This window comes from Chiloscyllium punctatum, chromosome 6 (genome assembly GCF_047496795.1).
Source record: "Chiloscyllium punctatum isolate Juve2018m chromosome 6, sChiPun1.3, whole genome shotgun sequence".
NCBI lineage: Eukaryota > Metazoa > Chordata > Chondrichthyes > Orectolobiformes > Hemiscylliidae > Chiloscyllium > Chiloscyllium punctatum.
The window spans coordinates 65056487-66209919 of NC_092744.1; the positions used below are offsets into that span (position 1 = coordinate 65056487).

Here is a 1153433-nt window from a genome sequence, read left to right on the forward strand (position 1 = left end):
GCCTTGCATAAATACAAAAGTGAGATTAGATCTTGCTTTGTTAAACATGTTACAGTGGCATTTTTACGACTTATAAAGTCCTATTGATTACAAAAAAAATCTTCAATTAATTAGTTTTACCATTCTTTCTTGTTGGGCCACAGGGCATGTTTCCAAACTGTAAGTAATCTAATCTAATTTAATCTACTTCAATTTCCCATAATGCCACACTTCAGCACCTGATATTAGGTGTTTAATAAGCATAAATCAAAAACAGAATTAATAAAGTAGAAATCCAAAATAAATTGGTTTTGCTTTCCTCAACTTGGGAACTGTTTCATCCCTCTAGCCTTGAACAACCAGCTGGTAAAACAGGACTTTTTAAGAGCACAGATGGAGTTTTTCTCTGAGGATAGGTCAACAGGAGATGTGCTTGCCTCAGGCACCTAAAGGTAAATCTAAGTCCTACTGATGTAGGGCAGCACAGTGGCTCAGTGGTTAGCACTGATGCCCTCAAAGCACCAGAGACCTGGGTTCAATTTCAGCTTCTGGTGACTGCTGTGTAGAGGTTACATATTCTTCCTGGGTGCTCTGGTTTCTTCCCATAGTCTAAAGATATGTAGTTTAGGTGGATTGGCCATGATATTTGACCACAATGTGCACGTTAAGTAGATTAACCATGGGGGATCTGGGTGGGGACGCTGTTCAGAGGGTCAGTGTGAACTCGATCAGCTGAATAGTTTGCCTCCACACTGCAGGGATTCTATGACACTGATGTGTTACTGGCAAGGAATTTTAAACAGCAAGTGCTGTCACTTTGGAAGCAATAAAACTTAGCCTTTGAAGGTTTTGAACATAATGTTTTTATTCCACATGGCATAGAGTACAAATAAACTCCTTGTGATTTAAATCACTGTATATACAGTACATAGCATAAACATATTCACAATGACATTGGGCAGGATCTGCTGCATGTAAGAAATATTTCCAGATCTTTGCTGATTAACAAATATGTGCATCGATCATTTTAATTCTTTTTCTGGAAAATCTGATGGCACACTTGATCGCAACACGTTAATTCCTGGAAGGTGAGAAAAATGATAAATAAGAATACATTACTTAGCATGTCACCAATGAAAAAAAACATTCACAAGGCCAGACTTGACTGGGATGTTCCCCCAGTTGAACAGCCCTCAAAAATCATTTGACACAATCTAATCTATAAGCAGGGGACTGGTAATGGTAGAAATGATAACAAATAAAAACTAGCAAACGAGAATTCTATTTTATTAACACACATTGAAGGTGCAATTTTAATTCACAGGCGGGAAGCTGGCTGGGTGAGCCCCCTAGATCAGCAGCAAGGTGTTTGGTCAGTTATGAACGCTCAGCATTGTGTCCACATGTTCAATTTACTACCCACATGAAGGGAGTAGAAAAGGGAAGCAGAACAGCTTCTGGCTGCACTAAATTACATCGCAATAGAGGTCTGGGAGTCAGTGGAGAATGTCAGAAGAACCTTGCATGCAAGATGCAAAAGACAAAGGCTCAGAGTATCTTGTGAGCGGAGAGAAGCACTGCCGTTCCTCCTGAACCCATAAATCTAAGTTTCCCACTGACCTGGCTGTGATTCGTCTTCCTGCAGTCTAGCCTTTCCTGAGGGTCTAGCACAGTGACCTTCCCTCTCAGTTCAAATGTTAGACACAAAAACCTGCAGATGCTGGAATCAAAGGTAGACAAGCAGGAGGCTGAATGTTATCATGGCCCAGTCTAAGACCCAAATTTGCATAAATGAGTCCTTTTAATTCTAATAACACCTTGGTCACCGGAAAATATATCAGCATTGAAATTATAGTGTACTGAAGAGTAACCTATTCCATTTTAACTCCTACTCTTCCTGGTTTACATTGGACACAGAAATTCATAGTTTCCCTATTTTACAATAAGCACTGTACCATTATTATCTCCTTTACTTCCAGGGTATGCTATTACTGGTAAACCCATAATGAGGATGTTAAAATGGGATTGAAAACTTTACGCTTAATTAGCAGTGACCCTCTCAGCCACTGTCATTTTCAAAACTCATCCAGTACGAACATCTGACTGAACTGTGTTCCACTGACCACTTCATAATTAAAATCTACCTGATAATGTCAACAGCACCTGCTGATACATTGTAGTCTCCTGTCAGCTGTACACCATTAATGTGCTTTTACACCAACATTGTTACTGCATTCTGCACTCCTGTGTGACATTTTTCCATTTCCCTTGCTACCTATCCTGTGGTCCTTCTGAATGATGCGCCAAACTAATGTCAAATAATGAGCAATTTTGTACAATCTGTGCTAATTGGGAATTAGATTCAAACTAATCATTTCAAGAGGAAGCTTCTGCCCTAATAACTTTCAGCTGGATTGAAAGGACAATATCAACTTATTTCAAAGTTTGTGAGAAGATGTGTAGCTCGGGTGCTCGTTGTTGTGGTTCTGTTCGCCGAGTTGGGAATTTGTGGTGTAGACGTTTTGTCCCCTGTCTAGGTGACATCCTCAGTGTTTGGGAGCCTCCTGTGAAGCGCTTCTGTGATCTTTTCTCCGGTATTTGTATCAAATGCCAGAGGAAAGATCACAGAAGCGCTTCACAGGAGGCTCCCAAGCACTGAGGATGTCACCTAGACAGGGGACAAAACGTCTGCAACACAAATTCCCAGCTCGGCGAACAGAACCACAACATCAACTTATTTTATTATTCAGCTCTAATTCACTTTCCTTCTAAAGTCACTTTTCACTTGATGTAATTCTGTACTGCTTCAATGTTTTGCAGAGGATGAGACTGAGGCATGTACCAATCAACCCCACCGCCCCGTGGCCAAACATTTCATGCAGGTCCTGGACCTCCTCCATCCCCACTCCCTTACCACCCGACGCCTGGAGGAAGAATGCCTCATCTTTTGCCTCAGAACCCTTCAACCCCATAGCATCAATGTGGACTTCACCAGTTTTCTCATTTCCCCTCCCCCTACCTTACCCCAGTTCTAACCTTTCAGGTGAGCACCATCCTGATGACCTGTCCCACCTGTCAATCTTCCTTCCCACCTATCCGCTCCTCCCTCCTCTCCGAACTATCACCATTACCCCGCCTTCATCCACCTATTGCACTCTCAGCTACCTTCTCCCCAGCCCCACCCCCTCTCCCATTTATCTCTCCATACCTGAGGCTCCCAGCCTCATTCCTGATGGAGGACTTTTGCCTGAAACATCAATTTTCCTGCTCCTTGGATGCTGCCTGACCTGCTGTGCTTTTCCAGTACCACTCTAATCTTGACTCCTGTTCCTATAGTTGCATTGAGAATGTGCTTGTGATCCTTCCTTTTGAATATTTGATCCACACATCAGTAACTTACAGTGAACATTAAAGGTGTTGTTCATAGGCAGACAACTGGTGAGCCAGCAGTGTCTTGAAGGAGATTTAGGAAGGAGAGACAATGGTAATTCTATCCTTTTAGTCTCCAAAAGTAGCATTATTCTCCTATTGTGAGGTCCAAATGTATTTCTTATTTGAACTTAAACTACTGGAACATCAACTTCAAACCACTTGTTCTGTAAGTGAAGTGACCAACTTAATGAAAAAAAGGTGTTAATTAAGTTGGTAGGATTTAATGAAAATAAATGGCTCTCTAAGCAGCATTTGAATACATGCCAAGAAGCTAAAAATACACACCGTATAGAAATGCTAAGAACCTTTTAAGTTGTGTGACTGGAGGATAGCCAAACAGTTGTGATAGAAGACAGAGGGTAATACCAGTTATATCTTAAATATTCATAAAGAGCCAGCATACGAAAGGTGTTAAGATTTATTTTTGTGGACACACAATGAAAGCCTATTCAAACTGCACAGAGACATACTATAAATCTTAGCAACACACAGGTACACATGAACAGGGTGATGGATCAGACATCTTATAGTGGAGTTTACCATGAACTCCCTCCCTTAGGTTGGAGTAAAGACACTGTAGAGAAATCATACTGGATTATAAAATTAGTTATCTTTAAATCTTATTTGATTGAATACCTATTTGTGTTTAAGATGGATTTAAACATTGTTGACAAACTTAAAGTAGAATAGTCATGTTGCAAAGAGATACCACTCACCTTAAGGGAATACAACATTGAATAATAACTTTTCTTAGAGCAGTGATTAGCTGTATAAATGAAGTGCTTTTCTTTAAGTATATACTCTGTGATACAGTATTCATTCCTATAATGTTATATAGAATTGATTGATAGGATAAAGACTCATATGTAATTATAAAAGATGTTGTAATCTGATATTTAAATCCCTCACAAGCAATTAAGAATATCATAGGTTAGGATTCTCAGTGCTGATAGCAGTAAATTTAAAGATAAGTTGTTTCTAATTTAATATGACTATAGATATAATAAACTCTAAGGTAATGTTTCTGGTTTGAAAATGCCTGAGTGGAGTAGTGGGGAAGGACATTTCATATCTGGACCAGTCCCTAGCTGGTAAAGCTAAGCTCCTTTACTCATCTGAAATTCCTTTTAATGGAGGACTTAAGTTGACAATAATCTTGACAGCATAGGGTGACTTGCTCCTTTCTCTCTGTGGAGGGAAGTGATGGAGTAGTAACAGAAAATGAGACCATTAACAGTTTGCCTTATTTTACGAGAATAACCTGTTTTCTTTAGCAAAGTAGTTAATGCCATAGTTCAGTTAATAATATCTTAACACGTTTCTTGAGGAATACTAATAAGATTACTGCATAGCAACACCTACCAAGTGCAGTTTGTCCCCCTCAATCCAGTGTTTCCAGCCTCTGTTAGCCTTCTCACCTGTTTGGACACAGACCAGTTTGTCCCCATCCCACTGCACCAGCGTCTGCAAAGAAACAGATGCATTTACAATAAAGCTTTGAGACTAATGAGTACATTTACTTTGAGTAACACTGATCAGGAAGCCTTTGGTTCAATCTTGTTTGTTGATGTGAGCTGCATTGCTACAATTGAGTTCTTTATCCTAAGGCCAAAAGTGGAAGATCACTTCAAATTCTTGCTCCTCTTTGATATCCAGTAATCATCCATAAGAATATAGGTGAACCTGACTGAGATGGTATCAAGAGGTGGAAGGAAGAGAGGAATGTTTTGAAATTAAGATCACCATAGGAAGTGATACTGAGGAAACTGATGGACTTCACAGATTCTTGATGGACTTTATCCTAGGGTCTTAAGAGTCATGGCTAACAAAATAGTTGATGAGTTGGTACTGATTTTCCAAAATTCGCTGGAAGTTTACATAAAACTAGAAAGTAGCAAATATAAGCCCTCTAGTCAAGACAGAAGGGAACCAGAAAACAGGAAACTATAGCTTGATGAAGTTGGTATTGTTATGGAGCTAGTAGCTGATAATTAGAAAAATTAAAGATAATCAGGAATAATAGCATGGTGCTGTAAAAGAGAAATCACATTTTTCCAATTTATTGGAATTCTTTGAAGAGTAACATGCACTCTGGACAAGGAGGAGCCTGTAACATATTGTACTTGGATTTTCTGAATCATTTGACAAGGTGTCACATGAAGGCTATTGTGGAAAACAAAGTTTCAAGGAAAGAAAATGCAAAAATGGCTATGTCTGATTGGCAAGATATGACGAGTTGGATCCCACATAGGTCTGTGCAGTGACCTCAGTTTGGTGCAATTTCTATCTGTTATTTTAAATAAGGTGAGCAAATCTCTGACAACTAAGATTGCAGATGACTCAGAGATGGATAAGAAAATATTATATGAAGAAGACATAAGGAAGTTGCAGACAGGTAATAGAAGAGTTGAATGAGTGGGCAAGAAACTGGCAGATGGAATATAATGGAGGAACATGTGAAATTGTTCACTTTGGCAGAAAGAATGAAAAAGCAGTTTATTACTTAAATGGTGAAGGACTGCAAAATTCCAAGATGCAGAGAGATCTAAGTGTTCTCCTGGTTAAGGCACAACAAATTAATAGGTAGGTATGGTATATAATCAGGAAAACTAAGAGATGCTATTCTTTATTATGACAGCAATTGAACATAAAAGTAAGGGTGTTAACTTAGCTATACAAGACACAGTGAAGCCACAAATTAATTACTGTACACAGTTTTGGTTTCCTTATTTGAGGAAGGATGCAAATGCATTAGAGGCAATTCAGAGAAATGATAACCAGAATGAATAGTTGTTTAATGAGGAAATGTTGAACAGACGGGGCTTGTTTTCAAAAGAACTTAGAAGAGTGAGGAGTGACTCAATTGATGTGTAGAAGAATTGTCATCACGTGGTGGATGTGGAAAAGATCTTGTTGATATGTCCTGAACTCGGGAGATCTTACAAATTAAAGGGTTGACCTCTTTGGACAGAGTTGAGGAGAGAGTTGTTTGACTTTAAAACTGTCTGCCTCAGAGGATAGTGGAGGCACTGTTACTGAACATTTTTGAGGAGGTAGATAAATTTTTGTTTGGCCGGAGTATCAAAGGTTATTGGGAATAGTTGGGAATGCAGAATTCAAAACACCAGCAGATCTCCATGATCTTAATGAATGGTGGAGTAAACACAAGGGGCTGAATGGCCATCTCCTGCACATAAGTCAGATGTTCATATGTAGTTTTTGCCCCAATACCCGTGCAATTAAAACCTTTTCCTACTCTCACAATTAAGGTTCAGTCCTAAATGGTGGTCACTTGGGTGAGGTATTTATAAAATGATATAGAGTCATAGAATCATAGAAATAGACCTTTTGGTCCAAGTCATCCAGGCCAACTAGATGTCCTAAATAAATCTTTGTCCTATTTTCCAGCACTTGGCCCATATCTCTCTGAATCCTTCTTATTCATATATACATCGAGATGTCTTTTAAATATTATAATTATACCAGCCTCCACCACTTCCTCTGACAGCTCATTCCATATACGCACCATCCTCTGTGAGACAGGGTCATAGAGTCATAGAGATGTACAGCACAGAAGTAGACCCTTCTGTCCAACTTGTCCATGCCGACCAGATATCTTAACCAAATCTAGCCCCATTTGCCAGCACTTGCTCTATATCCCTCTAAACCCTTCCTATTCATTCACCCATCCAGATGCCTTTTAAATGCTGTAATTGTACCAGCCTCCACCACTTTCTCTGACAGCTCATTCCATATATGAAGCATCTTCTGCATGAAAAAGTTGCCCCTTAGGTCTCTTTTATATTTTTCCCCTCTCACCCTAAACTGATCTCAATATATTTTAGAGATAAGCACAAGAACTTAATATTAAGAAAACCTAATTTCAAATTGATGTAAAATTAATCTTATTTAATTACAACAAATACCAGCTGAACTCCAGAACACTAGTTTACTGGGAAGGAGTGATAAAATTGCATTGATTTTCCCTCACCAATAAAATCCATAGGTGTTTTCCTCACTAGTATCTTAAACATCAATAATAATGAGTCAACAAAATATTGAATATGTTCAGAATTTGTCTTTTTCCAATAAAAATAATGCTCTGTTTGTGACTAAAATGCTTATTCCCTTGGACAAGAACTTGCAATTGTTCCTATATGTATTGTTTTGTATATGTGAAACTGTCTATACTGGAAATGATTTTCTATGCTTAGGCATACATAATCAACAAGTTAACCTGATGTGGTTCTTAGTTATGATCCATAACTTAAAAGAAATGATCAGAGAAGATACCCAAAGGAGGGGTTATCAACTCAACTGAGAAATAATTGCAGTAATTATTGTCATTAATATACGAAGAAAAGTAATATAAGATGTAAAACATCTTCCCATTTAAGGGTGAGATGGAAGAAGGTGAAAATCAACTTGGAGTGGTACCCTGTGCCAAACAGACAAGAAAACCATGGGAACAGTTTTTATTCATTCCTGGGGTATGGGCTTCACTTCCATTTATCGTACATCCATAGTTGAGTTTGAGAAAGGGGTGCTGAGCTGCCTTCTTGAACCGGTACTGTCACATGCTGTTGTCATCTAAAATACTATTAGGGAAGGAGTTCCAGGATTTTGACTCAGCAGCACTGAAGAACAGTATATATTTCCAAATCAAGATTGTGAGCACCTTGGAAGGAATTTGCATGTAGTGGTGTTTCCACATATCAGCTGTTCTTGTCTTTCTAGATGGTAGTATTTCATGGGTTTGGAAAGTGCTGTCTAAGAAACCTTAGTGATTTCCACAGTGCATTTTGCAGATAGTACATACTGCTGCTACTGAGCATTGGTGGTGGAGTGATTGAATGTTTGTGGATGTGGTGCCAATCAAATGGGTGGTGTCCTGGATGGTATCAAACTTCTTCAGTGTTTTTGGAACTGCATTTTTCCAGGCAAGTGGGGAGCATTCCATCACACTCCTGACTGTGTAGACGGTGGATTGGCTTAGGAAGTCAGGAGGTGAGTTAATTGCTACAAGATTCCTAGCCTTTGACCTGTTTTTGTAGCCACAGTACTTATATAGAGTCATAGAGATGTGTAGCATAGAAATAGAACCTTTGGTCCAACTTGTCCATTTTGACCAGATATCCCAAAGTAAAGTAGACCCATTTGCCAGCATTTGGCCATTATTCTTCTAAACCCTTCCTACTTATACACCCACCCAGATGCCTCTTAAATGTTGTAATTATACCAGTCTCCATCATATCCTCTGGCAACTCATTCCATATATGCACCACCCTCTGTATGAAAAAGTTGCCTCTGAGGACCCTTTTAAATTTTTCCTCTCACCTTAAATCTATGACTGAATTTTGGACTCCCCTACCCTCTTGGCTATTCACTTTATCTATGTCTGTCATGATTTTATAAACCTCTATACAATCACCCCTCAGTCTCCGACATTGCAGGGAAAATTGCCCCAGCCTTTTCAGCCTCACCCTTTAGCTCAAACCCTCCAATCTGGGCAACATGCTTGTAAATCTGATTTGCACCCTTTTAAGTTTCACAACATCCTTCCTACAACAGGGAGATCAGAATTGAATGCAGTATTCCAAAAGTGGCCTAACCAATGTCCTGTACAGCTGCAACAGCTCCTGTACTCAATAGTCAAATTCAGTTTCTGGTCAATGGTAACCCCCCAGAATGTTGATAGTAGAGGATTCCATTAGATGTCAAGGGACCATGGTTAGAATTTCTCTTGTTGGAGATGATCATTGGCTGGCACTTGTGTGGCATGAATGTTATTGTCATTTGTCAGCCCAAGCCTGGATATTGTCTAAGTCTTGCTGCATTTGGGCACGGACTATTTCAGTATATGAGGAGTCATGTATTGTGCTAAACATTGTGAAGTCATTTGCAAACATCTCCACTTCTACCTTTATGATGGAAGCTCATTGATGAAGCAGCTGAGGATGGTTGGGCCAAGGACATAGAAACTAAGAAGTTAAGTTAAAGAGTCATCGAGTCATAAAATGATTACATCACAGAAGGAGGCCACTCAGTCCAGCACGTCAATGTCTGTCTTTGATAGAGTTCATTCTCCTCTCTTTTTATTCCTAGCAGTTGTGGAGAATTCCTGGAATAGACAAAGATAATCCACAAAAAAAAAGATCGAGCTGCAGTTGGGAGGGAGGAGGGAAGGACAGGCAGAGACAATTGACTCTCTTCTCCGTTTGGAATTTTCACCTTAAATAAAGAGAAAGGATGAAAAATTGAGGCACATTACAACTCCCCCAATACAACTGTAATGATGATGCGTATCTACGTTAGGGACAGTATCATATTAAACTTATCTCGTTTGAGTAACTAAAACAGAGAAATCATTGTAAAATGTAATCATCTAAAGTTCTTGGTTGGCATTTCTTTGTTTTTTAAAACAATCTGTTTGGCAGTATTCTGATGGGACTGAATATTAGCATGGCTTTGGTTTGCAGTACTGTCTACTCAATATCCTCTCATAAGCCAACCTTCTCAATTCCGGAATCAACCCAGTGAACATCCTCTGCACTCCCTCCAGTGCTAGTATATTCTTTCTCAAGTAATGAGACCAAAACTGTACACGGTATTCCAGGTGTGGCCTCACCAACATCCTGTACAATTGCAGCTTAATCTCCATATTTTAAACTTCATCCTCCAGCAATGAAGGACAAAATTCTGTTTACCTTCCAAATTACTTACTGTACTTGCAAGTCAATGTTTTGTGATTCATGCACAAGGTCGCCCAACTGCCTCTGCACAGCAACATGCTGCAATTTTTCACCATTTAGATAATACTCCAGTTTGCTGTTACTCCTACCGAAATGGATGACCAATGTTGTAGTCCATCTGCCAGATCCTTGCCCACTTACTTAACCATTTGTTCTTTGTGACAGAAGAGACTTACTCGGATATTCAATCTACTAGCACACCAGTAAATCCACACCAACAAGAGGCCACCCACCTGCCCAAACCGGAAAGGGCCACAAAAGCTCCAGGAGACTGATGTCCCATCAACACACCCACACCAAGGAAAGACAGCCCAGGCGCCGCCACTGCAGCACCACATCCATGTGACCAGCCCATCCCACCGAGCGTCAGAGAGCCCAAACCAGGGACAGACCACTCACCTGCTCAGCGTGTGGGAAGGGATCCACCCAGAGATTCCACCTGTTGATACACCAGCGAGTCCACACTGACAAGAGACCCCCCCCCACCCCACCACCTCCCCCACCTTCTTTGATGGGAGAAATGCATCCCCAAGAACCACCAAAAGCATATTTTACAAATGGCAGAAATAATACCTCAAAAAAAAATCCTCATGGAGAAATAATCTTTGCTGTATACCTTGACTGTTCTGTTATCTAAGCCTTTTGTGCATTCCTCGAATTCCTCTCCAACTGTGAAATCCAGGTTGTAGTTTCTGAAGGTACTTAGGGTTTTAGTGATAAACTTGTCCCCTTCCTGTTTGAATTCTTTTGTTTGTTTGAGGTGAAGAGCAATCTTCCTGGTGGCAAAGTCGATATCTGCAATGAAGAGAAGAAAGTCAGTTCAGTGTAAAAAATCTAAAGCCTTTATTACAGATGAATTTAAGCTTGCTGTCTGCTTGAAAGGCTATGTCTTGTAATCAAGTTGAGAAATTTAAATCAGAGTTTTATACACTGTGACATGACATGACATACAAATAGAAATAGCACTTTAAGGCTAGGGAGGTAAGCTTAAGGGAAATGATCAAGACTGTATTTGGTGAGGAGATTATTGCACAGCTCAGGTCTCTTTTGTATTATACAGGCAGTGATCTTACAGTTATGGCTGGAAAACCGCAGTTAGAATTTGTTTCATTTCATCTGCGGGCAAGTTTTTTCTAAGAAGAGGAATATTGCCAAGCCTGATCCTGTGACTTAGAATTTGCCTCCCACTGCACAGTGACACATGTTGGAACACCAGTGATCCTTCAGCAACTGAGGGAGTACTCAGTATCGTGTGGCCAGAGATGAATTTATTGATGGAAATGGTGATAAATGGAAGATGCTGTTGTAAACTAAAAATAGAGTAAGTATATCACAGCTGTGAATTATCACTGGAGGTCATTGTGGCATATCTGTTTGAAAAGTAATGAGTCATGATTAATTTAAACCTCTGAACTAAACAGGCACAAATATTTACAGTACAGGACACTAATTCTCACTGTAGGCAGCTTTTTTAAAAGGTGGGAAATTGTGGAGTGACTTTTCAATCGATGAGAAAAGTTAGTTTAAAGTTTATTTAAAGCATACTAAACAACAAACAACAAAAAATCTATTTGAAGAATGCAAAGCTGTCTTGAAGATCTATTCTCAATGGTTAAGCCATGGATGTCTGAAACCTTTATTTCCCTAAGAACAGAACTAAAAGTATTCATGGCTTGTTCAGTAATGCTATAACGTTTTCTAATAAGAAATGACAGCTTAGCCTAAGATTTTAGGCTCCTACCTTATTTTTGATTCCTGGCCGCATACCAGATGCATGAAGTCTAGTCAAGTATGCAAAAAATCAATTAAAACTTTAATAAGACTTCAACATGAATTTAAATTGTAGATTTTAAAAGATATATGGACAAGAATGACTCAAGATTATCTAAACCTGAGGTTCAGATAGCAGCTATTGATGTAATTCTCAATCTTGAAATTGACAATTTTTTTTTAGTTATTCACAAGATTTGGATGCACTTATTTATTGCTTATCCCTAATTGCCCAGAAGGACATAAGATTCAACCACACTGTTGTGGGTCAGGAGCCACATGTAGGGTCTGACTGGATAAGGATGGCAGAGTTCCCTGAAGGGCATTTTGGAAACAGATGGATTTTTGTGATAATCAGTTGTAGTTACATGGATGTCATGGGTCTAACTTGGTTATTAAGTTCCAGATTTTTTTTTACTGACTTCAAATGTCACCTTATGCACTGGTGGGATTCAAGCCAATGTTCCCAGAATGTTAGGGTTTGGGATTTTCCAGCAACATTACCACTTTACCATTACCTCCCCTCTCCCCCCTACCCAATGTTTCATGGGTTCTTTCTTCGTGGTTATCTCTGGCTGTTCTTTTATACATTCTTATAATTAAAACACTTTTAATGTATCAATTAATTTGAAAGTAAATTATTGGAATCGCAGAATATTCAGGATTCTGTCACGATATCATGGCCATGCACTGTTTCAGGAGATCAGCAATTCTTATTTCATCATATTTACTAGTTATCAAAATTAAAGGCTACCCTTAGCTGAGGAGAAAGTCTCAGTTATTGCCCAGGAGCACAATATTCAAAATCATTGTATTTTTCAACCAGATCTTCAACCAGGATTCAAATTCAGGAGTAAAAATATCTTGCTGAAACTGTAAAGGACATTGGTGAGACCACACATAGAGTATTGTGTGCAGTTTTTTTCTCCTTATCTGAGGAAGGATATTCTGACTGTAGAGGGAGGGAAATCAAGGTTTACCAGCCTGATTCCTGAAATGGCAGGACTGACCTAAGAAGAAAGAGTGGGTTGATTAGAACTATATTCGCTGGAGATTAGAAGAATGAAAGAGGATCTCTTAGAAATCTATAAAGTTCTGACAGGACTGTACAAGGTAAGTACAGGAAGGATGTTCCCAATGACCAGGGAGTTCAGAACCAGATGTCACAATCTCAGCTTAAAGGGTAAACTGTTGAGGTCTACGATGAGGAGAACTTTTTTCACCTAGAGAGTAGTCAACGGATTGAATCTTCTGCCACAAAGTGTTTGAATGTTTGCAAAAAGAAGTTGGATATAGTTAGAGTCAGAGAGTCATAGAGATGTACAGAACAGAAACAGACCCAACTTATCAATGCTGAGCCAGATATCCTAACCTAATCTACTCCTATTTGCCAACACTTTCCCATATCCCTCTAAACCCTTCCTATTCATGTACCCATCCAGATGACTTTTAAATGCAGTAATTGTGCCAGCTTCCACCACTTCCTCTGGCAGCTCATTCCATACACGTACCACCTTCTATGTGAAAAAATTGCCCCTTAGGTCTCTTTTTTCACTTTTCCCTCTCACCCTAAACCTATGCCCTCTAGTTCTGGACTGCCCCACCCCAGGGAAAATACTTTGTCTATTTACCCTATCCATGCCCCTAATGATTTTATAAACCTCTATAATGTCACCCCTCAGCCTCTGATACTACAGGGAAAATAGTCCTAGCCTATCTGCCTCTGTGGGTGGGACGGTGGCACAGTGGTTAGCACTGTCGCCTCACAGCGCCAGAGAGTTGGGTTCAATTCCCACCTTGAGCAACTGTCTGTGTGGAGTTCATACATTCTCCTCGTGTCTGCCTGGGTTTCCTCCCGGTGCACTGATTTCCTCCCACAGTCCAAACATGTGTAGGTTAGGTGAATTGGCCATGCTAAATTGTTAGGTGAGGGGTAAATGTAGGGGAACGTGTCTGGGTTGGCTGCTCTTCGGAGGGTCGGTGTGGACTTGTTGGGCCGAAGGGCCTGTTTCCACACTGTAAGTAATCTAATCTATCCAACGTCTCCCTACAGCTCAAATCCTCCAACCTTGGAAATGTTTTCTGAACCCTTTCAAGTTTCACAACACCCATCCAATAGAAGGAGACCAGAACTGCATGTAATATTTCAAAAGTGGCCAAACCAATGTCCTGTACAGCAGCAACATGACCTCCCAACTCCTAAATACAATGCCCTGACCAATAAAGGAAAACATATCAAATGGCTTCTTCATTATCCTCTCCACAGGCGACTCTACTTTCAAGGTTAAAAATCACACAACACCAGGTTATAGTCCAACCACCTGATGAAGGAGCAGCACTCTGAAAGCTAGAGATTCCAATTAAACCTGTTGGATTATAACCTGGTGTTGTGTGATTTTTAACTTCGTACACCCCAGTCCAACACCAGCATCTCTAAATCATGACTACTTTCAAGGAGCTATGAACCTGCACTCCAAAGTCTCTTTGTTCAGCAACACTATGTAATTGTGCAAGTAATTGTGTAAGTCCTGCTCTGATTTGCCTTTCCAAAATGCAGCACATGATATTTATCTAAATTAAACTCCATCTGCCATTCCTCAGCTTATTGGTCAATCTGATCGAGATCCCATTGGATTTTGAGGAAAACTTCTACGCTGTCCACTACACCGCCAATTTTGGTGTCACCTGCAAGCTTACTAATTATACCTCCTATGTTCACATCCAAATCATTTATATAAATGACCAAAAGCAGAGTACCCAGCACCGATCCTTGTGGCACACCACTGGTCACAGGCCTCCATTCTGAAAAGCAACCCTCTACCACCACCCTCTGTCTTCTACCTTTGAGTTTTTTTCTGTATCCAAATGGTTAGTTCTCCCTGTATTCCATGAGATCTAACCTTGCTAACCAGTCTCCCATGAGGAACCTTGCCGAATGCCATACTTAAGTCCAAATAGATCTCATAAACTGTTCCACCCTCATCAATTCTTCTTCAAAATCTCAATCAAGTTTGTGAGACATGATTTCCCACTCACAAAGACATGCTGACTATCCCTCATCAGTTCTTTCCAAATGCATGTAAATCCTTTTCCTCAGGATTCCCTCCAACAACTTGCCCACCATTGATGTCAGGCTCACCGGTCTATAGTTCCCTGTCTTTTCCTTACCACCTTTCTTAAGTAGTGGCACCACGTTTGCCAACCTTCAGTCTTCCAGCTTCTCACCTGTGACTATTGATGATACAAGTATCTCAGCAAGGGGCCCAACAATCATTTGGAGAGCTTCCCACAGAGTTCTAGGATACACTTGATTTATCCACTTCTGTGCATTTCAAGACATCAAGCACCTCCTCCTCTATAAAATGGACATTTTTCAAGATGTCACCATCTATTTCCCCACATTCTACATCTTTCATGTCCTTCTCCACAGTAAACACTGATGCAAAATACCCGTTTAGTATCTCCCCCATTTTCTGCGGCTCCAAATATAGGCTGCCTTGCTGATCTTTGAGGGGTCCTATTCTCTCCTTAGTTACCTTTTTGTCCTTAATGTATTTATAAAATCCTTTTGGATTCTCCTTAACCCTATTTGGCAAAGCTATCACATGTCCCCTTTTTGCCCTCCTGATTTCCCTCTTAAGTATACTCCTACTGCCTTTACACTCTTCTAAGGATTCATTCAATCTATCCTGTCAATACCTGACATATGGTTCCTTTTTTTTGCCTAACCAAACCCTCAATTTCTCTAGTCATCCAGCTTTCCCTAAGCCTACTAGTCTTTCCTTCCACCCTAACAGGAATATACTGTCTCTGGACTCTTGTTTTCTCGTTTTTGAAGGCTTCTCATTTTCCATGTTCCTGTGAACATCTGCAGCCAATCAGCTTTTGAAAGCTTTCGCCTAATACTGTCAAAATTGGCCTTTCTCCAATTTAGAACTTCAACTTTTAGATCTGGTCTATCATTTTCCATCACTATTTTAAAATTAATATAATTGGGATCGCTGGCCCCAAAGTGCTCCCCCATTGACATCTCAGTCACCTGCCCTGCCTTATTTCCCAAGAGTAGGTCAGGTTTTGCACTTTCTCTGGTAGGTACATCCACATACAGACTCAGAAAATTTTCATGTATACACTTAACAAATTCCTCTCCATCTAAACCCTTAATACTATGACAGTCCCAGTCTATGTTTGGAAAGTTAAAATTCCCTAACATAACCACTCTATTAATCTTACAAATAGCTGAGATCTCCTTACAAGTTTGTTTCTCAATTTCCCTCTGACTATTAGGGGGTCTATAATACAATCCCAATAAGGTGATCATCCCTTTCTTTTTCTCCGTTCCACACAAATAACTTCCCTGGATGTATCCCCAGGAATATCCTCCCTAAGTACAGCAAAAATGCCACTTCCCCTCCTCTCTTGTCCCCTTTCTATCCTTTCTATTGCATTTATATCCTGGAGCATTAAACTGCCAGTCCTGTTCATCCTTGAGCCACATCTCTGTAATTGCTGTGATATTCCAGTCCCATGTTCCGAACCATGTCCTGAGTTCATCTGCCTTCCCTGTTTTGCCTCTTGCATTGAAATAAATACAGTTTAATTTATCAGTCCTATCTCATTCTCTGCTTTGTCCTTGCCTGCCCTGACTGTTTGACTCACTCCTTTTCCGAGCTGAACCAGTCTCAGATTGTTCTCTTTCCTCACTATTTCTCTGGGTCCCATCTCCCCACCGTAGTAGTTTAAATGCTCCTGAGCAGCTCTCGTAAATCTCCCTGCTAGTATATTAGTTCCCTTCCAATTCAGGTGCAATACGTCCTTCTTGTACAGGTCACTTCTACCCCAGAAGAGATTCCAATGATCCAAAAATGTGAACCCTTCTCCCCTGCAGCAGCTTCTCAGCCACGTGTTCATCTGCTTTATCCTCCTATTCCTACCCTCACAAGCTTGTAGCACCAGGAGTAATATAGATATTACTACTCTCGAGGACCTCCTTTTAAAATTCCTGCCAAACTTTCTGTATTCTCCCTTCCTATGTCATTTGTTCCAAAGTGTAGAATGACTTCCAGCTGGTCCCACTCCCTTTTCAGAATATTCTGTGCCCACTCTGAGATATCCTTGTTTCCGGCACCAGAGAGGCAACACACCATTTTGTTTTTCGCTGCTGGCCACAGAAACGTCTCTCTCTGTGCCTCTGACAAGAGAGTCCCCTGTCACAATTGATTGCTTGGAACCCAACATATTCCTCATTACATTAGAGCCTGGCGTGATACCAGAAACTTGGCTGTCCGTGCTACATTCCCCTGAGAGTCCATCATTGCCTACATTTTCCAAAAACAGCATACTTGTTTGAAATGGGGTTAGCCACAGGAGACTCCTGCACAACCTGCCTATCCCTCCTACCTTTCCTGGATTTAACCCTTCTACCTGACTGTATCTGTGGAATTTCTCCCTTCCCATAACAGCCACCCATCACACCCTCAGCTCTTGTAAATTGCTTATTGCCTATAACTGCTGCTCCAACCGATCCATGTGATCTAATATGATTCACAACCAAAGACACTTGATGCAGACATAATCATCAGTAACATGGAAACACTCCCTAAACTCTCACGCCCCAAAGGAAGAGCATGCCACTCTACCAAACATCATCTTTGCTCCTTACAATCTACAGACCCAGAAAACAGCACCATCTTTTTGCTTGAAGTAATGTTTCTCCAGGCTAATTTAGTAGTTATGGTTCACATTTTTCTGATTTAATCAAGAGACCGTTCTCAATAAAACATCTCATCAAGAAAGAACCCACTCTACTCACTACTGTAGACTTACAGCAAGGTCACGTGTTATAAAACTATGCACTTATCTGTTCGTGTGCTGTCAGCTCTCCCACACAGGTTCCTCCAAGGTCAGCTGTGAATTTCGCTGTTTGTTAGTTTTTCCTGGACACATTCCAATGTCCAGAGATATGTGAACACAAACAGCAAAGGCAGTAACTGTACAGATTCACTGCTGTATCAGTTAACAGTGTAGGTTTCTTTCTCTCTCTCCCTCATTTGACCATGTGGTCGCTACCTTTTGTTTATCTTCCTCCTTTTTAAAGTGCCGTTGTTTTGATCTTTTTTTCTCCCAAAGTTCCAAAACAATGCAACAGCATATAAAACATTAATTGCTGCTTCTGGAATTCGAGGAAATCATCTCCAGCACCTAAACTACCTCAAAAAAGGAGTAGCTCTTATAGTCCCAATTTTTTCCCATCCTCCGTTCTCAGAGTTAAAGTGATTGAAGAGTATGGAGAGAAAACAGGAACAGGGTACTGAGTTGCATGATCAGCCATGATCATATTGAATGGCAGAGCAGCCTTTAAGGCCCAAATGGTTTATTTCTGCTCCCATTTTCTATGTTGTTAAGAATGATTGGACAACGGGCATTCGAAATTTAAATAAATAGGTTTTTATTAACACCAACTAGCAGTTATCTGCAGATGATGATATGGTAAGGGAAGGCCTTGGAAAGAATCCTAAATATCTCTCTGGCACCATGGTATGGGAACAGTGATGGGAATCTCAATGATGTGAGTGCCCACCAACTGACCAGTGGAACGACAAGGGCATAATGAAGGTTCACCTCCCCCTGCTTGCCAGCATTTTGCTCACCTTGCCACTGGATGGGGAGAACAATGCATAAAAGTGGATAAATTCTCAGGACCTGATCAGGTGTACCCTAGGACTCTGTGGGAAGTGGGGCAGTGATTGGTGGGCCTCTTGCTGAGAGATTTGCAGCATCAATAGTCATGAGTGAAATGCCAGAAGACTGCAGGTTGGCTAACGTGGGACAAGCCAGGGAACTATAGACCAGTGAGTCTGACGTCGGTGGTGGGCAAGTTGTTGAGGGAATCCTGAGGGACAGGATGTACATGCATTTGGAAAGGCAAGGACTGATTAGGGATAGTCAACATGGTTTTGTGAATGGAAATCATGTCTCACAAACTTGATTGAGTTTTTTGAAGAAATAACAAATAGGATTGATGAAGAAAGAGCGGTGGACGTGATCTATATGGACTTCTGTGAGGCTTTTGACAAAGTTCCCCTTGGGAGACTGGTTAGCAAAGTTAGATCTCATGGAATACCAGGAGAACTAGCCATTTAGATATAGAACTGGCTCAAAGGTAGAAGACAGAGGGTGGTGGTGGAAGGTAATTTTCAGACTGGAGGCCTGTGACCAGTGGAGCGCCACAAGGATCACTGCTGGGTCCTCTTCTTTCCATCATTTATATAAATGATTTGGATATGAGCATAAGAGGGATAGTTAGTAAGTTTGTTAATGACACCAAAATTGGAGTTATAGTGGGCAGTGAAGAAGGTTACTGGTTTACAACAGGATCTTGATTAGATGGGTTAATGGGCTGAGGAGTGACAGATGGAGTTTAATTTAGATAAATGTGAGGTGCTGCATTTTGGGAAAGCAAATTTTAGCAGGACTTATACACTTGATGGTAAGGTCCTCGGGAATGTTGCTGAACAAAGAGACCTTGAAGTGCAGGTTCATAGTTCCTTGAAAGTAGAGTCACAGGCAGATAGTATAGTGAAGGCAGCATTTAGTATGTTTGCCTTTATTGGTCAGAGTATTGAGCATAGCAGTTGGGAGGTCACATTGCTGTACAGGAGTTTCATTAGGCTACTTTTGGAATATTGCGTGCAATCTGGTCTCCTTCCTATCAAAAGGATTGTGAAACTAGAAAGGGTTCAGAAAAGATTTACAAGAATGTTCCCAGAGTTGGAGGATTTGAGCTATAGGGAAACTTAGAATAGGCTGGGACTGTTTTCCCTGGAGTGTTGGAGGCTGAGGGGTGACCTGATTGAGGTTTATAAAATCATGAGGGGCATGGATAGAATAAATAGACAAAGTATTTTCCCTGGGACGGGTGAGTCCAGAACTAGAGGGTATAGGTTTAGGATGAGAGGGGAAAGATTTTACAGAGACCAAAAGGGCAATTTTTTCACATAGAGTGTGGAGCACGTATGGAATGGGCTGGCAGAGGAAGTGGTGGAGGCTGGTGCAATTGCAGCATTTAAAAGGCATCTGGATGGGTATATGAATAGTCAGAGTTTAGAGGGATATGGGCCGGTTGCTGGCAGGTGGGACTATGTTGGGTTGGGATATCTGGTTGGCATGGACGGGTTGGACTGAAGGGTCTGTTTCCGCGCTGTACATCTCTATGATTCTATGATTCTATCACAGTGGGTAGACCCTGGTTACCTCAGAGTTTGTCCGAGGGGGTGAAGCCCCCTGATGGCAATAGCTGCCCCCATGGCTGTGTCACATGGCTGTGGCCACGGCTTGCCTGGATGAAAGCAATTTACCTGTCTTTAAGAGTGCCTCAGCAGTCACCATGACGTGTAGTTGTATAGAGTTCTGGCATTGGCCTGTTAATTGGCTGCCACCATTGAAATTCCATCCAGATTTCTGCCACCCATTGGTGAAAGGTTAGCTCCTGCTTTCAGCCCTGGCTGGTCTGACTGGAATCAACTGAGCAAAATATAGAAACAAATCCAGAGACCTTCCTGCTGTGTATCACACTCTGCTTGGCATTTAAACACGAGATTCACAGATGCCAGCAGTAATAAAAATAGCACGTATTACTTTTTTTATTTCAAACTCTCCCTGGTGTTGCACTTTTAAATAAGATTTGCAACAACTAATGACAGAATCAATCTGATAGTCAAGCAAATAATGTTTTGCGTAAATTCCCTTTGCTCAAGCCTCTCTGCTCACAGAGGGTTCTCTATGCTCAGTCAACAGATGATAAAAATTGATTAGGGTGCAGCCATGGGGAAATAGATGTAGTGGTAATATCATTGGATTATTCATCCCAAGGCCCAGGCTAATGCTCTGGGCACTTGGGTTCAAATCCACCAAGTCTGCTGGTGGAATTTAAATTCAACTTATAAAAACTGGACTTAGATTCAGAAACCATGATCATCGATCATTATAAAAATATCTGATTCACTCATGTCCTTTACGGAAGTGAATCTGTAATCATTACCCAACCTGGTGGAGTTAAGAAACCACATCTGCAGTAATGTGGCCGACTTCTGAAATAGCTCACAATTTTGTTAGTTCAAGGGAAATTGAGAATGGGCAACATACACTGGATTTTTAGTGGCGTACATATTCCATGAGAGAACAAATTTAGAAAACACCACTGCTGTAAAGTCTTTTTTTTCTGGCCCGCTAATAAATATGAAGCTGTTATTAGAAAAGCAAAGGATATAAAACAGAGCAAAGAGGGAATTCCCTCCCTACCAGCATTGTGGGTCAATTCACAGCAAGTGGTCTGCAGCAATTCAAGAACATAGCCCACCACCACCTTCTCAAGGGCCAATAAGGATGGGTTATCAATGCTGGCCCAGCCAGCGATGCCCAAGTCCCATGAATGAATTTTAAAAATTACTATTTGGGTGTAGCTCCTATTGTAGGAACCATCTCTGTAGCCTTTGCACTCTTCAAAAGTATCTTAACTTTAAGTTAAAGACCAAAGGCTTCAATTATCTGTCTGACTTGCCTGAATAGATAACAAAGAGGAAATAAAACTGCTTCAGCTCCTAACTAACTCTGAAACCAAACACCCCAAGCCTTCACACAGACAACTGCCATGAATTCATGAACAGCCCATTCCTCACTCCATACCAATTCTGACCCAGCTTCCCAACCCAACCCCCTTCAGACTTGACCTGAATCCACTGCTTCTTCAGTTTGTTTAATAGCCCTGCCTAGCTACTTCTTAGATCCGGACCCACGTATCCCACTCCTGAGCTGACCCAAACACTCTTCATCCCTATGGAGCCAGCCCTCAACATGCATCCTTTCAACATATTTCCCCCCCGCGCCCCCAAGACTGTACTGACCAGGATTTGGACTACTTTCTGAGTCCTAACTACATAGAACCAATGATTTTATGGTGCTTTCCCACAGAGTCATTGAGTCATAGAGATCACCAACAAAGCTTTACAGTTCTTATCTGCATAGAGTCTGCTTCTGGTTTTCTCTCACACACTGTCACCACCTAATTGCTCAGTCATTCTTGAACTTCCTCAGAGTGGTGAAAACTTTGCACCATTTATTACTCAGCAAAACCTGATTGTGTTGATCAGCAGTAGAACATTTTCCTGTTCCCTGAATCATAGAATTGCTACAATGTGAAAACAGGCCATTCGATTCCACATCAACCCTCCAAAGAAGATCTCACCAGGACCCACACCATCCCTGCACACCTGCATTTCCCATGGCTAATCTGCCAGGCCTGCATATCTTGAGACACAGTGAGCAACTTAGCATGGCCAATCTACCTAACCTGCACATCGTTGGACTGTGGGAGAAAACCAGTTTACACAGAGGAAAGTCACACAGACATGGGGAGAATGTGCAAAGTCCACACTGACAGTTGCCTGCAGGTGGAATGGAACCCAGGTCCCTGGTACTGTGAGGCAGCAGTGCTAACCACTCAGTGACTGTTCCACCCCACTTTATTGAATATTACAATATTCACAGATTGCTCTCTTACACAATACAATTGGCTATACTAGACTGAAAAATGAACGTGATGATGGAAAACTCCTACAAGAATTGTCTGTTATAAATGAATCATTATAAAATGCATTGGCGGGGGGGGGGGGATTTCAAATTTTAAAAGAATAGAAATGAGTTGCCAAAAGAACAGAGTTGGTTATTTGGCCAAAGTATACAACAGATGGACAATGAGCTATCAGGTGTGAGTTGGCACTCCCACTAAGACTACATTTCACTGTCAAGTGCTCTGTTTTCTTCCAAGATCATCAAACCTCTCACATTTCCAATGGCATTTAAAACATTACTATTTTCTTAAGATACAAAAGCATATAGCTGAATAGAGTGCAACTGATTGTCCTTATGGAAGATGATAAACCTGTAGAATGAATGGTTGTCATTTCTTTTATATTTTGGAGTGTCATTCAATTACAACAAGGGTCTGAATGAAATGATGCAAACACTTGCATTTTAGCTGTAGTTGTGTATTGTCAGCCCAAGCCTGGATATTGTCCAGATCTTGTCGCCTTTGAGCATTGACTGCTTCAGTATCTGAGGAGTCGCGAATGGTGCTGAACACTGCAATCATCAGTGAACATCCCCACTTTTGACCTTATGACAGAAGAAAGGTCATTGATGTATCTCTTTTCAAAGATGTGGAAAAAGAAGTGACAAAATTAGCAACAAGCTAAGTCCTATGTTTCTTGAACAATAGCAATAACAGTCACTGTCTGAAAATGAAAGACATATTTTTTTGTTAAAAATGAAGTTAAATCAGCAAGTTTTCCTATCTTTGTGCACAAAATTGTAATGTCATAGGTAAGATACTGGAAGACTCATTGACTATAATAATTCTGTTGCTCTGATTCTACTGAAACAGCAACATTAGGCTTGAACCTCAACATGTGTGTTCAAGCCACAGTTGTGAAATTAAAGTCAATTTAAATCTTATATGCCTTCTGAGCTGGGTTTGTACAAGTACTAAGTCGGATGCATTTTGGTCCATTTGGAAGTGGACCAGTTGCCAAAACCATTTTCAATGTCATGCAACATGTTTGTTTTGATGAATTCTATTGCTTTAAGTAAAAGGCAATGAAAAATATTTCTCATGCAAATGGATATAGGCTTGGCTTGACTGCTGCTAAAATCTTAATCCTTATTTATTTAACATGAGCCTTGAATTCCATCATTCTTTCTACTATTATTCAGCTAGCATAAATTGAAACTGGTCCAAACTTTATCATCTATTTCCTAAATGCATCAAGTCCATTCACCCACTACTATTACACTCACTGACCTGCAAGGCTTGCAATTTTATTTCTAAAATCCTCATCTTTGAATTGTAATCCTTCAATGCCTTGCATCTCCACATTGCTATAACCTTCTCCAGCCTCCACAACTTTGCAAAGTAACTGTGTTCCTCCAATTCTGATCTCTTGCACATCTCTGATTTTTCTTGTTATACTAGTCTTTAACTTTTCCTGCAGCTTATTAATATAAGCTGTTGTTGTCATTACCTAACCATGAAACTTTTCAGTTCCCTCAATAAGCTTCGCTAACTTTTTCTTCCTTTAGGGTTAACCGTTCAACCAAATTGTTCGCCACTTGTTTTAATACCTCCTTATGTGGCTTGATGTCAAATGCTGTTCAGTGAAATGCTTTGAAATATTGCACTATTTTAGAAGTGCAATATAAATGCAAATTATTTTGTGGCATTGTAAATATATAAATTGTACTTGTCACAGTCTTAAGTAGAATACTTTAATTCTAGATCAACAATGACTCCAGGATCTAAATTATTAATAGCTACACCGATGTAAATAGCATAATTTCTTGAAGGTTGAACAAGCCAAACGTTAATCACTTTTGAAGGAAGTTTGCATACCAAGTGAATCCCACCAGAAACAAATTTATTTTGATGCTACCTGGATTTTAAGAATTGGTCAGGCTTTGTTATACACATGCAAACAAACAAGGAGCAGGAATAGGCCAAACTGCCCTTTGATTCTGTTCAATTATTCAGTAAAATGATAACTGATCTGACCATAACATCAAATACATCTTCCTGTCTACCCCTGATAATTTTTCACCCTTTTACTTACCAATAATATATCCACCCCAGCCTTAAAAGTATTCAAAGACTTTGTTTCCACCATGTGTTTAGGAAGTAATTTCAAAAGATTACTTTTGAATCTTTTCACAATATTTTTCACCTCATGTATTTTAGCTGGTGACCCCAATTTTTAAACACTGACCCCCAATTTCGAGATTATGCCATCCAAGAAAACATTTTCCCCCACCTCTACTCCATCAAGCCCACTCAATATCTTGTATGTTTCAGTTAAGTTGCCTATTGCTCTTCAGAAGTCAAATGATAAAGCCTAATGTGTCCAACCTTACTGCATAAGACATTTGAGGCATATGAGGCCTATTTATGATATTAGTCTGGTAACCCTTCTCTGAACTGCTTCTGATGCATTTACATCATACATTAAATAAAGGTTACCAAATTCCGCACACAATACTTCAGATGTAGTTTCATCTGCCCTGCACGGTTGAAACATAACTTGCCCATTTTGGAGTTCATGATGTTGAGGTGCCAGTGTTGGACTGGGGTGGACAAAATCACAAATCACACAACACCACGTTATAGTCCAAAACTATAATTTGGTGTCACGTGACTTCTGATTTTTGAATTCAGTTCCCTTTTTCAAAAATAATAACATTATATTAACTTTCCTAATTACCTTGCGTCCTAACCTCTTGTAATTCATTCACAAGGACACTCAGATCCCGACTGTATCTCAGAGCTCTGTAATGCCTCGCCAGTTGGATCATAAGCTTCTCTTTATTCTTTTTACCAAAATGGACATTTCCACAATTTCCTACATCATAACTGTCATATCTTTGATCACTCATTAATCTATTTATATCCATTTGTCACCTTCATATGTGATCTTCACATCTTACCTTTGTTAATTATCTTTATAATATTGATAAATTTGGCAAACATTTCTTCTGTCCCTTCATCCAACTCATTTATACAAATTGTAAACAGTTGAGAATCTAGCACTGATCCCTATGCCAAGCAACTTGTTATGTCTTGCCAGCCAGAATATTAGTCATTTATGCTTCTTGTCTACTTCCTCTTAGATAGCCAATCTTTTGTCCATGCCAATATGATACACCTACACCATGAGCTTTTATTTTCTACAGTAATCTTTTTACTTGGCACTGAATGTCTACTGGAAAGTACAATTTATCCTCTGGTTTCCCTTTATCAATCGCACATAGCACTCAAATACCTTCAATAATTGTCAAATAGGATTTCCCTTTCGTAAAACCACGCTAATTGTGGCTGGTAATATTTAACTTATATAAGTGCCCTGCTAAAACATCTTTAGATATGGCTTCCTTTTTTTCCTTATGGAATTGCTAGCTGGTCTATTGTTTTCTGCTTTCTGACTCCCTCTCTTTTTAAATAAAGGAGTTATTTCTAATCTAATGTAACCATTTGTGAATCCAGAGAGTTTTAATGCCCTGGAGATGCAGCTGGATGGTTGGAAATGATGTGGGAGTTTGGCTTCCTCCAGGAATGGACATCAGACACCCTTTCATTACCAGAGACCTCCTCTGAAGTTGCTGTCAGCATTAAAACCATGTGAGATGTTTACAGGAATGTCCAGAAGGAATGAGGTCAATTATCTTCTCTGCCCTGCTTGTGCATGTGCTGCCATTTTCTCTCCAATACCTCAGACTCTCTCTGCCTCTGCTATTCTACCCACCTCACATGAATAGTCACACTCTACTGCTCTTACAATTGCATGTGACATCTCCACCTCTCATTCTCACACACCCTAATCCCAACACTATTAATATTACATGCACTCTGCGCGACCTTCATACTCTCACAAGATATCTCCCCATCATCGTCAATAACAATCACTGAGCCACCCATTTTTATCTCCCATAATACCTGCCTGTCTCATTCCAAGTATGGAAGAAAGAAGCATGACAGGTGATGTGTTACTCATCATTTAATTCCTCGCTGCTTATGAGTAGAGGATCCTGACTCTATCTCGAACAGGCCCTGCACTGGCATCAAATTCTGCCCTTGACCAACTGTGTCAGGTAGCCCCGAGTGAAGGCTATTCCACTTGAATTATCTGTGGTCTGCTGACAACCATGGTAATATTCCTGGATTTGAGTCTACACTAAACAGCAAGGCAACACAGAAGTTAATATGAGACCGGTATCTTTGGCGGACGGACCGTGCAGAATGCCAGGGCAAGGCAATAAAACACAGCTGCTGTAAACACCTCCATAAGACCATAAGAAATAGGACTGGAAGTAAGGCCATTTGGCCCATCAATTCCACTCTGCCATTCAATCATGGCTGATGGGCATTTCAACACCACTTACACACACTCTCCCTGTATCCCTTAATTCCTTGTGAGATTGAGAATTTATCTATATCTGCCATGAAGACATTTAACGTCCCGGCCCCACTGCGCTCCATGGCAGTGAATTCCACAGGCCCACCATTCTCTGGCTGAAGAAATATCTCCTCATATCTGTTTTAAATTGACCCCCCTCTAATTCTAAGACTGTGCCCATGAGTCCCAATATCCCTGCCTGATGGAAACAATTTTCCAGCATCCACCCTTTCTAAGCCATGCATTATCTTGTAAGTTTCTATTAGATCTCCCCTCAAACTTCTAAACTCTAACAAATACAATCCCAGGATCCTCAGCTGTTCATTGTATGTTAGGCCTACCATTCCAGGGATCATCCGTGTGAATCTTTGCTGGACACACTCCAATGCCAATATGTCCTTCCTGAAGTGTGGCGCCCAAAACTGGACACAGTATTCTAAATGGGACCTAACCAGAGCTTTATAAAGTCTCAGTTGCACATCACTGCTTTCACATTCCAACCCTCTCGATATGTTGAGTGAGTGCGTGAGCAGGAAGTGCACAAGCAAAGAGCTACAGAAATAGCCTGGATCAATCAACGAGCTAAATATGTGTCACGGAACGCAAAGTGTTTTTACTGCAACATTTCAATGATAGGTGAAGGTAAAGATGTACACGAGCATTCTCAGAAGCTGACAGAATGAACGCCAATGACCTGAGGTATTGGTGCAAGTATCCATCGTGGAGGTCACTGCAAGCAAATGGCTAACTGAATCTGCCAGACATCTCCTTTCGTTGCCTTGCCAAGTTTACCCAAAATATAACTTGTTTAGAGAGCTATGTTGGCAGTCTGAAAAATAATAAGGTGACTTGTGGTGTTAGTAAGGCATTTCACTATCAGTAATGATTATCAATTCATATCCCACCACTGCCCAGAGACAATCTTGCCATGCAACTTGTGGACAGCATATAAGATGGAGCGAAATGAATCAATGTCAAGATAGACCTTGATCCACTTGTTCCTGATTTTGCCACAAAACTTGCCATAACCCATATTGCTCAGAATCTTTTCAGATTCCTCACAGACTCTTTAAACAGGGCTACTAAGACCAGGATTGGACCATTCAACCCTTCAAGTCTACTCTGCTATTCAACATGACCATAACTGATTCTTTATCTCAATGCCATATTGCTATAACCTTGGGTCCATTTTGATTTTTTTTAATCCATCAAGTATTTTATGTGATTTAAAGATGTCACTTTTTGCCATTTAGCAAAGCTGTCAGTTTCCACCATCCACACCAAACTCCCCCTCCCCTCTGCATTCCACCCTTCCCTGTTTCTTTTGAGTTCCCACAACATAGTAAGGATTTGCCTTTGGCTTTGCTCTTTCAAGGTACAGAAATTAATTAAAAGATGCTAAGCTACTCAGGGTTAGGGACTGCTTTAGAAATAATGGCCTGATATTTGGTGGTGCTGTTATTCCATATTTCTGTGACCCAACCTTCCCCCTTACCTGTGTGATTAAAATTCATGCACATAGGTAAGAATTTCCAACCTCACTATCAAATGGATAGTGACTGCATTAAATTATTTTATGCAAGTTATTGTTTAAATCTGGCATTTGATAAATGATTTGGGCATAGTTTACCTCAGACCATAACTCTCCTCATAGAAGCTTTCTTTGCAAAGGAAGCAAAATTCCCACTTTTAATTTTAATCAAATTCCCTTGACGCTCAGTTCAGTTCATATTTCTGAATTCAGCTTATATAGTTTAGAAAATTTACATGTTAATAAGGAAGCAGAATAATTATTCAGAGGGATGAAAAGAAATGACAATAGGAGAAAATTTTAGGAAAGGCATTCTTAACAGTTGCTCAAAGAGAAAATAATATGAGAATGATTTATCATGCCTTTAGTTATTTGACAATGTTGGATTCAGGTGGAAACTGGTTTGTATACATTTACATGATGGCTTGAGTAATGGGAGGTGGATCCATACATTTTGTTCACATCTTGATATATTCAGTATGGAATATTAAGTACCTTACCAACTGTCAAGGATAAAACTGGCCCACAGCAACTCTAATCTGCTCATTTTCAGCATAATCTGAATGCTGGCACAAAGAAGATTTTCTGATCTCCCAATGGTGAGGTATGTTGGATGTCATGAAAGTGAATTAGAAAGTAGCAAACAGAGGAGTTGTTGTTGTCTAATGCTTATTTTCAGGATATGAAGCATTTCAATACAAGAGGTTTAGAAAATCTACCCTTACAAATATGATTATACGAACTTGGAGCTCAACATTCTGGCGTTTTGTAATCATTTTCAGAATGCAGGCAATAATTGCCCATTTCCAGTTGCCTAACATGATATATTTCTGATCATGGAGGACTAGAATTGAGTGCATGACCCATTCTAAAATATGTACAGTATTATACGATGATAGAATTGACTGATGGCAGCACTTGAGTCTACACCAAAAATGGTGCCTGGATACAGGATAGTGAAGGAGAAAGTGAGGACTGCAGATGCTGGAGATCAGAGCAGAAAACATGTTGCTGGAAAAGCGCAGCAGGTCAGGCAGCATCCAAGGAGCAGGAGAATTGACGTTTCGGGCATGAGCCCTTCTTCAGGAATGAGGAAAGTGTGCCAAGCAGGCTAAGATAAAAGGTAGGGAGAAGGGACTTGGGGGAGGGGCATTGGAAATGCGATCGGTGGAAGGAGGTTAAGGTGAGGGTGATAGGCCGGAGTAGGGGTGGGGGCGGAGACGTCAGGAAGAAGATTGCAGGTGGTGCTGAGTTCGATGGTTGGGACTGAGACAGGGTGGGGGGAGGGGAAATGAAACTGGAGAAATCTGAATTCATCCCTTGTGGTTGGAGGGTTCCTAGGTGGAAGATGAGGTACTCTTCCTCCAGCCATCGTGTTGCTATGATCTGGCGATGGAGGAGTCCAAGGACCTGTATGTCGTTGGTGGAGTGGGAGGGGGAGTTGAAGTGTTGAGCCACGGGGTGGTTGGGTTGGTTGGTGCGGGTGTCCCAGAGGTGTTCTCTAAAACATTCCACAAGTAGGCGGCCTGTCTCCCCAATATAGAGGAGGCCACATCGGGTGGAGCGGATGCAGTAAATGATGTGTGTGGAGGTGCAGGTGAACTTGTGGTGGATATGGAATGATCCCTTGGGGCCTTGGAGGGAAGTAAGGGGGGAGGTGTGGGCGCAAGTTTTGCATTTCTTGTGGTTGCAGGGGAAGGTGCCAGGAGTGGAGGTTGGGTTGGAGGGGGGTGTGGATCTGACGAGGGAGTCACGGAGGGAGTGGTCTTTTCGGAACACTGATAGGGGAGGGGAGGGAAATATATCCCTGGTGGTCGAGTCCGTTTGGAGGTGGCGGAAATGACGACAGATGATACGATGTATATGGAGGTTGGTGGGGTGGTAGGTGAGGACCAGTGGGGTTCTGTCCTGGGGTGGCGATTGGAGAGGCGGGGGTCAAGGGCGGAGGAGCGGGAAGTGGAGGAGATGCGGTGGAGAGCATCGTCAATCACGTCTGGGGGGAAATTGCGGTCTTTGAAGAAGGAGGCCATCTGGTTTGTTCGGTATTGGAACTGGTCCTCCTGGGAGCAGATATGGCGGAGACGGAGGAATTGGGAATATGGGATGGCGTTTTTACAGGGGGCAGGGTGGGAGGAGGTGTAGTCTAGGTAGCTGTGGGAGTCGGTCGGTTTATAGTAAATGTCCGTGTTGATTCGGTCGCCCGAGATAGAAATGGAGAGGTCTAGGAAGGGGAGGGAGGAGTCTGAGACGGTTCAGGTAAATTTGAGGTCGGGGTGGAAGGTATTGGTAAAGTGGATGAACTGTTCAACCTCCTCGTGGGAGCATGAGGCAGCGCCAATACAGTCATCGATGTAGCAGAGGAAAAGGTGGGGGGTGGTGCCAATGTAGCTGCAGAAGATGGACTGTTCCACATATCCTACGAAGAGGCAGGCATAGCTGGGGCCCATGCGGCTACTCCTTTGGATTGGAGGAAGTGGGAGGATTGGAAAGAGAAGTTGTTCAGAGTGAGGACCAGTTCAGTCAGTCGAAGGAGGATGTCAGTGGAAGGGTACTGGTTGGTACGGTGGGAAAGGAAGAAGCAGAGGGCTCTGAGTCCTTCGTGACGGGGGATGGAGGTGTACAGGGACTGGATGTCCATGGTGAAGATAAGGCGTTGGGGACCAGGGAAGCGAAAATCATGAAGGAGGTGGAGGGCGTGGGTGGTGTCCCAAACGTAGGTGGGGAGTTCTTGGACTAACGGGCACAGGACCGTGTCAAGGTATGCAGAGATGAGTTCAGTAGGGCAGGAGCAGGCTGAGACAATGGGTCGGCCGAGGTAGTCAGGTTTGTGAATTTTGGGCAGGAGGTAGAAACGGGTGGTGAGGGGTTGTTGGACTATGAGGTTGGAGGCGGTGGATGGGAGATCCCCTGAGGTGATGAGGTTATGGATGGTCTGGGAGATGACAGTTTGGTGGTGGGAGGTGGGGCCATGGTCAAGGGGGCAGTAGAAGGAGGTGTCCGCGAGCTGGCGTTTAGCCTCAGCGGTGTAAAGGTCGGTGCGCCAAACTATTACCGCGTCTCCCTTGTCTGCCGGTTGTCTACAGGATAGTGAAGGCCATTAGTTACATTCCAAAGATTCTGTCATTTGCCTCAGACTTGGATTAAACTTGAAGAAAGACAAGTTTATTGCTAAACCAGAAAGTTGTTAAGTTCAGATTCTGTTGAAAGCGCATACGCTTTGTTTGAATGATCAGCATTACTTAAAGTGAGTAATCTATTCTTAGATTTGCAAATAAGAAAGGATTCTGGAAGCCTGTGATGAAAAATGAAATGGGAGCAGAGGAATGCCTCGCCCTACCTCACTTGGACTTGCTTTGTGCCTGGGCTAACAGCTGACCCAGGAACCCCGAACTCATCCTGAAGATAACTTTGGAAACCATAGGGCAACCTCATGCTTGGCATTTCTAAAGGCAAAGCTTAGAATTATAGGTCCGTAGCTGTCATGTGTGATGCAAAATAAAATTGACATGCACTAGATGGTCCTAAATATTTTTGCAAGCTTTTCAGTTGATTCTAATACTTGTTAAAAATGTAACTAGTCTTTAAATTGTGACAATGAACATTACATATCAAACGGCAACATTGATCACATGACTCAAATCCATTGATTGTCCATATTATACTTTGACATGGGTCCATGAATAATCACATGATAAAGGGTATATACTTTCTTGATTAGATCAAAAATAGGATTGTTGTCCTATGTTGTGTGAAGGTTCTCAGAAGAAACAGTTTAAAGTTAGATGGCCGGAGCATTTAGAAAATTTTTTATTCATGTTTTTAATCCAAAGAAGTTAATTTCAAATTCAGACTCATTCTTTCAAAGTGACTGCCTGTCACAGATTATTACAAATCCAACTCGACAATCCTCCTCTCTCTGTGAAAATGGCCTTTTAAAGAAAGCATCCCACAAAAACCTTTAAGGTGTTTAGCTTGTGCCTCAGTACCATATGTATATGAAGGTACAAAATAATAAGAGTTGAGGAAAGGTAATCTTCACAAGCTCACATCAGTGGCAGATACATTTGCTGAGTTTTTCCAACATTTTCTGTTTTTATTTCAAACTTCCAGCATTTGAATTACTTTGCTCTTGTCCTTTCTAACAAACATGTTGCTTTATTTTCCACTGATATTCACAGTAGATATAAAGTGAAATACAATATCATTGATCTTTTTATAAATACACATTTATTTAAGCAATTTATTATGATCAGAGAATATTTAACAGATAATGCAATGTTTGGTTAATACCTTTAGCATTATAAAAACATCCCCAATAACTCAATATAGAAATTCATCTCTCTATTGGCAATAGCAGATATGATAATTGAAAAGTGGGATAGTTTAGATCAGTGTTTCCTGAGCATTTTCCCACTGTGACACCAGTTTGAGGCTTAGAAATTGTTACAACTCTTCAGTGAGAAATATGGGAGTGGTCAAGAGGAGGGCTGTGAGCGTAAGAGTAGGGAAGAGCTCTGAGTGTGGAGAGGGGTCTGTAAGAGAAGGGGCCTTTTTGAAAGGGAGCACAGTTACTACAACTCTGTCAGATCTGCATTTGTGAGCTTTTGGTGCTTCATGACCGACAGTCCCAATTCAGCTCATAACTCAACCTAAGAAACAGATCCCCACTTGAAGCTACCCTACATCAGACAACAGAAGCATTTCTTATGAATTTTAGTCAGATTTTCTTTGCAAATATGATTTATTGTAAAATACACCCTCCTGCACTTAGAAAATGTATGGCATGACCTAACCTTAGTTTTATGAAATTTTCAATGGTGCACATTGAAAGACAATATAAAATGGAGAGGTAATGGCCTAGAGGAATTATTGCTGGATTCTTAATCCAGAAACCTAGAGAATCATTGGATAGTCACAAGGACGAAAGTGGAATTGCGTACGTTAGATGGGCTTCAGATTGGTTTCACAGGCCCGTACAATATCGAGGGCCGAAGGGCCTGTACTGTGCTGTAATGTTCTATGTTCTAACATTCAGGGGATCTGGTTCAAATCCTGCCATGGCAGATGGTGGAATTTGAATTCAAGAGAGAAACAAGTTCTGAAATTAAGAGTCTAATAATGACCATGAATCCATCGTTGATTGTTAGGGGAGAACTCATCTGGTTCAGTCAGGAAGGAAACAGCCATCCTTACCCACATGTGACTCCAGACCCTCAGCAACATGGTTGACTCTTAACTGGCATCTGAGTAATTAGGAATGAGAATAAATGTTGGCCTAGCCAGTGACTCCCACATCCCATCTATAAATAAGGACTACAAATTTAAATGAGGCGCAGAAGCGAAGATGTAACTGTGCACAGATAGTTGAAGGTGGCAGGACAGTTGGAGAGAGCATTAAATATAGTTTACGGTATCTTTGACTTTAGTATTAGGGGCAGAGAATACAAGAGCAAGGTGGTGATGTTGAATTTACAAAAACCACTTGTTAAACCTCAGTTGAAATGTTGGGTACATTTCTGGGAGCCACATTATTAGAAAGAAGTGAACACATTGGAGAAAGTGTTACAAGTGCAATGTACAAGATTGCTTCCAGGAATGAGGAACAAGAGCTATGTAGATAGATTGAGAATTTGGGACTGTTCTCCTTGAAGAGAAGAAAGCTAAGAGGAGATCTGATAGAGGTTATCAGAATCATAAGCAGGTCAGATATAGATATGGATAAACTGTTCCCACTTATAAAAGGAACCAGAATGTGAGGGCATGAATTGATTTGCAAAGAAATAAAGGTAATATAAGAGAAAGCCTTTGCACTCTGTGAGTAATCAGTGCATTTGATACACTATCTGGAAGTGTAGTGGAGACTGGTTCAAATGAAGCTTTCAAGAGGGCATTAGACAATTATCTGGATAAAGTAATATGCCAAAATATGATAAAGGTATAGTAGTAGGGGAAGATAGCAGATGGTTGGCACTTGGTAATGGTGCCCACTTGAAGTGCTATGCAGGTTAAATGGCATAAGACATCTGTGTTTCCACTCTTTGCCTAGCAAATCTCATATGCTAGAAAAGTATTTTCCTAAAACTGTACTACGTTTGTAAGTGATTGGCAGTGCCAACTGATATTGCTCTTTACAGTTTGGGGGTGCTGGTGTTTGATTGGGCTGGACAAAGTTAAAAATCACACAACACCAGGTTATAGTCCAACAGATTTATTTGGAGGCACTAGCTTTCAAAGCGCTGCATCTTCATCAGATTGTTGTGGAGCAGAATCATACGACACAGAATTTATAGCAACAGGATTGCAGTGTCATGGAATGTAATATTAAACAATTTTAGTTTGAGTCTTTCCTCTTTCAGAGTGATCATGTTAGCTTCGTTTGCCCTTCATTTCACATAACATACCGATCACAAGAGGACGCATTTTTCAGGAAGGGAAGCAAGAATTAAAATAATAAGTATTATAAACCATATTGGCCTGGATTTTAAATGGAAATGATGGTTAAATTATCAGGAGTGGCATTATTTTTCTACCTTTCAAAAAATGAAATTTTGAACAGAATGTGAAGACTGTAAAGTGATTGCCTGGCCCTACTTGCAAGCATTACTACTGCTGCATGTCTGGAGATCCTCTTAACTTGTTTCTAGAGTTAAACTGACATAAAAGAAAGAGGAAGTTCATTCCACAGAGATCAGAGTGGACAGCTTTCTCCAAAGCCAGTGGCCATTTGCTAAGTATAAAACCAACAAAACAAAATTAGTTATTTTTAGAAACATGCAAATCTTGAATTCTGCTCGACCACACTTTAATGGATTCAAGGTTAAAGCCTGGAGCCCCATCTATGTATAGATCTCACACCAAAATTTAAAAGAAACTTTATGATTGCCAAGCTTTCAATTTATTCCATAGATAAGTCTAAACTTACCCAAAGCTTTCATGTAGCCATCAAAATTGTTATTTTCAATCATCTCCCATGTACCATTGTAATCTGCTGGCATCTTGTCAGTTTTTGAAGCAAAGAATCAAGAAAAAGCAAATCTTTGTTGTTTGAAGATCAACCAGAACAAAGTGCTGAGTGCACATGCTTTTATACTGCTCCGAGTTATCTCATGAATGACCATAGTTCAACATATGAGAGAATACGATCAGATTAGGGAATTGCAAAACATTTATCTATCGCACAAGCTCTTTTCATCTTTGCTTAGTTGGCAAATTGAAAAATCAACTTAAATTCCAAGGACGGGGTGATTCAATAATTTTATGCACAACTTCAGAACCTATGTGAGAAATAAGACTACAGTATGGGAAACTCTTCCTAAAATAAAGCAATTGAATTATCAAAGGGTAACCAAGCTATTATTTCTATTAGTATCTCTGACAGAGGTTGAAATTATTTGATTGAATTATTCAAATTGTGTCTGTAGTAATTGGCCTAATTAGTTTAAATAGACCATGCTACTTGTGACATACAAGACTCAATTTTGATCAGAAGCAGGAATTGGATGAAGGAACAATACCTTATTTTTCATCTTGGCATTTGTAACCTTCAAGACAAATCACAGAGTTCAACAACTTCAGAGCATGAATGTTGTCCTCCATTTTGCTTACCCCTCCAGTGTCTTGTGTACTTGGGTTTCCTCTGAGCAAAGCCAATCTGTTTTCAAATATCCACAGCTGTCATGAATATCTATTTTGAGTTGGGATCGCTCTTCATTACCACTGCTCTTCGTCTGCTGCTCCAGGCACCTTCACCATCTCTTCCACTCCCTCCTTCTTCCCATTTTCCAGCCCCCTTCAGTTCCAAAGAGTCGTTGGATGCAATATTAACTCTGTTTGTCTCTGCATATAAGCACTTGCTTATTTTGAAGAGCAATACACTTTTCAAGTGAGGTTGCACTGACTGTTGTCATACTTTTGGACAGATTCTTGTGTTGTCAGGCAGTTCCCAAAGGTTTTCTGATTATCTCCATAGAGGTGGTGGTAAAGGAGGTCACAACAAGGAGGAAAACATGGTGTCCCAACAGTCACAGGAAGATCTCCAGGTATAATATCCAGAAGGGATAGACAGTAAAATCAATGCCAATGAACCAAGGACTGGGGTTCACCTTGTCGGTGGTCCCGTTGTGTGTGCTTCCTGCGCAGAGGAGTCGGGTTGTTACAATCCATATGTACAACCACCATGTCCCAGCAGCGGATGTCCTGACCTTCCTGAGAAGATACGTCCAAGTCGAGGGAGAAAGTAGCGATGTGGTCGATCCTTTTGGGATCTGGACCAGCAAACGACAGGTCAGGGTAACCTTGAGGGTTGATGCCAGTGGGAACATCCTCCACCCACCCTCCAGCTTTGCCATTGGAGGAAGCAGAGGTTACCTGACATACGCAGGGCAGCCGAAAGTGTGCCGAACCTGCGGGAGGTCAGACAACATGGTTGCGGATTGTAAAGTGACTGGCTGTCTGTCGAAACTGCAAGCAGGAAGGCCACCCGACCAAGGAATGTAAAGAGGCCAAGAACTGTAATCTATGCGGAGAGGTGGGCCACATGTACAAGGCCTGCCCAAATCGAGGGGCCGGCACCTATGCACAGAGGGCCGGACGTGGCAACATGAGCCGTGGACCGCATAAGACCAGCAAGGTACCACAAACCAGCATGGGAAAAGTGTCTGGGGGCACCCAGAAGGAAGGGCAGGCTGACAGCAGACAGCGGGGAGGTACAGCAGCCGATCCAAGCTCCTTCAAGACAGACGGAGGAAAGGGAAGAGGAGGGAACAAGGAAGGCAGAGGATTGGATTACTGTCAGAAGCAGAAAGAGGAAACCTCACCAGGCTCCCAAAGCCACCCAGCGAAGGGGGAAGCGACACCTACACGACGAGGATACAGGCAGCTCTTCCGACGGTGAGGACGGGCGCAAGGAAGGTCGTCACCAGAGGAAGAGACAGAGCGCCACGAGGAAAAAGGAGGGCAGCACCGCCCAAACAGGAAAAGGTGATCCTTCTGAGGGGATGGGTAAAGACCTCCCCCCACCCGGTGAGAGCCAAGAGGTACCCACCGACCCACAGCTCCAGGTAACTGGGAGCAGCGGTCCATTGACAGCCCCGCTGTCGGACCGAGAACTGGACTGTGTGGACCCTGGGCCCGACCCGAAGACACCAGAGTAGGGAAATGGCCCCAGCGTGGAGCCGGACAGCTACCTCAGCCCTGGAAGGGTCCAGCAGTTTGCCGTCACCACGGGGATGCACACAGCTACCCCAGAGAGGCAAGACCAGCAGCAAATGGACACTGGTAACCTCGTAAACTGTTAAAATGGGGATAAGAGTTGCCAGCATTAGTGTGCATAGCATCAAATCGGCTACGCGATGTGTTTCTACGATGGTCTTCCTGGCCAATGTTAAAGTCGACATACTGTTTCTGCAGGAGTGTGGGATACCACACCTCAGCAGCTACAGGAGATGGTCGAGCTTGTGGGCCCATGGGCCGTCAGTTTGGTCGGGGGGCAATGATAGCTGCACCTCTGACCTGGGTATCCTGTTGCGAGGATACAACTTCACCATCTCCGAGGTTAAGGAGGTGGTATGGGGGGTGCCTCCTTGTCACCGACGTCATGTACAGGAATGCTCCCCTGAGACTGATTAATGTGTACGCCCCAGTGGGTAAGAGTGAACGGTTGGCCGTCCTGCAGCAGCTTCCACTGTTGTTGGCCACGTCCAGGCCGGTCATTCTGGCTGGAGATTTCAACTGTATCATTGATGCAGATGGACGATCCGGCAGGGGGGACAGTAAACTGGACGCCACGTCCACAGCCCTGATGGACACGGTAAAAGATGCCAAGCTGGACGACGTCTTCAGCACCTCCGCAGACGGAGTGCAACGTAGATACACCTGGTCACAGGCAGACGGGGTAAAAACAATGACTGCAGATGCTGGAAGCTTTTGCCCGAAACGTCAATTTCAAAGCTACTTGGATGCTGCCTGAACTGCTGTGCTCTTCCAGCACCACTAATGCACAGGCAGACGGGTCTATCCGCTCAAGAATAGATTACTTGTTTGTGTCCTGAGCGCTTTCGGTTAGATCCACCGACGTCAAGCCGGTGTTCTTCTCTGACCACTGCCTCCTGCTGGCTGACTGTCACCTACAGGATGAGCAGTGGGCTGGTAAGGGAACATGGAAGCTGAACACAAAGCTGTTGACCCCAGGAAGCATTGAGGAGCTCAAGAGGAACTACACAGGTTGGAGAACCATAAAGCCCTTCTTTGAGTCCCCAGCGGACTGGTGGGAAACAGTAAAAGGGAACATCAAGAGATTCTTCATCTACAAAGGTGTTCAGGAGGCAAGAGAGAGGCGGGGAAAACTGTCCCAGCTCCAGGAAAGTATGCAGAACCTGCTCCTGCTGCAGACGATGGGGGTCAATGTCACGGAGAACCTCAAGGAGGTGAAGGGCCAACAAGCCTCGCTCTTTGCCTCGGAGGCCTCCAAAGTAATCTTCTGGTCCAGGGTCCGCTCGATGGAGCAGGACGAAACGTGCTCACGTTTCTTCTTCCAGAAGGTGCACAAAGAGACCTCCGTGCTCAGCAGCCTGAAGGAAGAAGATGGCTGACATCATGAGGATCAGCAAATCCTTCTATGCCAGTCTGTATGATGCGAAGCCAACTGACAGTGCGGCCTCCCAGTTGTTCCTGTTCTCTATCATGGAGGTCCTAGATGACAGAACACGGGAGAGGCTGAACCAACTGCTATCTCTGGACAAGCTGACCAAGGCCCTCGAGTCCTTTGAAAAGAATAAAACTCCCAGAAGCAACGGCTTACCAGTCGAGCTCAATTCTGCTCTGTGGGACATGATTGGCCAGGACCTGCTGGAGGTGTATGTCAGTATGCTTCTGGCAGGTATCATGAGTGAATCCATGAGGAAAGGCATCATCACCCGCATCTACAAGCGGAAGGGGGAGATGGAAGAACTAAAAAAATTGGAGACCAATCTCACTGTTGAATGCAGATTACAAAATTCTGTCAAAGGTAATCGCCAACCGGGTCAGGTTTGTTCTGGGGTCGGTTATTCACCCGGACCAAACCTGTGCTGTACCGGGCAGGAAGATCACTGAGAGTCTCACACTCCTCAGGGATACGATCACCTATGTGCAGGACAGGGGGCTGGACAACTGCCTGATCAGCCTGGACTAGGAGAAAGCCTTTGACAGGATTTCACATACGTATATGAGAGACATTCTCTCCAAAATGGGCTTTGGGGAGGGAATCTGTAATTGGTTCAGACTGCTCTACAATCCAACATTGTCAGTGCAGTCTCAATCAATGGGTGGGAATCAGATAGCTTCCCAGTCAGATCTGGAGTCAGGCAGGGCTGCCCCCTCTATCCTACCTTGTTTGTGTGCTGCATAGAGCCATTTGCCGAGTCCATCAGGAAGGATGTGAGCCGGACAGGGGTGACTATTCCTGGCAGCGGGGGCCTGCAGGTCAAGGCCTCCCTGTACATGGCTGACGTTGCTGTTTTCTGCTCGGATCAGCTGTCCGTGCACAGACTCATGTGCATATGTGACCAGTTTGAACGGGCCTCGGGGGCCAAGGTAAACCCAGGCAAGAGTGAGGCCATGCTCTTCAGGAACTGGGCTGACCAATCCTCAATCCTCTTCACCTGATGGTGCTGGGTATTTGGTTCAGGGGGGCTGGGGTGTGCGCCAAGTCTTGGGAGGAGCGTATCAGCAAAGTGAGGCAGAAACTGGGCAGATGGAAGTTACGGTCGCTCTCCATCGCAGGAAAAAACCTGGTCATCAGGTGTGAGGCACTGTCATTGCTGTTATACATGGCACAGGTCTGGCCTATTCCCAGAACCTGTGCTGCTGCAGTCACCCGGGCCATCTTCCAGTTTATATGGAGATCAAAGATAGACCGGGTGCGAAGGGACTCGCTGTATAAAGATCTGGGCAACGGGGGAAAAAATACACCCAATGCCACCCTCACCCTGATGGCCAGCTTTCTGTGTGGCTGCATCAAGCTGTGCCTGGATCCCTGGTATGCAAACACCAGGTGTCACTATGTACTGAGGCTGTCCCCAATGTTGCGAAGGATGGGCCTGGCCCCGCCTCCGCGGAACGCTCCGAGTAGTTGGACCGTTCCGTATCACCTGTCCTTCGTGGAGAAGTTTATGAAGAAAAACACCTTTGACCACAAGTCCATTAGGAAGTGGTCAGCACGTAGTGTCCCTGAGACCCTTCAAGAAAAGGAGAGAGCGGATCCTATCGAGCGGTTCCCTGAGCAGACTGTCAAAGCCATTTGGCAGAATGCCTCATCGCCAGAACTTTCCAACAAGCACCAAGACATGGCTTGGCTGGTGGTGAGATCCTTTATGCACGCCCGGACTCTCAGCTGCACCGCACGCTGCCCTCGAAGCGGCTGCAGGGGACGAGACTGTCACATACCTCCTTCTGGAATGTGCCTATGCAGAAGAAGTCTGGAGAGGAATGCAGTGGTGTTTGTCGAGGTTCGTCCCGAGCAGCGCCGTGACGCGGGACTCCGTGCTCTACGGCCTGTTCCCCGGGACGCACACTGAGACGAACACCAACTGTGCCTAGAGGATCATCAACTGGGTGAAGGACGATCTCTGGGCGGTCCGAAACCTGTTGATCTTCCAGCTGAAGGAGTTGACCCCGACTGAGTGTTGCAGACCGGCACATTCTAAGGTCCAGGACCACATGTTGAGGGACGCGCTGAAGCTTGGGGCAGCTGCCGCCAAGGCGCGGTGGGAAAAGACCACCTAAGCACAGGGGGCTGATGCAGTAAGGGGGCTCCACTGACCCCCCTGCTAAATATGTGGATAGTAATCATACAGACCTGTATATATGAATGATTACTCTGTCTCTGTATACCAAGAAATGAAATGTTTACGGATGTATGGCATGACCAATTGTACAGATCATCAAAATATTTTATGAATAAAGTATATTTTAGAAATAAAAAAAAAGACTGGGGTTCATAACAAACATTGGCTAAAACTTCTTCCACCTCTCCACTCACCATTCTACTCCCTTTGTTCCTCTAACTCAGCACAGAATCACCGTATGAGCAATAGGATATTTTAATCAGTTTTGCTGAGGCCATGACAGAAGTGTTTTGCAGAATAAGAACTCTCAGTCTCCTTGTGTAAAATAAACCATGTTGACACTTATCGAGAAATTATTTCAAGGCAGTTTTGCGTTTAGCTTAAACTTAATCACTTTGATCATGTGTGCACTTTAGTCGATTGAAGTTTTATAACAGCTTCTGATTCTGTATTGTTAACCTCTCATTAACATAGAAGGCATCTGAATAGTTTCAATATTATTCAATACAGTTAAAGGAATGGCAAATGTAACCCTTCAATCTTCAGCCTCATTCTTAACTTCATGCTGGTTTTCATCATCCAATGAAGACTACTGTTCCTGAATCAAATGCATTTCTAGTGCTTATTGTCACGAACCCATGGACATATCAAGTGGCCCTCGTGAAACCCAAACTGACCATCAATGTACAAGTTATTGGTGAGGTGCTTGACTGCAGCCAGTATGTTTTAACAGACCATAAGTTTGCTGAATCCAATATATTCATCTGCTTTTTAATATAATTTGGAATAAGTATGACTATGTGACAACTGTAATGTTTGAGTAATCAGACTTGGATCAATTATCAACTTGTGCATTTCTGGAAGTGCCAGCTTTGCTTTTTTGGCAAACATGCATTAGAATCTGCCTGAGGATTTAAAACTTCATGGCACCTTTCCTCCCTCTTAGGTGTCTAACTGTCATGTTTGAATGCAGTAGGACCGTAAAGTTTTGATCTCATCCTTTGGTTCTGTGATCATGAAACTCAGTCTTTTGCAGTTCTAAATGAATGACTCTCTAACCTGAAACTATGGGCAGAATGTCTTTTGCCTGGTGTGGCATGGGCAATGGCAAAAGATTGGGAAGCCACTGACAGCATGAAAATAACAGAATCTCCCATTGAGAAAAGGGTTTGCAACCTTCCCCTTAAGGTTTAATAGCGTCTTCAGAACCACGCTGTTTAGTGGTGACTACCTTATTTACATGCATTTGGAACTTATTAATACCCCAACTTGCTTTTTTTTAAAAAAATGCCAATTCCAAATCTCTCCTACCCCCAGAAATCTAGTTGGTGCCAATTCCCAACAAGTAAATTGAAGCATACAACAGTTCTTCAGAGCAACATTGCTGCATTCTCCAGAGCCACCATCCTCCCAGGAAACTATACAGCTGGCTGGTCTAGTGTGGTAGAGAAAAACCACTTCAAGATATAAGATGGTAGGTTACAGAGACTTTGAGGAAGATCTCATATTAACTTGCACTCCTTAAGATTCTAAGTAGATAAGATTACCGACAGTTTGGAAACACGCCCTTCGGCCCAACAAGTCCACACAGACCCTCCGAAGAACAACCCACCCAGTCCCTTCCCCTACCTAATGCACCCAATATTATGGGCAATTTCGCATGGCCAATTCACCTAACCTGCACATCTTTGGTCTGTGGGAGGAAACCGGAGCACCCAGAGGAAACCCACGCAGACATGGGGAGAATGTGCAAACTCCACATAGACAGTTGCCCGAAGTGGGAATTGAACCCGGGTCCCTGGTGCTGTGAGGCAGCAGTGCTAACCACTGAGCCACCATGCCACCCAAGTAGATCTGCCCCTAGCCAGTATAATATCAACACAGTTGGTAGTGCTTATGACATTTGTCAGTATTAACTCTTTCAGACTCATATACAACACAGGGCAGTGTGCAGGAGAAGACAAGAATTTCACTGAAGCTTTTGGAGACAAGTTATTTGGCAGAGTCCTATAGGGTCTTAGTGCCGTCTGCTATGGCGAAATATGTGGCAGAATCAGATGAGCAATCCAGCAAGGTCTATCTCAATGGTGAAAGCATCTTGCTCCATCTATGATGCTTTTCACAAGCAGCGAGGTGAGTTTCTCACTCGGCACCAGCGAGCTACCAATTAGGGCAACAATGCTTGTTAAATGCCTCATTGATAGCCAAACTCAGCATGTTAATATTCACCTTTCTACTTCAACAAACCTGCCAAACAAGCTAGATGCCAAGAAAACTCAATATGCAAACTAAAGTGAGTAGATGGTGGATTCAACAGACTGCTTACACTGAATGACCTCCATGTTGTGTATGGCCAAACTGCAGATCAGGACAAGATCCACATGTACCAGCTGCGGGCACCCCTTGTCCACAGACATTGAATCTGGCATTCTCGAACCCACAACCATCATGGCACCTCTCCCACACACTGGAAGGATGGTCTGCAAGCGCAGACATGCAATTGGGTGGCACAGTGGCTCAGTGGTTAGCACTGCAGCCTCACAGCACCAGGGTCCCAGGTTCAATTCCAGCCTTGGTTGACTATCTGTGTGAAGTTTGCACATTCTTCCCATGTCTGCATGGGTTTCCTCTGGGTGCTCTGGTTTCCTCCCACAGTCCAAAGATGTGCAGGTCAGGTGAATTGGCCAAGCTAAATTGCCCGTAAGGAATGGGACTGGGTGGGTTACTCTTTGGAGGGTCGGTGTGGACTGGTTGGGCCGAAGGGCCTGTTTCCACACTGTAGGGAATCTAATCTAATCATTGCAGGCTGTGTTGTATTGAAATGCTGTAGCAGGGATTAGTTTGTGTGCAGAGGCAATGGGTAGGCTCATGGATGGACAAGGCTGCACCTCGGGCTTCTGGCTTGCTTTCTTAGTATGTATTCATGAGTGCCTACCTGCATGTTAACCATATCTTTACCTTGCCTGGCCTGCAAACTAGCGTAATGACACTACCAGACGGCGTGCCCTTCTGGTCAGCAATCCTCAGTCAAGGAGGCAGACATCTTGCCAGATGCCACCTTGCTGTGTCAGTCTCACACCTGTACCATGTATCAGCAGCTGTCATGACAAGCCACCCTGTGTGGGTCTAGGTTCTTGAGCAACAAAACAGTTCCTCAAGCTCTGTAACTTCAAAACTTGAGAGAGTTGGAGCCCATTCCAGTCAATCTATCCTCAAAGGACAGCACCGTCATTCTAGGGATCAATTCAATACATTGATCAATTGAACACTGGTAAGATTGGCAGATTTTCTTACTTAAAGGAGGCTACGGGACCAAAAGAATGTCTACAACAATCTAAATTTTAATTCGAGAAAAAAAATACTTCCAGATGTTTTTAAAACACTCAATTCAAGTTTTCAAATATGACGTCACGTTCTCTGGAGCATTTATTCAGTCCTCTGGATGACTAGACCAGTAACATAACTGCAACACAATCAAATCCCTGGCTATTTATTTGCAAATTAAAATCATTAATTACTTATTCTGAACATCTGGTTTAAACAGCAATAACTAACTTGCCAAAACAAGGTTGATAGTTCACGAGAAACCAAAATAAAATCTCGCACACATATTTCCACAAGTGGGATATTTGGTAGAGATCAGCCTGCAGGAAATGGATAAAAAAGCTACTGGAAAACAGAAGATAACCACCTGCTCATGGGAAATAGATTTAGACATTTTGGACAAAAATATAGTCAAAATCATGGCACATTCTTCAAATTAAATTAAGTTGATGTGTTCTTAAATACTCAGTGCCTCAGTATTAATAAGAATGAGGAGAGTGCAAGAGAGTGTGTTTTGATGGAGAAAAATCCCACGAGGATTCACTGCCAATTTTAACAAACCTGGATAATTACATTGAAAGCTGACTAGAAACTTGCAGACTTGCTGTTGTAATTAGTAACCAACACAGGGTGTGCTTAGGATATTTTGTCAAGTTGTATTTCATGTAAAAAAAAATGTTTCAATTTCATTCTGTGACGCCTTTCTCTATAATTGCTTGGCCAATGAATGGTAAAAGATATTGTTCAGTTCTGCAAACATCATTACCATTTACAATTCAAATGATAATTATTACTTTCTGTGGAGCTTAACCACAAGGAATTATTCAACTCTGCCCTTAATCTATTTGTAATGAGGTAGAGGTTATGTGCCATGACCTTCAGACTGGATACCGAGGTCACTGGCCTCAATAATTTTCTTTTAAAAGCAGTAAGACAAATACTTATCACATTGAGACTCTGTGGACCTGTCAGATTTGATAAAATCTGTCAAAACATTTAATCAAGTTATTTAATATGGGTTATTGCTTTTCAAAAGCTATTGTCATTTGGGATATAATTGACTGCAGATAAACATACATTTTTGGTTTAAGCGTGGAATATCAATGAGTCGAACCAGTTACTGTCATTATACACAATTCCCAGCTGAGACCAAACCCTTCAATACATAATTTCAATCAAGGAATAAAGTGTCCCCCAGTTATTCACATTTTTAGTCTCTAATTGCTTAGCACCAGGGCCATCATTCCTGCATGTCAGTCATCTGCAACACAAAGTCAGGATTTGATTTTTACCACTTGCATCGACAGTTGTATCCTTCAGTATGAGATATGTATTCTATTCAAAAGGTACAAGGAAGGTTCTAGTGCTACTGGATGACAAGTTTCAGTCCACTTCAATGTTCTCTGAGCACACTTGAAATTGTCACAGCATTACTCCACATTGCACAGAACTTTGGCAAGTGGCCAGACTTCAAGCAGCTCTTTACACATCGGTTCAGCTGACAGCAATTTTCCCACCCTGGATCTATTTTTTCCCATGTATCACTTCCAAGTTAATCCTCATCAGCAGAACTGGATAAGGCACGTGCAATGTTGAAAGTTTGCGATACAGCACTAATAGTATTTTCTGCGCCCCAGTCCCCTTCACAGTGTTGCAAGGGCACGTCAGCTCACAACAATGTATGAGCTGATTCTTATGGTGGAGCTTTTTACATCTATGAGATGACAGGGCTTACTTGGTCTAGTAGCACAGAAGAAAACCACTTCAAGTTCTCATTTATTGCATGTCAGCAACCAGTTGCAAATTACATTGACATGGTGGACTTATTACAGTGACATTAAGGATGATCAGAGTTGGGTGTCATTGTTTCAATAGCCTACAATGTTTGCCCAAAAGTCCAAATAACATCATCATTGTAAATGGTGTTTATGGCATTCCTCAATGTTAACCCATTTAGATTCATATATTACACACGTAAGTATGTGGTATAATAGAAGAAGGTAAAGCAAGGACTGCAGATGCTGAAAACCAGAGTCTAGATTAGAGTGGTGCTGGAAAAGCACAGCAGTTCAGGCAGCATCCGAGGAGCAGGAAAATCGACGTTTCGGGCAAAGGCCCTTCATCAGGAATAGAGGCAGAGTGCCTGCAGGGTGGAGAGCTTTTCTGGCTCCTCAGATGCTGCCTGAACTGCTGTGCTTTTCTAGCACCACTCTAACCTAGAGTATAATAGAAGAACCTGACTTTATCTTTTGCTCTCAAGTTAAGACACAAGGCTTTTATTTTGAATTAGGAGTATTGGTGGCATTAAGTATCTTTATCCAGAATTGCTGAACAGATGATCCATCTCAGCCTCCTCCTGAGGTCCCAAGCTTCACTCTCTGTCATATCAAGGAAATAGCTGAAATAAACTGGACTCTTTATAAATTGCTGCATTATTCTTAAGTTGTTTTTTTCTTGTATTTCAATCCAAGTGAATGCAAGATGAAACGCTTTTGCCTTCTGCCTATCTTTAACAACGTCTAAGCCCTGTGCTACTGAATATTTAAGTTTAAACTCTGTGCTAATGAATATTTATTTGCACTGGATAGATTATGTAAAGGCGATGGGGCCTGGCAATCGTGCTGAAGACTTAAACTCCAACATTCAAGAAGATTGACATCAGTCTTCAGGACACAACAGCCTACTTGATAGGCACACTACCACCTTAACTGTTCACTTTCTACATGACTGATACATAGTAACAGAGCTGTATATCATGCACAATTTGCACTACAGTAATTCATGAAAGCTTCCTCATCTGTACTTTCCAAACCCTGACTTCAAACAGCAACGGCATCAGACACATGGGAACACCACCAATTGCAAGGTCCTCTTGAACACAGTGGCCTGACTTGCAATTACATCATTGTTACTTCATTGCCTCTGGCTCAAAGCCCTGGAACTACCTTGCTAACAGCTCTGTCAGTGTACCTGCCCAACTTGGATCGCAACTTTCCCGCTTCTCAGGGGCCATTCGGATGGACAATAGCAGCTGGTCTAGCCAATGGCAGCCATATTCCCATGAATGAATAAAAATGTCTACTAACATATTCAATAAAGTTCACAAAATACATTATGCCATGGAACACTTGGAGGAGGAGTTATTTGTACAATGAAGAAATTTTCCAATTTACTTTAACTCAAATGGCCCAATATTCTTTATGAAGAGCCTACAGAAATGCTGATCAAAGCTTACCTTGCTTCAGAAAACTGTTTTGTTTGAATAGAAGCAACAGCAATAAAGATCAAACCAATATTCAAGTGCTAACTAACTCAAGTCAGATATGGTGACTGATACAATGCATTTCATTAAAATTCATTTAGGCTGCAAAGTTCAAGTCATAAAAGTAGGCAGAAAGTGCAGGTCTAAGGATAAAGTGCAGCACACTGTGCAAAGGGAGTGAAAACCATGTTTCTGAAGGTCAGAAGCAAAAACAATTCCCAGTTTACATTGACTAATGACAGTGATGCGAGATGAGAGAAAAAAGAATGGTTTCTTTTATCTTCACAAAACTGAATGGCTGAATAAGAAAGCAATTTGAAAATGAGAGTGTGAGGGAAAAACAGATAGGTAAGACAAGACATAGAAAGCATGATTGGAAAGCAGGAAGATAGACTGATCTCCATACAGATAAGATAAAAGGAGATATTACAAACTGCAAATTCAAACACAATATTAAACTAAATGCAATTTAGTAAACTATTATTTTTGGAAAAAATAAGGTACCTAAGAGATCAAATTAGTTTAAATTTTCATCCAAATAATATTCAAATTATTTTCATAGAATGTGTTATTTCTGGTATCTTTTGATAAGGTGAACATTTAACTGTGTTGAACAGCTTTACATTAGAGGCTGCCGAGATTCTCTGTCTTTAACTGGCACATCTCCTTTATGTTTAGTTTGCCATTGTGTGCTGAGGTTCTTCATTGGACTTTTTTAAAGACCTGTTTGCTTTTTACTTCACCAACCCGCAGTTCCTGGAAGTGGGTGAGGATGAGGGCAAGAGAGGAAATTAAAACAGATAAAATTAATCAATCTCTTTAAACATCTGTAAACTGTATTTGAAAGGGAGGAAACAATTTATTCTGCATTGTAAAGGGTGCTGAATGATTAGCAAGTAGACTCTAATCAAGGCCATGGAGGACTCACCAATGGACAGTTACTCTTCAAGCAAGACCAATTGACTCTGAATGGTTAAGTTGCTCTCGTGCACCAGAGAACAATGTACCCTCATGTTTTTTGCTTATTCAACAAAAGTATAATACTACACATTTTCTACTTGCAGAAGTCAGGGCCCTGTGAATAAACGTAAATAACTTCAAGTAAACCGAAGTGAGCCACAGTGGAAGTTCCTGATACCTTGGCACTCTTTTCTCATGCAGTAAAAATACTTTTCCTTTTGAAATTTGATATTTTTGCAACTGACCCATGAGTGCAAAGAGTAGTTTCAACAGCAGGTCTATTTTTAAAAGAAATACTCAAGTGCTGACTTACCAAATAATATTTCAGGTCACTCTTTAAATGGCCAGGATTTGTCCTGATCCTAAACCCTATTGTAATTAACACAGCTTCAGAAAGGGCATTGGAGTCCTGACATTGCAGACTGTAAAAGTTGTCGTTTGTGTGGAAGACACCATATTTTCCCAAATCAAACCTAAGTCATGAACTGTAAGAATTTGTAATTGAATCATTTGGTTCTCAGGTCTTCTTCCTGCTCTGTGCTGAGTTAACTTGTTTTCAATAAACTTTAGTTTCCTTAGATAGGGTAGAGAAGGGACTGAAAAACTGAAACAGTGACCTCGGACCTGGATGCTTCATGAACAAAGGCTTAATCTCTGCTGACAGGCCAAACTGACACCAAAGAAAATTGCCCTCGTTTTATACATAATGAGTACAGAATCCAAGATTAATTACCAGCCTCGGGAGGAGGAGAGGAAAACCTATTTTAACACGTCAAATTAAAAACAATGTTGCAGCATTATGATGGTTGCCACATGGCGGCAAGGTGGCTCAGTGGTTAGCAATACAGCGTCAGGGACCCAGGTTCGATTCCAGCCTCGAGCAACTGTCTGTGTGGAGTTTGCATGTTCTCCCCATATCTACATTGGTTTCCACCTTGAGCTCCAGTTTCCTCCCACAGTCCAAAGATGTGCAGCTTAGGTGGATTGGCCATGCAAACTTACCCATAGTGTCCAGGGAAATGCAGGGTAATGGGGATAGGGTCTGGATGGGATGTTTTTCGGGCAGTCAGTGCAGACTTGATAGGCCAAATGGCTTTTCCCTATATTATCGGGATTCTATGATTCTGTGGCATGGTATAGGTGCAAACTACCATGTTAACTACCACTGATCCCAGTTAAACTCCAGACATGAACCAGATGGTTAGCAATGAAGTGAACTGGAGACTCATCCACTGTTCCAGAAACAAAGCAGGGCTATTTTAATATACACCATATCAACTAAATCCTATTGACTAACTTCACACCTGGAACAGACAGGGAAAAAAAAATACACAGCCCTAAGAGTATCCACTGACACTAGGGCGATACAGTTAGATTTTTGGTTGTCTTGTGTATAAGGGGCCAGCTCTGTTCCCCCTATCTTGATATGTAAAATACAAAAGCATATTAATTGGTGCTCCTAATGGCCCTGGGTCTTTTACCCAATGGGAATGCTGCAGTAGTTTTCCTACTTAGGCCATCAGTTAAAATTACAGTCAGGTCTCAACAGCATCATCAGGACCCAACACACTTGGGTAACAGATGAATCTGGCACATTTGGTGGGGTGGAATTCTTGTTGCCTACTCAGTAGGGCACAGGAGTGACTTCAGGCTGATTTTGGCTAGTAAATAATGTGGGTGATTTTAATTGCTCATCCATACAGAATATGTTTGGCTGGTGGGGTTAAAACTGCTGGAATTCGTTAAATACAAAATTGAAAAATACTTGCTTGCGAGCAAGTAAATAATTTACCAAATATAAGTTGCCAAATTTAAGCTTTACTAATTGTATCAGACACATCACAGAAATTAGAATGCTGGATTTATTTACTAATTCAGGCTCTTGCCCACGTTTGACCAAACTTTTAAGTTAAAAAAAAGCAATGGTTTTACACATAAAACTTAGCTTGGCAAGCAAAATCCCTCTTGTCCTTTACTCATGCCACTCAAATCAGTATCTGGGAATTATAGATCGCAATGCAGATTAATTTGTAATTTATTTTAATCTATCTCAACATAGAAGTGAATGGACCATCTGAGAGCTCTACCATACCATAAATCCTGATTGTAAGAGCAGGTTAGACTTTAACCAAGTACAGATTATATTTGTTTTAACGTTTTAGAGACCTAATTAATTTTGTTGGAAGCAAAGTCTTCTACAACATCTTTTGTCTATTCTGAAAGAGCTGAAACCAAGTGACTGGCTGGAGAGACAGCAGTGCCAAGAGGTTTGACTCCCATCATGAAACCTTAATGGATTATTAATCACCAGTCCTGGCAAATGGGACACAATACTGATTTATTGATAAGCGATACATTCAGTTCAAATTGAGGATAACTTAAATCCTGATGCTAATCACATGGAACTCCATTTCGTTGAGGATATCAGATGTGTCTGCTGGAAGTATGTGACACAGGTCAACATGCAACATGTGACTTAAGGTCAGTATTGCCATTTTGGGGATCAATGATCTGTCTAAAGTCTACTCAAACCCACAACTGAACATATTTTCAACAGCAGAAAGAAACCCCATTCAACCATGCTAACAAGATTATCGCTACTTCCAGGTAAGTTGCTAATTGTTTTCTACTACTTTTTCTTGTGACTGTGGCTTCCAGGATTGTGTAAAGTTGGTAACCTAAACAAAAGGTCCTCTTGGAGTTTGTCCTTACTTCACTGATTCTGTGCAAACACTCCCTTCAACAAATCCCCTGGCCTGTAGCTGAACTGGAAGAATGAGAAGAGGCACCACAAGCTGCTGTATAGAGAGAAGAACACAATGGTGGTAAAGTGGGGTTCTCAATTGGAAACTATACCACCAAGGGTGTTCAAGAAATCATTCTCCTACCTCAAACTCGGCAAGCAGCAGCATGTCAGCTATCCCTGCATCATGAAGAATGTCCTCTCTGAAAATGTAAAATGCTGAGAAACCCAGCAGGTTTGGCAGCATCCACAGAACAAGAGACAAAGTTAATATTTTGAGTCCAGTACAATTCTTCTTCAGAACTGAATGGGATGAGGAAATAAAATGGGACCAGAGGAAGAGGATTGGGAATAAGTTTCCATCATCTTAAATGGTTATTGAAGTCCTGCTGTTGGCTTTAGCTTAAGTCATGGCTGCTCCAATAATTGTGAGCACTGTCTCCTCCTCTGAGATGAAAACATGCAGTTGTGCCCATCCTTATTGGCTGGGCACTGTCACCCCCTACCACCATATGCCACCTTGCTCAGATACAACAGGAAGCGTGAGTATGGTGCAATGTGTTTCAATGATGCTGATGTCAGGATTGAGAAGGTGACAGTATTTACAAACTGCGATGTGGATAAGAGACTTACATCATTGCTGAGTGTGAGAGCTGAATGAAGAATATGAAATGTCCAAATTAGTCATGGTCAGTAGATATTGTTGGTAAATGAGTGATGGGGCTCTGCTGTATTGAGGAGTAAGTGAGGATAGGGGTATGGTTATATGGGATATGGGCACTTGAAGATGCTTTCACTGACCACTAGCTTAAGAGATCATATACAGCATAGCAGTCAAGTTGTTGGGGCCGTTACGGGGTCCTTCATCCTGTTTCCTGGCTCTCAGTAGATGGGCAACATTTCTTCCTCCCCACCTTGTGCTCACAGAATTCCTACATCGTGGAAGCAGGCCATTCGGCTTATCAAGTCCATTCTGATCTGCTGAAGACGATTCCACCCACCTATCCTAACCCTGTAACTCTGCATTTCCCTTGGCTAACCCACCTAGTCTCCACATCCCTGGACACAGTGGACAATTTAGCATGGCCAATCCACCTAACCTGCACATCATTGAACTATGGGAGGAAACCAGTGCACCTGGAAGAAACCCACGCAGATACGGGGAGAACGTGTAAACTCCATACAGTCGCCTGAGGATGGAATCAAACCCGGGTTCTTGGTGCTGTAAGGCAGCAGTGCTAACCACCGAGCCACCATGCCACCCTGTAGTTTAAATTCACTGTGGTCTAAATTGGAAACAAAATACAATTAAAACAATGTCAAATGTACATAACAGAAACTCTTCTAAATTAATTTCAGCTTTCTACTTGTTTACTATTGGCCATAATAATTAATCTCATATGGTTTTGCGGGCCCTGGTGAAGGTTCCAGCCACTTGACAGTACACTCAGTGCCTGCTGGACACTGCAATCATTTCATTGAGGAAGGTAGCATGAAGTTTGTATACTGACTGCATCAGGAGATATGGAATTTCTCGGCTGACATTCTGTAAGTTTCAAACAGCAAAAGCCAATTGTACTTACTTGCAAAATACAAGTCCTCTGAACAGACAAAAACATTGTATTATTCAGCAACAAATGACATACCAGATGCAGTTCATCACCTTCCACCCACTGTGTCCATCCTCGACCCTGTTTCTCTCCTATTTGTACACACACAAGTTTATCTCCATCCCAATTCACTGTGGTCTAAAATGGAAACATAAAACAATTCAAATAACGTAAAATGTCCATAACAGAAACTAGTAGAGCCATAAAAATGTACAACGTAGAAACAGAAACTTCTGTCCAACGCATCTATGACCAGATATCCTAAATTAATCCCATCCCGTTGCTAAATCAATTTCAGATTCGTACTTCTCTACTAATTGGCAATAATAATTCATGTTCCCTATTAATCTAAAAACTTTTATCAGGAGCATTTCTCATTGGCTCCACAGTTCTGCTTGAACAGTCATAGCCTCAATTGTATACTTGTGAAAAGTCACTGTCTCTAATCAGCTGATGTCTTCTTTGTTGGATGTACTTTAATTCAGATAATAAATCAGCCAACATTTCCTTTACATTTTAAGTTCACTATAGTTCAACTCAATTAAATGACTGAAGCATGACTGCCAATTCTATGGACACTCTACATAATGCAAAATTAACTTGGAACCTTAGGTATTCTATAAAGTCCGAAGGCCTATATTTCAATTTTGTACAAGAATTATCAGAAACCACTGCACAAGAAATGTTCAGTAGTTTCTTAATTTTTCCTGAAATTTCCACATAGTAATTCCAATTGGTCATTACAGCTAAGATGTCACAAATGGCATGTAACTTGTGAAGTCTTAAGAATTTGAATTGATACTAAATTGGTTAAAATGAACTAACATTTCAAAACATACATTAAATGTGTGCAATAGATGAGACCTCCTGAACTGTGACTGACTAGATGACATTAGTCTTCAGGTTTCTAACTTTCACAAAGTATATCCTCTGTGCACTACGCACAAAGTAATAAATCCAATTGAATATAAGCTACATTTTGCCTCTAATTCAGATAATCAGATGTTTGATTTAACAAATTGACTGCAGAGAGACAGCTTATTTCATCCTCCAACATGCTTTGACTTATTGGAGCGTATTATATATTCAAAGTTTTAAAACAAAAACTATATTCAGGTACATAGCATTTTCATCATTAACAACATCAAAATGTATATCTCCAATTATAGCTAATAAGTTATAGAGCTGGTAAATTGGTAACTGAGGGATAAATATTGACCAGATCACTGGAAGCACCTTGCAGCTCTTTGAAAATACCAAAGAATCGTTGTGTCAAAAAGTGTGGTGCTGGAATAAAACAGTCAAGCAGCATCCGAGGAGCAAAACAGTCAATGTTTTGAGCATAAGCTCTTCATCAGGAATGTGAGGGAGGCCCAAGGGGGGCTGAGAGATAAATAGGAGGGGGTGGGGTTGGGGGGAAGGTAGCTGGGAATGTGATACGTAGATGAAGGTGGGGGTGTGGTGATAGGACAGAGTGGAGGGTGGCGTGGATAGGTGGGAAGGCAGAGTGGAGGGTGGCGTGGATAGGTGGGAAGGCAGAGTGGAGGGTGGCGTGGATAGGTGGGAAGGCAGAGTGGAGGGTGGTGTGGATAGGTGGGAAGGCAGAGTGGAGGGTGGTGTGGATAGGTGGGAAGGCAGAGTGGAGGGTGGCGTGGATAGGTGGGAAGGCAGAGTGGAGGGTGGCGTGGATAGGTGGGAAGGCAGAGTGGAGGTGGTGCGGATAGGTGGGAAGGCAGAGTGGAGGGTGGCGCGGATAGGTGGGAAGGCAGAGTGGAGGGTGGCGTGGATAGGTGGGAAGGCAGAGTGGAGGTGATGCGGATAGGTGGAAAGGAAGATGGACAGTTAAGACAGTTCAAGAGGGTGGTGCTGAGTTGAAAGGTTAGATCTGGGATAAGGTGGGGGGAGGGGAGATGAGAAAACTGGTGAAATTGAGATTGATCCCATGTGGTTGGAGGGTCCCAAGGCAGAAGATGAAGCATTCTTCCTCCAGACATCAGGTGGCTAAAATTTGGAATCTTTAACCACACAGGATCAACATCAATTTCACCAGTCTCCTCATCTCCCCTCCCCCCACCTCATTCCAGATCCAACCCTCAAACTCAGCACCGCCCTCTTGAACTGTCTTACCTGTCCAACTTCCTTCTCATTTATCTGTTCCACCCTCCACTCCGATCTATCACCATGACCCCTCACCTGCACCCACCTATCGCATTCCTAGCTCCCTTTCCCCCCAGCCCCACCCCTTCCCATTTATCTCTCAGCTGCTGTTGGGCCCCACCTCCCCTCCATGTTCCTGATGAAGGGCTTATGCCCAAAACCTCAGGTGCTGCCTGACCAGCTGTGCTTTTCCAGTGCCACACTTTTTGACTTTGCAATCCTCACTTTCTCCGAGGATCGTTGGTGTCTACCTCAGACAGCAGGACAAACCCCGATGTACTGTCTCAAACAGAAACTATCAACATTTCCTCAGTAATGCACTGGAATGGCAGACAATGTAATGTGCTCATGTCCTGGTGCAGGAGTTGCTGCAACCTTCAGCTCACACACATTTTTCCATCCATGTTCCTGAAAGTGGGGGGGGGGGGGGAGGGCAGCAGAGTATCCAGGATCTGAATGAACAGGGTACCTGTCTCACAATGTATCTCTTGAACCGATGAGACTTAATAATTGAAAAACAACTAGAAGAAATGAGGATAATGAATTAAAGGAATGAATTTCATGACAAATTAGATGCAAAAAGCGAATTAAAAAGAGAAGGAACAAAAGGTTGGGCTAAGTGAGAAAAAAACACAAAGGAAAATAAGAAATATTTCTTAAAATGTTGTTTCATCAAAATCTCTGAAAACAATTCACAACCTGAAGAAACGGGACTCTGCATTTCTTGTTGTTGATTTTCAGAACCTAAAACTAACACTTAGGACATTGTTAATTGGTTATACAGGTTTGCACATCACCTATTTGTCCTAATGATCTCTGGCAATATCAATTCAAAAAATACAGCAATAACATGCCATTTAATAAAAGTCATTATTGAGGTAGACAATGAAATCATTCTTGTAAAGTTACTGATGGAGCAGTATAACTGGAACAGCAACTTTGGCTACTGGCATTTAACCATGTATATATAGTAACTATACCCTGGAAGCTACTGAACTACGTACACAAAAAATATACCAGTACCATTTGGCGCATCATTGTTTTAACAGTACAAAATGGCACAAATCTGTCTGAAATACATACAGAATGTTTGTATCCATTGCAAATTTGACTCAATATATAGGAGCATTAAAACGCTGGTTACAATCCTGGCCTCACAGTGATTGGTGTATGCTTAGTTTTGGCAGTATTTCCAAAATTTGGACTAACAGCAAAAGCCATCCTAATCAGAGGTTTAACAGGATCCTTCAGTCACACAATGCTTACCGTACATTGGCGGTCATCTATCCCAGTTAAATCCTCAGGAAACTCCTTGCCAATATCAAATTCCATGAGATAATTCCGGAAGCTGCTGATGGTTTTAATGATCATGTGATCTCCTGTCTGAGCAATATCTTTGTCTGGTTTCAGCAAAACTGCAATTTTCCGCAAAGCAATGTTTACATCTATGCAAAAATGGAAGGTAATAATATGTTGAACTGAAACAAAATCCAACATTGAACTTTATATTGTGACATTAGTCATGGTATTAAGTGAAAATTGTATACTACAGAAAAATAAAATAAAGTTTCATTATTATCTTGTATATATCCACTCTAGGAGAAAGTGAAGACTGCAGATGTTGGAGATCAGAGTCAAAACGTGTGGTGCTGGAAAAGCAGAGCAGGTCAGGCAGCACCTGAGGAGAGCCAATGTTTCGGGCATATGATGAAGGGCTTATGCCCGAAACATCGATTCCCTTGCTTCTTGGATGCTGCCTGACCTGCTGTGCTTTTACAGTGCCACACTTTTTGACATATATACAGTCTAGTCTACATACTGTTAATGTGGTATTATGAGTTGAATCCATTAATGTGACTACATCGGAATACAGGACTTAGGGACAGCTGTATGCTCTTGCCCTTCAAACCTGTTTCACCATTTAACAAGTGACAGTCCTTGACATCAAGGAGCCCTGGCAAAAACTTGAATCAATGGGAATCGGGGGAAGACTTTCTGTGGGTTAGAGTCATACCTGGCACATCGGAAGATGGTTGTGGTTGTTGGAAGTCAGTCATTGCAGCTCCAGGAGCTCCTCAAGGTATGTCCTCGGCCAAACCATCTTTAGCTGCTTCATCAATGACCTTCCCTCCATCATAAGGTCAGAAATGGGGATGGTCACCAGTTATTAGACAACATTCAGCACCATTCGTGACTCCTCAGACACTGAAGCAGTTCATGCCCAAATGCAACAAGATTGGGACAATATCCAGGCTTGGGCTAACAAGTGGCAAGTAACATTCACACCTCACAAATGCCAGGCAATGACTATCTCCAATAACAGACAATCTAATCACCATGTCTTGATGGTCAATGGCATTATCATCACTGAATCCCTCACTATCAACATGCTGGGTGTTAGCACTGACCAGAAATTGAACTGGACTTGCTATATAAACACAGTGGCTAGAAGATTAGGTCAGAAGCTATGAATATTGAAGCAATTAACTCACCTGCTGACTCCCCAGTACTTATAAACCATCTAACAGGGGCAAATCCCTACTTGCCTGGATAGATGTAGCTGCAGTAACAGTCAAGAAGCTTGACACCATATAGGTCAAAGCAGCCGCTTGACTGGCACTACATCCACAAGCATCCTCTCTCAACAGCACTGACACTCAGTAGCAGTGGTGTGTACTAACTATAAGATACACTGCAGAAATTCAGCAGCACCTTCCAAACCCACAATCACTTCCATCCAGAAGGACAAGGGTAGCAGATATATGGGAAAACCACCTCCTGCAATATCTCCTCCAAGACACTCACCATCCTAACTTGGAAATATATCGCCGATCCTTCACTGTCGCTGGGTCAAAATCCTGGAATTCCCTCCTTAAGAGTGTTGTGGGTCGACAGTCAGCACCTGGACTGTATTGGTTCAAGGCAGCAACTCACTATTACCTTCTCAAGGGCAACTAGGGACTGGCAATAAATTTTGACCAGCTAGCGACATCCCCATCACATTTGTGAATAATAATAATAGACCATGACTACTCTGGCTGTGGTCTTAACTCCATTTTCTTGTCTGTCCTCCCAGAGTCACTTGGCTTCACTGATTATCAAAAATCTATTTTATTCACTCTGGAAAAAATTCACTAATTCAGTCTCCATTGCTTTAAGTGCAGAGGATTCCACGTAGTCGTGACCCTCTGAGAGAAAAGAAATTCATCTCGTCTCCATTTCAAAAGGGGAGACCTCATATTCTTAAACAGTGTCCCTCTGTTCTTGTCTCCCACACAAAGGGAGCATTTACTTGGTAGCCAACCTCAGCAGGTAAATCTTATTATCTTTCTATCAAGTTATCTCTCATTCTTCTAAGCTCCGAAGGATATAGGGCTCACCTGTTCCACCTTTCCTCTTAAGTCTGTACTAGGAATGAGTGGGGTCAACGTAATCTGAACAGCCTCTAACTTTACACATTATCTGATATGTGATATGACACTGACATTAATCAAAATGAAGGCTCTGATGTTTGATGTAGGAGGAGATTCCTAAAGTAAGCTATAAATTAAGTCACCTGTAATTCAGTCATGCTACATATTGTTGAATTGGTATTAATGAAAGACTTGCATTTTTCTTATATCTTTCAGCATCCAAAGCACTCCATCACCAATGAAAAACTTCTGATATTTTATAATTAGGTTTTAATAATGTATCTGTACTTGCAGCAACAATTTCCTTTTAAAAACGGAGCCCTAGTTAAACTGATTCCATAACAAAACACAGAAACACTTCAACAGACAATATTACTCTCATTGAAAAGTTGCGGTGATATCAAATTCGTCACCTTACTGCCAATTCTCAAAGCATTAGTTTAAATATCGTGCCAAATACTGAGTGCAATTTCAGCTTACATCAACACCAATGGCCAGATTTTTACCTAGTGCTTTTAGATACTCTTCAAAGTTCTCGTTGGATATCATTTTCCAGTATCCACTGAAATCAGTTGACATTTCTAAATCTTCAGAAACAGAAGAGCTGAAGTGTTTGCCACGGTTTGCAGGCTTGTCCTCACTGAGTTCACAAACATGTAGAGACTATAGTCCAACACACTTTATTAGCCCGACTCTCACAATGCAAGTCTTTTGATCCGATTAATTGGAGAATGCTGCAATGCATTTTCTGGTCAGACTCAGAAATCCCGTTTGCTGAAATCAATGATGATTATTAAGTAACCCTTTATTACAGCCTTCTGTGTCTCACAAAAGATGGATTCTATGCTTTAATTTCTTTTCTTGAAAGTAGAATACTCCTGATTACAGTGACATCATAATAAGATGAGAGCCAAACCCAAATGGTTTCTTCCCATTGTGCACATTATCTAACTGTTCATTAAGCATAGTCACAAAAATATATATTTTCTTTATTTGCGTGTATAAAATCAATTAATATTCTGGGCAATGTTCACAGGGAACAATGGGGGTTTGGAGCTCTTTGTCCGAACATTTCCTCTGTTCTAATTACTAACCATAACAAATGCTGCAATTATGCCCAGATGATAAATTGGAAAATGACCAGGGTTGCCTAATTTGCAAACAATTTGTTTAAAATATTCAGCTGTTATGCCAATAATCTGTAAACATTTTTCCTCATTTAACTGATCCAAACTCTTCCTAATTTTGAAATGCTTTCTTTTTAACACTTGCTATCTGCAAACATTCTGCTTCTCTGATAACATAAGACTCAATCTTGATAATATATACTGAATTACCAGAGTGGTATTTCTGCAGGATTTCTAAATTGGAGCCCAGCCATGAACACAGAAACAGAAGGAGGTCATTTACAACATCCAAAAACCTGCTGCAACTTTCAATTAGATCATTCTTAAAAATTTGTTCATGGGATGTGAGCATTGTTGGCTAATTGCCCTGGAGAATGCACTGGCCATCTGCTTCCTTGAACCACTGTATTCCTTAGGGTATGGGGACACCCACAGTGCAAGGAAGTTCCAGAATTTTAAGCCAGCAACACTGAAGGAATGCTACTATACTTCCAAGTCCAGATGCTTTGTGGCGTGAATTGGAACATGCAGGTGCTTCTTGTTCTTCTACATGGTGGAACACATGGGTTTGTAAGGTGTTACAGGAGCCTTGGTGAATTGCTGTGTACCATCTTGGTACACACTGAAACTGGTATGTATCATTGATAGAAGAACACCTTCTGCAGAATCGATGTATCACAGCATGATAATGGCGTATCATCAGTATATCAAGGCATATCACATCTTAGTAGCACCTCACACAATATTGGCAATGCAGTAAAAAACAAATTGCTTATAAAAGAATCTCCACTGAAGGTTAAACAGCTCTGGACTTCAAAGTGTTTGGACAACCAAGCACACGAAATTCTTTAAGTGAGTACACATCTCCAACTTAAATAACCAGGAAGCAAATGCACCTTCTCTCTTGTTACAGTTCAAGAACTATTAAGCTAGCCGCTCTCTAACTCTTTTACAAAACTAAAGCATAATGTTTCAATTTCCTTCCCAATATAAAAATTAAGACACAGCAGTAAAAAGCTTCTTACAGGTTTAAAAGTAAAATCTGCTGCTAAAAAAACTTCTAACATGTTTAAAGCTAACGTTGACAATCAAAGGACACTATCAGCATAACTAAAATCAAAACAAAATGCTGGAGAAACTTAGCAGGTCTAGAAGCAAACCTGTGAAGAGAGACCAAGTAAAGCTCCAGTCTAATAGAACTCTTCTTCATCCTTGTTCGATCAGACTCAAAATGTTGCAAAAGGAAATGGAAGGCAAACAATTTGTCTGCAAATTGGGCAGCAAGTGACATCTTCATTGAACCATAGCTCCACAAGCTTTGCAAAGCAGATTGTGCCAAATGATCCCAATGGATCTCTTAAAATAGTACTCCCTTTCAGAAAGGAGGGGCTTCACCAAATAAGCACATCGATTTTTTCCTTGGACAATAAAAGAAAATCAGGTGATGACCTGAAGAGTACTTGAAGACCAGCTCAAACTACAATTCAACTTCCAGATTAACAAACTCCGACTCATGGTGTATATAGACAGAAAGCCCAAAGATTTATTGATGACTTTGATACCAAATGCCACTGCAAAGGGCATGGGTATGATTTCTGTATGCAAGAATTCACATGGCAGCTAAACGAGTTTGTAATCACTTCTATTCTGATCAAAGCTTTCTAGAAAGAGTTTCTGGGTAAATAATAGGGCCATACCATCAATACATTGCTGGAAGATGGCTACCAGCATGAAGCCACAGAGGCAGGCCAACTACCATTCCATACTTTGGATGCTGATAACACTATTTCTATAGTCAGCATAGAGCTCCAAAGTAGAAAGGTTTATCATAGATGCAGTTTGTCACACCCAGAGGTTATCTGGCATTTCCTCCAATCTGAAAAGCGATTGGCATCAAGGACATTGGACACTAAGGCAGAAAATCTGGTCTCAAAAGCTGAACCAGAGCCAGAACAAGAACCAGGCAACCAACACAGTGGTACAACACTACCACTTAGGCAGCATTGAGACTCTTCCAAACAAGTACAAACATATCGACAAAGTGAACAGCCAACAAACTGAAAAGCAACCTTTGGTAGATGACCAAGCCTTCCATATCGTAAACTTCATGTGCTACATCGATGGTATAAAACAAGGAGGCGATTTTATGATCATTAGCTTTGTATGTCCCCAAAAGGCAGGTTCACACACCCTGAAAGCCAAAATTGAGACAGGAGATAGTGCCAACTCCATTATACCACTTTGCATTTTAAAAGACAGATACCCCAACAAGGAGAAAGTGAGGACTGCAGATGCTGGAGATCAGAGCTGAAAATGTGTTGCTGGAAAAGTGCAGCAGGTCAGGCAGCAGCCAAGGAGCAGAAGAATCGACATTTCGGGCATGAGCCCTTCTTCAGGAATGAGGAGAGTGTGCCAAGCAGGCTAAGATAAAAGGTAGGGAGGAGGGACTTGGGGGAGGGACGTGGGTTGCCAAGCTGGGTAAGATAAAAGGTAGGGAGGAGGGACTTGGGGGAGGGGTGTTCCACCTATCCTCCTTCCACCTATCGCATTTCCAATGCCCCTCCCCCAAGTCCCTCCTCCCTACCTTTTATCTTAGCCTGTTTGGCACACTCTCCTCATTCCTGAAGTAGGGCTCATGCCCGAAACATCGATTCTCCTGCTCCTTGGATGCTGCCTGACCTGCTGAGCTTTTCCAGCAACACATTTTCAGCTCAGATACCCCAACAAGTACACTTAAAGTCACAAAGCTGTATAGCATGGAAACAGACCCTTCGGTCCAATTTGTTCAAGCCAAACAAGTACTGAAATACCATTTACTAGCATTTGACCCATATCCCTCCAAACCCTTCCAATCATGTCCCCATCCAGATGCCTTTTAATACTGTAATTGTACCAGCCTCCACCACTTCCTCTGGCAGCTCATTCCATTCCTGCACTACCCTCTACATAAAAAGTTGCACCATTGGTCCCTTTTAAATATTTCCCTTCTCATGTTAAACCCATGACCTCTGGGTTTGGACTCCCCTCGGCTGGAGAAAAGGCCTTGGCTATTCTTCTTAGTACAACTTACAAAAACCCATCTTACATCATATAACAGTTCACAGAAACATAGAAAATAGGGCAGGAATAGCCCATTCAGCATTCTGGGTTTGCTCCATTATTCAATATGATGATGGCTGATCATTCAGCTGAGTACCCTTTTTCACTTTCTCGTCATAACCTTTAATCTCTTTAGCCTCAAGAAATATTTTTAACTGTCTTGAGAACATTCAATGTTTTGGCCTCAACCAATTTCTGTGGCAGACAATTTCAGAGGCCCACCTACCAATCTCTGGGTGAGCAAGTTTCTCTTCACCTCACTCCACAAAGGCCTACTTTGGGCTGTGAACCCCTGGTTCTGGACTCCCTGGTCATCGGGAACATCCTTCCTGCACTAATTTTATCTAGTCCTGTTAGAATTCTATAGACTTCTGTGAGATTCTCCTCTGTGCTCCACTCCCCCCACCCCCCCAACATTCTTCAAAACATCAGCAAACACAGTCCGAACCAATCCAGTTTCTTTCCTGCCATCCCAGGAATTACAATGCTAAAACTTTGTTGCACTCCCTTCATAGCCAGAACATCCTTCTCAGATGTGCCAAAACTACACACAACATTCAAGTATGCTCTCACCAAGGCCCTGTAAAATTGCAGTCGAGAGTGTGGTGCTGGAAAAGCACAGCAGGTCAGGCAGCATCCGAGGAGCAGGAGAATCAACGTTTCGGGCATAAGCCCTTCATCACACTCTGGACTCTGATCTCCATCATCTGCAGCCCCCACTTTCTCCTGTAAGATTGCAGCAAGATATCTCTCCTACTGTACTCAAATTCTCTCACAATGAACAGCAACACACCATTTGCCTTCTTCACTGCCTGCTGCACCTGCGTACTTACTTGCAGCACCGGTAGTACAAAGACAGGAAGAAAGTGAGGATTGCAGATGCTGGATATCAGAGTCAAGAATGTGGTGCTGGAAAAGCATAGCAGGTCAGACAGCATCCAGGAGCAGAAATGCTGATGAAGGGCTTACGGTGATTGTCCTGCTCTTTGGACGCTGCCTGACCTGTTGCACAAAGATAAACAGGTCTCACTGCACCTCCCCCTTTCCCAATCTATCATCATTCAGTTGCTAATCAGCCTCCCTGCTTTTGTTCCTATTGTGGATAACCTTATATTTATCTACACTATACTTCATCTACCGAATCACACTGAAACATCTCTGCAACTTGCCCACAGTTCACCCAGCTTTGTTTCATCTGTGAACTCGGAGAGTCCATGCAGTAGTAAATTCACACTGTAGTGCCAAAATGCAAGTTGTACTTTAATTCCTGAAATCCTTTACCTGGTAGAGATATCCTTGATTCATCAGTGGCAGGGTTACCAGAACACATGAAACTCAATAGCATAACTGTGCATCAGCTTCAAACAACAGTCACAGCCACAGAGAATGAAGGAACTATAGGTCTTCTGTCTTCAAACACAGGGAGAATGAAACAGACACAAATTCAGTGAGGGGGTACAGAACTACCAGAAACATGCACCAGAGATTGCAAGTTAGAAATCCAGACATCCAGACCCAAATGGCCTCCTTCTTCAAAGACCGCAATTTCCCCTCTGACGTGGTCGACGATGCTCTCCACCGCATCTCCTCCACTTCCTGCACCTGCGCCTTTGAGCCCTGCCCCTCCAATCACCACCAGGACAGAACCCCACTGGTCTTCACTTTCCACCCCACCAACCTTCGGATACATCGTATCATCCTCCGTCACTTCCGCCACCTCTAAACGGACCCCACCACCAGGGATATATTTCCCTCCCCACCCCTATCAGCATTCCAGAGAAACCACTCCCTCCACGACTCCCTCGTCAGGTCCACATCCCTCACCAACCCAACCTCCACTCCCGGTACCTTCCCCTGCAACCGCAAGAAGTGCAAAACTTGCGCCCACACCTCCCCCCTCACCTCCCTCCAAGGCCCCAATGGCTCCTTCCATATCCATCACAAATTCACCTGCACCTCCACACACATCATTTACTGTATCCGTTGCACCCGATGTGGTCTCCTGTACATTGGGGAGACAGGCCGCCTACTTGCAGAACATTTCACGGAACATCTCTGGGACAACCGCAACAACCAACCCAACCGCCCCGTGGCTGAACATTTTAACTCCCTCTCCCACTCCGCCAAGGACATGCAGGTCCTCGGCCTCCTCCACTGCCAGACCCTGGCCACACAACGCCTGGAGGAAGAGCACCTCATCTTCCACCTAGGAACCCTCCAACCACACAGGATGAATGTAGATTTCTCCAGCTTCCTAATTTCCCCTCCCCCTACCTTATCTCAGTCCCACCCCCGGCTTCAGCACTGCCCTCTTGACCTGCAATCTTCTTCCCGACCTCTCCGTCCCCACACCCACTCCGGCCTATCACCCTCACCCTCACCTCCTTCCACCTATTGTATTTCCAGCGCTCCTCCCCCAAATTCCCTCCCCCCAACGTTTTATCTCAGCCTGCTTGGCACACCAACCTCATTCCTGAAGAAGGGTTTATGCCCGAAACGTCGATTCTCCTGCACCTCGGACGCTGCCTGGTCTGCTATTTTTTTCCAGCATTCACTTTTCAACTCTGGTCTCCAGCATCTGCAGTCCTCACTTTCTCCTAGAAATCCAGACACACCAACCATGCGCATAGTGAGCAAGAGAAAAGCTCCAATAGTGATGGCTGTGCGATGATCCTGAGCAACAGCAGCTAGCAGCAAGACAAGCAGACTGCCAGCCAAGGGCATCCACCAATAACATACCTTTCCTGGTGAGTATATGATCACCAGATCAGAACAATTAAATCAATTCTTCAAAATGTAATATTGAACTTTGAATTATTAATCTTGTTAACTTGGTTTTATATGTCTCTGTAATTATTGCATTGACAACACTTGCCTATGTACAATGATGTATATTTGTTTGGGATTTCTTTTTAAAAGAAGTGATGTTGTGTCATGCCTCAAAGCAAGATATACAATATACCTTTAGGGTGACTGCTTATGATGACATCACCATACCATGGTATGTGACCTGTAAAATATAAAGTTTGCAGTCCCCATCTTACTGAGTTGTATCCTTTTGCAACATGACTCACTAAGTGAAGCATGCTGCAGTATCTCCAAATTGCTTCACTTAAGCACAGATACACAAGTGCCTGTGATTGTAATGTACATATTCAGATGCCAGGTGCTACAACAAAAGTTCATTGAATACTTCAGTACAATGTAATCCACATCTTGTCCTTATGTTACTGAAGCTAAGGTAAACACCATTGTGTTAGTGGCAAATCATCAGTATATCACACTAAAACAGGCCTTGATGACATGTCAATCACCTGATTCATTATATAAAAATGCATTCAGGTGTTCATATCCTGCTTCAATTATGCAATCTGTGACTAATTTATATTCAATCCAAGAACTTCAATTATTTTAGCAAAGTAAAAATTAAGTTATTTGATGTCCTGATCTATTGCAGGTTTTCCAAGTGTAAAATATTTGTTTTACTTACATGTATATTTTACAAAACTACTACTGACATATTTTCACTGCCTTGTGCAAGCAACATATCTGAAGCTCCTCGGTATGACTGTGTAGGTACAGTGAGCAATACTAGTTAGAGTGTTGAACTAACCTGCTTGTTCTTGGCATTTCCTAATCAGTTTGGACTGGAGATGGGAGTCCGTGTGGTGAAGGGGTGGTGGAGAGACAGGTCATTGAATCAGACAACATGGAAACAGACCCTTCAGTCCAACTAGTCCATGCCGAACATAATCCCAAACCAAACTAGTCACACCTGACTGCACTTGGCCCGTATCCCTTCAAACCTTTCTTATTCATGTACTTATCCAAATGTCTCTTAACTTTGCAATGGTAGCCTCACCCACCACTTCCTCTGGAAGCTCATTCCACACATGAACCACTCCCTGTTAAAAAATTGCCCCTCATGTCCTTTTTAAATCTTTCTCCTTGCCTGATAGTGGTCAAATCCATTAATACTGGTATGGGCTTTTTGTGCTGCATGGTGGTGGGTGGGAGAGGGAAAGATATATATGTGGATGTGCATAAAATGCTTTCTCTTCAGTATTCTTGTCCCATATTTCCCAGCAGGTAAGTGATGTTGACAGTTTGTCTCTATACTTCTCAGCACCTCCCTTCTATTAACAAATTGTCTATATTGGTTATCAGAGCTTCTCAAAATTTAATAACGTTTGGGAGGCAAGTGCAGTCAGATGGCATTATTCTGAACCACACATTAGCCACCAGTGTGTTGTTTATTTCTCTGTTTTAGCTTAGGTAGCCTAGGGTCTGCATCCTTGGCTGGCCCCAACCCTTGGAAAATCACAGCATAAGACACGGTTTGGCAACCCTTGAATAATTAAGCCTGCTACCTGGAGATGAAAAATAATAGTTGCACAAACTAACATACGCTGATTGAAACGTTTATTGAAATTGTAGGGCAGCTTCATTCAATATCTGAGATCAGTGTGTCCAAGCTAAACAGCAGGACAGTTTTAAATTGTTCTTTTTTATTGGTAATTTAGTTGCCTTAATAATTATAATTTACTTACCTAAGCTTGGATCTCAAATAAAAAATACATTTTTACATTCTTACCTGATGACTAAGCAGCTAGTGGTCAGAATTTCTGATGGACTCTGGTTGAATGCATATCAGTTGTTTTTAATATAAAGGCCCTTGTAACTGCACTATGTCTTTAATCTCTTTGGGTGGGTAGAAAGCTACAGTCACTCATCACTAGTATTGTAATTAGGTTACTTCACAGTTACATTATGTGCAATGAAACCAAGGGGGTGAACACCATGCTGCACTGTAATTTGATCATTAGTGCAACCTGCTTTTGAAATCTGAATTGTATTCAGATTATTTTCTCTAATATTGCAAGTGTGGTATGGTCCTTTTGCAGTAGGGGGACAACATTTTATCCTGATCAATATTTGCATTAAAATAGGCTCATATGAATGAAATTGAACAATATTTGTGAACAATGACCATCACATTATTTTCACTTGCAATACAAAATACTTAAGGTACTTAAAAACTGTATATAGAAGCTACATCCAGGGTTCACAGTTGACAATTCACCATTCCTCTTACAATCTTTAAAAAACTGTAATCAGAAAGTCCCTATCTTGAAAATACATATGCGCTGCTTGAATAACATTAGTATTGATGCAAGACAAACAATAAATTCTATCAGTATTTATTATAAAACCATGTAGACAGGCTCCAATGTATTGGAGACATTACAATCAAAACATGATTATTCACATGTACTGTTTATGTTAACTTTAATAAATGGAAAGGAAAAACCTTTTGAGAGATTCATATGACGCGGTAGATTTGTTTGTTGCTATTATTTATTTCTGACATAGCTCAACACTGGTTCTGTGAACCGCTAACATTGCTTTCAGTACAACAAAATATCCGAATGGAACATAAACTAAAGATGCTATAGTTTCTTGATGCTCACAAATCATTTGTAAACGTGCATTCAAAACCAGAACTATTACTTTCATGCTAATACTGCAATCCTGGAAGAATTTAGCGCAAGGTCAAAGATGGCTGTTGGAGTGTTGCAGGTCATATTTTATTAAACCTGAATAGCATGTGAATAATCATTATGCGATTCAGCAAGTAATTCCATGCGTGTTCACCAATGTCTACTATTTAAAGACATATTGATGCATTCTGACTGTGGTGGAATGTTTAAAGTAAAAATCATTATTTTGGTGGCTTGGTTACTCAGTGGTTAGCACTACTACCTCACAGCACCAGGGACTCTAGTTCAATGCCAGCCTCAGGTGACTGTGTGGCATTTGCACATGATCCCCCTGTCTACGTGGGTTTCCTCCAGATGTGCAGGTTAGGTGGATTGGCCATGCTAAATTGCTCATAGTGTTCAGGTATGTGTAAATTAGGTGGGTAAACCATGGGAAATACAGCATCACAGGGGTAGGGTAGCGGGATGGCTTTGGGTAGGATGCTGCTCGGTGACTCAGAGTGGATGTGTTGGGCTGAATGGCCTGTTTCCACACTGTGGGGATTCTATGTTGACAGCTGGCTTGGTTTTTAGTATATGCAAAAACTGAAGCCTAAAGAGCTAGGAGGTGTTCTACCACACCTCAGATTCTTCAAACACATCACAGAAATATTGCAGAAAAGTTGAAGAGATTCAAATGAGCAGTGGTGCTGCTCTCTGGTGATAGAGCTGGCTGAGAAGATGGAATACAATCTGGTAGAACCATTGCCTACAGTGACTGGGAACAAAGCACACAAAGTCTCCTCCTCATGGGCTGGACTGTGTTTGAAGACAGGAATAAAGCTAGCACTGGGATAGCCCTTTTAGCCCGAGCAACTGAAAAATGTATCTCAGTGCAGTCAACACTCAAAGATGTATTTTTTGAGAGGTTCATATTCAACAGTACAAAAGGTTGAATTATGCTGAGGACACCACCATTATAGGTCAGATCTCAAACAACAACAAGAGTGCAGGAAGGTGAAATAGCACTTAATGGCACAGTGTAAAGGGAATAATCTCTCCATCAATGTGAGCAAAACAAAAGAGTTGGTCATTGACTTCAGGAAGTAGAGTGGAGGGCACGACCCTGACTTTATCAATGGTGCTGGGGTGGAGATGCTAGAGAGTGTCAAGTTCCTGGGAGTGATGATCAGAAACGATCTGCCCTGGTCTACCCAATGGACACTATGGTCAAGAAAGCACAGCAATCTCTATGGCTCTTCAGGAGGCTGAAGAAATTCAGCACATCCATAAAGACACTTACAAAGTTTTGTAGATGGGCGGCATGGTAGCTCAGTGGTTAGCACTGCTGCCTCACAGCATCAGGAATTCAGGTTTGATTCCAGCCTCGGGCGACTGCCTGTGCAGAGTTTGCACATTCTCCCCATGTCTGCGTGGGTTTCCTCTGGGTGGTCTGGTTTCCTCTCACAGTCGAAAGATGGGCAAGTTAGGTTAATTGGCCAATCTAAATTGCCCATGGTGCTAGGTGCGTTAGTCAGAGGGAAATAGGTCTGGGCGGGTTCTCTTAGGAGGGTCGATGTGGACTAATTGGGCTGAAGGGCCTGTTTCCAAACTGTAGGGAGTCTAATCATGTACCCACAGAAAGCATCCAATCTGGATGGAACACGGCGTAGCATGACAATTGCTCTTCCAGAAAGAAACTACCGGGATGGTGAACACAGCCCAGTCCATCCCTTGACTTCATTTATATTTCTGGCCGCATTAGGAAAAGAATCAACATAATCAATGATCCCTTCCATGCCGGTTATACTTTCCTCCGTTGGGCAGAAGACATAAAAGTTTGAATACACGTACGAACAGATTCAAGAACAGTTTCTTCCCTGCTGTTATCAGACTTCTGAATGCACCTCATTAATGTTAATGTCGATCTCTCTCTGCACCTTCTCAGCAGCTGTATTACTGTATCATACACTCTGTTCTGTTACCCTGAACATAGTACAATCTGCCAGTAAACACATAGGGGACAATAATAAATCAAAATCAAATCAGTATTGTACAACAGTGAAGATCCACCAAAGAGCGAGTTCAAGACCCAAAAACTATAGTTCCCCAGTGCAGACACCAACTTGTTCTAGAAGTAAACATTTGAGGTTATGAGAGAGATTCCTTTGAGAGGTTGATCTAACTTGTTGAAAATAAGTAAGATTTGGTACCCAGGTCAGCACATGATGGTGCAACTCAGTGTTGAGAGGTCAGTTTGTTAATAGACAATCATAAAATCTCTGCTGGAAAGCAAAAGGCTCGTACAGTCCAAAGATGTGCAGGTTAGGTGGACTGGCCATGCTAAATTGCCCATGGTGTCCAGGGATGTGCAAGCTAGATCAATTAGCCATGGGAAATGCAGGGTCACAGGGATAGAGGAGGAGATGTGGGCCTGAGTGGGATGCTCTTTGGACAATTGGTGTGGACTCGATGGGCCAAATGGCCTGCTTCCACACTGGAGGGATTCTATGATTCCATAACTGCCATGCCATGAAATGATGCACCCAGGAAATTAAGGAATGCTTCAAACATTTTATCTGAAGCTATCTTACAAAGGGGAAAAAGATGGAACTATCAAGTATATATACAAAGTGGAGCATACCTACTACAAGTTAACACTGTGACTGTACACATGAGTTGAAAGAAATTAATCATTGTGAAAAACACCAGGTTGAAGACTCAAGCTGGTAATAGGTTAACTGTGCTGGGACAGATGATTTGGTGCAGAACAGTTGTGTGTTACTGATCCAGTTCTTCTAGTCAGGATCAGAAACCTCCTCTTCTTGACCCCAGATCAAACAAAATCCTATCCACTTACCTCCCTCTATACTTTTTTGAGTGATCTGCCTATGGAGGATTCATCACATCCAAATCAGGAATTAGAGTTCCCACATGGGAGCAACACAAAGAATCTGGATGGAAGACACACTTCCTTTTTTAGCACCAGGAGCAATATTCAGGGATGTAAAGCTTACCAGGAATTGTGCCAGGAATTCTCTTGTGTTATTGTATGAAGAAATTGGGTGACTCTGTAGCTTTGCAAGTGTGGGTGGACATGGATTGGGAGGGGTGCTGGCTTGGTAAGATGGCAGGGTAGGGAGACAGATAGCTAATGTGCTGGCTAGCAGCTGTGTGGGGTGAAGGTGGTAGGTGACAGGATGGCATATGGTAGATCAGGAGCTAGGTAGGATGGCTGGGCCAGTAGGTTAGTGAAGTCAAGTCTGAGGGTGGGGCTCAGCTGTATTTTTAATCAACCTATTTTTACATCTTATCATACACTTCTGGAGGACTTCAGCTCAAGCCTCCTGGATCAGAGGCAGGGACACTACCAGAACATCACAAGCATCCTTGTGGGTCAGTTGTTTAGTTCCACAAGTGGTAGAATCTGTTTTAATCAGTTTAACTTTTCCTGGGTAAATATCCAGCAAAGTTAAATGCAATACTCAGTAGCAACACGGTGTTTAAGACTTTTTCTGGAATGTTCTGGAAACAGGGCAATTCTCCATGGGACATTTAAACTTCCAAGGCAGTTCCGGGAGAGTCAATTCTGAGGGGTCCTGGACTGTATTTGAGAGAGGACTTTCTGGTGACCAGAAGATCTGAAACATTATGTGACAAGGCAGTACGTAAAGATGCCCACTTCTACTTTGACTGTGAAAGTGAACTAACTGTCCAGGGATCAGTAACTCATGGCTGCCAGCTATATTGTCAGGAATTAATGCCAGCAGCACATTCAACATGCATCAGCTAAGAGGGCTGTATCCATAGAATCCACGAGAGCCTCTTTTGGACAATAACTGTGACAAAAATAGGACTCGGAAATCTGCCTTCTTTACAGAGGGAAGTGACATTTCCCACCATAGTGGGATCTGTTCTATAAGGTTTTAGGACTTTTTGTTTTCTTCATATAGACATACGGCACCTGTACATTGCTATACAATGTCACCTTGCCATCGATCTGGGTTCTTTTCATGAGCTCATCCAGACAATAAATAGAAACATGAAGCACGCTAACACTGTTATTCTGAGGAAATCCTGGGCATCAAACCAAAGGCAGCTGAAGTTACAGATCACCCATCCTCTGATCCAGTTACACCCTTAATTCATTCCTGATCCTCAAAGAAATTTGAGGCCATAAACATAAGGGAAATAGTTTGAATTGCACGATCAACAGCCCAGCATGTGTTTTTCATGATTGTGAAATTAAGGCTGCTGAAAGATTGGCCCGTATTCAATTATATTGAAAGCTTTGGAGACCAAAACAATGAATAAAAAATGCAGGGAATCTAAATTTGGACTGACCTGCACCAATTATGCATCTCTTCGCTCGATATGAAGTGAGACTCATATTAAAGGTGTCACCAAGCAACTCGACTTTCGGAATTAGGCCACCTTTTAAAGGCCTCATTCTGCCTCTCAACATTTTTATTACTTGTACTATTTATTAGTCCAGTGGATCTCATCTGAGTCTGTATCCGATCGCAAAAAACATCAAGGCCTTTTCTGAAATTACACATCGATCTTCTATAAGACCATATTATGTACAACAAATCTTTCAGGAATGTAGCTCAGAGTAAAACTGCAATGCAGATTGCTCTGAAGTAAAAAGAAATGTTTGTTACAAGTTAGCAACAGTATTTTGCCATTACACATCATGTTTAACAGGGTGATCGCATTTGCTTTGTTAACTTTGTAAATCAATACAAGTCAGGTGAGGGGATTTCAAAGGAAGTTCAAATTGTGGCTGACATTACCAATATGAAATAGTACCATTGGATTTGGATTTAAATTAACTACAAACCCTTTTTGTTTATATTAAAAAATACTAAAAATATTTGGATAAATATTTGGAGTCACAGGTAGATATGATAGTGAAGATGGCGCTTAATATGCTTTCCTTTATTGGTCAGAGTTTCGAGTATAGGAATTGGGAGGTCATGATGTGGCTATACAGGAACTTGGCTACCCTTGGGGATGGCCTCAACCGGGATCCTGGGTTCATGTCACACTACAGGTGACCCCATTGCACTATACACATACACACACACACAGACAGACACAGACACACAGACTCTCCTACATACCCAGACACTCACGCAGTCCCTCTCTCATACGCTCACACATACACTTTGACGCACACACACACACACATATACCCTCTCACAGACTTATACCCTTTTACATTCACACACATACACACACTCACAGATACTCATAACCCACGCGCCCCACATGCACACATACACATAAAGGGTTTGTGGTGTGGATTTGTATTTGCCGAATTAGATTTTATTTTGCTCAAAAACTGCATGAATCCATGTAAGATTCTGTAAATCCATTTTTTAGATTAGAAATATTGTGACCATTGTGGCACAGACAAGCTCACCCCTTCAATGCATTATCTGGGCCGACATGACACCGGTTGTTAAAGTTCACTTGAGAATGTAACTTTTAAAAAGGTTTTGCGATTTACATATGAAAGAACTGAAACCAATATGGTTATTCTAAAAGATGAGAGGCTTAACAAACAATCCAGGTCTTTTTCAATATATAATTTCAAATGTAAACTTTTGCTATAAATTTTGTGTCTTACGATCTTATACTCCACAACCACCTGATGGAGCAGTGCTCCGAAAGTTAGCACTTCCAAATGCTACCTTAGCCTTTTTCTTCCTCCCTCCCTATCCTGCTTGAAAATCTTTGAGTCACTTGTTTTCTATCTCCCATTCCTTGCTCTGAATTTCCCCAGAAGTTCCTATTCCCATGCCACTCGAGTTTAAACCCTCCCCATCAGCAAATTTCCCTGTCAAGTACCTTCCATTGCCTCGCAGCAGCTTCAGTGCTGCAAACAAAATCTAAAGCCTATCAGATTTCTAGCCATATGCTCAATTCCCCTGTTCTTATTCTCACATGGGACTGGTAGTAATGCTGAGATTACTGTGCTAAGAGGTGCTGTTTAGCATCTCCTTCATGGGTTCCTGAAATCTGCTTTCAGTACCTCAACCCCTTCCGACATAAGTCAATGGACCTAAATGGACCACCACCTCTAACTGTTCACCCTCCTCCAGAAGAAAGCTCTGCAGCTGTGAGATCTCTCACCCCGGCACCAGGAATGCATCACATCGTCCTGAACTCACATCTATGGCCATTGAGACATCTGTTGTTCTCCTAACTAGCAAGTCTCCTATCACTACTGCTCTTTTCTTCTTCTCTCTCCTCATCCGTACAGCACAGACCCCTTTATTGCATAAATTGGCACAGAGAGTGAACTCCTGAGGAACTAATACCCCAAACAGAAACCAATGTGCAAGTGAGAACCCTGACTAATTCTCTTGGACTCCCTGTGGTCACTCATTCCTTTTCTGACTTCAAACTCCTAATCTGCCATGACCACCTCTGAATTGGTTACCCACATATCCCTCAATCTGACAAATGTTGACTGCAGTCAATGCTCAAGTTTCAAAATCCTAAGTTCAACGTTCTGCAGCTAGTGACACTTGCTGCATGTATTTGTCTCGGTGATTAGTAGCATTCATGATTTCTAAACTATTCCAGGATACCAAGTGACTCCTCATTCCCAGTGGCAGCCATATATCTGTCCACAGATAGACTGTGGAGAAGTTACCAAGTTTGACAGCAACTTCCAAACCCATGGCCACAATCCCCCAGCTGGACAAGGGGAGTGGATGTATGGTAACACAACCACCTGAAATTCTCCTCCAAGCCACACTCTATCCTTACTCAAAAAAAATCACTATTTCTTCACTGTCACTAGATCATAACCTTGAAATACCCTTCATAACAGCACTGTAGATGCATTTACAACAGAGGGACTGCAGTCAATTAAACAAGCAGCTCCTCACCAACTTTTCAAGGTCAGTTGGGAATGGGCAACAAATGTTGGCCTTGTCAGTGATAAATGTGGTGCTGGAAAAACATAGCAGGCCAGGCAGCATCCGAGGAGCAGGAGAATCGACGTTTTGGGCATATGCTGGCTTTTTCCAGCACCACATTTTTCAACATTTGCAGTCCTCACTTTCTCCTTGTCAGTGATACCCATGACCCATGGAAGTAAGTAAAGAGTGAGTTTAGTGTAAATTTTGGGATAACTGGAAGCAAAGTTTTGTATCTAATCATCTTAAAACCTTGACAGCAAGTTAGTTTTTCGTTTTCTCCCTTTCTTTTTCTCACAACATCGCTGTGACTCTAAAAGCTATAATGGCTTACTATTTTGACATGTATCCTCAGTCAAACCAGCATTCTCTCTTAATTTCCATTGACTTGAATTCAATATTGAAAAATGCCTAATTAATTAAACCCAATAAACTTTAATCATTTTTTTCAGGTGGTAAGAGAAAAATACAGTTAAAATGTGAACTCATTTCTTCCACACCATCATGACATTTTCAAACAGCATTTTTCGTTGCAAGTTACAAAACATTTGTTGACTCCGACAAACTAAATTATCAATTATACTTTAATCATTTAGCACATTTATCATACTGTGCTGAGCTTTTAATGGCTGCAGCATCTCATTAACATTCTGCAGTTCACTTTCTGCAGTATATATATTGTGTTGTTGGATGTAGTCAATGACACTTTCTGGGAGTAGATATTTCACACTTTGTCCTCTACGTAATGCACGTCGAATGTGAGTAGCACTTAAATCATTCAGTATCCATTCCGTCACCACGTGGATATTGTGCCTATGTTTAAAGAGAATATCTGATTCATAAATAAACCTCTGTGGATGCACATCCCCACGGCTAATACAAACCAGACCAAATTTCTGAACTATTTCCTCAATGTGTTCATCCTTCCACAGATTGGGATTGTTAAAGGTTTTCAAAACATCCGCTCCACAAAGTAATTTTAGCCTTGGTGCAACTGCAGAGAGATAAACACAGAATTCACACCATTAGAGAAAGCCAAATATCTGTGATAAAAATACGTTTACCTGGAAGGCAAACTGTTTCAGGCTGATAAGTAGAAAGTGCTTCATCAGATTCTATTATAACATGACATGCAACAGTGTACTGTAAAACAAATTGAAACAGTACCTAACACAAGGGTTTATTATAGTCACTAAGCTGCGAACCTAGTTAATGCGCTGCTCTCTACATGAAAGATGTGATTCTGCTCCCTAATAGTTCAGCCATTGGAGAACCAGGCTGAAATTTTTGCACGGGTTACTGGTTAAACACAAATGCATGGGAGCGGCTCGACAGCTGGTTTGCTCTCCCCTGCTAGTTCTAGGATTGCCTATCGATTGTGATGAGAGAACAAACAATCTGTCCTTGAGTGGAAAGGCATTTTGCAAATAGGTCAGTTGATAAATTTTTAATCATTTTGGCCATAATAATGGGTGCAAGTGATGCTTGATCATCTGCAACACCATTCATTGCTATAACCAACAAGAGGGGGAGCCTTAATTTTTAAATGGCTAAGAAACCTTTGGAGGACTATTGATTGCATTTGTGGAGATGATTTTTATTAATTTGTTTTTAAAAAAATAGCCAAGCAGCACAAAGGTGATTTGCCACACTGAACTGCAGTGAGTTCTTCCGTCTATTCCAGCTGATTCGACCCTCTCCTCCCTCAGTTCACTACCAAAGACTTTATCTAACTTCACAAACATAGTCAGGGTTTAGACATCCATTTGTGTGGGAATTGATAATCCCATCTCACAACAACAGAAAATGAAAACAAGCCAGTGTATAATTGAGCTATGCAGATCATTAGGTCCCAGGACTGATTTGCATTTAGTGTTGAGTTCTCTGATCAGGATGCAGTAAGAACAACACAATTGTCAGTGACCCTAAGCAAAAGAAGGGGAAAACAGGTTGGAGCTCCTGCTTCTGATAGTGATCTATTTGCTGTTATTAGGGAGAGTATACACGGTGTTCATAGGAGATCAGAATCAGCAAAATAATGGGCTGATTCTCTTTTGAAACAAAGAATCGCTGGTGATGGCAATTCAAAACAAAGACAGAAATTGCTAAAGAAACTCAGTAAGTCTGGCAAGATCTGTAGAGAGAAAGCAGAATTCTGAAGGAGGGCACTGGACCCGAAACATTAACTCTGCTTTCTCTCCACAGATGCTGCCAGACCTGCTGAGTTTCTCCAGTAATTTCTATTCTCCTTGCTCATTCGCATGATTTAGGCTGCCACATTATGCCTAATCGGGTGATGTATTTTAGGGCACAGAAACTGACCTTTACGTTTGAGGGAAGGGGAATAAAAAGGTAAAGCACAGCATTATGGACAATGTTGCCTCACTATTCATAGTCAATAATTGGAATGAGGTTATTGTTTGAATGAGGTTCATCAGCTGTCACTCTATGATATCAGAAAATATATGGAAGTTTTGAACAGGAATAGACCACACCACTTCTCAAGCCGATGCTACTGTTCAATAATTTTATTACTGATCTGTGATGAAGTTCCATATATTCGGCCTTGCCCATGTCCCTCAATACATTTGGTTTACAGAAATCTATTAATCAATCCCAGACTGTATTGTGTTAATTCAACACTGATTCAACAAAATGTATTGATTCAACATTAATTGCAACCTGGCACCAAGACAGTTAATAATCTCTGCACAACAAGTGTCCTTGGTTCATTCTTCAATTAAAACCGGGTGATGACAGTAATATTTGGGACAGGTACTCCAGGTCATAGAGTCATAGAGATGTACAGCACAGAAACAGACTCTTTGGTCCAACTCATCTACGTCGACCAGATATCCAAACTTAATCTAGTCCCATTTACCAGTACTTGGCCCATATCCCTCTAAACTCTTGCTATTTATATACCCATCCTGATCCCTTTTAAATGTTGTTATTGTACTCACCTACACCACTTCCTCTGGCAGCTCACTCCATACATGCCACACCGTTTGCATAAAAAAAGTTGCCTCTTAGGTCCCTTCTGAATCTTTCCCCTCTCACCCTAAATTTATGCCCTCTCGTTCTGGACTCCCCACCTCAGGTAAAAGACCTTTTCTATTTACCCTATCCATGCCCCTCATGATTTTATAAACCTCCATGTGATCACCCCTCAGCCTCTGATGTCCCAGGGAAAACAGCCCCAGCCTATTCAGCCTCTCCCTCTAGCTCAAATCCTCTGGCAACATCCTTGTAAATCTTTTCTGAACCCTTTCAAGTTTCACAACATCCTTCCGATAGGAAGGAGACCAGAACTGCACGCAATATTCCAAAAGTGGCCTAACCAATGTCCTGTACAGCCATAACATGACCTCCCAACTCCCATACTCAATAGTCTGACCAAGAAAGGAAAGCATACCATACGCTTTTGTCATTATCCTACCTACCTGCAACTCCACTTTCAAGAAGCTATAAACCTGCACTCCAAGGTTTCTTTGTTCAGCAAGTGTATAAGTCCTGCCTTAATTTGGCTTTCCAAAATGCAGCACTTCACATTTATCCTAATTAAACTCCATCTGCCACTCCTTGGCCCATTGGCCCATCTGCTCAAGAGGTAATCTCCTTTGCTGTCCACTACACCTCAATTTTGGTGTCATCTGCAAACTTACTAACTATACCTCTTGTGTTCGCATCCAAATCATTTATATAAATGATGAAAAGCAGTGGTCCCAGCACTAATCCTTGTAGCACCTCATTAGTCACAGGCCTCTAGTCTGAAAAGCAACCCTCTATCACCACCTTCTGTCTTCTACCCTTGAGAACAAGGGTAGGTCCAATCAAGGACAGTAGTGGGAGACTGTGTATTGAGTCGGAAGAGATAGGAGAGGTCTTGAATGAGTACTTTTCTTCAGTATTTACAAATGAGAGGGACTGTATTGTTGAAGAGGACAGTGTGAAACGGACTGGTAAGCTAGAAGAGATACTTTTAAGAAGGAAGATGCATTGGGCATTTTGAAAAACTTGAGGATAGACAAGTCCCCCGCGCCTGACGGGATATATCCTAGGAATTCTTGGGAAGCAAGAGAGGAAATTGCAGAGCCGTTGGCAATGATCTTTTCGTCTTCACTGTCAACGGGGGTGGTACCAGGGGACCGGAGAGTGACGAATGTTGTGCCCCTGTTCAAAAAAAGGAACAGGGATAACCCTGGGAATTACAGGCCAATTAGTCTTACTTCGGTGGTAGGCAAAGTGATGGAAAGGGTACTGAGGGATAGGATTTCCGAGTATCTGGAAAGACACTGCTTGATTAGGGACAGCCAGCACGGATTTGTGAGGGGTAGGTCTTGCCTTACAAGTCTTATTGAATTCTTTGAGGAGGTGACCAAGCATGTGGATGAGGATAGAGCAGTGGATGTAGTGTACGTGGATTTTAGTAAGGCATTTGATAAGGTTCCCCATGGTCAGGAAAGTCAGGAGGCATGGGATAGAGGGAAATTTGGCCAGTTGGACATCCTTCCGATAGGAAGGAGACCAGAACTGCACGCAATATTCCAAAAGTGGCCTAACCAATGTCCTGTACAGCCATAACATGACCTCCCAACTCCCATACTCAATAGTCTGACCAAGAAAGGAAAGCATACCATATGCTTTTGTCACTATCCTACCTACCTGCAAACTGGCTAACTGGTCGAAGTCAGAGAGGGGTAGTAGATGGTAAATATTCAGCCTGGAGCCCAGTTACAAGTGGAGTTCTGCAGGGATCAGTTCTGGGTCCTTTGCTGTTTGTAATTTTTATTAATGACTTGGAAGAGGGAGTCGAAGGGTGGGTCAGTAAATTTGCAGATGATATGAAGATTGGTGGAGTTGTGGATAGTGAGGAGGGCTGTTGTCGGCTGCAAAGGGACTTAGATATGATGCAGAGCTGGGCTGAGGAGTGGCAGATGAAGTTCAACCCTGTCAAGTGAGAGGTTGTCCATTTTGGAAGGACAAATACAGGGTTAACGGTAGGGTTCTTAGTAAGGTGGAGGAGCAGAGGGATCTTCAGGTCTATGTTCATTGATCTTTGAAAGTTGCCACTCAGGTGGATAGAGCTTGTAAGAAGGCCTATTAGCAGAGGGATTGAATTCAAGAGTCGTGAAGTGATGTTGCAGCTGTACAGGACCTTGGTTAGGCCACATTTGGAGTACTGTGTGCAGTTCTGGTCGCCTCACTTTAGGAAAAATGTGGAAGCTTTGGAGAGGGTGCAGAGGAGATTTACCAGGATGTTGCCTGGAATGGAAAATAGGTTGTACGAGGATAGGTTGAGTGCGCTAGGCCTTTTCTCATTGGAACGATGAAGGATGAGAGGTGACTTGATAGAGGTTTATAAGATGATCAGAGGAATAGATAGAGTAGACAGTCAGAAACTTTTTCCCCGGGTACAACAGAGTGTTACAAGGGGACATAAATTTAAGGTGAAGGGTGGAAGGTATAGGGGGGGATGTCAGGGGTAGGTTCTTTACCCAGAGAGTGGTGGGGGAATGGAATGCACTGCCTGTGGGAGTGGCAGAGTCAGAATCATTGGTGACCTTTAAACGGTAATTGGATAGGTACATGGATGGGTGCTTAAGCTCAGACAAATGTTTGGCACAATATCGTGAGCCGAAGTGCCTGTTATATGCTGTATTGTTCTAAGTTCTAAGTGTACCTTTGAGCCAGTTCTATATCTAAATAGCTAGTTCTCCCTGTATTCCATGTGATCTAATCTTGCTAACCAGTCTACCAAGAAAAACCTTGTTGAATGCCTTACTGAATCAGGATCGTTATTTTCTCTGAATTCACCTTTCTGGTCTGGTTCATTCAATCATCAATTTGCATATAATTTTGTTTTCACTTGCTTACTTCATTTGTTTTATTGTCCATTTATCTAAACCTCCTTTTCTTGCTACTTTTATTAGCATTCTTTAGGGGCTTTTTTTAAACTTCCACCTTTGCTTTTTTGTTCTTTCTTCAGGTTTTACTTCACATTCCTTTCATTTTACAGCTGGATTTGTGGTGCAGTAGCACCCCCTATCTCTGGACCAGAGTTTCCAGGTTCAAGTCTCACCTTGGCTTTTGATAGCTCTGGAAGGCAAGGGGAGGCAATGGGAACTTACTGACTTGGATGATAAGCCACGGCTCAGGGTGGCACGGTGGCCTCAGCAGTCAGCACTGTTGCCCCACTGTGCTGAGGACCTGAGTTTGATTCCAACTTTGGGTGACTGTCTCTGTGGAGTTTGCACATTCTCAGTGTCTTCGTGGGTTTCCACCAGGTGCTCCAGTTTCCTCCTGCAGTCCAAAGACGTGCAGATTACATCGATTACATGGAGGCTCGGTAGATTAGCCACAGTAAATGAAGAATCACAGGGATAGGGAAGGAGGTGGGTCTCAGTGGGAGGGTCAGAGCAGACTCAGTGGGCCAAATGAGGTCTGTATCTGCACTGTAGAGATTCTATGATTTGTTTTTTTTATTAATTTATTTGCTTTGCATATTCCACTAATGTAGTTGTTTTTGTAATTTCCCTTATCAATAATGTTTTTTGATCATATAATTGGGCTGTTTTCTCTTGAACAAATTACCAGTCAAATCTCAAAATATCCTTAGCAAATATTGCCATGATCAAAACCAATCAACAGTTAACAAATACAGTCAATTTTAAGCTATTTATCGTTTTTATGAATGCATGGGAGCATACTGGTTAGAGAGCGTGGTACTGGAAAGGCACTGTGGGTCAGGCAGCATCCAAAGAGCAGGAGAATCAACGTTTTGGGCAGAAGCCCTACATCAGGATGGATTCTCCTGCTGCCTGACCTGCTGTGCTTTTCCAGCACCACACTCTCGACTCGGTCTCCAGCATCTGCAGTCTTCACTTTCTCCTTGTTGAGCTGGTCAGCTCAGTTGGATAGTGGTTAATGTGTTTCAAAATAACACCAACAGCACTGGGCCAAATCCACGTTTTGATTAGATTCAAGGCCAGTCTGCTGTCAGACCCTGACAAACCTGTCCTCACCATAGGCACCAGGAGCATCATAATTAAACACTTCCTTATCATTTAACTTGAAAAATTGAGAGTTTATAAAAATCTTACTGACTATTCTGCATTCCATATCATAGATCAGAACAATACTTCATCAGTAAGAAATCCCTAAAATTTCTTTCTTTTCAAAACATAATTACTTAAAGAAATTACGCAGTTGACCAAAGTATTTTCTAAAAACAGTTTCCATATTTTTTCCTCTCCCTCAAAAAAGCACAGTCAATCCTCTTAACTCATTAAAGCAAGTATTTATAAAAGAAAATTAATAATATTCTCCATGCCTCCAAAGTGCCCATTATAGAACAAACCTATTCTGAAAAAGGATCGACATAATAATTTTAATGTACACCCTTTAGGTTTACTGCTCAAATAAAATGCAGAAGGCTGAACAAAAGACATTTTATTCTGCCTTAGCCAAAAGTAGATTGAAAAGACTGTATTGTATTGTTGAAGAGATTTTACTTAGCAATGATTTGCATGGAAAAAATCTCTGAAAGAGTCTCCATATTGATTCCAAACAGAAATTGACACTGCATGCTCTCTTACAGAATGGACACTTTAAAAAAAAACATTGTCCCTTTCCTTTAGGTTGCAATCAACTTTGATAAATTATGCAGGTGAAAGAAAATTGAGCTATTCCTTCATGCACTACCATGCAATCTCCTGAGAATGAATTCCAAAATGAAACCTGTGACAATTATTGTGGTCACATAGTATCTTACTGTAACAACTTGTCTCAGAGTACTTCACAAATTAGTTTTCAAGTGCTATTTCCATCATGGAGCAAGCAAAAGGCATTCTGCATAAACAAAAAATCTGACATTCTATACAAATAATACTCCTGATAACAAATGCTCTATTGTAAAGAGTGTCTTTTTATTTTTGCACTTCTTTTTAAAATTGATGGATGGAAATGAGAAAGAACTGTTTTAGAACCAGTTTTTAAAGGATTGACAGCTTTTAAAGAATTGATGTTCTGAAAAGCTGGTAACCTGACACTTAGAGGAAGCATTGCATGAACAGCTGTTTGATCATTCAGTATTTGCAGTTTGGGTTGTAGATGAACTGGAGCCAATGGTCCTGGTGTACAGCTACCCACTGAGTGGCAACAAGAAGTTGATCGATGGAATAGTGACTAGTTACCGATGACAACGGCCTTTTATCTGCCAACAACAGCGAGAGTAATTCTCAGGTAACCCAACAGCTTGGAGCGAGGAGCAACAGAGAGAGGGAGGTGATTTGATCTCCACCAGCTCAGGAGCTGCCTCTCTGTGCACAATGCAGTCAAAACCCACTTAATTCTGAAGAACACCAGTTTATCTTCCCTTCAGCAGTTATTGTGAGTTGTGACGTTTGATTGGCTCAGTTGGCTGGACAGCTGATTTACAAAGCAAAGTGATGGCAACAGCATGGGTTCAATCCCTGCAGTGGCTGAAGATACCATGAAGGACTCTCCTTCTCAACCTCTCCCTTCCCCTGAGGTGTGGTGACCTCACAGTAAATCATCACCAGTCGTCTCTCTCAAATGACAGCGCAGTCCTATGGTGTGGTAGAATGATGGTGACTTTATGGGTGGCTCAGTGGTTAGCACTCCTGCCTCACAGCACCAGAGTCCCAGGTTCGATTCCAGCCTCGGGTGACTGTCTGTGTGGAGTTTGCATATTCTCCGGGTGCTCCGGTTTCCTCCTATGGTCCAAAGATGTACAGGTCAGGTGAATTGGCCATGCTAAATTGCCCATAGTGTTAGATGCATTCGTCAGAGGAAATGTGTCACTCAACAGCATTACCAACATTGAACATCCAACTATCAACATCCTGGCAATTACCATTGACCAGATGCTCAACTGCAAGAGTAGATCAGAGTTTGGGAGTTTGGTGCTGAACAATTCACCTTTGAATACTCCATCAATCTACAAAAAGTAAAGTCAGGAGCGTGATGGAATACTCTCAGTTTGTCTGAACGATGGTGCAGCTCCAACATCACTCAAGAGGCCTGACACAATCCAGGGTAAATTGCCAACTTGATTGGCACTCTATCCACATGGTGGTGGTGTGTACCATTTACAAGACGCACGGCAGCAACAAACAAAAGTTCCTCCATCAACACATTTCAAACTTGGAACATTGCCACCTAAAAAGACAAGGGTAGCATGCTGTGGACCATGACCACCTGCAATTCTCCTCCATAGCGCGCACCATCCTGACTTCAGACTAAATGACCATCCCTTCTGGAACAATCTTTCTAACAGTACTGTAGATGGATCCATCATATATGGAGTTCAAGGTGGCTGCTCACCAACATTTCTCAAAGGCAATTAGGTATGGGCAATAAACGCTGGCCTAGTTAGCAACACCCCTAACCCTGTGAAAGAATGTTATGAAACACTGCTTTCCTCCAGCAAAGCAAGAGTAAAGCATGCAAATGAAAAATAGCCATGCCATGACACCAGGGTCCAAATTCGTAAAATTCTTCCCTTTGAGTAATTAAAAGTCCAGTTGAATTTTAAAGAAAGAAGCACTTGAAAGTCATGCATTTATATAGCACCTTGTACAGCCTCCAGTTGTTCCAAAGCACTTTTGCGGCCAATAAACTGCTTCTGAAGTATGGTCATTCTTAGACTATTGATAATATAATAAACAACTTATGCACATTAAGTTCCCAAAAAACAGCAAGTGCTAATGCCCAGGTAATGTGTATTAGATGATGTTAGCTCAAGGATGAATGTTTGCCAGAACTCTCCTATTCTTCCTCAGAAAGTGCACTGGGATTTTTTACACAAGTGGTCAGATTGGGCCTTGGTTTCCCATCTCAAAATTGCAGCACACTTGCGATACTGCAAGGTCAACCTAGATTTTCTGCTTAAGTTTCTGGAGACTTCAACTCACAAGCTTCTGTTTCAGAGGCAAGAGCATAACAACTGATACTGTGAATACAGAATATAGAATAATTTGCAGTTTGAAAAAAATCTCAAGAAGCTCCACCGCACCCATGTTAGAGCAGCCTATTTTATTGGCACTCAACCACTATCATACAATTCACTTCCTCCCTCTTCAATATACCTCAGCTAGTCTCTAAAATCTACCTAATGCAGTGCAACAACTTGTCAACTTTTTCTATAGTGCTTATATCTACAAAGGCTAACACCTAGAAGGTCCAAGGAAGCAGGCCTTAGAAGGTCCAAATCACATCCCATCCTTACTTGAAACCATTCTGCCTTTCCTTCATTGTCACTGAGCCAAATTTTGAATTCCTTACTTCACAGCAGCAGTCACAGGACACCTTCATAATGTGAACTGCAGCAGTACAAAGAGCCAATTCAGCACTGTTATGATGTCAGCTAATGGTACTCCTGCACAAATCAGATCCCAGAACAAAAACTGGCCAGGTAGATTTATTTTCTGATATTTTGGTTAACATAGCAGTCATTCCCGAAAAGTAACTACTCAAGGCTGATGGGATTCTTTAGCAACAGAACAGAAATTTATTACAAAAGAAAAGACCACAATTGAAAAGCAAACTCTCATCCCATTTTGCAGCACTGTGTCTTACAGACTCAAATCTGAAGAAATTACCCCTTTATGTCAAATCATCAAATTTCTCTAAAACTGATTTTTAACAGTATTTTTCCCCCTCTGAACAATGAAGTCTTCTTACAGGCATACACAATGAACAAAGTTCAGACTTCCTCAGTTTTTAATAACCTGCAGATTTCTAACCACATATTCCTTGCTTGCAAGTTACAAAAATTTAACTTTTACAGGGAGGTAACTGTGCTTTTCCTGAATTGTCCTAAACTCCTTTCTGGGAGAGAAATTATATTTGTTCCTGACTCCAGTTTGAAACTTCTCTCAAAGTTTCCAGACTCTGGATTTTCTAAGTTAAACTTTTTGATTATTCTGAAACAAAAACAAGATAATGGTCTTCAATGTTTACACTCTCAGTTACAAATCACCAAAGAAAAAACATTTGTTTTATCATTACTCCAGGCCTTGTTCCCCAATACATTCTAGATGTTCCAAAAGAATTATCGAAGCTAGTAATTTTTAAGAATAAACCTTTCCCAAAAGTGACACATTAATGACACTATTTTAAAATCCAAAAACTAAAACAGATAAATCACATCCCTCATTGCACTATCACCTTCTCGAGGGCAATTATGGTTGGACAAATTCTAATGTTGCTGGAAGTGCCTACATCCCAGGAATAAATTAAAAATAGAAATTCTAACTTCTCTCCTCATCCGAGATCCAGCTCATTAGAAAAATGCAATTCATGTGACTGTTCTCCTTGAAAGTCTTGAGAATGTGAAGGTCAGCCTGTTATTGAGGAAATCCATGCATATCTGCTCCAGTGGTTCCTAATGCTCCCAACTCAGTGAAAGTGTTTTCTTATAACCATTTTAAAGAAGGATAATCACAAGCTCAACAGTGAATTCATTAAAGAACATAGATATATTTAGTATCCTATCAGTGTTCATAGAAAATATATAAAAGTAATATATTGTGTGGATTGTGAATAGATTGTGTGGTTATTGCCACTTATGCTTCATTAAGCACTTTAACCTGCACATAGCAAATAAACAGCTACTGTTCAAAAAAGTCATCTTCTCCAGATTAAATTTCCATGATTTAGATTGTGAGCTTACCCTGTGTAACACATCATTCTAATTTCTCAAAGTACACTTGATTTATTGCTATACAAGATGTTTTGGAAACTTGATGGAGAAATTGATTTACTCGTTCACACACTGTAGTAAATCTTATTACTTTGAAACGTTATTAACACAGTGAAATTCTATTCTTACAACTTTTTCTGATATACTTTGCATTATAATAAATGGTTTTCCTCGTCTGATTTAAAAAGATTGCACATCATCACCAAACCTCTTACAAAAGAAAATCTCATGGCCGTGACATTTAAACAGTTAATAGGAAGGAAATATTCCTTACTAAGTCCTGCTAAAGAACTTGGAAGTCTGCATTCTAAAAAAAATTCTTAAGTCCCTTTTAATCCAGTCGGACAGAATTTCAATAACTGAGTGTTTTCAGTGACATTCGCAATAACATACCATGAGCAGCAGTTTATGTTTCTGTAAGTCTGAGAAAGCCCGACTCCAAAATGTCACACCTAGCAAAATAATAAGAATCATGTCCATGTCAGTTTATGCTTTAGCCAAGGTCAGAAGAAGTGGGCAGTACTGTCCGATGAGAAAGAAAAGCCTTTTTGCAAAGTAATGCACCCAGAATTGCCACTAACCAGGTGATCGAGGCCATTAATTGATTTGTTCTAAATTAGTTTTAAATTCTCTGCATTATGGTCTTAAGCAATAGATGAAAAATTATGGTGGTGTCATTGCTTGTACAATAGTCAATAACGACGATTGCAGAAATGCAAAATGTGACCTAAGTCCTGTAAAAAGCTAAAGATATTGGGGAACCAGAAAAGTAATGCAAGCAACAAAGGGGCCAAAAGACACACAGAACAGAAAGTGTCAGTAAAGAAATGGCCTTCCCATGATGCCAGTGTAAAATGGCTGAGGCCTCATTACAGATGTGATAGAAAGCAAAGCGAAAAATATTTTACAGCACCAGAGGCCAAGGTAATCAAATTCTAAAATGAGGCAACCAGTAGGATTTCTGGATAATATTACGATACAAGGGCCTTGATGTATATTTTATGACCCCAATGCAGCCTGTAACCACAACAGAAATTGCTAGAGAAACTCAGGAGGTCTGGCAGCAAATGTGGGAAGAAGTCATATTCAAGCTCTCAAGTTTGGTGACTCCTCATCTGACCTGCTGAGTTTTTCCAGCAACTTACACTTCAGATTTCCAGCATACGCAAATCTTGGTTTTATTCCAATGTGGCCTGTGACCAGACAGTGGAGGAGAAAGAAAGTGAGTGGGTAAGACATAGCTAAAATCAAGCCTTACGCTGTGGAAACAACAACTAGAATTTATAAAATCTATAAAAGGTCATAAAACATTTCAGTTCATGCGGACATGATCAATCAAAATTCGAATCTCAGTCACAAAAGATGGTAAAGGCAACTTAGTTAAATAGGTAGATTTAAAGGAACATTTTTCAGAAGAAAAGAAGGGTAGCAATGATTAGGGAATGAATTCTAGTGATCAGGGTGACAATTAGTAGTGTTGCTACCAATGCTAGAACAATTAAAACTGGCAATGCTCAAGACACCAGTCTTGGAACTCAGATATCATTCAGAGTTAGAGGGTCAGAGATAAGGGCAAGAGAAAGCAAGAAAGGACTTGAAAAGAAGGTGGAGAACGTTCATATTAAAAGGCTGCTTTCAAACCAAGGGTGAACCGTGAATGTGAATTTGTGAAAGTTAGGGCAGACCAGTTTTTTGAATGCCTTCTGTTGGTTGGTGATGGAATGCCACTCATTTGGAGGACAGATTGCCTTAAATCCTGATTGCAATGGTTGCATTCTTTGCAAGAAAAGTGGAACAAAAATGGGAGAAAATTGTAGCAGTCATGAATGAAATCCAAACTAAACTAACTTTGAGAGATAGAAAAATCAAAATATGTGAATTATCTCAATAAACAAGATCCGATCAAAGCACCAAGTGCCAATCAAACACATTTTATCTCATTTCCTCCAAGCACTCTTGATCTAAATGGACATCGCTAATGGATGAAATCATGATCCAAGCATGAAATGATTCAATTTTCTGGTTTCTCATACTCAGTATACTACATAGAACCAAATTACGCAAAAGCCAGCCCAACAATAGCAGCACTTGCATCAAATTTTCTTTATGCATTGCATTCCAGAATTTGCGGCAGGTTAACAGCATTTAGTATTCACCGATTCTAAGCTGTAAATCAAAGAACAACCTCTAATAACTGCACAATTAAATGCAGGACTTAGGAAGTTCCTCCACTACTTCCATTATATTCGTACCTCACCAGGTGATTTCAGATCTCGTCCAAACAAACAAAAGTCAATTTTAAATGACAGTATGGTGTTTTTACTAGCAACCTTTCTTGCACTGCTAATTATATTTTTAAAATGCAATGTCTTAGACCTTCAGATTTTAATTACTATTGGAGATTTAAATTTTTTTTGTTCCTCTCCCTCTTGACCCAATCTTGCTTTCCTTCTTTACAATTTTATTGACTGCAAATGATTTTGCATTGAATAAATTATTCTAATCTGCACTTTTTTTGCTTATACAATGCATGTCTCAGAAAGGATTATTTAACGACTGTCTGGAAAGCTGTAACATTGTTCGCCCTGTTGATATCTCTTAAAGGAGGGAGGTACGCAGTTTGCAACAGCTGGAAGTCATGGAGTCAGAGATGTACAGCATGGAAAACAGACCCCTCGGTCCAACCTGTCCATGCCAACCAGATATCCCAACCCAATCTAGTCCCACCTGCAAGCACCCGGCCCATATCCCTCCAAACCTTTCCTATTCATATACCCATCCAAATGCCTTTTAAATGTTGCAATTGTACAAGCCTCCACCACTTCCTCTGGCAGCTCATTCCATACACGTACCACGATCTGTGTGAAAATGTTGCCCCTTAGATCTCATTTATATTTTTCCCATCTCACCCTAAACCTATGCCCTCTAGTTCCGGACTCCCCGACCCCAGGGAAAAGACTTTGTCTATTTATTCTATCCATGCCCCTCATAATTTTGTAAACCTCTATAAGGTCACCCCTCAGCCTCCGACACTCCAGGGAAAACAGCCCCAGCCTGTTCAGCCTCTCCCTATAGCTCAAATACTTTAATCCTGGCAATATCCTTGTAAATCTTTTCTGAACCCTTTCAAGTTTCACAACATCTTTCCGATAGGAAGGAGACCAGAACTGCACGCAATATTCCAACAGTGGCCTAACCAATGTCCTGTACAGCTGCAGCATGACCTCCCAACTCCTGTACTCAATACTCTGACCAATAAAGGAAAGCATACCAAATGCCTTCTTCACTATCCTATCTACCTGCAACTCTACTTTCAAGGAGCTATGAACCTGCACTCCAAGGTCTCTTTGTTCAGCAACAGTCCCTAGGACCTTGCCATTAAATGTGTAAGTCCTGCTAAGGTTTGCTTTCCCAAAATGCAGCACCTCGCATTTATCTGAAATAAACTCCATCTGCCACTTCTCAGCCCATTGGTCCATCTGATCAAGATCCTGTTGTAATCTGAGGTAACCCTCTTAACTGTCCACTACACCTCCAATTTCGTTGTCATCTGCAAACTTACTAACTGTACCTCTTATGCTCACATCCAAATCATTTATGTAAATGACAAAAAGTAGAGGAACCAGCACTGATCCTTGTGGTACTCCACTGGTCACAGGCCTCCAGTCTGAAAAACAACCCTCTGCCACCACCCTCTGTCTTCTACCTTTGAGCCAGTTCTGTATCCAAATGGCTAGTTCTCCCTGTATTCCATGAGATCTAATTTTGCTAATCAATCTCCCATAAGGTACCTTGTCGAACGCCTTACCGAAGTCCATATAGATCAAATCTACTGCTCGGCCCTCATCAATCTTCTTTGTTAATTCTTCAAAAAACTGAATCAAGTTTGTGAGACATGATTTCCCACGCAAAAAGCCATGTTGACTATCCTGAATCAGTCCTTGCCTTTCCAAATATATGTGCATTCTGTCCCTCAGGATACCCTCCAACAACTTGCCTACCACTGAGGTTAGGCTCACCGGTCTATAGTTCCCTGGCTTGTCCTTACCACCCTTCTTAAACAGTGGCACCACGTTAGCCAACCTCCAATCTTCTGGCACCTCACCTGTGACTATCGATGATACAAATGTCTCAGCAAGAGGCCCAGCAATCACTTCTCTAGCTTCCCACAGAGTTCGCGGGTACACCTGATCAGGTCCTGGGGATTTATCCACCTTTAACTGTTTCAAGACATCCAACACTTCCTCCTCTGTAATCTGGACATTTTGCAAGATGTCACCATTTATTTCCCAGCAGTCTATATCTTCCATATCCTTTTCCACAGTAAATACTGATGCAAAATATTCATTTAGTATCTCCCCCATTTTCTGTGGCTCCACACAAAGGCCGCATTGTTGATCTTTGAGGGGCCCTATTCTCTCCCTAGTTACCTTTTTGTCCTTAATATATTTGTAAAAGCCCTTTGGATTCTCCTTAATTCTATTTACCAAAGCTATCTCATGTCCCCTTTTTGCTCTCCTGACTTCTCTCTTAAGTATACTCCTACTTCCTTTATACTCTTCCAAGGATTCACTCGATCTATCCTGTCTATAACTGACATATGCTTCCTTCTTTTTCTTAACCAAGCCCTCAATTTCTTTAGTCATCCAGCATTCCCTATACCTACCAACCTTCCCTTTCACCCTGACAGGAATATACTTTCTTTGGATTCTTGTTATCTCATTTCTGAAGGCTTCCCATTTTCCAGCCGTCCCTTTACATGCAAACATCTGCCTCCAATCAGCTTTCGAAAGTTCTTGCCTAATACTGTCAAAATTGGCCTTTCTCCAATTTAGAACTTCAACTTTTAGATCTGGTCTATCCTTTTCCATCACTATTTTAAAATGAATAGAATTATGGTCGCTGGCCCCAAAGTGCTCCCCCACAGACACCTCAGTCACCTGCCCTGCCTTATTTCCCAAGAGTAGGTCAAGTTTTGAACCTTCTCAAGTAGGTACATCCACATACTGAATAAGTGTCCAGGACAATTTGGTTGCTTGCAATGAGAGTCAAATGCCATTATTTCCCACAGCTATGGGAACAAATAATTTCTATTGGAATTAAAACTGCGAATAAAGATTCTTTAATACTGTCAATTGCCTAGATTTATCTCTATTTAATAGATACACCCCCATCCAAGTGCACTTTTCATCAGAGTACTCATCTGCTTATTAGCATGTAATAGGAGGGAAGGATAGCATCGCTGGATAATTGTCAAATCAACTATATTTTTTCTCTCCTTTATTATTCCAGATGTCTATCTTGGACACAAACAAATTACCATAACAAATGCAATGGTTTCCCAGCAATCAGTACTATAGGGCTCTTACCCTCACTATGGTAACATAGCTATGGTAACACGAGGAACATATAGTTTCCAGAACATACTTCCCTCACTCCAATCAGAAACAGAAATGATGGTAAAGGAAATAGGGTGAAATAGAGTTAGATACTATCCAAAAACAGAGAAATAAAGGGAAGGGAAGAAAGTCTGGTTTAAAAGTAGTTACAGCAGCACAATGGTTATGTCCCTGGAACTTTTGGTCTGAAGATATGGGTTCCAACGTGCTTGCATCTTCACTGCTATGGCTGCCATTTTGCATCCAAAATTGTGTTCAGGCTATGTTCACACACTTCAATCTTGATTTCTGCCAGGTCCAGCAGCATTGACAATAGGACTGTGTGTTAATTATGCGGTGTAAACACGTGGCAATATCAACAGATAACACAAACTTGATCCAGCGGTATCAATGTCAACATCAATGCTCCGGTCTCCACCCTCTCTTTACCTTGCACAGCCGAAGTAGACAATAGCACAAAAGCTATTTAGAGGCTATTATATGTAAAAGAATGAGCATGTTCATTGCTCATGAACTTCCTCTGCCTGCTAGAGAATTATAAGGACATTTGTACTGCGATTTAAAACTAAATTCTGCAGTGGGGGGTCTTCCATGTGGTGGTCTTGGTTCTCATTATGAAGGATTTCGCTCATACCCTTGCAGCTAGTCATGGGTGCCTTAATCCCCATTGTGGTTGTTCTGCAGCATGACCAGTAGCTTTAGCAGAGGAGTCTGAGTTCTGTGAAGAAGATAGGAGTTTGGGCAACAGCAGGAAGCTATGAAAACTTCTCTACGCCCCAATAAATGGTCTCCAGGGACCATTCTTCCCACCTCATCCTCAACAATGAATAGGCCATCTTGCCAATCATATAATGCCTGGTCTAAAAGAGATCATATTGATTGCCTCTTTCTCCTCCTTCAGCTGCCCTCTACAGCCCCGGTGACAAGGGTAGTGCTCTCATAATGTCAATGCGGACTTCAATGAGCACCTCATAAAGGGTGAGAGATGTGAATGTAAAAAAAAGGAAAATACAGTGCTCTTGAACCAAGACACGTGCAACCCAACCAATATTGTTTTCAAATATTGTATGATCTGCATTCAAATTCTTCAAAGATCTCATTCACCTATATCTTTGCAACTTCCTCCAGCCTATTGTTTCGAGAGATGAGGCAGTTCAAAGTTAAAAATCACACAACACCAGGTTGTAGTCCAAAAGGTTTATTTGGAAGCACTAGCTTTTGGAGCACTGCTCCTTCATCAGGTGGTTGTGGAGCAGTGTGCCAAATGTTGTGTGATTTGGTGTTGTGTGATTTTTTTAAAACTTTGTACCCCCCCCACCCCAAGTCCAATATCAGCATCTCCAAATCAGGAGATGAGGGAATTACCCTCTGAGGAGAGGTTGAGCTGCCTGGGACTGTGCTCGCTAGAATTTAGAAGAATGAGAGGGGATCTTATAGAAACATATAAAATTATAACAGGGATAGATAAGATAGAGGCGGCAAATTGTTTCTGCTGGTAGGCGAGACTAGGATTAGGGAGCATGGCCTCAAGAATAGGGGGAGTAGATTTAGGAAAATGATGAGGAGGAACTGCTTTTTCCAGAGAGTAGGGAATCTATGGACTTCTTTGCCCAAGGAAGCAGTAGAGGCAGCTTTATTAAATACATTCAAGACACAGTTGAATAGGTTTTTGCATGGTAGGGGATTTAAGGATTGTGGAGATAATAGAGGTAGGAGAAGCTGAGATGATGGATCGACGGGCAAAATGGCCTACCCCTGTTTCTAATACTGTGAAAATCCCACTATGGTGCCTTCCATGGCACGACTGCAAAGAAGAGCAGCAGCGTTAGTTCCAATGTCTCACCAACATTAATCCCTCAGGCAACATCACAAGAACAGATTATCTGGCCATCATCATTTTGCTGTTTGCTGTGTAAAAAACAAAACTGTCTGCTGTGTTTCCTTGACTACAATTCAAAAATACCTCATCAGCTGAAAGGTGCCTTGAGATGTCTTGCAGTAGTGGCCTCTACAGCATTCATACTTCCTTCAACAAAGTCTTTTTCTCCAGGGTAGGGGAATCCAAAACCAGAGGGCATAGGTTTAAGGTGAGAGGGGAAAGTTTTAAAAGGGACCCAAGGGGCAACTTTTTCTATGCAGAGTGATGCATGTATAGAACAAGCTGCCAGTAGAAGAGGTAGAGGCGAGTGCAATTACAACACTTGAAAGACATTTGGACAGGTACATGGACAGGAAGGGTTTAGAGGGATATGGGCCAAATGCAGGCAAATGGGACTAGTTCGGTTTAGGATGACTGGCATGGATGAGTTGGGCCAAAGGGCCTGTTTCTGTACTGCATAACTCTATAACTCACTGGTGGTAACCATGCTTTCAGCTGCCCAGGCTGAATTTCCATATACTGCTCGCTGCTTATCTTCCCTTTTAAGACAATCCTTAAAATGTAACTCTTTGACCTTTCCTCATTTCTCCAGCTTTAGTTTCATATCAAATCTAATCGTGCTGTAAAGCACCTTGGGAATGTTACTAGCTTAAAAAGATGCTATATAAGTGCAAGATGTTGTCGATCATCTTCAAGAATTCTGGCCTGCACTTTGCTCCGTCCTCAAGCCCTGTAACACGGCAGCTCTGTTTCTGAACAACTCTTCACTTCCTCCTTGTGATTCATTAGCCTGCTTTGGTTATAACAACTTAGCTGTTGCCTTTATTATGGTCAATGACTTTTAAGAACTGTTATATACACCATTCACAACTGCAAAATCAAATTCTACGTCCAACTATAGCTTCATTATAAAGTATTAATCTTGCCCCATAATCATAATGTGATAACCTCCTGAAAGGCATTGATTACCTTTGCAGGGAAGAGTAAAGCCTTTGTCTGAGTGAGTGTGTGTGTCGGTCAATGACTAAAACAATGAGCTCCTTTAGAATTGTCAGGAAGATCAGCTGAAACCCAAGTGACACACGGGTGACTAATTGGTGTGTGTGCACCATGCGTGAAGATCCAAGCATGATATATTTAGACTTTAAGGACACCAGAACAGGAGAGAGATTAGTTGGTCCTGAATTATTTATTATCCATCATGATTTATTGAAAACTTTTTTATTTCGCAGTCAATAGCTACTCTGTAAATAGGTTACATATGTCTCTAGGCTTGGTTTTGAAGACAAGATTAGAGCTGCTAGTTATTTAAGTAGACAAAATAATCCAAGTCACTTGGGAAATAGGCAATAATTTTAGCTTCTGGGCTGACCACATGAAAAAGGAGGAAAAGGAAATAGAATTACTTACTGATTAGGAACTTTCTTATTGTAACTGATAATAGGACCACAATAATAGATGTAACTTTACTAAGTAGGCTGCACATGTACAGAAAGATCCCAGAGTACAGTGAGGAATTTTAAAAGTGGGCTGGTAAATTGAACAGGCAGTAAAACCACACCACAGTTTAAATAATTAAACAAGAGTTATTAGAGCAGGGTATAACTGTTTGTTGAAGGTTGCCATTATTATCAGTGCTGCAAAAAAGTAGGACTGCTGCAGGAACTTTTGGTACATATGAAAGCTGAGGGAAATGCAAATTCTGGCACTTCTGAACATTAATGAACAATGTCACTCAGAGATCAAAGGAATGCATGTTGTAGAAAATAGAATTCTCAGTAGTACAGTAACATTTACTCTTCGGAGACTAGTTAAGGTAATACAGTACTTGGTTGGTAGCCTGCTTCCATCCTACTTTACATCTGGCTTGTGAACACTTGATAAGGCTGGAGGTTAACCATAGGAAAAGGCTTCAGCTGACTTTCTTCTCCTTGATGACACTAAGGTTTCATCTCCCAAAGAAGACTAAAACCTGCCAATGTTTTCTTTCTCAGAGATCCTGCCAGTATTCTAATAATATTTACGCTGACATACTTGGGGTAAGTACAGAAATGAGCATTCTCTCCCAGAGAGAACAAAAACTGAAAATCTCCAAAATTCATTTTTCACTTGGAAATTTACTAAATAGGTAAAAATAATATGTGCATTTTTCAGGAGGCCACTCATACTAATAAAGAATAAAACTAACATATGTGCATTTATACACATCATGACCCCTGGATGTCCACAGTGCTTTATGGCCAATGGAATACTTTTGAAGATCTACCGCTGTTGTAACATAGGGAATCACATCTCTTGCATTGCAAAGTTTCACAAACAGCAATAAGATAACTGGCTAGGTCATCTTTTGAGATGACGCTGTTTGAACATTTGTCTGTGACTCAGGCAATACTCCATTCTGCTCTGAATAATGACACATGCCTGGTTATGTCCATCTGACAGGACAGACTTAATTGAGTGGTCCAGATTTTGCTGCCAACGCAATGAGGTTAATGATGATGTGGAGGTGCTGGTGTTGGACTGGGGTGTACAAAGTTAAAAATCACAAAATACCTGGTTATAGTCCAACAGGTTTGTTTGGAAGCACTAGCTTTTAAACCGCTGCTCCTTCACCAGGTGGTTGTGGATTATAAAATCGTAAGACACAGAATTTATAGCAAAAATTTACAATATGATGCAACTGAAATTATATATTGAAAAAGACCTGGAATTTTTGTTACATCTCTCATCTTTTAGATTGACCATGTTGGTTTCAGTTCTTTCATATGTAAATTCCAGAACCTTTTTTTAAAGTTACATTCTCAAGTGAACTTTAACAAAAAGGTACCATGTCGTCTCAGATAATGCATTGAAGGTGTGAGATGCCCTGTGTGAAACAGTCAGTGCCCCAATGTTCAGACGGATTCTATTTCTTAAAAAAAACGATGTTAATGATGCTTGCCCTTAATGTGGAAACAGTCCAGCAACTTGTAATAGAGAACAGATATTCAGGAATTATAAATTCCTGTCACAAGTTGCTGGATGACCTACACTGCTCCACCATAATCTGTGTCATAATGGCCGCTCAGCCTCAACCATTCCATAAACTTTGTGGAATTCTTGCACTTCTGCATTAATTAGCAGTGAGGGCTGCTACTCAAAATTACGTCTGTAGATGTTCAATGAGAGGATTTACACTTCTGCAACACCAAATCAACATCTCCAATCTAAAATCTACAACTTTATTCCACAGTTTAGCCGTTTCTGCACACCACTTATAAAACATTGATACTTATCCTGCTTGCCTTTCTTCCTCTCAAGCTAATCCTTTCCCTTTTTATTTCAATTTGCACACCCAATTGAACTCCCATTCACATAACTCCTTTCTCCACTCAATTCTTAAAACTTCAGGGGAAGGAGATAGACTATTAATCTGATCATTCACAAAGGTCCCAGACGCTTTGCTGCCATTATCAGGATGGACTTTCAACAACTTGTGCAACAAAACATTGTCAGATGAAGGGCAAGAGAAAAATTCTAACTGACAAGGCACACTAGCAAAATCTGGGCCAATTTACTCCAAAATCGGAACACTGACGTCCAATTTGAAAAGGTTACAGCAGAGGAGTAGAGTGCTGAGAATTTGTTAACACTATTACCTAACAGTTTCTTCAGAAGTGTTGTCATACTCGCTGCCACTCAAAATGGATTAGTATTTCTATCTAGCCTTGAAAATGTTTTCCATTGCTTAAATTAGCAAGTTCACAGCTAAATAGGAAGAGAGAAAGGCAGAGCTTTTTATGCTTTGGATATCCTAGGTTTTGAAAAAATAATCATACCAGTTGGGAGGACACCCACAAATTAGTCAGGTAGGAAAAGGCTCTTTCGATCAAAAGAAAAAAGGTAAATGCTTCCCGAATGTCTTGAGTGTTTAGCTAGTCGGTATGGCGCATTCAGACCAAATAGGTCCCCCAGATTTGATCCCTGTTCTGTCCTCAGTCAGAGATTGTACTTTGCGAGCAATATATGGCACTTTTGTTTGGTTCATTCATGAGAAATCGGGCATCACTAGCTAGGCCAATGCTTATTGCCAATGCTTAGTCGCCCTGGAGAAGGTGGTGGTAAGTTGCCTTCTTGAACCACTGCACTCACTGTGGGATCTATCATTAGATGATGAGAGAGTAGGGAGTAAAGCTGACTACAGGAGTTTCATCTTTATCTCTGTAGAATGAGACCATGCTGGACATGCCCACAAATACAATTAGTGAGGGATGTCAGTTTTGGCTCTGATGCCCCCACAGTGGAACAGCCCAGTGGCAGTCAATGTCAACATGCACATGTAAATCTAGCCTCTCAGGTGAAGTATGTATGGGGCAGATCCAAAGTACATAGAAGGATGAGTATTTTTATGTAGGGAACTTTTGGTGCTGGGAGAAGGTCTAGAAAGAAAGAGAGAAACGAGCTTGTGAAATCCCAAAAATCTGGAAAAATATAAACTCTTGGGGGAAAAAAAAGTACTGACCTGACTGAGCATTGGACAAATCCGCCTGTTTTAGAGCTTTTGAGCTTTCTGGAGACGTTCCATTCTTAGTGTGATGTTGATGAAACAACACATTGTAATGGTGCCTGTATAAACAGAAAGGAATATAACAAGACCAGTGTTTTTGATAATCCAATGAAAGACGTGCAAGGAGATTATTACAATTCATAGCAAACTCTGAACAAAGAGTACAAGGCATCACCTCAGGTTTTAATTAGTTATTGGCCAACTTCAGCACATAGTTGTTGGTTAAATGAGAGATTTTACAAAAGCTGTAACAAATCTTCTCTTGTATTGCTCAATGGCAAACTGTTTCCTTGGTCTCCTTCACCACAGTAAGCTCTGCAGATCAAGCAGGCACGCTTGTGAGAAATACTTATTTCAGATGTATCATAATGGAATAATAACCACAAATTTTAGTCTCATTTACTGTACATGAATTATATGTAGTTTAAATTGCAATTGAAACCAAGGCATATGCACAAATGACTTTACAGGAGAACAGTAACCCTAACAATATTGTAAGCTGTTTGGACTAGCTATTAGTCCAATCGTTTGTGCAAATCTGGTCTGAAAAGTCAAGTGTGACGAGCACTTAGTCCTTCAGGGGAAAACCATCTGGCATAACTATGAACAATGCCAAGTCCGGACTGAGATAAGTATAATCGAGGGCATTCTAGGTTGAGACAAGGATATTCATTGGCATTTCCATTTAAAGAAGTTGAGATAATTTAAAAGGAAGTGGTAGAAATGGGGAGGGGGAGAAAACTCTGGAAGCCTTTAGAAAGCCTTAATCCAATGTGGGCAAGCAAAGATTTCACCACCCTAAATAGGTCATCTTGCTTTATTTCTCACACCACAATTGCATAACACCCTCTAGTGGCAATCAGATTTAAAAATCACTGCAGTAATCAATTACTGCACTAATCAATTACTGCATTAAAACTTCAGCCAGTTGCATTACAATTTCAACACTGCCTCAATACTTAAGCAGATTTCAAGTCTATACTGTTATGAAATCAAAACAATCCCTGATCACATTCCATAAACAATAAGAAAATGTCCAAATAGAACTTTCAAACTCTCCTCCCTGGCATCCAAGAGTCAAGTTTTATTTCTTTCAGTAGTCCGTGTAAACATTCTGTATTATTCTAGTTCCTGCATGGCTAGTTTAAAAAGAGAACTAAATACTTAATCAGTTCACATGTATAAAAATAGGGCAAGTCTTTTCAGAACCTGCAATATTTAACATTATAATCTGAACGAAACTGTTTATAAGCAAGGGAATTGCATCTACGGATCAGATGTACGAACAGCAGCATCTAATTTATCATGCTACACTTACTTGTACTTATACACAGTGCTTTTAACAGAAAAATCCCAAAACACTTGAAGAGTGTAAGCAAACATCAGTTGATGCCGTGCCACATAAGGAAAGATTAAGAAGGAACAAAGAATAGCTTTGTCAAAGAGGCACACAGAGGCTGAAGCAGATCATTAGACACTTCAAGATGCTCCACCAATCCATAAAATCATAGCTGATCCAGTTGTGGCCTGATCTACACTTTCCTGTCTGCACCCAAGAACTCATCACTCCCTTGCCTATCATTTGTTAATCTAACTCAGACTTGAATAAACTAAAATTCTGGAGAAAAGAATTCCACGTTCTAATTATCTTCAGAGAAAAGAAATCTCCTGCCATGCCTTACAACCTCTCAAGTACGAGTTTCTCCACAAGGGGGAACATTCCCCCATGTTTCCTGATGAAGGGTTTTTGCCTGAAACGTCAATTTTCCGGCTCCTTGGATGCTGCCTGACTTGCTGTGCTTTTCTAGCACCACTCTAATCTAAACTCTGATTTCCAGCATCTGCAGTTCTCACGTTTGCCTAACATTCTCCCAGGTATCCATCCTTCACAGTCCCTTCGAGATTTTGTTGGTTTCAATAAGATCAACTCTCATTCTTCTAAACATCAATGGATATAGGCCTAACCTCTTCAACTTTTCTTCATTAAGCCTTTCATCTCAGCAATAAGTTGAGTGAACTTACTCTAAACTGTCTACAGCTCAGTATTGCTTTGATAAAGCTTCCCTTCCTTTATATTCTCATTCTCCTTGTAATAAATAATAACATTCCATTTGCCTTCCTAATCACTTGCTATAGCTGCATAGTAACCTTCCGGTGATATACGTACCAAGTCATCCACATCCCTTTGTCACTGAGTCCTGCAATGTCTCTTAATTTATACATATGGTGTTTTTTTCATATTGCCGACTAATAACCTGTCTAAGTTTCTTTGCGTACTCTCTACTTCCTCTTGACAATTTATTCTCCTATCTATCTTGGTGTTGTTGGCAATAAGAAAATGTCCAAATGTATTACCTTCTAATACATTTGGTCCAGTCACCTAAAACATTGAGATAGATTGTAAAGAGTGGAGGACACAGCACTGATGTCTGTGGGACTCCATTACTAACAGCCTGCCACTCTGAAAATTATCCATTTATCCCTACTTTCTTCTTTGAGATCTGACCAATCCTTTATTCATGATAATGTACTACCCCTTAAACCACATGCTCTTACCCTGTGCAGCAAACTTTGAAGTGGCATTTCATCATATGCTTTTTGGAAATCCAAATGCACCACATCTATGGGTTCCCCACTATCCACCATGATGTTACTTTGTCTGACACTACTTATTGCCTGATCACATGGTGGTTTTCCACGTACCATACTATAAATTTCTAATAATGGATTTTCCTCAATGACAAATATTTGGGGCGTGGAGTGCACTGCCTGCAACAGTAGTAGACTCGCCAACTTTACGGACATTTAAATGGTCATTGGATAAGCATATGGATGAGAATGGTAAAAACAATGACTGCAGATGCTGAAAACCAAATACTGGATTAGTGGTGCTGGAAGAGCACAGCAGTTCAGGCAGCATCCAACGAGCTGCAAAATCGACGTTTCGGGCAAAAGCTTTTGCCCGAAACGTCAATTTCGCTGCTCGTTGGATGCTGCCTGAACTGCTGTGCTCTCCAGCATCACTAATCCAGTATATGGATGAGAATGGAATAGTGTAGGTTAGATCGGCTTCAGATTGATTTCACAGGGCCGTGGAACATTGAGGGCCGAAGGGCCTGTATTGCACTGTAATGTTCTATGTTCTATTTGATTAACTGACCTTTAGTTTCCCGCTTTCTGCCTTCCTCCTCTCCTTGAATAAAAAGGTGCTACATTTCCTATTAACCACACTCACTGGGATCCTTCCAGAAACTCAAGAAGTTTGGAAGATTATAATCAACATATTTACTTTCTATCCCACCACTTCCTCAAAGACCCCAGGAGCTAGGCCATCCAGTTCTGGAGACTTGTCATCCTTCTGTTCCAATAATTTACCAAGCACAGTTTCTATGGTGTTGGTGATCATTTTAAGTTCATCCCACCCCTCCACCCTACCTTCTCTTGATTTTTTAAAAAACGAGTTTAAGGAGAATCTTAAATGCAGAACGAAAAGGTTAAAAAGAGCAGGGTGGAGAGGTTTAGGGAGGGGGTTCCATTCACTCATCGTCAACACAGCTAAAAATGGTACAGCTACCAATGGTGGAGATGGTGGAGTGATTGAAATCTGGCAGGTGAACTACCAAATAAAACTGAACAATATTCAGCACAACCAGGTTTCTGATAATATAACCATTAGAAAATTCCTATTTTAACCAAGTCACAGTTTCAATAAATTTATTAATGTCATTTCCTCAAAGTGCCTTGAATCATTCTCTCATGAAAACATTCTGGTTTGCAAAAAGTGCTACCAGTGGAAAAAAGCCACTTTTAGATTCTGAGCTTCAGTCAACCATGAAGCCAACTGTAGTTCCCTCTGGCTCAAATAGATTTCCTTGAGAGAAGCTAGTCTCCTCACTGCAGTGCTGAAGCAGAGCATCCAATGGATATCTCAATGCTGCACCAGATTGATTATTCACACCCTCAGTCACAATGCTCCTGTCACTACTCGTTTGAATTACTGTGTGTGTCAGAGAGACTGCAATAAGCCTGCCCAGAAGCTTTCCAGCTCAGCACTAATTCAGCAATGCTTTGAACCCCATGAACCAAATAAAAAATTTAATTTGGATTTGGATCAGAAATTGGTTCTGCAGGTCCAGCGTACCCATTCAAATGACAAAAGCAGCTTCTAAAATATAATCGCTGGACACGTGAATTGCATTTATCAGCTTGCTCAAAGGGCAGGATTCCAATCTAATGGCTGAACTGGTATCAGCATTTGGAAAAATGAGTTTACTAAGCTTATCAGTACGTTACCTAATAGCCAGAAAGTCGACAAGCAAAGCATCAAACACTTTGATAATACGGGAACTGCAGTGTTGAATTTTAGCTCCAAATTGTACACTGTCCTTATCCTGCATTCAGTTGTGATTCATGGTATCTGCAATTGTATCACAACAGTCAACACACATACGATAGCAACAGCCAATGCTGGAAATGGTCATTTACTGTGGAGAAAATGCTCTGTACTGATAATAGTCAAGCCTTTTTTTTAAAAGCATCGCTGCAATGACCAGAGCTCTGTTCTATATTGGCATATACATTTTCCATTACAGAGCTCTGAGAATTTATTATGACAATCATGCTCACTACTGTTCATCCTGAAAATTCTTAAAGGTAATTATTTCCCCCTTTTCAAAAAAAAATTCAAGAACCAGTCAGAGCTTAAAGTGCCCTTGAAGAATGGTGTCATTGCAATGAATCATAGACTGCAGAAGTCTTTTTGTCACTGTAATTTTTCCTCCAGTTTAGGCGATGAGTTACTTATGACATCTTCTGTGTTGAGAGAAAGGAAAAAAATTGCATTTGTGTAACACCTTTGACAAGCTCTGGTCATTCCTAATTGACAATCAGTGGCTAATTCCTCAGAGTTAAAAATCACACAACCCCAGTCCAACACTGGCATCTCCAAATCATAATTCCTCAGAAACAGTCATCTGAAGTTTTGTTTTCCCTCACAGGAAAGAACACAAAATGCGAAGACAAATAGAGCAATGATTTTTTTTTGTGCATCTTCTGACAGGTGGTTGCAGTGCGAGATCCTGTGGTTACAGACTATAATACAAGACACCTAGTGTTGCAATGGGGAACAAGGTTAGGATTGCAAATAAAATTCAGAATATTTTCCATTTCCAACACCCTTATAGAAATAGATGGTGCTCATTACATCCCCAAGGGCAGCAGTGACTCAAATATCTTACCCAAGTGGTCGTCTTCATGACGCTCAGTCTAAACTATGAAAATGTCTGCAGGCTTGTTCAATCATGCAGAACATTCTTGGCAAGCATGGTAATGTTCTCTCCTCATTCTCATGTATACACTTATTTTTATTTATTTGTGAGATGTGAGCATCTCTGACTGGCCAGCATTTATTTCCCATCCCTAGTAGTCCAAGAGTGTTGGTGAGCTGCCTTCTTGAATTGCTGCAGTCCACGTGCTGTGGGTTGACTCACAATGCCTTTTCTTTTGGGGGCGGTGGGGTGGGGTGGGGGGGGGGGGGGGTGGCGCGCGGGGGAGGGCTCGGATTCCAGTGGCTGTGAAGGAATGGCATTTTATTTCCAAGTCAGGATGGTGAGTAGCTTGGAGAAGGTGGTGGTGTTCCATGCACTCGCTGCCCTTGTCCTTCTAGTTGGATGTGATTGTGGGTTTAAGAAGGTGCTGACTGAGGATCTTTGGTCCGTATTGCATCTTGTAGATGGTACACATTGCTGCTATTGAGAGTTGGTGGTAGAGGATGTGGGTGCTATGTAGATGTAATGCCAATCAAGTGGGCTGCTTTGTCTCAGATGCTGCCTAACTTCTTGAGTGTTGTTGGAGTTGCTCCTATCTAGGCAAGTGGGGAGTATTCCATCACACTCCTGGCTTCTGCCTTGTAGGCGGATAGGCTTTGTGGAATCATAAAGCGAGTTACTCACTGAAATATTCCAAACCTCTGGACTGCTCTTGTAGCCACTGTGTTTATATGGTGAGTCCAGGTGAGAATCTGGTCAATGGTAACCCCCAGGATTTTGGTGGTGAGGGATTCAATGGTGGTAACATCATTGAATGTCAAGGGATGATGGTTAGATTGTCTCTTAGGTGTGATGGACATAGTCTGGTATTTGTATGGCATGAATGTTACTTGCCACTTATCAGCCCAAGGCTGGATATTGTCCACATGTTGTTGCATTTGAACATGGACTACTCCCCACTTCTGATCTTATGATGGAGGGTAGGTCATTGATTAGGCAGCTAAAGATGGTTGGGCCTAGGACATCACTCTGAGGAACTCCTGCAGAGATGTCCTGGAGCTGAGATGACTGACCTCCAACAACCAAAACCATCTTCCTATATGTCAGGTATGACTCCAACCAGCAGAGAGTTTGCCCCCGATTCCCATTGATTCCAGTTTTGTGAGGGCTCCTTTATGCCACACCCAGTTGAACATAGCTGTCAGACCTTATGTTTCAGTAGTGAAAAGGTGCCCTGCCAACAATTATGCAAGACAGTAGCCGAGTGGTTAACTCAGAACCCAGGCCAATATTCTGGGGACAGGTATTTAGACCACCTGGCAGAAGGTGAAATCTGAATTTAATTTAAAGAGTCTGGAATATGCTGTTGACTTAATAGCAATCACGTGTCTCCTGTCGATTGTCCTAAAAGCTCATCTGGTTCACTAATGTCCTTTAGGAAATCTGCCTGGTCTGGCCTAAATGTGAGTGGATCCACAGCAATGTGGCTGACTCTTAACTGCCCTCTTGGCATTTAGGGATGGGCAATAAATACTGCCAAGCAGGTACGCCCACATCCTGTGAATGAACAAACAAAAAAAGATAGAAAAGCTCAAACTGGATATCCTGACGTTTATACTTCTTAGTAATCAATGCTATTGTCTTCCTGGCAGCTGACTGAGTGAACCAAGGTTGGTAACTTCTATACCATTGTCTGGATCTTCATTCCCACAACTACATGTGCTCATTTGCTACAGAAACCCTTACCTGAGACTATTAACTGGACATTTGACCACTCCTTGCTCCCTGGGTGGTCTCTCATCCTTCATAAACCTGCACTCATTCAAAACCCACCTGGAAGTGAAGAAGTGCATCTCACTTGCAACACCAACTTTACTTCTCTCGACAGCTGCGAGATTTTCCAGCAGTTGTTAGATCAAGAGCAATGTATGTAAAAAAGTAAGCAAGGTTGAATTTGTGTCAGATATTTAGATTAGATTCCCTACAGTGTGAAAACAGGCCCGACCAGTCCACATCAACTCTCCAGAGTAACTCAACCAGACCAATTTCCATCCGACTAATGCACCTAGCGGTATGGGCAATTTAGCATGGTCAATTCACCTAACCGGCACATCTTTGGACTGTAGGAGGAAACCGGAGCACCCAGACACGGGGAGAATGTGCAAACTCCCCACAGACAGTCTCCCGAGGCTGGAATTGAACCTGGGACCCTTATGCGGTGATGCAGTGCTAACCACTGAGCCACCATGCCATAAGTGGGAGCACAGTCTACAGTTCTGGTACTCTATTACAGGAAAGACGTCGGAGCCACGAAAAGATTTGTCAAGTTGATACAAGGACAAAAGATGATGCAGGAAGCCTCAAAAATTGCAGCTTTTTCAGTCGGACATGGGAGGTAGAAGAAGGAATCTAATATACATTCTCAACAGAGAAAAACTTCAGAGAGGATAAATAGTAAATCAATTGCTTTCACTACCTTGGCAATGAAGGGAACAAACTGAAGACACTTACAAGAACAAAAGGGCTAGTTAGAACATTGTTTTGACAGAAAGGGTTATTAGAATATGGAGGCTGGAACTAGATATGTTTTACACAGCCTCCACAAACATGATGAGCTGAATACCCTTCTCCTCCACTGTACATCATTTCATGTCTCAATGCAAACCTTCACATAAGAAAATACTTGGACAATATGTAATGGAGGCAGATGAGTGATTGAAAATAAATTTTAAAAACCTACAGAAAAATTAGATTACCGTAGATAATTTGATACAATTAAGAGTGATTAGGAACAAAGTTATTGGAACATTCCAGATTATGGAACATATTAGTCTATGGTCATTAGACGTTAATATTTTTTACGGTGGCTGTTACATGATTTCAGACTTTTACTGAGTTTAGATTACAGGATGTTGAAGAAACTAAAAGGTGTTCAGGGAGATACAAAGTTGGAAATTGCTGGAAAAGATTAGCAGATCCAGCAACATTTGTGGAGAGAACGCAGATTTAATGTCCAGTGACCCTCTTTCAGAATGCAATAGAAGGAAGACGTGGAAAATTTAAAATTATAGATGTTCAAGAAGATTGAAATACCCATGCAGAACTAACTCAAAGTGTTGTTAGTCTGGTGGAAATTACAGAGGTTTAAAAGTACAGCGAGAGACAGAAATGTTTGGATACAGCAAACATGGCAAAAACATGGCCAATGACTTCTGCTCCTTCTCATATCTTCAGAATTCAAAATCAATATCATCTTCATATCTCCAAAATAAATTTTGATCTGTTTCATGTGTTCTTTTTGTTCCTCATCACTATTCAAATGTGTCCCAATTTAAACTATACAAAGTCATCTTGGACAGTGAAACATAGACAGGAAAGAGAAATTACTAATGATTGCGCAGTTATTAACAAATTCAATTAAAGTGTTTGCATTTGGGAGGCACAGTTGCCACCTCAGAGATCTTTGTGATCCATCATTTTGCTAATCCATTTTGCTGTAGATTAATGAGTAACCCAACTTCTAAAATGAAAGCACACCACAGATCCAAAACTGGTTTTAAGACAGAAAAAGCTATTTGCTTGTGTCAAAAGAAGCAAAAAGAGTTTTACCTCAGCACCATTACAGTCTCCACCCATTGTTCCTGCTGACTCTCCCATGGGTCCTGGGTAATCCAGTCTGAGGTCTCCAGAGCACGTTGAACCATTGCAACACGATGCTTTGCTGTTACTAGTCCTTTTTTCCCATATCTGTCATTAACAGGGGAAATGATACCCTTGATAACTTCATACAGTCCTGCAAATAAAACGGAAGAACTTCAGCCCCAGTTTGAATGCACTCACAAAATTTTGCGCCTGTTGACGTTCAGTTAACTTATTGTGTGAATATACTTTATGATAAGATATGTTTTCAGATTTATTATCTCTTTCCATCCATCTCTGTCACAGTGAGAATGAGAAAACATGTTCACTTTTTAAAAACGAAACATGTTTGAAGAACCAATGTTCTCTTTAAAAGTGAATGAATCTGTGTGGCTTCTTCTTTACCATTCATGGCCATTATTCTTTCTGCATGGCAACATAAGTACAGTATTTATCATAGGACCAGAACTGCATGGTGCCTTTTAGGCTACTGTACAGCCGCACACACCGCACAGCTTAGCAAGGACATTACACTTGAGCGAAGTTGGAGAACATGTTGTGGCTTCCTGAGGGATCAACGATGAAATTAGGAAAATTAGATATTGCCAGAGAGGTTTCGGTCGTGATAGCTTAGTTGGTTCTGGACAGATTTCAGCAGACTGAAACTCATGTCAAAGCCGGGGAAAATCCACAATACAAAGCCAATTAAATCTGCGGGTAAGTCAAGGTGGGTGTCATCCCTTCACCACTGACTACAAGCTTTGCTTCAATATGTAATTTACAATCTCACCCACCTGGCTTGGGTGTCACTATATAAAATACCTTCGATGAGCAGAGCAACTGAATGACTAGGCAAATGTTGCTCTATTTCCAGTTCCACATGTGTACCTCTGTTTGTTCACTTCCCTCGCCTTATCCACTCTGCATTCCCACCAATAATGTGGATGAGCTTAAACACATGCGCTCCAGAGAACACCGCCATAATCACAACTTCACAGGTTCATGTAGCAAGTCTCTGACAGCACCACGAAGACAAACAGGTAGCTTTAAAAAAAAACCTGCCTTGAAAATTACTCTTTATTTTCTTTCAATGAGCAGTATAACCTCATAAGAGCATGCACCCAAACGATCAAAAGATCCAAACGTGTTCAAACCTATCTATTTCAAACACATTGAACCCTTTCAATTCAAAGTCCAAATAAGAAAGCTCAACAGTAATAGCGATAAAGTGTTCATCTCACCATCACGCAAACATCAGCTAGGAAAATGGTTTACTTGTTAGTAGCAAATAGGGCATACCCTCAGAATATTCTGCATGATGCATTTCAGGGCTTCCCAAATGGTGGGTCTGGAAGAGGTTTTGGGGTCACCAGCCCCAGCATGATTTCTGACAGCCACAGGAGCCCTTTAAGTGCTTGTTTATTTCTTATTGGTGGGCATTGCCTAATTGACTAACTCAAGGAATGCCGATTGGCACCACCTTAAGCCTGAAAGGACAGGTGTCTGCTTTGTTTTTGGAGAAACTGAATTTTGATGAGGGGGATCAAACAGGAGGGAAGATGAGGAGGTGAGAGAGGGAAGATGGGGCCTTTCTCATCTGTTGATACAATGGACGTCTTTCTTCCTCTCCCTCATGGCTCAACTAAAGGATCTCTCCCTGTCCCCAACAACTCACCGCCCTCAATAACTCAAATTTCCACCCGGAGTCACACGAAGTCGAAGGCATTAAAATGGTTTCATACCAGTAAAGAATTTGGGAAAGACTGACATATTAATTCCGTATAGTTCAGATTATTTGGACAACAGGTTGCCATTTAAATTTCACAAAATGGCTCCTTTCCTGTTAGAGGGGCACAGTGGTGGACAATATTTCACTCAATGAGAATGGAAAACAGAGCACGATCAAGCACACTTTTGTCACTGGAAATAACCAATCATCAACTACAGTTTAATACCAACAAATCAAAAAGTACACAATTAACTGACTACATAAAAGAAGATGTTCAGTAGCTTGGTAAAGTTCACTTTCTAAGGATTCATTGATAGACATGAGCCTACAGGTTTGTAAGAATAATCTGCTGCACATGATACATCTTCAGGGCTGCACTGCAGAAATAAAAAAAAGGTCCAGGATGTCTGTGATTGGTACAAACAAAAAGAGAAAACTATCCTCACGCTAAAAGTGTGAGATAAAATTCAAAAGTAAAATGCTAGAAATACGCAATAGCTGCTCAAGAAATAAAAAGATTTAATATTATAATTTCATGCAGTTTCTCTTTTTTTAAAAAATCCAAAGCTAGTGGAAAAAATGATCATCTGGTAGTTCCAGTTCTGTCTGCCTCTCATTGTCATAGTTCTTCACCTGTCTGCTCAGCATTTTGTTTTTTGGTGAAATATGAAGGGCCAAGTCAACAAGGAACCATCTTCATCCATCACTGCATTAATTTATACTGCAGTGTAGGGTCAGGAGCTTCTGCCAGGTTGCACTGGAGTTTCTGGAACAATTTGACTGAAGTTAAGATAACCAGCAAGAGGTTGGAAGGAGGTTACTGGGATCCAGGAAAGGGGTAGGCGTCTGGGGAATGTTTTGATTTCAGTCGAGCTGGAAGATGGGGCGTTTGGCAGGGACACAGGGAAAATCAGGTAAGGGACACCAAGGGATGGATGGATGGAGTAAGGGTGGTAGAATTGTTGGAATCTTGTTTGGGCAGTGCATGCTCTGGTGATCAGGAGTATTTACATTATTAGATTAGATTACTTACAGTGTGGAAACAGGCCCTTCGGCCCAACAATTCCACACCGACCCTCCGAAGAACAACTCACCCAGACCCATTTCCCTACATTTACCCCTTCACCTAACACTACGGGCAATTTAGCATGATCAATTCACCTAACCTGCACATTTTTTGGACTGTGGGAGGAATCCAGAGCACCCAGAGGAAACCCACGCAGACACGGGAGAATGTGCAAACTCCACACAGACAGTTGCCTGAGGCGGGAATTGAACCTGGGTCTCTGGCGCTGTGAGGCAGCAGTGCTAACCACTGTGCCACCGTGCCACCCATTGGTATCACCTGAGGAACTTAGTGTTCCGTCTGTTCAGCCTAACTACAGACCTTGTGGCTTCGTTTGCTGAGGTGGCACCGCATAAAATTTACATTTGCTGTGAAAGTTTTATTTTAGTTTGTCACACTCCAGAAAACCCCCATCCCAATTGCTTTCCTTATTCACACAATCAATTCTCACTCAACTAATCCTTAATTAGTGCTTATACTGTGGAATGAGCCATTTTCAGCTAGTTACCATCCTGAATCATATAAATGAATATTTGTAAGGTAATTTGAAAAAGATTACATTTGAAACCACTGTCAGAATGCATTCATTTGTGGCAGATTGTGTGTGTTCAGTGATATGTAAATCTGTTCAAAAGGAAACTCAAGAGAAAAGGCAAATTTAAAGTAGTACAATTTGCATCTGGATTGCTGAGTGTGCCAGAGGTCGAACCAATAGCCGAGGAGCTAGATACCTTCTCTTATTTGGTCAGTACCTGGACTGCTCAAGGTAATCCATTAAAACAGCCTGGGAAAGGCTTCAGGCTGGAAAACATCACTGGAGAAATGGGGCAGGGATCCAGAATCAGATTCCAACAGTCTCAGTTATCTGTAGGAATAATAGGGTGGTCATGGTAGGGGATTTTAACTTCCAAACATAGACTGGGACTGCCATAGTGTTCAGGTTTTAGATGCAGAGGACTTTGTTAAGTGCCTACAAGAAACTTTTCTGATTCAGTATGTGGATGTACCTACAAGAGAAGGTAAAAAAAAACTTGACCTACTCTTGGGAAATAAGGCAGGACAAATGACTGAGGTGTCAGTTGGGGAGCACTTTGGGGCCAGCAACCATAATTTTGTTTGTTTTAAAATAGTGATGGAAAAGGACAGACCGGATCTAAAAGTTGGAGTTCTAAATTGGAGGAAGGCCAATTTTGATGGTATTAGGCAAGAACTTTCGAAAGCTGATAGGGGGCAGATGTTCGCAGGTAGAGGGAAGACTGGAAAATGGGAAGACTTCAGAAATGAGATAATGAGAGTCCAGAGACAGTAATGGAAAGGCTAGTAGCAATAGGGAATGCTGGAAGGCTAAAGAAATTGAGGGTTTGGTTAAGAAAAAGAAGGAAGCATATGTCAGGTATAGACAGGATAGATCGAGTGAATCCTTAGAAGAGTATAAAGGCAGTAGGTGTCTACTTAAGAGAGAAATCAGGATGGCAAATAGGGGACATGAGATAGTTTTGGCAAATAGGGTTAAGGAGAATCCAAAGGGTTTTTACAAATACATTAAGGACAAAAGGGTAACTAGGGAGAGAATAGGGCCCCTCAAAGACCAGCAAGGCGGCCTTTATGTGGAGCCGCAGGAGGTGGGCAGATACTAAATGAATATTTTGCATCAGTATTTACTGTGGAAAAGTACATGAAAGATCTCAAATGTAGTGAAATAGATGGTGGCATCTTGAAAAATGTCCAGATTACAGAGGAGGAAGTGCTGGATGTCTTGAAACGCATAAACGTGGATAAATCCCCAGGACCTGATCAGCTGTACCCTAGAACTCTGTGGGAAGCTAGAGAAGTGATTGCTGTGCCCTTTGCTGAGATATTTGTATCATCGATAGTCACAGGTGAGGTGCCGGAAGATTGGAGGTTGGCTAACGTGGTGCCACTGTTTAAGAAGGGTGGTAAGGACAAGCCAGGGAACTATAGACCAGTGAGCCTGACCTCAGTGGTGGGCAAGTTGTTGGAAGGAATCCTGAGGGACAGGATGTACATGTATTCAGAAAGGCAAGGACTGATTAGAGATAGTCAATATGGCTTTGTGCATGGGAAATCATGTCTCACAAACTTGATTGAGTTTTTTGAAGAAGTAACAAAGAGGATTGATGGGGGCAGAGCGGTAGATATGATCTATGTGGACTTCAGTAAGGCGTTCAACAAGATTCCCCATGGGAGACTGGTGAGCAAGGTTAGATCTCATGGAATACAGGGAGACCTAGCCATTTGGATACAGAACTGGCTCAAAGGTAGAAGACAGAGGGTGCTGGTGGAGGGTTGTTTTTCAGACTAGAGGCTTGTGACCAGTGGAGTGCCACAAGGATCGGTGCTGGGTCCACTACTTTTCATTGTTTTTATAAATGATTTGGACGTAAGCTTAAGAAGTATAGTTCGTAAGTTTGCAGATGACACCAAAATCGGAGGTGTAGTGGACAGCGAAGAAGTTTACCTCAGATTACAATGGGATCTTGATCAGATGGGCCAATGGACTGAGAAGTGGCAGATGGAGTTTATTTCAGATAAATGTGAGGTGCTGCATTTTGGGAAAGCAAATCTTTGCAGGACTTAATGGTAAGGTCCTAGGGAGTGTTGCTGAACAAAGAGATCTTGGAGTGCAGGTTCATAGCTCCTTGAAAGTGGAGTCTCAGGTAGTTAGGATAGTGAAGAAGACGTTTGGTATGCTTTCCTTTATTGGTCAGAGTACTGAGTATAGGAGTTGGGAGGTCATGTTGCAGCTGTACAGGACATTGGTTAGGCCACTGTTGGAATATTGTGTGCAATTCTGGTCTCCTTCCTATCAGAAATATGTTGTGAAACTTGAAAGGGTTCAGAAAAGATTTACAAGGATGTTGCCAGGGTTGGAGGATCTGAGCTATAGGGAGAGGCTGAACAGGCTGGGGCTGTTTTCCCTGGAGCATCGGAGGCTGAGGGTTGACCTTATCGATGTTTATAAAATCATGAGAGGCAGGGATAGGATAAATAAACAAAGTCTCTTCCCCGGAGTGGGGGAATCCAGAACTAGAGGGCATAGGTTTAAGGTGAGAGGGGAAAGATATAAAAGGGACCTTAAGAGGCAACTTTTTCACTCAGAGGGTGGTACATTAATGGAATGAGCTGCCAGAGGAAGCGGTGGAGGCTGGTACAATTGCAACATTTAAAAGGCATCTGGATGGGTATATGAATCGGAAGGGTTTGGAGGGATATGTGCCGGATGCTGGCAGGTGGGTTGGGATATCTGGTCGGCATGGACGAGTTGAACCGAAGGGTGTGTTTCTGTGCTGTACATCTCTATGACTCTACGAGTCTTCTTTAAAAGGACTGTAGAGTCTCCTTGGCTGAAAATCCAGGCCTGAAAATTTCTATTTACTCAGCTTAAGGTACCACTTGCATTTTTAACCACTTTTTCGATCTGCCCTACCAACATGACTGATTTAAGCACATACACCGTCGGTGTAGGTTAGTACTGCTCCTGTTAGAACTACACACATTATTTGTGTTACCTCTCCTTGCTCTTCTTTCCAAAATGTATTGTTTCACATTTTGTCGCATTAAATATATGCATCATTCTACCAACCCATCTACTCCGTCTTGAAGTTTATTGTGGTAAAATCCATTTTCTATATAATGGTTTGCTGGAAAATTTAGCAGCTGTGAAGATGGTAACATTAGGAGCATAGGATATCACATTGCTGGCTCCATTTAATTCTGCTTAATAAGAAAGACAAGATGCTCCTGAAGTGTCTGAAACAATTGAAGAGTCACTGAACAGCAGTCCAAGAGTGAGTAGTCAGAAAGATGGCTGCAAGAAGCTAATTTGGAGTCATGCTTTCAGACAGAAGCCTAGCTTTGTGTGAATTCAGGGGAACCCAGTCTCAGGAGGAGAGACAGACCCACTGGGAGATGAGTTGTTCAATGTGATTTAGAGCAGAGAGAGTTTCAAGGCCCCATCTCAAAACTAAAAAGTTTAAATTATTTGGTAAGAAGACAAAGTTTTAATGGAATTTGGTGACCTATTTGGCTGGGATGGTAGCAGAAATTTGCCTGTCTAGCCTGGGATTGTGATACTATCCCTAACCTCCTCACAGTTCACAATCATGTGTCACTGTCAAGTTCAGAAATTGCTCTGTAGTTCTGTATTAATATCTAAACTTAAGCTGGGACTCTAACACAACACAGGGAAACCATACTACGTACTTGGTAGGAAAAACAATTGTCTCTCACCACATTCTATTTGCCATTACTCAAGTGTAGCATCCACACTGCTACTACATATAATCTTTGACTTTGCTAACAAGCTTGTTATATGACACTTTTGCAGGCACCTTTTGGAATTCCATTCACACAACACAATATCAAACATTATCCTCAACTGCATCTGTTCTCTCAACAAAAGTCTATTGCAACTATTCCTCCCCAGAATGCACAGATAAATCAAGCCCCAACTCGACCAATTGCACCATTTGTGTAAATGTGTTGATTTAATTACCAAAATGTCCAATCCAACTCTTTTGTACTCCTGTCCAGAACATAGCAAACACCCACCAGGCTTCTTTGAATGATCTTAATCCACTTAGTATAAACAAAACTTATTCTTAAAACAAATGACAGCAACAAATTAACATTGCAGCTGTGTTTTAGGATTAAACTATATCACAGACACACTCTCACAACACAAAGAGAAAACTCTCTGCAGAGATGGTGTTTTCTTATAAAAACAAAGTCAAATGATCCAGAATGGCCAAAGATCCAGAAACTAAAGATGGAATATGGCAACTTCTCACGTCCACTTTTTCTTGTCCACGAAGCCGAACCTACCACAAAATCATAGATTGATAATATGTGTCCAGTGCTAATTCAAACCAACTTGGATTTGTGTCTCTATGAATTGGTCACAGTGCACTACTGGTTTTACCAAGTAATTTCAGTACTTGGAAACTCTCATCTTCCCATCTTCACTGAGAATAGGATTTCAGGAAAGAGACTCAACAGCTCAAGGGTGTCTCCTTTACTCAGATTTCTGGGTCTGTAAAAACAGAAAGGGTTGCCAGGTAACTGTTAGCAGAGAAGCCCCCAATCCTCTCAAAGCCAGGTTTTTCCAGTAGTTAGGGCAATAAACTGCATCTCTTAACTCCTTGAAAGTTTTGCTTAGCTGTTTCATCAAAGTCAGTGTTACAGTAAAAGAAAACAGGTAAACTACAGCACATAAAATGATTTGCTTCATTTTCAAAAAAATCACATATTAAAATCTTAATGCAGAAGACATTCAAATACTTCAAACTTTTCCTGTCCCTCCCAGATAGTCCTCCAATGTAATTAAATACTTCTAACAAATTCAGTCAACTAGACTTATCTTTAGCAATCAGCAGCAAGGTGGCTCAGTTGTTAGCACTGCTGCCTCCCAGTGCCAGGGACCTGGGTTCGATTCCAACCTCGACCAACTGTCAGTGTGGAATTTGCACATTCTTCCAGTGTCTGCGTGGGTTTTCTTGTATCTTCCACAGTCCAAAGATGTGCAGGTTATATGAATTGGCATGCTAAATTACCCATAGGGGACTGGGTCTGGGTGGGTTACATGTCGGTGTGGACATGTTGAGCCAAATGGTTTGTTTCTACACTGTAGGGATTCTAATTCCAATTCGATCTGTGCTGGTTTTCCATATAATTAATCTACAGTTGTCAGCATCCTTCCATCTATGTAAGACTACAGACATGCTAGAAATCAGTTTTACTGGAGTTGTGTGGGGTTGGGGTGTGGGTAGAATACAGTTGGGGGGAAAGATGCCTTTTTGCCAAGGGCTGAAGAGACCAGCCCATGAGGGTCAGGTTTGATCATGTTTATAGAATAAATAGTGGTCACTAGGTGCCATTGTATGTTGGTGTTTCTGGTACTGATGTCTATTCATGGCCTCAATATGCTCCCACTGCTAACTGGTGTCTCTTCAGGGCCTCATTGTGCTCTCACTGCTAATTCAGGAGGAGGCCTACATCACATTTAGAGAGGAGATTAGATTAGAATCCATACAGTATGGAAACATCCCTTTGGCCCAACAAGTCCACACCAACCCTCCGAAGAGTAAAACATCCAGACCTATTTCCCTATCCTATATTTACCCCTGACTAATGCGCCTAACACTATGGACAATTTAGTATGGCCAATTCACCTGACCTGCACATCTTTGGATTGTGGAAGGAAACCAGAGGAAACCCACACAGACATGGGGAGAATATGCAAACTCCACACAGACAGTTGCCAGAGGTGGGAACTGAACCCATGTTCCTTGTGCTGTGAGGTAACAGTGCTAACCACTGAGTCACTGTGCAGTCCCATTGGCAGATGGACATTAAACGCTGGCCTAGCCAGCCACAGTCATTCTGTATGTTATTTTTTTTAAAAAGTGGGGAAACTTGGTAGCTTTAGCCAGGGTCCCCTGATACCCAGAGGCACCCTCCCCTCCGGTCAACTTTTAGACTCATCACCTTGCCTTTCATACCCTGTACCCTCTGTCCCCATCTCACAGGGGCCTGCCCAACATAGCCCCGATAACAACCTGGGGTTACCATTACAATAGGCTACTCCTCATTGGAACTACCTGTAATCACAGCAGTGACCACCGTTCCCACCTTACACTGCCATGGTGACAGAGCTGTCAGCTGATTAGTCCCACCTATCTAAAGTGGAACTTCCTCTCAAGAGGGAGGGGAAAGTCTCATCTTAAAGTGCCTTAAATTAACACCACTCACAGGGGTAAACTGCTGTTAAGTCACTATGGTGGGTTGGGGGTTTCACCACCAATGTCTTAGCTGGGCTGTAACAGACCAGGCTGCACCAGAAATCCAGAGAACCCGAGCACATGCTGCTGCGCAGAAATCATTTAAAATGAAGAACCTCAATTTAAGGCTCCCATGAAATCAAATACCTCTTGAAGTACTGGTACGAATTAAGTAGCAACTGCTCTTTATCCACTGATTCATTTTGCTTTGTAGATTTTTTATGAATCACAATAACTATGCTTTATAGCTTATCTTTAATATGCGCTGTCAGCACATTGGTGAATGCAGTATTGAGAAAAGTCAGTTGAGTATATTAAATGCTGAAGCAGTTTGCGACAAGGGTTAATCCTATATCATATCTGCTTAACCCATGAGATACATCATTGTCAATTACTAGGAAGCTCAGACTTGCCTGTTGAAATGATCATTGCTGCAAAGAAGAAGTCTGATGATTACTAAATAGTTGTGGCATTTCTTCCAGCTCTCCATTCACTTATTACCTGCCTCAAAATCTTTCGTATTAAGTTATTCAATCTTCTTTCTCAGCTAGGAAGAGGATGCAGGGATCCCCGATGAAGGGCTTTTGCCCGAAACATCGACCCTCCTGTTCTTTGGATGCTGCCTGACCTGCTGTGCTTTTCCAGCAACATACTCATGACTGTAGAAAGAGGATGCACGCTGGCGATTTTACAAAGCATAACTTTTTTTAGATTAGATATATTAGACTAGATTACCTACAGTGTGGAAACAGGCCATACAGCCCAACAGGTCCACACCAACCCTCCGAACAGCAAATCACCCAGACCCAATTCCCTACCCTATATTTACCCCTGACCACTGCATCTAACCTATGGGCAATTTAGCACGGCCAATTCACCTGACCTGCCTATCGTTGGATTGTGGGAGGAAACTGGAGTACCTGGAGGAAGCCCACGCAGACACGGGGAGAATGTGCAAACTCCACACAGTCGCCAGAGGTGTGAATCAAACCCGGGTCCCTGTGCTGTAAGGCAACAGTGCTAACCACTGAGCCACCATACAGTGCAGCAACAACTTGCCCCAGGTCATGAAGTCAGCAATAGTGCAACCGATATATAGGCTATGCATGGCTAGCTCCTTGGTTTAAATTACATTTTTTATATGCTTACAATCTTGAAATAAATTATTGATGCCAAGTTATCTGGAACCAATGCTTTTGTCTTCCTTCCTTCTGCCCATCTGCCACTTTCCGCAGTCTGGATTTTCTTGGTAATGCTCTACATACCAGCTTGGCCTTTAACGTTGTCTCTGATCAAGGTCACGGATCATATGCCTATGCAGCAGATGGCACTTCGCCTCAAATTAAAATTTTGTCTCAGTAAAATGTTTGCAAAGCACAACCAAAGAATGTGTTGTCTCCTCTGCAGGAATAACAAAGTCTGCTTCAAGTCCCCTTCCAACTCATTTGCACTAGCCTGGAAAAGATAAGCTGCAATGCTTGGTAGCTTCAGTCTGCTGCCTGTATGCTTATGGGGTGACTTTAAAATAGACTGGACCTTCCAGTGGCACCAGTAAGTTGATTGGTTGGCACCCTGCACTAGTTAGGGACAAAGAATTTTTAATATCTACTCCATGGTGTGCAACTGGCTTAGCTGACCACAGATCTGGCTCAACAACGTCAAGTAATAATTCCTCTCCTTCTATGAGCACCTATGGGACTTCTGCAGTACAACAAAATATTCACAAGTCCAGTATTTCTTTCCAATATACCAACTAAAGCAAAACTGGGAGGTACCTGAATTAAAGTGGTAAATTCTGAGGGTACTTTGGACCTGCAGGAGAGATAAACAAGCTTTGGAAAAGAGTTCCTTTCAAGTATGCACCTATATGCTGCCTCTTCGGACATTGTCCGTAAGTAATCATAATCTCTACATGGCAATTAAACTCATCACCATACAAGCCATTGCTATTATGCGGTGTGATTGTTTAATAAACTACAACCTTCTCTAGAGGAATAAAGATAAGATCAAAACTGTTGACAAATTCGGATCTGAAACTGAGCTACCACTTCCATCCACTTCAATTGTTCATTCAGGCTTGTCGTGGCAATTCACAAACTCAGCAAACTGTTTCAATCTGAACTGAACTTCACATCTTACCATAACTAAAACTGTCAATTTTCAATTTTAATCAATGGCCCAAAGTTGATATCTTCTCTCCTCAATCACTGGCCTGACTCACTGTGCATTTCCAGCGTCCCTGTCATTTTTGATTTCCAGCAAGATTTTGATTTTTGTCTTTTTCCCACATTCACGACAATGTCTCCATCAATCCCTCATCTTTTCCATCAGCCTTAAATCATGCCTTCATCTTTTGGAAGTTTGAATTCCCTCACTGACCTCCCGAGAGAAATCCCCAAAACCTTTTATCTGCACATCATTGAACACTAAGTCTTGAGCACCAATCTTCACACAGTCTTTAATAATGTGAGATAAAGGTTTTTTTGGTGGAGGCTCAACAGTTGGTGTTGACACCTTTGGCAATGGAAACTACAGAGAACCCGAGCAGTTCCCAGTGTTAGCTATAGTATCATAGGCGCGTGATTTTTGTTTTATTATTCATTCGTGGGATGTGGGTATTGCTGGGCTAGCATTTATTAGCCATTGCTAGTTGCCCTTGAGAAGGATGATAGGGTACTGCCTGAAATCCATCTATTTCTCTTAGAAAAAGTGGTGCCATTTTTAACTCCAATTTATGATGAGAATTTTGGCATGAATGTGAAGAAGGGTTAGCTGGGGAGAAGCAAACTGGCAGAATGATTCATCTTATACACAGTATTAGACACAACACCACCTTTCGTCAGTATCATGATACCATTCACTTGTAAGCTCAGCACATCACTTCCTTAAAACCTATCGAGCCGGGCTGAACTCCTAGTGTGCAGTGATTGCAGAAAGAAGAAAAATCAAAGTTTCTAGACTTTACAATGAATGGCAACCATGGGACTCAGAGATTTATGTTTATGCTAGTTGTGTGAATTAGAGATGCTGCATTAAAAATGTGGGAGTGCCCCAAGGGCAATCTTTATTTCAGAAGAAAAATAATTTATCATAGATTGTTGCAATTCCAGTTCCCAGGGACCCCAAGGGTGTAATACGAAGAGACATCCCCATTCTTAATTTGACTCATGAAAGAAAGATAAACTTAAGAATGCCAATAACCAAAAGAATAATATCATATGCACAGAAAGGAGTTAACAACTATAGTCCTGGAGATGTTGATTAGATATAGCGACATCCACATTAAATATTATCTTACTACCGAGTCAACAAGTCAGAATACTTATGCATTGTAACCATTATGACTTCCAACAACGCAGTCTCAACATTAAATTTAGAGATTGCATTGATAGATCTAATATTCAAGCTGTAATTAATATTAAATTGAAGCCTTATGTTTTATTTATAGCTGTAATTTCAACCAAAATCTGATTGGGCTTTATGATGTATACAGCTGAAGTTTTGATTTTTCTGCATTGGGTGGAATTAGCTTTCTCTCAGCATCAATAATAACTTGTATTTTATATAGCACTTTCAAGGTAATAAAGCATCACAATACTAAGGGGGATCATTATCAGCCATAATTTATATCAATCCATAAAAGGAATTATTAGGATACATGGTCAAAAGGGGGTGCAGGGGAGTAGAAAGATATGTTGCCATGTGGCTAAGGTCCAATCAAGTAAGATGGGTGCAGTTTTTAAAATTTTGGTAATGGGTTGGAGGCATCACTGGTTGGACAGCATTTATTGCCCAACATCTGTCGTCTGTAAGTGGTGGTGAGCTGCTTTTGTAAAATGCTGCAGTCCATGTGGTGGACACCACAGTGTTGCTAAGATGGGAGCTCCAGGACTTTGACCCAGTGACTGTCAATAATTAGTGATATAACTCCCAAGACAGTTGTAGCTAGAAGCAGTTCATGTGTAATACAAGCACTAGCAAGGAAAGACTGGGTAGTTTTCTTTTTCCCCCATTTGTTCATAGGATAAAGTTGTCATTGACCGGACCAGCATTTATTGCCAGCAGTTAGGGGTCAACCATATTTCTGTAGATCTGGAGTCAAATGTCAGCCATACCAGGAAAGAACAGCAGATTCATTTCCTAAATAATATTTATGAACCAGATTACCTTTTACATCAATCGACAAAGGTTACATAGTTGCCATTATCGTAGCATTTTTCTCCCCCCCCCACCCCCACCTCAGGTTTTTATTGAATTCAAATTTCACTAGTTGCCACAATGCAATTGAACTTATTTCGCCAGGACACTGGCCTGGGGCTCTAGATTATTAATCCAGTGACATTACTACAAGTTCAGCACCTCCTCAAAGTTAGGCTGCTTCTGAGCTGTAAACACTTGGTAGCTGGCCTTCTTTTATTGAGTTTAACCCTTATATTAGGATTGATCTTTCAAGGGATTAATTAATAGTTGAATACACGATTGCCAACAGCTACATCGTACTGGCATTTCAAATTGTGGCTTGCCAACACATGAATGATAATTTACTTAGCATGTTGAATTTGAGAAATACCAATAAACAGGTTTAGAATTGACTAGACAGGATCATCTTCAGAAACAGTGGGGATGTTACAAACCAATTTAGCAGAAAAATAAAAGAGGACAAATGTACAGTATATCTATACATTGTAACAGAAATGCTAGTTCTGTTTTCATACTAATTCAGACTGTTGCCTGCATGTAAAATTTCAAAAATGCATACTGTATCTTTAAATTAACAACACTTTTATAGATTTCACCTCTACTGGAATCTGAGTTTATAGAAAGCAAGCAAAAACAGTGGAAGAGTCAATTTCATTCCCAGCTTTATTTTTATTAAAACAATTTGTGATTAGGAACCCTGGGGATAAAATTCAAATTCACAGAGGGCACAAAACAGGAGCAGTACATCTGCTGCCGTCTGTACTCTCTGCTCCAGTTCCTTTTCCAATCACTTCACTGATTTGTATCGTTACTAATGTTGAGTTCTAGCCCCTCTGATTCAGAAAGCATGACTTTTCATTTCATTTTCACTATGTGCATTTTTAAAGATCTCACAGACGTTCATGATAATTAACCCACAAATATGGCATACTTGTACCCTGTACATAATTATAGCTCACTGTTAAGGATACAGGTTTAACTGTGACAACCAAGTGGTGCAAATGTGCCACCTGTCAGCACTTCTGTGGCACATGGCCAACAGCATGGATTTAATACAATGGTAGTGACAATTTGCAATTCATAAAAGGAGGCATGATCACTCTACCATCTGAGCTGCATTGGTTTTATTAATATTTTACATATTTCTGGGACAAGCCTATTACAAATTTTCTATTCTGTCCAAAAGAATCTGATCATTTAAACTTCTTTACATGGTCAGTAAAAAAATATGTATAATATTCATTCTCATGACAGCTAATGGTATCTTTGTGTGAAAACTACTCTTGAAAGGCACCACAAGCTCAGTTACATACCTAGGACAGGGACTGATGAGATAAAATCAATTATTGATACTAATACTCAGTAATGGTGAGATCATGACTATCTCTACTGAGTAGCTTGGTCAATACTTCTGAGGCTATTACAAATTAGCTATATAGTGAGACTAGAGTCACAGACAGATATGGCAAGCTACATTCTCTAAAAGATATGAGGGAATAATGGGTAATTATATAAATCTGGCAACATTCCTGGTTTTATTTTACATGATGCTAACCTATAAAAACAGATTTGTCTAAGTCACAAATGAATAATCACTAGTTACTAATAACCACTCATTACCATCTTCTATATAAGTATAGGACACTGTCAAGTGGCACGACTAGAGAAGACCTATCTTGGGATGTCAGCAACACTGGCAAAACTCAGCATTTCGTGCCCAATCCCAGGAGTCCCAAAGAAGTTATTGGTGAGTTACTTTGTTGAACAGCAATAGTGCACATGGTGCAGATGCATCCTCAGTACTGTCAAGGAGTGGTTTCCAGGTTTGATCCACTGACAGCGAAGGATATAGTTCCATCTCAAGTTGGTGTATAGCTGGAAGAGGAATTTGTAGGTGATGGCGTTCCCTGCAAGATTCTGGAACTGGTTCAAGACCAAATTGATGGCCTGAACGTGAACCTCATGTAAAAATCCCAACTTCAGTGAGTTTAGTCAGGCTCAAATAAACCACTGTCTGCAGATTCACAGAATTTCCCCTAATTCTGAACTAGTTAACAACTTCCCTCAGAAGAAACACTGGAACAGGCATGCTGATTCAAGATAGAAACAGTGATACATTTAAACAGGATTGTGAAGAGACCTTCAATCTACATCCAAAATGTGCTAACCCTGAATTGAGAAAGACTAATACCTAATGCGCAGGAAAACAGCAGAATAATGGTAAGCTCATCAGTGCTGATACCCATCATTCTGACAAAGACATAGCAGGAATCAGAAGGAATGTAACTGGTCACCTTTCGTCTACTCAACAGCTGTCCAAGTAAATTTGCTTTTCATTCTGTTTTCACGCACTCATATTCATTACAAAATAGGTCATTATTGTCAACTGAATCTCCTTTGAATGAAAAAAGGTAATTTCAATACTTCATTTTATCTTATGGTCATTTTAAGTTGAAATGTAACACAGCCCCACTTAAAGTTGCAAGAAAACTGACCTGTTTGATGAAGATGATCTCTAGCAAGTTCAAACATTCGCATGTGCATATTTGTGATAGGGTTGAAGGAGCCGCAGGCAATCAATGCAACTGGAATACGGTTAATCATTTTAGCACAGTGTTGGTGTCTGACGCCAAAATTAAAGCTTAAAGGAAGGAAGAAATATAATTGAGCTGGTCAGAACCATGGACAAATATTTCTGAGATACATATAGAATCGTACTTGGACATGGAATGATATACAAAAGAAGAAGTGGGAATTTAATAGACTCGGGCCAAGGAAGTAAACACCATATCTAGTGAGAAAACGTAACAAAGAAAATTGTATTAGTACACAGTATGACCCAAACAGTGGAGATAGTTGTTATGGCTGTGAGGGTAATGAGTGTTTTTGAATTCTAAAGGAATCAAAGCCTGTATTTACAACTCCAGAGCTCAAGCAGTTCACTGGCTAACGCATTAGTGTAAATTTTGTGACTTATTTCAACCCAGTAATCCAATAGTTTGTCATGCATGTGTGACAGTGCTGCTTTCTACTTCACTTTGCACAGTGTGTCATGCATCTGAATTCTCTCTGAACATCAAAGCACTTCCTCCCACCCTCATCTGAGAACATGACACTCAACAGCTTCATTTTGAGATGCATGTAAGTGAACCATGCTCAAAATCAAACTTAAAATCTCTGCCTCTCATTGCTCAAACAACAGAATTAACAGCACTCCCCATGAATAAAGGAAAAACGAATCCAAAACTCTCAAGAAGAGTAGCATTTTCTCAAGTTTCAATAAATGTAGACCTTGAAATTATGCTGTTGAAAAGCATTCAAAACATTTAATGGTTTCATCAAAAAGCTCCCTCTGTTATCTGAACAAATGTCAAATCAGTTTAAAATAAATGGGCTTGTTAAAATAGTGCAACAATGAATTTCAAACCAGTATGTGTTATCATCCTACAGGATTCTGTGAAAGCCCTATTTTTCTTCTAACCATTATTTATGTCTGATACTATAATAATACCAGATTGAAGCCAGAAATTACTGAACTAGACAGCTCATTTGCTGCAGTGTAGAACTGCATTCTAAGTGAAGGAGTCAAGACAACATCCCAGCTAAAATGCTGAAAATCTGCGCTCCAGAATTAGCTGTGACCTACTGAGCTGTGCTCGTAAAGCTACACAAAGCATCTACCCAATAATGGGGAAAATTACTTAGATTTGGCTGTCCACAAGGCTGTTACTACTCCAGCAGTCTATTCTCAAAGATCAGCAGAGTGAAGGAAGGTATCATTGACAATACCATCAAACAGTAATTGCTCATCGATAATGGACTCATTGATGCTCAGTTCAGGTTCTAACATGATTACAGCTTCCATGCAAACATGGAAAAAAATGTAGCCATACTCCATAAGTGCGGTAGGAGTGACTGCGTTGACATGAAGGGAGCATTAGATTAGGTGTGACAAAGATGTGTTAACAAGACAGAAGTCAATGGGAATCGGGGGAAACTCTCCAATGACTGGAATCATAGCTAGCACATTGGAAGATATGTGGGTGTCAGAGGTCAATCATATCAGTCCCAGGTCCTCACTTCATGAATCTGTCAGGCCCAACCTCTCGGTTGCTTCATCAATTATCTTCTCTCGACTAGCGCATGAGGAAGGCTTATGCTGGTCAGTCTAGAACAAGAAAAATGGGAGGCTTGAATGGAGCTGAGACATTGGAACATTTCTGTACCATACATTGGAGGCCAGTTAGCACAGTTGGTGGGTTCATTTCCCACACCAGTTGAGGTTAGCATGAAGGTCATGCTTTCTCCACCCCACTGGGGGCATGATGACCCTCAAATTAAACCACCACCAGTGGTTTGCAAAACCACCAGGGGCTCTCTTTAACAAGAGAGCAACCCTGTTACTATAGTGACTTTATTCTGTTTAATGCTATCCAATGAAATGTAATCCTTTTTCAAAAGGTTAAAAGTGTGAATTCCTGCAGGTAATTGTACAGCGCTCAGTAACATTTGCAACTCCTCACCTACTGTAGCAGTTCATGCCTACATGCAGCAAGAGTTGTGCAAAATTCAGCCTTGAGCTGGCAAGTTCAAGCACTAACGTAAAATATTGCGTATACCGGAAATCTGAAATACAAATGTTATGCAAACATGATTCAACACCACGCAATGAGCACCTCCAACAAAAAAAATTAAATCATCTCCCAATAATATGCCATCAAAACCTCCACTATAAAACATGCTGAGGGTTACTGCTGATCAGAAACTGATCTGGACCAGCACCTCTTGGGAAGCAGTGGTAATTAGATTAGATTATCTACAGTGTAGAAACAGGCCCTTCAGCCCAACTAGTCCACAATGACCCTCCGAAGAGTAACCCACCCGGACTCATTTCCCTCTGACTAATGCACCTAACACTATGGGCAATTTAGCATAACCAACACACCTAACCTGCACATCTTTGGACTGTGGGAGGAAACCAAAGTACCCAGAGGAAACACACGCAGACACAGGGAGAATTTGCAAACTCCACACAGACAGTCACCCGAGGCAGGATTCGAACCCAGGTTCCTGGTGCTGTGAGGCAGCAGTGCTAACCACTGAGCCATCGTACTGCCCTAATGTCCCTATCTCTGAGCCAGGAAGCCCAGGTTCAAGTCCAATCTGCTCCAGAGGTGGGTCATAATATTCCTGAACAGGTTCATTCGGAAATAAAATCTATAAATACTTTTGTTACAACAGCAAGTGAGGCATGTGGAATTCTGTGGGGGGAACCAACTCATATCCAAACTCCCCAAAACCTGTGCAGCATCTAGAAAGCACAAGTCTAAACTGTGATGAAATACTCACCACTTTCCTGAATGAGTGCAGCAACGTCAACACTCAAAACTCAATGTCTTCTCAAACAAAGCAGCTTGTTCAGCACACCATTCATCATTCACTCTTTCCACCGCCAACATAGAGTGGCAGTAGCCTGTACCATCCACAGCTCACCACAACTTCTCTGACTGCCCCTTTCAAACCCACAATCACTGCCACATTAAGGCAACAGATACATGGAAACACCGCCACCTGCAGGCCCTATGCTCCAAGACACATATCACTGTCTCTTCATTCTTGTTGAATCAAAATTTTGGAAATCCTTTTCTAACATCATCATAGGGGTGCCTCAACATGGTCATCTGTGGTCTCTCGAACGAAGGTGACTCTTTTCTACTCTCAGGGTGAGTCTGTAGGTGGCCGTACAGACCGATGAAGCTTCCGCTGGCACCATTACACATGGGGCAGAAAGTGGCCATGGGAAAGGGAGGGTGGGATGTTGGTGTGGCAGTGTGCTCTTTATGCTGTTTTTTGCTTGGCTTCTGCTTTTTATACCAATCCCAAGCTGCTTGGCACATTCCCAGATGCTTCTCCTTCATTTTGGGCGGTCTTGGGCCAGCGATCCCCAGGTGTCTGTGAGAATGCTGCACTTTGCCATTGAGGCCTTGAAGGTATCCCTGAAGCACATCCTCGGTCCACCTGGGTCTTACCTGCCATTTCAAAGCTGGGAGTAGAGCACCAGCTTGGGGAGTCTTATGGTCAGTGCTATGATGCTGGCGATGTTGGCCTGGTTGAGGGCGCTGATGTCGGTGATTTGTTTTCCCCAGAAGATTCACAGGATTGTGCGCAGACAGTTTTGGTGGTACTGCTCCAGCACCTTGAGGTGACTGCTGTAGACAGTCCATGTCTCAGAGCCATACAGGAGGGCGAGAACCACCACAGCTCTGTAAACCATGATCCTGGTGTCAGATCTGATGATGTTGGCCTTGAATATCTTTTTCCTCAGGCTATTCATCAATAGCTGTTGACAGGACACTTCCAAGATATTGGAAGTAGTCAACGTTCTCTAAGGCCTCCCTGTGGACTTTGATCATCTGGGGTTCGCTCCACAATGCTGGGCGAGGTTGATTGAGGATTTTCATCTTGTGGATGTTCAGGGCAAGACTCACGCTTTCATATGCCTCTGTAAAGGTGCTGATGATGGTCTGAAATTCATCTTCTGAGTTTGCAAGCATCATCGGAGTACTGAAGCTTGATGACACTGGTTGGGGTGACTCTGTTTTGGCTTGAAAGCAGCAGAGGTTGAATAATTTCCCTCAGGTTTTGTAAATTAGGTCCACTCCAGCAGGGAGCTCGTCAGCAATGAGGTGAAGCATTGCAGCCAGGTATATCGAGAGCAAGGCTTGGGCAATGACACTGCCCTGCTTGACACCAGTCCGAATGGGGTATGGGTCAGTGGTGTCACGATCATCTGTCATTACCACAACTTCCAAGTCATTGTGGACCAGGTGAATGACGGTGACATAACTTCATGGTGCAACCAAAGCAGTAAAGGACGCTCTATAACGCTTCCCGATTGATGGCGTCAAAGGCCTTTGTAAGGTCGAAGGTAGCCACGTACCGGGAAAGGTTCTTTTCTCTGCATTTCTCATGCAGTGGTCACGCAGTGAAAATCACGTCTGTTATGCCCCTCTGCGATTCCAGGAGGAGTTCCTCAGCCGCAGAGAGGAGATGGTTGAGGAGGACCTGGGTGATGAGTTTTCCCAACTGTTGACAGCAGGGAGACTCCCCTGTAGTTACCACAGTCGGACTTGTTCCCTTTTTTGAAACTGCTCACACTGACATCTCAAAGCTCTCCTGGGTAGCTCCCTTTCTTCCAGATAAGGCAGGTAAAGGCGTGTAGCTGCACTGGGAGCTCTGTGCCTCCGCACTTCAATGTCTCAGCGGGGTTACCATCTGCTCCAGTAGCCTTGTTGTTCTTGAGCTGGCAGATGGTCATCTCTCCTTTGTGTGGGGCTGGGCATTGCTGAGCCTGTGCCACACAGCATGCTGTGGGATTCAGTCAAGAATCCTCAGATTGATGACAGAACCCAGGTTGAGGAAGTCTCAGAAGGGCTCCCCCCAGGGTTGTTTGTTGGCTTCTTTGTCTTTGACAAGAGTCGCTCTGTCCTTGACCAGCAGGGAGACGGGGCTTTGCGTCTTGGGTGTGTAAATGGACTTGACAGCACGGAAGAAACTCTGCACATCATGGCTGTCAGCCATTCTTTGGGCCTCCAGTACTTTCTCCACCCACCATGTCACAGGTTCATTGTTTGACTTCAGCCTTCAGTCGCCTGGAGGCCTGTCTTTTCTCTTCCGAGTGCGGCTTCTGTTTGACACTCAATAATGCCATACGCTTCCGGTTTAACAGCTCTTGGACCTCCTGACCATTCTTGTCAAACCAGTTTTGGTGCTTCCTGGTTAAGTGACCAGCCAGGTTTTTATAGGCATTGATGATGGTGGTGGCCTTGACTACAGAGCAGAGGCTGTTGGAATCCTGTGACTCAGGAGTTTGTAGAGAGAAGTTGGTTGTATGGGGCTCTCTTTTCTGAGTCTTTAAGTGCCTCAATGTTGAGCTTTTGACAGCACTGCTTCTATTGTCTCCACTGCGACAGAGTTAAATATTTATGTTGATCCTGGCTCAGATCAGAAAATGTTCCGTCTAGCAGTTGTCAGCTCCTATCACAGCATGGGTGATTTTAATGTCTTTCTGATCTCTCGCTCTGACAATTGACATGGTCTCTCTTGGCGGAGCAGGTAACGGCTGTCTGCTGGTGTTTTTTTTAAGTCGCGGTATAGTCCAGTTATTGTTTTTTTAACGGCTAAAATTTCAAGTTTTTTTTAAGTGCCTAGCGGACCCGAAGCTGGTGTCACGTTAGCTTACCTGGGAAGGTTTTTCTCTTATAAAAGCGCGCAGGCAAGGAACCCGAGGCACTATAGGGGTAGAGCCTCCCACCCACCCTCCTCCTCTAACCTAATAATAAGACCCATTGTGACAAGCAGGTAAGTGTTGCATTTTGCTTGTTTGTTTCTTTAGATCTAGTTTTTATAGTTTCTCTTTTAGAGGGATGGCAGCGAAGGCAGTGCAATGTTCCTCTTGCAACATGTATGAGGTGAGGGAAGCCATTAGCGTCCCTCCTGATTACACTTGCAAGAAGTGCACCCATCTCCAGCTCCTCCAAGACCGTGTTAGGGAACTGGAGCTGGAGTTGGATGAACTGCGGATCATTCGGGAGGCAGAGGTGGTCATAGATCAGAGCTTTAGGGAAGTAGTTACTCCGAAAGTTATAGAGAGATGGGTGACAGTGAGGGGGAGTGGGAGGAAGCAGCCAGTGCAGGGACCCCCTGCGGTCATTCCCCTCAAGAACAAGTATACCGTTTTGGATACTTGTGGGGGGATGACTTACCAGGGGTAAGCAACGAGGCATCTGGCACAGAGCCTGTCCCCGTTGCTCAGAAGGGAAGGGTGGAGAAAGGTAGAGCGATAGTTATTGGGGACTCAATAGTGAGGGGCACAGATAGGCAGTTTTGCGGGGACGACAGAGACTCACGTTTGGTATGTTGCCTCCCAGGTGCAAGGGTACGTGATGTCTCTGATCGTGTTTTCCGGGTCCTCAAGGGGGAGGGGGAGCAGCCCCAGATCGTGGTCCACGTTGGCACCAACGACATAGGTAGGAAGAGGGGTGAGGATGTTAGACAGGCTTTCAGGGAGCTAGGTTGGAAGCTCAGAGCTAGAACGAACAGAGTCGTTGTCTCTGGTTTGTTACCCGTGCCACGTGATAGAGAGTCGAGGAATAGGGAGAGAGAAGAGTTAAATGCGTGGCTACAGGGATGGTGCAGGAGGGAGGGATTCCGGTTTCTGGACAACTGGGGTTCTTTCTGGGGAAGGTGGGATCTCTATAAACAGGATGGTCTACACCTGAACCTGAGGGGCACCAGTATCCTTGGGGGGAGGTTTTCTAGTGCTCTTTGGGAGGGTTTAAACTAACTCTGCAGGGGCATGGGAACCTGGAGTATAGCTTTAGGGTACAGGACCTTGAGTGTAGGGAGGTTAGGAACATAGCATCGATCTCGAAGGAGGGTGCCTGTAAACAGGAAGGTGGCTTGAAGTGTGTATACTTCAATGCCAGAAGTATAAGAAATAAGGTAGGTGAGCTTGCAGCGTGGGGACTTCGATGTCGTGGCCATTACAGAGACGTGGGTAGAACAGGGACAGGAATGGCTGTTGCAGGTTCCAGGGTTTAAATGTTTTAGTAGGGTCAGAGATGGGGGTAAAGAGGGGGAGGTGTGGCATTGCTTGTCAAGGATAGTATTACAGCAGTAGAAAGGGTGATGGAGGAAGACGTGCCATCTGAGGTAGTGTGGGCGGAGGTTAGAAATAGGAAAGGCGAGGTCACCCTGTTAGGAGTTTTCTACAGGCCTCCTATGGGGGACTTTAACTTCCCAGATATTGACTGGGAAAGCTATAGCTCGAGTTCGTTAGATGGGTCGGTGTTTGTCCAATGTGTGCAGGAGGGTTTCCTGACACAATATGTAGACAGGCCAACAAGAGGTGAGGCTATACTGGATTTGGTTCTAGGTAATGAACCAGGCCAGGTGTTAGACTTGGAGGTAGGTGAGCACTTCGGGGGCAGTGACCACAGCTCGGTGACTTTTACTCTAGTGATGGAGAGGGATAAGTGTGCACTGCAGGGCAACAGTTATAGCTGGGGGGAGGGAAATTATGATGCGGTGAGGCATGACTTAGGATGCGTGGATTGGAAAAATAGGCTTCAAGGGAAGAACACAAATGATATGTGGAGATTGTTCAAGGAACAGCTAATGGGTATCCTTGATAAGTATGTACCAGTCAGGCAGGGAGTAAAGGGGCTTGTGAGGGAGCCGTGGTTTAATAAGGAATTGGAATCCCTTGTGAAAGAGAAGAGGGCGGCCTATGTTAAGATGAGGCGTGAAGGTTCAGTTGGGGCGATTGAGAGTTATAAGGTAGCCAGGAAGGATCTAAAGAGAGAGCTAAGAGCAGCGAGAAGGGGACATGAAAAGTCCTTAGTTGGTAGGATTAGGGAAGACCCAAAGGCTTTCTATAGGTATGTCAGGAATAAAAGGATGACTAGGGTAGGTATCGGTCCAGTCAAGGATAGTAGTGGGAAGTTGTGTGTGGAGGCAGAGGAGATTGGTGAGACACTAAATCAATACTTTTCGTCAGTATTTCACTCAGGAACAGGACACTGTTGCTGATGTGAATATTGAGTCACAAGGGATTAGAATGGATGGCGTTGAGTTACGAAGGGAAGAGGTCTGGGGAGTACTGGAAAGGATGAAAATAGATAAGTCCCCTGGGCCTGATGGCATTTATCCTAGGATCCTCTGGGAAGCTAGGGAGGAGATAGCGGAGCCATTGGCCTTGATTTTTATGTCGTCGTTGTCTACAGGAATAGTGCCAGAAGACTGGAGGATAGCGAATGTGGTCCCCTTGTTCAAGAAGGGGAGCAGGGATAGCCCGAGTAACTATAGGCCAGTGAGTCTCACTTCTGTTGTGGGCAAAGTCTTAGAGAGAATTGTGAGGGATAGGATTTATGAACATCTGGATAAGAATAATGTGATCAAGGATAGTCATCATGGTTTTGTGAAGGGCAGGTCGTGCCTCACAAACCTTATTGAATTCTTTGAGAAGGTGACCAAGGACGTGGACGAGGGTAAAGCAGTAGATGTGGTGTATATGGATTTTAGCAAGGCGTTCGATAAGGTATCCCATTGCAGGCTAATGCAAAAACTACAGAGGTATGGCATTGAGGGTGCATTAGAAGTTTGGATTAGGAATTGGCTGGTTGGAAGGAGACAGAGGGTAGTAGTTGACGGTATAGGTTCATCTTGGAGCGCAGTTACTAGCGGTGTTCCACAAGGATCTGTTTTGAGACCATTGCTGTTTGTCATTTTTATAAATGACCTGGAGGAGGGGCTTGAAGGCTGGGTGAGCAAGTTTGCGGATGACACGAAAGTCGGTGGAGTTGTGGACAGCGAAGAAGGATGTGGCAGGTTAAAGCGCGATATAGATAAGTTGCAGAGCTGGGCAGTAAGGTGGCAAATGGAATTCAATGTAGCTCAGTGTGAAGTCATTCACTTTGGTAGGAGTAACAAGAAGATGGATTACTGGGCTAATGGTAGACTACTTGGTAGTGTGGATGAGCAGAGGGATCTTGGTGTCCATGTACACAGATCTTTGAAAGTTGCCACCCAGGTAAATAGTGCTGTGAAGAAGGCATATGGTGTACTGGGCTTTATTGGTAGAGGAATTGAGTTCCGGAGTCCTGAGGTCATGTTGCAGTTGTAAAAGACTCTGGTGCGGCCTCATCTGGAGTATTGTGTACAGTTCTGGTCGCCATACTATAGGAAGGATGTGGAGGCACTGGAACAGGTGCAGAGGAGGTTTACCAGGATGTTGCCTGGTATGGGAGGAAGACCGTATGAGGAAAGGCTGAGGCACTTGGGGCTTTTCTCATTGGAGAAAAGAAGGTTTAGGGGAGATTTGATAGAGGTGTACAAGATGATTAGGGGTTTAGATAGGGTTGACAGTGAGAACCTTTTTCCGCGTATGGAGTCAGCTATTACTAGGGGACACAGCTTTAAATTAAGGGGCGGTAGGTATAGGACAGATGTTAGGGGTAGATTTTTTACTCAGCGGGTTGTGAGTTCATGGAATGCCCTGCCAGTAGCAGTGGTGGACTCTCCCTCTTTATGGTCATTTAAGCGGGCATTGGACAAGCATATGGAGGTTATTGGGCTAGTGTAGGTTAGATAAGCTTTGGTCGGCGCAACATCGAGGGCCGAAGGGCCTGTACTGCACTGTATTTTTCTATGTTCTATTTTTCTATGTTCTATGGTCAAAGAGGTGCTTGTGTTTGGAGCGTTGCTGCTGCCATTTTCTGTTCTATTTGTCCCTTTGGCGGAACAGTGTGTTGATGATGAGGAGGCTGTTTGCTGTATGTTTGCTGCATTTGGCCAGGAGTAGAATGCCGTTGGGAGTTTTGTTTCCCTACTCCCTCTTTCCTGATTAGATCATCCCAAAGGTCTGCACTTTTGCCAACTCTAGCATTGAGGTCACTGAGGACGATTAGTTTGTCCGCTGAAGGGGCCCAAGAGAGGGAGATTGGTCAAGGCTGCAGTTGTGTACCTACTGTGCAATGGACTGCAGGGGTTCAAGAGGAGACTTGCCATCATCTTCTAAAGGGCAATTTGGGATGGGCAATAAATGCCTTTGCCAGCAATGTGCACATGCCATGAACAAAGAAGAAAAGTTGCAAGTCTATTCCTAGGAAAAGGAATACACTTCATGGGTGGCACAGTGGTTAGCACCAGAGACCCAGGTTCAATTTCCGCCTCAGGCAATTGTCTGTGTGGAGTTTGCAAATTCTCCCCGTGCCTGCATGGGTTTCCTCTGGGTGCTCTGGTTTCCTCCCACAGTCCAAAAATGTGCAGGTTAGGTGAATTGGCCATGCTAAATTGCCTGTAGTGTTAGGTGAAGGAGTAAATGTAGGGGAATGGGCCTGGGTGGGTTGCTGTTCAGAGGGTTGGCGTGAACTTGTTGGGCCGAAGGGCCTGTTTCCACACTATAAGTAATCTAAATCTATAGTAATCTAAAAAAAGTACATACAAATCTCTCCTAACTGGGTGCCTTCAGTAACAAAGAGAGTGATTATGGAACCAACCAGGTTATTCTTCAGCTAGATTCTTGTTGGCAGCACTCATTAATGAAAGGAAAAAATTGAGGGTTTCTGTCTTATTCCAAAGATTGGTTGCATAACCTGCAGTGGGGTTTAATGAATGCAATATTGCACCAAAGTTCTACTGGCATCATTTAGGGTGGACATTAAAAATCCCAGCAGACTATTTGTACAAGAGCGTGTGTCTCCGTCGACATCATTCCTTCTGTCAAATATAGATGAAATAGTCAATTTAATTTCTGCAAAGCTGGCTGCTTGTGTTTATGCTTAACAGGTACTGCAAATATATTTAGTTGAAAGTAAAAAGCTACCAGATAAGCATGTATATTTGTCTTTTTGCTTTTTAAATCTAATTTCTAGTAATTTATGTAGTTTGTGCATGCAATCCGTCTCCCACTAAAGTACATGATATGGGTTTTCTTTAAAAAATATATTTTTACCTCTTTCCAATTTTGTTTCTCTCCTATTTTGGAGGGATAATAAGTAAACTAAAAGCAATTTAAAAGGTTAATGAACATTAATCATGGTCTCAAGGAGGCTGTTATAAAATCAGGAAGGAAGGCATGTTTGCCTTTTTGTAAGTGTCCCTCACCAGCACTGCTGTTTGCCTCCTTAATCCTGAGGCTTTCCCTCTCTTACTGTGAACTGCTTTAGCTGAAAGGTAGCTCGTTCTTCCGGGCCTAAACTGCTCCAATTTCGACAATAGGACTTTTTGCACCAACTTAAGTACAACTTTTACATTTCGGCAACACCGTCTCAACCTGGCTTCCGGCTGATTCCCACCCAAAACAAATGCAGCAACACGTCTAGATTTGCTTCCTTTTTCACGCTGTGGTATTCGGTCTGCAGAGGGTGCCTCCAGTTGTACACAGTGAAGGTTCCCGTCTTTACACAGCTCCCTTACCCATCAGAGGGGAAGCTCCCGTGCATGGGACACTGAGAGACCATTCTGTTGTGAGACATTAAGGGGCAGCTAGAGAGAGAGGGGGTGGGGGAACAAACAGGAATCAGATACACTCACCTTAGTCTCAAGTCTATTCCTTTCCCTCGCCCTCTGCTGGCTGATTCTCCAGGGTTGCTCAGAACGGAATAAGAGGAGGGACTAAACAGTCAAAAAGTCACAACGACAGCTACCTGCACAACAAGACCAACTCACAGCCTATTCTCACACCAGCCCAGCTACTTGTTCAGTTACAGAACCGCGGATGCTGGAAATCGGGAACACACACACACAGCGGGGAAGAACCTCGGCAAGTCTAGCAGTATTTATAAAGACAGAGAGAGAGGGAAAGAAATGTTAATTCACTTTCTCTCTCCGCAAAGGTTAAATTACACGGGGTTGGTGGGTGGGGGGGTCTTCAATCGAACAAATGAGTTATTACTGGTGAGTGGGAAGAAATGGGAAAAGTTAATTAATGCAGGGTTGTGGTATGTGAGTGAGGAGTTGGTGGGTGAAGGGGTGTGTGAGTGAGGAGTGGGTGGGTGAGGGGGTGTGTGTGAACGAGGAGTGGGTGGGTTGTGAGTGACGGGTTGGTGGGTGAAGGGGTGTGTGAGTGAGTGAGGAGTGGGTGGGTGAGAGGGTGTGTGATTGAGGAGTGGGTGGGTTGTGAGTGAGGGGTTGGTAGGTGAAGGGGTGTTTGAGTGAGTGAGGAGTCGGTGGGTGGGTGAGGGTGTGTGTGTGTGTGATTTAGGAGTGGGTGGGTTGTGAGTGAGGGGTTGGTAGGTGAAGGGGTGTTTGAGTGAGTGAGGAGTCGGTGGGTGGGTGGGTGAGGGTGTGTGTGTGTGAATGAGGAGTGGATGGGTTGTGAGTGAGGGGTTGAAGTGAAGGGGTGTGTGAGTAAGTGAGGAGTAGATGGGTGAGGGGGGTTTGTGATTGAGGAGTGGGTGGGTGTGTGAGAGGAGTGGTTGGGGTTTTGAGTGAGTGTGGGGGGATGTGAGTGAGGGGTGGGGTGGGGTGGGGAGGAGAGGGAATGTGAACAAAGTTGGGGTGTTTAATGAAGTGTTGAGGATGGGCTGGACAGCGGAGTGAATGGGATTGAGGGGCTGAGTGACAGGTGAGGGGATGAGGCTGAGTAAGTGGGAGGGGATGGGGTTAGTGAGGGGAAGGGGACAAGGGAGGGGACTAGGGCTGAGTAAAGGGGTAGGGGACGGGAGTGAGGTGGAGGGGGTGCATCTCTCCTTACTTGTTCTGTTAGCAATCCCTCAATTTGTATTACTTTGATGACTGAGCTACATCACACCTCCCCACACAGCAAGCATAGTGTATGGGCATCAACTGAACAGCCAAGTCTCAAAATCTAAGGGGACCCAACACAGTTAGTCAACCCTGCAGCAACATTTATTATAATAGCTGCCAGTGTACTCCAAAATGCAGCATTGAAGTGCAGAGCTGTATTGTAAGTGATGTGCCACGTCAGTGTGGTGAGGCTGGTATGTGGCCAATGCCACCACCTGGGGTGAGTGTGGAGTGGTGCACAGGGTCAGTGCCCATGGAGCAAGCCTAAGCTGTATACATGCAAGTAGTTGCAAATTGACCATTCTCTGCTCACGAGCAAAAATCTCATTTCCTCATTCAAAATCTGGTTGGATATCAGACCTTTTTTATTTCTCAATGTCAAGTATCTAATTTCTGCCAATCTCTCCCTACTTTTCCAACTGGCTTACTAATGTCCATGACAGAGCCTGGGAAAAATTTGCACCTTGTGACCAACTATTTATGAGCACCCTTAATGTCATGATTGAACACCGGTCATTTCCAAAGCACAGAAACAATTCCCTGCCACATCTACATTTCCAGTTTTTAATGTTTAACTGTTGTGGATTTGCTTTTTATGCTTATTCTTGTCTTTCTACCTAGGGCGTTGACTTGATCAATAAACAACAAAAACTTGGCTGCGCCTAACCCTTTCGGTGACCCCTTCCTACCTTTCTGTAATATATATTGCTTTAGCTCGAAATGGGCAGTTCAACATCCCATGGCCCTGTATGACTTTATATTATCCAGGCCGAGAATCCTGTATAAGCCCAGTCTCTCTGTGACCTATCAACAATGTTCAAGTTGTTTCCTCTGGTATTCCAGCTGTCTTTTCTTTCACGATCATAATGTCTTCTGTGGTTTTGAACAGAAACTGAAGTTGATTCATTCATTGGATCTCATGAATATATTTTCAAAATTTCTTCTGAATCTTGATTTTTTTTTAAATTCCAAAAAATAATCTATCCAATAGCCCCAGTATCCTGTTGCTCCTCAACAAACAGAATGATCTGTCCCTGTATATTTTTAAAATCTAGAATCCCTACAGTGGGGAAACAGACCCTTTGACCCAACAAGTCCACACCAACCCTCTGAAGAGTAATCCATCCCCCTACTACTCTGTATTTACCCCTGACTAATGCAACCAACCTACACATCCTGAACCATGGGCAATTTAGCATGGCCAATTCACCTGACCTGCACATCTTTGGATTGTGGGAGGAAACCCACACAGACACAGGAAGAATGTGCAAACTCCACACAGACAGTTGCCTGAGGCTTGAATTGAACCTGGGTCCTTGGCACTGTGAGATAGCACTAACCACTGAGCCACAGTGCTGCTCCATATATGTTATCCTCCAGCCACGCTTGACATTCATTCTCAAGGTTTAATGTTTGTTTGCCATTTTACGGGCCCACAATTGATCATTGCTAAGTTTAAACTGTCCAATTACATTTAAAAATTAAAGTCTTCTTAGCCTTTATAAGACCTTGTATGGGCTCTCTAAACCAATAACTCTGTTTTACGAACCTACCGCAACAACAAATTCTGTTTACGTTCTGGCAAAACCTTCCTAAGAATTGAAAATACAGTGGAGAAGGAGGGTATTAATTGGGACCAAGACCTCAGACACTTTTTTACCTGTGAGTTGGTGAAGCAGCAGAACGGGAAAATATAAATCAAGGTTAGGCTCAAGACTTTCACTTATCTGCAAAGTATCTCTCTCTCTTTCTGTCTCCCCTTCTCTTGTACATGCAGGCAGGAGGTGAGAATCAGTGTGCATCTAGATTTGAGAGACTCAGTCATGCCACAGCAAAGTCATAAGCCAGTATTTGTTTGTAATTCAGCTGGAATCGTTGAAGTTAATGAACAATTTTACTTTCTACTCTCCAGTTTAAAATAGGTTGTCTGAAAGTAAGCTGAAGAAATGGCAGGACTGCTGAGCTGTGCAGAATGCCTATCCTCTGCCATATTAGGAGCTATGGACACTTCACATGCCGAGACAATTGTGTGGGAAATTTTTCCAGCTTCAAAAGCTTGTGCTCTGGGAGCGAAGTTCCCTCTAGACTGCTTGGCTATGTGCACATGCAGCTGCCCCGACGTTTGGCGCATAGCGATCGGTGACAATACACTGATCGTGGCATTGACTTCCATATCCAGAACACAGGACTCAGAGGACCGGCAATAAAATTAGAGTGAATCTGTCCTGGAGGTAAGAGTCATTGTGGTTAATCCATGAGGCTGAAATCTACATGAATAGCATGTTTGACAAGTTGCTATAACTGTAGATTAAGAGCAGATAGGCCATCAAGGAAGACAAAGCAGGATTTGTAAGAATCCCTTGAGTCTATCTCACTCACAAATCTATTTTGAATTTTGAATACTGATGAAAGTAATGGTTCATCAGAGGGGAATGTAGAGGAAGCCAAACTTGTGGCACCACTAGTTGCTCAGCTGTACTGGACATGAAAGAGCAATTCTGATAATGATTTCATTAGCAAGGGAAACAGAGGTGCATTTCTACAACTGCAGATGTGACTTCAGGATCGTATACCCCCTCCCTCCCTGGTGCCAAGGTTAAGGATATTGTAGAGTGATTACAGGATGTTCTTTTAGGGAGAGAGGGAAGATTCAGAGGTGATAGTCAACATTGGTAGCAATGATATAGGTAGAAAGAGAGACTTGGTCCCAAAGGTAGAATTTAAGGAGCTAGGCATGAGACTGAAAAGCAGAACCTTAAAGTCAGTAGCCTTAGGATTGTTTCCTGTACTGAAATAGGAAATTAAATGTGCAAACATGTGGCTGGAAAAATGCTATCGGAGGGAATGCTTGAGATTTCTTGGACATTGGGAGCAATTCTGGAGCAGGCAAAACACTTTAACAGGATCAGAGCTAATATCCTCACAGGAAGATTTGCCAGTGCTGTTGCGGAATGCTTTAAAAAACTTATCAGAAGAATGGGAATATGAGAGAGAAATCAGGTAGAATTAAAATTGAGTTGGTTATGGGATATGGAATAGCTGTAATAAACCTGAAATGCAGCAGAAACAAATCTCAGAATCAAACAGGGTCAAATTACAAATTAGTGTTAAAAAGACAGAGATAATTGCTCTCTGTCTGAATGCATGCAGTTTTGTAACATGATAAGTGAACTAATGGTGTAAGTAGAAGTAAAAGGGTATGATAAAAGGTCATATCGATTGACATCACTCATATATGCACTGCAGGAATTTGTGCATATCTATTTATAGGAATTGGTACCTGTGCATTTAAGCAGGCTCACCTTTAAACCTGGAACCTGGTGTGGCTGCAAAGAGAGGAAAGGGGACTGTTAAGGAAGGGGTGGAGGGAGCTGGGGTGGAGGGAGTCGTGACAGGTAGAAGGGCGCTGTGAAAGTGGGGAGGGGGATGGTAGCCCCATTTCCTCTTAGCACACCCCACTGACCTTCCTCCCCTCCTGGGCGGCCTCCTCCCACTGCTGAGCCCCTCCAAGTCCTCTTTCTGTCTCCCTCCTCCCCTCTGTCCTTCTTCCATCATTGCTACCGAATACATACTCGCACCCCCCCGCCCCCCCCCCCCCCCCCCCACCACCGCTTTCACTGCCCTGTGCTGAACTCTGTTTCAATAGTTCATTTCTTTTCCGAGCATGTGCAGTTCCTTTGTGTATTGGGCCATTGGATTTCTGTGTGACGATGTAGCACTTTTAAAATTGTACACATGCCTGTTTCCAATGGGGATGTGTATGCATGGCTACAACCAACATTGGGTGTCAACAGACAATGACATGATTTAAGCGCCATGGGTGCAGGAACACAAAGACTGGAACTGAAAAATAAAGGCACAGTGAGGAGGGAAAAAGGAAAAAGACAAAAAGGAAAAGTAAGTTGAACAGTGTTGGTAATAATGGACAGGATCAGCTTATTTTTGAGAGGGATCTTTAATCAGACGAGCATGGTGTATGGGTGGAGCAAAGAAACAGCAAGTGGCAACAGAGGGATAAGAGGTTTATAACTCTATAAACAGAAATTGTAATGTAGGGTGTGGTATAAATCAAGAAATTAGAGGTGCACGTAGCATGGGTGACTTGAATCTACGTACAGACTGAATAAATCTAATGCTGTGGAATAAGAATTCCTAGAATGTGTTAGAGATAGTTTGCTGGTGCAATTCATTGAGGTAAAAACCAGAACTATTTGGCTCTAGTATTACCCAACAAGAACAGCCTAGCTAATAATCTCTGTGTAAAATAATCTTTCAGGAATGGTAACCATAGTATGATAAAACTTCCCATTAAGCTTGAAAAATATCTAGTTCAATCTGAAACTAAAGTCCTAAATCTAAACAGTTTGAAGGTATAAGGAGAGAGTTGGATTGACAAAATACATTGAAAGGTTTGACAATAGGTCGGCAATACAGCATCCGAGGACCAGGGGAATCAACATTTTGGGCATAAGCCTTTCATCAGGAATGTCGGATGAAGGGCTTCATTCCTGATGAAGGGCTTACACCTGAAACATCGATTCTCTGCTCTCGGATGCTGCCTGACTGCTGTGTTTTTCCAGCACCACACTCTCGACTCTGATCTCCAGGTCTGCAGTTCTCACTTTCTCCTAATAGATAGGCTATGCTAGTATTTAAATAATTAATGACCAGTTTTCAAAAGCAAAACATTCCTTTCAGGCAAAAAAAATCCAGAAGGAAAAACAAGGAAGCCATGGCTAATTAGGAAAGTTAAACGTTGTATTAGATCAAAGGTGGATGCTCATAAAGTTACCAAATATGAGTTGTAAACCTGAGGATTGGGAAAAATGTAGAATTCAGTAAAGGAGGATCAAGAAATTGAAAAAGAAATAGAGAATGAAATATGAATGTAAATAAAAAGAAACATAAAAATGGAATGTGAAAGTTTCTATAGGTATGTTAAAAAAGAAAAAAAAAGCTAAATGTCAATTACAAGCAAAAACAAAACAATTTATAATGAAGAATTATTGTTATATGGGAATGAAGCCAAACACATGTATGAGGGGCATTAGAACATAGAACATAGAACATTACAGCTCAATACTTGCCCTTCGGCCCTCAGTGTTGTGCCGACTAGTGAAACCAATCTGAAGCTCATCTAACCTACACTATTCCATTATCATCCAAATGCTTATCCAATGACCATTTTAAATGCCCTTAAAATTGACAAATTCACTACTGTTACAGGCAGGGCATTCCACATCCTTACTACTATCTGAATAAAGAACCTACCTCTGACATCTGTCCTGCATCAATCACCCCTCAATTTAAAGTTATGTCCCCTCATGCTATCCATCCCCATCTGAGGAAAAGGCTGTCACTGTCCACCCTATCTAATCCTCTGATCATCTTGAATGTCTGTATTAAGTCACCTCTCAACCTTCTTCTTTCTAATGAAAATAACCTCAATCCCTCAGCCTTTCCTCATAAGACCTTCTCTCCATACCATGCAACATCTTGGTAGATCTCCTTTGCACCCTTTCAATGTTTCCACATCCTTCCTATAATGCGGTGACCAGAACTGTACACGATACTTCAAGTGCAGCTGTGCTAGTTTTGTACATCTGCAACATGACCTCGTGGCTCTGAAACTCAATCTCTCTACTAATAACACCTAACAGACCATCCGTCTTCTTAACATCCCTGTCAACCTGGGTGGCAACTTTCAGGAATCTACGCACATGGCAGAACATTTAAGTTATAGTGACCACAACACCATACATTTAATGTTTGTTTTGGAAAAGGAAGAAGATGGCCTGCAAAAAAAAGTTTTGTATTGTGCGAAAGGCAAATTTTATTAAAAGAAGGCAGCATCTGGCCAATGTAGACTGGGAACAGCCGTTTGTGGAAAAATCTACAGCAGAACAGTGAGGGGTATTGAAAAAGGAAATTGGGAGAGTACAAGTCCAACATGTTCTCTTTAGGGTGAAATATAGGAGCAATAAGCCCAGAGAACCCTGGATGTCTAGGAATATTCAGGACTGGAGAAGAAGGAAAAGGTGGCACTTAGCAAGTACAAAGGAAATAAATTGGAATTAGTCCAGATAGGTCAATGCAGACACAATGGGCCAAAAGGCCTCTTCTACTCTTTGACTGTCTGGAATACAGAAATAGCAGAGAAACTAAATTTTGTCAGCCTTCATAGAGGAAGATACGAGAAGTCTCCCTGAAATAATTAAGACCCAAGGGTCTCTTCAGAAGAGTGGAACTAATTTCAGTAAAATGGTAGTATTGGAGAAATTAATAGGACCTGAAGTTGACAAATCCCGAGGACCTAGTGACCTTTCCCTAACAAGTTGAAAGAGATGGCTGCAGAGATAGTTTTGTCAGTGACCAATTAGGTGATTAGTGACATATTTTAAAATTCTATTAATTATGCAAGGGGAACTGCAGTTTGGAAGGTTGCAAATGCAACCCCACTATTTAAAATAGGAGAGAGAGAGAAAACATGGAATTATAAACCTATTTGTCTTTCGCCAGCAGTGGCAAAAATACTAGAATCTGTTATAGAGGATTTGACTACTGGACATTGAGAAAATATGTGTCTGATTGAACAAAATCAAGATGGATTTATGAAGGTGCAATCATGTTTGACAAACTGGAAGAGTATTTTTGAGGATGTTATTTGTAGCTTTGTTAAAGAGGAACCAGCGGATTTGTGAAATTTAGATTTTCAGAAAGGTTTTGATAAAGAGGTGAGTAAAGAGAAATGAAGTGCATATAATTGAGTTAACATACTTGCATGGATTGAGAATTGGTTCATTGACAGAAAACAAAGATTGGAATAAATGGTTCATCCTCAGCCTTATAGTCTGTGACCTGTGGAATTCCTCAAGGGTCCAATTGGTATATAGGCCTCAGCTGTTCATAAACTTTATCAATGATTTGGATATGGGACCAGTTGCAACATTTCCAATTTTGCAGATGATAAAAAACTCAGTGGCAAACACTTTGGTACAACATGCGAAATTAGATGGGCAGCCATGAATATATAGAATGATGCAACAGGCTCATAGGGTATAATGCCCTACCCATGCACTTATTTTCTTGTTTCTCTGTCATACATTAAACAAACTTTCTGCAGACTGTGCAAAAAAATGATCAGCTTGCAAAATGTTAGTACCAGTCTGTTTGTTTAAAAATCTCCCTGAGGGGAGCTGTTCATTTTGATTGACTACTCTTGTCTAACACTTCACAAGTTACAGCTTCCGACCTGCAACCAAAGAATGTTGACTTCAGAAGTGATTGGATCAACTAGCTGTTTGAATCATTTCTCTTTTCAGGCAAATGATCAAATTCTCACTGGAGAAATGAGTTATTTGAACAAAAGTAAGACGCTGTGGATGCTGACGATCTGAAGAAAAAAGAGAATTGCTGGAAATGTTCAGCAGAATCGACAGCATCTCTGGAGAGAGAAACAAAGAGAATGTTTCAGGTTGATCGCCTTTGGTTAGAATTGAAAAAGTTTATTTCGGCTTTAAACAAGTATATAAATACAAAAATAGAGAGAGGGAGGAAGGAAAAGGAAAATACTAAATGGGAGCTCTCTGATCGAATGGAAGGCAGGTGATATCAAATTACAAAAAGTATGATGGTGCAAAGCAAATGGAAATGATAATGGTTCAAGTGAAAAACAGAGGAAGGGTCTATAGGATGTGGAACTGCTGCTGTTAGAAACAAAATGGAGTAGTGGTTAGGATCTGACATTATTAAATTCAGGGTGGAGTCCAAAAGGCTGTTAAAGTGCCTAATTAAAAGTTGAGGTGCATTTCCTGAACTTAAAATGAGAGTCATTGAAATGGTATCGGAGACTGACAACAGAGAACTTTTTCCCATTCATTCACAGGTTGTGGGTGTCACTGGCTAGGCCAGTATTTGTTGCCCATCCCTAATTGCCCTTAAGAGGATGATCAGATTGGGAGTGGGGTGTAGAGAATTAAACTGACCAGTGATCACAAGCTCAGGGTCATGCTTCTGGACTAGTTAGAAATGTTCCTCAAAGTGATCACTTGATCTGCGTTTGACCACCTCAGTGTAGAGGAGACCACATTATCATAAACTTAAAAATGTAAACAAGTATACAAGTAAGTGAAGTACTGTTTCCCTTCAAAGGACTGAATGGGGACCTGAATGGTGGAAAAGGTTGAGGTAATAGGCCACGTGCTGCATCTCTTGAGCCTGATTGCAAAGGTGCCCTGGAAGAGAAGTGGAGATTGTGGAGGTGGAAAAAAATACATTTTGTTGTGGCATTGCCCTGAAGGTGGTGGAAGGTGAAGACAAAGGGGAGCACATCTTGGTTTTGGGAGGATGGGAAATGGTGAGCAGAAGTATGTGAAATGAAACCAGCTTGGTCAAGAACCCTATCTGCATGGTGGGGCTAGAGGTGAGGAAGGGTGCTTCAATTGAGAGAAAAAATACAACATATATCAGAAGCTCTCGTATGGAAAGTGGCAACTGACAAACAGTGCAATGGCAATGGAGTTGGGAGAATGGAATAGACGTATTTCAGGAAGTGGAGTGTGAGAAAGTGTAATTGAGATAAGCTGGAAGAGTCAGTGCTGATAGTAAACCATGGCCAAGGTCAGTAATGGAGATAAAGGGGTCACAGAAGAGAAAATAAGAGCCAGAAGTGAATCATGTAAATGTGAGGAAAAGATAGAAATTGAAAGCAAATTTGATTATTTTTTCCAATACATTCACAGTCGGTCATGACATCGATATAGTGTGGTGAGAAAGAGGCGACAAAGACTACATGATTTAGAATTGAAGCAGAATGTTCCACAGATCCCATGTAGGCAGGCACTAGAGACTCAGTGAAATGAATGGTCTCCTTCTGTGCCATAATAATGACTACAAATCCTCACCATAAAAGTTACCATAGTACTTTTGTTTAATTGCAGGAAATTAGAGGAGAAATAGCAAGGTGGAAGAATGTGATGTGGATGGGAACTGGGTTGGTGTATTGTGTAAAGAAGATGCAAAACATCTTCAGATGGAGTGAGGAGGTGCAGAGGGATTGGTGCTCCTTATAAAAAGGAGACAGGCAGGGTCAGAAAACTGAAGTCTTAAAATAGTGTAGGGTGTTGGAAAAATTGCGAATTGTAACAAGAAATTATACAAGGAAAGAAAAAAGTGGAATTGAGGTAGGAAGAAATCAGTGCAACAGGTCATGGATTAGTCGATATGTATTAGAAATGACAGGGCAGGTGTTGTACTGCGATTGCAAAATTAAGAAGCTTCTCAATGCCAGTCTGATCCAGGGTGCAAACACCTCCATTAAGTGCTCACAGGAATTTCAGCACAGGCTGAGTTAGAGTCACTATGACATTTCAGAGAGAGGGAAAGCTACTTGGTTCCAGAAGTCAGACATACTCCTTTGGATAGAATCTTCTGATTTAGTCAGTGGTCAGGGCCAGAAGGGTATGACTATGAATGAGGCAGGTAAGGAGACCAAGGAGGCAAGAGCAGAGGGCCTTTAGCCTTTTGAATTGTCCATTAGGTTTAATGTTTTTTCAACTTGTTTAGTTGAGAGTAAGGGCTGCACGTTGGATGAACTAACTGCCCATGGCACTGTCATATAAGAAGTCAACCAAGAGGGATGAATAAAAAGGAATGTACTGTTAGTAGGGGACAGTATAATGAGGAGGATTGACACTGTTCCCTGTGCCAAACAACATAACTCCAGATGGCTGTGATTCTTGGCAAGTATCTGTTTTGTGTGGAAAAGAATTTACAGTGGGAGGGAGGGGATCTAATAGTCATGGTTAATAATAATGACATGGATAGAACTAGAATAGAGGTCCTGCCAAGAGAATAAAATAATTAGTACCAAATTAAAAGGCAGAACATTGAACGGTTATTACCTAAGCCATGTCCAATTTAGAATAGAAGGAATAAATAGAGAAGTGAAAGATAAAGATGTGGAAACAATGAGTTTCTATTCAGGCATTTGCATCCATACGAGGGAAAGTGACATTTGTACAATTGGGATGGCTTGTATCCGAATCGTACTGGGACTAGTGTTCTCGTGAGCTACATAACTCGGGCTTTAAGCAAAATGTGGGGCAGGTGGGCAGAAGTGAGGTAAGGTTCATGTTAGCAAAAGTGTAACAAATCAAGGGATAAGGTTCTGAACAGGAGATAAAAATACTAACATGGAAAATAAAGGTTCAAAGGTGGCAGGAAGAAAAAGGGGAAAAACATTTAAGAATATTCCAGTAATTAAGATTAGGTGTCACAAAGATTACATCAAAGCAAAGCTAAAGGCTCTGTACCTGATTGCATGCAGCATTCAAAACAAAGTAAATAGATTGACAGTGTACATTTGAGGTGAATAACTATGATCTGATAGCCATTAGAGGGTTTGGGTTAAAAATGTTAAAGGCGTATGACATTCAAGAAGAATAGAGAGCTCAGTAAAATTGGAGAGGTAGCACTGTTAATCAAAATTGGCATTTGTACAATAGTTAGAGATGTGTATGGTTTAGAAGGATGAAGAATTGGTTTGGGTGAAGAACGAGGAATAATAAGGGAAAGACGTCACGAGTGGGAGTGATCTACAGGCCTTCGATTAGTAACCAACATATAGTATACAAGAAGACATATTAGTTCTTGTGCTAAAGAACAGCAATAATCTTCCTGCCACCTTTGAACCTTTATTTTCCATGTTAGTATTTTTATCTCCTGTTCAGAACCTTATCCCTTGATTTGTTATACTTTTGCTAACATAAACCTTACCTCACTTCTGCCCATCTGCCCCACATTTTGTTTAAAGCCCGAGTTATGTAGCTCACGAGAACACTAGTCCCAGTACGATTCGGATACAAACCATCCCAATTGTATCAATGTCACTTTCCCTCGTGTGGATGCAAATGCCTGAATAGAAACTCATTGCTTCCACATCTTTATCTTTCACTTCTCTATTTATTCCTTCTATTCTAAATTGGACATGGGGTGACTTTAATCTATAAATAAGGTGGAAAATTCAGCTTTGATTTGGAGTCCATACATTACTTTCTAAGAACAGCACATTCTGGAACCAGACAGATAGCAGGCTATCCAGTTGACAGCGTTCCTGATGAAGGGCTTATGCCTGAAACATCAATTCTCCTGCTCCTCGGATGCTGCCTGACCTGCTGTGCTTTTCCAGCACCACACTCGATTCTGATCTCCAGCATCTGCAGTCGTCACTTTCTCTAGATAGCAGGCTATGCTAGGCTAAATATTATGTAAAGTGACAGGATTAATTCAGGACATCAGAGTAAAGCTATCTCTTGGTGGCAGCAAGTCATAATACAGCTGATCTTTATATCCAGTTTGAAAGAGAGAAGAACGAGTCTAAGATTAGTATTTTTGAAACTTTACATAAAAGTACTACAAGGTGTGCATGAAATTGGGGTATTAGGCTGGGAAATCGACTAAGAGAGAAACAGTGGCTCACATTTAAAGGGATACTTCAGAGTACTCAGAATAAGTACACTCATACTACAAAGAAAAATTACAAGGGGAGGACCCACCATTGGTGGCTGACTAAAAACATTAAGGAAAGTACCAAATATAAGAGAAAAAGCACATAATTCCACAAAGAGTTTTCGCAGGTCAGATGTGTCATCAGAATATCAAAAATGGCAGAGAATGACTGAAAATGTAATCAAGACAAATAAATTAGAGCATGAAAGAAAGCTAGAAATGTGAAAACAGATAGCAAAAGTTTTTGTAGGTATCTAACTTGGAAAAGAGTAAGCAAATTGAGTGCTGATCCTGTAGAGGGTAAGACTGGGATGTTAATATTAGTTGATAAAGAAATGGCATGTGTAATGAATATATATTTTACTTCAGTTTTTTCTATAGAAAATGCAAAAAAAGTTCCAGCATTAGTTGTAAATCAGGAAATTGAGGAAAGAAAGGAACTTGGCAAAATTATAATCAGTCGAGAATTGAGCAAACTGATGAAGCTGCGAGTTGATAAGTCTCAGAGTCCTGATGAACTTCATCTGAGGCTCTTGAAAGAGGTGGCTAATGAAGTTGTAGATGTATCAGTGGTAACTTTTCAAACTTTTTTAGATTTCAGGACTGTTCCATCAGACTATAAACTAGCAACGATTCAAGAAATGAGGGAGGCAGAAAAAGGAAGCTATACTTTGATGTCAGTCATGGGAAGGTGTTTGAGTTAATTGTTAAGGACTAGGCACTAGAAAAACTCAAGGTAATCAGGAATGGACAGCACAGTTTTGTGATTATGTCATATCCCGTTCAATGTTTAGAATTTGTTGAAGGAGTAACGTACTGTGGATAACACCCCTTTAGTTTGCTTTTAAATGTCTGCACTATAAAAAAGATCTGTCTTTGCTATTTCACTCTGTTGGGTTACTCTGAAGGATTATCATTATAGGATTTGTGCTGTATGACTGATTTTACAACCACCTTTATCACCCTGTTATTTCACAGTTTGATTGAAGCAGAACTATGAAGACAAGTATTTGTTTTTATAAAGGATTAAGTAATAGAAGCAAATTAATTATAATGAATGGACTTTTATTAGAGTGATTTTTTTTGAACATTGAATGTCAATACATGTTTAAGAAGTTAATTTTATTTCACCATAGCATGAGTCCTGAGATCCACTTCTGGTAGATACTAGATTAATTGGCATGGAAGTTGTAAAGGCAAAAGATTCTGGGTAGGGGGCATGGGTTGGTATAAATCAAATTAGATTATAATAAGTGCTGTTGAGGACCATTAGATGAGTAAACAGGCATAGGTTTGCATTGGAGAGTATGGGGAGCCATCAGAATACATAGAGGGCATAAATCAAAGGATATGATGGGCCGTGGCAGAGTTGGTGTAACACATTAGGTGGCAGGGGTTGACATGAGTAGAGCATGGGAGATGTATACAGAATGTGGAAGGATATGTATGGTGAGGATTAGTGGGCTTTGTTTTGTTTTATTTTGATCTATTAATAGCTTTGACAAAGTCCTTATCACCAAGGCTGACCTTCCCCACAATCCCCCTTCACTGCCACACACTTTAACACACATTACAGGAGTAGTGTTCCTAACTCCATTTCTCACTTGCACCACCACACTTGGAATGAAAATCAATTTTCTCCTGAATTAGGCCTGTGGAATCTGGAAAGTTCCCCATTCTGAGCTCAACAAAATTCAAAACAGTCCCTTTTGTTTTTTAATTTCTCCCCAAGTTCCCTGCCTCTGAACTTGTTTAAAATCTTGGACATCTGTAAAGTTTTGTGCTTCTGATGAAAGATTGTTGACCGGAAATATTACATTTACGTCTCCCTGCACAAATACTGCCTGACATGCTAAATTTTCCAGCAGTTTCTGTTTTGCCTTGAACAAGATAGCAACCAAGATATTCTTTCCGGGTATTGTTATTGAACAGAATAACTTTGAATATGAAATATGTGCCAATGTCACTGGGGATGAAATTTTCTGCTAAGCAGATTGTAGATCAGTGTCTGTGAACCTGTACTTTTAGCACCTTAATGTGTACACTGAAGCCTACATTTTCACAGCTCTCTGGATATATTCCAGTTCAACTCCCAGCTCAATCAGGCTGTGCAAATCCCTACTGTATCTCAGCTTTCCTCAGGCAAGTTCTTTGATGCTTTTCAGCTTTTAATAGTTGGCTGCATATACCCTGACTTTTCCAACCATGCTCATGGAATAAGGGATAAAAAGGGAAGAGGGAAATGACATAGAAAAGTGGGAAGCAAGGTACAGAATGTGGTAAAATAAACCACATTCACTGCACATAAGGATCATACTCATGAGACAATGGACTTAATTTGACAATATATCATCCTGCACTTGTATTTTCACCAAGGCAAAGACATAATTTTATGCAATTTAATGAGAAGAACTAGAAGACACAAAGTTTATGCAAATTTTATTGTAAAGTAAAGCAAGTTGGCTCCACCCAAGGGACAGGACTAACAAAGTAGGAAGTCTGACAAAAATTAAGCAGAAGTGTTACAAGAATAAAAGGATGAATCAGATGAATCTTTCCATTCAATAACTCTTGAAAAGAGGAAAAGAGTTATGAAGTACAATAGTTAATAATTCTCATCATTCAAGGAGAAAGAATGTTGGCGAAGGAAAGCAAGGAGAACAACGAGCACAGTTGATTTTTGAGGAAATTTGTTAAACAGGGTGACAATGTGGATGTGTGAATAAGGAGCAAGAATAGGCCATTTAGCCAATTAAGCCTGCTTGGTAATTTACTAAAATCATACTAAACCTCAAATTCACTTTGCTGCCACTCCAAAACTTTTCACTCTCTTGCTGGCCAAGAATCTATCCATCTCCAGCTTTAACATATTGAGAAACAAACAAAATAAGAGCAGGAGTCGAACATTAAAGCCCGCTCCCTCATTTATTACAATTATGGCTGATCATCCAACTCAATAGCATGTTTACACTTTTCCCCATCAACATTCTGCTCAAAAACTCTGCTTTCACTCTCTTTATAAGAAGTGAGTTCCAAAAGCACAAGTCCTTCTGAGAAAAAAAAATTACCTCATCTGTTTTAGATGACAATCCAGGATTTTTTAACAGTGACCCATTGTTCTAGGTTCCCTCACAAGAAGAAGTATTGTTTCCACATCTACAAGACAAAATGACTCAGGATCATTAAAATTTCCAATCAAACCACCTCTTATTCTTCTAAACTCCAGGGGATAAAAGTCTAACCTGTCAAACTTTTTCTCATAGGAATCCTGCCTATGCAAGGTATTAGTCTGATAAACTTTATCTGTATTGCTTCCAGTGTATTTATACTTGCCTGAAATAAGGTGACCAAAGCTCTACACAGTACACCAGATGTGTTTTCACCACTGTCCATATAAGTAGATTATAATCTCCCTACTTTTGTACTCAATTTCCTTGCAATAAATTTCAATGCAAGAGGCCTAACAGGGAAGGCAGAGGAATTCAGGGCATGGTTAAGAACATAGGACTGGGATATCATAGCAATTACAGAAACATGGCTCAGGGATGGACAGGACTGGCAGCTTAGTGTTCCAGGATACAAATGCTATGGGAAAGATAGAAAGGGAGGCAAGAGAGGAGGGGGAAGGGGAGTGGTGTTTTTGATAAGGGATAGAATTGCAGCTGTGCTGAGGTAGGATATTCCCGGAAAGTTATTTGGGTGGAACTGAGAAATAAGAAAGGGATGATCACCTTATTGGGATTGTATTATAGACTCCCCAATAGTCAGCAGGAAATTGAGAAACAAATTTGTAAGGAGCTCTCTCGTTATCTGTAAGAATAATAGGGTGGTTATGGTAGGGGGTTTTAACTTTCCAAACATAGACTGGGACTGTCATGGTGTTAAGGGTTTAAATGGAGAAGAATTTGTTAAGCATGTACAAGAAAATTTTCTGATTCAGTATGTGGATGTACCAATGAGAGAAGGTGCAAAACTACTTTTGCGAGATAAGACAGAGCGGCTGACTGAGGTGTCAGTGGGGGAGCACTTTGGGGCCAGCGACCATAATTCTATTAGTTTCAAAGTAGTGATGGAAAAGGATAGACCAGATCTAAAAGTTGAAGTTCTAAATTAAAGGAAGGCTAATTTTGATAGTATTAGGCAAGGAATTTCAAACGCTGATTGGAGGCAGATGTTTGCAGGTGAAGGGCCAACTGGAAAATGGGAAGCCTTCAGAAATTAGATAATGAGAATCCAGAATCAGTATATTCCTGTCAGGGTGAAAGGGAAGGCTGGTACGTATAGGAAATGCTGGATGACTAAAGAAATTGAGGGCTTGGTTAAGAAAAGGAAGGAAGCATATGTAAGGTATAGACATGATAGATCGAGTGAATCCTTAGACGAGTATAAAGGCAAGAGAAGTATACATAAGAGGGAAATCAGGAGGGCAAAAAGGGAACATGAGATAGCTTTGGCAAGTAGATTTAGGGAGAATCCAAAGGGTTTTTACAAATACATTAGGGTCACAAGTGTAACTAGGGAGAGAATAGGGCACCTCAAAGATCAGCAAGGCGGCCTTTATGTGGAGAGATGGGAGAGATACTAAACGAATATTTTGCATCGGTGTTTACTGTGGAAAAGGACATGGGAGATATAGAATATAGGGAAATGGATAGTGACATCTTGAAAAGTGTCTATATTACAGAGGAGGAAGTGCTGGATGTCTTCAAACACAAAAAAGTGGTTAAATCCCCAGGACCTGATCAGGTGTACCCTTGAATTTTGTGGGAAGCTAGGGAAATGATTTCTGGGCCTCTTGCCAAGATATTTGTATCATCGATAGTCACAGGCGAGGTGCCAAAAGACTGGAGGTTGGCTAACGTGGTGCCACTGTTTAAGAAGGGTGGTAAGGACAAACCAGGGATCTATACACCAGTGAGCCTGACATCTGTGGTGAGCAAGTTATTGGAGGGAATCCTGAAGGGAGGATGTACATGTATTTGGAAAGGCATGAACTGATTAGGGATAGTCACCATGGCTTTGTGTGTGGGAAATCATGTCTCACAAACTTGATTGAGTTTTTTGAAGAAGTAACGAAAAGGATTGATGAGGGCTGAGCGGTAGACATGATCAATATGGACTTCAGTAAGGCATTCAATAAGGTTCCCCATGGGAGACTGATTAGCAAGGTTAGATCCCATGGAATACAGGGAGAACTAGCCATTTAGATACAGAACTGGCTCAGAGATAGAAGACAGAGAGTGGTGGTGAAGGGTTGTTTTTCAGACTGGAGGCCTGTGACCAATGGAGTGCCACAAGGATCGGTGCTGGGTCCACTACTTTTCATCATTTATATAAATGATTTGGATGTGAGCACAAGAGGTATATTCAGTACATTTGCAGATGACACTAAAGTTGGAGGTTAGTGGACAGTGATGAAGGTTACCTCAGAATACAATGAGATCACGATCAGATGGGCCAATGGGCTGAGGAGTGGCAGGTGGAGTTTAATTCAGATAAATGCAAGGTGCTGCATTTTGGGAAAGCAAATCTTATCAGGACTTATACACTTAATAGTAAGATCCTAAGGAATGTTGCTGAACAAAGAGACCTTGGAGTGCAGGTTCATAACTCTTTGAAAGCAGAGTCGCAGGTAGGTAGGATAGTGAAGAAGGCATTTAGTATGCTTTCCTTTATTGATCAGAGTATTGAGTACAGGAGTTGGGAGGTCATGTTGTGGCTGCACAGGTAATTGGCTAGGCCACTGTTGGAATATTGCGTGCAATTCTGGTAAGGATGTAGCGAAACCTGAAAGGGTTCAGAAAAGATTTACAAGGATGTTGTCAGGGCTGGAGGTTTTGAGCTCTCGCGAGAAGTTGAATAGGCTGGGGCTGTTTTCCCTGGAGCGTCAGAGGCTGAGGAGTGACCTTATAGAGGTTTATACAATCATGAGGGCATGGATAGGGCAAAGAAACAAGATCTTTTCCTTGGGGTGGGGGAGTCCAGAACTAGAGGCCATAAGTTTAGGGTGAGAGGGGAAAGATCTAAAAGAGACCTAAGGGGCAACCTTTTCAAGCAGAGGGTAGTGCGCGTATGGAATGAGCTGCCAGAGGAAGTGTGGAGGTTCATACAACTGCAACATTTAAAAGACATCTGGATGGGTATGTGAATAGGAAGGGTTTGGAGGGATATGGGCCAGGTGCTGACAGGTGGGACTAGATTGGCGTGGGATATCTGGTCGGCATGGACAAATTGGACTGTATGGTCTGTTTCCATACTGTACTTCTCTATGACTCTATGAATAAATGAAAACATTCTAATATTTCTGACTTCCTTGCTGTACCTGCAATTGATGCACTCGGACACTCATATCCTTCTGTATCTCAGACCTCGGCAATTTCTCATCTTTTCGATAACATGCTTTTTTTTAATCTTCCGGCCAGTAATTTACCATTTTCCCACATTTCGAGTACTTGCCAGATCTTTGTCCACTTACTTATTTTATCTTTGACTTGTAACTTACTTACACCCTCTTCACAACATATTTGTACCTATCTTTGTGCTATCAGCATATTTGGCAGCCATCCCTTCAACTTGTCTGTTATATAAATTTTACTCAGTTGAATTCCAGCATCAATCCCTGAGGCAGAATATTCACCATATCTTGAAAAAGACTCCAAAAGATCCACTTTTGTCTATTTCCTGTTAGCCATTCAATCTTCCATCTACTAGGAGAAAGTGAGGACTGCAGATGTTGGAGATCAGAGCTGAAAAATGTGTTGCTGGAAAAGCGCAGCAGGTCAGGCAGCATCCAAGGAGCAGGAGAATCGACATTTTGGGCGTAAGCCCTTCAGGAATGAGGAAGGTGTGCCAAGCAGGCTAAGATAAAGGGTAGAGAGGAGAGACTTGGGGGAGGGGCGTTGGGAATGCGATAGTTGGAAGGAGGTTAAGGGGAGGGTGATAGGCCAGAGAGGGGGTGGGGGCTGAGAGGTCGGGAAGAAGATTGAGGTCAAGAAGGCGGTGCTGAGTCCGAGGGTTGGGACTGAGACAAAGTGGTGGGAGGGGAAATGAGGAAGCTGGAGAAATCTGCATTCATCCCTTGTGCTTGGAGGGTTTCTAGGCGGAAGATGAGGCGCTCTTCCTCCAGGTGTCGTGTTGCCATGGTCTGGCGATGAAGGACCTGCATGTCCTTGGCGGAGTGGGAGGGGGAGTTAAAGTGTTCAGTCATGGGGTGGTTGGGTTAGTTGGTGCGGGTGTCCCAGAGGTGTTCTCTGAAACGTTCCGCAAGTAGGCGGCCTGTCTCCCCAATGTAGAGGAGGCCACATCGGGTGCAGCGGATGCAGTAAATGATGTGTGTGGAGGTGCAGGTGAATTTGTGACGGATATGGAATGATCCCTTGGGGCCTTGGAGGGAAGTGAGGGGGGAGGTGTAGGCGCAAGTTTTGCATTTCTTGCGGTTGCAGTGGAAGGTGCCGGGAGTGGAGGTTGGGTTGGTGGGGGGTGTGAACCTGACGAGGGAGTCGCGGAGGGAGTGGTCTTTCTGGAACAGGTCCTTGGCCTCCTCCATCGCCAAACCATGGCAACACGACGCCTGGAGGAAGATCGCCTCATCTTCCACCTAGGAGCCCCCCCCAACACAAGGGATGAATGCAAATTTCTCCAGCTTCCTCATTTCCCCTCCCCCCACCTTATTTCAGTCCCAGCTCTTGGACTCACCACCGCCTTCTTGACGTGCAATCTTCTTCCCAACCTCTCTGCCCCCACCCTCTCTCCGGCCTATCACCCTCACCTTAACCTCCTTCCACCTATCGCATTCCCAACGCCCCTCCCCCAAGTCCCTCCTCCCTACCTTTTATCTTAGCCTGCTTGGCACACCTTCCTCATTCCTGAAGAAGGGCTTATGCCCGAAACGTCGATTCTCCTGCTCCTTGGATGCTGCCTGACCTGCTGCGCTTTTCCAGCAACATATTTTTCAGCTCCAATCTTCCATCTACATCAGTATGATATCCCTTAGCTTTTATTACTTCCAATAACATCTCTGTTCCAAATGCTTTCTGGAAATCTAAGCCCAATACATCCATCAATTCCCTGTAATCCACAGCACGTTACTTCCTTAAAAAATGCTCCAATGGATCAGTTAAATGTGATTTTTCCCTTCACTAAACCATGTTAACTCTGCCTGATTACCTTTAATTTATTTAAGTGCTCTGCTATATCTTGTTTAGTAATAAAAGTTTCCCTATGCATATGTTAAGCTAACTGGCCGATAAGTTTCTGTTTTCTACATTGAGTGATAACATTAATTAGGGTGCTCAGTAGAGCAAGAGGCAATGGAAAATAAGTAAATATATAAATAGCCAGACTCATTAGTTAGATGTAAGGGGATAATATTAAAATTAATTGAATAGTATGTCAACATTAAAGAGATCAGAATTATATGAAGTAAAAATCTTGTATACATAAGTAATTAAATAATAAATGGAAAAACTAAAATGATGCATTAAATATGAGTAAAGGGGATTTTAAGCAAAATAACAGGACAGCTCCATGCTTTGCCAAAATTTTCTGTGCCATATGGGGACCCCAAGAATGTATTAATGTTTCCTGGATAACTATGTATTTAGGAAGTGCTCAAGTTGTTCGAACTTATTCTGAGGATCTTGGAACTTAACACCCACCTGGAGTCACTGCACACCATGCAGGAGGCTGGGATTTACCAATATTGTATGTTCTGGGAGATGGCCATGGTGGAATTTACAAGGATTTGGGGGACCACATTGAAATTGACAGAATACTGAGAGAATAAAAAAGAACTGCAAGTGCTGGAATTCTGTAACAAAATAGAAATGATGAAACATTAACTCTTCTTTCTCTCCATATCTGCTGACAGACCTGCTGAGTTTCTCCAGCAATTTCTGTTTTTGTTTCAAAATACTGAGAGGCCTGGATAGAGTGAATGTGGAGAAGATATTTCCACGAGCTGGTGAGACAAAGATTCGAGGGCATAGCCTCACAGCGATGGTGGCAACCCTTTAGAGCAGAGGTGAAGAAGAATTTCTGTAGCTAGATGGTGGTGAGTCTGTGGAACTCATTGCTGCCTAAGGCTGTAGAGGCCAAGTCTTGAAGTGAATTTAAGCCAGAGATAGATCGGTTCTTCTTGATTGGTAAGTATTATGGGTACAAAGTAGGAGAATGGGGTTGAGAAACAAATCAGCCGTGATCAAATGGTGGACCAGACTCAGTGGGTTGAATGGACTAATTCTGCCCCTGTATCTTATCTTATTGGCCACAAGGGGTTTGGAAGTAAAATGGCTACCCATAAAGATAGGAAAAGACTGGTACTGACGGAATCCATTGGGTAAGTGCCATTCTCAGACTAGTTTTCAGTGCTGGTGAAAGTGACAATGCCTCAAATATGTACAGAACATACCCACAGCACTGTGGGGTAAATGACTACAGGGATGCAGCAAAGTATGTGAATGCAATGGTTGCAGTGGATTCAGTAATTAGGAGGAGATTTCTGTAACCATCAATTTGAGTTTCCCTGGAGCATCAGAGGCTGAAGGGTGACTTTGTAGAGGTTTATGAAATCATGAAGGGCATGGATAGGAAAAATATACAAGGTCCTTTCCCTGGGGTGGGGGAGTCCAGACGTAGAGGGCATAGGTTTAGGGTGAGAGGGGAAAAATTTAAAAGGGATCAAAGGGACAACTTTTTCACACAGAAGGTGGTGCATGTATGGAATGAGGAAGTGGTGGAGGCTGGTACAATTCCAACATTTTAAAAGGCATCTGGATGGGTATATGAACAGACAGGGTTTAGAGGGATATGGGCCAAGTGCTGGCAAATGGGAGTAGATTAGTTTAGGATATCTGGTCAGCATTGACCCAAGGGTCTGTTTTGGTGCTGTATACCTCTATGACTCAATTGTCACCTCACTGGAAGCAGCTTAAGCACTAGGTAGGTTGCTTATCTTAATTCCAGGGCAAAGGTTATCACTGAATGGGTACTGAATATTATGCTGCAGGGAAACAGAATGACCAGACATCAGGGTCCATGTTGAAACCAAGAACATCGGTGAAAGAAGGGTTGAGTCTGACAGACAAACAGGTAAAGTTTCAAGAACTCATGTGGAGATATTTAAAAACTTACAGGACCTCAAATGTGGTGGTCTCTGGATTACTGTCACTGCCTCATGCTAGAGAGAATAGGATCAAATGAGACAAATTAATATGTTTCTGGAGAAATGGTGCAGAGGCAGGAATTCATAATTCTGGGCAGGGCAATCATTTCTGGGATAGGTTCTTGACTGCACCTGAATGAGACAAGGGCAATATCTTTGCAAAGAGTGCCATAAGGAAATAAGGAAGGTTTAGTGGAATTTGGCAGCTGGAGCGACATCAGAATGACCACTAGGGAAGAAACGTAAACTATACACAAGATTGGGAGAGACAAATAGCATTAGAACAAAGGGTGGATCGGGAATAGAATGTATCAGATAATTGTGGGCAAAAATGGGAAAATGTAAATGAGTCTAAAGATTGAAAGTATATGTGTATAAAGTACATTGTGATAAATAAGCCAATTGATTGCAAACTCAGTAGCCTTGGAATTGTGATACAGTGACAATAATGGAGAGTTGGCTCAAATGTAGAAAGAAATGTCACGTAATATTCCTTGCTACAATGTGTTTAGGAAAGGAAGAAAAGGGATTGGGGTTATGGGGTGTCAGTACTCATCAGACGTACAATTACAATGTGAGAAAGCATTTAAGAATTCAAAGAGATCATGTCGTGCCACTTAGGCAGATTATATAGATTCAATTGGACACGGACTACATCCTGGGTCACTGCTTGTGAGGATTTCCTTAATGATGTCGATGGCCATCATGGCAGAGACTATGTAAATAATGGTTCACAGTGCCATCTGGGAGTTAATGTAGTCTGGTAAGTACTGCTTTAATGTGAGGGTATGCCCTTTCCCTTTGATAATCTATTTAGTTAGAAATAAGAAACAATAGAAGAGATAATACTTTTCTGTGATATACTGGAGGCCACCAAGAAGTGAGGACATGAACACCAAATGAAATTGCCAGCACATTGCTTGAATGCAAGACTTTAGAGTAGAAATATCAGCAGTCTTTCTTTAACTTAGACTGGGAAAGTAAGAACCACTTCTTAAAATATGTACAAGAGAACTTTGTTGCCCAGTATATCTCAAACCCAAAGGAGGATTGAATCAAAGGTGGATGTAGCTCTGAAGAATGAAATGGAAAAAGTAGAAACATATCAGTAGGAGAGCATTTGGGAAGTAGCGATTGCAGTATAACTTGACTTACAATAGCTGAGTAACATAGCATGGAAAGAGCTACTTTCACTGAGTTGCAAATATATAGGAATCAGGTGGATTGAAAGTTTGGTTGTTAAGACAGTGAAAGAGCACTGGGAAATCTTTAAGCAAATAGTTATGGGACAGACTGCGACGCATTTCATGAGGAGGGAAGGAAGAATATCAAAATCTAAAACTATCTGGATGATTTCAAGAGATTAAAAAGGAGGCCTTTTTGTTGAGCTTATAATTAAGTATGGAATCAAGCTACATTCAAAAAGTACAAGGGAAAACTTAAATAGTAAAAAAGAGAATCAAAGAAACCCTAAGGACTTTTAGTTTAACAAAATGAAAACTTCGTCGAAGAAAGGTGGACAAGTTAAGGAGCAAATATATTCTTGTGGAAGCAACGAACATGTTGGAGGTAATAAATGGGTACTTTCATCTGTTATTATTAAAGATGATGCTGTTATTGTAGTGGTAGAGAGTGTAGTAGTCAAACTAGTTACGTTAGAAATAGATGAAGAGGAGGTACTTCAAACATTGTCAAGGATCAAAATAGAAGGTCACCCGGTCTAGATGGATGCTTCCGAGGACCCTGAGAAAAGTAAGGGTAGAAATTGTAGAAGTTTTGTCCACAATCTTCCACTCCTTCACAAATGTGGAAATTTGCCAAAGGACTGGAGGATTACAAATGTTGCACAAAAAAGGAGGCTGAATAAACCTAACAATTACAGGATAATCAGCTGAACTTCAGTGGAGCGCAAACATTTAAAGGTGTTACTTCAGGATAAAAGTAATTGGTGCTTTTTAAAATTAAGAATTAATAAATGAAAATCAGCATGGAACTGTTGGATGCAAAACATTTCTGAACAACTTAATTTAGAACTTCAATGAAATAAAGAGGAGGATAATATAGTTAATCTGTATCGATGGACTTTCAAAAGGTGTTTAATAAAGTGCAATAACAGGTTCGCAGAATTGAAGCTTGGAGTGATTAAAAGACCTCTAGCTACACGGAAACAAAATTGGTGAAGGGACAAAGCAAAGCAATTGTGAATGGTTGTTTTTCAGTGTTGTCAATGCAATTACCTGCAGAGTAAAGAACCACTTGTCTCTTTAATATAATATAAATCATTTCTATTTTGGATATACAGGAAACAACTTCAAAGTTATCACATGATACGAAGCTCAGAAATATTGTGAAGAGTGAGGATAATAGTAACCTCACCATGAGGATGTCTACTGTGAGGTGGAATGCTCAAATAGGAAACTCTTGTTGGACTGAAGGGTCTGTTTCCATGCTGTACATAGCTATAAGTCTTGTAACCTGGCGAGCCAAGTCACTATGTATTAAACCCCTCCCATACAATTTTAAATCCAGTGGATGGAGGCATTATCTATTTGGGCCTTCTGTCTTTAGGGGCAGTTTGGAGATGGTTACAGATGTGGGTGAGTGCCAAGGTTAGAACCACGGCTGGTTCAAAGGTCCACCTTGGTCCTCTAAGACTTTGGTCCAATTTGATAAAAGACTTAGGCCCTCTAGCATACATTTTCGCACCCGTCCCCATTCCTCCTCATCTCCTATGTTACCTCCATGCCCTTAATACTCCATTGATCCACACGTTAATGCCAACATCTTGGCCACTCATAGTACAGGCCACCAATTCACCTATATCTACTCCACAGCCAATCAACTTAAAACAACTTCAATGTCCCATGCCACCTCCATCCATCACTATATCTCCATCCCAGTCTACAGTCACTCCCCTGTGTCTGCCATTATCAAGACTTCAGAAATTATGCAGACATAAAAGAAAATTAAGCTTCTAACAATTGTTATAATTCCAGCTGATGTTATTATTGGATAAGTTAGATCCCTGACTGAATTCTGGCTTGTAAGCTATTGCAGTCCCAGCACTGATCCCCAAGGCACACCACTTGCCAGTTATCTCCAAACAGAAAAATGCCCATTTATCACCTCTCTTTGCTTTTTGCTAGTTAACCAATCCTCTATCCATGCTAATACATCACCTGTAACACTGTACACCTTTAGTTTATGCAGCAGTCTTTTTTGCGGCACTTTGTCAAATGCCATCTGGAAATCCATATACACCACATCCACCAGTTCCAGGTTGTCCACCACGCTTGTAGTGTCCTCAAAGAATTCCAGTAAATTAGTTTAACATGACCTGCATTTCATGAACCAATACTGTGTCTGCCCAATGGGACAATTTCTATACCGATGTCTATCTATTTCACTGTTCATGATAGACTCAAGCATTTTCCCCACTACAGAAGTAAAGTGTTTGCTGTTTTCCAATCTGCTAGAACTGCCCCAGAGTCCAGCAAATTTTGATATATTACCATGAGCGCATTTGTTATTTCCCTCATCGTCTCTTTTTATACCTTAAATGGCCTGCTCCTGCTTCTATTTTCTGTGTTTCTATGAATTAAACTTTCCTAATGGGAGTTTATATGAGTTCCCTGCTTAAGCTGAAAATAAAATCACGGTAATAATCCAATGACTAAATTAGATTTTACCAAGCACGTGTGGCCTTACCATCTGTCAGTTGGAAATGTGGGATCCAGTCCTTTACTATGAGTTAAGTGACTAATGCGTTTTATTTGCCCAAGACTCTGGTTTCCATTGATGGACGGGAGTAAAATTCACCGTTCCTCATCCTCCCTATACTGTCCATCCGAAGGAGCTTGCCAAAGATGCTTTTCAATATGATCAAACTCTATGGTTTAAAAACAATACAGTCCGCAGATTCCTCAAGAACAAACCACGACAAGCAGACCAAACACAGCCAGAAACCCTAACCACCTGACCATACATCAAAGAAGTTTCAGAAATGACAGCCAGACTACTAAGAACCCTCGGAATCCTAGTAGCACACAAACCCACCAACACTCTCAAACAAAAACTAACAAACTTAAAAGACTCAGTACAACCCATGGACAAAACCAACGTCGTCTATAAAATTCCATGCAAGGACTGCCATAATCACTACGTAGGACAAACAGGAAGTAAGTTAGCCACCAGGCTATACAAACACCAGCTAGCCACAAAAAAGACACGACCCTCTCACCCTCATAGCTCTGCACACGGAGGAAAAAAACCGCCAATTCCACTGGGACAACACATCTATCCTGGGACAGGCTAAGCAAAGACATGCCAGAGAATTCCTAGAGGCCTGGCACTCCAACCACAACACCATAAACAAACACATAGATCTAGATACCATCTATCAACCACTCAGAAAACGAACAGAAAATGACATCACCACCAACCCCAGGAACCCCATCCAGGAGAAAGATATAAATAGAAAGCAGGAGACAACAGCTTCGCTTCACTTGGAGGTCACCACTGATGATGTTACCTAGCCAGGTAATGAAATGTCTGGATATCAAACCTACAGCTCAGCGAGCAAACCTACACCCTAAATGGTGTTCTCAGTTCTGATCTGCGTATAACCCCGGACCCAATGCAGAGCACAACCCACGCTTATTTTGTTTGAAAGCAAACTGAGGCTGAAAACTTTCTTTACTTGACATAAGCAAAAAAATCTTTGTGTGCTGCAGGCTTTTTGGAAAACGTCCAGGCATTATGGTTTATTGGCTGAGAGCCATGCTATCATTTCAACCAGTTTCATGGATGCTGCTTAAAGTCTCACATGTACTTGACACCCGAGGCTACCCTAGAAAGAGTATGTTAGCATTCCCTCAGGTAACATAAACTTACCAGTTGTACAAATATGAGAAGAAATATGAGAAGAATATCTGATAGACCATTATCGCTCAAAAGCAATAAAAATTCTGCTCGTTCAAGATCATTAACGGGCAGTCTAGGGCACCAGGAAAGAATGGTTTGAAAGTAACTCAGATGAGCACTTAATTAAAATTAATGTGCCTCGTACATACTTTTGTCTAGTCACCACATTACTACAGTAAGATGCATTTATTTTCCTGAGTCAGGGTCCCTCTCAAAAGTACGGTTTTCAGATTTAGCAAAAGCAGGCTCAAGCTGATTCTTGAAGTGGGCCAACTTTGGTTCTGAAACATAATAAATGACAGGAAAGATTCTAAAATTTCATTAGTAGAACACAGAATCTAGTAGTTTCCTTTTTAATAGAGGACATTCTGTATAATACTGCTAGGCCAGCTCATAATTCCTGCACTTCATTTGGAGCATCTGCAACCACAGCATGAATATATGGTTTAGCGGCTAATTGCCCAAGAAGATTATTTATCCTTGGAACTGAACCATTACCCTGTGATGACTAGAAATCTGGTCAAGGACACTTAGGTCACCAATAATATAGAATATTTCCTGAGAAGCAGATTATAACACTTTCTCAGCTGAATTGTGACAAATAAAGTCACATTTTAAAAAGCACTTTGCAAACTCTGAAGAAATTTTATGATTTCACAATTGGGAAAAGTACATCCAGGCATAAGAAAATAGCAGCACATTTCTACCAGTCATTTGAAAGGCCAACTTTGCTTTCCGCTTGGGTACTGAAATATTAATTTGACAGTGATGAAGCAGTTCACTCATCAGGAATAGCTTTATTTCTGCAATAATACTCAACCTATCAATGTGAAAAGAGAACACAGTCTTTCGCACAATGCAATATGCTTTCTATCTATGTAACACAATTTATGCTGTAATATAAGTGAAACCAGGCCCAGGTTTATGTCACCCTGTCTGAGAAACATTGATTTAACCGACTCATCTGGAATATCTTAAACTAATTATCTGATACATCCTGAGAAAATCTTCCATCCTATTATTGACACAATGCATGTCTCATTTTCCCTCACAATGAATATTGTGCCTTTTTTTAGTCCCTAATACTCTTCAATTTGCTTTTGTTTTCACAGTCGTTCTCTATCTCCATATATTTCTTACAATCTTAAGAATGTAAGCTGTTAGTTTTTGTTTCATCAAATCAATACATTCTTGAATAATAGACTAAACTATATCCCCTACCTGGTCTCAAAATCAATGCTTTCTTGCTTAATTAACTACATTCATTAGTAATTCAGCTTCTCTAACATGTTTTCAGAAATGCTGTAACATTCAGAAAAATTCATTGCTTTGCCAATTCAATAACTATAGAATAATTTACAGCATAATGCTAAGTGTTCAGCTATTACTTGTCTGTATAAGCTTCAATACAATTCTTAATGACTTGAAGGAAACTACTTCATACACAAAATTATTTATCCAAATAATTGTAATTGGGTAATGACTTCTGGACTGCATAAATTCTTGTTGAAGCTTTGAATTACTTAATGATGATGAACACTGTCTTTCCACAAAATGGTTAGAAAAAAAAAGTAAATAGGTTATTGTAACTGGCAGCGATTGCACATTCAGTAGAGAAAGAAACAACATATGTCTTTCTTCATGTTCATGTGACATTTCTTAATGCCAAAATATTTTGAAAAGAAATTATGACATTTAAAATGATGTTTAGTGTGATCTATTATTTTCAATTATTTTAAAGAATCATGTTTTTTTAAGCCTTGAAATTTTAATGCAAGACTTCACAGGGTAGTATCCAAGGCCCAAACGTGTTCGGCTGCTTGATCATTAAAGGGCCTTCCTTCAGCATAAGGTCAGGAGTAGGATATTCACTGATGATTGCATAATTTTCAATAGCATTCTCAGCTCCATGTGCAACAAGGCTTGTTATGTAGGCTTGGATTAATAAGTGGTGAGTAACATTCACACCATATAAATGCGAGGCAACGATCATTTCCAAGAAGAGAGAATTGAACCATCTGATGTTGGCATTCAATAGAATTACTATGTCTGAATTTGCAAACATCAACATAATGGGAACATCAACATCATTGACCAGTAACTTAAATGGATTAAAAAATGTAAATACATTAACTACAAGAAGAGGTGAGAGACTGAGAATCATGCATCATGCATCTCAGCAGACTCCTAAACCCTATGTACCATCTTCAGTCAGAATATGAATAAATACTCCCTCCTTGCTGGTATGAGTACAGCTCCATCAAATCAAGAGGCTGACTCCATTTGGTACCAAACAATCCGCTTGACTGGCACCCCTTTCACCACCTTCAGCATTCACTATCTCCCACCAACAGCTTACATTCATAGGAAAATACATTGTCACAACACAGGGATAGCAGGCCAAACCAAATCAACCTATCAGAGGATTTGCAACACAGTGAAATTAAAACATTCAATGATGCTCAAAATTGCCCAATTGTTCCTCATCAGACTTTACAAATGGCGGAGTTCAAAACTTTAACAAAAATTAGCAATTTATTACTGAGTCTAACTTTTGCAGGAAAAGAGCTAAACAAGGTAATCTAATTAATATTCATCATTTAAACCCAATCTTCTTGATAACCCACACACCGACAGATCAACAGACAGTTAAGGGATAAAGTAAAACAAAATTGTCATTTGCCAGTTAAATTAAAGCATTTCAGATGATGGATGCCAAGCCTTAGTGCAATCCTTAGATAATGAGTTGTTCCCAGGCATGCAACTGTATCAATAATTTCAAAGTCACCAGTCAACATGAACAATTTGAGTAGACTTCCAGAATTGTTTACTTATTTCTTACAGACTGGAATTCTATTCTCAAAACATCCATGAATTCTTTAGCTGGATCAAAAACTGTGAAGCTTCCAATCTTACTCTGCACCTGCTAAAACCAATCAAATTGGCTGGCCCTCCCTTGATTGACCAACTCAACATCCAACATACTGCCAACCTAGAACATAACAACATTAATGCCAGATAATCCTTCATCTTCCTGAGATTGATAATTAAATTGCATGATCTCCAAGCCAGTCACCAACAGAAAATATCTGCGCTTACAGTCATAGAGATGTGCAGCATGCAAACAGACCTGTTGGTCCAACTCATCCATGCTGACCAGGTATGCTAACCTAATCTAGTCCCATTTGCCAGCACTTGGCCCATATCCCTTTAAACCCTTCCTATTTATTCACCCATCCAGATGCCTTTTAAATGTTGTAATTGTACCAGCCACAACCACTTCCTCTGGCAACTCATTACATACACGCACCACCCTCTGCATGAAAAGGTTACCCCTTAGGTCCCTTTTTAAGTTTTTTCCCCTCACCCTAAACCTATGCCTTCTAGTTTTGGACTCCCCCACTCCAGGGAAAAGACCTTGTGTATATACCCTATCCATACCCCTCATGATTTTATCAACCTCTACAAGGTCATCCCTCAGCCTCCAAACACTTTAGGGAAAACAGCCCCAGCTAATTCAGCCTCTCCATATAGCTCAAACCGTCTAATCCTGACAACATCCTTGTAAATCTTTTTTAAACTGTTTCAAGTTTCACAACATCCTTCCGATAGAAGGGAATACAAAATTACACACAATATTCCAAAAGTGGCCTAACCAATGCCCTGTACAGCTGCAGCATAACCTCCCATGTACTCAATGCTCTGACCAATAAAGGAAGTCATACCAAACACTTTCCTGACTGTCTTAACTACCTGTGATTCTACTTTCAAGGAACTATAAACCTGCACTCCAAGGTATTTTTGTTCAGCAACACCCCTGGACCTTACCATTAAGTGTATAGGTCCTGCTAAGATTTGCTTTCCCAAAATGCAGCACCTCACAGTTATCTAAATAAAACTCAGTTTGCCACTCCTCAGCCCATTGGCACAGCTGATCAAGATCCTGTTATACTCTGGGTAACCTTCTTCACTGTCCACTACACCTCCCATTTTGGTGTCATCTGTAAACTTACAAACTATATCTCCAAAGTTCAAATCCAAGTCATTGTTTTATTTTCTTTAAAAACATGCAGACGTTCAAAGTTCAATCTTAGTTTCACCCTCCAAAAATTGAGAAAAATGAAAGAAAAATAGTGAGGGTCTCTATACAACATGTGATTTGGAGGTGCTGGTGTTGAATTGGGATATACAAAGTTAAAAATCACACAACACCAGGTTGTAGTCCAACAAGTTTATTTGGAAGCACTAGCTTTCAGAGTCCTGTTCCTTCATCAGGTGGTTGTGGAATATAAGATCATAAGACACAGAATTTATAGCAAAAGATTATGGTGTCGTACAGTGATATATTGAACAAACCCGGATGCAAAACCTGCATTCTAAAAGATGAAAGACTTAACAACCCAGGTTTGTTCAATATATCACTTTGTTACACAGTAATCTTCTGCTATAAATTCTGTATCTTATGATCTTATACTCCACAACCACCAGATGAAGAAACAGCACTCCAAAAGCTAGTACCATCCAAATAAACCTGTTGGACTATAACCTGATGTTGTGTGATGTACAATGTACACTGCCATAACTCAACAGGGCTCCTTCGGCAGCACCTTTTCGCTTTTTCTTTCATAGGATAGAGTTTGATGAATATTGTCACCTCCCTTACCCAAATAGAATGACAAATAATTCAATCAGAGGCTTTTGTGGCACGAGTGGTAACATCCCTACCTCTGAGCCAGAGGGTCTGGGTTCAAGTGCCACCTGCTCCAAAGGTGTGTGATAACAAATCTAGACTTTTCTTTTACAAAAAGCCTTGCCTAAGCCTGGGCTCACTTAGTGACAGCTAGCCTACATATTCTATCAAGGATGACGTGATGGAAACCAGAATTGTAATGAATTTTCTAGGAACACTGGACCTAATTTTAGCAGCCAAATGCTGACATGGCTGAGACAAGCTAATTGAAAAATTGAATGTAGGACCCAGGATCTAACAGGCCTATATGTCTCAATACAATGCCAAGTGATGCATTTATCTATTGAGCTATTTTCTGTGTTTTGTACAAAGCTGTTTTCTGTATTTCATTTGGAAAATACTGCAAAATAAATATATTTCCCACTTATCCTATTTGTTTTAAGGCAACACTGAAACAGAAAGCACACTGATGCAGCTCAGAAAATATCGTATGTGATCCAAGGATGTACCACCAAATGTCACTGAGCTGATTCTGCAACTTGAATCCAGAATAAAGTATTTAGTACTGATGAGGATCAGAGCACAGTGAGAGTGTATCAGTACTAAACAAGGGACTGAATGTTTCTATTTACAGTTAAAATGTGGAGGCGAGTGTGTTTCATGGTATCCAGGCCCACAGTGTATTTTCTCACCTAATCTTCCACTTTCCACCTCATGAAATATTCAACTGAGTTGTAGGGCATGCTTCCCGGGGAATCAAGTGGCAGGCAAAGAGAAAGTGCTCCCCTCTGGTCAGATGTTCCAGCTTCCAAACTGCTAGCACAATATTCAAAGTCCAGCTGCTCACTACCTTGAACACTGTAAAGCAGGAGCTGTTATGTAAATGCTTCAGGACCCTATCACACAGCTACCCCTTATATGCCACAATGTGTGGACTCGGTTGGAATAGTTAGAAGGAACTTACTCAGAGACACATTACAGTGTAACGCACTGGAACACACAAGTACACTAGTTAGTCCTTACTTGATGTAACTATAAATCAGTGTGGAGGATTATCAGTAATTACTAGATATAACAATATTTAATACAAAAGTACAATAAATCATGTTACTTTGAAGTCTAAGCCCGAAGACCTGCTTTGCCTTCTTGTCAGCCAGTCTGTATCAAACCTAAATGTATCATGTGGCATTAGAATGACAATAATGGAATTCACTGCCTAAAAAATCCTGGCAGCAGTAAAAATCAAGGAATATACCTGAGATCAGGTTGCCTGAAGAAGGAAAGAATTAGAAAAAATAATTTTTCAAAAAAGTTGTCAGTATAGTTTTAAGACCAGAAAAGACACCAGAAAAACTGAATACCTGTTATAAAAGGTATTTCTCTAAAGACAAATCTCCTGGAGAGAACACACCAGAACACTGTAAATCTTAACATGCCTTTTATAGCCATTAATAGGGGAAATAAGCTCCAAAAATGAGCAGACCACCAGCAGCTAAGGCAATAAATCTGAATTGAGTCCCTGTGAAAATAAAGCTGATTACTAAGTTGAGGATTCCTGAAGAAGGGCTGATGCCCGAAACGCCGATTCTCCTGTTCCTTGGATGCTGCCTGACCTGCTGCGCCTTTCCAGCAACACATTTTCAGCTACTAAGTTGAGGAGCAAAGCAAAGACCTCTCCAGCAGTGAATTAACAAATTTCTGAACTATTTACTCAATGTAAAGAGCAGCAAGATAAGATCAGTTGTTAGTTACTGACTTTAAAAAAATCAATTATAAAATGGAAAAGAAATCAAGGGAAAAAATCATTATTGCAATTTAAAGTATCAGAGCCCTAAAAGTGATGTTAGTGAAATCTTTATTAATTTGAATGTTTCGGTGAGAAATTGACGTTTTAATGAGTAACTAAGATGCTTTATTAATTTTAATGGAATTGGCATTGAAAACGGAGAGAAAAGTGTAAATTCAGCCACATATTGTTGATTGCAGCACAAAAGATGCCTCAGAAGCAGAAATAAATGGACATTAATGAGTCGTGACAACTCTCTTTACAGTGAAAACAAAACTGAATGGCAGCCATCTTCAATACAGAATTTTATTGAGTAAATTTTCCCCACAAATCATTGGAAATTCTTCAGCCATCTTGGGCCAAGAAATAGCTTCATTTGTGTCAATGAAGATGCCATACAGAATTTAAAACATCACAAATGTCAACAGCTTTTTGTTTTACTCCTACAAAAAACCTACAAGAACGAAGGTTCAACACCAACTATACTCAACTGAGAATACAAGGCTACAAAATTAGTGCAGGAGAAGGAGATTTAAAAATACTCAAAATATTCTTCCAAATCAAGAAAATATTCAACGACTTCAAGTCCAATCAACAATCAGACATTGCATCAACATTTTCTGGCATCAGTTTTTCCACCAGAAAAATAATAATTGTCAGATCTATTTGATATATTAATGAATTGGCACATATGGGAAGCATAATTCCTAAGTTCACCAACAGCTTCATGACTGGACACCACATCAAATAGTGAACAGAATAAATAGGATACTGGTGAGATTAAGCTTCATGAGCAGATATCAACTCCCAGGTGTGTTTGTAGAATGAATTAACAATTATTGATGATTGTTAATTCACTGAATTAACACTGTTACCTGATCTAGATGCGAATGACTGAGAAGAACCAATTCAATCTCTCATACATTCCAGCATGTATGACACACAATCTCTTCAGTCAAATTGATTGAATCCCTGATCTAAAGTAAGCCAGCAGAAAGAAAAACTCAAGTTGCCAACTTTACCTGAAGTGTTTCTTTACTTTGTCAAAGACCTTTCTGATCTACCTATCAAAATAGTTGAAACAAGTGTTGGGGTTGAATGGGAGATTACCTATATGTGCAAGAAAAATAAGTAATTTAGATAGCTCATTTAGGAACGTCTATAAATGTTAATCAGTGTCTTTGATGGACTTCACAGCTTTGGAGTAAATGAAATGATTTCCATGACAATGCTCTTCTCTCAGCAGATGTGACTCATTGTGGACAGAGTTAAGAAAATTTTAGAATAATCACTCAGAAACACTTTAGACTGTAACTCCCTGAAAGAAATTTAGAGACCATATGGACATTAATAAAGAAGGTAGTTTAGTCTTTGCCTTAAGTAATTATAAATCAGAGCCACATATGTCAATGATTACTACATGTAACAATATTTAATATGAAAGTGTAATTAGTCATGAAATTTTGAACCCAAATTCACAGTATGGCATCAAGATAAAAGAGGAACTAGCTTTCACATTGAGGTGTATGTCATCAGAAGTGTCCAAGAGGAAAGGCAAGCTAGCTGCCCACATTGAGGACATGGATCTGGAGGTGCCGGTGGATGGGCTGGTGGAGAAGGGGAATGGCCATTTCCCTGTTGACTGCCAGAAAAAAGACATACCAACAGACCTGGCCAGCCAGGACAAAAATTGCAGTTCTCTGTCTCCATTAAAAAGGAACACTCAGTAGTGTTGCAAGGAGGTCAGTGATCTCCTGTGCTCTGCAAAGGTAATTGTCATCATCCACACACACTGAAAGGCCAGAACTCAGTCTAACTCTGCCACTCCACACATATCTCACCAAGGCTGAATGACTACAATCCTCAGTATCATTTACCTGTCAGGAATTTGCATTACCTAGTTTCTCAATGGAAGAGAACAGAATTGGATGAGGAATGTAAAGAGTTGGGATTTTAATGTGATGCAAATGCATGGAAATAAGATAGTCATTGCTCAAAGTTGAGACTCTGAAGTCTCCATTTAAGGCTTGTTAGAAAATCTTGGAACATTTTTCTCAACATCAAGAATTTGATTATTTCATTCTCGACATGTTTTGTCACCATACTTGCCATTATTCTTACCACACAAGGAAGAGAAAAATCCTGTCATTCTGAAACATTTCTCAAAGAGTAATTGTGTGTGTGTGTGTGGTGATGGTGGGGGAGGGCAGGGAATATGCCTGTTGGAATCAAAATGCTAATTCTCCTGATGTTACAGAATTTAGGTATTCCAAATGAATAACAATGCTTTTGCTAAGGATGCATCTATTCAACATAAATCCATTTTGGAAAATAGTCTGGTGAATGAAAAAGCAACTGAACTAATGTTCCCTTCACATTTCTCCAGGAGGTAAAGCTCTAGTGAACTCTTGAAATGGTTTATATTTGATACATCCATCTGTATAATGTACAAAAACTTTTAGTAGTGGCATAGGTTTGGATGAGCTAATTTTTATAAAATAGAAAATTGAAGTTTTGATTTAATGCTTTTGCAAAATCTTGTGGGGGACCACCAGTCTACAAACCTGTGCAATTTGCCTTGGACAGGATTATTGAAACAACGTGCAAAAGTGAGTTAAATATCTTATAATTCTGTTCAATTGTATAATTTGAACTGTGCCCCAACAGCATGGCATTTAGATTATTCTTACATTGAGTTGTTGGCTTAAATATTGCATTTTCACCATTAAATTTGCAATTGGTGAACTTGAACATCTCTGCAGACAACTACAATGAGTGGTCTCTGAATATTAAATTGAGATTCACCATATTTGGGCATGGTGGTCAGAGACCTTTGCTTCAGGGGGAGCAGCAACTGACATGGCCTAATAATGAGGACAAGTTGCATTATGTTGGCTTGTGCAGCAATTGACAGACTGAGCTAACCAATTCCAGAACCAACAGATCAGATCTAAGCTCTGCAAACCAATATCCAGTTGTGAATACTGTTGGACAATTAAACAACACATTTGAGAAGAAAAGTCCACAAATATCCCCTTCTGCAATGATAAGAAAGCCCAGCACATCAGTACAAAAGATAAGTCTGAAGCATTCACAGCAATCTTCAGCCAGAAGTGCCAAGTAGATGATCCACCTCAGCATCCTTCAGTGGCCCCCAACATTACAGATCTTGGGCCAACATGATTCACTTCATGTAATATCAAAAAACAGCTGGAGGCACTGAATGCTGCAAAGCTTAAGGGTCCTGATAGTATTTCAGTAATAATACTGAAGGATTTGTGCTCCAGAACTTGCCGGTCCACTAGCCAAGCTGTTCCAGTACAATTACAAGGAGAAAGTGAGGACTGCAGATGCTGGAGATCAGAGCTGAAAAATGTGTTGCTGGAAAAGCGCAGCAGGTCAGGCAGCATCCAAGGAGCAGGAGATTCGATGTTTCGGGCATGATTCCTGAAGAAGGGCTTATGCCCGAAACGTCAATTCTCCTGCTCCTTGGATGCTGCCTGACCTGCTGCGCTTTTCCAGCAACACATTTTTCAGCAGTACAATTACAACACTGGTGACAATGTGGAAAATTGCTCAGATATGTTCGGGACTCAAAAACAGGACAAATCCAACCTGACCAATTACTGTCCTATCAGTCTACTATCGATCATCTTCAATTGATCATTAAGGTTTCTGAGACAGCACCTTCCTAAACCACAACAACTTTCATCTAAACAAGGCCAACAGATACATGGCAACAGCATCAACTATAAGTTCTCCAACAAGCCACTCACCATCCTGACTTGGAAATATATCACTGTTCCTTCCTAATTGTTGCTGGGTTAAAATGCTGGAATTCCATCCTCATTGGCATTGCAGGCCTACCTGCAGCACATGGACTGCAGCAGTTCAAGAAGGCAGCTCCCCACCATCTTCTTAAGGGATGAGCAATAAATGCTGGGACTTCGAGACATTTTTCATTTATAGAACATAGAACATAGAACAGTACAGCACGGGATAGGCCCTTCAGCCCACGATGTTGTGCTGACCATTGATCCTCATGTAAGGTAGACCTAATGTACGAACCCTCAAATTTCTGTGACCATATGCATATCCAGCAGTCTCTTAAATATCCCCAATGACCTCGCTTCCACAACTGCTGCTGGCAACACATTCCATGCTCCCACAACTCTCTGCATAAAGAACCCGCCTCTGACATCCCCTCTATATCTTCCCCAATGACCTCGCTTCCACAACTGCTGCTGGCAACATATTCCATGCTCCCACAACTCTCTGCATAAAGAACCAGCCTCTGACATCCCCTCTATACCTTCCGCCAAACAGCTTAAAACTATGACCCCTCGTGTTAACAATTTCTGCCCTGGGAAAAAGTCTCTGGATATCAACTCTACCTATGCCTCTCATTATCTTGTACACCTCAGTTAGGTCCCCTCTCTTCCTTCTTTTTACCAATGAAAAAAGTCCGAGCTCAGTCAACCTCTCTTTATAAGATAAGCCCTCCATTCCAGGCAGCATCCTGGTAAACCTCCTCTGAACCCTCTCCAAAGCATCCACATCTTTCCTATAATAGGGCGACCAGAACTGGACACATTATTCCAGATGTGGTCTAACCAAAGTTTTATAGAGCTGCAACACGATCTCACGGCTCTTAAACTCAATCCCCCTGTTAATGAAAACCAAAACACCTTATGCTTTCTTAACAACCCTGTCCACTTGGGTGGCAATTTTAAGGGATCTATGTACCTGCACACCAAGATCCCGCTGTTCCTCCACACTGCCAAGAATCCTGTCTTTAATCCTGTATTCAACTTTTACGTTCGACCTTCCAAAGTGCATCACTTCGCATTTATCCAGGTTGAACTCCATCTGCCACCTCTCAGCCCATCTGTGCATCCTGTCAATGTCACACTGCAGCCTACAACAGTCCTCTATACTGTCAACAACACCTCCAACCTTTGTGTCATCTGCAAACTTGCTAACCTATCCTTCAATCTCCTCATCTAAGTCATTAGTAAAAATTACAAAGAGTAGAGGCCCAAGAACAGAGCCCTATGGAACACCACTCACCACTGACTTCCATGCAGAATACTTTCCTTCCACTAGCACCCGCTGTCTTCTGTCGACCAGCCACTTCTGTATCCAGACAGCTAAATTTCCCTGTATCCCATTCCTCCTGACCTTCTGAATGAGCCTACCATGGGGAACCTTATCAAATGCCTTGCTTAAGTCCATATATACCAAATCCACCACTCGACCCTCATCAACTTGTCTAGTAACATCCTCAAAGAACGCAATTAGAGTTGTGAGGCATGATCTGTCCCTCACAAAGCCATGCTGACTGCGTTTAATCAAGCCATGCACTTCCAGATGGTCATAAATCCTATCCCACAGAATCCTTTCTAACACCTTGCAGACAACAGACGTGAGACTGACTGGTCTGTAATTGCCAGGGATTTCCCTATTTTCTTTCTTGAAGAGAGAAAGTACATTTGCCTCCCTCCAGTCCTCAGGTGCGACTCCGGTGGAGAGCGAGGATGCAAAGATCTTTGCAAGCGGCGAAGCAATCACATTTCTCGCTTCCCAAAGCAGCTGAGGACAAATCTGGTCTGGCCCTGGCGACTTGTCAACCTTAATGTTTGTCAAAATTTTCAGCACATCAGCTTCCTCAATCTCTATCCGTTCCAGCATGCTTACCTGCTCCTCAATGGTTTCGTTCACTACAAGGTCCTTTTTCTTTGGTAAAGACAGAAGCAAAAAACTCATTTAGGGCTTCCCCTACCTCCTCAGACTACGTACACAAGTTCCCTACGCTATCCCTGATCAGCCCTACTCTTTCTTTGATCATTCTCTTATTCCTCACATACGTGTAAAATGCCTTTGGATTCTCCCTAATCCTTCCTGCCAAGCCTTTTTCGTGCCCCCTCCTGGCTCTCCTCAAACCAATTTTGAGCTCCTTCCTCACCTGCCTGTAATCCTCTAGAGCTGTGCAAGACCCTTGCTTCCTCCACCTTACGTAAGCTGCCTTCTTTCTTTTGACGAGAAGCTCTTCTGCTCTCGTCATTCAAGGTTCCTTTATCTTACCCCTTCTTGCCTGTCTCAGAAGAACACATTTATGCATCACTTGCAACAACTGTTCCTTAAACAGTCTCCACATGTCTATAGTGCCCTTTCCATGGAGCAATTGCTCCCAGTCCATGCTTCCCAACTCACGTCTGGTAGCATCATATTTTTCTTTTCCCAAATTAAATATCCTCCCATTGTGCCTGCTTCTCTCCTTCTCCATAGCTATGTAGAATGTGAGGCAGTTGTGGTCACTATCACCAAATTGCTCTCCCACCACAAGATCTGACACCTGCCCCGGCTCATTGCCGAGCACCAAATCCAAAATGGCCTCTCCTCTCGTCGGCCTGTCAACATACTGAGTTTGGAAACCCTCCTGAACACACCTTACAAAAACAGCTCCTTCCAAACCATCTGCTCGAAGGAGGTTCCAATCAATATTGGGAAAGTTAAAGTCACCCATTACAACAACCCTACTACATTCACACGTTTCCAAAATCTGCCGACCTAAGCTTTCTTCAATCTCCCTGCTGCTATTGGGGGGCCTGTAGTAAACCCCTAATGAGGTGACTGCTCCCTTACTGTTCCTAATTTCCACCCATACTGACTCAGTAGCCAGACCCTCCTCGACAATGGTAACTTCTGTAGCTGTGATACCCTCTCTGATTAGCAGTGCTACACCCCCTCCTCTTTTTCCCCCCTCCCTATTATTTTTAAATGTTCTAAACCCTGGAACATCCAGCAACCATTCCTGCCCCTGAAAAGCCCATGTCTCTGTTATGGCCACAACACCATAGCACCAGGTACTGATCCATGCTCTAAGCTCATCACTTTTATTCCTGATACTCCTTGCATTAAAGCAAACACACTTTAACCGATCCCTTGGTTCTTTCCCAGGAAATTCCTTCCCACTGGCTACACTACCTCTTGCTATTGCCTCATCTCCATCAACTCTCACCACTAGTATATAGCTCAGGTTCCCACCCCCCTGCTATATTAGCTTCTTCTGAAAAGTCAGCTAAGTAAATGAAAACAGCCAGAAGAAAACTAGATATTCCTCAGACAAAGCAATTTGATGGGAAGAGTCTATGAAGTTTGCACCTTGCTTTCTGAAGAGGCTTCTATAGATTGAGGGAGCAAAAAAGCTTTTCTAAGATATGAGCTGGTTCCCCAAAGCTTACAGTAAAATATTTTGGAACATTGGAAGCAGTCTTGGCAAATATATCCAGAAGTTGAGAGATTAAAGTAAAATTGTATTAAAGATAGAGACTGTAAGAAACCCTCAGAATTCTCTTGGAAGAATTTAAAATGCCACTCCCTACGTCAGTAAGAACTCAGATACAAAAATCAGAATGCTGCAATGCAAGACTATAAATTCCCCAGCATGTCCTCTTTATGCTACAATGGAAGGGGCTGACAGTGGAAGTGATTTCAGTAGGCCCAAGTATTTTCCATTGTCACACCTTCATGCAGATTGATGAAATTTATGATGTAAATCCATGGGAATTATCCAAGTAGACAGGGTCAATGCAGGGAAAGAAACCCAGACTGAGAGTATAACACAACAGGATGTAGCTCTGAGCTGCAGCTGAGAGAATTATATACAGTGCTGTGAGTGCAGGGGAAGCAAACAAGGTACCTGAGATTTACAAGGCATTCTTTTCCAGGGGAAAAGTAACAATTTATTCCTGAAACAATCTTACATGGATTCATGGATATGGTTGCTCAGTTCCAAGAAGATGTTCTCTTGAGAACAATTACTGCTATGGTAGTAGCAGAGAAGGTAAAAACAAGGACTGCAGATGCTGAAAACCAGAGTCTAGATTAGAGTGGTGCTGGAAAAGCACAGCAGGTCAGGCAGCATCCGAGGAGCAAGAAAATCGACGTTTCAGGCAAAAGCCCTTCATCAGGAATAGAGCTCTATTCCTGATGAAGGGCTTGTGCCTGAAATGTCGATTTTCCTGCTCCTTGGATGCTGCCTGACCTGCTGTGCTTTTCCAGCACCACTCTAATCTAGTAGCCGAGAAGTTAACCCAGTTCTTATTTCAATGTGGATTGCTGATGGAGATCCGTCGAGATCAAGGTTGCAAATTCCAGTCAAATGTTTTTATGAGAAATTCTGGGTAGTTTGATTCTAATACTCTTAACACACTGGGGTGGCATGGTGGTTCAGTGGTTAGCACTGCTGCCTCACAGTGCCAGGGCCCCAGGTTCAATTCCAGCCTTGGACAACTATTTGTGTGGAGTTTGCACATTCTCCCCCTGTCTGTGTGAGTTTCCTCCCATGGTTCAAAGATGAGCAGGTCAGATGAATTGTCCATTCTAAATTACCCATAGTGTTAGGTACATTAGTCAGAGGGGAAATGGGTCTGGGTGGGTAACTCTTCAGAGGGTTGGTGTGGATTTGTTGGGCCGAAGGGCCTGTTTCCATACTGTAGGGGATCTAATCAAAAACCTTTAACTACCACCAATAGACCAGAGGAGCTTTAAAAAGATATCACAAAACTGGAAAACAGTGATCACAGCATAGTGTCAGGAATATCCTCATAACTGGGACAAAGGATTTATGTTTCTATAATTGCCACATGGGATTCAGCTAATGAATCTACTAGTCTAAGTCCTTCTGAATTAGTTTATGCTCATGAGATAAGAGGATCTCTGAAGCAAATTAAAGGCATATTTTTCAGGATTGAAGGATGTGTCTTTCATGTTAGACTATGTAGCTGTGTTCTAACAGAAGCTTATAACAACCTGCAAAGTTGGACAAGAACAACTTAAAGTAACATAGAACAAAACAATGGGCTGACAAGCATTCAAACTCCTGACTATTTCGATCAGGGAATGAGGAGTTAGTGTAAGGTGAAACAGTGCAAGTACAGTTCAGTGGCATTTAAAAGATTTGGTAAAGTCAGTTATCTGATTGCTGAAAAATAGAATTAACTATGTCACAGCAACATGTGGAATCAATATCAACTTCAAGAGGAAGAGGATAAGCAAGTATAGGTGTGCCAGAAGAGCAGAAGAGGGTTAAAAGGATAGTGAGATTGAGTGCAAAGGGAAATATAAACAACTCCCAAATTGAACCATTGACTATACAGCTGGGTGACATTGAAATGTTGACATTGAAATATCACACTTTCATATTTAGAAGCAAAAGAAAGTAAAAACCTAATAAGGCATTTATTTTAAAAAACTGTTTGATTGGTCATTTATTTGAAACATGATTTGGATAAAATGTTTAATTGGGCAGCTTGGTCACCGAAACACAAACAAGTATATATTTTGTGTTGTGAACAGTGGAATAATGGGCCTAGAGCAAGAGTACACAGTTGTAACCTGAGTCATAACAAGATAACTTTCTTCCTAAAAGTTGCACAATAATGAGTCAACAACATCAACTTGAAGAAGCAAATCCAAATCCAGCTTCTCCTTTAGTTGAAGTTTTGCTGCATAATGTTGTATTTGCACCACAGGATACTTTGGCTTTGAATTAGGTACAATACCAAAATGATACTGGGACTTAGCGGGTTGGACTGTGAGGACAGGTTGCCTGTACTCCTTTGAATGTTGACGATGGTGGGGCAATATTATTGAGGTGTTTAAAATGTTAGAATTGATCAATACGTTAGATAGAGAAAAGCTATTTTTTCTGGTGGAGCAAATCATGAAGATTGGGACTACAAGCTAGACAGTTCAGAAAGGGAATCAGAAAGCATTTGTTCATACAAAAGTTAGTATAAATGCCGAATTCTCTTTCCTCAAAAAAGACTTTGGATGTTGGGCCAATTGGACAAGCAAAGTTCAAATTAACATATTTTGTCAGTTAAGGGGATCAGAAAATATGGAGTAAATGCAGTTTGTTACATAGACAATTCATCACTGAAAGTCTTAACTGATACCATACAATAAGCTCCATAAGGACATAAAGGAATGTTCCTGGGAGGAGTGAATTAGTTACCAGTTCAGTTGTACTCCAGTGCTATGTTCCACGTAACTAAATTGCAATGCGTACTTCGTTGTGCATTTAACCTGAGATCTCACAAGGGACAGTCCTATAATTCAGATATAATATGGCTAACTATTAAGTACAATGTCATAAACTAATTCTGTTCAACAAGACCAAGCCATTCTTTTGCAGAAGACTCTGTGTGGGCATCCTTCCCTACTCGGTATCAGTGACTTAAGCTAATATTAATGTGAAGGATTAGTAGTAGTGAACCTTGACAGGGCGTCTCAGATGGTTCTGGTGGACATAACCACAACACATATAACAGCTGAGGTGTAATCTTCCATGATATAATTAAATCACAGAGCAAGTTCAAGGGACTGAATGGGCCATTCCTAATCTTTTTAAAATGTCCTGATACTTGTGCACCATGGAGATAATCTGAAAACCTTGGAATGGAAAATTACAGAGTACTGGCCAGCTACAATCAGTTTTTCACTCTTGCTGAAATATTATTCTGTGAACATAGATAAAATTTTGTTTAGAGCACTCTCATGGTCCAGATCACAAGCTGAATATTATAAAACAACTGAAGATTGATTTATACCCATAAGGCATTCCAGGTATTAAGCTCCCTGGCTCATGAACCATCGAAAGAAGATTTGCCCTATTTGCTCAAACAAAATATTTCTTAATTTTAAAAAACTTCCACTGATCACCATTTAGCTTTCTTTGCTAAAATAGCCTGAGTATCACAAATCTCTCAACATAATTATTGTGTCTTATTCTGGCATTCATCTGTTAAAACAATGATGTATCCCTTCTATTAATATTCTTTGACAATCGTAACTCGAGGTCTTTCTGTCCACTCTCATCATCTTAATTCTTATTTAGTGTTCCGAGATATATTACCTCATAACTATTTCACCTTAGACAAATGCTAATTTTAAGGAAAAAAATTCTTCCCGTGGAACATCAGGGCTGAACTCCCACTGACCTCTCATATTCAATTAGCAAACAGCAGCCTTTTACATTTGTTCTGATTTTTGAACTTGGGACATTTGGCTTATGAAATGATTCAGTCTGCATATACGTGACATTTTAGATCCCAGGTAAGACAGGTTTTTTTTTCTCTGAAATGGTATTTTCCACTGCACATCTTTGGGACATTTATTTTTATGGGTTTCATTTTTATTTTGGCGATAAAACTGTTCCACCTAGTTAAGGTCAATCTATATCTCAGTGGAATCTTCATCAATCACAATTGAAAACCACTAAATATATCTCAGTACTTAAATATTAATACCGAATTATCTCATTGGTTGCAGATTACATACCTAAGTACATACTACAAAAACAAGAAAGCTTTCTGATGATTTTAAAGACTATGGTCTCTGTGACAAACTACGTTGCTTTGTCTTCAGCTCTCCCTTTTTCTTGATTATTATCTAAAGATGAACCAGATCTTTTTTAACCCTGACCGAGGGGGATGGAGACTGCTGATGCTGTCTTCAAACCCCAACCCCACAGCCAACATTCTGAGATTGGTTATCCTGCTAATAGTTTGAACCTAAATAAAGGATCAATGGGTGATGAAAACTAAGCAAGCCGAAGTGAACTGCATACTTGGCTAGGTGATGGATCAATGGAGACACAGTGCCAAACATTTAAGGGGGTATTTCCAAATAATCACAATGAGTATATTTCACTACAAAGAAAATTTACAAAGGAATGACCCAACTTTGTTGTTTATCAAGGGAAAACATCAAACAGAAGAAAACAGTATTGAATTGTGCAAAGCTGTGTGGCAGGTCAGATGATTATTTAGAATATAAAGAACAATTGAGAATAACTAAAAGGTTGATCAACAGGAAGCAATTAGAGTGTAGAGAAAGCTAATTAGGTGTGTTAAAATGCATATCAAGAGTTTCTGCAGGCACTTAAAAATGAAAGAGTAAGTGAAGTGAGTGTTGGTCCTTAAAAGGGTGAGAATGATGCATTAATAGTCGATACCAAGGAACTGGCACATGAAGTAAACAAATATTTTGCTTCCACCTCCCTTCTCGGGATACAAAAAAATTTCAATATTAGTTGTAAATAAAGAGGTGAAAGCAAGAGACAAACTTACAATCATGAGGGAAGTGGTACTAAGCAAACTGATGCAGCTGCAAGCTGACAAGTCTCTAGGTCCAGATGGACTTCCACCTACGGTTTTAAAAGAAGTCAAAAAAGGTTATGGATGCATTGGTGTTAATTTTTCAAAATCCACTCAAAGCTTTAATCAGAGGGAAAGTAGCATATATAAGCCTTCTCTTCAAGATAGGAGGAAGGCAGGAAATAAGAAACTATTAGCCAGTTAGCTTGATACCTGTCATGGAGATGGCGTTAGAATCTATCATTGTTAGAATTAATTGCATTAGATCAGAATACTTCTTTTTCCCAATAGTCAAGTTCTGCACTACCAAATGATTAAAAGAGATTATAGCTGCACACTTAGAAAAGCTTACAGTAATCAGGAAGTGTCAGCAACATTTTGTTAAAGTGAAGTAGAGTTTAACCAGTTTATTGGAGAACTTTGAAAGAGTAACATGTCCTGTGGATAAAGACGAGTCAGTCGACAGATTATACTTGGATTTCCAGGAGGCATTTGGTAAAGTGCCACACCATAGTTTATTCGTGAAAATAAAAGCTTGAGGATTATACATTAGTATTGACAGAAAATTGGTTGGCAGGCAGAAACCTGAGTGAATGCATAAATGAGTCATTGTTTGATTGTCAGGATGTGACAATGGAGTCCTGCAGGAGCCTGTGCTGATGCTTCAACGTTTATAACTTATATCAGTGATTTAGAATGAAGTGCAGTCATGTTCAATTGAAGCATTCAAGAAAGCATCAGATGATTACTCAAATAGAAAAAAATGTTATGCAGTTATTAGGAAAAGGCAGAAGATTGGCATCAAGTTACAATGCTCAGTGAGCCAGTACAGTCATGATGGACCAATTAGACTCCTTCTGCAACATAACATTCTGTGATCCTCTCTGCATGGTAGCTAAATGCACAGATGGCACCAAACAGGTAGGGAAGTATATTGTGAAGAAGATGCAATCAATTTGCATATGGCTATAGGGAGGCTGAGTGAGTGAGCAAAGACCTGGCAGGTGGAATATATTATGGGAAATCTTCACTTTGGCAAGAAGAATGAAAAAATAGAGTATTACTTAAACACAGAAAAACTGCAGTCTTTGAAGGATTCGAGTGTTTTGGTGTATGAGTTACATATTGTTAGTATGCAGTTACAGCACATGATCAAGAAGGCTAATGGAATGCTGTCCTTTTTTACAAGAGGAATTGATGTAAAATTAATGGTGTTAAGCTTCATTTAGGATTAGCAAGACCATATCCAATATACCGTGTATAGTTGTAGTTTCCTTATTTAATGAATGTAAATGCATTGGAGGCAGATCACAAAAGGTTTATGAGATTGACACCTGCAATGAGTGGGGCGTATTTTAGGTTGGAGAAACTGGGCTTATTTCCACTGGAGTTTAGAAGGTTGAGGGGAAGTGACTTGATTGTATACAATCCCGAATAGTCTTGCCATGGTGGACATGGAAACGATGTTTCCTCTTGTGTGTCAGTCCAGAACAAAGGAGCACTGATTTAAAATTAGGGATCACCCTTTCAGGACAAAGAGCTGAGGAAAACTATTTTCTCTCCGACAATTGTGTGAATTTGGAACTCTCTGCCTCAGCTGTCTGTGGAGTTGGGGTTATTGAATATTTTAAAGCCAGAATTGGATATATTCTTGTTAGCCAGAGAAATCAAAAGTTATCAGAGGGAAAGTGAATTGTGGAATTCGAGATGCAACCAATCAGCCCTGATCTTTTTCGATAGTAGAAAAGGTTTGAGTGTTGAATTGTCTAGTGTTGCTCCTATTTCATATGATTGTATGTTGCAGATGTGATCATTGAACACACTGTCAAAAGGTTCTGTCACTGCCCTTAATTTGGATGGTGTCTCTGCCATCTCCATAATAGTCATTGAGTCATACAGCATGGAAAAAGACCCTGGGGTCCAACCAGTCCATGCTGAGCATAATCCCCAAACTAAACTAGTCCTACCGATGTGCTCCTATCCCATATCCCTCCAACCCTTTCCTATTCGTGTACTTCTCCAAACATCTTTTAAACATTGTAACTGTACCCGCATTCCATCACTTCCTCTTTGCTTCCTGACCTGATGGTGGTATCAGCATCAATAAATGAAATTGCAGCCTGTCATCTTTGTTTTCAAATTCCTCCACTATCTCTCTCCACTCCCCCACCCTCACTGCGCTCCCGCACCCGCCTCATGCAAATTAAGTTGAGGCCAGCAAAGGCAAAGCAATAAAAATTATGAATGTTCAAATGGTCAGAATTGGACGTGTACCTAGCCCTGTACACGCTTGCTGCCACAGAATACTTAAAATTTCTGCACTCCTCCAATTCCAGCCTTTTGAACATTCCTAAATTTTGTTGCTGTGCCTTTGGTGGCCATGCCTTCAGCTGCATGGGTATAAGCCCTGACAGTCCATCTCAACATTTCTCTCCCATCTTTTAAGATGCTTCTTAAAGCCTATTTGACCAAGATATTGTCCATTTCTTGTAGTATTTCTTTATGTGGCTCAATATAATATTTTATGAGATAGTGTTCTGAAGAAAATTCTTGGGGTATTTTGTCACATTTAAGGTGCTATATAAATACAAGCTGTTGGTATTTTATTTCTGTTACAAAAATAAAGTGCTTTTGGTACAATTTGTGTGATCAATTGTCAAAGACTGATTTTAGACAAGAATGTCTGTTCTGCATTGATAACTGTACAGTTATTGAATATTTCCTTTGCTGTCTTGAACAATGGCTAAAGAAGATCAATGTCATACTATGCTTGGGGCAATCCAATCTTTATTTTGGGAGCAGAGATTTGTCCTTCTGCTCCCAAGATTACATCACTGAAGTGGAAAAAAACAGTCTTGGCTGTTTCACAGACAACCATTTGGTTTCAACATGTAACAGAAGAGTTACATTCACAGAATGATTGGTCAGTTATGGAGATGTTTTCCATTATGTCATGTGCGAAGCTCAAGGGCAGACAAGTGGCAACACAGTCAGCAGCATTTTCAACCAACACAGGTAGCTGTCGTAGGCACATTAGAAAGGAATGTCACTACATTGCCCCTGCAGAGAACCAGAATTGATTTGATGGGCTAAATGGCCTTCTTCTGTTTTACAACCAGTCTGTGATTCTATGTTTACTTGCAACTTCAACAGTAGACTCACACAGGCATTTTGGTGCACATCATAGCCATTCATTAACACTTACAATTGGAGAGATCCAAGATGGCAGCGACTCAACAAGTCTGAGTCTATAGTGCTCCTCCCAAGACCTAGGCAAAGTGGGCCACCCTCCCCCACCACACTCACCAAATCAACTAAAAATAGTTTTTATTTAATGTAATTAGTGGTTTAGTACTAATTTATACAGTTCAGTCTCCTGTAAAAATGACTAGGGGGAAAGGAGCCTGCAGCTCTCAGCAGGCAGGAGCCCCTTCCCCACCCTCCCCAGCTGCAGAGAGGCGTCCGCACCCGCCCCGGGGGACTTACCTATGGCGCCGAGCCTCGCAGAAATAATCTCCAAACTCGACGCGAAGATCGATGCTTTCATAGAAGAGTCCCAAAGTCGGTGGAATTCACTTTTGGCCGCGCTACAAAAGCACGGCCGAGACATCGAAGAAATTGAATGCCGAGTCGGAGGGGCAGAGCTAAAGGCCGCGACCTCCGAGGCTATTGCAGAATCAGCCGTGGATTGGATCCGGACTCTCGAGCAGCACACTGACGACCTCGAGAAAAAATATTCGTTTGCTGGGCCTTCCCGAACGGGAAGAAGAAGGCCAGCTTACAAGGTTCCTTGAACAGAGGCTTCCACAGTTATTGAATCTGGAGGCTGGATGGGTGGAATGGGCCTACCGGGTCACAATACGCGGGCCCGGCTTGAACCAGCGCCCCCGCCCGGTCCTGTTCCGGCTGCAGAGCTATAAGGTGAGGCAGATGCTTTTGGAAGCCTCCAGAAATCTTGGGAAAGATCCACAAGCCATGACTCATAAAGGATCCAGATTATGTTATTTCAGGACTTTTCCCCAGCTTTGGTTCGAAAGAGGAAGGCGTTTGATGAAGCAAAGAAGTGTTTAAGGGATTTAAACATTCAATATTCCTTGCGCTACCCAGCTATACTACGCTTTAGCCATGAATGGTCCGTGTTTAACTTCGGATCACCGGAGAAGGCCAAGGAACTTTGGACTCTCTTAGACAAATTATAAGAGTTAATTGATGATGTTTTGCCCTACCCCCACTCCAGTTTACCCCCCCTTTTTTTTCCTTTCATTATCTCACTGTTTAATATTATCTCCGGGGGGTGGAAAGAAGGGCTTATTTATTCATCCTTTACTTAGCGATTTCCTTTGCCCCCTTTTTTATATATATATTTAGGCCAGGGGGTCTAGTTAATGTAGATGGGGGGAACGTGGCTACCTTATCTTATTTTATCTTTGTCCTTGGGAGCGGGGTTGGTTTCCCCTGTTATTTTGTATTAATATATTTAATTATTATTTGCTGAGACTGTAATTTTATAGTCATATATGTTCATATATGGTATTAACATTACCAAATATATCTAGGTGTTGGTGTGTGTGAAGGGGGAGGGGGGGTGGTGGTGGATAGGGTACTCAATGTTAGTTCTAGTTCAGTAGTATACTTGAATTTTCTTTCGTGGGGTGCCTGGGTCAAGGGTAGAGCACTGGTTGGGTCAGGTTATGATGGGTTTTTTGGAAAGGAAGTGATGCCCCCTTGGAATAAGGGGGAAGATCTCCATTTAAATACGTTTTATACTTTTGTTTTACTATTTAGAAATAGTTTTTTTTATGATATTGATCTGAATGTACGAAAGAGCTTTTATTTTTGTGAATTTTATATGCTCTATGCTCGGGATGTTTTGGATAAATACGGGTTTTGTTGTGATCTGATGTTAACACATTCCGAGCATGTATATCACTGCTCAATTTATGTGTTATCCGTTGGATTTTTTTTTCTTGAATAACGTAAGAATTTTAATGATACACTCTGGTTAGTTGTAAGTTAGACGAGTAGTTAGTTGAGTTTTGTCTTTTTTTTTCTCTTGGTATTTCTGTTTTCTTGTTTGATAGATTTTGGTGATCATTTATTTAAGATTTAACTGTATATCAATGTTTGTACTTGGGTCTTTTTTATTTTTCTTTTGTAAACTTGTGGGAAAAAAAACACTTACAATTGTGTGAATTTACAAACCATGCACATATTACAATTCATACACTTAAGAAGCATCACTTTAAAACTAACACCAAACATCACTTAGTTAACACAAACACTCATGACCAAACTAAAATTGTATCCACTTTTAATATATTTGAAGTATTATTGCTTTCCAGAAAAGGACAATAATTCATTTCCCAAGGAAAGCCAGTTAAAGATATTTAATTAAAACTAGACATGTAACACAGCAAGATGTTCCCATGTACATGTTCAAAAGAAAGATATGTTGCATAACTGCAGACATCACCAGGAATGTAAGAAATGATAAGAAGCCATGTCTTTCAAACTGGCTGCAATGTTGTGTGTGCTGTGTTGAATCTTGTGCTTTCAGTAGTTGACCTTTAAGATTTTGCTGCTGTTCCTCAATCTGACTGGGGGCAGATGTTCACAGGTAAAGGGATGGCTGGAAAATGGGAAGCCTTCAGAAATGAGATAATGAGAATTCAGAGCAAGTATATTCCTGTCAGGGTGAAAGGAAAGGCTGGTAGGTATAGGGAATGCTGGATGACTAAAGAAATTGAGGGCTTGGTTAAGAAAAAGAAGGAAGCATATGTCAGGTATAGACAGGATAGATCGAGTGAATCCTTAGAAGAATATAAAAGTAGTAGGAGTATACTTAAGAGGGAAATCAGGAGCGCATAAAGGGGAAATGAGATAGCTTTGGCAAAGAGGGTTAAGGAGAATCCAAAGGGTTTTTACACATATATTAAGGACAAAAGGGTAACTAAGGAGAGATAGGGCCCCTCAAAGATCAGCAAGGTGGCCTTTGTGTGGAGCCACAGAAAATGGGGGAGATACTAAATGAGTATTTTGCATCAGTATTTACTGTGGAAATGGATATGGAAGATATAGACTGTAGTGAAATAGATGATGACACCTTGCAAAATGTCCATATTACAGAGGAGGAAGTGCTAGATGTCTTGAAACGCATAAAAATGGATAAATCCCCAGGACCTGATCAGCTGTACCCTAGAACTCTGTGGGAAGCTAGAGAAGTGATTGCTGGGCCTCTTGCTGAGATATTTGTATCATCAATAGTCACAGGTGAGGTGCCGGAAGATTGGAGGTTGGTAAACGTGGTGCTACTGTTTAAGAAGGGTGGTGAGGACAAGCCAGGGAACTATAGACCGGTGAGCCTGACCTCAGTGGAGGGCAAGTTGTTGGAAGGTATCCTGAGGGACAGGATGTACATGTATTTGGAAAAGCAAGGACTGATTAGTCAACATGGCTTTGTGCGTGGGCAATCATGTCTCACAAACTTGATTGAGTTTTTTGAAGAAGTAACAAAGAAGATTGATGAGGACAGAACAGTAAATGTGATCTATATGGACTTCAGTAAGGTGTTTGACAAGTTTCACCGTGGGAAACTGGTTCGCAAGGTTAGATCTCATGGAATACAGGGAGAACTAACCATTTGGATACAGAACTGGCTCAAAGGTAGAAGACAGAGGGTGGTGGTGGAGAATTGTTTTTCAGACTGGAGGCCTGTGACCAGTGGAATGCCACAAGGATCGGTGCTGGGTCTTCTACTTTTTGTCAGTTACATAAATGATTTGGATGCGAGCATAAGAGGTACAGTTTGTAAGTTTGCAGATGACACCAAAATTGGAAGTGTAGTGGACAGCAAAGGAGGGTTACCTCAGATTACAACAGGATCTTGACCCGATGGGCCAATGGGCTGATAAGTGACAGATGGAGTTTAATTCAGATAAATACAAGGTGCTGCATTTTGGGAAAGCAAATCTTAGCAGGACTTATACACTTTATGGTAAAGTCCTAGGGAGTGTTGCTGAACAAAGAGACCTTGGAGTGCAGGTTCATAGCTCCTTGAAAGTGGAGTCGCAGGTTGATAGGATAGTGAAGAAAGCTTTTGGTATGCTTTCTTTTATTGGTCATAGTATTGAGTACAGGCGTTGAGAGGCCATGTTGTGGCTGTACAGGACATTGGTTAGGCCACTGTTGGAATATTGTGTGCAATTCTGGTCTCCTTCCTATCGGAAAGATGTTGTGAAACTTGAAAGGGTTCAGAAAAGATTTACAAGGATGTTGCCAGGGTTGGAGGATCTGAGCTACAGAGAGAGGCTGAACAGGCTGGCGCTGTTTTTCCTAGAGTGTTGGTGGCTGAGGGGTGACCTTATAGAGGTTTACAAAATTATGCGGGGCATGGATAGGATAAATAGACAAAGTCTTTACCCTGGGGTTGGGAAGTCCAGAACTAGAGGGCATAGGTTTAGGGGAGAGGGGAAAGATATAAAAGAGACCTCAGGGGCAACATTTTCACACAGAGGGTGGTACGTGAATGGAATGAGCTGCCAGAGGAAGTGGTGGAGGCTGGTACAATTGCAACATTTAAGAGGCATTTGGATGGGTATATGAATAGGAAGGGTTTGGAGGGATATGGGCTGGATGCTGGCAGGTGGAACTAGATTGGGTTGGGAAACCTGGTCGGCATGGACGAGTTGGACCGAAGGGTCTGTTTCCATGCTATACATCTCTATGACTCTATGTCTCCATGTGATGGCAATAATATTACAATTTGACCCTTTCCATCAGGGAACATTGCCAATCCCTCTCCATTTGTTGTAATGCTTATGCACTCAGTTGCTTACTTAGTCAGGATCCCAGTTTGGGATGTAACTCAGCTTGCTGGGATGTTCCATAAAGCAGCAATTGCAATCCATAAGATAAGTTTCAATGACTAACATGAATGCGAGTGACTGGGTAAGTGAAAGAATGAGTCAAAGGCAGAGTAAGACAATGAGATTACAGGTGAGCAGGTAGGGGTCAGGTGGTAGTTTTAGGGTTACTGTGGTACTGTAAGAGATGGGTGGCAAATGGGTCTGGGTTCAGGAGGTGTAAACAGACCATAGGGAAGATGGGTTGGGTTGAGAGGAGTAGTTAAGTCAGGGGGTAGTCTGGAAGTGGGGACGAGTCAGGCCAAGTCTGTGAGGTAGTGGGTCACTTCAGGAAGGGTACTGGGGAGGCATTTAATGTGAGGAATTGTTGGGTCATCAGTGTGAATGATTTGGTGGTGAGTTGTATAAGTATGCCGGAGATAGACAATTTCTTTGTTTAATAGTTCCTGGGCAATTATCCAGGTAAGTAAATTGGAATAGTCCCAAATGTCCAAATCTAACCTCGAGTCTGAAACTTTAACTGAGGATCCCAGAAAGGCAGGGAATTGCTCACCAGATGTTCAAAATTCCTGGATAATTCCCAAAGAGGACAGCATGTTAGGACTTCTGTGGGGTCCCAATGCAGATGTTGGATTGTACTGCCAGTGTCTGATTATCTAGAGACTGAAAGATCTGCGGCAATGTATCTTATCACAGCTAGAATATGGAGTTGCGCAAAGATAGCTACACTCCACATCACACAGGAACCAGCCCTCCAGCTTTACTTTACCATGAAAGGTCTCTGACATGTTTGATTGTCTTAAAATCGAGGAATCGTGTCTATTCCTTGAGAAATGTACACTGATATGTGTCATTTTCCAGCAGTCGTAACATAGCATTTGCATATTAATGGACAGGATTGTTGACAGTTGCACAAATGGTTCTATGTGTTTAATCAATGATGCCTCAGGACAGCAAGCAACATAGTGAATACTCTGTTGTCCTTGCTGCTGCTGCTGGTTCCTGTTGAAATGTTTGTATTAGAAAGAAATATCAGCTTCCGTCTGTGTGCTGTAAAAGGCCCGAGATATAGTTTCTGTGAGGTCCCTTGTGATCAGTGACCAACCATAACTTTTACTAGATTGCAGAGTATACAATTAACTGGCTGCATCAGGCAGTTGTGATGCACACCAAATCATAGTTTCTCTGTCAAACCTGAGCTTCATCATGAATTATTTCCATGTGAGGACTAGATTTGAATCAGTGGATATTGGACCTGCTGTTCTGTCTAGCGGGTTCTTTACAAAGTCCGCTTCTTCCATTGTTTTTGCCACCCACAACTCCCCACTTAAATAACCAGGAATAGCTGCTGTAACTATGCGATGGGTAAAAATACTTCTGTCAATGCTGTTCTGATGTTTTTTTTACTTTTACCATTTGCTTGTTCAACTAACTTAGATGTCTTTTGTCCTTATTGGCCAATGGAAATAACAGAAGGGAGTAACACAAACCCAACTGCAGATTTGCTATCACCTATTGCAGAAAATCAAAATTAAAATTTACTCCATTATCTAAATTGAGAAACTTCCTTCGTATGTTCAATGGAATTCTTGACACTTTGACCAATTTAGTAGTCCCACTGGGTGAACACAATATATCACCAGCAAAAAAATCTATCTTGTAACATTTTGTATCACATCACTAGTCACAATATTAGAAAATCTTTGTGCTGTTTAAAATGACACAATTGCCAATAGCAGAAAGATTTGCAACAACATTTTTTACTTATATGTGTTTTCTCTGATCATCATTTGAGCACATAAATTAAGACAATCAGCTCCTGAGGTCGAAAGATGATATAGGAAGAAGGGTGCTTCTGTTGCTCGTTTATATTTCTTCTTCAGTTCCATGCACAAAGGCAGATTTGACCCATACCACCATAACCTCTCCCATGAGTATGGCAAGAAACACGTCCTGAATCCATCCAGGTGGAATAAGAAATGAACACCATGTTGGTACCAGTTTGATCCATATCAGCCATCCAGCCAACTGAACCAACTGTCACTTGTGGAAACATACACTTTTACATGCATGTTGTAACTTGGAGTTCTGAATCGTGATTGTAGAGGCTCCATCACATGGCTGACCAGGAATCTCTTCTATTCTTACTGCCTTGTTTACAATGACGTTACACATAATAATCAAAGGACCTGCTGTTTTGGTTCGCTTTAAGGACACAATTGACAAAACTGTTCGGAGAATATTTAAATGCAATAGCTACCCTTCCTGCTCCCACATTATCACCTTTTGGTATCTTACACAGGTCTATTGTTGTTTCCTATCTACATGCATTCCTCTGAAATCATAGTGTCAATGTGCTTTCAGTACCTTTTATACAAAAAAAAATATTCAAATACATGTATAAAACAATACAGATGTTATTGAATTAAGGTGCAATGATCCCAGCTGATGGTAGTACTAGACAAGTCAGACACCAGAATGAAATCTGCTTCATGGATCCATTTGTTTATTTTAGTTAATGTTGTCGTCAATCACTGAAACATTCTTTAACAACAGAGTATCTATTGCACAAGGATTTTTTAAAATCAAGCTACATAAATATAAAGCACAGTTTAGAAAAGACTTAATTCACACAACAAATCAAAGTTCGCTACCTGTTTCCCAACACCGTCAATTACAGAAATTCAAGTGCAGAGAAATCACTCCTCGATATCAAATCTTTCACTTAATCGATCCTCCCCAATTTATCTCCTGTGAATTGCAAAGTCTTCTTTCATTAATAGTCATAAGAAATGATAATTTAAACTTTCTTCACTTCTAACAAACTACAGGTTTCCAACCAAGCTTTTCTGATGTGGAAGTTTCATGAAATAGACATTTCTACCAAGTTAAATATGCTTTCCTTGAACTGTCCAATATTCATATAAGGAGAGAAAACTAAACTTGCTTCTGACTCCAGACAGATCTCCTCCAAAATACTCTAAAATTTTCAACCTCTGGATTTTCTAAACTAAATTCAATTCTTGTTTATTCTGAATTGAAAACAAGCTAATAGACTTTCAATGTTTATTCTGCAACCTTCTATTCTCCCATCAATTTAGGTACCAGTGTCTTTAAGGTGAACCAAACCAATATGTGGCTGATATTTCCTTTAAGCATTACATGTAACATTACTGTAAACCAGGTAGTAAGAGTGGGAGGAATTCCTTATCAGTCACAAAATGGAAAGAAAATGAGACCCTCTGCAACCACAATTCATAACTCCATGTTAAACAACTGAGATATAGGCTATTAGACCAGAGGGGATCGAAGTTCATAAGGAGGAGGTGCTAGCAATTCTGGAAAGTGTGAAAATAGTTAAGGTCCCCTGGGCTGGATGAGATTTATCCTAGGATTATCTGGGAAGCAAGGGAGAGATTGCAGAGCCTTTGGCTTTGATCCTTATGTTGTCATTGTCTACAGGAATAGTACCAGAAAACTGGAAGATAGCAAATGTCTGCTTGTTCAAGAAGGGGAATAGAGACAACCCTGGTAATTATAGACCAGTGAGCCTTACTTCTGTTGTGGGCAAAGTGTTGGAAAGGATTATAAGAGATAGGATTTATAATCATCTAGAAAGGAATAATTTGATTAGGGATAGTCAACATTGTTTTGTGAAGGATAGGTCATGCCTCACAAACCTTAGTGAGTTCTTTGGGAAGGTAACCAAACAGGTGGATGAGGGTAAAGCAGTTGATGTGCTGTATATGGATTTCTGTAAAGCATTTGATAAGGTTCCCCATGGTAGGCTATTGCAGAAAATAGCTGGAAAAGCGCAGCAGGTCAGGCAGCATCCAAGGAGCAGGAGAATCAACATTTCGGGCATGAGCCCTTCTTCAGTCCTCACTTTCTCCTATTGCAGAAAATAGGCGAGTTGTAAGAAGGTGGTGGTTGATGGGAAATGTTCATCCTGGAGTTCAGTTACTAGTGGTGTAGTGCAAGGATCTGTTTGAGGCCACTGCTGTTTGTCATTTTTTTAAATGACTTGGATGAGGGTGTAGAAGGATGGGTTAGATTAGATTCCCTACAGTATGGAACAGGCTCTTCAGCCCAACAAGTCCACATCAACCCTCCGAAGAATAACCCACCCGGACCCATTCCCCTAACCTACCCTATATTTACCCCTGACTAATTCACTCACACCTCACCTCACCTGGCCTGTACATCTTTGGATTGTGGGAGGAAACTGGAACATCCAGAGGAAACCAATGCAGACATGGGGAGAATGAGCACACTACACAGACAGTTACCTGATGCAGGAATTGAACCTGGGTCCCTGGTGCTAAGCCACTGAGCCATTGTGCCACCCCTAGTAAATTTGCAGATGACACTAAGGTGGGTAGAGTTATGAGCAGTCCAGAAGGATGTTGCAGGTTACAGAGGGATACAGATAAACTGCGGAGGTGGGCTGATAGGTGACAAATGGAGCTTATTGGGGAAAAGTGGGAGGTGATTCATTGTGGAAGGAGTAACAAGAATAGAGTACTGGGTTAATGGTAAGATTCTTGGTAGTGTGGATGAACAGAGAGATCTCGGTGTCCATGTGAATAGATCCCTGAAAGTTGCCACCCAGGTTGAAAGGGTTGTTAAGAAGAAGTACAGTTTGAAGGAGGGATTGAGTTTTGGAGGTATAAGGTTATGTTGCAGCTGTACAAAACTCTGGTGCAGCACACTTGGAGTATTGTGTACTGTTCTGGTTGCCGAATTATAGGAAGGATGTGGAAGCGTTAGAAAGGGTGCAGAGGAGGTTTACCAGGATGTTGCCTGGTATGGAGGGAAGGTCTTATGAGGAAAGGCTGAGAGACTTGAGGCTTTCTTGTTAGAGAGAAGGTTGAGAGGTGACTTAAAGACATACAAGATGATCAGAGGATCAGATAGGATGGACAGTAAGAGCCTTTTTTCTCACATGGTGATGGCTACCGTGTGGAGACATAGCTTTAAATTGAGGGGTGATAGATGTAGGACAGATGTCAAAGGTAGGTTCTTTACTCAGAAAGTAATAAGAGTGTGGAATACCCTGCTGCAATAGGAGTAGACTCACTAACCTTAAGGGAAATTAAATGGTCATTGGATGAAAATGGAATAGTGTAGGTAAGATGGGCTTTAAATTGGTTTAACACATTGGCGCAACATTGAGGGCCGAAGGGCCTGTATTGCGCTATAGTGTTCTATGTACTAAACATACACCTATCCCATAAGCTTCATTGTATAAACATCTTATTCTGGGTGATCACAGTCTCTTGCTCTCTGCATGTATTGGATTAGGTCACTGTCTTGGAAGGGCTTTCTGACCTTTTTTCCTTTCAAAAAAAAATTCTCAAAAGTACTCAACATCTTGATTCCATTACAGTCAGTTCCATTATAATGCATGTTTCTTCAATGCAAATTGGTTTTAACATGATTGAAGAATTTAGACTTTTATTTGTAGAACGTGAACTTTCCTTACATGTATTGGCTATAACACCATTGCGGCCCCATCAGTTTAAATGGTGTGGCTATTATGTGATTTTCTTCTAATACAAGATTGCACGAGAATGGAACTATGGCATTATATCAGAACTGACTGTATTTTGAAATCCAAACTCTGAAAATGATATGATGTATAGATTATATATCATATCATGGATGCAGGCGAGAGGACCTGGAAAATATCTTCAGTGGGAAAATAATAGATTACCCCAAATATGTACAAACTATCATTCTGATAGAAATTCTACAAGAAAAGAGGACACAAAAGAACTAAGAAGTCAATGTGTTGTGCACTTTCTTGAAGTTGTCTATCTTGTTGAGGTGTGGGACTGAATTTTTTGGAGGACCATGAAGTCCCACCATAGGTTCCAAAATTTGGAGGTAACCTACAACAGCAAGATACAATCTGGGAGTATTCTCCATGTGGCTGTTGGATGGCCTGGTTCAAAGAGATGATGGTCCTGTCAGAGGTCTGCTATTTTAGCAGCCCCACTGTTGAGGCTGCACCATTGATGGCATGATGTTCACTGGTGTGGACACGGTCTACTCTCACCCTTTCCCCTTCCTCCCAGAACCAAATTAGTGTTCCTCTTTGACTTCACCTGCTCTCCAGCCACATCCATATTCAATGGATCACCTTCTACTATTTCATTGTGATTCCACAATCAAATACATCTTTACTCCTCCTCCCATTTTATCATTCCAGAGGGTTGTTTCTCCATGATAACCAGGTTCCCTTCCTCATACAGACACAATACCCTATCCTATTCCCCATTGCACCTTACCATGCAAGAGATGCAACATCTGATTTTTAACTCCTCCTTCCTTAGCATCCAATGCCCAAGCATTCCCTCCAGGTGATGTCACAATTTACGTGTATTTGTTCATGTAGTGTACTCTGTTCACAGCTCACCATGCAATTGCCAATACACAGGGAGATCAAACACACATCGGGTGAACACTTTGTTGAACACGTCCAATCTGTCTGCAAGAACATGACCCTGAGCTTCCAGTGACCTGTCATTTAATTCTCCAACTTGCTTTTATTTAGGTCTTCAAACATACTGCTCCACTGAGGATCAGTGTTAGCTTCAGGGACAGTATCTCATCTTTCAAATTGATGCTTTACAGTGTTCTGGACTCAACATTAAGTTCAACAATTTCAGACCAGGAGAAAAACCTGTCCCCATTTTGTTTCTTTTTCTTTGCTCAATCTATTTTATTTTATTTCCATCAGCAGCACATCTGCTCAAGGCACACCTTTTTTTATATTGTTTCTTTTCTTGCCCATCCCAATGGCCTCTGGTCCTGGAAAATGAACTGTTCTGTTATTTAGAGTCTTCTGTCTTCCACTCTATTAAAGAGCTTCCTTCGGATTCTTTCCTACCAACACCAATCCCATTCCGTATTTCACTTTTCCCAGTTCTGATTGAATTTACAGATCAAAATTTTAGGGGATTAGAATAATTTGGGCTATAGGGAGATTTGAGACATAAATAGACAGGAAATCTGGCCAGTCGTGATGTTAGGAGCATTGGACGCCATCTTTCATACTTTTGCAGAGTGCCGTGTGAGTTTCTCACTGGGCAGCAGTGAGGAGGCAATCTGAGGGAATTGAAGCTTGTTAAATGCCTTATTAAGGCTGCAATTATCTCATTAATATTGAGCTTCTTGTCTTACCAAACACGCCAAATAAACCAGATGTCGAGAAGTCTAAGCAGGTGCCTGGCTACTTAAGCTCATTGCTGGCTGTAACCAGTCTTTAAGTTGGACATTGAACATATACACCTCAGGGCATGCCCCACGGGCACTAAAACCACACATATCTCATGTCCATGGACATTAACATCTGACACGTGGCAGGATCTAATAACTCTCAAGATGCATCTCTAACTCACTTGTAGGATGATGTTGAATTTCAATGCTGCACCTCATAACCCAACAGCAACTATCATTGTCATGCTGCAGCAAGGACACTGTACCCTCAGGACTGGACAAGGTTACACCTCTAGCCTCACCACTCACAGCCATAGTGTTCATTCACTGTGGGACTAACTGAATGCTTGCAGCATCCCTGCCTTGCATTGCCTTGTTGAAACGTTTTGCACAATGCCCCCTCAGCCAGACTTACCATGCTCACATTATTGCTGTGTTGCCCTGCTGTTTAGTGCAGACACACACCCAGGAAACTTGTTATGGTTGTCAGCAGGCCTCAGTCAAGTTAAGAAAGATAGCCTTTACTCAAGTATGGTCCCAGCACAGTAAATCAAGGGCAGCCTCCAGTGTAAGTCCTGCACCCTGGAAACAGTCAGCTCAGGTCTGTCAATGTTAGAATATATTTTTCATAAATGATGAGGAGCCAAATGTCAGGCAGCCCACCTCCTGTCTTGACTCTTCCTACCTTATTGTGGGCTGTTTTCCTCCTGGAATGAAAAGGAGGTGTTTCAGAGGTGAAAGTGGTGATACAGCTGTTACTTTGTTGCAGGTTAGGAGGTGTTCCAGGTAAGTGAGTAGGCAATGCAGAGGGCATGCTGTGTTAGTGCTGTCAGGAGCTGCAGTGGGTAAGAGCGAGTGATGGAAGATGTTGAGAGTGATAGGGCATGATCCTTGCTGTGAAGACGCACAGTAGCAAAGAAATTCTGAGTGTGAGGTATCAGAGAGTAGATGCTAGCACTTATCCTGGTGGAGTGAAAAGGACATTAACCCTCTTGCTATGGAACTGTGCATTCCATAGATGGTGGAGACTGTTTTACCTCAGGTGGCAACGTTGGACCAGGCTGGCATGATCTGGTTTTGTAGTCTTGGCTGCTGGCTCTGGCGTCTTCATCACCCCTTTCCAGCAGGATGTCCAGGTCCCTTCCTACAAAGCAATCACAGATTTCCCTGTCTGCCATATCTGTGGTAAATGTCAGAAATCCTGCAGGACAGTTCCGGAAGCATACTGCTTGTTTAGGTGCACAATGGGCTTTTTAAGGTGGCAAAGGAGCAGGGGATGCAGGTCTTTTGGAGAATCTCCACTAAGTGGCAAGTTCTTCTGGGAAAGCACATGGTAATTTGGAAATAGAATCAGACATAAGGGACACATGGAGGTGGTAGTGTGGGGGGTTGTTGGTTGATAGGTAGTTCATAATGTGTGTTTGATAAAATATAGCAGGATATCTGACTGGGCTTTGAAGCGAGGAACACTTGCAAAACATTTGATGCAAATTGCACTTTACCAAAGAAAGTTTATGATTAAGCTTATTAATTCTCTCTCTCTCTCTCTCTCCACAGATCCTGCTTAACCTGTTGAGTATTTCTTTCTCCCAGCATTTTCTATTTGTATTTCACGTTCCAGCATCTGCTATATACTTGCTTTCAATGTCCTGACACCTGTTTTGTTTTTAAAGTTATGCTTGATTTTTCGAAAAGTAGATGAGGCATAAATCCTATTTTAGGAAGCTTGCTTGGCTGTGTTACTTTACAAACTCATATTTCTGTGAGAGAAAGCAACAAAATGTTCTTCACAGTGAAATGAAAGTGAATAAGCAGCAACAACCAGTTACATTACATCCAATTCTAAATTTATAAGATAATAAAACAAAAAGGCAACCGCTGACTAACTAAGCAGAGAAAAGGCTTACTTCCTAAAGAATTATCTGCATAAAAATATGTAGCCTGAAAGTGCAAGGCAACTATTGGAAAACAAATTGAGTGAAAATAATGTGTCATCAATCAAATAACAATATTTTCATTGGGAATAGGGATAAGAAGCCAAGGAAAACAAGGAACTGGAAACAATCAATATGTATTCTATTCAGAATTAGTATACAAACTGAGTATTATACCGTCTGTGTGTGGTTGGAATAATAAAACCTACATTTGCATATGTGCCTGAGATGAAAAAAGAATTACTCAACAATTGAACATGATAGTGTCCCGTTACTATCCAATAGACAGATTAATTGCCATTTGAAAGTTGCGTAGGTATAGTTACAAAAAAGACTGGCCAAATAAATCAAACAGAAACCAAGGTATTAGTCCTGGTATTGTATGAACGTCAGTGAATGTGAAGGTCATTCCTCTGCTTTAACACAAGTGTTTAACCATTTCAAAAATGTTTTCAGACGATTTGATTGAGGAATAGAAAAACTGTGGTAAAATTTGGTGTTTTATCATTTAATGGAATCTACAATAGCCAACAAAAACAGGAAGTGATTGAGAAACTGAGTTAACATTTCAAGTCTAGTGATCCTGAAAGGTACTGGTGAAGGGTCACTGCACACAAAAACATTAACTCAGTTTCTTTCTCCATACATGCTGCCATACGTGCTGAGTTTCTGTAGCACTTTATGTTTTTTGTTTCAGATTCCCAGCACCCACAGCTCTTTGCTTTACTCTACAAAAACTAAGTCTTGAAGATACACTGATTTACTGAAAGAGTCTTGCAAATTCATGACAATCTTTAATAGACTTCTATTATACCAAGGATAGCAAAGACACAATGTTTGCACTATAAGTCTTCGTTTAGATATTTATATAGAATTGTTATGTATACAAAAAGTATATCTTGCCGATCTTGAAGTAAATTGGATTCTCTATCATTGCTCCCCTCCTACCCCCTGATGAGCACCATCTGTAAATGTAGTTCAGCAATTCATCATGGCTTTGTTTTAAGGAGCATTATGAAGGAAGTGAGCAAGATAGAAAGGTTTTGAAGGAAAATTCCAGAGTTCAGGACCCAGCCACCTGAAGAAATGGCTACCAATAGTGCAGTGATTAAAATATGGGAGCACAAGGAGTCCGAATTTGCAGAGTGTGGAGATCTCAGAGGGTTGGAGGGCTTAAAGGAGATTATGGGGGTAGATAGATGAACAAACTGGATGCTGCACAGTGAAATTTATCTTGTGCAGTGGCACAAAATAGCACTTCAGCCTTTATTTTACATTGAAACTTGATATTCTTACCACACTGAGTAAAAATACAAAACAAGCCATAAATTTCCTATCAACCATTTTAAAGTTTTACCCTCATGTCTATAAGAAGCATTCCAAGTTCAATTGGAGGAGTGACATATCTCTGTAAGTAGGTAATTGTAGACAAGTAACTGTAGACAGGAAATCCTGAACTGCTCCTTTCCAGTAAGAAAATCTTGTCTATGTATTAATACTCATATTGTTTTGCAGCTGAAACCTACTGTTATACCTTAAAGTATGATTTTATAATTGTGATAGAGATTCATAAAATGCAAGATAAATGATATTATGAAGTTTTCTACAACTTTACAAATGTTCATGTCATCCAAATATGACATGAACACCACACATGTGCAACAAACTTGCAATATACTTAACTCTCTGTTGTTCTCTCTATTACAATCATGTGAAAGCTATAACCTTCATTTGTTTTGACTGTTGAGAGGAAAATGTTCAGTGCTGGAAATTTTAATCTTTAGTAACTGTGTGAAGGTTGTTGTGTTCGATATTGAACTATATTAAGCCACTCTAAGTAACAACAGTTTTTTTTCTATGTGCATCACATATCAGTTTATTTTCTATGCAGTTTTGGAGGCCATCTCTTCCCATTTCTACAATAAACTGTTGACATAAAAATATTTATTGTATTCTTTGCTATTTTATTGTACACCAAACCAAGCTTTGGAATTAATTTTGGAGAATCGACTAGCAATTTATTTCAAATTTATTCATCTCCATAATGGTTATTGACAGTGCAGAAAAACAATCTGAATATAAAACAGAATAGAAGATAAAGATTAACATAGTAGAACTGAATTGATTAATTACGGAAAATAATATTAAAATTACAGCAAAATAGACAAAGATATGAGAAGATAAAGGAAGCATAAATACAATTTTAAAATATAATTTATATAAAATTGGGTTGCTCTATTTATTTTGGTAATTTCAGACACAGTGTAGGAGTAAAATACTTGAGTAGTGTTATTAAGTTGATTTTAGCGTTAAATTTAACATCACAGATCATGAGTTGACATTTTTTTCAAAATCTTTTGCCCTGGAAAAGTAGGATTTTTATAGGGTTGCAAGAAGTCTTAGAACTAAAACAGTATTAGTATATTTTTCTCTCTAATTTGAGATTTGCATGACAACTTGTCATTCTGTAACAAAGTCCACAACTAGATCTACTCTTATTCCTCAGCAAAGTGATGGAGGGGTCATCTACAGTGCTATCAAATGGCACTTGCTTAACAATAATCTGTTCACTAATGCTTAGTTTGGCTTGCACCAGACCCATCTGGTTCTTAACCTATTTACAGACATGGTCCAAACATGGACAAAAGAGCTGGTGCCAGAATTGAAGTTAGAGTGACTGCCCTTGAAATCAAGGCAGGACATGAACAAGTGAGGCTTCAAGGAACCACAGAATCAATGGGAAAACTCTCTGTTGTCTGGAATCATACCTGACAAAAGTGTAGATAGTTATGGTTGTTGGTGGTCAATCATCCTAGCACTAGGATCTCACTGTATGAGTTTCTCAGGATCGTATCTTCACTAAACCATCTTCAACCCTCCATCATAAAGTCAGAAGTGGGGGACATCTGCCAATGGTTACACAATGTTCAGCAACATTCAGGACTTCTCAGAAACTGAAATGGCCTGTGTCCATGTGCAGCCAGACAGGGTTGGCATGACATATGACAAGTAACATTTCTGCTGCACAATAACCAGGCAATAATAATTGGCAACAAGAGAGGATCTAACCATTGCCCCTTGATGTGCAATGTCATTACCTTTGATGACTTCTACAGTATCAGTTCTAGGGGTTTAACCATTGACCAGGCCATTTAAGTACTATGGCTACTGAGAAGATGAAAGGCCAGGAATGTTGTGGTGAGTAACTCACCTCCTGCTTCTCCAATGACTTTCCACCATCTATGGTGCACAGGTCAGTGGTGGAATGAAATGCTCTTTATTTTTTTGGGTGGGTGACACTCTAACAATTTTTAGAAAGCTTGACATTACCCTGGACAAAGCAGCCACTTGACTGGCATCTAAACCAGCACCTTCAATATTCACACCTTTCGCCACTGCTGCAAATGGCAGCAGTGTGCATTGTCTACAATTGTATTGCAGTAACTCAGCAAGACACATCCGTTAGCACCTTCCAAATCAACAGCTTCCACCACCACGAAGAACAAGATCAGGAGATGCATGAGATCACCATCATCAGCAAATTCACCTCTAAGCCACACAAGCCATCCTGACTTGGAAATTTATTGCCGTTCCTTCATTGTCATTTGGGTCAAAATCCCTTCCTAATAGCACTATACTCCAAGAACTCAAGAAAGTAGCTCACCGTCACCTTCTGGAAGGCAGTAAGGGATAATAAATGTGGACTGAGGCATTGATGTGGGTCCGGAGCCCTGGTGGCTAGACACAAGTCCTGTCATATCATGTCATGTTGCATTTTACATTGTGAACTGAAGACACACTCCTTAAGGTGAGTTTGATGCATTTAATGGTTGCTAACTGAACATTTTTACTGTTTTGAATTCTCTGTGGGCTTGGCAAGCCAGTATTTTGCATTTCTCGCCATGGGTTTTGAAATTTGCCCTCAGGTGTAATGCTGCTTTACACCAGACCAATTGTCTTTACAAAATGTCAACATTTGGCTTTATTCCAGTTGCAAAAAGCAGGGCTACTTTTAATTCTACTCTGACATTCCGAGGTTTATGGCTGACAGTAATTCATAGATTATTAACCAGAATTTCATGGTTCTGTTACTATGCTGACAGGAGAAGGGAGCCAGATTGAGTCATGCAAATTCTCAAGGCTGGCTCATGGATGCTAATCTCTTGGAATTTGTAATGAAACCAGTGCCAGTGTAAAACTTATTGTTTTCAGGCTGAACGACAGGGAAATCTGCAGATGTAATTTTCTGACCTGATAAGAATGAATGCTATCTCCCCACATGCTAGCAATCATTTTACATAAGGGTAGATAACAGTTGCTGCAGTTTGGGTGTTCCACAGAGAATTACCCTGCTTATACTAGCAAGCAGTAACTTCAGCTGTCTGCCTCAGCAGACAGCACTGTGTACTGTAGATATTTTCTCATCAACTTGTTCAGAGATTTCTGACACACCTCCAGAGCAGGTGAGGCTTGAACCCAGGTCTCCTGGCCCAGAGGTACAGGGATTACTGCTGCGATACAAGAGTCTTACATATATGGACATGCAGGGCTCTTTTCCCAGCAATTGCATTTGAATATGAAAGCTATGTATTTTCTGGATATCTGCTTTATAACTTTTAAATGAATTATAGCTTGTGTTAAAAAGCATAAAGGACTTCCAACAGACCTCATGAGCACTTTTTGCACTCGATCAGATGATGCATTCTGTGAGGCGTAACACCAAAATAGCCCGAGATTACTCCATTCCAATGGGTCCTACCTCAGGATTTACATCTGCTCTGCACTGTCGAAGTCTAAATGTACCCTTTAAATGCAGGTTGGCAAATTACGTTGTATGTAATCGTGCCGTTGATGTCTGTACCAGTGGGCTCAGAGGTAGTGATAAATCCGGCATGAGAAGGATGCAAAAGCTGAGACAGTTAACATTGCAGCAAGCTCAAGAATCTGGGTGAGGTGGGATTGGCACAGATATCAGGAAGCTGCATCACCCAATTCTCATACAGGAGGTGGCTCCATATTTAAAGGGCAAATAGCCCTGTATTATAGCTGCATCTCACAGCATGATGCTCCTCTCAACGCTGATCCTCTCCAGTGCTTGGGCATAAAGAAGTACAGAGTAAATAATCCCCATTTTCCACAATCTCTCTTTTCTTTTAAAGTTACCTTCTGAATTGTCCTCTCATTTTATACTCAAATACTAATACTGCATTAATGGGTGGTAACACCATTCCTTAACTATGTGCTGCCCCTTTAATTCTTGCATGGAATATTCTTGGTTTATGAACTTGCTGCCTCAGTCTCAATCCCTTAGAATATAAGATTATCCTGTTTCAACACAGAAAACAAACCTCCAAAAATAATCCACTGCTCTGTGACTCACTTTCCTGCAAATCGAAAAGACTCTCACACAATGAGTCAGGTAAGGCACTTCTAAGTCACCAGCATTCAATGGGTAGACTATTAAAGGCACAGGAGACTTGAATAAGTTTCATCTAACTTGGGATGTTGTGCTGAATCACAAGGAATAGGAATTAACTGAAACATAAGTGGTTAATTATGCATAAAGATGAGATTCCCAATGCCAACAGACAGGATTCCCACTGCCAACAAAATGAAGAACCCTTTTCCCAGCATTGGGTTCTAGTGCACAATTGTCTAAATCCATCCACCATCTTGCTTGTTCTGATGGACTCCACAAATCCAGTTCAATGTTCAAATTTGAATGTTAGAATGGACTACCGTTCCTATTAATCTGGCTCAAACTATTGAATTTGCTGCCACACAGAGCACTAATTTGTTCACCAGTATCTACCAGTACGAACCATCCAACGTTAAGATATTTGAAATCAGCCTATTCAGACATGTTATGACACACTTCTGGAGAGGTGGGACTTGAATCCAGATTTTCTAGCTCAGAGATAGGGACACTACCATAGTACCATAGGAGTCCACGATCTAACTTTTATGCATGACAATGTAAAGAGAAAGCACTGGAAGCACTCAGCGAGTCAAACAGCACCTGTGGGGAGAGAAATAGACTCAATAGGCTAAATAATTCATGTCCCCATTGACTGTATTTTTGCTGGGGGGGGGGGAAACGTGGAGGGTGGGAACGTGGAGGGTGGGAATGCAGACATAGGTTAAATGGCTAACCCATCATCTTCTCACTCACTCCCCTACTCCCCCCATAATGGAGGGTGGTTTGGCACCAAAATCGGTACCCTTCCTGCCGCATATAATTCAATAACTTAGTGTGAATTGAGATTGTCAAAAGCTCATTTGACTCCAGTACCACATTGCCCAATGGTAATACATGGATGTGGCAGTTCAATGAGTGTGGGCATGCTACTTTTTAAAAAAAAATTTATAAACTGGCTGGAAGGAGATGGGTATACTATCATTAAAGGGTGCCCCTTACCATCAGGGACAATCCCCTCCCCTAGAAGATAAAAACTATTCATAAAAATCTAAATCTTCTTCCTAGGGGTCGAGAACTCCTGCTACACCAAGACTGTGGACATACCCCACTCCAGTGTTCATTGGGCCTCCTACAGTCACAGCAGCATATATTATGGAGCTCTGGTGCTGTCAGCACAGTTAGAACTGCTGACCATTCGCTGTGAGATCATTTAGTCACTTGTAGTGCATTACATCTGTGGGGTGGCCTTGTTCAGGACTTGTTCCAGGCCACCGACATTTGTTCTTTTGATATGGATGGGTCTGAGCTCGCCACAGAACCGTAATGTTCTGACCAACATTCCAGGCCTGTGATTTTTTTTTGTCAAGTCCTTTGCTAGGACCTAATATATTATGTCTATTTCTCTCTCCATGCTTGCTGTCGGACCCACTGAGTATTTCCAGCACATTTACAGATGGCATTTTGGATATTCAGCATTCACGACATGTCTCCTTTTGTAAAGGATATTGCATTGTGAGATGATCCAGTACTGGGTGGGAAGAATCCCAAACTTAAATAAAGTTTTGGCTCTCCCAACACATCAGCTAACATTAAAATGGGAGTGCACGGGATAAATGTGAAGCAATCCTTTTTTATCCATTCACTCATGGGCTGTTGGCATTGCTGGTTGGCCAGCATTCATTACCCATTCCTGTTGCTCTTGGGAAGATGGTGGTGAGCTGCCTCCTTGAATTGCTGTAGTCCGTTTGGTGCAAATACACAACAATGCCATGAGAGAGGGAGTTCAAGTAGGGAGAGATTATATGAACAGATTAAATCGTCATAATGTTACAAAACATTTGTCACAAATTACGTCTTCCGCAACATCTCTCACTTGAAATATTTGATTAAGTTCATTTGCTGAATTAAGCAGTCAATTTTATTATTGAGCATGGCAAATTTGTCTCCTTGTTTCTCTTCAATTCACATGCTGCCAATGGCAACATCATTTAAAGACACAGGGCTGACCTTTCCTGGCTTGGAGGTGGAGGTGGAGGCGCAGGCTGGGATAATCATCAGGAACAGTGATGGGGCAGCGCCCTGAAGCATTTGCACAGTCAGGCAACTTTCTGAGGCACAGCCTGCGAATCTGAAATGGCAGCCAATTAGTATAATTAAAGACCTGTTGTGGGCAAATTTGTGGCCTCGCCAGTGTTTTGTCAGTGTCGACATGGCCCTCTGCCACATGTGAAGGCCTTCCTGTCACAGCTTAGTGAAGCCCATCAGAGCCCGAGGCTCCATGCTGAGGGGCCTGGTGACCAATACCAAGCCAGCAGAGGAGATTCCCCATCTATCCTGCTTGCTTAACCACTCTTGGTTCTGTGTTGTAACTGAACACAGTGACAGCACCTCAGCAGTGCCCAACTCCACCCTAGTTGGGTGTGCAGCATCAGAGGCATGCCCACCATCCTTAGTAGGAGAGCAAAACTAGTGGTGACCAATTTGTTCTGGAAACTCAGTCCCAGCACATGACCCTTATCTGACTCTGAAACCTGTGATAAAATCTAGCTTATGAGATCAGGCTTCATGTGTGCTGGTGACACCTAGAGCTGCCTCTCAATGTCTCTCTCAATCCTTTCAAGCACATGTATTTAGTCAAACTGCTTGCCTACTACTCAATCTTCAATGCACCACACCTTCTTCCACTGAAATATTGGGAAGCCTCACATCAGTATCATGGGCTCCAGTCACAGTCTCTATTTCCCAGCTACTGAGCCTCAACATCACCTCCACTCTCCACCACTCCACCCCCACTGGCCAATATCTCTGGCTTTTAGGTTTACCACCTCGGTGTCCTATTTGCTCCTAAGTTGAGCTCCCACCTCAATATCTCAACTAGACAACTTATTTTCACCTTCATACCACAACTCAACACCAGCCTTGCTGCTGGAACCTTGGGTTTTTAACCTCCAGATTCATCTTCCCATTGACTTCCTGGACACCTCCCACCCTCGGTAACATTGGACTCATTCAGTACCCAGCCATCCACAATTCACACCAGGCACTCCAGTGTTCATGTATCCAAGAAACTTCTCACCCTTCCATAATCTCAAGCCTTACTGTCATAGTGACCTCCTCCAGCCCTACAATCCTCCCAAAATTCTCCATTCCTCCAATTCTGGCCTATTTGCACATTTCCTATTTTCTTTCTCTAATCATAGGGAACACTGCCTTCAGCAATCAAAGCTCTAAATGCTGGAACTCCATTTATAAACCTTCCTACCTCTCTTTCCTCCATTAAATATTTAGTTATTGACCTGATAAGCTGGAGTACTGTAGACAGTATTGGTCTTGTTAGCCAAGGAAGGATGGGAATGCATTGGAAACAGCCCGGATTTCCGAGACTAGTACCTGGAATGGGTGGGTTGTCTTATGAAGAAAGGCTGGACAGGGTGGGATTGTATCCACTGGAGTAAGGGGTGACTGGATTGAAGCATAAAGGATCTGGAGAGATCCTAACAGGGTTGATGTGGGGAGAATATTCCCTTTATAGGAAAATCGCTTTAAAAAATAAGAGGTCGGCCTTTTAAAACAGAGATGAGTTATTATTTCTCACAAGAGAGTTGTGGGGGTCTTTGGTACGATCTTTCCAAACGGACAGAAGCAGAATTCTTGAATCTTTTAAAGGAAGAAATAGAATCTTGATCAGCAAGTGGGGTTTGGATGTGGGATAGTGGAGTGTAGGTGGGTCTGATGACCAATCAGATCAGCCGTGATCCAATTGTATGGTACAGGAGGGTCAAGGGTCTAAATCCTGCAGCCGCCAAATTATTGTGTCGGTCATATCCCCTTTTGGCTGGGTGTCATTTGTCTGATTACATTGCTTTGAAGGCACTGTGATATTCACTCCGTTATAATGGCGCTGTGGTAAATTCACTACTTCAGTCCTATCTTTAAAACGCATCAACTTTTCCGCTTTGTACTTCCATTTTACAAAGATTGGACTGTTCCTGAGAGCACCTTGTTGATTGCAAAAGCTCATTCAGAACCAAAAGCCCCAGATACTGTCGGCGGAAGGTCTTAACCAGGTTCAACGTTCTGAAACTTCAAAGTTGCACATCTGCGGAGGGCAGCCGACAGTGCAAATGGACTCAAGCAATTAATGTGCTGCCCAGATTGGACTCGATGTTAACGGCAGAGTGCAAGGTGAGGGAGATCAATGAGGAGGGAACACAGCGAAAAGAGATCGGGATGACGGTACATAAGGATGCACCAAGTGCCCTCTCACTGGGGAGTTGGGAACTTGATGTTGGCCATGAATATGTATGAGTCTCCAGCTCTCCTCTCCTCTCCGTGACGTCGCCGTGGTCCCGGGCTGCGCTAATCTGTTGTTTCTCTCTCTCTCCCTTTAATGCGGCGAGTAGTGGCCGCTTTTCAGCGTCGGCCGGCGCGGAGAGTTGCTGGCTTTATCGCCCGTTTTCCCGCACTCGACACCGCCTCGGAGGGAGGATCTCGGAGGGAGAAGAGAGGGAAGGGCGACAAGGAAAACACAACCCGGTGGCCGTCATGCAGCTGAGAACAGCGTGCGCCCAGGAGAGCGCTTTGCTCCTGCTCCTCGGCTGGCTTTGCGGCGTCCTTGCACACAGAGGTGGGTTTACGGAGAACTCTCCCGGGTCGGCAGCGACTGTGTGTGATAGGCGGCTGACCCTCACTCGCAGCCTCCCTAACCAAAGAGAATATACACCCTCAATCTTGCAGACGTTAAGTTGCAGATGTTTGGGTTGGTTTATGTTAAGTACTGTGTGCAGACATAATTTAGATTCAGGTTCACTGTAAATCCCAATAGTGAAAACTTCTACATATTTACTAGTCTTTTTTTTCTTAAACTAAAGGGTACTGACCCAGGGACTGATAAACATTCGAACTCACGATAGGTGTTCTCGCATTCAGTATACACTCGGAGAGAGTCCCAATTTTGGGTGAACTCTTGTACAGAAGGGATTATGATTATTAAGCGCATTTGGTTCACCATCAGGTGGTGACTTCCGGGGACGAGACGATCTCCAGCTCAGCGACCTGAGTAATTTTCCTTCAAATAACCACCTCCGGTATAAGACCTGTCCCCTTTGGAATTCAGCAAAGGGAAGTAGGCAGCGTTTTGGGGGTTCGCCACCGAGTGAATGTTCAGGGCGCGAGGAAGGATTCAAATGTTTTACATTTTTTTAAAAGAAAAATCCGCGGCACAAACTATTTGGATTTTCGCTCACTTGTGAATTGGAGCAGTTAGCATTTGGAGAAAATAACTCAGCGGCTGCCAGGATATTAGAACCTCCTCCGGGGAACTCCGTTCCTTCTCCCAGTGGAGAGTGAGACTGAAAGCTCTTACTACATGTGATAGAATCACGCTGTCCCTCGCGGCGACACCTCCCCACTCCCCCCAAAAAAGTGAATTGCACTTCAATTGAGTGAGTTTAGTATTTGATATCTGGGTACGTTCCGATGTCTGAAGGCAAGGTCCACTAAAACCGATATGCCGAGCATCACATTAGAGTGAACATGGGAAGGTAACTTGATTTAAACGCCTTTCCCGCCCAGTTTACCGAGTCAGTATTTGTCCCCGGGCGGTATCTGCTATGCCCATCCCTCACTATGCTAAAGGTTGAAGCGAGTGCCTGTCATCATCTTGCATCCTTTAGTCGGGAGCACACTATGCTCACAGCGGATGGGTGGCTCTTGTGTGTAAACAAACGCAGGGAGGAATTTCGGAACATCGAGGCGGCAGATCCGCAACCGCCTGTTTTGGGCCACCATCATCTGCAATTCAGATTTTCCTTCCACTGTGTATTTAGCAGGAGTTGAGAGTTGGAGCCGACCACAGCCATGACTAACTAACCTTCTATCATGCCTTGCCTGTTTTGATCATTATTTTTATTTAAAAAAAAGCCCCGGAGTACAAGTTAGTTTTCTGCTCTATTAGTTCCAATCACATCCCAAAAAGAAAGGGATGTCAGTGACAAAATTGCTGAGTTAATCAGGCGATATGGTAATGAGCGCGTGTAAAACTGAAATGTACGATAAACGACCTGGTATCCCACAGCCATAAATATGTCCCCTGAATAAATGGCTCCCAGCTTTTGGGGGAGGTGGGTGGGGTGGGGAAGAACCCTTGATGTCACCCATTCTAAGTTTCAACAACAATGTCGATGCCAGAGATCCGCAATAAAAAACAAAATGCCTGAAGTTCACCTTTCAGGTCATCGGAACCTGAGAAATAACGCACAGGTCTGGAGGCGTAACTGGATCAATACCGCTGAGTACACGCTCGGTTCCTTCTGCCTGTTGAGGAACAAGCTTTGTCTCTATCACCAGTTGGGCTCAATGTTACAGAATCGACCTTTAACGATTCCAAACACTAAGTTGTGAAGGGGTGTTGCTAAATCAAAACGAACCTTTTTGATTGTGCCCAGTGCTAACGAAAGGGTTAATGTGGTTTCCAGAGAATATTCCCAGATCAGTTCAGTGCCCTGAGCGTGACCTGTCCATTTGCCGTCACGGTCCTTGGGATGATTTACATTCAGCTCGGTCATCTTAACCACATGATTGCATTTGACACTGAAAGTAAATGTAAGGTATTTCTGCTTAAGAACAATAATTTGGTCGCATTTACATTTGCATACACATCGGGTGCAGTGGTGCAGCGGAGTGGCAGATGTGAAGTTTAACAGATGAACAACTGCGAAAAGATAAGTTGAACTTGCAAAGCATCGGGTTTACAATGGACACTTAGAATGACTAGGGAACTAAGTCTCTCACGGTTGGAATAGCAACAGAAATGTGCCATGCTGCTTCAACCAGTTTAATGGTGCATGATTTATGTGGAGCCTTTGAAAACTGCTGCATTATCGAAAAAGATACATAAATCCTACCTAAGAGAGTACAGTCACACAATACAGGCTTAATGGTACAAATACGATGGGTCATTCGGTTTCATGTTTCAAAGTTTTAATTCAGCTTCGCGATAAGATGCACCAGATTGGGAGGCGTGTTTTTTTTTCCCAACCTGCCGATCGGGTGAATCTCTCTTTTAACTTCGGGTTTCTTCCAGCGAAGAAATGCAGTCGTAAATTAGACAGGGTGTCAAGTTCACCGTCTGGACGAAAACTCGCCTGGTGGGAAATTGAGAATGATTCTGTAAGAATTTTGGCTTTGAGGTTTCCCACAGAGATGTGAAGATGACTGTGTCCTGGCTGATTAGATTTGAGGAATTATTCTTCTAGAATTAAGAATGGCAAAACCCCCTCACTCACAATGTTCACAAAAGTTTAAACATTGTGCAGTTGCGTTGAGGTAACTGGGATATAATATTAGTGACTGGGATTATTTCAACATGGGTTGCAAATTCAGGTCATCATATCAGCAGTTTCTGTTGTGGGGTAGGCGGGTAGCTTGCATGGATTCTTGAAGGCCGATTACTTGCCAAAAAGAGGGCTACTCACTGTCAAAAAAAAGCCTCCAGCAATCAGTCTGAGCCACCTTGACATTCCCACAGCAGTCTGATATACCATACGCCGAGTCAAAGTGCATGACCCTCGGGGTCGCAGCTTGCCATTGTGTTTGTATTTAATGATTTCACAGACACCCGATATAAAAACTGAATGATCTGCCCCCAGTCTGACCCCACTGATTTATTGCTTCAAGCTGATTTATAAGCAACATTCTTGGGCCTGCTCTACAATATATCAAACTGTGCTTGCTTTCTGTACAGTTTAGCTTTCACAGAAACAAAGGTCTTGATTTTGTGGGCAAGTGGAATTAAAACTACAGCCTCCTGTAGAATTGTCCTAAAACTTCTCAAAATGACAGTGACTCGCATTTACTGACTTGTAATACTTCAAATCATTGAGAATACTTCTCAAAGTATGACAAAAGCCATCTGATCAATATTTTAATCAGGCTTTCATCCACACATTTACTTAACTGACTCTGGCTTTTAGCAGTTCTAATTAAGGAATGTTTCACTTTTTTTGTCATTCCCCATCAGGTTATGAACGTTTTCTGTATCCCAATTAAGCTGAATTTGGATATCTCTATTGCACCATCAATAGCTCTAAGTTGAATGGAGTCAGCGCTAAAGAACCTAGCATAGCCAAGAAGGCTATCCATTCAACCACAGCTGACTTAGATCTGGGGACAAACCAGAAAATCGAAGATGTAGGATAGCCTGGTAATTTAAGAACAATTTAAGTTAGTAAAGGTGGTTGGTCATTTTAGGTATTCCAGTATCCCTGGTTGTAAATTATTTTACCCAGTCTAGGTTGGAGGACTTCTTCCATTTCTCTCTGCCACCTTATCTGATTTAACAACAATTCACCAGAATCCCTTAGGACTACAGAAATTAACTGTTAGGGTAGTCAAATCTATGAAGATGTGAACACTTGAGAAAAAGTGTCCAGCAAACTCTTGTTGGAATTTGTGAGAAATAAGCAAATTGTGTAGTATAACCCATTCAGATTTGGGTTTGTTGCTTGTATGATAAATCCAGTCACTCGTCAGCTCGTGCTTCTTGATTTTCGTTGTTTTTTCAGGCTGACAACATTTCAAGTTTGAAATGCTCATTCTTGTTTTCACATTCTCCATGGCCTCACTTCTCCCTATCTATCCCTTTGACATTTCTGTACTCCTTCAACCATGACCTTTTGAACATCTCTCTTTTAATCATTCCAGTACTACTGGCTATGCTGTCAGATTGTTAGGCCCTTAACTCAGGAATTGATACACCAAATCCCCTCTTCTCCTTTAAGATATTCTGCAAACCTACATCCTTTGACCAATTTTTGTTCAGCTTGCCTCATTCTCATTATGAGACTGGATGTCTTTTTGTTGATACAACTATATTGTGTATTGGATATTGTACTGTAGTAAAGGTGCTAACTGCAAGTCATTACTTCTCACATTGAGTGCTCTGTTTCAGTCCATTTTCTAAAAATGTTTACTTAATACATATACCTTAATAACGGACATACATCACATGGTACATATGTTTTATATCAGATATTCTTACCTGAACCTGAAATTAATGCAAGTAGATTCAACTGTCATATAAGTCACAGTTAAAATTTAAAGTTGCTATAAATAGCGAATGTATGTGCATTTAAATCATGCAAAAGAATAAAGGACCTAGTAAATAATTAGTGGGAAACCACATTTTTACACATTTTAGATATTTATAGAATGTTATAAATCATTTGCACTTCATGTGCTATATCGCTGCTTACAATAGAAGCTCAGAGTGTACATTTTTGAGATCACCCAGTTGAATCGGTCACTTCTTTTACACTTTCATCCAGAGTCAAAATAATGCCCCATCGAATTTTTAACTCCAGTTTCCATTCTTGTGTTTCAAGTTGCTGATACTAACAGAATGTGAATAAATGCCAATATCACTGAATCACAATTCTCTCAATGAGGAAAAGCCAAAGAACAGTCCTTGCCAAACTTCTAAGACTCAACAAAGTAAATCAGAGATAGCCATGCAAATGAGCTGAATTACTTTAAGGATCTGATTATCACAGCTCAGGTTGTACACAGGATGTAAAATCCTTCTATAAACCATTCACATTGGTCACGCCGTAACAACTATACATCTTGCATTATTTTATTATTGCAGTACATTGTATCCACTTAATAATCTTTTAGGTGTTAATTATTTAATTTGCTCTTGTTTTAATGAGTGAGCTTTTGTTACTCAACAGACTTTGTTCTTACTTTCATGGGTGACCTTTTGTTACTCAACAGACCTGGGTATTACGCGCTATCATGAGTTATAACCTTGAGTAAATTGTAAATGTTGGTCTTTTCATGTGGAATTGGTTTTACTATATAGCAAAAATTATGCTTTTGACAAATTTAACATAATTTTACATTAACATTTCCATTATCTATACCTTGCTTGTATTTGTTTGCATTGAACAGCGAACCGCCAAAGATATATGTAAAAATCAAAACTAAAGTAATACTTAGCCGAACACAAACAATATCACAGTTTAAATAAATCTTTAAATTATAAATTTTAATGAAATAATACAGTAAATTTAACATGGTGTCATGGGTGGCTCAGTGGTTAGCACTGCTGCTACCTGGGTTCTATTCCAGCCTTGGACGACTATCTGTGTGGAGTTTGCACATTTCTCCCATGTCTGCTTGGGTTTCGTCCAGGTGCTCCAGTTTCCTCCCACAGTCCAGAGATGTGCAGGTTAGGCAAATTGACCATGCTAAACTATCCATAGTGTTCAGGGATGTGTAGGTTAGGTGAATTAGTTAGGAGAATTGCAGTGTAATCGGGTTAGGGGAATGGGTCTGAGTGGGTTACTCTTCCGAGGGTCTGTGTGGATTGGTTGAGCCAACTTGCCTGTTTCAACACTGTAGGGTTTCTATGATTTCTATGATGACTTTAACACTAAAATCATTGACTACAAGACTGTATCTTTCACAAAGCTCTTCATCAGAAAGTGCGTGAGCTGACTGACTACATAATGCTGACGCGGAAGTCCAGCCCTCCTGAAGATTCTCCCCAGGTTTGAAATAAAGTTCCTTCTAAATGTAGACTACAATTCCCAGTTTCAAGCTAAGTTTCAAGGCTTGCAGAACCGATTGCTTTGCTGTTGTAGCTGAAAATGCTGAATTTGCATTTTGCAGGCAGAGGATCCTGAGGCTGGATTTTGCCATTCAGCTAGTGCCAGGGATGGAATTGTGTATCAATGAATGGGAGCACGCTTTATAAAAGAAAGGTCCGCAATTCACTAATTGCGTTACAGCCAAATCACGTTTAATAAACACGTGTTATAGGAGAATCACTTGTATCCTGTGTCATTCCTATCTCCTCAGATACCAAAGCAATATTTGTCCTTGAACAGCAAGTTGAGGACTTCATTTAGGCTTGAGCTGATGTGTGGCAAGTAACATTTGCACACGCAGAGGGTGGTGTGTGTATGGAATGAGCTGCCAGAGGAAGTGGTGGAGTCTAGTACAATTGCAACATTTAAAAGGCATTTGGATGGGTATATGAATACCAAGGGAGGGATATAGACCGTGTGGTGGCAGGTGGGACTAAATTGAGTTGGGATATTTGATTGGCATGGACGGGTTGGACCGAAGGGTCTGTGCTGTAAATCTGCATGACTATGACTCTATAACACAAGTGCCAAGCACTGACTATCTCCAACCAAGAGAGAATCTAGCTATCTCCTCTTGATGTTCAATGGCATTGCTATGACCTGACTTCTCACTATCAATGTTCTGGGGTGGTTACCATTGACCAGCAACTGAAATGGACCAGCAAAATAAATATTGTGAATACAATAGCCATTCTGTGATGAGTAAATCCACATTTGCCACCCCAAAATGTGTCTTCTTTGTGCAGTGCATGAGTCACAAGTGTGATAGAAGTACTCTTTTTTTTCTTGGCTTGATAAGTGCACCTTAATGTCATTCTAGAAGCTCAATACCATCCAGGTCAAAAAAGGTCTACTGATTGTCGACTCTATCCAACACAGATACACTGTGCTGTGTACTATAAAATGCACTGCAGCAACTCACCACGGTCCTTCACCATCATGTTCCAAATTCATGACCTCAACCACCTAGAAGAACAGGGGGACACCATCTTTCCCATGTTTCCTCTAAGTCACACATCATGCTGACTCAAATCAATACCATTGTTCTGTCGCTCCTGCTGGGTCAGAATTCTGGAACTCACTAATGTGTACCTACATCATATAGACAGCCACAGTTCAAGCAGGCGCCATCGCCTCGAGCAATTCATAATGGGAAATAAATGCTGATTCAGCCGTTGATGGCCACATTCAATGAAAAAAAAAGTTATAGTTTGTTCTAATTTAAGAATTTTAGATTTCATTCAGTTTATTAGGACAGAAGTCTGGACTGATGTAAATAGAGAGAAACAGTTTTTCCTCCATCACAATATAATTATGATAATTTCTGCTGCTTGATTATTCAGCATTGTCACATATTATTCCAATCAGTATCTGGTTATAAGTTTGTTACAATTTCAAGATTATGTACAGTTAAAGCTAATTTATGGTCAAATGAATTTTAACATTCATTGTTAAGGCATTTTTAATTTTAAAAATTAATGAATTTCTTTCCTCCATGTTTTATGGTTTGTTTGGAATTCATTGTGCACTTACACAAGTATTTACTATCTTCATTCATGATTTATTAATGCACAGCTTCAAAAATAGCAGTAGAGTACTCGAATTTGGGGAGTCTCTCTAATGGTTATTTACAACAAAGTTCAGTGTTTTAGATTGCCTTGAGAAATAAGTCCAAAAAATTGGATTTAAGGAAGGTTTCTTTGAAGGGGAGAAGCTGATTCACCATTTACCTCTGTGAGGTGAATGATCATTATCATAAAAGTAACATTTTTAAATGTGTAAGATTTTTGGAGCCTCTACGTTGTCATATGTTCACTTGAAACATTTAGAATTATAAGTGTTTCTCAACATCCTTGTCCTTGTGCTCTAAAATTGCTGATTGGAGGCAGCTGGGGAGTAGACATTTTGTGAACAAACTTGTGCTCCAATGACATTGTAAATTGTGAAGGGAAGGTGCATTCCCAGTTCACCAGATCAGTGAAGTGGAATTTGCTGTCACTGACGAGTGAGTCATCAACGAAATATGTGCTTGGTTGGCTAACTCTAGTCAGTAGCTTTTAAATTTAAAGCATTGGAATAGCAAATAACCTGGGCACCAAGCGTGCGTATTTCCCTTTCAATTATGGAACAGTTCAGCTGAATAAACTTTCTCACTCCACCCTCTTTGCAATGTAATTTTATATTAAATATTTACTACTCAATTACAATTATCACATCTTAAAATGGTTTTAACTGTGCGAATAAAATATGGAATCTATTAACTAGCGTGAAGACCATCTGTTCAGTAAATACTGATCTCCTATACCTGAAAGCTTGCAAATGAAAAGGATTAGCCAAATAATTATGCATAAAATAATCTTAACATGTTTCAATGAATGAACAGCTATATCTTTTTGCTTTTTTATTTACTTATACGTTAAGCTTTCTTGTCATGTAGAGTCAAGTACAGGAGTACAATGAAAAGCATACAATGTTGCCCCACACATGCCATCTTAGTTCTGAAGATACCTAGGTACAAATATTAATCTAGACAAATGAAGTTGCAGTAAAGGTTTACTGTTATTCTTAATATAAGTAGAAATTAAAGAAACAAAGTTAAAAGTTAACATTAGAGTCTTTCCTACTATTAAGTGGGGGGAATGAAGGTAGAAGTTCAACAGTGCAAGGGCTTAGTCTCCTTCGCTTTGGCTCAGTCTCTGGGAAACCTCTGGCTTCCTGCTCTTGATGCTGCACATGCCAGGGGACGTGCCTCATCAACATGTCGGGCTCGCTCTGACCACATTGGACTCAGGCCCACAACCACTCCACACACCAGACCTCCAGCCTACATCGCTGGGGACCCATGGCCCCTGCCTTGCGCCCAATGATGCCATCACCATTATTGCCTCTCTCTCCAGAACTCTAAAGGTAAGTTTTAAAAGAAACGAGAAGGAGAGAGGAGGGGAGAAAAGAATACGGATGGGCCCACCATCTGGTGCTGCCATCTTGAGTGCCTGACTAATGAAGAGGAGACAGTGAGAAGACGATGATAACAAGGAGTTGGAGGGAGACTGTAGTCAGGAGGCAAAGACGATGAAAAGTTCAGAATGACTGAAGCGGGGATGGGTGAAATTGCTATTTACATGTGATGTGTATAGATAATGCAATAGTGCAACAATGTCATAATTTGCAGTTATGTTTGCATTTCTCAATAGTTGGGGTGAATTTCACAATAAAACAACTAAGATCTTTACCATGCCAAATTATTTATAAAGGTAAATGCATTTTTACATCTAGAAGGAAGAGATTTAGGCCTTTACTGTATAAAGAACAAAGAACAAAACAGCACAGGAACAGGCCCTCCGGCCCTCCAAGTTTCTGCTGCCACATTATGCCCTTCCATACTAAAACTGTCTTCATTTACAGGATCCTTATCCCTCTATTCCTTTCCTATTCATATATTCATCCAGGTGCTGCTATTGTGGCTGCTTCCACCACCTCCTCTGGCAATGCATTCTAAGCACTCACCACCCTTTGTGTGAAAAACTTGCCTTGCATATCTCTTTTAAACTCAAGCCCCTCTTGCAAACTTTGACTCTGTCTCCCCTGGAAATTGACCCTTTTTCCCTGGGGGAAAATTTTCATACTTTACACTCTATCCATGCCATTCACAATCTTATAAACCTGTATTAGGTTGACCCTCAATCTCCTGCATTCCAGTGAAAACAAACCCGTCTCGCCAACCTTCATTGCTAAAATCCCCCATACCAGGCAACATCCTGGTAAACCTTTTCTGTACCCACTCCAAAGCATCTACATCCTTCTGGTAGTGTGGTGACCAGAACTGTATACAATATTCCAAGTGTGGCCTAATGAAGTTCTATAAAGCTGCAGCATAACTTGTCTATCCTCACATTCAATGTTTATTCCAATGAAGGCAAGCATACCATAGACCTTTTTTTATTACCTCATCTACCTGCACTGCCACCTTCAGTGATCTGTGGATCTGCACACCCAGATCCCTCTGCAAATCAATACTGACAAGGATTCTGCCATTCACTGTAAAATTTCCACCTGTACTTGACCTTCCAAAATGCATCACCTCACATTTATCCGGATTGAACTCCATTTGCCATTTTACTGCCCATGCCTGCAACCAATCTATATCCTGCTGTATCCTTTAACAATCCTCTTCACAATCCGCAAATTCCCTGCCTTTGTAACTAGACCAGTTACATTTTCCTTCAAATCATTTATGTAGATCATGAACAGCAGAGGTTCCAACACTGTTCCCTGTGGAACACCACTAGTCACAACCCTCCATTCCAAAAAGCACCTTTCCAGTGCTACCCTCTATCTCCTATGATTAAGATGTGGAGGTGCCAATGTTGGGCTGGGGTGGACAAAGTTAAAAATCACACAACACCAGGTTATAGTCCAACAGGTTTATTTGGAAGTACAAGCGGTCGGAGTGCTGCTCCTTTGTCAGGTATCTAACGAAGGAGCAGCACTCCGAAAGCTTGTACTTCCAAATAATCCTGTTGAACTATGACCTGGTATTAGCCTATGGCTAAGGCAGTTTTGTATCTATCTTGCCAGCTCACCCCGATACCACATGACTTCACCTTTTGTACCAGTCTGCCATGAGAGACCTTGTCAAAGGCTTTATTCAAGTCCATTCAGACAACATCAACTGCTTTTCCTTCAACAATCATCTTAATCACCTTCTCAAAAAACCCAATCAAGTTAGTGAGATACGATCTCCTCCTCACAAAACCATGGTTAATAAGTCCATTTGCTTCTAAATGATATAGATCTTATCCCTGAGAATCTTTTCCAATAGTTTTCCTAACACCGACGAGAGACTCACAGGCCTGTAATTTCCAGGATTATCCCTGTTAACCTTCTTAAACAATGGGACAACACTGGCTGTTCTCCAACCCTCTGGGTCCTCACCTGTGGCTAAAGATGTCTGTCAATGCTCCAGGAATTTGTTCTCTTGCCTCCCTCAATATTCTGAGATAAATTCCATCAGGACACAGGAATTTATGGCTAAGTAGTTTACTTGTGAGTATTTGAGGAATCACAAAGTTGCCTCCTGAAAATTAGAAGTTTTATGACTATTGGTGTTTAATGACCTGTTTCTATAGTGACATTGATTCACTAAAACTACTCAATAACAGAATACCACCAAGTGATTCTGTGAACTTGACTGACCATAAAACAGCTGCGAGACTGAAATGAATTTGAGCAGAATTTAGATGCCAGTGCAGTTTTGCTGATTTTTATTTAAGTAGATGAGTCCATAATTTATTTCATTTTGATGGATAGTGCAGCAATACTTTTCAGGGAATAAATCTACATTTATATCAGCATCCTATGTTATTCTCAGATCATCCTGAAATCCCTCACCATCATTCAAATGCTACTGTGAAGTATAGTCATTGTTCTAATCTTGGGAATCATAGCAGTGGGTTTACACACAGCATGGTCGCATTCAAAGCAATGATATTAACAGCCAGATAATATGTTCTTCTAGTTTTGGGATAAATGCTGACATTAAATATTGGAAGAACTCCATTTGTTATCCTTTTTAAAAATGTCATTCAATTTATAGTACTTGAACATCTCAGTTTATCATCCTATCCAAAGGAATGTACTTAAGACAATGTAGTGCACCATCACTATAGTATTCAAGTGACAGTTAATATAGATATTTTCTAATCAACCTGTTCAGAGATGTTATGACACACCTCTGGAGCAAATGGGACTTGAACCCAGGCCTCCTGGCTCAGGAGCAGGGACACTGCCACTGTGCCATGAAAGCCCTTCCAGCTGTGATTACATGCTGATGTTTTGCAGAGGCTCTTGAAATTAGCACATTATATACAATCATCATTCACTCACCAAACCATGTGAGAAGTTTTCTTATATTGTCTACCTTCTACTGCATGTTTACTCAAGCTCTAAAACGTTGTGTACTTCGGATTTGATGACTTTTGATTTATGTTGAAGTAACATTCCATTTCCCCTTATGATTTTTCTTCCCCTGAAAATAACGATGAGCCTTCGTTCATAAATTGCCTTTTGCCAAGATCTACTTTTAGTTACTTTTTTCTGAACCCTTATTGCCTATATATACTTTGTGTTTAAAGTTATTTAGATGCCACAGTACACCATGCAAAAATGGAAACAGAAAATGCTGTAGGTGTTCAGCTAGTCACGCAGCCCTGGAAAGAGGGAACAAAATGATTAGCCTGATTGTAACACTATAACTAAGTGGGCAAGACTTTACCTGCCTTAATGTTTCAGGCTAGTGCCCTTTCACTATTTCCCACTGTGCAGATGCTGGCTGATCCCTTGATATTCATATTATTAGTTCAGATTCCCAACATACCATTTTTTTGACTATATTCCCTAATTTTCATTAACCACGACCTGTAACAGCCTTAAACTATCTGTGATTAGAAGCAGTGATGTTTGCGACATAGCAGTATTCAAACTATAAATGTAATTAATCTTTTTCACACTATCTGAAACATCTGTGATATTTCGTTAAAAGTTCTGCCACTAAGAATGGCTGTAAATTAGATTGCGTGAGGGACACACCCACTGAGCAGGTGAACTATTCAGTGAGATTCAGCAGCTATGTTTGTGTGTTGAAATATTTTGATTAATGATGTCCTATCAACACTGCACACTCTTAGATTGTAAAATATTAATTAACTATCAAAGCTGTCAATCTTCTTTATATCGGATGGTGATGTTGAAAATCTGAGCTCTGGTCTATAATATTTTAATGAAAATTTGCTGAGAGAATTACTTGTGTAGAAAGATTAATGTTATTAACTACAATGAAAAGCTCATTTGAAAATGCATTTCTTGTTGCCTGTAACAAGTAGAAAATGAATAAAAGATTGAAATATTTCCATTTGAAAATTAGAAATCTAATACTGCAGAAAGCTTTTCTCGAAATTTAAATTGCTTTTGGAAACCTAGATCCAACCTCTTTTCATTCCTTTCCTGTTTTCTACATTGCTTTACTGTGACAATGCCAAATGTCTGATACTTCACTCAATGTCAGACTAACTTATTCCATCTCACTAGGTCTGTCCAACACATCAGTGGCATCTTTGCTGAAAGCCAATGATGGCATCTTATGAGACTGCACTCAGTAACATTTCCATTTTTATGTACGGTATCGACTTTTAATGCACTTATTTTACATTCTAGTGAATTCTCACTTGCCATTCACTCATCTCCCCTGTGCTTATCAACCTTTGCTCCTGCTCAAACAATGCCTCCATTTTAAAGTTCATAGCTGTGTGTTGACATCTTCCCAAGATCAGAAGAGTGGAGATTCACTGATTTTATAATGTGAGCACCATTTGTGGCACTTAACACTATAGCAGTTCATGGTCATATGCGTGAACACCTTGTCAATATCCAGATAAACGGGAAGTAACATTGGCGACAGACAAGTGCCAGAAAGTGACTTTCTCCAACAAGAGAGATTTGAACCATCACCTGATAACATTCAACACCATCACAGAATTCCCCAATATTCATATCCAAGGGTTACCATTGACTGGAAACTGATCAGTATCCCCCATTTAAGTGCTGTAGTTAAATGAGCAGGCCAGAGGCTTTTTGTTCTCTGGTGAATAATTCCCCAGTGACTATCTACCAACTAGAAGGCATGATGCAGGAGTCTGATGGAATTCTCTGCAGCAACACTCAAGTTCAATAGCATCCAGGTCAAACCATCCCATTTGATTGGTACCTCATCCACCCCACCTTCGGAATGCACTCTTTCAATCACCAATTTACTGTTATAGCAGTGTGCAGCATCCATAAGATGGACTGCAACAACTCACCAAGCCTCTTCTGTCTTGACGCTCCAAAACCTGCAATTTATGCCATGTGAGAGAGCAAAGGCAGCAGATGCATGACAACACCACCATCTACAAGTACTTCTCCCAAGACATCCACAATCCTGATTGGAAATATATCACCAGTTATTTTCTGTTGCTGGGTAAAAGGCCTGAAACTTCTCACCTGTCAGCATTGTGTGTGTGTCCCCACACCTCAACGACTGCAGCAGTTGAAGAAGGCAGCTCACCACCATAGATCAGGCAAAGTAGACCTTAAGCGCTGTCCTAGCCAATGCCACCAATCACCCATGAATATTTGAAGATTATTCCAAGGCTTCGTGTCTCCCAATCTCTGAAACATCCTCTAGTCGTACAACTGTCTAAAATTACTTGTCATTTTTCTAATTCTGGCTCGTTGAAAATCCATAATTTTCGTTGTTTAATTATTGGCCATCATGCCTTTATCTGTTTGGGTCCTAGCCTTTGGAATTGTCTTCCTAACACATGGGTCCCTGATATTCAAACATCTGATTTATGAAAACGATCCCATCTGAGTTTAATTTTAAAGACAACAACATTTCAGCATTTCCTGTATTTGCAAACAGCTGCTTTATATTGTCTTGCATTGTGTTTTGACTTGTGTACTAATCAACTTGTGAACAGGTCCTGGGTACAGTCTGTACTTTCACCCTCCCCAACCCTCTTCCCTTAAGACATTGCCTAAAACCTGTACCAACAACCTGTCCTAACATCTGTTTTAAGTGACTGTGTGTAATTTATTTGATAAAGCTCCCTAGAAATGGCTTGGGATGGTTTTAGTTATTCTCAACTTTCTTATTAGCCACAATGTATTACCTATTCCTAGTTGTTTTCAAGAAAAGTGATGAGCCACTACCGTGTTCCCACTGATGTGATATATCTGTGATCCCTTATTGCTGTAGGAGGGAGGTGCAAGATTTTGGTCCCTTTCCAGAAAACCAATGGTGGAAAATTTCCAAATCAGGAAATGTTACTTGGAGGGGGAACTTGCAGATAGTGATGGATCTATGTGTCTGATGCTTTAGTTCCTTTCAGGTGCTGAAAGTTACCATTTGTTATTGAAAGGAATTTTACAAGTAATGTCTGCTGGAACCCTAAATATAGGCAAGCAACCAGAAATGAACCTGCAATGTATTAGGAATAATAAGGAAGCAAACATGGTTTTTTAGCTGCTTTTTCTCAGCCAGTGAATAAAGAGTTAACAGTTATTCCCTTTGAAGTGGTGTTGTGTATCTCAATTCACAAAGCCAGGTTAGCTAGACACAGCAGTATCCAGTAAGAATAGAATTGTAGCTTTCAGTTCAACGGAAGATAATGTACACAGAGCTTTGTGAACACTGTAAAATAAAATGTACTCATGCAGAGTGGAAGAGCTTCTGTTATGATTACTTTATAATGGTGACACTCTCTTGCTTTTGCCAATGTGTAATATTGCATACCCACCTGATGGCAAATTCAGTGTTCTATTCTCTTTTGTTCAGTGTTTCACTTAAAACTGATTCAACTAATTGAACACTCTGTATAATTAATTCACTGTGCTTCTGTAGAGAGAGATAATTAGTCAACTGGAATCCACATCTCTTAATTTTAAACAGATGTCAAATGTGACCCCCTGATGTTTGCTCTCGACAATTGATGTGACTAGTCTACGTTATCACTAAATTACAGCTGATGTAAGTGAGTTTTACATGTTACAAATCTCATTCAATCATTACATTTTGTTCTTTCAAACCATCTGGATAGCAGGTAATGAAACCAGGACACATGTAACACGTCAATCTCTTGAGTTTGTGGTTTGGCAGAACATTAGTACTTTTTTAAAAATGTTGTTTTATTGGCACAAACGATTAATGACCTGGACTCAGGTACACAGATCATTTCAGAGTTTGTAGATGATGGAAAAGTTGAACATGTAAGCAATAAGGATGACACTTAAAACCACTTAAGGGGAACAGAAACTAGTACTTTTTAATTCATTCATGGGATGAGGATGTCACTGTCTAGGCAGCATTTATTACCCATCCCTAATTGCCCAGAGGGCAGTTAAGAGTCAACCACATTGCTGTGGGTCTGGAGTCACATGGATGCCAGACCAGGTAAGGATGGCAGTTCCTTTCCCTAAAGGACATTAGTGAACCAGATGTTTTTTCTGACAATCAACAATGGATTTGTAGTCGTCATTAGACTCTTAATTCCAGATATTTCTTTTTTCTCTATTTTCCTCAAATTCCGCCATCTGCTGTTGTGGGTCCACACAACATTATCTGAATCTCTAGATTAACAGTCCCCTAGGCCATCCCCTCCCTAAGTAGAAGCTACAACTAGATTTAATGCTGTGAAGGGATGCATTTTAGTAGGAAGAATGAGGAAATGGAAAATGAAGTAAATTATACAATTATTAAAGTGTTGCAGGAGCAAAGAGATTGAAGGTGTAAGTGATCAAACTCTTGAGAATGGACAGGTTGAGAGACTTGTGAAATAAGACACAGGATCTGTTTTTCAAATATACACCTAAAATACAAAGCAAGGAAGAAAAATATGTTTTGTCAGCTGGAGTATTACATTCAGGTCTGGACATAACACAAAAAAAATTGGATATTATGCAGAAGAAAATTTACTCCAGGATGAGCAGACTGGAGAAGTTGGAGCTGTTCGGCTTTACCGAGGAAGTGAACAGATTTAATAGAGTTATTTAAAAGACACCAACGGCAGAAGGGTCATTGGCAAAACAACCAGGGTCAGGTACGGAACTATTTTTGTGCATAGTCATCTAGAACACACAATCTCTGAAGGGAAGTGGAAATAGATTTGATGGTGACATTCAAAAAGGAATCTAAATCTTCTCTCCTTGAGGACTTATCAAGAGCAGTGAGAAAAGTGAGGTGAAAAGTTCTACCAAAGGGATGGTGCAAGCACAGTGGATGGACTCAAGTCCTGTACCTCCTCATTCCAAGATGGTGACAGGCTTCAGAACATTTTTTTTGAGTATTTGCAAATTGGACTGGTGCAGTTAAAACACCTAAAACTATTTTGTAAGAGAAAAAAATGATCTTTTGTGATTAAAAATATCTTACATATCATGTGGAATTGAAAAATGATTATTGGGTGCATTGCAATTAAAAGGCCATTTGACTTTGCAAAGCTGAAGCTGCTTGAAACTATTATTGAACCTCATTAATGGATTACTGCCTTGCAGTCACTCAGCTACAGATATGATTGTAAGTAAGTATGTATTTTAATTTCACTAGTAATTCTGTTCAGTTTTTGAAACTTTTAGTTCAGGACCATCCATCATTCTAATGAGTAATTACCAGGGTCTCGCGTACTTACTGGTTGATGTTCATACAGAAATCATTGTGAAAGTTTATCAAAAACAATATGTTGCTGATTACAGGAATATTCTATGCCAATACACAATATATTATTTTACATCATTAAAATAATTGCCGTTTTCAATGGATTAAATTAGGATAATGATGGTGTTTTTAAAAAATTATTGAAGATGAATTTAAACGTTTTGGAGATCACTGAATAATATATACATGATTAGGATGCCCCTGAACTGCAAAACATATTGAAGCATATTTTAAACAAATAATTGGATTTGTTTCTTCTGATTCAGGTGGTAAAGTTTGTTAAGAAAAATCAGGAGACACAATATCATAGGCTGCATTTTACAAAGATTGGCTTGTCAATTTTGGGAAGTTTCAAGAAAGGCTTCTTTCCATGAGTCCGAGTGAGCTGCCTCTTGCAATTCTTTGCTGCTCCCCTCATTCTGTATACAGCACATCTCTGTTCTGCTTATGCTATCCTGCACTTACCAGAAGTAGAAGTACTGCCAAGACCTTCCAAGAACTTTAACACTGGTGACAGATTTAAACCCCAGCTGTGCACCAGGTCAATGGCTGTCAGCCCTTCATAGTACACACAGGGAAAGGGGGAGGAAACCAAAAAAAAAATGCTTTGAGGGCACATGAGCGTTATGGGAGACACTTGCTTGCAAATACACACACATTTGTAAAAGTGTTCCTTTTTACAATCTGTCTGATCGATTGTCATTCCATCTGCAGCAACAAGAATCAGTCAACATGGCCTTAGCACCATACCATGTCAGAACTATACCTAAGGAGTGCTGCTCTTCTTTCCTAATGTCTATCATAGCATATGTTTGTGGTTCAGTGTTGGAGCATCACATACTGGAAGGTTGTTATATGGTTGAATATTTTAATTTTTATTGCACAAGAGCAAAAGAAAAGGAAAATCTGCATTTGCCTCTGGGAACAGACAGGGACTGCTCATCACTTTGAGGAACAATGAATTTCCGGTCAATGAATGCTCACTGCATTCAGTTCACATCTTTTGGAACAATGCATCAGTTAAGTTCTGTCTGGCTTGATGCACTCAATGTTGCACCGTTTTATAATGTTAGAGATTATATTTCTCCTGCTCAGTATCCTCATCGACTTCCTTGGAAGACTGCTACTTCAGCCCAAGAGCTTCAGCATCTGTCACATCCCATCTTTGCCTGGAATGTATTAAAAACATCTCCCCACACCCCCTCGCTCCACCCAAGACTGATTCAGGCATCGCATCCCCATCAAGAGGAGGCAAGTCGGCTGCTCGATGATAGCCCCAACTGAAGAATAAACTGTGTGGTATCTATCTTCAACATCAGTCAGGGGTTCACAGAATAGAGTCATTACCCATGGTTGCAGACAGTTGGCCTTGTCTGCCAGTAGCCATCGTTGTAAGATATCCAGCCTTTGAAATGAATTAGGCACATGGTGCAAGCTTCAAAAATGTGCAACTGATGATCACAGATAACTTGTATGTTGATGGAATCGAACTCTTTTCTGTTAACGCTTTCTGCTGCATTATGATGTGATGCTCTCTGTTGTGTTCAGCACCTGAGGGAAGCAAACCATATTACAAAACCTGCTGCTTGGCTGCAGCACTGACCTTCTCATGGGGAGATGAGGTAGAGCAATTTGGTTTGTCACCAATTGTACTGGTCACAGTCTTGATATATATGTGGGTTGAGGTTAGACAGATCCCCCACAGACTTTCACTTGGAATCAAGCTGTTGCAGAAAAATTTAGTGCAGCTGTCACTTTAGCCACTGGGATTTGATGGTCTTGAATCCGCTTCAGGTCACAGGCCCAGCAGTTGGAGTTCCCAGAACATTCTCAGTCTCCAGTGGCAGTACACCTTGCTCAATTTCCTCACCTTGGAGGAAATGGTATCAGGAGCAATAGATGCTGGGTCTTCTGGAACTCCTGCACATCTTGAAGGTATTTTCAGCTTTAACTTTGCCATGACAGGACTATTCAGCAGTCTCTGGAAGTTGCTGCTTGTGCTTGGTTTGTTACTGCATCTGCTGCTCCTCTTCAACTTTTCTGTGCCTTTTATAGCACTATGGCCAGAGCATGATGACCTCTGCTGTGACTATTTCCATTGGCCAAGGTGCCAGTGGCCTGTGAGAGGAATAGAAATCAAACAGGTTCTTAGTAATTTGAGCAAACTGTATTTGCATCACACACAAATGGTACGCATGCAACTTCTGAAGAAAGGTCACTGGACCAGCAATGTTAACTCTGCTGTCTCTCCATAGGTGCTACCAGACCTGCTAAGTCTCTTCAGCAATTTCTATTTATGTTTAAGAAGGGCCATGGAATGCCTTTACATTGATCTTTGACATAATGGACCACACTGAATTACTGAAAACTTGACCCCAACTCCCTCCTCCATGCAAGAAAGGCAGCATTGCATTTAAGAATATGTTGGCGAATACTTGCTATTGAACTTGAGAGGAAATCAGCTCCATGTCCTTGTGCCACCTACATGTTTTTGGATTTTTTCATTTCGTCTGAAGGCCACAATACTCAAAGAATGAGTGTGGTTGCGTCTGTTCCACAGAGATGTCTACAATCAATCTGTACTGACCATGACACAATCAAGATTGTGACCTGAAATCATCTTAGAGCCATGTTACATTGTTGTGCACTGCATGGGTTTCACAGGTAGGGGATTATAATTGTAGATATCATTGACTGGTGTTACGTAATTGCCTGCTTAATACAATTGCCCCCTTTTAAGGTCCTCACATAGCTCACAAGTAGAGACCATGTACTCAGATAGGGAAAAAGACACTTAGTCCACTTCATTGATGGATCGTTGCTTACAGACGTTCTGAGCTGCCTGGATTTCTGTCTGTGTAAAGCGCCAAAACAAGGGTGAACTTCTGTGAGCCTGCACCACAAGATGGTAGGATATATGAACTGAAGGAGATTATTCAGCCCATTGAGTCTGCTCTGGCATTCAATGAGATCATGGCTAAGCTGAAAATCCTTAACTTCACCGTCCTGTCTTAAAAATTTATGCCAAGCCATGCCATTAGCTGCAGTCATTTGATGCAGGCATCCAAGCTCTTTTTTCTCTCTTTGGATTGAATCTATTTGTGATAGAAACATTTTCCAATATATATCGGGTTGACCTCCATGTAACCAAAGATGAGAGGATGTTTGCCCTCAATTTACCTGTGAAATGGTTAAATGGTTCTTAGCTAAACATTTGCCCCTTCTTCTTGTCTTCTAGATAAATATTCCCAGTTAAATAAGCCGAGTTCTTTCATAGAAATAATTGGTTGGAAAGCTGATGGTGCAAAGGATGTGACCAATGGAGTGCCACAAGAATTGGTGCTCAGTCCACTCCTTTTTGTCATTTTTATAAGTGATTAGGTTGGGAACACAGGAGGTATATTTAGTAAGTTTGCAGATGATACCAAAGGTTAGTGGACAGTCAAGAAGTTTACCTCAGAGTACAATGGGATCTTGATCAGATGGGCCAATGGGTCAAGGAGTGGCAGATGGAATTTCATTTAGATAAATGCGAGGTGCTGCATTTTGGAAAGGCAAATCGGTGCCGGACAAACCAGTGTTGGAGTTATACACTTGATGGTAAGGTCTTGGGGAGTTTTGCTGAACAAAATGACGGTGGACTGTAGTCTCATTGTTCCTTGAAAGTGGAGTCACAGGTAGATAGGATAGTGAAGAAGGCGTTTAGTATGCTTTCCTTTATTGAACAGAACACTGAGTATAGGAATTGGGAGGTCATGTTGCAGCTGTACAGGACATTGGTTAGGCCACTTTTGGAATATTGTGTGTAATTCTGGTCTCCCTCCTATAGGAGACATGATATGAAACCTGAAAGGATTCAGAAAAGATTTACAAAGATGTTGCCAGGGTTGGAGAATTTGAGCTATAGGGATAGGCTGAATAGGCTGGGGCTGTTTTCCCTGGAGTGTTGGAGGCTGAGGGGTGACCTAATAGAGGCTTATAAGATCACGAGGAGCACGGATAGGGTAAATAGACAAGGTCTTTTTCCTGGGGTGAGGGAGGCCAGAACTAGTGGACATAGGTTTAGGGTGAGAGAGGTAAGATATAAAAGAGACCTACAGGCCAACCTCTCCACGCAAAGGTGGGGTTCATGTATGGAATGAGCTGCCAGAGGAAGTGGTTGAGGCTGGTACAATTGCAACATTTAAAAGGCATCTGGATGGGCGTATGAATAGAAAGGGTTTGGAGGGATATGGACCAAGTGCTGGCAAATGGGACTAGATTATTTTAGGATATCTGGTCTGCATGGATGAGTTGGACTGATGGGTCTGTTTCCATGTTGTACATCTCTATGACTCAATGACTCGATAAATTATCATTTATATTAAATAGAAGAATCATCCTGAAATTGAAATCTTTGACACATTACATGTGTAAGTTGTCCAACTTTATATATTTTTAAATATATTTAACCCTGCCAAGTGAGTAACCACCTATTAATAGCAGTAGAGTATGTAAACAACATTACCAACAACTCTTTTTGAACTTAACAGCTGTTAATGAGAGTCCCATGAGATAAACATGTTACAAAGCTGGCCTGTTGTGTTGAGGCAGAAGAATGCTGTACTTTCTCTGTTGAGAGGAAATTGTTGGAAAAGTAGGTGAACTGTCGTAAGAACAGTCATCCATTCCAAATTTCACGTTCTCATTATACCCCTTTGCATATTTTCTGATTTCATTTCGATGTCTAGCCCTGTGGTATTCTGTCTGGTATATCTCTGGCATATTGATTTAATACATTCTTTATCCTTGTGTTTAAGCAAGGGAGGGGTCTTTGAATATATTCTGAGGGGATCGGAATGTATCTTTGCTACATAGTTATGGGACTTTTCAAGGCAAAACCAGTGACATGTTATATACATCTATTGTCATTTGGAATTTCTAGTTTACCAATAACATGTAACTTCAGACTTTCACATTTTGTACGCTTTTGGTCATTTTAATAATTTAATTTTTTAAAAGATCAATTGACTTTGAAATACTACTGTATTTAACACCACTTACTGTCAAAACATCTTGGTATCATAATTAGATGTTCTTCGGCTTAAATCAGTTTTAAAAATCATGAGCGATGGGTTCAAGATTTCTGTGTGTAACTCTGCATAGATCGCTTAAGTATTTCTGTCAGATGGACTGGCATTAGTTTTTCAGTTATACAATCCTGGGAATTCTTTTAAAAGGTGGATGGACAATTCTGCATTGAATATTAATGTGAGCACCCACAAAATATTGTTTGCTAATTTATTCAAAATACCAGTAGCAGTTTAGATCCCTTTTATGCTGCCTTATGATTTTTGCTTTAACACTGTTGTGATTGCTTAATTTATACTTGCTTGATAAGTTAGATGACCCCAGATAAAAACATCTATTGGTATGGTGCTGTAGGTAGAGGGAAAACCATGTCTTTTTACAATTTTATACTTTCTGATGTTGCTACACCTTTGTTTCATGGTAGTCAATAGATACCAAATTTCTGATGCTGTAATGCTCTACATCTTTCTTGACTGTTTTTTGATGTAACATGTATTATCCTAGATAGTTATTTAGGGGCGGCTCATTGGGTCATGTTTTTCTTTGGTTTAAAAGCAAAAATGACGTGATCATGATTGACTCAATGAAAATCAATGGCCGCCACCACCAACCCCACCCCCAACTACCACCATCACCTAAACAACTCCCCCCCCACCCCCCCAACAACCTCAAGTCTCACATGACAAAAGGTCATCAGGCTTATTGGATACTGGCACAAAAAGGTTATATCACTAAAGTTAAAGAACGAAACCAGGCAAAAATAATACCAATCTTCCCAATGGAATGATTTATTGTAATGGGTATCTTTTTGCTATTGAATCATTACTTTCTCCCATGCGACTCATTACAATACTTGGAAGATTGCCAATGGACGAGGGACTTGAAGTTTAAAGTTCTTTCTGCTGTGAAGTGGGAGAACTCCAGTCTTTCTCCAGCAACTCAGTAGCAGAATTGTGAGAAGACAGCTTTAAAGCATATTTTCTCTAAAATGAATGTTGTTAATAGGTGATGAATTTTGGATAAAAATAGACTCAGGCCTGTTTTGCTTCTTGAGAATCTTGACTTTCTTTTATCCATCCCACTTAGCTCATCTCTATAATGCAACTTGAAATGCATAAAATACAGCTTTAATATTTGAAGAGCTTCACTCAATGTACACTGATAACATTCAGTACAGGGGACGCTGTCAGATTCATTTATTTTTAAAATATCTTAGTTGTGAACTGAGAATAGTAAATATTTTAAATACCCAGCAAACTCCTGGTGTACCTGTGCAAAGGGTCAAACTACTTGGGTGCATCACCTGGAGATTTCTAAAAGATACGACCATGTCAACAGGTTTGAATGAAGGGTATAAGATGTGCTTTGGGGGAAACTCTTTGTGAAAATGCAGTTGAATTTTTAGATGGGGAATAGAGATTTGCTTCTGATGGGGATAAGAACAAACAAAGACATGAGAAAGTGCAAAGAAAAATCACTCTTTCAGGGATGACAGTCTCTCCAAATTCTTGTAGAGTGGAGGAGACAAGGTGTCATGGAGGCTGGATGGAGAAAACCAACAAGACGGAAAGCTGTTGACCTCATTTTTTTTTAGATTAGATTAGATTAGATTAGATTACTTACAGTGTGGAAACAGGCCCTTCGGCCCAACAAGTCCACACCGCCCCGCCGAAGCGTAACCCACCCATACCCCTACATCTACATCTACCCCTTACCTAACACTACGGGCAATTTAGCATGGCCAATTCACCTGACCTGCACATCTTTGGAGTGTGGGAGGAAACCGGAGCACCCGGAGGAAACCCACGCAGACACTGGGAGAACGTGCAAACTCCACACAGTCAGTCGCCTGAGGCGGGAATTGAACCCGGGTCTCTGGCGCTGTGAGGCAGCAGTGCTAACCACTGTGCCACCGTGCCGCCCACACGGCATTTTATGAGGAGTGTTGTAAAGAGAGAGATCCTTTTTGAATTATTAGGTGGGGAGAAAAGTCACCATCATCTTACCAGTCAGTAGAGCTGCTCATTCATTAGATACAACTGACAGAAAGAGAGATTCTTTTGATGAGATGTATCCTTCTCTTCAGGAAATCAATTAGTTGTTGCTGGGGTGGACTAATCTCACTTTATGAAACAATGCAATGCCTTTGCATGTGTAAATCCACAAGATGGCTGTTATTTTATGAATCTGGAAAGAGTGTATGTGCAAGGGCTTTTTTAAAAAAGTTCCCTTTTGTCATACTCCATTGGGAAATAAAGTTTCTGACAAGATTCACAGTGCAACACGTTGGCTCAAACTATGTTAAACTATGTTGATGGTTACTCTGTCACATAGCTTTGTTGATTATCTCACTTGGAATGAAAACTGAAACTTTTGGGCATCATCAGCTCAGACTACAGAAGTGTTGTTTCATGTAATTACCCTTATCAAAACTAGAAGGTAGGATACAAGAGAAACACAAAACACTGGCAAAGCAAAGCAGAGGATAGGAAACATTGAGTAGAGAGGTTTTGATGGCAAAACCATAATTTTAAACTCAGCCATTTAAGAGAAAAGTATGAATTTTGATTACTTGCTATGTCATAGCTCACTCAATTTTTTAGGCTGTATTGGTGTTAATGGTGTTGGAGGGGAATGAAAAAGGGATATAAACAGAACTGAACTTTCATCACCCCCAACCATTTAAAATCATGTTTTCAAATCTGCAAGTGACCCATTTTCCTCTATCTACCTATCTTATTGCCCGTTATTCACATTTTGTTTCTTATTTTCTATCTCTAGATTTCTTTTCTATCTCATATTGTCACTCTACCAGTAAACCATTGTATGTTGTCATTTAAGAACATTGGAAGCTTTCTGTTTCTTTCCTCCATTCCTTTCCCTTTTTTCCTGTTTTCTTTTCAAATACTGTTCCCTTCCAAGTTTGACCGAAGGGATTGCTCTTAATACATTAATTGCTGCATTCTCTCCAATGATGTTGTCTGACTTGCTGAAGTTTATCACCATTCCTTCTGGTTTTTGGTTTCTTCGTTTTTTCAATTTTTTTATACGGGCTATTGGATAGGCTGGGTTTGTTTACTTTCGATCAGAGGAGTCTAAGCAGGGATCTGATTGAGCTATATAAAATTATGGGAAGCAGAGACAGATCAGATCATGAGAATCTTATCTCCAAGGCAGATGTGTCTAAGACCAGAAGCATAAGTTTCAGGTGAGAAGTTAGCAGTTCATAAAAAATTTGAGAAAAACATTTTCAACCAGACGGTGGTTGAAATATGGAACATGCTGCCTTAGAGGATGATGAAGGCAATATTAGTAGGCTGTGGACCAAGCGCAGGTAAATGGGATTAATGTAGTTTGGTGTTTGTTGGTCAGCACAGACCTTGCTGGCCAAATGGCCAGTTTCTATGCTGTATGACTCTATGACCAAATCTTTTAAGTAGCTTTCCAGGAGGTGTTTGTTGTTAGGGGTCTGTCTTTGCAAGTGATTTAAATCTTTGTTTCTCTCGTTTGAGCCGCTGTTGTGCCTATCGTTCAGAGTCATAGAGATGTACAACACGAAACAGACCCTTTGGTCCAACTCGTCCATGTCAACCAGATATCCTGACCTAATGTAGTCCCATTTGCCAGCACTTGGCCCATATCTTCCTAAACCCTTCCTATTCATATACGTATCCAGGTGCCTTTTAAATGTTGTGATTGTACCAGCCTCCACCACTTCCTTTGGCAGCTCATTCCATACACGCACCACCCTTTGTGTGAAAACATTGCCCCTTAGGCCCCTTTTAAATTTTTCACCTCTCACACTAAACCTATGCCATCCAGTTCAGAACTAGCCCCACCCCAGGAAAAAGACCTTGTCTATTTATCCTATCCATGCCTCTCATGATTTTATAAACCTCTATAAGGTCACCCCTCAGCCTCCAATGCTCCAGGGAAAACAGTCCCAGCCTATTCAGCCTGTCCCTATATCTCAAATCCTCCAACCCTGGCCACATCCTTGTAAATCTACTCTGAACCCTTTCAAATTTCACAGCATCCTTCCGATAGGAGGGAGTGCTTAATAAACACTTTGGTGAATTAGACTCTTTGTGGATACATAATGGAAAAATTGCCTTCTAACTTTCTCTGTATGATGCTCACTCAGCACTGGATCAGCAAATACAAATCAAGATTGTAGTTCACTGTGATTTTTTTCTGATGGAAACATTAAGAAATTTAAAGAGTTATTGTGTGCACTAATCAATAATCAATATGTTTGGAATGACTTACTAAAGTCTTGGCCCTTTCAGAACTCCATCCTCTGTTGAATGCACTGTTAACAGTTGGCAAATATATATTTGTTACAGCAGTTCTACTTAACACATTACTTATGTCAGAAAAAGAGGAGACTGACATTGCAGAAAATGTGCTACAACTTTCCCTTATAGTTAAATGGCTATACTCTCAGCTGTTGTTTTCTGATGTGTCACATTTTTCACTACCTGCTATACGAGACGTTGAAGTGTGTCCCTTCAGCTGTACTAATATTTATACATGATTCTGAGATGAAGCACAAATTCGGCAGCTGCTAGACTCCCTAGTGGTGAACGTTACACAATTCGTTTGAGTAAATGGTGCACTTTGTACAGCCTCCATTGTATTAACAACTACAGGAAAGTCTTAAATGTAGTCAACATTAAGAAACTAAATTAAGGTTGTTCAGAAAAACATTGCGTAATAATCTTAAGTTTTCTCCTTTTTTATGATCAGAACTTCAGAGGGTTAAATCTTGAAGACTCTGGTTATGCAAATACTTTGTTCTAGGATTAAAGGGGAAGTCTTTCTTTTGGTTCTAAGGTGCTAGTATTGATAATTAATGGTCTCCATACAGTTCCTACAGAATTAACCTTTACCTAAGTAACAAGCTCACAATTCAGAATTCTTGCAGTATAGGAGGGAACCATCTGATCCATCATGTCTGCACTAGTTGTCTGAGCATTTTAACTATCTGTCAATGTCCTCCTGCCCCTTCTGTGTAACCTTGCACCTTGTTTCTATTGAAGTAAACAATCCAGTGTAACTGTGGCTCAGTTAAACACCTCCACCACATTTCCAGGGCTGAGCATTTATACCCTTACTACTGACTTTTTGAGGAAGTTTTTCCTGCCTTGCACTAGCTTTTTCTCCAAAATACTTCTTAATTATGCTTTTTTACTTCTTCATCTATTGACAAGTAGGAACAGATTGTATCTATCTACACGGTAAAGACCTCTCAAGGTTTTGAAAACTTTTATCAAATCACCTCTGAGCCTTATCCTCCACAAGGAAAAGAGAATTAATTTCTCCAAGCTGTCCTCATAATGAAGGCTCATGCCTGGAACATTTCTCATAACCCTTGTCTGTACTCTTTCCAATGCACTTCTATCCTTCCTATTTGGTGGCCACAACTGTGTACACACTGCTCCAGGTGAGATCTGAGCAGTGTCTTAAATTTAAGTTACTCACAAGCTCCCTGCTCTTATGTTCTATGGCCCTATTAAATGAAGCCTAAAATGCCATATGCTTTATTAACCAATCTCTCTCTCCATCTAACTGCCAACTTTACTGACTTGTATTCACTTCTTTTGCTCCTGCACACCCGATATAGTGTTAGCCTTTTTTATACAGCCTCTTGTTGTTTGGACCAAAATTCATTATCTGATGCTTCTCTGCATTGAGCATTATCTGCTACCTACTTGTCCATGCCGTCAATGCGTCCATGTATTTTCAAAGTTCAAAGCTAAAAATCACACAACACCAGGTTATAGTCCAACAGGTTTATTTGCAAGCACTAGCTTTCAGAGCACTGCTCTTTCATCAGGTGAATGTCATCTGATGAAGGAGCGTCGCTCCGAAAGCTAGTGCTTCCAAATAAACCTGTTGGATGATAACCTGGTGTTGTGTGATTTTTAACTTTGTACACCCCAGTCCAACGCCGGCATCTCCAAATCATGATTTTCAAAGTTCCACACTGTTCTCCTGATTTACAATTTGGCCACATTTTGTGCCATCTGCAAACTTGGAAGTTGCTTCCTGCACACCAAGATCAAGATCATATATGAATGTCAGGAAAAGCAGGGGTCCCAAATTCCTGGGATACTCTGCTAAATATTGACAAGATTGTCAAATTGTTTTTACTTGTATCGTTATCTTAGCCAAAAGAGGTAGAATCTTACCAGGTTTGATCACTAAATGCAAAAAACATTTATTATGGGTAAATTTAGTCATTAACAAATGGCAAAACAGGTTATTTACTACCTCAATGTAACCTTAACCTGTATTTCCTTTAAATCCAAACATTCACAGATTGATACACAGACTGATTGAGACGTGGATGTACAGCTCTGCAAAGTTATTATGGGTGGAAAATAAATAATAGAAAAACAAAACCTTGTATCAAGTCCAAACTAAGGTGGAATAAGGTGACTTTCTCACAGTTCTTTCAATTTCTGTTGACAAGTCTATAACACTGTCAGCTTCAGTGAAGTCGACGATCCCTAGTTAATGCAGTTGGTCAGTTAGACCCAGGTCTTTTATTGAGTTTGTTCAGTTTTTAGAATCTTGAAATGTTGCCTTTTTCTCACAGAGAGAGTATAAGAGTGGGAGCAAAGGAGATCACTGATTCCTTGTAAACCTCTTCAGAACAAAAAGGGCTTTCTCTCTCCAGAGAAAGAGACATGTGCCTCTGTTGCAGGTTTTTCAGAAGTTTCTTTTCAACTGCTACACTCTGCAATCTTTGACAAAACAGAAAATAATAGTTGTTGGAAGTCAATCTGTAGCTCAATGCACCTTCTACTGGTTTAAGTTAAAAATCACACAACACCAGGATGTAGTCCAACAGGTTTATTTGGAAGCACTAGCTTTCAGAGTGCTGCCCCTCCATTAGGTATCTGTGGAGCAGTATCATAAGACACAGAATTCATAGCAAAAGGATACAGTGTCATGCAACTGAAATGATATATTGAACAAACCTAGATTGCTGTTGTCTGCTATTCCAAAACCTTACATTTTATAAACAATAATTGAACCTTAAAACAGTTCCACCTTTGACCTCAAAGTTCCAAAAGGTCACATGGTAAACTGTCTGCAATCTGAGCATTGTCCAAAACTTCCATTTTTCTAGTTTTTATTCCAAACAATATGTATTTTCTCATGTGAGGGACACATAGGTTAAGATGTGTGCAAATGGAAAATGAAATAACATGTTGACCTTTAGTGCAAAGAGATAAAAGGATAAAGGAAACTTGCTACAGTTGTCCTGGTGAGAGTATTCAAGGAAGGATATATTTACATTGGATATAGTACAACAAATGTCCACTCAGTCCCAGGAATGAGAGAGGTGTCCTATATTGAGACACTGCTAATTTGAGCCTGTATTCTCTGGATTGTTCAAGAATGAGAGGTGATCTCATTGAAACATTCAAGATTCTTGAGGAGCATGGCTGGTTGGATGCTGAATATTTTCCCTTTTTTTGCTGGGAATTCAGAACAAAAGGGCACAGTCCAAGGATGGGAAGCCAAATATATTTCAATTTAAACAGCTATAAATCATTGGAATTTTCTGTGCAGGGATTTGTGGATATATCATCATAGAACATAGAACATAGAAAAGTACAGCACAGAACAGGCCCTTTGGCCCGTGATATTGTGCCGAGATTTAATCTTAATGTCAAATATAGTAACTTAACCTACGCACCCCTCAACTCACTGCTATCCATGTGCATGTCCAGCAGTCACTTAAATGTCCCCAATGCCTCTGCTTCCACCACCTTGTTGGCAACGCATTCCATGCATTCACAACTCTCTGCGTAAAGAACCTACCTCTGACGTCTCCTTTATACCTTCCTCCTAATATCTTCAAACTATAAATCCTCGGGCCAATCAATCCTGCCCTGGGGAAAAGTCTCTGGCTATTGATTCTATCTATTCCTCTCATTATTTTGTATGCTGTCATTGAATGTGTTTAAGGCTAGAGAGGCAGATTTCTGGTCCCTCTGAAGACTATAATTTTCAAAGTCAGCTTTAAGCCATGTTTCTCATGGTGAAACACATTTTAAAACAGACATTCCTCTGGTCAGTTTAACTACTTAGTCATTATATGTGTCTATGATTGGCCTTTAAAAGATAAATTGCATTCTGGGCTTGTTTGATACGCAAGTTATACAGTAAGCTACTTTGGATTCTGAGTACCAAATGTGTGCTGCCAGTAAATGTGAGGGTCATATGCTTCCTGTCCTCTTTTTTTTTCCAAAATGAGTTAGTTTTATGTCTATGTTAAACAGATGTAGAAATAGTAGTAATGCATGTTATGTCATCTTTATTGCCATATTAACAATTGTTTATCCCATTTCAGCTGGCGAAGATGTACCACAATAGCTTTGACAAATAACATATCTGTTAATGGGCCAGAAGCTGTGTTGAAGCTAGTCATATCAACTTCAGGAACGTCTTGACTCATAATTTTATTTCAGTTAGGTCACTGATGTTCCATTGACACACCCCAGATTCTTTAAGACAGAATGGACCTCTCTCATTGTTAAAATAACAGATAGACTCCTCAGAAGAAGGAGCAGTAACTGTTCTATGGAGTTCTTCTGATGGATTACAGAATCAGGGTTAGAGGCAAAAAAGCTGCTGATGCTGGAATCCAGAGTAGCCAAAGAGGACGCTGGAAGAACACAGCAAGCCAGGCAGCATCGGGAGGTGGAGAAGTCAATGTTTCAGGTCTAACCCTTCTTCAGGACCAGTCCTGGCTTGCTGTGTTTTTCTCGCCTCCTCTTTGTCGGCAGAATCAAGGAGCCACGAAAGCCATAGACCACAAATTTGCCAAAAGCATCGATGTAAGAGGCTTAAGCAACAGGAGCAGCTATTCAATAATGGAAAGAATTCCTAGCCCGGGTCTGGAAAATGTGGCAAACCCCATTTCAGAGCCAGTCAGATTTGGAAGGCTAACCAGGAAATATTAATGGAGTCTTGTTGAATGGAGTGATGTGATATTTTTATGAAAGGATGTAAATGTGAGTTGGATTCCATTGAGAGTTCATTGCAGTTCCTATTTTGATCACTATTTATTTTGATCTATTTTGATTATATTTAAAAGAAAACTAATTTGCATTTTTTCCAATCCTCTAAAGGTTTGGAAAGGCACACGCGAGCACAAATGAAAATCAGTTCAGCTTATCAGGGATAATTTTTTTCCATCTCTTGGTTTGCACCACTTCATAATTAGATATTGACCACTTCTGTATGTAAGCTGTTCAGATTTCTTCTGTGACTGACCAGTGTAATGTTTTCTTTGTTTAAGGCTGGCCTGAAACTTAAACATTGACTTCATAAAACAGCTGTTATATGCTTGCTGAGTTTGAAACTCAGCAAGTGAATATGGCTGTTTTTGTCCCTCCTCCCAAGTCCCTCCTCCCTACCAACCCTCCCTTTTATCTTAGCCTGCTGGACACACTTTCCTCATTCCTGAAGAAGGGCTCATGCCCGAAACGTCGATTCTCCTGCTTCTTGGATGCTGCCTGACCTGCTGCGCTTTTCCAGCAACAAATTTTCAGCTCTGTTTTTGTTATGCCATTAATGAAGTGGGATTGAGCTATTGAAACGTATTTCTCTTTGGACAAAGTGTTGAAATGGAAATACGTTATCAACCTGAGTTGAAATTAAAATAAAACAAAGAACTGGTGGGCAGGTTGTTGGAGGGAATCCTGAGGGACAGGATGTACATGTATTTGGAAAGGCAAGGACTGATTCGGGATAGTCAACATGGCTTTGTGCATGGGAAATCATGTCTCACAAACTTGATTGAGTTTTTTGAGGAAGTAACAAAGAGGATTGATGAGGGCAGAGCGGTTGATGTGATCTATATGGACTTCAGTAAGGCGTTCAACAAGGTTCCCCATGGGAGACTGATTAGCAAGGTTAGATCTCATGGAATACAGGGAGAACTAGCCATTTGGATACAGAACTGGCTCATTTTGTCATTTACATAAATGATTTGGATGTGAGCATAAGAGGTATAATTAGTAAGTTTGCAGATGACACCAAAATTGGAGGTGTAGTGGACAGCGAAGAGGGTTACCTCAGATTACAACAGGATCTGGACCAGATGGGCCAATGGACTGAGAAGTGGCAGATGGAGTTTAATTCAGATAAATGTGAGGTGCTGCATTTTGGGAAAGCAAATCTTAGCAGGACTTATACACTTAATGGTAAGGTCCTGGGGAGAGCCACTGAACAAAAAGACCTTGGAGTGCAGATTCATAGCTCCTTGAAAGTGGAGTCACAGGTAGATAGGATAGTGGAGAAGGCGTTTGGTATGCTTTCCTTTATTGGTCAGATTATTGCGTACAGGAATTGGGAGGCCATGTTGCGGCTGTACAGGACATTGGTTAGGCCACTGTTGGGATATTGCGTGCAATTCTGGTCTCCTTCCTACCGGAAAGATGTTGTGAAACTTGAAAGGGTTCAGAAAAGATTTACAAGGATGTTGCCAGGGTTGGAGGATCTGAGCTACAGGGAGAGGCTGAACAGGCTGGCTGTTTTCCCTGGAGCGTCAGAGGCTGAGGGGTGACCTTATAGAAGTTTACAAAATTATGAGGGGCATGGATAGGATAAATAGACAAAGTCTTTTCCTTGGGGTCGGGGAGTCCAGAACTAGAGGGCATAGGTTTAGGGTGAGAGGGGAAAGATATAAAAGAGACCTAAGGGGCAATATTTTCATGCAGAGGGTGGTACGTGGATGGAATGAGCAGCCAGAGGAAGTGGTGGATGCTAGTACAATTGCAACATTTAAGAGGCATTTGGATGGGTATATGAATAGGAAGGGTTTGGAGGGATATTAGGCCAGGTGCTGGCAGGTGGGACTAGATTGGGTTGGGATATCTGGGTCAGCATGGACGGGTTGGATGGAAGGGTCTGTTTCCATGATGTACATCTCTATGACTCTATGACTGTATAACTGTGGGTGCTGGAGATCTGAAACAGGTTTTGAGTTAAATTAGATTAGGTTATCTGATCAAGATGCAGGTTGTTAACCTGTTTTGCTGCTCATTTAATATATATTCTGTTTACATTATCAGCAGTAGTATTCGAAAGAAGCTCTCCTAATTTTATATTAATGGTGTCTTGATCAATGGAGTGATGTGACTTTTTTTGTGAAAGGATGTAAATGTGAAATCAATTAAGTAGTTCATGGTTTGGTGATATTTACATTATGTTACCAGTGCACAATTAAAGCTGAAATGCCAAAATGCAAGACACAAAATATAATTTGGGTTCATACTCCATAGAGAAAGTGAGCACTGTAGACGCTGGACAGTCAAGAGTCAAAAAGTGTGGTGCTGGAAAAGCACAGGAGGTCAGGCAGCATCCGAGGTGCAGGAGTGTCACTGTTTCAGGCATAGGCCATTCATCAGGAATGCGGAGGGGGAAGTGGGCTGAGAGATATCGACCACTAGTTTTCAAATCTCGCCCCCGCCCCCCCCCCCCCGCACCCCCAACCTCATCCCAGATACAATCCTCCAAATTGAGAGACCGCCCAATTGATCTGTCCTACCTGTCTATCTTCTTTCCCACCTACCCACTCCACCCTCCCCATTGACCTATCACAATTACCTCATACCTGCATCCACCTATCGCCGTCCCAGCTACCTTCCCCCAGCTTCCCTCCCCCCCCCCCCCCCCCCCCCCCCCCCACCGAGTTGACCCGAAGGCTGTTTCCATGCTGTACAGCTCAATGACACTTTTTGTCATTCATAGTAAATTTGGATCCTTTAAACCATAATGTGAAGCATACTTTCACTCTAAATTAGCATTTTTAGAATGCATGAACTTTGCCAGCCTGTGTTAAGCTAACCTAGAACATCCACATCTATGTTGCTGGAAAGTTTTCTTGTCAAGCTCATGGCATTCAATTTAAACTTGGTTAAGTTGGACATAAATATTGAAGCAGAGATTTTAAGAGTGTCCAAGGGCAGAATTTAATAGTTATTACTTTGCCTTCTACAATCTTTGCCATTGTTGACTAGGTATGCGTTGAGGAAGATCGCTGTCAGACTTTGATTACATTGATGTGTTTCTGTGGAATACTAATGCTAGGTAAGAAACAATGCTCTTGCATGTTGAGAATCAAAGTTTGTTAATGAAGTAACTAATCACCCTCAACTTTTTCATTGATCTGGCAACTGTCTGACTGTGATGGTGATGATGCAAGAGCGTTGAGCTGGGTAAGCTGCTTGACTGCAGTAAGTCCACGGAAGCATGAACCGTTGATACTGAGTGCAAAATTGTTCCTCCCAGTAAGGTCATAGACAATGCTAGGCTGTATCATACAATGTCAGTGCAGGGTGTAACTGCAGCGAAGTACAGAATTCACTGCAGCAACAATCCTTGATTTCTGGTCTTACTATTCTAGGGGCCCAGATGTTTCTGTTCCAAACTGGGGTAGAACTGAGGTTGGATCGTGGAAGTATTGGCTGTCAAGCAGCATGGTGGGATTTTTGGCTTCGTGTCAACTCTCCATTGTTTTCCGTAGTGTGGGAAATGGCTCAGACATATGAATAGACCTGTGCCTGTTATGAAGCTATTGGAACAAATGAAAGTCTTCACTTTACATCCATTTGAACTTTGCAGGAGGCAGCCAGGATTTAGGAGCTGTTCATTCAGTGGACTGTCATCTTTGGGTTGAGCAGGTAGAGTTGTCAACTATGTGTGGAGAGAGAGTCCTCAAAAAGACTGGTCTAGTCTATTGCAACACTTTGCGGATATCTTTACGAACTGCCCACACAGGCTGATCAATAATTTGGAGGAAATAGATGTCCCTTAACCATCTTTGTGAAAGGCGCAAACGTCAGACCAAAGGCAAGTTGTAAAAGTGATACACACAGTCTAAGAGAGGTTTTGATAGGTTAAGTGTGTGGGCAGAATTTGGCTAATGGAGTATAATGTGGGTATTATAAAGTTGTACATTTTGGAAGGGACAACAAAAGAACAATGTTATATAAATCATAGAAGTGAAGATAGATGCCATTAGGTCAGCACCAACCCTCTGAAGAGGATCCCACCCCTTTCACCCCACATTTACCATGTTATCTAATCTGTACATTCGTGGGCAAATTGGTATGATTAGTCCACCTAACCTGCACATCCTTGGACTGTGGTAGGAAACCAGAGCACCCAGAAGGAACCATGCAGATGCAGGGAGAATGTACAAATTACACAGTCACCCAAGGCTGGAATTGAACTGGGTCCCTGGTGCTATCAGGCAGCAGTGCTAACCACTTAACCATTATGCTACCCATCCTAAGAAAAGCTGAAGAAAGCTGCAACACAAAGGCACTTGAGGGGGTACTTGTATGTGAAACACAGAAAGCTAGCAGACTGGTGCAGCAGGCAATCAGGGAGGTTAATGCAATGTTGATCCTTATTTCAAGGGGGTTGGAGTGCAAGTGCAGGGAAGTTGTACAGCAACAATACAAGGTGCTGGTGAGACCACAGCTGAATTAATGTGAGCAGTTTTGGTCCCTTGTTTAAGGAGAGATATTAACTCTTTGGAAATAGTTCAGAGAAGGTTCACTGGGATGATCTCTCATATGAAGGGATTGTCTTATGAGCAAAGGCTAAACAGGTTGGGACTCTATTCATGAGAGATTAGAAGAATGAGAGGTGATTTTGTTAAAACATTCTTAAGGGGCTTGACAGGGTAATGCTGAGAAGATGTTCCCCTCATGGAACAGTCTAGGACCAGAGGGCATAGTCTCAGAATGAAGAGCTGCCAATTTAAGACTGAGGTAAGAAGGATTTCTTCCCTCCATTGTCTCAGAGAGTTGTGGAGTCAGAGTCCTTGTGTATCTTTGAGGCTGATATCGATTCTTGATGAGTAGGGCAATCAAGGATTATAGGGAAATGCCAGGAAAGTGGACAGGAGGAAGATCGGATCGGCCATGATTGAGGGGCTGAACAGCTTATTCCTGTTCTTATTTCTCATGGTTCCAGAACAGAAGAGAGAATGCTCAAAGCCTTCATGGGCTGCATTAACAAAGGAACTCTGAACCCAGTAAAGTGAAGGCTCCAAGCAATGCATTCTTCAAAACGGCTAACAACTGACAATATGCTCTTTTGGCAGGCCAGTTTGCGGACGGCCTTACAAATGAGGGAGTAGCAGTGAGTCACTTGAGAAACAGTTATTTTATTCTCTTGCCACAATGTCTGTTGCCAACTCTTTAGGGTTGGGGACAAAAAGTGAGCAGCATGATTCAGGTACAATACTGACATTCAAGGGAAGCGTCTTTATCCTGTCTATTCTGGATTGGGTCTGCCTCAATCTCCAATCTTGGCAGCCTCACTAGACAACACGCTCACCCTTTACTTCATTTAGGCCCTGTCTTGGGGAGAACATTGGGCTTGGAATGCATGAACTCCTCCCATGAGAGGGTTGCAAACTTTCTGGTAGGACAGGATTTATGAAGGTGGCTGGTTCAGAACCAGGCATTATGTGTATCTCCTGCTTTCTGCCTCCTGTTGGGAAAATCCAACCCCCAAGTTCTTGCAGCGCAGTAATTTTTGAAAAGGAAAAGGAACAGTGTGATGATGCATAACAACAGTGTTGGACTATTCCCCTTACAGTGACCTTACAATCTGCTGCATTGTCATGAGTGACACTGCACAGAGGCAACTGCTTTAAAGAGGCAGGTATGGGTGTTTGCTATGCGGCATTAAACTTCTGAAAGCAAAAACAAAACAAGTAGAAATTCCTGGAAATACTGACCAGGTGTAACAGCACATTTGGACCAAAAGCAGAGTTAATGTTAACGCCACTTCTTTTTTTACAGATGTTGTCAGACCTACTGAGAATATCCAGCATTTTCAGTTTCTATGTCTGTTTTCCAGCTTCCACTGAAATTAAAATTTGTTTAAATACAAATTAGAACTGAAACAAATGAGGTAAATGAGCATCATCACTGGAAACCATATTGAGGGAAACAAAGTCCTGGAATGCTTTATTTTCATGCAACTTCTGAGGTTGATAATTGCTTGATCATTTGAAATTTGGTCGTGTGTCTATTGACTACTCTGTGCTGTTAGTCAAGCCTTTGGGTGCAGTAACAGAGAAACTAAAACTGATCTTGAAGCTTAATAGTGGCTACAGACATCTGGAAACGCATTTGTAATAGAGCTCCTGTTTGTGTGTGGAGCCAGGTGGGGGTCTCATGACTGCATATCTCTGGAGCACAAAACAATAACCCTGGAAAGGATGGGGAACAGTTTAAATTTACCAGCACTGTCTCTTTCTTCACTGGGAATCCCTCCTCTGCTGTAGGATCAATGTATTTTGGGGTTCAAAATCTATTGGCCATGATTGGTAAGGTCGGTCTGCAGGTAGCAATGATGGCAGGAAGGCCATACTCATTCATTGCCTCTGGATAAAAAGCTAATGCATAATTGAATAGTTCGCATAAGACATGTCTTTGTTTAATACTGCAGTAAATGCCCTCAAAATAGTTTGGACAGAAGAGAAAGGGGATGATATATTGCAGCAGAGATGCCAGGGTCAGATTGATCCCATAAAACCATATGTGGCAACGTAGTAGCAGTTTTGTAAACATGACACACTAATCAACAAACAAATTCCTGCACAACTGATTAAAAATACATCGGTTCTACAATTTAGAGAGCAAACTGTCATGTACTGGGAAATATGTGACCACATTAGTTTGATATATGTCCTGCCAAGGTTAGATACCCAAATTACAGAGGTGAGCATGGATTCACAGCACCATGTCCAGCTTGAGGGCAAAATAAAAATGCAAATCATTCTTCAAATGGAATCAATTCACAAGAGTATGTAGATTGTCGAAGAAGACTTCACTTACCTCTTATTGAAGCTGAAATATAGCAAATTCATACTATCACAGACCATTTTAAAGTATCAAAGTTGCAATTATGGATATTTCTATATCTTTCCTCATTCACATTGGTGCTAAAGTATCTATGTTTATAAAACTCAAATTGTTTGGGCAATGTTCTTTCACTTTTGTGGAATGCACACTTGAAGCTTGCAATGACTTAATTATTAAGCTTTTGGTAATGATTATACTTGCATTATATTACAAAATCATGAAACTTGATAGGCAGCCTATTTGTGTATCCAAACACAATACCTTATGGGCCAGGCCTGTTCAACATGCTTGGCTTCAAAGTTGAAGATCTCACCTGTGTGCACAGGAACATGATCAATGACACTGACTATTCAGAAAGGTATCTTTTCTTATTCCGCAAATCTGGGGCGATTATGGGATATTGTCATGCTCATTACATTAGCACATCAATTCTATCAGTTTCACAAACTCGTATCTATTGTGATCCATACCAAAGGGTCACAGGAGCTAAAGTGACTTGATGCAGATAAAATTATTGACTGTATCAACTCCACCCCATGGATATCCAATTTAGTTATTGTGTGATGCAAAAATGGCAAACATGGGAAATACATTGACCTGAAGACAGGCAACAAAACAATTATTCCAGATAATTATCCACTTGGTACTTTCTGAGAACTGTTGGCATTTTTACATGACTCCAGAAGGCTCATGAAACTTGACATGTTGACGGAGCAATCTTCAGATGCCACTACTTAAGTAAAGCTGATACCTTGCTGCGTTTGTGAGGAGTGAAGATGTACTTCTGTATAGCAGAACACTCTTATCAACTAAGTTCAGCCCTGAGCATGTTATAGAAAACCTTCAGTTTTGTCAAATGTGAGAGAACACTGAACCTACTTGGGCGACATGGTTGTTCATGGAAGACACCAAGCGGAATACAATGAGCAGTATTCACTCCATTCAACACTATTTCCCACTGAGCAATGACAGTTGTGTATTCAAGACATTTTGAGATTGAATGCTAGTGTTCAGTGTGACAGTAGCTTGGGGTAAAGCCTGCTCAATATGATGTCAAAGCCATTACTGTACTTCTGACCTGTCTAGCGTAAATGAGTTAGCATTGTTTCTCACTGCTACTGCCTGATCGCAAATCATTTCCTAAATTTACAGATCATGGCACATCTTCAAAAGTTATTATACAAAGACATATAATGGAAGTGGACAATCATACAGTAACCTGATTACCATATTGAAGCAAAAGATAGCATCTCTGCCAGTCCTCATGCATTTCAAACCCTGTGCAGAAACATATGCTACAACACATGTTAGGAAATATGATTGTACTCTCAAAACATTGGAGGAAGCAATTAACAAATGACTAAAGCACCCAGCATGTTGTTGGAAATCGAATACACTCAGCAAGAGAGTTGGAAACACTAGCCTGCATTTATGCTTGTGAATGTTGGAGCAATTGGTAGAAGTTGACTTATTCAGTTCTTATCAAAGCCTGGGAGTTAACAGTCTACCCTTATTAGTTGGTGTATTTTCCATGGCAATACTATACCAGTCAGAGTCCCTGAGACATCCAATTGTCCCCTTCTTTCATGCAGTATGCACGTTAGATTTCCCCATGAAGTTATAGTTTAGCAAATTGTCCTGACAAGTGAGAGACACAAAATTTCAACAGGACTTTTTCTTTCCAGCAGGATTTAAGATTCTTTCGTTTTATGTGGGAGACAAAGATATTGTGCTCAACAGTTGGTGTTTGATGGTGTGCATCTGTTGGCTACTCCGTGCTGTGTGCTGTTTGTCAGACCTGTTAGTGTGGTTGCAGAGAAAATGTATGTAAATTGTTATAGCTGCAGGCATTTTAAAACCATTTGTAGTAAAATTCCCACTCAAATACACAATCTGTGTCATGTCTGCATGTTTGAGGCCCAAAGCACAGTACATGCACTTTTCAATAATTCAACTTTGATTTAGTAATTCAACCGATACTTTCATAGTGAAAATGTTAGTTGAAGTTTCTTCTTCGCAACTTAGTGAAGTAATAAATCAGTTTTTTGTTTTCCAAACTTAAAGCTGAGGTACTTTGCGCCCTTCATTCCAGCAGTATTGTTCAATTGAAAGAATAACAATATCTAATCCAGCTTCTGAGTAAATTAAATGTCCTTTCGCTGGAACTTGGTCATATGGGAGCAGCCAACCGTTCCTCACAGCTCAGCCTCACTGTCAATGGGATGCATTGAGAGTTATATGTAGCTATCATTCAAATCTACACTTACATTTATTTTCTATCAATGCAACATGGCCTTCATTGTAAACTAGGGAACAGTTTTTCTAATATTAGCTGAGCAAAAGGATCTGGAGAATGATTTAAATGATCAGGAATGTGGCAGAAGATTACAATAAGAAGATCATTTACAACTATATTTTTTTACATTGAGTGCATAATTTAAAAGCTACTACTATTCCGATGCAAGTTCAGCCTTTTCTTCCTTTCATGTACAGCCAATTGTTTCTGTTTTTGGAACTTGCCATTTTGAGAAGAACTACATACTGTAGATTTTATCATTTACTGATATTGTGCTGTCTTTGCACATCTTCTGGGGTGGCTTTGATAAATCCAGACTGGGCTGATGGACGTTTCAAATGGGCGATGCTCCTGGCCAAGTAATAGCTTGAACCAAGCTGAAGAATTTGGAGCATTTAGTAAAAGAGGCAACAGTGACATGAGTCACACTATTCTATGTGCAGTGTGCATTTAGGATTTGGTGTGCATCGCCTGAGTAAAGAAGATCAATTCAGTTGATGATTTGGAGGTGCCTTTGTTGGACTGGGGCGTACAAAATTAAAAACCACACAACACCAGGTTATATTCCAACAGGTTTAATTTGGAAGCACTAGCTTTCGGAGCGCTGCTTATTCATCAGGTGGTTCAGTTGATGCCTCCAAAGGAGAATTATATGACGAACTGAAGCAAAAGAAATGCAGATTGTTTTGGGAAAGGGCAAAGGAATAAGACTTGGTGAGTTGTTGTTCCAGAGATCTGACATTGATCTGACGGATTGAATGATTACCTGCTGTAACCACTCAACGATTCTTCTATGAATTTAGATGTAAAGTGAGGAGAACAGCCAGAGCCAGTTATCTGCAGCACACTGGGCATAATTGGAGCAATACACTTAATGTCGATGATTTGGAGGTGCCCGAGGAAGGAGCGGGGGCTCCAAAAGCTTGCTGTTTCAAATAAACTTGTTGGACTAGAACCCGGTTTGTGTGATTTTTGGCTTAATATCGATCTTTAATATACAGTGCATTTCTGTAACAATAAGAATATGGAACTGTTGGGAACATGTTTTAACTGTTTCTAATCTTTGCAAATGATTAAAGGCTTAAATGTATGTGAGTTATTCAACACTCAATTCACAAACCACCAAAGTCATAAAGTCTGAACTCTCCAATTCCATTCAGGATTAAAGTCCTCTTCCAAACAAACATTATTTTTTAAAATCAAACATCTTTATAAGGACTTGCTTTGCATAAGAACCTTGGGGAAATAACATCAAAATGGCTGAATTTGTATGATGAGTTTGGGTGTGTATTCAACTTGTAAAAAACTAAGAGTGTCAATGAATTGCAGGCACATTTATATGAGTGAATCTAACATAACTCATGTAATATCTTTTGAATGTCTACATCCAGCTGTAAAACAATATTGTTCAAAAGAAACCTAGAATGCACTCTGCTGTTGTCAGCACTGAAGGATTTTCTGCACATGACTTGACAATTTTGATTTTTATTCTGTGACAAATGCTCGTTGGGTTTGTGGGGAAGCAATCACACAGAAAATTAAGCATATACTAGAATTTCAAAAGCATATGTTGCAATGGCTGATCCTCAGAGCTGTGCTGTTAGTTAAAAATCTCTGTTACTCTTGCCTGTTACTCTTGTTACTGTTACTCTTGTTACTCTGTTACCTTTCATGTTGTATTTCTGATGTGTCCTGAAAGTGAGGTTTCACTACAAATGATAGAGGTATAGATTGCTTTTGATGAGCATTATTAATTTTAAGCTATACTCTGCAGTGTGACTGCTGGATGTTGTTGTATTAGCATACTGGAATTCGACGTCCACAATGCAAGGGTATGTGGGGAATGTTTAAAATCTGGATGGGAATTTAGGGAGAGTTTACAAGTTACTGAGGATTATATCTGCAATAAATGCCATTAGTTTTGAATCCTATCAGATCAAATGGATCGGTTGGAGAGGCAGATTGAGGCAATGAGGAATTTACGAGAGCAAGGGAATGTGATGGATGGCAGTTATAGGAAGGGGGGCAAATCTCAGATACAGTCACATAGATGGGTTAACTACAGGAAAGGTAAGAGAGGTAGACAGGTAGCGCAGGAGTCTTCTGTGGTTGTCCCCATTTCAAACAAGTATGCTGTTTTGGTAAATGTAGGGGGTGATGGATTCTCAGGGGAAGGTAGCACAAACAGCCAAGCTTCTGGTATTGAGACTTGCTCTAACACAATGAGGGATACGTCTGGTTCCAAGCAAACGATTGTGTTAGTGGACTCTCTAGTCTGAGGTACAGACAGACGTTTCTGTGGCCAGCAGCAAAATATCAGAATGGTGTGTTGCTCCCCTGGTGCCAGGATCAACGATGTCTCAGAGAGGGTGCAGAATGTTCTCACGGGGGAGAGGGGCCAGCAGGAGGTCATTGTGCACATTAGAACCACCGACATAGGAAGGGAAAAGGTTGAGATTCTGAAAGGAGATTACAGAGAGTTAGGCAGGAATTTAAAAAGGAGGTCCTTGAGAGTAGTAATATCTGGATTATTCCCAGTGCTATGAGCTAGTGAGGGCAGGAATAGAAGGATAGAGCAGATGAATGCAGAGCTGAGGAGCTGGTGTATGGGAAAAGGATTCACATTTTTGGATCATTGGGGGAGAAGAGACCTGCACAAGAAGGACAGATTGCACCTAAACTGGAAGGGGACTAATACATTGGCAGGGAGATTTGCTAGAGCTGCTCGAGAGGATTTAAAATCGTAAGGTGGGGTGTGGGGAATCCAGGGAGATAGTGAGGAAAGAGATCAATCTAAGACTGGTACAGTTGAGAACAAAGGCGAGTCAAACAGGCAGGGACAAAGCAGAGAACAAGGTAGGACTGATAAATTAAACTGCATTTATTTCAATGCAAGAGACCTAACAGGGAAGGCAGATGAACTCATGGCATGGTTTAGATTAGATTCTCTATAGTATGGAAACAGGCCCTTCAGCCCAACAAGTTCACAACTGCCCCTCTGAAGAGAAACCCACCCAAACTCATTCCCCTACCCTATATTTACCCCCGACTAACGCAGCTAACACTGTGGGCAATTTAGCATGGCCAATTCACCTGACCTGCACACCTTTGGATTGTGGGAGGAAACCCACACAGACACGGGGAGAATGTGCAAACTCCACACAGTCAGGCAGGAATCGAACCCAGGACCCTGGTGCTGTGAGGTAGCAGTGCTAACCACTGAGCCACTGTGCCACCCTTAGGCGGTTAGGAACATGGGACTGGGACATCATTGCAATTACAGAAAGGATGGACAGGACTGGCAGCTTAATGTTCCAGGATACAAATGCTCCAGCAATGGCAGAAAGGGAGGCAAGAGAGGAGGGGGAGTGACGTTTGTGATAAGGGATAGCATTATAGCTGTAGTGAGGGATGATATTCCTGGAAATACATCCAGGGAAGTTATTTGGGTGGAACTGAGAAATAAGAAAAGGATGATCACCTCATTAGGATTGTATTATAGACCCCCTAATAGTCAGCAAGAAATTGAGAAACAGATTTGTAAGGAGATTTCAGTTATCTATAAGAATAATAGGGTGGTTCTGGTAGGGGATTTTAACTTTCCAAACATAGACTGCGACTGCCACAGGGTTAAGGGATTAGATGGAGAGGAATTTGTTAAGTGTGTGCAAGAAAATTTTCTGATTCAGTATGTGGATGTACTTACGAGAGAAGGTGCAAAACTTGACCTACTCTTGGGAAAGAAGGCAGGGCAGGTGACTGAGCTGTCAGTGGGGGAGCACTTTGGGGCCAGCGACCATAGTTCCATTTGTTTTAAAATAGTGATGGAAAAGGATAGACCAGATCTAAAAGTTGAAGTTCTAAATTGGAGAAGGGCAAATTTTGATGGTATTCGGTGAGAGAACTTTCAAAAGCTGATTGGGGGCAGATGTTCACAGGTAAAGGGACAGCTCAAAAATGGGAAGCTTTCAGAAATGAGATAATGAGAATCCAGAGACAGTATATTCCCGTTAGGGTGAAAGGGAAGGCTGGTAGGTGTAGGGAATGCTGGATGACTAAAGAAATTGAGGGTTTGGTTCAGATAAAGAAGGAAGCATATGTAAGGTATAGACAGGATAGATCGAGTGAATCCTCAGAAGAGTATAAAGGCAATAGGAGTATACTTCAGAGGGAAATCAGGAGGGGACATGAGATAGCTTTGGCAAATAGGGTTAGGGAGAATTGAAAGGGTTTTTACAAATACATTCGGGACAAAAGTGTAACTCGGGAGAGAATAGAGCCCCATAAAGATCAGCAAGGCAGCCTTTGTATGGAGACCAGGAGATGGAGAAAATACTAAATGAGTATTTTGCATCAGTGTTTACTGTGGAAAGGACATGGAAGGTATAGAATGTAGGAAAACAGATGTGACATCTTGAAAAATGTCCATATTACAGAGGAGGAAGTGCTGGATGTCTTGAAATGCATAAAAGTGGCTAAATCCCCCCGACCTGATCAGGTGTACCGCAGAACTCTATGGGAAGCTCAGGAAGTGATTGCTGGGCTTCTTATTGAGATATTTATATCATCGATAGTCGCAGGTGAGGTGCCAGAAGACTGGAAGTTGGCTAATGTGGGGCCACTGTTTAAGAAAGCTGGTAAGGACAAGCCAGGGAACTATAGACCAGTGAGCCTGATGTCGGTGGTGGGCAAGTTGTTGGAGGGAATCCTGAGGGACAGGATGTACATGTATTTGGAAAGGCAAGGACCAATTAGGGATAGTCAACATGGCTTTGTGCATGGGAAATCATGTCTCACAAACTTGATTGAGTTTTTTAAGGAAGTAACAAAGAGGATTGATGAGGGCAGAGCAGTAGATGTGATCTATATGGACTTCAGTAAGGCATTCGACAAGGTTCCCATGGGAGATTGGCTGGCAAGATTAGATCTCATGGAATACATGGAGAACTAGCCATTTGGGTACAGAACTGGCACAAAGGTAGAAGACAGAGGGTGATGGTGGAGAGTTGTTTTTCAGACTGGAGGCCTGTGACCAGTGGAGTGCCACAGGATCGGTGCTGGGTCCTCAATGTTTTGTCATTTACTTTAATGATTTGGATGTGAGCATAAGAGGTACAGTTAGTAAGTTTTCAGGTGACATCAAAATTGGAGATGTAGTGAACATTGAAGAAGGTTACCTCAGATTAGAACAGGATCTTAATCAGGTGGGCCAAAGGGCTGAGAAGTGGCAGATGGTGTTTAATTTAGACAAATGTGAGGTACTATATTTTGGGAAAGCAAATCTTAGCAGGACTTATACACTGAATGGTAAGGTCCTGGGAGTGTTGCTTAATGAAGAGAACTTGGAGTGCAGATTCATAGCTCCCTGAAAGTGGAGTCACAGGGAGATGGGATAGTGAGGAAGGCATTTGGTATTGAGTACAGGAGTTGGGCTGACTGGACATTGGTTAGGCCACTGTTGGAATATTGCTTGCAATTCTGGTCTCCTTCCTATCGGAAAGATGTTGTGAAACTTGAAAGGATTGAGAAAAGATTTACAAGGATGTTGCCAGGGTTGGAGGATTTGAGCTATAGGGAGAGGCTGAACAAGCTGGTACTGTTTTCCCTTGAGCGTCGGAGGCTGAGAGGTGACCTTGTTGAGGCTTATAAAATCATGAGGGGCATGGATAGGATAAATAGACAAAGTCTTTTCCATCCACCCTGGACGCTCCCTGCCTCCATTCCTGATGAAGGGCTTTTGCCAGAAACATCGATTTTCTTGCTGCTGGGGTGCTGCTTGACCTGCTGTGCTTTTCCAGCGCCACTCTAATCCAAACTCTGGTTTCCAACATCAGCAGTCCTCATGTTTGCTTAAAGTCTTTTCCATGTGGTGTGGGAGTCCAGAACTAGAGGGCATAGGTTCAGGGGAAACTTGTTCACACAGAGAGTGGTACGTGTATAGAATGAGCTGCCAGAGGAAGTGGTGGAACCTAGTACAATTGCAACATTTAAAAGGCATCTGGATGGGTATATGAATAAGAAGGGTTTGGAGGGATATGGGCCGGGTGCTGGCAGGTGGGACTCTATTAAGTTCGGATATCTGGTCAGCATGGACGAGATGGACCGAAGGGTCTGATTTTGTGCTGGACATCTCTGTGACTGTATGACTCTATAATTGTTTCCACTTCAGCTTTAACAATGTATTAGCCCATCAAGCATTACCAGGGCTGGGCAAGTGGGATTCCTCACAGGAATGTGTGGTCAAATTGGACTGTGAATGGTGAATGCTCAAAGGATCATTTCTTCAGCTACAATTTCTTCATTGGGTTGAGATTGAGAATCCCAGTCAGGAACAGCTGCAGCGTGTGCAAAAGTGAACTTCTTCTTTGACTTATTTCACCATGAACAGATGAGCAAATGACTTGTCACACTTTTTCAGCTACAATATGATTGAAATCCATCTCCAGGGCTGTCTGCTCCATTTGTACTATCTGGATCCTTGAAATAAAGTGACTGTGTCTCTATCAGCTATTAGCTTGGTTGCGTGTGACAAGGAAATTTCCAGTGCTGTACCTTGACAAATTCTGGTCCAGTTAGCCTTGTATAGGGCATTACATTTGGAGTTAGTAATCTAGAGGATGATAGAACCCATCTTGTCAAGAACCTGTTTATGGCCTGGAAACTAGAGAACCAACAGTCCAGCCTGGGTAAAGCATGATGTCAGTTATTGTGCTGTGTTAGCATGAAACAGTAAAGGGACAGCCATGCGGAAGGAAGGGAGGTGATCGATTGACCATTTCTTTCTCTAACAGATGTACAAATAAGATTGGAAAATACATTCCATGGCAGTTATGATGGACAACTTTAGCAAGCAGTCAGAAAGGATGGCTGCCTGCAGGCAGGAAAAAAGTTGTTGCCAACCCATTTTTCACAAAAGTTATGTGTAGAACTGATTGCCAAAAGTTGAGTGGAAATAAAGTTGGCTCAGGCAGCTTCAGTGTGATAACAATCCCAATGCTCTCGGCAGGATTTTCACAAAAGGCATCAGAATGAAAAGCATGATTAAATCACGATAACTTCAATCACACTTTTAAGGGAAGAGGAGAAATGAAGTCTAAAACACATTACTGCACTGGCGTAAATAGAAAGATGGGAAGAGTGAAAGCGCAGTTGCTCATGGAAAGCTGTGACAGGGAAAAGGGAGAATTTACATTTATATAACACCCTTCATGATTTTTCAGTGACCCCAAATGATTTACAGTCATTGAAATGGTTTTGTACTGTTGCAGGGAAACATTAAAGTTGTTCTATTTGGCTTGTAGATTGATTGACTGACTGGTTGCAGAAAATGACTGACTTGCTAAATCCTAGAATGATACAGTTCCACAGGATGAGACCATTCAATCCTCCTTACTTATGCCAGCTTTTCGATACACCAATTTAATTTGTCTCCTTGGCTGCTGTTTCAGCATAGACCTTCCATTTATTTTTCCCTCAGGTATTAATTTGATTCTCTTTTGAAAGTCATTATTGAATCTCTTCCTAGCAGCTTTGCAACAACAAGTTCAAACCACAGCTGTGTGCTTGATTTATTTGAAAGATCAAGTTTCCTTGTGATGACTTCAGTTCTCCTTCCAACTACTGTGAAATCTGTGGCCTGTGGAGCAGAATTTTATAATCCTCAGCCACACGTGTGGCGCTGGAAAAGCACAGCAGGTCAGGCAGCATCCGAGGAGCAGGACAGTCAGCATATTGGGCATAAGCCCTCCATCAGGAATGTGGCATGATGCCCAAGGGGCCTAGGAGATAAATGGGAGGGGGATGGGGCTAGGGGGAAGATAGCTTGGAATATGATAGCTACATGAGGATGATTGTGGTGGGGGGGAGTTGATGGTGATAAGTCAGACTGGAGCGGATAGGTGGGAAGGAAGATGGACATATTGGACAGTTCAAGAGGGCAGTGTCGAGTTGGAGGGTTGGATCTGGGATAAGGTGGGGGGAGGGGATATGAAGAAACTGGTGAAATCGACATTGATGCCATGTGGTTGGAGGGTCCCAAGGCAGAAGATGAGGCATGCTTCCTCCAGACGCTGAGTGGATAGGATTTGGCGGTGGAGGAGGCCCAGGATTTGCATGTCCCTGGCAGAGTGGGAGGGGGAGTTGAAGTGCTCGGCCACAGGGCAGTGGGGTTGTTGGATATGTGTGTCCTGGAGATGTCCTCTGAACCATTCCACAAGTTGGCGTCCTGTCTCCCCAATGTAGAGGAGACCACATCGAGAGCAATGGACACAGTGAATGAGGTGTTTGGAAGTGAGGAAAATCTCTGCCAGATGTGGAACAATCCTTTGGGACCTTGGACGGAGGTGAGGTGTGGGCGCAGGTTTTACACCACTTGCGGCAGCATGGAAAGGTGCCAGGAGTGGAGGGTAGCTTAGTGGGAGACATGGACCTAACAAGGGAGCTGCAGAGGGAGCAAAATATGTCTCTGGTGGTGGGTCTGACTGTAGGTGGTGGAAATGGGAGAGGATGATGCATTGTATCTGGAGATTGGTGAGGTGGAAGGTGAGGACTGGGGAATTCCATCCTTGTTGCGGTTGGAGGGGTGAGGTTCAAGGGCAGAGATGCGAGAAGTGGAGAAGATGCACCGGAGGGCATTGTTGACCATGTGGGAGAGCAAATTGTGGTCCTTGAAGTCAGGGACCATCTGGGATGTCTTGGAATGGAATTGCTCCTTTTAGAAACAGATACAGCAATGGCAGAGGAATTGGGAGTAAGTGATAGCAATTTTACAGGAGGCTGGGTGTGAGGAGGTGTAGTCCAGGTAGCTATGGGCATCGGTGGATTTGAAATAGATTTCTGTGTTGAGTTGGTTGCTGAAAATGGAGATGGAGAGGTCCAGGCAGGGGAGGGGGTGTCTGAGATTAACCAGGTGAACTTTAGGTCAGGGTGGAAGGTGTTCGTTAAGTTGATAAACATTCAACCTCCTCATCAATGTAGTGGAAAATAAAGGTGGGGAATGGTGCTGGTGTAGCTGTTGGAGAGGCAGGCATACCCAACAGAGAGGCAGGCATACCCAACAATGAGGCAGGCATAGCTGAGTGCATGTGGATACCCATGGCAACCCCTTTGGTCTGAAGGAGAGCTGCATCATAGGCCCCAAAGGATCCTTCCACACCTGGCATAGATTTTCCTGTACATCCAAATACCTCATCTTCTATGTCCATTGATCTTGATGTGATCTCCTTTACACTGGGGAGACAGGACACCAACTTGCTGAGCATTTCAGGGAACATCTCTGGGACACATGCACCAAACAGCCCCACCAAACTGTGACTGAAAGTTTTAACTCCCCCTCCCACTCTGCCAAGTATGTGTAAGTCCTGGGCCTCCTCCACTGCCTGAAGGAAGAACGGCTCATCTTCCGCCTCAGGACCCTCCAACCACACAGAATCAATGTCGATTTCATCAGTTTCCTCATGTCCCCTCCCCCCACCTCATCTCTGATCCAACCTTCCAACTTGGCACCACCCTTTTGAACTGTCCTCCCTGTCCATCTTCCTTCCCACTTATCCACTCCACCCTCCACTCCAACCTATCACCATCACCCCCTTCATCTACCTATCATATTCCCAGCTACCATCCCCCGCCCCCCCCCCCCCCCCCCCCCCCCCCCCACCGCCCCACCCTGCACCCATTTATCTCACAGCCCCTTTGGGCTCCACTCACATTCCTGATAAAGAGCTTATGCCTGAAACATTGACTCTCCTGCTCCTCGGATGCTACCTGACCTGCTATGCTTTTCAGGTGCCACACTTTCTGACTCTGATCTTCAGCGTCTGCAGTCCTCATGTTCCCCTTTTAAAATCCCCAGCCAACTGTCTTGGAGGAAAGAGAAGCCCATATGGTGAGCACTGCCAGTACGTCCCCCACCCCCAACCTGGTAGTGGTTTATGAGGGTGGTCAAGGCTGGGTGGCCCACCTATCCTCCCCACAATTAATGCTCTTACGGGCCTCTTCCTGCATAGTCACAATATTCAGGCAGGCTGTTGGAGGTCAGGGATGCACGGGTGGGTTGCACGTTAGCCTGCTTGGGCAGTGACGAGAGGAGAGTGGCTGTAACCAAGACCTTCTACTCATCAACATGTCCACATCTTCCCTCCCACCTTGGCCCTTTGCAACCTAGTCCCTCCAAGTGATGTCATCCATTCTGTGACCTCCGCTGCACCCTGCGCTCCTGTAATGTGGGAATCCCGTTGGTGCCGGACATTGTTCCATCTGCTGGGATGGGAGACAGCAGCCTGTCCATCAGCTGGCCACAGCACAGCCACTAGGACTGGGCATGGATTGCCCACTGACCATTCGTGCAGATGGTGCATTCACCATCAGAGAATGCCTCCCCTAGTTACCAATCCTTCTGCATCTGGAAACGGTATCAGTCATTATTTTGAACATCATTCAAAAATTTCTATCGGCTGCTCAATGGAGAACAGACCCAATTTCCCCAAACCCTCCACATCCCTCGACCTGGTATAATTCCAGTAAATCACTTCTGCACTCTGTGCAAGGGTTTTGCATCCTACCCGCAGTGTGGTGCCCAGAGTTGAATACAGTGTTCCAGATGAGGCCTAACAAGATTATTTTAAATGTATATGTTCAGCACAACTTCATTATTTAAAAAATATTCTATGCCTTCATTGATATCGCCAAAGATCCTTTTGTTTTATTAAACAGCCTTTCCAACTTCTGCTTGTTGGAAGGATGCAGCTGAACGGATCTTCAGGGAATTTGAGAGGATCCTCAGGGAGATGTGAACATTGTAGACTAGTTCTAATGAGACACATTAATTATGTGAATGTAGACTAGAATAATGGAATATTGTGTTCCTATGTTGTGCTCAGGAAAATATCCTACAGCTGCATGTTTCCAGTCAATTATATACAGTCGACTGATCCTGCTGCCTTATCCTATCCACCATTGATAGTAGTGCCTTCATTCGTCTGGGCCCCCAAGCTGTAGAATGCATTTCTCCACCTCTCTACGTGACTTTTCTTCCTTAATATGCTTTTTCCAACCTCTTCGAACAAACAATTTGGCCACGTTTTAATATCCCCTTATAAAAGACCATAAAATTTAGGAGCAGAAGCAGGCCATTTGGCCCATTGTATCTTTTTTTTATCATTCACTCATGTTTCTCAATCCCATTCATCTGCCTTCTCCCCATAACCCTGATCCCCTTACCAATCTGTCTCTGTCTTAAATCCACTCAATGACTTGGCCTCCACAGAGTCACCATCTGGCTGAAAAAACCTTCCTCCTCATCTCAGTTCTGAGGAGCTGTTCCTTCATTGAGAGGCTGTTCCCTTGATTCTTAGTCTCTCCTGCTTGTGAAAAATTTGATTCCAACTTCTCACCCTTCAAACTGTAGGGTGAATTCTCTCATAGCTATTGCCCCACCTCCAGGGTTCCTTCACCTGAGGCCCTTATTCATTACATAGCATCAAATCCAGACTTTTTCTCCCTAATGGGCTCTACCACAAGCTGCTCCAAAACATCTCAAAGACATTCCACAAATTTTTTTGGGATCCGCTACCAACTGATATCATCAGTTCACCCGCACACTGAAGTTCCCCACAATTATTGTAATTGCTCCTTTTCTATCTCCTAATTTACATGTATTTTCTTCCCTACATCATGACTACAGTTAGGAGTGCTGTACACAACTCCCATCAGGGTGTTTTTCCCCTTTGCAATTCTTCAAGCATACCTACACATTCTATGCAGTATGACTTGGTATCACTTCTTGTTATCGATGCAATTTCATTTCTTATCAAGAATGCAACCACATGCCCTCTGCCTGTCCTTCCAATAGGTACATGTGTTCTTGGATATTTAAATTCCAGCTCTGATCCCTTGCAGCCACATTTCTGTGATATCCACAACATTGTATCTGCCAATTTCAATCTGCGCGAGAAGCTCATTTATCTTGTTTTGTATTCTGCATGCCTTTAACATCCTGTGTCCTGCATTGACTGTGCCCCTTTTCATAGCTGTCCCCTCATCTGCTGTATCTGATGTTAGATTCCTGACCCTTTCCATACTCTCAAGATTAGAATGGTGCTGGAAAAGCACAGCAGGTCATGCAGCATCAGAGGAGCAGGAAAATCAATGTTTCAGGCAGGAGCTCGTCATCAGGAATGGGCTCCTGCCAGAAACATTGATTTTCCTGCTCCTCAGATGCTGCCTGACTTACTGTGCTTTTCCAGCACTACTCTAATCTTGACTCTAAGCTCCAGCATCTGTAGTCCTCACTTTCGCCTTTCCATACTCTGTCTTATTGCTTGTTCTGGAAACTTTGCTGAGTAACCCCCACCCCCCACTTTAATTCTTTCCATAATTTTCCATAATTCCCCATTATCTACCAATTCATAGCCCTTGTTCTCAGCATAATTTGGGTGAAGGCTGTCCCACTGGAACAGTTCCCTTCTTCCCTGGTATTGGTAAAAATATTTCACGAATTCTAACTTGTTTCTCCCTCGCTATTCTTTGAGCCAGGCAATTACCTCTTTAATCTGGTTTATCGTGTCAATTTGCTTGCCATGCAGGTTGTAATCCAGATATTATCACCTTTAATAATTCCACTTTCTACTTAAACCCCTGGCTGCTCACATTCCCTCAGAGAACCTCTGTCCTCTTTCTAGTTATGTCATCGGTGCCTATTTGGGCGATGGCAATGGATTTCCCCCCACCCCCCCCCCCCCTGCCCCCAGTTCATCTGCGTCCCAGATGAGATATCCTGAACTCAGGCATCAGGCAGGCAACACATCCTTTGGGACTCTCAATCCTGGCCACAGAGAACAGCGTTTATTCCACTGACTAAACTATCTCCAATTACAACTACATTCTCTTTCCTTCCCGCACTCGAATGATTCCCTGTACCTTCATGCTCTGGACTATTTGTTCATCTTCACTATGCTTCCCAGCTTCACACAAATGGAAACAAAAATCTCAAACCTGTTAGAGAAGCTCAAGGGCTGAGGCTCCTTCAGCAATATCTCCTAGATCTGTCTACGTGCCTTGCTTGTACTCAGAGCCTCCTGTCCCTGACCACTGACCAAATTCGGGGTTGTTAATCTAAGGAGTGTGACTGCCTCCTGAAACACAGGATCTAGGTAATAATCCCCCTCCTTGATGTATCACAGTGTTCGAAGATCAGACTCCAGCTCATTAACTCTGGGTCAAAGTTCCTCAAGCAACCAACATTGCTGCAGATGTGGTCGCTATTCAGGCTTCAGGTGATTGATAACTGTCACTGAGTTAGCTACCTTATTAGGGGAGAAAGTGAGGACTGCAGATGCTGGAGATCAGAGCTGAAAATGTGTTGCTGGAAAAGCGCAGCAGGTCAGGCAGCATCCAAGGAGCAGGAGAATCGACGTTTCGGTCATAAGTCGATTCTCCTGTTCCTTGGATGCTGCCTGACCTGCTGCGCTTTTCTAGCAACACATTTTTAGCTACCTTATTAACCTTTTCATTGGACTACCGAATTTTAAACATTTAGAAAGGTGAAAGAGAAGAGTTACCAGTTGTCTTCCCACACTGCCTCCAAATTCCCCGATCTCTGCACTGACTCAGGCTGTGTCACACTCAGGATGTGATCTCTCCTTCCTGACTCTGCAAAGCTCACTGATGGCTCATTTTGTTTTATAACACTCTTACATCTTGGATCTTTATTATGTTAAAGGTGAAATATCAATGTAAGTTGTTCCCAATGATTGTCTGCCCATTTCTGATCCACCTACCTAATTTCTGCTGAGGTTCTACTATTGATTGATAAATTGATTGTTGTTGCATGTTCCAAGATACAGTGAAAAATGTTGTTTTATGAGCTATACAGGCAAATTGTACCATACAAAGTGCACCAGAGTAGCAGAAGAGTGCAGATTAGTGTTACAGCTATGGAGAAGGTTCAGAGAGAAAGACCAGAATTAACATTTGAGAAATCCGTTTGAAAGTCTGACAATAGCAGGGAAGAAGCTGTTCTTGAATCTGTTCATACATGTATTCAAACTTTTATATCTTCTGCCAAATGGAAGAGAATGAGAGAGAGTGTAACCGGGGTGGATGGGGGTCTTTCATTATGTTGATTGTTTTCCCAAGGCAGTGGGAATTATAGATGGAGTCAATGATTTGACTGGTTTGCCTGATGGACTGGGCTACGTTCATGACTGAAGTTTCTTGCCATCTTGGGAAGAGCAGTTGCCATTGCCATGTTGTGATGCATCCAGATAGGATGCTTTCTATGGTACATCAATAAAAATGAGTAAGATCCCTTGTGGACTGGCCAAATTTCCTTAGTCTCCTGAGGAAGTGGAGGTGTTGCTGTGCTTTCTTGACCTTTGTCCACCTGGGTGGAGCAGGACAGATGGTTGGTGATTGTCTCTCCCATGAACTTGATGCTCTTGATCGTCTCCACCTCAACTCCTTTGATGCAGACAGGGGCGTGCCCTTCATTCTGCTTCCTGAAGTCAATGACCAGCTCCTTCATTTTGCTGACATTGCTATTCTCATTGTTAACAACCTTTGAAGCTTTGTCTCATCTGCAAATTTCTGTGCTCAAATCAAGGTCATCTCTCAAAAAGCAGTGGTGCTAATACTGACTCATGGGCACACTACTTCCCTCCAGTCTGAAATAATTCAGGGTGTTCTTCGAAGTTAATTTTGGTGTAATGGACATGGGAGATTAGTGAGGAGAAAGTGAGGACTGCAGATGCTGGAGATCAGACCTTAAAAATGTGTTGCTGGAAAAGCGCAGCAGGTCAGGCAGCATCAAAGGAGCAGGAGAATTCCTGAAGAAGGGCTTATGCCCGAAACGTCGATTCTCCTGCTCCTTTGATGCTGCCTGACCTGCTGCGCTCTTCCAGCAACACATTTTTAAGCTCTAATGGGAGATTAGTGCACTGGATGAGAACGAATTGGAAGTGAGAAAACTGCCTTGCAGATTAGGGAAAGCAATTATTTTCCATTGAAATGTGCACAATGGGAGATTTTGCTTGGAGCACAAACATTGCAAGAGATTTGATAGTAATTCCTGAATAAAAACAAAACTATTTGTTTTCTACTAGGTAGGTCTTTATGATTCACACCATATCCATACAGTCAACACTATCTTTGATTTGAATGAGTGCACAGTTACTCGATGATTATCTGGTTTCTAACTTGGATGTTACTTGCTGAGTTCCAACTTCATACTTTCCTGACTGATCTATGAATTTTCTGTTGAGTACTAACAAAAGAAAGTAGAGTCTGTGAATAGCTTAAATGGATGAATAAGTTTGGTATCCACTGCCAAAACAAAATTCGGGCAAGTCTTATGCTACACAGGCAGTAAAGTCAAAATTCTACCCTTGAGATCTTAATCCATGATTATAACATATTTTCTTCATTCTCTTGTCACTGATTTCCAATGTCTTTTCATTTTTCTCTGGGTTTGCATTTGTTTTTTGTTTCTCACTCTGTTCATTAACCCTTTTTCTTTATTCTTGTTATTTTTCTTATTGCTTCTTTTTTTTTTATCTTTGATTCTTTCCTACTTCTTAAATGTTTCCCACATCTCTCCCACAGCAATCTCACAAAAAAAACCCATCTGTGTCCATCAGGATCTTGGCAATTGCCTTTAACATGATCAAATAAAAGATAACTTCAGTGACAAGTTTTATTAGCCGCCAGCAATGGCATGATATATTCTCTTTTGGCTGTAAGATCACACACAATAATCTTTGAAAATCATCTTGATGATTTCACAAATTTAGACTTTCCACAATATATTTTTTTAATGAGTTAGAATTGAAAGTACCCTGTACATCAGTGATTTTCCCATTTCTGCTTCCATGAATTAGAACCCCGTCCCCTTTCTTCGTACAAGAATTGTCATGGATTGTCGTGGAAACACCTTATCAAATGTCATAAAAGATAAGAATTCCTGCTAGTCATAACGTTAGCCTATCTCTTGCTAAGAGCTTTCCTTAAAAAAAACAATTATGAGTATTTCATTTTCTTTGTCCCAATTGAATTTTTCAATACATTCCTCTTTATTTTTAATGGCATTTGTCTATTTCCCACATCTGTCAACGGTTTTGCTGAAAAGACATGTTTGCAGGAACATGAATTTATCATATTTAAAGCACTCCAACTCGCAATAGCATTTTTGTGGCTCTCTAAATGACCCACCAGTGTCCTAGTTGCCATAGGGGCTATAATTACTGTAAACGTGACAAACATATTGTTGCTGTCAATCTGTACCGAAACTATTTTGTTTTCACTTTCTTCTTAGAGTATAACTTTCACAGAAGTAATAAAAACTGACAGTATGACATTTCATAAAATCAATATGCTCATTTCTATTCTCTGTTTTCCAGCTCACAATGTAAAATATGCATTGTATCAAAATCCATTTTCAGCACCATTCTTATGATTCAAAATTGAATGCTTGAAGGAAACTGAGAATCTTAGAACCAAAGCATTTGTATTCTTTGTCATTCTCTCCTAGGAATTGAAATAATAAGAACTAGTTGAACAGTCATTATGCTTAAAAATAACTCATTATTTACCACTAATTATCATTAATGAAGAAGATTCATTTGTGGGTGATAATCGACAGACTGGAGAATAGAAGCCCATGTCTGTTCACATCATGGAGTCCATTATATAATGAACGACTGGGGACAAGTTCTTCTTTATGTTATAACTTGCCCTCCATGCAGGAATCTCATTATGTAAATTTTATTTGATTTTATGATGTGGACTTTGCTGCATAGGTTCTGTTTATTGCCCTTTGTACTGATGAGGTGGTTGTGGATTTCTTCCATGAAGTCTTAGCAGTCCTTATGATAATTATTCATTTGTAATTAAGGAATTCCAGGGACAATGAAGGAAAAGTGTATGTGTCCTGGTTCCCTGCAAGGAGGGGAAATTACAACATAAAGAAGAATCTGTTCCCAGTCATTTATTATAGAATGGACTCCATCATGTGAACCAACATGGGCCTCAATTCTTTAGTCTGCTAATTAAATAAATGTTGTGGACCTTGCAGGTGATGATACTCCCTGCAATGTTGCTTGTCTGTCTCTTTTGCAAGTATGCAGTGGTAGACCATAAGTTATCTCTGGGCATTTAATGGATGAGGATTTAAGTCATACACATCACACTCTGGTTTTGCCTCTTTTGACTGATATAGTGACCTGTTTTAAATTAAATGGGTTAATGCTTCTTTTAAGATAGCGGACAGAATATGTCATTTGATTTTTGAGAGTTTGTTGACTGATCTTATAGTAGTGTTTCCTGACCTTGTAACGCATAAGAATTGAAAACTAGACTGATTTTCAATGCAATGCATTACTTGAAACTTCAGCTGTATGAGAACCATCAGTCAAATTTGTAACCTTTCAGCCAGAAGGTCACCACAAAGGGGCATTGATTGAAGTCAATAACTGTATACTGCATGAAATGAACTGAATTTCTTCCAAATGGAAGCTTAGCAAAATGCGATAAGTATGGAAGCCTTTTGTTTGCTTTTTGTTACTTGTGTAAATAATGCAAAAAATTTACTAGAATGGATTGGAGCAGTAGTAATTGAGAGAGAACTTGAATAGTGCAATTCGTAAACTTTTGCTCCCCCAGTAAAGAATTTATTCAACCTAACGACTCCTAATGGAAATGCCACAATGGAAGGCTTAGGTTATCCTTCTGTGCTTTCTTTTTCTCTGATATGCTCTTGCATGCAATGTTGACCATGACTGCAAGTTATCTTTGCATTCAATAGCAATAGGACACCTTGTACTTTAGAGAGGAAATGGTTTCACATTACTATAATGTCCTTAATTCTTATAGTAGAATAGGAAGTCTATATTTCAGAAGGATAAATTTGAGGTATTTACAAGCAGTTGGTTGGGTCACAAAGTTTTTATAGGTAGGTTCAATTATTTCCAAGGTTCGAAGGTCTGTGGTAACCTTGGTTCAAGCATGTTTTGAGCTGCATCTCAACGAACTGCTGTTATCTTGTACTTAGCAATACCATGAACTATTCTTGTGTCTTGTTATTCCAGTTTTTGAACAGCAACAGCAGGTTGGTGAAGGTCATCTGAGATTAATACTTAGCACTTGGACGTTATCTGAAATTTACAGACATCAGTGTTCAGTACAGAGTTAAGAACATTGTCCCTTTAAAAGCTAAAGCCAATAATGGAGAAGATGCACCAAGGTACTAATCTCACAAACTTCAACCTTTAGAAGAGCTTTAAGTTTTCTTTCCTTGTCACTTGCTGGGTTTGCATTTATATATTCAGTTGGGAAAATTTCCCCTTACTTCAGATGAATCTTGTAATTGCAATTTCCCTTCTCACGTGATCGACGATGCCCTCCAGCATTTTCAAAGAATCTGTTGATTTTCACATCTTTATATTGGAAACCTTATTGATCTTGCTTTTGATAGCTTTCTTTTGTTAACTTGTTTTAAACTAAATATAGGGGAACATGCTATTAACATAAAAAATATAAATTTGTTATTGCCAAAATATTTGTATTCTAGATATATTTTCTGCTGCATAACAAAACCTATAACACTGACTTAGTATTTTATGCATGGGCCCGCATAGGCCCCACTGTGCCTGCCTCTTTGCTGGGTATATGGAACTATCCATCTTCCGCAACTACACCTCTTTCATCACCCTTTGCCTCTGCTACATCGATGACTGTATTGGTGCCACCTCATGCTGCCACAAGGAGGTTGAACAGTTCATCAACTTCACTAACACCTGTCACCCCAACCTCAATTCACCTGGACCATTTCAGACACCTCCCTCCCCTTCCTGGGCCTCTCCAGCTCCATCTCCGACGAACGACTAACCGCGCACATCTATCACAAACCCACCAATTCCCACAGCTACCTGGATCACACCTCCTCCCACCCTGCCACCTGTAAAAATGCCATCCCTTATTTCTAATTCCTCTGCTTCCGCAGCATCAGTTCCTAGGATGACGAGTTCCACCTTAGAAAATCCCAGATGGCTTCCTTCTTCAAAGATTGCAATTTCCCCTCTCACGTGATCGACAATGCCCTCTAGCACAGCTCCTCCATTTCCCCCACCTCTGCCCTTGAACCCCACCCCTCCCAATGCAACAAGGACAGACCCCCTCCCTCCCCAAGTCCTCACCTTCCATCCCACCAACTTCCATATATATCACATCATCCTTCGCCACCTCTGCCACCTACAAACAGACCCCACCACTGGGGTTGTAGTTCCCTCGCCACCCCTATCAGCATTCCGGAGAGACCATTCCCTCCGCGGCTCCCTTATCAGGTCCACAACCCCCACCAGAACACACCCTCCTCCCAGCATCTTCTCCTATCACCACAGGAAGTGCAAACCCTGCACCCACACCACTCTCCTCACCTCTGTCCAAGGCCCCAAAGGATCCTTCCACATCCGACAGACAGTTACCTGTACCTCTACCAATGTCATCTACTGTATCCATTGCACCTGATGTGATCTCCTCTATATTGTGGAGACAGGGCGCCTTCCTGCGAATCATTTTAGAGAACATCTCTGGGACACCTGCACCCACCAACCCCACCACCCCGTGGTCGAACACTTCAATTCCCCCTCTCACTCCATCAAGGACATGCAGGTCCTGGGTCCCATCCATCACCAAACCCTAACCATCCGATGCCTGGAGGAAGAACGTCTTGTCTTCTGCTGTGCGACCCTGCAACCACATGGGATTAATGTGGATTTCACCAGTTTCCTCATTTCCTCTCCCCCCACATTATTCCAGTCCCAAGCCTCCAACTCAACATCATCCTCTTAACTTGCCTATTGCCTTTCCCTTCTATCCGCCCCACTCACTTCTTTGATCTATCACCTTCTCTCCCATCTTCATTTACCTATCGCATTCACTGATAACTTCCCACTAACCCCATGCCCCTCCCATTTATCTCTCAGCTCCCCCACCCACAAGCCACATTCCTGATGAAGGGCTAATGCCTGAAGCGACAAGTCTTCTGCTCCTTGGATGCTGCCTGACTGGCTATGCTTTTCCAGCACCACACTCTTGATCTGGTACTTTATGCCACTAATATACTTCACACCTTTCTTTGGGTCTTGCATTTTACTTGGTGGTAAAATCATTGGCACTATTTAGATCATTAACTGCGTGGATGTGGAGATGATTCGCTCTTTGGTTTCCTCCCAATATTTCCCTGGATCTAGTTCTTTATTACAGGACCAGTCAGACTCATGAGAGCGTGAAAACTTGCTATGTGGATTGATCACACATTTAACTACATTTGCTGCATTAAAGATGTGAATAAAATTTATTGAAGGAAGGAAGTAGAATCATAGCAAATAAACAGGAATATATGTTGGCTTCATCAGCCATCTTGATTTGAGCACGATTGACAACAATCTCTGAATCAATATCAGCCTCTCTCTGGAAAAACTCTCAAGAGAGCTGCAGAAACCCAACATGTTGTTCTACTGTGGGAATAACACTTGCTGTATGCCAAATGTTATTCATTATGGAAAGAAACACATCAATGAATACGTTTGTTCATTAGGTGGTGCATGACATACACAGCTCCTCATTTCTGCTTATTCATATTGTAAGGCAGATGTACTGGCCCCTTCCCTCACCAATGGGAAGAAGGTGTCAGTGACACAGAAGGGAAAATGAGCTGCATGTCACTGAGTTTTATGGATGCCCTGTTCAAACTGATCTTATTTACATTTAGTCTGTGCATTATGAGGCCTGAGCAGATAAAATTAAAGCCTTGTTAAGCCTGTATGTACTCAGCTCATGCAAATTCAAAGGTTGGGATTTTGCTGCAGGAATGCTGCAAATGTGTATCGGGTGTTTTCCCGCAAATATGAGCTGAAAGCGAATTTGACATTGATGGTAGAGTATGCAAGTTGATGACAGGTCTGATCGTTTGATACAAGTAAATGGCAGTTAGATAGTCAAACACAAAATAGATCGAGGTGGCCCATTCAGGTGCTTAACCCATCTCCTCCATTCCATAAGGCCATAGTTGACCAGATAGTTCAGAAATGTGTCAAATTTGGTCTTGAATATGTTCAATGACCTAACCACTTCTAATCTCCTGAGATGGAAAATTTAGAGGATTTGTGATCTTGAGGGAAGCAGTTCCTTCTTGCCTTAAACAAGTGACCCCTAACTCTGAAACTGTTACCCACTATTAGATTCCCCAATGTGGGAAACAACTTTACAGAATGGACTCTGTCTAGCCCCCTCAGAATTCTTTTTTAGTAAGAGCACTTATTCCCACTCTCTGCAACTGGATCCTGTTTTCTGTCCCACAGGCCACAGTCAGTGAAGATTAGGGACAATATTTCATCCTCACTAACACTTAACACTGGAGACCCCAGGGGTGCATACTCAGCCCTCTACTGTACTCACTGTATACACATGACTGTGTTGCCAAATAACAGACTAATGCTATTTACAAGTTCGCTGATGACACCACCATAGTTGGTTGAATCTCAGATGGTGACTAAATAGACTACCAATGGGAGGTGGCAGACCTGGAAAAGTGGTGCACTGAGAACAACCTGGCTCTCAATGCTGGCAAAACCAAGGAACACATTATTGACTTTCGGTGGAACGTTACCCATGCCCCTTACACGTTAACAGCACAGAGGTGGAACGAGTGGAGAGTGTCAAGCTCCTGCGAGTGGTCATCAACAACAAGCTCTCTTGGACTCTTCATGTGGACACATTGGTTACAAAGGCCCAACAACATCTCTTCCTCAGGCAGCTGAGAAAATTCGGCATGAATTGTCAACTTTTATAGGTGCGCCATTGAGAGTATTCTGTCTGGATGTATAACTACCTGGTTTGGCAACTGTGATATTCAAATTCGTGGATGAGTACAGAGAGTGGTGAACGTGGCCCAAACAATCACAAAGGTCAATCTCCCATCTATAGAGTCCATCTATCAGGCCCACTGTCAAGGAAAGGCCGTCAGCATTCTCAAAACTCCATCCCACCCAATGCTTTTCTACAACTCTACATTCAGGGTGAAGGTACAAAAGCCTGAACACATGCACCAAACAGTTTCAAAATAGTTTCTACCTACTGTTGTTAGAATACTGAATGGACTCACAAACTCTGCCTATGATCTGACTGTATTGCTTGCAAGACAAAGCTGTTCACTGTGCCTCAGTACACATGACAATAAGTTCAATTCAGTTCAATCCTCATTCTTCTAAACTCCACTGAGTGCAGGCACACTCTGCCCAACTTTTGCTCATAGACAGAGTTTCATCTTGGTGAACTTTCCTCCGTGATCTAAGGAGATCAAACTGAACATTACATTTTAGTTGCAGTCTTACCTGGAAAGCTGCCAGACTTTAAAACCAACATTCTGTTTGCCCTCCTACTTACTTGCTGTACCTACTAATCTTTTGTGATTCATTGACTGTCTATTGGCTTCCTGTCACTAGTCAAGTTTGTTTCTGTTTTTTACGTTAGAATACATTGTGGAAAAAAAATAGTCAAGTCAAAGATAGTTTCTCTTGTATGAAACAAGGGGGAAAAAAAACTGGACAACTCACTCTGAGTAACTCCTGTGCAATTCAGTTAAAAGATCAGGTTGATCGTTTTCCTTCTTTTGTGGAGAATGATGTGAGACATACAGAGGAAGAAAAACAATCTGTAAACACGTAAGGGAAAAGTTACATTATTTTAAGCAGGAAGAATCAATGCATCCTTTCCTATTCCAAGCAAAAACTCAGATCTCAAATCCAGTAATGTTCGTGCTTTTTAATAATTTCAGGATAGGAGGAGTGACAGTTTTAGGTTAGCGATAGGTACTGATAGGACAGTAAATTGCTTTTTACTGAAAAGACCATGTGCAATGAAAATGATAAATCCATCTATGATGCACAAAATGAAGTTACTAGGGTCAAGTTGCATTGGGTCTAATACAAGTCCCACTATGGTACAAGTCTAACTACTTTAGTGCATGGAAATATCCTATGTTGGTTGACATGGGCAAATTAATGAAACAAAAGTGTCAAAAAGAATGTCACAAAATATTGCAAAATTCTTCATGGATATTACCAGGTATGTTGGGGCAGAAGTCATTTATTTAGTTACAGAATAATAGGATAAGGCAATTTATTATCATTGACTATGCTTGTTAATTGCTTTCCAGGGTTACAGGTGAAATTGTATTAGGCTTTAGATTTGCAAATTAATGGTGTTGTGGCATTGATGCTAAATATGTTACTGAAAAGTAAATATGTTTACTACTTCGGTGTTATTGCCAGCAATTGGTTGAATAAGTGTTCTGTGTTTGACATGTTTTTAGATGCCTGTATGGGTTTTAACTCCCTGAAGTAATGCAGTGTTTGATATGATTTATCATCACGTGTATTTTGCTACAAAATATTGTGAAAAGTGTATAGAGGGAGCAGTAATACAACACATTTCCCCTTTTTATGTGTATTCAGATCTAAAGTTTGAGAATTTATGTTTATAAAGAAAACAACACAATTTTACCAATTTTGTTTCTTCCCTGTTTCCCTTTTATTTCTGGGTTATTTCAAACCTTTATTAATGAGCGTACAAATGAAGACCAAGTGCAGACCCCTTGACATTTGCTTTATTTGTGGGTGGAGGTATGCATTTGTTATTGAATGGGGGCATTCACTGATGTAACCAATCACCTGTTCCGAAATATTTACAGTCTTCCACAGTACCTTTTGGCTGTTGACCTTTGGTGTTCTCTAATGATTTAAGGTATGTATAAGAGAGCTAAAACTTGGCTCTCAATTTTGATTTGTCTCCTTTGGAAAAGTGAAGCTTCAGGACCCGTCTGTACATTGATTAAGATCACAGGGGGAATGGAGGGCAACTCCCATGCTATACTACTCTGTTGAGTATTAGTTTGGTACACAAATAATTAGTAAGCTCATTTTACTTTTCTCTTGATTTCACATTTATCTGTAAAGCAAGTTTCTTGAATTTTTCAGGTTGCTGTTTTCCCATGTTGGAGGCTGTAGTTTGAAAGTAAAGGTTTACAAGTTGGCCAATTGTCTCTTAACATGTGAACAAATAATTCCCTGTGAAACAAATTTTAAAAAATCAAATTACCTGGGTGTAAGCAGAACATGCTGGAATCTCTTATTAGATGGTGAAGAGGAGGTCTGGCAAGTCTTATGTCCACACTAGGTGTGTCCTCCTTGTGATCCAAATTTGTACAGCTCATTTTTAGCCCTTATTTTTCCAGTTTCAAATATTTCACTTTAATAATGACCAGCATCATTGTCTTATGGTTGCAACAAGTTCAAAGGCTAATTGTAATTGGTAGCTTGATTAAATGTTCTTCTGTTGCAGAATCACACCTGATAAATAGTCCTGAGTGTGTGAAAAGTTATGCCGACAACTTATTTAGGATGGTCAGTCAGGTTTGTATTATTGGGTGGAAGTGAGTACTGCAGATGCTGGAGTCAAGATTAGAGTGGTGCTGAAAAAGCACAGCAGGTCAGGCAGCATCCGAGGAGGAGGAAAATCGACATTTCGGACAAAAGCCCTTCATCAGGAATGAGAGCTTTGTAGTATTGTGTAGTAGACTTGCACATACTAGTAGCTGCATATATTACAGGATCCTACTTTTTGTCAACAGAACATGTACTTGCCATGCCCCTGTTTCAGCTCCACTCCATGTAGGTCATACCTGTTCTCTGGTTCATTTCTCAGGGTAACTCCGAAAACTTTACCCATTCTTCTCAAGCCACAGTCTAATTGCTGTCAATATCTGCAGTTGAATTATTGTTTCATTTCAGTAATGGAGGTAACTTCGCAAACTATGAGATCTGAGTAAATTTCTGTCTTCGTGTTAAATTGCACCATTTGTTAATGACAACCAACCAACAGATAAGTGAGTTCCTAGTTTTAAATAAATACACTTTTTAATATCATAACCACTTCTGATACTGCTGATTCTGATACCCCTTCCCACGTGGTTAAAGATGCCCTCCAACACATCTCATCCACATCCCGCACCTCCGCCCTCAGACCCCACCCCTCCAACCGTAACAAGGACAGAACGCCCCTGGTGCTCACCTTCCACCCTACCAACCTTCGCATAAACCAAATCATCCGCCGACATTTCCGCCACCTCCAAAAAGACCCCATCACCAGGGATATATTTCCCTCCCCACCCCTTTCCGCCTTCCACAAAGACCGTTCCCTCCGTGACTACCTGGTCAGGTCCACGCCCCCCCCCTACAACCCACCCTCCCATTCTGGCACCTTCCCCTGCCACCGCAGGAATTGCAAAATCTGCACCCACACCTCCTCCCTCACCTCCATCCAAGGCCCTAAAGGAGCCTTCCACATCCATCAAAGTTTTACCTGCACATCCACCAATATCATTTATTGTATCTGTTGCTCCCGATGCGGTCTCCTCTACATTGGGGAGACTGGACGCCTCCGAGCAGAGCGCTTTAGGGAACATCTCTGGGACACCCGCACCAATCAACCAAACCGCCCCGTGGCCCAACATTTCAACTCCCCCTCCCACTCTGCTGAGGACATGGAGGTCCTGGGCCTCCTTCACTGCCGTTCTCTCACCACCCGACGCCTGGAGGAAGAACGCCTCATCTTCCGCCTCGGAACACTTCAACCCCAGGACATCAATGTGGACTTCAACAGTTTCCTCATTTCCCCTTCTCCCACCTCACCCTAGTTCCAAACTTCCAGCTCAGCACTGTCCCTATGACTTGTCCTACCTGCCTATCTTCTTTTCCACCTGTCCACTCCACCCTCCTCCCTGACCTATCACCTTCATCCCCTCCCCCACACACCTATTGTACTCTATGCTACTTTCTCCCCACCCCCACCCTCCTCTAGCTTATCTCTCCACCCTTCAGGGTCTCTGCCTTTATTCCTGATGAAGGGCTTTTGCCTGAAATGTTGATTTTACTGCTCCTTGGATGCTGCCTGAACTGCTGTGCTCTTTCAGCACCACTAATCCAGAATCTGGTTTCCAGCATCTGCAGTCATTGTTTTTACCTACTTCTGATACTTAGCAGAGTTACTAACGCAATGAACACCCATGAAGATATTTCAAAATGTTACTGCTGGTTTAAAAGGGAGTGGTTAAACAAAGGGGGCAGGATTATTATTGTTCTTGATCTTTGATTACCAGGAAGACACACTGAGCCTGTCATTTTCAAGAACTAGAGAATGAGTCATCAATAACCTGCTTCACATGTTTTGCAACAACTAGGTCAGATGACTATTTGTTAGATCCTCAAAAGTTTGTTTAATCTCCTTTTATCTATTTCGGGAAATTGCCTCCAAACATTGTTTCTTTATAGAGTCATAGAGATGTACAGCATGGAAACAGACGCCTCGGTCCAACCCGTCTATGCGGACCAGGTATCCCAACCTAATCTAGTCCCACCTGCCAGCACCCGGCCCATATCCCTCCAAACCTTATGATGGATATTCATATATCCACCCAAATGCCTCTTAAATGTTGCAATTGTACCAGCCTCCACCACATCCTCTGGCAGCTCATTCCATACACGTACTACCTCTGCGTGAAATAGTTGCGCCTTAGGTCTCTTTTATATCTTTCCCCTCTCACCCTAAACCTATGCCCTCTAGTTCTGGACTCCCCGACCCCAGGGAAAAGACTTTGTCTATTTACCCTATCCAAGCCCCTCATAATTTTGTAAACCTCTGTAAGGTCACCCCTCAGACTCCGATGCTCCAGGGAAAACAGCCCCAGCCTGTTCAGCCTCTCCCTGTAGCTCAATCCTCTAAGCCTGGCAGCATCCTTGTAAATCTTTTCTAAACTCTTTCAAGTTTCACATCATCTTTCCGATAGGAAGGAGACCAGAATTGCACACAATATTCCAACAGTGGCCTAACCAATGTCCTGTACAGCTGCAACATGACCTCCCAACTCCTGTACTCAATACTCTGGCCAATAAAGGAAAGCATACCAAATGCCTTCTTCACTATCCTATCAACCTGAGACTCCACTTTCAAGGAGCTATGAACCTGCACTCCAAGGTCTCTTTGTTCAGCAACACTCCCTAGGACCTTACTATTAAGTGTATAAGTCCTGCTAAGATTTGCTTTCCCAAAATACAGCACCTCGCTTTATCTGAATTAAACTCCACCTGCCACTTCTCAGTCCATTGGCCCATCTGGTCAAGATCCTGTTGTAATCTGAGGTAACCCTCTTCGCTGTTCAGTACACCTCCAATTTTGGTGTCATCTGCAAACTTACTAACTGTACCTCCTATGCTCACATCCAAATCATTTATGTAAATGACAAAACGTAGAGGGCCCGATCCTTGTGGCACTCCACTGGTCACAGGCCTCCAGTCTGAAAAACAACCCTCCACCACCACCCTCTGTCTTCTACCTTTGAGCCAGTTCTGTATCCAAATGGCTAGTTCTCCCTGTATTCCATGAGATCTAAGCTTGCTAATCAGTCTCCCATGGGAACCTTGTCGAACCTTACTGAAGTCCATATAGATCACATCTACTGCTCTGCCTTCATCAATCTTCTTTGTTACTTCTTCAAAAAACTCAATCAAGTTTGTGAGACATGATTTCCCATGCACAAAGCCATGTTGACTATCCCTAATCAGTCCTTGCCTTTCCAAATACATGTACATCCTGTCCCTCAGGATTCCCTCCAACAACTTGCCCACCACTGAGCTCAGGCTCCCTGGTCTATCGTTCCCTGACTTGTCTTTACCACCCTTCTTAAACAGTGGCACCATGTTAGCCAACCTCCAGTCTTCTGGTACCTCACCTGTGACTATCGATGATACAAATATCTCAGCAAGAGGCCCAGCAATCACTTCCCTAGCTTCCCAAAGAGTTCTCGGGTACACTTGATCAGGTCCTGGGGATTTATCCACCTTTATGCGTTTCAAGACATCCAGCACTTCCTCCTTTGTAATCTAGACATTTTGCAAGATGTCACCATCTATTTCACTACTTTCTATATCTTCCATATCCTTTTCCACAGTAAATACTGATGCAAAATATTCATTTAGTAACTCCCCCATTTTCTGTGGCTCCACGCAAAGGCCACTTTGCTGATCTTTGAGGGGCCCTATTCTGTCCCTAGTAACCCTTTTGTCCTTAATGTATTTGTAAAAACCCTTTGGATTCTCCTTAATTCCATTTGCCAAAGCTATTTCATGTCCCCGTTTTGCCCTCCTGAATTGCCTCTTAAGTATACTCCTACTTTCTTTCTACTCTTCTAAGGATTCACTTGATCTATCCTGTCTATACCTGACATATGCTTCCTTCTTTTTCTTCGCCAAACCCTCAATTTCTTTAGTCCCGTCCAGCATTCCCTATACCTACCAGCCTTCCCTTTCACCCTGACAGGAATATACTTTTCTTTGGATTCTTGTTATCTCATTTCTGAAGGCTTCCCAATATCTGCCTCCAGTCAGCTTTCGAAAGTTCTTGCCTAATACCGTCAAAATTGGCATTTCTCCAATTTAGAACTTCAACTTTTAGATCTGGTCTATCCTTTTCCATCACTATTTTAAAACGAATAGAATTATGGTGGCTGGCCCCAAAGTGCTCCCCCACTGACACCTCAGTCACCTGTCCTGCCTTATTTCCCAAGAGTAGGTCAAGTTTTGCCCCTTCTCTAGTAGGTACATCCACATCCTGAATCAGAAAATGCTCTTGTACACACTTAAGAAATTCCTCTCCATCTAAACCTTTAACGCTATGGCAGTCCCAGTCGATATTTGGAATGTTAAAATCCCCTACCATAACTACTCTATTATTCTTACAGATAGCTGAGATCTCCTTACAAGCTTGTTTCTCAATTTCCCTCTGACTATTAGGGGGTCTATAATACAATCCCTTTCTTATTTCTCAATTCAACCCAAATAACTTCCCTGGATATATTTCCAGGAATATCCTCCCTCAGCATAGCTGTAGTTCTATCCCTTATCAAAAATGCCACTCCCCCTCCTATCTTGCCTCCCTTTCTATCCTTCCTGTAGCATTTGTATCCTGGAACATTAAGCTGCCAGTCCTGCCCATCCCTGAGCCATGTTTCTGTAATTGCTATGATATCCCAGTCCCATGATCCTAACCATGCCCTGAGTTCATCTGCCTTCCCTGTTAGGCCCCTTGCATTGAAATAAATGCAGTTTAATATATTAGTCCTACCTTGTCCCTGCCTGCCCTGACTGACTCACTTCTGTTCTCAGCTGTCCCCGTATCAGATCGATCTTTTTCCTCACTATCTCCCTGGGTCCCTCCCCCCCACCTTACTAGTTTAAATCCTCCCAAGCAGTTCTAGCAAATTTCCCTGCCAGTACATTAATCCCCTTCCAATTTAGGTGCAATCCGTCCTTTTTGTACAGGTCACTTCTACCGCAAAAGAGATTCCAATGATCCAAAAATGTGAATCCTTCTCCCATACACCAGCTCCTCAGCCATGCATTCATCTGCTCTATCCTCCTATTCCTGCCCTCACTAGCTCGTAGCACTGGGAGTAATCCAGATATTACTACACTTGAGGACCTCCTTTTTAAATTTCTGCCTAACTCTCTGTACTCTCCCTTCAGAGTCTCAACCTATTCCCTTCCTATGTCGTTGGTTCCAATGTGGAATGACCTCTTGCTGGCCCCTCTCCCCCATGAGAACATTCTGCACCCTCTCTGAGACATTGTTGATCCTGGCACCAGGGAAACAACACACCATTCTGCTTTTTCTCTGCTGGCCACAGGAACATCTGCCTGTACCTCTGACTACAGAATCCCCTAACACAATTGATTTCTTGGAAGCCGACGTACCCCTCATTGCATTAGAGCCAGTCTCAATACCAGAAACTTGGCTGTCCGTGCTCCGTTTCCCTGAGATTTCATCACCCCCTACATTTTCCAAAACAGCATACCTGTTTGAAATGGATATATCCACAAACGACTCCTGCACTAGCTGCCAACCTCTCTTACCTTTCCTGGAGTTAACCCATCTATGTGACTGTATCTGAGACTTTCCCCCCTTCCTATAACTGCCATCCACCACATACTGTTGCTGTTGCAAATTCCTCATCGCTTCTATCTGTCTCTCCAACCGATCCACTCGATCTGATAAGATTCACATCCAACAGTATTTATGGCAGATATAATCTGCAGTAACCCTTAAACACTCTTTAAACTCCCACATCTGACAAGAAGTACATATCACTGTACTAAAGGCCATTTTTGCTCCTTCACAATCTACAGACCCAGAAAATAACACCGTCTTATTCTTCTACAAACACTGCCCCAGGTTAAATTAATAGCTATGGCTTATATTTTAAATTTAATCCAGAGATTTATCTCCAAAAACATATAATCAAGAAAGAATCCACTATACTCACTCCTGCAGCCTTTCTATTGGACAGACTTAAAACAACAATTAACTTATCTGATTCTGTGCTGTGAACTTCGCCCAACAGTTCCTCCAAGATTAGTTGTGAATTTCACTGTTTGTTAATTTTCCCAGATGCACTCCAATGTCCAGCGATACACGAATTCAAACAGCAAAGGCGGTAACTGTGCAGGTTCTCTCTCTCTCTCTCTCTCTCCTGCACTGTCCTCACCATGTGCTTCCTTTGTCTGCTCTTCTCCCTTTTAAACTGCTGTTTTTGATAGAATAAATTTTGCAATGGTTGCTTAAGAACATTTTGTTAACTTCATGCTGATGAAGGATTTCAAATGCCAAAATAAATGTGCATCAGGGGGATGAAAATTGCCTTGAAAATATAAATGTTTGTCAGTAATATTTTGAAGTTTTATCATGGCTCCCAAGTTTTACTTGAAGATTCAAGAAGTCAGTACATTCATGGCACCATATGTTTAACTGATAAAGTCCTGGAGCAAAATTATACAGTGGGGTTTAAAATGGAAAGCAGAATTAATTTGGATTTTGCTGTAAAACTCAATTTCACATGCTTTTAAAATGAAAAAGTTGTAGCTTGAAGGTAATTCTTACAGTAGAAATGGAAATATTATTTGAGGTAAAAATAGATTTTTTTTCTGCTATACCTCAAGCTTACAAGATGCTTCAGTGTGCCTTTGGGATGTCTTCATACAATGCATTTGCTGCTACATTGTAGTGCTAATGATTAGAAAACTGAATCTCCTTTTGCTTTGTGCAGTTATAATTCAGACATTGATAAATGAATGAGATATCGTTAACTGCTGGAGGAAGGATAGCTGTAGGCCTGATGCTTTAAAGATTAGCATTGCATTAATCCATATCTGCTGAAAAGTGATTGTTGTCTGCTGTATGGCTTTTGTTTTGAATTTAATATTTGTGGAGAAAACATTTTTGAAGTAAAAAGCATTATTTCAGCAACTCCAGCTAGTAATTATCATGTCATTGCTTACAAATCAGGCTGAATAAGCAGGGAAGATTAGAATTTGGGATCGGGAAAGTGAGATATCGCCGATAAAGATGTTAGAGCAAAATATTGACTGATCTGTTTACCAGTTTTATGTCATCTCTCTATTTCATGTCAAAAAATTGTCAACTATTGGGTAGGAACAGTTAATGATTTTTGAAATTAGGGTCGGCCAGACCTGCCAGCAGCTGGAAACAATAGCATTGACAAGGGAACGAAGCAATGAATTGCACCTGGGCTGAACGTTAATGTGGCTCAGGAGGGGGAGAAAGAGAAGGCAGTGGAAAATGCAATTTCATCTTTAATGAGGTGACTTTTTTTCCACTTTGGTGGTAAAACTGTAGTATATCTTTTAATAAAAGTTCTTGTTATTCTGCTTGTGATTTATGATGTTTATATGATGAGTAAGCTGGAAAACATTATCAATGAGTATCCAACTGATGATCATATTGGGCAAGTGGATCAAAGGTATGAATGTAACAGCACTGAATGCATCTATCATGTGTGACTTAAATGAATTCTTCAAATATTGATTTTAGGTATTTTTGAACACAATGGATCAAGAGCTTACTTAAAGGATAGCTGGATCCTTTTTACCTTAATTTTTCTGATGGACGATCATAGGCAAGAACAGTGCTCTGTTTCTTTGTAGTTGAATGGAGTTGCCTGATACAAATAGGAATTTACATTTGTCAGGGCAGTTATAAAGGCCTGATGTTAAGAAAGTGCATCTGAATTTGATATGTAATGCAATCAGAAGATATACATCAAGGGGTTGTGAGAATGCTCGGTGCTGGTGGTGATGGTGATCGTGTCCCTTTCACTCTTTTATGTGAAAGGAAGTCAGCTTTCCTGTCCCCTGATGGGAGCTCAACTCTCTCCAACCTACCATGCTTCTCTTTCATTCTGGATAATCTGAAATGATCTCTTCAAGGCATTGTCTTTGGACAAACCTTGCTAGTTCTGGTCAGAAACTGGCCCAAGTGGTGCAACAAAGTAGTTGACCTTCCACATAACAAAGCTGATTGCTCCTAAAAATGTAGAAACATTTATTGCCATTGAGCCAAAATCCTGGAGCTCCCTTCCTACTATCCCTGTGGTGTGCCTTGCAGCACTTGAAGAAGGAAGCTGATCTCAACCTGAGGGACAATAAATACTGGCCTTGTCAGCAGTGCATGCATTCTGTGAGCAATCTTTTTTCAAAAATCTGTGTTTTTTTTTAAACAGAGTTAATTGTTTAAGGGTTGGATTTCATATCAGTCTTATGTAACCCCAACATTATAGCAAATAATCAAGAATTCTAATGGTATGCATGGGACTGATTGCATAATGGGGGAGAGTCATCTTTTGGACCTGTTTCAAACCAGATTAACTCAATGATAAATTATGTGAAATAGTTAGTTTGAGTTTGGGCAGTATCTGGCAATAAGTCTAGAACCAAAGCTCTCGTAATTGGATTGACTAGTATGGAAAATGGAAATGTCATATTGATGTATTAGGGAGGCCAATTCTGACATTGTCGGTCCAGTTGAGAGCAGAGTAGGAGTTTGCTGCTCATAAAGTTCTTGACCTAGGAGTTCAGTACTTGGCACTGAGTGCAAGGGGTAGAAAAATGATCCATTCCTGCGCATTGGTATGCCATCGGTATGTATGTTTCATTGTTCAATTGGTGCAACTTACACTGTGAATTGTGTTGGTGTCTGTGCATTGCCATGCTTCCACCATCATAATTAAAAATTCAAGTAAGATAGCACATAGACATAATGACTCAATGATATGTTATTTAAAAGTTCTGTTGTTTGGGTAGACATTAATACACAAACTGAGCCTTTCCTTTTATATTGGTCCTGTATTTTTTGAACCGCTACTACCACATTTTTCTCATTCATTGTGACACAGGAATAGAATCCAGTTTACTGTTAGGACTAATTGTTGTTTTTGTTATGGCTTCAATGATTGAGGGAAGTGGCCACTATGTTTAATTTCTCTTTTGTTTTAAGGAAAACGCCAATGGACATATGCTTACAACTTCGTTTCATCAATCAAAAAGCTTTAGATCACTGGCCTACAAAAGTTGCATACAAAGATAAAATCTTGGAATTCTTTTTGATGTTTTGGGACTTGTGGATTCAAGACACTATTAGAGAACCCTGTATTCCACCTGAAATAACAAGACACTAAAGAGGCATATACTGTGAAATATTTTAATTTGCCTTTATTTTTCAGTTAAAAGTGCAGGAGTAGCAATCTATTCTGCTTTACCTTCCTGAAAGCAATTAAAACAAAATTAATAGCTGGAACAAGTTGAAATTTATAACCTGTTATACCCTGTTGTTTTAGATGGTTGGTAACAGTTGACATGATTTAAATCATATTGCATTTGTTTCAGGTAAAACAAAGACAAATATTTGTTACTTAACTGTGAGCTGTGTTGGATAATTGCAAGTTGTGATTTGCTGTCTCGTCGCCAACATAAAATGTATAAAAGCCATGCTTACGAGCAGAATCTTTTGAGATGTTGGAAGTTGTAGTCTTGTGGATGCATAGGGTGTGATACAGCTCAGTAAAAGACACTGTTATCAAAAGTTAATATGTTGGACAGGTTTTCAAGGTAGTTTTGCCCTAGTGGCCTTAGTTACTAGATCAGATTCCCTACAGTATGGAAACAGGTCCTTCAGCCCAACTAGCCCACACCAACCTTCTGAAGACTAACCCACCCAGGCCCACTTCCCTACCCAATATTTACCCCTGACCAATGCACCAAACACTATAGGCAATTTAGCAAGGCCAATTCATCTGGTCTGTACATCTTTGGATTGTGGGAGGAAACCCGCACAGACTTGGGGAGAATATGCAACCTCCACACAGACAGTCCCCCGAGGCAGGAATTGAACCCAGGTCCCTGATGCTGTGCGGCAGCAGTGCTAACCACTGAGCCACCATGCCACTCATATGATACAGTCAATATTATGATCGAATAATATATGGCCAAAAAGTAGACTAAACATTTTAATATTGAAGGAGCCAATTAAGCTAATCTAGGGAGAATGATGGGTTAAAAATACTTCCAACATTTTATAGTTGTAATACTGTATGCAATTAAGCATTTTTTCATAAATGAAGTTCTTCTGGGAGAATGCAGTTTTTTGTTATTGAACTTCTCCTGATGGGTTGGCTGTAATTTTGCTTAAATGATAGACTAGGTTAATTGAAGCAGCAGAAAAAGCAAGTGTGTGGCTGCAAACTCTGTTTGTTTTGGACCCTCTTGGCTATTGCAAATACCAATGTGAAGTAAAATAAATGGACTGTGCTGGTAAAGCCTGAGCAGCCAAATATCACTTCATATATTCAGCTGAACAATTGGTCCTCTTACTGTTGGTATTGGTTACATTTTTCCTGTGAAGGATGTGGGGTGCACACTTGAATCTTTGAATCTGTAATTTTCAAAGCAGTTATGGAGACTTGCTACCAACTGATTTTAATGGTGAATCTTTATTATTAAAGAAAAGTAAGAATTCCTTATTTAAGTACATACATCTCATAAATCGCAATTCTATAGCTATCTTGCTCAGTAAGGAGAAGATGATCAAACTTTTCAATAAAAATTCAGACCTGATATTTTTTTAACTGAGACAAAAATGTTGAAAATAATCAGCGCCCTGAAGATTAAAGCCGTTCAAACGTCCTCTTCATTTGAGTGAGTTTTTTGTTCTATATAGCCATTGTAAGAATTCTAGTAGCCATCATTTTCTGTTCTTTATTATAGTCCACTTAACAAAGATTGACTAGAAAGCTCTAGTGGCACAGTTTTGAAACTGTTAAAATACACCTTATGATAGATTTTAGTGTGGATAATTACATTGTAGATAATTATTAAGATTAAGTGGTTGTATTCCAATGAATATATTGTTCTAGATCAGTATTTCATCAATAGTTTTGACAATGCTCATTAACCTAATTTTGATTTCTTCTACTTGACATGTGTCCTGTTCTGCGAATTTACCAATCTCTGCCATGTCATACATTGTACTTCATTTCAAGAAAAATGCAAAACTAGTATGAAAGTAGTTCTGATTAAAATTTAAAGATATTATCTGGATTTGCTTCCCATTGGCAGGTTTCTGATGGGACAGTCCACAAATGTGAAGCTGCTGTCAACCACTATTGTAGAGTCCCTGAACCCTTGTATGCATACAGGAACAACTTGTTGCGAGAAAGTTTTTCGGTGGCACAGTGCCTCGGTGGTTAGCACTGCTGCCTCTCAACGCCAGGGACCCACGTTTGATTCCACCCTCAAGCGACTATCTAAATGGAGTTTGCAGGTTCTTCCCATGTCTGTGTGGATTTTCTCTGGGTGCACCAATTTCCTCCCACAGTCCAAAAATGTGCAGGTTAGGTGGATTGGCCAGGCTAAATTGCCCATAGTGCCCAGGGATGTGAAGGCTAGGTTTAGCCATGGGAACTGCAGAGTTACAGGGATGGGATGAGCCTGGGTGGGATGCTCCTCAGCGGGTCAGTGTGGACCTGATGGTCCCAGTGGCCTGCTTCCAGACTGTAGGGATTCTATGAAAATGGCAATCTAATGACTTAACATCTCTGGGTGGGCAGGAGAACTTGTTCTTGGGTGGCTGCTAAAAGAGGGCATATTTGCTGCTTTGGACCCTGCAATGGCAGTGAGCACTTTGGTGTCAAGTGTAGCAACAGCAACAAGAGGCTCAAGGGTTTGAGAAGCATCAGTGGAGTTTGCAATTGACAGAGACTCAAGAACAGGCAGGTATAGACAATCTGGATTGACGTGACTGGGTTTACCTTCATCGTTGCTAGAACAGCCACACAGTGAAGAAAGACATTACATCATTTCGTGGGATGGCTACCCTAAGTCAGAGCTCAGATTGGTGCCAATCCAATTGTCAAGAATAGAACTTTGCTCTCTTCCTGACTTCTTTTGTGTAAGAGGTTTGCTGACACACACTGTGTAAATTATTGGCAGATGTCAGAAGTCTGCAAGAGATAGAAGTTGTAGATAATCCAATGTAAGCTGTGCTTTCACTTGACTTCTGATAAGCTTGCTGAGCTGAGGTGCTTTTCCAAAGTAAAGCCATACCCTTAACACTTGACAAGTAGATTTTGGAAAGGCAATGGCATTGTCTGCAAAGCTGGAAGAGCACCTTTCAAAAGTGTACCTTGCAAAAAGAGACCAGCACATGTAAAGCATTACTTGCTACCCTTCCACGTCTCTCATTCCTGTCCCTTCACCTCCAGTTGCATTGTGACAGTTTATCCACGCATGCATCAAAGTGCCCATCCGTGAGGCACTACCTTGTGAATCGGGATGTTTGTCAGTGGGTGAAGTATTAAGCACTTGTGAGATTTTGAGCCTTGGAGTGGAACAAAGAGAGAGGCCTTCATGTAGAAGCAGGAGGAAATGATTATAACAGAGGAGTCTAGGGATTCAAATGTAGGGGTCAAGTTCTGGAAGAACACGTTTAATTGAGTATAAATCTCATGTAGAGATGGTTTCTGTGCATTTATTTGATATGGTGAGTCATGAAAACTGCCTGCAGAGTGTTTTGAAGGAGCTATCTCACAATGTGCAACAAAGTGACCAACGAGGAGGCTGTGTCAACTTCAAGATAGTTGGTAGTTACCACTGTCTCTGTAGATACTTTTTAACAAGACAATGTCACAGGGTTTACAAGTTGCTCATTTGAATTGGTAGGGAAGCAGATACCATTGTCTCCAGATATTGTCATTTACTTGCCTCCTTAAGTCTGCATTCATTCTCAAGTGAATGCCAGACATGGGTCAAGTACACTTACAATTCCAAGTGTAAATCTGCCAGAAACTGATTTATGTGGGAAGCAGCAACTATGAGGCTAGACTTTCTAGTTTTAAGACTCCAGAGGGAACAACCTCATCTAATTCAGAATGTACTTATAGTGCTCCCTCTCTCTCTCTCTCTCTCTCTTTCATAGTAAAGTGGAAAAGCAAAGTTATTCCCAGAGGGAAATACATGTACAGAATGCTAAGCAATACTTTGAGCAGAACTTAGTAAAAACAGTAGCAGAGAATTCTATAGAATGGAATGCAGGAAGAGACACCGTAAACCTCAGTGTGGCTTCGCAAGATAGTTTCCTCCAAGGTGTCTCAGTTGGGGATCCCAGATAAGTCTTCGCTGCCACCTTTGTGGTGCTGTATATTACATGGGATGTGTGTGTGATTGCAAAAGGTGGACAAAGGGTCAACAGGTCCAGCCATACGAGGATTAGCAAGCATTTCTGCCAGTCCTCTGGAAGGGACTGTCAATATTCTGGAAGGAAAATGCAGATTGAGATTTTTGGAGATGTATTTAAGGCTTTAAAGAATGTATTATGATCCCTGACTGCCTGAAATCTGCCCTCAAAGTGGTGGTAATATGAGAATTCCTCTTACTGTTTCTAAATTGGGAATAGGATATTCTTATCTACTTGGTCTTCAGTAGTCTGGAGGATTATGGTGATCTATTATGAGCTTTGTATTTTCGACTGGTATCCTGCGTTAACATAAGTATTTTAAATGACTCATTGGAATGTGGACCAGCTGTGAGTACACAGTATTATTTAAGACTTTAGCTAAAATAACTGAAATGCATCAACATAAATTAATGCGTACTGAATTTATAATTGCTAAATAAAGTAAGGTATAATCTTGCAAAATGAATTTTGCATCATGGCTGAGATTAGAAACCTGCATTGTCATATTAAAGTCTTCCTTTTAAGGTTAGCCATGAATCTATTCTGCATCAAATTCTGGCAAACCAGCTAATTGTGTTTGTAAACACGAGGGCATGCAATTTTGTAACTGTTGCACCTCACGAATCCATAATTGTGATTTTGTTGGTACAGAATGAGCTCTGTACTTGAATCATTGCAAATTCATTTGGAGTTGTACTAAATTACGTGGATTGCTTATTTTTGCCATTATGCTGTGGGGCTGATTGGGAGCTCCACTGGGAGCACTCTCAAGCATAACCGTATAGCTAGATTGTGATTGATTCTATATCGTGCACTGACATAAATGTTTCTACCCACTAGACCGGAGATAATGGGGAAAGTCATCTTTTCGATTGAATGGTGATAAATTGTTGAAACGGCAAATAAATGTATGGGAATTCTGCTGACCACAATTTAAGTGCAACGAAATTACATTTCAAGAGTGGTGGAGGATATTGGTATTCCACCATTGTGATCCATAAATGAAAAGTCTTGGCACATTCTCAAACTGTCAACACAACGGGTTTAATACCGTGAAAGCTTTCTGAATAAAAGATACTTGAGTTAGTACTCATTTTGAAACATGCTGCTATGTATTTTTACCTTTTTATAAGGTTCACTGCTGTGAACAATGACTCATGCATGTTCCACCAGCCCTAACTTACCCCTCACAGGTAATCATTTTTCATCAGTGAACATAGACAGTGCCATGGTGGCAGAATCTTCAATCAATGCAGTGGGGTATGAGATAGTTTGCACTGAGCAGTTTTCCAGCAAGGAGTCATTCAAGTTTATTTAAATAGAAATACAAGAACAAGAAATCTGTCTGATCACACCCAATCCCTCCTTCAGTCATGAAATGCTGAAGCCAACTGTACTGTCCTCAAAACTCAAACCAGGGATTGAACCATTAATGTTCTATATTTCCGTATTTGTACCATGGAGTGTTCATGAAACCTTTGAGGTACTTGGTGTATTTTGTTCTCATGACAGATTTGTCCCATTTTCCACCCACTGTAAACTTAAACTCATTCAAAACAACTGTTTTCTGCTTTCCAGCTTGCACCAAGCCCCATGTAGTCATTACCTTTGTACTCACTGTCCTACATTGGCATCTGGACTGATAATACCTTTTGGTTTGGAATAATAAGTTTTCTCAACTTTTTTTTTTCCTTTTCTCTCTTATCTCTCCTCTCTTTTTTCCTATCTCTCCTTACTTTCTTTTTACGTTCACCTCGGAACATTTCAATCTCTTTGCTTTTTTGTGATTCTCCTATGATCTTCCCTGGTTGACCCCTGATGTTCTGCATCCTGATGTTGTCCTTTATCATTATTTTACATAACCATTTCAGCATTTGCATTTCTGTAATATCTAGCTACTGTTTCTCTCTTGGTATTTCTATGGTTTTTGCACAACAGTTTTGCTAACGTTTCCTTCAAGCTTCAGCAATACTGTTCACACAACACTCCCCTCTCTTCCAGTTATTCCAACCAGAGCTCATCATTGCTTAATTTCCATAACCATGTTTCCATTGTCTGCCACCACTGACTCCAGGCACTTGAAACCACTCAATTTCTCCAAGTCTTTATTCATTGCCATTACATCTTCACTCTGACTCATTTTCCAGGCTCAAAGTGACCTTTTCTCATGTGGTTCTTTGGTCAACTGATCATCATACCACAGTCATCCGGTGTTTTTCTCCAATTCCCCAGATACTTGATCATGTTCTTACCATCCCCACCACATGGCTCAATATTATCTGCAAATGTCTCACTTATTCACTTCAAAGATTCATAGGCAGTCCGACAGAAGAAGGAGATCAGTGCTGATATTTGGTGCAATCCAAGTTTGGCTTTGAAATTTTCACCATTCCCCACACACCGCTTCTTATTCATATCTATCACTCCTTTTACAGGTATTATAATAAGCAGATGTACTTCTTAGAGACTCCATGAATCTTAGCATCTTCCCAACCTTCCTCCCTAAGAACCCTGCCATAAAACTTCTCTGAATTAGAAAGCAACTACAGGGTTGTTTGGCCTTGATTTTTCACCATCACCTACCTCAAAATAAAAATGGTGGTGATTTGGACCATTAATCCAAATTGGCCTTTATGATTTCCACACTCTTTTTCAGTCTCTTATCCATGAAAGTCTCCAATTTTTTGAAGATGTGTGGTATGATATCTAATCCTTGATCATTTTTGCAATCTTGCACGTCTTTTTTTTGTTTGGATTTTGGAACTATCATGCTTTGCTTCCATAACCTTGAATTTTCTCTCAATGTAGCGTAACTAAATGACTTGTCCAGGATCTTGTACTTAACTAGCTTGGTTCATTGCCACGTGATAGCTCATGGATTCCTTTCAGAGCTGTTCTGAGTTATCAGATTGATACTTTTCATTCCTTGATTTGAAGCAGCCTCTTCTGTCTATGTTCTCAGATTTACTTCATTGAGTTAGCCCCACCTTTCTTTTTCATTCCACCCTCATTCATGAAGATTACCTGCATCCTTGGTTGTGCGTATGTTTATCACATCTTTTATGGCCTTGGGTCTAAAAGCTGGATCCCAGAATTATTTGTTCTTCCCTGATCCACATCCAGTTTATAGTGCATAACAAATAACTATATTCCACATTTCAACCCCTAATATTGAGCTTTATTTTGTTGATTTTGACTCCCCCCTGTATCTTGTCCTTCATTTCCTCACTTGACATTATACATTCATCGTCCATCCTAACTATAGTCGTAAATCTATGTTTAGCAATTTCCTTTTCTTTGCTACTCTTCCACATTACTTAGATTAGATTTAGATTTATTGTCATGTATACACAAATACAAAGAGAAGTGTTTCTTTTGCATTGTATGCAAAGTGTTGCCACACTCCAGTGCCATCTTGAAACACTGAATGTAATGCACGATTTTATTGCAATAGAATTTGTCATTTTCTCCTCCGCTGCTCCCCCAGTTGCCGCTCGACTTTGGCTGGGATCTCTAAAATGGGCTATGGGGCCTCTATGACAGACTCCAGGTTTTGGTTGCTGGCCTCAGCCACTGCCAGTCCTGGGACCTCCATGTCCGAGCTGGAACCATGGGCCTGGGGACATGCAAGTTCCATACGTCCTGCTCTTCATCCAACAGTCCACTGTCCGTCCCCTTCACCAGTGCCTCTGCTCCTTCAGACACCTAGACCTAGCTCCTGATATGGATCATCAGCTCAATCTGCGGGTCCAAGCCGCGGAGTCAGCCGAGGAGCTTGTTGGTCAGGAAATACCGGACTCGGTGTCCGGCTCATCCTGGTGTTGCCGCTGCCTGAAGCCTCCACTTTCCAGACTTTAAAGAAAAGAAAACAAAGAAGAATGAGGGGAAAAAGGAATGAGCAAAAGTGAAAAGAAGAAAACAAAGAGAAGGAGAAAACAGGAGCGAATGAGGCCCAGGCCCAGCCCTGCCACTTTGCTGCCATCTTGAAAAACGTTAGGAACGTAGGAATAGGGTTGGGCCATTCAGCCCCTTACTCCTGCTTGCCATTCGATTAAAATCATAACCGATTTGTGGCCTAATTTGTATACCTGCCTTGGATCCATATCGCTTGAACACTTGCTTAATAAAAACTTGTCTCTCTCGCATTTAAATTTAACAATTGAATTAGCTTCAATTGCCATTTGAGGAAAAGAGTCCCAAACCTACATTTCTCTTTATGTGCAGAAGTGCTTTCTAACTTCTCTCCTGAATGGCCTAGCCCCAGTTCTCAGAATATGCCCACTGGGTCTAGAATCTTCAACCAGTGGAAGTAGTTTATCTCTTGCCTACGCCATCTTTATCAGTTAATATTATTAGTTTTGTGTACAGCCTATCAAATAATCTCAGACTATACTGGGCTGAGAATACAGAGTGAAAATATTTTCAGTGCGTGACTGTATGTATGAAATATTAGACCCGATTCATGTGATTTACATTCTATTACATCCCATGAGGTAGTTACTTTATTACTTTTCCCTGTCATGTCACTGACATTGAGAATTGTTATTTTGAGCTTGGTCATCTTTTTCACTTCTCCTTTTTGGGTTTCTTCTTGGGCCAACTTTGTTTATTGGGTGGCATTCTTCAACAGGGACCCTGTGCATCGATTGCAGGGAAAGCCTTCATCTGGCTGGTATTTCTATTCCTATCACCCATCACTGGGGTTTGGCAGATAGTTTTATACATAGTGGCCAGAAGGACATCAAAGCCTCCCTATTGATCTGGACACAGATACACGCTGACCTGGCTGTGCCAGTGGTTGGACAGAAATAATTCAGTGACGCTTTACTGAAATGGCTGTGAAAAGCCAATTGATGCTTTTAACTTATTAAAAACCTTGACTTAACAATAAATTACTTTGACCGAAGGAGGAGTCCAGGGAATCAGGCGACATTTCATTGTGCGCAGTTTTGGGCCCCTTATCTCAGGAAGGATATACTGACCCTGAAGTGTGCTCAGAGGAGGTGCGCAAGAATAGTCTCAGGAATGAAAAACTTAAGATTTGAGGAACGATGGAGGTCTCTGGGTTTCTACTCGATGGAATTTTGAAGGATGAAGGGGGGATCTAATTGGAACAGAGTACTGAATGACCTGGACAGAGTAGATGTTGGGAAGTTGTTTCCATTGTAGGAGAGACAAGGAACCAAGGCCTTAGAGTAAAGGGTAGACATTTAAGAACAAAGATAAAGAGAAACCTCTTCAACAATAGAGTGGTGAATCTAGGAATTCACTGTCACAGAAAGCTGTGGAGGCCAGGTCATTGAGTATATTTAAGACTGAGATAGATAAGTTCTTTATTATCAAGAAGATCAAGGGTTACAGGGAGAAAGTAGAAGAATGGGGTTGAGAAACTTATCAGCCATGATTGAATGGCGGAGCAGGCTCCTTGGGCTGAATGGCCTAATTTCTGCTCCAATGTCTTATGGTCTTATGAATTCTGCTCAAACACGAATGAAACGTCACTGAAATGTACATATTTTTAGGTTCAGAAATCTTCCTTGAAAAGGCATTCTAATTATGAGACCATTTGTAGAATTTACTGTTTCTGTTATTTTAGTATTTCTAGGAACTTAAATACAATTGTCCTCCAACTTGGTGTTTGTGAATTTGAAGCCTAACAAAGACTTTTGAAATAAATCAACCTATCGTAAGGAGATGTGATTGGCCACCATTCATCCTTCATAATGTAACAACGACCTCTAACATCAGGTCCTATGTGGGATAATAGAATTATTGATCATATGGCCACATGGTCGAAGTAAACACAAATAGCAGACTTTTATGATTCAAAGGACCAGCCAGTGGAAGAACAGTCTTCAGTCCTACACGACATGAGAGGGTCGATCCTACAGCAAAATGAAAGGAATTTTGCCCAATAATAACAGCACTGACAATGAGATTGGAGTTAGGTTATCTTCAGCTGCAAGATTTGTCTCTACAAAAATTTACCACAACTTTGTGTGAAAGCCCAGAGACTTTCACCCTCTATTTGTCTTCACAGAACGAAGAGAAGAAACTCATCAGTCCAAAGAGGTGCAGATTAGATGGATTGGCCATGCAAAATTGTATCAAGGTGTCTAGGAATTTGCAGGATTAGTGGATTAGCCATGACAAATGTGGGATTCTAGGGATAGGGTGGGGGCTGGGTCTGGGTTGGCTGCTCTTCGGAGGGTTGGGGCAGGACTCAATCGGCTGAATGGCCTGTAGGAATTTTATAATTTGCAATGCTTCTTAAAGGATCAGTGTAATAAATGATTTGTTTGATGTTCTGTTAATAGCCTAACTGCATGTTTCATCTCTGGAACTCTTTTTGTATGTCTTGTTACGGCCTATATGTTTAGAGCTTTCATTGAAATATAAAGGTAAGCACTTCTCTTTTGATTTAAATTTATCAGAAAGCCTTTTTAATTTCTGTTCTTTTAAAGTTACAATATCCAGAAGGTTTTAAAACTCACCTTCAAAAATATACCTCTAGTTCTGGTTTATCAAGCGATGAAGAAAATGGTGAAAACTTTTATCCCACCACTTCTCTTAAGTTGATAACAACCACCCCAGACTTCACAATTTTTTTAATCTCTGTCTCCATTCCAGCTGCTCCTTAAAACCAAATTCTTTCAATTAGTTTCCAGGCATCAGTCCTGATCCTGCTTTGAGTAGCTGTGTCAAGTTTTATTTGGTGGTCCATCTGTTTACCGTTTGGATGTGTTTAACTCTGTTTAGTACAAGTTTAATCTTCCAATAATTATATGTGGATTTTCCATGGAGTTTTTATTTAAAGAGAAATGTTAAAATGGGAATCTTCTTACCTCTGTAACTGGGAGGTTTTGGCACATTCTAGCTCAGCAATATTATTGTCCATGAAACTCATCTTAAGACTTGAGCAATTGTTTGGCACTTTTCCATGACTGCTCCTTTTGAAAGCAAACATTCAAGGGAGCGAGGATAATATTCCATTACTTAAAGATCAAATGTTGAATATTTTCTACCTGCTTAAAACCACACTGGATCAAAACAACCTAACATCCAATAGGAATGATTATGTGGTCCCTGTGGTCATCAGAAAATTTGGTGGCTTATGCATTGCAGGTTGCCAATCAGATGTTGCCAGCAGGGCGACTTAATCCAGTCCATTATCAGATTTAGATTCTTGACTGAGATTGTGTTTTTAATTTATTCATAGGCTATTGATGCTACTGCAAACCTGAGGCCCCATTTATTGCTCATCACAACTGACACTCTTATTTGCCAGAGAAGGATGGTAGGCTTTTTTGAATTGCTGTACTTTTTCTGGTGATGATGCTACCCAAGTTTTTTTTTGGATATCATTGAAAGAAGAGAACTGCACCTGTTTTGAGATTGGGTCTAGTATTTCATGCAGTCATGCACTGAAAATATTTTAGCTCTGTATTTTCACCCCATGATAGTCAGAGGCTATTTTCAAAGTGTTCTGCAGCAACAGATGAGATTTGCCCATTGTCATTTCTAGCTCCATAGCTGGCCCAGGGGCACGCTACAGTTATAAGCAATTCGAGATAAGATAGCGCTATTCTAATTGCATTGGCAGTAGATTGACTCAAAGTCTTTTTTTAAAATCATAAAGGCTGAGAGTCAATGAGTTAATTTGTATATAATGCGTTATTGCTTTTTTTAAAATAGATTTTTCCTGTATTGGCCCCATCTTAATTGCTTGCATATCTGCAACAATAAACTACTTCCCTAGTCCCTAAGTAAAATTCAACATACAGTGTGAACATGTTCTTTACTCTTGCCTCTTGCATCTTGATTGATGTTACTGACTGCTGACAGGCAGCTAAAATAGCCACATGTTATTTTCAGTATGTTTGGACAGCAGTATTGGCAATAAGAACTCTTACGTAGTTTATTTTTGCACCACAGCAGCTAATTATGAAAAATATTAGACAGTAAACACTTAAGAAAGCAAGCGAAATGTATTTTAGGTATAGGGTGTGTTTGTATGTTAATAGCATAAATTCTTTGCAAGCTTAAATAAGGCGTGTAATTTAGTTATGTTATGTAATGTACTGTTGCATGATCTGCTCTACGACGTTTTGAGAGATAGGGGCTTTATTAACCAGCAATTATATAATACCATTACATTGCTTAATAAACATGCCCAGCACAAATGCTACGAAATGGACTTGAGATAATTCAAGAACAGATATTATTCTTCGGTAAAGATTACAAGCTCCTTCCTAAACAATTAATACAAATGCAGTTAAATACAAATTCCAGATTTTCTAATGTTACACTTAAATTCCACAAGTAGTCAAGTAGAATTTGTTTCCATACCCACAGAGTGAGCCTCTAGCTTATGTGTCCAATGACATGATTGTGGCGCCATCTCCCATGTTGACATCACCTGTGTACATATTTGTGATGTGGTTGGGTGTGTTATATTGTGGATTTGTACCTGGAATAATTGAACAGTGATGCAGAAATTAAGTTGAATTCACTACATGATGTCACCTTGTCATTCTGGGGATTTTGTTTCCATGAAAGTTATAAATATAAAATTACACACATATTTGGGAGTGAGCAATAAGCTTTGATTTACTCCCAGGGTACAGATGACATCATATGCAGTTCAAATGGTTTGCAGGTGATATATTCACACCAAGATCAAACAACAGCCTTACATTCACTCCCTCTTCCAGTTATTTGCAGAGTTTTGTAACACCTTAAAGTCAAACAGAATGAATAAAAGCATGTTGCTATGCTTGGCTGAATTACAGTATTAACAGCTGCTTCAAAATGAACTCTCTTAATTTGACAAGTAGTTTGGTTGATGTTAAATATCAGCGAGGCATCATAGTTGTAAAGATGAGAGCTTGCTCCACTATCCAACAATAGCTTGAGAGTTGCATGTCTCATTATGAATTAGCAATCTTTTAATAGCGATGAGCAGGCAAGGGCAGGAGTTCTGAAGAAGAGTCACTGGGCTCGACAGATTAACTCTGTTTTCCCTCCACAGATGCTGTCAGACCTGCTGAGTTTCTCCAACAATTTCTGTTTTTGTTGCTTTCAGATCTCCAGCATTTGCAGTTCTTTGTTTTATTTATATTCAGGAAGTCCTACATGTAAACAGTTGCAGAAATTCAAGAAATACAAGATTTGAGTAGTTGATTTATACAGTTAGTTTCATGTAAGAAATTGTTTCTTTAATTACATCATCTTCTCACCTTACTGTCTTCTCCGAACCTGTCTACCTCTTGATTAGTTTCTTCATGTGATTCTTTATGGCTAACAATCAAGCTTTCAGTCACCTCAGTTTTACACTGTACCTTGTGATCCCCATATATCAGTTTCCCCTTCATGGTTATTCAATGGATTGAACATAGCAAATTTATGGTATAATAATTATCAGTCAGTTTATCTTGACTATGCTAGTGGGAAAAAGAGACTGATCAAACTCGTGTCTAGTCCCACTATCCGGCTCTTTGTACAGTGCCCTGGGTTTTGGGTTACAGTACTGTGTTTCCAATGTGCACTCAAGTGATTTTAAAAAAATGTTTTGGTGCGGGTCCCCCTGGATTTTTACCTTTTTGTGTGATGCCACTGTCAATATGCTTTAATTAATGAACATACCCATTAACCATTATTCTTTCTCTCCCACTCAGCCAATTTTGATTCAACCTGACCTTGGATCCCATGGGTTATTACTAATGTGACTAGCCTGGCACATGGAACTTTGTCACAAGCCTTGCTAAAATCCATATTTGCATTATCAAATATGTTTCTCTCATCAAACCTCCTTGTTATTTCCTCAACAAAATAAGTCCAAATAGCCAGAAGTGACCTTTTCCCTCATTAATCTATGGGGACTTGATTAATTTGTGCCTTTCTAAATGATTTGTATTGTTCCTCAGAATTTCTTTCTAGTTTCCCAGTAATTTGTGGTCTGATATGATACTGGGAAGCAGAAATTTTCCAAAGTAAGTTGGGTTAAAGTTAATATATGCTCATGTGCTATGCAATAGCATGGTAACCTGGACACATTTGTAAAAACGAGTAATAGTGTTATAGAATGCTTGGAGCACAGAATGAGGCTCTCTTTCAGAGCAAATTGACAAGTCACACCATCCTGGCTTTCCCTAATAACTCTTCCATTCTTTTTCTTTCATTTTCAAATACCTTTTGGGAGCCCATGTCTGCCTTTTGGATCCAGGAATATTTAGTGTCCGGTCATATCCTTTTTTGAGCCGGAATTCTAATATCTGTGCACCTGCAGCTGATCAATCTTGCTTGTCTGTGTAGAATATGCACTGTAAACCTAATTTAGACTTTATTGCATTCTATTTTCATCTGACCCAAAGTGATACCTTACTGTTTCTTTCTTTAGTGCTGCTTGATTTGTTCCTTTCCTGTCTGATGGAACATCCTGGTTCCAATCCCTTGCTAAATTAGTTTAGACCCTTTTCACTTACAGCACTCAGCAATTATTTTTCTGAGAACTCCAGTCCTCCCACTCTGTTGAGTTACAACCCATCTGGTTTGTTGAGAGCTCTTCTCTTCCAGGTCATGTCCCAGGAATCTATAACCTTCACTGATGCATGATCTATCCAGCTGTGCATTCAACCTCTTGATTCCTCTTTTTCCCAAACTATCATGTGGTACCTGGCATAAGATGGAGGTTACGACTTGTTGAGTTCTATCTTGCTAATATCCAGCTAAATTCCTTAAAATCTGTCTGCAGATCGCACCCCTCTTTCATCCTGTGCTGTTGATATTGATTATAGGCCGCAGCCTTCCCTACACTTGGATGTAGCAGGTGAAATGTATAATTTGTGAACTCTATCAGGATCAGATCATAGAATCATACAGAATTGAAACAGATCTTTTGGTCCAACTCATTCATGCCGACCAAATTTCCCAATCTAAACTTGTCCAATTTGCCTGTGTTTAGTCCATATCCCTGTAAACCTTTTTTATTCATGTACCTGTCTAAATGCCTTTTAAACTTGTTTCTGTACCTGCATCTACCACTTCCTCAGACAATTAATTTCACCCTCTAACCATTTGGAATTGGAACATTACTGCCACCTGACACAGTTCAGAATTAGAATATGAGTGATTGGTTCAAATACATGGTGCAATACAAAAATTAAGGGAAAGGGAATCAACTTTTGGGGATGAAAAGACAGGAGAATATTTCCAATGGTGGATCAAATTGGCAAGAATTCAGCTATAATCAGCTAAATGACCTTTTGCTGAATTGAAATTTCCGAATTTTTGATCATGTTGATTGTGGAAAGAGGCAAGGAAATTGTTGAAGTTACTTCACATTGAGAAAGTAATATAAAAAAAAGTTTTGTTTTATTCAGAGGTTGTTCATGGTTGCAGGTAAGGAACATTAAAAACATTGCTTCAATCCTTTCTATTCTGATGAGATTGTGATGGGAGAGTACAAGAATTAAGCTCCTTGCCAATAAGGTGGAGGTAAATTTATAAGCTTGACATGGACAATTGTCCTTACATAGACAATCAACTTGCTGATTACAGCTGACACACATACACACAATCTTACAAATTTATGTTGTCAGTAAATAAAAAGAACCAATAAGTGATAATCAAAAGTAGATTGTAAAATGACTTTAATGAAAGTTGTAATGATGTCATATGACTGCAAAATAAAAAAAATGCCACTAGTCCTCCATGGGTAGAACAGAATTATTAAGACTTGCTCATTTGGATGAAAAATGCCAAATCTCTTAATTTTGATAGATCGTAAATCAAGTTGAATAGAACTGCCATTTTTCATTGTATATATCAGCTGCACTGTTTACCCAGTGTTGACAGCTTAATCATAAAGATATTAGTTTGCAATTCTAAATTATGAGCAAATGAAAAAAACCTTCTTCTCAATTCTATTGAACCTGTAAAGTGGCCATTTTAGGATTTGCTTTGTTAACTGTCCTGAGCTTCTGTTAATGCAGTGGATTAAATAGTTCTTCATGCTCCTCTAAGTGGGTAAAAGATCAGCTGTCAATCGTTCACACAACTGAAGAAGGTTCACAGAATGTCATAATCCTCTTCAAATTCAGGCTCCATACCCAGAGGACAGATGGCCAGTGTTACACTCTTTGCACATGGTGTGATATAGGGAGCTTCATATAAATGAGGGCAAAAATACATCCACCAAGCACTTTCAACACTGTTGTGCTTTTACCAAATCCTGCATCCACGAAGCCTGAAACCACCAGATTACTGAACCCGAACCCCTCTTTCCTTAATAATTTTTTTTATCAAAGTAGTACATGTGAATAAATCTACATAATGAATGAAAATTCTTTGAAGATGTTTATAACCAGCATATGTAATGGAAAGTTATTCTGTGTAGTTCCTTGTTATTGAGCATTGCAAATTTCCAGTAGTAATTTTCACATGGGTGTCTGCAGACCACCTGGCCTAATGTTAGATAGATAGTGCTTATCAATGCAAAAATATTAGTTTGTGAACAACAGTAGAAATAAAGGACTAAATCTTAACCCAAAATGAAATTGATGGCCTTGAGTCAGGAGGGGAATTGATGTCCAAAATTCTGATTCTCAATACAAACGCACCTCCACCTTCCATTTCTGACTTCATCAGAACATGAAAGTGGGTGGGCAGCTCCCACACTGTGACCTACCTTTTAAGGGTGATAACGAGGCTGTTGACAATCAAGGTTTACAACTTGGTCAGCCAAATTTTACATAAATTGACAACCAAGAATCTTACCTGAGAGTGAGGACTTGATGGATTCACAAGAGTCTTCAGACACTTCTGGATCCAGGTGATGAGCTTTCAGAAGATGTCCAATCCTCTGATTAAGAGAAAGATCTATTGCTGTATTTAGTAAACAAGCAAATACAGAAAGTGCACCCTGCATACATTGTACTTAACTTTCCCCATCCCCCCAACCCATGCAAAGGCATCTGAGGAACCCTGTTTGAAAATAATCATGCTGTATTATTTTGCTGCAGTTGTACTGAAGGGTGCTACCTAAAATCAGTGGAAATACTGTTGGATGTGATATGAACAGAAATAAATGGATTTAAATGTATAATTGTCATTGTGCAGGTAAATAAATCCAAAAAAAAGGCTTCAAGAACATGGAAATTTCTAACTAGCATAAAAATGCACAAAAATAGAAATGAGAATGAGTTTAGCCAGAATATTACTTTATCTAAAATTAAGCCAGTCGGAACAATTTTGGGAGACCGTTACAGAAAAGGGGGTAGCATCATGGCTTAGTGATTAGCACTGCTGCTTCACAGCACCAGGGACCCGGGTTTGATTCCAGCCTTAGACGACTATCTGTGTGGAGTTTGCACATTCTCCCCGTGTCTGCATGGGTTTCTTCCTGCTGCTCCGGTTTCCTCCCACAGTCCAAAGATGTGCAGGTCAGGTGAATTGGCCATGTTAAATTGCCATTGTGTCCAGGGATGTGCAGGCTAGGTGGATTAGCCATTGGAAATATAGAGATAGGATAAGTTTTGGGTCTGGGTGGGATGCTCTTCAGAAAGTTGGTGTGGACTCGATGGGCTGAATGGACTGCTTCCACACTGTAGGGGGTCCAATGATTAAAAAGGAATTAAGTGGCAAACTAGCTCCTTTGGTTGAGGAGTCGGTGTCGAGAAGCCATAAATTAAAAATAATTACTCTGGGGAGTGACAGGTTTGGTTGGGAGAAATGTATCTACATGGCAGGCTGTTGGACATGACCTCTTGCTACAAAGCATTCTTGCAGTCAGAGACCACTTTTCCTTTCAGTGGAAACTGGATGTGTATTTGGAGCAAAAAAAGATTCAGAGTGAAACACAGGCATTAGGGCAAAGACCAGTGGGGTTACTTCCGGAATTTCCTTTAGCAAAGAGTTACCACAGCCACTACAAATTGTACTGTAATAACCAGGCATCCATTCTACTGTATTTGATATCTGTAATAAATCAGATTACAACTTAAACCATTATCATTTTCCAAATACTTATGAAGAAAATAGTTGATAAAGATGATGTCACATAGTCTGTTTTACTTTCCCAAGACATCCTGTTTACAGCCTGACAGTTTCTGGAAATTAATGTTACACTTACAGCAACTTTATCATTGATGTGAAGTGCAACTTTGCAATGAAGATCCCAAATTGCTTTAGCACAAAGTGGACTCAGGTTTTCTCTTGTGGAGTCTCTTACAGACTTTCTTCCTGTACGTAGAAGTGTCTAATGTGCCTTCAGATTTAGCGCTGAAGTTGCACACTCCAGTGGTTGCATTCATATAAACAGAACCACTCTACATCAAAGCCACTATTGTGTTTACAAATGCACTCTCAGAAGATAGTTTGGTGAGGAGCATTTTCACTGCAACTAAATGAAAGCAGATGTGAAGTAACTGATAACATATAATCCAATTTTAGATTTGTTTTAGTTGTCCTTCAATCTGTAGTGTTTTGTTTTTGACTTCATCCGAAAAATAGCCCAGAGGAATCATATTAATTCTACCCATGTAAGTGGGTTGAATTAACATATAACTTAAATAATTGTTGAAGCGCTATGTTTAGTGTTGTTCTCTTCCCCCAGGGAATTCATAGAATCCTAGAATCCCTACACTGTGGAAGCAGACAATTGGCCCAATGTGTCCCCACAACCCCTCTGAACTGCTTCCTACCCAGACCAGGGTGCCTGGTGCTGTGAGGGCCCAGAGCGAACCACTGAGCTGCTCTAATTCAAAAAAGATGCAAGGTTGAGCATAGATTTTTTTGTTTGCAGAGGACAGGTCTCTGAGGATGAATTTATGTAAATGTTAATGAATTACCTGGGAGCTTAGGGAGCCTATTGTTCCCCATTGCCTCTATGGCAGTGCCTTGGTCAATCGGAGTCGACCTGCCAACCACAAGTCATCCTTTTATTCAAAAGCAAAGGTAAAATTGCCATTGTCTTACCAGACCATAGAGATGCTCTGTCATTAAAGAAGGATAACTAGTGATGGTTTAACCTGAGATTCACCACGCCTCAGGCGAGGGGAGAAATTGGTAAGCAAAGTTCTTCATTATAAACTAATTCAGTTTAGGAATTAAACCCACACTGTAAGCATCACTGTGCTTGAATTAACTAGCACCCATTAACCTCAATTAACTAACTAGCCCAATTAACTGAACTAACTAACCCCATTGTATAGTAGAATCAGAGAATTATAATGGCACAGAAGGAAATGATCTGTCCAATCATGCCTGCACCAGCACTATTACCTCGCGCCAATCTCCTGCTGTTTTCTGATATCCTGATACACCAAATAATCATCTAATGCCTTCTTAAATGCCTCACAATAATTGACAACTTCATTAATGCTACAATTTCTGAATTTCTTTGGTAACAAAATTTCACTAGCTCCCATGGTGGGATTTGAGTCCACGACCCAGAGGATTAGCCAAACCTTTGTTATTACTCAAATGACATTATGCACGGTGGCACAGTGGTTAGCACTGCTGCCTCACAGCGCCAGAGACCCGGGTTCAATTCCCGCCTCAGGCGACTGACTGTGTGGAGTTTGCACGTTCTCCCCGTGTCTGCATGGGTTTCCTCCGGGTGCTCCGGTTTCCTCCCACAGTCCAAAGATGTGCAGGTTAGGTGAATTGGCCATGCTAAATTGCCCGTAGTGTTAGATAAGGGGTAGATGTAGGGGTATGGGTGGGTTGCGCTTCGGCGGGGCGGTGTGGACTTGTTGGGCCGAAGGGCCTGTCTCCACACTGTAAGTAATCTAATCTAATTACCAGTACACTGCTATCTCCATATTGGTCACTTGAAACTTGGCATTCCTGATGAATGCAAGGTGAAAAACTTGGGCAATGCATCTCTCATTTCAGCAATTTTCAAGTTCTGTTTGACCAAGTGACTGCGCCTTTCAAATTCAATTGTGGAGGAGAAAAAGGTCAAATTATAAGATTTCTAACAATCAGAAAGTTCTGGATATAGGTTTGCTCGCTAAGCTGGAAGGTTCATTTCCTGATGTTTTGTCACCATACTAGGTAACATCTTCAGTGGGCCGCTGGGTGAAGCACTGCTGATAATTCCTGCTTTCTATTTATATGTTGGGTTTCTTTGGGTTGGTGATGTCCTTTACTGTGATGATATCATTTCCTGTTCTTTTTCTCAGGTGGTGGTAGATGGGGGTTGAACTCGAATGTGTTTGTTGATACAGTTCCGGTTGGAATGCCATGCTTCTAGAAATTCTTCAGCATGTCTCTGTTTGGCTAGTCCTCGGATGGATGTGTTGTCCCAGTTGAAGTGGTGTCCTTCCTTATCTGTATGTAAGGATACCAGCAAGAGGGTCATGTCGTTTTGTGGCTAGTTGATGTTCTGTATCCTGGTGCCTAGTTGGTTCCATTAGTGTAAATTGTAACAAACACTACATTGGACAAACAGGCAGAAAACTAGCCACCAGGATACAATAACACCAACTAGCCACAAAAAGACATGACCCCCTCTCACTAGTATCCTTACATACAGATAAGGAAGGACACCATTTTGACTGTGACAACACATACATCTGAGGACATGCCAAACAGAGACATGCACAAGAATTCCTAGAAGCATGGCACTCCAACTGGAACTCTATCAACAAATAGATCGAGCTTGACCCCCATCTACCACCTCCTGAAAAAAAGAACTAGAAATGACATCACCACAGGAAATGATGTCACCAACCCAAAGAAACCCAAACATATAAATAGAAAGCAGGAATTATCAGCAGTGTTTCACCTGGAGGCCCACTGAAGATGTTATCTAGTATGGTGACAAAACATCTGGTAATGAACCTTCTAGCTTAGCGAGCAAATTTACATCCAGAACCTCAATCTGAGCTACAAATCTTCTCAAAACTTGCTAAAACAGAAAGTCCTCCATAACACAAGTAGGTCTGCTTTACTTTTTAAGACTTGGGTTTGTTTCCTCACCAGAATTCAGAGAAACCAACCTCATCTATATGTTTACCTCTAGAATAGAAATTAGTCTGGGTAATCAAAGGTCAGATTCCAGTAGATGGGTCCTGTACTCCAAGTGGTTCATTGTCCCCCAGAAATAAATGAAGTCAGGGCAGTGAATAATAAATCAACTTGAATAAAGTGTAAGATTGAGGCAGATAGAGGGTGACAGTCACTGAAAAGGGAAATCTTATCCTCTGTGGTTATGTCTGTCACACCATGATGCTGTTTTAATTTTAATTGCATATTACTTAATGTTTTCCTTCATGGTATTGGTTCAAACAGTTTCTTCAAATGTAAGCTTAACAAAGCAAAAATTAAATTGCAAAGAATGAAAGACAAGATTATGGATAAGTAAATACCATAGATAAGCAGAGTTGTATAATTTTGAAATTGTGTGTCAAAGATGAGAGTAGAAGATAATGTGACAGGGTTTGATTATAGCAGTGAAGATAAATATTGTGCTGCAAAGGAAAACTGAAGTTTTCCAATAAAGTAAATAGACTGTTGGCTTTCATAGAGAATCAGAAGTGCATTATTGCCATGGTAACCTTTCCAACCTAGAAACCTCCTTGAAGGTCTCCACTAGGTGAATCAGGCTTTTACCAAATCGAGCACAGTTTTCTTTTGCAAGAGTCTGATCAGAACTTTACAGGAGAAAATGATCACCAGATAAGATAGAAATATAGAAAATAGGAATAGTGCACACCATTCAGCCCTTCTAGTCTGCTACACCAATATAATCATGGGCTGATCAGTACCTTTAGGAGAAAGTGAGGACTACAGATGCTGGAGATCAGAGCTGAAAATGTGTTGCTGGAAAAGCACAGCAGGTCAGGCAGCATCCAAGGAGCAGGAGAATAGACATTTCGGATATGAGCCCTTCTTCAGGAATGAGGAAAGTGTGCCAAGCAGGCTAAGATAAAAGGTAGGTTGCGAGGATAGTTTATTTGCTTCCACCAGTATTTTTTCTAGCATGGAGAATATTTATCCCCAGATGAAAGAAAACCTCTTGGATTTTACAATGTTTTGCAAACATTAACTCTTGGATTGTTTCCTACACTTTCAAATCATAATTTTCTGGACCCATTTCTTAACAGTTCTTTTGTTAAGGACAGGGCACAAAGTTTGAGGGACAGGAGCAAGCTTTACCTTAAAGGGGGAGGATGCAGACTGTAAGAAGGATGGAATCAGACCTTGAGCATCACCACCTCTGATGTACCACATGTTGCAAAAACATGTTCTGTTGAACCTTCAGACTCGGTCTATCACATTCAACTCTCTGGATTTATTAACACCATGACAAGTTTCAACTGCTCTGTTTCAATATCAAAGCTATCTTATCCTTGCACTGCATTGGCTTTTTAATCATTGATTTCAAACAACTACATTTTAACAATTTTGTAAAAGTTTTGTCCATCTGTGCATGTAAGTTAATTATCAGAAAATGAAAATGCACAGAACTAGAAATTACGTTTTTTTTCCCCCCCACTGGAAACTCTGTCAGCTCATTTTTGTTTTTGTTAATATATTCAGATGCTACTATCTCCATTGGCAGTTAATTCTGTCAATTTTTGTGTAAATTAACCAATGACAAAATGCCCATTCAATTGCACTCCTCTTTAAGTCACGGCTACATCCTCTTGTAAGGCTTGAGGTATTCCAAAAAAAAGCTGACTAATATTTAATTTGTATATCCACTTGAAGATATCTGTGTATTCATGCGTGAAGCCAGTGTACAGTGGCTCAGTGGTTAGTACTGCTGCCTCACAGATCCAGAGACCTGTATTTGATTCCAACCTTGAGTGGCTGGCTGTGTGGAGTTTGCTCTTTCTGCTTGGGTTTCCTCTGGGTGCTCCAGTTTCCTTCCACAGTCCAAGGATGTGCAGGTTAGGTGGATTGGTAATGGTAAATTGCCCCATTGAGACCAGAGATGTGTGGGTTAACCATGGCAAATGCAGGGTTATGGGGATAGGGTTTGGGGGTCTGGGTGAGATGCTCTTCAGAGGGTCAGCGCAGACTCGATGGACCAAATGGCCTCTTTCTGCACTGTAGGGGTTCTATACATTTTGGTTATAGGGTGATGGCAAGAAGGATGTGTACATGTGTCTTGGTATAATCAGCTTCATCTTTCCTCCTCGCACCCCATTACTATTTATGTGCCTGTGGATGACTTTTAAATTACCTATTTCAATTGTCAGTCTGTTCTCAGAATTCTCTTTGTATCATTTATTTTCTGCTTCCCTTCTGAACATTCTGTATTCAACCAGGTTCTTACTTTTATGATGAGACTCCTTCTGTCATCATAAGCACTTTCTTCCTGTTCACCTTCCTCTCTATCTCTCATCATCCAGGAAACTCTGTCTATATTTCTCTTTCGTAGGAATGTACCTTGACTGTACCTGCATCACTTCCTCTTTTAAAGGCAGCTTTATGGTTCCTTTATAATTTTGCTTTCCAATTTTTGATTTCAATTTTCTTGCAGCAGATTAGTTCTGCTCCAACTACAAGTGCCCCCCTGCACCAAGTATTTTTATTCTAGATTGCTTCTTGTCTTTTCCAGAGTTAATCATGAACATATGATACTGTGATCACTGTTCCCTGAGTGTTCCCATACTGGCAATTGATCCAGTTGACCCACTACATTCCCTCCATGCCCAAACCAGCAGTGACTCCTGCCTCATTGACCAGGAACATATTGCTAAAGGAAGTTTCCCTGAAGACTCTGATACCTTGCTGGCAACATGGTTGCCCTGTGTTACCAGACTGGCCTATTTCCCACTACTATTGTTTATTGATAGTGATTATCAGCAGATTATCAAATTGAGCTATTAAGAAATATACTTCTTACCAATTATGAATTTAGCTGCATTTTCAGGGCTAGCAGAAGTGTGTTGTTCAAACATTATTTTAATATTTTTAAGCTTCTTATGATTTTTGGTTCTGGAATCCATCATGCGTAGCAGAATATATTCTGCCAAACAAAGCAAGGTGGTTTTTATGACTATTTTATTTATTCTGTCTTGACATCTTCAATTAATGACTGCTTATTTGTCTCATTAAAATTAGTCAGGAATGAAGAGTTATCGAGCCCTCAGAGTCAATTAATGGCAAAATATTGACTGTGGTGGCTGGGTTGCTTGTGCCAGAACGAGAAGAGGCAGGAAGAAATGTGAACTGCACAAAGCTGTTCAAAAATGTTCCTGTAATTTCTATTCTCCTCTTGTCCTCTGAAGTGCAACAGCTGCTTCTTTTTGTAAGCTTCTGCTTCTTTTAAAGCCAAGTTGAAGTGTGAGAGTGCTTCAGCTATGGTTCAGAGATTTTTCAGAGATAATTCTCCAGTGCCCATAGGTGTTTGTTTGCTGGACATAACATATTGCAGAGCAAGTCTACCCCAGCGTAAGCAAAATGTTATGTGACCTCTTCCTCACCGTGTGTACCGCCCCGCCCCCCCACCCGCCCTGCAAATGCAAAAGATGTGAGTGAATCAGTTGGGATGTATTCCATAAGAGCATAAGACATAGGAGTGGAAATAAGGCCATTCAGCCCATCGAGTCCACCCCGCCATTCAGTCATGGCTGATGGGCATTTCAACTCCATGTATCTGCGTTGTCCCCATGGCCCTTAATTCCTTGCGAGATCAAGAATTTACCAATCTCTGCCTTGAAGGCATTTAACATCCTGGCCTCCACTGCACTCTTTGGCAATGAATTCCACAGGCCCACCACTCTCCCTCATTTCCCTTCTAAATTGACCCCCTCTAATTCTAAGGCTGTGCCCACGGATTCTAGTCTCCCCGCATAACAGAAACAATTTCCCAGCGTCCACCCTTTCTAAGCCAACCTTGTAAGTTTCTATTAGACCACCCCTCAACCTTCTAAACTCTAATGAGTACAATTCCAGGATCCTCAGTCATTCATCATATATTAAGCCTATCATTCCAGGGATCATCCGTGTGAATCTCCGCTGGACACGCTCCAGTGCCAGTGTGTCCTTTCTGAAGTGTGGGGCCCAAAATTGGACACAGTATTCTAAATGGGGCCTAACTGGATCTTTATGAATTCTCAGAAGCACATCACTGCTTTTATATTCCAAACCTCTTGAGATAAATGACACCATTACATTTGCTTTCTTAATCATGGACTCAATGTGCAAGTCAACCTATAGAGAATCCTGGACTAGCTCTCCCAGATCCCTTTGTACTTTGGCTTTAGGAATTTTCTCATGGTTTGGAAAATAGTCCATGCCTGTATTCTTTTTTTCCAAAGTGCAAGACCTCACATTTGCTCACGTTGAATTTCATCAGCCATTTCCTGGACCATTCTCCTAAACTGTCTAAATCTTTCTGTAGCCTCCCCACCTCCTCAATACTACATGTCTGTCTGCCTAACTTCATATCATCGGTGAACTTCACCAGAATTCCCCCAGTCCCTTCATCCAGATCATTGATATATAATGCGAACAGCTGCGGCCCCAACACTGAGTCCTGCATGACACCACTTGTCACTAGCTGCCATTCTGAAAAATAACCTTTTATCCCAACTCTCTGCCTTCTGTCAGACAGCTAGTAGCCAGTAGCTCACCTCAAAAACCATGGGCCCTCACCGTACTCAGCAGCCTCCTGTGAGGAACCTTATCAAAGGCCTTTTGGAAGTCTAGATAGATAACATCCACTAGATTTCCCTGGTCTAACCTACTTGTTACCTCTTCAAAGAATTCTAACAGGTTTGTCAGGCATGACCTCCCGTTACTACATCCATGCTGACTTGTTCTAATCCAACCCTACACTTCAAAGAATTTAGAAATCTCATCCTTAACAATGGATTCTAGAATTTTACCAACAACTGAGGTCAGGCTATCGGCCTATAATTTTCCATCTTTTGTCTTGATCCTTTCTTGAACAAGGGCGTTACAACAGCAATTTTCCAATCATCTGGGACTTTCCCTGACTCTCGTAATTTTTAAAGATCACAATCAACACCTCGGATATTAGCTCAGCTACCTTCCTCAGAAATCTAGCATGTAGCCCACCGGGGCCGAGAGATTTATCAATTTTTAGACTTTTTAGCTTTTCTAGCACTTTCTCTTTTGTAATGGCTACCATACTCAATTCTGTCCCTGACTCTTCTTAATTGTTAGGATATTACTCATGTCTTACACTGTGAAGACTGACACAAAGTAATTATTAAGTTCTTCAGCTATTTCCTTATCTCCCATCACTAGATTTCCTGCATCAATTTGGAGCGGCCCAATTTCTACTTTTGCCTCTCGTTTGTTTCTTATGTATTGAAAGAAACTTTTACTATCATTTTGAATATTACTGGCTAGCCTACCTTCATATTTGATCCACTCCTTCCTTATTTCTCTCTTTGTTATCCTCTGTCTGTTTTTGTAGTCTTCGCAATCTTCTGATTTCCCAGTGCTCTTGGCCACTTTATAGGATCTCTCTTTTTCTGTGATACATTTCCTGAGTTTCTTCGTCAGCCATGGATGTCTAATCCCACCCCCCCCCCCTCCCTGGGTAATCTTTCTTTTCTTTAGGATGTACCTCAGTACTGTGTCCTCAATTATACCCAGAAACTCCTGCCATTGTTGCTCTACTGTCTTCCCCACTAGGGTCTGCTTCCAGTCGATTTTCGTCAGTTCCTCTCTCATGTCCCAGCAATTACTTTTATTAAACTGTAACACCATTACATCCGATTTTGCCTTCTCTCTTTCGAAATGCAGCCTGAACTCTACCACATTATGATCGCTGCCTCCTAAGTGTTCCCTGACTTTAAGATCTTTTATAAAGTCTGGCTCATTACATAGCACTAAGTCCAGAATAGTCCGCTCCCTTGTGGGCTCCATCACAAGCTGTTCCAAAAAGCCATTCTGTAAGCATTCCATGAATTCCCTTTCTTTGGATCCACTGGCAAAATTGTTCACTAAGTCTATTTGCATATTGAAGCCCCCCATGATCACCATGACCTTGCCTTTCTGACATGTCCTATCTATTTCCTGGTACATCTTGCACCCCGCGTCCTGACCACTCCTGGGAGATCTGTGCATAACTCCCATTTTGTTTTTTTTTTGCCTTTGTGGTTCTTCAACTCCACCCACACACTCTCCACATCATCCGACCCTATGTCATTCAGTGCTATAGATTTAATTTCATTCTTAACTAACAGGGCAACCCCACCCCATCTGCCCACCTCCCTGTCTTTTCGATAAGTTGTAAATCATTGGATGTTTAACTGTCAGTCCTGAACCCCCTGCAACCATATCTCTGTGATATCTATCACATCATAATCATTCACGATGATTTGTGCTGTTAATTCATCTACCTTGTTACAAATACTACGAGCATTCAGGTAAAGCGCCTTACTGCTAATTTTCATATCCTCATGATTTCTAATATCTCTAATAATATGTCCTAAGTCTGCCTTCATTCCTAGTCTGCCTTGAACTTAAACCCTGCACACATGCTAACCTGCTGCCCATCTTTCTACTTGACTCCATACTATCCCTGTTGCTTTCCCTTTCCCTTCCCCTTACTCACAAGTTTAAAGTCCGAGTGACCACTCTATTGATCCTTTTCGCCAGAACACTGGTTCCAGTTGGTGATTGTCTCATCGGTACAGATCGCCCCGGTTCCAAAACTCGCGCCAATATCCCATGAAATGGAATCCCTCTCTCCCACACCAATCTCTTAGCCCTGTGTTTACTTCCCTAATTTTCCTATCCCTATGCCAATTAGCACGTGGCTCCGGCAGTAATCCAGAGATTATGGCCCTCAAGGACCTGTTCTTCAATTTCCTTCCTAGTGCTTGATACTCCCCAAACAGGTCCTCCTTCCTAGCCTTGCCTATGTTGTTTTGCCATAGTGGACCACAAGAACTGAATCTTCTCCCTCCCGCTCCAATATCCTTTCCAGTCAGAATGCGTGATGAATCATATCCAGCTTGAAATGGGAACGGCAGAGTGAGGACCCATTCTCGGAAATGCATTCAACAAAAGATGTGTCTCTTACCAATAACTTAACTGCTCCCTAAAATGCTCAGCTGACCTGACCACAAGGGCGGAGGGTTGTCTAAGTCTCTGATCCATGGTGTAACCCAAGAAGCCAAGCCTGATCCGGCAGTCTCAATCCCTGATTCTCATTGCCCCAAATATTGTAGAGGCAAGAAACCAAGATGCGTATTCCTACTATCATCCTGCAGCCAGACATAGACTGGCTTCTCACATGAAAATACAGACATCTTCAAGTGGATAAGTAAATGTTAGCTGCTTTTCATTTTGAATATCTCAAAATTTTAAGAAAGGATGTAGCCCCAACCTTGAGAGGAGTAAGATTGAAGGGACATTTTGGAGCCAATTAGTTTACACAGACGTTGGCAGAATTACCTCCCCCTCCACCACCCTCCCCCCCCCCCCCCCCCCCCCCCCCCCCAACCAAGGGGGACAGTAACATCTGACTGTATTAACAAAATCAAGAATGAGCTGTCATTGTCAAGAGGGAAAAGTAAACTGATTGATGAATAAATGCAGCATTGTAGAACACAGTAGTTTCCAGGTATGCTCTAGATACTATGTACAGGGAAGCAAAGTGAGTTATTTGAAAATGAGCAGACTGATCCCCTTTTGCTGAAGTATACAAAAAGAGTTGGACCTGAATTTCATTTGCAAATGTTACTATTATTTATTTCTAGGATGACAGTCCAAAGGGATGGTAATTTCTAGTTCTGTACATTTTCAAATTTCAAGGATTGTGTACTATCTTAACATATGCAGAGATGGACAAAACCTTTTCAAAATATGTTAAATGCAATTTCTTGGAATTCAGGTTTAAAAAGTCAGTGCAGTGCAATGCAATCATAAAATGGCTTTGTTATTGAAATACAAATGTGTTGCAACCTTATAAATTAACACTTCTCTTATTCAATCTTGGGATATGAATGTTCTTGGTAACACTAGCATTTATTGCTAGCCGTAAGTTCACTCAAAGCTTGTGCTGAGTTACTATTTGGTGCTCATTTGGTGCAGGCAAATTTACAAGTATGGGGTGTGGGGGAATATTATTTCGCTGTAATGAAGAGTTAAACAAGGTCAATATTACTCCATTTTATAACCTGAAAAGGGCTAATGTAAATATGTGTTCTAGCCCTTAAAATCCAGGGGAGTCACTTAGACCTGCTGCTGTTCTCAATGCCTGGAGCAAGATTTTGCCAGCGCATGGGAAACAAGGAAGTCTGTGTTTCACAACAGAGTGTCATTTTAACTCCCAGAGCAGGCCCTTTAGTTGGGTGGGAAAACTCTGGCAGTGGCCACCGAGCCAGATACATTCAACTCTAGAAATCAGGTTTGGAGCAGAACATGTCTGATCACAAAGTGGGGTCTGATCACTGTCTCTGCAAATGGGCACAGGTAGGGAGCTGGTCAGAATGGGGAGCTTTGAGGGGCACAGAAAGAAGCCATACTGCTCTTCCTAGCCCTCAAGAGCTGCTGGGATGGCGCTTGGCTTCTTCTTGCTGGCGAGCTCACATTGTTACAGTTGTCAGGTATTCTGTATGGCAGCAAATGCTCTGGAAGTGGCTGCGCGTCTCTCTGTCTGTATCCATAATACTGGCATGTAATTAGATAGGAACCAGATTTCTGATGTTCCTGGTTCATTTAACTCCTCAAGTACTCTCAATCCCATATGGTTATTATTGCACCGGTGACCATATTTATTAGCTGTATCTGTGCAAACCTCCAAAAGGTACATGTAAAAATGTGCAGCTGGCTTAGATTTTCCCTCTGCTGCACTTATCTACATTTTTAATGTTCTTAGTTAATTATATTGCATTTATGAAATAGCGCCCATCAGGGATAACAACACCATTATTATGTATTATTTGAGTGATTTTAAATTGGTTTATTGCACTGTTTTCATAATGATGTAATCACTGAAACATATACGATGGAAGAACAGGGTGAGAAAGTGAAGATGTTAAGTAGTGTGGAGCTTAGTAGTGATCTGTTTTACAATGTTAGAATTTCCTTCACCTTTGTAAGACTCCAATCCCCTATCATCTGTTATTTGGGCTGGCAATGGCCTCATGGTATTGTTGTTAGGCTATTAAATTAGAAATTTGGCTAATGTTCGGGGACCTTGGTTTAAATCCCACCTCAACAGATGGTGGAATTTGAATTCAATAAAAGTGTTCTAGAATTAAGAATCTACTGATGACCATGAAACCATCGGCAATTGCCAGAAAAATCATCGAGCTCACCAATGTCCTTCAGAGCAGGAAATCTGCCATCCATGCCTGGTCTGGCCAACATGTGACTCCAGACCCACAGCAATGTGGTTAACTCTCAAAACTACCCTCTGAAATGGCATAGTAAGCAATTCAGTTCAAGGGCAGTTAGGGATGGGCAATATATGCTAGCCACCAGTGACACCCACTTCCCATGAGAGAATAAAGAATTAAGAAAAATAAAGTCCCTTAAGGTTTTGTATGTCTAAAATTATTTTAATAGACACAATACATTTTAAATTATTCCTTATTTTTAACATTTGATTCAGTGAACGTTGGTGAGGTTGATCAGAAAAAGACAGTCTGGCTTAGGGATGAATTGTTGACAGAAGTATGACCATTGAGAAAAAATTGTGTAGATTATATCATTTGATGGAGCAAAATTCAGAAATTTGATGATCACAGCAGAATGTTTGCACATCAGTTATTGCAAACATGTTATTTTAAAAGCTTTTGTTGAACGTTAATAACATTTACCCCTCAAACTTCAGTTCCTCATGTAATCATTAATATCATACTCATTTGCTTTGATATGTTGGGCACGTTACTGTCATTATAAATAGAAAAACCTACTGTGAGTATTAAATTTGGCTAGGTGCACTAGTGATTCTATTAACATAATTATTTTGTGTTAATAATTCTTCATAATGAACTGTGGTGGAAGAGTTCAATTGATTGATTGTATGTCTAGTTGCGTCATTGTCATATTTTTTGTGATAATGGCTCATCACTTATTAACAAATAAATGTTTTAGCTGAACTAAGATCGTGAAGTGAGTGAGAATACTCAATATAGTACTCAATAATATGAATAGGGGGAATAATAGACCCTATAAGAGCAGTACTCCCTAAACTCTCTTTAGCTTAAGGATAATTTATTAACATCCAAACTTTGATGGTACACATTTTTTAAATAAAGTAATCTGCATATTGTTCACAAAATAAAATTTATTTAGAATGTAACCTAAATAGACGACCATTTGCATGGGAAATTTTGACATCTTTTGACTGGAATTTCAATGTAAGATAGGTTCATTAAAAATATTGTTTAAAATTTGGTTCAATTCTGGAAAGATCTACATGAAGCTCCTGACCCATTCTTTTTAAACATGATGTCTTCAGATTCTTGATAAGTGAGAGGGAAGAGAACCTAAGTTCACAAGGGAAATAGTTGAGTAAGGCAGCAGAACAATTAATGCCTGCTTTGAGATCAAGGGATATTAATTTCTCAAGTATAGTCAAAATTGATTGAATGGAATCTGCTTGAATTTGAGCTCAGGCGTGCATTAAGCCTGCAGTCTGGGAATTTTTTTTCACCTTCAAAGAGAAACTTGTAGTTTTGATTTTTCTGAAGATGCTGTAAATGGATTTTGAATCCAGTGAAACTGTTCTTTCCCAGATGATCTGAAATAATGCTCAAGCTTGTCTTGAAGCAATCTCAAATGTTGCTCCATGAGTGATAGAAACCTTTTCCTTCTGGGTTTAACCTAGAAGCTCGCTTGAACATTGAAAATAAACCATGCCCTGTGTCTTCTCTCCAAAATTGAAGTTTTCATTTGAGCCAGTTTAGATTGTCTGTCTATGTTAGGGCATTCTCATTGTGTCCTTGCAGCTTCTGATTCAGCACATTCAGGTGTTCACAGACAAAACACATATTGGTCCGTTTTTCCAGCCAGTATTTATCTTTCAGTAAATTAGAAATCTGGGGCTCATTGTGTGTGGATTATCTCTTCCTTCAATTTATAGAACATAGAACAATACAGCACAGAACAGGCCCTTCGACCCTCGATGTTGCGCTGAGCTGTGAACCATTCCTAGTCTGTCCCCTACACCATCCCATCATCATCCATGTGCTTATCCAAGTTTTGTTTAAATCTCCCTAATGTGGCTGAGTTAACTACATTGGCAGGTAGAGCATTCCACGCCCTTACCACTCTCTGAGTAAAGAACCTGCCTCTGACATCTGTCTTAAATCTATCACTCCTCAATTTGTAGCCCCCTCATACAAGCTGATGTCATCATCCTAGGAAGAAACTTTCACTGTCTACCCTATCTAATCCTCTGATCATCTTGTATGTCTTTATGAAATCCCATCTTAGCCTTCTTCATTCCAATGAGAACAGACCCAAGTATTTCAGCGTTTCCTCATAAGACCTTCCCTCCAGACCAGGCAACGTCCTGGTAAATCTCCTCTGCACCTTGTCCAATGCTTCCACATCCTTCCCGAAATATGGCGACCAGAACTGTACACAATATTCCAAGTGCGGCCACACTAGCATTTTGTATAGCTGCAGCATGATATTGCGGCTCTGGAACTCAATCCCTCTACCAATGAAACCTAACAAACCATATGCCTTCTTAACAGCACTATTAACCTGGGTGGCAACTTGCAGGGATCTGTGGACTCCAAGATCCCTCTGCACATCCACACGACCAGAATCTTTCCATTGACCCAGTACTCTGCCTTCCTGTTATTCTTCCCAAAGTGCATCACTTCACATTTAGCTGCACTGAACCTCATTTGCCAGCTCTCAGCCCAATTCTGCATCTTATCCAAGTCCCCCTGCAACCAGTAACATTCTTCCAAACTGTCCACTACTCCACCAACTTTAGTGTCATCTGCAAATTTACTCATCCATCCACCTATGCCTGCATCTAAGTCATTTATAAAAATGACAAACAGTAATGGTCCCAAAACAGATCCTTGTGGCACACCACTAGTAACCAGACTCCAGGCTGTGAATATTTTCCATCAACCACCACTCGCTGCCTTCTTCCATAAAGCCAGTTTCTAATCCAAACTGCTAAATCACCCTCAATCCCATACCTCTGCATTTTCGCCAACAGCCTACCATGTGGAACCTTATCTAAGGCTTTACTGAAGTCCATGTGTACCACGTCAACTGCCCTACCATGCTTGGGTCACCTTCTCAAAAAACTCAATGAGGTTTATGAGACACAACCTGCCTTTGACGAAACCATGTTGACTACCTGCAATCAAATTGTTGCTTACCAGATGATTATAAATCTTCTCTTATAATCCTTTCCAAAACCTTTCCTACAACAGTAGTAAGTCTCACTGGTCTATAATTACCTGGGTCATTTCTACTGCCCTTCTTCAACATGGCCACAACATTTGCTATCCTCTAGTCCTCTGGTCCTAAACCTGTAGACAATGACGACTCAAATATCAAAGCCAAAAGCTCTGCTATCTCCTCCCTAGCTTTCCAGAAAATCTTCGGATAATTCCCATCCAGCCCAGGAGACTTGTCTACTTTCACTCTTTCGAGAATTGATAACACCTCTTCATAACTAACCTCGATCCTTTCTAGGACCTTTCTATCTCGGACCTCATTCTTCTCCTCCACAATATTCTCCTTTTCCTGAGTGAAAACCGATGAGAAGTGTTCATATATCACTTCTCCGATCTCTACAGGGTCCACACTCATCTTCCCACTTCTATCTTTGACTGACTCTATTCCTACCCTAATCATCCTTTTATTCCACACATACTTAGAGAAAGCTTTTGGGTTCTCCTTTATTCTATTTGCTAAAGACTGCTCGTGTCTTCTCTTTGCTCTTCTTAACTCTTTCTTTAAATCCTTCCTAGCTGATCTGTAACTCTCCATCGCCTCATCTGAACCATCTTGCCTTATCAACACATAAGCCTCCTTCTTCTGCTTAACAAGAGATGCAATTTCTGTAGTAAATCATGGTTCCCTTACCTTATCACTTCCTCCCTGCCTGACAGGGACATACCTATCAAGGACATGCAATATCTGTTCCTTAAATCAGCTCCACATTTCAATTGTCTGCATCCCCTGCATTTTGCTACCCCATTCGATGCATCCTAATTCTTGCCTAATCGCATTGTAATTACCCTTGCCCCATCGATAACTCTTGGTCCACCTCCCTGGAACTCTGTGGAGGCCGATAAAAAAATTCCAAGCAGTGTGACCTCTCCTGTTTCTAACCTCAGCCCACAGTACCTCAGTAGACGAGTCCTTGTCAAAAGTTCTTTCAGACACCGTTATACTGTCCTTGACTAACAAGGCCACGCCTCCCTCTCTTTTACCGCTTTGCCTGTTCTTAATGAAAGATCTCAACCCTGGAACCTGCAACATCCATTCCTCACCCTGCTCTATCCATGTCTCCAAATTGGCCACATCATTGTAATCCCAGGTACCTATCCATGCAGCAAGCTCACCTACCTTATAGACATTGTACAAAGTTTTGCTTCTTAAAGTCAGCAAGCTTCACTATGATATTAAAAGGATCAAGGTTATTCTCCTATTCTATCACATCGAACAGAACAAAAAATGTGACTGAAGTGGTCTGAATTTCATGAAGGTGATGATTTTCACAGCCTTATTTAGCATGGATTTCAGCTTAGCAGACAAGCTAGATAATACAAAAGCCTCCCTATGAAGAACCGAGTGAGTGACTTGGACCTCTGTGTTTTCATATCATACTTTGGATATACAATCTTTCACAGTCTCTGACATTGTAGCTGCATAATCAGGGCTGATGGAACTTTTGCAGTTCTGCCACAATACCCAATGGTCACTTTGAATGTTTCTTCCACTGTTGTTTGCTTTGGACCTTCCTGACAGAGGAACTAATGCTCTTTCAAGCTGTTCTCCTCAGAAAGGTGAACACCTGCAATTAACTGTGCACAATGTCCCAAGGTTCATCAAGCTGCAGGGAAAGCTTTCTTGCTCCTTGTGTTTTCTGGATGAATGTTACCGCTCTGTTGTGTGATATATCTTCAATGTTCTTGCTGCTGGGATTGTTTGAATGTGGAACTCCTGCCACGTCTTTTACTGTTTATCAGTGTGCAGACAATTTCCTGACAAACCAGGAATTTGAGCAATTGTATGGGACTTTTTTTGGCTTTGGCAATCAATCAGGCAACATTGCAATTGGCATCTTGTGCACAATCAAGACTTTTGCTCATGTTCTCATGAGAGAACTTTGCATTCTGTTCTTGCAAGTGTTTAAGTAACCAGTGTACATTGCAGGCAAGGGGGATGCTTTGTGAAGGGATATCATTTTGATTTGCTTGGAACCATGGCTTCATTTGACAGCTTGACAAATCTTGGCAAATCAGACATTCAAGTCGAGGAGCAGCAAGATCACTGAAGTGGGTGAATCCAAATGCCAAGTAGTCATCATAGTACCGTCTGTTTGTACCTTTGTCATCTTGTTTGTTGACTCATTGCTCCTGTTACTCTTTTGCAAATTCAGCAGCCCATCTGATGGGATTCCTGTTATATAAAAAGAATTGCCTGTGTTCACATGTTAATTTTCACGTCCAAATCTGGTAAATTGGATGGAACCTTTATTGACGATCATCTGATGTAAAACATGCAATGAGCACAATTATTAATTCTGTGTCCTACGATCTTATACTCCACAACCACTGAGGAAGGAGCAAAGCTCTGAAAGCTAGTGCTTCCAACTAAACCTGTTGGAATATATCCTGGTGTTGTGTGATTTTTAACTTTGTACACCCCAGTCCAACGCCAGAACCTCCAAATCATGCTTCATGTAATAAAGGTTAAGTTCCATTTACATATATGGCACAACTGTTTATTCTCTTTTATTTAATTTTGCCCTCATTGCAAAAAAGTGTGGACTCCCCTAATTTAAATCGTAGTTGTTTTATATATAATTAACTTATTTTTTTTCTTGAAGTATAAGTGAACTTCTATACTTTTCTGCAAAATATGTACTTTTGCAAGCTACACCAATGTCAACAATGCAGAACAAAGGCAATGGTAAAGTTAAATCAAGGAACTTCCATCCTGGGAATGAAGACCAAAATTGAATGGGATTGCAGATACACTGTACTCTGTGCCTGGAGAGGCACATATTAATTCAGGATAATAAGCATGGATTTATTCAGCGAAGATCTTGTTTAATAAATTTGATTGAAGTTTTTGAGGTGGTAATCAGGAGTGTTAATTAGGGCAGTGCATTTGATGTGGTCTTCATGGTCTTTAGCAAAGCTATTTTTAAGGTCCATCATGGCAGACTTTTGAAGAAAGCAAGAGCCTATCTTATACCAAGCAATGTGACATACTACATCCAAAATTGGCTGGGAGGCAGAGGGTGATGGTAGAGGAATGTTTCTATGACTAGAAGTTAGTTTCTAATGAGTTTTGCAAGGTTTGATGCTGGAGCCCTTGTTATATCTGGTGTACATTAAAGAATTGAATTTAAATATAAGGGGAACGATCAAGAGGTTTGCAGATAAACAAAAATTGTTAAGTTGGTAAATATTGAGGTGGGTAACCATTCAACTGCAGGAGGATATCAATGGGTTGGTCAGTTGTGCAATGTAGTGGTAAATGAAATTCAACCTGGAAAAATGTGAAGTAAGGTGCTTGGGGAGGGATAACAAGGCAAAGGATTGCACTATGAATGGGACAACCCTAGAAAGGCCTGAAAATCAAAGGGACTTTGTGCATATCCACAAATCCCTGAAAATAGCGGGGAAGATAAAAAGAAGGTATTTAAGAAGGCACCTGGGATACTTGCCTTTTATTAGCAAGGAGGTTATGTATAAAACATCAATGAAGCCACTACTGAAGTGCTGCTTGCAGTTCTGGTCACCATTTTATAGGAAGAATGTGATTGCTATAAGGAAGGTACAGAGGAGATTTGCCTGAGCTGGAAAGTTTGAGCTGTGAGGAAGAATGGAATAGACCAAGGTTGTTTTCCTTGGAGCAGACAAAATTAAGACCTTTGTCAACTAGCATTGAAATGAGAAGCTGCATGGCTGCTGTAAATGACTAAGAGTCTAAAAAGCAGTGTGGCCAAGTAAATAATTCTATGGGAGGTGTAGCAGTAACTCTTGATCAAAGGCAGAAATTATTGTCGTATACTCTACCATTGGGAAAGAAAAAATCCAAGTTGGAATTCTAAAAACTTACTAAATTAATAAATTTGCATTACTAAAATAACAATTACTTCATTGCAAAAGTTCCGTGGCACACTGGTGTGCTGTGGCACATAGTTTGGGAAGCCCTGACTGCTTTCTTTAGTGGTTCATATTGTGAGCTGTTAGCCTTACCCGCATGTGCTACTCACTGTTGGTTTCCTTTGCGAAAGTTGTGGTGGACCAGCTTCTTGAGCTGCTGTCTGTTGTGTGATGTAGGCACACCCAATGTTCTGAGAGGGAATTTCAGGACTTTAATCGAGTGTCTGATTGGAGAAGTGGTAATGTAGTTCCACGTCAGGTTGGTGTGGGTGTTGGGATGGAACGTGCAGGTGATGCTGCTGCCATATACCATCTTTTTCATTCCTCTAGGTGGTAAAGGTCGCAGATAGGAGCTAACGAGAGGGAAATCTCGATGAATTGCTATCTTGGACATTGTTTCCACGATGCCACACTGGTGGAGGGAATAAATATCGGACCACATGCACATGGGTTGCTTTGGCCTGGTTGGTGTGGGATTTGTTGAGTGTTGTTGGAGCTGCATTCAGGGAGATAAGTGGAAAACAGGGTGAAAAAGCTTTTGAGAGTAAAGTTAGTCACTCATGTAGATGAACTAACTTTTGACCTGCTTTTGTTATCACCAGAATTAATGTGACTGGGCCAGTTAAGTTTCTGGTCACACCCCTCAGGACATCGGTGGTGCTCTTTAAACATTATTAATGCCATTAAATGTTAATTGGGGAGGGAGTTAGATCTTCTCCTCTTGAAGATTATCATTGTCTAGCATTTGTTTGGTTTGAATGTCACTTGCCATTTAACAGCTCAAGTTTGCATGTTGCCGAAGTTTTGCTATATGTGGGCATCGACGTCTTCATTAGCTAGCTGGAGGGTTATGAATGACAATAACCATTTTGCAAGCAATAGCATTTTCCACTTCTGATCTTGTGCTAAAGGCAAGATAATTGAAGCAGTTAAAGGTGGTTGAAAATAAGGGGCTACCTGAAAGTACTCATGGAGTGATTTCCTGGGCTGAGATGATTGACCTTCACCTGACACATCCATCACACTTTGTGCTGTACAGTAAATGATTCCAACCATTGGCGAGTTTACCCCTTGACTCTTATTGACTCCAGTTTCACTAGTGTTCCCACTGCCTGAAATATTTTTTTCTCTCTCAGTTTCTTCATTGCATCAGCTGTTTTCCAGTCCTTTGTCTCAGTGTTCGTGCTTTTCATTTAAAGCTTTGAAGCACCTGGAGACTTTCTTTTCTTTTTGCAATGCTATATAAATGAACATTAGTGTTGCTGCATATTTTTATCACGACATATCATTTTATAAATGTGTGAATGGCACACTGAAGATCCTTCCTTAATAATAATGCTGGATTTATTTTCCTATTATGTTGCTGCTTTGGCAAATGCTATATTTCATTCCAGGTTGCCCTGCTGTGCTATTTAATTCCTGTTGAAGTAAATATCTCCTTTCAGTCGTGTCTTTCAGGAAAGTACTTTTTCATCTGTAAATTTAATATAGACACTCAGTATGTTGCTATTTTTTGGAAGATCTTTTCAGTGTTTGTCTTCTATTTTGAAAGTTGGAAACTAGGTCTTGTTAGAGACTGCACCTTTTTATGTTTGGTTTAAGATAATACAGTTGAGGGACTTTCAATTTTATACCATCTACACCAAGGTGTGTACATGAGTGTTTTGACATGGATATCTTACACAACATTTTCACCCTATTACATGTTACAGAAATGCCCAAATAATTAGCAGTTTCATTACATTGAGCAAATTCTTCCAGCTATAGAGCAAAGTAAGCATTGGTGAGAAAGTTAGGAAAGTCAGACAGGATCAGCAGGAATGATATTCTCAGTGTTGAGAGCAACAAGTCACATTCTTCACAACCAAGTTTTGAAGAGGGGGATGAGCATCTCACTCGTGAATGGTAGAAGATTTCAGTATCAACCAATCTCTCCTCATGATGTTCAATTTCCTGTTCTTCTTATCAGATAGAAACTCTACAAGTGACAATATGAAAGTCCGAGCACAACTCTCTACCAGTTCCTCCAGGTCTTCATATGGAGACCAATCACCAAATCTCAGGGTACGTCCATGTGTAGGAACCACCAGCACCCCTATGTCCATGTACCTTAACATCAGATACATACCAATCTTATTGCACCCTCGCAGTATGCAGGAATATAGGAACAGGAGTAGGCCATACATCCTGTTGACCCTGTTCCCCTTTTATTACAATCATGACCAATCAGATATTTCAATGCTTTTAAATTCTATTTACGTGAGGGTATGGTAGTATTATTATAAGACAATTAATCCAGAAAGATAAAAAAATGCTGTAGTTGTGGGTATGTTTGCTGAGCTGGGAAGTTGATTTGCAGATGTTTCGTCCCCTGAGTTGGTGACGCCTTTAGTGCTTTGGAGCCTCCTGTAAAGCATTGCTGTACTGAGTATTCTGGAATCTATTTGGTTCCATTTCTGTTGGTTCCGGTTGCCAGTTCCATTTGTTTGTTGTCGTGGCCGGTATATTGGATCTAGGTCAATGTGTTTGTTGATGGAGTCTGTGGATGAGTGCTATGCTTCTAGAAATTCTCTGGCTATTCTCTGCTTAGCTTGTTCATTGGTCTTTGTGTTACCCCAGTCGAATTTGTGGTCTTTGTCATCTGCGTGTGTGGCTACAAGGGACAGCTGCTTGTGGCATTTAGTGGCTAGTTGGTGTTTGTGGATGTGGATGGTTAGTTGTCTGCCTGTTTGTCCTGTTTTGTCCTTTATGCATGGAATCTTGTAAATTATGTTAGTCTTGCACATGATGGGTATAGGGTGTTTTGTTCTGGTGAGTTGTTGTCTGAGCGTGGCTATCGGTTTATGGGCTGTCATGAATCCGAGTGATCAGAGAGGTCTGTGACCTTTTTTATATAAAGTAGTGGTTAGTGCGTTGGGTCATGACATGTCTTCATCGTGTTGCTTGTCTGTTAGTCATCTATGGATGAAGTTGCAGGGGTATCTGTTCTTGTTATAGACCCTGTTCTTCTTCTCATTACAGTTCGGGAGTGCTGCAGTGTATCGTAATCCTTTTGAACAGGGCCCTAATGCAGCTTCTCTTGTCTGTGTTCAGGTGGTTGTTGTTGTAGTTCAGGATCTGGCTTTTCTGTACACTTTTGTAATGCTTTCACCGTTTTGTGTTCTTTCTACTATCACATCCAGGAATGAGAGTTGGTTGTTGGTTTCTTCCTCTCTCATAAATTTGATCCATGATGTTGATAATCCGGTGTGTTCTCAATCTCCATTGCCTTAAAACAGAATAGAACCTCATACAGCAAGAAAATGACATTACAAGATGGAATGACAAAACTAACCAACAGCAGAGAAGACAACTTGACAGACACCTGGTTAAGAAACCTCTCCAACAGACAGCTCATAGACATTGAAAAAGCCAAAAGTCACACAACACCAGGTTATAGTCCAACAGGTTTAATTGGAAGCACTAGCTTTCAGAGCGCTGCTCCTTCATCAGGTGGTTGTGGAGAATAAGATTGTAAGACACAGAATTTATAGAAAACGTTTACAGTATGATGTAACTGAAATTATATATTTCATATATTAACAGACACTCCTACACGCACACATGCACACAGACACTCCTACATACGCACGCACATTTACACACAGACACTCCTACTCGCACACACAAACTCCTACACATACACAGACACTCCTACACACACACACACTGTCTCCTACAGGCACGCACACACACACATCCACAGATCCTCTCTCATACACTCGCACATACACTCCCACACGCACCGTTGCACAAACTTATACCCCATTTACACTTACACACACACACACTCACACACACACACATGCACATATAAGTTTGTGGGGTGAATCTGTACTTGCAGAATTACATTTTACTTAGCTCAAAACTGCATGAATCTATGTAAGATTCTGTAAATCTTTTTTAGATTAGAATCAGTCTGACCATAATGACACAGACAGTGTCACACAGGGAAACTCACACCTTCAATACACTATCTAGGTCAACACGACACCAATTGTTAAAGTTCACTTGAGAATGTAACTTTAAAAAGCATTTTGTGATTTATGTATGAAAGAACTGAACCCAATATGGTGATTCTAACAGATGAGAGACTTAACAAACAATCTGGGTCTTTTTCAATATATAATTTCAGTTACACCACACTGTAAACTTTTTCTATAAATTCTGTGTCTTACAATCTTATACTCCACAACCACCTGATGAAGGAGCAGTGCTCCGAAAGCTAGTGCTTCCAATTAAACCTGTTGGACTATAATGTGGTGTTATGTGATCTTTAACTTTGTAAATCTCAGTCCAACACCGGAATCTCCAAATCATGACAGAAAAAGCCATACGAGTGAAAGGACAACCACAGGAACGCAAAAACAACAGACTTCCGAGCTGCACTAGAATGTATGCTCAGAACTAACGGACTAACAGGAGCGACACAGCAAGCAACCAGACAAACCATTGTCCTCTTACTAACAAAGGAAAGACAAATAAACAACCTCAATGCCAAAAAGAGAGAAGCCCTAAAAACACTCAAGGGACAAGAGCATTATCATAGTACCAGCAGATAAAGGCAGAATGGCAGTTATTATGGACAAATATATTCAGAAAGCAGAGAAACTACTTGCAGATATTGACACCTACCTACAACGGGAGTGTGACCCAACACCACAGCTAACCAATAGAATAACAAAACACACTACAGAACCTTCAAAAAAATGGACTAATAACCAGGATTGACCGACAACGGATGAAACCAGAAGGCCACAATTCCCCAAGATTTTATGGATTATTCAAGGTACACCAACCAGTCATACCACTTTGATCCATTGTGGCACTACCAGGAACTCTATCACATAAACTGGCAAAAGATCTCCAACAAAAACTGAAGCATCTTATCAGCAGATCCAAACACTCCTTACAATCATCACAGGAATTCCTAGACAACATCAAGAAAATAAACATGAACAAGTAACATGTAATGGCACTGTTCACTTTAATTGACAAAACTCCAGCCAGAGAGACAATAACCAACCTTCTGGACAAGCAGAACAGACAACACGATGGGAACCTATCAACAAGGACTGCATACTCAAACTACTAAACCTGTGCTTGTTGACACACTTTACACTCAACAATCAATGTATGAACAGATCAATGGGATACCTGTGGACTCAACCATTTCTGCGCTCATAGCAGAAGCAGTGATGCAGAGACTGGAACAAACAGCCCTCCCACAAATCCGACCCAAACTCTGCATCGGATATGCGGACGACACTTTTGTTATTATTAAGAGAACAGAAATCGAGAACAAACACCGGATTATCAACACCATGTTCACAGGGATCAAGTTTATGAGAGGAGGAAACTAACAACCAACTCCCAATACAGGATGTGATGGTCGAAAGAACACAGAATGGTGAATGCACTACAAAAGTGTACAGAAAAGCCACACACATGGACCAGATCCTGAACTACAACAGCAACACCTGAACACAGACAAGAGAAGCTGCATTAGGACCCTGTTCAAAAGGGTTACGACACACTGCAGCACTCCCGAACTGCGAAGGGAAGAAGATCACCTCTATAGGGTCTTCAACAAGAACAGATACCCCTGCAACTTCATCCACAGCTGCCTAACAGACCAACAACACAATGAAGACATGCCATGACCCAATGCGCTAACCACTACTTTATATAAAAAAGGTCTCAGAACTGACAGTCAGACTTCTCTGACCACTCTGATTCATGACTGCCTATAAACCGACAGCCACGCTCAGACAACAAAGACCCTATACCCATCATGTGCAAGACTAACGTAATTTACAAGATTCCAAGGAGGAATTGCATGAAACACTATATGGGACAGATAGACAGACAACTAACCATCCACATCCACAAACACCAACTAGCCACTAAATGCCATAAGCAGCTGTCCCTTGTAGCCACACACGCAGATGTCAAAAACCACAAATTCAACTGAGATAACACAATGATCATAGGACAAGCTAAGCAGAGGATAGCCAGAGAATTTCGAGAAGCATGGCACACATCCATGGACTCCAGCAACAATATACTAGCCACTACAACGAACAACTGGAACTGGCAACCGGACGCAGCAGAAAGGGAACCAAAGAAATTCCAGAAGATACAGTACAGCAGCGCTTCACAGGAGGCTCCAAAGCACCGAAGCTGTCATCTAGACAGGGGACAAAATGTCTGCAAATCAACTTCCCAGCTTGGCAAACATATCCACAACCACAGCAACTGTTACCCAAGCTACGAATCTTCACGCAAACCATAAAGACCCAAGTAATGTTTGGGGATCTGAGTTTGAAATCCATCATGACAAATGGTGGACTTTGAATAGAATTAAAATCTGGAATTGAGTGTTGAATGATGACCATGGAACTACTATCGATTGTCAGACAAATCGTCTCCTTTACTTTAGGGAAGACAATTGCCATCCTTACCTGGTCAGGCCTACATGTGACTGCAGACCCTCAGCAACATTGTTAACTCTTAACTGTCCTCTGATTGACAATCCCTAATTGTGTAATGCTGTCCTAGCCAGTGTTGTTGGCACCTATAGCAACGATATCTTTGCTTAGATAAGGAGACCAAAACACCTGGTACTCTTGGTATGCTCTAAGCTCTTGTATAGTTGACACAAGGCATCACTTTCCCTGTACTCAAATCTTCTAGTAATAAAGGCTAATTCAATTAGTGTTCTTAATAGCTTGCTGAACCTGCAGATTAGCCTTCAGTGACTATTGACAAGGATATAAGTGTTGCTATACTGGGTCTTCAGGAATTTATTTGGTTCTGTTTCTGCTGCTTCCGGTTGCCAATTGCGGTTGTTCATTTTAATGACCGGTACATTGGGTCTAGGTTAATGTGTTTGTTGATGGAGTCCATGGATGAGCGCCATGCTTCTTTGTACAGCTGGACTTTCCAACCTGTCACCATTTAAGAACCACCTCACCAAGGCACTCCCCACACCTCCACTTCTCACTTTAAAATAGCCACCAAACCTCAAACAGATAATTGTTTGCAGCAAACTGCCCGGCTTTCCAGAAAACACCATACAACCTTGTCATTGTTGATGCTGCAAGACATTTCAGAGTGTCGAGAGTGATACCACCATTACACGAGGGGATACCTCCCACCATGTACTCATGTGACTCGGCCAACATTGTCTATCTCATACGCTGCAGGCAAGGATGGCCTGAGGCCTGGTACATGGGCGAGACCAGGCAGAGGCTGCAGCAATGGATGAATGGACACCACAGAACAATCAACAGACAGGAATGTTCCCTCCCAGTCAGAGAACACTTCAACGGTCTGGGACATTCGACCTTGCACCTTCAGATGACCATCCTCCAAAGTGGACTTCGGGACAGGCAACAATGCAAAGTGGCCAAACGGAGGCTGATAGCCAAGTTCAGTACCCATGGGGATAGCTTAAACGGGATCTTGGGTTCATGTCACACTACAGGTAATCCCACTGCACTACACACATAGACAGATACAGAAACAGACACATAGACGCTCATAGACACACACACACACACACACTCCTACAGACTCATACGCTCACACATACACTTTCCCACTCACACATGCACCCTCCCACAGACATACCCCTTCATATACACACTCATACCCCGCGTGCACGTGCACACACACACGTTCGTGAGGTGAATTTGTACTTGCAGAATTACATTTTATTTTGCTCAAAAACTGCATGAACAGATGTATGATTCTCTAAATCTCTTTTTAGGTTAGAATCAGTCTGAACATTGGGCCACAGACAGCCTCACACAGGGCGCCCCACATCTTCAATGCATTATCTGGGCCAACGTGGCACCTATTGTTGAAGTTCACTTGAGAATGTAACTTTAAGAAAGTTCTAGAACTTACATATAAAAGAACTGAAATCAACATGCTCATTCTAAAAGATGAGAGACTTAACAAATAATCCAGGTGTTTTTCAATATGTAATTTCAGTTATTAGTTATGAGCGGCACAGTGGTTAGCACTGCTGCTTCACAGTGCTAGAGACATGGGTTCAATTCCTGCCTCAGGTGACTGACTGTGTGGAGTTTGCACATTCTCCCTGTGTCTGTGTGGGTTTCCTCCCACAGTCCAAAAATGAGCAGGTTGGGTGAGTTGACCATGCTAAATTGCCTGTAGTGTTAGGTGAAAGGGTAAATGTAGGGGAACTGGTCTGGATGGGTTGTGCTTCGGTTGTGGGTCAGTGAGGACTTGTTGGGTTGAAGGGCCTGTTTCCACACTGTAAGTAATCTAATCACACTGTAAATTTTTATAACAAATTCTGTGTCCTACGATCTTATACTCCACAACCACCTGATGAAGGAGCGGTGCTCCGAAAGCTAGTGCTTCCAAATAAACCTGTTGGACTATAACCTGGTGTTGTGTGATTTTTAACTTTTGTACACCATTTAAGAAATATTCTGCACTATCTGTTCTTCCCACCATGTGGAAAACCTCATTTTTCCACATTCTATTCAATCTGCCCATTCACAAATATGCTTGAAAGTGTTTTACATTTTCCTCACAACCCATATGCACACCACTTTATATCATTCACAAATCTCGAAATATTACACTTGGTCCCTATGTGTAAGTATTTTGTTTAATCCACTTTTCTAATCAACCTGTTCTGGGATAAATTCTCCTGATTCTGCTTTTAAAAGACCAGCTTTTGTCTTAGCCAAACATTACAGTTTTATGTACCTGTAGAAGCTTTTACAGTCCATTTTATATTCTTGTTTTACTGCGTTTGTTCTATTCCTCCTTACTAATCATTTCTCTGGTCTTGATTTGCTGCATCCCAATTCCTAGATTTATTCCTATTTCTTTAGAAACCTTTTCTGAACCTTATGCAATTATTTCACTTGCTTTGCCAACCATTGTTGACCAACCCTTTTTGAGTATTTGCTAGCAGTCTTGTAATAGGCAATGGATAATCTTTTAAAGATACATACCTCTGGAATAGGTGGGACTTGAACCCAGGTCTCCTGGTCCACGAGGTAGGGACACCACCACTGCACCACAAGAGGGCCTCTGATCCCCACATCTAAAATTTTAATTTTTTTTATTAACTTTTTTTTAATCAATCTGTTTTGAGGTGTGTACACACCTCTTGGAACAGGTGAATCTTGAACCTAGGTGACTTGGTCCAGGGGTAGGAACACTACTGCTGTGCCACAAGAGGGTCTCCTGATCCTTGTATCTAAATTGTTCATAAATATATTGTTAACAGCTGGGACCTAAGTACTGATTTTACTGTACCTCACTAGTCACAGCTTACCAATGCATGAATGACCCATTTATTCCTATTCTGTTTTCTGCTTATTAGCCAAGCCTTAATCTATGCCAGTATATTGCTTCCTCCCCCATGTGCTTTAATTTTACTGTGAACCTCCTATTGGACGATGTTACTGAAAGCCTTCTGAAAATCCAAATAGACACTTGATCCATTGACTCTCCTTAATTAATCCTGTTCATAACATTCTCAAAAACTCCAAGTTTGTCAAACATGATTTTCCGTTTGCAAATCCTTGATGTAAATGTCCAATCAAATCATTTTGTCCAAGTGTCCAATTATCATGTCCAGATTCTAACATTTTTCCTACAACTGATGGGAAAGCTGATAGATCTGTATACCCTCCATACCTGCTTGCTTGCTCCCTTCTTAACTTGAAAGGAAACATTGGTAATCTATGAAATTTTGGAAGATAACCTCCAATGCATGGTCCGTCTGTATAGTCATTCTCTTCAACATCCTTGTATAAGGATTATTACATCCCAGGGACTTAGTAAATTTCAGTCCCATTAATTTTCTCCAGTACAACCTCTCATTAATACTAATTTCATTCAACTCCTCATTTTCTTTTGTCAGAAGATTACTTGTATCTTTCTTAAAGAAAACAGACGCAAAGTCATCATTTTAGCTTGTCTTCTGTTTCTGTATTTCTCGTTATAAATTCTCCTGGTTATGCTTTTAATGGGCCAACATTTGGCTTAGCCAAATATTACACTTTTATGTACCTGTAGGAGCTTTTACAGTCCATTTTTATGTTTTTGTTTTATTGCATTTGTGTTTTATTCCTCCTTACTAATCTCTTTCTTTCCTATTACTTGCCACTTTAAAAGTCTTTTCTGAATCTTATTCAATCTTTTACTTGCTTTTTCAGCCATTGTTGACCAATCTTTTTTGAGTTTGCTGGCAGTCATATAGTAAGCAATGGACAATCTTTAAAGAACTGTGTGAGTTATTCCTTGTTATGTATTTTCCAACTCAGTCAGCCTTTCCTCATGCTATACCAGATAGACTGCAGTGGTGCAAGAAGGCAACTCACCTTCACCACCGCAATAGCTATTCAGGATAGACAGCAAATGTTAGCCATGTCAGTGACAACTAGATCCCATGAAAGAATAATGAAACTTTGAATTATGTGAAGGGATCTTAGTGGGAAGGTCTGGCCATCTCCTTTCAAATGAAGGGATGTAGATGGGCCGTTTTTCCTTCTGTTCTGCACGTGGTGTTTTGGGCTTTCTGGAAAAGTTGGGGAGACGGGGTTTTGGTTGCTGAAGTCATTTACTTTAGATCACACTTCTGCTGAATCTAGAATTTTGAATCTAGAAACTTTGCTGTCCTGGTGTCTAATTTTAAAAATGCACAAGTGGGTGTTGTTTATTCCTGATATAATTAATGATTTCTGGTCTGTCTGTATTTGCTTAATCACGTAAAAACCATCACTTGGATGGAGTTCTGGTGGATAACTGGCATGTGACAGCAATTTAAAAGTGAAAAACTGGAATAACAACACAAGACTTGCATCTGAATGCAGAACTGATAATGTGAGGCTGCAATGGGAATCCCAATCTGTTTAGACACAACCAAGCAATTTGTCATTGCGATGCCAACCATTGTATTAGTCATCAAGCTTATTCTTTAACATATGTGGATAAAGGTGTTAAGGGCAGTTATTAAATTATTTTTAGTGTTTGATGATACGTAGTGACCATGCAAAACTTTATATTTTTATAATACACTTTTAGAATGCCAGTTTGGATATTACCTCTCCCTTTGAAGGTGGGTGGAGGTAATAATTTGGTCCCTTGTTTGGCTGTTTAAAACTAACATATTACCTCAAAGGCTCAGGAACAGATTGCAGTGCAACCTGGCACCCTAAAGATTCTTTAGTTTATGGTAAAGATACAGACCAAGTTCCTGTAAATATTTTTAAAGGATGTGTTAAAGTTGGGAGATGGGATGAATTTATTTGTTTTTAAAATAATAATGGGTTACATGATTTCAAATATTGTTGATCGGTTTAGTATGTTTGGATTGTCTCTGCTATTGTGGTGTAATTAGTCACAGCTGCCAAAATTGTGAACAGAATTTTCAGAGCACGTTGTTGGGTGTAGGATGAGAGTTCGTTGTAAAAAGATTTATTTTTCAGCTTTGCAGTTACAGAGCATCAATCAGGGAAGAAAAGCCTCGAGAAAGAGCTGTGTATTTGTAATGATGTTAGGTTAAAAATGCAGCAGAGATATGTGCTTAATGGAATGTCCCTTTTCCTTGTTTCCCACGTAACTGTCTTGTTAGTAGATGGATGAGCAACAGTTCAAGAGGAAAAGACACAGATAGGCTAGTTTTGAATTTTGAATTTATAGTTATGCTTGCATAACCTCTGAACAGGACATACGTTTGAATGGCTTCATTCCATTTAATCAACTTATAATTCAGCCACAATAGATAGTCTATGGTCCCTTTCATTTTCGTCTGTTATTGGAAGGCACTCACTGATTATTTAAAATCTGTTTGTTTGTTTAACTATTAAAATATCCTAATCAATGGACATAATTACTAATCATTAACTCCCTATAGGATTTCATACAAAGATATCCTGAGCAAACGCTGAACCATTTTTGCTTTTATTCAGTTAAGGTTCAGAGCAAGATTTGTGTGATTATTCTGACTTGTTAACCGTGTGTTTGAATTGAATGTATTTACAGATTCCACTACACCAACCTGACAGTATTGGGGAAAAAATGTTGAGCAGGGAGAATAAATAAATCTAAACATTGTGTAATTAATATTGTCAAATATGTGAGATATTTTGTTTTCCTAATGGCTATCTTTTCTACTTGTCTTTAATAAAACAGAGCATGCCCGATATGTTCTTGTTTAGTTGTGCTTATGTCAGGAAAGTGGGATATGGTTTGATAATTGAAAGAAACCTGGTGGGTTTGGCAAGTGAACATTTGACAAACTTCACTTGATCCATTAGTGACAATTAATTATTCTTTCTTTAATTATTCTGTTGCTTTGAACTACTCAATGGTAATGCAGGTTTTATTTAATGTAACTCTTGATGTATTAAGTCATGAAAGATGGAGCTTGTTTTAACCTGAAAACAATTTATAGAACAAAAAGTTTGATATTTCTTTGACTTAATTTTGATCAATAAAAATTGAAGAATTAATTAGACAACTGTTTATAATAAGCTTATTTTTAGGTGCTCAGAAGGAATAATTTGTAGGAGAGAAAATGGCCCATTCAATAGTTTGTCAACGTGTTCCATGTTTTATTTCTGACTTTTCCTTAAGGTTAAAAGTATTGTACTCACTGCTGTGATTAACACCTGAATGTACTTATTGGAAGAGTGATTGTGTGGCTGGAGGGAATTGGCAGAAATGTTGAATGGAAAAGGTATTACATGTCCTGAAACTATGAATGAGAGGCAAAAGGCCTGAAGGAAACATTGGATGTGTGATGCACGCTGTCACAGGAACATTGGCTACAGAAGGTCTGGGGACAGTTTCTCCTTTTTTTTAATCCCCTGATTCCATCCCATCTCTGCCCTCTTTCCTCCTCCACATTCCCTTTAGTCCTTCACCTCATCAGACACCAGCCTTCAGCTGCACTGTTGAAACATTGAACATTTTTTTCAATTGATCTTGAGAGTAGTTTTTCAAACACCGTCATTATTAGAGAGAATTCACATCTCCAATGCTGATGTATGTAGATAAATAAAAGGTTTCCAAATAATGATTTAAGAAGCCAAACTAACAGATCAACCTTGAAGGATCGTGAATAGCTAGGTTATCTGAACAATTTCAGCCTAGCGAGCTGAAGGAAGAGGGTTAATGCAACTTGAAAGAAGGAAATCAATTCAGCAAATCTGCATATTCCTTCTTAATAGTGCCATTGATTCATATCCCATGCATGATGCACTCTTGTTCGAAGCCTTTCAACATTCCTTTCCTCTTCTAACAATTTTAATGTGAGCTCCAGGGTGATGAAGACGTGTTTTATGGTAGAATAACTTAATTCTTGCATTTAAAGCAGGCTCCCAGTAATGCATCCTGACATGACTCATACACGCTTTATTAGCTGAAAGATTTGATTATTTTAATGGTTAATGTGTCATCATGTGGCATCAGAAAATTTAAACAGCATTGTCATTTAGCAGGAATGGTTTCTGTGCTCTGTTTCTATTGCATTCTTTGTGTCATGCAGAATTTTCTGTATTACTGGTATTTTGTCATGTGTGCAGTGAAAAGAACATGGGTCAACAAATCTTAAGGATGGGAGGGGGTTTTTCAAAAAATGTGTTTATAATAAAATTCACTAATGCAGTGAGGTGGCTTGAAGTCCAAGAACAAATGAATTACTTTAATGATCTATCATTTGATTGATTCTGTGTTGATGGGTTTCCTGTGTTGTTAATTTCTATCACTGTACTATGCTTTTTGAAAGAACAGTCATGCTTACTTCTACCCTCCAGCTTTTCTGTCTGTAACTCTGTAAATTCCTCATCATCGTGTCTCTCTTAAAATCATTTCTGGAATCAGTTGCTGTCACCTTTTTCAAGTGAATTATTTCAGATCCTGATGACTCTCAAGTGAAATAATTCTCCTCTCCTACTTTGAATATCTGTCAATGATTTCACATCTTTTGATCTGTTTGTTAAATGGAGTACTTTATTTCTCTACCCACTCAATTAAAATCTCTAAGTCTTGAAAACCATATTAGTGCACCTTATTTCACTCTGTGTCAAAGAGCACAACCCAAATTCTTCCAAGTTCTCTGCATACGTCCGTCATCCCTGGTAATGTTCCAGTGAACCATTTCTGTATCCTTTTGAAAGCCTTTTCATCTTTGCCCAGAATTGTTCAGGATATTATAGCTGAAACTTAGACACCAATTTATAAACTTTGAAGGTGATCTTTTTGCTTTTTTACTTTACTTCTGTCTTTAAACCCAATCATTTAAATGCTTTTACCAACTTGCCATTTTTTCAGTTTTCTCTGTTCATCTATACTTCAAAGTTGTAACATGTCTACTAAACCATCTCTCCATCTTGTTCCCCATCCCACAATTCTTCACTTCACATTTCATTACATTGAATACCACATAGAGAAAGTGAGGACTGCAGATGCTGGAGATCAGAGCTGAAAATGTGTTGCTGGAAAAGCGCAGCAGGTCAGGCAGCATCCAAGGAACAGGAGAATCGACGTTTCAGGCATCAGCATTCCTAAAGATTCTCCCATTGAATACTACATGCCTACTTCTGCCCATTTCAATCTCCTTTCGATGTTATCCAAAGGTCTACAGCTATACTCATCATTGTGCTAAACTTAGCAAAGCAACAGATAATCACCAGAGTTTGTAATGCTGTCCTTAAAGCTGAGGGTAGAACCTTTATAAAGATTGAAGAAAAAAATGGACTGAAATTTGCCCTTGGGGAACACTACTGCCAAATCACCACCTCATTTGAAACAATCCCATCCACCACTGTTTATTCCTGCCATTGAGCCACTTTTGTATCCCTGCTATCTCATTTGGTTTCATTCTTTGGGATTTCAATTTATGAATAAATCTCCTGTCTGGAGCTTTCCTTCTGGAACTTCAGATTTAGAGTATCTTTTGAATTACACTAACAAATCTCTTGCTTTACTGCAAAGAATTCAGCAAAGTTTAATATAATATTAATTATACTATTGTGATACAGCCGTGGTTGTTGGCAGCTGCCCCTTGATTTGTGGATAACGTCCTTTCAGGTTCACAAATTTCTACTGTGGGTCTACATGGGACTAAACAGGTTGATTCTTAACCTGCAGATCCTTGGGCAATTGCGGCAAAACATTGTACAAGGGAAAAGAATCCAAAATTCTTTTGTTCTCTTCTGCCACTCTGCTTTGCTATGAAGGCATTTGAACTTGAAGCACGATGCAGCTCCATGGGCAAGTTATCATATTTCTGAATGATTGATATAAAGCTCCCCAGTCATTCACATTACTGTTTCTGAGTTTCGGGAAACCTTTGCAGCAGTTTGCTTGCCCTCCACTAGAACCATTTGAGAGTTGAGAAGCCAAGACCTAGTGTGGGTGATGCTTTTCAGCCATTTGGCTACAATGTTCAGTTCATTGTCAGTGATTTTGCAGGAGTTTTGTCTGAATGCTTGCACAGCTGGCTTTGAACTGGACAGTTGTTTGACTGTCCCAGGCTCAGTGGGAAGACAATGTAGTAGATACATTGCTGATGGTCCAGGTCTCATAGCAGTCTAATATGGTGACATATTAACTTGTGGAAGTCACTACAGGAATATGTATTAATAATCATGGATATATCAAAAGCTTGTTCATCATATTCTGCATTGAAGAAGGAAATTAGTTGCCTGCGTACAGACTGTTCAGTTTTGATGCTGTCATTGGTCTTTTGTAACTAAGTTTCTTACAATTTCTATGAAAAATACAAAAAACTTGGAATGGATTAAATCAAGCTATTTCTGAGCATGACATCTGAAAGGGCATTATATAAAAAAATTCTTAAGAGTGTAATGTTGGTGCCTCTCAAAAATGCCTTTGTGATGATATTCAAGATAATTAAAATTCGATATTTTTGTTGTGGATGTGTTTTTTTTGTAGAATCACGATTGTTTAGAAAAGGATTCTGTGGGTGTGCTTTTGCATTGGATGATGAACGTTTAAGAAAAAAATCCACTTAATTTGGATGATGTGAAAAGTTAATACTTCCATTGTATGTGCTCTGATTTTAAAGTGTGTTGGTAAAATTCCCCGGCTTGAAAGGTTTCTGTTGAAAATTACAGAATAGCTGTAGCAGCAGCAGCAATTTTGTTGTAGACTTGTGGACAGGAGAAAAATGGCATGAAAAGAAATCGATAATAATGAGGTTGCTTTATTCTTCTATATGTGTTCTGCCTTTCAGATTGACAGACACATAACACCATAATCATTTTTTTTTAGAGATTTGAATCTCTCAAGCATTATAAAAGGAGAATTCAAAGTTGAAGTTATACCGCTTCACATATGGGCACAGTTCAATTTTTCTTAGTGTTTTGTTAATAAGATTGTTGAAGCTGAATTCTAATCTAAGTTGGTTTACATACAGGATGTTCTGATTGAACTGATAAAGTGCTTGTGTGAAGGGAAAAGCCGGTCAGCAAATTTCTTTGACCTTTGTTTTGTTTTTCCATTCCTTAATCTTCAAGTTACCAACCAATCCCCTGAACTGTGACAGAAGGAAATTAATCCTTCTCCACATTTCTGTTCTTGCTGTTAAACTAGCCACTGGGAAATATGCAAGAGCAAACACTGGTGACACAATCTGGGTAAGCACATAACCTCTGCCCAGACTATCAAATTAATTGATGACACAACTGACATTTACTTATAGAACTATTCAGTTAGAAAATTGGTCAAATTAGTAAATTTCTCAATTGAAAGAGTAACTCGTTAAATGCAGACTTCTATCAGAAAATAATCCATTTCAGACACTGGCCATTTTGGCTCTTCTCAGCTCATAGAATATCTTATCCTTTATTGTCACGTGTATTCCATTGTCAAAGTACAGTGAAAGGCTTTTACAATGTCTACCTCTTGTGGTGTCATTTTAGGTACAAGTACCTAGGTACAAATTATTAATACAAAAGAGGAATAAAAAGTAGTTGCATTATTTCACAGAGTTTAAAAAATAAGTTAGAAATAAGACATTGTTAAAGGATTGACATTACAGTCAGGTAAAAAAAATTCAAATAAACGTTGCATGGACAGTGATGCTTGAATAAACAGGGTGCTAACGTTGTTCCAATATCATGGTTAATTGATACCATGATTAACCCTGTAGAGCACTAAAATATTTCTGCACTACTCAAAATGTAACCTTTTTAAAAGGTTACCTCTGCTTATTTTGCCCCATTCCCACTGGGTGATAGCTAATAGGATCAGATCACTTTTATAACGTATCTAGTTCATTAGGCATGACATTAAAATGGATCACCAGTTTCCTACTGGATGGGTTTTATTAAAATGGCACCCCTTATATTTTACTACTTTTTCTTTTGTTATTACAGGCAGTATAATTTATTTGTATCATCGATAGTCACAGATGAGGTGCCAGAAGACTGGAGGTTGGCAAATGTGGTGCAACTGTTTAAGAAGGGTGGTAAAGACAAGCCAGGGAACTATAGACCAGTGAGCCTGACCTCGGTGGTGGGCAAGTTGTTGGAGGGAATCCTAGGGACAGGATGTACATGTATTTGGAAAGGCAAGGACTGATTCAGGATAGTCAACATGGCTTTATGCGTGGGAAATCATGTCTCACAAGCTTGATTGAGTTTTTTGAAGAAGTAACAAAGAAGATTGATGAGGATAGAGCAGTAGATGTGATCTATATAGACTTCAGTAAGGCATTCGACAAGGTTCCCCATGGGAGACTGATTAGCAAGATTAGATCTCATGGAATACAGGGTGGTCAGATGCATGGCAGATGCAGTTTAATTTGGATAAATGTATGGTTATCCACTTTGGTGGCAAGAACAGGAAAGCAGATTACTACCTAAATGGAATCAATTTCGGTAAAGGGGCAGTACAAAGAGATCTGGGTGTTCTTGTACACCAGTCAATGAAGGTAAGCATGCAGGTACAACAGGTAGTGAAGAAGGCTAATAGCATGCTGGCCTTCATAACAAGAGGGATTGAGTATAGAAGTAAAGAAGTTCTTCTGCAGTTGTACAGGGCCCTGGTGAGACCACACCTGGAGTATTGTGTGCAGTTCTGGTCTCCAAATTTGAGGAAAGACATTCTGGCTATTGAGGGAGTGCAGCGTAGGTTCACGAGGTCAATTCCTGGAATGGCGGGACTACCTTGCGCTGAAAGACTGGAGCGACTGGGCTTGTATACCCTTGAGTTTAGAAGACTGAGAGAGGATCTGATTGAGACATATAAGATTATTAAAGGAATGGACACTCTGGAGGCAGGAAGCATGTTTCTGCTGATAGGTGAGTACTGAACTAGAGGACACAGCTTAAAAATAAGGGTTAGACCATTTAGGACAGAGATGAGGAGAAACTTCTTCATCCAGAGAGTGGTGGCTGTGTGGAATGCTCTGCCCCAGAGGGCAGTGGAGGCCCAGTCTCTGGATTCATTTAAGAAAGAGTTGGACAGAGCTCTCAAGGATAGTGGAATTAAGGGTTATGGAGATAAGGCAGGAACAGGATACTGATTAAGGATGATCAGCCATGATCATATTGAATGGTGGTGCAGTCTCGAAGGGCAGAATAGCCTACTCCCGCACCTATTGTCTATTGTCTATTTGGATACAGAACTGGCTCAAAGGTAGAAGGCAGAGGGTGGTGGTGGAGGGTTGTTTTTCATACTGGAGGCCTGTGACCAGTGGAGTGCCACAAGGATCGGTGCTGGGTCCTTTACTTTTTGTCATTTACATAAATGATTTGGATGTGAACATAAGAGGTACAGTTAGTAAGTTTGCAGATGACACCAAAATTGGAGGTGTGGTGGACAGCGAAGAGGGTTACCTCAGACTACAACAGGATCTTGACCAGATGGGCCAATGGGCTAAGAAGTGGCAGATGGAGTTTAATTCAGATAAATACGAGGTGCTGTATTTTGGGAAAGCAAATCTTAGCAGGACTTATACACTTAATGGTAAGGTCCTAGGGAGTGTTGCTGAACAAAGAGACCTTGGAGTGCAGGTTCATAGCTCCTTGAAAGTGGAGTCGCAGGTAGATAGGATAGTGAAGAAGGCATTTGGTATGCTTTCCTTTATTGGTCAGAGTATTGAGTACAGGAGTTGGGAGTTCATGTTGCGGCTGTACAGGACGTTGGTAAAAACAATGACTGCAGATGCTGAAAACCAAATACTGGATTAGTGGTGCTGGAAGAGCACAGCAGTTCAGGCAGCATCCAACGAACAGCGAAATCAACGTTTCGGGCAAAAGCCCTTCATCAGGAATTTGGTTAGGCCACTGTTGGAATATTGCGTGTAATTGTGGTCTCCTTCCTATCGGAAAAATGTTGTGAAACTTGAAAGGGTTCAGAAAAGATTTACAAGGATGTTGCCAGGGTTGGAGGATTTGAGCTATAGGGAGAGGCTGAACAGGCTGGGGCTGTTTTCCCTGGAGCGTCGGAGGCTGAGGAGTGACCTTATAGAGGTTTACAAAATTATGAGGGGCATGGATAGGATAAATAGGCAAAGTCTTTTCCCTGGGTTCGGAGAGTCCAGAACGAGAGGTCATAGATTTAGGGTGAGAGGGAAAAGATATAAAAGAGACTTAAGGGGCAACTTTTTCACGCAGAAGGTGGTACGTGTATGGAATGAGCTGCCAGAGGAAGTGGTGGAGGCTGGTACAATTGCAACATTTAAGAGGCATTTGGATGGGTATATGAGTAGGAAGTGTTTGGAGGGATATGGGTTGGGTGCTGACAGGTGGGGCTAGATTGGGTTGGGATATCTCGTCGGCATGGATGGGTTAGACAGAAGGGTCTGTTTCCATGCTGTACATCTCTATGACTCTATGACTCTAAAAGCGAACAGAATTGTAAAGCAGGTAGAATTGGAAAGGAGTGGATGTCTGTCTTTCATCTCGTCCAATCTGAAGAAAAGTCAGTTGTGGTATATAACAGCCAGCATTTCTAAAAATTCTTTCATGGGATGTTTATGTCTCTAGCCATAATTTTCTGCTTATCATTAATTGTTCTTGAAGGCCCTGGAGGGTAGGAGGCTGAGGTGTGACCTTACAGAGGTTTATAAAATCATGAGGGGGATGGAAAGGGTAAATAGACAAGGTCTTTTCCCTGGGGTGGGGGAGTCCAGAACTAGAGGGCATAGGATTAGGGTGAGAGGGGAAAGATATAAAAGGGACCTTAAGGGACAACATTTTTGCGCAGAGGGTGGTGCGCATTTGGAATGTGCTGCCAGAGGAAGTGGTGGAGGCTGGTACAATTGCAACATTTAAAAGACAACTGGATGGGTATATGAATAGGAAGAGTTTAGAAGGATATAGTCCACGTACTGGCAAATGAGACATGATTAGTTTAGGATATCTGGTTAGCATGGATGAGTTGGCCTGAAGGGTCTGTTTCCTTGATGTGTATCTCGATGACTCTATAGTGATGACCTACATTGAACAGGTACATTTCATCTTCATAGGTACATCTATAGTTCTGCTAGGAAGGAGGATCTAGATTTTAACGCAGTGTCACTGATGGCAGCAATAAATGTTGTTCCAAGTTGTGGCCATTGAAGGTCAACTTACACATGGTGAGAAGTACTTTATGTACTTCTTTGACAGGTTTGGAAATTCCTGTCAGGATAGTTTTAGTAAGCTACTGTTTTAATACACCTTGTACATAGTAGAGTCTACTGTCACTGCAGTTGGTTGATGGGTTACTTGTGACGCTTCTTATTCTGGATAGTTAACTAATTCTCCACCAGCATTCCCAATGCGATGTGGCAGGTCAGCAGAACTTTGATTGGATCCATTGGTTATGGAATTGCTTAGCTTAGTTGATTGCATGTGAATTCCACCACAGGTATTTGGCCTGCATATAATTTTGTGTTATAGCTTCACCAGATTGGATCTTAATTTTAAGTTTGAAAACAACAAAGCCGGAGATCACAGCCGCACCATCCATGGCGAGAGAGCAAGCTAACATTTTGAGTCTAGATGACTGTGATGAAGAGTCATCTAGACTAAAAATGTTAGCTTGCTCTCTCCATGGCTGCCGTCTGACCCACTGTGATCTCCAGCATTTGTTGTTTTCAGTACAGATTCCAGCATCTGCAATAATTTGTTCCTTAATTTTAGGTTTGCCTTGTTGCTGCTCCTGCATACCTTCTGCACTTTTCTTTGAACCAGGATTGGTTCCCTGGTTTTATTGTAATGGAAGGGTGAGGAATAAGCCAAGCCATGACTTTACAGATTGTGGTTAAATAGGATTCTGTGCTGCAGATGGCTCACAACACCTTCAGTTGTCCATGTTGTGATCTAGGTCCAGATTTCCCTTTTTCTTTGCAATTTGGTGAGGGACCAGCAATTGTTTTTATAAAATAGGTGAATCCCAGGTATTCACTAAAAGAATAAAACCAACAGTATTAAACAAACAGAAGAAATATTACAATAGTCACCAAAGCAAACAATAAATGGTAAACTGAAACAAAGAAATGAAGATGTTGAAGATCTGAAACAAAAGCAGAAGTTGCTGGTCTGGCAGATCTGTGGAGAAAAACCAGAATTAACATTTCAACTCCAGTGACCTTTCTTCACAGCTGTTCTTGCAGTGTTGCATCCTCCTCCCTTCCGTACACTGAACAACCCTCGCACTGGGCCTGTCCTAGATCTGTCTCACTTAGCATGGTACTGGTGCGCCGCAAGACTATGTACATGGTATCCCACTTTTCACAATGCATCCAGAAAGAGCATTTCTAATCGAGTAAACTCATTTGTGACTTGCAGAGCATTGCACTGAAAATGTCTCCGATATTAAACTTTTTTTGTGCTTGATGAAAGTGTGTGTGTAAAACAGTACTTTGAAAGGAAATCAGAAAAAACGATCACATTTTCCACCGTATGGCCTTGCTAAGTTGGTGTCTATTAGATAATTGATTATTTTTAAATGCATCAACATTTCTTCAAGTCCTGTTCTAATTATATTCCCTCACTGATAAAGCCTGATGGATCATCTTGGATTGCGTGTTAAATAATAGCTTTACTTGGATGTGTTGCCTTGCAACACAAGGTCACCCTGCCAGGCGGAGTTTAATTTCACGCACCAGAAGCCCATTAGTGAAAGAGGCATTTAGGAAAAAATATATCTAGAAAAGAAAGATAATATAGAATCTCTGAGGTTGTAAAAGCAAGAAACATGATACAATGTATAATATCAGATGTATGGTCTACATATGTCAGTGGAGGACTAAATATGGAGCTTAGTATTGTGAAAGCACAAGCTAATGGTTGAACTCATGGTGATGTGTGTGAAGCAAAACTCATGTAATGAATAGGCATGAGCTATTGATTATTTCCACCTTTTGAATATGTGATGGAAAGGACAATTCAGGTGCAGAACAGTGACATTTTTTGACTTAACACTTGCCGTGGTCACCTTCATCAGTGAACTGAGAAGATGACAGAGCTTTTTTGCATCGAAACACTTACATTTGGGAAGTGGATGCAGAACTTAAAGCCTCATTTGTCAGTACAGTCACTTTGCATGTTTCAGAATCTCTAGGCATTGCGATGCCTCTGCAGTAATTGTAGAGAGGTGCTTATCCAGCAGTGACTGGCACAGCTCATGATAACTTAAGATGGCTTTGAAAATTGTAAAGCCTTATGGAGTATTGTGAGATGATTTAGGAGATGCTTAGTTGGGTAACGTTTGTGAAAAATCTGACGTAGGAGCAATATTTTGAAGACCTCTCCAAATGAATAAGTAAGCAAATAAGTGGATGACGAACACGAGGATAGCAAACAAAGGTGGTTGTCATGGCCTGTGCATGAACAAATGGTACTGGTGACTTCTCATATTCCCAGCCTCTATCTAGGTTGTGAATCAGCAATATGGTTGTGGTGGGCTGCAACAATCACAAGGACATGTCATGATAACTGAGGCTTTGGCTGCTAGTACGGTTGATCGAGGGAAGTTCCTGTCACAGGAGGAAGGTGGAGAAAGCCTTCCTGGTGTGAAAAAAGGGTCAGGGTGTCTCAAGCTCTTTGAGGATTGCTGAGAGCTAAGCGACAAAGAAATCAATCGCCAGGAAACAATTAGTGCAGAAATGCGCTTTAAGAAATAACATGTTAGAAGCGTGAATGTGTGAAGACACAAGCTTTTCCCAAAGCCACCAGGTCTTTCTGAGCAGAGCTGAACCTGCAAGGCAATGACTCCTGTCCTGCACCAGGCACATTCTCACCAGAAATAAAAACAGAAAGTGCTGAGCAAATGGAAGTTCTGAGAAGAGCATTTGCTCTTCCCTCTCTCTCTCTCTCTATATATATATCCTTGGATGCTGCTGGACCTGCTGTGTTCACCAGTCTTGCTGCTTTTATTTCAGATCACCAGCATCTGAAATACTTTACTTTTTTCATTTGTAGCAGACGTAATATTGCACTAGGAAAGTGCATATGTTGTTCCTGGAGTCATTGCAAGAGTCAAAGATTTTAATAAGTATACAGAATTCCCCAATTTATCTGTCTTTTATACCAAGTTGATGGGAATCATGAAGTGAGTTTCTGTATTGAATAAGAATGAATTTTTATTATAAATAACTGGAATGAAAATTTCTAACTATAGCTTTGCAATTATGAGCCTGTAATTTTACTTGTTAAAACTCGAACCAACTTAAAAACTCCCTTTGTATACACAAAGGCATGTGTGAATTTAACATGTCCAGTTCTCCCTGCTGCTCCTATCTTGAGAAAGAGGTGTGGCAGATTTTTCTCTTCACCTCCTTCCACATGTGAGCTCTGATTCACAGCCATTTGCAAAAGCTTCAGAATGTTGCTATTTCTACTGCAGCCAGCATTATTGTATAAATTAAAATTCTAATGTTCTGAATCAATATTCTTTGGACACATGATTAATATTCAGTCTGATCTGAACTGTCAACTAAATTACAAAAGGACTGCCAATTATCAACACTGTTAGTCATCCCCTTCTTGGCCTTTTGGTTAAGATCAAGTGTAACTTCCATATTGCAGGTCATCAGAGAATTTCGAGATCGTCACTGGATTGGTTGTTAGTGGATTGTCAGTTGAGGTGAGCTGCTGTTAGTAGATCTTTAGGTAGACAAGCAGGAGGCTGGAAGAACATTTCGAGTGTAACCCTTCTTCCGTCCGAAATGTTGACTTCTCCACCTCCTGATGCTGCCATGTGTTCTTCTAGCCTCCTGCTTGTCTACCTTGGATTCCAGCATCTGCAGTTTTTTTGTCTCTAACTTTGTGGATCTTTATGCAGGCTTCGGCCCAACACCAATTCAGGGTCCAGCCAATCAATGCTATGACTGCTGCAAGTGTCTGAGCCTCAGGCAGGGTGTCTGGAACACAGTCAGGATGAATGTGAAGAAGCTGGAGGAAGGTACACCAGTTGATCAGACAGATACACCTGGTCATGGCCAGATGGGCCTATCTACTCAAGGATAATTTCCTGTTTCTGACCCAACTTTTCCTGGTCAGATCCATTGCCTTCTGCTGACTGATTGTCACCTACAGGACAACCAGGCGGCCAGAAAATGAAGACAAATGTGAAACTTTTAACCCCGGAAAACACTAAGGAACCCAAATGAGACTGCTAAGACTGGAGAACAATGAAGTCCTTCTTTGAATTTCTAGTGGACTGGTGGGAAACTGCTAAGGGGAGCATCTAGAGGTTCTTCGTACTCAAAGATGTTCAGAAGGTGAGAGACGGATGGGGAAAACTGTCCAAACTCCAGACAATCATGCAGATCTTTCTCCTCCTGTGGATGATGGGGCTGACATCACGGAGAAGCTCCAGGAGGTGAAGAGCCAGCAAGCCTTGGTCTTTGCCTTGGAGATCTCCAAGATAATCTTCCAGTCCAGTGTCCGTGCCAAGGAGCAGGATGAGGCGTGCTCATATTTCTCCTTCAAGAATATACACAGGGAGAGCTCTGTGTGCTCAGCAGTCTGAAGGAAGAAGATGGCTCAGTAGCGTCATCTCAGTCTGACATCCTGAGGATCAGCAAATCCTTTCATTGCCAGACATGAGGCCCACAGATAGTGCAGCCTCCCGGGGTAATTCCTGTCCTCTGTCACAGAGGTCTTAATCAACAGCCCATGGGAGAGGCTGGACCAGCTGTTATCTCTGGATGAGCTGACCAAGCCCCTTAAGTCCTTATCTGAAAATGTGTTGCTGGAAAAGCGCAGCAGGTCAGACAGCATCCAAGGAACAGGAGAATTGACGTTTCGGGCATAAGCCCTTCTTCTGGAACTTTAAGTTCGGGCTTATGCCCGAAACATCGATTCGCCTGTTCCTTGGATGCTGCCTGACCTGCTGCGCTTTTCCAGCAACACATTTTCAGCTCTGATCTCCAGCATCTGCAATCCTCACTTTCTCCCTTAAGTCCTTGGAAAAGATTAAAATTCCCAGAAGTGACAGCTTATCAGTTGAGCTGTATTCAGCTCTGTGGGACTTGATTAGCTAGGATCTGCTGGGAGTGGATGATGGTATGCTTCTAAGAGGTAGCATGTGCAAATCCATGAGGAAAAGAATCATCACCCTCATATACAAGCGGAAGGGGGAGAGGGAGGCAATTAGAAATTGGGGACCAATATCACCGACAAAAGCAGATTAAAAATTCCTGTCTAAAGTCATCACCAACCGGATTAGATCTGCTCTGGGATTGGGGATTCTCTCCAGCCAAACCTGTGCTGTATTGAGCTGGATGACCTTAGAGAGTCTCCCACTCGCCGGGGATACGATCGCATACATGCAGGATATGGGGGTTAATGCCTGGACCAGGCAAATGCCTATTACAGGATATCACACACCTATATGTAGGATGTACCCTCCAAAATGGGCTTTGGGGAGGGATTGAACCTGACTGCTCTACACAAACATTGTTACTGCAGTCTCAATCAATGGGAGGGAATCAGCTTCTCGATCAGATGCAGGGTCAGGCAGGGTTGCCCGCGCCCTCCTGCCTTGTTTGTGTGTTGGAAAACAGGGTAGACAAGCCTCTCCCTATAGCTCAAACCATCCAACTCTGGCAACATCCTTCTAAATCTTTTCTGAACCCCCCTGGAGCGACAGAGGCTGATGGGTGACCTAATAAGGGTTTATAAAATCATGAGGGGCATGGATAGGGTAAATATACAATGTCTTTTCCCTGGGGTGGGGGAGTCCAGAACTAGAGGGCATAGGTTTAGTGTGAGAGGGGAAAGATATAAAAGAGACCTAAGGGGCAACCTTTTCATGTAGAGGGTGGTACATGTGTGGTACAATTGCAACATATAAAAGGTATCTGGATGGGTATACAAATAGGAAGGGTTTACAGGGATATGGGTCAGGTGCTGGCAGATGGGACTAGATTAGGTTGGGATATCTGGTCGGCGTGGATGAGTTGGACATAAGGGCCTGTTTCCGTGCTGTATTTCTCTGACATGGTAACTCCTCAAATCTCCAATTTTCATGTTTTTAAAAAACATTGTTATATGGGTCCATTCACTGTAGGTCATGGAATTGTAGGTAATTCTAGGAAATGTGTATTGTGTTCATGAGAGGGAAAATCTTGTGCTTTGTTGAGCTCTGAATCAGGTGGCAGTTGGTGGCTAGAGATAAAAAAGTGAATTCTTTGCCGGCGAATTCTTTATTTTCCCTTTCAGTGCACGAAGCATCTTGTTCTCATTAGTCTTTGTTCTGTCTGGATTTCTGTGACTTGAAGGTACAGGCAAATTACCTTGAGGCGGTTCTTCACGGGTGTTAAAGGACTTCAAAGTACATCCTACAACAAAGGGAACAGTTTCCAAGTACATGGCTTACTCGTCACACTCTCTATTTAGACAATTGCAGTGAGTCATTGCTGGTGCCAGCCCACGTTTGGGGACTTGCAATGAAACGGCTAGCTGCCTAGTTTTCTCATGATTTTCACACAAAATTTCATCTGCTTATTAAATAGATAGACCTCTGCCATAACATTTCAGAAAAAGGGACAGAAATCCTGGTAAAGTAAGGACAAGCTAGCTTCTTATAAATTAATCATTCTGACACCTCCAGGCAGCAGTGCCATTAAAGAATCATACAGAAACAAGCCATTCAGTCCCTCAAGTCAGTCTGTCTCTTTCTTCATGTGAACCATTCAGTTGCATTACATGTTCTTTCCCTGCTCTTTCTATTTTAGATATCAAAGGTGGTAGTGGAGAGCCCTTAGTTGTTATCCACAGAGATTCTAAGTATTTTTAATTAATATTGGTATTACACACTAGACTTGCTGTAATTTTTTGAAATATCAGTTTTTTTCAAGTTTTGAAGTTGCTTTAATATTTTGTGCTAATGAACAATGTTCACTCCTTAACAGGGTGGCACGGTGGCTCAGTGGTTAGCACTGCTACCTCACAGCGGCAGGGACTAGGGTTCAATTCCCACCTTGGGCAACTGTCTGTGTGGAGTTTGTACATTCTCCCCGTGTCTGTGTGGTTTCCTCCCACAATCCAAAAGATGTGCATGTTAGGTGAATTGGCCATGCTAAATTGCCACATATGGGGTAAATATTGGGTAGGAGAATGTGCCTGGATGGGTTACTCTTTGGAGAGTTGGTGTGGACTTGTCGGGCTGAAGGGCCTCTTTCCACACTGTAGGGAATCTAATCCAAACGGAGAGTACCGGTGGCATCTTTTTGGCCACGTAACCTGATTTCATGGCTTTATGAATTAGTTATTGAATCGACACAGGAGCATATAGTCAAATAAAACTGTTTGTTCTCCAATGTAACACAAACAACTGCTGAAGATCTAAAACAAAAACAAAAATTGCTGGAGAAATGCAGCAGGTCTGTCCAGCATCTGACAGAGAAAGCAGGCTATCCATAGATGTTGCCGGATCTACTGCATTTCGCCAACAATTTGTGCCTTTGTTTATTTGCCGGCTGTCTGAAAATTACTACACCTTTTTGTTTTTAAATTCCAATTTGCGTGATCACAATGATATAACACACAACCAATTTTGTGCACCTGGATCCATGCATTTTAAGATGTTGCTTTTAGGAATATATTTCTTCTACCCAAATAATGTAGTTCTATGTCAAATGTAAACATAACTAGTGAAAATAAAAATGGTTTATGATGGCATATGATTTATCAATCAATGTATGCCCAAAGCCATATCTTTCATTCTTCAATGCGGTACCTTAAAAATAATGAAGACCTGCTAAATGAATACAATCAACGATCATATCTTCATTACAAAATGTGCATGCAAACACCTTGAGAACTGGTCAGCATTAAAAGGCCAACGCACTAAACAGGCTTTCAGAGAGTCTGCCAGATAAAGCCGCAAAACATCTCTGAAAATGTATTTGAATTTGTGTGTGTACTGGTATCTGCTCTGAACTTTATATATTAGACTATTTCTTTTCAAGGTAGAGACTGATAACTTGTAACAATAGAAAATTTCCATTGACCTTTCATTCTGAAAAGGATCACCAAACTTCCACGTTTTAAGAATTTTATTGTAACAAGCACACCAAAGTCATCATTTTCTAAATACAACTTCATAGACAGCTAGTGCAATGAAATTCAGAAAAAAGTATTCCCTGCAAACACATTACAACTGAAAAAAACCCTTTATAAGGTCATATATAAAGATCCGAGCCCTTCTGGCTTTAACAGTGTCTCTTCTCCCTGCCCTAGCAAGGTAAATGTTATTTCCTTGTGAATAGTCCCCTTCACTCAACACTTTGAACATTACCAAATTAATTTCTTTAGTTCTTCCCAAACTTTGTTTCTTTGAACCAGGGGTCTGTTCTTAACAGCCTTCTGTTTGCTGGCTAACTCAAAATAAGTAGCTTTTTTCCTGTTAGCACAGCAACACTTGAGTGAGTCTTTTACATCAATCTTTTGGTCTCACTCGTAGTTTGTAAAGAGTAAGAACTGCTGCCTCCTCTCTCATGTGCAGGTATAAATGATTACACCTTACTTTCTGTTTTTTTTACCTGGAGCCCTTTCTCTGCATGCTTATCTCTGGGCAGATGTTGTTAAATGTCACATTCGCTTTTCCCTTTCACTTTTTTTTTAACTTAATCTGTGGAATGTGAGTGTCACTGGCTGGGCCAGCATTTAGTATCCATCCCTGTTTGCCTATCTTGAACCGCTTAGGTAAATGGTAGACCCACAATGTCATTAGGGAGGGAATTCCAGGATTTTGACCCAGCCACTGTGAAGGAACAGTGACATAATTCCAAGTCAGGACAGTGAGTAGTTTGGAAGGGGAATTGCAAGCAGTGGTGTTCCCATGTATCTGCTGCCCCTGTCGTCCTAAGTGGAAGTAGTCGTGTGTTCGGAAGGTGCTGTGTGACGAGCCTTCGGATATTTCTACAGTGTATTTTGTAGATTGTGCACACTGCTGCTATTGAGCATGTGTTTGGTGGAGAGAGTGAATGTTTGTGGACGTGGAGCCAATTAAGCAGGCTGCTTTGTCCCAGATGGCATCAAGCTTCTTGAGTGTTGTTGGGGCTGCACCCATCTAGGCAAGTGAGGAGTATTCCATTGTTGACTTAAAAATTCTTGGACCACTCATAGGTTGCAAAATAGCACTCTCTTATTTGTAATTAAGCCGGTGAGAGATCAATCGACAAAAATCTAGGGTATCAGAGATGACCCTGAATATACCAATAACTGATCTCTGATTTCTAAGGCAGCATATTTTATCATTCCCACACATTTTAATGTTAAGTTGTCATAAGTAAAAGTAGATAAAACAAGCCGATTAACAATGTTCTATTGATCGGCCTAATCATAGTACTGGGAAGAAGTGTATACAGAAACATCTCCAAGGTTATGCAGAGAGTCCTGCATTCTTGTAATTCATATTCTCACTGTCACTGTGACTGCAGCTGCCATTTTGAACTTGTAAGGCAAATTATTATTGCAAAATAGAGACTTACAAAATGGAGACTTTTAACCATTGACTCCCCAATACTTTATCACCATCACATTCCTGAATTGTGCCTTGAGGTGGATAGGCTTTGAAGAGATGGGAAGTGAGTTATCACTGCAGGATTTCTAGCTTCAGATTTGCTCTTTTAGCAAATGTATTAAAATGGCTAGTCCAGTTCATTTTCTGGTCAATGGTAACCTCTATCACCATCCTGGGAATTGCTGAACTGTGGATGTGGGAGAGTCATTGACAGGGAGGCAGAGAATGCGCATGAAATCCCAGTGGCGAACCAAATGCTCTCCTTATTGGCAGGGACTCTTTAATTAAATGAAACTATGATACTTAATCAAGATATTTCTACTGTCCCACTCAATGATAGGGATGGCTGGACAGTTAAAGTTCAAGGCCATGTAATTTCTAATTATTAACAAATTTCAATATTTTGATATTACTTGGTGATTGCCATTAATTCATCTATCTTCAGTTTTTGCTGTTTAGTTTCTGTTTTCTTTTAACAATTCTGCTTCCCTTAAATCCGAGTTCCCTCTCAGGTTGACACCCACTGCGAAGTTTGATTTAAAAACAACCCCTGTCCCCACAGCACTAGCAAATCTCCCTGTGAGGATGTTCATTCCAGTCCTGCAAGGATGCAGCCCATCCAAGTTGTACAACATATGCCCCAGAAGTGGTCCCAAAGCACCTGAACTCTATCTCTCACTCATTCAGACTCTCTCACTCACACGCTGACAAACACACACATTCTCTCTCTCTCTCTCTCTCTCTCTCTCTCTCTCTCTCCCTCTCTCACACACACACACACTCTCACTCACACACTCCTGACTCTCACACACATTCACATGCTCACTCACAATCACATGCTCACTCTCACTTACATTCTCACACACACTCACTCACTCACTCACTCACTCACTCACTCACACTCTCTCTCTTTCTCTCTTTCTAGCTATGTGTTCAGTCACACAGTTCTCCTCCTAATATGCTCACTAATGCACAGGACTAGCAAGCAATCTGGATCTGACTGTTTTAGGGGTCGTGCATGTCCAAATACTTTCAAGCTTCCTCAAATCTGCTTTCAGATCTCATCATACCGCCTTACCTAAGAAATTGATGCTGACATGGATCACAAACTGTGGCTGTTGACTCCTCTCCAGGACTCTGTGACATCCTTAACCCTAACACAAGGGATGCAAGGTGCCATGTCAAGAGCGCACAAATGCTGATCATACCAGGAGACTTGGAATCACTAAATCTGGGGCAGGAATTCTCATTGGATTGCGATTCGATACTGCATTTACTTGGAATAGCCAGAGATGGCATTGAGAAACCGATCTGAGCTGCTCTACTTTGATTTGGAAACTGCTTTGCAGCTCATTGCTTGACCTCATTTGTGCTGCAAGTGTAAAGAAATGTAATTGTGGCCCTTTTCCATTTGTGCCCTGCTTTTTCTGTATTTCACAAAAACACATTGCACAATATTTTTTCATTCCAGTTGTAAGAGATTAGGTTTTAAATGATTTGGCTGCCTGTCAAATTCTATGTTGTAGTACCTTGACTGACCTCCCATAACTACCATTATACATGCTATGCTCTGACAGATGAGAGTTGCAGTAGTGTTTGTGGCGCTCTGGAAGAAGCAGAGCTTTTGAAGTGTGATTCCAGCCCAGCATGGTGTTAGAACTTACTGTGTGCTAATCAATGAACACTTCTTGCATACGTTGTAGAAGAACTCAGCCCCGGGCACACAATTATCTGGTTAGCACTATCTGGCCCTCTCCTGGTTCTGAGGGTATTGAAGGGCTTTAACATTTTAATCTAATGAAATATTTACAATGTAATCAGTTGCTCCACTTCTATATAATACGATGCTTTTAATGAGTTCTATTTTTCATTGACACATGTTTAACCTTTCTCAGTTCAGCTTTATCTCTTCGTTTTCGCATTTTGTATTCTGGGCTACAAAGCCAGTATGACAACTTCAATGATATGATCTCAGCCCTTTTCTTTAATTGCACAGTTTTCAAATTAATTGACTGCATCTCACCGAAGTGGATACCATTAGGGGTTAGTGAGAGTTTCTTGCCTGCTTCAAAACAACCTGCATTGTATGAAGAATGTGAATGAAAACAGACTTGTATGGTCAATCAAGGGATTTAAGAGGGAAAGGGGTTTTGCTCTGAATCTGGACTTTATTGTCAAACCTAATAGATTGTGACTTTCAGTTTAATGTAGCTTCATTATGTTTAGTGATTCTGTATGGGAGAGGTGATAGCGTGGTGGTATTGTTGCACAACACCAGGTTATAGTCCAACAGGTTTATTTGGAAGCACTAGCTTTCAGAGTGCTGCTCCTTCATCAGGTGGTTGTGGTCAATTTTTAACACCTCAGTCCAATAAATCATGGTATTACTGCTGCACTGTTAATCCACAGAACCAGGTAATGTTCCAGGGAACCTGGGTTTGACTCCCACTGTGGCAGATGATGGAATTTAAATTCAATATATCTAAAAACAAATCTGGAATTAAGGGTCTAATAATGACCAAGAATCGTTGTCAATTGTCAGAACAAAAAACATCTGGTTCACTAATGCCCTTTAGGGAAGGAAACTACCACCCTTACCTGGTTTGGCTTACATGTGACTCCATACCCGCAGCAATGTGGTTGACTCTTAACTGCCCTCTGGGTAATTAGAGATGGGCAATAAATACTGGACAAGCCACTAAATGAGTAAAAGAAATTAACTAAACTTAGTTTTTTTTCATAGACAATGCTGAACATTAATACTTGATGAAGAATTTCTTTTGAACCCCAGGTGATGAACTTTTGGAATTCTCTACTACAGAAGGCTCTGGAAGCTCAATTTTGAGGTTCATTTTAGATGGAGATTGATATATTTCTGACAGCAGTGGTGTACAAGGTTATAGAGATGGACTAAGTAAAAGGGCATTGAAGAGTTCTATCAGCAATGATCAGAATGAATGGAAGGACAGACTCATTGAGATGGGTGGTCTACTTCTGTTCCTGTGTTGCTATGGTTTATGGATAACATTGAATCTGTCCTAATTTCACAATTACCATGATCTTGCTAAATAAGAAGCAGTCTTAGTCAATTGATATTTTTGTTTGCGAATCTGACCGATTGGATTAAAAATGAAAATTGGGGCAGACATTTTGCTTTATCATGGTACTAATAATGTAGAGGCCCCAAAACCAGAGCAATCTGTTCAAATCCCACAACATCAGCTGGGGAATTTCAACTCAATTAATTGTGGTGTGGGAAAGTTTCAGTAAGGAGACAATGAAACTGCCAGGGAGGCTGGGATCAGGTGCCATCTGCTTCAGAGGTGTCTACTAGCATCTCTGAATGGGATCATTGGAAAATGCCTGAAACGACCAGGTTTTTGCAAAACTCCATGGATTCACTAATCTTGTTTTGGTGAAGGAAATCTGCCATCTTTGTTTGTCATTTATTTTCTCCCACTTTTATCCGAGCATGGAGCTTGCCTTCTGTTCTTTATCCATCTTTCTTCCCTCTCTTTTTCTGGCTCTCTGTACTCGCTTGAAGCCAATGACATTTCTAAGCTTTGTAATGAAAGGTTATTGACCTGAGATGTTAATTCTGTTTCTCACTACAGATGCTGCCCAACCTGCGAGATGTTTCCATCATTTTCTATTTTGTTGCATCTAAAGTTGTTTTCTGAGCTCAAGCCAGCTCCAAAAACTTAGTTTTCGATACTATTAAATTTCAGAATGATGGAGGTTGACCAGTCCATATGTCTTAGTCAATTTATGCTGGACTTTGTTGGGTGGCACGGTAGCTCAGTGGTCAGCAATGGTGCCTCCCAGTGCCGGGGACCCTAGTTCAATTCCAGTCTCGGGTGACTGTGTGGAGTTTGTATGTTCTCCCCATGTCTGTGCGAGTTTCTCCCGGGTGCACTTGTTTCCTCCTACAATCCAAAGATCTGCAGGTTAGTTGAATTAGCCATGGGAAATGAAGGATTTCAGGAATATGAGTTGGATCTGGGTGGGATGCTCTCCAGAAGGTCAGTGTGGGTTTATGGGCCGAATGGCCTGCTTCCACACTGTAGGGATTCAATTATTTGTGTGTAATTGCTGAGTTTACAGATTATTGTACAGTGACATCACAAACAATCGTACCAATTCATTCTAATCTGAGGAGACCATCGGACAGCCTAGGAGGGGAGGGAGGTTGTGATAGAGGTAGCTTGTAAAAAACATAGCTTTGTGGCTTTCCCACTGCCCTTCTGCTCAGCCTATTGTGTGGTTTAAGAAAGGTATCAGGCAACCTTCCCCCTACTGTTAGGACAATTGAAGTTCCTTAACAACCAGTTAGTGGGCATTGTAGTGCCTTGTGGCTCCTTTGTCCAATAGTGATATCACTGCAAAGCTGCAGGCTTTCAGAGTTGGGATACGGGCTCACACCTGACTTATCAATCGGGAGAGTGGGGCACACAACAATTTGTACAATCGAGCCCATTTTATCCCTATCCAAAACCACACTCAAGTTAGTATTAGCATTATCCATCTTATGAATTTCTTTTTCACAAGCATTTTTGGTAAAGTTCATTATGAACGTCTGCAATTATTATTATTTTCCTCAATAAGCTTCTCAACTGAAATTGTATTTTTTTTCTCCTTCCCTAAACAGGACACAGTTTCGGGGTCAACCACAACTACAAAAGAGGTATTGCACTTTTATTTGCATTCAAACCTTCAAGAACCAATCACAATGCAGTATTGGCAAATATTTATAGAAGCTTGATAATTTGATATGTCATGTTAGCATGGTCCAGAACTGTTGTCTTATTATCTGGTTGTAACATTAATCATTAATTATGGTTGCATTTTGTTTAGTGAAGCAAAATTATCATGTTCATTATGTCAGTACTTTGAGCTAGACTTACTACAAATGATTGGATGGAAAACTTCGGTTGAGCGCTCTGACTCCTTTATTTTACCCCAATCCAGGTAGCTGAAATTGAAGTGAAATTGCGATTGAGCAGATTGAAAATAGTTTTTCAGCAATCATCAATTTTGGGCTTTTTTTTCACCAAAGCCAACTTTCTAAATATGCCTTCTCAAAATCCCTGTTACAATCACCATAGTAACAGCTATCTGTTTCTACAAATTTCTACATTTTTACTGAAACCAATCTTAAGGAATTAATTTGCGGCATGACAGTGCCATTACTTACTGAAGTGGATCATTGCCGCTTCCTCTATTTATTTTAAGCATGGTAGATATCTTACAAGATGATAGTAACCTCATTTCTTTTATTGGACATGCATTCTAATTATAAATTACTGAAACCTCATCTGAAAAATATTGTGTCATGCTTATTGCCTGAACTGGAGGGGTTGAACAAATGAGAATCTTGGTAAGGATTAATTACATAGTCCAGGTGCAATTTATTTAATTTGTGATCAACAGCTTAAACTTAACAATAGATGTTTGTGACATGTGTGAACATTTTAATTTGAATACAAAATTTATTAGTATTTGGTGCTGCATATTTACTGACCTATGCAACAAGGGGGCCCTTCGGGATTAGTTTATATGTACAATGCACACATAGTGTCTATCTTGCTCCAAGCAGTCAGACAGACGCACATTGTGAGCAGTTTACATATGTATGAATGCAACAGTGTGACACCTTTTAAAGGACTACTGTACATGCAGGAAGTATAACTTGGGAAAGAGTGAGGCTTGCAGTTAACCACTGTGTTCTCTTGGAAGAAATAACAATGAGCAAGGATTCTGCTTTTGATCTGCACAAATATGAGACAAATACAGAACACCACTGTAATGCCACACACAGTCAGACAGCCTAATTTATGGTTGACATATGGAAAAGGTTTATTCCGATTGATCTGAAGGAGTCACTGCATTCAGGAACTGGATGGTGGGAGTTGATAAAATTGGATGAAGGTTATCATTATGGATTGAAGCACTTTGCTTAAGCTATTGCTCATTATGTCTCCTTGTCAATTTACATAACTGATGCAACAAGTCCACGAGTGCGAACCCAAATTTAGAAACTTGCATAATGTAATCTGACATTGTAGCATTGATGAGCTGCTGTGTCTTCTGAAGCACCACTTTTCAGATGAGATGTTCAACCAAGGTGCCACTTCCCCACGATGGGTGTAAAAGATCTCATCTTTTTAGTAGAAGGAGAGCAGGGGCCATCTCCTGTTGTCTTGGTCAATAGTTATTTCTTGTCCAAAATCACTAAAGGTTTAATTGGTAATTCATCTCTGCATTTTGTGGCACCTTAAAACAATGTTAGAATATTGACTGCATTGCAAAAAAAAACTTCATGACTCAATGGTTAGCAATGCTGCCTCACAGTGCAAGGGGCCTGGTTCCATCGGGTGACTGTGTGGAGTTTGCACATTCTCCCCGTGTCTGCTGGGTGCTCTGGTTTCCTCCCACAGTCCAAAGCTATGTAAATTAGGTGGATTCAGGGTGGGGGGGGTGGTGCGGATCACTGAGGGGGTTACGGGGAATAAAACTAGTCATGGAAAATGTGGAGTCTTGAGGATAAGGTAGGGGTCGAAATCTAATGGGATGCCCTCAAGCGGAAAGGTGAGGACTCAATGGGCCGAATGGCCTCTTTCCACACTGTGGCAATTCTATGCCTGTGTGATATCTCTGACACCCTGAGATTGTGTGCACATTTGTTAGCTCTTTCTTTAAAATCTGATAGCTGTTTAATGAAGCTTGTATTACCCGTAAACCATTGAAGCTTTGGAAAGGGTTCAGTGGAGATTTACTAGGGTGTCTTTGGTATAGAGGAAAGGTCTTACGAGGAAAGGCTGAGGGATTTGAGGCTGTTTTTGTTACAGAGAAGAAGGTTGAGGGGCGACTTAATTGAGACATATAAGATAATTTAGCGGCAGCACAGTGGCTCAGTGGTTAGTGCTGCTGCCTCATAGCATCAGGGACCCGGGTTCGATTTCTGCCTTGAACGACAGTCTGTATGGAGTTTGCACATTCTCCCCGTGTCTGTGTGGGTTTCCTCTGGGGGCTGTGTTTTCCTCCCACAATCCAAAGATGTGCAGGTCAGGCGAATTGGCCATGCTAAATTCCCATAGTGTTAGGTGCGTTACTCAGGGTAAATATAAGGTAGGGAAATGGTTCTGGATAGATTACTCTTCGGAGGGTTAGTGTGGACTTATTGGGCTGAAGGGCCTGTTTCTATACTGTTGGGAATTTAACCTAATCTAAAAAAAATCCAAAGGTTAGATAGGTTAGACAGTGAGAGCCATTTTCTCCGGTTGGCGATGGCTTGCATGAGGGGACATAGCTTTAAGTTAAGGGGTGATAGATATAGGGTAGATGTCAGAGGTAGTTTCTTCACTCAGAATAGGGGCGTGGAATGCACTGCCTGCAACAATAGTAGACTTGCCAACTTTAAGGGCATTTAAATGGTCATTGGATAGGCATATTGACGAGAATGGAATAGTGCAGTTAGATGGGCTTCAGATTGGTTCGATAGGTCGGCACAACATCGAGGGTCGAAGGACCTGTACTGCACTGTAATGTTCTATGTTCTATCTAAACTTTGATTATCTTTTACTGTTTCTGGAGCTATGGCAACAACACTAACTGAGGAGTGCAACATGGGAATAATGTGCCATTCAATTCTTCTCGTACTATGTTGATACTGAAGATTAATTTAGACACGTTGTGGATCAAGAATAATTTATTATACACAATAGATGTTTTAGCAAAATTGAGGCTCAGATGATTGAAATGGAAGTGGTTGTATGGATACAAAGAAAGCAGACCTTTGTGTTCGGACTACTGTTCTTTTGCTTTTGTTTGATTACATAGATTGACGACTTGGATATGCAGGGCATATTTTCTGTATTCATATATAAATTGAAATTTATAAATGTAGTAAACGGCAAGGAAGGTGAGAACCATCTTCAGATCAGACAGTATTGTGCCGAATTCTGTGCAACACACTTCAGGAAAAGTCAAAAACTTGGAGGAGACAGAGAGAAGATCTACTAGAACAGTATTGAAAAGGTGCAGTTGTTCTTCTTTACAGCAGAGAAAACTAAGAGTAATTTTAGTGTAGTTACTCAAAATCTTGCATGGTTCTGGTCAAGCAATTAAGGAGAAGCTGTTTTTAATGGCAGAAAGGTCATAACCAAGACATACATTTAAGGTAATTGGCAAACCACTGTACAAAGTAATGAAAATGAAAGTGTTAATTTGAGCTAAGCTGAAGCTCCACCTATTTTGATAACCCCCACACTGTTGGAGCATCAGGGAGTTTTGGCAAACGATAGTTACACACAATCACCTCGATAGCACTTGTCTTACCTACCTCGGATTATTAACAGTTTAATCTGCTTCTGTGTAAGTGCAACCTATTTGTAGTTGCTAAGTTGCAATAAACTACCTTCTGCTGATATTTTGTCACAGTTCATCCTCCACAAAAGAAAAATGAAATGTCCCTTACACTATCAAAGGCAGAAATCTTGGTTAGAGAGGGTGGTGCTGGATGGAATGCTGTGGCCCATCACATATTTCCAGCTGCACTCTGAGCCAAGCTGTTCCAATATAGTCACAACACTGGCATCTACCTAACAGTATGGAAAATTACCCAGGTATGTTCTGTACACACAGAACAGAACAAATCTAACTCCAGTAATTGCCACTCATCAGTCTGCTTGTCCCCATCAGTAAAGAAATGGAAGGTATCACTGACAGTGGAAACAAACAGCACTTACATAGAAATTACCTGCTTACTGGTATTCACTTGGGATTTCGTAAGGACCACTCAACTCCTGATTCCATTGCAGCCAAAAGAACTGAATTCCAGAGGTGAGGTGATTATGACTATCCCTCACATCAAGGCAGCATTTGACTGAGTGCAGCAGGACAAAGCATCCCATCTAATGCTTCAATATTCACTCTGTCCACTGACAGGCAACAGCAACATTAATAATGTATACCATTTAGAAGATAGATTGCAGAAATTCATCAGGCTGCAACTTCCAAACCCACAACTGCTACCACCTAGAAGGGCAAGGGCAGCAGATAAATGGGAATACCACCACTTGAAAGTTCCCCTCCAAGTCACACACCATCCTGACTTGGAACTACATTGCCATTTTTTCACTGTTGTTGGATCCAAAACCTGGAGCCCCCTCTATAGCAGCGCTATGGATGTGCCTACACTCCAAGGATACATTTGTTAATGAAGGCAGCTCACTGCCCACTTTCTTTAGGAACATAGAGTTGGCCTAGCTCGTGGTGCTCACAACCTAACCACAAGCCTTTCATGCTTCTAACCAAGTACTTATTCCAACATGATGATGATGGTAGTGGTGCAGATGTGACTTCCATCTCCAGGAGAAAGAATCCAGAAAAATCCAAAAAAAGAGAACAGAATAAATTTTGCAAATTAAAAATAAAAAATACTTAACTACTTTGAGTGCACATACCTTTGAAGGAAGGACCAGTCAGCCAGCTCCTGTGAATGTTTTTATAAACAGGCTGCAGAACTCACAGGTAGATAAGATATTGAAGAAGGCATTTGGTACTCTTGCCTTTATTGGTCAGTACATTGATTATAGGAATTGGGAGGTCATGTTATGGCTGTACTGGACATTGGATAGGCCACTTTTGCAATGTTGTGTGCAATTCTGGTCTGTCTCCAATAGGAAGGATGTTGTGAAACTTGAAAGGGGTTAGAAAAGACTTACAAGTATTTTGCCAGGGTTGGAGGGTTTGAGCTATAGGGAGCGGCTGAATAGGCTGGGGCTATTTTCCCTGGAGTGTTCAAGGCTGAGGGGTGACCTAACAGAGGTTTACAAAATCATGAGGGGCATGGCTAAAGTAAATAAACAAGGTCTTTTCCCTGGGGTGGGTGAGTCCAGAACTAGAGAACATAGATTTAGGGTGAGAGGGGAAAGATTTAAAAGAAACCTAAGGGGAAATTTTTTCATGCAGAGGGTGGTGCATGTGTGGAATGAGTTGCCAGGGGAAGTGGCGGAGGCGAATACAATTGCAATATTTAAAAGGCATCTGGTTGGGTATATGAATAGGAAGGTTAGAGGGATATGGAGGGGGCCAAATGCTGGCAAATGGGAATGGATTAATTTGGGATATCTGGTTAGCATGGATGAGTTGGAAGGAAGGGTGTGTTTCATGCTATGCATCTCTATGACTCTATAACTGCAACAGCTCATTTGAACCTTTTACTAAGTGGAGAATATAGAAATCAATTCTTTGAATAAAATAACGAGAAGAAAATACTAAGTCCTTAACCTGAACCTGAACTTGAAGTTAATTGTTTATACTTCAAAACAATGTTCAAGTAGAGGATTTGAAAAATATTTTCCAGAATTTACAAGCTTTGAAACATCTGAAAGAACTTTAGAAGCATTGTCCCAAGTTTTTAACGCAATTTTAACAGTCTAAAGATTTTTTAAAAATAGGTGAACTTTTACACAGAAAGGGATTTAAGGAAAGAACAAGTTAAAAGGCAAGAAGCATTAAGAAGACAAGGTGCAATAAAAGGCGAGACTCTCTAAAGAGCAAGGATCTTTAAAAGACGAGACAGTTTACACAAAAAGCGCATTTACGAGACAAAAGACTTAAAAAAAAACATGAAAGCAATAAATTGTGACAGAACAACTAGTTCATCCAATTTAAAGCTTTATTAGAACAATTTGGCATTGTCCAACAGCTATATAGAGCTTAGAAAAACCAGAAAATAAATAAGAAGCTACAAAAGAATAACAGGCTTTACAACAGTTTAAACTGCACAGTATTTCTAAATACAGAAGTCCAGCTAATTGAAGAATTCAGATTTAAAATATTTTAAAATGGTTAGCTTAATCAACATATTAAGAAGCAGTGGTAAAAGGATGACATATGTAACCACACTCCAGATCGGTATTAGTCCTGACAGATATCAAAAATGGATGTCATCAAATACCTTGGATATAGAAGAACTTCAAAGCTGAACAGCAAATCAAAAACAGAATATGTTAATAAAGCACAGTGTTCATTAGGTCCATTAGCAGATCACATTATCAATCACCAGAAAATAACAGAAGGTACAAGCAGCTTCACTGATGTTGTAAGAGCCTTTGATAACTGTTTTAATTAAGCACACACAATTATTGAATGAGTGAAATTCAACAGAAGAATTCAACTTGCAGGTGAAAACGTAGACAGAGCTTCAACAATGATTTATGTATATCTGTTGAAACAAGTTAATATGGAGCTTTACAAGTAGAGTTGAAAAGAGATGGAATTTTTGTCAGCAATTTCTAATCCATCTTTATTGGACCTTTTATGGTCCAAGGAAGACTTAACTTTAGGAAAAACTAACTAAATTGTCTTGAAAGCAGAGACCATGAAAAATCATCAGCGATTCCTGTAAGAAGAATGGAAATAGCTTCACTGTAGACCAATAAAACCTGCCAACTTGAGAAGGTACTAATCTGCTAAACATCTACAGGGTAGGTGAACACCAAGTGAAGGTAAAGCAGCAGGTTATAAGCATCTATGTCAACATGGTACAAAAAAAATCAATGCACACAAAACTGTGTCCAGTTGTAATACAATGTCAGTTCTGTAAACAGGTTGGATTTTTGGACTAGAATTCTACAACAGTTTTCAATAAACAGAGGTACTGCTTGATGTACACCTGAACAAGTTAACACAGTGGTCCAAATACCACTGGAAGAAATATCCTTACATAATGGGTTGCATCTTATCAGAAATTGGATGTGACTCTTTTGGAAAAGTTTCTTGGAGGGTTTCTCTCTTCAAGGCCTGCCATTTTTTCCTCATATCATCTTCTCAAACTCCCCCCCCCCAATAACTATGCACCACATCCCTACAGCACCCAGCTCCTTGTATTCTCCTGCTTAGTTTTGGAAGATGGTGGCAAGTACACTTTGCAAGCAGGGACAGGCACCCAGCTCTCGGATTGGGTCAGGGCTGCTTTCACCACGCTCGCTTATGTAATGCCAACCTGCGTGTTCACAGGCACCATGCTTTGCAGTGCCAATTCGCATAGTCACACAAGCAGGCAACTTGCCTTGTTGCTCAGCAGTCCTCAGCCAAGGGGGCGTATGGCAGTACGTTATGTTCACCTTGTGCTTGCACCACATATTAGCAGCTTACATGGAAATCAGACTGTATTTACTGTCATATCTCAATGTCTTCTAGGAATCATGCTCACTGAAGTCCATGGAGGAACCCATCCCCAGCACAGATGATTAAGACCAGCCACTGAAACCAGACTAGGGGTTAGCTGGAGTCAAGCCTTTTGTTAGACCATTCTCGGTCAGATGTCCATGCTTCTGCAGTCTAGAGAGTGGGTTAGAATCAGTCCTGTGGCTATGTGGTGGACAGTCCTGGAGGGAGTGTTAATGAATTTGAGGTGATAAACAGGCATCAGTCAGGGATTGGCCACTTCATGTCTGGGTCTGTCTGATTAAGTTGTTCAAATGGTAGATGCAGAAACTAAGGGTGAAGAGGTCAGCTGGATACGAGGAGGGCCACTCTCACAGGAAAGAAGCTCAGGGTCTAATTGTAGGGAAGGGGTTTGCAGGCGGGACAGGATGACAGTTGTGAAGGGGCAACTATATTTGTAAGGGAAGGTACAGTAAAACAAGGATGGAAATGGGATAATGCGGGACGGTATCATCCATAGTCAGGAACACACAGGCTTCAGTAGGGCAAGGGTGTTGGTAATGTATGGCCACACCTTTCATGGTCACCTTCTGTGGCAGGGACTGGGGATAAATGTGGGCAGGTTAGGTGAGGACCTAGGGAGGTGCAAAGCCAAGGGGGTTCACAGGGAGGGTTATCAGGATGCTGTGGGCCGCACTGGTATGTGGAGCTGAAAGCTGGAAGCTACTGACTGAAGGGTACTCATCTTGCCTTCCACCAGTAGTTGAAATTGAGAACGCACAGAATGGGAAAGAGAGTGGCAGTTACCGTCTCTGGAGTGTGTGGGGTAGGTGCCTTAAACTGTGAAGGAGGGGAGCTGAAAATCCTACCGATGTGTGCAATTCTTTTAGAGGGCACTAACATTATACACAATATGGACACGGCCTGCAGGCTCCCTAATCCCTGGCAATTCTAAGGCAGTGGCTCCACCCTGGCATCTATCTGTGATACACCCTGGATGGGCATGAAGCTAGGTGTCATACAGACACTGTTAAAATCAGTGCGTGAGCAAGATGATCTTCCTCAGCTGGAACTTCCAGAGTTAGAGAGAGATAAGCAGCATGGGGTGGAGGCTCTCATCACCTCCAGACTGAACTGAGAGGAGATTCCTGAGGGGATTCTGTATGGTCCTGGCCCTGTCCTGAAGACCACTGGCTAGGGTAGCAGACAGCAGTTCTGGGTGCCCTCCCAGCAGACCTTGAGTGTCCCTGGCAGGCACCAAACTGTCCCATGCAAATGATCGCATGCTTGAGGCAGCTCTTCTCCATTGTGTGTCTGCAACTCTGGGCTAGGAGGACCATTGCCTCCTATATACCAGTCTGTCGCCCCCTACTCCTCTTTGTGGATCTGGAGAACAGCCCTGATTGCACACTCCATCGGGCTCTCTCCTCTGCAGAGCTGGGAAGGTGGTTGGGCTCTGGCAGTACTCTGAATGCCAGTGGTGTGGGGCATTTCTTCCTGAACCATCTGCAGAGCTCTCACAGTGAGATGCTCACCAACCTGTGTGCTCCCAAACTTTCTAAGCTGGACATTTCCATCAAGGTGTCTGTGTCGGAGCCTTGCAAATGATTTCTCTAAAACCTTGGTACACTCATTCATGGAGGTTGAGGAGATGACGTCTGGTGAAGAAGACTGTATCCTTGTTAAGGGCACGGATGTTTGACTTCAACCTGCAAGATACTGTATGGAAGACATTGTGACCAGTGTTTGGAAGTGGTTTGCAATACATGACATGGATAGTGGGATTAATGTGGATGGTGCAGTGGAGTGAAGAGTGGTATTTACTTGGTAGGTGGGATATGAATATCTCAACATCCCACAGAAGTTCCTTTTTTATTCACTCATGGTCTGTGGGCCTGCATTTATTACCTGCCTATAGTTGCCCTGGTGGTGGTGGTGGTGAGCTGCCTCCTTGAACTGTAGGCCATGTGCCGTAGGTTGACCCACAATGCCCTTGCAGAGAGAATTCCAGGATTTTGACCCAGTGACAGTGAAGGAGCAGCCTACATTCCCAAGTCAGAATGGTGAGTGGATTGGAGGGGCATTTGTAGGTGGTGGTGTGCCCTTGTATCTGCTGCCCTTGTCCTTCTGAATGGAAATGCCGGTGGGTTTGGAAGATGTTGTTTAAAGATCTTGAGTGAATTTCTGTTACATGTCTTATAAGTGGCAGGAGTGGTCCCAGTCCTCTTCTGAGAGGAACAGGATTCTCTCCTGCTCTTCTCTCCCGATTTGAATCCTTTCTGCCCTATTATGTGCTGTCTTCTACTGAAATGAGAGAAAGCAAATGACTGAGTAAGATGGAGATGGGTGGCATGGCTGGCTGAAAGCAGGTGAGGAGTCCCAGTTGAGTAAGTCAACAGTGCAGAGGACATACAAGGTCAGTAGTGTCCAAGGATGGAGGCACGATGAAAGTGAGTGAGAGAAGGTTGAGAGGTGACCTGATAGAGGTTTATAGAATAATGAGAGGTATAGATAGGGTTGATGGTAGTTGTGTTTCCCTAAAATGGGAAATTTTTAAGGAGAGAGATTTAAAAAAGATATGAGGCAATTTTTTTATATTAAGGGTGGTTCGCGTGTGGAATGAACTTCCTGAGGTAGTGATGGATGCGGGTGTTATTGCAACAGGTAAAATATAATTGGATAGCTACATGAATAGGAAAGGTTTGGAAGGATATGGACCAGAAGCAAGCAGGTGGGACTAGTTTAGTCCTGGATTATGTTCACCATGGATTGGTTGGACCGAAGGGTCTGTGTCCATGTTGTGTGACTTAATGATTCTCTGACTCTGAGATGTTGAAGACAGTAGTGGCAGTCATAGAGCATGAACCACCCTGGATGTGGGGACAGTAGCAGAAATAGAGTTAGTGTGAGGCAGCAAAGAGACATTGGCAGCATTACTCTGCTGGAGCAGATAAGGTCATTGATCTTCCTTGAGTAAAGCAACGTGCTTTTCCTTCAACATCTTGAGATTCATTGATGTAGCCCAACCATTTCAGACGAAAGCTACCATCAATCAAACTAGAAAAACATAGGCAATGGAATACAGTGTAGGATTTCGAAGCTTAATGGCTGTAATCAAGAAGATGTTCCAAATCAGAAATCACAGTGATTACTTTCCCATTGTCAGCATGGAAGAAACCACAAATTTCACTGGATTATAGGAAATACGTTTCCCATCCCCAAGACCAACACCAGGTATGATAGAATCCTCGGAGGATATATAATATATATATATAAGACTTGAGATAACTTCCATTGCAATGTTTGGTTGTCATGTAATACGGTCCATCCGAAATCATTAGTGTACTTTAAATCTAACCAGCTCTGACAGCACAACAGTCTGCGACATACAAGGGTGACACTGAACAGTTAAACCAACTGATGACATTGATGTTTAAAAAAAAAGTCTGCCACATCAGGCAAAAGAAAAGACGGGATGACTGAAGGTGCCCAATTTGTTGAGAGATACTAGTTGCATATCCTTTACAGTTCATCAGCACAACTGTCTTCCTTTGTGGATTTTGAGGAAATCAAAGTGTCCAGATAAAATAATGGACCACCAACAGTAACTCTGTCAATGGTCAACCAAGTTCTGAAAAAAAGATATTTGTCAAATAAAATACTTTCCAGAGAGAAATAAATCAACACTGAACCTCCAGGTCAACAATCCTCACACCAATGATCTGTCAATCTACTGAGCCTGAAACAAACACATTCTCCAAGCCATCATCTCACCAGTTTACTTAAATTTATGAAAGGAGAATGGGATTGGTTAATGGACCAATTGTTTTTACCATTTTATAATGGATTATCTAAGGGGAGAAATGTTTTAGAGAAGTTGATCTATAAAGTAATGGATATGAAAGGGTTAATTCGAGTTCGGATGAAGTCCCTAACCCCCCCCCGCCCCATTCTGACACATAACCTAGCTGCAAACAGTTCAGGCAGACAGTGGTTGGGCACAGCTTCCTGATGGAGATGCATGTGTCTTACTTACCACTTGTTAGTAAAGGCTAATTCGTCTCCGTGGAAATGCAACCTGTCTTTAGTTACTAAGATATAACAGACTATCTCTATTATCTAAAGCAAGAGCATCTTCTGCTGAGACTTATTTGTAGTCTATCCTCCTTCGAGTAGCAAAACAAGGATAACTGGTGGCAGTTCTCTCCCCCCATGATACACCGTGTGTGTGTGTGTGTGTGTGTTGTACAATGTATTGCTATGATGTGTGCTGCACTGTCTGAAAGGGAGATAGAAGTAGATTCATAAATGATTTTCAACAGCTGAATTGAGCAAATGCTTCAAGAAAAGGTTTGTATATTCATTAGAATGAGGTGTTTCGCAGGAAAGAAGTGAAGTCGACTAATTGGATAGCTCCAAGAGATGGTGGTCAGGATGTCACAAATAGTCACCTCTTGTGCTAAATCATTTTATGACCCTTCACAGGTAAGAATAACACAATTGTTCATGTCCTTTTAACATCTTGGTTCAGAATTACACTGGACAGCAATTGATTGGTTCATCTTAGTACTACACAAACACATCCATAATTAATAAGGATTTGGAGGTGCCAGTGTTGGATTGGGGTGGACAAGTGAAGAATCACATAACACCAGGTTATAGTCCGATAGGTTTATTTGGAAGCACTAGCTTTCGGAGCAATGTTCCTTCATCAGGTGTTGGTGTGATGAAAGAGCAGCGCTCCAAAAGCTAGTGCTTCTAAATAAACCTGTTGGACTATAACCTGCTAGTGTGTGACTTTTAACATCATTAATAAGGTGCAGGTTATTTCTTTCAAGTCCCTTCAAATATCTGAATTGTTGTTCTCTGAATGAAAGCAAGCAATAAAGGATTTCCGGAACCCTTTTTACATTGTGGCATTTATCTAGTTAGCAGATTAATGCGAAGGTTGCAGTTGAAAAGCACAAACGTTTTCATGATTGACAGATCCATCTTCATTTGTTATTCAACCTTAGTTAAAATTCCAAACAATATATATTATTGTTGGCAACTTATTATGGGGGAAGGTGGTTGGGAGTGAGTATTTCACTGGGCTACTAATCGAGGACTCCCGGCTAATGTTCTGGAGACATGAGTTTGAAATAGCAGATGGTGAAATTTTAATTTAGTAAAAATCTGGAATTAGAAGACTAGATTCTCTACAGTGTGGAAACAGACTCTTCGGCCCAACAAGTCCACACCGACCCTCTGAGCCCACCCAGACCCAGTTCCCTCTGAATGATGCACCTAACACTGTGGGCAATTTAGCATGGCCAATTCACCTGCCCTGCACATCTTTGGACTGTGGGAGGAAACCCACACAGACACAGGGAGAAAGTGCAAACTCCACACAGACAGTCGCCCAAGGCTGGAATTGAACCTGGGACCTGTGAGGCAGCAGTGCTAACCACTGAGCCATCGTGCCTCCCAGCTAGACTAATGTAACCATTGTCGATTGTCATACAAAAACATATCTGGTTCATTAATATTCTTTAGCGAAGTTAATCTAGAGTTATTAGCCAGACTGGTTTATATGTGAGTCCACACCCTCAACAGTGTGGTTGATTCTTAACTGCCATTAGTGATAGGCAATGTATGCTGATCTAGCTAACAACATCCATGTCCCGTGAGTGATGTTGTTAAAGTGAGACAGAGTCTAGTTCAAATATTCTGAATCCAGTTCAAATTCAGCCCCCATGTCTATCAGCTTTCATGTGGCAACAAAATCATATGGTCAAGTTAACTTCATAGGTCTCACATCTGTATTGTTGGGACATGCTGCTTTTGTTTTGTGGCATAAAAGCCAGTTTTGAGACAGTGACTGCTGAGCTCAAGAGTGAACAGGCCTGCAATTAAATCAATATTTGAAAAAGCTGGGGTAAAGCATAATTGGAGGGGCAAGGGTATGTACACGCTGTTTGTCTTCCAAAACATTTTCTCTTTCCATCCTGAATTGCCAGCATTCTAATATGCCCAAATCGGTGGAAATCAATTGGACAGGCTCTCAAAATGGCAGAGATTTGCAATGTATGATTAACTTACAATCATTCATTGTAATACAGACATCATTCCAATTTAATCTCCCAGCGGATTACCATGAAGCCAGTGTTATCTGTGATGTTGGGCACCTGCACACCTCAGCAATAGTGTCAAATTTTAAAGTCAATCTGCACCTGATAAAAGGGTGGGGTATTATGATTGGGAAAAGCAGTGGAAGCCCTTCTACACGTCACCCAAATGTGGAAATGAGCTGGATAAAGGCGCAACATGGGAAACAACGTTCTTGGACGTGCACTGGAGGTTTCAATGGAAGTGTTGCAAAGGAGAACTGCTGTGAAAGATCTCTTTGGTCTGCCTGAAACTTGTTGGTCTTGCAGAACAAGAAAGTTGACCTTGACCTAGCTTTGCAGACTGACACACTCCAAGGTCCAGGATGACTTGCTGAGGGACGTACTAAAGCTTGGGGCAGCTGCCGCAGGGAGGGTAAGACCACTGTCAGTTGTCTTTCTGCTAAAGTACAATGGGGGTCAGTTCAGTCATCAGACCCTCCTAGTGCCTCAGATATGTGTAAGTAATATCTTGCATAAGTAAAAAATGCCTTGGGTTTTCATTTGTTCAACATTACAAAGACTGTAGAGAACTGAACTGCTTTAGTGATTGTTTGTACAAAAACATTTTTTATGAATAAAGTATATATTTAAAATAAAAAGAAACTGAAGGTTGTGGCAGGTCCACCAGTGGAGGAAAACCGCCATCTAAGGTCTGTCTGCTGAAGTTAAATGAAGAGCCGTTAAGTTATTACAAGCTCCTGGTCTCTCATGTATGTGAATGTAATCTTGTATATGTAAGAAATGCCTTGGGTTTGTTTGTTCTCCATTTGTAAAGACTGTACAGAACTGAACTGCTTGAGTGACTAAGTATGTATATAAAGATTTTTTTATGAATAAAATATATTTTTGGAATAAAAAGGTGCTGTATCCACAGAATGCCCTGAAACCAAATTCTCAGCAGGCAGTCAGTAGCAGGAGACAGTCAATGAGGATTTGGATACAGTGCTACAGTTTGGTAATGTAACGTAAGTTTTTAAGTTCATCTTCAAATGCCCCATATCATTATCAACTACACCTCTAACCTCAGGCACTATTCAATACTCTCCATCTCCACTGCTTATTCCATCAACCGATTTCAATCAAGATTCCTGTCTCACTTTCATAGAGTCATTGAGATGTACAGCATGGAAACAGACCCTTTGGTCCAACCCGTCCATGTCGACCAGATAATCCAACCCAATCTAGTCCCACATGCCAGCACCCGGCCCATATCACTCCAAACCCTTCCTATTCATATACCCATCCAAATGCCTCCACCACTTCCTCTGGCAGCTCATTCAATACGCGCACTTCCCTCTGTGTGAAAATGTTGCCCCATAGGTCTCTTTTATATCTTTCCCCTCTCACCCTAAACCTATGCCCTCTAGTTCTGGACTCCCTGAAAAGACTTTGCCTATTTCCCCTAGCTATGCCCCTCATAATTTTGTAAACCTCTATACGGTCACCCCTCAGTCTCTGACGCTACAGGGAAAACAGCCCCAACCTCTCTCCATAGCTCAAATCCTCCAACCCTGGCAACATCCTTGTAAATCTTTTCTGAACCCTTTCAAGTTTTGCAGCATCTTTCCGATAGTTTCACCTTATGCTCACGTCCTTGGCTGCAAGCCCCCCCACCCACATGGTACAGCTTCTATGTCCTTCCAGATATTGAACCATGACAGTCGCATCACCACAACAGATTGTATGACACTCACTGAATCACTTCCCTCTCTCTTGCATCATGAGATGACACACTGCTCCAGCTACCTTTAGTTAACCGCATGTATGTTCTCAACTCCCTCAGTAGAGACTGTGCTCACCTCTCACTGGAGCAACCACGATTGACACCATGGTCAGCAGTGAGGCTGAAACCATTGATGTTGAGAGAATGCTCATATGTAATGTGGCTTCTCCTATCCCACATTCCCCCAGAAATCTATTCCCTTTCTTACTAACTTGTATTTGTTGTAGTCGTGTATTTCTAACTTGCCACAACTTGATCCTGCGCTGTTTTCCTTTCACATGCCCTGGAACTGCAACCGAACCAAGCAGTGAGAAAGAGAAGTCAGGCACTGATAATGAAATACCTTCACTTCATAAAACATTTACAACAACCAAAGCACTCACGGACATTGGACTAAATTTAAAGGAGACAGGTGGGATCTGCATGGAGTGAGACAACAGGCTCAAGTGGCCTGTAGATAGTGCAGGGACATTGGTTGTGCAGGTCTCAGCTCACCAGATGAGCAATTTAACCAGGAAACTGAAGAATTATCCTGAAAAAAACTGAGTCAGTCCAGCAGATCTGTGGAGAGAGAAAATGAGTTGATGTTTTAAGTGGAAAATTCCATTTCAGCAGAAGCTAGTGTGCCAGCAAGAGCAGTAGGCTAAGGAAAAGCATATAGAAGCCAGGCACTGACTGGATGCACAAAGGTGATTCATGAACATTAGTATGCCAAATGGCAAGATTTATTTTATTTTGACATTCTGGTGCTTAGTAGCTATGATAGGGAAAGGAAGATGTGGGTGTAGGACGGCGTGGGAGATTAAGATTAAGTTTATGTATATGCCAGTCAAATGAGTTGTTCACAGACAGCCTAAACAGAAGGGTTTCCTGCCCCCTTCCTCTTTCTCCTCTCTCCAGTTCCTCGGCTGTTTACTGATGCTGAGGCTGTACAGCTTCCAGTAGAAAATGACCCTATGCTATCTGAGTAATACAAGGTCCTCCAGGCAGCAGGAAAGTTATTTCCAGCATGGGAAATCATAATTTATATCTTCACATTGAGAATATTTTCCATTGTCTGGTGTAACACTATCACTGTGGTAACTAAGTTAGATTCTGACCATACCTAGCAACCTAAAGCTGGGCATCCATGAGCTGCTGTAGACCATCAGCAACCTTAGAATTCCTTTTGACCACAATCTATAACCTCGTTGCCCAGCATGTACCCCACTCTAACATTACCATCAAGGCAGAAAATCCATCCTGACCCAAATGAACAATACAGGAGAGCTCGTCAGAAGCAGTTCCTTGAAAATCTAAACACGAGATGTCATCCTGGTGAAGCTACAATACAGGACTAGAGTCTAGATTCATAGAGATGTACAGCACGGAAACAGACACTTCGGTCCAATTCGTCCATGCTGACCAGATATCCTAACCTAATCTAGTCCCATTTGTCAGCATTTGGCTCAATAAATCTCTCCAAACCCTTCCTATTCATGGTAAGCACTTTCCTCAGCACTGATATGGTTGTCATGAGATGACAGCATTTGCAGTGCATCAACAGGAGATGAAGCATATCGGTGTTTGGGTTGAGTGCCGACAGACGGAGATCGTCTATAAGTGGATGATGTAGGTACAGAGCACTGGACAACGCTGGAAACTGTGGTTGATGGAATAATAAATTTTGCAGATAAACGTACTTACCGTGACTGCTTCTGTCACACCATCGAGCTCTCTCCCGCACTGCAGTGAGCTTCTTTAGTGTGACTCTCCTGGCAATGATTTTCGCCACTGTTTGTTCCCACAGTTTCCCGATATTATCCAAAAACACAAATGGGAAGGGAGTCAAGCGATGTGGATCCTTTGAGTTGGAAGGTAGTTGTCTGCCAAAAGAAATGGAAGCAACATACGATAAATGGGAGCTAAATGATGCTATGATCGAGTGGTGGAGCAGACTTAATGTGCCAAATGGCCTAATGCTGCTCCTATATCTAATGGTTTTATGGTGACTGGACAATGAACGGGTCAGGCTAAGTTCTCCAGTCATGTCACATCCAATCGCGGATGGTAGTGGTCATTTAGAAGTGAGAAATACTTTTGCAAGGTGCATTACTGGAGGCTTGAGAAGTGCAATGTTAGGGAATATCAGATAATGCTGATGTATTTCAAGCAACTTCAGCCAGAAGTGGAGTGGATGATCTATCTCCGCCTCCTCCAGAGGTCGCCAGTGTCAAAGATGCCAGACTTCAGTCAATTAAATTCACTCCATATGATGTCAAGAAATGGCTGAAGGCATTCTATCCTGGTAAGGATACTTGACAGCACCTAATAATAGTATTGAAAACTTGTACTCTAACGTCAGCTAAGTCCTTTGCCAAATTGTTCCAGTATACCTACAGCATTAGCTATTTCCGGGCAATATAGAAAATTGCTCACATATGTCCTCTGCAGCAAAAGCAGGAAACAAATAACATTGCCAGTTAGTAGCTGATCCATCAACTGTCAATCACTTATTCAGTAAGAACCTTAGTTGCTGCATCTCACTTTGGAGTGTTGCCATGGCCTCTTGGCTCCTTGACCAAAGAAGAGTTGACCACCAGAGGTGAGAGTGGCTTCCATTGAGAAACCCTACCAATCTGAAGTTTGAATCATACCAAGCACAGTGGCAGATGATTGTGGTTGTTCGAAGCTCATTTTCTGAGTCCCAGGACATTGCTGCAGAAGCTCCTCAGGGTGGATTTTTTTTATATCCACCTGTTCAGATATGTTATGACAGATCCTCTGGTACAGATGGTACTAAACTCGGGCCTTCTGGCTCAAAGTAGGGACACTACCACTACCACAAGAACCCCAAGTTCTTCAGAATAGTGTTATAGATATTTTTGATCAACTTGTTTAGGCATGCATCTGGAAAAGGTGGGACTTGAACCTGGGCTCCTGATCCAATGTAGGGATATTACCACTATTCCACAAAAGCCCCAAAGAATATTTTTTTTCTCTAATCAACTTGTTCAGAGGATTTTAAACATCTCTGGAGCTGGTGGAACTTGAACCCAGGCCTCCTGACTCAGAGGTAGCAGCACTACATTCTTCTCAGCCAAACCATCTTAAGTTGTGTCATCAATGGTTATCCCTCCATTTGGTGTGAAATGGGGATACTAGCTGGTTGTACAATACTTAGCACCTTTTGTAACTCCTCAGGTACTGACACAGAACTGTTCTGAAGACGGATCACTGGACCTGAAATGATCTACGGATGCTGCCAGACCTGCTGAGTTACTCCAGCAATTTCTGTTGTGGTTTCAGTTTTCCAGCATCCCTAGTTCTTTGGTTTTATTGTTTGTCAATTGTTTGGCAAAATTGACTGCCTCCATGAGAGAATCTAACCACCTCCCCTTGACATTAAGTAGCATTCCATTGATTAATCTCCCACAGGCAATATCCCTGGGGTTTGCTTTTAAGCAGGAGCTGAGCTGGACTAACCCTATAAATACTGTGGCCACAAAAACAGGTCAGAGGCTAGGAATTCTGCAGTGAGCAACTTGTCCCCTATCTCCCCAATGCTTATCTATCATTTATAAGACACAAGTCAGGAGTGTAATGAATCCCCACTTGCCTGGATGAATGTAGCTCCAATAACACTCAAGAATTTTGATGCTATTCATTGTTTTGGTACAGAATCCTGGACCTCCCTTCTTAACAGAACTGTGACAGCATTGTGGCTGTTGCTAAATCTTACGAACTGCAGTGGTTGAAAAGGACAGCTTGCCACCACCTTCTTAAAGGTAACTTGTGATGGACTGTAAATGCTGGCTTAGCCAGTGATGCCCACATCCTCAAAGAAAATGTTTCAAAAACATAATTGAAGAATATATATTGGCCAGAACATTACAGATAATACAGATACATTAGCCAATTATAGACATGCTATCTTTGATTTTTCTCCAACTTTTAGTATGCAAACAACTGCGCTTATTGAAAAATGATAAAATCTTGATGTTAATCCAGCTCTCATTTTGGATCAGTAATTTCCTTCACAATAGATTCCAATAGGTGTTAATTAATGTTAACTGTTCAGAGCTTGTGTTAACAAACACTGGATCTCTTTAGGGCTTTGTACAATTCCTTTAACTCTTCATCCTCTCTATGAATGATTGTTGATCAGAGGGCATCAATCAAGTGATCTTGAACGATGCACATAATATGGTACTTATGGACCTCATTAGGAATAGGATAATATAAGAACTCAATGCAGAAATTCGTAAACTGGTGAGATAGCAGTTCTCTCAAACAAAAGGAAAATGAAAGAAACAGTCTTAAGAAAAATGCAGTTAATATTGTTCCTCTGATTTTAGACATGGACATTAAAGTAGCAAATATTGAAGTAACTACGTATCAAAGTGGATGCTAGTTTAAATCTGCCAATCATAGCTGAATGGATAATCCTGAACTCCACTTTCCTACCTTTTTCCTACATCTTTTAATTCCTTTGCTGATTAAAAATCTGTATATCTCAGCCTTGAATATATTTAGTACCCCAACCTCAACAGCCCTACACAGTAAAGAATTCAACAGCTTCAGTGTCCTCAGAGGAAAGTTCTTCTTATCTCTGTCTTAAATGAGGTTGTAGCTCTGGCCCTGACTCCCCTACCGGGGAAATAACCTGTCAACATCTGCTCTGTCAGGCCCATTTAGAAACATGTGTTTCTATAAGGTATCTGCTCATTCTTCTTAACTCTAATGAGTACTAGTCTAACTTAGTTAACAACTTCTCCTCATTTGAAAATCTCTCCATATTTAGAGTCAACCTAGTGAATCTTTGCAGGACTGACACCATCGCTAAGGATAGCTTCCCTGAGATAAGGAGACAGTATTCGAGGTCTGACAATGCCTTATGTAGTTATCCTGAAAGCCAGCACAAAAGCTTTCAACATCTTCCTTATTTTTCCTGGAGACTCCAGCAGATTCAAAGAGCTCTAAAATTCTTGTTGAATTGTGAAGGCAGCTAGTTGAAAGAAAGCAGAAATTACTGTAAGTAGTTGATTTCTTCAAAGAGCACAATTGGAAGGTTCTTGATGCTGCTGCGGAAATGTTCAGTTATGTGTGATTAAGGAAAGGACATGAGCAAGGTATTGATCTCCAAAATGCAGTTCTGGCATCAAATCAACTTCCACACTGATTCATCTCCTGATCTGCCTGTTGTGCACTCTTCCAAGAAATGCTCGCTGCCAGCAATCCCCCACCCCATCTTCCCAATTTGGCACTTGCAATGTGTCACTGTGACTCAGGGGCACTTTCCATTCAGCATTGAGTGATGACTCCAATTTAAACCAAAGCAGTTTTGTTTTTGCTATGTACACAACTTCAACTGAGAAAATGTGGTACCTATAAACAAAAGTAATACTCTTTTAACTTTCCTGCCGTTATCCAAGAAATAAAATCTCTTTCATTTGTTAAGTTGATGAGCAAATTTCACATGGATCATTATTTAAGAAATTTTGTGTGTTGTTATTATCATTGGTTTGGATTTCAGGACTTCTGTTCATGTTTTGGATCACATTGTGTAATTTAGTTTATTTTTTCCCATTATTTGACACACAAACTGTTGGCTGTCTTGAAGTCCATTGGTACTCTAGCACACTGAAAAGTCTGCTATTTTTGCAACTTGCCACATCCAATCCCTGTCTTGGTGGTACACAAAAAATCGAACCTTTTATTTCCTTGTTACCTGATAACTTTGACAAATCTTCTACCTTTCTACACCTCTTGTATAATGCAAGCTCTGCCTCATAAACTCGTGTCCTAATGATTTTGATAATGAACCTCCTTGCTTTCTCCCATTGTGGTTGACATCAAAATTTGTTTATTACACTTCCAAATTCAAACCATTTTCTGGACTTCACTTTATCTGGTTGGCATGGACAGTTTAGACTGAAGGGTCTGTTTCCAGGCTGTACATCTCTATGACTCTATGAGTCTAAGAACCTTGGTCTTGATGGTATCATTAGTTTCAAGACATGAAATTGTGTACATTCAGTTTTTCTTCTCTCTATTACAAATATCTGGCTTCTGTTTGTGACAGTTTAAAATAGCAATCAGCCAGTAATTGCTGACTTAAGTTGCTAATGGTCATATCAAGGATTCTGTAATGTTAAGGTTCAAGCAATAGCATTTACACTCTCCAGAATCATTATTCTGTCAAATAAAATTCTTGATCTCAACAGCCAAGTTGTAAGTGCTGAGATCTTTATTGTTGACAGCTGAGAGTGGGTTCAAACTCTAAAGTGTGAGGATATTGTATTGATTAAACCAGGCAAATGGTTTGAAGTCTGACACAAGCCTCCATTTTGACAAGTTTCCAAACATAACAGAACAAAAATAAAAATGTTGACAGACAATAATAGCTTAGGGTAGGGCAAAACAGAAATTTAATAATATTGAATAAAGGTAAGTACCTTTTAAAGGCACTGGTTGAGTGTATTATTGGGATAGGCTGCACAGCAAATAATTTCATGATAAGATTAGCAATTTTTCTTCAGTAGCTCAGTTGCCTTAATCAGGGTCTCAAGTTATTCCAAGGCTCTCCATTGCAGAAATACTGGTATATGAACATACATGCACTAAGGTCTATTTCATGACAAACAATGGGAAAGCAAGGGAAAGTGTACTTTTATTTGTTCCCTAATTCAGAAATTTGAATTGGATAAAACAGAGAAATACTTCAGAATCCCAGATTGAGATGCCCTCACCTTTTCTTTTAGACCATGACCAAAGCAGTGCAACAAGAGACTACTGTAGCATCTTGCAAAAAAAATGCAGAAACTCTGAAAGTAGCTCCAACCTGTGATTTGATGCCAAAATCACTCCTAAGGTGTACAAGAAATTTGTTTAGGCTGAGTGCTGGAATGTAATGGGTTGATCCCAGGATGAATGGTTTTCCAGGCCCCAACATGAACAAAAATCAGAGAAGTTAATTCCCCACATAATTCAAGTAAGTGTTGATAATCAAGTTTTCTACACAAAATCATAGGTGTAAAAGCTATACTCTCCTCTGGGCAACCCACCTTCAATACCTTCAAAAATGGTGGCTTGGTAAGCCACTGAATTGACATCTGTGTCAGGGTCATGTACCATTTAATTATGGTAAGAACAATCTCTGTTTTGGTCTAAATTGTAAGGCTCATGTAATTCAAGGCTCTTTCAGCTCTCTCCTTTAAAAAAAATGCCATCTTGTGCCCAAGTCAGTCATCTACCCAATTCTGCTAATTGTTTCCAGAACAAATTCCTTCTGGGCAGTTAACTTTAACTACAGTCCTTCAAGCTTCTTTAGGATGTTTACTTGCATTATCATTTGTAAAACCTATTCCATAATATGGATTTAACAGTCCCCTCTGTACCATCATCTTCCAAAATTAATTCCCCCTTAGAGGCTGCAGGTCCTTTGATATATAATTTATAGTAAAATCTTACACAAATCTCTTTCATCTCCCTTGCTTTTTCTCATACTTTGGTTCATCCAATAATAATGCTTTGCAACTCTCACTGCACCTTCTGTATTTTTCAGGATTTATATCAGAGTTTAATTGTTTGATGTCTCTTAATTTGGGGGACTGTATCTTTTGGGATTTACCCCATTTTCCCCTTTTTGGGGACATACACTTTTGCAATCTGTAAAACTCACATTTGAAGAAGCTTATTAATGAGCTGTCATCCTGTTGATTGCTTTGTCCAGTTCGTTTTGATCAGATTCCCTGTTTCTGAATTAACTTTGTTATTTTTTAAAGATTTGTCCTTTCTGGTGTGTTTATTGCCTATTTTGAACTGACCTCAGTATCACAATTTGGCCTCATTACTCTGAATTAAAATTTACAATCTGAAATTGCACGGTGGCACAGTGGTTAGCACTGCTGCCTCACAGCGCCAGAGACCCAGGTTCAATTCCTGACTCAGCTGACTGTCTGTGTGGAGTTTGCACATTCTCCCCGTGTCTGTGTGGGTTTCCTCCGGGTGCTCCGGTTTCCTCCCACAGTCCAAAGATGTGCAGGTCAGGTGAATTGGCCATGTTAAATTGCCCGTAGTGTTAGGTTAGGGGTATGGGTGGGTTGCGCTTCGGCGGGTCGGTGTGGACTTGTTGGGCCGAAGGGCCTGTTTCCACACTGTAAAGTAATCTAATCTTGCAGTAAATGTTATTATGTTCCAGAATTACTATAAATTGATTTGAAATGTCGATATGTATAAGAGAGCACAAAGTTATTTTGTGGTTAGCAAGATCCTGCAAACCAAGCTGAGATGAATGTCCCATTAATTGTCGTGGAATATTGTTTAGAGCACTGGAAGACTCTTTCGATCTCCTTTTCAATTATCCCTTTGTACAATTAATGGTTGACTCATTTAATAACTGCAGTATTCTGACATTGTTATACTTGGGGGTGTCAGTGCAAATATTACATTGGAGTCTTGGGGAAGCTCTTCATTGTATCAAACCCTTCAAATGCAGGAAAGGCTGAAACCATTTAAGCCCATCTGACCCTGAACAAAGGAATTTGCTTTGAAGAATGGTTGTCAGAGGCCACTTTAATTTTTAAAATCAGTATGTTAGCATCAGTCTGTATGTGTAATACACAGCAGATTAGCTGCTTCATGATTGTTCACTGAAACCATGTTACTAGTACAGTGGCTAACCCAGGTGTAGGACACTTTTAAAAATAATATTAGGCAGCCAAATCCTTATACTTCATAAAAAGTAACTGAAATTTACCTCTCAATATTTGTCAAGAATCTTCCCAAGCTTTTAAACAGTAGTTTGTAGTTAATCTATTCTCTGCTTCAAATTGGAAGCAGGAATACTGCCGTAAATTGACAGTTGACATACATGAGGGTCACACAAAGGGTAGTGAGTGGCTGGAAGGCACTGCCAGAGGATGTGGTGGAAGCAAACACAATAGCATCATTCACAAAGAATACATGAATAGGAAGGGAATATGGAGGGATACAGATCCTGTAAGTGAGGACACTTTTAGGATGGAAGGGCAAAATGTGTTGGTGCAAGTGTGTAGGGCCAAAAGGCCTGTTCCTGTGCTGTATTCTTCTTTGTTCTTTGTTCTGTAAGTATTACAGGCGAAATCATTCATCTGCATCAGGCAAGATTGTTGTGCTCTCTTCCTCTCTTCCCCTCTCTTGCTGTCTTTCTCTCTTACCCCCCTCTTGCATTTCATCTTGATTTGTTCTTCATCTCATCTCCAAATATACATTTGCTGAAAAGCTGGTTGGCTTATTCAGCACTCCAATCTATCAGGCACAGTGAGTATATTTTCAACTTTCCAGAAAATTGACCTGTTAAAATGTCTCAGAACAGAATATGGCAGCTAGGAGTTCACAACTCTTGACAATGAGTTTGAGAGATTAAATTGATCCAGAAAAAATCTTGAGCTTCCTAATTTTGACAAATCAATTTCCCTACCCCATTGCAAACTAAATCATAAAGTGAGGTTTGTATTGCTGTCAATAACTGTGAACATTTGAGGGAAACAATTCACTTACATCTCTCAAATCAATAAAAATTCTTAATGATCTATTGAATCACAAGTTGTTTCAGAGTCCAACTCTCTCTATTCATGCCTGGCTGTAAATTGGAGGGTACATTGCAGGTGGCTTTATTTGTAGTTGCCTTTGAGTTTTTTTTCTCACAAGAGAACATGTTGAGGGTCTTTCAGGGTGGGTTGTTGTTTTTTCCGATCAGAAGTTCAGGAATTGTTTCTGGCCTGTGTTTTTTTTTGGGAAATAATTTTGCATGTTGGGAGGTCATACTGATCACCGAATTCCTGCAGTTTCTCTCATTGAAGGTCCAACACCATTCCTTTGGATTGTCTGATGACATTCTATTCAAAGTCTTGTGTTGAATTAAGTTAGGATGAAATATGGATCTGTGTGTAATGCACGCCATGTGGAATTAAACACTATTCACAACAGAAAACAGTTACATTGCTGTGTAAACTTTTTAAATTTAGTCAGTTACTGACAAATATGTATCTTAATGTTTAAAGAAAGTCCTAAAATAAAAAAAACTCTTGTCCGTTTCTCCTCCTTCTGTTTACATCTGTCCTGAAGTTAGTTCTATGTAAGCAAAAGGTCTCTTATACCTAAACCAAATGTGGGAGTAAAGTCACAAACTTGTGTACAGAAATGCAAATAGATTTCCTCCATGCATTTTGCACAACTGTGTCTCTTCTTAGTGATGTGTGTAAACACTTGGTAATTTTGCTTACCCACTTTCAATCCAGGGACAGGTAAAACATGAAGCTAATGTAGTTACAACCATTTTCGTCCAAGAGAGTCCCCAGCATCAATGAAGACCTTGTTAAGCCAATTTGATGCACTCCAGGTAATAACAAGAACAGGCTGGTCACACTGGACTCTGCAAAGACAATGGATTACAACAAGAATTGTGTTGTAGTACCAAAGATTGTTCCAGAATTAGCTGTGCCTCCACCCGTGCTGTTACAGCACAAAGATCAATTAAAGACCAATGTGGAAAATTACCCAGGTGTGAACACTTTACCTGGATAAATGCAGTTCCAAAACATTATGGTAGTTCAACAACATCCACAACAAAGCAGTCCAGTTGATAAGCATCCTGCCCGTTACCGTAAATGTTTACTTCTCCACCACCAGCGCTCAGTGTCAGCAATGACTTCCATCTATGATTCCATCGCCAAGGCTCCTACAGTAACCCTTTTTGGAATTCATATGTCTGCCACCCAGAAGAATAAGGGAACTAGATGTGTGAGATTGCTATTACTGTCACTATTCATTCACATCTCCACATCAAAGTGCTGAAAGTCCAACCCCACTCCCACTCCGCATACTGTAGGAATGTAGGCACCATGTTAGTTTTGATGGTTTATGAAAGTGGCATCCTGGTACCATCTCTGGTCAATTGGGATGGGCATTAAATGCAGACTTGTTAACAATTTCCACATCCCACAAATAAATCAATACAAACAAATTGGAAGAGGTGATCCATGCCTCGCATGAGAAAAGGAATCAGTTTGCCGTATTGACAGACCAGTTTGCCTCTCCTCCTGAAGCATTATCAATGTGCAGATAAGTATCAACATGTTGCTCCCTGCATCAAGAGAACTAGGAATTTGCATCATTCTCCAATTCTAAATTACTTTCAGTGTTACAAGGATTTCTGCAATCAGTTCAAATGGATTTAACTTTGAACTGCACTGAGCTCCAATTAGATGTAAATTTATCAGCAGCTTTCATAGTCTAAATAAGGAGGAACTGTTCTGATAACCAAATGACACATACAAGCTAATAGTGAAAATTGCTGGAGGGGAAAATAGTAGGAAATTTCAATGCAGTTGGTAATTATGCCTTGGAATGCAATTAAAGGGTATTGGAGGCAGAATCAATGGAAACTTTTTAAAGGAACTTGGATGGATATGTGAAAAGTAAAACAAAATAGAAATGCAAGGAAGATGAATTAGGGACAGCTATTTAGAATCATAGAGCTGGACAGCATGGAAACAGACCCTTTGGTCTAACTCATCTACGCTAACCAGATACCCTAAATTAATCTCGTCCCAATGCTGGCAAATAGGACTAGATTAATTAAGGATTTCTGGTGATTTCTAATGCGCCATAATTTGCTGTCAAATTAATGGTGAGGCCAGTAGAATCACCATTATTTTGATTTCAATCACTCAGCAACTTGGAGTCAAGATTAAATATGCAATTAAATTTAAAACTTCAGCAAGTTTTGTCATTCAGTTGTTGTCTTTGTGACAATGGAATTATTCTGCTAACATTGATAGTCAAATGCATTGAATATTATAAAGTTGCTGTTTCTGTGCAGAAGTTATTTGCTACATTTGGATCTTGTCCAACAATCTCTTGAATATATAGGGAGCAATTTCTTTAAATTTTTGTGCACAAGTGTATATATGTATATTTTTATCCTCGACAAGGCATTCAGCATTACTTAAGCTGCTGAGTGGGTATGAATCCATACTGCTTAATGGGAACATTATTCTTGACCATTTCAATCTCAGTACCTAACTAAAACAAAATGTGAACTATTAGGTCTGTCTAGCACTTAAAATTAACATAAATATGTAGTTTTGTGCCTTTTGGGTTTTGAACAAATATTTATATTGTTTCTTTTTTCCATTTTTTCTAGTTTAATCCAAATTTTCATCTTTCTATCACTAATCTGACATTGAGTTGACCCATTTTAATTTCAATTCCTTCTCAGTCTTAACTCCTTGTAGTTGTTCAGTCTGATTCATTAAAGAGATTTTAAAAATTGCTTGCCCAGTGCATTCAGATCCCAGGTGCCCTGATTTCCTCACTGCAGTGTTGCCAGTTCAGGCTTTGTGCAACTTTATTGTCATGCATTTAAAAAGGCCTAAATGAGTAAGAGAACATTTAATTAGGTGCCCAGCTAAAAGCAAATTAGGAACTAAAATGTCTTCGAAACAAGCTGAATGCATCCGAAGTGAAGGCAGTCAGCAGGGGGCATCTGCAATGAGTTTGATTTCCTCCCTTGAGGTACAGTTAGTTTCATTGTTAAAGATTATTTCACTAAAACATTAGACTCAGGTAGATTAAATAACGCTGCAGCAGAGTGCCAGTTTTCAGTTGAAAATATTGCACTGAGCTTTGACAAGGAAATATATATCTCTCATGTCAGCAGTAATTTTGCCATAATGTCCTAAAAATATTCTTTTACTAAGACTTAGGTGTGTGACTGTGTATAATGTGTTGGTGAATGTCATAAACTGGCAGAGGTTACCAATACAAATTATTAAAGCATGCGTGAAGGTGACTTTGAAAATGCAAATATGCAGCATTCACTTTTCCAAGCAGCAAATGTTTTCAGAGATCAGCAGATGCATATCAGTTGAATATTGTAGCTAATGGTATTCAGGCTGATTATTTATGCTTGCAATCCCTAATTAATGCCTAGTTTTTTTTTAGGTACAACATCTTTTTTTATATTCAATGTTTATGCTAGACTGAATTTTCAGCCCTGCGTGTAGAGGATTTGTGTGGCAGGGGACTGTGATAGTTGCTGGACAACGTTTTGGAATGGCTTCCCAATGCTGTACTGGCCTCATGCAGATTCTGAGAGGGAGACATTTACCCCCTCATTGTAATTGGACACTAAAAGCCCCACATTGAGGTTAATCATAACACTTTACAATGGCAGATAGGCACTCTGAGCCTGCACCTCAGGGATTGTATACAGGTAGTAATGTGGGTGACCCAGCAGAGCTGTCTGTTAGAAACCCAATGATGGCATCACCAGGCCCTTTCAGTTGGGGGCCACAATTGTTTAAATGGAGGGTTTCCCTTCGCACTGATGGCCATAATGCTTTTGCACTATTTGTTTTTGTGGATTTGATTGACAGACGTCTGACTTTGAGGTGCCCTCATGTTCCCCTATCTCCCTCAGTAGACCCCATCTCACCAGTGGTGCTGGAATAGCACAGCAGGTCAGGCAGCATCCAAGGAACGGGAGAATTGACATTTTGGACAAAAGCCCTTCATCAGGAGTCAAAAGCCCTTCATCAACTCTCATTCCTGATGAAGGACTTTTGCCCAAAACGTCGACTCTCCTACTCCTTGGATGCTGCCTGACCTGCTGTACCTTTCCAGCACCACACACTCGACTCTGATCTCCAGCATCTGCAGTCCTCACTTTCTCGCATCTCATCAGTGGCTGTTCAGTATGCTGGTCCTTGTATTGGGCTACCCACATCATAATCCTGCCATAATACTCAATTGGGTGCCACATAGACAGTCTATTAGGAGGGCGCCTCACATGAAATTGCTTCATTTGTGTGCATATTGGTAAGATATAGTGGTAAGTATCACTGGGCCCTGCAGAGAGAATGTCTCCAAAAAACCTCACGCAACACTTGCACTAAGCCAGAACACATAAGATTCAGTCCACGATAGTCAATGTATATGGTCGAACTAGAAGTAAAAATTACTGTACAGTAATAGGAGATTTTCAAACATTGGGGAGGAATATTGGGTAAACAAAATACACAATGATAAAATCTGGACTGCAACAATGATTGACTATGACCAAACTGTTTATGTAACATTTTCATTGTGTGTGTGTGTGTACACATTGTTGCTGGGAAGGTCAGCATTACTACCCATCCCTAATTCTCTTTTTAAAGGTGGTGGTGAGCCATCTTCATGAACTGCTGCAATTATAAGCAGAGTTCAAGGATATAATAGCAATGAGGGAAAGGTTATCTAGTTCCAAGACAAAGTATTGAGACACTTGGAGGAGAAATTGTATTTCAAGGTACCTGCTGCTATATCCTCCTATGTAGTAGAATTCACAAGGAATCTTCTAGAATTGCTACAGTGCACCTTGTGGAGGATGAACTTGGTTGTCACAGTGCACTAATGGAGAGAAACATGATGTTTAAGATTCGGAGATGCCGGTGTTGGACTGGGGTGTACAAAGTTAAAAATCACACAACACCAGGTTATAGTCCAATACTATAACCCGGTGTTGTGTGATTTTTAACTTAATGATTAGATTAGATTACTTACAGTGTGGAAACAGGCCCTTCGGCCCAACAAGTCCACACCGCCCCGCCGAAGCGTAACCCACCCATACCCCTACATCTACATCTACCCCTTACCTAACACTACGGGCAATTTAGCATGGCCAATTCACCTGACCTGCACATCTTTGGACTGTGGGAGGAAACCGGAGCACCCGGAGGAAACCCACGCAGACACAGGGAGAACGTGCAAACTCCACACAGTCAGTCGCCTGAGGCAGGAATTGAACCCAGGTCTCTGGTGCTGTGAGGCAGCAGTGCTAACCACTGTGCCACCGTGCCACCCACTAGATGTTTAAGGCTTTTGATGAAGTTCCAATTATGTGCTGCTCTGACCTTGGTTGTGTCAAGATTCTTGAGTGGTGTTAAAGTTATACTTATTTAAATGTGTTTTGAGTATTCTACTGTAAGCCTGACTTGTGGATGGTGGACAGGCGTTGGAGAATTTGGAGGTAAGTTACACGATTCTGAGTTCCTAGGATCTGATCTGATCTCTTGTTCATGCAGTATTTATGTCTCTCACCCAGTTGGAATTTTACTGAATAGCAAGCTCTGTACATGTTGACAGTGATTTAGCATTCATAAGCCCATTCAGTGAAGACTCTGACTAGATTCTGTCTGGCTGGACATGGTCATTGCCATTTGTGTGGTGCAAATATAAATTGCCATTTATCAACTCGAGCATGAAGGTTATTTAAGTCTTGCTGCAAGTGAGTAGAAATCACTTGATTATCTGAAGGGTTGTGAAAGAAACTAAATTCTACCCAGCTGCTAATAAACATTCCCTCTTCTGACCTTATCATAATGTATTAGAAGTTGTTGAAGCCAGTAATATTGCTTGGGCTGGAACATTACCCCGAAAAACTCCTGTACTGAAGTCCTTAGGCTGAAATGCTCAACTTTCCAACAATCACAACCATTTTCCTTTGCCTTCGTGATGCCACATTCAATCATATATTGCCTTAACATTACTCTCCTGATTCACCTCTGTAATTCAGTTCATTTGGCCAAGGCAATCTTTAGGAGAAAGTGTGCACTGCAGATGCTGGAGACTCATTGTCGAAAAGCATGACACTGGAAAAAGCACAACAGGTCAGGCAGCATCCGAGGAGCAGGAGAGTTGACGTTTCAGGCAGAAGCCCTTTTTGTTGTGTCATGAGGTCTGTTGCTAAGTGACCCTGGCCAATCCCAAGCTGAGAATCATTAGTAAGCAGGTTATTGCTGTGTGAATAGCATTTAATAGCACAGTTGACAGCATCTTCCATAATTTTGCTGATAATTGATTAGGAACTGATAGGGCAGTCTCTCATCAAATTTTTTTTTTTCGTGGACAAATGTACTTTTGGATAATTTTCCACATTGTCAGGTAGATGCCACTGTTGCAGCTGTACTGGAGCATATTGGCTAGGGGCTAGTTCTTGAGGACAAGAATTTTGTGAATGCAGTGCACCTATTAATTTATTGACATTGTGTGTGCGAGAAAGTGTTAGACGAAGGCTGGCAGCTGTGATGTTGGGGATATTGAGTAGACATCAAGCTGTATCATTAACTCAGTGTCTCAGGCTGGAGATATTTGCAAATTCTTCAGGTCTGTCTTTTGCTTTCACATATGGCAATGCGATCAATGAGGATGGAGATATTCATAAAACATGCCTTCTCCTGTTAGTCTTCAAATTCTCCACCACTATTCAAGACTGCTTACAGCAGGACTGCGGAGATTTGCATTAATCCCATGGCCATGGAATTGCTTCCACTGTCTGGAACATGTTGCTCCAAATATGCAACATAAAGTAGTTCCCATGTGCAGTATCACCAGGTTAGAACCTCCATTTTATTGTTATGTCTAGTATTGCTCCTGTTATATCCTGATCAAGCCAGGGGTCCAATCCTGCTTCATTGTACTGGTAAAGTGCAGGATCTGCTGGGACATGGAGTTTTAGTTTGCAGTCAGTGTAATTCCAGTTGATAGTCTTGAGCTCTATCTCAGTTAGTTCAACCTGCTGGAGAGTGTCATCTCTGAACACAGACAGTTGTTTCCATAAGGTAGAGACAAAAAAATCTGCAGATGTTGGAATCCAAAGTAGACAAACAGGAGGCTGGAAGAACACAGCAAGCCAGGCACCACCAGGAGGTGGAGAAGTCAACACTTCAGGACTAAATGCTGGAGTATGTTTATACCCAGAATATTGACTTCTCCACCTCCCAATGCAGCCTGGCTTGCTGTGTTCTTCCTGCCTCCTGTTTGTCTACATTTGTTCCCATAAGAGCTGTGGGTTTGTCTCTTCCACAAATACTCATGCATTTATGAAAGGTAGCTTGTGAGGATGGAGTTAAGTTGAAAAGTGTGGTGCTGGAAAAGCGCAGCAGGCCAGGCAGCATCCGAGGAGCAGGAGAATCGACGTTTCGGGCATAAGCCCTTCTTAGTTAAGTTAGTTTGTTCATCATGTTGATTCTTTCCTCACCTGTCACAAGTGGTGCTACCTGTTAATGATAGACATTGAAACACCCAACCCAGGGGATATATGTGCCTTTGTCATCCTCAGTGCTTTTTGTGAGTGTTGCTTCATCACCTGAAGGAGGGCAATAGGTGATCATCAACACGAAGTTTCCTTGCCCATCTTTGTCCTTCCGTGGGACTTCACACAGTCTTGAGTCAATGTTGAGTACTCCCAGAACCGCTTCTAACAGTATATTCCTTACTCAGAAATGGTGTTTATGATATTGAATGTAAGATGTGATTTGGTGAGCGTGGCTGTGTAAGGCTGCTGCTTGACTACCTTATACGGCAACATTCCCAATCTTGATAGAAGATTCTGGGTGTCTGTGAGGAGGACTTTGCAAGGTCAACTGAGCCTTTGTTGAACCTGTTGGCTATATTGGTTATGAGCGGTTTCTCTGATTTTTATTTAATTCTTTCTTTTTTTTTATAACAGTTTAATACAACTGAGTAGCTTGGTAGATATTTCAAGGCATTGTTAAAAGTCAATAAAGTTGCTGTAGTTGAGATTCACGCATAAGCCAGGAATCTCAATTATCCTTCCGTAAAGGGCATCAGTGAACCAAATGGTTTTTTCATAGCAATCTGGTTGTCTTATGGTCTGTGATGTTGAAAGCTGATTGTTTTTATTCCAGATTAATTGAATTTATTAAATTTAAATTTACTAGCTCTCATGGACAGATTTTAACTTATCTTTCGAGCATTATTCTGGGTCTTTGAATTATTAGTTCAGTTACATAACCATAATGTTACTGCTGTCACACTTTAACAGAATATTACATTTTCATTTTCTACCTCAGTCATTTTCAAGTAAGCAATTGTAAATGCTGATCCAATGTTTTTTCTTTCAGAATGTACTTGTTAAGTGACATTTTATTTTGTCAGTTTCCAACCTTGTCTTTTCAGTGACAAGTTATATACTTATTATTAGACCTATTATTATCAAACTGATTATTCAAATGCAACATTTGAAAAATATCTTAAAAAGGAAATTATTTCTTGGAAGTTCCAAAAAATGTTAATTGGGTCCTTAAAACAATTGAAATAATAAAGTGAGGAATTTAGACTAAAATGAAGGCATAAACTTGCACTGTCAAAGTGAATATTGCATGTGACATAAAAATATTTTCATTACTACTCTTCACATACCTGGTGCTGAAACAAGCAGGACACATGTAGTCCAATTGTTCATCTTTTTGCATTTCTAGTGCATACTAGGTCATTGCGGCTCCCCACCTCCGCAAATGATTTGAATTTTAAAATAAAAACGATGCCCTTAGCTTCTTAACTTTCCTTCACAAACAAAACATTTTAAAAAATTTTATATGCAAGAAGTAAAGAGAGCTTTGACAAAGGGTCAGTTAGACTCGAAATGTCAGCTCTTTTCTCTCCTTACAGATGCTGCCAGACCTGCTGAGATTTTCCAGCATTTTCTCTTTTGATTTCAGATTCCACCATCTGCAGTAATTTGCTTTTATTTAGTTTTTTTATCAGTTGATCACCCTATTTCACCTGTACTCCCACTTTGTGCTACTTGAGCAACCTTTATTATTCCAACTTTTTTGATTTGCCCTCTATTGCTATTGTTACACTGAGAGAGCAGAATGTTTTCTATCAGCAGTATTTGTGTAGATTAAGAGCCAGGGCAGAAACTGGGTGTGCATTACTGAGCAGAGACTTGCCAACTTGTCTGGCTTCTGCTGTTTTACGTTATATAAAGTTGCATGTTAGAAAGCCCAAGGAAGCAGCAGCAGATAAAAAGAGAGCAGGATAAGGTCCATTGGTATTTCTAAGCTACTATTGTAGCTGAATACTCCACTGATTGTGGAATATTGGCTCTCATTTCAACTCTGAACACATTTGGGTGATTTTACCAGCATCACAGACTTATGTTAACTTCAGGGGGCAGATTAATCCAAAGAGAGTGTTGTGTCTCTTTGGACATCCCTTAAACATTTTAAAGGGCACAGCTGGGCTGAAGCGATCCTAGGAGTCACTAGCATTGACTTTAGGTTCCAGAAAATCTCATGGCATTGAGTGTGCAGAACTTGCTGCTAATTCCCACCTACTCACCCCCCTCAGCCATTGAATGATCATCTAAGTTGAACATCTTTTGGAAGATGTATGGCAGATGGCAAGGACAATGAATCAACTCTGAATGAGAAAACCGACAATGATTGTCATTCGGAGTGACATGATAGCACTTTGACTCTCAAGTCCTAAAATCCCTCATGGCCTGACAGAGTCTACAGCAGGGTAAAAATAATGACTGCAGATGCTGAAAACCAAATACTGGATTAGTGGTGCTGGAAGAGCACAGCAGTTCAGGCAGCATCCAACGAGCAGCGAAATCGACGTTTCGGGCAAAAGCCCTTCATCAGGAATAAAGGCAGTGAGCCTGAAGCATGGAGAGATAAGCTAGAGGAGGGTGGGGGTGGGGAGAGAGTAGCATAGAGTACAATGGGTGAGTGGGGGAGGAGATGAAGGTGATAGGTCAAGGAGGAGAGGGTGGAGTGGATAGGTGGAAAAGAAGATAGGCAGGTCGGACAAGTCAAGGAGACAGTAAGTGAGCTGGAAGTTTGAAACTAGGATGAGGTGGGGGAAGGGGAAATGAGGAAGCTGTTGAAGTCCACATTGATGCCCTGGGGTTGAAGTGTTCCGAGGCGGAAGATGAGGCGTTCTTCCTCCAGGCGTCGGGTGGTGAGGGAGCGGCAGTGAAGGAGGCCCAGGACCTCCATGTCCTCGGCAGAGTGGGAGGGGGAGTTGAAATGTTGGGCCACGGGGCGGTTTGGTTGATTGGTGCGGGTGTCTCGGAGATGTTCCCTAAAGCGCTCTGCTAGGTAGCGCCCAGTCTCCCCAATGTAGAGGAGACCACATCGGGAGCAACGGATACAATAAATGATATTGGTGGATGTGCAGGTGAAACTTTGATGGATGTGGAAGGCTCCTTTAGGGCCTTGGATAGAGGTGAAGGCCTGTGCCCATACCTCCTCCCTCACCTCTATCCAAGGCCTGTGCCCACACCTCCTCCCTCACCTCTATCCAAGGCCTGTGCCCACACCTCCTCCCTCACCTCTATCCAAGGCCCTAAAGGAGCCTTCCACATCCATCAAAGTTTCACCTGCACATCCACCAATATCATTTATTGTATCCGTTGCTCCCGATGTGGTCTCCTCTACATTGGGGAGACTGGGCGCCTCCTAGCAGAGCGCTTTAGGGAACATCTCCGGGACACCCGCACCAATCAACCAAACCGTCCCGTGGCCCAACATTTCAACTCCCCCTCCCACTCTGCCGAGGACATGGAGGTCCTGGGCCTCCTTCACCGCCGCTCCCTTACCACCAGACGCCTGGAGGAAGAACGCCTCATCTTCCGCCTCAGAACACTTCAACCCCAGGGCATCAATGTGGACTTCAACAGCTTCCTCATTTCCCCTTCCCCCACCTCATCCTAGTTTCAAACTTCCAGCTCAGTTACTGTCTCCTTGACTTGTCCGACCTGCCTATCTTCTTTTCCACCTATCCACTCCACCCTCTCCTCCTTGACCTATCACCTTCATCTCCTCCCCCACTCACCCATTGTACTCTATGCTATTCTCTCCCCACCCCCACCCTCCTCTAGCTTATCTCTCCATGCTTCAGGCTCACTGCCTTTATTCCTGATGAAGGGCTTTTGCCCGAAACGTCGATTTCGCTGCTCGTTGGATGCTGCCTGAACTGCTGTGCTCTTCCAGTACCACTAATCCAGAGTCTACAGCAGGTCATGAGAGAACCAACTTAAGGAAAAATTTATTTGATCCTGTTCCCACCAATCTGTCTGACACGAATGCATCTGTCAATAACAGTACTAGTAGGAGTAACCATTGCACAACCCTTGCTGAAATTCACACTACCAGCATTGTCCATAATGTCATTTGGTACCAACATTGTATGTGAGTGATTGTGAGCATACCTACCTGATCAAAATTGGGCATCTGTGAGATTTTCTGGGCCTTTCAAAGGAGCAGAATTGCCTTCCACCTCATGATACAGCATATTCCTTCATTTGCCATTTCCACCTAGACTGGGAACTGACTGGGTTGCACTGAGGAGTTTAAGAAAGCATGCCAGGAGGAGCACCAGGCACCAGGTGGTGTGTCAGTATGTTGAGGCGACAACACAGGATTGGCACACAGGCTAAATAGAGGAAGCAGTGTGTAGGGACAGAGTTATGTGATCTCAAAGCCAATGGATCAGATCAGAGTGCTGAAGTCTGGCCACACCAAGTCAGGGGTAGTAGTAAGTAATGAACGAACTAACGAAAGGGAAAGTTCCACAAACACTTCCATCAGCAATGATAACACTCTCAGCATATGAGCGTAAGATAAAGCTGAATCATTTGCAAAAACCTTCTGCTGCAAGTGCTGAGTAGATAAAAAAAGTCGACCTGCTCCTGAGAACCCTAAAATCACAGATGTCAGACTTCAGCCAATTCAGTTGGCTCTGTGATGTGAGGAAAGAGAGCAAACTGGATAAAGCTGAGCCTGTATTTTGATCATACTGCCAGTGGCATGTGCTTTCGAACTAGTTGTACCTCTTAGCCCAGCAGTTCCAGTTCCAATTGTTACCTATCTGCCAAGCTGGAATTTGCACAGATATTTTCTGTATATAAAAAGCAGAATATGTTTTATCTGGCTGATGGTCCCCTCATCAATCACTGCCATGATCTCAACGTGAGTGGTGTCATTGCTAGTGCGACCAAGCTAACCTTGCTCACTAATAACCTGCTCAACCCTGCTTTCCTTAGGCTCTGCTAGGACCACTTGGCTCCATACCTCAATACAACCTTGGTCCAAACTTGGCCAAAAAGAGCTAAATTCTTGAGGGGAGGGGACTGTGCGTGTCCTTGATGTCAAAATAACATTTGACAGGTTGAGGCATCAAAGGAACCATGGTAAAATTGTTCCACAATGTGAAGTTGATGGGAAGTCTCTCCAGAAGTTGATATTATACTAAACGCAACAAGAGGGTGGTTGTTCAATGCCAATCACATCAACTATAGAACATGCTGCAGCTATTCTTCAAGTTGGATCCTAGGCTCAGCTATCTTCAGCTGCTGCTTCATGACCTTGCCCCAAGAGAGTGTCAGAATCAAAGATATTTACTGATGATTGCATGATGTTCAGGATCATTTTTACCTACTGAAGGAGCTTGTGTCCATAGACAACAAGACTTCACCAGATAAGTGACAAGCAACATCCTTGACACCCAAAGTGACTGGCAAAGACCATCTCCAGCAAAAGAGGATCTACCCCTTGATATTAAATATTGCTATTGCTGAATCCATTGCTATCAACATCTTATTGACCAAAACCTGAACCTGAACAGTCTGCAAGGGCCAGTCAGAGACTGGAAATTATGTGTTAATGCCTGACTTTCCACCATCATCAAGTTAGAAATGGACTTGACTGCTTTCTACTTGACAAGTTGAGTGCAGCTCCCATGGCACTTGAGGCTTGACGCCATCAAGGACAGAGCATTTATTTGATTGATTTATCACTCCACCACCAGATTAAGGTTCACCTCCTGCACCATTAGTGTACCTGGCTGCATTTACATGATGCACTCCTGCAACTGGCCAAGCCTATGTAGGAGAACCTTTCAAACTCATGAACTCTAGCACTTGGAGAGACAAAGGCAACAACACCAGCAAGATTCCCAGCAGGTTACTGACATGATACTGGGTCAAAGTCCTTATATTCCCTATCCAACAGCCGGGTAATGTATCAAATTCAGGCAGAAGCAGTTCAATATGATGGCACAGTGCCATGGTTTGGACGGTGCAGTCCACATTCTGTGAATGAATTGATAAACAGCACTGGCTTCTTTGTAATGATTGGTGACTTTAATCTTCAGAATAATGTATTTAGATATTGTTGAACTAAGAGTGCTTTCTGCTGTTATAAATGCCCCTTCAATAGTGAAACTGATTCTTCCAACCACCTGTATTGTGCAATTTTCGTGCAGTGCCAAAGGATAAGAGAGGCTTTGGAGAGTTAGTGCAGCCCTGCTTCATGGAGTGACACTGTTTTGTACCTAGCTGGAATGACTGTGCAAATTAACTGTTAATGTCACAGCTGGTGCTTTATGGAAGTTTTCCAACATAGCATTAATGCCATGATTGAAAGGTGCAAAATGCAAAAGACAGCTGCTGTGTGAAGAATATCATCACTGAATATATGGGAAAGAAAGTTGTTATTCTTCTGACAACAGTTCTGCAGTTAGTATGATTTGTGGATCCCTGAGGGAAGTTGGTATTTAAGTGACAGCTCCAAGGGGGTTTGATCCATTTGTTAACAGTCACTGTATAGTTCAGGGGAAGTACTATACTGACTCAGCCAACCACATGAAAAACATTCGTGCGTAAAGCACTTGATCACTTGGCATTCGGAAAATTTGCAGCATTCTTCCTTTTTCAGGAGTTTCTTTAAATATTACAGCATTGTTAAAATCAAACATACTTCATGGTCTTTTGTGTATTAATTTATCCTCTGCTTTGCTGAAGAAAAGTTGGAATGTTTTTTACAGCTGGGTCCTTCAGGATTCATGTTTTGATTGATTTAGCCTAAAGCTGAAACTGAAATGTGGAATATTGAGTGTTCAAAGTACAAGTTCAGTGCAACTTCCTCTGACTACCTGAGTTAATGGCATCCCTTGTGTCCATGCTAAATGGGGAACAGCTGATGGTTCGCATTTTCAGGCCTTGCTCTGGGCACAAACACAAGTTACCTCGATATAGAACGAACCTGTGCATTGAAACCATATTTGGATGGTAGGGGAGGGGTTAGGTGGGAGCATAAGTATTTAGACTTGGCTTTTTGAAAACTAGCAACAAATTAGGAGGTTGGTGAAGTAACTGCAGTGAACTGTTGCAGGTCTTCAAGGCAAAGTTGAAATTGGGTCTCAAATCTTGGATGATATTTAATGTCAAGGTAAACTGGGTGGAACCCAGGTTAAAAATCACACAAGACCAGGTTATAGTCCAACAGATTTAATTGGAAGCACTAGCTTTTGGAGCGCCGCTCCTTCATCAGGTAGAACCAGGGTCACCTTTGAAGCGATGAAAATGCATTTACTGAATTGATATAATACTGTTCTTAATGCAGTATGTGTAGGGCAGCACAAGAACAGACATTGCTGTATGTTTAATATTTGATCATTAACCCCCGAAAAGGTTGGTAATCAGTTGTGAAAGGTCGTTGGTCACAAATGAGCCTATTATTTTTGATTTGACTTTTGTGACAATTGTTGCCAGAGTTATAGTACCAGACTTGAGAAAGCAGCAGAGGAACTGAGCTGGGAAGGATTAATTGGAAAATTACTTGTGAAAAATTTATTGGAAAATTGAATATGTCCCAGAACAATTTTCCTATAGTGTCAAGGGGAAAATTATAATTGCTGCAGAAATGTCCTCCATATATCTTAATGCTGTTAGGCAGCAGCATAAAGGGGTAAATTTTAAATCAACTTTTTGTTAATTGAAACGTAGTGCATTCCATGATATTCAACTGAGAGGAATTTATTCAACAATCCACCTTCTGCAACAAGATCTCCTATGTATTTGCCATAAAATTTAGACTTTAATCTTCCTTCCACAAAATGAAACCCGAAAGGTACTTTGGTGATTGCTTTTGGTTCTGGGATCAGCAGTAGGCCATTCGACCCATTGAATTTGTACTGTGTTTAATTATATCACAGCTGATTATTATCTTTACTCCTTCCAACTACCTTGGTTCCAAAACTCTTGATATCTTTTCTTATTAATCTCGATCTTTAAAAGTTCAATTAACCTGGACTCAACAGCTCTGGAGCTTTGAGTAAAAACCAAAAGAACAGATGCTGTAAATCAGAAACAAAAAAAAAATTGCTGGGAAAGTTCAGCAGGTCTGGTAGTATCTGTGGAGAGAATTGGGAGTTAACATTTTGGACCAAGTGACCCTTCTGCAGATCTGATTCTAGCTTAGAAAATGTCAGTTTATATGCAGAAGATAGAGTGAGAGGCAGGGTTAAAGAGTGAACGTTAGGTGGGGATAGAGCCCAGAGAGAGAAGAGCAGTCAGACAGACAATAGAGTGGATAACAATCTAGCTAGGAGGGTGAATAGCTATTAATGGGGTCTGTTAGTGACTAACAGTTGTGTGTAATAGCAGACTAAGTGATCACAAGGCCTGGTGTGTGGGGATTGGGGAAGGGCATGGGAGAGTTCAAGCCCTGAAGTTATTGAACTCGAAGTAGAGTCCAGAAGGCTGCAGGGTGCCTAAGCGGAAAATGAGGCGTTGATGTTCCAGCTTGCACTGAGCTTCATTGGAACATTGCAGTAAGCCGGAGACAGATGTTGGCCAGGTAATAGGGTAGTGTGTTGAAGTGGCAGGCAACTGGACGCTCAGTGTCAAGCTGAAGCTTTGAGTTCTAGATTTCCTTGACTGTTCCTGTAATAGTATACTTACTGACATTACTGAATGGCCTAACTCTTATTTTAAGATTAAAGCCCTTGTATTGGACTCACTTCCTTGTGTTTTTTTCAGCCATCCAAGATCCCTTCAACCCACACAAGATGTTTATGGACAATTGAAATTTTTAAAAATGAACTCTCTGGAGCTTGAGCTTTTTTTTCATCTGAGGTACAGCAGAACTGGAAAGGGCATGTAGATTCAGGAAATATGTAAAGAATTGTTCGGAACTGGTGAAAGGTGGAAAATTTGAAATTTTGAGAAGTGTTGATCTGGCTGTTAGAATGGATTGGCCTGAGGAAGCCTTTTTAAAATAAAATCCGTTAACCATTTTATGACATCACCTATAACCATCACCACCTTCTCTCGGGCAACAAGGTCTAGGTGGTAAATGTTGGCCCGGTTTGTTCTGCCTATCATTCCATGAATGAATAAAAGTTTTCCATCCTTTTCATGTATATTGTAGATTTATAATTTTAAAATAAGCAAATGAGCATAATGTGTTCAAATAACTTTCCTTCATGTGGCATCTTTTGTTATATCAAGTGAGTTACGTAGTCAAGCATTTATTAGTAAATCTCCTAATAATCACTTGAAATGTAGGGAGATATAACTGTTAGTTAATTTACACATAGCAAGCTCCCATCATTTGCAATTAGATAAATGACCAGGGCATCTATTTAAATAATTTAATGTTGTTTAAAAGATAAATGTTTGTCAGGCCATCAGCTTTTCTTTGAAGAGTTTTACACTCTATTTACAACTACCTGAGGTATTTAGCTACCTAAATATCTGAATGATGCCCATGCAGTGCAGCACTCCCTGTGTTAACTGCATTACAATGCAATGTAAATTGTGTGTACTTACAACTTGAGAGCTGGAGTCTATTCCATTTCCAGTTGAAAATAAAAATTCTACCAATGTTAATTTACTCCATATTATTGAATAAAATTAAAACATTTCCAAGATTCCTTAGAATTGTATGTGCTAATGAGTGGGGGGGTGGAGGGAGGAGCAGTTTTGAAGGAGTAAATTTTAATTCCATATTGATTGCTTATAGTCTGTAAAATCACCTGTCTTCTCATTGAAGCCTTCTGAATAGATTAGATTAGCATGGCGTGCACTTATGTATCACATTAGACATAAAAATAAGTAAGCTCGATATAGAGCTTTGAATGGCCAGTTATTAATTAAGATATTTGAAATCCTTCATTAATATCTGTGAAGTTTGTGGAATTAGAAGTATCAGTTGAATCAATCTTTTGCGATTAAAAGGCTTGGTGCCGAGATGTTCACAGTAATACTGCATTGACAATAAAAGAAGACTTAGTAAATAATGGATCATTTATGTCTTATTTTTGAGCTTATGTTTGCTGAGAGTTAAAGGCCTGAGACACTATTGCTTTGTTAATCTGAGACAATAAGGAAAAAGGTTATTCTGAAGGAATAAATCCACAAAACTAGATTCTCCTCTGTCTTCTGCTACAGTTAAGGTATTGCCAAAGTAAAACTTCCATTCCTGTGAGATACTGTCATTGATTTTTGAGAAGATCTGTAGCTCAGGTTGATAATAAATATGTAAGTTAGCTCACTGAGCTTGAAGGTTTGTTTTCAGATGTTTCGTCACAATGTCAAGGTAACATCATCAGTGAGAGTCCCTGGTGAAGCGTTGGTGGTATATCCCGCCTCTCTATTTAAAAGTCTTGGTTTCTTAAAGGTGGTAATATCATTTCCAGGTTTTTTTTCCAAGGGAAGGTAGATCTCAGTCGATGTGTTTATTGATGGAGTTCTGGTTAGAATGCCTTGCCTCCAAAAAGACACGACCCACTCTCATTAGTTTCTATACATACAGACAAAGGAGTACACCCCTTTGACTGGGACAACACACACATCCTAGAACAGGTGAAATAAAGACATGCACGAGAATTCTTAGAGGCCTGGTATTCTAACTGGAACTCCATCAATGGACACATTGATTTAGAACCTCCTCTTGAAAAAAAAAGAACCAGAAATGACATCACCCACCTTAAGAAACCAAGACCTATAAATAGAGAGGTGAGACATACCTACCAGTGCTTCACCACAGACTCTCACTGATGATGTTACCTAATCATGGTGAGGAAATGTCTGAAAACAAACCTTCAAGCTCAGCGAGCTAACTTACATGCTTATGTTGTTATTTATTAATCTACAGAAAGAAAAGAATCTTTCTTATCCATAGGCTAGCTCTGATGAAGAGTCATCTAGACTCGAAACGTTAGCTTACTTTCTCTCCATGAATGCTGTCTGACCAGCTGTGATCTCCAGCAGTTTTTGTTTTTATTTGTTTACCCATTGACTCTAATTGGGCGGAATTGTAGCTGATTTTGTTCCACCAGCATTTGATTTGAAAAATGTGGATTGACCTAGTTTAATCATTCCTTAAAATAAATTATGGTGCACTGATTAATTTCTGTGGTATTTTATTAACTGCCACAGATGCAATTCTGGTAATATCAATGGTAGATTGAACATTGGAGACTCTTGAATACTGTAGCTGAGAGAGAATGTGACCAGTCTGTAAATCTCTCTCCTTCCTTTGAATCACAAATCTATTTTGGCCTGTCTTTAATTTGGGATTCTTTCTTAGTTGTTACACTTTTCTGCCATTTGCTGATAGTAATATGTGCTCCTTACCTAGTTTTCCAGCTTTTTCTTAAGTATTTGCTCCTCTTGACTCTTGAAGACTAGCTAGTTTACCACCGGAGTAGTTTGGCTTTACAATGATCGTACTTGTTTATAGGTGAATCTCCAAGACTATCCAGGTCCTGGGCTGAGTTAGATGATCTCAAACTTTACAGCTGAGATATTACTGTTATGATCAGCTTTCTAATATTTTGAAGCGCTTCACAAGGGCAGAATCAGTTACAGTTGTGACACCCTCATAATCAAATAGATTTCTGGCACTTTTCTAGACTCATAACCTGAAGAGTGTTTACTTGGGCAAAGTACTTGAGATGGATCACAGCAAAGACTTCTGTCTGGGAAAGGACAGAGAAGGAAATGAATGTATTGAGGGGCAATTTCAACAGTTCTTTTAGTGTACAGCTAGTGAGAGCTTGGAAAATTTAGATTCACACTCAAACACGTGCCCCCAGTTATTTTAAAATCTCTTAAAGGTGAATACAAAGAGAGGCAATCTCGTTATTACTAGGGTTTCCACCTCTTAAGGTTTGTCCCAGAATCTCCAAAGTATAAGCTTTTAATTCTAAAATATTCTGTGAACAACTCAGGAGAGAAAAGAATACAGGCTTATTTTTTTTAAAATCTTGTTTTCTTTTTTAAAATCTTTTGTCTATTAACTATTTGAGATGATAAAAAGGACTGTTTAACAGGGCAATGTGGATGGAGGTGAGATGAGTGTTGAAATGTTTGAGTATGTCCCACTAGAGTTCAGCATAAGTTGAGTGCATCAGTACACACAAGTATTCAACATAACTGAAGGATTCCACAAATTGCTGACTTAGATTTTGTTGACAGATTTATGTAAATTTGATATTATTAATTTAGTGATTTTTGCTGACTTACTGACTGCAACCATGATGAAGAAAGAACTAATGTTGCAATAGTTGACAATTTTAAATGTGTCAACAGCCAATAACACAGCCATACATGGTTGATTTGAAGCCATTCAAAATTGTTATCCATCACAATTGTGACCTGTTGTAAATATCATTATACAATCTCTGCAAGTTGAGAATCAAATCAATCAAATCACATTTCAATGTTTTATACACAAGAAGAGTTGGCTAGAAATGACCTATAAAAAGATATTTTTTACATTGTTTTTTGCAGAGTCTCCGATCTCCTATAATGCAGAGGGGGGCAATCAGTCCATCATGCCTGCACTGGCTTTTTAAATTTAGTACCTTGTGCCAATGTCCTGCTTTTTCATCATGCCCTTGCCGATTACTTTTATCCAAATGCACATCTAATGCCTCTTGAATGCTTCAATTGAACCAGCCTCCAACACTCTTCCAGGCAATGTATCCTATCCCTTAACTACTTGGCTTAGTGAAAACAATTTTCTGGCTTCACCTGTCTTTCACAAATCACTTTACATTTGGATCCTTTAATTCTTGTTCTTTTTATAAGTGGGAACAGTTTGTCCCTATTTATTCTATCCAGCCCACTCATGACTTTGAAAACCACAATCAAATCTCCCCTTAGCCACCTTCTCTCCAAGGAGAACAGTCCCAACTTCTTCAATCAATCTGTGTAACTAAATTCCTCAATCCTGGAACTATTCTTGTAAATTGCTTCTATGCTGTCTCCAGTGTCTTCACACGCTTCCGCCTCGGAACACTTCAACCCCAGGGCATCAATGTGGACTTCAACAGCTTCCTCATTTCCCCTTCCCCCACCTCATCCTAGTTTCAAACTTCCAGCTCACTTACTGTCTCCTTGACTTGTCCGACCTGCCTATCTTCTTTTCCACCTATCCACTCCACCCTCTCCTCCTTGACCTATCACCTTCATCTCCTCCCCCACTCACCCATTGTACTCTATGCTACTCTCTCCCCACCCCCACCCTCCTCTAGCTTATCTCTCCATGCTTCAGGCTCACTGCCTTTATTCCTGATGAAGGGCTTTTGCCCGAAACGTCGATTTCGCTGCTCGTTGGATGCTGCCTGAACTGCTGTGCTCTTCCAGCACCACTAATCCAGTATTTGGTTTTCAGCATCTGCAGTCATTGTTTTTACCTTGGTGTCTAAAACAGTCAACAATACTCTAGCTGACATCTAATAACATCTTATGCAAGTGTGTATTGTTGACAAAGCCAGCATTTGTTACCCCTCTCTAATTGTCATTGAGAGTGGTAGTGGGCTTCCTCTTGAACTGTTGCAGCCTTTGGGGTGTGAGGACGTCCAAGGTGTTATTAGAAAATAGTCCCAGGATATGACCCTGCAATAGTGAAGGAAGTGAGATGGCGTATGGTTTTGAGATGAGCTTGTATGTAGTGGTGGTCTTCCAGGCATCGGCTGCTCTTGTGTGTCCAGTTGATATTGTTCATGAATTTGGAAGGAAGTGTCTCAGGAGCCTAGTGAGTTACTGCAGTGTATCTTGTAGATAGTACTCACTGTTGTTGTGCATTGGTGGTGGAGGGATTGAAGTAGCAGATGGGGTGCCAACCAAGTGAACAGTTTTGTCTTGACTGGTGTTGAGCTTCTTGAATTTGTTTGGAGTTGCATTCATCCAGGCAAGTGGGGAGTATTCCATCACATTCCTAATTTATATAAGTGACATGCCTTCGAGTTTCCAGCCTTTGACCCGCACTCGTGGTTACAGAATGTGCATGACCAGTTCAGTTCAGTTTCTGGTTGACAGTAATCCCCAGTATGTTAATAGTGGAAGATTCAACAACGGTTAGTTGTTCCTCTTCTTTGAGATGATTTTTTTCTGCTACGTCTCTGCACAAATGTTCTTTGCTAGTTATCAGACCAAGCTTTAATGTTGTCCTGGCCTTGCGTCAAATGGCATACACCACTTCAGTATCTAAAGAGTCGTGAATGGTACTGAGCACTGTGCAATTGTTTGTGAACATCCCCCTTCTGACTTAGTTAGAGGGAAAGCCATTGAAGAAGTAACAGAAGGTAGAACTCATGCAGCAATGTCCTAGACTGAGACGATTGACCTGCAACTAACTGCATCAATTTCCTTCTTGCTAGGTATACCTCTGTCCAGTGGAGAGCTTCTCCCTGATCCCATTGACACCAATTTTGCTAGAGATCCTTTTTAGTCAAATGCTTCTTTGATGTCCAGGGCAGGCACCCTCACCTTACCTCTGGAGTTCAACTTTGTCCATGTTTGGACCATGGTTATAATGAAGTCAGGAGATGGACTGAGTATTAGTGAGCAGTTCATTGCTAAGTACGTACTGCTTGATAGTACTGTCGATGGCATGCTCTATTACTGTGCTGATTGTCAAGAGTGTTCTGTTGGATTGGTAATTGACGGCTTAAATTTATGCATCTTTTTTGTGTACAGGACTTACTTGGTCAGTATTTAACATCGTGGCCTAAATTTTAATGTTGTAGCTGTGCTGGAATAGCATGTCCAGGGGTATGGCTAGTTTGAGAGCACAAATATAGCAGTTATGATATTGTCAGGGAGTATAGCCTTTGCACCTGTCCAGTTCTTTCAGCAATTTCGTAATGCCATACGCAATGAATCAAATTGGCTGAAGACAGACATCTATATGACTGGGGATCTCAGGAGAAAACAAAGATAGATCATCCACTTGGCACTTCTTGTTAAATGCTTCAGCCATGCTATTTGCACTGATACTCCCAGCATATAGGAAATGTTAATAAAAAGAATCACAGTAAAGCTATTATCAGTTGGGATTAATTTTGACACAGAAATTGTATCAATGCCAATGAGAGACCCTGCAGGAATGTAAAGCTCAGGCAGTGGAACGCGTGATTGCAGTCAACTTTCCTTGCACAAAGAAGGCAATGCTTCAAGATGTTCTCAGTCTTGATTTCCCTTTAATTCCTCACATAAATCAAGAACTATTTGTCAGCTGCTTGTTCATCTGTCAGGCTGAGAAATAATTGTTCTGGCACTATGTGCTTTTTCTGCAGGCTATTGTATGTTTTGTCATGTACCTCTTACAGCGTTAAAGCATTTATTCTTTGACTTACAGTCAAATCTGTTTACATTGAGAAGCAAATTTGTATAGAATTTGGGCAGTATAGAAATTTGTGCATACTTACTATTTGGAACACAACTTCACAAGGTTACTTGTTGCCTGCTTGTTCATCTCTGATGAGAAAATAACAGAATGGGATAGAAATGGGAAAGAGCGTTGCTGAGTTGTACAGTTGAGCTGATTGTTGACTTGTGGGTCAAAAAATGACATGTCTCATTAGTAGCAACATTTGTATTTTTCATATAATTGTTGCTGTCTCCAGGAGTATGAGCAAAAACTAGCTTTTTGATTGGACTTCAATCATGTTGAAGCTGAATTAATGGCTCATCTACTTTACAGCAACACTGTTTGGAGCATAGCAACAGGAATGGACCATACAGTGACACGGTGACTTTTATGTATCTCATGTTTTTTTTTGAGCTTCACGTGTAAGACACATTTATGGAAGCACTTTCTTAATGGACTTTGTCTCTCCACAGAGATCAGTGTACTGATGACTTTAGAAATGTCACCACATCAACCAGAGCTGACCGTTTTATAAACCTCAGTTACAAGTATCCTTATTCTTTCTAGTAAATGTACTCACAAATGTACAAGTAACCAAGGAAAAAGCAATTCCATTTTCTTGAAGTAGATATTTTGTATGGCAGTTTACTGCACAGTTTTGACATGATTTCTGTATCAACATTAGTGATGAGAAATAGCAATATATTATATTTTGTGCCACTGATCAGTTTAATTGACATTTAAAATTGAGGAACCACAAAGGCAAAAAACCATAATTGGAGTTGTGTACAGATCTCCTAACAGTGGTCAGGACCAGGGACGCAACATGTACCAGGAAATAGAGAAGGCATGTCAGAAAGGCAAGGTCACAGTGATCATGGGAGACTTCAATATGCAGGTGGACTGGATAAATAATGTTCCCAGTGGACCCAAAGAAAGGGAATTCATGGAATGCTTACAGGATGGCTTTTTGGAACAGCTTGTCATGGAGCCCACAAGGGAGCAGGCTATTCTGGACCTAGTGCTTTGCAATGAACCAGACTTTATAAAAGATCTTAAAGTAAGGGAACCCTTAGGAAGCAGCAATCATAATATGGTAGAGTTCAGTTTGAGTTTGAAAGAGAGAAGGCAAAATCGGATGTAATGGTGTTACAGTTAAATAAAGGTAATTATGAGGGCATGAGAGAGGAACTGACAAAAATAGACTAGAAGCAGAGGCTAGTGGAAGTAGAGCAAAAATGGCAGGAGTTTGTGGGTATAATTGAGGACACTGTACAGAGGTTCATCCCCAAGAAAAGAAAGATTATCCAGGGAGGGATTAGTCAGCCATGGCTGACAAAGGAAGTCAGGAAATGTATTAAAGAAAAAGAGAGATCCTATAAAGTGGCCAAGAGCAGTGGGAAATCAGAAGATTGGGAAGGCTACAAAAACAAACAGAGGATAACAAAGAGAGTAATAAGAAAGGAGAGGATCAAATATGAAGGTAGGCTAGCCAGTAATATTAGAAATGATAGTAAAAGTTTCTTTCAATACATAAGAAACAAACGACAGGCAAAAGTAGACATTGGGCCACTTCAAACTGATGCTGGAAGCCTAGTGATGGGAGATAAGGAAGTAGCAGGAGAACTTAACAAGTACTTTGCGTCAGTTTTTACAGTGGAAGACAGGAGTAATATCCCAACAATTAAAGGGAGTCAGGGGGCTGAGTTGAGTATGGTTGTCATTACAAAAGAGTTAGTGCTAGAAAAGCTAAAAAGTCTTAAAATTGATAAATCTCCTGGCCCCAATGGGATACATCCTAGAGTTCTGAGAGAGGTGGCTGAGGAAATAGCAGAGGCATTGGTTGAGATCTTTCAAGAGTCAATGGAGTCAGGGAAAGTCCCGGATGATTGGAAGTTCGCTGTTGTAACCCCCTTGTTCAAGAAAGGATCAAGACAAAAGATGAAAAATTATAGGCCAATTAGCCTAACCTCGGTTGTTGGTAAAATTCTAGAATCCATCATTAAGGATGAGGTTTCTAAATTCTTAGAAGAGCAGAGTCTGATTAGAACAAGTCAACATGGATTTAGTAAGGGGAGATCGTGTCTGACAAACCTGTTGGTATTCTTTGAAGAGGTGACAAGTAGGTTAGACCAGGGAAATCCAGTGGATGTGGTCTATCTAGACTTCCAAAAGGCCTTTGATAAGGTGCCACACGGGAGGCTGCTGAGCAAGGTGAGGGCCCATGGTGTTCGAGGTGAGCTACTGGGATGGATTGAGGATTGGCTGTCTGACAGAAGGCAGAGAGTTGGGATAAAAGGTTCTTTTTCAGAATGGCAGCCGGTGACAAGCGGTGTCCCGCAGGGTTCAGTGTTGGGGCCACAGCTGTTCGCCTTATATATTAATGATCTGGATGAAGGGACTGGGGGCATTCTAGTGAAGTTTGCAGATGATACGAAGTTAGGTGGACAGGCAGGTAGTACTGAGGAAGTGGGGAGGCTACAGAAGGATCTAGACAGTTTGGGAGAGTGGTCCAGGAAATGGCTGATGGAATTCAACATGAACAAATGCGAGGCCTTGCACTTTGGCAAAAAGAATAAAAGCACAGACTACTTTCTAAACGGTGAGAAAATTCGTAAAGCCAAAGTACAAAGGGATCTGGGAGTGCTAGTCGAGGATTCTCTAAAGGTCAACATGCAGGTTGAGTCCGTGATTAAGAAAGCGAATGCAGTGTTGTCACTTATCTCAAGAGGGTTGGAATCTAAAAGCACCGTTGTGCTACTGAGACTTTATAAAGCTCTGGTTAGGCCCCATTTGGAGTACTGTATCCAGTTTTGGTCCCCACACCTCAGGAAGGACATACTGGCACTGGAACGTGTCCAGCGGAGATTCACACGGATGATCCCTTGAATGGTTGGTCTAACATATGAGGACGGCTTAGGATCCTGGGATTGTATTCATTGGAGATTCGAAGATTAAGGGCAGACCTAATAGAGACGTACAAGATAATACATGGCTTGGAAAGGGTGGACGCTAGGAAATTGTTTCCATTCGATGAGGAGACTAGGACCTGTGGACACAGCCTTAAAATTAGAGGGAGTCAATTCAGAACAGAAATGCGGAGACATTTCTTCAGCCAGAGAATGGTGGGCCTGTGGAATTCATTGCCGCAGAGTGCAGTGGAGGCCGGGACGCTAAATGTCTTCAAGGCAGAGATTGATAGATTCTTGTTGTCTCGAAGAATCAAGGGCTACGGGGAGAATGCAGGTAAGTGGAGTTGAAATGCCCATCAGCCATGATTGAATGGCGGAGTGGACTCGATGGGCCAAATGGCCTTACTTCCACTCCTATGTCTTATGGTCTTATGGTCTTAAAACATTTATTTCCCATTCTCTTTAAAATTCAAGCACAATATATGGGCTTAGGACTGAAAGTTCTAGTTTTAGACCAAATAAGTGTTGAGAATAAATCATGCATAATTCTAGCTTAAATTCCCTAAATATTGGTCACAAAAGCCATTATTTGCAGGGCAAAAGATTTTTAAAGTTATGAATAATGATAACCAGCATCAATTGCTCTTTGTAGCATTTAGTATATTATCCTTGAGCACAAAGTGTATATCTGAATTTATTTTTCTTTTATTGCAAATGGTGTCACTTTAAAACATGAATGTAAAAAAAATCCAAAGGTCATCTTGCCTTGTGGTGGTATTGTCTTTCTGAATCTAAGATTTTTTTATTTAAACTGAAGACAATAGGTAAATGCATCGCCTGTTTTCATGATTTCATGCTGGTGTGAAAAATGTGAAGGCTATGAAATAATGTTTTGGACCTCCTTAAGTTGGGAGTAATATGGAGGAATGAAGAGAGGTCATGTGACCTGTTTGGCATGCTGCCCACGACAAATTTTGGGTGCCTTGGTTTTTCAAAGTTAATAAGAGCTCCATTTTATTGGGAAGAAGGTGCAAGATATTCACACAAGTAGGCAAAGGCGAAAACATCTGTGATGGTTGTGGGTATGGTTTTGGTCTCCTAGTCTTTCAGGGAGGTATTAGAAAAGTCATCTGCTGTTGACAGTTATATTCACAAAACCTACTCAATTGCAAGGTTTCTTGATGCCGACACTTGATGCAAATGCCCATGAGACCCCTGTGATCACTTCTGTTCGGGAAGCCTGACAAATGTAAGAGGATACACATCATTCTGATTTTTGGAACTGTAACCTGAAATTAAACTTGCTCTTCTGTAAGTGGAATACCAGAAAATGTTTGCTTGAAAATCAAGTGTTGCATATTGTTGATCTGTGCAATACGATGTTGCTTTTTGGAAGAAGTAGGAAGAAGAATTTGAAACTGAGCTACACCAAGAATCTTTTGAGTTCATGAAATGTCGTCTGATAACAGCCCTGTGATTGGTTGAGGCTACAGTGTGTTTCAAACATGTAATTCCCAAGAGTGTTAGAGTGTGAAAATAATAGCGAGCATCCATCGCTCTTGCTCCTGTGCTTGTTCTCACTTTCTCTCTCTTTGAAAATGGGTGTCCTTGACCTTAATGACATTGCAGGCTTCAAACTGTGAAACTTGATCATGTTTTAAAAATTCAAACTGATTTAATTATTAATTGAGAAAATGTGCAATCTAACAGCATAAAAGAATACTATGAAGTCTGCTTATTTAAGTTCATAATACCCTTGACCCCAAATCAAATAATGGTGAATTCCTGCTCTTATGCACACCTGGTGAGTCTTGGCTGTATCAACATCTGTGTAATATTGAGACTCAAAAGTGTCATTCTTTGGATAACGTACCAAACCAAAGCTCTGTCTGCCTTCTCTGATGGAAATAAAATGTCTAGGTGGAATGTCTATTCCAGTGAGAAGCAGAATTTCTCCCCATATTCTTGTCAACATTCCTCTCCAACCAATACCCAAAAATGAGTGAATTAGCTATTCTAGTTACATGCTGTTTTTATATCCCACTGTGAAACAGTTTCTCAAACTAATTATCATGTCTGAACTTCAAAAGTAATTCATTCGATATAGAGTACTTTGAAATATGATTATAAATTATTTATTTCTTCTTCTGTGAGAAACTAAAGTATTCTGAAACTCATTCTCACAAGTGGGAATAAACTCGATATGAAATGACTTGAATTTCTGTAGCACTGTTTCATGACCACAGGGATTCCCAAAATGGTTTGCAACCAATTATGTACTTTTAACATATAGTCAATGTAGAAATGTGCAACCAATTTGTGTTCAACGAGGTCCTACAAACAGAAATATATTTTAGTGATTTTGATGGATTAATAATTCCTGTGACACTCAGGGAGAGTTCCCTATTGTTTTTAAATGGTGTCATGGGATCTTTTTTATCTACTGAGAGAATACCCTTGTGTGAACATCCCAATAATGCATCCTTAGTACTATGCCAGAGGATCAACTTCTATTTTGTTCTCTAGTTCCTACAGAGAGATTTGAACCCGTAAGCTTCTGATTCAGAGACAGCAATATTAACTGTGGCTGACACTGATAGTGACTGACTGCAAAATTGCTGGTATTTTTAATTCAAATTATGGCTATTAACCTTTAAAAGAGGATTGCATAATGCAAAGATACAAAATAGCATGAGAATTAGTGTCATTTGTACTCAATCAGGTAATCTTGGCTAGAAAGTCAATTGTGGTGTAGGGTCATATCAACTGCTGAGGGTAAGAGAATTTTCCTCGGAGATGAGCTATATCAAACATCTAGGCAAAAGTGAGGACTGCAGTTCCTGGAAACCAGAGTCTAGATTAGAGTGGTGCTGGAAAAGCACAGCAGGTCAGGCAGCATCTGAGGAGCAAGATAATCGACGTTTCAGGCATTCCTGATGAAGGGCTTTTGCCCGAAACATTGATTTTCCTGCTTGTCGAATGCTGTCTGACCAGCTGTGCTTTTCCAGCACCACTCTAATCTAGACTTTGTATCAAACATCTGTGTAATATTGCGAGATTACTGTATTGCTCAAAAGTGTCATTCTTTGGATAGTGTACCAAACCAAAGCTCTGTCTGCCTTCTCTGATGGAAATAAAATGTCTAGATGGAATGTCTATTCCAGTGAGAAGCAGAATTTCTCCCAATATTCTTGTCAACATTCCTCTCCAACCAATAGCCACAAATGAGTGAATTAGCTATTCAACTTGTATGCTGGAAAATCTCTGCTTGCTAATGTGGAGAAAGGTGAAGAGGAAATGCAAAAACAATGATGCCTGATGAGGATCAGTGATTTCAGGAGAACAGTGGAAAATAGGAAGAAAGATGCCGACCGTTTTGGGATAAGCAGGTGCTGGCTGATACCTTTGCAGAGTGGGAGTTAGATAGAAATGCTCTGGGATTGGGTATTTAATCTTTCCTGTTGGGGATATCAGATAGTTGGGGCTGTTAATTTTTCTATCTAATTGTTGCTTTCACTTATGAAAATCAAGCTGAAGGAGCTGTGAAGAGATCATTAAATTAATGGAATTTATTGAACACTTTTAATCAGACAGTTTGGAAGATTTATAATAAATGTTATTGGAAAGGGATTCTGATAAATTCTCTCTGGGTGCTTTTTGTTTTGAAAATAATAAATGAGCTGAGACTACTTATAAATAATAAATGCAATTTTCTTAACACAATGGCATCCCAGTAGCCTCAAGGCTGATAATTCTGAATGATGTATATCCCTGAGGGAGAAGGTTTATGGATTTAGTTACGTTGCAATTTGGCTCCTGTGGGAGAGGAAATAATCAAGGCTTTTCACAAGGATAATGGTGACCGTCAGCCTTATGGCCCTAGTTATAAATAAAATAGTACTGCTTATGCATTCAAGTATGATCTAAGCATGATACTGATCCTGGTGTAAAAGTCCAAGCAATCAATTGATTTTCTTTTCATTTAATTGCACCAGTTCTTGATTACAGGCTCAACATTTAAAGGTCACTCCAAGTCCCAAAGTGATTGATTGAAAATAATTATAACAATGAGAGTAGTCTTGTCATCTTTGTCTAAAGCTTAGGAAAGGTTTTAATGACTTCATTATGAAATGCTACATTTTTCTTTGTGTTTTATCTACTGTTGCTTAAGTTTTAATTGCAAATAAGTGATCAAGTAAATTAAGGTTCAAATTGATCCGATTTGCTGTCAGTAATCCCTCCACCCTGCAACTTTTCTGCAGATGTTTAGAAACAATGCTTTGATGTCTAAATTTGTAATGTAATATCCAAAATAAAAATAGAGAGAAATCATATAAATCAGAGGAGCAAGTTTCCAGTCTTAACTGAGCTTCACATCTGATTTGGAACTGTGACACGAAAAGGAAAGGTTTTTAAAAATTCTTTCTCAGGATGTGGACGTTACTGTGATGGGAAGTTTCAATGTATTTATGCCCCCATGCATTTGCTGCCCTTGTCCTTCTGGCAGGCGAGGTTATGAGATTGGAACGTGCTATTGAAAGAGAAGCCTTGGTGAGTTGTTGCAACGCATCTTGCATTGGTATGTACTGCAGCCGCTGTACATTGGGGGTGGATGGAGTCGACATTTACAATGGTAGATTGAGTGCCAATCAAGTGAGCTACTTTATCCAAAATGTTGTTGAGTTCATTGAGTGTTGTTGGAGCTGCACTCATGCAGCCCATTGGGGAGTATTCCATCATACTGAAAGCAACAAATGCTGGATATCACAGCAGGTCAGACAGCATTGAAGGAGAGACAGCAAGCTGGCGTTTTGAGTCCAGATGACTCTTCAGAGCTGAAGTGCTGTGTGGAGGGGACAGCAATTATGCTATAGTTGGGAGGGGGGGTGTTGGGGTGTAGTGTGCTTGGAGAGAAAAGATATTGATAGTTCAGATTAAGTGATTGGAATGTGAGAATGGCAGAACAATGGTGTGTCTCCTGCCAAACAAGATCGTCTCTCTGGGGGCGGGGGGGGGGGGGGGGGGGGAGGGGGGGGGGAGGGGGGAGTCGGGGGCAGCAGGGAAGGGAGCAAGGACATGGTGACAGAGAATGTAACAAGTAAAACTAAAAGAAAGTAACTAAATGGGAATTTGTTCACAATTTGAAGGAGCTGAACTCAATATTAAGTCCAGAAGGCTGTAAAATGCCGATTCTGAAGATGAGATGTTTCTCCAACTTGTGCTGTGATTTACTGGATCATTGCATCATTCTGAGGACAAGTAAGTGAGCATGCAAGATGGATGCTGTGTTAAAATAATCGGCTACAGGAAGGTCAAGGTCATGCTTGTGCACAAACCAGAGGTGTTCTGCAAAGCTGTCACCCAGTCTGCGTTTGGTTTCTCCAATGAAGAGTATAGGCCACATTTGGTGCAATGAATACAATACCCAAGACTTGGAGGAGGTGCAGGCAAAATGCAGCTTCACCTGGAAAGACTGTTTAGGCCCTTGGATGGCGAGCAGGGAGGAGGTGAAGGGGCAGGTGCTGGCACCTTCTGTGGTTACATGGGAAGGGGGTTGATGTTGGTGGTTGAAGAATGATTGAGGGTGTCCCAGATGGAATTATCCCTGAGAAATGCAGACAAGGGAGTGAGGAGACGATGTGTTTGGTGGTGATGTTCTGCTGGAGTTCTCCAAAATGGTGGAGAATGATCTTTTGAATGCGGAGGCTGGTGGGATGAAAAATAAGGACAAGGGTGACACAATCCCACTGCTGTGAGTGATGGGAGGGGGCAGGGATGGAAGCCCGGGTGATAGGTCAGATGTGGTTGAGGACCCTGTCAATCACAGTGGGTAGAAAACCATGGTTATGAAAGAAGCAAGCCATGGCAGCAGCGCAGGTTTGGAAAATGGCATCATCCAACAGATACAACGTAGGTGAAGGAATTGGGAGCGTGGGCTGGAGTCCTTGCAAAACATGGATTATGGAGAGCTGTATTGAAGATAGCTTTGGGAGTCAGTGATTTTGTAATGGATGGCAGTTGACAGTTTGTTCCCCGAAATGGAGACAGGTCAAGGAAAGGAGGGAAATGTCAGATGATACGAAAATTATAGATGGTTGGAAATTGGAGGCAAAATGAACAAATCTTTCAACGTCCTGATGGGACCATGAGGCAGCACCGAAACAGTTGTCGATGTACCGAAGAGAGTTGTGGGAGGGGCATGTTTAGGACTGAATAAAGATTGTTCCATAGACCCCATAAAGAGACAGGCGTAACAGGCACCCAATTTTCATAAATACCTGCCGTTGTTCATCAACCATGTTTTCTGTAAACTTATTTCCCAGTCTATTCCAGCCAGTGCTGTCCTTATTTCTTTGAAATTACTCTTATTTAAGTTTGGCACAGTTATTTCTGACCCAGGTTTCTCACTCTGAAACTGAATGCTAATTTTTGCTATGCTATGGTCACTGTTTTATAGGGGAACTTTTTAACCTAGATTTTCCCAAACTATATCAAGTTTAAAGTCACCCATGATTAATGTACTGCCCTTTCTTTGCATGTCCCCATTTTTTCTAATGTTTGTGCATTTAAGAGTCATTAATATATCCTTTTTGCCACTATCCCCCCCCCCCCCCCCCCCCCCCCGACCCAGTTTCTTAATGTGCATTTCATTTCTTCATACCCCACTGTGGGTATTATTACTTAGTAGCTGATCTAAAATGCCACCAAGTCCTTCTGTTTTGGAAGATTACTTATCCCTTCTTCAGGGCCCTCCTCTTCTCTCATTTGTTTAGAGCCCGCACTAGAGGGAATTGTGTGGGTATGTGAAGAGAAGCCATTGGAAGTGACTTTTGTAAATGGCTTTTCTGATTCTCTCTATTGGAGAGGCTTTGGAGCACAGTTTCTTAATCAACTACATCAAAAGACTTCAGGCTGACTTGGGGTGAAAGTTGTGTTGGCAGGCTTCAAAATGAAATTCTAAGAAAGAATAGGCACTTGAGATGATGACACATTCAAGGACTTTGGAGAGGAACTGAAGATTACAGATGGCTTGTTAGCTTGCTAGGAGTAAAATTATTTTTTTTTGTGAGGAGTGAAAAGAAACTATAGAAAGACTTGTTTTTCTTGACCATCAGATGTCTGAAAGCACTACATAGTGAATGAAGTGGGTTTTTTCTAAGTATAATGAAAGAACCACAACAGCTATTTTACATTCACCAATGGTGAATGACCAGATAACCCCTCCTTTTGATTTTATTTGGGGAATAAATGTTGGTAAGGAAATGCTATTGAATCTTCTATATCCAGCAAACAGATGAGGCTTCATTTTAAGGTATCATCCGAGCGCCAGCATCTTTTGAAGGCACAGCACCTCCTTAGCCTTGATTTTTTGTGCTGAAGCCTTGGAATGGGAATTGAACTTAGAATCTTGTGATTTAGTGGCATATGTACTGTCACCAGAGCCATAGCCAACACTGGTCATGATGCCAGGTTTGAAGGAGAGTGATATCATGTCTGAGAAGCAAGAACTGTTTACACTATCAGCCAGGAAATGAGGTTGGGTGTCAGCAGTTTAGTGGGGTCCACATAAGTAATGAATCTCATCAACCAGGTAAGCTGCAAGATGGCATGATGAGAGATGGGGATAAATTAGAGAAAGATGCAAATCAGGACGAGAGCACACTTTGGAGAAATAAAGTTCTGGTGGAATCGGGGTGAAGCAGGGAACTGCAAGTCTTCATAACATTGAAGAAAACTGAGAGTTATGTTTGCCTTTCTGAATAATATTTGAAGAGCAGACAGTCTTAGGAATAGAGGGTATTATTTTCAGTATTGTTAACAGTTCTTGGCACCAAGTAGACTGCAATAAACCAATAAACTTGATTCCTTAACAATCTTAATATCAAACACTACTGCTAATCAGGTCCAATTGCTGTTTTGTACTCACAAGACCTTTTTCAAGTAACTGCAACAAAAGCCGTAGATGTTGCATCTCTCGATGTCAAGTTACATCAAACAACTACATTAATATTGAACAAAGACAGTCATTGATAATAGCAATGAATCTCTGATTCGGTTTAATTCTCCTGGATTGCTCTTAATAAGTAAATTCTTCAGACAGCCATTAAGTGGGCACTGATAACTTTTCAATTTTGAAAACCACTTCAGCCAGTTTATCTGGAGCTAAACTGACATGTATTCCTCTAAGAAATAATCTGAAGTTCCAGGTTGATAACTGGTGCAGTTTCAAGCAATAAAGTACACAAGTTCAGGTTTGTTCATTATAATATAAAGTACTCAGCAATGCAAGAATATCAAGTTGCATTCCATACTGAATGGACATGAGGAATGGATAGGATTCAGCTTGTCTGTGGTGTCCATGTTCCAGTTAATTAACTTGCTGGTAATCCATGCCTGAGTTCACAAATAAAGAATAGTACTTGGATGTGGTAGTGGAGGGTGCTGATCCTGTAGTCAAGCTCTTAACAGGAAGGGACAAAATGCCTTGTGAAACAAAAACAGAAGTTGTTGGAGAAACACAACAGGTGTGGCACATCTCTGGAGGGAAAGCAGAGCTGACGATTTGAGTCTCATGACCCTTCTTTAGAACAGTCTCCAGCAATCTTTGTTTTGTTTCAGATTTCTAGCATCTGCAGTTCTTTGCGATATTGATGCAAAATGCCATATGATTGCAACGGGGTAATTGCACTGTGTAGTTTTCCATTGTTGTCCTGTCTGCCAGTGCGTTATTTGTTGCTGTTTTTGTCCTATTGCTTTAAAATTGAAAATAAAACTTGAACAATGCAATAATTGACAGCACATGATGTTGCATCTTTGAAATTATACAGCACAAAAGTCATGATTTAGTGTGTTCTCTAAATTCCAATTTGATGTTTTTAATAAATGGTTACTATGCAATTGGAACTTGGTCATTCTTGGGGATGTCAGGAAGCAAATCAAGACAAAGTAATGTAGGGATGGAAGCTGCTCCACAATAAAAGCTGCTGAGGTTAAATCAATTGAAAATGTCTAAACTGAGATTGATAGATTTTCATTAGTTAGGAACATTACATGAACATGAAGACATGAATAATATCAAAACAGCACAACAGTGTAATATTTCATTTGATTTATATGCCAAATATTTTGTGAATGCACCCATTTTTATATACAGGGTGAATCTGTGGGGACAAGCATGGGCCATTGTGTCTCTTAATTAAGTTTTAATCTCCCCAGTAATTTATTGATCAAGCACTACACTTGTGTAGATGGGTTGTTATGGTTAGTGAAAAATTCAGAGTACTTTGTTAGAACATAATACGTTGGACTCTGCCTCCTTTTAAGGAGGAGGTTGTCTTGTTTTCAGGCAGTTAAAAGGATGTTCCTATGGTTAATGGCTACACATCTGGGCTTGAGTAAACAATGCAACTGACAGGAGAATGTCATCTGAAGGAGAGGTTCTGAAAGGATGAGGTTGGCATACAGATGTTTTAGATTAATATCTGTTGATTAATACAGTACTAATTTCCTAGGCTGATTACCTGAGAGACAGCTCATGCATCTTTTCTTGCAGTTTAGGATAGAATGTAGATATAGATTGCAAACAGTGAAAATTGAAATGTGGCTTGCCATCTTTGTTACTTCAGTGATAGCAATATAAGCTATTAAATGATGAATGCTGGTTTATTGATATAGGTGGTACCAGATGAAACCATGATATATTGTTACCAAATCAGCCCTTCTGAAAAATGAATAATATCAATAAAATGAATAAAATGAATAAAACAACACAACCATTTTTTTATTTGATTTAGATGCCAAATGTTTTGTGAATGCACCTATTTTTATATAGTGAGTGATTCAATAGAACAAGCATGGGCCATTGTGCCCTTCAAGCTGATTCTCTTGTTCACTTATGGCTGAAACTGTCTTGGTTCTGTACCTTTTTAATGTCCTTAACTAATGAAATTCTATCAGTCTCAGTTTTGACATTTTCCATTTATTTAGCATCAATAGCTTTTGTCATGGAGTAGGCTCCTACAATACAATGTCTGGAATTGCTTCCTGACAGGGGAGGTGATGGTCTTTTGGTATTATCACTAGACTATTAATCCAAAGACCCAGGTAATGTTCTGAGGACCCAGGTGTGAATCTCACTGTGGCAGATGGTGGAATCTGAATTCAATAAAAATTTGGAACTAAGAGTCTAATAATGACCATGAAACAATCTTCGATTGTTGGGAAAAATCCATCTTCTTCAGTAATGTGATCTATATGGACTTCAGTGAGGCGTTCAACAAGGTTCCCCATGGGAGACTGATTAGCAAGGTTAGATCTCATGGAATACACGGAGAACTAGCCATCTGGATACAGAACTGGCTCAAAGGTAGAAGACAGAGGGTAGTGGTGGAGGGTTGTTTTTCAGACTGGAGGCCTGTGACCAGTGGAGTGCCACAAGGATCGGTGCTGGGCCCTCTACTTTTTGTCATTTACATAAATGATTTGGATGCGAGCATAAGAGACACAGTTAATAAGTTTGCAGATGACACCAAAATTGGAGGTGTAATGGACAGCGAAGAGGGTTACCTCCGATTACAACAGGATCTGGACCAGATGGGCCAATGGGCTGAGAAGTGGCAGATGGAGTTTAATTCAGATAAATGTGAGGTGCTGCATTTTGGGAAAGCAAATCTTAGCAGGACTTATACACTTCATGGTAAGGTCCTAGGGAGTGTTGCTGAACAAAGAGACCTTGGAGTGCAGGTTCATAGCTCCTTGAAAGTGGAGTCTCAGGTTGATAGGATAGTGAAGAAGGCGTTTGGTATGCTTTCCTTTATTGGTCAGAGTATTGAGTACAGGAGTTGGGAGGTCATGTTGCGGTTGTACAGGACATTGGTTAGGCCACTGTTGGAATATTGCATGCAATTCTGGTCTTCTTCCTATCAGAAAGATGTTGTGAAACTTGAAAGGGTTCAGAATAGATTTATAAGGATGTTGCCAGGGTTGGAGGATCTGAGCTACAGGCAGAGGCTGAACAGGCTGGGGCTGTTTTCCCTGGAGCGTCGGAGGCTGAGGAGTGACCTTATAGAGGTTTACAAAATTATGAGGGGCATAGATAGGATAAATAGACAAAGTCTTTTCCATGGAATCGGGGAGTCCAGAACTAGAGGTTTAGGGTGAGAAGGGAAAGATATAAAAGAGATCTAAGGGGCAACTTTTTCATGCAGAGGGTGGTACGTGTATGGAATGAGCTCCCAGAGGAAGTGGTGGAGGCTGGTACAATTGCAACATTTAAGAGTCATTTGGATGGGTATATGAATAGGAAAGGTTTGGAGGGATATGGGCTGGGCACTGGCAGGTGAGACTAGATTGAGTTGGGATATCTGGTTGGCATGGACAGGTTGAACCGAAGGGTCTGTTTCCATGCTGTATATCTCTATGACTCTAATGTCCTTTAGGGAAGGAAACTGCCATCCTTACCTGGTCTGGCTGTCACGTAACACCAGACCCACAGCAACGTGTGTGTGTGTGTGTGTGTGTTGGGGGGGTAGGGCTGTGGCTGCGTGTGTGCGTGTGCTATTTGGAGACTTACCCCATAAAGGCAACTGCAGAAGTCTTGTTTTTGGTGTCCAGTCCAGCTGCTCCAGAGAGAGGGCGGGTGTGTACGGGGTTGGGGGCAGGGGGCAGTGTTGGGGGCAGGGTCTCGCACACTGTGTGCTGCTACTTTAAAAACTCCAAGCCCCAGAGGAAGGCATTTAATCGATTAACCAAATAATCAATTATCCAAACGATAAAGTGACCGTCCATCACGTTCGGATGATCAAGTTTCCCCTCTGTATCAGAGGGGCTCTGGATTTTGCTATCGGAGGAAATTGTCTTCTTTCTCGATCTATCCTAGCAAGTCCATTACCCACAATTCAATGAGATCACCCTTCAGTCTTGTGTACTCAAGTATATGCAAGTCCAGTCTGTGCCACCTACTCTGGAATTTTAACCCTTTTTATGGAAATATATTTATTAGCAAATTTTTTTAACCTTACAAACATATAAAATTATTGAGAAAACAATCAACAACAAATATCAGTATAATAAAAAGAAAAAAAACACAAATTACAATACAACTACTATCTACTGCTGAAAATATGTTGCTGGAAAAGTGCAGCAGGTCTGGCAGCATCCAAGGAGCAGAAGAATTGATGTTTCGGGCATGAGGAAATGAGGAAAGTGTGTCCAGCAGGCTAAGATAAAAGGTAGGGAGGAGGGACTTGGGGGAGGGGCGTTGGAAATGCGATTGGTGGAAGGAGGTCAAAGTGCGGGTGATAGGCCGGAGTGGAGGTGGGGTCGGAGAGGTCAGGAAGAAGATTGCAGGTTAGGAAGGCGGTGCTGAGTTCGAGGGATTTGACTGAGACAAGGTGGGGGGAGGGGAAATGAGGAAACTGGAGAAATCTGAGTTCATCCCTTGTGGTTGGAGGGTTCCTAGGACCGGGCAGAGGTGCTGCAACGGCCCTGACCTGTGCACTGTAACCCAATAAACCCTCTCAATCTGCAGCCTGCTGGACTCGATGTGAAGGCCCAAAAACTTCAGCAGTCAGCTTCTTTAGCTGACTGGCTGCTCACCTTCCTCACCTTTAGGGAGCCTGACAATTCGGAGATTTATCCTCCAACCTCGATTTTCGAGGTCGTCGATATGGTCTCACAAGGCCCGCACCTCTCACTCCAGCACCTGGATCTGACTGCATGAGGACTCCTTCGCAGCTTCCAAAGCCTTAGTTCAACCCTCCCCCTCCTCCAGCCGCTCCCTGAGGCCCTGGATCTCCTGCTCATGCTTCTGCAGCATGGATGTGATAGATTGGACCTGGGCATGAATCTCCCCCTGGAACTTCTCAATCACAACCCCAACCTTCAAGGTAAGTCTCTCCATCGCTGCAGCCAATTCCTGTGAGTCTGTCAGGTCCTCGGGGGGTTCAGGATAGGCTGCTGCTGCTGCAGTCTCTAGTATGCCTGGTGCTGCAGGGGAGTGCCCTCCCTGCTGCTGTTTGCTTGTTCCTTTTCCCTTTGACATCCTTCCCACTCCCAAATATTAACAAAAATGTGTTCAGTAAGGTTTTAAACTAATAATTCCACCACATAAGTTGGCCAGGGATGGCAAAAAACCCTAGTATGCCTTGCCTGTTAGGCAGAGCTATCCACTGCAGTTCTCGCCGCCATCTTGCCGAGTCCTGGAATTTTAACCCTTTAACTCCATCATAAATCTAATGAATCTGTGTATAGCCGTTTGCTACATCAATTTATCCTTTCTGAGATACAATGCCCAGAACTGAATACAGTACAAGATGAGATCTAACCAAAGCTTTAGTTAACTAAAACAATTGAGGAGAAAGTGAGGACTGCAGATGCTGGAGATCAGAGCTGAAAATGTGTTGCTGGAAAAGCTGATGCCCGAAACGTCGATTCTCCTGTTCCTTGGATGCTGCCTGACCTGCTGCGCTTTTCCAGCAACACATTTTCAGCTCTTAACTAAAACAATGGCCATCACTTAGAGAGAAGTACTGAGAATCCGTTTGTGTTTTCAACTACATTTATAATTGCCCACTCACTTTGAATCCAACTGTCCCTCCACAATTTTAGGGGAAAAAAAATTATCTTGTGACCTTGCTGTCACTTTAAAAAGGTTATTTTGTTCTAGTTTTTTTTAAGAGAGGTTGTAAAGGCAGTGAAAATGGCTACACGGGACTGCTTAAGTCAACAATCAGAGACTGTCTTTCAGGTAATTTTGAAACTTTTGTACAATGAAAGGGGCGTGGCCTGTTCTCCCAGTTCAGGCTTATCTCGTTTTTTTTTAGCTGTACCAGTCACAAGATGTTTGAGTCCAGAAGGGTTGCAAGCTTCAGTAAATGATTAATAACTGACTTCCTTTAAAATCTCTCTGGATATTGTTCCCTCATGCCTGTACAAATCTGTGTTCAAATTTACCTTTTGGCCAAGAGGTGTGTTTTTGGGATGTTACTGTAATGGAACAATTAATTAGTTAAGTTACTGTATTGAGTATTCAGTTAAGTTTTCCAATAATTAAGTTATTCAAAGTTCCATTTCCTTTGTTTGTACTTTGATTGTAATATTTAAATGGATTGTGTTTTGTTTAATACCGAGTGGGTTGACCAGTTGAATAACACCTGGAACACCCACTTCACATCTGCCCTAAATAGGAAAAGGTTAGGATCTACCTTCTTAAAATATTTTGAGGGAGTCTGGCTTGGTCCATAACAATCTGCCTTACTTTGGATCCAAAATTGATTTTGTTGACACAGAATCCCATCTACCACAAATTTTCCACTCCCTTAATTTATCCCTTTGCTTCTTTCTGCACCTCGTTAGTCTTGTTACTGTGCCACCTACTTTGATCTCAACAGCAAACATAGATGTGTGGTTCTTCAGTCCTTCATTTAGTTTTTACATACGCAGTGAAAACAAACTACTGGTGGGGTCATCACTAGTCACACCCTGTTAATTTTTATACATATGCCCTTGCTCTCTGTCAACTAACTGATGTGCAGTTTCCCACTCATGTCAATAATTAGTCTATAACTCAATGTGTTATAATTTTTCAGCCACATGTCGAACCTTAGTGAAGGCTTTCTTATCCGCTTTACTACTTGCATCTCAAAACATAATGAGTTTGGTTTGTCTTGGCTCACGTTTTATAAATCCATGTTGCTCTTTCTGAGCAGTTTGTTTATTACAGTGTTCAGTTGCATTCTGTCCCTAATAACAACTTCTACTAATTTTTCCGCAACAGACAAATAAGATTGCAATTTCCTTATTAGTCCCTTTTCTAATTGAATGACTTTGGCAATTTTCTGATTCAAGGGGATGGGTCCTGAAACAAGAGAATTTTGGAAGGTCATGACTAAAGCATTCACAAAGTCTTCATAATTTAAAAAAAATTGTTTTGAATAGTCTGATTATTTCCATTGCCAATTTATTTGCATTCAAATTAGTGAGTTCCTGGCCTAAATTTAATTTTTGTAATGTGCTGTATGATATAGAATAGAATCCAAGAGATAGATTAGATCTGGGTTTGATCCCCTGAATGTACTGAATTAGATTATTTTATCACTGGTGTTACACAATTTACTTAGATGTCCTTGGGTTTAGAAGAGAATTGCTGGACAGCATTATTATTTGCTGTTCAATAACTTCTGCATCTTATCACATATGTTGGTGTTCAGTGAGGATATATGATGTAAAAACAAATGGGATTATAAGTAGGTCATCTGGCCCTTCATTCAATCGGATAATGGCTGATGTGATTGCAATCTTAGCTCTGAAACTTAGCACAGCTTCAAATATATTCAATCATTCAACCACTACTGCTCTCTGGAATAGAGAATTTCCAACTTTAGAGATTGTGTGATGGAAGGAATTTCTCCACCTCTCCATCTTAGTCGGTGACTCCTAATGTTGAAACTGTTGTGCCTTATACCTTGAAGATGTTCAGAAATAATTTCCATGTATGCAACTGGAATTTGTTCACAAGCCTTGTGTAAATTGCCCACACTTATGTTTCTAGCTGCTTGCTTCAGTTTAATTTCTCTTTCCTGGTAACCACACATGGGTTTGACTAGCGCAGAAAGAACAGTCAACAGTTGCATGATTAAACACCAAACAATGGAACACAACAAGAACTGTGTCACATACTTCTAACTTCAGGTATATTTACATTGCTTGTTAACAATTATGTTTCCGTTTCCTGGGTGACTTAGACAGTTAATGGCACTGTACCCCAGAGTGAATTGTCCTCTGCAGGAGAGATTTAGAGAAGGTGGTGAATGGACAAGTCAAACAGCAATTATACGACACAAGTGAAGATCCTTTTTCTGTATAAGCAAAGAAATTGACTGTCACTTGTCTTGCATTGCCTGGTTTGGATGACCATTTCTGAGCTAGGTCACTGAAGGTTGAGTTACGATTTTGTCACAATGGGAGAAAGCATTTGCAATATCCTGATTTATCTGATTTGGATCAAGCCCTAATCACAGAAATTATAACAACAAACAAGTTGGGAAAAATCACTGGCAGAAACAGTTCAACTGTCTAAGTGCAACTATGCCACACAGAAGAAATGCAATTCATCAAAGCGTGGTGAAAAAAGTACATTGAGAACATTGCTTTGTACTGCTCAGTTTTATTGCTTTTATTGCGTAAGTATTGCCTCTAAAGAATCATGATAATATATTACATCAAACTGGAATGGTAAATGTTGGTGCCAGGTGGATGGTTTTTGACAAAAACTTGACCAGTTTGTGATGCTTTGTTCATCAGAAATTAGATAGTTATTAAATCAATCCATCTTCCATTACTCATGCTGAAAATGAGACACATTATTTTGATCTACTGGTGCTCATCAAATATTGCTATTAAGCATCTGTTCATGAAAACAAACATTGAAACAATAAAGGAAAATGGATAAGCCTCAGAACAGATCAAGATTTGTAGGGCTGAGGCAAAAAAGCGAGAAAGTGACCCAGAGACCCAGCATTGGCTTAATGGGCCAAGTGGTCTCCAGTGCTATAACCCTTCTGTAATGTTTTAATTATTAATTTCCAGCCACAAGGCGTATCCCTGACTGCAGAGTGCTGTTTTAGGTGCTGTGGAGTTTGCACATTCTCTCCGTGTCTGCGTGGGTTTCCTCCGGGTGCTCCGGTTTCCTCCCACAGTCCAAAGATGTGCCGGTCAGGTGAATTGGCCATACTAAATTGCCCAAAGGTTAGGTACGTTAGTCAGAGGGAAATGGGTCTGGGTGGGTTACTCTTCGGAGGGTCAGTGTGGACTTGTTGGGCTGAAGAGCCTGTTTCCATACTGTAGGGAATCGAATCTAATCTTCCCACAGCATGTCAGAGGTAGGGATGTTCAATGATGATTGCAGTGTTCAGTATCGTTTGTGAGGACTCAGTTTCTAAAGTAGGCAGTGTCTGTATGCCTTGAGACAGAAACAAAATTCAAACTTGGGCTGACGATTGACAAGTAAGTTTCATATAATACAAGTAGTAGTGATCATCTCCAACAGGAAGGAATCTAACTATCTTCCTTTGAAATCCTAAGGTGTTAATATTGTTGAATTGCTTACCACCACATTCTGGAGTTTACCATTGGCTAGAAATTGAACTGGACCAGCCATGTTAGCAAGTTAGAAAGGATAGATCTCATGGAATACAGGGGGAACTAGCCATTTGGCTACAGAACTGGCTCATAGATAGAAGACAGAAGGTGGTGGTGGAGGGTAGTTTTTCAGACTGGAGACCAGTGACCAGTGGAGTGTCACAAGGATCGGTGCTGACTCCACTACTTTTCATCATTTATGTAAATGATTTGGATGCGAGCATAAGAGGTACAGTTAGTAAGTTTGCAGATGACACCAAAATTAGAGGTGTAGTGGACAGCAAAGAAGGTTACCTCCGATTATAACGGGACGTTGATCAAATGGGCCAATGGACTGTCGCTGCAGGAATCTGAGAAGCTGCTGTTGAGTTCAGAGTTAGTGTTATTTTAGAAAGCTTGGCAAAACAGAAATTACTGTAAATGTTGATGGATTAGTTTGTCCAGGGCCAGTGATTTATGGCAATGAAATAAATCAAAATCTGTTTTGATTACATGTAGGTGGAAGATTTGGACATGTGGTTTGCTAGCACTCTTCGGGGGGATTTAAACTAATTTGGCAGGGGGATGGGATCCGGACTTGTAGTCCAGCAAGTAGGTTAGCTGTTTGTCAGGATGTCCAAGAATGTATGGAGGCTGTGGAGAAGGTAGCACTGACAGGGAATACTTGCGGACACAGAGATGGGTTCAAGTGTGTATACTTTAACTCAAGGAGTATCAGAAATAAGGTGGGTGAACTTGAGGCGTGGATCGGTACTTGGGACTACGATGTTGTGGCCATCACGGAAACGTGGATAGAAGAGGGACAGGAATGGTTGTTGGAGGTTCCTGGTTACAGATGTTTCAGTAAGATTAGGAAGGGTGGTAAAAAAGGAGGGGGTGTGACGTTGCTAATTAGAAATGGTATAACGGCTGCAGAAAGGCAGTTTGAGGGGGATCTGCCTCTGGAGGTAGTATGGGCTGAAGTCAGAAATAGGAAAGGTGCAGTCACCTTGTTGGGTGTTTACTATAGGCCCCCCAATAGCAGCAGAGATGTGGAGAAACAGATTGGGAAACAGATTTTGGAAAGGTGCAGAAGCCACAGGGTAGTAGTCATGGGCGATTTCAACTTCCCAAATATTGATTGGAAGCTCTTTAGATCAAGTAGATTGGACAGGGCGGTGTTTGTGCAGTGTGTCCAGGAAGCTTTTCTAATTCAGTATGTAGATTGTCCGACCAGAGGGGAGGCTATATTGGATTTGATACTTGGTAACGAACCGGGACAAGTGATGGGCTTGTTAGTGGGTGAGCATTTTGGTGATGGTGACCACAATTCTGTGACTTTCACGTTGGTTATGAAGAGAGATAGGTGCGTGCAACAGGGTAGGTTTTACAATTGGGGGAAGGGTAAATACGATGCTGTAAGACAGGATCTGAGGAGCATAAGTTAGGAGCATAAGCTGTCAGGGAAGGATGTTGTAGAAATGTGGAACTTTTTCAAGGAACAGATACGACGTGTCCTTGATATGTATGTACCTGTCAGGCAGGAAAGAGATGGTGATGTGAGGGAACCTTGGTTGACGAGGGAGGTTGAATGTCTTGTAAAGAGGAAGAAGGAGGCTTACATAAGGCTGAGGAAACAAGGTTCAGACAGAGTGTTGGAGGGATACAGGATAGCCAGAAGGGAGCTGAAGAAAGGGATTAGGAGAGCTAAGAGAGGGCATGAAAAATCTTTGGTGGATAGTATCAAGGATAACCCCAAGGCCTTTTATGCGTATGTGAGAAACATGAGAATGACGAGAACGAGGGTAGGTCCGATCAAGGACAGTAGCGGGAGACTGTGTATTGAGTCGGAAGTGATAGGAGAGGTCTTGAATGAGTACTTTTCTTCAGTATTTACAAACGAGAGGGACCACATTGTTGAAGAGGAGAGTGTGAAATGGACTGGTAAGCTAGAAGAGATACTTGTTAGGAAGGAAGATGTGTTGGACATTTTGAACAACTTGAGGATAGACAAGTCCCCCCGGGCCTGATGGGATATATCCTAGGATTATGTGGGAAGCATGAGAGGAAATAGCAGAACCGTTGGCAATGATCTTTTCGTCTTCACTGTCAATGGGGGTAGTACCAGGGGACTGGAGAGTGGCGAATGTTGTGCCCCTGTTCAAAAAAGGGAATAGGGATAACCCCAGGAATTACAGGTCAGTTAGTCTTACTTCGGTGGTAGGCAAAGTAATGGAAAGTGTACTGAGGGATAGGATTTACGAGTATCTGGAAAGACACTGCTTGATTAGGGACAGCCAGCATGGATTTGTGAGGGGTAGGTCTTGCCTTACAAGTCTTATTGAATTCTTTGAGGAGGTGACCAAGCATGTGGATGAGGGTAGAGCAGTGGATGTAGTGTATATGGATTTTAGTAAGGCATTTGATAAGGTTTCCCATGGTAGGTTTATGCGGAAAGTCAGGAGGCATGGGATAGAGGGAAATTTGGCCAGTTGGATAGAAAACTGGCTAACCGGTCGAAGTCAGAGAGTGGTGGTAGATGGTAAATATTCAGCCTGGAGCCCAGTTACAAGTGGAGTTCCGCAGGGATCAGTTCTGGGTCCTCTGCTGTTTGTAATTTTTATTAATGACTTGGAAGAGAGAGTTGAAGGGTGGGTCAGTAAATTTGCAGATGATACGAAGATTGGTGGAGTTGTGGATAGTGAGGAGGGCTGTTGTCGGCTGCAAAGGGACTTAGATATGATGCAGAGCTGGGCTGAGGAGTGGCAGATGGAGTTCAACCCTGCCAAGTGTGAGGTTTCCCATTTTGGAAGGACAAATAAGAATGCGGAATACAGGGTTAACGGTCGGGTGATAGTAAAGGTGGAGGAGCAGAGGGATCTTAGGGTCTATGTACATAGATCTTTGAAAGTTGCCACTCAGGTGGATAGAGCTTGTAAGAAGGCCTATGGTGTATTAGAGTTCATTAGCAGAGGGATTGAATTCAAGAGTCGTGAAGTGATGTTGCAGCTGTACAGGGCTTTGGTTAGGCCACATTTGGAGTACTGTGTGCAGTTCTGGTCGCCTCCATTTAGGAAAGATGTGGAAGCTTTGGAGAGGGTGCAGAGAAGATTTACCAGGATGTTGCCTGGAATGGAGAATAGGTCGTACGAGGATAGGTTGAGAGTGCTAGGCCTTTTCTCATTGGAACGGCGAAGTATGAGGAATGACTTGATAGAGGTTTATAAGATGATCAGAGGAATAGATAGAGTAGACAGTCAGAAACTTTTTCCCCGGGTACAACAGAGTGTTACAAGGGGACATAAATTTAAGGTGAAGGGTGGAAGGTATAGGGGAGATGTCAGAGGTAGGTTCTTTACCCAGAGAGTGGTGGGGGCATGGAATGCACTGCCTGTGGGAGTGGCAGAGTCAGAATCATTGCAACCTTTAAGCGGCAATTGGATAGGTACATGGATGGGTGCTGAAGCTAGGACAAATGTTCGGCACAACATCGTGGGCCGAAGGGCCTTTTCTGTGCTGTATTGTTCTTTGTTCTATGTTCTATGTTCTACGTGGTTCAGTGGTCATTTTCACAGAGATGTCCATTTAAAATTAAAACTGATGGTTTATGGTGACTGAATAATTCAGAATGCGTTTCATTTCCTGGATTTTTGAGTGTTTTGACCAACATTAGATTTTACATGCTAGCAGAAGTTTTGCTTTCTTGCCATGCTAAGGGAGTAACTTATGTACTGGAAAGATTGGAATGAGCAGGCCACAAAATCAAAAGACGTATCAGTGGTCAGTAATTTATTGCCTTTTATGTTAGTGTCTGGCTGTTAGCTGTCAGAGGAGAGGTATTATAAAAAGAAAGGCCATTAAACAGCACAAATGAAGGACAAAATACTGAGCTTGAGGGCAAAACAAATCTATTTGTAAAGGAACTGCAGAAGGATATATTGGCTGGATTGGAGGGTGAGCGCATGCAGACCGAACAGGAAATATGCAAGAATATTGTGAGCTCTGATTCAAAAGCAGATGGTGGAGGGTTCTTGAGATAATGGGATCATCCAAATAAATTAAAAGCACATTGCTGACAGTTCAAAGCAGAACTGTGATGATATTCAAGCCTGATATGATCATGCTAATGATTCATGGGTGGGTATAGTAGAAAAATGACTGAAAGGGAATTGTTATGGAATTAACTCAGTGGAAAGCTGAATTTTCCATGAATCCACTTCATTTTCCAAATCCTACTGTGGCCATGATTCTGCCTGTGGTTGGATCTTAATGGTTTTCCAGTAGGTCTGTGTTAATGAACTAAAGTGAGTGACTGACTGGAAGATTAATTATGACATCATTTCACTTGTGACTTTGGAAAATCCATGGGTCATGATGATTTGAGCCAACAACAGATGCGGACATATTTAAGACATTGCAATTTTGATACCAGCAGGTCATCATCAGGCAGAGATACAATGAGTCAAATGACACTTTTGCCTGATATTTTTGAATGAGTCTGTGATGTACCTTGAATTTTCAAATGCTCATTTGATTTTGTTTCTGTGCATTATAAATCCTCATTAATTGGGATGGTTTGGGCGTTCACCAATCCTGTCATTTAAACTGCAGTAAGTGACATTCAGTGTTGTAAATATCAGGTCCAACAGAAAGTCAGTGGTCAATTGACTTGTGTCAATGGAAGGATTTCCACTTATCAAATTGTTACCTCATTTGTGTACGTATAAAAGATTATACATGTAAAATGTTTAAAATACTATTAATATGCTGGGTAGAAGTAATCAGTACTGATCTTTCTCTCAAGGATGGTCATTTGTTGGTACTATTCATTTGATGAAATGATTTGTAAAATAGAAGGAGAATCAGAATGAATATAACGCACATGAATGTGCAAGTAATCCAAGTATACTTTATTGTAATGCCTTGTACCTATGAAGTTTTCAAAGTATTTACTGTGTTACAGTGTGGAAAAGAAATGATTTCCTTTATCTGACATAAAATACATACAAGAAATATATGTGAAAGTTGACGAGATAAGTGTGTGAAGAAAAGTTCAGAGCTCGATTTGGGTATGCAGAATGTTTACAAATATCATTATTCATGTTTTCCTGATATGAAAATATCTTGCACTGTTTTCAATACTGAAAACTCATGTGAGAAAAGACATGACAGAGGCAAATTGGGGTCCACTGTAAAGAGGCAAGACTTTAAGAAGTTGCTGACTTCCCAGCAAAATTGCAGTGGTTACGTTTTGGATTTGCAAAATTTCTCATGCAATTTTGCTAATGATGATAAAATGAATGGAGCTAATCTCAGCACTCCTTCAAGAAATGATCATTTAAAAATTCCTCTGGTGTTAATGATTCACTTAACTGGTATATGCATCCAGGCACGCTTTGGTGGGAGTCATATCTGCCAACACCCTGCCCCTCTTCCGCAGTTATGTTTGAGCCCCAGGGTCCTTGGAGAAGGAGCATGAGCTGTCCATCAATGCTCACAGTCCCTTTAGAGAGAGGTGGGCACCATGGATGATGCAGAGTTTTATTCCCCCCTCCAAGACCATTTTGGTTTATTCCCTTCCCTCTGTCCCTACCTCCCCTCATGTTTGATGGCTTGCATTGTGTTATGGATGAGGCCAGACCACTCAAAACATTCTTAAGCAGGCGGCCCAGACAAAAACTTTGCAATTTGTTTTGGTAAGTGTACAGTGAAAATTACCCAGAGTAAGTTAGCAAGGTTGACTATCAAGTTTTAAAACAGACAAATATTTATTCACAAAATTACACAATGAAACACAAAGAACAGAATAAAGAACTCCTACAGAACTCAGTCTATACAAACTAGACTTAATAATGCTTTTCCGAATATGCACAACAGTCCCAATAAGTAAACCCCCTTAAAACACTGTTTAAGAAAAAGGAACAGATGCTTACAGGTTGAAGTTAGGAGGACAGAAAGAGAGAGAGAGCCTGTCCACACAGTCCACTGCTGAACTCCCAACTAGTTCTGGACTGAATTGCTCAGCTAGTGAGCTGACCACTCCCCTTTCATTATACGGGTTACTTCTAAAACATGACCACTTTTGCCTGAAGTCTCACCTGTATACATAAACAAAAGACCTCTCATAATCCTTTTCATCTCTGTACCAAACTAGTTTAGTTGGAGCCCGGCACATTTACAACTCCTCTGAAAAAATCAAGGGCACAGCATCCTTGAGAAAAGGAACAGCTTTTAGGAAAAAGGGACTAGCTTTGTGACAATTGCCCTTAGTGGGGTTTGCATGTAAATATTGGATTGGCCACATAGTGTTTTTACTGGTGATGGTTACATGTTTAACAAAAAGTTAAAAAATTAGTCATAATTTTGGTGGTGGGAAGGTTGTGTGTAATAGCACTTCTGGGTAGGTAAAAAAGACACAATTAAAAATAAATAAATGAATAAATGTGTCCAAGGAGGGCTGTTGTGGTACAGTGGTAGTGTCCCTACCTCCTGAGCTAATAGACCTTGGTTTAAATCGCACCCATTCCAGAGCTCTATAATAACATCTCTGAACAGTTTGATTAGAAAATATCTGAATGTGTCCAGTTTGGTTGACCCATATTCAAATCTGATCTGCAGTATTTGCTGATCGTAGTTCAATCAGAATCGAAAAATCCCCAATGCCCTGATTCTTTGCTGTAGTAGAACATTGGATGCATGCTTTTGGTGAGGAAAGATAGCCTACAAATCTTTCAATAGGTCATTCAGAATGTATGTCATATTTTACAAACAAACTCAGATGTTTGCTGGTGAGCCAAAAAAAAGCACTGAGCAATGTGACAAATCATTGTAAATCAGCACAAGACAAATTTCGGCTTGAAGAGTAATCTTTGTCAAATATATTCAACAAAAGCTGTACTGACACTGAGAAATCTTAGCAAGAATGTAGTAAAAATTATGAAGTGAATTGATTAGTACAATTAAATTTCATTATGTACGCTGTGAAGAACAGAGATTATGTATTGTAAAAAGGAATTTCTTTAGGTCAAATTGCTTTGTCTCATTAGATAAAACTTAAAACTTATCAAGGATATGGGCATTGGGGAAAAAAAGAATAAAAGTTAAGCTATACTTATGTCCATGTAGTCAGCACTAAGCTAACAAAATTGTATTTTGTGTCCAAAATATTAACTTGAGATTTCTCAGAAGAGTTCAGCACCTTTCACAAAGAAAATTGAAAGGACTTATCCTCAGTGAACAACATGGGATCTTAATTGAACAGGCTTCACAGCCTCTGTGGGGCTATCTTTGATTGACAGGCCAATTAGTCAGTTCCTGATATGGACCTCAGGAAAAGTTGGAGGCTAACACCTAGATTTTCCACAAGTTCGCAATTCATTGGAAAGCAGCCAAATCTGTGTGAAAGATTGACGAAGTTAGGTCAAACCTAAATAGAATTTCAATGAATTTCAACATGTAAGGAAAAGCTCAAAGTTCTAACGAACATTTCTACTTCAACCAAGATTAACTCGTCGTTATCTCATTATTATATATGGATTCTTATCGTGAGAGAATGACTGTCATTTCATTGTATAATGAGTAGCTATACTTCAGATAGAATTAATTGGCTCAAATAGCAATGACTTAGCACATTGAATGTAATAAAATGTCCCAAGATACTTCACAAGAGCAACAAAAACCAAATATGTCACTGGCCACCTAAGTGATTTTAAGGGGAAGTGCCTGAAAGCTTGGTAAAGCAGAGAGGTTTAATTATGTTTTTTTAAAGGAGAAAAGTAAGTGAAAGTAAAAAATTCCAGACTTTGAGGCTTAAGGCAATTGAAGAAATTGTTGTCATTGTTGGAGCAATTGTAATTTGGAATCAGATAGGTTAGATTTTCAGTGACTGGATTCCTTCACTCTGTGAGAGACAATCAGAATGTAGCCTCAAGTTTGATCAGGTCAGATGCAGTTATCTGCTGCACATTGCTGTTTGGCAGAACAAAGCAATTATGAAAAGGATCTCCTTTTCTTTTGGTTTGCATCATCATCTTCTCACAAATAGGTATCTCTAACTCTCACCCATCAATAAAAGCAATTGTTGTCAAAACAGTACATTCTATATTTTCCAACCTAAGCTCAGAAGTTGGAATATTTGCTGGTGATTGCATTACATGCAACACCATTATGGACTCCTCCAAGACTGATGCAGTCTATGCCCATATGCAGCAAGGTCTGGATAATAATCAAGCTTTTTCTAATAAGTGGCAAGTAACATTCATGAGGCACATTGACCATTTACTACAACAACAAAGACTCAAACCATTTTTCCTTGAATTTCAATGCCATTGCCATCGCTGAATCTCCTGCAGTCAACATCCTGGCATCACTTTCAAGCAGAAACTGAGCTGGACCAGACATATCAATGCTGTGCCTACAACAGCAGAGCAGAGGCTGAGAACTCTGCATTGAGTAATAAACCTCCTGTCTCCCCATTCCCTGTCCACCCTACAAGACATAAGCCATTAGTGACGTGGAATATTTTTTACTTGCTTGGATGAGTGCAGTTTTAACAACAATTGAGAAGATTGATACCACCCAGGACAGGGCATTCTGCTGGACTGCGACCCCATCGACCAACTTTAATGGTGAGGAGTTTCAGTCATGGCAATACCACCTAATGGGAAGCAAAATTGGTTGCATTCTCTCTTATTGCAAGTGGTCATTGCCTGCCACGTGTGTGGTATTGATGTAACTTGTCATTTGCATCATAAGCCTGATTTTTGTGCAGGTTTTGCGGCAAATGACATGAACTGTTACAATGGGGCTGTACACTGCGCAATCATCAGGAAAGTTCTCCGCTTTTGATCTTATGATAGAAAGAATGTCATTGTTGAAACACCTGAAAATAGTTGCGTCTAGGACACAACCCTGAGAAACTCCTGCCTCATGTCCTGGGACTGAGATGACTGACCTCCAGCCATGATAACTATCTTCCTTTTCGCCAGGTATGACTCTAACTAGTAGAGTTTCCTCCCCGATAACTATTGAGTCCAGTTTTGCCCATGCTCCTTAATCTACATTCAATCAACTGCTGCCCTGATCTAAAGCCCAGTCACACTTGCCTCACTTCTGAAGGCCAGGTCATTTTTCATGTTAGCATCGATGCTGCCAGAATAAATTTAGGAACTGAGTGGTCTTGGTTGAATCTGAATTGAGCATCAGTAAGCAGGCAAGTTGCTTTAAGAGTGTTTCTTAATGAAATTGTTCATAGGATCATAGAATATAATCCTACAGTATGGAAACAGGCCATTCAGCCTCAGGTCTGCAAGCAATCTCCCATCTAGATCTAGCAGCTCACCTTATCCCTGTAACCCCACATTTACCATTGCAAACCTACCTCACCTGCAGATCCGTGTACCCAATGGGCAATATAGATTGGCCCGTGCACATAAACTGCACAACTTTGGCTGTGTGAGGAAACCCACATAGTACCTGGGAGAACATGTAAACTCTACACAGGCAGTCGCCCAAGTCTTAAATCAAACCTGAGTCCCTGGCACTTCAAGGCATCAGTGCAAACCACTGAGCAACTGTACTGCTCCTGCTGGTGACTCCTTCCATGAGTTTGTTGATGATCAAGTGTAGGCCAATAGAGAATAACTGCCTAGTTATAGTTGTCCTGCTATCTATGCAGGGGACTAGCTGGCAATTTTCCATATTGCTATCAAGGTGCCCATGTTGTTGCTGTGCTGAAACAGCTTGCCCAGGTGTGCAGCACATTCTGGAACACATGTCTTCAGTACTATTGCTGGAATATTGTTGGGGCCCTGAGCAGCAGCAAGGGAATCGAGAAGGTGTCTTTTAGTGAGATAGAGCTGGGTGTCATCAGTGTACATATGTAGGCTAATGCTGGGCGCAAGGGCAGTAAGTATGTCGATGAAATATAGAAAAGGCCAATGACAGATCTTTGGGAGATGGCAGAGGTAATGATTAGGGAGTTGGAAGGGAAGCCATTACAAATGATTGTTTGCTTATAATTTAATCAATAAAAATGGGAACAAGAGACGGCATCCTCACAGCTTGATGACAATGGATGAAGATGGTGTGGTCAGCTGTGTTAATGGCTGCTGGAGAAGCAGGAGGAGGAAATAGTTTATGATCATTACAGTCATGTTGCTGCCCTTGTGACTTCAAAAACTAATCTTTCTAATATTGTAGCATGGGTGGAGCCCTGATTGTTGTTGTGATTGTGATAATGATGATTAATGAGGCGGTGGCAAAGAAAAGAAATTGCTTTTTGATGTCACCTTTTATGTTCATTAATCTATTCTCAAGGTGTGGAGAAAAGTATAGATGAGCAGAATTCTCTTATCAGCACTAGACCTTCAGGAATAATACATCAACACTTTCTATTGTTATTGCACCATTTTGTGCCAACTTGCTTCCTGAGTTAACAAAACTAAGCATGTCAAACCCATAGGTGCTCATAGTTTACAAGAATCATTGGATCTTTTAGAAGGGCATGTGTCAATTGATCCTTTGGAGATTGGTATTGGAATACGATCAGAAAATGCTGGAAGTAAATAGATGCTAGCCAGCTTCCATGAACAAAGAACATGAATGAACATTTCAGGTTTATTGTGTCTGGAAAAGTATTAGTTCTGCGCAAGCTTGCCAAAAAATAGTACAAAAGGTAACACTGTTGTAGAAGAATTAAATGTTGTATATTTTTTGAGGTGTATTGCTAGTTTCTTTCATGAAGTATGATGAAAACAAAATATTGAAGGGAAGGCCAGATGATTTTTAATAATCAAAGTTCGACTGAAGAAAATTCATCTTCCTACAGAGTTAAGTGCAATTTGAAAAATAAGCTGTTACACAATGATACCTATTTCTGGTTTTGGCTTTATTTTCTTAATCAGTGCTCTGGAAATATGCTAATTTGAACTTTCATGCTTTAGACAGGGTTTAAAGCTGGGTGGTTTGTGAAAAGAAAAATTTACCAGCTTCACAGGCTTACAACAGATAATTGACATTCCAGACCAGTTTTCCAACTGTTAATAAGCACAGAAGTAGTGCAAAGGTGAGGAGGCACATCGTGCAGAATGATGTGCTATTTTGCTTTGCAGCTTGCAAAGTTCATTTGGGAGTGAGGAGTCAATTCTGTTTTTCTGCAGTTTCTATATGTTGAATCTTATGGGGGAGTAGAGTAGTATAACCCCCACCCAATCATGTTCGCGCACATACAACTACCCCCACACACAGACACACCCACCACACCCTGACACCTAGACGCACGCACGCACACACACATATCTTACTGGGTGTCACCTCCACCTCCCCCACAACCCTCCGTCCTCCAAACTCCCCCACATGAGGATGAAAGGAGGATGACACTGCCACACACCTTTTCATCTGAGTTGAAATAGTAGGCTGGCCTCCTTTGTGCTCTCTTCCCCAGCTGGTGTGTTATTGTACTGTGAGAGACAAGAGAGTGTTGGGCCTTAATAGCCTTGTCGCCAGGCTGACTACCATACCTGCCCACCATATTGCGAAAGTATTGGAATAGCCACACATGGTATTTTATATGACCCCTCTGCCTCTTAGTGTATGTCAACTGGGCGGAAAGGTGCCATGAAATTAGCCACATACTTTCATTGAGATGCTACTATTTACAAAATTTTAAAATTAAAATCATTTTAGCTTTTTAAGCATGTCCCCTTCTTAGAAGACAGCTTGTGCTGAAAAGGCGCACCTGGTCAAAGTGAGGAGAAAATCGTATTTATCTATTTATTATTTATTGGTTGGCCATTTATTGCCCATCCCTTGCCCTTGCAAAGGTAGTGGTGAGCTGCCTTCTTGAACTGCTGCTGTCTACTTCTGTGGGTTGACCCACAATGCCAATGGGGAGGGAATTGCAGAATTTTGTCCCAGCAACAGTGAAGGAGCAGTGGCATATTTCCAAGTCAGGATGGTGAGTGGCTTGGAGGGGAATTTGAAGCTGGTGGCGTTTCCATATATTCGCTGACCTTGTCCTTTCAGATGGAAGTGATTGTGGGTTTTGATGGCGCTATCTGAGGATCGTTAGTGAATTTCTGCAGTGCATCTTGTAGATAGTACACACTGCTGCTACTGAGTGTTGGCGGTGAAGGGAGTAAATGCTTGTGGATGCAGTGCTAATCAGCTGAACTGCTTTGTCCTGGATGGTGTCAAGATTCTTGAGTTTTGTTGGGGCTGCACTCATCTAGGCAAGTGGGGAGTATTCCATCACACTCCTGACTTGTGCCTTGTAGATGGTGGACAAGCTTTGGGGAGACAGGAGCTGAGTTAGTCGCCGCGGTATCCCTAGCCTGTAACCTGCTTTTGTAACCATTGTGTTTATGTGGTGAGTCCAGTCGAGTTTCTGGTCAATGATAACCCACAGGCTGTTGATAGTGGGGGATTCAGTAATGGTAACACCATTGGATGACAAGGGGCAGTGGTTAGATTGCCTATTATTGATAATGGTCATAGCTTGGCATTTGTATGACACGAATGTTACTTGCCAGTTGTCAGCCCAAGCCTGGATATTGGCCAGATCTTGTTGCATTTGAACATGGACTTCTGTGATATCTGAGGAGTTGCGAATGGTGTTGAACATTGTGAACATCCCCACGTCTGACCTTATGATGGTCATTGATGAAGCAGCTGAAGATGGTTGGACCTTGGACCTAGGTTAACCTGGAGAACTCCTGCAAAGATGTCCTGGAGCTAAGATGACTGATCTCCAACCTCCACAATCCTCTTCCTTTGTGTCAGGTATGATTCCAACCAGCGGAGAGTTTATCCCCTGATATCCATTAATTGCAGTTTTGCTAGGGCCCCTTGATGCCACACTTGATCGAATGCAGCCTTCATGCCAAGGGCTGTCACTCTCACCTCACCGCGAATTCAGCTCTTTTGTCCAGGAGCTTAGTGGCCTTGGTAGAACCCAAATTGGGCATCACTGAGCAGGTACTGTTTGATACCACTGCAAATGACACTTTGCATCACTTTATTAATGATCAAGAATAGACTGATGGGGTGGTAATTGGCTGGGTTGGATTTGTTGTGCTTATGTCCAGGACATACCTGGATCCCACTGCCACTGTAAACCTAGAGAGCTAAATAATGTTTTAAAAATTATAGCTATTTAAACGAATAAAATTATATCAGTTAACCATTTAAATATTAGCATGTGTGACTATAAAAAAAAATTACTGGTGTATTTCTTTCAGCTCTACAGTTTACAACACTAACAAGTTGATAAAAAATTCCAATTCTTTGTCCTCTGATCTCCTACATATTTGGCATCTTTTCAGAATTAGCTGACTTGCGGTATTGCATTTATTTCTCCCTCTAAATCCCTCACTTCTGCCAGGCATCTCTAGTATCCCCCATCTCTTCTTAGATTTTTACACAAGAACATAAGAGCTAGAAGCAGGAGTAGGCCATCTGGCCCTTCGAGCCTGCTCCACCATTAAATAAGATCATAGCTGATCTTTTTTTATGGCCTTGGCCCTACTTACCCGCCTTCTCACCGTAACGCTTCATTCCTTTACTGTTCAAAGATTATCTACCTTAGCTTTTAAAATATTTACTGAGGAAGCCTCAGTTACTTCCCTGGGCAGGGAATTCCATAGATTCACAACCCTCTGGGTGAAGAAGTTCTTTCTCAATTCAGTCCTAAATCTCCTCCCCCCAATTTTGAGGCTATGCCCCACTCTTTTGCTCATTTCACCTGCCAGCAGAAATGTCTACTCCATATCTATCTTATCCATTACCTTAATAATTTTATATGTTTCCTAAGATCCCCCAATATAATCCCAGTCTACTCAGACTCTCCTCACAAGCCAACCCCCTCAACTCCAGAATCAACCTAGTGAACCTGCTCTACTGCCAGTACATCCTTTCTCAAGTAAGGAGCTTAAAACTGCATGCAGTACTCCAGGTGTAGCCTCATTAGCACCCTATACAGCTGCAACATAACCTCCCTGCTTTTAAGCAAAATCCCTTTAGCAATGAAGGACAAAATTCCACTTGTCTTCTTAATTACCTGTTGCATCTGCAGACCAACCTTCTCTGATTCATGCACAAGGACACCCAGGTCCCTCTGCATTGCAGCGTGCTGCAATTTCTTACCATTCAAGTCATACTCCTTTTTACTGTTATTCCTACTGAAATGGATGATTTCACTTTTTGGACAGTCCCCAGTTTTGCCACCCATAATTGCTTATCTGGCAACTCACAGCTAAATTTGACTCCTTTATACAGAATATTGCTGTACTACACAAGAACATCCTGGTTCCGGATCAGTCATTCTCAATGTGTCGTGCTGATGGTGCTACTGGACAAGTCACATCCCAGAAATAAACCTTCCTTGATGAGTAATGTTTGTTTCTGTTGGTAAGACAATGAAACATTCATAGGAGGCTTCAGATGTTCTTTAACAATGTAAGTTTATTACACAAAAGAAAGAAAACAAACAAAGCTATATTCAGTTAGAAAGACCATAATAGCACGAAATATGATAATAAACTTTCAGTGAAGTTTCCAAACACTATCTGTTACAAGGATTCAAGTGCAGAGGAATTATATCCCCATTTCAACTTAAGTTTCTACTTCACTGACTCTTTCCAGTTTCTGATTCTTGAACTGTAGAGAAAGTTTTACAATCACTCTCCCAAGTCTGATAGCAGGAACAAAATAAGAAATGGCTGGAAAAACCCAGCAGGTCTGGCAACAGCTGTGGCACCGACTGGAAGAAGAACACCTCATCTTCCGCCTTGGGACCCTTCAACCACACAGCATCAACATTGACTTCACTAGTTTCCAAATCTCCCCTCCCCCCGCGTCATCCCAGATCTAATCCTCTAACTCGGCATCACCCTCTTGACCTCTCCTTCCTGTCCATCTTCCTTCCCACCTATCTGCTCCACCCTCTGCATTGACCTATCACTATTACACCCCATCTGCATCCACCTATCACCTTCCCACCTAATTTCCCCCAGGCCCATCCCCATACCCCTATTTATCTCCCGGCCCACTTCTGCCCCGCTCCCACATTCCTGCTGAGGAACTTATGTCTGAAATGTCGATTCCTGCTCCTCGGATGCTGCCTGGCCTGCTGTGCTTTTCCGGCACCACCCTTTTTGACTCAGCATCTGTAAAGAGAAAGCAGAGTCAAGAGACCCTTCTTCAGAACATTCTCTCCTGGTTTGAGAACTTCACAAGTCAGAGAAGACATGCATTGCTGCTGTAGTTACAGGTTTCAACACAGTGGGAGAAATCAGATTGGCCAAGAACCTAAAACTTGCTTCTGAAAACTGCTCAACTCTCTTTTTTTTCAACTCTTGGTTCCTCTCAACTAAAACTGGGATTTTCTGAAATGAACTGAAAACTAATGAATGGCTTGATGGAGTTAGACTGCCTGTCATAACCGAAAAGCATAAATATCTTATTCTATTACAAGCCATAGCTTCCTCTAAACCATAGATTAGTCATATTTCTCCTTGGAACTGGAGCAGTTTAGATAAAAAAAGAAACCCACGTCCATATGCCTCTCTTTTTAAATTGATCTAAATTCCAAAATCGATGTTCTGTTTTCCATACGTTTTCATGACAGGGGCAAGAAAATCTCTCTTTGCCTATTGCTAACAGTCTGCTTCCTTCATTGATCCCTCCAAGGCCAAGTACAGAGTGTTTATGCAAAAGCAAAATAGCGTGATTCCTATAAGTCTGAAGCAAGAACACAAAATATTGGAAAAATCAGCAGCTCAAGCAGTATCTATGGAGAGAAACTGGAAAGAAATATTTTAGGTTATGATGACCTCTTGTCAGAAATCTTTCACAGGAACAGAGAGTTACTTTTTTCTGCCTACTAGATGGAGAGTGCTGGATTTTGAGATTTTTGACGTTTTAACTTAATTTCAAGAAAATTGTTGTCCTATGTTAGATTTAGAAAGCAAGCGGTTAACACAATTCAGACATTATTTGGAAATAAATATTTTATCTAACAGTCAGGACCAAATTAAGGCTCTTACAGAATTGTGTCTTAAAGGGCATTCTTATTCTAACCACTTAACTTAGGAATTGCAAGACAAGAAATGGATCCACTGAAAAGTTATGCTTAATGGGGTCACTTTGTACGTATTTATGATTACTGATTTCAGACACATACAAATGTAGAATGATCACAGAATAATTAAAAATGTTTACAGAAAATATTGATGGATTTAATAGGTTGAGAAGAAGGAGAAATGAAAATTATAATAAAAACAAGCAATAGTTTGGCTTTCCAAAACTTTAGTTCCCAGGAAATGCATGCTTCAACAGTATCTAGCATTGGAATGTTCAAACATATTACTTGGAAGCTTATTCATACAATCGTTGAAGTGGTTATCTCCTGTTAATTGCAGCCAAATCCTACAGAGGCTTGGATAGGTTCCATTTTCTGAAATCTAGTCAAGCCTTCTTCTTCTCTTGACTCCAAGGCTGGTCTATTGGGACTTTAGCAAACATTTCTAAGATATTGAGTCTCTTATACCCTGTTTAGAATTTACATCTGTGTTATGATATATATAGGCCATCCCATTTCCTAAAAATTCTTTTAATAGTATAATGCCTAATATTCTCTGCTCTTTGTTTAAATCATATGATTTAAATCCACCGGGAAAGCTGTCAATCTCTCTTTCCCTTTTTCCAGTAAATTTCCATTACGTGAAGCCCCTTGAAGTCCAGCTTTCAGAAAAACATATTTGTGTATTGCTGGAACATTGTTGTAAGTTCTGTCAGGTTCCCAAGACTTAGCCTTTGTAAATTATTACACTAGTGTCTCTTGCTTGCTTGCACTGTTATTTTCCTAAGAGCATTTGCTTTAGTCTCACTATGCAGCTAAGTTGTCAGAAGAGATTTTGTTTTCAATTCAGTTCATTCCATACAAGGCATGACTGGTTATGTAGGCAAGCTTTTTTTCTTACTTTACCTGGATTCTGTTATAAAGGTTCATATGGCACTGCAAGCTCATACATTACATCAACTTGATGTCGATGATACATTTGTGAATCCATGGCAACCTCAGACTAAGTACAATGGCTTTCCTCACTTAAGTCCATAGGGAAGTATGATAGCCATCAGCCAGAAGAGCTGTAACAGGTTCAGTTCCCTGGTCAACTTCTGATGGATAAAAATTGGGTTTTCACAGTTATATTGTTATCTTTTACACAAGTTTGGAGTGAAAAGAGAGTCTGAGGGAGAGACTAGGTTTTCTAACATTTGAGGTGGATTGACTATGCTAAAAAAAGTTACACTGTAATGAAAATGAATGGTTAGGTGGGTTAGCCATGGTAAAAACCCCATTTGGGGTTTTGGGGATGGATCTGGGTGGAATACATTTTGGAGGTTGGTGCAGCCTTGAATGGCCTGATGTTGCATTGAAGGGATTCTATGTTTCCAAGTGTCTGGTTCCAGAGTTCAATATTCTGAAGTGACTTACTATACTAATAGGGATTGTGGTGAAGTTATATTACAAGGAGCAAAAGAAATATCATGTTGAAATTTTTGGGACACTTTGTTTGTTTTCACAGAAGTTAAACAAACCTGTTGTTCTCACCACATAATTAGACCCTTTCCAGATGTTAGAAATAGGTGGACTGGCTTTGGTCAGTCATGGCTCATACCTCTGATCTCAGGTTTGTATTATCACAAATCCTGCTCCAGAGATCTGAGCATGTACATCTAATCACTCACCACAAATGCCATAACGAGGTGATGCTGCATCATTGAAGGTGCAATCTGTTGGATATAAGTTTCAACTGAAGAATAATGGAGCTATTGTTGGTGTCTTGGCCAATATTTATCCCTCAATCCACAAGCATCAATCAGATTTTCTTGTTATTATTACATTATCATTTGTGAGAGTTTTCTTCCCACAGTTTAGTGGAGATGGTGGCATAGTATTAATGTCACTGAGCTAGTAAACTAGAGAATGTTTCTCTGGGGAAATGGGTTCAAACCCCACCACAGTTGTTGATAGGATTTATAGTAACTATAAATCAGGTTTCGTTCATGACCATGACAACGAGCATCAATTGTAAAATCTCATCTGGTTCACACAGGTCTTTTCGAAAAGGAAATTTGCCTTTTTTGCCTGGTCTGACCTAAATGTGATGCCAGACCCATAGCAATGTTGCTGACTTAACTACCCTCTGACATTGCCCCTGAGCGGAGTAGCTAACCAGGCTATCAGGGATGGGCAACAAAGCTAAGCTTGATACTTGGTTAATGATGACCACATCCATTGTAAAATTAAATGAAGAAGAAATGCCTGGCATATTTCCTACAAAGCAAAAGTGCTGTGAGACTCTTAAGGCCACAAAAGGTCCTGTATAAATGAACAAGCTAAATTTGTTATTTTGGTCAAGTCTGAGTTGAACTGAATCTTTTGGAGGCATTTCTGCCACAAGGCTTAGTGACATCTCATTAACTCGTTACACGAACACCCCCAATACATCCCTCATGTCCGATTCCGACCCTGTAATACCACTAACTATTCCGAGAACACCTCAGCACTGTCGTTACCACGTACCTCTGTGCCCATGCCATAGTAAAAGCCTGTTGTGCCCCTAGATGGGCGTTTTCAGTCTGTCATTGATATCAAAGGCTGCCTTCACTCACTCAAGACTCCCTGAGCAAAGGCTATTCCATTGACCTGACTGAAGCTTGCTCAAGACCATGACAATCTTCCTGCTGTTGTGTCTGTGCCACATCAAGGCAAAATAGAAGTAATCAAAGTCTGTTTTCTCTGGCTGAGGGGGCAACATGCAAAAAGGCAAGGCAAAACAATGCATGCTGGGAATACTGTGAGCATCCAGGTAAGTTCAGAGTGAGTGAGCAGACCGACAGAGTGAAGAGTCTAGAGGTGCAGCCTGGTCCGATCCCCGAGCTGGATGTGTGGCCCTGAGCACCCCGTCTGCTTGCCACAGCACAACAGTGATAACAGCAGCATCAAGCATCTGCAGATCGGAGGTGTCCCATTGGAGTTCTTAGAGGCTGCCAATGATTGCTAATGTACACTGATGTGGAATGCATGTGACCAATGCCCATGGAACTTACCCTGTGATGCTGGTGCCTGGTCTATGTCCTTTGGAGCAAGTAGCAAGCTAAAATCACCAGGTACCTGTTTTATGTTCAAGTCAGGTTTTCTCGCTGTTTACCTTGTTTGATCATTTGGTCAGGCAGAAAGCTGAATACTAATGAGCCGAGTCGGGTCATTAACATGGAATTCAATAGCAATAATCCCCTTTCACTGGCAACTTGCTGCTCCCTATTGAGACCCTCCACCCCCCACCCGCAGCCATGCCATTCATCCAAAACATTGGAGGTGGAGGGTGATCCCCTCACTATCAAAGTCAGCCCAGCTGGAAGTCTTATTCCATTCTGTCGCACATCTCACCCAAGCCCATTTCATTGAGACCCTTAGAAGGTTCTGCCCAAAGTCTTTTTTTCTTCGTTTCTTCCACAAGAAGGCTAGGGTTGTTTTCCCTGGAGCATCAGAGGCTGAGGGGTGACCTTATAGAGGTTTATAAAATCATGAGGGACATGGATAGGATAAATGGACAAGCTATTTTTCCCTGGGGTGGAGGAGTCCAGAACTAGAGGGCATAGGTTTAGGGTGAGAGGGGAAAGATATAAAAGAGACCTAAGGGGCAACTTTTTCATGCAGAGGGTGGTACGTGTATGGAATGAGCTGCCAGAGGAGGTGGTGGAGGCTGGTACAATTGCAACATTTAAAAGGCATCTGGATGGGTGTTTGAATTGGAAAGGTTTGGAGGGATGTGATCAGGTTTGGTGGGATATGGTCCAAGTACTGACAGATGGGACTGGATTGAGTTGGGATATCTGGTCGGCATGGACAGGTTGGACTGAAGGATCTGTTTCTATGTATATTTCTATGCTTTATGACTAAGAACGAGGGTTTGTTTTGACATTGATCCTGCGTAATATTATATGAATGAGTATAGACTGATGGAGATAAATTATTGACCATTAGGAGCAATATGTCTGTTGACAAGAGATTCCACGAAGTAGAATATCACTGTAAAAATCATTGGCCAGATTGAGATGTTAAATAAGCAGTCAGCTTTCATTACCCCGATTTTTCTACCTACTCTAAGTCTGATCCCTCACACTCAGTAGGTTCTCACTTGTTTTTCCCTACCCTGTCCAAGCTTATTTGTCCCATATGACCCACCTATCCTTCTCTGAGTTTCTCTCCCTGTCTGGCTACCTCTTCATATCCACGACTAAAGAGCTTCTTTAGCTTTCAGTACGATCCTTTCATTTAAAAATTGCTTGCCTCTTCTAAACTTGATCCTCTATTCTTCAAAACTACTATCTCATCTTTAATTTCTCAAAAGTTCTGAACTGTGGTATTGCTATTGAATGAGTTCCTCTAATACCGAAAGGCATCACATCTTAAATTGTTTGTGTTGGATACTGTCTTCCATGCCATCCTTCTCTTTAAAAACCGACATTTTGGCCAGGTTTTCATACTTTGGAACATTTGAAAGACTGTGCTTTAAATTAAATATATCTGCATAACTTTTAAAGGACATCCAAAAGGAAGGGTTTTTCGCAGCTCAGGCACATCTTGGTCCCTTTACAGTCTGGCCATGCAAAATATTTAAAGTGTATGCAAACTTCTGAACCAGATGTTGAAGTTTTTTCCCCCTCAAAGATTTTTTTTAACATGAAACATTAATTCATTAATTTGCCTTACTATTAGAAAAAAGACTATGTGCACCATTAATTTAGGAACCCTCTTGTTCTTGTCTGCAAACTGTCGTACCCACAGATTAACCACAAAGCAAACCAAAAAGTAAAAGGTAGAGAAGACCACAGTTAGTTGGCTACAAAAATTGAAATGCAGAAAGATGGAAGTTACTTTGCTTGTGACACACAAGATGATACTTGAGAATTTCTTTCAATTTATTCTTTCTTTCTATGGAGCAGAAAATGTTAAGTGGGGACCTGATTGGGGTGTAGAAGATTGAGGGCATAGAAGAGTCATTAGAAAGCAGCTATTCCCCTTAATCGAATAGTTAATAACAAGGGGGCATCATTCGAAGTGAAAGGCAGGATTCTTAGAGAGGTTTTGAGAGAAAACATTTTCACCCAGAGGATTGTCCGGTTTGGAATGCATTGCCGGGAATGTAGTTGAGGCGGGGAAACCTCAGAACCTTTAAAAAGTACTTGGATGAGCACTTGAAATGTCATAACATTCAAGACAATGGGCCAAAAGCTGCAAAGTGGGACTAGTTTAAGTAATAGTGTATTTTTGGCAGTACAGACTCAATGGATTGAAGGGTCTTCCTGTACTGTACGATTCTGTGTCTTCACAGGATGTGGGCCCTACTGGATAGGCTAATATTTGCCATCAAGGATTTTCTTGTTCCAACTCAATTTACTGGGCAGAACACTCTCCCTGAGCTGCACTGGCGTGCACACACCAATCGGTGATCTTGTCCGGTTTCAGGTACTGCTGCCACACATAGACCCCAGAGGATAGTGTGGCAGAAAAATTAATTTGACGAAACTTAGTTAACATCTGATGAATATTGTATTTGGGCATGTAATACTGGGCAACATGTACACTTCTTTAATTAGACTAAAAGATGAATGATGGGAGACTATCCAAGGCAAATCTTTAAGCCTGAGACTGTGGTTTTATTCTTATCTTTTTACTATCTCCACTGAAAGTCCTCAGGTACAGTTAATGTTTAAAGATAGACGTGCATATTTTGATCTGATTTGCCTTCATGAACTGCTGTAGATATAGTGACAAACTTTTATTTTCAGGGGATTTGTACCTAATGAGACAATGGCTCTCTTAGCAAGAATTGGATTGGGGGAAGGTAAGACTGAAAGATGCAATGGACATTTATTGTAGCTCCTGGTATCTACATATGTTATAGTCACATGCAGTGCTGTGCAATGGCTTGGACTGACCAATTCAGTTACACATAGTTGCATGCTTCCCTTTGCATGTCATACTGTGAGTGGCCCCATTAAAATGGAGACTGAGATATTCATACCATCAGGTCACATGCTGCACAACAGTGATGATATTGTGAGTAGGCCTCTTAAAGGTTTGTTATGTAACAGCCCTGAGACATAACACGAAGCATTTAAGTTGTGTAATTCTCATTTCATTTCTGTAGAGATTGCTCAATTACAGGTGCTGACTTGTACTCCCTTTACAATTGTTGGGGACAGACCTTAGAGGTCGAAATACAAGCTGCCTGAAATACCTGTTCATTGAATTGAGATGTTTCTATTCCATTTTGGCCAGTAACATACTAGGCAGTGCTTTTGTATTAAAAACTTTTCATAAACTGTGGATTGCTGTTGTTTACAAATTAGAGCAAGGTGCTGAGGCTGTCGCTTCACTTGTATTCTTGGAGACTGATGGCAATGTCCTTGGAAAGAGCATGCAGGTGAAATGAAAGCCCATTAGTCTATCAGAGTGTGGTGGAGCTTTTATCATCTCGTTAGGGAGGGGGAACTGCACACCCTCATGTTTTTCTGACATGACCAGGAAAGGATTTTAAACTGTATGTTCCACATGCAGAGTGACTATTGTAACTATGGGATGAGACAGTTTTCAAGATAAAACATGGCATCAACTGAAATGTGATGTGGGTTTCTTTTTGAAGAAACTGAATTTTGGGGATAAATGGCAGAAGAGAAGATAACGAAGATGACAATTCTTCCAGTTCAGCTCAGTAGAAAATTCAGATCTACCAATGCTTAATTTGGAAACACATATTTAAATAATCCTTTTAAAGAATGCCAGGTTTTCAATGTATTGCTCAATAAAATTACTTATATTCAAGTTGTAAGAATCTCAGATGAGCTCATTAACCTGTCTTGATGTCATTTGGTTCAGTAGGCTTTAGGATCATACATTTTGAAATCAAGTAATTATCCTCAATCTATGTAGCTATTTTTAACAGAGTGTAGACAGCAGTCGTTGATCATCCCTTTGGTTAAGGAGGGGTTGAATGCTTTCCCCACTGGATAATCCAGAAAAGGTATGTTTATAACAATGAGAATAAAGTCATCTTCCACACTTTCCTGCTCTTCAAGCTATGGGTGCTGATGTCATTTGTCGTGACGTAACTCTGTTGTTAAACTTTAGATTTGACCAATTTAAAAATCTTTGTTAAAATTATCTTTTTTTTAGCAGTTTTAAAACAAAGTCAGATTGACTCCTCTTACCCTTAACTGCTGTCATAAAGTGAGTTGAAGGCAATAATTCAATTTTTTTGGTTGAGAGGATTATAAACAGCTGAAGCTTGACTATCAGGGCTCATGATATTATATGAAGTTGACAGGATTAATGCCCTGTAATTCACTTTGAGGTATCCATTAAACACCACTAAATTTTTCATGTCCACGTGACAGATTAAGAAGCATATTATCTAAGGTGGTTCTTCAGCAATGGAGGTATTGAGGCTCACTCTGACTAATATCGTCTTAGAAATTCCACTTGCTCAAATTCAACTGATTTTGTCAGTTATCTAAAACTTAATTGGTGCTCAAAAGGAAGGGTTTTTTTTGACAAGCAGTGGTAATATTTGTCTCCTAATGTGATTGCCACTTTTAATTCTTTTTATTGGTGTTAAACATACAATTAGTGGCTTGTTTTAATTAACATAAGCAATCTATTTCCTAATCTAGATACATAACCTTTGTAGAAAAGCTATTCTGATTTAAGAAAAATAGGTACTTTCTAGCAACCTGTTTAGACATGTTATGACACACTTCTGGAGCAGGTGGGATTTGAACCCAGTCCTTCTGGCTCAAAGGTAGCCCTAAATACTGATTTTATATAGTGTGTGACCATGAACAAATTCTCCCTTTTCAATTATAATGTAATCGTATTTACATACCCACCTTGTTCATCAACCATATAGTCCTCTGAATTAATCACCTGCTTCATCTTAAAAGTGGGGTGGAGCTATGCACAATTACGTGGAAGTAATAGTGATTGTTATTGCCTCTTGACATTGATCCAGATCTCATCCATTGCAGCGTTTAATAAAGTTTTATTATTTTGTGCAGGGTTGAAATTTTTTGAGGTGTCACAGGTATATTTCATTATGCATGTATGTATTGGATCAGTAAGGCAGGAGTGATAACTTTCATCTATTTGTGGGATGCAATTTGGAAGTATAATTCCCAGCAGACCACATCTCATTCGATGTATCATTTGTAAACTATGCCCCAGCACTGCTCGTGGAAGTCATTTCAGGAAAAATGATATTGAATCGCAAACAACAGGATTATTACATGCTTGACCAATCATCTATTTATCATTACAGCAGTATCTTCAATCATAGATTAGTAGGTCTATTGATATTGTATGATTGGGCTGAAAGCTTTTAAAATTCAAATGAAAAAAATCCTGATTTAATTAATTGACAAAAAAACTGAAATGTCAATGTTGAATGTTATGAAGTGCTGTCATTTATGCGTCACAGAACCTTTACCAGAAAGACAACAATTGAATCCTTTTAAAGGGCCTGACTCACAGCTAAACCTGCACACAGCATTCTGTGGATGGACTGAACTGTGCTGTATTCATCCCTCTTTTTGCATTGAAAGCTTTAATAAATGAACGTAAAGCAAAAATAAAATCACAAAACCGTATCTACTGCTGATTGAATCAAATTTTACTTGAACTGCAAGACGAATGGTACAACAGGACTGGGTTTGATAAGTAACTCATCAGTACGTAGTTGAAGAATGACCACTTGAGTAGAGTTTTATTTGGGGTGTCATCATTTTTGTAAATTCTTGCGCAGTCATTAATATTCCTTGAGGGAGAAGTGGAAAACAGAAGATGGAAAAAATAAATCACCGTTCTAATTTGATATGGAAAGTGTCGACCAATTCTACATGTTCAGGATATTAACTTAACTGGGTCAAAACATGCCATTGATACAATTGACAGTGTAGTGCCCAGGTTCATTATTGTGCCAGATGGTATTATTGTTGCAGCCGTCCTGCATTTATATCAGTTTATTAGTTGACCTCACAATGGCAATGTGTTAATTAATTCACTAATGAGGTTAATGAATAGGGAACTGAAGTCAATTATCAAACCAACATTAGTAATCTGTAACAACATCTGGATATTTATCACTCTTTAATAATTACATGATGTTTTGTACAACCAATCCCAATCAAACAAGAGATGGCCCATTAATATTTATCTCTTTCTGAATTTATTGATGTACCATGCAGTTATTTGCATTTGACAATTAAATTGATAGGACTTCTCAATGGTTTTGTGGTTTCTAGGATGCAGGAGGATTAATTCCTGTCTTTTGAAAATTTTACTGTTAGTATTAGTTCCAAGCAGTACAACGTGTTTTGTCAAAAGTGTGACCCAAAGTCAACCTAAACTGTTAAATTCTGACTAAACTTGTAATTTGAGTTTTGAAATATATTTGCGACTGATGTGACGAGGGTCTGAAGATTATACATTGCATGTATCATAAATCTATTTCTAGCAGGCCTGAGAAATTATTGGGAATTTGGCAACAATTGCAATGAACTGAAGTTACTTTATTACTTTCCATTCAAGAGAATCTCTTGCAAAAGTTTGTTCAGCAATAATGCATCAGCAGTAATTACAGTGGCCTCAAAGCAATAGATGGCAAAATGGTGTATCCCAGTAATGTACTGTAGACTGGAGATCCAAGGTACACTACAGAGAATCACTTTAGTAGCATTAGCAAATTTCAAGTTAGGTGAATTTCTAAGTCAGCTTGTATGAAGGATCTGATTTCTTTTTCATATTCTTTCATGGGATGTGGGCATCACTGGCAAGGGTATTAGTTGCTCATTCCTGATAGCCCTTGAGAAGGTGATGATGGGAACCCACTGCTTGGGAATGGAGCTGTCCATGTGGTATATGTACAGTGCTGTCAGACAGGGCCTTCCAGGATTTTGATCCTGCAGCAGTGAACAAATGAGCATATATGTTCAAGTTGGATAGTGCATGACGGAGAGGGAGATTTGTAGATGATGTTCTGATGCATTTGTTGCCCTTAACATTAAAGAAAGATGGCTTAGAAGGAGCTTTGTTGAATTCTGGTTATTAAAACTCAGAAAGACTCTGCTTTCAATTTTCGATGACACACTCACTGAGTGCAAATCCACATCACAAGCAGAATCATCAGGCAGAGAAAATGTGCAGTGTAACAGAATTGACCAGCAGAGTATTAATCTGCTGTAAAGCTATTTTCAGTGCCAGTGTTAATGACAATGGCAGAGTCAGTATTCCAGAATAATGAAGCAAGTAGTTTAGTGTAGGGCCCTTAAAATTAGAAATCAAAATAGCAGAATATGGGACAGTGGAAGAAACGTACAACTTGAGCAGAAAACAAAATAAATATTTTTCATTGACATGTAGTCAATTACTTTGTGAAGCCAATACTCCTGGGTGGTACAATCATTTAGGATTTGCAAGCATTTATTCAGTATGATTTATTTGAAATGTATTTATTGGCACAGTCTGTTTCACACTTGTCTAATTGCATCATTTTTGTTTGTAGTAAACAAACACAAGCCATGGATTGAGACATCCTACCACGGTACAATAACAGAGAACAATGATACAGTTTTTCTGGATCCACCCCTGGTTGCACTGGATAAGGATGCACCTGTGCGCTATGCAGGTGAGTTGAAGCATCATTCGTCATCTTGAAGAACTGAACCTTATTACCGCTCTTGTTATATTTCATTGTGTCTGTGAAACGGTGTACTACTGATTGATTAGTATTGCACAGATTCTTTGACATCTTGCAATGCTCAATTCTATATCTCTGGAACATTTCCACCTTGAGTTTGAAAGAAGCAAATAGATTTGCAGATTTTCTAGCAGCAACTTGGTTGGCGGGGTGTAGAGAAAGTGAACAAAAAATAAGAGTTTTTTTAAAATGTGCTTGGAATCCATTCTGTGTCCTTAGTTGTGGGACATGTGTACCTATGTAGATGCCAATGAATGCACTTTATTTGTGGTTGGTGACCTGTAATGTGCAATTGTGGCTACAAGACCATTAGTGTAGCTATTAAAATAAAAGGTGTGCAGGTTTATGAAGTGCATTTGGAGAGAAACCCGATTTGAATTGATCAGGTTGCCATTGAAAGGGATAGCTATCTGATTCTAATTTGACAGCTGTATGAAAATAGCAAGAATAATTGCACTATTATTGATGTCATCAATAATAATTTACACCATTACAAGGCTCACTAATACCCTTGGCTTTGGAATCATTAAAATAGATTAGTCTTACACAACTAGTTGATTCCTAATGACCGAATATAGCTAGGGTCTCTGAATGTAATTAGTCTAGTGCTGTTGATATCAATAGTTTCAAGGTATTTCTTAGTCTTTGGTCTCATGTTATGACCTGTCAGATACATTTAATTAATAGGATAATATCTATTCAGCTACAGATTTGTGGCCCTGAATCGTTAATGAATTCAAGTCATGCTGGTTCTAATGCTGGAAGTTAACATTTGTATAACAGTATATTTTAGCGTTTTGTTAAGAGATAATTAAAATTTGAGAATGTTGAAGTATGTTTATTATCCAGTAGTTTCAGCTAATTAAGCTTGAAACAACTTTCCCAGTGATAATTTAGGGAATCCCCATTTTAATTTGCTTTGGTTTTCAAAAAAAATGTTGCATAATTTGAATTTATTATCCAACCCCTCATAATTTGTTGGAGGCTTTGAAAATCTGACCTGAAGTCAAGTAAGATCTGAGTGTGTGCCAATTTAGTCATAGTTACGCAAATGCTTTTCACACCCCCGCTCTCCTCGCTACTTTTGCCTCCAATATGTTGAAAGGTTGTCTAGTTAATGTTTCACAACTTAGCATACTGTTGCCTTTTCTGACTGACTCTTTACCTGCTGGATCTATTAGTTCAGATCTCTGTTGTGTTCCACTTGTTTCACCAACCCTGTTATTGTCTGGAGAATTTAATCTATATTTGTGGCACAATCAACATTATGCAAAGAGACTGTATCATGGAAAGACCTGAGGCCAAAGCTTTTGTGTCTGAAGTGAAATAACTTTGGCCGTGCTTTTTATGAGCTAATATGCGAAAGATTTTGTGTAGTTTAATGCATTCGCCTTATATGTTATAATTTAATAAAAATGATTTAAGGATTTAGATTAACATTTCTAACTGTGAAGACCCTGCTCATCCTATTTTTCTGCATTCTTAATTATGAAATGGGTAAAGAACTGTTTTAAAGTGAAGGATTGCTGAAAAGTTACTGCATGTTTCTGAAAGCAAGTAACCTGGCACACTCTGTTTACAGAACTGCTGGCTCCAGTAGTAGTTGAAGTGTAGTTTGTAGATGAGTTAGAACCAAAAGATGTGTACAAGTGGAGATTCAACAAGCAAAAAGACCCTGATTGGATTGTGAACCAGTTATCGGTTATCACTAACAAAGATCTGAACAACATAATGAGAGAAGCAATCAGATCCTGACCAGCTCAGGATGGTCAGCTGTCAGATGGTCAAATGAACAGCTGACCAGCTGTTCTCTACAGCAAAACACACTTTAGGCCTGAAGGAGGTCAGTGTATTTTTCCTTTAGTTGTTGCAAGCTCTGACTTTTAATTAATAAGTCAGAGATCTCTTATAAGTGTGAGCCAGACTCTGGTTCTGACAAACGAGTGGAAGCAGAAGAAAGGAAGACTGAGAAGCAGTGTTCTGATCAGTACAAACCATCTCTGTAGAACAGAGAACACTACACTGATCTCCCATGTTTCCCTTTGCCCATAACACCCATGATATTTTTCCTGTCAATATCTGTGTTCGAATGTGTAGGGGGATTAGAGTTTTAAGTAGTGACCTTATATGTCGACAGTTCATAATGGTTTACCTGTGGCATCTATTTACCTGGAATAAATAACAACACATAGTGATGCTGGTTAAGTACAGAAATCTATTCTGTACATGCCATCAATCTGGTCTAAAAGAAAGGTAAATTGTGAGGATTTTGTTTACTTTTATAAAGTCTTTAACTTTTGTAATGGCTCAGAATCATGGAGCTTGGTTTCTAGGATGCTACTACAGTGAGGCATAGCAGAACTCACAAAGATTGCTCTTGTGTTTGCATATTAAATTAAACGTATATTTCTGTTGGTAGGGCACCTTTAAAACAATGGAAATAAATCCACCTTTAACTTAAACTAATAATAAAAATACAATAATTTTCACTAGTTAGATTACTTACAGTGTGGAAACAGGCCCTCCGGCCCAACAAGTCCACACCGCCCCGCCGAAGCGTAACCCACCCCTACCCCTACATCAACATCTACCCCTTACCTAACACTACGGGCAATTTAGCATGGCCAATTCACCTAACCTGCACATCTTTGGACTGTGGGAGGAAACCAGAGCACCCGGAGGAAACCCACGCAGACACGGGGAGAACGTGCAAACTCCACACAGTCAGTCGCCTGAGGCGGGAATTGAACCCGGGTCTCCGGCGCTGCGAGGCAGCAGTGCTAACCACTGTGCCACCGTACCGCCCACAATATATTAAGATAATTATACATCATTGTATGATTTTATAATATTCAAAAGAAATCATCAGTGTATAAATGCAATTTGTGCAGCTCTTCAAGTTACGATATGCAAATATCCTCAAATCAGAGTTTACTTTTGAAGAAAATTTGTTTGGAGGCTGAAATGTGAAGAATACTCCTTTTTTTGTGTGAATAGTAAAAAGATCTTATGATCTGTGCAATTTAATCTCGAACACAAGTTGCCACATTCTAGAGAAAAAATAACAGATAGGCTTGGACAGGGTAGAGGATGGATAGAGAAGGTTAATTTAAGGAGTTGAAATCTTGGAAATAATTTAGGTCAATGGATTTCTTAACACTTGATCCATGTTATTTCACACAGCACTGGACCGAACCAAACCCTTCACGAATGACATTACTGTGTTGCAGACAATTGATCTCCTTTCCTCAATAATACTTAAATGCAGAACTTCGTTAGAAGTATTGTGACAAAATGAAATTCATTATGCAGTTCGACTCTAGTAACAAGCATTACTATAGATGTATACAAGAAATGTGAGTAGACTTGCTCATTTGATTTAGATGATACTGTGACACAGGCTACTAGACGAGACGGGATTGATGTTTGCAAGGAGGGAAGGTGTTAGTAATACTGGAAAGTGTGAAAATAGGTAAGTCCCCTGTGCCAGATGGGATTTATCCTAGGATACTCTGGGAAGCCAGGGAGGAGATTGCAGAGCTGTTGGCTTTAATCTTTATGTCATCGATGTCTACAGAAATAGTGTCAGAAGACTGGAGGATAGCAAATACAGTCATAGAGTCACAGAGATGTACAGCATGGAAACAGACCCTTCAGTCCAACCTGTCCATGTCGACCAGATATCCCAACCCAATCTAGTCCCACCTGCCAGCACCCGGCCCATATCCCTCCAAACCCTTCCTATTCATATGCCCATCCAAATGCCTTTTAAATGTTGCAATTGTACCAGCCTCCACCACTTCCTCTGGCAACTCATTCCATACACGTACTACCTTCTGTGTGAACAAGTTGCCCCATGAGTCTCTTTTATATCTTTCCCCTCTCACCTTAAACCTATGCCCTCTAGTTCTGGCCTCCCTGACCCCAGGGAAAAGTCTTTGCCTATTTACCCTATCCATGCCCCTTATAATTTTGTAAACCTCTATAAGGTCACCCCTCAGCCTCCGATGCCCCAGGGAAAACAGCCCCAGCCTGTTCAGCCTCTCCCTATAGCTCAAATCCTCCAACCCTGGCAATATCCTTGTAAATCTATTCTGAACCCTTTCAAGTTTCGCAACATCTTTCTGATAAGAAGGAGACCAGAATTGCACGCAATATTCCAACAGTGGCCTAACCAACAGCCACAACATGACCTGCCAACTCCTGTACTCAATACACTGACCAATAAAGGAAAGAATACCAAATGCCTTCTTCACTATCCTATCTAACTGTGACTGCACTTTCAAGGGGCTATGAACCTGCACTCCAAGGTCTCTTTGTTAAGCAACTCTCCCTCGGACCTTACCATTAAGTGTATAAGTCCTGCTATGATTTGCTTTCCCAAAATGCAGCACCTCACATTTATCTGAATTAAACTCCATCTGTCACTTCTCAGCCCATTGGCCCATCTGGTCCAGATCCTGTTGTAATCTGAGGTAACCCTCTTTGGTGTCCACTACATCTCCAATTTTGGTGTCATTTGCAAACTTACTAACTGTACCTCTTACGCTTGCATCCAAATCATTTATGTAAATGACAAAAAGTAGTGATCCCAGCACCGATCCTTGTGGCACTCCACTGGTCACATCCAGTCTGAAAAACAACCCTCTACGACCACTCTCTGTCTTCCACCTTTGAACCAGTTCTGTATCCATATGGTTAGTTCTCCCTGTATTCCGTGAGATCTAACCTTGCTAATCAGTCTCCCATGGGGAACCTTGTCTAGTGCCTTACTGAAGTCCATATAGATCACATCTATCGCTCTGCCCTCATCAATCCTCTTTGTTACTTCCTCAAAAAACTCAATCAAGTTTGTGAGACATGATTTCCCACGCACAAAGCCATGTTGACTATCCCTAATCAGTCCTTGCCTTTCCAAATACATGTACATCCTGTCCCTCAGGATTCCCTCCAACAACTTGCTCACCACTGACACCAGGCTCACTGGTCTATAGTTCCCTGGCTTGTCCTTACCACCTTTTGTTAAACAGTGGCACCACGTTAGCCAACCTAACAGTCTTCCGGCACCTCACCTGTGACTATGGTTGATACAAATATCTGTAGCTTCCCACAGAGTTCTAGGGTACACCTGATCAGATCCTGGGAATTTATCCAACTTTACCCGTTTCAAGACATCCAGCATTTCCTCTTCTGTCATGTGAACATTTTGCAAGATGTCACCATCTATTTACCTACAATCTCTATTTTCTATAAATGTAGTGACCCTGTTCAAGAAGGGGAGTAGAGACAACTCTGGTAATTATACACCAGTGAGCCTTACTTTGGTTGTGGGGTAAGGTGTTGGAAAAGGTTGTAAGACATAGGATTTATAATCATCCAGAGAGGAATAAGTTGATTAGGGATAGTCAACACAGTTTTGTGAAAGGTAGGTCATACTTCACAAACCTTATTGAGTTCTTTGAGATAGTGACCAAACAGGTGGATGATGGTAAAGCGGTTGGTGTGGTTTTTATGGATTTTGGTAAGGCATTTGATGAGGTTCTCCATGGTAGGCTATTGCACAAAATACGGAGGCATGGGATTGAGGGTGATTTAGTAGTTTGGATCAGAAGTTGGCTAGCTGAAAGAAGACAGAGGGTGGTGGTTGATTGGAAATGTTCATCCTGGGGTTCAGTTATTAGTGGTGTACCACAAGGATTTGTTTTGGGTCCACTATAAAAGTTAAATATTTTATAAAAGTAAACAAAATCCCCACAATTTACCTTTCTTTTAGACCCAGATTGACAGGATGTACAGAATAGATTTCTGTACTTAACTAGCTTCACTATTTATTGCTATTTATTTCTGGTAAATAGACTCCACAGGTAAACATAAAAATGTTTGTCATTTTTATAAATGACTTGGATGAGGGCATAGAAGGATGGTTAGTAAATTTGCGGATGACACTCAGGTCGGTGGAGTTGTGGATAGTGCTGAAGGATGTTGCAAGTTACAGAGGGACATAGGTAAGCTGCAGAGTTGGGCTGAGAGGTGGCAAATGGAGTTTAATGCCAAAAGTGTGAGGTGATTCCCTTTGGAAGGAGCAACAGGAATAAAAAATATTGGACTAATGGTAAGATTCTTGAAAGTGTAGATGAGCAGAGAGATCTCAGTATCCACGTACATAGATCCTTGAAAGTTGCCACCCAGGTTGATAGGGTTGTTAAGAAGGCATACGGTGTGTTAGCTTTTATTGGTAGAGGGATTGAGGTTTGGAACCATGTGCTCATGCTGCAGCTGTACAAAACTCTGGTGCGGCTGCACTTGAAGTGTTACGTACAGTTCTGGTTGCCGCATTATAGGAAGAACATGGAAGCTTTGGAAAGGATTCAGAGGAGATTTACTTGGATGTTGCCTGGTATGGAGGGAAAATCTTATGAGGAAAGGCTGAGGGACTTGAGGCTGTTTTCATTAGAGAGAAGAAGTTTGAGAAGTGACTTAATTGCAATATATAAGATAATCAGAGGGTTAGATAGGGTGGGCAGTGAGAGCCTTTTTCGTCAGATGGTGATGGCTAGTATGAAGGGACATAGCTTTAAATTGAGGTGTGATAGATATAGGACAGATGCCAGAGGTAGTTTCTTTACTCAGAGTAGTAGTAGGGGCATGGGACACACTGCCTGCTACAACAGTAGACTCACCAACTTTAAGGGCATTTAAATTGTCATTGGATAAACATTTGGATGAAAATGAAATAGTGTAGTTTAGATGGGTTTCGGATTGGTTTCACAGTTTGGTGCAACGTTGAGGGCCGAAGGGCGTGTACTGCGCTGTAATGTTCTATGTTCTATGATGCATCTGACTCAATTTAGATCTGAACACTGCAAAATGCTTGGATTTTTTTTTCCTGAGTTTCTGCTTACACTCACTTGTGTATTAGTAAGCCGAGAATTTGTCATAAACCAGTGCAATCAGATATGATTTAGAAATATTTCCTTTTTTGTCATGAAGTTCTCACCCATGCCTTCATTGCCTTTCGTTCTAGCATTGCTGGCTGCATTCTTTTCACCCTAAGCTTGTAATCATTCAAAACTCTGTTGTCCATTTTATTATTAACTATCAGTCAGATCTGGTCTCCTCTCACCCTTTGTGCTCACAGACCTATGTTACCTCCCAATCAAGCAATATCGTGATTCAAAATTGCTTACCTTGTTTACAAATCCGTCTGTGTCCTTGCCTCTCTCTATCTCTGTAATCTCCTCCAACCACGATCTTTTAATATGTGCGTTCCTTTTGGTGTATTCCCGATCACAATTGCCACATCATCAGTAGTGTGCTTTTAATTGTCTCGATTCCATTTCCCTCCTGACACCTCTATGTCTCTACCGTGTCTGCCATCTTTAAGACTTCCTTAAAACTTTCCTTGATCATTTCACCGAACACTTCCATTGTGGCTTGCAGTCATATTTTGTTTTATATTGCTCCTGTTAACTGGTGTGGGATGTTCCATTGTGTGAAAGGTGCAACATAAAATAGCATGTTCAAAATTGCTGGTTTCGGGATAATTCTTAATTTAGTGCAGATTTATAGCAAACTTTGAATACAGTGGAAAATGGGTTATCCATCATCAAAAAAAAGTAAACACGATAACCATATACTCCCAAGAGTAACCCAATTTTAAAGCACTGAAAATTATTTTCTATTTAGATTGGAGAATGATAACTTCCTTTGTAAATCTAACAACAACATTCATACCCTTTCAAAAGGTATCCTTGTATCCAAAGATTGTAGCTTGGAACTTCTTGAACGAACGTAATTCGTGGAAAATCCCAAAGGTGATTAGTTCATCCCAGGGATACGGATGGATTCATAGGTGGGATTTGCTTCAAGCTGCTGCTGCTAGTAGCTACTCCTGCCAGGGTGATGTGTTGTCATGGTTCACCATGCTCATCTGTCTTGCATCGTCCTCACACATCCACTGTAGCTCTTCTGCAACTGCCCTGTAATATCCGTCATCCAACTGTGCCGAGGTCAATCCATCTTTCTGATGACCTCCAACTTGCCTTCTAAAAATTAATCCCTGTAGCTTTTCCGCTCTGGTCAAAAGGTCAAAGTACTGACATTCTTAAGCACTTTTAAAATCGAGCTCAAAAAATTGCAGTACCTTCAATTGCTGAATGCAATATAGAAACAAACTCCCTGACATTTTGCATTGGTTGTGCCATATCTGCAGAATTGTGCCAAAACCATCAGCACAGTCTTACAAAAATCATGCGAGGCCATCGTGATTAAATGTATTTTTCTGCTTTGTTCTAACAACTTGCCACCATCCAGTGAAGGATGTGAGAATGTGCAGGGTTATGGAGTCCTCTAAAAGATAGTGTAGAGTTTTCCCCTCACTGATGTGGTGTGAGAATGAAAAATATCAAGTTTCTTTTTAGATTAGATTACTTACAGTGTGGAAACAGGCCCTTCAGCCCAACAAGTCCACACCGCCCCACCGAAGCACAACCCACCCATACCCCTACATTTAACCCTTACCTAACACTACGGGCAATTTAGCATGTGCACCTAACCTGCACATCTTTGGACTGTGGGAGGAAACCCACGCAGATACTGGGAGAATGTGCAAACTCCACACAGTCAGTTGCCTGAGGTGGGAATTGAACCCGGGTCTCTGGTGCTGTGAGGCAGCAGTGCTAACCACTGTGCCACTGTGCCGCCCAAAAAGTTCTCAACGACAGAAAAGTGTTTCCTAATTTCTTCCTTTCCCCCTCAAGCCAATGGCAAGTTCAGAATCCCGCCATTGAGTGACAACCATTGAGTTATTTCCATGTATTTGCATTTCATTTTAGCCCCAACTTAACTCATGCATACTCTATTTCCAATTCCGCTTTCATTAAGCAAGAAGCCAGATGGTGGAAATTTCCGAATTATATATCTAAGCGGGTGCAGCTTGCCAAATGCTTGTCATGACTATCATCCTTCTTCAGAGCAATATCCCTGAGGCACCATGGTAACCATCTTCCTTCACCCATCATTCATGCAAACTAACACTCAGTCACTATTTTAGCCTTTCAACATTTTGGATACTAGTGACTTCACAAAAATATTTCTCCATCATAATTCTGATATGCATTTATACAGCATTTTACACAATTTTACAGTGAATTTTAAAGTGAAATCATTCTTATGATTTGGGAAATACATTAACCATATTTGTGTGCATTAAGGTCCTAAAAATGACTAAATCATTTGTGTTAACATTTCCTGCATCAGTTTGGCGTTACTTCATGATTCATTTGATCATCCTGATATTAAAAGAAAGTTTTCATAAGTTACCCTCACATCTGCCTGCATTTTTTTCAAATACTTTTCTCTGGCTAGTCCAGCATTTATTACCCACCCTTAACTACCTTGGAGCAAGTGGTGATGAGCTGTCATTTTGAACAGTTGTAGTCCGTGGTGGGTTGGATTGTATGTTTATCTGCAGTGCTGTTAGGAAGCGAGTGTCAGGATTTTAACCCAGTGACAGTGAAGGAATGGTGATATGTTTCCAAACTGGATGGTGTCGAGGTTCTTGACTGATGCTGGAATTTCATCCAGGCAAGCGAAGGGTATTCTGTGACACTCCTGACTTGTAGCTCTGCATATGGAGAACAGGCTGTCAGCAGTCTGTTCTGACCATAGTTGATGGAAATACTGGACAAGTTAGATTCCAGCGATTTCTCACCAAAACTTATCAAACCCAGCTCAATAAGTATTTACCCTGCACCTATGGCATCCCTTGTGTCTGAGTCTACCCTCAACTTACCGTGAATCTTTCCCAGAAGAACTTGTCACTGCCAGAATGTTCACAACTGACCGGATTCACTTGCTTCCATGTGCCATTTTTAAAAGGCTACTGTACACCTGGACAATCACTATTGGTCCAGAGCCGCCACACAGGTTGTTCTGTTATACCGTGCTTTTCGTCAACACAAATTCACTGGAGCGTGATTGACGAATTGGGGACACTTTTTCTCCGGCGCAAACTTTTAAAACATGCATTGGCTATAACACGATTAGAGCACCAGCACTATAAGCACAGTTCCTAAAGTGCCATTTTTCTAGAATGTGGGCATTGCATAAGAACACAACCATTGTGTTCCTAAAGTGCCATTTTTCTAGAATGTGGGCATTGCATAAGAACACAACCATTGTGTGAAAGAAGAACTGACTTTACATGAATGCTGCTATTCTTAGGTAAGGGAAAATCAGCACTGTGCTGTGTGGGCAGGAACCTGGAAGCTCAGCTGGCTGGGGTGATGCACACAGGACATAGTCTTCCCTCAGGACCAGCAGAGGAGCCCACAACACCAGATCATGGCAGCATGACCTAAGGTTTCCAATCAGCTCAGTCCAGTCCTATCAGTATGGAGAAATGCCCCTCACAGTAGAAAAGAAGTCAACATTTTTCTGCACTCCCCAACAGAAGTATCATCATCTTCTATCTCATACCTTGCACTCACTCTATCTCTGTATGACAGCCACCTCCCACTAAATCTCATGCTCTACCACTCTCACAATTGCCTGCACCATCTTTCCTCATAGGCTGTCACCCACCCAGTTCCTGACAGTGCCAACCTGCATGACCCCTGCACTGCCGCACCCCTCTCTTGAGACATCTCCTGTACCAAACATAACAGCTGCTCTTACTACTTCCATCTCCCACAATACATGTATGTGTCTCATTCCAGGAGGAAAACAGCCCACAGTGGGGCAGAGGGAGTACAGACGGATGTTGAACTGCCCCAAATTCAGTTTCTCATCCCTTGTGCGGAAAGAATCCTGACTCTGACTACACAAGTAGCTGATTGACTGTGTTCAAGCCCTTCAACTGGTGCCAGAGACTGCTCCTGACTTACTGAGAGGTGTCTGTCCCCCTTGACTTGACTGAGGCCTGCTGTCAATCATGACAAGCTTCTTGGCTATGTGTTTGCACAAAGCAGCAAGACAGAATTGATAAACAGATCAGAGATCTACCATGAGGTTTCTTAGAATCTGGCACATGCAAGATGCCAATATCTGTGGATGTGGGGTGCATGGGGCCAGTGCCCAATGAGTGTGCCTGGAGATGTTATTGTCTTTTGTCTCAGCATAGCGGTCCTTTCAAGCAAGTGGTGAATTAAAGTTGCCAGCTACTTGATCTGATTTTCATATTGGATTTTCTTGACATATACCTTGTTTGGCACGTTAGTGAAATGGGGAAGCAGAATATTAGTAAAGTGAGCAGTAGTATTAACAAGGTAATTAATGACCAATTGGCGATTTGGCTGTGCCCAGTGAAAATCACACTATCCTGCATGTAGTAAGATTAAAAGTTGCAGTGAAATGTGACTGACGAGAGATGGGCCTTGCTGGATTTCTCATCCAATGTTGTTAAAAATCTCCCCATAGTTTGTGCACTCCAGCCCTTATAAGATTCTGCCCATGTTTTATTTTTGCAATTTTGTTGCTGTAACTGAGCATTTTCACAAGAGGCTATTTTTGTATTTACAACAAAAGAGTGTACGTTTTTGACACGGAAGCAAAGAAAAAGGCCAAAATAAAAAGACCTATTGCTTACAAGTAGGATTAATGTAGGTAAGTCAATGCGGACTTGATGGATCCAAAGGTTATTTCTGTGCTGACTCTGTACCAGCAAAAAGATTGACCCTTTTTTCTCCAGCAATTTACTTGACAGACACTCAATCCCAATGATGTGTCACTGCTCTCTTCACTGTAGAATTTTTTTTGAACTGACATGGTTGCAGTTGTTTCCTTCTGGTAACCTCTCGTACATTTCTTAAATGTGCTTCTTTCTCCATTACTATATCTCTCCAAGATTCAATGACCAGCTAACTTACTTACATTTCTTATCTTTGACTATTTTGAGGACAATAAAACTGCTTAAGCCTTCTCTCTAGCTGTGATGGCCTGAAGACATCCACAGACATAAAACCAAACTGTTCTCCTGCTGGAATGGACATTTTCTTCTGAACTCTGGCTGTTTGTCTCTGGTGTAGGTCTAAAAGCTGCATTTAATAAACACCCCAGCAATTATCCCCCAGGTCACTTGCTAGTCATCTAACTAATGCTATCTTGAAAAGGCTATCTTTTGCTCATTGATTGAGATGAATTTCTGCTCTCTTCTTATAAGTCATGACTCCATGTCGCCAAAATCTAAAACCTCTTAATGACTAATTTTGAATCCAAGTTTGTAGAAATAATAACATAAATGTTCATCATACTTTCCACAGATTCTTTAACTCTTAACTGCTCTGGTCACCACAGTTGTTCCAGTTCATCATTGCTACTACACATGATGGATATTGTGGGTTTTTAAAATTAGATTACTTACAGTGTGGAAACAGGCCCTTCTGCCCAATAAGTCCACACCAACCCTCCAAAGAGCAACCCACCCGACCCTTCGCCTAACACTACAGGAAATTTAGCATGGCCAATTCTCCTAACCTGCACATTTTTTGGACTGTGGGAGGAAATTGGAGCACCCGGAGGAAACCCACACAGACACGAGGAGAATGTGCAAACTCTACACAGACAGTTGCCTGAGGCGGGAATTGACCCGGGTCTCTGGTGCTGTGAGGCAGCAGTGCTAACCACTGTGCCACCGTGCCACCCTGTTTTGAGGTGATGATAATGACATTAAATGTCAGGGAGTGTTGATTGACATCTAGCTTGTTAGCATTGTTCCTTGTCCAACACTTGTGTGGCACTCATGTCACCTGCAGCCTCTCAGCTCAAGCTAAATTGTATTCATGTGTTGCTGCATATGGAACATGAATTGCTTCAGTATCTGCGGAGTTGCAAATGGTACTCGACATTGTGCTATCATCAGCCAGCTTCATGACCTTATGATACAAATAAAGATCTTAAAGCAGTGGTTGAATTTGTTGGAGCTCAGATGCTACCCTGAGGATTTCCTGCAGTGATGTTTTAGGACTGAAATGAATAATCTTTAACAACAACAATTTTCGTTTGTGCTAGGTATGACTCCAACCAATGAAGAGATTTCCCCCAATTTCCCCCTTTTGCTAGAAGTAATTGTTGCCACACTTAATGGCAGTCACTTCTTCTTTGTAATTCAACTCCTGTGTTACCCATTTAGATCATTATGTTAAAAAAGAAGGCATGACTATGAATGTAAACTGTTTTTTTAAAAGGGTATTACGGATTGTATTGGTTTTTGATTTTCGGTTGCTATCAAGATCTTTACATTATTTGCAAATGATGACTTGACTTTAAAATAGATTACAAGGTTAATTTTGGACACCTGTTTAAAGACCTAAATGATGTACTTCTAGTTTTTGTTAACTTTTGAATTTCACCATTTTGTGGAAAGGATAGCATAATTGGGTATAAAGTATTAGACAGAAATACTTTAGGATACATAATGTACAATTTAGACATGAGTGAGTTGTGAAATTGTGCATAAATTATGCAGCTGAAATTGGTAAATTGCGGGACTTCCTATTCCATTTCTCCAGTCTCTTTCTGGTTTCATGTGAGGATACAATTATTGACCTTGGAATGTTTTTTTTCTACTGTCAATACTGTTTTACTCTGTTGAAATGCTGCTTGATTTGAGGAAGAATCAGATCTTTGGGCATGAAATGTTGCGTGTTCAGACTCTAAATTAGATTGGTCATTAATCACAGCAGGATTTGATCAAATCACAAATAGCAACCTGGAGTAAAAAAGGAATAGGGATCTTTCTTGTAATTGTAAGTAGTTTCTTTTTGCTTTATTGCTGTTCTAGGCTAAGAGGATTTTTTTCTTTCCATAATAAAGTTTAAGTTGTTCATTTTTGTAAAAAAATCAAATTTACAGCAAGTTCCTAGATTGCATTTCTCCAGTTTAGAAATTGTAGAGCAATGTGTTCAGGAATGAGTGCCTCAAGTGAATGTTTGTGAAATATGCTCGTTCCCTCGGGAATATTATGATGTGAAGTAGATAATTTCTCAATTTGCAAAAATTTCACTTTTGATAACGAATTAATTGACATGAAGGAAATTGCATTTGAGTTTGCCTGATTATTCCTGGCTGTTTGAAGTCAATTCCCACCAGCCTATTGTTATGGAAACATCCAGCCTGCCCACTGGTTGAATTTCTCCTGAACCCAACAGATCAGGGAGATCCAAAATGCTTTCCTTGCATGTACGGCATGGTTAATAAAGCTGTGATGACTAACTCATTCAATATCATTAGGAAGAGAATGCATGGTTCGTAATACATAATACATTGTTGCTATTGTCATGGAGAATTACCAGGAGACAAGGAGAGTTCTTCAAGAAGGTGATCTTTTATTTGCAAACAAAAGCTGTGACAACCAGAAAGCAAATTCATGATTGTCCCCCAAGCTTGGAGTCTGTTTTTTAAATACCTTTTAGTTATCATGCTTTCTTTGGGTTTATCAGCATCTCCAATTGTGTTAGTCAGGGCTATCTTTCTGCAGTTATACAACAAACCAATAATGTTAATTCATGTTATCTCTCTACTTCTGCCCCTATGGTTTTTTCTACTTCAAACTTAATCTTACTTTACTATATTATGCTTAGATATTTACTATTACATCTGCCACAATGATCTTCAGCCCTAGGTTAACCCTATTACAACATGCTTACATTTGCCTATATGTCACATTATTTTGATTAACCTGATTATGCTGCCGTTGGTACCTAACCTAATTATACTACCTAACTAACATAATTATATCACCATTGTTCTATACCCGATTGATGTAGTATTCCACGGATCCTTGTAACATTTGACCAGTCCTCATGTTTAACCCTTCACATGCCCTTATGCTCTTTATTTTGCACACTATAAAATAAAGCAAAGAACTCTGAATGCTGGTTAACTCAAGTAAACAAAAATAGAAATTGCTGGAAAAAGTCAACAGGTCTTTAGCATCTGTGGAGATAGAGTTAACATTTCAAATCCAGTCATTCTTGATACTGACACACCCGCTGAGTCTCTCCGGCACTCTGTTTCTATACATGATTATAATGTTGGCCAGTATATTTATTTCTAATTTTTAATTTGATGTGTTGATATGTTAAGCATATAACATTGTCTCTAACATGGCAGCAATTGTAGAAACTATTAACTTGTGTGTCAAGAATTTTCAAATAGACACCAACTAAAGCATTTCAAAGGTCCTCTGGTGTGTTACGATTTGTTCTCTGAGTGAAACCCACCAGAGTTAATTAAAAGATCTTTCTGACAAGTTATCAACTTTCTGAAGAAAGGTCTTGGACAATTTCCAAATGCCTGTGTTTTGTGAGTGCATTAGAGAACTCCAGCAGTATATAGCTGCTGATGTAACATGGGAGGACAGAGGATTGAAGGCACCAATATATGCAATTTTAAGTAATGCTCTCTCAGCCTCATGCAAATATTTATTAAATCAATATAAATTAAAAGTTTTGTACCTTTTCACAAACTTAACGATTGTTATTATTTGAAATCTGTGTTTGGTGTGTTATCCAAATTTACAGTTACTGTTACGACAAATCAGCCCATTTCAACTTGCCTGACTTATGCTATTTTCTTTGCTGTCCTAGTATTTAAGCAAAGAAAGGGTGGTCAACAGATTGTTGGTGCAGACAAAATTAAATAAACATGCACATTCTTTCAAGTCAATGAAAATTAAGATTTAAAGAGCAGCAGGAGGTCACAAACAAAGATTAAGAGCTAATAAAAGGAACTTACAAGAGAAATTAAAACCAACATAAATAATAATAATAGATGAAAAAGAGGATAGTCAGGAACAACATTGGCCCCTCAAACATAAGTAGTCGTGATATTATCAGTGGCAATAATGGCTTGGCAAACATGCTGAATGATTGCTCTTAATCTATCTTTACAGAGCAGGATATTGTGCTGGATATTTCAAGAAAACTAATATTGAGTCAGATATAGGAATTCACCAAAATACCAAATGTATCACCAAATAGCAGTAAAGAAAATAATACTGGCTCTAAGTGAACGCAAATGGCCAGTACCACATAATTTTCATCTCAGATTTTTAAAAGAAATTCTAATTAGAATTAGGCTTATTGTCACACGTACTCAAGTTACAAAAGAACATTGATAAGCGTACAGTGTCACCAACACGTGGCACCATCTTAGGTATCGAGTACCTAGGTGCAAATCGTAGTTACAAAATATGGAGAAAATAAAGAAACAAGTCTCACGACATTAAAGGTATACAGAGAATAAGTTAGGAAAATAAGAAATAAAGCTAAAAAGATAGACATTTTGGTCTTTCTATGAGGGCTTCCAAATGGTCTGACTGAGCTCCACCCAGTTCCCAACGAGTAGCCATCTTTGCTCTGGGTCCACTGGCTGTTCTGCACCGCTCCAGGCTGCTGGCTGTCCCCATTGGCTGGCCACTGCAACTCTGCGCGAGAGAGAGAAAAAAGGAAAAAGGAACAGACAAAGCAGTTGAGCTGCCATCTTTTCAGTAGAGCCTTCCAGATACCCCAACAATCTCCCGAAGGTTCATTGTTTTACTTGGAAAATCATCAATCTCACTCTGCTCTGTAAAACCGTGAGAGTGTAAAAACAGGACATTATAGAAAAGCTAGCCAAATGTCTGTTGTCAGGAAATTACTGGAATCTATTATTGATTATCACTGAATACCTTGAAAATTTGCAGCTGACCATTAGAGAGCCAGCATGGATTTGTCAAGGACAGCCATGCCAGAGAAACTTGATTGATTTAATTGCACTTACAAAGAGAAAATCAGTGAGCAGTGGAATGACAATGAATGTTATTTGTATTGACTCCCAGAAGGTATTTAATGAAGCCCCACATTAGAAAGATTTCACTGAAGCTAAACTGAAGGCAAGTGATTAATGTACTTCAGGGGTTAAGTTATGAGGAGAGATTCTGAAAATTAGGCCTGTTTCTTTTTGAAAGTCAGAAAGTTAAGGGTGATCTAATTGAAATCTTCAGCATGTTAATGAGAAAAGACAGGGTGGATGAAGATAAATATATTTAATAGCTTCGGGCTTTAAGAACTAGGGAGCATAGATTAGGGCCAGACCATTCAGGAGAGAGTTTAGGAAGCATTTCCACGCTCAAAAGGTGGTAGATGTTTCAAACACTTTTTCAAAATTAGCAATGAATGCTGGATCAGTTGTTAAATCTGTATTTCTGTAGCTGTAGTAATTTGTTTTAAAAAACAGCATGAGGGAGAGTGTTCTTGGAGGCCAATAGAGATGTGTTTTCACTAGGAGAGATTTGTGAGGACAACAGAACAAACGGTGATGTGAATTTGCCTTCAACTCAAAGATTCTGGAATTGGATTTCTTTATAACTTAGAGGCAAACATCCATAACTTGTAAAGTCCTTCTGGTTTCAGTTTTGCAGAAGTCTCAATGGAAGCTTAGTGTGTAAAACAATTGCTCCTGAAGAAGGGAGGTACTTTCGGACTATTTTGAAATAGTTCACCTCAGTATAAAGAGTTTATACTGGACTAGAAATGTTTGGTTAAAACCCTGAAGTGATTTTTTTTTCCAAAAGGAGAAAGACAACGCTGATGACTCAAGGAAGAGTCGATCAGATTCACAAGATTGAAAATTGAAGCGTTCATTAAAGTAAACTCAATGGATGTGTAGGGGTGAGCAGGGAATTCTCTCTGATGTGAGCAATGTAAAGTGGACAGAGTCAGCATGGATTTAGGAAAGGGAAATCATACTTAAAAAATCTATTGTCAGGATGTAACTAAAATCATTCATAATGGGGAACCATTAGATTTTTGTTATTATTTCATGGGATGAAAGCATTGCTGGCTCGGCCAGCATTTATTGCCCAGAGAGTAGTTAAGAGTCAACCACATTGCTGAGGGTCTGGAGTCATATGAATGCCAGGCCAGGTAAGGAAGGCAGTTTCTTTTCCTAAAGGACATTAGTGAACCAGATTTTTTTTTTCCCTGACAATCAACAATGGATGTATAGTCGTCATTAGACTCTGAATTCCAGATTTATTTTTAATTGGATGAAGTGCCCACCATCTGCCATGACAGGATTTGAAGCTGGGTGCCAGGCATTATCTGGATCTCTGGATTAACAGTCCAGTATAATATCATTAGGCATCACCTCCTCAGGACTGACATGGTGTATTCTCTGCCACAGAAGTGGGTGAGGACAAAACTTTGAACGTTTTCAAGAAGGAATTAAATATAGTTCTGAGGGCTAAAGAGATCAAAGTATATGAGGAGAAAGTGGGAACTGGGTACTTAGTTGGATGATCAGCCATGATTATATTGAATCATGGAGCAAACTCAAAGGGCTGAATGGCCAATTTATGGTCCGATTTTTCAATGTTTCTGAAGGAATGCAGTTGGAATTAATGATGTTTTCAGAATGTTTTGAAATCTTTAAACTTAAATCTAGTTTCCTCTGTGTCATTTTCATTTCTTTTGTGTCAAGAGCTGCTTTTGCTAAAACCAAATCTGTAGCTTTGCTTGCTTGTGTTTCAGTGACACAACCTATTTTTAGTTTGTAAAATCATGAGGGGTATGGATAGGATAATTGGACAAAGTCTCTTCCCTAAGGTGGGAGACTCCAGAACTAGAGGGCATAGGTTTAGGGTTGGAGGGAAAAGATATAAAAGAGACCTAAGGGGCAACTCTTTCATGCAAACCATGGTACATGTATGGAATGAGCTGCCAGAGGAAGTGGTGGAGGCTAGTACAGTTGCAACATTTAAAAGGCATCTGGGTCAGTATATGAATAAGAAGGGTGTGGAGGGATATGGGCCGGATGCTGGCAGGTGGGACTCGATTGGGTTGGGATATCTGGTCGGCATGGACGGGTTAAACCGAAGGGTCTGTTTCCATGCTATATATCTCTTTGACTCTGTGACTCTAAACCCAAAAATTACAACATATGATCCATCAGGTCAGATTTCAGTCTGGGATTTGACTTGTCCAGTAATAACGTCAGCTGAGGCCATAATGCTAGTGGTATTTGTTGTAAAGCGTTCATGTTAGAAACTGGGATAGCTCCACACAATCTGTTGATACCAAAGTCATGTTTGGGGCAATCTGGAGAATAGATTCGGAGAACCTAATGGAACAGACAAGTTATCTTTCTGTGCTACAAGGCTTAGTAGAAATATCTAACGTGTTGTCCTAAGTGCTGTCGCACAATAAACTACATCTTCATATGACATGAGTCTTTTTTGTTAAGACTTGTATGGCTGTCGTTTCTAAGTCACTGTCAACCAAATACGCCTGAAGACCCAGTCAGGAGAAAAGGAAATGTGATGGCATCCATTTATCCAGTTATACGACATAGTAATCAGCAATGGACATTGTAGTTTCACAAGATACAACAGTGAGAAAATCCATTGGGCCCAGGAGAAGGCATTTCCACAAGACAGTAAGCTTACAGCTTGAAAGACTTGAAGAATGACTCATATAGGCAGTCAGCAGCTGCAAACATTTGAAAAGCAAGTGGTCAACACAAACTCAAGGAAAGACCAGCAAGGGATGAGCAGCTCTCCAGGCGCAAGCCTTTACTTCAGACCTACAAAGAAGCACAGGAAAAACTAAGATAATTAGAACATTGGCCTTCATTTCAAAAGAGCTGGAGTGCAAAGTAGGGAGGTGTTGCTCAAACTATACCAGGCTCGAGTCAGACCACAGCTGGAATACTGTACTGTGAGCAACATTGGGATCCTTAACTAAGGAGAGATATGTTGGCATTGAAGGGGGTCCAGAGCAGGTTCACTCGGATAATACCAGGTGTAGAAGGACTGTCTAATGAAGACAGTTTGAGTAGATTGGATCTGTACTCATTGGAATTTTGAAGACTGCGAGGCGACCTGGTTGAAACATATAAGGTTCTTAGGGGACTGGCCAGGGTAGAGATGGAAAGCTTATGTCCCCTTATGGGAGAATTTTGGATAAGGGGACACAATCTTAGAATAAAGGGTTGCGCTTCTATGACAAAAGAGAGGATGTATTGGTTCTCTAAGGGGAGGGAATCTGTGCAATTCATTACTGCAGCCAGCTCTCAATGTTGGGTCATTCAGGTATATTTAAGGGCAAGAGAGGCAGATGTTTAGTCAGTAAGGGAATTCAGAGTTAAGGGGAAAAAGCAGGAAAGTGGGGTTGAGCATTATTAGATCAGCCATGATCTAATTGAATGGCAGAGCAGACTTGATGGACTGAATGGCCTACTTCTCTTCCTATGTCTCCTCCTACGTCTGAGGACCTTATTAAGGAATGTGGGCTAAAAAGGGTCTAAATGACCATTCGTCCCTGGCAGTTATGGAAAGTGGGGATGTGCATCTCCAGCTACAAGTTTAGTGAGGAGATAGCTGTGTTGGAGCTCAGTGAGTCAAGTCAAAAACCACTGTTGGGCAAGGGTAAAACTTAAAATTAATTGCATAAATATCATGCTGAGAAGGTTGGAAGTAAAGAAAGGAACAGTTGAATCTCTTATTGAGTGATTGCTGCCATCATGACTACGCAGCATGGGGTATATCTACAAAAGGGAAAACTTGGGCCAGAGAAATAAAGGTGTTCGCCCCCCATTTCCGCAGGTGATACATTCCAAGACCTACCACGGATGCCTGAAACCATGGATAGGAGCAAACCCCATCATTTAAATGGGAAAATTACCTCCCTAACAGCCCCCTGGAATTATTTCTGGAATGTTCCAGGTAATATTTTAATGCCACGGTAAGCCATGGTAACAGAATCCATGGATATGGGGGTTCTACTGTACTTCATATCAAGGCTATAATACCTGAAGTGAGACAGAGTTTAAACAAGACAGAATCTGAAATAAGGAAGTTGTTTAGAAGATTTGGAGACCATACTAAGAGTGGAAAGTTTTAAGACCATAGGCTCAAGGCTTTCTTGGAGGAAGTTGTGTAAGAGGTCATGCGTTGTGTATTCATTATGAGAAGCACAAAATCATTTCTTTTGTCTGCAAGAAAATGGGAAGCTTCCACTTTGCCTGCAGAAGGCAGAAAAGTCCCATTTTGGTGCAAGGAACAAAAGAAAAATCTCACAAAGTTGTACATTTAGATAGCATTGTTTTTTTAACGGAATCAAAAGCTTTAAAAGAAGGAAAACAATGCATCATTGCCATACTCTGCCACATAAAGGTGTTAAGAGAAGGAAATTAAAATGGCATTGCTTTTTACAGAATTGATGTTCTTCAAGTGAATTCTAGATTAGAGTGGTGCTGGAAGAGCACAGCAGTTCAGGCAGCATCCAAGGAGCAGTAAAATCGATGTTTCGGGCAAAAGCCCTTCATCAGGAATAAAGGCAGAGAGCCTGAAGGGTGGAGAGATAAGCTAGAGGAGGGTGGGGGTGGGGAGAAAGTAGCATAGAGTACAGTGGGGGGGGGGGAGGGGGGATGAAGGTGATAGGTCAGGGAGGAGGGTGGAGTGGATAGGTGGAAAAGAAGATAGGCAGTTGGGACAAGTCATGGGGACAGTGCTGAGCTGGAAGTTTGGAACTAGGGTGAGGTGGGGGAAGGGGAAATGAGGAAACTGTTGAAGTCCACATTGATGCCCTGGGGTTGAAGTGTTCCGAGGCGGAAGATGAGGTGTTCTTCCTCCAGGCGTCTGATGGTGAGAGAGCGGCAGTGAAGGAGGCCCAGGACCTCCATGTCCTCGGCAGAGTGGGAGGGGGAGTTGAAATGTTGGGCCACAGGGCGGTGTGGTTGATTGGTGCGGGTGTCCTGGAGATGTTCCCGAAAGCGCTCTGCTAGGAGGCATCCAGTCTCCCCAATGTTGAGGAAACCGCATCGGGAGCAACGGATACAATAAATGATATTGGTGGATGAGCAGGTAAAACTTTGATGGATGTGGAAGGCTCCTTTAGGGCCTTGGATAGAGGTGAGGGAGGAGGTGTGGGCGCAGGTTTTACAGTTCCTGCGGTGGCAGGGGAAGGTGCCAGGATGGGAGGGTGAGTTGTAGGGGGGGGGCGTGGACTTGACCAGGTAGTCACGGAGGGAACGGTCTTTGTGGAAGGCGGAAAGGGGTGGGGAGGGAAATATATCCCTAGTGGTGGGGTCTTTTTGGCAGTGGCGGAAATGTCGGCGGATGATTTGGTTTATGCGAAGGTTGGTAGGGTGGAAGGTGAGCACCAGGGGCATTCTGTCCTTGTTACGGTTGGAGGGGTGGGGTCTGAGGGTGGAGGTGCAGAATGTGGACGAGATGCGTTGGAGGGCATTTTTAACCATGTGGGAAGGGAAATTGCGGTCTCAAGAAGGAGGCCATCTGGTGTGTTCTGTGGTGGAACTGGTCCTCCTGGGAGCAGATACAGCAGGGGCGGAGGAATTGGGAACATGGGATGGCATTTTTGCAAGAGGTAGGTTGGGAAGAGGTGTCATCCAAGTAGCTGTGGGAGTCTGTGGGTTTGTAAAAAATGTCAGTGTCAAGTCGGTCGTCATTACTGGAGATGGAGAGGTCCAGGAACGGGCAGGAGGTGTCAGAGATGGTCCAGGTAAATTTAAGGTCAGGGTGGAATATGTTGGTGAAGTTGATGAATTGCTCAACCTCCTCGCGGGAACACGAGGTGGTGCCAATGCAGTCATCAATGTAGCGGAGGAAGAGGTGGGGAGTGGTGCCGGTGTAATTACGGAAGATCGACTGTTCTACGTAGCCAACAAAGAGACAGGCATAGCTGGGGCCCATACGTGTGCCCATGGCTACCCCTTTGGTGTGGAGGAAGTGGAAGGATTTGAAGGAGAAATTGTTAAGGGTGAGGACCAATTCGGCCAAACATATGAGAGTGTCGGTGGAAGGGTACTGTTGGGGATGTTGGGAGAGGAAAAAGCAGAGGGCTTGGAGGCCCTGCTCATAGCAGATGGAGGTGCAGAGGGATTGAATATCCATGGTGAAGATGAGGTGTTGGGGACCCAGGAAACGGAAGTCTTGGAGGAGGTGGAGGGCATGGGTGGTTTCTCGAACGTATGTAGGGAGTTCCTGGACTAGGGGGGATAGGACAGTGTCGAGGTAGGGAGAAATGAGTTCAGTGGGGCAGGAGCATGCTGAGACAATGGGTCAGCCAGGGTGGTCAGGCTTGTGGATCTTGGGAAGGAGGTAGAACCGGACAGTGCGGGGTTCCCGGACTATGAGGTTGGAAGCTGTGGGTGGGAGATCTCCTGAGGTGATGAGGTTCTGTATGGTCTGGGAGATGATGGTTTGGTGATGGGGGGGTGGGGTCATGGTCGAGGGGGCGGAAGGAAGAGGTGTCCTCAAGTTGGCATTTAGCTTCAGCGAAATGGAGGGAGTGGGGGAGGGAGGTAGACAGGTTGAGGCGGTTAATGTCCCGGCGGCAGTTAGAAATGAATAGGTCGAGGGCAGGTAATAGGCCGGCGTGGGATGTCCAGGTGGGCGAAGGGGTCCTCGGAAGATGGGCGGGAATCCTGATTGTGAAAGTAAGCTCCGAGGCGGAGGCGGCAGAAATGTTCGACGTCACGGCGTGTATTAAATTTATTGATGCGTGGACGGAGGGGGATGAAGGTGAGTCCTTTGCTGAGGACTGATCATTCGTCCTCAGTGAGTGCAATTAAAGTATATGTGGAGTTGGATTAACAAGGAAATTAAAACATTCTGTCTCAGGATGTGTATATGATTGCATAAAGTACAGTAAATAATATTATTGAGTTACAGACGCAGATTGCTATGTAGAATTGCAATGTTGTTGGGATAATAGAGACATGGTTCAAGGAAGAGCAGGACTGGGTGCTAAATATTCCTGGATACAACATGTTCAGGAAAGGAAGGTAAGCAAAAAAAGGAGATAGGGTTGTGGCTTTGGGAACATTGCTGTGGTGAAGAAAGAGAAGATATGAAGACTGAATTGATTTGACGAGAGCAGAAAATGTGCAATTCATTGCTCCATGTAGTCGATTGGCTGCTAACTAATTGAAAAAATTAAAGGGATCAAGTTTGGAAAGAAATTATCGAAATGTTATGGAGACGGCAGACAGACCCTTCAGTCCAACTCATCCATGGTGACCAGATATCCTAACATAATCTCATCTCATTTGCCAGCATTTGGGCCATATCCCTCCAAACCCTTCCTATTCATATACCCATCCAAATGCCTTTTAAATGTTGTAATTGTACCAGCCTCCACCACTTCTTCTGGCAGCTCATTCCATACATGCACTACCCTCTGTGTGAAAACGACGCCCCTTAGGTCCCTTTTATATCTTCCCCCTCTCACCCTAAACCTATTCCGTCTAGTTCTGGACTCCCCCATCTCAGAGTAAAGACCTTGTCTATTTACCCAATCCATGCCACTCATAATTTTATAAACCCCAAAAGGTCACCCCTCAGCCTCCGACGCTCCAGGGAAAACAGACCCAGCCTATTCAGCCTCTCCCTATACCTCAAACCCTCCAACACTGGCAACATCCTTGTAAATCTTTTCTGAACCCTTTCAAGTTTCATAACATCCTTCCAAAAGGAAGGAGACCAGAATTGCATGCAATATTCCAAAACTTGTCTCATCAATGTCCTGTACAGCTGAAACATGACCTCCCAACTCCTGTGGTCAATGCTCTGACCAATAAAGGAAAGCATACCAAACTCCGCCTTTACTATCTTGTATATCTGCGACTCCACTTTCAAGGAACTATGAAGCTGTACTCCAAGGTCACTTTTGGTGCCATCTGCAAACTTAATCAACTATACCTCCTATGTTCATATCCAAATCATTTATATAAATGACGACATGCAATGGACCCAACACTGATCCTTGTGTCACATCACTGGTCACAGGCCTCCAGTTTTCAAAGTAGCCCTCCACCACTATTCTCTGTCTCCTACCTTTGAGCCAATTCTGCATCTAGATGACTTGTTTCCCTGTATTCCATGTGATCTAACTGTGCTAACCAGTCTACCATGAGGAAATTTGTCATACACCTTACTGAAGTCCATATAGATAATGTCTACCGCTCTGCCCTCATTAATTCTCTTTGTTGAGTCTTCAAAAAACTTACAATCAAGTTTGTGAGACATGATTTCCCACACAGAAAGCCATGTTGACTCTCCCTCATCAGTCCTTGCCTTTCCAAATACATGTACATCCTGTCCCTCAGGATTCCCTCCAACAATTTGCCCACCACTGACATCAAGCTCACTGGTCTATCATTCCCTGGCTTTTCCTTAGCACCTTTCTAAATAGTGGCATTAGCCAACCTCCAATCTTCCAGCATCTCACCTGTGACTATCAATGATACCATCTCAGTAAGGGGCCCAGTAATCACTTCCCTAGCTTCTCACAGAGTTCTAGGGTACACCTGATCAAGTCCTGGGGATTTATCCACTTTTATGCATTTAAAAACATCCTCCTCTGTAATATGGACATTTTCCAAGATGTCACCAGGTCCTTCTCCACAGTAAACATTGATGCAAAATACTCTTTTAGTATCTCCTCCATTTCCTGCAGTTCCACACTAGGCTAATCTTTGAGGGACCCTATTCTCCCTCTAGTTACCCTTTTGAGTCGTTATAATGGGGGATATTAACAATCTAAATATGGACTGGGATATTGGAAATGTAAAGAGCAGAGAGGCAAGGTTTCCTAAATTGTAAATCAAATACGTCCTCAGACCCAGTCAAGAATGAGGATAAGCCGCAGCATCTTTCTCTTGACACCTGTACAGTGTCGACAATAATATTCGTTCAGTTCTCTAAAACCTTAAATCTGTGCCCTCGAGCGCTTGATCTTCTGGTGGTGGGTGCAACATCTCTATATCTGCTCCATCCTGACCTCTAATGGTTTTGAATACATTTAATAAATCTCATCTTTACCTCCTCTCCTCAAGGGAAGCAATCCCAACTTCCTCTGTCTTTCTACATAACTGAAGATCCCCATTCCTGAAACCATTCATTTGAATTTTCTTTTTTTTCCAATGCCATCCTAAAATGTGCTGACAAGAACTGGACCCAATACATTCATTGAGGCCAAACCAATGTTTGGTATAGGTTTAACATAAAGACCTTGCTTCTGTATTGCATATCTCTGTATATAAAGTCCAGGATCCCATATGTTTTATTAACCACACTGTCAACATGACAGCCACTTAGTGATTTTTATTTGGTTGGAGGTGACTGGTTCTGATCTGAAGCCAAAAGTCTGCCAGGTTTTTTCTTTCTTGCTGGTGTCACGCTCAATGAACACTCTCCTTGGTGTGGTGCTCTATTGGCTGTGTTCATTTCCAATTCTCTGATCCATTCACTTTACCTCTAACAAGCTGTGTAAGTGAAAGCTCTGGAGTATAATTGCTACAATATGCTTCCTCCCTACAGGCGATCCTTCAATCTGCAATTATCAAAATGCAGGCATAATATAAATCAGTCAGGGGACACTTTCAGTGTCGAGTCCAAGATTCTGCTTGATAGTGATCCAGGAAAATCATCAGTTTCATTGCAATGTTGTGTCGCACATTTTTCTCCTACAATGGCTGGCACTGCCCCAATGCTCTTTCTCCCCAACAATACTTTGGTCTGATCTGTGAGGGTGGTGCATACATGGAACGAACTGCCAGAGCAAGTAGTAGAGGTGAGTACAATTACAACATTTAAAAGACATTTGGACAGACATATGTATAGGGAGGATTTAGAGGAGTATGCAGGTCAATGGGATTAGTTCAGTTTAGGAATGAGTGAGTGGACTGAAAGGTCTATATCCATGTTAAAGTTACAGAGACATAGAGAAGTACAGCATGGAAACAGACCTTTTGGTCCAACTTGTCCATGCCGACCAGATATCCTAACCTAATCTTGTCCCATTTGCCAGCACTTGGCCCATATCCCTTGAGACCCTTCCTATTCATATACCCACTCAGATATATTTTAAATGTAATTGTACCAGCCTCCAACACTTTCTCTGGCAGCTTATTCCATACATGCACCACCCACTGTATGAAAAAGTTGCCCCTTAGGTCCCTTTTGCATTTTTCCCCTCTTACCATAAACCTATGCCCTCTAGTTCTGGGCTCCTCCACCCCAGGGAAAAGGCTTTGTCTGTTTATCCTATCTATGCCCCTCATGATTTTATAACCCTCTATAAGGTCATCCCTCAACCTCCAATGCTCCAAGGAAATCAGCCCCAGCCTATTCAGCCTCTCCCTCCTCCATGCAAAGCTTTTCTGAATTCTTTCAAGTTTCACAACATCCTTCCAATAGGAGAGAGACCAGAATTGCACACAATATTCCAAAGATGGCCTAACCAATGTCAAGTACAGCCGCAACATGACCTCCCCGTGTCAACGTGGGTTTCCTCTGAGTGCTCCGGTTTCCTCCCACCATCCAAAGATGTGCAGGTTAGGTGAATTGGCTGTGCTAAATTGTCCATAGAGTTCAGGGATGTGTAGGTTAGGTGCATCAGTCAGGATGAGTATAGGATAGTAAGGTCTGGATTTGTTACTCTTCAGAGGCTTACTATTGAAAATCATTACTTGTTTTTCTGACATTATGGAAACACTTTCCTCATCCAAAAGACATCCCTGCAGCAGGAAATATTCTAGGTTTCGTGCCAGTATCACCTGGCTTGTTATATAGCAGTGAATGTGACTCATTGGTCTAGGGGTATAGTTCTTGTTTAGGGGGTTGTGGAGAAGTAGTATACAAGAAGTCCTGGGTTGTGCCAAGTTGTGCCAAGTTGCAGTATTGCCAAACGTCACACAAGAGTGCAGGATTTCCTTGAGCTATGGAATTAGTTTGAAGATAGGCAGAGTCATTGTAGCAAATATAGTGCAATACAAGTGGAGAAAGTGAGACCAAATGTTTAAGAACATTTGTCCCCACAGTCAGCCTCCAAAATATTCCTACAGCTGAAATATGTCCAGTTCTGTACATCACACTTTAGGAAGCATGTGAAGGCATTCAACAGAGTGCAGAAAAGCTTGAAGAGAATGGTTCTTGGATTGAGAATAATCAATTTTGAAGGTGGATTGCAGAAGTTGAGGCAGCTTCCTTAGAGAAGGAAGGCTGAGAGGAGATCTTATTGAAGTGTTCAAAATTAGGAGGGTTATGAACAGATGGAAATGTTCCTATTTATAAAAGGATTGAGGACCATTGTACAGAAATATAAAACAATTAGTTAAAAAAAAAACCAAAGTGATACCAAGAGAAATGTTATCATATAGCACCTAACAGTGTTCCATGGAGAAGGCAGAAGAATAACACTAAATGAGATGCTCATTTGTAGAGCTGGCCTGAATGGCCATGATGGACTGAATGGTCTCCTCCTGCATTGTGAGAAGTGTGATTGTGTTATCAATGGTTGTGAAATGTGCATCATTTAAATTGGAAGCTTAAATAGCAGTGACCTCATTGCGTAAATTAGAGGGGCACATTTTAACTTAGCGAAGCACATGGATTTTAGTGCAGACAGGAGTTTAAGTAGTAAAAGTGAATGAGCACATATCAGAGCTAAGGTAACAAAAATGGAAATTGCTAGAAAAGCTCAGCTGGTCTGCAGAGAAATCAGTTAACGTTTTGGGTCTGGTGACCCTTAGAACTGACGGTAGCTAGGAAAATGTTGGCTTGTATGCAGAGGATAGGGTGGGGGAGGGGGCAAGGAGTAAATGATGGGTGGGGATAAAGCCCAAAGAGAGAGCAGAATAGTTGGACAGAAACAGGAGTGGGTAGCAATCTGTCTAGGAGGATGAATAACTACTAATGGGGACCGTTAGTGGTGAACAATAGGTAGTGTGTATTGGCAGGCTATGTGATAGCAAGGCCTGGTGCGCAGGAAGGGGCTCGGACATGGGAGAGTTCAAGCCCTAAACTTATTGAACTTGATATTGAGTTCAGAAGTTTGCAGAGTTCCCAAGCGGAAAATGAGGTGTTGTTCTTCCAGCTTGTGCTGAGCTGAGTGCTGAGATACTGATTTCAGTGGAAGTTGAGTGATGTTCTGATGAATTGCTGTTTCAAAGTAAACATTCCACAGAGTACACGTACAGTAATTAAACTGAAGTTGAGGGTGGCATTGTTCAACCTTGGGGGTTGGAAGGGTGCTTAATGATTGAAATTAAGTTTGGCGGTGAGGGAGCGATTGGGATACCTGTACTCTGGAGTGTCTTGATCTGGAACTTGAACAGTGGGGCAGTGTGAAATTGTGAAGTCAGAGCATTTCAAGAATTGAGGAAGATATATTGATCAAAGAGAAAACTATGAACTGGGATCTTGGGGAGAAAGCTGGGACATTAGAAGCAAAAGGGACTAGTGGCTGAGGGATTGGAGATGAACAAAATCCTTCAGGGAGTATGTGAGGAGACCAGTAGAGCAGCAGCAGGTTAGTGAGTAGAAGAAGGGCTGAGAGAGGAGCAACCTGCAAAAATGAGGTTGAAATTTGACGATCACACAAACATAGTAGCATCTCCTATTCTTCCTGAATACCTTTCCACAACATGGGGAAAATAGACCTCAGAGTGATTGTATTTTTAAAAAGAAAATCAATTCACAGATGTGGGCCCAAACCAAGATTTTATTGCCACCGCTAATTGTTTTAGAGACAGTGGTCAGCTGCTTTCTGAACTGTGGCAGTCCAGGAGATTTTTATATTTGTATTGAGTTTTTTTACTGGACCAATACAGATGTTACAGTTAAGAATCATCACACCTCCATGGGTCTGGAGTCACATTCAGACAAACTGGGTAATGATTTCAAGTGTTTTTCCCCAGCGGAGAGTTAGTTGGTATTTGACAATCTGGTGGTTTTAAGGTCATCACTACTAATAATAGCTTTTAATTTTAGACTTATTTGATAAACTGCATTTACATTTCTCCAGTGTTGTGGTGGGATTTGCACTCGCATCTCGCTTCTGGTCTGTTTACACAATGTCATATGTTCACCTGACAGATGTTTAAATCTGGTGATGGTGATTGGGCGGAAAGTTATTCAACTGGAAAAGGAGCAGGGTCAGTGGCAGTGTTGGGTGGATCCGTGGAGATGGAAACAATTGCATAGATAGAGAATAATGGGTGCACTTGCAAGATGATGTTGTGTGAAGTAGGCATGACAAAGGGAGAAGGGATGAGGGTGAGGGATGAGTACAGTCAGATGTGGATGAATATGCAGCTACTCTTGCCTTTGCTGACATTGGCAGACTATTAAAGCACGTTCTGTGCTGAGTCCAGAGGTGTGCCGTAATGCTATTATTACTGACCTCCTCGGCCAACTCCAGTCACACCACCTTTGTGACAACAGCAGGTTTCTTCCTCATTTTGCTGGGGTGTGATATCACTTGCTGACTCTTCACTGCCTCCAGCAATGCGTCAAGCAAGCCCGTGAATGTGCGAGCCCAGCTTTTACAATTGCTGTTACTGCTCATAACTCTTCCAAATTCTGTTTTTGAATTGGATGACTTCCTGGGTCTGCATCACATCTACGATAGCACAATCAAATGTAAATACAGATGTAAAATGGTGGTAAATGTCACAGACAGATGCATTGAACACATTTCTATGCTTTCACTGCAATGTTGGAGCCTGACATTGAGCATGCCTTAATTTTTTATTTGAGGTGCAGTGACATGAGCAATCAAGCTTAATGTCTGAAGCGAAACTAGTTGGCAAGAGTGCTGGTGTCCAAAAATACTAATGTTACCATTATGTAACTAAGTAATCTACAGAATTTGGAGAAAGATTGTGTTTTGGTAGCTGATAAATTAACATTTAACTTATACCTGATGAATGCTGTACTAGTACTGTTTTTGCTTAACACTTGTTGGTAAATTAAATAATGGAATGGAATATCACTTTAATTGCCCTGCACTTGCATCCTTTATCTTGATAATGACAATAAAAAAAATCTAGATTATTGAAAATGCAATTTGAAGTCTGCAGTGTAATTTCGTAGAGTCCCATCAATAAAAATGGCACTTCATCTCTTTGCTCTGTTCTCCTCTTCATTGACTCCATTAAATATCCTTAATACCAGGGTAGCACTAATATGTCAGGGAGAATGGTGAGATGTTAATTACTTTTTTTTAAATTTAGCATACCCGGCAAATGCATATTCAGTTTAATAGCGTTTAGTTCAACTTTGTGCCTTTGTTTCCACAAAATCATTTTTTTTTCGTGCACTGAGTAACTTTTCTAATAGCATGAACTAACTGTGATATTTATTCAGCTTGGTATTGTGTAGAGACTGTGTAAATTGATCACTCAATTGTGAATCTTCCTTGGATATTCAGTGCAATGTGCTTGAACCTAAAATATATGGCTAGTTAGCCATTTCATGTGATTAATTGTATTTGATGCTAGCTCAGTAAGTTTACACAATGACTGGCTAAGCTGCAAGTGTAAAGGATAGTCCCACATGCAAAAGCAGACTTCAGTCAAGGTTAGGTTAGGGTGCATGGGAGAAGAATCTGGGTTCTTCATTTTAAGTATGTGGATGTCTGTTGAGAACAGGATCTGGCTGAGTTGTGTTGTTTCTCTGGTTAAATAGTCTGCCCGTGTAGCACAGTTAAAACCTGAGGCTAAGTACTGGTAGAGGAGAAAAGGGGAAAATAAGTAACTTGTTAGTGTGGATTGGTATTGGGAATTCAAATTTAAAAAGTGATGCATGCAATTAATTTGTTAGGCAATGAATGTTGCTGAGGTATTTGAGCATGGATAACATTATAACAGAAGTCTGACTAGCTCAGTTGGTTGACCATGAGACTCCTAACTCTTGGAGTCCCATGTTGGGTGCTGTTGTCAAAAGAGCTCTTGCAGCTGATTGGTGGGCCAGAAAGTCTGAGTTCAAGTGCCATCAGCTCTGGGAATATGTGGCAACATGTTTCAAACAGGTTAATATAAAATGTTTACCACCATAACGGAGCCTGATCTTTTTCTCAGCTGGAGTCCGAACATGGACACTTGCTAGAAAGATTCACGCAGTCAAGAACTGGAAAAAATCATAGCAATGGACCACGTGTGAATTGTTGTTGAAGTCAACAATTTTATCGCTAGACAAGTATAAAAATTACCACCTTCTTGGCTTGTATATTTTGACATCCTAGGTTAAGAATTTATGCGATAACATACAGAAGACTCCCATTATGTCATTATTACTGGGAAACAAGTTTCTTTTTTGTGTGCTAATCAAGTTTACAGCTGATAGATTTGATGAAAGAGCCATTTAAAGCATTTCAGACTTGCTGTCAGCATCAACTACTCCCATGTTATGTATAAATGCAAAGTAAAGCTTCATCTATTTTGCTTCAAAGTCAAGATTCAAAAGAATGAAAGTGACTGATATGAAATGGGAATTCTATTTCATACAGCAACGTTTTCTGAGCAAGACTGAAATAACAGTAATTGTGGGTGTTGTGATTGGGACCAGGTTGACCTCATTGACTGGCCCAGGTTAACAATCCCAACCCAGAAAGCCCTGGCTGACTTAGAAAGCCAAGAGATTAGAATCTCCTCAGCTCAGGCAACTGACTCCAAGCTGGCTGGCCTACAGCCAGTGTACTGTGCATTGGTAAATAAAAGGTGACTTGGTGACGGGATACCGGCCGCAATACAGTTATTTCAATGAGTTAAAATAAAAGCAAAACTTTTCAGATGCTGGAAATCTAAAATGAAAACCAGAAGTGCTGGGGATATTCAGGTCTGGCAGCATCCATTGAGCGAGAAGATGCTTAATGTTTTGAGTCAAATGTCTTTTTTTGAGATTCCTTTTGTACTTTTGTGCCTTATAGAAAGTGAATAGACACTGACCGCATATGTTTGTGAGAAACCAGAGACTAATTTTAATAGAGGCTGCTCCTTGGATGCTGCCTGAACTGCTGTGCTCTTTCAGCACCACTAATCCAGAATGTAACTCATTACAGGTTGACAGGAGAAGCTATCTTTAAATTGCGTGTTGCCTCGTAACCCAGATAAAAGTTGGAGCAACCTTTGATATTTGGGATTATTTTCTTCGACAGACTCGTGCAATGTACAAAAGAATCTCAATAACCCCAAGTGAATTATGAATCCCACATGTGCACACACAATGCAATGATATGACTAATAATTCATACTATTGATAGATGAAAAGATTTATTTTCTGTTCAAAAAATATCAATTCGATAATCTCTCCCTTAGTAAAACTGCCTGCCACAACTCAACTTCTAGGCTTCTAAAATTATAGGTTGTTGACATCCATAAACAAAAGAAGGGAGAAAGGAAAAGAGGAAATTATTAACTTCAGGCAGATTGGAGCAAGATGTGTCACATCTACACTGTGAATGACAACTCTACCTTAAAAGTTTACTGATGTAAATATTACTTATTGACAGTGAATTAGCACATCCTGAAAGAAAATCTGATTGAAGTGCATGTGGCAATCAAACCTCTGGCTATTTCATGTAAACACCTGATATTTTCCACCCCCACACTTGAATCACTCATGACCTTTGTCGTCGTGGTTGGGAGAGAGGTTTTTATAAATAGAATAGTCATTCATTGTCACTTGGGGTTTTTGCTGTTACTGTTTGCTATAACTGACTCAGAATCTGAAAGTGGATGTTGTTAAATTATTAAGAAATAAGAAGACCTATAATTTCATGTCCTGTGAGGAAAGTCAAAGCTTGAGGCTGGAACATTGGGAAAATGAATAAGCATTTAACAAGTCCTACAAAAAGGCAATAAGTGGTTGCATGACTTTTCACAAATGTCTGCAGCAATCTTGTAATGTGCAACCATTTATTGCCTTTTTGTTCTTATTTGCCCTAAGAGCTCTTCCTGTTGTCATCTTTCTGCGAATTATGCGCATTGAGGAGGGTAGGCGATCTTTAGATTGGAGCACAGGTGTCCAGAAAGACATACTTGCCTGCTAGTAAGGCCTACAAAAGTATTGAGTAACACTGCTGAGAAATGTGTTAGTGATGGATAAGATGCCAAGCTGGAAATATCGACTGATTTGCCAATTATCCATTAAATTGCACCCTTGCCCCAAGCACATCTGAATTCCACCCTTCAGAATATTGTCGAATGAAAGGCTCTAACTGTCTGCTTCTGGCTGTCATTGTTTTGTAATTACACCCAATGTCAGCTATGATATCTTGCTTGCATAGGTGAGAGTCATGAAGTGATGGAGCTGATGCCACTTAATTACATGGACTGATAATAAAATAAGCTGCTTAATGCCATAGAAACTGACAGATCAAATTGTAATTCTATAAATAATAGCAGCAGTGGGAAATTTTGCAGTGTGGCTCGACATTTGGTAATTTGCTCATGTAATTGCAGTGATATTAAAGCAAAATCATTCTAAATTGCTAACAGAATGATTTGTCCAGTAAATCGAATACACTATTTGCATACTGTTTGCTTGCATCTCAGATTACTTGTCTTCGATGTGTTTTGCACAAATGGTTCCAACCTCCATCCATCTTTGCAACTTTTCCTGAAAATATTCATTTAATGATTGCTGGAGCCCAATATAATCCAAATTTATAGCTGAGCAGATATGGTCATGTGGTGATTGTGTTCCTAGAAGGACAGGACAATCTAGATGCTCAGTTCAAACCTCAACATTGTAAGGTGTGAAATTAAAATCAGTCAGTCTGACAAGTTGTGGAGGAACACCAGAGCAAAATTATACTGTCGAGTTGCTAAAAATAGCCACAGGTCCACTCTAGTCTAGCAAGCTGAAAGAACGTGTAATCTGAAATGGCCTAGCAAATCACTGACAGATTTTCTTGAAATAACTCTGGGCTGCCCAAAATAAGGGATATAGGCAAAAGTGAGGACTGCAGATGCTGGAGATTAATGTCGAGAGTGTGATGCTGGAAAAGCACAGCAGGTCAGGCAGCATCTGAGGAGCAGGAGAATTGACGTTTTGGGTATGAGTCTTTCATCAGGAATGAGACTGTGAGCTGAGAGGATGTAGAGATAAATGGGAGGGGGGGTTGGTGCTGGGGGAAGGTAGCTGAGAGGTTGAGAGGTAGATGGAGGAGGGGGTAATGGTGATAGATCAGAGAGGAGGGTAGAGCGGATAGGTTGGATGGAAGTTGGACAGGTAGGACAGATCATGAGGGTGGTGCTGAGTTGGATGGTTGGAACTGAGATAAGGTGGGGGGAGGGGAAATAAGGAAACTGGATAAATCCACATTGTTCCCCTGTGGTTGGAGGGTCCTGAGACGAAAGATGAGGCGTTCCAAGGACCTGACAAGGGAGTTGCGGAGGGAATGGTCTTTATGGAAAGCAGATAGGGGTGGGGAGGGAAATATATCTCTGGTGGTGGGGTATGTTTGTAGGTGGAAGAAATGACAGAGGATGATGCAATGTACACGGAGGTTGGTGAGTTGGAAGGTGAGGGCCGGGGGGGGTTCTGTCCTTGTTGGGGTTGAAGTGGTGGGGTTCAAGGATGGAGCTGAAGAAAGTGGATGAAATGCGCTGGAGGGCATCCTCAACCATGTGGGGAGGGGAAATTGCAGTCTTTAATGAAGGAGGCCATCTAGTGTGTTCTGTGATGGAATCGGTCCTCCTGGGAGTAGATGCAGCTGAGGTGGTGGACCTGGGAATAAGGGATAGCGTTTTTACAGGAGGCAGGGTGGGAGGAGATGTAGTCCACGTAGCTGTGGGAGTTGGTGGCGGTTGTAAAAGATGTCAGTGTTGAGTCAGTCGCCATTGATGGAGATGGAGGGGTCCGGGAATGATAGAGAGGTATCTGAGGTGGGGCAGGTGAATTTAAGGTTGGGGTGGAATGTGTTGGTGAAGCTAATGAACTGTTTAACCATCTCGTGGAAGCACGAGATGGCGCTGATACAATCATCAATGTAGCGGAGGAAGAGGTGGGGAATAGTGCCGTAAAACTGCAGAAGATGGACTGTTCCATACAGCTGACAAAGAAACAGGCATAGCTGGGGGCCATGCAGATGCCCAATGTTGCCCCTTTTTGTCTGGGGGAAGTGGGAGGATTCAAAGGAGCAATAATTGAGGGCGAGGACCAATTCAGCCAAATGAATGAGAGTGTCAGTGGAGGGGTACTGGTGGGGATGTCGGGAGAGGAAGAAATGGAGGGCTTGAAGGCCCTCGTCATGGTGGACAGAGGTGTATAAGGACTGGATGTCCATGGTAAAGAGAAGCATTGGGGCCTGGGGAAACTGAAGTCTTGGAAGAGATGGAGGGTGTGGGTGGTGTCCCAAACATATGTGGGGAGTTCCTGGATTGGGGGGATAGGACAGGATCAAGGTATGTGGAAATGAGTTTGGTGGGGCAGGAGCAGGCCGAGATGATGGGTCAGCTGGGGTGGTCAGGCTTGTGGATCTTGGATAGGAGGTAGAACCAGGTGGCGTTGGGTTCCCCAACTGTGAGGTTGGAAGCTGTGGGTGGGAGATCCCCGAGGTGATGAGGTTATGTACGGTCAGGGAGATGATGGTTTTGTGATGGGAGGTGAGGTCGTGGTCAAGGGGCAGTAGTAGGAGGATGTATCTTCGAATTGGTGCCTGGCTTCAGCGATAAAGGTCAGTGTGCCAAACTACCACAGCAGCACCCCCACCCCCCCCCCCCCCCCACCCCGTTGTCCACTGGTTTGATGGTGAGGATAAGGTTGGAACTGGGGAATGGTGGGCTGTGCATTGCAAGGGTGAGAGGTTGGAGTGGCTGAGGAGTGGACAGGTTAAGGCGGTCAGTAGTGACTGACTCAACACTGACATCTTCCATAAACCCACCAATCCCCACAGCTACCTGGACCACACCTCCTCCCACCTGCCTCCTGCAAAAATACTGTCCCTTATTCCCAGTTCCTCCCTCTCTACTGCATCTGCTCCCAGGAGGACCAGTTCCACCAAAGAATGTACCAAATGCCCTCCACCACATCTCATCCACTTCCTGCACCTCTGCCTTCGAACCCCACCCCTCCAACAGCAACATGGACAGAACCCACTGGTCCTCACCTTCCACCTCACCAACCTCTGTGTCCACCGCAGGAATTGCAAATCCTGCGCCCACACCTCATCCCTCACCTCCATCCAAGGCCCCAGAGGAGCCTTCCACATCCATCAGAGTTTTTCCTGCACTTCCACACATGTCATTTACTGTATCAGTTACTCCCGATCCAATCTCCTCTACATTGGGGAGACAGGACGCCTATTTGCAGAGCATGTGAGAGAACATCTCTGGGACACCGGCACCAATCAATCCCACCACTCCATGGTTGACCGCTTCAACTCTTCCTCCCACTCTGCCAAGGACATGCAGGTCCTGGGCCTCCTCCATCGCCATTCCTGAACCATCCGACGTCTGGAGGAAGAACACATCATCCTCTGCCTCTGGACCCTACAACCAGAAGGGATCAATGTGAATTTCCCCTTATCCCAGTTCCAACCTTCCAACTCGGCACTGCCCTCATGACTGTCCTACCTGTCCATCTTACTTCCCACCTATCCGCTCCACCCTCCTCTCTGACCTATCACCATTACCCCCTCCTGCATCTATCTATCGCACTCTCAGCTACCTTACCCCCAGCCCCATTCCCTTCCCATTTATGTCTCCATCCCTCAGCTCACAGCCTCATTCCTGTTGAAGGGCTTTTGCCCAAAATGTCAATTCCCCTGCTCCTCAGATGTTGCCTGACCTCCTGTGTTTTTCCACCACCACACTCATGATTCAAAATAAGAGATATGTCTCTCTCAAATATGCCACAAGCAGCCTGGGGAAATACATTTTAAATTTCACACATTATTGCCCCCTTACTGCTGCTCCAGCCACAGGGTCCATTTTAGGAGGGAGGGTGTGGCTGTCATTGGCAAAATTGGAGTGAGAGAATCTGACATTGGGGAGTTTGAGAGTGTTGTGGGAAAGGGACTGGGGAATCAAGGAGACTATGAATTGGAGTATGAGGCTAGAGGGGTGGAATGTGGATCGTGGGGAAAGAGTAATGACTGAATTTTACTGAGATACACATGGGACACTGAACACAGATCCCATTGCCCTACTTATGAACTCTTTTTTTTGTTCAGGTTGATCTTTGAAGTTTCAAGATTAGATCAACTCTGACTGAGGTCCATATTTAATTGTCGCCTTCATGTTTGCAGATGACACCAAAATTAGAGGTGTAGTGGACAATGGAGAAGGTTACCTCAGATTACAACAGGATCTAGATCAGATGGGTTGAGGAGTGGCAGATGGAATTTAATTTTAGATAAATGTATTTTGGGAAAGCAAATCTTAGCAGGACTTAATATACTTAATGGGAAGATCCCGGGGAGGGTTGCTGAACAAAGAAACCTTGGAGTGCAAGTTCATAGCTGAGGCTGTTTTTCCTGCAGCGTTGGAGGCTGAGGGGTGACCTTACAGAGGTTCACAAAATTATGAGGGGCATGGATAAGATAAATAGACCAAGTATTTTCCCTGGGGTGGGGGAGTCCAGAACTAGAGAGCATAGGTTTAGGATGAGAGGGGAAAATCCAGGGAACTGTAGACCGGTGAACCTGACATTGGTGGTGGGCAAATTGTTGGAGAGAATCCTGAGGGACAGCATTTCAATGTATTTGAAAAGGCTAGTCAACGTGGCTTTGTGCACGAGAAATCATGTCTCACGAGCTTAATTTGTTTTTTGAAGAAGTAGCGAAGAGGATTGATGAGGGCAGAGCAGTAGATGTAATCTGTATGGACTTCAGTAAGGTGTTCAACAAGGTTCCTCATGGATGACTGGTTAGCAAGATTACATCTCATGAAATACAGGGAGAACTAGCCATTTAAATGCAGAACTGGCTCAAAGGTAGAAGACAGAGAGTGGTGGTCGATGGTTGTTTTTCAGACTGGAGGCCTGTGACCAGTGGACACAAGAATCGGTGCTGGGTCCACTACTTTTCATCATTTATATAAATGATTTAGATGGGAACATAGGAGGTATAATTTAGAAGCTTGCAGATGACACCAAAATTGGAGGTGTAGTGGACATTGAAGAAGGTTACCTCGGAGTGCAAAAAGATCTTGATAAGATGGGCCAATGGGCTGAGGATTGGCAGATGGAGTTTAATTTATATGAATGTGAGGTGCTGCATTTTGGAAAGGCAAATCAGGGCAGGACTTATACACTTAATGGCAAGGTCCTGGCAAGTGTTGCTGGACAAAGAGACCTTGGAGTGCAGGTTCATAGCTCCTTGAAAGTGGAGTCGCAGGTAAATAAGATAGCGAAGAAGGTGTTTGGTATGCTTTCTTTTATTTGACAGACCATTGAGTATCAGATTTGGGAAGTCATGTTGTAACTGTACAGGACATTGGTTAGGCCACTTTTGGAATACTGTGTGCAATTCTGATCTCCTTCCTATCGGAAGGATGTTGTAAAACTTGGAAGAATTCATAAAAGATTTATAAGGACGTTACCAGGGTTGGAAGGTTTGAGTTGTAGGGAGAGGCTGAACAGGCTGGGGCTGTTCTCCTTGGAGTGCCGGAGGCTGAGGGGTGACCTAATAGAGGTTTATAAAATCATGAGGGGCATGGATAGGGTAAATAGACAAGGTCTTTTCCATGGAGTGGGGGAGTCCAGAACTAGAGGGCATAAGTTTAGGGTGGGGGGGGTAAGATTTAAAAGGTACCTAAGGGGCAAGTTTTTCACACAGAGGGTGGTGCGTGTATCGAATGAGCTGCCAGAGGAAGTGGTGGAGGCTGGTACAATTGCAACATTTGCAAGACATCTGGATGGGTGTATGAATAGGAAGGGTTTAGAGGGATCTGGGCCAAGTGCTGACAAATGGGACTAGATTAGATTAGGATATCTGGTTGGCATGGACGAGTTGGACTGAAGGGTCTGTTTCCATGCTGTACATCTCTGTGACTCTATTATAATTAGGTATGTTGAGTGCATCATTGTCATCATGCAGGAACAGAATGGTATGTTCTGGTTAATGGAAGATGTTCCACTTTTGCTTAGAAATAAAAGTTTACTGTGCTGCACAGGACGTAACGCCTTTAACTAGAATCACCCAAAACAAGTATTTATTTTTCAATTCCATGTTCCATTGCTGTACAAAATGCTGTGTTCATCAACAAAATAACATCAACTGCAATTAGTTCACTGGCTTTGAAGTATTTTATTTCAAGGATGGGAAAAGTTCTGTTGCAAACATAAAATCTGCATCGATTTCATTTTACTGTGAAAGCCGTTAAGGCCATCTGTGATCCTAGCATCAGCTAGGGTCCACACATGCTTGATTCAACAATAGTCATTACATCATGAATAGCCTAAGCTTGCTCAAAGTCGATCTGCCTGCGGTGGAATTTGTCCCACAGGTTGAAAAGAATGTTATCTTTAGCAATGCTAGTGGGAGCTCATATTGCTTTAGGCCATGCTTCAGCAAATCATTGATACTGCAGGCCAACTCAAGACATGTGAGTATTGTAATATTGGAAATCCCATTTTTTTTCATGTAACTCACATCTCACTCTTCAGCACATGGTAACTCAGCAAAGTCTGCTCAATCCCGAGGAGATGGTTTTTGTGGTCACAGGAAAGAATTTTGGCTTTTATGAACTCCAAAGTGCTTTGATATCACAAACAGCCATGTTTCATTCCTGTTAACTTCCCTCGGGCAGGCGAATAAATTGGGATTGTTTCCCTTGGAGTTGCAATAATTATTAAAGGCATTCAAAACCATGAGGGGTCTGGAAGCGCAGATGTGGGATACCGTTCTCAAGACGTGCAGGTCACAGATTTGAGGTTTTTGAGGACCTCTTGAATACTATCATGGATACTGTGTACGTGTCAATAGAAAGATGTGGACATTTAGCCTCTATTCGATTTTGATGCTGTTGAATACATGCAAGTCAGCGACATTCGCAATTGTTTGATTTGAGTCTGGCTGCTTGAAAAGCCTACAATCTAAAAAACAGGTGATTTCCACAGCCAGGTTCCACTATAAAGGTGTGTATGTTGCTTACTAGCAACTGGACCATAATCCAGATTAGAGTCAAGAATAGGGTAGTGCTGGAAAAGCAGGACTGTCAATTTAGCAGTCATGTTACCCACTGAGACAGTTAAGAGAAACCAGAATTGTTCAGTTGATTGGCTGCTTCCTTTTTGATGTTAATACGAGCACCAGGCTAACATCTGTTGATGAGTCTTAGAGCAACCCATCTCAGTAGGTTAGTTGATGTCAGGCCTGCACAGTAAAATTGACATGAATATAAGACAGCCTTGAGTTACGCTGGAACAAAAGGGTTTGGCGGTTCCTCTCTTATTTGTTTACAGTAATGACAGATACATTTTTCTTGGGTATTAGCACTTGGCCTAATTTATAGCAGATAAACCTCTACAGATGGTGGTAATTTATTCTTCCACCAAAGTACCAGGTTTTCCAATTAATTTTCCACACTTGCATCAGAACATTTAATTGTGATTTATATGAAAGTTATGCACTGCACCTCCAGCAATAAAGAAATATTAACAATTAACAGAAATATTAACAATTAACAATCTATCCAATTAAACAGTTACAGGTGATGGTTGAAGCTGCAGATACATTATTTAACTGCAGTCCATTTAAACACTATTTAAAGTTTAAATTGCCCCAGCTATTGTACATTCAGGATGGTCACCTCCAAGGAGTCAGTATGATGGAGAATGGAGATGAAAAGTGATGAGGCAAAATTTCCAATGTCTAATCTCTGTTTTGTACCAGGATACATAATCTCAAGTATGAAAATGGTAATTGAATGTTGCAACTGGTGGATAAGTCTGCTCGGAAAATGAAGAGAAAAATTCCCTCAACACAGACTGTGTAGCAACTGTGCTGGAAGTGCGCATATCTGCCAAGATGGCTTGTCAAAGCTTTACAGTTGGCTTGCTTGACTATGTTACTGTTGTACTTAATCAATGAACTTCCTTGATAATGAAAACCACAGCAAATATTGAGGAATTCTGCATTCCCAGGTGCAAAGCAAGCCAAAAAATATTAAGAGTTTTAAACTGAGCCCAACATTTGTTTCTGATTGTTTCACAGAATGTGGATATTGCTGGTTAGGCGATGATGGTGGTGAGTTGGCTTTTTTTGAATTGCTGCAGTCCATGTGGTGTACATCCACAGTGCAACTTGAAAGGGAGTTCCAGTATCTTGACTCAGCAACAGTGAAGGAACAGAGATGTACAGTGGAGGTCTGAAATAAAACGCGTCAATGTACTGCAAATTTCGTTGGAGTTTATGATCTCCCAGCTCCCAAAGAAGAGAATCTGATATGAATGGAAAGTTGACTGTAATTATATGTTGATTTGAATTATTTATGATTATATTATTTGTACTTACGCATTTCTGCATTTGGAATAATCTGAGTTGTATATGGACAGGTAAATAGACTCTCCTGAGAGTCCAATGAACTTTACTGGAGTATGGGAAAAATATTGGCTGTAAGAGCTGCTCCTTTTTTGAGGTATTTAGGTGTTGGGGGTGATTGCCTTGAATTCCAGGAGTAACAATTCCTGTTATATAGCTGTTGCATTGTTGAGGGAAAAAAAGATCAAAACAATGACACTTGGAAAGGAGGAAGAGAACCAAAAGTAGAGACCACATGGTCAGGGAAAGAAACCTATCTTGCTGTCTGACACCATAGTGAATCTGCACAGTTACTGCTTCTAATGTTTGGGTTCAAGTGTCTCTGGACATCGGACTGCGTCTAGGAAAAATGAACAAAGAACAAAATTCATAGCTGACCCTAGAGGAACCTGTGTGGTAGAGCTCAGAGCACAGGAGCAATTAAGTGCATAGCTTTTAAGTATAACCTTACTGTAAGTGTGCGATAGTGAGTCAAGTGGGTTCTATTTTGACTATATGTTTTATTGAGATCTGTCTCTTGATTAAATTTTAAAAATATAAAATGCAGGTCCAAAGTTAGCCTGTTTTTTAGTGCAGTAAGACTGTGCTATTTTCTGGGTTTATACATTATGAAGGAGCAAAGATGCCCTTCAATCGAGTGATGTGATCTTCTTGTTGGATGTGGGACATTAGGGAGAGTTTCCATGTTACTGATGATTATGTCTTTAAGAAGTGTGCCTGGTTGCGAATCCTATCAGATTACATGGATCACATGTTTATTAACAAGTTAACAAAATAACAAGCATGACTTTTATTTCAAGTTTTCCAACTCCAGGTTTAGTATTAGGTTTAATTGTATCTTCTGGTGATTGATGTGCAATCTTTGTTTGAACTTGTCAGTTCTTCCATGAAAACTTCCATGGAAGGAGCCCTTCTGATTCACTGATGACATAAAACAAAACTTTGGGCAAGAAACTTCATAAAGCCAAAATACAAAGAGGGTCTGAGAGTGCTAGTCCAGGATTCTCTAAAGGTTGACTTGCAGATTGAATCTGTGGTTAAGAAAGCAAATGTAATGTCATTTATCTCAAGAGGGTAGGAATATAAAAGCAGCGATGTGCTTCTGAGACTTTATAAAGCTCTAGTTGGGCCCCTTTTAGAACACTGTGTCCAATTTTGGGCCCCACACCTCAGGAAGGACATACTGGCACTGGAGCGTGTCCAGTGGAGATTCACACGGATGATCCCTGGAATGGTGGGCCTAACATATGATGAACAGCTGAGATTGTATTCATTAGAGTTTAGAAAGTTGAGGGGAGATCTAATAGAAACTTACAAGATATTGCATGGCTTAGAAAGGGTGGATGCTAGGAATTTGTTTCCATTAGGTGGGGAGACTAGGACCCGTGGGCACAGCCTAAGAACTAGAGGGAGACAATTTAGAAGGGAAAAGAGGAGACATTTCTTCAGCCAGAGAGTGGTGAGCCTGTGGAATTCATTGCCTGTGCAGTGGAGGCTGGGACGTTAAATGTCTTCAAGGCAAGATTGATAACTTCTTGATCTTGCAAGGAATCAAGGCTATGGGGAGAATGCGGGTAAGTGGCATTGAAATGCTCATCAGCCATGATTGAATGGACCGAATGGCTTTACTTCCACTCCTATGTCTTATGGTCTTATGGTTGGAGTGGCAGTTAGAGGCAATGAGGAATTTACAGAAGCTTGGAGATGTGATGGATGATGTTACTAGGAAGGGAGAAAAGTCGCAGATACAGCCAGGTAGATAGGTTAACTCTAGGAAAGGTAGGAAAGGGAAGTAGGTAGTGCAGGAGTCTTCTGTGGGTATCCCCATTTCAAACAAGTATGCTGTTTTGGAAGATGTAGGGGGTGATGGACTCTCAGGGAAATGTAACACGAACAGCCTCGTTTCGGGTATCAAGACAGGCTCTAATGTATTGAGCGGTGCGTCAGGTTCCAAGCGATCGATTGTGACAGGGACTCTCTAGTCAGAGGCACTGACAGACATTTCTGTGGCCGGCAGCCAAAAATCAGAATGGTGTGTTACCTCCCTGGTGCCAGGATAATGGATACCTCGGAGAGAGTGCAGAACATTCTCCAAGGGGAGAGGGACCAGGAAGTTGTACTCATGATATAGGAAGGGAAAAGGATGGGATTCTGAAGGAAGTATATGGAAAGTTAGGCAGGATTTAAGAAGGATGTCCTCAAAGGTAGTAATATCTGGATTAGTCCCGGAGCTATGAGCTAGTGGGGGTAGGAATAGGAGGATATAGCAGATGAATGAATGGCTGAGGAGCATTCACATTTTTAGGTAATTGGAATCTCTTCTGGGGTAGAAGTGACATGCGCAAGAAGGATGTATTGCACCTGAATTGAAAGGGGAATAATATACTGGCAGGGAGATTTGCTATAGCTGCTTAGGACGATTTAAACTATTAAGGTGGGGGGGGCGGGGGCGCATGGGAGAGGAGGGTGGGGGGATGGTGGTACCCAGGGAAATAGTGAGGAAAGAGAACAGTTGGGTACAGTTGGGAAAAGGAGTGAGTCAAACAATCAGGGAAGGCGGAAACAAAGCAGAGAACAAGGGAGGATTGATAAATTAAACTGCACTTATTTCAATGCAAGAGGCCTAACAGGGAAGGCAGATGACCTGAGGGCACGGTTAGGAACATGGGAGTGGCATATCATATCAATTACAAAGATGTGGCTCAGGGATGGACAGGACTGGCAGCTTAATGTTCCAGGATACAAATGTGACAGGAAGGATACAAAGGGGAGGCAAGAGAGGAGGGGGAGTAGCGTATTTGATTAGGGATAGTATCATGACTGTACTTGGGAAGAAATTGCTGGGAATACATCCAGGGAAGTTATTTGGGTGGAACTGAGAAATAAGAAAGGGATGATCACCTTATTGAGATTGTATTATAGACCCCCTAATAGTCAGAGGGAAATTGAGAAACAAATTTGTAAGAATAATAGGGTGGTTATGGTAGGGGATTTTAACTTTCCACACATAGACTGGGACTGCCATAGTGTTAAGGGTTTAGATGGAAAGCAACCTGTTAAGTGAGCACAATAAAATTTTCTGATTCAGTATGTGGATGTACCGACTAGAGAAGGTGCAAAACCTTCCTGGGAGATAAAGCAGGGCAGGTGACTGAGGTGTCAGTGGGGGAGCACTTTGGGGCCAGTGACCATAATTCTATTAGTTTTAAAATAGTGATCGAAAAGGATAGACTAGATCAAAAAGTTGGAGTTCTAAATTGGAGGAAGGCCAATTTTGATGATATTAGGCAAACATTTTCAAAAGTTGATTGGGGAGGTTAACAGGTAAAGGGGCACTTAGAAAATGAGATATCGAGATTACAGAGACAGTATATTCCTGTTAGGGTGAAAGGAAAGGCTGGTAGGTATAGGGAATGCTGGATGACTAAAGAAATTGAGGGTTTGGTTAAGGAAAAGAAGGAAGCATATGTCAGGAATAGATAGCAGAGATCGAGTGATTCCTTAAAGAGTATTAAGGCAGTAGGATTATACTCAAGAGGGAAATCAGGAGGGCCAAAAGGGAACATGAGGTAGCTTTGGCAAATAGGGTCAAGGAGAATCCAAAGGGATTTGACAAATACATTAAGTGAAAAAGAGTAACAAGGGGGAGAATAGGGTGCCTCAAAGATCAGCAAGGCAGCCTATGTGTGGAATGGTGGGAGATGGGGAAGATACTATACGAGTATTTTGCATCAGTGTTTACTGTGGAGAAGGACATGGAAGATATAGAATGTAGGAAAATAGATGGTAACATCTTGAAAAATGTTCATATTAAAGAGGACGAGGTGCTGGATGTCTTAAAAAGCATAAGACTTATCAGGTGTACCCCAGAACTCTGTGGGAAGCTAGGAAAGTGATTGCTGGGACCCTTGCTGAGGTATTTGTATAATCAATAGTCACAGGTGAGGTGCCAGAAGGCTAGAGATTGGCTAATGTAGTGCCACTGTTTACGAAAGGTGATAAGGAGAAGCCAGGGAACTATAGACCAGTGAGTCTGACATCGGTGGTGGGCAAGTTGTTGGAGGGAATCCTGAGGAACAGGATGTACATGTATTTGGAAAGGCAAGGACTGATTATGGATAGTCAACATGGTTTTGTGCATGGGAAATCATGTCTCACAAACTTGATTGAGTTTTTTTGAAGAAGTAACAAAGAGGATTGATGAGGGCAGAATGGTAGACGTGATCTATGTGGACTTCAGTGAGACGTTCGATAAGGTTCCTCATGGTAGACTGGTTATCAAGGTTAGATCTCATGGACTACAGGGAGAACTAGCCATTTGTATACAGAACTGGCTCAAAGATAGAAGACAGAGGGTGGTGGTGAAGGGTTGCCTTTCAGACTGGAGGCCTGTGACCAGTCATGTGCCACAAGGATCTTGTGCTGGGATCACTGCTTTTCATTGTTTATATAAAATGATTTGGATGTGAACATAGGAGGTATAGTTAGTACAATGGACAGGTTTGGGAGCATCAGGAGATGAGTTACTCTACACAGAAATCCTAGGTCTGTCGTTGAGTCAGTGTTTATCCAGTTCAGTTTCTGGGCAATGGTAATTCTCAGGAGTCAGGACCACAGCCAGATCAGGCATGATTTTGTTGAGTGGTGGAGTAGACTGAAAAGTGTTGAAATACCTACTTGTGCTCCGAAGTCCTCTGTTTTTCATAACATAGGATTCAGCAATGCTAAATTGTCATGGATAGCACGTTTAATGAACTGGTCACCCCGCAGGTTAGAACTGCTGAGGGAGACAGTGAATGGGTGACCAAAAGACAGAAAAAGAGTAGGAAGGCAGTGCAGGTGTCCCCTGTGGTCATCTCCCTCCAAAACAGGTATACTGTTTTGGATACTGTTGGGGGAGATGGCTCACCGGGGAGGGCAGCAGTTGTCAAGATCATGGCACCGTGGTGGGCACTGCTGTTCAGAAGGGCGGGAAAAAGACTCATAGGGCCATAGTCATAGGGGATTCTATTGTGAGGGGAGTAGATAGGCGGTTCTGTGACCAAAAATGGGACTCCCTGATGGTATGTTGCCTCCCAGGTGCTCGGGTCAGGGATGTCACCGATCAACTACAGAGCATTCTAAAAGGGGACAGTGAACAGCCAGTTGTCTTGGTGCATATAGGTACCAATGATATAAGTAGAAAGCGAGATGAGGTCCTGAAAGAAGAATTCAGAAGCGAGGAGAGCAGTTAAAGAGGAGGACCTCAAAGGTAGTGATCTCGGGATGACTACCAGTGCCACGTGCTAGCCAGCGTAGAAATGAAAAAATAGGCAGGATGAACACGTGGCTTGAGGGATGGTGTGGGAGGGAGGGGTTCAGATTTGTTGGACATTGGGACCGGTTCTGGAGAAGGTGGGACTATTACAAAATGGACAGCCAACATTTGGACCAGACTGGAACCAATGTCCTTGGGGGAGTTAGTTGAAGGAAGGGCATGATGATTGGCAACTAAATGTTCCAGGATATAGACACTTCAGACAGGACAGGGAGGGAAGTAAAAGGGGGTGTGGAGTTGCATTGTTGCTCAGGGATGATATCATGGCTGTGCTAAAGGAGGACACTATGGAGGTCTTGGGTAGTGAGGCATTATGAGTGGAGCTGAGAAATAAGAAGGGTGCAGTTACATTGTTGGGGCTGTATTACAGGCCTCCCAACAGTGACCATAAGGTAGAGGAACAAATAGGTAAACAGATTATGGAAAGGTGTAGAGGCAATAGGGTAGTGGTGATGGGAGATATTAATTTTCCCAACATTGACTGGGATAGACTTAGCGTCAGAGGTCTGGATGGGGGAGAGTTTGTAAGAAGCATCCAGGAGAGTTTTCTAGAGCAGTACGTCAATAGTCTGACAAGGGAAGGGGCCATATTGGACCTGGTGTTGGGGAATGAACCAGGCCAGGTGATAGAAGTTGCGATAGCGGATTTCTTTGGGAACAGTGACCACAATTCTGTAAGTTTTAGAATACTCGTAGATAAAGATGGGAGTGGTCCTAAGGGAAGAGTACTAAACTGGGCCAAGGCCGATTATGTCAAAAATAGGCAGGAGCTCAGAAATGTGGATTGGACACAGCTATTTGAAGGGAAGTCCACATTTGATATGTGGGAGGCTTTCAAAGTGCAGGATAGGCATGTGCCATTGAAGGCAAAGGATAGGAAGGGCAAGATTAGTGAACCGTGGATGACAGGAGAAATTGTATGACTAGCCAAGAGGAAAAGGGAAGCGTACATAAGGTCTAGGCAGCTAAGAACAGAACGGGCCCTGGAGGAATATTGGAAGAGTAGGACAAGTCTTAAACGAGGAATCAAGCGGGCTAAAAGGGGTCATGAAATAACTTTAGCAAGCAGAATTAAGGAGAATCCCAAAGCATTTATTCTTATATAAGAAGCAAGCGGGTAACTAGAGAAAGGATTGATCCACGAAAGGATAATGAAGGAAGGCTGTGTGTCGAAAATAACAGAAGGAGTGAGATTCTGAATGATTACTTTGCATCAGTGTTCACTGAGGAGAGGAACATGATGAATCTTGAGATTAGAGATAGAAGTTTGATTAGTCTGGATCACATTGACATAAGTAGGGAAGATGTGTTGGGTAGGCTACAGATTATTAAGGTGGATAAATCTCCAGGACCGGATGGAATCTATCCCAGGTTGCTGAGGGAGGTGAGAGAGGAAATAGGTGGGGCCCTGACAGATATCTTTGTAGCATCCTTAACTACAGGTGAGGTGCCGGAGGACTGGAAGGTTGCTCATGTCCCCCTGTACAAGAAGAGTAGTAGGGATATTCCGGGTAACTACAGACCAGTAAGCCTGACATTGGTGATGGGAAACGTGCTGGAGTGGGTACTGAGGGATAGGATCTATTTATACTGAGAAAAGAATGGGCCTATCAGTGATAGGCAACGTGGTTTTGTGCAGGGGCGATCGTGCCTTCCCGACTTAATAGAGTTCTTCGAGGAAGTAACCAAGTTGATAGATGAAGGAAGGGCTGTTGTCAGATACATGGACTTTAGTAAGGCATTCGATAAGGTTCCCCATGGTAGACTAATGGAGAAAGTGAAGTCACATGGTGTGCAGGGTGTTCTAGCAAGGTGGATAAAGATTTGGTTGAGCAACAGGAGACAGAGAGTAGTAGTTGAAGGGTTTCTTGAAATGGAGAAAGGTGACCAGTGGTGTCCCACAGGGGTCAGTGTTGGGGCCTCTGTTGTTTGTGATATACATAAATGATCTGAAAGAGGGCACTGTTGGTATGATCAGCAAGTTTGCAGATAACACGAAGATTAGTGGAGTAGCAGAAAGCATTAGGGACTGTCAAAGAATACAGGAGGATATGGTTAGACTGGAGAGTTGGGCGGAAAAGTGGCAGATGGATTTCAATCCAGATGAAAGTGAGGTGATGCATTTAGGCAAGATTAATTCCAGAACAAATTATACAATGAACAGAAGAGCCTTGGGAAAAGTTGATTGTCAGAGAGATCTGGAAGTGTAGGTCCATTGTACGCTGAAGGTTGCTGCACAGGTGGATAGAGTGGTCAAGAAGGCATACAGTATGCTTGCCTTCATTGGACGGGGTATTGAGTATAAGTGCTGGCAAGTCATGTTAAAATTGTACAAGACATTTGTCTGGCCATATTTAGAATATTGTGTACAGTTCTGGTCGCCACATTACCAAAAGGATGTGGACGCTTTGGAGGGGTTGCAGAGAAGGTTTACGAGGATGTTGCCTGGTATGGAAGGTGCTAGTTATGAAGAGAGGTTGAGGAGGTTAGGTTTGTTTTCATTAGAAAAATGGAGATTGATGGGGGACATGATTGAGGTTTACAAAGTCATGAAGGGTATAGACAGGGTGGATAGAGACAAGCCTTTTCCCAGGGTGAAGGATTCAATAACGAGAGGTCATGCTTTCAAGGTGATAGGTGGAAAGTTTAAGGGGGATACACGTGGCAAGTACTTTACATGGAGAGTGGTAGGTGCCTGGAACGTGTTGAAAATATGTTGCTGGAAAAGCGCAGCAGGAGAATCGACATTTCGGGCATCAGCCCTTCTTCAGGAATTCAGAATTCCTGAAGAAGGCTGATGCCCGAAACGTCGATTCTCCTGCTCCTTGGATGCTGCCTGACCTGCTGCGCTTTTCCAGCAACACATTTTCAGCTCTGATCTCCAGCATCTGCAGTCCTCACTTTCTCCTGAACGTGTTGTCAGCAGAGCTGGTAGAGGCAGGCACGGTAGACTCATTTAAGATGCGTCTGGACAGATGCATGAGTAGGTGGGGAGCAGAGGGATACAGATGCTCAGGAACTGGGCAACAGGTTTAGACAGGGGATTTGGATCAGCTCAGGCTTGGGGGACCGAAGGGCCTGTTCCTGGGATGTAAATTTTCTTTGTTCTTTGTTCTTAAAGCTACTAGAATGACTGTAAGCTGTAACAATTCTGATTACTGAAGGGCTGGTTGGATTTTGATCCAATTTTATACTCCAGTTTCTTACATTTTCAGTTGCTAGAACTTGTCACAGTAAGGACATGGAATCAAAAACAATTTGTGTACATCTTAGCAACTCTGTCATGTACATGGAACTTGGGGATCAAGTGGGACATTCATCAGATTAAAACTTAATGTACAGATTTAAGTATAAGTGGATGCCTGCATTCACTTATATGCTGACACTACCAATTGTGTATCTACAATAATGTTTCAAAGATCAAAACAAAATGTGTTATGGTATATAAATTTTGCATACCAAAGACTTGTGGTGTGGATCCTCACTTAGTCACAAAACGGATTCAAGGATTGGGCATGCAAATTACTGTAAATATCTCTGAGATCTGTACCATTGTAAAATGAATCTCATCAACTACATCTTGCATGTCTGGTCTGTAGTTGCTGTGCCAGAGCAAAAATCTTGAGAATTTAAACAGGAATTACATTCACCACAACTTCATCTGGTTTAAAAAGAGTCCTTCAGAACCTAGCCTCACTCACCAACTGGGCAAGTTGGCCAGATTGAACTGGGGAGGTGATAGCCTAGCAGTACACAGGAGCCAAGGGAAATCGAAGTAAGGGTGAGGCCTATTCTTTGGAAACTGGGCCGACTGATCATTTATCCCCCCCCCCCCTTACTGTCAGGACAGATTACTGAAGGTGCTGGGCATATGGTTTGGAGGAGCAAAATCTTTGGAGGAGTACATCACCAAGTGAGGCCAAAACTAGGCTTTTGTGAGCAACACTCCCTCTCCATTGCAGGAAAAAACCTGGTCATAAGCTATGAAGTACTCTCTTTCTTAGTATATGTGGTGCAGGTCTGGCCCATTCCCTGAGCCTGCACCATTGCAGTCACCCAAGCTATCTTTCACTACATCTGGAGGTTAAAGATGGATTATGTCTGCAGGGACACCATGTACAAAGCTTTGTATTGGGTGGGGGGGGGGGGTGTAGAATGCACTCAATGCTGCCCTCATCCTGATGAATATCTTTGTGTGCAGCTGCATCAAGCTGTGTGTAGACCCTTGGTATGAAAACAGCAATGTCACTATGTATTAACATTCTACCTGTCCCCGTTGCTGCAAATGATGGGACTAGCCTTGGTGCCGCAGAACACTCCAAGTAATTGGACCGTTCTATGTCACCTGCCCTTCGTGGGGAAATTTGCAAAGAAAAACATCTTTGATCACAAGTCCATCAAGAAGTGGTCAGCACATGGCATCCTCGAGACCCTACAGGAATAGTAGAGGATGGATCCTGTCAAGTTGCTCTCTGAGCAGACTGTCAAAGTTGTTTGACAGAAGGCCTCATCACCAGAACTTTCCACCATGCACCAAGACATCACTTGGCTGGCAATGAGGAGAGCATTGCTCGTCAGATCCTTCATGTACGCCCGATCTCTTTGCACCACTGCACACTGCCCTCAAACTGGTTCCACTAGTGAATAGACTGTCATATATCTCCTTGTGGAATGTGCCTTTGCAAAGAAGAGAGAGATGCAGTTGTTTTTGTCAAAGTTTGTCTCAAGCAGCTCCGTGATGCAGGAGTCTGTGCTGTATGGTCTGTTCCCTGGGATACATGCAGAAACAAACCTCAACTGCGCCTGGAGGACCATCAATTCGGTGAAAGACACTCTTTGGTCTGCCTGAAATGTGTTGGTCTTCCAAAGCAAGGAGTTGACCTCAACCAAGAGTTGCAGACTATCACATTCCAAGATCTAGGACTACTTGCTAAAGGATGCACTAAAGCTTGGGGTAGCAGCCGCCAAGATGCAGTGGAGAAAGACTACCGTGGAAGGTCTTTTTGCCAAAATGTAATGGGGATCTATTCAGTTGGACTCTCTCTTTGCACAACACTAATTACATCCATTGAGGCATGAGTATGAAATGACTTTGGTTTTTGCAATTGTGATGAACATCAAATTCCAATATTTGTTTGATTTTCTTTATATGTAAAGATTGTACAAAACTGCTTTGGTACTTGTGTATATCCATCAAGATATAACAAATATCACTTGACGATTAATCCTGAGACTCAGGTATTGTTCAGGGATCCAGGTTCAAATTCTGCAATAGCAGATGGTCGGGTTTACCTTCCATTAAAAAAAATCTGGGATTGAGAGTCTAATGATGACAATGAAACCAATGCCGATTGTTGGAAAAAAACCATCAGCTTCGCTAATTTCTTTTTGGAAGGGAAATCTGTCAGCTTTATCTGGTCTGGCCGACATGTGACTCCAGACCCACAGCAATGTTGGTTGACTCTCAACTGTGCTCTGGGCAGTTAGGGATGGGCAATAAACACTGGTCTAGCCAGTGATGTCCACAGCCTGTTAATGAATGAAAAGAAATAACCCATTGCTGGTAAAACTTTCTGCGAATTATATTTGTTTGTGAGATTTGGATGTTCTAAATATTAAGTTTCCTTTTGATGTAAGAATGCTAATTAGGTGCTTTTTAAAACTTTTATGATTTAATTTTTAATTTTCTGCAAAGCTGACTACACTGGGTTCAAAATCTAAATGGCAAATGTTTGTCTTTTGTCTTTCAAGAATGTTTCAGTCATTCAAAATCAAAAGAATTTTCAGTGTTGGGCTGACCCTGATTAAAACACTTGTTCAATCCTAGCCATATTAATCAAACTGCACCAATTTTCCATTCCAATATATGCCAAGTAGTGTTGTTGAAGCAAAATTTCTTTTGAGATTATATTTCAAAAGATTGCCCATTTGTGCGAATTCATGACTGATTTTATGTTCAAATAGCCAATGATTTGAAGTAACAACTCAGGCAAGGAAAATATTTTGACAAACTACAGGTTCTCACACCAAAATAGAAATGCTTGTTCACAAATTTTGGCCAGGACCTTCTCATTACTCTGATTTGCTGCTTGAGTCTATCTATTTCTGTCTATTGTCCCTTTCATTTATTGAACACTTTTTTTTCAACTCTCAATCTTGGAAAGTAAGGCAGGGCAGGTGACTGAGGTGTCAGTGGGGGAGCACTTTGGGGCCAGCGACCATAATTCTATTTGTTTTAAAGTAGTGATGGAAAAGGATAGACCAGATCTAAAAGTTGGAGTTCTAAATTGGAGAAAGGCCAATTTTGATGGTATTAGGCAAGAACTTTCGAAAGCTGCTTGGAGGCACATGTTCGCAGGTAAAGGGACGGCTGGAAAATGGGAAGCCTTCAGAAATGAGATAACGAGAGTCCAGAGAAAATATATTCCTGTCAGGGTGAAAGGGAAGGCTGGTGGGTATAGGGAATGATGGATGACTAAAGAAATTGAGGGTTTGTTTCAGAAAACAAAGGAAGCATATGTCAGGTATAGACAGGATAGATCGAGTGAATCCTCAGAAGAGTATAAAGAAAGTAGGAGTATACTTAAGAGAGAAATCAGGAGGGCAAAACGGGGACATGAGATAACTTTGGTGAATTGAATTAAGTAGAATCCAAAGGGTTTTTACAAATATATTAAGGACAAAAGGGAGAAAATATGGCCCCTCAAAGATCAGCAAGGCGGCCTTTGTGTGGAGCCACAGAAAATGGGGGAGATACTAAATGAATATTTTGCATCAGTATTTACTGTGGAAAAGGATATGGAAGATATACACTGTATGGAAATAGATGGTGACATCTTGCAAAATGTCCAGATTACAGAGGAGGAAGTGCTGGATGTCTTGAAATGGTTAAAGGTGGTTAAATCCCCAGGACCTGATCATGTGTACCCGAGAACTCTGTGGGAAGCTAGAGAAATGATTGCTGGGCCTTTTGCTGAGATATTTGTATCATTGATAGTCACAGGTGAAGTGCCAGAACACTAGAGGTTGGCAAACGTGGTGCCACTGTTTAAGAAGGGTGGTAAGGACATTCCAGGGAACTATAGACCAGGGAGCCTGACCTCAGTGGTGGGCATGTTGTTGGAGGGAATCCTGAGGGACAGGATGTACATGTATTTGGAAAGGCACGGACTGATTAGGGATAGTCAACATGGCTTTGTGCATGGGAAATCATTCTCACAAACTTGATTGAGTTTTTTGAAGAAGTAACAAAGAAGATTGATAAGACCATAAGACCATAAGTAGGAGTGGAAGTAAGGCCAGTTGGCCCATCGAGTCCACTCTGCCATTCAATCATGGCTGATGGGCATTTCAACTCCACTTACCCGCATTCTCCCTGTAGCCCTTAATTCCTTGTGACATCAAGAATTTATCAATCTCTGCCTTGAAGACATTTAGCGTCCCGGCCTCCACTGTACTCTGCGGCAATGAATTCCACAGGCCCACAAATCTCCGAAGAAATGTCTCAGCATTTCTGTTCTGAATTTACCCCCTCTAATTCTAAGGCTGTGTCGACGGGTCCTAGTCTCCTCGCCTAACGGAAACAATTTCCTAGCATCCACCCTTTGATGAGGGCAGAGCAGTAGATGTGATCTATATGGACTTCAGAAAGGCGTTCGACAAGGTTCCCCATGGGAGACTGATTAGCAAGATTAGATCTCATGAAATACAGGGAGAACTAGCCATTTGGATACAGAACTGGGTCAAAGGTAGAAGACAGAAAGTGGTGATGGAGGGTTGTTTTTCAGACTGGAGGCCTGTGACCAGTGGGGTGCCACAAGGATCGGTGCTGGGTCCTCTACTTTTTGTCATTTACATAAATGATTTGGATGCAAGCATAAGAGGTACAGTTAGTAAGTTTGCAGATGACACCAAAATTGGAGGTGTTGTGGACAGCGAAGCGGGTTACCTCAGATTACAACAGGATCTTGACCAGATGGGCCAATAGACAGAGAAGTGGCAGATAGAGTTTATTTCCAATAAATGTGAGGTGCTGCATTTTGGGAAAGCAAATCTTAGCAGGACTTATACACTTAATGGTAAGGTCCTAGGGAGTATTGCTGAACAAAGAGACCTTGGAGTGCAGGTTCATAGCTCCTTGAAAGTGGAGTCACAGGTAGATAGGATAGTGAAGAAGGTGTTTGGTATGCTTTCCTTTATTGGTCAGAGTATTGAGTACAGGAGTTGGGAGGTCATGTTGCGGCTGTACAGGGCATTGGTTAGGCCACTGTTGGAATATTACGTGCAATTCTGGTCTCCTTCCTATCGGAACGATGTTGTGAAACTTGAAAGGGTTCAGAAAAGATTTACAAGGATGTTGCCAAGGTTAGAGGATTTGAGTTATAGGGAGAGGCTGAACAGACTGGGGCTGTTTTCTCTGGAGTGTCGGATGCTGAGGGGTGACCTTATAGAGGTTTACAAAATTATGAGGGGCATGGATAGGATAAATAGACAAAGTCTTTTCCCTGGGGTCGGGGAGTCCAGAACTAGAGGGCATAGGTTTAGGGTGAGAGAGGAAAGGTATAAAAGAGACCTAAGGGGCAACTTTTTCATGCAGAGGATGTACGTGTATGGAATGAGATGCCAGAGGATGTGGTGGAGGCTGGTACAATTGCAACATTTAAGAGGCATCTGGATGGGTATATGAATAGGAAGGGTTTGGAGGGATATGGGCCGGGTGCTGGCAGGTGGGACTAGATTGGATTGGGATATCTGGTCGGCATGAACGGGTTGGACCGAAGGGTCTGTTTCCATGCTGTACATCTCTATGACTCTAAGTGATGGTATTCGTGATGTATTTTGCAAAGATGCTGTCTTTCGTCTCTGTGCTATGCTAGTTAACAATGGAGAATGAAACTAGACATGGATTAAGTAGGGAGAAAATTAGCCAGTGTCCTTTCTTGATTGCTATCTGGTGCTGAGATTACTATATGAAGGTTTATTCACAACTGAACTTGTGAAATAACTCTTTCATACCGAACATCAATGAAGGATTTACCATCCAGCAGTGTTGAAGGGATGGGAGTGAGGGAGTGTGGGATCACTACAATATCAGTGTCAATTAGTGACTCATTTAACTGAAATTTAGATTATATTTTGTAGTACATTGTGGATTTTGATTCTGAACTCAGGGGATTAGGTTTGGAATGAGGTGCAGTGGGCTGCAACTGAAAAGTGAATCAGGCTTTATTTTGGCTATTACCTAAGATTTGCTGTGTATTAGAGTTGGGTTTCAACCCAATTGAGAAAGACACAGGTCATGAACAAAGGCAGTCACAGATCACGTATTCTTTAACGTAAATCATTTACTTGAGCTCCCTCAGAGGCCTAGTAAATTTATTTGCTGCAGAGCTATTCAAGATTTTTATGTCCCTTGAATTAGTGTCTAACATGTAGTCCCATGTACAGTTTGAATCCATAATTATTAAATTAGATTAATTTACATGTAGCTCAAGATTTTACAATCATTTTTATTCATGATTTATCTGCCAATAAGACTACAATGCTGAGAACGATCCTTTCTAATCCTTTAGGGCAACAAAATGTAAATGAGAATTGTAAACAACCATTGGATTGATTTATCAAGTTTCGGCTCCTTACAAGCTGTGGTTTTGACTCAGCTGAGCTGCTCTGTCGTTGAGAACTCCAAACTATCAACATCCCTGATTTGATCTGCAGATTTGTTTCTCATTTAGCCCGGATGGTAGTATAAATGGTGCATCTGGGCAGTCTGTTCTGATCACTGTCCAGCAACCATCACTAGAGCACTGTACTGTATCCTTATAGTAAAAGTGCAGACAGAAATAACATTGAGGACAGGAGCAGACTTAGCTCAACAGCTTGTCAACACAAAATACCCAGGGTCCTCCTTTAATAGTGGTTACTTTAATAAAGTAGCAGATGATGCCTGACATAGGTTAAACTGTCCTGCACCAGTAAGTCAGCACCTCAGGAGAAGAAGGGATGATAGAATCCCAGTAAGAGAAAACCAGCAAGTTCATAATAAAAACAATTTGAAAATTCTTAGTGTTTTTTTAAAAATTAGAAATATAAATGGGAATAGAAGACTCCTCAGTTCAGAGGGGCTCCATTTTTTGTGAAATAGTGATCTTAGCAAAGATTACAGCGTCTCCAGGTTTGTAATGTTGAGGGGTTACTGATATTTCCTTCCGGGAAATGCTGAATAATTTTATGGATACTATTATCTAGCAATCTGAATTGTTACTTCAACATTGCTTTAGCTCTCAAAAGTTCAAAGCATGTCTGCATCAAAACATCAAAAATGCAGTGAGTTAATTTCTTAATATTAAAATTGGCAACATCAAAAGAAATCTGTTACTTCTTAGTTCTATCTAAGTTACTTTTCATGCATATCCAATATCATGTCATAAAGTTCCAATTTTCTAGATCTGTATGATAATGGTATGATAATCCGTCTCAGATTGTGATTTTTGCTTGCAGCAATATCAGAAACTACTGATTTCTTTTGAGCCTGACCTACAACAGAATCTATTATTTAAATATGTCTGAACTAATAGCTATCCCCAAGAAAGAATACTCGTGTTCCCATGGGCATGCAACATCATTTTAACTCTGCTTTTAATTTTCTCTGTAATTTTATCGTCAACCACCCATCTGAATATTATTGTTTAACATGGTGGCTTATAATTGAAAAGTGGAACAGTTTATTTTGTAACACGTGTAGCTTCAGTAACAGGATTGCCATGATATTTTTCTGGACATATCTATGAAACGGTGTTGTAAAATTATTAGGACATGATTTTTGACATTACTGGATTAGAATTTATCCACCTCCTGTTCCATGTCTGTCAGAATGTCAAAGTGGATGTCGTTCATTTCAGTCTAATGATGAGTAGCTACAGCCTACTCAGCTCCAGACATCCAAAACAGACTAAACTAGCCTGGCAAATGTATTCCCTTCCAATTTAATAGGTGCCTTATTTGCAGTAAGGATCTTACATTGACTGTGTGGGATGGAATTCCTTCCAGTTGTCATAGTTGTGAAAACATCAGCTTGATTACAAAACAAGAAATCCCATTTTACATTTCTCACAAAGCTATCAACGAGAGAATCAGCTGATGTTAATTTCTCCTACCTGTCGCAGTCTCTTGAGGCTAATTATTTTGTCTGAAGTCAGGTAATTTAGGAAAGACCAGAGATCAAACCTGGATTTAAACAGCTCAATAACAGACCAAATGGAAAATACCAAATGAGGTGTCAGGGCAACGCAGGCAGCACATATTTTATCACCCCTAGTAGTGAAAAGGAATTTAAAAGGGTTGCTTTAGGTACTTTTTTCTTTGAAATATTGCCTTCAAACAGGACCTTACCAATCCTGAGGTATTATTAGATGGCACAGTTTTTCTTGAGGGATTTTGATTTTAATTTTAAATATTAGCTAATTTAAATCACTTCAAGGAAGTTGCATTTACTAAATCCGAACTGATTACCATGAATTTAGAATTTGTTTGAAAGCATAACTAATTTCATTTTTGACTTTATTAAAAATCCATTAGGAGATAAAATTACAGGAACAAAAAAAACAATTCAGTCCACCAAGTTTGGCTGTGAGTTGGATCTCTTTACAGAATAAGCATAGATAGTTTCATCATTCCCTCTACTTTATAATACTTTCCTTATATGTTTACAAGCTAGTGGCCAATTGAAGAAAGTCTGTTTCCAATGATAGATATTCTTCTTCTGCATCGTGACTTCCAGTCAATGTGACTCACAGATGAAGGATGGTCACTTGGGCAAGCTGTCAGCCATAGAATAGAAATGAGTGATGTCTAATTCAGGACATCAAAGACCACATTCCATTAATCTTGCACCAAATTTCATGGATAGGACCAGAAACGTAATGGCCATTCCTAATCCCTTTGAGGCACAGTGATTGACAATAAAGCCATCATGAATTTTCAAGATGGATTAGATTAGATTAGATTACTTACAGTGTGGAAACAGGCCCTTCGGCCCAACAAGTCCACACCGCCCCGCCGAAGCGCAACCCACCCATACCCCTACCTTTACCCCTTACCTAACACTACGGGCAATTTAGTATGGCCAGTTCACCTGACCTGCACATCTTTGGACCGTGGGAGGAAACCGGAGCACCCAGAGGAAACCCACGCAGACACGGGAAGAACGTGCAAACTCCACACAGTTAGTCGCCTGAGGCTTTCCAATTTCTAAACTGAGCCTGGGCAGGATTGAAAGGAGAAGTGACTGTGTGCCAGTTATAGAGGCAAAGACTTTCATTATGTTAATGCCACTGTAGGGCTCACTGTAGTCTATACCTATTAGCTTATGCCCGAAGTGTCGACTCTCTTGCTCCTCAGATGCTGCCTGACCTGCTGTGCTTTTCCTACACCACCCTTTTTGACTCTGACTCTACAGCAGCTGCAGTCCTCACTTTCTCCTATCAGCTTATTCTCCCATCTTTAGGAGTCAATGAGTTAAACACGCACATGACGGTGATTTATCTGTGAAGAAAAATAAAAGATGAAGAATTTTAGTCCTTGCCTTATTCATTATTTCACCCTTAGTCAGGAATATGTTCAACTCATGAATTATTCTGCATCACAGCACCATGTTGAAAAAGAACCAGGAAAGTTTCTGTAGAATAGTACTTAACACACAGCTTGTTCTCTTTTACAGTTTTGTGGGGAGTCACTTTTTAACACTGTTATGTTTACAAATAACTGTGCATTCTTCAAGAATTAGAAAGATAAGTGTTGAGAAGAATGGCTGTACTTTGAAAAGGAAGGATAGAAAGATGTGAATGGAAGGTTGAGACCACAATAAAATATCACTTAAATGGGAGAGATGGATTTAAGTGGACAGGGAGGAACGAAGATTGCGAATGAGCCAAATTGGAGAGATGAAGGCATGCAACAGCTGGGTAAGGAGAGATAAATCCAGAGAGCTGCAAAAACCAACACAAGGAAGGCATGAGAGCCCATGAGGTAATAGTCATTTTTATTTGCTGTTTGTGAAAAGGATGGGAAATATAATTGCTGCTTCCCAGGAAACTGGGATCACAGAAAGTTTAGCATCACCTGGGACTAAGAAGTGCTCTCAGACCAAGATCACGGTGCATGATGTTAAAAGAGCTAAATCCATTGAAATGAGAGCACAACCAAAGCAAATAATCTGAGAGGTTTCTCAATAAAGTGCCTGCAGAGGGTGCAAAGGAAACCTTTAAAGGTATTAAGCTGAACATACAGGATAATTATATTCTGAATGTTGGCAAGATCATGCCCAGATCACTGTACACAGTTCTGGTCTCAATCTTATAAAAGTGGATGAAGTGGCATTGAAGAAAGTGCAAAAGTGATTCACTTGGATTATACTAGAACTGAGGGGATATACTTATTAGGAAAGGCTGAGCAAGCTTTCCTTTTCTCCAGAAATGAGAAAGCTAAGCAGAGACTAGATAGAGGATTTTATTATTATGAAGGGATTTGATAGGATTGATGTAGAGATAGTATTTTCACTTGTAGTTAGACCAAAAATAGGGACCATAAAGGTAAGATACTCACCAATAAATGAATCCAGGAGAGATATATTTCCCCAGTGACTGCAGAGAATATGGAATTATTACCATAATGAGTAATTGAGATGAATTACACAGATATGTTGAAGGGGAAGTGGAATGATCAGTTTGTGGAATATAGGCTGATCACATGAAATGAAGAGGGCTGGGGGAAACTTATGTAGAGCACAAATAGCAGCATAGATCTGTTATAACCAAATAGACCCTTGGGTCAGCTTTTCAGAGTCAGGTCTATTCTGATGATACCTTTGATCTTAATGCTGAAATGGCACACTAATGTCTGGAAAGATTTGCCCTCTGGGGGGAGGAAATGAAGCATAAATTCCACAGCTGGGAAAATCTGAACTCAGCAGGGCACTTTGAAAATAGTGTTAAGTTCAAAGAGACCATCTTATTTCCCTCCAATTATCGTCTTAAGAAGAACAGCTTCTTCCCCGCTGTTATCAGACTTACGAACGGACCTCTCATATATTAGAATTGATCTTTCTCTGCACCTTCTCTGAAGCTGTAACACTATATTCTGCACTCTGTTCTATTACACTGATATACTTACGTAGGGTATGATTTATCTGGTTAGCACACAAAACAATACTTTTGACTAAGTACATGTGATGATAATAAATCAAATCGAATTATGTGCCCTGCGAGAGTCATAGCTTAATGAAGACGCAAATACTCTTGGAGATCAGATAATATGTTTAAGTCTCATAATCCAAAACCATTTAAATCCTCAGTCCTTTAATCGTGAGAAAAGCCGTCCGTTGTCAATTATAATTCAAAAGGTAAAGGTGCTGTATTTAAATGCATTGATTGACAAGCGTCTAGTGTAACTTAATTTGGATTGATCATTTAAGAGGCTATTAAAGATTAACTATTGTTGTGGTTGCTAAATAAAAGTTTGTTTTTAACAACAGATAGAACATGTGAGAGGATTTAAATACTTTGAACAGGAAGCATAAATGAAAAACCTTTTGTCTCTGTATTAAACATGTGTAAGTGAGAACTTCAGTAGAATCAGTTCCATAAGTACTTGCCAAAGGCCTGGCCTTGGCTCATTGTCAGCTGATGTTTCACCTTTAACTATTTTTCCTGGTACTTATTGTCATTGATGGTTTTCCATTAGCTTTCATTGTCAGTGCAGGGCAAGGGGATTGTTTCCAATTCTCCCTTAGCTTGAATTTGTATCAAACATCCAATGTTGACATTAGTTGAAACCATGTGCAAACCATCTAGGTGACTGACTGATCTCACACTTCTCTATTAGATTCTCATAAGCTTTTTTATATCCCATATGATACAGGGGGAGTGTAGAGGAGGTTTTTGGGGAAATAGGTGGTATTAGAGAGAATGGAGGTGCGTAGAATGGCCTGTGCATTGGGTTGAGGGATGAAGGGAAGAGGATTTAACAGCCTTTTATTAAACTAAGTCAAAATTCCAGAACACTGAAATAAAATAAAAATACTACAGATGCTGAAAATCTGAAATAAGAACAGAAAGTGCTGGAGAAACTCAGAAGGTCTGGCAGCATCTATGGGAAGAGAAACAGAGTTAACCTTTCAAGTCTGATATGCTACTATTACAGAACACAGTGCCAGAGAACTTAGGTGGGGCATCTAAACAACCTCATGTGGAAATGTTCTGACACAGGATAGCAATCTCTGCAGTGAAAATCTGTCCAGTGTAAATTTATGGAAAAAGTAACCATGATTAAATAATCATGACCCTTATTGGAGCTGGAAACAGATTAAAATAGCATACACAAATACATGAAATTGCAGAAAGGTTAAATGGGAGATCAAAGCATCTAAAAAATGAAGACAGGTGAAAGGTATTGCATGTATAATTCCTAGGGTTTCAAACATCAAAAATAATAGTAATCAAATTCTTAATAGCATCCAGAGGGCAATTAAAAGGAGCTCCAAGAAAATGTGAAATCCAGAAAAAATGTAAACTTACTTCAAACACAGGATAAACCCATTGTACTAAATATTCCCATTGATTGCTTATATCTTTGCTAGTAAATATTTAGGAAAAACAATGTGTCATCTCCAATGATATCCTAAGTCAAATCAAATATTTATCTTTAGTTATAAAGGAGGTTTTAGACAGGATAATCGGATAAAACAAAGCAAATCGATTCCTCAAAGATGGATGGTATTTCTCCTGGAATGCTGGAGGAACCAGCAAAGAAATTTGTGAAGTACTGATAACCATTAATCCAGGAATTATTAGACACCAGGGAGATACTAGAAGATTGTAAATCAGCTGACATGGTGTCGATAATCATAGAAAGTCAACACAGGAAACTATTGTGACCTAATTGTCTTCCATTTAATATAAAATATTGGTGTCATCTATCTGGAATAAATATTAGTGCCTTCTGTGCAGCAAAAATTGAGCAATTGCAGTTATTAGGAATTTCAAACAGGTAGATGCTGCTATTTGACTTCTTTGAAGAAGTGCTAACTCAACTAGGTTGCAGTAGGCCAATCATGTCATGTATCTTGACTTCAAAATGGTTTTGACAGAGTTTCACCAGAAAAGCTGCTCTTTACACGTGAATGTGGGAATCCAGGAAACCACCATCCCCCCCGCCGCCGCCATAAATAAAGACCTGGTTAAATGGTAGCACATGATATACATTCATTAAATTAATAACACCTGAGTGAAAATTGCAATCTGGAGGAAGCAAAAATGTTGCCAACACAAATACTCCCTCCATGGTGCTGAAATAGCTACAGATGAAGTTGAACATCAGCTAGAAGTCTGAATAGCTGACAAAAAATTCCTGTTTAACATTGCTTTGTTTAGCATAATTTTGCTTTAACATAATTACGTTAATGGACCCTGTAGACTCATTCAGCATCATAAGATTTGTTTTCTGTGTGACCTGATTGGTGTCTCCCCCATCCCTTGATTTCCCAGTTGTGGCCTTTACAATGACAATTTTATAGTTAGACAAAACAGTCAAACAAGGGAATAATGAATATGCTGCACTGCGTCACACCAATACCAAAGGCCATACTTCTGAGAAAAGACTTGATAAACTTGAATATTTCAACCTAAGCAGGAAGTCTAATTCCTAGGTTGATAGTGAATAAAAGCTAGTTTGAATTTAAATTTGAAACATCCCTAAACATACCAAGTTGCCATGGAGATAATGATTTCTGGTGAAACCTTAGTGCAAAGGTTAATCTGTTTAATTTATCTGTATGTGTTTTTACAGAAGCAAGCAGCTTGGGTGCATCATGTAGACGTACTTGAGATTAAAAATATTTTTAAAAATTAACATAGTTATCTCTAAGTGATATTCCATGGGAAAGGAGCGGGAGAATACAAGTTCAATCTGGAGAAGTTTTAGGACAAAGACAGTCGTCTTCATGTACTTAATCATCTAGTCTTTACTGTTAATGTTTAAAGAGGAAATTCAAACAGCCAGCGATAAACAAACAGAATTACGCCCTGAGTTTTCACACTCATTTTAAAAGCCTTTATTGAATACAAGAAGAATTAAACAAAGCAAGCTCAATTCATACGGTGGGTTAGCATTTCTTACATAATAATTCAGTTCTACATTTTACCCACTCCAAGAATTCCTTTATACGTTACAATTATGCCAGTTCTCTGGAGACAAATCCAAAGGCATGCCTCCATTCTCTGGAATTCACAACAATTCTCCTTGGTATTCTGGTTTTCCTCTGAGATAAGATTCTGTAGGCCATTTCCATTAGACTTTTACCTGCATGAGCTTTACTATCCTGACCTCATGACTCTAGATGCATTTGTTTAATACAATGGTTCTGAAAGACTTGATGTTGAAGCTGCTTTAAGCTCCACCCCCTCTGATGATGTCACACAGTCTTTGGGTGGACAAACAGCAGTTTTGAACCAGGTAGCATTGGAGACATGCTTGTCATCATACTGTGTAAAACAAGTGCATCTCTAAGATTCAATAGTGGTGTTGTAAAGTGAAAGGCTGTGTAAATGTATTCTGATTAACCTTGACCAGTTTGTAGTAACCCTTATCAACTCGGGTGCATTACACAATGAGATAAGCAAGAGTCAAAGGAAGGTCAAGCACAACTTTATTGAGCAGTCTGTCAAAAAAAAACAATATTTATCAGACTCTACTACTGTATTTTAATTAAAATATACATGTTGTTCTACTATAACGCACATTTTGTTAATGCAAATTTGCAGTAATGCGATTGACGAATTGAAGACATTGTTTCTAAAGCGTGAACTTTTAATGTGTATGTTGGTTCTAGTGTGATTTTGGCTCCATTAGTTTAAATGGTGCTGCTATTAACACCATTCTCTTATAACATGGGATTGCATGAAAATGGAACTACCGCGTTAGAGCAGAATCGACTGTATCAAATTCTATCAATCTCTTCGCAGGACTCTCCATTAAACAGACTCAAATCTCTAAGTAAACTGTTTCAGATCTACAGTAGCTATCTACTTCTGACATTGGCTTGAATCTGATATAGATTCTCTAGACCTTATCCATGGGTGCCTCCTGCTGCATTGGAACTGTTTGTCTGAAAGGACTGGTAATACCCTTGCAATAAAGCCAAGAAAGGCTGTTTTTCAGTCTTTGAGGACTGGCTGATATTTCAGGATCTGTAATTGTCAATTTGGGCTTCCCCTCTCATATAGGGCTGGTTTTAGTCTTTGGGTCATCTCACTGAGGTGATTCTTCTTTGTCTGCTCAGGCTGATGTTCACAGTGGGATCGTGTTCAAATGACTAAAATCGGTCAGTGACAAAAATAGCCTATTTTGTTCAGAAATTGCAGCACATGTTTGAGGCAGCAATAGAATCTCGAAATATGATTCTTACAAGAGCCCCTTTATACACAGTTATTACATATATCACAATTCCATTACAATGGTGTTATATCTTTTATCTGTAATACACTAAGGTTTGAAAGGCTCCTGTCCTGGGAGACAGGAGATGGGTTAAAACGTGCTAAATGCTGGCTGCTAGTTCTGATGGGATGTCTGTCAGGTCTAATTAAGAGGTGTTAGTCCTTTTGTCTTTTACATTAGTAAATGTTAGTATATAAACAAGGCCTATATTCTCGAAATAAGTTAAAAATTGTACCAGCATTATAGAAAAGAATTAAGGCTATTAAATTGATTACTACAGCTGGGTTGTGAGATTTATTTACTATTTGCCAGTGTGAGTTTCATTTATTCACGCAATTTCATGGTAGTGCTGTTTTGTCAGTTTCTTAAAGGGATAATGGCCCATTTAAAAGATATTGAACAGGTACTTAATCCATTCAGGTCCAGGAGATGGTTGGCAAGGGCTGTTTCATATTATAATGTTTCGGGGGGACTTGGTGGGGATGGCATTGTTCTGTATGCTACACATATTCTGAGGTAAGCACTATTTGTAGCAAGGGCTGATAAGGTGTGGAAATGCAGAAATGGGTTTGAAAGGGTTTTTAAATTTGGATACAGCAGAACTGCAGTTTTATGAATGAATGAATGAAACCATGTTAATGTAAATAACGGGTTTGTAATGAGTTATGAATAAATAAATGGGAACTGGCATTAATGAATATAGCAAGCTGATGAGTGAGTTAATAAAGATAGCTTATAACACAATATCTCATAACACAATATCTAATATCATGATGGAAATGCTGCCAGTTGAAGGTGCTGTCTGGAGAAGCCATAGAGAAAGGTATAAAAAGCAGAGAGCTTTAAGTTTTTATCTCTTTTAACCCCCTCTTTGTGCCCTTCTCAAATATTCTGTGGCCTGTGTCAACTATGAAGTGATGTCCTTGTCACACTCTGCCTCTAGTCTCTTTACTCAGCTGGTTGTCACCAAGTCTGCAGCATTCTTCTAACAAAGCTGATTCACTGGAATAATGGTGTGTGAAAATGTGTGAACAACAGTTCCTTCTGAAATAGTGTAAGCATTAGCACCTGAAGGCCCTGAAGAAGTGTTACACTCAAAATGTCAACTTCTCCACCTCCTGATGCTGCCTGGCTTGCTGTGTTCTTCTAGCCTCCAGCCTGTGTGTTTTGGATTCCAGCATCTGCAGTTTGTTTTGTCTCTGACCATTAGCATCTGGCCAGGCAGTTCCAGGCCTGTATGGGGCTTTCGATGGGAAGTTGATTGTCCAAGGCCTGGCTGCATGAATACTGTCTATCCCAGCTTTGCAGTTTGCAACTTGCACAGTCCGGCCAAGTTTAAACTTGGCTTCCACATTTTGAATTTTTGCCCATGCTCTTGAAAATATGTCAATATTTCTGTAACATTCTTGGAGAACATGCATTACCTGATCATATTGCTAATTAGATAGGCTCTGAGAATCCACATTAAAAGGAGGGTTGGGTCAGAAATTCTAAAATCTAGAAATGAAAATTGGTGGTGACACTCTTTCCCAACTGCAAGCCACTGTATTGGTGTTGAAACTTAGGGCAAATGTCTCAGCAGTTGTTGTTGTTTGTAGAAAGCCAACTGCCTTCCCACAGTTAGTAAAGTAACTCTAACTGCTTTCTGCCACACAGTTCTACAATGAAAACTATATATTTATTCTTCGAGCTTCAACTTAGATTGCTTCCACCTATTTTTCTCTCTCAAAGTTCAAATTGGGATACAGTCCTATCCACACTCTTTGTGGTAAACAATGGATTTAATATTTCCTCTGCTTGGAGTGCTGGCCCAATTGACCCTGAAATTCTTCAAACAAAGACTTTACCTAAAATCACTATCTCCATGGCATTGTGTTAAGTTTTGGGATATTTCAAATAGAAATTGAAGCAAGTTTTTTTTCCACAATTGACCTTGTAAGTGAACATGGTCCAGAGAAGGTTCTGTAGACTGATCCCGGTTATGGAAGAGACTGTCTTATGAGGAGAGCTTTAGTAGGTTGGCCCTCTACACCTTGGAGTTTGAAAGGCATTATTAAAACAGACAAGATTCTTATGGGCCTTGACAAGGTCAATGTGGTGAGGTTGTTTCCACCTCTGGGAGAGTCCAGGACCAGGGGGCAGAATCACAAAGTAAGGATTTGCCCTTTTAAGGCAGAGATTAGATTTCCTACAGTGTGGAAACAGGCCCTTCGGTGTTGTGAGGCAGCAGTGCTAGTCACTGAGCCACCATGCCGCCCCAATGAAGAGGAATTTCTTCTGAGGGTAGTAAGTCTGTAGAATTCTTTATCACAGCAGACTGTAGAGACTGGGTCATTAAGCATATGCTGGTCCGAGATAGACGATTGTTGAATCAATAAGGGAATCAAAGGTTATAGGAGAAAGGGAGGAAAGTGACGTTGAGGATTATCAGATCAATCATCATCTCATTGAGCAACAAATAGCCTGCTGTGCTCCTACATCTTATAGCTTTAATATATTATAAACCTTCATAACAACATCTATCTGGTTTTCAGATACACAAGCACTTCGCTAAGTGATCCAACACAAATATGGTGGAGCAGACTCAATGGGCTGAATGGCCTACCTCTCCTCCGACATCTAGTGATGTTATAGTTTTTGAGGCAGAGGTTACTTTTTAAGTCTAATAAACATAAGCTTGTTTGCTGAAAACAGCAAATGCTGGAGATAACAGTGGATCAGACAACATCCATGGAGAGAGAGCAAGTTAATATTTCATCTCCAGTTGTCTGTTGATTCAAGCTGAAGTGAAGTGTAGAGGGGACAGCATTTATGCTGTAGCTTGAGAACGGTAGTGGTGGGGTAGGGGGAAGTTGTGTTGGGCAGAGAATAATGAGTGTAGGGTGTCGCTGAAGAAAACATGTTGATAGTTCAGACTGCTTTTACATCAGCTATTCTTAATTTCTCAAACGTCTTCCCCATTCATCTGCAGTTCAAAAACATAACTCCAAAATAAAAGTTTTATTCAAAAACAAATGAATAACGAGTAAGATTTTCACAGCATTGCAAAGAGTGATGTACATGGGGAGTCAAGCTGCCAGCTTAATTAGTGGAGAAAATATTCAAAAACTATCTATCGCTACAATAGGTGTGGGAGGTTTTATGATCACTGGGTGTATGAATCAAATGGGAAAATGGCCTTCCTTATTTGTAATTGTCTTGTGATGTTTTAGTTAGAGGCAGCAACACTGACTGAACAAGTAGTTAGCAGAAAGGAAGTAATTGAATGACCATCTATTTGATAATATGGGTTAAATGTCAATGACTCATCTATATTTTTAAAATAAATTTGCAAGGCTAATTTTGTTGCGGAAGCTTTTTATTCCTCATATGGAACATATAATTTTATGCGGCCTACTAAAAATGTATTCATTACAAGCACAACATGCTGAGGTACAAAATTATTGTTGTACACATTAAAGTTCATGTACTTTCTTGTCCATAAATGAGACCTTCTCAGTCTCAAGACAGCAACATTTTAAAAGGGCAACTGTCATTGTGTAGCCATACAGCAAATTACAACATAACAGTGACATTTAGCACACATCCTGTATTCTTAAACATTGAGCACCTTGGAAATTAGTTAGAGCTAGCATAATGATGAACCAATGGACTGAGTTCCAAATTTGTTCTTTCATTTCTATCCTGGAATGATTCCATATCAGAAAGATTTAATGCCATTTGTTTTAATGATTATTAATAGTACATTCATATTGCAAGTTTACGGCTAGAGTGATTCTGAAACAATGGTTCACCAATGCTTAATTTGTGGGATGTAAGTCAGCTTTCATTCCCACTTTGCTGTAGCATGGAAAACAGTGAATTAGTTTCTTCCACAGTGTCTTTATTCTTTATTCCAATGTTGAGTCGCGGTTAGACTTCGCTCTGAACTGCTTTTACTCTTATCTGCAGCCTTGGTGCTGAAGTTAATCTGCTTATCACTGATATTGTAATTATTGCTTGAAGCACTGTAAAGCAACATGAGGAGATTGAATTCCCACTTCCTATATCACACTCTTTATTTTGTCACAAATTTACACTACTCCAAGGTCTTCCAGTAGGATTCTCTTGCAGGTTTGGAGACCAGCTGGGGTTCTGAACTCACTCTTGTCAGAAGCCAAACTGGTGGACTTATTTTCTAGGGGTGCCTCCCAACTGAGTGCCTTCGCACTCACTGTCCTATTAAGGATGGTGAGCTTGTTCCAAACGCTGGTGATCTAATGACAGATCTGACAGTTCCAGAGCCCTAATAGTCTCACAGGGAGAAGGGCTTTGCTAAATCAGGTCGGGGACAGGAAGAGGAAGCATTAAAATATTGAAAGTATCTCAGAGGAGGATGTTAGATCAGAGGAGAGACCTTTCCAGTTGAATTGATTGGGCTCTGGGTGTAAACTCCATTTCGTGGGGTTCCCTCTTTGAAGCATGGAGTCTCTAGTGGAGTTTAATACTTTAATACTTTGGTACGACAGGCAGTCAGACCACCTCAGACACACAAGTGCAGTAGAGAGCTGAAGCCACTCATTCACCCACCCATCCCTCCCCTTCTCAATTTTTCCCACAACCCCTGCCTCTGCTTCTGCCATCATGACACCAGGAAAATTCACTCCAATGGATCAGGAATTGTAAATTTCATAGTGGTTGCTGCACAAAATGATGATAAGATTGAAGTGACTGTGTGTTGGGGTGTGAAAAGTTCTAAGACGAGAGTGTGATGCTGGAAAAGCACAGCAGGTCAGGCAGCATCTGAGGATCAGGAGAATCTCCAGCACCACGTTCTCAACTCTGATCTCCAGCATTTGCAGTCCTGACTTTTTCCTGTGAAAAGCTCTACATATCTCGCTTGTATGAAAAATAAATTAGATTTACTTGGAAAACAAAAAAAAAATCTGCAAATGCTGGAAATCTGAAACAAAAACAGAAAATGCTAGAAACATGTAGCAAGTCAGTCAGCACCAAGAACAAATGAATAATTGTTTGGCATATAATCCTTTTTGATTGCGTTTAAAATGCTAACTGATGTAGGTTTCAGCAGATTCGGTTATTGATTCTGGCAAACTTAAAAGAACGGGAGAAATGTGTTTGCCAGCACTGCTAACTTTTGTGAAGCATATGCAAATACTGCAAACTCACAGAAAAAGCATCTGGAACCAGGCAAATATATGATTTCAGGCTTGCACATTTCTCCTGTTTCCTTCCTGCTCTACATGGTTGGCTCCAGTTTACTGCAGGAGAGCTCCTAACCAAAAATTGCATATGCTCCTACACCCTTCAGTTTAAAAAATCTTTGCCAACAAAGTAGCTGGAAGTATGAACTGCTGACAGGGCAGTGAGGCCAGAGAGGTGCCTGGGACCTGAGTGAATAGGGTAATAGCTTTGTTTAGCGGGAAATAAGGCAACCTAACAAAAGTGGTCGATCTGAACTTTTGGAAAAAGCTCCTCCAAAGTGATGGGCAGTCGAGTGTTCTGAGTCTGCAGTATCTTTAAAAAAAAAACAAAGGCAGAAATTTTTGCAAATGGTAAGAAGTCAAGTCCCCTTTTTCTTGTTGTGGCTGTTTAGTTTTTGAAGATTGCATGGGCAAACTTGACCCCAAGGCTCCCAACTGTTTGTCTGGATATTATAGGCCGGCCTTTGTGAGACTTTCTGACTGCATCACAGAACTTCCTTTCTCCATCTCTCTCTCTCTCTCTCTCTTTCTCTCCCCCTTTCTCTCTCTCTCTCTCTCTCTGTCCTCCAGTCCTCCAGCCCCCAGCAAAACCCTTCTCATCTTGAGTTGACCTGCCTTGCTGTTGAGTCCAAAATGTATTCTTGTTCATTGAACCAATCCGTTCCATTTCCTACTCCTTATCGTGGATGGGGGTGGTGGGGTTGGGGCAATTGTGCGTGTGTAAGAGAAGAGGAAGGTGGTCCAGTTTATTAGAGACCTGAGGCTTTGATCACCAACCTTACTTTATTCTTTTTTTTAAAACGTGCTACAGAAAGCTAGTCTAAGCAAAGGGAACCATAGCAGCGATCGCCACTTATGGTAAAATGCCATGAACTTCACTAATACCCATTTTCTTAAAAATCTCTTGGGGAGAGCATTCTGCCATCCTTAACAGCTCTGACCTGCCACACGACAGCTTGACCACTCGCCTCCTCCCAAATTGGGCCTAGCAAGGCCAAAAGCCTCAATGTCACTTCGAGGGATTAGGGGAAAATGAAGGTTGGCTTTGCCAGTGACTCTCCCACCTTCCATCAAATCATAAGATTTCCTTTCTACCCCCATCCCCACCGACAGTCTCCCTAGTGCCTTTCCAAATGCAGTATTCTTCCTTCCATAGCCGACTATTTTTACAGAATTTTATTTCTTTAAAAAAGGTAAAAATTGGCGATAAAGTACTTTGAGAAGTCTTCAAGCACTGAGAAAGGCTCTTCAGCTCATCAGCTGGTCAAAAATGAAGCATCCCGTTTTCCAGCACTTGACCCATACCCTCATATGCCTGAAGGGCACTACACAAATGCACGTTACTTCTTCCCAGATTTAACTTAACGCTTCCTCTCCTCTCTCAAGCCTGGTTGTTGTACTGGCCTGTGGCGCCACAGGATGGCAGAAACCCGGGTTTCTGACCAATGTCCTTGCTCCCCTCTGAATGCACATGTTTCTATTGTCCATGAGATTTCTATCCATTTGAGGAAACTATGAACTGGGATGGGGCACTTTCTTCACCCGTTGAAACTGCAGTGGCAGTTTTTTTTGTCAGTGTGGACATAGGCATCTGTGCCATTAAACATTACCTGTCTTCGGAAAGACAGAATTTAAAATTCAGCACCTCCAAGCACTTTTAGGTGAATAAGGTGTTTAGAACTAAAAATCACATGACACCAGGTTATAGTCTAATAGGTTAATTTGGACCTATAGAGGAACCTCGATTATCTGAAGTACATGGGAGGGTTAATCGAATGCTGGATAACATAGATTAGCCAAGCATTGGGACCTTGCGATCTTGTTGAATAATCCACCATTAGGATAATCGAATATCAGATGATCGAGATTCTTGTGTGCAACGTTTTGGAGCCCTGTTCTTTTGTCAGGGAGCTCGTGGAGTAGATTCATAGGGCACAGGCGATAAATTCTGTGACTGAGGATCCTACTCCACTAGCCACCTGACAAAGGAGCAGTGCTCTGAAAACTTGTACTAGCAAATAAACCTGGTGGATTATAACCTGGTGTTGTGTGATTGTTAATTTTGTCCACTCCATTCCAACACCGGCATCTCCATATTTAGAGTGATAATCATGGGAATGATCGCAGGGAATTTATCCAGTTGATGATCCAAATTTTCTTGTGAAATTGGGTGAGGGTCCAATAATAGACCAGGGAGAATACCCTTTGCTCTTGCAGTATTGGCTGTGTATTTTGTAAATGCACTGGGATAGCGTGGATTAGGCTGTTCCTTAAGGCCTCCTGGTTGCAGGACAGTTGCAGAGTTGCATTTCGGGCTGCGTTCACAAATTTGAAGTTGTGCCAACTTGCAGATAGTCCCGTGCAATTGCTGACCTGCATAGGCTTCCATTTTGCCATCATCTCACAGGATTAAGGAGTGAGAATAAGCAAATCAGCCCTTCGTGCCTGCGTCGCTATTTAACATCTTATCCTGGTCTCAACTCCACTCTTCTCTCTGCTCCCCATAGCCCTTTATCCTGCTTTTTATCACAGAAACATTTTTTTCTTTCTTTGCTGAATCTGTTGATTTGATTCTGCCTCCACTGCACTCTGAGACAATCTCATTGTTAAGATTTCCGTCCTCGTTTTCAAATCCCCCACCCCGCCGATGCCTCCCTGTCACTGTGACCTTCAGCCCCATTACCTTATTTGCAGACCGGTTCCTGTGTGGAATGAACCGCCAGAGAAAGTGTGGATGCAGGTACAGTTACAACATTTAAAAGGCATTTTGGATACAGACATGAATAAAGAGGTTTGGAGGGATATGGACCTTACAGAAGTTTGTAAAATAATGAGGTGTATAGATAGAGTTAGAGTTGTCTTTTCCCGAGGGTGAGGGATTTCAAGACTAGGGGGCACATTTTTAAGGTGAGAGGAGAAGGATATAAAAAAGATGCACTGAAAAATTTTGTTTACACAGAGGGTGGTTCGCATGTGGAATGAACTTACTGAGGACGTGATGGAAGTTGGTACTATTACAACATTTAAAAGACATTTGGATGAATAAATGGATAGGAAAGGTTTGGAGGGATATCAGCCAGGAGCAGGCAGGTGGGACTAGTTTAGTTTGGAATTATGTTCAGTGTGGACTGGTTACGTCAAAGGGTCTGTTTCCATGCTGTATGACTCTGTGACCCCATATCTGCACCCTTCTCTAATTCCATGCTTTCCTGATTTATATAATTGCTCCACTGTTGAAACCTCTCTGCCTCATTTTTAAGGTGAATTTCAAAATTAAAAGGAAGAGCACACCTGCACTGGAGGCAGTTCAGAAAATGTTCAGGCCGCTGATCCTGGGTATGCAGGGACTGTCTTACGTGAAGAGGTTGAGTAGATTGGACCCGGATTCAATGGGTTGAGAGGCAACCTCATTGAAACGTACAGGATTCTGAGGGGGAAATTGACAGGGGAGGTTGTCTCCCCTTGTTGGGAGAGTTTAAGAACTAGAGGGACATCATTTCAGAATAAGGACTTGCCAATTGAAGACAGAGATGAGGGGGAATTCCTTCTCTCAGAGGGGTGAATCTATAGAATTCCTTACCACAGAGGCTGCGTCATTAAGGATATTCAAGGCTGAGATAGATTTTGAATTAGGAAAAGAGTCAAGGGTTATGGGGGAAAAGGCAGGAAAATGGAGATGAGGAGTCAGGATCTCATTGAATAGTGGAGCAGACTCAATGGCCTTAATGGCCTACCTCCACTCTTTTATTTTAAGGATTAACCCTGCCCCCCTCCCCACAAATCTTTTGGTCCAATCTGCCTTAATATCCCTTCATGTGGATCGGTGTCATGTACTGTTTCGTATGACGTTTCTGTGTGTTTTGTCAACACTGAAGGTGCTAGATGAATGCAAGTTGTTGTTTTTGTTCTCTTCTGTCATTAACATGTGGGACATTCCAATTTAAAAAAAAGGCCCAGCCTCCACTTTCCAGTGAACAAGCGAGATGTGTTCTGAGTTTCAGAAGGTAAATGGACCAGTGAGTGCCACTGACTCTAAAAGGACATTTTCTGCCTCTCAGTTGGTTGTGGACGTCGGCTTCCATGTTGGTATCACCACTCGCTTCACATATGAAGGTGAGTATTGTCGTTTCATGGGTCCCTGATCAAAGTAAGTCTTCCATGCTTTTGGTCGTGAATGTTTTGTGAAAGATAGGGAGAGAGAAAGCATCTTCCGCTGCTCCCCCGCAACCACCCCCCCCCCCCCCCCCACCCCCAGATCACACCCACAGCTGCTGCAAAATGGAGGCCACTGATTCCATGAGGGAAGACTTCCATGTGTAGTGTCTCCCACCCATCATCCTCATCTAACCCAAAAAAAAGACAATATGTGGAGGCTTGATAGTATGGCTAGTATAGGTTGCAACAAGACATTGATACGGTGCAGAACTGGGCTGATAAGTGGCAGATAGAGTTCAACCTGGAAAAATGTGAAGGTTGAATTTGAATGCACATTACAGGGTTAAAGGCAGGATTCTTGGCAGTGTGGAGGAACAGAGGGATCTTGGGATCCACAGATCCCTCAAAGTTGCTAGCCAGGTTGATAGGGTTATTAAGAAGGCATATGGTGTCTTGGCTTTCATTAGCGGGGGATTGAGTTTAGGAACTGCGAGGTTATGCTGCAGCTCTATAGAGTCCTGGTTAGCCACACATGGAAAATTGTGTTCAGTTCTTGTTGCCTCATTAAAGGAAAGATGTGGAAGCTTTAGAGAAGGTACAGAGGGAATTTACCAGGATGCTGCCTGGACTGGAGGGCATGTCTTATGAAGAAAGGTTGAGGGAGCTAGGGCTTTTCTCATTGGAGTGAAGAAGGATGCGAGGTGACTTGATAGAGGTGTACAAGATCTTGAGAGACATAGATAGAGTGGATAGCCAGAGACTTTTTCCTATGGGGGAAATGTCTATCAAGAGGAAGCATAATTTTAAGATAATTGGAGGAAGGTTTAGGGGAGATGTCAGAGGTATGTTCTTTACACAGAGAGTGGTGGGTGTGTGGAATGCACTGCCAGCAGTGGCAGTAGGGTCAGAAACATTAGGGACATTTAAGCAACACTTTGATAGGCACATGGAAGTTAGTACAAAGAAGGCTATGTAGGTTAGTCTGTTCTTAGAGTAGGATAAAAGGCTGGGACAACATTGAGGGTCACAGGACCTATACTGTGCTGTACTGTTCTATGTTTAGCTATTGTGTGGTCATAGAATCACACCAGATAACATGGTAGATGTGAATCATTTCCCCATTTCATCCAATTTCTCCCCCCTGGTGCCATCATACAAAATATCAACTTGTGGGTGCCATGGTGGCTCAGTGGTTAGCACTGCTGCCTCACAGCACCAGGAACCTGGGTTCGATTCCACCTCAACTGTCTACATGGCATTTGCATTTTCTTCCTGTGTCTGCATGGGTTTCCTCTCACAGTCCAAAGGTATGCAGGTTCGGTGGACTGGCCATGCTAAGTTGCTCCTTGTGTCCAGGGTTGGATGGATTAGCCACGAGAAATGCAGTGATACAGGGAATGGGTGAGATGCACTTCAGAAGGTCAGTATGGACTTGATGGGCTAAATTACCTGCTGCCATACTTTAGGGATTTTTCGATTCTATTAAAAAGACAAATGGACAGTTTAGTTCATAAATTTAAGTCAAAGAATTCAATGTTAAATTAGGTATAGAAAAAATGGTTGGAGGGTGAATAAAGATTTGGATTAAAAGAGTGGAAATGAAACACAACAAGTTATTTTTAAAATTAATGTGACTTTTAACTCACCAAAATTTTCAAAAGATAAAGGATTGAAAGAGCAGACTTGTGACAGTTAACTTTGGATGTTTGGGAGGTTGATTGAACAGACGTTAACACTCAGTTTGTCATTTAAAAGAGTACTTACAGTTGACAATTTTCTGTGAATCAGACAGTAATTTCTTGGATTGTTCTTAAATCAGCCAAATTCATCCAAAAAATACTAGTTGGTAAAAATATTGTTCCCATCTTTAATGCAGTAGTAATACCAAACCTATGGAATTTGATTGACAGCTGTCACTTTGTTTCTGTGTTTTCGTACCAACATGAAATGAAAATAGAAGCCCTCAAATTGATATCAAGGAAGTTCTGTAGTGAGGCAAGTTTTGAAATATTCATTTGAGGATGCCAGTCATACATAACAGCCACGAACATTCTGATATATGTTTTTACAGAAAATACTTCTGTCTTCCTCACTGCTAATTTCAAATTTGAACTTGATGATAAAAAGGCACTTTTTACCCTCCATCAAATCGCAATATATTAAGTCCACTAACAGTACAGTACACATTTCAGCAGACTTTTTCAAAGGCTTTTACATAAAATTTGCTAATTGAATGATAAATTCTCACAAGTATGATGCTAATAAAAGTTTATGAAAACAAAACAAGCCATTTAATTAGCATGAAAAATGCATTTCATTGATCAAGCAATAGAGCTAGACTTGAAAATTAATTAGCTGCATATGGCTCTGTGGATACAGTTTAAAACTCCTGACCTGGGCAGTGTAAGTGCATTCAGTCAAAATTATGGGCAGAATATTTCCAGCCTTTCCACTACTTCAGCACTAGGGGATCAATTAAGAATTTATGGCAAGATCAGGAACAATTACATTCTCAGTGTTGAGGAGGAAGTCTGATGTTGGAAGCAAGTTTTGAATGGCAAGATGAGAACCTCACCAGTGAATGGGGAGAGACCTACTTAAATGCATTGGAACACCATTAGTACCTAATCTTGCCTCCTTGATATGCATTTTCTATTGTCCCACATAGAAAGTAGATGGCAACAATTCACAATCTGAAAATCAGAGCAGCTACCTGGTATTTCCAGTTTGCCACTTAGTCGTCCAAGCCTTCATCTTGGAGAGCAATCGCCAGCGTTCCAGATTACTCTCCATGGATGATGATGGTCCATAACTTGGCACGTCTTGTCCTCTTCCATTGCAACGCTGCTCCAAGACACTTTCTGCACATGGGTAAGCACCACCTCTTGATTAAGCCATGTGCATCTCAGCGCTTCTCACTTGCTTTCTTAGCATCCACATTCCTGATGAAGGGTTTATGCCAGAAATGTCAAATCTCCTACTCCTTGCATGCTGCCTGACCTGCTGTGCTTTTCCAGCGGCATACTTTTTGACACTGATCTCCAGCATCCTGCAGTCCTCAGTATCTCCTAGAGTTCACACTGTACCTACTTGGATTCCCGCCCCCATCTCTGCCTTGCCTTGCCTTTTTGTGCTTTGCTGCCTCAGCCGGAGGTGAAGGGTCACAGTCCTTCTGTCTTGCCTTGCTCTTTAACCGACATTGACACAGTACAGCCGAAAGACATCTGTTATCATAAAATGCTGTATATGCAGTTTATGTATTGATCCACTATATTGGTTACAAATTTGGCCAAAGCCCTCTTGAACACACCATTCAAAACTAACCCATCCAACTAATGGCTGTGAGAGGGAGAAGGGGATGATGTCGTCTCGGGCTGTTCCTATGAGCAGGGAAACTATGCAGATGCCACTGATGTCTGCAGGAGACAAAAGAGCGAATAAGAGATGAATTAGGAGGAGGTGTTTAGGAATGCTAAGAATACATTCACAATGTAATGGAAAAGCAGCACAGCTCTTGACAAGGAATCTTACTTAGTTTCCCAGACATAAACATTTTGGCATTACAGCATGGCTGGTCTCCATTTTCAGCTAAGGTAAGGATTCTCTCTTGTTTGGGGTTAAGGAGCCAAATGTCATATACATCACCACGCCCTCGTTGTTGGCCATTTCTCCTGGAATGAGAAAAGAGGGAGATGGAGTGAGATGGCATAGCTGTTCGTGCAGCAGCTCCAGTGTTCCATGAAGGGTGATTATTGACACATTGTTTACAGCAGTGAAGCCCAGTTCCAGAAGTCCCTGATAGGGTATAGGCCTCTGAGGCATGTGTAGCTGATAAGAATATCAAAGGCATGCTTGTGGTGAGTACTTCTCCCTCTGGTGCGAGCGAGGCAGCGTAAGTGGTTTGGTGCCAAGCTAATGAGGTAAACTTTGGAGAATAGCATATAAAAACAAGCTCCAACTCAGAGAAGGAAACCTCCCATGAGATTGCTGAAACTGACATTTAGTTGATTTCTGACAAAGATTCAGCCCTCTGTCTGTATGTACAACATGATAATAGTTGGACATTAGCCAGCTTTTTAGTTCAATGTGATGATGAAACAAATTATTTGATCTTGTGACTGACACACAATGGCGATATTCCTAAATCATTAGTTGCTTTGTAAAAGACCAGCTGGTCCATCAAGCCTATTCTACAGAGCCTCAAGTACAGGAGCAGTGTAATTGGATGCATATTCACATCAGTAATCCCATCAGGAATTTTATCTCCTTGAATAGGTTAAAAATAAACGTAAGGACAATCAAGGGAAGTAAATCTGAGAAATGCATCAGTCGAAACAAATCCACAAGATCATATTGACGACATATATATTACTTCAGGAATTAGGAAAAAAAAGAATAAAATTTGAAAATTCTCAAAAGCTTGATGACATGCAGCTACAATATGCACTATAGTCACAGTATAACTTCTTCATTCTGTGATCCTGTATGGTTATACATTTGGAGTAGTAACGTTGTTTTAATAAGCCAAAGATATGCTCAAATTCTACTCCAGCTACTGAGTACAGAACAACCTCGATTATCCAACAAGATGGGCAGAGAGTATTTTGTTCGGATAACTGATTGTTTGGATTACATTTTTACGGGACCTTGCAATCTTGTTCAGATAATCCAAAATTTGGATAATTGATGTTTGGATTACTGAGGTTGTTCTGTAATTTAAATTCAGCTAATTGGGTAAATGTGAAATAAACTACTTGTATGAAGAATGGTGACCATGAGGTCATCCATATTATCATAGAATTCCATCAGGTTCACTCTTGTGTTTTAAGGGAGAGAATGTGTGATCATTACCTGGTCTGGCCATTTTGATTGCAGATTAGATTAGATTCCCTACAGTGTGGAAACAGGCCCTTCAGCCCAACTAGTCCACACCGACCCTCCGAAGAGCCACCCACCCAGACCCATTCCACCTAACTAATGTACCTAACTTTACGGGTACTTTAGCATGACCAATTCACCTGACCTGCACATCTTTGGACTGTGCGAGGAAACCGGAGCATGCGGAGGAAACCCATGCAGACACGGGGAGAATGTGCAAACTCCACACAGTCAGTGGCCCAAGGCTGGAATCGAACCTGGGTCCCTGGCACTGTGAGGCAGTAGTGCTAACCACTGAGCTACTGTGCCTATGTGTTTGACTCTATCTGTGGAACAGCTGAGAAAGAGACACAGTTGAATTCCAAAAGAAGATTCAGCACCACCTTCTCGAGGGCTGTCTAATTAACACAGACCTGGACAGTGACATAGACATTTGAAACAAGTAAAAGAAAATTGAGATGTAACTTGAAATATAGACTCCGTTTGTATTCCTGAAAGTACACTGTTAGTAAACTTAGAATGCATTGCTTAACAATGAACAGCTTCTTAAATTGCTCCTTTGTGGAGTACAGTCAAATTATAAGATGGAATATCTTTCAGAAGGGAATAGGGAGTTTAGCTCACCTGGAGGGGAGGGTGATTACTTGTCCTTATGCTGATAGTAGAACGTACAATTATGTCTTCACTTCAGTGTAGGCTGTTTTTCTTCACCCTGTTTTTCTTCACCATAATATTTAGCCATGGCTCTAATTATACTTTTTCGTATATTACTGAATATTTTTCTCAATGTAATGCAATATTATTTGTAAAATCTTCTGTGCTGTATTGGAACTGTTTTGGGATAGATGAAAGAAGATGGAGTATAAGGTAGACAGATAAAGTGAAAATTCTGTCTCTTCTCAAATTGCCTTCCTGTGTCCTCTTAGAATGCAACATAAATAATTTTAAAAACTGTAAATGCTTAAATGCACAGCAAATCAGCCAACATGCAAAACATTCACCACATTTTAGCGAGTACTCCTCAGCAGAATTGTTACCCCAGATCCATTAACATATATTTCTTTTCAGCTGCAAATAAAACTGCTGCATCTTTCCAGCATTTTCCGCTTTTATTAAATATTTCCAGAATTTGAAGTGTTTCTAGGTGCTATGCAAAATCAGAAAGTAAAGCTGAGTGAATTGGAAGTGCTGTGAATCTAAATGCTCCCAGCAGGAGCTCAAGTCTTTAGGTTGGGTTTATGGAATTCTGTAACACAGTTTAAATATCTAACATCCTGCCCTTTCGAAGTTCAGAGTTTGCTGCACATTTATTATATTGCATGAATAATTAATTATTTTAATCTTATAAATTGTTGTTTCAAACACTCAGCACAACTGAATTTATTGGATAAAAGATGGCTGTAGGGAAAGTGGCTAATACATGAATTGGTAGAATTGTGACGGTTAGTGAACTTTGCAAATAGCCCCAAAGTACCGTCACTGTCTTATAGCAATCATAATTAATGTAACAAATCTCTAAGAAATATAGGCTTTTGGCCTTGGCCTCTCAAAAGGACCATTGTAAACTGGGAGTTGGAGTTTAGACATGTCAGGAGCAGATCATATATTTATTGCTTGTTTACCATCAGAAGTCTCCGATTCAATTGGTGGGAGTAGTTTTACTACAAACTTGAATAAGTTGCACATAGTCAGAATCAACATACTAAACCCAATGTAACAACCATCAATCTTGTCGTGAAATTTCAATGTCTGAAGTATCCCATCAAATCTACCTGTTAGAACCATCACTGGTTTTTCATTTTTTTTTAAACATTTTTATTCTTTTAGCAATTTTGGTTTAGAGTTGTGAAATGGGATTTGTGAGTTTGGAATGATTTGAGGACTTTTGATAGGTTGTGGTAAAAAGAAAAGGATGTATCAAACAAGCTTTTATTTGTTTGTGAGGCCAGGCCTGGTGCTTAATTGCAGACTGAGTCTTGATTAAAAGGATTTCAGACAGACACAGCACAGCAGAAGTTTAAACTGACAGCAGAAGTTGGATATTAACGCAGTCAGTACTTGGGATTTGGTTCCAGCAATTCTGGAAGAGATCCTGTGTGGCAGTTATTGAATGGTAATTGAGGCCTTGGGAAGAGACAGTTCCTTAATAAGGGACTGTTCAGAATTAAAGTTTTGTTAATCTATGTTTTCCCAGAAAATTAGTTTAGCTGCTGACAAGACAAATTGAAGATTTGAAAGCTTCATCTAATCTGTTTTCAAAAGCCCAAAAGTACAAAGCTGACTTCGCTGTGCTGCTGTCTTGGCCTGATTGAACTAAGGAAAGGAAAAAAGCAGACCCAGTGGCTGTCTTGTGGTGCAGTATTAGTGCCCCTACCCCTGGACCTGGAGGTCCCACCTGCTCCAGAGGTGTATAATAACAAGTCTGAACAGGTTGTTTAAAAAATAGATTTTTTAAAAAAAGAGACCCAACACAGAGGCTTCTTGTGGATCATTATCTTTGAGCTGGGAGGCTTGGGGTCAAGACCCATCTCCTCCAGAGGTGTATATTAACATCTCTGAACAGATTGATGAGAAAATAGGTTTTAGAAACGTAAAGCAGACCCAGGTCCTCCTACCCCCCCACTTCTTTAATGTGCTTTGCATAGTAATTTATTTGGCTACACGGATGAGTACTAGTGGTAGTTAGTAGTTTACAAAAAAAAGATCCACAGTGAGTTTGTTAGTGGGAAAGTCACTCTGTTGTGTGTTTACACTTTTGTGTGTAAAATAAGAACAAACAAAGCAGACCCCAGTCTCTCATTCAGGGCTACCTGTCATCACTTGTTCATTGGAGGTGCTCTAACCTCAAAGTGTGAATATAAAGGATTGTATCTCTCTCAAGCAGAAAGATGGAAAGGCTCATTTGGTTCAGCTGTCTGTCTCTGTGCCATGATAACCTTTTAGCGATTAAAGGTTTCTGCTCTGCTCGTGTCCATCAGCAACCAGAAGACCCTGGTTTTGAAAGTCAGAAGCACTGTTTACAGCCACAAATAAGGATCTCCCAAGACGAACAGAATATCTGCATATAGCGAAGGGGTTTGTATAGGTTTCTCTCTATTGCAACACAAGTTAACACTAACGGAGGAGCAGCTACCATATTGATATGTTAAAAATGTCTTATGTTTCCAATTTCCATTCTTTTTCCCTACTCTTGAAGGTGGTATATGTGTAATTTTGGTTTCCTTATCTGAGGAATGATGCTCTGGCTGTGGAGGGAGTGCAATGAAGGTTTACCAGACTGATTTCTGGATTGGGTGAAAGTGAGGACTACAAATGCTGGAGATCAGAGTCGAGAGCGTAGCACTGAAGAAGCACAGGCAGCATCCTAGAAGCAGGAGAATCGAGGTTTTGGGCATAAGCCCTTCATCATGATTTCTGGAATGGCAGGACTGATTGAGGAACAGAGCCTGGATCAGTTACAATTGTGTTCAGTGGAATTTAGGAGAATGCGGGGAGGGGCAATCTCCAAGCAACCTATAGTATTCTGACAGGAACAGACATGGTAAATGCAGGAAGGATATTCCCTATGACTGGGGAGTCCAGAACCAGGAGTCTCAGTTTAAGGATATGGGAAAGGTCATCTAGGAGTGACATGAGAAGGAAGTTCTTCACCCTGACAGTAGCGAACCTATGGAATTCTCTGCCACAGGAAGCAGCTGAAGTCACAACTTTGAATGTTTTCAAGAAGGAGTTAAATGTCGTTCTTTGGGCTAAAATAGTACGAGGAAAAAGTGGGAACAGAGTACTGAGTTGGGTGACCAGTCATGATCTTGCAAATGCAATGATGGCATTTATTTGGAGAGGACTTCAATATAAAAGTAGGGATGTACTTTTGAGGCTCTATAAGGCTCTCGTCAGAGCACATTTGGAGTATTGTGTGCAGTTTTGGGCCCCATATCTCAGGAAGGATGTACTGGCCCTGGAGTGTGTTCAGAGGAGGTTCACAAGAATGGTCCCAGCAATGAAAAGCTTAACATGCAAGGAACGTTCAAGAACTCTGGATGTACTCAATGGAGATTAGAAGGATGAGGGGGGACCTAATTGAAACTTACAAAATACTGAAATAGCCTGGACAAAGTGGATGTTGGGAAGGTGTTGCCATTGGTAAGAGGTGTTGCCATTGGCACCTAACAGCCTAGCCTGAGAGTAAAGGAACGACTCTTTTGAACAGAACTAAGAATTAACTTCTTCAGCCAGAGAGTGATGAATCTATTGGATTCATTGCCACAGAAGGCCAGGTCTTTGAGTATATTTAAGATGGAGATAGATAGGTTCTTGATTGTCAAAGGGATCAAGGGTTAGAGGGAGAAAATGGGAGAATGGGGTTGAGAAACTTATCAACTACGATTGAACGGCAGAGTAGACTCGATGGGCTGAATGGCCTAATGTCTGCTCCTGTATCATATGGTCTTATCATATTGAATAGCAGAGAAGACTTGAAGGGCTGAATGGCCTACTCTTCCTGTTGGGTGCAATGCTATAGACACTCCCTAGCATCTTATCCAAGCAGGTACTCCATGTATGGATGAAGACTGTGTAGGCTGTTTCTTGAGTGGGGCAAGCATATCACTACTGAGCTGAATTCTACCCTCCACCTTTGAGTACGAGTCCATCAAAGGTCACTGGATGGTGCTCAGGAGCAGAAATCCTGGCTGTCTTTGTTTTCATTTTCCCTCTTCCCTTCCTGATACAGGAATCTGGAGATTAGCTGAGCACAGACCAGGGTTTGAACATTGGCGTGTGACTTGAATGATTTTGTATGACTGCCCCCGTCTTTAGAGGGAACTCCTGGAGCTTTTTTCATCAGAAAATAATTTTCTTCTTCAAGTCACAAACACCTATCTGTAATTTTATCACACTGTTCTCTGCTGTGGTCACAGTAATCTGTTTCTGGAAGGCACATGGTGATAAAACAGATGGTGAAAGTGGGGAGTGTGTCTGCATATTATCTTTTAAAAGATTACATCCCTAGGTGGTAATTGCTGTTCATAACTCCTCTAGATTCAGTTAGAGTGGAAAATGCAATTATAGGTATGAGTTTTATTTACAGTACAGTTGTACAGTTTAGAGATTTTATCACCGCATACAAACTCAGCAGATGGCTTTAAATTTGACAAAAGTTATCTTAACTTGTGGGTTCTTTCAGGTTACTTGCGTTTCTATTTTCCGGTCACGTATACAATTTTGTTTGTGCCCTGAACAAGCCTGTAGCCTGTAACTTATCACTGTCGGAATGATCTGAATTTAATCACAAGGTTTAGAACAAAATAATTATTGTTTCAATTCTTCTGCCAACCATGAGTTTTAGATGAATTCTTGCATTAGACAATATTTGGAGGATCGGTGCTGCAGAAACTGTATGGCTGCAGGTTAAATATTGCACCTTGCAAGACATAATGAGCTGTGTTGAGTCAGGCCACAGTGAATTTGAGTTTGATCGGGGGTTTTGACAGTTCCAAGCTGAGGAGAATCTCCTGGATCTGGCACTGAAGTCACATAATCTCATGGTAGGGAGTAGAGTATTTGCAAGGTACGATGGTGATTTCATGCAATTTCCATGGACAGAGCCAGTTATTTATTTGTAGTCAGTTCTCAGCCTGGAATGGGCCTTGCAACAGGGATTTGCCAACATTAGCAGTCACAGTAATGCAGAGCTTTAGCATTTTAAAGGCTAAATCTAGATGCATAATGGGGCCTACTGATCTTGACTGGGAACAAGTTTAGGAAATGTTGCAACAAGTTGGAGGCTACTTCCATGCTTTCATCAGAAAAGATACATTGCTCAAGTCCAGAACTAGAGGGCATAGGTTTAGGGTGAGAGGGGAAAGATATAAAAGAGACCTAAGATGCAACATTTTATGCAGAGGCTGGTACTTGTATGGAATGAGTTACCAGAGGAAGTGGTGGAGACTGTTACAATTGCAACAATTAAAAGGCATCTGAATGGGTATATGATTAGGAAGGGTTTGGAGGGATATGGGCTGGGGGCAGGTGGGACTAGATTGGGTTGGGATATCTGATTGGCATGGAAGGGTTGGACCGAAGGGTCTGTTTCCATGCTATACATCTCTATGACTGCACTACTGTCCTAAAGGTGACCTCTTCAATGAGCAAATGTCTGTAATGTGCGACAGATGATGGAGCAAACAAACCAAAGGCTTGAAGGCCGATAAAGGAAAAATTACAAAGCAAAACTGGTCAAACTGAACCATAACAAGTTTAGGGGCAACGTTTGTTGGAGGCACATGTCTCCCACTCTTGCAGCCACATCCTGCCTGAGGCTACAGGTCAAAACCGTCAAATTAGCTTGCTTCAAGCTGTTGGAAATGTGACAATTTTAGGTGAGTTCGGATTAAAAAAGGAGCTTCCAATGGAAAGGGAAGTGGCCAAAAGCAGTGTCAGAAGATAGCAGGACAGGAACATGGAAGTTGGGGTTTATTATCAAACTATTGTTCCATCTTCTGAACCACAGTTGCAGGGAACATCAGCGTCAGAATTCACAGCTGTTGGCATCTGAGGACCATCTCACCAAGAGGAGCTGTGTTGGTAATGGGAGTTGGGTGAGGAGGCTGTGACCATCCAGAAGCCTGAGCTGGACCTAGCTAAAACATCTTTAACAGGAGCATCCTGTTCCTCCCAGCCTCTCAACGAATTCAGAGTTGATCACTGCCACAAATACAATAGCTTGAGATTCTCCCTCACTTCCTGTTAAATTTTAAGGCTGTGGTGCTAATGATGTCTTTTGGCTTGGCGTTACCATGACAGTCAGATGTTATTTTCAGCTTCCTTTATCTTCTGAAATGTGCAATCCAAATTTTTTTAAAAGTGCGAATGCATTTTTAAAAATGGCATCTTAACAGCCTTTAGGTGGGAGGACAGAGGTTTGGGTTAAAGTCCAAGACCAATGACCACAAAACTACAACATTTAAAAGGTACTAGGTGAGCCTCACACAACTAGCCTGCCTGGAGTTATATTCAGTTAATCTTTCACAAGCTGAGAGGCAAAATTATCACTCTTCTGTTATTTTCAAAATTTCAACGTCTCAGTATTACTTCTGTCCCTGTAAGATGAAGCTGTGTATAGTAGAAGGGAGCAGTGTAACATTAGAAAAGGTAGATCTCAATTTAGACATCTCATTCCACATTGGGCAACTCACTCTGTGGTCATGGTTGTGAGTTGACATGTTTGAGTTGAAGGCCTCAATGAATGGCATGACCAGTACTATTCTTCTGTTACTCACTCAGTTGCCTAATCTCTAACATACAGTCCAGTAAAGCAGGTAGGTATACGTCATTGGCTACAAAATCTAGTTTTAAAAGCTGCTTTTTAGGCACAATTCTAATGGGGTTTCTTTTGAGACATGTTACTGAGGATATCATAGGACTGAATGGCTGCCATAACCTAAGTAGTTTAGCAATTAAGTCTTTCCAAATATCAGTTAAGTCACACTAAGTGGGCAGTATATTGGGAGCATAGCTCCCAGGACAGTGTGTTAAATAAATCAAAGAGGTAACAAGTAGGTTAGACCAGGGAAAACCAGTAGATGTTATCTGCCTAGATTTCCAAAAGGCCTTTGATAAGGTACCTCACAGGAGGCTGCTGAGTAAGGTGAAGGCCTATGGTGTTCGAGGTGAGCTACTGGCATGGATTGAGTATTAGCTGTCTGACAGAAGGCAGAGAGTTGGGATAAAAGGTTATTTTTTGGAATGGCAGCTGGTGACAAGTGGTGTCCTGCAGGGTTCAGTGTTGGGGCTGCTGCTGTTCACTCTTTAGCTTAATGATCTGGATGAGGAGACTGGGGGCATGCTGGTGAAGTTCACCGATGATACAAAGTTAGGTGGAAAGGCAGGTAATACCGAGGAGGTGGGGAGGCTACAGAAAGATTTAGACAGTTTAGGAGAATGGTCCAATAAATGGCTAATGGAATTCAACGTGAGCAAATGCGAGGTCTTGCACTGTGGAAAAAAAAATACAGGCATGGACTGTTTTTTTTCTAAACCATGAGAAAATTTCTAAAGCCAAAGTACAAAGGGATCTGGGAGTGCTAGTCCAGGATTCTCTAAAGGTTGACTTGCTGATTGAGTCCGTGATTAAGAAAGCAAATATAATGGTATCATTTATCTCAAGAGGGTTGGAAAACAAAAGTAGCAATATGCTTCTGAGAATTCATAAAGATCCAGTTAGGCCCCATTTAGAACACTGTGTCCAATTTTGGGCCCCACACCTCAGGAAGGACATACTGGCACTGGAGGGTGTCCAGTGGAGATTCACACAAATGATCCCTTGTATGGTAGGCCTAATGTACAATGAGTGGCTGAGGATCCTGGGATTGTATTCATTACTGTTTAGAAGGTTGAGGGGAGATCTAACAGAGACTTGCAAGATAATGCAAGGCTTAGAAAAGGTGGATGCTGGGAATTTGTTTACATTAGGCAGGAGGATAATAGGACCCATGGGCACAGCCTTAGAATTAGAGGGAGTCAATTTAGAACGGAAATGAGACATTTCTTCAGCCAGAGAGTGGTGGGCCTGTGGAATTCATTGCCACAGAGTGCAGTGGAGGCAGGGACGTTAAATGTCTTCAAGGCAGAGATTGATAAATTCTTGATCTTGCAAGGAATTAAGGGCCATGGGGAGAGTGTGGGTAAGTGGCGTTGAAATGCCCATCAGCCATGATTGAATGGCAGAGTGGACCCGATGGGACGAATGGCCTTACTTCGACTCCTGTGTCTTGTGGCCTAAAGAACAGATAGATTGGAATGCCAGTTGGTATTAATATTCAGCTGAAAAGGCCTCACTTTCAGAGGTCAAAGATCCTCTGTTCAGAGGGAGGATGCTATTTGAATTGCAATGTTTTCTTTAGAATGCATGGTGAGGAACATTTCCATTATGACCACCAGGAGAGATCTCTATTGTTTTTGTTGCAGTTGCTTATGAAGGTTCGTCACTATAGTCTACTATGGAGGATGTAACAACTACAGAACATTATAATATAGTACCTAACAACTGAACTCACTCAGACAGTGAGGGAATTGATAGTGGATGCTTAAATTGACACTAAGGAGATGTTGAGCTAGTCTCCCAAAGAATTCTCTTCTTTCCTCAGATCGACCAAGAAAGGCTGCATTATCACCTGGAAGTTGGCTTCTAAGATCACTAGATACACTGTAGATATGCTGATAGCAAGTCGAGCAATAGCATGGAGGGAACAGGCACTGATATGGTTACGTAGCGATTTATGGCACAATCTATGGCTGCGGGGATAACCTAGATACTCCATAGGGGTCACAATGCATGATAAATGCAGGTAACCATCTTTGTGCATGCAGCTCAGATAAATGATTGTTAGAAGCAGCTAGTTTTTAACTGTCTTCATTAATTATATGCATCAACAGGAGCATAAAATTGTAACATGTTAGTACCACTTAAAGTTTGTCTGTTCAGCCAAATAAGGACCCTCTGAAGAAAAATGTCCTGTGGTTCAAGCAGGGTCTGGCAAATATATGTTAAAAAATCTGACTTTGAGAAAATTAAAGAGTGGTTGGAAATTAGAGAATTGGCTACAGTGTTAGAGGAGCTGGAAAGTAAGAAAGAGGTCCTGAATCCATAGGGGGCCTGAAGCAATTAGCACAACGGAACATACAAGCAGAGAGCTGTATTCAGGACTTGGCAGTATTTGATATTTAAAATGATCTCTGGTAAAGGTTTATGTAATAATTGCAGGAGTAAACTGATGATAGTGTGATGAAATCTCGACTAGTAAGTGGTGCATGATACCTTGAAGATCACAAGGTGCGACTGAACAGTCATTACTTTGCATAATGATACACATAGTGGTAGCTCCCAAGGTACTGATGAAACATACCCATGTACTGTTGATATGCCTTTATTCTTGTGTAGCAATATTATCTTTTATCCTTGCTTCTCGTTTAACACTCATGGCAATGTTAATAGGGTTCCATTCACAAAATTACCAGCATGAATTACAGCTCGGTAAGGTATAATCAGATAACTGTGTTAAGCACAGTTGAAGAAGTTCAAACACTTACCTAGTCATCATTCTATTGAAACTTAGCATCTAACTGGTTTTTAAATGACCCATTGTTACCTCCACAGCAAGTTTAAGTCCTGGGTAATACGCATCTTGTTTTAATTTTCTCTCATTTCAGAAGAGCACCTCAACTGTATCTTTCAAGCTGTCCTAGTGACCTCTGAATGTGATTGCTAGTTGAACCAAGCTTATAGATGGCTTTGTTCTTAATTTGTTTGAAGCTGTTGAAAGTCATTCTGAGATAGAATCTTTACAGCTGATGAGGGAGTAAAGAAAGATATCTTTCATCCTTTAAATCTAGGCTGAATTCACCTCTGCTCATATGCGTGACCTACTCCATTTTTGTTCTTTTCTCCCTTGCTATGTAGCTAATCATAAAGTGCCTTTAGGAATCACAGTGGACTGTGCGAGACAGATTGGTTGCTATTTTCACTTACATTTGTTATTTTCACTTGAACTGATGTAGAATAATAAAGGTGGAGACTTTGAAAATGGTTCATTACATGTAAAATAATACATGTGTAACAGTGTATAATTTGTGTTAAAATGTTTAAACTTGCATTAAACTTATTGATGAACTGGTCTGAAATAAAAATGTCTAACTTTTAAAATAAGTAACCTGGATAATATGATTGAAGGGATATTTATAGGCAAACTAGTGATGGATTTGACTGGGCTGAATGTTTGGATTATTGAAAAACGCTTTTGACATTTTTTGATTGTTAGTCAGCGATTCAACTGTATAACTGTTTAAAGATTGAAAAAATCTATTTGTAAATATTCTATTTGCATATTGACAATGTGACATCAAAACCAATAGTCCTTGTTTATGAACAGAACTGTAGCTTTTATCAAATGTATGTCAATTCTGCATCTGTCCATGATGTGGCTGCAAGCCATATTGAGCACACAATAAGTAGATTTTTCTGCAGCTAAAAATTGAAGCCATTTTCAGAGGTAGTCAAGGAGTCAAAGACCAAAAGTAGGAAGTCAATAGTAAGTCTATCAGATATGGCAACCCGATGTTTTGCGTTCTAAAATTTAATGTGAGTATTGGTTTGTACTATTTATGTTCATCTGCTCAGTCATCTTTCCTTAAGGAGCCAACTCATGCTGGGATGTATTTGCATGAAGTGCCCTTTGGTACCTCATTCAAATAGGGGATCAGCTTGTAAAACACTAAACTGAGAGATTTGATGTGCTTTGACATTCCTTTCTGAACCCATGAGTTCTCCCATTCTGAAAGACAAAGAGCAGCATATATATGAACACCACCAACCACAAGTCATACATAATCCTGACTTATCACTGTTCATTCATTATCACTGGCTTAAGACAATGGAACTCCTTTCCTCATAACACTGTGGGTATACCGACATCATAAGCACTGAAGCAGTGCAAAAGGGCATCTCACTGCCACTTTCTCCAGGGAATTGGAATTATGGATAAGCAATAACTGCTGCCCTAGTGATGCCAATATCCCATGTACAACTTTTTAAAAATTTGATAGTAGATCCAGGGAGCAATGTGTGCATATTTTCTGTCCTCACTACCCATATGTCTTACAGGTATCAGTTCATGACTGTAAGAATGGAGATCATAGATCATTTTCCCCAGTTTGTTCTACTGTAGGCTGTTCTGACAATCTAGCTGAGAACATTTAACAACACCTGCTTTTGTTAGCGATGAGAATAAGTGACTGAAAGTTTAATTAAAAGGATAATCTGGAGGAGGTTTCTGTTGCTGGTGAGAGGGGAATAAGGCAGTGAAATTTGGAAATTGAAGGCTCCATTTCAGGACATGATCTATGAGGCAGAGATTTAGGCAATTTGGAGTTTGTAAAGGATGTGAGAAGCAAGAAAATTATTGGTGTAACGAAGATTACAAATCAAACCTGGAGTTATCCAGCTTTTGGCACAGCAGCACAATATGAGATTTCCTAATCTGCAAACCATCTGGGGAGCTACTGACATGAATATAGTTTGAAATTGTTTTTGTCCCCAGGTGTCCAGCATAGAATAGAACTGCAAGTGAGTTAAATTAGAATTCAGAAAAAATAATATTAGGTGTAATGTTTATTTACTGACAATTTACAAATGCAATTATTACGTTCACAATTAGTTTTTGAACAGATATTTCTCCAAATGTCCAGAACTTGTGCTTCCTCAATGCTATATATGAACGCCAGTATATTTTTCAAATATACATGTTAACTATCAATTTCATGTTTTAAAGTATACAATAAGCACCTAAAAGCAGCCAGATAGAGTGCAGGATACAGTCCTGTGTAAATTAGCCTTCGAAATAGGCTGGGAAATCAATGGTTGTGTTTCTTCTGAGGTTAATTTAAGAGTTTGATTGATTGAGAGATTGAAAAGATTCTAACACAGAGATAAAACTGGATAAGATTGTCTTGGAAGCTATCCCAAATGATCCGTTGATATTGACCATGTTTAAGTTTCTATGCTGAGCAACAAATCCTAATTTTATTTTATTTTCCAACTTTTTAAAAAATGTGTTAATTCATGCATGTTATTGCAGAACACGGGCAACCTGAAACAACTGTAACAAGTCAAAATAAGCAAACTTATATAGCACATTTCACAACTTCATGATGGCCAAAGTCTTCACAGCTTCATTCTGAAGTATTGTCACTGTTTCAATGTAGCCATTTCTGTTACAGCCAAGTCCCACAAATTGTAGTGAGAAAATGACTAGATTATGTCTTCAATATGATGTGTCAACCTAGGTTAAGACCAAATCTCTAGAGTGAGTTAAACCCATCACTCTAAGAATCAAGTGGAGAATAATACCGCAATGACAGTTGACAGGCAAGCTTTATAAAATGTCAGTTTATGCTGTTTTTGAAGGTATTATGTGAGGTTAGCAAGGTGATCAAGAGTTCTCATCTTAGGTGCCATGGAATTGTTTGCATCCAGCTGAGCAGGAAGACAAGCTCTCAAATTAATAGCTCACCCAAAGTACAGCCTTCTGACAAATAGCAATGTTCCATCTGTATTGCATTAAAGTGGACTTTGAGCCCACAGTTTTCTGGCTGAGTAAAGTTGCTGTTCAGTGAACCATGACACCTCTAGTGTAGAATTGTATTACGTTGGTTTGGTGTTCCAAGGTAGTTGTGGGAAAGTTATTAATTGTGGCTTCCTATGGTTCTATGCTGACATAACTATTTTGCCCCTTGCTTTTTTTCAAACTTGTAAAATCTCCATTATAGAGGGAGATTAAATTGTGTGCCTCTTCTACCTGCTGCTTAGGACCATTAGTAGAATACCACCACTGTTTATAATGATAATTTACTGGTATTATAATTTTTACATTTCTCTTTACAAATATTGGAATTACCTTTTATACGTGAACATCTGGCTTGAATATGTTTAATTATGTGTCGATCCTGCTGATGCAACCATCTTGTTAAATGGTTCTGAAGCAGATTATTATCCAAGAAATGGCCATGAACTGCAGTGATGCAGAAACGACCATAACTGCTTAAAAGCATTCATGGCCACCATCCAAGCTAATTGGTTAGAGCCCTGCTGTGTAGCCAATTACATCTTAAATGATTGCTGTTTATTCTTAATTGTAAATGTTCTCAATTAACAACTAAATTATCTTACAATCAGACGTGCCCAAGAGTCAAACTTGTAGTCTTTCGATAAAATTAGACATGATTTTTTTTCTTAATCATGCAAGCAATCAGACAACATTTTGCAATTTACTTAAAAAAAATTTGGGGGAAGAAATTTTACACTGTTTGCTATCTTAGTTTGTGTAAATTACTTAAAAACACACCAGCTCTCTATTGGGGAATATAAGGTACATTCAGTCATTAATGCAACAAGAGCTACTTCATTCCCTTCTCTCCATTTCACACCAGCTTCTTCACCATTCTCAGTTATTGTCTCTCAATTTTCATTCTTGTGTTGACACACTTTCTTTCCCCTTCACCATAGTTGGTGTTGTTTTGCTTCTCGTCAAAGAGTGTGGTGCTGGAAAAGCACAGCCGGTTAGGCAGCATCTGAGGAGCAGGACAATTGATGTTTCGGGCATAAGCCCTTCAGGAATTCTCCTGCTCCTCGGATGCTGCCTGACTGGCTGTGCTTTTCCAGCACCACATTCTTCAATTCTGATTGCCAGAATCAGCAGTCCTCACTTTCTCCCAGTTGTTTTGCTTCTTCCACCTCCTCTCTCCCATTTCACTGGCTCCTTAGTTCCTTTATCCCACACTACCATTACTTCCTGTGTGGCCAGAGAAACCAACTCAACTGTGGGTAGAATTCCTGATTTCCTAAAACAAGCATGAGAATTCCAACATAAAACATAGTGCTGTTCTGCAAAGCTGTGACAGTATTGCTGGAACAAGTACTGATTCTTATTACTGAATATTTTGCCAAAGTATATTAATAAATATACACCCACTGCATATATCCGGTTAGACTTCTCCCTCGGAGCTGTCTGGTCTGCCCTTTGCTGTTGCCGTAACCTAGTAAATGCTGCACTTAGCTATTGAGTCATCAGGGGAGTAGAGCCTTATTTAGCTTTGAATTAATATGGGACAAGTTGAAATCATAAGATATCCTCTGAAGTATCATGTCTTATCAAATGAAATTATCATTGAATTGTAATTGTATGTCTTAAGTTATTAGGGTACAGATTGTAAATGTAATTGTCTAGGCAATTTAATGTTCTTTTGTTGTCCATGGTTGGTTGATAGTCTGAATTATTAAAAATGCTTAGCATTGATTCATTTTTCACAAATGGATGTATTTTGCAAACTGGATCCATTCATTGTTTAAGCAATAAGACAGTGCCACAAAATGAACATGTGTATGAAAAATACTCAAGCAGAAAGGGACTTTTTATCTGACTGCTTCTTTCACATCCTCATGAAGAACCTCAGCTCAGATATCTTTGCATAGGAATCAATCATGTTTTACATGCCTAGGAATTTCTTTAAAATGCTTATTACCCCAACCCTCACGTGGGGGAGATAATCCCAGTGCTGAATTGGTATGGTCCCTTAAAAATGCTTACTTAGAAAATGACCAGAAACTAATTTCCAAAAAGTGAATAACATCCCAGGAAAACGTATTGGAATAAATATAATGAATAACATAACTGAATGTATACAGTGACATATTCCATTGATGGAAGATGCATTTTTAAAAAATGAAAAATCTTAATTTACTCTATCTGCTGAGAATATTTTATGGTTTCTCTTAAATGTTTAAGAGTGTGGACACATTTTAAGCCTTCTCACTGAGGCTCTGAGCTGGATTTTGACACAGTCAAGTCAAATCTAAAGGGCTTCAGAAATGGTTGGGAGCGCCTCACCATTCTGGGTGCAGTTAGCAGGTCCACACCCAGTATTTCTGATGTGGTTGGTTCCATCCTGGGTGTATGTGTTTCGTCCTCCTACCTTCACCAGCCCATCCTTGTGATTTTCAGGCTAAGTGTTCTCGGACTAATGGCTCATGCACTTTCAGAGGAGTCATGACCGTAGCCTAGATCCTAGAACCTTTTGAAAGGTATGTTGTATCTTTCCATGCTGTCCATGTCACTTCCACATTCACTTTTCCAGTTTGCACTTTGTACAAAACCAATTAGCTCTATAATAACAACAATAAGTTTTAAGATACTTATAAATAAACATGCACTCAGAAATGTGCTTTGAAAGCTAGTCTTGTTACAATTTTAGACAAGTATCAGACAGAAACCGCTATTCACACTATCAATAACACTACACTTACTTTTGTCCAAATAAAAATGTTTACATTGAGGAAAACAAATTAAAGGAAGAATAACTCATTATAACCCCAAGCAATGTTTATCAATCAAAACAAACACTTTACATGTTTAAATTGATTCTTGTTGAGCTAACCTATTAGTGAATCTTGGAGCTCAGCCAAGCATTCATACTGAGGCCCTCACTCTGTTAATATAGTTCTCACATTCCGTCTGACTGAATCGCATACCACTTCCACAGGCAAAAACATATGGCACCTTGTTCATTGAATAAAGGAATATGGAGAGAGACTGCATGCTTACTGGAATATGTTGGCCTATCAGAGTTGACCTGCCTGGTTGGAATTTAATGTGTTAACAAAGACAGTTAACAGTTCCTGTTGTGCCACCATGTCAATGTTGGTTCAACCGTTCAGTGCCCGTTTCTCACATTGTATAATTTCTTGCATGATGATTAGATTAGATTCCCTACTGTGTGGAAACAGGCCCTTCAGCCAAACAAGTCCACACTGACCCTCTGAAGAGTAACTCACCCAGACCCAATGGTGTCTGACTAATGCACCTAACACTATGGGCAATTTAGAATAGCCAATTCACCTGACCTGCATCTTCGGACTGTGGGAGGAAACTGGAGTACCTGGAGGAAACCCACGCAGACACGGGGAGAATGTGCAAACTCCACACAGACAGTCATCCGAGGCTGGAATCGAACTTGGGTCCCTGGCGCTGTGAGGCAACAGTGCTAACCACTGAGCCACCGTTTCTGTCCTGACTCCATGTTGCCTCTTAATAATGTTTTAAGTTCTGTAATGCCAATCAAGTATTTCATAATATATATATATGTGTTTGATGGGAAATTGAAGACGTAGTGAATTTAACTTTTTATATCTGCAGGGCCTAAATGCCTTCAGTCATCTTCTGTCCATTCTCTCAAACTTTGTCCCTCAACCTCACTGTCCTGTTTCATGATCGCTGCCTTTCACCTGTAATAGCCTCTCCAAAATTCTTAGCCTTTTGAAAAGTAAATTCATAAATTTTCTTACATCGTCTCCCCCTGTGATTACTCAACTTCTCCGGGTAGCTGGGACATCATGTCCTGGGTCCTTGGTCCTCAGACACCGGAGGGCCTTCTTTCTAAGACTGACAATGTGTGTCTCATTGCTTTTGCAAGCAGTTCATGAGACACCTCCCTAACAAAGAAGATTCCGCCCTGTGAGTCAGTTTGTCACTCAATTGGCTGACACTTTACAATTTAACTTACTATGCAGTTTATATTAAACCCCTAAAATCTGTTCCTATTGAGACAATCATATCATTTGCTTTCACTTTCTATAGGAATTAGTGAATCTGATTTTTACCTTGCCAATGCTGCAACGATACATTTAAAAATGAGAATGAAAATCTCAATTTTATTGCCCTACTATGCATTCTATGGATTATTTCAAATTCACTCTTACATTTAGATAGTTATTACTCTAAGTGTGTAATGTTGGTTCAGGCTTTCAAATTTGGAATGTAAATCAGTGCACACGTTGATAATGTCTATCTTGTCTTTTTTGCAGTAGTGAAACTGACAATGAATACAATTACAGCCACATCTCTAACAATGGTATCTGACAACAACTACTTATACTTTTATGGCACCTTTTATCATCATAATACAACTCAGATGGCTTCACACGATCATTTTAAAACAGCATTTGATACTGAACAACATAAGGCAACATTGGGCAAGGAAAGCTGAGGAGAAAGTGAGGACTGGAGATCAGAGCTGAAAATGTGTTGCCAGAAAAGCGCAGCAGGTCAGGCAGCATCCAAGGAGCAGGAGAATCAACATTTCGGGCATGAGCGAAGGGCTCATATCCAGCAAGGAAACCTGAGCCAGAGAACAGATTTGAGTAGGAATTGACCCTACAATGTCTGCGTTTCTTTACATTGCAAACCAGTCCTTCAACCAAATGAACTAACTGACCACCAAGGTGAAAAGTGAGGTAGAGAAGCAAAGTTATGTGGAGTGCATCGGCCAGAGTTTAGGGATTGGCAACGAAAGTTCAGTCACCAATGGTGAAGTGATTGTAATTGATGATGCTTAAGAGGCCAGAATTAGAAGAGCACAGATATGATTTTTGTTTCTAGAAGATATGACAGAGGTAAGGGATGGGGGAACTTGAAACAAGGATGCAAATTTTAAAATTAAGCTTTGCTCAACTGAGAGCTAGAGTAGGTCACATAGAATGAAATGAAGGACATTTAGGGCAAATTATGTTAAAGGCAACAGTGCTTTGGATACCTTGAGCTTAAGAACTTGAGCTTTGACCTTAAGATAATGGAGGGAAGAACATGGGAGGTTAGTAAGGAGTGTGTTGGAATGCTCATATCTTGTGATAAGAAGACATGAATGAGGCTTTCTGCAGCAACTGAGCTGAGATAGATGAAGTTGCACAATGTTGTGTCTATGGAAATAAACAGCCATAGTGATGGCATGAATATATAGTCTGAAGCTTATTTCTGGGTGAAATGCAACACCAAGATCAAAAGCAGAATTGTTCAGTCTGAGAATGTTGTCAGTGGTTAGGGAATGGAGTTTGGAGTGTGAATTGAAACAATCACTTTTGATTTAACAATATTTAATTCAAGGAAATTGCTGCTTGTTCATACAGGGTGTCAGCAGTTTGATAAATTAGCAGCTTGGGGGAGTGGAGAGGGGCAGTGTGAGCTAGAACTGAATGTGATCAGGGCCCATGAGAAAACAAGCAGCAGATGGATAATTGTCCAAAGGTGGATTGTCCACAAAAAGCAGGACAAGTCCAATTAATGCCCAACAGTCTCTGCTCACACATCAATACAGTGTCAAGCAACATTTCTAAAGCTGCTGATTAATTTTGATTCAGTGGTGATTGTCCAGCTGACAAGCTCTGATACCTCACTGTATTTTCTACATCTGTCCATGTGTGGTATTGGATCAGTGTTGTTTGAGGTAATTCACACCCTCTCCTACCATCAATCCTTCTTTGTTTTGGGCCTGTCTGTTGATTAGTGGTCGAGGATACAGGACCATACAGCATCTAGAGAAGAGGCATCATACTTGCCTGACAAGAAAATTAATTGCATGTTATCAATAAGTACAAATATATTTGGTCAGGCATAGGTATTAGGACCTTGGAGACTGGTTGAGAACTCTTTGTCTCCAACCACAGACTGGCTCCATGCATTCTACCGATGTTGCACAATGCGTGATGATCGCAGCTGATGCTATTACCGGACAAGTCAATTCCCATACAGAAATCTGGCTTCATAGATCATACTGAGTTGTTTTGGTGTTAACGTGGAGGTATCCTCCTGAAACATACTGCAGATAATAAAACAGAAATTTATTAACAAAATAAGATAAAAGAGAATAAACGAAACCATCTAGTCACAATGATTTTTTAAACACATAGTAAATGTAAAAACTTATTGATCCCAAAACACATTTTTATAAATGGAAAAGAAGAACAACAGCTGTTGTATAGCACCCAAAACACCACTTGTGCAGTGCTTACACCAGTGGTCCTATATCTAATACTTTGGTAGGTTTAAAATCACTTAAAGCTTCAACTTTTATACTGGAACTGCAGATAGTTCTGGAAAATGCTATCATACACCTGAGCTTAAATGCACTTCACTTCAAGTAACCTCTTCAGATTCTATACCAACACTTCCAGCCTGGGGTAAGACTAACTCAAGTGTTTATGCTATGAATGTTCAGACAATGACCATCGTTAACAAGACAGTCCTTGACATACAGCAGCATTAGCATCACTGAATTTCCTACCATTCACATCCTGGGAATAGGAAGGATGTTGTGAAATTTTAATAGAGTTCAGAAAAGATTTACAAGGATGTTGCCAAGGTTGGAGGATTTGAGCTACAGAGAGAGTCTGAATAGGCTAGGGCTGCTTTCCCTGGAGTGTCGGAGGCTGATGGGTGACCTTATAGAGGTTTATAAAATCATGAGGGGCATGGATAGGGTAAATAGACAAGGTATTTTCCCTGGGGTGGAGGTCTCCAGAATTAGAGGGTTTAGGGTGAGAGGGGAAAGATATAAAAGGGACCTAATGGGCACCTTTTTCACGCAGAGGGTGGTGTGTGTATGGAATGAGCTGCCAGAGGAAGTGGTGGAAGCTGGAACAATTACAACATTTAAAAGGCATCTGGATGGATATATGCATAGGAAGGGTTTGGAGGGATATGGGTCAGGTGCTGGTGTTGTGGAGAAAATGTGGAGAATCACCAGAAGACGTAGAGAGCTTTTTGCAAACAATAAACCGTGACACTGAGAAAGTAGATTCTTGAATGCCCACGAACCTCAGGGCCTGTGGATTTTTATATCTATTTTTATCATGTTTCTGTTAGCTTATCAGTATGTCCAACTATATTAATTAAAGTACTTCACTCTAGCTACACAATAAACCAGTGATGTTAGTTCCCATTATCTCTTTCATTGTACATTCTACTTAATGTTATTCTAATGTCACGGTTAGATATTTATTACTAACTCTTTGCAACAATGGTCTTTCATTCCAGATCCTACTTAACATTTTCCTAATGTCATGATTAGATATTTATTACCAGCTCTGCTACAGTGGTCTTCCATTCCACACTAACCTGTCATAATGGGTATTTAGCTATTCCATCTATTACAATAGTCTCCTGTCTCAAGCTGACTCTACTAACTATTAATTATATATTTAATGTCATGTTCCAAATATTTATGGTCCCAATCCTGTCATAATGACACTTAACAGGGATACTAGCTCCACTAACTGTTATCTCATCTCGCCATAGTGACCTTTCAGCCTTAACCTTACTCTGCTAATTGGTGTAAGAACATTCCACTATTCTTATCCCATCCTGCCTTCCACAGACCACAGATTGCCAGTGGTCTTCATGCTTTAACCCTTCCCATGCTTTCATGCTCTTTATTTTCCATACTGGCAGGTGGGACTAGATTGTGTTCGGATATCTGGTCGGCATGGACGAGTTGGACTGAAGGGTCTGTTTCTGTGCTGTACATCTCTATGATTCTATGACTCTAATTAACATTGACAAGCAACATAACAGAATGAGCTATATAAATATTTTAGTTGACAGAGCAGTTCAGAAGCTGCAAATCCAGTGACAGCTAACTCACCTCTTCACTCAACATTGTCCTCCACCATCTATAGGTGCAAGTCAGGTGTGTAATGCAATACTCGGAATGAATGAAGGCACCTGCGTCAACACTCAAGAAACTCAGTACCATGCAAGATAAATCAGCCTGGCCATCTTGCATCACTAATACACAGGGGCAACAATGTGTACCATCTCGACGAGGCACGGCAACAACTTTTCAAGGTGTTTTGACAATCCCTTCCAAAACTGTGACCTTTATCATGTCGAAGGCCAAGTACACAAGATGCATTTAGGGAGGCTATGGTCTAATGGTATTATCACTGGACTGTTAATCCAGAAATCCAAGTAATGTCCTGGGGACCTGGGCTTCAATCCCACTATGATAGATAGTGGTATTTGAATTCAATAAAAATCTGTAATTCAGAGTCTGATGGTGACCATGAAACCATAGTGAATTGCCAGAAAACAACCTGTCTAGTTTACTAATGACCTTGAGGGAAGGAAACTGTCATCCTTACCTGGTTTAGCCAACCTGTGATTCCAGACTCTCAGCAATGATTTTTTACTGCTCCCTAGGCAATTAGGGATGGGCAGTAAATGCTGGCCCAGTCAGCGATGCTCTGTGAACACACCATCTACTTCATGCCACACACCATCCTGACTTGGAACAATACTAGGTTAGAACCCTGGAACTAATTTCCAAACAGGAGTGGCTGTGCCATCACCAAGAGGACTGAAACAAAGCAAGAAAGCAGTTCACCACCAGGTTTTCAAGAGCAAATTATGGATGCTTGATAAATGCTCTTTTTGATATTGACCCTCACATTTCCATGAACAAATAAGTGAGACAAAGTAAACTGTCTTTTGAAATCTTCTGTTGGGCGTAGAACTTTGAATTTAGTCATCTCAGTTCAGGCCCGAACTTTCACTTTCAGAAAATATTTCAACCTCCCTCCTGAATTCATTCCTCTTGGATTTGCTGTGGCACCAAATTTGGTTTGGATTCAGTCTGAAGCTGTATCACATCCATAGTGTTACATTATACAGATAGCACAGACTTAGAATCCCTTTCTGTTGATATTCCTATTCACTAATCGGTTGGCTTCAATGAGATCATTGTGTCTGTCATGTAACCTTTAACTTCTCAATCTCTGGGAGTGACAGTAACAAGAAGAAAGTACTGCGTGCAGCTCAGAAAGCATGAGACAAACACCGTTTGCAATAAACACAATGGTTGCTCAGTAACACTAGTGCTGACCCTGAGTTTCTGATTAACTTTTAACTCCAGAACATACTTCCAAAAACTCTGTTGAGCATTGCAACTCTGACCAGTGCAACAGACTGATGTGACGCAACAATTTGAAAACCAAGCACATGAAAAGTTCCCAGTGAGCAGAACCTTATTGTTTACTGTATCAAATTGTTCTATAGTCAGGTGGGTGAGGAAGAAGAAAGCTGGACCTTGATGGCAGAAAGGTTATTAATTCATGTTCCTAATAAGCAAATTTTTCTGGTGGTACTACAGATTGTGATTGTACCACAAAAGAAAATCACAAATATATTTTTTTCAATATGTAGCATGCTCTTCTTTCCATGTTCGTTGAAAAATTCATTCACAGGATGTGGACATCACTGCCAAGATGAGCTTTTAATGCCAACCCCTCTTATCTTGAGAAATGACCTTCTTGAATTGCTGCAGTCTGTAAGGGTTGGATAGGGTAGGTACACCCACACTGTTGTTAGGAGGGCAATTGTGGATTTTTGACCCAACAATAGTGAAGCGCTGCTATTTTGTTCCAAGTCAGGATGATGTGTGGGTAAGATGGGTACTTGCAGATGTTAGTGACCCCATGAATTTTCTGCCCTGATCATTTCTAAATGGGTGGAGATGGCAAGTTTGGAAGGTGCTGTCAAAACAGTCTTGGCAAGTTGTTGCAGTGCATCGAGTAGATGGTGAATGTTGATGGTGGAGGGAGTGGTTATTGAATTTGGAATTGGATGTGGTGCCATTCAAGCAGGCGATTTTTGTCATAGAGATATACAGCAGGGAAACAGACCCTTCGGTCCAACTCATCCATGCTGACCAGATATCCCAACCCAATCTAGTCCCAACTGCCAGCACCCGGCCCATATCCCTCCAAACCCTTCCTATTCATATACCCATCCAGATGCCTTTTAAATGTTGCAATTGTGCCCTTGTCTACCACTTTATCTGGCAGCTCATTCTATACACGTACCACCCTCTGCATGAAAAAGTTGCCCCTTGGATCTCTTTTATATCTTTCCCCTCTCACCCTAAACCTATACCCTCTAGTTCTGGACTTCCCCACCCCATGGGAAAAGACCTTGTCTATTTACCCTATCCATGCCCCTCATGAGTTTATAAACTCTTCATCCTGGCCAGCGTCATGCTTTTTGGATGTTGTCGGAGCTACACGCGTTCAGACTGGTGGAGAGTATTCCATCACAGCCCAGATGTGTGTCTTCTCGAGGTGGATGAGTCAGGAGCTGAGATAGTTGCCAACAAATTCCCAGCTTCTGACCTGCTGTCTATCCACAGTATTTATGTGGCTGGTCCAGTTATGTTTGAATACAAAGAAGCAATATTTAGATTCTCTGTTGTTGGGGATGTTCATCGAATAGTATGTTAGAGGCAAGTAATATTTACTCGCCATTAGCCAAAGTGTGGATGTATTCCAGGTCATCCTCCGTATGGACTGGACAGCTTCAGTGTCTGAGGAGTCGCAAATGGTGTTGAACACTGTGGGATCATTAGCAAGCATGCACACTTCTGACATTCAAACGGAGAGAATGTCTTTCTTGAAGAAGTTGAAGCAGGACAGACCTTGTGCTGCATCATGAGGAATTCCTGCAAACCTTACATTCCTGCGATAATACCGTGCAACCTCAGTGACCACAATCATCTTCCTGTGTGCTAGGTAGGATTCTAAACAGTGGAGTGTTATTACCATTTGACTCAGTTTTGCTGGGGTTCCTTGATGTCATTACTCTGCCAAATGCTGCCTTGGTGCCAAGAGCAGCCACTCTTACTTCACTTAAATTCAACTCTTTTGTCCAATTTTGGACACAAGCTGAGTTGCCATAATTGAGCCCAAACTGAGTGTCATTGAGCAGGTTGTTGCTGTGTTCCTGGCACTCATGTTAGCACCTTTTATCACTCGAGTAGACTCATGAGATGATAATTGTCTGTGTTGGATTTAGCCTGCTTTATGTTGATGCATTTTGTGGACATTAATTAATGGCATTATCGGGAGTAAGCCTGAGGATTATTTCTGCAATAATTAATAAACATTAATTGCCGTTGATTCAGAAGGAAAGGATCCTGAACTGTTTGACCACTTTGAGGAGCAAGCAATCCACATAGTCTGTGGGTAAATTTTAACCTTAATCAGAACATAGTGTGAGGTTGACCTCAACATTTTATTTTACCCAATGTGGCAACATTTATCTGAAATCCCATAAGAAATTGGGGGTGAGTGCTGTGGGATTGAAGAATCCAAGAGATCTTTTTTACAACCATTACGTAGAAATTTTACATTCATCAGGCACATAGATGTCTAGGCTAACACTAAGCTGTTATTTCACAACATAGGAGCATGTTTCCAGTACAGGGCCTCAGCAATCTAAGGTATGACAGAGTATACAACTTTCTCAGGTCAGAAGGTATAATAGTGATTTTTGTTTTATTTCAAAAATATACTTTACTCATAAAAATCTTATATACATGCATAGTTACTAGAGCAGTTCTTTACATATGTAGGACAAATAAACACAAGTCATTACTTACTTATACAAAGCTATATTTACATGCATTTGAGGCACCGTGAGGGTCCAATAACTCAATAGACCCCCACTGTACTTTGGCAAAAAGACTTTAAAAAGTGGTCTTTCCCCACTGTGCCTTGGGAGCAGCTGCCCCAAGTTGTAGTGTGTCCCTCAGCACATAGTCCTGTACGTTAGAGTGTGCCAGACTGCAACGCTTGGTTGGGGTCAACTTTTTTCACTGGAAGACCAACAAATTTCAGACAGAACAAACAGCATCTTTCACCGCATTGATGGTCCTCCAGGTACAGTCAGTGTTTGTCACTGTGTATGTTCCGGGGAATAGCCCACAGAGCACAGAGTGGAGAATGTGTTGCTGGGAAAGCATATCAGGTCAGGCAGCATCCAAGGAGCAGGAGAATCGACGTTTCGGGCATAAGCTGAACATGTTCAACATACACTCGACTCTGATCTCCAACATCTGCAGACCTCACTTCCTCCACAAAGCCCAGAGTCCTGCGTCACGGAGCTGCTTGGGATGAATCCCGACAAAAACCACTGCATCTCTCTAGAGACTTCCTTTGTAAAGGTACATTCCAGAAGGAGATGTGTGATAGCCTCTAACCCCCGCGGCCGCTTCGGGAGCAGTGTGTAGTAGCGCAGAAAGTCTGGGTGTACATGAAGGACCTCACAGGCAGTGCCCTTCTCCCCACCAGCTTGGTGTTTGTTGGAAAGTTTGGGTGATGAGGTGTTCTGTCAAAAGACTTTGACAGTCTGCTCAGGGAACAACCTGACAGGATTCATCCTCTCCTTTTCCCACAGGGACTTGAGGATGCTACGTGCTGACCATTCCTGATGGACTCATGGCCAAAGGTGTTCTTCTTTGTAAATGTTTCCACGGAGTTCATGTGACACAGAATGGAGCAATCTGCAGCAACGAGGCCAGCACCTTCGCAGCAGGGGGGACAGGTAGAACCTCAGTACGTAGTGACATTCAAGTGTTTGTGTACCAAGGGTCTACACACAGCTCGATGCAGCTGCACACAAAGGTGGGTCATCAGGATGAGGGTGGCATTGTGTATGTTTGCCTCCTCCCCCCCCCAGACCTTCATACATGGTGTCCCTGCGGACACCGTCCATCTTTGACCTCCAGATGAAGTGGAAGACAGCTTGGGTGACTGCAATGGTGCAGACCTGCATCACATACAAGAACAGAGAGGGAGCCTCACAGCTGATGACCAGGTTTTTACCTGCAATGGAGAGGGACTGGTGCTCCCAAAAGCCCAGTTTCTACCTCACTTTGGCAATACGCTCCACTCAAGTATTTGCATACACCCTAGTCCTTACGAGCTATATTCCCAGCACCTTCAGGTAATCCATCTTGACGGTGAAGGGGATAAAGGATCAGGCTCACATCCTTCCTGATGGACTCAGCAAAAGGCTCTGTACAACACACAAACAAGGTAGGAGAGAGTGGGCAGCCCTGTCTGACCCCAGATCTGATTGGCAAGCTTTCTGATTCCCACCCGATGATTGAGACTACACTAATCATGTTGGTGTAGAGCAGTTGGATCTAATTGCAGATTCCATCTCCAAAGCCCAATTTGGAGAGTATGTCCCATATGTAGGTGTGTGATATTCTGTCAAAGGTCTTCTCCTGGTCCAGGCTGATGAGGCAGGCATCCACCCCTCAGTCCTGCACATAGACGGTAGTATCCCTGAGGAGCGGGAGGATCTCTTGAGTTCACCCAGCCTGGTACAGCACAGGTTTGGTAATGACGAATCCCCAGTCCCAGAGCAAACCTAACCTGGTTGGTGATAATCTTAGACACGATTTTTTAATCTGCATTCAGCGGTGATATTGATCCCCATTTCTAATTGCCTCCCTCTCCCCCTCCCGCTTGTAGACAAGGGCGATGATTCTTTTCCTCAAGAATGTGCAAATACTACCTGCTGGAAGCATGCCATCATCCACCCTCAGCAGGTCTCCAGCTAATCAAGTCCCACAGAGCTGAATACAGCTCGGCTCTTAAGCTGGTCACATCCAGGAATTTTATTCTTTTTTAAGGACTCTAGTGCCTTGGTCGGCTCATCCAGAGACAACATGCAGTTGACTAAGACCTCCATGAGCGAGGACAGGAATGACTGAGAGGCTGAACTGCCTGTGGGCTTCATGTCATACAGTCTGACATAAAAGGATTTGCATTCCTCAGGATGTCAGACTGAGATGATGTTACTGAGCTATTTTCTTCTTTCAGGCGGCTGAGCACAGAGTTCTGCTTGTGCACCATTGAGAGGAAGGAACATGAGGACCTCTCATCCTGCTCCTCTGAGCAGACCCTGCACCGGAAGGTTATGTTGGAGGTTCCGAGGCAAAGAGCAAGGCTTGCTAGCTCTTCGCCTCCTGGAGATCCTCAGTGATACCAATCCCCATTGTCCGCAACAAGAGTACGTTTTGCATGCTTTTCTGGAGTTTGGACGGTTTTCCCCATCTGTCTCTTGCCTTCTGAACACCTTTGAAGATAAAACAAATCTCTTGATATTCCCCAGTCTGCTGGAGATTCCAAGGGGGACCTCACAGTTCTCCAATCGGTGTAATCTATGCTATAATACAGTGATGATATGATGAATATGCCTCTTCGAAGTATACTGACTGTGAAACATAACACAACAAAGTCTTCCTTCACTTCAGTCTGCCCTTTTTCATAAGCCAGCCTAACTTTATTATCAGCTTTCCATCAAATTGACTACCCATCACTTATGTGCAGAATCTATAAATTTGACTTGACAATGATCCTTACCGAGTCGAATTGACTAGCATTATTGCAGCAGCAGTGAGTGTGAATAAACACTATGATGTTAAATTGGTCGCTGGCCAAAACATGATAGTTCAGACAACCAATCTAAATCTTAATTAAGATCACCCAGTTTTGTTGCTCGGTGAATTTAACCCCTTAAGAGTCTAATTATGGCATGTTCAAGATATAGTATACTAAGGTAGTCCCATGGAAGCAGTCAAAACTGCTTTGCAACGTGCCAGGACTAGTGCTGAAAATGTGATTTTTCCTGCAGGATGAATTTTCACAGTTTAATTATTATGAGGCAGTATGTTTTATTGACATATTCCATATATATTCTAAAATTAACATATCATTAAGCAATGATTTGCAAAAACATGAATTTCATTATCACAGCACAAACATCGCTGAAACAGATTCATCAAGAATAAATGAGAGAGCTCATGTCCTTGGATATCTGAATTATGAAGAGTCATTGAATCATGCTGTGCTTGGTATTTATGTAATATTTCTAGAGTATGTATATTTGAAAAACTCAAATCTATTTAACATGTGCTAACGCTTCTGCATTTGGTTTGCTTGTTCCCTGAATTCTGCTGAATGAATTAACTGATCTTGGCCATCACTATCGATGAGCCTGGGATTCCTGAGTCAGCAAAGGACAAAGATAAAGCCAGGACTTCTAATCACCACTCAAACCTGGATGTTACTGGCAGGCAGGAAACTTTGGAGGATTAAGGCCTTTCCCATATTCGCAAAATCACATTTTTGAGGTTCATGCTGCTGTGTGGGGAAGCCACCAGTAGAAGACTGCAGATTGGACTTATTGTGAAAAAAGAAAAAAACCATGGATTATTATACATAGAGCCATGACTGTCCCCTACCCGACCCTCCCCCCAGCCAGACGTTTTCAGGGACTGCAGCTCTTGCAGCCATTTATGGCTATTATTAGTTTGGAGATTGGACTTCTGCCTCTTGAGGACAGGAAGGATATTCCATGGAGACCTCTTGGCCAATCAGAGGCCAGCAACTCTCAAGTACCATCAGCACTAATGGGAGGAATGGCAAATCCTAACCTGCGGTTGGGGCTTGAGAAAGTGTTCGGTGATAAATCAGATCTTAATAAGTGGTTGGGAAGGGTGTGTTAACAACAGGGTGGCGGTGGGGGGAGTTAGGGGGTGTTTGTGGAAAGAGTTCATGTAATGGAGGAAGGGTAGCCCAGGGTTTCTCGTGGGAAGACCCCTCTCATGAGTCCAGTTCATTTACCCATCACCAGCCTGGACAAGGAGACTAGGCGTTGGCCACGTAGTGTGGATGTTGACCACTCCAGGTTAAATCCCAGTGGTGGTGGGTCGAGACCCTTGAATGGGCATTAATTGCTAACTTAAAATGCTGCAAATGGCCCATTATCCTATTACTGTTAGATACCTCACTGTCTCTAGTAAAAGTGTGGTAGGGGATAGTAGGTGGGCTGTTTATTTAGCAGGTATGTTTCTGAGCCTCATCGAGACCTGTCCAACCAATGTTAAATTTGTACTGTGGAAGTAACAAAATAATATAATATTGTACCCTGCCTCTCAAGAGTGGAGCACTGATCAGAACCCCACTGGGAAACAGCACAAAGTGTACATCAAGCAGGCTGGATTGCATTTTGGATTGATTTTTAACACTTTTCCATTTGCTTTCTTACCCTGCCTCCCACTCATCTGTCATGGGATTAAAATAAAGCAAGCAACCCTCTCTAAATCTCTTGGTTTGGTCTAGTTCCAAGAGGAGATTTCTTTCAGATTTAGATTTACTGTCACATGCACTCAACTACAGAGATACAGGATTGTATGCAGTACCATTCCAGATGATTGTCAAGTGTAGCATTTGACTTTTTGAAGAATGCCCATGGCGAATTGATGTGAACGGATTTCACATTTGTAATTTGTTACTTTCTGCCAAGATATCTCATCATCAAAACTGCTGATCTGAAAATGAAGTCCTTGATGTCACCCAGAAACAAATGCATAAGACAATCTTTTCTTTCAACATATGTTGCCAAAATATAGAACATAACGCATGTTTGAGAGTTAGCTTTTGAATCTGAATTTTACTTATGTAATTCAATATCTTCCAGGATGGCAATAATCAACAATTTTCTCTGTACAACTGGTAATTCTGAATTGTCTTCAGAAATTGCAGCAAAGAATGTTTTTTCCCTCTTTATTAAATTATTTGTTTCAACAGATAACTGCTCATACACATGGTACAAATCCTGATAGAACAGTGTACTTTGCTCATGATTCACTTTAAAGGAACCATGAGAGATATGAGCCTATATTTTCTCACATTGTGAGTGGCAAGTGACGTGACTCAAGCTGCTGGTGCATGTAAGAATAATGAGGAGGCCCAGGCTAACACATGGTACAGACACAGGAAGTTTTAAACTTCAGAGTGCTGATTGATCCTAGCTGGATTTCTGCACAATTCCGTGTGCCATTGCGATTTGATGTCCAGAACCACATGCATTTTGGATGTTTGTTCTACATTTAATATTTACATGGATTTACTTAGCTTTTAATAATCGAGAAACATTTCTAGTTAAAAACCCTATTGCTCAAGGCTTCTTCTCCAGCAGAGAACAGATATGTGATCGCCCTTGATATAAGTTCATTAATTCCAGGTATTTGGTGCACCAGAATTCAATATAACTGGGCTTAAAGCTAATTTGAAAATACAGTGGCCAGGATTAAATGATTTGTTTTGGATTGGGTTATATTTGAAAATTAAGAAAGTTCTAATTTATAAGCAGTAAGCTAATCAAAAGCCTGAATCTCACTGGTTTCTGGGAGACAGGAAGTGAGGTGGTGTGCCAATTAAAATGGTTGGCAAACCACATCAGATTGGCTCCCTGCATTATCCTACCATTGGGACATTTACAACTGAAATACAATTGATGATGGTATTGTAAGCCCATTCATACCAACAAGGGAAGCCTTTGATTACTGAAGTCAGAATAGCCCATATTCAGGGCTATTTTGATCAGGTCAGCCTTTTTGCTGAGGTGTGGGGAGATTTCCTGGTGCTCGGGGAGAACTCCAGCTAAATGGGTACAATGACCCTGTGACAGCCCGAGAGTGGGCAACCTTGCAGGCCAAAGAAGGAGCCACAGCTCTTGCAGTCCTTAAAGACTTACCTGGAGACGTCTTCCCTCCAATCCTCAGCCTTCTGAATTTTAAATTCTTTTACTTACCTGTTATTGATGTCACGGTCTTGTGCGTGCCTCAGCAGTGACCACCTCTCTTCGTGCCACTGCTGAAGCTTCCAAGCTGCAAACTCCCTGGGAAGGCACTGTCGGGAGCTAGCTAACCATCCGTACAGGCCACTTTGTGGCAGAGTTGCAGAGTAGCGCCTGCTGCTGCCAGTGGTAGCATTGAGATGCAATTTCCACATCACTGGGGGTTGGTGGGTGATGCTCCCTATTCAACTGAGAAAATCTGGCCCAATGCTCTTAACTTTGTGAGAAATCATTATCTTCAGCCAGCCTCATCATTTTAATACAAATTCAGTGTAACATCAATTTTTATTCATGTGAATCTTGTAGACCTTTGGCTGCAATTAATCAATGACAAGTATCATAGTTCTGTTGACACAAGCCCCATGAGAATATCAAAATGTTGGATTGAGATTAGCCACTGATTATGTAGAAATGCTTGTACATATCATTTATATTCAATCACAGGAGGCCTAACATTTGATGTATTTACTCAGTGATGTGAGATGTTATTTTTGCAAGAACAGTAACTCCTATTCTTTTGTTTTACCTCCTTGATGGGGTGATAAGAGCCTGATAGTCTTTTACATTGTTCTACTTCTGTCTGTGTACTTTCAACAAGGAATTTCTCTTTACAAACTCTCTATTTATACAAATAGAATTCTACATGAGCTTAGAATCAGCTTCCAACTGCTTCTCACTGGAGTCATGTGGTCTTACAACAACATGATCTCTTACACGTGCTCTTTCTAAGATGCAGATCTGTCTCAGTGCTCTTCACAGCAGTGTGCTCTGAAGCAAATGGACAGCAAGCCCAAAAGGGGAGGGAAAAACATTGCATGTGGTAGCAGTTGAAGGGGTGAAGGAAACAGGGAAGCTCTAGGGGTGTCATGTGGGGTTTCCAGCAAGTGGCTTCCAGATGGGCACCAATGGTGGATCAGTGCACAATTAGCTTGGTCTAGACCATTATAGAGTTCTCTGAGTTAATGGGTGGGTGGGGGGAGGTATTGTGATGTTCAACGTGGTTTCAGACATAGGGTCAGACTCAAAGATATGAAGGTTTTAAATGTTTATGTCTGTCCTTCACCACTTCCTGTCTCCAATCCATGAGTTACCACTCAATGACATCACCAGAAACAGAAGCATGTGTTTTCACATGGACGATGATGTTACACACAATTCCCAGGTGAAGTTGCTCAATTTGTTATGTTTCCACATGGGATATCCCCAGATTGTCGAGTTCCCAGGAGAGGAGAAATGACCTGCTTCCCCTTTTTCAGTCACGTGCAACCTCAGTTGGTCGCAACAAGGTTTACTCAAACAGGAAATCTTCCCTTGCAGAAATCTTTTTCCCACATCAAAGGAATTAAGGTTTTAAAACATAACCAGGCTTTGAGTGAACAAAAGATTGATTTTATTATTTACTAAATGTGTGAAGAAATAATAACAAAACATAGGCACAGATTAGGAATAAGAAGTGAGTCCAAAAGGAACAAACGTTTTATTTTTAAAAAAAACTAGAAATGTTGCAACTATTAGAGTGGATGTTAGAGTGCATTGACATTGATAGTTGAAGAGCTGATTCTGAGATTCTTCACTTGACAGGTCCATTTGAAATGTCTTTGTCTTGATAGTGGCTTGCTGGCATCACTCAGTCAGAAAAGTTTTCTCTTTCCATACCTACAGTGCAGCAGTGTCTAATGGCTGTTCTCAAAAGCTGTAACCCTCACAGCTCACAACTCCACATCCTGGAATGTCAGGCCACTAACATCGCTAGACCAGGGTTCAAAGTCACTTCTAAACCTTTTTGTTTCCATAGATCCTGAAAAGGTAAAACACAAACATATCTGGAGGAGGCGGTCTCCCGCTGAGAAACAGCAGGTAGACAGGCAGGAGGCTGGAAGAACATAGCAAGACAGGCAGCATCAAGAGTTGCAGAAGTTGACGTTTTGGGTGCAACCCTTCTCCAGGACTGGGGGGGTGGGGAGGGGGAGATGGGGGTGTGGGGAAGCAGGGGCAGAGTGGGGAAATGGAGTTAGCTGCTTTAAAGTGGGCATCCTTTGAAGAGACTTCACAGCAGAGCAAACTTGGTTAGAGACAAAAAATACCTGCAGATGCTGGAATCCAGCAGGTACTCAGCTTCTCATTGTCTTGTTCTTTTAGTCTTCTCACTCTGTCGTGGTGTGACATTCTATGGGTCCTCACAGGACAAGCAGTTACTGAATGTACATCAAGGTCATTGTTTTTTCCAGTAGCTGTGCTCTCTTGTGGAAAAAAAACACATTGGAATTAAAAAAAATTGATGTCTCCATTGGAAGTCTAGGGCGACAATCAGTAGTTATGACATTGATGATACCGAGCTCTTCCTCATCATCTTGCCTCCTGCCGTATTGCCAAACTGTGTCTCAAACTTGTCAAGCATTTAACACTGGAGGAGCAAGGATTTCCTCCAGCTGAACAGTTGGGAAACAGAAACCAATGCCTTTGGTCCCTGTCACAAGACCATTCTGCCCACACCCCCAACCCCCACAACAACTGCTGACTCAGTCTCTCTCCTTGGCACCTATCTGAATCTAAACCAGTTTATTTGTAACCTTGTGTCTTCATCAGCCTGTTGTAGAACCAGCCTGATTTTCATTCAAAGGTGTTAAGATCAGATCGATCTTTAAAGCAGGTACGTGACAGCTCCCAGATGGTAAAGGTAGATATTGTCCTCTTAAACACACAGAACAAATTAAACCCCTTTCAGATTCTGTTCAGCTGCATTACGCAAGAGAGTGAATCTGGTAATGTGTCAGAATACTGTAATAGTGCCATTTGTTGCCACTTGGTATTGACTAATAAGGGCTGCCTCTTCAATAACATACATGATTCTTCTACTATTGATTCTGTTAAATACTTGGATGTTATGAGGTACTATCAGCCAAGCAACCTTTTTTATTTATAAAACAAAAGGCATCCACTGAGAAAAGCAAAGTATAAGTAATGGTTTCTAGTTTGGAAAACAGTAGATGGAATAAATCTAGAATAATACTGCAAATTAAACCAAGAAAGCAGAACCATGTGAAATGAATGGTCTAATAATCTTAAAACGTGCTAGGAATATATTTTTCTCAAGTCTGCACTATGAGCTAAAAGAGGCAAAAACATTAGGGATGTTTAATGCTAAAAAGGAAGAGTTTGGGGTGCTGGACGGATGGCTTTGTTGAGCCAAATGGGCATTTTTTTTTGTCCTTCATTTATCAGGGAAGATATTCTTGGCCATGTGTCCAGATGCACAGGATTGCCTTGGGAGGTCAAATATTGGAAATTAGACTTGTTGAAATATATAGTCACTGGAAGAACCTGCATAACTTTCCAATGTTCCCTATGTCTGAATAGTTCAGTTACACAGACTCATCTCCCCAATCTTGTATTTCTCCCACTGGAAACAGTCGAGTCGCAGCTAATCTTTTCCTAATTTAGTGCAGAATTGCTGTACTATTTTGAACATTAATGTTCAACAGAACAATTGATTTTGCAAATTAAAGTGCCCAAATATTACTTTTTGACCAAACCAAGAGAAAAAGTGATCATAGTGTAAATTGCTTCATTCACACTCTGGATGTTACCTTGTTAAATTACTCAATTTTAATCAACCAACAGGTGATAGCACTTTAATTTGATTGTGTTCTTCCATGAAATATTGTGAAGTTACAAATCTGTCTGTTCATTACACCTCACCATATTTTAGGTTGTCAAAGCCTTTTGGGATGAATTAGTGCACTTTGCAAACTTCTCCTTAAGGAGTCTTTCAACAGAATTGCATTTCAATATAAATAAGTATTAACTTACCCATGGAAAATAGTCAGGACTCATCTATATAGCCCAATGTAACTTCATGAAGATGATTTAAAAAGACAGCTCAATAACCCCATGGACTGTTGACCTCACACAGTTTGCCAATAATGGTGGATTTCCAATGCACCTATAACCACCTTAACAGACCCTGAATGAAACAAAGTTGTGATTATTAGAAAAATGTGCTAACCTATGTCAGTCGTGCATTACTTACTAACTCATCATATGTTATGTCAAAATCTTTGGAGTGTTTCATTTTGTTCAGTTTCAAGTGTTCAAAATAATTTGTGATGCCTCTCATGTTTCTAATTCTTATTCTGTAAATCATCCCTGACCTTGGTGGAGTAACTTAGAACATAGAACGGTACAGCACAGTACAGGCCTTTCAGCCCTCGATCTTGTGCCGGCCTTTTACCCGACTCTAAAATCAAACTAATCTTCATTGTACTAATTTATATGTACCTATCCAAGAGTCACTTAAATGTCCCTAATGTATCTGACTCTATTACCACTGCTGACAGTGCATTCCACGCACCCATCACTCTCTAAGTAAAGACTGTACGTCTCACATTTCCCCTAATCCTTCCTCCAATTACCTTAAAATTATGCCCCCTCATGATAGACATTTCTGTCATGGGACAAAGTCTCTGGCTATCCACTTTATCTATGCTTCTCAACATGTTGTACATCTCTATGAAGTCCCCTCTCAATCCTTCTTTGCTCTAATGAGAAAAGCCCTGGCTCCCTTGATCTTTCTTCTTAAGACATGCCCTCCAGGCCATGCAGCATGCTGGTAAATCTCCTCTGCACTCTCTCTAAAGCTTCCACATCCTTCCTATAATGAGGTGACCAGAACTGAGCACACTATTCCAAGTGTGGTCTAACCAGGACTCTGTAGAGCTGCAGCGTGACCTGACAGTTCTTAAACTCATTCCCCCTGCTAATGAAAGCCAACGCACCATGCACCTTCTTAACAACTCTCTCAACCTGGGTGGCAACTTTAAAGGATCTATGGACATGGACCCCAAGATTCCTCTGTTCCTCCACACTGCCAAGAATCTTGCCTTTAACCCTGTATTCTGCATTCAAATTTGACCTTTCAAAGTGAATGACTTCACACTTTTCCAGTTTGAACTCCATCTGTCACTTATCAGCCCAGTTCTACACCCTGTCAATGTTCTGTTGTAACCTACAACAGCCCTCCACACTATCTACAACTCCACCAACCTTCATGTCATCAGCAAACTTACTAACCTACCCTTGTACTTCCTCATCCAACTAACTTATAAAAATCACAGAGCAGAGGTCCCATAACCGATCCCTGCAGAGCACCACTGGTCACTGAGTTCCAGGTTAAATACTTTCCACCTATCACCACCCCCTACCTTCAATGGGCAAGTCAATTCTATGTCCAGACAGGCAGGTTTCCCAGGTATCCCATGCCTCCTTATGTTTTGACTGAGCCTACAGTGGGGAACCTTATCAAATGCCTTGCTAAAATCCATGTATGCCACACCCACTGCTCTACCTTCATCAACCTGTTTTGTCACATCTTCAAAGAATTCAATAAGGTTTGTGAGGCATGACCTGCCCCTCAAAAAGCCATGCTGACTATCTCTAATCAAGATGATGGTTTTCCAAGCAACCATAAATCCTGTCTCTCAGAATCCTCTCCAATACTTTGCTCACCACTGGCATAAGACTGACTTGTTTGTACTTCCCAGGATTATCCCTATTACCTTGAATTGGACTTCCATGGCAGCTCATTCCATTCTCTTTTTTCAACTTCACAGTTCAGTTCACAGCTTGGAGCAGTTTTCATGAGAAAGTTTTTTTTAAAAGAAAATGGTGAAACGTTTGGCAAAGGTGTCTGAATTTCTCCTTCATACTGAATGTTGTACTGTTGCTTCCTTCATAGCATTCTATCCCATGTCAAAGGACCACTTACACTATTTTGCATGAGCTATAGTAACATTTCCTGGCTGTTGGGACACCTCCATGCATGTTGGATTTATGTTTTCACGAGATTTGCAATAAGTCTTGATGATCTGAATAAGTTTAAAAGTGGCTTCACCCAAATATAAGGTTAACAATCACATAAAGCTGTTGGACTATAATCTGGTGTTGTGTGATTTTTATCTTTATCACCGCAGTCCAACACCGGCACCTCCACATCAGGTTCACCCAAATATGTAGTCCTTTGAAATAGCAGAGCAGCATATTTCTTTCACTATTGCATTTGACACAGATAATCTTTCATGGCAATACTTTTAAAAGATTGCAGATCCCCAGCTCCCCATGAATTTGGCTGCATTATTGTAACATTGCCCCCACCACCACCACCAGCAACCTACACCCACACACCCTCACTCTTTGGGAGCAATTAAGCTACAGACTTTAATTTGAGTTCTACAGCTATTCACGGGAGTACTGGGCTTCATGATGAATAACCTTCTGTCTTACACAATACCCATCTGCCTTTATCTTTTTTCACAACTATGCATTGATAACTTGTTGCATTGTACAGTATTGATATTGTTACCATGTGGATACATGTGTTTACTAATTTGCAACACAAGCTAAACATGAACTTTTGTTCTGAATAGGAAATTTCACGCATATGAATTTTATGTGGACAAGCCACACATTTCACACTATTTTGAATTTAATGATTCTGTGATTGTTTTCGTGTTTGCACCGTCCTGTTTGCGAGACTGCTGTAATAGGGTATCCAAGTAATAAATATTGAAGTAACATATGTTTACTGCAATATACCCATCACTTTATGAAGGAATAAATTATGCAAGCCATTGTAAAATTTATTATAACTGAAGTCTAGGTACTTGGAATTTCCATTTGTTTCTTGATGCAATTCATTGCAAATGGTTGTGCTTGGCTCTGATAAAACTCAATACGCACCCAATAAAATGAAAGCCTGTATTATAAATACCTTGTATCACTATCATATAATGCTGTCATACATTATTTGCTTTTGTAAAATGTGTCGTTTAGTAATTATAGGGGGTAGGACTTGGATCAAAATCACCTTGGCATCTTTATACGCCATGCCAGCTAAATGCCACAAACTGCATAATGTTAACTCTGATTTACCTGGAAATAGTCTGAAACCAACAAACTACCTAAAGCAACTCACTAATCTCTAGGCTGTTCTATGAAGATTCATTAATGTATGTGGTATAGTACATTTAAAAAGAAAACTGTTGTGCCAGTTTTTACTGTTCATCTGAATTGCTCTCAGCTAAACGTGGTCAGCTAATCACTGAATACTGTTATCAAAGCAAATGATTAGCATTACACTATAAAGATTATTTGGGATTCTGTTGCTTCTTGTAGTAACTACTGCCAAACTGAATCAATTAGATTGAGTACAGTTGTCGTGGCACAACAGCCAAATAGCTAGAAATGGCATGGATGACTCTTATAGAGTCGAAGAGATGTACAGCATGGAAACAAACTCTTCTGTCGAACCCGTTAATGCCGACCAGACATCCATTTGGCCCATATCCCCCTAAACCCTTCCTATCTATATACCCATCCAGATGCCTTTTAAATGTAATTGTACCCGCCTCCACCACTTCTTCTGGCAGCTCATTCCGTACTCACATCATCCTCTGCATGAAAAAGTTGTCCCTTAGATCCCTTTTAAATCTTTCCCCTCTCACCCTAAACCTGTGCCCTCTAGTTCTGGACTCCCCCACCTCAGGGAAAATACCTTGTATATTGATCCTATAAATTTTATAAACCTCCATAAGGTCACTTCTCAGCCTCCCACCCTCCAGAGAAACTTAGTGTTATTCTTTTACCCCTGTCACTAATGAACTACAAAGCTTCAGAGCTCACCTGTCCTTTGTTACATCATATCTTATCACTCTCTAAGTCATCGCTACAGTGTCCCAATGCTCATTATAGACCAGCATCTTGTCATTGTTTAGTGAGGGACCATCACGTACAGCTAATCTTCTGAATTATTTGAAAGTTTAGCTTTTTTTCACAAAAGTCAACAGAAGGTGAAGAAACTGCATTTTTCTCCTGGAATACACGTGAATTGCTTGAATGTTAAGCAACAAATATTTCACAGTCAGAGTGAACCAAACTCTTATCTGTTGGAACTGGGTGTCAATTAAATTCTGTCTAGCTTCTTGCACCCAATGCAGCTACACTGTGTCATGTACAAGATCAGTTTTCCTCTGCTCAATATTCCGCTCCCCTGAAGACAGTTCCCACTTTCCCAATTCCTAACAACATCTATCACATCCACTTGCTGTCTGCTCCAGTCGTGCAGAACACATTATACTCGGATTTGCAGCGCGCACTGTCTGGACTGCAAGGCTCCCCAGGCTGATCTAAGCAGCAGATTCTCATCCTCAGCAGTTGCCTGCTCCACTATTACCATGGTTGAAGAATGGGCTGCGTTGCACCTTTGTTGTGCCTCAGTGAGTGGTTTATGTAACAGAGTCATCAACTATGTTTGCAGAGTCCCTCACTAACCACCACATAAGGCCTCAGAATGCTCAGACATACCAGGATCATGAGAGTTCTCCAGGACATAGGAGTTGTGGTAGTTCACAGAGTATTGGGCGGACACCTCTGTAAAGTGGAACCGGTGATCATAGATTGCTTACATTTTGATGGAGTGGAACTCTCTACTATTGAGGAACCCAGCTACAGTGTAACATGATGCTCTCGGTATGACGTATGCACAGTTGATGGTGATGTGCAAATTGGTGGAATCTGGGCAGCACACTGGTCACATCTTGGGAAAAGAAAACTGAACTGGTGTGATCATGCGCAAAGGGCATTGGCTACTCTCTTAATGGATGTGATCGAGGTTCTTTGGCTTCTGCGCTGGGTTATTGTTACTCCTTTGCTTTCCTCCATCTCCCTGCACCTTTTTCCCCAAGGCAGGCACTGTGATTATCACACATCTGGTAGCTGGGTCCATCAGTAATGAACCTGTGGGAACATCAGGAACACAACAGGTTCTTAGCTATGAGAACATTCAATGCTTGTAAATCCTGCTGATGATAACACACACACACTCTTCTAAGAAGAAGGCCCATGTATCGAATTGTCATGTAACTTTGTGATAGGCACTTGTCGCCTTGTTTTTCCACAGGTTATTTGGCAAATACATAGAAATACAATGCAAGTCCTCTATGCATACTGAGCCCTCCTTCTTCTTACTTCATATCTCATATGAAACACGTAATTGTATATATGTGAGTCTTGCCTAGCACTTGAGAGTTCAGATGGAGAGGGATTTGGTTCCATTCACACTGCACCCTAGGATGTCTGTGTTCATCATGGTCACAGCTACCTCCTTTAAACCTTGGCTTGTGCTTTCTTCTGCATTCCTGAATAAGGGCTTATGCCCGAAACGTCGATTCTCCTGCTCGTTGGATGCTGCCTGACCTGCTGCGCTTTTCCAGCAACACATTTTTCAGCTCTGATCTCCAGCATCTGCAGTCCTCACTTTCTCCTATCTTCTGCAATGAAGAGATGGCATCCACAACCACCAGTACCTGGTAGAAATGCTAGGCCACTGCTTGCTTTTCATTTGCACAATGATATGAATGTAAATTGGGTGAACCTGCACTCTGCAGGTACATGACTGATACCATCGCTCCTTTAAGGACCTTCGCTCATGTTCTCAAGGAGCTGACATGTCAGTCTGTCAAACAGACACTGTTTCAGCCAAGCCCAGGCTCTGTCCCAGACATTTTATAGTAACAAGTCGTGTTTAGCTTTCACACACTGTGAGTACTGGTCTTGCCTGGTCATCTGCATCTGCATCAGAGCTTCCATGTCCCCTTCTACTTTGCTTTTCCTGGACAGTTACAGAGAGGTGATGGCCTAGTGTTATTATTGTGAGACTGTTAATTCAAAGACCCTGGAAACGTTCTAGGGATCCAGGTTCAAATCCCGCCATGACAGATGGAGGAATTTGAATTCGATAAAAATCTGAAATTTAGGGTCTAATGATGACCATTGCTGACTGTCGGAGAAACCCATCTGACTCACTAATGATCTTGGGAAGGATGCTGCCATCCTTACCTGGTCTACCAACATGTGATTCCGGGCACACTATGACTTTCTTGTTTCTAACAATCCCATGGTTCCATATGAAGCTGGTTTTAATGAGGGTGATAACAAGTGATAATAATGTCCGTGAATAGACATCGTGGTGCTCTTTTTAATGAGAATCTGCTTCAGTATGAAGAGCTCTGTCGGAAGAACTAATTTAGTTGCTCCCAACATCAAGTTTTGTCTTGCTTGACTTCTCACGTGATTGTCCCACATTTCTTGACCTTACCCATGTCATTCAGGGGCCTTTAAGATTCCACCCATAGTATACAACAGGTCCCTGAATGATGTAGGTTAAGTCAAGAGGCCTGTGAAAATCATGTGAAAAGACAGCAAGATTGAACTGGTTATGCAAAGTGTGTAGCATTCAAACTTAGTGCTACCATAAATTGAAAATCATTTATGAAGACACCAGAGGGTCCTCCATTGTCAGGCCATCATGCTTTGGGACATTTCTTGCTCCAGGGAATGATATGGCTTCGTCAGCTGCCCAGAATACTATTGGAGGCTCAGGCTATTCTTTCTGGGGTAAATCCTGGTAACGTGGTTTTCTAGTTGCAAACACACTGCAAAGGTAACAAAGCACATTTATCTTTCTGGCATTTAATGCAGTCAGAAGTAAGAAGCAAAGCTGTTTCATCTGTCCAAGTCAGCAATTATGACGGAAAGGTGGGTGAGGAGGATTGGGAGTTTGAATGTGACAAATATATCCAAGCACATGAATCATGTTTTGTTCAGTCAGAGGAATTGTGAACTTGTTGATCTGTGATTAATTTCCTAAACTTTCCATATTTGAGTGATTTGAGCTTGAAGCCTGAGAGCTGGCTGAATTTTTTTAATGGCTTACATGCAGTCAAGGAGTTCTATTCCTAATTCGTACATTCCTTTCGAGTACAGAGGTTGACAGGAAATAAAAACCTCAATCAGATCAATCATGATCTCATTGAATGGTGAGCAGGCTTGAGAAGCCTAATGGCCTACACCTGCTCCTCATTCATCTATTACTTCATTTGAGTAAAAAGATTGGACTGGTGTTGTTTCAGATGGAAAGTAAAAGTCAATTTTGCTTCTCTAGACTTGTTCTGCTATAGCTAAGGACTCCATGGATTACTGGATTGGAGGTGCTGGAAGAGCACAGCAGTTCAGACAGCATCCAATGACGTTTCGGGCAAAAGCCCTTCATCAGGAATAAAGGCAGTGAGCCTGAAGCGTGGAGAGATAAGCTAGAGGAGGGTGGGGGTGGGGAGAAAGTAGCATAGAGTACAATGGGTGAGTGGGGGAGGAGATGAAGGTGATAGGCCAAGGAGGAGAGGGTGGAGTGGATAGGTGGAAAAGAAGATAGGGAGGTCGGACAAGTCCGGACAAGTCAAGGAGACAGTTACTGAGCTGGAAGTTTGAAACTAGGATGAGGTGGGGGAAGGGGAAATGAGGAAGCTGTTGAAGTCCACATTGATGCCCTGGGGTTGAAGTGTTCTGAAGCGGAAGATGAGGCGTTCTTCCTCCAGGCGTCTGGTGGTGAGGGAGCGGCGGTGAAGGAGGCCCAGGACCTCCATGTCCTTGGCAGAGTGGGAGGGGGAGTTGAAATGTTGGGCCACGGGGCGGTTTGGTTGATTGGTGTGGGTGTCTCGAGATGTTCCCTAAAGCGCTCTGCTAGGAGGCACCCAGTCTCCCCAATGTAGAGGAGACCACATCAGGAGCAACGGATACAATAAATGATATTAGTGGATGTGCAGGTGAAACTTTGATGGAATTGGAAGGCTCCTTTAGGGCCTTGGATAGAGGTGAGGGAGGAGGTGTGGGCACAGGTTTTACAGTTCCTGCAGTGGCAGGGGAAAGTGCCAGAATGGGAGGGTGGGTCGTAGGGGGGTGTGGACCTGACCAGGTAGTCACGGAGGGAACGGTCTTTGCGGAAGGCGGAAAGGGGTGGGGAGGGAAATATATCCCTGGTGGTGGGGTCCTTTTGGAGGTGGCGGAAATGTCGGCGGATGATTTGGTTGGTGCGAAGGTTTGTAGGGTGGAATGTGATCACCAGGGGCGTTCTGTCCTTGTTACGGTTGGAGGGGTGGGGTCTGAGGGCGGAGGTGCGGGATGCGTTGGAGGGCATCTTTAACCACGTGGGAAGGGAAATTGCGGTCTCTAAAGAAGGAGGCCATCTGGTGTGTTCTATGGTGGAACTGGTCCTCCTGGGAGCAGATACGGTGAAGGCAGAGAAATTGGGAATACGGGATGGCATTTTTGCAAGAGATAGGGTGGGAAGAGGTGTAATCCAGGTAGCTATGGGAGTCGGTGGGTTTGTAAAAAATGTCAGTGTCAAGTTGGTCGTCACTAATGGAGATGGAGAGGTCCAGGAAGGGGAGCGAGGTGTCAGAGATGGTCCAGGTAAATTTAAGGTCAGGGTGGAATGTGTTGGTGAAGTTGATGAATTGCTCAACCTCCTCGCGGGAGCACGAGGTGGCGCCAATGCAGTCATCAATGTAGCGGAGGAAGAGGTGGGGAGTGGTGCCGGTGTAATTACGGAAGATCAACTGTTCTATGTAGCCAACAAAGAGAAAGGCATAGCTGGGGCCCATACGTGTGCCCATGGCTACGCCTTTGGTCTGGAGGAAGTGGGAGGATTCAAAGGAGAAATTGTTAAGGGTGAGGACCAGTTCGGCCAAACGAATGAGAGTGTCAGTGGAAGGGTACTGTTGGGGACGTCTGGAGAGGAAAAAATGGAGGGCTTGGAGGCCCTGGTCATGGCGAATGGAGGTGTAGAGGGATTGGATATCCATGGTGAAGATAAGGCGTTGAGGGCCGGGGAAACGGAAGTCTTGGAGGAGGTGGAGAGCGTTGGTGGTGTCTCGAACGTATGTGGGGAGTTCCTGGACTAGGGGGGATAGGACAGTGTCAAGGTAGGTAGCAATGAGTTCAGTAAGGACTCCATGGTCAGGTCAAAACAGCCAAGCAACCTGCCTGATCTTCAACGGAGAGTTGACACTGGCAAGAGGTAGCTATTAGTTTTCACACAGAATGTAACATTGAAGTTGATGGGAAAATGCAATGGAGGATTTTAATACACATTGTGCATATGTTTTCAAAGCAATCCCACTCAGCCTGGAATATTTGCAATCCACTGTCTCCATAGTCTTTTCTCCAGCCACAAATAGCACAAGGGCCTAAGTCGTCTGTTACTTTGGGTTATGCTATGTCGAACAGTCATCTGCTGTTTTACTCAGAGCTGCCTGCTGTGATGCTACAAAATGCAGTGCTGACATTTTGTTGCAAATTCATGTTCCTTTAGCGAAAGCTCTTAGCATCTGCTGATTACAGGGATAAATTAAAGCTGCTTACCAACTCTTGGTCTAATTTACTGAACTGTATACCAGGATATGAACTTCATAGGACTTCCTGTGAAATATACTGTATAATTGGTTCATTATAAGTTACCAGTTGCCCTATTTATTAATATGAGACAAAAATAATAAAATTTATCTAACTTGTATTGTGTATTGAAAATATTGCCCATGTGAGTAGCTTTGGTGTATATTGTCAGATTGTGGGACCACAAGAAACATTTAATCTATTTGTATATCTATTCACTGATTCTAATGAATTGTCTTGTTCCAATTTAAGGTCTATTCATTATTAATGCAATAAAATGTCCATTTCCATATCCCCAAAAAAATCAAAATAAAACACCACTAAATCAGAAATGCAAACAAAAAAAGGACCAAGTTACTTGATCTTTAATTTTTTGCTATGATTAAAGGGCCATTGGTACAGTTTGGATACTTGTAATCTGCATAGATCCATGTAGGCGTAGAAAAGTTGTTTCACCTTGTGTGTACAGACTAGGACCAGAGGGCATAAACCAGAGGGAATAAGACTGAAGGCAGAGATGAGGAAGAATTTATTTTCCGAGAGGTTTCTGAGTCTGTGGAATTCTTCACTGCAAAGAACTGTCGAGAGTCGGTTATTAATGTTCAAAACTGAGAGATTTTTAAATCATCAAGGAAATTGAGGATTATGGGGAGAAAAGGAGAAAAATTGAGGCGCGGATTATCAGATCAGCCATTATCTCATTAAATGGCAGAGCAGACGCAATAGGCCAAATAGCCAACCTCTGCTCCCATGTCTATGGTCTTATAAAAGAAGTGTCTTTTCAGATGACAACAGAGGCAGGCAATTGTGTGAGGAATTCCCTCCCGATGACTACCTCTGTTATTTTCCCCCTTAAATATGTACATAAATCTACCTGTTTGACCAAGATATTGGTCATCTGACCTAACAGCTCCTTATATGGCTTGGTATCTTGCTTTGTTTTATATTTCTTCTGTGAAAACCTAAGTGTGTTTTGTTTCATTGGAGGCACTAGATTAAAAAAAAATTGTTTCCCAATCTGAAAGCAAGTTACTTTTAAATGAATTCCCAATGTTAGTAGAAATTAGACTTTATCTTTGTGAAGATATGTGATTGCATTATTTCTTTATATTTGTTACCATCCCCAAGTCAAATTGATACAAATATTCTGACTATGGCTGCTTGTTTGTGCCGCTGTTAAAGAAAGCATTAATATTGTTTGCTTTATGCATTGAATTGCTGAACAATTCAGAAGGCAAAACTCTTTTGTGCATTTTTAAAATCAAATTTTGCTGTAAATAACAAAATAGACCTGATTATAAATATTTTCAGACTCCTTTCAGACTGCACCTCCTAGCAGTCCCAATTAGTAGTGTAATTTTGAAATAAATTGGATATTTTTTGATTAAAAAAAACATCCTAAATTAATATAGAATATGAATGTACCAATTTAATTAAAAATAATGGTTATGCATTATAGGGCACGTGTGGTTCCTGGTATAATTTCATAATGCTCTGTTGAAAGAATGCTTTTGCTTCTCCCAATTCTCATTCTTGGTTAGCAGTTGCCATTGTTAACCGGCTGGGGACATCTATTATTCATTTGACTAAATAAAAATTAATGTAAAGCTACTCAGTAGAACGACTCTGAGATTTGAATAATTATTGTTTCATTGCAGGTATTTGGCAAAGGACAGTGAATTTCAATTTAGATTTTACACAGGCCTTGAGCAATTTTTCTCCTGAAAAACCAGTTTATAAAATGTTAAATCATTTCTGCCTTTTACTTACCCTTTGCAGAGATCTTCATTCTCTATTCCTGTGTGCAATAATGCTTAGACAGGTTTTCACCCAAAAATCCATTCATACTTGCCTGCTGATGTTAACTCCAGGGCGTCACACACGATGTTGCTTCAGCACGCATGCAGTCATTTCCTGTTGAATTTGCATGATGATAATTAGGAGTGTATGATCTTTTAACATAACTGTTGGAGGATCGTTGATGTTAATTGTAATACTTGCACTAAATGAGATATCAGGGACCATTGGTGCTGATAAACACAATTCACAGAGGGGTAGTAACTTCAGATGGAAAAATTCAAGAGTAACTTTGGGGAGAAACGTCAAAATTGTACCCTGGATACTTTTTGATGAGGCATCAACCTTCTAATGACTCCCACTTTACTGGTATACAAACCGAGATTCACAAACCATTTGCAGTTAGTGGCCAGATTGCAATAGTAAATCCTTAAATTCCCATCCCTTGACATTCCATCCTTTCCATGCTAGGCCCATTCCATCATATCATCCTATCCATTCCCACTTTTGTCATGGCCTCTCCTCAGCATTACGTTACCACAGTATTTTGTTGGTTTCTCCTTACCTTCGTTTGATCTTTATCTCTTCAAATCTCTGCCACAACTGCCACCAGGAACTGTTGTCAGTCACACAAACCTCGCATGCTACAGTCCTCCCTATTATCAGTCCCATACAATTCAGTCAACCCACTGTCCAATCAGAACAGTGCAACAGAAAAAATATTGTCTGTTCATGCCTTTACTTCCATAAATTTAAGTTATAATCACTCTCATATCTTTATTGTACTTGTTATCTCATTGAAGTCCATCTCAGAGTTGATGCGAGTTCACTTTGAAAAATTGCTTTTGTCTATCTTGTCTTGAGTACTTTTGTGGTGTGGGTAGCAGATGCCTCTGAGCCAGAAACTCTGGATATGAGTTCTACCCCAGGATCTGATATCCAAGTGAGTTGGCTGCACAATGCCACTTGTAGATCTGCACAACATATACCAGTAGCAGGCAGGAAAAGGGAGAGATTCCCAGTCAGCTACATGATGGAAAAACCACCTACAGTTTCAAATTACAACATGCTTGTAAAAGTTTATGTTAGAACAACAACTTGTGATCTATAAAAACCTTCACTACCACCCTGCCTCTCTTTATGTGACACATGCCTACATATGCCATGGAAAATTGATATAAACCACCAAACAGTTTAGCAAAAGGTGAGGAAACCCAGAAAACACATTGTGGTCTTCATTTGCCCTGCTTCCTATCCAAACCAAACCATCAGCAGTTTGAAATTGTTCCCCCACCTCTTTTAACAATAAAGTAAATGGATAGAGATATTTATTCATATAGTTGTACTGACAAATCTCTAAGTTTAGTCATATTTATACTCCTTTCATAAGGTGTTAAAGAGCTGACAGGTTTAAGCACTGATGGAATAGCAGGAATCTTTCTTCTTTAAAATCTGACAGCAGCAAGTTTGTATTTGAAATGCATTCTCAAAAACGGATTTTAAATAGCTCACCTAATTCCTAGTTAAAGTGATCAAATTGCTTTGATGATTGGCAGTGCCTTTAAAGATGCTGTAATTGTTATTTTTTCAGATCCTCATTTACATTTGGTACACATGGTGTTGCTTTCTTTTTCGTAAACAATACATATTTACTAAGAAGAAACTGAAGATTATTCCTTTGTCAGAATAGGTAACCTAAATCATTTGCCTGAAAATAAAAGAAATTATTGATTGCAGTTGTTTACTGAAAGGTGGAAGCTTAATTATTTTAAGTGAAATCCATTAGAAACTATAGTACAATGCCATAAAATGAGAGAACTAATTCATGTTGTGTTCCTAAAATGAAGTAGTGAATTGCTAAAGCACTTTTGTGAGCATCACAATTGGGGTTTAAAAAATGTAAATTGCAGTATCTGATAAATTCTTTAGTCTAAGGTTTCCTGATTTATTTACAAATGCCTTCATGAACACTGAATAACAGGATTTTCAATTTCTGGCTTTCTCAAATGAAGATTATCTAAGAATAGACACTATCAAAATTTACAGATTAGTACTGCTATTCATCTATCTTTAACCCTTTCTCTTGTACTTGTCTGTGTGCTCTCCTGTGCTCTGGCTTTGCCCCATCCGCATCCCTACTAAAGCACTAGCTTTCAGAGCACTGCTCTTTCACCAGGTGGATGAAGGAGCCACGCTCTGAAAGCTAGTGCTTCCAAATAAACCAGGATCATAACCCGGTGTTCTGTGATTTATAACTTTGTACACCCCAGTCCAACACCGGCACCTCCAAATCCTGATTGGTTGATGTATTGTCAAGGTGAATTTACCAGGAAGCTATTGACCCCCTTGCTTCAAAAAGGAGCAGTGCCTCGATATGGAAACAACAAATGCTGGAGATTGCAGTGAGTCAGACAGCATCCATGGAGAGAGAGCAGGCTAATGTTTCGAGTCTATTTGACTCTTCATGTTGCCTTTTCCTGCTCAGGATAGATCCCTGTGTATGAATATATGTAACTCCTCGCAAGCAGAAGTGGGACACATTGAGAACCTAACTGGGATGCTTAATTGGTTGCTGGTGTCATTTTTTGGAGCACTCAGTTGTTCAGGAAGTGTTGTCAAAATATAGAAATACATCTGAAAATGAACGTTATGTTCTGTATTTTGCAAGTGTAGGTTGACCCATTACAGTTAGATTCTGCTGATTGCAAACCACCAAAGGGATTTACTGATTCAACCTGTGATGTCAGTGTTGGCTTTCAGTAAGAGCAAACCCACGAGTTACATTTCTCCCTCCTATGATCCTGCAGCTCTTTTCTGGTTACAAGCCTCTTTGTTTCCCTTTAGGAAGACACTGTTGAATCCACAGGGGCATCAAGATCCTAACACTCACTGTGCCAATAGTTCATAACTGTCTGTAGCTGGAATCTATTTAGTTATAATAATTAGTCATTCTTGTTAAGTACAGAAACTCAGTTTATACTTTGTCAGCCTGGGCCTGAAAATTGAAGCATTTCATATACTTCTAAAAATGGCATGGTTTTGTTAATTAAGGTTGAGAAGCAGATCCAGATTTAAGTAAGTTAGCACAGACAGCTTACACTGGAACTGAGTCTGAAGGGGTTCCAGATTGTTGTTACTATTAAAAATGGATTTTTGATCAGCAAGTCAGGACAACCTGACAAACCTGCAGATAAAGGGCAGGTGTTCATCAAATATGGTACCACTCAGAATTGTAAAGAGATACTGTGAGTAGCTCATGAACTTCCTTTGGCAGGGCTGATAGGAAAACAGAATAAATAGGCAGTATACATGGCTAAAACTTCATAAAGGCATAATGCAATTCTGCAGAATTGTCATTCATGTCAGGCACTAGGAAAATGTCACCATGTAATGGTTCGGGGGTGGTACGGTGGCTCATTGGTTACCTGGTTCGATTCCAGCCTCGGGTGCCTGTCTGTTTGGAGTTTGCACGTTCTCCCCATGTCTGCGTGGGTTTCCTCTGGATGCTCCGATTTCCTCCCACAGTCCAAAGATTTGCAGGTCAGGTGAATTGGCCATGCTAAATTACCCGTAATGTTAGGTGCATCAGTCAGAGGGGAATGGTTCTGGGTGGGTTACTCTTTGGAGGGTCGGTGTGGACTTGTTGGGCCGAAGGGCCTGTTTCCACACTGTAGGGAATCTAATCTAATCAAACGTACCAGTTTTTGAAGAACTATTCAGTTGAGCCATGGAGTCATACAGCATGGAAACAGACCTTTCAGTCCAACTAGTCCACGCTGACCATGTATCCAACTAAACTAGTCCCACTTGCCTGTGTTTGGTCCATATCGCCCCAAAGCCTTTCCTATTCACACACTTATCTAAACGTCTTTTAAATGTTTTAATTGTACCTCATTCACCACTTCCTCTGGCAGTTCATTCCACACACTAACCACTGTCTAAAGAAGTTGTGCCTCATGCCCCTTTCAAAATGTCCTTCTCTCATCTTGAAAATGTGCCCCCTACTTTTGTACTTCCCCACCCTAGGGAAAGAACTAGTGTGTCAGGTGGTTAGAGTAATGGAAGATGACATAATAAGAATGGAGAAAAAGGGGAGCTAGTCAATTCTCAATGCAAACTCCCCATAATTAGATAATTAACACAGATATATTGCAACAGTTGTACAGGGTGTCCTATTTAGAAAAAAGATGATCTCTCCACTGAGAAAGTATGGGGTAATCTATAGAGGCACACCTGGGTGTATCATATTAGTTAGGCATAGAGTCATTCAGCACCGTAATAGACCCTTCGGTCTAACTCAATCCTGCTGACCATGTATCCTAAATTAATCTAGTCCCATTTGCCAGAACTTGGCCCATTTCCCCCATACCCTTCCAATTCATGTATTCACACAGATGCTTTTTAAATGTTGTAATTGTACTAGCCTCCACCACTTCCCCTGACAGCTCATTCCATACATGCGCCACCACCTGTGTGCAAACATTGCCCCTTAGGTCCCTTTTAAACCTTGCGCCTGTCTGTTCTTATGATCGACCACTCGACCCAAAACGTTACCTCTGATTTCTCTCTACAGATGTTGCCAGACCTGCTAAGCTTTTCCAGTAATTTCTGTTTTTGTTTCTGATTTACAGCATCTCCTGTTCTTTCAGTTTTTAAATGAATCAATGTGAGATATCCCTGATTTTTCCATATCTTTTAAAGTGGTGATTTATACAAATGCCTTGGGGATAGAGGCTACCTTAGTACAGGATAAAGGATTAGGAATAGAGAAGCTAGTAGGGTACTAATGCAAGAAATTAAATTCATATCAGGAGAAGCAGTCTATTGCAAAAAGTGGACCTTTAGGTTTAAATTTGGAATTCAGTGTTCATAGAATTCCTACAGCATGGAAACAGGCCCTTCGGCCCAACAGGTCCACACTGACCCTCCGAAGAGTATTCCACCCAAACCCATTCCCTATTATTCTACATTTACCCCGATTAATGATTCTAACCTACACATCCATGAACACTATGGGCAATTTAGCACGGCCAATTCACCTAACCTGCGCATCTTTGGATTGTGGGAAGAAACTGGAGCATTGGAGGAAACCCATGCAGATACAGGGAGAATGTGTAAACTTCACACAGACAGTCGCCTGAGGCTGGAATCAAACTTGGATCCCTGGCACAGTGAGGCAACAGTGCCCCCGTGTTCTAGAGCCTTGTCTGACACACTAACAAGGAAATGCTAATTTACACACAATTGATTGGATTGCATTGAAAAGTTTAAAACTCTGAATGCAAGGCCATGCAAATGGAGTCTTCTGTTTCAACCATTTAAATGAAAGATTATTCACATTGCTCAGAGGGAGAATGCATCGACAATTACATTGGCCACAGCTGGAAAGTTTAAGGGTTGAGGAAATAACATTGCATAAGATTGAATGGTGGCCATGGGAAGGTAGGGGGCACAAGTGGATGTAACTCTTGTGTTTTCCTTCCAAAAGATGTGATATGCAAATAGCAAATGTATATTTGAAATGGTGTTTATTCTCTTAATAGGGGAGGATATAATCATTGTGTATTTTGACTTTTCTATACTTGTTAATAGTTAATCTTTTAAACAGGGAAAGAAGTTATTGAAGGATATCTGCATACTTTTGAAATCAATTAACTTGATATTCACTGTAAGAACTTTTAAATAGCTGCCAGTTCAAGCAAATGTGGGAGACAGTACAGATGAGCGAGAGCTATGGGTGTGTCCAACTAGAAATCAGCCAGCAACAAGTAGTTGATTGGCCTGTGGACTCTTGTCCAGTTATCAATGACAAAGGCCTTCTGCCTGCCGCCAACTATGATTGGCTGCCCAACAGCTGAACATCATGAGGCTGTGAACAAGATAGTGGGAGTGGTCAAAGCTCCATCAAGAACTCTATTCTCTCTGCCCTAAAAACAACTTTATGCTGGAAGAAAACCAGTTTACTTTTCATTCAGCAGTTATTGTAAACTGTGACTTTTAACGAATAGGGCAGTATATTCTTTGTTTGTAAAGATGGATGCAAAGTATCCCAGTATCCCAGCCATGCCCTCTGCCTCCATTTATAGGTCCTTACTCAGATCCCTAATTAGCCTTACCTTTATCTTGCAATCACTTTGCTATTTATATGAAAATAGAAGTTTTAAAAATTCTCTTTTATGTTAACTGCCAGTCTGTTATGCTCTATTTTTGTCTTTCCATTTTTTTTTACTTCTCGTGTGATATTCTTATAGTCAATTAGTTCTAAGTAGTCTTATCAACCTGATACCTGTCATATACCATTTTCCAGCTTCAGTTACCTATCTCTTCCATCATTCAGGGAGCTCTAACTCTGGTTGCCCTAATTGTGAGCGATGTGACATCACAACAAGAATAGAAACAGAAAATGCTAGAAATACTACACTCAGCAGGCTGCAGAGGCATCTGTAGAGAATTAACATTTCAAATCTATGATCTTTCATCAGAAGTGGAGAGACGTTAGAAAGGTGTGACCTTTGGGTAAAGGACAAAAGTGAGGTTGGTGATAGTGTGGCGGGGTTAGTCCCCCAGGGTCAATGGGAATAGTGATGGAGCAAGAAAAGAAGCAAAATAAAAGCATCTGCCAGGTACACATATATTGCTCGGAGAAAGTGAGAACTGCAGATGCTGGAGATCAGATTCAAGAGTCTGGTGCTGGAAAAGCACAGCAGGTCAGGCAGCATCCGAGGTGCAGGAGAGTCGATATTTCGGGCATAAGCACTTCATCAGGAATGGGTTAGGGTTAGGCTTACATTTCGGGCATAAGCCCTTCCTAAGGCTTATGCCTGAAACATCGATTTTCCTGCTCCTCAGATGCTGCCTGACCCGCCGTGCTTTTCCAGCACCACACTCTTGACCTATATATTGCTGGCTGAGAGCAAAAAAACAGTGCAAAGAAAGAAATCAAAATGGGCCCTGATATTGATGGTCTTGAGAAAATTTCAATTATAGACTCAGCACTGAATTGTGCAACTTCAGACCATAATCTCTTTTCTTACCACACAGATGCTGTCTCTGCAAGTGTTGTGATAAACTGCTGGGTATTTCTAGGAATTTTTTTTTTATCCATACCTACAGTGTTTTGTTTTGATTAATATTAAGCAATTTTATTAAGAGTTGCAACAATAAAATAATGTATGTATCAACATAAATAAAATGAATTTCTTCTAAAGGAAAAACAAAATGTTGTAATTGTAAATTGTGCTTTCATAAGTAATTCACATGCATACAGCTCCTGTCCCTTCTAGCGATGAGACTTTTATAGATTGCAGATTGCCGTTTGACCTCATTTTCAAACATTTCTCTTTCTGTCTGAACCCTTTACTCAACAATGAGGCCAGTCCTGGATTACAGTCTTGACTACTTTTGCCACCCAGTTTTTGCAATTAACCAGTCTTAGATCCTGGATGTAAATCAAATATAAAACAGTGATACTAGTCTCTCAATAATACTTAACATTGTTTGATGAATGAGCAAACCTTATTCCTGAAAGTATTGACATCGATGAAATTGAGAGTTTAAAACCAAAACCTGAAAAAGCCTTGACAGTTAACAGTTAAGTGATGTTATGGACCAGGCCAGACCCCATCAAAATATTCCAAGAAGGTAGCCTCGACCCAACTGTTTCTTATTTTAAAGGCAGTTATGTGGTGGATATTCTAAGTGCAATGCAGCTGGTCAAGCCATGTGACTTTAAACAAAATAGAATTGATTTAAACACTACAGTTGAAACACGAGCAAAAAAAACCCCAGAATTTAAAATAACTTAACTATTGGAAAACTGAACTGACTTGATACCGCAACTTAACCAAGGAGCTGTTCCAATTCCTGTAACGTTCCATTAAACACACCCCTTGGTCGAAGGTAAATTAAAACACAGCTTCTTGCAGGCAGAAGAGATTTCTGAGAGAAAACTCAGACAAAGATCATCTGCTGTAGCATGGAACATTTTTTTCACTGCAGCTTCTGACTACCTGCTAAAACGAAACCAAACCAGAAAAAACCTGAACAGGGAGAACTGGCCACTCCCTTGCCATTGTTGAACAGACAATTCCACATGATTGCCTTTAGGACCTCTCTTGAAAAAAAAACAAGGACAAAATAAACTTGTTAAAGAGACAGCATTGTCACAGCTAGCAGATTCTGTCTAACATATTATGTGTCTTTCTAAAATTTTTTGTCTTAATGTTAGATCTAAAAATGTTTTGCAGTGCCCTGTGTACTTGTGTATCTAAAGTCATTAGCATTTTAAATGGAGTTTTAGTAATGAGGAATGGATTTAAACAGATATGTCAATCAAATCATGAAAAAGGGCATCTAACATTTGATGGGATGTATGTTATCATTGTGGTGACATTAGCTCTGAGCAGAAGTCAGTATGCTTAAAAGCATACTGTAACATAATCATTGCATCTTATGAAGATGTAAACCAGACTTGTTCTGCTCTTATAAATTGTCCTGCTATTTACAGTCACATGTGATGCCCCATGTTCTGACCTCTACAAGTACAGCCTATTATTTTATGTATAATCTGTGTCATTTTTGATAGTTGTCACAACATCAGCTTGCTAGAATCCCATGTTACTCAGAAATGACAAGGGATGCTAAAATAAATGCAGAGCCTGCAACTTAACCAGAAGAAAGTTGTTTTTGACTAGCGTTGTGATTTGTGAAGCAAAATGGTCTTCTACTCTACTTACAGAATTATTAAGCCAAAAAATGGACAAATCATTTTCAAGGTTTCACCACATTTGCTGGGTTGAATGTGTCCATTTGTTATAATACTAGATGCAAACATATCACTAATCACAGTGGAGATGTCTGTTGATTTCAGACCTCTCTACCCAGTCATAAGCCAATTTTTCTTGCTATGAGACAAAGAGAACAATCAAGTATGATATAGGGTGCCAAGGTGGCTCAGTGGTGAGCACTACTGTCTCACAGTGCCAGGGGCCTGGGTTCGATTCCACTTTTGGGTGACTATCTATGTGGTATTTGCACTTTCTCCCCATATCTGCGTGGGCTTCCTCCAGGTGCTGTGGTTTCCTTCCACAGTCTAAAGATGTGCAGGTTAGGTGGATTGGCCATACTAAATTGTCCATTGTGTCCAAGATGTGTAGGTTAGATTAGATTCCCTATATTAAGTACAGGACCTTGGGCCCAACAAGTCCACACCAATCCTCTGAAGAGTAACCCACCCAACCCCATTCCCCTACCCTATATTTACCCTGGACTAATGCACCTAACACTATGGGCAATTTAGCATGGTCAATTCGCCTAACCTGCACATCTTTGGATTATGGGAGGAAACAGGAGCACCCGGAGGGAACCCACGCAGTCGTGGGGAGAATGTCTGCGTGGATTTGCACAATCATCCGAGGCTGGAATCTAACCTGGGTTCCTGGTGCTGTGAGGCAGCACTGCTAACCACTGAGCCACTATCTTTTTTCTGGTTGTTGGCCTTCAGTTCAAAAGGAATAAGGTGCGATAACAAGGAAGTCTTATTAGAAAAATACACTTAGAATATGATGATCTTAGACTGCTGTGTTTTGGTCCCTTTATTGAGGAAAGATGTACTGGCATTGGAGGCAGTCCAGAGACTGTTCACTGTGTTGATCCTGGGCATAGAGGGACTTTTTTATGATGAGAGGTTGAATAGGTTGGGTCTATACTCATTGGAGTTAAAAGAAATGAGAGGTAACCTTGTTGAACTATGCAATAGTCTTCGGGTACTTATCAAGCAGATGGAGATAGGTTCCCCTTGAGAGTGTTGGACCAGTGAGTAAAGGGGTCACCCACGTAAGACAGATGAAGAGGAATTTCTTGTCTCCCAGGCTAGTGAATCGATGGAATATTTTTACTGTGGAGGGTTGTTGAGGATGGGCCATTGAGTATATTCAGGTCTTCAGTTCAAAACAACAAAGGAAGAGTGGTTTTGCTTTATCCTGACAATTCACCAGTCAGGACAGGTAAATAAAGATAAAGTTAATTTAAAATGTAATCAGCACTGTACATTGACAGGAAAATTTGTACTTATGGCTATTTCAAGCTGATGCCGGCATTTATTTATCAGTGACATTGTCAATAAACCATACAAAACAAGCCTTTGGGAGTATTTCACATGTAAAATGATCATGCAACCCCCATGAAATTATAATAGCTCAGATTCTGTGACTCGACGCTGTACAGCCATCTGCATTTGTCACCAATATTCTGCAAAACTGACAGCAACTTTTTTAACATTAAATATGGGAATTCTGGAATTGCTGACAGTGGTTCTCTGCTTAGCCCTTGTCGATGAAAATCAATTAGAAATCTCTGTAAAAGTCACATATGACAGTCTTACTTTACAACTTTGGAAGGTAGTGTGGGAGAATAAGTTTTTCATGAGGTGTGGCATCTCCGTGCATACAAGCAGACAGAGAAACCAAAAATATCCCCTGTATTTAACTGGAATCTGCACGTTCCTATTCTGTGAAAATCATTGGCATTGTAAAGAACTGCACATTTATAGCACTATGATTAATTATATGTTATAATAGTGATTAATAACCAATGTATAGACTGAAATTTTACACCACCCCAGAAGTGGCTGGCAAGCTGGCTGTATAAATATAGTTTCTATAATGACAGTGCTGTGCCTGTTGCCCCCCTCCCTTCTTCCAATGGCTGTAAAGTTTTGGACAACAATCCCACCCCCTCCCCACCTACCTTTGGTTCAATTGAGGCTTTTAAGTGACAAATTACTGGCCATTTAAGAGCCTTCTCTTACACTGACATTGGGAGAAGGTTTGTGGTGCAGTGGTAATGTCCCTTGTCAATGACAAGAGTCGATGATAAGAACCTCGAAGACAAGAGTCTTGGGTTCATGTCCCACCTGGTCAAGAGGCATGTATAATAACATCTCTTAACAGTTTGATTGGAAAACATTTGTACAGTTGAGGGGTGCTGTTCTGAGGTGGTGATGTAGTGCTAATTTCACTGGGCTAGTATTCCCGCACCCCAGGCAAATTTCTGAGGACGTGGGTTTGAATCCCAACATGGCAGATGGAGAAGTTTGAATGGACTAAAGATATAGTCTTATGGTGACCATACAACCTTCGTTGTTAAATGATCCATTTGGTTCACTAATACCTTTGTGGCCGTTGTGGTAATTTCCTTCCCTGGAGGCCAGGAGGCCTGGGTTTAAGTCCTACCTTCTTCCGATGTAGATTAGAACATGTCTCAAGAGGTTGGTCAGCAATATCCATGCTGGCCGTTTACTTGCGATGGGACGGCCACTAGAGGAACCATAGTGAGCTGGTTGCTGCTTTAGGTATAGGGAGGTCCCTGCATTTTCTGAGGCTTGCCATCATCATTGCTCGTGGTGCTTGTTTACTCCCCTGTCGTCCCTTATCATGGATCTCGCCGACATGACTGGACCTGGCAAGCCAACCTGACTCTACTTTACATGTGGTCTCCTCCTTGACTCCTGGAGTCCCAGCAATGGTTCGAGAAGGGAGAGGAAACCATGACCTTAGCCACTTGACTTAATGGCCATAAAATAAAGTCATGATTTCCGGGCCCTGCAAAGGTGGACTTATTTTTTCATTGAGGGGTACATCTGTGATAAATTTCAGCCATAATTATTCCATTAGTAATGCAATCATAAATTATCAAGCTGCAAAATTTATGAAAGTCAGTGAACTACTGTTTAATTGTAGTGGTTATTCTTGTGAAATAAGGTTCTTGCAAGTGAATTACATTGTTATTTAAAGAATGCATTTTGATTGTTCTCTCCTTTCGGAAGGATGTTGTGAAACTTGAAAGGGTTCAGAAAAGATTTATAAGGATGTTGCCAGGGTTGAAGAGTTTGAGATACAGGGACAGGCTGAATCAGCTGGGGCTATTTTCCCTGGAGAGTCAGAGGCTGAGGTTTGACTTTATAGAGGTTTATAAAATTATGAGGGGCATGGATAGGGTAAACAGGCAAGGTATCTTCCTGAGAGTGGGGAGTCCAAAGCTAGAGGGCAGAGGTTTAAGGTGAGAGGAGAAAGATTTAACAGGGACCTAAGGGGCAACTTCGTGCAGAGGGTGGTGTGTGTATGGAACTACCAGGGGAAGTACTGGAGGCTGGACAATTACAACATTTAAAAGGCATCTGACCAGGTATGTGAGTAAGAAGGGTTTAGAGGGATGTGAGCCAATGCTGGCAAATCGGACTAGATATATGTAGAATATCGGGTCAGCATGGATGAGTTAGACCGAAGGGTTATCATGCTGCATACAGGTCGTTTTTCGGGAAACACAATGGTGCGTTCTAGCGCAACCCTGTGCTCTGGAAGAATTGTGCTTTATCAAAGTGTTGGCAATGTAATCATGTTACAGCCAACACACATTTTAAAAGTTCATGCTTCAGAAACAGTGTCCTCTATTCGTCAATTGCATTTTCACGAATTAATGTTAACGAAGCACGCATTGTAGCAGAAATAATTTTTATATTTGTGAACTGCAAATTCTAAATGGTACATGCTCAAAGCTTTGTGTAGCAATACTAATATAATGCACGTTATATCTCTATGACTTTATTATAATTACGTCCAATAATTGCCTCTTTTTTTGAGCTATCTGCACAGGTTATTTAACTTATGCCTGAGTCCCTTCAAACTACTATATTGTTTGTTAACTTCACAGGCAGTTCGGGGCTTGTGCCTGAAGTTCCCATGTAATGGGCTTGTCACCGCAATCTGATTTTGGACCATGTACTTCAGCTAGGTCTTCTATCAAGTCACCTAATGGTTGATGAGTGTACTTTTTGAGATACCTTTTTGTTTTGCTTATTCCTAGTATCGCATAAATGATATATTGGCTGTGAAATGTTTGAGACCAGCTGTTTATATTTTTGACCAACATCTAGAGGTATAGTTGGTAAGTTTGCTGATGACACCAAAATTGGAGATGTAGTGGACAGCAAAGAAGGTTACCTCAGATTACAATGGGATCGTGATCAGATGGGCCATTGGGCTGAGAAGTGGCTAATGGAGTTTAATTTAGATAAATGCGAGGTGCTGCATTTTGGGAAAGCAAATCTTAGCAGGACTTATGCACTTAATGGTAAGATCCTAGGGAGTGTTGCTGAACAAAGAGACCTTGGAGTGCAGGTTCATGGCTCCTTGAAAGTGGAGTCGCAGGTAGATAGGATAGTGAAGAAGGCATTTGGTATGCTTTCTTTTCTTGGTCAAAGTATTGAGTACAGGAGTTGGGAGGTAATGTTGCGGCTGGACAGTACATTGTAGGCAACTGTTGGAATATTTCATGCAATTCTGGTCTCCTTCCTATCGGAAAGATGTGAAACTTGAAAGGATTCAGAAAAGATTTACAAGGATGTTGCCAGGGTTGGAGGATTTGAGCTACAGGGAGAGGTTGAATAGGCTGGGGCTGTTTTCCCTGGAGCGTCGGAGGCTGAGGGGTGACCTTGTAGAGGTTTATAAAATTATGAGGGGCATGAATAGGATAACTAGACAAAGTCTTCTCCCTGGGGTGGGAGAGTCCAGAACTAGAGGGCATAGGTTTAGGGTGAGAGGGCAAAGATATAAAAGGGACCTAAGGGGCAACTTTTTCACTCAGAGGGTGATACGTGTATGGAATGAACTGCCAGAGGAAGTGGTGGAGGCTAGTACAATTGCAACATTTAAAAGGAATTTGGATGGGCATATGAATAGGAAGGATTTGGAGGGATATGGGCCATGTGCTGGCAGGTGGGACTAGATTATGTTGGGATATCTGGTCGGCATGGACGGGTTGCACTGAAGGGTCTGTTTCCACGCTGTACATCTCTATGACTCTATGTAGCAATGCAAGCATCTAAGAATTATGCTCATAATAGGCTATTAAAAACGGTCCTGCAAGTGCTATTGTAGTTGATCACCTTAAGCACTTTTTCCATTATTGGAACTGTATACTCAAGAAATGTTGTAAGCAGTTTTGATGGTCTGAGCACACAGGCACCAAATGATACATTTGGCCCCTGTGTAGTTGTGGAGTGTTATAATTAGATTCAGAAAAGTGATGTCATGAACAGTGAATTTTAATAATGCAAAAACATTTCAAGCCTGTCTGCTCTTCGCTCCCTGAAGGAGACTATTTCTGTACTCTTAGTGACCCCTGAACAAGCATGATATATTAGTATTGCTACAAAAAGCTTTGAGTGTGTACCATTTAGAATTTGCAGTTCATAAATATAAAAATAGAAATAATCTTTATTTATCCATTTCCTGAATATAACACGTGGTTTGCATTTCACAACGTTTGCAAACAGATAGCTGTTAATTATTTTCTTCAATAAATTGAATTGGTGGGCGGCACGGTGGCACAGTGGTACAGTGGTTAGCACTGCTGCCTCACAGCGCCAGAGACCCGGGTTCAATTCCCGCCTCAGGCGACTGACTGTGTGGAGTTTGCACGTTCTCCCGTGTCTGTGTGAGTTTCCTCCGGGTGCTCCGGTTTCCTCCCACAGTCCAAAGATGTGCAGGTCAGGTGAATTGGCCACGCTAAATTGCCCAGAGTGTTAAGTGAATGGTTAAATGTAGGGGTATGGGTGGGTTGCACTTCGGCGGGTTGGTGTGGACTTGTTGGGCTGAAGGGCCTGTTTCCACACTGTAATGTAATCTAAAAAAAAGTTAATTCCAGAAATAATTGAACAGAATATATTTAACTTGAAGTGAATAACTAAGTGATTAGACTCATTGAGCATTGGTTGGTGGGTCACTTCAAATGAATGGCACCTTATTTTTACTGGGAAATGGATGCTTAACATCAAAGATAAACTCTAAAGAACTGCCGACTCTGGAAAACAAAAACAAAAATGGGATTTGCTGTTAAAACTCAGGTCTGGCAGCATTTGTGAGGAAAAACCAAAGGTCCAGTGACCCTCCTTCAGAACAGTTCTCCAGCAATTTCTGTTTTTGTTGCTTAACATCTCAGTTTTTTAAAGAGTTTCATTCATCTGGTAACTGCCAGAGGTGTGCCTGAAACTATTTTGAGATAAGTGCATTTTATTTATAAGGACACAAACCCGGGGTCGAGGGATATCTTGGAGCTGTACATAAATTGAGCTTCTCCACCAACTTCAGAACCTACAGCCATTTTTAACTACTTCAACCCGGGATTAGCTATTTAACAGCCATGGATGCCAATAGTTGCATTAGGTATGTAGTAAACACTCTTTGTGTGTTTGTGTCATGTGCTCCCAAGCCTGTCTCATGCTAGAATATTTGAACTCAGTTCACACTGCTGTTTATACAATGATCTGAAGCTGCAACACTGTAAGATTTCTGCAGAGTCCTAATTCTCTTACACATTATAATATGGCAGTTGGTTATATTTGGAAATACCAGCCCAATTAGAAATTAAACTTGGAAAAAAAAATGGGCTCTGCATTGTGTACAAAGACATTTTTCTGTCCATACACGAAGACCAAGTGTGGAATATTAAAATGCTTGGCTTCAAGTCCCCAAACCACAATCAAGAAGTTAATGACGTGTGTAGATTGCATAACCACCTTGGGCACATTTTGAAGAAGGCCTGCTTTCGGGAGGTTTGGTGGATGTGGGTGTGTACAGCCAATTCAGTCATTTAATAAGTCTGGAATTTTTGGGATTGTGGATAGGCTTTCCACCAATGGCAAATCCTGGTGCGAGCCCAAATGTCTGTTATCACGTGGAAAGTCAAAGAGACTTCTTGGTTACAAAGGGGATGTAATTTAATAAGTATTGTTGATATAGCTGTCAACTTTCCGTTTGTGACACAACTGTTACACAGCAATAGCAACATTTAATGCACATACAATTTGCTCAACTTGTCAGTGAGAAGACTCTTTGGAAATAAATAGGAAAGCGGCAAGTTGAATGGCTCGTTAAGAAAAGCATATGCTGAACTACCAATCAACCTCTGAACAGAAAACCTACCTACTCGGAAGCATTCTATTTTGCAGGGGCTGATTCTACTTTATTGGTTAAAAAGGTACCTAGTTGTGCATGTCAGAAGTATGAAAACACTATAGAGCATTTTGCTCAAAGATTCCAACTCTGCTGTCAATAGGCAGGGAACCCACAAATGCCAGCAGTGGGATCTAGGGAGACATTTTGGAGCAAGGCACCAAATACTGGCTTCCACTAGGATCCTGATCCAATGAAGGACAGTACAAGGATGATGAGCTGCTGAGTCTGGAAGGTTAATAAAAGGCCATCCAACACTGGAAGATCTGCTTGGAGCAATAATGGAAGCATCAATAGCCCCCTGGCTTGGCACCTAGAGGCCATATTCATCCATCAGTCAGAATTCAGCAATGGTGGAGGGTGGGTTTGCTGTCTGGAATTTTCTACGACATGGAGGTGCCGGTGTTGGACTGGGTTGGACAAAGTTAAAATCATACAACACTAGGTTACAGTCCAACAGGTTTATTTGATAGTACAAGCTTTCGGAGCACTGCTCCTTCATCAGGAATATTCCAGACTTGCTAGGCCCTGATATCACCTAATTGGCTACGCACCACCCACATCCCTCCCTGCCTGTCTGAAACAGTCGTCTTTAAAGTATGCCCAAGAAAGGCCTGTGCCAGGAACCCATCAGGAGCACAAAATTCACCTCTTAGCTACTTTCCTTGGTTCTGTGGCAATCCTGCTTATTCTGTGCCAACTCAGAGGCATTTCCATCTGTATGCTTAAATACATTGTGAATTGCTTTTCCAGCATAGGAAACAAGATAGCGATAGAATAGGTTAAATTGGTATGTGATGTGGACTCCATTCAAAATATTCTCTTGTGGTTCACATCAATTCAAGGTAGATTGGAAACGAGAACTTAAAAGAATCTGAAGCTGCTTTCATCAGGACAGTTCAGCTGTGTTAACTGAACACGATTTGCTTAAGTGTCTGGTACCTCAGCAAGATTAGAATTGATACAGGAGTATTGTTTAAGTGAACAGGAATAGGCAGATCTATTCAAAGGAAGAAACCGATTTCAAAAGAAATGCTAACCTTCCCTAAGTAGGGCTGGTGGTATGTCAGTTTCAACTTGCCAAACCAGCATCACGATTAATTTTCAATCTGCAATGGCTGGTTGGACCGAAAATCGTTAATAAAGAAGGAAGAGCAGAAAACAATTTGAATGTAACCCTGTCACAGCTGAACTGCACCTGACGAGCGGAATAAAAGTATCAAGTGTATCAAAGTGTATTGCTGCATCCTCTAGTAGTTTGCCATTTTTTTTGTCTTTGCTATGGGAGACATAAATAAACATTGATTGTTTAACATGCTGGACACTGTTATGCCAATTTTAATGGCATTTTAAAACCGCTCAGGCATGGAAGCATACTTGACTAGTCAGCTTCTAGGAGTGCCAAAATAATTCAGCATCCTGCATCACCACACTGCATCATAAAAGTTAGGTCTGTGCCTGCATCTCCTTAAATAAACCATGATGCATTAAGGAAACATGAAATCCAACTGCTTCACCAGCTGTAGATAAGAAAGTCAGAGCCTTATCTCTTGTGCCCAGAAACCCCATGAAACTTGAAACTGGCCTACAGTCCATGTGTTGTTCTTGAAGGGGCAAGTGAATGTGCGCAGATTTCCACAAAAAAGTAGTAGATTGTGGTGGTCACAGGTAAATTTAGATTTATGGTAACTGTAATTGCATCAAGGGAGTTGGATAGAAAATTAGTCTTGATGTGCTTCTGCCTGGACAAAGCTATTGTGGAATTCTGCAGGGTTGGATAAACATAGATGCTTTTGTTCTACTGTAACGCTAACCCAGTGCCTTGCTGATGGGAAATTGACAATGGAGGAAATGAGCCACTACAAGTTTCAGATACTGACAACAGTGACTAACAAAGGAGTTCAAATCTGCATAAGTGAAGATAAACTTAAAAGGGTTTTGGAATATGATTAAGCCATTCTGAATTTGTATCTTTGCAGTGCTGAAGGCAGTACCTATGACATTCTAGCATTGTTTCAGTAGCACTATCAAGAAGAGTGAAGTTTAACATTATTCCACCAACATTTGTGAAATCAGGAGCACTATTTAAACATTAAATCTCATGGGAGTCGGGAACATGATCTCATTTGGGGCTCTCACAAAATAGATTAATTGATTGTGGATATCAAAGGACATAGATCTTGTGGGTGTTGTGGTGGCATAGTGATAATATTGAACTAGTAATCCAGACCGTCTGGATAATGAAGATTCTGGAGACAGAAATGGAATCCCACCATAGCAAACTGAAATTTGAATTCAAATGAAAAAGTTGGGAATTAAAAGGTAGCTTCATGTTAACCATGTAAACATTGGCAATTATCATAAAAAACACATCTAATTGACTCATGCCCTTTATGGAAGGAGATCTGTTCTCCTTACCTGGCCTGGCTTTCATGTTACTCTGGACAGACAGCAATGTGGTTGACTCTTAAGACGTCTCTGAATTAATGGGGTATTCTGTTCAAGAGTAAATTAAAGATAGATAATAAATGCTAGCCCAGCCAGTGATGCCCACATCCAATCCAATGAATTAAAGAAAAATTAGGTTTCAATGACCTCTGATCTAATTGAATAGCAAATCCTACATTGAAGGAGTTGAATGGTCCTTTCTTATTGGCTCACACATTGGGCATATTCAATGGCTGTATCATCAAAAATAATGATTTTGGAGCAATTTCTTGCCCAATCTTTGTCCAAAATCAGGCAAGTGTTTGATATCTTAGACCATAAGACCATAAGACATAGGAGTGGAAGTAAGGCCATTCGGCCCATCGAGTCCACTCCGCCATTCAATCATGGCTGATGCGCATTTCAGCTCCACTTGCCAGCGTTCTCCCCGTAGCCCTTAATTCCTCTAGACAACAAGAACCTATCAATCTCGGCCTTGAAGACATTTAGCGTCCCGGCTTCCACTGCACTCCGTGGCAATGAATTCCACAGGCCCACCACTCTCTGGCTGAAGAAATGTCTCCGCATTTCCGTTCTGAAATGACCCCCTCTAATTCTAAGGCTGTGTCCACGGGTCCTAGTCTCCTCGCCTAACAGAAACAATTTTCTAGCATCCACCTTTTCAAAGCCATGTATTATTTTGTACGTCTCTATTAGATCTCCCCTTAATCTTCTAAACTCCAACGAATACAACCCCAGTATCCTCAGCCGTTCCTCATATGCTAGACCTGTCATTCCAGGGATCATCCGTGTGAATCTCCGCTGGACACGTTCCAGTGCCAGTATGTCCTTCCTGAGGTGTGGGGACCAAAACTAGACACAGTACTCCAAATGGGGCCTAACCAGAGCTTTATAAAGTCTTAGTAGTACATCTCTGCTTTTATATTCCAACCCTCTTGAGATAAGAGACAACATTGCATTCGCTTTCTTAATCACAGACTCAACCTGCATGTTTACCTTTAGAGAATCCTCGACTAGCACTCCCAGATCCCTTTGTGCTTTGGCTTTATTAAGTTTCTCACCATTTAGAAAGTAGTCCATTCCTATATTCTTTTTGCCAAAGTGCAAGACCTCGCACTTGCTCACGTTAAATTCCATCAGCCATTTCCTGGACCACTCTCCCAACCTGTCTAGATCCTTCTGTAGCCTCCCCACTTCCTCAGTACTACCTGCCTGTCTACCTAACTTTGTATCATCGGCAAACTTCGCTAGAATGCCCCCGGTTCCCTCATCCAAATCATTAATATATAATGCGAACAGCTGTGGCCCCAGCACCGAACCCTGCGGGACACCGCTCGTCACCGGCTGCCATTCTGAAAAAGAACCTTTTATCCCAACTCTCTGCCTTCTGTTAGATAGCCAATCCTCAATCCATCCCAGCAGCTCACCTCGAACACCATGGGCCCTCACCTTGCTCAGCAGTCTCCCGTGTGGCACCTTATCAAAGGCCTTTTGAAAGTCCAGATAGACCACATCCACTGGGTTCCCCTGGTCTAACCTACTTGTTACCTCTTCAAAAAATTCCAACAGGTTTGTCAGGCATGACCTCCCTTTACTAAATCCATGTTGACTTGTTCTAATCAGACTCTGCTCTTCCAAGAATTTAGAAACCTCATCCTTAATGATGGATTCTAGAATTTTACCAACAACCGAGGTTAAGCTGATTGGCCTATAATTTTCCATCTTTTGCCTTGATCCTTTCTTGAACAAGGGGGTTACTACAGCCATCTTCCAATCGTCCGGGACCTTTCCTGACTCCAGTGACTCTTGAAAGATCTCAACCAATGCCTCTGCTATTTCCTCAGCAACCTCTCTCAGAACTCTAGGGTGTATCCCATCGGGGCCAGGAGATTTATCAATTTTAAGACTTTTTAACTTTTCTAGCACTATCTCTTTCGTAATGGCAACCATACTCAACTCAGCCCCGTGACACCCTTTAATTTTTGGGATATTACTCCTGTCTTCCACTGTGAAAACTGACGCAAAGTACTTGTTAAGTTCTCCTGCTATTTCCTTATCTCCCATCACTAGGCTCCCTGCATCAGTTTGAAGTGGCCCAATGTCTACTTTTGCCTGTCGTTTGTTTCTTATGTACTGAAAGAAACTTTTACTATTATTTCAAATATTACTGGCTAGCCTACCTTCATATTTGATCCTCTCATTTCTTATTACACTCTTTGTTATCCTCTGTTTGCTTTTGTATCCTTCCCAATCTTCTGATTTCCCACTGTTCTTAGCCACTTTATAGGATCTCTCTTTTTCTTTAATACATTTCCTGACTTCCTTTGTCAGCCAAGGTTGTCTAATCCCTCCCCGGTTAATCTTTCTTTTCTTGGGAATGAACCTCTGTACAGTGTCCTCAATTATACCTACAAACTCCTGCCATTTTTGCTCTAGTGTCTTCCCGGTTAGCCTCTGCTTCCAGTCTATTTTAGTCAGTTCCTCTCTCATGCCCTCATAATTACCTTTATTCAACTGTAACACCATTACATCAGATTTCGCCTTCTCCCTTTCAAACTCCAGACTGAACTCTACCATATTATGGTCGCTACTTCCTAAGGGTTCCCTTACTTTAAGATCTTTTATAGAGTCTGGTTCATTGCAAAGCACTAGGTCCAGAATAGCCTGCTCTCTTGTGGGCTCCATGACTAGCTGTTCCAAAAAGCCATCCTGTAAGCATTCCATGAATTCCCTTTCTTTAGATCCACTAGCAACATTATTTACCCAGTCCACCTGCATATTGAAGTCACCCATGATCAATGTAACCTTGCCTTTCTGACATGCCTTCTCTATTTCCCGGTACATGTTGCGTCCCTGGTCCTGACCACTGTTAGGAGGTTTGTACACAACTCCAATTATGGTTTTTTTGCCTTTGTGGTTCCTCAATTCCACCCACACAGACTCCACATCATCCGACGCTATGTCATTCAATACCATAGATTTAATTTTGTTCTTAACTAACAAGGCAACTCCACCCCCTCTGCCCACCTCTCTGTCTTTTCGATAAGTCGAAAAACCATGGAGGTTTAACTGCCAGTCCTGACCCCCCTGTAACCAAGTCTCTGTGATGCCTACTACATCATAATCATTCACTATTATCTGTGCCATTAATTCATCGGCTTTGTTATGAATGCTACGAGCATTCAGGTAAAGTGCCTTAATGCTAACTTCCTTATTAGAGATGTTGTAAGTCATATGTCCTAAGTTATCCTTGCTTTTTTCTGCATTCTCAGTCTGCCTCAATTTTAAATCCGCCTGGAAACATGCTATCCTGCTGCTTATCTTTCCATTTACCTCCATACTCCCTGTTGCTTTCACTTTCCCTTCCCTTGGATGAGTAAAGCTTCTTAAAACAACAAGTATATCAAGTAACACAACAAAACTAACATTTGTATTGCCAATATGCTCATCAAGATGATACCGTTTTCTTAAAACACCAACAAGAAACTGTAAATGTATTTACTCAGATGCTTTATTCTTTGACTAAGAAATAATTGTGTATAAATTATTGCTAAATCTAAGCGCTGTAAGTTCATGAAGATGACTCTCAGAGCCACTGATAGGTAATTATTTGTTAATTGTAAACTGACTTTCCCTCCTCCTTTGTACTAATCTATCCTGGAGTCATCTATTAAATATTACTACAGAAGTTATGTTATATTTAATTTAAATGGTAGGATTTATTTAAATATGCTGGCAAATATTGGAAATAGCAATTCTGTAGGCATCTGAAAGAGAACAGGGAGAACAGCTAATATTTTGAGTATAATCCAATTCTTCTGTACATTCCAATTATTCTCCATATCAGTTTTTATATCAAATTTGCAGCTATTGGGTGGTTGTTTCAACCAAACACACGGTTTATGTTGTGTCAATCTGGAATATTTGGATTAAATTATATGAGCGTTTATGTATATATGATGGGCTGTTATTTTTAAGGTTCAATCATGTGATATAATCATGTTGTTATTGACCATTTTGGGGAGGAAACAGCTTAGTCTAAGCTTGATACCTGTAGGGTAAACATCTCCTTAGTAAACCTTTGGCTGTTTAACACTTTGGCCTCCTGTTCCTTCTTGGAACTTAACAGGTTATTTAAGAACAATGGGCTGAATTTTTCCTCTGAAAAAAACACAGTACAAAACTATGTTTTGGCCCTAAACTGATCCTGAGGAAGCCGGTTTGGCATTGGAATTTTAACAAAGCTGTCACCTTAATTGTCATGGAGTCAGGTTCTCTAACTAATTAAGAGGAATAGGCATTCTTTCAAAGCTAGATAGCTAATCAGTGGCCTCCTATTTTGAGAGGTGCAGCAGGCTGTGATGGTAGGAGCTATGGATCAGATCAAACCCTCTTCAAATATATCAAGGAAATAACCTAAACCCCGTTTTTCTTATTTAAAGGCAAAAAGCGAGTGTAAAGTACTGTGTTCCAGATGTAATTCAATTGTTACACTACTCAGCTTTAACCAAAACACACTTGCTTCTTACTTTCCAGTTAAAATACAAATAAAGGAAGAATTAGTCTATTTTTAACTCTATTGGAAAACGTAACAGAATAATAGGTTATTTAACTACTAAACAGCAACTGTACCAATAAAGTAACATCCCATAAACATACCCTTGGCAAAGGCAAATTCAGTGAAACAAATTGTCTCACGTGCGATTCTGGCAGCAGAGTGAGAACTCAAGCTTTTAGCTGTAACAGAGAGAAAGATGTAGCAGCTTAGACAAATACCTTCAAAAAACTCCACCAATTACTGAAAGCTAAACTAAAGCCTTGGTTCTGTGGGAGCTGGACACCATGCATTCATGCTGTTTTTGTTACGCCAACTTAAAAAAAAACACCAAGGCCTCACAAGGTGTTTACCTTATTGGCTTGGAACAGAACACTTGACCTCTCTTGTTAAAAAAAAGGACAAAATACACCTCTTAAAGTCATAGTATTATCACACAGACAAGTAAAATCTTAGGCTCCGTGACACTACAGTTGTACGTACTGCTGTGAAAACAGTAGGTGACAAACTGACATCCCATTTCATGGTATTTCCTGTGCTTCATTATTTTCAGATGAGCCTATAAACTGATGCCTGTCCACTCCACCACCCCTGATGAAGGGCTTTTGCCTGAAACGTTGTTTTTCCTGCTCTTTGGATGCTGCCTGACCTGCTGTGCTTTTCCAGCACCACTCTAATCTTGACTCTAATCTCCAGCATCTGCAGTACCCACGTTCGCCCACTCCACCTCCTACCCCGCCCCCACCCAACATTGAGACAATTGTGAAATATTTCCTGGCAGTTTTTGAATTCTCACAAAGGGTTTCTCTCCATGTCCTGGGCAGCATTTATCTCTCAGTTAATAACATAATAAGCAGTTTATTTTCTCCTTTGCCACTGCTGTTTGTGAAGCTTCGCTCTGTGAAAATAGCCTGACACATTTACTTTATGTGACAGCAATGACTGCATTTCACAAGTCGGTAATTGACTGTGCAGTCCTTTGGGGGGCATGCTGGGACGTGAAGGTGCTATATTAATGCAAGTTTGTTCGCGTGTCAGCCTACTGTGAGAAGAGTAGATTGAATACGCAATTATTTTTCTGCAGCAAGCTGACTCGTAATTACAACATTTGAGTTATTTTCCCAAAACGTGTGACATATTGTCCCAGTTTCCACTTAGGCAATGTTTTAGTGTGACACACCAAATTAATGTTCAAAGCCTGTACAAGTATAAATAAGTCACAATCCTTTAGTCCTAACAAATGAAGAAGTTTGAACAGATTGTCGATCATTTTACACCAATGTCTCATTCTAAGGATCCTACGGAATGGCCCAATAATACTAACTCATGTTTGTTACTTTGCTACCAGATTGCTTCAGTGCTTTTCAGCAATTGAGAATACACAATGAATCAACTGTAGACTCGATGTCAATTCAGTAATGTTTGTTCCTAAACTCAGCTGCTGTCAGTTCTCTTGTTTCAAGTGACTCTCAGTGATGGGATCACTTTAAAGTTTGACGTAAGGTGCTAATCTGTGTTGTTTGTGCTTCAGCATGAAGTCATTATTTCCCACTCATCAAAATAGTCACCTTCCTGTGATAGCAAAAAAACACTCAGGAATTTTAAGGCAGCTTGACATTTTACTGTGCTGAGGTAGCATTCGTGACTGTGAGATTGCTCTTTTTAGTAGAAGCAGAGGAATGCTTGCTTTACTTTGAGAGATGACAGTTCACTGCAGAAAGCACATAAAGAATCTTATGTTTCAAAGCTGATCGTACCCATCGTATTATGTGTATTTTCCAATAGGGTTTACTGAACACTGGTGAAGAGCTGAAGCCTTTGTTGATTGAGTCCTCTATGTTTGTCTTTATCCACTCCATTTACCTTCCTTCCCTGTCTTTTCCTAACCCAGAATGCCCAAAGCAAACTGATTCTTCCACTGATGTGCTGACTGAGACTAGCTAACTCAGCATTCTGGGGGCTACCTTTGTATAACTCATGATGGTGACTTGATTATGAGTTGCTGAGTGTTGGAAGATATTGATCCGTAATGTGCAGTTGGTCCAGAATTATTTGAGGTTACCTGCTGGAGTCATGGATTGGACCAATTATTTAGAAAGGCATTTTGTTGATCTACAGTTAACTAGTAGAGATTTTTTTTTTCTCTTTCAAACTCAATCCTTGGTTGAGGTCTAGTGCTTTGTACACACAGTGTATGGTGAGTTTCTTCAGGGGCCAACTGACTCCCAATACTGATCAACAAGAAAACTCCAGAACAGGTTGTAATCAGCCACTTCAGAGCTGACTGATGAGCTTGCTGGTGTATCACAGGCTTTTCAACAGCGGCCCTGTCCTACCAGAAGCTCTGGGTCCTAGAGATTTTTTCTCTAGAGATTTTTTCTGCAGGCAATGAGAAGTGATTTTTCTTTTGGGGCCTTGATGGGAGAGGGAGATTAAGGATATGAATTCAAAGGCTAGGGTATGTGCCCCATCCCTGTCCTCACTTCCTCCTCAGTCCACCCAGTAGGCAGCTTACTCTAATTTTCTACACAGGAAACCAACCACTTTTCTTGCCACTGGAAAAGCAGATCATTGAGCCAATTATTGAGGTCTTTAAGTAGGTGTTAATTGATCACTTTAGGGCCGTCGTAAGACTGTGAGACCAGAAGACCTAGGAGCAGAACTTAGGCCATTCAGCCCACAGAGTCTGTTGTGCCATTCAATCATGGCTGATAAATTTCTCAACCCATTCTCCTGCTTTCTCCCTATAACACTTAATTCTCTTGATACTCAAGAACCTATCTATCTCTTACTTAAATCTACTCAATAACCTGGCCTCCACAGCCTTCTTCTGTGTCAATGATTTCCGTAGATTCAGTGGTTGAAGAAGTTTCTCCTTATCTCTGTTCAAAAAGGTCTTCCCTTTACTCTAAGGCTGTACCCTCAGGTCCTAGTTTCTCCTGCCAATGGAAACCTCTTCCCAACTTCTACTCTGTCTAGGCCATTCAGTATTCTATATATTTCAAATAGATCCCCCTCATCCTTCTAAACTCCATGGAGTAGAGACCCAGAGTCCTCAAATGTTCCTCAAATGTTAAGCTTTTCATTCCTGCGACCATTCTCGTGAACCTCCTCTGGACACACTCCAGGACCAGTACGTTCTTCCTGAGCTATGGGGCTCAAAGCAGCGCAAAGGATCAGTTCAAAAGATCGTCTATCAATCTTTTTGGCTAGCATTAATTGTGGAGGTGGCGAGAGTAGGCTCAGAACTTCTCTGGTATCAACTGTCCCAATCTATTGCTCTCTTTGGACGGCACAGTGGTTCAGTGGTTAGCACTACTGCCTCACAGCACCAGGATCCCAGGTTCAGTTCTAGCCTTGGGCGACTGTCCCTGTGTCTGTGCGGGTTTACTCCGAGTGCTCCGGTTTCCTCCCACAGTCCAAAGATGTGTAGGTCAGATGAAACGGCCATGCGAAATTGCCCATAGGTTACGTGCGTTAATCAGAGGGAAAAGGGTTACTCTTCGGAGGGTCGGTGTGGACTTGTTGGGCCGAAGGGCCTGTTTCCATACTGTAGGTAATGTAATCTAATCTTGTCACCCTAAATGCCACCACCAGGAGGGGATAGTCATACCAATTGTTAATTTGCTACATTTGGACTGAATGTTTAAATGCAAATGGTGGATGGTGTTGGGTGATTTTAACCTGATTTACCAAGTGGGAAACACTCAGGATTGGGAGTTTGACGGCAACGGAGAATAAAACCAAATGGGTCACAAAAACAGCATTGCACCCAAACTCATCAGATTTCTGTTTAGATGGTTTAAAACTGAAGTTCTGGTCCACCAGAAAACTAAACCAATCACGCTGCAAAGAATACTGGAGCTCTCTCCAGAGGGACTTCACTTGGTTGACAGTTATTGAAATATGATTGTTTTACTGCCGTGAATTTAATATCTTAATGAGCCAAACTGTAGACTTCCTCAGACTCTGAGTTCATAAAGAAGAAAATGACAAAATGTTTAAAATGACAAAATGTTCAAAATGTCGAGGTGTAAACATTTCTGGGACAACATTTACCTATAAACTGGGGATGATTTTGTCATGTTTTGAACACTGAATAGGCTTGTTAGCTTAGTTCCTCATTTGTTTTTCAGTTTAACTTTCTATCCCCATTCCTTCCACCCCTGTCTTGAATGCAATGATTCATGAGCAAGAGTGAAGTTGTGTTGGTGCAGATGGCAGTAACAGCCCCTGTTACCTTGCAAAATTTGACCATTTTTCATCTGTGCTCAGTATTGACAGGAACTCGAGCAATGGGAGGTGTCACGTTGAAATCAAATCCATCCATGCATAGTTTCTGCAGTCGGGTCACTGGCTAACAATTGCCATTGGGAAACCTGAGGTTGTTTCACCTAAACAGATTGATTGAAGCTGGCCTAAAATCTGCTGTGAATGTAGCTGCTAATCCATCAAGTCAGCAACTCTCACGTTGTTTTAACCATTGTCTAGAAAGTTTAAACTCAATTCTTAAAAAATGGTCTTGCTTTCCATATGTGGCAGTACATTCCTTTTTCAGGTGTGCTTCATAATGGGAGTTATCCAGAAATGTAAACTTCTTGAATGATTAATCATTGTTCAGCTTTTTAAAAAATCCCTTGAACATTATTCCCCACTTCTCACACTGTTCATTTTAATTAAAAGTGAAGGAAAAAAGAGAATTTAAATAGTTTGCTAGTTGCTTAACTACTGCAGGGAAGTGTTGTTGTGAACAAAAACAGAAGTTGCTGGAAAAGCTCAGCAGGTCTGAGGAAGGGTCACGGGACCCGAAACACCAACTCTGATTTCTCTCCACAGGTGCTGCTAGACCTGCTGAGCTTTTCCAGCAATTTCTGCTTTAGTTTCTGATTTAGCAGCCGCAGTTGTTCAGGTTTTTATTTAGCTTTGCTGTAAACTTTCCTTCAGATGGTAAGAGCTAAACCCTTTCTAGATTTGACAGTGACTTAGTGGATGTTTAAGGTTCTGAGCAGAGATCTGAAGAAGATTATTCAATTTCCAAGCCAACACTCTCCTCAACAAACTTAACCAAAGAAAAGAGTTGGTCATTCATTCATTAAGCAATCACGGAATGCAACTGTTTGCTATGTTTGGCTCAATAAAAGCATTTAATCCACTTGATAAATTTGTGATGTGACAACTCCTTGGAGCCTTTTTCAGAGTAATGTGAAGTTGTATATAAATCCATCTCTGTATAAGATTTCAATGAAAGGAAAATGTGACTCCATATATATATTTATATATATTGAGTAAAATATGGATCTTTCATTTATCAGCTTCTAATAAACAGTCACAGATGCTGGCTTCTAATTGACAGCCTTGGGAATTTAGCTGGCTGCACTGACGATGCGTTTCATTTAGTTTGAGAATGCTCTGATTATTATAAGTTAATGAGACTTCCAACTGTCTGATCCCTTTGCAATCAGATGGTGTAATGTGTTTCAAAGTGACTATCTTTAAAAATAAATTAAGGGAAGATGCATGACATTGAATTCGGAAAACTAAAATAAGTAAAGCAAATAACAAAATACGCTCTGGGGGCTTTGACACCCATTTCTGTCGTCTGCAACTCCTTGGATACAGAGTTGCTATGGCATAAAATGTAAGCAGTGAATTGAAGTGAGCATGATTATAATTCAGAGGTGCTGAAAGAGAAGAGTATATTCATTATTGAAAATAACATTATTCCTGGGGAATTTAAATTGATGGATTCAAACATATCATGGTAGCAATCTTGTTTAAGGGATTTACTCTTTTATTTGTTCTGATTTTTTCAGCACTCTTTCTATGTTCCACCCAGACTTATATGAAAAAATTGGAGAATGTATAAATTGCTGCCTGTGAACCTAATTCATTGTCCATTTGTTGCCATTTTGGCTAGATTAAAATGGAATGGCAGGCATTTGGAGCAGTTAAACTGGATGTCATGGTAGAAACAGTGTATCTGTCGCTTGTCTTGTCTCCATTATGTTTTGATCAGTGGTAGAGGATGTGTTGGATGGTCAACTTGTCCATGGCTCCTGCTTTAAGGATAATCTCCCACCACAGCTGTGATGCAACACAATGAGGAAGGCCAGAATTAAGCGTCCAACCCGCTAGGTGGGCAGCTGGATGGGGCAGGGAGGCTCTCTCTTCATGGGTCCCATATGCCCATCAGAAGTTCCTTGCACCACCGCCCATCCCACCCCACCTCTTTCTATTCCCACTCTACATCTCCCTTCCCTCCTTGCCCTGACCACCCAAGCCCTCATCACCTCTTTGCTGAGCCCTAGCTCTGAACCTACTTGTATCTGGGCATCTGGGCTCCTTCTTTTCAGAAGGCTGCCTGCGTTTTCAGCATTGGCTATTTGTCCCAATAGTGCCACAAGAAAGTTACTTGCCGTTCGATTTCCTGGCAGTGCTCAGTGCCAGGACTTATCCGAAACATTGGTAAAGGCCTGACTCAGGCTGATTAGTGAACCAGCAGCTGGCAAGTTTGGGCTAACCTCAGCCTTTATACTAGGAGCATACAGGGTCTTGACCCCCGACATAAAACTAACTCTAATACACTAAGAACATAAGAACATAAGAATTAAGAGTAGGTCACTCAGTCCCTCAGGCTGTGTGAGAAAACAATTGCCCACCTGTGAGTTTACATCAACAGCAAGAAGATGGACTTGGCATCCCATCACAAAGACGGGTAAGCTCTTGAAGTTGAAGGTCTGATGGGAAGCCATTCAGCAGATTGCCCTGGGAGCAGAGTGAGAGCAGTGCTCCCCAAAATGGAGGCATCCCTTTCTTTATGTTTCAAATAAATAAAAAGGCCTTTGTAGTTTCTAAGTTTTCCAGTTCCACTGCTATCTCTAGCTTCAGACAGCTCAGTTGTCCCCTGCTGCTTGTAGAGATTTGAAGGCAGACTAGAAAATCCCACTTGATCGCCATGAAAAGGCCTTCAGTTACTTAAGTTGTCTACCTACTGCTTAACAGCAAGAAGCCCTGCCATCCTTCCTTTGAGAAAGTGACCATGGTAGAGTTGGGTTGAAGTGGAGGAACCAGCGCGCTGATCAGTAGTACCACATTTTGGTGCCTGCCTGTGATGGGGACTCAAATTCCTGTACGTAAAATCAAGGGTTTGAATAACTGTATAGTTGCTTAGTCCTTGCCTTTGGTTTACACTGTTCATTAAACTTCTTGACAATTTTATTTATATCAATCATTGTGATCTTAAAGTGTGAAATAGTTTATGGAGTTCTTAAGGCTATAACATAAATAGATCAATCAGCCCAATGGGTTTATCCCTCCCACTAAGTCATCTGAAAATGTATTAAGCTGCAAATTCAATTTAATTAATGTTTTGATGAAATGTTCTTCAGTTTCTCCCATCTGAACATTGTTACCAATATTGCTAACCTGCCAGACATTCACGATCCGCACAATTAAAATTACTTACAACTCATGAAAAAAAGTTTGAATGGGATGAAATTCAACTTCAGAGAAGCAAAATTGTGTGGTACATCCTACCCAATTTTTTTTCAAATTGTCTAATCTCATGTGAAATCACCTGTTTTCTGCCCTGTTAAATTTGAAATTCACTCCTAATTCTTTTATAAATGCTTATTTTTCCAGTGGGAGGTATTAGTTTTGTATTGCAAGCTGTGGTTGTTAGCAATCAAACATATGTTTTTTTTATCATTTGATCTCTCTATACGATTGTGGGAAGATATTTTGGTGCATTGGGTGTTGTCCCTGCCTCTAATCCATAAGCTCCAAGTTCAAGTTGAACCTTGTGCTAAAGAAGATGAACGGGATGACGATCAACTTGCAATTGCTCCTAACGCATGCCCGGAGCAGCTGGGAAGATCAGGAGAGATTCCTGGTCAACTTTATGAGGGAAGGAATGTTAGAACTTCTGTCTTCACTCCTCATAGCTCCAGAGTATAACACACATGTACAAATGCATTTTGCCAGACTGACTTGGAGAATCTTATAGCGATTAATGATGTGGATTATGACAAGATTTGTGGCAGAATTGAACTATCTTGATGTCAAGAGCATCTTGTGCCATCATTTATGATTTTGTCGAGAAAAGTTTCTCCTAGGCTGTGCTGAGTTGCACTTAATGGGGAACCAACTTGGCTCATTAATTTTCAGTTTCTTATCCTACTTAATATGCTGTATGTCGAGAAATATGGAATGGAAATCAAAATGGTTCCTTTGCAACTTCAGCTTACCGCTTGCTCCATGTTGTTAAGCACTAAACAGCATCTCAGAATGACCCACCTGCACCAGCTGCTAACACCCTACATCCATGGATATTGCCATCCAATATTTGCCAAGTCTTCCTGGTCACCAGGGCATCTTTCCAGTGTAGTTGCAAGAAGCATAGACATGCAGAGCCCACTGGCAATGGGTATTGAAAGGCTGCTGCAAGTACACTTTGCCCACAGGCAGGCACCCAGCTCACAGATTGGATCAGGTTCCATTTCATGAGTCCTCGCTTGCTCTCTTAGCTCACACTCACTTAACACCAACCTGCATGCTCGCAGCATCTATGTCTTGCTTTGCCAGACCTGCCAAGCCAGTTAGCACCTTGACTCTTTAACCAGAGCCAAAGTCTATTGACAGTATAGGATCAATGAGCTCCTTAGCACAGACATACAGACAGCCCGCTTGTCGTGCTTATCAGGAGGGACCAACACACAGTGGTGCACAACAAGCAGGCTCTAGGACAGGACAATAAATCAGGGCATAATAGCTAGGAGTGTAGGAGGCCTCTGTGCTTGGGTTGGGTGTAGGACAACTGTGTGCAGGCTGCGGGCAGACTGGAGCCAGTAACCCTTCCAGGAGCAGCACTGGAGCCTTTGATTTCTCTCTCTGGCCCTACACACAAAGAGAAGCGTTTAGGTTCTAGCTATTCACAACCTTGTCAGTAGTTTGGATGTGAGACCAGTTGTAATATTTCCAAGTTTGCAGATGATACAATACTTGGTGGAAATAATAGTTATGGAATGGATGTGAAGAGACTTCAAGGGTAAATTAGGAGAAAGTGAGGATTGCAGATGCTGGAGAGTCAGATTCGAAAAGTGTGGTGCTGGAAAGGCACAGCAGGTAAGACAGCATCTGAGCAGTAGGAGAGTCGATGTTTTGGGCATAAGCCCTTCATCAGGAATGTGGAGGGACGAAAGGGGGCTGAGACATAAAAACAGGGTGGGGGTAGGTCTGGAGGGAAGGTAGCTTGGAAGGCAATAGGTAGAGACAGGTGGGGGGTGATGGTGATGGGTAGGAGCGGTGAGTAGACAGGATAATTGGGAAGGGAGATTGACAGGTAGGACAATTCAAGAGGGCGGTGCCAAGTTGTACGGTTGGATCTGGGATGAGGTGGAGACGGGGAGATGAGGAAACTGGTGAAATCGACGTTGATTCCGTGTGGTTGGAGGGTCCCAAGTCAGAAGGAGGTGTTCTTCATCAAGGTGTCGGGTGGTAAGGGTTTGGTGGTGGAGGAGGCCCAGGACTTGCATTTCCTTGGGGGAGTAGGAGGGGGAGTTGAAGTGGTCAGTCACAGTGCAATGGGGTTGGTTGGGTCTCCCCAGTGTAGAGGAGACCACATCGAGAGCAATGGACTCAGTAGATGAGGTGTTTGGATGTGCAGGAAAATCTCTGCCAGATGTGGAAGGATCCTCTGGGGCCCTGAATGGAGGTGAGGGGGGGAGGTATGGATGCAGGATTTACACCTGTTGTGGTGGCAGGGGAAGGTGTGGGGAGTGGAGGGTGGGTTGGTGGGGGGGCATAGACCTAATGAGGGAGTCACAGAGGGAATGGTCTCTGCGAAATGCTGATAAGGGTGGGGAGGGAAAAATATCTCTGGTGGTGGGTCTGACTGTTAGGGCGGAAATGGTGGAGGATGATGCATTGTATCCAGAGAATGGTGGGATGGAAGGTGAGGACCAGGGGGTTGCATCTTTGTTGTGATTGGAGGGGTGGGGTTCAAGTGTGGAGGTGCAGAAAGTGGAGGAGATGCACTGGAGGGCATTGTTGACCAAGTGCGAGGGGAAAATGCATCATCCTCTGCCATTTCCACCACCTACAGTCAGAGCCCACTACTAAATATTTTCCTCCCTACCCCTATCTGCGTTCCGCCGAGACCATTCCCACAGCAACTCCCTCCTTAGGTCCACGCCCCCCACCAACCCTCATGTCCACTCCTGGCATCTTCCTTTGCCACCCCAAGAGTTGTAAAACTTGCGCACCCTTCCCCCCCCCCCCCCCCCCCCCCCCACCTCCATCCAAGGCCCCAATGGATCCTTCCACATCTGGCAGAGATTTTCCTGCACATCCAAACATCTCATCTACTGTATCCGTTGCTCTCAATGTGGTCCCCTCTACATTGGGGAGACAGGATGCCAATTCATTAAGCATTTCAGAGAAGACCTCTGGGACACACACATCAACATCTCCACCGCCCTGTGGCTGACTAATTCAACTCTGCCCCCCCCCCCCCCCCCCCCCCTCCTCCAAGCCACCAAGGGCATGCAAGTCCTAGGCCTCTTCCACTGTCAAATCCTAACCACCTGACGCCTGGAGGAAGAGCGCATCATCATCCGACTTGGGACCCTCCAACTAGACGGCAGCAATGTCAATTTCACCAGTTTCCTGCCAAAAATATGCAATGAAGAAATATCATAAACATCCAAAAATATTCTCAATAGAGATCAGAGGCAGGTCTGGCATGTCTTGTAAGAGTCAGCGTGTTCAGTAATTATGAGACATAAACCTCGAAATTATACTGTGATATGTTGTGTCAGTTAACTCCATGCTTAACTTTCAAACTTTAGTGAAGGAGATGTATTCAAAAGCTTCACACTGAATGATGGTTAACATTCAACTAAATATGCACAAAAGCTACATTTACCAAAATGATATGTGAATCAATTTTTTTTTAAATTATCTAAATTAGAGCCAATGCTGTCAAATCTTGGATGATCAACTTTTTTTTATTGGCCCACTGTGATCTTGAGGAAATATGTTAGAAAATTTGTTCAAATGGTAGTACTGAGTGGGATGTTACAGGTTGGATCAATACTGTTTCTGATTGATATCATTAACACAAATTCAGAAATTTGATGCAAATTTCTCAGCTGACAGCAAGTAAGTAGGGGGAAGCAAATTGGAAGAAGCAGATGAGATGGAATGTCATGTGCAAAATTTCATTAAGAAAATAAATGTTTGTGACAGAACAGATTTGGTGCCGACTATCCAATCAACAGGGAGTAGCAAAATTCAGCACCAAAATAATATTGAACCTCACCTAAAATGAGAAATCCAGCTCAAAGCAGAAAGTACTCAGTATAAAATGCCTTAGTTAGACTGCAACTTGAATATCTTTTATAGTCTGGTTACAAAGAAAAAGAAAACAAAAATAATCCAATAAAGAGGCACAAGATTGATCTTTATGTCACTGTCTAATGAGTGAAAATACAGGGCTGGAAAATCTTTGGTATCTCTATATATTTGACATAACCTTTCAGATGTTTTGCTATCTTAAAGGTAAAGCCAGAAAATTATCTCAAACTAAATAGTCAGAATTGAACAAGGCAGATCAAACTAGTTTTGACTTGAAGTTCAACTTACTGCAAAGAGTAATTATACTTAAAATGGATTCAGTTATAGAAATAAGGGAATAATTAACAAAAACATGTGATTAGAGATGTTGCAATAAGATGGTAATTGATCAAGTAAGATGGTAATAGTCTTTCTCAATTGTAAAAATGTTCTGACTTTATGAATTGGCAGTTTCTACTTATGATTAACTCATCTGGCAGTAGAAAATGGTCAAATTCTCAATTATTTTTGTTTTTTTGAAAACAAACAATTGCAATATGAGAAATAAACTTTGGCATAATGACAGTTCAAGCTAAGTGTTTTCACTTCTGCCAAGATCATTCAAATTTGAGAGTGCCTATAGTATTCATTCTACATAGTTCACACAAACTTTTTTCTATTTCAGGTGAGATTTGTGCTTTTAAGATCCACGGACAGGATGTGCCTTTTGAAGCTGTGGTGTTAAACAGAACATCTGGCCAAGGTCTGATACTTGCAAAAAGTCCAATTGACTGTGAACTTCAGAAAGAGTACACATTCATCATTCAGGCATATGACTGTGGAGCCAGACCTAGTGGAACTTACTGGAAAAAATCACACAAGTGGGTAGCTTGACCCTAACATAGTTAGAATCAATTTGTTACTTGTATGATTCATTGGTGAGAAGATTGATTGTGTATAACTATAGGAAATGGACTGGATTTGAATTAGCCAGATTTTAAGCTGACCTATTCTATTGATTTATTGTACAGTGCATGAATGCCAAATATTTTTGATTTCAAAAGACATTCTGGAAACTTAATGGGTGAAAGCCATTTGGATATAATTATGCTAATTGATTGATGATTAATGAACAGCACACTTTACACCCATGTATATAGAACTTGTCATTATTTTACAACTATATACACACCTTGAATAGTGTGTATATAGTTGTAAACTAATGTACCTAGACACAGTTCAGATGCCGCACATGTTGTACAGTTATTAAAGGTTTGAACTTCAAAGTATTGAGTAACATAAAGTCATTCAGAATCTAAATTTATATTTTTAATAGCAATACACAGGATAAATGGCACAGAAACACACCATGTGGCCCAGGCAGTAAATGCCATTGTTTGCTGTCCACTGAAAGCATTTCCCATGTAAATCTGGCATAACTATCTATACCCTTTGCTTCATTTGTGTGTCTAGTTTGTGGTTAAGGATACCTATACTATTAGCTTCAACCATTCTCTGTGATAGTAAGTTTCATGTTCTTATCACATTTTGGTGACAGTGTTACTTTTGAATTTCCTATTGGATCTCTTGCTGGCTATCTTCTATTGATGGCTTCTTGTTATGCATTTACCACCAAAAGGAACATTCTGTTTCTTTGTGCTCACCACCAAAACCTTTTAGAATTTTAAAGACCTCTCAAGTCACCCTAAACCACATGTTTCCAAGAGGGGAGAGATCCAGCCTGTAATTCTGCTCCTGATAAGTACACCCACCTGTAGAATTGCAGAAGTATTATGTTGCAGAAGGAGACCGTTTGGCTCATTTTGCCTGCACCTAGCTCATGAAATGAGCATCATTGCCTCATGCCAATTTCCTGCTTTTTCACCATGTTCTAGCACATTATATTTATCCACATAATCTTTCAATGCTGTCTTCAATGCCTGCATTGAACCTACCTCCACCACACTTCCAAGCAGTGCATTCTAAACCCTAATTACTCACAGAGTGAAAATGTTTTTCCTCACTTAACCCTTGCTTCTTTTGCAAATCATTTTATATCTACACCCTGTTGTTCTCGTTCTTTTTATGACCAGGAACAGTTTCTCCCCATTCACTCTATCCAGCCCACTCGTGATTTTGAAATTCTGATTTATTTCTGCTATAGATGGTGGCACGGTGGCTCAGTGGTTAGCACTGCTGCCTCACAGCGCCAGGGACCCAGGTTCAATTCCCGCCTCAGGCAACTGTCTGTATGGAGTTTGCACATTCTCCCCATGTCTGCTTGGGTTTCCTTTGGGTACTCCAGTTTCCTCCCACAGTCCAAAGATGTGCAGGTCAGGTAAATTGGCCATGTTGAATTGCCCGTAGAGTTACGTGCATTAGTCAGGGGTAAATGTCGGGGAATGTATCTGGGTGAGTTGCTCTTCGGAGGGTCGGTGTGGACTTGTTAGGCTGAAGGGCCTGTTTCCACACTGTAGGGAATCTAATCTAATCATAAGCCTTGCAAGTGTTCTGTGCACCCTTTTCAGTGTCCCATCCATTTTATGGTATGGTGACCTGACCCATACACAGTAGTCTCAGTAAATGCATAGTTAATAACCAGGAATGCTGAGTGAAAAGTAGTTTCCTATTAAGGACTGCCCATATAGAAAACACTCACTTCTTTGTAATAAAAATCAAAGAAGTTCTAATGCATTTCAATACTGATTAAAATAGTGGTATCAACGTTTTGGAGAAACTATTGGACAAATACTGTGTACAAATTAATCTAAAGTGCATATTTGAAGCATAAGTGCCACTGGTTTCATGGTGACCTCTCCATTGATATCCAGCAGCCTGCCTCACGATAGATGCTAGTTTACCTGCTGAGTATTTCTGGTGTTTTTCCTGTTTTTTCCATGCCTCGTTGTATAAATCTCAGTTTAGCATCTGTCAGGATCTACAGAACATGAAAGGGTTTTAAAATAAATAGTTCTTTGTGATTTTTCTTTTCACTTGTATTAAAAAAAAGGTAATCGTAATTGTGCATGCCATCACTAATTTTGTTGCTGATTTGGAATAAGAAATCAAAAATTCGCTTAACCGTCATTTGCCAAGATTCTCCATTTTATTTCAAATATCTGCTGACTTAACTGATATTGAAGATGTGACCAGAAATGGAATACGCAACACAGTTTTTCTATACAGCACTGGCCAATTCTGTAGGGAAAAATGTAACCTCAACTTGCTTTCTCCACTTGTGAGTTTTCTTTAAGGTCATAATTATGAATAGTCTCTCTGAGTAAAGGGGATGCATTTGTCTGTATTACAATTAAAAATAAGTAGTTCCTGCCTATAGCATTATCTGTCTTTTTAAGTTGCTTTATTATATTCAACTTTATTTCATTTCTCGGCAACATCTTGAGTAATTGTGTGGAACCAAATCTTTCATGGAAAATAAGAATTCTTTCAGAAGCATTACCATTGACGTTATGATTTATGTGTATAAATTTTTGTCCATTTCTTGTTCTATAAAAATAGATGTGAACTTGTATAAGAGATTAGTAATTGGAAAACTAAAAGTGTTGTGATCTGTTTGCAGGGCAGTAGTGCACATTCAGGTGAATGATGTCAATGAATACACACCAACATTTAAAGAGACAATATACAAAGGTGTGATCACAGAAGGGAAACTGTATGACAACATATTGCAGGTGGAAGCTGTGGATGAGGACTGCTCTCCACAATATAGTCAGATTTGCAATTATGAAATTGTCACACCTGATGTCCCATATGCTATTGATAGGAATGGTAAGTTCCAATTAAATAAAATGTGCTGTATTTCTTTGTTATAAGTGGAACTACTGTCCCCTTGTTTTGTAAATGTTTCAGATTATCTTCCTCTCCTTAACGTTTTAAAGGTATTTTCCTTGCTGCTGCGTATCTTGATTGAATGGATGACCAAGAGAAACCTCATAGTAGGATGAGCAAAGGGCAACATACAAGATACCCTGACTGATTCAACAGAGTGGCAGCATTTTTGCCCCTTCCCTGTGCTAGGAACAATGTGAACTCAGCACTATGAAGATGAGAAACCTGTTCCTGCACCTTTCCACATGAATTTGCTACCTTCCGGAATTAGCCTTTATTTTCAACAATTTCATTGGTACCCTGGTGCAATTCCAAAACTTTTAAAAATTTTATTTCTTAAAATTTTGAAGCTTGTAATGTGAATAAAAATTCCAATGAGAGATTTGTTGAAGTTTCAAAACTCAAAGTGTATCTTGAGTAAGAATATGATCATGAGGGGTATTGATACGGTTAATGGTAGGTGTCTTTTTCCTAGAGTGGGGGACTAAGGGGCACATGTTTAAACTGAGAGGAGAGAGATTTTAAAAAGACACAAATGGCAATTTTTTACACAGGTATTGATTCACCAAAGGAGTGAAAGAAGTGGTGGATGTGAGCACAATTACCTTTAAAAGACATTGGATAAATGTATATGAAAAGGAAAGGTTTGGAGCGATATGGGCCAGGAGCAGGCAGATGGGACGATTTTAAGTTGGGATTAGTTTATCATGGGCTGGTTGGGCTGAATGGACTGGTTCATTGCTGTATAATTCCATGAAGGAACTTGTCATCACATGTAATGTGATGCAAAATTAGGTGAAGATGTAGGTGTTTGTATATGGAAGAAAATGGAATGAAAAACCTGTGAAAACAGTGGTAAACAGAAGAGAACATCTTCAGAGCCTAAGCAAGAATCACTGTGAACACATGGACCAATTCCACTTAATAAGCATGGAATATCACCAGCAATTTCCTCATGAATTAATTTGTGTCGCATGTCGATTTTCGCACTGTTGGCTGTGTATGATCAAATGTGATGTAGCAAACAAAGTGAGACAGAGAGGAGATGTTTGAAATGATACTGCAGTTGGAACTAGTCTATGACCAACAATTTACTTCTTGGAACAAATATATCCAAAGGAACCCTTCTGTATTTAAGTAAAATTCGTTTTCAACAACAACATTTAAGTTTGAAAAATTATTACAGTAACAATATATATCTTTTGCTCGTGCATTTGGGTATTGCTGGGAAGCCAGCATTTTTGCCATCCTCTTTCCCTTGAGACATTTTACTGTTGTTGTAAAAGCAATAACTCCATGCTTTTTTGTCAGGCAACATTAGGAACACTGAGAAGTTGAGCTATGATGAACAGCACCAATACAAGTTTATGGTTACAGCATATGATTGTGGTCAAAAGAAAGCGGCAGAAAATGTATTGGTTCACATTGAAATTAAGCCAGTTTGCAAGCCAGGTTGGCAAGGTAAGAATGCTTAACATATTTACTGCATTGTTAACACTGCTTCCAAATGCTGCAAAAAAATCACAGTGGAACTAAAAATATTATACTTCTCTTATATCAAAGTGATTAAGTTGGCAGATTCAATTTTTAGTGTGTATAAATTATTCAGCATTGAAATTCATGGTTGTTCAGTTATAAACTGACCACCGTGTATTAACAATAAAGCCTAAGTGTGACCAAATCATTGCCATTGAATTTTATCTTCACTTGCTTCTTAACACTTACTTCCCTTCAAACTCTCACTTATGGAGGCAATTGGCAGATCACATGACTAAGCATGATAGATTCCCTCTTTGAATTGATTATTTATTATCTCTTCCCTTGATACATCATAAGAAATGTGACAATCATAATCAGGTAAAACTTGACAGAAAGCAATACATAATCAGATGATGAAGAGCTTGGTCAAAGAAGTAAAGTTTAAGGAATATTGTATAAGACGAAAGAGGAAGAGAAAGGTGGACAGGTTTAGATTTTAGATTTAGATTACTTTAGATTTAGATTACTTACAGTGTGGAAACAGGTCCTTCGGCCCAACAAGTTCACACCGACCCTCCAAGGAGCAACCCACCCAGACCCATTCTTCACTTAACACTACGGGCAATTTAGCATGGCCAATTCACCTAACCTTATGCAGGAAACTCCAGTGTTAGAGCCATGACAGCTAAAGGAGCAGTTAAAATGGCAATGTTGAAGAAGCCAGAATTAGAGGAACATAGCGATCTGCCGGTGATGGAGAGAGCATTTAAAAACTAGAGATGATTACAGAGATGGGGAGATACGTGGCCATAGAAAGATTTAAAGTAAAGTTGATAATTTTAAAGTAAAGATGTTATTTAACTAAGAGTCAGTATAGATCATTGAACACAGGGAAGATGGTAAGTGGTACTTGTTGAGCATTCAGGCACAATAGCAGAGTTTTGAATGACTTCAATTTTGTGCAAGGGCGTACTCAAGAGGCTGGCAAAGAGTGGAATTTCAATGGTCATTTCTAGATGTATGCATCTATATATAGAGTAGTGGATGAGGGTTTCAACGATAAATAAGCTGAGACAGGAGCCGAGTTAGTGATGGTATGGAATGAAAATAAGCGACCTTTGTTATGGTGTGAAATATATTGCAGAAGCTGATCACATGACCAAATATTACACCAAGGTTGCACACCATCTGGTTCAGCCTGAGCTGTGAACGTGAAAGGAATTAGTAGCAATGTTCTTTAGGGGTTCCAATGACAATGGTTTTGATCTTCCCAATATTTAGTTTATTTGTGGTTGGAAGTATGAAATTTGTCCTTTATGTGGTATGTTACATGTATCACACAAAAAAAGAGATTCCATTGTACAACAGGGGTTCTCTCCATAATGGCAGATAGCACAACTCCAGTTTATGTCATATTTCAGCTGTTGTAGAGTTCAATGTTCATTTCTGCTTCAATTCAGAATCATTTCTCTAAAGTCTCTTTGAGTCACTTCTGCTGGAAATATCTTGATAGCCTATTTTTCAATTTCCATGATCATAAATCATTTATGTTGGATTCTTTAGGAATCAAAGTAGCCAAACAATGTTAAAATATTGCTTAATACTCAATGTGAGGGAAGATTTCCTTTGTGTATTCTTCATAAAAAATGAGTTTGTGCTTCTGTTGTGTGTGATGGTAGTGAAATGCTGTATTATGTAATTTCAAAGGAAATGTTCACCTATTGAATGCCATTTTTTTTTCCAACAAGAATAGTGGACCTTCACTCTCCACATTCAAGCATAACAATTATTTTTTTCATTTTGTGTGGAAAATTGGATGTAGTGAGCTCATTTTTCAATACTTCTGTTCCAGCTATATTGCCATTTTTAAACCCCTATCTGCGCTTTACACTTACCATAAATATTGACTTTAGCTAATGAAACAGTGTAACTGTGCAATATTAATTGTACTGTACTATTTGGATTAATCCCATACTGGAAAACTTAGTTTTCAAACATTGATTCATTTTACAATGTGCAATAAAAGGCCAAGTTGTTTATGTATTTTCAGGTTGGGATAAGCGCAAAGAATATGAGTCTGGCTCTGGCAGTAAAGCATTGTTTCCCAACATCCATCTGGAGACCTGTGGTGAACCTGTTTCTTCTGTGCAGACCAGAATAGATCTTCAGACTAGCCACATTGGAAAGGGTTGTGATCGTGACACTTACTCTGAGAAATCTTTACAAAAATTGTGTGGTATGTGACAACTCAACTAATACGCAGAACAATGTTTCCAATGCAGTAGCATTGATATCGTGTTTTTTTTTCTGTTGTTTCATTATTGGACGAGCAGCTTCTCCCTAATTTAAATGCTAGATGCTGACGTTTATTACCCAGTAAAGCTCCACGTTGTAATAAATGAAAACTGTTTAAATGTGCAATGCAGGTTCTCTGCATGTTTTAAAATGGCCAGATTCACAGACACGCATTTTCATGTTTGTGTGATGCCTCTAGTTCTCTAGAATTCAGGTCACTTACACTTGGGAGTGTACCTGACAAAGGATGTTTATCCAACAAAGGGAGACGCATATGTATGCTGCCAGCTAAATTCCTTTAATGTGAGCAAAAAAAGCTTTCAGATTACTAATGCTTACAATTCCAATCAATTTTTAAATGTTTCCATTCCATCTGCTCTAATAGTTATCTATTCAAGATGTGCTCATTAGGTTCAAGATTTGAGTGAAAATACAGATGTTCAATTCACCAATGTATGTTAAGTTGCTTTTATGAATTGTTTAAGATATCAGTGTTGAATATGGAATACCTTTTCCTCCTTTATCATCTAGTGTCAGCATTAGTTTTCTCAGTATAACACGATTAGAGGTATAGGTCTAATCTGCTGTAGCAATATGTTTTCATGTCATCGTTGAAGATCTACCTTGTTCTGCAGCAGTATGAGTTCTACTCAGAACTCATTTCACCAACAGTCCCCAAGATTTTTCTTTTTACAAGTGAAAGCTGATCTTGAGCTGAGAGAACCCAATTTCCCTAAAAGAAATGGATTCAAATTATTGTTTTTAAAAAAGTACAAATGGCAGAGAGATCAGTTTGGTTTAGTTCAGTTCCAGGCCCAGGTCCAAAAGATGAAATGAAAGACTCAACCAGATGATCTAATTTCTCATCTCAAAAGGTTTTTCTTGACTGCCTCCACATCTGAGTGGCCTGAGTGTTTCACAATCTCAGCAAATTTCTGCTTGTTTTTGTGATACAACGTTTGGGTCCTATTTTAGTGGCTGTGAGACAATATGGTGGAACAAATAGGGCAGAATCTTACTGGGTCTGAATGCTATCAACATTGGTGGGAAAGGTGTTTGAAAGTCCTGTCTCAAGCCTGGGAATGACTTGTGCATCTTAGAAGGACATGGACACAAGTTTCTCAATAGGGAGCTATTGATTAACTAGAAATTATTGCAAGTTAATGACCTTATTAACTGCAAATTTTATTTTATTTCATACTCTGCAACATTTATTTTATTAGCTGCAAATGTTTATTAATATGCAGCAATATGTCATATCGACTGGACACTGTGCCATGGAACTCAGAATGAGTCGGCTTCAGCTCACTGGTTGCTTTAAAAGACCTCCATTTTGCACACCAGGCATGGGCATCTCAAGGCATACTCCCTGGGCGTGCGCGCACACGCACGCACACGTACACACACACCACATCCACAGACATTGGCATCTGACAAATGCCAGCCTCTGAGAACTCTCATCCGCAGATCACTGATCCACCTGCGCCTGATTCTGCACTTCAGTACTGCACCTCACGGTGAAATGGCAATTCTCATTGTAATCTTGCAGCAAGAACACTGCGTGTGCAGGGAGACACACCCAACTCATGGACTAGACCAGGCTGCATTCCTGGGTTCTTTGCTTGCTTCATTAGAGCTTCTTCACCTTGGATGCTCATAACATCCCTGCCTTGTCTTTTTATATCTTGTCCCCCAGCCAGTGATACCATGCGCATGGAGTACCATGGTATTGCCATGCTGTTTACCACACATGCAAAGCCAGGAAGCTTGTCGTGCTTGTCAGCAGTGATCAGCCTTTCCTGATAAAGGGCTTATGCCTGAAACGTCAATTACCCCACTCCTCAGATGCTGCCTGACCTGCTGAACTTTTCCAACACCACACTCTCAACTTTGATCTCCAGCATCTCCAATGTACGCAACGGCTTCCTGCTGGTTCCTCTTCCCCTTGAGAACATTCTGCACGCTCTCTGAGATATCCTTGATCATGGCACCAGGGAAATAACACAGTATTCTGATTTTTTCCCAGCCTCAGACATGTCTGACTGTGCCTCTGACTAGAGGGTCCCCTATCACAATTGATCACTTGAAACCTGACATATCCTAGAGCCATTCTTGGTACCAGAAACTTGACTATATTCCCCTAAGAGTCCACCCTCCCCTACATTTTCCAAAATAGTGTACTTGTTTGTGATAGTGATAGGTACTACCTGCCTCCCTCTCCTATCTTTCCTGGAGTTAACCCATTTACCTGGCTGTATCTCTATTTTTCTCCCTTCCTATAACTGCTGTTCATCACACCCCCTAGCTCCTGTAAATACCTCATTTCCTCTAAATGTCACTCCAACTGATCTATGTGATCTGATAGGATTCACAACCAAAGACACTTCCTGCAGATATAAACATCAGTGATGTGGAAACTCTCCCTAATCTCCATATCCAACAGGAAGAGCACATCACTCTGCTAAAGATTATCCTTGCTCCTTAACAATCTACAGACACAGAAAATAACACCATCTTACTGTTCTGAAAAACACTGCTCTAGGCTAACTGAGTACCTGTGTTTTATATTTTTAAATTTAATCAAGAGACAGATCTCACTAAAATATAAAATCAAAAAAGAAGCCGCTGAATTCACTATTGTAGATTTACAACAAGGTTAGACTTAAAAACTATGCACCTATGTGTTGCTGTGCTGTGAGCTCGCCAATACAACTTCCTCCAAGGTCAGCTGTGAATTTCACTGTTTGTTCATTTTTCTTAGATGCACTCCAAAGCCCAAAGATACTTGAACTTAAACAGCAAAGGTAGTAACTGTACAGATTCACTGCTGTGTCAGACAGTGTAGACTTCTTTCTCTGACCATGTGGTCTCTTACCTTTTGGAAGAAAGTGAGGACTGCAGATACTGGAGATCAGACATGAAAAGTGTAGTGCTGGAAAAGCACAGCAAGTCCAGCAGCATCCAAGGAGCAAGAGAGTTTTCATTGCAAGCATAAGCTCTTCATCAGGAATCTTGCCTTGTCTGAATTCCAGGAATCAAAGGTCTATTGCCTTTGTCTGCCGTCTTTCTTTTTAAAGTGCCATTGTTTTGAACTGTTTTCCCCCAAGGCTCCAAAACAATGCAACTATTAATATATATTTTAAACAGTTACAATCCCAGTAGTCACTCCTATGGAGCCCCACTGGTTTTACAGGTCTCCAATTGAGAACAAATCCCAATTTGGAATAAGTGGGAAAGATGGTGCAGACAATAGTTAGCGTGGTAGGGCATTTGTTGAATTGCAGACATCGAGTGATTGTGAGGTATTGGAGGGAAGATGTTGGATTGGAGAAGATCATTGACCTCCCTCCTACATCGCTATGCATTCTTCCAGACAGCTGAGATGACACTGACCTGGGTGGCAACCTCAGGCCAGGCTGGCATCGGCTGCTGTCAGGGCCTCCACTGCATCTCCTGGGGGAAGAGAATATCTTGCCTCTATATGACCACATCCAGCAGGACCTCCAGGTCCCTGACTGCAAAACGGGCATATACTTTCCCCTGTCTGCTAGGTCAGGCCAAATGTTAGTAACCATACAGGGTAGCTCTGGATGAACAGTGCGTGTTCAGTTGCACATACACCTTTTGAACATTACACGGGTGCCAGTGAGGCCAATCCATTTGGGGATGTCCTGGCATTGGTGAGTTGTTCTGGAGACAGCAAGTAGTAAGGTGGGATAGAATTGGATGAGAGGTGGGCTTTAGGAATGTCGTTAGTCATTAATGATGGGGGTTTGGTCAGATGTGGTGAGAAAGCCTGTTTGGCCTTGTGGAGAGAAACTCTTCATGAAACTTGACAACACTGACACCTAGCCACAAAAACATAGATATTTTCTAATCGACCCTGTTCAGAGACACACTCACAGCAGGTGGGATTTGAACCCAAGTCTCCTGGCACAGAGGTAACAACAGTACCACACTGCCACAAAAGCATAAGGTTCAGTCAGCAGTACCTTTGGAAACCGTATTCCTCTGAGGCAAGATGTCTTGGATGTTGCCAATACTTTCAAACAAAAAGTAAATTCTGTCCCCATTAAAAATATTGAGGTCAATTTTTGTTTGTAGCAAGTCAGTTCGTGCTTAAAGAAACTAGACAGTAGCAGGAGCAATATTACGTGAACAGTGAAAGCAATGACATGCCCAGATTGCTATAAGTTCTGATTTTCATGTTGATCTCCAACCCAATGGCCAGAGCTTCCATCTGAAACAGGCATGAGGCCGGGTCATATATACAAACTGGAGTTAAATGATCCAGTGCTATTTCCTCTTGACCTGTTGAACGACTGCCAATGAATGGAGGAGCAGACTCTAAGTGCTGAATGGCCGACTCCTGCCCCTATTTTCTGTGCTTCTATTTAAAACCTGGGAGACAGTCATTTCCTGTTAAACTGAAGGACTCGCTAGCTATACTTGGAAGAGCAGGTGGAGTTTAGGAGTGTAACTTATAGCCCACTTCGGAGCCCAAAGGTGTTTAAACTTAGTTTAATTACTGCTGTGGATTCTGCAATCATGTTTCCTGTTCCTGTGAAGTATTGCTTCTTTTGCCCCTCCCCGAGATTCTAGTGCAGGAAGAGACCTTGGACTGTAGCTTCATAGCCCCTTGAAAGTGGATTCGCAGGTAAATAGGATAGTGAAGAAGGTGTTTGGTATGCTTTCCTTTATCGGTCAGTGGATTGAGTGTAGGAGTTGGGGGAGTTCATGTTGCAGCCATACAGGGCATTGCTCAGGCCACTTTTGGAATGCTGCGTGCAATTCTGGTCTCCCTGTTGTAGGAAAGATGTTGTGAAACTTGGAATGGTTCAGAAAAGATTCACAAGAATGTTGCCAGGTTTGGAGGGCTTGAGCTACCAGGAGAGACTGAATAGGCTGGGGCTATTCAGGCAGCATGGTGGCTCAGTGGTTAGCACTGCTGCCTCACAGCACCAGGGACCTGGGTTTGATTCCCACCTTGGGCCTCTGTCTGTGTGGAGTTTGCACGTTCTCCCCATGTCTACGTACGTTTTCTCCAGTTTCCTCCCACAGTCCAAAGATGTGCAGGTCAGGTGCATTTGCCAAGCTAAGTTGCCCATAGTATTCAGGGATGTGCAGGGTAGGTGCATTTGTCAGGCATAAATGTAGGAGAATGGGTCTGGTTGGATTACTCATCAGTGGGTTGGTGTGGACTTGTTGGGCCAAATGGTCTGTTTCCACTCTGTAGGGAATCTAATCTATTTTCCCTGCAGTATTGGAGGCTGAGGGTGACCTTAGAGATTTATAAAATCATGTGTGGCATGGATAAGGTTGTATCTCTGAGGTGGGAGAATCCAGAACTAGAGGGCAGAGGTTTAAGGTGAGAAGGGAAAGATATAAAAGGGACCTAAGGGGGAGCTTTTTCACCACAGAGGGTGGTACATGTGTGGAATGGGCTGCCAGAGGAACTGTTGGAGGCTAGTACAATTGCAACATTTAAAAGGACTCTGGATGGGTATATGAAAAGGAAAGGTATAGAGGCATATGGGCCAAATGCTGGCAAATGGGACTAGATTAGGTTGGGATATCTGGTCAGCATGGACGAGTTGGACAGAAGGGTGTGTTTCCATGCTGTACATCTCCATGACTCTATGACTTGGCCATCCCACCTGGTTTCCTGTCTCTGGATCAATGTGCTGCCTATTGGAGGACACATTTTTTATTGGCACCTGGCTGGCCTAATTAGGAACCAAAAGAATTATCAGGTCCCACACAGTTCACCAGGAAGCTTGTAGAATTGCCCCATCCTGCACCTGCCAGACTGTCATGCAACGTTAAAGTCACCTCACACCACTTGGTCGCCTTTCTTTGAGGCAGTTGTAGACACCAAAATTGCAAAATAAAAGATTCAGAACTTTGTCATCAATATATTTGAGAAGCAGTTTACCTGCAAACCCACCTAGAGAAAAACAATTATGAGTATTCCAGAAGAAAAAGTATGATTTTTAATCTTAGTAACTGAATGGGTTCATAATCCCAGCTGTGACAGCTGGCAACAGATTTTCTATGTTTAGTCAAAATTGCGATCAAGAATTCTTGAAGTTGTGTGTCAGTTAGTAATTCCATTTTGATTTAATAAACTGACATCAGAACTGTCCTTTCTGATAAATGTCATAATTGTTTTGCCCTCAATCTGTACAAAATATTTAAATTTCAAAGCAGCTTGTCTTTTTATTCTATTGCACATAATAATGTGTGATATGGTTGTGTAACTATTTCAAAGTCAAGATGGAAACAGCATGTAACAATAGGGTCAAGCAAAGGATTTTTTTAGACATGAACTGAATGGTTGAATTTGCAGGCAGGACTGAGAACACAGGATCCACCTCCACTTAACTAACTATGCATTCCTACAACATATTCTGCTTGTTCACCGTTTTGCAACCTAATGGCGTTCTGCCAGTGCCTTATCAACAACTACACTGCTGCATTTATCTTTTCAACTAACAAGCAGCTAGTGTGTCCCGTTCTCGTGGCATCATTTATTGCCATCGATGGCCCTGTCCATGTAGTTGGCCATTGACTCATCACAATCGATCACCATTACTACTGCTGAGCTTCAGATTTGAATTGACACAAAAGAGGAATCGTCAACATATTCCTATACAAGTTACAAAGGACTTCTACAGTAGAAATGTGTCAGGGTTCAGAATGTCGGTTATGTTTTTGAGACCTGTTGCCACAAGGAAACCAGACTGTACAAGCATATTGTTACAGAAGCATTTACATATCAAAAGATCTCGGCTGTGAGCTGAGGCGGAACAGCAGCAGATGGTATGTTGCAAACACCTGCACTTTTAGTCCTTTGACGCATGGCATTTTAAAAATGTTTTATTCAGAGTCCCCAAGTCCCACCAGCAACCACCCTCACCTCTTCCCTTGTCGTCCCCACCCTAACACACTCAATTTGAAAACTGGTAAGATGCAAAAGTGAAGTGCTGCAGATGCTGGAATGAAAACCAAGTGCTGGGCACACTCAGTACCTTTGGTCAGGCAGCACCTTTGGAGAGAGCAACTAACTCAGTCGGGCAGAGGTCTGCAGTTTTAATGACAGCTAAACGGTCTGTGTTCACTGTCTGTCTTCCTCTGAAATAGCAGCTTTCAGAGTCCACTGTTGTGCAGTTGAACATAGAAATCTGTTGCTGTCAATGATACTACACATTTCTACAAGGCACACTGATGAAGCCCCCAGATTACAATGAATCAGAAATCACTGATAAGACCTTTCTGTTTAAGCATAAAATCCCTACAATGTAGACTCAGGCCATTTGGCCAATCGAGTACACACTAACCCTCTGAAAAGCATCCCATCCAGACCCACTCTCCTACCCTATTCCTGTGACCATGCATTTCCCATAGATTATGGACCTAGCCTGTACATCCCAGCACATTATGGGCAATCCACCTTACCTTACATCTTTGTACTTTGGGGAGGAATCATGAGCACCCAGAGACATGGGGAGAACATGCAAACTCCACACAGACAATCGCCTGAAACTGGAATCGAACCCGGGTCCCTGATGCGAGGCTGCAGTGCTAACCAATGTGTCACTAATCTTATAAGGTTTAGTTTATTTAGTTTTAGTTATTAGTTTAATACACACTATTATTAGTTTTGCTACAAACTTCCTTGAAAAACTACAGGTTTTTAACTGGAGGAGGTAACTGAGTTTTTAACAGTGCACAAGATTGATCAGCCTCACAATGATGAGGCCATTTGGCCCATCATATCTGTGCTGGCACTCTGTGAAGGAACAAATCACCTACTGCCATTCTTCCACCCCCTGTACCCCTGCACATTCTTCTTTTTCAGGGAACAGTCCAGTTCAGTCACTAACCCCTCAATGAATGTGCCTCCATCACACACTCAGGCAGTGCATTCCAGGTCCTGACCACATACTGCATGAAAGTCCCTTTTTATTGTCACGTCTACTCCTTGCTTCTTTTGCCAATTACCTTAAGACTTGATCCCGTCATGAATGGGCATAGTTTCTCCCTATCTACTTTGTCCAGAGCTCTCATGACTTTGTGTACCTTGAGCAAATTTCATCTCAATCAAGTATTTCCTCAAGGAAAACAATCCAAATTTCTCCAATCTTTCCATGTACAGGCATTCCCAGGTTGTGAATGGGTTCTGTTCGAGAGTCCATTCATAAAAATGAGCGTTTGGAAGTTGGAGGGCTCTGATATTCCTCATTCCTGGAGATATGCTTGTAAATTGTTGCTGCACTCTTCCACACCCATTGGAAAGGGCGATGCCCAACTGAATGCTCCAGCTGTGATTGTATCAGTATTTTATACAGGTTTCACATAACTTCCTTGCTTTTGTACTCTTATGCCCCTATTAATAATGTCTAGGATGTTGTATGCATTATTAAACCATGCACTCAACCTGTCCTGCCTTCTTGGGTGATTTATGCACATAATCACCCAGGTCTCTCTGCTCCTGCAACCCCTTTAGAACTGTGTCTTTTATCCTATATCTTCCTTCTACATCTTTCAATGTCTCCACATTAAATTTTACATAATTTGTCTGTCAATTTCGCCAATCTCTTTATGTCCTCCTAAAGGTTTACCTACCCCTCCTCCCAGTTCATTATATTTAAATGTTTTGTATTGCCTGCAAATCTTGAAATCATGCTTTATAAACCAAGATTGACGTTATTTACATATATCAAAAATGCAGCAGTTCTAACACTGATGCTTGGGGAACTGTGCTGTATAAAGCATTCTCTAGTTTGAAAATCATCTGTTTACCAATGCTTTTTTATTTTGTCACACAAAACTGATTTTGTATCCATGTTGCTACAGTCTCTTTTATCCTGTCAGCTCTAACTATTGTGTGACACTTTATCAAATACCCTTTGGAATTTCATGTAGACCTCATCAACCCTCTCTGTTACTTCATTAAAATACTCAAGCAAATTAATTAAATATGATTTTCCCTCAACAAATGGAAACCACTAAACAAAATTATAGCACAGAAAGAAGTCATTCAGCCCATTTTGTCTGTGCTGATTGAATAAACCAACCTTTCACTCCAATCCCACATTCTCGCACTTGATTTGTGACCTTACAGGTTACAGTCGTTCAGGTGCATATCAGGCGAGTTTAGGGTTTTCACTTCAACCTTCAAACCAAGCAATGACCATTAGACACCTACCACCCTTTGAGTCATAATGTATTTCCTCATGTTCCCTCTGCTACTTCAACCAATCATATTAAATCTGTGTCCCTGGGGTAATCAACTCTCTGTTAAGGGAAATCAGATCTTTCCTGTCTACTCTGTCCAAACCCCTCAATATCTCAGATATTGTGCCCCTCTGCTGGAAGGAATACAACCCTAGTTTATCCATTTTTCCCAATAGGCTGTAATTTTCAATTCCTGGAAACATGCTTGTGAATTGCCTCTATACTCTGTCTCTATGGAAGTGATTCCCTTGTGGTGAACCAGAGCTGTATACACAACTCCAGGTAAGGCCTAACCAGTGTCAAGTAGATTTCCAGAATTACTTAGCTGCTTTTGTTTTCAATACCTCATCCAATGAAAGAAAGCATTCCATATGCTTTCTTTACCACCTTATTTATCTGTCATATCATCTTTAGGGACCCGAGTACATGCAGACCAAAGTTTCCCTATTTCTTTCCCCTTCTCAATATCCTCATGTTTACTATGTATTCTATTGTGTCGCTTACGCTCCCAACCACATAACCTCGCACTTCTCTGGACTGAATTCTAATTGCAACTTTCTCATCTGCTCAACCAAACTGCTGAAATCATCTTCCAAGGTCTGTAAATTTCACACACCTGTCTCTCACATTGAAGTCTTAATCATTGATATACACTACAAACAGCAAGGTACCCAACAATGAGGTTTTTTTGTGGAATTGCACTGGAAACAGCTTTTCATTTCCAAAACATCTGTTGACCATTGCCTCTTGTTTCCTGTCACTGAGTAAATTTTGTTTCCAACTTCCCACATTCCACCTCCCTTGCGAGATACCCTTGTATATCCTGCTGACCTGAGAAGAATGAATATTCCAACCATCTTAATGCTGCAAGGCACTCGTGGCTAATGCCATGGTCTGCACACTATTACAACATCCAGAGGTTGGTCTGGGATCTGACTGCCCACAAGGATCACCATTCTGTGGTTGGAGGAAGCCAGGCGGTGCACTCCTGAGACCTGGCAGCACTCATGGTCAGGATGCATTCCTCCATCATCTGTCCCTGACTGCACATAACATCTGGCAGAGCTGTTCGGGGTCTACCATGGACCTGGCCACCTACAGAGCACAGAGTGACTGTATCTGTTACAGCCTCCGACAAATACGCACGTGGGTCAATGTTGTGCTGACTGGCAGATGCAAGTATCATGCACTGGCTGAGGATGAGGAGCCCATAATGTAGTACACCACCCTCTGAGATTTCCTCCTCATTCCCAGAGCTTGAGAGAGGGAGGTGAGAGGACAAAAGGCCCAGGGAGGATGAATGACACCCTTTAGTGATCAAGGCAGGGCATGAAGGAATGAAGGAAAGGGACCAGTCCCAAGGAACCACCACCATCCTATCAAATGGTAAGAAAGGGACGTGTGTATGGATGAGGAGCACCACTTACAGCCACAGGGAGTGCTCAGACCCCGGGAGCTCATGCAAGTGTTTTAACTGTGGTGAAGAAGGGCATCATGCCAGAGACTGTCCAAACCCACATCGGGGTGGGGTGAATCAGATGCAGGTCTAACCCTTGCCACTAGAGGGACCTCGCCCTGCACCAGAGAACAATGTGCAACTGACTGAGGTAACAAGTGCATTGTACCCCAACCTCCAGGACGCCAGTCTCTGTAGCTGTCTGACTTTCTGAAATCCTGAGCCCTATATGAGAGAACACAAACAGGGATTAAAGACTTCACCTCTCCCACTTCCCTCCATATCTGCTAGGGGTCTCCATTGTTCCTGGGAAGGAGGGTTGGAAGTCATGAACTTGACATCTTCTTGGGTTAAAAATCCAGTCTCACCCTCTCCAACTGCTTTACAATCCAAGGCGTTTGTTCTGTTACCAGTGCTTGAGATGGAATATCACATCAGACCTGTCATTATTGTGCAGATGTTCTTGCAAGCAGAAGTTGAGTTTTACCGCATCTCAGAGCAGAGTCATTAAAATGGTGGTTCCTGAATGCCTCCTCTTTGTGGGATGTCATGGGGATAAGCAAAGGCAGGCACTGGCTCTTGGTATCATGATCCCATGCATCAGAAGAGATCTGCTGCTGCTGCAGCTCTAGATACACACTGTCTGGTATTGGCACCCTCAAAAGAGGAGAGCAGTCAGGAGAATTTGCCATGAAGGTGTGAAGGAAGTCATTGACATCATTGTACCATTGTACCAGGATGGGACGATGACTACTAATCTCACTGTAGCCTCTATAAGATTTGCTTGGTCAGATAGCTTGATCTCATCCTGTCGACCATGAGGAAGAGCACCTCCTGCCTTTCCCTGGCAGCCTCACCGAGGATCAGCAACCAGGCTTCGCTAAACCAGGGAGCAAGCTTCTGTCCGTCGTGAATGCTGTAGCCCCCACCATGGCCCAATCCATGATTCCTGTCACTTGGGCCTTCTCAGGTTCGTCAGGATGGTCGCCTTCGGGCACAGAAATGGAGGTGTGGATTCTGGGTGCTGAGGCTTCCTTAGGGCATGGCAGTGTGGGCAGGCCTTTAGAAACAGTACCTGCCCTGTGAGGTGATATTGCCACTTCATGGTCCAGACCTCACTCAATCAGTGGATGGGCTGCACACTTTTGAATGGCCATTAATTGGCCAGTTATGATGACAGTGGGCAGCTGCATTTCTCTCACACAGCAACCCCCCCTATGTCCAGTGCCACTGATGTGTCTCTCACACCTTTCATCCCAAGTTGTCAGAATACGGTACTAAAAGGTTGATAAATGACAATAATCTTCAGTACTGAAAAATTTGCTGTGTGCACTAATGCGCTGTTACAACGACATAATTATGTGCCATACGTTATTTTCTGTTCATTAATCTGCCAGCTGGGTCCTGCAGCTTTTTGGAATCTCAATCATTTAGGTTAACAATGCTTGAACATCTTGAAGGTAAAGTCATCAACTTCAAATTGCTTCCTGAATTATTAAAACCCTTTCTATTAATTTCATTCAATCTCCAGGTGCCTCTTCAGAGAGTGTGAACTTGCTTCCAGCACCCTATGGTTTATCAAACTGGACCTCTGGTCTCCTGCTGGACAGTGGGCATGACAGTGATTTGATCTTCAGGTTTGATGGCAAGCATGCTGCAAAGATCCCCGATGGAGCGATCCCCAAAAATCTCTCAGATCAATTTACCATCACAATGTGGATGAAGCATGGACCCAGCCCAGGGCTGCGAGCAGAAAAGGAAACCATTCTCTGCAATTCTGATAAAACAGGTGTCAGATTCAAACAGTTTGTGTAGTCTGCTGGATGACTTGCCTAATGAATGTTAAACTATATTCATAGAGGTAACCCGACATCAGAATGATCCTGAACTTTGCCTGAGATCTCATTCTGTTGCTGATCTAAACTGGTTGAGTTTTGTGCATTGATTCTCTATTTCAGTAATCCAATCCCATTTCAGAGACGTTCTGTGCTCATATTGATTCAGGGGATGAAGATGTGCTGGGTTTAGCTTCTGCTTTCTATGGATTAAGAACAGAAGCCATAAATCATGGTAGTTTAATTAAAACCATGAAATGCTGTAAATAAAGAGCAAATCAGTTAGCACCTGAGAGATCACAAATGAGATTAATGCTCCTGGTAGCTTTCGATGTGGATTTTTGAATGAGCTATTATTTGGCACAAATTCCAAGCTTTTCCCATAGCGACACATTTCCAACTTTCATATAATGCACTTCTTTGACCCTTCAGGCCACTAGAACACACTTTGCAGTATCTCCCCTTCATTCCTACTGTTCTTTTTTAGAAGCATGTGCTTAGGAGTTCATGTCACGTGTTCATAGTATCCCTACCTCTGTTCCACACCAGGACATGTTGACCATGAAAGATACGTTTGTAACATGGGCAAACAGGTTGGTTGCCAGCCTGTAAATCCTATGAGAAAGTGCAGACTTCAGATGCTGGAGATCAGAGTCAAAAGTGTGGTGCTGGAAAAGCACAGAAGGTCAGGCAGCATCCGAGGAGCAGGAGTCAACATTTTGAGTATAAGCTCTTCATCCCGATGAAAGGCTTATGCCGGAACATCGACTCTTGTACTCCTCAGATGCAGCCTGACCTGCTGTGCTTTCTCAGTGCCACACCTTTGAGCCTGTAAATCCATCCAATATGCCTGAGGCAGGTAGAAAGAATAGGAAATCTGCTAGTCAGCCATCCTGCAGCAGGAGAAAGTGAGGACTGCAGATGCTGGAGATCAGAGCTGAAAAATGTGTTGCTGGAAAAGCAGCAGGTCAGGCAGCATCAACGGAGCAGGAGCTTATGCCCGAAACATCGATTCTCCTGCTCCTTTGATGCTGCCTGACCTGCTGCGCTTTTCCAGCAACACATCATCCTGCAGCAGGCAATGGTAAACCAATGCAGTGCTTTGCCCGCAAGTGTTAACCAATCAACTGGAAGTTTGTGTCACAAACCTCTTAAATAGGGATGGGAGAAGATGCAGACTGACCACTCTTTTGTACACTGGTTGATTGTGTGCATCTTGCATACATCCTTCAGCTACTGTAAAGCTTTAGACTGTGAAAGGAATGATTGTCAGCAGCCATCACAGCCTTTGTAGTTTATCTTCTCATAAAGTGGGCAGAACTACACCATAGTTCAGTTGAAATATTTACAACTCAGTAGTTGACAGTGATTAGATTAATTTGTATGTAACAGTCGTTGTTATGTTGTTTGTTTAATGCAAATAACCACTGAAACTGTGAAATTAAATAATGCTGACTGCATTATTGTAGGTATAATCTTGGCAGATCTAAACCCACCAAAACGGTGGTATTGAAAGGTACACAAAATGTTAATGTTATTTATCTTTTCCAATTTTCTTATCAACCCATTGGCCCATAATTATATTTAATCAGCATGCAACATTTTAATTTCCAAAAGTGAAATGCCATATCTGCCTTATCATCTGTCATAACACAAACAAAGAAGGAGGTGTGCACAATTTAAGTCATAGAGATCTGGTTCATTTTATATTTTTCTGTATTTCCTTATTCTGTATTAAACCCATTTTCCTAACTGTAATTCATTCCCATACTGACATTAGTGTCTCCATTACATAAGGTAAATAAAAGTTTGGTATCAAATCCTATCCAGTTGGTATTATAAAAAATATTTTTTATTGTTTGTTCGGGTTGGTTCACCACTTCACTGTATTTTCTCCATTTGGTCTCATGGATTTCTTTGATCATCAAACCCAAAAGCATGTTCTGCAACTTTGCCAATCTGTATTGGTTACTTTGAATGAAGGGTTATAACTTTAAAGAGTGCAGGATTCCCACTGACTCACTTTTCCTTTTGCCTTCAGAGATGAATCGGCACCACTACGCGCTCTATGTTCACAACTGTCGGCTAGTATTTCTGCTGCGTAGAGATTTTGATCAAATTGACACTTTTCGTCCAGCTGAGTTCCACTGGAAACTGGAGCAGGTAAGTGAGTTATTTGGCCATTAATACTGAAGAGAAAAAAACAAGATGCATATGACAAATATAACAGATTGAATTATTTTGTTTGAAGGAAACTTCGAACTGGTGTAAATTAAACTGATTAATTGGTATTACCTTGCATCTGTGGTATGCAGAATGCATCAATTCACTGCAACTTGTAAGAGAGGTGTGAGCCCACTGTTTTCATAGCTGCAAATGAGCATCCAATCCCCGGAGCCCCCACAGAATTTTCCAACTCATGCAGTTGTCAGGAGACAATATTTTCAACTCATATTCTGAAGTGATTTAATGCAGTGCAACAGTTGGTGGGATGGTGTATGTACACAGTGAACTAGCAAAACAAAACCTGGTATTGTTAGCTTAGTGATGATTTTGGTACATTATTTCTTTAGTTTTTGATCACCATTGCCTACTCGACCACCAAGTAACTTTTTTCTAAGATGGCTTTTTATGTTGTTAATGATTTGAAGGTTCCAAAGTATTTCAGTGACCCTGAAGTGAGTCTTCATTTGTTCCTCCTCCCTCTCCATGTATTTGATTAATGTGGTCTTTCTACTGCCAACACATCTGATGGTGTGAGTCCGAGATCATAAACTCAGTGTGTGGAAAATCATGTTTTCTGAGAGTACTTTGATACTTAGCATCTGTGCTACCATGCTGCCTCTTTGAAACTATGTAATTATTATAGAGCTGTATAGCACCGGAGTAGCCCATTGCTGTCATCATGTTTCAGGTAGTTCTTTGTAAGCGCTGTCTTCCTCTTGGCCAGCAAATTTTCCATTTCTAGTAAAAGAAGATTGTGGTGTCCTGGTAATCTCACTGGACTATAATCCTAAAGCACTGAGAACATTGTTTCAGATTCCATTTTGACAGTGGATGGAATTTAAATTCAGTGAATTAATCTGGAATTGAAACGGGTCAGAGCAATGGTAGACACAAAGCTATTGCGAATGGTTTTAAACATCCACGTAGTTCACTGATATCCTTTAGGGACAGATGACTTTTCCTGGTCTGATCTACAGGTGATTCCTTAACTGGTTCTCAAATGATCTAGTGAGACATTGAGTTCACAAGCAAATGGGGATGGGTAGCAAATGTCAGCCTTGTCACTAACACTGACATCCCATGAAAAAATAACGAGTAAATAAATCTAATTTCATTTAGGAGGATGACACAATATTCTGTTATCAATCTCCCCAGTGAGATTATTCAATATGTGTCGATAGAGGTGTCTTAAGCATCCTACAGCAAGAAGCAAACAGAAGGCCAAGAATGTAAAATAATATTTTATAGCAGTTTTTATTTGAGCGCTCTGATTAAGACCATTTTGTCAACTACTGAAATAACTGTTCATATGATTGAATTTCCATTTCACTATATGCTGTTGCCTCAGGCTGGATTTTGCACAGAGAGAAATTCTCGCAACAGATTTGTTGCTTTAAATTCATGAGCTTTTAGATAAATTATTTTATTATGACTTAGAGTATTTCATTTAATGGCTGCCAGATTCACACTTACATACATCAGCATTGAAATCGGAGATTGCTGCCTCTATTATCCGAGGTTTCATGAAGCACTGTGGTGTATAAAACATTATGAGGGTGATTTATCATTTTCAGGATACTTTGGGCACATGGTGGGTGAAGCAATCCCATTATCTGCAGGTGGTCCCATCAATTTTGGTGATAAGGACTCATTTAAGTAAATCCATTGCGCTGCTCCTGTTGAATGAGTGCTGATTCAGGGAAGGGAAAGGTCGGAGTAGAAAATTCAGTATTCCTACACAAAGGTGAGATACCAGGAAGATCTTAAAGAACAGGAAGGTCATCCTGCTGAAGTGGTGGAGTTAACCAGTAGCTAGAAAGGTATTATTTGTGATCTTGGCACATCAAAAGGTTTTCTTTTTTAAAAAAGACGTTAGGCTAATGTTTTTGAAGTGAACTCGCATAGTCATTCAGGTGTAAACATAAATTGCAATAAGGTTTGTAGCGTATTTGGGTACCTGGTTTAAATATATGGAGCCTGTTTCTAGCAAGGAGAAAGTGAGGACTGCAGATGCTGGAGATCCGAGTCGAGAGTGTGGTGCTGGAAAAGCGCAGCAGGTCAGGCAGCATCTGAGGAGCAGGGTTATGCCTGAAATGTTGATTCGCCCACTCCTCGGATGCTGTATGTGCTGCTGTGCGTTTCCAGCACCACACTCTCGACCCTTTTTCTAGCAAAGCTGTCAAAGTTGAGGTCCCCTTGAAATTCTCAAATGTTGGAAGATCAGTGGAAAAATAACATATACTTTCCTTTACAATCTTTGTCTTGTTTCTGTTCTGTGTCTTCTCAGGTGGGAAAGGCTGCAATTAGATGAAAACTGACTCTGCTTCTTACTTCTCACACATTATTTTGTTCTTGATGATCCAGCAATTTAGCACATTCAGACAACAAAAAAACAAATAAAGTGCAAGACGTTTTGTTTTTTCCTGGGCTGTTGATATCTACAATTTTCCTTATTCATACGACAGGCCAAGTTTCAGAGTATCAGAATTAGTATGACAACAACTTAATTAAAAAAAATGAATGGCCTGTCATCCACTGTCTCCCCCTCCCCAACATTCCCATTCTCAGGGCTTGATGGACTCCATTGTGAAACATCAGGGCATGGCAAACCATTTCTGGAATCCTGTGAGTCTGACAGAGCCTGTCCACATCCCTGGGCCTGGCCAATCACAGTGTGGAACTCAACCTCCTTCAACAGTCCCGGAACTCCTGGGCCCAGCGGCATTTCTGCAGAGCAACTTGAGTCTGTTGGACACCTGCCTCTGTATCCCTGCCATTTCCAGATCCCTTGCTGAACCCCAAAGCTTTCAGAATCCATACCCCTGCACCCCAGATCGTTTGGACCCTGCACCCCAGATCATTTGGACCCCACACCCCTGCACCCCAGGTCTTTTGGACCCCACACCCCTGCACCCTGGTCTCCTGGACCCGACACCCCTGCATCCCAGGTCTTTTGGACCCCACACTCCTGCACCCCAGGTCTTTTGGATCCCACACCCCTGCACCCCAGGTCTTTTGGACCCCACACCCCTGCACCCTGGTCTCCTGGACCCGACACCCCTGCATCCCAGGTCTTTTGGATCCCACACCCCTGCACTCCAGGTCTCTTGGATCCCACATCCCTGGACCCCATGTATTTTGGACCCCACACCCCTGCACCCCATGTCTTTTGGATCCCACACCCCTGGACCCCATGTCTTTTAGACCCCACACCCCTGGACCCCATGTCTTTTGGACCCCACACCCCTGCACCCCAGGTCTCTTGGACCCCACACCCCTGCACCCCAGGTCTCTTGGACCCCACACTCCTGTACCCCAGGTCTCTTGGACCCCACACCCCTGCACCCCATGTCTTTTGGACCCTACACCCTTGAGAGAACCAGCATCTCTCACAGTGGAGGTGCCCTTTGAAGAAAAATTTTAAAGACCACAGTTGACAGGCCACTGAAGTGAAAGGGCACTGAATGGCCACAGCAGTATGGGTCAGACTGCATTCCCACAGCAGGATTTCAACGTGATATCCTACCCTTCCGTCTGCAGCTGGAAGGGAGATATGAAAAAGGGTATCACTTCATTGCTTAGTATTAGCACAGACACTGAAGTTCTTGTGATTTTTAAGTTTGTAAATAGCAGGAGCTTTGATAAATGTCTATTGAATCTTCCAATACTGTGACTAGTTCTTATGTTACTGCAATTAACATGAAAATGAATTCATTGGGTATCAATGCTCCACTGAATATAAAGGTCCATCTCTGCAGGTTGTGAGAGCATTTCCACTGGGTCCCCTGCCCCAGGCTGCCAGAGGGACACCACCTCATTTAACTGGCAGCACCATCACCTCACACTGCTTCACTGTCAACAAAATACATTTAGCACTGTCAAGTGGCTCTTAACATCTTATTTAACAATGCAACTGGGAAGATACCTCCGCAGTATGACTGTGCCCAGAGCCATTTGAGCACTGTTCCCATTCTATCTTGCTGCCCAACTCCCTATCAGCAAGAGTTTCTTGAAAATAGAATAATGAGAATGGTACTAATCATTTCCAGGTAATACTGATCAGCAGGTTTCTCAATCACAAGCCCCATTTCTCCAGTTCAGAAGAGCCTTCCCATTCAATACTACTGTGTGGAGATTGGCCAGATTGACCTGGTAGAGTGCGGTCAAGTCTTATCATTCAAGAGTTCTACATTGATATCAGCCAATATTGCCCCTCTCCCTGTTATAATGAGATGGAGCGCTGTTCACTGGGTGAGAGAGTTAGAAAACTCACCCCTACCAGACAATACTGCCTGAATGACAGTTATGAAAGTCTTAGCTAGATTGTGTGGTTTACCAGCAAACATGTCTGCATGTTAAAAGTAAGAGAAACCACTGAAAACTAGTTTCATTTTGTAATTCACTGTTAATATTAACTTTTTTTTTCAATTCAACCCATTCACAGATGCCTCCCGGCTCAAAGGCAGGGACACTGCCAGTTTGCCATAGAGAAGTGTAACCTATTACTCGGACTACATGCAAATTATCTTTACAATGGCTTGTAAAGTTGGATTACATTTCAGTGTGCCATTTCCCTTAAGTATAAACCAGCATTATAGTGTCCACTGTTTTTGCAGTAGGCTTTATCCAAACCACATTTTTCTTACGAGCAATTCAGGTTCATTATTCAGTTCCCCAAAAATTCAATCTGACAAAATTTCAATATTAATAACTCAACAGGGTAAGTAATCAGTACAAAGTGTGAAGCCTGGTGAAGGATTCACATCTAAAGCTGTTGATTGTATTCCTTCTAAAAATGCTTGCATTTTTAATCTTCTGATTAGAATACGTCTTCCGAATTTTCTTTAGAGTACTTGAATTTTTTAAAAGAATTTTCAATAAAACCCCCCCTTTAGATATTGTTTTATTCTGTACAGTTTTGTTTGATGAAGAAGTGAGTCATTATTAGTTATTCAAATCGCTGATAATTGCTGGATTAACTCACAGGTAAAGTAAAAGGGGGAGTCCCGAGGGTGGTGATGTGTGACTTCACAGGACAGTAAATGAATCAAACTCAGGCTGGGCCCCCCCACCGGAATTAGATCCAAGTACAAAACTGCCTTGAATCCAGGATGTAATTAGTCAGGTGCAGCTCAGAGGATTCAAACAGAGAGATTAAAACCACAGAGCTGATGAAGTCAGCCAGCTCTACCCAGCTAAACAGATGAACTGCCATGTCTGAACCATATAAGCTACTGCTGAATATTTGACCTAAAAAAGAACCAGCACTGCAATAGCAATAAAAAGTGTGCATAATTAACATTCCAAAGGGATTGCTATAAACACAGAATAAAACAAATGAGTTTGAATCTACCAAAACATGTTCATAACATTAATATAAGAAATCCTGGATTGTAGCTAAAAACTAAAAATACAAAAATGCAATGGGGATAATTGCTGACAATTAGAATATATGATAAAGTTCAAGCAGTGAAGAAGTACCTTTATTGATCTCTCCAATGTTCTCTCTCTCTCCTCCCCCTCTCTAAGCAGGCTTTGTCATTTAATGATTACATCAATAGGACATCAGAGAAAATTCACTCAAGGGAAATATGCATAAACAATACTTTGAGTAATTAATTGATGGCTTCAATTTACTGCAGTTTTATGAGTTCTACCTCTGGAATTGAGAACAGTCACTCTGGTGCAATGTATTTAATTTGATTTACCACTTCGATTAAACCAATTAAATTTATAGAAAAACTTTGTATAGACATCTTATGTGTGGAGTATCAATGTCTACATTTAAAATCAACAAAATGATGAAATGGAATAAGGGGACTCTGTACTAAAAAAGCTGCCTGTTGACATGGAGGTTGTGCAACTATCTAGTGAGCAGTCAATTAGGGTAGCAATGCAATTCTACCAAATCAGAGAGTCTATATTAAATTCTACATAATCCAGTAATTATATAAATGAAGGAAAAAGTAATCGTGTGAAAATTGGGTAGAATATTTATAAGGGGAGTTTGTGTTTATAACAAATCAGCAACATTAAATTTGCATGTTATGAGCTTTACTACTTGGAAGAGTCAGGACAAATTTAAAGTTTATATTAAAATACCGATTATTAGGTTGTATAGAATATCTTTAAAATCTGGTTCATAATATAATTCAAGAATATAGGTGAAAGATTTAGTAATTTCACCACTGGATGTTATTTGTCAATAATTTTTCAGGTGAATGTAATTTATTGTATGAATATTCCACAGAAAGGTCACTGATTTCCAGGAATCGTCAATAATTTTTGATGGTTAACTTTCCATATGAAATGCTTTGCCTTTGTTTGATAGTCTTACTGGATTATTAGCATGGTATCAAAATGTTAATGTAGGCAAGAACAACTGTAATGAACTGGAACATAACAAAGCCACCCCAAAGCATTTCATAGTGTTAAGCAAAATTTTACATGAGTCAAATGAAGAGATATTTAAGGCCAGTGGCCCGAAGCTTGGCCAAAGACGTAAGGTTTATATAATGGTTTAAAGGAAGAGAATGCTGGAGAGATGGAGGTGGCTTCTGGGGACACATCCAAAACTTAGGATCCCAGTAATTGAAGCCATCTGTGCTGGAGTTGGGAAAATTGAAGATGCTCAAGAGGTCAGGCTTAGACAAATGCAGAGATCTTGAAGGGTTGTGAGGATGGAAGGAATTACAGAGATTGAGGAGAGTGAAACCCTGGTGAAATTTCTGAAATCAGGCATTGTTAGACTCGGGCCCAGTGTGGCTCAGCAAAATTGGTGGTCATTATTGAATAAATTTGTACCAGTTAGGATATGCAAGATTGGTTTTGATGAGCTCAAATTTATAAAAGGTGAAAAGTGGGAGGCAGACAGTGTATTACCATATCATCAGATATATTCCTAGTTTCCCTCTTCTCAAGCCTTCCAACACTCCAGACATACTGCTAACCCCCTGTCTCCCACTGCCTCTACTACTCACCCTTTACTCATTCCTGATCATCTAACTTGCAGCTTACTGTTCAACATCCCCCCATCTCCAACAGTCCCTGACCCTTCAATTTCTCCCTGAGCTTCCAAACCCCCAGTACTAAAATCTATAAAGTAACTGCATGAGAGAACTTAATGACAGTGATTTTTAATCTGATGATCTATATGATGAATTATCAAAACACATGGCCATGGTGATAATAGATGTATTGGTGGTGATCTTTCAAATTTCTGCAGACACTGGAATGTTCCCTGGAGACTGGGTTTTCCTGACGCCTTGTTTGGCAAATTTGGTAAGATCGCAACCAGCCTATTAATGAGGTACGTTGGGCCATCATTGAGGAGCCTACCAAGCAATAGTTACTGGCCATTGGCAATTCTCCACTCTCTGACAAGATTCTCACTATGCTGCTTGTGAAAAACATTGAAGATGGGGCAGAATGATTTTGACACATGGGGATGCGCCTCACCAAACATCTCTCCCAATTCTACCGTACATCTTACCGTAGACCACACCACACAGACCCCTATGAGATTCAACCTGTTGTCTTCCATGGTTCAATTCCTGAATGCTAATCATGGTCTTCTCTGAAGTCAACGGTTATTTAAGAAGATATCAGAAGCTGCAAAAACTTGGATAATGTGTTATGGACCAGGCCAGACCCCTCAAAATATTTTAAGGTAACCCAGGTACTAACTTTTCCTTATTTTAAAGGTAGCTATGAAGAGGGTATTCCTGGTATGATGCAACTGGTCCAACCACTCTGAGTTAAGCAAAGCACAATTTATTTAGTTGAATCATGAATAAAAGGAAGCAGAATTTAGAATAATTTAACTACTTAACTGTTCTAACACAGTAACATCCCATAAACACACCCCTTTCCAAAAGGTAAATTTGAACACAGATTCGTACAGGCAGGAGGGAAATCTCCAGAGAGATTTCAGAGAAGGTCAGTTAGGAATCATTTACTGAAGCTTGCAATACTTCTAGACTCAAACATCTTACGACTGCTACAGCTAAAAAAAAACTAGAAAGCCTGGACTGGGAGAACTGGCCACATAACTTTCATTGTACAACTGTTCTGAAAAAATACTAAAGACCTCCTCTGATTGTTGACTTAGACAGGTTCTCATAGCCATTTTGGCACCACTGCCATTACAACCACTCATCAAAAAAAAGTACCAGACAAAATAACCTTTTTAAAGTGACAGCATCATCACAAATGGCACTTCCTCCATTTTCAGTAGCTTGAGGAGCGTGGAAATTATTTTTTGAAAAATAAAGTCCCTCTCTTGGTTAATTACCAAAAAGACATAATTGAGTGCAACATTTCCAATGTCTGTTGTCTAAATTTTTTGAACAGTGTCCAAGTTCTCAAATGCTTTTCTAGAGATTTCACTGAACTCCTTGTGGTATCAGAAATGACAGAACAAGAGTTCTGATTATTACTCTGAACGTTTCAAAGAATTAATCTCTTTGGTTGAAGTCTTTGAATTGTCAGTTAAATGTGTGATCACATATTAACATATACTAATACACTGCTCATTTGAAAGCAATGGTATCTGAGGATACTTTTTTTCTATTAACAGCACAAAAGTCAATAGACCAGTTTGAATATTATTAAGCACAGGAGCTGTAGAAAAGTCCATTTATCATTAAATGAGAAAGAATGCCTAAGGGATGTGCTTTTCCAAGCAAAAAGAAAGTCTTAGCTTTGACTTCATTAGTCATTTTTCCTCTCATAGTGATCTATCATTACAAGTCTGTTTATACACCTGGTACCCTGCTGATAACAGGGTTCCTGGGGAAGTACTTATGCATCCCAGAATGGTTCCATTGAGCTCATCGAAAATTGGTGGTCTGGCTTATTTCGAGGTGCTGCTGTTGGGATTGCGAAACTTATTCCTAACTGGGGTTCCAGTGTGTGTGTGTGTGTGTGTGTGTGTGTGTGTGTGTGGTGTCTGTCTCATGTGTCTCTGTCGCATATTTACACGTACTATATTTTAAATTGGCAATTGAACATCTCATGCACAGTTACATATCTATTTTGATTAAATATTTAGAACATACACAAATGAATGCTTTTCCTTTGTGAACAGTCATTCATAAACAGTATATTAAGGACTTAGTAGACAGGAAAATCATACAAAAGTCACACATTTGAGAAGAGAAGCAAACTCATTGGATTCTATTCCTATTTGCTCTCAGGGTATTGAAATCATTTGTTTTTTTGCCAGACTGAATTGGTCTTACAGAAGCATACAAATACATTGTCTTTCAGAGATTTAATTATTTAGTCACAAAGAATAGATAAGAATTCAAATTGGATCTTGCAAGACTCTCCAAGTGTCTGTGGTAATAGGGAGTTGAACCAGAATGGCTCCCTAATACAACTTCATCCCCAGGAGGTTCCAAAAGGAAGTGGGTGGGCAATTTCTAAAACGGCAGGCTCTGTTGAAGGTGACTTTCCAAATTTACCTGAATTAACAAGTGTTGGGAAGGCAACATCCCATTAGCTATCCAGTCGTCATTGGACCTAGCAATTCCATTCTTCAGGAAGGATTGCAGTTAAGGAAGTCTGTTCCTTCAATCTTAGTCAGCCTATTAGAGCGGCTTACCTGATATTCCCTATTGCTTTTAAATGTTTCACTTTTTGAGTTTTAACATCTGTAACATTTCGATCCCTGAAGCCTTAGCACTATCCTCTTCTCCCAATGATGCTGTAGAACAGCACCACTATTTTTGGGCCAGCAGCATTTATATTACACTCACTACTTTTAATTATGAAGCAAATCCAGAGGTGGCTCGTTATGAGACTGCCTCCAGTAAGTGTCAAGCCAGTCCCTCTGCTGCGAAGAGTAGCTTCTGGACCCCAATTTGGTCCAGATCAGTGTCCCAATGCCCCCATTCTTTCTATTAAGATCTAAAGGAACTAGGAGTTATTTGTCTTCACACATTATGGCTTTCCAATGATTAGTTCCTTCAGGCAAAACTCATCCATTCTTCCTCCTGTTGATTTTAAAGTTTAGTGAGAATCATAATGCATATCTCTTATTTAATAGTCTGTTAAGACAATAGTGTCTTAAGTTGGTTTTGCTGATTCCAGCAGTTACCAGCTACCTTTGCTCAACTAATTAAAGTCTGTTAAATGGTCCTGTATACTCCTCGTCATCAATTTGCAGTTTAACGTAGTTTTGTCGTTATTAAAATTTTCTCTTGCATTAAAGTTCTTATTGTTAAGGGTGTTTGTAACAGAATTCTCCCTCAAAAGAACCATTTAGAGTATAGATTAATGTTGGATACAAATGCTACACTCAGTTGTGAGCTGTCTTTCAGTATGTACCTTGCAAATGACTGAAGGAAAAACATTTGACACATAATCACGGGTGTCACACAATATAGGAAGTACTTGTGAACTAGAATATCCTTCATCTTGCTCTCATTGGTCAGCATGCTGGTTTGCAGATATTTTTAGATGTAAATTGAAACATTTTCACCCTGGTTAAGTTTGATACAAGAGAAAGATTTAGTATTATCAAATAAGGATCTTGCTACCTAACCAAACCTTATTGATCCCAGCATGTCGATTAATAGTGTCATTATGTTTCTACTTCTGAGAAGGATTCCTGTTGTCAAGTACTTACACAAGATAATTTAGTGTTCTGAAATTGAAACTAATACTGCAAAAATGGTTCATTAATTCCCCTTTCAGTTTGTGCTGTAGATTTACCAAGTAAATAACAAGTGCTTTAGCTGGAGCTATACTAATATCTTGTTTTGTTATGTAGATTAAAGTTAATTATTTCAAAACAAATCCATATGCCTTGGGTCTTCAGGTCTGACTAAAGTATTCTGTCTAGGATTTCCAACCCTCCTGGATTCCCTGAGAGACTACTGGATTTGTCATCAATCTTTCGGCAGTTTTCTGAAAGCAATTTGAGAGATTTTAAACACCGAAGGTTCACTGACTGAAAGTCTCAGTTTGGTAAATGTGCCCAAGATATGAGGTTGAAGTGAGTGCGCTTACCAAGAGAAACATGCCCCAGCTGGGCTAGTCCTGAGCTGCAGTTCTGTTGCAGACCCCACTGCCACACTGAACACTTCTCCTGAGTTAGAAATCCTGATTCTGACAGCTATAATGACATAAGGGGGTGTTGCGGGGAGGTAAAACATTTCTGTGGTCACCTATTTGAAGTTCAGCCTCTGCAGATATTCCTCCTACTCTTTAGAGTCCCTGGGTGAGTAAGATCACCCCTTCACCTCATGCTCCTCGCTTTATGGACATCTTTTCTGTTCTCTGTGATGCTGCAGTCTAGGGGGAACTGCAGTTAGATCTGTCTTGAGTGGGAAGAAGTGCCTTTCAACTCCACTGCACTCCTTCCAGAACTCCAATACTGTTACCTTCACGGTGAAGGAATATCTCATCATCCCCTTCAACATCACTGCACTTTCACTACTTCACAACAGCAAACAGAAAGCAAAAGGCCCCTAACCTGAAAATGGAATAGTGTAATGACCAGGCCAAGGATCAAGGTTCCCCAGGATCCCCAGGTTTTTATGGTTCCAGATACGATACACTGAATAAGCAAGCTCTGGGGTAAGAAAGGATGCACGCGTATACACACACACACACACACACACACACACACACACACACACACACACACCCCTCGCCCACGTTTGTGAGTGTATTTCTCTAAGGCCAAATGGATTTTTTTAAAAGGAACCAATTTAATCAGCTTTTTGAGCTAATAAAGAGTGGCTTTATTAGTTACTAAATGCAAAAACAAATAACAGCACAAAACCCACATAAATTACAAATGGAAAGGAAGCCCAAAAACATTTTCAAGGATGTATGGTTGATTTGTGAGCAGTACATTGTGGAACATTGACAGTTGAACAGTTGATGTTAGATGTTTTTGGCATTAATGATTTAGTTGAAACGTTTGGTCCTGTTTTCTTTGGACTGTGGCTGGCTAGCAGCATACAGAGCGTGAGAGTCCTTCAGTTGTCCTGTTTGCTTCTGATTGGCTTGCAGGCTAACTGGCTTCTAACGCTCTGAAAAATAGAAACCTTTACCTGCAATATAGGGGTGAACAGTGGGTGGTTCTTCAGCTCTGACTTTCACAGCAATTTAGTGCTTGAATCCAAACTAGCAGACAGTTGGTCTTAAACACATACACAGACCAGGAGATTACACTTCATTCCTCAGAGATTATACTTAATTTTGCAGTGCATTTCTCCTGTATAAGTGCTTTCCTCGTAATTTTCCTTGGCACTTTGTCAGGTGTGACATTCCAGAGTCTGTCTCCCTCTCCCCCCTCTCCCTCTTCTTCTTCCTCACCCTCTCTCCCTCAAAGTATTTCTCCAAACAACCACTGAATTTACACACTCACTAATTTGTTTCACTATAGCAGTCTTTTTTGAAAAAAGAATGTGCTGGAATTAAACATTTGATATGTCTGTAAGTCATGACAGTGATGATACATTCACATAGGGCTGCTGAATAATCTTTTGGGCAGTAGAATGCTGTGTTTTAGAGAAGCCTTATGCCTAAGAATAAATAATGAAGTAAGAAAGCTATTTAAAAATCAATAACAAATGAACCTTGGAATTAATGCTGATCAATCTCGGAAGTGGCACTCGTAAAGAGGGATCTCAGTTCTGCCTCGGACTTTCAGTTTCTAATCTCTTAATGAGTTGGTAAAAATCAATGAAAATGTATTTTTGATTTTGTTTTTACAAGAAAACTAGTCAATCTCCTAACACAGACTTCAAACCCATGACCCAGGGATTGCAGGTGAAATGAACTAGTCAGCTTGTGCAGGAATCCCTCGCACCCAGACGCGATTATAATAATATCACTGACTTATTAGCTCATGCACCCAGTTTGAAATTGCAGCTGAGACTTTCAAGCAGTGTCAGGACTTACAGTGAATATGATTTATTGATGCTAAAATTTACAAACAATTGCACTTATGCATCCCAAGTATCAAATAGATAAATTGAAACCCAAGTAGTGGATTGAATATTAGCATTGTTAATGCACTTAAGGCACCATGGGCCTTTAGTCAACCACAATAGTAATTCCTGAAATTGAATTTAGTAAGTCTGACAGTTTACCAATAAAAATCCAGCTTGTTCATCAATAGCCATGATAAGTAAGTGTTTCATCCATCCAGGGTCTGGGCTAAAAACTTACACACAAGGAACAAGAGTAGGCCCCTCAACCCTGTGAGCATTCAACACACACACACACTCTCTCACTCTCTCTCTCTCTCTCTCCCTTAAAAGTATTTGAAGATTCTGCATCTACTTTCTTTTGAGGAAATGAATTCCAAAGTCACTCAACCATGCATGAGAAAGAAAATGTTTCCTCATCTCTGTCTTAAATCAGTGACCTTTTATTTTTATACTGTGACCTCTAGTTCTAGATTCTGCAATGAGAGGAATCACCTTTTTGACATATAATCTTGTTTGTTCCAATTAAGTCACTTATGATTCTTCTCAACTGCAAAGGATACTGAGTGGCTGTTGCCCAAAAAGTTGATTTTCCTGCTCCTTGGATGCTGCCTGACCTGCAGTGCTTTTCCAGCACCACATTAATCTTGACTCTGATCTCCAACATCTGCAGTACCCACTTTCGCCTAGTCCAGAAGATACTGGCCTGGCCTATCTAGTCTTTCCTCTTAAAGGTAGACAGGTATTAGTTGAATAAACATTCTCTGAATTGCTTTCAATGCAGTGGTATACTTCCATGAATACAGTGACCAGTACTATATGCAGCAGTCCAGGTGTGGTCTCCCAATGTCCTGTATAATTGAAGCATAGCCTTCCTATTCTTGTATTCCATTCCCCTCACAACATTTCCACTTGCCTTTGTGACATCAGCAAATTTAGCTACCATATCTTTGGCCCCTTAATCCAAATCATTTGGATTAAAGAACCAAAATCATCATCCAAGTCCTCCAAAGCATTTATATAAATTGTAAAAAGTTGAGTTCCAACACCGACCTCTATGGCACATAGCTCACAGCATCTTGCCAGCCTGAAAAAGACCGATTTATTCCTATCCTCTGCTTCCTATTCACCAGCCAATCTTCTGTCCATGCCAAAATGTTACCCACTACACCATGAACTTTTATTTTCCAAATAACCTTTGATATGGCACCTTATCAAATGCCTTCTGGAAATATAAATACAATGCATATGGTTACCATTAATCTACAACAAAAGTGACTTCTTTGAAGAATTCCAATAAATTAAACTTGTCCCTTTGGGAAAAGCATGTTGGCTCTGCCTGATTACCTTGAACAAGTGCCCTGTTGAAATGTCTTTAATAATAGCTTTGAACATTTCCGTTTGACAGACTTCAAGTTAATTGTAGTTTTTTTGCTTTCTGCCTCCCTCCCTTTTTGAATGAAGAAGTTACATTAGCTAAAGAAAGCCAATCCTAAGAAATCTTCATCAAATCTAATGAGGTTTGGAAAATTAAAAACATTGCATCAACTACTTTTTCCATCAGGACCTGGGGACATGTCAACTTGCAGTTTCTGTAATTTGCTTGATACTTCTTTCCTGGTAATTGTAATTTTAGAGTTCCTCCCTTGCAATTCCTGATTTAAAGCCATTACCAAGATTGTGCTTGTATTGCCTTTCGTGAAGACCGATAAAAATATTTGTTTAATTTTTTTCTGCCATCTCTATATTGCCCATTACTAATTCCCCATACTCACTTTTTGCTGGCCGACACACAAGTATGGCTACACTTTATTACTGTGAAGTTGACATGTAATGCCCACTAATTAGTAAAATGCCTTGGTTATCTGTACAGCCTTGAAGGCCGACTGATTGCTGTTTTGCCAAGACACTGGAGAATAAATATCCAAAAGCAAAATACTGTGAGTCCTGGAAATCCTTAGTACCTGTGGAGAGAGAAATAGAGTATCCTATTAGAATTGTGACCTTTCATTGGAACTATACCCTGAATACAAATTTAAAAAATACTGTCACAATGAACTCATCTTAGGTCAAGTCTAATAGGGCTTTTGGGATGTAGTAGTTGTATCCCCATCTCTGAGCCAGGAAGTCCTGCTTCAAGATGTGAAATAATATCTCTGAACAGGTTGACTTCGAATATATCTAAATGCACCCTTCGTGATGCTGTATTCAAACTTATGTTAACCCTGAACTATCCTGATTGTTCTGTTAACGATAGACTAGGTGATGCAGCAGACTCTTTAAGAATGGAATAGAGTCGCTTTTATTTGTCATTTCTACCATATACAACTGATACACTAAAAGCGAGACAGCGTTCCTCCAGTACCAAGGGTGCTGGATGTACAGCACAAACTACACAATCATACACGGCATAAAGTGCATAAGAAGTGCAAAACACACAAGTTATAGTGTAACAGAAGAATGATGGATAATGGGCATTTTTCTAGCAGCAAAAGAAAGAATTTCAGACTGGAAAGAGTCCGATTATAGTGTCTTAAGGAGCCTGATGGCTTGGGGAACAAACTGTTGCACAGTCTGGCCGTGAGACACTGAATGTTCTGGTATCTTCTGCCAGATGGCAGGAGGGAGAAGAGTTTGAGTGAGGGGTGTGTGGGGTCTTCCATAATGCTCTTAGCCTTGCAGTAGCAGTGTGTGGTGGAAATGTCTGTCATGGAGGGAAGAGAGATCGCGATGATCTTCTGAGCTGTCCTCACTCTCCATTGTATGATCTTACGATCCAAGACAGTGCAATTCCCAAACCCTGCGCAGAAAGTAGAGGCACTGCTGGGCTTTCTTGGCTATGGAGCTGATGTTGAGGGTCCAGGTCAGATTCTCTGCCAGGTGTATGCCAAGAAATTTGGTGCCCTTCACGATCTCCACAGTTGTTATCCAGCACAGAGTGGTTGCCCCGTGCCCTCCTGAAGTCATGAGCCATTTCTTTCATCTTGTCCACGTTAAGAGACAGGTATTTGATTCTGCACCAGTCCGTTAGCCACTGCACCTCCTCTCTGTATGCTGACTCGTCGTTCCTGCTGATGAGACCCACTACAGTCGTCCTGTCAGCGAACTTGATGATGCGAGTCAACCTGTGCATCGCTGCACAGTCATGTGTTAGCAGGGTGAACAACAGTGGATTTAGCACACAGCCCTGGGGGGCCCTCATGCTTAGTGTGATGGTGTTGGAGATACTGTTCCTGATCCGGAAAAACTGAGGTCTCCCGGTCATCATTCTGCAAGTCAAATGCATGTCTCATGTTCAAGACAGGAACTGTCCAGGGAACAGGATTATCTCATTCACAAGAGCTTTGTGGGAATGTGAATAGTTGGTTGAAAATGGAGAAGATTCAGTTCTGGGTGAATCTGACAATGCCAGCCCCTCTTCCCTAATGCTGAATTCATTGCAATGCATAATTAAAACAGTGGAAATATACAAACCTCTCCAAGTAAGGATTTTGTTTGAAATGATAGGAAACTCTGGACTGACTTGCTGTCGAGATTGTGAGTAAAGTTCCAGCTAAAGGATTCAGTTGTATAATTTTTTGTTAACACTGGGAACATAATGGTTTATTGAGTTTAACTGCATTAGTTTATTGGGTAAATGATACACATGGTGTGATACTGCAGCACAGAACCTCTGGTTTGATCCCGAGTCTATTGGGCTGGTAGTCATTGTACTACATTTTGGTCTCAATGGCGTTTGTTTAGAGTAAAGAAAGATATCATCTGCGATCCCTGGTGCTGGTGACTATCCAGTGATCTCTGATGGTTATCGTTTATTCTGATCTCCCAACAGTTTAGGCTTCAGTATCTAATACAACTAACATGTCAGTTGCAAACAAGTGCCTATGAAACTGTAGCCAGTGAGAGGGAGAAAAACTTCTAAGGGAGAAAAGGGGAAGCAAAACAACCAAAAGGCACTATTGTTTAGCTTCTTTACACACTCAAACTTGAACACATTTTCTCATTAATAACATTCCAAGCCAAATAAATGAACTCTGTTTTCAGCAAAGATGTTTGATTCATTTGGAATTCTATCCTATAAAGTAAGCAAACTTCCAGCAAAATACCTAGGATAAAGATAAAGGTTTTCTTTGTTTTGAATACTCACGTTTAATATTCTGCAGCTTTGCGCTCCTATGATTTGCATGAATGTCAGGAATATGCCTCAAATTTTAAACATTGCAGCAAATCTCACCAAACCACCTTGCTTTTTATAACCCCTTGACAAGAAAAGAATATTATGAAAAGAAAATTGAACATCAGAAGACAGGAAATAGAAATAAATTTGTCCCTGATGGACAGACTAATACAGAAAATGATCAGGAATCGTATCTTTCATTGTATAACTTTTTTCAGTGATAATATTTTCAAACAAGGTGCCTTGCTATTTTTATAGAAAAGATTCATATCTAATTATAGATTAGCTATTCAAGTACTATACAAATTGAGGAGTTCCATATGGGAATTGTAAAAGGTACACAACAGCTTCTGGAAGTAATCAAGTTTACTACCTTGAGATTTTGGGAACTATTCCCTCCTATGACCCAGTTTTCAAAACTTAATGGGTAAGGATACGGTACATAAAAACCATTCCCCACTGTAATGAGTATTATAAGAGGACCTAAGTGAGGTATAATCCTATGTGCATAGTGCTCTGTCCTATTACCATTACTTTATAGGTCTCAGAGATAGAGCACAGTCTTCCCCCTGGTATTGAATCATTAATGATGTAAACTTCAAACAGAAGTAAAGCATGCAAAATTTATGAGCATATGCTAACATGCTTTTACTTGTTGCCATTATTTCTCAAGTAAACTTTAAAGATCATCTCCAATATACAAAAATGCAATTCAAATCATGTCCTGAAGCAAATCTTTTCGTTTCCATTTAAATGCACGTTAACAGCCAAATTGGAAGAACAAGCTGGCCAGAGCAGAAATCCATTTTTTTTTCTGAACCATCTCACTTCAGGAACTAAGTTGTTCGATCTGTTATAGGTTTTTTTTGATCCTCCAAGAGCACAGGATTATCTCTGAATTCCAGTTCTTCAGATTCCAATTCCCTACTTCTAAGTTTCTATTCATCCTTCTGCTCTTATGCTGCACTGTTGATGCTTCTTTAAGATGTAAGCCATTACACATTCATGGTTGTTTACTTTACCAGTTCTCTCTAAGTTTCAAGTGATATGCGTTCAGACTCAGAGACTCGTGGACATTTACAGTACAGAAGAACATCATTTGGTTGATTGCACCTCGATCTCTTCATAGGCAACTGCTGCCACGACATTAACCACCTCAACCTCTCCACCCCTCTCACCCACTCCAACCTCTCACCCTTGGAACGTGCAGCCCTCCACTCCCTCCGTTCCAACCCGAACCTCACTATCAAACCGGCAGACAAGGGAGACGCGGTAATAGTTTGGCACACCGACCTTTACACCGCTGAGGCTAAACGCCAGCTCGCGGACACCTCCTCCTACTGCCCCCTTGACCATGACCCCACCTCCCACCACCAAACTGTCATCTCCCAGACCATCCATAACCTCATCACCTCAGGGGATCTCCCATCCACCGCCTCCAAGCTCATAGTCCCACAACCCCGCACCACCCGTTTCTACCTCCTGCCCAAAATCCACAAACCTGACTGCCCCGGCCGACCCATTGTCTCAGCCTGCTCCTGCCCCACCGAACTCATCTCTGCATACCTCGACAATGTCCTGTCCCCCTTCGTCAAAGAACTCCCCACCTATGTTCGGGACATCACCCATGCCCTCCACCTCCTCCACGATTTTTGCTTCCCCGGTCCCCAGCGCCTTACCTTCACCATGGACATCCAGTCCCTGTACACCTCCATCCCCCATCATGAAGGCCTCAAAGCCCTCCACTTCTTCCTTTCCCGCCGTACCAACCAGTACCCTTCCATTGACACCCTCCTTCGACTGACTGAACTGGTCCTCACCCTGAACAACTTCTCTTTCCAATCCTCCCACGTCCTCCAAACCAAAGGAGTAGCCATGGGCACCCGCATGGGCCCCAGCTATGCCTGCCTCTTCGTAGGTTATGTGGAACAGTCCATCTTCCACAGCTACACTGGCACAACCCCCATCTTTTCCTCCGCTACATCGATTACTGTATCTGAGCTGCCTCGTGCTCCCATGAGGAGGTTGAACAGTTCATCCACTTTACCAACACCTTCCACCCTGACCTCAAATTCACCTGGACCATCTCAGACTCCTCCATCCCCTTCCTAGACCTCTCCTTTTCTATCTCGGGCGATCGAATCAACACGGACATTTACTATAAACTGACCGACTCCCACAGCTACCTAGACTACACCTCCTCCCACCCTGCCCCCTGTAAAAACGCCATCCCATATTCCCAATTCCTTCGTCTCCGCCGCATCTGCTCCCAGGAGGACCAGTTCTAATACCGTCCAACCCAGATGGCCTCCTTCTTCAAAGACCGCAAATTCCCCCCAGACATGATCGACGATGCTCTCCACTGCATCTCCTCCATTTCCCGCTCCTCCATCCTTGAGCCCCGCCCCTCCAATCGCCACCAGGACAGAACCCCACTGGTCCTCACCTACCACCCCACCAACCTCCATATACATCGTATCATCCGTCGTCATTTCCGCCACCTCCAAACGGACCCCACCACAATGGATATATTTCCCTCCCCTCCTCTATCAGCGTTCCGAAAAGACCACTCCCTCCGTGACTCCCTCGTCAGGTCCACACCTCCCACCAACCCAACCTCCACTCCCGGCACCTTCCCCTGCAACCACAAGAAATGCAAAACTTGTGCCCACGCCTCCCCCCTTACTCCCCTCCAAGGCCCCAAGGGATCCTTCCAAATCCGCCACAAATTCACCTGCACCTCCAAACACATCATTTACTGCATCCGCTGCACCTGATGTGGCCTCCTCTATATTGGGGAGACAGGCCGCCTACTTGCGGAACGTTTCAGAGAACACCTCTGGGACACCCGGACCAACCAACCCAACCACCCCGTGGCTCAACACTTCAACTCCCCCTCCCACTCCACCAAGGACATGTAGGTCCTTGGCCTCCTCCATCGCCAGACCATAGCAACATGACGGCTGGAGGAAGAGCGCCTCATCTTCCCCCTAGGAACCCTCCAACCACAAGGAATGAACTCAGATTTCTCCAGTTTCCTCATTTCCCCACCACCTTCCTTGTCTCAGTCCCAACCCTCGAACTCAGCACCGCCTTCCTAACCTGCAATCTTCTTCCTGACCTCTCCGCCCCCACCCCCACTCCGGCCTATCACCCTCACCTTAACCTCCTTCCACCTATCACATTTCCAACACCCCTCCCCCAAGTTCCTCCTCCCTACCTTTTATCTTAGCCTGCTGGACACTCTTTCCTCATTCCTGAAGAAGGGCTCATGCCCGAAACGTCGATTCTCCTGTTCCTCGGATGCTGCCTGACCTGCTGCGCTTTTCCAGCAACACATTTTCAGCTCTATCTCCAGTATCTGCAGTCCTCACTTTCTCCTCCTTGATTGCATCCATGCCAATCAATAAAGATCTGAATATATTAATCCCATTTACCAGCTTTTGGCCCATAGCCCTGGAGGCTGTGGCAATGAAAGTGAGTTCTCTAACAATGGCTTCAATGTTACAAGAGTTTCTAACTCACCCAGCCAGTGAAAGTCCCACCACCATTTGGGTGAAAACGTTTCTCCTCGACTTTCCTCTTAGCTTTCTCGACGTTCTCTTAAATCTGTGCCTCCCCATGATTAACCCCTCTGCAGATGGGCAATATGCCTTCCTTTTCACCTTATCTATGCCCCTCATAATGTTATTCACTCTGTCAGATCCCCTTTCAACCATCTCTACTCAAATGCAAACTCAAATCAATCCAAACTTACTTCACAGGTCAGAACCTCCAGCCCAGGCAACATCCTGGTGAATGTCCTATAGAGTACACTCATATCATTCTTATAACGCAGCAGCCAGTGACTGCATGCAGTGTTCCCATTGTGGTCTAACCAGTGTTTTTTTATACAGTTCCAAGGATATTATTAAGCTGGAGAAGGTTCAGAAGAGATTTGTCAGGATGTTGTTGGGTATGGAAGGTTTGAGTTTTAAAAAATGGCTGGATAGGCTGGGATTTGTTTCACTGGAGGTTCAGAGGCAATCTGATCAAAGTTTATAAAATAATGAGAGGTATAGATAGAGTTAATGGTAGTTGTCTTTTCCCTAGGATGGAGGATTTCAAGACTAGAGGACATATTTTTCAGGTGAAGGAGAGAGATTTTAAAAAGACATGACAGGCAATTTTTTTTTGAGAGGGTGGTTCGCGTGTGAAATGAAGTTCCTGAGGAAGTGGTGGATGTAGATACAATTATAACTTTTAAAAGACATTTGAATAAATACATGAATAGGAAAGGTTTTGAGGGATATGGGCCAGGAGCAGGCAGGTGGGACTAGTTTAGTTTGGGATTATGTTCGGCATGGACTGGTTGGAGCAAGGGTTCTGTTTCCATGCTGTATGCTCTATGACTGCCTTCTCAACAACTTTATCTATTGCTCTGCTACTTTCAAGAGTCTATGGATATACACATCAAGGTCCCTCCAATCTTCAGTACTTTCCTGGGTCCTGCCTTTCATAATGGGTTGAATCCCATCTACCCATTGGTTTAATTACTCCCATAGACTGCACTACCACTTCTTTGCCTGCTGCTGTCCAAGTCCTCTGAAGCCTCCCCACTTCCTCAACACTGCCTGCCCTCTACCCATCTTTTGGCATCTACAAACTTAGCAACAATTCTCTCAGTTCTTTCAGCTAGATTGTTAATGTATAACATGAATAGTTGTGGTTCCAACATGGACTTAAATTTGCAGGTTTCTTAACAGCATGTGAGCATTGTCATTGGACTTCTAGGCTGTTGTTCCGTCTCCAGGGGAGTGTCATTCCAATGGCAAGAGGTAACAATTTTGTGAACCCATTTCAGTTTCTAGGGAATCAGGGATCTAAGGGACATCCTCAACTCTGTACAGATGGTGAGATCACACCTTTTATTCAGCTCCTTTCAGTGAAGGTACAACTTATCCAGTTGTATGTAGATGTCTGAGATTAGAACTATATATTTGTTCATTCATGTTCTCTGCAAACATCTTAAGGTGATAACAATTCAGTACAGGTCCCAAGTTGCCACATGGGCTGACTCCTGAGGGGAGTGCTGTATATTTGTACTCTGAAGGACACTCCAAAGCTCAGCTCTGGCAATAACTTTGCAGTTTTATCAGAATGAAATTTGGCACTCCAGCTTCACATCAATTTTGTTCTTCTTGCTTGTTACTATTTCTGGCATCAGTATTTTTTTCACTATTGGAAGAGTAAGTGTGGGTGTGGCATGTCTTTGGACTGAACTACTTTCCATATCTTCAGAAAATGTGTTCCTCTTCCTAAGGATTGCTTTGTTCAAATCTCTTCTAAATTTCTACAATTTCTTTGGTGATTTTCACTGTAGCCTAATTCTTACCGTTTGATGCAGGGAGCATGAGGAGATGATATATTGTGTTAAATTTCCCAGTCTTTCATTAGGAGGCTGAATACTTCAGATGTGAAATGAGGGCCATTTTTACTAATCACAGTGTCTGAAATGCTATAATAACTGATTTGTGATTTGTGCGTTCAACAGTCTCATTGGTAATCATTGCTGTAAGATGTTTCACCAGAATAGTCGATGACAGTGACAAGATAATCAGTTTCTATGAGAGTAGCAAGATCTTTTCCAAGTTTCATCCATGGTCAATCTGGGATATTATGCATCACAAGTGGCTTTTGTGCTTGTTTAGTATTTATTACTGACTGATATAGTACTTCATTTCATTGCTCATATTTAGCTAATTGAGCTCTTCTGCTGCCTTCCTCTGACTACAGTCAATTCGTAGAATCATAGAATCCCTACAGTGTGGAAGTCGTCCATTCAGCCCATCTATTCAATATTAACCTTCCGAAGAGCATCCCACCCAGACCAACCCAGCCCCCCACCCTATTCCTCTAACGCTGCAATTCCCATGGCTACCCCAAGTCTGCACACCCCTGCCCACTAAGGGCAATTTAGTTTGGATAATGTATCTAACCTGCACATCGTCGGACTGTGGGAGGAAACCGGAGCACCTGGAGGAAATCCACGCAGACACGGGGAGAACATGCAAACTCCACATAGACAGTTTCCTGAAGGTGGAATCGCATCTGGGTCCCTGGAGCCATGAGGCAGCAGTGCTAACCACTGAGCCACCATTCCAACGCCTTGATGGCTTGCGTGAGTGTGTTTCAGCATCTCATTCTTTCCCATCCCCTTTTTGGATAATGGAATTGTTTCCCTTATGTGAGGTGCAGTGTTGGTCTATGACTGCATCTTTGTATGTCCAGTACTCTGTTACAAAAACAGGTGCGTTCTTGATGTTTTCAGACCATCCTTCCCTCAGTTTTCCCTGCATTGCAGATGCAGAGTAATGTTGTGTAGTTCACTTGATTGGAGCAAATTGCTTGGTTTTTCTTCAATTCAGTGTGTCTTTCAGGTTGATGACTTCCAGAGTATGTCAAGCAGTTGCTTCTTGTTGAATCTGGAAGATTTCAGCTTCTGTCTTAGAATCTTCAGCTTTCTTCATAGGGATTACTTCCCTCAACAACCCAATGGTAATGTATGCCAGCTTCCCTTACTTGTATGTCATATCCAAATTATATCTCTGTGCTCAAGGTAACAATCTTTACAAATGCTTTGGAGTAGATAGAAGTGGTTTGAGAGCTTTGAACTGGCATATGGATTCCATTCTTTTTCTGTCCAATAAATTTATGACTAAAAATGCTCACAAACATAGAAAACAGCCAGGCCATTAGCATCCAACAATTTACATTAACAATCTGGATGCAAATTCAACTAGCTGGCCTTGATGCATAAGGGTTGCTCCAAGTCCTGTCTCACTGGCATCATGCTGCGAAGTGATTCCTTCTTTGGCATCAACACACCTCAGCACTGACATTCTCATCACTGATTGTTTAATTCTAATCAAAGCTGTTGCTTGTTCTGTGCTCTGGGACTACTGCACATCCTTCCCAGTGAGGCATTCACACTATGGTGGCAAATTAAACATGAACTTTGCTGAATAGTTCATGAATCTAACAGATCATTACATCGCTTTCATGCCTGTTCAGCTCTGTATATCAGCAGCATTCACCTTTTCAGGCTCATCATTTTCTGTCAGTACATGGACATTGTATTTGACTTCAGGTTTATTCATCTGACAAGCCCATCTAGGAGTCACAGTAGATTCAGATTATGATCTGCAGTACCTTCATCCATTGTGTTTCCAAGTCTACAGATTAGTAGATAATTCACAATACACTCGCCAGGAAGATTTACAAGAACTGCAGAATTTTCTTCGTATTCTTCTAGGATTTGTTCAATGGTCAATGGCTTTGTACCATGCCAATTGCTCTAAATTTATTCTGCCACGTATCGGGTTACTCACCTAACCTTCCTTCAGTTGAAATGCATGAATTTTGCTTAATGCCTACTATCCAGAATTCCAAGTATTTATTCTTTCCATTTGACTGGGTTCTTAGTTTGTCCTTTTCACAGGACTATTGTTTCAACATATAGCTTCTACCTTACTTTTAAAGGCTTCATTTTTGGGTTGCCATTTTGATCCACTTTGCACAGGTTTGCCAACCTCATGAAGTTGCATGAAACACTGGTGTATATTTGACACTACACTTTCACTTGATACTCTCCTTCTGCTGTCATCCTTCTCACAGTCACAAACCATTTCTTTATTTATTTGTTTGTAATCAGCTTGTGCAGGTGTGTTTCAATACACTCCTGGAGCAAGTTGGGGGCTTGACCCAAGTCCCTTGGCTGAGAGGTAGGCACTGTACCACAAGACCTCCCTGGATCGACTTGATTTAAAAAAAAACACGTTTAGCTTGTTTTTCAAATTAACCTGTTCAGAGATGTTACTACACACCATTGGATCAAGTGAGACATGAACCTAGCCTCCCAGTCGAGGGGTAGAGACACTACCATTGTGTCACATGAAGGCCCTTTACATGCCATTGATTATATTGGAGGAGAGTTTAAACAAGGGATCTCTAAGGCAAGGTATGTGGACCACTTGGATTTGAATCCAGGATATTATGTTTACTAGAGATATGCCTTAAACAACTAAGCAACAGTGCCCCTACACAAATCACTTATCACCTTTAGACCTGGTCAAAACAACCTGTTGTATGACACAAACTGATTAGTCAGAATCAACAATGGTATCTCTCCTACCATCATCTTTGCAGGCTTGTTCTGCTTCTTTGTACAGAAACACTTACAGCTGAAGTTATTCAGCTTTTTACAAACTGTTTTACTCACATTGGACATGCTTCCTTTACTTTTATGTGATGCTTTTGAAAGTGTTTCTTACTTTTTTCCAATTTATCGCTCTCAGTCAGCCTGGAATATTGTTATGAAGTTGAAGGTGCGTACTGTACTTTTAAAAGAGAGTTAATGCTGTTTTGCACTGAGAGCTTGCAGGCACCTGTCATATGACTAACTAGCAGCCCCAGGTTGTAGAAAATTGAAAATATGTAACATTTGGCTGTAAAACCCAAATGGTGTTTGAGTTTATTATTTTTACCAACATTGAACCAATGAGATGTTGGGATATAAAAAAGGCAGGCAGTTTGAAAGTCAGACAGTAATTGCCATCAAGAAAGACCCAAAAGATTGAAAAGGTCTCTATCATATTAAACATATTCGCAGTAAAAGAAAAAAGACAACCTAGGGAGATTTTCAGCCAAAAGTAGAAAGGCACCGGAGATGACAGCCGCTGTACGATTTTGAAATTAAGTTGATCAAATTTTAATAAATGTTTACAGAGGAACCTCGATTATCCTAATATCATTTATCTGAGTTTCGGATTATCCGAAGAAGATCTCAAATTCCCGATAGAAACATTACATCAAAGAGGTGTTTCCGACACTGATCGCGTCTTTTCTTTACAATGATTAAAAGTGAACTCGACTTACTGAAATGTTGTCAAGAACAGTCCTGGACATTGCTGGGAGCCCAGGCACCATTTCCAAATGACTGACCGCCCGTCCTTTCTTTCTCTCGCCCCACATTTTCCCTGAAGTTCTCCACATGGGTGTACCCTAAACCCCCCTTCCCCAGATTATCTCTCCAACATTGTCTTGTACAGGGCAGAGGGGGATCTTGTCAAAAAGTTGCAGTAAAAAAGTTGTGTATGTGGCTGGTTTTTTGTATGTGTGTGTGTTAGTTTGAGACTAACCCCCCACCAAAGGCAGCAGCAGTCTTGCTGTTGGTGTCCAGTCCAGCTGCTGTCTCCATTCTGTTACGTGATTTTGGGGTTCTGGAGTCCCACTAGGGAGAAGCATCTGGCCTCTTCACTCCATCCGCTGGCTGGAAACGTGGAGAGTTGAAAGCACACAGCGGGGATGGGGAGGGTGCACGGTGTGAACGGGGAACAGACTTAGCAAGTGAAGCAGCAGCAAGGAGAGGCTTCAGCAATGCTGCAGGTCCCTTACACACAAGTGTGTGTCTGCTCAGAAACAAACCCTGAGACAGAGAAGTGGGACAAGGCAGGCAGAACGAGGTAAAAGGAAACTGCAGAAAATTCTGAGTCCCAGAGGAAAGGAATTGAATCAGTTATCCAAATAATCAAGTATCCAAATGAAATGCTGCCCTGCCCATCTCATTCAGATAATCAAGGTTCCTCTGTATTGGAACACCATGTTGTTATAGAGTTGGAGGCAGGTTAAGAGAAAGGGGACTTAGAGTTGTGAATAGTTGTTGTTTTATGTTAACTTTTAGAGTGAAAAAATAAATAGACATTATTTTCTTTAAATAATGGATGTTGGGAGTTCTCTGTTACTCATATTTTAACAGATTATGAGGCGAGGTGAGCTTTTCTGGGTGTTTGGTTTAATTTACAGAGGGGTTCACTGCTGTGTTGAAACAATATTTTCCCAGGACAATATAAAGCTTCATCTTTTATCCCATTAATTGGCTCAGGCCAATTGTGACACAATCTTTACCCCACTCTCTCTCCTTCTATCCTTAGTAACGCAAACCTAACTTGTCTTCATATAATTATATTAAAACCTCAACCAAGACAAATGTCAGATCATTAAATGAATTAATCAGCTTTATTTATTGCAGACTATGGCCTGCAATAAAATGACCAAACTAGCAAAATTATCTCAGAGTAAAAAATAACTAAGGGTATGATAGTAGGAGCAATTTCTTAACCAATATCAAAGTGTTATGGACCAGGCCAGATCCCTTCAAAAATATTTTAAGAAGGTAGACTAGACCATAACTTATTTTAAAGGCAAAAGTAAAGTGTCTCAGATGCAATACAACTGATCAGACTACTCAACATTAAGCAAAATACAATTTATTTAAACACTGTTGTTAAAATTCAACAAAAGGAAGAGGAATTTAGAATAACTTAACAGACTGGAAACTCAACAGAATAATTGATGCAGTAGCTGTTACTAATTAACAGTTCCAATATAGTAACATCCCATAAACAGACCCCTCGGCAAAAAGGAAATTTCAGACACAGATTGTTGCATGTAGTTCTCCAATCCAGGAGGGAACTAAACATTGAGAAGATTCAGAAAGATTAACAGCCAAGACACCTTCACAGAAGCTCCTACTCTTTAGAAACCCCAATATCTTCTGCTATTACTGAAAGAAACAAAACCGAGAAAACTGCATCTGTGAGAGCTGGCCACACCCATTAATGCTGTTTACAAAATGTCAAAGGCCTCCCAAACTGTTTACTCAAGCCATTTTCAATGGGCAAAATAACTTCTTGAAAGCTGGAGCATTGTCACAACAGATAGAATTCTAACTCTGTTTCTGATATTTATGTATGAGACCACAAGCATCAAAAACTTACTAATAAATGTTTATTATAAGAATCAATTTTGGCTTACATTGTAATAATGAATAGTATAGTATAAAATATGTTAATTAAACATGGTTATTGCAAGCTTTAAATTTATTTATAATATCTAAATCCACCTGAACAACACAATTGACTAGTCAAAAAACATGTGAAAAAGATTATTCTCATTGTCCACTATATTTTCGTAACAGTTTGGAGTGTCTTCATCTCAACAATATTCACATGTTGGCTGTTAAGAAATTGTCTTTGTTGCTGTAACTGAAGTCAAGCTGTTATTGTCCATTGTGGAGAGATCTAGAAGAACATAACAGCCCCTTTTCTTGAGATCTAGATTCAAGTAAACATTGTCATAGGCCGAAGGTTAGTAACATTTAGTAAGACCTTTTCATGCTTCCCTCTGTCTGCAGTACTACTGATGAACCTCCTTCTGGCAAAATTTGAAAAACATACTGCTTATGTTCTGCTTTAAACTGAACACCTTAATTGTTCAATTGCTGGATTACTTTGGTTACTTTCTTTCCATTCCCCACCCCAAGTCTTGATCCAAAGGAATTCTTTGGTACTGCCAATGCATGAAACATGTTTGAATATTGTGACCAATATGATCTCTGACTCAATCTTTAAAGCTATTGGTAAATAATATTTATCTTTAGCCATAATTAATGGTTGCAGATTGCTCCTCCTCTATATCCCATGTCTTAATCCAATATTGCTGCACTTTGAATTGCCCTGGGCATTTGTCAGTGATCTTCAATTTCCTACGTGTGTCTTTATAGATTCCTCAAAATTGTTGATAATCATGAAATCTCTTTTGTTTGAGCACTAACATGCTGCACCCTGAGCCAAATCACAGCAAAAATTGCTATAATTGAAGTTGTTGTGACCAGAAAAGAACCTAATACTCTGAAGCAACGACATCTGTATTTTATTCTGATGTAGTTTCTCTTGTGTTATTTTATTTTTCTACATCTAAGTTTTTTTGTCAATAATTACGAACTTAACCATTCTTTCGCTGTGGACGTTTACTATGTCAGTTTTATTCCACTTTAGTCTCTGAGTTCCCAGTCTAAGATTTGTTCATTCTTGTACTGGTCCTCATATTTGAGGAGACCGGACTTTATTAATTATGATTTGCTCAAAATGTCGATTCTCCTGCTCCTAGGATGCTGCCTGACCTGTGCTTTTCCAGCACCACACTCTTGACTCTAATCTCCAGCATCTGCAGTCCTCACTTTCGCCTTTATTAATTACTGCTTTCTGTCATTAATATTCTTTCTCTTGGTGTTCATTTTCATGTATCATATGTGTAACCTGCAGTTTAAGTTATGGTTGTGCCTGTCTATCCCATGTAATTTCTGGAATTTCTTAACTAGTGGTTGTGTGAGAGGTATTTCCATATGTGTACCAAATAATACATACTGGGGATTCACGGGAGACACTGTATCATTTGACTATTATGCTTGTTTAGTTAAAGGCATTAGAATGGTACACCTCTTTTAGAATGGTATACCACTCACCACCACATACCTTTCTTTACTTCATAGTTTCTCCTTCCCAGCATTCCTGCTGAATCAGAGCAATATTGTATACTGGCTCTATTAAGATCCCTTTATTGTTTTACACAATTTTGGTGGGCTTTATAAATGAAAGATTTGCCTCTATTAGAGTACACTCCTTGGCATCCCAGCAATAGAAAGTGACATTCTTTCAAGAAGACCGATAAACAAAATAAGTACAAAGTTACACCTTTGGGGATACACCATACCAAATTAGTGCAATGTTCAATGTAAGCCCATTTTTTGTAAATATTTGATTATGCTCCCAATCTAATAACATCAATTATAATCTGATCCAATTGATGGTCTACCTTTTTGACCACAATTGGTAGTGTTTTTAAAGTAAGAGATTTGTTCACCTGGTTACAGGCTGTACATTTTGCAATGCAAGTCTTCCAATGCTAGGCTATGTGGGCCATCAATAATATTCCGTTAATATACAGGAAGTTCCTTGTCCTCCTGGATTTAAGTTTCTAATCTATGGTGCATTTCTACAATCAATTAAAAATTAATTTTGTTTGTGTTTTGTTGGTATTCCACGTTTTCTATAGTGCAGTTCAATCAGAACTTGTCTTCTGTACTTCGACAATACCAATATTTCTTTTGATATCTAATTGGAAGAGGTTGAGACAAACAGTAATTGTTGCCGCTCAGAATCCATGTTTTCTATAGGTCTTGTCCTAGTAATCATTAGAATATGTTTATCATCCAAGAGTTTAGCCACTGCTGCTTTTGCCATCAGGTCGATCATATTGTTCCCTAAAAAATATATATCCTATACTTGTTACATCCTTTGATATGTATTACCTAATAATCTAGTTTAACCTTCCTCAGGTTAACTATATTTTCCTTTTTTTTTGGCATAGTGTATTAGTTTATGCTCTGGTTTGAAATGTCATTTCTTGTCCAGTGAAGTAAAAGGGTATAGAAGGTTATTATACTACATTTAGACTCTTAGAGATGTACAACAGGGAAACAGACCCTTCGGTTCAAGACGTCCATCCCAATCTTAGAGTCATAGAGTAACACAGCCAGAAAAAGATCTCTTGGTCCAACCAGTTCCTGCCAAACAAAATCCCAAACTAAACTAGTCCCACCTGCCTGCTCATGACCCATATCTCTCCAGATATCTTAAATTAATATAGACCTATTTGCCAGCATTTGGCCCATATCCCTTGTTATAGACCAGGGCAGACCTGCACAAAATATTTTAAGCCTAGGCCCTAACGTTTTCTTATTTTAAAGGCAGATATGAAGTGGATATTCCTGATGTGATTAGGCTGGTCAAACCACTCAGCTTTAAGGAAAACAATTTATTTAAACACTACAGTTGAAACATGAACAAAAGCAATCGGAATTGAGAATAATTTAACTATTGGAAAACTTAACTAACTTGTCACAGCAACTTAACGAAGGAACTGCTCCAAATCAGCAACACCCCAAAAACACACCCCTTTGCAAAAAGGTAAATTTAAACACAGATTCTTACAGGCAGGTGGAAACAACTTCCAAAGAGTTTTCAAAGAGAAAGGTCAGTCAGGAATCATCTGCTGAATCTTGGAATCTTTCTGTTGAAGCTTAGAACCTTTCTGCACTGCAGCAGTTTCTCACTGCTGCAGCTAAACCAAACTAACAAAAAAACCTGAACTGGGAGAACTGACCATTCCCCTACCATTATTAAACTAGGCTCTTTCCAGACCCCTTGGCACCTCTGCCTTTACAACCCATCTTAAAAAAAACACAAGGACAAAATAACCTTGTTAAAGTGACAGCATCATCACATCCTCTAAACCCTTCCTATATATATATATATATCCAGGTTCCTTTTAGATGTTGTAATTGTACTAGCCTCTACCACTTCCTCTGGCAGGTCAGTCCATACATGCACCACCCTCTGCATGGAAGTGTTGTTCCTTAGGTCCCTTTCAAATCTTTCCCCTCTCATCTTAAACCTCTGCCCTCTAGTTTTGGATTCCCCTACCCTGGGGAAAGTGCCTTGACTATTCATCCTTTCCATGTTCCTCATGATTGTATAAACTTCAGTAAGGTCACCTCTCAGCCTCCAATGTTCTGGAAAAATAGCCCCACCTACTCTCTATAGCACAAACCCTCCAAGCCTGGCAACATCCTTGTAAAATTTTTTCTGAACCCTTTCAAGTTTTACAACATCCTCCCTGTAGCAGGGAGACCAAAACTTTAGCATGATAGCAACAATCCAGGCAAGTTGGTTGATCCAAAGCTTTTGAGGACGTCTAATCTCTGACTGCTCCTTCAGTGTATTGTTCATTGCGTGGCCCTAGATTCAATGAAATTATCTTTTCTCTTTGATAATCTGTAGCAATTACAAATTTCTCTCCAGCTATCATTTTTAATGCTCTTTCCTGAATTTTTGAGCTGAACCATCACAATGTATAAATTCAGTGTATTTGTTTAAAAGTTTTCCTTTTGAAATTCTATTTTATTTTCTGGTTCAGATACTTACATTTCTTATTTTAGAAATTTCCATACTATAATGGCATCATTTATGAGACAGTCCCACTTGTAAAACTGACATTGGTGGCCTTTCATTTAAGGGACTGTCATGTTCTTTTTATGTTTGATTTTTCAATCCAGATCTCAATTTTCTTTTCTGTTTGTAGGAGTTCAGCTTTACTAAGCTCTGGAGCAGCCAGTGTTGTGATTTTATTTTTAAATTGTATTCATCTGTTAAGCCTCTGCTTGTGCCAGTTACTTTCAAACCTACGAAATCAACATCCTTGATTCCAAGGCATGGATTTTTCTTTTGACGTTCATAATGCATCCCTTCAGTGTGCATCAGTCAGAGGCAGTCTTTGAGTTGCACCTCAGGAGAGAGATATTCAACACATATTTTGTGTCAGTTTTTAGTGTGGTGAAAGAAACAGAGGCTAGAGAACTCTGAAATAAATATTGATGTTTTGAAACCAGTTCACTTTACAGGAGAGGAAGTGCTGGAGGTCTCAGCAAACATAAAGCTGGATAAATCTCTGGAACTTGATCAAGTGGATACCAGGATGTTATGGGAAGTTAGGAAAGAAATTGCATGAATCCGAGCAGAAATATTTGTGTCATCTATAACCAGAGGTGTGGTGCCAGAGATCTGGAGGCTGGCTAATGTTGTGCCTTTACTTAAGAAAGGAGAAGCCTGGGAATGATAGATCTGTGAGTCTGACATCATTAGTGGGTAAGGTGATGAACGTGATTCTGAAAGATAGGATTTACATGCATTTGGAGAAGAAAAGAATGATTAGGGATAGAATGCATGGTTTTGTTTGAGGGAAGTCGCGACTCCCAAATTTGACTTGAGTTTTTTAATGAAATAACCAAAAGGATTGATGAGTATTGAGTGGTAGAAGTTGTTTACATGGACCTTAGTAAAGCCTTTGATAAGGTTCTGCATGGTAGACTAAGTAGTAAAGTTAGATCACATGGGCTTCAGGGTGAGCTTGCCAATTGGATACCAAATTGGTTTAATGGCAGGAGACAGAGAGTGGTGTTGGTGGGGTTTTTTTTGGACCAGAGGCCTGTGACAAGTGGTGTTCCACAGGGATTGGTCCAGGGCCCATTTATATAAATGATTTGGACAAAAACATAGGAGGCATAGTTAGTAAGTTTGTGGATGACACCAACATTGTTGGTATAGTGGACAGTGAAGAAGGTTATCTAAGATTACAAAGATATCTTGATCAAATGGGTCAATGGGCTGAGGAGTCGCAAATGGTGTTTAAATTGGGTAACTGTGAGGTATTACGTTTTGGTAAAACAAACAAGGACAGGATTACACAATTAATTTTAGGGTGCAGGTAGTGTTGTAAAACAGAGACACCTCGGGGTTCAGGTACATAATTTTTTGAAATTTCCATCACAGGTTGACAGGCTGGTTCAGAAGGCTGTTAAATCTCTTGCCTTCATTGCTCAGACCTTTTGAGTATAGGAGTTGGGATGTCATATTGAGATTGTACAGGTCATTGGTGAGGCCTCTTCTGGATTACTACGTGCAGTTCAGGTTGCCCTGTTATAGGAAGGATGCTATTAAACTGGAGAGGGTTCAGAAAAGATTTACCAGCATGTTGCCAGGATTGGAGGGTTTGAGTTATAAGAAGAAGTTGGATAGCCTGGGACCTTTTCCACTGAGGAAAGGACGTTGAGGTTTGACCTTCTCTGGGTTTATGAAATCATGAGGGGCATAAATAAGGTGAATAGCAACGGTCTTTTCCCTAAGGTGGGCAAGTTCAAAGGTAGGGGACATATTTTTAAGTTGAGCGGAAAAAAAACTTCAAAAGGATATGAGGGGCAACATTTTTTCACAGAGAGTGGTTAATATGTGGATTGAACTTCCAGAGGAAGTGGTGGATGCAGGTGCAGATACAACATTTAAAAGACATTTGGGTAAGTACATGAGTAGTAAAGGTTTGGAGGTATATGAGCCAAATGCAGGCTGGTGGTGTTGGTTTAGTTTGGGAACTGGTCAAGCGGATTGGTTGGACTGAAAAGTCTGTTTCCTGCTGTATGACCTGGTGACTGTTTATACACTGTTCAGGTGTTTTTGCAGGTCATCAGAAATATAAATATCATCACTGTAAAAGTCAACGTGCTTCAGATCTGTGCGTATCAGTCATAGGTGAATAGAACAGTATTGAGCTATTTTCAAAGTATTTGGGTAATCAAAATAAGAGATTGTAAACTGAGAGAAGGACAGTATAGAACTTCAAAAAGGCATTGACTGGTTGATGGCATGATGGACTGTACTCAGCGTTTCCCTTGTCTTGGTTGGTTATTTTGCTTGTTGGATAGTTGGCAGTGCAAAGAAGTGTGAGGTGGTACACTTCATTAAGAACATGATAAGACGGTATAAAATAAAGGGAATGCAGGAACAGAAATGTTGATTATGTGCACATAAGTCGTTACAGGTGATAGGATAGGTAGAGAGAAATGTTAATAAAATATATTGTATGCTGGGCTTCATTAATGAGATTGGAGGGAGAATACATGAGCAGGGAGGGTATGCTGAACTCATGCAGGACACTGGAGTAATTGTGTACAGTTCCGAATGCCTTGCTGAAGGAAGGATTTGAATGGATCGGAGAGAATGCAGATAAGATTTATGAGAATGGTTCCAGGGATGAGAAACTTCAATCATGAGAAAAGATTGGACTGTTTTCCTTGGAGAGGACAAGACTAAGGTGAGATGTGATTGAGGTTTTCATCGCCATTAGGCGTCTTGCCAGTGTAGATGGAGTGAAACTATTCGCTGAGAAAAGAGGATCAAGAAACCGGGCACAGCTTGAAAGTGTAAACCAGTGTGTGTGCTTTTAAACAGGGCTTACCACCAGTGTTAAAAATGGTGGCAATCCAATCAGCAAAATAACGAACCAAGACAAGCTTAGTACAGTAATGTGAGAGACACAAAGGGAGTTAAAGAGAAGGGGTTGTGATGAACAAGAGGGGGAACTCTGAAGGGGGTTTGGGAAAAAGGAGCAATTGTAATGGGAGAAGAGAGGGGATAGTCTTGTTATGTTGTGTAGACATGTTTGGTTATTTAAAGTGCCAAAGTTAAACAAAGCTCCAACACATAATAGTTATCAGTCTTGACCAAAATGTCCAAATGAAACAAAATAGCTAACATAGCTTTCACTGCTGTATCCTCTGTTTAAACGAAATAACACATATAATTTAGCTTGAGCAGTATATCAAAACCTCAAAACAAAATAGCAGCATTGTAACCTTTGCTATTGTAATTAGACTTCCTAATGAATGATTTTATTGTCCCATGTCTTTTACAATGAGAAAAACAGTAAAATGCAGGGAAAAGCTTGTCCACTGTCGCCACAATCCAGCACCAGTTTTAATAATAAGAAAAAAAATAGAAAGATGGAGCTTAGAGAGAGTCCATCAGTCCTGAGCCAACTTATTGTCAACGTTGCCTTTGCCACCATCACACCTTGCCGCCACCTACACAGGACCCAACCAATGTTAAAGTCACCACACTTCAGACGCCATCTTTTGCTGCTGGGCCAATTCTCCTCCCCACCACCAATGCGGTATCCAACCCAATGACGAAGTCACTGATCCTCCGGCACCATACTTCGTCACTGGGCCTACCTCACTGATGTAGCAGCCGCCGATTCCAATGCCAGATCCAATGCTGGCTTCAGCAAATTAAGTAGGGGCTTGCTTGAGTCTGTGCTGGGTAAAAGCAAGGACTGCAGATGCTGGAAACCGGAGTCTAGATTAGAGTGGTGCTGGAAAAGCACAGCAGGTCAGGCAACATCCGAGGAACAGGAAAATCCTCGGATTTTACAATTCCTGTGGTGGCAAGGGAGGGTTCCAGGACGGGAGGGGGGTTTGTTGGGGGGCGTGGACCTGACCAGGTATCACAGAGGGAACGGTCTTTGTGAAAAGTGGAAGGGGGTGGGGAGGGAAATATATCCCTGGTGGTGGGGTCTGTTTGGAGGTGGCGGAAATGACAGCGGATGATTTGGTTTATGTGAAGGTTGGTAGGGTGGAAGGTGAGCACCGGGGGGGTTCTGCCCTTGTTACGGTTGGAGGGGTGGGGTTTGAGGGCGGAGGTGCAGGATGTAGACGAGATGTGTTGGACGGCATCTTTAACTACGTGGGAAGGGAAATTATGGTCTGTAAAGAAGTAGGTCATTTGGTGTGTTCTATGGTGGAACTGGTCCTCCTGGGAGCAGATACGGCAGAGGCAGAGGAAATGGGAATATGGGGTGGCATTTTTGCAGGAGGTAGGGTGGGAAGAGATGTAATCCAGGTAGCTGTGGGAGTCGGGTTTTTAAAAAATGTCAGTGTCAGGTCGGTCGTCATTAATGGAGATGGAGAGGTCCAGGAAGGGGAGGGAGGTGTCAGAGATGGTCCAGGTGAATTTAAGGTCGGGCTGGAATGTGTTGGTGAAATTGATGAATTGCTCAACCTCCTCGCGGGAGCACAAGATGGCGCCAATGCAGTCATTAATGTAGCAGAGGAACACGTGGAGAGTGGTGCTGGTGTAATTACGGAAGATGGACTGTTCTACGTAGCCATCAGAAACAGGCATAGATAGGGCCCATACGGGTGCCCAAGGCTACCCCTTTGGTCTGGAGAAAGTGGGAGGATTCGAAGGAGAAATTGTTAAGGGTGAGGACCAGTTCAGCCAAATGAATGAGAGTGACGGTGGAAGGGTGCTGTTGGGGACATTGGGAGAGGAAGAAACTGAGTCTGTGCTGGGCCACTGCCGTTGCTGACTGAGCGCAGAATAAGAGGTAAGTAAAGGAAAGACAAACAAAAAAGAAGAAAAGAAAAGTGGTTTGTGCGGATGAGCCTGGCTTGGGACCCCTACTCCACTGCTGACTTGATGACATATTAGGGCACTCGTCCAACCCTAGTGGAGGACATGGGCATTCATGTTGCGCACAGTCTGTCGCAATCTAGCTCTGTGATCAGTGGTGGACATTTCAGCTTTGATGTGTCTTCAAGTGCTGATCGATATCAAGATTTGATTCAATATATAGTGTGCTAAATCCCAGCTTCACACAAATGCACACTGACAAAAGTAAGCACTGTTTGCAATGTAAGCATTACGATATCAGGATGAAGTCTTCACACCAAACTTTACAAAAAAGAAAATGTTCTTTTTTCTAAACATTAATGATATGAAATTTCAATGAGCTGCTCGATTTCAATTGCAGGTGAATTCAGTTGTTGAGACTGACGTGCAAAAAAGAATGCATTGTGTATCTCCGGGCCACTGAGGTGGTCAGTGATCGCACAAGTGGGCCACTACTTGTTGTCATTTATTGAGAAAAACTTGGAATGTATGGAAAGCAAATCATAGTTCAGCCTCACTATATTATTCTTCCACAATGCAATTTTCTTCACTCTGGGCCAATCATTTGTTTGCAGAATGTTTGAGTTCTTTCCTTGGATTCTTGAATTCAGTTCATTCAGCGTCACAAATATGATTACAATATAAGCGAGGAGGCCTATTGTGATCTTATTACAGAGGAAACCAATGTTTTGGAAGTCAGTTGTAACTGCAAGTTGATCACTTTGTTCCAAACATCTCTGCAGTGCCCATCCTTCAAACAGCCAACAGATCTCAGTGTGAAACAGTAACACATCATGATCAAATGCAGCAGAAGTGTGTGAGATTTAATGTAGTTCACAGTTGATGAGATTTGGTGTAATATTTCACCTATAGCTGTGTCCAGTTCTTTTGTAACCAGTTTCTCCTTGTGAATCATACGACAGTCCAAATAGCATTTGGAGCATTTCTCTGCACTAAGGCATGTGTTCTAAAAAACTAAGACCTGTGCCATCAGTATAAAATCCAACCAGCTGGTCTGAGGAAATATTTGCACACAAAAACAGAACTTGCTGGAAAAGCTGAACAGGTCTGGTAACATCTGTGGAGCTCAATCAGAGTTAACATTTTGAGTCCATTGACCCCTCCTCAGAACTGGAATATTTCATTCCTCCCGATAGCCAGTTCACACTAAGAACTGTGCTATTTCATGTTCAGGAAACATGAGACAAAACAGCTTCAATCATAGAATCCCTACAATGGACAGAAAGCGCTGTTTGGCCCATTGAGTTAGCACCAACCCTTCGATAGCATCCCACCAAGACCCAACCTCCTCCACCCATAGCCCCACATGGGGTTTTTGTATGGCTTACCCATCTAGTTTGCACATTTCAGGACACTATTGGGTAATTTTTGGCATGGCCAATCCACCTAACCTGCATACCTCTGGACTGCAGAAAGAAACCAGAGCACCTAGAGGAAGCTCATACAAACTTAGAAAGAATGTGCAAGCCCCACTCAGTCGGGAAGGTGTTATCAAACCCAGGTCCCTGGTGCTGTGAGGCAGCCATGCTAAACACTGTGCTACCCAATACTACCTTCCAGCATGTATCTTGTGAAAGACAATACATGTGCATCATTGTTCTCAATACCCAGATCAATCTGAAGATAAAGGCAGCTATACACTTCAGGTGCTCCACCAAGTCGATTCCTGGTCAGTTACATGGTGTTATTTGAAAGAGGCCTTGCTGCCACTTTCTTTGTCTGTCCTTCCCCATAATATTTCAACCTTTTTGAACTGGGTATAATCCATATTAGAATCAAACTGTCATACAAGAACTTTCACTGCTGCGCTCCTTGTTAAAATAAAGCAAAGTTGCAATAAACTTCATTGGGACAGTCCATGCTAGCACCAAACAAAACAGCAGCACATAAACTTGCTTCACTGCTGCATTTGAAGTTAAAATGAAATAAAGGGCAGTATTTAACCTTCAGGAGCATATCAAAACTAAAAACTAAAAGGAAACCACATAATTTGTGCAATTGTGTGTGATTTCCAGGCCAGTGCAGTCTGATAACTCATCTCAAAAGCTACTCGTTGGGCTTGTTCTGAGATGCTAAGGAGTCTCTTAAAGTCAGGTTGTTGCTGTGAAAGCTCCTTTTTCCAGCAAAAATGATTTAGTTTCTCAATGTAATCTCAGCTTTGCTTCAGCTTATTTGGCTTCATGCTTTCACTGAACAATATTTGTGGGTGTAGGAGGCATTTTGGCCTTTCTTCAGATCTCCCTGAAGCAGCCTTGAAATTGTACTGAAGGAAACTATTGTCAAATCAATAGGCTTTCTTGGTTTTCATTTCTAGCCCATCAGTGCAAAAGGTAAAGCTGAAATAATTGCAATAGTCTTCAGCCAGAAGTGACAAGTGAATGATCCATCTCCGCCTCCTCTCGAGGTCTCAGCATCACATGTCAGGAGTGTAATGGAATACTCATCACTTGTCTTTTCAGGTGCAGCTCTAACAACAACTCACAAAGTTTGACAACACCCAGGAAAAAGCCACCCACTTAATTGAATTTCACCTGTACAATATGGCTATCTATTTAGTATTATTACTCATTGAATGGCCTCACATCGCATGAAAAAGGAACATCTTCCCTCACAATGGAAAACTTACCTGGGTGTGGTGGCAGCCATTTCTATCTACATTGCACACTTTCGATTTGCATTGCAAGTGGTATGGTCAGCCTCACTGTCTAGGCGACACCCTCCCAAATTTTTACCCCCTGAGCCCTGGGCATATCGAGTCATTGTGCCGGTTATCCATCAAAGCTAGGGTAGTGCTGATCGAGGTTGAAGGACTCCCAAGAAATTGAGTGAAATTGCCAGTAATTGCGAGTTGAGCACTTGGTAAAAATTTTCCTTGTGTTAATAAAAATGACGGAAAAAGAAACTATCAGTAACTTCCTTTCACTCTCATTCTCCCACCCTTTCTTTCACTCACTTTCATGGTCAGACATAATCAGCGGCAGACATTTTTATCTGCATTACACACTTTCTATTTGCACACTTACTCAATCTCTGTCACTCATTCGGTCACTTACACTCACAAGGGGAAGGAGCCCTTTGAAGGCAGAGTGCAATTAGGGAGTGGTCCTCAGACACCAGGGTGTGAAGGCGTGATTGAGCTCTGAGGACTTTCCTGCACCTTGCTGCAATCCACGGCCACCATTAAGTATTTGGGAGTCCCAGCTCCTACATTTTGCCAGCTGGGGATTGTGACTCTCAGTTTGAGGAGCCTGGCCTGAAAAGGTTTTCTTATGTTATTAATGGAGTACCATCTGGAACACAGGGTAAATATATTCTTTCATAATGAATGTTCAATGAAGAATGCAGTAAGATATGCCCGGACCAGTATCAGGCATACCTACAAATGAGGTGCCAACCTGGTGAAGCTATAACATGAGACCATCAGCATGTCAAACAGCAAAAAATAGTCGAGAGTTGAGCCATTCCACAATGATGGATTGGAGCTAAGCTCTGTATTGCTGCCACATTGTCGCCCAAATGGTAATGAGCAATTAAACAGCTCACTCAAAGAGGACTCTCCACAAATATTGCCATCCACAATGATGGAGAGGCCCAGCCCATCAGTGCAAAAGGTAAAGCTGAAATAATTGCAATAGTCTTCAGCCAGAAGTGACAAGTGAATGATCCATCTCCGCCTCCTCTCGAGGTCTCAGCATCACATGTCAGGAGTGTAATGGAATACTCATCACTTGTCTTTTCAGGTGCAGCTCTAACAACAACTCACAAAGTTTGACACCATCCAGGAAACAGCTGCCCACTTGATTGAATTTCACCTGTACAATATGGCTATCTATTTAGTATTATTACTCACTGAATGGCCTCACATCGCATGAAAATAGAACATCTTCCCTCACAGTGAAAAACATATCCTACCCACTCTGGGTGTGGTGGCAGCCATTTCTATCTACATTACACACTTTTGATTTGCATTGCAAGTGGCGTGGTCAGCCTCACTGTCTAGGTGACACCTTCCCAAATCTTTACCCCCTGAGCCCTGAGCATATCGAGTCATTGTGCCAGTTATCCATCAAAGCTAGGGTAGCGCTGACTGTTAATGACCCCTTCTACCCATAATGTATCATCATCCCCTCCTTGAATGTTCAATTCATTCTCATATCCTCTCTTCACAATTGTCGTCCCCTCTGTATCCCAGCACTCTGTCTTTGATCCCGACAGTTGAGATTCCCCAGCTTCCCTCCAACCCAATTTCTCTCGATAACCTACCTTTGACTATTAGTGGACAGATCCCCTGGACTAACCATGGCCTACTCTGTTGACAAACTTGTACAGACAGCCCTAACTGATGACTGACCAGATCCCTGTCTGATGTCTATAAAGCTCTCCAACTTACTGTGGCTCCCTGGACTAGTTGCACTTGACTCTCAAGGCTGACTGCAGTCTGCTCCCCAGACTGTAATGGTAGGGACCCCTGAGCCTAACTGACCATGTTCCAACCTCTGGACTGATTTCAAAGGCTGCCCTTGACTTACTTTACTGGGACTACCTGACTGATGGGTGTCTCTCTTAACTGAAAACTACTTGTTTTGTATTTTGACACATGGCCATTAGTTTGCTGCACACACAGTGTGCTTGCTGGGTATTTTGCTGGTACGTAGTGCAACTATAACATTGACATTGCACAGTGTGTCAAGCATCATGTCCATTCCCTTGACTGATCACTGTGAAAAACCATGACCAGCTGCACTGAAAGACAGTCAAGATCAGTAAAGACAGTGGTACTGCTGGCATTTCAACTCTGGCTGAGGACAAAACAGAAAATGACAAGGCAACGCAGAGAGGCTGTAAATATTGAAAAAGGCACAAAGTGAATGAATGCTAAGAGAGAAAACGAGGATCCACGAGGTGTACTCCCAACCCATTGCATGAGATGGCCTTATGCCCCTGTGCATATATTATCCCTGCAGCAGTGTCCTGATGAAAGGTGAATTGAAGCGCAGAACTATATTGTAAATGGATCAGAGCTGTGTCAAGTTCGAGAGCCAGAGGATGGTATGTGTCCAGCTAACCTCAGTGGATAGGGAGTACGCACAATCACTGCCTATAGAGTGTGCTCTGAGATATTGATGACTGCTGTCCAAGATGGAGGACCAGAGTAAGTGGCAAACTGGAGTCACTAAGAAACTGCTCGACTTTCATGTGGGGAATTGATGCCATCTAGTTTCCGTCCAGCAGGTGGGAGAATGGGAAACAGCATGTAGGTGAAGCAAGTCTAATTAATCATGTCGTGCTAATGCATGGAAGTAGGCCTCTTGCTGCCCACTAAGGAGATTCTCATCTCATCCTTCGATACCCCAGGTGGAGGATGGGACTTTTTGATCTTTACTGCTGATCTCAACCTATTTTCTCAACTTGTTCACCACAGTCCATGTTGTTCAGTCACTGGGAAAATTCCACCCATGATGTGTTAAGAAATCACGTCCATTTGGATTATTGGGTGCTTCTTTCTCCCCTGCTTCTGTAGTTTATCCTTTAGCTCAGGAACATGTTAACTGGGGTGCTGTGCTCAATATTTATGTTTGTAAATGATCCTCCTCTTGTGTCCTGACATTTAGTGGAAGGTTTGTAAGTAATCTTGGAGGATTATGATGTTTAAGATTCAATGACTGAGCTTGTTGATTAGAGGATATTGGTGTGTGGTTATTTTTTGCCTTTACTTTTAGGATATTCATGAGAGCATGTGCATTCTCAATAATGATATGAAATTGTAGGAATTTATCCTGATTATTTTGTGTGCTTGCTTAGCTGTTTCACAATTTAAATTTTGTGACTGCTCTTTGGTGTCAGCACTATGCTTCAATTATCCCCTGTAAGAATTTGACTTATTTCACAGGCAAAAGGTCTTTGTGTCCCTATTTTTTTCTCTAAAATGATTGGTCATTCAGAAAAGAGTGGCTTGCTATGTGTTTTTCTCTATTTCATTTTTCTTTGGCATTTGTCTTGCCTTCTGGTTTTAGACAGATTTGCTAAATGTTTTATTAATTCTTTTGCCCTCAAGGAAGGCCTATTCCTGGCATTGCCAGACCATCTGGAACAGTAGGCTTGTTTAGGGCTGTTTCAAAATCTAAAGCAATTTTGTAGGCACAGAAACAATGTATCAGGACACCACAGGTGTAAGTGCCGCATAACAAGCCTATCATGTAGATTTTAGCCAGTATATTGATTAAAGGCTGCAAGACAACATTTTGCTGTCACTTAGTTTATACTGTCCCTGTCTGATTTTTGGTAGGAACAAGTAACCATGGAGTTTAGATTGTTCTTGTATTGGTCCATTGACAGGAAAGATTTAAACTTGACTGGGTTGAGAAAGTAGAGTTACATTTTGTTGTTGGGAAACAGTCAACGAAGAGTGGCCCATCCCTGTGCTGTGCAGACATGACCTGGTTTATTTGCCAGGGCATCATCTCAGCAAGGTCCTTAAGTTTAAGGTGCTTTTTAAAGGAAAATATTAAAAATCACACAACATCAGGTTATAGTCCAACAGATTTATTTGCAAGCACTAGCTTTCGAAGCGCTGGGTCTTCAACCACTTGATGAGGAAGCATAGCTTCAAAAGCTAGAGCTTCCAGATAAGTCTGTTGGACTATAACCTGGTGTTGTGTGATTTTTAGCTTTGTCCACCCCAGTCTAACACTGCTCCTGCAAATCATTTTTAAAGGAATTTTTGCATAGCCTCTATCAGAGGATAACTCTGAAGTCAAACAACACCAGGTTATAATTCAACAGATTTATTTGAAATCACAAGCTCTTGGAACGCTGCTCTTTCGTCAGGTCACCAGGTATATGGGTTATTGATTGCCAAGGGGTGAAACATCAATTGGGGGTATGCAGGAATGTAAAGTTGACTTTAAAATCAGATCTGCTATGATCTTATTGAAGGGGGAGCAGGCACGGAGGGCCAAATGGCCAACTCTCATTCCTTGTTCATTGTAATCCCTTACTTCAGGAAGTCTTGTTTGATGTAAATAAGCTTCACAGGTACAAGAATATCAAGACTTAAGTATGGTCATTTCATACATCATGGGTCTGCAATATTATGAGAGCTTGTTTCTGGCAAAAATTTCAAAATCTTGTACCACTTAAACTTTGGCTTTGGATGAAACAACTTCATTTGGTGATTTTCTTTACTGCTGAAGATGATGATTGACAATCTCAGAACATTTTCACATGTTGATAACATGGTTTGAGAATAGATTATTCTGTTCTCACAGCAAAGATTGTTCTGGTCTAAAATAGCCGTATGTCTGAAGAGGTCATCTTTCAGTTGTCCAAACACTCAGGAGTCAGCTAGATGTACTCATGCGGTCACATACTGATCAGTAGTCTTCCTCTCCCTTGAGCTCTGATGTTAAACAAATACCATTCATAAGTAGCATTGATATGAGCTCAGTATGTGTTTTCAAAGTCTGCAAAAATTCTGCTATCTGGGATTTCTGCTCCCCAGTGGAACCTAAATTACAAAAGCTTGTAGCGTTCTTATCTCAGCACAGACAGCAGGATTGCAGCTCTAGTATGTTCAGGTTTGTTTTGAACTAATTCTGTTGCTGTTTCACGGTTTTACCACTGACAGAAAAAAAATTCAATTCTGTCTCCTTCAATACCACAGCATTGGGAGTGAAAAGCACACAGCCATTAGTCGCACCAAGGAATTCAAAGTTGCTGACTGTTTTCATTTTACTTTCTTGCTGTTTCTTCTAGAAACTGGATCTCTTTCTGCTGTGAAAATCCATGCATTTTCAGTTGCACTTTTCCTGACACCATGTTTCAAGTGCTTTTTGCTTAAGGGCTCCAACAGACAGCAAACACGGGCACTCAAAGCAGAGATGGAGTGACACGACTATGGCAAGCCAACAAGTTCATTAAGTACAGTTGGGTTTGTTCTGATACTGTCTGTCCACCCCATCTCCTAGCTTACATAGAAATGAGTTAAGCCAAACTTAATTTATAGTCATAATGCAATTTGTTTTCCAAATGATTTAATTAAACTGATTTTCCCACAGCTGGTGAATAAATTACATGGCGTGCAAAGTGCGTTCGCACAAGCTTTCTTTGCATCTGTATTTAATGGTTTGGTATGATTTTTATCCTACTCCATCTTGTCAGTAGAGCAAACAATGTGTCAAAATGTTTTCCCATGTGGTGTTCTGGTTATTACATTATTAAAGGTATGTTATTTGAATTTGCCTTTGACAAGAGTTTTTTTTTGTTTCAACAGTGGACGAAAGGGGTGAGTGGTTCTTACAAAGGCACAGGTTGTGTAATATCAAATTAAAGACCTATTGTACAACTATGCCATCTTATTGTATGACAGAAATAATATTTACATTTTAGAAAATAGCCCTTGCTCCTCCAATATAATATGTGCACCAGAACATTTGGATTACAAAGTTCAAGATTATTTCTTAATCTACGATAAATAGACTGATCTTAGTCAGGCTGGAACTGCATATATTTTCAATGGCTTTATTACTGTTTTTGGTTTATGGAGAGTTTGAATTAGCTAGGCTGTCTCGTTTTGAAAGACCATCATATGACATAAGAGCAGAAGTAGGCCATATAGCCCATCGGCTCACCTCAAATCTTCACCTTCTTATTGTTCAGTCTTGAATCTGCCAGTTATCCAGCAGCATCTTTTCCAACAAAGTTTTTGACTGCCCTTGAATGAGATCATGGCCGATCTGATAATCCTTAACTACATACTGTGATCTTTTCCCTGTAACCCTCAATTCCCATACTGATTAAAAATCTCTGCCTTGACTATCCTTACTGTGGCAGACACAACAACCCTCTGAGAAAAAGAATTCCACAGATTCACTGCAAGCAATAAATGCTAATGGCAGCTCTGATGAAAAGTCATCTAGACTGGAAATGTTAGCTTGCTCTCTCTCCATGGATACTGCCAGACCTGCTGTGACCTCCAGCATTTGTTGTTTTCAGTACAGATTCCAGCATCTGCAGTAACCTGCTCCTCCGCAGGTTCACTACCATGTGAGTGGAGAAATTCCTCATTTCTGCCTTAAATGTATAGCTCCTTATTCTAAGATTATGCCCTGTAATCCCGGACTGTCCCAGAAAAGGAAACAATTTGCCACATCTCCCTTGTCAAGTACTCTAAGAATCTTGCATATTTCAATAAGGTCACTTCTCATTCTTCAATATTCCACTGGGCTACCCCATAATCCTGAATACTAAATTCTTGCATGTGTTCATCGGATCAGATTGGGCTGAGTAGTTGAATCGATTCCCTGGATCCCATCCTCTTGGCTACTGTCTCATATCATTTATGAAGAATGAGACTAGAGATTTACAGCACAAGTCTTTTGGTGGGGGAGGGGAGTATGTTTTTAAAGGATAAATAGAGGGATAACTGTATGAATGAACACAAAGTAATGTTGATGATGTTGCGATCAGCCTAACAGGAGATCCGGAAAGCTCCCTACAAGGATGCTTTCGAGCAAGTATCATACCTGGAGATGATGCCATTGATATGAGTTGTACTGTCCTTGTTTGTGTTGCCTTTTGTTCTGAAGATATTTTTAATCAACTTGTTTAGAAGTGTTACAACACACCTCTGGAGCATGTGGGACTCGAAGCCTTTTGATCTGAATATTGTCCCAAGTCAAATCTTCCCCTGCCTACTGTTCAGAATGAAACTGAGAGTCATCTGGCAGCATCTTTTCCAACGAAGTCCATGACTGCCAGTCCTGGCAATGCTGGAAGTTGGCCCTTCTAAGTCACTTTGTCTCAAATTTTCTGCACCTGAAGAGTCATTTGTAGAATAAAGCCTCCAGAGAAAGCTCAAAGTATTTAATGTTTTAGTGTCTTGCTGGTTACAAAACAAAACAACACTGTTATTTTCTTAAATAGTTTTGCCAATAAAGGAAGAAACTGCAGCCAATAAACCCAATCATTAACAACTTAATCATGCTCTGACTACACTGCAATTAAAATAGCCTTTCAAGGCTTTACAACAGTACCAGTAAAATAGTTTGAAAAGTGTCTCAAGCATTGAAATACATGGGGAACAATGCAGAGTTTTACATGTAAAATTATTCACAAAGCATCTTAAAAAATAAATCAACGTGTAACTGGATGAAGGCATGAAATAATGAAAATATTTAGTCAGTCAGACAACAGCTGAAGACATGGAAACAGATAGGCGTAATGGGTCAAGGCACTGCCCTTTGCCGAACACTAAAAATTTAGATGAACTGGTGTTCCAGCAAGTACAGCAGTAGTGGAAGGCAAGAGAGGTTAATGTATGAAAGTTATGATACTGCAAAGGCAAAGGGAGTAGCTTTGGAACAAATAAAGAATCAATGTCACTGGCTGACTCTCTAAAGGCCATAACAGTGAGTTGGTGAACAGCTGAAAATCAGCCCCTTCTCAGTTCATTTAGAGGGCAGTTTCACATAGATTGCAGTGGCAATAAAAATGTTTATCTTCTGTAAAGTGAATTATATTCCACCTTTACAAGTCCAGCAACGTGCTGAACAGTCGATGACTATCAAAAAGGTTCCTGGTCCCATTTTTGGTCCTGCTCTGTCCATTTAAGTTAATCGCTTGCTGACTACTTGGCCTGACTACCTGCTTCCCTAAAGTACTTTTCAGACTCAACTTCTGTTTATTGCTGATTGTGAGCTGTCAGTTTCCTTTGCCCATTAATATCTGTGCAACTTGAGATTGTAAGAATCCATTCTTCAGGACACACAGAAGGGACATTCCCATGAGAAGTATCAGTTGACGATTATTTGCATTAATGAGCACGATGAATTTAAATATTCTGTTTGACAAATTAGAAGGAAAGTCACTCGACATCTCTGGATTTGATAGGGGTCTATGGAATGTCACAACACAATCAGTCTCAGTTTTCTTATGCAAATTTGACCAATTAGAAACTGTTCTCTGCAATGGTTCAGAAATGTCCATGATCTTAAGTAAATGAAGACTATAATAATTTTTTTTCGATTTGTTATTATCATAATCACCATTTTTAATATTCATATTCAAAGCAAATTTGCATTGCTGCTGATTACTCATAATGCGTTGAGTTTATGCAAGGGACTGTATTAAACTAAAATCTAACAATGTCATGAAATACAAGGATAATGTGCACCCTGAAGAAGGTAGATTTTTTTATTTGCGGGAATGCCCCAGGATTGAAGAATGAAGTAATTACCTTAAATTATATTCTACCCATGTGCAGCAAAGAATCAGTTGCTTTGTTTTAAAATAAATTACTGAGAACTGTAATTTACATACTTATTTTTCGTTGACAGAATGAATAAAAATGGATTTTCAGAGCTCAATTCTGTCCCCTTGAATAATGATAAAATTCTGCTTACTACATCTGCTTTAAGCAGACCCATTTGTTTTATGGTCCCATCTCTTGCAAATATGGCTTTCAGATTAAAAACCAATTCTAAAATAGCAAGTGCATTCAAGCTATGGAGGGCAAATGAATTCATCTTTAAATAGAGCTGGCAATTCTTTCAAATATGATTATGATTTAAATTACCATTGTCTTATTGGACTTTTATCATGGTAATCAAATTTCAGTCTATCTACAGGCATTTACCAAGCACAGGCAAGAATGTGCACACTATTAAATTTTTTCAATTCTGTCATAGCAATAACGCATATTGTCTGTTATCATGTCTTAATGTAATTTATTTTACAGGGCTGGCCGTAAAACACTGAAAAGAAGGATATTGTTGAATGAGTTTTAACACAAAAGCAAAGTGAAAGGATAATTAAATGTTTTCTGCAATTTGGGATATTCTAAGAGAAAGTGGTCGAAGGTGCTTGTGCTCCTCAGAATGAAATATAGCTCATGTCTTTCTCCACTTCAGATCTGTGACAAGGAATGGCATTATTATGTCGTTAATGTTGAGTTTCCTGTGGTGACGTTGTACGTGGATGGAGTCACTTACGACCCATACCTAGTGACGGATGATTGGCCAATCCACCCATCACACATTGACATGCAGCTCACTGTTGGAGCCTGTTGGCAAGGTAAGATTTTCAATTAGTGGGGAAGATGGGTAAAATTTGGGTTGAATTTTGATTATATTCCAAGTTAGCAAGAATTGAATATTGTCACAGGGTTTGTACCAAGCTTAAATCACAGATGTGGTATCAGAAAACTGCCTTATACAATGATTAAGGTTATTCCTTTAGAAATGTCCTGGTTACATAGACTTATAGAGTAATACAAGTCCTTTCTATAGTCCAACTCTTCATCTGTGAGATTGGCATTAAATCTATATGGATCAGAAATGGCTGGGTGAAACAAAGTGGAGTATATCAAGCTGTTGATCAAGTTTCCACTAATGGTATTAAAAATATATATAGCTTCAGTAATGTGCATATATGACTATGACAATTAATTATTTTGAGTTCTCTCTTTTTTTTCAATGGAATCTGAGTGTCTCTGGCAAGATCATCATTTGTTGCCCATAGCTCATTGGTGTTGTATTTACCAATTTTATATAGATGTTTATCATTTGTTTTTAAATTCCTTTTTATTTAGGGTATAAATTTGGGTTCACAAAGTGATATATCTTCTATGTAGTGCGTTAGATGATCAAGAAAAAAACACTTATGTTTACCCCACTAAGGCCTTGTCTAAAATACTATATTTTATGAATCATTAATACATTTTGGAGGATTGTTATATGTTTCTTCTCTGCCTGATTTGTAGAGTATTGTCGAATAGATGATCTACTAAACCAAACGCAAAGCAAACCCCAGGCCATAGTAATATTATGATTCTCATTATTATGTTTATTAAAATTATCATGTTAGATTTTACAAATTGTAGAATTGGCATGTTTTGGATCAGATTGATTGAAAATTTATTAAATGTGCAAAAACTTTGTGTTTTCTTATTTACACTTCAACTACTTGTTTAAATGAAAAATTTAAATGAGGCAATGTGTTGCCATAGTAGCAGCAGTTAATTAGCATGGGTAATTATTTCTAATAGCTGTTGTGCTTTCAAGACACCTCAGCAGGCCCGGGTGTCCCTGGAGAGGGAGCACACAGCATCTACCAACACCCTCCAGGCTTTCAGAGAGAGGTGGGCACCATGGGGTGTGGAGTGTTTTATTTCCCCCTTTGATTCTATCTTGATTTAGTCCCTGCCCTCCCCGCCACCTTTTTTGATCACTCAGCATTGCCCTTTGAGAAAGGCACTGCTTGTCACTGGCCACTCAGGTGTTTCCTTTCTTCCTGGTGGTGGAATATAAATAAAGGATTCTGCACTTGTTGTTCTTCACTGTGGCCTACACCTGCACACACACAAAGAAAGAAATAAAAAATAAAGACACCTCTGTTAACAGAAACCTGCAAGATCCCCTCCACTGTGGAAACAGGCCCTTAAGCTCAACAAGTCCATGACGGACCTCCAAAGAGTAACCCACCCCTGACTCGTGCACCTAACACTATGGGCAATTCACCTGCTATGTACATCTTTTGGAATGTGGGAGGAAACCAGAGCACCCGGAGAAAACTCGCACAGACACAGGGAGAATGTGCAAACGCCATGCAGACAGTCGCCCAAGGCAGGAGTCAAACCCAGGTTCCTTGCACTATGAGGCAGCAGTGCTAACCACTGAGTCACCATACCGCCCTTGTTGTGTAACATTGTGCCAATTTATAGCTGTAGGTTTAGAGACTGATATCACAGAATTGCTATATTTACCCCACATTGTACAATGAAATGATGAAATATAGTACAAGAGATTGGGTGCTAGAACACAATAAGAGGGTTCAGTTTGATTGCTGAGGTTACTGCAAATTGCCCACATATCAGGTAAGTACACTCTGGCTCATATCAAGCAAAGACTTACCATTGGGCCTGAAGTGCCAAATGAAAATAATATCTGTGACAAAAACCACAATGCAGCACTGTGGCAGGAGAAAAAGAAATAAAATATTGTAGAATAAAAAGCCATTAAAACATATTTACGTCCAAGTAAGTTGAACAATAACAGTTGAAAATTCTTGCAAAGGCTCTAAAATGTCTTGTAAGTAGAATGGCTCAGTGGTTAGCACAGCTGTCTTATAGCACCAGGGACTCAAGTTCAATCCCTGGGGCAACTAGCTGTGAGGAGCTTGCACATTCTCCCCATGTCTGTGCAGGTTTCCTCCAGGTTCAACTGTTTTCTTTCATAGTCCAAAGATGTGTTAGTTTAGGTGGATTAGCCATGCTAAATTGCCCACAGTGTCCAGGGATGTGCAAGCTCGGTGGGTTATCCATGGGAAATGTGGGGTTATAGGGTATGAGTGTGGGTCTGGATGGGATGCTCTTTGGAGGTTTGTGTGGGCAGAGTGGCCTGCTTCCACGCTGGAGGGATTCTATGATGATGCTAAGTCAGTCCATTCAATTTTCTTAAATAGTCTCCCATACCGTTGAAGAGTGTAAAGTCACTCGTGGAAGTAATTGTCCATGTGCTTTGGCATTTCAGTGGATGCCTAGAACCTCCAACAGTTATCCTCTGTATCCTCAGATTCAGGAGCCTTAAAATGAAAAATCTGTAAGGGTTCTTATTCAGACAGCTCCTCGTGCAAAGTCTATGTCTGTTTTCCTTTGGCATAAGGACAAAACTGTGCTTGGCTGTGATGAGCCTTCTCTACTTCAAATATTTAACGATTGACTGGCAAACTAACTCTCCTGCTTGCACATGAAGAATGATTTACCTGGGGAAGGAATAGAAACCCTTGTGGAACTGTAACTCAATGAGAAAATAGAAAAAAGGGAGGTGATGTTAAGACTTGCCTTCTACACAAAAGACTAAAATGTCTGCATCCAAAAAAACACAGTAGTGGATTGAATATAATTTAGGAAGGGTGTTAATTTTTTTCTCAAAAAGCTGGTAAGAAATCACAGTCTCACTAACTTGTTCACAGTAGCGTTTTGTACAGCACCATTGCAGTCGAATAAACAGAGCATGAAAGTGACAAACAAAAACAGAAATTGCTGGACAAACTCAGCAGGTGAGGCAGTATCTGTGGAGAGAAATCAGAGTTAACATTTCAGATTGAGTTCTGAAAACGGGCCAAAGTGTTAACTCTGATTTCTCTCCACCGCTGCCTCTGGACCTGCTGAGCTTTTTCCAGCAATTTCTGTCTTTGTTTCTGATTTCCAGCATTCACAGTTTGTTTTTATTTAGAGTATAAAAGTGATTATGTAAGTATTCTCTACACACACACACACACACACACACACACACACACACACACACACACACACACCTGTTTTTAGAACATAGAACATAGAACAATACAGCACAGAACAGGCCCTTTGGCCCACGATGTTGTGCCGAACTTCTATCCTAGATTAAGCACCCATCCATGTACCTATCCAAATGCCACTTAAAGGTCGCCAATGATTCTGACTCTACCACTCCCACGGGCAGCGCATTCCATGCCCCCACCACTCTCTGGGTAAAGAACCCACCCCTGACATCTCCCCTATACCTTCCACCCTTCACCTTAAATTTATGTCCCCTTGTAACACTCTGTTGTACCCGGGGGAAAAGTTTCTGACTGTCTACTCTATCTATTCCTCTGATCATCTTATAAATCTCTATCAAGTCACCCCTCATCCTTCGCCGTTCCAACGAAAAAAGGCCGAGAACTCTCAACCTATCCTCGTACGACCTATTCTCCATTCCAGGCAACATCCTGGTAAATCTTCTCTGCACCCTCTCCAAAGCTTCCACATCTTTCCTAAAGTGAGGCGACCAGAACTGCACACAGTACTCCAAATGTGGCCTAACCAAAGTCCTGTACAGCTGCAACATCACTTCACGACTCTTGAATTCAATCCCTCTGCTAATGAACAATAATACACCATAGGCCTTCTTACAAACTCTATCCACCTGATTGGCAACTTTCAAAGATCTATGTACATAAACCCCAAGATCCCTCTGTTCCTCCACCTGACTAAGAACCCTACCATTAACCCTGTATTCCGCATTCTTATTTGCTCTTCCAAAATGGACAACCTCACACTTGGCAGGATTGAACTCCATCTGCCACTCCTCAGCCCAGCTCTGCATCATATCTAAGTCCCTTTGCAAACCAGAAATGCCCTCCTCACTGTCCACAACTCCACCTATCTTCGTATCATCTGCGAATTTACTGACCCACCCTTCGACTCCCTCATCCAAGTCATTAATAAAAATTACAAACAGATAAAAATTACAAACAGATAAAAATTACAAACAATTATCTGGGATAATTATTGATTGGTTACAAATTTTTAAAATGTCTGACACAAGCAATAATATTGAATTCACAATCGGAACCAGTACAGTGAAGAGTCAATTAGGACTTTTCCAAATAATGAGACATTTGTTTTGTTGCTCTACTAATGTCACAAATCACAAACATTATTAAATGCTCTAAGTTGATAACTTTTCCATTAGATGTTAGAGCATTTATTAGAGGAAACTGATCAACTGTAGGGTATGAATTCCATAACTGCCGAACTCACCAATTCAATCAGTTTCTTGTCTGCAGACATCTATTTGATTGCTATGGTCTGATAGTGGGAAATCACAGCATGGTAAAATTTCTTGCAAACAGCTATGGGTGAATGCAATGTATTTAGCAATTTAAGATCTGGAATTCTGTTTCAATTACCTAGCCACATATCTGTTTCAAATAAAGATGTACATTTTATTAAATCTATTAGTAATGTCAGCTAACATTTTACTTGCACAACAAAACCTCCAACAACTTCTAACTGACTCTGATCATGTTAAACATCTGGCATAGTAAACTTTATTTAAAAAGAGATTCTGCTATGCAAAATATTTAATAAAATATCAAGATAGAATTAGCAGTTTTATGAATATTTTTGAGTTCCCTACATATAAATGACAGATGTGCACACACACACATACACAGGAAGCGAGAGAGAGAAAATGTGCAGAGAGAGGAGAGAGAAACACAAAAGTTGAGGGACAGCAGGCACAAATCCACACACAAACATATGACTTATTAGATTTATGCAATGTGAACAAGCTGTTCCATGTCTTACTGCTAGTATTTCACTAGATTCCTTCAGAGTGCTTCACAAGGGGATAGTGAACAGGGAAGAGTCTAGAAAATCAGTTTCTGATGGTCCACAAAAGGATTGGGAGATGCACTTGTCACCTGGAGTCAAAGAAATAGAAGGAGTGAGGTACAAGGCTGAGGAAGTGAACTTAGATACAGTGGAGTGATACGATACAAGGATTTGCCATGATTTCAAAATACTTCTCCACAAAATACATAACTGACTTTTGCTTAACATGATGTGAAGGTGCTGGTGTTGGACTGTGGTGGACAAAGTCAGAGGTCATACAGCACCAGATTATAGTCCAATAGGTTTATTTGAAATTATAAGCTTTCCGAGTGCTGCTCCTTCATCAGGCAAAATGGAGGGAAGCGCACAGGCACAGAATATTTAGGAATAAATTACTGAGATGCTGGAATCTGTACTGAAAACAACAAATGCTGAGATCATAACGGGTCAGATAGCATCCATGAAGAGAGAGCAGCTAACATTTCAAGTTTAGATGACGCTTCATCAGAGCTGCAGCAGTTGATTAAACAAAATGTAGGACCAAGTTACTGCAGATGCTGGAATCTGTACTGAAAACAATAAATGCTGGAGATCACAGCAGGTCAAATAGCAGTCATGGAGACAGAGCAAGCTAACGTTTAAAATCTGGATGACTTTTCATCAGCTCTTTATAGAATTTATATGTAGAGAGATTTAGATTCTCTACAATGCCCTTCAGCCCAACAAGTTCATACCACCACCCCTCTGAAGAGAAACCCATCCAAGCCCCTATCCTATATTTACCCCTGACTAACACAATGGGCAATTTAGCATGGCCAGTTCACTTGAGCTGCACATCTTTGGATTGTGGGAGGAAACCACACAGACACAGGAAGAATGTGCAAACTCCACATAGACAGGTGGGAATTGAACTCAGGACCCTGGTGCTGTGAGGCAGAAGTGCTAACCACTGAGCCACTATGCCATCATTGCAAGGTAATTATACGTAATTAACAGTGTCAAAAGATAGTACAAATGATGTGAGTGGAGCATAGACAGGCTGAATAAGAAGTCTTTGCAAGTGCTCAAAAGTGTCAGCTGGTGAGAGTAAAGTATCAACAGTTGAATAAAAAGTGAAAGGATGAACTATGATTTGATTAATTAAGGCAGAGAGAATGAAAAATAGAAAATAAGATATGTCTAGAGACAAACCAAATGGCTGGAATAAAATGATACTTAGAAGAGTGGCATGACGAGGGTCTCACCAAAGTATCAAGCAATCCAAAACTGTACAAACTAATTGAGGTCGAGAGATCATAACAGTTATGGTGACGGTTTCAAAACAGCACAGTAATGAAGATTTTACAGACACAGAACTGTATGTTGGGGATACATGTATCGCATCATGAATGCAAGATCACGGTTGAGGCAGTCTTCATGGGTACAGAACTTGGCTATCAGCTTCTGCTTGTGAATTCTGCATTGCTTTGTATCTTGAAGGCCATCTTGGAGGATGCTTACCTGACTCGGATGCAATTGTTGCACAGTGTCCTTTCGTCTGTAGTCGTAGCGTCTGCACGGCCTTGCTGATCCACCAACGCTCGGAGCATCCTTGCCTGCAGCATGTGAGGTAGACAACATTGGTCAAGTCAATGAGTGCCTGCTGTGTACATGGTGGGTGGTGTTCCCATGAGTGATGGTAGTATCCATGTCAATGATCTGGCAGAGGTTGCCATGGTTGGGTTGTATAGTGTTCTGGTCGTTGTTTTCATGAAAGCTGGATAATTTGCAATGAGCAATGGTCTGTTTGAGGTTTGGTGGTTGTTTGAAGGTGAGTAGTGGAGGCTTAGGGAAGGCCCTGATGAGATGCTCATCGTCAATGATGACATTTTGAACGCTGCAAAGAACATGACATAGCTTCTCCACTCTGGGGAAGTACAGGACGATAAAGGGTACACTTTAGTACCTCACTCTACTACAAGGCTACAGCCTTCAAGGAGAAACTGTTAGTGAAGCTACATACCATGGACTCAACCATGATCTTGGGTTCATGTCGCGGTACTGTTCTGTGTTTGTAAAAATTTTCCTTACTGTTTTGTTTTGACACCATCACTTTGATAACTTATGGTCTCGCTATCTCAATTGGTTTGTACAGTTTTGGATAACTTGCTATTTTGGTCAGAACCTCATCATGTGACTCTTACATCTATCATGTTATTCCAGCCATTTAATTTGTCTGTAGCACCATCTTATTTTTTATTATTAATAATTATCTCTCTGCCTTAATTAATCACGTCCTAGCTCATCCCTTCAGTCAATTTGCTATTCAGCTATTGACACTTTACCACACTGTTTGACACGTTTGATCACCTGCAAAGACTTGTTATTCAGCCTGTCTACTCATGCCATTTGTATGATACTTTGGCACTCTTAATTAGCTAGGATTATCTTGCAATGATCCCTCTGCATATAAATCCTGTGCCTCTACTTCACCTGACAAAGGAGTAATGCTCTGAAAGCTTGTGATTTCAGATAAACCTATTGAACTACAGAGGTAAATTATTGCGGATGCTGAAATCTACTGAAAACAACAAATGCTGGAGATCGCAGTGGGTCAGACAGCATTCATGGAGAGAGAGCAAGTTAACGTTTTGAGTCCAGATGACTCTTCATCAGAGCTGAAATGAAGTGTCGAGGGGACAACAGTTATGGGGGGGCGGAGGGGGGGATGTGGGGATGTGGAGGTAGTGGGTGTAGATTGCTTTGGAAAAAAGATGTTGATAGATAGTTCAGATTCAGTGATCAGAATGTGAGAATGACAGAACAATGGTGTGTCACAGGCCAGACTTGAAAGGACAAACAGTCCCACTGGGCTGGGGGGAGGGGAGAGAGGACATGATAACGGAATGTAACAAGCTAAAAGAAAGTAAATAAGTGGTAGATTGTTCAAAATTTGAAGGCATTGAACTCAATATTATGAAGAAGGGCTCATGCCCGAAACATCGATTCTCCTACTCCTTGGATGCTGCCTGATCTGCTGCGCTTTTCTAGCAACACATTTTCAGCTCTGATCTACAGCATCTGCAGTACTCACTTTCTTCAACTCAATATTATGTTCAGTAGGCTGTAAAGTACCTAGTCTGAAGATGAGATGTTGTTTCTCCAGCTTGTGCTGTGGTTCACTGGAACACTGCAGCATGCCTAGCACAGACAAGCATGCATGCAAACAGGACACTGTGTTAAAATGACCGACTGCGGGAAGGTGAGGATCTTACTTGCGCACAGACCAGAGGTGTTCCACTAAGCGGTCACCTAGTCTGTGTTTGGTTTCTCCAATGCAGAGTAGGCCATGTTTGGTGCAACGAATACAATACCTAAGATTGGAGGATGTACAGGTGAAATACTGCTTCCCCTCGAAACACTGTTTAAGCCCTTGGATGGTGAGCAGGGAGGGGGTGAAGGGGCAGGTGTTGGACCTTCCTTGGTTATATGGGAAAGGGGTTGATGTTGTTGATCAAGGAATGGACTAGGCTGTCCCAGAGGAATGATCGCTGACAAATGCAGACAGGGGAATGAGGGGAAGATGTGTTTGGAGATGGCATTCTACTGGAGTTGTCTGAAATGGAAGCCAATCCTTTGAATGCGGAGGCTGGTGGGATGAAAAGTGAGTACAAGGGTGACCTGATCCCACTGCTGTGAGTGAAAGGAAAGGGCAAGGATGGAAGCATGGGTGATAGGTCGGATGCAGTTGAGGGCCCTGACAATCATAGTGGGTGGGAAACCATGGTTATGGAAGAAGCAAGCCATGGCAGCAGCGTTGTTTTGGAAGGTGGCATCATACAAACAGATACGATGTAGGCGAAGGAATTGGGAGCATGGGATGGAGTCCTTGCCCTTGTAGGGGTGTGATGAGCTGTGGTGAAGGTAGTTATGGGAGTCTATAGCTTTGTAGTGGACTGTAACCTGGTGTCATGTGACTTCTGACTTTGTTGAGTGACAAAAATGCAGTTGCGAAAGTGAGAAATGTTAAATCTGTTTCTTTCTCCAGAGATGCTGCCAAACCTGCTGAGCTCCTCTAGCAACTTCTAAGGTCTCCAATATCTGTAATAGTTTATTTGAAGGATCCAATACAGCTTGGCAAGAACAGATGAAATGGAGATATAGAGCTATTCAGGAGAATACTCCAAACACAGAATGATGGGATTGTGTAATAGACCCCCTAATAGTCAGAGAGCAATTGAGAAACAAACTTGTAAGGAGATCTCAGCTATCTGTATGAATAATAGGGTGGTTCTGGTAGGGGATTTTAACTTTCCAAACATAGACTGGGACTGCCATAGTGTTAAGGGTTGAGATGGAGAGGAATTTGTTAAATGTGTACAAGAAAATTTTCTGATTCAGTATGTGGATGTACTTACGAGAAAAGGTGCAAAACTTGACCTACTCTTGGGAAATAAGTCAGGGCAGGTGATTGAGGTGTCAGTGGGGGAGCACTTTGGGGCCAGCGACCATAATTCTATTAGATTTAAAATAGTGATGGAAAAGGATAGACCAGATCTAAAAGTTGAAGTTCTAAATTGGAGAAATGCCAATTTTGATGGTATTCAGTGAGAACTTTCAAAAGCTGATTGGGGGCAGATGTTCACAGGTAAAGGGACGGCTCAAAAATGGGAAGCTTTCAGAAATGAGATAATGAGAATCCAGAGACAGTATATTCCTGTCAGGGTGAAAGGGAAGGCTGGTAGGTAGGGGAAGGCTGGATGACTAAAGAAATTGAGGGTTTGGTTCAGAAAAAGAAGGAAGCATATGTAAGGTATAGACAGGATAGATCGAGTGAATCCTCAGAAGAGTATAAAGGCAAGAGGAGTATACTTCAGAGGGAAATCAGGAGGGCAAAAAGGGGACATGAGATAGCTTTGGAAAATAGGGTTAGGGAGAATTCAAAGGGTTTTTACAAATACATTAGGGACAAAAGTGTAGCTAGGGAGAGAATACGGCCCCTCAAAGATCAGCAAGGCAGCCTTTGTATGGAGCCCAGGAGATGGAGAAAATACTAAATGAGTATTTAGCATCAGTGTTTACTGTGGAAAGGACATGGAAGATATAGAATGTAGGAAAATAGATGGTGACAACTTGAAAAATGTCCATATTACAGAGGAGGAAGTGCTGGATGTCTTCAAATGCGTAAAAATGGATAAATCCCCCTGACCTGATCAGGTGTACCGCAGAACTCTGTGGGAAGCTCAGGAAGTGATTGCTGGGCTTCTTACTGAGATATTTATATCATCGATAGTCGCAGGTGAGGTGCCGGAAGACTGGAAGTTGGCTAACGTGGTGCCACTGTTTAAGAAGGGTGGTGAGGACAAGCCAGGGAACTATAGACCAGTGAGTCTGACCTCAGTGGTGGGCAAGTTGTTGGAGGGAATCCTGAGGGACAGGATGTACATGTATTTGGAAAGGCAAGGACCAATTAGGGATAGTCAACATGGCTTTGTGCATGGGAAATCATGTCTCACAAACTTGATTGAATTTTTTGAGGAAGTAACAAAGAGGATTAATGAGGGCAGAGCGGTAGATGTGATCTATATGGACTTCAGTAAGGCGTTCGACAAGCTTCCCCATGGGAGACTGGTGAGCAAGGTTCAATCTCACAGAATACAGGGAGAACTAGCCACTTGGATACAGAACTGGCACAAAGGTAGAAGACAGAGGGTGATGGTGGAGAGTTGTTTTTCAGACTGAAGGCCTGTGACCAGTGGAGTGCCACAAGGATCGGTGCTGTGTCCTCTACTTTTTATCATTTACATAAATGATTTGGATGTGAGCTTAAGAGGTACAGTTAGTAATTTTGCAGATGCCACCAAAATTGGAGATGTAGTGGACAGCGAAGAGGGTTACCTCAGATTACAACAGAATCTTGATCAGATAGGCCAATGGGCTGAGAAGTGGCAGATGGAGTTTAATTCAGATAAATGTGAGGTGTTGCATTTTGGGAAAGCAAATCATAGCAGGACTTGTACACTTAATGGTAAGGTCCTAGGGAATGTTGCTGAACAAAGAGACCTTGGAGTGCAGGTTCATAGCTCCTTGAAAGTGGAGCCGCAGGTTAATAGGATAGTGAAGAAGGTGTTTGGAATGCTTTCTTTTATTGGTCAGAGTATTGAGTACAGGAGTTGGGGGGTCATGTTGCAGCTGTACAGGACATTGGTTAGGCCACTGTTGGGATATTGCGTGCAATTCTGGTCTCCTTCCTATCGGAAAGATGTTGTGAAACTTGAAAGGGTTCAGAAAAGATTTACAAGGATGTTGCCAGGGTTGGAGGACTGAGCTATAGGGAGAAGCTGGGGCTGTTTTCCCTGGACCGTGGAAGGTTGAGGGGTGACCTTATCGAGGTTTACAAAATTATGAGGGGCATGAATAGGATAAATAGACAAAGTCTTTTCCCTGGCGTCGGGGAGTCCAGAACTAGAGGGTATAGGTTTAGGGTGAGAGGGGAAAGATATAAAAGAGACCTCGGGGCAACTTTTTCACACAGAGGGTGTTACGTGTATGGAATGAGCTGCCAGAGGAAGTGTTGGAGGCTGGTACAATTGGAGCATTTGGATGAGTATATGAATAGGAAGGGTTTGAAGGGATATGGCCAGGTGCTGGCAGGTGGAACTAGATTGGGTTGATATATCTGGTCAGCATGGACAGGTTGGACCCAAGGGTCTGTTATATGATTCTATAACTGGGGGTTGCAAAGGATGAAAAAGGGAAATCAGTTTGAGAAATCAGTTCTACACTTCATGAAGATCTGAAGAACAAGGGGAACTTATGAAGTGGAAGTCAGAAGTACTTAGTTGCTAGTCTAGATGTGGGAAAAGATAACATCGCTTATAATGACACTAAAATTAAGGAAATTTGACCTAAAATTCAGCAATTGCTTAGGAGCTTATCATGGTGAACAGGTAGTGTTGGGAATTTTTAGTGGATTTGTGAATGATTACCATGAGTTGTGTGAGATGTTGTTAATGAATTGGAGAACAGAATGGTCGAAGCTCCTGTCCACAGCATAGCTAATTACAAGCAAGAGGATATATCATGCTGGGGGAGAGATAGTCCGAAAGGAATGGGGAAATCATAGCACAGTGAAAATAAATCATCGATGGGAGACAGTGCAAGGAGAATGGATTACTTGACAGTATGAAAATGGCAAGGAAGTTCTGAGGACAGGCAAAACAATAAACTTTTGAAACCAGTCACCAGAGTATCAGTAGGAAGTAAATTGCTGTCAACTGGACTGGACAGAAAGAATGGAGACAGGATTGACTGAAAATTGGTACTCAGCAAACATCTGCTAGGTTTCCTTCGGTCTGTGTATCTGGATCATTTTCAGGAGGAGAAGGTGATTGGCAGTCTGTTCGACCAACCTGTTAGCTTTTTTAGTGACTGAGCAGAAACCAGATCGAACTTTGCAGTTAGCTTTTGGCAGCCCCACAGAGGCCACAAACATGACGGGGGAAATGACGGTGGTTTTGCAGCAGCTGGCTGAGGGCTAGGATACCATCTTGCCATCCGGCTGTGGAAATGCTGTCTGTCTCATCGAACTGTGGCCATTGAGTGCCCTTGCACCTCTTTGGCCTGGCAACTGTGGTCACTTTAATGCAAGGAGTCTCAAAATTTCCTTCAGGGGGCACCCCCATTGTGAGATATCTGGGCTCCTTCTGTCCTCCTTCCACATTCTCCTCCATCAGCAGCTTCCTTCTGAGACAGTGACATCGCTGTCATATATCCTATGATATACGGCCTCCAACCAGCCCTGGCGATCTGCCTACTGTATTCATTTGATTTATATGTTTGTGCTCTCTGACACTAATGGGTCATCGCTACAAAAATTGCACCTCTGACTCTGATATAATCTGGGATTGGACCCCAGAAATTTAGCAGATTTCAGAGTTCTACCCCCAAAACAAAACTCCAGCGTTAAGTCTCTACATGTTACTTTTCTGTCCATTCTATCACTGGTGGATCATTAACCTTTAATAGGTTAAAGATCCCCAAGTTCCTTCAAACATCTCCATGGACAGTCTGAATCATCTATTACTCATCCACAGCTCCTGGATGGCAGTAGCATTTCTATTTGGATTCTTAATCCATATCTATTACCAACATCCTAACTATCACAACCATCTTGCTAATCGTAGTGAGTGGTCTGTCAGGCACATTAAAACTGCTCCTTTTGATGTCTTTTTGAGGCTCCTATAGATGTAAATGTGAAGTCAACCCCTTTGCTCTGGTGGGCAGCTGAACCTTCTGCACTGGGGTGTATCTATAAATGTACCAGTGCAATATAGAGGTCAATATTCTTCTTGAAGAGCGACTCAACTATCCTGATGCCATGTTCAGCTTTCCTGTTCAGTTCTGGGTACTTCAGCAAGCTTGTGACATTTTCAAAGCCAGAATGGGCTTCAGTTGGCTGAAGCACTCATTTGTGAACTCTGTGACCCTTATCTAAAAAGACCAAATCTAGAACACCATGCATTTCAATTATCCATTGCCAAACTGATAGTTTCAGCCATAGCTGCTGTATGCAACTTCTAACTTCTTTTCATGGGGAAAAATAATCACTGACATCAAGATAAGTCCTTCCATTAAAGCAAATGGATCTGGGCCCATGGTCTGGTGGGGAAGGTCATGGGTATCAATGGCTTTTGTTACTCTCGTCTGTGGATGGCTCAGGTCTCTCAAGCTGTGATGAGAACCTCAAAGTTCTTGGAATTCTCAGGACATGACACAACTGACTGCACTCTGGCACTGAACTTGTTGATTCGCCTGGCATTTCCTTCTGTCATCTTCCTGAAGTAAAGCTAAAATAACCAATCATTCAACATGAAATAATCTCTTGCAAGCCCATGTAACCAAAAAAGTCTCCCTCTCAATCACAGTATATTATATTTGTGTGTCTGTTAGCATTTGTGATGCATAGAACATCAGCTTGTGACAATTATCTGGTTGCGGACTGGAGTCAAGGCCCAGTGCGGTCTGGAGTCAAGGCCCAGTGCGGTCTGGAGTCAAGGCCCAGTGCGGAATGGTGTCAAGGCCCAGTGCGGACTGGAGTGAAGGCCCAGTGCGGAATGGTGTCAAGGCCCAGTACAGACTGGAGTCAAGGCCCAGTGCGGTCTGGAGTCAAGGCCCAGTGCGGAATGGTGTCAAGGCCCAGTGCGGACTGGAGTGAAGGCCCAGTGCGGAATGGTGTCAAGGCCCAGTACAGACTGGAGTCAAGGCCCATTGCAGACCGGAGTCAAGGCCCAGTACGGTCTGGAGTCAGGGCCCAGTGCAGTGTGGAGTCAAGGCCCATTGCGGATTGGAATCAGGGCCCAGTGCAGACTGGAGTCAAGGCTCAGTGCGGTCTGGAGTCAAGCCCCAGTGAGGACTGGAGTCAGGGCCCAACGCGCTATGTCTGTAGCGGATGTATTGACTGCAGTGATAGTGAGAAAGGATGGATTTGTGCAGATTAGCTAAGACATGAATGATGTTATCATGTCCTTGATCTTTTCTTGTGAATTCCAGTAACATTCTATATCTTCTTGAGGTATTGTCTCACAATTTCTGTAGTAGCTGCCAAGTGAGGCAAACAATTTCACCGATGGTTTTACCATCCCTAAGGGTCTTTGGAGATCCTGGACTGACCTTGAAGTGGAGAACTCTGCAATGGTTTTAGTTTCCCATGGACCCACATCTATATCTTCTGTCCCAAGAACCAAAATATATTACTTGGAGAATTCTCGCTTACTGTTAAGAGTAAGTCATTCTGCTTGTAAGCACTTTAAGTCTACGAGTACTCTTTGAACATGCTCTTGAACTATTCCCCGTATATAAATGTGGTAAGCATCCATGATTGCACGATCAATGGCACCAGTAGGAACCTACGATTTGCTTCCAGTTTTGTGAGACCCTACTTTTGGGTAACTTAGTTAACTCATGTCAACCATAGACATAGGGTGGAATTTCTCCCAACTTACCACAGTAAGGTTAACACCATTAAAATAGTGCTGTTAGGCTGGAGTGCAGTAACTATGCCTGAGCTGTACTCAGTTGACATACTGAGAAGGGAAATGATGCCCCTTCTTGCAAATTGCTTGTCAGCTTGCCTCACTAATGGATGCAGAACCTTCCTGTTTTAACATTTTTCTTCAGTGTAATGTTGTGTTCAGTATTCAACTGAGAAATTGTTTACTCCGAGATAACTATTTCTGTGTTCTAAGTGGCCCATCCCTGAATTTAAGTAGGTTTGCCACCCTCCCCCTATACCACAACACCTAAATTAATGACAGAAGTCACAAGTAAGACAAAAAGAAGTAAAAGCTCGACACAGTTAAACTAGCGACTCTTGGGTATGGGGTACACTGGAAAACCAGGCAACATAGGTCCACTAGGAGAAAGTGAGGACTGCAGATGCTGGAGATCAGAGCTGAAAAATGTGTTGCTGGAAAAGCGCAGCAGGTCAGGCAGCATCCAAGGAGCAGGAGAATCGACGTTTCGGGCATAAGCCCTTCTTTCAGGAATGTGGTAAGCATCCATGATTGCATGATCAGTGGCACCGGTAGGAACCTGCTGAAGAAGGGCTTATGCCCGAAACGTCGATTCTCCTGCTCCTTGGATGCTGCCTGACCTGCTGCACTTTTCTAGCAACACATTTTCAGCTCTGATCTCCAGCATCTGCAGTCCTCACTTTCTCCAACTCAATATTATGATCTCCCTGGTTCTGTAACCTCACTTTTCTCATAGCCCTTCATTTCCCTTTCTGTTGCCATGCTTCATGATGCCAGCTCACTCTGTGGACGATGTTCAATCTGAACTACAAGTTTTTTAACTACTTACTTTCCAGCATGGATTACTGAGCCATTTTATAACTTCTCCTCATCCGCCAGGAATTTCAAGCTTTACTCACAGAGACCCTGACGCCTGTCCCCTTGCTAGTGAACTCTGACTCAGGACCACTAAATCCTGTACCATGATGCAATTGAAATATGCTTTGGGCTGACTAATTCTCCTTCTCCAGAGAGTCACTAATTCTGCTGTTGCAGAGCATCTGTTAGTAGATCTGAAATGCTTTTACCAGGCACACTAGAGTATTTTTTCCTTGTTGAGGATTGCTGCAGGTGTTTTGTCTGTAAAATTCATAAATGTTCAGCTCTCAGGCTGTGTGAATATAAGCCACTGGCAGCACAGTTTGAAGATCTCTCACTGTTGCTCAACTTGTATTGTCAAGTCGAGTCTGCACAGCTGCCTGTATAGACATACCAGCTCACTGCACTGTATCAGCTGCTGCTCATCTGAACATCGCTGCCACTATCCTCTTCAAATGTAGGAAACTCCAGGGCCTGCTCAGTCAAGTGTGGAACAGGAAAACCACTCGGCAGTCTGACCGGAAGCTGATTTGTAGTTATTAAGCTGTAGTTTCTTGCATGTTAACAACAAGCTGTAGGTTACATTGATATGACGTGTACTGTTGCGAGGTCTGTGAGGAATACCAGATTTTGGAACACACCCATTCAAGATCCTAAGCTATTCTGTCCACAATATGCCATTTAACATGATAATGGCTGGTGCTTACAGCATTCCTTAGTATTAATACTTCCAAATTTGTTAATAACACTGTACAGCATAGAGCAAAAAAACTAATATGTGCTTTCTTAACTGCTAACAAAAGTCAAGTAGCTAAATTATAGAGGTTTAGAAAATGATTTAAGGTTATGTCTAGGTGCTTTAACTTGATACATGGTCAATCAAGGGCATGCGTGGATGGTTAGGAATTAGGATGGATTAAATACCGATGCTAGTGATGATTTATTTTCGCAAAGATCCATCAACCAATCATCTTGCTGATCTGAATACTTAATTAGTATAGACCTCCATCATGAACCTTTCAAAAATAAAGATCTCTTGAGAACTGATGACATCACAAGTTGTAGCAAAATGCAGAAGACTGATATTATTGATAAAACCCCTGATGTCACCTACCTTGAGAATAAAAGATAATTGGGACCAGCATCAACTGCAAGTTCCCCTCCAAGTCACTCACCAATCTAACTTGAAACAATATCACTGTTCATTCACTGTCTTGGCAATGAGGGACAGGCATTAAATGATTGCCTAACCAGGGACGCCCACACTCCATAAGCTAATAAATAAGAAAAACATTACCATAGGCTCTAATATATCTTTTTTGTATTTAGTGCTGGCACAGGCGACTATATTTATAAATGAAAGATGGTTTTTCTTTGCTCAACTGGATGGGATGACATGGAAGATGATTCACATGGCATGTTAATGACTGCAATAGATGAGATGGAGCAGTTTTTCTTTCCATGTCTTGCATTGTATTTGCGCACTCTGATCTCTATAATTCCAAATTCTGGTGCTCATATAGATATAATCTGTGATTTATGATCTTTTGAATTATAATGCCACCTAGCGTAAGTAGGAACCGTAACTGAACGTTGTTTTCAGTGAAATACAAGGTAGGTTTGGAAAGCTCAGAAAGACATAAGCGTTTTTGTCTTGTTGAAACGCATATAACTTAATAAAAAGGTGGTAATTTTAGCATTTTCAATCCATCATTTCATTGTGCTGTAAAAGATATTGAATATTCTCGCAAGATGTCGATAAATTCACTTGCATGTCCTCTGTCCAAGACATTTCCTTGGCTCATCTACTGTCTGCAGATGCTTTATTCTGAACTGTTTTCTTGGCAGTAGTGGTTTGCACTCTGAGGGCAGGGTGAGGAGGCAGGTCCTGAGTGTACCTCAGCTGGAACAGAAATTAGGCCTGTGCTGTTGGCAATATTGTGAAGCACATGCTGGCCATCTAAGTAACCAGCCCCAGGATGGTAACCCAACTGAAATAAGAACAACACGTGCCTCAGCAGATGTGACAATATCTGTGGAGAGAGAAACACAGTCAGATTTCCTCAGCTTTATGAATGGTGCCATAGAATATAATGCTAAGGAAGTTATGCTAAATCTTTATAAATCATTGGTTGGGCTTTGAAGTATTGTGCCCAGTTTCAGACACCACAGTTATAGGACATATATCAGCATTATAACATGGACGCAGAGGAGCTTTAGTGGGTAAGAGGGACTTCGGTTATTTGCAGAGACTGGAGAAAATGACCTTGTTCTCTTTATAATAGAGAAGGATGATCAAATCATTCTATAAGGAGGATTCTGATATTCAACTGAACAGAACTGAAGTGATACCATTCCATATGTGTTGAAACTATTAAATTACTTTTACAAACTGAATTGTTGGTTTCATCTATTTAGTATGGAAGATACTAATTTCTGCAGCACTCCCAAGGCTGTGAAGAGCTGTCAATTCTTAAAGGATAACAGGCTGAGATGTGAGAACAAATATCCACTTGATAAAATAAACAGTTATAAACATAGAGAAGTTTTGCATAAAATTTTAATACACGAAAGTTTAATTTTGAATGCAATTAAATCAGCAAGTGAATCCTCAGTGTTCAGGACCACCAGCTTGCTTCAGCTTTGAGAAAGTAAATAAACAATTATTTTCAGTGAGTACCACAAGAAAGAAAGAATGAGTAAATACTCTCATTTTTATCCCCCGGGATAAAATCCACCAACGTTTGGCAAAATCTTTGCAGGCCCTGAATAACTTGGCTGTCACATTTTCCAACTAAATTCTGGATGTAGTTCTTGCTAGTGAGCAGCAAGAGGCCTAATAAGAGGGCTTATTGCTTAGTATCACCCTGATTACAACCTAATCTCACCTCATTAATGTGCAAGGTCTCATTCTTCCACTCACTGGGGAGAAACTAGATACTGAGAATTCCTAACATGAGTGCATACCTGCTGACTTCAATTTGCCACTTACTCATGTTGACTATATTTTGGACATCATGCACCAACATCTTAAGGCAAACTCCATGGGCTGTGTCTATGCAAACCCCAGATCCATGTCCCTGGCACCTGACATGTATCAACCAATCTGCACACCGATGGCTCATCTCCGATCTGCAGGCAGTCCATTCCTGCACTGCTGTGCTGTCTTCCTATCATTGCAATGCTGCTGCACCCAGCACTCATCCATTACATACCTACCTGGATGCCCACAAAGCATTTTGACACTTTGAAACCCTCAGATAGAATTGAACGGTATTGCTGGATTGTCCTGCAGTCAAGTGTGGACAGGCAGCTGTTGGCCATCATCAGTGAAGGGGATGAACATCTTGCTATACGGCACATGGCTACTTGAATCTCTCATCTGCACTGTGTGGCAACAATGATTGTGCCAAACAAGCTGCACATGCATCAACTAATGTTCACATCTCAAAGTCTTAAGGGGAGTAGTGCTTTATGAAGTATAGTTAGACACCCATCAGTCAGGGGGTCCAAGCATAGCAAGTCAAGGGAGGCCTGTGGGATCAGTTCGGGCTTGGGCCCAATCACTTAGCCAGTCAGGATGGTCAGCATTGGGATCCTCTTCCCACAGGGGGTGAGAAGCTGAATATCAAGAGCCCACCATCCATTCTAGCACTTTCAGTCCTATTGAGAGCTGTGTTTTAGTAGCATGATGCAGGGTGTTGTTGAAAGTTTGAAGGGAGCTATTGCATGAAATAGTAAGAGTGGCAAAGCATGACCCCTGTTGGAATGTGGGTTTGGTAGGAGAGAAGGAGTGATGAGAGGTAGAAGAGAGAAGACAGTGAGACTATCATTCACCTTCTTCCTTCACACACATATATTCCTGCAGATGGGCTGAGTTTGTACTGAGTTGGGTGGCATCCTCCATCTTGGCTGGCAGTGTCTGTCATCGTGGCCTCTCCTGCCAGTCCTGAGGAAGAGACAATCTCCCCTCTCACCACCTCATTCATCGAATCCCTGCAGTGTGGAAACAAGCCTTTCAGCCCAACAAGTTCACACTGACCCTCAGAAGAGTAACCCACCAAGACCCATTCCCCTGTCCCTATTACTCTACATTTACCCCTGGCTAATGCACCTAACTTATATATCCCTGAACACTATGGACAATTTAATACGGCCAATTCACCTGACCTGCGCACCTTTGGACTGTGGGAGGAAACCAGAGCACCTGGAGGAAACCCATGCAGACACTGGGAAAATGTGCAAACTCCATACAGACAGATACCTGAGGCTGAAATCGAACCCAGGTCCCTGTCGCTGTGAGGCAGCAGTGCTAACCACTGAGCCACCATGCCACCTCAGGAGAACTTCCGCATCTGTGTCCACAAAACAAGGCACCATTTTCCATTTTTCTCCCACATCCAAGGCAAATATCATGTACTGTGCCGGGCAGCTCTGACTGACGGTACTTGACAAGGTGCACAATGGTCTTTTAACAATGGAGTTGGTACCAGGCATCCTGGAGTATTCCAACATATTCTGACAATGACCTCTGTCAATGCTGAGTGGGAGAATCAGCTAATATCAGAAGAGAAGAGAGGGGAAAGAAGTGAATGAGGTGAGCTTGGGATGACTTGATGAGAAAAGTCGCTCAGCATCATAGAGTGAAATCCTCCCTGAAACTCAACAAAAACAGAACTTTGCAAAAAAAACAGTATGATTCAGCCAGTACTTTTTCCCTCGTGCAACATTGAGGCAGTTTAGATGATGTGTGCATATTCTGAAGGGGACATTTAATTTGAGGGAAAGTACTGCAATCTGCCCTAATGTCAGCTTGCACAGAGCATTCCCAATCTAAAGTCTTGTCTTTTTAACACCAGGCAAATATTCTTGCGTTGGATCCATGTAACAACTTCGAAAAGATATGTAATCCTTAAATTTGTTGAAACAAAATACTTGTGGAATGTTAGCAGAGGACAAAGCCAGCAGTAGCTGTGGCATTGTCAGTATCAACCTCTCCAACATTTTCATTAATTACTCTGAAAGAATTGCTTCTATTAGGCACTTAGACAATATATTAATGTTAATAGCTCGTTAAAGAAATATGCTGGCTCGGTTTTATGCATGCAAATTAGATTAATTATACATAGCCAGAAAGCTGCAAAACCCTTTTGTGAAATTTGGAAGACATATTTAACTAAAGGATTGAAAAATGAACACGCTATGTTTATTAGACCTAATTTGAATGTGCTGGTTAGATTAATCTTCTTATTGAAAAATAAATCAATGTGGATAATAAAATATTGGGATTTTTCTGGCTTACTGATTCTTCCAATCTAACCATTGAGTACCGCTGGTAAATTGCAATTTGCAGACAGGATCAATCACATGTGTTCACATTCCAAAACAAAAATGGAAGGCCATCATTATAAATCAAATTACATGTGTCTTTGAGTAAGTTAAATTGAAGTTCTGAATTGCTATAGGCCCTGTACTCTGAAAGATGCCTGACAGTCAGCTCATGTGCAAACCGTAATAGCGATGCAAATTACTGAAAGCCAACCTTCCATTGCATATTGACCTTGAAATGTAACTGGAGGAAATAATTTCTAGGTCAAAGAGCAGCCTTGGATATTCATGCCTCCCTATGGTCCGTTGGCAGCCAGTTCAGTTCAGATATTGTCAGGGCAGGGACAGTGAGAAGGGGAGTAAGACATGTCGTCAATGGGAGTAGGACTCATCAAAAATAGTTCACCCTCCTTTGGAGAAAACCATTGATGAAATGGGAGGCAACAGCAGGACAAGGAGATTGGCAAACAGTGAGGAGGAACCTCCAAAGAAAAGCAAACAAGAAGATAACCACAAAATAACTGAGCAGGAGAACGTGGCAGTTAACCCAATCAGACATGTCTCTGGTGCAGGTGATTGGCCCCAAACAGGAGAAGCAGCAAAGTGCCAAGGAAGGAAAGGAGATGAGGGAACACCAGCTGAGAGATGACAAGGGAAGACCTCCTTCAGAATGCCGGATGCCTCGATGCACACTGCATTCCCCAGCTCCGGGCAACCAGGAGCAGCGATGCTCTTGGCCAGGATTGGAGTTTGCCAACATCCCTGCCAGATTCTGAGCCTGATGCTTAACCTAATCTTCCCGACTACACGTCTCCCCACGAGACCCAGATAAGACACTGCCCCCAGAGGAGAACAGGATCACCATCTTAGCCTCAGGAGACCACAGCAGTCCATTCACACTGCGAGGATGTAGTAGCTTATCTGGAGCAGGCTTAGAACTTTGGGTTTTTTGGACACTTAGACCAGTAATCCAATTTAAAGATGCATCTAAAAATTGCAAGTATCAGCATGTGCAGTATTTAAGTCACTGCGCAATGTGTTTTCCACTTTGGCTTACATCAAAGTTAACCTACCATTTCGGAAAAGCATGCAGGATACTGCACCTCAGCAGCTACAGGAAATAGTCAGGCTGGTGGTCCCAGACACCTCCACCGATTTGCTCAGGAGGTAACCATTGCTGTTCCTCCAGCCTGTATTTTCTACTGAAGAGAAGCAACGTCACCATCTCCAAAGTAAAGGAGCTGGTGAGCAGAATGCGGACAGTGCAGACGTTACATACAAAAACGAACCACTAAGGCTAATTAATGGCTGTAAAGAGTAAACATTTTGCTGTCCTTCAGCAACTCCCACTATTGCTGTGTACATGCCAGGTCAATTTTTCTGGGCAGTCACTTCAACTTCATTGTTGATATTGCTGGACAATCGGAGGGACTGGTAGCAAACTCAATACCCCATCCAGACACCTAACAGTAACAAGAAGCAACTGAATAGTTTCTCAGCAATCTTTCAGAAGGAGAGACACTTGGTTACGGCAGGAGGGGCCTATCTGCTCAGGATAGACTTCACATTTGTGTCTCAAGCGATCTTAATCAAATTTGCCGACCACTGCCTCCTGCTGGCCAACTGTTACTGATAAGACAACCAGATGGGAGGCTTAGGAGCCTGCGAGCTGAATGTGACTCTGTTGACCCGAGAAAACACTGATGAAATCTAAAGGAAGAACTGAGACGCCCTGGTTGAATCGCAAGCCCATTGGTGGGGAAGCTGTCAAAGCAATCATCAAGAGGTTCTTCATCCTTAAAGATAATCAGAAAACTAGAAAGAGATATGTGGAGTTATCCCAATTCCAGAAAATCTGCAGAACCTACTCCTGCAAACAAAGGGGTTTGATGTCAAGAAGGAATTCCAGGAGGTAAAGAGCCAGTAAGCCTCGTTCTTTGCTTTACTGGCCTCCAAAGTAATCCCCTGGTTCAGGGTCTGCTCTGTCGATCATGATGCAATGTGCTTGCATCTCTCCTTCCAGAAGGGGAGGAGGGAGAGTGGTGAGATCAACAGCCTGAAGGAAGGAGGTAGCTCAGTAACATCATCTCAGTCTGCCATTTTGAGGATCAATAAACCCTTTTCTAGAATCCATAGAATCCCTACTGTGTGGAAACAAGCCATTTGGCCCAACAAGTCAACACCAACCCTCTAGAGTATCCCACAAGACACATGCCCCTACCCTATTACTTTACATTTCCCCTGACTAATGCACCTAACTTTCACATCCCTGAACACTACGGGCAATTTAGCATGGTCAATTCACTTAACCTGCACATCTGTGGCCTGTGGGAGGAAACCAGAGCACCTAGAGGAAATCAAAGCAGACACAAGGAGCAAGTGCAAACTCCACACAGACAGTCTCAAAACTTGCTCCACACAGACAGTCGCCCAAAGCTGGAATCAAACCCAGGTCCCTGGTGCTGTAAGGCAGCAGTGCTAACTAGTAAGCCTCCATGCGCCATCTGCAAGACTCAACTTACTATCTATGGGCAAGCTGGCTGAGGTCCTCCAATTCCTTGAGAACAGTAAAATAACTGGAAGCAACAGTTTACTGGTTGAGTTTCATTCAGCTCTGTGGGACTTGTTTGGCTGAAACTTGCTGGACATGTACAAGAGTACAAAAACAGAAACTCTGGAAAAGCTCAGCAAATCTGGCAGCTTCTGTGGAGAGAATTAGAATTCGCAGGGGAGGTGATGGCCTTGTGTTATTATCGCTGGACTGTTATTCCAGAGACTCAGGTCAAATGTTTGGGGTTCAAATCCTGCCACGGCAGATGGTAGAATTTGAATTCAACAGTAACCTGGAATTAAGAGTCTAACGATGACCATAAATCCATTGTTGATTGATGGAAAAACCAATCTAGTTCACTAATGTCCTTCAGGGAAGTAAACAGCCAGCCTTACCTGGTCTGGTCTACATGTGACTCCAGACCCACAGCAATGTGGTTGACTCTTACGTGCCTTTTGGGCAATTAGGGATGGGTAATAAATGCTGGCCCAGCCAGCGACATCCTCATCCCATGAATGAATATAAATATAAAGCTTTGGGTCCAGTGACCATTACTCAGAACACAGTGTACAAGAGTATGCTTCTAGCTGGTAAGTATGTACGAATCCTTGAGGAAGGGCACCCTCATCTAGAAGTGGAATGGGGAGAGGGAAAAAATTAGGAATAGGCAACCAATCACACTGTTGAACATAGTCAACAAAAATCTCTCCAAGTCATCAGCAACAGGTCAGGTCTGAGATAACCACTGGATTTTCTATTCCCTTGTAGCAACATTGATCCAAGCACATTTCCCACCCTCCGTGCAACAGTCTGGAATTGTCCCATTGGATTCAATGGAATGATGCTGAGGTACATTTGACAAGAGACAGGTTGTCTGCTAAAACTGGCCACTGCCAAGTCTAAAAGATTGAGCATAACACTGGCACTGTCTCTCAGTGCTATTATCTGTGTCAGAGAGCCAAGCAGAGTATGAGGTACGTTGAACCACTTCCAGTGAGTATATCAGGCCTAAGAGATTGATTGTTCTTATTTATTACTCCGGGCACTTCACAGTACCTGAGATGTTTTGCTTCGATTCATTGGAGCTGGGGTTTATTTTTGGAACCGGCTTTTTAACGTGAGGAAAGTATCTGAAGAGTGTTTTACTGTATCAAACAAGACATTTTAGTCCTGGGGCACATGGAAAAATTCTATACAATTTGAGAAAGAACAGGAAGCTCTCCCAGCAATCTTGACGACTAAAAATAAAGAGAAACTGATCATTCATCTACTTACTGTGTGCGCTTGCCCGTGTAGTAATGTGCTTCAGAGTAGTTCATTGTGAGTGAAACAATTTGTGGCTGAGGTAGTAAAATGTGATTTAAGCATAGATATTTTCTTCTTTAGGATACAACTTCAAATAACTCTGATTTTGGTGAAAATTTAAACAAGCTTTTGCCAGAGTGGCATATTTATAAAATTGAATGGCCATTTCCTTTCCTTAAATTTTGCTTTGCAACTATTTTCCGTAAGACCCAAATGGTGTTGTTTCCTTCATTTCTTATGTTGCAGAACGCTAAAATAATGACTACAAATGTGGGACTTCAATTCGAGCAATTGAAAATGAAAGTTATCCTGTTTAAAAAAAAAAGCTTTAGTAATGCAGGCAGCTGAATATGTATCACTTCAACAAAACTAAATTTCAGACAAAACGCAACCATGAACAACCATAAAAATGTACAAACCCAAGGGGTTAGAGAAAGAACAGGAGGTCTGAAATGGTTGATTCTAGTTGCTGAGCAATGATGGTTTTCACAATGGAAACAGTTGACACTGCTTGGCCTTGGTTGGAAAGAGACATCACCAGTCGTCTATACACTGCCAAGGAGCAGTTGTCACTTGTTGTTATTCCCTTGTCCAATTTGAACCCAACTTCTACAAAAGGGAATTGGTGAACTGACCCCTAACAAATAACTAAAACAAAGAACTGCGAATGCTGAAGATCTGAAATCAAAACAGAAATTGCGAGACAAATAAAACAGGACCTTGATCAGATAAGACGATGGGCCAAGGAGTGGCAGATGGAGTGTAATTTAGATAAATGTGAGGTATTGTATTTTGGAAAGGCAAATCAGGGTAGGATTTGTACATTTGATGGTAGGTACCTGAGGTGTGTTGCCGACCAAAGAGACCTTGGAATGCAGATTCACACTTCCCTGAAGGTGAAGTCGCAGGTAGGCAGGGTGGTGAAGAAGGCTTTTGGTCAATGTATTGAGTATTGGAGTTGAGAGGTCATGTTGTGGCTCTACAGGACATTAGTTAGGCCACTTTTGGAATACTGTGTTCAATTCTGGTCTCCCTTCTGTAGGATGGGTGTTGTGAAACTTGAAAGGGTGCAGAAAAGTTTTACAAGGATGTTGCCAGTGTTGGAGGCTTTGAACGATAGGTTGAGGCTGAATAGACTGGAGCTATTTTCCCTGAAGCGTCGGAGGCTGGGGGGTTACTTTGTAGAAGTTAATAAAATCATGAGGGGCATGGATAGGGTGAATAACCAAAGTCATTTCCCAGGATGGTGGAGTCCAAAACTAGTTTTAAGAGAGGAGGGGAAAAATATGAAAAAGACCGAAGGGAATCCTTTTCACGCAGAAAGTGGCGCATGAATGGAATGAGCTGCCAGAGGAAGTGATGGAGGATGGTACAATTGCAACATTTAAAAGGCATCAGGAAGGGTTTAGAGGGATATGGGCCAAATGCTTGCAAATGGGACTAGATTAATTTAGGATATCTCGTTGGCATGGATGAGTTGGACTGAAGGGTCTGTTTCCATGCTGTACAGCTCCATGGCTCTATGACTCAGCAGGTCTCATCCATCAAGGTGGGTAAAAACAATGACTGCAGATATTGGAAACCATATTCTGGATTAGTGGTGCTGGAAGAGCACAGCAGTTCAGGCAGCATCCGAGGAGCAGTAAAATCAACATTTCAGGCAAAAGTCCTTCATCAGGTCTCATTCATCCTCAGCCTGGAACGATGGTAAGGATACAAAGTGTGTATGAAGTGCAGAGAGCAGGAAGAGTTTGCAGTTTGGTGGGATTGAGTGAGTGAGAGCCATTGTGGGAAGGTACTGCATACAACTTTGAGAATGGTAGATCATGATGCAATGGCAGAATTAATGTAAGTGTGAGGCAACAAAATGAAGATGTTTGTATGCACCCTTGCAGAGTTAAGAACATCATTAACCTTCATGAGGAATTGCTGGGCTTTCCTCTGGAGTATGGGCACTGCACTGACCTGGGTGGTTTCAAAAGATTGGCTGGTAACGTTTGCACAACTGGGATTTACATATGGCATCTGCAGCATGGATCTCCTTAGATCCAAGTACTTGTGAGCATTTCCAATGCTGTTGGATGCCAGATTGTGTGAGTGTCATGCTGTGGAAATATGCTGCAGACTTGATGAGGTAAACTTCATTAAATTGCATAAGCAAATTCAAGGTGACTCACAGGTGGAAAGCCTTCATGAAACTCCTCAAAACTGACAATTAACCAAAATGTAGGAAAGTACACCCCAATACTTCAGTCAAACAGCAGCTGTGAACACTGTGCACAAGTCAAGTCCTGGGAAAAGACCAGGTACATAGTTTTATTTACTATTGATATCTTGATTAGTTAAAAAGTTAAGAAAGCACAATCACACTCAGTTTTAGATCAATGTCTGCAAAGTAAAAATTAAATGCAGGAATATTTTTTTAAAATTGACAGCAAAGTAGAAATAAATGCAAAAATATGAACTTGCTAAAAATATGATTACAATCAATTTATCTGCAAATTAACAATCATAGACATCAAAAAATTGCATCTTCCCTTTTCGGCATTACTGTTAGCTCACCTAGGATTATCACCACTCTCCTAGCTCTCTCCCCACTTTCCCAGATCCCTTGTGGCTCTCATCACTCTCCCCTCCCCATGGGCTCTCACCACTCTCCCAGATCCCCAGGGGCTCTCCATTACTCTCCCGTACCCTGGGGCTCTCACCACTCTCCCCACCCCTGGGGCTCTCACCACTCTCCCCACCCCTGGGGCTCTCACCACTTTCCCAGATCCCCAGGAGCTCTCCATCACTCTCCCATCCCCTGGGGCTCTCACAACCCTCCAAGCTCCCTATGGGCTCTCACCACTCTCCCAGCTCTCTCATCACTCTCCCAGCTCCCCTGGGGCTTTCACCACTCTCCCAACTCTCCTGGGGCTCTCACCACTCTCCCAGCTCTCCTCGGGTTCTCACCACTCTCCCAGCTCCCCATGGGCTCTCACCACTCTCCCAGATCCCCAGGGGCTCTCCATTACTCTCCCCTACCCTGGGGCTCTCACCACTCTCCCCACCCCTGGGGTTCTCACCACTCTCCCAGTTCTCTCCCCACTTTCCCAGATCCCCTGGAGCTCTCCATCACTCTCCCATCCCCTGGGGCTCTCACAACCCTCCAAGCTCCCTATGGGCTCTCACCACTCTCCCAGCTCTCTCATCACTCTCCCAGCTCCCCTGGGGCTCTCACCACTCTCCCAACTCTCCTGGGGCTCTCACCACTCTCCCAGCTCCCCTGGGGCACTCACCACTCTCCCAGCTCCCCTGGGGCACTCACCACTCTCCCAGCTCTCTCATCACTCTCCCAGCTCCCCTGGGGCTCTCACCACTCTCCCAGCTCTCTCATCACTCTCCCAGCTCCCCTGGGGCTCTCACCACTCTCCCAGCTCCCCTGGGGCACTCACCACTCTCCCAGCTCCCCTGGGGCACTCACCACTCTCCCAGCTCCCCTGGGGCTCTCACCACTCTCCCAGCTCCCCTGGGGCACTCACCACTATCCCAGCTCTCTCACCACTCTCCCAGCTCCCCTGGGGCTCTCACCACTCTCCCAGCTCCCCTGGGGCACTCACCACTCTCCCAGCTCCCCTGGGGCACTCACCACTATCCCAGCTCTCTCACCACTCTCCCAGCTCCCCTGGGGCTCTCACCACTCTCCCATCCCCTGGGGCTCTCCTGCCACTGTCCTGGGGTTCTTCACCTTGTCTCGCACTCTCCCAGGTGCAGAGTGTGAGGGTATCTAAATTGTTTCATCAAAGCAACATTTTTCCAGTGATTTTTCTGCCGCCTGTTATCCACAGGAAAGCTGGTTCAGATTTGTCCCCATTATCACCTCTCCGTCAGTTGTGCTCTGAATCTTTGTATTCACCAATCCTTTCATGATACTGGTTGTATAAAACCAGCTGGAAGTGTAGGTTTCTGACCAATGGCTTTCCCAGTGTAGATAACTTTTAAGAAGTCTGTATCAATAGACAAACAGTAGACAGGCAGGAGGCTGGAAGAATACAGCAAGCCAGGCAGCATCAGGAGGTGGAGAAGACAACATTTCGGGCATAACCCTTCTTCAGGACTGCGGGTGGGTGTAGGGGAACTGCAGATAAAAGGGGGTGGTGGGGGCAGGGTAGTAGAGCAGGGATAGGTGGAGACAGGCAGAGGGTACAACCTAGTTGGTCAGTGGGAGGAATGAAACCGATTGGGGGCTGAGAGCTCAATAGACAAACAGACAGAAAGACAGGACTGGATGGGAAGCCTATTGTAAAACGAGGATTGACAGCAGAGGCATCTTGTATCAAGTGTTATAGCAGTTTTGAGGTTCCAATAATTTCTGCTACATGCCTCCCTATTTCTAGGGCCTTTATGTCTCCATATCTCAGAAATATAATCTTTGTAATTTTGTTTTGTGCAAAAGAAAAATGGAACAATGAACATTCATGGATGTCAATTGTATTTTGAAAGTGGAAAATTCATGTTTGGGATGTTGCAGATTAAACACTAGTGTCATAACCATTATAGACTTGGCAGGTACCCTATTCTGGCAAAATGTGTTGATGTTCAATAACAGTACCATGAACAAATCAATGTAGCTAGTGACACTTTGAATGCTCAGGAATATTGCAATGGTCATAGCAAACATCAGACAGCAAGGTAGAACTTGTAGATTGACCTTGAGGAGATAATCCGATGCACATATTACAGTCAGAACTCCTGGGCTGCCTGCTGCATCTCAATCATCAAGCCTTACTCTTAGGGCACTGCATCATAGACAGTTCACCAGTTCTCAGGAAGGAGCCTATGTATAAGCAGTTTAGCACGCAATTATACTTGGCAAAATTGGATAACTAACCAATAGACAAGGCTGTACATTTTCTGTCCAGTCTGATGAGTCTCTCAGGGGACTGGGGAACTGTGTGTGTAGTTTGATATGACACACAAGAATGATATACTGACACACAATAATGCATCATGGGAGACAATGTTTGCAGACTTCAGCCAGTCAGTTCCCCATTAGCTGCTGTTAGTGAAATACAACTGACCACAGCTAAAGGTAGCTGACAAACTCTGGTGGCAAGTAATTTATGCCTGGATTTCCCAGTTGTTATGGTGCTCCCCCTACTCACTGGCTCTTCCAGTCAGAGGCCACTTAGATTAAATTGCAGTGATCAATTGATTTTGTTTTCAGTCTAGGACGTCAGTCTCGTCTACTCTCTGGTTTCTTGCACTAGCTCAGAATTAAAGAGCTTGCCTTAATATAGTGCCTTTTGTGACGAGCGCAATCACTGCCATTACAATGTCTTCAGAGTATATTCACAGCTGTAACATAGGAAATCACAAGAGTGAATTTACATAACCACTGTCCTACAGTCACAATGGGATAATGATTACTCAATCTGTTTTTGATGTTGTGTCTGAGGGATAAATGTTGTTCAGGGCACTGTTCTTCTTCCAGTGATGCCATGGGATCTCTTAGCACACACTTGAGACACTGAATAGCAGTATGGTTTCTCATTTCATCTGACTGTCAGCAAATCAAACAGTGCAGCTGTCCTTGATGTCACACATAAATATCAGCCTCAATTCAAGATTCTGGTAGCTCTAGTCTCTGGAATCTGTCTTCAACAAGGTAACAAGGACTAAAGAGGAAAGTGTGTGCTGTAGTCTCCATCATATTGGGAATATACTTCACAGTGTACATGTGAGGCTTGATTCAAAGTGTTTTATTACATCTCATTTGTTGAAATGAAGTAGATTGTGCATGTTCTGGATGTATGTTTATTCACTGAGCTGGAAAGTTCATTTTTAGACATTTCATCACCATACTCGGTAACACCATCAGTGAACCTCTGGATGAAGCACTGGTGGTGTAGCCCACTTTCTATATATGTGTTTAGGTTCGCTTGGCTTGGTGATGTCATTTCCTCTGGTGATGTCATTTCCTATGGTGATGTAATTTCCTGTTCTTTTTTCTCAGGGGTGGTAAATGGGATTCAAGCCAATGTGTTTGTTAAAAGAGTTCCTGTTAGAATGCCATGCATCTGGGAATTCTTGTGCATCTCTCTGTTTGGCTTGACCTAGGATGGATGTGTTGTCCCAGTCAAAGTGGTGTTCTTCCTCATCCGTATGTAAGGATACTAGTGAAAGTGGGTCAATGCCTTTTTGTGGCTAGTTGATGTTCATGTATCCTGGTGGTTAATTTTCTGCCTGTTTGTCCAATGCAGTGTTTGTTACAGTTCTTGCAAGGTATTTTGTAAATGACGTTAGTTTTGCTTGGTATCTGTATAGGGTCTTCCAAGTTCATTAGTTGCTGTTTTAGTGTTGGTTAGTTTGTGGGCTACCATGATGCCAAGAGGTCTGAGTAGTCTGGCAGTAATTTCTGAGATGTCTTTGATGTAGGAGAGAGTGGCTAGGGTTTCTGGATGCGTTTTGTCTGCTTTTTGGGTTTGTTGCTGAGAAATTGGCAGACTGTGTTCATTGGGTACCCATTCTTTTTGAATACACATTATAGGTGATTTTCCTCTGCTCTTTGTAGTTCATCTGTGCTGCAGTGTGTGGTAGCTCATTGAAATAATGTTCTAATGCAGCTTCATTTGTGGATGTTGGAATGATTGCTTCTGTAGTTCAATATTTGTTCCGTATATGTTTTTTTTCTGTAGATGCTGGTTTGAAGTTTCCCATTGGCTGTTCGGTCTACTACAACATCCAGGAATGGCAGTTTGTTGTTGTTTTCCTCCTCTTTAGTGAATTTTATGCCAGTAAGGGTATTGTTGATGGTCTTGAAGGTTTCCTCTAATTTGTTTCGTTTAATGATGGTAAAGGTCTCATTCACATAGTGGACCCAAAATATGGGTTGGATGGTTGGCAGAGCTGTTTGTTCGAGTCTCTCTGCTTTACTGCCTCTGCTAAGAACCCTGATATCCGAGATCCCATGGGTGTTCCGTTGGTTTGTCTGTAGGTTTTGTTGTTTAAGGTGAAGTGGGTGGTAAGGCATAGGTCCACTAATTTGATATTGTCCTTGCTGATGAACTTGGTGGTGCTTGGTGTACATGTCTTTGGTTCTCTGATATCAGGATTCTTAGCAGAGGCAATAATGCGGAGACTCAAACAAACAGCTTTGCCAACCATCCAACCCAAACTTTGGGTCTGCTATGTGGATGACACCTTTGTCACCAATAAATGAAACAAATTAGAGGAAACCTTCAAGACCATCAATAATACCCTTACTGGCATAAAGTCCACTAAAGAGGAGGAAAACAACAGCAAACTGCCATTCGTAGATGTCACAGTAGAGCGTACAGCCAATGGAAACTTCAAACCACCGTCTACAGGAAAATGACATATGGACCAAATATTAAACAACATCCACAAACTAAACTGCATTAGAACATTATTTCAATGAGCCGCTACACACTGCAGCACAGAGGAACTATGAAGAGCAGAGGAAAATCACCTATACTGTGTATTCAAAAAGAACGAGTACCCAATAAACACAGTCCGCCGATTTCTCAGCAGTATACCTTGCAAGAACTGTAACAAACACTGCATTGGACAAACAGGCAGAAAACTAACCACCAGGATACATGAACATCAACTAGCCACAAAAAGACATGACCCACTCTCACTAGTATCCTTACATACGGATGAGGAAGGACACCACTTCGACTGGGACAACACATCCATCTTAGGACAAGCCAAACAAAGACACGCATGAGAATTCCTAAATGCATGGCATTCCAACCGGATGTCTTTCAACAAACGCATTGAGTTGGATCCCATTTATCACCCCCTGAGAAAAAGAACTGGCAATGTTGTCACCATAGGAAATGACATCACCAACTCAAGGAAACCCAAACACATAAATAGAAAGTACGCTACACTAACAGTGCTTCACCTGGAGGCTCACTGAAGATGTTACCTAGTATGGTGACACAATGTCTGAAAAAGAACCTTCCAGCTCAGCAAGCAAACCTATACTCAGAACCTCAACCTGAGCTACAAATGTTCTCAAATCTCTATAAGATTGTGTATGTGTTTGTAATAAATTTTGTTTGGTGTGTACTGTTTGTATTACAATTTCAAATATGTGTGTATCCCAGTTTTAGTTTACCTTCCTCACCATTATTTACCATGATGATACAATACAGCCATTATTTAACATGAAGACTTTTGCTTTAGTGTTGTTTCACACTGGACCTGACAGAGCATGTATCTCCCAATTGGTGCTATTTTAAAGCAGCCACTCTTTGCTCCCCAAGATTCTCTCCTATTCTCTGAACTACTCTTCAATTTCCTCCCAAGAGTCTCTCCTCCCTTTGTGGCTCTCCCACTCTCCAGTTCTTCATACTTATCGCTTCCCTTCCTGACTCTCACTTTTTCGCCTACTCTCTTGTTACCCTTCTGCTGAGTCCACACTCAGGGTTTCAGGGAGGAAGTCGTGAGTGAGAGAAGGTTGGCAGGGAAACGATAAATAGGAGAGAATTAGCTTGTGAGAGAGCTGATCTGCATGGTGGGGGGTGCATTGAAATAGTTGCTAAATTTTATTCATATGTTTTAATTAATTTAAGAGGTATTTATTTACAACTATGTCAATTTAGGAAGTTTTTCAGTGCAGAATGGTCCTACAGAACATCACTAGAGTTTTTACATTGGTTGTAATGGAAATCTGATTCAATTAAAGTTATTTCAGTTAAAGTTGTTTTTTTCAGGAATACATTTGCAGCTTGAAGTGAGGAATTACTGTGCAGAAATAACTATCCATCAATGTTTCAAGAACTTTTCTTTAAATCATAGTTCTGGAAAAACCACTGACAATATCCAAACTTTCTTTTATCAGCAACTGTTCTGTACAACAGCAATTCAAGTTGTTTAAAAAGGGCTTAAGAGAGTCCATTTAAGACAAATGTATTTAGTTTGAGGTAGAAAGTAGTGACTAATTGGCAGGAGGTGTTTTTTTGTTGTAACTAGATGTTTGCAATTGGAAAGTTTAGGTACGCTATAAATTATCCCTTTCTAACACCAATACTCTTCTTGCTTGTTTATGCATGACAAGGACAACAGGACACTTACTATTAAATAAGATGGAGCTACTGCTGTACTTGCATTGAGTAGACATTGATTTTTCTTAAAAAAATTATCTTTTAGGTGGGGAGATTGTGAAGCCTCGATTTGCCCAGTTTTTCCATGGTAGTCTTGCTGGTTTATCTATACGTCCAGGCAAGATTGAGAGTCGGAAAGTTATCTCCTGCTTGCAGACTTGTAAGGAGGGCTTAGATATTAATTCCTTGGAGAGTCTTGGCAAAGAAATCAAGGTGAGGGATTATAATGGCTTATAAGTCTGTTGATTGAAGATTTTCCATTAACGTATGTCACTGTTCACGAAAGGCTAAATGCATGTACAATTAATTTGATGCAAAAGAATAGCACTAAAAGATTACCATTTTCTTAATTATATTGACAAATAATTTGATACTAAATTGCTTTGAATTTAAACTTTATCTTTCTTGAGCACACTAAACTTCAAAATATGCTCGTATTAATGATTTGAGAACGATGATAAATTTATTTTACTGCTAAATCGATTCACTCCAAATTTACTTGGAACTTACAGATGAAATCCAGTGCTATGGATGATTTGTTTTGACAGTTGAAGCAGAGGTTTTATCTGTAAAAGTCGAAAGCAATTTTGATCAAGTTGTGTATCCAACTTCATTCTGTTCTTTTCTTCTAGTTTCACTTCAATCCTGCCCAGTCAGTCCTGGTTATTGAAGGAGATGACATCGACACTGTAACTCGAGCCATGCAGTTGGTTGCATACATTAATTCAAGGCAGTTCCCAACTCCTGGTATTCGACGCTACACCATTTCTACCACAGTCCAGTAGGTTACCTCTACAATGTTCTGTGTTCACACACATGCGTTGGTTAATTTTAATCAGAATAAACAGAAAACAAGATTTCAATGTAATTTTTCCCCCAATAAATATCGATGTATATTGCGTTTATCCCATTGTCAAAAAATAATTTGTAAGAATTATATGAAGCTCAATTTGGTTCACCTAATGATTGAAACCAATTTTCAATTAGTTCCAGCTATAAATACACTCTTAGGCATCAATCATTCTCTTAAGTGCTATACATTACCTGATGCAGTCCTAAATTTATTTATATAGCATGTACACCAACAATGTAACACAACGCCTCAAACTTTGGACCTGACACTTCTGTCTTTCTCACATGTATTTATTTCTCCATTCGCTCTGAAGGCTTATTCAGATGCAACTTCATATGAATCACTAAAGTCATCAGTTGAAGGTATAGAATCACATTGGTGTTTAGATTCACTTTGTTTCATTGATACAACTTAATTTTGTGTGCTAATGTAACACCTTATCTCACTTCAGTGAGTCATCATATTTGCATTTGTACTTGAAGCAAATTTCCTAACTCCTTTCTCTTGCATTCCATTTCTTCCCTTAGTCTCCTGTTTGCATGATTGCGTTTAGATTTTGAAGATCTCTGTTTTAAAAACCCAAGCCCAATATCAGTGTTTAGTTAAGCTGACTGCCTCTGTCAAGAATAGAATCCACTAGTCTAGCATGGAGGTGAAATCTGCTGAATTGAACTGAGGAGTTATTACAGCAACAATAACTCTGAATCATGACAGGGAAATCAATCCCACTGTCACAGGTACAGTGGTTCAATTGTCCCATTTGAAGCTTGCAGTTTCTGCTGTCCTGTGAATTTAACCCCTTGAAAGCTAAGTGATAAACATTGGCCTCTATTGAATGTGATGATGACATTGCAACATTTTGGGATTTTTCGACTATCAACTATAAACAAGGTGCATGACGGGACTTGCTGTTTATTTTCTTTGAAAAACACAATGAGTTGAATCTCCACAAGTCATTTCCTGTTCGAATTTATGATATGTTACCTTCAGCATCGTTTGGATTACTTTTCTTGGATAGTTGTCCATAAAGACCCCTAACTTGTAAAACAAAATTCAAGCTTCCACGTGAATGACTGAAAGGATCAAAGATCAAGATTTCAGATTTTAAGAAATTTACTGTGACAAAATTAGGCAGTTTGAAAAATATCATGATAGCATTGCCTGGAAGAACCAGAGAGTGTGACAGCAAGTCTCCATTGTTAACTACATAGAATGTGGTGAGAGTTTGTGCTTGGATTGAGGAGGCCATCTTCATGAGGGTTTCAATGAAGGTTCTCTTAGCTTTAGCTAGAGAGTGAATCAATACCTTATTGCAAAAGTCAGTTTGGGGACCAGACGTTATCCGGGGTGGGTGGGGGGATCAAAAATAGAGGTAAGAATAGCTTTTGTTCTGTTTCGTAGATTTCTTAATTTATCTACTATGGCTTAGAATTTAATTTGAGGGTGGTACGGTAGCTCAGTGGTTAGCACTGCTGCCTCGGGCAACTGTCTGTGTGGAGTTTGCACATTCTCCCCGTGTCTGCGTGGGTTTCCTCCGGGTGCTCCAGTTTCCTCCCACACTCCAAAGATGTGCAGGTCAGGTGAATTGGCCATGCTAAATTGCCCATAGTGTTAGGTGCATGAGTAGAGGAATGGGTCTGGGTGGGTTACACTTCGGAGAGTCGGTGTGGACTTGTTGGGCCGAAGGGCCTGTTTCCGCATTGTAGGGAATCTAATCTAAAAAAAACTCTTGGTAACTTTGCCTAAACACAAAATTAGTAGATAAATTAAGTTCTAAACTACAGAAACCCTTTAAATTAACTGAAAGTCCTCCTACCATAATTCTACTTTACTTTGTTTCTTAAGTGTACATGTCATGATCTAGGAAACAGATCAAAAGCTATTCTTACCTCTATTTTTGTTCCCCCCACGCACCCCGGATAACGTCTGCTCCCCAAACTGACTTTTGCAGTAAGAGATTAATTCACTGTCTAGCTAAAGCTAAGAGAACCTTCATTGAAACCCTCATGAAGATGGCCTCTTCAATCCAACATTCTATGTAGTTAACAATGGAGATAGAGTCATAGAGATGTACAGCACGGAAACAGACCCTTAGGTCCAACCCATCCATGCTGACCAGATATCCCAACCAATTTAGTGCCACCTGCCAGCACCTGGCCCATATCTCTCCAAACCCCTCCCATTCATACACCCATCCAAATGCCCTCCAAATGTTGCAATTGTACCAGCTTCCTCTGGCAGCCCATTCCATACACACACCACCCCCCAAGTGAAAAAGTTGCCTCCTAGGTCTCCCCCACATCCTTCACCTCTCACCCCAAATCCACACCCATTGCCCTGGACCCCTCCCACCCCAGGGAAAAGACCCTGCCCATCCACCCCACTCATGCCCCTCATGATTTCGCAAACCCCCACAAGGTCACCCCTCAAAGAAGAGCTGCAGAATTATCTTGGGTGACCTAGTCAATATTCTTCTGGTCAGTGTCTGGTTTTGCTGTCACTCTTGAAAAATGTGATGCTGGAAAAACACAGCAGGCCAGGCAGCATCTGAGGAGCAGGAGAATCGACGTTTCGGGCATAAGCCCTTCTTCTTGAAGAAGGGCTTATGCCCGAAACGTCGATTCTCCTGCTCCTCAGATGCTGCCTGGCCTGCTGTGTTTTTCCAGCATCACATTTTTCAACTCTGGTCTCCAGCATCTGCAGTCCTTACTTTCTCCTTTGCTGTCACTCTCTCTGGTTCTTCCAGGCTGATGCTATCATGATATTTGTCAAACCGCTAATTCTACAATCACTCCTGTGGTTTTATTCCCTGTCAAAGCACATGTCAGTAGCAATGTGAATCACATCAGAATTGAACCCAGGTCAAAAAGCTACTTTGCTATCGTCCTCCCTCCCAAACTCAGTTCAATCTTGAAATTACACAGTAGTGTAAAGTATACTTGTGGGTGAAGACTGACATTACTAATATATCCTTGAGAATTAGAGACTATAGTCTATCTACCAGCACAGCTAGTCTGACCATTGTTTGCAAGTTTGAAGGTTGTGCACCTCCTATTCAGTAAGACAACCTGGGCTCTCCTTTTAACTTTGAACTACTCAGTATTCAGGTTTGTTGCCAGCCAAAATTCAGAACACATCACATGACCCTGTTCATTCATCCATTTTACTTTAAAAGAGTGTCAAAACACAACAAACCTTTAAAACTTTGCTTTTGTTGCACCTCACCTCTAAAAAATGAAAAGTTAGGAGCTCTCACAAACACTATTCCAAAGTATAACATTGTAAAGAATAGTCACTAACTGACCACATACATTATTAGTAATCTTCTCACTGGCAAATGCCACCAACGCCTCCCCCCCGCCCCCCCCCCCCCCCCACCCGTACAATGCTGTCACATTTTGCCATTAAAGATCTCGCCTTGGCACCTTCATAACATACAACCAGTGTTAATCAAAAGCATGTAACTGTTAGGAGGTGGCTCAGTGGTTAGCACTGCTGCCTCATGGTGCCAGAGACTTGGGTTCAATTTCACCTTTCAGCGGCTGTCTGTGTAGATTTTCCTTGTGCCTGTGTGGGTTTCCTCCGGATGCTCTGGTTTCTTCCCACAGTCCAAACTGTGCAGATTAGATGGGTTGGCCATGCTAAATTGCCCAGAGTGTCCAGGGTTGTGCAAGCTAGGTGGATTAGCCATGGGAAATGCAGGGTTAGAGGAATAGGGTAGAGGTGGCTGGGTCTGAGTGGGATATTTTTCGGAGGGTCGGTGCAGACTCAATGGGTTGAATGGCCTTCCATACTGTAGGGATTCTCTGATTCTTACGCGGACCTTTAAGGTGCAAACTCTCTTCCGACAGAGGGTTCATTCTGCAGCTGCTGGCTTCTCTTTCCACTACGCTTCATGGTAAATCTCCTTTCTCATGTCAAATAAATTTCAAGTGTTTCGATGCCCTTGGTTAAAAGATAACACAATTGGTTCAGTCTGGGTAGCGGTGACAAGAAACACAGCTTTTTGCTGACAATCCCTGTGATTTTCAAATTCCATTAGGTGTAAGCTGTAAATCAAGATAAAATCCTCTGTCACAGCTCCACATGTGGCTTCTGTAGGGTCTTTTTTCTTCTTTAGAAACAGTCTGTGAATCACTTTATTCAGGTTTCACCTCTGGGACTCTCTTATTTTTCATGGATATGAGTATTTTATTGTTCAAGTTGGTAAATAAAGGATCACTCAGACAAACAATGGAATCATGCATTTCCTGCTTAAAGCTAGGAGTACAGTTCTTTACTGCTTTAAGAATCTTGTCAAAAACCACATTAACGTTCACTTAGGAAATCCTGATGCTCTCACTTCACAAGCTCAGGGATTGTTTTAATTTTTTTTCCCTATTCAGTATGAGCTTTGTTAAACCCCAGAGTTAACTGAATTGAATTGAATTGAATTTATTGTCATGTGTACCGAGGCACAGTGAAAAGGTTTGTCTTGCAAGCAATACAGGCAGATCACATAGTTAAGTAGCATAGATAAGTAGATAATAGGTAAATAGCAGCAAAAACAAAAACTCAGGAACAGGCAAATGTTAAGAGTCTGTGTGTACATTCAGTATTCTAACAACTGAAGGGTTATGAAACCGGCTGGTGCGTGTGTTCAGGCTTCTGTACCTTCTCCCCGATGGTAGAGGTTGTAAAAAAACATTGCCAGGGTGGGATGGATCTTTAAGAATGCTGGTGGCCTTTCCTTGACAGTGGGCCTGGTAGATGGGTTCTATAGATGGCAGGTTGGCCTTTGTGATTGTCCGGGCCCGAGTTTACCACTCTCTGTAACTATCTGCTTTGTTATGCTGAAGTATTTAGATTCTACTTTGTCCTCATAGTTTCACAGTATCAGCATTAGTTACAGACAAGTTATCTTGTTTTAAAGCACAGTCTATTGCTGTTGCTCCATCAATAGCTGCTGTATTCCACTTTGTCACCTGTGGACCTGGAGGCAGATTTGATTCAGACAGCACCAGATTGTTTCCAGTTGTCTTTAGCTCTGTGCGTTACCCTGGTTATCTGCCTTAAAGATTTACTCTCCCTGACGCACAGTATGTGCCACTTGCAAAATGCACCTCATCAAGATTTCTTCCAAAGCAACTGCAAAATCATGACCTGTCCATCCCAGAAGGACAGCAGTAGCACATACATGGACACAACATGACCTTTGGTTTCCCCACCAAGTCACAAACCATTCTGATTTGGAACTGTATCACCATTCCTTCACTGTCACTGGTTCAAAATCTTCCTGGAACTTGCGTCTCAACAGCACTGTGACTGTACCCTCACATGTGACATGCAGCAGTTCAAGAAGGCAATTCGCTATTATCTTCTCAAGAACAATTAGGGATAGACAATTCATACCTTGAATCAAACTATCATTCTTTACAACAAATTCAAAGGCAGACATATATTTTTCAACATCCATTAATCTTGCTGATACATCCTGATCGTTAACAATTTTAAATTTTGCAGATACATTTAGAGTTTGTGCAGGTTTTCCAGCCTAGATGTTTTTTCTAACATTAAGGTCAATGTCATTAATAGGCAATTTTGATGCTTCTCTTACAATAACAGTTAGTGCCTCAAGCACAGATTAAATTTGCTCTACTGAGTGGACCAGGTAACTGATTTCTCTTAATGCCTGTATGAGTACATTTTTATTTAGTGAAATTCCAAGTGAGAAATTCATGTATTTCGCGAACATCAGGAATTGAGCCAACCCTGTTTCTCTAAGCTCAATGTTTTGCCTGTTAACAAGACAAAAATGGAGTTATTTCATCCATGTAAAACTCCCATAATCTTATATCTTCCAATATGCACACACTCTAAGTACATTAATAATGTCAATTTGTTGCAAGCTTCATTCTCCAGTACAGCATTTTCTAAAAAAGACATTATCCATCCCTTCAAACACAAAAATCCTAGCTTTTACCTTCCAGCAACAAGGCTTTACATGCCCCCGTTTATGGCAAAAGTAACATGCTGTTCCCCTCAAATCATGCAAATTTCCACAAAGAGAAGCAGCTGCCTTAACATTTCTGCGATTGCCTTTGTGGTCTTTTAAGTAGGGCATTATGTTTTCAAAGATTCTTTAAATACTTTCATTAATTCTTTTTTTCATCGCCAAAATGATCAAAGAGTATGGGGAGAAAGCAGGAACAGTACTGAGTTGGATGATCAGGCCTGCTTCACCAATCAATATGATTATGGCTAAAGGGCTGATGGTCTACTCCTGCTCCTAGTTTCAGTGTTTCTTTCTTGCTTTTCTCCCCCACCCATTATAACTCAGCTGAGCTATGTATCCTGCCCGTTTATGTGTGTATGTGGGATTAAAAGGCTATAGGTTAAATCTGTGAAGTTTACCACTTGTGGAAAAACTAAGTTTGTCCACCGTAAATAAGATTTTGTGTTTATTGACAAAACCCTGTCAGAGTGTTTGTTTACCTTGATAACAGTAAAAACTAAATGAATTCAAACATCTTGGTGATTCAGTCAGGCACTTACACATTTAGGACAATATAGTTGGGAAGTAGAGGGGCTTGATTACCAGCAGATTCTTCCTGCCTGAGTTATAACAATCAGCAGAATGTTTGTCCAAAAGGATAAAGTAACCTCCAATGCTTTCCCTACAAAATACACAAATAAAATTGACCAGATTTCTGTCGGCCATTACAACCTTGTCGCAATTTTCTCAAACAAGTTGAAATGCATTTTAACTCCATCCTCAGTGAATTTAGGCATGATGCCGATATTTCTTACTAAGGCAACGCAAGAATGTAAAGTCGACTCATCAGGTTTTTGGGTAACTCCTCACGATTTGAAACTTTTGCAGCCCGAATCTTCAAAGATCCTGGGGAATAAAATCTGAGTTTGCTGTTGCTTGTTGGATCCTGCAGAATCCATGGCGTATGCATATTGCTTGACTGACCTTCACTGCCTGGAAGAATGCCTCAAAGACTCCAACACTGAGCTCAGGCTCAGAGGCTTGAGCCAAATGTGTGAGACTTCAGCTGGATACTTACTTTGAGAATGCCACACTGGTTAATCTCTGGTACAACGAGTGATTGGACAGTGTAAATGAGCAGAGCATCAAAAATGACCAACCCCACCCTTCCCATCACCTGCTAATCCAAACTCTCTGTCCCACCGCCACCCTCCAGACAAAGCTACACCCTCGAGTCAATTATCGCTTACTGACTCCCATCTCACCCACTCACTGACTTTCATACTCAACCCTTTCAGCCACTGAAGGACTTGAGACTTGAAAAATCTTAGCTTCATACAAAAGCTACTGTGATATGAAGGAGTCATGTCTTCTGTCTGCTCCTCTTCTTCATTTGCTAATCTTTCTCTTACAGGGTTTTATATGCCCACCACGCCGGATGTTATTGCTGAAATAATGAAATATGATCTAGTACATGTAGTGGTATTCTGGGGTTAGCAGCAATGTGTGCAACACTAATGTTGACGTTGAGATCTGGCCTTCTATCTTTATCTTTTTCTTCTCCTTAGAATCCTCATTCATATTTGCACATTCCCTCTCTTTCTCTTTTCCTTTCTCTGAGTTCAATCCTTTCCGGTTTCCTTCTAGTTCAAGTTGTTTCGGTTGCAAATGAATTCTGGTCAACTCTACCTGTGTTCTATCTGGATTACTGCTTTGTCAAAGTTCAAGTATTGAACTAATGCTTCAAGTATCTCAACCTTCTTTGTGCCTGTTTGTAAATTTATTTCTAACTTTTATGCTATTGCCTTCAAACTAACAATGGTTAACTGTTACAAGGCATTCGGACAGATCCTCTCCTTAAGGAACACCTCCACAATAGACATAGGGATGTTAATGTATTAGGCTCTTGAGACATTGTGGTATTGCCCCTAACTTTAGACCAGGAGGTTTAGGTTCAAACCCCTCTTGCTCCAAAGGTGTGTAATAACATCTCTGAATAGTTTAGTCAGAAAATATCATGTTAATGTTTCCACAGTACAAAATAAACCAGTTCATTTAAGCTCTGATAAATCTGAGTGTATTCATCTCATCATGAGGATTCAAAATCCTACCAGATCTCTGAATTTCCTAAGATCTCCAAAGAGACTGACTTTTAAAAAGCAATTCAAGCTTCCAATGAATGACTAAAAGGACCATGTGACAGGTAAAGTTTTAAAACTTACTGTGATAAATTAAAAGGAGCATTGACTAAACACTATTTCAGAAGGCAACTTATACTCCAAATGACAGAAAAGATCTTCCACTTAATTATTTTCTCAAGCAATTAAAAATCTTCCCTGCACTTTACTCTATCCCAGAGATACAAATTTCATTCTCCTGCAACCAGTCCAAAAATATTCTCAGCTTTATTTTCCTCTTCAATTCAGAATACTTCTTCTCCCAGAACTGGCTTTCAGGATGAGAAATGAATAACAGATTATTCTTTCCAGCCAAAGCTAGGTGAATCTTCCAGCTTCATTTACACCCTCACAAACCTGTCCTTGTTAATTCAAATGCAAGGGTCCACCCACATCCTGTACGATGAATGACTGAGACTCGCTGCTTCCATCTCTCAGTTCACTCAGTCTCTGTCTCTCTCGCTCTCTCTCTCTCTCTCTCTCTCATATTTCAACAGCCTGACCCTGTGTGTGATGTTTAAAGATAATTTTAGAATATCAGCATTTGTAGAAAGGCAATCTTGGGGAAACTTATAGGATTGAAGACTAATAAAAACCTCAGGGCCTGATAATCTACAAATCAGAGTACTTAAGGAAACAGCCTTGAAATAGTGGTGGTCATCTTTCAAGCTTCTATGAATCTGGAACAGTTCCTACAGGTTTGAGGGTAGCTAATGTAACTCATCTATTTAAAAAGGGAGCAGAGAGTAAACTAGGAATTATAGACCACTCAGCCTGATATCAATAGTGGAGACAATGCTAGTTCCCATGATAAAAGATATAGTAGCTGAGTGTTTGGAAGACAGTGGCAGGATTGAACAGAATCAGCATGAATTTATGAAAGCTGAATCATGCTTGACATATCTATTGGAATTCTGGAGATGTGTCTATGCACTGAGTTGATAAGTTTGACAGGGGGAGTGCAGTGCAGGTTCACCAGAATGATTTCTGGGATGGCAGGAAAGACAACGAGGAGAGGTTAAATTATTTAGGATTATATTGACTGCAGTTAAAAAGAATGAGGTGCAATCACATAGAAATTTATAATACCCTAACAGGATTGGAGGGTTCAACTTATAGGGAGAGCCTGAAAAGGTTTGGGGCTTTTTTTTCTCTGGACTGTTGGAGCCTGAGAAGTTTATAAATCGTGAGGGGCATGCATAGGGTGAATAGCCAAGATCTTTTTCCTGGGGAGTGGGTGGGGGTTTGAAGGGCATAAGTTTGGGGTGAGAAGGGAAAGATTTAAAAGGGACTTAAAGGGTAATTTTTTTTCATAAAGAGAGTGGTGCATGCATAGAATAGTGATCAAAATAGCAAAATGTTTTAGTAAATTAGCATCAACCAATCCATTTGCAATACTGTCTCTCTATATTTCCACTTCTTCATTGAAAAGATTAAAAAGGTCATATGAGTTAGCTTTATTGTTTGGCACATTTTAAGTTTTTTATATTCATTAGTCTGTATTTACAATTATAAATTCATTGCTTTCACTTATTTTTAGGTCAGAAAGTTTTATACGTTTTCTTTATACCTTTATTATTTTTCAAATTCAAGTTTAATTTTGCAACACAATACTAATTGCCCTTGAACAGAATAGCTTGCTCAGCCATTTCAGATGACCGTTAAAAGTTAAATTGTCACAACAGAGGAAGTGTTGGAGGCTGGTACAATTATATTTAAAAGGCATTTGGATGTGTATATGACTAGGAAGGGTTTAGAGGGATATGGGACAGATGCTGGCAAATGGGACGAGGTCAGATCGGGATGTCTGGATGGAGCAGATGAATTGGACCAGAGGGTCTGTTTCCAAGCTGTATGATTCTATGACTAGATAGGGTAGATACAGGAAGGATGCTCCTGATGGCAATGGAGTCCAGAACCAGGGTCATGGTGTAAGGATGCAGGGTAGACCATTTAGCAGTGAGGTGATGAGAAATGTCTTCACCCAAAGAGTGGTAAGCCTGTGGAATTCACAACCACAGAAAGCAGTCAAGGCCAAAACTGTTTAATTTCAAGAAGGTCTTAGATCTAGCACTTGGAGCAAGAGGGATAAAAGGATATAGGGAAAAGCTCACACTATTGAGTTGGATGATCAGCCATGATCATAATGGATTGTGGGACAGGCTTGAAGGGCTGTTAGGCCTGCTCCTATTTTCCATGTTTCAATGTTTCTATCTAAACGTTTGCAACCAGATCCACCAATAATTCCTATGCATTCTTCCTTCCTAAAGTCAATCTCCAGGGCAATGTGAATCATGCAGACGTTGTTTCCATGTAAGTTTGAATAGAGCTGAGGGAGTGCACACTTTTGTGGCACAGTGGCAGTGCCCCCTACCTCTGAGCCAGGAAGGCCATGTTCATGTCCCAGCTGTTCCAAAGGTGTGATGTTACATCATCTGAACAGGTTGATTAAAATATCTACAACTGAGGGCCTAGAGGATAGTCAACTTGGAACTAAATGTTGAAAAGTGTGGCACTGGGAAAAGCACATAAGGTCAGGCAGCATCTGAGGAGCAGGAGTATCGGCATTTTGGACATAAGCCCTTCATCAGGAATGGGGGGGAGAAGGGGGCTGAGAGATAAATAGGAGGGTGAGAGTGAGGCTGGGTGGAAGGTAACTCGGAAGGCGATAAGTAGATGGAGGTGAGGGGTGATGGAGATAAGTTGGAGGGGAGGGTGGTGCGAATAGGTGGGAAGGAAGATGGACAGGTAGGACAGTTCAAGAGGGTGGTGCTGAGTTGGGGGGTTGGATCTGGGATGAGGTGGAGGGAGGCGAGATGAGGAAATTGGTGAAATCGACATTGATGCCATCTGGTTGAAGAGTCCCAAGGAAGAAGATCAGGCGTTCTTCCTCCAGGTGTTGCGTGGCTTGGATTTGGCAGTGGAGGAGGCCCAGGACTTGCATGTCCTTGGTGGAGTGGGAGGGGGAGTTGAAATTATCGGCCACAGGGCAGTGGGGTTGTTTGGTGCGTATGTACCAGAGATGTTCCCTGAAATGTTCCACAAGTTAGTACCCTGCATCCCCAATGTAGAGGAGACCGCATAAAGAGCAATAGACACAGTAGATAAGGTGTTTGGATGTGCAGGAAAATCTCTGCCGGATGTGCAAGGATCCACTGGGGCCTTGGATGGAGGTGAGGGGGGAGGTGTTGGCACAGGTTTTACATCTCTTGAAGTAGCAAGGGAAGGTGCCAAGTGTGGCCGGTGTGTTGGAGGGGGAACATGGACTAACAAGGGAGCCGCAGAGGGAATTCTCTGCGGAATGCTGATAGGGGTGGGGAGGGAAGTATCTCTGCTGATGGGGTCTGACTGTAGATGGCAGAAATGGTGGAGGATGATGCATTGTATCTGAAGATTGCAAGGTGAGGACCGGGGGTTGCATCCTTGGTGCAATTGGAAGGGTGAGGTTCAAGGGCGGATGTGCGAGAAGTGGAGAAGATGCACTGGAGGGCTCGTCCTCTTGGCTCTCCTTACATTCTGAGCTATCCATACTGCTCTTTATGCTCACTGATGTGCACATTCATGACATTGTCGCAAGGTTGCTCCAGCTTCCCAAAGCCCTTGTATAACCACGATCTCCTTCATTTCACCAACATCGTCTAATTCTCAAGAGAGAGTCCCCAAACATAGTGATCTTAGAAAACTTTGCATTTAGAATGTAGTTGGGATGTATTGTATGCAATCCACTTCCAATCAGGCACATGTCAGAGGGACTACGAATTGGAATTGAAACTATGAAAGCAACAACAATAATAATTACATGTCAGTGCTCTTCCAATCAGCTTAGTGTTTCCTCTACAACATAAATATTCTCTTATGAATGCCCACATGTTGTTAAAATGACAAAACGTTCTTATGCTCAGAAACAAAACTGGAAACTGCTGGAAAAATCCATCTGTGGACCTGAAGGATCATTGGATCGAAAGCAATAACTCTGATTTCTCTTCACAGATGCTACCAGACCTGCAGGGTTTTCCCAGCAATTACAGTTTTTGTTTCTGATCATTCCAGCATCCATCGTTCTTAGTAATTTTAAACCTAGTTATATTAATCATCCTAATCACCTTGGCGATGGAAAAATTATGGAACAGGATCTTTCAGTTCAGTAGAATTAATTGATTGGTTGTAATATGGAAGGGTCCAGCATAAAAGCAGAGAGACTTGAAAAGGATCTCCAGATCCTCTTTGCAAGATTCAAGCAATTGTGCACAAAATTAATAAAGTTCTTTCACTGAAAACTGGCTTTAGGCTTTAAGGTAATGAACGTTTTCCTGTAATGTCTTATTTACTTGTGAAGGTGTTTCGGCGAGGACACTTGTATCAGTATCTCCAACATTTCTGCATACATTGTAGTCCTTCAGCCTGTTGAACCAAAGATTACAATTAGTGGGTTGGACCATTTCTCCAGACCGGCATCTGAATTTGAAAACAACAGAGGTGTGATACTCTTCCCAGGCCTCAGAATCATCAGCACAATCCGAAGAGGGCAACACGAAGATGGCAAAGGTGAGAAAACTAAGAGGCAATGCAAAACAGGCAGAGAAAAGCCGCCAAGTTAAAAATCTTGATGCATTGAATTTTTTTTAAATAAGAATTTTGCTTTTTAACAAAGTCTATACTATTTACTTGATATATGTATTGTTTAGTGCACATTTTACAGCAACCGATTTTATTTCAACAATAGCAGCACGTTATATCATATCCCAGAAGTCACCCAATAATTTAACACATATTCCACACAAGTATGTTCCAGTTGTGTAGTTGACCAGTGTACTAACAGGGCACAAGCAACACTGTGCCAACAGTTCATATGTAATAAGCAGTTCAGTTAGTTGCTATTCTTTTGATGACACCAAAATCCATTACTTGTTTACACAGCTTTCATTGGATGTTTTTTTATGCGATGCAATTCTAATCATAGCAACCCTCAAATCAGGAACTTTAATCAATTTAATCATCATCTCTTACAATAAATGTTTATAGTTACATTTTCTAAGATTTATCCCTGATAATACCATACTTCTTGTTCGGATCAAATTTACAGGAAGATTTAATTTATTCTATCAATAATTCTGACTCTTGATTAGTTAGAAACTGAATTTTAAATATTTAACAGACTTAAGATACTGGCTAGGAATCACAATTAGACCTAGAGTTCATGGTATCAGAATTTTACAGTATTTTGATGAACAACATGCTACATTGTTAAAGTGATGGGCTCCGAGCTATAATTTTGGCAGTCATGTTGCTCATATCAGTGGGTTTCCTTATACATGACAAAAGAAATTTGCACCACACATGCTACAAGTTTGGAAATTTGATCTACTTTCTGATATTTTAACTTTGATTTTAACTCGGGCTGGGGTCAGGTGGGTGGAGCAGAGCTGGGGGGTGGTAAATCCTCCTAATCTCAGCAGTGTTGAGGTGATGTTAACTACTGGGCATTGTCTGTATTCTCCTGTGCCTGTTACTGGTGGCAAGAAGAAGCTGGTTACTGGGTGGAGAGCACAGACAGGAGGCTACAGCTTGGTATCCATGGAACATTCCCTGGAAGCTTACTAAGTGAGTTGGTTGAGTGAAAGCTTGTGAAAGGGAGTAAAGGGGAGCATTGTTTAGATGTCCTGAGTAGAGGGCCTAAATGATCCCTATGAGACATGGCCCACCATGGCAGATGGTGGACTTTGTGTTCAGTAATTCCGTCTAATTCTATGTCTCATTGTTGATTATCGTAAAAACCCATTTGGTTCAATAATGACCTTTAGGGAAGGAATGCTATATCCCAACCTGGTTTGGCCCACGTGTGACTCCAGACCCACAGCAATGTATTTAACTCTTAACTACCCTCTGAAATAACCTAACAAACCACTCAGTTGTACTAAAAAAATGTCTGTAAATGGAATGAAGCAGGCAGACCAACCGGTACCAATCTAGGTATAAGAAACAAGGGTAAACTCAGCTGTGTTACTCCTGCAAAATCCTTCTTATCAACATCTGGGAGAATGAGCTGCCTCACAGACTTATTGGCTATTGCTTCACTATAGTCATACTAACAGAACCATACATTGTGTGTCCAGGCAACACTATCACCATTTCTGAGTATATCCTCTCCCTTGGCAGGACAGACTCAGCACAGGTAGCAGCATAGTGACATACAGTTAGGAGAGCATTGCTTGGGAGTCTTCAACATTGAGTTCAATTCCTTGAAGTCTCATAGCAACAGGCCAAACCTGGGTAAAGAAATTTCCTGCTGATTACCACACACCATCCTCCCTCTGTTGATGAGTCAGTAGTCCACTTGCAGAAAGTACTGAGGGTAGCAAGAGTGCAGAATGTTCTCTGAATGGGGCTCTTCAATATCAATCACCAATATCAATGCTTGGCAGCAGCATCTTTGATTAATTTGGTCAAGTCCTAGAGGACATTGCTGCTAGACTGGATTTCTGGCAGGTAGCAAGGGAACCAAAAGGAGAGAGAAACATACTATACCTCATCTGCACCAATCAGCATGCCGCAGATGAGTCTATCTATGGCAGTATTGGTAAGAGCAACCACCACATAGTCCTTGTGGAGACAAAGTCCTGTCTTCACATTGAGAAGACCCTCCATTGTGTTGTATGGCATCAGCTTTGTGCTAAATGTACTGGACGTTAAGTATAGCTGGCAACGGAAGACTGGGCAACCATGAGGCATTGTGGGACATCAGAAGTAACAGAATTGTACTCAAACACAATCTGCAACCTCATGGCTTAGCATATTCCCCACTCTGCCATTAAGCCAGTGCTCAATGGAAAATACAGGATTGCACGGAAGGAGCAACACCTGGCATTTCAAAATGTGAAGTGTCGACCTGGTGAAACAAGCATCATAAGTGATGGACAGTGATTCCTTAACCAACAGGTCATTCAGCCATGAATGGCAGGGAAAAAAAATAAACAATTAACTAGATGAGAAGGATGGGAGAGTTCAGCATTTCAGTGCAAAAGATAGGACTGAAGTATTTGCAACAATTTTCAGCCAGCATAGGCTAAGTCGATGGCCCATCTCCTCCAGAGGTCCTCAGATGTCAGTCTCCAGCCAATTTGATTCATTCCACATGGCACCAAGAAACATGAGGTGACATTGGATACTGCAGAGGCTATGGGCCCTGACCATATTCTTGCAATAGTACAGTAATTGTGTACTCCAAATTTTACCACACCCTGAGCCAATCTATTCCAGTATGGTTATAGTACAGATATCTACCCGACAACTGGAATGTTATCCACCATGTCCTGTACCCAAAAATCAGGACAAATGCAATCTGGCCAATTGCCAGCCCATCAGTTTACTCTCAGTCATCAGTAAGGTGATGGATGCTGTCGGAAACAGTACTAAAAAGCAACACCTGCTTCACCGTAACCTGCTCACCGATCCTGAGTTCTGCCAGGGCATCTTGAGTTCCTGACTTCATTAAGGAAAAACATGGAAAAAAGAGCTGAATCCCAGAGGTGAGGTGAGAGTGATAACCTGTCACACCACAGCCACATTTGACTGAGTGTGACATCAAGGAACCCCAGCAAAACTGGAGTCAACGGCAATCAGGAGAAAACTCTCTGATTGTTGGAGTCGTATAGACCCAAGTACAGCTCCTTTGGCCCTCGATGTTGCACCACCCTGTAAAACCAATCTGAAGCCCATCTAACCTACACTATTCTATTCTCGTCCATATGCCTATCCAATGACCATTTAAATGTCCGTAAAGTTGGCAAGTCTACAACTGATGTAAGTAGTGTGTTCCACCTCTGAGTAAACAAACTACATCTGACATCTGTTCTATATCTATCACCTCTCAATTTAAAGCAATGCCCCCTCGTGCTAGCCAACACCATCCTCGGAAAAAAGCTCTCACTGTCCACCTAATTCAACCCTCTGATTATCTTATATGTTGCAATTATGTCACCTCTCAACCTTCTTCTCTCTAGCGAAAACTGCCTCAAGTCCCTCAGCCTTTCCTCATAAGACCTTCCCTCTGTACCAGGCAACATCCTAGTAAATCTCCTCTGAACCCTTTCCAAAGCTTCCATCCTTCCTATGATGTGATGACCAGAACTGTACGCAATACCCCAATTGCAGCCAAAAGGCTAGCAGAAAGGAAGTTGTTGTTTTTAAATACCAATCACCTCAGCTCTAGGACGACTCTCCAAGAGCTCCCCAGTGTTGTGTTCTTGGCCCGACCATCTTCAGCTGCTTCCTCATTGACCTTCCCTCCATCATAAGGTCAGATATGAGGACAGCAGTGTTCATGACTCCTCAGATACTGAAGCAGTCATTGTTCAAATGCAACAAGATTTGGACAATAGCCAGGTTTGGGCTGACAATTGGCAAGTAATATATATGCCATACAAATGCCAGACAATGACCATCTCCAACAAGAGAGAACCTAATCATTATTCCTTGACATTCAATAGCATTACTCTCACTGAATCCCCTATTATCAATATCCTCGGGGTTTCCATTGACCAGAAACTAAACTGAATTAGTCATACAGTGATTAAACGAACAGTTCAGAGGGTCTCTATCCTGCAGCAAATCACTTCCCTCCTGACACCCCAAACCCTGTTCACTATTGATAAGACACAGGTCAGGCGTTTGGTAGAATACTCCCCATTTGCCTGGACGGGCACAGCTCCAACAACACGGAAGAAGATAGGCACCATCCAGGACAAAGGAGCCACTTGATTGGCACCACATCCAGAAACGTTTACTCTCTCCAACACAAATGCACAGTAATAGCAGTGTGTGCTATCTAGAAGATGCACTCTAGAAATTTACCAAAACTCTTCAGATAACACCTTGTAACCCTCTGACCACAACTGTCTAGAAGGACCAGGGCAGCAGATACATGGGAACAACCACCACCTGCAAGTTACCCACTCACCATCCTGACTTGGAAACATATCACAATTTTTTTTTCAGTATCATAAGGTCATCTCTCCGCCTAATGACATTTTAGGCATATCCACACAAAACTGACTGAAGTGCTTCAACAAGACAGCGTACCTTCTCAAGGCAATCACGGGTGAGCAAAAAATGCTGGCACACCCAGTAATGCCCACATGAATGAATAAAACAGGGGAGCTGCCATTCTTGGCTTCACAAGTGAGTAAAAAATAAAAAATGAAAAGAGCCTTTTGAGCCTCTACCTTCTGCTGGGTGGACATTGAGGGAAAAATAAAAGCTGAACTACTTTCCCCGCTCAGGCTTAACGTTAAACTAGCCATTGGGTCCTGCCTGCACCACCAGAGGCCAGTCTGTTTATTGAAAGAAAAGATTCTGTGGAATAGCCCAAGTTCCTTCATTTGCAAGTTCCAGTTAAAAATCAAGCTGGTGAGGTTGTCAGGGATACTGATAAATAACACAAGTGAGGGCTTTTGACGGTCAGTTGACTCATTTTTCTTTGGTAAACTGGCAAAATTAAAACCACCTGTTTGTGATTTTCTGTGGCCTGACATTGGCTGCTAATCAAGAAACAAGCTGATGAAAATGCTGACCTACCCCACTGGAAGCTGTAAGTTCTGTTTAGCAGGAAATGCCCAGGGTGAGCAAAAGTAGGATTAAACAAAACAGGAAAAGATAAGGAAGGTTGCAAGAGGGTGAGTGTTTGACTGTGTATCTCATGTGTCCTGCCTGACATGTGAAAGATATTTTCTCAGGTACAAGACTAATATTCTATTCTTGGCCAGACTTGTGTGGAGAGTGAAGAATTATTAAGGGTATGAATAAGCGTTTAAGATTTTACAATAATAGGCGCCTGGAGGTTTGGTGCACTTCCACATGTGCAATGGAAGGGAAGGCCCCAGCTTAAGCTATGAATGGTGGCTGACTTCAGTACTTCCCTAAGCAGCAATCTGGCCAGGAGAAAACATGAGCTTTTCTCCTTAAAGGACATATTTCAGCTTCACGTGAAATTTTATCTAGCTAGCTTGGATAAGAAATGAGAAAAATCATCCATCTGAAAGGAATAAATTTGATGAGCAAAACATGGATTTCTATTCGCAAATTGTGACTGGAAGCCAAACACTTGAGCTACTGGTACGGCTGATATGAAACTTTAGAATTTAGGAATGCAATGGTTTATAGTAATCTTTTCTCGTATATAGGAATTGTATTTCAGACATGCTTGAAAATTTGAAATTAAACAATTTTATATTCATTGAACTCTTGTAAATTTCTTTTTTGTAGCCCGTCATATTAGTAGACCAGAAGAGGTTGTTCACAATCTAGATTACTGTGATATTTTGATCGTTGGAGATGAACTAAATTCTGAAGAGGAGTGTTTGGAACTGGAGCCAATTGAGTTGCATGGGAAACATCTGGAGTTCACAAATTCCACATCTGGAATGTCCATTTATGGTAAATTCCTTTTCTTTCTGAGGGAAGAATAGTAAGCATGTCTTGTGGCACTGTGGTCGAATCCTTGTCTCTAAGCCAGAAGCACTGGATACAATTCCCACTCCAGGAATTGATGGCCAATGCAAGTTTGTTCAAACATGGCCAAACAGATAGAGTATCAACTTATAAATCATTCCAACATATGCCAATGGCATGCAGTAAGAGTGCAGTAAGAACTTCGTGGTTCGTCATGTCATGGGAAGAAATTGGAGCTTTACCATGACTACCCATAGCTTCAAGCTACGATGTACATGTAAAATTAGAATGTTGCCACAGTAACCCAGATCCCTTTGGTGAGGGGGGATGGTGGCAGCAGTTAGCTGGTGTAGATCAGATCAGTGCCAGATGGACGAGGTTCAATCCCTGTTTCAACTGGGGTGGATTCAAGGCCTGGCTCCATGCCCCATCTGAGGTAAAGGTTATGACACTGTGTGTCAGATCTGCTTTTGGGAGAGAACACAAGAGGAACAGTAACAATAATGCATGAATTGATTATACTGCAAATTTATTTTGTCTATTATCCCAACGAATTGACTGATATTTCAGAATACTTGTTGACTTGATACGGTGACCGAGTCATCCCCAAATCACCAAATTGAAAATATGTTTGTAATTATTTCACATTTTTAGCTAATTAGTAGACTTCAATATCTATAAAATAATGCTTGCAATGAAATGTATATCTAACTGTATGAAACTTAATTGGATTGCAGCCACAGTGTGCAATAGTTATCCAACAGAATGGTTTATTTCATGTTAATATGAAGACAAAAATGAATTATTTTAATAACCCATTGAGAACTGCTTCAGTATTGTGTCATGTTGAAACTGGTGTTACTTCTGTTGAAGCATGTTGTATGAAATATTACATTATCTGGCACTCTTCAAACCAAAGGTTATGGTTTATTTTAACAAGATTATTTTCAAAACTATTAGTGGGCACCTGTATGAACAGAACGCATTCATATTATCAAAGCTATCTTCCACATGATGAACGTGTCTGCTTGTGCTTATTAGGGGTGGACACCATGACAAATTATGAACATGTTCTTCGTAAACTCCGTTACCGTAACTGGAAAACTGCATCCATTTTTGGCCGAAGGTTTAGGCTGACATGCTCAGAGCTCAATGGACGCTACACAAGCAATGAATTCAATTTAGAGGTGAGAAAAAGACAAATTGAGTGTAGACTTAGAGACAGCTGATGTATTAAGGTCAGATAGAAGAGCTGTTCAATTCATGAATGTTGCTGGAATTTACTTGGTGAGCTGTAATGTACTTAGACTGTCACTGGTATAGGACTGTGAAATTTGATTTAATTTGACAGGATGATTATTGACCACCTTGGTTTCGTTTGTCTAGGTGAATGTTCTGCATAACATTAATCTTATGGACCATGTTAATCATGTGATGGTTCAGCCCCAATTCCTCCAGTCAATCCATCTTCCTGATCTTCCAGGTCACAACCTTAATGCTGCTCATAGTTCAGGTACTAAAGCAATCTTCTTAAAGAAGCTAAACACAGTGAATGACATTAAGTTTAAAGATATGGAAGTATTAACAATAGAAAAATGTATCAAAAGGTTAGCTGTGAAATTTACAAGCGATAAATATCTATATTTATTGGCACTTGAGAATTAGATTTGGACTAGTTGGAATTCTGATAATCAGATATCCACTGTTTGTAAAAACAGATGTTTGTGCAGAAATAGGGGAAAACCTGCATGTCTTTGAAACTGGGGTCTATAGATTTACATACCAAAGGGCTACTGAATATTTTAACTGCAAGCTTTCTACTATCCAAACTGCAACCCTTAAGATGCTTGCAGCTCCAAGCCTTTAAATAAACCCTTTCAGCACAGGAAAACTTAGGATTTCTTCTCTATTTCTGTGTTCTGATTTAATTTTCTGAGTTTAGAGCTTACAAGAGATGTGAAGTTCTTTTTGGCATTTTTGTCCAACTGATGGACTAATAGTAATGCTAAATATATGGATCTAGCTAGACCACCAACTCGAAATATAACCAAAGGATTAAGAATGTTGGATTGAGCTTCATGGATTTGGAAAACACTGACTTTCCGACAGATTCTGCTCTCCAGCCACTGACTCCATCTTCCTCCCTGTCAGCCTTTGGGGGTTGAACCAAACGTGATGTTATATTTGAGCCCAAGATGAGCTTGTGATCATATTTCCACATCTTACACAGGCTTGTGATTAAAGTTGCATTTGTGCCATGAATCTTTGAATGCAGTGGATTGGTAAACGTTGTTTATCCTCTTAAATGTGTGAAATAAGCTTGAGGACAATTACTTTGAACTGCTGGTCTTTCATTTCACTGACTGGCACATGGCAAAAGTAGGAGAATTGGACATTAGCATGTCTTCACACTTCTATACAACCTTTACAGAAAGCAGTAACTCAATGATACAATGTTTCTTTATCCCTAGCAGAGGGATAAGCAATCTATTTTGAGGTCACTTTCAAATCACTTTCTCGCCCACTATTGAAGTTTTGTTGAAAATGGTCATGAGATGAATATCTGCTGCTTGTTCTTCCCCATCATGTGCAACTGGTCCTCATTTCTGCCCATTCCCTGCCACCATTCTTAGAGGTATTTTACAAGCTGAAAAGAGAGTCATTGACATACTTCACCTATCCACCCCAATGCACTAAGAGACTATGCCAAAACCAACCAACTAGAGCATTTGATATTTCTTCCCCATTCCTCCTCCACTTGCCCTTTCCTCTTCTCCTCCTCCTCACACTCAAATTGTCTATCTATACTGCACCCCCCACCCCATCCCCCATCCCTGTCATGTGCTATCACCTTAATCAGGTACACTCTCCTCTTTCACTCTTTTGGTTTTCTTCTTCCCTTTGTTAATTCCTGCATTCTCTTACCTCCTCATTCCCTTCACCTCCACCTCTCTCCCAATGAAGTTATCTGCTTCCCTCTCCACTCTCTCCTACCTGGGTGTTTAGCATGGGCTATTATGTTCATTGCAGTGAACGCTTAAACCTCTAGCTTTGCACCAAGAATATATTCAGTTTTACCAATACAAATATTCAGTTAGCTAGACTGAATAATCATCAACAAAATGGTACTGCACAACTCTCCAATGTGCCTTACCTTTTATTTAATTAAACTCATTATTGCCTTTTTGATCAGTAAAGTTGCCTAAGGCCAATTTCTTTTCAAACAGAATTGTTATTGTATTATAATTTGGTATATAACCATATAACACACATCTGCTCTCCAAAATAAAAGCTGAGCATACTCGTCATGACCTCAGGATGTGAAGACATCCCAAAGTGCTTTACAGTCAATGAAATGTTCTATTAAACATAGTAGTTATTTTATAACATTGCAGTCACTTGTGTATACATGTGGCATATATGCTCACATGATGCACTCACACACTTGCTTTTGAGTACACACAGTGTATTTCTTTGCATGCATTTCCCAGCTCATTCACCCAGAAGTGTTCAATATTTCACTCTCTCCCCATCTTAACCTCTACAGAATAGTGTTTCTGTACGTAGACCAGAGAAAGAAATAAAATGAGGATTCAATAAGCATGCTGGTTCTAAGTCAGTTGCGATGGTTACCAGGAAAATAATTTTGAAAGCAATCTATTATTTGGAACATTACTGCAGTAGCTTCCAGAATTCATCTCTCTGAAGGCTTTTCTGCTGGCTAAGATCAGGCAGCAGCAGAGTGCATTTAAATTGGGCTTGCTGAGGTTCAGCATCTATTTAGAGGATTGATTGTACTGACAGCTATGGCAGAAGTAAACAGTACTTTGTCACATTGCATTGTTGTAGAAGTTACTTGCAAGCCAAGGAAGCAAAGCATGCACAGTAAATCACTTTTGAGATGTGCACCGTGATGGAATTTGCCAAGTAATAAATTTATGGAAAACATATGGAGCTTGGGAGAAAATAAAAATGTCTTGGAGTTGCAAGCAATGTCGATATCAGAATTACCAACTGTCAAACTATTTTATAATTACTGAAGTTATTTTCAGCACAATTAAACTAAGCCTTTCTGAGTTTTATTAAATGCTGCATCTTAATGAGCACAGTATCCATATGAAAAGAATGTACTCTTTCTATCCCTAAAACTGAAATAAATACAAGATGTTAGCTACAGGCAAGTTCTTGAATCTCAAAATCTTAAACGTTTATCTCATTTCTGACACACAGTGTATAAAAACTTTGTTTTTCAGTTATTCCCAATGCTGCCACAATTGTCATTGTGGTGTGCATTTGTTTCTTAGTCTTCATAATTGTTCTGGGGGTCTTCAGGATCCGAGCAGCTCACCAGCACACTAGTCGGGAAAACGAGAGTGGAAAAGAAAATGAAATGGATTGGGATGACTCTGCTCTGACCATTACTGTTAACCCAATGGAGGTGAGTAATGCCAGATATTAGGTTAAAGATTGATTTGATATTTTGTGACTGAAGCAGCATTAGCCCATATGACATAGGAGCAGAAATAGACTGTTCAGTCCATCCAATCTGCTCTGCATTCAGTGTGTTCGTGGCTGACCTGATAGCCCTGAACTCCACTTCCCTGCTTTTGCCCATAATCCTTGATTCCCTTAATGATTAAAAATCTGTCCATCTCAGCCTTGAATATACCTAATGGCCCAGCCTTGGAAGTCTTTTATTATAAAGCATTACTACCCTTAAAGAAAAACATAACATTGTCATCTTTTTTAATAGGGACACCAATCCTCAAATTATGCCCTCTCCCCTATAATGACTTCAACCTCTCCATTTGTACCCTGTCACATCTCCTAAGAATTTGATACATTTCAAAAAGCTTGCCTCTCATTCTTCTAAACTCCAATGAGTAACAAGCCCCAGTCTGACCTACTCACCCTCTTCTCAAGAAAACCCATATATCTGGAACCAACCAACCAAACCTTCCCTGGCCTGCCTCTAATGACTTGTTTAGCTTTCCTTTCAAAGTAAAATAAAACTGTTCACAGTATCCCTGGTGTGGTCTGACAAGTATAGTTTTCACAAGATTTTATATTCCATTTTATATTCCATTTCTTTTTGAAGTAAACGACAATATTTTATTGGCCTTCTCTGTAATCCCCTAAGTATAGATCTAGCTTTTTGTGATTCTTGCAGTAGGACAGCCAAATCTCAGTGTGCAGCAGTTTTCTGCATCTTTCCTAATTTAAATAATATTCAGCTCTTCTATTCTTCCTGCCAATGGACCTGACATCACATTTTCCCATATTATATTCCATCTGTCAACTTCTTGCACACTCATTCAATCTTTCTCTGACTCTCTACAAACTCCCTGTGCCATCCTCACCACTTGCCTTCCCACCTATTTTTTTTAATGTCTCCATAAACATGATGACTCTGCATTCACCTCAGTCATACAAGTCATGAATCTCTGGTCTCCCTTTAGGTAACATATGATAATAGGATGATGAAAAGCTTTTCGGAAGATACCTCCTGACAGTTTACTGATTGTTGCTGTGATATTATAGAGGGATATTTTAGAGTTTTACTGAGGAATTAGATAGGGAATCCATTTATATGATAAATTCCAACTGGATCCAAAGTAGTGAATCCAAGCAATGCAAGGAATCAAGAAATATGTTAACTTAATCGCTGTAATAGAAAATTTAGAATGTATTCTATTAATACACTCATTATAAAAACAACATTATGAATAGAGCAAATTATTATTTCTAAGTGTTATAACTGATATTACTCAGTAAACTCTACAGCCTGAAACACTTGTGATCAAGGTGTTTTGGAATTTCAGAATTGTGTGTGTTGTGTAAGAGCACTGGAATGCTAACTACAGTGTGTAAACCAGATATGAGTTATGTACCTGAGACATAAAACAGTAGAAAAATGTTATGAAGCACAAATAAAAAATATTTTATTTCTGTAAATGCTGTATAATCCATCTTTCCAAAGAACTGCTGTGTACTAAAATGATGTTGTTGCGGGAACAGGTAACTCTGTAGAATGTTTATTTCACAAGGACGGTACCCAATTTACAAACATCCAACTTATGAACATTTCCTGTACGTACAAAACAGCTCCTTTGTATTGTCAGGCATTGTGTTGTGATTTGCATACAAATTGAAATGCAAACGGACTCAAACAGGACCCACTTACAACCTGGCAGCTGCCTGGAGTTGGAGTTAGTGTCAAAGAAGGTAGCTGATCATCAACAGCAGGAATAGTTAATTCTTTGGCTTTGGTCCTCTCTGCTGGTGAATGGCATTGGGCTTGGTGATGTTGATGGTGTGCGTGTGGTGTGACTTTCCAAATGCATCAAATATTTGCGACAACCTCATATGGCTGTTCTTATATTGATTTTGCCTGAATCCTGTGCACATGCTGACTTGTAAAGCATCATTGCTCTAGAAAGCCAGTGAAACAGGAAGCCAGATTTATCTTAATAACCTTCCCCACGGGAACATTATCTTCTTCATCACTATTGCCATTCTATACTTATGTAAAACTATTTCAATAATTTCTACATCTGTTTCTTGTTGAACAGCTGGAGCATTATCCTCACAATTTAGCCATCTCCTAATGTTTTCCTTGTCTAGGTCAATGTCTGCATCACTTTGCATTCACTTGGCATAGTACAAGATATCAGTTGCTTTTGCCTTGACCTTGTTTCCATTTAAAGCTCTGTATCCTTATCACCAAAAACTTTTAAAGGACACCACCTGTGCCACACATTTTACAAGATTTTCCCAGTGACGATCATCCATACATTTGCCCAACACCAAATCACAATCAATATGGAAGGCCCATTTTAAAGAGCACCAGACTACAACTGTTCATAGACATAGCAAAAACTGTGCCTGTATCATTGAATTAGACCATAAGACCATAAGACATAGGAGTGGAAGTAAGGCCATTCGGCCCATCGAGTCCACTCCGCCATTCAATCATGGCTGATGCGCATTTCAGCTCCACTTGCCAGCGTTCTCCCCGTAGCCCTTAATTCCTCTAGACAACAAGAACCTATCAATCTCGGCCTTGAAGACATTTAGCGTCCCGGCTTCCACTGCACTCCGTGGCAATGAATTCCACAGGCCCACCACTCTCTGGCTGAAGAAATGTCTCCGCATTTCCGTTCTGAAATGACCCCCTCTAATTCTAAGGCTGTGTCCACGGGTCCTAGTCTCCTCGCCTAACAGAAACAATTTTCTAGCATCCACCTTTTCAAAGCCATGTATTATTTTGTACGTCTCTATTAGATCTCCCCTTAATCTTCTAAACTCCAACGAATACAATCCCAGTATCCTCAGCCGTTCCTCATATGCTAGACCTGTCATTCCAGGGATCATCCGTGTGAATCTCCGCTGGACACGTTCCAGTGCCAGTATGTCCTTCCTGAGGTGTGGGGACCAAAACTGGACACAGTACTCCAAATGGGGCCTAACCAGAGCTTTATAAAGTCTTAGTAGTACATCTCTGCTTTTATATTCCAACCCTCTTGAGATAAGAGACAACATTGCATTCGCTTTCTTAATCGCATGTAGTACTTTTTATTGATCTAATAACTTCACGGTCCTTTGGTTGAATTAGAGATGTACAACAGGGGAAAAATATGTTTACAAGCATAGAAACAACAATCTAGAGTAGGCCATTCGGCCCCCATTGCCTACTCTGCCATTCAATATGATTATGGCTGATTCTCTATCTCAATGCCATATTGCAGCTGTTTCTCCATACTTCTTGTTGTCTTTAATATCTAAAAAAAGTATGTCTCTTTTTGAATAAACTCAGTGACTCAGCTCCACAGCCTTCCACTGGTTGATCACACTCTGAGTGAAGAAATATTTCTTCATCTCAGTCCTAAATGACCTACTCCATATCCTGAGAGTGTGAACACTGTTTTGAGGATCCCCAACCCCATGTGTCCAGTCTGTCTAGCCTTGTTAGAATTTCTATCAGATCTCTCATTTTCTTAAGTGAATACAAGCCCAGTTGAACTGATCTCTCCTCATAAAACAGTCCTGCCACCCCTGGTATCACTGCAGTAAGATATTCATACTTCTGAACTCAAATCCTCTTGCAGTTAAGGCCAATATGTCATTTGCCATCCTAATTGCTTGATGCACTTGCCTGTTTACTTTCCTTATCTAATGTACAAGGACACCCAGTTCCCTTTGCACATCCATATTTCCCAATATATCATCATTTAAATAATGCTCTGCTTTTTTGATTTTCAAACTGAAGTGTATTACTTCACATTTAACTACATTGCAATGCATCTGCCCATCATATTCAACTTGTCTAGATAGCCCAAGAAGCCTCTTTGCACCCTCCTCAGAACCCTACCTAGTTTGGTGTCATCAGTAAACTTGCAAATATTGTTTTTGGCTTCCTCATCCGAGTCATTAATATTTATGTCCTCATTGGCTGGACCTGAAGTACTGATCCCTGTAGTACACCACTAGTTTGGCCCATCAAGTCAACACCAATCGTCCAAAGAGCGTCCTTCCCCTCTACAACCCTGTGTTTTCCCATGACTAATCCACCTAGCCTGACCATCCCTGGACACTACAGGCAATTTCGCACAGCCAATCCACCTAACCTGCACATCTTTGGACTGTTGGAGAAAACTGGAGCACCCAAAGGAAACCCACGCAGACAGGGGAGAATGTGCAAGCTCCCCACAGACAATCACCCGAGACTGGAATCAAATCCAGGTCCCTGGCACTGTGAGGCAGCAGTGCTAACAACTGAGCCACCATACCACCTATAATTTTACCCATTAGCCTGTTAATGTGGAACCTTATCAAAAGCATTCACGAAACAAAAATACAGCACACCAGCTGTTTTCCCCGTATGTAAATTTCTTATGTAAAAAAAATCTAATGGATTTGTTAAACGTAACTTTTTTTTGTCAAACACAAGTTAACTTTGTCTAATCCCATTAATGCTTTCCAAGTCTTCTGTTATCACATCTTTTATGATAGATGCTAGCATTTTCTGATGATGGCTAATTGGTCTGTAACTTTAGAACCTTACCACCGATATGTCTAATATTTTCAGAGCTGCTTAATTTGTACTCTGGGATGCAGATTATCAGGGCCTGAGGATTGGTCAGTCTTTAATTCCACTAATTTTGAGCACCATCTTTTCTCCTAATAGTGATTTCCTGCAATTCCTCTCTCTCACTTGAACTTTGGTTCCAGACATTACTGGAAAATTATTAGTGCTGTCCGTGGTGAAGACAGAACTAAAATGTGTGTTCAATTCTTCCGCCATTTAGGAAATGTAGGGAATAAATTGACAGCATTTAATTGTTCCACTGAGAATGAACTGAACAGTTGTCCAAAGAAGCATAATATTACTATCCACAGCCAATGCAATGTGCATGAGACTTAAGATCAAAATGATTGTGGAACCAATTGCCCACGATCTACATGTATGTTTGCAAGCCTTGTAAAGCACAGATTATCTTTAGTACCTTTTGTTATGATGAGGAGTTAAAACTAACATCCCAGAAAAGGTCGCCTTGTCTTGGAATCTGCTAAAAGTGTGTGAGTGATTTCCATTGATTAAAGAGAAAATAACAATTTATTTTCCCAACTCTAACAGTGAACACTGAACAGACACTATTAACAAATCCAAGCCCCCCTTTTCTTAACTAAGTACTACCTGACTCCAACTGCATAAAAATGGTGCTCCAATAACACAATTATTAAACCTTAAATTAACTTAATCTCTCAAAGTCCAACAATCTCTTATGTTGTCTTCCTCCCAGTCTTCCAAATTACTGCTTCCTTTTGTCCTTCCAATCCTGCTGTCTTTTCCATGGGTCATCATCTAATTTTTTTCAGCGAGTGTCTTTATATACAATTTCCTGGTACCTTCAGTAGATGATGCCTTTTGAGAGATTTCATTTGAGAGCAAGATGTTTATTTCTTTGGATGGGAGTTGGCTCTGACTAATTTTCAAAATGTTCTTCCTTTATATTCCCTCAACATCTTACCCTCTCATTGTTCTGATATTGTCAATACAATAAATTCAAATTCAATTGGTTTTTGGTATCCTGGACATAATTTAAATTAATCGGTTAAATTCAAATCCAGTTGCCTTGACATCACAACACAACCCCAAGCCGATTGTTACATTTTACCAACCCTCTGCACTCTCTGCAGCTGTCAGCTAGTCACAGACACATGTGCTATCTCAATCTCTCAGCTCAGAAAAGGCACCTCTGTCTTAAAGTGACCAGACACTTTTTCAACATCGTAACACTTTGAAAGCACTTTTGCCTATAACCAGCAGTTTGCACTTTGTCTTTCATGTCTCCTCAAGGCTGAATTTCTTTTCCTTCAATAACTTCCCAAATTCAGTTAAGAAACATTCTGTAGCTGTCAAATGTTTTTCCACATGTTGACTCTAAATGGAGGATGCAGTTGCCCAGGTCAAACCTTTGTGCCATCCTTTACAGTCTGCATGCACACCACCAATTCCCAAAAAGGTATGAAAGTTGTTTGGCCTCTTCTGTAATCATTGTCTCTGAAATCAAGTCCCCTACAATTGGAATTGTTCATAAAACACTTTAATCACAGTCAATGGTTTTAGCACTATGCAATGTTCTACATTCACTAATGATTTTAACTGTGTCACTTCCTGCATAGAACTTTAGGAAACAGCATGAAAAGCTTTTTATGTTGTAAACTTTTGACACACCTGAACTATATTTGTAATACAACATTATTGATTTTGTTAAAGATTTGTGAAATATTATTTTTTAAGACTATCTTTTGACTTGATTGAAGTTTCTTGTGGGTAATGTAGGAGAAATGTGAAAGCCCATGAGATCCAGGGAAAATTGAAGAATGCTTTAGCTGGGTAATGGAAATCAAAGGTGAGTTATATTGATTGTTTTACTTCCATTAGGGCAGCTGTAATCAACTAAACCTCAAGTGACTTTTAATCGTGAGGAATTTTACTGTTCATTGTCAACCTTCAGAATGGCTAAGAAAAAGTGGCACTGCATTCCTTTGACTTGGGATGCTGTCCCTCAGTCCACAGCTGTCAAATAACCCAATCTTAAAAACGAAACTCAGCCAGACATGCCACAGAGTCACATTAGATGTCTCCTGAGGTTAATGTTATATAGCTCCTGGTCGACAATCCATCTGTCAGCTGAAAATGTCAGATGGAGGGCAAGACCCAGAAATGGGCACAGACATGGAAAGAACAATCCATCCTGGATTTATAAAAAAAAGACATACACGTACTCAACAGCTAAGCTCACAAACTTAAGAGACATTTCCTCAAACTGATCTATCATTTCCAGTTAGACACACCTGCCTGAACCACTTCAAAATCAATCAATCATCACTGAAGATTCATAAATAAGCACAGGCCCATCAGTCAGACCGGAAAAACACACATACACACACACACACACACACATACAGATACACAAATCTGTGTAAACTTGTTGGCATACAAGTACACCTACACACCAGCTCCAACTACAAACTGGAGTTGGTTTGTTTCTCAATGGCTCTGTTTGAAAGCCTGTAAATTGCCAAAGTATTGCAGCAATGATTTGAATTGGACAAACATCTAAAGTTCTAAAATGTAAACTATTTCAGCAGTACATCCTATTTTCTGTCTGAAATCAAAGGCTTCTTCCAGTCAAACAATAGCCGAGAGCGAGATTGTTTTGCAATAATTTCTACTATACTGTTATGAGATTGTAACAGCCTTCTTCATATTCAGGTAGAATTTTTGTTTCATTATTTATAATTGCCAGTAGATGCATTGCAGCGTCCCACCCTGCAATCAGTCTGTCAACCATCAACAGTGGAGAGACAGCAGAGTTAATATTTTGGGTCCAGTGATCCTTCTCCAGAACTGATTTTAACTTGTAAAAGGTTGGTACATAGGGTTGCGGAGGGAATAACAACACAATACGTGGAGATGGAGCTATTTAAACAACTTTTCTATTATTTTCATCAAACTACAACACTTCCAGCCTGATAATTTAACTCCTTGCTACATACAAAACCATGAAAGGCCAATGTCTCTATATCTCAACTAGATGAGTGTGGACAGTAATGGTTGACAAATTGAAAAATAACAAAGAATTGCAGATGCTGGAAAATCAGAAACAAATACAGAAATTGCTGGAAAAACTCAACAAGTCTGACAGAAGAGTTACTATTTCGAGTCCTGAAGGAACAGTCCCTTTGGAGGTCTGAGAAGGGAAGGGAGGAAAATCGGTGGTGGGAGAAATGGTGGCTAAAGATCCTTTGGGTATGAATGCTGGTGGGATGGTAGGTGAGGAGAACGGAGACCTCATCGCTTTAGGTCAAAGGTGTGGCTATGGGTTCTCCTGTAGGTCCCAGTTGTGCCTGTCTATTTGTGAGGTAAGTGGACATTCCTTGTTCCAGACCCACCCACCCACAAGCCCTCACCCACAACTCTCTCTGGTACATCGATGACATGGTCAGTGCTACTTCCCTCTCTCGTCTGGAATTGGAAATATTTATCAGTTTTGCTTCCATTTTTCACCTTCTCACCTTCACCTCCCTTCCCTTTCTCAACATTTCTGTTTCAATTTCTGGGGATAGGCTAGCCATGGTTAGCACTGCTACCTCACAGCACCAGGGACCCAGGTTCAATTCCAGCCTCTGGTGACTGTCTGTTTGGAGTTTGCACATTCTCCCTGTGTCTACGTGGGTTTCCTCCGGGTGCTCCGGTTTCCTCCCACAGTCCAAAGATGTGCTGGCCAGGTGAATTGGCCATACTAAATTGCCCATAGTGCTAGGTGCACTAGCCAGAGGGAAATGAACCTGGGCGGGTTACTCTTCGGAGGGTCGGTGTGGACTTGTTGGGCCGAAGGACCTGTTTCCACATTGTAGGGAATCTAATCTAATCTAATCTAAAAGCCCACTGGCTGCCACGGTTACCTGGACTACACGTCCTCACACACTGTTTCCTGCAAAGACTCTATTCCATCCTCTAGTTTCTCTGTCTCCGATGCATTTGTTCCAATGATGCCAGCTTCTACAAGGAGACCTCAAAAATGTCCACCTTCTTCCTCAACTAAGGATTCCCCACCAGGACCCTCAATCATGTCTGAGCCACCTCCCACACTGGTCCTCAACCCCTTTTCTTCCCTCCTACAACAGTGATGAGGTCTCCCTTCCCCTCACTTACCATCCCACCAGCATTCATATCCAAAGGATCATTAGCCACCATTTCCGCCATGACCAGGCACACATTTTTCTCCCTTCCTTTCTCAGAACTCTGCAGGGACTGTTCCTTCAGGATGCGAAATAGTAACTCTTCTGTCAGACTTGTTGAGTTTTTCCAGCAATTTCTGTATTTGTTTCTGATTTTCCAGCATCTGCAATTCTTTATTATTTTTCAGTCTGTCAACCATTACTGTCCACACTCATCTAGAGATACAGAGGCATTGGCCTTTCACAGTTTTGTGTGTAGCAAGGAGTTAATTTATCAGGTTGGACATGTCGTAGTTGATGCAAATAAATTTAAGAAAAATCATAAAATTACATTTGTTAAAGTAAATACACAACCATTCCTCATTGAAATATTAGATGTATGTTTGTACTATATAACTTGAAGTTCAATATAGCAAATGATTACAATCCACCTCTTTATGTTCAGCACTGTTCTTTTCATATCATTTATTGCTTAATTTTCTCTTAGCTTCTTTTGCAGTTATTTGCCCTGTAACTGGGTGAGGTAATTGAACATTATAAATAAATGGAACACCTGCAGCAAATAACATAAAGAAACACATTAAGCCGTGTATGACTGAATTTGAAAGGCTTTCAGCAAAGTTCTCAGGTAGAGATTTATTTTTGAGGTAACACAACAGGTTAATTAATCCAATTGAGCTCCAAGCAGAAAATACAGAATAGAAAGTCACTACGAGGGGCAAACCAAGGATTAGAATGAATCTCTTAGAATACACCAACATTTCTATTAGCCACCTCTGGAAATATCTCACTGACAGGGGAAGAGGGAAGGTTTTAGTACTACCTCTGCTATACATTGGAGGATACATTCCACTTATCTGCTGTGGTGCTGCTTAGAAAAACATTGAAGAGGCTCACGAGCAACCAATACAAAGTAACATGTAATTTGCACCCATCAGCCGGAATGATAGCAGTACATACCACCTACAAGATGCCCTGCAGTAACTCACCAAGGCTCCTTTAACAGCACCTTTCAAATCCATGATCCCTACCACCTAGAAAAACAAAGGCAGTAGATATATGGGAATACCAACACCTGCAAGTTCTCCTCCAAGCCACTTACCTTCCTGATTTAAAATTTTATTTCATTTCTTGCATTGTTGATCTGTCAATATGCTGAAAACCCCGTCCTAAATGTGCTGTGGGCAGTGCTACCAGCCAAGACTGTCATGGTTCAAGAAGGCAGGTCACTACCATCATGCTCTTCAGGTCAATTAAGGAAGTGCAATATATTAATCTAGCCAGTAATATCTACGTCCCATGCTGATATTCTTTTTTAAGGTGTAAAACAATGGCAGAAAAGTTGCATATGAAGTAGGAAAGAAATCAAATTCAAATGTTTATTTTGTTTTATTTCCAAAAGATTTTAATTTATCTTTCTTCAGTACCCTTTAGGAATGGGAATCCAACAGGACATTAAGGTACTGAACCAATGTTATGTTGGTATTAAACCTTACTTTCAGTTGTGTAACATTTGCTGAAGGTCACACTGACAGGTTAGCAAGTGTTAAATATTTTCACAAATATTGTGGGCCCTAAATGAGACCCAATTTTCTTACAAAATGATTAAGAACCAATGATTTTTATTTGTCAAATAGACAAAATTTGAAATCCTAAATGTTCACTAAAAAAAGTTATAGGATTTCATCATTTCAAACAAACAGAATACACTTTACAAGAGTCAATAAAACAGAGTGGATACTATTTATCTTGTACTCTAACATCTGGATTTAAAATGACGTAAACATGAAATAACAGGCAAATGTTGGTCAAACCTAACATAAAAAACAGACAAACCAAGATGGATACCATGAACTTTCCCACAACCCACATGGATGTCAGTGATCAGTGTGAGCTATAAAAGTTCTTTCAACTCGTCCTTCGTGAAGGACTTCAGCTTTTCTCATTTAAAAAATCTGACCAATGATTACCTTCAATAGTAGTTCCAACTCCAAAGCTCTCTCACTACTCTGAGCTTCACTGAGCTGTCAGGCATCAGGACAACTATCCCAACCACTATTCAACTACCAACTGGCAACCTCTTCACCTGAGACTGTGCATCACTGGATTCAGAGGCTGGACTGCAGAATCTGACTAACTGCACAATTCCAAATATCTAACTGTATTAAACAGGCAACTCCTGTTCACCATGGGCCCCAGCTCCACAATGATGCTGAGCAATTGGCAGCCTCTTCATAGAGCTGCAGGGCATACTTCTAGGGGAAGTTGAACATGATGATATGAATAGGGTGAAGAATAAGATTCTGAAAGCAAAATTGAAGAATTTTTTTTTTAAAATGTCAAATGTAGCATGATTTCAGGATTGTACCCACTCACAGAAGCTGGTGAAAATAAGGCAAAGGAGAATTGAGTGTTTGGGCATGTAGCTGGAGAACTGGTGAGAGAATGAGGATAGCAGACTCTAAGGTATTAGGGTTAGAACTGCAGCAGATGACATCTATACAAAGTGGTTAGGTAGTCACAATCTCAGCAAGACTGTGACTAAGTTCTTAACAGTGAGATTTGCTACTGCTGTTAAATTAGATTGGCAGGGAATGGGAATCTAAGAGGGAGCTCAGATTGGAGGAAACCAAAACTGGGAGTAGGAGTTTTAAACAAATCAGATTAAATTAGAAGACATATGAAGAAAAGACAAGCACCAAATAGTATCAAAATGCAGAATCATGTTAAGGGCCTATTAAAGTTACTCCAGTGGAATATTTGCTGAATTCAAAACATTGATGATGATTTGAAGACACCAACTGTGGTCTATTAGTATGACTTTTTAATTGCCGTTACGGAGACATTGCTGTAGGAAGATTAGGATAGGGAACTGTGTATTCAATATTACTTGACATTTAAGAAGGATAGGCAAGATGAAATAGGATGTGAGGTAGCAGATTTAATAAGAGATAAGGCAGGATCTTAGGGCAAAAGATCAAAAAGTACAATCAGTTTGGGTGCAGTTCAGAAAATGCAAGGAGCAGAAAACATCAATGGGAATTGTTTGTAGACCATGAAGCAGTTGTGGTAATAATGGGCATGGTATTGCTTGGAAAATTAGAACTACTTGTAATGTGAGTAATACAGTATGAATGGGTGACTTCAATTTACACGTCAACTGGGTAAACCTGATCAGCAGTAATACTGAGTTCCTGGATACTTTCCAAGATTGTGCAGAAGATGGATTTCTCAGACAGTTTGTTGAAGAGCCGACTAGGGATCAGCCTGTTCAAGATTTCATAAAATGTAATGAGGATGGTCTAATTAACAAGCTTGCTGTAAAGAACCTATTTCGGATTAAAGTGATAGAATTTTGCATTTGCATTTGGTTTTGAATATAATACACTTACTTCCAAAACTGCAGTTTGAATCTGAACAAAGGGAAAAAAAATGATAGAAAGGACAATTTGGCTGTAGTGAGTCAGAAAATACACTAAAAGATTTGTCTGCTTGCACCCAGTGGATTGTATCGATAATAATTGCTGCATGATCTTCATTAGATATCCATTCCTTTAAGGCACAAATACCCAATTGGACAAATGAATCAGCTAAGAAAAGAAGCTAAAAGCTGAATTAGATCAAAAGATTTAGCTAACAAAGATACCAGAAATAGCAGTAAGCTGGAGGATTAGAAGTAATTTAGAACCCAGCAAAGGATGACCAAGAGACTGGTACAAAAAAAGACTGAAAAGGGAATGATAAAGATAAGCTAGTGAGAATCAAAAAGGTGGACAATCAAATGTCTTTAATATGTGAAAATGAAGAGTTTTGCAAGGACAAATGTGCACCCATTACAAATGGAGACAAGTGAAGTGATAGTAGAGAACAGTAAAGATAGTGGATACTAGAGATGGTAGATAGTAGTGGCTGAGAAGCTAAACAATTACTGTGTGTCTGCCTTCACAGAAGAAGAAGCAGAACATCTCTCAGAAATACTAAGCATAAAAGGTTCAACAATGAAAAGTGGCAAATGTAATGTCATCACAAGTTTAAGGAGGAATAGGGAAAGGCATATGGAGGATAGTGGGCTAGTGTAGATTAGGTGTGCTTGGATCGGCGCAACATCGAGGGCCAAAGGGCCTGTACTGTGCTGTATTTTTCTATGTTCTAAAGCAGAAAGCTGCAGACCTGTTAGGATAATGTCACTGGGAGGGAAAATAATAAACAATGCAATGACTGGACACTGAAAATAATGGTTAAAATTGAGTAGATTCAACATGCATTTGTGAAAGGGAAATAATGTTTGACAAACATGTTAGGAGATTTTTTTTGGGAATGTTATTTGTTGCAGAGTGTCACACAGCCCTTACAGCATAGAAACTGGCCATTCAACCCCTATGTCTATGCCAACCATCAAACACCAAACTATACTAATTCAGTTTACCTACACTTGATCCATAGTCTACCATACCCTGGTATTTTAAGTACGCATTTTGATGCTTCTTAAATGTTTCAAGAGTATCTACCTTCACCACCCTCTCAGACACCAGTTTCCATATATCTACCGCTGTCTGGGTGAAAAACCTTTTTCTCATATCTTCTCTAAACCATTTGCTCCTCACTTTAAACTTGTGCCCTCTGGCATAGGTAAAGAAGAGCCACAATTTTCGAAAGTCTTTTGATAAGGTATGTATAGGAGGTTAGTAAAGAAATTTACAGTTCATGGGATTGGGGCTAACAAACTAATCAGTATTGGGGGTATCTGAAATGACAGAAAAGAGGGAGGAGGAATTAAATGGATCATGAAACAATAGCTTTTTTCAGTCTCCATAAATGATGTGGAAACCAATTGTTCTGAAGAAGTCATACTGGTTTCAAAATGCTAACTCTGTTTCTCTTCGCACAGATGCTGCCAAATCTGCTGAGTTTCTCCAGTATTCTGTGTTTGTGTAATATTCCCAAAATTGCTGATGAGACAGAAGTAGATGGAAATGTAAGTTATGAGGAGTATGCAAGGGGCTTCATGCAGATCTGGACAGACTCAGTGAATGGATATGACAAATGAAATATAATCTGAAGAAATGTTAAGTAGTTTAATAGTAAAAGCAGAAAGACAAAGTATTTCAAAAATGATGAGATTTTGTAAATATTGAATCCAGTGGTACCTGGATTCATGAGTCATGAGTCATGAAAAACTAACATACAGGTGTAGAAAAACAAATGGTATACCTGTACTTGTCTTTGTTGAGTACAGGAGTATGATATATTGGTTAGAACCCATTTGAATATTCTCTTCAGTTCTTGTTGCTTCACCTAAAGAAGGTTATTCTTGCCAATGGAGGTTCACCAGAATAAAGATTACAGTGATGCTGGAAAAGCGCAGCAGGTCAGGCAGCATCCGAGGAGCAGGAAAATCAATGTTTTGGACAAAAGCCCTTCATCAGGAATGGCTTTTTCAGATTCCTGATGAAGGGCTTTTGCCTGAAATGTTGATTTTCCTGCTCCTCGGATGCTGCCTGACCTGCTGTGCTTTTCCAGCACCACTGTAATCTTGACTCTAATCTCCAGCATCTGTAGTACCCACTTCCACCTAGTTGATGTTCACCAGAATAATCCCTGGGAGGATATTCTTATGAGGAGAGATTGAGGGAACGGGCTCTGTCTTCTCTGAGGTTTCAAAATAAGATGTGATCTCATTGAAACTTGCAAATCTCTGACAGTGTGTGAAGTGTGAGAGTAGATAGGATATTTCCCCTGGCTGATGACTCTCTGACAAGGGGACAGAATTACAAAATAAGGGATAGGACATTTAAGACTGAGTTGAGAGTAAGAAATTCATTGGTGGTGACTCTTTGGAATTCTCTACCACATTGGCTTGTGGAACTTCAGTCATTGAGCAGATTCAAGATAGAAATTGACAGGTTTCTGAAAACTAATGACATCCTGGGGATATGGAGATATTGTGGAAAAGGAGTGTGAAGGTAAATGATCAGCCAGGATCTAACTGATTGGTAAGGAGGCTTGACAGGCTGAATGGTTTATTCCTTTTTCTAAGCACCACCGCACTGAACAGACAACAATTTCAGTTTTCCTGAGCTGCTTCTGTTCCCCATTTGCATGGAACTAAAGTTCCCTCGTGTCTTCAGCATGACTAATTGCCACATGGGCCCACTTTGGAACAGTTTTCCGGATTCCATTATTAGGGCTTCACACTGCACATCCAGTCACTTGGTTGGCTTTTGTGCAGCAAACATTTTAAGCCATCATTTGCGTCAGAGTGGGATATCTGCCGCAGTCTACACAGATGATGGAGGGCAGGAATTATGGTCCTCAGCCATCACAACCACATCTCTATTACATCCTGCAGTTGCTTTCCATATAGCCTGACATAGTGGCGGGCAGCAGGGTCATGTCCCCTCACACCACTGTCAGTGAAACATGAGCTGTTTGTGACTATATTTCAGAACTATGAAGACCAACATCACAGTGAACAAGAGAGCGAGGAAGAGGAAGAAGGAGAGGAGGATGACATCACGAGCGCTGATTCGGAGGAAAGTGAGGAAGAAGAGGAAGCTGAGCATGAAGATCAGCAGAACGTCACCAGGCGGGAACAGCTTGAGTGGGATGATTCAACTCTTCCTTATTAAGAAACCTCTAATCTTTCAAGTCCTCAACAAAGTTTTGATGTCCAGCAATGTTTGGTATGGTCAGATATTATTTAGATTGCTGTTGCTGGTAATGTGTAAAGAACTTTCAGATTTTCTGAATTCAAAAGCAACTTGCAATGACATATCATCATCTGGGTCCAAGAGTTAACATCCAACAATAGTTATAATGCCTATCTTTCTTTTGTTATATCTGAGTGTTCTTTTCGTGGTTATCTGAATGTTCTATCTTTGCACCAAGAACTATTAACTTTGTGAAATCACGTACCAGTATCTGTAACTTGAAATTTTCTGAAGTACTTTATTTATTTGTTTGTAATAAAAAAAAACTTTCCCCATTGGGTTATGCTGTCATTCGAAAAATGGAGGAAGTTTAAAAATGAAAAGTTAAATTTTATATTTCACGATGTAAATACCATATTTCAAATAAGCAAAGGAAAGCAGTTGTGCAAATTATGTCTGCTTCAGCGTTCCACTGTTGAGAAAAAAAAATCAAATTCTATAATAATTATTTCACAGAGCTTTTGAACCACAAAAATCCGGTTTGATTCCATCAAAATAAGTATGGAATTTAAAATTGCTAACAGGTAACATTTTGTTTGAGTTAATGTATTTTCTTTATTTAGTTTAGTGAGGTGCAGTCTTCATAAAAATAGTGCTGGACACATTTTATTTCAAGGAGGATTGAACAGTGAATTGAGCTGCCTACTTATTTCAAGGCGAGTGATAAAATATTTGTTTGATGTGCTTTGTATTGTGACATGAAAGATTTGCCAAAAGCGTTTCTTGAAGCTGGCATGTTTAAAAATCTTAAAACTGCAATTCACTTGAGCTAAAGTTAGATAAGAATTAATATTGTATATTTCATGGTTTCTGAGGATAACTGCAGCAAAACAAACGTTTACCCTTCCTCTTGGGTGAAACTACATGCCATATTATTTGTACGCCTGCAATTTCATGCAATCTTCAACCCTAAAGGTGCAGTTTATGCAATCACCTTATTAGTTGGCTGTGAGTGTGACTTGTACATCTTTACTCCCAGTCCATCGGATTTTATGGCACCTGTGGACTTTCATTAGCATTTTCGACTCCTTCATCCAACACATGGCTTAACAGAGATCATCATGACAGGCCCTGGAGTCTGAGAGCTTCCTAAAACTAGTAGTGGAAAAGCAGGCTAAACAGTGGAAATTCATATAGATGAGAGAACATTAAAAAACAGTTCAAGCTTTGCCTATCCTCACTCGTAAAAACATGAGTATTCTATGTAATATCCCAGAGTTATTTTCAATTGCCCTGCAATGACCTGTAAATGTACATACCAGTGCAATAGATTTTCCTCTTTATTATAAGTATTATTCTCAATGAACAATTCTTAGCTTGTCAATGAGCCGATTAATATTGATACATACAATTGAAAGCAATAGTTAGTTTTGGAATTAAGGAAGAAAAGTCTCTTCCCCAAAGAATCTGCTGCTTTCCATTCAGCTTTGACAAAGGGTCAGTTAGACTCGAAACGTCAGCTCTTCTCTCTCCTTACAGATGCTGCCAGACCTGCTGAGATTTTCCAGCATTTTCTCTTTTGGTTTCAGTATGAGACACAGTCTGCTACTTTAAATTGGAATGATTCTTCAATTTACTTCAAAGAATAGTTGCTAAGCCTGAAAGGGTGATTTTCATTATCATCATTGGAGTGTTATGTCAGTGAAAGAGCTCTTTTGGTTTAGCGGTATTGTCCCTAACTCTGAGCCAGGAGACACCCAACCCCCCACAGGTTCAAGTCCCACCTGCTTCAGAAGTGCATAATAATATCTCTGAACAGGTTGATTAGAAAATATCTGGTAAGCCAGTGAAATGTTAGTCATGTCTAAAACCTTTCATTGCAGCTATTCAGTACAGATGTTTGAGCAGAAATACCCTTCATGGAAGACATGATTGACTACTCAAAAATGACTTTTATAAACGACCATTAATCTTAGTTGGAATGAGCTGAGTGAACTGGAGTTTATACAATTAATCTCTGTGTAGGAAACATTAATCTGTTATCTTGAGATTCTGTGGATCACAAATTTCCAGTTCATTTGGGAATGAAGGTGAAATTTAATGATACTGACATCTGACCTTTAATAAACATGGGTAATTTATGTAAGTTTCAATGGTGTTATGCAGGAGTTGCAACTGGAAGTTAGTAAAACCACTGCAGAAATTAAGGGCCTGGACGTTGTTTTGTGCAACAGTCTTCTAATGTCAAATTAAGCAGAGCTGATCTAGTCTGGTATGTATCTATATCTTAACTGATTATGTTAACCTAAGAAATATTACTAAGAAATGGAGAAATGCAGGTCTGAAAGCATCTGCAGAGAGAGCAAAACAGACTTAGCATGTTGAGTGCAAGAAAGAATCACATCGGACTCGAAACGTTCATTCTATTTCTCTCTCTACAGATGACACCAGGTCTATTCAGTTTCTTCGGCACTTTCTGTTTATGATTTGGAAATGTACATGAAGTTTCATTCAGTCAGTTTCTTAATCACTGTAAAACATTTGTGTCAAATAACCAGCCTGACTATTTGATCAAATTTGCTTTGTTATTCTTGCATCATCAGCAAGTTGTCTATAATTTACTGTAACTAGTGCCAGCAGAAAAATAAGACTAAATGTAATTCAATCCATTTCTAAATATCTGGATAGTAATCCTTATCAATTACTTACATATTATCTACACCTGGAACTGTAAGGTGCTTTGCATACCACTTCACTTTTACATTATTGTCGTTGCAGAAAATTTCACATGGATGTTCATTTTGGGTTCATTGCTTGTTTAAAAGATTACATGTAAGTAAATAATAACAGTCGAGAAAATCTTTATCACAGAAATCGAACTCCAATGACATTATATATTAAAACTATCCAGTTAATCAATAGAATCTGTGAGTCTCTCCTAGGTATGAATTCTGAATTCATATTCCAGCATTTATATTATTTTAATGATGTAGCCTTTGCTCTTAAATCACTGAATATGTTCTAAATGTTCAATTAATTGAATAAGAAATCAATGCAATTTAAGTTTAGCAGAGATCCTAAAAAGTTAAGATTGATATAAGTATGGTATCAATTCATTAGGCACAGACTAAAAGAGTGCCATGCCATAAAAACGTTTATTGCAGTAAACAGGAAACAGTGCATTCACTCATTAATGGCAAATGGCTGCTAAGTTCTCAATAAGAAATCACTGAGACTGAGTCCCTGTACATGATATAATTTAAGGCCTTCAAAAACAAGACAGACAAGGTGGACAATAATGTTAAACATGTGTAGATAGACACGTACAAAATATCTTTCTACATTTGGTCTTGGAGACAAGCCATAGATTGATGATACAAGCTATATCAGGCCAATTGTTAAGGGATTGGTTAGGAGGTCAGAAGGTAGATATGTACACCAATTTGTAAACTAGCCATATCCTCCAGAGATCTGCACTGAGGCCTTGGCTTTTCAATAGACTTAACAATGACTTAAATGAAGCAGTAGAGAGCATATTTGCTTAAGGTGTGAGGTTAAGTGGTGTTGTAAATGTGTGGGAGAAGAAAATTGTAGAGAGACAGTGTTAGGTTGAGTGAGTGAATGGAACTGGAGCAGGTAAAATTTGTGTGTGGGGAAATACAATGCCATTTCATTTGAGATCAAAAACAGTGGATCAGACTGTTTTCCACATAGTAAAACAAAACTAATCACTCTGGATGAGAGAGTTATTGAAGTTTATGTAGAAAAAGAAATTAAAAATTGACACACACCAAAAAAAATTGTCAGTACTAGAACTACGGCTTTTCTGATAAATGCTTGACTTGTTAGAATATAGAGTATTATTTCAAAAGTTGCTGATGATACCAAACTTGAAGGGGTGACAAGTAGTGAGTGGGCGGCACGGTGGCACAGTGGTTAGCACTGTTGCCTCACAGCGCCAGAGATCCGGGTTCAATTCCCGCCTCAGGCGACTCTCTGTGTGGAGTTTGCACGTTCTCCCCGTGTCTGCGTGGGTTTCCTCCGGGTGCTCCGGTTTCCTCCCACAGTCCAAAGATGTGCAGGTCAGGTGAATTGGCCATGCTAAATTGCCCGTAGTGTTAGGTAAGTGGTAAATGTAGGGGTATGGGTGGGTTGCGCTTCGGCGGGGCGGTGTGGACTTGTTGGGCCGAAGGGCCTGTTTCCACACTGTAAGTAATCTAATCTAAAATGATATAAATTGATTGTAACAAGGCAGAGGCTGGTATAATGGGCAGACAAATGGCAAAGGGAATTTAGCACAAAAAAGTGAGAGGTAGTGCATTTTAGCAGAAGGGATAGAGAAAGGCAACATAAATAAAATGGCACAGTTCTGAAAGGTGTACGGGAGCAGAGGGGCTTGGACGTGTATGTGAAAGATTCTGGAAGGTGCATTAAGAGCGTGGTAAGCAAAGTATGTGGGATCTTGGGCTACATAAATAGAAGCATTGAATGTGAACAGCAGGCAAGTTACACCAAATATTATAAAACTCTGGTTAGGCAGCAATTAGTGCATTGTGAGAGCAAAAACTGGATACTGGAGATCTGAAATAAAAACATACTACTAAAGAAGAAGAATTACATCAGAATTGAAGTATTAATTAAATCTTTTTCACTCCATGGCTGCTGCTAGTCCTGCTCAGTTTATCCAGCACTGACTGTTTTGATTTTGCATTCAGGTATGATCCCCGCACTTTAGGAAGACTGCGAGGGTTCTGTGAATGCAAAGGAGGGTTTTCAGAATGGATCCCATTATGTAGGATTTTAATTAAAAGATTAATTTTGGGAAACAAGAGGTGTAAATAGACAAGGATAAATAGACAAGGTCTTTTCCCTCGGGTGGGGCACAGGTTTAGGGTGAGAGGGGAAAGGTATAAAAGGGCCCTAAGGGGTAATTTTGTCACACAGAGTAGTGTGTGTATGGAATGAACTGCCAGAGGAAGTGGTGGAGGCTGGTACAATTGCAACCTTTAAAAGGCATCTGGATGGGTATATGAATAGGAAGGGTTTAGAAGGATCTGGGCCAAGTGCTAACAAATGGACTTGATTAAGTTAGGATATCTGGTCGGCATGGATGAGTTGGACTGAAGGGTCTGTTTCCCTGCTGTATATCTCTATGACTCTATGACTGTGTAACACAGGAAATGATATGCGCAAGGACAGGGCTCAGGAGAGGTGGTTAGTATTCCCCCCCTCTCCCTCAAGTAGGTATGTGTAAGGGAGCATGTGTGTTGGAGTGAGTCTGAGTGTGAGACAGGCATGCACATAGTGACAGGGGCAACTCAGAGTGGAAACACATTCATCCTCAGCCTCCAGCTCCTCCTAGCAACATACTGGACGTATATATAGAGGAAACCTAGATTGGGCCAAGCTTATATTGCTCATCATGTCCAGGGACGTGCAGGCTCAGTGGATTAGCCACAGGAAATGCCATGGGTAGGAGAGTGGCTCTGAATGGGATGCTCTTCAGCAGGTCGGTGTGGACTTGATGGGTGAAATGGCCTGCTTACACACTATAGGGATTCTGTGATTTTATGCAAGGGAACATGCTCTGACTTCCACTTTTGTATGATTTCTGCTGAGGTCACCTCAATATGTATGCTACCAGAGGTGAGGGCAAGGGCGGTGCAAGTAAGCCAGAACTCCGTTGTTTGGTCCCCATACCCTCCCCTTCCCATGTGACCAAGATTACAATCTAACTGCTTCTGAAGTAAAAAGACAAAGGCGATTGCTCTGCTGCTTGTCACTTCTTAATGGTCATTTTTATTATTTGCTCATTTTATAAATTATCTGTTTCGTTTTTGGACATCATTCTCTTTGTGCTTAAATTGTGCATTAACTTTTGTTTTACATTCACCTTGAAAATATTGGCAATCTAGATCTCGGGCAACTGAAGCTGTGTTTCCCAGTGGAAGGGAACAAGAGGCTGATTACTTTTTGCAGGACTGAAAAAGGGGTTATTTTTGCTCAATAAGAAATAGGAAATATTGGAAATGCTCAATGTGTCTGAGAGCATAAGACCATAAGATACAAGAACAGAATTAGGCAATTCAGCCCATCGAGTCGTCTCTGCAATTCAATCATGGCTGATATGTTTCTCAACTCTATTCACTTGCCTTCTCCATGCAATATTTGATACCCTTACTAGTTAATGACTAATCAAGACACTCAATGACTTAGCCACCACAGCCTTCTGTGGAAATGAGTTCGGCAAATTTGCCACCTTCTGGTTGAAGAATTTCCTCCTCATCTCAGTTCTAAAGTACCGCCCCTTCACTCTGTGGCTGTGCCCTCGGATCTTAGTCTCTCATCCTAGTGGAAACATCTTCTCATGTCTACTCTATTCAGGTTTCACATCTGTGCAGAGAGAAACAGGTCAGTGGTCCTTTGACAATACTAGTGAAGATCATAGACATGAAGTGTTGATTCTGTTTCTCTCTCAACAGTGCTGCCTGCTTTACTGAGTACTTCCAGCATTTTCTGTTTATATTTGAGGTTTCAATCACCTATGATATTTTGGTCTTCTATTATACACTTTGCGCTGGACATTGGTAAATGTGGTCAGTTTCTGTTTAGAATGAGAATATATTTATCACTCAATGCAAGATGTAATTGCGTTTATTTTAAAAAGTCTAAGTCTTTTGCTGTCTGAACATTGCATAGTGCCAGGTTCGATGATGCAGAACTCATTGTATTATAGGAACAGCCACATTGTGTTAATTGCCTAACAAAGCTGTAGTCATGAAGTGGACCACAGTGAAACCTGAGAATTCAATAGACTTTATAAGTAGAGGAATAGTGTAACACCAAGAAGTTTTGCTAAATTTATATGAAACAATGTGAACCCACTGTGACTGCAGTTCCAAACGGTTCCTAAATGATGTGGTGGGAGAGGTGAAGCAGAGGGTACAATGGACCCTGGAGAAGGAGAAGTACAGGGCCATAATTTTCTCACGGGCCCTGTCCATTGTTGGTGAAAGTGGAGACAATCGATGATTAAAAAGTAAAATGTATTGGCACCAAAAGGAAATGAACGTCCGTGCCTAGGTGGATAGATTGGTGAAATGGGTTGAACTGGCTTGCTCCGCAGAGAGTTGTAGGAGATCCAACAAGCTTGGTCTCCTTTTAAGCTGAAAACGATTACAACAAAAATAATTGTTGGAATGTTTACCTTTATTTCAAGCAGGCTCAAACATATTGAGATGGAAATTATGCTACTGGTTGTATAAATGTGTGATTAATCAGTACCTGAAGTGCTGAATTTCATTCCAGACACTGCATTTCATGCAGTGGGATATATTGCTTTTGGATAAAGTACACCGCAAATTTGCCAGAATGGTAGCAGTGCTGAAAGGTTTCAAATGTAAGAACAGATACAATGACAGGTGTGTATTCCTTTCAGTATAGATGATGAAGAGGTGGACCAACTAATATGCTTTCAGTTGACTAAATGATTTATGGACTAGGTAGATGGGCAGACAACCGTATTTCAAAAATATACTCTATTTATACAAGGTATCTTTATATCATACATAGTCCCTAAAGCAGTTTGGTTCTGTACAGTCGCATAAGGAGAAACAAACAAACATTGAAGTTTGACTCTATCCAACAAACAAACCAAAGGCATATCTTACTTGTACAAGACAATATTTACATGCATTTGATGCACCAGGTGTGTCTGATGACTGAACACACCCCCATTTAAACTATTTCCTCTGGTGGAAGAGGCCAGAACAAGGGGGCATGTAACTAAATTAGAGTTCATCCATGTAGGTTTCAGAAAGCACTGTTCACAAGGGATTGTGAAAATTTGGATCAATTTTCCCCCAAAAAATATCCTGTAAAGGTGAGATCAATTGGAAGTTCCAAAGCTAAAAACTAGGATAGACTTAATTAAAAATGACATGTAACCAAGGCAATTAATTAGATGCATTTTATGACCTAGTCGATTGGCAAAAAAGGGCTTGATGGGTTGGTTGAACTCCTCCTGTTCATTTGATTCCAGTACAGAAATTATAAACTGAGGTTTCTATCATTCAGGACATTTGTGCAATTTTCAATAAATGGTGTGATGAACGTCATTCTATCCTTTGACAGAATATCTTCTATTCAGACAATGTTTGTGTAATTCAATTATACTTACTAAGTTTACAACATCCTAAAGTTGATGTGAAACTGGAACATTCATGAGCATGCAGGATCAGATTGTACCGAGTTTTCACCAAAGGTGTATTGCACCTAAATGTGAACCTGCTGTTCTGCAAAGGCTAATAATTTAATGATTCTGTACGAAGGTGGATCAATATGAAATTGTGTAAAAATAAGCACATCCCATGATCTCTAACTGTTAAAAAGTTGGAGTATAAGAGTACAGAGAAGGGAAGTCTTGTTTTGGTCCCATTTTTTAAAGAAAAGATATTACTACTTCATTGGAGATTATTCATAAAACTCATGATCCCTAATATGGAGGGATTGTCTTCTGAGCAAAGGTTAAATGTGTTGGGGTGGTATTCATTGGAATTTAGAAGAATGAGAGGTGATCTCAGTGAAACCTATAGAATTCTTAAGGGACTTGACAGGATAAGCGCTAAGAGGGTGTTTCCTCTCATGTGAGGTCTAGGAAACAATAGGCATAATTTCAAAATTAAGGGACACTAATTTAAGACTGGGACGGGAGAAATTTCTTCTCTCGGACGGTTATATGTCTTCCTGCAAAGAGCTGTGGGGACATTTATATGTTTAAGGCTGAGATAGATTCTTGATCAGTAGGGGAATCAAAGGGTTGGGGAAAGGGCAGGACAGTGGATGTGAGGAGAGTTGGTTCAGCTATGATCCTATTGAATGGTAGAGCAAGCTCAAGGGGCCGAATGACCTACATGTTTTCTTATTTCTTTTGGTTTTGTGGTCTAATGGGAATAAATCATCAATCAATCTGTGCAACATTAAATAGAAAGAACCATTGTTGTGTTCTACTTTGCTTAATATGAGTTTCAGATAATCAGCTGCAGTACATTTATGTCCATCACTTTATGTGTACAAACTTTTCCTGAGACAAATGCTTGAGGATCAGACATAAGTATAACCTAACTTGGAGTGAGCACAATCTTGGTACAGACCCTGAGCTGAAAGGGTAATAAATAATCAGTTCTTAATTTCTTTTGACTTATCAACCGATCAAATGCTAGTTGAGTACATTAGTACTTCACTAAAGCTTAATCAAGTAGTTGTTGCTTGTGTGTAGACTGTGTGTATAAGCAGAGAAAAACAAATACTTTTTATTGATACTGCTGTTATAACTTTCTAGTGTTGTGACTTGTCATTTTAAATTTTAATTTTAGCAGCTTGAGATTTACCATCTTGTGCAGCATATTATGGATGCCTGTAATTGTACTGTTACATTTTTTCTATGTTAAAATAAATCTGTGTAAAATATCTGGCTTGTCATCAACATTGCCTGCAGATGTCAATCCATAGATCCGACATAAATGTCTGAGACTGCCAGATCTTATATTCCCTTTTTTTGTAAAAGTCCCTAACAGTACACAATCTATTCAACTATAGAACAAAAGTGACTAACTATGCCAAAGAGGCTAACTAGTTTCTTTAATGCACCACAGCACGAGTAGTTAATAAAATGTAAAGTGCTAATAAGTTTGAAATAAAAGTATTTGCCCCAAATTTGTTTTCTGTGTGTCATTTGTGCATAGGTTATTGCTTAAATGTTGATGTGCAATGCGTATTTCCACATTAGTTAAAATATGATGAAGATGGATGTTTAGCAAACAATATATCAGCAAAAACAAGGAATTTAAAAGGAAGATGTGATGAAAGGTATTATTCTATATTAACCTTAGAAACTAGCAGCTACTTTTTCACAAGTTGAGATTGGACTATTTGATGGAGGCATACAGAACAGAAACAGACCCTTCGGTCTAAGCAGTCCATGCCGACAATAATCCCAAATGAAACTAGTCGCCACCTGCCTGTGCCAGGCCCATATCCCATATTTCTTATTCGTGTACTTATCTAAATGTCCTTTAAATGTTGTAACTGTTCCTGCATCCACCATGTCTTCCGGAAGTTCATTCCTCACACGGACCACTCTCTGTTTAAAATAAATTATCTCTCATGCCTTTTTTAAATCTTTTCTTCTTACCTTGAAAGTATGCCCCCTAGTCTTAAAATCCTCCATCCTACGGAAAAGACACCTACTATTCACCTTAGCTATGCCCCTCATGATTTTATAAATCTCTCAAAGGGTCACCCTACCTTAAAGCTTATCCAACCTCTCCTTATAACTCAAACCCTCCATTCCCAGCAACAACCTGGTAAATCTCTTCTGAATCCTCTCCAGCTTAATAATATCTATCCTATAACAATGTGGCCAGAACTGGTCACAGTACTCCAGAAGAGGCCTCACCAATATCTTGTACAACCTCAACATAATGTCCTAACTAATATACTCTAAGGTCTGAGCAATGAAGGCACGTGTGCTAAATGTCTTCTTAACCACACTATACGTGATGTAAACCTCAAAAGGTTAGGTCCCTGAACCCTTAGATCTCTCTGATCTTGAGATTAATTGCAGTCTACTATTAATTCTTTGCTTTAGTTACTTTTTATACAACATAGTTCAGTATCAATAAAATTGATGCTGTTTGTGAGTTTTAGAAGTGGAGTTGAAACACCACTGAGGATTTGAGAGACTATTGCGATGTCAGTACTGAAAATAACATTGCCATGTGGTGCTGAATTAAACCCCCAGCTATAAGTTTGCTTTGGTAGGAATTGTCCAAAAACCTGCCAAAGGAGACACTAACTGCCCTGTGGCCATTTAACAATTTAGCTGGTGTTAAGAGATTGCCTTTCCTGATCCTGCCTCAGAGTTCCTGGCAATCTTCCTCTATTTCAGGATAGAGGTGTATAGTGTCGGATGGGCCAAGGAGTTTAATTTAGATAATGTAAGTTGTTGCATTTTAAGAAGACAAACCAGGGCAGAACTTATACACATAATGGTAAGGTGCTGGGGATTGTTGCTGAACATAGAGCTGCAGGTTCATAGTTCCTTGAAGGCCGAGTCACAGATAGACAGGGTAATGAAGAATGTGTTTGTATACTTGCCTTTATTGGTTAGTGCATTGAGTGTTGGAGTTTGGAGGTCATGTTTCAGCTGTGCAGGACATTGGTTAGGCCACTTTTGAAATACTGTGTTCAATTCTGGTCTCCCTTTTGCAGGAAAGATGTTGTTAAACTTGAAAGGGTATGGAAAAGATTTACGAGGGTGTTGCACGGTTGGAGGATTTAAGCTGTAGGGAGGAGTCTGAATAGGCTGGGGCTGTTTTCCCTGGTGGATGGGAAGCTGAGGGGTGACCTTATAAAGGTTTATAAAATCATAAGGGGCATGAATAGGGTGAGTAGCCAAGCACCACACTTGCGATGCTGATCTCCAGCATCTGCAGTCCACACTTTCCCCTGACTAGCCAAAGTCTTTTTCCCAAATCTAGAGAGCATATATTTAAGATGAGAGGGGAAAGATTTAAAAAGGACATAAGGAGTAAATTTTTCACACAGAGGATAGTGCATGTATGGAACATGTATAAATTGGAGGGGTTGAGAGGGATCTGGGCTAAATGGGACTAGATTAATTTCAGGATATCTGGTCAGCATGGACAAGGATCTGTTCCCATGCTGCACAGCTCTATGAATCTATGACTCTGAGTATTTGGGTATGTATTTGGGAAGATTGCACTGTGTGCCAAGCCTGCAAGCCTTGGCAATTTGTGTGGGTGCTGATCTTTGAGAAGGTATGGGCGAAAGTAGAACATTATGGTTGGATGTTTGATATGAGCCTCCTGCTGACCAGTTAAATCCCAGTAGCAGGATCAAATCAAAAGTAAGGTGTGGTTGCCCACTTTAGGTTGGCAATTATCCCACAGCCATGTGAGCTTTTCAATGCCACCAATGTTGTTGGTATAATTGTAATAGGGGAAAGGATAGGTAGCTATTGCCAGGCAGGGTTTAGGTCAGAGTGGTGCTTGAAAAGCACAGCAGGTCAGGCAGCATCCGAGAGCAGGAAAATCGATGCTTCGGGCAAAAGCCCTTCATCAGGAATGGTGAGTTGCCCTGAAAATCTCCAACACAGCAAAACAGTGCAAACCTCTCCCTTGATTGAAAGACAAACACCGAAGCGGCCAAAAAGGACACTGCTTCCAGAAACATCACTGAGCTTGTCTGACTGCCAGTAACTGCAATGCAAGTTAAAAATAATCTCCTGCTTCACCTGTACAGGCTCTTCAGCCAGCTAAGAATAGATCCTTGTGAATATAGGATCGTATATTTCTATGGACTTTGCAACCCTGACACGATGGCCATGTGGAGGTCCTGAGACAACACTCACCTGGCAGTAAGACAAGCTCAGTGATGTTTCTGGAAGCAGTCTCCTATTTGGCCACTTCGGTGTTTTTTCTTTCAATCAAGGGAGAGGTTTGCACTGTTCTGCTGTGTTGGAGGTTTTCAGGGCACCTCACCATTCCTAATGAAGGGCTTTTGCCCGAAGCATCGATTTTCCTGCTCTCGGATGCTGCCTGACCTGCTGTGCTTTTCCAGCAACACTTTGATCTAAACTCTGGTTTCCAGCATTTGCAGTCCTCACTTTTGCCTTGCTATTGCCAGGTAGCCTGCCTATTGGATTTAACAAGCCCCCAGCTTCAAACCCATGGTTGGGGGTGGATAACATCTCACCATAATTTCCAGAAGAAAAGTGAGATTGATCTAAATAATGTTGATAAGGGGGTTATTTCAATGGCATTATCCAACTGATGTGATTCCTCCAAATCATCTGATGTTCAAGGTTTGATTGAGTTTTAAGGATCTTGAACAGCAGTAGCTGGGTAATTAGTGAGCATAGATCAGGGAAAATAACCTTTAAATCAGACCATTTAGTTTTGGTACAATTTTTCATATAAAGGCTGGTAGGTTTGGAACTCTCTTCCACAAAAAACGACATGAGCTCCATTAATAATTTCCAACCCTTCAACTGATAGGCACTTGCTGAACTGTGGAACAAGAGGATATGGAGCAGCTGATTGGAGTAGAGATATTGATCGGCCATAATTTCCCTGAATAGCAGAATTTGTCCAAGAATTCCTAAGTTTTGATTATACTTGACATGTTAAAATAGCAAAAATAATAATTTCTGTGAAGCATCATGAATGTACAGTGATAATTTGCTAAGGAAATGCAAGGACAATTTAGCTCATGAAAAGTAACTGTTATTCAGTACAATCGCATAAAATCATCCAGCTCTTTTATTTGTCATTATGGCTCTCATTCTGGATGGCATCTCTTTTACTTCCACATGATATTGGATCATTGAATGGGAACAATGAATTTATGATGAACAATCTAATGAGTACATCAGGCTGCAAGACGACTGAGTTACTTCTACTGGTGTAGTAATGAATTACTTAAAATTCTGCACCTTTTTTGTGTATGTTTTAGTATATAAAATTGATATTATGCTTTTGCATGTTTATTAGTTATAACATGATAGAACAAGATTATAATCCAATCATTTTCAAATCATTTATTATGAACACTGATAGCATTTCAGTCGGTGCTAATCTGCCACATTATCTAATTAAACATTTTTTTAGCATGCATTTATTCCAGATATCTAACCACTCTTGGCCACTGTATTTGCTGTATGGAATTTCAGTTGTTGCTTGATGCTCAGTTTTAACAATTTGACTGATTGTATTCACCAGATCTTTAGACCTCTTATCATTTTAAGTATAATAAATATGAAGCTCGGATAACATATCATCTCAGCAACCCAAAGCTTGACTTAAGCAACACTTGATTTGATCAAATTAAATATTGGTATTTTACAGTGATGCAGCTTCACTGTTTAACGTGACAATGATCTAGCAAGTATCATATAGTCATTGAAATTGTTTGGATAACCTGTTTAAAAGTGGAATTTGTATTTTGTTTTCTAATGTGCTAAGTGTGACCTGTAAGAGTTTGCATTTTGTATTTAGTGACTTTGCCCTTTCTTTGCAGCTTTCAGAAACAGTTAGTCTCACATCACGCATAGGCAGCTGAGCTTTCAGGAGTTGTTAGTCTCATTTCAGCTCAAACTGCATTTTCCAGCAGCTTCCTTGACTGTGGTTTTATAGTCTACAGAGGGTTCAATCTCCAATAGAGCTTGAAGAGGAATATTCGGCATCAGCACAGGGAAATAAGATTATTTGTAATATCCTTTTCTCCCACTGTTTATTGTGCTGAATTTGGGCATAAGCAGCTGGCACTGAAGATAACGGCAGCAAAAATGACTTGATTAATTCCTGCATCTGGTGAGAAATAACACATTAATTTGATATGGCAAGATCTTTGAAGGATGCTGGCTAAATGTAACTTTTTTAAAATCAGTATCATCTCCAATCTTGTGCCCGGAAGGTGGTCGACAAGGCATTCATTGTCTGAACAAAAAATATGTTTTTGGAAGTACAACCGATAATTAACATAAGGGAAAGCAAGTGCATTAAAATTAGCCACAATTATTTTCAAGAGGAGAGCCTCAGGAGACACTGTTACCAGGGGAACATAAGCAAGGAGGGGTCATGCAAATAGTTGCATATCAGACAGAAAGATAAGCACATGTAAAATGCTGGAAGTATTGTTCAGACATGCTTCAGCACAGATACACTATGCTGCACACACATTCACAGAAGCAGGCTGTTTTCATGTAGGAATCTGAATGACTTAATCTTACCAATATTTGGAACAGTGAAAGATTTTTACTTGGGGACCTAGTATGAATCTACATTTCTAATATATTTAATGGATAAATTGACAAAAATGAAATTTGTCATGAAGTTTAACTTCTATCTCTAGTATTTAAATCTAACTCTGGATCATGCATTGAAGAATATTAGGTGTAAATCACTTCTGAAAAATCTATGACAAGATGGCAAATATTTAATATCCTCTGTCCCTTGCCATGTATTGAACAATTTTTCTCTTCATATGTGATTTGTATGCAGAGTTTATGTGAAAATTGCTGAACTTGATTGTGAGTTTGAATAAACAATGATTCCAGGCTGAGACAGTGAATCATTTAACCAAGTGAACATTCCAGTTTTGATGCTTTATCACCCATATCAGGTTAACTGATCTCAGCTGAAGAATCAGTAAAAGCACTTCCAAGGATTCCATATTCCTGGTTTAGGAATGAAGAAAGTAGATCTAGAAATAGAAGAAATGTCAGTGTACTCTTGTGAAGCGTGTTGAAGTGAACACCTATTGAAGGGTCACGTGAGTCTGGCTATTTGCAGAAACTCATTGCCAAGCTCACACTTTAAATTCAATATGAATGACGATGATTATAGTACAGGCTGCACACTACCAGCATTTTTACTTCACACAAGTCCTCTCCAGTTCCATTTACTTCAGCTGACTATCAACAGAGCTGATTTCTTCTTCATACTTATCTGGCATTCCTTCAAACTTATTATTGCTGTCACCTCAATCATATGATGGTAGCAGCATGTTCCAGGTCTGTCACTCTTGGTAACAAATGGTAGAATTTAATTTAGGTGATGTCCGCCTCTCTGATTTGTTGTATTAAATTAAGGGAGGTGGCTCATCACCAAGTGGTCTCTCAGCAACCCATAAGCAAACCCAATGAGATTATGTTTTTCAGGGCTTCTCACATGCTGCCAGTTGAATGCCAGCCATCACTAAAGTAGATATTAATTAGCAGAGGCTATAAAGTAGGTATTAATTGTCTCTCCTGCTACAGGCTTGGCTTTTGCGGGGGTGGGGGGGGGGAGAAGAGGAGGAGCGGGGAGGTGGATGATGATGAGGAGGAGGAGGATATTGCATTCTGCCTGAAGTTTCTCCTATTGGATATTTTTTCACCTGTCTTGTATTATTGGCTTTGTTTTAGGTCAACTGAAAAGTCCAAAAACTTCTGTCTGTTAAAACCTATGATAATGTTTTTTAAAAAACTTGCTTTAACTCATATCTCAATCTTTTGTTTGTATTGTTTTGTAATTTACCTATTTGTGTAAAGAACTGATAGCATGTTTGCCATCTCTGGAACTAACATCTGGATATTGGTATTTGATGGCATACCTGTCATTTGTTGTAGCTTTTATGTATAAATAATAGGAAAGTCAATTGTTTCGACAGTAAGCTGCACATGGTCAGGAGGGAAGATTACATCTGCAGTGAGACACAGTCTGAGTGAGGACATACGTTGGGAAATTTGGAGGCAGCAAAAGAATTCGATACAGAGGGGAAGATGTACTTTTTGATTTTCTTTGGCTCATCGTTTATAAGTCTTTCTACAGGATACGTGGAAGCCCAGGATTGGAGCCAATCATAAAAGAAGGAGTGACGTCTCAGGAAAACCATAAGTTATTGGTTGGGAATAACAATTAATTTGACTGCATAATATAGACTATTTTCAGACTGATGGTAAATAGGGGAAACATTTACAAGTTGTAACCTAACCGCCAAGTAGGAACTCTTTAAAAATCAAATAAAGAATGAAGTTAATAAAATGTAATATACCTGCATGATGTGGGGGCTAATGGACCCCATTGTGGTTCATAGTGACCACATCTGTAGCAAGTTGCTTGAGAAACTCAGGCTCAGAGTTGACGAGCTGGAGACCGAACATTGTGACATATCAGGGAGGGAGGAAGTTACCTTGATGCTGTGTTTCAGGAGACAATAACTACCTCGAATTTCATTAATGGACAGGGTCAGGAGGGTGTGAGTACAAGCGAGGCAGGTTGAAGATGCTGAAGGTGCCTCAGCCATTGAGTTTGTGTAGCAGGTTTGAGATTCTGACTTCCTGTCTGGGTGAGAGTGGGGCTTGTAGGGAAGGTGAGCCAACTGACCAAAGCACAGAGAGCCATTCAAGAAGGGGGAGGAAGGAGAAATGTAGTTATAATCCAGGATACGTTGTCAGGAGCTTAGACACTGATTTCTGTGACCAGGATCAAGAGTCCTAAAGGCTGTATTGTCTGCCTGATGCCCAGGTTCAGGATATCATATCTGGGCTGCAGAGGACCTTGGAGAAGGAGAGAGAAAGATCCAGTTGTTGTGGTCCATGTAGATACAAATGATATTGGTAGAAAGAGGAATTTACCACAACAAGCAAAAGGATAGAAAGTATGATTTGGAGGTGCCAGTGTTGGACGGGGGTGTACAAAGTTAAAAATCACACAACACCAGGTTATAGTCCAACAGGTTTACTTGGAAGCACTAGCTTTCAGAGCACTGCTGCTTCATCAGGATAAAAAGTATGGAAGGGTCAAGAATCTAACTTTAGGCACAGCAGATAAGAGGACAACTGGGAAAAGGAAGACAATAAATGCAGGTCTGAGGGTGTCATACAGAAATACACGCAGAAAACAAAATGAGTTTGTAGCACACATTGAAATTGGCAGGTATAATATTGTAGGTATCACAGAGATGTGGCTGCAAGGGGATCAGGGCTGGGAACTAAATATCCAAAGATCCATATTCTTTGAAAGGACAGGCAGATGAGCAGTGGGAAGAGTGTGGTGCTGGAAAACTAAAGCAGGTCAGGTCTGGAAGCCTCATTCCTGATGAAGGGCTTTTGCCTGAAATATTGATTTTCCTGCTCCTCGGATGCTGCCTGACCTACAGTGCTTTTCCAGCACCACTCTAATCTTGACTCTAATCTCCAGCATCTGCAGTCCTCACTTTCACCATGGGGGAAGGAAAACCCACTTTGCCTGCAGACCACTTGCTTCCAGGCACCATGTTTGTCTTTAGCCAAAGAGAGCCTGTCCATAATGCCACAGCTACCTCAAACTTGGCCACACTCAGGAACAGACAGTAAAAGAGCCATTACCTAAGACTTTACTGACCGCAGGAATGTGCTATCTCGCTGACCTAATGAGATTCACTGCCTGACACTGGCATCGCAGCTCCTGAAGCCCTGAGGCGCTCCCTATCTCCCTAGGAACCCACTCACCACAATGCCCATGCAGACTAAATGGCACAGGGTACTTGATATGGATGCTCACTGCCCTGTGAAATTATAGCAGCCATGATGCTGAATATTAGCACCCATTTCAGTGGATTAACTAACCTCGTATTGTCATTGTTAACTGACTGATACTGCTAGACTAGCAGCATTGTTTCTATCAACTGTGATTGAAACTGTATTGTCTTGTAATTAACATCGACCGTTTGTAACCCTATAAGAACTGACTGTATCTGAAGCTCGGGGAAAAAGGTCTTGACTCAGCTGTGCAGAGTGTCCATTTTGCATACGTGCGGTCAATTTCTCTTCCCACAATATTGTGAATTGAACCAGATTTTGTCAATCTCACAACACCCTGTATGGGCTTTATTTACAGTTGGACAATTCGATGGCAGAGTTGCCTTGTTAGTATGAAATGAAATGAAATGAAATCAACAGCAAAGAAGTGATATAAAGTCAAAAGGCATGAAAACTGTGTGGGTAGAGTTGAGGAATGGCTCAGGGGTAAAGATCCTGATGGCCTCTGGCAGTAGTCAGGATGTGGGGAAGAAAATAAATCTGGAGGTAGAAAAGACGTGCAAGAAAGACGCTACTACAATGATTTTAGGACACTCAAGAGGCAGATGAAATGGGAAAATCAGGTTAGTAGTGGATCTCAGGGAAAGAAAATTGTGGAATGTCTGCGAGACAGTTTTTTTTGGAGTAGCTTGTGGTACAGCCCACAAGGGAACAAGAAATTCTGGATTTGGTGATGTGTAATGAGACAGAACTTGATTAGGGAGCTTAAGGTGAAGGAGGTCCGAAGGGAGAGTGACAGTAATATGATAGGACTCACCCTGTAGTTTTCAAGGGAGAAGCGGGAATCACAAGTAATGGAATTACGATCGAGTAAAGGTAATTACAAGACATTCATTCATCCCTGGAACATCTGAACAGCAAGGACACCAACATCAGACTCTTGCTGATTGTTTACAGCTCCACCTTCAACACCATCATCCCCTCCAAACTGATCTCAAAACTCCGAGACCTAGGTCTCAGCTCAGCCCTCTGCAACTGGATCTTCCATTTTCTGACTCCCAGACCGCATTCAGTGAAGATAGACAACTGCACTTCCTCCATGATAATCCTCAACACTGGAGGCCCCCATGGATGCGTCCTCAGCCCCTACTATCCTCCCTGTACACCCACGACTGTGTAGCGAAATTCCAAACAAACGCCACCCATAAGTTTGCTGATGACACCACCTTAGTGGGACAGATATCTAACAATGATTAGGCAGAATACAGAAAGGATATAGAAGGTTTGGTGACATGGTGCAATGAGAACAACCTCTCACTGTCAGCAAAACTAAAGAACTGGTCATTGATTTGAGAGAGAAGGAAGGAGAACACACCCCATGGAGCTGAGGTTGAGAGAGTGGAGAGCATCAAGTTCCTTGGAGTGATGATAACTGATAATCTGTCCTTGACTTCCCACATAGAAGTGACAGTTAAGGCATAACAACGTCTCTTCTTCCTTAGGTGGGTCAGGAAATTTGGCATATTCAAAAAGATCTTCATAACTCTTACAGAGGTACCATTGAAAGCTTACTGTCAGGGTCATAATAGCCTTGTATGGTAACTGCTCTGCCCAGGACCGTAAGAAAGTACAGAAGGTTATATGCACAGCCCAGACCATCACAGATGCCAACCTTCCATCCGTGGTCTCCACTTACATGGTTCGCTGCCGCAGAAAGGCTGCCAACATAATCAAAGACATATCACATCCCATAATGATCACCTCCTATCTTTTCCATCAGACAGATGCTATAAAAGCTGGAACATACACATCAGAAGGTTCAAGAACATCTTCTTTCCTGCCAATATTAGACTGATGAATGGACTCTCTAGCTTCAAATAATGCTGACCTTGCTAATGTTGACTTTCCTAGCACAAGCCTTATGCTGTGTGACCTGTACACCACTGTCCAAGTTGTGTTTTTCACCCTATTATCTGTATGACTTTGCTTACTATGATCTGCCTGTACTGCTTCTAAACAAAACTTTTCATTGTACTAAGCATCACGTAACAATAAATCAAATAAATAAATAAATGAGGGAGGCACTGGCTAGAATGGTTTGGAAGGGGACTCTAGCAGGGAAGATGATGGAGCAGCAGTGGTAGGAATTGCTGCGGGTAATTCGGGAGACACAGCAGAAACTCATTCCAAGGAAGAAGAAACCTACTAAGGGAAGGACAAGGCATCCGTGGCTGACAAGGGAAGTCAAGGACAGCATAAAAACAAAAGAAAAAGCAGGTGGTGAAGATTAGTGGGAAGCCAGAGAATTAAGAAGTTTTTAAAAGACCAGCAAAGGATAATTAAATCTGTGATAGAGAGTAAAAGAGGAAATATGAGGGTAAGCTAGTTAGTAATATAAAAGGAGATTGCAAGTTTTTTTGTTAGATAGAGAAAAGGTGAGAGAGAGAGAGAGAGAGACAAGTGTGGGTGTTGGACTACTGGATAATGAGGCTGGAGGAGTAGCAATGAGGAAAAAAGAAATGGTAGAACTGAATCGACAGTTTGTATCTGTCTCCATGATGGGAGACAACAGCAGCATGCCAGAACTTAGAGTCATGGAGCCATAAAGATGTATAGCACAGAAACAGATCCTTCGGTCCAACTCATCCATGCCAACATGATATCCCAACCCAATCTAGTCCCATCTGCCAGCACCCGGTCCATATCCCTCCAAACTCTCCCTGTTCATAAACACATCCAGATGCCTTTTAAATATTGCAATCGTACCAGCCTCTATAAGGTCACCCCTCAACCTCCCACGCTCCAGGGAAAACAGCCCCAGCCTATTCAATCTCTCCCTATAACTCAAATCCTCCAATCCTGCAACATCCTTGTAAATCTTTTCTGAACCTTTTCAAGTTTTTGGAGTACTTGGAAGTATATGGTAAAATCTGGCTGAGTCAGCATTGCTTCGTCAAGGGGAGGTCATGCCTAACAATTCTATTAGAATTCTTTGAGGAGGTTATAGACCAAGTTAGACAAAGGAGATCCAGTGGACATGATCCATTTGAATTTCCATAAAACTTTTGACCAGGTACCACAGAGGAGACTATTAAATAAGATACTGTATTAGGGGGCAAGGTACTGGCAGAAGGCAGAGAATGGGGATAAAGGGATTTCTTTCAGGATTGTAGCTAGTAACTTGTTGAGTTCCACAGGAGTTAGTGTTTGGACCACAACTATTCATGTTACACATTAACAATTCAGATGAAGGAACTGAGGGCATTGTTGCTAGGTTTGCTGATGACATAAAGATAGATGGAGGGGCAGACAGTATTGAGGAAGTGTGGAGGCTATCGAAAGATTTGGCCAGCTAGGAGGAAGAAGAATAAATGTGACACCATTTTTTAAATAAGTAAAGGCTTTGGAAATCAGAAGCCCAAAGAAATTTGGGGATATTAGGATTCTCTTAAGGTTCACAGATAGGTTCAGTTAGCAGTTAGGAAGGCAAATGCAATGTCACCACTAATTTCAATAAAGCTCAAATACAAGAACAGAGATATATTACTGATGCAGTGTAAGGGTCTGGTCAGACCGTATTTAGAATATTGTAAGCAGTTTTGGCCCAATATCTAAGGAAAGATGTGCTGATGTTGAATGGAGTCCAAAGGAGGTTTACAAGAATGATCCCAGGGTTGAAGGGCTTGCCACATGAGGATCGGTTAAGGACTCTGGGATTGTACTCGTTGTAGTTTAGAAGGATGATTTCATTTGATTTATTGCAGTCACATGTACCTCGGTACAGTGAAAAGCTTTGTTTTGTGAACAATACAGGCAGATCATACGGTGTTCAGACAAGAGGTAATCCTTACAGATTTAGAATTTAGGTTTAAATGTGCAGAACGATTGTGAGAATAAGATCTGCTGTTGAGAGCTCATAAAGAGCCACCCAGTGTCAGCACAACCTTGAATCAATTTGGGAGGGGGATCTGATTGAAATTTACAAAATACTGAGAAGTGGATGACATGGACACAGAGAGTATGTTTCCACTAATAGGGAAGACTCAGATTTGACAACACAGCCTCCAAGTGAAGGAACAACCCTTTTGAACTGAAGTAAGGAGAAAGTTCTTCATCCAGGGAGTGGTGACACTGTAGAACCCATTGCTGCAGAACGCTCTAAAGGCTAAGGCGTGGAATGTATTTAAGGTAGAGACTGATAGGTTCTTGATTAATAAGGGGATCACGTATTACTGGGAGAAGGCAGGAGAATGGAGTTGAGAAACATCAGCCATGATCAAATGGTGCAGACTCAATTGGCTGAATGGCATAATTCAGCTCCTATATCTTAAGGGCAGACAATTCAGGTTCATTGTGGTGTGGTACAACATGGGTGGCACAGTGGTTAGCACTGGAGCCTCACACACGAGGGTCCCAGGTTCAATTCCAGCCTCAGGTGACTGTCTGTGTGGAGTTTGCACGTTCTCCCCATTCTGTGTGGGTTTTCTCCAGGTGCTTTGGTTTCCTCCCGTAGTCCAAAGATGTGCAGGTCAGGTGAATTGGCCATACTAAATTGCCTATAGTGCTAGGTGCATTAGTCAGAGGGAAATGGGTCTGGGTGGGTTGCTCTGCGGAGGGTCGGTGTGGACTGGTTGGGCCAAAGGGCCTGTTTCCCCACTGTAGGTAATCTAATCTAATGACAAACAACCATGAGACTTGGGTACAGGTTGTAATTATTTATTCAAGCATGTAGGTAGAGCCAGTCTTAGGCAGTTTAATACTGCACCCCGTGAAACTGCAAGTGCTCATTCCTTATTTATACTTTAAATCACCTTGGCATGGCCCTTGCCAGTCTCTACACCTACCCTGATGAACATTTCTGATGAATGGCTTATGCACGAAATGTCAACTCTTCTACTCCTCAGATGCTGCCTGGCCTGCTGTGTTTTTTCAGCACCACACTTTTTGACTCTACACTTACCCTGTCTAGAGTACATATGTTAATCTTTTGTTCTGCTCTTTTTGACTTGTATCTTACTTTGTTAAAAGATACTTTGAACTGAAACCATTTAATCCTTTCCAATACATATTATTCCAGTTCTGAGGAAGGGTCATTGGATCTGAAACATTATCTCTGATTTCTGTCCACAAATGCTGCTGGACTCGCTGATTTTTTCCAGCAACAGCAATTCTCTCTCGGTTTTTATTTTACATTTCATTCTTCCAGACCATTAATCTAAAAGGTGAGCTGTTCTTTCTAAAATCGATCTGTTCAGAGATGTTATGACACATCACTCGAACAGGTGGGACTTGAACCCAGCTCTCTTGGCCTGGAGGTAAGGCCACTACCACTGCCTACCATTTTGGTAAAACAGAGAACCAATTTTGGTGCCATCACAATTCAGATCTCATTTCCACATCAACTATACAGCACTAAAGAAGAAATAAAAAATTAAAACAGACATCCAAATACTGAATGCTGGGGACAAATGTTCAAAAGTCATCTTACTTTCACGTATAGCCCCTCAGCTATTTTGGTCAAAAATGTTGTGGCAAATCAAGAATTAGAGAAAGAAAGTAAACAGTGAAAGATAAAGGTAACTTTTCAAGTACATGCAGATTCAAAGTTATACTTAGTTGAGAAATGGTGAAATGTACCAGTCATGGAGCTGGTCACCCTCCCATATTTCGTCTACTAACCATTATTCATGTATATGAACAAAAACAGCCAGGTACAACTTGTTTATTTTCTTGTCGCAAATGCTTGTTTTCCAGTTGTGGTTACTGTTTAGTTATCAGGAGTGAGTACTGTGATCATATCTTTTCATTTTCCAAATCCTCAATTGGAAAAACTATTTCTTTTGCACCCAACAATTTCTGGGCTAAGACAAGGAGACCTATTGCCCCCATCTAGCCCATTAAGCCTTAAGTATTTTAGCAACTGAACTCTTTTAATCCCAATTGTCTTTCTTTACTCCATATTCTTTAAAGCCCTATATTCTCAATTAAGTTTCTCAATGTTAAACATCTCAATTGACTGGGACAAAGTACTTCATGTTTTCCCAACCCTGTGTTCTAAGTTCTTTTTTCTAGACAGACATGTGGTCGGGATATCTTGAGTTCTAAGTTCCTGTCATTTTCTCTTATCTGGATTCTCCTGACCTGTTAGTTAGCTTAATTAATTGAAAGTTTATTAAAAATTAATTTGTCTCAACCAAATCTCTAGTACAAATTTGATGAACCAATGCTGAATTTTCTGCAAAGCTAGCATACGGTTTCAAGGGTGGGATGTCCAAATTATATATTTTCTGAATGAATGTTTTGAGAAATATTTTGGAAAATTACAGTCGAACACCTCATATTTTGCACTTTAAAATATTGCAACAAAGGTATACATTTCAATAGGCACAACAGTACAAGAAAGAGATTGAACACAAGACATTACTAATCCAAATGACACAGCAGTACTCCAAACTGTGCAGCTGTTATAATGCTGGCTTTCATATCTGGAGGATTGGAGTTAAGGACATAGAAGTTATGCAGCTGCTTTACAAAACTGGTTAGACATCACTTGGAGTACTGTGGGCACATCTGGGCAGCACATCTGAGGAAGGATACATTGGTCTTAGAGGGAATGCAACCTAATTTGCAAGAATGAAACCTGGATTTCAGGGGTTTAGTTATGAAGAGTGATCGTACAATCAAGCCTGGTTTCTCTAAAGTTTAGAAGGTTAAAAGTGTGATCGGATTGAAGTCTCCAAAGTATTAATGGGCAAAGACAGTGTAGCGAGGGGCAGTACAGTGGCTCAGTGATCAGGGTGGTACAGTAGCTCAGTGGTGAGGGTGGCACAGTGGCTCAGTGGTTAGCACTGCAACCTCACAGCGGCAGGGTCCAAGGTTCTGGGTGACTGTGTGGAATTTGCACATTCTCCCTACGTCTGCTCCAGGTGCTCCGGTTTCCTCCCACAGTCCAAAGACTTACAGGTTAGGTGAATTGGCCATGCCAAGTCACCCATAGTGTTCGGGGATGTGTAGAAGTCAGGGGAAATATAGAGTGAGAGGGGAATGCGTCTTGGTGGGATATTCTTTGGAGGGTTGGTGTGGACTTGTTGGGCAAAATGGCCTGTTTCCACATTGTAGGGATTGAATTATTCTATGAGATAAGATAAGCCGTTTCCACTGGTTGGTGATTCTAAGGGCATAATCTAAAAATTGAGACTAGACCATTCAGGAGAGATGTTATCAAGTATTTATACATACAGAGAGCGATGAAGGTTTGCTCTTGCACAACTGGCATTGGATACAGGATCAGTTGTTAATTTTAAATCTGTGCTACATAAAACTTTGTTAAGAAAAGGTATTAAGAGATTTGAGCCAAAGGCAGATACGTGGAGTTAGGCCACAGATCAGCCATTGTCTCATTGAATGGTGGAGTGGGCTCAAAGGGCTGAATGCCCAACTCCTGGTTCTATGTCCTTTTTACTACCACATAAAGATAAGTCTGTCCTGAGTACTTTAAGAAATTAAATGTAAGTTTTGAAACTATTATTTGTCAGATTGTATGTGGGTAGTCAAAGGAACATGTTCAATAAAATAACTTTTGTTCATAACATTCTTTCCACTGTATTGTGTTTCACTGCTGTTACTCTACTCTGAACTTTGTGAAGGTCACTGAATCACAGTCAATAAACAGAACAGTTTGCTGCCGAAACTAGAAAGGAAAGGAAGAATGTCTTGACAACTAGATGAAAGAAATTCTTTCTTTCTTTGAGATTTCTCTCATAATCTACACAGGTCTAAAGTATGAGGTTTTATTGTCTGTCTTCTGAGCTGATGTCGTTCTTTCATACATTTTCCTCTGTATTCTGCAATCTCTTTTTGAACACATTTTAAATATAAATCTACAATGAGGAAACAAGACTTTGTTATTTTTTAAACTATTGAAAGCAGAAGTCATAACATGTTCCAACCTCAGGTATAAAATCCAGGAATTCAATTTCACTTTAATCTCTATTTAATGACCTTAGTTGACTGAATCTTATGCACTGTTGCAATTGCCATGAGAAAACTGAACATGGGAATTACCAAATTACTCTCAAAGAAGCAACTACAAGATTTCACGTTTTGCAAATTTAATAGAAACCTGAATTAACATACAAGCACAAATTGATAAGCAAACGATAGTTCAAATTAAAGGACAAATTTCACTTTAAATGCACATAAAAGAAATATGTTTACACAACTGTAAGAATTTACATCATTGTTGCACAACTGTCATGCCACATGGCTACAAATACAATATGCTGTTGTACATTGTGGAGGTGTTGGATTCAGGTGGACAAAGTCAGAAGTCACACGACACCAGGTTATAGTCCAACAGGTTTACTTGAAATGACAGGCTTTTGGACCTCCGGTCCTTCATTAGATAAAAAGTATATTCACATGAGCTAGGTCAAGAATCTTATCCATAAAACAGCTTTTACCTGGAAGGTGATGTGTATGATTATTAGCAAAAGAGCATGCTTGTATGGACCCTTTATCCCCCAGGTCATAACACTCCTAGCAGGATAGCTTTCCAGAATTCATGATTCAGCAAGTAATCTAATCTCTAATCCAAACTGACCAATTAATAACACTACAGTTCGGTCATTTCTAGGAAAACAACTGACCCTTTAGCATTGCTAAGCTATTCACACAGTTTCCAGGCATTTTTAACCAGCTCACACTTTACTTAGATTAGATTCCCTACAGTGTGGAAACAGGCCCTTCAGCCCAACAAGTCCACACCGACCCTCCAAAGAGTAACCCACCCAGACCCATTGCACCTAACATTATGGGCAATTTAGCATGGCCAATTCACCTGATCTGCACATCTTTGGACTGTAAGAGGAAACTGGAGCATCCAGAGGAAACCCACACAGACACAGGGAGAATGTGCAAACTCCACACAGACAGTCGCCCAAAGCTGGGATTGAACCTGGGTCCCTGGCACTGTGAGGCAGCAGTGCTAACCACTGAGCCACCATGCCACCTAAGAACTTTCCAAGAATTCCATACTTAGTTTCTCCCTAAAAGAACAAATTGACATCTTTCTGAAACTGAATAGCTCCTGCTCTGCACAAGAATTCATGGTGTTCCTTTTTTTGTCTTTTCCTGCTTTCGTTTTGCATTTGTGTCTGTGTCCTGATTGGTTTCACCATCCAGCTTTTCTGCTTCTAATTTTCCTTTATATCTTTCCTCACGGTTTCTTTCTAAATTTCCTTCCTGTTAGTACTCCGACTAGGTCTTGTTCTTTCTTCCTAAGTTTGTATAAATATTTTTAAGGCCATGTTAGAGTTTGATTACCAAGAGAATAAAAGATTATTGCGGATATGCTGGAATGTAAAGCTGAAATTGAAATCAGATCAGTCATTTTTGTTCCTTGTTTATATGTGCGTAGGACACGTTATCAGTTCACATGGACCTTCTCATCCAAGAAGATTACAGTGATCATTTATAATCAATGTAAACAACAAAAAGTCCTTTTAAAATTCTTAAAGCAATCATAGAGTCCACAGATGTTACAGAAAAGTTACCAAATGACTGCACAACATCCAGGTCAAACATCATGACAAATGTTGATAGATTATTATTAGTCTAAATATTATATTCAAATCCCAGATTCTTATGTTAACTGATGATACTTTACCATTAGACTGTTAGAACAAGCTGGCCAGTTATAACAGCAGCCTCTAGCCACGAAAAGCAATTCAGTGGCATTACTGCTTCTTTCTCCTATTGGGCATCTGTTGCTATGAGATGAATGGAAAGGAGAAAAGTGAAAATTGTGCTTTTCTTTCAGGAATGTAGAAGTGCCGAACTTCGTCTTAACAGAAAAGGATAGAGGAGATTGGACCAAACTCCTATTGATTTCTGGACAGCTTAGAAATATTGCAGGAGGGGATAGAGAAAAGTGAAAGATAGCAAAAGGCCAGAGGCCAGATAAGAGACTGAGAAGCCCAAAGGGAATTTCAAAAAAGGCCTTTCTGGACCAATCATATTCAAGACAAGGCCAATAGATTTCACTTACTCCAGTGTTGAACCAGTCACCTTAAGATAATGTAAAAAGGAATGAGAGATTGAAAACTCTAATTTTGAGGGAGATAACCATAAAGAAAAATTGAATCCTGTGAGTATTTTCTGACAAGTAACAGAGAAAGGTAAGAATGTACTGAGTTGTGTGCAGAATGTTAAACTGCACAGATAAAATGTCATATGGAGAAAGGTTAGCACTTTCTGCTGCCTTGTTAACAGATTATTGATTGAGATGTAGTCCTGAAAACTGAGGGTACGTTCAGGATAGACTCAACACAAGGTTTCTCTGTGAATATTCCTGGCCATTAAACTTCTTTTCACCCTGTAATTTTCTAATGGATTCTAAGCCCTTTTATTGTGCTCTGTTTGTTTCAGCCTCGGTATTTTTGAACATTTATGGCCAGAAGTGAACTAGATGGGTTTTTCTGACAATCGACATCAGATTTTTATTGGATTATTATCTGCCTTTTTTTTTTGTTGGCAGCAGAGGACCCTGCGTCAATATTGTATTCTCATACTGAAAACAGTGAACCGCAAATACCACATGGGTATCAGTCTCAAGCCTGTTTGCTGTCCCATTTTTAATCAAATGAGGGACACTTGTTCTATTGGCTTTCGTTGACACTGCGATTAGGTCCTTTGCATGACCATGTTAAAGGACCATGATATCAACCCTTGCTGACTTGTCCAGACTTTACGGACAAGTCGATGACAAGTCAAACCCGTTCAATAAAGCTGAAAGTAAACAGTTTGCCAAGTACAATGTGGTAATTTTTATCTCTCAGACTTACAGAATTCTTCAGCAGAAGTGCAGAGCCACAAAGGTGTAGTAGGGATATTAAGGACAATGACTGAAAGCATGATCAAAGAGCTAGATTTTGGAGGGGGATGTCGAGAAGCAAAACTATTTAGGAATAGCATCCTAAAGCGTTAAGGTAAAGATGTCTAAAAATCCACCACCAACATGTATGGAAAACAAGGGGGACGCTTTACAGTGAATAAGAATTGGTAGAGCATTGGAAGAAGAAGAGAAAGTAGCTACAAGGATGGGATGGAATGAAGTCACATGGAGATTTGGAAGAAGAAATGGTTTTGAAGATGACTTACTGGGGAATGAGTAGAACGCTGAAACTGGTAAGGAAAGGAATGATAGGTGAGCAGGCTTGGATCTGGCCTGGAGTTCATGATGAACTGAAGTGCAGGGTGAAGCTTGGGCAAGTGATTTGAGGGGCAAGCTGGAGTTTATGGTGTTGTAGGAACATGCATAGGCCATTCAAGCCATTAAGCCTACCTCACCATTCCACTGATGGCTGATCAACTCTTCTATTTTCCCAAATTATCTCCATATCACGTCATGTTCTTACTTTCCAAGATCATTTATGTCCCGGTATCCAATTATTAGCTTTCAACAATCATAACCACCTTCATTTGCGCTAAATATGACTTCAGATATTAGCACTAGTTTTGCCAGCTTTAGATTCATCTCTGAAGGTTGGGATTCACTCATGAGATATTAAGTGAAGAAAGTAGTAAAACTATTTGAGTCAGAAATTCCCTAGGAAGCTTCAGGGAACACATTCAGCTTTGGGAAGATAGGTGACATAATGATAGTGCAGAGGTACTTGAATAAGGAGAAGGAATCACAATAGAGGAAAACAGATTAAATTCAACCAAAAAAATTATAGCTGTCTTACTATAATGCTGGCTTTGGCTTTTCACATGTTGAAGAATTTCTGTAACTGGGGTACATTGCCATCTGTGATCTCTCAGTCATTACCCATCAATCATTCATTGAGTTCTGCCTTTTCCTTTCTACCACCTAACAAAAGGAGTGCAATCTTCAGACTTTAGGCCTTTTGTTGCCATCCATGGGGAGACAGTGTCCTAGTGGTGCTGTCACTAGACTGCTAATGCAGAGACCCAGGTCATGTCCTGGGGACCTGGGTATGAATTCAGGCAGATAATAATCCAATAAAAATCTGATGTCGATTGTCAGAAAAACCCATCTAGTTCACTAATGTTGTTTAGGGAAGGAAACTGCTATCCTTATCTGGTCTGTGACACCACACCTACAGCAATGTGGTTAACTCTTAAACTGCCCTCTGGGCAATTAGGAAGCACAATAAATGCCAGCGATGCACTCATCCATTGAAAGAAAAGAAATCCTGATTTCCTTATCCTTAAGGCTCGAGTGTCTGACCCTAAATTGAACTTTACTTCTTTTACAGTTCTGCTTGTACTAATTGGATTCTGTTTAGAAGTTTGGGAAAGATTAATGATGCTTATGTCTCATTTGTCGATAAACATTATAACAGAACATCAAGATCTGTTAACTTGAAACACAAACAACCTACTGGGAGTAGTGATTAATATTTTATTGTATTTCAAGTATTTACATGATGTGCATAAAAGAAAATTAAAACTCGTGAGAAGGAGTAAAGTTGTAATTACTTCTACAGGTATAGTAATGTACATTGTTTGAAGCAGATGTTAGAAATGAAAGAAGACAAATCAAATATGGGTTCTTACATAAGAGCATTTTACCATGTTCCAAACTTTCTCTTCCAGCACCACTAATCCAAAATCTGGTATTATACTGGTGTCAGGCATCATTGAGGCTGTTGTCTGTTTAATGGATGGTCACCCAGCACAGATACTGCTGCCAATTGTCAGTGAATAGTGCTGGGAAAAAGAGGATGCGTTTGGAGGACACCACCCTCTGAACCAGGTAAGAGAGAATGTGAGTCTTTAGGGTAAGTCAGACACATTCAAGTGAGATGGGGCACAAGGGGGCAACAGTAGCGGAGGTAGGGGGGATGGCTACTGGCCCAGGGGGATTGCACAAATAGAAGAACCCCCACTGATTACTTAGGAAGGCTACCTGGGTTCAGCAGGCAGAGAATCCACTAGCAGCCAGCTGATGGAGGGCATTAAATGGCCACCATTATAATTCAATTAGGTCATAAAACCAGAAGACATAGGAGCAAAATTAAGCCATTTGACCCATTGAGTCTGCTCCACCATTCAATTATAGCTGATATATACTTCAATCCTGTTCCACTGTCTTGTCTCCATAACCCTTGATCCCCTTATTAATCAAGAATCTGAACATCTCTGTTGTAAATACGTCAATGACTTGGCCTCCACAGCTTTCTGCAGCAATGAGTTCCACAGATTAATCAACCTCTGGCTAAAGAAATTCCTCCTCATCTCAGTTTTTAAAGGGTCATCCCTTCACCCTGAGTTGATGCTTTTCAGTCCTAGTCTCTCTCCTACTAGTGGAAACCTCTTTTCTGCATTCACTCTCTCCAGACTTCTCAGTGTTCGATAAGTTTTAATGAGATCCCTCCTTTCCCTTCTAAACTCCACTGGGGAAAGACTTAGAGTCTACAACCTCTTGTCACATGACAAGCCCTTCATCCCCAGGATCATTCTTGTTAGCCTCCTCCAGACCCCCTCCAATGCCAGCACATCATTCCTTAGATACAGGGTCCAAAGGTGCTCACAATTCCCTCCCTACTGGCATTGTGGGTCAACCCACAGCAAGTGGACGGCAGCGATTCAAGATGACAGCTCACCACCACCTTCTCAAGGGCAAATGAGGATGGGCTATCAATGCTGGTCCAGCCAGTGACACCCAAGTCCCACAAGTGAATAAGAAAAAAATGTTCCAAATGCGATCTGACCAGAGCCTTAATAGAGCATCAGAAGCACATCCCTGCTCTTGTGTTCCAGTCCTCTCGAAATGAGTGCTAATGCTGCATTTGTTTCCTGAACTGCCAACTGAGGCAGCATGTTAACCTGGCCTCAGAACTAACATGACCTGGCAGCTTTAAGATGAGGGTCACTCAGCTCCCTACCTCCCCTTACCATTTCATGCATGACCACTACCTAGTTCCTACTCAATCTTTGTGGGTAGCTGCCTGAAATCCAGCCCGTGTCAGGAATGTGAATTTTGCAATCAATTTTCTATGAAAGTGACTCATTTCACTTGACAGTTCGTTATATTTAAATATTCCAACATATGACGTGCCTATTTCCTTTTGTATGTTAATTTGTCGCATATACATTTACCCTGTCATGGCTTGGTAACAGGTGCGACATAAATATAAAGCCTTATGGAGTCTTATTCCTAAACATTGCTCACCTGCAATCCCACCCCCACCAGCCCTGCCACTTCCCCTGCTCCCCCCCCCCCCACACCCCCAACTGGCTGCATATTTGCAAGAGCTTGGTTTTTCACTACAGCATTAAAAGATGAACAAGTGAAGACCATTCTGGTAAACTATTGTATCCTGATCATTGATCCTTTCACTGATAAAATATCTGAAATTTTTAGACCTTCCTCACTCCAATATTTCTCTGAAATTTACAATTTTAATAAAACATGGTTGTTTTTAAGCCATAAGAAAGAGACTAGAAAAAGCTAAGGAACTGTTGAAAATTAAATCCCTTTTTTTCAGTAGAAATTCCATCTGTTATTAAATGGCAATTTAAATTCATTTAAGTTGTCTTTTACTATTGACCTGAGTCAGTAAATCAGCATCACAAAACACAGCTATCAATGTCATAAATGACTTAAACATCATTCACTTTGTATTAGATGAATATTAGTAACTGGAGCTTCAATAACCTTGTCCTTTTATATTTGCAGTCAGTGACCTAACTGAAAAGCATCTTTCTTTGCCAATTGATATTCTGTGTGAAGGTTCTTCTATTCATGTTTCTTGGCATGAATAATGCCTCTGTAATGGATCTGAAATACACAAGAGAAGCTCCCCACTTAATTTTTTCCACAGTATACCTTGCTGATCGTAACATTTCACTATTTGAACAGTGACATGGTGTAGCTGGTCTTCATCCAATTGTGTCAGTGGAAACCAACAAGAAATGGAATAAGGGACTTCACCACTAGCTTTTTGCCCCAGTCTAGCCAACTGCAATTTTAAATTTGTAAATACAGGTATGCAGATTTGGCTCTAATTATATTATCAATAAGAATCTGTACTCTAACGTGTAGAGGATGGAGGTGTCCCTGCCGATGAGAAATTTTGGTGAATTGATCAGCACCAGAAAGGTATTTCTTTCTGAATTTCTCCCCCGGGGCCCAGAGCTTACAATGAGTTCCAATTCTATCCCATTTCCATTTTTCACCCTGACAATGATTCTGACACAACCTCTCCTGATCACTTACCCTCAGTTCCAATGTTCTTTCCTGGTGACAATATCCATTTAACTTTAATAACCAAGCAGCTCCAGGCTGTGGTTGTCAGGGAGTTATCCAACAACCTGCTGATGAGATTTGCTGGTTAACATACTTTGGCTGCCCTGCTCCTGCTCCTGGAGGGTCTGCTTGCATGACATGGCAGGGCTCTTTTCTCTTGTTATTTTAAATTGATTCCAATGTTAAAACTGATAACTATATCAGGCACCAACACCAACACAAACTAGTGAAAGCAGGTCTCTTTTCAAATGATTTCAAGATAAGGTAAAGTTAGCATCAAGCATTGCTTTGAGTTTCTTTTGTAAATTGATACACTTGTTCATTATTTTATGCATTCAAACTGGTTATGTTCTATACATTATCATAAATCTGGAGATAGTTTGCTTTTGCCGCTGTTTACTTAAATATTTATTATTAATTCTCGATGTTACGGCCTAAATTGAGGTTTAACTAAATGTTGATTCTCTCACTTTTAGGAGATCTGAGGGAACTTGTGACATATCCAAAATTTCTGCCCAGCCACTGGTCATGCTATGTTAAGAGGCTGAGATGTTTCCTTGCTACTGACAGTGAAACTGTCAGGATTCATTGTCTTTCCTCCACTGAAACTGGCAGCTACTTTGGGAGTTTAGAGATGCACAGAATGATGCAGTGACCCAGAAGGAGTTGTTGACAGGTTGATGGCCCTACAATGTTGCTCCTAAAAATGCAATCTTTCTTGCAGTTGTGATTTGATGAGGATTTCCACTTCTGTTTGTCTCACCGTAAAACCTTTGGGAAAAGTCACACCTTGCTGGATGAGATGTAACTGAGTTTTTTAAGTTACTAACTTTACAGCTAGTGCTCCTTCAACAACATCTTCCAAAAATGAGAACTCTATCACCTGGAAGAAACAGTCATGTGTTAGTGAGAGTCACCATGTTCTTTCCAAGTCACATACCGTCCTTGACTTAGAAATGTATAGATGTTCTTTCATTGTTGTTAGGTCAAAATCCTGAAACTCCCTCCTTAACAGTGTGCATGTGCCACACCAGTGCAGCAGTTCAAGAAGACTTTGTTGGCAGTTGGGGGTGGGTAATAAATGCAAGCCTTACCAGTAATATCCACATCCTTGTGATTAAATTTTAAAATTGCCAGCACCAGCCTTGAAAAACTGATTGTGGTCTGGGTGAGTTAAAAGAAAAAAGTACCAATATTCCTAATGTTTCAAAGTTGCAAAACATAATAAGTGTGAGAGACACAAAATACTCATATGATTAGACTGACTTTTGAGCGGCTCGATACAGCATTGCACAAATTTGTCAATGAAGAGATTCTCACATGAGGAGACCAGTGTTCCACTTGAAAGCACTGCAGATGCTAATCTAACAACACAAGTGTCTGCCAGGAAATTGTCAATGTGAATGTGAATAGCAACAGGAGGTGTGGAAAGAAGGAAAAGGACAAGATGAGTAATTAGGATAAAAGGAACACATTCACCATGAAGGTGACACATGATGCAATCAAGGCTTTTTTGGAATTTTGAAAACAGTTATGTCGTTATTTTCCAGACTTCTCATTTTTAACAGAATCAATTTGCATTGATTCATTGAATGTTAAACCATAGGCAGAGGCCACTTGACCTGTCTTGCCTGTGCAAGCTTTTGGAATTATGCTCTTTCCAAGGCCTTGTCTTGGTCTGTAATCCTGTGAATTCCTCTTCCCAAGTAACATGTCAATTTCCTTTTAAAAACATTCATCGAAGCAGCTTCCACAGCCTTTGCAAAACATAATAAATGATTTACTCACCGAAGGGAATTGCCTTTCTCCAGCCATTCTATTTAGAATTCTCATCACCTTAAAAAACAGCTGTTGGAGTGCAATTTAACCTTCCCTCTTTCATGGCAAATAACCTCCTTAAATGTTCCCACCCCTCCTCATACCTGGATCTCATCTCAGGTTATGTCTAGCTGGTTGGCACACCTCGTGTAACTTTGCATTTGCCTCTGAATATAAAGGCCAGAATTGACAATGCTATAGCTCAGGCCTGACCAGCAACTTGTAAAGGATCAGAGTAATCTCAGATGCTATGCTAGGTCTTTGATCTAGATATTTAAATTCAGATTTTTGGATACTGTTGCTTTGTATAATTTTACATTCACTTTTGCCATTTTATCATTTACCACTCACATCCCTATTCAGAATATTTTTTATTTAGGATATTCCAGTCACCCTCAAAGTGGGGACTTGAAACATTAACTCTGCTTTTCTGTGCACAGTTTTTCTGCTGAGTTTCCCGGCAGTCTCTGAAATTGTTTGTTTCAGATCTCCAGCATCCACAGTTCTTAGTTTATCTGAATACTTTGAGTTTGTTTAAATTTTTAAAGGGTTGTGTTTCAGTTTGATTATGTCACACGACAGAATTCAAAACTGCACAGGTGTAGCAGAGAGGTTAAACAGAGGGACCCTTCAGCTTTATCCCATCCTCACCATCTCTTAACCGGGACAGGTATTGGCATCGTGGAAATGAAACATACAGGTGAAATCAGTGACCTGCCCAACATTGCTTCTAGCAGGAATTAACAGGAGTATTATTGTGGTAGTATTTATGCAAGCAGTAGAAGGTATGTTAAACTCTGATTTAGAGAAACTTGTCCCAATAGTGTGATGCACTTCTGTAGCCCAAGGATATCTCCTATCTAAGGCACTGACCCAGTCACATCTTCAGAGATCATCTGCCAGCGTTAAATTTTCCAGCTCTTCTTTTCCATTATGGAGCATGTGTCCAGCTTTTTCCTTGATTGTTGATGGGTTCCCTCTTGGAAGCAAGTGAGGACTGCAGATGCTGGAGATCAGAGCTGAAAATGTGTTGCTGGAAAAGCGCAGCAGGTCAGGCAGCATCCAAGGAGCAGGAGAATCGACGTTTCGGGCATGAGCCCTTCTTGGGAGCAAAGATTCTGCCAGATTTCTATCCTGCTGAGGTAATGATCCCTTTGTCCGTTATGTTATATTAATAATGGTAAGATTGCAACAGCTTCTGCAAGCCTTACCCCATCCCATCTTTGGTGGAATGGACAACCGCCTTGTGAATAGTTCCTCAAACAATTTCGTGCATAAGTGATCATCCCTGACAAGTTGATTTTTTGCAAACTTGAACAATTATCAATACTTCATTGGCGAAGTCAAATTACAAAGCTTGTTTGTGAGGTGGTGGTATGGATTTTGTCTTCTCTCAAGCATAGTAACAACCACGAACGTACTTCATGTTGGTGATATATTGCAGTACCTAGTTAGGTGCAACAGCTCCTTCAGTTGACAAAATGAGAATGAAATCATTCCACAAGTAACTTGACATTCATCCAAGCATTAGATTGGGCCCTGTGGAACATGGGACATGAGATTAAGTCTGTTCAAAGCTTGAGACTGGAAAAGGTTTTCAATTACCATGTATTGTAGCTTATTGATTCCACTCATCTTGTTGGATTCTAGGATACTGAATGATCGCTTATTAATGAAGTACGCCAACAGAGTCAGCTCTGTACCTGCAGGATAGATTTCTGACCAAAATGCAGAGGTTATTAAAAAGGTAGTGTCTTTACACAGAGGGTGACCAGAGCATCATTTTCCAAAATATTGTTACAAAGCTAAGCTCAGCAAACTGTATCTTCACAAAAGCAATCTTATTTGAGAAGGAAGAATATTAAGGCCTATGGGGGATTAGTAATTACATGGAGAGAAATCTATGGGACAAACATCATCACCCAACAGCATATGTTGTACCCTTCTATAAATCTTTATTAAATTATTACAACTAAATATGTCATTTGATAGGTTGGATATTTGACAAACAATTTTCCTGTTAAATTATTTGTTTTTGATCGAGCCTCAGAAAGATATGTTCACACTGACCTTTCGTGAGAAAGGCAAGTTTATTCCTGATCACAAAATATTGCAGTAGTGAAAAGTGTTATGTGCGTCATTTTAGTGTTCAATTAAAATGGTGAATATGGCTTCCAGCTGTCGGTACTAATCTTGTCACTTTGTGTAACAGCTTCCAACCACATCACAGGTCTGGCATCCTGTAAATATTTTAATTTTTGAAAAAAGGGAAAAACAAGTGGAGATGTTTGTCACCAGGAATAGAAACCAGTGCACTATTCTTAATACTGTATTCATAAGTACAGTCAGTTTCACTGTTAAATGTAGTTGCTGTTGTACAAGTTATTTATTTTTTTGATTAAGATGTTATATTTTCAATTCACTTCAATATTCTTAGTTTTACAATATACCATTTATCTGAAGAATGTGATTTTTTTGAAATATGAATTTTTTTTTATCTTGCCATGGTATTGAGGTCATGAAACTGAATATATCACTAATAGTCCCCATTACTCATTCTCCTGGGCTGGTTGTTATCCACTCCCTTATCTGTCCAATTCTCTCTCTTTGGGCTCTACCTCCACCTATCATTTACTCCTTATCCCCACCCCCTACCCTAATTTCTGCATTAAAGCCAACTTTTTCCAAGCTACCGTCAGTTCTGAGGAATGATCGCTGGACTCCACAGCTGCTGCCAGACCTGCTGAGCTTTGCCAGCGATTTATGTTTTTGCTTCTGATTTCCAGCATCTGCAGTTTTTTGGGTTTTCATCTCTCTTGTAGGAGTTGCAATACAAACTGCAATGATGTTTCACTTCTTAGCAAACAAAAAATAAGCAATAGTACAATGTCTTAAGTCTACCTGTACAATGAAAGGAAGCTAGAACTGAATATAAACATGAACTAAAATAACCAAATATATTCTACAACTACTTTACCTTGCAAATGATATAAAAAATCTTTCAATTTTTCATATTTTTATTCCGGTAACTTGCCTCTTCTGCTGTCATACTTTGGTTTGATGTGATTGTTGTGTATTCATTGGTATGATGGATATATTGGATCCTGGATTAGTGGTGCTGGAAGAGCACAGCAGTTCAGGCAGCATCCCAGGAGCAGTAAAATCGACGTTTCGGGCAAAAGCCCTTCATCACACCAGATGGCCTCCTTCTTTAGAGACTGCAATTTCCCTTCCCACGTGGTTAAAGATGCCCTCCAACGCATCTCGTCCACATCCCACACCTCCGCCCTCAGACCCCACCCCTCCAACCGTAACAAGAACAGAACACCCCTGGTGCTCACCTTCCACCCTACCAACCTTTGCATAAACCAAATCATCTGCCGACATTTTCGCCACCTCCAAACAGACCCCACCACTAGGGATATATTTCCCTCCCCACCCCTTTCCGCTTTCTGCAAAGACCGTTCCCTCCGTGACTACCTGGTCAGGTCCACGCCCCCCCCCTACAACCCACCCTCCCATCCTGGCACCTTCCCCTGCCACCGCAGGAACTGTAAAACCTGCGCCCACACCTCCTCCTTCACCTCCATCCAAGGCCCTAAAAGAGCCTTCCACATCCATCAAAGTTTTACCTGCTCATCCACCAATATCATTTATTGTATCCGTTGCTCCCGATGTGGTCTCCTCTACATTGGGGAGACTGGACGCCTCCTAGCAGAGCGCTTTAGGGAACATCTCCGGGACACCCGCACCAATCAACCACACCGCCCTGTGGCCCAACATTTCAACTCCCCCTCCCACTCTGCCGAGGACATGGAGGTCCTGGGCCTCCTTCACCGCCGCTCCCTCACCACCAGACGCCTGGAGGAAGAACGCCTCATCTTCCGCCTCGGAACACTTCAACCCCAGGACATCAATGTGGACTTCAACAGTTTCCTCATTTCCCCTTCCCCCACCTCACCCTAGTTCCAAACTTCCAGCTCAGCACTGTCCCCATGACTTGTCCTACCTGCCTATCTTCTTTTCCACCTATCCACTCCACCCTCCTCCCTGACCTATTACCTTCATCCCCCCCCCCCACTCACCCATTGTACTCTATGCTACTTTCTCCCCACCCCCACCCTCCTCTAGCTTATCTCTCCACCCTTCAGGCTCTCTGCCTTTATTCCTGATGAAGGGCTTTTGCCCGAAACGTCGATTTTACTGCTCCTCGGATGCTGCCTGAACTGCTGTGCTCTTCAAGCACCATTAATCCAGAATCTGGTTTCCAGCATCTGCAGTCATTATTTTTGCCTGGATACATTGGATGTTTGATTTACCTCATGCAATACACCAATTTAAAGCTACAACAGTAGATTTACAGTACTTACAAATATCTCAGGACCGGGAAGATTTCTACACACATGGCCTCAGCCCAGATCTTTCTGAAACATTCCATCTGATGTCAGTTATTGAACAGTCTAGCTCCAGTCCCAGGCTTAATCAACTAAATACAATGAACATACATCCATGAATGGACTAATATAATCAAATACAGATCAATTATGACTTTCAACGGTGCAATGAGCTTCATAATAATGAAATCCACTTGATAAATAGTCATGAATATCAACAAGTCTTTGCATATTTACCAATATTCCATTTAAAGATTGAAGATTCCAATCACAATATTCCTATATTAACAACGACAACTTGTATTTAATGCAGCAAAATACCCCTATTGCTGCCATAATTGATTTAAATTCCAATTAGAAGAGCAAACTATTAGTACTCAATTTTATCTGGACAGCCTCATACTATGTAATACATAATAAGGCAATATGGCATCATTGCAAATTAAGTGAGCTAAAACACTGTCACTTGAGAATACTGCAAAGATATATTTTGTGCTATGAAGTTTTTTTAAAACTGTCCAAAATATTGTGGTTCCATTTGTTGTTCAATATGACTGTTCTTTTGGAACAAAAAAAAATTCTATCAAAGCAATGAACATAGAAATTAAAGAGCTATGTGCTTTCTTTGTAGAGTGTTTTTCTTAAATGTCTTGAAAAGGTAAAGGTCAAGCCACCATAGCACTGCTCTCTTTAGAAAGAGATGACAAGTGGTGGTTTTATCTGAGGGTCACCAAGCCTCAGGTGAGGTCAGAGTTAGAGAAGGAGAGTCATTTGTGATAACTTCAGCCAGCACAGGAACTGAACTCATAATATCAGTGAGACTGCATCACCATCCAGCCAACTGAGCTAACCAGCTCCTGGTATCTTACAAAGATTTGTAAAATGGTGTAAATCTGTGCTTGGAAAATTTATATTTGATGTTTATTTTGAACATGGCCCGTTATACAGTGAAACCCAAGAAATTTAAAGAGAAAATAACTAACTAAAGCTGCGCATGTCAGGTCACCTATTTCAATTATTTTCCTTTGCCAAAGCTGCTAACAGTCTGCAGTGAAGTATTTCAAGATTGGAGAAATAAATTTTATTTTGTTGTTGATATCTAGCAACTGCGTCAAGGACTGCAGGTTAAATTCAGATTTTTGTTTTCTGTATCGGAAACAGAGGTAATCTATGCCTCAAATGAGAATGGGTCATGGGTCCCCCTTTGCCAGTCAGCAGGAGAGAAACCAAGACTTTATTTTGTGGATAGAGTTTATTAACTGCTCAGTCTTAGAGCTCCTTCTATCCCACCGGCTGCCCTTTCATATCTATTTAGTCAATTTAATCAGTTCAGAAAAGATTCCACTCTTTATTTCAAATAGAGTCATAGAGAAGTACAGCATGGAAACAGACTCTTCGGTCCAACCCATCCATGCCAACCAGATATCCCAACCCAATCTAGTCCCACCTGCCAGCGCCTGGCCCATATCCCTCCAAACCCTTCCTATTCACATACCCATCGAAATGCCTCTTAAATGTTGCAATTGTACTAGCCTCCACCACTTCCTCTGGCAGCTCATTCCATACCCGTACCACCTTCTGCGTGAAAAAGTTGCCCCTTAGGTCTCTTTTAGATCTTTCCCCTCTCACGCTAAACCTATGCCCTCTAGTTCTGGACTCCCCAACCCCAGGGAAAAGCTTTGCCGATTTACCCTATCCATGCCCCTCATAATTTTGTAAACCTCTATAAAGTCATCCCTCAGCCTCTGACGCTCCAGGGAACACAGCCCCAGCCTGTTCAGCCTCTCCCTATAACTCAAATCCTCCAACCCTGGCAACATCCTTGTAAATCTTTTCTGAACCCTTTCAAGTTTCACAACACCTTTCCAATAGGAAGGAGAGCAGAATTGCACGCAATATTCCAACAGTGGCCTAACCAATGTTCTGTACAGCCGCAACATGACCTCCCAACTCCTATACTCAATACTCTGACCAATAAAGGAAAGCATACCAAACGCCTTCTTCGCTATCCAATCTACCTGCAACTCCACTTTTAAGGAGCTATGAAACTGCACTCCAAGGTCTCTTTGTTCAGCAACACTCCCTAGGACGTTACCATTAAGTGTGTAAATCCTCTAAGATTTGCTTTCCCAAAATGCCATACCTTGCATTTAAAATATTTGAAGACAAACAAACAGTCCTAAACAAAATTAATCAAAATTCAATGAAATATTTTTTCATATCATACATGCTGCCTTTTAGTACAAATGAATAGTAACAACATTAATATTTTCCATATTCCATATAATGCAATCATCAATATTCCAACTTCTTTCTTTGTATAAAAAACACTCAAAGTGACCCAAGCAATAATTTATTTTTGTTATTATCAATTTGGATATTTGCATTCTACTGAAATAAAAACCAAGGCAGCTTCTTGTGTTATTGACTGCTTAGTCACAAATTTAATTCCACCTCCAGTATCACCTGCTGCTCTCAAGATTTACTCAGCCACTTCAAAAAACCAATTAACTTCAGTCAGCAACTTAACTCTTGCTATACTGACAGATTGTCCTCTTCGCTTTAGAAAACATTCTTAAAGATGTATTGTATCACAATATTCCATATTCCCCTTCCTTACTTTATTCAATAGAAATATTCAAAACATTTTAATCACAAAACAATCTGAATAATCCTGTTTATTTGATGTTCTCATAGTCCTATATGCCACTAAGCTTTCTTCTTTAAAGATCTCGAATAATTTCTTTAATCAATCCGTAAACCCTCCACACTACTGCCTGGAATGCCAGTACTGTATCACCTTCTGATGTTTCATTCCATTTGTCAGTGGCAATCTAAATCTGGTCCTAAATGGTTTACCCCATATACTTAGACTATGAAATTGGGATCTGCAATTGGGAACATCCTTCCTGCCTTTACCCTGTCAAGTCCTGTCAGAATGTTTCAATGAGATTCCCCCTCATTCTTCTGAACTGCTGTGAATATAATCCTAAATGATTCAACCTCTCCTCAAAAGTCATTGTTGCCATCTCAGGAACTAATGTCGTCAAACTTTGTTACACTTCCTCCTTCATTAGATAAGGAGACCAAAGCAGCACACAATGTTCCTGGCATGGTCTTGCCAAGGCACTGTACAGTTGTAGCAAGATGTCCATACCTGCTCATGTACTCAAATCCTCTCACTATGAAGGCCAAACTACCAATTGCATTCATTCCCATCCGCTGCACCTGCAAGTTTACTTTCAACAAATGTTGGACACCCAAGTTTTGTTGCACCTTCAACTGTCTCAATTTATAGCTGTTCAAATGAGAAGCTGAAGTTCAATCATCATCTGTTCCTGCTGAGCATTAATTACTGCAAGCTTTTCCATGTTTTTCATCATGAAATCTTATTTCTTATTCTCTGTTTTGGTGCCAGAACTGTATGTTCCTACCACAATAAAGAGGAACAACTGGCAGATGTGCTAATCCAATCAGATCCTTTCCATACTCTGAAAAACTATTTTTATGAGTTGCCACTGTAAAATAATAGCTGGCTTATACTTCATTTTGCCCTGAAGATTTTAACCTTATTAGGTGCCAGTGTTAGCTGGAGATAGCATAACCTCATAACATTGTCCGTTTCTTTCCTGTAATCTCTAACCATAAGAGAAGTGTGCTGATGCCACATAACCATCTTTGTTTTTCCTCCATTTAGTTGCACAATCAAACAACTGTGATTCTGCAGGCCATGTTATACTCTACGTTAATCTCTTCAATAAGCTTCAGGTGGCCTTAATGTTTGAGTAATTTGGTCATTTTATCCAATTCGGTGATAGTTTGTCTTCCAGGTGATAGAATGACAATTGAATTTGAAGGAAACAGTTTGTTTCTGACAGCCTGTTACATCAAAAGCTTGTTGCTCAGTTTGCTTTTGTCCCAACAGAACGTGTGACAATATATGCGATGGACCCCTTGTTTTGAAGTTGGAGTCTGGTGCCACCTTGTGGATAAATGTTATGTTTGCTGCTTTCTTCTCAGATGGTAGCGAGGATGTGGAGATGCCAGTATTGCCCTGGATCAGACAAAGTCAGAAGTCACACGACGCCATGTTATAGTCCAACAGGTTTATTTAAAATCATAAGTTTTTGGACTGCTACTTCCCCTGATGTAGAAGTGGAGCTCCAAAAGCTTGTGGACTGTAACATGGTGTCGTGTGATTTCTGACTTTCTTCTGAGATGGAACAATATCAGTGGAAAAGAATAGTGAAATTCAAAGTATGACAGAGTTAGGTATGTGTTTTACACCTTATCTGGATCCAGTTGATTAGTTTTTTTTAGGATACAGCCTTTCATATTAAATTTCTTTTCTTGAATGAAATTAAAAATCACACAACACCAAGTTATAGTCCAACACGTTTATTGGGAAGCACTTGCTTTCGGAATGCTGCTCCTCCATCAGGTGGTTGTGGAGTATAAGTTTGTAAGATCTTTTTAACCTGGTTTTGTGTGAGTTTTAACTTTGTGCACCCCAGTCCAACACTGGCACCTCCTCCTCATTTTCCTAAATGGTTATACTTCCACAGAATGTGTGTGTTGCTTTTACTGTCCATCTCTAATTGCCCTTGAGAAGGTGGGGGTGAATTGCCTCGTTAACCACTCCACAATACCCAGTGCTGTTGTGACATAGGGAATTCCAGGATTTTCCCTCAGTGAATGGAAACGAATAACAATATGCTTCCCTGTCAGGATTATGTTGCAGGTGGTTGTATTGTCATGCTTCTGTTGTCCTTGTTCTTCTCACTGGCAGAGGTCACGAGTTCAGAAGGTGCTGTTGAAGGAGACATGGAGAGTGGCTGCAGTGAATCTTGTGGATGACACACAGACCAGCCAACATGAGCAATAGTGGATCACGTGCCAGGCAAGCAGGCCATTTTGTTTGGATTTGATTTGATTTGATTTGTTATTGTCAACTGTGTTCAGATACAGTGAAAAGAAATGTTTTGTGTGCTACCCAGGCAAATCATACCTTACAGAAGTACAACAGAGCAATAGAACAGACTGCAGAATATAGTGTTACATCTGCAGAGAAGGTGCAGAGAAACATTAACTCTAATACATTCATCGTCTGGTAACAGTGAGGAAGAAGGTGTCCTTAAATCTGTTAGAGCACGTTGGCTAACTTTGTATCTTCTGCCTGATGGAAGATAGTCTTTGGAGAAGTTGGAGAGGTCATCGATTGTGTTGGCTGCTTTCCCATGGCAGTGGGAAACATAGATGGAGTCACCCCTTAGACACACACACGCACCCTTAGAGACATACACACACCTTTGATACATGCGCACCCCTTCGACACACACACCCCTTTGATACACACCACCCCTTTAGAGACACATATCCCTTAGAGACATACGCTCCTTAGAAGCACACACACCCCTTAGACACACACACACCTTCGATACACATGCACCCCTTAGACACACACACACACACACACACCTTCGATACACATGCACCCCTTAGACACACACACGCGCGCATGCACACACGCACCTTCAATTTACACTCACCCCATTGAGACACACAGACACCCCTTAGACACATATACCCCTTAGGCACACACAGCCCTTGGGTACATACACCCCTTAGAGACACATGCCCCTTGACACACACACACATCTTACACACACCTTACACACACACACTTCTTAGATACATTCATATGCTTTAGATACACACATCCGTTAGAGACACATATACCCCTTCAACACACACATCCCCTTCGACACACACATACCCCTTAGACACACACATACCCCTTCGACACACACATACCCCTTACATATACATATCCCTTACAGACACGCACCCCTTCCACACACATACCACATAGACACAGATACCCCTTAGACGCATATTCTCCTTAGACACATGTACCCCTGAGAGACACACATACCCTTTACACACACACCGCTTGGACACATATTTCCCTTAGAAGCACACATAACCCTTAAACAGACATACTGCTTAGACACACATATCCCTTAGATACATATTCCCCTTAGATACACTTATCCCTTACACACATATTCCCCTTAGACACACATACCCCTTAGACATACACATAACCCTTAAATACATGTTTCTCTTAGACAGACGGGTGACAGTGAGGGGGACTGGGAGGAAGCAGCCAGTGCAGGGATCCCCTGCGGCCTTTCCCCTCAAGAACAAGTATACTGTTTTGGATACTTGTGGGGGGGGATGACTTACCAGGGGTAAGCAACGAGGTTCAGGCCTCTGGCACGGAGCCTGTCCCCGTTGCTCAGAAGGGAAGGGTGGAGAAGAGCACAGCAATAGTTATTGGGGACTCGATAGTTCGAGGCACAGATAGGCGGTTTTGTGGGGGTGAGAGAGACTCACGTTTGGTATGTTGCCTCTCAGGTGCAAGGGTATGTGATGTCTCTGATCGTATTTTCCGGGTCCTTAAGGGGGAGAGGGAGCAGCCCGAAGTAATTGTCCACATTGGCACCAACGACATAGGTAGGAGGAGGGCTGAGGATGTTAGGCAGGCTTTCAGGGAGCTAGGTTGGAAGCTCAGAGTTAGAACAAACAGAGTTGTTGTCTCTGGTTTGTTACCTGTGCCACGTGATAGAGAGTTGAGGAATAGGGAGAGAGAACAGTTAAATGCGTGGCTACAGGGATGGTGCAGGAGGGAGGGATTCCGGTATCTGGACAACTGGGGTTCTTTGTGGGGAAGGTGGGACCTCTACAAAAAGGATGGTCTACACCTGAACCTGAGGGGCACCAGTATCCTTGGCGGGAGGTTTGTTAGTGCTCTTGGGGGGGCGGGGTTTAAACTAACTCTGCAGGAGCATGGGAACCTAGACTGTAGCTTTAGGGTGCAGGACCTGGAGTGTAGGGAGGTTAGGAACATGGCATCAATCTCAAAGGAGGGTGGGTGCCTGTAAACAGGAAAGTGGCTTGAAGTGTGTATACTTCAATGCAAGAAGTATACGAAATAAGGTAGGTGAACTTGCAGCGTGGGTTGGTACCTGGGATTTCGATGTTGTGGTTATTACGGTGACATGGGTAGAACAGGGACAGTATTGGCTGTTGCAGGTTCCAGGGTTTAAATGTTTTAGTAGGGTCAGAGGTGGGGGTAAAAGAGGGGGAGGTGTGGCATTGCTTGTCAAGGATAGTATTACAGCGGTGGAAAGGACGATGGATGAAGACTCGCCATCTGAGATAGTTTGGGCTGAGGTTAGGAATAGGAAAGGTGAGGTCACCCTGTTAGGAGTTTTCTACAGGCCTCCTAATAGTCCGAGAGACGTAGAAGAAAGGATTGCGAGGATGATTCAGGAGAAGAGTGAAAGTAATAGGGTGGTTGTTATGGGGTCTTTAACTTTCCTGATATTGACTGGGAAAGCTATAGCTCGAGTTCGTTAGATGGGTCGGTGTTTGTCCAATGTGTGCAGGAGGGTTTCCTGACACAATATGTAGACAGGTCAACAAGAGGTGAGGCCATACTGGATTTGGTTCTGGGTAACGAATCAGGCCAGGTGTTAGAATTGGAGGTAGGTGAGCACTTTGGGGACAGTGACCACAATTCAGTGACTTTTACTCTAGTGATGGAGAGGGATAAGTTTGCACTACAGGGCAAGAGTTATAGCTGGGGGCAGGGAAATTGTGATGCGGTGAGGCATGACTTAGGATGCGTGGCTTGGAAAAGTAGGCTTCAAGGCAAGGGCGCAATTGATATGTGGAGCTTGTTCAAGGAGCAACTATAGAGTGTCCTAGATAAGTATGTACCTGTCAGGCAGGGAGGAAAGGGTCGTGTGAGGGAGCCGTGGTTTAATAAGGAATTGGAATCCCTTGTTAAAGGGAAGAGGGTGGCCTATGTAAAGATGAGGCGTGAAGGTTCAATTGGGGCAATTGAGAATTATAAGGTAGCCAGGAAGGATCAGAAGAGAGAGCTAAGAGCAGCAAGTAGGGGACATGAAAAATCCTTAGTTGGTAGGATTAGGGGAAAACACAAAGGCTTTCTATAGGTATGTCAGGAATAAAAGAATGACTAGGGTAGGAATAGGTAAAAACAATGACTGCAGATGCTGAAAATCAAATACTGGATTAGTGGTGCTGGAAGAGCACAGCAGTTCAGGCAGCATCCAACGAGCAGCGAAATCAACGTTTCGGGCAAAAGCCCTTCATCAGGAATAAAGGCAGAGAGCCTGCAGCATGGAGAGATAAGCTAGAGGAGGGTGGGGGTGGGGAGAGAGTAGCATAGAGTACAATGGGTGAGTGGGGGAGGAGATGAAGGTGATAGGTCAAAGAGAAGAGGGTGGAGTGGATAGGTGGAAAAGAAGATAGGCAGGTCGGACAAGTCAAGGAGACAGTAAGTGAGCTGGAAGTTTGAAACTAGGATAAGGTGGGGGAAGGGGAAATGAGGAAGCTGTTGAAGTCCACATTGATGCCCTGGGGTTGAAGTGTTCCGAGGCGGAAGATGAGGCGTTCTTCCTCCAGGCGTCTGGTGGTGAGGGAGCGGCGGTGAAGGAGGCCCAGGACCTCCATGTCCTCGGCAGAGTGGGAGGGGGAGTTGAAATGTTGGGCCATGGGGCGGTTTGGTTGATTGGTGCGGGTGTCTCGGAGATGTTCCCTAAAGCGCTCTGCTAGGAGGCGCCCAGTCTCCCCAATGTAGAGGAGACCACATCGGGAGCAACGGATACAATAAATGATATTGGTGGATGTGCAGGTGAAACTTTGATGGATGTGGAAGGCTCCTTTAGGGCCTTGGATAGAGGTGAGGGAGGAGGTGTGGGCACAGGTTTTACAGTTCCTGCGGTGGCAGGGGAAAGTGCCAGAATGGGAGGGTGGGTCGTAGGGGGGTGTGGACCTGACCAAGTAGTCACGGAGGGAACGGTCTTTGCGGAAGGCGGAAAGGGGTGGGGAGGGAAATATATCCCTGGTGGTGGGGTCTTTTTGGAGGTGGCGGAAATGTCGGTGGATGATTTGGTTGATGCGAAGGTTTGTAGGGTGGAAGGTGAGCACCAGGGGCGTTCTGTCCTTGTTACGGTTGGAGGGGTGGGGTCTGAGGGCGGAGGTGTGGGATGTGGACGAGATGCGTTGGAGGGCATCTTTAACCACGTGGGAAGGGAAATCGCGGTCTCTAAAGAAGGAGGCCATCTGGTGTGTCCTATGGTGGAACTGGTCCTCCTGGGAGCAGATACGGCGGAGGCGGAGAAATTGGGAATACGGGATGGCATTTTTGCAAGAGATAGGGTGGGAAGAGGTGTAATCCAGGTAGCTATGGGAGTCAGTGGGTTTGTAAAAAATGTCAGTGTCAAGTCAGTCGTCACTAATGGAGATGGAGAGGTCCAGGAAGGGGAGCGAGGTGTCAGAGATAGTCCAGGTAAATTTAAGGTCAGGGTGGAATGTGTTGGTGAAGTTGATGAATTGCTCAACCTCCTCGCGGGAGCACGAGGTGGCGCCAATGCAGTCATCAATGTAGCGGAGGAAGAGGTGGGGAGTGGTGCCGGTGTAATTACGGAAGATCAACTGTTCTACATAGCCAACAAAGAGACAGGCATAGCTGGGGCCCATACGTGTGCCCACGGCTACGCCTTTGGTCTGGAGGAAGTGGGAGGATTCAAAGGAGAAATTGTTAAGGGTGAGGACCAGTTCGGCCAAACGAATGAGAGTGTCAGTGGAAGGGTACTGTTGGGGACGTTTGGAGAGGAAAAAACGGAGGGATTGGAGGCCCTGGTCATGGCGAATGGAGGTGTAGAGGGATTGGATATCCATGGTGAAGATAAGGCGTTGGGGGCCGGGGAAACGGAAGTCTTGGAGGAGGTGGAGGGCGTGGGTGGTGTCTCGAACGTATGTGGGGAGTTCCTGGACTAGGGGGGATAGGACAGTGTCAAGGTAGGTAGAGATGAGTTCAGTGGGGCAGGAGCATGCTGAGACAATGGGTCGGCCAGGGTGGTCAGGCTTGTGGATCTTGGGAAGGAGGTAGAACCGGGCAGTGCGGGGTTCCCGGACTATGAGGTTGGAAGCTGGTCCACTCAAGGATAGTAGTGGGAAGTTGCGTGTGGAGGCTGAAGTGATTGGGGAGACACTGAATGAATACTTTTCGTCAGTATTCACTCAGGAACAGGACATTGTTGCCGATGTGAATACTGAGTCACAATTAATTAGAATGGACGGCTTTGAGGTATGTAGGGAAGAGGTGTTGGAAATTCTGGATAGGGTGAAAATAGAGAAGTCCCCTGGGCCTGATGGCATTTATCCTAGGATTCTCTGGGAAGCAAGGGAGGAGATTGCAGAGCCATTGGCCTTGATTTATTACTCGTTGTCTACAGGAATAGTGCCAGAAGACTGGAGGATAGCAAATGTGGTTCCCTTGTTCAAGAAGGGGAGTAGGCATAACCCTAGTAACTATAGGCCGGTGAGCCTCACTTCTGTTGTGGGCAAAGTCTTAGAGAGAATTGTAAGGGATGGGATTTATGAACATCTGGATAGGAATAATGTGATCAAGGATAGTCAGCATGGTTTTGTGAAGGGCAGATCGTGCCTCACAAACCTTATTGAATTCTTTGAGAAGGTGACTAAGGAGGTGGACGAGGGTAAAGCGGTAGATGTGGTGTATATGGATTTTAGTAAGGTGTTCGATAAGGTTCCCCATGGTAGGCTACTGCAAAAAATTCGGAGGTATGGCATTGAGGGTGAGTTGGAGGTTTTGATTAGGAATTGGCTGACTGGGAGAAGACAGAGGGTAGTAGTTGATGGTAAAGGTTCATCTTGGAGTGCAGTTACTAGTGGTGTTCCGCAAGGATCTGTTTTGGGACCATTGCTGTTTGTCATTTTTATAAATGACCTGGAGGAGGGGCTAGAAGGTTGGGTGAGCAAGTTTGCGGATGATACGAAAGTCGGTGGAATTGTTGACAGTGAGGAAGGATGTGTCAGGTTACAGCGGGATATAGATAAGCTGCAGAGCTGGGCTGAAAGGTGGCAAATGGAGTTCAATGTGGGTAAGTGTGAGGTGATTCACTTTGGTATGAGTAATAAAAAGATGGGGTACTGGGCTAATGGTCGGATACTTGGTAGTGTGGATGAGCAGAGGGATCTTGGTGTCCATGTACACAGATCTCTGAAAGTTGCCACCCAGATAACTAGTGCAGTGAAGAAGGCATATGGCGTACTGGCTTTTATTGGTAGAGGAATTGAGTTCCGGAGTCCTGAGGTCATGTTGCATTTGTGTAAGACTCTGGTGCGGCCGCATCTGGAGTATTGTGTGCAGTTTTGGTCGCCATACTATAGGAAGGATGTGGAGGCACTTGAACGGGTGCAGAGGAGGTTTACCAGGATGTTGCCTGGTTTGGTAGGAAGATCGTATGAGGAAAGGCTGAGGCACTTGGGGCTTTTCTCATTGGAGAAAAGAAGGTTTAGGGGTAACTTGATAGAGGTGTACAAGATGATTAGGGGTTTAGATAGGGTTGACCGTGAGAACCTTTTTCCGCGTATGGAGTCAGCTATTATGAGGGGGCATAACTTTAAATTAAGGGATGGTAGGTATAGGACAGATGTTAGGGGTAGATTCTTTACTCAGCGAGTCGTGAGTTCATGGAATGCCCTGCCAGTAGCAGTGGTGGACTCTCCCTCTTTATGGGCATTTAAACGGGCATTGGATAGACATATGGAGGATAGTGGGCTAGTGTAGGTTAGGTGGGCTTGGATCGGCGCAACATCGAGGGCCAAAGGGCCTGTACTGCGCTGTATTTTTCTATGTTCTATGTTCTATGTTCTATATCCCTTAGACACATATTCCCCTTCGATACACATAACCCTTAGACGCATATTCCCTTTAGACATATATCCCCCTTAGACACACATATACCCCTTACATACACATAGCCCTTACATACACATACCCCTTAGACACACACATACCCCTTAGGCACACATACCCCTTACATACACATACACCTTAGACATACACATACTCCTTAGACAAACATACTCCTGTGATACATATTCCCCTTTGACACACATACCCCTTAGGCACATATTCCCCTCAGACATTTATTCCTCTTAAACACACATATACCCCTTAAACACACATAACCCTTAGACACACATACCTCTTATACACACACATACTCATTAGACATACATACCCCTTGCAGACACTTACCCTTAGACACACACATTACCCTTAGACACACATTCCCTTACATACACATACCCCTTACATATACATACCCCTTAGACATACACACATCACTTACACACACACGCCTGTGAATCTCCATATAACTAATTCACACTATTTGGGCAGACATAGAAAATAGGTATAGCAGGAGGCCATTTGGGCCTGCAGCACTATTCGACATGATCATGGCTGATTATGCAATTTCAGTATCCCACTCCTGCTTTCCTCTCCATCCACCTTTAGTCATGAGAGCCACCTCCCGCTCCCTCTTGAATATATTGAACAAACTGGCCCCAAAATCTTCCTGTAGTAGAGAATTCCACAGGTTCACAACTCTCTGAGTGAAGAAATTCCTTCTCATCTTCGTCCTGAATGACTTACCCCTTATTCTTGGACTGTGACCCCTAGTTCTGGACTTCCCTCAACATTGTGAACATTTAATTCACATCCAATCCCATCAGGATTTTATTTGTTTCTATGAGACCCCAACCCCCAGCTTATTCTTCCAAATTCCAGCAAGTACAACATTGGGTTAAGAAAATTATTTCTTCACAAAGGAAGTTGAAATAATAAATCAATGATCAACCTTAGCTACATATACCTTCCAGTAACTGGATGTCTTTCTCCTCTCTCAGCATGGAGTCAAATTAATGAGTCAAACAATCTAATCAACTAATGAGTTACCTGCTGCCTTTTCTCTCCTTCCCATCAAAAACCTGTAGCCGCAGTCGCTAACATTAAAAATTAATGGCAAGCCTTTTGTCAAAGTTGACATTCTGATTTTATTCAAACATTTTTTTTCGAACAGTAGCTTGAGGAATAGTCTGCAAAAAAAAAGGAAGAGAAAGTGGCTGGACACATTTCAACATTTAGATGTGGGTTCAGTGTTGAAAGCAGGGAAAAAAGCGACTGGCTCATTAATATATGAATGTTCAGTCAAGCTCTGCGCTTAATGTACAAAGGGAGAGAGGGAAAAAACACCAAGTTATCCCAGTCGTCTTTTGTATATGATCAGGCACAAATTTATCAAAGAAAAGTATTTATCTGAACAGTATCAAACTGTTCAAAGATCATTTGGTTTCTATACAGATGTTCTTAAAATGCTGTTTACACTATTTTCTTAACAAATGTTAGTCAGCTGGATATTTTGTCAGGGAAGAGAGAAGTGGGAGTTTCCTGAATGTGCAGAAATTATCTGTTAATTTGTCTGAAAAATGCCTTCACTTCAGTTTAGCTCCTTTGGCCCCAATCCCTGAGGATAGTCACAGGCCCTGGGGCATGATTTCATCATCAGGCACTCTCTTACCTCAGGGCTATTTTTCATGTCTGAGACTGAGCAGTTGGATTGCTGTTAGACTGTACAGGCCACCACAACCAGACTTGATTGTGTCTTTCAGAGATTATCTATCAATAAGAAAGAGAACCTTGATCAATTGATCTGCTTTAGCCCAGTTTTGTAGCATAGAATAATCTTAAATTTTCCTCAATGAATTATATAGTCATCGAGCCGCACATCATAGAAACAGACTCTTCAGTCCAACTCATTCTTGCTGACAGTTACCCTCAATTATTCAAGTCCCATTTGCCAGTATTTGGCCCATATCTCTCTAAATCCTTCCTATTCATATACCCATCCACATGTCTTTTAAATAAAAATATTGCCGGTAGTATAACCATGTTATTCTAATATCTCCTCATTTTTACTATGCCTATGTAACCCAAGCATCTTCTGCCTCTATTTGCATCTACCTTTTAGTTGCCCTCTCAGTTCCAAGCTCTTTATTTCTATTGTTGAATCCCAAGATCCTGCTTTTCTGTCCAGTTCCCTTCCTGTCACCCAGCTTTCATCTCCCCTCTCTTGTAATTTGTCCCAAATTATCTCAATCTACTTCTACTCCTTAATCATCTTTTCTCTTCTGTTATTGTCATACTTATGAACTCCTTGTGATATGGCTACATTTACTCTCTATATCTGATTCTGACTTCTCTCTCCACAGATGCTTCCAGACCTGCTGAGCTTTTCCAGCAATTTATGTTTTTGTTTCTGATTTCCAGCATCAGTCGTATTTTGGGTTTTTACGTTGTTTGTCGCTCTCTCTTGTTTTTCTCTGAAGAGGCTCGTTAGACTCCCTAAGAGCAGCAACACCAATTACGCTATCCTCTTTGCTCTCTCTCTCATTGACCTTCCTAAACAATATGCCCTCTAGAATCTCATATCACCAGTTCATTTGTTAAACCATGTTATGTGCAATGCTCATCATTACAGCTGGTGATTTATGAAGGTTTTCTTTACCCAAGCTTGAAACTTCATCTTACACATTTTCTGAAAAATCCATACTACACATCAACAGTAGGACAGAGTAGATGTTGGAATTTTGTAACAGTGGGACAAAGGGCAGAAGTTTGGCAGGGAAATTGATGTCTTTATGGTTCCCGCAGTAAGGAATGTCCTGAGACGTGGAAGACATTTCGAGGGATTACTTAATTTGTTGTCATACTTAATGTTCTTTTATTAATGTATCGATTAGCTAGCAAATGTTTGCAAAACATGCTGTTCAAAACTTTGTAATTAATTTCTGGCCTGTTGTTATGACCAGGTCCCAGATGAGGCCCTTTAATTTATGACCAGATCCTCGATGAGGTTTCACAATTCCTTGTGGTTACAGACAGGATGCAGTCGGTTCTGATATAGCATGACATTTCTGTTCTCACGTGATCTCACGTTATCAGAAAATCGCACTATTTAAACTAATGGGGCCGGAATTGTGACATAGCCAATACAGGTAAGGACAGTTTGTGTTCTAACTGACAATCTAAAGTCTTCAATTGTGTTAACGCCAATTTGAGTTGAAGAAACAAGCGTTATGGCAGAGCTGACTGTTCTCCAAGCTACTAAGCTTGCAGGTGAGAATCAATGAACTGGCACCCCTTCTTAATTTACCCACATGCTCGGTTTAAGAAAGAAGACTTCTACTGTAGACACTTTACTTCCAGACCTGAATGAAGTTTTGTTTCCGAAAAAACTCATTTCAGCAAACATTCCTTAAAGGAGGAATATCTGCAAGATGTGGTTTTCTGCTGAGAGGGCAGAAATACTCAGCCACCTCTTTACATCTTCTTGTTAAATCTCTTCCTGTTTGATGTTTACCTGATCGTCTTTGGTGCTCTCATTTGATGCAGCAGTAGTGTGCCTATCCTGAACCAGGTTCAAGTCTCACCTGCCCCAGAGGTGTGTATTAACATTTCTGAAAACGTTGGTTAGAAAAAAAAATCTAGTAATTTGTCATTCATCCACATTGGACTTTGTCAGGCAGTCACTGAATTTAAATTGTCTTTTTCTGTAACAGTCCTAACGAGCTTTAGACCAATTAACCTATTAACTGTTCTCTATAAATTACCAGCAAGTAACCTAAAAGATAAAAATCTTTAAGAGAGAACTAGCATGGATTTGAAAAGTGTAGCTCATACCTGACAAATCTGGTTAAATTTTTAAAGAGACAACTTCAAAATGGACAGGCAAGAATCTGTGGATGTTATTTATTTGGATTATCAGAAAAGAATTTCTCATAATGGACTAATAAGTAAACTTTAAGTTCATGAAGCGCAATTATTGAACCGGTTAGGGTATTGGCTGAGTGGTAGGAGACAAAAAGCAAGAGAAATTGGCAGAAATTCTAATTACCAGTGTTGCTCCTCAAGGATTGGCATTTAGCCCTCAATTATTTACTCTGTATTCATGAATGAATTAGATGATGGAATACAGAACCACATATGCAAGTTTGTTAATGTCATAAAGAAAAGTAGCATTGCCAGTATTGTAGACAAAAGCATAATATTACAATTTTTTATTAATGGATTAAATACATAGACAAAACGTTGGTGAATATGAGATCATTCACTTTGGACAGAAAAGTGTTGATCTGAGTACCTTTTAAACAGTAAAAAACCAAAAAAAGCAGCAAGGCTGAAGAAAGCTTTAATGATCATTATATTGATTGTTGAGATGTCATGAATCGGTTATTCCAGACAGCAGGGGCCTGCAGGTCAAAGCCTCCCTGTACATGGATGACATCGATGTTTTCTGCTCAGATCCACTATCAGTGCATAGACTCATGAGCATCTGTGATCAACTCAAACTGGCCTTGGGAGCCATGGGAAATTGAGGCAAGAGTGAGGCTATGTTCATTGGGAACTAGGCCACCCAATCCTTTATCCCCTTCACCGTCAGGACAGATTACCTGAAGGTGCTGCAAGTATGGTTCAGAGGGGCTAGGGCATGCGCAAAAGCTAGGGTGGAATGTATTGCCAAACTGGGCTTTTGGGTGCACTGCTCCCTCTCCATTGTAGGTAAAAACCTTGGTCATCATCTATGAGGTATTCTCTCATATGTGTATGTGATGCAGGTCTGGCCTGTTCCCTGAACCTGCACTATTGCAGTCACCCGAGCCGTCTTCCACTTCATCTGGAGGTCAGAGATCCACAGGGACACCATGTATGAAGGTGTGGATAAGATGAGGACAAGGAAGAACGTACTCAATGCTGCCCTCATCCTCATGGCCATCTTTGTGTGCAGCTGCATCAAGCAGGAATAGAGCCTCAGTACACAAACACCAAGTGTCTATATGTAATAAGGTTCTACCTGCACCCCCATGCTGTGAAGGATGGGACTGGCCTTGTTGCTGCGGAACACTGTGAGTAGTTGGACCATTCTGTATCACCTGTCCTTCGTGGAAATATCCAGCAAAAAAAAACCTTTGAGCACTTCTGCATCAGGCAGTGGTCAGCACATAGTGTCATTGAGACCCTGCAGGTGTAGGAGGTTGTTCCCTGACCAGACTGACAAAGTCATTTAGCAGAATGGCTCATCACCAGAACCTTCCAAAAAGCACCAAGAGATAACTTGGCTGGTGGTAAGATGTGCATTGTCCATCAGATCTTTCATGTACGTCTGGACTCGCCACACCACAACACACTGCCCTTAAAGCAGCTGTGCTGGTAAAGAGACTGTCACATATCTCCTCCCTGTCTTTGCGAACGTGTCTTCGCAAAGGAGAGAGACATGCAATGGTTTTTGTTAAAGTTCATCCCAAGGAGCTCCATGACACAGGACTCTGTGCTCTACAATCTGTTCCCTGGACCATCAACTCAATGAAAGATATATTTTGGTCTGCCCAAAACATATTGGTCTTTCAGAGCAAGGAGTTGACTTCCTGATGAAGGGCTTTTGCCTGAACATCGATTTTCCTGCTCCTGGACACTGCCTGACCTGCTGTGCTTTTCCAGCACCACACTCTCGACTGAAATCTCCAGCATCTGCAGTCCTCATTTTCACCTCGCTTGAATGTTGCAGACTGACACATTCCAAGGCCCAGCACTAATTGCTGAACGACACACTAAAGCTTGGGGCAGCCACTGCCAAGGCATAGTGGGGAAAGACCACTGTCTGAGGTCATTCTGCTGAAGTTAAGTGGAGATATGTTCAGTTATCAGACCCATCACCACCCACCCCCCCACCCCCCCTCCCGCAGTGTCTCAATCCTGTCCTGCATAAGTAGGAAATACCTTTGGTTTTTGCAACTTTACAGAATGCCAAATTCCAATGGTTTTCCAGAGAGGCAAAGACCATACAGAAATCCTTTTAATACCTGTGAATAGATAAAGAGGTTTTACGAATAAAGTATATATTGGTAATAAAAAAGTTAAAAAGTCCCAAAAGATACCATAAATAATCCAAAAGCTGATTGAAATCATGGATATTTTACCGAGAGTGTGTGAAAGCAAGGAGATAGAAATCATGCTTCAGTTAGACATAGTTGACCATACCTTAGTCTCTGAGCAGTTCTGATGAAGAGGGTGAAGTAGAGGAATTGAAATAACCCTGGCAAAACAGTAAAGAAAATAACCCCCCAGTAGATTCTGCAGGCAAGTTCTAGTGAACCTGATGCCCTTGTTTTATAGCAACAGGAATGGATGCTTTGCTATTGCGATGACTGTAGGACAGTGGTCCTATTACCAGGGGATGTACCAATCAAATGTATATATTTTCATTAATTTAATGGATGTGAATAAACAGACCTTAATGAATTGACTGCTGTTCAGAGCCCTGCAGACAGATTTTTTTTAATGCAACCATGTAAATTTAACAGTTACAGGCTGGGAACGGTATTGATTAAATTTAAACCAAAGTTGTAGGATCAGTTTGGCTGTACCTTTTAAAAAAACAAGAGTGGAATTTTTAAAATCCAGAAAGTCATGATAACTTGCTGCTGGGTTGTAAAAAAAAATTTGATTTTGGCTGTATCAAGGCTGTCAGTTTATAGTTGATAGATGACAGGTAATGAATCAGAGAATTTCAAATTCTTGAGAGGGCAAAATTGAATTTCCAGCAAACAATTAATTGACTTCACAGAGTCAAGGAAAACAAGCTTTCGCTAGTAATTTCCTCAGAATTCTCCTGATCTCCCAATGTACCTTTGCCAGAAATGTGGCAGGAACTCCAAAAAAACAAAAAATAAAATGTTTTCATTTCAGGGCATCCCTACAGGTGTTCTTCAGGATAGTAGCCTAGGCTCAATCATCTTTAACTTCTTTATCAATCACCTTCCTTCCATCATAAGGTCAGAAGTGAGACTGTAAAATGTTCAGAACCACCACCAGCAGCCCCCCCACCCCACTCTGTCAGACAATGAAGACATCCATCGAATGTGAACAAACTTTTAATCTGATTAGTGTTTGAAATAGGGGAATTGAGGGGAATATCTGTGCCTAAGTATTTACAAGGTTATGATAACATTGACTTATGCGCACAGTCTGGGTGTTATGCTCATTGATGTTCCTGTATATTACAAACACATAACTGACTAATTGATTCCATTACACCAAGGGAGTGACTACAAGCAAAGTGGATACCTTTATGTTGGAACATCACAGGTTGAGAATCTTGTGAAACTGCATTGAAAGTAGAGGCCTATCCCGCCTGGAATTTGTGCTATAATACATCATCCCTTTTCCATTTAAACCTTTTCCAATAACGTGCGCAAGTATGCATCCACGTAATTCCTTGTTGGATGTCCAAAATGTAGTCCTTATATAATTATCACAACTTGGCAGGGTAGCATCATTCAATGGTGTGCTGACTGTCTGTCATCATGGATGGATGTGGATCATTTGTTATAGAGGTGTGGTTGTATGGATGGGATATCATCAGTATCCGAGTTGTCATCCTGTACAGTGGATGGTTGAAGACACATAGTTGGGATATGTCATCTAATTTTTTTTTCCAGACTTGACATGCTACCACCATGATGCTGTTTGTTGTTTACTATATGTTGGTCCATGCAACATTTATTACAGATAGTCGGGTTCTTCATGAGTCAGATACCTGAAGTTTATTTATGACAGAAAAGCTCAGCGCAAGCTGGAAGAACTGCACTTCATTTTTCACTTGGAGAATCTAGAGCCTTCTGGAGTCAATACCGAATTCAACAATTTTATGGCTTGAGGCACCATCTACTATGTCCTTTTCCAAACCCCTTCCCCACACATACTTGTTATCACATAGTCTGCTATTACATGCAATACCATTGTTAGCCACTAGTAGTCCCCATTAGTAGTTGTTCATTTTCGTCAGCTGACCATTATCCACTCCTATGTCTGTCCAACTGTCCTTCTCTCTCTATGGGTTCTATCCCCACCTAACATTTACTCCTTACCCCATCACTCCCCCTATTTTCTGCATTAAAAACATTTTTTCCTAACTAACATCAGTTCTGATGAAGGGTCACTGGGCCCAACTGGTTAACTCTGCTTTCTCTCCATACTTGCTGTCAGACCTGCCGAGTTTCTCCAGCAATTTCTGTTTTTATGACGGTTTGTCATAAGTAAACAAGGCTACTATATCATTGGCTTACACACAGGGTTGTTTTTGATTGTTTAATGATGTCACAGTACGTTACTGACACGTAACTGACTGACTGCCTACATTGACTCCATTACACTGAGAAAGTAACAGGAGAAAGATATTTCTTGTAACAGACGATGACACATGTTGTATATCTGCATTAAAGGTATTGGCCTTTATGGTCTGGAACCCAGGCTATAAAACAACTCCAAGCTGAGCTTTCTAGGTTCAAGGATGCTTAAGATCATACAGCAAGGCTGTTCCTGTGAAATTTAGTGGTATTCCATGCTGCAGTTGATGGAGTACTAGGCAAAAAGTGATGCGTTGTATTTCTGTGGATCGTTTGATTTATAAATTTGATTCACTCCTTTGGTATTTGATGGTAGCTTTTGTTTTGGTACTGTGGGTTAAGCAAATGGTAATGGAGGGAAGGAAAGGTGTGCGTTTGTTTGTGAATGGGCATTTGGCATGGCATTACTACAGAGAAAATGTGATGTGATCAAATCTCTCACCCACAACGTTTTCTCATCCCAGTGATTTCTACTTTACAAAAGTGCATAATTGTTTTCAAAGTTTTCCCTCTGCTGGTAATGGCATGTCACTGCCAAGTATTCAGTAAAGAGGTCACAGCTCAAAAAGAAATCTTCACATTATTGAAATAAAACATTTTTCACATTCTTGATGTTCTCTGTGTTTATGATAAAACATTCTCTCAGGACTTATTGTTATTATTTTTAAAGCTGTAATCAAATGCAATCCTCCAGTTAGTCACAACAGCCTCCTGCAAAAACATGACAAACTAAATTTCTAAGAACACAAACTTTTTGATAAAATCTGCTCAGACAGTACAAAAGCTGAAACAATGTGGAATTCAATCAGGGATGTGGCGTCACATTTATTTTCTCTCCCTAGTTGCCCTTGAGAAGGTGGAGATCAGCTGAACTTATTTAACATTCATTTTACAAAGATTACTTGAAAAAGCTTTGTTACTTTTATTCATTCCCTACAAGCATTCCCTAACTTCACGTCCAAATCCACAAATGAGAAACACAACTGCACACAGGACTGAATAGCTGAAACTCTAGGGTTAGATTGGTAGGGATAGAGGAAAAAATTGCCTTCTTGCTCCAGATTGGTTGTTACAGCCTGAAAGAACTGGAGTATTTTTCAACGCATCTCAGTCAGTTCTACTTATTTGGAGAAGCCTGTTCTCTGTGCCACCACAGCAGGAAGACTCTCTGCCAGGCAACACTAAGAAGTCTGAAGGTAGAAAGTTCATTTTTGGTTGTGGGGTGAAGGGGGATAAGAAATGAGATTCACTCCCTCACTTCAGCTGAATGATTTTGGTGAAGGCACTGCCTGTTCAGCGCTCTCCTTCCCAAAACTGCTCGCAAGCTCCACACAAAGTAGGAGGCACGTTGTTGTGTTGCTTAAGGATAAGTGGCACAGTTAGCCTCTTCATTTTCAAAGACAGATAAGGGAAGATGCAAAGAAATTGCTACAATGGAAATTCTTTGCTAACTGAACCAGGACAGACCAAAGGGTTGAGGCTGACTGATATCACTGGGGGCATTGATCGGGCAAGAGGAAGGACATAGTGTGCTACAGTGGCTGGGGGTGTCTGGGAACATCAAGTCATAGAGCATACAGCATGGAAACAGATCCTTTTGTCCAACAAGTCTACGTCAACCATGTTCCCAACCTAAACCTCTCACACATGCCTGCATTTGGCCCATATCTCCAGCTCTACAAGAAAACCTACAACTCTGGAGCAGCTGCAAGATCCATTCTCACTCCGCCATTTTTGTGATCAAGGATGTCATGCCTTGGAGTTTGGACTAGCCCACACACAATGTAATGACCTCATGTGGGTGGTTTAATGTAAGTGAATGCAACTTCAGCGTTTCCTACCTACCACAGCAATAAGCTCTCACACTGTTTAATGTATCACTCAACTAGCAGCACCCCAAGATAAACATCCAGTTACTCCACCTCATATTTACACAGCTGCCAATGTTATTAGCCTCACATTCACCTCCATGTTTCCAGATTCCTCCAGCTCTTCCGTTATATATAGCAGGCTCATAATCCAAAAAATCTGCTCCATTTTGATTCTTCCCTCTTTCTTGTTGGGGCTGATTAGCACTCCAACAGTAAAAGGCTTACATCGCTGAGAATCTATGGACCCAATGAACTCTTACAACTAGCCCCATGATGCAATGTGGCCAGCAGCACCTACCAGCAGTCAGTGTCATGCTCCTGCCTCACATTCTTTCTTTAACTCCCAGCTCACCCTCATTCTGCTGTCTGGCATCATGTGCTCATGGTGTGAGCCTGGATCACTTCCTACCCACCCACCCCACTTTGTTGCTCAGGGTTCTGGTTTCCAAATGCCCAGGAACTGTTGACTGCCCAGCCCTGCAAGGATTAAGGGAGACAGAGCAACAACACAGCAGTAAGGTAGAGGTCCCACTTCTTTATCTGATGCTCATAATCAGCAACACAGATGCTGGATCTGCATCTACCTTGGAGACAATCATAGAATCTCAGAGCCACTACATCAAGTCCACACTGACCCTCTGAAGAGCATCCTCCTCAGACCCTCTCTCCCCCCCACCCCTCCATCTCACCCCCTCTCTCTCTCACTCCCCTCTCTCATCCCTCTCTCTCTCTCACCCCTCTCTCTCTCACCCCTCTTGATGTAATGAACTTGCAACCTGGTCCTTTAACTAACATGACTGATGAGCTTGATTCCATGTTTCTTTCTTCAAAAGTGAGCAACATAACGGCAGATTGATTCCAGGCATGAGGAAGTTCAGTTATGGATAGCCTGGAGAAGCAGAAGCCTGTCGCCCTCAGGAAAGAGAAGGTTGAGAGAAACTTCAACGGAGGTGAAAACAAAATACTGTAGTATTGTGAAAAGTTGGCTGAGAATTCTGTAGAAGAGCCATGTCAGACTTTAAAAGGCTTTATTTCATTCCACAGTTGCTGCCAGACCTGCTAAGTTTCACCAGCATTCTCTGGATTTGATCACGCTGTTCAAAATCATGGAAGGTCTAGGGTCAATAGGGTGAATCTGTTTCCATAAAGGAGCAGCTCCATAGGACACTGATTAAAGGTAATAGGCAAGCTGAGAATGATCTCGAGGAGAGGTAATGGCTTAGTGGTATTGCCACTCGACTATTAATCAGAGATCCAGGTCATTTTCTGCGGACACAGGTACAAATTTTGCCAGGGCAGATGGTGGAATTTGAATTCAATAAAAAAGAAATCTGGGATTAAGATTCTAATGTTGACTGCACATTCATTGTGGATTGTCAGAGAAACCCGTCTGGCTCTTTAGGGAATGTCCTTTGGGGAAGGAAATCTGCCATCGATGCCCAGTCTGGCCTATTATGTCTCGAGACCCAAAGCAATGGAGCTGACTCTCAACTACCCTCTAAGCAATTAGGGATGGGCAATAAATTCTAGCCTGGTCAGTGACATCCACGTTCCATAAATGCATTTTTAAAAAAGCTTCCTTCATATATTTAGCACCTGGAAGGCATGGCCTAAGAATGCAATGGAAATAGGTTCACTCCTGGTTTTCTAAAGGGAATTGGGTAAGCATCTGAAGAAAGATAAATTTCAGGGCAACCTGGAAAGGATACATAAGTGGGTCAAACAGAAAGCTCATGCTCCAGGTATTAGTCAGCTAATCTTGTGACAGACTGTCTTCCTTTGTCAATTGGAAAGCAAAAGACTTATTTCTCGATTGAATGATGCTTGGCTGTCAGTCGAGGAGATTTGTTATTTCCATTTTCAAGATCTTTATATCTGGAAGAGAGAATTGTTCAAAGAGAGTGACTACAACTTTTAATGCTGCATGATTTGTCTCTTGAGTTGCACACAGCAGATTGATTTTTAATTCCAGAAGCTTCCAAGGCCAATCCTGGAAGGTTGCCTATGTATTCATGAGGTTGTTGAATATCCTGAGTGATCAGATTATTAAGCTCCTTGTTCATTCAACAGACTTATTTGCTAGCTGTCTTGTGTGTTCAGTAATATGTCTCTGAAGTAGCATGGAAATGATATCTTGGTAAAATGCTTTTTCTTAAAGGAATTTTTTGCCCTTGAAAATTATGTTTCATGATATGCCAAGTTCATCTTTATATGCACGAAATAAACAAATATCTCAAGCACTTCTTTTCTACTGTCAGACCATCCCAGGATAGTGCTCTTTTGCAACTCTTGGAATTGTTCATCTATGCTAGTTGCCAATTGCACCTGGCTCTGGCCAAAATGTAACAGATTCGAAGCAGCTTGCACTTTGTGATGTACAACATCGATGTGTAGATCAGGAGAAGTATCTTGATCTTTATGTGGATTGAGTAATTATTTTTATTCACTCGTGGTGACTAGAGAATCACTGGCTGTGCCAGTAATTATTGCCCTTGAGAAGGTGGTGGTGAGCTGCTTTCTTGAGCTGTTGCAGACTGTGTGCGGCAGGTTGACCCACAATGCCCTTGGAGAGGGACTTCCAGGATTATGACCCAGTGACAATGAAAGAATAATGATATGTTTTCAAGTGAGTGGCTTGGAGGGGAACTTGAAGGTTGTGGTGTTTCCATGTATCTGCTGCCTTTTTTCTTCTAGAAGGAAGTATTGTAGTTTTGGACGGTATAGTCTAAGGATCTTTGATGAATATGTGAAAGGGCACACAAACTTCAACTGCAACATAGAGCTGATATTTCTTTTATTCATTACTTGGCATCTGTGATGCTGTAGACCTCAGGAAAAAGGCCAAGGTTGATCATTTGTTTCACAGATCTGACTGAAGCTTTGTCTCTTCTTTTGATGCACTGAAGCTCCCCCATTGTTGAGGAATGGAGGATTATGTGGCTCTCCCCTCTCCTATTAGCTGTTTAACTGTCCACTACCATTCACAACTGCATGTAGCAGGACAGCAGAGCTTAGATCTGATCCGTTAGTTGTGGGATTGTTTCACCCTGTCTGATGTACAATGCTTTCACTATTTGACATGTAAGTAGTCCTGTGTAGTATCTTCATCAGGCTGACACCTCACTTTTAGATGGGCTGTTGCTCCGGCATGCCCTCCTGCATTCTTCATTGAACCAGGATTGATCTCCCAGCTTGAAAGTAATGTAGTGGATGCTATGCTACACCATATGTTTATAAGTTGTCATGATTTGGAGATGCCGGTGTTGGACTTGGGTATACAAAGTTAAAAATCACACAACACCAGGTTATAGTCCAACAGGTTTAATTGGAAGCACTAGCTTTCGGAGTGCTGTTCCTTCATCAAGTGGCAAGGAGCAGCGCTCCGAAAGCCAGTGTGCTTCCAATTAAACCTGTTGGACTATAACCTGGTGTGTGATTTTTAACTTTATAAGTTGTAGTTGTTTGCAATTCTGCCATTGCCAGGACCTCGTGGACACCCAGTTTTGAGTTTTCTAGATGTATTCAAAATCTGTACCATTTAACACAATAATAGAGCCACAAAACACTTTGGAGCTATCCTCAACATGAAGACTTTGTCTCGAGAAAGGTTGTTCATTCTTACCATAATATCATGGAAAGATGCATCTGCGACAGATTGCTGAGGACAAAGTTATGTTATGTCTCAGTCAGTATATCATTACGCCTTTTAGATACAGGCTCATCATATTGTCGTGATATCACAGCATATGACCTGAGTGCATAAAGATCTCATACTCCATCTCACCCTGGAATCCCGTGAAGCATAACAGACTTTTGAAAGAACACTTAATATCAGCCAACACACTTTGATACATCTGGGACTATAACAGTTGGATATAACAGTTAAGATAATAAATGGCTGCTGAATTATTCCACACAATTTACTATCCATAGCCAATTTCTTAAGTTACTGGAAGTAACATAAGCATTACCACTTCAAAAAAATACTGTAATGCAATTTCTTTGTATGTTAATTTCATTTATTTTCAAGTTTGGATTTTTGATTTTGAGCTAGTGACATTTAGATATTTTTGTATGTCTGAAAGGGCTTAATGATTATCTTGTAATTATTGCTGTGGCCTTGTTGTAAGAGAAAGACTTCCTTTAAAGTAACAGGTTTTTGTCTATATTGGAAGAATTTTACAATTGTGCACAGAGATCTGCAGTATATTTGGTCCAGTTTGGGAGATCAGAGATTTTTTTTCTCTGTTGATTAGGAAAACATCATAGATTAAAGGAAAAGGTTTCCTTTAGGTCCAGTTTAGGCAATTCTGCAGGATCCTTAGTTGATGTTAGATATGTGGATATTGTGAAACTTGAAAGGGTTCAGAGAAGATGTATGAGGATGTTGCCAGGGTTGGAGGATTTGAGCTATAGGGAGAGGCTGAACAAACTGGGGCTGTATTCCCTGGAGCGTCAAAGGCTGACGGGTGACCTTATAGAGGTTTATAAAATTATGAGGGGCATGAATCGGATATATAGATAAAGTCTCTTCCCTGGGGTTGGGGAGTCCAGAACTACAGGGCATAGGTTTAGGGTGAGAGGAGAAAGATATAAAAGAGACCTAAGGGGCAATCTTTTCATGCAGAGGGTGGTACGTGTATGGAATGAGCTGCCAGAGGAAGTGGTGAAGGCTATTAAGATTGCAACATTTAAAAGGCATCTGGATGGGTATATGAATAGGAAGGGTTTGGAGGGATATGGGCCAAGTGCTGGCAGGTGGGATCTGATTGGGTTGGGATATCTAGTTGGCATGGTCGGGTTGGACTGAAGGGTCTGTTTCCATGCTGTACATCTCTATGACTCTATGAAGCTATGTAAAGCAGTTGTCATGAGTAAGGGAGAAGATAATTTAGAAATGTTTAAACAAAAAAGTTGCCTCAGTGTGAGACATTTAGTTTTGATGTTTCAGACCAAAATTGTTTTATTAAAGCACTATGGGAGTTATTTGAAGCTAAGCAGGTCTGAGTTCAGTTATATGGCAAATCAAGGAAAAGCCTAAAGATTCTTACAATCAAAAGTTGACGCCACAGCTAAGAGAACTACTTTATGGAATAGAGAAGGGAATTTTCTGAGATATTGGAATACTTTAAAGAGTTGGATTGATAGGATTATATTTTTACCCTGTGTTTCAATTTTTTTAGGCTTATGTTTTATGTAAATAAGAAGTGTTGTTCTATTTGTTTTCATTTCAAATGTGTTATAAACTTTTGGTTGAATATTAAAACAATATCTGTAACATTTTGTGTTTATGTTTCAGTGTGAGACCACTGCATTAAAACCACTGCATTAGAACAGAATATGATCTATCAAGCCAAATTTTGGTCTGAGATCTGCCTTGTCCAATAATAATATCAATTGTAATCATCATAATACCCTGATGGAGACAAAAATCATATCATGGTTAGCAGCAGCAAAATCTTAAAAAGGAAATTCCAAAATCTTTTTGGCATATTTTGAAAGAGCAACCACACACCAACTTTTGACATCAGAGAATTCAATCAGCAGTATCAGTCACTGAGAATACTGTTAGTCATACAGCTTTGTGGATAGAGCATTGACCACCAAATCAACAGAGGTAATTTCTTTTTGATTTGAATATGCAATTGATACAATATATGTCATTAAAATGGCTGAAGTTACAGATACCAACAAAACTAAAATTTGCAGACCCAGACTGAAGCATAATGAGTACACTCTGTCCCTGAAAAACAAATAACAGGCTGTTTGTCCAGTTTTACAAAAAAAAACAACTAAGTGATCCTGAAAGAATAGATACAATGTGTTTTTGAGGAAAATACAACTTTTTTAAAAATTAAGAAGCGTTTTTGTACTTTTAAAAGCCTTATACATGCCCAGACCTTATTGACCCCACCATTTTCATTGTATAAATTGGCAGGGAAAAAACCTAAGTGGACATCATCATACCTTATTTGACAAGACTGCCATCCGTAGGTAGGTATGTGTAATGGCATGCTTTCAATTCTTTATGCAACAGTTATAAAGTTGCAGAGAACAGCTGACTTAAAGGGTCAAAGGCCAGTAGAACAGCAATTTTAATATACACACGGAGCCATACAGCTTAAGGTGGACAGTGAACTGGCATTAAGGCAGAATCATGATTTGAAAGAAACTCATTCCGGATTGGTCCACATCTCGTGTCATCTTTACTAAATTGCAACTGTTCAAATATATGCGTTCCATTTTGCAGATAAGACAATCTGAAGGAAAGAGCTTAAAAATCATGCTAACCATTGGAAAGAATGATCAGAAAGCTTCAGAAAAGATCCAGAAAGTGTTGAAGACTAGCTCAAGGTAAGTGTTGAAAAGATGGGCTGAATTGCTTCCTGCATCATGACAATGATGTGATTCTGGATTAACAGTCTCTCACTCATGTCACATCGACAACAATCCAAGACCAGTTTGTCAAAAGATGCTGATGCAAAGGGCATGAGTATGACTTTTCCAAAGAGGAAGTATCAGAGAGACTCCCACCCTATTTAGAACCTTTAGGAAAGATCTATTGGGCAAGAAAAGGGGCTATACCATTGACGTATTACTTGAGGGTGGATACAATTTTGAATCCATAGTGGCAGGTCAAGAACAATTGCTTTTTTAGTTGCAGCCTACATCATTGCCATGGTCAGTAAAGTACACCAAATCAATAAAATCTGTCACAAGTATGGGGTGTCATACAATGCAAAAGCTGTCCAGATTTTCTTGATTTCTGTAAAACAAAATCCCTGTCAGGCACCAAAGAACATTGGGCAACCATATTCAGAGAATCTGGTTTTGAAGGCCAAGCCAGGCCCCAGAACAAAACACAAGTGACCAGCAAAATAGTACAACGCCACACCACTGGCAGTAAGGGAAGTGTTAAAAATGTGGGCAAACATATCAGTTCACAACAAAGTTCAAGTTCACCAAGATTTGGAGATGCTGGTGTTGGACTGGGGTATACAAAGTTAAAAATCACACAACACCAGGTTATAGTCCAACAGGTTTAATTGGAAGCACACTAGCTCCGAAAGCTAGTGTGCTTCCAATTAAACCTGTTGGACTATAACCTGGTGTTGTGTGGTTTTTAACTAAGTCCACCAAGAGTTGCAAAAGAGCACTATCCAGGGATGGTTTGTTTTCCCTGGAGCATCGGAGGCTGAGGGGAGACCTTATAGAGCTTTACAAAATTATGAGGGGCATGGATAGGATAAATAGACAAAGTCTTTTCCCTGGGGTTGGGGAGTCCAGAACTAGAGGGCATAGGTTTAGGGTGAGAGGGGAAAGATATAAAAGAGACCTAAGGGGCAACTTTTTCACACAGAGGGTGGTATGTGTATGGAATGAGCTGCCAGAGGATGAAGTGGAGGCTGCTACAATTGCAACATTTAAGAGGGATTTGGATGGGTACATGAATAGGAAGGGTTTGGAGGGATATGGGCCAGGTGCTGGCAGGTGGGACTAGATTGGGTTGGATTATCTGGTCGGCATGGACGGGTTGGACTGAAGGGTCTGTTTCCATGCTGTACATCTCTATGACTCTATGACTGTAGGAAAGGAGTACTTCAGATTTGTTTATTTCATGCATACAGAGATGAACTTAGCATATCATGAAACATAATTTTCAGGGGCAAACTATTCCTTCTACCAAGAGCATTATACCAAGATATCAGATCCATGTTACATCAGAGACATATTATTGAAAACACACGACAGCTAGAAAATGTGCCTGGTTACTGAACAAGGAGCTTAATATTCTGATCAATCAGGATATTCAAAAGCTTATGGATTCATGTTAGGCAGCGTTCCAGGACTGTCCTTAGAGGTTCTTGGAATTGAAAATATGGTCAGCAGCATCGGGTTACACAATGTTCAGCACCAGTTGCAACTCCTCAGATACTTAAGCAGTCCATGTTCAAATGCAATTAGATCTCAACAGCATCTCAGTGGCAAGTAACACACAATGTACCACACAATTCCAGGCAATGATCATCTCCAATAAGACACTATCTAACTGCTATCCCTTAATTTTCAATAGTGTTACCATTGCTGGATCACCCACTATCAATATCCTGAGTGCTGCCATTGACCAGAAACTTGACTGGACTTGCCAGATAAACAGAGTGGCTACTAAAGCAGGTCAGAGGCTAGGAATGCTGCAGTGAGTAACTCACTCCCTGCATCCCCAAAGTGTGTCCACCAAATTCAAGGCGCAAGTCAGGAGTGTGATGGAATACACCCCACTTGTCTAGGTTGGTACAGCTCCAATAACACTTGAGCTTGACAAAGTAGAGGACAAAGTAGTCAATTTAGATTAGGTTCCCTACAGTGTGAAAACAGACCCTTTGGCCCAACGAGGGATATGGGCCGGGTGCTGGCAGGTGGGTCTAGATTGGGTTGGGATATCTGGTCGGCATGGACGGGTTGGACTGAAGGGTCTGTTTCCATGCTGTGCATCTCTATGACTCTATGACTCTAAGTCTACACCAACCCTCTGAAGAGTAACCCATCCCCCCCCCCCCGATAATGCACATAACACTATGGACAACTTAGCATGGCCAATTTACCTGACCTGCATATCTTTGGACTGTGGGAGGAAACCGGAGCACCCGGAGGAAACCCACGCAGACACAGGGAGAATGTGAAAACTGCACACAGGCAGTTGCCCAATGCTGGAATTGAACCTGGGACCCTGGTGCTGTGAGGTAGCAGTGCTAACCACTGAGCCACCATGCCTTGATTGGCACCACTCCCTGACCATTGATATTCAGCAGCAGCAATGTGTACTATCTGCAGGATGAATGGCAAAAATTCACCAAATATCCTTAGGCAGCACCTTCCAAACCCATGGATACTTCCATTTAGAAGGACAAGGGCAGCAGATATATAAGAATACCACCACTTTCAAGTTCACTTCCAAGCCGCTCACCAGCAGACTTGGAAATATATCACCACTCCTTCACAATCGCTGGGTTAAAATCCTGGAAATCATTCCCTAAGGGCATATGGGTCAATCTATAGCATGTGGACTGCAGCAGTTCAAGAAGGAAATTCACCACCAACTTCTCAAAAGCAATTAAGAGACGGGAAATGCTGACAAAGGGTCAGTTAGACTCGAAACGTCAGCTCTTTTCCCTCCTTACAGATGCTGCCAGACCTGCTGAGACTTTCCAGCATTTTCTCTTTTGGGACACAAAACAGATCATTCAGGGTCTATTTAGATGAAAAAACTATTTTTCTTTGTCTACGTGTGCTCCAGGCATGAAGTGAACTCACACAGAATCTTGAATATTAAATTTTGAAGAAGAATTGCAACTCTCATGTAACAAGACACCATCAATGCCTTGCACCTGGTTATGATAGATTATAAGCAGAGTTGTTTTTTTTTCCGAATTAAGCTTAAAAAACTTCCAGTTGTTCATTAAAGTCACAGAATATGATTTCTAGAAACAATGTGAAATATTGTGCCAGTGCACGTGACACAATACACATAAATTAATTTTCAATGCTTAATTTTCAGGTCTTTACAGTGCAATTTATACACTTGGTTTTGATATAGTGCATAGGAAATGATCAATTTAAACATCCTTCAAATTGGAAAGACTTGATTTTTAAATGAAAATGCTCAGTTTCCAATTCTATGACTAGACCTTCATACTGGGTTTCTCTGTTTCAATGGTAGTGAACATTTGAATCCATAGAGATGGAAATTCAGCTTTCTCAGTTGTTGGGAGTGTGGGCCACAATTAGCAGCATACTCATGCTGATCCCAGTGGAGATCGGTAATATGCAATATGAGTGCTGTCACTTAATTCCAAGACTGTAGCATGACCTTGTGTGATTCCCACTCTGTGATTTTCTCTCTCTAGTACTGCTGCTAGCCATTGTACACTGCAAATTAGATACTCCAGGCAGGTTTCCCTTTTTAAAGGCTTAATCCTGATAAAAGGGAAACTGCCTTCATTGAGTGAAAATAACTGGGTAATCACTGTAGAAGGCCAGGTTAAAGAGACATGGCATAGTGCTCCAAGGGAAGTATTCCCTCATTCAGTGATGCAGTTATGGAGGCAGGATGAAAGCCATGTTTCTGGGAGCATAAAGACCCTTAGAACAGAATGAGGGCAGATGGTAAGGCTATTTAATGCACAGAGTATTATTTTGAGAACATGGTTTTAGAAATACTGGAGGAAAGCATTTAATGATATCACATGGATGGTCAAAGTGACTGAAGGTTTTGACACATTACAAATCACATCTAATCTAACATCCCTGGCCCTCCCACTCCCTTACAAATCCCATCACTCATCCAGAAGCATTAACTAGGACTCAGAGCTGACTCCTAAGATGTTTATAGCATACTTCACCCAGACCCAGCTTTAAAACATGCCAGCTGCACACATACACTGCTCCATGGCTCTGGAGGCCTACTCTTATTTGGTTATGGCGGGAACAATGACAAATAGTTGCTTATGTTCTTCTCTCTCTCTCTCTCATGGGAGCAGGAGGCACAGAAAAAGGAAGAAACTAACAGAGAACAAACACAACTGCACCCCTCACTATCTTCAAGGGAACGATCCAACTAATAAACAGTAGAAATGTCACAAAACCATCAAAAGCTTCTGAGGATATAGAGTTGTTTCCTTGTGCACCCTCCCCACTTACCTCTTATCCTTTCCTTTAGAGATGCCATAAAATAGAAACCATAACTGGAATAATTTCTTCACCTCACCTCTCCTCTCACCACTTCACTGCCATTATATGTTTGTGTTTCTTAGTAGTCAAAGACTGAAAAACTGCTCAATCTCCAAAGAGAAGGAGGAAGAGGAAATGAGGAGACAATAATTGCAGCCACCTTCTCAGTCACAGCCACTGCACAAAGTTTATAAACAAGTATAGAGTCAAGGTCAATGCATAAGGATTCACCAACCACGGGTGGGCTGCATTAAGGCCACGAGGAAAGGTCAACTTATAAGGATTGGGTGAGGGCTCAGATGAGATCAGCTGCAGGGGAGTCAGATATTCACCCTGTTGGTCTAACTACAGTAACAGACTGACAATAATTTATACTAGATGCTCAGTGCCTTGAAAGGCCAGCAAATAACCTCCACTCATTGGCTGGTAGCATAGAGGAATTCAACTCCACAACATCACAGTACTTCATTCAGAGCTTAAAGCTCATCCTTTCCATTATTGAAGTCACGAGCAATATCCATAGTATCACTGTCAGACACATTCATATTGAACATCTTCTGGCCATTGTCTTAGTTCCAATGCAGTAAGACAAAGCCACAAGATATCCCCCTGCTGTGTTGGAAGCTTGTATGGAGATTGTGAGATACACCTTTTTTGCCATGCAGGGCTTAGACTGATGCTGTCATGTATATGGCTTTCAGCACTTGCAGAGATTTGTAAATTCCTACAGTGATTGAGCAATCTGTCCTGTAGCTGATCTCAAGTATTACTGAGGTACCCAATGTAGTGACTGTAATGAGGTCAGCTAGATGGACCTCATAGATCACGAGTTCCCTAATTGGGGCTGTTAACCTGATTCAATCAGGGATCCCTGGCTGACAGATTAAAAACAGGAGTGTCAGAGATTCTGCTCACTCAGAGCTGGCTCAGAGGAAGCTGGATCAGTGTTAATGACTTTCTGTGTTTAGATAAAGGGCAACTTGATGATGGGATACTGGCTTCTGTGGAGTTTATTCATCCAAAAACCCTCAAGGTTCAGAGCCAAGCAAGCATTCTTCAAAGACTATCTGTATTCTCCCTCGGTTAAGTGCTATGCATACGCATATCTTATAATTACTTTCTAGATAAATCTATTCTTAACTCATTTGTTAAAATCCTTAGTTTAAATATTTAAAGACAATGCTAACCAGTTTATGTTTTCATTTAACAATGAATTTAATGTACAGTTAGTATTCCTATAAATATATCATATTTTTCTATAGCAGCTCTAGATGGGATCCTGTAAATTTTATGTGGTATAAAAGTGCACTTGAGATGCTCTTATAAATACATCTTTAATGTACGTTCATGAAAATGAATAATATAACCTTTAATAAGTGACATTAAACAAGCAATAAATTGACAACATAATTGTTGCGTTTCTTGATTTGTGCATGCAGAAGCCAGTAAAGCTTTGTGGTGTTATTAGGAAGCAGTTATGAGTTTTTTTTAATGATGGTCTCATGAAGGAAGTATTAACTATCACGTTATTTCATATCAAAGAGTTCAAAAATATGCTTTGATTGCATTGGTTGATCTACATTTTGAGAAAGTGGTTTGAAGTCTCTTCATTTTGAAAAAAAATGCTGATTGTAAGCCATAAATGTTGGGAGTACTGACAATTATTTAGGTTTTCAAAATGACCTGCACAACACTTAAGTGCTTGAAATGATCTTTCATTTGATGTGAGTTCTAGTTAAAATGCAATTTGCATTTCTGAAGACAAGCTATCTTTTGATTATATTAGAAATGAATAATCACATTTTACTAGTGCTTGCACAAGCCATAAAATGAGTATACGCCTAACTTTTCATCTGTGATATAAATAACACCCATGGAATAATCAAATTGTGAATTCCACTGTTAAGGCCTTAGTCATACCAGTGGGGTTTAATACTGTGGAATTTCCATTGTGTGCTATTTATAAAGTGACTAAGCTAATGTATGGGAAGTGGTAAACACATTCAGAATTTTAAAAAGGGAAATTAAATTTCATGGCAATGTATGCAGCTTGCCAACAAACCTAGACTTATCTTTGAGAGCCACATAAAGATATGCATTTAAGAAAACTGTTTCATGGGTCTTTGCTGACAGTGCTTTAGTTGACAAATGATATCTCTTATATCAAAGATGATTATAAAGGCAGAAAGTAATGGTTAGAGACTGTGTAGAAAAACAAAATATTCTACATTTCACAAGTTAAACATGCAAGACATCTTGTATTTGATCAAATATATCTGTCATTATGTTCTAATTTTGACTAAATATAGAATATATGATATGAATTTGTTTGTGTATCACCAAAATATAATGTAAAATGCTGGTACAATTGGTTAACGTGTATCATGAACTGTTTTGTGATTCTCTCTTTTTATTAGCTTCATGACAAATGATTGCTGTGACCTGAGCAAAAATCAAACAAATTTTAAATGTTGTTTGAAGTGCAGTAGCTTACTTTCACTTACGTGGGGGACACAGAATTGCAAACTTGTATTCAATCTTTGGTTATTTTTGTCTATATGACACTTCTGATTCCCATCTGTCACTTCAGCAGTGATGACACAGTTGAATAATTGTCTGATTTAGTGGCTTCATTGTCTGTGTGTCTTTTGGTGACAAGCCACTGTTGGCATTTTCCATCCACGCTTCCCTAGTCTTCCTGATCTTCTTGTACATCTGTGTATTGGGCCTTAAAAGAGATTCTAATTATTTGTATATAAACAGATTGTTGCTTTAACCAGCCTCTTCATTCTGAATATAGGACTGGAAAAAGGTCATTTAGCTAACTGAGCAAATTCTGCCATTTGCTAAGATTGTGGCAGTTGATCTACCAACTCCATATATCCTCCTATCCCTTAATAGTTCTGATGAACAAAAACAGTCTATCAATTGAACAATTGACCAAGTATCAATTTCTGTTTCGGGAAAATAATTCCAAACTCCTAAACACCCTTTATATGTAGAGGTGTTACCTAACTTTAATCCTGCAAGATCTTAGTCTATTAGCCATTTGATTTCCCTTAGTTATAGATTCTTCAGCAAGCAAAGTTAGTTTCTGTTATATTTCCAATCACTTTCTTTGATATGTAAAAAAGTTCAACCAAATCACTATGATTTAAATTCCATGCAATAATCCTAATTTGTGTAACTTCTCCTTGTAATTTAGCCTTTGGAGTCCAGGTCATATTTTAGCACAAATCCCTGCAAGGCCAGTAGAAATATACTAAACTGGGGAGTACCCAGAACTGCTTGCAGCAGTTAAGATGTGGTCTAACCAGAGAGTTTTGTAGGTCAAGTTGATTTCAAACCAACTGGTATTCTAATACTCTGGATATAAAGAACAGTATTTTATCTGACGGATTTGTTTCAGTTTCACCAATTCAATCAATCTGTTAAGTTCTGCTGTAATGCTATCTCTGCACTGTTTTCCCATGCCATCTCTATTTGTGTCACCAGTAAATTTGACTCCCTCTTCGCTTGATCCCACGCCCCCGCCCCATGTTTCTTTATCTCATACCCCCACCCCCATCTTCCAAGTCTCTTTATCTTTTCTGTCAGTCTCTGGTTGCCTTTGAGTGACTATTGGATTTTTGCCTCTGTGGTTTATTTTTGGCTCTGCCTCCAGGAGCCAAACTACCCGGATCATTGACGTCAGGAGGCTGCTGAAAAAAGCCATCTTTGTTACGAGCCGAGGGACGGAGCAGCCGAGAGAACCCTGTTGAATATCCAGAAACTTGAGTGTGAGACGGAAAGAAGCAGAGGGGGGAGAAAAATGTAAGTACGATCAGCAGGAGACAAAGGAGGGAGAGAGGGCGCGACAGAGCCTGGTACGCATTGGAACGCAAGCCCGAATAACAGAGGGCTGCAGCATTTGATACACTGTTGTATTTACAGTAGATCCCCATAGTTTCCAGGTGAACAGGCAGGCTGCTGTCCCCTTGCGTTAGTGCTGAAAGACTGCGTTGCAAATTAAGGGGGTCCGTGGCCATTTGGACTCAGTTGCTATGTGTCTGGTGGAGAGACTGACTCCAGGCATGAATGGGAGTGTGTTGTAGACAGTTGTGCTGAGACACCCCCCCCCCCCCCCCCCCACTCCGTTTTGTTCCAACAGAGAGAGAGAGAAGGGCAATGATTTTTTTTTATAAATACGTTTCAAAGTCGAAATGGTTGCAAGATCCACTCTCCCACTGCTTTTTCATTGACTTTTCGATGTACTGTATCCCCACCGCACAAGACACCGGTAGGATTCATGCTTCATATTTGCTGTCACTGGCGCTCTGTAAAACAAGGCAGGGCGTTGTACCCTGCCCGCAGTGAACAAACTTGACAGCTTCACTTTGGACTGGCACTGGCCACTGACAGTGCTGGAAAGACAACACTGACGAAGCTTAAATTGCAATGTTTCAACCGTAACACACAGTCCCCAGGGAAATGAGCCTTTTACTTCGGCAGGTAAATAACCTGGTGCCTGTGAGAGAGTGCTGTTTCCCCACAAACTGAATGTGGAAATTGTGTGGCCGATGTTTGGAACAGGGCACTTTTCTTTTCCAAAACGGCGCTATTTATAGAATTGTAATAGTTTAAATCAGCTTTAACTGGTACGTGTGTGACTAAAACATTTGATTCGAGTGTCAACGAGTTATGAAATGGAAGCTCAGATCATGGCATAAATAACAAAATATCGTGGGTGCTGGACATTTGAAATAAAAACATGCAAGGGCTAGAGATATTCAGCGTGTCAGATAGCACCGGGTTTCCAGGATTGTCGTTTGCATAAGCGAGGTGTCTCCACCAATGAGCATTAGTGCATCAGACAAGTATTATGCCCAAGAGTGACTTGTTTTGGACGTAAAATTGACTCGGGTTTCCCAATCTCTCATGAGTATCTGTTGAACACAGTCAGTGAAATTGGAAATATTCACTTGTTGTCAATTTGCCTGAACGCCATGAATATTTAATAGGAAAATCGACTGGGAGCGTTTGAAATTTAAAAAGAAGCATACAGTTTATTTTTGAATATAAAATCAACATGTGCCTAATTAAACTTCGAAATTAGAGCCCTTCTCTTTTACAATATGTTTTGTAGCCAGACGTGTAAAGGAGATTATTGTATGTTTGAATGTAATATCTGTACCGTGAATGACTTTTTAAAAAAATTCTTCTTCCACCCACTAGCCCCACCCATCATATTAATCCCATGGACAGCAGGGACCTTGGATACCATAGGCAAATAATCATATTTCAGCCATGTGCATGGACAGTGAAGAGTAGCCATCATGGGAGGGATCGTTATGAAACAGACTCAGATCACACTTGGCATTCACAAGTTCCAGTGAGAATTACTGGGCAGCCATCAGGATTGTAAGCTGTGGCCTATTTTTCTCTCTCTGGCACAATTATTTTGGCACCAAATCTTGTCACTGATACTTGTTGCTAAACAACACTCTGTCTGGTTACTAACTAAGCTCTGGTGTAGATTAAGGATGAGATTTTTTTTTGACGGGCCTAAAATACAGTACAGCACAAGGTTTTGAGAAAAGCTTGTGATTTATCACGTGCTGTTTGTTCATAAGAAGACCTAGTATAATCTAAATGTTTTTTTAAAATTAGTTATTTTACTCTCATATTACGTGTGAATCAGTTTCACATCAAAAATGAGATATTGTCAGTGTTGCAAAGGAAGCTATTTTTATATATCATTTGACTGGAATGCTAATATGAAACCAATACTTTCCAATCTGCAGTTGAAGTCTGGCTGACTTCACCACAATTACACTCTGTTGCTTGAAATGACTCCATCTTGACTGTTGAATGAATGCATTGTGCCTTATATGGTATGACTCTCCTGTTCTTTATAAAAACCATGTATTAACAAACTTACCATGGATTTTGGCATGGGAGGCCTGAGAGCATTATAATAGTGTGAATATTGTTCAAATTAGAAAAGTTAGATAAAAACGACTTAATATTTAATCTTTAATTTTTTTTGAGAAGGAAACAGAAATTAAATTCTGTCATATATTGAAGGCATATTGTTTGAGATTGTTGACTGTCACCTACAATGCATGCAGCAACAAACATGAGAGAGGCCAGCATGGAGTCAACATCAATGAGGCACCACTGTCACAATATTTTGGACACATATAATCTTAAGAGTACTCACAGTCAAAGGACAATAAGAATCCTAACTGGTTAATCATGAAACTCTACAGCCAATAATTGTTCATCTCACAAAGAATTTCTTCAAATGATTGATAGATTAGGTCACATATCTTAGAGATGAAACCCTGATACCAAAGGGCAGTATCAATCAAGCTTCTAGAATCCATAAAGCACTAAATGTTGTACTATTTGTCAATGTAGCAGGGGCCCAGCATCAGACAACAGTAGATAAAATTTGAAGATTTAAATGCGAAAGTGTAAGGCAAGACAAGTTGGGCACAACTACTTAGCAGAAATGCTTTGCCTTCTTTAAGCATTTGTCATGTGCCATTCTCAGTCACGTCCCTTGACTAAATTTCTTACAGCGAAAACTTGCTTGCTACATTATTGCATTGCTGCAAATTTCTCATTGACAATTATACTGGTGCACACTGTGTCTGTCATGGTAATTTCCACTATGAATCTTTCTGACCCCCTTGCGAAAGCTCTGTGCTTAAAAGTGCTAAAGTGTAGTCCCTATTGTCTAAATTTATGGCCAAGATACAAAGAAAATTTAAATTCCCTATCCTAAAAATAAACTTCTTGTTCATTTTTCAGTGCACTCCCTCCTTTGTGTCATTTGCATATGGACATGATAATATGTATACAATGCATGTGTTAACACTCCCAGAAATATTCAGTTTGAATCCATAATTTTTTTAATATACAGGATAAACATATCAACATTCCATTTGTGCCTTTCCACTATTTAGTGTCAAGAAATGTGCGGCCACTGAGCTCCATGTCACACATCTGATATTTCCCCATCACTGAATTGCTGATGGTGTAATAGCATAAGTCAATAATAACTGATTTCTAGGCTATCACTGAAGTAAAGTAGATTACTTAAGCGTTTTAAATATTGATTGATGTTGCTTAATAATATTGTATCTTGGCATGCATATACTGGGAACTAGTTAATGTCATCTCTGAAAGTAAGAGCAAAAACACAGTAGCTTGTTATTTTGAATAATCTCAGACCTAGAATTCTTTATATCATAGAATGCTTAATATGCTGTGATTTCCATTTTGGAAGCAATTCCAATTCAGGTAGTATTTACTTTTAAATGTTTAAGAATTATTTGATCATAAGATGAAGGATAATAAAAAGTTTGCTGTTATATAAATACATGTACCAAAGCTATTCAAGGCATTTACAATTTTATTTATCGTGATTGAATTCTTTCCCTTTACATTCTGTGATTGTTAAAAGTTGTATATTTATTTTATGATCATTTTCTTTCCATCGAAGGCTGTTGTTCTTGCTAGGATGGAATTCCTCAAGCACCAACAGCTCTTTGGTATTTTATCTAAAACATCAACAGCAAATCCCACCATGGAGGCATTAATGTTGGATATAATCCTCTCCTAATCCAACATCAAAAGCAGTTTTAAACCATCTACTAAAAAGTAGTTAAGAGCACGGACATTGGATTATCTATTGTTCCATTGTAACCCCATATCCATATCAGGCTGTTATCTGCTAACTCAACATAGACTCAGAATGACTGTTTAATTACTTCACTGGACAGTGTATTTATTGCCTGAATGTTATTAACCTGTTTTCTCAATTTATGCCTCTGATGAGAAGCCTTATATTCTGGTCATGCATATTTAGGAATGCATTTAAGTACTAATCATAATTTTTAATTTATTAACTTTAATTTTCTTTTCCATGTTGGCTTTACTGAAGCAGCATCTCCTGTACCAATTGGCAAATACACAACATAATAACATGCAATTGAAGAAGTATTGAAGTTTTAGTTTAGCTTTGGTTTTGTTTACCACAAAATCTTGTAACTTGGGTTTCATCTGCTCTTTCTCCAGTGGAAATAGCCATAATACCCTTGGACATTTTCAGAGTCAGAAGACTTAACATCTAGACAATATTATTTAATTCTCTGCAAGTCACTAAAGTAAATTGAGGAATGTTCAGCTTTTTGTGTGCAAAGAAGTTCAATATTTATCCATGTTGTAATTATATATGCCATGCTGAAGCAGAACTTAATAATGTAGCTCTTGAGCATTTTCTGCTTTATTTTGGTAGAACATTTAGAATATCAACAAACTGGAGATCATGAATTAAAAGAACATCTGAGGTACCTTTTGGAACACATCAGTTCATGAAGTTTTTAGATGAAACACTGATGGAATCTTTCTTCCAGTTCAACTGAAGGGTAGAAATGACATAAATAACCTTTTTATAAAATCATAGACTATGGAAAGAGGCCAAGTGGTCCACAACACTAGGAAGGGGATTCCAGGGTTTTGAACCCAGTAACAGTGAAGGAACAGTGATCTTGTTCCATCAAGATAGTCAGTGGTTTGGAAGGCAATTTGTAAATGGCACTCATCCCAATCATCTGCTCTTCTTGTTCTTCTAAGTGGTAGAAATTGTGTGTTTGGAAGGTACTGTCAGAGAATGTTTGATGAGTTCCTGCAGTCCATCTTACAGCTGCAAGATGGACTGCAGGAACATGTGCATTGAGTGAACATTCAAAGTGGTTGACAGAATGTTAGTCAGCTAGTTGTTTTATCCCGGATGGTGTTTTACTTCTTGAGTAATATGTCTCGGTTTCAGACAATGCAAAGTTAAAGAGAGGGGTTTGGAGTGGAGAAGAGGTGTACAGACTGTAAGAAAGACATATTAAGAACAGGCTGCAAAGAGATATAGGCAGTTTAGATGTGGACAATCAAGCATAACATGGAGAAGCACAAGGTTGTTCACTTTGGTCATTAAAATAGAAAAATTAAATACATTTTAAAAGGTGTGAACTTTTATATGTTGTTGTTTAGAGAAACCTGAGTGTATTGTATCAAGGAGCACAAAATAACATGTAGGTATAGGAAGCAGCTGGGAAGGCAATGATATTCTGGTCTCTATTACAAGATGATTGGTGTACAAGAAAAGAAAACCTTGTCATATTTTGACAAGACTTTGCTGAGATCACACTTGGAGCAGTGCATGCAGTTTTGGTTCCCACATTTAACTGGAGTTATACTTACACTAGAGCCAATACAGTAAATGCTAAATATGTTTATCCCAAGGGTAAGAGAGTTATGGTATATAGAGCAGCTGGGTAAATTGAGTGGATGTTCTCTGTAATTTCAAAAAATGAGTGGCAACCTCATTGAACCGACTAGAATCTGAAGCATATACACTAGGAGGTAGCTTTGACTGGTTAGAGATTCTGAAGCACAGAGTCATAACCTCAGGATAAGGAATCAATCATTTGGGATTGAGATGAGAATTTTCTTCAATCAGAGGATTGTGGCTCTTTCTAAATAATTCATTCTATAAGGTTGTGGATTCTCCACTGTTGAGTATATTAAGACAGGATGGTCGAATTTTGGTTTCAGAGAATTAAGAGAAATGGGAAGGGAACAAGAAAGTAGAGCCAGCTTCAATTGCATTGAATAGTGGAACAGGCTGAGAGGAGTCTATGGTCTATTGCTATTTTTTGCAGTAAGTGTTGATGAAGCTTCATTTCAGATGAGTGGAATGTATTCCATCACACTTCTGACATGTAGATTCTGGAAATGTTTTTGGCAATGTTAGGAAGGCAGTTATTGGCACATAATTCCCAGCCTCTGACCACCTTTTGTAGCCACAATATTTACGTGGCTGATACTTCTAGATTGTGACATAAATAGATAAAATATTTGATTATTCATACCGACATCCATCTCTCTGGTGTGAACAGAAAGTTTTTCATAAATTGATGTAAATTTACAAAATCTAAGTTTTTCTTCTGTGATAATACATTTCTTCACTTTTTAAAACTTAATTAAGGTAAGAGTAAATTTCTCAACTTGACATTAAATCACGTCTGGAAAATATGATCTAGAATTTGGTTTGTGCCTAAATTAGCTTGTAACCTGAAGGTGCAAATGCAACATTTGCCCAAGGGGGCTGATGGCTGAACACCATTGCAAATACATTTACTCGTCTCATTTGTATGTCAGGAGTAAGTGCACTAAAAGGCCATTTGCCAAGCCTGGATTGGAACAGAAACATGATTAGTTGTATGGAATGCTGATTGAGGGCCTACTAAGTACACACGTTGGCATATGGATAATAGTAAGAAAGAGCTTACAGCAAGCTATTAATGGATTGGATTGGTTTGGCAGGCAAAACATAGCTGATAGAATTTAAATCCAGAAAAGATATGAGGCAATACTTTTGGCAAGTAAGAAAACAATACATGGGAATGCACAATAAATGGCATGATAACTGGAAATTTCTAGAAGAACAGAGTGACTTTGGTCTGCATATCCACAGATTCCTACAGGTAGCTGGGTAGGACGATAAAATGGAGAAGAAGGAGATCATACCAGGGACGGTAAGGGTTAGGATTAAGGATGTTGTCAGGATGAATAATTTTAGCTTTTAAAAATTGGAAAATCTAGAGCTATTTCATTTGGAGCTGTGGAGAAAATAAATTTGATGTATAAAATTGAGTGGCTTGGGTGGAGGATGGCGAGTTCTAGAATTTATTGCTAAGAAAGAGAAAGATTCAACACAACATGAAAAGTAATGTGATGTGATATGCATTCAAATCTGTGATCAACAGAGCTACAGACCAAGAACTAGATAGTGGAAATTGGCTGGATAATGTCTTGGTCAGCACAGACAGAATAGATTGAAATGTCACTTATTTTTGCCATACACCTTCTATATTTCTAAAGTTAATCCAGGTCTGAGAGGTGACTGGGAGGAGACTGAACATGGACCATTGCATAGAGTCCGTAAGTGTGAAACAGGCCATTAGGCCCAACAAGTCCACACCAACTCTCTGAAAAGCATCCCACCCAGACCCCTGTCCTATTATTCTACATATCCCCTGACTAATGCACCTAACCTACACATCCCTGAACACTATGGGCAATTTAGCATGGCCAATTCACCTAACCTGCACATCTTTGGACAGTGGGAGGAAACCAGAGCACCTGAGGAAACCCATGCAGACAGGGGAAGAATGTGCAAACTCCACACAGACAGTCGCCCAAGACTAGATCGAACTTGGGTGCTGCGGGTCAGCAGTGCTAACTACCGAGCCATCATGCCGCTTCTTATTCACTTGTAGCTTTTTTGTGAAGGCAGGAGAAACACTTCTATAGAGGCACTCCTGCCTCTATTTCAGGTAAACAAACATTCTTTAGCTTAATGTTCAGATGCCAACCTTCACTGTTCCTTGAACAACTAAACTTTTGGGGCCCAAAATCAGGTATTAGCTCCAATTTCCATAACACCAATGATCTATACAAGGTCTATAAGCCATTATGACAAGCACCACACTTCCTATATGTGCACACTAGGTTAGTCTTTGCTGCCTGAAAAACAGCTGCACACAATCATATTTCCAAGCCAGAGGAAGAAAGTGATTAATTGAAGAAAATGCAATTACTGTTCTAGGGTAACAATAGTGTTCCAGAGCATGTAGGTGCTTTAAGGGCAATAATGTATCCAAGAACTTTAGATGTCACAGTTAGCAGAGATGGAGTGGATGATTTGAGTGCAACTGTTTAACTCAATAGTAATTGCATTTTAAGTTCTATCAATCTATCAAAATAATGAATATATAGTTACATCAGCAGTTTTCATTGTTAATATGTGTGTAGACTTTAAAGAAAATTCAAATAATAGAACATAAAACAAAAATGCATTAAAGATAAGTTTTTCAAACATACATATATTCATGTCCAAAAAACTTATCATTAATGCATTTTTGTCTTATGTTTGTATTATTTTACTTTTGGGAAATTGTTAATATGTATGTAGAATTTCACAAAAGTAAAATGATTCAAACATAAGACAAATATACATTAATGATAAGTAGGTTTTTCAGACATGAATATATGTACGTCTGAAAAACTTATTTATCTTTAATGCATTTTTGTTTTATGTTTCAATTATTTTAACTTTTGTGAAATTCTACATATTAACAATGAAAACTGCTGATAGAGTCATTAAGTCCTACAGCACGGAGACAGGCCCTTCGACCCAAACTGGTCCATGCCGACCAAAATGTCCATCAGTGCTAACCCCACTTTCCTGCACTTGGTCCATATCCTTTTAAACCTTTCCTCCCCATATAATTGTCAAAATGCCTTTTAAATGTTGTTAATGTACTCACCTCAACCACTCTGCTGGCAGCTCATTCCATATGCATACCACCCTCTGTGTAAGAATGTTTCCCCTCAGGTTCCCTTTTAGTCTTTCCCCTCTAACCTTAAAATGATTCCCTCTAATCCTTGATTCCCCAACCCTGGGAAAAAAATTGAGTGCATTCACCCTGTTCATGCCTTGTATGATTTTAAACACTTCTATAAGATCCCTCCTCAGCCTCCTACCCTCGAAAGAAAAAGCTTCTATCTTGTCCAACCTCTCCCTATAGCTCAGACCATTAAGCCCTGGTAAAATCCTTGTAAATTTCTTCTGCACTCTTTCCAGTTTAATAACATCCTTCCTGTAGCAAGGTGACCAAAACTGAACACAATACTCTAAGTGCAGCCTCATCAACGTCCCGTACAACTGCAACATAACTACCAAATTTCTATACTCAATGCCCCAACTGATGAAGGCCAGTGTGCCAAAAGCCTTCTTCACTGCCCTGTCTACCTATGACTGCACTTTCAGAGAACCGTGCACCTGAACTCCAAAGTCCCACTACACTCCTTGAGGCCCTACCATTCACCACAAAATTCCTGGCTCGATTTGACTTTCCAAAATGCAAGACCTCACAATTATCTATATTAATCCCATTTGCCTTTTCTCAGCCCACTTCCCCAGCTGATCAAGGTCCTGCTGCAAGGTCTGATAACCTTCCTCACTGTACACATAACTCCTATTTTAGTGTCATCTGCAAACTTACTAGTCATGCCTTGTGCATTTTCATCCAAAGCTTTGATATAGATAACAGCAATGGTACCAGCACCGACCCCTGCGGCACTTCACTAGTCACTGGCCTCCAGTCCAATGTAACTGTATTTTCAAAGCTATTCATTCACAACTGCTTCTTGGCCTTTTAGTTGCTCTCTCATGATTACCCAAGTCTCCTGTACTTCACTAGCTACCCGCTGTCCACATCCTAGCACTTTGATTTATAGTTTAGCTGTTCCACTCTGCCCATTCCACATTCGCAGATCCAACACATGCATGAACTAAGTTTGAAATGCTGGACAGATGGAGGTTGGCAAAGCTGAGAGAGAAGTTAATATTCAAAACCAGTGCAGAAAACATTCTAAAATATAAATTCTAAGACAAAATGAAGGCAAGACATGCAGATCTCGATGGAAACCAGGAAATGGGCAGCTTTCCATTTTATGACAAAATTACTGAGATTTACCACAGGAAGGATTTTCCAGGACCAGACACAAATAGAAATAAATAAGGGATATGCAAATAAAGCGGAGCTGAAAAAAAGACTGCAGAGGGCTGATATGTCAGACTGGTGGAAATAATCAAGGGGGAAACTTTAAGAAGGGATTAGAAGATAAGAGTAAACAGAGAACAAAAATCGATATTGGAGACAGAAATGTTGGAGGAAGGGGATAAAAAGGTCAAATCAGGGAACACAAGTTTAGGTACCCAAAATAGTATAAATACAAAGATAAAATTATACAAGAATAGCCATGAACCACACTATGGGAGATCTATTAGTGTTTACAGTATACTGTGACCCAGTCATTTACTTGCTTTTTATTTTGTGTTATTTTTAGACTCCATAATTTTCCAGTCTGTTGCTAATTTCTTGTTCCTCCCACTGACTCCTACCATCAGGATGGTCATGTTTATTCACATTATAGTCCTTGGCCTATACAAGATGATACTGTTTTTGTATTGACTCGTAATGTTTTTACATTCAATGTAATATTAACGTGTACAATGAATTGCTCAAATGGCTCCATTGGTAAACTCTTCCCAGTTTTAAACTTTTTATTTGATCTGTACTGAGTTTACTGTATTGGGTAAAGGAGTTAATGGAATCCTACAGTTTATAACTGATGATCTCAGAATAGGATGAATCACAGGTGGGAGAAAGTGAGGACTGCAGATGCTGGAGATCAGAGCTTAAAAATGTGTTGCTGGAAGAGTGCAGCAGGTCAGGCAGCATGGATCTTGATAGGTATCCAATAATTTGTACTGAAAAGTCTGCATTTGGAAATATTAAAAGACTAAATCATGACTTTTCCAGTTTATCCAGTATCTATTTATATCTAAAGGAAGACCAATTGAGAGAAGTATGAGAAAACTATCAAAAATGCCCTAGGAATGGTTCCTAGTCTTAGATAGGACCTTCAAAGAGGGGGAGGGAAACAAGTAGGTACATGCTGAATTGACCATTGTCAATTGTTTGATTTGAGAAAACAATTGTACTGACATTAGAAAATAATTATAGTTCTCTCTATATAGGGTTCAAATCGCGGGATGCATCCTTATTCTGTTCTCCCTCTGTTATCATCAAACAGGGTCTGGCAGGGATGTCTGAGACCAAACAGAACAAAGCAAGAGGTGATGAGTATACATTCATCAAGGGGTATTTGGGGAACATTTGATTGGGTGTAAGTACATAGGGAATTGTGCTTTTGCAGCTCAGTTATGGTGTCCCTATACAGGAGGCCAGCTTCAAGTCCTGCCTGCTCCAGAGGTGTATACTTATGTCTCTGAACAGCTTGATTAGAAAAATATCCATATATGAGCAACAAGGAAGCAATGTTATTGGAGCTTTATTTTGTTTGTGATTTAGAATAACACTTACTTGAAAATTTGTATATCTGGAGTCTATCTAACCAACCTTTAATATCTGGTGTTTATCATCCTCCATTATGACTCACTGAGTGTTACTTGTTGAAAATAATTAACAAATACTAGTGAAAATATTTTGAAAATAGATCCAAAGGCCACTCTAATACTGGAAAATACGGAACCTGTTTGATATATTTACGCAGCTCAGCTTGTTTTTCATGTTCCTGATTCTGCTCCATTATAAAACCCAATAGTCTTAAAATGATTTGGCCCAGAATTTTGTTTGGCTTTTATTATTGCAACAATAGGAGTATATCTTCAGTAGAAATGATGGTTAGTTTAAAATGATCAGGTTTAACCGTTGAGATCAGGGATTGTCAACCAAGGCTCCACAGCCCCCTAGGAAGCATGAAAATGGTCCAAAGTGTTTGTCAAACCTTCAGTTTGTTTCTAAGATTATTTCGCGTTGACTTCCTACAGCTTTATAATCGATGATCACCCGGGGTATTACTGTCAATGATGCGGTTTAATTCCTAGAACAGATAATCTTTCTGTAGACAGACAGGGAGCTTTAAGGGATTGACAGCCCCAGTGTCAAGGACAAAGGTCTCCAACAGATTTCTGTGTGTTTGTGTAGAGGCAGTTTGTTGCCCAAATATGTCAAGGATGCAACATTGCTGAGCCTTTCAGCTTCCCACCATGCAGAGACAGATCCCTGAGAGCTTTGAATTTCAATCTTGTAGCTAGCTTATGAAAAAAAAGCATTTAATTCCAGAATGTCAGAGTTATTCAAAGAGAATTGCCAAGCGTCTAACTCTGACAGTTGCCGTAAGTTCTTTGGCTTGTGTTTTGCAAGACATTTCATTTAAATTACACACACTTGGCCAATGCCCACGAAGTGATTTGTTAGCCAGCCTTTGTCATGTAATAGTAGGTTGTTTGTCATATAAGTGAACTGTGATACCAGACATATTGATTTTGTGGGGATGGCTGGACAGACATTAGTATATGATCTGTTTGATCGCTGTCTCAAGATACAGGCAATGTCAAATCTGTTTCATGGAAGAGTGGCATCACATTTCTTGATTATTAATATTGATTAATTGATTCCTCAGCATTGATTGTTCAATAAGTGAGAGGCAGAAAAGATTAAATGATAAACGTATGTTTAAAAGCTGTGAAATCTGTCCTCAAAATGGTCAGTACTTACTTTTGCAACGTCATACTCAATGATCAGACATTAACAATGGCTTGCATTTTGCTATCAAAATGGGAAACTGACAACACCCACCACTATTTACTCATTAGAATTGACAACAAAATTTGGAGACCATATACACACCATTAAAACATGGAAATCCAGAGATTGCTTTCAAGGATTCCACATTGTTCCATAGAGTGCACTGCTGCAGTACCACGGAGTATAATCCAATACAAGTGACTGACCCAATAAAACCTTGCCCTTTTTAGTTAGGTTTACTGTGAAAATCTTTGAAAAGTTGAACTTGAGTTACTCAATGATGGACTAAATTAATTGTCACTGAACAGTGTCTAGGAAACAAATATATTTGTGGAATATCATGTTTCTCCAGTGTGGTAACTGATACAGTTTCAGTATATTTTAAAAAAGTTTGTTTCTGAGATTTCATCTACCTAAATCCCATGTGTTTGGCCCAGTCATTTATTTTGCTCTCTATTATATCGTAATTACATGTAAAAGATACATCAGTATATTTCCTGACTTGCTTGCTATATTTTCTGTAAGTAATTACTACCATAGGAATCTTGCCAAAGCTATGAAAACATCTTTATGTATCCAATACAGATACATAAATAAAACTTGTGTATTTTGGAAAATTGAAGCCAGACTAGTGTATGGCTGTGTAGCAGATCAGTTCATCCTCCCCAATATGCACAATGTGCCTTTAACAAGCCAGAATTTGTCAAAGCATTGCATAAATTAGTTGGAAATAAACTCTACCTATAATTAAAGTCAATTGTTTAAACTTTATTTTACTGGAGGTTTTGGTCCTCAGTTTAGGAAATTTTCGATGAGAACTATAAATAATGCTGGCATTTTAGTTGCGTCCTGGAGCAAAAGTTGCTGTTTTATTGAGTTCTCTCAGGCTGGGCTGGGGTTTCTATATATTCCTACCGAGTGATTTTTCAAGGAATGGATCATCGAGCATAGAGGAAGACCAATCAGCACATTGTGTCTGTGCGAACTCTTTGTTCAATGGTGTATCTAACTTTTAAACAGAAACACTACTTGTACTGTGTTAATGCAGCTCAATGGAACTTTTATTATATGGGGAGGAGGGGTAGTCAAAAGCAAAGTAGTAGAGAACTACTTGATTATATGCTACCCAACATAAGATATGTATGACTTGCATCTTGAGTTTAGAAGCATGCTGATGAAATTTAATTAATGCTTGTTAATTTTGAAAAGAAAACTAGATTATTGATGGTAGTAAGTGTCAACACTCTCAATTAAGTTCAAGCAAAAAAGCCTGAATTTTGCAATAAAGAGAATGTATGCTTCCAAGCCAAAGCAATCCATGTTTCCATGGAAGGCTCCTGATCATCCTGAATACAAGCTGGATGTGTCACTTATGAGTCATTCAGTTTTGCATCGATTTCAAAAACAAAACACTAAAATGGAGGCTTTCAAATTGATTCATTTGTTGCAACAATGAACCCAAGTGGCCACACAAGTTAAATTATTTGTGTTTGTAAAGAAAAATAATGAATATTGAATGTGACAAACAGGATAAGTATACTTCCTGTGTTAGAGAAAAGTATTCTGTCTTTTAAAAATAACAGGACAAACTGCTTTGACACACAATGTGACAGCCTTGCACAATGTGGGCAAAAACAAACAGGCACATATTTATCTGGTTCACAATGGCCCATTTGGATGGAATTTGAATGTTTGGTTATAGACATTTATTTGAAAGAAGTCTCTTTTAGTCTTTTTGCTAATGTAATGTCCTTTCATTGGCCTGAAATGTGCAACTGTATGGAAGCAATGTTTAGCACTTACAAAACAAATCGACAGGTGTTTATCTGATAAGAAGATGAATAATGTGATGTTGAGATACTGTAGGGATTGGGATTAAGTAGACTATAAGAAGATTATGTTTGCTTACCTACTGAATCTTTCAGTAAACAGAAATAATTTACTTTCAGTCAAATGTTTTAGTTTTTATGCTGGAGCAGTACAATTATTGTTAACAGTAATTCTGCTTGCTTCAATGCCTTAGCTTCATAAGACATGCTAAATAACAGACTTGCTCTATCTGAGGGCTGTGCACAATGAAATAAAAGAAGTAGGAGCAATGTAGTATAATTATTGAGGGAGGTTAATGTTTTGAGTGAGAGAGAAAGTGAGAAACACCGTGATGGCTGACAAAGATTGCCGCTGACTGCTCACCTTTCTGCTCGCCTTATCAATCTCAATGAGTAGTACAGCAAGTGAAGTAGTGGCTAAGGCATTGAGGGATCTTTTTGGTATTCTTCTGGGTCAATGCTCTTTGATTCATTTCAGGAGCAACAGGCTGCTACCTGAAGTAAGATATGGAAGCATTTCATAAGTTCTGTGTCCTTGCTGGCAATGATGTCAAAGGGACTGCCGCTGAGCGCTCCCTACAATTGCAATCACAACAAACATAGCATTTGATGAAACTGTTTTGACAATGATACATGTTTTATGAAAAATATTTCATGGTTTGGAGAGCTCAGGTGTTCATGGTAATTGAAGTGCACTTACAGTCATAGAGATGTACAGCATGGAAACAGACCCTTTGGTCCAACTCGTCCATGCCAACCAAATATCCTAAACTAATATAGTCCCATTTGCCAACATTTGGCCCATATCCCTTCAAGCCCTTCCCATTCATATATGCATCCAGATGCCTTTTAAATGTGGTAATTATACTATCCTCCGCCATTTCCTCATTCCACACACACACCACCTTCTGCATGAAAAAGTTGCCCCTTATGTTCCTTCCTCACTTCTTGAACAAACCTTGCCAAAACAGCTATACATTAATCTCACAGGGTACTACCATTCAGAGTTGGCATGGTTGATCGCTGGCACAAAGTAGAAATTGATACAATGAAATTACTACAAAATCTACAAAATACATTAACAACTAATATGGTTTGGAGTTATTTCCAGATCATGGCCTTGTTAGAAGGTGATAGAACTTGAATAGAGGCCAAATCCAAACTTGTAGAGAGCTTTACTTCAGTGAACCACACTTCACAAATCTTGTAACCCACAGCCAACTCAAATTCAGGTCTTAATATACTCATTCCTTGTTCCATTGCACCTCAGGAGTCCCTTTAAAAACTATTAGATGATAGCAGATTCACTTTTTCTTATTTTTAAATAAATAACCTGGATCCAATAATGTAAAATAACAAAGCAGAATATATAAAATGATAACGTATTTTATTTCCTTTTTCTCTTTGTATATCAAAGTCCCATGCATGCTTTTCCCACTTTGCCAGTTAGTCTTTTTAAAACTTGCTGCTTTCTTTGTAAAACAATCAGCTATTGAACCACCCATTTCTGTTTGGAGATCTCAACATTCTCCACCATCAATTTTAAAGTGGCAAAAATCATAGAATCATACAGTGCAGAAGAATCTGTACTAACACCTGACCTTCAACCAATAGATTCCAAGATGGTGGCAGAATAGGGCTTCTGAGCCTGGAGGTCACCTGCTTTTCTTTTCAGTTTTTATACATTCATAACTATTATGTTCACCATTGCCTGTATATCTCTAAATTTAAGATCTGCGAACTCCTCCCCCATTATCATTTTTCATTTTGTCACCATCTTTTTCCCTACATTCTATCTCTTGCATGTACTTTTCCACAGTAAATACTGATGCAAAGTACTCATTTAGTATCTCTCCCATCTCCTGCAGCTCCACATAAAGGCCACCTTGCTGATCTTTGGGGGGTTTTATTCTCTCCCTAGTTATCCTTTTATCCTCTATGTATTTGTAAAAATGCTTTGGATTCTCCTTAAATCTATTGTCAAACCTATCTCATGTCCCCTTTTTCCCTCCTGATTTCCCTCTTAAGTATACTCCTATTGCCTTTATACTAACGATACTTAGGATTCACTCAATGTATCCTGTCTATACCTGACATATGCTTCTTTCTTTTTCTTAACCAAACCCTCAACTTCTTAAATCATCCGACATTCCTTATACCTACCAACTTTTCCTTTCACCCTAACAGGAATATATTTTCTCTGGACTCTTGTTATCTTATTTCTGAAGGCTTCCCATTTTCCAGCCTTCCCTTTACCTGCGAACATCAGCCCCCAATCAGTTTTTGAAAGTTCTTGCCTAATATCGTCAAAATTGGCCTTTCCCCAATTTTTTAGTGGAAAGAATGTTCCCTTAAAAGAATACAATTAGGATACTATTGTGAATGTGTTATTTACATAGACTTTCCAAATACAATAGCTTTGTCTTTTTCCATATCTAATTTCACCTGTGCTTTCTTCATCGGTCACTTTGAGAGCAGTATTATTTCACTGGACACTGATCCGTGCGAGCAAAATGATTGATTCCAGCTATTTTAGAAGGAATGGGAACTTTTCAAAGGTTTCAGTGCTTTATCATCCCCAAATCTGAGACAAGTGGGACTTACGTTCCTTCATTTTTGTCCTGATCCTTATTACTCTGTCTAAATAGCATTTTAGCCAGTCTATTCCAAACACTGTTGAGGTGCATCCATCGTTTAATACTGCACAATTGACACTCTCTGCCAACAATATATTTATCACTGGCCTGAAACTCCTCGTCTCCAAAACAATGTCTTCTCTTTAATCTGTATCTTCTTATTCTTCCTCCAAATCTTCCATTTCATATTCAGTTTCAAATATTTTAGGATATTATTTGGGATAGTTCATGGCATGAAGGGCACTTTAAAATCACACCTGAGCATCAGTTGACAACACCCTCAGCATTTTGAGTTCATTTTCTTATTGTAAAACCTTTGTTTAAGTTCTGTTTGTTTGTCAAACTATAGATCGTATTTCTGCTCTTATTTCCACTAGTTACAGTTGTCCTGCTATAGTTGTCCTGTGAGCTGAACCTAGACAGTCTCACAGATTTGATAACAATGTATCCTCTATTCTTTGTTATCACCAAGTTCCCCCTTTGTATCATGACTGCTGCTGAACAGAAATGCTCTCCTAGGAACCATTTTAGTGCTTCCAGCATTTGTGATGGCAGTGTATGTTTATCTGTAAATTTAATGCTCATCAAAACTGGAAGTCTGTCCATATTTGATGCTTTGGCACAATTCAGTCACTTAAATGTCAGCACAGTTTGGGGAATTTTCAAATTAAATTTCCAAATCTTACATATAATCTACTGAATTCCATTATCTACTCTTCTGTGGTAATATCCTCAGTCTTTCTACTTTTTTCAAAATCTGAACATACCTCTCAAACATTCAATGAATCCATTTTTGATAAGTTGTATTCATGAAAGTTAGCAATTTATCAAAACCATTATCTGTTTTCAAATGATTAAACTCCAATTTTGAAAAAAAATCTTGGCTCTTATCCCACTTCTGTATGGTAATGAAAGCACTAAGACCATGCCATGTTTCCTGTTTGGTAAGAAAGTAACTAGGTCCACATTGTAAATTCATTTTTCTACAGGTCATGAGGCTCATTTTCAGAAAACTGAGTAATCATACTCTGAAGTTTTACAGTTTGATTGAACCATTCTCTGCTATCAATGCTATGTGCTAAAATTGTATTTAAACAGAGTTCAAGACCATATTTTTAGTGAGAGCTCTCCCTCCATTAACCTCACTTCTTAAAGTTCATACCCCACTGATTAAGTTTCACGTGTTCCTTCAGATCTTATTAGTTGAAAACCCATCTAACTCAAGTTTTAGAAGATATATAAATGATTGAAGATTTATTGTTGCAGATTATTATATCATTGAAAGTTAAGCTTGTTAATTTTGATTATTTTTCAATAAATGTTCTTAACATCAAAGATGAATCCATTTTTGACTAGAAAGAAGTATACAATATCCAAGGGGCAAAATAATGCATAAAGTGTGTGTCAAAATAATGCAATATTACTTTCTGCTTTAACTTCTGAAAGAGATATTTTAAATAGATGCACAACTCTGGTAAAACAGCATACAAAAGGAACATCATGAATGCACAACTTGTATATACGAGCTGTCAAAGAATCTAATTTCAAGATGTCCTTGTTTATGTAAAAGCAAATTGAACAATGCAGCAATAATGACACATTTTGTTGTTTTTCTGTCCCATTCTGTGATTTGCTAACATTTCTAATAGAAGTTAATATTCATTGGTTTTGAATGTCTAATAATGTAAACACTGTTGAGATAAACAGTATCTGGATAAGAAAGCATACATGTGTATACATTGCTCCCCTGTTTAATGTTTATTTTTTACAATCCAGAAACTGATACCTAAGCTACAAGTCTGTTTTTGAATGTACAACACTTATGAAGCTCCAACTGTCATGCAAAATCCTATAAGATGGTTGATGAAGTGTACAGTAAATGTGAGAATACACTACTTGAAAGTTTTAAAATCAGCAATACAGCAAATAACAACACTTATGAATGTTGGGGTGTTGATTAATGGTTAAAAGCCATTGCTGTTTCTTTTTCTATATTTTTGATTATGGACTGAAATGGGAAAAGGATTGTTTTGATAACTAAAGATTATATAAAACCTTTTCAAGAGCACGTTACCAAGGATATTCATTGTAGCATATGTTTACATTGCTGTTTGTTCAAACATGTATAGTTGCAGAGAAGTCAAAGCCAAATAGCTAATTGATCTGAGGACCAGTGACAAGGTGTCAATGACAAAGGTTTTCTGCCTGCCAGCAGCCAGGGATTGGCTCCCAGGTGGTTGCTCCGGTTGTAAGTGTGAATATTTGAACAGGTACAATCCGATCTCCAAGGTGAAGAAGCTGTCTTTCCCTTTAGTAAAATAGCACCTCCAGCCTGAAGAAAGACAGTTTCTTCCCTTCATCAGTTGCTGTATGCTGTGCATTTGAACCAATACATTGGAAACATTATAAATGTGAATCAGAGAATCATAGTCATACAACACAGAAACAGAGCCATAAGACATCAGAGCAGAAATTAGGTTGTTCTGCTCATTGAGTCTGGTCTGCCATTCAGTCATGGCTGATATATTTCTCAATCCCATTCTCCCACTTGTCCCCTTGACAATCATAATCCTTCAGTCCAACTTGTCCATGCCAACCAAGTTTCTCAAACTAAACTAGTCCCACTTGTCTGCGTTCAGCCCATATCCCTCTAAACATTTCCTATTCATGTACTTATCCAAATGTCTTTTAAATATTGTAGTGTTCCTACACTTCCTCTGGTTTACTTACGAAGTCTGTGTGAAAAGTTGCCCCTTGGATCCCTTTTAAATCTTTCTCCCCTCACCTTAAAAATATGCTGTCAAGAATTGGACTACCCTACCCTCAGGAAAAGACATTTTGCTGTTCACCTTCTCTGTGTTACTTATGATTTTATAAACCTCTATCAGGTCATCCCTCAACCTCCAGTGAAAAAAGTCCCAGCCTATCCAGCCTCTCCTTATAACGCAGGCTTGTGCCTCCTGTAAGCAAATGAAAGAACTTGGAGAAGGAAGATCAAGGAGCACTGGGTCCTGATGAACCAAAAGGATCGTCTTGGTGAATGCTGTCGGCAGCAGTAATTGAAATGCCTTCCCTTTCCTTCTGCCCATGGTACCCAACTTTCTTTCTGTATGTCAGTCTGTGTGTGTCTGTATACAAGTTGTGTAAGTGGTTTAGAGTTTTAACTAGTAAAGCTATATGTTGACTTTTCATAATTGTTTACCTAGAGCTGCAGTCTATTTATTTCTAGAAAGTAATCATTCTTGTTAAGTGCAGAAACCTGCTCCATGATTTATGTCAAACAGGGTCTATAAGACAAATAAAGAGGGGCTTTTTGTGAACTTTTACTAAATATTTAACTTTTGTAACCATACCAAGAATATTAGGACTTGATTTCCAGTGTGCTATTCCTGTGAGGCATAACATAATAACTTCACTGCAATACGTTATGAATTTTGTGCATCTGCAAGAACACTTCTCAAACCTCTCCCAGAATGACCAATGCACTCCAGCCATCTTGTTATTGCAGGTATCAAGATAATTACAACATTGAAATGGGTCTGTCACAGCTCATCTACTGCTTTCTCACATCCAACCCCTAATACACCTTCCAAAAACAAACTCATACAAAATTCAGCTGTCCTTATCCAAACTCTAACAAAGCCCCATTCACTCCTCACTCCTGTGCTCACCGACCCACATTGATTCCTTTGGTTAGGGGATGATTTTGAAATTATTATTCTTGTTTTCCAATTCCATTGCCTCACACTATTCTTTCTTTGAAACTTATTATAGTGGTTGTGATGAGATCAGCCAGCTGGACATGATAGAATGAGTTCCTTGTTTGTGGCTGTTGATCTAGTCCAATCAGGGAGCCGTGGCCTGACAGGAGTGTCAGAAATAATGGCCCTCTGATAACCGATTCCACTCAGGCAGTATTAAAGTCAAGAGCTGGTCATGTCTAAATAAAGAGTTATTTGGTGACGGGATACATGCCTCTGTGGAATTGTTTTATTTTCTCTAATATGTCTGGAGCTGTTTTAATATTCTTATGAGGAAAGACATTCTCGTTTTGGAGGGAGTGCATCAAACCTTTACCAGAGTGATTCCTGGAATGGCAGCACTGATGTATGAAGAGATTAGTTCAGTTAGGATTGCATTCACTGGAGTTAGGAAGAATGAGGAGGATCTTATGGAAGCTTTTTGAATTGAATTGAATTTATTGTCACGTATACCGAGGCTCCTGCAAAAGTTGGCAAGGGTATTCACCACCATGCCAAATTTTCTCAGCTGCCTGAGGAAGAAGAGACATTGTTGGGCCTTTGTAACCAGTGCGTCCATATGAAGAGTCCAAGAAAGCTTGTTGTTGATGACCACTCCCAGGAGCTTGACACTCTCACTCATTCCACCTCTGTGCTGTTGATGTGTAGGGAGGCATGATTAACATCCCGCCGAAAGTCAATAATGAGTTCCTTGGTTTTGCCAGCACTGAGAGCTAGGTTGTTCTCAGTGCACCATTTTTCCAGGTTTTCCACCTCCTGCCGGTAGTCTGTTTTGTTGCCATCTGGGATTCAACCGACCATGGTGGCGTCATCAGCGAACTTGTAAATGGCATTAGTCTGGTATTTGGCGACGCAGTCATGGGTATACAGTGAATATAGTAGGGGGCTAAGTAGGCACCTCTGGGGGACTCCAGTGTTGAGTGTTAGTGATGAAATATTGTCCCCAATTTTCACTGATTGTGGCCTGTGGGTCAGGAAACTGAGGCTCCAGTTGCAGAGAGTGGGGCTTAGTCTGAGATTACTAAGTTTAGTAATCAGTCTCGAGGGGATAATAGTGTTGAAGGCTGAACTGTAGTCAATGCGTAAGATTCTTACATAGCTGTTTTTGGTGTCAAGATGTTCTAGGGAGTAGTGAAGGGCAAATGATACGGCATCTAACGTGGATCTGTTGGTCCGATAGGCAAATTGGAGTGGGTCAAGAGTGGGAAGGCTGGAGTTGATTAATGCCATGACCAGCCTTTTAGTAGGACTAGACAGAATAAAGGGCAAAAAGGATGTTCCCAATAATTGTAGAGTCTCGAACCAGGGATCACAGTCTAAGGATATGCAATCGGCACTTCAGAGTGAGATGTGGAGACATTTCTTCACCCAGAGAGTGGTAAACCTGTGGAATTCTCTGCCACAGAAAGTGGTTAAGGCCAAAACATTGAATGCTTTTAAGAAGGAGTTAAATATAGTATTTTCGAACAGGGGACTGAGTTGGATCATCAGCCATGACCATGTTGAATGGCAGAGCAGGCTCATAGGGCCAAAGAGGTAAAAACAATGACTACAGATGCTGGAAAACCAGATTCTGGATTAGTGGTGCTGTAAGAGCACAGTAGCTCAGGCAGCATCCAAGGAGCAGCAAAATCGACGTTTCGGGCAAAAGCCCTTCATCAGGAATAAATGAAGGTCTTTTGCCCGAAACGTCGATTTCGCTGCTCCTTGGATGCTGCCTGAACTGCTGTGCTCTTCCAGCACCACTAATCCAGAATCATAGGGCCAAAGGCCGACTACTGCCACTACTTTCTCTGTCTCTATGTTTCTATGGCTTCAAACTCCTTGTGACCCAGCACAATTTGGAACCGAACAGGACAACCAGTACAGATTACAGATTCAAAACTCTGGTTTCCAGCATCTGCAGTCCTCTCTTTTGCCTCCTTGTGCACAGTCAATTTTGGCATTTTGCAAATCCCTGATTTTTATTTTCCATGATTCATGACCTTGTTTTTAGTTGCCGAGGCCTTATGCTCTGGAATTCCACCCTGTAAACCTCCCTGTCTCTAAACCTTACTGCATATCTACTTCATTCTCCTCCTCCTTAACAATATTCCCTTAAAAGTACTTCTGAAATTTGCCTTTTGGTTTCCTGTCTTAATATCATCTTATGAGGCTATTGTTTAATAACGCTGCTGTGAAGCACTTTGGGATGCTTTACTTTGTTAAATGTGGTCTATGAATAAAAGTTGCTTTACTAACTTTTAATTCAATATTAGCAAAAGACAAAAGAATGCCCCTTTTAAGAATGAAAATAAATGCATATAGTAACTAACTGCTAAATCAGTACTATATTAATTTATTCAGACTTAATTTTCTAATCATATTAATGATAAACCCCAGGAAACATTAGCCAAGTTTGAGAGAAAAGTGAAGTAGATTGATTAATCTCCAGAACGAATGCTGAAGAACCTACATCCAGTCATTAGAAGGACAATGTCTTAATCTGGCAATATTACACAATCTTTTCCATTTTGTATTTTGAAAACTGATAGTTATATGTTCGGTCTTTAACATCTCTACTACTTGAAACAAAGTTTAAACAGTTTTCAATGCATTTATTCCTTTAGCTTATACATAAAGAAATACAAATGTGTGGAACTCTGTACTGACCAATCATTAAATATTGTATGAAAATGAGTGATGCCTCATATTAGTCAGATGTATTCTAACGATGAAGTGGTAACTTTTTTCAAATTGCTTGACTCATCTTGTACGTAGTTCCCAGTGGGACAAATAGTATCTGAAAAGATCTGAAATAGAGAAAGACAGAAGTTGAGTCATTATGAGAAACTGCCCTCCATCTCATTGATCACAGAGTGTCTCCATCATGGACTCTTACTTTCTTTTATGCGTTCAAGGTTGTGGGTATTGTTCCCAATGTTTATTGCCCATACACTTGTCCTTCTAAATGATGGTAATTGTTGCTTTAGATGGTGCTGTTTAAGAAGCCTTTGAATTTCTGCAGCATACCTTGTAAATAGTACTGTGTTACTGATACAAGGAGTGAATGTTTGTGGATGTAATACCAATCAAGTTGGCTGCTTTGTCTTGGATTGTGTCAAGCTACTTGACTGTTAAACCTGCACTCATCCAGCCATCTCCATCATACTTGCGCTTTCTTGAGTAGTCTGATGGAACACTAATTCACCAGATTCGATTTGTCCTGCTTTTTGTGCACAGGACAAAACTGGGCAATTTGCCTGGAACATGCCAGTACTATATCGTAGTTGAACAGCTTGACTAAGGCTGCTGCTAGTGCTGGAGCACAAATCTTCAATATAATTGCTGGAATATTGTCAAGACCCATTGCCATTACAGTTTCCTGTGCCTCTAAGTTTTACATGACATCATGTGGAGTGATTAGCTGAAGACTGGCATCTGTGATGCTGGGGACCCCTGGGGGAGGCTAACAGAGAGGCTAACTGAGCACCTGATTCAGGATTGGTGCAACTACTTCAGCTTTATCTTTTGCATTGATATTCTGGGCTCCCCTAGCATTGAGGATGAGGATATTTGTGGAGCCCACCTCCTCTAGTGAATAGTTTAATTGTCCACCTTCATTCATGATTGGATGTGGCAGGATGGTGGAGTTTATATCCGATCTTTTAGTTAATCATCTCTTAGTTCTTTTGATCACTTGCAGCCTGTGTTGTTTGGCACTCGAGTCATCTTGTGTAGCTTCACCTGGCTGACCCCCCATTTTTAGGCTTGTGCTGCACCTGGTATGACCGTTTGAACCAAAGATATATACTTGGCTTGATAGTAGTAGTTTGGGGGATTTACTGGCCCATGAGATTGCAATCTGTGGTTGCAAATTCCGGTGACGGCCCATAGCACCTCATGGGGGTGCATTCTTGAGTTGCTAGGTCTGCTTAAAATCTATGCCATTTACCCAGTGATGGTGCCCGACAATATGGTATTCTCAATTTGAAGACAGGACTTTGTCTTCATCAGGACTGTGCAATGGTCACTCCTCCAATATTGTCACGATAGACACATCAACATCGAGTTAAAGAGTCACAGAGATGTACAACATGGAAACAAAATCTCTGGTCCAACTCGTCTATGCCAACCAGATATCTGAATTTATCTAGTCTCATTTGCCAACATTTGACTCTTATTAGTCTAAACCTTCCAATTCATATACCCATCCAGATCCCTTTTAAATATTGTAATTGTACCAGCCTCTACCACATCCTCTGACACTTATTACATACATGCACCACTCTCTATGTTAAAATGTTGTCCACCTTAAACCTATGCCTTTTTGTTTTAGACTCGCCTCCCCTGAGGAAAAGACCATAGCTATTCACCTGATCCATGCCCCTCATGATTTTGTAAACCTCTATCAGGTCACCCCCTCAGCTTCCACTCCAGGGAAAACAGTCCCAGCTTATTCAGCCTCTCCCTATTGCTCAAAAGCTCCAACCCTGGCAACATCCTTGTAATTTTTTTCTGAATCCTTTCAAGTTTCACAACATTTTTCTGATAGCAACAGCAGGTAGTTTGGTGAGGATGAGGTGAAGTATGTTTCTCCCTCTCATTGATACCTCACTACCTGCTCAGACCCAGTGTAGCAGCTGTGTCCTTTAGGGCTCTGTCAGTAGTGGAGCTGCCAAGCCACTCTTGATGGACAATGAAGTCTACCCAACCCAGTGCAGACCTGTGTCCTTTCTGCAATCAGTGCTTTCTCCAAGTGATGTTTTATATGGTGTTCATTGATGAAGAGTGGGGGGTAGTGCGGTTTCCTTCTACCTTGATCTGATACCATGAGAATTCATGAAGACTCCCAGGGCAATACCCATCCGGCTGTGAGGAGACACTGTGCTGTAATTGCACCAGCCTCTACCACATCCTCTGACACTTATTACATACATGCACCACTCTCTTTGTTAAAATATTGTCCATTAGGTCCCTTTTTAAATCTTTTCCCCTCACACCTTAAACCTATGCCTTTTTGTTTTAGACTCGCCTCCCCTGAGGAAAAGACCATAGCTATTCACCTGGACCTGGATCCCCAGAACATTTCCTAGGTGTCCAGATTATGAGTATCGAGTAACTATGATGTAGCCTTTCCTCCAGATTATATCAAACTTCCTTAGTATTTTCGGATATGCACCATCTAGGCAACTGGTGAGTATTCCATTACACTCCTGACTTCTGCTGTGGAATTAGGAGGTAGGTTACTCACCACAGAGTACCCAACCACTATCCTGCTGTTGTACGCAGAGCATTTGTGAGTGTGCAGTTACATTTATGGTTATAGATATTTTTAATGGAGAAAGGGACATTTTTTTGTTTGAGAGTGGGAGAAAGATGTTTTATTTTCCCAAATGTAGTTTAACATTTTTAACCATCTTTTCTTGCCACTATTAATAATATACTAAAAAAGATTGACAAGACCCATTTGTCAATACTCTCTGTCTGCTTGCCTGTCTGTCACTTAATGGGTCCAACCTGTAAAGAAACATGTGAACATTTTCATGACAACACAATAAATATTCTTAATTATTTAAGAATTAAGAAGTTTTTCTTATTAGCTACAAATCAGAAGGTTAATTAAAACAAAAACTGTAAAGCTAACAAATTTACTGATTCAAATTGTAACTTCATTAGTGCATAGCTATAGAGCATACAAAACTAAGTAATTAATATTCAGAACCATATAAGCCATCAAAATTGCAGTTCATAGTTGAAATGAATATACCCAACTACTCAATGTGATTTCAATTGCAATTTTCAAGAAAGTAAATGCTATTACATTGTGCTGAATTTTCACCAACTTTGACTAGATGTCAAATCCAGGGAGATCCATGCAGCATTTCTCCCCAAGAGCTCCAGTAAATATTTACACAATTTTACATTGCTCACCACATTCGGTATAACCACACTTTCACAGCGATCACTGCTGTCATGATCTCCCAGATTTCCCAACCATTTTTCAAGCCCAGGACTCCACCAGGTCAAACACTGCAAGCATTCAAAGTAACACCACTTTCAGAATGACTGATTAGAGGGAACTTGGTGACCTGCTTTGCTGGCCAGGACATGGAGGTGTTGGTGGACAGGGCCATTCTATTTCCACAGGACTGCCAAAGGAGATCATGGTACCAGCCCAGGCTGGCAGAAGTCACCACCTGGTCAGTGCAGGGTCCACAATCTGAAGTGAAGTCTAACAATACAAAAAGAATGGAAATGACCTTCTGTACTCCACAAGAATAACTGCTCTCATCTCTCACCTCACATTCACTCTAACTCCAATACTGCACCCAGCTCCTACCCAGGTTCAGGATCCGCTAGCCTTGCTATTGTATAGTCTGTTCCCTCTAAAGCAATTACACACACCATTCCCACAGATTCCTAAACCTGTGTGCCCTCCATGCTGCTTACTCACTAACTCAGGATATTTCATCTTTCCTCCACCTACTCCAAAAATAACATCTCTGTCAGCTATTTACATATCACTCAATCCCTCTCCTTGTCTCATTTCAGAAGAAAACAGCCGAGAATAGGACAGAGAGGTTAACGATGGCTAGTGGCTAACCCTCTACAAGGAGAGGATTGTGGCTGCTCCAGATGGTGATGTTGAGGCCTCTATGTCCAACAACCACATAAGATTCATTCTGTTGTGCGGTGCTGCTCTCCCATTTCCAGCAATGTGAATGTCTTCTTGAAATGCTCAAGATTTCACCCTTATTGAGCAATTCAATCCCTCTCTTGTCTTCTGATGACATGGGAGTTACTCTCACAGCTTCTGGCCTTGAGCAACAAACTCCAGGCCATCCCTGCAGGAGTTCCTCAGGGTAATGTCGTAGGCACACCTATCTTTAGCTGTTTCATCAATGACCTTCACATATGGATAGAAGTGGGGATGGTTGCTGATGATTACAGAATGTTTAACACCAATAGTGACTCCTCAGAGGAGTCTATGTTCAAATGCAACAAGATCTGGACAATATCCAGGCTTGGGCTGACAATTGGCAAGTAACATTCATGCCATGCAAATACAAGGCAACAATCATCTCTCATAGGGTACAATCTAACCACCACATTCAATGGTGTTACCATCATTGAATCCCCAGAATCAACATCCTGGGGATTACCATTGACCAGAAACTCAACTGGACTTGCCACATAAACACAGTGGCACAGTCTTCTCAAGGGCAACCAGGAATGTCAATAAATGTTGGCCCAGTCAGTTGTGCCACATTCCCCAATTTAAAAAAAAGTCTTATTTGTATGCTGGTCAAACCATGTTGTACAAATACAGTGGGAAATTTTAAGTGTGGTTTGAACAAGAACATATTGTACTCCAACTCCCATCCCCAAAATGATCAAAGAAAGGCAGTTTTGCAAGTGAGAATGGTTTAAAACATCACAGTTCAATGTGTGAGGAAAGGCACCTAATGCAGTTTATTGGAATTGTGGGACACAGCTAACACTTTCCAGATCACTTAAGATTACTTCTGCTTCACAGAGATTACTGGTATTAGCTTGTAATTATTAATTAGAATCAAGGTTACTTGTAAGCCAGGTTTTTAGTCAACATGCTCGGTCACTGCATGAGGTTCACATGCAGAATTCTATGATTACACATGGCTTTAACTGGTGCTGTGTAACTGCCTGGGTTAATGCAACTGCTCCTTGAAGAACCTCTGATCACTATCACAGGTGGACCCCAATCGCTCTGACGAAAGAAACACGCTTACTCCACCCACTTGGGTGTGAAGACAGTCATTTTTTTTTCATTTGCATTGTGTGTACATATTTGGGATGAGAATGGAAGGTAGTGCTTTTGTAAGCTCTAGTCACAGCCTGGTCAACATTGCCCCATCCCAGCCCTTAATATTTATTTCTGCCTTCTGCCTTGACAGCCTGTCAATGCCATCAAGTTCGAGCCTCTCGATATATCCAACCAACTGTTTTATTTAACTCTTCATCTCCCTACTTTTCAGCCTGAGTGCCAGCTCTAAAGCTGACCTATACCAAACACTGTTATGCACTGACAGCCCCACCATCTATCAAACCCAGAGTGGTGGTAACTTTTGATGCCCTTGCATGATCTATTGTCTTCCACACTTTTGTTGAGTCACCTCCCTTTCACAATTAATGTCCACTCTGTGTCCCAACATGTTGCCTCCAATCCTCATAATTGTCTTCCCCACCAATTCAATTGATCTCTGATCATCTCCATTTCAAAGCATAGACCCTCAGAACTGTACATGGTCCTCCCTCTGACTAATGATTGACCAGGCCCTGGCTGATCCCCGTGTAGCATCCTGACTGATTTACTGACAATCCCTGGCCTGGTTGCACTCAACCTGCAGAACTGATGATTGTCCACTCCCTGGGCAGCAATGATACAGATTGTTTGACCCTGAACACCCCAAGAGGGTCACCAGGGATTCACAAGTTGCATCACGCTCTAATAAATACATCTTATCACACAATATATTCATGTTAATTAAATTTATCAATTCAGTTTCATAGTTAAGTTATTGCCAATAGATATCCAAACTATGGCCAATAATGAGCCCATACCCATTATAACTTCAATTGAAATTCACTTTGGACCCTTAGAATAGTGTGTTATTTCCTTGTCCTACTCCTCCATGGTCACAACAAAGTTTGATATTGCCAATTATACAAACATCAGTCCGTATATAGCTCAGGATCAGAAACAAGTATCCAGATTTCTTAAGTTACAAATAAATAACTTCTTCATTGCAAAAAAATTTAATCCCAGAAATGATGCAAAGATTATTAACAAAAGGTTTAAACTATAAAAATATGTACAACTACCTTTTGTGGAAAATCTAACATGTGCATTCAACCTCCATGTGTGAGAAAAATCTAAAAATCAAAGTGCATCTTCAAGGTACTTTGGCCAAGAAACAATTAAATTCAGAAGAAGGAATTATTCAAAGATTGTCCAAATATCAGTCTGTAGCTGAATCACTTTGTACACAAGCTGTTGGCATTGGTGTGCCTTCCTGGTTCAGCTACAACCAGCTGAATTCTTTTTATCTGAAGCTACAAGTGTTGATTTGGAATTCTCCCTTAACAACTTTCCTCATGTGGTGACAAAGCCATCATGTGGGATATGAACTCTCACACTTTAATGAGCAAGTTTGCAGAGAAAATAAAGACAGAGTATAGGCTGTTTCTTTAGGCAAGTTAACTCTCAATGAATGTGTTCAAATCCAATAGCTTTCGTCTATGCGGACAAGTTGTCTCTCCCTGGAAGCACTGAGCACCTTGCACTCTTTGCTAACACTGCAATCTGTCTCCAATGCTCTGCAAAGTGTTCTGTTCAAAAAGTCCAAAATTATCCAATCAATAATATTCTCAATTAATATTTCACATGCACATTGTAAAATTATTCACTAAAATTCCACATTGTGAAATATATTTTATAGACTCATGACTTCACTGAGCTGAGAAACAAATATTGGATCATTTGGTGCCACAAAGTATAAACACCTATTTGATAGACTTCAGAACATTTTTGTCTTTTGCGTTTTGTTCTTAATTTCACAGTAAATGGGGTGGACAGAAGGAAGGAGGCCAAAGATAGCCTACTCACAATGATGCTATTGAAATGTTGAAGGGGTTAGAGTTATTCCTTTTCTTGTCCCATTCCACCCACTGGCCACATGCATGTTTAAATTTAAAGGGAAAATTATGCTGCCAACTAAACATAAGAAACTAGAAAGCTCAGTTTCAGAAATGAGTCAACCCAAGTTCCTTCGATTAAAAAAAAGTCAGCTTTATTGCAAAAGCCTACTCAAGTAAAGATGCAACTAAAATTTTTCAGAAGATTTGTAGCACAGGTTAATAAGTATGTAAGTTAGCTTGCTGAACTTGAAGGTTTGTTTTCAGATGTTTTGTCACCGTACTAGGTAACATCATCAGAGAGAGTATCACCGCTTCACCGGAGACTCTTACTGTTGATGTTATGGTGACAATATGTCTGAAAGCAAACCTTCAAACTTCGCAAGCTAAGTTACAAACTTATGCAATCAAAATGTTTAAAAGTGCAACGTGTTCAATTCTATTTCTTGAAAAATAACACACACATAACCACTTCTATTCCTACGGGAACAAAGTTTTCTGGATTGTTATCTGAGAAGAATACTGGCCAACTAATATATTAAATCAGAAAAAAAATTATTCAGATTATTCTAATGATGGTCTGCAGCTAGAATTGCTTTCCACGTCAGTTACTGGTAGTGAGGTTTCTCTTTTTGATCAATTGTGACTGACTGAATTTTCTTTTTTTCTGGAGACAGTCATGTAGATTTGGATTTCTCCTTTAAGTGTCAGTCTAGTTTTTGTGGGTATTCAGGTTTCAAACAAAGAGAGAGAGGACTGTAGCTTGTTTTGTCAGGCACTTTCTCTCTGACTATCTGTCTATGTTCAAAACCAACATACTCTGCATCCACAAACTAGGTCATATGCCTTCTCTCTGTCAAGTCTTGTAGACTCAGTGTTTCCATCCAGCAGCTTGTATTCTTTGCAAATGCAACATTTTTGCTACTGTAGCTGATGTTCTCTTCAGAAAGCTCAAGACACACATGTCCAGCCAATCATATTATAAATTAATGGATAAATGCATCCAGCCAATGGCATATAAATTAGCATTCAGATAAAATATCTTCATAATAACAGTAGCATCACTGGGTCATTTAATGAAGACTGTAAAAACCACACAGCACTGTATTAATAATTATTATAATTGAAATGATGTTTTTTCATGCTTTATGAAATAATTGTTTTCACTTCACCCACAATAAATGACACAATAAAAAAAGTGAATTGACCACGACTTACATAATTATAATTCAATGACATGTTTCTAGCAATGAACCATAAGAATGAGACATGAATGATTTATGAAATTCTGTAGAACCCATTATCGAAATATGGCCTTGAGTTAGAATGAACTATTTGCTGCTTTCTGCAAATGCATTCCAAAGTGAAAAGACTTTTTTTTTATTTTACTAACCATTTGTAGAGTGTACTAAAACATTTGAGTAATAGCATTGTCATGCTGTGGACAAAATTAATTGTTAGTAACTTCAGAACAGTAAGTCTGCTACTTACATAAACATGGAATCATGTGACAATTAACAGAAAGTATAGTGCGATTAATGAAATCCATAATTAGATACTGTTAAAAATCACACAACACCAGGTTATAGTCCAACAGGTTTAATTAGAAGCACACTAGCTTTCGGAGCGACGCTCCCTCATCAGGTCACCTGATGAAGGAGCATTGCTCCGAAAGCTAGCGTGCTTCCAATTAAACCTGTTGGACTATAACCTGGTGTTGTGTGATTTTTAACTTTATACACCCCAGTCCAACACCAGCATCTCGAAATCATGATTAGATATGTGTATTAGTACTGAAGTTTGGTTTCCCCCTTAACTTACAAGAGCAAGTAATGGACTTAAATGTTGCAGATAATCTTTGTTTCTTTCAACATTCCATGGGAATATTTTCTGGGCTTTTTATTAAATATCTAGCACCAGTTTTATGATAACAAATGACTACTGCACACCTTACGTTAGTGACTTGGATGATGTGTCACATGGTGGAACAAGGTATTTGACACATGACTGAAATTATAATCAGGTCGCCTGAGAAAAAAAGACACAGGCTTTTCATGTTGCCTGTATGTTATTTGCAGTTTGCAAGATCTTAAAAAAAATTGGCTCAAATATTTACTCCTGCATAGTAAACAGACTATTCCACAAATACAATTTTACTTGAGAAAGCATCAATTACTGTGAGCAAAACAAAATTGGAACTATTGAAGCATTATCTATTTTCCGCACTATATCCCAATGTAAATAAAATAATGAAAATTCATTTTACTTTACTGACAGATATTAGAGAACAAATATTAGCATGTATAAGGCACATGGTTTTCATTATTGACTTGGTAAACATACTCAACAGAATACTGTGCTACTGCCACTTCCTTTTGCAGGGATATTGGATTAAGATAGAAATATTAGATTTTCTAAGCTCTTCTGTGGTGAAGGTTTGATATTTGTACTACTACCAGATAACTTGATGTAACATGTTGCATCCCCACTCTCGGGCAGGTTTTACATTTAGTTGACAAAGCACAAATACTGAAGGTCAGTTAACAGCATAGTTACATACAGTACAGTCATTGTAAACTTTCACCTGTTCTGATCATAATTCCTTTTACCTGTTAGGGTAATTAGGGTAAGATGTATAATGCAGCCTACAAAAAAAAATTTAGAAAAGAACAACTGAAACCAATCTTGAGAGATATTAACACCCAATATATAGTATTAACCATATAATGTTACAAATAGATCTCTAAACTTAAGTCAATAAATTTGAGCATTAGCTGTTTACTTCACTGTGTCAAGCGACTCAAGCATTAATGACGTATAGACAATAGGTCGTATTGATTCCCGTGTAACATTATTTGTATACTGTATTAGCATCAAAATTTAGATATCCACTCTTTCACTAAAACAATAGATAGACATTATAACTTACAATTTACAAAGGGTAGATTAAAACCTTTAATATTGGTCTCTTGCTAGTAAACCACAATGGTTTCTGTAAAAACAATGTATTAGGTGCTTATTTAGGACTGAAGAACAATTATGCCTGTGCTTTACAAGGAATCTGATTTAGTTTAAAAAGAAAATAGCTGGAAAGTACAGTAAATATGGAGGCAGTAGTAGATTTATTGAAATTTTAAGATTATTTCAGCAATTCATGTTTGCAATTTTAAACTTAAACAATTGGTGGTTCTGAGCAAGTCTAAATGATCACAGCAGCAGACTTAAAGATTGGCTCAACAAATTAAGTAAAATGTTTTAATAAAAGTGAAATAAAAGTGAAAATGCCATCTCAATTTAAACCTTATGTACACAAACCTTAGTGAATAATTAATAAATGTATGTCAAATATATTAATTTAAAATAATCCACAGGAAGCTAAGCATTTTTTTTTTCTTATGCGTGCCAAGAGTTTGTCTTCTCTCTGGGAGTCATAATCATGGAACCCTACAGTACAAAATGAGGCCATACACCCATCAAAATCACACCCACCCTCCAAAGAGAATCCCATCGAGTCCCATCAGTCAATCAGATGCAATGCTTTCATCTCTAGAACAATAGGTATAGAGTCTTCTGTAACATAGAGTAGTTTTCTCATTTAATTTCTTTTTCTGTTACTGATACACATCAGGCAGGTTACAAAAAGAAAGACAATCCAGAATAGAATGTAACTTGGTTCATGTGAAATGGATGCCATAGACAAATTCAGCATTTATGCCCATCCCTATCTGCTATTGAAGCTGATCAACCTCTTAGAACTGATCAATACACTCACTCTCTCTCGCTCTCTCTGTGTCTCTGTCTCTCATTTTCCACCCCCCCACCTCCTTAGGAAGGTGTTCCTCAGTTCATGTTTGGTGGTGAAGAAATAGGTTTCGAAAATGCTGTCAAAGGAGTTTTGGTGCATGTTTGCTGTGCATCCTGTGAAGATACATGACCACATGCACTGTGGTTGGGGAGGGTGAATGTTTGAATTTGCTGATGGAGTGCCAACCAAGCAGGCTGTTTTACCCTGGATGTTGCAGCTGCAGTTTTTTTATTCATTTTTATTCATCCATGGGATGTAAGTGTTGCCAGCAAGACCAGTATTTATTGTCCTTGAGAAGGTAGTGGTGAGCTTTATGCATTGTAGAAGGTGGAGAGACTTTGCAGAATTAGCAGGTGAGTTGCTCACCATTTATTAACTAGGCTAACTTGTTCTTTTAGCCTCAATACTCATGTTTCTAACCAAGTTGGTAAGCAATTGTAGCTCACAAGGAAGATAAGGAAAAACGGTGCCATTATTGCATCAGCTGATCAAAAATGTGTGATATTTTTCTTTACCAAGTGATATCATTGAAAACTGAGAGAATAGGTATCTGGTCTAAATTTCTCTGCCTTTTGTTTTAATGTGAAAAACAGGATTGAAGGTGTGTACAAGAGATGCAGAAGGAAAACAACAAAACAGAGATGGGGAAAGAGGTGCTCTTACCAAAATGATTGGGGAATGAATAGCGCTTTTTTTGGGTTGCCTATTTTTGAATCAGTAGAGGCTTATAATTTGGTTTGATTGGTCAGGGCACCTGTCAGAGAAACGTGTCTGGATATTAACCCCTAAGCATGGATGTGTCTCCCTCCCTCCCTCCCTCTCCTGACAGTCTCCTCTTTTCCTGTATCAAGGTGCTTTTGCTGTCTTTCACAAGCCTTCCCAATCTAAAGGTCCCTTGGTGCAGTTACCTGTAGCTAGTTTTACCTATCAACAGCTAAGCTGGCCTGACAAGTCGGTTGGCTTTTGGACAGGAAACAGAAAAATATAAATTAGAATGAAATTATACCTGTAAATCTAGTAGGAGCTCCATTTCCCTCTAACCTTGCTCTAATGCCTATAAATATCAGGCCACAATAGCTGGCTAAACATGTCTATTTGTCATTAATCCCAAACAGAGAAATAAAATAAAAGTGACAATGAAATCAATGCAATTTGTTCAATTCATATAAATCGTGCCATTTCAAGGAGGGGTCTATTCACCTCATTATGTCTGTACAACTTTAATACATTTTATATTCTTCCCACCAAATGCAATATATCTGAGGGAGAGTGAAGGCTTATTTCCCAAGGAATTAAATAGTTACCAATTTACAAGATTTCTATACATCCTTTGCCCTGATTATTAGGTTAATGGAAGATTTCATTGTTAATAACAGAACTGACTTGGGAAATTATATCGAATTTTGCTGTGAGAAATTCCTGCAGAACAGTTTAAGTCAGATTACAGGACTGTCCAGAAATATGGTGGGAAGTTAGATACATAAGGATATTGAAGCTTGACACGACGCAGGGTGTAAGGAATGAGGTTAATATGCACCAATGATACATATAAAATTGGCGTGTAATCCCATTGAAATTAGAACTTGAGGGCTGATCTAATGAGGTTGTTTAGAATGGTCGAGATTCCATTGTGTAGTAACATAGCAATTATTTCCTCAGATTGGAAAATTCAAAATGAAAGGGAACAATCTTCAAAATCTGGCTACATCATTTAGGAGTGAAATCAGAAGGCACTTTTTCAGATAAGAGTGACAAAAATCTAGTACTCACTCTTTCAAAAGGCTGTGGGAGCTGGGTAAATTATAATTGTCAACATTTAAATCTTTACTTGACAAAAATACAAGAAGAGATATAGAATAAAGACAGGTAACTGGAGTTGATCAGCCTTGATCTAACTGAATGGCAGCAAGACGGGTTTCAGGGTTTGAATGGCCAACTCCTGTTTCTATTGGAAAGACTTCACTAGGTTTAACACCAATAGACCGGTTGTGTCAATGTTAGTGATGTAGTGGCTGTTTACTGTAATACAGTCAAAATATTAAAGCACTGATTTCAGCAGGAATTACTGCAATTGACAAAAGTGATGGTTTGTGTTTACGATTCTTTCCACTGGTCAAGATGCAGAAATTATTTTTACCATTTTTGAGGCAAAAGGTGAACAAGCATATTTTGTACTTGTTCTCCTTTTCAATAAATGATTTATATTGATAGAGAAATACAAGCAGCTGAAGTACTCTGATTATTCTATCTTTATTTCTACATATAGTTTTATTTAAATACTCAAAGACCAGCTGTGACATTTCACACTATGTTCAATAGTGTGTTGTTTTATCATTTTAGATACATTATACATGTATATTGCAATGGATTATTTTGATGTCTGACATTTAGTTGGTTTTTACTAAGCCTGAATGCACTAAGCAGTCACATCCTGAAGTCAATTGAAGATTAACGCTGTTGACGATGGGAGGTTGGTCAGTGTTTGTAAATTCCTAACCCCAAGACAGAATAAATCAAATTTTTCTGTAAACATTCATTCATGGGATATGGTCTTCATTGGCTAGACAGACATTTATTGTTAGTCCCTAGCTGCCCTTGAGAAGCTGCCTCCTTGGACTGCTGCACTCCATGTGTTGTAGGTTAACCTACAATGTTGTTACAGAGGGAATTTGAGGATTTTGACCCAATGACAGCGAAGGAATGGTGCTATATTTCCAAGTCAGAATGGTGAGTATCTTGGAAGGAAGTTGAAGGTGGTGATGTTCCCACATATCCTTCTGCAATTGTCCTTCTAAATCATATTGGTTGTGGATTTGTGGGTCTGTCTAAGGAGCTTTGGTGAATTTCTGCAGTGCCTTTAATAGATAGTACACATTACTGCTGTTGAGCATTAGTGGTGAAGGGAATGTGGATGTACAGTGACTCAAGTGGCATACTTTGGCCTAGATAGTATCAAGTTTCAAGAGTGTTGTTTGAACTGCACCCATCCAGGCTCCAACATGCTTTACAAAGTTGGGGCAAGGGACAGGGGAAACCACCCTGCACTGAGGGTTGACATTTTCGGTTTTCTAACAAAGCTGGAAATCTTGGTCCTAATGAGCAGGAATGTTCCTTTCTGACACCCAGCACTCCAATTAGAAGCCAAGTCTAGCAATCTCCCTGGTCTGCAGATGGTGAAGCTATCAGGGCCAATGTTTGCACATGCTGAAAACCTAGATTTCTGGACTTCCGACGAACAACAACCCTCCATCAAAGCCCAGCTGCCAGTATGTAAAAATTACCACTGGGATTTGGAGGATATCCTGTTTTATAACTGCTGAACTGTTATGCCATGTTATTTCAGGGAGCATTTGAATGTGGAAATTGTTAACACAAGGAACAGTTGAAGTGAATATCATAGATGCATTTAAATGGAAACGAAATGAAGGAGGAAGGAAATAGAAGTTACATTGCTGAGGTTACATGAAGGTGGTAGGATACTCCTGAGGAGCTGTAGACTGACTGACTTGATTGTAGAATGGTTTGTTTCAGTCCTGTTACTTTTGTGTAGGTATAATAAGAAGTAACCTTATTGGATTTCATTGATGATAAAACAATGAATTCTATTCCCTATTTCCTTCTAGTCTAGTAGTATTATCATTAGTATTTAAAGCAATTTAAGACAGTACTGTCTATTTTCCAAGATATCCGTAAATTTATGTTTTTTTTATTATGTATGCCTTTAACTATTTTTTTTTAAATTCCAAGAAATACAACCAAAAGGTTTTTGGACGGGAGTGGTATTGGAGTTTAGGAAGGGACAACTGCTATAAAGGGTGTACAAGGTGGTAAAATGTATTTATATTAGATTAATCATTTGAATTCCTTTGAATAGTGCAAAAGAGATATTCTAATTTCTCAGCTTTTGCTAAGCAAAATGCTTACTTTCTACTGGCAGATGAAAGACAATTAATAAGTAATTAAGTCTTGGTTTACATGAATCTGAAATTAAATGCGTGAATGTTAATTGAATGAAGAGCCATTGGGATAAATCTGTTGAGAATTGGATTATTGCAGCAGCAATTCAGTTTAATACCCAGCATCATCCTGCTCGCTTTGTAAATCATTTCCATAAGAAGCATCGTATTTGTTGTGTCTCAGCAGAACTAAATTTGAACCCACAACCAGGCAGGTGGCCAATTGGGGTGGCCACAGTGGCCTTACCCTACCTTCCAACTGCTGTTGCACATGTTGTAATTTTAATTTGCTCTTTTGACCAGAGAAAAGGGACATCCGCCATAAAACAGCACAGTCCTCCTTTAAATATGCAGATCAGCCACTGATTATATCCTCTGAAATGGCCTGTCCAGCCATTCAGTTGTAACAAAATATAACAACAATAGTTTCAGAAAGTGTTTAAGAACAATTGAGGATGAACAATAAATCTAGTCAGGCCTGTGACATCTACAGCGAATGGATGAAAAATTATTAATGCATGTCTGCAATTTTAAGGTCCAGTCTGTGCAGTGGATTGATTGTGATGACCCCACCTGAACCAAGCATGGCAGGTGGTAAAGTGAGAAGAAGCTAATTTTATTTTTTTTGGCTTTATGAGGGCCAGGAGATGTAGAGTTGTTTCCCCGGGATCACGCAAGGAAACCTTGGCCTCTTCCACCCAGAATTCAAATCTCCCTGCCCTAATACTTTACCTGGTGCTTCTACATATACAAACTTGCACAAATCTTTTGAGCGAAACATTTTTACTAAAAGTAAACAAATTTGAGGAAATATCATGACAACTAATTAGAAAAAAGTGCTTGATTCCAGGTATCTGATGGCACATTACAGGTGACAAAATATCAAGTGAGATTTCAATTGTGTACTAACATTGCTTTGTAAAAAGTATTATTTGGTTAATTATTTTTAATGATTAGCAATCATTGAGAAAGGTTGAAGTGTGAGTAAGAATCTGAAACTTCTCTTGTAAGCGAAGAGAAGGGTACTTGCTTTTCTCTATAGCTAATGATTCACCAATTTGTGAGCATAACCTCCCAGTCAATTGTTTAATTGTCCACCACCATTCACAACTGGATGTGACAGGGTGGAGAGCTTAGATCTGATCCATTGTTTGTAGAATTACTTAGCTTTGTCTGTTACTTGCTGTTTATGTTGTTCAGCATACAAGTTGTCCTGTCTTGTAGCTTCACCAGGTTGACACCTCAATTTCAGATATTCACGATGCTCCTCCTGGTATACCCTCCTGCACTGTCCATTGAACCAGGGTTGATCCCCTGGCTTGATGTTAACGTTAGAGTGGGGATATGCTGAGCCATGAGATTACAGATGTACTGCTAATAGGTCACAGCACCTCATGGATGCCCACTATTGAGTTGCTATACAGTTCATTCTGTCCCATTTAGCATGATAGAGCCACACAACACATTGTAAGGTATCCTCAGTATGAAGCTAGGAGTTTGACTCCAAGTGTACTATGCGGTGGTCACTCTTACAAATACTGTCATGGACAGATGAATGATTTGCAGGCAGATTGATGAGGATGAGGCCAAATGCATTTTTCCCTTTGTGGAGAAGGAGCTACAGACCCAGCTACATCATTTTTGATCTGACCAGCTTGATCAATAGTGGTCCTGCCAAGCCAGACCTGATGGTGGATACTGAAATCCCCACAGACTATATTCTGTGCCCTTGCCAATCCAGTGCTTATTCCAAGTGATGTTCAACTGATTCATCAGCCAAGGGAGGACAATACATGGTAATCAGCAGGAGCTTTCCTTGCCTATGTTTAACCTAATGCCATGAAACTTCATAGTGTCCAGAGTCAACATTGAGAACTTGAGGACAACTTTCTCTTGACTGTAAACCACTGTGCTACCACCTCTGCTGGGGCTGGCCTGTTGGTGAGACAGGATGTATCCAGGGATGGTGATGATAATGCCTGACATGTTGTCTTTAATGTATGATTCCTTGAACATGACCGTGTTAAGTTATTGCTAAACTAATCTTTGAGCATCTGTCTCAATTTTGGCTCTCGGACATTATTGTTATTTCCAGTGCTCAGGTCAATGGTTATCCAGTTCCATGTCTTTTTTGAAACTTAGATTAGATTAGATTCCCTACAGTGTGGAAACAGGTCCACACCGACCCTCTGAAGAGTAACCCACCCAAACCCCTTTTCCTTTTAACTAATGCATCCTACATTATGGACAATTTAGCATGGCCAATTCACCTAACCTGCATATCTTTGGATTGTGGGAGGAAACCGGAGCACCCAGAGGAAACCCATGCAGACACAGGCAGAATGTGCAAACTCCACATAGACAGTTGCCCGAAGTTGGCATCGAACCTGGGACCCTGGTGCTGTGAGCCATTGTGCAGCAATTGTTACAAACAAATGGCTTACCAGTCCATTTCAGAGTGTAGCTAAGAGTCAACCACATTGCTGTGGTTCTACAATCCAATGTAAGCAGCAGTTACCTTCCCTAAAGCAGACTAATTAGATTCTTCCAACAATCAGCAATGGTTTTATGGTCACTATTGGACATCGAATTCTACATTTATATTGAATTCCATTCCACATAGTACGATTTGACCCATCACATTACCTGAGTCTTTGGACGATACTACTAGGACATATTCCTTAATCACTACTGAAATAACAAATTTATGGAACAGAATAGTTTCTTCTAAGGTTATCAGAAGATCACTAAGTTGAGATGCTTTTCATACACTTAAAGATGTTGGAGGAAATTCTTCCCTGACTTTCTGAGGAAATATGAAATTTATAGCATATCACAATGGTGTCTTAGTGGGTCTCCTTCTTGCCGTGGGTGTAGTATTGGAACCAGGCTGCCCTCATTGACTCTGAGGTCATTCAGGAATGCTCTGGCTGACCAATATAACCAGGAGTTTAGAATCTCCTCAGTTCAGGCAACTGACCCCAAGCTGGCTGGCCACAGCCAGTGTACTGTGCACTAGTAAATAAAGGGAGACTTGGTAATGGGATACTGGCTTCTGTGCAAAAAAGAACCCTGGTGTTATTTGACTGGGCAACCTTTGCTTACAAGGAAAAGGGCAGAACATCAATGTGTTGGGGTGATGTACTTGTCGTAGTTGAATATCTGCAGGTTTCAAGTGTTATGGTGAATTAAATGTGCTGCTGATAAGAGTGGAAGTGTGTATGAGTGAGGTGTTGTGTAAGAATGTCATGGAGTGCTGCATGGTGAGAGATGTAGGTGTTGTGCATTGAGCATTGTGAAAAGTGGATGGTGTAATGGTTGGGGGATGTGATGTGGAAATACATTAATTTCCTTTGATAACTGAGTGAGTTCATTAAACTCTTTCTCGCTCAGCTGCCATGTTCACATGGTTGGACATTGACCAACTCCTCTCTCAGCACCACAATGCAATGTCCAGGAGATGTCAGTGAGTGCTGCAACTTCACTTTTATAGGCTGAGAAAGGAAAGTGGCCTGAGGCTGTTGGAAATTACATTTTGTCATTTTTCATTGTATAGTACATGATGTCTAAAGAGAAAGAACTTGGATTTATGTAGCAGCTTTCTTATGGTCAAGGACATTCCAAATGATTAACAGCCAATGAGGTGTAATTTGAATTGTAGCCACTCTTGTGATGTAATTTTCACACAGCAATGTCCTTCAAACAGAAATTAAATAAAGGAACTGACCAACTTAGTGACGTTGGTTGAGGGATAAGTGTTCATCAGGACACCAGGACAGCTGCCATACCTATCTTCCAAATAGTGCTGCTTTATCTTCTAGTTCTGTGTGTGATGGTTGAAGAGTCCTCCATTTAATACCTCATTCAAAACATGGTGCCTGCAAAAGTGCAATATGTTGAATATTGTACAGATGTGCCGTTGCTGGAATATGTGCTACAGGCTCTTGCAGTGGCTAAGCTTAAATTAGCTCTGTCACTAATAGTAATGTTCTTAGAATGAAACAATCAGGGGTGGGATGATGGAATTGTTGACATGCCTCCTGATTTTCCTGTTGTTAAATGTCAGCAACAATGATACAATGCTATTGCAATTTATAAAAAGACATTGGAAAAACTGCCTTACACTTGTACATAACAGAAGTTTCATCCACTGTGACAAGGCTGCAGCTGTGTGTACAAATAATGTATTAGAAATGTTAGACAGATACTTCCCACTTCATAACACTGGCCCCCACCTACATTTTAATTATTCTCTCCAGAGTTTCCTCACCACCCACAGGACTTTCACTTCTCCCATGAAAATTGCTTTGACAGCATGAAGCGGGGGTTGGTGAGCTCTGATAGCTAGAAAGCTGGAGTGTAGTTTAGAATTACACCAGCAATCGCTGTAATGACTGTCGTTATCCATGGAGGTCTGCTTCCTTGGATGGGAATCATGGATAAAATTCATGCCTCACAGAAAGGAAGATGGTTTTGGTAATTGGAGGTCAAACGTCTCAATCTCAGGGCATCACTGCAGGAGTGTTCTAGGTCCTATCATTTATGGCTGCTTCATCAATGACCTTGCCTTTATCATAGGGTCTGAAATGGAGGTATTATGCAATCATCAGTGCAATATTCAGCAACATCCATGACTTTTCAAATACTGAAGCAGTATATGTCCATGTGCAACAGGGCCTGGATAAGAGGCTTGCCCTGTTAAGAGGTAAGTAACCTTCATATCAAACAAATGCCATATACAGACCATTTCTAACAGAAGAGAATCCAACCATTTCCCAGACATTTAATAGAATCATAGAAGGTCATAGAGTCATTGAGTTCACAATGTGAAATGTCCCCTCTGCATGGACATCAATCATCTTTCTATTCTAATCTCATTTTCCAGCTCTTTGTCCCATAGCCTTGTGGGATATGGCATTTCAAGTGTTCAACGGAATAGTTCTTAAATATCTTGAGTGGGGGTTCCTGCCTCCAGCACCTTTTAAGGCAGTAAGTTCCAGACCCCCACAATAGTATGGGTAAAAAGAAAGCTTTTCTCCAATCTGCTCTTAATTCCCTGTTCATAGAGTCATAGAGATGTACAACACAGAAACAGACTTCATTCCAACTCGTCCATGCCGACCAGATATCCTCAATTAATCTAGTCCCATTTGGCAGCACTTGGCCCATATCGCTCAAAACCCTTCCTATTCAAAAACCCACCCAGATTCCTTTTAAACGTTGTAATTGTCCCAGCCTTCACAACTTTCTCTGACAGCTTATCCATACATGCACCACCCTGTGTGTGAAAAGGTTGCCCCTTCGGTCCTTTTTAAATCTTTACCCACTCACCCTAAACCTATGCCCTCTAGTTTTGGACTCTCCCAACCCAGAGAAAAAGACCTTGTCTATTTACCCTATCCATACCCCACATGATTTTATAAACCTCTATAAGGTCACTCCTGCCCCAGCCTGCGACCTTCCATGGAAAACAGCCCCAGTCTATTCAGCCTCTTCCTATAGCTCAAATCCTTGTAAAGCTCTTCTGAACCCTTTCAAGTTTCACAACATCCTTCCAAAAGGAGGGAGACCAGAATTGCATACAATATTCCAACAGTGGCCTAACCAATGCCCTGTACAGCCGCAACATGACCTCCCAACTCCTGTACTCAATACTCTGACCAATAAAGGAAAGCATATCAAACGCCTTCTTCACTATCCTATCTACTTTCAAGGAGCTATGAACCTGCACTCCAAGGTCTCTTTGTTCAGCAACACTCCCTAGGACCTTACCATTAAGTGTATAAGTCCTGCCCTGATTTTCCTTTATAAAATGCAGCACCTCACATTTATCTAAATTAAACTCCATCTGCAACTCTTCGGCCCATTGGCCAATCTGAACAAGGTCCCATTGCACTCTGATGTAACCTTGTTCGCTGTCCACTACATGTGTAATTTTGGTCTCATCTGCAAACTTACTAACTACCTTCTCTGTTCGCATCCAAATCATTTATATCAATGACGGAAAGCAGTGATCCCAGCACCGATTCTTGTGGTATACTACTGGTCACAAGCCTCCAGTCTGAAAGGCAACCCTCCGCCACTACCCTCTGTTTTCTACTTTTGAGCCAGTTCTGTATCCAAATGGCTAGTTCTCCCTGTATTCCATGAGATCTAATCTTGCTAATCAGTTTACCACAAGGAACCTTGTCGAACGACTGACTGAAATCCATATAGATCACATCCACCACGCTACCCTCATCAATCCTCTTTGTTACTTCTTCAAAAAACTCAATCAAGTTAATGAGACATGATTTCCCATGCACAGCTATGTTGATTGTCCCAAATCAGTCCTTGCTTTTCCAAAGACATGTACATCCTGTCCTCAGGATTGCATCCAACAACCTGCCCACTACCGATGTCAGGCTCACTGGTGTATAGTTCCCTGGTTTTTCCTTACCACCTGTCTTCAGTAGTGGCACCAAATTACTAATCTCCAGTCTTCCGGCACCTCACCTGTGTCTATCGATGATACAAATATCTCAGCAAGGGGTCCAGCAATTACTTCTCTAGCTTCCCACAGAGTTCTAGTGTACACCTGATCAGGTCCTGGGGATTTATCCACCTTTTTGCATTTTAAGACATCCAGCACCACCTCCTCTGTAATATGGGCACTTTCCAAGATGTCACCATCTATTTCCCCACATTCTATATTCTCCATGTCCTTCTCCACAGTAAATATGCATTTAGTATCTCCTCCACCTCCTGTGGTTCCACACATAGGCTGCCTTGACAACAGTACCCTTCCACCGACACTCTCATTCGTTTGGCCGAACTGGTCCTCACCCTTAACAATTTCTCCTTCGAATCCTCCCACTTCCTCCAGACCACCCGTATGGGCCCCAGCTATGCCTGTCTCTTTGTTGGCTACGTAGAACAGTCGATCGTCCGTAATTACACTGGCACCACTCCCCACCTCTTCCTCCACTACATTGATGACTGCATTGGCGCCACCTCGTGCTCCCGAGAGGAGGTTGAGCAATTCATCAACTTCACCAACACATTCCACCCTGATCTTAAATTTACCTGGTGCATCTCTGACACCTCCCTCCCCTTCCTGGACCTCTCCATCTCCATTAAAAAGCCCTACTGTGAATGATCTTTGAGGGGCCTTATTCTCTCCCTAATTAGCCTTTTGGTCTTAACGTATATATAAAATCCCTTTGGATTCTCCTTAACCCTATTTGTCAAAGGTGTCTCATGTCCCCTTCTTGCCCTCCTGATTTCCCTCTTAAGTATACTCCTATTTCATTGGCTCTGATTTCTCCTGTCTGTACCTGACATATGCTTTCTTCTTTTTCTTGACCAAAATTTGAATTTCTCTATTCATCCAGCATTCCCTTCATCTATAAGCCTTGCCTTTCACCCCAACAGGAATATACTGTCTCTGGACACTCGTTATCTCATTTTTGAAGGTTTCTCATTTTCCAGTCGTCCCTTTACCTGTGAACATCCACCCCTAATCAACTTTTGAAAGTTCTTACTCAAACTTGGCCTTCCTCCAATTTAAAACTTTAACTTTTGGATCTGGTCTACCCTTTTCCATCACTATTTTAAAAACTAATATGGCTGCTGGCCTCAAAGTGCTCCCCCTCTGACCCCTCAGTCATCTGTCCTGCCTTAGTTCCCAAGAGTAGGTCAAACTTTGCACCTTCTCTAGTAGGTACATCCACATACTGAATCAGAAAACTTTTTTGTACTTACTTCACAAATTCCTCTCCATCTAATCCCTTGACACAATGGCAGTCCCAAGATTAGAGTGGTGCATGATGAGAGCAGGATTTTCCTACTCCTCGGATGCTGCCTGACCTGCTGTGCTTTTCCTGCACCACTCTAATCTTGACTCTGATCTCCAGTATCTGCAGTTCTCACTTTCACCTACTATAGCAGTCCCAGTCTATGTTTGGAAAGTTAAAAACCACCCTAGTATTCATATAGATTTCCTTCCAAATTTGTTTCTCAATTTCCTGCTGACTTTTGTACAATCCCAATAAGATGATCATCACTTTCTAATTTCTAAGTTCAACCCAAGTAACTTCCCCAGATGTATTCCCTAGAATATCCTCCCTAGGTACAGCTGTAATGTTGTCTCTTATCAAAAACACCACTCCTCCCCTGTCTCTTGCCCCCCTTTCTATCCTTCCTGTAGCATTTGCATCCTGGAACATTAAGCTGCCAGTCCTGTCCATCCCAGAGCCACGTCTCTGTAATTGCTACAATATCCCAATCCCATATTCCTAACCATGCCCTGAGCTCATCTGCCTTCCCGTAAGGCCTCTTGCGTTGAAATAAATGCAGTTTAATTTATCAGTCCGACCTTGTTCTCTGCTTTGTCCTTGCCTGCTCTGACTGTTTGACTCACTCCTTTTCCCACCTGTACCAGTCTCAGACTGATCTCTTTCCTCATTATCTCCCTGGGTTCCACCTTACTATTTAAATTCTTCCACGTAGCTCTTGTACATCTTCCTACCAGTATATTAGTCTCCTTCCAATTCAGGTGCAATCCGTCCTTGTCATATGAGTCACTTCTACCCTAGAAGAGATTCCAGCGATCCCAAAAATGTGAACCCTTCTCCCCTGCACCAGCTCCTCAGCCATTCATTCATCTGCTCTATCCTCCTATTCCTACCCTCACTAGCTCATAACACCGGGACTCATCCAGATATTACTACTTAAAATTGTACATTCTGGCTATTGACCCCTCTACTAAGCAGAACTGTTTCTCCCTATTGTACCTGCCTATGTCCTTCAGACTTTGTATACCTCTGAATTCTCTGCTCGAAGGAAAATAACCAAAACCTACCTAGTCTCACTTCATAGCTGAAATAGCATAGCTTCCACTGAATCCCTCACTGACAACAGCCTCGGGCTTACCATGAACCAAAATCTAAACAGGACTAGCCATTTAAATATTGTGACTATAAATGCAGGTCATGTGCTGGGAATTCGGCAACAATTAATTCACCTCCTAAATTCCCACAGCCTGTTGACTATCTACACAGCACAGGTCAGGAGTGTGGTCAAATAATCTCCACTTGTTGAATGAGTGCAGCTGCAACAATGCACAAGAAGTTCAGAACAACCCAGTACAAAACATCACATTTGCCCCATCCACCACCCTAATCAATCACTCCCTTACACATAGGCAAGATGGTGAATGTTTACCATCCATAAGAAGCTCTGCAGCAGATTTTCCAACATTCCTCTGGTAGAACCTTCCAAACACATTACCATCTGTAAGAACAACGGATACATGAGAACACCCTCAACTGCAACTTCCCATCCATGTCATCCACCATCCTGACTGGAACTCCATTGCTGTCCCTTCATTGTTCCTGGGTTGAAGTTCTGGAACTCCTTTCCTAACATGGTCTGCCAAGGTGCAAGTAGTTAACTCGGTGCTCCGAAGCAATGCAGGACTACCCTTCGATGCTGGTTCGTGTCCTGACCAACAAACTCAATCCTACTCCATATCCACCATCCTTCAATCTCTGCATTGTAATCTGCAATGTGTGAGGAATATTGACATAGTGCCTTTCATAGCTTCAGGATATTACAATGTGCTGTGCAGCCAACAATATTTTTTTCCAAATAAAGTCAGTATTGTAATGAAAGGAATGTAATGGTAATTCATAGAATCCTTACAGTGTGGAAGCAGGCCAGCTGGCCCATCAAGTCCATACACATCCTCTGAACAGTATCTGACCCAGATCCATCTCATCTCTGTAACTCTGCATTTCCCATGGCCGATCAACCTGGCCTGCACACTATGGGCAATTTAGGATGGACAATCCACCCAACCTGCACACCTTTGGATTGTGGGAGGAAACCGAAGCACCCAGAGGAAACTCATGCAAACACAAAGAATGTGCAAACTCCAATCAGACATTCGCCCAAGGCTGGAATCAAACCTGGATCCCTGGTGCAGTGAGGCAGCAGTGCTAACCATTGAGAGATTGTGCTGCTCAACAGTGATTTGGAGGAGTTGGTTTAGCTTTCTCAATTTGTAAAGTAAGGGAAAATAAGAACACTGTGAAGCCTTATCACTCTCAGCATTCATTGTGATACTGAAAGGCCTCAATTAAAACTGGCAAGCTAATGGTTTTACTGGCGGTATTTCCACCCTGTTATCAACATTGATATCCATTTCCTCTAAACTGTGCCTTGTTCTCTCTTGCTTTTCAATCTCAGCTAAATAGACTGTAAAGAGAGGAGGAGATAAGAGGTTAAAAGAGTGAAGAATATATTAATGCCACTTGGCTATCTCCTGAGGTCCATACAACAGATGCAGTTTGCAGCTTTTAACCTGTTAATATTATTGCTACGACTCAGCACTTCAGGTTGATGGTTCACAACTGAAAATCACGCTTTATCTTCCCCCCATGTTTTTTGATTGGCACACATTGCAAAGTTTAATATTGTGCATGCATTTTTTTATTTAAAAAGAGCAATTGTGTATTACTTAAGTAAAATTTTATATTTGCTCTACTGAAGCAATATAAGCTCTTGTCATTGCCAATTGTCTTGTTTTAATTTTGTTACACTGCAGACTGGATGACATGATGTAGCAGTCACATTAATTGACAGATGACTCATCTTTTTTTCCATTATCCTTTATCGATATCAAACAGATATCAGCATGCAAGAAAAGCCATGGTGACTGACCTGAAAGGAATAAAATATGATGCTGTCTAGAATCTGTGGCCTTTGTAGAAAGGGTAATGAGATGTGAATTGTCATTCTAATTAGCCTTGTGTATTTTAGCGAATGGAACATGGTTCACGCACATCCCGAAAACAAAATCTTCAATTGTACAACACAGACAATTTAATGCCTTGAACTCTGAAACAGTAGATCATTGAGTACTAATTGAAGTTTACATTAGATGATATTTTGGACAATGTCAGAGACATTTTTGATTTTGTTTCAGGAATTAAACTGAGTCATTCAAATGAGCTCATCACAGGTCCTTTCCACTCCATTTCCAGACCATCTAAGTATGATTAGAATTATTTAGAAATTACCGTATAAAAGCTGTCCATTTGACTCAACTAATCTGCATCAATGTGTCTGCAAAGTTTCACATTTGTGCAACAACTTATTAGACCTATTTATGATGGCTTACATTGTCTCAATTTCAATAAAAATACTGGTCATGCATTCCACAGTCTTGCAATGGTCTGATTAAAAAGATATCTTGTGCTCTATGTCTTAAATCTAAAACATTTAATGTCACATATGTCCTGTCATGGTGAACCTCTCATTTGCTCTGTCACACTTCCACACAAAATCAAAATTATCCCCAGTGTGTTTGTTTTCATTTATTGTGCCAGGCGTCTATATTCACTCATTGTAGTTCCCTTGAAACAATGCAGTACCAGTCGGCATTGCCTGCCTAAATTAAAACACAAGGCTATGCTAATTTAGAAAAATCTATCATTGAAATCGTTGTCCTGCTGACAGGACACTGAAAGCTTCAGACCAGTGGATTGGTACCAAATGGTATTTTAGGCATAGAACATGGACAGGTTGTAAGAGAGACTTGCTCTGGTAAGTTTGTTTATCTTGGAGCTTTGAGGATGGATCCCATCAGTCCCAGACAGCTGTCTCACCTACTTTGTGTTTTACAAGGTAGTGGTTCTGAAAGGATTGTGCTGGAGACTACATCAAGCTCCACTCAACCTGATGATCTCATATGGTTGAGCAATGATGTTCACTGCTGATCATGATGTGGTATTTGGGGTAAGAAGGATGCTGCCATTTTTCCACTTCCCTTAACTAGGTCAACTGGTCATTGATTCACAGACTTAAGAGCAAGTCAAAAATAAGGAATTATTTGGCTCAGCATTCCAGGACTTTGTTACAAAGAATGTAGTTGTTTCCAATGAATTCATGAGATCAAACATCCCCCAAATGTAGTTATGATGCCTGATTCAATAAGAAAGACTTATTCTATGGAAGACATTTGGAAGTTTCTGAGCCCTCTGGATAAAATAATGGACAATCTCCCAGGATAGCAGACATAAAGTGCTCCATAAAGAACATCCAAGACATTGGCTGTGCTCCTCTGGATACAGTTTAGAAAGAAAGACTGTTTAAATATCATACAATGTCAAGATTAGAATAAAGATGAACTGTCCTCAAGTCTTAGGCTTGTCAAACTTTGAAGTTGGAAGAGAATTCATTCTGGAAGAATCGTGAAACCTTCAGACTGCCTACATTTGTCAAGTCAGTGACATGATTGGGGATTGGGGGAACATGGGACAGTTATAAATGTAATTACATACGTAAGTGTACAAATATTAATTATGATGAAAATGCCTGGGGGAAGATATTGTATAAGCTAATGGTTTAGAATGGGCTAATGTTGGAGACAGCATTAAATTGCACCCAACCTGATGATATTATATAGTCTTAATGGGAAAATCAGGTGAATAACTTGCGATCTGAGAGCAGACAGATGTATCATCTATGACTCCCAATTGTCTCACTAACATGCCCAACAACTAAGATAGCTTGTTTCTAATTGATATCATGCAATCAACTACATCTTGTTAAAACAAGCCTCTTCATGTTAAGACTCACTAGTGGTCATTCATTCAGGCAAACAGGCCTTAGAGCCAATCGAGAGGAATGTTGGCAGCATCTTTCTACTCACAAATACTACAGCTTCTTTGCAGGAACCAAAGACAAACTGTGTGATGGACAAAATCATCACAAATCTGTGCTCCAGATCACCTAAGTTGTTTGAAGAACAGTAATTGAAACTGATTTTGTCTGCGCTGAGGAATAAACCTATCACTTGGACATCAGTTGTGTGGTTGATGATTGATCTGAGGCTATGTCATTATTTAACATTTTGTGGGACTGAAAGACCACTCAAGTGCAAGAGCTTCCACTGTGGATGCTTGTCCAGTAGGAGTGCTCTTTACAAAAAGGCCCACTTTAGGTAGTTAACTCATCAAGCCTGGTTTACATCTGCTAAACTGATTTCTAGTTTCTTTTAAATGACATCTTACTTGGATGCAAATGTTCCCTTTCTATGAATTCACACCTCATTTACTTAATTTGCACCATTTTGTTGCTATATTTGAATTCCAAACAGCTATGAGCCTAGACTACAGCTGACGTTAGTGTGGGTGTCAAATAATAAAGCATGTTCAGTACCTGTGACTGAATCACAAGGTAATCATAAATAATGGAAGAGCAAGTAATTTAATCAGGTTGTGACAGCATACACATCAAATTTGCTGCCACAAGGAATGCTGTGTACAAAGAAGTGCTTCATTTTGACTGATCAGCTAAATGTTCCAAACATACTGGAGAAACATACCCATTAAGCCACCTGGAGAATGAGACCATCAATAATAATATAAAAGAGGGAAAAAAGAAGGAAATTTTGGCTTGGTAAATTGCAGTTTCAGCTAATTGACAGTTGCAACCTCGTTTTGCACCATTTACTTGTTGAGTGGCTGCATCTACAGCCCAAATGCAATGTAGTTGCTGCACTTTGTTTTCATTTGTATCTTATTAAAATGGATTCACTCCCTAGGGTTGTAAAAATTCAAATTGTTTGAAATTGTAATAATGTGTTTGGAAGTTGGACCAAACACATGTATGCTTGAAATGTTGAGAAAAGCTTTGGCTGGCTCCCAACTTGTTCAGCTGCACATTATAGAGTAATAGAGATGTACAGCATGGAAAGAGACCATTTTCGTTCAGCTCTTCCATGCTGACCAGATATCTTAACCTGATCTGGTCCCAATTGCCAGCACTTAGCTCATATCCCTCTGAACACTTCTTATTCATATATCCATCCAGTTGCCTTTTAAATGCTATGATTGTACCAGCCTCCACTACTTTCTCTGGCAGCTCATTCCATACACGCGCCTCCCTCTGCATGAAAACGTTGCCCTGTAGGTCCCTTTTATATCCATTCCCTCTCACCTTAAACCTATGCCCTCTAGCTTTAGACTTCCTTACCCTGAGAAAAAGACCTTAGCTATTCACCTTATCCATGCCCCTCATGATTCTGTAAACCTCTATAAATCTTATGAACGTCAGCCTGCAGGAAAACAGCCCCAGCCTACTCAGCCTCTCCCTTTAGCTCAAACCCTCCAAGCCTGACAACGTCCTTCTAAATCTTTTCTGAACCCTTTCAAGTTTCATAAGATTTTTCCTATAGCAGAGAGACCAGAATTGAACACAGTATTCTAAAAGTGCCCTAATCAATATCCTGTTGCAACATGACATCCTAACTCTCATACTCGATGAACTGACCAATGAAGACAAGCATAGGCAAAAGTGAGGGCTGCAGATGCTGGAAACCAGAGTTTAGATCAGAATGGTGCTGGAAAAGCACAGCAGGTCAGGCAGAATCCGAGGAGCAGGAAAATCGACGTTTCGGGCAAAAGCCCTTCATCAGGAATATTCTTGATGAAGGGCTTTTGCCCAAAATGTCAATTTTCCTGCTCCTTGGATGCTGCCTGACCTGCTGTGTTTTTCCAGCACCACTCTGATCTAAAACGAAGACAAACATGCCAAACACCTTCTTCAGTAACCTGTCTACCTGTGACTTCACCTTCAAGCAACAATATACCTGCACCCCTGGATCTCTTTTTCGGCAACACTCCCCAGGGCCCTTTCATTAGATGTCTAAGTCCTACCCTGATTTGCCTTATCAAATTGCAAGACCTACCATTTTATCTAAATTAAACTCCATCTGCCACTCCTCAGCCCATTGACCCATCTGATCAAGGTCTGTTGTACTGAGATCATCTTACTGAGATCATCTTCTTCACTGTCCACTACACCACCAATATTGTTGTCATCTGCAATCTGTAGCTCCAATGTTCACATCCTAATCATCTAAATAAATGACGAAAAGCAATGTTCTAAATTTTTGTGGTTTGCACATATTAATGCAAAGAGTTAATGGAAAAGAGCAGAAATGTTATTAATAGTGAGAAATATTATTTTAACATTGTAAAACTAAGTGAACTCTGAAGTTTGGCATGAATGATGTGCTAGATTAAGAAGCTAAAGTTACTTTGCACCAATGTAGTTTGTGAAGTAATCAGGGTCAACATGAACAATCGTTTACATTTGTATTGTTCTGTGGATTGTGTTTCTCCTTCACACTGCCGTTAGGAAGCATTTATCCCTAACGTTTTACCTTTTATAAATTTAGTATCTGAAACTAATACCTGATTTTTAAAAGTACCCTTCATTAAAGGAACACCCCCACCATCTGTAAATACCCCTCCAAGCTACTCACCAACTTGACTTGGAATTACACCACCATTCCTTCAGTGTCATTAGGTCAGAATCCTGGAACTCATCCCCTCATAGCTTTGTGGGTCTACCTACACCAACTGGACTGTAGTAGGTCAAGAAGGCAGTTAACCAACACCTTCTCAAGGGCAACTAGGATGGGGAACAAATGCCAAGCATTCCTATATCCCATGAGTGAATAAAAAAGAAAGATGTTGGGTATGGAAAGTTTGCTGGTCATAAGATAGCATAAGCCATGGAATGACTTGCCAAGTTTTGGAGTTCAAACTTCGCACAGCATTATTAACATTGCAAAAAACAGTTAAGCAAAGATGAAGGGGAGTGAAATTAGGCATTGATGGGGCCATACAAAATCCAGACTGATGTGTTATGACTTATAGTCAGTTTGTTGATATACGTTTAAGAGATGTGCACAGGATATCATCACAGTATCTGAGATGCTACCTGCGGGTATAAAAGTTTTATACCTCATCTTCACCTTAATGTCAGCTTAGATATCATGTGCCGCAAGGCAGTTAAGTTTGCATGTAATAGTTATTTCTAAATAATACTGTGATATCCATGCTCAGCTTCTAATGTTATGGGACATAACATAAGCATTGCAATGTCAGGTTAAAAACAACCCTTTGTTAGCAAACTTGCAGTATTAACTTGACAGATTTTCTTTGATTTATATGCATTGTAAGGCAGTTTGGGACAATTGGGCATTTTGCAAGTAAGCTTTCAATGCAGTTAACTAGTTCTAAGTTAGCCTACCATGTTGTTAACAAGATATACTGGTATTGCAGGCAGTTCAGAGAAGGAAAGATTCACTGGATTGCCTCCACTGCCAGTATATGTCGACTAAACTGATACTGGGCATGGAAAGACTGTCTTATATGGAGAGGCTGAGTAAATTGGGTCTGTACTCATTGGAATATAGAAGAATGAGAGGCGTCCTTATTTAAACATATAAGATCCTTAGAGGACTTGACAGGGTAGATGCAGGAAGGTGGAATTCTTTACTGAAGAGAGCTTTTAAGGCTAGGACATTGGGTATATTCAATTCTGAAACAAATATATTTTGAATCCGTAGGGGTTATGGGGAAAAGCCAGGAACGTGGAGTTGAGGATTATCAGATCAGCCTTGACCTTATTGAATCGCAGAGTAGATTTGAAGGGCTGAATTGTATGCTTCTGCACCTACACTTTATGGTCTTCTGGTTACAAATCAAACTTTACAAAACATGAGAGCTGCTGCTTTGAAACATAAAGCCTAAAAGTTACTTTCATCAGGAATTGAAGTTACTAATCCAATGTTGATGAATGCATCAAAGAAAGATATCCATTGCACATTCAGAGTTGCACAAAGCACATTTTTGGAGAGAAATGCATTGTACCTGGGAAAATAATGAGATAACATGTATGCCATGTAATTTTTAATTAATGATTTCAGATAGAATTTTCCAGAGTATGGCCATCAATGGGGGTGATAACTTATTATCCAATCAGTAATGTGTGATTTTGTATTTAAATGCACCACAGGTAGCACATTAAGCCATGTAGTGGAATGTTGACGTATTTATGTAAATTTAAGGGCTTAACAATCAGTAATGAATCTTGTGACCTCTGTTAATAATTGGCTTGGCTTATATACTCCTGGAGATAATTTCAGAAATGATGTAGCGTATCTCATAAAATGAAACTGTCTTTCACCTTCATCTTTCAGCCACTCTGTAATGTAGATGATTACTGGCCCCCTTCCTTGTTTTAACTACAGGCTTTACTCCCATTACTGATGGACCATTCTATATATAAATACAGAGAGGGGAAGGGAGGTAGAGGTGGAGGGTACTGAAATAATTTTAAATAGAACCACATTAAGATAATTATTATAAATTATTTTATACACAAGCATGCTGTGAATCAATTCCTACGTGATACTTATTGACTGCTCCCGAGTTTGTTTGTAATTTGTATCCCCAATGAAATACCAGCCATGGCAATGTCGTATGTGGATTTAAAAAGATTTGTAAGTACAGGCATCTTGTTTTCTCATGATTAAAAAAAAGATGATCTGACACTTTCAAACTCAATCATGAGGATTGCAGGAAATGCAGAGATTGAGGTTATATTGATAAATTTATCAGTTGGTTCAATTTTGTTGTAACCTAATGTATTTATAATTAGTTCAATCTTGGATGACTTTCAACTAAAAACAAGACTGAAGCAAAATTCTCAGCTATCTATAGTGGAATCTTCAGCCATTATATAACTATGACAAATGAATTTCAATGTAGGCAAATGTAATGTTTTTCACTTTGGACTTTAAAGAGAATAGAGTGTCATAAAATATTTTCTAAATGGTGTAAAGTTGGAAACAGACATTTGGGATTCAGATATCCAATCCATTAAAATGCCACAATCAGATCCACAAAGTAATCAAAAAAAGTTCATCAGAATGCTGTCCTTTAATATCTAATTAAATAGAATGCAAGGATGTAATGGTCAAGCTTCAGTTGGACAAAGTTCCAATTCGATCACAACTGGAGCACTAAGAGTGGATCTGGGAATTGCACCTTAGGGAAAACATATTGACATTGAAGAGAATGTGGAACAAGATTTAACAGAATAATATCTGAGCTCTATGGATTCAATTACAGAGAAATTGCACAGAGTTGTATTCCCTAGAATTTAAAAAGGCTAAAATGTGATTTACTTGAGGTTTACTACATCTCTAAAGGAATGAATTGGATCAATATTTGGGGTTCAGGATTCAGCTACACAGTCAAAGGTTAGAACAGACCAAGGAATGAAATTAAGAAATACTTTTATATACAAAGGATAGTGGAATTTTGGAACTTTCTGCTTTAATTAATGCTGGATCGATGACTGATTTTAAAATCTGATAGGTTTTTGCTAAGGAATTCCTTAAAGGAATAGGAGAAAAAGGCAGGTATGTGGAGTCAGACTGCACATCAACCATGATTTAATTGAATGATAGAGCACACTGTATGGGCGAAATGACCTCCTCCAGTTGTTAATAGAGCGGTTTGCTGCAAAGCAAGGCGTGCGCAGTCAAAGGTGCCCTGAATTATGGAAAAATTCTCATTATCTTGTCAAAGCTCTGCTCACACTTTGTTTCCCTCAGCAGGACATCATTGACCTCTCACACAGAGCAATGGACAGTAAACTGTGAGAACACTAAACTACAGGAGTTAGTGGTCCTTGCCCCAGGATTGCAAAATAAAAATTTCACAGTCTTCTTTACATCTATAAAAAGTGCTATCCTTGCAAATGGACCTGCAACCTCAGAAAAGGGCAATAGGTGGCAGATTGCATTGAGCATAGACTTTATAAATAGGAGGTATTAGCAATAGTGTATGTAATGAAGGATGAGGTAAGAGGCTCCTTAAGGACCCAGATGACCATATCTCCTTTTACCCCTTCTTCACTGTTCACTTTGAGCAATTGTTCTCAAAGTATTTATTTATTACAAATAAATAGAGATTAATTGCAGAAAGGCAACTACGAACTGTTAACTGTTAACTGGTTAAAACTGAAATCACTTTACAAAACTCTTCGTACATACACATTTAGATGGGAATAGACAGACAAAAAAAAATAATGTTATAGGTGGATGGAAATCTGAGAAAGCAGTTCAATGGTCCCTGTCCACAGGGTTTACTGTGGTGATCTAATACTTGTCAGGACTGGCTGTTGTTCACTCTCTTTTTCTCCAGATACTTTTTCAGTTCCTTTCAGGAGGCACAAAGTGAAAAATTACAAAGTCTCTGACTCATTGTAAAAAGCAACAGCTTAAAGCATCAAATGAGGGGAAACAAATTGGCTTTCTTCAGGCGTCAGGTTTTTTTTACTGCAGCAAGATATACTACCTCCTTTTCTGGAGGTCAAATTGCTTCTGACAATCTTGTTCACACCGACAAGCTGTTCAGCTACCTGGAGCCAACCACGTACTTGTTGCAAGGAGATGGTCTCAGTCATCCATAGCTGGTCGCAGCTCCACAAACCAATCAGCTACTTGATGCCAGCTAGTTCTCACGTTGTGCACAGCCCTGGTGCCAGCCACAGCTGCAGTGTAGCTATTAGTTCCAGAGGGGGCACCCATCTGCAAGCCATATGAGTGTCACTTCATTAAAGTTCACTGAGAGGTGCCACAGAGTATTGGTCCCTGTTTCTTTTATAGGCAGATGATGGATCTTAACTGGCGCATACAGTTGTCTGTGGTTGGCAATGCCATTGAGCTGTCCATGGTTTGTAATAGACCACGGCAATGGGAAGAAATGGGCATTCTTCCTGGTGCCTAATGCTACCATTTATCAGACTTCCCACCTTCCATGGATTAAAATCCAGCCTAACATTTCAGATTGATGACTCTAATGGGAATTGAGACTCAAATTGAAATTTGTAAACCAAGGTTGCTTTGCAAAATGCGAGGTGCTGCATTTTGGGGAAAGCAAATCTTAGCAGGACTTACACACTTAATGGTAAGTCCTAGGGAGTGTTGCTGAACAAAGAGACCTTGGAGTGCAGGTTCATACCTCCTTGAAAGTGGAGTCGCACGTAGATAGGATAGTGAAGGAGGCGTTTGGTATGCTTTCCTTTGTTGGTCAAAGTATTGAGTACAAGAGTTGGGAGGTCATGTTGCGGCTGTATAGGGCATTGGTTAGGCCACTGTTGGATTATTGCGTGCAATTCTGGTCTCCTTCCTATCGGAAAGATGTTGTGAAACTTTAAAGGGTTCAGAAAAGACTTACAAGGATTTGAGCTATAGGTTGAGGCTGTACAGGCTGGGGCTGTTTCCCCTGGAGCATCGGAGGCTGTGGGGTGACCTTTATAGAGGTTTATAAAATCATGAGGAGCATGGATAGGGTAAATAGATAAGGTCTTTTCCCTGGGGAGGGGGAGTCCAGAGCAAGAGGGCATAGGTTTAGGGTGAGAGGGAAAAGATATATAAGAGACCTAAGGGGCAACTTTTTCACGCAGTGGGGTGGCACGTGTATGGAATGAACTGCCAGAGGAAGTGGTGGAGGCTGGTACAATTGCAACATTTAAGAGGCATTTGAGAGGGTATATGAATAGGAAGGGTTTGGAGGGATATGGGCCAGGTGCTGGCAGGTGGGACTAGATTGGGTTGGGATATCTGGTCGGCATGGACAGGTTGGATTGAAGGGTCTGTTTCCATGCTGTACATCTCTATGACTCTATATATAGTTATAAGGCAATGGATATCTTGCCGGCATCAATTGTAATGTTGACAGTTCTGGTGGTAGCTGAAATTACATGTTTTCACTGGAAGTTAAATGAGTAGCCTGGTTAGCATCGTTGAGCCTCACGCTGGGCTACACAATGACATTGAGAGTCAGGATATTCAAATGTACTTGTATATGGAAGTCAGTTTAATTCCAGTTATTCCTTTGCAATAAGATATAAACAATAAATTGTTATCTTTAAAATTATTACAGATGAAGGATGTTAATTTTAACAAAGTTACAGAGAGTGTTGCCCTGAAGTTAACAAGCAGCGGTTTTTACTCGTTTTTGTCCCATTAGCTTGACTTTCAATATTAAACAAGTACTAAGAATTTCAGTTCCAGGTGTCTAATGAGATGCTCAAGGTGACATCTTCTGAATCTTCAAATGAGTGCAAGTGCAGTGTAATATCTCCATTACATTTGTTTTAAAAGAGGACATTTCTTTCAAACAACGTGACAGTTGAATTAATTAACCTGCACATTTCTGTTATAACTTTTGGATTTCCTTTAGTTTTGCCAAATGGTTAGAATAATGCTAATTTCCATCAGAGTATGCTGATGAAACTGTAGCTTCCTATATTAATTAGACAGTGCTTGTGTCATGGAACTACGCTGCTGCTGGAGTTACTGAATGTCATAGATAGTGATGTCCAAATAAGGAATATATGACCTCCATAACAAATTAAATGCAGAGGGCCAAATTTTGCTGACGCGATAAAAGCAAAGCTAAAGGCTAAGTCTGTATGGGTAGGTTGTGCAGCAACTGGGGACAAAAAGCAGTTGCTTGGTTAAACATAAATATCCAAACATTGCTTTTCCAGTTGCAACACTTTATCACTTCATGAAAACATCTCGACCTTAGCCTGACATTGTTTTAAGATTTGCTGTACTTCCCCATTAATTGTATCATAGAAAATTAAGCCTTATCGTGACAAGTATAATTACTCTTTTGCTGACATAAGTGTTAATCAAATAGGAGGAAGTGAGGACTGCAGATGCTGGAGATCAAAGTCAAAAAGTATGGTACTGGAAAAGCACAGCCAGTCAGGCAGCATCCAAGGAGCAGCAGGAACATCAGGAATGTTGGGGTGGGGAGGGGGATGCCCGAGGGGGCTGCGAGATAAATGAGAGAGGTTGGGGCGAGGGCAAGATAGCTAGGAATACGATAGGTAGATGAAGGTGGGGAGTGATGGTGATAGATCAGAATGGAGCGTGGAGCGGATAGATGGGAAGAAGGATAGGTAGGACAGTTCAAGAGGGTGGGTTGGAGGGTTGGATCTGGGATAAGATGGGGGGAGGGGAGATGAGGAAACTGGTGAAATCAACATTGATCCTGTGTGGTTGGACAGTCCAAGGGAGAAGATGAGCTCTTCTTCCTCCAGAGGTCAGGTGGCTAGGATTTGACAGTGGAGGAGACCCAGGACTTGCATGTCCTTGGCGGAGCGGGAGGGAGAGTTCCAGCACATCTCCTTTGCTTCCTGCAACTTTGCTCTTGAATCCCACCCCTCCAACAGTAACAAAGACAGAACCCTCTGGTCCTCACTTTCCACCCCACCAACCTCCAGATACAATACATCATCTCCCGCCATTTCCGCAACCGACAGTCAGACCCACCGCCAGCGATATACTTCCTTCCCCACCCCTTTCAGCATTCCGCAGAGACCATTGCCTTCACGACTCCTTCGTTAAGTCCATGTCCCCCCTCCAATCCGCCCTCCACTCCAGCACCATCTCTTCCATCACAAGAGGGGTAAAACCTGCACCCACACCTCCCCCCTCACCTCCATCCAAAGCCCCAAAAGATCCTTTCATATCCAACAAGATTTTCCTGTACCTCCAAACAACTCATCTACTGTGTCCGTTGCTTTCGATGTGGTCTGCTCTACATTGGGGAGACAGGACGCCAATTTGCAGAACATTTCAGAGAATATCTCCAAGATGCATAGCCCAATCAATCCCACCACCCTGTGGCTGATCACTTCAACTCGCCCTCCCACTCTAGCAAGGACATGCAAGTTCTGGGCCATCTCCATTGCCAAATCCTAGTTACCAATGCCTGGAAGAAGAACACCTTATCTTCTGCATTGGGATCCTCCAACCACACGGGATCAATGTTGATTTCACTAGTTTCCTCATCTCCTCTTCCCCCACCTCATCCCAGATCCAACCCTCCAACTTGGCACCACCCTCTTGAACTGTCCTACCTAACCATCTTCCTTCCCACTTATCTGTTCCACCTTCCACTGTGGCCTACCACCATAACCCCCACTTTCACCCAGCTATCACATTCCTAGCTAACTTCCCCCAGCCCCACCCCTCCCATTTATCTCTCAACCCTATCGCACATTCCCCCCCCAAATTCCTGATGAAGAGTTTACACTCGAAATATCGACTCTGTTGCTCCTCGGATGCTGCCTGACCGGCTGTGCTTTTCCAGCACTACACGTTTTAACTATGATAAGTATTAATGATTGGCAGTGAGCCTCTCTGATGCCTACAATTAAGTATAAAATGTGTGAAGTATCATTCTTGCAGATTTTGGAATTTTTAGTTAATTTTAAAGTTTTGAATATAATTTTTTTTCTACATTTATCTTTTTGTCATTTTTCACTCCCTCTTAATCCAATCTTTTACCCCTCACTTTATTTCACTTTTCAGTTCTTGACATTGAATTCATCTGTTTTAATTCATCCTACTTCTCACTTTTTTCCTGTCTTTATTTTCCAATTCTTAAATGATTATGGAGATAGCCTGTTGGTTCTTGATGTTGATATTTCACTTACAGCAGTTTTGAAGGCAAATGCATTTTGATGTGAAGAATTTAGAGCTAATGACAATTAGGTGATGCTTGCCTCAGTAGTTTGAGCCAAAGTGTTCAATAGCATGTTTGATCTGGTAACAGATGAAAGAGACCATGACAAACCTTTAAAAAGTATTCTATAGGATAGATCCAATTTTAACACATGCCAGATGGATGCCAGAAAACGTATGGGTCAATGTGTCACGTGTCAATGTATTGCATGTTTATTAGTCCCCCTGTCCACACGCTATTTTCTGTCTGAGTCACCTGCACCTCAGTGGGGATCCCATTTATGCTAAAATTTACACTTGAACAGATTAATGTACTTGCATCTTCCAAGGCCTCCAAACATAAAATAATTGCAATCCAAACTTAACTCATGACTCATAGGTACTCAATAAAGATTAAAGGTGGTCACGACTGTCACGGTATAACTGTCCTTCAACTCACAATGCAATGAAAAAAGAATTCTTGGCTTGTATGTGAAAGCACTGAACACAAACTAAAGAGTCATGAACTGTATATATGTTGTGACTAGCTTGGAGGACAGTGACAGCTGAGTAAGTTTCTTTTTTTGCGACTGGAGCAAAATAACAACTAGATGAAACTATTTTCTGCTTCTTGCACTTTTCTGTTTCGCAAATAGAGGCAGAGAACAGGCTACAGGGGAAGCTGATCTTAGCTTTTCACAATAATATAGTGCTTTAAAAGACTTCACCTGAGAAATGGTCAAAGTTATGTTCACTGAAAGGAAAAGGGTTCAGCTGTGGATTTAAATTATTTGCTTTACAAGGAATTGAGGTTAATCTAAGGAGTACTTACTTTCCTAAGCGCTGGCTCTCAGAGAACAACTTTCCATCCTTTCCTTTCTGCCAGTAGAAAACATTGATCATGGCTGTCAAACCATCAAACCCTCACTGAATAATTATCATTTAATTATACTGCCAGCTCCTCTGACACATGACCTACAATATAAAATGCATCTTCAATATTTTAAGCCAGAAGGAGGAGATCATTAAAATTGATTACTTTAATACTCATGCATTCATAGTATAGTCACAAAGGAATTTTGTCTCTTGCTCAATCTTTATTGATTTAAAGTGCAAGTCTAATTATGTTTAAAAATGAATAAGTAATACTTATTTCAGAATAAATTGAGGATAGAAGACTTAAAATGTTCTCACTACCACATCATTTTTCAAACCAATGATTTCATATGGAGACAGATGCAAAACTCTATCAGGGAGGTCTTGTTGCACAGTGGTCTTTGAGACCAGGTTTAAGCCTCACTCCAGAATTCCTAAGGAAGTTCCTGATGTGGCCAAACACATTGAATATCAGATCCTTTCAACACACCCCTGTGCCAGGTACTAAGAGCGGGAGAGATTTCTAATCAAGCCATGTAATGGAAAGAAAGTGGAAATCTCCATCATCACTGACCATAACACGATGTAAAAGTACTCATTGCCACAGTGGTCACATTTAAACCAATGAGGGAGAATTGCTTCCCTCAAAGTGTAGTGAATTTGTAAAATTCTTGACCATAGAGTTCATTATGGAAATTCGAGGCTGTAATAAACAGATTTTTATGCATTAAGGGTCATGGGAAAGAGGCAGGAAAATGAAATTGAGGGTTATCAGATCAGCCATAATCTCATTGGGATGACAGAACAGACTTGATGGCGTGAATGGGCTACTTCTGCTCCTACAGTTTATGGTGTATTGGTCACAGCAACATGGACTGACAGAAGAGCAGTAAGATATCATTGTACAACTCCATCATTTCAAACTCCTGCAAAACGCCGAGTATCAAAACACGTCTCAATTAAACAGTTACAGAGGAAATATAATACACAAATATTTGCAACATATATCTGCAACATGTGGTCATCCAACAGCTGGAAATAAGCCTAGGGAGAGGTAACACTAATTCTATATTTAAAAGTAAATTTATAATGAAGCAGATTTGTTGTGGTGTGGTGTCCGACACCATCTGCCATTAGTCCTCCTGCCACTGCCCCAAAAAAACACACCAGGCTTTATGATAAGGAGAAAGTGAGGACTGCAGATGCTGGAGATCAGAGTCAAAACGTGTGGCGCTGTCAGAGCATCCGAGGAGCAGGAGAGTCGACATTTTGGGCATGAGCCCGTCACCAGAATAAATTGAGGGTAGAAGACTTAAAATCTTCTACCACATCATTTTTCAAACAAACAATTCTGTTCGGAGGCAGATATAAAATTCTATCAGGGAGGTCTTGTTGCACAGTGGTCCTTGAGACAGGTTTAAGCCTCACTCCAGGATTCCTAAGGAGGTTCCTGATGTGGCCAAACACATTGAATATCAGATCCTTTCAACATACCCTTATGGCAGGTGCTAAGAACTGGAGAGATTTCAAGTCAAGCCACGTAATGGAAAGAAAGTGGAAGTCTCCATTATCACTGATAACGCTATGTAAAAGTACTCATTGCCACAAAGACACACACTGGTCACATTCCTGATGAACGGCCCATGCCTGAAACGTTGATTCTCCTCAGACACTGCCTGACCTGCTGTGCTTTTCCAACACATTTTTCATACTTTGTTATGACATAGTATGCTATCGCACACAACCCATTGCTAGCCACTAGCAGTCCCCATTAAGAGCTATCCCACCCTCCTAGCCTGATTGTGATCCACTCCTTTGTCTGTCCAACTATTCTCTCTCTCTGGGCTCCACACCCATTCCCCGCACCCTATCATCTGCATACAAATCAAGGTTTTCCGAGCTACCATCAGTTCTGAGGATGGATCATGCAACCTGAAACTTTAACTCTGATTTTTCTCCACTAATGCTGTTAGACCTGCTGAGCTTGACCTGGATTTCGATATTTGTATCATCTAATGGTGGCTCCGTTTGAATTTTTCCCTGATCCGATGCTCTTCCACATTTCATAGAATCTCGACAGTGTGGAAGCAGGCCATTTGGCCCATCGAGTCCACATCAACCCTCCAAAGAGGATCCCATCCAGACCCACCTCATCATGCATTTTCCATGGCTAACCAACCTAACCTGCACATTCCTGGACACTATGGGGAAGTTTAGCATGGCCAATCCATCTAAACCTGTAAATCTTTGGACTGTAGGAGGAAGCCAGATCATCTGGGGGAAACCCACCTAGACACTGGGAGAACTGCACAGACAGTTACCTGAAGGTGGAATCGAATCAGGTCCCTGATGCTGTGAGGCAGCAGAGTAACCACTGAGCGATTATGCTGATGCCAAGGCAAATGGTACTTGGCATCTCTTGCCACGTCTTCTGAAGCCGTTTCTCAAGAAATGTGGAACATAATCCCATTAGATCACAGCGGAACAAAGGAGAATATAGAGCATTCTCCCTCTTTGTAGCTCTAATTACTGTAGGGCAAGTTTAAATGTCCATTGTGATTGCTAGTGAATGGATGAATAATGATGAAAGGGTAGACTAGCAAAGTGAGCAGGTGGGTAAGGTAAATGATGGAGTGGTTAGGGTAGCACATGGGCTCATTGCAGGTGGGTGGGTGAGTGGGTGGGTGGGTCAGACAACAGTGAGATCAAGACACATAGTCTGGTAGGAAAGTTGTCAGACCAAGTGTTAGACAAATGATGAAAGGAAGTCATGTCTATGTAAGGGGATCAGTCAGGAAGTCAAGGGGTTAATATGGTCAGGTCAGGGTTTCGGTTAGGGAATTATTTGGATCAGGTTAGGTCTAGTTTGGTGATCAGGGTGTAGTCAGGTCAGGATGGAACATTCCAGGGGAGAGACGGGGGACTGAGAGTTCATGGTTAGTGATTGAGATCGGTTCTGCGGTTAACCAGGAGTTTAGATTAGATGTTGAGACCAGAAGATCTTGAGGCAGAGATAGACCATTCAGGCCATTGAGTTTGCTCTGTCATTCAAAGAGATCGTGGCTGATTTGATAATCTTCAACTCCACTTTCCTGCCATTTCCCTATAACCCTTGATTTCCTGACTGATTGAAAGTTTGTCTATCTCAGCTTCAACAGCCCTCTACAGTAAAGAATTCCACAAATTCATTCCCTTCTGAGAGAAGAAATTCCCTCCTCAATTCTGACTAAAATTTGTGACCCCTTATTCTGAGATTATGCCCTTTTGTCAAAGGCTGTTGAATGAGGAGAAACAACCTTACCTTGTGAAGTCCCAAAGAATCTTGTATACTTCAATAATGTTGCTTCTCATTCTTAAATATTCCAAAGAGTACAGGCCCAATTCTACTCAACCTGCCCTCATAAGCCAGTGTCTCCATCCTGGTATTTGCCTTATGAATCTTCTCTGGACTGCCTCCAATGCCAATGTAACTTTCCCTAGCTAAGTGGCCCAAAGCTGTTCACAGTATTCTAGCTGTGGTCTGATTCGAAAGCCTCCCTACTTTTATGCTCCATCCCCTTTGAAATCAAGGCCAACATCCCATTTGTCTGTCTTGTTACCTGCTGAATTTGTGATTCATGAGGACATCAAAATTCTGCTTTGTAGCTTTCTGCAGTCTAATACCATTTAAATAATATTCAGCTCCTCTACTTTTCCTGCCAAAGTACATAACTTCACATTTCCCCACAATATATTCCACCTGTCAAGTATTGGCCCATTCATTTATCCTGTCTATATTCCTCTGCAAAACTATTTGTATCATTCTGCAAACTCCCACCTATTTTTGTTTTAATCTGTTGCACGTCTCCTGAGTAGCCATGATGTGGAGGAGCTGGTGTTGGACTGGGGTGGACAAAGTCAAAAATCGCACAATCATCAGCTTATAGTCCAGTAGGTTTATTTGGAAGCATTAGTTTTCGGAGTGCTGCTCTTTCGTCAGACAGCTACCTGATGAAGGAGCAGTGCTCCGAAAGCTAGTGCTTCCAAATAATCTTGTTGGATTAGAATCTGGCGTTGTATGATTATTAACTATTTCCTGGGTAGTTACTCTTTAAGTAGCTGGTGTCAAATGTATTTTGATGACACTCTAATAAATCAACTTTGTATATTTTACTATATTAAGGCTAGTGCACACTTGCAAATTGATGTTGTAATGAGCTAATTCAAAATGTAACCTGAGGTCAAACACTACTCTATTGTATTGAGATGTTTACTGGCAACAATCTTGTTCTGCTGATGGCACCAAAATGAGAAATCTAAGCCTGGTATTTTCTATTTTGCCTCCAGATCTTTTGAGAAGCTTTGGTCTTTAAATATTCAATAATTTTCACACATTACTGTGAAATGACAACTATCATTGATCACACCTTTTATCACATGAATGCTTGACTGCTACAGATGGTAAATGAGAGTGAAAAATTATAGCCAGCGTTCTGGAAATATCTTTGGAGAATGCTTTAATTTCAAAATAAAACCTATATTTGTAAGGACAGTGCAATTTATATTTCTGGAGATTATAGCAATCATATTTCAATTATTCTTAGTCTAAAACGATTTCAGATAGAAAAGTGGAATAATAGAGCAAGAAGATAATTTTGATCGGGAGCAGAAGATTGAAGTAGTTGATGCAGATGTGAAGATTTTTGATTTTTTTTTGACAAGTAAACCATTACGTTTTTAAAATGTACTATTAATATTGAGTGACGTTGGTCTGAATTCAGTGCCCTTGTGTCATTATGTTTAAGTTGCAGCCATATAATTCAACGTAGATTGTAAACTTGGAGGAGAATTTCAAATCTTAAGGTATGGATCACATTTTTAATTTCCAATTGATTATCAACATTTACATCTGTAATATTTATTTGATTGTCTCTTGATTTTTGACTGTGGGAGACAAGTATTGAATGTAAAAGGCTTTTAAAAATAACAATTTTTTTTCACATGGATCACCAGATTAGAATTTTATAAAATCATTTGCTGTTACTTTGTTAATGCTGTTTTATTTCTCCCAACTTGCTGCTACAGTATATTGAAGCAAGTAATAATCAACTAACAATGTTAGAAGTAATTGTGGACAAACAGAAATGTTTGATGACTGCATTTTCTGCTCTCACCCCAATCTAGAAGATTTCAACAAGTTTCCATCCAATTTCCATCCTTCTCTCCTCTTCACATGGACTGTCGATAGCTCGTCTTTGACTTTCTGTCTCCATTTCTATGTATCGGCTGTTCACAAATGTCAATGAGAAACCCCGACTCCTACCGTTACCATGCATACACCTCTTCCCACTTTGCTTCCTCCAATGGTATTATTCCTTTTTTCAATTTTCTCTGTTGTGATGAAGATATATCACATATTATTATTCTTTGAAACTTGGGCTTTAAAGTAAAGGTAAATGGGTTTTTGGTTTTACAGTTCTTTGAAGCTGAATCTCTTTAAGTATCAGAAACTAATGTTTTGGGAGTGGGTCAAAACAGCATTTCTAAGAAATCCTGTCACTCATGCATAATGATGAGACAAACTTCCTGACGAGACATTTGCTGAGATATTACTAAGTTCAGCTTTTACAGCACAAAAGAAAGAGAAGCCAGAAGCAGGATTGTGGCTGGGTGGGGTGGGGGGTGGAGGGGGGAGGTGGTTGGGGTGGGAGGGGGGGGTGGTCAGCTCAGAAGATGAGATCCAAAGCAGCAGAGTGCTGTTTGTTTCTTAGAATTTGGTGACAGATGTCAGGTGCTTCACTGTGTCTCAGGCAGAGATTCATCTGGCTATTGTGCAGAAATTTGCCAAAATGAAATGCTTGCAGCCGCATCAGTTCAATAAGAAACTAAAGATGGGGTTAGGAGTGATTCTGCAGCCAGGTTGAGTGCCTATGAAGCGTATTGCTAGGAAAAGGGGTTGCATCTTTCTTTTTGCTGTTTATGATCAGACATCAAACAGGGTGGCACGGTGGCACAGTGGCCAGCACTGCTGCTTCACAGTGCCAGGGACCCGGGTTCAATTCCTACCTCTGGCAACTGTCTGTGTGGAGTTTGCATATTCTTTCTGTGGGTGTGCTCTTGTTTCCTCTTACAGTCCAAAGATGTGCAGGTTAGATGAATTGGCCATGCTAAATTGCCCATAGTATTAGGGGTAAATGTAGGGAATGTGTCTGGGTGGGTTGCTCTTCGGAGGGTCGGTGTGGACTTGTTGGGCAGAAGGGCCTGCTCCATACTGTAGGGAATCTAATCTAAAAAAACTTTCCAGATTGTCTCATGTTTACCTTTTGATTGTCTTTTAGTCTTTTCTTTGTAATAAAATGATGTTGTTTATTCAACATTGAAGATATCTACATGAAGCTGCCCAGAGATTGACCACAATGATAACCAATCTGCAAGAATAAAACTATTGGCCTATCAAGCCAGGCTTCACTTTGAGGTCTGATTATCCAATATTACCATTAGCTGGGATGATTCCAACAGTCCATACCAAGAGTCCTGGAAAGTCACCTTCTATGCCAATACTTCTCATATGTCTTCCTCTTTCCTCAAATGAGAACTCCACTCCAGTTTGACCAGGCATTTCAATGCAGCTATTTTGATTTTGAATGTCTGCTCCCTCTTCTCTCCACCAACACGAATATCTCCCACCACAACCCCATGACTAGGATAGGGTTCCTCCAGGCTTCATCTTCCACCCCACCAGCCTCCACATCAAATAAACCATCCGCCGGCATTTTCAGTTTGAAGCCACTGGCAGATAATTGTTTCCCTCCCCTTTCAGCCTTCTGAAGGATGGGTGCCTCTCCAGCACTCTGGTCCATTCACCAGTCAACAACAATACCCTCCACATTCACACCCTCTCACAGGCTTATACTCCATCACACCCAGACAAACACTTCACCAAGCTTTCACACACACAAACACACACTCTCTCACATACACTCACACGCACACACTTACATGTACACACTCACTCTCTCTTTCTCATGCATGTGCACACATACATAAATCTATCGGGTGAATTTGTATTAGCGAAATTATATTTGCCAATACATTCTGTTTTGCTCAAAAATGCACTATCTGCAGGCAGTCAATGCAGGCAGTCAATCCATGTAATATTTTGTAAATTCCACTTTGGGAATAGAACCAGTCTGACAAGATTGGAATACAGACAGATTCTAACCTCACACCTTTAATGCATTGTCTGAGCTGTGATATTACGTTTTTGTTATAAAATCTTTACGTTATCTCAATAAGGTGACTTACAAGAAGTTTTGGGATTTACATGTTAATGAACTGAAACCTGCAACCCATTTTAAAAGATGAAAAACTTAACAGCAATCCAGGTTTGTTCAAGATATCACTTGAGTTGCATGTCAGTAATCTTTCAATATAAATTCTGGGTCTTATGGTCTTATGGTCCACAACCACCTGATGAAGGAGCAGCGCTCCCAAAGCTCGGGATTCCAATTAAACCTGTTAGACTTTAATCTGGTGTTGTGTGATTTTTTTAACCTCATTTGTGACATAATCCTCTTCCCACCTACACCTTTTACTTTCTGGTATTTCATTGCAGCGAAGCGTTGCATTTGGTGTTCAATGACGGCTATAAAGGACCACTTAAGTATTGGTATATTGACACAGATGCCAGATAGTAATTTGAGGCCTTGGTAGCACACCATTGTGGGGACGGAGGAGAGATAAAATGATGGGTAATCATAACATTTTAGGAGAATTGTCTCTTCCTTTTCTTTGCCATCTCTTAGACTTGTTGAATCCCCTCCAGGTGTTCCCTGCTCTCAGCAGCAAAGTTAAATGATTTGAAACAACTCATTGCTAATTACCACAGTCATATTCTAGTGCGAAATCTACACTCATTTTTAAAAATTCAAATACTCTATGCATATGGACACAATTAAATCCTTTCGTCATTTTAAAGATGTCAATCAAATTTTGAGAAAGTCTACACTTTCCGAGAATAAAACAACATGGCTCTCTGAACCTATTGTGGTTACTAATGACATTTAAATTAAATAGCAATTGAGTGGCACTAATTTTAATTCTTTCTAATGCTTCTAAATTACTAACCATATGAGAGGACCAAGATTGGAGACAGTATTCCAGATCCATGGAAGTTGCAGAAGAACACTATTGTCCTTGTTTCACATTCACTAATCTTAGCAAAACTTTTTTTATGATAGCATTACAGTACTAATTATGAAACTTTAAAGACCCCAACCCAACTAAGAAAAAGGCTCATGATGCACAACTCCTATTTTTAAATACTCTTCGATGAATAGCAACCGTGTCAGCAGCCTAATCTAATTTGGGACACCTCATTTATTACTGGATTACATCTACATCAGTTTGACTTTATAGCCTTGGTTTAATTTGTGCATTGCCTGAGCATAGTCTATTGGAAGGAATGCTTTTGCAAAGTAGACATTTAAATTCTCAGTTGTAACTTGGGTGTTTACTCAAAACTGTCCTTTCGAGTTCTCTAACAACCCTACATCTTCCTTTGAGAAATACTATAACAGGGAGAAGTGGAAAAATGGTGATTGTGTTGGAAATTTCACAACTTTGGACAGCTGAAGGCATGGGTGCCAAAAATGGCAAGTGAGAAAATGAGCAGGACTTGGGAAGGGACGAGGCTTGAGAGGAATTTGAGCATCAGAACATGAATTTTAAATCACGATGGTGGTGCACTGGGTATCAGTGGAGGTAAGCAAACATCAGCTTGCTCTGTGCATGGGAGTTGATCCAGGTTTGGTTACAGGCAACAAAGGTCTGGATGAGCTAGGACTTATGGTGAGTGGAAATTAGAACGTTGCCCTAGAAAACATTAGAATAACCAAAAGCAGAAATTGCTAGAAAAACTCAGCAGGTCTGGCAGCATCTGTGGAGAGAGATCAGAGTTGACACTTTGCATCCAGCGACCTTTCTTCAGAATCTTCCTTCTTCTCTGTGAAGAATCAAGTCCATAGGTAACAAAAGCTCTGAGGTTTTCGGTAGCAGATGGGTTGATGCAGATGCAAATATGGTATAATGTAAGTTGAGAATGCTAATTGCTAAATTAAAATAACAAGTTAATTTGTGGGCTTAAATAGTTCATTCTTTGGTTCATAAATACATCCTTTCAAGCAAAGTGGAAAATTGATTTAATATAATTAAGAATATGTGAAAGCAGATCCTATTCCTCCATTAGATCACCAACTAATCTAATTGCTGATGCGTTTATTTATTCCATTTGCCTTTTGCCTATTTTGAGGATTTGAATTGTTCTATTCTTTAAATAAAAATGTGGTCACTTTTAATACAGTTCCAAGTATTAGTTATCCAAGAAAATGAAATTTGGCATAATATAGTCATTTTTTGCAATTTTGAAGATACTTGCACATTCCAAGAGTTTGCCTCACTGAATAATTGGACAGGAAGAAAGTGAGGACTGCAATTGCTAGAGATCAGAGTCGAGAGTGTGATGCTAGAAAAACACAGCAGGTCTCGCAACATCCAAGGAGCAGGAGAGTCGACGTTTCAGGCATAAGCTCTTCACCAGGAATGAAATTGGTGGGCCGGGGGTGGGGGGGTGGAGTGGAGCTGAGAGATAAATGGGAGGGGGGTGAGGCTGGGGGAAGAGAGCTGGGAATGTGATAGGTACATGAAGGTGGGGGCAGTAATGTGATAGGTGGAGGATGAAGTGGATAGGTGGGAAGGAAGGTAAGTAGGTCAAGAAGGCGGTGCCGAGTTGGAGTCTTGGGTCAGGGGTGAGGTGGGGGGAAAGGGAAATGAGGAAACTGGTGAAATCAACATTGATCCCGTGTGGTAGGGTCCCAAGGTGGAGGATGAGCCTTTCTACCTCCAAGTGTTGAGTGGTTAAGGTTTGGCAATGGAGGAGGCCCAGGACCTGCATGTCCTTCGTGGAATAGGAGGAGAAGTTAATGTGTTTGGCCTCAGAGCGGTGGGGTTAGTTGGTGCCAGTTCACCAGAGATGTTCTCTGAAACAATCTGAAAGTTGGCATACTATCTCCCCAATGTAGAGGAGGCCACATCGGTTGCAATGGACACAGTAGCTGATGTGTGTGGAGGTACAGGTAAAATTTCTGTCAGATGTGGAAGGATCCTTTGGGGCACTGGATGGAGGTGAGGGGGGAGGTGTGGGTGCAGGTTTTGCACTTGTGTTGGCAGGAAATGGTGCTGGGAGTGGGGTGAGAGCTTGTGGAGGATGGCGGGCGTGGATCTGACAAGGAAGTCATGGAGGCAATGGTCACTCTGAAATGCAAATAGGATTGGGGAGGGAAATATATCCCTAGTGATGGGGTCTGTTTATAGGTGGCGGAAGTGGTAGAGGATGATGCGACATATCCGGACGTTGGTGGGGTGGAAGGTGAGGACCAACGGGGTTCTATCCTTGTTGCGATTGGAGATGTGGGGTTCAAGGGCGGAGGTGCAGAAAGTGGAGGAGATATGCACGAGGGCATCATCAACCATCTGGGAGAGGAACTTGCAGTCTTTGAAGGAGGCCATCTGGGATGTTCTATGATGGAATTGGTCCTCCTGGGAGCAGATACAGTGGAGGCAGAGGAATTGGGAATAATGATTGGCATTTTTACAGGAGACAGGGTGGAAGGAGGTGTAGTCCAGGTAGCTGTGGGAATCGATGGGTTTGTAGTAGATGTCCGTGGTTAGTCAGTTGCCAGAGATGGAAATGGAGAGGTCCAGGAAGGGAGGGAGGTATCCGAGATGGTCCAGGTGAATTTGAGGTCAGGGTGGAAGGTGCTGGTGAATTTGATGAACTGTTCATTCGTGGGAGCATGAGGTAGTGCAAAACCAGTCATCGATATAGCGGAGGAAAAGGCGGGGAATGGTGACGGTGTAGCTGTAGAAGATGGACTCTTCCACATACCTGACAAAGAGGCAGGCATAGCTGGGGCCCATGGGGTGCCCATGGCTACCCCTTTGGTTTGGAGGATGTAGGAGGATTGGAAGGAGAAGTTGTGGAAGATGAAGATCAGTTCAGCCACGTGAATGAGAGTGTCAGTGGAAGGATACTGGTTGGGTTGGCATGAGAGGAAGAAATAGAGGGCTTGGAGGCCTTCATCATGGCAGACAGATGTGTACAGTGAAGGAGTGAAGGGCTTGGGTGGTGTCCCAGACATAGGTGGGGAGTTCCTGGACTAAGGGGGACAGGACGGAGTCAAGGTATTCATAGATGGGTGGGGCAGAAGCAGGCTGAGACAATGGGTCGACCAGGCCAGTCAGGTTTGTGAATCTTAGGAAGGAGGTAAAATCGGGCTATGCGGGGTTCACAGACAGTGAGGTTGGAGGCTGTGGATGGGAGATCCCCAGAGGTGATGAGTTTGTGGAGGGTCTGAAAGATAATGATTTGGTGATGGTAGGTGAGGTCATGATCCGGGGTGGGGGGTGGGGGGGGGGGGGGGGGTTGGGGCAGTAGGAGGAGGTGTCTGTGAGTTCGCACCTGGACAGAATGGTTAGTTCACACAATGCAGAATTTAGCCACTATTTAAAGGCATTTGTGAGACCTTATGGCATTTATAGTATAGTTAATCACCTCAGCGCCAAAATCCACAATCTTTTGCAACTCTTTATTCTTTCACATCTGTTTGTGCACCGCCAAGGTTTTGTGCAAGATCATTTGAGTATTTATTGTTAAAGATGTGATTCACAGTTTATTGTAGCATTTCAAAATTCTCATTCTCTCTATTTACCTGTACCTGCATTATCTTTGGTACTTAAGTTGCTAACTCTGTTTGCTCTGTGCTGCAGTGTTCCTTTGGCAGATGCCCTTTTTGCCTGACCACTATTGCTGCTGACAACTGTTTCATTTGCAGCAGCCATCTGTATTCAATATGGTAATTCTAATGATAATTGCGTATTGGAGAAGGGCAAGGAACTCAAAGGGACCAAAAGCAGGTGTGGTTTCCTCTCTGGCTTCTGGATGTCACTTGGGCTTCTTTCCAGAACTTGAATCTTCAGACGATAACATACCTACTTAGAAACGTCTGAAAATATCCATTTTTATCTTTCATATTTCAAGATGCACTTGTGAAGTTGTGCTGTCTCACCTTTCTCAACTGACAAACAAGATCTACCATGGAGACAGTCCTGCATATCTATATAAACTAAAGTTCCACTGGACCATTGCACTGCTCTCTCATTAGAGAGAGAGAGAAAAACGACTGGTGGAAATTTAACCTGATGGTCACCACGCCTCAGGCAAGAGGAGTCACAAAATTAAATTTCATGTAATGGATTCTTACAAGCAAATATAAGTTCCACTTGCTGCACTGACTGTACTTCAATCTACTGAGCATTAGTGTGGAAAACACATCAGCAAAAGGACATAGAACATAGAACATAGAAAAATACAGTGCAGTACAGGCCCTTTGGCCCTCAATGTTGCGCCGATCCAAGCCGACCTAACCTACACTAGCCCACTATCCTCCATATGCCTATCCAATGCCCATTTAAATGCCCATAAAGAGGGAGAGTTTTATTTCTCTCCCCATTGTAACAAGGTGAGATTATGAAAGGGTGCTGTATTTTTACCATCTGTCAGATTTTCTGAAGTAGAGGGCCTCATTTACAGCCATGACTGTGATCATTTGAGGTATTAACAATTCAACATCTAAGACAGGCAACAGTTCACAATCTATAATGTGATGATGGTTTCAAAGGGTGGGACCAAGTAGATACTCAATATGCTAGCAACAATCATAATGTCTTCATTTTGCACCACTCCATCATTCTGAGCAAACAATATGCTGATTCCTAGGGCATCAGGGATACCTATATCTAAACAGAACATGAACAGAGATGCTGCTCATGGTTTCACCAGACTTCTGGTGGAACATACAATTGAGATGTTCAGAGCTTCCGATGTTTAGCAGATCAATAAAAAGGTAAGGCTCTGTAATCTTAGCAAGATACACAAAGTTATCTGTGGTGACACGATGCAATGTATAGCAGATATAACATAGAGTAATCTGTGGATAGAAGCAAAACAGGGGATAATGAAGTAACATTGAAGCAGAGAGGGAAGTGGAGTCAGCTTGAAAATATAATACATCTCCGAATTGATAACACATTTAACTCTAAAATATACACAGTAAAATGGTCAAATGCATACATTCAAATTCATTTGGTCTATTCAATCATGATGGCTAAATTGATGATGTATAACACAAGATTTGATTGGTACAGATTGATAAATAACAATTAACTCTGGCAGAAAGAACATTGTCACAAAAATAACAAAACTCACAATAAGAGTAGAACACTCACATATAACCATGCTTAATCTTACATCTCCGAATTTTGTATAATTAAACATTGTTGGGCTATTTTCCTGGAACTATGGAAACATAATGAAAACTGAGAAAACATTTACTAGGATGAATAAAAGACCTGAAGTAGATGTATTTCCTCTGTGCTGCATCTTCAAGGAAATTTGCTGGGTTCCTGACAGATTTTTGGACGCCTCCTATTTTCTTGGTGTATTCTTAGCTTTTAATAATTTGAATCAGAAACAATATTTTGACAAACACGTTTAAGCCCACAGCGAGTTACATGTTGTGAATCACGTTTGTAATTCTTTCATTAAGATGCTCCACAGTGCTGTAAATGGAAAAAGGCAATCGGTTTCTCTAGCAAAGACATTTGGCCCAGTAGGTGTGCAAGTTGAAACAGTTCTGCGTAGTGTGTGGAATGATTCAGTCCTTAAGTATACTTAGTTCAGGATGCACATCCTTCTTCTGTTAGTGTATCTGACGCATGATGGCTGGAGCATGTGGATTTCTGTCCTGATCAAAATGTCAAGCGCTGTACTTAATTATTCCCAAACGGATATGCAGAACCTAACCAAGCTGCTGCTTATAATCAGTGTTTTTCCATTGATGTTCAAAGGTTAATTCAACATGTTCTTCAATTTTGTCATAAGAATTATTTGTATTTTTAACTTCCACAGCAACATGTGTTTATTTATAACCCGTATCAAAACAATATGCCTCAAAGTGGTTCCAAGCAGCAAATGTCACATTAGGCAGGGCATTACATCACTTGGCCAAAAGCCTGATCAAAGGAGGCTTTAAGGAGGGCCTTTAATGTGGAAAGTGAGATTGAGACATAGAGAGGCTCAGAGAGGGAATTCCAGAGAGTAGGATCAAGGCAGCTGTCACCAATGGAGGAGCCATTTTCATGGATGCAGAAGAAGCCAAATTAGAAAGGTTGTGAGGCTGGAGGAGATAACAGTGAAAGGGAAGAGTGAGACCATGACAGGATTTGAAAACAGGGATAAGAATTATAAAATCAAAGTTATCTTCTCCCAAAAGTAACTGTGGATTTCCACCATAAAATAAAGTTTTACTCAGTCAGTCACCAATGCCCAGTGACTCCTTTAAAATTGTGTATCAATGGTAAAACACCTCAAAAAATATTTCCTGCTTACTTACCCGAAATGTTATTTATTGAACATATATAGAACCATAGAACATGCCCATTCCAAGACTTTGATTTGTTGAAAATAATCTGACCCCATTAATGATCTAGTTTGCTTTCTGCTCTGGGGGAGGCCCACTATTAACATTCTCAAGGTGACTATTGACCTGAAACCAAAACTGAACCAGCCATGGAAATTCTATGGCTACAAGAGCAGTTCAAAAACTGGAAATCCTGTAGAGAATAATTCTCCTCCTGACTTCCCAAAGCCTGTCCACTGTTTACAAGGCAAAAACAGGAGTATGATGGAGTACAACCCACTTGCTTTGATAAGTGCAACTCCAAGGAGAAAGTGAGATCTGCAGATGCTAGAGATCAGAGTCAAGAGTGTGTTGCTGGAAAAGCACAGCAGGTCAGGCAGCATCCGCGGAGCAGCATAATCGACGTTTCGGGCCAGAGCCTTCCTGATGAAGAGCTCCAGTCCGAAACATCGGTTCTCCTGCTCCTCGGATGCTGCTGACCTTAAGCGAAACTCCAACAATATTCAAAGAGCTTGACACTATCATGGACAAAGCAGTTAGCTTAGTTGGTACCATATCCACAAGCATTCATTCCCTCCACCACCAATGCTCAATAGCAGCAGTGTGTATTACCTACAAGATATAATGCAGAAATTTATCAAAGATTCTTGTACAGCATTTTCCAACACACTATCAATTCAATATAGAAGGACAAAAGCAGCAGATGCATGGGAACACCATCATCTGCAAGTTCTCCTCTAAGCCACTCACCATCTTGACTGAGAAATATACCACTGTTCCTTTACTGTCACTGGGACAAGATCCTGAAACTCTCTTCCTAACAGCATCATGGGTCTATCTATGCTAAATGGACTGCAGTAGGTCAAGAGAACAACTCACCACCACCTTCGAAGGGCAACAAAGGATTCGCAATAATTAGTAGACCAGCTAGTGATGCCCAAATCTCATTAAGAAATATAGTGCTGCTGAGGGTGTTATAGGAATACAAAAAGCAATTTATTTATATCACTGGTTAATTTTAAGTTCAATTTTTACAACACTACCATCCCTGAATATTGGTCAATGTTTTGAAATTATTATCAAATTCCTCCAATTATAACAACTGCTGTAGCTAATCAATTACTTGGATGGTGGCGGGATATTACAGTTCACACAGGGAGTCTGAGTTGTTGTGGAAACATGTACTTTTACATGCGTGTTGTAGTCTGCGGCGATAGAAATTCCGATATTAGCATATTCAACTTATTTGGTCATCTATTAATGCACCTTTCTTGGCTATCAACTCCTGGTGTAGGACCTGAACACAGAAATCCTGGTTCAGAGGCAAGGACACTACCCATTGCAGGACAAGATTCATCAGTTGACTAGTATTTGTCTGTTAGTTAGCTGCTTTATCAGATGTATCTGCAAATATGATCATACTATATTTCTCTTCTCCAGGGCCGATACTAGCCTAGTGTCTTGGGAAAAAAAGCCACTGTTTTTCATTTATAATGTCTTTTACCAAAATGTACAAAGGAATATTGACTTTGCTGAAAAAAGTTGGTAAAATATCCAGAATTTTATTGTTATTTTCAATAATTTCATACTTAGTAATACATTAGATTTTGAGCATTTTAAATGTATAATGCCAACTAAATTGGGAAAATGAAGTTTGATGCCAAGTTTTTCCAAGATTCTTTGTTTCTTTGTAAGTTTCTTCGATCTCTAAATTGTCCAGAATATAGGAGCCATTTAGTGGTGCTAATCAAATATAGTATATTCCACAACAAATAAGTACATAATGGTGTAACATAAAACTCCATTTATCTTTTACTTAATTAGCTTTTTATTCTCTTTTTTGAGTTTTTTTATTGTGTTGTACAGTGGTGTAAAGGCAAGTTTTTGTTGCCCATTTAGAATTGTCCTTGGACTAAATGGCTTTCTAAGCCATTCACAGGGCAGCTAGGAGACAACCATACTGCTGTGGATCTGGAGTCACATATATGCAACACCAGTTAAGGATGGCAGATTTCCCCCCCTGAAAGGCATTGTTGAACCACATGCTTTTTAAAAATGAGAATGGTTGCTATTAGGTGAGCTTTTAATTCCAGATTTTAATCGAATTTCACCATCTGTCATGGTGGGAGTTAAACCCATGGCCCAGAGCATTAACCTAGATTTCTAGTCTAGTGATGTTACCATTACATCACTGCCTCTTTGCTGTATTTTTCCATTAGGAATGGGCAAAGCGATTTGATATGAAAGGTGTGGAGCATTTTCAGCCAGAAAAAGGATGTGTTTTTTTGCAATCACTACACCTTGGTACAATTCGTAATCAAGAAAGTGGGTGAATGCAGATGGTCTCATTGTCTGGAGATTAGTTTTTGCAGGTGTCCCTAACCTCAGTGAATGTTAGGGACACTGAGGGTAAAAAGTCCAGTTGAGATGCCAGGGCATGTGATGTGCACATGGAGCAGGTGACAAAATTGGTTATGTTTTCACAAATTACATTATTTACCACCCCCCTGAGAAAAAGAACAGAAAATGACATCACCTTAGGAAATGACATCACCACAGGAAATTACATCACCTACCCAAAACAACAAAACACATAAATAGAAAGCGGGCTACACCACCAGTGCTTCATCCAGAAGGTCACTGAACATGTTCACTAGCATGGTGACGAAACATCTGAAAACAAACCTTCCAGTTAAGCGAGCTAACCTACATCCAGGGATATACTTGCCCCATCAGTGGGGTTCTCAAAGCAACACTGCAACTGTTGAGACTGAGAGGCTGCCAATAAGCAACTCCCCACTTGCTCAATTTCTATTATAGCTTGGCATCATGGAGAAAAGATATCCCCAATTTGCAGCTCATAGTTGGGATGCATTGTCAAAAAGGATCAGACTCAACAAGTTACCTCTTTTTTTTGCAGTTGAGTTTATAAAACATAGGGTTTCTCAATTGGTTTGTTAATTGGGAAGTAAAAGTTAATGTGGAAAATTGGATTATTAATGAGATACAGACACATGTTTATAGGCTTCCTGACCCTGATTTGGATCTTGTCATCTCAGGCTGAACAATTTAATTGTGATAGATTGTCTCAACGGTGAGAATCTGATTCTCACCTGAATAAGTCATCGTGGTTATCATTTCTCTTGTCATCTCAGGGAGAAGAAATTTGTATCCACAGACACAGATCCTGGTGTAAAAGCAGAGAAAAGTCACTGAGAACAGGGCAGGGACTGTGAACCTCGGTGTACGACAGTTGAAATGGAAAGCGGCTGGTAGCTTAAAGAGACCAAAAGCAAGGCTGGGAGGATGAGAAAGATTGGCTTTTGGGAGCCTGTAGAAATCAGGTGTACTGAGACCTGAAAAATAGAGCAGTCTATAGGACTGAGTAGATGAGTTTAATGCCATATAAGCTCAGGAAGGGTAATTGTGCTTTTGTACGACGTATCTCTGTTGCACTGACTGTTTTAAGTGAAACTGACCTTTCGTATTTGAAGAATTGATTTCATGTTTAATAATATTTGAGTTATATTGATTTTAATTAATTTGTTAGAGTAAAAATGTCATAAAGTGAAATTTTGACATTTGATTTTCATGCTGTTGGTGCCCGGGGATTCCTTTCTTTTAAATAATTGTCAGCATCTATCGAATTGAACACAATACAGTAAATAAAATGTTATATTCAAGCTGTCATTTGCTTGCCCCTCAACAAAAGCTCAAGGGTACATGCATGTTTATCCAGTCCCATTAGCATACCACATCTCCCAAATGCCAACTAATAGGCTTTGTAACAGGATGTACAATGATAAAAATGGGTCAGTCCATGGCCATGGTAGCTGAAGTTCCTCTGTTTACAGGAGGCAGTTTGTCATCTTTGACATTCCCAGATCTGACAGCTTTGTAATGGCTGTGTGAATCTTCAGGCAGTTTTAGATGCAGCAAACATGTCATTCTGACAGTAGGGTAATGCTGATGGTAACGTTGTGTTGCCACCCCATGCCAAATATATATTTATGTTAAGAGGCTTACAGCTCTTGATGAAAACAATTTAAAAACCAGTGAAAAACCTGTAATTGAAAGAATTCTAAACAGTTATTTGGTCACAGTTTAAAGAATATGGAGCAATGATCAGCAATGACCCAATTGAAGAGCTGAACAGCTCTGAGAGACTAAATGGGCCACTCCTGTTTGTAGTGTTACTATGTTTAATAATTACACACCAAATGAGCAGAACAGAATAAACCTAAATACTAATGACTGGTTAAATTTGATGCAGATAAATATAAAGCACTCCACTTGAGGAAGAATAAGCAACTGTTTATTCCAGGATTTGAAATAGCTAAGAATGAAGCTGAAGTGATCTTCAATGCTTAGTAGCTTCAATGCCAAATATACTGAATAAAATTTAGAACAGCTATGAACAAGCCAGTTTCATGTTGAACTACAATGCTGAAACTGGAGAGTATAAGACAGAGGAAACAGTGAAAAAAATTGTACAATGTCTGGTCAGATATTGTTCATTGTAGCATCCATTTCTGGTTGCTAAGAAACCAGGGAGAAATTCAAACATTGGAGCAAGGGCAAAGATTGTCAAGGCTGATTATGTCTAGGCCTGAGTTATGAGGACACACTGAAGAAAATTTGCAGCCTGGAAAAAAAATAACTGTGAAGTGATCTTATAAATGATAGTATACAAATGATAGATAAGATAGCATATAATTCTAGAAATTTGCTTTAAATTAACTATTAAGAATATGCTAGAGAACATTGGCCTAAACCAATAAAAGACAAATTTTATGACTGATATCTGGAAATTAATTTTACTTCAAAATAAACAGCTTATCAAAAAGAATCACCAAGGCAAAGCAATTTGGAATCATTTAAGAAAAGATTTATACGGCCATGTATAAGGGAGTGTCTTGTCCCTTGCCCCATGATTATCTGGTGATATTCTGAATGTGGTCTTCATCACAAGCTATAGCTCTACTCTGACCTCAACCAGGGCATCATTCTTATCTACAAAGGACACTGCATTGCTGAGTGACGGCTGCACTATTTTATTATTTTTGCCAGCCACCATCAATTATATAAAATTATTTTAGTTAGTGCAGACAAAACTGTTGGTTTCTCCCTTCCAGTGATCCATTGAATTTATCAGTATTTCATACCCTTGCTGAATATGCCATCGATCATGCATCAGTGTTTATACGACTGTGTTTTCAACATAAGCAATGATTGTTTTTCTGTGACAAACTGTAACTGGCTCATCAAATTGTCATGTGACTTCATGCTTCAGATTGTTAGTTGGCAGGTTGCTAAGGGTTTACAAGGAATGCTATCATATATATCATACAAAGGCATCAAAAGAGATTCTAAGAGGGAAGTTTTCAATTACAGACATATCATCTCTGCAGTGATGCCTTAATAGATTTTATATTTGGAAATATTGTCACTGAAGTGCTTTCCTTATGTTAACGTAAGCTTAGCTAAGCCTGGACAAGAAAATGTTTAAAGAAGCTCTGATTTCTTTTGTAAACTTGTCCATGCAGTACTGCTCCATGAGCTATCTATATTCTAGTTGTTCTCAATTTAGAATGTCTATGCAAATATACATTTATAATATCATTTTCGAAAGATTGTTTTGAAAGCAATAAAACCACAGAACATATTATGTAGATGTATTTCTGCTGATGCTTGTATTTTTTTTTCTGGTTGTGTTGTCTTTCCAAAAAGAAGCCTCTCGCATTAGTCTTTGTGCATATCTTGTTTGCTTTATAAGTTGCGAAGACATTTAAGGCCTTGCGTAGCTTCCAGTTTTACAAATATCTCTAAATAGAAAGTGTACTGGACCTGGCAACGGTGATTAGAACGAGGACAACCAGTTGGACTGAATTACCTGATTGGACCAGATTAACAGCTCCAATCAGAGAGTCCTGGCTGACAGATATAAACCGAGTGTCAGGGATTCTGCTTACTCTAGGGGCTGGCTCTGAGCTAACTGAATCAGTGTCATGTACTATAAATAAAGGGTGACTTGGTGATAGGATACCAGCCTACGTGGGGTTATTTCAGATTTCAACACATTCCATTGTATTGCCCTATTAACATAGAATGATTAAATAATAGAAGAATTGGAATTTGCTTTCTCCTCTTACATATTTGGTTGAATTTAATCACAACGGTGGTGGCCAGTCCCCAGGCTAGAAAACCAGAAGTAATCCTGTTATAACTGTTTTTGGAAACACTCCAAAATTCAATGGTTATCAGCCTGTTTGTTGCCTGTCACCAGGGATTCAGTGCCATTGAGGGCAGATTACTGCCTCCAAGAGGAGATGCTCATCCAGATGGCTATCAGATGTGCAATCATAACAGTGCCACTGAAGCAATGGAGTTTTCCTTTTATTATCTTGCCCTCTCTTTCCCCCATGCCACTGTATACATTCCCCAAACCTTGCTCCAGTTTTCTCCCATTCTTTTCCCAAAGACATCGAATTGTTCTGAAGAATATATTTATTTGGATGGTCATTCTTCAGAGGTGAGGTTAGACTTTGAGAGCATCATAGCTGAGGCTAGTCTTACTTGCACTGCACCACACAATTATCATTCATCATGGGAAAGCACACAAGGAAGTGAAACCCAGCTCATTTCATCACCTATTCAGAAACAACCTTCTACTCATGGAAACGAATCAGTTTCCAAATAAGTACATCTCTATGGTACTCAAATAGTAATTGAGTTGAGATGGATGTATTGTTATTTAAGTAAATAATTATTTTGCAACACTTTGGGATGTTGCAAAACCTGTAGCAACCAGGTGTTTTTTTTTTCAAAGCGAGAAGGAGTGTTTTCTCAAGTAGCAATTTACTTTATCATTTCGCAGGATGTAAGCATCACTGGGAAAACCAACATTTGTTGCAGCATGTGGGGTTATCCTTAAAAGAGGCATGGGAATATAAAAAGCTGAAGATATAGGCTAGCATTAATACCATTTAGTACATAAATTTGTGATCATTCATTTCAACTTAAGCAGAATTTATGTTCAAAATTATCAAACACCCCATGCCAAATTCCGTTCACAAGATTACCATTCCACTTTTCATCCATATTCCACCTCAACCATCTGATTTTCATTATTCTATATGCCACACTTAGTACTTTAACTAGAATTGATGTTATCATTGTCAGGCACCATCATGAGAAAATGACTTGTTCTGTAACAAATAATTTTGATAACATATAGCTCTCATATGCCAACACATTTGCTGTTTGGCATGCAGTAAACCAAGATTTTGTTACATTTGTGTAATCCCATTGTTAAATGTTCTTGTGTTGATCTTTCAGTGCATGGCAAAATTATCAGAGAGCAAAACTGATTTGTCAATGAAGGATACTGTGAGAATTGTGCTTTGACTTGCCTATTCGAGGCAATAAGTCTCACTCCTCATTCTTGTGCCCCTCCTATGTATTGTCTTTCCTCTCAGTGGTGACAATTTGTATCCAAATTTGGAAGTTGATTCCATGGGGCTGGTCACCTTCCAGACCTCATCCAATGTTAATGAATTTGCTGTGGGAGCTGAGCTTGCGAGCTGTGGGAAAGTTATTACAGCTGAACACAATTGTGTTCTCACTTTATTTTCATATGTCTTGGAGTCAATTCTTCACATACTGGAACAGTGAAGCGCTATTCCAGGCATCGAACTGGTGCACAGATGGGCTTCAAATGTGGCACTGGTTTTGGGGAAGTGGGACAGACCTGACAGTGAGTGCACTACTCACCAGTGAGAGAAAGATAGTGCAAAAGCAGTATTGTAGATGTGTGGTGCATACATAAAGAGGTGAGTGGATGTGTGGAATTCCCTGCCGAGTGAAGCAGTTGAAGGTTATCTCATTGTTTTTAAGGCAAAGATAGATTTTTGAACAGTAAAGGAATTAAAGGTTATGGTGAGCAGACAAGTAAGTAAAGCTGAGTCCAGGAAAAGATCAGCCATGATCTTATTGAATGGCAAAGCAGGATCAAAGATCCAGTTGGCCTGCTCCTTTTCCTATTTCTTATGTTTAACTAGCATCAGCTTATTCAGCACAAATGGGGCATAAACCAAGAGACTTCCCCTACTCTGTGTGGCTAAGATTACCAACTTTTGAGTGAAGCCATTAAAGAGGTGTCATTTCCTCTGATCATGGGTGATATCATTGATCAACGTGTCAGTTCACCCTGTTCTCATAAAGCCATCATTCCTATTGTGAGAATGGACAAAGCTTGTAAACAGAGACCCATTCTTTTTGTCTTTAGCAATGTGCCTTCTATATTAGATTAAAACATTGACAATATTAATAGGGGAAGTAAAGACACTATCTTTCATTCCGGTCAGGCGATACTGTTTTCTAGGTTATTTGAACATGCAGAGAGTTCTGAACAAGAATCATGTTGGACTTGCAGCATTAGCTCTGTTTCTCTGTCCACGGAATCTTCCAGATTTGCAGAGGTTTTCCAACACTTCCTGATTTTTATGCAGAGAGCTTTCAGTCACAGAGCCACACCATTTTAGAGGCTGTGCTGCTGCAGCTGCTGCTGTTAGACTGCTGAGTACCCAACACATGATTTATAGTGGAGCAGCTTGAACTTCTCCACTTTTTTTCTCCCCAGTTCAGCTGGCTGGTTGGTTTAAATGCAAACTTTCTCACACTACGGTGGGAACAAAAAGCAAGCTATGTCTGACTCGAGCTAATTCTCCGCAAGTTATTTTTATATCCTAAACTCTTTTGTTTTCATATGGTTTTCCAAATTTCAAGCACATTTCCACTGTCATTACTACTTATAAAATGATTAGGTTGTTAAAGACTATTAAATACTCAAAGAAAACTGAAACTTTTTTTTTACTTTAGACCTCCAAGTAAACCTCAAAGATACTTACGATAAATATAATCTCAGCCAAATTCAAGCTAAATCTTCTTCAACTCTACTGCAATAACATACTTTAACCTCAGCCTCGGATGCGTGCCCACTTCATAGAACATAGAACATAGAAGAATACAGCGGAGTACAGGCCCTTCGGCCCTCGATGTTGCACCGATCAAAGCCCACCTAACCTTCACTAACCCACTATCCTCCATATACCTATCCAATGCCCGCTTAAATACCCATAAAGAGGGAGAGTCCACCACTGCTACTGGCAGGGCATTCCATGAACTTACGACTCGCTGAGTGAAGAACCTACCCCTAACATCAGTCCTATATCTACCCCCCCTTAATTTAAAGCTATGCCCCCTTGTAATAGCTGACTCCGTATGTGGAAAAAGGTTCTCACTGTCAACCCTATCTAACCCCCTAATCATCTTGTACACCTCTATCAAGTCACCCCTAAACCTTCTTTTCTCCAATGAAAACAACCCCAAGTGCCTCAGCCTTTCCTCATAGGATCTTCCTACCATACCAGGCAACATCCTGGTAAACTTCCTCTGCACCTGTTCCAGTGCCTCCACATCCTTCCTATAGTATGGCGACCAAAACTGCACACAATATTCCAGATGCGGCCGCACCAGAGTCTTATACAACTGCAGCATGACCTCAGGACTCCGGAACTCAATTCCTCTACCAATAAAAGCCAGTACGCCATATGCCTTCTTCACTGCACTATTTACCTGGGTGGCAACTTTCAGAGATCTGTATACATGGACACCAAGATCCCTCTGCTCTTCCACACTACCAAGTATCCGACCATTAGCCCAGTACCCCATCTTTTGGTTACTCTTACCAAAGTGAATCACCTCACACTTAGCTACATTGAACTCCATTTGCCACCTTTCTGCCCAGCTCTGCAGCTTCTCTATATCCCGCTGTAACCTGCCACATCCTTCCTCACTGTCTACAACTCCTCCGACTTTCGTATCATCCGCAAACTTGCTCACCCAACCTTCTAACCCTTCCTCCAGGTCATTTATAAAAATGACAGACAGCAATGGTCCCAAAACAGATCCTTGCGGAACACCGCTAGTGACGGCACTCCAAGATGAACCTTTGCCATCAACTACTACCCTCTGTCTTCTTCCAGCCAGTCAATTCCTAATCCAAACCTCCAACTCACCCTCAAATCCATATCTCTGTATTTTCTGCAGTAGCCTACCATGGGGGACCTTATCAAACGCCTTACTAAAATCCATAAATACCACATCTACCGCTTTCCCCTCATCTACCTCCTTAGTCACCTTCTCAAAGAATTCAATAAGGTTTGTGAGGCACGACCTGCCCTTCACAAAACCATGCTGACTATCCTTGATCACATTATTCTTATCCAGATGTGCATAAATCCTATCCCTTACAATTCTCTCTAAGACTTTGCCCACAACAGAAGTGAGACTCACTGGCCTATAGTTACTAGGATTATCCCTACTCCCCTTCTTGAACAAGGGAACCACGTTTGCTAGCCTCCAGTCCTCTGGCACTACTCCTGTAGACAAAGAGGACACAAAAATCAAGGCCAATGGCTCTGCAATCTCCTTCCTTGCTTCCCAGAGAATCCTAGGATAAATGCCATCAGGCCCAGGGGACTTATCTATTTTCACCCTTGCCAGAATTTCCAACACCTCTTCTCTACATATCTCAAAGCCATCCATTCTACTTATTCGTGCCTCAGTATTCATATCGACAACAATGTCCTGTTCCTGAGTGAATACTGATGAAAAGTATTCATTCAGTGCCTCCCCAATCTCTTCAGCCTCCACACACAACTTCCCATTACTATCCTTGATTGGACCTATTCCTACCCTAGTCATTCTTTTATTCCTAACATACCTATAGAAAGCCTTAGGGTTTTCCCTAATCCTACCAACTAAGGACCTTTCATGTCCCCTCCTTGTTGCTCTTAGCTCTCTCTTCAGGTCCTTCCGGGCTACCTTATAACTCTCAATCGCCCCTATTGAACCTTCACGCCTCATCTTTACAAAGGCAGCCCTCTTCCATTTAACAAGGGATTCCAATTCCTTATTAAACCACGGCCCCCTCACAAGACCCTTTCCTCCCTGCCTAATAGGTACGTACTTATCAAGGACACTCAATAGTTGCTCCTTGAATAAGTTCCACATATCAATTACGCTCTTGCCTTGGAATCTACTTTTCCAATCCACACATCCTAAGTCATGCCTCACCGCATCATAATTTCCCTGCCCCCAGCTATAACTCTTGCCCTGTAGTACACACTTATCCCTCTCCATCACTTCCTACACCTCTTGTGAATTTTTTATCTTTCTACATCAGCCACATTCCAAGACTCTTGGAGTGAAACTGCCAATTTGGGTCAATTTATGTTGAGATGATAGCCATTGAGTTAAAATTTCGTACAGTGGATTCTCACACCCTGAGGAAAGACATTTAATTTTTCAACCCCAGTAGCAGCATTCTCTTACCTCAAGTCTCAAGGTTCTCAGTGTGTTAAAGCATTCTAGACTTGTTAGATGCTAGAAGGGCTTATGCCCAAAACGTTGATTCTCCTGTTCCTTGGATGCTGCCTGACCTGCTGCGCTTTTCCAGTAACACATTTTCAGCTATGGTATGTATGTGTGGATTTTCCAGCCAAGTGAAAATTCAGTTACATCTCCTTTTACCTCTGCTCTTCAAGGTCAGGTCTCAGCATCAGTAGGAAAACAAGCAGTGCAGTGATGTTTCCGGGCACAATATGAATGTTGGTTTACATTTTACATCATCATGTTGCAAATGCAGTTAAATCAGCTTTTCGCATGAATGTGGCTGATCAGAGCTTCTGCATCCATTATGGGCATTCTTTGCTTGATATGTTTTCAAATTTCCTGTATAGCTACTGGAGATTGATTCCAAATCCAGTAGATTCCTACTTCATTCAGGGAGGGCTGGCCACCCTGTGTATGGCTGAGGACTTTAGATTTACAAGGATGTTGCCAGGGTTGGAGGATTTGAGCTATACGGAGAGGCTGAACTGGCTGGGGCTATTTTCCCTGGAGTGTCAGAGGCTGAGGGATGACCTTATAGAAGTTTACAAAATTATGAGGGGCATGGATAGGATAAATAGACAAAGTCTTTTCCCTGGGGTCGGGGAGTCCAGAACGAGAGGGCATAGGTTTAGGGTGGGAGGGGAAAGATATAAAAGAGACCTAAGGGGCAACTTTTTCACACAGAGGGCGGTACATGTATGGAATGAACTGCCAGAGGAAGTGGTGGAGCTGGTACAATTGCAACATTTAAGAAACATTTGGATGGGTATATGAATAGGAAGGGTTTGGAGGGATATGGGCCGGGTGCTGGCAGGTGGGACTCGATTGGGTTGGGATACCTGGTCAGCATGGATGGGTTGGACCAAAGGGTCTGTTTCCGTGCTGTACATCTCTATGACTCTATGACTCTATGTAATGCATTTACCCACTGGATTGTTTCAGCTTGCAGAATATGTTAAGAGGTTTAAGGTAGCCCCCAAACTAACAACTGCTCTACCAGGTTGCTCAGTCAAGAAGTCTGATGATCTGGGGATTGTATCCTTTAGATGAATTGCCAAAACAATCGCTCCATAAATTAATCAATGAATCCAATTAACTTTCAATATTATATGGCATCACTGTAATTCAATATGCTCTAAGTAAGTAATTGGCTGAAACCTTTTCGTCCCTCCAGGTTTAATGTCAAATTTCTAATCATATCACTAACCACGACAAATCATCTACTGGAATTATTACAATTGGCTGAAGATTTTTAAATCTTACTCATTTGTTACATGTTGTTAATCATCACCCTCTAGAAATGCATCCTTATCAGAATTAAAACGAAAGATGATGGGTGCATACAGGGCAAGATTCCACTTTTGTCACAAGTACTGTAACAATACTGCCATGAAATTAAACATCATTTTTTTGTAACTTAGTATCAGATGTTTGCAATTGCAAATCACTATTTTTGAACTCTTTTTTTTCCCGGAGTATCAGTTCTTATGACTTCTAATTTTAAAGTTATAGAATCGTGCATTGGGGAAATAAACTGCATTTATGTGGTCTCTTGAACATTGTAATATATTCAAAGGTGCTTAATAGGTTTGTTATCAAACTGAATTTAACATAGAAGTCATATAAGGAGATGATAGGATAGGTGACTGAAAGATTGAAGGAGCACCTTCAAGTAACGGCAAACATTTAGGGATGGAATACCAAAGATTCAGGTACAGGCAGCTCAAAGCAAGATCATCAATCATTGATTGTTTAAAGTTGAGCAAGAACGTGAAGGTGACTTGGAGATGTGCAGATGCCTTGGAAGGTTTTGGGATTGAGATGGGGAAGATCAAAGGTGGAGAGATTTTTAAATTCAAATCATTGCTATAGAAGAAATGATGTAAGTTCCTGAGCACTGAGGAGATGGGGGAGCTTTAGTGCAAGTCAAAATTTGGGTACTAGAATTGTGGATGAACTTAGGATTACAGTGGGTACAAGACAGAAGGCCAGCCAGGTGACTTTGGAATCTCAAGGACTGTGAGAATTTCAAACAGAGACGAGCTGAGGTAGGATGGACAGAGGCGATCTTAAGGAGGTGAACATTTGCAGTCTTGTTCATGAACAGAAATGGAATCCGAAAACTCAGCTTGTGCTCAAATAGGATGCACAGGTTTTTGAAGAGCCTGATTTAGCCTCAGAGTATTGGTAGGGAGAGGGATGGAGTCAATGATAAGGGAATGCCATTTGTCACAAATACCAAAGACAATATCTTTAGTCCTGCCAATTTTAGTTGGAGGAAGTGTATTTTCATCAGGTACTAGATGTCAGACAATCATAGACAGTGGAGGGTTCAAGAAAGGTGGTGAAAGGAGCAGATCATTAAAATCTTTGAGCCATATCCGCCATGTAATTCAATCATGGTCGATTTTCACTTAAATGCCATTTATTTGTAATTTCTCCATATCCCAAGTTAGTCCTATCTAAGAAAAGTCTTGCTGTAATTTTAAGATTGTGACATTAGAGAGAAATGGTAACATGGTGGTGTTGTTACATTCATGATCGAAAAACGCAGGCTAATACCCTGGCGACATGTGTTTAAATCCCATTTTGGCAGCTGGTAGAATTTATATTCATGAATAATTCTGGAATTGAAAGTTAGTCTCAATAATGGTGACCATGGAACTATCATTGAATGCTATAAAAATACATCTGGTGCTTGCCTTGCGTAAGTGTGACTCCAGCCTGTGTTTGACCCTGAAATGGCCATTCCAAACCATTTAGCTTAAATGCAGTTAGGGACAGGGCAACAAATGCTTGTTTTACTAATGCTACCAACATCCCATCAAATAATTAAAACCTCTTGTTCTGAATTCTCCCACCAAAGGAAATTTCCATATTTCCCTTTTATTATTTTCAATACTTCATTCGGTCGTCCCCTAACTTTTAGCATCTAATTGAAGGAATCTGGCCTCAGAATTTAAATCATGAAACACCCTTATTACTTGGGTTCCAGATAGCACTAGATGTTTTATTTACCCATTTGAAAATATAGATATTGAGGCTTCTTATTTAAAAGCACTATTGGAATAAGTGATTTTACTAAATTTGTCTGGTAATTTTTTAAAAAAAAATTAATTTCAGTAATGCCAAAGCTGGTAAATTGAGTCCCAATATTATGCTGAAGCTCCAAACACAATTACTTTGCTAGTAGATATTTCCTTTATGCTACCAACATCCTTGCAGATTTGCAAAGTAAAATTGCCAATTGTATTCATTCAAAAAATAGAAATTGTTTAGAATAGAACATTTAGAAACGCTTAGAAAAAGTAACAAAATAATGATTAAGGAAAATACATACCAGAAGGGAAAAGCAAACATAAAGCAAATGCTGCAGATTGAAATATCAATACATCTGTTGTGTGATTTCTGGGTTGGGTTCCAGCCATACATGTTTCATCCAATACAGTCAGATAAATACTGGGTAAAAATCCAGCACGTCCAGTATCTGGCTTCACTGCATTAGACGTGGGACAACACATGCAATAGCGAGTAGAAAAGAATAAAAAACTTTAATCAAAAGTGTTTATTTGTATGTTATACCTGCGAGTGATAAACTGTACTATATGCGATACTAAGCATATACTTGAGTAGAAAGATCATTCCTTAAACACATTGACTTGGGATGGGTGTTGAACCATAGCACAACAAAATGTTGGGCTAAATTCTCCAAGCTTCATGGAAAGGGATCTGAGCTGGGTAGCGGTCCTGCCTCCAGGAGACTCTCCCAGGGAATGTCTAGAAACCTGGTCAGCTGCCCAGTGTAGGTGCCAGCTGACATCACTATGAGACCTCTGATTAGGTTCCCTGCATCAGGCGTCCACCCCATTGCTCCTCCCTGCCACCAACCATCACCATCATCTCAATAAGATGGTAAGTGCAGAAGCAGGCTGTACAAAGTGGGTCAAGTTTAGCATTTCCAAATGGGCCCAAGTCTGAGGTCTTGATGCTTTATTGGAAAATCCAGCCCATTTTGTGTCAGTGGCATTTAGCAAGACAGCATCTCTCCCCACCCTCAAAATGGCATTTCCTTCTATATTGCAGCAAAACTACTCTCAATGCATAGAATAAGGAGATTGAAATGTGTTGGCTCATCAACCTCTGAGTTGATGCTGGTTCCTTGATGAACAATAAAAAATGTCATTTAAAAACTCTAACAGGAAAGGTTTGGAGGAATGTGGGCCAAATGCAGCAAGTGGGACTAGTTTTGTTTGGGAAAATGGTAGGCATGGACTAGAGTAATAGAGCCATAGAGATGTACAGCATGGAAACAGACCCTTAGGTCCAACCCGTCCATGCTGACCAGATATCCCAACCCAATCTAGTCCCACCTGCCAGCACCTGGCCCATATCCCTCCAAACAAACAAATACCCATCCATACCCATCCAAATGCCTCTTAAATATTGCAATTGTACCAGCCTCCACCACTTCCTCTGGCAGCTTATTCCATACTCATACCACCCTCTGTGTGAAAAGATTGCCCCTTAGGTCTCTTTTATATCTTTCCCCTCTCACCCTAAACCTATGCACTCTAGTTTTGGACTCCCTGACCCCAGGGAAAAGGCTTTGCTTATTTACCCTATCCATGCCCCTTATAATTTTGTAAACCTCTATAAGGTCACCCCTCTGCCTCCGCGCTCCAGGGAAGACACCCCCAGCCTGTTCAGCCTCTCCCTATAGCTCAAATCCTCCAACCCTGGCAACACCTTTGTAAATCTTTTCTGAACCCTTTCAAGTTTCACAAGATCTTTCCGACAGGAAGGAGACAAGAATTGCACACGATATTCACTAATTGGACTAAACGGTCTATTTCTGTGTGACTCTAAAAGAACTGACAATTAAGATACATTTACCATTGATCTGCAAAGAGAGTATTTACTCAAATCCATCTCATCTTGTTACATTAAGGCTATTTTGGATTTGTGCCTTATTCAAGTGGAAAACCTCTTTTCCAGGAGGACAAAGTCCTTCCATATCACAACTAATATATCAGAGGAAGAATAAACCATGGCCCACTTGTCTGCAGCTCTGATTATACTTTGCTTTAATTCTCCAACAGACTGCAATTCCTGTTGAAATGCTAGAGTACAATGATTACCTACACTTGAACTGACCTCTATGTGTGATTACCACTGGTTAATGGATCCACAAATTTTTGAATAACTACTTTGGGAATTGCAACATTTGACATTAAGAAAATGTTACTGAAAACTCTTGTCTCTTAATAGGTGAGTTAGTCAGGCATAAATTGACAAAACAAAATATATACCAGTAATTTGTGCCCATTGAGCTTGAAATAAACGTTAGTTTGACTTAGCAAATCACAGAAGCACTACAAATATTTTTGAAAATTTTGTACATAAATTAATTCATGCACACACATTGCCAGATGCTATTTGCTTGAAATGTTAATTAGGGCATTTTTGAAGAAGATGGCAGATGCTGGGAGATGAGTGTGTGTGTGTGTGTGTGTGTGTGTGGAGAGTGCCTCAACATTTTAACCGTCTGCTTGTTAAACAGGGCTTTAACATATATCAGTTAATGAACAGAAAAACTTCACCTTGGTTTTCCTCTTCTCACCGATGCAGCTTCTTGGAACAAGCTGAACATCTGGAGTGACAGTTTTCAGGAAGCAACATGTCGGTTGAACACACTGGATCAGTTCTGTGAAACTAGGTTCCCCTTCTGCTATGACTCAAACCTACCCACAATGGGAGATGCGCAAATGTTTTAAATTAATATATAACCAAACCAGCTAATTTTTTTTGTCAGTTATGTCTGGTGAGGTTTGTGGAGCTGTCCTTTAAAAGTGAACCCTGAGTGGGTGCGAGTGTGGCGAGGAGCAGCTGCTGGCAGTTAATTAATGGGCTGCAGCTTTCTTTGTCCAGTGATGAATGGAGGAAGTTTTGTGGTTAAATACATTCTTCTCATAAAGTATTGCATTGCGCCGAAGGCACAAATGTTTCATGGCTGAACAAATCTTTCTAATCTCCCATACGCAGTCCACAGTAGAAACACTGTTGGAAGATGAAAATTCACTGTAGGGGCCCAGATGGCTGAGACTTTCTACTTCTCTGGTTAATCTGGTGTTTGCTCGAAAATGAAATGGGAGTGGGGAATTTAGTATTTCAACTGCTGTGCTTTCAATGGATATCATTCATGTCCAGTTAACTATAGAATCATCCTTTTGCTTTGTCCGATAGTTAAATAAACCAGAAAATAAAGATTTGCATGAACATGTCTCTTGTGTGTAAGAAATTTCCGTTGTTGTGTCTGAAGCTATTATCCAGAAAGGTCACTGCTTCTGAACACAGAAATGTCTTTATGATCATTTGTCAGAGGGAAAGGACACTGAGAGGGAGCTGTTGTCACTTATCCACTGTCAGGGATGGAAATGACAGTAGGTGAGTCACTACACTGCTTTTCTGTTCATCCTTGCTGTCTGAATAGTAGAAGTTGCTGCTTTGCTAATCCTATGGTGAAGGAAAGAATTTGTAACAGTCTCCCTACAAAATTATAAACACAATAAAATTATAAACACAATCACTTTTTGGGGAGTGTTGCAGAGACATATTGTTACCGGAATACTGCTTCCATGGGCTTGTCACAGAGCTGTTATAACCGAGTCTAATTCTAAGCAGAAAATAATTTTACGATGTGATTGAGTATATTCCCCATAGGAGGATGATCTTGTTTACTCTCTTTTAAGCGGAATCTATTGTTTCATGCATGATTCTCCAAATCTCTCTGCCTTATGTTCTGATAACACAAAGTCCAATGATTGGTTTGGAACAAAGGGAATGAATTCGGGCATGCTCTTGTGTACAGTTATGAATTGTTATTGTAAATCTCATGCGAGTTGCAACCATTGTTAAAATTGCTCATAATTGCTCATATAATTGCTCAATATTTTGTAGCATGGAGCCCATAGCACCAACTCACAGATACACAGCTGCTTATGGCTGACAAAGTCATAGAGTCATAGAGCTATACAGCACGGAAACAGACCCTTCGGTCCAACTCGTCCATGCCGCCCAGATATCTCAACCCAATCTAGTCCCACCTGCCAGCATCTGGCCCATATCCCTCCAAACCCTTCCTCTTCATATACCCATCCAAATGCCTCTTAAATGTTGCAGTTGTACTAGTCTCCACCAATTCCTCTGGCAGCTCATTCCATACACGTACCACCCTCTGCATGAGAAAGTTGCCCCTTAGGTGTCTTTTATATCTTTCCACTCTCACCCTAAACCTATGCCCTCTAGTTCTGGATTCCCCCACCCAGGGAAAAGACTTTGTCTATTTATCCTATTCATGCACCTCATGATTTTATAAACCTCTATAAGGTCACCCCTCAGCCTCCTATGCTCGAGGGAAAACAGCCCTAGCCTATTCAAATCCTCAATTCTTGTAAATCCTTGTAAATCTTTTGTGAACCTTTCCAAGTTTCACAACATCTTTGCAATAGGAAGGAGAGCAGAATTGCACACAATATTCCAACAGCGGCCTAACCAATGTTTGGGGAGGTGATGGCATAGTGGTATTATCACTGGAGTGTTACTCCAAAGATGCAGGTAATGTTCTGGCGATCCAGGTTCAAAGTGCCGAAGTTGTCTTTAAGAAAGAAGTGCTGTATGCCAATTCTTCTGGATCAACCAGATAAAGGGAAAACCAATACCCTCTGTTCCACATCCATTCCCAGATCAGGAAACATTTGGCTCAATTCACCAATGTCGTGGATAACAGGCGATGCAACATTTTAGTGCTGTCTATAGATCTCATTACTTTTAAGTCTGACTTGTGACTGATGGAAGAGGATTTGTGAAATTACTATATCTAAAAAACAACATAATTTGCATTTATATAACACCTTTAATGGGAATGTTTATGGAAGTAATTCCCGAGCTTCCAACTCAGGTAGCAGAAGATTTGCCCACCAGCAGTCTTTAGATAAAAACCAGAGATGCTCAAGAGAATAGAATCAGCGGAGCTCAGATACTTTAATGGGTTATGAGTTTGGAGAGAATTATAGAGATAGGGAGGGGCAAGGCTATGAGAGAAAACTAAAAACACTGTTGAGAATTTTAAAATCTAGACATTATCATATCTGCAAGTCTGTTTGTGAGCTCTGACGTAATTTCCCTAAAGGTTGATTTGCAGGTTGATTCTGTGGTTAAGAAAGCAAATGTAATGTTGCCATTTATTTCAAGAGGGTTGGAATGTAAAAGCAGAAATGTGCTACTGAGACTTTATAAAACTCTGGTTAGGCCCCATTTAGAATACTGTGTCCAATTTTGGGCCCCACACCTCAGGAAGGACATACTGGCACTGGAGATTCACACGGATGATCCCTGGAATGGTAGGCCTAACATACGATGAACGGCTGAGGATCCTGGGATTGTATTCATTAGAGTTTAGAAGGTTGAGGGGAGATCTAATAGAAACTTACAAGATAATGCATGGCTTAGAAAGGGTGGAGCTGAAAACGTGTTGCTGGAAAAGCGCAGCAGGTCAGGCATCATCCAAGGAACAGGAGAATCGACGTTTCGGGCATAAGCCCTTTTTCAGGAATGGATTCCTGAAGAAGGGCTTATGCCCGAAACGTCGATTCTCCTGCTCCTTGGATGCTGCCTGACCTGCTGCGCTTTTCCAGCAACACATTTTCAGCTCTGATCTCCAGCATCTACAGTCCTCACTTTCTCCTCCTTAGAAAGGGTGGATGCTGGGAAATTGTTTCCATCAGGCGGGGATACTAGGACTCGTGGGCACAACCTTAGAATTAGAGGTGGTCAATTTAGAAGGGAAATGAGGAGACATTTCTTCAGCCAGAGAGTGCTGGGCCTGTGGAATTCACTGCCATGGAGCGCAGTGGAGGCCAGGACATTAAATGTCTTGAAGGCAGAGATTGATAAATTCTTAATCTCGCAAAGAATTAAGGGATACGGGGAGAGTGTGGGTAAGTGGTGTTCAAATGTCCATCAGCCATGATTGAATGGCAAAGAGGACTCGATGGGCTGAATGGCCTTACTTCCACTCCTATTTCTTCTGGTCTTAATGAGGAAATGAGTGATAGGACTTAGTGCAAATTAGGACACAGGCAGGAGGTTTTGATGGCATCAAGAGGATGTAATATGGGGGCGACAGGAATTCTTTGAATAATAAAAGCATGCATGACAGTTTCAACAACAGATGAACTGAGGCAGGAATAAAGTCAGGCAGAGGAGGCAGAAGTAGATACACTTGGTGGTGGTCCAGACACACAGCTGGAACCTCACTTGAGGTCCAAAGTGCGATTGTGAACAGTGTGTCAGGGAAAGTGATAGAGTCCATGTCTAGGAAACAGAGAGTTTGTATAATCAGCGAAAGAAATTAGTCCACTGCTTAATAAGTAGAATTATCTTCCAATCTAGCACTTGAATTTCTGCACATTGGACAAGAATAAGCTAGACACAGTGGAAGGGTGGGAGAAATGAGGAAGAGGTTGAGCTGGGTGTCATAATGTACACATGGGAGCTAAAGTGTTTTCTGGTGATCATGCCAATTGACAACATTTAGATGATAAATAGCACAGGATCAGGATAGAGTTTTGAGGAACACCAGAGATGGAATTCCTACAGTGTGGAAACAGGCCATTTTGGCCCAACAAGTCCACACTGACCCTCCAAACAGTAACCCACACAGACCCATTCCCCTACATTTACCCCTGACTAATGCACCTAACCTAAACATCCCTGAACACTATGGGCAATTTAGTATGGCCAATTCACCTAACCTGCACATCTTTGGACGGAGGGAAGAAACATATGCAGATATGGGGAGAATGTGTAAACTCCACACAGTTGCCTAAGGCTGGAATCAAACCTGGGTTCCTGGCACTGTAAAGCAGCAGTGCTAACCACTGAGCCAACATGCCACTCACAAGGTAGTGGTACAGGAACAGGAGAAGACATTGCAAGTGATTGTTTAGGTACAAATGCAAAGTAAGAAAGGGACTAATGAACAGAAAAAAAGACACAAGTCCTTGACTGGTGACTTGCTACTGTGTCATATTTCAAAGGTCACCATAAACATTCCCTGATGCGTACTGCAAACTTCACAATACTTGTGCCTCTCTGTGGTGATCCTTGTATCTCATGTGTAGCATCTCTCATCTCCTTTTTAAGCATGGCTTTCTTCTCATTAAAGACTCTGCCCATGGTGGAAGCAACTGTATGGGAGATGAATGTTATAAGTGTGGTGCTGGAAAAGCACAGCCATTCAGGCAGCAACCGAAGAGCAAGAGTATCGACATTTCGGGCATAAGCCCTTCATCAGGAATGAAGCTTGTGGGTCAGGGCTGAGAGATAAATGGGAGGGGGTGAGGTTTGGGGGAGTAGCGATAGGTGGGTGAAAGTGAGGGACAAGGTGATAGGTCAGAGGGGGCAGTGATGGACAGGTCCGGAGAGTGGTGCCGAGTTGGAGGCTTGGGACTGGGATAATGTGGGGGGAGGGGAAATGAGGAAGCTGTTGAAATCCACATTTATCCCCTGTTGTTGTGGAGTCCCAAGGCAGAACATAAGGCGTTCCTCCTCTAGGCATTGAGGAGGCCCAGGACCTGCATGTTCTTGATGGAGTGAGAGGGAGAGTTGAAGTGTTCAGCCACAGGGCAGTGGGGTTAGTGGGTGTGGGTGTCTCAGAGATGTTCTCTGAAACAATCTCAAGAAAGCCTCCTGTCTCTCCAATATAAAGGAGCCCACACTGGGTGCAACGGATGCAGTAGATGATATTGGGAGAGGTGCAGGTGAATTTCTGACAGATGTGGAAGGAGGTCTTGGGCCTTGGACGGAGGTGAGGGGAGTGGTGTGGGCGCAGGTTTTGCACTTCCTGCGATGGTCGGGAAAAGTGCCAGGAGTGGGGTGTGGGCTGGCAGGGGGTGTGGACCTGACAGGGAGTCACGGAGGGAATGGTCTTTTCAGAATGCTGATAGGGGTGGGGAGGGAAATATATCCCTGGTGGTGGGGTCCATTTGGAGGTGGCGGAAATGGTGGAGGATGATGCGTTGTATGCTGAGGTTGGTGGGGTGGAAGGTGAGGACCAGGGGGGTTCTGTCCTTGTTGTGTTGGGACGGGTGGGCTTCAAGGCCAGTGGTGAGTGAAGTGGAGGAGATACACTGGAGGGCATCATCAACCACTTGGGAAGGGAAATTGCAATCATGGAAGGAGTAGGCCATCTGGGATGTTCTGAGGTGGAATTGGTCATCCTGGGAACAGATACAGTGGAAGCAGAGGAATTGTGAATAAGGGATGGTGTTTTTCCAGGAGGTAGGGTGGGAGGTGGTGAGGTCTAGGTAGCTGTGGGAGTCGGTGGCTTGTAGTATATGTTTGTGGTTAGTCGGTTGCCAGAGACAGTGATGGAGAGGCCCAGGGAGAGAAGGGAGATTGCTGAGATGGTCCAGATGAATTTGAGGTCAGAGTGGAAGGTCTTGGTAAAGTTGATGGACTGTTCAACCTCCATGTGGGAGCACAAGGCGGTGCTGATACAGTCATCGATGTAGCAGAGGAACAGATGGTGCCGGTGTAACTGCGCAAGATCGACTGTTCCACATACCTGACAAACAGGCAGGCATAGCTGGGTCCCACACGGGTGCCCATGGCTACTCCTTTGGTTTGGAGGATGTGGGAAGATTAGAAGAAGAAGTTATTGAGGGTACTCAACACTTTCTCTGTTGCTTTTCTCTATTGCACAGTTCTCACTTTCTCCTAGTATGAGAGATGTGTGCCTAAAATTAATCTTTGAGCTCTCAAATGCAGTGTCAGCTTTTTTTTATTAATCAACTCATTTAACTAACAACTCTATTACTTATTCACAATAAATGGCACTTTGTCAAATGTCTGGCATTGCAGTCATTGCCAACAGATTTCAAGATTTAAAACCTTCTGGTAATAGAATTGTCCAATGGTCACAAGCTGTATTGGATGTTCGATTGTTCAGTGGATAATAATGTTTTCCTTCTGCCTGTCCAGTTATTTCAATGCATACAATAAATTCTCCATCTCAACCAAAATTCGGAACAATAACATTTATTCTCAATGCACATTATGTGCATGCACACCTGATGGAATGCTGCAATGTTGAGTTCATGACTGACAAGGACTATCTTTTGACAACAAATGAGACATTTCCCAAAAGTGTCTATGAGTACTGTAATCCACAACCATGATATCAGTTGTCTGAACTGGTAACAGTCTGAACAACTCCTGTAGCAATCAGATGATGGGGATCAGCTGCTTGAGCTGTAATGGAAACTGAGATATCAGCTATTGGACACTTCATTATGATTGGGTCACAAGTGCACAAAGGGATTTGGTCAGCACTTCAGAGCTAGAACAGCCGTATACATAGATACACATTAAAAGCAACAGTAGGCCATTTGGCCCATGGAGCCAACTCGACCATTCAATAAGATTATGCCTAATCTGATTGTTTTATTTTCCCATCCATCCCCAATAACCTTTCAACCCCTCGCTGCTGAAGAATCTATCCTTCACTGCCTCAAAAGTATTCAAAGCCTCTGCTTTTCCAAAGCTAGAGAGAATTCAGAAGAGATTTACCAGGATGTTGCCAGGTATGGAAGGTTTGAGTTATAAAGAAAGGCTGGGAGATTTTGCTGAAGTGTAAGAGTTTGAGTGGTGACCTTTTATAGAGATTTGTAAAATCATAACATATATAGATAGGGTCAGTGGAGGGTGTCTTTTCCCTAGGATGGGGGATTTCAAGACTGGGGGCATATTTTTAAGGTGAGAGTAGAGAGCTTTAAAAAAGACATGAAGGGCAATGTTTTTACAGAGGTTGGTTCAAATGTGGAATGAACTTCTTGAGGAAGTGGTGGATGTGGGTACAGTTACAATCTTTAGATAAGTGCATGAACAGGAAAGATTTGGAGAGATATGGGCCGGGGCATGCTGGTGGGACTAGTTTAATTTGGGATTATGTTCAAAATGAACTGTTTGGACCAAAGGATCTGGTTCCGTGCTTTAAGATCTATTACTATGACTCTAAAAGACTTCCAAAGACTCATGACTCTGTGAGAAAAGAAATTTCCTCACCTCTGTCTTGAAAGAGTGAAACCTTATTTTTAAACAGCAGCCTCACACTCCATATTCTCACAAGAGAGGAAATGTCCTTTCCATATGCATCCTGTCAAGACCACTCAGGAACTTAGATATTTCAATCAAGTGGTTTCTCGTTCTCTAAATGCCAGCAGATACAGACTTAGCCAGTGCAATTTTTCCACATAAAAGATGTGGAACCTGCTCCAAGCTTCTTCAATACACTGGCTTGTTGAAGTAAGGTGACCAAAACTGTCCACAGTACTCCAGTTTTCTTGCCAATGGTTTTTAGAGCTGAAGCGCAGCCTCCTGACTTACGGATGCAATTTTAGAGCTACTAATTAATAACATTCTATAAAATTATTTAGGACTTTAGACTGGCTCTCTCATGTCAACCTTTATTTGTAATTGAAGGAACTCTTGTGATGCAGTGGTTTTGTCCTCATCTCTGAGCCAGGAGGTCTGGGTTTGAGTTCCACCTGCTCCAGAGCTATGCCATAATGCATTTGAATAGTTTAGTAGAATATCTATAATTGTAATTGACTGACGTCTTACAATTTTGCCATATAGATAATATATTTCTTGTGTATTTTTCCTGTTAAAATTGATAATTTTTTTTCCCACTCACCTTATCTATGTCTTTCTGCAGCGTACTTTATATCCTCTTCACAAATTACTTTGCATCTATCTTTGTGTCATCAACAAGCATACCTTCTGTCCTTTCATCCAAGTCATTTAGATACATTGTAAAAACATGAGGCCTTAGCACTTATACCTGTGGCACACCACTTGATTTATCTTGCCAACTAGAAAATGAGCCAGTCTGCACAGCCATTTTCAGTTTTATACCTTCTGTCTGTTTTCTGTCAGCTAGCCAGTCTTCTCCCATGCAAATATTTTATCATGTGCACCACAGGCTGTTGTCATCCACAACGCCTATAAAGTGACACCTTGACAAATGCCTTTGGAAATCCATGTTCAACATGTCCACTTGCTCTCCTTCATCCATAGCACATGTTACTCCTTGAAAGAACTTCAGTAAGTTGGTTACACAAGATTTTCCTTTCACAAAATAATGCTGACTCTGCCAGATCACCTTGAAGCTTTCTAAGTGCTCTGACAATCATTTCTAATATCCCTCCTGAGACAGGTGTTAAGCTAACTGGCCTGTAATTTCCTGCTTTCCATCTCATTCCACTTCTAAATAAAGGAGTTACATTCATTATTTTCCAGTCTAACAATGCCTTTGCCAAATCATGGCAATTTTGGAAAATTAAAACCAACACAACAACTAGCTAACTTACCACATTTAAGACCCTAGGCTGAAGGCAATCAAGACTCAGAGCTAAGCTTATGGGTACTATCATCTTTGGTTTCAGTCCCACCACTGACCATGGTCTTGGTCTCAGCCATGACCATTACACAACAGATAGGATCATTTCCAGTTGGGCAGAGGTATGGCTTTCTATCCCTGGTTCACTGCTGCTACATACAGTCATGCGCTACCCAATCCCACAAGACAGAGGGGAAGTGTGTCAATGAGAGCAATGCAATTTGTTGGGAGATGTGGCCCTCCTGGTTGAATAGCTTTGGATCTGCTTGCAGCAGAACCAAGTGTGTGAGTTTGAGGTAAAATGACCTGAATATGAGGCATGAGATCTGATTAACAGAGATTGTTGGTAGATCAGTAATGGGGGTCTGTTGAATCGTGCAGTATCTGAAGTTAGTAGTCCAGCTAGTGAGCTATAGCATTCGATGATACATTTACAGACCTTAGTCACTCTTGTGAGACGCTTGCAGCTTGACCCTTGGTATTGCCCTCCTCAGCTATCTGCTCCCTTTGTCTTCAGAGCATGCGATTGAAGGGTGCATACCCCCTTCAATAACAGAACATCTTACCTTCTTTTCACTTCTTCCACCAAGATCTCTAATGCAGCACTGAAAAGCCTTGGAGCCTGTTCTCCACACCATGTGCCATTCTTCATAGTTTCCCAGAGTTGATTCATTATCTGTCCAACTGCCAGAGCCATCGCAAGGTATGCCCCTTTAAACCATGTAGGCTAGCTTCAGAAGTAGTTTAGATTAGATTCCCTACAGTGTGGAAACAGGCCTTTCAGCCCAACAAATCCACACCGACCCTCTAAAGAGTAACCCACTTCCCTCTGACTAATGCACCTAACACTATAGGCAATTTAGCATGGCCAATCCATCTGACCTGCCCATCTTTGGACTGTGGGAAAAAACCAGAGCTCCCGGAGAAAACCTACACAGACACAGGGAGAATGTGCAAACACCACACAGACAGTCACCCAAGACTGGAATCGAACCTGGGGCCCCATCTGTGAGGCGACAGTGCTAACCACTGAGCCACCATGCCGCCCTGGCGCCACCATGCCGTGGTGCTAGGAAGTTACAATTTAAGTGCTGAGTACATATTACACCTATTTAAATGAGCAGGCAACACTGTAATGGTGTCCTTCCTACAATTCAACTAATAAATGCAGATCAAATGTACCTCTCAGTTTGCACATCCATTTTCAATTTTATTTTAACCATTCACTCCCTCTCTCCATCCAGAATGGGCTACTTGGAGTCCTTGTGACCTGATAGTTCTAGTCAGATTCATAAAGGAGGAAAGCTTTAGGGAGGGAAACTCAGAGCCAACAGAGGAGCAATGAAAATCAGAGATGCTCAAGTGGACAGAATTGGAGGAGTGCAATGACGGTGGAGGAAATTACAAAGATAGGAGGGATGAAGCCGTTTAATAATAGCCTGAGTTCTTGGCTTTGTGGGTTGTAGTTAGGATTTATATTTCTATGGAATTCCCCAGTGAATCTCAGAGACGCTTGGTTTAGGAACAGCTTACTATTGTCATAAAGACTTGTGTATATTCTTTCAAACAACATTATACATATAACTGGACGTTCCTACCACGTTTTACTAAATGGGAATTGTAATTATCAGATTCAACCTTTTCTTCCAAGCAGTAGCATAGTAGTTACCATGTAGAGAAAACAGTGGGCTAGTTAGTGGAAATTCAGTCCTCTAAAATCTTATTCTGATGCTGTTTTATGAAGCCTCCTAAGGTTGGGCTGCACCCTAGTGGTGCATATTGTGCATAATTATTGGGCATACATTGTATGCTTTATTTCTAATACTATCAACAGGCTTACAATATCATGCAGAGCAAAATTATCATGACCATTTTGGGTTGGAGAAGATAGTTATGGACTGATTGGACCGAAGGGTTTGTTTCCGTGCTGTATGACTCTGATCTTGCCAACCTATTCCTTTGTGCATTTTAGTAGCAATATGCCAATAGAAAATAAAATAGTTCATCAATTGCTGTCTAACATTATATGCTGCAATTCTAGCCTGGCATTGGCTACTAATCACATGTTCAACATCTTGCTTATTAGCATTTTCCGTTCCAGTGTTAAGACACCAGGTAGCATTTAAAGAGCGCCTGAAAGGAGAAAAGGTGATAGAAAAGTGTTGGACAAGTGAAACTCCTCCGAGTATAGCTGTGCTTTCCTGTAACAGTAGTTACACTATTAAAGTCATATACATGGACTTTAGTAAGGCATTTTAGATTAGATTAGATTCCGTACAGTGTGGATACAGGTCCTTTGGCCCAACAAGTCCACATTTGATAAGGTCCCCCATGGTATACTAACAGAGAAAGTGAAGTCACATGATATGTAGGGTGTTCTAGCTAGGTGGATAAAGACCTGGTTGAGCAACAGGAGACAGAGAGTAGTATTTGAAGGGAGTTTCTCAAAATGGAGAAAGGTGACCAGTGGTGTTCCACAGGGATCAGTGCTGGGGCCACTGTTATTTATGATATACATAAATGATCTGGAAGAGGGCATTGTTGGTATGATCAGCAAGTCTGCAGATGACACAAAGATTGGTGGAGTAGCAGAAAACATAGGGGGCTGTCAAAGAATGCAGGAGAATATAGATAGATTAGAGAGTTGGGCAGAGAAGTGGCAGATGGCATTCAATCCAGGCAAATGTGAGGTGATGCATTTTGGGAAGTCTAATTCTAAAGTGAATTATACAGTAATAGAAGAGCCTTGGGAAAAGTTGATGAGCAGAAAGATCTGTGAGTTCAGGTCCATTGTACCCTGAAGGTTGCAGCACAGATGGATGGAGTGGTCAAAAAGATGTATGGTCTGCTTGCCTTCATCAGACGGGGTATTGAGTAGAAGAGCTGGCAAGTCATGTTAAAATTGCACACAACATTGATTCGGCCACATTTAGAATACTGTGTATAGTTTTGGTTGCCACATTACCAAAAGGATGTGGACGCTTTGGAGAGGGTGCAGAGAAGGTTTACAAGGATGTTGTCTGGTATGGAAGGTGCTAGCTATGAAGAGAGGTTGAATAGGTTAGGTTTGTTTTCATTAGAAAAAAGGAGATTGAAGGGGACCTGATTGAGGTCTACAGAATCATGAAGGGTATAGACAGGGTAAATGGAGATAAGCTTTTTCCCAGGGTAAAGGATTCAATAATGAGAGGTCATGCTTTCAAGGTGAGAGGTGAAAAGTTTAAGGGGGATACACGCGGCAAGTACTTTACACAGAGGATGGTAAGTGCCTGGAACACGTTACCAGCAGAGGTAGTAGATGCAGGCACGATAGATTCATTTAAGGTGCTTCTGAACAGATGCATGAGTAGGTGAGGAGCAGAGGGATACAGATGCTTAGGAATTGGGTGACACGTTTAGACAGTGGATTTCGATTGGCTCAGGCTTGGAGGGCTATATGGTCTGTTCCTGGACTGTAAATTTTCTTTGTTCTTCTTTGTTCTAGTTGATGAGCTATTGGAACAAGTCTGCCTGCTGAGCAATCTCATTACTGATCCTCAAATAAACAGTCTGTATACCTGGTGTGAGATAGGTAAATTTGTGTAACTACACACAAAACCACAACACTATGTTTTGGACCAAGCTATGTTTTGATCATCTTCCCAAATTGACAAACTACGGAGAGCTGCTCAGGTCTCAATGACAACATTCCTGTTCACCTGTATTGGAGCTGCAAAATCTGGGTCATCATCTCCTTATTCAGCCCATGGTTGTAGCTTGCTTGACATTATTCCTGTCACACAATTTGGAATTCTTTATATTCTGTTAAATGTCATCATTATATAATGATGTATAAATATAAGTTGTTGAATGGGAGTCTTTTTAATCTGTAAAATAGATAAGGATTTGATCATTTGCAATTAACCAAAATTAAACTCCATTTATCTCTGTACACTTTTTCCGACCAAGAATACTGGTGACCAACACAAGTATTCTAATATAAAGTATTCATTAACATGACTTTGATGTGATGTACCCACAAAAGAAAGGAAAGCTCCTCAGGTATGAATATACTCCAGAAATGAACAGTGCTGGAGCGATCTCCCATTTGCTCTTCAATATCGGGAGGCTGTCCCTCCTTTCTTCATTAAACCACTTCCTTGAAACTCGTATTGGGCAACAATTTCCAACATGGGCTAGGATCTAGTTTGACCCAAGCATCATGGCCCTAACTCCTCTACAAAATATCCTGTCCCATTTCCCTTTCTGTGGTCTGACTGTTTTTCTCCTCCAGACTTATGAAATTATGGCTCAGAAAACATAATTACGAAGCAGAATGAAACTGTCAACGTCTTCTTTATTAAGGCAAAAACTTTGGAGTCAACTTTTGGAATTAAAACTGAAGAATTAAACTTCATTTGACTAGCTCAGTGGATTTGAGTTTATTTTGGTTGAAGTAAAGTGGAGTTCACCTCCATGGATGAATAAGAGTTTCATCATGATACCTGATAATAGTTCATTTGTCAATAATTCGACCTTCATTGGTGACCTGCTTTTGGCTGTAAAATGCCCCTGCAGCCTTATCGGTTTACCTGTTTCAGGAATGCTAGTTCAGTGGCTTGTATAGGGGGCTTGTCATCCACCTGAAATGCTGGTACCATATTGTCAACAAGAGATCTGTTTTATTTTGGTTTGTAGGTCAGCCCCATCCCAAGCTGCTGCTGCTCCTGCAGGAGGTCCACCAGGAGGGCCAGGAAATCCAGGAGATGGAGGACCTACACAACCAGTCAATACCACCAGCAACAGAAGGCTGCAGCAGACACAGGCTCAAGTCGATGAGGTAAATTCATTTCCACTGGGGCTGTGAGGGGAAAAAGGAAACTTTAGCCCATTGACATTTGATTTAGTTGACTTGAGGTATGACACACAAGAATGGACAAAGGGGGGTGGTTTTAAAATTATAATCAGATGCCTCTCATTCTTTTCATGTGCACAAAAGGAGCTTTTACAAACACTTCAAAACATGTCTATTACCAAGGTATGGTTTCTGCACTGGAAAGATTTTAGAGCAGGATTAGTCAGAGTATTGCATGAAATTAGCAAACCTGAAGTTCCAATAAAGGCAGTCCTAATGAAAGGTTCTGACCTGAAACATTGGCTCCTCTCATGCTGCTTGACCTGCTGTGCTTTTTCCAGCTCCACACTTTAACGGTTTCAATAAAAGCTGAACTGCCAGAGGCACTGTGTAAAATGCCGAAGATCAGAGTTGAAAAGTGTGGCACTGGAAAAGCACAACAGGTCAGGCAGCATCCGAGAAGCAGGAGAATCAATGAAGGGCTTATTCCCAAAATGTTGATTCTCCTGCTTCTCAGATGCAGCCTGACCGACTCTGCTTTTCCCGCACCACACTGTTCGGCACTGTGGAAAGATAAGCCAAAACAGCATACTACTTCTCTGAGTACATTCCGTTGACAACTGTCTAGGAATATGCCCTTAATCGCCTCTTCCAAAAAAGAACTAAGGTATAAAAACAAAGGTTAAAATTCTAGTATTATGTCTGAACACAATATGTGCATAGTAATGAATGAACTCCACATTCTTAGCCTGAAATCTTTTCAGCATTCTGCCACTTTTGTAAGTCAGTCACTAGGTGGCCCTATGTTTCCATATGAGGTGGTGTGGCTGACAACAAAAAATGCTGTAAAAACTATTGGCCTCTGAGAATTACCTACACACAGACCCTATTTATATAGATCATAAACATATTTGCTTGCAAATGTGCTTGCAATACTCACATTTTATTGATGTCAAATGTTGTCTCATTGTGCTGTTTGGAGAATATGGAGACATTTTCCAACATTAAAGGCCTACATTTTTCATAGGTAACAAATTTGACTTCTTTCGCTGCTGATCCATTAAGATTTTAACATTTCTAAAACACATATATTTTCGAATGTTTTTGAAATAGTCTGTTTAAAAGACACATATTTAAAGCCTATGCTTTTAAACAATTGTAAACAGCACAATATATTGATGGAATTCATCAATAGTGAAGAGGACATAGATTTTCTGCTGTAAACTTATTTTTCTTTTTCTTGCATCTGAAATTAGAGGAAAAGATATGAACAGTTTCTGACATTAAATCGTAAATGTTTTTGACTAATGGACTGATGCTCCCTACTCCTTCCCTGTCTGTTAAACCTAAATGATATCCAGTTGGACAATTTGGTTTATTAATTCATAGGTTGTGGGCTTTGCTGGCTGGGCCAGCCGTTATTACCAATCCATAGTTGCCTTTGAGAAAGTGGCGGTGAGCTGTCTACCTGAACTACTGCTATCTATTTGGTGTGGGTATACACAAAATGTCGTTAGGGAGGGAGTTCCAAATTTTGACTCAATAGCACTGAAGGATAGGCAATATATTTTCAAGTCTGAATGGTGAATGACTTGGAGATTGTAGGTTTTATTCCCATGTAACTGCTGCCCTTGTCCTTCTAAATGGTAGTGGTTGTGGGTTTGGAAGGTGCTGTCTAAGCAGCCTTGTTAAATTTTGGTAGTGCATCTTTTGGATGGTATACACATAGCTGTTACTGAACACTGGTGGTGAAGGGAGTGAACATTTGTGCATGTTGTACCAGTCAAGTGTTTTTCCTAGATAATGTTCAAAAAGTGTAAGGTGAAGCAGTTTGGTATGAAGACATTGAAAAATTATCAGGCAGTTTCCTTGCCTATATTTGACCTGATGTCATGCTACTTCATTGGATCCAGAGACTGCTGGACATCCTCAAGCATGAAGACGTTGGTGTGAGGGACATTGTGCAGTCTGGCACTGCAATTCGTAACCTTAAAAATCTCAGCCATCACCTACTGAAGTGCAAACGTTTGCAACGGAGGAATCACCTCTTCCCTCAGTCAGATAAATAATGGCTGTTACACTTGGGATCAGTTGAGTGAAACATTTTCAGGGTTTTGACATCCCTAGCTGTGGAGAGGCAAAGTTTTCTTCATTCGCTCCCTGTTTTGGTCCCCTCTATTGTGTTGTATTGTATGCTCTTCTTTCCATTACAACAAACAACACACAATGGAGTGTTGACATGGGTAGAAAGACATACATAGATACTGAAATATGTCAGGGTGATGGGCATTTATCTTGTAGGCCTGTGAGTTAGGAGAAGTTTGTACAGTGAAGTTCCTAGTTGAGAAGTAATACTAGAAAACGTATGCTCCTGTTTAATGCACAGGTTTTAAAAAATAAAAACCTCTTGCATTTATATAGCACCTTTCAAAACCTTAGGATATCCCTAACTTCTTCACAGCCAGTGAAATACTTCTGAAGTGTAGTCACTGTTATAATGCAGGAAATGCATCAACAGTTTTTCCCCAATAACGCTCCACAAACAAAATGAAGTAAATGAACACAAGTTGGTTTCAGTGGTTTTGGTTAACAGATAAATATTGACTAGGATGCAGGTAGAATACAGTTGTTGTTCTTTGAACATTGTTTTGGGATCTTTTATATCTATCTGAGGAGATAAACAGGACCTGAGTTTAATGTCTCATCTACAGAATGGTGTCTCCACCAGGGCTGCAAAGCCAGCCAAGAACTATAAGAGTGCATGGATGGAATGGAACGTGTCCTGCCAAGACCTGTAGCTGAACTATATAACTCTGTCACAACAGTGCATTTCTCCACCTTCCAAGCCCTGTGAAAGCCGTGGAACTTTCCTGAGGATTAACACAGTGCATTGAGACAGCAGTAAAATAATAAACGTATATGAGAGTGAGACACTGGGAAATGTTCTGTTCTTTCCAGGTGGTGGACATCATGCGAGTGAATGTGGACAAAGTCCTGGAGCGAGATCAGAAGCTATCAGAGCTCGATGACCGTGCAGATGCTCTCCAAGCTGGGGCATCACAATTTGAAACAAGTGCTGCTAAGCTGAAGAGGAAGTATTGGTGGAAAAACTGCAAGGTGAGAAGTTTGAACCAACAGAATATTATATACTCTCAAACTGAGCAATGCCTGGAAGCATAATGTAAGGAACTCAGTATCAGTGGGTGATAAATGTGTTTTAGTTTCCATATAACAGAAGGTTAAAAGATGTACAAATATTGATATTTATCATATATGTATATTAAACTATCTAACAGTATGTGTGCAATTCTATATATACCTGGCCTACAAACAAAAATCAAGCATACACTGCAACTGTATGATATTATGGATGATTTTGCATTAACGTACAGACACATGAATTCAGAACAACAGTAGGCCACTATGCTCCACCAATCAATAAGATCATGGTCAATCTGATTACTACAATATTCTACTCCATACCCTCCTCCCGTAACCTTGTTTATCCGAAGTCTAGCTTGTGCCTTTAAAATATTCCAAGTTTCTGCTTTCACCATCTTTTGCTGAAAAGAGTTTCAAAGTCTGTGAGGAAAATTATAAACTGCAAGAAGTATTTCCTGTCCCTGGCAATGGTGAGAGATAATGGGGTTAGTTGACCCTGGACTCTGCATCAACTAAGAGCTGGGCAGGGACATCTATGTGGGAGTTTTTCAACTTGCCAGCAATTAAGGCCTTTGATTTATTAATTAATTGTCATTTGAAGGTCTAAACTTTCCACTTCTTTGATCACTTACCTGCCCACGTAGAATACAGCTAATTTCAGACTGCCTGCCAGCTTAGATTGGGGACAGTCTGGGAACAGTCAGAGGTATAAATGAGGGCAAGGATGTTTGCTATAAAAGCCATTCCTCGTCCTTGCCTCTGACCCTTGTGACCTGCTTCTCCTAACCACCTACAACTCGCAATGAAAAAATTATTTCTTATCTCGCCACAGAATTCCCAAAGGAGTAGGCTTCGACTGGCAGACTTCACAACCCTGATGTTGCTACCCTCTCTTTGGCCAGCAGTTTCTGGTGACTCATACTGATAGGGTGAGATAGTTGCCCAGCAGTTCATATATGCTCAAATTGGGTGTTATCTTGCTGGGTTCTTTAGCTGTACCATCACCTAACACACACACACACCCACACTTAAAAAACAAAGGGAGACTTCCACCACAAAATGTCAGTTTTTCAGGAATGACATTTAAACTTCTAAATTTTGTTTCAGTCCTGAATTTGCCCAAAAGTTCTGTTAAATAACATACTTAACACCATTTTGAATGCAATCAAAATGTTTACTGTTGCAGGCTTGATATTATGTTTAATTGAGTAAGATTATTTTCACAAATTTTATCACATAGTTTATGAACTCAGTCATAAAAAGTAAAACATAATAATGTTGAAGGAATAAATCCATTCAAATGTCAAGACTAGCTTTAATTCTGTAATATTAACTCTACTTCAAAAGTAAACACAAATTGTTAAATAGTTGGAGTTTTTTTCTGACATGTCTCTCAAATTTTAAAACAAAATACTACTTATGACGTTCTTGCAACTGGAGAAATATTACCTTTGTTAAAATTTTCCTATTCTATTCTTTCACTTATTTTTACCTTTAATAATTCAATACTTTACTTAAAACCAGTTAATTTGTATTAGATGTTTTGTGTCACATGGGATCTACTATCCACTGTGATATTGCTGCAATTTTAGACAAACAGGACCTTCAAGTGTTTGGAAGCAAATTCAAGGACCTTTTTTCTGCTATTCTCATGTCAGCAATGTGAGCACAAATTATCAAGGTAATGTCATGGATGTGATTAGGTCAAACCTTTTTGCATACTGAAGTCAAGTGATTCACTGCTACAGTAAGAGTCACAATCTTTCTAGAATCAGAATCATGTAACACAAAATTTGTACCAGCAGTTAAACCTATACAAGCTGAAAAAGCTCGTGGAGCTTGTGAAAACTTATGTAGACTTTTGTTCACACAGATTATCTGTAAAACAGATAATAAGCAATCATTTTGATAAAAATAACCTGAGCACAGAGAAGCAAATTAGAAGATCTAACGTGTTGCTTTTGAAAGAAAGAATGTTGGCAATCAGAATTTTGTCACAATAATTATCTAAGTGATTACAACCAAATGAATATCAATAGCAATTACATGGCAGGTATAATTGTCGCACCAGGCTAACATTTTCATTCAGAGGGTGGTTTGATCAAGGAATGAGCTGCTAGAGGCAGTGGTAGATGCAATATTCAAAAGACAGATACATAAATAGAAATGGTTTAGAGGGATATGGGCCAAGTGCAGGCAAATGGAACTAGTTTAGTTTGGAAACTTGGTCGGCATGGGCAAGCCAGACCAAAGGGTCTGTTTCCATGCTGTATGACTCTATGATTCTAAGTTCGCAGTGTTATTTTTTTTTCCTCATCCAACATTATGTAATTTGGAATATATACTAATGGAACTTATGATGTGAATGAGTATTATTTACATCACTACATTCTAAAAATTTATAAAAACTTTGGATTTTACATACACTTCTTCTCTATAAACTTTTGCTTCCTATGACTCTACATCTTTGTGTCAACTTTCTTTTTCCCACTAGAATTCTTCTGTTTCCATTTTTGTAATGGAAACATTTAATACTGTAATTCCAGCCACCTCTTAGTGATGGTGCTATGTTATCTCTCACTGTCTACTTCAGAGAGACTATTATAGTATACCAATGCTCCTTTTCCACTTGCCAAGCTGTTGTTTGGGTTGGTATTCAACTATCCATAGTAATGTGCCAGAATTTAAATAAACAGCAAATGGTTAGACTTCTCTTGTGGGTCTAATTTCAATGAACTTTCGCAAAACATGCTGCTAAGTGGGAGATCTAACCTGCACTGTGCCCTCAATAAGAGATCTAGGACCGATATGATCAAGGCAAATAACTGCATCTCCTTAATCAATCAGGTTGAAAATTATTATTGGGAAAAACAGGGTCTAAACCAGGGAATGCAAACTAGAATCCAGAGTTCAATTCTGTGTCAGAAAGACTGAGAAAATCAATTGGATTTAGGGAGACCATAAGAAATAGGAACAGGAGTAAGCCATTCAGTCCCTCAAGCCCATTCCACCATTCAACAGGATCATGGTTGATCGGACGTTCCTCACATCCACCCTCCTACCCTTTTCCCATAACCTTTGATTCCCCAACTGATGAAGAATCTAATTATCTCAGCCTTAAATATACACAAGGACTCTTCCTCCACCCCCACAGTTCTCTGTGGCAAAGGAGTTCCAAAGAGTTACTTCCCTCTGAGAGAAGAAATTCCTCCTCATCTCAGTCTTAAATTGACGGCCCTTTATTCTGAAACTATGCTTTCTGCTCTAAGACTCTACCATGAGAGTGGGTCAGTGGTTCGCATTGCTGCCTCACAGAAGTAGGGATCCAGGATAAAGTCTAGCCTTGAACAATTGTTTCTGTAGAGTTTGCATGTTCTTCCTTCATCTGCATGGGTTTCCATCTGGTGCTCTGCTTTCCTCCCCCAGCCCAAAGGTATGCAGGTAGGTAGACTGGCCATGTTAAATTGTCCGTAGTGTCCTGAAATGTGCAGGCTAGGTGGGTAAGCCAGGGTAAATGCAGGGTTATGGGGATAGGGTAAGGGGCTGGGATACTCCAAATCAGTTTAGATTAGATTAGATTACTTACAGTGTGGAAACAGGCCCTTCAGCCCAACAAGTCCACACCGCCCCGCCAAAGCACAACCCACCCATACCCCTACATCTACCCCTTACCTAACACTACAGGCAATTTAGCATGGCCAATTCACCTGACCTGCATATCTTTGGACTGTGGGAGGAAACCGGAGCACCCGGAGGAAACCCACGCAGACACGGGGAGAATGTGCAAACTCCACACAGTCCACACATAGACATGATAAATCCTGGGAGGGAAGATGTTTCCCATTATATAATCCTGGAATCCCCACAATGCATAAAGAAATGGTTCAGTCCATCAATTCCACACCAAACCTCTGAAGAGCATCTCACCCAGGTTTGGTGTGGAATTGATGGACTGAATCATTTCTTTATGCACTGTAGGGATTCCAGGATTATATGAGGGGAAACATCTTCCCTCCCAGGATTTATCGTGTCGAGCCCCTTAAAAATCCAATATGTTTCAATGAGCCTATAGAATAACACAGCTCAGGAACAGGCCCTTTGACCCACCATGTCTGTACTGACCAGCCTGTTCAGCCTTTGCTCCTAAGACAATGCTCCATACCAGGGATCATCCTTATGAACCTTCTATGAACTGCTTCAGGTTAAATGATATATTTCCTTAAATAAGGAGACCAAAATTTCTCACAGTAATCCAGACGTGGTCGCACCAGCACTGTGTACAGTTGCAATAAGACTTCTCTACTCTGATACTCCAACTCATTTGAAATAAGAGTAATTACTCCATTTGCCTTCCTGATTACCTGCTGCATCTGTGTTCTAGCTTTCTGTGTTTTATTACAAGTACTCCCAAGTCCCTTAATGTTGCAGTTTTTTGATTAGATTAGATTCCCTAGAGTGTGAGAACAGGCCCTTCGGCCCAACAAGTCCACACTGACCCACCGAAGAGTAACCCACTCTCCTCTGACTAATGCACCTAACAACTATGGACAATTTAGCATGACCAATTCACCTGACTTGCACATCTTTGGAATGTGGGAGGAAACTGGAGTACGTGGAGGAAACCCACGCAGACACGGGGAGAATGTGCAAACTCCACACAGAAGTGGCCCAAGGCTGGAATCAAACGTGGGTCCCTGGTGCTGTGAGGCAGCAGTGCTAACCATTGAGCCACCATGCCACCCTACACCAGTTAAATAATGATTATTTTTAAAATCAACTTTTAACCATTTTAAAATCTCTAACAATAATTGAAATCATAAAAGCATAGATTCAGCATTTGTATCAGCTACTATTCAAAGATTCTTGATTGCTTCAGTTAAGAATTATCATGCTGATAGAAAAAGAACTTAAAGTGGACTAAGTGAGAGTTACTCTTTTTGTAGCAAGTTTAGCTCATCTCTGACTTTAGTTCAAAAATTTAGTTGTTTGACAACATTAGAATGGGAGCCAAATAGTGAGCCATTACTTTCGTACAGCTTATGCTGAGACTGCATCTTGCCCAAGAACTCATGGAATTTTGTGGTTAATTATACATCTTTGCTCATCTGAGTTGCTGTCTAATTTGCAAAGGATAATGGTAAGCACCATTAGTCCCACTTCTATTTTGATATTAAATCGTGACCCATTATAATGTTATAATTATTTAAGTATTTAGATTGAGTATTTAGAATTAGGACTGAATGACTTCTTTCTATTATGGTCCAAATGTCCTTCACATCTAAATCCACTTCACCTGAAGAATTTTTCACCTGGTTTACATTACAGATTGACTAGTATGTGAATAAACATGGAAAGTATCAGAAACGTGGAGCTGGACATATAGCATCTGTGGAGAGAGAAACAGAGTTACAGTTTCAACTCAAAACATTTTCAAAGCACTCAAACTGAAGTTTTATAGACAAGACGTGATTACATTGAAAATTGGACACCTTTAAAAGGCTTTTGAAAATAATATTCTGTTTCTGTTATTAAAGATTTCCTACAGTGCAGAAACAGGCCATTCAGCCTGTGCTGACCCTCCGAACAGCATCCCACCTAGACCCTGCATTTCTACCTAGCCTGCCCATCCCTAAACAGTATGGGCAATTTAGCATGGTCAATCCACTAACCTACACATCTTTGGACTATGGGAGGAGTCCAGAACACCCAGAGGAAGTCCACGCAGACATGGGAGAATGTGCCAACTCCACACAGGCAGCCCAAGGGTACAGTTGAACTCAGTTCCCTGCTGCTGTAAGGCAGCAGCGTTAACCACTGAGCTGCTGTGTTACCCCAAGTGCTGGTAATGTAGAACATGTTGCTATAAGGAGTATTGAGGTGAAGAGCATAGATACACTTAAGAAGATAGGGTTCAGAACAGGAGGAGAAATGAGGAGAAGAGATGATTTGAAGGGTATGATGATAGAGTTTGCTGATGAGTAATTTGAGAGGCACCAGTGGAGCATAAACACTAGCCTAGACCAGTTGTGCCAAATGGCTTGTTTTGTGCTGCAAGTGTGACATAATATAGTATGTGTGAACCTGAAATCCACAATAATGGTAAAAATGACAGATACACAGCAATCTTCCATTCTTATTAGCACTTCTGTATTAACCAACATTAGTACTCTGTAGCAAAGTGCACATTATTGACCCTACAATAACAACTACAATCATTTATGTTTTATGTGACATGTATCACTATAAGTGAATGAGGATTGATGTATAAAATGTATTCGGAAAATAATTAAATTAACTAAATCTGACTTTATGATGTTGTAGCATTGGTCTTACTACTAAACTAATTTTTCTGTTGTCATACTTTCAGATGATGATTATACTTGGAGCAATATGTGCATTCATTATCATCATTATCATAAGTAAGTACCTTGTCTGAAATACATGATAACTATGCATTAATTAAACAAGCTGTCTTCGCTCATAGCTTTAATTTAGATTTAAAGAAATACTCACTGGCATTATAAGAATGAGAGGCTTTCTTATTGAAGCTTATCACATTCTGAGGAGACTAAATAGGGTAAATACCAAGATGATTTTCCCTTTGTGGGAGATTTTAAAACTGGGGATACAGTTTGAAAATAAGGGGCCTCCCATTTAATACAGTGATGAGGAGGAATTTCTTCTCTCAGAAAGTCATTTGCAGAACATTTATCTTTAGAATTCTCTTCTCCAAGAAGAGAGACTAGGTCTTTAATAAATTACCGACTGCATTTAACGCAATTTTGATCGACAAGGGATTCCAGGATTCTTGGAAGCAGTCAGATCGCCATGATCTTATTGAATAGCAGAACAGGTATGATTCCGTTCCTACTTTTTAAAATGTTATGATCTTTTCTTCTCTGCCCCTTTATCCAGTTTGGGACTTTTCCAAGCTGATACTCTTTTTTGATGTGATCTGCTAAATGGGAGGCTCTCACTCTGGAGATTTGAGTGATTCCCACCCTTGACTTCCAGTTGAAGTTGTCTGTTGTTTATTAAGCTTCATTTGTCATTTTAGCTTTAGTTTTAGTGGCTGGATGGCTTTTGTTACAGTAGCAGCATGTTATATACACATGAGCCTAAATTTTGCCATCACAACAAGGACATATCAGGATAATGTAAAAAGAATTGGGAATAACTCTGGGATTCCTACCTTCATTCCTGTTTTGGAGTATGCTATTTTTATAGCGATAAGATTGCAGCTCACAAGTCTGCAGACAACAGTTCCTGCCTCCTAACTCCATTATGGGGATGATGACTTCAGAATCAGAACCATGACGGAACCCTGTTCTGGAGTCAGGAAACAATTGACACACAAGTTTAATAAGGTAAAAACAATGACTACAGATGCTGAAAGCCAAATACTGGATTAGTGGTGCTGGAAGAGCACAGCAGTTCAGGCAGCATCCAACGAGCAGCGAAATCGACGTTTCGGGCAAAAGCCCTTCATCAGGAATAAAGGCAGTGAGCCTGAAGCGTGGAGAGATAGAGCTTATCTCTCCACGCTTCAGGCTCACTGCCTTTATTCCTGATGAAGGGCTTTTGCCCGAAACGTCGATTTCGCTGCTCATTGGATGCTGCCTGAACTGCTGTGCTCTTCCAGCACCACTAATCCAGTACACAAGTTTAATAGTTCTTGCTAACTTCACATGTCACAATCTGCATTATATGTGACCTTAACTTTGGGGTTGATAATATGGCTTTGTTTATAAAGGTTAGTGACCATTAACCTGACCAATATGGTTTCACCCATGGTTCACAACACCTCCGAACTGGTAAGAAACACAGCAATCATCAGGAATCGACCCATCTATATGAAACTTGAAGGGGGCTCTGACATAACCACTTCCAAAGTGGAGCTGCTGGTGTCAGGATTATAACCTAACCCTGATCCTAAGGTCATAAAGATACCACACAATGACGAGAGAGGTGAGAATCCCAGAATTTGTGCCTACCTTTGTCTCCTGGCCCAACACAGCTTTGCCCTTGCTTTGGGATGGTAAATCGACACACTGGTTTTTAATTCCCTTTTAAAGTGATTTAGTTTCATAACCCTGTCTTTTACCAGTATGGTTGTGCTATCTGATTCTCAACTCTTCTTTGTGGCTCTCTTCCAGTCTATTTCTGCACCTGAGGAGAAAGAAGTCCGACTGAAAATGCAGCTCAGCTTTGTTCTCGTCAGCCATACCTTCTCCAGTGTCAGATATTATTTATTAATCTCTGCTTATAACCATGGTTGTTTTTATTTTGTCTTTAAGCTACCCTAATTATTCAAAAGGGTACATCGATTGATATCTAAATCTGAATAACAATTTAACCAGCTATTTACTGCCGAATAGTTATGTATGTAGGTTCATGTCTTAAACATTCCTAGATGAAACTAGCACAATATAGTTTGGCCTTCAATAGTTGGATCATGTTTCTGAATATATCTCTGTGACATTTTTCTGACTTGTCAAGTCATCCCGAGGTAATTGTCTGAAATGCCTAAAGCCTTAACAACCATCAGAACAAATCCCAGACTTAAATTGTACAATATAAAATCACCAGAAATTTGTAACATCTTGGATCTGAACACAACATTCCAGATTTAAAACAAGTTAATCATTGCATTGCAGATCTTACACATGATGATACAAAATCAAAAAATTAGGCTTGGTGTTAGTACTATGAACATAACAACTGAGTGATAAAATTAAACAGACTGTTCAATATTTGGAGCTGTCTCAGATCAGATAAAAAAAAGTCCTTGAAATTTTAATTGATTTTAAAGTATAACAAGGTCAACTTTAGGCTGAGTAAGGGTAATTGCATGACCATAGCCTTCAGCACAGAGCAAACAATGTTTTGTTTAGGATATGTGAACATTTGCTGGGTTTAGGGATTATGTCTGACAGTAACTGTTTTCTCAGAATAGAAATCTATCCCAAATTGTCTGTAGTCAGTAAACCATGTGGAATATATCAAACTTTTAGTAAGCTACACACAGTTCCAATAAACTTGTTGAAGAGAAAAGAAAATAATTATCCAAATTTGACATACTAAAAGTTTGACTAGAAATGCAGCCTTCAAAATCGAGATCAGAGACACCCTTGAATTTATTTGTGACAACAATCATGACCAATCTGTTTTCAGTCCATTATCATCTTGAAGCTGCCCAATCCCAAGATTCAAATTCAAATTTAGGACAGAAATCACACAAATTGGATACAGGGGGTGCAGTAATTTCCTCTAATCATTTGTTTCCTTTTATGGCCAATATAAAATTCGGATGGATTAAGGTCAGCTGATTTTTCCAGCCATTTTGTTCTTCATTATGATTTTAGGATTTAAAGCAGGACTGACAGATGTCAATCTGCACCACTAATTTCACGATTACGGACCTAATCTACAGTTCATGTACAGCATAATGTAAACATATTTGCTGTACAACATCTGTATATTGGCACCTCCAATACCAATTCCAATAGTAAAGAAGCAATAGTACCAAGAAGAACCCAAGTAATGAAAACATGTTTTTGGCCATTTCATCCAGCCTAATCCATCATTGACAGAGTTGATGCCCGTGAAATGCTGCAAATGATGTGGGCATCTGCCTGAATCATGTTCACAACCCAAACCCAGGACTTAGAACAGGGTCAGTTCTATATTGTGGCACAGAGACTCAGTCTGGACTTTGCAATCTCCCCTAATTATAGTGATTTTATATAAAATAGCAGAGGCAATCACTGTATTTAAAGTCTGTGAAGTCTCCAGGATTACGTTATACTTATATAGTATTGTCCAAATATCAGTCGCTTTTCTGAATAGAACTTGGGTCGTGGAAAGAAAGAAAAAATAATTAAGAAAATAGTGTAAGCAACAATCTTCCTGTTTTAGTATAAATAGAGTATATTCAATATCTGCAGCAGACTTCGATCATTTGTGGATTGTTTGTCAAATGGCATGGGTGTCACAAAAGATCTCTTTTTACAAGACCTATAAAATCCCATCTTCTGAGCAGACAGAGTTATTTAACAAAAGATTGATTTTGACCAGACCATTGTACCATCATGGCATACTAATGCAAGAAAAAGAGATTAATTTTTCATGTGATTTTTTTTCAACAATCAAACAGAATGTGCTTTGAATGGGCCACAGAATTTAAATACCATCCAATCCATGACCTGGGACCTGACTGTAAATAACTTGCAGAACCCTGAAGTTCTCATATTTTTTAAAATGTCAATTTTAAGTCATCATTCCCTGACTAAAACTGATATTTCCACACTTTTGCATGATGTCCATTTTTTTTTTCCTTTTGGTTTATAATATCTTCATTAAGGGTCTTTTCTTATTCAAAGGTCTTAACTTTGTGGATCCCCTATTCACTGAAATTATCTTATGTGATATTCAGAATGGATTGCATAATCTATTTTTAAAATGTTGGGCTAATAAGTGTTTACCTCCTTCTTCCATTATTGTATATATGGTGTAATCTGTAATGTACTATCCTCTGAAACCGTGAAAGGGGAACTGCAGAATACATGCATCCCTATTTGCTAAATGTGTTGTAAGTAGTTTGATTGTACACTGATTTTGAAACCTTTGTGTATATTTCCATGCTGTACATGCATTCCTGCAGTGTCCCACAAAAGTAAAAATAATATAACTTTACAGCTTTATATTTCATACATCGCCCCTCCATTTTTTAAGTTTTAGTATTCCCTTTACTATTCTTAATTCCCCTACACACTGGTCACAATCAGTGGAAGGAGTCAGTTGTTTGGTCTTGAACTCTGTGTCTGCTAATGCCACCAGTTGAATTTACTCATGGGATACTGTACAGTTGAAGCCTTTGCAACTGTCCCCTCATCATTTTGTTGTCTCCCTTTTTCTGCTGCTGTGAAAGTGTTCAGTCTCACTTCCCGCCTGCCCCTTCGTGCTCTAACCTGCTGGAAACTGTATCCACCCTGAATGGAAACCTTAAATCCTTCCATTTCTTTGTGGTGCAACACCTTGGTAATGAGCCACTGTGACCACCTTGCCTTATGACTTCTGATAGTTTTTCGACTGATGTGATTATCTGAATCAACTATGTTCTCATGGCAGTCAGAAGTTTACAGTCAGTTTTAAACTGAAGGTCCACTTCAACAAAATTTTAAAAGTCACTTTTTAAAAAAAGTTTTCTGATGATTTATTGAACAATTTGATGCTTGTTGTTAAATTAAACTGTACTGTTGCCAACAGGATCAATCCACAGAGGATACAGTGAGCGTTTCATGACCCAAACTTCAAAGTTAGTTTCCCCATACATAAAACGTTTGACTAATATGATGTAGTTTGTATGATGCTTCAGAATTTTATTTTTCCAAGTTATGGAGAATATAAGGATAATTAATTATTTCACAGATCTGCCACTGACAATATTATCAAGTTTATTCTTTTTACATTTGGATATTTGAACTGATTTATTCTCAGCACTGTTAAATGAATGTAGTCTTTAACAGCCCGTTCTTCAACTTGTTCTGATTTCTTTGTGAACAGCTGCTGTGCAACATTTGGCCATACTAAACTTACAATACTCCTTGTGAGTTCAAGCACTGCAGTCAATTTTTCAAATGGAATAATCTTGTTTAAAAAAATGCATGAAGTGGAAGGAGTATTAAGAGGGGTCCATAGGCGTGCTTCATACAGTCGTTTTTATAAAAATGCTTTGGTTGAAATTAAGATGTGTGACTTTGGTATAGGATAATATTAATGTGTACACATTGACTTCTTCTGTTCATTAATTTAAGAAAGGCACTAACCTATGTAAAATAATCAGCAACACATTTTCACACCATTCCACCACTGAGCCTGGCCTACTTCTTTCTATCGAGGCCCTGTTCTCTTCTTCACTTTGAGCTTTGGTTCTCCTGACCTCTTCACATCATCATTCAGCTGTACCTTCTCAGGTACCTGATTCTCCTTTCCCCTCTGAGCACCCATCTGTCTCTTGCCTTTTGGGTTTTTCCCTTTCAGACTCCAGTTCTCCTCTACAACTCCCTGACACCCACCTAATCCCTTCCCGGACTCCAGTATTTTGAGAATGCATCAATTTCATTAAGAAAACAGAGGAAATGTAAAATTCCACAAGTAACCATATAACTGGAAGTATTTTAGCTCTTTTATTTAAATTAAGTATGGAATTGCTGTTGACCTGCATCCGTAATGATGGCACAATAGCTGGGCCTACATCACACTTTTGTTTTAGGTTTAGAATTGGTGGTTAAATTTAGAATTTTGCTTATTATTATTAGCTATTCAGGTGAGTTGTTAGCGACTTTTGTTTTGGTTAGAGTAGTTGGGGTTAGGTTCAGGGTCCACAATTAACTTTAGGGTTTGGGGACAAGGTATCAGGGTTGCAATTAAGGCTTTGATGTTCAGGTTAAAGTTGGAAGTTGATAGTTAGCATTAGAACTATGAGTCAGAACCAGGGTTAAAAACGCAAACAGAAATGTGTCAGTAACAAGAAGTGACAATCCATGACATTGTCACCAGACATGCTCAGAGGAATAATACTTGGGACTGACCTTAGATAACAGGACATCCGAAATATTAACTTAGTCTGGATTAATACAAGGTGAAATTTATATGGATTTCACTTGATTTCTATTGTTAAAGACAGCTTAGCCACAGAACATTTCAGCAGTTCTTTGGAGGGGATAGAAACATTGGGAAATGCTTACTGTAAGTCAGATTGCTTGATTAATTTGTTGAAAAAAATATACAAGGCATATTTTGTTGTGCCTTAGTAGGTAGTGGAATAGAGCTCAATGAAATATGTTGGAGAAGGAAACTGAGAATGCAGGAAATGGGTCAGTCAGTATCTAAAAGAAAAAATGACAAATTAATGTAGGCGGGACCTTGCGTCAAAGCAGAGGTTTCAATTTTTACTTCAGACCTCCAAGATTTCTTTATCTCAATGAAAAATACCAGAATTGAACAAACATACTAGCTGAAAATAAATGGGCACCTACAATGCTGTTGTTAATTTTCTATAATGGTTTTGGAATATTGTTATACCACAATTTAGAAAAATTGTAATGTTTTATATCTTTTTGCTCTCAAGGACATTCCAATGAATCTGTAGTTGTTAGTATTTTTCTTTAATGTCTTATAGTACTTTATAACGTTAACCTGTAAGAGCCAATACTGGATTTTCTAAGTGCTTAACCTAGAGGTGAGTGCATTTCTGTCCCTGTCCCACCTAACAGCACCACCACCCCACTAAACATAAATCATTGGGAATTGCATGGAAATGTTGCATTAGGTATTTACCAATTTGATGTTGCAATGATGAACCTGTTAACACTGAGTTTGTATTCTGTGTGTGCGTGAGCGTGTGTGTGTTTTATTTAAATTGGTGAATGCAACTTCCATGTTATGTGCAACATTGATGTAATTGTCTTGGCAAATAAACTTTTGTTTTAAAAAACACTTTGCTGGTTGTTGTTCACTTGCTTTCAAAGGTTTCCCCTTCAAAAAAGTTGATGAAGAACTACATAAGGCTTGGTTTTGCAATGTTGAGATTGTTAACATCAAGTCTGTCTTTTACAAGGTTTACATCTAAATGTGATTAGCATGAAACATTACATTAACCACCATAGGCAGAAAATAGCTTGGCAAGGAGCATAGAACAATATCTAAGTCTTTTGGATGTGAACTTTGCCATTTCATATTTTCATCATGTGATCTGTTAATCAAGACATGACCTTAATCACTAAAATATACAAGCTAATTCCTATGTAAATTACCGACCGTCTATTTTAAGAGATATGAGAGAGTGAGAGTTAATATATTATAATTAGGGTCAATCTCAAATTTATCTCAGCTTTCTCATATTCTGTTAATTTTGAGGCAGTGTATAAATAGACATCAGTACCTTATGTAACAACCAAGATGTATTAGGGATTAACTAGTCACATTGAACAGTATAATAATAAACCTTTCTTTTCTGAACCCTTTTCATTACTTAATTCAGAACGAAAATTGCACAATTGAGAGAAGAAATAGAAATATTTGCTTGTATTACAACATGGGGTAAACGCTCCTGCTTAATTTAAACCAGCAACATAGAAAAGATTTATCCCGTGCAGCAATCTGTGAAAATTCTATTGGCCAAGAACTAATTTATGTAAACAACTTAACAGACAATAATTAACTAATAACTATTTACAATTCCTTTCTCTAACCTATCTTTTACCTTACCTTCTATAACACTAGTCTGATAAAACTCGCAATTAAGATTTACGAAACAACACTTCTTATCTCAAAACCAGGCAGCTTTCAGTTTTCTCTGAATTCCTGTCTTCATTTCTTCTTCTTGGGGAGTCTGTTTCACAGGTTACTGATTGGGCAGTGTGCAGATGTTGTTAGCTTGGCAGTTCTCCTCTCAACTGTTCAATTTTCCCTGGTCTTCTACCCACAAAACATCAGATTGTGTCATTGGCTTTTAAGATTGTTAATATACTAATTTCAAACAGGTTTGGAGTTTGGTATTTTTGGGGTATAATTTAAACTGATTGGCCTAAATTGAACGTGTTTTGTCGTTTCCAGGCAATCAGCTAATTTAGCTTTCAACCAAGTGTTACATTGTTACCTTATTGAGAACACTTGGTGCTGTCAGTTGGCTCCACCAGTTTTTATCTCTCTTAAAGGTACAGTACACCCGACACCTTCAGAACACCTCCCCCTTTAAGAAAAATTGAACCATCAAAAAGAAAAGATGGCTTCATTTTTTCCTACTTTTTTAAACACATTACCCTAACATACAGATAACCTTAATACAACTTCACTTTAACCTCTTCCCATATACCTGTGTATATATAACATTAAATAAATATAAATCTCATCTAAACTTTATCAGTTAATCCACGATAACGCATCTGCGACTACATTCTTCCATCCCACAACATGTATGATTCTTAAATCAAAAGTCTGTAATATAAGACACCAATGAAATAGTCTCATATTCTTGTCTTTAAAGTGTTCTAAGAATGTAAGCGGATTGTAGTCAGTGTACACAACCATCTCTGACATATTGTTTGTGACCTACACATTAAACTGTTGTAAGGCCAGTACCAAACTCAATAGTTCCTTTTTGATTGTGGACTATTTCCTCTGGTGGATGTTGATCTTCTTCAAAAAGTAACCAACAGGTGGTTAATTCAAACCTATCCTCATCTTCCTGTAGGAGTATAGCTCCAATTCCTGTGTTACTAGCATCGATGATCATTTTAAGAAGTTTTGAAAAGTTTGGTGTAGCTAAAACTAGTTTGGTGGTTAATATGGCTTTCAAATGGTGAAATGCCCCCTGACATTATTCTGTCCATCGAAACTTTGTGTTCTTCTTCAGCAAATCGGTTAATGGTGCCGATGTTTGGCACTGCTGACGTTTGGAACAAACGTCCGATAGAACCCACTGAGTTCTAAGAATCAAAGCACCTCTTTCTTTGAGGTTGGTCATGGAAATTCCTCAATGGCCTTTGTCATTGCATTCTGTGGGGTAAGTCTTTCATAATTGATGTTATGTCTGAAGAATGTCACCTCTGCTTTCACGAATTCCATTTTATTTAAGTTTATCACCAGTTTTACTTCTCATGGTCGTTCAAAGAGTTCTGCCAACTGTACCATGTGATCTTTCCAGTACATACTAAAGATCACTACATCTTCCAAATAGACTGCACAGTTTGTTAACCCAGCCACAACTCTGTTTATGAGTCTTTGGAATGTGGCGGATATGTTCTTCATTCCAAAAGGCATCACTTTAACCTATATAGCCTATTTGGGGTTACAAACAAAAAATTTCTTTTGCCGTCTTTGATAAAGGTATCTGCCAGTAACCACGTATTAAGTCCAACTTGGTGATGTAACTGGCTTGTCTGACTTGCTTGATACCGTCTTCCAATATAGGAATTGGATATGAGTACAATTTTGTTACGGCGTTGACCTTCCGATAATCCACACAGAATTGTTGAGTCCCGTCTAGTTTGGCAACTAAAATGATTGGTGAACTCCACTTGCTCTGGCTTGGTTCGATGATGTCCTCGTCGAGCATGGCCTCCACCTCCATCTGGATCTATCTGGCTTTGAAAGGACTAAGCTGATAGGGGTATTGTTTTATCAAAAGAGTATTCCCGTGTCTACTTCATGTACAATAGCATTAGCACTCCCCATCTGATTCTTACATATGTCCTTATACTGCAGTAACAAATCTTTCAACTGTGTTCTATGATCCTGAAACAGATAGCTTATTAACCTATCAATCTCTGCAAGGACTTCTTTATTTTTTTATCTATTTTGAGGCACCTCAAAATCCACATCATCTGGATTTGATTCCTCACTCTGCGAGGCAGTAACTAACACCTGCTTCTCTAGTTCTTTCTCTCCAGTATAACACGGTTTCAACATGTTTTCATGACATACTTGATACCTTTTTTTCTCGATCTTTACAAGATAGTTCACCTGACTCAACTTTTTCTCAAATTGATAAGGACCACTAAGCCTGGCTTCGAAGGGATCTCCTATCACTGGTAACAGTACTAACATGTCATCCCCTTGGGAAAACATCCTAGTCTCAGAGCTTTTATCGACCACCAGTTTCATTCTACACTGTGCCATCTTTAGGTGCTGTTTAGCTAACTCACCTACTTTATTTAATCTTTCCCTCACCTCCGATACATAATCTAAGTATGAGATCTTGGAATTTGGTCCTGTCAATTTTTCTTTAATTAATTTCAAAGGGACTCTCACTTCATGACCAAATATTAACTCAAAGGGTATGAACTGAGTAGATTCATTTGCAGCATCCCTAATGGCAAACAACATGAATGGGATACCTTTACCCAATCATTTGGGTAATCCTGACAGTATGTTCTCAACATGGTCTTCAACGTCTGACGCCACCTTTCTAAAGCTCCCTGAGATTCAGGATGATACACGCAGGATTTAAAGTGCTATATACCTAAGCTATCCATTAGCTCCTTTGACAGTCTAGCAGTAAAATTTGACCCTTGGTCTGACTGAATCGCTCTGGGTGGCCCATACCGTGTGAAGAAAGCTACTAACTCCTCTACTACCCTTTTTGCCTTGATACTCCGTAATGCAATTGCCTCCAGAAATCTGTAGCCACATCCACTTTTAGTTCATGAGAGGGGACCTACACAATCAGTTATAACCCACGGGAAAGGTTCTTTAAATGTGGGAATTGGCAACAAAGGTGCTGGTTTTATTACTCACTGTGACTTACCTACCATTTGGCAAAAGTAAACCACACCTTTGTGCATTCCAGGCCAATGAAAATGTTTTTGTTCCTTAGCCTGAGTCTTTCATACCCTTGGGTGACCTCTTACAGATAGTTCATGTGCTACCCATAACACCTCCTGTCTGTATGCTACTGGCAACACAATCTGGTGCACATCGGCCCATTTCTCTTCTGCACTAACCTGCCGTGGTCTCCGTTTCCATCTTAGGATTTTATCTTTCAGATAATAACCCTTCGGAATATTCTCTGCCTCCTTTTCAGAATACGCATCTACATATATATCTTTTATCATCTTGTCATGCTGTTGCAAGTCTCTTAGCCTTTCAGGGCTAAACAATTCTGTCTGACCCACTGCCTAGTCAGGTTTTTCCTGCACCATTACATCAAACAGAGTGTCTGCTAACTGAACCTCAACTCCTTCATCTTTCTCTTTACTTTTTGCTTCGTGCTGTGATTTATGATGGTGGGATCTAGTTACTACATAGTCTGGGAAAATACTAGGATATGTCTGTTTTTAACTCCTCAGTTTCTTGGGCTTCTCCACAACAAAGTGTGTCACACCTACCTTGGACCCTGCCAAATCATTCCCATGAACAAATTGAATTCCTGGAACTGACAGTCTGTCAATCACTCCCATTGTAACTTCCCCAATCTTGAGGTGGCACTCCACCCTGATCTTACATAGGGGAATGCTGAATTTCTGTCCATCTATCCCACAAATTACTACATTCTCGGTTAACAAATCAAAAAGAGTGCATATTCACTCATCTCTTACTATCAGCAACTGGAGAGATTAGATTAGATTAGATTACTTACAGTGTAGAAACAGGACCTTCGGCCCAACAAGTCCACACCGCCCCGCCGAAGCGCAACCCACCCATACCCCTACATCTACCCCTTACCTAACACTACGGGCAATTTAGCATGACCAATTCACCTGACCTGCACATCTTTGGACTGTGGGAGGAAACTGGAGCACCTGGAGGAAACCCACGCAGACACGGGGAGAATGTGCAATCTCCACACAGTCAGTCGCCTGAGGCGGGAATTGAACCCGGGTCTCTGGCGCTGTGAGGCAGCAGTGCTAACCACTGTGCCACCGTGCCGCCCACAAATCCTGTATCTCTCAAAATTATAACTTCTTGTCCTTCTCCCCTGTTCTTTTGGAGTAAACTTTACCCACAGAGGCAAATTCTTTGTAGAGATCAGTTACTAACTCCACACCCAGTCCCTGCCTACGTGGTGCACTGTCCTGCAGCTCCTCGGCTCTTCTTGGGGTCTCCTTTAATACCTTCACTAATGCCACTGGCTTAGCTTCTTTTACCATATCTTTTCCCACAGTGCCTTTCTTTAATGACCAGCACTGTGTCTTTACATATCCCAACTTCTGGCAGTGAAACCACCTTTTCCCAGTGCCCTTCTGAAACCACTGGCACTGTAATTTTCTGTGTCTCACTCCATTACAGTGAAAACACCTGAAGCCTTTCACCTCCTGTCCAGCCTCTTGGGCTTCTTTTTTACCCTGTGGTAAATTCTTACCAGTGCTCTCTACTCTTGGTTTAGTCATATAAGATCTCCCCTTCTCCCAACTTCTAACCCTCACAGGACAACATTCCAGCCAGAAGCAGGTCTTATGCACCAACATGTATTCATCTGCTAATTCTGCTGCCCTTCTAACTTTCCGAACTTTCTACTCCTCCACATGAATTCTAACCATTTCTGGAAGTGAGTTTTTAAACTCCTCCAGCAGAATAATCTCAGAATAATCTCTCATAGAGCCTCATGGGTCTTATCTACTTTTAAAGCACACACCCCATCTATCAGATGACTATGTTTAATTCTTTCAAACTCAACATAAGTCTAACCTGGTTCCTTCTTTGTATTTCTGAATCACTGTCTATATGCTTCTAGTATCAATTCATAAGCACTTAAAATAGCCTGTTTAACCTCTTCATAATCTCTTGACACCTCATCTCACAGCGTGGCAAATACCTCACTAGGTCTGCCTAACAGTTTATTATGAACTAGCATTACCCATACATCCTTGGACCACTCCATCTGCCTAGCCAATGATATCTGCACACTGCGCAGAAAAATAGCTCTCTTATTGATCAGTAATCTGTGATGGAGTATCCCAAGGAGAAGAAAAGAAGGCCGAAATACAGAGGAAAATTAAAGCTGCCTGGTTTTGAGATAAGAAGTATTGTTTTGTAAAATCATAATCGGGAGCTTTATTGGACTTGTATTATAGGAGGGAAGGTAAGAGTTAGGTTAGAGTAAGGAATTGTAAATAGTTGTTAGTTAGTTATTCACTGTTATATTTTAAGAAATAAAGTTGTTAATTTTTACTTTAACTAGTTTTTGGCCTATCAAATTTTCACTGATTGCTGCACAGGATAAATCTTTTCTGTGTTGCTGGTTTTTAAATTAAGCAGGAGAGTTTACTCCATGTTGTAACAGTATTGGGGGCTTGTCCAGGATCTGAACCCAAGACCTCTCAAATTTAATCACAGAACGTTGACCTTTATTTCAAGGGACTGGAAGTAAAAGAGTAGTGAAATTTTACTGCAGCTATAGAAGGTGCTGGTGAGATCACCTCTCAATTACTATAAGCCATTATAGTCTTATAGTGGAAGTTTGCTAAACCAAGGGTGGGTAGATGAATACAATAAAAACTGACTTTTCCAGAGATACCTAAGTCTTCTGAATAGATGAAAAGCAAACAAAACTTTCCATTGAAATGTGAACAGAAGACAAGGTACATGGATAAGTAGGATTATTTTATCTTAAGATTATTTTGTCTTTACCTTCCAATCACACTTCAGGATCCAGTACTATTTTCCAAATAATAATTTAATTTTGTGAATAAAATTTAAAATTATATGTTTTATATATGTATGTATATGTATACATATATAATCATTTGGAATCACGGTGCAATAATACAGTAACGTTGCTGCGAATGGTAAAGGACTTGATGCATTATTTGCCTTTGGCAATTTAAAGCTTTACCCTGCGCAAATCATTATTGATGATTGCATGTACTTCAAGCTGTGGACAGTTGGGTTTTTCCTGGGTAACACTGGAGAGGTTTGCATTGATTTTGGAGCATCCTTCAGAACTGACAAATACAATTTAACTTTAAAAATAATCTCAGGAACACAAGGCTTCCAGCGAAGTTTTAAAGCACAGCTTTAATCATGGCTGTTATCTATGTATCTGAAACTTCAATAATATATTGGGGCAGCATAGTGGCTCAGTGGGTCACGAGGGTTTCTTGCAAGCCAACACAATGCTGCCTTCAAAATGTGAAAAGGGGGGAATCTTATTGAAGCTTACAGCATACTAAATGGCCTGGACAGAGTGGACGTTGGGAAGATGTTTCCATTGGCAGGAGAGACAAGGAATTGAGGGCACAGCCTTACAGGAAGTGGAAGACGCTTTAGAAGAGATAAGGAGAAACTTTAGCCAGAGGGTGAATTCATTGTCACAGAGTGCTTTGGAGGCCAGGTCATTGAGTATATTTGAAACAGAGATAGATAAGTTCTTGTTTGCTGAAGGGATCAAAGGTTACGGGGAGAAAGCAGGAAAATGGAATTGAGAAACTGATCAGCCATAATCGAATGGCAGAGCAGACTTGATGGGCCAAAAAGCCTAATTTCTGCTTCTGTGTCTTCTGGTCTTATGGGCCTAGGTTCAATTCCAGCCTCAGATGACTGTGTGGAGTTTTCATGTTCTCTGTGTCTGTGTAGGTTTTTGCCACAGTCCAAAGATGTGCAGATTAGGTGGATTGACTGTTCTAAATTGCTCTGCAGAGTCCAGGGATATGTGGGCTAGGTGGGTTAACTACAATAAATGCATGGTTTATGCAAGGTTGGGGGCTAGGGTGAGATGCTTTTTGGAATATTGGTGCAGACATGATGGGCCTCCTTCAGCACTGTTGGGATTCTGTATGAATGACATTTGGGTCAGATGACATGATCCTAGAAACTGAAGGGTTTATTTAATAAAAAGCTCACGATGTAAGAAAACATGACCAAACTCATCCATGAAGACACTTTCTTACCTTAAGGACGATTGATGCTGAATGTAATTGCCAGTCAAGGAATATTCATGTGAAAATTGAAAGAATTCCAAAGTGATACATTCCATGTCAACACTGTTCAATCCACAGACATTTACTCCAAGCAAAAATCAATGATAGTCAAAAAAATTCACTACACAAAATTAAATTTCAGTTCTTGATATTATTATGAAGTTGAAGACAAGTACTGTACCTTGAAGAGAGAGAGAGAACGCTGCTCTGAACTGAGAAATTACAAGCACCTGTGTATATGGCTAGATGGCAATCGCAGAGTCTATTGGAAAATTGAAAATATGTAGCATTTGGCTGTGAAATAGATACCTGAGTTTTGGGTGCTGTTTTCACAACAAGTTGAATTTAACCAGTTTAAATTATATCCCAGGATAATAAAATCCAATTGAGTTTGAATTTTATCGTCTTGTCAACATCGGACCAATGAGACAATCCGATGTTGGGGAGATATAAAATGCGGACCTTTTGAAAATTGGTCAGAGAGCAACTACTGTTGAGAGAGAATTGCATGGAGAGCTAATATCTTGCTCTCCAAGAAATTAGGAAACACTCTCTATCAAAGGTACCTTTTCATATGAAACATACTTGCAGTAAAAAGAAAGAAGATGACCCAGGGAAATCCTCAGCTGGAAAAAGAAAGACACAGAAGACGATAGTGTCTGTGCAGTTCCAAAATGACGTTGATATAATTTTAGTAAGTGCCTTATTAAAACAGCATATTGTTTTAGAGTTGAAGGCGGATAGTAAGCAGCTAAGGGAAAGAGGGGCTTAGAGTTGTAAATAGTTGTTGTTTAATGTTCACTTTTAGGATTTAAAAAAAATTATATTATTTCCTTTAAATTGTAGAATTTTGGAGTTCTCTGTCACTCATATTTTAACAGATTACAAGGTGAGGTGAGCTTTTCTGGCTGTTTGACTTAGTTCACCTCCTTTTTGTTACTATGTCAGAAGACAAAAACAAATGATGACAAGAAAAAATATATTAAGTCCAATTTTGGGGAATAACTTTTGTTAATTACTAAAAGTTTATATCCAGAACTTTATGTAGTTGGTTTCTTTTCTTCTAAACTATTGTTGGTTGACAAGAAAAAGAATATATTTTTGTAGACCAGCCTGTTTTATATTATTTCATCATAGGTGCTCAATCATTCAAAATTTTATATCAACATTCCAACAATAATGCACACAGGGATTTAAACCTGTAAATGCAATTTATTGATTAAATCAAAAAGTGGGTGTCATGTCAGGTTAATTTCCTTTGAATGTTTTAGCCAAAGGAGAAACAGAAGTCTCAGTTGAAGTTAGGAATGGGGGTAGGTTAAATTGATAGCCTGGGAAAGCTGATGTATTACGATAGCATTTCTTCTGCTCAGTCATTTTTGCTGCTATGACTCCACTGCATGGTGCTACCCAGCACAGAAAATCTGTCTGGGTTTAATCAAATTATGGTGATCATAGCCCAATGACAGCATTGAAGTTGCAATAATATACTTGTCCCAGGCAAATGCATAGATTTAGATTTGGAATGCTGCTATTGAAGACCACCTATTCTGCAACTTTTCTCACACTCCCATTCTGTCACTTTCAGAATGCAAGGGACCATTTCCTGGCATCTCATGCAATGACCAGCTTCTATGCTAGTTTAACCTCCCATCTGAGAGCCATGATGCCCCTCCTGTCAGCTGCATTATAAATTGCCTGGGCCTCACCCAAACAAATGCATGAGGGCTTCTTGCTAGCTGACGCTGACCTCACTTAAGATTACAATTGGAGCTTAAGCGTTTAAACATATTTGCAAAATATAATCTGCTAAATTGCCCAGCAACAGCAGCATAATTTCTGAAATATGCACATCTCAGGTTCTGTATTAAATTATGATTTGTGATTCTACAATAAATCTCAACCAAACAAAATCTTTCTTTATTTCAATGTTATTTGTGAAACCAGATAAATGATTTCAATTCTGCAATGGGCTACACCAAAATTTATTTTGACAAAAATAATTTGAAAAGAAATTAACTCAATGTTTTTTTTGGAACCAAATTCAAAACTCCAATTGGATTTAATTTCATGTACCTTGCTCTATATGTTATTTAGCAATTTGCCTGTATTAATGATGATCAGTCAGTATCTACTCAAAATTGTGGTGGGTAAATGGGCTGGTATTTTTGGAAGCTCAAAAATGTCATGGTTTTGGATGGATCACAGGCTTTGTAAAACTGTTTTGGGGAACTCAACTCAGACTCGTCATTTCCTGCATTTGTTGGAAATTCTTATTTTTGGTGTGGTTTTATTACCTCCCTGTAAGGAATACTTTTCTTTATGGATGTAATCTTTAGAGTTCTGTTTATCAATGCTTTACACAAAAAAAGGGACAGAGAAAAAGCAAGAGAAGTCACAACACTAAGAAAATACAGACAACATACAAAGTTATAAAAGAGAAATAGGGCATGGTAAAAGGACACAAAATAAAAGCTTTTGAAGGCATTGTCTGATGGCGGGTGAACAGAATGACCAGAATAGGTAAATCAACTGAATGTATAAAATGTACACAACTGCAGGTTTCTGTGATTGATTCTCCTTTGAAACATTGGTAAAAAAAATTGCTAAATAATTTGGACTTTCTTGCCAGTGTTATAAAGATGTGGGTGTACTGTACCTTTAAGAGAGTTAAAAGCTTGTAGAGCTACCTGACAGCACCAAGTGTTCTCAATAAGGTAACAATGTAACACTTGGTCAAAAGTTAAATTAGTTGGTTGCCTGGAAACGACAAAACAGATTCAAATTAGGCCAATCAGTTTAAATTATATCCCGAAAAAGACCAAACTCCAACGCCGCTTGAATTTAGTATAGCGACAATCTTAAAAGCCAATGACGCAATCCGATGCTTTGTGGGTATAAGATCAGGGAAAATTGAACAGTTGAGAGCAGAACTGTCAAGCTAACGACATCTGCACACTGCCCAGAAAAATAGTTCTCTTAAAAGATATCTTTATCAATCAGTAACCTGTGAAGCAGACTCCCCAAAAAGAAAATAAGACAGCAATTCAGAGAAAACTGAAAGCTGCCTGGTTTTGAGATAAGAAGTGTTGTTTTGTAAATTTTAATTGGGAGTTTTATCGGGCTAGTATTATAGAAGGGAAGGTAAAAGATAATTTAGAGGAAGGAATTGTAAATAGTTGTTAGTTAATTATTCTCTGTTATACTTTAAGAAATAAAGTTGTTAATTTTTATTTTAACTAGTTCTTGGCCACTCGAATTTTCACAGACTGCTGCACAGGATAAATCTTTTCTGTGTCGCTGGTTTTAAATTATGCTGGAGAGTTTACCCCGTGTCGTAAGAGTTTGGATTAAACTGATAAGAAGGAGACCAAAACTGCACACAGTATTCCAAAAGTGGCCTAACCAATGTCCTGTGCAGCTGCAACATGACCTCCCAACTCCTGTATCAATACTCTGACCAATAAAGGAAAGCATACCAAGTGTCTTCTTCACTATCCTAACTATCTGCGACTCTATTTTCAAGGAACTAAGAACCAACACACCAAGGTCTCTTTGTTCAACCACACTCCCCAGACCTTACCATTAAGTGTGTAAGTCATGCTTTGATTTGTTTTTCCAAAAAGCATCATCTTGCATTTATCTGAATTATACTTCACCTGCCATTGTCTGCCCATTTGCCCATCTGATCAAGATCTCATTGTAATCTGAGGTAACTTTCTTCACTGTCCACTAGACCTCCAATTTTGGTGTCATCTGGAAACTTACTAACTATACCTCCTACGTTTAGATTCAAATCATTGCAGTAAATGACAAAAAGTAGTGAACCCAGCACCGATCCTTGTGGGACTCCACTGGTCACAGGCCTCCAGTCTGGAAAACAACCCTTTACTACCATCTTCTATCTTCTACCTTCAAGCCAGTTCTGTATCCAACTGGCGAGTTGTCCCTGTATTCCATGAGATCTAACCTTGTTAACTAGTCTCCCATGAGGAACCTTGTCGAACACGTTACTGAAGTAAATATAGATCATGTCTATCACTCTGCCTTCATCAATCCTCATTGTTATTTCTTAAAAACTCAAATTCGTGAGACATGATTTCCCACACATAAAGCCATGTTGACTATCCATAGTCAGTCCTTGCCTTTCCAAATACATCTACATCCTGTCCCTCAGCATTCCCTCCAACAACTTACCCACACCGATGTCAGGCTCACCGGTCTATAGTTCCCTGGCTTTTCCTTAACACCTTTCTTAAATAGTGGCATCACGTTAGCCAACCTCCAGTTTTCCGGCACCTCAGCTGTGACTATCGATGATACAAATATCTCAGTAAGGGGCTGAGCAATCACTTCCCTAGCTTCCCACAGAGTTCTAGGGTATACCTGATCAGGTCCTGGGGATTTATCCACTTTTATGCATTTCAAGACATCCAGCACTTCCTCCTCTGTAATCTGGACATTTTGCAAGATGTCACCATCTATTTCCCTACAGTCTATATCTTTCACATCCTTTTCCACTGTAAATACTGATGCAAAATACTCATTTAGTATCTCCCCCATTTTCTGTGGCTCCATACAAAGGCTGCCTTACTGATCTTAGAGGGGCCCTATTCCCTCCCTAGTTACCCTTTTGTCCTTTATGTATTTGTAAAAATTCTTTAGATTCTCCTTAATTCTATTTGCCAAAGTTATCTCATGTCCCCTTTCAGCCCTCCTGATTTCTCTCTTAAGTATACTCCTACTGCCTTTATACTCTTTCAAGGATTCACTCGATCTATCCTGTCTATACCTGACATATACTTCCTTCTTTTTCTTAACCAAACCCTCAATTTCTTTAGTCATTCAGCATTCCCTACACCTACTAGTCTTGCCTTTCACCCTAACAGGACTATACTGTCTCTGGACTCTCACCTCATTTTTGAAGGCTTCCTATTTTCCAGTTGTCTCTTTACCTCCAAACATCCGCCCCCAATCAGCTTTTGAAAGTTCTTACCCAATACCATCAAAATGAGCCTTTCTCTAATTTAGAACTTCAACTTTTTAGATCTCCTTTTCCATCATATTTTAAAACTCATAGAATTATAGCTGCTGGCCCCAAAGTGCTCCCCCACTGATATCTCACTCACTTGCTCTGCCTTATTTCCCAAGAGTAGGTCAAGTTTTGCACCTTCTCTAGTAAGTACATCCACATACTGAATCAGAAAATGTTCTTATACAGACTTAACAAATTCCTCTCCATCTAAACCCTTCACACTATGGCAATCCAAGTTTAGGTTTGGAAAGTTAAAATCCCCTACCATAACCACCCTCTTCTTTTTAGAGATATTTGCCATTTGCTAAGTTTTTGCCCACTTACTTAACCTATCAATAGCTTTCTGTGAACTGTTTTATCCCTCTTGCAACCTGCCTTTCCACTTATTTTCTGTTATCTGCAAATTTGGTGGCAGTACCTTCACCTCTTTGCTTCAAGTAATTAATATTTATAATAAATTTATATTGCTTTTCAGTGTTTGCACACCCAGCATTGAGCCCCGTAGAATCCCACTGGTCATGGGGTGAAAACCTGAAAAAGAACCCTTCTCCCCAGTTGCTGTTTCCTACCAATATGCCAATTTTCTCTCCATGCTAATATACTACCTCCCACACAATGGGCTCTTAGAGTAGAGTAGCTTTTTATTAGTCATTTTTACCATATACAACTGATACAGTAAAAACGAGATGGTATTTTTATGACCTAATCTTTTGTGAAGCATCTTGTCAAAGGCTTTCTGGAATTCCAAATAAAACGCATCTAATGGTTGAGCTCTATCCTCTCTGGTTGAAACTTTCTTGAAAAACAAAAATTAGTCAGACACAATTTCCCTTCCCTGATTCTGCTTGTTTGGATTATGATTTAACAAATGTGCTGCTGTTACACACTTAATAATTGATTTTCCAATAATAGACGTTAGTCCACTCGGCCTATGGTTACCCTCTTTTGCCTCCCTCTCTTTTTGAACAGAGATGTCAAACGAGCAGTTTTCCCATCCTTTGGTATTTGCCAGAATCCAACATTTTTTGGAAAATTACAACCAATACAGCCACTATTTCTGTAACCACCTCTTTGGAATCCCAGGATGCAAGCTATCAGTACCAGAGAGCTTATATGCCTTTAGCCCCATTAGTTTGTCTAATACTACTTCTCTAGTGATGGTGATGGTACCTAATTTCTTCCCCTGTACACTTTAACGGTAATTAATCTTCCACCATAATGCAAAATATGTCTTTAATTTCTCTGCCATTTTCTTCTTCCCCAAAAACAGCTCCCAGATTCATTCTCTCAGGGGCTTATGTTCGCTTTGACCTTTTTTTAATATTTATGGAAGTTCTCATTGTCAGTTTTTATAATCCTTGCAAGCTCACTGTGCATTTTCTCGGTCTTTACCATCTTCTTAGTTCTCCATTGCTGGATTCTGGATCCATCCTCATCTTCAGGGGTATCACTAACTTAGGCCTCCTTATACATTTTTTCTTTCAACTTGATACTTGATACTCTCCTTAACTTCCTTAGTTAGCTGTGGTTGGTTTATTCCTCTCTGAAAATCTTTCCTTTTTACTGGGATGTATTTTGGCTGAGAGGCACAAATAACTTCCTTAATTGTCTGCCATTGCTTGCTTACTGTCTTTCCTATCAATCCACCCCAGGTCACTTTAACTAACTCTATCCTCACTTCATTATAATTCCCTTTGTTTAAGTTAAACACAGTTGTTTCCAACTCAAGTTTCTCACCCGCAAGCTGAATGTTAAGTTCTATCATGTCAGAATTAGAATTAGATTTTATTGTCACATGTACTCAAGTACAGGAGTCCACACGTACAATCATTTCTTCTATAATGCGATAGTTGCATTCTTGTCCGCCCCACACGATATAAAAATCACGCAATAAAAATAACACTTAAAGTGTTGGTGATGTAATTGTGTTTTAGCCAGCACATGTTTTACAAGATCTTGTTTTAGAAACAGCATTCCCTATTCATAAATCGTGTTACAGCCAATTCGCGTTAATGAAAGACGTGTAATGGCTGAACTGGCTGTACAGTGAAAAATATACAAAGTCACCATTTTCCAGTGCCGTCTTGGTTACAAAACCAGAATCTCAAAGAAAAAAATCTCAATACTTCCAAGGGGACCTTTAACTCAAAGGTCATTTATTAAACCTGCCTCATTATCCATTACCAGATGCATGGTGGCCTGCTCTCTGGTTGGCTACATGAACATTGCTTGAGTAATCTATCTCTAATGCACTCTGTGAATTTGTTGTCAGATTTACCCTTTCCAGTTTGATTAACTTTTGAACTAGCACCCTCAGTTACCTCTTATTCCCGATAATTGTGGGTACCTACTGTAGACGGTGGAAACCAGATCTTCTGCTTCCCACTCCCAATTCTTTTGCTGCCCAGATGAGATATCCTGAATCCAGACAGGCAACACAACCTTTGGTACTCTCAATCCTGACCATAGAGAACAGTGTCTACTCCCCTAACTGTACTATCCCTGATTACAACTATATTTCTCTTCTTTCCCTCCTCTTGAATGGCTCCACGTACCTCAGTAGTATGGTCAGTTTGTTCATCCTCCCTACAGCCCCTATCTCATCCACACAGAAGCAAGAGAATCTCAAACTTGTTAGACAAGCTCAAGTGCTGAGACTCCTGCACCGCCTCCTGGATCCTTCTACTGACCTCACTCCTGGTCACATCCTCGTGTCCCTGAACACTGATCGAATTTGATGTAGGTAATCTAAGCATTGGTGACCGCTTCCTGAAACTCAGTTTTCAGCAAACACTAGTTATGTATTGCTGCTTAGACGCCAGCTCATCAACTCTGAACTGGAGTTCCTCAAGTAACAACACTTGCTACAGATATGGTCACTATGAACCATACAATGAACTGCCTTCTTCAACTTGTGTGGTCCATGTGTTGGAGGTATGTCACTTGATATTAGGGAAGGAGAATTGCTGTTGGTTGGGTGTTCTATAATTTGATTTAAGAACAATGAAGCAACAGTGATATATTTTCAAACAGGAATTACCCATGACTTGGAGGCGAACTTTTATAATCATGTTTCTGTACATCTGCTGTCTTAGTCCTTCTAGCTAATAGAGTCAGTGGTATTGGAATTAGCGTTGTTAAAACCTTGGCGAGTTGCTGCAGTACATTTTGTAAATCATATTCACTGCTGCTACTGTGCACTGATGGTGGAGAGTGTGACTCGTTGCATTGGATGGAGTATTGATCAAGCAGGCTGCTTTGTGTCAATGATATTGAGCTCTTTGAGTGATTGTATTCATCCTGGTGAGGGAGGTGTGTGTTCCAACATACTTTCACCTTTTCAGTGAAGATACACCAGCCACAGAATATCCAAACACTGACTTGCTCTTGTAATCACAATATTCATATGATTATGCCATTAAGTTTCTGATCAATGGTGACCTCCAGGATGTTAATGATGAGGGATGTAATGATGCTGTTGAGTTTCAACGGAAGGTAGTTAGACTTTCTCATTTTATAGATACTTAATACCTAGCATCTGTGAAGAAAATCTTACTTGCTACGTGTTAGTTTAAGCCTGTTTGTGTGATATGGGTCTTGCTGCATGTGGTCATATTACTTCAATGTCTGAAGAATTGAAAATCCAACTGACACTGGCAAGCATAAGAGAAGCTACTAACTTCTGCAATATAACCAAAAACTGCTAGAAGTACTTCATCAATCAGGCTGTATCTGTAGAGGGGGAAACATTTAGCAGTTTAGCTTGATAATCTTACAACAGAATTGGAAAAGGAATGAGCTGCAACAGATTTTAACCAAATTCAAGACAAGGATAACAAAGCAAAAAAAGGAATGTCTACTATATGGTAGAGATTAAATAATAAAGATATTATGGTGCAAGGTGGAATGAGAGGGTAATGGGACAAGTGAAGAAATTAAAGGTGGGTTGAGTGGTCGAGGGAATAGGAAAATTATAAACAATAGCTACCATTCAAGAAAAGGGGCAGAGGTTAAAATCTGAAATTGAACTCAACTTTGAGTCTAGAAAGTTAGAAAGTGCCTGAGCAAAAGATGATGTACATACTATTCTTTGAATTTGATTGGAAGTTTCTTCTTCTTAGGCAGTTTGGGATCAAAAATGACTGGCTTCTGTTGCATTTTGATTGATTCTGAGATGTCTGAGAAGTCCATTGTATGATCGGCAAGCTCTCTCATATGCATGGCATATGAATTGGGTGAAGATTTGGTGCACTCCCGGAAAACATCTCGACTTTGCATCTGCACATTTCTGACAAAGTCTCTTTATATGAGTGGTCCTCTCCTCAATAAGCCTTCTCCATTTTAGTTTGTCACAAGCCAGTATGTCCTGTTAGTCGGTGGATACATTTGATATCAGCAAGGATGTTTTGAGGACATCCATAAAGGATTTTGGCTGTCTTCCTGGAGTCTCTTGCCACAAGCAAGTTCTGAGAGAACAGTTGCTTTGTGAACCTGTTGTCAGGAATGCAATTGAGAAATCCCATCCAGTGTAGCTGGTTTTGACTGATTAGCATCTTTGTTTATGAACTTACAGCACAACACTCAAGGCTTGTACAATGGATAGAAATTAGAGTTAATGTTTCAGGAGTTAATGTAGCTTCCCTCAGTTCTGAGGAAGGGTCACTGGACCCAAAGCATTAACTCTGACTTCTCTTCACAGATGCTGCCATTCAATAATTTCTGTTTTTGTTTCTGATTTCTTTTGGTTTTTTGTTCAGGCTTGTACAGTGTTTTTAATGAACTACTGTAAGATGGGTGCTTGCATGGTTGAGGTCACTTAACTACAGCAAATCAGAAGGTACATTAGTACCTTATTGCATTTCTATCTTAAATGTTTTCTTTTCCATACAAAAATTACAAGAGAAACATTGCATGCATTATAATTTAGAATTACTAACGAGACAAGCTCATGTATTAGTTTAGTCTCTGCACATGGCCAAGAATTTCCATCTGAACAGATTAAAAATCACCAAGTCACCTTTTGATTGTTTCTGTAGTGGAGACATATGGATACCAGCTTTCTATTATGAACCTATTCAGGACTTCTCGAACCCAACAATGAAGAAAACAACTGGCAAACCCACACTCCGTTTTGCAGTATTGAGTATTGCATTCTGAAGTTGAAATGTCCAGCAGACCTTTGGAAACTAACATAAAAGGGTAAGTATGTAAGGTAAGTGTCAGGATAAGGTGGGAGATGGATGGGATGATCAGGGAATGGGTGAATGAGATCGATGGCAAGATGGTAGAATTTGAATTCAATTTTAAAAAACTGGCTATAGAGGACCATAAAACTGTTGTTGATTGACAGGAAAGCCAAGTGGTTTACTAACATCCTTTATGGAAAGAAATCAGCCTAGTCTGGCCTGCATGTGACTCCAGATCCACATGAATGGGGTTGACTCTTAACTGCCCTCTGGGCAATAAATGGTGGTCTAGCAAGTGATGCCCACATTCCATGAATAAATAAGTAGAAAAAATGATGGGTGAGGAGTGCCACATGGATAAATGAGATAGGGTTCCAGGTAGGTGAGTGAGGTGGGTGCCAGGTAGGCGAGTGAGGTAGTATACCAAGTGGGTGAGAGGAATAGGGTGCCAGGTGGGTGAGTGAGGTGGGGTGTCTTGTGGATTTGAGGAATAGGGTGCTAGGTAGCTGAGTGAGGTAGAGTGCCATGTGGATGAGTGAGGAAGAGTGCCAGGTGGGTGAGAGAAGAAGGGTTCCAGGTGAGGTAAGGTTCCAAGTAAGTGAATAAGTGCTTAGGGTAGGTCGAGAGGTCAGGTCAAAGTAGAGAGGGTAGGGACTATTAGTTTGGAAAGGCATGATTGGGTCATGAAGTGCCAGGGTCAGACTTGATTTAGTGGATTTAGGTGTTGGCGCTATTTGGGTCCGATCAGGAGGTATACTGGATCAAATAATGGGGCAGTGCCAGGTCCAGTTAAGTCAAATTGGGGCATGCAGTGTGTCAGATCTGGTTGGTGGGGTCTGATGGGTCAGGAGGTGAGGGATATTGGAGCAGGCGTGATGTTGGGTCAGGGACTGATAGTCATTGGTGTCCGGGCATTTTTTGGGAACACATTTATAATTGCCCAGGAGTTAGTGTACATTTTAATCATCCAAACTTTCCTCAGTATATAATAAGCTTCAGTATATCAGAACCTGCCAATGGATATGACTTCAAGAGGCTTTATCAAAGTTGATAAATGGAATATCTGGCTATTCACTTCCACTGCATGGGATCAAAGTGACAAATGTCATACACCAATCTCAAGCTGCTATTTGGGCTGACTCTTGTTGAAAGTGATGAAGTTATGCATCCTGATTGGATTTCCAATTCTCAACTCTGACAATGGTTTGACAGTTTTGTCAAAGTGAAATTTTTCTTTGTTCTATTTCACTTTCATTTTGTCACTCAGACTTCAGCAAATCTCCTCTCAATTCCTTTGGAATAATGATTCTATTTCCAATGTACAATATATCATTTTGGGCTGTCAATTCATATCTCTATCTCCAACACACTCTTGAAACCATACAGTAGCTTTGATGCTTTCAAACCATCCTTTCATCACCACTTCTTGCAACACTTAGAGGTAGTTCACTAGATTTGAACAAGATATTCAATATCAAATTGCCGCTTTGTTAGATCTGGAAGATTTCACACTCTATCCTAGCAGCTTCGACTTTCTTCGTAGGGAGTGCTACTCTCAACAGGATATCAATGATATGTGTTTCCCCACTTGTATCATTTTCAGATAATATCTTAGTAATAGGAGTAACATTCTTTGCAGACACATTGGAGCAGATAGTATTGACTTGTGGATAATACTATAATCTGGCTTCTGGTTGATTCGACTGCCATTTTATCTCTTCCAAGTAGGAGTTGATGAAAATCTTCACAAGCAGAGACAGTAGCCAGACAACACATTTTTGACTGTCAGCATCTTTAATTTGAATTTTTTTCCTGCTCAGCTTCAGTTATCAGGTCAGCTTTGTCTAATAGTCGCAATTGATTTTTGTCATGGTCAGCAGTGGCTTTTTCCATTGCGTTTCTTCATCCATAAATCAGCAGATCATCCACGATATCTTGCACTCCAGGAAGATCACCAACTGTCTCATGCTGTCTGTGTTGAAACAACTCTGGAGCCATGGAAATGCCAAATCACATGTGCAACCGTCTAAATCACCTAAACAGCATCCAGGATGAAGTCAGAAAGCTGTTGCTTTCATCCAGCTTTATTTGCAGTAATTATCCTTTGCATCAAAGATACTGGAGGTTTGTGCCTTTGCAAGTTATGACAACATTTCTTCAATGGTTTGCATGGGATAGTGAGATTTCGTCAGAGTTTTATTTACCCGGCTGTTAGTCCATTCTAATGGAGTTTTCACTTTCTTGATTAGATTCTTCTTTTCCAGCACTTCAATCTTGTCTTTCACTCTGGCTTTGCGAGCAGCTGGGCATTTCCTCAGCTGATGCTGAATTTATCTTGCATTCGCATTGCCTTTGAAATTATGCGCTGTGGAAGACATCCTAAACCTGTAAACATGTCATCATATTCCTCTAAAATGTGTTCCAGAATCAGTGGTTTAGTGTGCTGCAACAAGTTGGAAATCTCCTTTATTATGTTGAAGGTTACCACTCCAAGCTGAGGTGAGTGGCGTTTAGCTTGTTGTCTATGATTTACAACACCAAATCTTCATTTTTATTGTTGCATTAGGCTTTCTGAGTAATCTAGCCTCTTGGCACAAGAGTGATCCTTGCATATAGGATCAATCTTACTTATGAGGTCTTCGTTTCTGAATTGATAAGTGTGGCACAGGTCAGGTCAGGCAGCATCCAAGGAGCAAAAAGAATTGACATTTCGGGCATAAGCCCTTCATCTCCAGGTTGTAGGCTGCCCAGGTGGAAGATGAGGTGTTGTTCCTCCAATTTGCAGTTTGGTTTGTTGTGGCAATGGAGGAGGCCAAGGATGGTCATGTTGGAAAGGGAGTGGGAAGGAGGATTAAATGGCCAGTGACTGGGAGGTCCGGTCCAGCCCCTACAGGCCCGGCTGAGATGCTCGGTGAACCATTCCCTGAGTTTAGAAGGCCACATTGGGAGCACCAGATGTAGTAAACTAGGTTGGAAGAGAGGCAGGTGAACCTATGTCTCACCTGGAAGGATTGTTTGGGATCCTGGATAAAGGTCAGGGGGGTGTTGTACCAGCAGGTTTTGCATCTTTCCTGGTTGCAGGGGAAGGTGCCTTAGCGTTTAGATGCGTTGGTAGGTGATAATTTCTGTTAAAAGTAAGAATCTCATCTCAACATCCAGGACTTATTTGGAAAATGTGACATTTCATTCTCAATATATAGAATGTCTCGGTCACTATTCATCCGATTTTCCTAAATTTCTCACAATAACCCATGTTGTTTTGCTCCTTGGATGCTGCCTGACCTGCTGTGCTTTTCCAGTGCCACACTTTTCAATTCTGAGTCTCCAATATCTGCAGTCCCGAATTTTCTTCTTCATTTTTAAAATGCAATATTGAACTACTTTAGACAGATCTGGGAAGGTCATGTGTTGCATGATGCATCAGTATCTGTCTGACTATGTTGACTTAATATTCCTTCTGCAGTCAGCATGACAATTATCTCCTATTGACCTGACTGAACAGACAAATTGTAAATGTTCAGTGTAAATAGTGTGATGTTGGAAATTCTTGACAAAATCCTAGTTTCTATTGATGGGAGGGAAAAGGGAGGTTTTATATTAATGATAGACAAGCAGGAGGCTCAGAAAACACAGCACGCCAGGCAGCATCAGGAGGTAGGGAAGTTGATGTCTCGGGTGTAAACCTTCTTCAGCAGTAAGGGTGGGTGTAGGGGAACTACAGATAAAGGGGATGGGGACGGTGCAGGATGGTGAAGTGGGGATAGGTAAAGACAGGCAGAGGGTATAACCTGGTTGATCAATGGGAGGAATGAATCCGGTTGGTGGCTGGAAGGAGCGGAAGAGAGTGGGAGAAACTGTGAAAGGAGTCAGGGAAGGGAAGGGAGGTTATTTGAAACAGAGAACACAATGTTGAGTTCTCCAGGCTGTAGGCTGCCCAGGCAGAAGATGAGGTGTTGTTCCTCCAATTTGCGGTGTGGCTCATTGTGGTGATGGGGGAGGCCAAGGATGGTCATGTCAGAAAGGAGAATTAAATGGCCAGTAACAGAGAGGTCCAGTCAGCCCCTGCGGGCCTGGCTGAGATGCTCGGTGAACTGTTCCCTAAGTTTACATCTGGTGCTCCCTGTCCGTTCATGTGTCTGTCTGGATACATCTTAAATGACTCTATTGTGCCTGCCTCTACCACCTCCACTGGCCACACGTTCGAGGCACCCACCACCCTCTGCATAAAGAACTTTCCACGCAAATCTCCCCTAAACTTTTCCCCTCTCACCTTGAATCCGTGACCCCTAGTAATTGAATCCCCCACTCTGGGAAAAGGTTACTTGCTATCTACCCTGTCTGTACCTCTCACGATCTTATCAACCTCAATCAGGTCCCTCCTCAACCTCCGTCTTTCGAACAAAAATAATCCTAACCTACTCAATCTCTCTTCACAGCTAGCACCTGCCATACCAGGCAACATCCTAGTGAAGCTTCTCTGCAAAGCATCCACATCCTTTTAGTAATGTGACAACCAGAACTGTACACAGTATTCCAAATGTGGTCGAACTAAAGTCTTAGGAGAAAGTGAGGACTGCAGATGCTGGAGGTCAGAGTTGAAAAATGTGTTGCTGGAAAAGCGCAGCAGGTCAGGCAGCATCCAAGGAGCAGGAGAATCGACGTTTCGGACATAAGCCCTTCTTCAGGAACTTCAGAACTAAAGTCTTATACAACTGTAACATGACTGCCAACTCTTGTACTCAATGCCCTGTCTGATGAAGGAAAGCATGCATTATGCCTTCTTGAATACCTATTGACCTGCGTTGCCACGTTCAGGGAACAATGGACCTGAACACCCAGATTTCTCTGTTTTCCCCAGGACTTTTACTAGTCGCTCTTGAATTGGATCTTCCAAAATGCATCACCTCGCATTTGCCCGGATTGAACTGCATCTGCTATTTCTCTGCCCAACTCTCCAATCTATCTATATTCTGCTGTATTCTCTGACAGTCCCCTTCATTATCTGCTACTCCACCAATATTAGTGTCATCTGCAAACTTGCTTATCAGATCCCCTATACCTTCCTTCAAATCATTTATGTATATCACAAACAACACTGGTTCCAGCATGGACCCCAGTAGAACACCACTGGTCACAGGTCTCCATTTTGAGAAACTCCCTTGCACTACTTCTCTCTGTCGTCTGTTGCCCAGCCAAGACTCTATCCATCTAGCTAGTATACCCTGGATCCCATGCAACTTCACCTTCCTCAGCGGCCTACCATGGGGAACCTTATCAAACACCTTGCTGAAGTCCATGAATATGACATCTACAGCCCTTTCCTCATCAATCAACTTTGTCACTTCCTCAAAAAATTTGATTAAGTTGGTAAGATATGACCTTCCCTGCAATAACTGAGTAATTACTGCCTGCCTATTCTTCCTACCAAAATGTACCACCTCACATGTATTGGAGCTGGAATTAATTTACTAATAATTTGTCAATTCTGCAATGATTAATTATTGTATCATTATTAGGAAACAATGCATTATTAATGTCTTTTGGTAATTTGTTGCATTCCTTCTTTGTACTGACTTCTCCCTATCCAGCCACCTTTTAAGAAATTTAAATTTAGAAATTTTGCTTTTGATTCCATAGTAAAAATGCCCTAAATTCCCATTTTTTGTTTTACATTTTGAAGCCAGCTGATACTACATTCTGGCACTTGTCTCTGTCTCTACATTCTCTGACCTTATTCATTGTTGTAAATAGGGCACCTTACCAAAACCTCTTTGATAATACAGACATATTATTTCTACCTGATTACATTTGCCTACTCTCTCTGTTAACTATGTTTGCTTATTTGTTTTAGCAAAGGTTTTATGATTTTTCTTTCCACTGATGTGAAGCTGTCAGATTTATAATTGCCAGAAATGTTCTGTGCCCCATCTTAAATACCATAAAGCATTCATTATTCTTCAGGCACTACACCTTTTCCTAATGAATTATTGAAAAAAATCTTTATATATTTTACAGTTTTCTCACATCATACTCTCGACATATTTATTTACTGAGATCCTCTCTTTGCTGCCACTGATGCAGTTATATAGGAGACGTTTGGTTACGCGCACAGCTAGTTCTGGAGCACATGACCGTGGCATTATAGACAGAATGTTATCAAGGCCCATAAACTTTGCACTCTCATATGTGATCAGCCATTTCTTGATTTCATTTTATTTGATTCAAATTGGCTTAAGACTGGATTCTTTGATGCTACAAGTGCATCATGAAGAGGCCAAGATTTATGATCTACTCAAGGTGGAAGATGGTTGCAAATCCTTCAGCCTTGTCTTTTCCGCCACCTCCAAACAGACCCCACCACCAGGGATATATATTTCCCTCCCCACCCCTTTCCGCCTTCCGCAAAGACCGTTCCCTCCGTGACTACCTGGTCAGGTCCACGCCCCCCCTACAACCCACCCTCCCATCCTGGCACTCTCCCCTGCCACCGCAGGAACTGTAAAACCTGCGCCCACACCTCCTCCCGCACCTCTAACCAAGGCCCTAAAGGAGCCTTCCACATCCATCAAAGTTTTACTTGCACATCCACTAATATCATTTATTGTATCCATTGCTCCCGATGCGGTCTCCTCTACATTGGGGAGACTGGGCGCCTCCTAGCAGAGCGCTTTAGGGAACATCTCCGGGACACCCGCACCAATCAACCACACCGCCCCGTGGCTCAACATTTCAACTCCCCCTCCCACTCTGCCGAGGACATGGAGGTCCTGGGCCTCCTTCACCGCCACTCCCTCACCACCAAACGCCTGGAGGAAGATCGCCTCATCTTCCGCCTCGGAACACTTCAACCCCCAGGGCATCAATGTGGACTTCAACAGTTTCTTCATTTCCCCTTCCCCCACCTCACCCTAGTTCCAAACTTCCAGCTCAGCACTGTCCCCATGACTTGTCCGGATTTGTCCTACCTGCCTATCTCCTTTTCCACCTATCCACTCTACCCTCTCCTCCCTGACCTATCACCTTCATCCCCTCCCCCACTCACCCATTGTACTCTATGCTACTTTCTACCCCCCCCCCCCCCCCCCCACCCTCCTCTAGCTTATCTATCCACGCTTCAGGCTCACTGCCTTTATTCCTGATGAAGGGCTTTTGCCCGAAACGTTGATTTCGAAGCTCCTTGGATGCTGCTTGAACTGCTGTGCTCTTCCAGCACCACTAATCCAGAATCTGGTTTCCAGCATCTGCAGTCATTGTTTTTACCTTACCTTACCCGAAGATAATCTTACATTCACATATTAACAAAGTCACAAAGACTTCCAAATTCCACCTGTCTAGATTCACAGATTCCTTCCTTGCCTCAGTTCATCTACTGACAAAGCCCTAAACATCTAGAGTTTGCCTATTTCAACTTTCTCCTGGCTTGAAAAACTCTGTGTCAAAGTTCTCATTTGCACCAATTTCATTCACCCATGTCCTCTGTATATTTGCTAATCTACATTAGCTCCCAGTTAAGCAATACTTTGCTTTTTGAAATTCAAATCATTAAATGAATTCACCTCTCTCTACCCATGTAGTTCCCTCCAGCTACAGAAACCTTTTGGACACTTGTACTCCTCCAACTTTAACCTTTTGAACATTCTGATTTTATTATCTCCAAAATAGTAGCCTTGCCATCAACTGCCAAGACCCTAAACTCTGGAATTCCCTCCATAAATCTCTCCACCTCTAAATAATATTTTCTCCTTCAAGACACTCCTTAAACCTACTTCTTTGGAGGAAGGATTTGATCATCTGCCTTATGTGGCTTGGTGCCAAGTTTTATTTTACAACTTTCCTGGAAGTGAAATGCTAATAAATGATACAAGTTATTGTTATTGACTTTATGACAAAACAATCTTCTTTCCTTGGAATAAGGCCAGTACATTCTGAACAGAATGTTCCAAGCCCTCAGGACTAGTTGATTGAAATACCTAAAATCAATAGTATAAGCCAAATTATCACAAATGAAAGCAAGCAGGTTGCATTAGGATGAATCACAGGTGTACAAACATCAGAGTGAGAACACAAATATCCCTGGGCCAAGGCCTGTGGAGCCCATGTATGCACTGCCATAAAATATACATGCTTCCTTATTTCCTCCTATTGTGAATACTGCATCACAATAAAAAAAACAAATGAACTACAAAGTTAAAAATCACACAACATCAGGTTATAGACCAACAGGTCTAATTGGAAGCACTAGCTTGCAGAGCGGTGCTCCTTTATCAACCACCTGATGAAAGAGCAGTGCTTTGAAAGCTAATGCTTCCAAATAAATCTGTTGGACTATAACCTGGTGTTATGTGATTTTTAACTTTGTACACCCCAGTCCAACACCAGCACCTCCAAAGAATGAACTGCAGATACTGTAAATCAGAAACACAAACAGAAGTTGCTGGAAAAGCTCAGCGTGTCTACCAGTATCTGTGAAGAGAAATCAGAGTTAATGTTTTGGGTTTGGGACTCTTCCTCAGACCTGATGGTAGCAAGGAAAATATCAGCTTATATGCAAAAAACAGAGCAGGGGAGGAGTAAATGATAGATGAGGATAGAGCTCAAAGAGAGAGAAGAACAGTTGGACAGACAAAGGATTCAATAACGATCTGGCTGGGTGGCTGAATAGCTGTTAATGGAGACTGTTAGTGGCTAAAAAGTCAGTGGTGGCAGACTATGTGATAACAAGGCCGAGAGAGAGAGAGCGAGAGAGAGTGAGAGAGAGTGTGTGCGTGTGTAGCAGGGGCCTAAGACATGGGGGTGTTCTGGCCCTAAAATTATTGAACTTGATATTGAACCTGGAGGGCTGCAGAATCCCCAAATGGAAAATGAAAAGTTGCTCTTCCAGCATATGCTGAGCTTGGCTGGAGCACTGCAGCATGCCTGAGATAGAGGGAACAGGGTGATGTGTTAAAGTGACAGGCAACTGGACGCTCAGGATATTTTTTGCAGGCAGAATGTAGATGTTCTGCGAAGTGATCACCCAGCTTATGCTTCTATTCCCCAGCGTAGAGGAGACCGCATTGTGAGCAGTAGGGGTATGGAAGAGGGCGGGGGGGGTGTTAGTTTTGGGAGGGAAGGGTATCCCGAAGGGAAGAGTCCCTAAGAAAGGTAGACAAGGGAAGGAAGGGGAATATGTATCTCGCTGGAGATGATGGAAATGCTGGCCGATGATCTTCTGGATGTGAATGCTGATAGGTAAGGACAAGGGGAACCCTGTCGCTGGTGCAGGAGGGAAGAAAGGGTGTGAGGGCTGATGTGCAGGGGATGAGTTGGACCCGGTTTTGAGTCCTGTTGACAACAGTGCTGTGGGAGTCCTCAGTTGAGGAAAAAGGTAGACATTTCGCAGGCTCCCTTGTCAAAGTTGGTCTCATCGGAACATAGGTGATGGAGACAGAGTGTGGGATATAGGTAAATTAATGTTACTTCTGCAATTCTGCAATTCCATTTTACAAAGTAAAACAAACTCACACCAGTGTGTAATTGTTTTAGCCACGAGCTGAGTCAACAAGAATGAAAACGATGTGGAGGAAATATATAATTGTTTTTGTATTAGCTAAAACTGTATGTCAGAATGAAATGTGACTGCAAAACAATGGTAGACCTTACGGGCAAGTAGATAAGATGTTGTGAGGGGATGAAGTTAAGCTAGACACGCCTGTACAAACAGTAGGTATAAACATCTGTTTCCCACTTTTACAGAGACAGAGGAACAAACCCCAATTAAAAGGGTCATAGGGATCAGAACGGCCTCGGGAAAGGCACAGATGAAGGGGGTAGATAATGATGAAGAAAGAATTTGCCTAACAATGACCTACAGCAGGATGAGGTCAAACAGCCTTGTGAGGCCAGAAATAAACATTTTGTCAGAGACAAGGCCAGATAAGGCAAGAGATAAACAGGGGTAATGGGGGCCGGTCTTAGGGAAGTGGAAGATGTAAGCAGGGGAGGAGCAATGTAAAACAAAAGAAATCAAATTATATAAATGTTGTGTATGAATTGAATTTGGTGTGTATGTCCTCTGCCTTATAGACAGTGGACATCACACCCACTTGCAAGTGTAAAATAAATGACACTACTGATTCAGATCTTGTCTCGGACTGAAATTATTGAAGTGAGTGGGCTTTGTTTCTCACAATTGGGGGCTGTCCGGGATTTTCTTCCAACGCCAGGTGGAGTGGCTGGCCTTGGACACTGGGAAGACGCGTCCTGTTCCCCATTGAGGAGCGGTCTCGTGCCCCGGTTTGGTCTGCTCCCTTGGGCGATTGGTACGAATCCCACAAGAGAGACATCTGAATCAGACAGTGAAAGGAGGTCGATAGAAAATACGGCACAAAGGGGCAAGGTAAGAAACCTGACTTTTAAGTATTGCTTTGGTGGCCGGGATTGAGTTTTAGTAGTTAATAAGGGACTAACGAAGGAACTCAATATGGGTTGTGCCATGGGTAAGGAAAAAGCCTCCAGGAAAACAAAAGAAGGAAAAGGCAATGGAAATGGAGGCGGGGTCCCTTACAACATACCTCCAGAAAGTCCTTTGGGCAGGATGTTGTGGAATTGGCAAAATAATATTTGTACAAGGGAAAAAGAAAGATGATTAAATATTGTTGCTTCGTATGGACTAAGGAATCCATTCTTCATCCCGCCTCTTCCGGCCAAAATACAGGTCGGACAAAGACTGGGTTTGTAAATATCTGAATTTATTTGTCAATGAGTGAGAGAGAGAGAGAGAATGAAAAAAAGCTGTACAGCTGGTAGAAAGTTTAACCCTTTGTGATTTGGTTTGAATGCACATTTGTTTGTTGGTGATTGAATGTTTGCGTTTTATTCCCTGGAGCTTGAGTTCCAGGACTGTGTTGAATCTGATTTTTATTATGGAACATTAACATGATTTCTTTTAAGGTTAAGGATTCTATAGAGATTATGGGAAAAAAAAGAATGATATCTTCTGTTCTTCTTACAGGTCATAACTGCCTTACTATCAGTTTCTAACTAATCTCTTTTATCTTTACATAAAAGCGATTTATGGAGGACAGTTGAAGTTTCAGTTCAACATTAGATTGTAGTAAAAACAAAATTCTGTGGTTAATATCTGTGACCTTGGATTCGGCCATTGTTCATGCATTAGAAGTTTTTTTTTGAACTAGAATAGACAAATTCTTTTAAGGCAGCTCTGATTATTTCACGACCTATAGTATTGTACTTGAGCAATGATTGGTCATCACTACTTAAGAAAACTAATTTTGGATTTAAATTAAGGGACTAAAACTGGGTGATTACAGTGGATTTCAAAATTGAGAACTGTATGCATTTTACATTTTAAATATTAAATACTGAATAAATGAACGTAAATATATAAATATATTTACAAGTTTGGAACAGGCTTTGAAGTTAGTCAAGCATGAATTGACGAATTGGTGTTTGAAGTTATGGGGAGCTAGAAATATTGCAATATTTCTTTAAAAAAAGAAAAAGGGGAAGAACGTAATGACTTATCCCCTTCGGGAGGTACCAATAGGGGACAAAGAGATTGGGTTTGTAAGTGTCCCCCTCAGCAGTGGGGAGGTCAGAACATTTAAAAAAGAAATGAAGGTCCTGGTTGAGGATCCGGTAGGGTTGTCTGAACAAATTGATCAATTTTTGGGGCCCAGTCTGTATACCTGGGCTGAGTTAATGTCTATTTTGAATATACTATTTACTGGGGAAGAAAGGGGACTTATACGAGGAGCAGCCATTAAAATATGGGACAGGGAGCACCCGATTGGAGATGGGAATGAGACGAAGTTTCCCCTCAGAGAACCCCAGTGGGAAGATCAAAACCCAGAGTATTAAGAAGGAATGAGGGAATTGAAAGACCTGGTTCTAAAAGGAATAAGAGAGGCAGTTCCGAAGTCACAGAATTTGACTAAAGTCTTTGAAGTTAGACAGGAGAAAGATGAGACTCCTTCACTTTTTTTTGCAGAGATTAAGAGACTCAATGTGGAAATATTCTGGAATGAACCCTGAGGACCCAGTGGCACATGGTCTTTTGAAAGCACATTTTGTGACAAAGGCATGGCCAGACATACAGAGAAAGATACAGAGGATAGAAGGGTGGAGTGAAAAGCTATTAGATGAGTTATTAAGAGAGGCACAGAAAGTGTTTGTAAAGAGAGAGGATGAGAGACAAAAACAGAAGGTGAAAATGATGGTAGCTACGGTTGATGAGGTAGTTAAGAAAAGAATGGAACCAGTATTGAGCAACCGGAGCGGCGGGTGGCAGCATGTAGGACAGAGAGGGAGAGGGAGAGAACAAGGGGGAGCATTTGATAGAGGGTTCGAGCGATAGGGGCAGAACTGGAGGTCTCCACAGGCAGGATGCTATTATTGCGGAAAGATAGGGCACTTCAAGCAGGAGTGTCCTGTTCTGAAAAGGGAAGAGAGGGCAATTCTGCTTATGAATTTTGATGAAGAATAGGGGTGTCAGGGGTTCCTGCCCTCGGGGGCCCACCAGGAACCCTTGATAAACCTGAAGGTGGGACCCTATAGGGAAGAGGTAGTCTTCCTAGTAGATACGGGGGCAGCATGGTCATCGCTGAATTTTAAACCAAAGAAAGTAGGAATGTCAACACGGTCAATTACTGTTTCGGGGGTAAAAGGGGAAGGATTTACTGTTCCAGTATTTGAGCCTATGATGATAGAAGGTCCTAAGGACAAGGTCACAGGGGAACTGCTGTATATCCCCGATATAGGAAGTAACTTACTAGGGAGAGACTTAATTATCCTTTTAGGACTGGAGATTGGAATTCAGGAAAAAGAATTAGTTGTACAATGGCAATGTTGGCAGAGGATGTGGAGAGATAGACCCTATTGTATGGGCTAGGGAAGGGAATCGTGGAAAACTACAGATCCCTCCCCTTGAAGTAAATTTTTAAATAAAGGAAAAGGGGACGTTGTCTGTGATCGACAATATCCCATTTCCATAGAAGGTAAACGAGGACTGCAGCCAGTAATTGAGGGACTGATTAGAGATGGACTGTTGGAGCCATGTATGTCTCCTTATAATACCCCAATACTATCAGTGCGGAAATCTGATGGAACTTATCGATTGGTGCAAGATTTGAGAACATTAAATCGAATAGTACAGATCAGGCACCCAGTGATGCTAACTCCCTATACATTATTAAGTAAGGTCCCTCATGACCACAAATGGTTTAGTGTGATAGATTTAAAGGATGCCTTTTGGGCTTGTCCCTTGGCAGAGGAAGGTAGGAATTTGTTTGCCTTTGAGTGGGAAGACCCTAAGACAGGACAGAAACAGCAATACCAGTGGACTGTGCTTCCCCAGGGGTTTACGGAATCCCCAGATTTATTTGGACAGATGTTAGAACAAATATTGGAGAAACTTAGCAGCCCCAAGGGGACTACCCTGTTGCAGTATGTAGACGACCTCTTAGTAATAGGAAAAAGAAGAGAAAGAGTAGTAGAAGCCACTAACAAATTATTGAATTTCCTGGGCCAGCAGGGACTGAGGGTATCTAAGAACAAACTACAATATGTGGAGCAAGAAGTGAAATACTTGGGACATTTAGTTAGTGAGGGAAAGCGAAAGATAAGCCCGGAACGGATAGAGGGAATAGTGGGAATGCCGCTACCCAGCACTAAACGGGAGTTACACAAATTTTTGGGTCTCACGGGTTATTGCAGATTGTGGATTGATTACTATGCACAGAAGACTAAGAAATTATATCTCAGACTATTAGAGGGGGAACCAAAATGTCTAAGTTGGGATGATGAGGCAAAAGAGATCTGATCCATGCCCCCGTGTTAGCCTTACCTTCCCTAGATAAACCTTTCCACCTCTTTGCCACCGTGGATAAGGGAGCGGCTTTGGGAGTATTAACCCAGAGGGGGGAAGGAATTAGTACATGAAGAATTGATTAAACGGGTCTTGGAATCCCTATTACTCCCCCAAGAAATAGCAGTAGTGCATGTAAATGGTCATCAGAAAGGAAATGAACCAGAGGTTAGGGGAAATAGATTAGCCGATGAAGTGGCTGGGGAAGCCACCCTGAACCCATAAGAAGTGACGATTCATTCCCTAATACCTAATACCTAGGGAAGCTCCTATATTTACTGAAAGTGAAGAAAAAGAATTGAGAGATTTAGGGGCTGTAAAAACAGCAGACTGGCATTGGATGTTACCTGATGGAAGGAGAATGTTAAACAAAATGATAATGCGAGAGATTATGGCTGTCCTACATCAAGGCAGCCACTGGGGAGTACAAGCAATGTGTGATTTGGTTCTTTGGGAATATGTATGTAAAGGAATATATACAATTGTCAAACAAATATGTGAGGGATGTATCATATGCAGAAAGGTAAATAAGAAAGTCTTGAGAAAACAGACCCTGGGAGGAAGAGACCCAGGATTGAGACCTTTCCAGAGTATACAAGTAGATTATACTGAACTACCCAGGGTAGGGAGACTAAAATATATGCTAGTCATAGTAGATCATTTATCTGGTTGGGTTGAGGCATACCCCCTAGCTACTGCCACTGCGAGTGGAGTGTCTAAAACAATATTGGAGCACATAATTCCCCGATATGGGCTAGTGAATCGTTTCGATTCCGACCAAGGAACTCACTTTACCTCTAAGGTGTTACAGGGGGTAATGAAAGGGTTGGGAATTTCCTGGGAGTTCCATCCTCCATGGCACCCGCCATCATCGGGAAGGGTTGAGAGAATGAACCAAACACTCAAACGACAGCTCTCTAAATTGATAATAGAAACCAGACTCCCTTGGACCAAATGTTTACCGATAGCTCTCTTGCGAGTATGAACAGCCCCAAGGAAAGACTTGGGACTATCCCCCTATGAAATCTTATTTGGATTACCTTACTTGGGAACAAATGGCGAATTGCCAATTCCCGAAACTAAAGATTTGTTTTTAAAGAAGTATGTGCTGGGCTTGTCCTCCTCTTTGTCTTTCCTCAGGAAACAGGGTTTATTGGCACAGACTCCACCCCTTGAATTCACCGTTCATCCCATCCAGGCGGGCGATTGAATCTTAGTAAAATCATGGACAGAGACTAAATTGCAGCCGGACTGGGAAGGGCCGTACCAGGCTCTTTTGACTATCGAAACGGCAATAAGGACAGCAGAGAAAGGCTGGACTTCTTCCAGTTGAGGAAGAAGTCTGGACAGCCGAATCAACGCAAGACCCACTGAAACTCAGGCTAAAGAGACTTTGAGTAACTAATTATACAGTGGTGACGCGAGCGCGGGATTATTTCTGTAAGATTGTATATTAAGTCTTTTTGTGCTCAGCATGATGTTTAGAATACTGGGAATGCTTAGAATTATGATGCTAGCCCTTTTAGTATTGGGATTTCATCAAATATCATTTTCATATGTGTTATTAGCGGTTCCTGAATCTGATAATCCACAAGTAATAGACGCTGATGTATGCAGCTTAGTAAATTGTGGGGATGTAGATATTCAGAGACAGTACCGCAGCTTTGAGATACATCTTAAGTCCTATGGGGATGGCCTTGGGGATGGTACTTAGTATAATGGTCTCGTCACAGTGCACCGGACCCCCTTCCGACCAGCTCGCGACTGTCCCAATAAAAAGTGTAACCCAATATACCTAACAATAAGGAAAACCACATGGCACGAAACAATCCTGGGGGGGAGGGGGCACCTATGAGATACAATGAAATGAAACGTTTGGGATAGAAATGAAAGCAAATGGGAAGGATTTCTTGGGCTGTTGTTTCCGAATTAGTACAGGACAGGGAAAACGGGTAGAACTACTGGGTAATAAGATACAATCTTTCACTCTTCCCAATGATCCTAAAGTAGTAAAATTTATAGAGGTAAAGGACTTGAAACAGACCATTGAAATAGAAATTGGGTATGGGGATGCAACTGCCTGGGTTGAATGGGTAAAGCATACTGTAAAAAGTTTGAACAAAAGCAATTGCTATGCATGTGCCTCCGGTCGGCCAGTGACCCAGGTGGTTCCCTTTCCGCTCGGGTGGAAGCTAGACAGGAAGGGCATGAAATGTATGATAGCCCTGTATCAGGATGAGACTGCATGGAATGATAGGAATTGTACCTCCCTATCACTGATATTCCCTCCCTTGGAGAAGAAAGATGCAAAAGATCCCCCCCTATTTTCCGCCGCAGTTGGAAATCACACATCGTGTGTGTAGACGAGGTACAAGTCGATCAAAAGATTTGGGGGAGCTGAAATTATGTACAGAGATTAAGAATGTTACCGAAACAGAGAAGGGAGGGAACTACTCAGCACTAAAGGTTCCCCGAGCGGATCTGTGGTGGGACTGTGGAGGCAAAATATTGAGACCCACACTACCTCCAGATTGGAGAGGGATATGTGCAATTGTACAATTGGCAATTCCATTTACCCTGGAATTTGAGAAGGAAAAGATAGGAGGGAAAAAGGGAAGGGGTAAGAGATTACTGTTAGACACTTCTTTCGATGACAGGATTTATCTGTGGGCGGCACAGTGGCACAGCGCCAGAGACCTGGGTTCAATTCCCGCCTCAGGCGACTGACTGTGTGGAGTTTGCACATTCTCCCCGTGTCTGCGTGGGTTTCCTCCAGGTGCTCCGGTTTCCTCCCACAGTCCAAAGATGTGCAGGTCAGGTGAATTGGCCATGCTAAATTGCCCGTAGTGTTAGGTAAGGGGTAGATGTAGGGGTATGGGTGGGTTGCGCTTCGGCGGGTCGGTGTGGACTTGTTGGGCCGAAGGGCCTGTTTCCACACTGTAAGTAATCTAATCTAATCTAATCTCGATTCGGTAGGAGTCCCTAGGGGAGTACCTGATGAATTCAAGGCTTGTAACCAGATTGCAGCAGGCTTTGAGTCAGCTCTCTTCTGGTGGGTAACAATTAATAAAAATGTAGATTGGATAAATTGCATTTTCTATAATCAACAGCGATTTATAAATTATACAAGAGATGCGGTTAAAGGAATATCAGAACAGCTTGATGCAACAAGTAAGATGTCATGGGAACACAGAATGGTCCTTGATATGATTTTAGCAGAAAAAGGGTGTGTGTGTGTGTGTGTATGTGTGTGTGTGATGTTAGGAGGAAGCTGTTGTACCTTTATTCCTAATAACACTGCACCTGATGGTTCAATTACTCGGGCCTTAAGGGGATTGACTAGCTTAGCAGAGGAACTGGCTGAGAATCCAGGAGTAGACACATCTCTCACAGGATGGCTTGAGTCCTGGTTTGGAAGGTAGAAGGGGGTGGTGGTTTCTATCCTTACTTCCCTGATAGTAGTAGTCGGGGTATTGGTGGCCATTGGCTGTTGTATCATACCCTGTATACGAGGGTTCACCCAAAGACTGATTGAAACAGCCTTGATGAAACAGGTGCCCCTAAAAGAAAAATGCAGAAGATAACAAATGGTAATTAAAAGAAAAGGGGGAAATTATGGGATATAGGTAAATTAATGTTACTTCTGCAATTCTGCAATTCCATTTTACAAAGTAAAACGAACTCACACCAGTGTGTAATTGTTTTAGCCACGAGCTGAGTCAACAAGAATGGAAACAATGTGGAGGAAATATATAATTGTTTTTGTATTAGCTAAAACTGTATGTCAGAATGAAATGTGACTGCAAAACAATGGTAGACATTACGGGCAAGTAGATAAGATGTTGTGAGGGGATGAAGTTAAGCTAGATACGCCTGTACAAACAGTAGGTATAAACATCTGTTTCCCACTTTTACAGAGACAGAGGAACAAACCCCAATTAAAAGGGTCATAGGGATCAGAACGGCCTCGGGAAAGGCACAGATGAAGGGGGTAGATAATGATGAAGAAAGAATATGCCTAACAATGACCTACAGCAGGATGAGGTCAAACAGCCTTGTGAGGCCAGAAATAAACATTTTGTCACAGACAAGGCCGGATAAGGCAAGAGATAAACAGGGGTAATGGGGGCCGGTCTTAGGGAAGTGGAAGATGTAAGCAGGGGAGGAGCAATGTAAAACAAAAGAAATCAAATTATATAAATGTTGTGTATGAATTGAATTTGGTGTGTATGTCCTCTGCCTTATAGACACTGGACATCACACCCACTTGCAAGTGTAAAATAAATGACACTACTGATTCAGATCTTGTCTCGGACTGAAATTATTGAAATGAGTGGGCTTTGTTTCTCACAAGAGGAACTAGGAGAGTGGAATGGAGTGCTTACAGGAAACAGGGTGCAAGGCTGTGTAGTCCAAGTAGCTGTGGGAGTCGCTGGGTTCATATGAGTGGCCAGTCTAACCCCAGAACTGGAAACAGAGATGTCAAGGAAGGGAGGAGTCAGAGATACACCAGGTGCAAGAAAGGCGGGGTGGAAATTGGAAGTTAAATCGATGAACCTTTCCAATTCCAGATGAGAGATGGAAGCAGCACCGATGATCTCACCAATATATCAGAGAAAGAGTTGTGGGTGGGGTCCAGAATAGGACTGGAACAAGGAATGTTCTACGTATCCCTCGAAGAGAGGCATAACTAGCGCCCAGGCAAGTACTCATGCCCACCCCTCTGGCCTGAAGAAAATGAGAGGAATTAAAAGAGAAGTTGTTGAGTCAGAACGAGTTCAGCCAGGCGAGGGGGGTGGTGGGTGGGAACGGTTCAGGCCTTTTTTCCAGAAAGAAGAGGAGAGCCCTGAGACCATCCTCGTGGGGGGTAGATGCGTAAAAGGATTGCACGTCCATGGTGAAGAGGAGGCGGCTGGAGCTTGCAAACTGGAAATATCTGAAACTGGTGTAAAGCATCAAAGGAATCATGGATATAAGTGTGCAGGGACTGGACCAATGAGAAAATACTGAGTCAAGGTAGGAATAGATGGGTTCTATGGGGCAGGAGCAGGCTGAAACAATGGTTGGCCCCAGTAGTCCTGCTTGTGGATTTTCAGAAGGAGGTGGAAGCGAGCTATGTGGGGCTGGGCGTTTATCAGTTGGAGGCAGTGGGGGTGAGATTGCCAGATGAAATGACGTCAGTGACTGTAGTCAATGGCCTGATGTGCCATGGTAGAGTCATGGTCCAGGGAAAGATAGGAGGAGGTATCTGACAGCTGACACTCAGCCTCTGCAATGTAGAGGTCAGTACACCAACCTACAATGGCAACTAAGGATTCTCAGCACTGTTGTCGATAGGGCCCTCAACTGGGTCTGACCCATCTCCCACACTTCTGCCCTCACCCCCTCTCTTCCCTCCCGCAACAGCAACAGGGCTCCCCTTGTCCTCCATCCCACAAGCATCCACATACAGAAGATCATCAGTCATCATTTCTGCCACCTCCTGCAAGATGCCAGCACCAGACACATATTACCCACCCTTCCCTTGTCTACCTTTCGCATGGACTTTTTCCTTCGGGACACCCTGGTCCACTCTTTCTTCACTCCCAATATCACCCCACAGTCCCACAACACCTTCCCCTGCAATGCCAAAAGTGTAACACCTCAGTATCCAAGGGCCCAAACATACCTTCCAGGTGAAGCAGCACTTACCTGCACTTCACACATTCTACTCTACTGCATTTGCTGCTCATAATGTGATCTCCTCTACATTGGGGAAACAAAGCTACCATCAGTTCTGAGGAAGGGTCACCGGACCCAAAACGTTAACGGATTTCTCTTCACAGATGCTGCCAGACCTGCTGAGCTTTTCCAGAAACTACTGTTTTTGTCGCAGCTTTATCAAATAGCATAACTTGAAAAAACTCAAGAAAAACTTTGAAAACGTTAGAAGTGACTGAAACAATGTAGAGTTGAAAACTGACCCCGAATAAAAGGTTGTTACCTCAAGATAACTAGGTACGTAAAATATGTTAATATTTCATTGGATTTCAGGATTTTAATTAGCATTTTGACATCATATTTCATAGTGATTGGTTTGAGTTTAACAAGAAATGGAATACTTACTTGTTCTCAATATTGTTAAGCTACTTGGCTTTATCTACTTATCCCTGTACAAATATATGGGGTTTAAACATGTCTCCATTAATCTGTACCTAAGCATTCTGGATTTAGGCGAGTGGAACATGCCCTGTACGAAAACAGAAATTGTAGCAAGATGAAAATTTCTGAAAAGGGTTATTCAGAATTTCTTAAATGGATTAATGCAGTTCCACACTTGTGAGCTATTCAAAGGACTTCAAAAAATTATTTCATTTAACAAAGTTGGACAGGCACTGCATTTACAGGTAGGTGGTGTAGGGTGAGAATCCCTGCAGTCTCAGCTAGATGTGGAACCATATTGTGGGCAAAAATGAAATGAATGGCCATACCCAGGAATGGTAAAAGAACAATATTATTTGATGTCAATAATATGTTCACACACACACACACACACACATACAGTGGTACAATAACCGTTAACATTTATACCATCACATTTTCAACTTCCTTTACACAGGAATAGACCTCCAGTCAGTCAGTCAATCTGTCAATGTCTTTTCCCTCTAGTTTTCAGTGGTTGACTGTTAACCACTCAGCTGCAGTAGCAAGTTTTGAAGCATTGCGTCTTTTAAGAAAATTTCTGACACATTCAGACCTGTCAAGGCATCCATCAAGGTTTTTTTAAAATCAGCAAGTCTGGACAAAACAGGAGTCTTATCTCACACTGATTTTTCAAAATTTTCATGCATTACAAAGCTCTGGTTGTTATACCATAAGATCATAAGATGTAGGATCAGAATTATACCATTCAGCCCATCCTATCTGCTTCACCATTTGATCATGGCTGATATGTTTCTCAATCCCATTCTTTTGGATCCTCCCCGTGACCCTTAATCCCCTTACCAAACAAGAACCTATCAATCTCTGTCTGAAAAGCACTCAATGACTTTGCCTCCCTAGCCCACTGCAGCAACGAGTTCCACTGAGTCATCACTGTTTGGTTGAAGAAATTTCTCCTCACCTCAGTTCTAAAGGTTTATTCCTTCACCCTGAGTCTGTGCTCGCAGTTTCTAATCTCCCCTGCTAAGTGGAAATATTTTCTCCATATCCATTCAAACAGACATCTCAGTATTCCACATACTTCAATGAGATCCCGCCTCATCTTTCAAAACAGCATTGAGTACAAATTTAGAGTCCTCAACCATTCCTTATATGGCAAGCCCTTCAACGCCGGGATCTTTCTTGTATATTTCCATTGGACCTACTTCAATGCCCAGCACATCCTTCCTCAGATACTGGGCCCAAAACCAATAACAATATTCTAAACGTGGTCTTACCAGAGGTTTATACAGCATCAACAGTACATCTCTGTTCTTGTATTCTAGCCCTCTCAAAATGAATGCTTCATTGCATTTGCCTTCCTAACTGCCAACTGAACCTGGATGTTCACCTTAAGGGAATGCTGAACCAGGACTTCCCAAGTCCCTTTGTGTTTCAGATTTCTGAAGCCTTTCCCCATTTAGATAATAGTCTATGCCTCTATTCTTCTGACCAAAATATATAACCTCACATTTTGCCACATTGTATCCATCTGTCATTTCTTTGCCCACTCACCTAGCATATTGAAGTCCTCCTGCGGCTACCCCATTTCCTAAACACTACCTATTCCTGCACTTATCTTCGTGTCATCTATAAACTTAGTAATGATGCCTTCAACTCATTCATTTAAACTATTAGTGGTCCCAATATGGAATCTTGAAGAACACCAGTAGTCACCTGCTGCCATCCTGATAAAGACCCTTTTATCTTAACTGTCTGCCTTCTGCCAGTTAGCCAATCCTCTATCCATGCTATTACCTTACCCCTAACACCATGGACTCTTATCTTATTTAGCAACCTCCTCGGTGTCTCCTTGTCAAAAGCCTTTTGGAAATCCAAACAAATCACATCCACTGGCTCTCCTTGGTCTAACTTGCCTGTTACCTCCTCAAAGAATTCCACCAAATTTGCCAGAAGTGATCTCCCCATGACAAAGCTGTGCTGACTCAGCCCTACATTATATGGGTATGTAGGTGGCCCCCACCAACCCACCCTCCACACCCAGCACCTTCCCTTGCTACTGCAAGAGGTGTAAAACATACGCCCACACCTCCTTCCCCTCACCTTCATCCAATGCCCCAAAGGATTCTTCCACATCTAGCAGAGATTTTCCTGCACATATAAAACTCCTTATTTACAGTGTCCATTGCTCCTGATGTAGTCTCCTCTACATTGGGCAGACAGGATGCCAACTTGCAGAACTGTTCAGGGAACATCTCTGTGCACCTAACAACCCCACCACCCTGTGGCTGACCACTTCAACATCCCCTCCCACTTCACCAGGGATATGCAAGTCCTGGGCTTCCTCCACCACCAAATCCAAGCCATCCAATGCCTGGAAGAGGAACGCCTCATCTTCTGCCTTGGGACTGTCCAACCACACAGCATGAACATCGACTTCACCAGTTTCCTCATCTCCTCTCCACCCACCCTATCTTAGATCCAACCCTCTAATGCGACACTGTCCTCTTGAACCATCCTACCTATCATCTTCCTTTCCATGTATCTGCTCCACCCTTCTCTCTGACCTATCACCATCACTCTCTACTATTATCTACCTATCACCTTCCAAGCTACCTTACCCCCAGCACCATCCCCTTCCCATTTATCTCTCGGCCTCCTTTGCCCCCCGACCCCCCCATTCCTGATGAAGGGCTTATCGACCCTTTTGCTCCTGGATGCTGCCTGACCTGCTGTGCTTTTTCTGCACCACATTTCTTGACCCTATATTACCATACACTCCAAATATTCTGCAATCTCATTCTTAATAATGAACTCTAAAATCTTACCAACAACTGAGGTCAGGTTAACTGGTCTAGAATTTGCCATTCTCTGCCTCCCTCCACTCTTAAATAAGGGTGATACATTCAACATTTTCTAGTCCTCTGCAACCTTCTTTCACTCCAATGATTCCTGAAAGATCTGGATGTAAACTTGCTCACTGAGCTGGAAGGCTCATTTTCAGACATTTCATCACCATACTAGGTAACATCTTCACTGAGCCTCTGGACAGAGCACCGCTGGTGTTTCCTGCTTTTTATTTATATGTTTGGGTTTCCTTGGGTTGGTGATGTCATTTCCTGTGGTGACATCATCTTCTATGATGATGCCATTTCCAGTTCTTTTTCTCAGCGGGTGGTATATGGGATCCAAGTCAATGTGTTTGTGATAGAGTTCTGGTTGGAATGTCATGCTTCTAGGAATTCTTGTGCATGTCTCTGTTCGGCTTGTCCTAGGATGGATGTGTTGTCCCAGTCGAAGTGATATCCTTCCTTATCTCTATGTAAGGATATAAGTGAGAGAGGGTCATGTCGTTTTGTAGCTAGTTGATGTTCATGTATCCTGGTGGCTAGTTTTCTGCCTGTTTGTCCAACGTAGTAATTGTTACAGTTGTTGCACAGCATTTTGTAAAGGACATTAGTTTTGCTTGTTGTCTGTGTACAGTCTTTCAAATACATGAGCTGCTGTTTTAGTGTGTTAGTGGGTTTGTGGGCTACCATGATGCTAAGAGGTCTGAGTAGTCTGGCAGTCATTTCCAAGAAGTCTTTGACGTTGGGGAGAATGGCTAGGGTTTTTGACACATTTTGTCTGCTTGTTTGGGTTTGTTGCTGAGAAATCAGCGGACTGTGTTCATTGGGTACCCATTCTTTTTGAATACACTGTATGGGTGATTTTCCTCTGCTTGCATGATTCTTCTGTGCTGCAGTGTGTGGTGGCTTGTTGAAATAATGTTCTCATGCAGTTTCGTTTGTGATGATTGCTTCTGTATTTAAATATTTGGTCTGTATGTGTTGTTTTCCTGTAGACGCTGGTTTGAAGTTCCCCATTGTCTGTTCGGTCGACTGTGACATCTAGGAATGGCAGCTTGTTTTTGTTTTCCTCTTCTTAAGTGAATTTTATGCCAGTAAGGGTCTTATTGATGGTCTTGAAGGTTTCTTCTAATTTGTTTCGTTTAGTGATGACAAAAGTGTCATCCACGTAGCGGACCCAAAGTTTGGGTTGGATGGTTGGCAGAGCTGTTCGTTGGAGTCTGTGCATTACTGCCTCTGCTAAGAATCCTGATATCAGAGAACCAATGGGTGTTCCGTTGGTTTGTCTGTCATTTTTGTTGTTGAAGGTGAAGTGGATGGTAAGTCATAGGTCCACTAGCTTGATGATACTGTCTTGGTGATGAAGTTGGTGGTGTTTGGTGTTTTTGTCTCTGGGTCTTCCAACTCAGCAAGCAAACCTACATCGAGATCCTCAACTTGAACTTCAAATCTTCTCAAAACTCACTAATTCCTGAAAGATCACTACCAACACCTGATATATAGTCAATCCAGTCTGGGTGATTTACTCACCTCTAAACTTTCAAACTTCCCCAGCACCTTCTCCGTAGTAATGGCCACAATAATCACCTCCGGCCCCTAACTCTCTTGAAGTTTTAGTATGTTGCTGGTGTCTGCCACTGTTGAGACTAATGCAAAGTTCCTATTCAGTTCATCTGAAAATTTTTTGTTCCCCATTTATATTTCTTCGGCCTTATTTTCCAGTCCATTGTCTTCCCTGTTAGGGTTCTCTTCTAATCAACTCTGGCTAGTTCCTTCCTTATGTCTTTGCAGTTGTCTTTACTCAATTGTAACACTGTTATATTTGATTCATCTGGTTGTTGATCTCTCCTTGAATATATCTCTCAAATGTATGGTGTCCAACAATCATTCATCATCCCATGGAAGTGGGGTTTGCATTTAGTTCATGGAACATCAAAATCAATGCAGTAAGGACAAATCTTCTCTTCGAACAGTGGAAAACCCATCTATGGAGGCTAAACAACAGCTGGGGGAAATATTTTTGGGAACAAGGCCAAATCCTACAATCAAATAATATTGTTGCTGACTACCTTATTGTTTAATTTTGACTTAATCAAAGCATAATCACTCATGTTAAAATCAGCCTTTAATAAGCAATAATTCGGTCTAGATCAGGTTTAATTACAAGTCAAAAGTGAAACAGAAATTAGATGTAAAAGATAAATTTGCAAAACAGAAACACTATTGCAGCAATAGATTTAAAGGAGAATTTTTTTTTAATCCACTTAATCCACTCAACATGTAGCTGCCTGATGTCACAACCTACCTGACACTGTCCTGTAAAGTGATTTGGGTATCCACGATGTACATATACATTTTTTTTTTACAGATGGCAATGTTTACCAATGGATTGATACACATTATAAGTCAAGAAAATAGATTATGAAAACTCAAATTATATGATTTCCATCACAGATATGTGATGATCCTCTCGGGCAAGTTTTGCTATTCTTTACAGGAGCAGAGGGATGCATGCTTTTCTGAGGATGAATTTCAGTTAATTGATTTGCTTCCACTAATCTTAATCAACAGAAAATTATGGCCTTATGAATTGGATGGCATGACCTCTGTTCAGCAGCAGAGCCTTGCAGAACTTATTGTTGATAACTCACAAAGAATTAATTGTATTTGTGACATGCTTAAAAGATTAAACAAAAATCACATGGCAATTGTGTACAGTAAGGAAACAAAGTGTTAAAAATAGAACAGTGTGATTTTTTTCCCATTACAGATTACCTGAGAACTTATTCATTTATATCCTAGTTTTGTTTTAGATCTGTATTTAGCATGAAGCTTCAATTTGCTTTGACTTGATTTAATTACATCATCTAAGTTCAATATGTTACTTCCTAATGGCATGTCCTCACTGACGTTACTTTGAAATGGATTCTGGGTACTTATTCTGTACATGGGCAGCACGGTGGCACAGTGGTTAGCACTGCTGCCTCACAGTGCCAGAGACCCGGGTACAATTCCCACCTCAGGTGACTGACTGTGTGGAGTTTGCACATTCTCCCTGTGTCTACGTGGGTTTCCTCCGGGTGCTCCAGTTTCCTCCCACAGTCCAAAAATGTGCAGGTTAGGTAAATTGGCCATGTTAAATTGCCTGTAGTGTTAAGTGAAGGGGTAAATGTAGGGGAATGGGTCTGGGTGGGTTGCGCTTTGGCGTGTCGGTGTGGACTTGTTGGGCCAAAGGGCCTGTTTCCACATTGTAAGTAATCTAATCTAATCTATAAGGCTATTTGTATAGAGAGTGTTCCACCTGAATCTATGCAGGGCCAGAAGCTGAGTGAGGGTAAAAAGAACATAGAACAATACAGCACAGAATCAGACTCTTCGGCCATCTAAGCCTGCACCAACATGTTTTGCCCTTCTCCACTAAAAATGTCTTTTTACTTACAGGATCCATGTCCCTCTATTCTCTTTCCTATTCATGTATTCATCCTGGTGTTTCTTGAATGCTGCCATTGTGCTCCTGTGCCAGAACATTCCAGGCACTCATCACCCTTTGTGTGAACAACTTGCCTTTGAAACTCCCCCCCCTCCCCCCCCACCACTCTGCACCTTGATCCTGTGTCCTGTAGTAATTGATCTCTCCACCCTGGCAAAAAGCCTCTAATCACGACATTCACAATCTTATAAACATCTGTCAGGTTACCCCTCAACATCCTGCATTCCAGTAAAAAACAATCCCAGTCTAGCCAACCTTTCTTCATAACTAATTTCCCCCATACCAGGCAATACCCTGGTAAATATTTTCTGTACCCTCTCCAAAGCATCCACATCCTTCTGGGAGTGTGGTGATCAGAATTTTATGCAATATACCAAGTATGGCCTAACTAAAGCTCTAAAAAGCTGTAGCATAATTTGTCTATCCTCACACTCAATGCCCCTTCCAATACCCTCTCTCATTATGTCAAGGGCATCTTGAAATCCATTGAACAGGGGATTTCCAGTTTCTGTTGTGACACTACATATTTCTCAGGGAAACTCAGCACCCAACGACTAGGCAAACTGCAAACATTCCTCGTTACAATGGATGGGTCAGCACTCTACACCAGCATCCCCTACAATGATGGCATCGCTGCAACCAACAACTGCCAATCTCCGACCACCTTGCTACAACTTAACCGCTTTATCCTCGACCACAACACTTTCACCTTTGACAACCAGTTCTTCATCCAGACGCATAGAACAGCCATGGGGACCAAATTTGCACCCCAATATGCCAACATTTTCATGCACAAGTTCGAACAAGACTTATTTGATGCACAGAACCTCCAACCAGCGCCATTTTCTTCCTCTGGACCCATGGCGAGTAGTCAATGAAACAACTACACAGTGATATCAATAAGTTTCATCCCATCATCAGACTTACCAGGGACTACCCTTTACTATCTGTCTCATTCTTGGACAGGCGCATCTCCAATAAGGATGGGCACCTCAGCACCTCAGTCTACCACAAACCCATAGATAACCTCACAATGGTACACTTCTCTAGCTTCCACCCTAAACATATTAAAACAGCCATCCCCTATGGACAAGCTTTATGTATACACAGGTTCTGTTCAGATGAGGAGGAACACAATGGACACCTGAGGGTGCTCAAGGATGCCCTCACAAGATCTGGGTATGATGCTCAACTCATCGATCGCCACTGCCACAATGAGAAACCGTAATGACATCCTCAGGAGACAGACACAGGATGCAACCGATAGGGTACCTTTCGTGGTCGAGTACTTCCTGGGAGCGGAGAAACTACACCTTGTTCTTCATAGCCTGCAACACATTATCAATGAGGATGAGCACCTCACCAAGACCTTCCTTATGCCTCCACTTCTCATCTTTAAACAACCGCCAAATCTTAAACAGACCATTATTCGCAGCAAACTGCCCAGCCTTCAGGACAACATCAACCACAACACTGTACAACCCTGTCATGGCAACCACTGCAAGATATGTCAGAGTGCCGACATGGATACTGCCATTACACATGGGGACACAACCCACCACGTATGCAGCAGTTACTCATGTTACTCAGCCAACATTGTCTACACATATGCTGCAGGCAAGGAAGCCGTGACGCATAATACATTGGCGAGACCGAGCAGATGCTATGACAATGGATAAATGGACACCGTGCAACAATTACCAGGCTGGAGTGTTCCCTCTCAGTCGGGGAACACTTCAGCGGTCAGGGACATTGGCCTCGGATCTTCGGATGATCATCCTCCAAATCAGACTTCAGGATATGCAACAACGCAAAGTGGCCAAGGAGAAGCTGATATCCAAGTTTGGAACCCACGAGGAAAGCCTCAACTGGGACCTTGGGTTCATGTCACACTACAGGGCACGCACACACACACACACACACACACACACAGACAAGCACAGACTCTCACATACTCACACATTCACGCAGACCCTCTCTCATACAATGCACACACACACTGCACACCCTCTCACAGGCTTATATTCATCACACTCATGCACACACTATACCAAGCATGCAAAAACACTCTCTCACGTGCACTCACACTCATATGCACATACTCATGTGCACACACTGACACTCTCTCTCATACACACACACACAAACAACACATATCTATGGGGTGAATTTGCATTTGCAGAATTGTGTATGCCAATATATTCTATTTTGCTGAAAAAGTGCACAATCTGCAGGCAGTCAATGAAGGCAATCAGTCCATGTAATATTTTATAAATTCCTACTTTGGAAATAGAACCAGTCTGACTCAACATCGGGATACAGACTCTAACCTCACATCTTTAATGCATTGTCTGAGTTGAGATGTCACTTTTTTGTTATAAACCCTTAAGTTTTCTCGGATTACATGAATTATTACACCTCATATTAATGAAGCGAAACCTGCAACCCATTCTAAAAGATGAAAGACTTACCAGCAATCTAGGTGCATTCAATATATCATTTCAGTTGCATTACACTGTAATCTTTCACTATAAATTCTGTGTCTTATGATCCTGTTTCACAGCTACCTGATGAAGGAGCAATGCTTCAAAAGCTAGTGTTTCCAAATACACTTGTTGGACTATAATCTGGTGTTGTGAGATTTTTAACTTTGTCCACCCCAGTCCAACACCAGCTCCTCCACATCACGCCTTTTTTTTCACTACCTTATCTACCTGCACTGCCACATTCAGTGATCTGTGGACCAACATACCCAGATCCTTCTGCATATCAATACTCCTAAAGATTCTGCCATTCACTATATAATTTCCGTCTGTACTTGACCTTCCAAAATCCATCACCTCACACTTGTCCAGATTAAGGTCCATCTGCCATTTATCTGCATTGCCTCCAACTGATCTATATCCTGTTGAAACCTCTGACAATCCTCTTCAATATCTGCAGCTGTACTCATCTCTGTAAATGTATTAATTGATGGTGCAACATCTGAGAACTGGGTGCATTTTGAAAGCACCCCTCATGACCTTTTTTGCTATTATCTCCCGCCTTGCCCAGTGGCACATCATTCCTACCATTCTGCTTCCAAATAGCTTGGTGCATATCAGTGATGACTGTGAGTCTATGGATCAGACATGTGGCATCTTGTTTAAAGCAGCACACAGGCTTTACAAAAGCTGTGGTCATGACCTCTGTGAACTTACCAAGAACCTTTCTTGAAGTTTCATGAAGGCAGTGATTCACCGTGGCAGCTAGTTTTGCAATTCGCTGCTCTGTTAAACCACTCACAATTGAATTGTATATTCAAGCTTCTCCCTGTCAGAAAGATAGAAATATTTTTTGCACAGAAAGCAGTCAGCTAGCCATTTCTGGCAACATCAAAATAAGTCTCTCGTCTAATCTACTGTAGAGTATGTGTTTGGCTACATAGCTGATGTGCCTGTAGGATTCTGAATCTGCATGAGTCTCTATATCTAATTGATCAAATGGATTGGGATTATGTCTTCCAATAGGGACTTTCCACAGCTGGCCCTGCCACCAGTATCTGATCATTCTTGCTAGTGACAGCTGACTCATCAGGTGAGAACTGAAGTAACTTTCTAAGTGGATGCATTGAAGTACGAGTACATGGATGGATGCATGACAGAATTTCCTTTGGTGGTGCAAATTCAAAAGGAATGAGGTTCTCAATTGAATGAGGGTAATGGACACATTTAGATCAGCCATATTGTCACTGAATGGTGGAGCAAACCTGAGGAACCGAATTGCCACCACCTTTTTTCTAATGTCTTGTAATGTTTACTGCACTCATGCTGGCGGTAGAAGTCTAAATGAAAATGATTTAGATGCGGAAAATCACAACTTTAGCAATCACCAGCCTCGAGTCTTCCTTCGGTTCAATCATTAATGAAACTGAGTCAGCATATGAATTTGAGATAATTGTTATTCTGTCAATAGCCATCTGTGAGCTTCCTATATTTCCTGAAAGGCTCAAAGGTGCTTCTTATTTCTAGGGCTTCCTTTTAGCTTCCAATTCCTGTCCCCTTTCATTTGTGTTTTGTACTCTCTTTTTCCACCTACAAGTGACTGAAGGCGATGATGACCATGAGACAGATGCATCATATTACATATGAGTGGACGTGAGTGGCAAAGATGCATAGATAATAGGAAAACATGATAAAAAATTAAGGCTGAACAACAAAATACTATTTCCAGGCCAAGCAGCAGAAACAGCCATAATCTTAATGAATGGCAGAGGAGGCTTGAAGAGTCAAATGCCCTCCCCCTGCTCCTAATCTTCTATGTTTCTTCGCATGGAACACCACAACCTGCAAGTTCTCCTCCAAATCACACAGCACCAGTTCTGAGGAAAGGTCACTCACTCACTCATCTCAAAATGTTAACATCTGATTTCTCTGATTTGGATATGAGCATGAGAGGTGTAGTTAGTAAGTTTGCAGATGACAGCAAAATTGAAGGTGTAGTGGACACTGAAGAAGGTTACCTCAGCATACAACGGGATCTTGATCAGATGGGCCAATGGGCTGAGCAGTAACAGATGGAGTTTAATTTAGATAAATGCAAGGTGCTGCATTTTGGGAAAGCAAATCTTAGCAGGACTTATATACTTATCGGTAAGGTCCTAGGGAAGTGTTGCTGAACAAAAGGACCTTGGAGGCAGGTTCATAGCTCCTTGAAAGTAGTCACAGGTAGATATAATAGCGAAGATAGCATTCGGGATGCTTTCCTTTATTGGTCAGAGTATTGAGTACAGGAGTTGGGAGGTCATGTTGCTGCTGTACAGGACATTGGTTCCGCCACTTTTGGGATATTGTGTGCAATTCTGGTCTCCTTCCTATCAGAAGGATGTTGTGAAACTTGAAAGGGTTCAGAAAAGATTTACAAGGATGTTGCCAGGGTTGGAGGATTTGAGCTATAGGGAGAGTTTGAATAGGCTGGGGCTGTTTTCCCTGGAGCATTGGACGCTGAACAGTGACCTCATAGAGGTTTATAAAATTATGAGGGGTATAGATAGGGTAAACAGACAAGGTCTTTTCCCTGGGATGGAGGAGTGCTGAACTAGAGGGCATAGGTTTAGGGTGAGAAGGAAAAGATATAAAAGAGACCTCAGGGGCAACTTTTTCACGCAGAGGGTGGTGCATGTGTGGGATGGGCTGCCAGAGGAAGTGGTGAAGGCTGGTACAATAACAACATTTAAGAGGCATTTGAATGGGTAGATGAATAGGAAAGGTTTGGAGGGACATGGGCCGGATGCAGCAAGTAGGACTTGATTGGGTTGGGATATCTGGTTGGCATGAACGAGTTGGACCAAAGGGTCTGTTTCCGTGCTGTACATCTCTATGACTCTATGACTCTCCACAGATGCTGCCAGACCTGCTGAGCTTTTCCAGCAATTTCTGTTTTTATGTCATGTAATTGCTTTACCTTTGTTATTAGCTCAAGTTTTGGAACTGACTACCTAATAGTACTCTGGGAGTGCATTCAGCTCTCATACTACAGTGCAACCAGAAGCTATCTCACCACCATCTTCTCAAGGGCAATTAAAGGCAATAAATACTCATGAATGAATAAAAATATGCTTTTCCTGACCTACTGTCTGCAGTAGCAATTTTATCTGGCTTTATTTTAGTCAAAGTACAGTCAAACACAACAGCTAAAACCTAGTTTGGTTTCTCAAAGAGGTGGGTAAAGGCTAATCAAAGTCTCGATCTTTTGGCAGACCTCAGCAGAATGAACTGACTGATCTGCATCTTTGTTACTTTTTTGAAAACCATATTGATCCGTCTCAACAAAGACATCAAGGCTGACCTCATCTTCAAAGAGTAAAATAAGGTTCAGGATGTCTTCCTGCAATAAATAGTAAATTTCAGTGGCATATTGATTCTCATTCTCTCCCACCTTTTCCGGAAAGATCAACCTAATGTCTAGAAAGTATTGCACTTCTTTCCCACTCCTTTCATTGAATAGTTAACTAGCTAACTACACTACTTTGCCTGATGTAAGGTCCTCTTTGGACTGCGAGAATTTTAATAAACTTCAACCAGCACCACAATCGAACTTAAGAGTTAAAAGTTTTGGTGATTTCTTTCTCATGTTTGACAGTATCTTCCTTAATCCTCTGCTTAATCAGAATGGATCAGCACAGTTGCTGATTGCACACTAAGTGGATTGCTGTCTAGTTTCTCCAGCAGCCAGAAGCACTCCAGCAATGGTTGGAGAAGCTGCACCAGTTGTTCCAGAGGAAGGTGGAAGTGCAAACACAGGTGAATTAACATACTCATAGGCAAACCATCCAACAATGATTGAGACTTAACGATAAAAAATTATTAAGTTTTCTAATTGGTAGGATTTTACAGAAGACAACATTTCTTCTCTGGCCACCTGAAAAGCCAGCAGAGAATTCATGCCTACTTTGAAACATTAATTGGCTAGAGATGAAACTTCCACCCATTGCTCAGATGCAAGACCCATCTCAGAGAGCTGTCAATCTTGGCATTTAGGCACTACTAATGGCAGTTCAGTAGATCTAAATGGTACTAAAATTACTAGCAGATTCTATGTTCAGTTGCAGATAATCTAATGATGGGGAGAAGAGGTGAGGTTTGAGCAGATTGGAAAATAGGTTGGTATTCATGATGGAGAGAACCAAAGAGAAAGGGAAAGCTCCTGACGGGTCAGATCTTGGGATGGAGAGATGTGTCCAATGTGGAAAAGAGGCTGTTAAACAAAGTGTTCCAAATCCTTTTCCCTTTCCCACCCCACCTTCCTGCCTGAGGTGTTAGCAAAGTGATTTGTTTTAGGGCTTCCCTCCTGTTCCTGAGCTTCTCTCACTTGTCTGAAATTAAAGTTGATGGGAACTGGCCCTTAAATTGTGAAATTAATTATCTCAATTAAGTCAAGGATGGGTGTGCAGTCCTCGGCTTCTCTTGTTTTGTTCTAAAATTGCAAACCATTTGGTGAGAGTAGTGGCCATGTTCTCCAGGGATTTTTTTATACCTCAACCTCACAAATCTGTTCACGGGGGGAAAATGAAATCAGTCCCACATGCCATAAACACATTTTCCTTGTATTCCACAAAGGCAGTTTCCATTTGTAGTCCATGTTCTACAAAGCTGAAGCACATGCTCTGCATGGAACAGATATCTATGCTTAACAATGGCTCTTAATTACCTGCATTGTTACATCAGAGGTAATTTAAGGGCCTTCTGCATTCTTTGGCCTCTCCCAAATGACAGAAAATACCTGAAGAGAACACTATGTACATGCCAAAACTCATAAGTTAGATTTATTTACAGATTAAATAATGCCTTGTTGTCACATAATATGGCAAGATGCTAAGTCACCATAATACTTCAATACAAAAGAATTATACAATATGGGATCAAAATACCTTTCTTAGATTACTTCTCTTACAGAAGCTGTTAAAAATAGAACTTTTGGATGGAAGTCAAGTTTATCTTTGGTAGATCTTTCAAAGCTGTGCACAGAAATGTAGATGTTAAATCAATCTGTGTTCAGGATTCTTACCAGCATTAAGTAATAGACAGAATCCTCTGGTATTTAACTTGCTCTGAAGCCTAAAGAGGTTTTTTTTTATACATTTAAAAACTATCTTGGATCTATTTTGGGATAAGTAGAAAGACTGCTGAACAATAATGTAGAGGTAACCTGTAACCCTGTGAAACACCAGATCAATCGTCCATACACAACAGATTAAGAGTAAAGAATTGGACCAAACCGCGAAGGTAACAGGGTGTAATAGAGAAAAATTAAATAGAGATTGGGTAAAATAAATATTGGATGAAGCAGAGAAGCAAGTCAGAGAGATTTTTTAAAATCTTTAGGAATAATACTAACTACACGAGTAACAGACGAGTTGCAATTCCTTTTTTTTTGAACATCTAAGTGATAGTTACATCAGATCAGTTAATGGCTTTACCAATAAAATAGTCGTGGCTCAAAGTCATGGTCGCCTTCCAGAGTAAAATTTTCACTGGGCAAGTTCGGCAATTTAACATTCGGGCGGCAATCGGTTGAAATATGGATAAGGCAGCATCAGTGTAGTAACTATCATGGTGATTATATATATATAACTTCTCCCATTGCGCATGACTTATTAGCTGTACAGTATATTGCTGTATTTTTAATGCATAAACAACACGCTGTTACGTAGCAAATTCTAAGCTTGCTCTCTCTCCCACTGTGCACCTTTCATTGCACTGCCAACCGCCTGACATAAGCCACACCTTGTGCAAGTCACGCTTGCATAAAGCATGCACTTGCAGAGCCAGCTCTCCGGAGCAGAAAGCAATTAACAAAGATGACAGCTAGCTCACACTCTACCACTGGCAGCGGTGAGCCTTTGGAACGCGGTGCAGCCCGAGCACAGACACATTGGGATCCACGTGAAGGTTGTGTAGCGAGGGCGTATGATTGATAACCGATGCGGCCAATGGTAGCGCGCTGACCTGCCGGTCTCCTGACGTGACAATGGCCTGGCTCTCAGGACACGGGCGATGTCAGCCAATGGGAGAAGTCGAGGGCCGGACTTGTCACGTTCCACGATGCGTGCAGCCGTGCGAACCAAGTGCAACATTGCGAGCAAGACTGGATCGTGCTTTATTGGCAGTAAGGGGATCACAGCGGAGTAAGGTGAGGTGTTTCCTTTTGATTAACCTTAGCATATGCAGATCTTCGGGGGTGGGGGGAGATATTGGTTATTCTTCCTTCCCAACACTCTAAATTCTCGAATTAACCATGCACCTGATGATTCTGGTCGGTGTGTTCTGCACTTTATGCAATGAGTAAATCCGGTGTAAGTAGACAGGTATGTGGTGTTTGTCCTCCAATGCAGGGATTGGGTCCCTGTGTTTTAGAGAGCGGTTACATAATCCGAATCAGTGCTCGAGAAATGTGTTGATGCGAGCCGAGGAAAATCGTGCAGTCAAATCTGTGCATTGGTTACATTTGCTTGTCTGGAAGCACACGCCCAGGTAAGATGCAGCTACGTTCTGGGCTCTTGCAAATATTTTTTTAGATCAGTTGCGACCCCAAAGTTTTTATTTGAATTACAGTATGTTGAGTTCTGCTGTCGTTATTTCAACTAAGGCAGAGGAAGAAACAATCCAGCTGTGCTTGTCAACATTCATTTCGCTTCGTCGAAGTACAGGGGGCTTTCTTGTTTACAACTGTTTGAATCTAAAATTATGGTTCGTGTTACGCAGTTTATTTTCTTTAAACATAGTGCTTTTAAAAATTAAACTGTTAGGTTTTCTTTCTAGTGATTTTTGTTTTGTGTGTGACATCTGAAACCATTTCACTCTAAAATGTAAAAATACTTTTTACAGAGTCTTCTGGTCAGACAGCCAGATTGTCACTCAGTAGTGCCCACAGGACGCAGGAAACCATTTGGCACGTCGTTGGGCTATCAGTGTAGATAGTCCCACTCTTCCCCAATTGGTGCAAGAGTAAGAGGAAATTTAGCCAATAACATTTTGGGATGCTTGATGCTCGAAGTTATTCCCCAGTCCAGATCACAATGATCGTGCATGTGATAATTGCATAATATCAGGCACATACAGCTGTTGAGCTACTTCCTCCTAAATTACTGCTCTTTTTTTCACAGCGGAAGGCATATAGTTATTAAATTATGGTAATTAGAATTCCATGTGCCTGTAATCCAATAGGTTCATGAAGTTGGTCAGATTGTAGGTACAGTTCTAAATCTAAAGGTTTTGTGTCTGATTTTGGCTTATTTCTCTATCCAACTATCATTATCAGATTGTGTGGACAGTTTGAGGACTTTCAGAGTGAAGCAACTCATTCTTATAAATTTTTAAGTTCAGTATGATGTACGATTGGTGAAGACACCCAGAGCAAAATGCCAATTAAATTAATTTGACAGGATCAGTTAATCTCCATGATTTAGCACTTAATCCAGAAGGATAAGATTGTGTTTGGATGGCTGTGTATGGTTTACTTGTCTTGTCATACTTTCATTTGAATTAAACCTATAGTTGTCATCATACACACTGTTGGTGGGTATTGGCATGGCAATTTTCTCTGCGGTTATATTAAAAACTACTTTCAGTATTTAAAGTTACACCCAATACAATGTATTGTTGCCAAAACAGAAGATGTTGCTAGGTATTGTTCAAGGTGTTTAGTTTTTTCCTGGATATTCCAGACATTAGAATTGTTGTCAGAAGTTACACACAAGTCAGTTTCCCGTTGCTCAATATGCTTGTTGTATCATTGTCCCAACAGTATTTTTCTGTTTTGTTCTAATCTATCATGGTAAAATATTATTGTGGATCTTGATGTCTGAAAATGTTATGCCAGTGGAATACTTTTACCTGTGATCAAAAATCTGTTTTGATATTCATGATACTATTTGAACATGCCTGTGATTTGCTGAGATTTGGGGTGTGGAGAGGGATAGTGGAGAACAAGTTTTGTTGAAACTTCAGTACTCAAACCAACTGCACTTGTACTTTAATAATCCTAGATTACAAAAATAAGCAAAATACATTCAGCAGTACCATCTATATCTGTGAAGAGGAAAGCCAGACCATGACATTTCACTTATAATGCTTAATCGACTGGCTGGTTGTGATGAAAGGTTACAAGATGTCAAGCTTCCATTTGTCTTTATGACAGTTACTGTAGAATCGCTGATATATTGGGAATGACTTCTTTTTCTATTGTTATGTTAATATTCAACTTTTGTTGCCAAAGCAGGAAATATAAATTTAATTTAACAAGGCTGTTGCATTGGAAATAATTTTGCATCAGTGGTCTGTTTCAAGGTGAACTAGTAGACTTAAAGATGACCCATTGCATATTGCTTCATAAATTTGAGAACTTTAATTATTTTATAAGTGCTGGAAAAAAAACTAGTTCAGCAAAAATGTTCAGAGGACATCCATCTTTTTTAATTGGTGTGTAGGAATAAATGTGTGGTGCTGGAAAAGGTCAGGTTAGGCAGCATCTGAGGAGCAGGAGTATCAACGTTTCAGGTATAAGCCCTTCATCAAGAATGAGGCTTGTGGGTTGGGGCTGAGAGATAAATGGGAGGGGGTGGGGTTGGGGGGAGGTAGCTGGGAAAGTGATAGGTGGATGAAGGTGAGGGAGAAGGTGATAGGTTAGAGGGGGCAGTGATGGACGGGTCCGGAGGGTGGTGCCAAGTTGGAGGCTTTGAAATCCACATTTATCCCACGTGGTTGCAGGGTCGCAAGGCGGAATATGAGGCGTTCCTCCTCTAGGCGTCTGATGGTAATGGTGACCCAGAGATGTTCTCTGAAACAATCCACAAGAAGGCATCTGGTCTTTCCAATGTAGGGGAGACCGTGCCACATCTCTGGGACACCTGTACCCACCAATCCCACCACCCAGTGGCTCCCCCTCCCACTCCATCAAGGACATGCAGATTCAGGGCCTCGTCCACCGCAAACCATTGCCACTCGATGCCTGGAGGAGCATCTCATATTCCGCCTTGGGACCCTATAACCACATGGGATAAATGTGGATTTCGACAGCTTCCTCATTTTTCCCTCCGCCACATTGTCCCAGTCCCAAGCCACCAACTCGGCACCGCCCTCCTGATCTGTCCATTACTGCCCCATCTCACCTATCACCTTCTCTCTCCACCTATAGCTTTCCCAGCTACCTCCCATTTATCTCTCGGCCCCAACCCGCAAACCTCATTCCTGATGGCCTTATGCCCGAAACATCGATAATCATACTCCTCGGATGCTGCCTGACCTGCTGTGCTTTTCCAGCACTACACTCTCGACTCTGGTCTCCAGCATCTTCAGTCCTCCCTTTTCCCTGTAGGAATAAACGTAGCAATTTATGAAATATCTATGCCTACCCAGTTCATCTGTTTTGTTTGATTTCTTTTTGGGTTCAAATTTTTTTTTCCTTTTACTCCTTTCCTGGGATGTGGGTGCCACTAGCATTTGTTGTCCCTCCCAATTGGACTTGAACTGAATGTCTTCCTAGGTCATTTCAGAGACCAGTTAAGAGTCAATGAGTGCTGTGGACTTTGACTTACATGTAGGCCACAGCAGGTGGTTATGCAAAGTTTCCTTTCTTTAAAAGGATGTTTGTGAAATAGATGGGTTTAACAACAATCAAAGTTGTTTTCATTGTCTCCTTTACTAAGACTAGTCATATTCCAGATTTATTAAATTCACACACTACCAGCTGTGTGGAATTTGAAACCATGACTTCAGCGCATTAGCCAATACCTTTGGACCAAAAACATTACTATTAGGCCACCATCTCCCTTAAATGAGTCTTGAACCAGTGTTTAAAATTCATGTTACATTTGCATCTTGCTACTAATATCATTTTAAAGGGGCGTAATTAAAAAGTAACTAAATGAACAAGTAAACTTGATTTTTGTTTTGAAACTACATCATCAGTTCAAATTTAACAGACAAAGTGCAATGAATAAAGTTCATTTTCTCAGTAATGTGGCCCTGAAATGTCTAATTTATTTTGTTTAAAATTACAAGTTATTAGAATTGCAAGAACCTGCATTTGTATCTCATGACAAGCATTATCTATGTACAGCCCCAAGTGGATTTTCACTCGTTCCAGCCCTCCATGTATTATAGTGTGAAGGCCTTAGTTTGTGACCTTTAACCTGAATAAGTATTTTTTTGAAACAGAAATGTGCAAGCTATTTAAGGAATGGGTAGAGAAATGCAGATTAAATAACCCTAGATTTTCACCAGTCTCAGCACTATTGACCGAGAAGCACATCCTGTGCTATAATTTTAGTGAAACAGTGTTGTCTTGAACTGGTTTCTTGAATTCCAAGATAATGTTCTACCAGATGTGCATTTAGAAGTTTTTTAAACTGTGTTGTGGACATGAAGACTTCTTGCTTTCATTTTGCCTGCTGTGTTCTGTTATGGGAAAATCCTGGGAGCGTAACCATGATGGGCTGAAAATTCCATGTGGTACAAAATGACTCTCAATACTGTTGCAAAGGTAAGGACCACACCAAAATAGCTTCCCAAAATGTGGAACAAATATAAGCAGTACAACTGAGCACAAGGATGAATGTTATAGGAAATTAGGATATGTCACACTGGAGCCAGGTACTCCACTGTTGTGGGAGTTGGAATCTATTGTAAAATTAGATGAAAAGGAGCTTTCTCTGATCTTTGCTTATTTGATGCTCGATAAGCAGTGATTCACTGATTAACATGTTTGCACATGTGCTATCCTACTCCATACCGATGTCACAGAACCCTATTCTTGTTTCCAGATTTTGACTGAAACTGTTTTGGAATTAATAATGTACTTCATCGTTTTTAAATTGTTTGTTCTATGATGGTTTTATGGTGTTTGGCAACAATCAAAAGCTGCTGACCACACAAATCAATAGTTTGAAGAGATAAAAATTGAGGAAATCTGACTTTTTAAGGTTGATTTTGTGATTGTACTAATCTTAGAGGTAATAGAACATAGAACATATCTATAGTTGATTTCTATTTTTTACTGTTGGCAAGGAAAATAAGCAAGTTTTGTCAAGTTACTAAGTGAAGGGCATTGACTAGTGTATTTCTGATGGTTTTGGTAAATGCATTTCTTCTTCTTCTTTGTTCTTTAGACTGACATCAGAGAATGGCTGCCTTTTCAGAATCTGGTTTCCAAGAGACTGAGTTGGTCCTGCATTCAAGTAGCGCCGATATTCAGGATCAGACACAAGATCGGGAAGTACAGCAGCTACATGATGATGTGGAGATGAAAAGTAATGGCTCAAGTGGAACTGATTCAAATGTGAATGAATTTTCAGAAAGCTCAAGCAGTAGTGCCAGTCAAAATGGAAAAGATTCAGCTCTACTTTTGGATTCATTAGAGAGTAGCAAAAGGTAGGAAACTGTACAAATGTATTTGGAGCAATAGAAGTACTGCTGCAGCTCCAGTATTTAAGAGGGCTGTTCTAAAATAAGTGGTACAGTGTTTGCCTGTCAATCCTTGTAAACCATGTTGATATTATCACCAATTGATATTATACTTTTTGTAATCAAATTAGACTAGTCAGATGTTTCATTGTGGAATCACACTGAATACATTTCAAAAAATGTGATTTGTCAAGCGACTTGCTTCATTAATTGCTAAGGTTTGGTTTGGTACTTCTGATGATCGTTGAGCTGAAACAGTTAGCCATAAGAATAGTCCTTCCATACTTTAGATTTGCTTTGTTTTATTTTATCAATTAAAAGTAGCACCTTTGCAAATGTCCAGGTACGTTCAAATCCAAAGGTGGGAAAATTGTTGAAAAAAAATTAGCTAGTACCTTCTTCCTCATGTTCCATCTTGTCTCTTAACCCTTCTAAAAAAACTTCTAATATTGAATTAAAATAGGTGACAAACTATTGTTTCATTCCTAACACATTGATTTATGGATATGCCATAATGGGATTCTTATTAAAAGACAATTTAAACTATGTATGGCAGAATATAATGATAATGGAGCAGGAGCCACATTGAAATTCATGTCTTTTTGAAAATTTCTTTTTATTGCTGTGTGTTTTTGCTGCATGCATCAAATTGTGTGCACTCAAACCACCTGCAATATTCTAATGCATGCTGAATGTGTTAGATGACAGTGATGTGTATTTTTGGTGACACTTACTTCCCTACTTTCCCACACATTATGTGCAATGTAATTACCAAAATCAAGAAACATGAAAATTTAAGTTGTCATGAGTAAAATCAATATAAGGGCACTTTCTCATATCAAATATGCATCAGCAGTTGACAATATGTCAAGTTCTGTTAGATGCCTGTTGATAATGTATTACTGTAGTTGTATTGCTGTGGAGTTTCATGGTTAGCTCAAATAGATTACTGTGACGTTGCTTTACATAACTATAAAATTTCAACTCTTCTTCCTAACAAATGTGCAGTTAGTTACCTGATGAGCTTTTGGTCTGTGTGGAATGGAGGTCATATATTTGTCCAGAGTAAAAGTAAACTTAGGTAGAGGTAGTCTGGTTGATTGTTCACACTTCCTATTGTTGGAGGAGGAAGAAGAATAGGTGGCCCTCTAGTTTAACAGCATGTAATGCAAGGGATACCAAGGAAGCAAGATAAACTTTTAACTCCTTTCTGACTCCTTATGCTGTTTGACCACTCTATTTTTAGTTGAGAATTAAATGATTTGATCATCCAGTACTTCCATTCAACACTTTGAACCAAGTTGCATTTTTTTAATGTTTCAGATGTGCAAATTCAAGTAACTTGGAACTCTATCCTTAACTGTCTTTCCAGCATTGCCAAGTTACTCAAGCAATATTGAACATGTTGTATGTATTTGAGTTAAATGTAAATTGAACTGTCATTTGGAAAATTCACCTTCATAACTTAGGGGAATAACTTGTGCAAATTAAATGTTTAACCTTATTTAAATAAACTGGTGCATGCCTGTGCTGTATGTATCAAATAGTATATATACTTTGTTTTATCTTGTCACGTTGTACAATATGACATTCTTATGTTTGCTGTGTAATTTTTGAAGTACTAATACAAAGAAAAGAAAACGAAGATTTGATGAAGTATATATCCGAAATAAGAGGCTTCCTTTCATGCCTCTGTCATTTGAAAAATGTAATCCTACTGACAGGTTGGTTCCAAGTAATTTCTACTCATGTATTTAAAGTAATATGGATGTACAATATTGAGGTTTGGCATTTTCTTTTACTTTTGGTTAATATATTTATCAACATTGATGTTAATACCAACAACCAGAACAGTTGCAAGAAATTCTTTAATGATTTTGAGGGAAGGCATCATCCTAGTTCATATTGAAAGTGCATGTTCTAGGGATTAAGTTTGTTTTTGATGATATCAATTCAATCGTTACATTCTTATAAGTATATCACTCAATTTATTTTCTTGAAGTTATCCTTTTAGAGATCTTTATAATGACAACTGATAACTCATAACTTTCAGCTATTGAGTTATATTGACAATCCTATTTTTACACAACCTATATCCTTTCTTCACAAACATCATTTTTAAACTTCTCCCTTCAATGCCTGAAGATATTTGATTAGTTATAGGGATGGAGAGAGGGCCCCCTATGCATGTATATCCAGCACTTCACCCAAATGTGTGTAGTTCTGAGTCTGATGAACAGTGTCAGCAAGTTACCCTGTAAGAAGAATCGCAATTATGACTCATTTTAAGCGCCCATACGAGCATTGTCAAGTTGATGAACATTATTTGCAAGAACTTGGACTGACCTTTTGCTGTCTAACCTGCTGATGAGCTTTTCAACACTCTGTCTGCTGTGATCTTAACCAGACATAGATTATGATATGAAACAGGGTCTTTCCAGGATTGAATTACCTCTATTCACTTGCTTTTGTTTTTGGAAATATTGAAGTAAATATCCTGAAATAAAGCTTTTTGTTTAACACCTATTTAGAAGATCTCAAATAAGAACCAAGTGTCTAAATGGACAGTATGTATTATACTCAGGAGAAAGTGAGGACTGCAGATGCTGGAGATCAGAGCTGAAAATGTGTTGCTGGAAAAGCGCAGCAGGTCAGGCAGCATCCAAGGAGCAGGAGAATCGACATTTCGGGCCTGAAACGTCGATTCTCCTGCTCCTTGCATGTATTATAGTAAGTCAACATATTGCAGGGAGCTGCCGGAACTCTGAAAATGACAATTTCCTCATGCTTTTTTCTTCAGAAAATGTGTTGAATTTTATTTTTGCTTTGTAAGTTGCTACCTATTTGAAATGGCCTATCAAGTAGGAAATGGTACAGGTTTTGTTAGCCTTATGAAAATGAATTGAAGAGGTATTAGCCCATGAAGCATTCATAAGATCATGTAACTGTGATTGTATAACAGGCTACTGATCACATGTGCTTCATGTGCTTGTGACAGGATTTCAAGACCAGATATATGCTGCAATAGTATTATATCACCACTGAAGGAGTTTGCAGTCACAAACATTTCAAAAGGTGTTTTGCAAGTATAAGTTATTCATAATGGCTGTACAGTAGCTGATTATGTTCATACTAAATTCCTCTATCACTGGAAAATAATGATGTGGAAGTGACAGTGTTGGATTGGAGTGGACAAAGTTAAAAATCTCTCACAACTCCAAGTTATAGTCCAACAGGTTTGTTTGGAAGTACAAGCTTTCAGAGCGCTGGTCCTTTGTCAGATAGCCAGTCCTAGCTACCTGATGAAGGAGCAGCACTCCGAAAGCTTGTACTTCCAAATATACCTGTTGGACTATAACCTGGTGTTGTGATTTTTAACTAGAAAATAAACCAGATAATTCTATTTCTTTAAAATAAGAGGGCAGTTTGGTACAAGAACATTTTAAAAATGTTGATCAGATAATGATACAGGTGGATAAATATTCACAAGAACAAAGGCAGAAGTTGCATGGTGGTGGCGCCACCAGCTGCAACTTTCCCTCCAAGCCTCATACTATCTCAACTTGGAACCTTTCCTTCATTGTCACTCATTCAATATGTTGGAACTGCCTTCCTAACAGCACTGTGAGTGTACCTATAGAACATAGAACAATACAGCACAGAACAGGCCCTTCGGCCCACGATGTTGTGCCGAACTTCTATCCTAGATTAAGCACCCATCCATGTACCTATCCAAATGCCGCTTAAAGGTCGCCAATGAATCTGACTCTACCACTCCCTCGAGCAGCGCATTCCATGCCCCCACCACTCTCTGGGTAAAGAACCCACCCCTGACATCTCCCCTATACCTTCCACCCTTCACCTTAAATTTATGTCCCCTTGTAACACTCTGTTGTACCCGGGGAAAAAGTTTCTGACTGTCTACTCTATCTATTCCTCTGATCATCTTATAAACCTCGATCAAGTCACCCCTCATCCTTCGCCGTTCCAACGAGAAAAGGCCGAGAACTCTCAACCTATCCTCGTACGACCTACTCTCCATTCCAGGCAACATCCTGGTAAATCTTCTCTGCACCCTCTCCAAAGCTTCCACATCTTTCCTAATCTGGCCATGGATTGCTGTGGTTCAAATAGGTGGTCACCGTCACCTTCTCAAGGGCATTTGGGACGTTCCTAGATGTTGGACATATATTTTTGATGAACATTCTTCAACCTCTTGCCCTATCCTGATCAGTGGGCTTCACTACTTCTGCTTTTTGCAGAAGGTTCTAAATGCATGGAAACAAGATATAACTGGCAAAGTATACAGAACATCAAAATAAATGACAAACTGTTGCAAGATAGATAAAGCTGCTTGAGGATAATGTTCTTTGCTCTTTGCAGGAAAATCATGAATCTCCAGAAAATTTTTCACTGACTCATTGCAAGTAGTACACAGACCATCATAACTTGAATATTTTTCTTCTCTTGCTTTTCAGAAAAAGCTGGATGAACTTTAGGATCAGGGATTGATTTTAATAAATTTGAACAATATATCTTTTGGAAACTCTTGTGGTTCTCATTAGGCATTTTGATGGGAGCCCCTTGTTTTACATTTTTATCTAGTTTTTTTTAAGGTGTTGTTTAATGAAATGCCGGTAACACGTATACTTCACATTTGCGCTTAGTCTTCCTGCACAAATCAGATCCCAATTAAATAATTCCTTTTTTTGTTATTGTATTGTTTATCTGAACATGTTTGCAAAACTTACATTGACTACCCTAATATAACTTGAGTGGGATGGTAAATTTTCCTGGCTGCCTGTGTTGCCCAGTATTTTGACTCATGGAAGTTCTCTTAAATGTTTTTTCTACTTCGTGTTTAATATCAAATAAAAACAAAAAGCATTGGAGAAACTCAGCAGGTCTGGCATCATCTTTGGAAAGAAAATTTGAGTTGACATTTCGATTTTGATATGACCTTTTTTTTAATCAGAACACAGCAGCAATAAGAGTCATATCAGACTCTCAATGCTAACTCTCTTTCTCTCTTCACAGGTGATTAGATTAGTTTAGATTACTTACAGTGTGGAAACAGGCCCTTTGGCCCAACAAGTCCACACCGCCCCACCGAAGCGCAACCCACCCATACCCCTTATCTAACACTACAGGCAATTTAGCATGGCCAATTCACCTGACCTGCACATTTTTGGACTGTGGGAGGAAACCGGAGCACCCGGAGGAAACCCACGCAGACACAGGGAGTATGTGCAAACTCCACACGGTCAGTCACCTGAGGTGGGAATTGAACCCGGATCTCTGGCACTGTGAGGCAGCAGTGCTAACCACTGTGCCACCATGCCGCCCACAGGTGCTGTCAAACTTGCTGAGTTTTTCCAATACTTTCTGTGCTTTTATTTCAGATTTCTCGCATTCACAGTATTTTGCTTTTATTTGTTTAATTGCTGACTATCGACAGAGTAGACTCCTTTTCTGATTTTACTTCAGCACCACTAGTGTCATTTATCGGAATAGCAAAGCCAGTTTCCATCATTTTAATACAGCCAATTGAAACAAGAGATCCAGTATTATTTTTAATGCCCTACTCCTGATGGTTCAGGCACTGGTGTAGCTAAAATTGTGGTGATGGAGAACTTGGTGTCTTGGCTGCATTCAGCTTTCAAATTATCCTCTGGAGTTCTCACAGACTACCAAGACACTGTCTGAATTGGATAAAAGCTTTATGACTTGGTGCAAATGCAGATTTTATGATGTAGGTAGAACTCTGAAACTATTTTCATGACTAGCTCTGTGTGTTAGTTCAGGATGTTCTGCTCAGTGAAACTTGACTTTACAGTCATTCTGCTTGCTCAGAGCTTCCAAATTCCTTCTAAACGCTTTGAGAGTGTCCTTTTACTTGCTGTCATATTTACAAATTCCAGGATAAAGGTTCGAATGGTCTAATCCTACACCTATTTCCTATGTAAGATTTTGAAATGAATTGTTCTTTCCACCACAGCTGTTGGCTGAGGTATTCCAGCTGCCTGGTAATTTAAAGTTCACAGCTCCCTCCTCCTCCAGCCAATAGCCAAAGTGAGCCTGCCTGAAAGCTTTAGACACTTTGGTCAACAGTGCAAAACTGGATGAATGTCTGAAGCTAATGAATGTGTTTTTAAACATTGCTGTTACTTTAGACATTTATTGTAGAGATCATGTCTGCCCTAGAGGGTAAAAGTGATTCAATTTCTCTTTGTTAGTTCCAACTCCCAGAGCCTGTCCCTTCGCAGCAGCTCAAATGGATTCAGTCTCATTAGTGCTAGCTCAGAACAAGACAATCCCTCAACAAGTGGTTGCAGGTAGGTGCTGGTTATTTTTAAAAACACTTTTTGATTTATTTTTCTGCTTAAAATGAGGAATGTTAGTGAATGTAAACACAACACTTGTCTGTTCGTACTGATTTTTGATGGTGAGACACATCATATGTATGTATAGTAAACTCCCTCTAATCTGCCCACCAATGTACTTTGACTGCAACCTGTTTGACACCTCAATGCACAGATATTTTTCATTTCTGAACAAGGTGTCAATTAATACTGAGTGGGCAGTTCATGTTTGATTCTTGTCTATGGGAATTTTTGAATGGGAAATGGGAATAATTCTGACTCCTGTTGATAAGCCGGTCATCTAGTAAACCTTCTCATTTGAAGTTTTTTGTTTCTCTCCCATCTCAACATTTCGTTAGTAAACAAATGAAACGTGCAAGTATTTTTAATGATCCTCAAATATTTTCTTTGCCAGCTCTCAAATGTTTAAAAGATTTAAATCCCTTCCAAAACTAGTGAAGACAATGCATTGATATGTTACATTTAAAGATATTGTATCAGTTGCAGTTATGCATACTGCACTATTACAGTACAGTTGTCTGGTTCCGAACAACAACAACAACAACAGAAATTGCTGGAGACACTCAGCAGATGTGACAGCATCTGCCAGAAGAAAGCAGAGTTAATGTTTCAAGTCCGGGTTCTCTTTAGCAGAACAGTTCCAGTCCAGTCTGTTTTGCTGCTGTAATTTGCAAGAAATAAAGAATACATGATATTTTCATTTTGCTGCCTGCCCTAATAATCCAGTAGAGTTAGCATGATGACTGCTGTTTTAAAATTTTTCAAATCATCTGAAATAGTAGGTTTGTTCCTTTTGCAAGTTACTTATGGATGTATCAGAGATGGCAGCAGGCCTATGGGGGCATTTTAGGTTGTTTTTCTTCACATCCTTTTTCAGCAAATCTTCTTTCATCACTTGTTAGACATGGTGTTACAACCTCCATTTGTCCAATGAAAGGTCATTCAATTGACTTTTGTTGTGAGCCTTGAGGGAATGCCAACTACATAATCAGGCATGTAGAACTGATGTAGTCACCTGATGACCATATGCACACATTTCTAGTAAGGGTCACTAGATAATGATTAGGATCCTACCACCCAACTTTCATGTGCAGGAGCTGGACTAAGTTGTATCACATCCTGCCTGGCTTCAGATTCTTTAGCATAGACAGGGCAACAAAAGTGGCATGTTATTTTTCTTCTGTAGTGTAACTATTCCAAATAAATTCAGTTACCTTTTTTTTCTATAATATGGCAATATGCCACAGTCAATAGTGAAATCACAGTACATGTCTCACATTTTGCTGTTTAAATTTATTGAATAAAATTAATGAATAAAATGACTCTTGAAGATTAGTGAAAAGTTGTTTCGTTTTTTAGTTGTTTACACTCTTCTATTTAATTTGCATGGTTTATAGCTTATGGCCATAAGTGTTGCCTATAGATATAACTTTTAAAATATGGGGCTAAAGCTATGAGTTTGTATTTGTATTACAGTAGTGATCAATCTGCTAAAGCAAAGACACAGAAAGAGTTGATAAAAGCCCTAAGTGTCTTAAAAAGACACCTTCCATCTGATAAGATGACTAAAGGAAAATCCAGGACACTTTCTACACTGAAGTATGCACTACGATGTGTAAAACAAGTCAGAGGTAGGCTTACTGTACTATACTTTTAAGAGAATGACACTTGTGAGGATGGGCGAGAGAGGTACTCCCATTTGTATCCAACCTGCATTGACTGATAACAGCAGAACGACCTGTACTCTAATATTAAGTGCGTTTCATTTAATATGAGTTCGTTCTAATACGATTGACGAATTGGGGACACTGTTTATAAAGCGCAAACTTTTAAAATGTGTTGGCTGTAACATGATTACATCGCCAACACTTTAAGCAGTGTTTCTAGAGCACGATTTTTCAATAACATGGAGTTGAACAAGAACGCAACAATTGCATATAAAAGAACTGACTGTGTTTATGGAATGAAGAAAGCTGATTTAAATGATATGAAGGGAGATTTTTAAAAGAAAATTTCAAACTTCAGACTTCCTGCTGAGACCTTTGATATTAAAATTTGTACCCAGGCCTCAATGAAATGACAGGAGCCTGTGCTTGTTGGCCGCATTTTCTTGTCACCTGCTTAGTGAAGCGGGTTAAGACAGGTCATGTTCTGGCAGCTTGGGGGTAGATTAGTAACCTGAATGATTTTAACAGCACACTGTTACATATCTGTTGTCCAATGGACAGAAAGGGTTAAAGAGAAAGTATTTATGATATGTCTAGCACTTTTAGGGACCTTTTTGTATTCTGAGTCAGAATGTGAATAATAAATGTTTTGTCTTTCTTTTGGAGATATAATTGGTCTTTTTTAACTGTTTTGAGTATATTTTAATTCAGTGAATATTTAATTATAACTATAGGTTTGTCATTTTATTTTTGTTGCAGCTAATGAAGAATATTACAAGTTTCGAATGAATGATGACTCTGAACCAAGTAGCTTGAGTATAAACTCCTTCACCATTGATGAGGTCGAGAACATCACATCTGAATATACTTTGAAAAATACTGTAAGTACTGAAAAAAACCACGATCGGTCTTTCCTTAACCCAGCTAATACAAAAATAATCAATCAAATGTTATTCCTGTCAGTATTTTCTCTTTCTTCCTTAAGGCAAAGCAAATAACTTCTAGATTGTCCAAATATATGATATATTACAGAGTTAAGATGTACAAGTGGAGTTATGATTCAGATCAGACTGTTCAACCAAAGTGACATTTTATCCTCTACCTTTAGCATATGTAGTAAGGATACCTTTTCATTTTAACACAAAATTTATTACATTTCAGCAGTTAGCGTATTTTTCCTTGTAGTCTTTGAAAAGTATTGGTGGCTGTTGATGGTTTTGAAACACAGAAGAACAAACTGTGCACTCAAGTTAACTAGTTGATCTGCATAGCACTTCCTATTCTAAGTCTTGCTCGCTTTTTCTATGGTGCTATTATAAGGAAAGCTTAAGTATACTGGTTAAAGTGCAAAATTTTATAAAACTTACATTAACTTATCCATACAAAATGGGAAAAAGAAAAAAACCCTCTTGAAATGTTCTTTTCCCAGTGCTATTTTTGTAATAGAATATGCATCCAATGTGCTTCTTCTAATTTTGATTTACTTGATTTCCAAGACACTATTTCAAAATAATGTCAGACTTCTCCTAAATGCATCAAAACTGGCAACAAGTTATCTCCATGTATATGTTGAGCTTGAGAACAGTCTCTGTGTAACATGCCTTCTTAAGAATTATACTGTTGAAACAATTTATAGAATTGTACAAATCATCTGGTTTTCCATTGTTAATGCAATTAATTCATAACCATGATTTGGACTGTATTTGCTCAACAATGCCTCTGAACTGGGAAGTTTTGAAAAATCTTTTGTGGAAATTACCTAAATTTGGGTCAAGCGATATTTCAAGAACTTAATATTCCTAGATCATTGGCCTCACAGCTGCCTTCATTTTAGCTAAACCGTTCTCCAGATGGTGAAGTGTTTACATGATTCACGTTGACTTTATTTTCATTTGGATCCCTTGGTGCTAAGCTTAATGAAATGTTGTTTGGTGTTGTAGAACATGAATTCCCTGATTGGGGCTATTAACCCAGTCCATTCCGAGAGCCCTGGCTGACAGATAAGAACAGGAATGTCAGACATCCTGTTCACTCTGAGAGCTGACTCTGAGGGCGGTAGATCAGTGTCAAGGATATTGCCCTCTGGAATTATTTCAGTGGCGACGAAAGAAAAGCACACACCTGAAGAAATTTGCTTGTAACAGTTGTCTTTGCGTTGGAGTAAGCGTTTTTGGCATCATGCCATTATTTGGGAAGTTTAACTCATTCCATTCCACCATCGAAGATTCGGCCTAGTGTGTGGAAAGAATGCATTAAGTTTTCTAGGCAAAAGACATTGGGGCAGGTGAAAAGCAACAAGTAATTTTCCTAACTGCTTGTGGGCCTCTGGTTTTCCCTGAGGCACCAGATACTAAAACCTTTCAAGAGTTGATGGATTTAGTTAAGGAATATTACAACCCCAAGCCGCCTCTAATTCTGAGATGCTGTCAGTTTTACTCGGCAATTCAAGAGCCAGGGAAATCTGTACTGGAATTTTTGATGAGGTTAACACGACTGGCAGAAATATGTGACTTTGGTTTAATCCTTAATGAGACCATCTCATATGTGAGATTAATGATGTAACCACACAAAAGCGTCTACTAGCTGAAGCCCAGCTGCACTTCAAACAGGCACTACAACTGCTTTATCATGAAAAAATGCGGCAAGTGGAGTATATTAATTGCAGGGTATTCCGATGGAAGTGGATACCCTTGCCAGTCCAACTGCGCTCTGGGAACACCATTTGAACAAAGGCAAATGCATAGCCTCACTCTGGTCATATCTTGAACAGAAAAACTCGAGGTCAGCTCATGCAAAATCCCAAATCAAAGCCAAGTCTTGGCCAAATGGTTAAAATTTTCTTCAGGATTTAGGCTGGCAAACTATTGTGGTTGCTGCTGGACTTTAGACAGCAAATGAGTCCCACTAGGCCTACATTGTAAAGGAGAGCACGTAGGCCAGTATCCAGGAGATTGCATACCTTGGAAAGTCCACGTACATCTGGTTTGGAGCAGTTAAATTGCTCAACAGCATCCAAATCAGAACAAGCAAAATAAACGTTTGAGTAAATGGTCACCCAGTTCTAATGGAGATCAGTACTAGCGCGGCAGTATCAGTGATCACAGAACCCGTTTTTAACAAAATTTGCCATGGACTCCAACTTTCCCAAGCAGAGAGGAATATAGTTGGAATAAACAGATGGAAGGTTGGCTTGTGTGATGACCTAGGCTGTGTTCAGAACTCTCCACAGTTTTTCATGATATTGGAAAGAGAAGTTAACACACCAGGCCAAGTGATGCATCTGGATAGAATGCCTTCCATGGTGCATCTATAAAAGTTGGAAAGAGTCTTTATGGACATGCCAAATTTCCTGAGCCTCCTGAGGAAGTAGAGGCTTGTCATGCTTTCTTGACCTTCGTGTCGATGTGGGTGTACCAGGACAGATTATGGCTGATCATCATTCCCAGGAACTTGACATTCTCGACCATCTCCACCTCTGCACCATTGATGTAGACTGGGGCGTGTCTTCCATCTTGCTTCCTGAAGTCAATGACCAGCTGTTTCATTTTGCTGACATTGAGGGAGAGATTGTTATCTTTATACTATGCCACCAAGCACTTTATCTCTTTACTGTATTCTGTTTCTTCATTGTTTGAGATTCAGCCTACGACGATGGCGTCGTCAGTGAATGTAGATGGAGTTGGAACGGAATTTGGCCACATAGTCATTGTTGTGTAGAGCGTATAGTAAGACGCTGAGTACGCAGCCTTTTGGAGCACTGGTGTTGAGGCTTGCCACGGAGGAAGTGCTGTTTCTTATTCTCACTGATTGCAGTCTGTGGGTCAGGAAGTCAGAGATCCAATTGCAGAGTTTGGTTGGAATTATGGTGAAACTGTAGTCAATAAATAGGAACCTGACGTAAGTATCCTTGTTATCCAGATGTTCCAGCGATGAGTGTAAGGCCTGGGTGGTGGGTTCTGCTATGGACCTGTTATGACAGTAGGCGAATTGCAAGGGCTCAAGGCAGGCTGGGAGACTAGAGTCAATGTGAGCCCTGACTAACCTCTCAAAGTTAAAAATCACACAACACCAGGTTATAGTCCAACATTATTTTTGGAAGCACTAGCTTTCTGAGTGCTGCTCCTTCATCTGGTGGTTGTGGAATATAAGATCGTAAGACACAGAATTTATAGCAAAAGTTTACAGTGTGATGTAACTGATATTACATATTGGAAAAAAAACCTGGATTGTATAAATCTCTCGTCTTTTAGAATGAACATGTTGGTTTCAGTTCTTTCATATGTAAATCACAGAACTTTGTTAAAGTTGCGTTCTCAAGTGAACTTTAGCAATTGGTTCCATGTCGGCCCAGACAATGTATTTAAAGGTGTGAGGTGCCCTGTGTGAGACTGTCTGTGCCACAATGTTTAGACTGATTCTAATCTAAGAAATGGATTTACAGAATCTTACATGGATTCATGCAATTTCTTTTAACTCAGAAACTGCAATTATCCATGTAAGATTCTGTAAATCCATTTCTTAGATTAGATTCAGTCTGAACGTTGTCTGTGCTACTAGATTCAGACTGAACCTAATCTAAAAAACGGATTTACAGAATCTAACAGGCATGGCCATGCATGGGTAAAAGGCATGGTTGACACGAGGTCAGGTCCAATGATGTATAAAGTTTCGGGTGGTCCCGAACAAACATGTGGACCATATGAAAGCTGCAAACGCTCAAACTCTCTGGGAACAAAACATGCCTGGCTCATCGACAGCCTTTCTAAATGTTCCGGAACCTTTTTGGCTTCTCCCGCTCTGTCAAGCCTTGACGATACCTTAGAGTCTGAGGTGGACATGGCAAGTTTCACACCTTGATGCCTTTGTCACCTGAAGAAGAGAATTAATTTTTCCAAGACGCTTTAAAGTGCAAGAGGCAAGCTACTGCGCATTATAAACTGCTCATATCAGAAGCAGAGTTGGAGAAATCTGACCTGGTGCAGGAGTGTTGAATGCCTTTAGGGAGAGTTGAGCATCTTGGGGGATGGAGTGTTTTATTTCCCCTCCAACTCTATTTTGATTTAGTCCCCTCTTAGTCTCCCAAATTGCCACCACACACCCCCCCCCCCCCCATTCTGACTACTAACTATTCCCAAATAAAATGAGATTCTAGTGTTACGTGGTTCCCATAAATACAAGTCCCCACTCATATAACAAAAAAAACTTGCGTCTCAAAATTGCAGCCGGATTACATGTCTTCTGGAATGTTCTGTGCTTTCTCCATCATTCTTCTGTCAGGAATGCCTTTGTTATTGACAATTGGAAACATTTTTGGATATCAGCAAGGATGGCCAAAATAAAAAAGATCCTGTCTTTTGGTCCTGAGAGTAAACTGGCCAGAAGTATTAAAACAGGTTGTAATTAGAGTTTTGAGAAGTAGGTATAAAGGCTGACAGTAGGGAAATGTACATAGGCTGCTTGGAAGTTTAGATTAGATTAGATTCCCAACAGTGTGGAAACAGGCTCTTCGGTCCACACCAATCCTCCAAGAGCAATGCACCCAGACCCATTTCCCTCTGACTAATGCCCCGAACACTATGGGCAATTTAGCACAGCCAATCTACCTGATCTGCACATCTTTTTTTTGGATCATGGGAGGAAAACAAAGCACATAGATGAAACCCAGGCAGACATGGGGAGAATGTGCAAACTCCACACGGTTGCCCGAGGCTGGAATCAAACCCGGGTCCCTGCCGTTGTGAGACTGCAGTGCTAACCATTGAGCCACCATGCCATTTAGACAGGAGAGATTATAATGGGGTTTAAGGAAATGGCAGAAAATTAAACAAATACTTTATTTGTCTTCATGCCAGAAGGTGCAAAACCATCCCAGAAATAAAAGGAACTAAGGATTTTATCAAAGTGAAGAACTTTTACTAATTAATGTTTTTTTTAAAAGCTGAAGAAATTAACTGGACTGAAAGCTGACAGTTACCAGGTCCAAGGATACTGAAAGAGGTGTCTCCAGACACATGGAATGTGCTGCTTGTGATCATCTAAAATTTCTTCAATTGCAGATTTGGTCCCAGCAGCTTGGAATTTGGGGTGGGAGGTGGAAGAAGGAGCAAGCTGTGGGGTAGCAGGAAGGGACAAAGAGGAGCACGAGGCTGTGTGGGAGGGGGAAAGGAACTGGAAGCTGTGGTGAGAGAAGAACGGAGGTGGAGAGGAGCTGGAAGCTGTGGGGAGAGAAGGAGAAGGGAGAGATGGAAATGTGTTGGCACACTCGTTCCCCTATTTCTTCTAAGTCAGAGTTTATTTTCAAGTTGCTAAATACTCTGTGGGCAAATATTTTGGTGGGCACTTCCTTTTCTATCTTCATGGCAACAGGAATTCAGTTTCACATAACTATAGGTTCAGTGAACCTCAAGTGAAATCACATTGGAAATTGGGAGATATTCTGGAGAAGGTAGCCTCTCACAGCTGTTTTAAAACTCTAACAGACACTGCAATACAATTCACCTTTTGTGATGCTTTGGGTTCTTCACAATTTAGGTCTGGTGTGAAATGGTAAATTAAGAACTCACTACATTTACTGTTTCTCTATCGATACTTACTGAACGTAGTAATACTAGCCATTTGCTTCATTTCTGTTTTTCCACAACTCACTAGTTTGGCCCTGTTTTTCAGGATATCTTCGCTGTAACTGTTTCTCTGATTACGGGACAGATTGTATACATCTCTGACCAAGCCTCCTCAATTCTGAATTGCAATAAAGATGTCTTCAAAAATGTCAAGTTCACAGAGCTCCTTGCTCCACAAGATGTTGGAGTTTTCTACAGCTTTACAAAGCCATCTCAGCTGCCTCTGTGGAGTGTGTGCACAGCTGCTGGTGAGTAAGTTTATTATATAAACAGATCCTTTCACCGCTCTTTAGATATAGTTTGTTACATAATGGTTGCCAGCAGTTGGTTGGTACACAGATTGAGAAAACGCAGCTGTCCAGTCATGTAACCAGTAATCAATTTTCCAAATGACCTTAACAACATGAGAGAATGCAAAAACAACAGGCAAGTCAACCCTGATTTTCTTGGATATATAATATTATCCAGTCCATTTTAACCATTTATTCCACTGAGAGAATTCATGTGCAAATTTTCCCTTTGTTGCCAAAAGTTGTTAAGTAGATTTTGAAACTAATTATCATTCTTCACATTTCCATTATTCAGCCCTGGCTGTCTGTCTGCCCTGTATAGACAACACTTATTTCCTACATCTTTTATTCAACTCGCCCCAAATCCTTCCTTCTCCTCTCCAACGCCTTCCCACCCCACCTCTTCTCCATCAACCTGCTGTCCCGACAGTAATCAGTTTTAGGAATGCAGAAATCGCTGTGTCAAATGAAATTTGATACTATCATGTTGTAATCTTGCCAAATGGGCCTATAATTGGCAAATAAACTTCAGTATGGGTTTTACAGGAGCTGGGGCATTTTAGGAGGAAGAACAAAGAGACTACATACTATGAAACTAGCAGTCTTGAATGTGGTTTTGTTAAATTCTGCGGCAAGATTAATAAATTAAGTTTAATGGTGAATTCATCTGATGGGGAGTCGAAGAACACTGAAGTCCAAAATCATTCAGGACAAAGCAGCCTGCTTGATTGGTACACCATGTGCAATCTTCAGACACTCATTCCCCCTCCACTGCTGATGCATAACAGCACCATCCACAAGGTGCACTGCAGTAATGCAACAGCAGCTTCCAAATCAATGATTTCTACCACTTGGGAGGACATGGGAATCAGATGCATGGGAACACCACAGCCTGAAAGCTTCTTTTCAAGCCTTTCACTATGTTCACTTATTACTGTTCCTTCACTGTCGCTGGAGCATAATCACTTCCTTCCTAAACAGCACGGTGTGTGTACCTACATTGTGGAATCCAGTTATCTGAGAAGGTAGCTCACTACAACCTTTTCAAGGGCAGTAATGAATGGGCAGCAAATGCTGGTCTAGCGAATGATGCCTGATGCCATGAATGCATTTTTTTTTATTTTACAAATTCAGAGAGCTTCTTTAATCAATACAGTTAGAATGTGAAGCTTTTTACCACTTCTGAGTTAGGGAGCCCAATAGCAAAAGGAAATCAGATGAGCATCAAGTAGAAAGGAATCAAATACTCTAAATAGGGTTAGATGAAAATTGTGGAAAGAGAATCATGGAACATGGGCCACTTGGACCCCAGGGCTGTACATTCTATTTATTTATTTATCAGTCCTTGTTCTCGTAATCTTCATTAACATCCCCAAGAGACGTTTTATCCAGTTTTTATTGAGAAGTTACTCCTAACGCTGCTAAAGCTGAATTAGGTTCTGCATTTACCTGTATGGGGAGAGGGAGGTTCATCCTAATCCCCTGTCTTCTTTGATTATTTTTAACCCTTGTCTTTTAAATTCTGTTCTGACGCAAGTACATAGGCTGCTTTTGCCTACTTTAGCTATAAACATGCTCTGAATTTCTTTTTAAATAGATCCTAGATTCCACAGTAATTCTAGCTACTCTTTGAATCTTATTAATATGTTCTTAAATATGGGTGCCCAAAATTGTACATGTTTTATTCTAAATGTGATACTTAATTGAGGTAAGTTCATATTGTAGAGATTAGAATCGTGTGTGATTTAAATCATTCGTGCGTCATTCATAAAGATTTACTTAATGCTTTATACTTCAGACCTGAAGTATAATCTGCCTTCTTGTACAAGTATGACCCTTGTGACTGGTTGTAACTGTAGCCAGTTGGACAGAAGATTAGGTGGAATGAGCCTGTCACTCTCACTCGATTTAAGAAGTTTGAGGCCCAAACGTTATCACAATGTAGCCCTATTAATATTGCTCTGGCAACCAGACTGTTGGTTGACATGTCTGTGATAAGTGGATCGTTCCTTGTGGAGCCAGGTCACTGCAGGTTTGTTGGAGGAATTGCCAGCCCACAAAGTTTTTGGTAAAGTTATGTATTCCATCTCTTCTGTGTGACCTGTCGTGTTTGCATTAGAGATGGCTGGTCATTGCCAGTTGTGGTTTGGAGAATTATATGCTGTATGTTCTCTCTCATCCCTTAATTTTTTAAAAAATTAATGATCAATGTCGTTTTATGAAAACTGATTTCTATATCCCAACAAAATCCTGTTTCCATAGAGAGCTTAAGTCCACATTTCAAGGTCCTCACTGTAATGACAGAAACTCCGACGTCAGCAGAATTGAGTGGCACAGACTTAACTGCTGGTTAAATCTCATGACTACTTCATTTACTATCTGTTGGGATAACTTTTCCTCTTCCCTGCAGCAAAACAGGAGGATAATGTTATAAAGGTCATTTTTGATTTTGATGACAAATAACAGACTGTGTGGAACTGTTGTATTCAACTTAACACAAATCATATTCCAAGTCTTGCCTGACTTCCATGTTAAGTAAAATGCAAATCAAAGCTGTTCCACTAACTTTGCCTCTCCTGATTTCTGTAAACTGGGGTAATCCCTGCTCTCTTTCACTTTTGTTTCTTTTATTTTAAAAGATTAGCAACTTTTACTCTTTGTTTCTATGACAAAATTAGCAGGAAAAATAATATTTGAGAAAACTATTGGCCATTTTGATGTTTTTACTTTGATTCTTCTGTACCAAGTCATTTAAACATCAACAGATTTTATTCACCATATGCATGCTGTGCAATTTCAATAAACCAGCAGTTTTACGATGATCTTTCTATCCTGTCTCTCCTTCCAGTAACTTTATCATATTTCTATAAATTGTTATTCTTGCAGATTCATCACCACCGGACTGCATGCAAGAGAAGTCTTTCTTTTGCCGTATTAGGTGAGTACTTGAAAGGCTGGAGTTTTGTTAGGGAGGATTATGTACACGTGAAGAATGGTGAAAAAATTCCATGTGGACAATTATGTAGTCTGAGTGGTGAAGCTCAGCGTGAAAACTCACACCACGACCAGCTGATGGACACTTTTGCCTCGGAATGTGCTAAAGCTTTTGTATGCTGAAATATTTGCATTTATAATACAATGGATGATTTGGAGATGCCGGTGTTGGATTGGGGTGTACAGAGTTAAAAATTGCAATACCAGGTTAAAGTTCAACAGGTTTATTTGAAAGCACTAGCTTTCAGAGCCCTCCTTCATTAGATGATGACAACCACCTGATGAAGGAGCAGCGCTCCGAAAGCTAGTTCTTCCAAATTAACCTGTTCGACTATAACCTGGTGTTATGTGATTTTTAACATAATACAAAAGCACCTTGAACATGCAAGATTATGAATCCCAAGTAAGGTTAGCCTGGCTTTTGCTCTGCATTCCTCCCCTCATAAGGTCTTATGTTGTCCTCCTGTACTGTGAACCACATGCCCCTTTGCAGTTATATCTTCATTGACTAAACTTGTGAACTAAATTTATTTTTGTTTGTTGGGAACGAACGAGACTCGCGGTTGGTGTGTTGCCTTCCAGGTACCAGGGTCCGTGATGTCTCTGATCATATCTTTGGCATCCTGAAGGGAGAGGGTGACCAGCCTCTGGTCGTTGTCTATGTCGGTACCAACGACACAGGTAGAAAGAGGGATAGAGATGTAAGGCAGAATTTCGGGGAACTAGGGTGGAAGCTGAGAGCTAGAACAAAGAGTTGTTATCTCTGGTTTGTTACCTGTGCCACGTGATAGCAAGGTGAGGAATAGGGAGAGATATCAGCTAAACATATGGCTGCAAGGATGGTGCAGGAGGGAGGGTTTCAGGTTTTTGGATAATTGGGGCTCATTCTGGGGAAGGTGGGACTTGTACAAACAGGACGGTCTTCACTTGAACCAGAGGGGTATTAATAGCCTTGGTGGGACATTTGCTGGTGCTATTCGGATGGGTTTAAACTAGCTCAGCAGGGGAATAGGAATCGGAGGTGTATTTGCAGTGCACAGAAGGATGAGAGTAGGAAAGACAGGGACAGGATTTCAGGGTCACAGGAATGTGCTGGCAGACAGCAAACTGGTGTGAAGTGTGTCTACTTCAATGCCAGAAGTATCCGAAATAAGGTAGGTGAGCTTGCAGCATGGATAGGTACCTGGGACTTCGATGTTGTGGCCATTTCAGAGACATGGATAGAGCACGGTGAGGAATGGATATTGCAGGTTCCAGGATTTAGGTCTTCCATTAAAAATAGGCAACGTGGTAAAAGAGGGGGAGGTGTGGCCTTGTCAGTAAAAGATAATATAATGGTGGCTGAGAGAACTTTTGATGAGGACTTGTCCACTGAGGTTGTGTGGGCTGAGGTTAGAAACAGGAGAGGAGAAGTCACACTGCTTGGAATTTTTTATAGCCCTCGCAGAGTTCCAGGGAGGTGGAAGAAAGGATTAGCAAAATTATTCTGAGTAGGAGTGAAAGGAACATGATGGTCACTATGGGGGACTTTAACTTCCCCAACATTGACTGGAAATGTTATAGCTCTAGTATGTCAGATGGACCAGTTTTTGTCCAATATGTACAGCAAGGTTTCCTGACACAGTATGCCGAAGAGCCGACAAGAGGGGAGGCCACACTGGATCTGGTGCTTGGTCATGACCTAGGCCAGGTGTTTGATTTCGTTGTAGGTGAGCACTTTGGGGAGAGTGACCATAGTTTAGTGATGGAAAGGGATAGGTACATGCCACAGGTCAAGAGTTATCGATGGGGCAAGAGCAATTATAATGTGATTAGGCAAGAGTTAGGATGCATGGAATGCAGGGGATGCAGACAATCGAAATGTGGAGCTGGTTTAAGGAACAGATATTGCGTGTCCTTGATAGGTATGTCCCTGTCAGGCAGGGAAGTGGCGATTAAAGTAAGGGAACTGTGGTTTACAGAAATTGCATCTCTCCTTAAGTAGAAGATGGAGGCTTATGTGTTGATGAGGCAATCTGGTACAGATGAGGCGATGGAGAGTTACAGATCAGTTAGGAAGGATTTAAAGAGAGAGTTAAGAAGAGCAAAGAGAGGACACGAGCAGTCTTTAGCAAATAGAATAAAGGAGAACCCTAAAGCTTTCTATAGGTATGTGAGGAATAAAAGGATGATTAGGATAGGAATAGAGCCAGTCAAAGACAGAAGTGGAAAGTTGAGTGTGGACCCTGTAGAGATTGGCGAGGTGCTAAGTGAACGTTTCTCATCGGTGTTCACTCAGGAAATGGAGAATATTGTAGAGAAGAGGTACGAGATATTAGACTAGAAAGAATCGAGGTTAGCTACGCACAGGTGTTATCAATTCTAGAAGGAGTGAAAGTAGAAAAGTCCCTTGAGCCGAATGGGATTTATCGGAGGATTCTCTAGGAAGCTCGAGAGGAGATAGCACAGCCATTGGCTTTGATATTTGAGTCGTCATTGTCTACAGGTTTAGTACCTGAGGACTGGAGGATTGCAAATGTGTCATTGTTTAAGAAGGGCAGCAGAGATGATCCAGGTAATTATAGACCAGTGAGCCTTACTTCTTTTTTAGGAAAGGTTTTGGAAAGGACTATAAGAGATAAGATTTATAATCATCTAGCAAGCAACAGTTTGATTGCAGGTAGTCAACATGGTTTTGTCAAGGGCAGATTGTGTCTCACAAACCTCATTGAGTTTTTTGAGAAGGTAACCAAGCATGTAGATGAGGGTAGGGCAGTTGACGTGGTATACATGGACTTCAGTAAAGCCTTTGATAAGGTTCCACATGGTAGATTGATGGAAAAAATGCAGAGGTGTGGAATTGAGGGTGATTTAGCAGTTTGGATTAGAAACTGGCTTTCTGGAAGAAGGCAGCGAGTGGTGGTTGATGGAAAATATTCAGCCTGGAGTCTGGTTACTAGTGGTGTGCCACAAGGATCTGTTTTGGGACCATTGCTGTTCGTCATTTTTATAAATGACTTAGACGCAGGCATAGGTGGAAGGATTAGTAAATTTGTAGACGACACTAAAATCGCTGGAGTAGTGGACAGTTTGGAAGAATGTTACAGGTTGCAGGGCGACTTGGATAAACTGCAGAATTGGGCTTAGAGGTGTCAAATGGAGCACAATGCAGCTAAATGTGAGGTGATGCACTTTGGGAAGAATAACAGGAAGGCAGAGTATTGGGTCAATGGAAAGATTCTTGGTAGTATGGATGTACAGAGGGATCTTAGAGTCCATGTGCATAGATCCCTGAAAGTTGCCACCCAGGTGGGTGGTGCTGTGAAGAAGGCATACGGTGTGTTAGGTTTCATTGTTGGAGGGATTGAGTTCCGGAACCGCAATATCATGCTGCAACTATACAAAACGTTGGTGCGGCCACACTTGGAATATTGTGTACAGTTCTGGTCGCCCCATTACAGGAAGGATGTGGAAGCTTTGGAAAAGGTGCAGAGGAGATTTACCAGGATGTTGCCTGGTCTGGAGGGAAGGTCTTATGAGGAAAGGCTGAGGGACTTGGGTCTGTTCTCATTGGAAAGAAGAAGGCTAAGAGGGGATTTGATAGAGACATACAAGATGATCAGAGGATTAGACAGGGTAAACAGTGAAATACTTTTTCCTCGGATGATGACGTCAGCTTGTATGAGAGGGCATAACTACAAATTGAGGGGTGATAGATTTAAGACAGATGTCAGAGGAAAGTTCTTTATGCAGAGAGTGGTAAGAGTGTGGAATGCCCTCCCTGCTAATGTAGTCACCTCAGCCACATTAGGGAGATTTAAACAATCCTTAGATAAGAACATGGATGATTTTGGGATAGTGTGGGGGAGCAAGCTGAGAATAGTTCACAGGTCGGCGCAACATCGAGGGCCGAAGGGCCTGTTTTGCACGGCATTGCCCTATGTTCTAGAATAGTTTCAGCCAGTGCCAACCTTGACTCACTTGGTGGTATGGTCATCTTTAAGTCAAAAGGTTGTGGGTGCAAGTCCCATACCAAGGTTTGAGCATCAAAATCTGGGCTGAAACCCCAGTGCTTCCTTGTCAGAGACTTTCAGACAACACAATAAACTGAGGCCTAATCTGTACCTGTAAATGGACATAAGATATTGCTTAACACTTAACATCTCTCATTCCTGACCAATATTCAACCTTCAGTCAACATCATGCAAAAACAATTGGAGTTTTCCTGGCCCTTGAGCAGTGTGGATAAAGTTGAAACATGGTGGGAAAGTGTCTGAAAATCTAATGTCAAGAAATGTCCAATTTTCTTTTTTGAGGTTTTAACAGCAAATTCCGGGTCTCATTAGCAAGTGGTGTCTGTTTCTGTATCTATCTCATTAATAGCTTGTCGCCACATTTGTATGTAATATGTGATTCTTTTACGTACTGCTGACATGGTAGATAGCACCATTTCCTGGTTTGAAAGTCAGTGGATAGCCTATGGATGCAGCTCACTGGTTGCTTCTTTGGGTCTCTGTTTGAAGGTTGATTCACCAGCAGTTCATTGCGTGTTTCATGTTTAGCGATTGCCTTCACCCTTCAAACGCAATAGTCAGCATCACCTAAAAACCAGCCTTCTCACGTAGTCATGGCTGATCTCTGCCTAACTCACGATACTTCTCACCATTACACTTATGAGCTCATGGACCCTTACATTGCAGTGCTACTGTTCAGGGACACACATCCATTTTGTGCATTAGCACAAGATTGTTTCACTTTGCGTTTGCTTGAATACTCCTGACCCAGATGCCAACCCCAACTCTGCAGAGTGGTCCGATCTCATGTAGTCCGAACATTTGAGGCACAACCAGACCGTGAACAAGGCTGATGGAGCATCAGAGGCCACGACCTGTGTCCAGGTCGCCACTAGACGCACCCACATACCTTATGGAAGGGCAGACGATCCACACCGACTTCACGGCCTGATGACAGGCAGCCACTTATCCAAGAAACATGCTGGCCTGCACGTGGGGCTGAAACAATGGAGGTTCAAGTCTCCCCTTCCCAGCTTATGCCTGGCAAAATGTCCAAGCTGTTGAATACAAGCTGGAGGAGTTTGAAGCTAGATTCACCTACGAAAGAGAATTGAGAGACTAATGTGTGTTCTCTTTTACAGAGACATTGCTCACTCCTTCACCTGTCTGCAGCCTTACATCCTAAGAGTTTCTCAATCTGTTGGATGGACCAGAGTGCATCCTTAGGCAAAGCAAAGGGCAGAGGGGTCTGCCTCCCAATCAATGTTTCCTGTTGCTCAGACCTGTCAATCCTGGTGATTTACTGTTCCCCAGACTGAGAATATCTAACAGTGAAATGCTGTACCTACTGCCTGCTGCAGGCGTTCACTTCTGCTATCCTAACAGCAGTTTACATCCCACTCCATTAGGAAGAGTGCACTTGATGAAATATACATTGCCGCAGATAACCTTGAGACAGACTACCCAAGGTCTATGTCACTGTAGTCGGTATCCAGAATGTGCTACCAAGATACCATCAACATATTTCCTGGTCCCACCAGCAACCTAAATACGCTTGACCATTGCTACACAATCATCAAAGACACCTACCACTCCATCTCCTGCCTTCATTTTGGGAAACCGTACTATAAGGCTGTGTTCCTTTTCAAGCAGAAACTGAGCCATGAGAATCTGATACAGAAACTCATACAGTGCTAGTCCAAGGTAACAGATGAGCTCTAATGTGACAGCTTGAAGTCAGTGGACTGGCCTATATTCAACAACACTCAGCAGCCAACCTAAATGAACCTGCCACTACCATCACCTACTTGGTCAGTAAGTATGTAGACGACTGCACTCCAAAGAAGTTAAACCGAGTGTTTCCCAACCAGAAACCATGGATGAACTGGGAGATCCACTCCCTACTGAAGTCCAGATCTGAGGCTATCAAGTTAGTGACTCTACCTAGATTTCCTGTATAGATCAATCTTGACAGGGCCATCAAGGACGCCAGGAGACATGACTCAACTAAATTGGAGTCCTGGACTAACTTCGTGAACACTTGTTGATTGTGGTAAAGCTTACACAATATAATGGGCAACAAAGTGTTATGAAATAGAGTAAACCCCTCTGCTAATTTATACCAGCAAGTGATGTGATCACCAGATTGTGTTCCTGAGTCGAATCTAGAGAGAAAACCCACCCAATCTCTAAGCTTGTTCATCCTTGGAAGGATATGTGACTTGTTTCTACAAGTTGGAGTAAGTTAAACGTGAAGCACTGGCCTCTTTTTGGCTGAATGCAATATGGACAGAGTCTTGGAGAATTTTAAGAATAAGGTAACAATGGTGGTAATGGGAGAATAGCACTGCATTATGAAGCTTTTAAGTGGACTTCTTTGACATGGACAGCTCAGTGACCCACAGGAGTGGTCTCGATCCTCTCCAACCATCTCAAAGATACTCTTGTAGGGAGGGCAAGAGGCCAAATATTGACTACACCAACCCCATTTTTGGCCTTCTCTGCATGGATACGAGACATTTTTCTCCTGGAATGAAATTGGCCACCAGAGAAATATCAGACATACAAGGTGATAGTAAATTTAGAACATGAATGGAGACAAGGCCCTATAGCAAGGTGTTCACATTAACTTTGGCCTCCATGATCTCCTTTTATTTACCTTACCTCATACAAAAGTAGGGATTGAATGAGGAATTGGACGGAAGAGCTGTAACTGGTGGCGCAGGAGCGGCAGAAGTGATGAGACATCCCTGGTATGCGAGTACGAAATGCAGAGGGCAGGTGGGGTTAGTAGTTCAGCTGGGTGAGAGTCATTAAGTGGGGATTTTGCATGCAACGGTGAAAGTCGCAGACTTTTGGTCTAACTTTTAGTGCTTGTTACTGTGCAGTGACAGAGTTAGTGGGTCTGAGGAAACAGAAGATAGTGGCACTTACACTTGTGGAGTGCAACCCTTTTGCCAATCCGCAAGGAAGAAGATGGCCCTCCTCTCCACCATCCTGTCCACTAGCACATCTGGCTCCCTACTTTGAAGCAGAATGCCAATCCCCTTTTCTATGATATCTCGTTGCCAGAATTGGTGGCGCACCAATTCGTGGAGTTCCTGGCTTTCAACATTTGACATGGTGCTCTGCTGGGGTTTAAGTATGGCGCCGGTGGTGAAAGGTTCCGGTAATCCCCAAGTACTCAACCGCTGCCACCACCTGATTGTTTGTTTGAGAAGAGCGTTATCAAGCCCAAAAATAAAATTTAATGAGGATCCCAGCAGAAGATTACATGAGTAAAATCACCATGGCGATAAAATCACCATGGCGATAAACCCTCCATGAATCACCCCAAATGAAGACTTGGCAAAAAGAAATTCAGCCTATTATCTCGTCATTATCACAGTATTGCTTGTGGGAGTTTGCACAGCTTTGCTGTTGAATTTCCAACATGACATTACAAAGCCTATTGAGTCACTGTTGCAATGAAGTTGTGGAATACAATATGTAAAGAATTTTCTTTTATTTATATTTCAAGATCAATATGTCCAAAAATCACAGACCCTTTCTGTTTATCGACCAAGCATTTTATTGTTTAGAGGAATATGTGAATCATGAAGCCACATTACTTAATACACATGTTTTTATTGATGTTCAGCAGATGGTATTCAGTCACTGCATTAGTCACCACAGTCCATGTGTATGGTAATAGAGAGAATGGTCAAGTATTGTTACCTAACTACTATGAAAGAGTGGTGATGTAATTCCAAGTAAGGATTGTATGGTTTTGCGGGCAACATTCAGGTGCTGCTGGACAGTCATTCTCCCATTGCCTTGTGGAGTTCAGGTCTTCAAACCATGTTTGGACCAAGGCTGGAAAATGAGGTCTGGGGCTGAGTGACCCTGACAGAATCATATTAATGTATTTGTTGAACAAATGTGTTTTATATCAGATTACACATTCAGTTCCAGTATTGGTGATTGAAAGTAAACAGATGCATTTACCCTGAGCAGATTTGTCCTTTTAGTTTGTAAACAGGGTGTACCTGGGGGATGTTCCACATTGCTGGGTGAATGCCAGTGTTGTAGCTGTCTGTGCAGAAACAATGTTTGGTTAGTGATATGCAATGATGACGAGTAACTAGATGACCATTCAACGTCATTGTAAATTAAGTAAAACTGCTAATTATATTGACTTTTTAGCATTGATATAGTACTATACATACAATAGAGTTGGAATGAAAATTGAAAGAGCAATCTTTTGGAGTTAAGATCACAAACCACTTGGACTTTGTTTGACATATTATTTATTCCCTTGTTATAAATAAATGTATACACAGAAGTTTGTGGGTATAGTTTTGTTCTGGAGCTTTGAGCCCTTTTTTTTTTAAACGTGTCTTACTGATTTGGTAATATTTTGGTTCTGAGCTCGCTGTTGACCAACATGACCCACTCTTTTTTTTTTAAAAAATTGCCCCTTGTCTTAGTCGACAGTAGCTACAGCTAAACAAAATGTTACATCATTGACAAATTTCTTATTTTTTATTACATCTTCTATTGGTTGCCCACTTCATATTTTTACTGGTAAATGTTTCACAGTGGAGATCGACAGCGAGGTCACAGCATCCATTACTATCCCTTTCGTATGACAACTTACCTCACAAAGGTGCGGTTATCTGAAGATGATGATGACCAACTCTGCTATCTGTTGCTTGCTGAAAGAGTGCATTCAGGCTATGAAGGTAAGAACTTTCTGATTCTATATAACATACTGTAAACAGCAGCACATAAAAATAGACAGGTTCCTTCAGCTCACTGAGCCAGATTCCTCCTTCCTAATTAATCATTGATTATTTTAATAGTGAACAGTTTACATTTTGCAACTTATTTTGCTCAACTTGGACCAATTACTTTTCATATGGCATGCGCATAAGTAAGCGCACAAGGCATACATGTCATACTGCATTTGACCATTTGTTTAGCTCTAAGTATATCTACATTCATTAGCATTTCAAACCAGCCATCCAGCTTTTATTTTAAAAATATACTTTATTCATAAAAATTCTTCATATACATAGCCACTAAAGCAGTTCAGTTCTGTGCAGTCTTTGCATATGGAGAACAAACAAACATTTGGAGTTTAAGTTTCCCGACTGTTCTAACAAACACAAAGGCATTTCTAACTTATGCAAGATACTACTTACATATATTTTGAAGCACTAGAAGAGTCCGATAAATAAACACCTCCCCATTGTACTTTGGCCTAAAGATCTTAGATGGTGGCATTTCCCCAATGCGCCTTGGTGGCAGCTGTCCCAAGCTTTAACATGCCCCTCAGCACGTAGTTCTGGACCTTGCCAGTCTGCAACACTGAGGTCAACTCCTTGCTCTGGAAGATCAACAAGTTTCGGGCAGACCAAAGAGTATCTTCCACTAAGTTGATGGCCCTTCAGATGCAATCAATATTTGTCTTGGTGTACGTCCCAGGGAACAGACTGTAGAGCACAGAGTCCTGCGTCATGGATCTGCTCAGGACGAACTTCAACAAGAACAACTGTGTGTCTCTGCAGAGTTCCTACCAGCTATCAAACCAACTGACCTAACCAGTACTGTTCCTAAAATAATAAAAGCAAATTACTGTGGATGCTGGAATCCGAAACCAAGAGAGAAAATGCTGGAAAATCTCAGCAGGTCTGGCAGCATCTGTAAGGAGAGAAAAGAGCTGACGTTTCAATTCTAACTGACCCTTTGTCAAAGCTTTGACAAAGGGTCAGTTAGACTCTAAACATCAGCTCTTTTCTCTCCTTACAGATGCTGCCAGACCTGCTGAGATTTTCCAGCATTTTCTCTTTTGGTTTCAGTACTGTTCCTACACTGGCTGAAATCACCATGAAGGACTCTGCTTCACAGTTGCTCACCTTGTCTGAGGTATGGTGACCGTTGGGTTTAACTACCACCAGGTGTGTCTCTGTAATGATAGAGTGGCCATATCATCTGGTAAAACTTCAGCAAAGGTTTTTTTTACTTTTAAATTCATTAACTTGTTTCTAGCTCTGTACCACATGTTTAATTTGAATATTCATAGCCTTGTTAACAGCATGCAGACCCTGATGGAAAACCATCTCGACTTACATCAAAGTGCATCTACTGTGGTGGCTGTAATATATTAAAGTCCCCAGCAATTCTAATAGTAAATTGAGTTGGGCTAGGTCTCCTACATTCTTATACACCTCATTAGTCCCATATTGATTTTAAAAAGCCTCTTTTAAATGACTCTTACTGGGACCATGACTTTCCTTCTAATGACTCTCTTGACATAGAAGATCCCTGCTAACTGTTCTGACTCCTACGTTGACCATTTCATCAGCAAGTCTGTAAATGCCAGACCAGAAATTAGAGAGTAGCAGCATGGGAAAGGGTTTATGGGGGAAATCCCACAGAACTCTGAGTTGGGTCACTTTTACATCAATTTGCAAATATATGCAGCAATTTGAAATAGTTGGAAGTCCTGTTAGATTCTCCATGAAAATAGAATCGGCTAAGAAGCTGGTCGGCAGAGATGAGTGAAGCAACAAGTATCTTTTTAATTCGTTGAAGTTTTGCTTTGGTATATCTGAGTAAATTCAGTAGTTTTCTTTGTCTAAGGACAGTTAGTATGCAGAGTTTGGCATCCAAAACATTTTCAATGTCACACAGTTTCTTATTAACAAGACTGTATAATGAAAACGTAGTCATATTCTGTCAAATATTGATGTGTAACATTCTGTACTTCATCAATATTGTCAGTTCATTAACTTGCTTGCTCTCTAAAATTATTATTATTATTTTAAATTCAAAGTTGTTTTAGTGAGATCTGATCTAAAATCTTATAAAAGTTGTTTTATATAGATGCTCCATTGATATGTCTGTTAACATGCCTTCCAGATATTTGTGTAAAACCATGGATACGTGAATTACTGGATTAAGTTTTTAAGTAATGTCATTTGGAAGCAGATTACATTCATAGATTTCTGATTCCAGGCTAATTTAGCCAAGTGAACTTTACAAGACAAAAATTATTTTAATATTAGTGACTTTGTTATGTCTGCCAATCTCTCTGAAGAAGTAATTTATTTTCAGCACCAAGAATTCCTCATGATAAGAGAGTTTTTACCACGACACACTCTCCCAGCTGCGTATTCCAGGATGTTGATGAGAGGTATGAGTCCACTACTTTGGTTTTCTAAACAATATACGTGTGAAAATAAGAATGTTTGCAGCAATTTGAGAGCCTGGTGCTTTTTTGTTAAAACTGAAAATTCCAAATTTTTGTAGTCCTACCAGACTGTTTAGAAATGCAGTTCCCAATAAGTAGGTCTCCTGCCAAAACACACTCTGAAAACCTCTGTCTGTGGTTTGAGATGCCCCCTACAGCCCAAATGGTGTATCTGGGGTGTTTGCATTTTTAATAACAATGGTATAAACTTGAGTAATTTAGATATAATTATCCATCATTTCCAAAGAAAAAATTTATTTAATTGTTTCCCCCACATTCCTCTCCTTTTTCTTACCCAAGCAGAGTTGAATACTTCTACTTTAAGTTTTATGACAAAGTGCATCATGAAGGGCAAACAGGTGGTGAATATATTTTGAAGGATGCAAAATGGGGTGTATAGTATCCCAAACAGGGAAGCAAAATATTGGCATGGAAACCAAGTTTGTGTTTCTTTTGTTTCAGTCTACACTTACTATATTCTTGATTACAGTTCTGTGTGTGTGTCTTTTGTACAGCAAAGCATGGACTTCATAGTTTTAAGAATATTGTAGATATGTACATTATTGTGCAGAACATCAGAATCTTCCATTTTTCTATCAAAGGGCTGTTCCTTTGTTGGGTTACTTGCCTCAAGATCTAATTGGAATGCCTGTGCTGATGCATCTGCATCCAGATGATCAACCTTTGATGCTAGGCATTCATAAGAAAAGTAAGTTTGTTGATGCTAACTCTTTATTATAATGACCAATGTGATTTTTCCCTATGCTTTGTTTAACTATCTGCTATGGATGTCAGCTGTGCTTCCAAAGGAACAGATCATAGATGCCTACTGCAGCATGAGCCACATTTTTATTTTATTTTGATCTGGTCAGATGTTGATCTTTTTTCTCGGCGTGAAGAAAAGCTGAAGTAGTACAACCAAAGGAACAAAATGCCAACTTAAACAACCTTGGGGGTAGAGAAACTAGTTTTCACATTCTTCAGATCTCAGCTGAGGGTTCCTAAAAATGGCCAGTGAGCTGCATTGGGTAACCTCTTCTTGTTTTGGAAGGCGTGGTGATGACTTGTTGTTCGTGCTAATGTCATTACAGTTTGTTGCAATCAGAAGCTAGAGGTGTATCACTGCTGGAAGCATCTGTGTCCACAAAGAAGCATGAAAAAAGATTGTTTCATTCTTTCCGATTCCTTTTGATTACTAAGCACCTCCAGCCATTTGCTACCAGCAGAAATGCCAGTCCTCCAAATAATTTCCTCTCACCTGGTTTACTGCATCCGTTGCTCTTGATGTGGTGTCCTCTACATCAGAGAGACTGAATGCAAACACCAGGATCGGTTCAGGGAACATCTGTGGTCCACACATGCCAATCAATCCCACATCCTGGTTGCTAGCCATTTCAACTCCCCCTTCCACTCCCCCAATGACATGTCCATCCTGGGCCTTCTCCAGCGTCACAATAAGGCCACATGTAAACTGGAGGAAGAACACCTCCTCTTTTGCCTGAGGAGCTGACAACCTTATGGCCTTAACGTAGAATTCACCAGCTTCCAAATCTCCCCCATCCCCACCTCATCCGGGTCCAGCCCTCCCTCTCCTGACCTAACCTATCCATCTTACTTCCCATCTATCTGCTCCACAGTTCCCACTGACCAATCCCATTCACCTCCTACCTGCATCCACCTGTCACCGTCCCCCCTACCTTTACCCCGGTCCCACCCCGCCTTTATTTCTTTCAAAGCTCTCTTCCCCATCCCCGGTCTTGATGAAGGGTCCTGCCCAAAGTGTCAACTCTCCTGCTCCTCAGATGCTGCTTGACCTGTTGTGCTTTTTCCAGCTCCATGTTTTATCAATTCCTCTAATTGTGAGAATTGATAACTTGAATTCCATAAGGAGATGAAATATAAGGAAGTAAAATTCCAGTTGATATTTCAGTTCAGATTGTCAGCCATGACCTATTAATGGGTAGAAGAAATTCAGGGAATGGAATGTCCTGCTGTTGTTGCTATTCCCAATCATATGAATGATCATAAATTCAGCATTTTAGAAAAAAGGAATGGGTAGACAGACAAAATTCTCCATTATAGTCGTTACATTTGTGCAGCTTGTACAGAAATTGTTAAATCTTCATTAGCCATTTGTGATTTTTTTTTTAAATGTAAATTTTTAATAATTGTTGAAGGTAGTAGCTTCGCTAAGAATTGACTTGTTAAATTCATGGCGTCTTTAATGCTGCAATAGAATACAATAATTCCATGTTTTGTGCATTATAGTTCATATGTTGATCGGATTGTTGTTATTGAGTTACCAGGTAAAGCTTTTTTTTAAAATTTTAAACATGGCTTTTCTTACATTTCAGTACTGAAACACGCTGGGCAACCATTCGAACATTCACCTCTCCGATTCTGCTCTCAGAATGGTGAATACATCACCATTGATACCAGTTGGTCAAGCTTTGTTAATCCATGGAGCAGAAAAGTGTCCTTCATAATTGGAAGGCACAAAGTCAGAACGTAAGTAATTTTTTTTTGTAAAAATGATTGATTTGATTGGACTTGAAATTTGAGCATGATTTTTTTTAAAAATGTTAAATTTAATCTGAGGATAAGTAAACTAGATTTGACCAGTAATCAGCCACATGAATTATGATGCACAAAGCAACTGTGCCTATTCAAAATGGTGCAGGCAGCATGCAAATATCATGCAACCTGTTAATTTACTTGATCTTGGGCGTAGCCAATACCAAACATGATGTAGAGTTGGTGCATGCCTAAGGAAGGGGTCCAGATGCACATAAAACTAGTTGCACTTAAAGCATCAAATGAGCTTCATCAAGTCAACCTTCGTTAACAGTAAGGTGCATTTCAGCTGGTTTATTTGCTGGAGCTGGTTCATAAAGACTCTGTAAGAATATAGAAGAATTGAAATAGTACAATAGGTTTAGAGCATGTTCCACAGTTCTCTGCAGCATTAGGAGTTAACCAGAGCAGAGATGTCTTCAATCAGCAGGAGATCAGGATACCATCAGGAATGATATTATATGAAAACATTTGGAGTTGACGATGACCATTGTGGTTAATGATAGTAGCTGAGACCTAAATGCATCTTCACATTCCATTTCCCACTCACTGCTCTACAAGCTTATGCATTGCTGCACTCACCACATCCCTGTCACTTATTAACAATGTCTATCAGCCATTCTATCATACCTCATGTTCATAGCTTCAGTGCAGTCAAGCAGACTTGGCACTGCTGAAGATTTCATGTGGATTCTAGATAATCCAAGAGGGAGGAAGGGAAAAATTTCTGGCTGTAACAGCCTACTCCTTTTTTTTGAGGTATTTTAGGTGTTGGAGGTAATTTCCGCGAATTCCAGGAGCAGCAATTACTGTTTTATACGCTGTTGCATTGTTTTGGAACTTTGGAGAAAACAAAGTCAAAACAGCAGCAGTTTAAAAGTGAGAGGAACAGACAAAGGAAGAACATGGTGAGGTCACTGTGAGAGAGAGAGAGAGAAAGAGACAGAAAAAGAAACCCACACTGCTAACTGACATAGCACTGAACCTGCATAGTTACTGCCTTTGCTGTTTGTAGATTTGGATTCTTTCTTGAGTATATGTTATACTGAGATATGTCTCTTGGTTAAACTGAAAAATATAAGCCATAAGTATTAATTTAACTGGAGCAGTGTTTTATAGAGGAATAAGACAATGTTATTTTCTGGGTTTGTAGATTGAAAGAAGCAAAAATGGCCTTTAGTAGAGTGATGTGTTCTTGTTGGATGTGGGAGTTGAGGGAGCGTTTATGTGTTACTGAGACTTATATCTGCAATAAATGCCAGTGGTTGCGAATCGTATCAGATCAAATGGATCGGTTGAAGAAACAGAGGCAATGAGGAATTTACAAGAGTGAGAGTTTGTGATGGCTGGCAGTTGTGGGAAAGGGGGAAATATCGCAGATACAGTCACATAGTCACCAGGAAAGGTAAGAGAGGTGGGCATGTAATGCAGGGGTCTTCTGTGGCTATCCCCATTTCAAACGAGTATACTGTTTTGAAATAGGGTAATTGATTCTCAGGGGAATTAGCATGAACAGCCAACTTTCTAGTATTGAGACTTGCTGTAATGCAACAAGGGGTGCGTTGGGTTCCAAGCGATTGATTGTGTTAAAGGACTCTCTAGTCCGAGGTACAGACAGACGCTTCTGTGGCCAGCAGCGAAAAATCAGAATGGTGTGTTGCTTCCCTGGTGCCAGGATCAAGGATGTCTGAGAGGATGCAGAACATTATCAAGGGGAAGAGGGGCCAGCAGGATGGTCATTGTACACATTGGAATCAATGACAGAGGAAGGGAAAAGATTGAGATTCTAAATAGAGAATAGAGAGAGTTAGGCAGGAATTTAAAAAGGAGGTCCTCGAGAGTAGTAATATCTGGATTAGTCCCAGTGCTATGAGCTAGTGAGGGCAGAAATAGGAGGATAGAGCAGATGAATGCATAGCTGAGAAGCTGGTGTATGGGAGAAGGATTCACATTTTTGGATCATTGGAACTAGAAGTGACCTGTACAAGAAGGATGTATTGCACCTAAATTGGAAGGAGACTAATATACTGGCAGGGAGATTTGCTAGAGATACTCGGCAGGATTTAAACCGGTAAGGTGGGGAGGGGGGTACCCCGGGAGCTAGTGAGGAAAGAGATCAATCTATGACTGTTACAGATGAGAACAGAAGCAAGTCAAACAGTCAGGGCCGGCAGGGACAAAGCAGAGAACAAGGTAGGACTAATAAGTTTAAACTGCATTTATTTCAATGCAAGAGGCCTAACAGGGAAGGCAGATGAACTCAGGACATGGTTAGGAACATGGGACTGGAATATCACAGCAATTACAGAAATGTGGCTCAGGGATGGATAGGATTGGCAGCTTAATGTTCCAGGATATAAATGCTACAGGAAGGATAGAAAGGGAGGCAGGAGAGGAGGGGGAGTGGTGTTTTTGACAAGGGATAGCATTCCAGCTGTAATGCGGGAGGATATTCCCAGAAATACATCAAGGGAGTTATTTGGGTGGAATTGAGAAAAAGGAAAGGGATGATCACCTTTATTGGGATTGTATTATAGACCCCTAATAGTCAGAGAAATTGAGAAACATATTTGCAAGGAGATTTCAGTTGTCTGTAAGAATAATAGGGTGGTTATGGTAGGGGATTTTAACTTTCCAAACATAGACTGGGACTGTCATAGTGTTAAGGGTTTAGATAGAGAGGAATTTAAGTCTGTATAAGAAAATTTTCTGATTCAGTATGTAGATGTACCTACTAGAGAAGGTGCAAAACTTGACCTACTCTTGGGAAATAAGGCAGGGCAGGTGACTGAGGTTTCAGTGGGGGAGCACTTTGGGGCCAGCCACCATAATTCTATTCGTTTTAAAACAGTGATGGAAAAGGATAGACCAGATCTAAAAGTTGAAGTTCTAAATTGGAGAAAAACCAATTTTCACAGCATGAGGCAAGAACTTTCAAAAGCTGAGTGTGGGGCAGATATTCGCTGGAAAATGCGAAGTCTTCAGAAATGAGATATCGAGAGTCCAGGGACAATATATTCCTGTGAGGGGGAAAACAAAGGCTGGTAGGTATAGGGAATGCTGGGTTAATAAAGAAATTGAGGGTTTGGTTAAGAAAAACAAGGAAGCATATGTCAGGTCTACGCAGGATAGATCGAGTGAATCCTTTAGAAGAGTATAATGGCAATAAGTACAAAGGGGACATGAGATAACTTTGGCAAATAGCATTAAGGAGAATCTAGAAGGTTTTTACAAATACATTAAGGACAAAAGGGTAACTAGGGAGAGAATAGGGCCCCTCAAAGATCAGCAAGGCGGCCTTTGTGTGGAGCCACAGAAAATGGGGGAGATACTAAATGAATATTTTGCATCAGTATTTACTGTGGAAAAGAACATGGAGTACAGATTCATAGCTCCTTGAAAGTGGAGTTGCAAGTAGAGAGGATTGTAGTTGAATGAGCACTCGCAGACAGGCTAATTATAAAGGGGATGTGTCAGCTGCTGCTTCTCTTGAGTGTTTTGTGTTATTCCTATTGACCAGAGCTATGCCTACATCATGGCCACATTGTAGAGAATGTAGCAGAACATAGGCTCCAGTGAGCTTCTCCAGAGTCGTCCAGTCAGTGGGGCAGTTACTTTAAAGCCCTGTTCTGTAGAAGGATGATGGGACCCAAAAGATTTACTCTGCTTTCTCTCCCTAGATGCTGACAGATCAGCTAAGTTTTTCCAGCAGTTTTTGTTTTTGCTTTTTTTTCTGATTTCCGGCATCCACAGGTTTTTTTTTCTTTTACTTTCGTGGTTCTGTTTGAATGGCAGCATAGCTTTCCTTTTTATATATGCTGACCATGTGTGGGATAGGTTTTGATGTCAAGTCTTTAGCCATAATTAAAGATTTCCTTTGTTCCCATGAACCACGCTTTGATTTGTGACGGTGACTGAAAGACTGAATGAGAGCATTGTGACTGTTGTCAGCACAGTGAGCATTCCCTTCATAAATGGTTTCATTTAATTGCACATTCAGCACATGATTATGGTTACAGTACTTCTTCATATTTTAGATGTCACACTTATGAGCGTCCTTGGGAAGTCTCATCACCTCTACAAAGTCATGCACACGTTGTTTGCTTTTTGGTATTCAGAGAAAACACAGTGAGCACCCCTTTCCTTGCATAAAGTGCATTTATCACCTTCCTGCAGGAGAGAGGCATTTGAACTACAGGCCATAATCACCTTTTTGTAACAACGTGCCCTGCTCTGATGCTGCAGATTATGTGGGTAATTTCTTCCTGAAGTGTAGATAAGTCAACACTGCTCCAAGTGAAATATTCCTGGAGGACTAATGGTGGGTAAAACCTACTGAGTATTCGTCCACACATCTATTTTGCTGCCTCTTCGTTTTCGCTCTCACATTGTAGCTTAAAGGGAATTGCAACCGTAACATGTTATGAATGGGAGAAAGTGATCTGACCAGAACTGTTACAGTCATAGAAGGTATTCTCCATGTCAGGAACCACTTCTTATTGACTTGACAGGTTGCCAGGGTCGAAGGGTTTGAGTTATAGGGAGAGACTGAATAGGATGGGGCTATTTTCCCTGGAATGTCGGAGCCTAAAGGGTGACCTCATAGAGGTTTATAAAATCATGAGGGGATGGATATGATTAATAGACAAATATATAGAAGGGTACCCAATAAACACAATCCGCCGATTCCTCAGAAACGAACCCAAACTAGCAAACACAACGCAACAAAATCTATAGCCACATTATCTTACATCAAAGGCATATCAGAGATGACTTCCAGACTACTCAGACCCCTTGGCATTATGGTAGCCCACAAACCTACCAACACACTAAAACAGCAACTACTGAACCTAAAGGCTCCATTAGATACTACCAGTTAAACTAATGTCATTTACAAAGTACCATGTGAGAATTGTAAAAAAAAACACTACATCAGACAAACTAGCAGGAAACTTGCCACCAGGATACATGAACACCAACTGGCCACCAAAAGACACGACCCACTATCACTAGTTACCATACATACAGACAAAGAAGGACACCACTTTGACTGGCAACACACACATCCTAGGACAGGCAAAACAAAGACACGCATGAGAATTCTTAGAGACATGACATTCTAACCAGAATTCCATCAATAAACACATCGATTTAGATCCTATCTACCTCCCCTTGAAAACGAGAACTAGAAATGACATTACCCACCTTAAGAAACCAAGATCTATAAATAGAGAGGCGGGACATACCAACAGCGCTTCACCAGAGACTCTCACTGATGATGTTACCTAGCATGGTGACGAAGCATCTGAAAACAAACCTTCAAGCTTAGCGAGCTAATTTACATATTTATCATTAACCTGACCTGCAAATCTTCTCAAAAATCGCTAACAAAGTTTTTTCCCCAGGGAGGGGAAGTCAAAAAGTAGAGGGCATAGGTTTAAGGTGAGAGGAGAAAAGTTTTAAAAGGGACCTAAGGGGCAACTTTAACAAGCAGAGGGTGGTGCGTTTATGCAATGCCAGAGGAAGTGGTAGAGGTTGGTACAATTACAGCAGTTAAAAGGCATCTGGATGGGTCTATGAATAGGAAGGGGTAGAGGGATATGGACCAAATGCTGGCAAGTGGGTCTTTGATTTACTTAGGATATCTGGTCAGCATGGATGAGTTGGACCGAAGAGTCTGTTTCCATGCTGTACATCTCTGTGACTCTAACTTTATCTGATTCTTCAAAGCACCAAGCAGTTCCACGAGCTCAAACTGAGCCAAAAGAAATTCATCAGTGGCTAACTTGATAGTATTGGTAGCACTTTAGACAGCCGTAGTGGGGGAGTCTTTTGTACTCCTGAATAGCTGTTCAACTGACCATGTGTGAGAGAATGTCAGCTGGAATGACAAGCTCAAAATTAGCTGTATTGGTCTATAATCAATGGTACATTAACATCTACCTCATCTGTACCTCGTGGGCAGCTTTTGATTCCCTGACCAATGTAGCATCTCAGCTGCTTTGTTGTTTACAGTTCAGTCATTAGCAATTTGTAACACATACATGTCGGTCACATGCTGCACATTTTGCAGAAATTCTAAACTGTAGATAGGTACAAGGTGAGATGAGACATAGTGAAAGGAAAACTTCATCTATTTCTAGAATGCCTAGAATGAATAATCAACTATTTGAACTGTTAGTTTAAAAAAAACTTTGATAATCTAACTCACTAAAATAAGTGAACTTCTTGGAGTATAGTTTGGATACTTGATTGAGGTTCCGTGCTTTTGGGATTAGGTTAGGGACCAAACTCATCATGATTGCTGTCTCTAAGTCCTGTTACTCTGACCCAAGTTGCCATCAACTATCCATGAGACCAAATTAGCTGTGATGTATCTTTGACTACTTAAAATAAAATGATGATAACTTAACCTATAAAATATTAAATATTCAAAATAACATTAGAAATTTACAGAAGTGATTGTAATCATATAGAAAAGATGTACAAAATTCTCACTTAACCCTCAATCCTTACAGGGGACCGTTGAATGAAGATGTATTTGCTAATCCGGGAATTACTGAAACAAAGACGCTCAGTCCTGAAATCCAGACAATCACTGAGCAAATTCGTCAGCTTTTGTTACAGGTAAAGCTAATTGATATTTTCATTGTGTATTCTAATGTAAATATAATTTGGTTAGCGCATTGCTTATTAAAACTGTTCTATCTTTTCCATTTTAGCCAGTTTACAATAATGGTTCCAGTGGATATGGAAGTTTGGGAAGTAATGGATCCCATGCACAGTTCATGAGTGTAGCCTCTTCCAGTGATAGCAGTGGTAACATTAATGAAGAAAGTCACTGGAACAAGCCTGTAAGTTTGATCTCTATTGTAACTTATTGAATGTAATACAAATTGAAGTTGGGCCATTTCCCCAGTGACATTGAATGTCTATCCCTGTGACTTTAGTTGGGTTTCAATTCAACTTTTAAGTAAGTCCTCATTCTAAATTGCCACATTCAGTGTTGTTCTGACTTAACATTGTGGATGTAATAGAGGCAGTCGACATATTTGGAATCAGGGCTACCGATTCAGCGTTATATGATGCAATTGGTGCCATTTTAGATCTAGTGCGAGGAGTTCTGTTTGAATACTTTTCAAAACATAGTCACTTATTTTTAAAATGCTGTAGCTTTTTTTGTAAGGAATGTCTATTCATTATGCATCCTATATTTGACTTTCGTGAGGCCTGCTCACAATTCCCTTCAATCACTGCTCATCAATTGTCTTGCTTCCTACTTCTCCACCAATTGCGGTTTCCCTCCTCACCACTTTCCTACCCAGCTCTCTCTCTCGTAACTCCACTTACTCCAAATCATTTGAAGCTAATTGAGAGAATGTTACTACCTAGCTGAGATTGCTAATTTAGCTATGGTTTAGGGCTAAATCAGAACTTTGATTTAGAACCATAGAGTCAAAATGTCATACAGCACAAAAACACTCCCTTCAGACCAACTTGTCCATGCCAACCAGTTTTACAAACCTAAACTAGTCCCATCTGCCTCCATTTGGCCCATATCTCTCTAACCTTTCTTATTCATGTACCTGTCCAAATGTCTTTTAAATATTATAACTGTACCTGCGTCTACCACTTCCTCTGGCAATTCATTCCGCATACGAACAACCCTCTGTGTAGAAATTAACTGCCACTCGTTTCCCATTTAAATCTTTCCCATCTCACCTTAAATCTGTGTCCTCTAGTTTTGAATTACCCTATGCTAGGCGAAGACCTTTGCTATTCACCTGATCTGTGCCTCTCATAATTTTATAAACCTCTGTAAGGTCACGCATCAACCTGCCATGCTCCAAGTGAAAAAAACGTCCCAGCCTATCCAGCCTCTCCTTATAACTCAGACCCTCCAGTCCCAGCAATATCCTTGTAAACTTTTTCTGCACCCTTTCAAGATTAACAATGTTCTTCCTGTAGAAAGGTGACCAGAACTGTACATAGTATTCCAAAAGTAGCCTAACCAACATTCTGTACAATATGACTTCCAATCCTTATAATCAATGGTCTGAGCAATGAAGGCAAACATGCCAAATGCCTTCTTTTCCATCCTGTCTACCTGTGATGCAACTTTTAAGGAACTATGCACTTGAACCCCTAAGTCTCTGTTTGACAACATTCCCCAGGGCCCTCCCATTAACTGTGTAAGCCCTACCCTTGCCCATCTTACCAAAATGCAACACCACACATTTATCTAAATTAAACTCCATATGCCACTTCTCGGCCCGTAGGCCCAGTTGATCAATGATCCCTTTGAACTCTTAAATACCCTTCTTCCCTGTATGTTATACCACCAATTTTATGTCTTCTGCAAATTTGTTAACAATGCTTCCTATATTATCATTTATATAAATGACAAACAACAGGGAACCCTGCACCGATCCCTGCAGAACACTGTTGGTCGCAGGCCCCAGACTGGAAAACAATCCTCTACCACCATCCTGTGTCTCTACCATCAAGCCAATTTTGTATCTACTTGGCAAGCTGTCCGTGAATCCCATGTGATCTAACTTGACTAATTAGTCCACCATGCAGAATCTTGTCAAAGGCCTTGCTAAAGTCCATATAGACAACATCTACTGCTCTGCCCTCATCAACATTCTCGGTCTCCTCCTTAAAAACTCAACCAAGTTTGTGAGACACAATCTCCCATGCAATTGTGAACTAGCTAAAGGAGAACTTGTAAGTGAATGCTTGTATCTTATTCCTCACTTACACCACCTGTGCAAATTGGCATCTTCTAATTAGAAGCTGCTATTATTTCTATTTTTGTGGGAACTGACTGGTTACCAACGGATTGCAAATACCTCCAGTCAGTTAAAAAGTTGGTGACATTATCCATCTCCAAGTCTTAAACTTTTGTACTTTAAGCATATAAAACTGAAAACCAGTTAATTAAATGCAGATTAAGTGAACATGGAAATATTTGGATGAAACTCTGAAAAACTGGAAAATGTCTGATTGTGATCAGGATAGCCTTATAAAGAACTTGTGAATCAGCAATGACAATTAAGCACATCCGTAGTACTACCTGTAGAATCCATTTTTGGATTGGAACTGGAACCCACAACCTTCTGGCTGAGTTGAGAATGTTATTGACGAGACAGTAGTTCATTCTTGGCTGCGTTGATCAAATATTGTAGTTAAAAATATTAGCACGTTGAATTCAAATAATATAAAGTAATTAAGTGTGCTTTAATGATTTAATGATTGTGTGCCTTCAAAGTTTCTTTCTTTTGGGTTGTTTGCCGAATTTTGAAAAGCCTTTTGTCTCATTCTGTATTTGGTTTTGTCAAGTCCCAAAACAGATTCTGGCAGCTAGACAAAACAGTCTGTAAAATTTCAGCCTTCAATCATTTGTTTCTTTCAGATGACATTTCAGAAAATTTGTAAGGATGTGCATTTGGTCAAAAATCAAGGACAAGCCATGTTCATTGAGAACAGAGGAAAGAGTGAATCAAAACGCAGACACAAAAGCGGTAATAGGCTTAATTAAATTTCTTTCATTATCTAGACATGAGTGATGAATTGACTTGAAATAATTTTGACTTCCTTGACTTCGTACATGTGTCAAGTTCAAATGCATCTGTTATGAGTTGTAGCTATTCATTTCTAGTAATAATGGTAGTAGCTTACGCAGAGTGACGTTATTCTGCAGAAAGGTTGCAATAGTTTGAGGATCACTTGTTTAGTCACTGTAAAAGCAACAACTTAAAGACTGCAGTTTATTTTTAAATGCTCCAGAAATATAGTTCTACCTCAGTGTAATGTAAATATCTTGTGTATAAACATTCATTTCCTGTTATTTGATTCTGGCTAAGTAAAAACATAAAAGAAGAATGGGAGGAAGGAAGTATAATTGGCAACGTGAGGGACTACATTTTCATGACACATATTTGAAAGGCAGTCATTTTAAAGAGGAAGTCTGAACTTTTATTTTAAAACATGTAAAATGATTTTCGATTTCTCCTCACCTCTCAACATGTTTCCATAACAAAAATATAAAGTTTATTATGCAAGTTCTTAAAATCTGTGAAAATGTGAGTACCATTTCAAAAAAAGGTGCATGTGGTGACTGCTGTGTGCACACTGTTAATAGAATGTTAGCCAGATCTCACATAGTACTTAATTATTTAAAAGCAGAACATTTTCAAATTGTAAACATACATCTTAATCTCTACCACAAGAGATGATAGCATAGTGGTGTAAATGATGGCTTTGCAATAGTGCCAGTTTGCCAGCGGCTAATTTGTTGTGGGTTCAGTTCAAACCTTTGATATTATCTTTTTTTTTGCTTGTCATATGAGGAGCAGGTGAGGACTCTGGGTCTGCACTTGATAGCGTTTAAAAGGCTGAAGGGGGGGTGCTCATTGAAACTTACAGAATACTGAGACCTGGATAGGGGTGGATCTAGAAAAGATTCCACCAGTAGGAGACACTAGGACAAGAGGACACTGCCTTAGAGAAAAGGGATGGCTCTTAGAACTGAGATGAGAGAAATTTCTTCAGCCAGAAGGAGGTGAATCTGTGGGACACATTTCTGTGGAAGGTTGCTGAGGCCAAGTCATTGAGTGCCTTTAAGACGGAGTTAGGTTTTTGATTAGGTTACTAATCAAAAATCAAAGGTTACTGGGAGATCAGGATTGAGAAGCATTCCAGCCATAATCAAATGGCAGAGCAGGTTTTGAACAGCTTGAATCTTTTCCTGTATTTTATGGTCTTGTGATCCGTCCTCCACTATGTGTAATGGTTGAATTATCTGTCTGCCAGTGCTCACTGACTAAGCTGGAGTAATGGTCATTTTTTTTAAGACACTGAAAGATAGGCTTTGATTATCACATTGTTGACTAATACAAGTCGCCATCTATTCTTTGTAACATAAGTTACCATAATTCAAAAGCCTGAATTTGTAAACTAAGTAATTACTTGGCTTTTTGTCATTTTGAAATGATTGTGCTGAGCTATTCACACCTGAAGCATGATTCTTCACAAGAAAGGGAGTCAGAAGGTAAGAGGGTTACCTTAGAAAGTGTATTGAGGTCACAGTCAGATCAACAATAAAATAATTGAATGGTGCAGTTGCTATGGACTAGACCAGACCACTCAAAACATTCTGAAGCAGGCAGCCCAGACCATGACTTTGCAATTTGTTTCAGTAAGTATACAATAATGGGTCCAGTTGATATGGAAGCTTGGGAATTAATGGATCCCATACACAGTTCATGAGTGTAGTCTCTTCCAGTGATAGCAGTGGTAACATTAATGAAGAAAATCACTAGAACAAGCCTGTAAGTTTGACCTCTATTGCAACTTATGGATCATTTCACCCCAGTGGCATTGAATGTCTGTTCCTGTGACTTTAGTTGGATTTTAAATCAACTTTTAAGTAAGTCCTCATTTTAAATTGCCACATTCAGTGTTGTTCTGACTTAACATTGTGGATGTAATGGAGGTTAAAAGAAGTTAAAAAGCTCTGGTGTTTTCATTGTAATAAAGTGGCCCGCACAAAATCAGTGTTGGTGAGCTAGGAGAAAGCTAAGTGTAAGAAAACTGGACAAGCCTGGAAATTTTGTTGGACAAGTAACAAAAAGCACAAGGGAAGTTCGGCAACTGCCTCAGAGTGTACAAGATGATCAGAGATTGATTATGGAGAGAATGCCAGATCTGCTTAAAAAATATACATGCAAGGGTAAAGTTTATTCACATAGGCCAAGAGGAGCAGGTAAAGAGGTTACAATATGAAGGGACACTGAATCCTCTCAGTCTGTAATACTGAGGGATGAGGAGATATGTACTCCTGAGGGACTATTGCCTGAAAAGGTACTGGTAACAGGAATTCATGGTGAGACAAAAAGCACTCAATTATGTAAAGTGAGGCTAGAGAGTCCAGAGAAGAGTGGAGAGTTTGTGGTAGGAGTACTGGACAAACTCTCAGCTCCAGGAATATAATTTGTCCTTGCAAATGATAGAGCTGATTCACCAGCAGGTGTGCTGCCTACTCTAGTTGAAAAGCCAGTGGAGACACAGGCAGCTGAAGAAATGAAGGATGTTTATCCATGAATTTTCCCTGATTGTATGATTGCAAGATCCGAGGCACAAGCTGAAGCAGGAGGGATCAAAAAGCACAAATAAGGAAGCTGACAGAGCTTTATCTGAGACTTTTTTTAGTCAGGTAAGTGGGACAGAGCAGGAGCAAATAGGTAAACATGCAAGTATCTTTAGCTCTGCTAAGCTGATCAAGTTATAGCAGAAAGATGAGAATTTAAAACAGTTGTATCAAAAGGCATATACAGAAGAGGAGAGTGAATGCATCCCTGTGTGTTATTACTTAACAAATGATGTCGTCATGAAGAAATGGAGACCACCACACATTCAAGCCGATGAGAAATGGTCAGAGATTCATCAAATTGTTTTGCCAATAGGATATAGAAATGAGTTGCTGTGAGTGGCGCATGAGCTACCAATTGGAGGTCATTTAGGGGTGAAGGAAACACAGGCTATGATACAAAGACATTTTTACTCTGGCCTGGACTACACAAAGATGAAGTTGAATTTTGCCAGACATGTCACACATCAGTTAATCGGAAAACCACAAAGGCAGTTATAAAACCTGCACGTTTAGTACCTTTCTAGCATTTGAGGAATTGATTGTGAAGGTCTCCTACCTCAAACAAAAAAATGGGAATAAGTATTTATTAACAATAATGGATGTGTCAACTCGATTTCCAGAGGCAATCTCATTACGCACCATCACAGTTAAAGCCTTGTAGAAGAATTGCTTAATTTTTTTTACTAGAGATGGACTACCAATAGAGATACAGTTGGATCAAAGATCAAACTTCACATCCAAACTATTCAAGGAGTTTATGGATCACTTGGGAATAAAGCAATTCAAATCTATTGAGTACCATTCAGAGTCACAGGGAGCGCTAAAGAGATGGCATCGAACACTAAATGCCATGTTGAAGGCTTATGCTCAGGATAATCCAGATGATTGGGATAATGGAGTTCTGTTACACTTTTGTGATTTAGCAATGCACCAAATAAATCGACTAAATTCAATTCATTTGAATTAATGTTTGGGCATGAAATAAGAACATAGAACAATACAGCGCAGAACAGGCTCTTCGGTCCCCAGTGTTGTGCAGACCTGTGAACTAATGTACGCTCATCACCCTACACTATCCCATCATCATCCATATGCTTATCCAAGGACTGTTGAAATGCCCCTAATGTGGCTGAGTTGACTACATTGGCAGGCAGACAATTCCAAGCCCTGACCACTCTGAGTGAAGAATCTGCCTCTAACATCTGTCTTAAATCTATCACCCCTCAATTTGCAACTATGCCCCCTCATAGACGCAGATGTCATCATCCTAGGAAAAAGACTCTCACTGTCCACCCTATCTAATCCTCTGATCATCATGTATGTCTCTATTAAATCGCCTCTTAGCCTTCTTCTGTCCAATGAGAACAGACCCAAGTCCTTCAGCCTTTTCTCATAAGACCTTTGCTTCAGACCAACATCCTGGTAAATCTTCCTTGCACCTTTTCCAATGCTTCCACATCTTTCCTGTAATGGGGCGACCAGAATGGTGCACAATACACCAAGTGAGGCCATTTCTATACCCCACTGGCAAAACAATCTCTGACCATTTCTCATCGGCTTGAATGTGTGATGGTCTCCCTTTCTTCATGAAGATATCATTTGTTAAGTAATAACACACAGGGATGCATTCACTCTCCTCTTTGGTATATGCCTTTTGATACAACTGTTTTAAATTCTCATCTTTCTGCTATAACTCGATCAGTTTAGCAGAGCTAAAGATACTTGCATGTTTACCTATTTGCTCCTGCTCTGTCCCACTTATCTGATCAAAAAAAGTCTCGGATAACACTATGTCAGCTTCGTTATCTGTGTCTTTTGATCTCTGTTGCTTCAAATTGTTGCCTTTGTGATCTTGTGATCACACAATCAGGGAAAATTCATGGATAAACATCCTTCATTTCTTCAGTTGCCTGCATCTTCACTGGCTTTTCCACTAGAGTAAGCAGCACACCTACCAGTGAATCAGCTCTATCACTTGCAAGGACAAATTGTATTCCTGGAGCTGAGAGTTTGTCCAGTACTCCTACCACAAATTCTCCACTCTTCTCTGGACTCTCTAGCTTCACTTTACATAACTGAGTGCTTTTTCTCTCACCATGGATTCCTGTTACCAGTACCTTTTCTGGCAATAGTCCCTCAGGAGTACATATCTCTTCATCTCCCAGCATTACTGACTGAGAGGATCCTGTGTTCCTCAATATTGTAATCTCTTTACCTACTACTCCAGGCCTATGTGAACTTTGCCCTTGCATGTATATTTTTTAAGCAGATCTGGCATTTCCTCCTTAATCATCCCTTGTGTTTTTTGTTACTTGTCCAACAAAACTTCCAGGCTTGTCCAGTTTTCCTATATTTGGCTTCCTCCTTGCACACCGACACTGATTTCATGTGGCCCACTTTATTGTAATGAAAACATCAGAGCTTTTTAACCTCTTTGTTCCCCCTCAAGGGTTTCATTGTTATCCTGTGGTGAGATATCCTTATGATCTTCACTGAGATCTACCTTTCCCTTTCCACATGAGGATTTCTCTTTGCCCCAGTTTCTCTACCTCATGGACTGAAATTGATTCTGGAAACCAAACCGGGTTTTATGGACCAGCTCATTATCATCAGCCACTTCAGCTGCTGACCTTGCCATTTTAACTCTACTCTTCCACATGAGTTCACACTACTTCCTCACTAAGGTTACCTTCAGCCTTTACCTCCAGCCTTTTGAGCCAACTTTCCTTTTTAAATGTCAGTTTCTGAAGTTCAAACACACACTTTTTCTTTCTCTTCTGCTGCTCTTTTTCTCTCTCTTCTGCTTTTAATCATAACTCAGACTGTTTCATTTCTGCTGCCCTTTCCTTATCTCTCACCTCAAACTCAAGCTGCTTTATTTGCAATTGAATTCTTGCCATCTCTATAGATTCTGATGATTTTTCTGGCAAGTTTAAATCTTAAGCTACTGCTGTAATTATCTCTCCTGTCCTCACAGAAGCAGGCATTTCCAATCCCAGTTCATCTGCTATTTCCTGCAACTTGGTCTTATTCACTTTTGCAATCCTTCCAAAGTCACCACATCCACTTCCAGAAAATGTTTGGTAACAGAAAGAGTCATTACTATCCCAAGCTTTGTCTACCCAACTAAACTAGCACCCAAAATAAAGACACTAGCACCTACCACTCGCAGTTTAAAATCATGGGCGAGCCCCCAGTCTGTTACTGAATAGGCCAGACCACTCAAAACATTCTTAAAGCAGGCAGCTCAGACCATAACTTTGTAATTTGTTTTGGTAAGTGTACAGTGAAAATTACTCTGAGTAAGTTAGTGAGGCTGACTACTAGGTTTTAAAGCAGACAAAAATGTATTCTCAAAATTACGCAATGAAACACTAAGAACAGAACAAAGAACGTCTATAGAACTCCGTCTATCCAAACTAGACTTAATTATATTGTTCTGAATATACATAGCAGACCCAATAAGCAAACCCCCTTTTTAAAAAAAATAAAAATAGAACAAATGCTTACAGGTTGAAGTTAGAAGGGCAGAAGGAGAGAGAGAGAGAGAGTGAGTCTATTTCTACACAGCTGAACTCCTAACTAGTTCTGGACTGAATCACTCAGCTTGAGAGCTGACCATACCCCTTTCATTATACAAGTCCCTTCTAATCGTGACCACGTTTTGGCCTGAAGTCTCATCTGTTTGCATATAAACAAAAGGTCTCTCAAAATCCTTTTTCATCTCTGTACCAAACTAGTCATCTCAGAGCCAAGAGATATTTATGACCCTTCTGAAAAAAACTAAAGACACGGAATCCTTGAGAAAAGAAACAGCTTTTTTGCAAAGAAAGGGACCAGCTTTGTATGACAGCAGACGTGAGAGTCAGTGGCCCAGTCCTGCTCCTTATTCTTGTGTTTATACTTGGAAACATCGCAAATGTTTGCATATCACATATCAGCTGTACTGTGAAAGTGCTAGTGAGCATCTTCAAAGACAGTTTAAGTGCACTTTTTAACGTGCAGAAGCATAAAGAGATTTATATCATATTTGTTAACTCATTTATTTAAAACTTCTTAAGTCCCTGGAAAGTGGTGTCACTTTTTTTTCCTTTGAGTATTTTGCTAAAACTAAACCCAGTAATGTTAGAAACTAAACCCAGTTATATTAAGATCCAGTTTCTAGGATGATAATCACTTTTAGGTCAGTGACTGTGTGGCTATTTTAAAATTTATTTTTAAACTGCATGTTGGAAACAGCTTGTTCTAATTCTAAAAGTACATATGTTTTGCAGTAACACAACAAAAAGAAACTTGTGGCCAGAGCAAAGACTTTAAAGCCAGCTCATCCAAGGGTGCTGCACCCAGCAGTGCCGTAAAAAACATGCTGTCGGATGATTCAAGATGCAAGGAGCAGCCAGTGTATTGTTATCAGCAAATAAACTGCTTGGACAGTGTAATAAGGTGAGTGAGATCCTGCTTTTGCTCCCACAGTAATGCAAGTCCTGGCTCCTTTTTGGAGGGCTATTGTAGCTGATTTTTGTGCTTTGAAGAAACACACTGTTAGAAATGGACAAGTCAAACAAACCTATGCTGTGCAAGTTGCAGAGAAATGCAATAACAAACCCTGGATATCATTAAATGATCAATTACATATGATAAAGTCGTCACAAATGTAAGCAAAGTAATTTTATATCATGGAGCATTACTGACAAAAGAATATGTTAAAAAATCTGTTGATGATGTGGTTTAATTTCATTCTAAGCATACTGTCCTCATTCTATATAAAAGTAATGTTTTTTGCTGTAATAATGTGTTATGAGTCAAATTTTCAATGGGTAGGTCTTCTGCTCCCGTGATTGGTTTGGCCATTAGCAAAGAAGTTGACAAAATATGGTGAAAATACAAAATTCAGAACATCAAAATCAAGAAAGGTTTGTCTGATTTTCCCTGTAAATGGCAAAGTCAGAATCTTGGTATTGAATGGTGGCTATATTATTTCCATGCATTTGCAGCTCTTTATTAACTGAACTCTCTCTATTTCTATGCAGCTTCCAATTCTCTTCTTCCCTGAGAAATTTCTTACATGAAAGTCAAAGATACCTGGCAGCAGCAGCAGCTCATCATTTTGCTTCTCAGGACTTCTTCCAACTTTGTCTCCGCCACAATATTGCTGCATACTCCATGAACAGTGTCCTCCAACACCCTCTGTCCACACAAGTTGACATCCTAGCAAACCAGCAGCCACACCATGTTGTCATGGGTGCATTTGGACCAACTCTCACTCCATTTCAACCATTCAGAACTTCACTCCGGGACAACTGTGACTGACTTACACGTTTCTGCTAGGTTGCTCTCTGCAGGGGGCCACGCATTTCATGCATATAAACAAGACGCATTTTAGGACTTGACTTACATTTTTAATACTCTCTTGCTTTGCACTTACTTTGAGGTTCTATGGCTTGCGTGTTTTTCAGCACATAAGCTCTTCAGTGCAAAGTTGCAGGCTGTCATCTTCTATGGCTTGCGTTGTTTTTTAGTGTGAAGGAAGAGGCCGGCAGCTTATCACAATGTGGAAGACTTAATACTCAAGGGTTGAGCATGCCACTTTGTGGCACCATGCAAATCACACCAGCTGCTTATGCGACAAATACACAGCATATGCTTCAAGCACATGGTAAAAGGGGAGTAGGACCTTGGTCAGTCAGCAAGTGCTTCTACTGATGATCAAGTGTCTTGTACAATTGCAGTCCAGGAAGTTGGCCATTATTGATCAAGTGTTTGATCTACCAGAATCCAGATTTGCATGTAGATCAGTCGTGCAGGCCAAGTGCAGCCAATTGTGGAATTAGAGTTGAGTCATTCAGCTGTTGTGGAGACTTTGGTCTGAGGATTGGATCATGATCAATCCGAGCGTCCTGCCACGTCAGTTGGCAGAAGGCCGAGGGTTCTGAGGATTTGGACTTTAATAGCCAGGATGCTGACCAGAGGGGCAGCCAATGGATTTTTGAGGGAAGTGTGAAGCTCATGTTTTGAGGTGAGGTTCATTCAGCTGGGTTGCTGAGGGACTGAATACATTGAAAGAGAGCAATTCACGATAGACGGGTGTGATTTCATGGAGCCAGGGAGCTCCAGGAGTTGGATGTTTCATGTGTCACAATCATTCTGGACTCTGCTTGAGGAGCATTACAGACAATAAGGGCATGGCAATTCACAAAGCCATGGGCTGGAGGATAAACTGGGAACCTTATCAATTTTATAAAGGGATGATCAGAAAAGTTAAGAGGCTGAAAGGTTATCAGGAATACTAAGATGGCAACAGGAAGGAATTGTGTATCTTAGGTAGAGTTTGGAAATCTCTCACGAGGACACCAAAGTTGAAAGCTTGCTGCCTTCAATCCAGTTAATGGCACAAAAATGAGACCTAAGTGGTACAAATAAGTTACAAGCTACTGTTTCCTCTTCATAAATGGAGTATAATATTCCAAAGCCCTGCTGTAGACAATTTTACTAATCATGTCCCTACTGATTCAGTAGTGCCACCCATCTGGCTTCAAATTACAGTTAACTGGCAAGTAATTCATCTTCCAACAACAAACATAAAAATTATGACCTCAAGCAATCATGACAATGACATCATTCGCACTAATAGACTCCTTTATCATGTCAGATAAGCAAATCTATTCCGATGCTAACTTAAATGTCTCACTTGGGTTTGCCATTTGAGATTCACTTTTCACACCTGACACTGGAAGAAAATACTTTGGAACTTCCACATTTGCACATTGAACTGTAAATATGCAAGGACCTGGACTAAGATGGTCAAAGTTGGCTTTTTGGAGAAGGGGTTATCAGATATCACAGTGGATTTATACCTAAATTTTATTTCCCCCAGTGTTTGTGAACACTTGGGTTCATGACATACATGTGGATAAGGTGACATACTTCAGTGCTCTTACCAAGTCTTGACACTGGCCTCTTTGGAAAACCTCCATGGCGTACTGTGTCAGGGAATAAAATGACACTCCATTGTGATTGATGATGGAGCTCAGAAGTACCATATTAAAATGGTGTTGCCTTTCTCTCAGGAATACCCAATGGCTTCTGCTTTTGAAAGCACCTGTTACCAGCCTACCTGTTACCAGCCTGCAGAGTTTGTCAACAGAAATGGTTTCCAATCCATTAATGTTCAAATTTATCTGTGATCATCGATTCCAGATTTTGGATGTCTGCACTAAGAGTTGCAATGATATATGCATACGGGTGAAATCTTTAGCTTCCTGCCTCCTTCCATGATCCTCGGGCTATTTGTTCTAGGAGACAAAGGCTATCCTGTCCAAATATGCTTGGTGACACCTTCACAAAATCCTGCAACTGATACAGAATGAGGACATAATGCTGCCCACACATTCACTATTTTAGACCAGACCATCCTCAAAATGGAGCTTCGTTGCCAGAACTGTTTTGGCAGAACCTTGCAGTATACCCTAGAAAGGTCCTGCATTATTGTGCCATACTGTTCCCTTCATGACTGGGGATTTAATAAAAAACAAGAGGGGACATACAGGATGCAGTCAAAATAGGGACTCAACAGAAATCTTCAGCTGTTCATCCTTAGGATAAGCAGCAGATTGAAAGCAACCCTGAGGCACTGCCTCTTGACTCTTGCGTCATTGCTTAGCCTTCAATGTTTCAGAATTTGTGTAGCCAACTAAATTGACCTGAAATGTGGGATGGCAATTACCATGAAAGAAGCAGCAGTTTATGCAACTTTTCTCAACAGACATTGTGCTATGAGGGAGTGGCAACGTGTGATCGACGTATTGTATACCTGCCACCCACGAATGAATGATAGCTCCAGAAATGTGCGGAATCATTGCTGATTCCACACATTCACTCAGAAGGTGGGCATTAATGTGGAAAATTTGTGTAGGAGCCAGGCCCAAGCACAATCCCTAAACATTGTTTTAGCCTCACAGTTTTCCGCTTTAAAATGCAATACCTTGGCTGCAGCCAACATTGAGTCATACAGCTTGGAAACAGACCCTTTGGTCCAACTCGTCCCCTCTGATCAGACACCCCAATCTGACTTAGTCCCATTTTCCAGCATTTGGCCCATATCCTTATAAACCCTTCCTATTCATATACCCATCCAGGTCCCTTTCAAATTTTGTAATTGTACCCGTCTCCACCAATTCCTCTGGCAGCTCGTTCATTGATGCACCACCCTCTGCGTGAAAAGTTAACCCTCCGATCCTTTTCAAATCTTTCTCCTCTCACCTTAAAACTATGCTTTCCAGTTTTAGACTCCTCCATCCTAGGAAAAAGACCTTGGCTATTTACCATATCCATGCCCCTAATGATTTTATAAACTTCTTTAAGATAACACCTCAGTCTTTAACTCTCTAAAGGAAAAAGTCCCAGCCTATGCAATCTCTCCTCATAACTCAAGCCCTCCAGTACTGGCAATACCCTTTTAAATCTTGCCTGCACCCTCTCAAGTTTAACATCATCCTTACAATAGAAGGATAACCATAATTGCATACTAAAAATGTACAACCGCAACACAACATTCCAACCATATGCTCAGTGTTCTAACCAATGAAGACAAGGGTGCCAAACATCATCTTCACCACCCAGTCTACCTGCAAATCTACTTTCAAGCACCTATGAGATCTCTTTGGAAACGCTCCCCAGGGCCCTTCCATTAAGTGCATAAGTCCTGCCCTGGTTTGCCTTACCAAAATGTAACACCTCACATTCCTCTAGATTAAAGTCTATCTGCCACTCCTTTGCCCATCTGATCAAGGTCCCATTGTACTCTGAGGTAATGTTCTTCATTGTCCACTACACCACCTATTTAGGTATCATCTGCAAACTTCATAACCATACTTCTATATTCACATCCAACTCATTTATATAAATTGTGAAAAGCAGTGGACCCAGCACTGATCCTAGTGGCACACTGCTGGTCACAGGTCTTCATTCTGAAAGGCAACCCTCAACCACCACGCTGTCTCCTATTTTCAAACCAATTTTGTATCCAATTGGCTAGCTCTCCCTGGATATCATGTGACCTGACCTTACTAACCAGTCTACCGTACAAAACCTTGATGAATGCTGCTGAAGTTCATATAGGCAATGATTACCGCTTTGCCTTCATCAATTTTCATTGAATTTTTTTGACAAGATGACAATCAAGTTAGTCTCTTCACCAGCTTTCCATAAAGATCTGGGAAACACCTAATGAGGTCCTGTGGATTTATACATTTTAGGTGTTCCAGCCCCTCCTATTCTGTAATATGAACTCAAGACATCACTGTTTATTTCTCCAAGTTCCCTAGTTTCCATGTCCTCCTTCACAGTAAATACTGGTGTGACATATTTGTTTGATATCTCGCGTATCTCCTGTGGTTCCACATAGACGGCCACATTGATCTTTATTCTCCGTGTAGTTACACTTTTGCCCATTGGGTATTTAGAGAATCTCTTTGGATTCTCCTTAACTCTATTTGCCAAAGCTATTTCATGTCCCCTTTTTGCCCTCCTGATTTCCTTCTTAAGTATACTCCTACTGCCCGTATACTCCTCTAGGGATTCACCTGATCCCAGCTGTCTACACCGTTTTCTCGATCAGAGCCTCAATGTTTCTCAATGTCCATCATTCCCTACACCTACCAACCTTGCTCTTCACCCTAACAGGAACATACTGTCTCTGAATTCTCATCTCACTTTCATCTCACTTTCGAATTGTCCTTTTACCTGAGAATAGCCTCTCCCAATCAACTTTTGAAAGTTCTTACCTAATACCATCAAAATTGGCCTTATTCCAATTTTGAACTTTAACTTTTTGATCAGTTCTATCCTTTTCCATAACTACTTAAATGAATAGCATTATGATAACTTGTCCCTAGGTGCTCCTCCTCTGACAGCAATGTCACAGTTCAAGAATCGTAAAGTCTAATAGTATCTGCAGTGAAAGACCTTTTAATCCTTAGGATGCCTGAAGGTGCTTTTTCTTTCTTTCCTTCCCACGAGACAGCCCCAGTATCAACAGCTAAAGTGGAAGGGACCAGCTTTGCAGCATGAAAGACTTGTGTAGTTTATGATTTGGAGATGCCAGTGTTGGACTGGGGTGTGCAAAGTTAAAAATCTCACAACACCAGGCTATAGTCCAACAGGTTTAACTGGAAGCACTAGCTTTCAGAGTGTCGCTCCTTCATCAGGTGGTTGTCCACAACCATCTGATGGAGTGTCGCTCCAAAAGCTAGTGCTTCCAGTTAAACCTGTTGGACTATAACCTGGTGTTCTGTGATTTTTAACTTTGTGGTTTATGTCTGCCGGGAGTGCCCTGCCAGACACAGACTCACCCTCCTCAGCATCACAGGCAAGGAGTGATGGAGGGGCTGGGCACCTCTGAGAGCATCCTGAGAGGAAGCTGTATATGGTTCCCCCTCTCAGTGAGTGTCCACTGATACCGTACTGTCTTCCTGAGAGAAAGGGACATCTTCAAGTGAGTTTAAATTCCCCCATCACTCTGTAGCCTTGTCATTGATGCTTAGCACCTATGATTGGAGCGATAGAGTGTAGATCAGTGAGCATATCTGGTAAATGCCAAGTGTGACCCAGAGGGTCTGGATCTCTCTTGCAGTAGGCAGCCAGACACATGCAATCTAGAGTCAGCATGGAACTGAAAGTTGGTAGACTCCTTTGATCCAGTTTACCCAACTGCCGCTGTCCCTATGCCTGTTTATGCATTTTGACAAAGCAGTTAGTGGCCAAGACCACAGTATCATCTTTTCCATAGAGCTGAGGAAGTGCCTATCTCCAGCAATCCTCTTGAGTGTAGGGGACTGGGGTGTTTCTTTCTTAACTAGCAATGGAGACCGGGTCAGTGATGTACTCACCTGATTGTGTTCTATGTAGACTGTCAGTAGGTGGAAACCACTGAGCTGGTACAGGATATAAATGAGTCTTGCTCATGCATCTTCTGGTTGAAGACCTGCCACTTGAGAGGTAAAGGTAGGACTGAGATGTCTGGTGCTGACCTCCCTGGGGCAGAGGTTCACTGCTGCTCGTACTACATAAGAGGATGGAGGGAAATAATTGTGTAAGAGACTACTAAACGTATTCAGTTTAAGAATGAGTGAACTTTGAAGTTAACAAGAAAGTAGTGCAGCACAGCTTACTAAAGCTTACCTGAGGTGTCCATGACTCTACATAAGCAGTTGAGCTCCCCTTTTGCCAAATCCAATATCTTCATGTGGGGTGAGGAGCCTTATGGCCCTGATACCATCTTCCTCATTTCCAAACCCAATCAAGTAGCTACTCCATGTCTCTGATCGAACTGGCTTCTCTCTCTTTCATTTCCTTTGGGATAGTGGACAAGACTACTGTGTGATGTGCTGTGCAGCTGGTGCTTAATAATTGGTGCCAGCGGTGTGGACGTCGCGATGTCCTGGCAGCAGTGAGCACTGACATCTCTCCAGTTATTTTGATTTGTTGGTGTTGGCTGAGGAATAATGGCCTACAAGGACACTGGAAGATTTCTCTGTTCTTTGGAGTTCCATTTAACATTAACACAAAAGTGAATCGCTGCAGGTGGCTGGAAATGTATAATAAGAACACAGAATGCTGGAAGTACTTTCTAAGTCAGGTAGCACCTGTTGGTGTCTTTGTCTCCAATGCTACCTGACCTGCTGAATATTTCCATCATTCTGTACTTCTATTTCTTTTATTATTTCATCTGAAAGACATCATTTCTGACAGTGCTGCATTCTTCAGAGCTAAGCACAGATTATGTTCAAGAGATGGAATCATGCTTGAAAACCTATTAAAATGTAGTTGTTCTTTCATCGATCAAGCAGTTCTATGAAATTTCACAGTAATCATTATATACTTTATTTTGTGGCCAGTTATATGGTATTAACAGATTATTTTAAAGATGAGGTTGTGGAGTCCAATATAAATCAAAATGATCCTTTTTACTTCCTATAGTTTAGTTAATTTCTGCCTCTGGTATTTTGCAGGTATTTGGACAGCTACAATATTCCAAGCACTGTGAAAAGGAAATGTGAATCCTCATCAGCATCTGATGATGATAAAGAAAAAAATAACATGCAGGTTTCTAAAGGTATTTCATGCTATTTTGACTTTGACAAAGGGGACTTTGAAATATTTTTCTGAAAATAACCTGACAAAATAGAGAAGTTGTAGCACAAGTTAATATTTCTGACTGAACAGTAAACAGTTTAATAAGCAAGGATGATTGATTGTACATGAAGTCTCTGTATGCATAATTACTGTAGATACCCAACATTTTCTTTTGCTTTCTGTACGACAAGTCCTTACTTTTATGATTCCTTTCATAACAGTACCATTGTGGAACAAACTCTTTATTTTAATCAGGCACAAGTAAAATATAATTACTTAACCTGAGAAGTAATTTCCTTGAAATTATTAGCTACTGGAAACAACAATGCAAAATGTGCATTCTTAGTTTAAAATTGTAAATAGAAAGATGCACATTTAGAAACTTAAGCTGTTGAATACTTCACCATGGTTTTGTCCTGTAATGTAGATGACAAATAGGAATAAATAACATTATAATGATGAATATGTACATAATGATGTACGTAATGAATTCAGGATTAGAGTAGTGCTGGAAAAGCACAGCAGGTCTGGCAGCATCCGAGGAGCAGGAAAGTTGATGTTTCGGGCAAAATCCCTTCATCAGGAATATAATGAATTCTCTTGTTCATTTGACAGAGGCACCACCATTACCGCAACAGTCTGTCCGAGTTCCTTTTAAAGTTGCAAAGGAGGTCTCCACCGGAACAGTTGTTGGCACTTCCTTAACACCACTCTCCTTACCAAGAAAGGCGGCAAGTGTCACCAGCCAGTGCAGTTACAGCAGTACTATTGTCCACGTGGGAGACAAGAAACTACAAGCAGATGCAGGTATTATACATCAGTAGAATTATAAAATGATTGTTTGGATTATATGCTTCCAAATTAATGTTTAGTTTTTTTATATTTATGTGGAAGAACATTCTGAGCATATGAGGAAGTACATTTGATTTGTGTGACCTCCGATCAGTCAGCATTTATACTTCTGAGTTCAGTGGAATGAAAATCAAGGACTGTTGTATGCTGTGAAGCTCTTGCCTCTTTATCAATCCAAGCCATAATTAACCCCTCTGTGTAGAAAGTTGTCTAATCACGTAATGTTAAAACTGTTTTATTTTTAAACTGTTTGTTCTGAACGTAAAGAATGCCTTCTTCCTTAAACTGAAATGTATAACCTTGTGCATCTATCTGTCAGAATTGCTAAGCACACAATATTAATGCAGCATTATTGGAGACGCATTTAACAACCTATGTCAGATGTTTCATGTTAAATAGCTATGTTAGCTCAGCCTTGCTAGCTCCTACGTGGACTCCGCTCTCCTTACGCTGCAATATACTCCAGCCCAACAGCCCTCTGTGATCTCAGTTTGATCATTTTGTGCATTCCCTTTTGTTTCGTTGCTCCACCATCAGCAGCAAGTTTTTTTAGTTAGTGTGGCCTGAAATTTTAAAATGCCCCAATCCTTCCTTCAAAGTGCAATGTAAAACTTTGATAATGTTTTGGATCATCTGTCTTAATACCCCTACATGACTCAGTATTATATTTTTGTAATATTCTGTGGTTTGCTACATTAATGGCGATACTTAAATGTCAGCTGTTTGCCCCCCCACCCCAATTACCTTAACCACCACCATATTCAGTAAACAAAGTTCAAAAAAATGGAAAAAAGGTGTAACATCCTTTAAACTCTAGAGGTGACAATTTAACTGTACCTAACTGTGAACCTTAATTAAAATATATTACTTCTTTTAAAACAAGGTTCTTTAAAACTGTTTCAACTCTTATCAACTTAAAAAATGCAGCCTCAACTTGTTAAGCATCATCTTTCTAGAAAACATTTTGGTTCTACAGTGTGATACTCTAGCAATCATCAGTTTACAATTTCTTGATTTAATTGATAATCATTTTTTTGAAAAATGTCTTTCTGAATCCTTTACTCTGTTGAAGGTGTTAGGTAAATGTCAGTTTTTATTGTAATATTAAGCTTATTTTTCTTTCATTTGCTTCCCCTTCTAAAAGCACAAATTCTTTCTCAGTGGAAGTTCTACCCATGTTGAAAATTGGGTATACATCATGTAGTACTGAAGCTTTTAGCTATTAAAAGCCACTATAGCTGTGTTGTTACATAATCACGTCCACACTCATGCACAATATGTAACAAAGATGTTTCTTCTTCCTCTGGACCCAGCCCAGCAATGCTGATTTAATTGTTACAATCCTGACTAACAACATCTAACAGAATAGTGAAAACATCACACAAAACCTATGTGAGTTCGCAGCAACCTAGTTTTTGTCCACTGACAGTGATCGAGCTGTCGGGGAGGCAAGAACATAGTGAGCTGTTAGTCCAGAGACCCAGGTAATAATCTGGGGACCTGGATTCAAATCCGCCATGGCAAATGGTGGAATTTGAGTTCAGTAAAAATCTGGAGTTAAGAATCGAGTGATGACCATGAATCCATTGGCGGGAAAAACTTATCAGGTTCACTTAGGGAAGGAAACTACCATTTTTGCTTGGTCAGTCCTACATGTGACTCCAGATCCACAACAATGTGGTTGACTCTTAACTGCCCTCTGGGCAATTCGGGATGGGCAATAATGTTGACGTAGGCAGCAACATCTTCATCCCATGAATGAATTTTATAAATCTATTTTTGATGCATTTAATGGCCTAAAATGTTGTGCTTTCTTAAAACTACAACTGTAAATTTGATAGAAATCCTGTTGGAGGATGGGCTTGGTACTACTGACTCTGCGGAGAACATGGCATCTACTACACTGGTCACCGTTGTGCCTTCTGTGAGCCAGGAAAAGGAACCATACAAGAAACTTGGCCTCACCAAAGAGGTTTTGGCTGCTCACACTCAAAAAGAAGAACAGATATTTTTGAGCAAGTTCAAGGAGCTGAGCAAACTAAAAACAATAGAGACTTCCTGCAAATCCTACTTAGAAGATCAGTACAAAGGATGTTCAGGAGATTGTGGTAAGAACCTACAAACGTTTAACTTACCCCCTCAGTTGCAAGAGCCAAATTGTGATATGGTATAAGATCTATTGCATATGACATGACACGTGAGATGGGAAAGAATGCGGATTGATGTCTCGTTACATTTTTACTTGCTAAAATGCAGTATATTGTTAAATACAAAATACACCTTTCATTTACACATCAACTTTTGAGGATGCAATGAATGTAACAAACAGCAGAATATGGATTAATGGGTGGAAATTGCCCTGTAGTCAATGGCAGCTTATATTGTAATGTCATATTTGGTATTCCAGAATGAAAAAACAGTAAAACCTGCAATGACACATAAGTTCGAGGAGCAGGAGTAGGCCATCTGGCCCTTCGAGCCTGCTCCTCCATTCAATAAGATACTTTCGTGGACTCAGCTCCACTCACCCGCCCTCTCACCATAGGCCTTAATACCTTTACTGTTCAAAAAATTATTTATCATAGCTTTAAAAACATTTACTGAGGAAGTCTCAACCACTTCACTGGGTAGGGAATTCCATAGATTCACAACCTCTGGGTGAAGAAGTTCCTTCTCAACCCAGTCCTAAATGAACCAACTAGTATAGTTAAAAATGGAAGTTCAGTTTGCCCTGTATTATTGTTTTATTTACTGCTTTCTTTTCTCCATGAAACTGTTATGCAGTTTGAGTTGAATGGATTGGTACCTCAGGCTCCCAGGTCACTAAAGATGGAAACAATTGCTAATTTTTTTTTAAAACTTTCATTAGCCTGTTCAGCAATGTTATTACATACCTTTGAAGGAAGTGGGATTTGAACCTGGGCCTTCTGGGAAACAAAAAAAAAGGTGCTAATTGTGTGCTTTGATAATAAGATACACCTGTATAAAAGTCTGGTCTTAGCATTCAATTTTGGGGACCCAGAGGCTGTTCTGCTGGAGTGGTAGTTTCCCTACCTCTGAGGCTGGAGGCCTGGTTTTAAGTCCCACCTGCTCGACAAGTGTGCCATAACATCTCTTAAAGAGGATGATTAAAAATAACAATTTTGGCGGGGGGAGGGGGAATCCAAGATGGCAGCAATTTAAAAAGATCACTTTGGAGAGTTCTGCGCCGCATTGCAAGCGGGACAAGGTCCTAGCCTGCTCTACCCGGACCACCGTGATATCCTGGGACTCTGGAAAGGTCATGCGGTCCCAGGAAACTGTCAGAGAGCATCTTACCTTGGTTTTCGCCATCCAGGGATGCCAAAGAGGTGAGGAGGTATGTCCAAGGCAGGGCCCACGGCACAGGCTGAAGGATCCTGTGACTCGATTTCTTACCAGGCCTGGGTGAAGGAACTTGTGAAATTTCACGAGATGTTGGGCAAGCAGATAGAGGAGAAGCTGGCCCCGATCTCTATCATGCTGCAGAAGCATGAACAGCAGCTGAGAGAGCTGGAAAATAGGACAGATGAGGTAGAACCTAGAGTCACAGTGGTGGAAGCTGATGCTGGTTCCTCCAAGGATAGGATCCAGGCCCTGGAGAAACAGGTGCGAAATTTGCTTGACCAGGTTGAATATCTCCAGGACTGGGGCAAGAGAAAAAATATTTGGATCGTCCCTCTGCCAGAGGGTAAGGAAGCTAAGTGGAATTTATTGAGGACTGGTTGCCAAAATTCCTTAACTTGGAGGCTGCAATGAGAGGCTTGAAGATTGAGAGGGCTCACCAGGTCATGGCGCAGAGGTCAGGTCTGGACCAACATCATCATGCTATCTTGGTGTGGTTTCATCACTATAGAGATGAGGAGGAAATCATGGAAGCTTCCAGAGTCCTGGGGAAGGATCCAAAGACCCTAGTTTATGAGAGCACTAAGATCATGTTCTTCCAGGACTTCTCAGTAGCGGTGATCCAGAACAGAAAATCCTATGACAGCGTCTAGGGATGACTGAGGGAGCTCAGGATCCAGTACCCTGAGGTATCCGGTGGTGAATCGCATCACCTTAGATGGATCTGTACATCTGTTTGACACGTTGGAGAAGGAAAGAGATTTTGTGGACAAATTAATTTAATCTGAACAATTTAATATGTACAAATAGTAGTGTTGTTTGGGTATGTCTGTGTTTCTTTTTTTTAAAAAAGTGCAAGTCTGGTCAGGACTTTCTTTCTTTTATTGGTAATAATCTGGCCTAAACTATGGTCGGGGACGGTTGGGATGTGCACTTTCAATTTCTAAGTAATACCAAAGGAAGCATGGGGCACTTACCTTTTTTTCCCAAATATTCTTTGTTCAGATTGTTACTTCAAGGTGTATTTTCTTTCTTTTCTGCTTGTGTTTGCGGTGCGGCTCTAGCTAGGAGGAGAGAAACTGGTTGGGATGGCTAGATGCTTACCTATGGGCAATTTGTGCCTGGTTCAGGTATTTAAATGCCCTGGCTGCAGTATTGGCAGCGGTATGAGAAATTGGGTTCTGGGATGTCAGTTTTCACTTGGATCCATGCTTTACAGTAGAAGATTCTCCACAGGGTCCACTCGGCTCTGGATAGTTTGTCAAAATTTGACCAGGGGTATCTTCAACACGTCCCAGGTGTAAGGTTGGTACAGGCACTCTTACCCATTGTCTCTGGTCCTGTGATAGGCTTCAAACATACTTGAGCACTGTGGCAGGTGCAGTGGAGGCATTTTGGGTGTTAGGATGGAGAAGGGCCCAACTTCTCTTCTTCTTGGCCTGCCCAGTATATTCCCTGTAGATGCACATAAGAAAACAACTTTTCAACATCCTCACTTTCTGCACAAGAAAGAATGTGTTGTTAGGTTGAGTATCCAAAAACACACCCCCACCACCCCCCAGGCTGTCGGGTTGGCGGCATATTCCCTTGGATTTTCTCACCAGTATGGTACACCTCAAAACTGAGAATTTCTACAAGACATGGCAGCCCTTTTTGGAATATCTGGACACAGATTTGTCTGCCACACTAATACAGGCTTTTATTTAGCATTATAAAGCACAATAACAATTGTGCTTTAAAAGTCCAATATCCAGAGATGGGGACCTGCAAACGTATGAATAGGTGAAAATTAATGTTCGTGATATTCGAGAGCTAGTGTTTTGTTTGGCTGAGTTGTATTATTGTTATTTATTAGTTCGTTGTTAGTTATTATTTATTTAGTTAAGTATCTGGGGTTTTTATATTTATACATTTGTACATGAGGGCAGTTTGGGATTTTTACATTTGTATTGTTTTGAATTCTATTATTTTGTATTTGTTGTAATATTTAAAAATCAATTTTTTTCGTAAAAAATATATTTTAAAAAGCAGCAATTTTGGACCCAATTGCTGATTATCATAATTCAACCTTGTGGAGCATTAGGTTCAGCTGTTTGGCTTAGATCCTGTCTTTCACTAAATGTTGTCAGAGGCTTTTCTTTCATCTTGCGATCCCATCTTGACCTTTTCATGCCTGACATATCTGGAGACAATTTTTTTTAACCAATTTTTGTCAGAATCTCATCCTTTGAGCAAAATATTGAACATTTAAGTAACAATTCCAGTAGTCAAAATGAGTAACCAGAAAGAAAGTATATTTGTATGGATGGTACCATTTGCTTTTGTAAGACGGAATTTGACAAGTTATTTTCCTTTTATTAAAACCTTCCAATAAAGATATAATGCCTTATCTGTATCATCTGTCAGGGCAAATCTTCCAATAAAGTGTAGCACGATACACTGACAAAATAGCTACTGAGATCTGTCAGACTCCTATCTCTGACAATTTTAACTAACTTTTTAAGGAAAGAGTTATGGGGTTGTTTTTTTGAAATTACCATTGTCATCAGTTATACAATCAATATGTGCTTCAATCCTTTGGTCCTACCTCAATTGCTTATTTTCGACTGTAAGAATATTTGTTTCAAAACCATAATTTAAAAGTGAGCGCATGTGACCTGTTTGTAACTGTTCCCTCTTTGTACAGGCTCTCAAGGATTCAAACCTGGATGGAATCGTGCTGAACCTGTGTACAAAAAAGGCGGAAAGAATAAGAAGCTGAAATTGAAACGCATCAAGCAGCAGGAATTGTCTGACAGTGCTCCGTCTCACACCAACCATCATACACCATCTTCCTGGTCCCCGTCCACTGTCTCTCAGAGTAGATATTCAGCTTTACCATTTACAACAGTTTTGCCACCCATTCAACTGCCAGTATTTTCTCCCCATGGAGGAATGCCTCCTACCACTGACCCTTCTCTGTCCAATTTTGAAAATGCCCAGGGTATTCACTGTACCACACAGCCTCCAGCATACTCTGCACCCCTGGTAACCCCTATGGTAGCATTTGTGCTTCCTAATTACATGCTGCCTCAGATGAATGACAGTGTGCACCAGCCCTTCTTTGCAAGTCAGGCACCATTCCCTTCACAATCTGCCTTTTTACCACAGACGCCGTTTCCTGCACAGACTCCATTCCAGTCTCAGCCACAGTTTGCATCACAACGTTATGATCCACCAGGAGAAAGTGAGAAGGCAGCTGCACCAGAATCTCGAGGTGCCCCATCGTGCTGCTGTACTCCACAGTCAGTAGGCCCTCAAGGCCACACTTCCCCTCCATTATTCCAGTCCAGGTGCAGTTCGCCTTTACAGCTAAATCTGCTGCAGCTGGAAGAAATGCCCAAATCATCAGAAGGAATTGCAGTTGTTGGACTTGTAGGTGGAAGTGGATCAATGGTTGATGGAGGAGGGATGAACAATACTCCCAATATTGAGAATGTGGACATTGTAAAAGATGAAGCAAAACTGGTAAATGACTTATAAGTTGAAAACATATAAGATATTTCATTAACAATGTGGATTTTTGAGAGTTTTGTTTTAAAGACTTAAGTATCTCAAAACGTTTTTCTTCTTGTTGATATCAATATTTTGCAGTGTGAGTTCCAAATTTTAAAGGAAATGCTGAATACATTAAACAGTCAGCCAAACCTAATGTGCAAAATTCTTACCAGTGGCAGAATTTTTATTTAAAGTAGAATAGAGGAGGCAAGAAAAATAGAAACTGGTTCAATCAGCCAAAGGTCACATTGACCCAAAGATATCTGTTGCCTTTGGATGAGAGAAAATAAAAAGGTGAAAAATGCTCTGAATCTTAAAGTCTCAGTCAGAGTTTTGTTTTTCTAAAATGCTGATTCTGAAAACTGGAAAGGATATGGCAATGTATGATCAGATAATTCTTTGGGTTTTTTCAATCCAATTCTTAAATGGTTTACAGAAATTCAAAGAAAAATGAAAGTATCATGTGAAATGTTTGTATTTGACAATCCCCACAGGAAGCTTTGGATACACCCTCTTCTATTCAATAGTCCTGAGTGTAGACTAAGTATTTGTTATTAATAAACACATTCCTTCAGCTTTGACTTTTCCTTCAATTCAGTCCTGTTACCATGCTTGTCTTAATGTAATCCAACATTCTGGAACTTCCTGGCAATGTCATTGTCATTCCCTGTTTAAATATAAATCATCTAAAATAGTCAGTGGGAACAAATGTGAGCAAATAAATTGCAAAGTTTCATTTAAAAATGCTTAGAAAGATTTACAATTTCGTAATGACAAAATTTATGTTTTACACTTTACCTCACCTGGAAGTGCAGGTTTTTCTACTTTGGTTTGATATGAAATGTAAAATATGAAAGTTTTTTTAAAATGGCAACGAAGCTAACTCTAAAATGTCAAGAGGCAAATCTGTTTCTTCCCCTACCTCACATCCCTTACCATAACCAAAGCCACTGTTGTAATTTAGAGATAAAAAAACAAAAGTGAGGTAGGGGAAGAAACAGATTTGCCTCTTGACATTTTAGAGTTAGCTTTGTTGCCATTTTTAAAAAACTTTCATATTTTACATTTCATATCAAACCAAAGTAGAAAAACCTGCACTTCCAAACTTTGAAATTTTGCTTTCCTCTGTTTGTCCACTCACTTAATTTGCCACAGTGCACTGTGCCTCCTAACGTTGTGTCATCTGCAAACTTAGAAGCCTTTTCTTTAACAAAGACGCTGATTTTATTTGATAGCAATCTGAGGTCTTAGTCTAGGTCTCTGGTGAACACCAATCATTACGTCCTGCCTATTGGTATTTTTTCCTTTAACAACTGCATTCAACTTTCTCTATCACCGCATTGCAAACCTTGCAAACTTGAGAGGCTTGGAAAAATGAGGACTTTTTTCACTGTTGCAGAACTCCTGAGGGAGGGAAACTTAGAAACTGTTAGACATTGAGATGACAATTTGGGTTTAAATTAATATCCTAATGTCTATTGAGATGGATAAATATAAAGTTAAAATTAGTACTAAAAGTGGAAAGGAAGAAGTTAACTCTTTCCAAGGGAACATTAATTTTATCAATGCATAGGATGCTTTGCAAGTGACGATTGAGATTGCGTTGATGATGAGATTAAGAAGGAATTGAGACAGCACCAGTTGGGTGCAAGGAACTATTCTATAAAATACCCCATGTGTGCTGAGTTGCAATGTTACATTGGACATTTTGGGGACAAGAAGAGTGCAGTGACTTTCATTACTATATACAAATTGGTGAAGAATCTTATGTTTTATTTGATTAATGGTTAGTTGTTTTGGGGTTTTTTCATGATGTTACTGTCCTTTTAAAATTAATCATTTTGCTCCTTAAATTGGAAAGAAGTGAAGAATGTACTCTTCCTGAAAAACACTATATTCCTGAAATATGCAAAGGAGGGGAGTGTATTCCAATTCTATAGCATTGCAGTAGTCTTTGCAGCTGCTACTGGATCTGAAAGTACAACAGTATTTGCCCTGTATGCTAGCATTGGTCACAGATCTGAACACGTCCAAGCATTTTTGTGTATTCGGGTCTTGACTAAAACTTTTCTATTCCTTTGGTTTTGGGGAAATGCCAGTCTTTTGAGTTGGCTAAGTCTAGACCTCTGTGAACACTGTGTTCAGGGCTAATAACTTACAAGATAGCAAAACCAGATTGCAGAATTTAAAATGTGAGTTTTTAAATGTATGCACATTTGCCCATTTTTGTAGTGTAAGCATGTGGGTCACATGCTGTACAATAGTATGCATTCAGTGTGAAATATGTTCCGCTGAATACTGTGGCTGTTGCTGCGGTTTGAAATGTTATTCATAAAATGAATGGCTCCAAGAGGCTCAATATTTATGAATGAATTTGTTGTGTTTTGTTTTCTGAAGGCTGTATCACCTGATGAACCTCAGAACAGTGATGCTCACTCCACTTCCACTGACCTATTGGATCTATTACTTCAGGATTCACTATCAGGCACTGGATCTGCAGGCTCAGGGAGTGCCAGATCAACAGCCTCAGGCTCTTCAGGCTCTCCTTCGAATGGATGTGGAATGTCAGGAACTGACACAGGTATTAAAGAAGTAATTGTTTCTACTTCTAGCAGAGTTTTTACATTTGTTTTGTTCAATCAAAGCTTAGGAATAACTACCGACAGTGTTCCTTCCTAATCTGCCTTACTAAAAGTCAAAAATAATACAAGCATGTGTCAATTCACTAGTACATTTAATTTGATGCACTAAATTACAATAGTAGACAGGCAGGAGGCTGGAAGAACACAGCAGGCTGGGCAGCATCAGGATATGGAGAAGTCGATGTTTCTGGTGTAACCCTTCTTTAGAACTGAAGAAGGGTTACATCCGAAAAATTGCCTTCTCCACCTCCTGATGCTGCTTCGCTTGCTGTGTTCTTCCAGCCTCCTGCTTGTCTATCTTAGATTCTAGTTAAAATCCACACATCACCAGGTTATAGTCCAACAGGTTTAATTAGAAGCACACAAGCCTTCAGAGAATCGCTCCTTCATCAGGTGGTAGTGGAGGGCTCAATCCTAACACACAGAATTTATAGCAAAAATTTACAGTGTGATGTAACTGAAATTATACATTGAGAAATAGATTCCAGTATTTGCCGATTTTGTTTTTTATCTTTAAATTACAACAGTGGCTTTGGTTATGGTAAGGGATGTGAGGTAGTATGGCTCCCCTCTTTTCCAACACCTCGTTCGACTATAACTTTTAAATTCAAAAGGTTTGGTTTGGCAGTTCACTGAGTATCAGTGTGCTGTGACACAGAAACATTATGTTTAATTTTTTAAAAGTAAAATCATCATATATGTGTATTTACCAGGTTGAAGGTACGTGCACCCTTGAAGTTTAAACCACCCAAATTTGGAATGGGAGGATAGATTAAACATGTTAAAGTCTTGTCAGTTTAACGAAATCCAGCTATTGAAGTTTGATGTCTTGTCTCGCTGCAGACTTGATTATCTTTCTGGGTTTGACATTGGTGTGGTCTATTTAGCTGTTCTACAGGTGTCAGTAGTTGCTGGGTTGAGTTCTTTTATATGCCACAGGCTTGCAAGTTGGATGTAGAGAGAGAGAGAAGGACCCATGTAAGGCAACCAGAAAATGCTGGAGAAACTCAGCAGGTCTGACAGCATCTGTGGAGAGAAAAGCAGAATTAACATTATTTATTTTGCTTTCTTCACAGATGCTGCCAGACCTGCTGAGTTTCTCCAGCATTTTCTGTGCTTGCTTTAGCTTTTTAGCATCCACAGTATTTTGCTTTTATTTGACCCACACAGGGATCTTTCATCTTTACTGCTTTATTTGTTTGTGCTGTACTTAGAGGGTTAAGTGGCTTTATATTTATACTTCTTCCTCCAACTGACCAAATTATCCCAAATATGGTTGTAGTGTAGTGGATTTCATTTGCACAGTTTACATGGTTAGATGATGTCTGGAGAAATTCCTTTCACAGCTGAGTCCTGGTTTCTAAGTGATATATGACCTATTTAATTCTCTACCTTGTTCATTTGCTGCCCTCTCTGTTTTTGGAATATTCACTGTTTCAATAAAGTTCATCATTAGTTGCATCAAGTTGATTATGCAAGTGATTATCTGGATGTTTTCCTAATGGAATAGGAGATAGCCCCATTCATACTTCTTCTTCAAGGTAACCGTTCTTAGTTAGGCTTTAATGACAGGGTGTCTCCATTTGGTGGCTTTGGAATTTGAAAGCACAGTGTGGCAAATGTTTGACCCAGGTTGTGATGTCAAATTGTTTGAAGGTGGGTTTATGCTTTTTAAAAACTCAACCAGTAAATTCATAATAATTTTTTATAAAGCATAATCCAAGATTTCAAAGACACCTCAAAGCTGTAATATATTTTGGGCTTTCCTGTAGTTTAAAACGTTTACATAGATATGCAAGTTTTCTTTTAAACTTATGGGTGAAAAGAGTGATGTTTATTCTGTTATAGAGAAACTTGGACATAACTGTTGAAACGTTTTTGTGTGAAAACCTCAGTCTGGGCATTCAGGGTGACTGCCTGGATAGATTCTGGGAATCCTGCTTCCATTCCAGAGCCTCCAGTTTTCACCAGGGTGGGTCAAGAATACAGAATGTGATTCTGCAAAGTGCAAGAAGTGCAGCATTTGTCTTTTTGATTTTGATCTCATCACCGTTCATTGTGCTAGATCTGCTTGACAAGTGAAACTAGGACTTGTATGCAGTTTTCTTTCAATTTGGTATATTCACCACTGACAATGTGGCCTGCTTTACATTTGGGGAGATAAAATTGGGCGACCACTTTGTGAACCATCTCTGCTCAATCTGCAAACGTCGACTCGAGTATCCACTGACCTGTTTAATTCTCTACCTTGTTCATTTGCTGCCCTCTCTGTTTTTGGAATATTCACTGTTTCAATGAAGTTCATCATTAGTTTGACTCATCAGTTCAGTTAGGCACTCCACAGACTTCTGGACTGTATGTTGAATTCACCAATTTCAAATCAACTCTTGTCTCTCTTTCATTGCATAGTGCAATCTAAATCTTGCTTTTCCTTCTTGTTCATTTCATCTGCTATTCACATCTTCTCTGAATGCTTTTTTTTGTTTATTTACTTGTCTTTTGGCTATAGACAACTAACATTTTTGTCATTTAATGTCTCCCATCTTTCACCCTATCACAGACATCCCCCTTTTGTCCCCTGTCTCCTGTTTCACTTGTGTAGAAGACCGATTGCATTTCTAACATGTCTCTTTCCACAGATGTTGAATTGCTGAATATTTCTGGTATTTTCAGTTTTTATCTCAGATTTCTACCATGTTTCTATTTGTTTAGTTTAACCTCTGACTATTTTCCTTCACTAAATTGAGACTTTTTTAAAAAATCATTATTAGGAAGCAGTCATCTAAGTAACACCAGTAAATATTTTGGAAGCATTGATTCCTCGGAGAATGACCACAAGTCAAAACTCGGAAACTCCAAGAAGACTGACCACCTCACTAATTGTGTACTCCAGGACCCAGTCTGGCTCTCAATGTCAAATATAGATGAAAGAACAATGATGACCTACCAACTTCCATCCAGGTGAGTACTGAAACTCCAGCAGGAGAATTTTTTGTCGATTAAAGACCCTAAGAAATAGGAACAGGAGTAGGCCTTTCAGCCTGTCAAGCCTGCTCCACCATTCAGTAGGCCCATGGCTGATCCAACATTCCTCATATCCACTTGCCCGCGTTTTGCCCATAACTCTCAATTTCACTGACTGACCAAGAATCTATGGATCTCAGCTTTAAAGATACACAAGGACTCCGCTTCACAGTTCTCAATGAGAAGGAATTCCAAAACTACTCAATCCACTGAGAAATAAATTAATGCCACTTTAAACTATATTCCTAATCAACCCTGTTCAAATATGTTATTACACACCCTTGGGACTTGAACCCAGGTCTTCTTGTTCAGGGGTAAGGACACTATTATTGTGCCACAGAAGAGCACTTCTGACATTTCTTTATTCTGAGCCTTTTTCTTATAGCTCTCTACTTTCTCATGGGAGGAAGCACCCTCCCAGCATTTATCCTGTGAGGTCCCTTATGAATCATATGTTTTACTGAGTTCAACTCTCATTCTTCTAAGCTCTAGTGAGTGGAGTCACACCTGTTTAACCTTTGCTCATAAGCTAATCCCTCTGTGTCAGGGATCATCCTTGTTAACCTTCTCTGAACTGCTTCCAATGAAATGATATCTTTCCTTAAGTAAGGGGACCAAAACTGTTCGCACAACTTCGGAGGTGGTCTCACCAGCACCTTGTACAGTTGCAGTAAGACTTCCACACTCTCATATTCCAGCCCCCTTGAAATAAGGACCAGAATTCCATTAGCCTTCCTGATTACAGGCTGCACCTACGTGCTAGGTTTTTTTCTAAACGTACAAATACCCCCAAGACCCTTTGTGTTGCAGCTTTTCTCCATTTAAATAATATTCTCTTCTTTTGTTCTCCCTTCCAAAATGAACCAATTCACGTTTTCCCACATTTTACTCCATTTGCCAACTTTTTGTCCACTAACTTAACCTATCACAATCTCTCTGTAAGCCATATATGTCCATCTTGCAATCTGCCATTCCAGCTATTTTTGTGTCATATGCAAATTTGGCAACCGTATATAGCCTCCTTTCTCCATGTCATTAATATATATTGTAAACAGTTGTGGTCCCAGCGTTGATCCCTGTGGAATCCCACCAGCCACAGGTCACCAACCTGAAAAAGCACCCCTTATCTCCACTCATTGTTTTTTGCCCATGTGCCAATTCTCTACCATGCCAATTTGGTATTTCTGACATCTTGGGTTCTTATGACTTAACCTTTGTGAGATATTTTGTAGAACACCTTCTGGAAATTCAAATAAAAAACATCTACTGGTTCCTCTCTATCCACTCTGGTTGAGTCTTCCTCAAAAAACTTCTAATAAGTTAGTCATACATGATTTCCCTTTCATAAAACCATGATGATTCTGCTTGATTGGATTATGATTGTTGTTACACTAATCCATATGTTTTCAATGTTACTGTATCTTGTGACTTTAATTCTGTTTGGCCACTCCCTTGCATCAGATTGAATGATATTGGCTGGTATCAAAATTCTGCTCTGATCATCACAAAGTCTGTGCATTGACACACTGAGAGGAATAATGGCTTCTGTGCAATATTCTACTTAATTAAACTACATCAGAAGTGATTCCACTTGTTTATTAACAAGCTGCCTTTGGCCAGTAGCTTGTTAAGAAACATAGCTAAGGAATAAATAAAGAACTCCTGTTTATAACCAATTAGCATATTGACCATTCATTGGCATACAGTTGACCAATTATCTTGGTTAATACTTCCTGCCTCTAGCCTGTAAAGATGAACCTTTTTTTTGAAAGGCTGCATTTGCAAGCACGCAGCAGTATTCAGAGTAACAACAAAATCTCTGGAATAAAATAGTAATAAAGAATGTTAAACATCCAACAGACGCCTAAAAGCTCAAAACTATTCATGACAATGTATATCTGTGAAGAGGGCAAAACTTAAAAGTTGAATTTTTACACATCAACCGTATATTGCACATGTGTAATATGTCAGCACACATTTCCTTTGTGAAAGGCACACACCTGCATTGGAGCTGCAAGGAATAAGGTAATTTCTGAAACTTATAAACAGAAATCAGAACCTGAAGCAGCTGTACTCTGTTGCAGAGAACATTAACAAGAAGGCTAATTCCTGTACTGAAAGCATAAGAAATGGATTAACCTAACACATGTTTGATTCCGCTTTCTTTTGCATGGTTGAGGTAGATTTACAACATAAGATCTGAAAAGACTGCTAACGAATTTTCAGTGCTTCAGAGAAACACCCTGTGCTTATTACACTTGACTTCCTTAAAATGAAAATCAGGTGGTCTCCATAACAGGCAGCTAGTTCACGAGGCCAGCTTCACACTGGGCTGACAAATTGAAAGTCTGGCCATTGTCTCTTGACTGTAACAGGATCACCTTAGTGTTTCAAAGCATTACCATATTGGAAGGAAAAGTGTCAGTGAAATCCATTTTCGTCCTTAGGGTGTAAAAAGTTGGAATTGCCCGTGTATGCTGGATGGGATTTTTTTATAATGTGGTCTCCATAATACAACACTAAGCAATGTAGTTTATATTCCTGCGCTTTCTCTTAAATTTCTCTTTTTCATTGTTGGTGGGGACTCATGCAGCTGTTTAAGTCACAGTTTAATTTGTTAATAGTGGTGACATCAGACACAAGTGATCTCATCACTCAACATGTCTACATGTCAGACTCCCCACATCGAAATTAGGAGCTGATTTTTAAAAAAAATATATATTTTCCCCTCTCACCATTCCAAGCCTTTAGCTGGTGAACTCTTTTTCTGGTGCTCCAATCTTTGGGTGAGATAACAGATTCTGTACTAGGGATTAAATCAGTATTAATCTGCTAGGGCAGTGTGTTCCTGGCAATGGTTAAATAATTGTTTCCTGAATGCATTTCTCCAAAGAATAAAAGTTACCTGGTGGTAAGTGTGAGACAGTACAATAGTCTAATTTTGGGCTTCAGGTTATATCGAAGAGGCAGCACCACATTGAGTATTTTATAACTCTCTGAACTCCCTCTGCGACAAGAGAGTAATTTTCCAATCATTCCCTGCTATCAGTAAAATAAATGTTTTATATACAAAGGGTTGCTGATTTATGATCTGCTTTGTGCCTACATAAGTGGTTAGAGTTGTACTGTTGATTTGTCCTCCATGTTATCAAATAATTCTTGTACATAAAGGTAAGGACGTTGCTAATTATGCCAGGTGTTGTGGAGATAATCATATTGAATATAGGTACGTTCTGTTTTAGTATATACTTTTTTAAAATAGTGTGCCTTATTTATATTGCTAACTTGAGAGAGCAACCTAGCAACAAAGTTTTATTCTGAATTTAGGGTCTGAAATTTAGCTAAGGAAGATGAGACTTCAAATGGCAAGTTGGGCATGTTAGGTAAGGAAAATACATGAAAGGACTGTCAATGACTAGTGTTTAAATGTAGGACATAGGAGCAGGAGTAGGCCATTCAGTCCTTACAGCCTGCTCAACCGTTCAGAATGATCATGGCTGATCATCCAACTTAGTACTCTGTTCCTGCTTCTTCCCCATAAAGGCCTGCAATAGATGTACATTTCTCTCCGGCACAAACACCCAAAGGGAAAGAGGATTCAAACAAAAAGTTAAAGATTGCATTAGATCAAAGCAAGTGGTTTATAGGAATGCCAGAAATAGTAGTAAACACTGCCCAATGCACCATAATCACTTCACTAACCTACCAATCGTCTATAAAAATCAACCCATAAAATACATGTATAGTTTCACCTCCCCCTCGGTTGCTTCAGGTATTGGGAAGTAAATAACAAAGTACAACATCAAAGCTTCATGGATGTGTTCAGGTACGCTTACAGAAAATGCTTCAGTATTGCAACACTGATTAGTATTATTAGTTCATGTAAAGTTAATGTTCCCATCTAAATTTTTTTTGTCTTTGGAGCAAAAACTTATATCAACTGAAAGGCTGGGTTATAAACTAATAAGTGAAGCATCACTTATGAGGATTGAATATGGCAATTAAAGCAATGGATTGTGACTTCCGCTTCCCCTCTGTTGACATATGCAAATTTCTATTGGTCATCTTGTTGAGAGTGCTTTGATTTGTGTGTTAAGTATAATTGTCTCTAATGGGTTTACTTTCAGTACTTTTTTATGCAGTTTTATTCAGAAATGCAATTAGCATGCTAATCATAATTGTTCCAACTTTAGGGACATTGAAACTGTTTTAAAAGAAGACCGAGAAAAGCTGAAAATGATGCAGAGAAATCAACCAAAATTCACAGAGGATCAAAAAAAGGAACTCTACGAGGTTTTCCCTTGGTTTAAGACAAATATACTGCTAAAAACCTTTGATAACACAGTAAGTATTGCACAGTTTTCCAAGTTTTCCAAATCCAAATTTCCTCTCCTGGCACCAGGAGTAAATTATGTCCTCATCCATTTTCTTACCTGTCCGTAGTCTCAGATAAAGCATAGTATGCCATCATTTCAGTATGATTCCCTCTTTCCTGTCCCAATTATATATTTTAAATCCAAACACACAAGATCCAATCATTCACTACATTATTAAGCTACCTTACTATTGAAACAATTAGCAAGTTTTGAGAAGATTTGTAGCTCAGGTTGAAGTTTTGGACGTAGGTTTGAAACAATTGTTAGATTCTGGAGGGAGATTCTTGGTTTTAGGGCTAAATTTAAATGCAGAAGTAAAATATATCCAAAAGAAAAACAAAGGTTACAAAACGCAGCTTCATAACTCTGCAAGCATCTTGCAGCCGGAGGCCCTGAAAATGGCAGGTGCAGCACTTCTAGCTCCTTCCAGCATGGTGCCCAGTGCTAGAACGGTGCTCATGTGGATGCCATTTGTGTACCAGAAACTTTCACAGTGCCGGTTGTGACAATAAGCAACGGATTTGAAAATTGCTTCACCTGAACAGGTTTGAGAGACCTGTGACACATTTTCAAAAGTTCCATTGAAAATATGATTGCAGCAGTTGTAACGATTTCATTTAATATCAAATTGAGTGCTGTAGAAAATGATTAGATTACTTACAGTATGGAAAGAGGCCCTTCGGCCCAACAAGTCCACACCGACCCGCTGAAGCGCAACCCACCCAGACCCATTCCCTACATTTACGCCTTCACCTAAAACTACGGGCAATTTAGCATGGCCAATTCACCTAACCTGCACATTTTTGGACAGTGGGAGGAAACCGGAGAATCCGGACGAAACCCACGCAGACTTGGGGAGAATGTGCAAGCTCAACACAGACAGTTGCCTGAGGCAGGAATTGAACCCTGGTCTCTGGCACTGTGAGGCAGCAGTGCTAACCACTGAGCCACCGTGCCACCCTCCTAAAATGCCTACAAGTCTACTTGTACTTTCTTTAATGGACACATTTTATGACAGTGCTCCAGTTTGGTAGCTGTACTTGAGTTTGTGGACAAATATGTTTGAAATTCAGTTGTTAATAAAGCTTCCCTTCTAGGTCTTGCCAAGCTGAAGGTTAGCCTTTGAAGTACAAGCCTTTAATCTAAAATGCTGTTTCATCACCAAAAACATTGAGCCTTGAATAGAGTATAAACATTCTTTCTTTCAAGTTATTTTTAACAAAGTATAATCTGAAGTTTCCAAGCACTGACTGGTAGTTTCTGCCACTTGGTTACTGATTCAGATTAAAATTTGCCATCTTTTGCGACTTCCTTTTTTGAAAAGAAAGCACCAGTGAAAAGTAATAACAGATCACCTAACAGACTATATGTGACTGAAAGGATTCAGAATAATTCTAGTTGAGATTTAATGTTGAAAATAAAGATCAGTTTTTAAAATTTAAAGTTGTTGCACGATATGACTTAGTTATACAACATTGAAACAGACCCTTTAGTCCCATCCACCAGCATTTGGCCCATACCCTTCCAGGCCCTTCGTGTTAATGTGTCCATCAAGATGCCTTTTAAATGTTGTAATTGAGCCCTCCTCTACCACTTTTTGTGTGAAGACAAAACAAACAACAGCTTATTATCCTTGTATGTTGATATGTGGAGTATGTAGTGCCAGTTCCTTAATTGCCTTATCACTGTTCATTTTCAGGAGTTTCAAAATTTACATCTGTAGCAGATGCTGTCATTATTGCCTGGCCTTCCTTCGGGCAATATAAGCATTTCATTGCATGATAGGGAAATGTCCACAACCATAAAAACCAAATACTGTGGAGGTGGGAAAGTTCTTCCAAAGATAATAATGAAAGGATACAGCAACAACCAACTATGTTTTTTTTTAATATGATTTAGCCCATTATATGTGCTGAAAAGATTTCTGAAAGTGCTTCACTGCAGTGTTATCAGACAAGACAGATTAGAACAGGTAATCAGAAGCTTGGCCCAAGTGGCAGCCTTCAGGAGGTGACATCGTGGCAGAAGAGAAAATGGAACTGCAATGAGGGGAATTTCTACATAGAGCTGAGACAGTGGCCACCAGTCACTACATCTTGGTTGTGAGCACAAGTGGAGCTGGGCATCACTTGCATACTGGAAAGAAATGGGCTCCAACCTCTGCCTGATGCCCTGTGCTGTGTTGGAGGTATTTTCCATCTTCCTTGCCCTTGACATGAAGCTATCCATCAGGCTTCTCGTAAACAAAGGATTTCTGCAAGCATGCCCATCAGCGTTCTGTATGCTACCCCTAAAAGTCTTTATCTGGGTTTACACTCACTTAAAAATTATTATAGCTCCTCTTCCTGTCTGATTTTTTTTTATATATCATCAACCTGAGAAGTTTCTCTCTCCACAAATCCTCATCTGCCAAATGTTTTCAGTGTTTGCTTTTTAAAATAAAAAATAAATAAAATATTTTGCTTGGTTCCAGAACATACCAAATTATAACTGGATAAAAAGTGTCCCAATATTATATGGGTACCTGGGTGTGATTCTGTGAAATCTTCAATCTGATATGCTTGACCTAAAATTTAAAACTTAAAGTTATAATGTCTAACCAGAGATTTGACACCAGTATCACAATCTGTTTTACTTTGGTATGTGCAAAATTCACCATTTTATACAAAAATTATGGCCATCTTCATTGATAAAGATGCTGCAGGCCTAGCTCTACTTTTGTGTGGTAGGATTTCAGCAACATTCAGATTTCTTTTATGTAAGAAAGATCTTAAAAGGCCTTACCTTTTTCAAAAGAATTTAAGATTTTATAGGATTATTTATGAATCCTTCTTCATTGTCGCTGGACCAAGTCCTTGAAGACCCTCATTAACCACACTTTGAGATTATTTTCACCATGTGGGCTACAGCAGTTAAAGAAAGTGTCTGGCCATCAGCTTCTGAATGGGAAATTAAGGAAGCAGGAAATGCTGATTTAGCCATTGTAAACCCAGATCCTGTGAATAAATAAATAAAAAGATAGGTCTAAAGTAAATCCTCCATTTTGTTTTTATAGGAAATTCAATCAAAAATGCAATAAAGTTATAGTTTCACCCAATTTATTTTAGAGTGCAATTGGTCATATTTCAAAAATGACTTCACTTTCAGGATTAGATCTGCTTCTGATAGAAATCAAGGGGAGGAAATGTGTATTGATAATTAAAGTAGATTGACTGATTCTAAAACCAACTGTGTTGGATGTTGACAAATAATGGAATATCAGAATACTAAAGAGGTTATTTTACCTATCTACGGAAAAAGAATGGTGCTGATCGAATAGAACTTCATGTGGTTCAGACAGACATAGGATTTTACTACATTGTTTGAGATAAAGCCATCCACTTTTCCTGTTGAATCCTTTTAGCATTTAGCTGTGAGATTCAGTCTAACACCACACAGCTGGTAAGTATAAACAACCAGCTCTCCAGCTTTTGAAAATAGACAAGAAAATGAATTATCAGCAAGGCCATAAAGGGTTCATTTTCAAACTGGCTGTAAACTTGGTGTCAACAGGCATTTTGGAATCCTGATTATGGAACTAATTTGGGATTTCGTTTTTTAAAAAAAACTGCCAGATCTCGTCAAATTTTAGAAAGCGTGTTCTCTTTGAGCATTAGAAAATGAGCAATGACTGGGAGTACCCAGTGGGAGGAGGGGCAAAGAAGACAAAGCATTTTGAAGGGATTTGCTGGTAATCTATTATTCCTTCATATGCTTTAGGTTGGTGTTGGAGGTTGCAGAATATGGAATTGCACCAGTCTGATTTTGGTTTTACATTGATTCTAACTCTTGTTAATTTAGGATTTGGCTTGCTGGGAGAAAAATGCATCACAAAGCAACTCAACAATATTCGATGCAGAAATCCATAATCTAGAATTGAATGGGTTGATGGAACCAAACCACAATGTTGGCTATCCACCCTTGAACTTTACAACTGAAGAGCAAAAACGTGCAGAAATAGCAACTTCTAATCTGGAAGTAGCAACAACCACATTTGGAAACTCTGCAAGTTGAAAGTGTTTTGACTTTGTAAACGAACTTCTACTGAATAGGTATGAATGCATAGAAATCCTTTTTGGAGTTTTCAAGAAACTGCATCTCACCTTCAATGAGATGTTGAAGCTTAAGAAATATGAAGGATTTTATGGAACTATTTTTTAAATGGGTGTATTTAATATCATAAATTGTCGCTTCAAGCTGATTTCTAAATGTATCTGCACTTTTTAACATGTATTCATGGAGTCTGGTTTTGTTGTACTTGATAGACCTTTCAATATGTGTATTGTTAATATGACATTAGGATTTCTGAATGTATCCAGTTTTTTGCTGTTCTAATCATAAATCTGATTTGACAGTCAGTTGTACTTTATGTACTAATTTCATCATGGATAAATATCTTTGTGGAATTTTGTAATCCCTTTTACAAACATGCTATCTAGCTGTATAAATTTTATAGTGGTATGCAAGGAGCTTTGTTCTATGAATTCAAATATTTTAACAATATTCCAGTGATTGGAAACACTACAAAGACTAGTAACTTGGTGATGACCTATAGAGTAATTGTAGTCTCTGTTAGTATTCAAACAGATCTGTGGACATGGATGTTCAACTGTAGCCTTAAATGGAGTCATCCTAATTTCTGAATGTTGATTGGAATATGCAGCAAGGTGGTATTTTTGATATTGAGCCTCATTGAAATGGACTATCAAAGTATACAACAATTATTTGGAGAAGTGAAACTACAGCAGCATATTCCAACTCTGGACCAAAGAATTAAACAATGTGCTCAAGAAAGGCTGAAGTAAACCACATTGAAATGTATATGTAACTTATCCAGTCTTTGAAACGATATAACGTGGGACAAACCAGTGCTTCATTAAATTCTCTCCTCAGTACCGTGTTGTAGCTGTTGTGAAAGACTAACAATTTTCTTGAGGTATGTTTTTGAGGATGTGTGATATAGGATTTACTCAGCAGTGTCACATACAAGAGGTAGACAACATTTCACCAATTTATAAACTTTTAAACTTTTTTTGAAGAAGTCCTGTTTTCATAAAACATGCTAATTGTCAGCTTTCCTTATGGAAATTTAAACTTTATGCACAAGTTATCCATTGATGCTAGATATTTTAAAGGTTCTCTCAAATAATGTTTAATGTGATGTAAAGTGTGATAATTTTAGGATAGTGTCTACTATTTGCCTTATTTGACACTGGGTAGCAAATTAAGATATTGGTTTCAAATTTATATACTCCTTATTGGGGTTTCCAGGTAGGAATGCGGATATAAGGTAGAATTCCACAGAGTAGTGATCTGTCGGATTTCTGGTGTCCAATAAAGCTAGAAGTTTTACTGTCGTGTGGGCATTATCTCTTGGTCACATAACCAAAACACAGGAATGTGAATTACGCACTACCACTATTTTATTAGCTGCTATAATCCTTGTGGCCGGTTTACTGACTTCACTTTTCTCCCCTGCCTTCCGTGTGAATTTTTTTTCATTTGAGAAACTGATTTTGCCCAGAATTCTCAAGTTAAAAGTTCCTCTTATTTTCAGTGGCCCCACAAAAAAATAATGGTGGGCCTGTGATGCAAAAGATGACAATAAGTTTAATTCTGCAGAGTGATATTTAGAGGCATTGGCAAAGCATGGCTCACCAGTCAAATTGTTTCATGAAATAAATCTCAGCTCCACTTGTACATTTTCTACTGTATAAATTGGCTGAACTAAATTAAACAAAGTATATATTTTTCCCCATTTCCTTTCTCTCTTTGTCTATCTGTAAAGGAGAAAGATAATAATACTGTGAAGGAGCATGTTGTGCAGCAAGTGTAAGATTTGGGAATACAAGTCATTCTTATTTTCTTCCTACAGAATGTTTTGGTTTTGAAACCTTATAGCTACATGATGTCCCACAATCCAAACAAGCAACTTTGCCTGTTAGAATACCATTGATTTTGTTTCGTATGCCACATGTTGCTCAATAATTGATATGGTTGAAACATCTTTCCCGGACTAAAAGCTGTTTCCCAGCTTTGCAAATGTTGATCAATAAAAAGCTGCAATTTGGCTTTCTCTTCTGTATCTGTCAGAGTTCATAGCTTGCCTGTTATGTAGCAGTGCCTTATTTCTGTCTGAAGTCTCTCCTGAGCTTTTAATGATCAGAAGCGTATACAGGTGTTGAGAATCATAGCCATAAACCTAGGTCCAACACATTACAGTATCACATGTGATTGATTTCAAGCATCATTGGTCTGTCCACAAGTTTCTGAAATACAAAAATGAATTTGCTTATTAAAAATTTACTCTATTTTAAAGATTTGTTAGCGCAACTTAATTGAAGGTTTCATATTGTGATGTTAACGCTGTGCCACCTTCCTATTAATGGCTAACAGTGACCAGATTTCTTTGGGCTTGTGAAAAAACAGTAACCTAATCTTATCAATATCAGTTGTGTAACAGATCCTTCTGCAAGAGCCCAGTTTGATTTTTAAAATGCTCGATTTTTCTATTTCTATGTGGGATGTCACCTGCACATGAATTGTTATTGCTGAATAAATGATTGCAGAGTGTGTGCCGATGGCTTTATTGTAATGTTGGCTGAACTCGACAATACAAAATAGCTTTGACATCATGAGGGTTGGCCATTCACCCAAGAGTTATCATCAACAATGTAAATAGTCCATGGCATAGCTGGACTTGATAACTCGTCCAAGTCAATAAATAAAAGTTCCCATAGAGTATAACCAGCCCACTGTTTAACATAAGGTACTCATAAGATATCGCAAGTATGTTTTATAATTAATTTGCTTCTCTTTAAGTAAGGAAGAAGGCTTAATATTATAACTTGGACATGAATGCATCTTCAACTAAATTCTACAGTAAACTTGTTTCTTTTTGAAGGAGATAGATCAGAATTTTTTAATTTACACTGTTGTTACCCTTAATCTTTGGGATCTCAGAAATGAATCAGATAATTTCCTAGTAGCATTCTTTAATTCTGGTACTGGTTTCCTTTTCTGTTGGGATCTTTAAAATTTATAGCTCTTCACATAAAATGGAGGGTGATTTTTTTAAAAAAAACAATAAACAACTCTTAAATCCGTGAAAATTGACCGACTGCATTGGTTACTGCCATCCAAACCTGTAGCACCAAGCCCCTCAATCTTGAAGAATTCAATGAAAAATTGAAAAAGTATATATTTGATCGCGTTTTAATACACTAACAGCTACAATTTGTGTTGCACCCTCGTGTTTGTGCTTTTATGTTGAAAACACTTGACTGAGATTTTTTTAAACAAATAAACTATTCCAGTTCAATTTTAAACTGCTGTATTTTTATTTTAATGTATGATAGTGTCGAAATATCATTTGGAATGCCTACAAACATGAAAAAAATTGTACATGTAAACTAGACAGCTTTCAGCAGGTCTTGCACAGTGATTTCCTAGCAACTAAATAATTTAACAAGCTGTGTCTTGTCATTAATTTAATAGTTGTGTCTTTCAACCCATCTCATTATCCTTGTCTGTTTTTATTTTTTAACAATTAGTAAATGTTCATCATATTGTTAACACACTTCAGAGTTCAAGATGTCAACAGTAGTTGATAGTAGTTATTTTGTTTGATGAAGCTTTAGGAAAGCTGTGAAAGGAAACCTGTTCTTTGATCAAAGGCCTGTGATCAATATCATTTACATCTTCATTGAATGTTCTATGCTGAGCCCAAAACTGCAGTGAAAAGTATTATTAATTCTTCTGCACACAGTGTTCTTTTACAATGGAACATTATTCCCAAATACTCAGTGACTATTCTGTACAATTCTTTTTAATTTATCTCCAAAGAAACCACCTAAAGTCAATGTAACTTTTTCCTTGAGGCATATTCCTTGAGTTGAGACTTTTAGCAAAATAAAAGCCCTATTATCATATAGATTAAGATTAAAAGGTAAAAATTTCAGTAATGAAGACATCAAAAGCAATAATTTGTGCACCTTTTGTAATGCTTTTAATGTAGTTGGGGTGGATAGCATTGCTGCCTCACAATACCAGGGTCCTAGGTTCAATTCCAGCCTTTGGTGACTGTCTGTGTGGAGTTTGCACATTCTCCCCGTGTCTGCGTGGGTTTCCTCCGGGTGCTCCGGTTTCCTCCCACAGTCCAAAGATGTACAGGTTAGGTGAATTGGCCTTGTTAACTTGCCCATAGTGTTAGGTGCATTAGTCAGAGGGAGGTGGGTTGTTCTTTGTAGGGTCGGTGTGGACTTGTTGGGCTAAAGGGCCTTTTTTCACACTGTAGGGAATCGAATCTAATCTAAAAAATCTATGATTTGGAGATGCTGGTGTTGGACTGGGTTGTACAAAGTTAAAAATCACACAACACCAGGTTATAGTCCAACAGGTTTAATTGGAAGCACACTCTTGTCTAAAAAATCTCATCTTGGCTGCCTTTCTTGTATAGTTTCCACTTACCAACTACTTTTGTAGCTCTATAAATTGTAAAACAAAATTGAGAAAACAAGCCTGTAAGGACTAGTTATGGACACAATTCTGCATTGTGACACAGTTGGAGTATTTAAAAACTGAATGTACTGAACTTACAACTTAATATTCAGATTGAAAACAATTTTTTATCAGATGGTTCCATGAATGTCTATGGTAGCAACTGTTCATTATTTCAAAATGGCTTTAGGAAATACTTCAATCCATGGTTCAGTCATTACTTTTGTTATCTGAAGAAAGCACTCCATGGTAAGAGATTATCTCATTTTCAGCTGGCAAGATTAATCATTGGTTATATTTGCTATATGGTCCACTTTATTAACAGTCACATAAATCAGTGACCCAGTTCTAGTCCTCATGTATGTAATATAATTCTATTCACGAAGCACTTTGTACCAATTATGAAGATATCATAAGAGCAAACAAGCTATATTGCAAGACTATGAACAGTTGTACTTACGACTTCCCGGGTCTTTCTGCATCATGCCGTTTCAGAAATATTGCAGATGCCACAAGTCAATGCCTAAATCTTTAAATATTTTCTACCAATAGTTGGCAAACACTATTGAAAATAACGTGTCTTCAATTATCCATACCATTCCAAGACCTCACATGCATGGGTTCATGTTCCCTTCCATTATTTGGGAATTATTGAGCCTTTGTTTATAGCAATTGCACCTTTCTCATCCTCATTGTTACTATCTAATCCATCTTATTTCATCGCACTTCCAGTAATGTCTTCTGATTTAAGCTACTGATTTTAAGCATAAACCTCTCATTTTCTTTGCCTTTCAAAACCTTACCCTTACACTTTCCTCCTTTCAGATGTACAAGGATTGCAATTTGTCCAGTCACTAGAGGAGCAGCAAAAAGTAAGGATAATGACACATGATCATTCAATTTGCACCAGCAAGCATCGGCCCAGAGCCACATGCTTTACACAGAAGGAAGCATTGACATGGGATGTGGGAAGTGGTGAGACACTGGCCAAAGAGTGTGTTCCAGTCAAGGCAGGAAACAAGGATAACACCTTTGTCCTCTCAACTGTTTTCCAAATATCTGGTGACAGGTACTGTGCCCTCAGGTCTACCATGCAACAAGCTACCATGAAGTTTGACATAATCTCTGCTAAATATTGTAGGATTCTTCCAGAGTAGTCCAGGCAGCTGAAGTGCTTCTTCTACAGCAATCATCTGTTATATCATACTTTGTATGGTAGCATGGCTTGGAGTGCCTGCACCACTATGGAAGGTTTCTGTAATACTAGCAGAAATGATGTCAAGATTAGTAATAATTTGTTGCATGGTGGACATGAGGGTCTGATACTTGAAAACACGGTTTTTCTATATGTGCATGACATGCAGTTGTGTGTGAGTTGCATGGTTGAATTTTGTGCTTTGTCAACAAAAGATAGGCCTTGTCACCCAGTTGGCACTCTTCATTTTAGCTGTGCTGGTCCAAGTGCATTTGACACAGCAGAATGTTGGCAGCATGACTACAACCAAAGCAGCAAGTGCGAACATGCCTCATTTGCTGTCTGTACTCACTTGGATGAATTGGAGCAGGAGTCAGCCAAATAGACTGTCAAGTATGCTCAGCTACTTAATAAAGGTGAACCTTGGCCTCAATACCAGTTCCACATTAAAGCTCCATTTTTCCTAGTACCCCTAGGGTTCAGCAATCTATTGATTCCAGCCTAACCAAGCATCCATAACTCAATGCGATAAAGAATTCCAAAAAATTAGGCAACCGCATATTCAAGGATTTTAGTAAAGAAGGGGAGGCTGTTGTTGGGGCCATAGTTTGCAAAGACAGAGGAGTCACAAGTTGTTTCATTAACAAGCGCCACTGACAGATTGAAAGGGGAAGTGTCAGTACCTGACCTAAGGATACTGTTGACAATGTCAGCTAACATGGGCCAAATAGAGAAGTTGGATAGTTAGCAACCTCATTGAAATTGGATCAAGGAAGTAGAAATATGACCCTTGTGGATAAGGTGATAAGAAACAAGCAGATAGAGAGTCTGGAGAAAGGTGCAAGTGCAGAACTAAGATGGGGGACCCTTAGAGAAAATTTGTTGTGATGAACTCGAGAAAAAAGCAGCCTCGATTCCTGCAACAAAGCAGTCTTGCAGGAGTTGATGAGAACCACCCAATAAACTGTAATGACCCTGGACAAAGTATTCAGTTAAGACTCAATGCCTCTCAGCGTCATCACAACTTTTATGAGTCTTCATTAGATTTATTTCTGTTTTATGACATCTCATTTCCTTAGGCAATGCTGACTTTCCTCCAAAACAAGTTCCACTGACCATGATAAACAGTGTTAATTTGGATCACAGGTATAGCACTGGTTTTTAATTCAGTCTGAAAAATTATAGGGTTAAATTTCCATATGGTTTTATACATAATTTCACATTGTAGATAAATTCAATTATTATCATGGTAGATCATAATGATAGACAATTATGTAGTCCGTAGTTTAATAATATAACAGAATTTGAATAACCTTACATATACTGAAGCTGTTTTTGTTTGTTTTGATTCATTACATAATTAATTTTGATCTTCAAGAAAACATGAATAAATGATTTTCCACTTAGTTTTAGTATTATACCCATCCCTATCAATACAGCTTGATGGCACTGAGCACTAAGCATTTGACTGGATAATAAGCTTGGCTGTGTGTGCAGACTCCCATAAATTTTTATAACAGACTTCTTTAGTCTGATTTCAGTGTGAATAGGGCCTCTTTCTCCTGGTACTTCTTTTCTGATTAATGTGGCAATTAGCCAAACGATCAAGTTTTTCCCATTAGGCTGGTGTCAGCATCTTTGTCACCCGCTCTTCAGAACTGTCATGGGTCAATAGAGTCAAAAGCCTTCAAATGTTCAGCATGTCACTGACCATATATACAGAATAGAATGGTCTTTGTGGGCTGCTTTTAGGTTTCTAAAAATTAGTGTATTCTTTGAAGGAATTTATTTTTCAGTAGATAACATATTCAAAATGATATAATTTCTCATGAATATGATTGATGGAATGATATTAAGAATGCATTTTTGTACATTGTGTTATAGTATTTCAATGAATGTAACAAATGCAAACATCAATTTCACAGAGGAAAGCAGCTTTAAGGGATATATACTTTATTTAACAAGGAGCACTTGCTGTAATGCTGGAGTATAAAGTTAATATGTTGTGTCTTTTATAGCATTTTTAAACATGAAATTGGAAACAAAATGGGATCCATGAACTCTGCTTTTATAGCTGTTTTACAGATTGCTGCATTTTGCGATGCTGGTGTATTTTACTTGAGTTAATCTGAATTTCAGAATGTAGCACCCCCCAATTGTGGTGCATTAATAGCTTTTGAATTGGATTTTATACTTTAACACACATACAAGTAATAAGCTGATTATTCAACACAAATCAATAATAAAGAGTCCATATAAATACTCTACAAAAGAATTGGTGGTGTTGTTTGGCTCCGCATGATTAACACCATCAGCCTGGGGTTCAATCCCTGTTCTGGCTGACATGGACTCAGGTCTGCCTTCTTACCTCACCCTATCTTTGGTTTATAAACAACCATAGTACTCAACTGTGTTTCAGCAAATAATTACCACTGGGAGAGAACTGAAAAAGGTGTCTTTTACATATTGTGTAAGAGTAATCCATGCTGTAATACAAACATAGGGAAAAGTCATGCAACAGCACAAATCACAATTTCCACATAGGGCAACTCGTATATTTGTGACAATATAATTTTACCCACAATATTTAAAACATATTGCAATCTCACAGAATTGTAATTATTTAACCTGCATTCTAACGAAGTATTAACTGGATTAATCATTAAATAGATCAACAACATACCTGAACTGCAGTAGATACTGGTACAAAATTAGGGTTTTATCAGCCAGGCATTTTATTATCTGTAGCAAATGTAATTTTAACAAACGTTGTGTTACAATTAGCAGTTTAAAAAGTTTATCTTTTGAAAAAAATGTTTCTTCAAAGGCTTCCAAGACCTTTTATTTAGATAAGAACCGTCGAGTATCTTTAACAGTCTTATGAATTAATTCACTTTGCCTCTTATGAAATTTTCACCTTTTCCAGTTCTTTGAGAGAAAGTGAGACTCCTGACACAGGTGGTGAAGAAACAATCGCTTGATTCGACAGGAAAATGTTAAATCCTGGTTATTAACAAAATAGCAATGAGGAGGCGTAAACATGTCTGTAAAGATGGGATCTTTTGAAATAAATGTTCTAAATAGCTGAACAGGGCAAGCAATACTCTCAGCTTTCATGTTTGAAAGCATACTGTATCATTATTTTTCCAACAAAGGAGCCAGCCAAGACAAAACTACTGTAAGTATCCCTGACAGCTCAAACTCCTACCTCAAGTGACCCAGAATGAAATAGTTGGCCAAGAGGATAGATGAACTGAGAATTCTAATGCTCTTACAATTAAAGAATAATATATCTTATTAATATCTGGTCTTTGAATTTAAGCAACATGATTTCAATCTGATCTTTAGTCTTCGTGTATTGTTTTCTTGTTTGGGATAATAAGATCACTCTTCAGGGATTTACTCACATTCTCCAGTGTAAACAGTACTTATGGTGCTTTTCCAAGTTTTGTACAGCTCTTCTACCAGAGCTAAGATGGACATCCCAAAGCTGAATTTACTCAGGCATTCTCCTAATCATAATCAATAACTTTTAGCTAAAGAGCTTCGCAAATGATACTGTGCTCCATTTCCAGTGGTCCATCTGTCATCTGAAGTTTTACAATGGATAATTAGGAGAATCTTTGTTCACCACCATGAAAGTGAGAGGACGTTTGTATTCATTGTTTTCAGATTATCACTTAACTATCTTTTAAAGGAAGATATCAACAGGATTTTCTTGGAGATAGGGTTGGTTTTGAGGCAATATACCTGGTGACAGGAGATCAGAGCTAATTACATGCCTTTCTTGGCAATCAGACAGTTGGTCCCCAGGCAGGTTGATAATATTTAAATTCATCAGCAAATATGACTCACAAGGAAAATCAAGATATGGAGATGCCGATGTTGGACTGGGGTGTACAAAGTTAAAAATCACACAACACCAGGTTATAGTCCAGCAGGTTTAATTGGAAGCACTAGCTTTTGGAGTGCTGCTCCTTCATCAGGTGGTTATGGAATATAAGACTGCAAGACACAGAATTTATAGCAAAAGTTTGCAGTGTGATGTAACTGAAATTAAGTATATGTGTGAGTGTATGAGAGAGGGTCTGAGTGTGTGTGTGTCTGTGTGTGTGTGTGTGTATGGTGCCAATCTCCAAGCACCGTCCTACAACTCATCCGCTTTATCCTCCAACACAACGTCTTCGCCTTTGACAACCAGATCTTTATCCAGATACATTGAACAGCAATGGGGACCAAATTTGCACCCCAATATGCCAACATTTTCATGCACAGGTTCAAACAAGACGTCTTCTCTACACAGAACTTCCAACCAACACTACACACCAGGTGTATTGATGACATTTTCTTCCTCTGGACCCATGGAGAGGAGTCACTGAAACAACTACACAGTGATATTAACATGTTTCATCCCACCATCAAACTCACCATGGACTACTCTTTACTATCTGTCTCATTCTTGGACAGGCACACCCCCATCAAGGATGGACACCTCAGCACCTTACTCTACTGCAAACCCACAGATAACCTCATGATGCTACACTCCTCCAGCTTCCACCCGAAACATATTAAAACAGCCATCCCCTATGGACAAGCCCGACACAGACACAGGATCTGTTCAGATGAGGAGGAACGTGATGGGCACTTGGAAGTACTCAGGGATGCCCTCATAAGAACAGGCTATGATGCTCAACTCATCGACTGCCAGTTCCGACGTGCCACAGCAAGGAACCGTAATGACCTCCTCAGGAGACAGACAAGAGCTACCGACAGGGTACCCTTCGTTGTTCAGTACTTCCCAGGAGCCAAGAAACTATGCCATGTTCTTTGCAGTCTGCAACACATTATCAATGAGGATGAGCACCTCACCAAAACCTTCCCCACACCTCCACATCTCACCTTTAAACAACCACCAAACCTCAAAAGATCATTGTTCATAGCAAACTGCCCGGCTTTCAGGACAATACTATACAATCTTGTCATAGCAGAGACTGCAAGACGTGTCAGAATGTCGACACGGATACCAGCATTTTACGTGGAGACACCTCCCACCACGTACTTGGCAAGTACTCATGCGACTCAGCCAATGTTGTCTATCTCAAACGCTGCAGGCAAGGAGGCCCTGAGACATGGTACACTGGCGAGACCAGGCAGAGGCTACGGCAATGGATGAATGGACACCGCAGAACAATCAACAGACAGGAGTGTTCCCTCCCAGTCAGAGAACACTTCAACGGTCTGGGACATTCGACCTCAGGCGTTCGGGTGACCGTCCTCCAAGGCGGACTTCGGGGCAGGCAACAACGAAAAGTGGCTGAGCAGACACTGATAGTTTGGTACCCATGAGGATGGCCTCAACTGGGACCTTGGGTTCATATCACATTACAGGTGACCCTATTGCACCATACACACACAGACACACACACACACAAACACACTCAGACCCTCTCTCATACACTTAAACATACACTCCCACACACACCCTGTCACAGACTTAAACCACTTTACACTCACGCTCACACACATACACAGACACTTTCACAGGCACTCATAATCACCCCCCCCCCCCCACCCCCCGCCCCGCACACAAACCCACATGCACACCTATACATATAAGTTTTTGGGGTGAATTTGTACTTGCAGAATTACATTTTACTTTGTTCAAAAACTGCATGAATACATGTAAGATTATGCAAATCTATTTTTTAGATTAGAATCAGTCTGACACAGACAGCCTCACTGGGAGTTAACACCTTTATTACCTTATCGGGGTCGACATGACACCATGGTAAAATATTTAAATGGTGTCTGGCTGGTATATTAAAATATCATTGAAAGCAAATATTTTTACACCTCTGTTGACTTACTTTGTCTCATCTCCTAAAAGTGGGCAATCCTTGTTAAGGTCCTTCCAATTGCCATCAATTATCAGCCACCCATAACCAAAGACAAGTGTATTCATATTCTCACCAACCTAATCCCCAAGAAAGACTTTACTAGCAGTTGCTGAACAGTAACCAGCAGCTAGAACCCTCTCTGAGGGGTCAAGGCACCAACTGTGGAGCTTCAGCCACAGTCTCAGTTGATGTCTGGTGATTCAACACAAATGGAGATTGTACCTGAAACACACTGCATAAACTCCCTATGCCAATAGCAGTGAACTTTAATCCATTTTGGAATCCTATTAATTAATTATGTTTACATTTTCCCATCCAGTTATAAGTTCAACAGCACCATGAAATTAATTTGCCATCTAATTACTCGACCTCAACTGAGGTTTGGAGGGATATGGGCCAAGCGCAGACAAATGGGACTAGTTTAGTTTGAGAAATCTGGTTGCCATGGATGAGTTGGACAAAGGATCTGTTTCCATGACACTATGACTCTACGCTCTTTGATCACTCAACAGTGATGATTTCACAGATCAATAATCCTGTCTGAATTTCAGCACAACAAGGAAAAGGATGACACAGATAGTAAGATCTTGACTTTCAATCCCCACATGGACCAGAAAGTAATGTCACCAGACATGAGGAATCACATTGTCGGTCTGTGTGCTGTTTTCCTGGCTCTATCCTCCCTGCAAGCCATATTTTGTGTAGCCAATTAAACCATTTTGTGTTGTATTATGGCTGACTGGAATTTTCCAGCATCAGCATAGGGGGCCAGAAATCTACACTGGCTTATAGGCCTTCCTGTTGATCTGGGTTTAGCAGCAGCTGGTGGCAGCCATATAAATAATCTCTCCCATCACAGCGGTAACCTGGTTGCAAATGCTACTTTTTAATTATAAATTTAAATAAACATTGGAGGGAAGGCACTTTCCTGAACTAAGCCTACACTCTCATGTGGGAAAATTGCATTGAGTCAATTCCTTCACACAATATGTCCTTCCAACTTACATTTAAGCCTGACTACAATAGAACATATCATGAATACTAATAGATACTTATGATCTAATGTTTTAGAAAATTATAATGATCTGAGTTCTTTTGTGGTTTACAGTTTCTGATGTGTAATGGTTTGGAGTTTTTTATTCCATTGTCATCTTGTCTGGATTAGTATTTTGAAAGTGACAGTAACAGAAAGATGATGAATTGTGTATTTACTACAATTTTATGCTTTTATTCCTGTCAATATGTTCAATGTAATTTGATTGAGAAAAATTTCACCAGATAAATCAGAGGTAGGATCCAAAAACAAATGAACATTGACAAAAAGAAAATATGTAAAAGTGAGGGGTAGAAAAATAATATAATATAAATAAATGGATGCTGAGCCATGCTGTGAGAGTTGAAATAGATAACTGAAAGGTTGGGTTTTTAAAAAGTTTGTAAAGATGGAAAATGAAATTGAGGTAAAAGGGAACAGGGACTAACATTTCATCCACTAATGGTGTGGGAAAGGGAGAATAAAATGTGGAAAAGGCAAGAGTTAGCATATCAAGGGTTTTGGAGAGTAGAGATAAATATGCCTGGTTAACATTTTAGAAATATGATTAGACAAAGGTTTGGTAAACCATGAACACACAACCTAATATAATCAAATAGCGTGAAGCAACATTAATATATTAAACTGAGATTTTTTTTAACCAATAAATGCTTTGTGGAAGATATAGTCAGCAGTTCCACACAATTATTTAGTGGCCTTGCAAATTGCACAGTCAGGCACAAGGTTTTTGATGATTTGATATCAATGTGAAAAGTTTCAAAAAGACACAATTGGGTTGCGTGGTTGTAAGAGACAATCATTTTGGGGTTTCACATCTGACTGCTAGACAATGCATTTTGAAGGAAGCTGCTGTTGGTGAACATGTCTGCTGTTTTTCAGAATGATAGAGTTGAGAACTTACTTCTCCCAAAGAGTCATGAATCTGTGGAATTTACTACTACAGGGTGTGGTGGTTGCTAATACATTGTCGAAATTTGATTAGGAGGTAGACAGATTTTTAATTAGTGTTATGGGGAGCAGTCAGCCTTGAGACTAACCATGATCATATCAAATGGCAGAGCAGAATTGAGGAGCTAAATTGTCTTTTCTGCTCCCAGTTCTTATGTTCTTATCATGAAAATATAGACTAGGGTGGGATCCAAAATGGCGGTGATCTGAAAGGTCTGCTTTGCTGCACTCTGCACCACAGCACAAGCAAAGAAGTGTTTTACCCACCCCACTCAAACCATTTCACTAAATTTCAACGCTGAAAAAGCTATAGAATCTCTATTAATCCCCGCTTTTGCCGAGTGGAAATGACAAAACACAGAAAAGGATAGAGTAAGTCCCAACACCTAGGGCACCCGCTGGAGGTGCCTAGTTCATCCGTGGCCACAACCATTGTCCGCCCCACCTCCACCTCCATCGGACAAATGGAACCGATTACTTATCACACACTTGTCGCAGAGCTCGCAAAGTTGCACAAAAAGCTTTAAGATAAGATCAAAGAAAAGTTTAACAATAAGTTGAATCCACTCTATGCCATAATTCAAAAGCATGATCAGCAGCTTGAAAACTGCAGATGGGGTCGAGCTGGGGAAGAGAGCAGATGGGGTCGAGTGCGCACCACAGTGGCAGAGATTCCGATTGATTCATGTAAAGATCGGATCCAAGCCCTTGAAAAGCAAGTCTGTAATTTAATTGATCAAGCTGACAATCTCAAGATTAGGGGCAGGAGGAAAAATGTCCTTATTGTTGGTCTGTTGAAGGGGATAGAGGGCAGTTGGCCAGTGAAATTTTTCAAAAACTGGCTGCCATGATTCCTTAAAATCGAAAGGGGGCAGGTGAAAATTGAAAGAGCTCACCGGGTTATGGCACAAAGGTCAGGTTTGGACCAGCGTCCCCACCCTGTCCTCATGGGTTTCATAGTTAAGAGGACAAGCAAAGAGTCATGGAAGCCTCCAGAACCAAGAAGAAAGATCCAAAAGCCTTAGTTCATGAGGGCTCCGGGATCATGTGTTTTTTCAGGACTTCTCAGTGGCGGTGATCCAGAAAAGAAAATCTTTTGATGATATCAAGAAAAGACTATGGGATTCCAGGATCCAGTACTTTTTAAGCTTCAGTTTGCTTTCAATGGATCTGCACACTCATTTGACACTCCAGAGAAAGCAGAAAACTTTGTGGACACTTTAAATTAGATTGGATGATTTAATAGATACAGATAATGATTTTTTTTGTTTTCAAAGAAAGCCTTGTTGGTTTTTTTTGCGCTACTAACCAGCACTACACTATACTCACTTTTAACTCGTTTGTTAACGTGATTATTTTTTCTGTTTGTACTTGTGTCTGTGGTGCAGCTCTAGCTGGAAGGAGTTAGGAAGGTGTTTGTGATGGCTAGATGCCTATCTAAGGTCAGTTCAAGCCCGGTTTTTGTATTCAATTTCCCTGGTTGCCATATTGGCAATGGGGCAGAAGACAAAAGTTTGGGATGTGTAAGTGCCCCCTTTCGGCCGGTGGCGGGGGGGGGGGTTTAAGTTACCCTATTCAGCGCAATTGCCGCTTTGTATTTTTTGTTTTTTTGGTTCTTGTTGTTCATAGTTATTGAAAGCTTTGAAGATTTGTTAGTTGTAGTTGTTTGAGTTTGTGCTATTTTTATGTTTTGTGGATTTGCTTTCATCGAGGCTCAGTGATTTGTGATTCAGATTCTTCCTCTCTGGAGTCCAAATGTTGCTGCAGATTGTTATGGCTAATGACATGCTTAAATGGTGTACCTGGAACATTAAGGGGAGCCGCTCGCCAGTCAAGAGAAGAAATGTACTTTCCAGTTTTAAAAGGGATATGGTGGATATGGTGGATATCCCCAACTGCAGGGGATGCACCTCTATAATGGGGAGTATTTGAAATGACAACAGAGTGGGGTTGATTGAGTTTACTTCTCATCTTTTAATACTAGGAGTAGGGGAGTGGCCATACTTGTTAGGAAGAACCTTCCACTTAAATTACTGGATTGTATTAAAGACATGAACAAGGGGTTCATAATCCTCAAAGCCACAATATATTGAGAAGAATACAGTATTTTAAATGTTTACTGTCCCCCAACCCACTCCCTTAAATTTCTGGTAGATGCATTTTCCAAAGTGATTAATCTTTTGTTGCAGTACATTATTATAGAGGGAAATTTTAGCTGTCTTATGGATCCCACAGTAGACAGAATGCCCAAAAACTCCTCCAATACCTTCTTTACAATCAAAACAATTAGTGAATCTATGTGCAGAACTAGGACTGGAGAATGTCTGGAGGCGTATCAACCCCACAGGCAGGGATGTTATGTTCTTCTCCAAAGCACCCAGGTGCCACACCAGCATTGATCTCTTCTAACCCCCGCTGCACTCCTGGATTCAGTGGCATCCTGTACAATTGGGAATATTACCATCTCTGATCACGCAGCAGTATACTTATTAGTTAAGATTAAGGGCAAAATAACAGGTTCGGGACACTGGCGAGTGGATCCCTTCATTCTTAAGGATAGAGGTTCATTAAGTATTTCTCCAATGAATTCAGAGCTTTCCTAGACATTAATTCAGACTCGGCCAGTAACCCATCCATCCTCTGGAAAACTGTTAAAGCTTATGCCAGGGGGTAATTATTTCCTACTGGTCCAGTAAAAGGCAAAAGAAGGGAGAGCAGCAATGCTTGCATGAAACACAGTTGAAGGCATACTTTAATAGACACTCGGTGGCTAAGCTACGGAGGGTCACAGCACTTTGGTCTAGACTGAAGCCCATGCTCACACAGACAGCCAAGAAGGAATTCCCTTTTGCAAAACAATGGTTGTTTGATGAAGGGCTTTTGCCCGAAATGTCGATTTCGAAGCTACTTGGATGCTACCTGAACTGCTGTGCTCTTCCAGCATCACTAATCCAGAATCTGGTTTCCAGCATCTGCAGTCATTGTTTTTACCTCAATGGTTGTTTGAGCATAGTGATAAACTAGGTCAGTGCTTAGTGTATCTTGCCAGGAGAAAAGCATGCCCCCCCCCCCCCCCCCCCAAGCCATTATATCAATTAGGAAAGGGACTGGAACCCTTAGCTGCGATTCTAAAAAGATTAATGCAGTGTTTCAGAGACTTTACTCCATATTTTATCAGGCTGAATGATGTGAGGATGGGCAGGTTAAGATGGAGGTTTTTTTTCAAGAACCTGGATCTTCCAGGTATAATCCCCAAACAAGAGTCTTTCCTTAATGCCCCTTTATCAGTACAGGAGGCTGTGAAGCAGCTTCAGAGTGGAAAGGCACCCAGTCCTGATGGACTTCCCAGTGAATTTTATAAAGAATTTATAAACGTACTGTCAGAACTGATGCTTAACATGTTCAATCACTCATACAGTCATGACCACCTCCCCACCATCTTTAAGAGAGGCTAACATCTCTCTTATTCTTAAGAAAGGGAAGATTCCAGAAGACTGTGAGACCTATAGGTCCACCTCACTTTTAAATGTTGATTTCAAAATCCTTTCTAAGACTCTTGCACTAAGGTTGGAAAGTGTGCTGCCTTCTATTGTCAAAGAGGACCAGACAGGCTTTATAAAGGGCCACCGATCTTCCAACAATGTTAAGAGATCTACTCAACATGATCCAAGCATGCCAACAAGCTGTACAGGGATTAGTGATCTCTCTAGATGCAGTGAAGGCATCGGTTGAGAGGCCATACCTCTTCTATACTCTAGAACCGTTTGGCTTAGGCAAAGCCTTTGTGAGATGAGTAAAGGACCTTTATGGCTATCCTCTGGCCGCAGTTCTCACAGTGGTGTGCGATCAAGTAATTTTAGTATCCACAGGGGCAGTCGACTAGGCTGTCCTCTCTCACCATTGCTTTTTACATTGGCGATTGAGCAGCTGGCAAAGGCCATTCTTTGGGACCCCAACATATTTCCCTTGGAAAGAGAAAGTTATAAGAGATAGGATTTATAATCATTGAGAGAGGAATAGGTTGATTAGGGATAGTCAACACAGTTTTGTGAAGGGTAGGTCATGCCTCACAAACCTTATTGAGTTCATTGAGAAGGTGACCAAATAGGTGAATGAGGGTAAAGCAGTTGATGTGGTGTATATGGATTTCAGAAAGACATTCGATAAGGTTCCCCATGGTAGGCTATTGCATAAAATACGGAGACATGGGATTGAGGGTGATTTAGCGGTTTGGATCAGAACTTAGCGAGCTGAAAGAAGACAGAGAGTGGTGGTTCATGGAAAATATTCATCTTGGAGTTCAGTTACCAGTGTGGTACTACAAGGATCTGTTTTGGGTCCACTGTTGTTTGTCATTTTTATAAGCGACCTGGATGAGGGCACATTTGCGGATGACACTAAGGTGAGTGGAGTTGTGGATAGTGACGAAGGATGTTGTCGGTTATAGGGAGACATAGATAAGCTGCAGAGCTTGGCTGAGAGGTGGCAAATGGAGTTTAATGCAGAAAAGTGTGAGATGATTCACTTTGGAAGGAGTAACAGGAATACAGAGTGCTGGACAAACGGTAAGATTCTTGGTAGTGTAGATGAGCAGAGAGATCTCAGTGTCCAAGTACATAGATCCTTGAAAGTTGCCACCCAGATTGATAGGGTTGTTAAGAAGGCATACGGTGTGTTAGCCTTTATTGGTAGAGGGATTGAGTTTCAGAGCCACGAGGTCATGCTGCATCTGTACAAAACTCTGGTGGAACCACATTTGGACTATTGCGTACAGTTCTGGTCACCACATTATAGGAAGGATGTGGAAACTTTGGAAAAGATTCAGAGGAGATTTACTAGGATGTTGCCTGGTATGGAGGGAAGGTCTTACGAGGAAAGACTGAGGGGCTTGAGGCTGTTTTCGTTAGAGAGAAGAAGGTTGAGAGGTGACTTAATTGAGACATATAAGATAACCAGAGGGTTAGATAGGTTGGACAGTGAGCGCCGTTTTCCTCGGATGGCGATGGCTAGCATGAGGAGACATAGCTTTAAATTGAGGGGTGGTAGATATAGGGCAGATATCAGAGGTGGTTTCTTTACTCAGAGAGTAGCAGCGGTGTGGAATGCACTGCCTGCAACAGTGATAGACTCACCAACTTTAAGGGCATTTAAATGGTCACTGGATAGGCATATGGATGAGAATGGAATAGTGTAGGTTAGATAGGCTTCAGATTGGTTCCACATGTCGGCACAACATCGAGGACCGAAGGGCCTGTACTGTGCTGTAATGTTCAATGTTCTATGTTCCATATCTGCCCCAGAAGTGGAATTAAAATCATGCAAGATCACGTTGTCCTTATCTTTCTGTCAAACCCAATAGTTTCGTTATCTTATCTGATACAAGTAATTAATTCATTTGGCGCCTTTTTGGGCTACAAGATCAATTTTACAAAATTGGAGATAATGCCCATGAGGGATCTCCGAAAAATACTTGATGTCAAGGGCAAATTTTGATTTCCTTTTAAGTGGTCACGGGAGGGTTTCCTTTACAGTATTTAGGTATATTTATCACTCCCATCTCTGATCAGTTATTTAAGGCTAACTTCGCCCACTTATTTGACAAAATCAAACAGGACCTGCGAAGATGGGAGGTGCTTATACATATCTTGGCTAGGCCGGATAGCCCTTATTAAAATGAATATCCTCCCTCGCCTCTTATACCTTATGGAGTGCTTCCTTTGATCTTCACTAGACAAACATTCAGGAAACTGAATGGTTTTTAGATTAGATTAGATTAGATTACTTACAGTGTGGAAACAGGCCCTTCGGCCCAACAAGTCCACACCGACCCGCCGAAGCGTATACCACCCAGACCCATACTCCTACATTCACCCCTTCACCTAACACTAGGGACAATTTAGCATGGTCAATTCACCTAACCTGCACATTTTTTTTGGATTGTGGGAGGAAACCGGAGCACCCGGAGGAAACCCACGCCGACAAGGGGAGAATGTGCAAACTCCACACAGAGAGTCGCCTGAGGCGGGAATTGAACCCGGGTCTCTGGCGCTGTGAGGCAGCAGTGCTAACCACTGTGCCACCGTGCCGCCCACAATGGTTGGTTCAGCTCTTTCATCTGGCACCGTAAATGACCCCTTATCAAATCGACCAAATTGCAACTGCCCCACAGACTGGGGGGAGTGGACCTCCCAGATAGTAAAAATTATCAATTAAGCTCTCTCTTATCTTATGTGAGTGATTGGACCTGTGGGCACTCTGCTTCAATATGGTTGGACACTGAAAGTTTGCAGACAAAGTGTCCCCTCATTAGTCTACTGTTCCTAGACAAAATGAGGACAGTTAAGGAATATTGCCATAATTCAATAATTATCAATACCATTAAAGCATGGAGGGCAATGCGGAAGAACGAGGGCAATGTAGCCAAAACATCATTTCTTACCCCCATACAGTAACTGGTATACCAGGTTTCCAACTGGGTGTAATGGAGTTTGGGTTGAAACTCTGAGCACCTAGGGGTGTGTCTTTCCTGGGTGACTTATTTGAGGAGGAAACGATGATATCCTTTGATCAATTGACTCAGGAGTATGGACTACTTAGCAGAGGCCTCTTCTGTTTTTTTACCAAATCAGGGATTTCATTCAAAAAAGAACTACACTTCTAACCAACCCTTATAGATGTGACACAGAGAAGAGTGTGATTAGTGCGAAGACCAAACTGTCTGTCAGCACCATTTAACACCTGCTGGGGTATGGCCCTTCGCACAAGGTCAAGCAGCTTTATAAGGTCTGGGAGAGAGAGCTGGGAGTTGAGATCTCCTCTGAGACATGGGAGGATATTTGGGAAAACACTAAAAAGATTTCAGTTTGTAACAGGACCCAGCTGAAGATTCTCCAGAGGATCCATCTTTCCCCAGATCGTCTCTCAAAATTGGGAGTATCCTCAACATGTCCCAAATGCAAAACGAGTGCAGGCACTGTCACTCATTGCCTTTGGTCCTGCTGTAGGCTCTGGACATACTGGAGCACTGTGGTAAATGCAAAAGAGAGGGTCTTGGGGACAGAATTGGAGATGGACCCAATCTCTCTTCTCCTTGGCCTGCCCAGTGTACTTCTTTCAGCTGCATATAGGAAAAACGTTTCAATATCATTTTTTTTGCGCAAGGAGAAACAATTTGCTATGTTGGGTGTCTGAAAACCCCCGTGGGTCTGTCAGGTTGGCGTAAGTTAGACATGGAGCATATCCCTCTGGATTTTCTCACAAGTATGGTACACCAAAAAACTGAGAATTTTTATAAGACATAGCAGGCCTTTTTGGATTACCTGGATGCAGATTTATCTACCATGCTACTAAGGGCTTTTATATAGCCATGACAGTCGCGCCTCATGAATCTAACACACTGAGAGGAAGAATTATGAACATATGAATATGTGCAAATTAGCGCTCTCAATGGTCAAGAGTTATTGTTTTTTCCCGCTGAGCTGCATGTATTATTTATTTATTTATTTATCTAGTTTTTTTTAATATACATATATGTACATGAGTGTAGATCTGTTCTTTTTGTATTGTTGTGATTTGTATTGTTTTTGGTTTTATGTAATATTTTAAAATCTCTTTCAATAAAAATATCTTGATAAAAAAGACTGGGGTCTCAATCCTATGCTTTTTGGCTCAGTAGGAGTTAAATTGAGTTTTTTGGAGAGTTTCTCACTGTGTGACCTTGTGCAATTTCTCACTGTATCATACCACTCGGAGATAGTGAAGATTGCAGATGTGGGAAAGTCAGACTCGATAAAATGTGGAGCTGGAAAAAGGACAGCAGGCCAAGCAGCACCAGAAGAGCAGGAGAGTTGGTGTTTGAGGAAGGATGCTTCATTCTGAGGAAGAGTCCTGCATGAAACGTCGATTCTCCTGCTTTTCTGATGCAGCTTGATCTGCTGTGCTTTTGCCAACTCCACGTTTTATCCATTATATATTATCAAGCTTATCCCATTAACTGGTTACACCTTCCTCACATCCACCACTCCCCATTGGTGTTCCTCGTGTCTAATTCCATCCCAGTCTTACCACGTAATACTCATGGAACAACTTGCCCCTTATCATATCCGCTAAAGACAGAAATCTCTTGCATTTCACACAACTTATGAAAGGCTAGTGAGCAACTCAGCAAGCATTGGCAATCTAGCCTTGCATGTCACTGGCAAATAACAGCAGACACAAAGCCACACTGCCCGTGGTGCATAGTCAGCATAGCTGACACTCCCTTCCCAATACAATGCTATTCTCTCAGCCTACTCATTGTTTAACTAGCAAGCCACACTGTTTTCCTATCCTTAGCTAACCCCCATCCCAACTGAATGCCCTTTGGAGGTCACTGCTACTCAGTTTCCTATGCCCACTTGAGGCCAACACCTTGTCATTATTCAGCAGGGGAGCATCACATACAAGAAACAATTACACAATTCCAAGAACGAGCTTTTATTTGCAGACACCAAAAACAAAATGAATGGAGGCTGCAGGTCATCTCCCACAATTCAAACTAAATTCTGGCACATCGACCAATGGCAATTTTACATTCCACAATGGTCTGCTGCACCCAGCTCTTATTGACAGCAACGGCTTTGTCAATCAGGTCCAGTTTGCTCTGTAGTGCTGGAAGGTGTTGTCATGCAGAATGAGAGCTTCCTTCTCCCAATGGAAGAGCAGAGTCCCTCATTTTGACATTGTTTTTCTTTCTGGAAGCTTGGCGATTATCACAGAAAATGTTTTTGTCTCTCTGGCTTTGCCATCTGGGTGTGATGGATGAATGAGATCATACAAGGGGTACGAAATATAATGAAAGGAGAAGACATAAAATGTGATCAAAATATTGGGTCACTGCCTCCTGAAACTTCTCTATAAGTAATTGCTGTAATTATAATTTGCAAGAAACCCCTCTTCATTAAAGATTCTTCCCTGTATAAGTCTGAATAAACTTTGATACTCTTGACATCTCAAACTCTGGAATCCTGCTTAAAATCCCCAAAACAATCAGCATACCTTGGAGGATCTCCAGGTTCGGAACAAGGGACACACTAATGATGAATGGTGGACAGATTAGTATGTTTATATATCACCCTCTGAATAGGAATAGAGTAACTGGGAACATCCAGAACAATGAAGAAGCTACGACTGAAGACTCAAAGTGAAAATATAGGACCCAGCCCAGGCAGGGATGATGTAGTATTCCTGAAATTGTTGAAAGAGGGCATCAGTGGGACTCATCAAGACCGGGATGGGACCATTTGCCGCCGCCGATTAGCCACTGCCCTTTCACCGCCGAGGTCGCTTTGCCACCGCCCATTGGCTGCTGAGGACAATTCGTCACCGCAAGTGTTTGTAACTCATTTTTATGTATAAACCAATAAAATGATATTTATTTCACCTTTTTTTATCGATATGTACTATGTTGTTGTATAAATAAAGGGGACTGATAAGTATGAAAGAACAGGCGGCAGGTAAAACAACATATATATATTTCTGGTGGCGAATAGTCTCCAGAGGTCAAACAACCCCATTGGAGAAACGCTGGTGGCGAACCGGCAATGGCTAATTGGCGGCAGCGAATGTGCCATGGCAAATCGTCACCAACCCCATCAAGACATTTCGGAAATGGATAACACCCAGGCAGATGAGCCGAGACTGGAGCAACATAAGAAGGGGAACAAATCAGAAATAAGGCAGTGCCAAGGTGGAATACTAGAATTGTGGAGATGAGGACACATTAAGGAACAATATTATGTGAAGGGAGATGTGAGAGGCAGGCCCTCAGTCAACAGTAGGAGGCACATTCATCAATGCTCTCCTTCACCAATCTCACCTCTGAACAAATCCTGATGGTAATCAAACTAGTGTCAAGAATCAAACTAGTGTCCAGACCAGAAAAATTAGTCACCTAGGACTCCTCAGATAATATAGGAGAACTCTATACAAAGACAACAGCACTGCTGTGGGACCACCTGCACAGAATGTTATAGACGCTGGAACTTCTGAATTGATAACTAACCAATGATTACCCATGACCAAAGAAACATTGTATACACCTGGGTGGGCAGTAGAACCTTCAAAGCTTGGAGGAGTGAATCACAGCTAGGAAAATATTACTAACAGTGTGTGTCTGAATAATGAGGGAACAATGTTGAGAAAAGATATATTAAGGGAAATAAGTGCAGTCATTGACTCTAAGTTTGTGAAATGATTTGGCACTCAAACTGAGGTGCAGTGAAGTGCAACTATGGTCCAAAAGAAAAGCATGTTACTCTGCTTCAGTATTATAGCTACACACATGAAGTAAGAATGGAAAGCTGAGGTAGTATGTGGGCTTTAAATAAAAACAGAGAATGCTGGAAAAACTCAGCAGGTCTGGTAGATTCTGTGGAAAGAAGAAGAGAGGTAAAATTTGACTCTATTCATTGATGCTACTTGACCTGTTTCTGCAGTGCTTCCTATTTTTATTTCAGATCTCCTGAATCCGCAATACTTTGCTTTTATTGAAATGTATAGTCTATTTGCTCATAATTGCCTGTTGTATGGTTGATGACGCAGGTATGAATTCACACATGTAAGAGCAGGATATTTTAAATGTTTAGTACTGTTAAATGGAACATGAAAAATAGTTTGGATGCTTAACAACCCACATCTTTTAAGTTCAAATTACTTTTTAAATAAAAGAGCATTTGACAAAGGAATCTAAAAACAGAGCTTGGAATTTTTAAACATCATCAGAGAAATACATTCTGAATATTTGAAATGTACCTGTTGATTTAAATTGATTAATAAAATTAAATGAATTTAAGCTAGTATTCTTATTGGTCAGTGCAGTGAATACAGGAGTTGATACATCATGTTGCAACCGTACAAGACATTGATTGGACTACTTTTGGAATACAGCATTCAGTTCTGGTCTCCCTGTTATAGGAAAGGTGTTGTGAACCTGACTTGCGTGGGCATGCAACTTTTAAAAGCTGACTTCTACAGAATTTCTCGAGACGACGCCTTAATTTTCGAGGCTCACATTTAATCATTCCGAGCCGCAGTTGGACGGTTTGAGGCGGTAACTGAGCAGATGCTGGACCCTTATCGTTACAGCATTTAGTGTATTTCTGGATTTTTTATGGTCTGGCCGGTCCCAACTATATCAAGCCGAAAGACCGAATGCTAATTTCTCCATGTCCTTTGGATGTGTTTTGGGTGGGTGCAATCTCTCGGTGATCTTGTATTCATGTGTTTTCATTTTCAACATTTAGTTTGGTCAACGTTGGATAGTCAATTGGATCTAATCCTGATTAATTGAATACCTTTGAAAATGGGAATTAATGCTGTCAAATACAATTGGTTATAACATAAGATTTTTTTAAAAAAAGACAGGGGTTTAATGTTGCAAAGTCTTAAATCAGCGTAAATGACATGAAAATCAATGCAACATTGTAAAGTCAAAGTTCGCGTTGGGAATAAATGAACATATTAGCAGATTGCTAGGAATTACCGAAATCTCTACAATTTTGAGAAATGTTATAGATGAGCCATCATGTAGTAACTTGACTCTGCCCGCTACTCCAGCAAACAGAAGACTAACGTGTTTTACCTCATACTGCCCCTTCAAGCCCAAGTCACCCTTCCCAGTGGCTTCAGCCACACCAATGCTGAAAACTCTTGACACCATTGTATAAAGTATAAAGTATTCTGTTTAATCCGTAGTGCTGTCACTGAGCTGGATAGCCACCTCCTCTACCACTGTGCACTACAACAACTTGTCAATTTTTCGTGCCTCCCAGCCTCAGATCTCTATCACTGAGAAGAATACCATTGTGATCTGATTATGTTCCCTCAGTGCCACTTTGTTAAAATTCTGAAAAGTCCTACCCAACCTTAATATAGGGCCACTATCAGTACAGAGAGTACAGTAGTTAATTCAAGGATAAGGACCAATGCCCTCTCCTCAGGATAAGAAGGAACAAGCATTAAATAAAACTCAGTGGCATCCACAACCTCAGAGCAAAGTCATTAAAATAGATGTAATATCAAGTTGTAGAAATTGGCCTCTCCTTGCTCCCCCCAAAAATGTTGATAATCAAACTACATCTATTGACTTGCAACAGAATACAAAGGTTAAAACAGTTTTGCTCATTTTTGTTTATTTGTTCATGGGAAGCATGCATTACTGGCTAAACTAGCATTTATTGTCTTCCCTAATTGCCTAGACAACAGTTAAGAGTCAATCACATCACTATGGGTCTGCAGTCACATAAACATCAGATCGGGTAAGGATTGCAGATTTCCCTGAAGGATATATATTACTGTTTAATGATATTAATGAAAGGGAATAACATCAGCATGTTTGCCTATCCGTTAGTTATCTGCTCACAGAATTACATTGGTTGCTGGTCATTGTCAACTGAATGTCTTGACTTAAAATTCATATCCTTGTTCCTAAGTGCCTCCATAGCTCCACATCTCCCTGACTCTAATATTTTTCAGCCCAACAACCCTGTGAGATCTGAGCTTTCCTCCAATTCTGGTGTCTTAAGCACTGCTGATTTTCAGCACTCCACCACTGGCAGCTGAGTCTCATGAAAGAAAGAAGACTTGCATTTATGTAGACCTTACCACAACTCTAGATGTCTCAAAGTGTCTTTCAGCAGTAAAGTTTTTTTTGTTGAGTAGAAAGATGGTAGTCAATTTTCCCCATTGCCTAATTCTTAATTGCTGGAATTACTTACCAAAACTTCTCTTTCCCTCTTGCTTCTTTTAGAATACACATTAAATTTACCTTTTTGATGAAATGTTTGGTTTAATCATCTTTCATAGTATCTCTTGTGTGTCTCTATTTTTATTTTATTTTATAACATTCCTTGAAAGTAGAGTGTAACATTTTATTTTAAGGAGCTACTGAAATGCCTGTTGTCATATCTAGAATTTCACAATAGGTTACAACTTACTTAAAAAGCTTTATTTGTGCAACTTATGTTTTCAGCTGTTATTTACATATAAGGTTTGCAGATATCGATATTTTATTTACCAATAGCTATGAAATTATGGAAAAACACAGATATATATGACTGCTCTTTATAAAAGGCTATGTAAGAAAATGTTTGACAACAGCAGCTTGACAACAATAATACATGTCAGCCATATTTTATCGAGGATAAGGGAAAGAAGAACTATTGCCTACTCATATTTGACATTCATATAGAACTAGGTGAAAATTAATAACATCAATTTTGATCATCGAACAAGATTTTTTTTTAGTTTGCAATGACTAACTTACAGATTTAACTACATATTTAGTAATTAGGCCTTCATCATTTCTCTTGTAAAGAAAAAGCTTTTTGAAAATAACATGATAATACTGACACAACTGTTAAAGGTAACAGCTGGTTAAGTCTACATGAAAATGCTAAATCCTGGTCATTAGAAATAGAAACTTTAAAGAGTTCTTTCCTTAGAGGAACCTCTTGCTGTGGTTCTTTCAGCACTTTAAATCATTCGTCACAATTATTTATTAACTAGTCAACCTCCTGTGGTACTACATATCAGGCTAGTATGCAGAAGATAATTGGATCAGGGCATGAAGATGTAATTCAATCCCACTTTAAAATCCACCATATTTTCCTTTTACAAATTTCTACATAGATTCTTCTAATTTTAATAGTATTGCATTATATCACAGAATTCTTACAACACAGGCCATTCAGCCCATTGTGCCTGCATCAGCTCTTCAAACAAGCATTATGACCTTGTGTCAACATCCTGCATTTTGCATACTATTTTTATCCAGAAATTATTTAGTGCATCATGAATTCTTAAAATAAACCTGCTTCCACATTTCAGGCAGTCCATTCCATGTGATTCATTTTTCTCACATCACCCTTTCTTCTTTTGCATATCATTTTAAATCTAGGCTCTCTTGTTTTTGTTCCTTTTATGAGGCGTATTTTCCAATTCTTGCCATTGATGGGGTTGCATCAGTTGCCATGGGAAAACTGATAAAAATATTATCAGAGATTAAGTTTTCAATATGTATATTTATCTATTAATATAATAAAATGTGCCGGTTGTAAGAATATGATAAATCATGTACTGAAGAAAAGCCCAGTCGTCCCGTTAAACTCATGCATAGTATGCACATTCTGCCCTTTGGTAGACTATAGTAGAAATAATTTGAAGTATCTCCCTGCAGCAGAGGTAAATTAATTAAAACTCCAGAACAGGTATGTGGTTCTGCAGTACTCAGCTTTATTTCCCTTGCTTACAACAAAAGCTTCCACTAAAATAAATGGAAAGAACCACGACAGATCAGGTGACACTAAGTGCATATTTGTTACTTAATTGAAGATCAGCTTTATTATATATTTTGTGTTGATACAAAGTGGTTTTACCTTCACATTCATGCAATATGTGTAGTATCATTCAATCGCTGGATTCAAACTTATCAAGTAGTAAAGACCAACTCAAGGACTAACTTGACCTTTCCTAACGGTACAACAGGTTTGCCTAAACTACAAGGACAATAAAGGTTCAAAAAGCTGACTCACCACAATCTTCTCAAGGATGGTTAACAAACGCTGGTCTAGTCAGCCAAAATTGCCCACATCTTATGAAGATTATTTCTTTTAAAACGAGCTTAGTTTTGTGTATCATCGTCAAAGGTTGAGGAGTTTTTATCCTTTATCTTTAATCATTTTAGTGTAAGCAGAATGTTGACTATCATGTGGACTATTTATTATCATTGAAATTTAACCACTTTTAGATTGAGAGAAATTCTGTTTTAGCTGGTCTGAGAATTATTAAGAGGTAGCAGTACAATTCAGATCTGCCTTAATTCTCTAAGCAGATGCCAATCTCAAATTTGAAACTGTAGTACAACTTCTTTATTCATTTATACTTTGAATTATGTCACAAAATCCAACATATAAAAGATATACAGTTATAAGTTGCATCCATATCTGTTAACTCCGCTCATCTCTTTGAAATTGTAATTACAAAGTGTCCATCTACCAAAAAAGTCAGTTATTTATGAAGTGTGTTGTGTGAGCAGTAGGCCAGCCATTAAGTATCAATTGTAAATGATGGGAGGTCAGTTTAAAAAGAGATCTGGGAAAATCTATACTTTTAAGTTCTATTACTTGGTAGTTGAAAAACAGCAGGTGTAGCTATTCATTTTCTCTAAACATAGAATTATTTTTCAAATGAAACCAAGTATTTCAGCAAACCAAAAATAAATTCTCCACAGTTATGTTCAAATCAGTGTGAATAACCTCTTGATACTAAATCTTATATTTCTTAATTTTACTCAACTCAGCAGTGAGATTAGAATCTAGCGTCTGATATCAGTCAGAGGGTCCTGGGTTTGAAGAGATTGCATATATAGAGTGAGGCCATGGAGAGATTTGAAAACAAGGACAAAGAATTTAGAGGCAAGTTTTGCTTTACGAAGAGCCAATGTAAGTCAGAAAGCAGGGAGTCAATATGGGAATGGTGATGCAAAAGCAATAGAATCATAATGACTTCATGTTTATGGAGAGTAATGGATTATAGGCCAACTGGTATGCTTAAAAATAATCAGGTGTAAAGGGGGAATGTGGATTTCAGCACTCGAGTCGAGACAGGGTGAAGTTGGGGAATATTATAGGTGGAAATAGGTGTTCTTAGTGATGGCTTGAATTTGAGATCTAAAGATCATCTCATGATCAAGGGATGAGAGCAAACTATTTCATCTCAGCTATTGTGAGGGAAGGATGTGGTTGATAACTAGGGAATAGAGTTTGGAGTAGCTACTAAAAACAATGTCTTCAGATTTCCCACACTTAATTAGAATAAATTTCTGCAGGATGTTAGATAAATTATCTGGTAATTAGCAACTGTGGAACAGACAAGAGAGGCATTCGAAGCCTTAGCATGGGAGTTGAAAGTGCCAACACATGGTGAAGCCTAACACAATACACACTCCCATTTGGATAAACCCGATTAGATTTGTTTCACAGAGCCACCTAAATCATATTGAATTTAAATGAAATGTTTTTGCACTTTACTAACTTAAATCATTTAAGTAGTCGTATTATTTCACAATTTGGATTCCATCCCTTACATAAACATTGTTTAGTTCTTGAGAAATGTTAGTGAGCTCTTCAGACCGAGCCATTAAGTAATGCATCATTATTAAATTCTGCCTTAATTTACATGGCATTGTATTTAGCAAATAACATTAAATTTGACTCTTAGTTGGAAAATGTATATTATGTTAATTGCACCTCAGCTCTAAAACAGGCATACATTTACATCCTGGTATCTAAAAGTCATTCTAATTTGGTGCTTGGCTTGAGCATAGCATGACAAATGCAAGACTGCTTTTAAATAATAACTTTGTGCAATATCAAATCCAAATAATTGCATTGGTAGAGTTCATCATATAACAAGCTAAGTGCCATTGCATCTGTACTTCGTTTAATGGCATAAAAAGTTGTGTACTTATAGGTTAGTAAATAATCATTCTTTAACAAGTGGTAAAAGTTTATTTAAACGACAAAACATAACAAAATTCCACTTACATGACAGACATATATACGTACAATTAAAAAAAGGTTAATGTGCTAGCATAACATTGCCAATGTAACGGGGCTCAAATGCACAGGGATCAGGTATACAAGTTTCCTAAAGGCATTTCCCTAGGATTAATAAGAACATTTACATCTAACCTTTATGTCTTGCACAAATCTAATTCAGTCTGTCTTCCTTCACTGAAGGGAGGAACTGTGGACCCTGTTACCAATAATTCTAGCTCCGAATTAATCCCTTTAAGGGAATATTAAACTTTGTTTTACCACTAAAAGTAGAGTGTTTTACATGTTCATTCATGTGTGCACGAGCATATTTGCACTTCAAAAATGTAAAAAAAAATTTAAACGTCGTGCTTTATCGAAGCGCTTTCATTTTTCTGTTCCTAAGAATTCTTGATCTGGAGGCGCTAATTCCATTAGAAATGCATGACAGTACCTAAAATAGCTAACCTTCAATCTAGGATATCGGCCAATTGTTTTGTGATATTCCCAGTGCTAGTTTTCGTTCAGTTTCTTTCATTGTATTTATTTCCCTATTAAACATAATTGCTGTACTTGTTACACACTCAGTATTGCTCATTGAAGGTAGTGATGACTTGCTACTGGCTTTTAAAACGGGAGAACCGATGTCCCATTCAAACTAGGTAGCTCTGTTATTTGACTTGGATCCATTCCGTTACCACGGCCTCCAGACCGATTTCGAATACATTACAGGAGACATGCTCTCTGTCCTAGAGTTATCGACCTTTTCTTGCAGCAAAGGACTCTGTCCGGCAGCAGGCGAGTCCCCTTCATCCAGATCGGAGCACAGGTCATCGCTGGAAGCAGTGGATGAGGGAGACAGTGCTGAGGGACTGCTCTGGATGCCACCTCCGGGGGACGCCAATAAATGGCACACATCATCAGGCCCAGGCCAAACGCCGGAGGAGCCAGTCTCGGCCATTAACTCGCCCAGTAAATCCTGAAAGTGGTCTTCGCTCAATGGCATAGACTCCAAAAGGTGGTTCAGTAACTCGGCGGCCACTGCAGAGTCGATCCCGGGGCAGTTTGAGACGAAAGTGTGCACCTCATGCATGCACTGGATGTAGCCAGCTGCAAACCTCTCGTTCGCTTCCTGGTTAAACCTGTCTGTTTCTGCCAAGTAGGAAGAAAGGGGAGAAAAGAAAGAGGTCACTTCCCATCGCCACAACTTTACCACGGAAATGTAATGCTCGCCTGGATGGGGCTGTGTAGCAGCAGCGTTTGTCCAAGGTGCACTCCCCTTCTTACAAACGGATATTCCACACAGTACTCACCTACATTTCTGTTGCGAAGTATGTTTTGCACACGTTTCACGGTCATCTCCAGGACCTCCGCATTCTCCATTTTCGACTGCAGCTGGAGAATATTTAGCACATTTTAGATTTTGAAATCATTTACTGAAATCTGAAGGACTTTTTTTTTGTTTCTCCCCCATCAGTACAACTTAAAACTCACTTCCGTATCCGCCAGGATCAGTCTCAGTTCTTGCAAGCTTTCGTTAATGCGGGCTCTTCTCTTTTTCTCGATCAGTGGCTTGCGAGTCTGAAATCGGGAGGGGCAAGGGAAAAGCGCGGGGTGAGAACGGTATTTATTGCAAACCACGCACATTGCAAGACCCGGCGACTTAATACCACACACTTCCCTCCCGCTCAGTAACTGCACCGACTTACCTTCCGATCTTCTTTCACCGTGTAATAGTCCCCTTCATCCCTGAGAGAATCAGGTTTGCTGGGTTTGCACGATGGAGCCATGTTGTTTCGGGTAACAACAGCCTTCCCAAATTTTTTTTAATGAACACAAAAGAAAAAGGGGAAATCCTCCCACCCGCAAGCACGTTTTTTTTCTGCTAGCAGCTGGTACGCGTACAATCTCCTTTTTATTCAGTCTCGCCTGCTGTTGGCAATCTCTCTATTTATACCCTGCCGTTTGCATTTGAATGAGTGGAGAGCGGCGGGTCCCGGGGACGCCTAGAGGTCATTAGCTTACCCAATGGCAGTGCAAGGCTTTGTGTCAGGTTCTGAGCTGTACTCTGCCTGCTGTCAGCCTCCGGCTGGCCACGTGAGAAAATGGGACTTTTAAAGTTATTTGTTATGCAACTGCACCCTAACAAAACTGGACATTTTTTTTTTCTTTCCCTCTATTTAAAACATAACGCCACGCCGCCCTCACGTTTTCACAGCGTTGACTATCAATTCCATACCAGGCGACGCAAAATTAAACAAAATAGGCTCGACTCTGTAAAAATGGCCAGTGCTGCAGTCTCGAAAGCATTTATTATTCCTTTATGCGCTTCTAGGCAGAAGTGTCAGGGTAAGGAAGCGCCCTGCAGACAAACAGGTACAACTGCACTGGGTAACAAAAATAAGACTAAAAATACCCGAAGCAATATCATTACCGACAATGTTGATATCTGAGGTTTAAAGTTAACCACCTGCTTAATTTTGTATTTGAAATCAGGCAGGGAGGGAGTCTAGTATTGAATATCTTTTCATTCTTTACTGTTCAGCCCTACGCTAGGACAAAATTCTGGGTTTGTAGGTGAAATGTAACATGATGCTGAGAGCAGCTGCAGCCTCCCGCCAGAGTGAATCCAGTAAGAGCATTAGTCGTTCCCTAAAGAGCAAGCGACAGGTGTTAGCTCTTGCTTCATTTGTTTTCCTCTTTCACTGCTGGTAGCGTATATCTGTCATATTTGTTATATTTCAAAGTAAATCTATCCATCCCTCCGCCCCCACACTGACACACCCCACCCAACCATGCACTAGTTTCTGCAAAAGTGGTTTGCTCGGTACAAAATCAGCATAAGTCATGTGTTCCCTATTTTAAAAGCTCTTGTCAGATCAATTATGTAAATCGTACCCCTTTTAACTTGCAGCTATTTTGTTTTACTAGAATAATAAACGCACACAATATTGTTCAGCATATTTTTCAGACTGGAAAAGGATAATGAGTATTTTCCATCCTTTAGAAATAGCCTCGAACTGTTTGCAGTTTGTATGGGAATGTTTTACTGGAATACAATAGAAATGTCTTTACATTGGCTCAGAGGCTGCCCGCTCGCCCATGCTGTACTTTTATCACTCAGTCTCTCTAACACTGCAGTTTAAATCCTCTAGTGGGGGCTATTTGATGTGAATCATTGCGGGGCGGGGCGGGATGGGGTAGGGGAGGGCCCAAACGAACCAGCAATGGTTTCGGCTACAGTTCTTTCAAACATATTTGAATCCTGAGCTGAATGCCCCCAGTGATGTGATGTCTTACCGCTTTGAGTTCATGTGCATTTTGCACGTTTTGGCGTCTCACTGTATTATCGATGACATGTGAGTGCAATGTAAATATGTTTGGTCTCTATATTGGAGGGAACAAACAGCAAAAAATGAAGCCGGCACATCATTGTACGTGCTTTTAAATGTTCAACAAATGATGTTAGTCCACCGCCCAATACCAAGTGAATTAATGTGACTAAAGCATTGACGTATTTACTTGATTTATTTATTTATTGGATATAGCAAGTTATTTACTACTGAAAAACAAAGCCTAGGAACCGAGGCTGTAAAACGCCTCGAGTGGTAATTAATTTTATGGACTTTTCAGTTGATAATTCAAGAAGTTGGTGCAGAGATTAAATAAATTCCGCAATGAGCATCAAGGTTACAATTTGAAAGTTTTTTTCCCCTGTTGTGTTGGCTGCTTGCCACGAACGTAATTGGGTGCAGTCATTATGCAACCTGGCCAGTGAATCGTGCAGCTGTCGCTGAAATCTTTTGTTTAGACCAAACAGGCGTACCCGATTCTGGCTTTCAACATATATCATCAGTATTCAAGGATGGTTGGCTTGAGAAATCATTCTGATAATAGAGCGAACTGTGTGCCTCCCACCAAATAAATTACGAGGAGTGCCTGCTAAATTGCCGCTGCGAGATTGAACTATTTTCTTCTCTGCTGTCCAGCACATGAAAAACATGCCAGTGGGATCATAGCGGAATGATTCTCTGTGCTAACATTGGTCAGTTTATATGTAGCATTCTGTTCATTCCTTCTGTTGTGAATTTTTAAATTGCGTTGAGACATTATTCGAGGAAGTGTTGCCCTATGACCCTTGCCAGGGACGGGGGTGCAAATCTAATGGGTGAACAGAAAATTGTGTTACCCATAGACAATTGCAGGAACACTCCGACAGCAAAATATCCATAAATAACGTACTGATTAATTCAGCCTTAAAATTCTGAAACGGGGAAGTGCTGTTCGCGAGCATATTGAATTGTTCTCGACGTTATCAGAAGTGGCCCGATAACAGTGTGAAGAGAGACCAGTGTTTCCCCATTTGGGAACTTTCCTCTCCAGCCTTCTATATTGCGTGAATGTGAGCCAGTCTCCCAGAACCGGGAAGGGCGGGGCAAGGCCAAGGCCACTTGTTCTTCTCCGATTACACCCCCACCCACGCACCCCCGGCCATCCACCACCACCCCAACCCGTCTCTTTCTCTCTATCACTCACCACGCGTCCTGTCTGGAATCAGGGTCAAAAAGTTCCAGGAGATTTCACCCGCCTGTGCGGACTTTGTTCTCGTTCTGTTCATATCACGGAACATTATATCTCTTGAAGAAAGTAGAAGTATCTCGGTTAATTGAAAAGAAAGAAGTCCGTGATGCTATTTACAATTCAATTACGTTTTAGAACGACCAAAAATGTTCTTCCTCTACAAAATCTACTGCCCAACGAGACTGCTAAATTTAGTGAAAAGAGCTGATTCCTATGCATTTTACAGTGAATCCAGATTCCAAATCGGCAGAGTATTATCATCACAATACACGCGAAGCCTTCCAATTCACACCATGCTCTATAACGGTGTATGTATCAGTGCTATAGAACATGGAACTTTTCAGTCTACTTTTCGAAATAAACGTGTTATACATCGGTCTTAATGGAGATTTGAGTCGCAATCGTTTGTCATTCACAGTAAAACATTGGCCAGATCAATGGTGTCGAATACACTTAACCTGATTATGACACTCGCTTCTTCGAATAAAGAAAAAGCCATGAACCGAGTTCGGTATTCTCATTTTAAAGATGCAGCCTGAATGGCGAGAGAAAGTGTCTATAGTTTGTACGCGAATATTACACCAGAATACAATAGTAAAATTGTTGCTTTCAATTATACTTTGCTCCACATTTACTGCATTTTAAAATCCATTACTTCCATGTAAATGTAATTATTGTCTTTTTTGTTCTTCTTAACAAGGGGTTTGCTGGAGATTGAATGCAGTATTAACAAAAGAACTGAACGTGTTACTTTCTGTTCATATTTTTAATAGCTCATTGTTTTCTATAGCAATGCATTTTTCAATTATGTCATGATATGGCGGTGCCTGTCGGACTGGGGTGTACAAAGTTAAAAATCACACAACACCAGGTTATAGTCCAACAGCTTTATTTGGATGCATTACTTTTCGGAGCGCTTGGAAAGCTAGTGTCTCCAAATAAACCTGTTGGACTATAAACTGGTGTGTGATTTTTTTTAACCTGTCCGGTGTGGGGAGCCATAGATGGAGATGTCTCATAGGAGTTTGGTATGCTTGCTTTTAATGGTCAGTACATTGAGTACAGGAGTTGGGACTCATTTTGCGGTTGTATAGGACATTGATTCGACCACTTTTGGAATTCTACGTTCAATTCTGGTCTCCCTGCTATAGGAAAACTGTTGTGAAACTTGAAAGGGTTCAAAAAAGACTTACAAAGAGGTTGCCGCGGTTGGAGAGTGCGAGCTATAGGGAGAAGCTGATAGGCTGGGGCTGCTTTCCTGGAGCGTCGGAGGCTGAGGGATGGCCTTTTAGAGGTTTATAAAATCATGTGGGGCATGGATAAGGTGAATAACCAAGGGTAGCGGAGTCCAAAACTAGAAGGTATAGGCTTAAAATGAGAGGACAAATATTTAAAAGGGACCTAAGGGACAACTTTTTCACGCAGAGGATGTTGCATATAAGGAATCAACTGCCAAAGAAAGTGAAGGAGGCTGGTACAATTACAACATTTAAAAGGCATCTGGATGGTATATGAATAGGAAGGTTTAGACGCATTTGGGCCAAGTTCTGGCAAATGGGACGAGATTCGGTTAGGATATATGGTCGGCAAGGACGTGTTGGACTGAAGGGTCTATTTCAGTGCGGTACATCTCTACTACTATCTAAATAATCAATACACAAAACTCATTTTGGTTTTGACGACGAGGATGAGGGGAAGCATTTTTTTTGCTAATTCTCAATTTGCCTGTCGTGATACTCGGTACGGTTCTGTTCTGGGAAAAACTCAGTTCGTCAGCATCGGTAGAGAGCATAAACTTTACTAGTTCTGGTCTGTGACAGAATTTTCCACGATTTTCTGTTTTAAGACTACCAGCATCTGCTGCATTCTGCTGTTACAGAACCGATTTAACAGTAATATATACCCAGATACTAGATCCCATCTTTATAACTAGATTTCCAAATGTCTCTATATAGTTCCCTTGTTCATATAAATTTAAGTGAATAGTATTGTATGTATATGTACTTTATCTGTTGAACACCTCGTGAAAACAACAATCACTGAGACATTTGTTTTCAAGATACTTTAATGTGGAAACCCCAGAACTTTAAAAAAGTACACATAGCACCTCATGGATTTTAAACTTCACATTAAAACAAACAAACGGCTTGGCCTTTAAGTGGTTTCAGAGAAGAGCATGCATCTAAAAAGACTATGTTCAATACGTTTCTCACCCTATAAAATTTGAATTATTAAACATCACGGAGTCGTGTCTGTAGTTGTTGTTTCTCCCACTGTCACTGAGCTACGGTTCCCACATGAAGCTCATTGTCTCTAGTGCTCTTTGCACTTCGATGTGTTTATAATTATTAAAAAGCATTGTGCCGAGCCTATTGCGCAGTGCCAAATAGTTTCAGTCATTGGCCACCATTGAGGTACTTGGTACGGGGCAGATGGGCACTGAACATTATGTAAAATGCACGGGGTTTTGTTTTAGTAACTGATTAGTTTGGTCTTTCTCTAGGGCCTGAATCACAAACGAGGGTCACTGAAATGGTAGGCAAAATGGGACTTGCAATCTTAAATACAATGTTTTGTGCCTGGATTGTTCGCCGCTTTACGACCGTGGGAACATTCCTTCCCAAATTTCCAGGTCATAGCCCAGTCGGCCAGGCTCGACTGTTAAAAAGCGACAGCTTTCACTCTCCAAAGATCACAGCGAAACAGACATTAACATGACGATCGGAGAAACTTCGGAAGTGTAGCACTTGTGTGATGTTTGTTTACGAGCAGCGCAACAGCTATCCTTTGCAGTGTTCACTGAACGGTTCACTGCTTGAATTCAATTCTCTCACGCCTCCTCCGTTTTATGAACGGAATTCGACACTTTGTTGTTTAAAATGACTCCTCGTTAAACTTCTTAACACAGGCTGACTAAAGTATCACCATCCCCTGCAGTTCTGGGTTTGGGCATGGTGTCTTTGAAGTCGTTGTTTGGTTGGGTATAAACTTGTTTCAAAATAACGAATATCTATTTAGGAAATAGTGGGGCAGATTTAAAAGGCGATATGTCCTGAAATGTTTGTGACCTCAGCCACTTTGAAAATAAATGATTATGTGATAAATATAGATCACGTTTTGTAACTTATTCAGAACCATTCAGCATGGGAGTTCTTGCGGGTGCAGTGGGCAGTGTACCTGCAGATGATCCGTTTCAAGTTCGGTGCGTCCGAACAACAAATATATTTTATAAAGAAAAAGGTTTAGCTGCAATGACAATGCGAAAGAAGAAATAGATTTCTTTTGTAAAACTCTTGCGTAAGGTCTTGTGATAGTGATGTTCATATTACTATCAACATGAAACAGTATGAAAAGGTTGAATGCTTTAAAGGCAGTGAAAAGGTTAATTTGCTCAGCGATGTAACCGATGATCAGGACAGAGTGAGCACTTACATTGCCTATTACAGAATGAGACACAAACCAATTTTCAAAGTTTATTATTAAATCGTTAATTGCAATATAACAAAACATGGGGGGGGGGGAGTAAAAAGCCCGCAAGCAACTCTATCCAATAAATTAGATGTATTTCATTGAATACAACATTGTAAATGCCTTCTACAATACAGGCTACGAATAAGCACCCTTCAGCGTGAAGTACCCTGATTTTTGCACACATAAAGGACAAGATTTGCCCGGAAGTGTTTCGAAAAGCATATCTATGAGATACATAAGGAGAGTCTAGTGATTAGAGAAGTCGTCAGTCCCTTCACCAGGGTCTCCACACATCAGCACATGCTACAGACGGATGGTGCATTAAGGCCAAGTCTTCTTGGAGCTGTTGGGTAGCAGAGCTGGCGGGCTGCTGAAGGTTTGCTGTAGGACTTGGGAATTGTTCCAAGTTTTTCCCGCACGTTTTAAACCCGGGATTGCAGGTCTGATCGGGCGAGGAGCGGGGAAATGAATCCAGGGTTCCGGAGGAAGCGGCGTTGATTGAAGGCATGTGCCCGCGGCTCACAGGGGAGAGAGGGGTCTGAGCAGCTTGCAGGTTCACTGGAGGATTCTTCAGTCTGGCCTGACGCGAATCTTCGCTGGATCGAGGCAGTGACTTGAGTAGGTGGTTCAACAAACGCGCCCCAACGGTTTTGTCCATCCAGTCGCAAGTTAACAGCAGGTTATGAACTTCGTGCATACACTGGATGTAGCCGGCACTGTACCTCTGCTGAGCTTCAAGTCCAATATTTGTATCGGCTGAAACAAAACCGGGAACCGTGGTAAGTAAAAGATTCACCACCTGCTTGCTTTTAAATTCCCAAATGCAGTCTTGTATATGTACAAGCAACCCAAGTTTTAAAAAATGAATGTATGTAAGACAATTTTATAAGTTATCATTTGAAATCATTTTACCCTCGCCCACGTTCTTTATTATGCTGTACCATTACATATAACATACGTGCAACACTGTCTGCCCAGTTTCATAAACACTCCATAACGTTGTTACACTTTAATCCGAATGTCAACGAAACCATCAAACAGTGCAGTCAGACTCACCAATCATCCTGCTGTTTTGAACATTCTGAAGGTGTTTTACTGTCATCTCGAGGATGTCTGCCTTTTCTAGTTTGGATTGCTGTAAGAAAATTAACACACGTGTGTTATCTTGTGCCTCCCAACATTTGGGATAAACAGGGACAGTCTGCGCAGAAAAGCAGCGAGAACAGAGAGCAAACACGACACTTACATCCAAACGAAAGGCGCCAACGACTGTTTCTTTCAGTTGATCCAGGCAGTTGTTGATTCGTTCTCGTCTTTTTCTTTCAATGAGAGGTTTTCTTAACTGCAGAATATAGTTAAACGAGATAAGTATTTTAAAAATGCCGGAATCGGAGTCTCAATAAACGCCACTTTCCAAAAGTAACTTGGTTGGCAACGCACTTTTCTTACCTTCCGTTCCTCCTTGGCGTTGGAGAGTTTTTCCACATTGTTGCTATATGTTGTGGCCGTCATTTTCCCACCGATCTGCAGTCTGGAGGAAAGATTTGCTACACGCTGCTAGCTAGTTTCAGGCTGGCTGAAGCTGTGATGCCTTCTCGCTCTCTGCTGAACTCCTATTTATATCCACGAATTAGCATGTGAATGCGTGAGTTCCTGCGCTCAGCCACTTTCCCACACTTGGGGTCGCGGCCAGAGGCGAGTGTCCATCAATCAGCAGTGACAGCTCACTGCTCACATTCAATGGCCAGCCTGCCCGCCCAAAGAGCGACAGATGGCGGAGGCCAGGAATCTCTTCCAGCCCAATCTTATCTTTCCTTCAGCACTCCGAGCAGTTCGCATGACTCTTCAAATCACCTCTCCCTACATTCCCATGGATTTGATTCGTAGTGAGAAACTAGACGGTGTTACTCCTGTTACACCTGAGAACTCCGTCCCCTTTCACTGGAATGAATGGTGTCAATTTTGTAACGGCTGAAACACGAAATGTATCCTCTCCTTTCCATTCACAGCTGTTCTTGTTTCGGCTTGTATCATTTTCCTGGGTGCATTGTCAGTGCTCTCTCTGCTCATTACAGAGAACTTGTATTCTTTATGCATTTTTTCAACGTTACTGTATCAGGCCTTCATTTCAACAATGCTGTGTCAGACCCATCGAGAAAGTAAGGCACTACCATTGCTGAACTGCTGATATGTTATTGACCAAATTCCGCTCTTAGATAGCTGTCAAACTTGAAAGTTTTGCTTTACTAGGTTTACTAGGTTACTACAATGTGGTTATCGGTTCAAAACAAAAGTCCTGTATTTTGAATTCCCTGCAAACGAGGTCAATCTGACTGCTAGTCTTCATATGTGACTTCCTGAAGGACTATTGGGATGAACCCACACACCACATTAGCCGTGCTGTCAATGCTATTAATTATAGGGATGCTAAATATTTTCTGCCATTCCGTTTCTTTAGAATCGGCAACACTTTGGTGGGAACTTCCTCTTTTTCAGATTCCATCCAGCTCTTTGTCTTCCTATGAGCTGGAGGATGTAGGGTTTTGATGATATTTATTTGCGGACAGACCACGCTCTGGTTAACGGGCAGCCTCGGCTATGCTGTACTTCACGCTGCTTCTTTTCGGAGACTGCTTCCGGGACTATATCATGGGGCCGCGCTCTTTCCATCTGCGCATTTTTCATTCCCGGGCCCTGCAATTCTGACAATGAACTGGTTAGACCAGGCAGGGGTGAAATGTTAAACAAGACGCCATGTAACTCTCAATTAAAGAATGCTTTCACGCACAAAATACCCATGTCCTCACTTTGATTTTGGTTGGTTGAATTTTCTTGTCAAGATTGTTGAGGACTGGAACGTTTCTTTTTAGGTGCCTCTTGGATTGAATGGGCGATGGACCTATAGAAAGAAAAGCATACATTGGATTGATTTGGGATTTTCCTTTTAGTTATGTATTTTGATTTATGTGGGAAAGCCCAGTTCGTTGTGTGAATGCATCCAAAATATTCATTCATTTCAAACACAGCTCCTGCCCAATGCCTATCCTTCCAATCGTCTGTTATATTTTAGTAAGTGTGAAAGAGCAGTTCTGCCAAAGCACAATATTATCTGCAGAAATTCTAAACGATAGATGTTTGGGATGCTGTACTCTCCTTGTGATGATCTGAAAACACGATTTTAAGAAAGAACAGACACACAGCAATGTGGCTGATTCTTAACTACCTTCTGGGCAAGCAGGGATAGGAAATAAATGCTGGCCTAGTCAATGTTACCCACATGTCATGTTTTTTTTAAAGATTGTATGAACTGAACAGGTCAACTAAATGACTAATATCTTTAAACCTTTTTCTTCTCATTACATATGCCAACCATGGACCTGATGTCGAACTCTGAAACAACAAACTGTACTAAAATATTGAACGCAAAATTTCATCGCCAACGTCTCGGTTTCATTTAACAGGTGCAGTTCCTTAGAACAGAAGGTGAACTCTGAAGATTAGCATCAGTGGGTAAATCACTCCCGCCTGTGAGCATGTGTTATTTTAAAAGCACAGCTCCTAAAAATGCCCATCACACCCTAAAATGGTTGGGAGTGTTTTGTGAAGGAGTTCGGGCTGTGAACCAGATACTGAGGCAGATGTCCACTCATTCACTGCAGAGTTTTCTCGCTCTTTTTCTCTCTCTGAAACCCTTCGCACCGGCCGTGCTTGCCTTAAGACACGCGACTGCCAGGCGCATGAACGAACGTGGGAAATTCTTCTGAACAATGTCCTTTCAAAATATTTCCTAACAGCCATCCAGATTAACTGGGGAGACAGTGCTGTGCAGCGAGTGGATGTGGACCAGAAGGTGAATCCTTCCAGATGGCGTGACACCAGTTTAATCACCATGGCAACCGTTACACACTTGCATCACTTCAGTAGCGTTCAACAACTGCACTTTCATATTTACTCAACCCGATCAATTTTTTTTTAACATTTTCTGGATGTTTTGTATTCTAATTAATTCACGAGAGATCACTAATAGTTACCCCTATGTCACATGTTCCAGAATATTGAACCACACCTCTATTTGTCTGAATATTGTAAGGATACCACATTGTAAAATTGACTTGTTTCTTCAACCTCTGACAAACTCAGCCCATGTAGCCTGCTGTTCCTCGCGCCCTCTCTCCACCTTGGTTGATCTGCTTCCCAGGCTCCATTTACCTAACTAATAGTAACAATCTGTTAGTCTTATATCTCCGAGTATCCACCGTCTCGCGGAGATAGAGATGGAGAGTTCCAGACAGCCAGATTAAATAGCTTCCCTGCCTTGCCTTCCCAATAATCTGGTTCTCCTTCTGAAAGGCTGCCGCTCCAACAAACGTTATTTTTGTTGTTCATGCAATCTGACGTTTGTGACACAGCTGTAAGAAAAAAAAAGATCTTCTAGGCTCTTCTGAATTCAACTCCAACCTCACCCACCCCTTCACCCCCCTTTCCCTCGTCCAAGTATCTGGGGCTTGTTTGCAGTTAACGTATTTAAATAAACCACCTCTCGTCCATCTGTCGCAACAGATTCCCATGTGTGCTACTCCAGTGCTTGTGGTGCCGAGCGAGGCGCGTCCCATTTAGACAGCAGGGCTGTGTGATAGGATACCTCATGACCTAGCATTGTTCAAACTCCTTCCCACGCCCGGGAGCTGGAGGGTTACATTGTAGGCCTTTTCGCTCCTTTTTTTTCTGTGAATTGATCTTCATTCTTCTTACTTTCGTTCCCCCACCCACGACTGAACACTACGATTAAAGACGGAACGCTGTCACCTTTATGATGAATTTGTTCATTCCGTCTGATCGGGGCTGTTCAACACGTGCCCAGAGACTTCGTCCTGTTAAATGCCACAACAAGTTTTAAAGAAAATGGACCATGTTAAAAATCACACAACGCCACCTGATGAAGGAGCAGTGCTCTGAAAGCTAGTACTTCCAAATAAACCTGTTGGACTATAACCTGGTGTTATGTGATTTTTAACTTTGTCCACCGTAGTCCAACACAGGCATCTCCAAATCATTAGTGGACCATATTACCATAATGCACACGGCGGAATTAAAACGAGAGATCCTGTGTCATGATAATCTGGATTCAATATTTTTAATTAAGTTTAACTCGTTTTTATTAAATGAATCCAATCGTCACGATTTTAATGTCTTAGTGGCCTAGAAATTGTCAAGAGTTTCTGTGGTCATTCTTCCTGGGAGTCTTCAGCATGTGCATAGCGAATCTCAGTTGCTGGGAAACCAATGGAGAAAGTAGGAAATACGCTGCAGGTCAGTCAGTATTCTGTAAAGTGAGGTTCTGGCGTGTGATTCCCACTGGTTTTTCCATACCCCGGTCTTGCTTCACTTTTCTGAATGCAGATCCCCGCCCCACGGCCCTATGACCTTATGGCTTCATCATGTTACAATGACTGATATCAAAAGGTTGAAACGAACAGCTGAATACCCCTTTAACGCAGCAGCCCGGGGTCTGCCGACGGGGAGCAGTACGGAAAACCGACCGCAGCATTAATATTCTTGGTTGTATTTCGCGTAATTTAGCAAGAATTTTGCAACTTGCTTCTGTGAAGCACTAACTTTTAAACTGTGTTCTGTAAATACTTATACAAGCCGGGACTCCTCCAAGCATTGTCACTTTACAGAGAACAAGAATGGTGTTGTGGATCTTCCAATTCAACAACAGCTTATATTTTTAATAGTATCTTCAACTTAATACGGCCTCCTTAGGTAGGCTCACTGGTTAGCACTGCTGACTCACAGCGCCAGGGACAAGGAGTTGGCACATTCTCCCTGTGTCTGCGTGGGTTTCCTCCGGGTGCTCCGCTTTCCTCACACAATCACAAAGATGTGTAAGTTAGGTAAATTGGCCATGTTAAATTGCCCATAGTGTTAGGTGCATTGCTCAGGGGTGTACGTAGGGAAATTGGTCTGGGTGGGTTTTGAAGAACAAAACGCACTGATTATAAAACTGCCTGATTCCGATGGAATGACATTTTCTGTAGTTGATTATACACACTGCCAATTTTATAACAAGTAAACGAGTGAAAATCTTCGACAGTATCAACCATCCAGAATTTGAATGAGTGAATCCATCATTTTAATACAGACATTGTATTTTATTAGCAAGAAGAAACAAAGATGATACGAGTGATTCAAAAAATACAGTACACACTACTGATGACCATTGAATTGTCAAGATTTTTATTGTCCATTTGTATATATCATTCATCTGTATTATTTTTGTCAGTTTTGTACAGCAACCCACAGAGACAACTTAATAAATGCTTAACAGCTACTTATCCTGTCTATAAACAAACATTCCACCACATTCTATTAGCTGTCAATTTGTTAGTACAATTAGAATGGAGAGTGAATTTAATCGCTGTGGAGAGCTACATGTGTAAGTATATGTGGGTCTTCAACTAAAATAAGCTTCCAAATATTGAGTTATCAAGAAGGTACACTGAAATTCTAACCAAGATGGGCAACAGGGAATTTCAAACTTGTAATTTAGTTTTGACACATGCTTGCAAGTTGCCTGAATTTTCATCTTTTGATATGACTTGACATTATTTGTGAGCAGTCAAAATGATAGCTTTCCTACTGATTTAGAGTCAGAGAGTAATAGAGATGTATAGCACAGAATCAGACCTTTTGGTCCAACTCATCCATGCCAACCTGATATCCCAAATCAATCTTAGCCCTTTTGCCCACATCACTCTAAACCCTTCCTTTTCATATACCCATCCAGATGCCTTTTAAATATTGTAATTATACCAGCATTCACCACTTCATCTGGCAACCCATTCCATACATGCACCCACCCTCTGCATGAAAAAAGTTACCCCTTAGGTCCCTTTTAAATCTTTTCCCTCTTACCTTAATCCTATGCCATCTAGTTTTGAACTGCCCCACCCTGGAGAAATGACCTTGTCTATTTGCCCTATCCATGCCCCTCATGATTTTATAAACCTCTATAAGGTCACCTCTCAACCTCCGACACTCCAGGGAAAACAGTTCAAGCCTATTCAGCCTCTCCCTATAGCTCAAACCCTCTGATCCTGGCAACAACCTTATAAATCTTTTCTGAACCCTTTCAAGTTTCACAGCATCCTTCTGATAGGAAGGAGAACAGAACTGCACACAATATTCCAACAGTGGCCTAACCAGTGTCCTGTACAGCTGCAACATGACCTCCCAACTCCTGTACTCAATGCTCTAACCAATAAAGGCAAGCATACCAAATACCTTTGTCACCAGCCTGCCCACCTGTGATCCCACTTTGAAGGAACTATGAACCTGCACTCCAAGGTCTCTTTGTTCAGCAACACTCCCCAGACCTTACCATGAAGTGTATATCTTCTGCCCTGATTTGCCTTTCCAAAATGCATTTATCTAAATTCAACTTCACTTGCCACCCCTCGGCCCATTGGCCCATCTGATCAAGATCCAAATAACGTAACCTTCTTCACTGTCCACTACACCTGTAACTTTAGTGTCATCTGCAAACTTAGTAACCATACCTCCTATGTTCACATCTAAATCATTTATATAAATGACAAAAAACAGTGGACCCAGCACCAATCCTTATTGCACACCAGTGGGTACAGGCCCAAATCTAAAAAGCAACCCTCCTCCACCACCCTCTGTGTCCTATCTTTGAGCCAGTTCTGTATGCAAATGGCTAGTTCTCCCTGTATTGCATTACTAACAAGTCTACTATGAAGAACCTTGTCAAATGCATTACTGAAATCCTATCGATCACATCCACTGCTCTGCCCTCATCAATCCTCTTTGTTAATTCAACATTTGTAAAATTCAGAGCAACTGTCTATAAATTAAAATGCAAAGATGGGTCACTTATATGAATTCTTCCTACATATAGTAATACATTATGGTAGGAGGTGTTATGGTCTCCATTCTGATGAAACTTTTTCCCTCCATAATCTTAATGGCCCGATTGTTCCATGGAAGGGAGGCTTGAAGTCTCAACTGTAAACTCGGAAGAATTCCTGAAGAAATTACATTGTTGGCAATGCACCGTCTTTCTAGGAGAAAGGGTGTTGTTGGGTTGAATCAATACCACAATGGAAAACCCCTGTGAGAGTTCCAAGAGAGTTTGCTTAAAATACCAGTTCTACTATGTAGTTTTATCAGCATTAAGTAGTCTCAATCTGTCATTGTGATTGTGCTGTTTAATTTGGGTGTGAAATGACCAGAAGTGCATTCAACCAAGTGGTGCAAGACCATCTCCAGGAGGTAATCTCACATTGCTGTTATTCACAGCTCTAGCAATTAAACCACAATCTGTGTGAAGCCAAGTTTAAAAGGTTCTCAGGCAGTATACTGGGCAGACTGAGGACATTCCTAATGATTTTAGTGTGTTTAAATGCTAGTAGACAAATTTAATTAAATCTCCCATCTAAATAGCATTCAGACAGATACGTGTATGTGTGTGTTTAATAAGCTAGTATTGGGCTCAGCAGTAATGTTACTGGCCTAATAATCATGAAGGTATAGCTTAATGTGCTGGGGACATTGCTTCAATTTCCATCAGCACAGTTTCTAGGAACTCTATTATTTCATCTGAAATTTAAAATAGAAAACCTCAGTTCAAGTGGGCAATAAACATTGGCTTTGCCAATGATGCCCACATCTTATGAAAATAAAAGAAAAATTATGGAGTTGGTGAACCTAGTGTTGTAAATAATACTTAAACAAATTGGACAACTCCCAGTGGACAATCACCAAAAACAAAAATTAGTCAATGAAAACCGACAAAAATGTAACAGATACTATCAAAATTAAATCAAAATATTGTTATCTGGTGTACTACTGCATCCCAGCCCATTGGTCAACATTGCCTGAGTTGACACCACATTTTTCCAATCAGTAGCCATTTAGCATGGAGGTAACCATGGAAGAGGGAAGGGCTTTTCCCCGAAATGTCGATTTCGAAGCTACTTGGATGCTGCCTGAACTGCTATGCTCTTCCAGCACCACTAATCCAGAATCTGGTTTCCAGCATCTGCAGTCATTGTTTTTACCAAGAGGGGCAGATAGACAGACTATGAGGCCCTTTGCCTGGACCTGTTTATGGCCTCTTTGGCCCTCAAATGTGCCCATCTCCCTTCTGCACAGGGTGGGCATAGATCAGGAGCACGGTGCAACCAATAATTTTAAAAGTACCCCTTTAGAAAACACAATGTGTACTTCAAACTAAAACATTCCAAACAAAAACAAAACTACTGGTGGCTTTACACTCAGTGAATCTACTTGAACTTTTATTGCATGGGACTGCTGAGTCAACATTCTCCATACCAGAACCCTGATGAAAAGAGGAAAGATCCCCTTATACAGGGCCCTCCACTGGGGATCTCTGCTGCCAGAAGGTGGGACATCGCACCAAGGCCTATCTGAGGAGTGGACAAGGCTGAGGAAGTGGAGACTATGCAGCAGCAGCCCATACGGGAAGCTCCTTCATGGAGTTTAAAGAATTGGTAGTTTTACACAAGAGAACCACAAGTGTAGAAAGCAATGTTTTATAATATCCAGACTGTTCAGAAGATTTCAAGAAAAATATATTGAGGGAGTGCTGAGCAAATGGGGGGATCTTGAGATTTGTAAATAGAGGCATTGAATACAGAAACAGAGAAGATATACTGAACCTTCACAAAACTCTGGTCAGGCTCCAACTAAATTATTGCTTCTTGTTCTGGTCATTGCACTTTAGGAAGGATATAAGGGTCATTGAGAGTGACCAGAGGACCTTTACCAAAATGTTTCCAGGGATGGAGGATTTTGATTGCAAGGTTAGTTTGGAAAGATTGGAATAAATACAAAAATAAAACATGAACTGTGGCTGCTAGAGATCTGAAGCAAACAAAAGCAAATCGTATGTCTGGGACCATCTATGAAGAGAAAGCAGGGTTAACCTTTTTGAATTCAGTAACCTTCTCCAGAACTGATAGCAGCTAGGAAAGGAAGATATTTATGATGATAACAAGGGTTGGCGGAGGTAGTTGGACATGTGTGGATAGGTGGGGACAGAGCCTGGGGAGTGAAAGGGAAATAAAGGGCAAGCAAACAAAGGGATTGTTTATTAAGTCAGGGAAGAAGAGAAGCTAAACATATGATAATGGAGTCTGAATAGTTGAAAGTGGATTGACTATGTTGAAACTGATTTCATGGCAGGACATGTGGTGGGGGGTGATAGACATGGAAGGAGGTGTTCATGCTTTAAAATTGTTAAATTCGAGGTTGAGCTTTGAAGGCTGTAAGGTCCCCAGTTGGAAAAGGTATTATTCCACGAGCTTGCATTGAACCATGCTAGAGCACTGCAACATGCCTGAGTCAGAAAGGCCTGGAAGAACAGGCCTTTTTAAAAGACAATGTAGGTGCTTTGCAAAATGGTCACCCAGTCTTTGTTTCCTCTCCTCAGTATAGAGGGAAGTAATGAATACAGTAGAATAAATTAAATGAAGTGCAGGTAATTCACCCTGTGGAACACCTACATTCCAAACTACCTCCTGACTGGACCTGACTATCCACTTACTTTAGAGTGTAACATCATTCTTCATTTTGAACATGAAACACGAACTGTGCTTCTCCCTCTATGGATGCTACTGGACCTTCTGAGTTTCTCCAGCACTTTCTGTGTTTGTTTCAGTTTTCCAGCATGTGCAGTATTTTGCTTTTGTTAAACTAGGAGCCATTATGTATTCCATAGGTGGGGAGAAAATCTGGAAATGGAATCACTACTGATCTCTACCTAACAATGACTACATTTTCAAAATGATTTGACTTCTTTTGGTCCTTCTCTCGAGAATCTTTATCCATTCTCTCCTCTTCAGTGCCTCCTTTCTGATCAAAATACAACAGACTGAGGCTTTCGCTGGTAAAGAGAAAATTTGGTAGTTTTGCCATGTTCAAGTGAGAAGTCATATTTTTAAAGAGAGCAGAATTTGCCCCTCACTTGCAATTACATCACGATCAAGCTGTCAGACTATTATGTTATTATTGTCCTTTTGTTTGCTGTCAGCTTGTCTATTTTCTAAATTCTATTTCTATTCTGCCTATTACTTTGTTCATTGTCATGAGCACTATCAGCAGTTTGTACTCCATGAAATTATGGAACAGAAAGCTACAAGCTATAGAGTCATAGAGATGTACAGCATGGAAGCAGACCCTTCGGTCCAACTTGCCCTTGCCAACCAGATATCCCAACCCAATCTAGCCCCACCTGCCAACACCCAGGCCACATCCCATCCAAACCCTTCCTATTCATATACCCATCCAAATACCTCTTAAATGTTGCAATTGTACCAGCCTCCACCACTTCCTCCAGCAGCTCATTCCATACACATACCACCCTCTGTGTGAAAAAGTTGCCCCTTCGGTCCCTTTTGTATCTTTCCCCTCTCACCCTAAACCTATGCCCTCTAGTTCTGGACTCCTCCACCCAGGAAAAAGACTTTGTCTATTTATCTTATCCATGCCCCTCATAATTTTGTAAACTCTATAAGGTCACCCCTCAGCCTCTGTTGCTCCAGGGAAATCAACCCCAGCCTGTTCAGCATCTCCCCATAGATCAAATCCTCCCACCCTGGCAGATCCTTGTAAATCTTTTCTGAACTCTTTCAAGTTTCACAACATTTTTCCAACAGGAAGGAGACCAGAATTGCATGCAATATTTCAACACTGGCCTAACCAATGTCCTGTACAACCGCAATAATGACCTCCCAACTCCTGTACTCAATACTCTGATCAATAAAGGAAAGCATACCAAACACCCTCTTCACTATCCTATCTACCTGCAACTCCACTTTCAAGGAGCTATGAACCTGCACTCCAAGGTCTCTTTATTCAGCAACACTCTCTGGGACCTTACTATTAAGTGTTTCAGTTCTGCTAAGATTTGCTTTCCCAAAATACAGCACCTCACATTTATCTGAATTAAACCCCATCTGCCAATTCTCAGCCCATTGGCCCAACTGAGCAAGATCCTGTTGTAATCTGAGGTAACCTTCTTTGCTGTCAACTACACCACCAATTTTGGTGTCATCTGCAAACTTACTAACTGGTCCTCTTATGCTCACATCCAAATCATTTATGTAAATGACAAAAAGTCTAGGACCCAGCACCAATCCTTGTGGCACTCCACTGGTCACAGGCCTCTAGTCTGAAAACCAACCCTCCACCACAACCCCCCTCTGTCTTTTACCTTTGAGCCAGTTCTGTATCCAAATGGCTAGTTCTCCCTGTATTCCGTGAGATCTAACCTTGCTAATCAGTCTCCCATGGGGAACCTTGTCGAACGCCTTACTGAAGTCAATATAGATCTCATCTACCACCCTGCCCTCATCAATGAAGTTCAAATGCTTAACTTCCTGAAATATATTTCTTGCTGATAAAACTTTACTCTGCTGTATTTGTGCAATGCTGTGTTCTATTCCATTGGCCTTGGATTATAAAAAATTGACAATTCTGTCCCCAAATCTCAAATTACAGTTTCTTACTCCTCTTCTGTCTTTGCATTCAACTTTGACTACAAAATATCAGTTATGGTTCTGCTATCTTCTAAGGACAAAAAGAAGTGGTTAGCACTGCTGCCTCAATTCCCATCTCAGTCTGTGTGGAGTTTGCACATTCTCCCCGTGTCTGCGTGGGTTTCCTCCGGGTGCTCCAGTTTCCTCTCACAGTCCAAAACAATGTGCAGGATAGGTGAATTGGCCATGCTAAGTTGCCCATAGGGTTAGGTGAAGGAGTAAATGTAGGGAAATGGGTCTGGAAGGGTTGTGCTTCGGCGGGTCGGTGTGTGCTTGTTGGGCCGAAGGGCCTGTTTCCACACTGTAAGTAATCTAATCTAATCTAATCTAATTCAGTTGGCTGCATAAAACAGATTCCCAGAAATTAATTGGGAAAGCAACCATTCAGAGCTGTTGCCACTCACCACTGACTGGACCCAGTATAGGCTGATGTGGCACATACTTGCTGCTGCCCATTTTCCACAGAGGGGGGTGTAGCATTTGAAAATATTACATGAACAAACAAGAGGCTCCTGCATCTTACGGTCTATTGGAGGCATAGCCTAAGGAAAAGCTTGAAGATTGTTGTCATTTAGCAGTCTGACAGATATTGAAACTTGAAAAATTATTGCATTTCTATAATAATTCAGAATGAGCATTGGCAAACAAAATAGAGCAATTTTGAGACTGAGAGCCCAACAACAGCAATCCTGAACAATTGCCTTTTATAACTTTTTGACTATTGATATTGGAAAGGTTTGAAGGGATATAGGCCAAGAACTAGGTGGGACTGGTTTAGTTTAGGATTATGTATGCTCATTGTAGATTGATTGGACTGAAGGGTCTGTACCTGTGTTGTATGACTCTAAATAAAAATGTAGCATTTCTATCAAAACCATACAATCGAAAAGTGATACATTTACAGCATTGGCATTAACATAACACAAATGCATTGTAATCTGTTAAGTATGCTAATGATTTTAAATTTCATATTTCCTGAGTCACTTGTATTACTGAACATTGTCAATATTTTTGAATTCTGCTCACCTGCAATTGGATGCAACCATGGTATATGATGAGAAAAATCAGCTGCAAAATTCAGATGATAAACTTTAGTAACTATTTATCAAACAACGAGTGCATTATTGCCGTTTAATCATTGGATGTATTTGATTTATAGTGTGCAATATCAATTTGGAGAAAGTGAGGATTGCAGATGCTGGAGATCAGAGTCCAGAGTGTGGTACTGGAAAAGCACAGCAGGTCAGACAGCATCCGAGGAGCAGGAGAATTGACGTTGCGGGCATAAGCCCTTCATCAGCATTCCTGTGCTTTTCCAGCACCACACTCTGGACCGCAATGTCAACTTGCGATGTTCATGGATACAATGCTGACTGTTATTTTTTTAATTTTTTTTTCTTTTTTTCTCCCACCTTTCCCTGAAAATCTCAAAGGTGTTGGTGACACTCCTGTTCTTTTTTCTAACGCTGACTGTTATTGCAGATTACTCTTCTGTCCCATTGGATATCATCTAATTTCAATCTGGCATTCCCTGACAGTTACACAGTTGAATTTGTAAATTAGGGATGTGTATCTGGACACCATCGTTCATTATCACACAACGTTGTCATTCCATCATGTTAAAGTATTTAATTTGGTTTTGTGCTAGCTTATTACTAATGATTATTTTGTACCAATATCTACCGTGCATTGCAATATATGGCATCCACTCTGCCTGTTCTCAGTACATACAAAAATCCGTTCATCATCAATTTAACGTGCAATCTGAGCATCAAAATTGATTTTTACAACAGTTTCTTGCCCTAATGCTATTGGACTAGGTTGCCGTTAGACTCTGGTTTACAATTTTCTCTTACAATCTCACAGCCAAATGCCTGCTTCTGACCTCCTGTCTCTTCGTGGTCTTGCAGTTCCTCATCGCCCAGCTCCACCTAATCAGCTGGCTCTCCTCACCCTCCTGACACAGAATACTCAAAGTAACTGACAAAAACTCTAAGCATTCCCGTAACCAGGGTTGGGAAATATTACTGCAATGTGCAAGCGTAAACAATCCGTTTCCATGGTTTCGCGACTTATTAAAGATGAGTCACACGTGTTTGTGAAGTTGTCCTTCCGAAGTGGAAATTCGCATGGCAGCTCCAGACTGGCACAGTATCAGATTGAAGTATGATCTGCTCCAGGAGATTGTGAAAAAAAAGTACTTCTAGGTCGAGATTACATTGTTCAGACACCCGTAAGTGCTTCACCTGTTGGGTGTCCGCAGGCCGACTCCTGGCACAGGGGCAGGTTTACTGAAATGCCAGGGGTAGCCCTCAGAGGCGATTAGTTCGGGAGGGTAATGCTGGGCGGGAGAGGGGTGTGAGTTGGCGTGGATCGGGAGCAGATGATCGCAGAAAGGGGACGGGAAGTGTAGGGGGCGATTACCAGGAGGGGAAAGGGCAGCGGTGCGGATAGGTTCAGGGCACGTTGGCCAGAGTAAGTCGCCGGTGTGTTTTTGACAATGGGGGAGCACTCCCAATTCTCAAAGTGTCACACTGATGGGTGTGGCTGCTTGCAGCCTGCAGTGGCTCATTTAAAGGTGATCACCTCCTCCACAGCCTCGGTTTCCCTAAGTGGCGGGAATAGAGCTTCAGACAGGTTTTGAGGGGACCTAATTGTACATGCAAGTCGGCTTAATGGTCGATGGACTTCCAACATCATTTTATTGGTGGTATAATAATACGGTACTTTGGTCTCGGGATGGTCATTTGCTTCCTCGCTGTCACAGTGAAGACGAACGATCTTGAAAAATTGCTCCTGAATAGCCGACCCTCCAGGTTTACGATAGATCACGCTGTATAGAAAACTGCTAGACAGCGAAATTGGATGCCAAAATTGTTAAGAGAAAGTATTTTGAAAATCCTGGGCCCTGTCCAGGTTCTATCCTTTCTTAGTTTTCTCAGAACGCTAACAAGCTCGACAAGTTATCCCAATAAAGCCTATTCTTAGCAGAAAGGTATACATTTGTTCCTGCTCAGTACCCACTAAGAGTTAGACACCGATAAACATTGTAACAGAAACGGGTTGCAATTCACATGATTAGATATTGCAACAGGCTGCAATAGGTTGACAAACTGTGTCTGGTACATGTATTTGATGTTTTAAAGTAGCATTGAACCATCTGGACACGCGACTGAATTGCATCAGCTGGAGCGTGGGAAATATCGGCAGACAAAGGGCCTTTGATAAACAAGCCATTTATCCCTTTCTACTCTCCGGCCCTACTCTTAATTGAGGTGAATTTAGATTGCAATCTTTAACTCACTTTATCTCACCATCTGGGATTGTAAACAAAAGGCCCCACATTTTGATTGTAAAGTTCAATGGAGCGTTATCGATGCTTATTTTAATAAAATATTTGTCTTCGGAATGAATTTTTTCACGGAATTAGGTCAATAAAAAAATTTCTTGTCTTACACTTAAGCGTTTCCATTATACTACCATCATTATTTATGATTCAGAAAGTGTCAACACAACAATAATGTCATGTGGCTTCAGACTTGGAACTAAAATTATTTTGTTTTGGTGGTAAAAAGGTTCTTTGATACCATCAGATTATTTTCTCATCTTTCAAAAACGTAGATAACTAAATTCAATCATGATTTCCACCCCAAGTCAGCTAATTCAATTGTATGTGCATAGCAGAGAATGGGAGTGGATTTGATAAAGTCTTGGGTAGTTTAATAGGCGGGCTACAGTCCCTAGTGAGACTAATCCATCGCAGCGATCAAAGAGGAGAGTAGGTGATCCTTGTGCATCCTTATTTCTTCAACAATCTGTGTTTGGAGAAAAGTGGCTAAATTTAGGGGAAGGGTTGTTAAAATGATTGGAATGTTTTTTAAAATATAAAACAGCTACTACAAATGACTGCAATGTGGCTCCATGTATTAATGATTTGATCGCTACCGCCGCTGTACCTGCCTTTACAGCAGTAACTACCATCATTGCAGATCGCCTATGTTCCCACGCTACCAATAGCGCTCAGTGTCGTTCACTGCTGGGAGTGCGGGGTGAGGTGTATGCAACCACATTTGTCATTAATAAATTTAACAGCCAGTCTTCATCATAGAAATGTCATATTTGTCGGTATATGACTCATGCGCTTAGAGGGAGCGTGGCAGAGCAAGTTGTCGAATCTAAAGAGGGAGCATTGCTGGTTTTGTTGGTACCTTTGAGTGATTATCCTTCCCACACTGTTCATGCTCTGTCCCCATGCTGAGTCAACGCATCTGGTCTGCGTTCCTCAAATAAAAGCAAAATACTGCGGCGCTGGAGAACTGAAATAAAAACAGAAAGGGCTGGAGGTCTGGCAGCAGTTGGCGAGAGAGAAACAGAGCTCATTGTCTCTCTCAACTGAAGCTGCCAGATCTATTGGTTTCTGGTCTTTGATTATGATCGAAGAAACTAGAAATACCAGTTCCACGTTCACGATTTGGAGATGCCGGTGTTGGACTGGGGTGTTCAAAGTTAAAAATCACACAACACCAGGTTTGTTTGGAAGCACACTAGCTTTCGGAGCGCTGCTCCGCCATCTGACGGTTGTTCCACCTTCATTTGAGATAAAATGTGTGTTTGAGGTAGATGAAGACACTGGTAGATATTTCTTGGATGGTCATCAGTGTCCACCATTGTTAAGTGCATGAAGCAACTTGCATCATGGACCGCAAAGCCCCGCCCTCTTCACCGCTCCCATCACCTCCCCCTCCCCTATTGTCTCCCCCCCCGATCTCTCCCTCAACTTTGGTGTCATTGCCCTGCCCTTAATGGGCTCTGTACGTAAGTTAAGCAATTAAACAAAAGGGTGGTTTTCTGGTGGAGATTAATTGATGAAAAAAAGCATTTGATTTGGTGATGGGGAAAAGCCCGTCAACTGTGTGTAAGAGCAATTCTTCATGTAAAAGAAAAACCGAGCATTTTCAGGGGAAGTTGAAATAACTCAGTTGGGAGTGCATTGGACTGAAAAGATTAAAGGCCTGGTTCAAATCTTGAGATGCAATGACAGTGCCTCTGCCTTTGAGCTAGAAGGCCCATGTTCAAGTCCCATCTGCTCCAGAAGTGCACATTAATAACTCTGAACAGGTTGGTTAGAATATATTTTGAAGAGGAATTCAGTAGGATTCTTTTAGCGCAGTAGTAGTATTCCTACCTCTGAGGTCCGAGATTCAAATTCAAGTCCCACCCGCTCTAGTGTTGTGTAATAACATTCCCAAACAGATCGATTAAAAAAGGACTATAAGATATGCTGCATTAAGTTGCTCTACTGGGTCCCAGCCATATGACACTAGTGATAATATTTCATTCCCCACCAAAGCCATTCTGTGACTTTTTTTGATTGAAGCAACAAAATTCATCATTTTCTGGTTAAAAAAAGACTGACCTAGGTATAGAACTGATTAGGAAGTAAGAGATAGTAAATAGAGATATACTTCAGATGGCAGGGTGTGATGCATCATATCCTTTAGCAACCTCTATAGATTGCTTAACTTTTCACAATATTTAGAAATGACTTAGATTAAGAAATACAGAACTGTATATTCACATTTGCTGCTGACTCCAAAGTGGAGCATGCAGTAAGTAATGCAGTAGTGAGTGGTAAAGAGCAGAACGATGACAGATTAAGATCAATGTGGGGAAAGATCAGGTTATCAATTTTAGACACCCTAGATAGATAAATCTTCTAAATGATGAGAATTAGGAACTGTAGTTAAGTAATAGTTTTTACAGGTTCAGAAATCACTAAAGATAGTGCTATGATTCATGAAGGAGAGGTGAACTGGTTTTATATACATTCTTTTTAGTCATAATTAGTCATAGAGATATACAAGAATGGAAACAGACCCTTTGGTCCAACTTGTCCACGCTGACCAGATATCATAAATTAATCTAGTCCCTTTTGCCAATATTTTGCCCACATCCCTCTAAATTCTTCTTATTCATATACCCATCCAGATGCCTTTTAAATGTTGTAATTGTGCCAGCCTCCACTACTTCCTCTACAGCTCGTTTCACAGTTGCACCACCTTCTGTGGGGAAAATGTTGCCTCTTTGGTCCCTTTTAAAACTTTCTTCTCTCACTTTAAACCTATGCCATCTAGTTTTGGACTCCCCTATCTGGGGAAAAGACCTTGTCTATTCACCCTATACAGGCTCCTCATGATTTTGGAACTGGAACACAAAAAAAAAGACTTGAGAGAAAAAAAAATGCAATTTTATACTGAATGACAAGAGGATATTGATTATCAGACCAGGCATTGAGCTTCTGGTAAAGGCATCAAAGAGTATGACAATAGACAATAGGTGCAGGAGTAGGCCATTCTGCCCTTCGAGCCTGCACCAACTGAGCATGTCAGAAACAAATCAGTCAAGCTCCTTAACGAATAACTAAATACAAAACAAACAAACAAATATTTTATTGCAAACAATATTTACACAATCAAAGATATGGGATTATTTATAAAAGTCTAAACTTTTGTGCAAACGTATACGATTACCACTCTTGAAAACTAATATGTACACACGTACCATTCAAATTTGGAGAAAAGAACTCAGCAAATTGTTATCTTAAATGCATTTTGGCCAAATAAATGTAGTTAAATTCAGAATAAATAGTTATTATAGTATGTCCAAATGTCGATTCTTAGCTGAAATAGCTTTGCAAACAGGTTTTTGGAACTAGTGTGTCATTCTGAATTAGTTATGACTGGCTGAATTCAATTCTTTGGTGACGATGGTGTCGACTTTGAAGTTTTGTTTAGGAATCCTCCACATGTGGTAATGAGGTCTTCCGCTGGGTTTTGAACTCACAATGTTTGATGAGAGGAATTTCAGAGAAACAGAGAGAGGGCAAAGGCTGTAGTTCCTACCAAGTTCTCTGTATTCAAATTCAATTGCTTTATACCATCCATAAACTGATCATGCATTTGTTTTTGAAAGTACTGTAAAATCAGTGACAGTGACTGCATCCTTTATAAATACGATATTTTTCCTTGTTGCAGCCAGTTCCATTTGCTTTGCAGTGTTCTTTCCAAGATGTCAATTACATTATAAATGAATATTTTAACAGCAGTGCAAAATAATTAAAAGGGCTAAAGGGGTTTGGCTTTTATCTCAAATGAGCTTGAATGCAAAGAATGGAAGCTTGTTAGTTATATGAAACTCTGGTTAGATTAATTTGACCTCGGTGGCCATGGTTTTCAAAGTCAGCCTGTGTCAGGCCCCAACCATGGGGCCCTTTGTAAGTTCTAACCATTGAACTTGGAGAAAGTGCAGCACAGATTCAACATTATGGCACCAAAACTTTATGAGGACATTTTTGAGAAAGGAGTTGAACTCAGAGTATCAGGTCAAGAAATAGAATCAGTCTGCGTGGAAATTAGGAATATGAAGATAAAAAAATGTAGTTGGGAGTAGTGTCACAATGATATAAATTATGGACTTCTAATTTTTTAAAAATCCCATCATCCAATTTAATACCTGGGACTGCATTGACTGAAATGTTTTTTAAACAAGTGCTAAAAGCCCTGCCCTAAAATGCTCACAGACATCTCCTGACTGCACAGGTTGTAGAGTTTAAGAAGAATTCCTGAAAAAGGGCTTCTCCCGAAACGTCGATTCTCCTGTTCCTTTGTTGCTGCCTGACCTGCTGCGCTTTTCCAGCAACACATTTTGAAGCTCTGATCTCCAGCATCTGCAGTCCTCACTTTCTCCTAGTAAAGTTTAAGAAACCAATTCACTTCAAAACTGAAACAGATGGTCTAATGTTAACATTTAATCTAAGCAGAACAAAACTAGTCAAAAAACACCCGTTTTCCCCCTCAAAAAAACTGGGGAGATGTGAAAAGGCACATCTCCTATTTTGATTTGCTCCCTTACTATATAGTTCACCTGTTGGAAATAGAACCTCACCTACAAAAAATAAACCTAAAACATCACTTCTGCAGAGATGGAATACATGAACAAGCTGTCTTTCAAGGAGCTGCTTTTGGCAACAAAGAAAAATTGATTGTCTGTTAAGCTTTTCATCTGTTAGAATACAGTGATACAATCAATTTTTCAATGTATAATTTCAGTTACATCACACTGTAAATTTTTGCTATAAATTCTGTGTTAGGATTGAGCCCTCCACTATCACCTGATGAAGGATCGTCGCTCCAAAAGCTAGTGTGCTTCCTATTAAACCTGTTGGACTATAACCTGGTGTTGTGTGATTTTTAACCCAGAAATTAATTAACTAACCAACCATGTCCCAAGGGCACCCAAAGGACTCTAAACTGTACATTGTTTCATTTTCAATTTTGTACTGGACTTTAAATTGTGTGTGTATGTGTGTTTCTGTTTGTCTGTGTGGTCCCCTGAAAGGTCAGTCGGGGACATGGGCCAACTATTCCTGTGATATGACAGTGAGTGGGATTCAGTCTGATCCACAAGCAGGAGACATGGTGAGGTGTCCCTACTGAGTCAGTAAGAAGCAAGGAGGGCTTTTTTTGAGGATAAGATGGATGAGAGTGAAAAGAAGATGTGTCCATTACTCTTGCGGAGTGCAAATCACTGATCATTCCTGCACCATGAGATGTTCAGCTTCACCCAGGACACTTCATTGATTCAGGGCTGTAGATTGTGTCCAGGCTGGTTGTTCTTGGTAACTCAGTTGGTGGACCTCAGTGGAAAATGCTCACCTCCCCACCACAATGACCAGCAACATCTCCAGGTCTCCGTCTGTGAACCAGGGTGCAAGCTTTCCTTTCCTCTGGGCCAAGTGTATAGTAATAACTCCCAACAACCACAGTGTGAGGGCCAGGTTCAGGCTTGCAACAAGCATATCACACTGAATCCCACCCTTTGTCCCATTGCAGGAACAAATGGCCCATTCCTCAACTAGCCTGTCAAGAGAGTACCATGTACATGCACATACATTCTCACATAAACACATAAATCCGCACACACAAAGTTAGGGAGTGATAATGTCTAAGAGCAAAATTGAAAACAAAACAACATACAGTTTCGAGTCCTTTGGGTACCCTTGCGGCATGGGTGGGAGAGACCAAACATTTGAGACAGAGCTGAGGAGAAATTTCTTTATGTAAAGAGTTATGATTTGTTCAAATGCTCTAACCTGAAGAGTTGTGAAACACCGTCATTGAACGTATTTAAGGTTGGAAAGGACAGATGTAGAATATCTTGCAGGCCCACTGGTCAGTATGGTCTCATTCTGCTCCCATTCTGTATGTTTTTGTTTGATTCAGGTACTGAATTTAGTGATTGATATTAAGCCAAATTAAATTATATTTGAAAATAGTGTACAAATTTTGTATGATTAAGCAATCACATGGATGGTGTAAGCGTTTGATTGCCATGTGACTGAAGATAGCATGACTAAATCTCCAGGAACAGCCCAAACCAAGCTTGGCAATACTTTGAGCACAATTGTCTATAATCAGCTTTTTCAATAATATTTTATAGCAGTCTTAATTTTCTTAAACTACTCACAGTACTTGTCCTAATCTTCCTGGTTATTAGGAACTTTTAATCTACATAACATAAACTAATGTGTATTATTTGTCTTGTAAATGACTAATTAGTCATTTTGGTTTCTTCTGACTATTGTTAAAATCAGGTGAGAAAGGGTGAATTTGCCCTCCTCTTCAAAATCTCCTTATTTGGACACAACAAATATTTAATATTCTTTTAACATGCATCTATATTAGAGGAGACAATTATAAGGTTGTAAGAAATAGAAGAAAGAGGGATTCCTTTACTTATTAACCCCAAGTAAAACAACAAAATATGACATTAGATACACACACAAATGTGGGTATGAAGTTTACAAAAGGGAGACTGTCGATTACAAAAAAGATCAGGACTAGGCAGTTAAAAGCTCTTGAGAGTTCTTGAGGTGTTAAGTTTTCACCTGAGATCACAGTTGTTTAATTGACGTCTTGTATTCTCAGCAGTGGTGAAATTATTCGATATCCTGGAGTTCCTTGTGAATGCATGCTTCTCCAATTTGCTTCACCATCAGTCATTGCATTTTGAGAGGCTGAGAGAAAAAGAGAGAGATACAGAAAGCCAAGTTTCTAGTTCTGCTGTTACAAATAATTTTTTAAAATCTTTCTCTCTCCTGAAATATGTTGCCTCGAATAAAGTTTCTTTGTCTATTCCCCCATCTGGCTTCACTGATATTTTTTTCAAGCTGGATAGTCTACTGACAACTTTCATCCCAATATGTGAAACTTCTGGAAAGGCATAAGTCAAACAGAATACAGATCTGAATGTCTGGGGCGGCATGGTGGCACAGTGGTTAGCACTGCTGCCTCACAGCGCCAGAGACCCGGGACTCAGGCGATTGACATTGTGGAGTTTACACGTTCGCCCCGTGTCTGTGTGGGTTTCCTCCGGGT

General features: G+C 40.8%; 7 protein-coding genes and 1 long non-coding RNA gene across 14 annotated transcripts; 4 read left to right on the forward strand and 4 right to left on the reverse strand.

Moving 5' to 3' along the window:
• Positions 1 to 831: 831 nt before the first annotated feature.
• On the reverse strand, positions 832 to 38980 carry LOC140479035 (retinol-binding protein 2-like). The gene is made up of 4 exons (XM_072572816.1): positions 35383 to 38980; positions 10780 to 10958; positions 4774 to 4875; positions 832 to 1060 (listed from the first exon to the last, which is right to left on the reverse strand). The coding sequence occupies exons 1-4, from the start codon at positions 35453 to 35455 to the stop codon at positions 1007 to 1009; spliced, it is 408 nt and encodes a 135-aa protein (XP_072428917.1). The 5' UTR covers positions 35456 to 38980; the 3' UTR covers positions 832 to 1006.
• Positions 38981 to 44605: 5625 nt separating this feature from the next.
• Positions 44606 to 59456, reverse strand: LOC140479034 (retinol-binding protein 1-like). The gene is made up of 4 exons (XM_072572815.1): positions 59260 to 59456; positions 56607 to 56785; positions 53220 to 53321; positions 44606 to 48626 (listed from the first exon to the last, which is right to left on the reverse strand). The coding sequence occupies exons 1-4, from the start codon at positions 59330 to 59332 to the stop codon at positions 48573 to 48575; spliced, it is 408 nt and encodes a 135-aa protein (XP_072428916.1). The 5' UTR covers positions 59333 to 59456; the 3' UTR covers positions 44606 to 48572.
• Positions 59457 to 75620: 16164 nt separating this feature from the next.
• nmnat3 (nicotinamide nucleotide adenylyltransferase 3) lies at positions 75621 to 135866 on the reverse strand. 2 transcript variants are annotated; one of them, XM_072572814.1, is made up of 5 exons: positions 135745 to 135866; positions 124143 to 124288; positions 107823 to 108006; positions 98902 to 99005; positions 75621 to 76388 (listed from the first exon to the last, which is right to left on the reverse strand). In XM_072572814.1, exons 2-5 carry the CDS (start codon positions 124249 to 124251, stop codon positions 75979 to 75981), a joined length of 807 nt encoding a protein of 268 aa, XP_072428915.1. In that variant the 5' UTR covers positions 124252 to 124288; positions 135745 to 135866; the 3' UTR covers positions 75621 to 75978. The 2 variants fall into 2 exon arrangements, with proteins under 2 accessions (XP_072428915.1, XP_072428914.1); XM_072572813.1 differs by lacking the exon at positions 135745 to 135866 and adding an exon at positions 126171 to 126280.
• Positions 135867 to 138884: 3018 nt separating this feature from the next.
• LOC140478507 (uncharacterized) lies at positions 138885 to 161153 on the forward strand. The gene is made up of 2 exons (XR_011960780.1): positions 138885 to 139190; positions 160932 to 161153. It is a non-coding gene; the product is annotated as an uncharacterized lncRNA (long non-coding RNA).
• Positions 161154 to 208473: 47320 nt separating this feature from the next.
• On the forward strand, positions 208474 to 765213 carry clstn2a (calsyntenin 2a). 2 transcript variants are annotated; one of them, XM_072572818.1, is made up of 19 exons: positions 208475 to 208816; positions 209035 to 209258; positions 355460 to 355495; positions 449782 to 449904; positions 611274 to 611469; positions 614169 to 614377; positions 615749 to 615898; positions 617967 to 618152; positions 630439 to 630696; positions 632784 to 632905; positions 681747 to 681909; positions 716195 to 716361; positions 716781 to 716929; positions 729489 to 729697; positions 735413 to 735583; positions 736640 to 736785; positions 736985 to 737111; positions 739852 to 740036; positions 755296 to 765213. In XM_072572818.1, the coding sequence occupies exons 2-19, from the start codon at positions 209177 to 209179 to the stop codon at positions 755476 to 755478; spliced, it is 2862 nt and encodes a 953-aa protein (XP_072428919.1). In that variant the 5' UTR covers positions 208475 to 208816; positions 209035 to 209176; the 3' UTR covers positions 755479 to 765213. The 2 variants fall into 2 exon arrangements, with proteins under 2 accessions (XP_072428920.1, XP_072428919.1); XM_072572819.1 differs by lacking the exon at positions 355460 to 355495 and having other exon boundaries at positions 208474 to 209258.
• A 66295-nt stretch (positions 765214 to 831508) lies between these two features.
• On the forward strand, positions 831509 to 955882 carry vamp2 (vesicle-associated membrane protein 2). Its single transcript, XM_072572820.1, has 5 exons — positions 831509 to 831639; positions 939064 to 939205; positions 942179 to 942337; positions 948750 to 948801; positions 950539 to 955882. Coding segments are annotated over exons 1-5 (372 nt in total). The 5' UTR covers positions 831509 to 831637; the 3' UTR covers positions 950556 to 955882.
• A 52925-nt stretch (positions 955883 to 1008807) lies between these two features.
• LOC140479038 (period circadian protein homolog 2-like) lies at positions 1008808 to 1097531 on the forward strand. 5 transcript variants are annotated; one of them, XM_072572824.1, is made up of 25 exons: positions 1008808 to 1009042; positions 1014018 to 1014279; positions 1015932 to 1016036; positions 1020549 to 1020647; positions 1022172 to 1022326; positions 1023122 to 1023243; positions 1029029 to 1029230; positions 1032159 to 1032210; positions 1040840 to 1040982; positions 1043360 to 1043438; positions 1044098 to 1044204; positions 1045850 to 1046003; positions 1052588 to 1052696; positions 1052792 to 1052923; positions 1055488 to 1055596; positions 1062501 to 1062669; positions 1070235 to 1070338; positions 1070974 to 1071165; positions 1073052 to 1073318; positions 1077260 to 1078080; positions 1080508 to 1080691; positions 1083524 to 1083713; positions 1087970 to 1088120; positions 1091993 to 1092243; positions 1097516 to 1097531. In XM_072572824.1, the coding sequence occupies exons 2-24, from the start codon at positions 1014032 to 1014034 to the stop codon at positions 1092203 to 1092205; spliced, it is 4107 nt and encodes a 1368-aa protein (XP_072428925.1). In that variant the 5' UTR covers positions 1008808 to 1009042; positions 1014018 to 1014031; the 3' UTR covers positions 1092206 to 1092243; positions 1097516 to 1097531. The 5 variants fall into 5 exon arrangements, with proteins under 5 accessions (XP_072428925.1, XP_072428922.1, XP_072428926.1 ...); XM_072572821.1 differs by lacking the exon at positions 1097516 to 1097531 and having other exon boundaries at positions 1008809 to 1009042; positions 1091993 to 1093549; XM_072572822.1 differs by lacking the exons at positions 1008808 to 1009042; positions 1097516 to 1097531 and adding an exon at positions 1009301 to 1009383 and having other exon boundaries at positions 1091993 to 1093549.
• A 22605-nt stretch (positions 1097532 to 1120136) lies between these two features.
• Positions 1120137 to 1132014, reverse strand: LOC140478427 (uncharacterized). Its single transcript, XM_072571692.1, has 9 exons — positions 1131851 to 1132014; positions 1131657 to 1131752; positions 1131467 to 1131545; positions 1130688 to 1131166; positions 1125659 to 1125745; positions 1124068 to 1124181; positions 1123853 to 1123939; positions 1123672 to 1123753; positions 1120137 to 1123510 (listed from the first exon to the last, which is right to left on the reverse strand). The coding sequence occupies exons 1-9, from the start codon at positions 1131920 to 1131922 to the stop codon at positions 1123053 to 1123055; spliced, it is 1554 nt and encodes a 517-aa protein (XP_072427793.1). The 5' UTR covers positions 1131923 to 1132014; the 3' UTR covers positions 1120137 to 1123052.
• Between the last annotated feature and the right edge of the window lie 21419 nt (positions 1132015 to 1153433).

What these genes read in the sequence shown, in the direction of transcription:
- LOC140479035 (XM_072572816.1), bottom strand. Translation starts at nt 35,455, where the DNA reads ATGCCAGCAGATTACAATGGTACATGGGAGATGATTGAAAATAACAAT. An exon ending in TGGCTACATGAAAGCTTTGG is followed by an intron (nt 10,959 to 35,382) that starts GTAAGTTTAGAC and finishes TCTTCATTGCAG; the next exon opens with ATATCGACTTTGCCACCAGG. An exon ending in TAGATAACAGAACAGTCAAG is followed by an intron (nt 4,876 to 10,779) that starts GTATACAGCAAA and finishes GTTTCTTTGCAG; the next exon opens with ACGCTGGTGCAGTGGGATGG.
- LOC140479034 (XM_072572815.1), bottom strand. Translation starts at nt 59,332, where the DNA reads ATGTCAACTGATTTCAGTGGATACTGGAAAATGATATCCAACGAGAAC. An exon ending in AGAGTATCTAAAAGCACTAG is followed by an intron (nt 56,786 to 59,259) that starts GTAAAAATCTGG and finishes ATTTTTGCATAG; the next exon opens with ATGTAAACATTGCTTTGCGG. An exon ending in AAGGTGATGAACTGCATCTG is followed by an intron (nt 48,627 to 53,219) that starts GTATGTCATTTG and finishes ACCCACTTCCAG; the next exon opens with GAACTGCGGGTTGGTGAAGT.
- nmnat3 (XM_072572813.1), bottom strand. An exon ending in AGATCATCTTCATCAAACAG is followed by an intron (nt 108,007 to 124,142) that starts GTCAGTTTTCTT and finishes TTTTATTTGCAG; the next exon opens with GACTGTATGAAGTTATCAAG. An exon ending in GAGACTGTAATGGTGCTGAG is followed by an intron (nt 99,006 to 107,822) that starts GTAAAACTCTTT and finishes CTGTTTATACAG; the next exon opens with GCACCATTACAATGTGTTGT.
- clstn2a (XM_072572818.1), top strand. Translation starts at nt 209,177, where the DNA reads ATGCAGCTGAGAACAGCGTGCGCCCAGGAGAGCGCTTTGCTCCTGCTC. An exon ending in ATATGCTATTGATAGGAATG is followed by an intron (nt 614,378 to 615,748) that starts GTAAGTTCCAAT and finishes CTTTTTTGTCAG; the next exon opens with GCAACATTAGGAACACTGAG. An exon ending in TGTTGGAGCCTGTTGGCAAG is followed by an intron (nt 681,910 to 716,194) that starts GTAAGATTTTCA and finishes ATTATCTTTTAG; the next exon opens with GTGGGGAGATTGTGAAGCCT.
- vamp2 (XM_072572820.1), top strand. An exon ending in CACAGGCTCAAGTCGATGAG is followed by an intron (nt 939,206 to 942,178) that starts GTAAATTCATTT and finishes TGTTCTTTCCAG; the next exon opens with GTGGTGGACATCATGCGAGT. An exon ending in ATTGGTGGAAAAACTGCAAG is followed by an intron (nt 942,338 to 948,749) that starts GTGAGAAGTTTG and finishes TCATACTTTCAG; the next exon opens with ATGATGATTATACTTGGAGC.
- LOC140479038 (XM_072572824.1), top strand. Translation starts at nt 1,014,032, where the DNA reads ATGGCTGCCTTTTCAGAATCTGGTTTCCAAGAGACTGAGTTGGTCCTG. An exon ending in GAAACTACAAGCAGATGCAG is followed by an intron (nt 1,071,166 to 1,073,051) that starts GTATTATACATC and finishes TAAATTTGATAG; the next exon opens with AAATCCTGTTGGAGGATGGG. An exon ending in TAAAAGATGAAGCAAAACTG is followed by an intron (nt 1,078,081 to 1,080,507) that starts GTAAATGACTTA and finishes TGTTTTCTGAAG; the next exon opens with GCTGTATCACCTGATGAACC.
- LOC140478427 (XM_072571692.1), bottom strand. Translation starts at nt 1,131,922, where the DNA reads ATGACGGCCACAACATATAGCAACAATGTGGAAAAACTCTCCAACGCC. An exon ending in TTGGCGCCTTTCGTTTGGAT is followed by an intron (nt 1,131,546 to 1,131,656) that starts GTAAGTGTCGTG and finishes ATTTTCTTACAG; the next exon opens with CAATCCAAACTAGAAAAGGC. An exon ending in CGGTGAAAGAAGATCGGAAG is followed by an intron (nt 1,123,940 to 1,124,067) that starts GTAAGTCGGTGC and finishes TCCCGATTTCAG; the next exon opens with ACTCGCAAGCCACTGATCGA.